Source organism: Colius striatus, chromosome 2 (genome assembly GCF_028858725.1).
Source record: "Colius striatus isolate bColStr4 chromosome 2, bColStr4.1.hap1, whole genome shotgun sequence".
NCBI lineage: Eukaryota > Metazoa > Chordata > Aves > Coliiformes > Coliidae > Colius > Colius striatus.
In genome coordinates this window covers 73,549,847-74,677,829 of record NC_084760.1, presented here as the reverse complement: position 1 = coordinate 74,677,829, position 1,127,983 = coordinate 73,549,847, and the positions used below count along the sequence as shown (strand labels likewise).

General features: G+C 40.1%; 10 protein-coding genes and 1 long non-coding RNA gene across 21 annotated transcripts; 5 read left to right on the top strand and 6 right to left on the bottom strand.

Annotated features, from left to right (window-relative positions):
* Nucleotides 1–46,534: 46,534 nt before the first annotated feature.
* On the top strand, nt 46,535–75,473 carry SRD5A2 (steroid 5 alpha-reductase 2). Its single transcript, XM_061990551.1, has 5 exons — nt 46,535–46,906; nt 71,482–71,645; nt 73,524–73,625; nt 74,682–74,832; nt 75,407–75,473. The coding sequence occupies exons 1-5, from the start codon at nt 46,623–46,625 to the stop codon at nt 75,471–75,473; spliced, it is 768 nt and encodes a 255-aa protein (XP_061846535.1). The 5' UTR covers nt 46,535–46,622.
* A 37,232-nt stretch (nt 75,474–112,705) lies between these two features.
* AHCTF1 (AT-hook containing transcription factor 1) lies at nt 112,706–160,563 on the top strand. 3 transcript variants are annotated; one of them, XM_061991098.1, is made up of 37 exons: nt 112,706–112,899; nt 114,352–114,439; nt 117,881–118,007; nt 119,144–119,397; nt 123,735–123,915; nt 124,698–124,905; nt 126,117–126,233; nt 127,104–127,188; nt 132,831–132,981; nt 134,953–135,085; nt 135,172–135,353; nt 135,789–135,850; nt 136,740–136,868; nt 137,998–138,088; nt 138,175–138,264; nt 138,426–138,566; nt 139,315–139,419; nt 140,154–140,247; nt 140,724–140,847; nt 140,949–141,005; nt 141,421–141,567; nt 142,016–142,209; nt 142,335–142,479; nt 142,569–142,700; nt 143,126–143,273; nt 143,380–143,530; nt 144,046–144,153; nt 144,649–144,835; nt 145,687–145,884; nt 147,137–147,566; nt 149,834–149,936; nt 150,803–150,909; nt 151,977–152,155; nt 155,348–157,175; nt 157,927–158,060; nt 158,491–158,597; nt 159,204–160,563. In XM_061991098.1, the coding sequence occupies exons 3-37, from the start codon at nt 117,887–117,889 to the stop codon at nt 159,394–159,396; spliced, it is 6,816 nt and encodes a 2,271-aa protein (XP_061847082.1). In that variant the 5' UTR covers nt 112,706–112,899; nt 114,352–114,439; nt 117,881–117,886; the 3' UTR covers nt 159,397–160,563. The 3 variants fall into 3 exon arrangements, with proteins under 3 accessions (XP_061847082.1, XP_061847084.1, XP_061847083.1); XM_061991100.1 differs by having other exon boundaries at nt 158,491–158,593; nt 159,204–159,345; XM_061991099.1 differs by lacking the exon at nt 114,352–114,439.
* Nucleotides 160,564–171,641: 11,078 nt separating this feature from the next.
* SCCPDH (saccharopine dehydrogenase (putative)) lies at nt 171,642–180,240 on the bottom strand. Of its 2 annotated transcripts, none has more exons than XM_061991096.1 (12): nt 179,977–180,240; nt 179,650–179,762; nt 178,830–178,910; nt 178,271–178,400; nt 178,024–178,073; nt 176,645–176,775; nt 175,003–175,120; nt 174,418–174,537; nt 174,219–174,275; nt 173,631–173,742; nt 172,702–172,783; nt 171,642–172,243 (listed from the first exon to the last, which is right to left on the bottom strand). In XM_061991096.1, the coding sequence occupies exons 1-12, from the start codon at nt 180,179–180,181 to the stop codon at nt 172,138–172,140; spliced, it is 1,305 nt and encodes a 434-aa protein (XP_061847080.1). In that variant the 5' UTR covers nt 180,182–180,240; the 3' UTR covers nt 171,642–172,137. The 2 variants fall into 2 exon arrangements, with proteins under 2 accessions (XP_061847080.1, XP_061847081.1); XM_061991097.1 differs by having other exon boundaries at nt 180,212–180,231.
* A 29,337-nt stretch (nt 180,241–209,577) lies between these two features.
* On the bottom strand, nt 209,578–260,216 carry CNST (consortin, connexin sorting protein). 3 transcript variants are annotated; one of them, XM_061991089.1, is made up of 11 exons: nt 259,906–260,216; nt 246,879–247,115; nt 243,516–243,721; nt 237,901–237,931; nt 235,305–235,391; nt 234,726–234,840; nt 232,801–232,822; nt 232,527–232,623; nt 226,571–227,442; nt 218,939–219,074; nt 209,578–217,328 (listed from the first exon to the last, which is right to left on the bottom strand). In XM_061991089.1, the coding sequence occupies exons 2-11, from the start codon at nt 247,063–247,065 to the stop codon at nt 217,123–217,125; spliced, it is 1,959 nt and encodes a 652-aa protein (XP_061847073.1). In that variant the 5' UTR covers nt 247,066–247,115; nt 259,906–260,216; the 3' UTR covers nt 209,578–217,122. The 3 variants fall into 3 exon arrangements, with proteins under 3 accessions (XP_061847073.1, XP_061847072.1, XP_061847074.1); XM_061991088.1 differs by having other exon boundaries at nt 246,681–247,115; nt 259,906–260,213; XM_061991090.1 differs by lacking the exons at nt 209,578–217,328; nt 218,939–219,074 and adding an exon at nt 219,974–220,037 and having other exon boundaries at nt 246,681–247,115; nt 259,906–260,214.
* On the top strand, nt 260,127–270,483 carry TFB2M (transcription factor B2, mitochondrial). Its single transcript, XM_061991095.1, has 8 exons — nt 260,127–260,484; nt 261,395–261,483; nt 262,399–262,552; nt 262,942–263,090; nt 264,500–264,589; nt 266,680–266,742; nt 267,930–268,081; nt 269,467–270,483. The coding sequence occupies exons 1-8, from the start codon at nt 260,166–260,168 to the stop codon at nt 269,651–269,653; spliced, it is 1,203 nt and encodes a 400-aa protein (XP_061847079.1). The 5' UTR covers nt 260,127–260,165; the 3' UTR covers nt 269,654–270,483.
* Nucleotides 269,970–281,395, bottom strand: LOC133624990 (uncharacterized). Of its 2 annotated transcripts, XR_009818275.1 has the most exons (3): nt 281,044–281,395; nt 278,717–279,528; nt 269,970–277,678 (listed from the first exon to the last, which is right to left on the bottom strand). It is a non-coding gene; the product is annotated as an uncharacterized LOC133624990 (long non-coding RNA). The 2 variants fall into 2 exon arrangements; XR_009818274.1 differs by having other exon boundaries at nt 269,970–279,528.
* Nucleotides 281,109–700,907, top strand: SMYD3 (SET and MYND domain containing 3). 4 transcript variants are annotated; one of them, XM_061991091.1, is made up of 13 exons: nt 281,109–281,347; nt 327,656–327,719; nt 338,972–339,079; nt 340,158–340,215; nt 340,752–340,817; nt 344,983–345,119; nt 602,588–602,655; nt 605,085–605,187; nt 614,642–614,752; nt 636,249–636,336; nt 640,828–641,002; nt 692,375–692,483; nt 700,210–700,907. In XM_061991091.1, exons 1-13 carry the CDS (start codon nt 281,184–281,186, stop codon nt 700,315–700,317), a joined length of 1,359 nt encoding a protein of 452 aa, XP_061847075.1. In that variant the 5' UTR covers nt 281,109–281,183; the 3' UTR covers nt 700,318–700,907. The 4 variants fall into 4 exon arrangements, with proteins under 4 accessions (XP_061847075.1, XP_061847076.1, XP_061847077.1 ...); XM_061991092.1 differs by lacking the exon at nt 340,752–340,817 and having other exon boundaries at nt 281,112–281,347; XM_061991094.1 differs by lacking the exons at nt 281,109–281,347; nt 327,656–327,719 and adding an exon at nt 328,307–328,340.
* A 17,752-nt stretch (nt 700,908–718,659) lies between these two features.
* Nucleotides 718,660–1,020,086, bottom strand: KIF26B (kinesin family member 26B). Its single transcript, XM_061989833.1, has 15 exons — nt 1,020,024–1,020,086; nt 1,019,409–1,019,810; nt 922,467–923,000; nt 896,227–896,393; nt 824,285–824,468; nt 779,973–780,179; nt 778,386–778,479; nt 776,027–776,289; nt 772,997–773,180; nt 768,091–768,250; nt 738,767–738,929; nt 734,187–737,607; nt 722,466–722,668; nt 720,873–721,023; nt 718,660–719,357 (listed from the first exon to the last, which is right to left on the bottom strand). The coding sequence occupies exons 1-15, from the start codon at nt 1,020,084–1,020,086 to the stop codon at nt 719,209–719,211; spliced, it is 6,345 nt and encodes a 2,114-aa protein (XP_061845817.1). The 3' UTR covers nt 718,660–719,208.
* A 21,690-nt stretch (nt 1,020,087–1,041,776) lies between these two features.
* On the bottom strand, nt 1,041,777–1,076,885 carry EFCAB2 (EF-hand calcium binding domain 2). The gene is made up of 7 exons (XM_061990509.1): nt 1,076,805–1,076,885; nt 1,054,211–1,054,295; nt 1,050,162–1,050,234; nt 1,045,018–1,045,097; nt 1,043,197–1,043,239; nt 1,043,025–1,043,091; nt 1,041,777–1,042,016 (listed from the first exon to the last, which is right to left on the bottom strand). Exons 1-7 carry the CDS (start codon nt 1,076,824–1,076,826, stop codon nt 1,041,901–1,041,903), a joined length of 486 nt encoding a protein of 161 aa, XP_061846493.1. The 5' UTR covers nt 1,076,827–1,076,885; the 3' UTR covers nt 1,041,777–1,041,900.
* A 23,180-nt stretch (nt 1,076,886–1,100,065) lies between these two features.
* Nucleotides 1,100,066–1,114,333, top strand: HNRNPU (heterogeneous nuclear ribonucleoprotein U). Its single transcript, XM_061991079.1, has 14 exons — nt 1,100,066–1,100,965; nt 1,101,856–1,101,967; nt 1,102,085–1,102,158; nt 1,104,452–1,104,591; nt 1,106,050–1,106,149; nt 1,107,141–1,107,253; nt 1,107,700–1,107,963; nt 1,108,175–1,108,294; nt 1,108,781–1,108,909; nt 1,109,272–1,109,440; nt 1,109,969–1,110,208; nt 1,110,632–1,110,834; nt 1,111,925–1,111,996; nt 1,112,414–1,114,333. The coding sequence occupies exons 1-14, from the start codon at nt 1,100,275–1,100,277 to the stop codon at nt 1,112,465–1,112,467; spliced, it is 2,481 nt and encodes an 826-aa protein (XP_061847063.1). The 5' UTR covers nt 1,100,066–1,100,274; the 3' UTR covers nt 1,112,468–1,114,333.
* A 9,343-nt stretch (nt 1,114,334–1,123,676) lies between these two features.
* On the bottom strand, nt 1,123,677–1,127,765 carry LOC104549642 (cytochrome c oxidase assembly protein COX20, mitochondrial). 2 transcript variants are annotated; one of them, XM_061991077.1, is made up of 4 exons: nt 1,127,411–1,127,765; nt 1,125,226–1,125,340; nt 1,125,031–1,125,094; nt 1,123,677–1,124,434 (listed from the first exon to the last, which is right to left on the bottom strand). In XM_061991077.1, exons 1-4 carry the CDS (start codon nt 1,127,441–1,127,443, stop codon nt 1,124,293–1,124,295), a joined length of 354 nt encoding a protein of 117 aa, XP_061847061.1. In that variant the 5' UTR covers nt 1,127,444–1,127,765; the 3' UTR covers nt 1,123,677–1,124,292. The 2 variants fall into 2 exon arrangements, with proteins under 2 accessions (XP_061847061.1, XP_061847062.1); XM_061991078.1 differs by lacking the exon at nt 1,127,411–1,127,765 and adding an exon at nt 1,126,847–1,127,404.
* Between the last annotated feature and the right edge of the window lie 218 nt (nt 1,127,766–1,127,983).

Genomic DNA, 1,127,983 nt, shown 5'->3' with positions numbered 1-1,127,983 from the left:
AAATACACATTTAATTATTTTTATGCTCTGATTATTAAAGTGAAATAGATGCAGTATTTTTATTTAGAATTAGTTTAAATTGAAAACAAACAGTAGCTTGAAAATAATAATTCTTAATAGTATCAAGCATTCCTAGGTCACAGAGGCATACAATGCAAAGCTCATGCAATTGTTCCTCAGAGATACGATTGGGAAAGGAAGGTAAGCCTTCTATCTTTTTAAAATTTGTTGTTTATTATTATTATTATTCCTTGACAGTAGGCAGTTTCACGTTCTTTAAACATCATCTCATCTTAGGAGTTCTTCAACTTTCTTCCAGCCAAAATAATGGTGTAATTATTTGAGTTAACATTCCTAAAGACTTTCTTTCATTCTAATCAGAAATGCAAAGTAGGATGGAGGTACTGGCTCATTGTCTAAATGGAGATTTCATTCCCTCATACTTCACCTGCTGTCAAGCAGCTTCCTGGAACATTCCACTTTTCTGAGCAGCAGAGAAGAATTTCAGAATTCGATTTAGATTATCTTTGAATGTCGAGGGAATTGCTGCATGAAAAATCTTCATCTGAAAGTATACTAGACATTCACTCAAAATACCCTTTTGAAAACAGGCACTGCTTGTACCACTTCTGTTTTTCTCATCACAGTTGGCCACCATTTTATAACAGGTGAATGCTCCATTTACAAAATGAACTGCTTTGCAGATGTTCAGAATCCATCCCAAATATCAAACACCTTTGCCCGTCCTTTTAATTCTCTTATTGCTCTGCTTTGGTCACAGAAAGTCTTAGTAGCAGAGAGGGAAAACAACTTCCAGATTACTTTTAATAGACCAGCAGGAAGGCTGTGCAGGTGAAACTGAATTGGTAGCCAGTCTTTATAAAATACTTGTCTGACTGCCTTATTAAAAAAAGCAATTTGATCATGGATATTTTTTTAAATCTTTGGTGAATACAAGTTTAATTAGGACTTGGTTTTCTTTCAGTCTTGTGCCAAATGCTTAAGGTCAGTATTGAAACACACAGTTAATTGGAACAGTTAAGTATATACTTCATATACTTTCTCCCTAAGGTAAACATAGTTATTAGCTTCTGAATACAGATGCCTAAGTTACATCTTAGTTCTGTAAGGCAGTTTTAATAAAAACAAAAAATAACTGGAAGATCTTCAAGGAAAATAGTCAGCCATTTTGCTCAGCACAATGTTATGAAAATATCTTGCAAGTGAAAGCACTTCACATCTAAACTGTGTAATGTATTTCAAAATAAAGTTTCTAATTAAAATGGTAATTTCTGTGCCTACTACTAATAACCAGCAATGACAGTTCAGAAGCCCACTCGGGGAGAGAGCTAAAGCTATGTGAAATCTGTTCTAACTTAGAAGGATTTATTGTATAAACTGTTCATTTGAAATTAGAAAGAAAATACTCGACTTCAAAGAACTTAATCCCCCCCCCGGTTTTTTGGTCGAGTTGGAGGGAGGTGACTTCAGTTCTGAGTTTCCTGGTGTATCAGTTCTAAAATGTGTCAGAAGGAAAAGCAAATCTCCTTGAAAAGAGCTCCACTCAGTACTGTAGCGCCATTATTTTACCTTTATCACACATTTTATTCTCACTTAAATATACATTTGAATATAGCATTTTGGGACAAAAAGATTTTTGTTTAGACAATAGTGAATATTTACAGTCCTGTTCACTTCTGTGGAGATTTCTTCTATGTGTACAATGACTGAGCTTTGACTACTCTTCTAGTGCAATAAATCCAGCCAGAGATGTGATTTTTTTTGTTTTGTTTTAAAATGTTGTCATTTTAGAAAAGTGTTCAATGTGTGAAAATGTTAATTAAAATACTCCTTTGTTTTTCTGTTATCCTGTTATTCACAAAAGATCTTCATGGGCTTTTACTTTCAAAAACCATCTTTTAAGAAAGATGGTTTTAAAGAACTGTCTACTGAGCTCTTAATCCTTCAGCTTAATGTTTTTGACATTGACATGGAACAGTATGTCTTTCACTGCCCAGGGTTTGGATCAGCAGGACAAAGCATGTGGGCATAAAGTGTGTCCCACGGCTGGGTGGTGAGTGCCTCCACGGGCCTCTGGAACCACCTCTGGCTTTGCACAGCCTCCCAGGCTGTGTGCCACTTAGAGCACCTGGGCCCTCTCAGCCTGCTGCCAGCTAGGCATAGCTGCTTCAGCTCTCAGCCTATGCCAGGTCATAATGACTGCTTGGCTTTACTGATTTTTAAAACCGTTACTTGAGTAGCTTTGATCCAGTGTTGTTATTTGAGCTGAACTCTGATGCAGTCTCCTTTCTTGGAGCCTTCAGAAAGGCTGAGTTTGCCTGGGCATTTTTAAACCTAGCTCTTGCTCTTGCCATTTGCCAGTCAGGGGGCTCATTGCTGTGCCTCAGGGCTTCCAGATGTTGCTTTACTGGGCAATTTCAAATTGATATTTCAAGTGCAGAAATGAGGGGTTTCTGCTTGATGCCTGCACACACAGTCTCACAGTACTTTGGCATGTTGTTTTGGTGGTTGGTTTAGGGTTTTTTCCATTTCATGTTTGTCCTTTTCTCTTTTTTCCCTTAGGAAAAATGCTCTCCTCTGCATCAAAGGAAGTTTTGCTTTCAAATGTCATCAGTCAGCATTATTTGCAATTATTTCCTTGGGTGGAGGTCAGTGTGCTAACTAGCTTCTGATCTACTCTCAAAAATTGCCCAAACTTGTTACATTCATGGAGAAATGTTTAAAGTCCCTTCTAGAGGTGACCTTTTGCCTTTCTACATCTGTGAGAAACTTTCTGAAATTAACCCTTGAAGATAGCCTAGGAGAAGATCTTCACTGTGAAGAAAACCTGAATTTCGGGATCCAGCTTAGTTTCCCCAAAAATGTGAGATGTTTTGGTTTGAGCCCACAGTGCAGCCAAATTGATGTTTGTAAAACATGATTTGGAATTGGTCTGTGGGGATGAAATTACTTTATTCTTTCAGTAATGCAAAATCTATTGCCTCTATTCTGTCTCTAGAGCTTTTTATTTCAAAACTTTCGTTATTATTTTGTCTAATTCTGAAAACAGTTTGTCCGTGCATTTTGCAGACAACTTCCAGATGCCTGGTGTTATTTCAGGGTTATCTTATTCTATGATTAGCGGAAAACTTAGCGTTGGCTTCTTCCTGTCTTGCCTGGTGCCTGTGTAGTGTGTGCATTCCCTAATGCCAGGGTGTGAGAATTTTTTCCCATTGCTTATACTCTATGGATAAAAATGCTGTCATAGTGATACCTCTAAATCAAAGAGATTATGTCAGTTTGGTTTTTTTGTGTTTTTTGGGTTGGGAGGGTTTGGTAGGGGCTTGGATCCTTTTGGGAAAGGCAGAGAAAGGAGGAAGGAGTATGGACACAAATGGAGAATAAGAATGTTGCTTTTCCAGTTTCATGTCAGTACCTGTTCTGCTGTCCTGTTTGGTAGCTGACATGTTGCAAAATACTGCCTCTTGCAGCTCGGGCAGCCGGTCGCTGCTTCTGCAAAGACAAGAAATGTTAGAGGTTATTTTGTGAAGTGTAGCTTGATTTAGTGAAGCTGAAGGATGAGAATCCTGTGCTGACACCTTTGAGTTACAAGTAAATAAAGGTGTCTTGGCTTTTATGAAAAGGTGGCAGGTGGACTCCCACACCCCTCAGGTTTCTAAGACAATGTGTTTGGTTCTTGGTGGATTTATGAGAAGGAAATAATTATTTCAGCGCAGTGATCTCCATTGACATTAATGTAGATATGTGTTCCCTACAAACAGTTCCATATACCTTTTTCAAAGCCTGTGGAGGCAAAGTTATTTACTTACAGATTTTAAAAAAAAGTATATCCTCATTCCAGTAGTGGTATTTTAATCCCATTAAAGAATTATCCAGGGCCTCAGGTCTGCTGTGAGTGAAGGCAGTAAAGAAACTTTAGACTTCACTGATACAGTACCTGCTCTATGTATGACGATGACTTAAATGACATGAGACACTGTGTTAAGCATTAAACTTAGGAACTCTCCGAACCTAAACTTTCTTTTTTTCTCTAGTGAATTTTGAAAGAGTGAGAAATTACTTTGCTGAGCCTGTGACTGCATCCTCACATGATGAAAACAGCAGTGCTCTTGGGTAAAGTCTCTTCCTTGCTATAAAAGGTGCTTTGCTTACTGTATTTTTCTTCTGAACTCTTGGACCACACAGTAAAGTATTAGCATCTTAGTGCCTGGGCATTGGGCAGGGAGGGGAAGCTGTTCCCTGGGATGTGTCATCTGATGCTTAAATTACTTTTTATTTGTTTCCAGTTGTTCTAAAGGTTTGAAAAGGGAGCCTTTAAGCTCAGCTGTGATGCATCAGTGTTGAGCTTGTGCATATTTTTATGATAAAAATCTGTTTTCCTGTCTATTTTTCTCTTTGGACTGATCACAATCCAAAGAGACTGTTAGTAATAAACTATCAGTAAGATGTCTGCTATAAATGGCTGTTCTGGAAGTGCTGGCTGCTGTCACGACTGCTTTCAGGGATAAATCACACTTTCTGCATTCTAAGAAACGGTTTGCTGTTTGCAGGGCAGAGATGTAGCCAAACACTGCTTTCAAGCTGTTGTGAAACAAACTGACTTGTTATTGTATATAAGCATTTAGCTCTCATACATGCTTAGTGTTTCATCCCTCAAAGAAGATGGCAGGGCAACAAATTGCATCATCAGTGTGTGCTCCATATGTTTCTAAGCCAGCTCCAAACCTCCCCCCCAAAGGATACGTATGCGTGTTTCTTTGAAGAGGAGGAAAAACTAACCAGAAAGTTAACCTCCTCAGGAGGAGCGGGACAAACCTTCCTATTCCACATCTGCAGCAGGATCCCTCCAAGGGCCTCTCTGGAGCAGGTGGTCCATGGGGTGAGCCTGAAGGAAGGGCCTTTTCTGCTAAATGCTGGTGAAGTCTCTTCTGATCAGCAAGTCTTCTGAAAAAGTACATTTTCTCATAGTAGAGAATGAACTTTGCTAAGAATCTCTTAAGTAGTCTGCTTTTCTGCAGGCAGCCTTGTACCAGACAGAGTGAAAGTCCTGTGGGTCAGGGGCCACAAGGTTCTCAAGGTTGCCTAGTAGTTGACTGGAAATGAGGGGTTTCCTGTAGCCCATACCTTGCTCTCTGGACTGCCTGCTGGACTACCCCACTGTAGGCCAGGTGCCTTGTCACTGCTGCAGACAAGCCAGGTGCGGCTGCAGCTGCTGTCAGCAGCCACCAGCCTTGGGCTAGTGAGCGCGGGGCAGCTCGGCTGCCTCTGGTCGGCCCTCTGGGGCAATGCTCATCGCAAAGCGCTCTGGAATAAAGGTTCTACCTCAGTGGTTTTTGGTTTGTTTCTGGGCCCGGCGTTATTCGGAGAGGGGGAGGGCCGGCTGACACTAGGTGTCAGTGTGGTGCTTCCCGCGGCTCCTGGCCCGCCGAGCTGATAGGCCTCGGGAGCAACCGCCGTGTCCCGGCCGTGCTCCCAGCCCCAAATTAGTCGCTACTCTTTGCTGTCATGTTTTAAATATGGGTTAGAGCCTTTCATTTTCCGTTTTGTCCTGAACTTCGTGGCCATAACCAAAAGCCCCTTTTCAAACCCAAAATGTTGGAAATCATCCCTTACTGAGTAATCTCTGTCACAAAATACAGTAAAAAAATGTCAGCAGCATCTCTTATATACCAATATTTTTGTTGTCAAAGCTGATAAGCAAACATTCAAAGGAAAACACTTGAGCACCTCCAGCTCTGCCCCTGGACACAGACCTCCCTCGCTCTCTTGCGATCCCTCCCTGTTTTGCAAGTCATGGAAAAGGCACTTCGCTTGTTTATTTGGTATTTCAAGAAGGCTGTTCTTAAGTTAGGGGTGAGGTGGGAGCTTGGACTGCAAATTAAGTGAGGAAACAGAAAAATTTCTCTTGAGCTCTACTGCAAGTGTTGTTGCAGGTAAATTGTTCAGATTGCACTCCTGTTGGTGTATAAGGTAAAGGTCTGAGGGGTTTCAGCAGGGTGGGCCCCAGAGAGCAGCTGGAGCCATCACCCTCCCTGAGCTGGGGGTGTCAGGATGGATGTGAGCACCGTCTGTGGCATCTCCCTCCTTCTCACACTCCGGGGTAGGACGGTCCTGACTTTGGTCCATATGCTTTGGCTTGGCCTGGCAAATGGAGGGTGGCAACCTGCTGAGGCACCCATTGGGTTGTGTATGTTAGAGCATCCCACCACTGCACAGATACTTTTTCAAGCTTTAAAAAAATGTCTCCACCTCTGATTACAGAGACAGAATCATAGAAGGGTAGGGATTGGAAGGGACCTCTAAACATAATTCAGTCCAACCCTCTGCTAAAGCCTAAATCAGGTTACACAGGAACACATCCAGGTGGGTTTTGAAAACCTCCAGAGAAGGAGACTCCACCCTCCCTGGGCAGCCTGTGCCAGGGCTCCCTCACCTTCACAGGAAAGAAGTTTTTCCTGAAGTTTAAGTGGAACATTTTGTGTTCCAGCTTTTGTCTATTACCTCTAGTCCTGTTGCTGGACAATACAGGAAAAAAAGTTGTCATGCCATCCTCTTGACATGCACCTTGTAAGCACTTGTCAGTATTAATAAGGTTCCCCTTCAGTCTCCTCAAGGCTGAACAGTCCCAGGTCCTGTAGCCTTTCCTTACAAGAAAGATGCGCCAAGTCCCCTGATCACCTTGATGACCCTGCACTGGACTCTGTCCAGAAGTTCTTTGTCCCTCTTGAGCTGGGGAGCCCAGAACTGGACACAGGACTCCAGATGAGGCCTCACCAGGGCAGAGTAGAGGGGGAGCAGAACCTCCCTTGACCTGCTGGCCACACTCTTCTTGATGCATCCCAGGATGCCATTGGCCTTCTTGGCCATGAGGGCACATTGCTGGCTCAGGGTTAGTTTATTATCAACCAGGACTCTCAGGTAAACAGACAAGGAGACAGATCAAACCACACTCTTAAAGGAGATATAGAGGGCTCCAGAAGGCAGCAAGGGAGACAGATCTCAGCTGTTGTAACCTGGGGAGAGTGTGTGGAAGGATGCTGCTGGCAGCTCATGCAGTGGAACAAAACCAATGATGAAGATGATGTACTCAGATTGTATCTAGAGACATATGTCTATGCTTTCTAACCCCAAGCAGAACTTTAATTTATCTAGTCTGCTAGTTAATTTTACAAGATTATTTTATTTATTAAAAAAAGGAATGAGAGCCAAACTCTTTTTTTTTTTTTTCCCCCTCCTTTTTTTTTTCTTTTAAATACTGATAGGTTCCACTTTCTTGACACAGAGCTTTTCCATGAATAAGAGTTTCTTTTAGTGAACTCAGGGAGAAATCTCAGGCTGGATCCAGCTTATTTTATAACTAATTATTCCAAAATGATGTCAGAAGGTGAGGAACTAAAACTGGAAAAGACACAAAAGAGACAGTATCTGCTTTTTTTCCAACTGACTCCAGCTGGAACAGAGTTGGACCAGTGAAGACATTTTGAATTTCATATTCTTTATAGTGCTGAGTTGTTTTGTGAGCATCCAGGCCCTGGCACCTCCTATGGTTGGGGCATGCTATCACTAGTCCTTTCTGGGGACACACCACTGCAGACCTAGCTCTGGTGTAGCTCTGCCTCCAGCAGCCGGGAGATGTATGCTGAAATGGACAGTGTAGCTGCTGTGTCTGTGTTGCACACAGCTGCTTTGTGCAGGTGTAGCTGATGGGATGCTAAAGATGCCCTTTTGCTGCCACCTGTTGCTATCGCAGTGCTGTATCTTTGTAGGAGGGAAAGTAAAGCAGAGGTAAGAGTCTTTTGAAGATGTTGCCTCTTTGAGTCTCCAGCAACTCACTGTACTGAGAGAAATGAAAACTGGGGCAAAGCCCAGCTTGGCCAAGGCCAGGGAGAGCAGCTGGGCCAACGCATCTTTGAAACAGGGCCTTAGATTGGGTCGTCTCAGGCATTGCCAAGCCAAGTCCTGCATTATTTCCAGCTAGGGAAATTTCACTGCATCTCTGGGCAATCTATCCCAGACCTTAGTTGGTCTCACAGTGGAGAAGATTTTTCTTGTGTCTGGAGACAAAATTTGGCCAGAAATCATTTGACTATCAATCACAGTGCATCCTCATGAAGAAAATTCCTTCATCATCCCTGCATTTCTAGAACTAAAGACTGGGATTAAATTCCCCTTGCTTCTCTGGGCTGAATGAACCAAATCCCTTCAGCCTTTCTTCATGTGCCAAGGCCTCCAGCACTGTATCATTTTGGTGCACCTATCCTCCCAAACCTGATGGGCTCTCCCCAGTTTTTCGATGTCTCTCTTCACCTGGGAGGACTAAAACCAGATGCAGTGCCCAGGTGTGATGTGAGGTAGTTGCATCCCTTGATCCACTGGCTTCAGTCTTGCTGATACAGCACAGTTGTGTACTGATAGAGTCCCTGCCCTGGGATATTTTTCATCAAGGGATTTCAAAGTGCTTTGTAAGGATATTTCAGGAGTAGTTCTCCGTTTCTGCCCTCCAGAGGTTTTTGTGTTTTGTTTTGGTTTTTTTTTTAAATGGAGGTCAAAGCTTCTCCAGCTTTCCCATTTACAGATCAAAAGAGAAAAAAAAGTCTTATTTTAACTGTGCTCTTTGTCTTAGTGTAATGGACAAATACTTCACCTTCTGCAATGTGTAATTCTAGAAAGATATCTACAAGGGAGAAAAGATACCCTTGGATAGTAAGAGAGATGCATCAATTTCACAGATAAATGAAATGCAATTAAATCTTTAGGTTTCTCTTATGCATATGCCTCATGAAAGGGATTGAACCTTTCCCAAACCATTCTGTAATTGAAACACAGTATTTTTCTTACCTACTTCCCTGAGCAACATAACATAGACAGAAAAATGAGCCCTGGCTCTAATTTTGATAATTTTATCAAAAGACATATTCCTGGTGGATGACTGCTCCACCAGATGCCTGGTGACACAGTTGCACGTTCTAGAAGAGAGTGCATTGGCCTTCTTGCACATCTCTGTGCTTGACCAAATGCCCCACTTTCATCCATGCAGGGATATGTGCCTCTGTTTCTTCATCTTTAAAACAGAAACCATGATACTTGACTTCCTTTTGGTGTCAGCAAGAGAGAGAGTTAGTGACCTCCACCACAGCTACCAGGGTCTTTTTCATGCTTGCAGGCGTTTGGAGAGACAGCAGTGTTATATCATGTGTCACTTGGGAGGTCTGCCATGCCATGTCTCATTCAATGTGTCCTTAAATTGCTCTTGGCAAATGTTTCTCCAATGTGTCCATGAAAAGCCTCTGGTGTGGTGATCCACAGCCTCACAGCACAATCCTGTCAGGGCTATGTTGCCCTTCCTGAGGGACACTTAAGCTGGGATCTCCTCTCTGCAATTTAATCCCATTTCTCTTCCTATCCCAGCAGACTTGTTAAACTATTACATCTCCTTTGCAGCTGCTGGTTTTGATTGTGAAAATCTTATTGCATATGCTCAGTTTTTTCTTCCTTGGCAGGAATGGCCCTAATTCTCTCTGTCTTTTCCTACACTATGGCTAATTCCTCTTGCTGCTTTCCTCCAGGCTGCTGGTCAATGATTCCTCAAACTGTAGCATCCCAGATGACTCATTTCTGCTGAGGCTAGACTGGTGCCAAACACGAGGGAGTAGCACTTCATGTTTTCACACGTCTCCCCACTGCATGGTGTGACCCAGCGTGATGCTCTGCAGCATCCCTTCCCAGCAGCAGCAAGATGCTGTGACACACATTAATGCCTAAACTGAGCAGAATGGCTGTGTAGCCAGGTGTTGCTTTGACAGATGTCTGCTCATCCAGAAACCCATGCCAGGTTTGTACTTTCTCTTGTGCTTATCAAACTGTCTTCTCTTTTTTAGACAGTTTCTCCAGTTTGGCAAAATTTTTAATTCCTAGGTTGTCTCCTATTTACTAGAAATCCTTCCACCCTAGCCATCATCTGCAAATTTAATAATCATACTCCCAGCTCATGGTATCCAAACCATTAATGAAGATCAGAGACTTCAGTGAAATCCATGCTTGATGCATCCTTCCAGTTTGACCAGGGATTTACTGAAAATGACCCTTTGAAACAAGTTCTCTAGCAAATTCTGAGCTTCCATTATGACGGTATCACGTTGACTCAAGTCACCTCCTTATATAAGCATGCTATGAGAGAAAATGTTAAAGTTTTACTGTAGTCAAAGCACATTTGTTGATGGTTTCTACTCTTATTCTCTCACAGGAAGAACATGAAAAGGGTTTCCTGTTAGTTCCTTATTATTCTGTGTTTGCCATTACTCATCTGCTTGGCATCTTTCATGTGTTTGCAGATAGTCTGGTTTGGTCTTACTAGTGTCTTTCTGGGCACTAAAATTAAGCCAACTGGTTTCCAGTTGTCTTGTTCATTTGTCCCCCCTTTACAAACCTAGGCACTCCATATGCCCTTGGTCAGTCTTTCGTGACCTTAGTCACCCTCCTTAAACTCTCAGATAACCTCAGCCAACTCTGAGATAGTTTATGTTAGGCATAACCATTTTGAAAGCATTTAACTTATCTAACTGGTCTTTTGGGATAAATTTAGATAGCTTTCTCTTCTTTTTATTTCCCTGAAATCTCAGTCTTTTGACAGCGATTCTGTCAGCTGTCCAGTCACACTTGACTCTTTCAGTGAAATTGGTATAAGCTGGAACACAAGAGGTTCCAAAGAAATACAAGGAAGAATTTCTTCATTGTGAGGGTGACAAGGCACTGGAACCCAGGTGGATTGTTGAGTCTTCTTCTCTGGAGGCGTTCAAAACCCACCTGGTAAGCTCCTGTGTGACCTACTCTAGGTGGTCCTGTTCTGGCAGAGGGGTTGGACTGGATGATCTTTTGAGATACCTTCCAACCCTTAAGATTCTGTGATTCTGTGAAACAAAAAAAATAGTTAAACACTGCCATTATTAGCACTGATAGATTCAGGTGATAGAAACGTGGGAAAGGACTACATGCTTTAGTGAGCATAAAGTATTACATGATGCGAGGACTGTCCACCTAACAAACCCCCTTGAACTAGTTGGTGCCAGCAAGCTGCAGTGCTAACACTGAATTTTTGCTTTTCCTTTTTGCAGAGGATTATGCTCTTAAATCAAGGCTGCAGCACCAGCATGCTCTTGGCTGCTGCCCTGCCAGGCGGATGGCCTCTGCAAGCCTCCAGGCACCCACCACTTCTCGGGTGGTGAAATGGGCTGTGGCTGGAAAGGAAGGCCAGGAGAAACAGTCCCTAAGGCAGCACATGGCTGCAGTTGACTGAGGAAGTGTGGCTGTCATGGACAAAGGGCCTCTCCCCCAGCCCTTGGTGCAAAGACAGAGAGGAACAAGGCCCAGGATCTCTTGGTGCAAGGCTTCAGGTTAGTGGTGAGACACTGAAGAGGGCAAATACAAATGAGATCTCCAGGAGGGAGCCTGCAAGATAACAGCAAGGCTCATCAGCTAAAAAACGTTACTGCTTTTATACAGGTTCTTATTCTCAATTCCCAGGGAAAGACGCTTTACTCAGGGCTTCACCCTTTCCTGCAACAATCCCCAATTTGCTGGTGACTTGCCCATGGCTGTATGATGGCCTTGATGTTTCTCACCATTTTTGGTTTTTTCAACATTTGCAGTATCATCCCAGATCAGAGACCCTCAGAAATGTCCCCAAGCTGTAAAAAAATGGCTTAATAATTTTTCATATTCAGTAAAGTATTATACAAGCAGTCATAAATGAAAACATGAGCAGCTTCACATGCAATTGTTTAGTTCAACCAATGTACAAAGCAAAAATTTTCTTGGAATGCTACATTATTGTTATTTTTTTTAATACTAAGTGGTCCTTTAATGAGTATTAATCTCTGACAGATGGCTCTGTCCATCTGGCACTACTGAAGAGTGTAATAGACTAATTTATGTGAAAAACTTCAAAAAATTGTGTGTTAGAAACAACTAAAACAACTGATCTTTTTGTCCTGGGAGTGCCTGATGGTGCCAAAGCACCACTAATAAATTCCATGGCCAAGAAGTGGGAGAGAGTTTGCAGACAGAACTGATGGCATAAGCAATTTTTCTGCTTTCATAGTTATGAAATATTTAAAATGGAAAATGTCCTAGAAATAAATATCCCTCTCAGATTCACTCAGGCTGTGGCTTGTGCTGAAGGTACCAGATTTGTTTCTGCCTCACTTTCTGGTACGAAGGAGGGCATCTCTGGTGGAGGGGCAGAATTGGGGATTCTGACTCTAAGCAGTCTGGGCAACATCTGAAGCAATGATGATGGACCACTGTCGCTGCTTCTCCCACCAGACTGGCAACTTTATACTCATCCAGCCTGCTGCAAAGGGCTGAAGCTCTTGCCATTTGCCCCAGTGTCTTGGAGGAAGATGAGTGGGGGAAGCTGAGCATAGCCCCAGCTGGGGAAAGCAGGGCTGAGTGCCTGCACTCCAGAAGGAGAGGAGGTGGGAACCCTCTAGAAAGTCTGCAAAGTAGCTCAGGCTGGGAGATGAATCCACACAAAACCAGGCTTCATCAGTCCTGCTGCTCATAGACCAACATTATATGTCTAAGCAGACATTAGCTTCAGAAAAGTTAAAAAGGCAGGAAAGGCCTCACAACAAACAGTTGCCCAGGAATTTAGTGAAACACAGAGTTTGACATATTCAGAGCGTGATCCCACTCCCATGGTGGCATGTGTGGTGAATCCCCTTGGATTTTTGAGGAACTTGACTGAGTTGTTATATTGCTCTGGGAATCTGAAATGTTATTTGGATGTGATGTTGTGCTCAGCGAATAAAGCAAGACTTTTTCTATTACAAAATAAACATTTATTAGTTACTTTTTCTTATTTTAGCATCATTAAATAAGCCTGAGAAGGAATATTTAAAATTTTAAATTTTGTTCCAGAATTAAAAAAAACTTATCCTATGTCGGTTCAGAAAAAAAGTTCTTTCTGTCTGTAATGGGCAAGATAATTGTCTTATCTTGAAACATGAAGGAACTGATATTTCAGTGCTGTTTCATGCTGAAGTAAAACCATTATTTTGTCTTGAAAACTGGAACAGGATATTCAGTATTCCTCTAGCAAGCAGATCTATACTTAGAGTGACAATACACGGTTTTCTTAGCAACGGTAATTTTTTTCTACAAAGAAGTATCCTAAAATTAAATCCCTAGACAAGACTGCTTTGCATTTAGAAAGTGCTTTCTCTTTTGAGACTTCCAAGTCAGGTTATCCTCTTAAGTCTATATGGAAAAGTCTCAGGTGATTTATTAACAAGGAAACTACTCAGGCTCTTGCTATGTGACAGCAATCTGTTAAAAACTATAATTTCATTAAATATGTATTTTCAGGTGGTATTTTAACCATGGAATAAGTGACAGCAGAAGCACAGTTTCTCGTGAAGTTCAATGGGATGGTTTAAAAGGCTCTACAAAATGCTTTGTTTCCTTTATAATGCTCTATGACTATTCCTTAACAGTGAGAGGCGATGGCTCCAGGCTGCTCTGTTCAAAGGCAGGCCTCACTGTGCAGTGGATGTTGAAGGAAAGCCATCAGAGTGCTGGCTGGTGGAGCAGCTGAAACTGGGTCCATGGTCCATCATAGCCTGCATGACTGTCTCTAAACTCCCAAGTGCCTTACAGGACGATGAGGTCAATCAGGGCTAATGACATGAAAGCTGAAAGCTGGAGCTCATGTGCAGAAGACATGGAAAGTTTGGCATCTTTTAAAGAGAATTGGAAATCAGACATACTATGGGCCAGGGAGCACCTACAGTTTGCTACCAGGAGATGTACTGCAATAGGTCTGGAGACCTTGGGCACCCAAACCTGGGTCCTATCTTGAGGGCTGGTGATAACATCTTGCCTTTTGAGAACCAAACAATGCTCATTGCATCCTTTAAAAGCAAAAAAAAAAAAAAAAAAAAACCTCACAAAAAAACAAAACCCTCAAAAAAACCAAAAACCACATACAAAAAAATGCATTGGTGTTAATGCCTACATTTTAAATCAGTGGTTTGAACACATGCTCAGGAAATGAGACGTGGGTTTCAAGCCTTTTTCAGCTGGAGGATGTTCAAACCCCCATGAGAGAGAGTCAACAAGAGTGAGCCTGTAACTGAGGGAGGAGCGAGTACCCTCAGGGCACAGAGGGCAGATCCACACTCTAGAACTTGGATTAAAAACAAAAAATAATTTTGAGAACACGGATTGGATTCTTGCTGGCCTTCTAAGTCATACTTCCTCCTGCCTGGCCTCTTTCTCCCTGCTTTGGAGAGCTGCATCTGTACTGCCTCTGCCCCAGGGAGGTGGCTTCTGACCCCATGACAAATACTTAAAAGCATTTCCTTGGAAAAAAACTGCCCTGATAGAAACCTCACAGAGGTAAGGCACAAGTGCTTTTTAACTGAGTAGGAGTTATTGAAGTTGGCCGCATGCACAGCGTTCATTTTACCTTAATTATCACCTTTATGGAAAAAAATACCGTCCCTTCATCACCACCAAATGCTGATTTAAAAGCTGACTTGCAGTTCTCTTTGGAAATACCAGCTCAAAAGGTCTGTAAAGCACTCATATACTTTAAAAGAGAGAGGCCTCACTGGGAAAGGTCCTGGCTGAAAGCCACAGTGTCAGATGTTTGCACCTTCCTGAACACAAAGACAACAAAAATCCTGCACCGTAGTGGGGACAAACCCTGGTGATGGTTTTCTATGAGCCTTGCTGGTCAGGCTGAAAGTCAGACTGTCTTTGCTGGTGTGAGAGGCCTGATCCCATCCCTGGAAAGGCACACAGTTTTCAAAACTTAACTGAAAGAGATGAGAATTTCATCCAACAGCTACTTACAATGAAATTCAGAAGCAGATCTGTCCTGCTGCTGCCAAGGATGTGCTCTGTGGCATTGAGGCATTCTGTTGCAATTATCATGCTACTGGAGGGGCTCTTAGAGCCCTGATTCCCACAGTTCAGGGAACACAGGAAATCGTAGAATTGATTAATAGTAATAATTCAGTTACTAGCTGTTGTGAGCTAGCAAGAAGCTGGAAATTGTTCTTTGGTTTTGATTAAAGGGTTCAAATGAGCAAAAGGTCATGGGTATTTTCTTTTTAAAATCTCATTATTTTAAAACAGGCTCCTTTATGTATAGGAAGAGCTTGATTTGTAATTTTTGGACATGTGTAGTTGGAAATCCTGTGGATAGGACTATGCATGTGCTAGCTCAACTAGCATGTGCTTCACCACATGCACATTTGAGAAATTAGGACCCTGGTGTTAGTTTGCCAGTTTAACCTTCCCAGGCCCAGCTACATTGGTTCTGTTCTGGAGACAATGCTGGGCATTAGTATTTTCATTGCAGCATCTGATGCTGCCTGTGGTATCTCTAGCTATAGAAAGAAATGTTTTTTCCAGTGATAGCATTCACAGGCTTGCCAATGTAGGGGCTTGGCTTCCATAGCACCACGTGGTATTTTTAAGCTCAGTTCATTCCCATAGTTGATGCCTTTTGAAATCTTTGGAACTGCTCAGAACGTAGTACAGGTAAAGGAGAATCTGGCCAAGTAAGAGCTGATCTTCTGTCTTAAGGGGAACACCCCCTTTGACAGGAACTACTTCAGATTGACTGTAAGCACATTATAGAAATTTTGTTTTTTCCCCTGACAGCAGGATGTTTGTACTATCATTAAGTTTTGCAAGACCTGGCATACAGACATGGGAAAGCAACAGGGAAATAACAGAACAACCAGAATCCTCCATATATAACCCAGTCATTACTCTTACTCCAAATTGTAAGAGGAGTAGGCAAGACTTGTTTTCTCTTCCCTCTTCATATCTTCCCTTATGTAGAGAGAGTGAGTTGGCTAAGCCAGTCTGATCATGGAGCAGTTGGAAAAAAAAAGAGAAACTTCATAAAACCAGAATGTGTGCTGCTTTCCCTTAAAGAAAATAAATGAATTTGGAGAACTAATGCATTTGTGATTCTAAATTTGAGAAAATGACCAGATCTCTGATGCAGGAAGCTTATTCCCCCACCACCAATACTTAAGCCAGGAAGACAGATCTTGTTCCTTGCTGTTTGCTGCTGTGTTTGGGTGCTACTTAGCTGGAAGGCTTGTGGCTTATGCTGTGACTATGAGGCAGTGCAACCTTTCAGCCACAGAAACAAATTCTGAGGCTGCTGTTGTCAGTACAAAGTAAGATTTAGTTCTAGCAACTGTTACTGAGGAGTTTGAGCAACAAATGATCAAAGAAGATGCCTCTTCCCTCATTTCATTGGTCTAGTTTAACTCCCTACAAAGGGATGTTTTGCACTCAGCATGGAGACGAGTGTCCTTCTTTGAAGTTGTTTTCAAGTACTTTTGGCAAAGCTAGTAAGAAGTGTGATGTTTTCCATCTACTCTTTTGCAATGAAATTACCAGCAGCAGAGGCCAAAGCCTTTCCCCAAGAACTCTGGAAAAGTACAAAAGGCTACTCCTCCATCAGGTGATGAACCTTTTCCTGGTAAACCTCTACTTTTATACTGTCTTTTTTTAGAAGGCTTTTAAAAGCCTTACTCAAGCACAGCAAGTGACAGATCAAAAGACATGTTGCCCAAGGGGAACCTGGACCACAGTTGAGTCTAAGCCACATTTTTGAAGTTTTGCTGTTGGCAGCACACTCAGCCCCAGTCAAACCTGAAAGGGAGCTGAGCTGGCAGTTTTGACAGCTCAACTCCCTGCTTAACACACTGTTCCCAAAACGAAAGAGGCCATGTTTAAAGGGCACTGTTAAGAGTCACACACTTTTACTGAGTTAGTTCTCTGTTTACTGATCTAGAGGGAAGGAACAGCTGCAGAGAGGAATGGTGAGACCACCTTGTAAAGTGGTGGTGCAAAACTAATGAAAGTGATTAAAGTAAAGCTGTACCCATGACATTAGAGGATCTGTAGTTAAGACACAACTCTTGATTCAATTCTTGATTCAGTTCTGATCAGTGCATGTGGGTCAGTAGGTAACTAAGTAGTATTCTATACAAGGGATCATAATGTATTAAGTCCAGCCTTCTCTCAGAAGCAAAAAAGACACATACACAAGACTCACAATAAAATTGAAATTTTTTCTTTTTATTTTAAAAAGAGGTTCATTTAAAAGCTAAGAAGCTATTTAATAAAAAATTAAAAGGAAACCGAAGATAATATGCTCTTAGGCATCACAGAGGTTCTTTACAATCACCCTAGTAGAAGCTAAGAATAAATGTGTCTCTGTAGTGAATAAAAACCTGGAAGACCTCTGATAAGCCAAAGAAGTCAGTGTGGTTAAACAGCAGAGGCTAATAAAAGTGTTGTGTTCTGGGGTAGGTTTTTTTTTTTTTTTTTAAAAAAAAGGATTATTTCAAGCAAAGAATAAAGCATGATGCCTGTCAAGTTAAATGTGAAAACAACAATGACAAAGAAGCTGAACCAAATAAAAGATTTTAAGAGTATGTCACTACTGGCAAAAGGGTACCAGGGAGCAACTTCCCTGGGCCTCTCCTTGGACTGTCATGGGCCCTCAGCTCCAGTGTCCAGGCTTGAAACTCTTCGAAATGTGTCCTGGTGAGCAGCTGTTCAGATCTCCTTTCAAAGTATGGAGGTCACTACCTGGGGTTGTACAACGCAACCTGGGAGAAGAATTTGGAATTGCATATGACTTGTTACAAGATGTTTAGAAGAGGAACCGAAGGTGGGAAATGGCAGTAATTTAGGTGATTTGAGGTTCTTTGGTACTGAGAATAGATTTTCAGCCTCGCTACTGGTTTGACCTGGGACATGGAGCTCTGGCATCTTTGTCTTCACAACCAGCACAATATACTTTGCTCTAACAGAAACCAGCCAAAGGTCTATTAGACTGATATGATATCAAGGAGTAAAAGGAGCAAGCAAGACCAGTAACAGGCCATGGCAGTAAGTCTAGAAGAAAAACTTTGGTGTCCATTGTGTTGGTCTTCAGCTTTTCTTTATGGCAAAGAAGCTTCCTAAAACCAATGAATGAGCTAAAGAATGGATGAGACTTCTGAATTCATACTGTAAATATGGCTGATTGACTGGGCCAGAAGGTGTTCACACCAAATTTCCGAATATAGCTAGAACTCAGATATAATAGTGAAACTACTACTTGGACATATAGTCCATCCAGATATACTACCTCAGCTGTGGTGCCACAGGAATGGAAGATAACAGATGTGACACTAACTCTTAATCCAGGAAACAGATCAACAGTCCTGACTTCCAGTCAGGGACAGGATACAGGCTAAGTCTAGAAGTAGTCACATAGATAAAAGTGGTATGTTGGGAAAGGTCCCATACTGTGTAGTGTCATACGTTGGATCCCTTTGAAGCTTTCAAAAAAGAATAAATTGCCAGGGGATTAGAAGGAAGATAATTCATGTATTAATAATTGGTTGAATAATAGAAAACAAAGTTTTCTCAATGGAGAAAACAGTGGAGCCCCTCAGGAATCAGTGGTAGGGCCTGTGCTCTTCAGCATAGGCATAAACAATCAGAAGTGTGTGAACAGTAAGTCAACATGCTTTGTTGATTATAAAAGCTACTCAGCTGGACTACGCCTGTTGTGGCAGAAAAAGCTATATTCATTCAAAGATGTAGAGAATCTAAGTAATGCACATGCAGAGACATACACAGGCAACATAGTACAACCAACAGAGTTGACCCAAAGCCACCCTTCCTTTGCTAGCTACTTATATGCTGCTTCTGCCCATGTGATCACCCAGAGCCCCACTAATTAACTTGCAGCACCTGTTTCTCATAATTGGAAGTAGCTTGCTAGCTGCATTAACTTGTCCCTACCATCTTTATTCAAGCTGGCTGGTCCAAGTCACATTTGTGCCTACAATTCCCCCCTTTTTCTTTTTGGACCAGCCAGCCTTCAGCAACACATTTCAAAATTAAAAGTACATGAAGAAAACATAAATATTTTTACATGAGTTTACAACAGCAGGTCAATAACAGCTACATCGCTGAACAATATAATACAGAAATCCATCAACTCAAAATAAATATAATCTGATATATGTTGCTAAGAGGGATGCACACTGGCAAGAAGGGATGAGTTCTTGGTAACTCCACTGATATTTCTGTTTCCTGAATGTAGTTTTGGACTTTTCTTTAACTTTCTTTAACTTCTTTAGCATGCTGATCTGTGAGCATTATCTGTAAGATGAAAGTATCTGTTCATCCGTAGAAAACACACCATTTTTGCTTTCAAGTTTCCATTGGCCGTCTTGTTAAGTTCTTGAATTCTTTTAATGATACAGATTGCTGGAGGAATTTACAGCCACATATGTGGTGCCACAGTTGACAGGGTTTACATTTTAATAGGGTGATGGATTGAGGGTGGATCGCTTGGTTCTTTCCTCAAGATTGTTTTTTCTATTGGTCTTACAGTCATTAAGTCCTTTTGGTTGATGTGGCTTGATCCATTTTGCCGGAATCCACTGGGGACCTTGATCTGTAATGACACAAGCATAGCCTGTTCCCCACGTTAACAGATCTGCAGGTCCTTGCCACTCTCCAGTAGTGGGATTCTTATACCAAACTTTAGGTTTGTCAGTAAAATCCAAATCCCGACTTATTTGGGCAAAATGTGTTAATGCCGGTGGTTCTTTCTGGTTTGCCACAATTCTTAGATGATTCATTGTATAAAGGACTTTCATTAGTCTATCTTGAGGACTCACCGCCTCTTTCCCCTGTTTTTTGTTTTTCTAGCAGTCCTTTTAAGGTTTGATAAATACATTCAATAACAGCTTGACTGGTCGAATTTCCAGGGATTACAGTAGTATGTTTGACACTCCATAAGTTCAGAAACTTACATGTTCTACTGGCTATGTATCCCTAGCCATTTTCAGTTTTTATCTCTCTTGGAACACCAAGGACTGCAAAACAGCTCCTCCAGTGTCTTATGACATCTTGAGCACTGTCGCTCGTTAAGGCTGTGGCCCAAACCATGGCCGAATAGGTATCAATAGTGACATGTATACATTTAAATCATCCAAAGGGAGCATAGACAGTGATATCCGATTGCCATATTCTTAATGGTGCCAGACCCCTGGGATTGACTCCTACCCCTAGGCAGGGCATGTGGAAACAATACCTTGAGCGTCCTATATGGTCAGGTCAAACTGCTTTGCCAGCATTTTTGCACCTTGGTGAAAAAAGTTGTGTGATCTTTGGGCCTGAGAAAAGTTGTCAATTATTGCCCCCATAGGTATTAATAAAGGAGAGGGTACTATCTTGTCAACAATTTCATTGCCAACTGATAGGCCATTTTTTAAGCCAGAATGGCTTCAAATATGTCCAATATAATAAGCAGTTTGATGTTCATTTATCTGATGCTGGAGCCATAGAAATAAGTTATACAGATTCTGATTAGAGATTTCTTTCAACAACACTCTCTCTAATCGAGTGATGCCATTGACCACATATGGGGAATCAGAGATGATGTTTAATGGGACGTCTGGCCATTTCTCAAAAGTTTTAACTACAGCCATCAGCTCCAGCAGTTGAACCGAGCTGCCTGGGGAGTGAACAGTGAGGTTTTGCCATTGTCCATTCTCCCACCAAACCAGTCCTGCTTTGACTTGGATCTTACTCGCATCGGTAAAAACAGTCAGGCCTTTAACAGGTACTGTTGATCTCAATGGTTGGTCTTCCATTTGAAATTTAACAGAAAACAATTTATGGGCCGGATAATGATTATTTATAGCTCCTGGATATGACAATAAGGCCCACTGTAATTCATCAGATTGTTGCAGTGCCCAGTTCAAGAATTCATCTGTGAAAGGAATGAAAATGACATCTGCCTCAGTCTCTGCTGTTTCCAGCAGACGATTTCTGGCCTTAAGTATTATTTTCACAATTGCTTCTAGTCTCGTGGTAGTTGTTTTTTGCAAATTATATGGCAAAAATATCCACTCCAAGATCCTCAATGGGTCTTTCGCTACTAAATCCCATTGCATCAAGACTGCCATTACATGCTTGTTTTGACTTATCAATGTTAATAGACAAGTCAGGATCATATCGATGACTGTAGTTATTGACTATCTTGTTTCCTATCTTTTCTATTGCTTGTATTTGATGCCGGGACAGTTTTCGCACACTGTCAGCCTCTGCTGACTCTTTTAACAAAGGCATTAGTGGCGCAAGATCCTCATTCGTGATACCACATATGGTTTGTACCCATTGGATATCACCTATTAGCTTTTGAATGTCTGTTAAATTAGCAATTTCTGTTTTAATTGTCACCTGCTGAGGATAAATGCATGCATCGGTGATAATATTGCCTAAATATTTCCAAGAGGCATGCATTTGTATCTTTTCTGGCGCGATGACTAACCCGGAGATGCCCAAATGTGTCTTCACTTCTTGTAGAATCTGATGCTGGTCCAGGTCTTTTCCTGCAATCAGGATATCATCCATATAATGGTAAAATAAAACATGAGGATATTTTTTGCGCAGAGGTGCTAGTGCCCAGGCAACATATGTTTGACAAATAGTTGGCGAGTTCTTCATTCCCTGAGGTAAAACAGTCCATTGATATTATTTTACTGGCTCTTGTTTGTTAATAGATGGTACTGTAAAAGCAAACTTTTCACTGTCGTCCTCATTTAGGGGAATTGTGAAAAAACAGTCATTTAGGTCGATCACCAATAGGAGCCATTCTTTGGGATGCATTGCAGGAGAGGGTAATCCTGGCAGTAAAGCACCCATGTCCTGCATCACTGCATTAACAGCTCTTAAATCGTGTAACAGCCTCCATTTCCCTGATTTTTTATGGATAGTAAAAATTGGTGTATTCCATGGACTACTGGATGGCTTAATATGACCTTTTTCTAAATGTTCACTTACTAATTCAAGAATCTGGGCAAGCTTTTCTTTACTCAGCGGCCACTGATCAATCCAAACTGGTTTATCTGTAAGCCAGGTTAACTTCAGGATTGGTCGCCCATCAATGGCTGCCATTAAAAATTTTCATTTGACAAACGAAAGCCCATTTGGCTTAAGACGTCTCTACCTAAAAGCCAAACGGCAGTATTCATTACATGGGGCCTAATTTGCACACATCTATTCTTTTCACCCTGTATGCATACTGAAATTAGATCTGTGCTAATTTTTGTCATCTGTATTCCTCCTACTCCAACAACAGGGGTGTCTAAATTCTCTAAAGGCCAGCTTTTTGGCCAATAGGATAATGGAACAATAGTAACATCTGCTCCCATATCCAGTAATGTGTTGTACCCAACCATGTGTTCACCATTTGGATGTTGGAATACAACCGTCTGAGTGGGCTTTCCCTGTGAAAGTGGCATTGCCAGTCTTACCTCAGGTACTCCAGTGGATCCAAAACCACCGTCTCGACGCTTAACGACTTCCAGCAAAAGGAACTTTAGCTCTGAAAGGAACTAATTGAGCTATTTTAGTTCCTTTAGGTATATGAACTGGTGGCTGCCAAACTTTTACCATTATTCCAATGTTTCCTTCATAATCCGCATCAATAACACCAGGGAGCACAAAAATACCCCGTCGAGAGGCCGATGACCGTCCTAAAAGCAGAGCACTTAATCCATAGCCAAGGGGTCCGTTAGCATTAGATGAGATAACTGTTACCTCCGTGTTGTGGATGGTTACATCTACTGCTGTTTCCACATCCACTCCTGCGATTCCTGCAGTGGCTGATCTGAGGCCATCCAGGCAGCTCTTGGTGTTGAAGGGCATTTTTGTGTCATCACGCTCGCCCTTTTTGCGCTCGTTAACCCGTTTCCCTTAGGCATTGTATGTCTGGCCACTCGAGAGAGGCACTCAGCGGCTCTATGGCCAAACTTGCCACATCTGTAACAATTGCCATTAAATCTGCCGTTGGACCCAGATGGCCTGGCAGAGCTGTTTGTCCATACCAATGGTCCGGACCGACATTGATTTTTCACGTGTCCTATTTTTCCACAGTTAAAGCATTTTGGCCTCCGATTTCCTTTGTGAGGTTGAACTAAAGGTTTCAATGCTGTTGCCATGGCTTCAGCTAAATGGGCTGACGATCCTACCCTAGAGCAGGCTTCTATCATGTCAACCAAAGTTGCCATCCATGGGAGAGCCTGCAGGATCTTTTTGCAGTCATGGTTAGCATTAGCAACTGCTAAGTGTAACCCTATTTCCACCTTTACTTCAGTTGACATGTTTGATATATGATCCAGAGCTGCTCTTAGACGGTCTAAGAAGGTCATGAAAGGCTCATTAGGTTTCTGTATAATAGTTGTATATGAGGGAACTGGCACCCCCATGTCAGGAACAATCTTAAATGCTTGACGAGCCAGTGTCTGCGTTTGCTGCAAAATAGCTTCATGCAGTCGGGCTTGTACCTGAGGGTCAGCAAACGGTCCTTTACCCAACATCATACCTGCTGTGACGACTCGCCACGGATCTCCCTGTTGTAAGTCCATATTTTCTACTACTGCCAGATCAACTCTTTTTTCCCATTCAGACTCCCATAGTAATACCTGAGTGGGCTTCAGGAAAGTTTCTGCTAGCTTCCGGCAGTCAAATGGAGTCATTAATCCACTGGCGAAAATATGATCCAATAATGTTTGAACATATGGGTTGGACAAGCCATATTGCATTACAGCTTTCTGGCCTTCCCTTACCAACTTCCAATCGAAAGGTGCCCATTGTCGTTTTCTTTGTGCTACTATTACTGGAAAGGCTTGTGGAATAAATTCTCCTTCGATTACCGCATCATGTATGAGGCCTCTCCATTTCTTAGCCGGATCATAGTCATCTGGTCGGGGGTCTCTGAGCACCTGTGGGGATGAAACTTTAATCTTTGGTTTGGTTAATTCATTAATTCATTCCAACAGTTGATTAGCTGTTGCTTTTGGCTTTTCCATCAGTTCCTCCAAATGGGCCAAAGTGTGTTTCATATCTTCTCTGTGTCGTATTAATTCTTCCTTTAATAATTGTCTTTGTTGATCTTCAACTTCACTAGATGTTGGGGGTGATGATGGAAGAGGAATGCACTCAGGGATTGATGAGCTCAGGGGCAATGGCATATCCACATTGTCATTTGTAAAACGTACCTTTCGTTCTCTGCCAGGTACTCCTTCAGACATAGCAGAAGGATGGGATGGGGCAGGATGGTGAAGGGTGGGTGGGAGGGGAGGAGAAGGAATGCGCGTATTCGGCTCCTGGAACGGTGCTCTAGGGGGTTCTGGGGGAGGTGGGCTCACATCCATGCTCTCTTCTTCTAGAGGTGGAGCCGAGGGTATTACATTATCTCCTCCGAAGAGTCTCTTAGTATTTTCTTCTAGAGGTGGAGCCGATGGTACTATAAAGTCACCACCTCCAAAGAACCTTTTAGCATCTACCGGGAATGCAGATGGTACAGCAGCTTCTGCTTTTATGGCAACAGCTGCAGCACGCTCAGCTTCTAGCTGGTGTATAATGGATGATACCGATTTACACAAGCCGATAGCATCATTCAACATGTCTCCTAGGTTTTCCCAGTGTCCCTTTTCATATACTTCTTGGGGGGAAACAAAGAGACCTACTTCCTGTCCCCATCTCACAAGTCTTAGCAAATCCTCTCTTTCATAACTGAATCCTTTCTCAGCAAGGATATGCTGAAGGGTGTCAATAGGATTTTCCTCTTTGCTTATGATTTTTCCCATTATATCACTTTACTCAGATCACTTGCCTTTTCAAGCAGGAATCCAAGTGCTTTTCTGCTGAGGGTTCTTAATCCAACCGATCCAGCGTATCACGTCGGGGTCACCAAATGTTGTAGTAGTGCAGGCAATATTCACTTGAAGACGTAGAGAGTCTAAGTAATGCACATGCAGAGACATAGAGGGGCAACATAGTATAACCACCAGAGTTGACTTGAAGCCACCCTTCCTTTGCTAGCTACCTCCTTATATGCTGCTTCTGCCCATGAGATCACCCAGGGCCCAATTGATTAACTTGCAGCACCTGTTTCTGAAGTAGCATGCCAGCTGCATTAACTTATCCCTACCATCTTTATTCAAGCTGGCTGGTCCAAGCTACACCCGTGCCTACAACCATTAAAAATTTTCATTTGACAAACGAAAGCCCATTTGACTTAAGGCATTTCTACCTAAAAGCCAAACTGAAGTGTTCATCACATAAGGTCTAATTTGCACACATCTATTTTCTTCATCCTGTATCCATACTGAAGTCAGATCTCTGCTAATTTTTGTCATGTGTGCCTCCTACTCCGACAACAGAGGTCTCTAAATTCTCTAAAGGCCAGCTTTTGGGCCAATAGGATAACAGAACAATGGTTACATCTGCTCCTGTATGGAGTAATGTATTGTACCCAACCATGTGTTCACCATTTGAATACAACCGTCTGAGTGGGCTTTGCCTATGAAAGTGGCATTGCAAGTCTTACGTCAGGTACACTGGTGGATCCAAAACCACCTTCTCAATGCTCTCAAACACCTGTGAGTGGAACTTTAGCCATGGAGGGAACTAGTTGAGCTATCCTAGTTACTTTAGCTATATAAACCAGTGGCTGCCAAACTTTAACCATTATTCCAATGTTTCCTTCATAATCTGCATCAATAACACTGGGGAACTCGAAAATACCTTGTTGAGAGGCCGATGACAGTCCTAAAAGCAGAGCACTTAAACCATAGCCAAGGGGTCCAATAGCATTGGATGAGATAACCATTATATGTGTATAGCGGATGGTTACATCTATTACTGTTTCCACATCCACTCCTGCGCTTCCTGCAGTGCCTGATCTGAGGCCATCCAGGCAGCCACTGGTGTTGAAGGGTGTTTTTGTGTCATCATTCTCACCCTTTTTGCACTCATTGATTTGTTTCCCTTCAGCGTGTTGTGTCTGGCCACTCGAGAACAACACTCAGTGGCTCTACGTCCAAACTTACCACATTTGTAACAATTGCCATTAAATCTGCTGTTGGACCCCGATGATACAATGGAGCTGTTTGTCCATACCAATGGACAATGTCTGGATCAACATTGTTTTTTCACATGTCCCATTTTTCCACAATTGAAGCATTTTGTCCTCTGATTTCCTTTGTTCTGTCGAACTAATGGTTTTAATGCCGTTGCCATAGCTTAAGCTAGATGTGCTGATGATCCCACTCGAAAGCAGGCTTCTATCATGTTGACCGAAGTTGCTGTCTGCTTGAGAGCCTCTAAGATCTTCTTACGATCATGGTTAGGCACATGGGCCCTCATGGGTTCCTCAGTATGGCAGAGGGGTCCTAACCCAGGTTCAGGCTGACTGAGATGAAGATAGTGCATCTTTCTGGAGAAGGAGATGAGCTACAGTCAAATTTTTGGAATCTGATATGTGATACAAGACTGAGATGATTCAGCTCTGAGCAAATTCTGAGCCTGTGAAAGAAAGTAATTCAAACCCAGGACAAATTCTTGAATTCTGAATCTTATTTTCATTATGATTTAGGATGGAAAGTCAAAATTAAAATGAAGAAACAAAATATAGAACAAAAATTTGGGGAGAAACAGAAAAATGTATCCAAAGATGTAGAAACCAACTTATTACAGCATTCCTGATACACAAAATAAATTGAAATGTAAAAATGAAAAAGAAATTAGAAGGCTGAAAATAAATTGAGAGAGTTGAGCTTCAATCTCTCAATTAATTTTAAGCCATGCTGACATTAGTCTTTTGAAATTTTCATCAGAATTGATACAGTCCCATTTAAAAAAAAAAAAAACAAATAGGGAAATGAATTTTCCATCTCCTTTAAAAACAGTGGAGAAAATCAGTCTTGAGTTGGTAATAAGTGATAATAGGAGTTCCTACCAACCTGATCTTCAAACTTGCATTTAAAAATACTGCATGGAGGAAAGAAACTCTTTGGAAGCAATTTATTTACATTGAGCAAATTCACGTTCTTTCCAGTTGAAGGTATAATTTGGGTCAGATGTCTGGGCAACTCACAGCTAGGAACAGATGAAGAATTGTTGAGATTTGCTTTGAAACATGTGATGGGGTGAACTTCAATTGTCAACATCCTTGTAAAGTTGAAGCGAGGTAGGTTCCTGCTGACTAGATATTCATGAAAAATAGCTAGCTAGCAGCAGAAGAATGGAAAAAATGAGTGGCAGAAGGCAAACCAAGGAATATAGCAAAAGTTTGAATAGGAAAACCAGTCCTTGAGAAATGGTTTGACTCCCAGAGTATGAACGTATCTTCAATGGGATCTGTTGCCTCCATTTTGCAGACCATAAGTACTTTCCAAGCAGCAAGTGTTTTACTTTGTAAGGCACTGGGAACATGTCTTTGTTCCTTGAAGCAGCGCTGTTCTCATGCTAAAAAAAAAGGAGACACAAATTGTTAGAGACAGTCTGGAGCCTGCAAATAAGAGATGTACAGCCTTTGCTGGAATATGTGATGATAGCTGAGTGTCACTTGATTTTGGAATTGTCTGAAGTTCTCCAAGGCACATCGAGTAAAGTACCTGCTTCTCATTGGCATCTATTGGGACTACAGCATGTTGCTTTCCTACACTCCTTTCAGCATTTCTAATGATGAAGACCTGAAAAAGGCGGTTCTTTTTTGGGAGAGGAGGGGAGGAAAGAATCTGTTTCCTTCTGGCATGGGAAGGAATTCACACTTTAGAATATTCTTATCAAAGGGGGATAAAGCCACACGGGTCTAGGACAGCTAAGCTGCCAGGATGCCACAGATCCTAGAGTCCCAGTGTGCACTGGTCAGCATGAAGGGCTGTGGCCACTGCATTATCCCAAGTCTGTCCCTGCGCCTCAGGCCTGGGCTGCCCCAGGACCCCATAGCCCCCTGGAAAGGCCACCCACTGACAGGCTCATAGGGAGGGAATCAACAACATTTCCACAGGAGCCAGCATTTTCTAGATACATGTATTTCATGAGTTACTGCTCCAGGCAATGGGAATACAAAGCTGAAGTATACAGATGCCTCCTTCCACACAGGTATACCTGCTGGATGCAGGTCAGACTTTCTCAAAAAGTTTTCTAAGACTCCAAAGGAAAATACTTTTCAAAGCACTGTAATTTCAGAAACAAACAAAAGATGTAGAGTCATCCTATGTCTGACATCTGCTAGAGCTAGGAAATCTCCCCAAACCTTATTTCAGCATCCTACTGTACATGTCACAGAAATTACTGCAATTCACAAAAATTGGTGTGGAGAGTTTGTTTAACACTGGACTTGTAACAGTGACTGTTTGAGGACAGTCCCTCAATAAATGACAATTTCTTCAATGCTCTTCAAACGAGTGAAGATCATGGAAAAATACAAAAGGAAACTCTCTTCAGTCTGTATTGTCAGTGTTGTGTTAAGGAAAAAAAATTCTTCACAAACCCAAACTAAACCTGTTTATTTTTCCAAAGCTATCACTAGGCACTGTTACATAGAGCAAAGAAATTTTGCCCTGAAATTGTAATTAAATTTAAAACACATTTTAAATTTGAAAGAAAACCAATTTAGATTGCTTTTTTGGCAGAATGACAGTCCTGGTTTTCACCCAGCTCTTATTATCTTGTCAACCTTTCTACTGCAACATTCCTTGACTGTCAAATCTGCTTTTCTTTCTTCCATAGAGGAAAATGCAAGAATGTGGTGATATTTCAATTGATAGTATTACTGACAGAAATGGAAAATCACTGTGGCTGAATGTGTGAGTAACCTGACCTATAGAAAATTAAGATAAAACTTTGAAGGTAACTGTGCTAACAAATAGAAAGCAGCAGGTACTTAGATCTACTAAATTTGTTCTTATCAAGTTTTGCACCAAGAAAGCGAAAATGATTACTTACCAAAAGGTCCACATTCTAAAATTAATATATCAATGGCAATGCATTTCTCTAATATATTTAATGTACTTTTGTCACCACTCACAAGCTTATAACATAAAATCAACAGCACATGCTGTCTGAAGTTCCATATTGTAACATATTACAATATGTTATAATATAATATAATATGTTATATGTTATGATATGATATGATATAATATTATATTATATTATATTATATTATATTATATTATATTATATTATATTATATTATATTATATTATATAATAATATATAATATAATGATATATATAATTCTATAGATATAAAATATATATTATACAAACACACACACATCCATATAAGATATCTTCTTGTCATCTTTCACTCAGAGATGCAAGTAAAAAAAGGTGGTTTTTGTAATTTAGAAGGAAAGGTGTAGAATGAGATGGAGATGATAAGATGGAATGTGTGAAAGTACAAAAAAGGTGCTAGAGGTGAAACAAGAACAGGAAACGTCATACAGCAGCCAGCGTCGGATAGAGCTATACAAATAATTGATTACTGGCTTTTTTTTCAATGCAACAAAAACTAGGATTTTTTTCTTTTTCTTGAGTTATCTATTAGCTTCTGCCTTTTAGATTTAAGTAGCTTTATAATTAATAGTGTTTTTTTCAGATTTTAAGTGAAAATATTCTTTTGAAATACATAATTGACTAACATTGACTATTTTTTTCTCTTCATTTGCTTCTCTTCTGTTGAAACGTTGAACCAAACATGAAAACATGTTTCCATATTTTTCCTCTGAATTGTTTTAACCTACACAGTACTAGAAAAGTCTCTGGTGCGAAGATTTTTCAAAACTGGCTTTGTTGCACCAATATTGCATCCCCTCACTTTCTACAGCCCTGTACTGTAGAGATTAAATGGTGTGTTAATAGTGCTGTTAATAATGCAGTTGTCAGAGAACTCTGATTTTATCTGCTCTCAGGGTGATAGTCTTTTCAGTAAGTGGAAATTTGAGAAAAATATCTTCTACTGATGTTTGAAGAATGACTAAACTATGGAAGAGGGAAAGAAAAACATCAGGGCATGGCTTAAGGCATCTCAGAATTTTCTGCCTTGTGTTACCAATGCATATTGTGGTTTAGAGGTTTCTAGAGGCAAATGTGTGCTTAGTGGGTGGCAGAACAGCAGAAAGATCTTCCTAGCAGAGTGCAGAAGGAGAGCAGAAGTGACTGCTGAGTGCCTCAGTCAGTTTGGCGAGTTTATGAACACAGATCACAGAATCACAAGAGTTAGAAGGAACCTCAAAAGATCATCTAGTCCAAACCCCCCTTGCCAGAGCAGGACCACCTAAACTAAGTCACACAGCAACATGTTCGGGTGGCTTTTGAATGTCTCCAGAGAAGGAGACTTCACAACCCATCTGGGCAACCTGTTTCAGTGCCCTGTCACCCTCACAGTGAAGAAATTCTTCCTTGTGTTTCTTTGGAACCTCTTATGTTCCAGCTTGTATCCATTGCCCCTTGTCCTATCGTTGGACATCATTGAGAACAGCCTGGCTCCATCCTCCTGACACCCGCCCTTTATGTAATTTTAAATATTAATGAGGTCACCTTTCAGTCTCCTCTTCTCCAAGCTAAAGAGCCCCAGCTGTCTCAGCCTTTCATCATAAGGGAGATGCTCCACTCCATCATCTTGGTGGCCCTGCACTGAACTCTCTCCAGCAGCTCCCTGTCCTTCTTGAACTGAGGGTCCCAGAACTGGACACAATATTCCAGATGCAGTCTCACGAGAGTAGAGTAGAGGGAGAAGAGAACCTCTCTCAACCTACTGCCCAAAGCCCTTCTAATACACACCAAGATGCCATTGGCCTTCTTGGCCATGAGGACACATTGCTGGCTTGTACTCATCCTGCTGTCCACCAAGATCCCCAGGTCTCTTTCTCCTGTACTACCCTCTTAACAGTTTGTTCCCCAACCTGTACTGGTAACTGGGGTTATTCTTCACAGGTGCAAGACTCTACACTTGTCCTTGTTGAACGTCATCAGATTTCTCCCCTCCCAACCCTCCAGCCTGTCCAGGTCTTGTTGAATGGCAGCACAACTTTCTGGTGTGTCAGCCACTGCCCCTAGTTTAGTATCATCAGCAAACTTGCTGTCAGTGCCCTCTGTTCTCTCATCAAGGTCATTAATGAATATATTGAACAGTACTGGTCCCAGCACTGACCTGTGAGGGACTCCACTAGATACAGGCCTCCAACTAGACCCTGCCCAGTGATCACAACTCTCTGTCTTTTTCCCTTCAACCAGTTAGCAATCTACCTCACTATCTGATCATCCAGCCCAATGTCTCAGTTTTGCTGCAAGGATGCTGTGGGAGATGGTGTTAGATGGTTTACTGAAATCAGGATAAACCACAGCCACTGCACTATCACCTGGTTACCTCTTCAACACACTTTTATCTTCAAATGCAGAGCTCAGAGGCATGAAATGTGACTCAGTATTTCTTCATGCATGAATTCATAAAAAGCCTATAACCCTTTTAATGAACTTTAATAGATTGTTATTGCACATTATCTATTTTGAAGATGCTGCAAATGTGTTATTAATATGCTATGGTATTGGTAACAGAACTTGACCTCCTGTGACATTAAAAATTTGATTGTCCGTCTCAAAAGACATCCACATATTTTATGACAGACAAGTGTGCTTCAGTAAACCTTTTAACCAAGAACATATGCTCAATAAACAAAAAGCTTTTTTGATTTCATAAACAGACAATGTCAATCCAGAGCCAAGCAAGCTATTGCACAGCTTACTATGTTCTATGGTAAATGTGTAACAGAATGGTAGTTACATGTCATGGAGACCATTAATGGCCTCCTGTCTTGGGGCTGGGACCAGTGAGACAACTGTTTCTCCCCTCAACTCTACATGGTATTGCAAAGGATACAAGGGTGCTGTGATCATGTTCCGTGTCTTTCTCTCATGTCCTTTTCCTTGCATAGTCACTGCATTGATATTCTCTTGACAGCTTTTCAACCACCCTCCAGTTTTTTTGGTTCCCATCCTGTAGCATGTGTCTTGTCTTCCAATCTTTTAGTCATGCTTGCCATCTCCTGGGAATGACTCATGAGATCAACAAGCATATAGACCATGCCTAGGCAGGGGTTACCAGAACAGAGAAACCACACAGTTACATGGCATAACAATGTTAGCCCGCTGCCAGCATAGATAAAATGTTATTTTCCCTTTTTTTTTTTTTTTCAGTTTTGGAATTTAATTTCTTTTTACCCTTGAAAAAAGGGGAGTGCCTGGAAATGGAAAGGCATTTTTCCAGTTAAATCTCCTGGCAAACTTCTTGTACCATTGTTATGTGCTCTAATTTAATGCTTCTTTGTCAGAGGAGTTAGACTGGAGATGCTCTGATGACTTTACCCTTATTTTTTTGTATAGACTTAATGCAGTTCACTGCTTTTGTCATAACACCTAGTCTATTTCAGGAGTGGAATTCTTTTTCCTGCATATGGTTTACCGCTCTCAATATATTTTAGCATTCAGTGATTCCTGGGAAAGAGCCACTGGGGGTACATGTCTCAATGGAAAGACCCCTCAATGAGTTATGATAGAGTCTGATCCTCTGTAAGTTCCTTCATGAGCTCTTTGCGATTTGCCAGTCAGGCTCAGAGAAAAGCAGGATATTCAGCCCAGGCTGTGCCAGAGCAATGTGATTAGGTAGACCAAGCCTAGTACAAGCTAAGTCATGGTGGGACAGCAGAGGCAGGAATAATTGCAGCAGCATTGCTCAAGCTTGGATATGCATCAGTGTGACCTTTTTTTGCATATTTTGCTTTCAGCTCCTAACAAAGGAGCAAAGTTATTTCCAATCATTTTGAGAAAAAAAAAAGGCTTAAACTAGGAAAAAAGTGGCAATATAAGTAAAACTATTCCTTTTCCCTACAGAAGAAAACAATTCAGTTACTACTATGTTCCTGTTTAGTTGCCTATAATGTTTCAGCAGTATCTCTCCTCCATTCAAGCTTTCATGTTATCGCAGAGATGAAGAAAACTAACTTGCCTAAGTAAAATAAAACAAGCATGGTGAAAACGGGAATAAGTAGACTCAGCTTGTTTCCACTACTCCACAGCCATTATAAGCAGTGCAAATAATGCCTGCTTAATGTTGCTAACACTTCCCTATTTTCTTCATTCCTGTATTTCCCCTGCTTCGTATCTGCCCAAGACTGATTAAAAGAGTAGGTGAAATGTTCTGCACTTTTGGGGACACCATTGGGAAAAACAATGCACTTTCCTCCAGTTTTAGGAAAGTCAAAATATTTTATTTAAGACATGGTAATTCAACTTAATTAAAAAATTCATTATCAGAAAGATATCAGCCTTTCTGAGGATGAGGTGAAGGGAAAATGAATGACTTCCATCACAGAAAGTTCTTAAAATTGGTTTGTTAAAGAGAAAAAAACCTCTGTGTTTTAGAGCTGGCAGTTTTCACCTGCCAGTGATTTAACTTGGTGGCAGTCCCCACTGAAACATAGTGAAATGTGTCCCAGTTTCACACTGTAGATTATTTGTATGCTCTTTAGAAATTTTTTAAAAAATGATGGCTAATTCTTCAGACAATGGTAATGAGCATGGCCTAGTCCCTACTAGCAGGCTGAATATACTTGGTGTCCATCAAATCACCCATCAGCCTCCATCCCTTGCCTGAAAATTAAGTAGGATCTTTCTCATCTCTCTCGTGGACTTTCCCAAACACCTGTGGTATATGATAGCAGAGTGGGTGCCTCCATCGCTCCTAAGCCAGCATCTTGTCAACACTGAAGGTGACCCACTACTTGTAACACTAGTTGCATCAACTCAAGCAACAAAGGCACGTTCCGTTACTGTGGCTCTGTACATTGTAGGTGTGCTGATTGACTTTGCGGCATCTCAGTTCATTCCATAAGAAAATGTTTGTTTTCCAGTGTTCGAGTTAGAATGTGATGTTTAAATCAGATTGTCTTCCCAAAAGCTTCCAATCATAGTCTTTTGATTCCAGATTAATAAACTGGTTCCAGTTCATAGTTTATTCTGTGCATGGATCAGTTTTCATTCAGTTCTTAATGCAATCAGAAGCTGTCTATTAGCTATGTGCTTTAACTAGACAACAGCTGCTATAGGTAGTCAGTCAGCTGGCTGGTGACTGAACAGCCAGTCTGTGCCTGTCCAAGAAAAGCAGATGTTTTTGTATATGGTTCTGTCTTATAACAAAGAAAAGGCATGGTTTCGTACCAAGTCAATACAGCAAGTCCATAGGTAAGTCAGCTATTCACCTGATAAAATTAAACAATTAGATAAATTTATATAAATAGATGGAATTTATATTAAAAGTCTCACGTAGAAACACATATTTACAATGTAATGTATTTCTAAAGATACCTTGATAAAAATACTCTGATATATAATACAGGAATTCAGAATGTTTTCAAAGAAAAACTAAAATTTATTCTGCATCATTCCTGGGTGGATATGAGTTTAAGTGTTCATTCTAGTTTTAATCACTTAATTTTAGTCCCTTTGAATTAATATTCCACTTCTTATTACAATTAGATACATCTAGAATTTCTATAAAGCTGTAAGTAGACATTTGCTAAGTTTTAAAAGTGTATGAGTTCTATATGCTTACCAGTATCTAGAACTTCTAAGTTACAGGGTTTGGCATATGGCTTAACACAGGCAAGGTTGCTTCTCTCCTGTTACTAACACCAAGTGAAAATATTCTCAGTTTGTTCTTTTTCTTTTCATAGATCAGCACTTCATAGAATCATAAAATGGTAGGGGTTGGAAGGGACCTGTAGGATTCACCTAGTCCAACCTCCCTGCAGAAGCAGGTTCACCTAGATCAGGTGGCATAGGAACATGTCCAGGCGAGTCTTGAAGACCTCCAAGGAAGGAGACTGTCGTGGTTTGGCCCAGCTAGCACAGCAGCACCATGACAGTCTCTCGCTCGGTGCCCCCATTCACCCCCACCCTCGTTAGGATGGCGGAGGCCCCAGTGAAATGGGAGTAAAAAGATACGCAAGATTGTTGTGGATTAAGACAAGGGCAGGGAGGGCTCACTGCCAATTATGGTTCTGGGCAAAACAGACTCCAGTACTTGACTTAGAGAGGAAAGTAGGAAAGTTTATTCTACAAGAAACAGAATGGAATAAAAGCAAAAAGGGAGTAGGATGATGAGAAAATAACAACCAGCACTTTAAGATCTCCCTCCCCCATCCCTCCTCTCCTCCTGGGCCCAGCTCACTGCTCCCAATATCTCTACCTCCTCCCCCCTCAACGGCTCAGGGGGGCAAGGAATGGGGGATGTGGTCAGTTTCTCACAGATGGGTTCTGCTGCTTCTCTCTTCTCAGATGAGGATGACTCCTGGCATTCTTCCCCTGCTCCAACACGGGGTTCCTCCCCTGGGACACAGTCCTTAACAAACTTCTCTGGTGTGGGTTGTTCCCAGCAGCTGCATCTTCTGCCAATACAGGATTCTTCCCCTGGGATGCAGTCCTTGGTGAATATCTCTGGTGTGGATTCTTTGCCACAGTTGCAGTTTCTGCAGTTATAGGGCCCCTCTCTCGGAACAAGGCCTCTTCTGGGCATAAGTTTAATGATCTGCTTTGTCATGGGTTCCTTCCCACAGTTACAGCTGTGGATATTTGGTCCCTTCCTTGGGACACGGCCTGCTCCTTCCTTTGGGACACAGAAAAGCCTTTGCAACAGTTGGGGCAGTTTGTGGTTCCCAAATGGACAGCAGGATGGATGACATCACTCAATATTAAACAAAATAGCAATCTAAACAGTCAGTGTAAGCTTCACGTATTGCTTAGCTACAGCCAGTCCTTTAGATAAGCATGCTCAGCAGCTCCAGGAAGGAAGCAGCCAGAAAGCAATCAAACCCTTGAAGTATCAGACATAAAGATTTCTTCTTCCTGTATGATAGTCAGGACAGCCTGGCAAAACACAGGTAAACAGTATTATAGCCCCTCCATTACCACTATTCATATAGTGGTAATGCACTATGTGGCTTGCAAGTACACAAAAGGGAAAAGCTGAAACAGAACAACAACCAAAGCTGTTCATAAGTAAGAAAAATTACAAACTGTTCCTAAAAGAATACTACTAGGGGTAAAATACAATAATTATATTTTAATAGTAGAGTAATAAAATCAATGTGGCCCATATTGTTTAAAGTCTAGCCAGGAATATGTCAGCATCACAGACTGCGAAGTCAGAAATGCTTCATCATCAGTACAGCAAGGCACATATATGGGCTGTGTCATAGAGCTCTGCTGCTAATGACAAAGTCTTGCACGGCTGGTGATGCACACTTCCTTCGTTTTAGTTCCCTGTGGTCTATTTTAAGGAAGTTGCTCACAGTATCATAGTATCCAAGAAATTCATAGTCCTGAACACAACAACCTTCTTACAAAATAGGGAATCATGACTTAATAAAGTGCTATAATTGCCATTTCACAAACCAGGGACTGAGGGGAAAAGTAATTGAATAACTTGCTCAAAAATATCTGGGGAGCTTCTGGCAGATGTGGGAAGTGAATGTAGATCTCCCATGTGCTGGGTAAAATATTGAACCATTCTTTCTCTTGCTAAACTTCTGTTGTTGGCTCACGCATATACTTAGGACAACAGCAAAGTCTCAAGAAACAATATGAGAAAATACATGTCCCCAGGGCCTCCTCTCAAATGGTACTGATTAAATTTAATACAAAATGGTAGCCAATGACTAGCACAATATTGACTTGAAATCTAAGAAAAGGCCATATCCAACCTCTCTGAAGTCAAGCGGAATGTCTCCAAGTAATCTCAATGAATTTATGATGAATTTATAGGGTCAGGGGAGGATGTAGCAAACAGATTAAGCCCACATTAAACATGCTGTGCTGGTTAAAATATGAAAACCACAGCCATTTACATAAAGAAAAAAAAGTCATAGTTTGGTGTTAGCTTACAGTTCAGGAAACACTTCTTTCATCTGCATCATGCCAGCTGGTAACCCTGTACTGTGCACTTTATACCAGGTACTTCAGACTTCTTGCTTGAATCCACAAATATATTTAACTATGTGTTTAGTACACAGATACTCTGCCCCCACATCACACACTTTTCCTTCCTCACATTTACCCCTTGCAGATCTAGTAGGCCTTACTCTCTGCTCAATCCACCAACAATCTTCCTTCTGTCTCCTCTCCAGCTCCTGATGGCACTTCAGATGCTGGACTGTAGACCTTTAGGTGTAATGTTAGAACTGGAATATTTTTTTCAAGATTTTTGTGTAAAGGTAACACAAGGGTCTGGGTCTATCCAGATTGCATGTTACCCAGATTCTTACTGTAACTACAACACACAACTGGTTCCCATTCTGCATGGTACTTTCCTAAGGATCTACCCACTGCTTGTTAAATTGACAGAAGTGAAATTTAGTAGAAATTGGCAGTGCTTCTCCAGACAGGCTTTTAGAAGTTACAACACAGCAACATGTGGTGTCCCATTACTCCATCAGTGCCAAATAGTAAATGATCCAAAATTAAAACAAACTGTGAGGATAACAAAATACGCCAAGAAACAATCAGAGATACAATCAAGGACACTATCTTCTAGCAGATCAAGTCAAATAGGACTGTTTTTCCAGCTTCTACATTGCACATTCTTTACTGTCACCACTGCCTTATTTAAGTTAATCTTTTCTAATTCTTTACAAGTAGGAACATAACCATATTCATGCAACAATCCACTTGATCAGTTGATTGCATAAACTTCCTTAAATAATCAAATATCTTATTTTCGTTACAGTTGCTGCAAATCTAACTGAACCATTCAGTGCAGCATGTGAAAGGCTGAAGTCTAGAGGCTGAGCTGGTAAGTGTGTATGTTGGTAGCCATGCTGGTGGCTTTGTGCCTCTAGTTACTTTCTCTGACTTCTACTGTAGAAACTCATGCATGCTCCATATGACAACTGGAGGTGGCTGGATATTGTTAGTGTGTCGCACTGTTCTGGGGACCACTTTACTTCTAGGCTGTATCCTGATTTCTTGAATGTCCAGAAAAGCGAACCATGTTTCTGATGTGAGCAGTACAGCTTCATAAGCTTGTGCTTATAACCAGAAAAGAAGTGGATTTAACAGGTTTAGTAATGGCTTATTCTTTTTTCTCATAGGTTCACTCGTTTCAAGGACAGAAAGAACCTAATCCAACTTAGGTACCTAACAGAGGCCACTTTATTTTATCCAACTAATTGTATTGAACTCAGTACAAACACTCAGATGAAGCATACCTCTGGAAATGCAGCCAGTCTCACTTGGAAAGCATTAAGCAATAAAGAATCAACTGCTTCTCTCTGGAAGTTTATTCTGTGATATTTATCTCCAGCTTTAAAAATAGATGATGTTTTACTGAAGATGGTTGTTTTTTAATTCCAGATAGTGACTTTTCTGATAAGCTAAAGAGTCATTTAGGACCACTTATTTTACCTCTGTGAAGTACCTTCACACATTTAAAGTCATCTCTCAACCTGAAAAAACAAGAAATCTTAAAACAGTGTTGTATGATTTATTTTCATTCTAAAGTAATTTTATAGCTCATTTCAGTACTTTTGGGTATATTCTTTAAAATAATGTTAATGGCATTTTTGGAAATAGTTGCCCTTGTTACACCATCACTTGTAAATGCCATATAGATTTGAAAGTACTCAAAGCAACTCACAGGAGGGTTCAAAGAGTTGACAAGATGAGAATGGAACTCTGCTCTGTTTCACAGGAGGTCCCATTAGGCATCCCATTAGGTCTAACCAACAGGAAGCAAAGCTATTTGAAACAGTTGCTCACATTTGCTTTAGAGAAACAAGTGACATGCTGATCTTAGGTAGTTTGTGAAGATCAAACTTGCAAAAGATGACAAGAAGCCAAAAATCGACAAGGAGATATCCTGTCTGGGAGGAGGAAGGATACCCAGGTTCCTAGAGTCAGCTTAACAGCTGGGGCCTCAATGAAGATGGGATTACATAAAGATGTTAGCTTCATTCAAGTCTTGTAACTGGCAGAACGAAAATCTGGAAATGGAAAACATGCCCAGGACAATGGCTTTTGAATGTCAATCTCAAGCACAGATATCTCCACAACCTTTCTGGGCAAACTGTGCCAGTGCTCAGTCACCCTCACAGTGAAAGAGTGTCTCCTGATGTTCAGATGAAGCCTCCTGTGTTTCTGTTTGTGACTTTTGTCTCTAGTCCTGTCATTGGGTACCATTGGAAGCTGTAGGCTCTGTCTTCTTTACAGCCTCCCTTCAGATACTATATGCATTGATGAGATGCCCCTCAGCCTTCTCTTGTCCCAGTTGAGGCTTCACCTATGTCCTCATAGGATAGGTGCTTCAGTCTCTTCTAACCATCTGACCCTTTTCTGGACTCTCTCCAGTACCTCTAGCTCACTCTTGTGAGACTGGGGAGCACAGACCTCAACACAGCACTCCAGTGTGGCCTCACCAGTGCTGGGCAGAGGAAGGATCACCTCCCACCACTTGCTGTCAATGCTCCTCCTCACACAGCCCAGTTTACTATCACCCTTCTTTGCCACAAAGATCCTGTTTAGAGGTGACTTGCCATAAAGTACTGACAGGCAGAATACTACTACTGCTCTGTTATCACAGTTCTGAGAGTTCAAGACAATCATAGAGAGATATTCATAACAATGGTTTTCTGCATCACAGTGAATTACACCAAGCAGCCCATTCTGTCTTTCTGTAAGGGCTTGAGCTACCCTGGATTGTTTCAGGCTACCTACATTTTTCTAGCATCTGAACATTGCTGTGGTTCAGACCCCACCTGTGGAGTCTCCTTAGATGCAGAGAGCCTTCAGGAGGTAATTTGGATACTGGAGTGGCTTAGAAAAGCCAAAGGAGGACTGCTGCCTCAGTGTAGAGCAAACAGAAAGAATGAAACAGCACAGGCAGTTAGGAAAGTGGGTGCTTGTTGATGAGAAAACTTTCCATGCCTCCCAGTTACATAAAAGAATTGCAAAATGTTTAGCAAGCCACAGAACTAAAGTATTCATCAGATTTCCTGTTTCTGAACTTGCTATCGTAAGAGCTGAGAATCCAAAAGCTGTCTAATGTACATGATTTGAAACAGACTCTATACAGGCAACTGAGGTATAAAAATGTATCTACAGAACCTGAGTACTGAGAATTTACTACCTAGTCAACTCTATACTAGCCCTGTTCTTTCTAAGTCCTGTCCCTTTTCTGGACTCTCCATTTCCATAGAGGAGAAACTCAGTTCCTGGATGCTGTGTCACACTCCAGACAGGTCTCTGACTTTAATAGGAAAAGGTCTAGGACTTCCAAGGAAGGCAGGCATCTGACCTGCAATCCTGGTGGCAGCCTCTGTTGCCAGCTGCAGCAGAGGGGCTGCTAGACTTCATTTGTTACTTCCATATACATGGCAGCTAGGGGGAAAAAATGCGCCAAATTACTAAGGATGCATTTCCAATTCATTGTTAGTCCCATCTTATGTTGTTTATAACTTTGCCAGCTCTAACCATATAGCCTGCAGTTTTCCAACCCTGCTGACTGCTCAAAGTTTTTGGAAAAGGTCAGCCAACAATTCAACTGTTTCTGAAAAGACAGTAACTAACCACGTTAAAAAAAATAGAGACATTTTCTTTGAGCTGCTCTAGCACCCCCAAGCTTTGGAGCATTCACATGAAATTTGTCAAGAGGTGGCCTTCCCATCTGGGGCATGACAAGCAAGAAGTCTTTGAAAATATGTGGTTTACAAAGATCAGGAGAAACATGTTACAGTTTACAGCTAATTTCACAGGAGAAACTGTCTGCAACAACAATTTCCCAGCTTCTGGTGTGCACAGAAACTGCAGTTTTGTGCTGTGTGGATTCTTTCTGGTGCTTTAAGCAAGATGAGGAAGATTTTCCTGTGCTCCTCAAGCTCCCCCTGCTTTTCATTCTGTGATTCTCTGGCTCAGCTTGGATGAGCCAGACAGTTGACTATGTCTCCTCATCTTGTAACAATCACTAGCTAGGATGTTTTAGTGCTAACAAACTGGAATAGGTGGGATAGTGTGGATGTAAAGGTATTTTCATTCTCTGCTGAAATAAGTGTGTTTTCAGGGATCAGAATGTGAAAACCTGACAACACAGCAACAATATCAATAGATAAAATAAGTTGAATCAGAGGAAAGAACTGGGAGTCAGATTCTGATCTTGTAGCTGATTTACATAGATGCTGTTCAAGAAAACCTGAAGGAAATCCATCCTTAAACTATTAAGTCTATCATTCATGGGCTTTCACTTGCCATAATTTTTATATTCATCCCAGCAATGATACAAACAAAGGATTAAAAATAAGTTGCTGCAAAACTCTGTGGGCACTAGGTTAAAGTTAATCCTGGAAGAGATTTATTCCTCCTTCTTCACACATACAGGAGTCATCTGCCCTGTCTTCCTCAAAACCTCTTCTCATGTTTCCATCAGTGTTAGGAACACAAATGACAGCAGCAGCTTATTTATTAAGTTTCACATGCCAAATTAATGCACATTTCTGCAATTCTAATGCTTTTCTACAGTTGCTTGCACAAGACACGGAACAGGCCTTTAAAAATGTAGTTTTACTAACCACATGTTTAGTTCCTACTCTTTCTGTGTACCAACATCTCTGAGTGAAGGAAAACAAAAATAATATTCTCTTCTAAAAAGGTTTTAAATTTCACCTTCTAAATTTCACCAAAACATGGTGCAAAGTAACAGTCATGCGGCTTCTTGTACCAGTAGATGACGATTCTTTCTAAGAGAGTACATGCAGCAATCAAACTATACCATTCTCTCACCCAGAGCTACCAGAGCAGGGACATAGACGATAGGATCAGAGGAGGCACAGGCGTGTCAGAAGGCGGCAGGCTGTGATTTGGGAATGTGATACTCCAACTCTCTGGGATTCTGCAGCGGGCCATACTGATTCTTGGCTACCTCCTGAACTCATGGAAGAGACCTGCAGTAGTACAAAACCACCTTGATTTGCATCTATAATTTTCTTCTAAAAAGACTGTCAAATCAACAGACCTCTAGATTTATAAATGACTCACAGTTTTTCTCCAGATCATTCCCATTTATAAATTAATAAATACCTCACTTTTTATCTCTTGTTCTTCAGAAGAGTTGAGTTTTTGTCTTCAAAGATAAAATAAGCCAAGAGTTCTGAAGCTTTATCAGTGTTGTGGTTTGGCCCAGCTAGCACAGCAGCACCACGACAGTCTCTCACTCGGTGCCCCCATTCACCCCCACCCTCGTTAGGATGGCGGAGGCCCCAGCGAAATGGGAGTAAAAAGATAAGCAAGGTTGTTGTGGATTAAGACAAGGGCAGGGAGGGCTCGCTGCCAATTACAGTTCCAGGCAAAACAGACTCCAGTACTCAACTTAGAGAGGAAAGTGGGAAAGTTTATTATACAAGAAACAGAACGGAATAAAAGCAAAAAGGGAGCAGAATGATGAGAGAATTACAACCAGCACTTTAAGATCTCTCTCTCCCATCCCTCCTTTTGTCCCGGGCCCAGCTCACTGCTCCCAATATCTCTACCTCCTTCCCCTCAACAGCTCAGGGAGGCAGGGAATGGGGGATGTGGTCAGTTTCTCACAGATGGGCTCTGCCACTTCTCTCTTCTCAGAGGACGACAACTCTTCACATTCTTCCCCTCCTTCAATATGGGGTCCCTCCCCCAGGACACAGTCCTTAACAAACTTCTCTGGTGTGGGTTGTTCTCAGCAGCTGCAGCTTCTGCCAATACAGAATCCCTCACATGGGACGCAGTCCTTAGTGAGTATGTCTGGCATGAGTTCTTCATCACAGTTGCAGTTTCTGCAGATAGAGGGTCTCTCTTTTGGGACATGGTCTCTTCTGGGCATAAGTTTAATGTGCTGCTTTGTCGTGGGTTCCTCCCCACAGTTACAGCTTCTGTGAATATTGGATCCCTTCTTCGGGACACAGCCTGCTCTGACCATAGTGATAAAGGGTCCCTCCCTCCAGACACGGCGTGCTCCAGCAATAGTTTTAAGAAGATCACTGCCCCTGGTCTGAGGCCAGCTTTATCTCTGCCCCTCATTATCAAAATGAGTCTCTACCGCTGACGCAGGGTCTTTAAAGAAATGAAAATAAATCTCAGCTTCACCAGTCCTTTCTGTAGAATGCAGGGGGGTCTCTGTCCAGCACACCTCCTCCTCTCTTTCATCACTGACCTTGGAGTCTGCATGGTTGTTTCCCTCACTGTTCCTACTCCTTGCACCACCACCAACCAGAAGAAGAAGAAGGGACAGAAGAAGGAAGAAATAGGAAGAAGAAGGAGGAAGAAGCCTCCTCTTCCGGCTTCTTCTTAAAAAGTGATCATGGAGGTGTCTAATTGGCCCAGCCCCAGAAGTGGGTCTGGCTCAGAGCTGGGGGGAGTTTCAAGCAACTACTTACAGGAGCCATCTTTACAGCCCCCTTCCCAGAAACAGCTGTCACGTCAAACCATAACAATTAGATATGCAAACCAGGCTGTATGTTTTCCCTCTCTCCCTTCAAATTCAGCAGGCCTGTAAACACTTTACTGTTGCAGTATTTTTTTCCAACAAACATTCCCACTGAATTATTTACTGTTGAGATACAAAAAACATTCAGAACAGCTGTAATTTGCCAGAGTCTGAATTTAAAAAGTCTAAATTTAATGCTCTTTGTTTGAGCTTGATTCTGCTGCCTTCAGACAGTTTCAGGGCAAGATTCAACTCTGCCTGGTTGATCCTTCGGGATGGTGAAAAGAACATCCACATATGCACCGATAGGAAAAATAAAGTCTGATTTAAAATACAGTTTTGGTGATCTTATACAAACCACACTCCTTCAGCACTGCACCTTGCCATCTTCTCAAAACCCACTAACCTATGCAAAGAGTGCTTCTGCATTACTGCTTTCACCTTTCACATTGCAATCTCTGAAGGAATTCTCAGTGGAAGACGTGTCCAGTGGTTGAATGAGATGATTAATCACACAGTGTTTATTTCCAACAATGAACATAAATGCTGTGGTACTTAACTGTGTCTGTCCACAGAAATTACTTCAGAGATTTAACTTATAGAGCAAGACTGGAATTCAGTTCTCCTGACACATTTGTCTAGACATCTTTTAGAGCCAATGGAGAGAAACAGGCTTTTCTAGATTATGATTCATTTATCTGTTTTATTATCTGTTTGGATGAGATGAATCTCACCCTAAAAGTACCTCCTCCTCTCCATGGATTTGAAATGGTTTCTATGTGACCAGTTCATTGTTCAAACATTAGAAAAATTCCCACCTCATTTGTCTTCTCCTCTAAATGAGCAGAAATGTGCCCCTTGAGCTTGAATCCAACCAAGCAGGATGATGAGCAGGGAAGCACCTGAAGCTACCAGTGCTGAGATCATAGCCTTCTCAAAGTTGTTACATGCTGTCTCCTTTAGAGTTTTAGTTTGAATCCAAAGCATGCTTTAATTTGCTCCAAGAAACAGTCTGAACCTATCAGTGATTCTCCTTTGGATGAAACTAAGCCAGAAGATGCACTCCATGAGTGCTGCTAAAGTGCTTCTATCACTAATGTGTGCTCAGTTCACTCAGACCAGACTAGAGGTAGTTTGAAGTAGTTCCCCATGAAACTTGCATCTTATGGATGCTGAGTCTTCATAACCAATTGTTTCACTACAGAATCTTTTCTTTTGGACTGCACTTCTTACTATAATTCAGATGCAGCCCTAGATTTCTAAAAGCCTTCCTACAGGCACCTTCCTCCACTGCTGGTTCACAACCAGGAACAGCTGCCGAAGCCACTAGTCTGCTATCATCTATACTGTTTTCTGGCTAGTATACCTGGCACAGTTCTAGTCCAGCCCAGTCTTTTATACACAGCTAGGAGATGGCATGTGCCAGGGACTGTCTCTAGCAGGCAGCTTGGGTGCAGACAGGCATCTTCTGCAATGAAAGAGTGCTCTGGCGTGTGGCTGACAGATACAATGTGCCACCCATTTCTGAGTCCAGAAAAGCCTTGACCTGTTTTGCTTACTGCAACAGATATGACCTTAGCAACTACAACATTCTACAAGGACAGTGGAGAAATTGTCCATGGCTGAAAGAACTCTGCTCCTCTGCCCCATAGAATAGTCAACATAACACAACAAGTGCCCCTGGGACTACAGGGTAGTCTGTGGCCTGGTGGTTTGGTCAGCCTTTGCAGAAAGAGAATCCCCTTAAACAGACACAACTGAACCCAAGCCTCCTACATCTTGGGTTAGCGCATTCACCACTAAGGCCTTGAATAAAAAGCAATTACCAGCTCTGTTAGATAAGAGCATTTTGTGTGCTGTCCAATCCACCGCAGAGCTGGATCTGACTGCTTTCTCAGTGGAGCTGCAAAGTTACAGAGATGCAACTGTAACTCATGGCCTTGAGGTGACACACTGTAATGGCCAGTAACAGTACAGAGTATAATGTTCCATTAGCCCTCCTGCAGTAATTAACACCCTTAATGAATTAATCCTTAACGAATGAAGACCTCTTTGGAAAGAGACAAAGAAAAGCCAAAGTTTTGGACTGTCACTTTAGGTAAAGTGCTGTCTAAATTGCTTTGTATGGTTGATACTGAAAGGTTTTGGAGCCTACTCCAAAGATAGCATTTATGTTAGGACCATCTTCACTAAAACTTGGAGCACTTTAAAAAGTTTAAGTGTGGTCTGGTTATGTCAAACATGAGTTGGAGTTGCCAGACTCATAGGTTTTGGACTAGATTTCCCTAGTCCAACCATCTATGTCAAGTTGTGCCAGGGGAGGCTTGGATTGAGAGGCTTAGATTGGAGATTGGGAAGAACTTTTTCTCCAGGAGAGTTGCTAAGCATTGGAAAGAGCAGCCCCAGGGTGGTGGTGGAGCCACCATCCCTGGAGATATTCCAAAGACGTACAGGTGAGGTGCTGAGGGACACAGTTTAGTGATGGGCTTGGCAGTGTTAGGTTACTGGTCGGACCCAATGATCTTAATGGTCTTTTCCAACCGAAATGCTTCTATGATTCTATGAATTTTGATTGTCCTTCTGCATCTCTCTGCCTTTATTCTCCACCTTGTATGCAGACGGAGTGGCACTCTGTGCTACCAGAAGCCGACGCATCTCCCGTCCCCAGCCGAGACAAGGCGTGGCACTCAACAATGCACCGCAGGTTGAGGCATCGTTCCGGTGCCTGCAAGCAGCCCCGTATCCGGTGAGCCAGAAGGCACACAGGGTGATACTGCCGGGCCTCGATGAGCCTCGCCTCGCAACGCAACACCTCCCCAGGGCGGAGGGGAAGTTGCCTGCTGCCGGGGATCGCATCCCCACACCTTCGGGCCGCCTCACCCGTTGCCCTCTCTGCCCGCCGGCCCTCAGCGACCGCCTCGCGCCACATCTCCCGGGCCGCCCCCGGAGGAGGGGCCACTGCGGGACGGCGGGAGGGGCTAGCGTGGGTCCCGCAGGGGCCAGGTCCCCTCGGGGCGGGCTGGGGCGCATCGCCCGCGCCGGCAAGGGGGGCTGCGCCCTCTGATGAGCCCGGGCGATGGGAGGTAGCGCGGCGGGGCGGGGTGATCGCCGCGGCCCTAATAAGGCTGGCGCTGTCCCGAGGGCCGTTCGCCTCGGTGCCCTGCGCTGCCCGACGTCCCGGCCGCCTGCCCCCCAGCATGGAGTGCTTCCCCAGCCTGGTGCGGGCGCTCACCTCGCTGCTGGGCGCCCTGGCGCTGCTGCAGCTCTCGTTGTACCTCCGAGTGCCGTCCCGCTACGGGAAGCACGAGGAACGGCCGTGCAGGGCGCGGGGCCGGCTGCCGGCGCGCTGCGCCTGGTTCCTGCAGGAGCTGCCCTCCTTCCTGGTGCCCGCGCTGTTGCTGGCGCTGCGCAGCCCGCCCCGCCTCGAGCCGCTCGGCTGCCGCCTTCTCTGCTGCCTCTTCTGCTGGCACTACTTCTACAGGTACCGCCGCCGGGCAGGGCTCCCGCGTTCCCGCGCCTCCCCGCTCCGCCGCCCGCCCGCCGCGCTGTCCGGGTCCGCCTCGCCGCCGGTCCGTGGCGCTCGGGGGACGGGCGGGGCAGAGGCGACTGCCCAGAGCTGCAGCCTCCTCCCGGGACGCGGAGGAGACGGCAAACCGCGGGGAACTGCGAAGACGCGCGCACCGGGGCCGGGTGGGGCTGGGGTAGGTCTTGGTTGCAGCATCGCTCCCTCCCGTGTCAGACGCAGTCCTTCGAGTGATCACCAGCAGCAGGAAGCCCCTGAGCTCTGCTCGAAACGTAGGGGCAGGTCGGGTCGGCATCTCTCCCCCGTCCCGGCCGCCGGGGGAAGGAACAGGTGGTACTTGGGTGTTTGAAGCAGGGAAGAGGACGTATGGTTTGGGTTTTTATCTTAGAAACAAAACAAACCTAACCAAACCAGAGGTTTGGCTAAACTGGAGCAAAATTTTTGGACGAAACTAATCCAAATATTATGTAAAGGAGCATGCGAAGCGCTTGTTGCGGGCAGGAGAAGCGCAATATTGCAGCGCCGGGAGCAGCGCCGGGTGGCAAATGGGTAAACCATGAGCACACGCGTGAGGATGGCCCGGACGCGAAACCTCCGTGGCACTGCGCGGGCAAGGAGTGAGCGAGCCGCCTTGCTGTGCTCGCAGCACAGGAGGAAACATAAGTCACTGCAGGCTTTCCATACTGCAACACTGAAGTTGGTCCTGAATGCTCAATTCATCATTCCTACCTCACTACCAAAATACCATCTTCTCTTTTTTTGTTTTTTTTTTTTTTCTTTTCAGATACTTTGTCATATCAGATGTCAATGATGCTGTAACTCTAATTAATTATATATTTACAATTAGGAGCTGAAAAAAAAAGTAGCATTTTGACACACTGTTGGTGATAACTTTGGAGTTTAATCTACAGTTGTCACCTGGTTCTTAAGTCGGTGGTGTACATCACCAGAATGTATCTGTGGCATATTGAGTTGAATGCATTTTATCGTCTGCTCCACTTCCATTTTCTATGGAGTTCTTTCATTAGGAGTTTGAATTTTAGTTCTCTGTTCATGAAAAAAAAAGGGCTTTTCGCAAATGGCAAGTACATGTGAACAGCCACGTAACTTCTGAGGCAAGACTCTTTCTGACTTGGTTTGCCTTTTTTTTAACCCCAATTCCTATTTCTTATTTTACTTCCAAAAAATATAAAACATTCATGTAATAATCGACCAGAAATTATTATTTGCAACTCAACCAAAATCACTATGTTGAAAAGACAACTGCTCTATCTCTACAGACAATTTAGGGATAAAACCTCCAGATTGTTGTAGATAAGTTTAAAACAGCAGTTTAAAGCACTAAAGCACTATATTAGAGATATATTCATTATTGTTAACATTCTCTTTGCTGCGCTAAGTCAGCTGGAGAGCACTACTGATAAGCCAGTGGGCTCCCAGAAAGCTAGTTATATTAAACACATGTGGTTACACTAAATTTAGTTTAATACTTTCTGCTGTTCTCAAGAATTTCTGATCATTTCAGAAACACAGAAGTCAGTGAGCACCACTAGACAACTGAAAGAGATGTTACCCTACTGATAAAGCATCCATCTTTTGAGTCATAGGCTTCTTTTTCAACATCATAGGCAGAAGCACTGTGTTTTCATTCATTTTCTTTCACAAATACTTTGGAGGTCTTCTCATCTGTGTCTGGAGTGTACTTTCTTTCTTGTAAAAATAAAAACCCTCATTTTAACCAGCAAGTCTGTATAACAAGCAATTTTGTTTCTGATACTGCGTGTTACTCCAGTGTTATTCTTACAGTGCACAGCCTCTTCTCATGCAAGCCATTCAGAGAGTCTTCTGAATCAATGAACATTTCAAATGTTGCATCAAATGTTAGTGCTCTATTGATATGTAAAAGAGCAGCAGAAATCACAAGTTAGGAGTTTTTCTGGGTGTCACCTGATGCTGTGGGGCCAGGCATGTTTTTTTTGAGGAATCCTTGCTAGAATGATCAATGGCCACAGAGTTTTGGTTATAATTAGAGCTTTATTATTGTATAAAAATATTAACAATCGGTATAGCTTGTTAGCTACAATTTCTGGTAAAGCTTATTGTTACACAAAATTTTTAGCAATGGGCATACCTTACAGTTAAATGAGCTTTCTTATTATCTAGAATTTTAATAACCTAGATTTTTATAATCACCTAGACCCTCTGCAGATCAAGTCAAGTTCTTAATAATCAGCATGTGATACAATAATTGTAATCTAGACTCAGACTTTACCGAAAAGAAAATGAGTTGCTCCCTCAGCCCTTGGAAAAAGAAGACGGGGATGGTGGTGGCATCCCTAATCACTGTGGGATCATGGGGTTTCCCATGCAGCAGCAGTTTGCAGACAAAGTCCACTTGCAGTTTCTGGGCTTTACAAGGCAGAATCTCAGAGGCTATTACACTTCCCTGTTCCATAACGGGCACCACTCCATCCTGGTGACAATGCTGGTGGGCAAACTGTCTCATCACAGTGCTGAAAAAAGGGTAGAAGGAGGTGGGGTGGGGTAGGAGGTGGCGATAGGCAATCAACACACTTCTGCATTATGGTTGTTTGCCTTGTACATTCTGGTTATTTGCACTGGTTATGATAACCATATTACCAGGGGTTAGGAGCAGGTGGTACTGGTCACACTGGGTTAGGGCTTTTCATCAGCACTATAGTATTTGTAAAGAGATTCAGTGTTTTGATATAACAGCGAGACTTTATCCTGGTATTTTTTGTTTATAATCTTTACTGGAAATAGTAACAACAGTTTTAAGTACTTTTGTGATTAAGCTTGACTGCAAGTAGAATGAGTAAAAGACAATTGATCAATAATACATTTACATGATGGCTGCAGCCTACTCCAGTTTTTCTGACTTTCAAACTTTGATGTAAATAAAGCTGTTCCACTTTTAATTCTTTTTTGGTAATCTACTCCTAGTTTTGCAGCTGCTGATGACATCTGTATTTAAGCAGTTCTTTATATTTGTGTGAAACAGAGAAAAGTTTCTTCGTGTATTGATGCATGATTTAGTGACTTCTTTCTCTCCACAGGGAAGGTTTTCTCATTCCTAATTTTGTCTCATCTCATACCAAACGTGCATACAGAAGGGAAATTTTGATTAGACATGTGTCCAGAGGGACATTATAGTCCATAACAGAGAAACATGGCTTTTTAAAGCAACACTATGCTAGCTATTCTACCTTCCTGTATGTTATGACCAGCTGTGCTGCCCCACATGACTGAAGCATGTATTTTGGAGTAACTTCAACTCTTGACCTGATGACCCCAGAAGATGAGGAATCCATCGTTCTCTGTGGAAAATCCATTTTTCTTTGGTAGCATAGTTTTCTGAACTCTTTAACTAACACTTGAACAAGATGTTTTAAATGTTTTGCTTGAATTTGACTAGCCTTGATTTTCTCCCAATGGTGCTTGCTCTTTCTTGTTCTGTGCTAATTTAAAGCCCTCCTTAGTATCCTTTAGTATTTTCTTGCTGTGTTATCACTTATAGAGTAATCAGATCATTTTTCAGTTTGCTTGTTGCAGACCTGTCAAGTCCTCCATCTGCACCAGTGTGATCCAGGTAGTACAGGAGGACATGATCGTATTTCTGACAGATTGGCTACTGCACATGATAAAGTATTTATGACAAATTTATGATTTTATAGTGGGTGTGTGCCAGCTACAGATAACAGACATTCCTTCATCTGACACAGAGAGTGGTGCAGACACGCAATACTTCATCCAGAATGAAGTTGGTAGGATAAAATTACCTTTTCATAAATTTAGGAACAGATTTAAAGAAGAAAAAGTAATTTGTCCTGCTTTTGGATGTGGTGTCAAGCAGCTGCAACGTATTTTAATTTGATCTGAGGTATCCTAAACCAGATTTATAATGTCAGTGAACCGTAGCTGAAAACCCTCAATGCAAGATATTTTATTCTGTCAGCCCTGGGATAATTTCTATATCTTTTTTCCTCTTTTCTTATATCTCTTTTAAAATGAAGACATCAATGTTGTTTGTAGAATACACCATCAGAATTGTAGTACCATATCTGGAGAAAACATCACCTTACAGTTCCCATGTGCTACTCCCATGCTTACAGATCAGAAGAGCGATTTTTGTTTTGGATTCACACTAGGAAGCCCTTTGTTTCCAGGCTACTTTGGGCACCCTGAAGCTGGTGTAACCACAATTGTAATGCAGATTACAATCTGCCACTCTTTAGAAATGGCTTTTATCTGTATGTCTGTATTTCTTTGATTTCAAAGTAACTTTTTTGTATGGGCTGAGTGCTCAGTAATGCTGTCCTACCCACAGTGACCTTCACCAGTTGTCTAGAATGTGTGCTACATGACAGCTATTTATTGTCAGACCATTGAGGAATAGGCTGGAGTGTTGTAAGGACCATTCTAACCTGAAAACTCCCCTTGAGCCAGATCTGGCAGCTGGTCTGCTCCCATCCGGCCCACTGCTGAAAGAGAAGGGAAACAGTCATCTGGGTACTAACTGTTGGCCAGAGAGCCAACCCTCCCCTGGTGCAGTCAAAGACTTGCTGTCTGAGAGAATGCAAGAGAGAGGTGGATGGAGCCAGGAGACCTTCCTGCCTTGACCCAGGAGCATCGGTCCTTGGTGAGCCTGCGGTGAGCTGGCATAGTAGCAGAGCAGTGTGCTCCCCGTCCTTGCCACCACTAGGCAGCAGCTGCTCTCTTTGTGGCAAGCACATGGTGGTGTGTTCCCTGAGGCTTTCGGGAATGGCTGAAGGCAGGTTGCTGCTGTTGCCGTTGTTGCTGCTGAGGGGAGGAAAAGGGAGGAATCTCTAGGGTCCATCCTGCATCTTTGTCTGCTGTCCTTAGTTGGCCAGCTCTTCCTGTCTCAATGTGCCCTTGATTACCACAGCATGGTGTGGATGTAATCAAATCCAAATGCTCTATGGTGCTAAGGCAAACACCCTGTAACAATCCGAATTTGTCACGTCTGTTCTAGGTAAGCTCGTAGCTTCTTCACTTTCATAAGGTAGGGCCTGTGATGGTAGGGCTTCTGATGGTAGGACCTCCAAAAATGGTGGAACGGGAAGGAGAGGAAAGGAGGAAGAGAGGAATGCCAAGTCTAACACCTGTATATGTAGTCTCTGTGAAAAGCTGGCCATGAGCTGAAAATGATGAATGGCACAAGATGGATGTACAGGAATGCTTCTTGTGATAAGTGACTTATTAGTTGTTTTGCTTTGAAATGTAGATTGTAATACAGCCTTTCCTACTAGAGGGGCTCTGCTGGTTAGGGAATACAGTGAGAATGCCAACTGAAGCCCTTCAGTGTTGAGGAGAAGCCTGATTGATACATTTCCATTTTGCAGTCCAGCTTCAAAAAACAAAGGTGGGAAACAAAACATAAGATGATGAGAGTGTTGACAGAAAAACTTATTTACACAGGAATGCAGATAAGCAGGCATTTCTTTATTATGCAGTGCTGGGAAGCTCCTCCAAAGGTGCTTCATTGTTAGTTATAATTTTCAAGGTTTTTATGTACTTCAAACAAAGAACTACATTTGCCAACAAAAGCATGCATAAAATGTCCATCTCGTAATTTGCCCTTTTCCTTGATTGGTTCCTAACTATTATAAATTTTCCAATATCACAGAGATTGGCTAAAAAATTATATCAGTCTCTTTGTTTTACTAACAACTAAGGTAACCTAACAAATACATATACCAGGGTCTTGTCTTAACAGGTCTCAGGGTCTTGTCTTAACAAGTCCTTGTCAGATGTAGTATGTAAGTTTGGTCCTTATGTGATTCAAGTGAACACTTACTTAATAGGTAATCGAACTATTTGCAAGTGCTTAGCTAATTGATTAAAGTATTACCAAGTGCTTACCAAGTGCTTAACTAGTTATTGTGATGTTTTTAGCTAAAATATCCGTGTATCTGCAACAAGAGGATGCTACCACAGCAAAATTCCATATAATCCATAATGCTGTATTTCTGTTAGAACTGAGAAAGATAGAATGGTGAGGGAGTAGAGGAGATGCCACCATGCATGGTGGCAGGGTGAGAAGGCCTCATCTCACTGACCTACAAAACCAATCCTGAAGATACTAATGCAAAAGACACAGTGCTGTATTTACGTCCTATTCTGCTGTACATCATGGTTGAGGCACCAGTACTTTAAAGAGGCTTTTCAGTTTCAAACACCACCTAGAATTAGTTATTTATTTTCTTCTCATGTAAGTGTGTTTCCAACCAAATCCACAAGCATTTATTCTGCTAGTATATATCCAAAAAATGCTAGTTTCATTTCTGAAGTGCGCTCAGGTTGATCTGGCAGACATTAAGTGGGCTACTTTTTCAGACACAGCTGGATTCCCAAACCCCTTTGGTTGCATGTGACCCATTTGGGATGTCTGTACTTGGGTTTTCAAAAAATCGACATCCTTCTGAAAAGATCAGGAAAAGCAAGCTTTCATGGCACAAGAATGAGAAACTGGGAGCATTTGAAAACAATATCCATGTGTAAGATTTTTACACTACTTTTGGCCAGTTCCTCTCTCTCAGAAGCTAAGTTGGGCTGAGAAAAAAAAAGACTTTCACTCTCCCTGGGCTCTGCAGAATGTGGCTCTTGTAGTCTCTTTTTAAGCCTACCTGTACTGCCTGGTTGGTCAGGCAGGTGCAGCATTTACCTAGACATGCTGGTCATTTTTTCATGTAGGTGTGCCTACTTGTAATCAATTAGAAAAGTAGCTCAAGCCTCCAGAGAAATGCAGATGGATGCAGGCCCCAAATGAGTAAGCCATTTATAAATTAATTTGCTCATAATTTTTAGATGTAATTTTTTGAAAACATGAAGTGGATAAAGAGAGAGATTAGGTTAAATTTGAAGTGTATCCATGTATTCCTAAATTATACTCTCCTTGCTACTAGTGAATATAGTCAGTCCATATTAATAGCCATCTGATTCAAGGCAGATTTTTTTTTTCCTGTAGAAATATTTTATCCTTTTCTCTTAGAAAGTCATCATCATTGGGTCAATAACTAAAGACATTTTTATTTTTGACCTCATGAAACCTCTGTCACTAATCTCCCAATACACAACGTGCAGATATTTGACCAGTAACAAATCCTAATCTCTCTTTTGCTTCACCTTGATGTTTTGTGATAGGCCATGACCAGATCCCTTTTGGCGTTTGCCAGCTACACAGCATTACACAGCAGTGCATTTGCATCCTTTTTGCTGCAGTTTGGGCTTCGCAGTAACTCTAGGCCTGGTGGGATGCTCCTAACAGAGGCTGGCCATTCACTCTGCCTCTTTGATGCACTCCTTGCTCGCCAATCAATGAGCTTAACTTTTTGTGATTTGTCCCAGTGAGTTTCAGTAATGCTAATGTCTAGTTTATTCTGTTCAGTGAAAATACTGGATTCCTTGTTATTTTCACCCAGGTTCCTCAAATTAATGTATGAATAGTCAACAAAAATATCTCTGTGTATGATTTGCCACAGAAATATAAAATGTTCATGTAGCTAGTGCTGGTTTGGAGTACTTTGTAGTCTGTCTCCTCTAGCATTATTCAACACCTTTCTAATTATACTCTCAGAAAAGAATACCAGTTAATTGCCTTCCTAACTGTTAGCAGAAATAATCTTATATATGCATTCCTTTCCTAGTGGAAAGGGGGCTAATATCAGAGAAACATATAGTTTTTTCCCAGATCAAAGTACACCAACATAATTTTTTCTTTTCTCTCTTGGACTGGAAACATTTCTGCAGAGGTAACTTATATATTTATCTTTTTTCACTTCTTTTCAAGATGACATGTCTGCTAACAGTGTATTTCTGTGTGATAACAACTAGTTTGTGCTATTTTGTCATTACCAGGCAGCTTTACAGTTATTTATGATTTTTTTTGTATTTATACTCCAGATTTTCTTCACAGGTAGGTATTAGTGTGCCATGTTCCTGCTCTTCATTCACTGTCGTACCCTTCTATGCCACTGAAGGATGTAATTCCCTAATCTAGTTGTTCAAGGAGATTTTATATGCCTGTATGCTGCACAGTATTACAATTTATGGTTCCATATAATGTTTGTGATCTTGCAATCAGTCCTCTGACCTGAGCTTCAGACATGGAATGTCTATTCTGTCCTCCAGAAGTAAAGGGAAGTATAGTACATAGAGCAGGTCACAGATTTTTTCTCTTTGCTCCATCTCTGCTACATGGATCAGGACCATAGGTAAAGGACTATTTGTATTTGTTCTGAAACTTCTCTGTCACTCCTATTTGCCTGTCACTGATAAATACACAAAGGCTTGGTGGGTGCTTGGCTCCAGCTAGTCTTCAAAGAGCTGTTCAATTGCAAGTCCTGGGGCAGAGACCTGAAGTCTCAGCCATGGGTCTGTCACCAGGGCACAAGTCGGCTCCTTTGATCTCACCTAGGTGAGGTTTGAGCCCAGTCAGGAAGTTAAAACCTGTGTTATCCTGGGAGTTTAAAGCCTTATTGGAAGATACATTCTGAGCACCAAGCTCGACAAAACTTTAATGAGACTGATGCAGATGTCGAGATCTGGATTTGCATTACCACACTCTTGCCATTGATATTGGAAAAACGGTGTTATAAGGGCTATACTAAGAGAGAAAAAAGATTAAATTATATACAGGAATGTCAGTAGATGTTTTTACTTAAAAATAATAATGCTTTTACCAAACAAGGAAATTACTTTTTTTAATCATGGGATGTCTGCAGTATTCTTTTATTGGGACTACTCTTTTAAGCAAGGGGAAAGTGTCAACATTCATTCCATATGTGCAGTGGGAAATTCATTATGGATCTTGGTATTTCAAGGTTCACAAGTCTATTTCTTTGATTTATTTTTTATCATAAGAGAGTCAGCCATTATGGGGGAAGGTAGCACTTTTTTACTGAGTCAATAATTATAGTTTGACAAAAGGGCAAATTTTCACGAGAACTTTTGTGTACTCAAAAGGTTATTTCCCAGTTTTGGGGAGTTCAGTTAAGAAAATGTATGAAATAACCTCTTAGTAGTATGATTATAAGTAAATGTCCATCCGACAGACTGCACTTGTTTCCTTTAGTTTAAGTTATATACTTAGTATTTCTTTAAAAATTGAAGTAATGAAGAGTTATGGTAAACTTTATAAATTAAGAGACTATTCTTAGGTTACATGCTTTGAAATGTCCCCTTCCTCTAGACATTGACTTAAATGTGGCAGATGGATTGATCAGTAGAGCAATCCATACTGAATTTGATCAAATATTTAAATTCATGTACATCTACACCCATTTGAACATATGAGCTGTGTTAATCTTTGCTGGCCACTCAGCTGACATTGTAATTATTTCTGGAACATTTCATAGACACAATAGCAATGAAATTATGTTGTAAAAAAAAATTAGCACTAAAACTGGGGTAAAATATTTGGCACAGGAAGATGGGAAAAGTCAACTAATAAGAAGAAAAATGGATATATTTTTCTATAGATCCAAATTCATTCTAAGATGTAGCTAAATTCTATCCAGCTGTAAACTTTTGAAACATCAGTTGCTACTGTATTAAGGATGGGCAGAAAGTTTTGCCATTCCTAGAAAGGTGCATCAAAATGTGACCTGCAGTGACAATGAAAAAAGATCACATTTGAAAGAAGTTGGGTTGACCTCCTTCCTAATTACCCTTTATAAACATGTAACAGAGTAGCAATACTCACTTTTGCTTTATACAAGATACTGTTTTGTTTATAATGGCACTAGAGTTCACCAAGTTAATCCTACACTTTCCATGCTGGGAGATGGCTTCCCAGAAACACCTTTGGAAAATGTCACTGTATCAAGGTTGTCTGCAAATTGATGTGTTGTCTACTAGAGAAAAAGGGTTTGCCTGTCAGAGATGTTAAGGAGCAGATCACTTCCCAGGCAGGAATTGATGACCTGCAGAACTTCGATGTACTGGTAAGGATGGACTGGTTGGCTTTCCTAGAAAGCCAAGTCCACTTGAGTATGTTATTTGGTGTGAGGCAGGAAGGCTAAAAACTGCTCTGAATAAGCTATCTGGGCTACTCAAAGCAAGTTGGTCACAGTAGCAAGGTCTCCTTCCAGAGATGCACATGAAAATATGCATTGGATGGATGGTGTGGTCCTGTTGTGGTTTAGGCCCATCAGGGAACAAAAGACCACGATTAGCCTAAAGTACCAAAGACCTGAGGATTGCCAAAGGGCTTAATTGCCGGTTAAGGTCCAGGACAAAACAGACCAGGCTATTTGGCTTGGGGAAGAAAATAGAAAATAATTTAATGCAACACCAACTAAAGCATAACCGTAAAACCCCCAAACATAACCAAAGTAAAACAACAAAGAGTGGTACGACGATGAAGAGTCTGACCAGCCCTTTACGACCACCTTCTCCCCACTCCTCCCCTCTTCCCAGGCTCAGAGTCCTGATCCCGGTGCTTTTACCTCCTCCCACACTAAATGGCTCAGGGGGGCAGGGAATGGGAGTTTCAGTCAGTCTATTCCTGATAGCTTCTGCCATTTGTCTCTCCTCAGGGCAGGAGGGCTCCACACCAGTCCTCCCTGCAAGTCCGTGGAGTACCTCACACACACGGCAGCCCAGCACGGGCTGCTCCGAACTGCATTTATCCCAAAAGCTGCAGCTCCTCTCTGCCTCTCGTGTGGGTCTGCTCTGTGGCGCGCAGGCTCTCCAGCACGGCCTGTGCCATGGCCGCCTCCCTACACAGTCCCTTGCCCGTCCAGGTGCACTCACACGGAGCTGCTGGTGGCTCTCAGTCCTGCCATGGCCCTGCATGGGTTGCAGAGGTACAGCCTGTGTTCTCACCACGGCTTGCAGAGGGGTCTCTGGTCTGGTGCTCCTCCTTCCTTCCTCCTTCTCTGACTGTGGGGTCCACATGGTCGCCTCCATCTTGTATCACTCTTACACCTCCTACGAGCACTTCAAATTCCCATCCCTAAATAGTGATCGCGGAGGCACCAGATTGGCCCAGTGGGGCCGGAGATGGGTGTGAACTGAGGAGCCAGGGGGAGAGTCCAAAAACTCTTTGCTGGGTCTTCACTGCAACCCTCTCCCCTGTTACCAAGCAAAACCAGCTCCTTGCTAAACCATGATTGGTACTAAGGAAACCTTCTGTTGACTCCTGTCACACATCTCGGGCAGGACCACACATGTGTGTCTATAAAACTTGTTGCTCTTGAGAACAACAAAGGAGAGGGAAAAAAGTTGTATCTACATTATGCTATTGAGTTCTTTGCGGTTATTTTCTTCTCTTTATAACCCTTTAAAAAATTAATTAAAACATTCACTTGTTTCCAAACTTGGCCTGGGTTAAGGTTACTAAAGTGTAGAGATGTATTCTCTGGCTGTTCCTAGGAAAACCAATTTAAACTTGGCGGAGTTGTTTCTGAGAAATGCGTTTATATCTGTTCAAATACAGTTTGTCAGCTAACATCTTTGGTCTATCTGTGCAGAGGAGTTCATCTGGTTCATCTGAGGCTATAAGCAGGACCACAGCGCATGAGCCTGGAACCCAGCCAAGTATTGTCTAGGCCAGCACTTCAGGGGCAAAGTATGACTTTTCATACATTTCTGGCTGGTAGGATACCCAACAGGGAATAAGTGGTCTCCTAACTGGAGTCCTGGCAGCATGCATTAGTAAAATACAAGTAATCTTGAATTCAGAGAAATAAAAAACACTGTGAGGCTGTAAGAGGGCAGTTTCCAGATACAAAGAGACACTTTAATACTGACACTTTCTACGTGCTGTTTCAGTTAGCAACTTTCAATGTTAGGAAGTCCTTTGAAGCATTTTGAGAGGGAGCAAAGATGACTGTGACTCAGAGTCAGCCCATGGTAGCAGTTTTTCTTAGAAAAAAAGAGGATGTTAAGTCCTCTGATCATTTTAATGTGAGCACAGTGGCTTGGTAATTTAAAATTTTGTTCCTCTCTGCCTGTAGGTACTGCCATGTACATCTTTTAACATCTTTATTTATAATCTGAATGAGGGGATAGAGTGCACCCTTAGTAAGTTTGCAGATGATAACAAACTGGGTGGAAGTGTCAATCTGCTTGGGGGTAGGGAAGCTCTAGAGAGAGACCTAGGTAGGCTGGATCAGTGGGCTAAGGCCAATGCCATGAGTTTCAATAAGACCAAGTGCCAGGTCCAGCACTTGGGCCACAACAACCCGCAGCAGTGTTACAGGCTTGGGGAGGAGTGGCTGGAAAGCTGCCAGGCAGAGAAGGGCCTGGGAGTGTGGGTTGACAGCAGCTGAACATGAGCCAGCAGTGTGCCCAGGTGGCCAAGAAGGCCAATGGCATCCTGGCCTGTATCAGGAACAGTGTTGTCAGCAGGAGGAGGGAGGTGATCCTTCCCTTGGACTCGGCTTTGGTGAGGCAGCACCTCAAATTCTGTGTCCAGTTTTGGGCCCTTCTCTACAAGAAGGACATTGAAGTGCTGGAGAGGAGGGCTGCCAAGCTAGCAAATGATTTGGAGCATGTCTCCTGTGGGGAATGGCTGAGGGACCAGAGGCTGTTTAACCTGGAGAAAAGAAGGCTCAGGGGAGACCTTATTGCTCTCTACAACTACCTGAAAGGAAGTTGTAGTGAGGGGTGGTTGGTCTGTTCTCCCTAGTAACAAGCAACAGAAAAAGAGGGAATGGCCTCAAGTTGTGCCAGGGGAGGTTCAGTCTGGATATGAGAAGGAATTTCTTTACTGAAAGGGTTGTCAGGCATTGGAATGGGCTGCCCAGGGAGTCACCGTCCCTGGAGGTGTTTAAAAGATGGTTGGATATTGTACTTAGGGAAACGGTCTAGTGGTTGATAAGGCTGGGACAAAGGCTGGACTTGATGATCTTAAAGGTCTCTTCCACCTGACGTGATTCTTTGTATACCATGAGGTCATACAGGTTCAGAAGAAATTTGAATTGCTACTTTTTCAAATGTAAGACACTTTGACCAATGTTCTTCAAAATGTGAGCCTGATGATTTAGAAAAGAAAACTTTTAGCTTTAACATTTTTTTAACGTTTTGATCAGAGTTTCTGGCCAATTCAGGTACGAAGAAGACTTTCCAAACATGTAACAGGGCTAAACTGCTGCAGAGGTTTATTGGATCTTTCAGTTTCTTACAGTATAGTAACAGATAAGGAAGAAGATGACCCAATGGTGTACTTCTGAACTCTGTGGACTGTGGTGAAAAAGTTAAAAATCCTTCTACCATCACTGTGCTGCATGGTGAAAGAAGAACTCTCAGCAGAGGCAGGACTTAGAACTGTTTTTGACAGAGGCACCTATAGAACAGAGCTAGAGAGAAACTAATGTACAACCTCAGTTTTCTCAGAGGTATTTTTTTACAGCAGCACACAGTTTACAATCTCAAACTACTTTGTAGTTGGTTGTAGTAAACAACCAAGATACATGGTATCAGTATCATGGATACAGTCTCATGTTCTGAGGGTGATACTCAGAACATGTATCTCAGTCTCCTGTAGCCTGAAAGCATCTATCCTGTTCTGTGACCCCCCCTCTGCCAGACATGGCTGCTTGGGCTGACCAGCAAAGCAGTTAGGAGCCTGCTTGCTCTGTGTGTGAACATACTGCCTCTGGCTCTGAACACATGCCCACAGGTCCCCTCTTCTCCCCAGCTAGAGACTGGCACTGGAAATTCTCTACCACCTGGTACCTGGCCTGTTCCTCCCTCATACATACCAATTGCATGGGTACTTGGGAGAGAGAAACTCCAGGAGTTCTGCACCTCCTCTGGTATCCACAAATGCCCAACGTTACTGTAGAATAAAGAGCTAGCTTCTATTGCAGCAGTTGTATAGCTCAGTGCTGCTATATGTCCCAATTATGCAGAGTCAGTGGCTTATTGAAACGTGACACTATGGAGGAAGTGCAAAGCCAACAGAATATAGTATTCAGTAATATAGGAAGCATGATGCATTTTCCTTTACAGGTCAATATAAACCCTACTAATTTTGCATTATTGCTGAGTCTTTTCCAGCTACAGGATACAGAAAAGCTACTGGAGAGGGAACAGAGACCTTTTGGGAAGCCTAAGAAGAGCAATCCTGGAAAAGATACACAGTCATAACTGCAAAGGGAAAGGGACAAAAGTGAAAGAACTACAATGAAATAGAGTCAGTGCAGGGGTAGGGCAGCAAGAGAGACAAATTCTAATTAAAAAAAAAGACATAGAATCATAGAATCACAGAATGGTAGGGATTGGAAGGGACCTTTAGAGATCATCTAGTCCAACCTCCCTGCAGAAGCAGGTCCACCTAGATCAGGTCACACAGAAATGCGACCAGGCAGGTCCTGAAGACCTCAAAGGAAGGAGACTCCACAGCCTCCCTGGGCAGCCTGTGCCAGGGCTCCCTCACCTGAACAGAAAAATATTTTTTTCTTAGGTTTAAATGGAACTTTTTGTGTTCCAGCTTCATCCCATTACCCCTTGTCCTGTTGCTAGACACCATAGAAAAAAGGGATGCCCCAACCTCCTGACATCTACCAGTTATATACTTGTAAATATTATTGAGATCGCCCCTAAAGTCTCCTCTTCTATGGACTAAATAGCCCCAGTTCCTGCAGCTTTTCCTCTGTCCCTCTTGAGCTGGGGAGCCCAGGACTGGACACAGGACTCCAGATGAGGCCAGAGTAGAGGAAGAGCAGAACCTCCCTTGACCTGCTGGCCACACTCTTCTTGATGCATCCCAGGATGCCATTGGCCTTCTTGGCCTTGAGGGTACATTGCTGGCTCATGGTTAGTTTATTGTCGACAAGGACTCCCAGGTCTCTCTCTGCAGAGCTGCTCTCCAGCAAGTCAATCCCCAGCCTGTACTGGTGCATGGGGTTGTTCCTTCCCAGGCACAGGACTCTGCACTTGTCCTTGTTGAACCTCATGAGGTTCCTCTCTGCTCAACTCTCAAGCCGGTTGAGATCCCACTGAATGGTAGCACAGCCTTCTGGGGAATCCACAGCCAGTCCTCTCAGTTTGGTGTCGTCAACTTGCTGAGGGCACACTCTGTCCCCTCATCCAGGTTGTTGATGAAGTTGTAGAGCCATAATGCAGACACATGAAGAGCCATAAAAGAGGTGAGAATCTGAAGAAGGAAGGACAAAGAAAGGACAAAGTCAGAAAGCTAGATGAGCAAAATGGAGACTGGAGTTTAGACATAAAAGGGGAAAAGAAGGAATTTAGGCTAGAGTAAAAAAAGCCAGTTAAGAGCATTTCAAAGACTATTAGCTATGTGTCTTGCAACTCCAGTTCCAACTCTGAAGTCTAGTGTATGTTGGCTTGATACAATCTGACCAAGATTTAACTTTTTGAGTGGGATCATTTACCAAATGTCTGTCTTCTTTTGTTCATTTCTCAACCCCATGTAGACCACTTTTGTAAAATAATTACACTTTCTCTGATAAGTGCAGTTGTGAGAGCACATCCTTCGATTTTGTACCATTTTTTCATGTAGATGCATCCTTTTGTTCTGCTCATGCTCTCAGCCCCTGTGAACTCTTTGAACTCCCTGCAGCAGTGGAGCAGTGAGTTTTTTTAAGTACTTAGTGTAGTGTCTGGTTAAGTTACTCTGGCACACATTTCATGCTTTTGGCAGACACCAACAGTTTAGCAATAGGAACAAAGTGATCTGTCTTCATAAATATCAAGTGTTTATTTCTGGAGAAGAAGAGAGTGAGATACCTTGCTGAAATATATGCTTTGGCTGGCTAAGACTGACACACCATTGTTTAGATAAAACAACAAACATTCTCATAGTCTTTAAGTACTGTTGCACTTACCTCTACTACTATCAAACACTAAAGGTAATCATCGAGTACTGTGAGATCTGCATGTTTGTCATCACCACAACCCATCTAGTCATGTTGACCCTTGTCTGAACTCAAATCATACACGTACAAATCCGAACCAAATTTAGTTAGGATTTCAACTAAGATAGCTGTCCTGGCATACAGCTCAGTCTGCAGCCTAGAAAAAAGGTTTCAGTCGTGATATTTTTTTTTACACAGGTAATTCCAGATCTTGTCCTGCACAATGGCTTCTTATCAGAGCCTCTGTCTTACCAAGGTGGCTCCAAGTTCCCATTGCTAGACGGTTCCTGGTCTTCAGGTTTTCTTCTCTTTCCTGGTGGGCTTTTGGCTGGCCTGTCCTTAACAATTGCTGTTAATGGAGATTACTCCAGCCCTTCAGCTTGTCTGTCCCGGTGCTTCTTGGTCCTTCCCTAATATCTAAGCTGCACATTGTATACAGCTGTTTAGGCCTGTTAATTCTCATTGTGCTCATGGTAGACAAGGAGAATATTTTACTCCTTGTTTCTTTGCAGCAATTTTGTATGCAATTATACATTATAATATCTTCCACTGGTTTTCTCTTAGTTAGCTTAAACAACCTTAATTCCTTCAGTCTTTCTACATGTCACATTTCCTAGACCACAGGTTTTTTTCTCTGGGCTGCTTCCATTCTGTCCTTGTCTTTTATGAATTGCAGAGTTCAGCTCAACATGTATATTTTAAGTTTAAAGATTACTTCAGATGTCTCTAACAGCACTCCTGTTCCCACATTCCATTTTAACATTTGCCTTTTTCACAAGAGTCCAACATCATCAGCTCATGCTGTTTGCTACCTGCCAGCACTCCCTCTACTGTCCAGCCTGTTATCCAGCTTGTCTTTCATATTTGGTCAGTCTTACCCAAATGTAGTACTTTGCCATTGTCTTTATTGGATAAAATCTACTGTATTAAAACTATGAAACCAATATTTCAAGATTATTGTAAACTATAGAACTCACTCTTGCTTTGCTCAGCATCTTCCAGAGCTGTGCCAGCCACAAAAATTAGGACTATTACTTCTTTTGCCCAGAGGCATATCATTCACGAAAGAGACCCTGAGTAGTAGAAGAAAAGCCTTTTGCAGGACCTTTCTCAAAATAATATTCTAGTTTGATAGCGAACAATTGTTAACTATGCCTTGATATAATTTATCCATCAATTTTACAACCACTTAAAATAATATCCTCTACACCAGGAGACACCAAGTTAAAGATTGACATGTGAGACAGTGTAAAAAATCTTACTGAGGTCAAGACATGAGACACCTTATGCTGCTACTATCCCTCCCCTACAATATATCCAATTTATGTCAATTTCTTCACTCAACAAATCTATTTAAAGAAAACAGAATTACCTAAGTTAAATATAGAAATGAGTCCTGCCTCCTGCTGCTGTAGTTACAAGGCTGTTACGAGTATTAGTGTTTGGCTTTTTAGACAAAAGGTCCACCATGCTGTACATCCTGGACTCCAGTATTTGGTTGTGTAGTGTCTGAGGACAAACTGTGGATCTATATGGGATGGTACTGATTTGAACACAGATCTGTACAGAGGACATAATACCTTTGCTCTCTTAGCCTCACTTCACCTTCTTTGGCTATGAAAGAACAAAATACTTTTAAAACAAATCCTCATCTTTTCAATGATTTTGCCCAGTTTGGCAGCCAATGGTGAAAAGATACTAACTGCTGTTTCTAGGCTCTTCCTTCAGTTGTGTTTTATTATGGGCATTCATTCAATTTTCCCCAATGTTTAGTTCAGCTCTCATTGAGATCTCCTTTCCACATTACAAAGGGAAAGAAAGAAACAAGTGGTTAGCTCATAGAAAATATAAATAAAATAATATTTCTATGATTTCGTAATTAAGGGTATTTCAAACCTATTTGGTGTTTGTAGACCAAAACACAAACATTTGAGAAACAAATATACCCATATAAATGCATACTTACTGATAAATATGCATACTTACTTGCTGATGCAACTGATTAATGCACCAAATCCAACAATTCTGTTCTTGATTTCTCTTGAGAAAATGAATAATAATTTAAGTATAAGGTTTTGTTCCTGTACCTGCTAAAGCCAGTCAAAAAGATCAATGCTTTTCATGATTCAGTGATTGTTTTACCAGTGCCAAGGAAGAACTCTCCTTTGTTGCTTCTAACTGGACGCTGGTAATTGCTGGGAGATACTGGATTTTTCCAGTGACAGTTTCGGAAACAATGGAAAAAGAACAGCAGAAGTAAGGAAGTAATTTATAAGCAAACTTGCAAAACACATTTGAAACCTGCCTGTTGTTGTAGTAAACTTAACAAGAGCAAAACTTTTTGCCCTTGAGCCAAGCCTGCCTATATTAAACCCAAATATCCATTCTTAGGACCTGCTCCTCCCTTTTTCTTTCTTTTTTTTCCCCCAAGTACTTGTATTCTATTAAGTGTAGCACATCTAATAATTTCTAGTGAAATTAGTAACATGAAGAGGATTCAGTTTCACCCTAAAACTACATTTGTCCTTCTTACTTTTTTAACTATATAGCATGCCTAAAATTTGATTACTAATCAATGCAGCACTACTAAATAGTGCTAGATGGTCAGAATGACTGACTTCAGGTGTTTATAGTGTTGCATCTAAGTGTTATGTAGCTTGGATTCCTTAAATTTACCCGAAGTCAAATGCATCACGGGTTTCTTTCACAGTAATATAGAAGCAGCATTTTATTTCCAGCCATTCACATCAGATACATATGCTTTTGAAAATATTTGTATATTTTTTCCTATAATCCCACTGTGTTCAAATGCAATGGTAAGTAACTGAGGTTTTCTGACCCAGTACCAAGGATTCAACCTAAAGTCTGTATTTAACTGTGCAGCTGGAAGTCGAGCACAATTGCTGGATCATTCGAAAGAAAGTGCAGCAATGGTGTTCACTTGTCCAGGGTAGTTGCTGCCTCCTGCCTCTTAAATTTATCTCCATAAATATTAAAAGGAATACGCATTCCGCACCTTTAGATTTTTTTCTTCTCTTTCTTAAAGGACCTGCTTTCATCTGTAACTTGTGGTTGTCCCGTTTCTTCCCCCTGTCCTACCAAGCTCTTTAATTCAATGTTGTTTCTATATTACATTTAACAGAAATTTATTTTCATTGCACTTAAATTTACTTCCTTTCAGTATCAAAAAAATTCTTGGTCACAGAAATTCATCTTTCCCAAATAAATTATTTTCTAATACTGCATGCTATTTTTTTAATCTCTAATGTGTCTGTTCCTATTGATTTCTAGTCCAAATTCAGCAGCCTCAATGGTTGCTTCAATATGGCATTCTGCTCCACACCTGTTCTTAATTTACCTCTGAATCCTTCATATCAGGGAAGTCTTTTCAGGTCTGACTGGTCTGTAGTCAGTATAACACAAATCACATAGATTTGTTTATCACCTGCAGTATAGCTATTGGTACAAATTAAGAAAACCAAAAGCATCCCCCTAAGAAGGGAGATGCAGCAAAGAGTACAGAGAGGGGCCAAAGAATGATGGAGAAACACGTAACAGTGTCAAACAAAATCACAAAGGTTGGAAGGGACCTCGATAGATCATCTAGTCCAACCCACCTGCCAGATTAGGATCACCTAGAGTAGGTCACACAGGAACTTGTCCAGGTGGGTTTTGAATGTCCCCAGAGAAGGAGACTCCACAAGCCATCTGGACAGTTCATTCCAGTGCTCCATCACCCTCACAGTGAAGAAATTCTTCCTTATATTTCTTTGGAACCTCTTATGTTCCAGCTTGTATCCGTTGCCCCTTGTCCTATCATTGGACGTCATTGAGAACAGCCTGGCTCCATCCTCCTGACACCTGCCCTTTATGTATTTCTAACCATTAATGAGATCACTCCTCAGTCTCCTCTTCTCCAAGCTAAAGAGCCCCAGCTGTCTCAGCTTTTCATCATAAGGGAGATGCTCCATTCCCTTCGTCATCTTGGTGGCCCTGCACTGAACTGTCTTCAGCAGCTCCCTGTCCTTCTTGAACTGAGGGGCCCAGAACTGGATACAATATTCCAGATATGGTTTCACGAGGGCAGAGTAGAGGGGGAGGAGAATCTCCTCCCTTTCCCCTCTACTACCCTCTAACAGTTCATTCCTCAACCTGTACTGGTACATGGGTTTATGCTTTCCCAGATGCAAGATTCTACACTTGTCCTTGTTGAATTTCATCAGATTTCTCTCTGCCCAACCCTCCAGCCTGTCCAGATCTTGCTGAATGGAAGCACAGCCTTCTGGTGTGTCAGCCAGTGTCCCCAGTTTAGTATCGTCAACAAACTTGCTGTCAGTAGCCTGTGTTCCCTCATCAAGGTCATTAATGAATATATTGAACAGTACCGGTCCCAGCACTGACCCCTGAGGGACTCCACTAGATACAGGCCTCCAACTAGACCCTGCCCCATTGATCACAACTCTCTGCCTTTTTCCCTTCAACCAGTTAACAATCCACATCACTACCTGCTCAGACCACACTTTCCCAATTTTGTCACGAGGATTCTGTGGGAGACAGTGTCAAATGATTTACTGAAATCAGGATAAACCACATTCACTTCACTACCACCATATATCCACCGTCAGGTTGGTCAAACATTACTTCCCTTTGGTAAAACCATGTTGACTGCTCCTAGTGACCCTCCTGTCCTTAATATATCTGGAGACAACACCCAGAATGAGTTGTTTCATCATCTTTCCGTGGGTGGAGGTGAGGCTCACCAGTCTATAGTTGCCTGAGCTCTTTGTCTTGCCCTTTTTGAAGACTGGGGTGACATTTCCTCCAGTCCTCAGGAAACAGAGACTGGGTGAAAAGAGACTGGGTGAGTCAAAGGGTAAAAACTAAACGCAGAGCAGCAAAGGTGATATTGGAGCTGTGTGCCCACCGCAGTACCCACCCCTTCCTGAAAATATCCAAAGAGCAATCAGACAGAGACAGGACAGGGAAAGGAAATCAGGCATGTCCCCACTGGGATGGCTTACATCAGCCTTCCCTCTCTGGGTGCCCTGGACAGCCATCAACACCAGGGATATAGAGGGAAGGAGCTGGGGAGGACGTCCTTTGACCTAGAGAGGCCTTTGACTGAGGAGGTACCAATAAAGTGGTGAGAAGTGCAGGCAGCACCTCAGCAAAAGAGTTTCAGGGGTGAGAGAAGGGGCTGTGACATGCACTTTCAATGTAGCAGGATGTCTTTTCCTTGCAGGGGGTGCATGCCTCACCTGCCTGCCATGGAGTCAGCTCAGCATACCCATGGGCTCTGAGGGCCCTGAAGGCATTGCTCCTGCATGAGCCTGGCTGCCTGGCCTCACTAGGATCACCAGCCCTCCCCACCTTTTGTACATCTGGATGAGACATGTGAGGAACTGGAGTGTGTTAAGCTCAGACCTTGTGGAAACTGTTTTCAGGCACCATTCAGCACATTGGTACATCCTCACCATGGATGCAGGGCAGGCCCTGCCCCTATCCTCCAAGATGGATAGTGTCACAGGCGATGGTCCAGAGCATTCAGACAGTGCCCCAGCATGTGGGACAGCTGAGTCATGGCCAGCAGCCTCCTTCAAAGGGAAAGGCACTGTGTCAGCCCTGCTTGCCTTTGCAGTATCTCTGATTCCTGGCCTCTAGTTCATTCCATTTAGGCCCAGGAGAGGTCCAGGTGGCAGAGGGCTAGATGGGCAGAGCCAGCAGTCTTGACCCAGTTATTCCAGGTGTAAAACAGATCATAAGTGCTGGAAATGCCTTAAGTTTCCAAACTGGAGAACATGAGTCTGACCTATTGCATCTGGGCTTCAGAGAGAAGAAGACATAGCAGCAGCATAAATTTCTTAAATTCACAAACTTTTGGAGGAGTATCAATAGCCCACTCATTGGATTACGGTAACACTTGTGAAAAGATTTCCACCTTCTGTGGAAAGAATAGTAAATCTATGGTTTCCCCCAGTTTGGGTGAGGGGCTCTGGAATTTTCAAGGAGTTGGACTGATACCTTTAAGGTGAAATTTGATGCACTGTCAAATTATTTTTTCTTCAAAACCTGTGCTTTTGGGAAACAAATTATGGAAAAGGAGATGAATAATTTATTATTAACTCATTTAAAAGAAGCCATTGGCAATTGCTTAGTCAGATACAGTGCCTTTGGCCAGTAAAGATAATAAAGGATTAGTCATCAATACTGTACTGAAAGAAAAAGGTCAAATTTGTCATTGGTTTAAATCCAAAAGGATGGTTTTTGTTCTGTTATTCTAAAATGGGAGCTGTCAGTGTCCCTTTGATTCTCACACTGCAAAATAGTTCCAGCAGAGATGCAGACTCTTCCATGGAATATTTGAATCTATGAAATGTCCCCACTTTATCTGCATTGCTTTTTCAAAACCCATCAGGAATAGTTTGTGCACCCTCCAGTAGCTATGTAGTACAAGGTGACAAGTGCTGCATTAAAACAAAGACTCAGGGCATTGTTCGGATACAGAGAACTCAATCTGCCTTCTTGATTTACAGATCCAAGGAGATTCCTTGGAGAAGTTGCTCCATAGTAAAGATTCTTGGATGAAATACTGACTTGGATTTTCAAAAGTGTTACAAGGAGGGATTTTAGCAATGCCAGGATTTCACTCCTCCAACAACAAAAGCAGTTGATGCCTTCTGGCTTCCTTGTGATTGTATTTATACTTTTCTTGCAGTTTATCTTTGTAGTGCATCCACGGTAGATAGGTCTATGGATAATTTTTGCCTTCCTGTTACTGCAGGACAAGTCACCTTTCAAGGGCCTATAACCTTTGTCCTGCAACAGCAGCACTGGGAAGAACCACAGCGACAATGAGCTTTGCTGGGAGCTAAGAAATGTCAGCTTGTGCTTGACACTTCTGTTTGCATCAGCTGTGAAAACAAAGAGACTTTCAAATGTAACTGGTTTTGATAAAGGATAAAGCAGCACAAGACCCACTTCCAGTCTGCTGTATAAATTCTCCCTCTAAACTCACTCTATGTTGATTGATATCCTTCTCTCTTCTAACAACCTGCTTTCTCTGAGTTTACATTTATAAGTTTCCCACTTTTTCCTCATAGCTGTTCAGGTCCAATTTGGCACTATTACTTCAACAGGAAGGTCAGAATGCTAGCTGGTCTCACCTACTCATAACTCCGGCATCCCATTCCTGAAGGGCAAAACCAATAATTATCCAAAGAGTATTCCTTTCCATACCATAACAAATACGACATATTTTCCATACCTCTTGGGTTTCACTATTTAGAACTATTTAGAACTTCTGCATCACACCTATCTTAATTGCTGGAAATCTGGCTTACCTGGCTTTGGAAAGCAGTGAATACATTAACATGTTGCTTGTACTCTGCTTACCAACTTTCAGACACACTCAGTATCATTTAATCTAGATTTATAATGTTATAACAATTTATGCCTCAGCTTGCTGAAGTTGATATTGGCAACCTGGGATGTGGATTGCTTATCAACAGTGCTTATATACTGGTATGATGAGCACCATCCAAAGCCCAAGAGAGCAAGAAAGAAATTAAGAGTGTAGATTTTACCACACACAAAATTTAATTGGCCAAGTAAGTGAAAATCTAACAAATATGAATGTAACTTCTCCATTTCACTCTCCCAAGGATGATATAGATTGTCCAAAGTGTCAAGAGGGATATATCCACCAAAGATTTGTGAAAATTAAGCTATACAAGCACATATTATTTTCTCCTACACATGTGAATGCTAGTGCTAGCACAGCTTTTGTCTAAGGAAGCCCTAGGTGCTGAAATCTTGGTGTTTAGTGTACCAAACTTAGAGTTTTAGCTCTTGTTTTAAAGAGATGTTTGAAAGCATGGAGAAGAGGCAGGGACTGGAAGAAAAGCAGCTCCTCCAAACAGCCAACTACATTTCTCTGCCTCTGTGACAAAGTGACTACGTAGAGCAGGACAGAACTGCTATGTGTGGGAGATTAGCGGAGGTCTCTGAGTGGAGTGGGAGAAGCTGGGAAAGAGGATTATACCTCAGGCTTTATACTGCAAGGAATGAGAGAGTCAGAGGGGTCTAAACACTGCCTTCAACTCTATCTGCCACCAAGACCTCAGGGATTGGTCCTTGTAGTGAGACCAGAAACATCTTCTCCATGACAAAGCTCCTCCACGGTGTTTGTGGCACAGGAAGACTCACTTGGGGAATCAATATTGGAATTGGCACTGCCCTGCCAATTGATTTGAACATAGGCATACCCATGTGCCTTCTTTACTTGTCTCTCTGCAGCATTGCAGCAAAGGGCAGCCAAGGTCTTAAAACAGAAATGCTGTTTGTGGACACGAGTTTCATTTTACCAACAAGGAAGAGGGAAGGCAGAGAGATGTTCCCAAGTGAGTCAGGATGAGATTTCTAGCTTCCCACCTTGTGTTCAGTCCTGAAAGACCAGAAAAATGTATGTGCCTGCAGTATTTCTTGTTCCCATTAGTTGCTGATCTTACTTGTTACAGTTGTTTTCTATTTAAAAAATAAAATATTGATTTTTTTAATATATTTTGTGTTTTGTTAGAGTGGCTTTTTTTCCTACATCAGAGAAATTGCAAATACAATATTATCATGAGTAATGTGTTGACTTTGTTTTCTTATCTACTTTAGGACATTTATTTACCCCTTCTTCACTAGAGGCAGACCTTTCCCACTGCAGTTATTTTTCTTTGGCACGTTATTCTGTATCTATAATGGCTTTCTCCAGGGGTACTACCTGATTTACTGCGCTGAATATCCAAGCGATTGGTGCACCGACATCAGATTTACATCAGGTAATTACAGCTGCAGGATTCCCCAGATCTAATCTCCAAAAAATTTGTTAGCATTTTGAATTATGTCCTAATCTCCACTGAACTTGTGAATCACATCAGTTGTGATGGAAATCAGCATAAAACCTGCCTACTGGTCTCGATAAAACAAATAAATGTGCAGTGACCTTTTTTTTTGCTAGGCAGCCACCTTTGAAGGCACGCAATGCTATGTGTTAGTCTCAAATCATCAACCTTATTTTACAGACACGATTCCAGAGCCTCCTGCTGCCATGAGCTGTGGAGATGCAATCGCAGGCCTCAGCTGAATGGGGATGTACCCTTGCTCAGCCAGAAGTGTCCACCCAGCAGTGGCCATGTGCAAGCACAAACTGGAGCTTTCTCATCCCTATCACTTCATGCAGCTATTGTGACTGAGAGAGAAAAGAAGGCCAAAACTCTGGCAGAAATGAGGCTTTAGAGACAAATGGCTCTTTTTTGTCATGTAAGGCACATGAGATGATTAGAGATCACACACAGCCTGCTTGTATGTTAATATGGTTCTTTTATATTCTGTAACTTACTGGCCTGGCTGAATTTCACCCTGCAAAATCCCAAAGAGAATAACTGAGCAGGAGCAGCTAGGTGGCATTACAAATGTAGTGTTGCACAGAGGATGTTTTATAAATGCACACATGGAAATGAAGATTGTCATGGAGGTCTGCGGAAATATTTGGACAAATACAAGATAACCAAGGAACTTTCTGTACCTCTCTTCAGGCTGTGGACGCAAGCTCAGTCTTTTCAGACAGCATCATGTATTAAAAATCCTGGACATTGTTTAGCAAGAGCTCCCATAACTAACAAAGCAAACACACATCACATAATTTACATGATAAATAAAATACATATTTAATGAAACAAGAAAAGGTGATCAGCATTAGCAGTACTTGAAATATTAAATAAAAATGGTATATTCTTCCTCTGAAGACCCTTATCAACTTTCTGCTATTACTGGCTGGCAAGTGTTCAGGTTTTACCAGCACTTGTTCTTTTTTCTATACTTCATAGCATACACCACCTTTATTTCTTTCCTTGCTTGTCACAGGTGGCTTTCTTGGTGTCTAATGTGGTATGAAATGTAGGGCATGTCACCTGCAGAGTCTCTCAATCAAGTACCTCCAGTTTTTCAGCTAAATGAAGTATGATCAATGAATTATTCTGGACAGAAGCAGTCAGCATCCATCAGCGACTAATGGCTCCATGTGCATGCCCATTGCTCTGTCCAGGCAGCCTCGATGTCAGTGGACTGAGATGCACCTTCCCAGCTGAATAAGCTGAATGTGCTGAATAAGTTTGTGTTGTCTGTCCTCCTTTTTCCCAGTTGTAAAATGAGAGTAATGGTACTTGCCTATAGCTTAGTGGTTACTCTGCAGTAATGTCCACAGCCATGGCTCCTGCCATCAGCTAGAAGTGCCAGTTGGGTACTTTGTCCCTCACCTTGAGTGTCAATAAAAGGTGACTATGAACAGTTGGGAAGTTCAGATTTTTCTATCATTAGCTGAAAATTGCTCTAGTTTCAGCAACAAAACAGTGTGCTCAAAATGGTCATCGTTCTGTCCAGAGCTGCTCTGCATACTAAAGCTATGCAATGCAGGTGATCTTAGAGGACTGTTATCCTACAACTGGCAGGGGTATAGGGTTATTTGTCACCAGTCATCTATACTTCACCTGTTCAGTAGCCTTCTCAATAGTAGTGCATCTTTTGACTTGAAAAAGAATCCACTCACCTTACGTTAGGTCTCCTATCTTCCTGCTCCAAACATAAACCTCATGTATGTGCTTGAGGAGGGATAATTAGTCAGAGCTGTCTTTCTAATTTATTTCGTCTTTGTTTCTTAGGCCTCCTCTTATTTCTGCTGGGAATGGGAATCAACATTCACAGTGATCTCCTCCTGCGCCAGCTGAGGAAACCCGGGGAAGTCACTTACAAGATTCCTCAAGGTATATTCTTAACCCCCACTTCCTTGAAGAAAGTAGGGCAGCAGGACAGATAATGTTTTCTGACTGAATTCACAGCAAAGTGACAACAGCAGAGGTGCCAGTATTGCACAGGTACTCAGCTCAGGTGTCTCTCTGAGCTGCAGGGACTGGCATGAGCTGTCTGCAGACAATCCACAAGAAGCAAAAAGAGTATCTGGAAAACATGAGTGATGAGGAGATTTTTTAGGAAATCAGCTGGATAATTTACAGAAGATTGAAGTGGTACATAGGAACAGGATTTTAACCTTGTAAAAGGCATCTGCAGAGAAGAAAATATTCTCGATGCCCAAGAAGAAAATATTCTCAGTGCCCAAGAAGAAGCAGTGGACTTCTTACATCCCAAAAGGGAGATTCAAAGTGTAAACTATAGGGGAAAATACAACACCAAAGATGCAAGGTGTAGAATTTCATTTCTATCTCCTTCAAGGTGAGGCTTGGTGAGCAAGAGTGGCTGTGGCCCAGGCCAGTGAACCAGGAAATGTCTAGCTCTGTAGAGCAACGTAGATGAGGATCCAGGATTTTCCTGGGTTTGGTGCTGACTCCTTCTGCTGGCATTTTATGGACGGTAATATCTCTTCCCCAGAGTTTCTCACCTCCAATACTTACCTGCCCTTTGTAGAGTGTGATTACCTAAGATGCAAAACTGAGATCCATGTTTCACATTCCCCAAAGATAGTGGAGTTTCAAAATATTTTTTAAGGTCTGAAGAAAACTGACTAATGTCAGCAATTTTAATTTAACTCTAATAGTAGGCTTTCTTAAGTCCTTTTCCAAATAAAAAAAAGTGTGAAAGTGCTGGAAGCCTCTGGGTTAGGATCACCTTTGATTCTTGTACAAGAGTCTTGTTATAAGATTCTCCACTGGCATGGCTCCTCTGGCTTCAGAGCAGTGGGCTTAGGTTACTGCTATGGACTCTGAATAAGAAACGTTGTATATTCTGCTGCTGACTTTATGGGAAAAGACTTTTCATGTGCGTGAGTTCTCTGTAAAAATTGCATCTTTTTTCTGTTGATGTAGGAGGACTGTTCACCTATGTTTCGGGAGCCAACTACTTTGGAGAAATTGTGGAATGGTTTGGTTTTGCCATCGCAACCTGGTCCCTACCAGCCTTTGCCTTTGCCTTTTTTACTCTCTGCTGCATTGGACCACGTGCTTATCACCATCACAGGTATCAAACTGTTTCTTGCTGTATACTGTTGCTTGCTCTTGGAATGTAGTGTGCAAAATGCCAGGGAGGGGCAGAGGAACAGGGCTAGGATTCAAGATAAAGTTGAAATGTAATGCTAAGAAGTGTATTGGCTCATTTGTGACTGGGTGAAAGTAAAGCAGTCAGCTGAAGTCCCTGCTGAGTCAAGTGGGCCTGATAGTCATTTAATCCAACATGAGTTACATCACTGCTTCCACCTCAGTAAAGCCTCTTTTTACTGAGTCTTGTAAATGTGAACCTTTCCTAAGGATTCCCTTGCAAACCTCTACAGTCCTCTGCAGTAGATGTGTTCCCCTGCTCTGAATTCCTGAAGTTTCTGCTTGAGGTCTGTTAGAACCTTAACACCTTTATCCACTTTCTCATAACTAAATAACCTGGTGTAAATAGTTTGGAAACGCTCTTTTTTGCAGAATAACACACATAGGTTACAAAGCCTAGCAGTTTGAAGGAGTTTTAAACTCAGATGAGCTGTTATCAAAACTGTGCGGTTTGCTTGGATGTATGCAGGTTCACTCTCTTGCTTATTTTCTTTCAGGTACTATCTCAAGACATTTATGGACTATCCAAAATCAAGGAAAGCCTTGATTCCTTTTGTTTTTTAATTATTGAAATATGGACTCTGTGTTTTGTTTTTATAGGGCTTTTTTCCATTCCTAGTTTTAATGTTAGCTATGACTATAATTAAATGTACAAATCATAACCTGAGGTTGTAACAGATGAGAAGGTAATTTTGAAATGAAGTTCATGTTTTTTATTTGCAGGGGAAATTGCAGATAGTTGTAGGCAAAAAGACTCAACGTGTGTTCTTGTCAGTGGATTTCTACCTGTGGGAAATTAATATGTAACTGCACTGATATCAGAGGAAAAGCACTGTCCAAAAATTGATGCACAAAAGTAGAAAGTAAGCCTATGACTTCAGAGAAAGTCTTCAGCACCCACTCCATTTTGTAGCATTTCTGCAGCTGCTTCTTCCTGCCTCCATGATGTAGCATAGGTGCCCTTGCTCTGATGGCACTGCCTTAGGTGTTGACAGACTTTAAAGGGGACTAAGAGGACTCCTTTGCCAGGAAAATAACTCAGTCCATTATTTTTTGTCTAAAAGCCAGCATAGCTCCCAGAATCATAATGCAACAAGAGAATACTTGTGCTGGCACAGGGCTTGGAGCAGCGTGCCACAACACAGAGGCAATGTGAAGTACATGGAGATGGAAGTATCTTAAGCTGGCACTCACAAGCACAATGTCTGTATTCCTTCACCTCCTCTATGTTAGATGATTCATCTTCTGCCATCAGGGTTTTTTAAAAAATGTGCTTTGTTAAAGCAATTGCAGCTCCTTTGGGATTTTTTTTTCTTTTGCAAAAGCAGAGCTCTTTTCAGAATAAAAATTTGTCCACTCGAAATCTCTCAATTGTTATTCCTTAAAAGTCCTGAGATGGTGATGTATGACAAAAATGAAAGCAAGTAAAAAGTTCTGAGTTGAAGAAAATGTTCTCCAACACTGGCAGTACATTTTGTCTGTGGAGAACATTTTCAGGTACTCACAGTAGGAAATGATACAGAGATATTACTGAAGTTTCAAATAAACACAGGCTGTCTCTTCTTAATTTCAGAGTATAGTTATGAATTTCCCCCAAAATGTCATTAACACCAATAGGAAGAGATGTCCCCATGGATGCTGATAGTTTTAATTACCCTTTAGAGCATAAAATACTGCTAAGAATTAAGCTGAGTAGCTGTAAAGAAAAGGAGCAGATTGCACATACTAAACATATTACCTGCTGCTGGAGTAACTTCATTGACTGTAAGCAATTTTCTCCAAACCACAATAAAATTGAATGTAAACCACAGAGCTGTGCTAGCCTAGAACTTACTGTCTGCAGAAATGAGTCTCTGTGATGTTGCTTACCAAGTCCTGCTTGCACTGTCTTCATCTTTCTGGGCAAGCCCTCCCTTTGTTGCTCCTGTTATTAACTGTCCTCATTACAGTGGGGCAGAGCTGCCAGCTGAGCCCAGGTCCTTGTACAGGCAGAATTGTCATTGTCATTGTATGGGCTGCAAATTTCACATCAGCACTATAAACATATTTTCCCTTTGTTTACTTATTTAAATCTCCCATATAGAAACACACTTGGAGGGGAGTTGCTGAGCACGAAGTCAGGGACAAAAAGGCTGGAGATCACAAGGATGCCAGGTGGGAGGGAATGGCCTCTTCCCTAGGGAGTGGATTATCAATGTGAGCAGCAGCTTCCCTCCCCATTATTCCCTGTCTCAGCAGACCCTCCTTTATGATTCCTCTTTGGTTTTTTTGACCCTCAAAGCCTCACAAGTGATGAAGGAGAGCAAATAGCCCATGGGTGTCAGTGTCCATAGTTGCTGTCTTCTCCATAGAATCATTATGGCTGGAAAAAATCATTGAGTCCAATCACTAACCTAACGCTGCCAAGCTCATCACTAAACTAAATCATGTTCCTCAGCACCTCATCTATGCATCCTTTGAATATCTCTAGGGATGATGACTCCACCAGCTCCCTGGGCAGCCTGTTCCAATGCTTAATAACCCTCTTGGTAAAAATATTCTTCCTAATGTCCAATCTAAACCTCCTTTGGCGCAACTTGAGCCCATTTCCTCATGTCTTAATCATTTATTACTGGAGAGGTTGACCCCCACCTCACTACACTACAACTTCCTTGCAGGTAATTGTAGAGAGTGACCATGTCTCCTCTCAGCCTCCTCTTCTCCAGGCTAAACATCCCCAGCTCCCTCAGCCGCTCCTCATCAGGCTTGTTTTCCAGACCCTTCACCAGCTGCCTGACAGTTTTCCAGCCACTCTGTCCCAAGCCTGTAGCATTACGTGGGGTTGTTGTGGCCCAAGTGCAGAACCCAGCATTTGGCCTTATTGAACCTCATGTAATTGGCCTTGGGCCATCACTCCAGCCTGTCCAGGTCCCTCTGAAGAATCTTCCTGCCCTCAAGCAGGTATGCATGCCCACCCAGCTTGGTGTCATCAGCAAATTTACTGAGGATGCACTCAATCCCCTCATCCAGGCCATTGATATAGATGTTCCACTAAACAGGCCCCAGCACTAAGCCCTGGAGAACAACACTGGCCACCAACTGGATTTAAGTCCTTTCAGTATGACTCTCCATCTTTTGCTAAGCCTCAAGAGGGAGCGGTGACCACTCTCTGCCTCACCCTTGTACCAGTACAGGGTTTGTACAGAATTCTTCACCCCTCCTACCAACCCCTCTTGTCAGAACAGGACTATTATCTGCATTTATTTTCTTTCACTTAATATATGCACCAGATGCACCAGATGAACCATTGCTACTGCCACTGTTGGCCCTGGGACTGGATACCTGCTGCAAGCAGCCAGAGATCAGGGTGGCCTGCAGGCTGTGGGCCCCCACAGTCTTGTGCCCCTGGACACACAGGGTGCCTCAGGATGCTGGATGCCTTGCAGGAGCAAGTCTATCCTCTCTGTTATCCTCTCTGTCCCAGGCCTTGGACATATTGTGTGGGAAGGGTCTACATGTAGGAAAGGAGCATGTCTTCTTTCTTCCTTCCTGCCCTGTGGCATTTTCTGAAGGCAGGAGTAATGCTTGTGCTTTAAACCTCCCACAAGCAATGATTGCACTTGACAGTGATACAGTGGAGAAGCAGGCTCTCCCTGAGTTGAGTTCCTCTGTGGGGCTGGTGGCTGCCACTTCCCCTCTACGGGGATACCAGTCTGTCACAGGGCAGCACATCTGGGGACACAATGTTGATAAGAAATTTATTTCATCATCCTTTACGTATTATAAGGGCAAATATATTCATCTTGTCTCTGGAAGAAAAACACAGTGGGCATTTTCATATCCCTCTGCTCAAACCTCTGGAGGCTATGTACAAATGTGATTTCAGAGTTGACTGTAAAGTGTTTTGAAAAGCAGCATTTTTCTGACTTTCTCTGCAATGCCCTTTTGTTCTACCAAAAGCTATCAGAAGTGTCTTCCACTAGTAAGCATTTAAAATAATAACTTGTTCTTTTTCTCTCTCTTTTGCAATATTGTTTTGCTGTTTGGTTTATTCCCATCGTTCTCATTTAAGTTTTCATTTACCTTTGTTTGGCTGCTGTTCCCCTGGACAGGGCCTTCCTCAGGACAGCTCTGAGTGCTGCTGCTCCACTAGAAAGACCTCTCTTAGGTGGAGCTGATAATCCAGCCTCCATCCCCTCTGGCAGGCTGCTGGGAAAATGAATCCTTCATCCTCAGGACTCATGTTAATTCAATTATTTTTGTATTGTTCAAGTGCTTTTTTCAAAATCTGACTTTCCATAAACATGCACTACAGCTGTGGCAATACACAAACGATTTATTCGAGCATCTGACAGCTTCTTTTGTGAAATGTGTTTTCTTCACCTAAGTGATCAGACAGACCAGATACCAGAATTTAGACATCTAATCTCTTCTGACAACTGAAAACAGAATTAACCTGTTCACTGGGAAGCAAAGAGGAGAACAGAGGCACTTGCCAGCCCTAATTTCCATCTCTGTGTGCCACACACACTTCAGCCTTGCCTGAATGATGACAGGTCACTCAAGACAATAGGAAAGAGGCCCCAGGCAAGGTAGAGCATTTGTAGCTTTTGTTTTAAAGTACATATTTTTCATAATATATTTACACATAAGGCAATCCCCCCCAACTCTGTCCCTTTGCTGCCCGTTCCCGAAGGAAAACACAAAACAACCGAGGTCGTTTTATGCGGTGCTTTATTGAGGGCCCTAGGGACCTGAGGACTAGTGTCCAAAGTCAGAGCCCCCACTAACAGAAAATTTCACAGAGTTTATATACTTTCCACAAATGATTACTTCATCAGGTCCCCGTGATGTTTACCAGTTTTCTTAGACTTTAGGATTATGTTGTGCTCTTTCATGTAGTTACTTGAGACTATGCTTATCTGAATCCTCAACCAGAAATTTCCATAGATAACAAACAGGTAAACATTCGAGATAACGATTTCTTTGAGAAAAACAAGATTCAGCCTTCAGTATTCTTCACTAATCTCTTTGCTTTGTTTAAGCAAGAATGCACAAGCTCAGCATGCCCCACTAGTTCCCTAGACTGCTAGGTTACATCAACATCCCACACTGCTCACTAGGCCTCGATACAGACCTTAGCCTAACTACTTCTAACTTTCCATATACAGTAATGCTAACAAGTCCCCCCTTTTGAGCATTCTTCTATCTTGCAAGGATGCTCAACATCATCTGTCTTTATTGTCCGTGTCTCAAGTAGTGGTTTCCTTATATGATGGAGGAGGAGACCCATTTCCAGTTCCATTTCTGGTCATCACATTCATTAATCTGCAGGTGTTGAGCTTTTCTCTGGTAATGGTTCCTAAAATACACTTGTAAACTATATAAATTATCATCAATAGTATAACAAACATAATTATATATTGGATGACTGAGGAAATCCACCCAGAGACCTGGAGCCCCAATGAATCAAATATTGCTCCTATCCAATTATGTTGAGCTTCTTTTTCAATTTCTTTGGCTTCGGTTTCAACCTTTTCCAATTTTAAAATATCTTTTTTCTACTTCGATTGTCATGTTTGGAATATGGATACAGCAGTGATCAATTCTTTTGCTCAGGTAACCACAGACCCCATGTTCCCGCAGCAGCAACATATCTAAGGCCATTCTATTCTGCAAAGTCATTCTGCTAGTTGCCTGTAGCTGCAAATTCATATCCTTAAACCCTTTCTTGGTGGCTGCTGCTAATCTTTTAGTCTGGCCCAGTAGCTTATACAACATTTCCCTATTACGGTAAGATGCAACCTGTGCAAACAAAGACTCTAAAGCCCAGCCAAATTTTACTCCATCACTTGGTTCATGCCACTCATCTTCTACCTTGATATCATCATCTATTTCCCTTTTCTTCCGAGCTATAATTGTCTCCAAAATGGGCATAATGTGGGAACTCCCAATGTTATTTGAGTTACTGGACCATCAACTGGTAAATGGGTGGTCCATTGCCCATGACCCATAACCCAAACTAAGTTTCCTGGACTTCTGATTGTAGTGGATTTGCAACTGATGACCCTTTTTCCATACATCCCTTTCTCATGTACATCTCCCTTTATTTAGTCTTTAATCGTATGATTGTATCCCCGACATTCACACCCCCATTTCAGCAGAACTCTAACAGGGACTAAACCTATCTGACTCTCTGGAGAGTCACAAGTAAAAACTTTCGTACAGTTCCATATTTCTTTCTGATCTCTGGATGGTCTCACGGAAGTGTATGTAGCCATCACACTATCGTGAGTCTGATCTTTCTCCCCTGTCCATTGTATATACCATTGTACTGGATCTAGGTAACTATATGATTCCAACAAACCAGGTCCCCATACTGTGTCCCATTCATCTTCCAAAGTTTGTTGTTGTGTAACATTCTGGAAGATCTCTTCATTCCTAATCTTTTCAACTTTTATTTTTGTGCTACTACACCAATATCCAATTATTGGAAGAGTACTATCTACTGTACAGCGACCTTTAATATTGCCACCTCTCCCATAAGGACCTGTTCTAACCCATCTATAATACTCTGGCAATGATCTACACTCTTTTTCCGTTAAATCCCCCTTTATTAAACACCCATTTATCCACTCTTCATACTTTATTGATACTTGCCTGCAGTTCCAAGTAAAATTAACAGAGGTTTCTGGCATGGTTGTTATTGGAATAATTCCCCAGGGTATAGGTTCACCTGCAGCCTGAGGTAGTGGCAAACATGCTGTAATCTTAGATACATTCTGAATCATTCCAAAATCTCTAATCAACCCAACCACTAAGTTTTCCCGTCCTTCATCTCGATGGAAGTTTATTGTCCCATTTCCTAGATCCCGTATTCTCCTTCGGCTATATTTGCCTCTAATTAATGATACTAACATCCTAGAGTGGGCCCACCACGCATCTTTGGCTATCCAACACCAATACATCCCTTCATCATCTGACTGTACATCATTTATTATTAATACTATGGTGCCGCCTAACCTCTTCTCTATCCGATATTTCCTTCCAGGCTGTATACTGCTATCTCCAAACCACCACCCAAAATCTGAAAAACTCATTCTGGGATTCACTTTACATGTTAAAATAACTATTTTCCCTTCATTGGCCTGATACACCCCTTGTGTGGCCCTAATTCCTTGATTCAAATGAGGTCGGCCCTGCACATTTCTTTTTCCATAATTAGAGTAGGGTCCACATACAACTACACATAGATATTGTCCATCCATCTTACCCAACAGAGGTTGAGTATAATTCAGCCATCCTATCCCTCTGTTCCCCACATTCCACCAACTGATTCCTTCCTCGATCCTGTCCCACAATCCTGGAGGTCCCATTTTCCACCCTTTAACTTGAACCAGGGCTTCACATTCTCTTTGTGAAGTAAATGCGCAGTTTATCCTCAAGGGTGGGCCATCCCACATATCCATTAAAGCTATTTTTGGTATTAGTTCTACTCCCTCCTGAATCGGGGACCAAGGTACTACTCTCAAATCTATTCGCTTATAATCAAAATTTTCCCGAATTAACACCAAACACATGTATACTCCTGCTTCTCCTAACATTAAATTAGTAAATTGCAAGGTAACACTTCCTTTTTTGGGTATCCTTATTCCAAACAGTAACAATACTTGCAGTCAATCTGGTTTGTCCTTGTTTCCAAATTGCAATTATTTCCTCGGCTCCAGCTCCTTGGTCATCAGCAATGTCACAGGTTAAATTGACATCCATCCCTTCCATAACAGTAACCACAGGCTCTGTAACAGTGACAAATACAAATCCATTGACCGATACCATTTTCAATAATATCAACAGTACAACAGTTAAGAATGCTGTTTGGCTCGAAATATCATTCGAGTGGGGGATACCACTTGGGTTTCCCATTCGGTTGGAACCTTCTTGACTCGAGTGTAGTGGATCCAAGCGTCGATTCCCACTACCTTTATGGCTGTGAAAGTTGTCAAGATCACTTGATGGGGACCGTCCCATGTCTCTCTCAGTGAGTCTGTGAACCAATTCTTCACATAGACCTGATCTCCCGGTTGAATATCATGCACTGGATTTTCCAACAGGAGCGGCCGATTCCATTGAAGGGCACCCCGTAAGGCGTTGAGAACTCTATTGAGCAACATAACATAGTTAAAATCACCTGGTCTCCCAATACATGTGGGTCTCCTTTTAACACGGTGGCATGATAAGGCTTGCCGTACAGTATCTCGTACGCACCTACTCCTATCCTTTCCCTAGGTTTTATCCTAATCCTAAGTAACACTAACGGCAAAGCTTGGGGCCACTGAAGTTTGGCTTCCTGACATATCTTTTTGATCTGATTTTTCAATGTTTGATTCATCCTTTCTACTTGACCACTAGACTGGGGTCTCCATGGAGTGTGTAAATTCCAGGTAATGTCTAACGTCCTAGCCACCTCCTGAACTATCCCTGCCACAAAATGTGGGCCTCTATCTGATGATAATCCCAGTGGTACTCCAAATCTAGGTATTATTTCTTTCAACAAAGTTTTCACCACTTCCTTTGCTTGGTTTGTTCTACAAGGGAAGGCTTCTGGCCACCCCGAAAAGGTGCACACATACACCAACAGGTATTTAAGTCCCTGAGCCCTTGGAAGTTCTGAAAAGTCGACTTGCCAATAATCTCCAGGCTCTGGTCCTATTTGTAATTTTCCCAACTGCACCTGTTTCCTTACAATAGGATTTTTTTTTTTTTTTTTTTTTTTTAATAAAACAAACTGGGCACATGGCATTCACCCTTTTCGCCAGCGTTAACATTTGGTTGGAAATTATTTCCTTTTTCAAAAATTTTACCAACACCTCTGCTCCCCAATGGCATTTATTGTGTTCAGTCTCTAATATGGACTTCATAACATTTTTGGGCACCATCACTTGTCCCATTGTCGTTACATACCATCCAATTGCATTCTTCTGGGCCTTTAGATATGTCGCCAATTTCTCATCATCAGCAGAATAGCTTGGTCCCCGAATCATATAACAAGAAACAGGGCTCACCTTGGTTGGTATTAAAGCCATCTGAGTCCAAACCTGTCGAGCAGCTTCTTTAGCAGTGATGTCTGCTAGTTCATTCCCTCGATATATCTTTCCTTCTTCTTTACGATGTCCCCTGATGTGCATTACTGCTACCTTTTCTGGTTTATGTACCGCATCCAACAGGGCGAGAACTTCCGATCTATGTTTTATCATAGTCCCTTGTGAGTTTAACAGTCCCCGTTCCTTCCACAAGGCACCATGAACATGTACAACTCCAAAGGTATATTTCGAGTCAGTCCATACATTTACCTTTTTTCCAGTACTCAAAATTAATGCCCTGGTAAGTCCAATTATCTCTGCCTTTTGAGCAGATGTCCCAGGGGCTAAAGCCTTTGCTTCAATCACTTGTGCAGCTGTGACCACCGCATATCCCGCATACCTGGTTCCATTTTCCACAAAGCTGGATCCATCGGTAAAGAGATCCCAATCTGAATCTTCTAACGGTGTGTCCTTTAGGTCTGCTCGGCTCGCATACACCTGTTCAATTGTTTCTACACAATCATGAACCAGCTCCCCTTCTTCCTGTTTGCTGTGAAGAAATTCTGCTGGGTTGATATGGTTAGTTATCTTAAATTCCACATCATCTTGTTCTCTTAATATAGCTTGATATTGTAACATTCTGCTGGATGATAACCACTGACCCCCCTTTTGTTCCAGGACAGCCAAGACCATATGGGGCACAAAGACCTCCATTTTCCTTAGATACTCGATATCCTGCTTGTCCCAGCATATTCAGTAAGGCAATTGTAAGCTTCAGGCAAACTTCCTTTTCCTCAGTTGCCAACAGAATATCATCCACATACTGCAAAATCACATAAGAGAATGGAGATTCTCTTACCTGTTCAGTCTTCCATTCCTCCAACTCTTTGGCTAATTGATTTCCGAAAATAGTGGGGCTGTTTTTGAAACCCTGCTGAAGCCGTGTCCATGTCAGTTGTTTCTTCCTTCCCGAATTTGGATCTTCCCATTCAAATGCAAAATACTTCCTACTTGGTAATGCCAGCGGGATGCAGAAGAAGGCATCTTTTAAATCAATTACTGTAAACCATTTAAATCTTTCCGACACAGATGTTAACAGAGTATAAGGGTTAGCGACCACTGGGTGAATGTCCTTTACAATTTCATTTATGGCCCTTAAATCTTGCACTAGCCTATATTTACCATTAGGCTTACTTACAGGAAAAATAGGAGTGTTATACTCAGATTCACATTCCTGTAAAATTCCTTGAATCACAAATTGGGTTATCAGTGGAGCCACTCCTTTCCTAGCCTCCAACTTAATTGTCTAACCCTAACCGGCTGGGCTTTTTTTTTTTTTTTCTTTTTTTTCTCCTGTTCTACAACAACAGGCTGGGCAGCTTTTGACTTTCCTGGGGTCCCTGTTTCCCATACCCAGGGTACAACTGCCTGATCTATTTCTTCTGGAATGGGAGTAGGTTCTATTTCCTTTATTACAAAAATTTTCCCAATTTCTTCATTTGGAATCTCCAATTTTACTCTCCCATTTTCAAATATTATTTTCACGTTTAACAAAGACAATAAATCCCTTCCAAACAGGGGCTTGGGACAATTGGGCATATAAAAAAAAATTGATGATCCAATTCCTTTCCCCCAAATTTCAAATTTAGAGGCTGTAAAAATGGTCTTTCTTCCAGCTGACCCATAGCCCCTACCACCTGTACGGTGGTATCACTTATTGTTCCCAGTCTTTTGTTGAGAACTGAATAAGTAGCTCCTGTATCAACTGTGAATTCCTGTTCTTTACCATTTATTTCTAACCTTACCTTTAACCCTTGCTCTAGTCAGCTCTGATTTTGGTAATTCCCCAAAACCAGGGCTTAGGCGACATCTGCCTGAGGCATAGGATAACTACCCATTGTCCCGGCGCCACCCCCCATTCCATTTTTCACATGACATTCATTTTTCCAATGTCCTATCTGTCGACAAAAAGCACACTGATTAAAACCTAACTTTCCTTGATTAATGTTTCCCATTCGAAATCCCCCTCTTCCCTGACCATAACCACCTCTTCCTTGGGCAGAGCCTCCCCTACCAGGACCTCGGCCCCTTTGTCCTCCTGATTGTTGAATTGCAGCCAGTATACCTGCTTGTTGCCGCTTAGCTGATTCTTTTTCCCCTACTATTATAAACCTTCCACGCAACTTCTAACATTTTATCCAAGTTCCTGGTGTCCTCATCTTCATCCTCTTCTTCCTCCTCATTATCATCGTCCTCACTATCCTGTTCCATCTGAGGCGGAACATAGGGTGGAGCAGAGGGACCCTGTCCACTATGAGCAACTAATAACGATAAATCTTCCTCTGGACCAGAGGAGGCAGCTAAACACTTAACACACATCGATCTCTTCTTACATTCACTACACCCTAATTCCTTTGTTTCCAAAACTAAAATACCACATTCCTTCTGCCAATCCAGTTTTCGCCCTAAATAATAAAACAAATCCAAATACGGGATCTCATCCCATTTCTCATTGTCCCGTAAATACTGCATCAAAGGCGATATAATACCCAGATAGACGGTACCGTTTAGGGGCCACGCTGGTCCCCCTTCTGACTCATATAAAGGCCACCAATGATTACAATAGTTTATCGTTTTACCCTTATTCAAATCCTGATAAAATCCAGCACTCCTCCATCTTCCCAGCAAACATCCTAATGGGGTGTTTCCTGGGATTTTACTATTAGACTGAACTAACGGCTTAAAAGTTTTAAGCGGCATCATTTCAAGTATTCACGAAACAAAATAACAGCAGACAAAATAACAGCAAACACAGACACTGTAACGATACAAACAAAAACCACAAAACCAATAACCAGTACCAAACCAACTTGCCACTTCTCGACGCCGCGAGGGGCAAGTGCCGGACCTGCGCAGCTTTCGCCGCGTCTTACAGCCGGCGCCTAGGCATCCACCAAGACGTCTTAGCCCAACTCAGCGAGGATCGCTGCCTCGTCTTATGAGCAGGCACCCATACCAGAAAATAAAGCACCTATGGGCTTACCTTATAGCAGTCGTCCGCCAGGTGCGGGGGTCGGGCACGAACCGATGACTCCCCGAGAAACTCTCGGTGCCGGCGTGGAGTAAATCAGCACGCGAACCGCCCCAGCCACCTTCGGAGTCCTGCCGCGGTCGCCAGAAAACTGCTGCCCGTTCCCGAAGGAAAACACAAAACAACCGAGGTCGTTTTATGCGGTGCTTTATTGAGGGCCCTAGGGACCTGAGGACTAGTGTCCAAAGTCAGAGCCCCCACTAACAGAAAATTTCACAGAGTTTATATACTTTCCACAAATGATTACTTCATCAGGTCCCCGTGATGTTTACCAGTTTTCTTAGACTTTAGGATTATGTTGTGCTCTTTCATGTAGTTACTTGAGACTATGCTTATCTGAATCCTCAACCAGAAATTTCCATAGATAACAAACAGGTAAACATTCGAGATAACGATTTCTTTGAGAAAAACAAGATTCAGCCTTCAGTATTCTTCACTAATCTCTTTGCTTTGTTTAAGCAAGAATGCACAAGCTCAGCATGCCCCACTAGTTCCCTAGACTGCTAGGTTACATCAACATCCCACACTGCTCACTAGGCCTCGATACAGACCTTAGCCTAACTACTTCTAACTTTCCATATACAGTAATGCTAACACCTTGAATGACTGTCTTGAGAAAAAGCACTTATCTGGGAGCTGCACTCAGCTCACATTACTGTTTAGGAACATGAAGCCTCTTATGCTTGGCTAGAAGCTCTTGAATGTTTCTACAGAAATACCAAACCACAGTGTGTCTTTGAACCACAAATACAGAATGTGATATTTCATGACTGAAAAAGGCTAATACATGTCACCCATTGACCCTAGGATCATTTGCTGACAGAAAAGGAATTGCTTTCTTGTATATGATGCACTTAAATCAACAAAATTCTTTTTAACACAAATCACCATAGGGTCTCATTTAAATCCAAGCATAGTCCTGGAAGTCTCAGATCCTCTCTTCTGCCGCTTCTGGTGTCCCCTTGAACCTGTCCAATGTCTCAGAGCAGGTTTTTTCATAGAATCATAGAATGGTAGGGGTTGGAAGGGACCTTTAGAGATCATCTAGTCCAATCCCCCTGCAGAAGCAGGTCCACCTAGATCAGGTCGCATAGGAACATGTCCAGGTGGGTCTTGAAGACCTCCAAGGAAGGAGACTTCAAAACCCCTCTGGGCAGCCTGTGCCAGGGCTCCGTCACTCTCACGGTGAAATAGTTTTTTCTTTTGTTTAAGTGGAACTTTTTGTGTTCCAGCTTCATCCCATTACCCCTTGTCCTGTTGCTAGCTCCTATAGAAAAAAGGGATGTCCCAACCTCCTGACACCCACCATTTAGATATTTATAAATGTTAATAAGATCTCCCCCCAGTCTCCTCCAGACTAAACAGCCCCAGTTCCCGCAGCCTTTCCTTATATGAAAGATATTCCATTCCTCTGATCATCGTGGTGGCTCTGCGCTGCACTCTCTCCAACACTTCCCTATCCCTCTTGAGCTGAGGAGCCCAGAACTGGACACAGTACTCCAGATGAGGCCTTAGCAGGGCAGAGTAGAGAGGAAGAAGAACCTCCCTTGACCTGCTGGCCACACTCTTCTTGATGCATCCCAGGATGCCACTGGCCTTCTTGGCCACGAGGGACTCCCAGGTCTCTCTCTGCAGAGCTGCTCTCCAGCAAGCCTGTACTGGTGCATGAGGTTGTTCTTTCCCAGATGCAGGACTTAGCACTTGTCCTTGTTGAACCTCATGAGGTTCCTCTCTGCCCAACTCTCAAGCCGGTCAAGATCCCACTGAATGGCAGCACAGCCTTCTGGGGAATCAGCCAGTCCTCCCAGTTTGGTGTCATCAGCGAACTTGCTGAGGGTACACTCTGTCCCTTCATCCAGGTCATTGATGAAGATGTTGAACATGACTGGCCCCAGAACCAAACCCTGTGGAACTCCACTGGCCACAAGCCTCCAACTCTTTTCTGGAGATAACTCCCCTCAAACCCAAACACTGCTGTCCATGCATCAGTAATGTGACCTAGGATACATAAACATTTGATACTGATTCTGGGCCAGGGCCTGCCAGTTCCTTATATGTACTACCATACTCTGTGAGTAAAGGGATTGAGTGCCACTGTGGCACTCAGGAATATGACATTATTCACCACAAAGAGAGGTAGCAACTTTGTGAGAACAAAATCAGTGGGCAAACATCAAGAAGTATCTAATGGCAACACCTGGAAGAGTAAAAGACGACATTCAGGTCTGGTTCTGGCTCATGCTACCACAAGTTACAAGAGTCTTTCCAATGAACCTATCTTTAGTGCTGTAAGTCTAAAAGGTAAAAGACACAGTGTTCAGAAGTTCTTTAAGTTACTTCCTTTGCATATTCAGAAGAGACTGAGCTTAAGCAATGCAATATTTGGAGTAATCCCACCACCATGTCTTTCAGCTAGGTGCTAAGGCCCCTCCCCTCCCCACCACAGTCAGTGGAGACATTAGCTCCTCCAGGCTTGCAACACCCAAGCTGGAAGCCTACAATCCCACATAGTACACAGGGATGCTAGAAGTGCACCCCAGTAAGCCCATATTCATCCATAATGGTATGTGCATTGCTCATGGTCAGGTGAGACACAACTGTGTTTGGGCACTGATCTGCGGTGTCAGGTAACCCAGAACCTGAGTTATCCTATTTGAACACTTCTTATATCAACTCTAGCTTCACAGGTGCCTGACGGGTTGCTTTCCAATGTACTTGCCTACTTTTCCCACGTTTGTCATGTGAGATTACACATAATACTGCCACAGCAACATTTCCCTACTATACCAAACACGCCATGTCTGTCCAGGTTGAATTGTTTCCAGCTTTCACTGTTGCTGCCACAAGGAATGGCCCTTCACTATATGGGGATGTGTTGCAGTTTTATGCTGTGTGGTAAAAGATAAGGAGGCTGCCAAGGAGGTCATTTTCATGGTTTCACAGCAGCCCTGCTAGGACCTGAAGTGAGTCAGAGTGGAGTGGGTTTTCCCTGCTGTCTGAGTGGTGAGAGAATGAGCATACCCCTATTTTGTGCCCTTGGGAGCTGGCCACAGCTTTCATGCTCATTTCAGCACTGAACATACTAATCCTGCCTTCTATGCAGTGGAGTGAAACCTTACCCTTGCATGTCCTTGCAGCCTTGCACTCCAAGGAAGGTTTCTAGAGGTGTTAACTGAGCTATATCAGGTTGTTCTCTTATGTGTGATACAACTTTAGCTTAACAGCCAGCAAGCTAGAGGCTGAGCCCAAGTGGTTATTCATATATCTGTGTACAAAGTCATAAAGAGTAAAAGGCAGTGACTGTCCCAAAACTGAGATGGATGTCCTGGAGCTGTGCTAATAACTGTCTTGGCAACCAGTGCTCCACAGCATGTCAAATGACAAAATTCTCCATGACTTCAGCAGAATTCTAGTTTCACCTGTGTTTTCCCTATTCAAATATATTAGCGGCCTGTAGCTGGTGATTTTCAGTACTGTTTCTACCCAGCATGCAGCATGTGTTGGCCATAGCAACTCAGGCAAGCTTCTCATCATAAAGCAATGTTGTTGTTTTCCCTCGTTTCTGACTGAGATGCTGACTGGGTATTTCAGAATGTCTTTTCTGTCTAGGTCTTGGGCTCTCAAAGCATTACCTACAAAGGGGTACAGAATAGGGTGAGTTTGCACTCCTATGTCTTTCCCTTCTTTTTGTTATCAGAGAAACACGTTCCAGCCTGGTTTAGGCACCAGCACAAGTGGGGACTGCTGCTCCTGCAGCCCAGTTGAGTGTACCTGTCCTTCTGGCAGGAGAGAGGCCAATCCACGCAGCTCTTCCTCCCTAAGCATTCCGTGCTGGCAAAACCTTGCACCATTTGATCCCATTTGATTAAATTACAGTTTGCCTTCATTTTCTCTTGTTCATGTGTCAAGGACAATTTCCTTGAAGAGTTTCCTCTCCTTTAATCCCCTCCAAGGCTTCTGAAGTCTTCTGAAATGCATGGCGTGTGGTTTGGGTCCACGTTAGCAAGTTCGGTGTCACCCTCCAGACTCCAATGGAGCTGGCAACCAACATTCAGTGAAACCAATCCACATCTTCTGGCAAGCCCTGGTTTACAGGGCAACTGGTGCTGTGCTTAAACTCCAAGAGGAGGAACAGCCAAGGAGAGATGACTCAAAACCATGCTGGAGACCAGTCGATAACTCTCAGAGGGAGCTGGCCCACAGGCCCACTTGCAGTCTTATACCACAGGGCTGGCATGATCAGCTTAGGCAGCAGTGGGGCTGGAGAGGCTCCCAGCACGCTCTCCTGACTAGTAATCCCAACAAAGGATGCAGTGGCTTCTTCTTGGCACCTTTTAGCACATTCTCTGCCAAAAATAATACTCTAAATGTTCACCTGCTTCCATCTGACTTAATTGTCCCTGAACAAGAGTGACCAGGCTTAGTCACGGGATTGCAGATGAGGGCTCAACATCTGACTTTATGCGTTAGCACCAAAGCCTACAAATGTCTGGCCTGACACATTTGACAACTATATTTACTTTGTTTCGTGTCTGCATCACACTGGTGACTGATCATAGTGCTGTGGTTGATCGATACACGATGGTGACCACCCATGACACCTGTAGGCCTTGGAAGTTCCTCCCAAGGAGGCTTTGTCCAGCCTGGAGAACTGCTCAGCTTTAGCAGCTGATCCTTGCAAGAAGCAGCTCTTGGTACCACCCTCCAGCCAGAGCTCTTGTAGGGCAGCTGTTGTGAGAGCCAGCTGCACGCTCACCTTCCTGAGGGGGATGCAATGCCCTCCTCCTGCTGGAGACAGTCCTTCTGCATGAAAAAGTTATCCAGCCACTATCACGGGAAATAGCAAGAAGGGCTAAGAAACATATTCAGAACAGCTCAAAGAGTAAAGCAGATTCCATCCTTTGGAAAAAAATTACATGCACCCACGACAGGCCACTGATTTATTTCTCCCATTCTTCCTCAAGTTGAGAAAGGTAACAGAAGCAATGACACATTATCCTGAGTGGAAATGGTGAAAGCAAAGGTATTTTGGGCCTGTTCCTCTCTGAGGAGCAAGGAGTGGAAAGGGCAGGTAGCTGGAGGAGCAGCCCATCAATAGCATGTTGCCGAGTCAGGCCAAGCACTGCATGTCACTTGCTCTTGACACTGGGTTTGAAACCTCGTTCTCAATTGCGGCAAAGTGTGTTTTGGTGATGTTTTTGTCCCTCAGTCTGAGCAGATGTTGAAAGTCTTGCTCCCTACTAACTGCAATGCTGCCATTGCTTAATGGATTATTGTCACATTACCAGTTTCTCACATAGATCATTACAAGTTTCCAACCCTTCAGACAAACGATTTGATGAAAATATAATGATTGTTTTAGTGCTATAGCCATAAACATCAGATGCTGTGAAAGTTTCAGTCCAAACAGCCTAAACCCCCATTTACTTCAATGAAATTACCATGACTAATTTGTATATTTCCATTTGAGAATGTATTCACACATGTAAGGAATTAACTATTTTCAGATAAAATTACTTATTATAAGTAACAACTATTAGTTTGTCTTGTACTGACAATTCTTAATAATGTAAGATGGGGAGGGAGAGAAACACGTGTCTGTACCAGCTGTTGTTTCCCTCTTATCCAAAAAGCATATAGAAGTTGTTGGCAATCATCACAAAAACATTTTCTTTCTTCTTCTTCAAGCACAACAGCTGTTGCCTCTGGCAAGTGTAATTTTTGCCCTATTGATTCCCACACAGAATTTTATAACAGATCAAAAAAAACAAAAAAACCAAAAAAACCCAACTCCAAAAATGGTGCAATGAATCAAACCTGTTTCCCATGGTTGGCACCTAAATAAGAAAAAAGAATAATCTGTCCATGTGAAGATGTAATCGGCCTGAAAACTGTCCCTTTCACTAACCTAGGAAGAAGGGCAGCAGCAAAAGAAATTGTCACTGCAAGTCACTTGGTGGGACACAGCTTCAGATTTCCTACAAGTCCTTTTCTGTTGCTATATCAACAACTGCACTCCTTCTCCCTCTTGGCAGCAAGTTGCTTTCTCAATAGAAACGTTATTTACTTGCTCTCCATTAAGCCATAGGGAAATGCCTGCCTTGTCACAATCAAACAGAACGGTGGGGCTGCCCTGCACGGAGCTGCTTGCCTGCTCTGTGCTCAGCTGCTGGCACACACTTGCAACCTCTATCTCAGAAATACCTGAGGTGACAAAGCAGATAGAAACACAATACTGGGGTGGCACGCACAGCTTTTTCTTGTAATTGTGTCATAGTTTGTCATGACAGCCTTTTCTGGTAAGGGGAAAGGGGCTGTAAAGATGGCTCCTGTAAGCAGTTGCTCGAAACTTTCCCCAGCTCTGAGCCAGACCCACTTCTGGGGCTGAGCCAATTAGACGCCTCCGTGATCACTTTTTAAGAAGAAGCCAGAAGAAGAGGCTTCTTCCTCCTTCTTTTTCCTATTTCTTCCTTCTTCTGTCCCTTCTTCTTCTTCTGGCTGGTGGTGGGGCAAGGAGTAGGAACAGTGAGAGAGAAACAACCATGCGGACTCCAAGGTCAGTGATGAAAGAGAGGAGGAGGTGTGCTGGAGCAGAGACTCTCCTGCATTCTATGGAGAGAACTGGTGAAGCTGAGATTTATTTTCATTTCTTTAAAGACGCTGCATCAGCGGTAGAGACTGATTTTGATAATGACCCCATATCAGGGGCAGAGACTCATTTTGCTAAAGCTGACCCTGGACCAGGGGCAGCGATTCACTTCATTAAAGGCCCCAAACCAGGGACAGTGGCTATGGCTGGAAGAGGCCGTGTCCCGAGGGAGAGACCCTTTATCACTACGGTCGGAGCAGGCCGTGTCCCGAGGAAGGGACCCAATATTCACAGAAGCTGTAGCTTGTAGAGAAGTTTCTTGCTGATACAGGACATGGAGTTCTGTTAGAAGCATGTTTGCACAATCTAAGCTTTCACACAGATAGCAAGGTCAGCTTGACCTTGGGCGCATGCCAGGAAGAGGCTGCCTGAAAACAGTGAGCAGCTAAGTAAAAGCAGGATATTTTTAACCACAGCTGTGCTCACATATTGCTTAAACTAAGAGTGTGAGCATTAGCAATTAACCAATTAGCTTGTGCCAAGTAGCATATGGCTTTGTAGATGTAACCAATTAATGTTATGTTACTGTCACCTGAATTCTGTACTATTGTATAAATATCAGTGTGTATTACTAATAAATGAGCATTGACTCTACCTCCATGAGGATACATCTCTGACTTCGGAAGCTCTCGCGCATCAATTGGCGCCCAAACAGAGACCAGGACTGCGCCTGAATGCAGATTGCCTGAACGCAGATTGCCTAAACGCAGATGGATGCTAACAGCCTGCTGATTCCGTGGCTGCACCACAGAGGAAGGCTGAAGGGGAGCCAGACAGAGAAGCTCGGCACCAGGGATGTCTGACTGAGGTAGGAAGGGTCGCTACCCTCCCCCCTGTCTGTGTCGTGGAAAAATGGAAGATTGCAGCGTTGCTACTTCGTATACTCTCTAAGAGAGGGGAAGTAGTTGCCAAAAAGGCAGTGGCAAAGCTGTTAGGCTAGGGAGCAGGGTTTCTTTAAAGATCCCTCACTGCTCTTTATGACAGAAGAATGGAGAGAAGCGGGGAAACCTCTGGGAAGCCACTATTAGTGGCGATAAGGACAATAGATCAGTAAAGATCTAGGTCTCATTTGGAGAAATGTGATAAATACTTCAAAAGAAATGCAAGCAGAAGAGCGTGTGCCCATGGCTGCCGCCCAGGCGTTAGCCGCTACACTGAAGCTGAAAGAGACAGATAGGGGGACGGACAAGCTCCTGCAGGAAGTATTAAAGAAATTGGAGCGACTAGAGACCATCGAGACGCAGCCCGTCGCCGCTGAAAGACAGCCTGGTGCGCAGCCCGTCGCTCAGTGGGGTGTGCTACGAGGGAAAAAAAAAAAAAAAGAAGAAGAAAAAAAAAAGGGGTAATAAAGAAAAAAGAAGTTCTCCTCTATACAAGAGTTTTTACAAAGTCAAGGAGGCGAAAAGGCCCTGGAGCAGCGCCCCCGCGGGAGAGCTGCTTCCCAGTCGAGCCCCGCCCGCCAAGTTACCCCTGGGAGGAGTTGCAGAGGATGCGGACGGGAATGCTGAGCGGGTGGAGTCGGGCGGGGTGCAACCACATCAGTAGCTGTGGTTAGGAACCCACAACAAAGCAGCTCATTAAACTTACGCCCAGAAGAGGCCATGTCCCGAGAGAGGGACTCTATAACTGTAGGAATTGCAAATGTGACAAAGAATCTACACCAGAGATACTCACCAAGGACTGTATCCCATGTGAGGGACCCTGTATTGGCAGCTGCTGGGAACAACCCACACCAGAAAAGTTCATTAAGGACTGTGTCCCAGGGGAGAGACCCCATACTGGAGCAGGGGAAGAATGCCAGGAGTTGTCCTCATCAGAGAAGAGAGAAGCAGCAGAGCCCATCTGTGAGAGACTGACCATATCCCCCATTCCCTGCCCCCCTGAGCCGTTGCGGGGGGAGGAGGTAGATATTGGGAGCAGTGAGCTGGGCCTGGGAAGAAAGGAGGGATGGGAGAGGGAGATCTTAAAGTGCTGGTTGTAGTTCTCTCATCATCCTACTCCCTTTTTGCTTTTATTCCATTCTGTTTCTTGAAGAATAAAATTTCCTACTTTTCTCTCTGAGTACTGGAGTCTGTTTTGCCTGGAACCATAATTGGCAGTGAGCCCTCCCTGCCCTTGTCTTAATCCACAACAACCTTGCTTATATTTTACTCCCATTTCACCATCCTAACGAGGGTGGGGGTGAATGGGGGGCACCGAGCGAGAGACTGTCATGGTGCTGCTGTGCTAGCTGGGCCAAACCACAACAAATTGTTCAATGTGACTGCCATAAGAATAGTTTTCTCAAGGGAAGCTCTGTTAAGGCAGCCTGGGTAGGACAGCAACCAGAACCCATACAGGACGACCCCTGCAGGGCAGCTAAACCTTTGCTGAGCAAATTCAATCCTTTTTAACACGTATCACAGGGGGGTAAAAAAAAAAAAAAAAAAAAAAAAAAGCAACTTCTCAGTACAGGTGCCCCCTGAGCTCTGGTTTTCTTTCTTTTTTTTTCAGCCAAGCTGCTCAGTTACTCTCTTCAGTATCACCCCCGATTTTATTCAGCTGCCTGTGGGATTTTAACACTGTATATAACCTCCACAGCTTGGGTCTTTGTATCTCTCCTTTTTATTCTGAGGACCTCACCTTTGTTCCTCTGTCTATCTCACAGGTACACTACACTATAACCTGGTACTGTCCAAAAAGGCTTCAGGCTGAGGTAACAACTTGAATCAACTCACTGAAAAATCATAGAATCATAAAATGGTAGGGGTTGGAAGGGACCTTTAGAGATCATCTAGTCCAGCCCCTCTGCAGAAGCGGGTTCACCAAGATCAGGTCGCAAAAAATAGTCTTAAGAGAGATTGACTAATATCAAGGCCTTTGAATTCCCTTATTAAAAACGCAGCGTGTTAACCACAACGGAACTCTTAAGTACATAACTCAAAGTATATGCCAAGGGATGTAATATATCAGTCTCCTGGGTTATATTTCTTGAGTTAACAGCAGTACTTTTTTCCAGCAGACCTAACGGGCAACACAGTCAAAAGCGATTTCTAGATCTAATCCTCCTTCCCAGGGAGCTGGTTCTGATTAAGAAAGCGGAAGGTGCAAAGCAGCTAGAACCTGTCACATATGCAAGGAGATACAATAATTTGTGATACTTTTGGGACAAACCACATTCACTCAGAAGGGCAGAGGACTGAGGAGGAGGACTCTAGCTCCGGCAGTTTAATTGCAGCTGAAGTGCGGGGTGCTCAGCTAGCATGCATACTATAGCAGTATAATTTGTCATTTGACCAGAAGTCACATCTTGATGTGGAAATGACTAACTAAAATCCAGTGATTTGTTCTCATGCAGAAAGAGGGATTAGAATACTGAATTAGCCTCTTATGGCTTGAAATACCTATGCGTCTTCATTATCCAAAGCCACGGCCAAGTCACGGTGATTATTTTTAGGTAGAATTCTCTGTTGAAATCAAGGGCAAAGGTGGACTAAAAGTCAATGGTGCCATCTAGCCCTTCGGAGGGTCCTTGTATGCAGTCAGCTTTGCAAAATTCAAGGAAGGTGATGTTAATCATCTGTCACGAGCAGCAGCTGCTGCTGAAGCTGTTCCTTAGCTGAAGTGCTGCTCAGCCAGGGGCGAGCAATTCCTCCAAAGTATATTTAATTCAGCAGTGTGATTTGCTGAGCATATTGATTAATAGGCAGCAATCACTGGTACAAATAAATACACAGATCCACCTTCTACCCAGTCTGAAGTGGGTGTGTAATGAGTAAGTGATGGTAGGTACTGAAATACTTAGTTAACATTTCTGACTCAGCATTTGATCTGTTGCATGAATTTTGGCAAGGTGCTTGTCATTAGAGCTGTTTACTTTCCAGTTTGTCAAGTTGCAAGCATTTTGTGAGATAGGATTAGTAGAGCCTTTTATATGAAGCCTAATGAAACAGCACTCTGATCTCAGCCAGTGCATCTAGACCAAATTTGTTAAACTTAGGGTTTTTTTAAATTTAGTTACATCCAAAAAACCAAAACCAACAAATCAGAAGGGTACAGCAGCCTGTTTGCTATCAGCAGCAGAGCCAGGGGCACACTGAAGTGACTGACAGATTGCAAAGAAATCTGTGATCTTCTCTAGGACTACAGGATAAGTCACATAACAAAGCCAGGCAAAACTTGCTTTCAGTGAGACTCCTGACCAGAGTCCTCTCACTGACTGGTGCTGCTTTAGAAACTACTGTCATATGAATGATTGTAAGTTAAATCATATGACTTGCTCACAATCATTGTAGTTATGTGTCCAACAGGACACATGTATTGTTTTTTCCTCCTTGCTCTGGAAATCCCTGCTAGCCTTAAATGTTAATTTGTTTTCCAAACCTTATGAAATTCTGGATGGAAATTACCTTCCACAGGAAGGAACTAAATAACATGTGGTTACCTGGTGCTATGGTACCAGCCATGGTGCTGCAGGATGGCTGGTCCCAGAGCGATGTGCTGCTTGCACCAAGGTAGAGGAGCTGGCTCTGGTGGAGTTGCTGGAGGAAGGAAGGCAGCACCCTGCCCTGTGCCCTTACTGAACTATTGAAATAATTCCTAGATTCGTTCATTCTTTGAGGCTTGGAGTGCAAGATGTGGGAAAAGAAGCAAGAAAATAAGTTACTTCTTTGATGTAATTTTTTTTCAAGAAACTCCATATGATTCCCACTGGCTGATGCTGAAAGCTGTACAACCTGCTGCAGAAATGTTTGCTATCAAGAGGGAGAAAAATCAGCATACCTATTCATTCTCTCACTTAAATATTTTTCACAATCATCAAAGGAGCACAAACAGATTTTGAATGCTTCTTGTAGGACATCAGCATATATTTTGTTCCTGAAAGCTGCACTGACATTTAATTAACATGGTACAAGCTGCTGGTGTAGTTTCTGGTTGAGATGGGGAGACAATCCAGCTGATCCCTGCCTCATGTTATGTGTTTCAACGAAGCTGGTGCTACATGCAAGCTGTGGGTATACACAAGCTGGGGCTCCCTGGCACAGAAAAAAGTTCCTTCCCCAGGAAACCTCTGGAAGCCTCAGGCAAAGAATCAAAGTCTGGTGCAGATCAGGCACATGATCCCAGCACAAACCAACCCAGGCATGCAGGCAGAGGCAGCCAGGCAGGAGGGTGAAGCATGGGGGCTAACCTCCCCAGCCTCCCTCAGAGCCCATCTGAGCACTGATCCATGCCCAAGGCTGCCCAGGGACACCCTCAAGATGGTCATACTCAGTTCATTTCCATTATGCCACTTCCAGAAAAGTCTTTTATAGATTTGCAGTGGTGGAGTAGGAGAAGACAAAAGGATTATTTATTCACAGAGAATCTTTGTTCCAGCACCTAATGAGCAGATTCAGCAGACTGAGTGACGTCTCCTCCCCTAAATTGTTCACACCAGAGGTCATAGTGTTTCTTTCAAGGCCACAGGCTTTGTGTTAGCTGTCTCTGTATGCAAGAGGATGGATAACCTTCATTTTTCAGTACTCATGGATCGAACCCAACAGGGCACTGATTGCTTTCTGCAAGGCACCAAGCACACATTGACAAACAAAGTGTCTTAGCACCTCGCAGGAGGTGATCAGCATCTGGTGGAATAAAAGGCTGCAGGGTTGAGCTCCCCAGACAGCCCACACAACAATAAATTAGACACCGCAGTCGCTCTGCTGGTAAATGTATTAGTTACTCACACTCGGCCGTACTTCTCTCATAGCTAGGCACACTGACATTAAACCTTTCTTGCACAGGGAAATTACTCTTTCTCTCAAATATTTTCAAGAGCTAGTCTGTGGCAGATGGTTTGAGGAAACATGGATATCCTTCTAGAACTTGCTTTGTCTGCTTAACGAACTGCCAGATACTGTACAATTTAATAAAATCTGTAGTTGACAGTTGTTTTGACATATATGACCACATTCCCTATGAAAACAAGTCAGTATGATTTATTTTCCTTTTTCAGGTTGTAATCATACTGTCTGAACGCAAGGGGTTTTTATGCTTACAGTTTCGCTGATAAATCTCAATGATCATAAGTCCAAAATCAAGCTTTTCCCACAAAATGAGAGAATTTTTTGAGTTGCATTTCTGGTCTCTCTTAACAGCTTTGACATATCACCTTTCAAACTGGAAAGTAAAAAAAAAAAGGAATAATAAGTTTGCACATTTGGAAAAAAAAAAAATCCAAAGAGTGATGTCTTAAGATCTAACTTTGGAGTACAATTTCCCCGTGAATTTTGGTGCAGAGGGATTTTTTTAACTCAATTTACACAGCAGCAACAGGCAGCACAATGGAACTGAGAAGTGGGTTGCTATGCTGAGGTGCTACAAACTAGCCTGCGGATGCTTTCCGAGGTCTAAAACACTCCAATAATTAAGAGGTGGGGTGTTTCACTGGCACAAAAATCACTCTGATAACTTCAGTTCATTATCACTATGCAAATACTGCAGGTGTAAGGTGGTTTATATCCTGTTCAGATTTGCAGTGCCCTAACAACACAACTTGAGCTGGGAATGGATCCATTTGAGACTATTGGTGTTAGGCATTTTCTTTGGTGTTTATAGTCTCTGTGTGTGACCTTTGGTCAAAATAGCAAAAGGTGTAAACTAGAAATCTTGGAAGCAATCAAACCCAAACTTTTTTTGTTTTGATTTGTAGGTCATTTTAGACATATTGAAGCAACTGCCTACCTTCAACCTGCAAGAACCTAAAAAGAAACATAAAAAGAAGAGTAAACAAATGTGGGCCATGAACTTCCCTATAAAGAACTACAATATATAGTTAGAGATTCCTGCATCTGTGGAGTTATTTTGCCTTTCATTTCATGATCAGTATGGATAATTGGAAGGTCATAGAGCAGTCTGACAAGCATAACATACGATAGAAGCTCACTGTAAGATTTAATTTGCTATACACTAAACAAGGTGTAGCAGCAAGCAGCTTCCCAGCCCTTGACAAACAGAGCGATTTCTCTCAGCCATTGTATCTTCCCTGCAATTTGTCTCAACTCCTTCTGTTGTTAGAGAGAGACTCAGGCACTCCTGAGAGACATTCATGCTGACTCACCCAGATATCACCCCCAATGGGACAAACAAGGTCTCCTGACGTGTATACTCTATCCTCCAGCTACAGCTCTCTGGTCACTTTAATATATTGGTGGTGGTGTAGGTGTGAGGGTGTCAGGTCCAGGGCACTGCAGAGCTGGACGCAAGGGAAGTCTGACTTATGCATCAGTCAACATAGCTGAAGAAAAACAGTCTTTTCATAGAATCGGAAAATCATAGAATACTAGGGGATTCACCGAGATCAGGTCACATAAGAACATGTCCAGGCAGGTCTTGAAGACCTCCAAGGAAGGAGACTCCAAAACCCCTCTGGGCAGCCTGTTCCACAGCTCTGTCACCCTCACAGTGAAATATTTTTTTCTTATATTCAAGTGGAACTTTTTGTGTTCCACCGTCGTCCCATTACCCCTTGTCCTGTTGCTAGCTACCATAGAAAAAAGGGATGCCCAACCTCCTAACACCCACCATTTAGATATTTATAAATGTTAATAAAATCTCCCCCCAGTCTCCTCCAGACTAAACAGCCCTAGTTCCCGCAGCCTTTCCTCATATGAAAGATGTTCCAGTCCCTTGATCATCTTGGTGGCCCTGCACTGGACTCTTTCCAAGACTTCCTTGTCCCTCTTGAGCTGAGGAGCCCAGAACTGGACACAGTACTCCAGATGAGGCCTCACCAGGGCAGAGTAGAGAGGGAGAGGAACCTCCCTTGACCTGCTGGCCACACTCTTCTTGATGCATTCCAGGATGCCATTGGCCTTCTTGGCCATGAGGGCACAGTGCTGGCTCATATTTAGCTTATTATCAATCAGGACTCCCAGGTCTCTCTCTGCAGAGCTGCTCTCCAGCAAGTCAATCCCCAGCCTGTACTGGTGCATGGGGTTGTTCTTTCCCAGATGCAGGACTTTGCACTTGTCCTTGTTGAACTTCATGAGGTTCCTCTCTGCCCAACTCTCAAGCCGGTTGAGATCCTGCTGAATAGCAGCACAGCCTTCTGGGGAATCAGCCAGTCCTCCCACTTTGGTGTCATCAGCGAACTTGTCCCCTCATCCAGGTCGTTGATGAAGATGTTGAAAAAGGCTAGCCCCAGAACAGATCCCTGTTGAACTCCACTGGCCACAGGCCTCCAACTCGATTCTGTGTCATTGATCACCACTCTCTGGGCATGCTTTTGGGCATACTTACACTGTATATTCATACTTTTGGGCATACTTACCCTTTATACTCATCTTTCATATGATTATAGTTAGATAAATTCTGTCACAATGACCTGTTTGTTTCTAGAAGCAATCATTGTGAGGAAAAGGGGGAGATACTTAATACCGTCTTTGCCTCAGTCTTCAATAGTAAAACCATCTCTTCTCTGGTCATCCATCCATATGAGACAGAAGACAGAAACGAGGGACGGAATGAGGCCTTCTTAGTCCCAGGGGAAATGATCCACCTAGTGCTCCACTTTGATTCACACTAGTTGACAGGGCCGGATGGAATCCACCTGAGGCTGTTGAGGGAACTGGCAGGAGTGCCCGCCAAGCCACTCTTCATCATCTACCAGCAGTCCTGGCTCACCAGGGAGGTCCCTGTGAGGATGGCAAATGTGACATCCCATCTACAAGAAGGGCCAGAGGAGGATCCTGGGAGCTACAGGACTGTCAGCCTGACCTTGGTGCCAGGAGAGGTGTGGAACAAATTATCGTGAGCCACCATCCTGAAGGACATACAGGACAATCAAGGGTTCAGGCCTAGTCAACATGAAAGGCAAGTCCTGTTTGACCAATCTGATCTCCTCCTATGACAAGATGACTTGCTTAATGGATGAGGGAAAGGCACTGGATATTTCTGGACTTCCTGGACATTAGCAATGCCTTTGACACAGTCTCCTACAGCACTCTCCTGGTGAAACTGGTGGCCCATAGTTTTGATGGACCCACTCTGAGATGGGTGGAAAATCGGCTGGATAGCCAGGCCCAAAGAGTTTTGGTGAATGGAGTTAAGTCCAGTTGGTGGCTGGTCAACAGTGGTGTTCTCCAGGGCTTAGTGCTGGGGCCTGTTTAGTGTAACATCTATGTCAATGACCTGGATGAAGGGATGAAGTGCCTTGGTAAATTCACTGATGACACCAAGCTGGGAAGAAGGCTCTTCAGAGGGACCTGGACGGGATGGAGTTATGGCCCAAGGCCAATTAACATGAGTTTCAACAAGGTCAAGTGCTGGGTTCTGCACTTGGGCCACAACAACCCCATGTAATGCTACAGGCTTGGGACAGAGTGGCTGGAAAACTGTCAGGCAGAAAAAGACCTTGGAGTGTTTATTGACAGTTGGCTGAACATGAGCCAGCAGTGTGCCCAGGTGACCAAGAAGGCCAATGGCGTCCTGGCCTGTATCAGAAATAGTGTGACCAGCAGGACCAAGGAAGTGATTGTCCCTCTGTACCAGTGTTTGTGAGGCCACAACTCGAATACTGTGTCCAGTTCTGGGCCCCCATTGAGGTGCTGGAGCATGTCCAGGGATGGGCAATGAAGCTGGTGAAGGATCTGGAGAACAAGTCTGATGAGGAGCAGCTGAGGGAGCTGGGGATGTTTAGCCTAGAGAAGAGAAGGCTGAGAGGAGATATGATCACTCTCTACAGCTGCCTGAAGGGTAGTTGAGTTGGGGGTTAGTCTCTTGTCTCTAGCAATGAACAACAGGACCCAAGGAAATGGGCTCAAGTTGCACCAGGGGAGGTTTAGACTGGACATTAGGAAGAAGTTTTTCAGGGAAAGGGTTATTAAGCATTGGAAAGGGCTGCCCAGGGAGATGAAGTAGTCGTCATCCCTAGAGACATTCAAAAGATGTGTAGATGAGGTGCTGAGGGATATGGTTTAATCTAGTGATGGACTTGGTAATGTGAGGTTAGTGGTTGGACTTGGTGATCTTAAAGGTCTTTTCCAACTGTAATGATTTTGTGATCTCCTTTGAAGGTACAGCTGCATTCCTTCTCAGCCTTGCTCCTGACAGAACAACATTAATTTTGGGTTAATTTGAAGGTTATTGTGTTGTGAAGAAATGCATGTACTTGAGGAGAAAACAGCTTATGTGGGCAATAGAAAATATTTGAAATCTCTCATTTTGTCACTTCTAAGTGGCTACTTTTTGTAGATTTTGAGTAAAAGACATGATGTCCCTAAATTATAAAATTAAAATCCTGAATGACATTAGTCAAGCTACTAATGTTACTCAAAGGTTCCCACATCTCTGAAGCCAGACTTTACTTTTGTCTTTTCAGTGTTGCTCACTTAGGAATACATATGCAAACTGTTACAGCAAAAACAGGTCTTTTCAGTGCCACAGCTCATACCAAGACTGCAAACTGCAGTACCTCCCCAGATGACATACACATCAGAGGGGTGACAGAGCATCAAATCAAGAAAGCACCTGCCTGGTCCAACTTGATTTAAAGGCAAAAAAATCCACATTTTACATCAGCAAAAGGAAAGTTTCTAGGCTTTAAACAATTGTCCCCAGTGAAAAAACCAACCAAACAAAACAAAACAACCCCCCCCCAAAAAACAAAAAAAACCCCCAACTTTGTAATATATAACTTTTTAATGCCTAAAATGCAGCTGGGAGCACCTCTGACTATAAAGCTATAATACTTTTTACAGGTGAAACCAAGATGCGACCAATACACAGTGTGCTGCTCGAGAAAGTAGTTTTCAAGGTCTCCTCAAGTCACTTTTTCTGCTTAAACTGAAATGCAGACACTTCTCTCTCTTTTAAAATGGGTGCATGACTCTAGGAACTGCAGTTTGAACCACCACTTACTTTTCTTTCTCTAGGAAATTCTGGAGTGCCTCACTTTATATTAAATTATTGCTGCTCTAGTGGAGAATAGAAGAGATGCCGTTACACTATTTTTGGTTCATTGAGTTTCTAATCACTTTGGGTTTGACATTGAAAAGCACTAATTAATGCTTTTAATGTGTAATATTAGTTAACACCTTATAATTGAATTAATACTGTTTTAAAGGAAAAATAGAAAATATTTATTCCAAATGAAATATATAGTAGAATCAAAGAATAAGAACATTTATAAATTACTCAAGACTTAAAAATGTATAAAACTAATTGCAAGTATCTCATAACCTGGCATTCTGAATCCAGAAAATGAAATTAAGATGAGTCTTTTAAAACCATGAAACAGACTAAAAAATATATAATTTCTTAGTTGAAACAATTCACAATGAAACCTTTCAAACAGTCCAAAATCCTGTCTGTTGTGCCTGAGGCTTTTTAATATTTGGCTTAAAGACTTAGGATATGCTTTCCATACAGATTCCTCCTATGCAATTACCAAAAGGCAGTATTTAATTCTTGTTTCTAAACGTATGTCCTTGTAATTACATATTTGGATAAGTATAACTACATCTCTGAGCGTCCTGTGTTTATAAACAGCCCTATGCTTAAAAACAATTATTACACCCCTGCAGCATTTTCTTTCTTGTTTCACCTTTACATCCCTGATATGTGCTTACAGTCTGAATTTCTTTTAACACAAGGCTTTCTTCATCTAAGGGTTGTCTTAATTTCAGCACAGCTCACCAAAAATTTCAGACTGAGTACCAACTAAGAAGTGCTTGTAAAGGATGCTACTGTCTGCCTTTCACAATGATTTGAGAAAAATATTATCAAACCTGCATAATTTTCTATTTTAGCTTTTTGAGGCAGATTTGCAGGTACTTGGATGCAACACAAAGCCAAAAGTGGATGCCGACTGGCTACACTCCAGGCTTCCCAATTGTCTGGGGAAGGGGCATTGCCAAACCTGGATACCCCATGGGGGCATCAGCACCCAGGCACCTGTAACTGTACAGCAGCAGGTGGCTGAGTTAATGCCCAGGTCTCAGTGGCCCCAGTTCAGAGCTGCTGTGCTGCTGCAGCTGTGATTCCTTTTGTTCCTTTCCCAGTCCTAACAATCATTAACTTAGCTAAATAAGAACATTAGTTTTCAAGTTTAGCTTGTCCATTAGATTTTTAACAATCTTAACTGCATGAAAATGGACAATATCTTGTACACCAAACAGCCTGATTTTTCCAGCTTAGCCTTATATTTTCACTTTGCATACAATTTCTGTACAATTTCAGCTGCAGCATCTCCCCATTTCACTGCACCTCCTTCCTTCCTTCCTTCCTTCCTTCCTTCCTTCCTTCCTTCCTTCCTTCCTTCCTTCCTTCCTTCCTTCCTCCCTCCCTTTCTTCCATTCTTCCCTTTTCATCTTCTCTATTTGCAGGGGATTACACTGTTTTCTTCCACTGTTTTGACTTTGCCCTTGTGTCACATCCACTTCCACTATCTCTCTCCAATTCTTTGCTGGTGCTATAGACACAGAGCTCTCTCCCTCATTTTTGTCCTCTCGTTCCTCTGCTTGCTCCTGGTTCCTCTTTCTCTCATCTCCTTATTTGCCTCATTATCATTTTATCTCTTTAATGGCTCATCCTTCTCTGACTCTTCATCACTTCAATAAATGCATCTGTTAATCCTCTTATTGTTTACAACCAACCAACTTCTCCTCCTTGCCGCTGATAACTACTCTTTATAAATTTCTCTTTCTTTTAGACAACACTGTGGTAAGTTGACCCTGGCTGGACACCAGGTGCCCACCAAAGCTGCTCCCTCCTTAGCTGAACAGGCAAGAGAAAATATTATGAAAGGCTCATGGGTCAAGGGCAGGGAGAGATTGCTCACCTCAGGCTGCAGGGGAATCTCTGCTCTGGCACCTGGAGCACCTCTTCCCCCTCCTTCTTCACTGATCTTGGTGGCTGCAGAGTTGATGCTCTCACATATTCTCACTTCTCTCTCTGTCTGCACTTGCAGAGGGCTTTTTACCCCCCTTTCTTAAATACTTTATCCCAAAAGATCATCATGGGCTCAGCCTTGGCCAGTAATGGGTGTGTCTTGGAAGTGGTGGCATTGGCTCCGAGAAGTTTCTAGCAGTTTCTCACAGAAGCCACCCCTGTAGCCTCCCTGCTACCAAAATCTTGCCATGTAAACCCAATATAAACATGTACCTCAGTTCTCTTTGCTTTTTAAGATTGGTGATGGCCTAGAGTCCTCTTCCTGTGACTCCTTCTCCCTTGCCTGGCCTCTGCCCCCTCATTTTAGTCAGCATTGCTTTTATGTGAGCCTTGAAGGACCTCCTCTTAGGGCAGGTCCATCTCTCTCCAACATCTCCGTTTATCAGGCACTTGCCACAAGTCAACCAAGCTTCTCTCCCTGAAAGGTTATTCCCTCTGTCTTTTGCAGCTCTGCTCTCCCATTTTCCTTCAGTCATTCAATCAGCATGGCTTTTGGAGGTTCTTCTTTATCTCACCAGCCTCCAGTACAGGAGTTATAAAGCTCTGTCCTTGTCCTCTTTCTCTTCTGTGCCTTATCTATGGACAATATCAACCATAAACATAACATTCAGCTCCTGAGCAACCTAATGATCCAGTGGTCTATCCAGATTGGTTTATCAAGGTGAGATCAACCTCAAAACAATCAAAAGATATAGTGTAGGTGTCTCCACCTGCAACATCGTTTAGACTCTATTTACATCTAAACCCTATAGGAGGTATCTAAAGCAGGTTACATGGATGGCAACCAGGAAAAAAACCATTTCCTTCCCCTACCTAAAAAGGGAGACCAGATGAGTGGTTCTGATGCTGATGGCAGCACTGTAAACACCTAAATCTGGGCATGAGGAATAGCAGACCTTATTTCCAAACACAGCCTTGCCTGCTTCTCTGATGCGTGCTTATATAAACCTTGCTGTCAGATTGAGCCCAAGCTTGGCTAAACCACACCGCTTCATCATGCTGCTCCTCAGTTGTTGGTTAGGTCAATGTTCACATATGACTACAACTGGGGGGAACACCTTTGGTCCACCTCTCCCTGGGCCCTTATTCAGGCCACGTCTGAGCCTTGCAAGGTTTGTTTTATAAATAATTCTTGACATGAAGCCTAAGGCTCTTGTCTGAGTTGTTGCCACTTTGAATCATGATTACTGCTGAAGTGCTTGTCCTGCCCTTATGTCATGGTTTAGCAAGGAGCAGCTTTTGCTTGGTAACAGAGGGAGGGGGTTGCAGTGAAGAACCAGTAAAGAGTTTTTGGACTCTGCCCCAGGTCCTGGGTTCACACCCACCTCTGGCTCGGCTGGGCCAATCTGGCGCCTCCGTGATCACTATTTAAGGACGGGAATTTGAACTGTTGGCAGGAGGTGTAAGAGTGATAAAAGACGGAGGCGACCATGTGGACCCCACAATCAGAGAAGGAGGAAGGAAGGAGGAGCACCAGACCAGAGACCCCTCTGCAAGCCGTGGTGAGAACACAGGCTGTACCCTGGAAACCCATGCAGGGCCATGGCAGGACTGAGAGCCACCAGCAGCTCCATGTGAGTGCACCTGGACAGACAAGAAACTGTGAGGAGGCAGCCATGGCACAGGCCATGCTGGAGAGGCTGTGCGCCGCAGAGCAGACCCACACGAGAGGCAGAGAGGAGCTGCAGCTTTTGGGATAAATGCACGTAGGAGCAGCCCATGCTGGGCTGCCGTGTGTGTGAGGTACCCCACAAATATGCAAGGAGGACTGGTGTGGAGCCCACCTGCCCTGAGGAGAGACAAATGGCAGAAGCTATCAGGAATAGACTGACTGAAACCCCCACTCCCTGGGCCGTTCAGGGCGGGAGGAGGTAAAAGCACTGGGATCAGGACTCTGAGCCCCGGAAGAGGGGAGGAGTGGGGAGAAGGTGGTCTTAAAGGGCTGGTCGGACTCTTTATCATTGTACCACTCTTTGTTGTTTTATTTTGTTTATGTTTGGGGGTTTTATGGTTATGCTTTAGTTGGTGTTGCATTAAACTATTTTCTGTTTTCTTCCCCAAGCCAAATAGCCTGGTCTGTTTTGTCCTGGACCTTAACCGGCAATTAAGCTCTCCCTGCCCTTTGGTAATCTTTGGTACTTTAGGCTAATCGTGGTCTTTTGTTCCCTGATGGGCCTAAACCAGAACACCTTAATAAATGCAGCTCTGTTCTGTATCATCATCACAATTTCATATGCAAAGGAGATGGCTCTAGCTGGTCCCCTGGTGCTCCAATGACTTTCTTTGCATTTCTCCCCTATCTCCCTACTTTCTGTCACATCAGTTAAGAGTCACTTGTCCTCACTTTCAAGACCTTCCATAGTCCACCCCAGCTCTGCCTGTCCCAGGTAAAGCCTCTCACATGTAACAGTCATCCCTGCCATCACACATTGGCTGGTGGTATCACTCATTCAGTACGTTCTCATAAGTAGCCTTGCGGGTGACAGGGTGCCCAGCATGTCTGGGAGGAGCTGCCTGCACAGAGCTGCAAAACTAATGCGCCTTCAAAATTCCCCTTTCCGTCATAAGAAACACTTGACAAGGGTTAGGCTTTATTACGTGCAAGCAAATACTGTCTCACTCATACCTAGAGATTGTGTTTACAACCTTCCCTGCTAGGTCAGGAGCAGGGCTAGCCCACACAACTTGGCACAGTGGGCTCCTTGTCCATGACTGGCACTCTTACATGCTGCAAATTTAAGTGGCAACAGCATCCTTGGAGTCATGGTCATAAAGAATGGTAGATTTAACCTTAAGAGATGGGGCTGCAATTTACAGATAATGTATGTTGTTAACAGTGCTGACAGAAATTGAAAGTATTTGTCACTCCTTTGATGATCCTGCCAATGTTAAAACCATTGCAGGTTTGTTTATTAATATCTGAAAAATTTCTGGTTTAAAGTCAGAATGTTTTTACCATGTTGTAACACATAGACTCAAAGCATTAGACTTGCACTTTTCGCTTTTTACTTTCTCTCCTTTTAGTGACTAGTGGTACAACCTTAAATTTATATTAACTGTGGGTTTTTTTACATATACTTTTTATTAAAAATAAGAGGGAAATTGCAGGTAAATAGCCTGCCCTTTTAACATCCAGAGGGACTGGACAGGAGGAGTTGGGGGGCAAGCAGTTATCAGGCAAGTTTGGGACATTGGCAGGGGCTTCCTCTCCTGGGAAAGAGAGAAGCTTCCTCTCCTGAAGAAAGAAGTAGGTGTCACTACATATCTTTGAATCATGTGCCTTATATGGTTTGTGTAGACTATATTCTAGAGTATTCAGAGGAAATGTTTTATACTGAGGGTTTTTCCTTCTGAATTCTGTGTTCAATAAATTTGTGTCCTTAAGAAACTCTGAGCCTAACAGGGAAATGTTGCTGTGATGGGAAACAGATTAGTCCTTACTTACGATAAACTATTGTTCTGCAGAGTCTACAGGAAACCCACGTAGGATGATTTAATGTTATTACCTGAGGTTTTTTATGAGTTTTTTTTCAGTAAATCTTTTTTAACCATATATTACTGTGTTGTGTGTTTAAACATTATGGTAAAACTGGCTTGTATTTTCACTCTTACCATTTCTAGGGTATTTTAGGACTTATATGTAGGAATGTGAGAGGAAAAAGTAGGTATTAAACTGCTGGAGAGATACTTAGTAACTCTGATATTTTTGGGAAAATTTGTAAATTGTGATGAGAATGATCGTGAATGTGACATGCAATGAATCTTTTTCTGAAGGATACTATGTGGGCTTGAGAAAAAATAGAATGAAAGTGAAATTCTATAAAGATGCCAAAGATCAAAACACTCTAATTTTTAAAGTTAAAAATACAAGACTTAATTCCTTAGTTTAAACTGAGGGATGAAAAGAAATTACGCTGCAGGAACTAAGTGTACTCAACTTATGAAAACAGCATAACTCTAACCCTAAAACTAATAACCCTAACCCTAACCCTAAGACTAGCTCTAACCCTAACCCTAATAACCCTAACCATAACTCTAACCCTAACCCTAACCCTGGCCCTAACCCTTAACCCTAACCATAACCTTAACCCCTAACACTAAACCTCACCTCTAACCCTAACCCTAAAATCTAACACTAACTGTAACCCGAAAACTAAACCCTAACCCTAAAACTAAACGTAACACTAACCTCTAAGCCTAACCTTAACCCCTAACCCTAAGCTTAATAACCCCAACCCTAACACTACCATTAACCATAATCTTAACCCTAAACCACAACCTAACCCCTAAACCACACCCGAACCCTAACCCTAACCGTAACCCTAACCCTAACCCTAACACTAACCCTAATCCTAACCCTTACCCTAACCCTCACCCTAATCCTAATCCTATTGATCCAAACTCTAACCCTAACCCTAAAACCTAAGCCTAACCCTAAACCTAATCCTTACCCTAACCCTAACCCCTAACCCTAACCCTAACCCTAACCGTAACCATAACTCTAACCCTAATGAACCTAACCCTAACCCTTACCCTAACCATAAACCCTAACCTTAATGACCCTAAGCCTAACCCTAATGCTAACCCTAACCCCAAACACTAACCCTAACCCTAAATCTAACTCTAATGACCCTAACCCTCACTCTAACACTAACCCTAACCCCTAACTCTGACCCTAACCCTAATGATCCTAACCCTAATCCTAACCCTTGCCCTAACCTTAACCCTAACCCTAATGACCCTAACCCTAACCCTTACCCTAACCCTAACCGTAACCTGAACACTAAACCCTAACCCTAAAACTAAACCTAACATTAACCTCTAAGCCTAAACCTAACCCCTAACCTTAAGCTTAATAACCCTAGCACTAACCATAACCTTAACCCTAACCCTAATGACCCTAATGTCCCTAACCCTAACCCCTAACCCCAACCCTTACCCTAACCCCTAACCCTAACGCTAACCCTAACCCTCAACCAAGCCTGAAAACCACTATTGAGTTAAATTTCCATGCTAAGCTTCCTGGAAGTGAATCCCAGTGGAAGGGATGCTGTCCCTGATAGTGGGGCCACCTGATGACAGATGAGCTCCTCTTAAAACACATTTTCAGCAGCAACCAAGTGCTTCAAGGCGAGGTGGACCCTGTTGTCAGAGGGACAGGCATAGATAGGGCTGACACAAGGGTTGCCCCTCTGTGATGAAAGGGGTATATGCTGCCAGGGCGGGCCCAAGTGGACCATCTTTGCACCACAGCAAGTTCCCTCTTAGTTCCCTTTAGTCTAGAAAAGAAGTGACTGAGGGGGGATCTCATTAATATTTACAAATACCTAAATGGTGGGTGTCAGGAGGTTGGGGCATCCCTTTTTTCAATAGTATCTAGCAACAGGACGAGGGGTAATGAGATGAAGCTGGAACACAAAAAGTTCCACTTAAATATAAGAAAAAACTATTTCACTGTGGGGGTGACGGAGCAGTGGCACAGGCTGCCCAGGGAGGGTGTGGAGTCTCCTTCCTTGGACGTCTTCAAGACCCGTCTGGTCACGTTCCTATGCGACCTGATCCAGGTGAACCTGCTTCTGAAGCGGGGTTGGGCTAGAAGATCCCTAAAGGTCCCTTCCAACCACTAACACTCTATGATTCTATGAACCAGGGGGCAAGCCCAGTCTCACTGTCCGATGTGCTGTGGGCCAAGAGTAGGCTCTGTGGAATGCGTTGGTTTTGCCGTGGGTGGAGTGCTCCCTGTGGACACTGGAATCGCCCCCCTTCAAGACTCCGTGGAGCTCGACGTGGCCGCTGGCACCGCAGGCAAAATGGTGCGCGCTCCGCCCTTACACCCCGTTAAAAAGACGGGAGCTGTAGTAGGAACTACCATTCCCGGCGTACCCCGCGCGAAGCCGGCCCGCAGTGGCAAGGGCTGGGCTGGGGGTCCGGAAGCCAGCGACCGCGAGGCATGCTGGGACATGTAGTCCCAAAGCGGAGAGGCAGTCGCCGCCTAGCGCCGTGTCCCGTGAATTTGAAAATTCCCGCGATGGCCGTGGCAGCTCTCGCGAGAACTCCACCCCCCGCCCCGCCCCCTGCCCGGCGGGTGAGTGAGCGAGGTGGGTGCCGCGCGCTGGGGGAGGGGAGGGGCGCGGCCCAGCCCGGCCCGGCCCGGTACGGCACGGCACGGCACGGCACGGCACGGCACAGGGCGCGCGCGGCGGAGCAGGGACCAACAGCCAAACGGTCGGGTTGGCAGAGGCGCTTGAACTGCTGCGGGAGATGCCGCTTCCCTCATCGGTACAAACGGGGGAAAAGCGGGCTGGCGGAGAGGGGTGGGTGGGCAGGAGGGAGCGGCGCGGCGCGGGGAGAAGAAGGCGGAGGTGGTGGCGGCGACTACTGCCTGCCCGTGTGCCCACCTTCTCTTCTTCCCCCGTACTAGCAGGTACCGGGTGCTCCTGAGGCGGCTAGGCCGGCACCGCCGCCGTTTGCGCATCGCGGGCCCGGCGGGCGCGCTGGGCGGGCGCGACCGCCGGTACCCGGCCCCTTATGTAAGTGACCCCCCTGGGCCGCGGCGCCGTGTCCCGCCACACGTGTCCTAGCCGCGGCGGCCGGCCGCCCGACTTGGGCAGCGCACATGGGAGGCGGCAGCACGCGGGGTTCCGCAGCTGGGAGGCGGCCTTTAGCGACCGAGGGGGCGTGGGAGGTGCGGCGGCCGCCGGCGGCAGCTCTTCCCCGTGCTCGGACTCCCGCCGCCCGGCCGGCGCACGCCCTCGCCTCTCACACCTTCGGGCAGTTTTTGGGAGAGTTTTTCTTTTCTCTGATTTCCAATCCCCGCGCCTCGCCCGCCCCCTCCCCCCCCCCCCCCCGTGCCTTTCGGGTCGTTTCCAAGGAGAAAAGTCGCGATATGTGTAGGGCATCAGTCGTTCTCGGGAAGAGGGCTCGGTTGAGTGGGGAGAGCATAGCTTTACAGGAATCCAGCGCATGTTGTGGAGCGCTTTGGATTTTTGCATGAGGCACGCGTTATGCAGCAAAACTGCTGACTTACAAAAAAGTGCTTGATTTCTTGCTTAATAGAACACGACTCCACATCTGGAGTTTCTGCTGATAGAAGGAAGCATAATAATCAGTCTTGCAGGTCTAGTAATTACATCCGTAGCATGTTTGGTAAAATTATGGGGAAGTGTAGGGACTTAATTCTTTTGGGAATGCTGAACCCCATTTGGAGTGTGTGGCTAAACGTGGTACCTGAAGTGCTGCCCATCAGTCGACTCTTTGAATCAGTCTGGGGTGGCAGATGTCACATGCACTTGGGGCGCAAAATTCTGATCAGGAGGTAGCCTGGTAAACTGGCTCTAGTGTCAAACTCTGAGCTGTGTTGGTTTGTTTTGTTTTCTTGATTTAAAAAGAGGTAAAATCTATGGTCTACATCAGACACAGGATCTTAGCTGCAGCAGGTTGCTGGAAGAAGGAGAGGAAATAAGTCTCACCTCCTGCTGTAGATTTGTGCTTGTGAGAGCATCCACATAAACTCTGTAAGATAATCTGTCAGCTGCACTTGAGTGAAGTAAGACTTATGGTAAAGTTCAGATACAGACTGTCTCTGTTGTGCTAGTGACTTTTTGGACTAAGACTAAGGGTTTGGATTAAAGCACTGAGGGGCTGAGTGGTTAGTGTTTATGTGTGAGAAAAAAAATGATCCATTGGTATTCACTAAATTGCCTGCGAACTCACAAAATCTTCTACCTGCAGGAGCAAAAAACAGCAGAGTACTAATTCACTGAACCTGACTGCTAAGGTGCAGAAAGTGTCCTCTTCATCTACTGCTCCACTGATGCTCGTGAGTTGCTTGCTGTTTTTCTGGGGAAAATATCATAGAATCAGTTATTAATAATAATTTTAAAAATTCTATAATTTTCTTTACCTGTTAACCAACAAAGTAGACTCTGTTTTTCTCAACATAACTTCCTTTTTTTTTTCACTTCTTCAACACTCTGTAATCCAAATATCTATCGTAAGTCCATGACTTGGGGTATGGTCCTTCCTTTGAAACAATTAATGAAGTCCTTTGTGGCTAGGGTGAAGAAGAAAGGTAATTCTGGCAGCTTGTACAAAGACCTCTTTGGTATAGAATCCAGCTGGAAGGATGGATTCTGGTTGACTCCTGAACATGGAGTAAAGTCTGTGGCTTTTTAAAGTAATCTGGTTTCTAACAGACAGAAATAGGAATGTGAATGTAGGCACTGTTTGCAAAGACAGCGCAAGTGCAGTTAGTGTTGGGTATATCTCTTAGAGGAGAGGCTTCACACCTTGAACTGAGATCTATCTGTTTTCTCACCCTATTGATTTGCCAGTTGTCCTTTGTTTAATTTAGCAGAATGATGCAAGTCAAACGTCCGAATAACCAGATCACTACCTGTACCATTTATATTTTCTTCTGGATTTTATCTTCCGAGTTCCCTACGACCAAGCCAGAGGTCTGGAAAGAAAATATTTGAAATGCCTGCTGGCTTACTAGAGGAAACTTGGGCATGCCTGGTGTTGCAGTATTTCCATATGCTTTATGTGCAGTTAACAACTGTAGCATGGTTGTACTTGTAGTTCCACGTATGGTGTAGATGTTGGAGTGTTATTCACTTGATGGTTCTAGGTGGTGATGTTGTTGGTAAGCACATTTGTTGTGTACTCCAGGCAGGATTACACTCTGTCAAGGTTGCCAGTAGAGAAGAATTTCTTCTGATTTGGTGGGCAGTTTGGGGTGGTAGGTGGTTTGTCTTTTAACTTCAAATCCTCATGGTAAAGTTCCTTGAAGTTGGACTTGGCTGCACCAAGTTCTGTGCTCTTGACCTGTCCTGGTGGGCAATGACAAAGGTAGGGTGACTCACTGAGAAGTTTTCTTATTACCTGCCCTATTGGGAGACACTTGTTCACTCAGCTTGCTTTTGCTGCGATAAAGTAAGTTAATAACCACGAAGCACTTACCACGTAGACTTGTTTTCAGACATATTTGTGCTTATTTACAAGAAGGACTAATATTTTATTCACTGCAACCGTGGATGTTCTTTTTGGAAAGTTACATGGTTCACTAGAACTCCTCAGTCTATGTTGTCATAGTCACTGTTCTCCCTTAATGGAGGATTGAGCAACAGAATATTTTAACATAGGTTGTTTTGAGGTGGGAGTGTGTGTGTTATGAGTGTTCAGTGTTTTCGTTGATGGGACAGAGTGTACCCTCAGCAATCTGGTTGATGATACGCAACTGGGAAGAGTGGTGATAGAGCAGTGGGTCGTGCTGCCATCCAGACAGACTTGGAAGGCTGGAGAAGTGAGCTGCCAGGAACCTCATGCAGTTCAACAAGGCAAAGTCCTCCACATGGGGAGGGACAACCCCCTGCACCAGGATATGGTGGGGACTGTCCAGCTGCAGAACAGCTTGGCAGTAAATTCTCCGGATGTGCTGTTGGACACAAAGAGGAACGTGAGCAGAAATGTGCTCTTGAGGCAAAGAAGAGTGATGGTAGTCATGGGCTGCATGAGGAGGAGCACTGGCAGCAAGTGGTTGGAGGTGATCCTTCCTCTGCCCAGCACTGGTGAGGCCACACTGGAGTGCTGTGTCGAGATCTGTGCACCCCAGTCTCACAAGAGAGAGAAAGAAGTACTGGAGAGAGTCTAGTGAAGGGCTACAAAGAGGATTAGAGGAGACTGGAGCACCTCTTCTCCGAGGGAAGGCTGGGGAAGGTGGAGCTGTGCAGCCTGGAATAAAAAAGGCTCAGGGGATCTCATTAATGTGTCAAATAAATGCCTGAAGGGGAAGGGGTAAAGAAGATTGAACTGGGTAGTTTCTAGTGCTGCCCAGTGACAGGACCAGAGGCAATGGGTACAAGCTGAAACATTGAAAAGATGCTCTTGACCAAGCCAATATATCCATCTTAGTGTTTGGTTACGAGTTACTCATGAAACATTCTAAAACTAAACATTAAACTAAGCCAGAATGCTGATCAGACTTTTTTGAGCCCCTGGTGCCAAAGGTCATCCCTCTATCATTTTGAAACAATAACAAGTAACAAAAAGCAACCCCAACAAAACTACTGCAAATAAGTTGTCCCACTAGGAACTTGGTCTGTGCTAGTTGTAAATGCTGGCAGAGTGGTCAGGCTGTCTGTGCACATTTCAGTTGCTGGCTGTAGTGGTTTGTAGCAAGGAGTAAGGGGTTGTTTGGTGCTAGCGTTGGTCAGCATATGTAGCAACCAGGAATAGTGAACTACATATAACATCTTCCTTTTGAGATTTCACAAAAAAGTAGTGTTATTTGATCAAGAGTATTAAGTACTAGTAAGAGTCTTAAGTATTAAACCTATCTTGCCTTTCTCAGTAATCTATATAACTTTCAAAACATAGTTACTTGAAGTGTTTTTTATAACCATGTGTATAGAATAACACTTATTTAGCCATGTATTTACTTTCTAGTTTTCCCACCAAAAAAATCTATCTTGACATCCTGAATTGTGAACTGTTTGTAGGGCACCTACAGAAGTGTGGAAACTGTCTAAAAGGCCTAGAAATCTTTGTAAAATGCTGCAGATATCTGATGAGGATGGGCTGTAGGAAGGAAAGGACTGGAATGAGGAATATCAGGACTGAAGTGTAAAAAAAAAAAGTATTTTAAAGTGCTCTGTTATGTTCAGATCATAAGTGTATGCAAAAGTACATTGCATTTGAGTTAAAGTTTGTTGCTTGTAATGTGAAAACATCACTAGTATGTTTTCTGGAAGAATTTGAGAGTGAACGTAGTTAAGAACTTGGTATGCCTTAATGTTCAAAATAAATATGCAAAAAATGAACAAGACATAGATAATGCATGAAGTGTACTAGAAGACAATTGACAATAAGTAATGCAGTATAAAATCGAGGAAAAGGACAAATGGAAACTTATCCATGTTACTGGGAAGCTTTTTGAAATACAATTTTGATCACTTCTTACTAACCAATGTGAGCTGATTGCACTCAGTGTGTAGAGATTTTTTTTTCCTGTTGTTTATCTTGTCAATACCTCTCTTTCCATTTTTGTTGATGATCTCGTAGGCACCAGAAGAGCCAAGGATGGTCCTTTTGCTCTCCTATGAGATCAGAATCTGTCCTAAGTGCCAGTTTTTTAAGGAGAAGAGCTACAGGCAATGTCTAGGTGTTCTTTTCACTGCATACTGATGAAACTTCTGACAATCTTAAAAATACTTATGTCTGACGTAACTGTATTTTTGCATTTTTTTTCCTTTATTTATAGTGAAGAATGCGAGACCTAACGGCTCAGGTAACGAGCGATCTGCTGCAGTTTCCAGAAGTGACCCTTCAGGCACTTGGGGAAGATGAGATAACCCTAGATTCTGTGCTGAGTGGGAAGTTTTCTGGAGGTGAGCATTCTTCTTTAAATTTGGTCTTAGTATAAAGTAATTGTTGTCGGGGAGTTACCTAAAGCATAAGGTCGCAATACCAGCTATATCACGTTGATGCTGTTAATGCATCAGGTTTTGAGAGGATAAAGAGGATCCTTTATCAATTTTAAATGCTAATATTTAATTCAAAATGTTAATGTTTTAATTAATTAAATTTTGAAATTGCAGCAGCCTGAACCTATCTTTTGCTATTAAAACAATTTACTTACACATGCTGAGTCAGTGAGCTCTCCTCAATTTTTAGTTAAATAAAAGGCAGTTTCCAAAAAAGAAAGAATGTTGTTTTGAGATACCGTTTCAATATCTATGACCATTACAACATCACGTGCAGAAATAGTTTTACAGTGCTACAGAGGCAAACCCCCCTGCTTTCACTTTTCTAGTCTGACTAAAACCAGAAGAGGTTAACACAAATACTGTAGCTGTATTTCCAAAGTATTTAATAGGATGCAGATGAGTAGGACCCAGTGAAAGTTACTGAAAGTGGCTAAGCAGATTAGGTAGTTAACTTCCTAGATGATCTGCAAGTAGAGCTGTGTACCTATCTGGATGTCTAGGCCTCTGTTAAGAGCAGATAGAATCTGTCTAGCTGATGGGAATATAAAAGTTTAAATTTACTCATGCAGTGCCTGTTTTAAGATCATTTCCTGCTGAAGTCTGAATCCCTGCCCAAAGTAGGCACGTGTCAAGTAATAAATAAATAAACTGGAAATTATTGGTTTAGATTTTTTGTATTCAAAGTATTCTTTAAGACTTACTTTCCTGAATGTATTTAGATGATTTCTGGCAAAACAAAGCTGTATATGGTATAAAGACTATAGTCATTATAGTCTTATCATATAGTCATATCATTAATACTGTAATCTTTATCCCAAACAATAAAAATTCTTCAGTTCAGGAATGACAATAATAAGATTGTTAATTTTAAGATGTATTCCTTGAGGATTTCAATGGATGATTTTAAGTACTTGACCAGAATTAGGCACCTCAGTCTTCCTGTTAGGTACTTTTGTTGAAGGGACAGCGAAGGTGACTTTTGAGTTTTCAACTTCTTATTGGAAACTTGCTTTAGTCAGCTTTCTTTTCTCTTACAGGGAGAAATGGCCTAGCATGGTTGGCATGTGGTCCTCAACTTGAAATAGTAAACTCTTTGACAGCAGAGCGTCTCTCTGCATACCGTTTCAGTGGAGTAAGTGAACAGCCTCCCACTGTTCGTGTGGTAAAGGAGTTTTCCTGGCAGAAGAGAGCTGGACTGCTGGTTGGATTGGAAGAAGCAGAGGGAAGTGTTCTCTGTCTGTACGACCTTGGAGTATCAAGAGTGGTTAAAGCAGTTGTTCTTCCAGGAAGGGTATGTACATTTTAATTAGAGGAATGGTGCTTCTGTGTTGTTAGGTGCTGCGTAATCCTGTTTTAGGAAAAGCTTTGGAATGTCTCTTTGTAGGAGGTATTTTTCTATATTGTATTAGTACTGTCACTTCAGAGTATCCAGACAAAAGAGCCTTGATGGAAAATGTTTTGCTTAATGGTATTGTTATCTTTTGAATTCTGGAGAAAAGAGGAAGCAGCCTTAGTGGTGAAAAGTTGGCTGTTGTGTGAGGAAGGTTATGAATTTTGGAATAAAGCTAAAGCTTATCTGAGTTTTTGGCCTTAATGCTCTTGATTACAAGCATGTTAATCTGTTGCTTTCATTTTGCTTCCTATTTTTTGCTATTAGATTAGTTAGATAATCACAGATAGGACAGGTATTGCTAGTTGGATTGTTAACTTCCAAGTTGTTTGTGGAAGTAACAGTAAACAAAAACAAGTAGATGAAACTTGCACTTGACCAGTGTCTATGTATTTTGGATTTATTCTCTAGCTTCCAGATTATACATGATATAATGTGCGTTTTCGAGCTGCCTGAATGCTTCTCTGATTAGATTTAAAAGTGAAATCATAGAATCATAGAATGGTATGGGTTGGAAGGGACCTTTAGAGATCATCTAGTCCAGCCCCCCTGCAGAAGCAGGTTCACCTAGATCAGATCGCATAGGAACATGTCCAGGCAGGTCTTGAAGACCCAAGGAAGGAGACTCCACAACCCCTCTGGGCAGCCTGCTCCACTGCTCTGTCACCCTCACAGTGAAATAGTTTTTTCTTATATTTAAGTGGAACTTTTTGTGTTCCAGCTTCATCCCATTACCCCTTGTGCTGTCACTAGCTACAGTAGAAAAAAGGGATGTCCCAACCTCCTGACACCCACCCTTTAGATATTTATAAATGTTAATTCTCCCCTCAGTCTCCTCTTCTCTAGACTACAGAGCCCCAGTTCCCGCAGCCTTTCCTTGTATGAAAGATGTTCCAGTCCCCTGATCATCTTGGTGGCCCTGCACTGGACTCTCTCCAGAAGTTCCCTGTCCCTCTTGAGCTGGGGAGCCCAGAACTGGACACAGGACTCCAGATGAGACCTCACCAGGGCAGACTAGAGAGGGAGCAGGACTTCCCTTGACCTGCTGGCCTCACTCTTCTTGATGCATTCCAGGATGCCATTGGCCTTCTTGGCCACGAGGGCACATTTCTGGCTCATGTTTAGCTTATTATCAATCAGGACTCCCAGGTCTCTGCAGAGCTCCTCTCATGTAGTTCAACCCCCCAGCCTGTACTGGTGCATGGGGTTGTTCCTTCCCAGGTGCAGGACTCTGCACTTGTCCTTGTTGAACCTCGTGAGGTTCCTCTCTGCCCAACTCTCAAGCCAGCTGAGATTCTGCTGAATAGCAGCACAGCCTTCTGGGGAATCAGCCAGTCCTCCCAGTTTGGTGTCATCAGCGAACTTGCTGAGGGTACACTGTCCCCTCATCCAGGTTGTTGATGAAGATGTTGAACAAGACTGGCCACAGGCCTCCAACTCGATTCTGTGCCATTGATCACCACCCTCTGGGCTCTGTCATTCAGCCAGCTCTCGATCCACCTCACTCCACTTATCCAAGCCACACTGCTTGAGCTTTCTGAGGAGAATGTTATGAAAAATAGTGTCAAAAGCCTTGCTGAAGTTAAGGGAGATGACATCTGCTGCTCTCCCCTTATCTAGCCAGTCGGTTATGCAATCATAGAAGGATATCAGGTTGGTTAAACCGGATTTCCCCTTGGTGAAGCCTTGTTGACTCCCTCTGATAACTATCTTTTCCTTCCTATGTTCCGTGATAGCGTTCAGGATGAGTGGAGGTGAAGCTGACCAGCCTGTAGTTTCCTGGGTTGTCCTTCCTGCCCTTTTTGAAGACTGGAGTGACATTGGCCTTTCTCCAGTCCTCAGGCACCTCGCCTGTCCTCCATGATTGTTCAAAAATGATGGAGTCCTCTGCTGTCCTGGCCATCCTGTTATCCTTGACGCACTGGGCATCCCGAGGGCTGACCTTGACCGTAAAGACTGAAGCAAAGAAGGCATTCTGTACTTAGACCTTCCCTGCATCCTCGGTCACCAGGGCACCCTCAGTGTTTAGCAGCGGGCCCACATTCCCCCTTGTCATCCTTCTGCTGCTGATGTACTTGAAAAATGCCTTATTACTGTCCTTAACTTCCCTGGCTAAATTTAATTCTAGAAGGTCTCTAGCCTTCCTATTTGCACCCCTACATGCCCTGGCAATGTTCCTATACATTGCATCTGTGCAATCTATACAGTGCATCTATTCTTAAAACACTTTCCACAGTTTTTGTTGTTTCCCTTTTAAGGCTTTAATGAGCACCTTCACTTGTGGACTGTTTTCCGCGTGAACTAAGCTGCCCAGGTTAACACTAACTCTGGTCCATGGTGTCAAGCTATTAGTATATTAATACAGGGTATTTTAGTGACTGTATGACTGCCTTTCAGTGTGAGAGTAGATGTGTAACCCTTTAGAGAGTAAAGGAATGCATTAAAAAAATGAAACTCGCACAAAAAAATTTTGGCACAATTTGTTTTTGGTAGGAGCATCTCTAATTGCCCTCTGGATATACATGTGAAATACAATAGAAAATGCTAATGGAATATTATTTGAATTGGATTCTTATAACAGCAAATCTGAATTGAAAACGTAAATGGTATTAAAATGATTTTATAATGGTTGTGTGTGTCAGAACTATTAAATGGTATTTTTGCAAATTTTCCTGGTTTGTATGAAGCAGAAGAGTAGCATTCCGATTCAGTGAACTGAGAACAGTTTTATTTGTTCACTCTCAGAATGAGTTGACAGTAGTCTGGGAGAATATGAAAAGCCAGTGTGTAGTGTAATGGAGAAATAGAGAGTTTCAAGAGCTTCTACATGAAAAATTGAAGTGTTGAAACCAGGAAACATTTTCAGAAGATTGTATGCTAAAATAGAAAACATGAATTTTGAGACAGTTGTATGACAAAAAATATTTTGAAAGAAAAAGAAGTTAGAAGCATCACTTGAACTTCAGCTAACTGTGCAGCAAGATATGTAGAATTCAAATAATCAAAATGCCTTTGAGTAACAGAGAAGACTGGAAATTTAATTAAATTTATAGGAAACAAAATGAAGTTGCCTAAATTACTTTTAAGGTAATTGTAACCAAGATGAAATATAAATTCTGTAGTAGATTGCTAGGCAGTGTGATCAAAGCAAGTGCTTGCTAGGGGAGAAGGGAAAACTTTGGACCTTAGTCATTTGGTTCTTTTTCCCCACCACTGTGATGAAAAAAACTATAAAAACATGGACTACCTTGTCATGCTTACTTTGTTTTCCTTTCATGTAAGACTTGTTGTGGATGTAAAGCTTCTTGTTTTCATTGTGTTGCATTTTGTAAGAAGGCTAAGGGATAGCCTATGTTCTCTTGTTGTGTAGCTTTAGTGCAGGAGTCTTTGGATGTTTTTATCTCTATTACAGCGCTCAGTACTGTCCTGGGATGTGTTGCAAGTGCCAAAAGGTCTGTCTTCACCTTATAATAATATTGTGTGCAGACTGCTTTGCATGGTAAAGAGCAGTCTGTACTTCTTACTTAGTTAGGGTTAGCTTTTTCTCTAACAAGCCACTGTTGTTCCTCCTATTGTTTTAGGTTGGCTTTTAAAGTTATTATTAATATTCATAAAAGTGCTGGTGTGCAGTTAAAACTTTTTTTACTTTATGTGATAGTTAATTTTATACTGAGTAAGTTTTTATACTTAGTAATTTTTACTTCAACACTTTCTAGAAAATTATGTATTCCCATGGAAATGGTTTGTCTACCATGCAACTTGACCGCTGCCTTGTCTGACTTAAAGCCATGGCTTGTGCTAATACCTGTTTGGCAAAGGTAGCACAGAGTGTTTCACAGGGCTATGAGTAATGGGAGAGTTAGACTTAATTTTGTCTTTCTTACTTAAGTATGATAAAATTTCTTACCCACAACTGATTTTATATGAATTCTTAAAGATAATTATTTCTAAGTAGGAAAAGGAAATTGGCAAGCTGTAATAATAGAATGCATCATTTCAGTTGAAGTTAATTCAGTTAAATAACTGTAGGAAATCTAGTAAATGGAAGACAGTCACAGATTTTTGTACAGGGATTTTTTTCTTTTCCTTGATATAATTGGAAACAAGGCTGCGTTTTTAAGTCTTACAATAATGTATTTACTTTCTTGTTTCTGACATGCTAATTCTGGTTTTGATTTTGAGTGATTTCTATTTAGCTTGTCAAACAGCTTAAGTATTAACTTGTAGTTTTCCTGTAGGTAACTGCTATAGAACCCATAACTAATGACGGAGGAGCCAGCGTGAGCACTCGTCACCTACATCAGGGCTTGCGATGGCTCTTTGGAGTGGCAGCAGTGGCTACAGATGTTGGTCATCTCCTTCTGGTTGACCTTTGTTTGGATGATTTATCTTGCAGTCAGAATGAAATAGAAGCATCGGGTAAGCTTTCAGATTTTAAACTTGAATTTAAATATTAAGAAAACTTGTGTCTTTTCAGTAAACAATACACATCCCGCTTTGAATACACTGATGTGCAGACATTTATGGCTACTGATTACAGATGACAGTTTGATATTGTATAGTCCTGAACTGACTAAAATTGAGAATGGCTTAATACTCCTTGTAATGTTATAAATGCCCTACTCCCACCAGTATCTCTGTGTCACTATGATCCTTGCCAGTAAGGTGTAGGAGGAATTTTGTCATATGAGTCAGTGCAGCTGCCTGACAGGAAGTTGATGGAGGAGCTGTGTTTCCTGGGAATGTTATTCTACTTCTGTTAATTGATTTGAGGCAAATTTTAGACTTGTTTTTTAAAATAAATCCAATTTATTAAAAAATCATGCATTTAGATGAATGAAATCTCTAATTTGTGTATTCAGAGTGCATAGGCTATTCAGATTGTTTTGACTATTACAAGAGTGGCATCAAGAACTGATGTCACTTCAGGTAGCTTCATCATCTTTTTTTACAGAGTCCAAGAAGAATTTGTCTATGAAGGTTACACATTTACCTGGTTTTGAAATATAAGTGAGAAAACCTGTCTGATCAAAGAGTGCTTATGTTCCTTGAATACATAGAAAATGGAAACAGAAAAAAAAAAAAAACCGCACAGATGGATATTTTGCCTGGAACAGTAGAATTAGTTTATGCATGTTGTCTCATTAGCATTTAAAATGCAACCTAACACATTAATTTATTGAATGGTTTTGTGTGTGTAGATCTAGAAGTTGTCACTAGAATTCCTGCTGAAGTTCCACAAAGAAGAGAAACTGTGACCAGAGAAGGGAGACATCTCTGTTTTCAATTACAAAATCCCTCTGGAACATCAGTATCAACCCTGTGCTACATAAGCAGAAGCAATCAGCTTGTTGTGGGCTTTTCAGATGGCTACCTGTCACTATGGAATATGAAGACTTTGAAGAGGGAGTAAGTAGGCCTTTACACTTGGCCATGCCTAGAGGTGTAGGGTTCTCAAATTTTTGCTTAAAGGAGTATGTTAATTTAGAGAGAACTCTTAGGGACTGAAACTTTGAGTCTAATCTTGGAATGTTTAGGCATCCTCTTCTGAAATAATTCTTAAGTCATAGATTGATTCGGATTGTTTTATGTATTGTGCCCGTGGAAAGCATGCCTGTTTGGGTTATGTGAAGCAGTTAGGATGTGATTTTTATAAGACAGTTTGTTCTATTGGTAGTATCCAGTGAAACCAGGAAATGTGTGTTTTTTTGAGACAGATTTTAGAAATTATTTTTCAGAACTTGTTACTGCAATTAGGACATAGATTGAAAGACTTAAGCATTTTCATAATGTGATTTTTTTTGGTGATGATGTTCTTTAAAGTGCCCAGGATGAAACTAGTGCGACATGAAAAATCAGTAGCTGATTCCGTGCCTGAAAATACCTTCTTTTCTTCATTTCAGTCTTGACCCAAAGTAGGGGATTTACCCATTCCAAAGCAACGATGCATGTGAATGAAAGTTTGTGTAGATCACTTGGAGATGAGAATGAGATGTGTAAATTTAAAAGTGATAGAAAAATTTATTATTTTAAAGAGCAGTCTCACTTGAAATATTTTACCAAATTCACTTGGGGATTCAGTTTAGCAAATCAACAGTGACTCATGAGAAACTGTTGGATGCATAAATAGGCAGTGGAGGAATATTTAGGTGGCAAGAATAGACTGTGAGGGTACAAACAAGGTTCAGAAATCTGGAAAATAAATGCTTTACATGCAAGGAAATGATAAACTACTTCTGTTTGGCACTGTTTTAAAATTGTTCAGAAGATGTGCTGCATTTTAAGTTCTATATTGAAGCAGGCTACAATCTTTTGCTTAGTAGCTGAAGTAATTATTTATGTTCCTCCTCCTCAGGTAGAGGAGTACATAAACTTAGGTTATCACTTTTGATAGACAGTAATTTCCTCACCTCTTGACTGCTCTGTAAAGACTAGTTGCTCCCTTGACTCACTTGTTTGAGATGAAAGTATGACCTTCAAGCGTAAAATCTGAAAGATGCCTTTTCCTTGAAAGATGTTTTTACCCTTCTACAAAAAGGACGAGTAGGCTCACCTTTTTTCTTCTCTTTTTCCTTAAAAAAAAAAAAAAAAACAACCAAACAAAACAACGAAACCTATAGGCACCACTCTCAGCTTGAAGGGGGAAGAATTCCTGTCTATGCTGTTACTTTTCAAGAGCCTGAGAATGATCCTCGCAATTGTTGCTACTTGTGGGCAGTTCAGTCTACACAAGAAAGGTAAATGAAAACTTACTGTGAGCCACTCAATCAAATTTCTCTCGAAATTTGTTCACATGCAGTTAATACACATATATCTGTTTTGTTCATTTAGCTGTGTAGGAGATTCTCTCAGGTATGGAAGATATTAAACTTAAAATGCAACTTTTACAGGATTTAACAGATGTGAAGAGGGATGTACTAGTTCCTACCATCTGTTTCTTGATGTCTGCTTCATGACTTGTTTGATATTCACACCATGGTATTAAAATACCATAAAAAGTAGTTGAGGCTGCAGATCTAGAACACTGAGTTTGTAGACAGAACAGCTTGCTACCTCTAAAGGAGATGACAGTATTGCCAATTACCTTGTGCCAGCTTCAGCAGTCTTTAGAGCCTTCATGAACTAGTTAGCTCACCTGGCAGAAAATGATGACTCTTCAGCAGAAACGTCAATGGTTTCCCACTGGGCTAAAGAATAAAAATCAGTATGTGAAGGGTGCAGTATATGCAAGAGAGGGACTGGAATTTTGGTGGGAAGAGGAGAAAGTTCTCTCCTTCAGCACCAGCAAGCTATTTAATCAGCTCAGCTGCTCAGAGTGGCAGTCTTTTTAATCTTGACTTTAAAACAGTTTTAATCAAGAACTCCTCACTGTAATGAACTATTTCCAACACTTTTTAGTGTTTAGAATTGTATGGTTAGCATTTGCTTTTGAAGTTGTTAGTGTCAAAATCTCTGTTACAGCAGCTACATGTGACTAATTAACATGTTTTGGGAAGCATTGTTTTTTTTTTTTTCAGCAAGAAAACTTCAGTCTAGATTTAATAAAGTTGTTGTGAGCAGTGTAACACAGCTTTGTAACCAAGTTTCATAATTTGTACTTTTTTCAGTGAAGGTGATGTTGTGAGTTTACATCTGTTGCAGTTAGCATTTGGTGACAGAAAACACTTGACTTCAGGACAAGTCATGTATGAGGTAAGACACCCATCTTTGAAAAATGAAAATAGTAATTTTCTCTGAGTATCAATTAAGTTGCTAGGGCTCATGTTTGTCGTCAAAATTGAGAGATGACTAAAAAAAGTCTTTTGCTGAGTCTTCTTGGGCATGGCCTTTGTCCAGGCTTTTTGAAAACAAGCCATAAAATTTTATACTGTGCTGCTGTATGTTCCAACTAGATTCACCTGCAAGGAACCCACATAAGTTTGATTCCCGAACAGGAAGCATCATTTACAAATAAAATTATTCTCAAATTAAACAACAAATTAGTGGTGTGTAGGAAGAGAATAGCTTTGAATAGCTGTGCTTAACCAAACTGCAGAATTAAATAAGCTTCTGTCAAAATATGGTCATGTATCTTTATTATTTTCTTTGCTTTTATATTCTTGTTTTTATTTTGAGCTTGATCAGCTGGACTTTGAATTAAATGCACCTACTGTGTCTCTTAAGTAGTGATCCTGAAACAGCATCTGTAAAGATAATGGTTTCTACGTTGTGGCTAGGTTACCTTTGAGATCTACTCGTAAACCCAACAAAATACATAAACACAATAAACAGTGATATGATTTGATCAAAGGAGTATACACAGATTTTTACAACTGTCTTCAAAGATGATGTGTTTAAAATGTAGATGGCATGTCATCATATCTCAGATATCTGGCAGATATAAAACTCATCTATGAAATATATAATTGTATTCAGTAGTGTGCTTGGAACACTTCCAAAAATCTTTTCGTAGGGAAAGTATTCTTAGTTCAAAGCAATTCTTTCCTCATACTTGGATACTTTCATAGAATCATAGAATGGTAGGGTTTGGAAGGGACCTTTAGAGATCATCTAGTCCAACCCCCCTGCTAAAGCAGGGTCACCTAGATCAGGTCGCAACAGTCTCAATAGATAGGGAATCAAATAGGAGTGATTCTTGTGGTACTCTGCTTTTATAGGCACTGTGCATTTTGATTTCTTTGAACAAGTTTAGATTTTTATCTTTTTCCTTCTATATAGGGAAGCTTCTTCATTTGTAAATACTGCTTTTGAATAAATAAAGGTTAGGTGTTTGGGAAAGGTGGCGTTTCTCTAAAATGCGTTATCTATCATGATGACAAAGTAGAAGTACCTTCAAGTGATTCAGCATGTTCTAAATACGTATGTCATCTCTATATTTGTTTATGTGCAGTTTTTAGTGACATAAATATACAGTTCTGTAGAGGAACAGAACACTCTGGGTTCTTAAATTTTAAAAGGGCTGCATTTCTTGTAGTGCTCTAAGCACTTTGTCGATAGGCAAAACTTTATTTAATCTTTCTCCAGTTTCACCTTTGAATTTCTGCTTTTTTAATCTTTTAAAAGTTATCTTTTGCTACAGTCTGAGCAGTGGCAAAGGCCACTTTGTACTGTGTGCTTTTGGGAAAAAGCCATCTTCTATGTGCATTTCTCTTGTGAGTGCTTTGTTTTGTGTCAACAGTTTAATGTCAAAATGTGGGACTTTTTACTCTTTGGCAGTTCTTTGTCTTAGTCATCTTATCTTCCTGAACAAGATGTGACAAGTGTCAGTTTTTAATCTCAGAGGTCTGAAACATTTCATCAGCCTTTAAAAAGGAATTTACTAGAAGTGCCACTTCTTAAAAAAAGTACACAAAGTAATTAGCGTTTATTGTGTTTGTGACCTGAGGGAGCTGTGGTGTAGTTCATGTAAGACTTCTAACCCTCTACAGACTATGCAACCAGTCATACATTCACAGGCTTATAAGAGGTGTCAGACACCAGTCTTTGGATTTGAGATATTTTACTCCCCTGCTGTTTCTGCTTTCCTGAGATGAGCATTGTGGAAGATTGAAATAAGAGCCAATCTTACAAAATAGTTGAAGAGAGTATTAAACAGCTGGACCCTCTGGGAAGAAAAGACAGGTTCTTCAGACCAGATATGCCACTCCCCAAAACTAACTCTCACATCCCTCAAAATACTGAAAGGTGCATTAGAGCGGGATTTGTGCTATAAGTCTCAGAATACTTCCCTGCAGTAACAGATTGGTTAGTACTACGTGGCTATCTGCCTATATGACTGTCTGAGTCAAGTTGTTCTCGTTTGCTAGGACATGTTTTAGTAGACAAAGACTGTTGATCCTTGTTCATTGAATAAAGTTCAGAGGAACTTGAAAGATTTATGTACTACAGCAGTTCTTTATGTTTCCAGAATCAGACTTGAGACTATGAAACAATGCATCTTTGACTTTGTGTTGTGGTAAAAAGTCACAAATAGTACTTACGGAACAGATTATCCTGAGAACCATCCTGAGGCATACACAGGACAATCAAATGTTCAAGCCCAGTTAGCATGGCTTTATGAAGGGCAGATCCTGGTTGACCAATCTGATCTCCTTCTATGACAAGATGACCAGCTTAGTGGATGAGGGAAAGGCTATGAATGTGGTCTTCCCGGACTTTAGCAAGACCTTTGACGCAGTCTCCCATAGCATACTTCTGGAGACACTGGCAGCCCATTGCTTGGATGGACCTACTCTGAGATGAGTGGAAAAAGTGGCTGGGCCCAAAGAGTCATAGTGAGTGGAGTTAAATCCATTTGGTGACCAGTCACCCCTAGTGTTCCCCAGGGCTCAGTGCTGGGCCCTGTTTTATTTAACGACTTTATCAACAATCTAGGTCATCAAGTGCACCCTCAGTAAATTCACCGATGATACAAAGGTGGGCAGCTGCCCAGACCTGCTTGAGATCAGGAAGGCTTTTCATTAGGACCTGGACAGGCTGGATTGATGGACCAAGGCCAACTCGATAAGGTTCAACACGGTCAAGTGCCGGATCCTGCACTTGGACCACAACAACCCCAGACAACCCTACAGGCTCGGGGCAGAGTGGCTGAAAGGCTGTCCATAGGAAAAGGACTGCTGTTAATCGACAGCTGGCTGAATATGAGCCAGCAGTGTACCCAGGTGGCCAAGAAGGCCAGTAGCATCCTGGCTTGCATCAGAAATAGTGTGACCAACAGGGCCAAGGAAGTGATTGACCAAGCAGGGCCAAGGATGTGATCGGCACTGATGATGCTGCACCTCGAATACTGTGTCCAGTCCTGGGCTCCTCACTACAAGGACATTGAGATGCTGGAGCATGTCTAGAGATGGGCAACAAAGCTGGTGAAGGTTCTGGAGAATACATCTAAAGAGGAGTGACTGAGGGAGCTGGGGATGTTTATCCTGGAGAAGAGGAGGCTGAGTGGAGATGTGATCACTCTATAGCTGCCTGAAAGGGAGTTGTAGTGAGGTGGGAGTCACAGAATCATGGTCTCTTGTCTCTAGTAATGAATGAGATAGTACAGGAGAAGATGGCCTTAAGTTGCACTAGGGAGATTTCGATTTGAGATTAGGGAGAGCTTTTTCCTAGAGAAGATTGTTAGAGACTGGTGAAGGCTGCCCAGAGATGTGATACAGTCACCATCCCTGGAGATATTGCAAAGCTGTGTAGCTGAGGTGCTGAGGGATATGGTTGACGGGTGGACTTTTCCAACCAAAATGATTCTATAATTCTATGACACGAGGAAATGGGCCGAGGTTGTGCCATTGGAGGTTTAGATTGGACATTAGGAAGAACTCTTTCACTGGGAGGCTTATTCAGCATTGGAATGGACTACCCAGGGAGGGGATCACAGAATCTCAAGAGCTGGAAGGGACCTCGGAAGATCATCTAGTCCAACCCCCCTGCCAGAGCAGGATCACCTAGAGTAGGTCACAGAGGAACTCATCCAGGTGGGTTTTGAATGTCTCCAGAGAAGACTCCACAACCCAACGGGCAGCCTATTCCAGTGCTCCCTCACCATCACAGTGAAGAAATTCTTCCTTATATTTCTGTGGAACCTCTTTTGTTCCAGCTTGTACCCATTGACCGTTGAGAACAGCCTGGCTCCATCCTCCTGACACTTGCCCTTTACATATTTGTTAACATTGAGGTCACCCCTCAGTCTCCTTTTCTCCAACCTAAAGAGCTCCAGCTGTCTCAGCCTTTCATCAGAAGAGTGACGCTCCTCTCCATCATCTTGGTGGCCCTGTGCTGAACTCTCTCCAGCAGCTCCCTGTCCTTGAACTGAGGGGCGCAGAACTGGACATAATATTCCAGATGTGGTTTCACAAGGGCAGAGTAGAGGAGGAGGAGAACCTCTCTTGACCTAGTGCCCACAGCCCTTATAATACACCTCAGGATGCCATTGACCTTCTTGGCCATGAGGGCACATTGCTGGCTCATGCTCATCCTGCTCTCCACCAAAACCCCAGGTCCCTTTCCCCTACAGTGCTCTGTAACGGTTCATTCCCCAACCTGTACTTGTACATGGGGTTATTCTTTCCTAGAGGTAAGACTCTGCACTTGCTCTTGTTGAATTTCATTAGATATCTCCCTGCCCAACTCTCCAGCCTGTCTACGACTCATCGAATGGCAGCACAGCCACTCCCCTCAATTTTAGTATCATCAGCAAACTTGCTGACAGTGCCCTCTGTTCCTTCATCAAGGTCATTGATAAATATATTGAACAGTACTGGTCCCAGCACTGACCTCTGAGGAATTCCACTAGACACAGGCCTCCAACTAGACCCCTGGTGGAGTCACCATCCCTCAAGATATTCAAAAGACGCATAGATGAGGTGCTAAGGAATATGGTTTCATTTAATTTGGTGATGGACTTGGCAATGTAAGATTAGTGATTGGATTTGATGATCTTAAAGGTCTTTACCAAATGCAATGATTCTGTGAATCTATTTTGGAACATAGAGCACTGTGTTTTTATAAATGCATGTCAGATGTGTCTCGCCTTCAAGGCTGGTTTAAATCTGCTCAAGTAATTATATAGCAGAGTCTGACCAGTGCATCCTACTTGAAAAGTGCCTTCCAGTTTTACTGGTCAATACAATTATTACTTAGTATCTTCCATACAGTCAAGTTCCTTAACTTAGACTTGCTTGCTCCAATGTGGAAAATTTAGAATATATTGCTTTGCTTCAAAAATTGTCTTAAGCATGAATTGTTAGACATTATTTTCGCCTTCTCCTCTGCACCAACTTTGTGGGGGACTGGCTCTTCATGTATGAATAAAAGTTGAAATTTCTAGCAGTTAAAATTAATCTCTGATATTTTATGGAGTTTTAGTCCTTTATCTGATGAAACTGTTTGTGATGGACTTGTCTTCTTCAGGACATGTTTTATTAAAATTGGTTTTAGTGATTATTTCTTCTGGAATAAAAATTAGATTCTGTTGCTTAGGCTTCATGTTGGTTTTTCAAAGAGATGGTTTCAGTTTTTGTTATCTACTCTACACGTATCTGTTATTTCCAAAGTTACTTGATAAAATAGAATGGACTACATGCTTCAGAGCAAACTTCAGTTGTGGAAATGCTAAATTTTGAAAATGTGCAGAGCCTTTACAGCCAAACTACCCAGTTTTGCAGTTTGACACTCAGTTCTCTTGCATGTCAAATGTAGTTTCTGTTTACTCTTGGAAATAAACTTATAGGAAATATATGGTATAATATACATATTAGATATATACATTATTTCAGATTTAGGTGTAATATTTGTTTTTACCTCGTTTCTTTTTTTCTCCCGTTTTATTTTTTCCCTAGGGTTTGGAATACTGTGACGAAAGGTACAGTTTAGATCTCACGGGTGAAGCCTTTCCCTTGAGAGGACAGACCAGCAATACTAAATTACTCAGTTGTCAGACTGTAGAAAAATTTCGCAACCATGTTGACAGAGATGACAGTGTTAATGAAGGTTTGTTTTGATCTCTGTGATCTCTTTGATTGTTCTTAAAGAAATGTCTTTGGAATCTAAGCAATGAATTCTATTCTGTAAGCATGGTCTGAACATCTTAAAAATTGGTATAGACTAACTTGATGGACTTATTTAAAAAGAAAAATTACATGCTTAAGTTACATAGGATGACTTTAAGGGAATAAACAGTTTTTGTTTTATACTTGCTGACATGCTTTAGGTGTACATGATGGATTCACCTCTGTAATGCTTGTTAGTCACTTTATTCCTCCAGTTCTCTTCTTTGAACAGTAGTACCGTTCTCCTCATTACTTAGGAATGTTACCTTTATTTTTTTGTCCTCTGTTCAAACCTACATCTACATCCAGTTGGCAGCTAGTCACAAGTGGGACCAGGAAATCTAAAGAGAATCGCCATCCCTTATTGAATATGAGGGGACACATAGTGACCAAGGATGAGGAAAAGACTGAGATACTTAATGCCTTCTTTGCCTCAGTCTCTAATGATAAGACCAGTTGTTTTCTGGGTACCCAGCCCCCTGAGGTGGAATACAGAGATGGGGAGCAGAATGAGGCCCCCATAATCTCAGGGAAAATGGGTTGTGATGTGCTACACCACTTCAACACACCCAAGTCTATAGGGCAAGATGAGATCCACCTAAGGGTACTGAGGGAGCTGGTTGAAGCACTCGCTGAGCCATTTTGAATCATTTATCAGCAGTCCTGGCAAACTAGGGAAGTCACCATTGACTGGAAGATTGCAAGTGAGGCACCCATTTACAAGAAGGGCTGAAAAAAGGATCCAGGGAACAGGCTTGTCAGCTTGACCTCAATACCAATGAAGTCCAGTGAAGGTTATGGAGCAGGTCATCCTGACTGCTATCACACAGCACATACGGGACAGCTAGGTGATCAGACTCAGTCAGCCTGGCTTTGTGGAAGGCAGATCCTGCTTGAATGACCAGATCTCTGTCTATGATAAAGTGACCTGCTTAGTGGGTGATGGGGGAAGGTTGTGGATGTTACCTACCTAGACATTAGTAAAACCTTCAAAAAGGTGTGCTCCTGGAGAAGCTGTCTGTTCATGGCCTGGGTGGGTGACAGGAAATTAATATCCCTCTGGATTTACACAATCAGTTATGCTCTGACAATATCTTTGAGCCTGCTGCAGTGATAACTTTCATAGCCTTTTGTTTTGATGGCATTATTTGGCTTCCCTCTCATCTTATTGGCGTTAACTTATGTCTGATGTTACAAAGATGACACTTGCATGGTTTTTCTAGGCTATTTCTGTTTATTATCTTTGATTTAGTCCTGAAGGAGCAACTTCTGTCTCTTTTATGATGCCATCCTCTATCAACAGTGTGTCAAAATCTAATGAAAATGCCTTTGGTTTCTGTGTCCCGTTTCTGAGGAGAATGCTTTCTAAAAACTTGTTATAATAAAACAAGCTAATACCACCACCACCTATCCCCTCAATAAAAAAAAAAACAAAACAAAACACCAAAGTCAAACCCACAAAACCCAAATAAGCCCCAAAAATGAAACAGCGATGAAAAGAACCTTTCTGTCTCCATATACAATTCTTGATAGAATTCTTGACAGAATTGTATATGGTAATTTCTGTGCTTCCTAAAAGTAGCAACATATGTGGTCTTAGCATATTTTTTGTTCTAAACTATTCCTCTAGCTAAACTTGATCAACTCTTAATGTATGGAAAACTTAATTAGCTAAGAATTGTGTATTTATTTTGGCTTAGAACTGATAAAATTTGAACAAGAAAAAAGGGCAGAATGCCTGAAACCTTAGAGATGTTTACGCTAGTGTAAATGTTTTAAATATTATTCTTAATATTTTTAATATTATTCTGAGTGTTTCAGTAGAATTAAGCCCAAATAGAAAGCGATATTTTAAAAATATCAGATATAGCATATTTTCTACTGATAAGAAAAAATGTCTTGTCTTTTACAGTAATATCTCCTGACACCAGTGTATCAATCTTCAGTTGGCAAGTGAAAACATACGGTCAGGGAAAACCATCTACTTATTTGGGTGTATTTGACATTAATCGCTGGTATCATGCTCAAATGCCAGATTCACTAAGGTAGATTTTTATTAAGTTGTTTAAAAATCCCTACGAATATTTAATTTGAATGTTGGTGTTTAGCTTTTGCACCTTTTTTCTTTAAGACCAGAAGAATTCCTTCAAGATTGTCCCTATTTTGCATTTTGGTCACTGGATAGTGTAATTAGCACAACTTCTCCAAACCTCATTTTGGATATCCTGGTACATGAGCGGAGTCTAAGTCGGGGAGTTCCTCCTTCTTATCCACCACCTGAGCAGTTTTTTAGTCCAAGCACCTATAATTTTGGTAGGTATTTCACTGCTTTTAATAGTGGTGGCCTTAAATTGAGGTTAAATGCTATTTTATTGATTCTCTTATTTATTATTTGTCACTCAGAAACCAAACCAAGCCCAGTTATGATTACATTTTACTAGCAAAATGTTAAATATTGTCAAACATATCTGAGTCTGCTGGTTTTGGGGGTTTGCTTTTGTAATGTAGCCTGTGAAGCGGTGGTAGTTATAAAATGAAATTACTTTGAATTGAAGCATAGCACCTCAATAGCTCTAGAGGTATGTGTTTCTACACACAGTAATTGTTTTGTAAAAAAGTTTGTAAGTGTTCTGATGAAGAAAATGAGTACTCATATCTTTCTAGATATTGCTGTTTAAAAAAGTGTAAACTGGTTGTAACATTCCAGTGACAGTATGGAATATTGTTAAATGTTGGCTGTTTCTGCAGATGGTACGTGCTTGCTGAGCTCTGGAGTTGTTCATATGACTTGCACCGGCTTCCAGAAGGAGGTGATCTTTTACCGTATCTTGATTAGAATGTCATGAGATGTACCTTTTCAAAGTTTTCTGTTGCACTGCTTTTTGGTGTCAGAGACCATTTTATGCTCATCCTGTCCATCCACACGCATAATTGCAGTTGTATCCTGCCAGGTTTTTACAAATTATAGGGTTCTAGGTCCACTCTTGGGACAGTAAAACTACCATTATCTCCTCTTGAAGCACAGTCAGAGATTGAATATCTAGGAAGGAGTATAACATTGCTCCAGGAGCAAGAAAAAAAGTGTGGAAATTGGGGAAAGCTGTTATTTCTGTATTACCCATCAGTCAAACTGCCTGCATAGTCTTTACTTAGGGTTTTCACCACTGATTAACTTGAAAAAAGGGAAAGGAAAAAAATTAACTGTTTCAGAAGAAAGGATTTTTTTTTTCTCCCAAACCTGGACAAATTACAACTTCTGAGCCACGGCATAACTTGTGACAAATAATTTTTGATTACTTTTCAGTTCACTAAATATTTCCAATATAAATCAGCTCCTACACAAACAAGCATAAGCATGGTCTTCCAAAGTTTTAGCTTATATAGGATATATTTTGTGTCAGTGCTGAGGGAAAGAAAAATTGACACAGAAGCTTAGAAATATTTAACTAAGCATTACCAGAACTGATATTTTGTTTTACAATATTTTTAAAAATAAACTGTAACTGTTAGTTTGGCTGCTGTCTTTAAGGCTCTACATAGTAATGCTTTACTCAGATTGATAAGGTAAAGCATATTACTGATGTAAGCTTTCTGACAGTTTAAGTGAACTTTTAGGTTACTTCTGTTAGTGGTTATCTAGAACTGTAGTGATTGAATAGTAATGCTGTCTTAATCTCTAGTTTTTGATTGATGTTTCAGGCCTTGAATTTTTTAAAGAAATCTGGTCCTTCAATAAGTGAAACCATTCATGAAAGCTACAACAGATGTCTTGTGGCTGGCTTGCTGTCTCCAAGACTAGTTGATGTCCCTCCATCCAGTCTGAGTCAGGTTAGTGCATATCAGGTTATCACAGAGGAAGTACATCCATCTTTCCTGACAGGGTGGTAGAGGCTACTAGACATGATAGTCTGATATTCATATTATTTGCAAATTGCATTGAAGTGCAGATGTTGACTTTAGTTAGCAGAAGAAGAGTATCCTTAGATCCAAACTACTGAATTTTGCTGGGAACAGCCCTAGTAGATCTGTCTTTAGAGACTATTAATTCTGTGCCACAGATACACGCAAGAAAGTGTGCAGTCAACTCTGGCCACGCACAGTGTAAAACATGTTTCCCTCAGAACAACCTTCATCCACCTCAGTTGCTCAAAGCATTAGGTTCAGTACAGTAGCTGATGATGGGGGTATCTCACTCAGATGTGAACTATAGCAAACATCACCTTGTTGCACTGTGCATAATCACTTGCTTCCAAGGAAGTCAACTGTGGTAAACCAATTACTGTTGTCAGCTCTACCTAACAGTTTTGTCACTGCTTATCACCCTTTTCCCTTCATCAGCAGGCTTTTCTGCAGCCTCGCAAAGCAGATCTTCTCCTCTGGAGCTTTTGCCTTGTACTACAGATTTACTCCCCTTACTACAAGGGTGAATTTCAACATGCTAACATGTGAACCTCTCAGAATTTCAATGTTTCACTTCTGTCACTTTAGAGAATGGTAACTGTAATATGCTGAATGTCAGAACTGTTTCTTCATAGTCTAGAAGGCTGTGTGACCATAACTCCACTGTCTCCAGGCAAGCAGTGCATTTCTTCTGTCCCCTTCACGCACTCCTGATAGCAAACTCAGGGGCATAGAATGCACAACAGGTATTAGCAGAGACTGTGGCTGAAGACCATTAATTGGAACTCCATGAGTTTGAGACTGTGGTGCAGAGACCTCCAGCTAAAAATTAGAGTTAACCTTCAGTAAGTTAGAGTATTAAAGAGGAAAAGTGAAAGTGTTCCTCAGACCAAGCAGCAGCTGGAATTGAGACAAAGGATGTCAAACTAGTTGCCCGTGTACTAATTATCTTAGTGAGGTCTAAATGAGCATACAGTCAGAAGCAAACGTGTAGAGCTGATGGTTCAGGGATTAGAAATGTGTAAGATTCTCACTTTATTCTACCTGTTGTGTTTAGGAGGAACAGTTAGAGGCTGTGTTGTCAGCTGCTGTCCGGACAGGTTCTCTAGAGCTTCTGACTGGATGCATTAAACATTGGACATGTGAAGGTAATCCCTCTGATAGTGTTTTTATGTTCTCTCTTTTTTATTTTGGAGTTGTTGATTCATTTCTCTTTTGTTTTCTTCTTTTAAAGAGCAGCCACGTTCTGCTGCTAATTTACGGTTTGTTCTTGAGTGGACATGGAACAAAGTGATCTGTACAAAAGAGGAGTTTGACCAACTGTGTGAGTACTGGTGCAGTCATGCTGCAAACATCACACCATTCTTTCTCACTGAGCTTGTTCAGTCATGTGTGGGGACATGATATTGCACGCAGTGCTTCGAGTGTGCTTTGAAGCTCTGCACTTGCTCTGTGGGCTAAGGATGTTTCCTTCTTCTTGGAAAGGTGTTCCCCTGTTTGACGGCTCTTGCAACTTCGTTGACCCACAGACATTGCAGTCTCTTTGGCACTGCCAGTTGCTTTTGAACAACCTTAGCACAGTCTTCAACTCCTTTCGAACAGAAGCACGAGAGCTTACTGAAAAAGGTTTGTAATGGTATTATTGAGTCTTTGGCATATTTTATGAAGGTGGGGAATTGTGCTTGGGTGGTAGTTGGGCCAACATAAGGTTTTCTTGGTCTTGGTGGTTGGAGGATGGTGAGACTTAGCTCGAGAAGGAGCTTAAATCTGAGAAGTTGGGACCCACCTAATTTGCATTGAGTTCAGGGGAAGGTTTTGTTGTGGAGTTCATGCAAGTGAGTAGGAGAGACTGCATTCCTCAAGGAGCTCTGTAAGTAACTGTGTTGAAATCACAGCAACTGAATGGGGTAATGCTGAAAATTATTTAGTTTAATTCTTAGCTAGCAGTTTATAATTACATGCAAATATTGTATTGCAAATTCCTAAAATATGTAAAGGAAGCATAAATGGATGTGTCAAGTTAGTCACTAGGGGTTCTGTGGCTTTTTATATTGTCAGTTGTTCATGGTATATTGAGAGGAAAAAGAGATATCCCTTTGCTATAATAAAAATCTCTGCTATTTAAAAAATCTTATTCATGAGTGTATTTAGTAGTTCAGGCTTTTTTTCCTTTTTTATTTTAACCTTTAGTGAGTCTGTTTGTTTTGATGGTGATTTTTTTTTTCTTCAAATATCAAAGTGATACACTGTGAAGAATGTAAAGATAAAAGATTACTGCTGTTATTTTGATTCTTTCTGTCTAGGGTGATGAAGGAGGTTCGGTATAAATGAAAGGAATTGCATAAAAAAAACCCCATATTTTCATTTTTTCCAGGTTTTGCAGACTTGACAAACAAGCATGTGGTCACGAGCCTTATTTCTTTGTATGCACAAGTGGTCATCTGGTTCTGTCAATCCAGTCTCCTCCCAGAGAGTTTAGGTAAGCATCAACTGCAATGCATTTGTAGCAAGGAGACTGCAGTGAGTGATTCCTGTGAACAAGTGCTCAGCCGTGTTTTTGGAGATGTTTTATGAGTAACAAGACACATTGGCTCAGTGAAAGCGTGTGTTCAAGTTCAATTGATGGAATTGAGATTTGACTGTTTTTTCAAATACATAGCAAGCAGTCTCTTCCTTGAGCATGACTTAGAACAGTGAGCCTCTGACTTGGAAGAATTGCTTCTGTCAAGAGCTTGAAGTGCTTGGGATTGGAAGCAAATTGCTGTTAAAGAAACAGCAGAACACTTGTTTTTCCAGTAAATGCATTGCCTGCATGCTGTGAACTTTCTGTTTGTGGCCTAAGGGAAGAACTTCATCTTGAAAATACTGCTTTAGAATCTATAATCCATCCAGATATTGTAAGCCTTAATTGTTGTATGTGTAAAAAACATTCTCTTTGAGGACTAGGGTGTTTCTAATAGGGAACTTCAGCTTACACTGCGTATTCTGGACAGTGTAATGACTAATGAAATGGTGCTTGAGACAAGAAGAAACTGAGCCCTGTGTCTTACATCTCTTTTGGCAATTTCAGAAAGTGGATAGACTTTTGAAGCTGAGGGCATGCCCGTGCTTTTTGCTGCTTAGCTTTTATGATCTTCAGTATTTTTAGTCCAAACTTTTAGTTAAAGATAGTGCTACTAGTTCTTGAACTCATTTTTGCTTCATTTCCTGTAGGAGATGGTATGCATTTGTCTAAACCTTTCTACAATTATCCTCTGATTCAGAGCTACTACACTGAACACCGACAGAAACTCGAGCATTTATCTGGGTAAGCCTTACAGGAAAACTCCAGGACAGTGCCACGGCACATTCAGAAGGGGAAGTGAACAACTTTTAGCTCCACAGTGGTACTTGTTAGGCTTGATGCATTTGCCTCACAGATGTATTTTCCAACTATCATTGCTGGAATCAGTTGGACTGGATGATCTCAAAGCCCCTTTTTGACCCTAAACACTTCTGTCAGTCCGTGTGATTCTGACACTGTAGTTTTTCCCTTCATAAGAGAATTTTTGCAATTTATTCTTTGATCTCATTTCATAATTCATTGTGAAGGAATGAGCACCTTTCATCTGACTCATCTGTTTCTTTCATGTGCATTTCAAGTTGGGATCATGCCTTTGTATGTTACTTTCTTTGCCTCTTGGGAGCTTTTTCTTGGTTTTGTTTTGACTGGAGGAAATCTCTTACACTGAGAGGCTGGCATGAGTTTTACTCTGTCTGAATCCTTGCTCCCTTTTGTTCCAGAGGAAAATGGGACTCTGATTGTTTGCTGATTGATGGAATGGTTTCCCAGTTAGGAGACCAAGTTGAGAAGTTGTGGCAGAGAGAGGAAGGAGGAACTGGGAAATATCCACCTGCCAGTTTACACGTGAGTGTCATGTTCCATGAAAACAACATTGAAGGGCCCTCAAACCCCACCAATGACTTAAAGGCAAGAGTTTCTTAAAAACTGCTCATTTTTTCTTTCAGGCATTGCTGGATCTCTATTTGCTAGAAAGCATTGAAGAAAGCTACAAACATGCAATTGTATCCTTTCTAGTTACTTTTAACTATCAGAGGAGCCTGGAAAGTAAGGGGTTTAACAGCTGTTGTCACCCAGAGCTGTTGTCTTAGAATATGGCCCTAAGAACAGATGTCAGAAAAAGAAAATGACCCTTCCAAGGAGTGGTGCACATGCTGTTTTAAAGTCAATTGTAATCATTGAGAGCTAAGTTGTAGTCTCTGGAAACGAGGGAAGAAAACAATTCTAGAATGTGTTTACTTGAAGAATTAAGCCATGGAGATTCAAATGTTTTGAATGTCCAATGGGTTGCTCCAGTTGAGTAAAAAAGGAGCCTCCATTTCCTACCACTCTCATCTTCCTACTTCGTTATGTTTTTCTCAAGGTAACGAGAGAGATTTTTGCAAACTTATTACCCTTAATTGAACTATGTGATGTCAGACAATTTACTTACTGCTAGATATCATGCATTCCTGTCCAATGAAAGCAGAAACTCCAATCGACTCCTTCCCAACTGCCTTTGCCATCCCCTGGGGACTCGTGAAGCTCATCCAAGGGTTCTGGCTTCTGGATCACAATGATTACGACGTAAGTATGTTAGAGTGGAGTGAGACATCCTTTGCAGTACAAATGGAAAACTTACACAATGATTCTTGAGAATTGGTGTTTTGCTTATGACATTAGAATGTGCTGCTGTGGCAGCTTCAGCAATACGTTCTCACAACGTTGAGGTAAACTGCTCATCTAGGAGAATAACCTATTATTTAGTCACGTATTTATAAAGGTTAATGTTTGTATATGGAGCTTTGGTGGACCCTAGAGAAGCCTGAATTACTCTTTTCAAATGCTCTCTTGGTCCTGTATGGCTAACAGAGGGGTTTATCTGCAAATCCTTATATTTCCTTTACATGTGCTGTATCAAGTATTTCCTTAGTTAGTCACCTGAGCTGATTGAACAGATGTTCACCATCACAGAAGAAACCTTTGACCATTTTCATGTGTGTGTTGTAATGTTCCTGGTCTCTAACCACTACAGAACTCCCTGGCCTTGCTCTTTCATCCGGTGACTATCAAAACAGTGTCATGGCAACACCGGAGGATTCTGGAATCCCTCATGTGCCAGGGGGAGCACAGGCGAGCCCTCACATACATGCAGATGGCGAAGCCTTCGGTGTCCATGTCGAGCAGTAATGAAGTGAAGCTTCTCATCTCTGTACTGCTGTCCAACAGGTAAAGAAATTGATCCCACCTCTTTTGCATTCAAATATTTTCAAAGTTGGAGAGCAAACGTCTAAAACCCAGTGGTTTGGAGGCATGATGAATATTGTTTTACATCTCCAAAAATTGCCTGACAGGTGCATGGTGGAGGCTTGGGGTCTGTTGCAGCAACATGCCACTAAGTTAAACATCGAAGAGCTGTTAAAACACATGTATGAAACCTGCCTGGAGATGGGACTAATGGAAGACTTGCTGAAGCTGCCTTTCACAGACACTGAACAGGTAAGTGTGGACAAGAGAGAAAAGGTTCCTCATCTCTTGGAAAAGAGTTGGAGTCATAATGGATTTTTGAACTGTGTTATTTCTTATAGGAGTGTTTGGAGAAGTTTTTACAGACCAATGCTGGTGTCCAGGGTCAGGAGTTTCTTTTAGTCTACCATCTGCAGCGTGCCAACTATATCCCAGCACTACAGCTGAACCAGTCAATGAATGCTAATCTCATGGTAAGCAGACAAGTTCTGTCAAATGTGCAAGTGTCTGTTAGGTGTTGCTATCTGTGTGTGATAGTCCTCTGAGGAACAAGTAGATGTCTTTCCTGTCAGCCACTTTTATCATTCAGTTATTCCCAGACTTATGTTAGATATTGAATTATGCTAATGAGTGAAGCAGAGCAAGGTTCTGCAGAATGCCAGGACAGTTTGTACTTCAAGTTGTAGGTGCCGCTGTGATTTGGTTCTGCTTTCCACTTCGCTAAAAGTACCAGGTGAAATTGGTTTGTGCTGGTGGTTAGCTCTCGCTGCTCTTCTGTGCCATGGATAGGTTTTAAGAGAGCTGCAGAGGAGATCTGTTCGGGAATTAGAAACAGCACAGAGGCTTTTTTGCGTTGGACTTGTAGTAATGAATTAACTTTTTGCTTCTCATTCATCAGAATGATCGTGATCCTCGCTTGAGGGACAGAGCACTTGCCAGAAATTCTCTGCTAGAACAATATGGCAAGATCCTTCCTAGAGTTCAAAGGAAGCTGGCAGTAGAGAGAGCAAAGCCTTACCATTTACCTGCATCAGTCTCAAGAGAAGGTAATGTTTAAGGGGGCAAATATCACAGACGTTGAATCACTTTGATTACACAAGGCTGATTTTTTTTTTTCCCCCCCCCCCTCCCCCCTCAACTCTTGCTTTACAGTTGCAAGACCAAAGCCATTATCAGCAGTAATAAAACAAACTAATGCAGGAAATGTGCACACAAGAGCAACTTTCATCAGTAATGTATTGTCCAAAATTGAGGAGATAGGGGTAGCAAATGTGCAGAAACACGGTTCCTTCATATATGAGAGGTAAGCAGCCTTTTAACAAAGTTCAGTTCTGAGCTGCATGTTTGGAGAGAGAAAATACACTGAAATTGTGTTAGTGATTTGGGGGGAAGGTGCAGGTGAGTAAAGCTCTGTTTGGCTTCAGTGCACATACAATATATAACATTTAATAATCAATAGATCATATTTGGAGAGAGTCTTTCTGCTATTATATTCTAATGTATGCAAATACATGTATTTACTATGGTAAATGTATTTTCAGAACTTAAGATAGCTGGAACTGAAACTGGGATTCCCATCAAGTTCTGGGTGTATGAATTTTGATAGATGTGACTGTGATCAAACAATGACCTTTGACCCCTTCCTGCCCAGTTTCTGCCTTTTTCCCTTAAAACTGGGACAGAATGATAAAGAGCAGAAAAGAGGCTCACAGTTGTCAGATTCTTTTCCTGCAGGTGATAAGGACAAATAAACTAGATTTCTGGTATATTTGGACTTCAGGGGAACAAAAGTCCCTAACCTCTTCCTTTTAACCCTAGTCCTGGAGCTACAGCATCACCAGCTGTAACCTGTCCTGTCCCTGACACAGACCTGCACAACGCATTTGTTGGGACACCAGTGACAAACTTTTCACAGCGACGTTCCAGGTACAGCAGATCAACAGAAGGAATATTTCCAAAGGATGTTGCTTGTTGTATCTGCATCTGTGTGTGTGTGTGTGTAGATGTTTTCTGTGTCTGCAGTGTTCTGTTTGTGTATGGTTTTGTTTCTGTTAAAGAAAAGGTCAACATAAGGACACCACTAAGTGGAGAATTTGAAGCAGGCCCGAGAACTGGAATGTAAATGAATTTTCTTGTGGCATGGGAATGACATCACTGTGCAATTTCAACTTGGATTACTCTTGCTTCAGAGGCCCTGGCTGAGGAAAGTGAAGATGAAATGTAAAGAAATGATGTAAAAAGAAAATGCCCATCACTTGTTCATGGACTTGATGCATCATCTGAGCCATGAGGGGTTCATCTGTATTTCTTGTTGGTGGAATGAATGTTCACATTACAAGTCTTGTCAGCCTTCTTGACTGCAGCATGCTGTTTTTTCATTTATTTACTTATGTTCCTGTTTTAACTTGTGTATCCCAACAGATGGCTCCATTCAGGGGTTTGTCCTGTTCCTTCTTCTTCTGTGGCACAGGCTGGTAGCTGGCAGTCACCATGCAGAGCTTCTGCTTCCTTCAGAGCATCCAGTCCCCTGATACAGGGCTCAATCTCACAAAGGAATTTTTCCAGAGCATCAGAGCTGAATTTGCTAGAGACCCCTCTTGTGGTTAAGGTTTGTAATTTAAAAAAAAATAGTAACATTGCTTCCATGTCTTCACCAAATTGAGTGAAAGACAACTGAGTGATGTCAGTTTCTGTCCAGTGATGGCTTTCTGCAGTAATTGTAGTTATTTGTCTTTGTTAAACCATATTTCCATTTGCTACCATCCAACTCTTACCATGCAATGAAGTCACATTTGACCTGTCTTCTGAGTACTGTTCTTTTTGCCTTTGCCTGTCTGAACAAAATACTTGTGATCTCTCTGAATGATAATGTTTTTCTTATTATTAAGCTTTGTCCATAGCATTAAACTAGTTTCATTAACCTCCTTTTTTAATCCATTTCAATCATGTAATATGTGATTTGAGCTGTGGTAAGAAGACCTGAATGCTGCTAGATGAAGATATGTAGGTATTTTGACAGCAGTGCCACTTCATGTAGTGTAGTGCACAGACAGATTCATTAGCGAACTCTCACTGCAGCTTTACTGGTTGACATTTCACATGGCATTGTCTACAGTCATGGTATCTGGGGTAATATTTGAAGTTGTTGGCCTTTTAGAGTAACAGCGTAGAGCTTGCAAAACTTCCTGGGACAGAAGGGAATGCTGCAGACAACAAGGTGCCATATCCTTGTTTCTTCAGGAAAGGAATTTTTAAAACAATATTTTATGTTGATGTTAAAAAAAGAGAAGACAAAACCAACAGTGTCAGTTTTTATCACACAGGTTTTCATACCTCTAGAAAAAGAGCAGTGCAGAGGCAAAACTTGTTCTCTCTACTAGTAATACTTTCAATGAGTGCAGTCTTCTGTTTTGCAGGTTTAACTGGCTTTAAATTAAATGTTTTTGTTTCTTTTTATAGAGAGCTAAAGTTCTGGCCACATCTACTTCTGCTTTCCCTGGCTTTACTCCTCAGTCTATTCTCAGATCCAGCCTTCGCAATACACCCCTAGCAACTCCCTCTGCATCTCCTGGACGTTCAGTTACTCCTCCTCTACGAGCAAAGGAACCTAGAATATCTTTCAGAGAAGAGAACTCAAACACCAAATGGACTGTTGGGGTAAGCAAGGCTCCAGTCAGTGGTTTTTACTGTTATCAACTTTATACTCTGTGATTTTTTTTGTTTTGTGTTGTTTACCTATACTCTTCTTATTAGAAATTGAATTTGTAAAGCAGAATGACAGGCTTGAACCTGGTTAAAAAAGACCACGTTGGAACTTCTGTAATACCAGCTGCCTGCAGGACCAGATTCATATTAAATGGCCATACCGTTGGCAGTTTTTACTCAAGTGTTGTTACGTACTGTCATTGTTCCAAGCTGCTTGTTCAGCTTCCCGCTATACCTTTTCAAGCAGTGGTGTGGTGGGAAAGCAAGGAATATAGATTGAGCTTGTTTTTTGGGGGTTTTTTAAGTAAACATCTTGGAAAGCAACAAAAGCCGTGAGCTGCGTTTATTTTTGGTCTCTCTTTTTGCAAGGATGGATTTACTTAAATGATGGTGAAAGTAAACTGCTGATGGAGAGCTGCAGAGTTTTCTGTTTTCTGGACCTAAAGTTCTCATGTTTGCTTCTTGCCTGATACCAGGGATAGCGTTCACATAGTTGTCCAATGAAGGTGGTCCCTCTGAAAGTTGCCCCTGCTGCTATTCTTGTGTTCTGTCAGCTGGGTTCCCTGATGCAGCTTGTCATGAAGTTGCTGGAATAATGTACCTAAATCAGGGACAAAACTGAGGCATGTGCTATCATCTATGTGTAAGAGTTTTCTGTATATGTACTAACAAATTGTCATAATCTAGTTTTGTTATACTTGTTCTAAAATGCTACTCAGTTGTAAGTCTCTCCTATATGAAGTTCTTATTAATAATGTAGTGTGGCCAGGTTAATTTCTTTGTTCCATGCTACAGGCCTAGTGAACACTAAAGTGTTGCAGTAGTGCAGACAGTTGAAAAGGCAAGCATCAACAAAGAGAAATCTTGAGTTAAGATTTTAGGTGTGCAAAGCTCCCTCTTCTTGAAAACACAGTAGTGAACCCAATGAACAGCCTTGAGATGAAAGTATATGCAAGCACTTAAAATACCCACATCATCTTAATGGGTAAGCAAGGAAGCTCTATGAGCAGTCATTTAAACACAGCTTTATAAGCCAAGATAGTCCTGGAATGAGAATCAGTTTTGTAGCACCTTCCTTAAAGTGATACTTGTAAAACTTTAAATATAAGTAGATGGTTGTTAATTTCTTTCTTTTTTTATTGCTTTGACAAAAAGCATATGCATGTTATTGATAGTGAACTTTTTCTTTTCTTTTAAAAAAAAGGTGACGGAAGATAATAGAGCACTGTCTGAAGCTTCATCTGAGCTTCACCAGGGAATGGTGGTTGATGCTTGGTCCAAAAGTAGAGACAAACTAACTGTGGTGACTCTGAGCGATCCAGAGGAGGATTGTGCTGAAATGGGAGAGTCTTTGGAAAGCATCCCTGGAGATAGCCTGGAGAAAATGGATGTCAGCCAAGAAAACAGTAATGTCTCTGCCAGGTCAGACCAAACTACTTTGGAGTATCATGATGCAAAATCCCCTGGTAATTTTGAAGATGATATCATCTTCATAGCTACTCAACCAGCTACTTCTTTTATGGAAGAAACTGACGATTTCCAAGAATCGGAGAAGGAAGAGTACAGTGAAGTGGTTGAAGCTAAACCTGTCCAAATGGAACAACCAGATTCTCCAGAGCCAAGAGAAGAAGCTGGTGTGTTTTCTCCTATGATAACCTAAGTTTCTGAATTTAATTGTCTTCAAAAGGTGAAATGACTGATGAGTGCAGCAGTTAACAATGAGCATTCACACGTGTTCTAGGCACTTCCTTGTCCTAGGCTTTTAAAATAGCCACTGTGGTTTGAGTCCTTTTTTAGGTGTACTGGACATGATGAACGGACACTGCTTTTGGCTAACTTTTCTTGTGTGGAGTGGCAGCTGAGAGGCAGCAGGCATTTGTGGGTGTTTTGGGAGGGGGTTACAAGTTAAAAACTTAGGCTTCTGGTTATGCTTTAGGGGCACTTGTGTAGACTGCAGGCCAAGGGAGGTTATTCTCCAACTCTACTCTGCCCTGATGAGGCCTCATCTGGAGTACTGTGTCCAGTTCTGGGCTCCTCAGCTCAAAAGGGACAGAACTTCTGGAGAGAGTCCAGTGCAGGGCCACCAAGATTATCAGGGGACTGGAACATCTTTCATATGAGGAAAGACTGCGGGAACTGGGGCTGTTTAGTCTAGAGAAGAGGAGACTGAGGGGTGATCTTATTAACATTTAAAGATATCTAAATGGTGGGTGTCAGGAGGTTGGGACATCCCTCTTTTCTATAGTATAGAGTAGAGTCTATAGTATAGTAGGGGTTGTGGAGTCTCCTTCCTTGGAGGTCTTCAAGACCCACCTGGACATGTTCCTATGCAACCTGATCTAAGTGGACCTGTTTCTGCAGGGGAGTTGGACTAGATAATCTCTAAAGGTCCCTTCTATGATTCTATGAATTTTACAGCAAGTGCAGTGTATGGCATGCTTTGACCAGATAGATTTGGTTTTGTTTGTTTTGTTTTGTTTGTTTTTTCCTAACTATCTCATTAGTGCTGAATTGGATAGTTTTCTTCTGAAAGTGACTCTGCTTGTGCATCTGCTTCTCCTTACAGCTGTGCTTGCCCATTTTGCTGGGCCAACAGCTTATGCTACCTTTTCCAAACTTATTTCATCAGTTTGTTGGTAATTCAGTTTCATTGAACTCCTTCAGACCAGTCCAGCTGCTGCTTATGATATGTTTATATGAGCTGCTCTGCTGGCAGAGTAGGAGAGCTTATGAGCTGGTGAGCAGTGTTGAAGAGCTGGGAGTGAAATTAGCACAAGAAGGAGGGAGAAGATGTGTAAACACAGCTACAGTCAGTATTTGACAACAGAGCTTAGTCTGTTCAGCTCTTTTTAAAAAATATTTGCTACTTCCACAGGAATGCAAGTGCCAAGAGTTCTGTATCTGAGATCCTGAGACCATTCGTAGCTCTGTGTATGGCACAGCTGGGGCATCATATGCAGCCTGATTCAGCCCTGAGTCTGGAAGATCCTGGAGAGTGATTTGTTGCTACTGAGGTTTCTCCACTCCTTTTCTTTTGAAATAGCAGGAGCACCCAGATACAGACTCCATCTATGTGACTATAAAGTGTTTCTGATCAGAGAGATCAAAACAGTTGCCTGTCCTATTCTAGCTGTCTTGTATTTGGACAGGAAATCGGAGGTGCTTTTCTCTGCAAACAGTGATACCGTAGTGATCATTGAAGAGTAACCTTATAAAGAAATGGTCTCATTGCTTGACTATGGTACAGTCTTGTACTCTGGAACCGTTAGAGGACAGTCAGTATAGCTCTGATTCAACCTCAGCTAGGAGAATTATTGCAGTCCTGCACACTATCTGCAGAAGAAATTGCTGGATCTGGAGGAAAGCAGTCTATAGAGACAAAGAAGAGAAGGAAAGTGTTTCTAAAGTGGAACCTCTTGAGATAAAAGCAGGTTAGCAAGCAGTTGGCTTTCAAGACCATCAGTCAATTCCTAGAGAAAACAACACGGAAAGACTCAAAGTGTGTTCTTGTAGAAGTGGGGGAATAAAGTCAAAAAAGGAAAGCGGCACTGCTGGCACGAGGTGAATGTCCAAAGAGAACTAGGGAAACTTATGACTCAGTTTTGAGAAGGAGAGATGTTTTCTGAAGTGTTTCTCTATGAGGTCAATGCCATATATTGAGTTTGTTTCGTAAATTAAATATCAGTGGTTATCTTATTTTCTTGCTGGAAATTATGCATCAGATTTATTGTTTTACTGGAGAGCAGGATTCAGACCTTCTGTGCATTTGAAATCCTAGTAGCATTCTTTTGTTAAACCACTATTCTAGGGGAATTACAGAAAGGCTAGCTTTCAAATCATATGAGCATTTCCAAAGCAATGAAGTACAACTGGAAAGTCACCCATCTGTTTGTTTTTGTAGGATTGGTGGAAGAATCAAATGCTGAGCATCCTATCCTTCATGAGGATGGGAAGTTGGTGTTTAAAGCTGCAGAGGCTGCTACTTTTGGGACTGCTAGTGAAGGGTAAGTTTATCAAAGAGGTGTATCTTAGGGTTCATATAACATATAACTGCTGCCTTTCCTGTGTTTGATAACTGATTTTGACTTGCTTTTGGTTCTTTCCTGTGTTTTGAAAGATAATGGCTTTTCTATTCCTTTCTGCCTGTGAGTAGAACTAATTTGTCAGCAATAGGAGGCAATTTGAGCCTTTTTTTTCCAGTCACCTCAGACCCTAAAGTATGATATGATGATAAAGACTTCATTCAACAGCCTATATAAACCTTTTTTCAGTTGGGAGGGTTCCTAAGCAGCTACTGTGATGTAAACAGAAGCCCTGCTTTTGTCTAAAAATGACACCTGAGTTTCCTGTGACTTCAGCAGATTTATTTTGGAATTTAGATACTTGATGGTAATATTTTAGACAATTTCTTTTTTCTGTGTGTGCTCAATGAACATCTCTTGGTCTATGGAAAGGGAAGTAATTTTCTCACCCAGTACTTTAAAATCTGCATCTGCTTAGCTGCATCAGCATGTTAGGAATGAAAAAACCCTTAGTTTCAAGTGATAACTTACCCTGCCACAAAGTTTTGTGCATTTTGTTCTTGACCTCCAATAGAGCAGTTGCACTTTTTCTGCAGAAGTCAAGTAATATACTTAATACACTCAGTTATGTTGTTCCCTAATGTTAGATAGCTAAGAAGAATATTAAGTACTTGAATCACTTCCGAAAGTGAGTCAGGAATATGAATGCAAATAGTGTTGGTAAAGTAATTTCTCGTATGGTTTCTGTTTTGAAAACTGAAGATGTTATGGCGAGAAAGTAATTTGTAAAGCACTTCAAGGTTTATTTTGACACTTGCTGATGAATTTCTCTCTTTCTGTTCATGAAGTGAAACAAACGACCAGGAAACCAATATGTCCTCTTCATCAGAAGCAGCAGCCACGCCAGTTGCAATAAATGTCCAGCTTTCCGAATCCCCAGAGGCAGAGAGAAAATGTAGGTATAGCATGTTGGAGATGTAGCGTGAGTTAAAGTAGCTGAGCTCCTGGAGCAAAGTGTGTCATATGCCATAGCACTACAAGTGTCACAGATGAAAGCAGCGCTAGCATGTTACTGCTGACAACTGACTGGTTGAAACTGTGGAGAGCATACCCTTGTCAAAGAAAGTCCTTGGAGAAGTGCTTATTGAGAAGCTGCTCTTCTTGATACAGATATTGAGAAAAGGGGTAGAATGTAAAACGTTAGGAGGAGAGATCAGTATTTATGTTAATGTTGTACACCATTACTACTTTGTATGCTGTGGGATCTACTGCTTGAATTCATCTTTTAAAAGATGATACCTCCTTGGTGTTCAGGTTGTGAAGAGTGAGTAGCTATCACTGCACCTTTCCAGCAATCCTTTCATTTGTTGTGCTTTTTCTCTATGAACTTTTTTTTTTGTTGTGATTCTGCCTCCTTTACCAGATAGTTGTCATGCAAAAGCACCATGCAGAGGCATGGGGAAGCAAACAAGGGAATTAATTCCCCACTTCCCAGAAGTGGGCAGATGCTCAGCCATCACCAGGACAGCAGAGCTCTGTCACTTGTAATGGTTACATGGGAAGGCAAACACCATCACTCCAAGCATCTTCTCCTTCCTCCAGCTTTATATGCTGAGCGTGACATCCTATGGTATAGAATGTGCTTTTGGTCAGTTGGGGTCAGCTGTCGTGGCTGTGTCCCCTCCTTGTCCCCCCCCCAGCCCACTCACTGATGGGGTGGTGTGAGTAGCAGAAAAGGCTTTGATGCTATGTCAGTAGTAACAGAAACAGCCCTGTGTTATCAACACTGTTCTCAGCACAAATCCTAAACATAGCCCCAGGCCATCTGTTAGGAAGAAAATTAACTCTACCCCAGACACAACCAGCACAATAGTTTTGCCTTCTGATTTTTGAAGAAAACCCAATAAGGGTGGCCAGATGAAGAACTACATTGTTAGCTCCTGCTCCCTCTGCTGCTACTTGTTGCTTAAACTTGTATTCTTTCTATAGCATTTAAGTTAAAAGGATATAAATCTCTTCCAGCTGTGATAAGTATTCTGGACAGTGAGGAGGTACTCAGTACTTGTGCAGAAAATCACACCGAGGGTAAGAGTGAACCAGAAGAACATGACCTAGAATCAGCTGAAGTTGAAGAAAACATTCCTTTTCCACAGAAAGAAATTACTGTTTCTAACAATCTTCCTAAACCTGAGGAAGTTAATGTAAGTAAACTGTTTTCCCATTTTCTACAGAATAGCAAACACTTTGCAAATCAAAGCACTCCTATCTCACTAACAAGAAGGTACCCAAAAAGGTCTCTGTTTCTTTAGCTGTTTAACACAAGTTAAACCGTTGTTATGTAAGGACAGATACATTTTTCTCCTCTGAGTTTTCTGAACCTATAACACAGAATGAAACTTGTTCAAATGTAGGCCTTTGAGAACTGTAATAGTGCAACAAAAAAAATCTATTCATTCGTGAACCATGCATTCATTTCATTGAGTAGAACTGAAGCATTTGTTAGTTGACTTGAAAAGCAAGCAACTTTAAAGACAGTAAGAAAAGTTGAGAAGTGCAGCTTTTCAATACTTGGGGGCCATTTATCAAATGACAAGATGACTTGGGAACCAAACTCATTTTCAGAATGATTTAGATGCTTAGATCCTTTACACTTTGTTCCTTAAGAGAATAAACAGACTTCCCAGCAATGAGTTAATTTCAGTGTCAAAATATTTCCAGCTACCTAAAATGTTTTGGAGTTGTGGGGTTTTTTTGTAAAAACATTAGTTTTTAATGTCTAAACTTTGTAAAATACAAGTGTTAAAAGGTTGTTCACATGCACTGAATATTAGAACTAGAGATTTTCCATCTATCCCAGGTTTTTCCCTGTTATTCTTACTTCTGCTGGCCTAATGAGCTATGTGGATTCATTGTGGATGTCTTCTAAGTACCATATAGAGCCTACTGTTCATTTCTGTAGGATTATTCTCATAGGAATTAATAATAGAGTGAAATGTGAATTGAAATGTAGGTGTATCAAAGACTGGTTTTAGGTAACGGAAAATGCTTTTCAGCATTCCAGGTTTCAGATTAAGTTAAATAGTCAGTTACTTAAGTTCATCATAGCTTTGGGATTTGGGACAACACTGTAGAGATGAGGATTATAGACTTGGGAATACATAAATCACTTGTGGGAATAAGTGAAAAAATTGCGATGAAAAGGAGGAAGCGGGTACATGAGATGGTCACAGAGCTTCTGCACTCATTCATTTAGCAGTACAGTTAATGTTTTTCTGCTTTCATTGTAAGTAGTTCTTACTGATTTATAGGTAGACATCCCTTTTTGACTTGTTTGCCTTCAGGGAGTTTAAGACAGACTATGTTCTGCTTTTTTGCTTGTAGGTTTGTAAGCATAAGGCAAACATTTATGCAGACTCATGGTTCCTCAAATATAATTTTGAATTGTAGAATCATAGAATGGTAGGGGTTGGAAGGTACCTTTAGAGATCATCTAGTCTAACCGCCTGCAGAAGCAGGTTCACCTAGATCAGATCGCATAGGAACATGTCCAGGCGGGTCTTGAAGACCTCCAAGGAAGGAGCCTCCACAACCCCTCTGGGCAGCCTGTTCCACTGCTCCGTCACTCTCACGGTGAAATATTTTTTTCTTATGTTTAAATGGAACTTTTTGTGTTCCAGCTTCATCCCATTACCCTTTGTCCTGTTACTATCTACTATAGTAAAGAGGGATGTCCCAACCTCCTGACACTCACCCTTTAGATATTTATAAATGTTTATAAGATCATCCCTCAGTCTCCTCTTCTCCAGACTAAACAGCCCCAGTTCCCGCAGCCTCTCCTCTTATGAAAGATGTTCTATACCCTTGATCATCTTGGTGGCCCTGCACTGGACTCTCTCTAGCAGTTCCCTGTCCCTCTTGAGCTGAGGAGCCCAGAACTGGACGCAGGACTCCAGATGAGGCCTCACCAGGGCAGAGTAGAGAGGGAGAAGAACCTCCCTTGACCTGCTGGCCACACTCTTCTTGATGCATCCCAGAATGCCATTGGCCTTCTTGGCCACGAGGGCACATTCCTGGCTCATGTTTAGTTTATTATCAGTCAGGACTCACAGGTCTCTCTCTGCAGAGCTGCTCTTCAGCAGTTCGACCCCCAGCCTGTACTGATGCATGGGGTTGTCCTTCCCAGATGCAGGACTCTGCACTTGTCCTTATTGAACCTCATGAGGTTCCTCCCTGCCCAACTCTAAGACGGTCGAGATCCTGCTGAATAGCAGCACAGCCTTCTGGGGAATCAGCCAGTCCTCCCAGTTTGGTGTCATCAGCGAACTTGCTGAGGGTACACTCTGTTCCCTCATCCAGGTTGTTGATGAAGATGTTGAACAAGACTGGCCCCAGAATCAATCCATGTGGAACTCCACTGGCCACAGGCCTCCAACTCGACTCTGTGCCATTGATCCCCACCCTCTGGTCTCTGTCATTCAGCCGGCTCTCGATCCACCTCATGTCCACTCATCCAAGCCACACTGCCTGAGCTTTCTGATGAGGATGCTGTGGGAGACAGTGTCAAAAGCCTTGCCGAAGTCAAGGTAGAAGCATGGCATGTTGCTCTAATATGATGCCTCGTCAAGTTTTGACAAAGCAGGAGGCAAGAAAGGAGGTTTTGTGGAGACTCCTGTTGAGAGGCTTCTTGCTTCTCCTGTCATTAGCCAGCACTGTAACTTAGAAGGGTGGGCAAAGGTCTTGACACATTGATTAAATTATCTTGACTATTTTAGTCATTTGAAATATGTAACAGATACTACTGTTATTCTCAACATAAAAGCTTGAGTATCTCATGTAGGTTTAGAGGGAACGAATAATTGCTCAGTATAGGCAGCTACACAACATGAGATGGAGATATTTAGAATGTGTATGTTGTCTCAATGAAAGGGATTCCCTCAGGTGCTGTGTTGCATTGTTGACTGTGATCCCTGACCTGTGCTTACCTGACCATGTGTTGTGTTCACAACTATCACGACCGAAAAGTTAAACTTTGGGGACATAATTGTATTTTACCTTGTTAGATGTAGAGTCAGTTACTCTGGGTGGATTTGTAATTGCTGCAGTGTGTTGATTACTGCCAGTTGTGTGTATGGCCCCTATTTTAAAACTCCCTTTGTTCATGGGTGGTGGCAGTGACTAGTCATGAACAGAAGTATCGGAAATGGAGCATGTAATTGCATACTCTGTCCCTTAAACGCAGAAACTTTTCTCTGTAGTAGAGAGTAACACTGTATATTTGTAACATGGTCCTCTGGCAGGAAAGGCAGCATTTTGCTGTCCTCAGTTTCATTTAGCTCAGTTTGAAGCTATGTGTGGTAATTATAAATGCATTAACAGATGTTTTTTAACTTCAGGTTATTGAAGATGGCACGATTAAGGCACAAACCTCAGAAGAAGCACCTGAAACATCACCATATAGTGAACTACATCCATCAGGCAGTCTTCAATACAGCTATGATACTATAGAGCAGCGGTTTGCCTATGATTTGCCCGATATTAAAGATGATGAATGTGATGCAGCTGAAGGAGATGGGGAGCTTTTTCTATCTCAGAGTAATTTTACTTTAGTTTTGGAAGGAGAAGAAGGTGAAGCGGAGATGGGAGACCCTACATTAGTAGATACTTCTAAAGCAGCTGGCACAACAACAGAGGAGAAACCTGTGAACAATCTAGGAAATACTGACAACGAAGAACATGTTACCAACTCAGTGTCCACTGTAACTAGTGACCAGGAGTCTCAAAATATTGCAGAGTCACTCCCATATGTGCCTGAACCCATTAAGGCAGCTATTGCTGAGAATTTACTGGATGTAATCAAAGACACTAGAAGTAAAGAATTTACATCTGAAATTGTAGAACAATCTATTAATGAAACAATAGGTAACAAGGTAACTAGATTCAGGAAGGCGAAAACTTCCCTAACAACTGTGCCAGAAGGTTTAGAAGATGAAACCAGCAGCCATGAAGTAGAGCCTGTCATCACTCCTAGAACACGCACAAGGAGGCAGCTGAGTAGAACTTCAAGTACTCCCTCGTCAGGCACTGAGCAACTACTTAAGAGGGAGAAACCGGTTCTGTTAGGACTGTCCCCTAGGAGAAGTACGAGGCGAACAAAAGAAGTGTCTGAGACTTCTAGTTTTCCAACAGAAGAAAATGCTCTAGGTGAGCAAATAGCTGTGATGCCTGTTACTCCTAGGAGAGGTAGGAAGCCTAAAGCAACTAATTTAGAAAAAGTAGAGAGCAGCCATTCTAATAGACAAACATTGTCCGTCAGTATGAAGCCCACAGCTGTTACACCAAGAAGAGGGTTAAGGAGAGCAAAGGAAGCTGCATCTGAACTCTTGGAAGAGTTGAATGAGGAAACTTGCCTTGCTGAAGGTAGCATTACTGTCTGTGCTACTTCCAAAAGGACTAGAGGAGGAAAGAGTGAGGCGAGAGACCAAGAAACCAACCAGAGCAACACTGATCATAAGATAAAAATGGCAGTCAGCCCCAGCAGAAGTGCAAGAAAACTGAAAAGCATTCATTCACAACTTACTGAAAACATTGTCAAGGATCAAGAGGTGCAGCCTGGTGATCAACTCCTTTCACCTGTGCCAACTAAAAGAGGCAGAAGAAGAAAGATGAGTTCATCAGAAGTTTCAGAAAAGTATGACCTTGATCTGTCTAAATCATCACTTCCTCCAACAGAATTTAAACTTCCGGTCACTCCTAGAAGAAGTGCTAGGAAGGGGCCACAAAAGCTCTTGGCAGACCCAGAACCTACATCTACTCAGGAAGACTTACGTTTGGGTGAGAAACTGGAAAGCCTTGCTACTCCTAGGAGAAGAACAAGAGTTAAACCAGAAGGAAAGGATTCTCGTGAGCAAACACCTGCTCAGCCAATGACGAAATTGATCACGCCACAGGCTACAGTAAGGACTGGGCGTCGGGGCAGAAAGAAGAAGTTAGTATTGGAGGAGAGCACAGGGGAGGAGGACTCCCCCCATGGACCTGGGGGCAGCCCTTTGCTGCTTGAAGGCATCAACCCATCAGGGCATGATGAAACATCAAGAACTTCAACAGAACATCTTACAAGAACCAGATTCCGCAGTATTGCCACACATCAGAAACTTGATGTTGAAGAAAATGAATCCTTCCTCTTCTCTCCTCCTCTTTCAAAGCTGGCAAAGAAATTTAAAGGTGGGTGTGCTGTGTTTATAGACAAAATAGGGCATGTTGCTGTTTTGTAAAACACAGAAAACATTGTGAGGGTGGCTTTAGTATTCTAAAGACTGGAACCATGCCAAATAAGAAATTTGGAAGGAGACAGTTCATGTTTTTTCTGTACTCTACATGACTGGCGGGCTAGTTATGGTGGAAACAGAGGAGGAGGCTGATCTGAGTGGAACGAAAATGGAATTGAATTTTTTATCATGGGCTTAACTGCTACCAGTTTTGAAAACTGAAGAATATCTGTTAATCTGTTCGCCATCCCTTTGCCTCCAACACAGAAGGAAAGGAGACATGCTTCCAAATTCTGTGCAGTGTTTAACTTAAAATGAGCTACATCTTGCAACAAACTCTGCAGCTTTTTCATGGGCATATGCTTTATTAGTGAAGTTAGTTCACATAGTGTTGCTTCTATTAGAATACATGATAAGTTTTTTTGAGATGTATAAGGGCTGTTGATGCCTCTTGAGAAGAATATCTATGATTATGTAAGTCAAATCACTACACTGCCCTATTTATGTTTTTTGCAATTTACTGTAAAAGAATGAATTCCAAGAGGCAGTTACCAGGGGAAGAAAATACCTCTGTGTTAAGTGTTTATAAACCTGATTGGACCTTTTATTTCAGGAAACTGTTGTGCTTTTGATTATCAGCTGTAATTTGATGTCACTGTCCTTTATGTATAATGTATGTGCATGTTAACAACACTTTGTCATTTTAGCTGGAAAAGCAGATGATCCTGTGCACCTTAAGGACTTAGATCCGGACTTGTCTTCTCAGTTTGTCTTTTCACCCCCTCTTTTGAGATCAAGGAGAAAAAATGCATCTAGCATTTCCCGAGTTGTGGAAGAACCAGTAAGTATAAACTCTGGTTGTCTTACGTTCTTTAATTTTTGCCCTGTGCTGCTTTTTCAGATCATACTCTGCAGTGTCTTTCCTTTTTCCTTGAAGGTACGTCTTAAAAGAGAGCTTTACATCAATCATCTAAACATTTTCCTTAATATTAACTAAGCTAAAAAACCCAATTTTGAATCTAGCTAAGCCAAGAATTAGTAAGTACCGCTTTGCCTTTCTTTAAACTTACTCAGTGCATTATCTGTTAATTTCAGAATATAAATTTTCAGGATGATACAATTATTTAGATGGAAGATTTGGGTTTTTTTGGAGAGAAACTAATGCTTTTGGAAAAAACTTTGCTATGACTTCTTTGTGGAAGAGAAGCACTCATTTGTGTTTTGTAGAAGTAGACTTGTGCATGAGTAACGGTTTTGTTGCCTTAACATAGGAGCTTCCAGCTAAAGAGGAAGAGGATAACAAATCCATAGAGTCTGTGGGAAAGCAGAAGTTGAAGAGAGGTAGAAGTGCAAAATCCAGAATGAAGAAAGCAAGCAAGTATTGCAATCTTTTATTGTGGTAGCAATTCATCTGTTTGCCACCTACCTTCCTCCTCCTCGCTTGGCTGTGCAGTTCTGCCAGGACTTGATGAGCTTCTTCAGCTTGCTGGTCTAATGGGCACCCTTTTCCCCACTTATGGTTTGGTTTCCCAGGGAAAAGAGAAGAGGGAGGGGATAGAAAAGGGCAAGTAGGTACTGACTACTCTTTGCAGTGCTGGCATGCTCTTACATTCATTGTCTTACTCCACCTTATGAAGAAACCACACTCTTAGGATCTTTATTTCTCCATACAAGGCAGCAGGGGGTCAGACAATGAGTAGAGAAAAATTCTTCCTTCTGGACATGTTTTCTGGTTCCTTCTGGAGAACGTTTGAGGAGTTTTGCCTCCTAGGAGTTGGGTTGAAGGGCTCTCAAAGGTCATATAAATAGTGACTGAGAATGGTTCATGGGACAGTCAAGAAATGAAAGCAAAGGAAGACTCCTTATGAACCTTTCCTGCCTTGATCCTATCTACAAAGAAGCCCATAAGTAATTCTTTGGCGTAGATTTTGTAATATACTGTTAATAATACAAAGATCAGTTTGATACTTCGTTTTCTTTTCAGAACCACAAGAAAAGAAGGTTCTTGGTCCCCTCCACCAGTGGAAATAAAATTCATCTCTCCTTTTGGAACTCCAGTGGAGGGAACACAAAGCAAGCAGAAGGAACCCACAGACTTGACAGAGAAGACTCTCCGGAAGAACAAAAAAAGATTATCTCATTTTCCAAAACCAGTTGTGCGCCGGAAGATGCTGTAACTGTTTTTTACATTTTTATGTACACCACTGTTTGTAAAGTCATCCAAATTGTGAGGATTAGTAAAAAGGAAAAAAAACTAATTTGGAAGAGATAATTTATATAAATTATTGTAAAATTTCATAAACAAATGGTCTTCAATAAGTAACTCCATGTGGAGTGTGATTTCCTTAGTCAGTGCAGTTTTCTATTTTATATTAAGACTTCATACATTTATATAATATGTAAATACAGCTTATTTTAGGAATGTTAAATAAAAATGTATACTTCACAATATGCATACTGTGTGACAGCTTTTTGAGGGAGTAGTGGGTTGAATGGCCTGAATTGCCCAGAAACTTTAATGTTGGTTTGCAAGAGTTCTTGACCCTCAAAAGCGAGGCCAAAAGCTTTTTAAGCTTTTTTAAAGTTTTCTTAGAATTCCTATAATGAGTAAACATTTAAAGCATACTAGTTTTAAATTTTGTAAATTACGTTTGACCTTCTGGCACAATTACTTGGGCTCACAGTACAAACTGGTAACTCCTTATGTTCACGGTTACTTTGTACTATATTGAAGTCCGAATGTAAACAGTTGTATTTTAAGCTGTGCAATGTTTTTTTTGTATTTGTCTTAGACCTTGGGGAAGCTGCTCTTTAGTTCATAAAACTAGATCACACCTCAGATGTTTCACTATTTTTTACAATTTGTTGTCAGAGAAGCATTAGCTGTATAGAGGGTGTGATGCTTAGAATAGCATATCCGATTTGAAGGGATATTACTCACATACTTTGGCATTTGAACCAAACCTATTTTCCTAAGGTTAATAGAAATGCTACCATAATTTAAATAAAGACTGTCTGTGAACATATTTTGCAATATTTGAAGCCTACATATCACATCATTGAAAACCTGATGGTAAAGCTAACATAATAGCCTGAAAAAGGTACAAAAGGGTACAGAAATCTTATTTACAAGTCATATTTTTTAATAATTATTTCATTAATACTGTTGGGTTATGGAGTAGATGTCCCTATAAAGCTTCAGTTTGTAAAAATAAACTGAGAAACCTATTCTTTTAAAAGGAAACATGAAAGTACTATTTTGATGTGCAGTCTTTTAGACAATTATTTTTATGTATGTTAATTTATATATGGATGCAACTTTGAAGACTACAGAATGGTGGAACCTGACATTAAACTTTTCCATTAGTAAAAACTACTCCAGTTACTCTAAGAAATAATTTATTGGTGCAATAATAGCTGGTACGTAGTGGGTGAATGTATTAAGAAGAGACTAAGCTTGTAAAAGACGTTTCTTCTGGGACCATGATTTTTCCATCTCAGAACAGGTCATTCTAAAAAAGCAGCTGCATGCACTTGGATATTTTTCTCTTTCAGAGTATTCAGGACTGAATGAAAGCTTAAAAAAAAAAGCCAAAAGTTGACAGTGTGAAAGTGGCAGCATGAGTGAGATCTTTGAGTTAGGTTAGTAATTATTTCCTCTGAATATTTTGTACTTGAACTACAGTATAAATATGGTTAATCTATGAGGGGTCAATATATGATCAAATATGAGGTGGGAAGGTTAAGCAATATTTTTTCTTTAATTCACAATGTACAGAAATGCAGTGAATAGCTCAGAAAATTGAGTAAAAGATCAAACTTTCAAAACTGGAATTTAAAATGGATGTCAAATCTGAATATGTGTTTTGTGTGGTGCACAAGAGTATTATGAAATGCTCCAATTCATGATCAAGTAGAATTGCTAGTGAGGATTGCCTAATAGGGTTTTGATGTTTGTTACTTATACTTACAGTATGATGTTTTCTGGTGTCATAATCAATTACAGCAAAGAAAACATGATATTAGCTAAATTTTTTTAATAATAGATAGTATTTTTCAGCTTCCTTATTTTATAACCAACCCAGATGAATTATCTTCTTTTGCCAGTGCTTTGGAGGGAAAAAAAACCCAAGCAATAGTAATACCAAGAAGGTTGGTATGAGACTTATTAACTTCCTAAATTCTTATAATCATCTAGTCAACTTTAAAGGAGTTTGAATGAAAGTATATGTTAAAAAGGTTTCGTCTTTTTTTTTTAAATTTCTTGAGTTCCTTTGAGGCCATGCATAGTCCTTGAGTGATGATTATTTTCCTCTGAGAGCAGTTTAAAATGAATAGGAGTGTAACTAGGAATGGGATTTCAGAAAGCTTGAAGCACATGGAAGGAAGTGGAAGCCAAACCAGGCACTGAGTGACCTGGGAAGAGGAAAAGCAGCTAGCCAACACTGTCAAGGTGGCACCTCAAGGATAGGAAAAAGTAAGATTTTACTTGAGTGGTTTTTGTTTAGACTTGCTACAAGTGAAGGACCCATAGAATGAAAAAGATCATTTCAACATGGATGGGAAAGCTCCCATGTATGAACAGTGCTTCTGAGCAGTGAGGATGAATGGCGAAGGAGCCTGCCTTTAGAAGATTTAACATGTCTTGGGCATGAGTCGGTGAAAAGGCTATGAGTCTTAACAGAATTACAGGTGTTTGCCCCTGTATCCAAGAGAAAGATAATAATTGTGGTGCCAGAGAAGAGCATGAGGGGCCTGTGAAAGAAAGAAGGGTGATGCTTTGTGGTGGTGGATGCATTGCAGAAAGAAGGCTTGGGGGCACAGAGCAGCAATTCTCTTGCAGGCAAGTTGTGCATTTCCTAGGAGCTACTCGATACAGTTCCCTAAACAGCAATTCTGAAGGTTTTTCTGTAGGAAAATTAAATGCTTGAGAGGTGTGTGGTTTTCTCCCCCCACCCCCGCAAAGAGTTTTGATGCATTTGCATTGATCTAATATTAGATGGCTAAAAGCTGGGGCTAAATTGTGCATCTGTGCCTTTGGGGCTTTAACCCCAGAGCAAATCCTGCTGGAGGGCTGACTGCCTGGAGGTAGCAGACTTGACTTTCAGAGAGAATAAAAATAGGTGCAGTGGCAGATTTTACTTCTAGGAAAAACACATTGTAGGAGATATTAGTGGAGGGAGAATTAATAAGTTGAAGAGCTATTGTTAGATGGGAATATGTAAAGGAAAGAAATGTTTCAGTAGAAGTGATTCCCGAGTTACGTCTGAGAGTTAACACAAATACTCATAATTAAGGCTCTTTTTTTTTTTTCTTCAAGTGTTTAGAAACCAAGGCTGACAAAAGTATGAGTTCCAGGTTACATTATGAAGGAGAATTAAAACAAAACTATTTTGCTTTTGATAGCCACTTGGTGCTTAAAGAGTTAACTGGTTCATGACTTAGTTTATTGGCCTTAACATTTGTAGGTGCTCAGTGTGCAAATAGGGCCGCAGAGAACTAAGTAGTTTAACCCCCCATCAAAACTTCATGTCATGGAAGACTGCTCTCAGGATTGTCAGTGCAATAAATGTGTTTGCTGGCATTTCATCAGTTCCCATGTCACTAATAATAAATAGCCTAGTTGTCGATTTCTGGTGAGGAAAACAACCAAGCTACAGGCAGAAGCCAATCCTTAATTTCTCATGAGCTGGTAGGCAACGCTTCTAACTTTTTAGTCTAGGCCAATTTGAAAATATAATGAAATAATAGACTTTCAAGTTATAAGACAGCATTTGTTTCTTGTTTGTACTTTGTCTTCTGTGCAAAACTTGCTGGTTTCCATTCCAAGAATGCTTTTTTTAACTGAAGTAGTCAAGTTAATGAGTCTCTTTGAGATAAATGGAGTCACGTGGAGATAAATGTTACCATGGTTCCTTTTGAATTAAAGTTACTGCTAAAATGAAATGCATTTTCCAAAGCGCTGGGCTGTATGGATGACCAATATGTAGATAGAGGACAAAATGCAAGTCCTGCTTCCCAAAGTGTCTGCTTGCTTGGCCTAGACTGTGCATCACCTGGCACGGTTCAAGAGCAGGCTTCTACAGCACTCAGTGGTGTGGTGCGTGTTACTGTTGAACTTGGTGTGAATCTAGACTGAAACAGGAATTATTAGTGAATAGCTGATGGCTTGTTTTTTGATACTACACTTGTAACTCTAATACACGGAGAGAGAGGGCTACAGGAAGTATGTGTGTGATTTCTCTAGACACCAACAGCACCAGCAGAACCCTCCAGGGCACAGGGGAACCTTCACTTTTGATCTGGCCTATGGGTCTCCTCCTGACTTCCTAAAGGAGGAGAATGGCATTAGTTGGGCAGACCAGGTAAGATTTTATTCAAAGACCAACTAAAACTGGTTTTAGCTAATGCACAGTTAGACACTAGTCAGTTTATTTGTCCACCATTATTCATGTTCATTAAGTGTGATGGAAACAGCTGGCATTGGTGCTTTTACGGACCTAAGTTTTGTCTGTTTCTCTCATCCTGGAGCTCCATGTTACTTCCAAGCATATTTGCAAATCTTGCTTGCTAGTTCAAGCTATTGAGGGATAGTCCTACAAGACAGCAGTACTGGTACCTGCATTTTCTTGCTTATCTATGAAGAGGATGCTTTTAGTTGTTTTTCAGAGAGAAGTTTCCCATGATCTTGGTGAAGGAGTGCTGGCAATAGCCCAGCAAAGTTATGATGTTGCTCTGCTGCATATGGTCAGTTTATACAATTTGCCAGTTGTTTTTTGAACTACTTTCCCCTGTACCTTACTCTCTTCATTAGTCTGAAACCAGGTGGCCAGTTTCAGACTTGATGCAATGGGCAGGAGAGATAGGGGAAAAAATGATACACAGGAGAACAAACTTCAGGAGTTTTTTCAGCTCGTGGAATTAGCTTGTTGAAACTCCTCATCTAATGATAATAACAGGAGCAGAGGGAAACAACACCTGAATAATATCCTGAATTTTGCAAACCTCTTAAGTCTACAGATGTGAGCTCTCAATGTAGATTAAACTTACCTGGAAAGTGGAACTCTCTGGGAATGAGTTTCTAAATGTGGTAAAAGCCAGTGTAACCACTCTGTGCTCATCATAGTTTACCTTAACTTTTGTTCTACCCTTACTAAGCGTAACATATTTTTTTTCCTTTTTTTAGTGTCAAATTTAGACTGTAAATCTATGTAAAGGACTTAGTAGCTAAAACCAGGAAGTCTGATGGACTCCAGACTAGAGAAGACCAGCAGCAAGGGGTTTATGCTCAAGGTTTGAAGCTGATGCTTTGTGATAGTTACACACTGATCAAGAGGAAGCCATGGTGTAGAAGAGCCGAGGAGCACGTGATGGGCTGCTCTGGGAAAGTCTTTTAGGTGTAATAATTACTTCCAGATCATATTTGGTAAAATTGTGGGAAACTTAAGGACTTAATTCTGTGAGGAATGCTGAACCCCATTCAAGGTGTACAGCCTTCTTCTACACCAAATACCCACCTTGGCAGGTCCAACGCAGGATCGAGGACTGGTAATCTGTTTCTCTGTCCTTTCTTTCTTGATCTCTCTCACTGTCTTTCCTCTGAAAGTTGTGAAGTAACGCCAGGCTTACTTTAACTTACCATAATGCCCCACAGCTTAGATAGACACAGTTGTGGGAGGGGCGGCATTTACTGAATGTTCTATAGAAATTTCCTATTGAAGCTGGTGTTTCTGTGCAGATCTTGAGTATTATCTTAATCTATGCTGAGAGAATTTACGAACCTCAGTCACTCACCCTTCCTCACCAGTGGGACATGACACTGTCTCATGAATTTAAGGACACAGCACCCTGTTCTGCTGAGGACGGCTGCTTATTCATGGACTGCATCAACTCATTTTTCTGCATTGATTGACGCGGGGTTTGCTTTCTCAAGACAGTGACATCAACTTAATCAAGCTTCTGTTAACGTCATGTCTTCTACCTAATGGGCTGTCAGATACAGTTGTAGAGGAATAATGGTGACAAGCCTTTGCTGGTGTGGTATTGATCTTGTGTCGTGGAGGAAACAAATCAGCAGGAGATGGTCACCAAAAACATGGACCTGTTGCATGTGTTGTCTGTGTTTCTGCAGTTCAGCTTGTCAGGTTGCTGTTTGTACAAGTGTATTTCAGAAGCAGATCTTCAGAAGTCACCTGCCAGGGTCCTGGGCAGCCTGCTCTAGGTGACCCTGCTTGAGCAGGGAGAATGAACCAAGTGACGTCTAGGGATTCTGAAAGGCCTTCCTCTTTGTTTCTGGGATTGTGGAGTTTATGCTGTGAGGGGCAGGCAGTGTGATACAGACTGTCTCTGTTGTGCTGGTGGCTTTTTGGACTAGAATTTAGGATTTGGATTAAATGTAGGGGTTTTTTTTCTAAAACAGTGCAAGGAGGGAGAGGTGTTTCTGCATAGGTAGGAAAGAAGTGACCCAGCGGTACTCACTAAATCACCTGCAAACTCACTCACAAAATGCTTTCTGCATGAGCAAAATACAGCAGACTACTAACTCACTGAACCTGACTGCTAAGGTGCAGAAGGTGTTTTCTCTGTCTACTGCTCTGACAATGCTTGTGAGTTGTTTCCTGTTTAATCAACAAAGTGGATTCTTCTGCTTCCACATCTGGCCGAGTGAAAGAACAGTGCCTGTCAGCTGCAGCCCTTCTCAGGGAGATAGGGAGTCTCTATGTGCAAGAGGGAGGTAAAAGTGGACTGTGTCTTGAGTGGTGTTCTTTCTAAAAGTAGTAAAGGGTTTGGTAGCAAAGGAGCAGATGGAGAGACGGGAGGTGGCAGCAAGGCCTCTGTCTGGATGGCAGTGGAGTCAAGATGATCATGTCTTCATCTGCAGCTGACCATATCCTTAGCTTTTTCTTCATTAAACACATAACATTGTTGAGCTTTGAAACTGGTTTTCATCTACCACTGTCAGTCAAAAATTACTTCCCAGAACTCTGACTTGGCTATCTGTGGTTCTGCTTGAACATGTAATTTCTCTTCTTTTTTTTTTTTTTCTGGCACTTCTTAATCCAAAAATCTATTATCAGTCCATGACTTGTGGCATGTTCCTTCCTTTGGAAATGCTTCATGATTTCTGGAAGCAGTAATCGGCTAGGGTGAAGGAGAAAGGTAATTGTGGCAGCATGGACAAAGACCTCTTTGGTATAGAATCCAGCTGGAAGGATGGATTCCAGTTGACTCCTGAACGTGAAGTGAAACCTGTAGCATTTTATAGTAATCTGCTTTCTAACAGGCAGAAACAGGAATGTGAATGTAGGTGCCATTTGCAAAGACAGCAATGCAGTTAGTGTTGGGTATCTCCCTTAGAGGAGAGACTTCAGAACTTGAACTGAGCTCTATCTAACAGCAGAGAAGATTTTTTTTCTGATTTGGTGGAGATAAATGGTTTGGGGTGGTAGGTGGTTTGGTTTTAACCTCAAATCCCCATGGTAGAGTTTCTTGAAGTTGGACTTGGCTGTTCTATGCTCTTGGCCTGTCCTGGTGGGCAATGACAAAGGCAGGGTGACTCGTGGACTGTGCAGTTGAGAAGTTTTCTTATTACCTGCCCTACTGGGAGACACTTATTCACTCAGCTTGCTCTTGCTCTTGCATAAAGCGAGTTAATAACCATGAACCACTTACCACGTAGACTTGTTTTCAGACATATTTGTGCTTATTTACAAGAAGGACTAATATTTTATTCACTGCAACTGTGAATGTTCTTTTTGGAAAGTTATGCGGTTCGCTAGAACTCCTCAGTCTATGTTGTCATAGTCACTGTTCTCCCTTAATGGAGGATTGAGCAACTGAATATTTTAACATAGGTTGTTTTGAGGCAGGAGTGTGTATGTGCTTAGTGTTCGTCTGGATGATGGAGCAGAGTGTACCCTCAGCAATCTGGTTCATAATACATAACTGGGAAGAGTGATGATAGAGCAGTGGGTCATGCTGCCATCCAGAGGGACTTGGAAGGCTTGACTGTACCTCCACTGTCTCCAGGCAAGCAGTGTATTTTTAATGTCTCCTTCACGCAAACTCACGGGCACAAAATGCACAACAGCTATTGGCAGAGGCTGTAGCTGAAGGTTGTTAATTGGAACTCCATAAGTTGAGACTGGTGCAGAGGCCTGCAGCTAAAAATTAGAGTTAGGCTTCAGTAAGTTGGAGTATTAAAGAGGAAAAGTGAAAGTGGACCTCAGACCAAGCAGCAGTCAGGCCTGTGGCTAGAATTGAGTCAAAAGATGTGGAATTACTCTCCCATGTACTTATTGTCTTAGTGAGGTCTGAATGAGTGTACAGTCAGCAGCAAAAACATAGTTGATGGTTCATTTTATTCTACCTGTTGTGTTTAGGAGGAACAGTTAGAGGCTGTGTTGTCAGCTGCTGTCCGGACAGGTTCTCTAGAGCTTCTGACTGGATGCATTAAACATTGGACATGTGAAGGTAATCCTTCTGATAGTGTTTTTATGTTCTCTCTTTTTTATTTTGGAGTTGTTGATTGGAGTTGTCTCTTTTGTTTTCTTCTTTTAAAGTTGAACATGACTGGCCCCAGATGCGATCCCTGTGGAACTCCACTGGCCACAGGCCTCTAACTTGATTCTGGTTGATCACCACCCTCTGGGCTCTGTCATTCAGCCAGCTCTCGATCCACCTCACTGTCCACTCATCCAAGCCACAATGCTTTTGTGTGACAGAGAAAATTAACCTGTTTGTAATGGTAATACTAAGCAATTTATCCTTGCATGCAAATATTGTGTTGCAAATTGCTAAAACTGTAAAGGATGCATAAATGAGTAATGTGTGATGTTAGTAACTGGAGGCTTTGTGGCTTTTCATATTGTCAGTTGTTCATGGCATATTGAGAGGAAACAAAAGAATATCCTTTCACTATAGCAAAAATCATTGCACTGTGTGAATAACAAATGTCTTCCTCTGTGTGTGTTCAGTAGCTTTTATTTGTTTGTTTGTATTAATCTTTAGTAAGTCTGGTTCTTTTTAATTTGGTGCTGATTGGGGATTTTTTCCTTCATATAAGTAAATGTTGCACTGTGAAGAATGTAAAGATAAAAGACAAAGATAAAATCAAGGATGAAATGTAAAGAAATTATGAAAAAAATGAAAACGCTCATCATTTGTTCATGGACTCGATGCATCACCCCAGCCATGAGGGGTTCATCTGTATTTCTTGTTGGTGGAATGAATGTTCATGTTAGAAGTCCTGTCAGCGTTAATGACTGCAGCATGTTTTCCATTTATTATGTTCCTATTTTAACTTGTATCCAAACAGATTGCTGCATTCGGGGGTTTGTCCTGTTCCTTCTTGTTCTGTGGCACAGGCAGGTAGCTGGCAGTCACCATGCTGAGCTTCTGCTTCCTTCAGGGCATCCAGCCCCCTTGAAGCAACTATGCAGGGCTTCATCTCACAAAGAAATTTTTCCAGAGCATTAGAGCTGAATTTACTAGAGACTCCTCTTGTGGTTAAGGTTTATAGTTTAAAAAAACAGTACCAACCAACCAACCAAACCAAAACCCTTAGTTAATGTAACTAAAACACAGAACAGCAAACACTTTCCAAACTGATGGCAGTCCTGTCTTATTTACAAGAATGGGCCCAAAAATGTCTCTCTTTCTTTAGCTAACATTAGTTAAGCCATTATTATGGAAGGGGAGATACGTTTTTCTCCTCTGCCTTGTAACAACATAGAACAGAACCTGTCCAGACTTACGGCTTTGAGAGCTGTACAGTATGAAGAACACCACCTAAACTAGTCCTAAAAGAACCATGCATTCATTCTGTTGACTAGAACTTAAATTTTTGACTTGAAAAGCAAAGACCTTTAATGTTGAAGATGATAGATAGTAAGAAAGAGAATACAGGTTTTCAATACTGGGGGCCATTTACCAAATGACAAAAGGACATGGGAACCAATCTCATGTTTAAAATGATGTGTTTAAATCAGTTACTGTTTGTTCAGAAGCTCAACTTGTCCTCTGACAGGTGCAGCAAAAATCATTTTCTTTCTTTTTGCAAGGAGCTAAAGTTGGGGCTACATCTGTTTCTGGGTTTACTCCTTTTTCTTCTTGATAGTACTCAATAAACCTCCTGTTGTTTTTTTGATTGGTAGAAAGAACAAAGTGGGATTCTTATAGACGACATTCTTTGAAATACTAGGAACAAGCTTCTATACCCCAAGTTAAAAGCTGAACAACATATTTCACTTCTCCAAAGCTACTCGCTGAAGCTATAAATTAAGTGAATACAGACCATTGTTGAATGCTCTTGTTTGTTTGCACCTGAGGAACCAGTAGATATCTCTTCTGTCAGTGATTCTTTTCATTCAGTTATTCACAGATGTATGTTATGTGTGATTAAATCTGCTGAAAGTTGTGTCACTCCTTGTTGTGGAATGAAGAGCATCTTGTGTGTCAGCTCTTACACGCAACCTTTTTTTTCCAGCTGAGAGCAATATGGATGCCAATCCATAGGTAAAGTTTTTGCCGTTGGTTTGGGGTTTTTGTTACATGTATCCTCAAGTGATAGTGTGGGCTCTGCCATTCCACAACTTTAGTTTCACCGCTTCAGTGAGGGAAATTCTTATATAACTTCAAGTTTTCTGAAGAGTCAGGTTAAACTTTCTGTCATGGATCTGAAATGCATTTCATGGTTTTTGGAACCATAGTTTTACAGTGAATCAAACTTTTATAAGACAGCCATGGAAGGTTTAGGTCCTGCACTGAAAAACTTTCAACCAGCCAAAAGGTGGGTGTAGGCAACTTTTACTCATTTTAACATTCACATCATTTTGTGCCATGTTGTTTGCAGTTGCCCTCTACAGTTGGTGATCTCAGGCAGTCTGTTTCAGGGAAACCAAGGGACATCTTGATATTTTGTAAGTTGATTGAAAATAGCTGCAGCAGACAGCCATACTCTGAACCTCTTCCACCCTCCCAGGTATCTTTGCAGAACAGGTACAAGGCTCTGCAAGTGGAACTGAACAATTATGAGATTGGAGATGTTGCCACCATTTAGTCAGCCAGCTCCTTCCACAAAGGAAAAAGGCTGGGTCACTGTCACTTCCCTTCTGAAGGTAACAGAAGGTCCCATATGCAGATCTGACCAGATTCCCTGGGCACAGGTTAATGATGTAAAAAGCAGAAACTCCCTACCCTGATACAGCCAAGAACAATCAAGAGAGACTTGGGGTGGCTTGTTTGAGGGAGCAGGAGCACAGGTAGAGTTCTCATCTGTCCCTTTGGTTATGGGGAAAGATGAGGTAACAGGAACAGTCAACTGGCTCCAAGCCTGGTGTAGTGGCAGAATTTAGTTTTTTTTGATGATGGAGTTTACGTGGCATCAGGGCTACTTCAGAGAGATGGGGTATACCTGTCACAAAGCAAGGAAAAAGATCCTAGGATAAGAGTCCTTCCAGAAAGGAATTTGTAAAATAACATTTTATGTTGGCATTAAAAAAAATGAAAAGAAACATAACCTGTATGATGAAAGGCCAGTTTTTATGCCTTTGGAAAAAGAGCAGTGGCGAGGCTGAACTTGTCCTCTGTGCTACTACAAACTCAATTTGTACTTTGATTTTAATTGGGTTTTTAAAAGTTTTCATAAAGAACTGTTTTGTTTCCTTGCTTTGACAAAAAGCACATGCCTGTTATCAATAGTGAGCCTCATTTTGACAAGATGATGGAGCATTGTCTGGAGCTACATCTGAACACCATCAGGCAGTGGTGAGAGATGCTTGATCTGACAGTAGACACAAACTAATTGTGGTGACTCTGAGCAATGCCGAGGATTGTGCTGAAATGGGAGGGTCTTTGGAACACACCCCTGGAGATAGCCTGGAAAAAATGGATATCAGCCAAGACAACAGTAATGTCTCTGCCAGGTCAGACCAAACTACTTTGGAGTATCATGATGCAAAATCACCTGGTGATTTTGAAGATGATGTGATCTTCACAGGTGCTCAACCAGCTACTGCTTTCACAGAAGAAACTGATGATTTCCAAGAATCGGATGTGTGGGGTGCCCTTAGCTGCCCCACCATTGCCTGGCCCCGGCCCCAGGCTGTACCCAGCCACTTGGCCACCAGCTCCAGCACCACCTGCAACATTTCCCAGCGCCTCCCGGCCCAGGCCCGTTCCCAGCTTCAGCCCATACCCAGCTCCTCGTGCAGCACCACCTACCCCCAGCCCAGCGCAGGCCCCTTGTAGGGCTGCTGCTTGCCACAGCCCGAGGTGTGGCCTTTGCCTTCTCCCCTCCCCTTTGTTAGTTGCAGCTCACTGGAGACAGGCCAGTAAGGATTAACATCAACGTACCTTAAGACACCAGCTCAATTGAGCTTAAAAATAACTCAGGGAAAAAAGACAAAACCATTCCTTGAACTCCAAGGGACAACCACTGCTCTTTTATTTCACTATGGGCAGCAAGGCTGTGAAAGTAAGAACACCAAGGACCAGCATCTGTCCCCAGCAGCTAGGAGGGGCAGGTAGGGATTTCATCTGCACAGGCACTTGTCCTCCAGGGCCTGCCTGCTTTTAATAATAGCTGGGGAGGAGAGCAGAGCAAGAAGGCTGTGGGTAGGTGTGAAGCAGGTGCTAGGGGGCATCCATCCAGCAGTAACTTAAAAGTTAGAAGAGATTAAGCAATTCTAGAATTAGTACTCAGTAAATCACTGCTTTCATATGCTTGTGAATTAAATCTCAATACCCTTGTTAGGTTTGCTTACTACAGCAAACAGTAGCACGACTTTCAACTCCTGTTGCCTTCTGCTTCTGCTGTAAACAGTTGCCCTGTGAAACTATGTTATGATTGGGCCAAATTAGGTTTACTGGAGTTAGGTCCAAGAAAGGGAGTTAGCTCATTCAGTTATGTTTTGACTTCAAACTTCAGGCTTGCTAATAACAGAGAACTCAACACCTTGTTTGTTGAGGCGATCAATCAGATTTGTTTTGGAGAAGGCAGCTCCTGGAGAATATACACCACCCCTGTTAATGAAAATCACGAGACACAAACATTAGTGGTAGAGTGAATGAGTGACACCTTTTTTTGAAGTTGCATATGTGTTTCCTTGCCCAAGAAAGAAAAAGCCCCTTTGTCCCACAAGGGACCACAGGAGTAATTTGGCAGGCTGGTCATACCCAGAGTTTTGTTTCTGCATCCAGCAAACCCAGCAGAAACCATTCCAATTACCTGAAGATACAGACCCTGATGCAACAGATGTTTCAAAAGCTTTACTAAAAACTTATAGCTACATTCTTTCAAATTGCAAAGCACATGAGGGGTAAGTGGCTTTAAATGAGCTTGTGGTTGAGGTGAAGTGTGGCCCTTGCACAGCCATTTGGGTGAGGTACACAGAAATTATGAGATCTGCATTTTCAGAGCAACATATGTACACAGGAGCTTCAGGGGAGATCAAGCTGTTCTGTGTGGGAAAAGTACTTACTGTTTAGGCAGAGCAGCTGCCTCTTCCAAAAGACAGACAGCTGCTTGGACCATTGCAATTGGTGTAGCTACATAGCCAGGCTCTGAAAAAAAGAGAACCAAACAATGTTAATTCAGTGTGTTGAAATATAGAATGTAATCTCACTCATATCTACAGCATGCTGAAGAATAATCTCTTTGACAATGAAACAACCTCCTTGTTTCAGAACTGCTTTTTCAGTGGGTAATCATCTCAAGTATCTGGTGAAATCCTTAAGATCTAGCCTGGACAAATACTGGTTCAAGCACAATCCTATGACCATGCAACCACCACAAGTGATCCCCTCACAGTAACAGAGGGCTCTCCAGACCAAGTTTTCTCCTTCCTTTTGGTGTGTGACTGCTGCATTCATCTATGTCTCTAGTTATTTAAAGAAGATGGGCTTCACTGGCTCCTTTCTGAATATAATGTATTCTTGCCATCTCTTAACTTTACTTCAGGTGTCATCTCTTTTCAAAGGAATGAATACCAGCACAGTACAGATAAACATTTGATACCAGTTCAGAACTGCTGAAGTTCAGTCACAGAAGGCTGGGAATAAACAACTATCCGTAACAGTTATAGTCCAGAATGTAACAACTGACAACTGTCCTCAAAGCCCTCTCCCTTTAACTGCTCCATTCTGCAAAAATGAACACTTGGAACCAGGGAAGTCAGAAGGAAAGAGAATGACCAGAACACAAACTGGCTGTTTGAAAAAAGTCAGAAGGAATGGTATGTAGGCCATACTCTGGAATGAAAGGCCATGCTCTGGAAAAGCCACCAACTTTGTCCATATTGGAAGTGCTCCTTGAGGGTGAAAGGAATAGCAGTGGAATCATAAGCCTTGTTTAGAGTTGGGAACGCGAGACCAAAGCAGCCAGCTGATACTGACATACATACACACACACCTGGTCCTTTCACTTCAGTGCAGATCTTCACATTTGGTTTGCCATGCTGGGGATCTTGCCCCTCACTGTAACCCTCACCAAAAAAAGTCATTGTAAAAGAGGTTCCATCCATCTGTAGTGGGCAAAACAAGTGTGGTCACCAAAAAAGTAACTCGCATCAGGCAAGCACAAGTAGTAAATGTGACTCTCTGTTACACCAAATACTGTGCACAATCTCATCTAAATTTGTAATTGCTTCCACTTGGTAGGAAATGTGAATGTTTTAAAAGTTCATTTATTCTCTTTCAGTCCTGGGTTTTTGCTACGGAGTCTCCCTCTGTCATCACCTCTGACAGACTGAATGCTGCGAGTACCCATGTAAATACATCAGACCCAGCAACATGAGTCACTTTTTCCTTTAATGAGTTCCATGTATCTTAAGACCTAATAGCAGAAAACACCATGTAAATATTTAAAACTACCTGAACAGATACATGCCATGTGCAGTCAGGAATTATTTCTCTTAAGACTCTGGAGCTGACTGGATTACTATTCCCTCATTACCAGAACAAAATTACTCCATAATTGTGTTGGAAAACAGTCAGTTACCTGTTTCTGGGTTGGTCCTTTCTTTGTGAAGTGTCCAGCAGAGAAAAATTCTGGGTACTATACAAGAAGGGGGCAGAGAGGAAGGAAGAGAAAAAAAAAAAACGGTGAAAACAATAATTAAAGGAAAAAAAAAAATCAGTAAAGCAGAAGGGAAGAAAAGCCTCCAAACATGTACTTCTTTTATGTTTTGACTGCTTACTTTTGTCAGAAGTTTTCTTGTAAAGCTGAATTTCACAAGAAGAAGAAATAGAAGGCCAGCAAACATCAGCTTGATAACAGAGCCAAGACCACCGATGTTCATGTAAGCACCATACTGCACCTGAGGCAAAACCGTGCATTTAGTGATACAACTTTCAGTACATTTTTTCCAATCAATTCAATTTATAAAACTACATCTACCTCCAAATTTGGATACAACAGATATGTATGTAAATAAGGTCTTAAACAACTGAGTTCTAAACAACTCTCTGAACAATATCTCACCTTATAATTAATTAGGAGAAGATGCCAATACGCCTATGGGGTGGTAGGGGAGGGAGGGAGCAAGCATGGTAGACAAGAGCAGGAAACTTGAAAGATACATGTGTTTTGGTATCAAAACTGTCCACTGTACCCAGTAGACCGTCCCTATTTCCACAACCCAAAACGTGTTGCAGTTTGTTACTATTTCCCTAACTACAGCAACCTTATTACACAGATCTGCGCTAACAACAGTCAGGAAACATAAAGGAAAGATTGTTGAAAATAGTAGTAAACCCTTAGTACTCTAGTACCAGTAACTTACAGGTATTTCCTTCAGCTCTGTGTGCAAATAACGCTGAGACCGTTTCACAACAGAAGCATCAGACCCCAGGAACCGAACAGAGTATTGCTTGAATTCCTGATTGTAAAACACAAATCCTCTGCAAACAGAAAAAAAAATAAAAGGTTCAAATGTCCATGCAAATTGAAAGAAATAGATCAGAATGGCCCTACCAACACTAGTGGCATTTTTATTATCTTTTCTCTCTTTTCACTGAAAGCAAATCATCTCAAATTTATCCCCAGCTCAATGTTCCATGCACCACAGCAACAATGAACTTGAGCATCAAAATTGTATTCTCCTCACATTTATTTTTTCTGCTCTATCAATCAGTTCTGAAATCAAACTCCCCAGCTTGCCATGTCACTAAAAGCCTCTTAGAACAAGTCTGTTTTGAAACCCAGTAAATTCTGGGATGTGTTCTTCTTTCAGTAATGTTCTGGTTTAGCAAGGAGTAGCTTTTGGCTTAGTAACAGGGGGAGCAGGTTGCAGTGAAGACCCGGTAAAGAGTTTGCGGACTCTCCCCCGGCTCCTGGGTTCACACCCACCTCCGGCCCGGCTGGGCCAATCTGGCGCCTGTGCCATCACTATTTAGGGGACGAGAATTTGGAATACGAGGCAGGAGGTGTATGAGTGATACAAGATGGAGGCGACCACGTGGACCCTTCAGCCAGAGAAGGAGGAGGAAGCAAGGAGAAGCAATAGACCAGAGACTCCTCTGCAAGCCGTGGAGAGAATGCAAGCTGTGCCCCTGCAACCTATGGAGATCCATGGTAGGACCGAGAGTTACCAGCAGCTCCATGTGAGTGAGCCCGGACGGGCGAGGGACTGTGTGGGGAGACGGCCATGGCCCAGGCCGTGTTGGAGAGCCTGCATGCCGCAGAGCAGCCCCACACAAGAGGCAGAGAGGAGCTGCAGCCTTTGGAATAAGTGTGCGTTGGAGTAGCCCGTGCAGGGCTGCCATGAGTGTGAGTTACCCCACGGACTTGCAGGGAGGACCGGTGTGGAGTTCACCCTTCCTGAGGAGGGACAAATGGCAGAAGCTATCGGGAACAGACTAACTGAAACCCCCACTGCCTGCCCCCCTGAACCGTTCAGGGGGGGACAAGGTAAAAACCCCGGGATCAGGGCTCTGAGCCCGGGAAGAGGGGAGGTATGGCAAGAAGGTGTTCTTAAAAAGGCTGGTTGGATTCTTCATTGATGTATTACTCTGTGTTGTTTCATTTTGGTTATGTTTTGGGTTTTTGGGGGTATGTTTTAGTTGATGTTGCATTAAATTGTTTCTCTATTTTCTTCCCCAAACCGAGTAGCCTGGTCTGTTTTGTCCTGGACCTTAAGTGGCAATTAAGCTCTCCCTGCCCTTGAGGAATTCTCAGCCTCTTTGGTACTCGAGGCTAATTGTGGTCTTTGTTCCCTGATGGGCCTAAACCACGACAAGTAATATACAAACAAATCAGTAAAACTGACTTTATCTTCCATTCTACTAGACGAGCACCTGCGTGTTCATATTATACTGCAGTCCTAAATGCAGCTTTTTAATATACAATAATCTCTTAACAATCTATATAATAAATGCTGGAACTGTTCAGAGGACAGTACGTTTCACATCTCAGCTTTCTCATACCTTGCTTTAAGTTTTGCACCAACTACTGGAACAGGAGCATATCCTATCTGTTTCCGAAGCTTCCTCAGGTTGTCTTGATCTGCAAGGCCATAAACTGCTGACTTCCAGGTCCCATCGTGTACACAAGAACCCTGGCGACACACCATGCCACAGTCATTAACTCAGTCACCTGAGGCTTTCTGTCTTAGTTTAATAGAGATCTTACAATTATCATATCTATTGCACATCATTCCAATCATTGCACTTCTGTATTATGCCTAAAGTTCCTGGGAAGCAGGGCTTCAGTAGCACAGGAATTGCCCCAGAAGACAATGAATGCCCTCACTCCTCCTCCTTTCTCTGAGCTTTGGCTGCTGAGCAGATAACATATGGCGTGCAATACCCCTATGGTCAGTTTGTGGCCTGTCTATGTCCCCTCACAGGACCTTGCCCACCCCCAGCCTACTGGATGGTGGGAAGGGGTGGAATGTTGGAGGGCCAAACTTGATGATGTGCAAGCACTAGCATATTATTAGCACCTTTCTAGCTATCAACACAAATCACTGTAAGGGTTGCAGTGGGGAAAACGAACTCCATCTCAACCAGATCCAATATAATCTCCACCCCATATTCCATGTGGTTCTTCTACCCATCTCACTGTATTTAATCTGCATCACTGAAAGCCCTGCTTACCAGTACTTAAAAACTTACAGTCTGTACTTAAATCATCTTTGTATAAATCTGTCAGTTGGGTATATTCACATTACCTACTATCCCCTGTGCTTTAACAAACAGATACTACTTTGCCATTCCTCTCAGACTCCTCCAGATGTTCCAAAGAGCAGGCTATGACTTAAGTCACATCTGTCAAGATGGGTGCTCAGGAGAGGAGAAGCAGTATGTTTGGCTGTTGGGCACCAGCACCGCCTTGGCTGGGGTCATCGCTGCATTATTATAATAGTGACCTTAGGATTATTATACACATTGCACATTATTGCTATGATTACATACATGTCTTAGGATTACATGCATTAAAGTGGACTGAAACACCCCCCCCCCCATCCCTCAAACTAAACAAACCAAACAGCCAAGCACTACAGTTACTGGCAGGACACTAGGTATCTGTCAAGGGTTTACTTGTGGACAAACCCTTCCCACATCTCTGCTAAAGCTCCCTACTGCTGGAAATGGCTTCACACAGTAAACTTCAGTTTCACAGCCTATGCAAACAAACCTTGCAAATTCTATTAGCTCCTAAAGAAAAAAGTTCTTAGAATCAGTATCAGAGAACTGTCAGCTTCTTCCTTGGCCTGAATAAATGCAACAGCAGTTACTCTAACGGGCTACAGTGACATTATCACAAAGACCTCCAAGCTTCCAAGAGGGTATAAACCACTAACCTCAGGCCCCGACTTCACAGTCAGGAAACTCTCGACAGCAGTTAAGGTACCTTTCAGAGAGGAAAAAACATGACTTGGCATCTGCAGTCATCAGTTCACAAAGCCAGACTATCCTCCGGTAGACCCCAGCAACAGGCCATTGACATTATTATTTGAAAAGGCAGAGTCACACCTTTATCCAAAGGAAAATAAGCTAAGGTACTCCTGTAATTGGCCCTCTCAAGTGAAAGCCCCTTAAGTGAGTCACCTTTCAACTTGTCCCTGGTGAACAGTACTCCCATATCAGCTGGTATAGTGTCAAAGCCACAGCTTCCAATGATATATACTCCCTTTTCAGCAGCTGCTTTGTTGTATTTCAGGTACATTGATTCCAGAAACTAAAACAGAAAACAAACATTTAAAGTACAACTTCCTCTTTGGCCATACCCAATACTAGCCATCAGTGCCTCGTGGCACCCTATAGACCTCAAGCCAGAATGTCTTTAAGACGGATATTTATTATTCCTGGTTTACAAAAGTGCCACAGCAGCACAAGAAAATATGAGCTACACAAAATTCCCATGTAGAATCACAACTGAGATATGAACCAGAATTCACATACTTTGGATTTTCAGAGAGAACCTGGGAGGTTCTTGTCCAAATGGAAACTATACAACTAAAACACATTTTAATGTACTTTAAAACATTGAATGCATCTTCAAATGGCAGATGAGGAGGCAGAATGTCTTCACGTTTCAAAACACAGTAAACAAATACTCCTATAACAGACTCTTGTAACAAGGTAGCACCCTTCCATCATCACATACCTGGGGTTCTCCGCTGATGTCAATGCAGTTTGCACCATTTTCAACACAAGCTTGTACCACAGGCTCTCCAAAGAACCTATACTGTCCACAGAGAGAACATCACACAAAATAAAACCCAAGGCAACAACTCACCCTAACCACTTTATTTACTGTGTGCATGTACAATAAAAGTAAATACTGGGTTGGTTTGACTAAGCGGGTCAAAAATGTAATAGCACTTCTCCCTGAGGGGTGGGGGGAAAGGAACAGGATGAGATATTGCATCACTGATAACACATTACCCTATTTCTCCAGTAAGATCAGATCATCACGGTCAACTTAATATGTCTAATCTCCACTGATGCTTTTTACACTCTGATTATCTGTAGATTTTACCTTCCAAGATGTCATCACGACCCAACCTTCTAGCTCCATATTTTGATCTCCTCTAATTGCGCTGGAAATAACTGCCACTGAGTTTTAAAGGGGCCATGAACTTATACCGGTGAGTCCAAGGGCTCCTCTGCCAGCTACACTTTCAATCCTGGCACCATTTTAAAACACTGTGTTCCGATTCAAACCCCCTCTCGGCTTCACAGTCAAGTTCTTATGCCGCCGCTGAAGGACTGCGAGATCCCCAGGCGACCCGCTGGGTGTGAGGGGACTCGTTCTTGTGCTACCGCCCCAGAGGCCGCGGCAGGACGCCCCGAGGCCGCTGCCGCGCCGCCCTTCCCCGCCGAAAGGCTCCGGATGGCCCCTGAAGTGCCGTGACCCTGCCGCGGCTTTTCCGGGGCCGCCGCATCTCGGCACACCTGCCGGAGCGGAGCATCGGCGCACTCACCGGGCCCACACAGTTGAGCACTAGCCGCGTCTGTTTCGCCATGGCGGCCAGCGAGGCCGCGTCGCCCACATCGCAGAGCAGCACACCGACCTCCGACCCGAGCGCCGGCTTCCCTGCGGACCGGAGACCGACGTCACCGTCACCGTCCGCTGCCGAGGCCCTTCCCTCGTTCCCCGGGCCGAGCCGCAGCCCGCTGCCGAGTGCCTTTCACCCCTCCACAGGCCAACCCGCCGCCGCCCCGTAGCAGGGGGCTTACCCCGCTGTCCCCTCGGCCCCTCCGATGCACCCGCCCGCCGCTGCGCCGCACGGCCCAGCCGCGGCCCGTACCCAGCCGCTCGGCTGCCCGCTCCAGCACTGCCTGCAGCTTCTCCCGGCGCCGCCCGGCCACGGCCCAGCGCAGGCCGCTGTGCAATTCCCCGCCGGTCGCCACCCGCGCCACCTCCTCCACCACGAACTGCCCGGTGAAGCCCGAGGCCCCGAACACCACCAGCTCGTAGCGCCGCTCCCGCGTTCCGGGACCTCCACTCGCCATGGCCCAAAGAACAGCCGCACTACCGCCCACCCTCGGCACCCGCTGCTATCTCCCGGGTCTGGTCTGGCCCCGCCCCGCCCCGCCCCGCCGCGCCAGGCCACCCGGGCGGCCGCTGCGGCGGCCCCGGCGCTGCCCGGGCCGGCGCCGCCCGGGCCGGCTCCGCCCCGCGCTCGGCCGGCGGAGGCGGAGCCTGTGCGGCCGTGGCGGCACGGCAGCGCAAGACAGTGGAGGGTGGCATCTCTCTGGGGACTTTCGGGCTAGGTGTCCCAGTAAAAGTCTGCCAAGATACGGCCAAGAGCCCAGCAATTTAAGCAGAGAAACTTCCACGTATCCCCTCAGCCTCCCCGAGATTGTGAAGCAATCTTTTGATCCTTCCTCACAGGACACTTCATACGTACATTTGTGTTATTCTTCTCTGAACTCTCTGGCTGGTCAACATTTTTCTTGAAATCCAGTGTCTGCTGCGGGGTCCCACATTCACATTGTCAGTGCTAAATCGATTGAGGTGATTATGTGATGTGTCAGAATTTACCCTGGTTTCTATATGCCCCAAGCATTTGCCTTTTTTTGTTTTCCCCTTGTCACATTGTTGATTCACCTGCAGCTCATGATATATTCCACCTCAGAGGCTTTCTCAAATCACTGCTGCCCAGCCAGTCTTTTTCTGTCTCAGATTTGTGCTGAAGATTGATGTCTGTTGTCAACAGATTTGAAACATGTGCGAGGCAGCAGGAGATCCTCACCTCTAAGCACCAGCTTCAGCCTCCTGAGTAGTGCTGATGCAGTTGTTTGTAGGCCTACACTATCAGCTGCATCACTGAAACAACTGGGTCTGACAGAAAATAAAGAGTGGGGGAGGGAAGGACAAAGACGAGTTTCATGCAGGTTTTTTTTTAGCCAGATCCTTTTGTTGATCTGATGTATAGAGCAACCCTGCAAAACCAGTTTATTGGGATTAAAGGACGCTTAACATCTCCCTAGTCAAGCCAGTCTCTTCCTACCTTCCTGTCCTTCCTATGCACTGGGATAATTTCCAGCTGTGCTCATAATACTGCTGAACTCCTCTGAGTTACTTTCCTCTTATGCTCAATTTTTCTCTTCCACCATCAATTCTTAATGTAAAGTTTATTTTCTTTCGAGGCCTCTGTCTTTGGCCTTCCCCTCTTCTTTCTCCTTTGCAAAAGCTTTGAAAAAAATCTGGCAACAATAAGCAATGGATATTTCTCCTCCCAATTTGAAATTAAGAAAAATCGTCATTTTGTCAGGCTTTGCGCTGACATTTAAAATTGTTCAGTGATGGGAGACTGTAAGGAGCCTGCAAATTGCAGAGGTATTCTGATATAGCTTGCAGAGCTATCTGGGATCCTTGGCCTGCTTTTTTCAGCCCTTTGCTCCAGAAGCTTGCCTCTCTTCCCTTCTCGCCCCTTTTCACATTTTATCCTGTCACTCCCAGAAAACAAGGCAGTTTATGAACCTGTGACTCTGCTGCGATCGTTTACAAAGAACTGTGACTGAAGAAGCTTCCTCAGACCAGACGGGACCTGCAGTGTGACAGCGGGCAGCTGCTCGACAAACACAAGTTTGGGTGCAGTGTCGAAGGCCCCGTCTCTTCTCAGAGACTGAGCCTTTGCAGCAAACTGGGTGGACTTGCCCCATTTGTCAATCCACAACTCTCAAGGCTTCATCTGCTCTTTCAATGTCAGCTGTATTTCTTTAAAACACACCTGCTGGAGAAAGATAATTCATGCAAAATACAGAAGCAAGAAATCAGGCTGTCAGAGCTGTGGAGGGATGCCTGAAAACCAGCCAGAGGGACATCAAAGACAATCCTGGAGTATTTGGCTTACATACAATAGCATTACAGTAGCAGCAACTCATCTTTTGTGTTGTGGTTTGGTTTGGTTTAGTTCTTTTTCTGGAGAGAGACCTGTACTTCTGTAGTTGGCAAGTGGAAGAGTTCTGTCTACAGACACCTCCAGCTTCACTCCAGCTCACTGGGTACAAAAAGCCCCAAACCCCACAGTCTCCAGTTTACATTCCCATGCCCATGAAACTAGCAAGTAGACAGGCAGCTTTCAGCATAACAAATATCAAGTCCACGTCAAGGCTCTAATTTTAAATGGAAGGCTTGCAGCAGTCTTAACTAGAGACAAAGGTTAATCTGCCTTCTAGTTAAGTGTTGCCAACTCCTGCAGGATTGCAAAAATTACTCTGTGGGAAAGCCGTAGGATGATTTAGAGTTTTTCCCAATAGGAGGACATGAAATGCCAGATCTGCCAAGTGCAGTTCTGCAAAGGAGGCTCCCACCTGAATTAGCTTTAGAAGCTCACAAGAAGAGATACTGTAGTTTCTTTCAAAACTCCCCAAATAGAAAGGGGCATGTGTCCCTATACTAGCTTCTTCTGTTCCACCTGGAGCCTCTGGCAGGATCTGAGGAATCTGTGTAAGCATTTTCAAGAGTGCTTGTATGTCCCTTAATTTCATATGGTAGTTGTTATCATAAAATCTTTCCCATCAATATTTACATATTTCTTGGACATCAATCTTTGTGGTCAAGTTTTTTATACTAATTTATAACTTTAGGGTACTTTTTGATTATTAGAGTGGAAATGCAGGTATTGGTCCATGACTACTTTTCAATTAAAATAATAATGACGTAGCAGAGAGAGTGCAATATGATGTTAATTGCTCAATGCTGTATGAACGTAATTCTTTTAAACACAACATGATAATTGTCTTGTACCCCAAAGGATGAAGTAAGATCATTGGCTTGCATCATTGCAAAAGTTACTACACAACACAAGAAAACTAGAGCATAAGAATAGGCAAAGGTGTTGGGAAATAAGGTTGATGAACAATGCATGGATAATTCACTGCAGGGTATGAAGAGTTATGTGGGTGAGTATATAAAAGTTTAAAAAAAAAGAAGACGGGCATCTATGTACCCACTGCAATTATTCAGTACTGTAGGACTGTAGTCCAAATTGCTTTGTGCCATGGTGTGTCTTGCCCTTAATTTATGCAGAATATTACTTTATAATCAAGAGGCAATAAGCTCAAAAAAGCCACCCCATATAGAACCTGAGAATTTGTAGTACATCAGGCCTTTTAGACTAAGACAAAAAAAGGGCAGCTTGAAATAAAAACCTGCAGAGAATACCACAGAGTTGCTTGCCACACATGGCCATTCAGTAATGCTATCTTTATTTTAACATTAAAATATCACCTAACCTTTTTGGGAAAAAATTGAAATAATAGAATTGTGTTGGAAAAGACCTTTAAGATCATTGAGACCAACCGTAAACCTATCACTGCCACATCCACCACCAAGCCATGTCCCTAAGAGCCACATCTACATGTCTTTTAAATGCCTCCAGGATGGTGTCTCTACAACCTCCCTGGCAGCCTGTTCCAATGATCGACAACCCCTTCAGTGAAGGAATATTTCTTAATGTCCAATCTAAGCCTCCCCTGGTGCAATTTGATGTTGTTTCCTCTTGTCCTATCACTCGTTACTTGGGAGACAAGACCAACACCCACCTTGCTACAACCTCCTTTCAGGTAATTGTAGAGAACAATAATGTCTCCCCTCAATTTCCTCCAGGCTAAACATCCCCAGCTCCCTCAGCAGCTGCTCATCAAACTTGCTCTCCAGACCCTTCACCAGCTTTGTTGCCCATCTCTTGGACACGCTGCAGCACCTCAATGTCCTTCTTGTAGTGAGTGGCCCAGAACTGGACACAGTATTTTAGGTGTGGCCTAACAAGGAGTACAGGGGGATAATCCCTGGTCCTGCTGGCCACACTGTTTCTGATACAAGCCAGGATGCCATTGGCCTTCTTGGCCACCTGGGCACACTGCTGGCTCATGTTCAGCTGTCTGTCAATTAATACCCACAGGTCCTTTTCCTCTGGACAGCTTTCCCAGCCCCTCTGCCCCAAGCCTGTAGTGTTGCATGGGGTTGTGGCCTAAGTGCAGGACCATCTTAATATATATGTATATTAAGAAGAAATGAAGGCACAGATGTACAGCATCTGTACAGATGTACATCTGACCCACAGCTGTACAGCAGAGGTCAGACCTTTCAGTTGCCACTGGAGTTCAGACTCCTCAGTCAGTACTTACTGCCATTGTCACTTCTCACACTGAACTTAAAACACAAGTATGAAGAGACTGATAAATGTACTTTTTTATTCAGTAGATAGAGACCAAACAAGAAAGTTTAGGGGAAGAATACACTTTTTTTTTTTTTCTGATGACACTAACAACCAACATTACATTAGAGTGGTCTGCAATAAAAGTGTCCAAACAGTAAATTACGACATAAAGAGTAAAATGCCAGAGCCCTCTTGCCAGGTACTGCAGGGCTCTTCCCCACCTCACAGCTCAATAGTTGTTTTATGACAGCAATTAATGATTTGAAACTTTCTTCCATAGTTGCAGAGAAGTAATTTAAAGGCAGCTAAGAAAAGAAAAGTGAAAGGATTCAGAATTGTTAACTCATCTATATTGGAGAAGTTAAAATCTGGAATGCAACTGTGCTGAAGGAAATAAGGATAAATGTTTTGCCCGGTGGATGGCAAACGTGGGAGATATTAGCAATGTAGAAACATCAGACTGCATAGAAGGAAATAAAAATGTCTCCATTTTAAAGTCTCGTTTAAAACATTGCATTTGAGTTCAGCACTTCACCACAATGAATAAACTGACAAATGGCAGACAGCTCAGAAAATCATCCAGGAAATAGTTAATTATCCAGCAGTAGGAAAGGAGACACCTTCCACAAAAAATCCAAAGTTCAATGTAGATAATATGAAGCTAAAAATAGCCATGGAGGCATGGCAACACTTTGCAAATATCTTAGGATGCAACTTTTAGGGCTGAAAAGTGAAGGAACACAGAAAGGGATGCACACCTGAGCAAATGTGGCTGACCGAGTAAAGCAACACAACCTGTTTCTCCCAGCAAGCCAGGTGCTGACAGGAGAATAAGACCAGTGATTTGATGAGTGCCAATGGACACTCCCTAATGCAGTCTTCAGTATTAGACTGTAACATTCTGTGGCCACCTTTCTCTCAACTACATGGTAAATAACTCTTAAAATGTATTCCTTGTGTCTGATTTAAGCAAGGTCATTATAAAGGGAAAATATCTGTATGCTCTAATTAGTTAAAAAACAGCTTGCAGGAAAAAACATACAGTTCCTCCATGTTATTCTCTGTACCCTGCCAACTTCAGATGCCTACAGAACTTCATAGGGAGCAGCCAAGGCCTGACCCATCACCCAGGTGCCTCTCTTCAGTGTACTTGAATGCTCTGTCAGCATTCATGCAGATTATCCTCTTTCAGGTTGTATACTGTCAGTTCACATGCAAAGAAGGACTCTCAGATTGTCCACTGGCAAAACCATGACTCATTTTCATCACATTTATAAATCACAGCTGAACCACATAGGTATTACTATTCTCAAAGGTCTTGTAGCTGTCTTTCAATTGATAATATATTTTGTCTATTAACCTTCAAAGACTTATTTTTCCTAGAACTATCTTGAACAGCTCCAGTGTAAGGCCATGTAACCCTTGTTTCCTTTACATTAAGGGTTAGGAAGGATGGTCCTTCACAAAACTCTGATCTTTCTCCCAGAAACTATTAGCAGCTCAGTGCAAAAGTCTCTCTGCCATTCCCATCAAGCAGAGCATAGCTATTCCTTCTAACCCTATAGTAGTTTTGACACCTTCATGCAATCGTAACTTCCCTTGAAGCCACCCTCTCTCACTAATGCTACATCCTCTTGAACTGTCCCTTGAGACTGAAGGGAATTCCTGGCAAGAGGAGAAGAAATGAAACAGCGGTGGAGATTTTCTCCCTCTTGCTCCTGAGAAATAAAGTGGGAGGAGAAGACCATTTAGTTTTGTGCAGAAGAATTGCTACAGAGTTTTGGGAGTGAGAGCAAAATGCCAAACATCCTGCGCTCTCAGCCACCATACCCTGCAGAGGTATTTCTATGCTGAAATACAGATGAGAAGCAACCCTTCAAAGCTGCTGCTTCTGTGTCTCCCATGTAGCCACTATTCAATAGCCTCTAACTCAGCTTCTCACAGGATAGCTGCACTTGAATTTAGATCTATGTCATGGACAAAGGCATAGGAAACCCCTACCATTGTATGATTCTATGAAAGATCCTAACAGATTTCTAGTGTCTGTAATGTTGGAATGGGGCAGTTTTTCCAAAATCTGCTGCTCACAAGTACATTTCATCAAGGACGTTTTCTGAGATTTGCCACAGAACAATTTTGTTCATTCTGTAGAAAGCAGAAGCTTAGCTTTCTGATCACTGTCTTGCCTCATGACTGAGTTTAGAGATTCACAGGCAGCACATGTAGCATCTACTGTGAGAATGGGAAGCACAAAACCACGGAATGTAATGTGGAGACAGCAAATTCTCCATGTTTTGTAGAGCTGGGCTGCTCAACAGCATGCAGGGCCAGCAATTGAACTTTGAGAAATTCTAAAGAACCAAATGGTCCCATGATAGGGGGAGTATCTGCAGTGCAGTGTGTATTGCTGTGTTCTTGACATCCCTCCAGCATCTCAGATGTCTCTCTGCAAGGCCTGTGAAGAATCCTGCATTGGTTCATGACAGGACAGAACCTAATTTACCATCAAGGAGACAATTCTTTCCTACTTTTCTGAATTTCTGAGATAGCATCAAAGTGTCTAACCTGAGTCATTTAACTGAGAACGAAGTCACTCAAGGCTTTACTTCAGTAACACTATATTACTTGTCACCTGCCAAAGCTTGCTCAGCTCATAGGAAATAAATTGACCTTATTGACCATTTTCACTGCATCAGTGTACACGTGCAGGGTGGTAGGGGTAAAAGATCCCAGTCTGATCTTCTCCAACCTCCTCTTGTAGCACTTTCTTTTTAGCAGAGCACCTGACTGTCCTACTCCACTGTCTGATGGCTCTTCTAACTCATCCTAGTATTTTAGTGTTCCCCAGCAAAAAAGTTCCCTGGATGTGTCACACAGACTTTTTTACAAGTGCTTTTCAAAGGAAGAATTAGCTTATGTGGCAACAAGAGCAGATTCCAAGTCAGCCATGTGCCAACTCTTGTCTGAACAGGAACAAATACCTCCACGTGAACGGTGACTGCATGCTGTGGGGAGGACTGCCTGACAGCACATAACTACCTGACCACAAGGCAAGCAGGTTTATAAAGTTCTTTGCTCATTAATCACTTCCTGAACATTAGATAAACACATGCACAACAGCAATTACAGCTAGTCAATAGAACCTCGCTGCTGTACATGGCGCATTCAAATGCCTCCAGCAGCAACCCAGGTGGTGCCTGAAACTGCATTCACAGCTCAGGATGGTGGAGCAAGGAAAAATAAAGGGAAAGAATAAGATAAAGCAGAAGGTACTGGTGAAACCTAATGTGCTTGAGGTAGGTTAGTGGATTAAGTCAGGGGCCTGCAGTAGATGGGCAGAGGCAAAAGGTTAGGATCTGAGTGAGGTGTGTTATTCACGAAAGAATAAGGTAGATAAGAATGAGGTAGATACATGTGTTTGTAGGAGCGGGACGTGCACCAGAAGGATGGCAGAACATGACTCTAATGAAGGGGATGGAATGCATTAAGAGGGAATAGGCAGGCAGGAGGGGAAACAAACGTCTTCTGATCCATTTTTATAGTCTGGAAAAAACTATTCTAGTAATATCTACCAATGCTGAGAAACAAAGTTTGAAACCTCCTTGTGCCTGTTCAGTATTGATTTTCAAATTACTTGCAATTGAAAGCCCAGTGTACTTTTCATAATACAGGATATGTTGTTGCCCACACTGAAACCTAAATTAATCAATGGGAGAGATTTACCGCCAAAACACATTGCAAGTAACGGGGTGAGGCACAGTGGGTTCTGGCTAGGCTCAGAAACGGTGCCTGAGCTCCCTCTAGTGAGTTCTGTTGGCTTTCCACGCTCAGAGATTATCGGTTTCCGTATACCTATTTATTGAACGAACAGCATTTCAAACCCAAACACTTTTTAAACCAATAAACAGGCGAAGGGTCTTAGTCCGTACCCTGTAACAGATCACATCAAGCCTGCTTCACAAGGATAAGATTTCATTTTCAACTTTCCATGAAAAGTAAAAAAGAGCAAATGCAGTTTTAATGTTGTTAGAGACAAACTGAAACTAGATTGTTTCTGAAGCACTTGCGGAACAAAAGCAGCAGGCTTATATAAACTCCTACCGCAGGTAACAGAAATATTTTCTAAAACACAGAAGGGAATGTGGCAGAGGGCTTTTGCAGCATGAATGCAGAACAACTGTGTCATGGTTTGACATGACAGCCTTTTCTGGTAAGGGGGAAGGGGCTGCAAAGATGGCTCCTGTAAGAAGTTGCTCACAACTCTCCCCAGCTCTGAGCCAGACCCACTTCTGGGGCTGAGCCAATTAGACGCCTCCACGATCACTTTTTAAGAAGAAGCCGGAAGGGGAGGTGTCTTCCTCCATCTTCTTTCTTTTCTTCTGCCCCTTCTTCTCTTCTTCTGGCTGGTGGTGGTGCAAGGAGTAGGAACGGTGAGAGAAACAACCATGCGGACTCCAAGGTCAGTGATGAAAGGGAGGAGGTGTACTGTAGCAGAGACTCCCCTGCATTCTATGGAGAGAACTGGTGAAGCTGAGATTTATTTTCATTTCTTTAAAGACCCCGCATCAGCGGTACAGACTCATTCTGATAATGAGCCCGCATCAGGGGCAGAAACTCATTTTGCTAAAGCTGACCCCGGACCAGGGGCAGCGATTCACTTCATTAAAGGCCCCGAGCCAGGGACAGTGATTTTGGCCGGAGGAGGCCTTGTCCCGAAGAAGGGACCCAATATCCACAGCTGCAACTGTGGGGAGGAACCCACGACAAAGCAGCTCATTAAACTTATGCCCAGAAGAGGCCTTGTCCTGAGAGAGGGACCCTGCAACCGCGGTGAAGAATCCACGTCAGAGATATTCACCAAGGACTGTGTCCCGAGGAAGGGACCCTGTATCGGCAGAAGCCACAGCTGCTGGGAACAACCCACACCAGAGAAGTTTGTTAAGGACTGTGTTCCGGGGGAGGAACCCCGTGTTGGAGCAGGGGAAGAATGCCAGGAGTCATCCTCATCTGAGAAGACAGAAGCGGCAAAGCCCATCTGTGAGAGACTGACCACATCCCCCATTCCCTGCCCCCCTGAGCTGTTGCGGGGGGAGGAGGTAGAGATATCGGGAGCAGTGAGCTGGGCCCGGGAAGAAAGGAGGGATGGGGGAGGGAGATCTTAAAGTGCTGGTTGTAATTTTCTCATCATCCTACTCCCTTTTTGCTTTTATTCTGTTCTGTTTCTTGTAGAATAAACTTTCCTACTTTCCTCTCTAAGTCGAGTACTGGAGTCTGTTTTGCCCAGAACCATAATTGGCAGCCAGCCCTCCCTGCCCTTGTCTCAATCCACAACAATCTTGCTTATCTTTTTACTCCCATTTCACTGGGTCCTCCGCCATCTTAACGAGGGTGGGGGTGAATGGGGGCATCGAGCGAGAAACTGTCGTGGTGCTGTTGTGCTAGCTGGGCCAAACCACGACATTATTGGCGCCCAACGTGGGGCTCGAGTCTGTGGGACTTGGAGCATTACAGATTAAATTTGAGACAAGGATACTAATTGGGAGTGGTAACGGGCAAAACATGAACTGTACTGCTGACTATTGAGGTTTTAAGTGGTTCTACCTTTGGTGAAGGGACGAGGGGTGGATTTTTAACACCTCCTTAAAAAGCAATTCGTGAAGGCGAGGGGTGGAATGTCATGGTTTGACATGACAGCCTTTTCTGGTAAGGGGGAAGGGGCTGCAAAGATGGCTCCTGTAAGAAGTTGCTCACAACTCTCCCCAGCTCTGAGCCAGACCCACTTCTGGGGCTGAGCCAATTAGACGCCTCCACGATCACTTTTTAAGAAGAAGCCGGAAGGGGAGGTGTCTTCCTCCATCTTCTTTCTTTTCTTCTGCCCCTTCTTCTCTTCTTCTGGCTGGTGGTGGTGCAAGGAGTAGGAACGGTGAGAGAAACAACCATGCGGACTCCAAGGTCAGTGATGAAAGGGAGGAGGTGTACTGTAGCAGAGACTCCCCTGCATTCTATGGAGAGAACTGGTGAAGCTGAGATTTATTTTCATTTCTTTAAAGACCCCGCATCAGCGGTACAGACTCATTCTGATAATGAGCCCGCATCAGGGGCAGAAACTCATTTTGCTAAAGCTGACCCCGGACCAGGGGCAGCGATTCACTTCATTAAAGGCCCCGAGCCAGGGACAGTGATTTTGGCCGGAGGAGGCCTTGTCCCGAAGAAGGGACCCAATATCCACAGCTGCAACTGTGGGGAGGAACCCACGACAAAGCAGCTCATTAAACTTATGCCCAGAAGAGGCCTTGTCCTGAGAGAGGGACCCTGCAACCGCGGTGAAGAATCCACGTCAGAGATATTCACCAAGGACTGTGTCCCGAGGAAGGGACCCTGTATCGGCAGAAGCCACAGCTGCTGGGAACAACCCACACCAGAGAAGTTTGTTAAGGACTGTGTTCCGGGGGAGGAACCCCGTGTTGGAGCAGGGGAAGAATGCCAGGAGTCATCCTCATCTGAGAAGACAGAAGCGGCAAAGCCCATCTGTGAGAGACTGACCACATCCCCCATTCCCTGCCCCCCTGAGCTGTTGCGGGGGGAGGAGGTAGAGATATCGGGAGCAGTGAGCTGGGCCCGGGAAGAAAGGAGGGATGGGGGAGGGAGATCTTAAAGTGCTGGTTGTAATTTTCTCATCATCCTACTCCCTTTTTGCTTTTATTCTGTTCTGTTTCTTGTAGAATAAACTTTCCTACTTTCCTCTCTAAGTCGAGTACTGGAGTCTGTTTTGCCCAGAACCATAATTGGCAGCCAGCCCTCCCTGCCCTTGTCTCAATCCACAACAATCTTGCTTATCTTTTTACTCCCATTTCACTGGGTCCTCCGCCATCTTAACGAGGGTGGGGGTGAATGGGGGCATCGAGCGAGAAACTGTCGTGGTGCTGTTGTGCTAGCTGGGCCAAACCACGACAAACTGCCAGAAATAAGGTCAGCATATAGATCACCGAATCACGGAACGGTCGAGATTGGAAGAGACCTTTGGATATCATCTAGTCCAACCCCCTGCCCAAATCAAGTTAAAGGCTGATCAGGTTGCAGGCAGGTTTTGGAAACCTCCAGAGGAGACTCCACAAGCTCCCTGGGTAGCCTGTGCCAGGGCTCCCTTACCCTCACAGGAAAGATTTTTTTCCTGGTGTTTAAATGGAACTCTTTGTTACATCCATTACCCCTTGCCCTGTCACTGGAGTCAACAGAAAAAAAGTCTTGTCTCCAGTGACAGATCAGTTCACTTGATCTTCACTTTTTAAAAATTCAGAGTGCTCGGTTTTCTACATGACATATTAACTCTAACATATTGCCACTGCAAACACAAAAAGAGGATTGTATAATTAATTGAAGTGTCAGAATTTGGGGTCCTTCCCCAATAACATCCCCTTTGCAAACTTTAAAAAAATGTTTTAAACATTTCCATTTTTAAAGTCAACTTGTTAAAAAAAGAAAACAGTTATTTAAAAAATAATATCATGGAACATGCCGCTTGAGACATGTACATTTATCCTGATGGCATTTCTCTGCCTGCAAGTTTACTTATTTCCTCCTGAAATGAGGAAGGGAACTTTTTGTATTCAATGAGCTTAAGCTACAGAGGCTACAAGGTGTGGTCCCAGCTCCTTCAAACAGACACACAAGACTTACCTCTTTCACCCCATGGAAGAGAAAAAGGAATGCTTATTAAAACAACACTCAGCTATCTTGTGGTCAGCACAGGTGTGTCCTCCAGCTCTGCTGGTGATTTGCTGTGAGTTTACTTCACCTGTCTCTGTAACATACGGAACCCCTTGTTTCAGTTGTAACCTCCTGTCTAGGCAATACTGCTCAGCAGGCTGTGAACATCAGCATTGCTGTTTCCTGCTGCTGCTGTTCTCTGGCTTGTTATATTTCTGCTGTGCTCATGGGACTGCATTTTATTACATTGTTCAGCCACAACATTAACTTCTGTTCATATATTAATCCTTTTTCAAGTTTCCTGTGCCATCAAGAGATTTCCTTTCTCCTAGATACATATCTTTTACAGTCCCAGCTCCTTCTGGGTACAGCTGAGACTGAGTACAGCTGAGTAGTTCCCTCATAGCTCCTGTCATCACTCCGCACTGCGTCATTTGAGAACTCATTTGCGGAGCTCTCAAATCCAGGTACACATTTAGAAGTGGGCATGACAGCAACCATAAATTTAATCAGAGCAGGGTGAGAAATTGTTATCCCATCAGCCAAGGATGAATGAAGGCTGTAGAGGACATTAATTTACCCAAACAAGGAAGAGAATGAAGAACTGGAGCTTTGCATTTAACATTACCAAGCAGCAATACTTCCCTGCCTACCACATCAGACTCATCATAGGTTAACAGGTTTGTTCACTCATTTTCACAAAACATCTCAGGAGAGGAAGCATGGAGGGGTTGTGGTAGTAGAATCCATTGAACTGTCTCTTCACCTCCCAGACTAGTTCATGATTTGATCATGCACTGAGCATTTGAAATTAGTTCTTCAAAGCAGTTGCTCTATCTTGTTCTAGCAACCCAGTGGTAATTGAGGCTTCCAAGGAGAGTTCCATCAACATCTGTGCTCAGTCGTTAGCTCCACATGTTGCCTAGGAGATGAAAGAGTTTCTAGGTTTGGTTTTAGCTGAAATGACTAATGCTGAGTGCACAGTGATGCAGAACAAGAAATACAGCCTGTGGAATGAAAAGTACAAGTAATTTGGAGCACCATGGTCAGATTCTGTATCAGAGAAAGAGTATAATGCTGAAACCATCTGGCCTGCAGCTATGAAAACACAGAAGAGTCATAAAACCAAGTTAACGGCAGCATGCCAAGGCCTTGTTAAAAATTGACACATTACTAAAACAAAGCAAGTTCTGCTGTAGCACCACCAAAGGCTCTCTCATAGGTCTGTAGAGCGTGTACTTACATTTTATAATATATCCAGTGGCAATACCTACCCCTGCAGAAGAAAAGTTGTTTCTAATGCTCCCTCTCTCCTGTCTTACAATGGTTCCATACCCATGGTAAATATTAAGAGCTCTGCTTGCCCTTCTTGCCCTTTATATATATATATATATTTATGCAACATACTGTAATTTGAAGTTTTATGAAAAATGATGAATCTTCTTAATAGGAGTAAATGAAAAGATCCAGCAGGTTGTGATAAATGAAGTATCCCCAAGCAGGATTCTGGTTGAGTTTAGGAATTTATTGGATGAATAAGAGCAAGCAAACAGCGCTGGGTGCACTGAGAGCCTCTGCTCTATCAGGACGCACACCCGTCACATCCCGAGTTCGCATTAAGTAGGGTAGGCCTTATACGTATTCATGACTTTTCCTCGAAGGGGCTGAAAAATGTTAATCATTTCTGGGAAAGGGTCCTCTGCTTCTCGCGCATGCTTTGTTCCATCTCGGGGGTCTTTTTCGCCCTCTTTAGGTGGTCGTTGGAGGAAGTCAGTAGTCTTCCTCACGGTGTCCCCCAGGCGACCTCCATGTGTGTACCTCTGCAAAACTGGTTCAAGCTAATCTCCCCAAAGCATCTGCCAAGCTGCTGTTACAAGAAGCAGAAACACCCTCCTTATCAAAACCTGGTTCAAGCTAGTCTTCCAGGACACCTGTCAAGCTGCCGTTACGAAAAGCAAGAACAAGTTACACAAGAACAAATAAAGTTACCAAAAATTATCATCCATATTCGTTGATCCACATTGACACGAATCAAGGGAACACATTTCACAAGGTGAAGCTGAAACTGAAACTAGGTCACTTTAGCTTAAAAATACCTCATTAGGATTTAAGAGTGTAAGTCGCCTGAAAACAGACCATAGGTGCTCACCAGAATTATCAGTTACAAACAGAAGCAAAACCTGGGTGTCTGGTTCAGAGACCACAACAAATAACCCAGCATTACCCCTGCAGCATTAATGAGAGAAGCTGCTGGTCGCTGGGCAGTGCTCACCGGGAGGAGCAGGCTCAGCCCCTCAGCAGCAGTCGCTTTTCCCCTCTCTGACACTTCAACCCTTTCCCACCTTTTCACATGGCTGATCTAGGGCACAGTGGGATGCATGGGACTACCAGCTGAGCCCCACTGGTGCCATGGGCCTGTGTGAAGCTGTTTCTGATAATGGTGAAGGGGCTATAATGGTGGCCCCTATAAGAAGCTGCTCAAAACTTTCCTGGCTGTAAGTCAGACCCACCTCTGAGATCTGCTGGCAGCTCGTGGAGGTCCCCATGGCAGAGGGGTGACTGTGCCCTGAGGGGATATGACTCTGTGGGGAGATGGCATTTTACACAAACATACTCCTCGTACATATAGTGCAGAGACCAGCTCTGCAGGTGCCTTTAGTTAAGAGCTCACACAATTGCTGAAGCTTTAATTTTTCCTTTTTCCTTCTATGTTTATAGTATACAACCTGAACTGCATCCTTTTTGGCTACAGTCTGATAAGTGTTTAACTTATCTGCAAACAATTTGTTTTGATATTGCAATATTACACTTTGACTTTACAAATCATTGTCATTCTATATGAGTGTTTTAATAACACCTTCTCCTTTTGTTGGAGCTGGTTTCACTTTGCTGTTAACAAAATCAATTCCTTTCTCCCCCAGCCCACAAGGTCCTTTTCTTTTTCAATAGACAATTTTTTTTCCCTCATTTAGGAATGTTAAGTTGAACTGATATGTTTATTTTACGAAACAATCCTCTCTGTGACACTACATTTATTTTGTCAAATGACAGGGACAACGAGAAAGACACAGACACCAGCAAAAAGACCAGTCCCACTTTACTGTCTATGTCAAAATGTCACAGAAAACAAGACAATGCATTCAGCCACCAGAAAAAGCCCACTACACTCTGGGCAACAACAACAAAAACAAAACAAAATGACACACGTAATTATTTATATATTATGCAAGTTTTCAGGTTGAGCTCACTCGATGTCAATAATTGGATCTAAGGCCCACAAACATACATGCTGCCAAAACTTGTTTCCTCATATATTGCCATCTTTCGTCTGCCCCAACTCTGGCCAAGAGACGTTTGGGGACTTAATTATTTCTTTAGACCACATAAAACAACAGTACTGTATCCTGAGTACCCGACATGTCTTCTCAGCTTTCCAACATCCTCCCAACGGATTATCTGGAGGAATGTTCCCGGGACCCTTTTCCTCGTCCCTTTTATTTTCCACTTGCCTGGCATTTCTGTTTCCCATTCTGGCTTCCCGAGACTTTTACTGTCACTCTGTTCTGTGCTTTTGCTTCATGCTTCTCTGTTTTCCTCGCAGAATAACAGAACCGCGGATCCAGACTCTACACTCACTTCGTACCTCTTGTACGTCTCAAGCACACACATGCATACAGAAAGTCTCTCAGAATGCCCCATCCAGGTAATACTTAATAGTCAATTTTCTTACCTTGGTCCGTGCACAGAGTTTCCTGGTCGATATGATTGTGCCTACTATTCCTATCCTTCCCCACTGTGGTTCACTGGGTCTGCCTTCAAAACTTGGTCTCAGGATCCAGTCAGCCTCTGGAACAAGATTGTCCCTAGCTTTTCTGTCTGCCTTCCTCCAGACCCTGGAAACCATATTGCTGTGCGCAGAGCTCACTCCCCATCCTCTTCTCATTTGCTTCCTCCTCTCTGCACTCTCTCTACTGCACCTGAAAGTGTGACGTTTGCAGACAGAACATGGACCATTTGACCTCACACAGTTTTCTACATTTTACTGACAGACAAGGAGAGGACATCTCAGTGTCATGACGCAACATATTACCAATTCATTTTGATTCTGCACAAGTGTCTTTCAAAACTTGGAAACACTTTTTTTTTCTTTCTTAGAAATAAAAGTCCTCCTGTGTGCTTCGCATTTATCTTCCCTAGATAACTCTTGGAGGATCTCCCAAAGACTTTGGAGTTAGGGTTTGATGCCTTAACCCTAATAACCTCTTAATCTTTGCAGTTTTGCTGGCTGATTGATTTAACATTCTTTTATGGATAAAAGCAATACCTGTGTACATTGTAATGGACAATAAATACTGACCCTGAAATAACAAAATACAATGAAAATGTATTAAAAACAATCAAACAAAACCAGTGAATGTGAAGCTTTTTATATTAAACTTGCAGTTTCTGAGTCTTCAGGCTTCTGAGAATATTCGTTTCTTCATAGCTGTAAGGGATAGAAATTTTTATACTAAAAATTCAGATTCTAGTAAGAATATACACACATTATTCGTGACCATAAAAATATTGCTGTACCTGGGATGAAACATGAAGTTGGAAGTGCAAGATGCATAGAAGGCCTTCAGCACTAACAGTCTCTTAAAAACAATTGACTGCATGAAATGTCTGAAATTTCAGCTAACATGTTGTGTAACCACTTAGCAGAAGATAAAGATTCTAGACTGTGAAAAAGGATATCCCTAAACGACCCTTACAACTAAGGCCCATGAGGAGTTTCTGTCCCACTCAAATCCAAAAGCTCTAGCTGCAATTTTTCAGTTTTATTCCCTCCCATTCCCCCAGGCCCTTTTCCTTTCTCCCAGGCTGCTTGCTTCGCTATTACATGTGGCTGCCTCTCTCCCACACTCACATAGTTCCCTACGGCAGTCAAACACAACAGCAAAGAGTGGGTATGGATGGCACAAAAGTCTCTGTGGACTGTTTCTAAATACATGCTTAGAAGGGAAAACAGCAGAAACATTTGTGGTGAACATGTTATTACAGACTTCATCGTTAATCACCAGGCAGCTGCAGGAATGCTGCTCTGCAGATCTGGCCACCCTAGAAACCTCCTGGAGGCACTTTGGGAATTTGTCCAGGATTCCACCAAAGTTCTGGCCAAGCAGCAATATCTTGGACCTCCATCCAAATCTCAAGCATAGTCAAAAAGCTGAACCTGCCTTAAGTTCACTGGAATTTATAACTAGTAACAATTTCATTTTCCTTACCTACACAAGAGGTTTATACTGGCTCAGAAGTCCAAGAAATTAGTCATGCATTGATGGAACCAAGGCAAATTCTCATTGTAGATGGAACCAAGAAACAGAATTCATAGCCATCACCCTCACAGCTGCAATCTCTTGTCCAAGGTCAGCTGAATCCAGCTCCTCCCTAAAACCTGTTAGGAGTCAGGCAAATTGCCAAGAAGCTTTGAGAGACCTGATTTCTCCTGCCAGGACTGCCAAAACAAGAGCAAGCAAGCAAGAATCGGTCACCTAGAGGGTGACCCCAACTAGCAGGAGGCTGGCAAGAATCACTCAGATAACCTGTTTTGCTGTCTCCTTCCACTTTAAAAAGGGACACTTATTCTGCACTCTATAGCAGAACCAATTACACAACATAGGTTTCAAACTTGTAATTAAGAGTGAATGCTTTGGCTTCAATATTGCTGGAGGGAAACTTTCACGCAAGGAAGCCACCATCTGTGACAGCAACATCACATGCCATACTGATAAAATACTAATTCGTGGCTAAATTTCAGTGTCACTTTTCCTAGTGGTAATTATACCTTACAATTTCTCCTGGTTTAGGTCCATCAGGGAACAAAAGACCACAATTAGCCTGAAGTACCAAAGACCTGAGGATTGCCAAAGGGCAGGGAGAGCTTAATTGCTGCTTAAGGTCCAGGACAAAACAGACCAGGCTACTCGGCTTGGGGAAGAAAACAAAAAATAATTTAATGCAAAACCAACTAAAGCATATCCATAAAACCCCAAAACATAACCAAAATAAAACAACACGGAGTGGTACAACAATGAAGAGTTGACCAGCTTTTTTAAGAACACCTTCTCCCCACTTCTCCCCTCTTCCCGGGCTCGGAGCCCTGATACCAGTGTTTTCACCTCCCCCTCCCCCCCCCCCCCCCGAACGACTCGGGGGGACAGGGAGTGGGGGTTTCAGTCAGTCTGCTCCTGATAGCTTCTGCCGTTTGTCCCTCCTCAGGGCAGGAGGGCTCCGCACCAGTCCTCCCTGCAATTCTGTGGGGTACCTCACACAAATGGCAGCCCAGCATAGGCTGCTCCGACGTGCATTTATCCCAAAGGCTACAACTGTAATAAGTGATGGTCAAAATTGTTATTGTTGAACAAATCGAGTAGGATTCAGTTATATTGTGCATATTGTTGTAAGCAATGACTGTGTTTGTGTAAGTTTGATTATGTTTTGTGGAACCTTGTAATAGTAGTTAAGTAGTTAAGCCAACACCTGGTCAGCGCTGGGATGGTGCAACAAAGTAGCGGAACTTCAGAGGCAGGAACACCCAGCAACATTTTTCACCAATCTGGAGCTGGTAGATGAGTGAGGACAGCGCGTAGACACTGTCGACTGACCAACCAGGGGCCGATTCGTCGGAGTGTCCCAGCCCATGAAGGGGGGGGGAATAACATATATAAATACATACGACAGGATGAATGTGTGTGCCGTGGCGGAACTGGTGAACTTCCCCCGGTCACCCAGCGCTGTTTGCCCTTTTATCGCTTGCTATAATTGGTGTAATAAAATTCTGTTTGGTTAAGAAAGCTTTAGAGGCTGATTCCTCAATAACACAACTCCTCTCTGCCTCTCATGTGGGGCTGCTCTGCGGCGTGCAGGCTCTCCAGCACGGCCTGCGCCATGGCCGCCTCCCCACACAGTCCCTCGCCCGTCTGGGCTCACTCACACGGAGCTGCTGGTGGCTCTCAGTCCTGCCATGGCCCTGCATGGGTTGCCAGGGTACAGCCTGCATTCTCACCACGGCTTGCAGAGAGGTCTCTGGTCTATTGCTTGTCCGTCCTTCCTTCTTCCTTCTCTGGCTGTGATGTCCGCGTGATCGCCTCCATCTTGTATCACACTTACACCTCCCGCCAAGCGCTTCAAGTTCCCGTCCCTAAATAGTGATGGCAGAGGCACCAGATTGGCCCAGCCAGGCCAGAGGCGGGTGTGAACCCAGGAGCCGGGGGGAGAGTCCAAAAACTCTTTACAGGGTCTTGACTGCAACCCCCTCCCCCTGTTACCAAACAGAAGCTGCTCCTTGCTAAACCATGACACAATTAAAGAGTTATCGAGGCTGTGTACAAACAAAATGTTTTCATGTGAAACAAGGAACACAATGAGAAAAGTACAGTGGCATTTATTAATAATCTATAGCATATATTTGCAAAAAGTCTAATTATTTTAAGGGCCAAAGGATGAAACTTCTGTGACAATGGATAGCCTCATCTTTTGGAACTGGAACTAGGTCAACGACAAACCAAATTAGCCAGTCAGCATGAAAAAGATGAATTAAGGGAAAATTAAAAACTACTATTAAAAATAGATTTCTAGCTTCTCTTGCTAAGCCCACCTAGAAGGGAAAGAACAGTGATACCAGGATGTCAGTGTCATGAAAAGGAATCAGGCAGTTTCAATCTGCTTTCAAGTTTCTGAACTGCAGTGTTATAAGAATCAAAGAGAAAAAATTCAGACCAGGATAGGAAGATATGGAAAGTACAGGAAAGTTGTAGCAGCCAGTTATGGAATACTTTCAGTATCTCTTTTTTTGAACAAAAAAATCAGATAGTTTGAAATTAATTCATCTTGGTGTCAAATCATAACAGTAAGATATTTTTATCTTTTTTAGTACTTTTTTTTTTTAAGCCAAGAGTATCTCGAAGCATTTTACTAGTTTTAGGTAGGTGTCAAATCTACTGGAAAGGAAATTTCTCTACAGGGCTGCACTGCAATGATAGGAGAGGAATTATGCACCTTTGTGTCCCAGCCATCTTCTGTCAAAGCACAGGTCAGAAGTGTAGAGCTGCCCTTATACTGGCATTCACTGTAAGTAAAATATACCTGGGAGCTGGAAGAAGGGGGAGCAAGGTCTGACTGTGTATTCAGTGGCTTTGGTTCATGGAAATGTAGACATATACTAGAAGTATATACAGAAAGCCTCATCAGGACCTGTGCACAGCTAAGTAGTTTAACATCTCATATACCTTAAATGCTAATTGCAACAGTAATAGTAAAAATAGTAATAATAGTAATATTTATTTGAATAAGATATATCCAAGATTAGAAGATCAATAACAAATCCAAACAAGAATTTCTGAGGAAGAACAGTTGTGAGAATATAAAGATCTGGCTTTGCTCTAGCTAGAGATAATGTTGCAAGACTATCAAAAGGCTTTTTCCCATTTTGCTAATTTTGTTTTCGAAGAAGATAGCCTAATAACTCAAAGTGTTTTGATTTTGACAGTTGCATATTTTAAAATAATGCATCTCTGTTGGTACTTCTCTGAAGAGCATTATTTATTAAGATTGTAAAGTCAATGCCACAGATCCCAGAAATAAGGCTGCTTGTACTTTGTGATTTGGGCTTTTGGTACCTATGTATTACGATGTTGCCTTTAATTACATGACTGTATTCTGTTGTCTCCAAGGGTTCCTGTTTGTGCAGTCACTGGGAAGCTATTCAGTATTATTTTTGTCTTCCTTACTCAATGAGTGGATTCAGGTCTCAGTTAAAATGCCTCCTCCACATCAAGTTCTGCTTATGAAACTATTCACTTGAAGTTTTGGATCAGCACTACTTTAACTACACTGAAGGCTTTATTGTAAATATTGAGGCGTTGCCTTAAAAGGATAGCAGACTTGATCTCTGCCAACAAGTTTGCATCATTTGGGAGAAGGCTGCTCTGCAACGCACTCTAAACTAGTACAAGTTGGGCCAAGTACAGATGTCACTCATGGTCCATTTGTTGGTTTGAAGACAATTTTGAAATTCCAATGTAGTTACACTGTAAATTTGTAGTACACCTAAACAAAATTCTTCTTCCTAAGGAGGAAAACTCAAAAGGAAGCAAATAGCTTCTCTTAATGGTCACATGCAGTCGTGGCGATGTTTCAAGCCCAGTCTATTGGTAATTTACTTTAAAAAAAGAAATGCTTCTTTCAGTAATAGAAGCAGCAGGGGCCTGTGACTTTTTGTAGAACAAGATGTTTCAGGTCAAGAAACAACAAGAAATGAGAAATAGCCCAAAGAAAGGACAATACAGTTACATCTCTTCCTCCTCTCTCCCTCCTCAATTTGAATAGGTGGGCAGTGAGTGTTTCATCACAAGCAAAATCCTAGTCGTGTGACCAACTTTCATCTAATTGCATGACTTGCTCTTCCCTTCTCCCTACCAAAGAGCTTTCTTACTGTTTGCTTACATGTGCTTTGTAAATCATGACACATGCTAAAAAGCAGTAGCTCCATGAGATATTGTAGTGGATCTGGGATGGTAGTGATTTTCCACAGCAGCTCCTGCAGTGCTGTGCTTACTGTTGATATCAATACTGTTCACCAATAGCTGTGGGTGGGCATGATCTTGGGAGGGACTATAGCCAGGACAGCTGACCCAGGCTGACCAAGGAGATATTCCATACCATATGACGTCAGCTCAGTAATATAAACTGGGGGAGAGGAGCAGGAAGGGGAGGCGAGATTCATTTCTGGCCTTCCAAAAGCAACCGCTACGCGTACTGAAGCCCTGCTTCTCAGGAGGTGGCCGGACATCACTGCTGATGGGAAGTAGAGAGTAACAGCTTATCTGCTTTTGCTTTGCTTCCCGCGCGTGCGGCTTTGCTGCTTATTTATTAAACTGCTTTTATCTCAACCCACGAGACTCCCATCTTATTTTCTCCCCTTCCCTGGCTTGCTGAGGAGGTGGGGGATAAAGCGTGGGCACCTGGCATCCAGCCAGGCTCAAACTACCACAGATATGCACAGATAAGTACCTCTGCTCATGAAGACCTAACAATGAATTTTAATAAGGCCCGATAAAATTATTCATCTAATGTCCACTTGTGTTTTTCCTATGTGACATAGGGATAGGCAGCATTAAATGGTGGCTTCTCTATATTTAGTAATCCCAGTATCAACTGAAAAGAATAGGACATGCATGAGTCTAAAATATTAGTGCACAGAAATGCAATGATAGCACTTAAAAATGCGTGCTACATGCTGTGACCATATTCTTTTTCTAGTTCAGGAAGAGATTATGATGGCTTCACTCTTCTCTGTCCACCTGGATACATATTTGGAGAGAAATGGACCAAAGCTATAACGTCCTAACCACCACCCTCAAGAAGTCGCTTATAAAAAGAGAAAAAACACAGAACCAGTAGGCATGATGCAGTTAAGGGTAGTTTCCACAGTAAGTATCTATGGCAAGTGTTTCTGGAGGTGGCTGCACCAGGGAATTTCTAGATTGTATTGGGACTAGAAGCCTTACCTTAATTGGGCTCATTTTTTCCTTTATGTCAGCCTGCCCACATTGTTTTCAAGATTTCCAGTGAGTAGCTTATGATGGGCAAATTCTGATCCTGAGAGTCAAAATCACTAAATTTATCTAAATCACTAAATCCCCACTAATCCTGTTGCTACGCTGAGTCAGAGAGTAGCAAAAAGCTTAATTGCTATAAATGCTAATAGTATGGGGGATATACTTCCAGATTTTCTCTCAAGGCTTCTAGTGTGAACAATTTAAAAAAACCCTGACTGTTGTTTTCCACAGCCTGTTCCTGACCCTCTGGCAAGTAAACACTGGAGATATTAAGACTATTAAAAGCTCTATCCCATTGCAGATAGTATAAAATGGGAAGGACTAAAAGCCTATGTACTACAGATACCAGATGCTGAAATCCATCAAGCAACTGATTTTACTCCTCACTCTCATAGGGAAATGCTAAGATGCAAAAGCAGTTTACAGTTCTAGAGGTAGCTTGAAATGGCTGTAAAAACTCCCAGCAAAGTCATGATTTTAAAAAGACTAACAAAAAAAAAAAAAAAGAAATGAGATGCAATTTCTTCACCTGATGGCACAGCACAAAAACTGGCAGTGATACTAAAGTGTGTCTTTCTACTTTTCAATACTTCTTACCCACAGCCCTTCTGAAATAGTAATCATATTCATAGAAATCTCCAAGAAGAAAGTGAAAACCAAGAAAGGTTTTCTCCCCCCCCCCTTCTTTTTTTTCAGATGTAGGTTTCATGGCAATTATTTGTGTCAATGCAGGGCAGCCATTTCAGACAAAGCGTAATGAGCAAGATGCTGATACTGTTTAAAATTATTTATTTCTGAGATTACCATGACTCCACTCACTATAAGGGACATTAGAATGTCTATTACTATGTCACCAGAGGGAGCATCAAAGGAGAATTTTCCCCTTTATACAGGCAGGGTACTGAAACACATGAGAGTTAAGTGATGTGCTTAAGACTGGGTAGGAAATTTGTGGGAGGGCAGGCAATTAAATCAAACCCTTCCAAATTCCAATTTCCTCTTCTTCCCACTTAATCAACTACTTCAAACTACTTCAAACTATGTCACAGTATAGCCCTTTGCAGCCATAGATAATTTTTTTTTTTTGGTCATATAAAAAATATACTGAGTCAACTGGTTAAAAGGGGTGCTATTCAGAGCAGGAATTAATGTTTGAGGAAAATAAAACAGAAGAGAATGTAAGGACAGAACTGAAAAGCAAGGGATGTGCTATGTAACAGTGCAGTTCAAAACAATAGCCAGAAAAAAAAATTAAACTGTCTCTGTCCTGGTGTAACCTGTTAAACTATATTTGAATTCATGAATGTGATGCTAAGTGCTCTGGGATGATGACACAGAGTCCTTAAGAAACTGCTTAGACGTCTACCCTTCTTGTTCACAGTTGAATAATCCCGAGTCAGCCTCCACAGTGTTGTTTCTATTCAAAACTTTCTGCAAGTATTTTTGTGGTTTCCATGATGCCTTTGTTGTGGAATCTAAAGCCTTCAGTCCCTCATACTACATATTTCTACTTCAGGAAGATCAGTGGGTTTAGATTCTTAAAATCTTTTTTGGAAGTGTTTAGGACAGCAATTACTTTGAAATACTTTTCAAAGTACTACAGGACATACTGAGCAGTCTCTTCTGTGCTAGGGAGTATTGTGTCCAGTTCTGGGCTCCTCAGCTCAAGAGGGACAGAACTTCTGGAGAAAGTCCAGTGCAAGGCCACCAAGATGATCAGGGGACTAGAACATAAGGAAAGGCTGTAGGAACTGGGGCTGTTTAGTCTAGAAAAAAGGAAATTGAGGAGGGATCTTATTAATATTTATAAGTATATAAATGGTGGGTGTCAGGAGGTTGGGGCATCCCTTTTTTCTATAGTAGTTACCAACAGGACAAGGGGTAATGGGATGAAGCTGGAACACAAAAAGTTCCATTTAAACATAAGAAAAAACTATTTTATTGTGAGGGTGATGGGCACTGGCACAGGCTGCCCAGAGGGGTTGTGGAGTCTCCTTCCTTGGAGGTCTTCAAGACCTGCCTGGACATGTTGCTAGGCGACCTGATCTAGGTTGACCTGCTTCTGCAGGGGGGTTGGATTAGATGATCTCTAAAGGTCCCTTCCAACCTCTGCTATTCTATGATTCTTTGATTCAATGCAATCTCATACTTAGTCCTGAAGGACATCTTTGGCTAGCAGAACTTTTGATTCACTGCTGCTCTCCTACAGAAAAAATTGTGTTGCAAAGAGCATCTCTTCCAGGGCTGCATGGAGATAGGAGCTACCACCTCATCTCTAGCTGCAGTGAGTGTGTGAAAAGACAGGCTGCTCAGGAGTTTCACAGCTGAAACTCTAGAGGTCGTTATAGACAACTCATGCTGTTCTGTTTGGTTTTGAGACCTGCAGGTGCGGGTCATCTCAGTGGTCAAAGCGCAGAGGGAAGAATACTTGCCTCCCTGGCAGCTCTGAACTGGGAAATTTTATCTGTGAAAGGTCTTAGTGCAAAGACAAACAAAGTGCCAGACTGAGCTAGCAGTGTGAGTGGGCTACGCAGGGCTTGCTCTGTGCTGTAAAATTCAGACAGTTCACTGAAATTACTGATTCATCATCCTACTGCATGAGTCGACAGAGATGGTTTTTTAATGAGGCTGTTTTATAATATATGAGTTACTTATTGCTAATGGGCACCTATTTTGCCTTTCTAGGTAAACCATGGGCTATTACCCAGCAGTAAATTGGCTGAGAAAAAGCAATGTCCTGTTTATAGAAAAATGAAAGAGACAGTACATATCAAAATTACCCCAAACCCAAACCACAAAAAATCCCCTTGCTTAATTTTCCACTTTGCCTTCAACTAAGGGAAAGCTTTCAAAAGTACAAAAAATGAAAGGGTTATTAAAGGCATTTTGAGGGACGCTAAGAACATGTGAAATTGTTTTCATCTTTCACATTTGCAGATAGTGATGACAACATCCACCTTATGGTCAGAACATTTCTGTGCCTCATAAGATCTTCGTTTCTGCTTGGAGGCAGAATCCGTTGACGGCTACTTCTTTCTACATTACTTTGTTTCCTCACTCTTGGCACAGCCATAGGTATTGTGTGAGACCAGCTTGACAGTGGCTGGACTTTTAAAATAAGATTCTCAATATGGCCTGCTCTGCTGAGCATTGTTGCTTTCCTGGTAGATAACAGAGCATGAGTAGTAAAGGTTAGATGGCAAAACACAAAGTGACTACAGACAGCTTGAGCCTCATTTTTTGTTGATAGGGGTTGCCATTATACTATGATTTCCCATGTGGTTTGTTGATACAGTTTGCTTTAATACATGTAAACATCAACCAGCTACCATGGATATGAGCCAAACCAGAGAAGAACCTCCTGCACACATCCAGGGAAACCTGTGTGTTTGAGTAAGCCCCTGTGCTGCCTCTACACCAATGCACGCAGCCTGGGGAATAAGCAGGAGGAACTGGAGATGTGGGTGCGGATGCGGGGCTACGACCTCATTGCAGTTTGCAGAGACATGGTGGGACAGCTGCCACAACTGGAGCACAGCCATGGAGGGTTATGTATTGTTCAGGAAAGATAGACTGACAAGGCATGGAGATGGAGTTGCTCTCTATGTGAGGGAGCAATTAATGTGTAGTGAACTGTGCCTGGGTGGGGATGAGGAGTGGGTAGAGTGCTTATGGGTAAAAATTAATGGGCAGGGCAAGGCAGGGGATATTGTTGTAGGAGTTTGCTACAGGCCACCTGATCAGGAAGAGGAAGTTGTTGAGGCCTTCTACAAACAGCTGAGAGCTGCCTCACAGTCACAATCCCTGGTCCTCATGGGGGACTTCAACCACCCTGATATTTGCTGGGATAGCCACACAGCCAAGCACACGCAGTCCAGGAGGTTCCTACAGATTGTTGACGACAACGTCGTGTCGCAGGTGATCGAGGAACCAACAAGGAAGGGTGTGCTGCTGGACCTGGTACTGACAAATAAAGAGTGCATGGTTGGGGATGTGAAGGTTGGAGGCAACCTCGGCTACAGCAACCACAAGATGATAGAATTCAAAATCCTGTGCGGAAGAGGCAGGACACAAAGCAGGACCATGACCCTGGATTTCAGGCGAGCTGACTTTGGCCTCTTCAAGGATCTACTTGGATGGATCTCATGGGATATGATTCTAGAAGTGCCCATGAGAGCTGCTCAGTCTTCAAGCACCACTTCCTTTAAGCCCAGGATCAGTGTGCCCCAACACACAAGAAAGATGAAAAGGAGGTAGGAGGCCTCCATGGATGCACAAGGATCTGCTGGGACAACTCGGGCAGAAAGCAGCCATCTATGAGAGGTGGAAACAGGGGCTGGCTTCTTGGGAAGAGTATAGGAACATTGCCAGGGCATGCAGGGGTGCAACTAGGAAGGCTAGAGCCCTTCTAGAATTAAATTTAGCCAGGGAAGTTAAGGACAGTAATAAGGCATTTTTCAAGTACATCAGCAGCAGAAGGATGACGAGGGGGAATGTGGGCCCGCTGCTAAACACTGAGGGTGCCCTGGTGACCGAGGATGCAGAGAAGGCTGAAGTACTGAATGCCTTCTTTGCTTCAGCCTTTACGGTGAAGGCCGGCCCTCGGGAAGCCCAGTCTGGCAAGGGTAACAGGATGGCCAGGACATAAGAGGACTTACCCTGGGTGGAAGAGGAAGAGGTTAAAGACTTGTTGGCCAAGCTTAAGGCTCATAAGTCAATGGGTCCTGTTGGGATACATCCTAGAGTGCTGAGGGAGCTGGCTGATGTGATTGCTAAGCCTCTCTCCATCATTTTTGAACAATCATGGAGGACAGGTGAGGTGCCTGAGGACTGGAGAAAGGCCAATGTCACACCAGTCTTCAAAAAGGGCAAGAAGAACAACCCAGGAAACTACAGGCCGGTCAGCCTCACCTCCATCCCTGGAAAGGTGATGGAACAACTCATCCTGAATGTTATCACTGAACATATGAAAGAAAAGATGGTTATCAGGGAGAGTCGCCATGGCTTCACCAAGGGGAAATCCAGTTTAACCAACCTAATATCCTTCTGTGATTGCATAACCGGCTGGCTAGATGAGGGGAGAGCAGCGGATGTCATCTCCCTTGACTTCAGCAAGGCTTTTGACACTATCTCCCATAACATTACCATCAGAAAGCTGAAGCAGTGTGGCTTGGATGAGTGGACAGTGAGGTGGATCGAGAGCTGGCTGAATGACAGAGCCCAGAAGGTGGTGATCAATGGCACAGAATCGAGTTGGAGGCCTGTGGCCAGTGGAGTTCCACAGGGATCAGTTCTGGGGCCAGTCTTTTTCAACATCTTCATCAACAACCTGGATGAGGGGACAGAGTGTACCCTCAGCATGTTCCCTGATGACAACAAATTGGGAGGACTGGCTGATTCTCCAGAAGGCTGTGCTGCCATTCAGCGGGATCTTGACTGGCTTGAGAGTTAGGCAGGGAGGAACCTCATGAGGTTCAGTAAGGACAAGTGCAGAGTCCTGCATCTGGGAAGGAACAACCCCATGCACCCGTATAGGCTGGGGGTTGAACTGATGAAGAGCAGCTCTGCAGAGAGAGACCTGGGAGTCCTGACTGATAATAAGCTAAACATGAGCCAGGAATGTGCCCTCATGGCCAAGAAGGCCAATGGCATTCTGGGATGCATCAAGAAGAGTGTGGCCAGCAGGTCAAGGGAGGTTCTTCTCCCTCTCTACTCTGCCCTGGTGAGGCCTCATCTGGAGTCCTGTGTCCAGTTCTGGGCTCCTCAGCTCAAGAGGGACAGGGAACTGCTGGAGAGAGTCCAGTGGAGGACCACCAAGATGATCAGGGGACTGGAACATCTTTCATATGAGGAAAGGCTGTGGGAACTGGGGCTGTTAAGTCTAGAAAAGAGGAAACTGGGGGCAGATCATATTAACTTTTACAAATATCTAAATGGTGGATGTCATGAGGTTGGGGCATCCCTTTTTTCTATAGTAGCTAGCAACAGGACAAGGGGTAGTGGGATGAAGCTGGAACACAAAAAGTTCCACTTAAATATAAGAAAAAACTATTTCACTGTGAGGGTGACAGAGCACTGGAACAGGCTGCCCAGAGAGGTTGTGGAGTCTCGTTCCTTGGAGGTCTTCAAGACCTGCCTGGACATGTTCCCATGCAACCTGATCTAGGTGAACCTACTTCTGCAGGGAGGTTGGACTAGATGATCTCTAAAGGTCCCTTCCAACCTCTACCATTCTAAGATTCTATGATATGATGATATCAAGTACTAAAAATATGCTAAAATGGCATTTGGACTTACTGCTGCATACTAATACGGAAATTCATCTTTTGAATCAATTTTGTTCCTTAAGATCACCACAGAATTTATGAGGCGATAAAAATATATTTAAAGGAGGTCTTCAAAGCTGTGTGAATTCAAAGATAATGTAAACAACAGGGCACCCTTGTGTCTTTCCTGGTCTGTGTTGTCTCAGTGGAAACTGGGAACAGACAAATGATCAGAGTATGGGATTTATAAGCACTGCTCTGCTTTGCTCCTTCCTGCTACATGACGATATTCAAACCAAATAAACTGCTTCTGAGGGGTCCTACGAAGAATTCAGCAGTATTTTAAGCTTTAGTCCCTTTCCTTCCTGATGTCATTAAACTACTGTGTGTTTTTTTCCCTCTTTCTATAAAACCTAACTGGAGAAAAAAACCACACATCACTGATAACGTTATCAGAAAAATGTTTCATCCTTTACCAATAAAAAATTGTAATTGTTGTCGTGGTTTAGACCCATCAGGGAATAAAAGACCACAATTAGCCTCGAGTACCGAAGAGTCTGAGAGTTGCCTAAGGGCAGGGAGAGCTTAATTGCCGGTTAAGGTGCAGGACAAAACAGACCAGGCCACTCGGTTTGGGGAAGAAAACAGAAAATAATTTAATGCAACATCAACTAAAACATAACCTTAAAACCCCAAAACATAACCAAAATAAAACAACACAGAGTAGTATAATAATGAAGAGTCCGACCAGCCTTTTTAAAAACACCTTCTCCCCACTCCTCCCCTCTTCCCGGGCTCAGAGGGGTTTTTACCTCCTTCCCCCCTGAACGGCTCGGGGGGGCAGGGAGTGGGGGTTTCAGTCAGTCTATTCCCGATAGCTTCTGCTGTTTGTCCGTCCTCAGGGCAGGAGGGCTCCGCACCAGTCCTCCCTGCAAGTCCGTGGGGTACCTCACACACACGGCAGCCCTGCACCGGCTGCTCCGACGTGCATTTATCCCAAAGGCTGCAGCTCCTCTTTTGCCTCTCGTGTGGGGCTGCTCTGCGGCGCGCAGGCCCTCCAGCACGGCCTGGGCCATGGCCGTCTCCCCACACAGTCCCTCGCCCGTCCGGGCTCACACAGAGCTGTTGGTAAGTCTCAGTCCTGCCATGGGTCTCCATAGGTTGCATGGGTACAGCTGCATTCTCGCTACGGCTTGCGGAGAGGTCTCTGGTCTATTGCTTGTCCTTCCTTCCTCCTTCTCTGGCTGAAGGGTCTGCGTGTTCGCCTCCATCTTGTATCACTCATACACCTCCTGCCTCGCATTTTAAATTCCCGTCCCCTAAATAGTGATGGCAGAGGCGCCAGATTGGCCCAGCCGGGCCGGAGGTGGGTGTGAACCCAGGAGCCGGGGGAGAGTCCGCAAACTCTTTACCGGGTCTTCACTGCAACCCGCTCCCCCTGTTACTAAGAAAAAGCTGCTCCTTGCTAAACCAGAACAATTGTCTTTGACCCAAGCTTCAGATCTGTGACTAGTCCCTGAGGAACCACAGTATCTTATTTTTCTTTGTAGCTATCTTCAGATATACTCTTGTCTATTAATTATGGTGGGCCTTTTTGGAGCAACATTGATGGTTTGTATGATGGCAGATACTGACATTTTCTCTTGCTGAAATTGATGGTAGAGGTCCTTGGTGACCCAAACCTTTTGCTCTCTTCTGCAAGTCCTTTCTATAGCACACTGAATTCAGCCAGCTCAGGGGAAGCATCATGAAAAGATTCTTGCTATTCTCACAGCCTTAGAGACTATCTACCAATTTCATGAGAAATTCTGGCAGGAAAGCCAGAAGTATTAAGCTGTACAAGCCTGAGGATTTTCAGCATCACACACAAGTGGCAAAATTCATGTTATCTCTGGCAAAAAGCATCAATTCCAGTTCCTGGAGAGGAAGTGGAGGAATTGGCTTAATGCTATCACTCTCTATTAAAATGTCAAGGAAAACTGAGGAATGGTTTGTAAATGAAAATAAAAACAAATGATAGCTTTAGATGTAAGGTTTATGTAGAAGTAAGAATCCTCATGTTGCTCACCTTATAGTGTATATATGCTTTCACTTCTGATGCAACCATTACTTCATCATGCAAGGTTACCATTTCAGAACAGATTGAGTATCAACTAGCTGAAGGGGTGCCCTGTAGCAAACCCTGCATTGGCACTGCTTCCATGCATTGCAAACAGCAATTGTGGAATCTGGCCACGTTTTGGCAAAACTGTGGAAACCAATATTCTCACTGCAGCACTTCGCACATAGCACTTTCTGAAAAAAACCTTGTAACTCACATTCTGAAAGTTGTTTTTGGTAACAGCTTTGAAGTTGATCAGCCTATAGAAAGCACAATAGTGGAGCTTAAACTAATTTCGAATGCCAGACAGTGAAACGGGACACAATAATCAACTGTAATTTGACAGCAGTGTAACTGGAAACTTCCCCAACAGCCTAACAAATGAGTCCTTCATCAGGGGCCCATCTTGGCTAAAAGATGACACTTTGCCAGACAGTTTCTTGGCAATAGAGAGAGCTGACTGATCTATAGTCATGTGAAGCTGGAGTCAAACTTGTTTTCAAGAAAGGTCAGCTCAACAATTTTAAATTAATGGAGGACTTTGGTCTGCTATTAGACATATGTTTGAAATCTTGGTTGTGCTTCAGTGCTGTCTGTAAACTTATTTTACCCTGCTTGCCATGAAAACTAAGCTCAGGACAAACCCAAGTGCAGAATCAGACCTTTAGTTGAAATTCACTGATACCAATTCTGTAACTTTGTCGCAGTCACAGAGCAACTGTCTACAACAGCACACACCTACTCCCCATCCTCATTTTCTTCAAGAGGTGACCACAATTTTTGGACAATACTGAATGCAGTAAACCCTAGGCTCATGTTATGCCAAAGAAGAATTACCAGACTTGTAATACAAATCACAAATGAGATAAAAGAGCCTCAAAGAAGCAATGACTAAAAATTAGGTTTTTAAAAAAGGACTTTATAGTTAAGTACTTTCAGCTTCCTTGGGTAGGTATTTTAGAGAAAAAAGATTTGTATTACTTCATTAAGGCACATGGAAGTCAGCATATGATCCTTCAAACACCAGCTGTTTCAGAGTAGTACAGGAAACAGTGTGTCTTGAAATCACTGCTACACTAACGAATCAGTGAGAGTTCATCAATAGTTTTTAATGTAATAGCAGTTAACACTGCTATTTCAGTTTTACCTGTGGCCCCATTACTGATTTGGGGTAATGAAAGAATTTAAAAAAGAATAAAAAAAAGAATTTACTGACTAGTACTGGAACCCGTCCAGGTTCCACAAGATTACCAATGCTTTTCATCAGGAGTCAGATCAAGACTCAGAAGTCAAAGATCAGCTATTTGTCTTCCTGAAACCAGATCTGAGTCTTTAGAGAACTGCTTACAATGGCCATTTACTTAAACACATAAAGTCCATGCTTAGGCTGCATTTCCAGGTTGCCAGATAGTACGTTCTGATTTAGCTTGGTGCTGTGAGATGTCACCTCACAAGTTTCAATTAAGTTATATAATTTTTTTTTCCTCCTTTTCATTATGGTTTCCACTTTTTCTGACTACAAAGAACAACCTGAAAACAACACAAAGATAACAAAACCAAAAAAGCCCCATAAAACTGCCTCATTTTCTCTTAGGATTTCACCACATTTTTAGCAGTCTAAAATTCTAGTTGGCCCCATTCCATGGCTTTTGGGAGCAAAGCCGAGGGGGCAGGGGGGATGTTGCAAGATGAAGTGTTTGCATGCTTCTTGTAATATCAGAGGCTGCTGGTTTGGGTCAAGTTGGAAATGTCTTTGTTTATTTATTTAAGTGAACTTAAATAGCAGACTGGTCTTTGACACTATCCAGGTCACCCACCCAGTTACTAGGAATTCTGAAACTTACCGTGGGTCCATTTGTTTTCAGAACACTTTAGTACCATAAACCCACCTGTCTGGAGGAACCAGGCTCTGTGAGCAAGCTAGGATTTTGTTTAGCTGTTAAAGACAAACCAGCCCATTACACCAAAATCCAAAACAAATCTTATGCATTTTACCCTCATTTTCCAAACTAGTTTGGGTTTGACCATGGAATTCTTATTAAAGGTACTACTCATTTACTGGAATTTCACACACAAAAAAATCTTCTCAGTCTTTTTATACCTTTAGAAATCACAGTACCCAAAAAGGTTAATATATTTTCTTTGGGACAGTTTATTTTTTTGCTACAGTATTTAAATTACAAGCTTGAGTGACTATTTCAAACACAATTATTTACTCCTTTTGCTGAAGGAAGCTTAAGTTCAATTTATTACAAATAGTTATTTGTCCTTTCAGATGGTCTTGTATTTATACTACAGTACAAAGTAGGCAAACGTTTTCTTATGAGGGTAATATCTCTTTAGGTTATTGAGTAGAATAGTACCCAGTCACACAAGAATCTGAACGTCCAATCTACTCTGCTTATTTGATAGCTGAAGCTTGTCCTTTACTCCTGAAAATGTGAGTTTCCCTTGTGGTTAGACTGCTTCCCACTGCTTGTCACCAGAGCTATGCATTTTCTGTGTATGTAAGCAAAGATTTTGGAAAAAATGTAAAACATGGGCTGTATCTAGATTACAAACTTCTGCTGGTATATCCGGGTTGTGGAACATCTGCTTCCTTAACTGTTTTGAAAACAAGCCTGTAGCATAGTGTGGCTGTGTAGCATAGTGTGGCTATGCTACAGCATAGTGCTTTTTCTTGGTATAGTCTAGGTTGTTTAGGGCGAGGATGTTAATTATGTCATCAGGCAGCCCTTATTGGCAGTGTATGCTGAATCTACGTCAAAAATCTTGTTGGTTCTGCAAGAATCTCTTCAAAATATTATGCTCAAAGGATAAAGAAATAAATAAATTACTTTTAACTACTGTCAAGTACTGAACCATTCCCTGAATTTTCCTACCAACTACAAATGGTTTTAAGTCAACATACTATGTTTCCCCTACTGCCAAGCAGAACAGCCATCAAGATAACAGCAGGAAAGGGAACAGAATAAAAACTTATCCACAAAGGGCACAATGGGGAAGAAAAAACCCCACATTTTTCCTTTGTTTTCTTCCTCCTTATAACAATCTTAGCTGTTGCTCAGTATTACCTTATCTCAAAATACTCAGACAATAGGAATAACTGCTCAAATATTTCTTTTAGCTTGGATTTTCCTGACTGTATGATCCTACCCTTCAGGTCACCCACAGAACAGACAGGAAGGCCAGCACCAGGCCTACCCACACACTCCTTGGGGTTCAACGCAAAGCAAACTTGGTTACGTTGGCAGCTGCAAGTTTGATAATGCATTACGGACCATGCAAACTATTTGCAGTAACAGAATTGTCATGTGAAGCAAGAATTACTGCCATCATCTTCCTAAAAAAAGAATGCCAACAGAAATAAGATCCAGATTCAACCACTTGGTTGTTAACTGAGTGAACGGCTCAGATCAGGAGCCGGGCAGCCCATGTGTATATGCCCCCTCTACTCCCTCAAACCCTGAGAGACTTTGCAAGTGTGGTGCCTTAGCATAGGTTGGAAAGCCTGGAGAGATGCTCCAAGTTACAAGTCTAAGGTAGTCGACTTACACAGAATGCCTGGCTGCTCATTTTCCAACAAGTATATGTTGGTAAAGTGGTACCTAACTTCTTCACAATTTTCTTGTAGACAGTTCTGCTGATACTAGTGAGTATTTACACTGGGAATATAGCACAAAGCAGATGTATCAGGATTTGGACCACTGATTTTAAACTGAGATGTTTATTAAATATTGCTTTGACTTTAAATAGCTTTGCAGTTTTAAATAAAATAATTATTTAAAAATATTTTTAATTAAATGAACATAGAAGTAGAGGATCTTTGATCTCCACATCTGATATACTTTTGAATAAATAGTTCTATATATATCTCTTGATCTTTTTGGTGATGAAGTGCACAAAAACTTAAAAAGACTTTTTTTTAAGCTGAAATAAACAGTTGTCTCTTTAGGAATAAAGTTAATATCCTGAAACACTCAATGCAAAGTTACAGAAACCCAAAATATATTCTAACTACGTAGTCACTATAAATACATACTGTAATTGAATGCATGCTTTTTAAGTAATCTGAGTAAATGACCAAAAAGGAAAATTCAGATTCTCTTTAAAAGAAAAACTAAATAAATAAACAAACACAGACTTCAAACAATAAACTGAACCAGCCAGTAACACTTTAAAATCAAAAAGCGTCTTTCCCTTTCTCCTTCAGATAAGCACAGCATTATAATACTCTGAGGACAACAAACAAAAAATATACCCAACTACTGTTCGCAAGTTTCATTCTGAAAGCAAAAGTTTTCATTACTTTGGGTATTTAAGATTGCTAGTTTAATATAAAGCTGCACATGAGGCTCCCTAAGGTATAAATAAAGTAAGCCTCGCAAAACAAAAAGAGAAATCATACATGCAATTTATTGTAGGAAAAAAACCACGTGATTTTAACTTTTACTTTAAAAATCGTTAAGTGTAACAGTGCATTAGGAACAATCAAGCTCACTAGAGGGATAATTTGCTTGCAAATGCCAGAAAGCATGATCAATTAATGTTATAATTCTGAACAATATCGTGAAGATTTCATTTTATCATATTTTACAAAAAAATAATATTCTAAACCTGAACAAACTGCATGATACAACGTTAGTAAGCAGGAAATCACGGAGTGAAGTGGATCCTTCAAAAATGCTGTTTCCTGAGGTGTAACAATCATTTCACACTAACACCTTCAGCAGGGCTAGGCCACTGTGCAAGAACAGTTGCCACATTTTGACCAGACTGTGGGCCAAAGGCCCGTGTATCTAATTCTCACCTTCAGATTCATGTCAGTGTTTCTCTCATGTACCAACCACACAGGGAGGGCTGAGCACCAAGTGATAGAAATATCCATTTGAAATAACTCTTTGTACTGATTTAAGATTTGTTTGTATAGTTGATAGAAAAAGAATAGATTTTAAAATACAGGTCTCAGAACCACAGAAAGAATAGATACAAATGTACTTTGTCTGCTGGACCAAGCAGCGTGGACTACCACTGTGCTGTGGATCTGCAGGGAGCCTCTGAATCCCTTCTGCTGCATCAATCCCACTTGAAATAAGCATTCACTCACCATGAGAGGCTGCAGCCACACAGTTTAGTGAACCTGTGCGCTCACCTAGGATGAATCAGACATGAGCTCTAATTGCAATAAAATATTCACAAAGGCAAGGATCATTATTCCCCACTCAAGGAGGAGAAACTGAGGCACAAAGTGATTACTGCAAGTCACCGACACAGCTGGACAGAAAACCCAGTTAGTCCCATATCTGCTACCAGATGCTTTAAATTGGCCAAAGTCACTTTGTTGTTGGACACAGACAATTTACTAAACATCTTATTTTTGTTTCTGTGTTTAGTGAGACCAATGGCTTCTTTTTTTAACCTGCCATTTCTGAAACAGCCCACAAAGTACTGGGAGTAAAGCCCCAGGGAATTTAGTGAAATCTGCCAGCAGATTTATCCTACTCATGATATTCACTGCAAGCTCCAAGATACAGGGTCAGTCTGTTAATCACCAAATGAAGGCTCTGCAAATGGCGCTGCACTCTTCTCACTCCACCCGAATAATTACACAGCTCACCAGGAGAATTAAAATGCAGAAAAACAGTAAGACTCAGAAGAAAAATAATGTTTCCATAAAACACAGACTTATTGCATGATAGCTGGAGGCAACATCTTTGCACAAACAGCTGTAAATTAAAGCTGTCCTTTTACTAAGCTTCCAGAGACTGCTTGCACAATGTGTGGCAATGGGAGAGAATACTAAGACAGTTAATTTTCTTCTTTCTTCTTCACTTGCTCACGTTGTCAAAAAGCTACTTCCTTACTCTCAAAAGGGTGAAGAGAGTAACTATATTCTCTCATACCACACTGCTACAGTTTAAGATGTAAAAGTTTTGCCACTTGATTGCTAAACTAGAATTTCCTTGAATAAGTAAAAGTGTAGGTACATCACCAAATACACATTGCCTACACATGGCAAGTGTTAAGAGAACTTAAAATCACTTTTTTTTTTTTACCCTCCCCAGTAACCATTTGTGAGCTCTCACTGTGCTGCCTCCACTCATTTCAACTATGAGAAGGCCACCCAGTGTTTAAGTTCTTCCATATGCTGCAATATCTGGGTATAATAGAAATCCATATTGGCTGCAAAATCGGTACACACGGGGGATTCCATGTCAGCAAAGGTGCAGTACAACGCAGTTCCTCCGATGCTAAGGAAAACAGTTGCTATGCACAGCAGGATCAGCAAAATGCAGGAGCCACCAGCTACTTCATCTGTAAATAGGAGAAGAAAAGGTGAGAAAGCAATTTGAACTAATTTAAGAAAATCTGAGATAGGTTTTTACCATGGTCAGGAGGTAAATGCACTTAATGCTCACCATGTCAAAGTGACTGTAATACGTATAGGGAACTGTATGTTTCTCTACCCAGTGTTTTCAGAAACCTAAATAGCTTCCTTTCTGCAATCTGTGTACCTGTACCTCCTGATGCTGCTTGCGGAAGCAAAATACACTTAGCTATGAGAATGTCACACGACAAAGCCTTCCTTCACAGAAACAAAAGCTTTGAAGCAAAGACAAACAGAAACATTCTTGCTTCCTTTTTACTGACACTGACTGGCTACTATGAACTGTTTGTGTTTGCTCTCTCATTTTGACTGTAAGGTTAGAGACAAAACCTTCAGGGTAGGCTGATGTGAAGGGTTATTTTACATCTCAGTTATTATGTGGTAACTCTTTACATGATAATTAATTCCAGCGTAAAAGCAACAAAGAGGTTGCAGAGGTGCTGCTACATCCGCACAACCTCACGTGTCCTCAGTAACTTGTATGCATGAGCAACATCTGCATCTTCTGTCAGATTAAAGAGGCTTTAAGAAAACTTGTGAACTCCCTTCACTGTATATCAGGGATAACAAATAAGGGAAAAGAAGAAAAAAGAAAGAAGAAACATTCAAGCACTTTTTGTGTGTGAAATCAGATTGGAAATAATAATAATAATCATAATAAACAACTTTCCTTTTGAATCATTAAATCCCTGAAATAAAATGGTGGAAGAAACTCTTAAATGAAATTTTATTTAAAACATAATTTGTTTAAAATAATTTCAATAAAGAAAACGGTGGAATATACCCCCTTTTGGGCAGTGCATGGATTTTCTTTTAGTAAATGAGACACACTTAATACACTTTTAAGTACTAAACACCTCCATTAATACTATTTAGTGGCTAGCACACCCAGTAGATATAGAAAGTACCATCATGAATAACCAAAAGCATTTTTCTTAACATCTCTTTAGTCTGAACAATAAAGATCTTAAATTCCAAGAAAAGCATAACAAAATAATATACTGTATTTCATATGAGGCTATTTAGCCAATCAAAAAGGCAGTAAGGTGTTCAGCCAAACTTAATGACAGCTAGCAAATATACATGGATGTTTAATTATAAAGCAAAGTTAAATTAAATCTGACACCCTCCAATCCCATGGTCTACTAGACAGGGTTGGAAAGCTGTCTATGGACTGAAGCACAACAGACTTGTTTCCTTTGCATCCTTTTTTACCTACATGGATTAAATTTAGGGAGAAAGCCTGCACTTCCCACTTGTATGTTCCAAACATTAATGAAAGGACATCCACTAGCTCTCACTCACAAATCATTTGGTCAGAGGCTTCAGTCTTAGCCAAGCTTTAAACCAGAAGTGTACTTACCATATCCTTCTGTAACCTTGTTACCCAAACTTGGTATACAATATATTACTTCATTAATTTTTAAAAAGCTATGATGGTATGTACAATGAACACCCACTTTGCTCTTGTGAAGAAAAGAATCAACATCAGTTGCACCCCAGGAGTGCAACCCAGGAATTAACAGCTTTGAACTACCTTGATCCAATGTGTCTTCCATCTCTTGGAATCGCACTCTTCTCTTTGTTTGCCTTTGCTGGACTTGAGCAATTGTTTTTCCTTCCCTATCACCTCTCTTCTTTAGTATAGAAACCAATCCTTCTGCTGGGGCAATCTATCAGGAAAAACAGTGAGTGGCACAAGAGATGCGAGAAATCCAAACATGAGATCTATTTGATAATGATTTAAAGGAGGAAATGAGCGAAACAAGTAAAAAATGGTTTCCACTCTACCTTCTTAAACACTGCAACACTTATGAAACCTCCTTCTTGAATACACCAGTCCTTTACCATGGGACAGCTGCAGCATCATTCTGCTGTCTGCTGACACTGCTTGCACTTAATTGCTATCAAAGTTTACCCATACATTTACGCTTTGGATCATACTTTGTATTCACCGCAATGGTTCTTTTATAAAGTCACATTATTAAATCACATGGGTTGGGGCAATGGTGAGGAGAGTTAGTGTCAAAAGCACTATCATCAGAAGGTAGTAAGATGCTAATGACACACTAGTGCTGTCTCTAAAGAGTTATAATCCTGCCAAGACTAGTAAATACTTATTGTGAGATTAATTTTCCAGCATAGCAATTGTTTCCCCAGAGTGGACAACAAGCTACAGTGGGACCACAAAACCAAAGAGAGATAATACCAGGGAAAAGGATAGCTTCAGAGTCCAGCTCCACATTGTAATAAGCTTTCTGGGTAGAGAAGTTCAAAAATCCTTCCCTATAGGCTGGTCACCTAAACAGCTTCCATCAACAGCAATACTGTCAAAAAGTCAATAAACCTTAACTTCTCTTTCCTTTGCTACAGCATTTATCTTAGCTGCAAGAGTATGTGCTAAACCCTACTAGGATGTTACACCAGCCCAAACAGTCTGTAATTTCCTAGTTATTAGAGAAATGAAAAGTAAGGGAAGTATTGGGAGAAAAATACCTTCCTAAGCAAGCAGTTCCCAATGTGCTAGAAATTAAAATAGGAAGCATATTTAGACATGGTCTTTTTTAATCTTGAGATCATATTTACCTGAAAAAAAGTCTTAGTCATCTCTTCACGAAGTTCCTTTCTGAGTAATACTTTTAAAAAGCAGATCAGTAATAACATTTGTTAAATTGAAAAGTAATCTGTGCTACAGATAAGAAAACATATCACATTCACAACTGAGTTTGCAACTCATATATGCAGATGAGCTCAAACACCTATAATTTCCACAAAACCTCAAAGTGGAAAAAAAAAGTGCAACAGGTTGCAGACACTGACTGCTTAATTCCTCCCATATCTAATGGAGTTGGAAGACCATATGGTTTGCATGGCAATTTTAACAACTATGGAGAAAATCATAAAACAAGCGACTTCATAACTTATGCCCCCAAACTTTCTTTATGCTATGAGCTTATATAATGCATGTGCTGTAATCAGATAGACACAGCACTGGACACAGCAAAACACAGAACACAACCCAATAGGTGCTGCACCAACTACAGCATCTGCATAATTTTAACTGGCAAAGGTCGCAGTTACATTTGCAGGTCTGTAGTCTGGCCACGTTTTATAGCCCTCAACCAGACAATTAACTTTACTCAGAACAACTCACAGGGCTGGGCACTGTGGGTATATGCCTACAGTCTAACGATTTTTCCCAAAATCACAACCCAGAGGATAAAATTGATCTGTCACCCTTCCCCTTTGGATATTCACATTCCCTTTTGATTAGCTGTTCAAGAGCTTGAATGGATTATTTAAGGAAACAATGCAATGAAGTAGGAAAAGTGTAGAGGGAGTGGGTTTAAGTCAACCTATGGAGGACCACTGTCACAAATGAACCACAAATACCCTGAAAGCATCTCATCACAACAGACAAGTGCACTGTGGTGAAACTTCTACTGGTAATGTTAAGTTAGCCTCTGCAGAGCTACCATAAAATCTAATCAGGTCAGCCAGAAAATCAACACTTGTTCTTCCTTGTTGTAACAAGGAAAGGGGACTTATTCATAGGGCAGTGATAAAATGATGTCCTTTAAAAGAGTAGATTATTTTAAGCTTCTGTGTAGGACATTGCCCTAAAGAGGAACACTGGCTGCTCCTGCAGCACCCACATGGGAGGGGAGCTGTAGCCTGGCAGGACTGTTGGCCAGGGGCTCGGCCTGCGCCTGGCGGGAATGTCACCCAGGGGACTGCTGTGCCTTTCTGCCGTGCTGCCCTGAGGTCAGCATGTGGTGGGCTGTCCTGCAAGTAGTCACCTCAAACTGAGACACTTCATTTTGTCTGTTAGCTCATGGTAATTTTTGAATGACTGTGTCACAAGCTCTGCCTTCTCCAAGCTTAAAATTGGATGGCCGTCTCTTGACAGGATTATGTGGAAATGTGTATTTTGGTGATTACAGTTACATAAAAGGCTTGCAAAGGAAAGTCTTGCTACAATGAGGTTTGCTTACTTTCCCTGTGAGCCCACATGGCTATGTTTCAGGATTCACTTCTAAAAGAATAAAGAACTAATCAACATAGCACAGATTTCTCTGTTCTGAACATCTTTTGCTTAAAAAGAGCAAACAAGGGCAAACTGCAGTAAAATCAGTGTGGCTAGCATTACTTTCTTGTCCCAATAAAACACATAGACCACATTTTCAACAACTTCCCCTTTACATAATACATAATTCCTGCCTAGAATATTTCATATACCTTTGAATTTCACGCATCATGTAATTAAGGCTTTGTTTTGTTTTGTTTACCTACAAAGCTATGCCTCCTAATCAACATAGTTTATTGTTAAAATGTGAATACAAATATAAACACATGGAATTCTGCATAAAGCAATATTTACACCTTCTTTTCTACCATATTCTCAACTGTATCTCAAAAATATTTTATGCAAACATCACCACATTTTATTTTTCTTATTTTTAGCCATACAGCCATCATTTCTGTAAGATTGTCACATAAGAATAAGGTCCATCTTGCTACAAGTAAAATCTCATTCAATTTAAACAACTGTAACTTTAATTTAGAAATATTTCAGTGCAATATACAAACCAACTGTATTAGATCCACCTCCCATTAATTAAACATCCAAGGAGATTGACTTAGCTGCCATGCAAGGCCTGAAGTTTTCTCTCCCCATCTTCAGGAGGCAGGAAGAGTTTAAAAAGGCAGAAGATATTATTTAAATTGGAGGTTAACAAGGGAACTATGGTTAATAGTTGACCACAAGTCTCTACTTGACGTGAGCCTCAGGAGGAAAAAATTTAGGCTTGTACCAGGCTGCACTGTAAACAGCTCTGTGTTACATAAAAGAGCTACATAAAGAATGTACTGAAACATCAGAAATTTTCTTAATTCTAAGTTAGATAATTAACAAAAGATGCTGTTGGAACATCTATGTAACTGAGCTTAATCACTCAGCTATGCTGGCCTTCACAAATTCTTTTCACTGCAGCTTTTATAGTACAGGAACTTAAAATAGCGTCCAGGTATGTGGTGGCATTTTGACATGCAGCTGTGGCTGTTGGTTAATTAAAACTGTTAAAACTTTTAGCTTTTCACTTTATACCACTATTAACACCAAGTGATTCTGCTTCACAGAAATGTTTTAAACTTTTTTGGATAAAGTTTAGTATCTTGTCTGCAAAATAAGAAAAATAAGCTCTAATTAAACTACCTGTCTTTTCTATGTTTAAAACAGTGTTCGCTAATAAAATAGTAAAAAACCCTTCTTATACTATGCATATTTTTGCCAAACATGTTGTGTATATTTATAAACATATTAGACAAAACTATTAACATAAATTCCTGTATTTCAAGCTCTTAAGAGAAAACAGATTAAACTTGAGTATTGTAATCACTTGTAGCATACAGAAGTAACTATGGCCCGCCCCCATCGTTAAAACTGGAGGCACTGCAAACTAGAATCTAGGAAGAAAAGCTCATCATATGAAGTATTTCGGTCTGAACACGGAGGACTACTCAAGGAGGAGTTTTGTTTGTGTATTCTTCTTTGGGTTATACTCCTTCTTCACTTACTTGGCAAAGGCCTACAGTTTTATTTCTAGTTATACCAGATTTTTTTAAAGCTGTAATCCATAACTGTACCGACACAAGCCAAGACTGCCCTTTGCTAAGATATAAGCAGCACACAAACCACTTTGATAATAAAATGCATGACCACACGACTTTGAGAAATTTGACTCTGAAAAGGAGTCACTTAGCAAATTCAATATTCCTACCAGAGCATCTGACCCTAATCATCTTCCTGATGATATGCTTGACATGCCAAGTACCAGGCTCTTTTACATGGCAATAAATAGCTCAGATACTGTGTAAGCAATTCACATGGAAGCATAATTTTTGCAAACTCAAAAAACCCCCAAGCCATACAGAACAATGGGAGATTTCAGCAAAGCATTGTCTCCAGAACTAGTACAGATAGGTGCAAACTTCATTTCTGCAATCAAATCAGCTGCTGGTCAGTACAGACTCAGCACTTTTAAAAAGCAGCTTTTGGTTTTATAAAGCAGACTACTTTATGTTGTGGTAGAGAGTCTCACTATCTTTGCTTTTTTGAAAGAAATTTCAAATAATAATTTTCAAATAAGGAAAAACATTACTATTTTACTTGTTTCCTTTATTGTCACTAAAACTAAAAGCTTATGTTATAAACTTTTATTTCATATGGAAAAATGCAACTTACATTATTGGGGTTACAATTTGACTCGTGTGTCATTCCATTCTCATAGAAATGATAACAGATCTAAGAATAGGTTATACACTTCTAGATATCTGTTGCTGCCAACTGATGACTGGGCTTCAAAGCTCCTTGTAGATATATGAATTTAGTCACTGATTTTCCATGGTACTAGTGAAGAAATACCCAGTATAAGGTACAGTACAATAACTAAAGTACTATTTTAGTTTTGTGATTTATTTAAAAGCAGAGGCAGAATTTAGTGGTTTTTCAGTTTTGGTACTTAGCTACTGTAAATGTTAGAAAATAGGTGACAAAGGATCTAAACTTGAGAACCAGATGACATGATTCTTTAACCTCAGTATGGGGTCAAAGAAAACCTCCTAGCTGTAAATACAAACACAAGTACTTACCCTTCCCCCTTTTAAATAAAATAATATTACATCTCCACTGAAGAATATTAACGAGATTTTTTCCCTACCATGTGATTTTTATACCTAGGAAATTTCAAAATAATCTTTACTTCTGCGTTCCACTCGTAGTGGCAATTTTGTAAACACTCACTCGGTGGCAGGTTTTATCACAGTCAAACTATTTTATGTGGTTTGGATTTTTTTACTGTGACACTGGCACATTTCATGTAATTAATTTCATTTCAGTCATGTGGCTACCAATACATTTTCTAGGCATTTCTTTAACAACGACTCTATGAAAACTGTCATCTTACTAATGGCCACAGCCTGAATAATGCAATTTAAAAGGCTTCAGGAGGACAAGAAAGGAAGAAATGTTACAGCTATGTGCTAAGATCAGTCTGCTTGTCAAAAACATCAGTGGAATCTTATTTTAGCAATAAAACAAAATCTGTGAAAGCAAACTGACAGTGCTGCTTTCTCAGAGATGCAAAGTCCTTTCAACTCCAACTTTTCTTCCAGGGAAGCTGTAGGTGCTTTAATTTCTGAAAAGCAACCACTAGGGTAATGATAGGTGTTAAGAGTAGCTGGAAAACCAAAATGCAAGTGTGTAATGAAACAATACAAGATGCTGTGTTATTCTTAAATCCTGCTGCACCTAGGGATTTCAGGTATTGCAAAACAGCCCCGGATGTTGCATATTACAGTTTTTAACTGGTATTGAGATTAATCCTTCTTCTCTTATCCCTGATTTAAATCCCCTGCCTCATATAATTCAGACCTCTTGCTAAGAATGATTCAAAAATACTCCCACCAGTGCCAGCCAACATTATGCCTTATATGGCCAGAAAATGTGCTATGGAAAGACTCAAGGTACTTTTTCCTCTCCAGAGACTCAACTCTGGCCATCAGAGTACTGGCAGTCCTAGTACTGGGACAGCAAACTAGAAATGAAAATAGATTCCCTGTAAAAAATCATCATCAGTCACCGGGCCAATCAATACAACCATAATTTTTCTAACAGTATCAATATGGTGCTTCTTATCCCATTCTCTAAAATTAAAATGGCATCAACCTACCAATTTAAAAACGGTTGCTATAGGATTAATTTGAGATTTTTCTTCATGAAACAGAACAGTTGTCTCCTGTGTCTTAAAATGCTGAACTTTCAGTGGGCTCAAAAGAAATCTAATTCCGAGGGATGGCATTTAAATTACTCTTCTGTTACATATGTATACGGGCTTAGCACAGATTGTCAACAAAATACTCTTCTTCAAAGCCATCCTATAAATGAATATAAGCCAATAGATTTAGTGCAAAATTTTGATTGAATGTATGAATGCGTACACGGGTTTCCCCATGTGCGTGCTGTTGTGTCATCAAGAGCTTGTGTAGTTTTGTGCATGCCCTCAGTCCTGGTCTGTGGTACACTTCCTAACACCTCACACAAAGTCAAGGTGCTTTAGAGACAGGTCAGAATGAGTGATCTTGGGAAAGACATAAGAAGCTTTTTAGATGTGGATAAAACCAAAAGGCTGTGCTGCCATCTTGGGAGACTTTGCCAAACATGTAACATCAGCATGGATCTCACGTATTTAGTTTCCTGCCTGGCTGCCATCCTTGAGTAATTGTGGGCTCTTGGTCTCTGTGCATTAGCTTCTGATCTATAGAGAAGTATTGTTGCTTTATTGCCAGGGAATGTTGTATTGTTAAATGCATTAAAAATAGAGATGAACTAAGAATACACCTTTTAGAAGTCTCCCCTCTCCAGCATCTGGAATCACATAATTTCACAATAATCTCATTTTTTCATTTACAGAAAAAGCTTTTAAGGTCCTATAGTTGCAAATGTACCAAAACCAGACGACAAAGCAGAGATGTCATCATATACTCTCCAAAACAGTCCCAAAGCAATAAATCTATATTTTCTGAAAGGGCAATTTAGCTTATGTAGCACTTCTTGTGGCCTATCAACAGTGCTTCAGAAAGGCGGGTTCAAGGCTTAGAAGTTCTTCCTTAGTTTTGGTTGAAGAACAAGTCTACCTAAACTTGGCAAAAAATTAGAAGCCCACACATTAATATACCAAGTCAATCACATATGTAGTTCTCACATATATAGAATAGGGCACAGGAAAGCAATTTTTTTTCTATGACTAGAAATGAACCACATGTTACATGATAGGCCCTATGTAGGCTTCTGATGTGAAATTGTGATTTAACAGGAATTGTCAGGCCATCTCCTAACAGTCTGTGTCAGTATAGAATAGAAGGTGTTCACGCTCTTATGTAAAAATCAATCTGATTTTTTGACATACAGAGCACTGCTGGTCAAGGAGGAGGCAAACAGGCAAAAAGCATTTTTTTTTCTTTAAATCAGAACAATTAAATAAATACAGATTTCTTTTCAGATTAAACAGGGATATATGAAAAAATATTTAATATATTTTGAAGTATGCAATATCTAAAATATTTTAATTGAGATAAACAGGGAAGACTTTATAAGATTCACAGTACTTACCTCGGCAATCTCTATCCTTCTTGCAAGTTCATCAAGAGAAGAAAAGCTGTCATCTAGTGATAACACTTCCAGTGAGTTGTCAGATGCTTGTTCAGGTGAAGTATCTGGAACAGTGTCAAAGTCCTCCTGGTTTGCTAAGTTTGCAAATGCTTCTTCGTTGTCTATTATGTTACCATTTAAAAATCTGAGAAATAAATCTGCTTGTTCTTCATTATTTACCTTCTCCTCCCACCCTGCTGTTCTCTGTATTTCCTTGCATACTCGTGAATGGGCAGTACTCTCATGCTCAGATATTTTATTACACTCAGAGCACACATTGGATGCAGTTCTGTTCTGTGAAGATTTTTTGTCACCATCATCAGGCTGTTTCTGTTGCTGCTTTAAATCATTATTTCCAAGGTGGCCACGAGCAATTTCCGAAGAGCCAGCAGCATGTTCTGATCTGGGCAGATTTCTGTCAGCTTGCACATCTTTACCAGTAGGAACCAAATCAGTAGGCATAAAATCAGCATCTGTTAAAAGCAAAGCATCTACCATTGGCTCAAGAGGGAGTTTCACTCTAGGCTCCTCAGCTGTGCCTTCTATTTTGTCTGCATCCTTAGAGAGCTGTCTTTCTCTCAGCTGCAAACTGTTATCTTTACTGGCATCCCCAGATGATAAACAGCCCGAAGAAAGACTGCCCACTGTCCCTGTGGACTGGGTGTGTGGCTCCAGTGTTGATTCAGCACTGCAGTGCTGCTCCTCCATGTGGTCCCTTCCTGCAGCTACCCAAGGGCTTGCTGCCTCTGTCTGTCTCTCAGTTTTGTTTTCACCTGGAGAACTACTGCTCAGCTGTTTATCTTCTTTCTTCAGTCCAGGACAAGTTTCAGTACCTAAGTGCAACAGGAAAAACAGTTCCAGTGCTTTTAAATGATTCAAACCATCAACCCAAAGGGAAAAGAGTACACTGTGATTTGATAACGTTGTAACCTAATGCTTCAAAATGCACTCCCATAAAGGGCACAATTTTTATGCTCTAGTCAAAATAAAAGTTTTCTTAGTAGTCTGAAAAGCTGACTTCTGATTCAGCAAAGTATTTGCATGCATTCTTGCTTTGGTGCCCTTCAAGCACAGTATGTATGTAAGTACCTTTCCAAACAGCCACATTTCTTTGAAAATGTGTTTTATGTGAGTCCATCTCATGGAGGCCTGGAGTTCAGCCAAATGCACTTAATTACAGAAAACTGTAATGCTTGTGGATCTACCATACAAGGAGATATTTGTATTTCCTTTAAAGAAGCGGAAGTCATACTAATTTAATAAATTTTAAATTAAATTATTTTAAGTGGGTAACTAGCTCTTTTGGTTAATGCCAAGTTAAATATCTAATTATAATATTTTAAATAATGTATTGCATAAAAACATGTTGCTTTTTGGATATATAAGTTAGTTTAACTATTAAAAAGTGCAACTGGATGCAGCCTATTTCTGTATTTGCATTAACAATACAAATTAAATCATTTTTTTCTCATCTGAAACTTCAGAGAGAAACAAGGAGGTTTCTACAGAGCATGTAAATTCACCAATGGTCATGACCTGCTGATGAAGTAGATGGTTAGCCAAATCTGTCAATAAAATTATTAGGCATTAGCCACTATGAGAAGATCCAGGTCAAATCTCCCCTTTTAGGCTTAGGAAAACAGAAATGGAGTGTTTAGAACACCAAAGCAAAATAGCTATGACAGAAACTATCTTTTCTTTTTTTTTTTTTTTAATCATTATATTTTAATAAAAACTAAGTTAAGACTATCATATAGTAAGAGTAGTGTTATAGTAATGGTAATATCCTCAAACAACAAATTAATACTTCTAGAAAACAGTAATTTACACTTTTTGGTCATAGAGAAAAGCAGAAAGGTTTTATGAACAGATTAACAAAAAGATCAAACAATGAGGGTATATGTATTGATGGTATACGTTCCCACAAGAATGGCTGACCATCTCTATGCCAGTCTTATCCTTCCTCCCTTGTTAAAACCTCACTTATAATCTTACTAATTTCCTGAACTTGTCAAATAATACATGGTCATATTCATTAGCCTTTAAAGAAATCTTTGCATTAACTCATTGTATTGAATAATTTTATTAAATTCTAAACTATCCCCATTTTAAAGGGCAATGAAATCCAAGGTAGCACAGAAAAGACAGGCTTGGAAATTGAAAAAGAGTACACCAAATCATTTCAAAACACCAAAAAAAAAAAAAATCTTTACAACATTAACAGATAGAAAGGGTACAGGGAAACCTGATTTCCCCCCCCCCCCCCCCCAGTGTAAAACACTGAAAGAAGAAATGAGTATGAGACAGGGGCTTTTTGAAAATTAGACACAGATGAGTAGATCGCTCAAGGGATTTGGAATGAGATACTGAGCCCTTCACATGTAGGTCATGAGTTCAAACACTGCCTGGATTATTGGTACAAGATTTTGTTACCATCTGTCAATTTTTCCTAGTGGATACAACCACAGTATAGCAGGAACCTTTGTTGGCAGCCCCAGTTGCAACAAAGATTAAATGGAGTCAGAAATTAAATTAAGTTCTTTACTGTGAAAGGTGGCCCTTGAGCTCAGGGCTCTGTAGCTATGAAAGTAATAATTGATTATAGCGTTGTTACCTAACTACAGCTATACAGGAACTGGGATGTAATGATCAACAACATTCCATATGAAATTTTCTGCAGCTTTCAATGTTTTCTTTAGTACTTATTTAAAAACTTGCTTCAGACAACTTGTGCCTATTACCAACTCAAACCAAGTTAAGACATACTTGAACACTTAATAAGATGCTTTTTCCTACCAAGTTAAATGAAGACATAACCACCAACGTGGCAGTAATTTTTACCTGACTGTCAGAGATACAATAAAATATTCACTGAAGATTTTCTAGCAATGGTAGACTTCTGGTAATTTAAGAATTCTCCCCCACCCCCCAGAGTTACTTTCAAATTGGTGCTTGCTTTGCTCATCACTGACACCTGTAGCCATCACTTTTTAATCCTGTTAATCCAAGACTGCCTAGGAGAAAGAGTACTGGCATTCTATCAGTTCTATTCACACTTCTCCATCTTTGTCCCTCTTCCCATTTAAAATCAAATCCTAGCTGACCTAAAAGAAAACAAGGTATAAGCACTTCCTCCCCACCTTGGAAACAAGTCTATATCTATACACTGCAAACTTATGCTAAGAGTTTAATGAAATTCATCATTTAATTAGCAAAAGTCTCATGAAACACATGAATTTGATTACCTTTAGTTAACACTAAGGCTATTAAGGCTTTCAGTCAGAAGCTGAAGAAATTAATGGATATAGGATGTATAAGCTCATCTTTTAATATACACAAATAGCTTTAAGGGCCCAGTTCTTTTTGTTGGCAGAGTCTAAGAGAAAATCTACCAGAAGAGAATATGTCACAACAAACCATTCACAACCCTTGCTCAGAAGGGCAGAAAAATAATTCAGTGACTCTCCCAGAAATGTTGATGAGCCAACTTATAAATCTGTTTTCTGGTCACTGTCTCCCCAGGAGAGAGGAATCGTGAACTCTTAGGATCAAATGCTTACAGAGGCTCAAACTGTGTTCCCAAATGCTTGCAATAAGTCAATGGAGTAATTTTTGCTTGAGATTAGTAAGGAAGTGTGATTTTACTTAAAAGATGCTACTGTCATATGGTGCAACAATTTCTACAATGCATTATATATCTATATGTATAAGCTAATACTTCTTACTGATAATTGCTAGATAAATGGTTATTTTGGGTCTACAAATTCATATGGATAGTCTTCAAACTTGAGAATTGAGAATTTCCTTTTCCTGTCTTACTGTAAGTCAGACTTTTACTACCAGCAGCTGAGTTAAATAGTTCTCCCTGCAGATTGGCAGATATGTTTCTAAGAGAAGAATTAACAGTTTATACATTTACTACTCATTTTTTGGTGATGTAGAGAAAAAAGCCCAGCCAAAGAGCAGAAGACGAGCACGCTAAGTTTTCAGTGAGAAGCCCCTTGCATTTAGGCTAATGCTGAACAAATTAGTTTATACAATTAGGAATTTTATATTTATTATAGCACAGGAACACTATGTTTACTATAGCACTGTAATGACGGTTCAGGCAAAATCAAGAATCAGCCCCAAATGGCCATAGTGCTTTTGTCCTGAGCTGGATCACTCACAGACACAGCTCAAATATTTTTTGCATAGCATTGAGCATTGTATAGAAATTCAGAGTTATGGATCATCTTTGTCCAATTTCTCTATTAGTTCATGGTGATGCCTTCCCAACCCAAAACCTTACTGCAACAAAAGCATTCAGGCCTGTGCCACTGGCACATTGACTCAGAGTGGGCAGCAGTAGCTAACTGACCACACACTGCCTTAGCAGAAGAAGAGACTTCTGAGGGTGAGAAATCATTGCTTCCACAAGCATGTGCTAATCTTGGAAAGAGCATCTTTTGCAAATCTTAAGCATTTAAGCTTGAATTAGGCTTGAAATGGTCATATGTCTGTATTGAAAAAGTATTTAGCACTGCTACAAAATTCTCTGCAGAACCATTTTCTATTAGATGACACAACTTTGTTAACAAACATTTCATGGGAACAGAAAGATTTTTACAACATTTTGACAAGAGTTACATTAAGAAAAAGGTATGAAAAGTATAAATTTACACCATTAATGACCTCTACATTAAGTTTAATATGTCTAGATATTGCACTACAGTATTTTGACACTGACATGAAATGCTCCTTAATTCAGTTTCAAATGTTCAGAATTTCTCTCCAGAAAGCTTTTATTCCCACTTGGAATAAAACCAATAGAAATATTTTAAGTGCCTAATTTTTTGTCATGGGAATTTCCAACCATCCAAAAAGAAAAAACATTGGGCTCTTTTGATCTGCTTTCTGAGCTGTAGAACATGTTTGTGTTTTGAGTTTAGTTAGCTTATAAGAACAAAGACAGAAAAAAAACGGGTATATCGTAAAAGAGGATGAAGATGAGAAGAATCCACACACGTAGAGAGCCGTGACTCTTCATCTTTGTTCATTTTCTGATGCTCTTGAACATCCTGGCTGATACACACTTGTAGGGTAGTTTAGGCTAAAAGGAACCTCCTGAGGTCACTTAGGCCAACTCTCATCTTGTGAGAATTTTTATCTGTTTTTGAGGAAAAGTACTCCATTTAGGCAAGTCTCCCAAGAAACTTTTTTTTCAAACACAGGAGAGATTAATTACATCCTGGTAGTATACCAATGTTCTTTTCCCCTCTGTCTCCATTTTAACAATTCATTATTTTGTAAATGATTTGTAAGAACCCAATGATTCTAACAAATGATGCAAACAAAACAAACACTGTCACAAGGCAGGAGGAACAAAATGAAGTTGACATTAAAGTGTGTACTGAAAAAACGGAAACTTGAGTATGTTTTCCCCTCCAAGACCCTCTCAAAGCTTCCTGATTTTCTGTGCTGTTACAAAAAATGTGTCTCAAAATCAGTATATTTCATGTAATTTAAGAGTTACAATAGTTAACCCATACCAAATTCCCACAACTCAGAATATTTGCCATTACATTCTTTAGCTTCCATACATATAAATTATCTATCTTAGCTCTAGTTGTGCACAATTTTGTACCTACATAGGCTGCTGTAAGTGCATGCATATTTAAAAGGCATTTTTTGATGGAGGCTAGAATTACTTTAATTACAACTCTGAATATCAATGACTAATTAGAATTGCAGAGTATATCCCATTGTGCAGTTGTGAGAAAAAAAGAAAAAATTCACACAAATGGAGGAATCTGTGGAAATCCAACAAATGCTGTAGCTTCAAATGAAAAAGTTTCATAGTATTTCTAGACATATGTCATTACATTATAGCATTTAAAATAAACACATGCACGTGTACTTACACACACACACATACCTGATTTAAAAGCAACAGCTTCTCTTTCCTTTAATTTTTTTGATTCCATTAACTGAAGCAAACCATCATTTTCCCATGTATTTTCTGCAGCTACTAGCTGTAAAATATGATAGTATTTAATTTAATTTTTGGAATTCAGCAGGAGCACTGTGACTTTTTGAGACATCCAAACTTCAGACAGTTTTTTTACTTAAATTGGAAAGATTACACTGAAGAATATTAAAAATATATGTATTAGTAATCTTTGACAAAGCAGAATTAAACATCTGCTTACCTTATTTTGAGTTGCCTGTGGCCTGCAGCAACAAAGAAAAAAAAACCAACAACTTAGTAGCAACATTCCTCATAATAAATATCATTGAAATCTTCTAAGCCTTTTCCCCTGCTCTAATATTAACACAGAACTTTTTTTACATTGAAACACAGCATGCTAGCATACTTTCAAGCACAGATCTGTACCATATCTGAACATCATCGGAAGACCAATTAGCCCAAATATTGCTCCACCAAATTGAGAAAATGGTAAAAAGAAAATGTATCTGCAATCTGATCAAAAACTTTATGCTCAGAAAGAACTTTACCACCTTTAAATATCACATAAGGACTCAGTATCTACTAGCCTGGTCACTATAACAGACATTGAAGAATGAAAAAAACCCCAAAATGTATTTCCCTCTGCACAGACTGTTTACACTGGGATATGTTTTCTAGGTACTGTAAGATACAGAAGTTCACGCTGATTCCACTGGGTTTCACTGGTGAGAGAACACTACTATTAGTCAGTGTGGACTTTGTAAACTATGTAGAGATTTGTGCACGATGTGCTTTATCATGCACAATGTTTTTATCATGCAACATGTCTTGCAGCCTTCACCACATCTTCACCACAGAGCAGTGAAGATAAAATGTTGAGCATTTTGTTTAAAGCTACTGAAAAAAAGTTAGAGACATTCAAAACTGTTTTTAAAGAACAAAGAAGGTGTTTTCAAACTTTTGTCACCCAGAAGAAAAAAAGTCTAAGCCAAGTTATACTCTAGGAATAACAACAGCATTTTGGCTTCTGTTATATCCAGACTGATTAAGGCAATGCAAACATATTTGAAAAGTTCTCTCCCATTCTGATTGAGAGCATCTCTCTAACCAAAGACAGGTTGGTCTTTTCACAGCCATTGAATGTGGTTAGTTTCTTTATCGACTGACCATTTTTCAGTGGTAGATGGTATTAATCAGTCCCTTAAACTCAGGGGGGGTTGCCATGCTTGTTAAGCCATGTTATTACAATAACTAAATGTTGGTAAGACATTCACTCATGAAGTAACAGATCTCTCCCTCCTGACGGGTACAATCCTGTATGTGGTACTATCCAGAAAAGCATTCAAGGCCCATGATTGTGCTGATTCAGAAGGCTTATAAATCAGGTAAAGCAGGTGCAAACTAAGATTTCACAACTTTTCAGAATACCGCTGTACTAGGGGACTACAGAATTGCTGCTTCATAATGCTTATGCAATCTATATGAGATCAACAGAAGATAATGAGAATGAATTAAAACATTGGGGAATTATCTTAAAATGTGGACAATTTGGGAATAAAATCCTATAGGGTAGATGTGAGTGCTGGAGTCTGAGATGCTGAGCAATTACATTTAAAATCAGTGATTAAAAATTACATATTAATAGAACCACCACCATCAGTTCTAGAGTCTCCCCCTAAATTAATGTTACTCAGTTTTTGCATTGGCTGAAAATACTAAATCTCACTTCATTTCTGGCAATCTAATGATTTGCTGTAAATAGTTTATATCTAGTCCCTAGACTTTCCGCAAACCCTGCTAAAACATTTGTGAAAATTGATGGCAATAGAAACATTTTAGTTACATAACAAAAAGTACAATCACTTTATAACCAAATTCACTGAAGTCACAGAATCACAGGGGTTGGAAGAGACCTTTAGAGATCTAGTCCAACCCCCCTGCAGAAGCAGGTTCACTTAGATCAGGTCTCGTAGGAACATGTCCAGGTGGGCCTTGAAGACCTCCAAGGAAGGAAACTCCACAATCCCTCTGGGCAGCCTGTTCAAGTCAATGGGATGCAACTTTTATTTTGACATTGACTATTCAAAAACACCTATATTGGCAAGTAGACAGCTGCTGGGCTGACATGTTAGGACTGGAAAAGTAAGAATATTTTCTTATACTTACTGTTGATGCGAAGAACAAACTTTAGTAAGCTTTTCCAGCTCTTCAACACTCAATTCTTTAACTGAATTCCTCAGTGTTGCAACTGGACTAGGAACTGCTGTTTTCCATTTTCTTTCTAAATTCAATCAAAATAATTTTTACCCAAAGTATTACAGGAGTAGTATTTGCTTAACATAAAACAAATATGTGAAACTAATTATTGGAGAAAAATTGATGGCTTTGTGTATATTCTACAATCTTGTGTCACACTGAAAAAAAGCACTGCATTTTTTCAAAACACATTTTATTTTCATCATGAGTTTCACCAATCCTAAATAAAAAATAAGCTCATAACAACTGTGGATCAAAGTCTCAAATCACTGGATGAAAAAGACAAACTATTTGCACCTTTTTCATGAAAAGTGTGAGAATAAATCTAAAGCAGGAATACTTTTGTTGTAACAAGCTCAGAGAAATTCTGATATTAAGGCTACTTTCACTATATAACATTTTCAAGCTGACAAAATGTATATTCTGTCATTTAGAAATATAACTGAAATTAACTTTTTCTTCTACCATATTAGTTTAGCCTGCACTCACCCCACTGCTCCTGTATGGAAGAAAGATTTGCAAGCAGCTGCTCATGATACAGTCGTTCAAGGTGAATGAACTTCATTGCCTTCTCATCTGAATGCAAGGTTAAAGAAAAATGCACACATATATGGACACATTGTGATTTCTTTAAATTTGGCACCACATTTGAAAGGGCAATTATTATGTACCTGGAATTTGACAAGATTGAATCAATAAGAATAATGCTTATTATTCAGATTTCTCTGCAAGTAAGAAGTAAATGACTTGAGGAAGATTCCAAAAATGAAAATCCTATTCTCTTCAGCAGTTACCTAACTCACATGCCCTAAGCCCAACAAAAGTTCTTGTAGAAAAGAAACAAGTAAAATGTTATTATGCTCACAACCGTTATCAGCAGATGAAATCTCTGGGAAATGAAAAACAATTGCACACATACCAGCATGTATTGCTCAAGAAATACAATTATATGGCAATAACCACAACTAACTGAAAATATAGCTCCTTTCTACTTACTAGCTGGAGATATTATTGAAAAAATTTCTCTAACTCAAGCTTTTAAAAAATATTCTCCCTCTTTTCAACTCTCGTATACAACACTGTTGGACACCTGAGTTCACTTTTTGTGAACTTTTCACTTTTGATTCACTTTTGTGAATCTTCTTTCTGAAGATTCTGCTTAGTTTTCTTTTATATGAAGTACTCTTTCCCCTTCCTTAGAGTTACAAATATATTCACAGTAGTATATGAATAGTTCAATATTTTTTAACAGTCAGGATAATTTGAGCTCATTCAAGTTCAAGTTGTTAGCTGTACAGTGAAGGAGGTTATTAGTAATATAGAATATTATATTACCAGTAATATATATTCCTGCTAATTTAAATACTGCAGTAATTATTACAAAAACCCAACCAGCACTTGGCATTCTTGTTAGCCTCATGCAATGCATCTATAGCAAGGCTTATGAATAGCAATATTAATTGGAAGAATATTCCTTGCCTTCAAGAAATCTGATTAGAAACAGAATTACAGATCAGAGATCCTTAGAGGATGACAGCAACAAGCTCTGAATTATTGTTAATATGAAGTTCTACACTGGATGAACTAAAATGCCTGTCATGGATAATTCATACAGTGCAACATGATCAAGTAAGTTCTTTATTAACCTCAGGAAACTGATGGTTCCAAGTACAGAGGAGATATCCTTCATAAATATGTATTATATAGTGGTGTTGAATTCCACATATCAGGTGTATATCGGATAGAAAATATTTCCTTTGATCAGCTTTAAATACAGTGCCCTTCGATTAAAGCAACTTCTATAAAAGAGAAACTGGCTTTATCATAGTTGAAAGCATTTTAAATTTTAAAGTTGAAATCATAGTTGAAAGTATTTCCTCCTGCAGTCATAATTTACTACAGAATTTTTCCATGCTTTAAATTTGTGCTGTGTGTCCGTGTATGCAAATTTTCTGATAGATGCTTTTGAATTCGGATGACCAAGACAGAAGTACAGTCTTCCAAGAAAGTGATGGATATCTAATGTTATATATTGCTTTTATAATTGTGTGACAGTTATTTCTCTGGTTTTATAATACAGGTCAACATAATTTGGCTAGGTTTCAAGGATATCTTTCTGAGTTTCTTATGCTTTGTTATTTAACCATTAAAATTGCCTATTTGCTGCATTTTGCTGTAACAAATTACATAACAAATAATCTGTATGCATAAATTATGTAATTTATGATGCATCTTAGTGAATTACATATACCTTCAGGGCTTACGACTCATCTCCTCTTTTTATAGTCTGATGATTTTCTCTTAAAAGAAAACAGAGAAAAAACCCAGTCCATCTTTCCTGCAAAGGTAACTTCACCCTAAGGCTTAATATGGTTATTCGCGCTCACAGTTACTGAAATGTGTCAGAGTAATTAGTGGCAGTTAACTATTATAACTTTTGGACCAAACTTAATTTGCATTATCTAGGAGCAAATCAAAATAAACAGGACCATTGAACTAGTTGTTCCAAAAAGCAATTACCCATATTTTCCTACAACAGTTTCTCAAACTACCTTGATATGATTTTGACTAATTAGCATTTGGCAAACATGTTGCTGTTGTTTGCAGACTGCAGATCTCCCTAAGCTCGGTGCATTTGGTATCTTTATTCTAGTCTAGATACTTGTAGTGTATATACACTTGAAGTGTATATTCTAATCAACTGTTACGATAATTTTGTTCTTACTATAATAGTGCCCTGTTTGTTATAATAGAACACATATCCTATCTAGATTGGACATATTCCCAGTTATTAATACTTAAAACAGAACCTATCCTATAAAAACAGAACAGATATTCTTACTTCTTTGTTTGTGCTCAACTACTAATAATTGTATCAGTTCAGCTTTTGGAAGTGGATTTATTACTTAACTCATATTCCAACTGTCTCATTAAGAAGGACTTGCTAACATATTGTATATTCACTCATGGTCAAATCAGGGCTGTTCACCTCTTTTCTAACCTTGACCCACAGCCTGTGAGTCAATGGTAAAGCATGCCAGATTATTTTAATATTGCATAAAAATTTTTACAAGTAAAAGGATACATTCCTCCTCTTGAAAATAGGTCTCAGCTATCTGCAAAAGTAGAAAATGAAAAAATAGGGTTCTAGAATTTTCATGAGAGTTGCAAGGATATAGTATGAACTTTAAATCATAGTTTTAAACATCTGTTTTGCAGGTTCATGTTTAGTTTAGGTAAAACATGAATTCAGACTAATTTAGTTCAGACTAAATACATGTATTCTCATCCTAGGAAGGACATTTAAAAGGAATATGAAACAGCAAAGAAATATTAAGTTCTCTCACATAGATGGATTTGGCCAAATGTTAGTTGGGTTTTATCTTGTACTGTAAGAAAAAAATTACTTCAGAAAGTTTTTTTAATGATCATAATAGAAAGTTTTAACGTGACCTAGAAGTACTGTATTTACTGATATGAGTTGAAGAGTTTGAATTCTGTTACTAACCACTGTTTCTTTGACCAAATTAAGATCACTGACAAGCTCTCCTGAGCATTACAATGCAATGTAATTACATGCAGAAAAGGAGGTTACCTGACTGATGAGGAAAGAGCAACCTTTGCATAAGACACTAAAAATATTGACTATTGCAGCATCAGAGACATACCAATGACCTTCTTGTTTATATCCCATTTACAATAAATAATCACAATAAATAATTACAACAAATATTTAAAATATCTAGAACTCGAAATTTTTACAATATGAATATTTGAAATTCGTGAGATAAACATAAAAGGACTCACATTCTTCATTTTTTTCTATATTACTCCTAGTCCACCTGCAGAAGCCAGACACTACTACTGCAGCAGCCTCCTGCCACTTCCTTTCCTAAAGCTGCTGTGCTGGGTTAAAAAGATTTAAAGATCCTCTACCTCACACATCAGTTCATTAAGCCTAACATCTTGATAGCTGAAGCTGTTCAACAATAGAGCAAGTCATGAAGTTAAGCCAGAGGGCATTCTTTGATTTGCACAGTAGTTGCAAGATGCAGTTAATTTCCATGTAGTTGCACATGGAACAAATCTGAGGCTCTTTCTGCTTACACTGACATTTCTATAACAAAACAATTAAACCAAGATTTTTAACAGGACAGCTGTGCCAAAGATGACCATTGGAAAAAAAATCCCCTAAAAAACACAATTTCCAAGACTTATTCTCTTAGATGGATGTTGAGTTAATACAGGTATGTTGAGACAAAGAAATATGAGTGAATTGACACAAGAAATAAGCAAACTCTCCCTGAGAGTTGCACTGAGAGCTGAAATTACTAAGGAGGTTTAATATAGAGAACAAAAATAATTCCAAAGTAGTTACTGAGGACCAGCAAAATCAAATGTAAGACAGACTACATATAAAATACTTGAACACCTAAGTCAATCTTCAGCACTTACATGATCATAGAATGGCAGGGGTAGGAAGAGACCTCTAGAGATCATCGTCCAAGTCCCCTGCAGAAGCAGGTCCACCTAGATCAAGTCACACGGGAATGCATCCAGGAAGGTTTTGAAATCTCCAAGGAAGGAAACTCCACAATCTCTCTGGGCAGCCTGTGCCAGTGCTCCCTCACAGAAAAGAAATTTTTCCTTATGTTTAAGGGGAATTTTTTGTGTTCTAGCTTACATCCATTATTCATTTTCCTGTCACTGGATACAACAGAAAAAAAGTGTTGCCTATTGACATCCACCCTATAGGTAGTTTCAAGTGTTGATGAGTTATCCCCTTGGTCTTCTTTTTCTAGGCTAAACAGCCCCAGGTCTCACAGCCTTTCCTCATATAAGAAAGATGTTTCAGTCTCCCAATCATCTTGGTGGTCCTCCACTGGACTCTCTCCAGCAGTTCCATGTCTGTCTTGAGCTGGGAAGCCCAGAACTGGACACAGGACTCCAGATGAGGCCTCACCAGGGCAGAGTAGAGAGGGAGAAGAACCTCCCTTGACCTGCTGGCCACACTCTTCTTGATGCATCCCAGGATGCCATTGGCCTTCTTGGCCACGAGGGCACATTCCTGGCTCACATTTAGTTTATTACCAACCAGGGCTCCCAGGTCTCTCTGTAGAGCTTCTCTCCAGCAGGTCAATCCCCAGCCTGTACTGGTGCATAGCTTTGCACTTGTCTTTGTCGAACCTCATGAGGTTCCTCTCTGCCCAACTCTCAAGCCGGTCGAGATCCTGCTGAATGGCAGCACAGCTTTCTGGGGAATCAGCCAGTTCTCCCACTTTGGTGTCATCAGCCAACTTGCTGAGGGTACACTCTGTCCACTCATCCAGGTTGTTGAACAAGACTGGTCCCAGAACCAATCCCTGTGGAACCCCACTGGCCAAAGGCCTCCAACTTGACTTGGCTCCATTGGTCACCATTCTCTGGGTTCCATCATTCAACCAGTTCTTGATCCATCTCACCGTCTACACATCCAATCCACACTGCCTGAGCTTTCCTAAGAGGATGTTACAAGAGACAGTGTCAAAAGCCTTGCTGAAGTCAAGGCAGATGACATCCGCTGCTCTCCCTTCATCTAGCCAGCCAGTTATACCATTTTGGCTTAACAAAATGTGTGAATTGCTCTAACAGCTGCTGTCCTAGTCAATGGTCATGGATTGAACAGGGGATTTCTGTGCCAAGATGTCTAGCTGCAACACCTTAGAAAACCATTTCACCCTGTCTGGGTAATTTTATAATATCTACCTTTGACATATGACTGCAGAAAGGTAAATATATGCTCACCAAGGCTCTATACACTGAGAAGCTGTGTATAAACAAAGAATGCAGGCATGCAAACAATAAGAGTAAATTCTGTTCCAGTATATCAAAGCTAAACATTTTGATTGCAGACTACTGAAACAGATTTAGTATCCTATTCGTAATGATGCTTTGGCTTTCAACCAGCTATTTCAAAGCCTAAACTACAACAAAAGTCGAGATGCCAGTCAAAGAAAAAAAAAATACTGCACTGTTAATTCATTAAAGATATTAGAGGTTTTGTTTGGTTGGGTTGGCTCTTTTTTGGTTTTGGGGTTTTTTTTTGATTGTTTTGGTTTTGTTTGTTTTTTGTGTGCATTTGGTTTTTTGGGGTGTTTGGTTTTGGTTGGTTGGCTTGGTTCCCCCCCCAAATTGGTATAAAGTATTATTTCTTTGACTAAAATGGCAAAGACACTATTATACTGTAGTCCATGTAACCATATATCAGAAAGCAGCTATTGAAAAGAGTCAGAAAATAAGCATGTTTCTAATTAGAATCAGAATTTCACTTTGATTCTGATTTGGCAGTGGGGAGTATTATAGAAACGATAGAGCTTATAGCTGGAAAAGATATAAAAGTGTATAGGAAAAGCTAACATGGTAACCAAAACATTTTTCTTCCAATTCCTCCCTGTAGACAACTGATCTTTGAGACTTCCAACAACTTATTTGTGCTTGCTAGAAAACTGGTCGTACTTTCCTAGAATGCCAAGGAATACTGATGGCTTTGTTAGTAAATGCAACAAAACACAAAAAATATAAAACTCAGAAGTAAAACTATTTTGTTCCACAGAACTGTGGAACTTTACATGCTCTAACTAATCAATGCTCAGCGAATGTTGGCATTTGCCATGTTGAATGTTGAATTTGCCATGCCTACTGTGGCAAAACACATCCAGTAATTGCAGGTACCCTGATACCCGAACATTCAGGTTGAGTCACCACATAGCTGATATTCCAATGACTTCTGTGGGAGCACAAACATTTGGTCTAAAAATCTTTGGGGCATATCAGTTTAGGCACTCATAATTTGAAGAACTTAACAAGTGGGCACTTATGGAAAAGTCTTCAGATGATTGCTCGAAAACAGCAGCAACTTGATAGAGGTGCTTAGATTACAAATTGTGTATTCCTGTCTCTTGGCCTTACTACCAACCACTAAACCATTCTCAGCCCAGTATCAGCAAAAGAATATTGGTAAGTGCATTCTAAGGTTCTTTATTTGCACATTTTGTCTGCTGTCCACAGTAGTCTCCTAAGGATTTCTGGAACTGCCAAAGGTCTGTATGTAACAAATCACATGAATTCCATTCAAGACAGGAAAAAATTGATATCCTATTTTAATTAAGTTACCCCTGAGAACAGCCCCTAGTAATCCCACAGCTTTTAAATATTTAATGTAGGCTTCCCACTAACAATGTTGATTGTTAATACTCCAGAACATCTGACATAGCTCTTTATTTTAAATTTTATTGTGTATGACAAAAATCAAAGAGAATGTAATAGAAGACTGTTTGCTAGGCTTGACATAAAGGAAATACTGGCAGGCTGTATTAACCATCTGAAAAAAACCACTGAAAATGACAGGTTAATTCACTGGAAAGAGAAAAAAAAATTCTTAATAGACTCATTTTACTTGAAAACATGAATGCTATCTTTAAGATACTTGCTTTTTTCCTCAGATAAAAAAAGTGTGCTATGATCTTTGTAAGTTCTGTGCGCTTTCTTAAAGCACTCCATCAAAATACTTGATAATTCTTAAAAAAAGAGATGGTATTTGATTACATGTTTGAATCTGCAAATGCAGATTCTGTTCTCAATTCTGTCACCGTTCCTGTATGACTTTGAAAAGGTTTTTACCCTTAGGGTTTGGCTTTCTCATCCAAAAACCTGCAAACCAATTTCACCTCCAACATGTTTGATGACACTGTTTAATGTTTGTAAAGCATTTTGAAGTTTTTGCCCTATGTTGATTTCTGAAACAGACCTTTGTGTTGACAAATGAATGACCACCAAATTCTGCATGGCTAAAAGTACTAATGATTAACCCTGATGTGTAGCTTCAACTAAATTAAGAAATTATATCAAAAATCTTCCCTCAAAGACAGATTAAAAGAAAATTCTGAGTCAAACATAAACAATCTATAATTTGCAATGCTAAAGAGAAACCTGTCTCTCAAATACAGTCATTTACTTATATCAAAGAGAATAGGAATACAAAAGTGTCATCATAGTTTAGAAGTACAAAATATCACTATACATATGAAGCCCATGTAGACAAACAAGAAGTCTTCTAGTTCACTATTAGCATGACGTAACAAAACTATAAATTAATACTGTGTCGTCATATTCATCTTCTATCATCATCTTCAGAAGGAAAGCCTATTGGTAAGTTAGTAAAAAGACTGTGTGATTTGAAAAGCAGTATTTCCTTTGGGCTTGCAGGTGGGGCAACTGTAGTATAAAAACGTATGCACTAAGAAACCTTGAATATTAGTATTCATGCATGAAACTCATGCTAGAAAGAAGTCTGCAACAGTAAAAATAATTCCAGATTTAAAATGTTATTTAGGCATCAGTTTTCTTGTATCTATACCAGTGGCTTACAAACCATATTTAAGGTATGTTGAAGACCAATTTTCCCACATCTTCCTGCCAAATCAGAATTTCATCCTGAAGAGTTTTCTTTAACTGCAGAATATACTTTCAAGGCAATTTATAATTTAACATATATTAGAAGACTTTAAAGGAGATATTTGCCTTGACCACCTGTTATACATCAAAATATCCCGTACAGATATAAACATTGGCGTATGTTGAAACAATGCACTTTTCCCTAATGAACAAAGGTCTCAAATAAAAACAAAACTGTGTGCAACACCCCAGAATCATAGGAAGTACCTGATGAAGACACAAAGGCAGTATCTTTGAATCCATCTGTTCAACCTCCTCACGGAGCAAAGAGAAGAGAGACTGCAACATTTGTTTTTGTTCTTTTTGGCGAAAGCTTTCATTTGCTTCAACAGCACCTTCAGCATGCACAGAACCTGTATCTGTAATAAAAGTACCTTCCTCCTTGATTGCCGTGGTTCCCACTGTAGGAACTCCTTTAAAAAGAACAAGTATTTGAGTTAGCATTCAAAAAAATACATCAAGTTGCTTTCTTAGGAAATGTCAATACCAAAGCTATGAATAAAACCCCAGTATATTATGAAACACTCCTGCAAATAAAATACTGGTCTTGTCAAAATTAGTTGTGATAGGTCTGTCTTAGTGTCAGCTCACACACCTGATAAGCACAGAAACATACTTCAGGTATTTTTGTACACTTGTAACTAGGACCTGACTTGAAACTCCACCTAGTCTGAACTGTTCTACATCAAGAAAACTTAAAAAGTGTTGTGACTGATGTTACAGTTTCAGTTAAAAACAAATCAATACTTAGACCCAGGTGGACAAACTTCGATGTTAAGACTGAATTGTAATACAGCACAGACAGAAAGCAGGGCTGTTTGCAACATGGTTTTGCTCAAAAAGGGCAAAAAGTGAGTAGGAAAGCAGAGTGTGAATGAAGTTTGTCTCAGTTTGTCTGTTCAGTGCTGCCAAGGACCTTGTACAGGATGATATCTCAGGGAACTGGAAGGATAATTTGACCTGTTATTCAGATGATAACCCAGTGGCTCCTCACAATGATAGCAAGATCTTGAAGGCTAGAAAGAAGCAGATGATGATGGTGGTAGATTTTATTGTGGGGGATAGATGCCCTGAGAGAATGTCCTTCTGAGTGAAAGGAAGATCCCCAAAAATAGTTGGATAGTTAATTTGAGAGTCTAGGGAATGAGCCAGTAGTGTGAGCCAGTAGTGGTGATCTATTAGTAACGATGATGCAAGGATGAATTTAGCCTCTAGAACCTCTTGCTAGGGAGAAAACTAGGTACCATAAAATACTTAGAACTGTTTATGCTTTATAAACAAATAATTAGAGGCTTTCAAACACATTCCAAGTGTGAGCACTGACTCTTCTAAAATAAAAATACGACCAGAATGAAGATTGGCTTCTGTAATGATCCCCAATCTCATGCTGAACAAGTTCTAAAACGTAGTTTTCCATATTTTTAGTCACTAGCAAGAGAGGAATATGAATAACATGTTTTAAGTCAAACATAATCTTTTATAAAAAGGCAATGTTTAAGAGAGACCCTAACAGGCTTGCTCATAGAGAAAGAGAAGAATATTCACAAATGTTTTCTTTAGATGTGGGTCAAAGTAACTCATCCATGATTTCTCAACAGTTAAAAATTAAAAAAAGATCACAACACATGCCACGTAAGTATCTACTTTGTGATTCAAGCTTGCTTGTATGGCACTCAGCTTTCATCATTCAGGGATCTTCCACTCTAGTTTGATTATTCTCTCCTTTACCTCTGAGCTGGTATAAAGACAAGAAAGATAGCTTGGTTCTTTTATGTAGAGGGAAATGGTTAAAATAGGTAGTGTTAAAAATAAAATGGAAGACTGTTAGTAAAATAAAGACATTTGCAAGATCAAGAAATTGTGGCACAGTCACTGCCTTCTGTGAAAACAGGAGAACCATCATTTGAGAATACCTAAAAATCTAAAGGCAAATTAGACAAAATACATTAAAATATTTTAGCTAAAATATAAAAATTTGCTGTTTAGATCTTCCTTCTATAACATCCAAGGTTCTTCATTAATACAATAGTAAGAGTTTGTTGATGAGAAGTAAACAAAACTCTTAAAAGTTTTGCAGGCAGGACATTGTTGTGGTATTTTGCATCTCTTGACTTTTCCATGCAACTTTCTATATACCAGATTTCTGCTTTTTGTCTTAAAACTGCCATCTACTGTGCACAGCTTGTTTTGTAGTACTTCTGCATCAGCTGACTGCATTTACCAAGTATACAAATTAACAGAGAGAGAATACAAGCAGTTTAACATTCAGTGTTTTGGCAAATTTCTCCTTTTCTTCATCTCATTGTGCTTCAGATACTTTATCCACCCATCTGTTTCACATTTCATCAATTTGGTTTTTTTGTCCTTCCCATCGTACAGAAGACTGGTTCTCAATTCATTAAAACAAGAGATTGATAGAAGTATTTTCTCCTATTTTTAAACGGTTGAATTATACACTTAATGACTATATGCATAATGAGAACTCTTTCTCCCTATAATGAAAATTTTATAATCCTCTTACCTCTCCTAAAAAATACAACTCATCTCTTCTAGATTTTGCCTATACATACATGATATGGACTATAAAGCTTCCTTCTTTTCCCTTCCTTATCTCTTTTATAATCCTTTAAGAGCATCATCAGTTTTCACATCAGGTCATAAAAAACTTGTCATTTAGCACGAAAACATAAATATGTAAAACAAAAAAAAGCAGCAATTTTCCCATCTTCTGTTTTCAGATTTTAAAAAAGCATTAAAAAAGCAGGTATGATTCAGTTTTTGAGTAAATTTAAAAATACCTCTGCAATAAAACACATTGATTTTCATTATATATTTGCAGCACTATGATGTAAACTTTATGATTTATGGCAAAACCCCACATTGTGTCGATGCTGACGAATCCTACACATTCAAAAAGGGAAGAAACATCTCAAATTAGAACAAGTAATAAAAATTTACATTTTCCTTATTCAGTTCATATTCAAAAGAGCTGAAGGAGAAGTAACATCAAAAATTGGTAGAAAAGCATTTTTTAACAGTTCCTTACCCAAAATGGTCATCCTTGGACTACATATAAAATAGGTTAAGATCAAGCCTTGGTACTTGCACCAAGATTTCAAACCTTAACACTGGATAAAGACACCAAAACCTTGCACTCGAGTACAATGTTCAAACGAACAAAGCAATTTCTGCCTATTCCGATTTGGAAGTCAGCCCAGTTTCCATCCTGAAATTCTGCACATCCCTTTATTTGGGCCTCCTTGATATGTTCCATTACAATTAAACTACAGCTTTCGTATTAGTTCACAGATTAGAAATACAGTGGGGTTTTTTTAAGTAAAGACAACAAACTCATTTTGTTTTATAAAGTACCTTTAAATTTTTTACTGGAGCTTCTTCTGCTTCTTGGACTTCTTTTTCCACCTGTCTGTTTTTCTGTAGTAGGCTTTTCCTCCAGCTGAGGGTCCATATGGATGTTAACAGGTCTGCTATCAGTCTCGCTTTCCTTACAGCTTGGCGTACAGTCTCCATTGTTCATATTCTCATTATTATTGATGCTGTCCTGCTCACCTTTATCCTGTTGTCCCACAGCAGTGGTACCGCTGGTCAGAACCTCATTCTCATTGTCAAGTTGATTTTCATTTTCATCGGCTGAAGAAATCAAATGAGATGCCAAACTTTCCACCCTATAGTCAGCAGGAAGACTGTCCTTTGAGTCTATTTGCACGTCATTTGGTGGAAATTCTCTGTCATCCATTAGAGCGTTACTTGTTGAACCACTTAACGTCCTTCCAAATATTTTTATACCTAAATAATAAAATCAGAATAAGCATTAATAGTATGTGTATTATAATGAATAAATAACTTCATACTTAATATCATCCAAAAAATAATATTATGCCAGTGATACAGTTTAAAAGTATGAGGAAATTATTTCAGACAATAATCTATTGCCCCATTGTATGCCTTAAAGCAAACCATATCTACAAATATGATCTATAAACCTTTATTTTTATTCAGTTACAATTGGTTTCTGTTACCTGACCAATAGCACATATGATCTTTACAGCAGTACTCATAGTGTTACAGCTGAGGTAATGAGAAAAACAAAAAGATAAACAGAAACCACTCCCACCAACCCCTGTTAAACCCATAGCTAAAACAAAAGCATTCTTGTCACATAAGATCATAGTCTGCCTGAAATATAACTAAATCAGGGACGAGTAAAAGTAAAACAACTTAATTCCATCAGTGATGATACCACATCAAATATAGAGATAGATTAACTCTGTTATAAGAACTAGATGTGAGTAGAACCTGTTTATTGAGTCAGATTATCACTTTACTTTCAAGAAAACATACAACATGTCTTCGGTATACACAGAAGCAGATGGGTTGTTAACAAAAAAACTCATCAACCCCCTACTCTCAGCAGGGGTCAATTTTCCCTTTGTGTGAACATGCAATAATGCTGGAATTAGATGCATATTCACAGGGAAAAAAAAAAAAAGTAACTCTTAGAAGCAGAGTTACACTGTATAGTTACAGGAACATTAGTGTATCAGTCCTAGCTTTTAGAAGCATGGCAATACTGCTGGTTTAACTTAGCAACTATACAGAAGAAATACAGCTCCATTAGACTTAGCTCACATATTTTAAACAGTGAAGCCAAAAATCAACAAGTACTCTTTTATTATAGAAGAGCTTAGAGAAGCATCCTACAGCAGCTTCCTATCCTTTCCTTTTAATAAAACAGCATTTCAGGAAAGCTGTCTTCACTAAGCTTTTTCCAGTCTTACTCCCTGGTATGTACAACAAATACACATTTGTGAAATATGCCAGATAATGCTTCATTTTACTTGCTGAAGAATTCAAACTGCAAAAGAAGAAAAAAAAGGTCTTAGAGAAAAAGTAAGCTTTCCTTTATAGACAGAAACATAGGTCTGTGAGAGATTACTAAAAATATTTTCCTAAAATTGTGCCTCCACAACCTTTGCAGTTGATAAAAGGATTGGAAAAAAAGCAAGCATCATTCCAATCTTAGAGAAGGACAAGGAGGAGGATTCACAGAGCTACAGGCTGCTCAACCTCACCTTCACTCCTGGAAGGTGTCATAGCAAATAATCCTAGAAACCATTTTCAAACCCACGAAGGACAACAAGGTCATCAGGAGTAGTCAGTGTGGATTTTTGACGGGTTAATAATGCTTAACCAACTTGATAGGCTTCTACAAACAGGTGACTGACTCAGCAGAGGACAAGATGCTGTTTACCATGACTTTGGTAAGGCTTTTGACATTGTCTCCAGTAACATCCACACATACAAACATACAAAGTACAGGACAGATAAATAGAATGTGAGGAGTTCCAGGGAAGCATGCAGAGGGTGACAAGCCACCACCAGCTGGGCAACCCAACAGTATAAGTCAGCTTATAGGACAACTAGGACAACTTCATCTCTGCCTCCAAACTGAAGAGCTCATTAACCATTTCCAACTGTGCTAGTCTAACAAAAATAATACTGCCTATCCTGTAACATATAAGCTGCAGTAGGGGAGGTTCAGACTGGACATTAGGAAGCATTTCTTTACTGAAAGGGTGGTCAAACACTGGAACTGGCTTCCTAGAGAGGTGGCTGATGCTTCAAGCCTACAAGTATTTAAAAAGCATTTGGATAATGCTCTTAACACATGTGAACTTTTGGTCAGCCCTGAATTGCTCAGGCAGTTGGACTAGATGATCATTACAGGTCCCTTCCAACTGAAATAGTCTATTCTGTTCTAGAAGAATAATGAATTACACACAGAAGACACAAGTTGTATTTTCTTTTGGCAACCAAATAAGAGAATTTGCTTTCCTTGAACACCACAAAAAAAAGAAAGAAGGGAATTCTAGAGGATATAAGTATCTGAACAATGCACCTGTTCATCAGAAGGATGCTCCTTAATCAATACTTTTTCTCTTAAAAAAGAGTTAAATGCCCAGTGAGAGGTGGACTGAACTTTAATCAGACCAATAAGAATCAGAGCCAGAAGTAGGTACTCTTTACAGACACCCACACTAAAGTTATGCTTATCTATTGGTAACTGTTCTAAAGCATTAAAAAAAATGCTGAACACCATGTTAAGCTTGAAAAGTTAACTTCTTACTCTTCTTAGCACACAAAATAACTACTGCTGCCCTTCACAGCTCATAGATTAAATGATACATCAAACAAAAGAGGTTGAAGTAAACTTCCAATGATAAGTTAGTTTTAATAGCAGTTTTAAAAATCAGGATGTCCTACCACCACTCTCTTACTTCTATCAGTAGTCTATAGTTTATTCTTTCAACAGCTATCAGAAGAAAACAGAAATGTGAAAGTATTTGAACAAGATGTTTCCTATTAGATTGTGCAAAATATGGAAAAGAGGTTTTTGACAAGTGACATTTTCTATAGAGGAAGCTAACATTTTAACAGAAAATATTAACTCATTTCCTTTTAACATGTGGCTAAAGTGATGGTCCTCTAGCTCAGCCGCTGGAGAGCCTCTGCAGCTAATGCAGATCAGTATTTCTTGGTTTATTGCCTAAAACTCAGTATTTCTCCAAATAAAAGTAGCCCTGAAAATCTCTTCATTTCTACAATCCTTAGGACTCCTTAGAGAATGAAACTCCAGAAATACAGAAAGAGCTAGTTAAAAAAAACTTACTACAGTCTTGACCTTTTTACCCCACATGAAACTTTTTTTCTACCTCCCTGGTTTTTGATGTTATCTGCTATTCCTTTTGACTTCACCAAGGCACCAGACAGGTACCAAAGTGAAGAGAAATCCTATGAGAATGGACTTTAGCTCTGTCTAAAAACACAAGTAGAAATACTTATTTATAAACAAAAATGGCATTAAAATTGGTAGCAATATGAACTATATTTAACAGACTATTAACACAGTTACTGTATTTACTGTTTTGCTGCTGAAATGAATTGCAAACACAAACAACATGCTAAGAATAAAAAGAATGTTTGTTTCTTTCTAGACATATCTTTCCTCCCTTCATTGGCTGCCCAAAATTGAAATAAAAGGTAACCGAGTAGAACAGTACCGATGTCTGTGAAAAGGTGTCAATGAATCAAAGCGCTTCAGTTAAAGTTGCCACACCGATTCATGCAATTGGCGTATATAATCATCATGAGTACAGTCCACATTAAAAATAACATGGAAAATACTTGTCAGGTGGCTATAAGACAATGTTTATATTGATGAAATTAGTTGCATGGTTGTTTGCTCTAGAACAAATAGTATATATGTTACAAAAATATCATGGTACTTCTATTTTAAGTCAATTACAATGTTAAGAAGCCTGTGCTCTTCAGAGTTCTCATTCATGTACTTCATATAACTTCACAGAATTTCAACAGTTTTTTCAGTTGTTCATTTTTGTGTGTATAGATAGCCTTTCTTCTATCTATCCTTACTAAGAAAACACAACCTTAAATACAGTTGCTTGGATTGTATTTGAAATTAAAAAAGGGAAGAAGTAGGATCTTTCCTGACCTGGCACCGTCGACATTTGAAGAGGGCATTAAAAAAACCCAAACTAAAACCACAAACATCCCTCCTGCTTCTAACCTTCATACCAACACAGCTCCTCTATCCTCGAAAGTACATTGGTTTTGTGAATGTTTACTCAACCTATGGCATAGCATTTCATTTATTGATCTCAGAAGTACCTTACAAAACTGATCCAGATCATAACACCATATCTGCTGCCAAAAGGCTAAAGAGAATCTGACATAGAAGTTTATGGCACATCATTTTTCTAATTCCAGTTGACCACCTTCACATAGCTCCTCTACCAAAGACATTTCCTCTCATGCCACTTAAATGGTTCTATGTTAATCAGGAAGATTTAAATCTTTTAATTCTTGGGAAGTCAGTTTCCCCATTATATCACCTATACTGCTCTATACAAATCGAATGGGCATTTCAGATTGGCTCTCACTGCTGTTTCTACCTAGTCTTCTCATTCATCTTGACGATAAAATACTAACTATATAAAATCTGCAGTCAAAAGCAGTCAGAAGCATTTCTGAGGATTTAATTAAACATTAATTGTAGCAATAAGTGCTCCAAAAGGAATAACATGAAACTCACTAAGACAAACAGAACACACTGTACCTTTTAGAACAAACAAAGCACATCTACATAAAGTAGGGATTAACTAGTCATTCTGGTCTGATGAAATGCATCTCAAAGAGATACCAAACAGAAAACTGGCCATGAGTATGTGTTTTTCTCCCCTAAGACATAATACAGCAAGAGTTACACGCACAAGAGAATTCATTATGTCCTACCAGGCACCAATCATTTACAGTTGATTACTTTTGTTTTGTGCACAACATATACAAAACAAGATCTACACAAATAAGAGAATCTAGATTGCAGTGAAGTAAGTTTTAGAGAGGAAGGGACAGCACTACATGAGGTAACAGTTATTCAGCCTAGAAAAGGTTGCCATATAAACAACCAACCAGGCTGTCTACAGGTGTTGTAGAATCTGCATCCTTTTAAAGAAATTAAATACGTTTCAGGTTTAAAGACAGGTAAAAAGCAGAGGGTATCTTGGATTAAGAGAAACCAGTTTTCTTTATTGTTGCAGGGGCTTTTTTTTAAATACAAGCAGCTTCACAAGATCTGGAGAAAAAAAAAAAAAAAAAGTAATGCTGATTCTGTGAAAAGGAAACAGCATTTAAAAAACCCAACCATTATCTTTACAGAGTTGGTGAAAACAATAGAAAACTGAAATCTAAAACCAACTAAACCTAACTCATATATTTCTTTAAAAGAATAAATCTGTTGATCTCTCTAACAGCTGGTGTAAGACCATATTTAAATGTTAGTATTTCATTTCATATAAATAAATACCTTTTTTATAAATTAATACAAACCAATGTGAAACTGATCATGGCCATACAAAAATCAAAACATGTCCTGCAAATTCTCACCATTGCACACTAATTTCCACATACAAGGAAGAACACTGATCTCATTTCATGAAAAATTACATTTACTACCAAAGTGAAGATGCAGTGATGGAAACCCTAGGTGACAGAGGTGCTACATGGCACTATCTAAAATCTACATACGACATACCATTATGAGTTTCTTAGCTTGCAAGAAGGACCGTGCCTACTATGCTGTTACAGGAGCTAATAAACAAAAAAGCCCATTTATTCTTTTGAGAAAGTGCAAGTTCAATTTCTATACAACTGTTTACAACTTCTGCTGATGTGGAAGCCAAGATACACCTAAAGAAACCCAGAACATTATAAAGAGATTGCTTCAGAGTACCCTTACCTCACCACAGCAAATTAAAAAAGACATAGAAAAGCACTAGTTGTCATAGATATAGTTGATCATCACACAATTTGCTACAGAAAGAAAGAGACAGCACAGCAGATAAAGCAGGTTGGTAATTCTTTTAGCTATAATAATCTCACAAAGCCAGACCACTTCTAGAATTCTGCTCTGCACTGTATTTTATGTGCAACACTTCATGGTTGGAATGCTGCTGCTTCTGAAGACAGGCAAATAAAAATATTTATGTGTATATTTCCACTATCCAACCTGACATCGCTGCAGAAAAAAAATACCATGCTGTTGTGCTGCCTCATGGCATGGATTCGTTAGCAGTTTCTCATTTCACAAGTCAGTCTTACAATCCCATTACTGGATAGCCTTACTGTGAGAGAATCTCATTACATCCTAACTGCTCAGTTGCCCTATGCTCAGCTTTGAAACAATGTACAAGGGATAAAAATACCTTTATACATGTTTTCTGCTTCTGTGTTAGCTACCTGGTTTAGGAGTTCTATATCTTCCTACATTTTAAGTCTGCTGTCCTCCAAGAAATATTCAGATGCAGGAGTGGTTTATCTGATTTCACTAAATTTACAAAAGTATCTGAGTGTGAACAGTTCAGTGGTTTGCAACTTTCTGACATTAAAGTGACATTTCTGAAGTGACAGTGGCATTTAAAGGCATAATGACCTTTCCATCTACAAACAGCAGGAATAGTGAGGTTTTGAGAGGAAGTTCCACATGCTATTTTCAGCTTCTAGTCATACCGCTTATTCATAGCTTTAATAAACAATAATAAACATAGAATGTCAGGTCTAATCTACTCTTCCACATTTAATATTACTATAAAAATGCTTCTGTCAGCAGAACAAATCTGTCTATGAACAAATACTATCTTTTGTTAGAAGATATGACAGAGTTCAGATGAAAATTTCACACAAACAAGCTCTTTTTCCGTACTCAAAATACAGAACAACTATCAAACCTCCAAGTCTTTGAGAAAAGTTTTGAGTTTTAAGCCTCACTAGGACAAACTTCACTGAATGATGTAAGAATAAAAGTAATCTCACCACTTGACATGTTCATTTTTTGTTCTTATTTGCAGCAAAACATCAGAGCATATCTCAAGTAGGGATAGAAAGGCAGTAGACTGCTTTAGGAGGATGGAGAAATCTCATGACTGCAGCACTTTTATAAACAGCATAGGCAAACACTGGTCAGGAATAATCTACAAGTAACCGGTCCTGCCTTGGGATGCATGAATCCCTTTTCAAGTCTTGCAAGGAAAAATAATTGGCTTTTTATTTTTATATTTTCCTTCTATTTCAACAGGTCCCAGATTGTTATTACACTTCAGAACATGTGCACAAGTTTGACTATTAAGTGTAAAAAAAAAAAAATCAACCCTTTCTAGTGGACAAATTTATGCATCTTTTCTAGAGTGGGTATTTTTTTTTTTTTTTATGGGGCAAAAAAAAAAAAAAAAGTCCTGCATATCAAAACAGACTATTTTTAAGAGAACTAATCAGCTCAGCTCACTCTTATCCAAATCTTTACCAGGACCTCGGAAGGCTAACACATTCTAAGACCTTGTAAGAGGCAGCTAAAAAACGTGCAATAATCTAAAATCCCTCATGATGTCAGGTAACAACTTTAAGCATACATGAATAGGCAGAAATGTCAGAATACAGTCCCTTGAAATGGAGAAGCATGAAGTATAAGGCAATTATCTAAAAGCTGCCCATCTGAAGAAACAAGAGTGTTCAAGACTTTCTGATAGTTGAATTTCATAGTGAGAATGAATTCCATAATCTTCACCTGAGAGATGAGCCCACATCAACACAAGGAACATTATCAGTTCATTATCAGTTATCAGTTTGTCTATTAAAATCTGTATGCATGTTTGTAGTACCCAAGCCTGTAAACAGAGACCTACTTTGGTTTAGGTCAGTTTTTCAGAAAACCCTTACTATCAAGTCCACTTTAAGCAGTAGTTTCCATTAAAAAAAAAAAAAATTCCATTAGAAAATCCCACATATCACAAACCTTAATAAAACCTAGCATCAGTACTGCAAGATGGTAAAAGCTAATTTCCCTTAAAACCCAAACTGAGATAGATTAAATGATACCATCACAGGAGATTTGCAGTCTATAGAGACAATGAATCATTGCTATTTCTCCTTGTACTAATGATGTCTTATTTCAGTGCTAAAATAGTAGGTTTTAAAAGTCTTTCATAAGAAAATGAGAAATACAGATAAGAAACTAAGCAGCTACCAAAACAACATTGGATAAAGTGTAATTTTATATGCCAGCTGCCATAAAATCTTCCTGGGATTAAGTCAACACTGTGAATGCCACTTCAGAAAGATGTAAAGAAAGGAAGATGCCAAAATAATAAACTTGAAATAATAAAGCTTGAAAGTTTTAGGACAGATGCATCCCAATTTGTTTATTTCGCTATTAGTCACCTGTAACACTGCAACCACAGAATGAACAGTACTTGAACTGTGATATAGGTTCAGCTAAAATGTTGGTCTAGATCACTATGACCTCACTTTGAGGCTAAAAGCATACACAATTCCAGGTTTTGAGCATTAGGAAAGAATGTCCAAAATGTACACTACAAATTTCCATATTATTACCATGACACATTCATCAAGTGAACTTAAAAGTCTTCTTAACATGCCCATGTTACAAAACCTGGCTTGTTTTTTGTTTGCTATTTTGAATTAACCTCAATTTTCCTGTAGCCCAATATTATTTAAAAAAAAAAAAAATCAACCACAAGAAAATTAAATTAATACAGTGGATGGAGAAAAGCAGTGCTGAAGCCCACATTATAAGGCCACATGTTAGCAATTCAATTTGGACAGATGGAGCTGTCTATCGGAACAACAGTAGCAAAAACCTTCAACATTCTTAAGCAACTCTGTTCCTGAAAACAGAGCACGCAATACATGAAAATCAGTCTAAGGAAAGATTTGACACTAACATCATTTCTAATCTACACTTTCCTTAGATGTTATCAACACATTTTTAAAGGCATTGCAGTTATAGGGTAAGTAGATAAGTAAAAAAAAAAAAAAAAGTAAAAAACCCTTATCATGACAAGCTCCTGAGCAAGTTATCACTGTCAAAGCAATCAAAATATAGACACAGGATAAGATAGACACATGAACAAAGTCTGAGTGAATTTAAGAGTCAGTAGAATGTGCTTATCAGAGCTGCATGAAGAGGAATTGTCAGAGCAGAACACAGAAGACGCACCTGATTTAACACCTTTACTACTGTCCACAAAGGTGTAATAGGACTTTCTTCTGTGCATGCACAGGAAAAATATTTGCAGTAAATTTAGTGCTGATGAAAGATGCCAGATTGATAGCCCTAGGGACTGAGTTTCTGTGTATACACAGAACAGATACAGCACAGAGTGAAAAAGTTTGTACCCTTGCCAAAATGCCTTACAAACACAGCTTATGCAACAATCTCCACACTACAGAACCCTTTGCCTTTGCACTGAAAATGTCAAAAGCATTGCTGCGTGTTGTTCATTATAAGGGAAAGTAGAACATGGACACTGTTACCAGCATCATTCAGGACAGAATTCAAGGCATCAGGTCACTTAAAAATGTTTGTTTTTTGTGCTGAATGGCTCTTTTGTCAGCTGTGAACTTTACCACAATGCTTGTAACTCTGTAGAGCTAGCTTGCACCTGGTGTGAAAATGCTTTTCTATTAAACAGTATGATATCACAACAGGAAAATAGCAAAGGAAGAGTGATTTCACTTTTTAATTTCAAATAAGCTTTTATTAACATACACGACCATACACTCGGTGCTCAGAAATTTTCTCAAAGGAGAACTAACTTGATAATTTCACTTAACTGATATCTGAGCACTCACATTCTAGTGATCTGCACAACAGATCTAGCCCACTTCTAGTGGGCTGCAATTTGCAGTTATCAGTTTTTCAGTAATTATCAGGTTTTCAGCACTAGCCTGGAAGCTACACTGTTCCATGGAGCAGGCAGGCTTCCAAGGAACCTTGGATTCTTATTTCTCTTACTAGTACTAATGCGCAAACCATAAAAAATCCTCCTCCTCTCCTGCCCAAATCAAAGTGTCCAGCCATTTTTCATTGCCAACCGATTACACATAGAAAAGCAATAAATTAGGTTAGTAGAGCACAGAGCCTCTCAAATGGAAATTGTTGATGTCATTACAAAGACTGATTTTCACTTAGAAGGAAGATGTCCAATGAAACCTACAAGTTGCAAATTTACTAAATCTCTAACCAGATTGTATGATAGGATTAATCAGTCTCCTCAGTCTTTGGAACATTTCCTTTGTGCACATACGGGCTTGGAGTGGAGGACAGTGACATAGCAACAGGACAAAAGAACAAGACTATTCTCTGATGGATCTTTTAAAAAGTCATTTTTCCTAGAGACTATTTCCCTGAGTGCTCAGCACTCACAGTAATTTTGAAGAAGTCTCTTGCTATTCCTTCAACTACTCTACTTGGTAACTATCCGAATTACAACAACATTATCAAAGTATGCTGAATAAAATAAGTGAAAATGATAACTGTGTAACAGGTAAGCCTTTCAATATAGGCATAATTAAATAAAAAAGAAGAGCAGTAAAACTTAAGGGCAAATTTTACAATTAATTAATGATAAAATGTGATATGGTGAATAAAAAGAAAGAGTTTCTGACAAACTTAACCTGAGTTCTGAGCCAGACAGGAGACTCTAACAGTAACTATCACTACCAGGACAAGAAAAATTACAATCCTGCAAATATCCATTTATATATCTCTTGGTTTGGTTTGTTGGGGTTTTTTTTGTGGTTGGTTGTTTGTTTGTTTTCAAGACAGGAATTCTACTGAATTTGTACTTAAAATGAAGTATGGACACAAGAGTTCAAAAAACAGATCACACATCATTGCAATTTTCTCCCCCACTTAGAAGTTCATTGTCAATATTTACTAAGGTTAAAGGGTTAATACACAGCAAAATAATACTAAAATATTAATACTTTAATGTATTAACTTAGAAATAAACTTTAAGTGAAGCCAAATAAAAGTAAATGCAAAAGACATGTAGAACCACTGAGAAGAAAAATATATTTTTACTGATCTTTACAACTAATGAGCTCTTTTGGTTCAAGCATAGGCTGCAATCCCATCAAACAGGTAACTCTTTTGGTTCATTTTCAGATTTATTTCAGAAAAATAATAATTAGGAGGAAACAATAATTTCAGAGCACTCAACAATGCATATAAATTATAAAAAGACATAAGGCTCTAGGAGGTAAGACTATAAATTTAAATATTTGCATATGGCAACCACTGGATTAAAACAGAAAATATATGCCACAGTCATCCCAACTTTTCAATGTCTTTGGGATACACTTTAATGTATTAAATAGCCTTCAGTAATGTACAGAATGTGCCAGTTTCCTAATGTTTGAACAGTTTCTCAAGGATAATGACCAGATCAGAAAGAAGCAGACCTTTATCCACGCAAGATTTGGTATATACCTAGGAGTTCTAAGGACTGGGGGAAAAAAACAATCATAAATTTATCCTAGAGAGATCTACTGTTTAATGCAGGCAAGTGCTAAGCTAAAGCAAATAAAAATATGAAGAAAAGTGTATAACTTCTAATGTATGGAGAATGTAGGGGCATTTTGGCTTTACTTAAAAAATGCTCTTCTGAATAATCTCAATTACTCTGAAGAGCTCATTCAATGATGATGCTCCCAGTTCCTGTATGTTTTAACTTGGAACAACAACAACAAATCCTTCAATTAACTTTAAAATATATGGACTATACATGGCGATATAGGAACTACACCTAACCCTTATGTGGTTGTAGCTATCAATAAACTTTGATAAGCAATGGTGAATGAGGACATTACTAAACACTTGCTCTAAGAAAAAGTTCTGTTCAGTGTTCTAAAAGTCCTATGAATGACTAAATAATCAGACTAATTAGTAAGAGAGGAAAAAAGCTATTAAAAACATAAAGTCTAGTTTAAAAATGGATTGAGGTCTATCCCATTATCCAGCTGAACAGTCTGTCCATTTCCCTTAAGGCACAGCAAAGACTATTACAGCACTCAGTGTAAAAAAGCAGACTATTTAAAAATAAATTGCAGATATGAAGAACTGATGCATTTGACAAGGCATTCGCAATCCTGCCTAAATTCAGGCCAGCCTCTCTTCATGTCACAAGCAGATCCTCCAAACAGAGAATAGATGCTTTTATTTTTTTTTGTCCTGGGTTCTGTTTAATAGAGGTATATCAAACAAAATGACTGTTTAGTAAGTAGGCAAGTGTTAATTTCACACTTTTCAAAAGAGAAAGAGGATATAAGAAATCAAACAGTTTGCACAAAGTCATGCAGAAAGTCTACTTTTGAGCCATTAATTTGAATACCAGTCTACTTGGTGACTGCCAAATCACTCTTGCCTTCTGCACAAACTAGGCAAGGAGCAGAGAAGCACGTTTAACAGGATTCTCTCTTCCCTTCCCCAAAACTCCATCACCATGTAGCCACTCGCCTGCCACGGACAGATTTTAGCACAGCATCCCTGAAGGATGAACTCCAGTTCTACAGAACTTATATACGTTTTGAAGGTGGTCCTAATGTCATTTCTCATTAAGGCATTACGGAAATTGTTGACAGGAAAACTATCGGCCAGAAAGAAGCCGACAAAGACTGATGTGGGAGATCCGCCGAAGCAGGATCCTGCACCTGCTGAGGGCAGCACGGCGATACAAAGAACCGAGTTCCGAAGTGACTATTTAGCTGCAGACGTAAAGATCAAAGACTCCCTTGCAACATCCAGGCAAACCTCAAACTAAGTACGTAGCTCCTGGGACTTCCACCAACAAAAGCGAGCAGTCACCGCTCCACCGGCGGCCCGGTAGAGCGTTTCTTATCGGTCCAAGCCTCCTACCTTTCACGGGAACGGCAAATTGCCGCCACACACTCGTATCCCCCTCCAGTTCGCTCCTCCAGGGCCACAGCGCCAGCACCTGTCACCTCGGCTGAGGCGTGCGACGAGCTCAGCCCGCCCAGTATTGGCCTCCCACAGCCGCCCGCCGCCGGGCGAGTGGCGGCCCTCCCCCCACCACCCTCCTCCCGCGGCCGGGACGAGAGGAAGGCAGCGGCGCGCGGCACCGGGGAAAACATCTCCCATTCCCTTCCTCCTCCCGCTGAGGATAAGCCCCTGTCAGCTCACCTCAGCCGTGCTGCGGCTCGGGCGGCCGGGACCTGCCAGCCGGCATGGCGTGGGGAAGAGTGGGATGGTCCTGCCGCGCCGCCGCTGCCGCAGGCTCCCGGTGGTGCTGGGCTGACACCATAGAGAGGGTGGCGGGACGAGAAACCTCCGACCGTAGAGCGGAAGAGCACTAGAAAGGACAGGGAGAGGCGGAAGTGACGTTGCCGCGGCGCTCGCGCACCCGGCTCTCGCTGGTGTGGGGCTGGTACGGCGGCGTGGCGATGCTTGCGGGCTGGGCCCCGCCGGCCGCTGCCGGCTGCACGGCGGCTCTGGCGGCAGGGCTGTCGCCGCTGCTGTGCAGGCTGTCGCCGTGCTGGGTGACGGCGCGGCGAGCGGCCGGGCAGTGGCCGAGCCCGTGCCTCCGGGTACCAGAGGCGGCGGAGGCGGCAGAGCTGATGCAGCAGGCACAGTCGGAACAGTCCCCCAGCGCGCCGCTTCGCCGTTACATCGTCTGCCCGCAGCTGGCGCGCATCGTGCAGCGCTGCCTGCAGCGCCCTGGCCACTCCGGCCACCAGCCCGTTCTGATCGAGTGCGCGCCCGGTAAGCTGCCCCGAGGCTCCGGCCGTCCGCCTTCCCGCTGCACTGTGGCAGTGATGCGGCGCCGCTCCGCCCGCCCCAGTGACCTTGTGAGGTCGGTATGAGTTGCCGCCTTCGCCACTATCCATGGTGAACCCCTGGCCCTACCCTCCCGGGGCCGCGGAGAGGCGGTGAGGCTGAAGAAGGGCTTTGCCCCTCCCGGGGTTTCGGGCAGGAGTGGCGGCTCCACTGCGTGATGGCGCTACCCGGGCCCGCCGGGGTGGGAGCCGTGCGCATGGTGCCCTCCTGGGGCGGCCGTTGGCGGCTGGCGAGGCAGAGCCGTGGGCCTGGGGTGGGTGCTGGTGGGCTCCATTTATACAAAACTTAGCGAAGAAACAGAGTCTGCTCAGTCTGGAGGCTTGAGTCACCGGTGTTAAAACTTTGGTGTAGTATAAGTAGAGATGTAAATTTCTGCCCAGGTAATATTTTCGGCTTTGAAAGCGAACTTCGTCTTTGTTAGTTAAAGCTTGCCTAACACTGTGGGCCATTACACGGCTATGTCTCTGCAGTTACTTAATGAGGTTTTTTACGTTTCTGCAGACAATATTTTACCTGTAGAGATAATACAGGAAAAGTTTCAAAGTATATTTCGGTTGGCAGAAGAAAAAGTAGTAGGAAAAACTCAAAACATTATTTCTACTGTTACTCAGTATCAAACTGTAATGCTGCTCAGTGTAATTCACTGAGCAATCTTGGGCTGCATGTAAATCTTATTTCTAACTCTTGTTTTCAAGTGTGTTTAAACAAACAAGTGATATTTTGTGGAAGTTGGTATGTCCCAAGTGGTGTGTTGGGAAAGTCACTGAAGGAAATAAGTTAAAAAACGCCCTGCAATTAACATTATTTAATTATTTATTTTAATGTGTCCCTTCAGGTCCTGGAATCTTGACCCGAACTCTGCTCAATGCAGGTGTTAGAGTGGTAGCTCTAGAAAGTAACTTAGCTTTTCTTCCAAACTTACAGGTACACTTTTTATTTAGTAGCACTTTTCTATAACTTAATTAAAGGTAAAATAAGAAATTAACCTAAAAATTATGTAACAGCTGTTGGATCAAAAAAGGAATTAGCCAGTGACTGTTACTGTAACATCTGAAATACCACTTAATAACAGTAAGAATTGTTTGGTTTTATATTGCATATTCTGTAGTGGACTCTTGTAATCAATTGGTGTAGGAACTCAAGTTCATAGTTTTCCAATGAATAGTTTCATGCATACATTTGAGGCTAACAGTAATCAGAGATATTGTAGTTGTGTATGTTAAAGCAAGTCTATGTGTAGCTTTCAGAAACTGTAAAAATAGCCTTAGTTATTCTGATTATCTCATGGTATTGTTTAATCTATTGTTCTGCAGTTTACTTGGTGATATTAAGACATTCACATCTGTTGTCTTCTCCTGTGCACTTTGGCTTTGTGTGAATTCAAAGGTGGTCAGACACATAGTTGCTGAAGTTGCACTAGAAGAATTGTGTTACAGTGCTGTGAAGCAGAGGTTTGGAACCAAAGACTTTCACCTGCCTTAAAATGTGTATAAGAGGCATTCTTTCTGTATATGTTGGAATTTCAGTTGTAAAACAGTAATTGCAGTGGTTTGCTTAATTGAGTGTGGCATTTTTGCAAAACATTGCAGAAAGTCTTGCTAATTTAAGAATGTATTTTAAAGCTCCAGTTGAACAGCACAAAAATGTCAAAATGCCCTGCACAATGAAGAAAGCTATGCTTTTTATCAACTATAATAAGCAGCTCTGAGATTTGATTCATGTTGACTGCGTAATGATTTTAGATAGTGCTTGAATATTTGTTGGCTTTTTTTGTGTTGGGTGCTTTGCAAGACAGTTCACTGCATTCTGATTTCTTCTACCAAAACTAATTTTTTTCAGTCCCTAGAGAATAGCCTGGATGGACAATTAAAGGTAGTTTATGGTGATTTCTTCAGACTTGATCCTTTGGTGACTCAAACAGCAAAACCACCTGCTGTGTATTCTGAAAAACTTTTTGAAACCATAGGGGTAGCAGCAGTTCCATGGAAAGCAGGTATGGGCATATGATCACACATGTTACAAATACCTTTGAAGAGTGCATAGGCAGCTTGGCAAACTCTTTGGGATTCGCTTGAGGTGTGTGTTCTATTGAATATATGTAATGGATTAATGGATACTATTTCCTACATTTTAGCTTTATTTAGGTTATTTGTAGCATCAGAAAACCTTTGTGGCAGTATGAAATCTCAGCTATTTTGTCGTCTTTTTTAAAGGTTTAGTCTAATGCAAACTGGGCTTAGCTTTGGCTAAAGTTTGAATTGTCATTCTTGAATGATGTGAGTTGACTGACTTAATTGTTTGCATTTTAGACATTAGCAGTAATGAGATTGTTTAGTATGTATTGCAATATTTTAAAGATACTTTTACACACTGTTGAAACAGATGTACCTGTGAAAGTTTTTGGAATGTTACCCCAAAAAAAGGAAAGGAATGCACTTTGGAGGCTTCTTTTTGCTCTATATGAATGCAGTTCCATATACAGATACGGAAGAGTAGAACTCAACATCTTTATAAGTGAAAAAGAATACAAGGTATGTGTAAGAGATTTTACAGGCAATAAGGAAAAAGCGTTTCACAGAACACAAAAAGGTTTATATTGTATAGTTATTGTTTCTTCCAGTTAATTTGTTTTTCTGCTAAATTTTTTGTAAGTCTTGGCTGTTTCCTACTTTGTTATGAAATAGTAGCACTGTCAAGAAACATTCTGTTGGCCTATAACCACAAATCATAGAAACATGAGGGCTGGTTCTTGAAAAGGATATTCAGCAGCAGACTACCTGCTTCCCATGCAACTTGTGAGATGCTTAAACTCTGTAGTGTGCTTTTGCAACAGAATTGTTTACTAGTTGCAGGTAATAGTTAATGAAGACTGAATTCTAAACACCTGGTGAAGAGGATTGGGAGTTACTAAATACCATGCTCAGTGAGATGTACTTGGCCCCTTGAGCTACTTCTGTATACGGTACTGAAGTAGCCAAGGCAAAATAGGAGTGTTTTACACACCTTTTTGTTAAGGTTCTGTACACAAAGGTGCAGAGCAGCTTTTTGGGTTATGTGTTCCTAATTTACACTCTCCCAAACTCCTAGAACTGTAGTTATAGTTAACAAAGGTGCATTTTCTTTCTGTGAAGCTGAAGTTCATACAAAGCCACAAACTTTTAATTACTTGGGGTAAGCAAAGACTTCCAGGTGTGCTTATTAAGTTTTAATGTTTTATTGTTAACCCTGTTAAATGAGAGTTGTGTATCTAAGCAAAAGCAATTGGAACATTCGTTTGGTGGGCTCTGTTGATTCTGTTTTGACTTGGGCTTTTTTGTTGATCGTATGATGAGTCTCTCTAAATCTATTACAGGAAATGAAATCTTCCTGCCGCAATTTAGTTATTTCTCTGCACTGTTTGAGAATAACCACAGAATTTTCTTTGTTTTGCTCTGAGAGTTTTCTGATCAGGATGATGACTTTGCAAACTACTTAGTGTTCAGTGATGTTTGACTTAATCTGCTTGTATGTCTCTTTGAGAATACTGTCTTATTAGTGTGAACTGATAACTCTGTCCCTATTATGCAAAATAAGATCCCTGTTTCTCTTCTTCCCCTGTTTATACAAAATATGATCCCTATTTCTCTTCTGTGTGAAATGTCTCTGCCTTAAAAGGGATCAGAAGATATGAACTGCCAATTCCTACACAGTTCAGTTATCCAAATAAATGCTGTGAAGAAATACTTAAGACAGCTCTAGTATCTTCTAATCATATGTTCTGGCAAGATTTTCTAAAATAACACAGAGTATGTATTTGAGGCCTAATGTAATTTTATGTTGGAATTTGAGATTTAACTATAACTTTCTTACCACTTGTTACATATATATAAGGATTTTGCTTAGATAAAAAGCATTTTTGTTGCAAAAACTAATATTGCTTCTTTCTTTGCCATTTTGTTAGGTATTAACAGCAAAGCCTGGGGAAATAAGAGCTTACCAAGCACTTACTGTACTTTATCAAGTAGGATGTGATGTTCAGCTTCTTCACAAGGTAAGGTTTTTTTTGTACCAGCTGACTGGTCACACTATGGATGTGCTTTTAGAAAAGGATTTATGGTGTTTTACTCTTCGAAACTCATGGGAAGCTAATTTGACATTTTAAATTTGTTGGAGAACTGTTGAAAACTTTTGGATGTAAAAACCTGAAGCAGTCATGTTTGGTGTGAAACTCTTTCAGATTATCTATGATGTCAGTATTTTCATTACAAGCTCAAAAACATTTATTCTCAGAAGCTGGTAGTTAAAAAAGAGGTGGTTGTGCAACAGGGTGAGTGAGCCCTTTCCATCTTGGTAAGGGTCATATGAGACTAGAGGACTGCTCTTCCAATTTTCCAAGTCTGTTCTTTCTAATGTCCTCTGTATTTCGTCATCATGTGTGCTTTTGACTTCCTGACCTGCGTTCAGCAGAAGTATTTTTTGGAGTTGTGGTGCCTTTATGTTCCAAGCAGGCCTGTTTTCTCCTGATAGTCAGTAACTGTCTTGCCTTGTCAAACATTCTATGGTTTAGTTTTAGAAAGTTTTCCATGTTGAATGTGAGAGACCACATGAGCATTAACTTTTATTTACCTTATGCTTTCTAGATTTATCTTTATTTCTGGTCTGTTTTTGTAGAAACCTACCTCGTAGTTTAAATGTTTTGCTAATCTAAGATTAAGAGCTTCACTTTGTATTGGTTTCAAAATACTTTATACCATGAAGTACAAATTAAGATAGATATTAAGGAGTTGAAGAATAAGATGATACTTGGTGGTAGTCATCTGACTAAGAGATGAAGAAGTGGAGGCATTCAATGTGTTTTTTGTCCCAGTCTTTAATAATACTGATAGACCTTGGGCTGTCTGGTCCTTAAGTCAGTGTGGGAAGAGTGACTTATTATTTGTAGACAGGTGGTGGATGTAGTTTTTCTGGATTTTAGTAAGGCTTTTGATACTGTCCCTCACTATATCCTTCTGGACAAGTTGTCCAGCTGAGAGATGAGCAAGTTCATGGTGCACTGGGTAAAGAAGCAGCTGAAGGGCAGGATTTGAAGGGGTGCAGTGAATGGGGCTGCCTCTGGCTGGTGACCAGTCACAATGGTGCTCCTTAGGGTTCAGTTTGAGGGCCAGTTCTGTTCAATATATTGATCAATCATCTGGATGCAGGAGTTGAGTGCACCATTAGCAAGATTTCAGGTGATACCAAACTGGGAGGTGCTGCTGACTCTAGTGAGGGACAAGATGCCTTGCAGAGGGATCTAGATAGAATGTAGCATTGGGCAATGATTAGTGGGATGAAATTAAAGAAGTTGAAATACCAGATTCTGCACCTAGGACAGAGTAATGCTGGGCACATGTATAAATTGGGAGAGGAGTGGCTGGAGAGCAGCCCTGCAGAAGGGAACCTGAGGGTGCTGGTTGACAGCAGGCTCAGTGTGAGTCAGCAGAGTGCCCAGGCAGCCAAGAGGACAAACTTCACCCTGGGGTGCATCACAAAGAGCAGAAACAGCTAGCTAAAAGAGGTGACTGTCCTGCTGTGTGCAGCATTAGTGCAGCCTCACCTTGAATACTGTGTGCAGTTCTGGAACCCACACTTAAGGATGTGAAGGTAATAGAATGAGTCCAGAGGAGGGAAACAAAGCTGGTGTAAGGGCTGTAAGGAATGTCCTGTGAGGAGTGGCTAGGAACTTCAGGCTTGTCTAGGTTTGAGCAAAGGAGGCTGAGGTGTAGCCTCATTCTCTACAGCTTCCTGAGGAGGGGAAGGGGAGAGGGAGGTGTTGAGCTCTTCTCCCTGGGATCCAGTGATAGAACTCCTGGGAATGGTTTCAGAGGTGTGCCAGGGGATGTGTGAGCTGGACATTAGGAAGCATTTCTTTACTGAGAGGGTGGTTGAACACTGGAACAGGCTTCCTAAAGAGGCGGTCATTGCCCAAAAATTTCAAGTCGGGTATCTGAACAATACCCTTAATAGCATCCGTGAATTTTTGGTCAACCCTGAATTGCTCAAGCAGTTGGACTAGATGATCCTTGTAGGTCCCTTCCAACTGAAATTATTCTATTGTAACAAAGCACTTAAATTCTGTAATGTATTTGTTCCCTCCTGTAGGAACCTTGGTCATCATTTGTAACCAATATGAAAAACGGGGCACTGGCAATACCAAAAAGCATGGTAAGATCATTGCGAAGGTGCAGCTAAACCATATTTAAGGTTAAAAGAACTTTTATAACAGTATTCACATAGTATTTCTTAAGAAGTTTCCTACCTACAGGAAACATGTAGATGCATCAGAAATGGGGTGAAGAATTGTTATTAGCTTAGAAATTGAAACCAGTATCTTTATTTTCTGTGATGAGAAACATAGTGAATAAGTGGCATAAAGGGATATAAACAAGTAAAGTGTTTTTCTAAAGAAGTTACTGACAAGGTTACATCTGCCTGCAATTAATAGCATGATCAATATGCTGCTGGATTTTATTAGAATGGTTATTAACATATCCATTATAGATTCTGTGTGCAAGTTGCTGAAGAATGAGTCTCAAAGCTTAAATTTCAGAATGGAAAAAATAGCTTATTTAAAGTTCTTAACTTTTTCTCTTTTAGAGAGGTAATGGTCTTCTTTTGTATAATAGAGGAATATTTATTTTTAATGCCAATACTGTAAAAGCATGATTTTTACAGTCCTCAGGAAACTGCTATGGTAACATACTGAGTGTTTGAAACATTACTGTATTAAGTGAACGTAAGTAACTGATTGTGCCTTACACACTTAGGTGTGTTGCCTTAAAGCCATATAGAGGCATATCAGATAAGATGTATTGTAATTGCCTTAGGAGAACTGTAAATGTGAGATCTATTGGATAATATATCCATTGCTATCAATACAGAAGTGTATTTTTTTCAGTTAAAGACTCCAGTTCCTCCCAGTTTCCTAATATTCTCAATTTGCAATATTGTCTTAGTGTTGCTCTCAAATAATTCTGTCTTTATATACAAAAGGCAGGTAGTTGAATTGATCTGATACTGTGCATATTACAGGAATACTACAAGCCATATAATGTCTTGAGGACTCATATCAAGCTTGTATTTCAACTAAAAAATTCAGTCTTAAAAATAGCATACATATTAACACTCTGGTTTTCTGTTTCCTGTTTCCTTCCTTTTTTTGAGGATGGGAAAGGTAAAGGCTCTGTATTCTAGAACAAAATGTTAAAGCTTCAACTTCCAATGAAATTATCTTGCTAAGACTTCTAAAACTCTATGAAATGATACTGGTAGCACAAATGAGACACTCTTAGGTAAAGGCAGACACTGTCTTAAAAATTACTTTTCAGTTACTTGTTTTGTTTTTCTTACAGTGTCTGCCAAATGATCATTTCTGTTTGGTACGACTGACTCCTCGGCAAAACCTTTTTTCAAGAGGCTTGAAGTCCACAAATTCATCTACCTTTATTTTCATGGTGAAACAGTGTTTTGCTAGACCTAAGTCTAGACTTACTGATAGATTGAAGTAAGTAAGAATTTAAATATTTTTTTTATTCAGAGAAATATAGGGAAATTTAAAATATGTTCTCAAACAGAATTTATTTGCAGCTTAACCACTGCTTTCTTTTTTTAAAAAAAATTAATTATCTTCATCGAGAACAGAAGATTTTTGTAACCCACAGTAGATTATTTGGGGGACTTTTCCTGGCCTGTATTCACAGATGATAAAAACTTGAGGTTTGACAGGAAAGTTGAGAAGTATTTCGAATGTAGATGTGCAGTAATTGTACTGCCAATGGTGGTGAGGTCATGAGTCTGCAAGAGGTTTTCACTCACAGGCGTAAGAACAAAGTCACCAAGAGTTTTGCAAGTATAGAAATTAAAAGCCAAAAAAAGACTTTCCATTTATAACAGACATCAAAGTAATGCTGGTGAAAACAGGTGAAGATTGTTGAAGGTGCAGTGGGGATGCCCTCAAATGGCTTTTTGTTATCTAATTTAAAAATTAGACTTAAGACTTACTTACAAATTATGCAACTCTTTTAAATTATTCTTTTTAGTATTACACTGGACTTTGCTATATGATTAGTAGATTCCCATTTCCCATAAACAGGAAGTGTTTGCAGTCTGGACTTCAACTCATTAATGAAAACGATACATTTCTTATTTGATGATAATAGTTTATAGAAGTTAATTTCCAGGAAGGAGATTAAAAAAAAACTTGAACTAATAAATTCCAGTAACTCATTTAGCAAAAACAAGTGCAAAGAGCCTTAATGGATTTCTGTTTTCAAGGTCAGTGGTGTATCTAATCTCCACTCAATCCTTTGGCCAGGAAGTGGAGCGCTAACCCTGAAGGCTTTTAATGTGCATCTTCTATGTATTTATACATCCTTTTTTTGTCTGAGAAATGGTCACATTTAGAAAAGATCTAGTTTTCATAGTGATGATGTAGATGGGAAGACAGTGGATATGTCTATTTACATATACAAGAAAATACCTAGAGGAGGTGTAAGCCATACTAACTCATGCTATACTGAATCATCTTCTTGAAGATGGCCTTGGCTTTCCTTTCCCAGGCACTGAAGAATAATATTTTTTTTGTGCTGTAATGTCTATTACTGACTTACCCAGTTGGGGCAGAAGAAGGAGGGAGGGGAGTGCCCACCCTCTAATGAGGAGCCTTCTGTGGTTTGGTGGTGTTTGTGTCTGCTGGAGGCCTTATTTGATGTTTATGTGCCTTACTAACGGAAGATTCTTCCTGTTTGCGGTATGGATTGAAAAGAACTTGTGTTGTAGGGAGAAGTTAACTTCTTCTAGAAGCTGGGAAAGTGAAACTGACCTTGAGATACTGTTTCTTGTTCTTTTAGTTTTCACAGAAATAAATTAATTTTTGTTTATTTGTTTTAGTTCATGGAGCTTGGACAACAGTGTCAAATTGCTGAGAGAGCTAGAAATTCCAAAAAATGCTGAAACACGTAACTTATACCCAGAAGACTACAGACGACTTTTTGAGGCTTTGCAAAACTCTGATATGTTTACTGAAACCTGGTTCCATGATGAAGTCTTGGACAATATAAGGAACATGAACTTATAATTCTAAAGCTGCTGTCTTTTAGAAGAACATCTTTGCTTCTGGAAGATTACTTTGATAAGAAATGATTCAAATAAAAACAGAGATACTGTTAGATTATTTCCTGTCCTAACAGGAAAATAAATTTAGCAAGTAAAAAGAGGCCTTCTACACAGGATGAAAGTAATAGATTCACAATCCTATCTAGAATGGACAGCTTTGCATCTTTTACAGGAGCATATTGGTCACCAGCTGCTTAGGGATGTACCACTTAAATGTAACTTTTTGTTATACTGCTGTATATTTACAACATTTGAAAAAAAACCCAGACCAAATATCATTATTTGCGTGTTTTGTATTTTAATGCTCAGTGATTTGAATGCCTTTTCACAGATTCACAAAACACATAGGTCTGTACAACCATTGAATCTTTTATATTGGCTCCTGATCTAAAAACCTTTCAGTTTAAAGTCAACATAATATTAATAAATCAATAGAGCTGTGTTAAAACAGCATGATAAAACATTGGCTGAGAGTTGTGGCGGTTTTGGTGTTTTTTAACTAAAGATTGTTATCTCTCTGGGGAGAAAGGATGTATCAACTCTTTCTTTTGAAAGTTTGTGAAGAGGACTGGGTGACCTGTTCTAATTTACAATCCACAAACACATGTGTGCTTATAGGCTTTATTTTAAGTCTAAAAAACAAAGTCACCAGAACATTCAGTGCTGTTTGGGGGGAAAAAAGTCATCTTGTTTGCAACCTTTGTGAATATGTATTTGATTAATGCGTATTTTATGTACAAAATAACTTACTTCAGAAGCATATGATATTAAAATCCTTTTTAGCCAAAGTCATCCGTAATGCAAGCTGATCTTACTTTCTCTTCCTATCTTACCTTGTAACTGTTTTGTTGTTGGCCAGTAGTGCTGGCAAGCTGCACTGGTTTGTGTTTCAAATTATCTCCTCTCGGAAGAGCTATGGCCAGAAAGAGGCTGGTTTTAGCACAGCATGAGTTAGTAAAATGCATTTTTGGGTGAGGGAGCCCTGGCACAGGCTGCCCAGGGAGGGCATGGAGTCTCCTCTGGAGGTCTTTAAAACTCATCTGCATATATTCCTCTGTGACCTGATCTAGGTGGACCTGCTTGAGCAGTGGGGGTGGACTAGATGATCTCCAGACGTCCCTTCTAACCCCTATCATTTTGTGATTTATTGATTTTTTCAGGCTTTGGAAAACAGCAGTGATTAAAACAATGCAAACCCAAACCCGTGTTTCTTAAGCATGGTTTGAAATACAGATGTGACAAGCTAGAAGTAATTCTACTTTTTTCAGTCTCCATAGATAGTAACTCTCTTATCTACTGGTCTACAAGAATGCAGTGTTCCCCTTGTCCAGTTCCCCCTACTACCACCCCTTGAATCAAATACCTTGCTCTTGTTGCAGCAAGATGTCTTAAGTCAACATACCAGGAGAAGTATTCAATCATAAAATACAAGACTACTGCTTTCTATATATATATATATATAAACTTCTTTAACAGTGTGCTGATAACAATTCAAACATGAACTGAAAAAAAAAAAAAAAATCACTGAGTTGGGTTTTTTTTAATCTGTTTGAAAATGGCATTTACTGAGCCAATGCTGAGACTCCCGTGCTAACAGCAGGAGTCTGTAAGTGGAAGGAGTATTGTGTAAATGGGAACTTGAAATGAGGAGATTTAATGCTAATCAGAACTCTTAAGTGTCTAGCAATATGTTTAGCCCTGATCACAAGTGTGACATGAAGAGAACAATGTCATTATAAAAATGGTTTTGGTATTGATGGAAAACCAGTGAAAATTACTGATGTGCTTGAATAAATAAAGGTGAGTGAAATGTAAGTAGATCTATAGATTTGATTAATTGATGCTATCCACTCAGTACTTTGTACTGTTGCAGGTTTACATTCTTTTATAGGATAATGTTGAATGAAAACTTTGCTGAAATTGTAAATTGTATATAAAGGCTTCTTACATATTTTTGTTAGGATTTTTAAGCAACTGTACTATTTATTTTCCTTTGCTTGCTTGCCTTTGCTGTCTTCCTTGAAATGTTGATGGAGAATTAAGCCAACATCTCTGCAAGTATTTTTGATTGCTGTAAATGCAAAGACAGAACTTGCAGCTAGGAAAACTATATAAATTTAGGTTAATATTTACAGTTTAATAACTCTCAAAAGATGCTAGTCAAAGTGCAAACAAAACTGCAAATTCTCTCATAAAATGCTAGGCCTTCTCAGAAGAGAAGATCTTTATGCTAACTTTGAGACCAAAAGGTTTGCAGAAACAACTTTTATCATGATGGGATAGCAAAGTTTCCCATTTCTGAAAATGCATCAATTTGCGAGTGAGTTACTGTGCCAGGTACAGTAAGTAATAAAAAGTATTTTGAAATTAGCACCAACATTTGAAAATGTTGCACAATTCAGGTTTTTTTACATGGGTTTGTATTGTGACACTATAAGATATAAAGGAAGAGATCTTTAAAATCATATTAATTAGCTCCAAGTTTTTGGGCAGGTTTCTTTCTACCTATGCTTTCCTGTCTTTGTGATCTTGGATGAGATAAAGGTTGCAATATGCATACTTAATCTGCATATGGTCTGCAGTATGGCATGTTCCTTTCAGTTGTTTCCTGACTCTGGGGTTTTAGTGTCTTCTATTTTTGTCTTTTTTTTTTTCCTTTTTTACCCCAAAGACTGATTTAATTTGTGAACCTCTCAAACATGAACCACACAAGATTTCTAGCAAGTAGAACTCTTCAAGTGCTGTTCCCACTTTTCAAGTCCTGTTTCTTAGAGGAATTGCCAAGAAAATGGCTTTTGGCATGCCACATTAAAGCAGCAATATATCATAGTTTGTATATTGATTGTAACTTCAGAGGTGCTAAGTCTTTTTTAATGTCCCTCGTATTTTTGCCATCCATCTGCCTGTAAAAGAAAATTACATGACTGTGATGGCAATAGCATAGTTATACTAAAATCATAGCAAACACAACTACAACCAGAAAGGAACTTTGTCCTTATGATGCTCAGTTAATGAGAAATTTTGCCACTTGGAATCAGATCAGTCAAGTTGGATTCTACAGTTAGTTTGGTTTTGAACCAGAAGGAGGGTTTGTGACCTAGTACTAATTAAAACAGTAGATAATATGATAAGTTGTTAAGGTGGAATGGATATATACTGTATACTAAGCTTGTTCAGCATTGGATAGTTCAATAATTGCAGATTAGCCTTGAAGGTAATAATGACAATGTTGATAGCAATATCAACATAAAACTCAAGAAACAGATTGCATGGTGTAGTTTTAAGTTGTGTAAGCATGATGGGGAAAAAACTGAGGCTTCCAGAAAAACATGTTTAATTAATTGTTCTGGTAGGCTGAACACAGTCTATGGGGCTGTGGATTGCAAATTCCAATCTAAGCTTTGCAACCCTTTAATTAGCAAAGCTGTACTTTTCTTCTGTAAACACAAAGAAAATAGAAATAACAAGAAACTTTTCCAGAAAGGACAAGTCAGTGGGAGATGTCTATTCACTCACATTATATCCTTGCTCAATACCTATTGCGTCTTTCCTTCTGCATGCTGTTTAACCTGTCACTGCTAAAATAGACACGCTATCTAAGCTTAGTTAAGATACACGAAATGGAACAGTCAGTTACCAGTCAATTACTCATAATGTAAGCAAAACTTTTAACATTTGATGTAGTTGATCCTATTGGTAAGATACCAAATAGACAAACAGCTAGGAAATTAATGCTGATGAATTTCATAAGCTTGGTTTTGCCAGCTGAAGTTTTTGAGGCAGAAAAGACTCAAAACTGGAAAGTTTTTGTAAAGCTCCTAGTGAAAACCAGGCAAAATCTATTTAACCATGTGAAATGTATTATTAATTTATGCTTAAAATGCTTCTGTAGTGAGGTTTTTTGGATTTTTTTAAATTTTGCATTCTAGAATCAATTTTTAACTGGCACACCAACATTAAAGGTGAAGAGACCTTGTCTAGACATTCCTATGTGTTCATAAAAAAATCTATCTGTACTTATAAGCCTTCAACTAATTACTTGATAGCTATTCTATGCAGTTACCAACACAGAATTTTTTTTTACTAATCCAAAATTAAACATTTTGTGTTTTGAGCCATGCTGTGCTTTCAGAAAAATCCAGTTTTGTACCATGTTGGTTGGAATGGGTATCGCACATTTGACTAAAGAGCAGGATTTGGATTATTTCATTATTGCAGTTCTTTCTGTAAATTCATGTTGTAAAACCTGTTGTTGTGAGATAGAAGACCTGAAGTTCCACTATGGTGTCTTGTTTACTAGCAGTAAGGAAGTGTGACTAATTCAGCAGCAGCCACAATTAAGTGGTATTTCCCACAAAAGTGCCTCTATTACATGCCTTGACATCTGCTTCTGTCCAGAATATGTAATGCATTTCAAATAGCTGTTGGGAAGTCTGACCTGTCTAGATCAGTGGATTACTTGGTCATATAAACCCTACATACTAATAACAGGGATTAATTAAATTAAATATAGTCAAGGACCAAATGACCATATATAACCATAGTATCATTGTACTTGTCAGAAAATACAGACTGAGGTTTTCAAAAACATTTGAGTTGAGCATTCAGTTGATCAGCATTGCTCAAAGACTATGTTGAACGGCCATCCTATGCAGGCCAGTCTAAATGTAGATAACCAGAATCACCTTTCCAGGCTATTCTTACAGTTGTGGAAATATCCAACACTGCACCGGTGAAAATGGTTATGCTGTGTTTAAAAGCTTATCTATACTAGAAAAGCCCTTATTACTACAGTTATGTTGTCATATGACTTGAAATGCAATGTCAGACAAATTGTCCTTGGCCTTCCATGGCTTATTTCACTGTCCAATTAATGCCAAACAGATGAAAGCCCCTTCCTTCTGTTGTTACTGTGTTTATGTTACAACTTTTGGGCTATGCCTGCTAACAAACTCAATAGAATAGCATAGAATGAGAAACACAGAATATTAAATAGGTGAAGGAGTAAAGAAAACAAGACAAATATAGAGGTAATTGTTTAATATTTTAATATCTGTTAAGGGTAATTCTTAGAACATCGCACTAAATCACTGTAATTGTCCACTTCTAAAAAAATTGTTAGGGCAACTAAAGAAAAGCATAGTCATGTGCACAGTAAATAGCACATAGTAATGTGCTTATTAACTGACAGCCAGATGCTATCCCATCTTTTGGTAATGAATTACGTCACTGCAGCATTTAAGTGAATTTCAAAATATATTTGCCATAGAAATTTGGTGGCTTGACATAGCTTGGTTCTTCCTAATAGCACTATTTTCGATACCCATATTGGCATTTCTGACTCTCTAGTTGCAACTTGGATAAAAAAAATTGCAGACTAAAATAATCATTGCTGAGAACAAAAATGTGTCTGTTTTAGAAATGAAAAGCTATTTTGCACAACTGTTAGGTCTGTCAGTGCTCTTTGATGGGATGATTTAACATTTCAAAACACAAGCCCTAACTACTTCTATAGGCATAATAAGGAAAAACAGAGGAAGTCTACCTGCAGTTTAGCACATTTGGCCTGTATCACGAATGTAATGTCATAAATGAATGAAAGCTACATAGACCCATATGGAAGGCACTTATTTCATGAGCTTTGAGCATCACCATTTCAGAGTGATGTTCTTTGTTAATTGTACAAGTGTTTTGCTTTTCCCCTGTGTCATGGTTCAAGCCAAGATGGCAATGAAGCACTGTGCAGCCACTTAGCTGCTCCCAGTCCCCATGCCTCCATAGGATGAGGAGAACGAGAAAAGAAAATGAAGACCCATGGATAAGATGAGAACAAGAATAATAAATAAATTAAAATAAAATATAATAACAGTAAGAAAAATAAAATATAATAATAGTAAGAGAAACAAAATCCAAGGAAAAGACAAATTATGACAATGAAATTGCACACCACTGATGCCCCTGTAGTGATCTGCCTCCTCCCAGTCAAACACCCCAGTTTCTATACTGGGCATGATGTCTCCTATCCCTCCCCCTTGCCCCCCAATTCAGCCCACTCACTGGCTCAAAGGTGAGAAATATAAAGAGTCTTGATGCTTGTACGCATTCATAGAATCACAGAATCACAGGGGTTGGAAGGGACCATTAGAGATCATCTAGTCCAACCCCCCTGCAGAAGCAGGTTCACCTAGATCAGGTCGTACAGGAACATGTCCAGGAAGACCTCCAAGGAAGGAGATTCCACAACCCCTCTGGGTAGCCTGTTCCACTGCTCCGTCACCCTTACAGTGAAATAGTTTTTTCTTATATTTAAGTGGAACTTCTTGTATTCCAGCATCATCCCATTACCCCTTGTCCTGTTGCTAGCTACTATAGAAAAAAGGGATGGCCCAACCTCCTGACACTCACCCTTTAGATATTAGTAAATGTTAATAAGATCTCCCCTCAACCTCCTCTTCTCTAGACTGAACAGCCCCAGTTCCCGCAGGCTTTCCTCGTATGAAAGATGTTCCAGTCCCCTGATCATCTTGGTGGCCCTGTGCTGGACGCTCTCCCTCTCTCTTGAGCTGAGACGAGGCCTCCAGATGAGGCCTCACCAGGGCAGAGTACAGAGGGAGAAGAACCTCCCTTGACCTGCTGGCCACACTCTTCTTGATGCACCTCAGGATGCCATTGGCCTTCTTGGCCATGAGGGCACATTCCTGGCTCATGTTTAGCTTATTATCAATCAGGACTCCCAGATCTCTCTCTGGAGAGCTGCTCCCCAGCAGTTTGACTCCCAGCCTGTACTGGGGCATGAGGTTGTTCCTTCCAAGATGCAGGACTCTACACTTGTCCTTGTTGAACCTCATGAGGTTCCTCTCTGCCCAACTGTCAAGCCAGTCAAGATCCCACTGAATGGCACCACAGCCTTCTGGGGAATCAGCCAGTCCTCCCAGTTTGGTGTCATCAGCCAACTTGCTGAGGGTACGTTGTCTTCTCAACTAAGTCGTCAATGAAAATGTTGAACAAGAGTGGCCTCGGAACCAATCCCGGAAGAACTCCACTGGCCACAGGTCTCCAACTCGTTTCTGTCCACTCATCCAAGTCACACTGCTTGAGCTTTCTGATGAGGATGTTATGGGAGACAGTGTCAAAAGCCTTGCTGAAGTCAAGGGAGATGACATCCGCTGCTCTCCCTTCATCTAGCCAGCTGGTTATGCAATCATAGAAGGCTATCAGGTTGGTTAAACAGGATTTCCCCTTGGTGAAGTCATGCTGACTCCCCCTGATAACCATCTTTTCCTTCATATCTTCAGTGATAACATTCAGGATGAGTTGTTCCATCACCTTTCCAGGGATGGAGGTGAGGCTGACCGGCTTGTAGTTTCCTGGGTCGTCCTTCAGTGTTTAGCAGCGGGCCCACATTCCCCCTCGTCATCCTTCTGCTGCTGATGTACTTGAAAAATGCCTTATTACTGTCCTTAACTTCCCTGGCTAAATTTAATTCTAGAAGGGCTCTAGCCTTCCTAGTTGTACCCCTGCATGCCCTGGCAATGTTCCTATACTCTTCCCAAGAAGCCAGCTCCTGTTTCCACCTCTCATAGATGGCTGCTTTCTGCCCGAGTTGTCCCAGCAGATCCTTGTGCATCCATGGAGGCCTCCTACCTCCTTTCCTCCTTTCTTGTGTATTGGGACACACTGATCCTGGGCTTGGAGGAAGTGATGCCTGAAGATTGACCAGCTCTCATTGGCACTTCTGTCTTCTAGAATTATATCCCATGAAATTCATCCAAGCAGATCCTTGAAGAGGCCAAAGTCGGCTCGCCTGAAATCCACGGTCACGGTCCTGCTTTGTGTTCTGCCTCTTCCACACGGGATCTTGAACACTACCATCTTGTGGTTGCTGTAGCCGAGGTTGCCTCCAACCTTCACATCCCCAACCATGCACTCTTTTATTTGTCAGTACCAGGTCCAGCAGCACACCCCTCCTTGTTGGTTCCTCGATCACCTGCGACAGGAAGTTGTCGTCAACAATCTGTAGGAACCTCCTGGACTGTGTGTGCTTGGCTGTGTGGCTATCCCAGCAAGTATCAGGGTGGTTGAAGTCCCCCATGAGGACCATGGGTTGTGACTGTGCAGCAGCCTCAACAACTTCCTCCTCCTGATCAGGTGGCCTGTAGCAAACTCCTACAACAATATCCCCTGCCTTGCCCTGCCCATTAATTTTTACCCATAAGCACTCTACCCACTCCTCATCCCCACCCAGGCACAGTTCACTACACATTAATTGCTCCCTCACATAGAGAGCAACTCCACCTCCATGCCTTGTCAGTCTGTCTTTCCTGAACAATACATAACCCTCCATGGCTGTGATCCAGTCATGGCAGCTGTCTCACCATGTCTCTGTGACTGCAACGAGGTCGTAGCCCCGCATCCGCACCCACATCTCCAGTTTCTCCTGCTTATTCCCCAGGCTGTATGCATTGGTGTAGAGGCAGTGTAGGGGCTTACTCAAACACACAGGTTTCCCTGGGTGGGTGCAGGAGTTTCCTCCCCAGTTTGGCTCAGGGTGGTCAGCCTTCTGCATCTCAGCCCAATGTGCAGATGAAGGGCACTTGCATTCCCTGTCCTGCCCTGTTTCCCAGCTAGAGGGGACAGCTTGTTCTATTTTGCTTCTCCCTTCACCCCCCAAGTCCCTTGGTCCCAAGTTTGGTAGCCTACTCCCAAATATCCCAGTGTCCTTACAGGAGAGATGAATCCCATCCCGTCCTATCAAGCTGTAGTCCCCAAGGAAGGATCCATTGTCAAAGAACCCAAAGCCTTCCTGCTAGCACCTCATGACATCATTCATACCTGCATGGAACATAAGTAAGGAGTAATAGCCTGCATCCCTGATAAGCCGTGGCCACATCCCCAATCTTGGTTTGTGGCAGGTAGCACACTTCTCTTGACTCCCTATCTGCTCCACAGGTGGGTCTCTCAGTGCCCCTTAGCAGCAAGTCACCCACAACAAGCACCCGTCACTTCTTCCTACGGTGTCCATTACCTATTGTAGGTGGAGCAGCTGGTGGGTTGTTTGGTGGGTTGTTTGATGGGTTTTCACGTTTTGGAACTTGCTCCTCAAAGTCCCTTGTCACCAGTGTCTCATACTTGTTTGTAGTGGGCACTCTGGAAGGAGGGCTTTGAAGATGAGCCTTTGTCTTTCTTTTTTTCTTGTAACTAGGGTCCAAGGCTTGTTAGATTCACTGGAGGCTTGCACCTGATTGTGGAAGCCTCCGTCTTTCTCCACCTCTGCCCCTCTAATACTACAGAGTCTACTCAGAGTTGCCTGCAGCTCTTTCACCAGGTGCTGCAGTTCCTGAACTTGAGGGCACCTATGACATATAGTTGCCTCAGAAGCATAGGTCCCTAAGCAGCCTAAACACTCCCTGCACTCCGCCTGGATTGAAGCTTCTCTACTAACCGGCTCTGTCTGGGTTGATGCATCGACCTTCACCTGGGTTTTGTCCACCTGAACCTTGGCTTTAGTCCTCAGGCGAGTGCTCACCATCTTTCTAGGTTCAAGCTGGGGCACTTCTCTGACTTCTGTTTCTTTAAGTGGGCCGTGAGGTTGTTCCCTGCCCAAACTGCCACGCAAACTGCCACCACACTCCTGATCGCTCATGATCCCGGGGGATGATTAAATCCCCTGCGGTTGCTGTGGCTCCGCCTCCCGGCAAGACTGTCCCTGTCGTGAGAGCTTCCTGGTCCTGGTGGCTCTCCTTGTTTTTCCTCCACTCCCCGTGCTCCAGGAACTCCTGGATTACCATAATCGGCTGCACAGCCACGAATAAATGAGCCTTGCCTCCGCCGTGTGTCCTGCCAATAAAAATAACCAAAACATCCCTGTGTTAGCAACATTCTCTTCAACATAACCCCGAAATATAGCCCTGTAGCAGCTACTAGAAGGAAAGTCTCCAATCTAGTTGAAACCAGGACACCCTGTCATTTATCTGCTGCCTCTAGCTGATGTCTCTAACAAAAAACAGCAAGGGATACTCAATGCCAGAGCTTGGATGCTGAGCTTTGTATTCCGATCATAATGAGAAATACGTCTAGATGCTAACTCACAAGTAAAATGTCCTGTTTTGGGATGAGTTTTGACAGAATTATTATTGCATCTCTTCCTTGTGATCCAAACATTAGTATTTGATAATGAACTGAAAGGTATATAATCTGCAATGAATGTGCTTATGTGTGATGAAGCCCCTGCGTGTTATCTATCTTCTCCACGGTGGTTTCAATGTCCCATCAGTGAATAAAAGCCACTGACAAATCCTTGGGTGTGTGAAATGTGTTCACCTGATTCGTGTCAATGTGAAGCAACGCTGGGGCCCCGGGGTAAAACGTGATCTTTGATCATTCTGTTCGTTCTTGCATAACCGCAGGCTTAACAGAAGACCTAGTCCTTTTAGTAACAGTATGGTGTTTGCAACCTGTCAGGATGACTCAGCATAATTTGGTTACCAGTTTATTAAACTGGTTTTGTTGCTGGTCGTGTGATGCGGGGCAGAGGAAGTCTATTGGGCGCATGCATACGAAATAGCTATGACTATGTATTAACCTAGGAAATATAAACTGAAACTGGGAGCTGTGTGGTGTGTGTCTTGGTTGAGCAGAGACTCCTGGCGCATCCAGCGCTGTTTGCTTTTTCGCTTAATAAATTTTAAGTTTAATTGGAATCCTGTTTGAGACGAAATCATTTATCACAGGTGTTAGGACAAAATGAGTGTGATTTTTCCTTTGTGGCACATTGAAGGCTGCAGTGAACTTGCTGTGTTTCTGTGCATCAGCTGCTCAGCTGGAGGGGCTTTCTGGTTTCCTGCAGCCCCTGTGGAGGACACAGCCCTGGGCTGGGGCTGAGGAGAGCCCGGGGAAGCTTACCTCATTACAAAGAAACCTATGAATGGTATGCAGCCTCCACGTGTCCTCATGCTTTTATATTCATATGAATTTTTTTCCACTTCTGTCAGTGCTGACCCTAGGTCAGTATGGAAATAAAGCAGTAATGGTGCTGCACAAGGCTAACATCACATGTGTCAGAAAGGTGCCCAGTCCCATGCTTAACAAGATTTGCGATTATACATTTTCTATCTGCCTCCTTCCCTTCAAAATCAAACCAACCCACAAAGTTACAGAGGAACTGAAGAAAACCCCTACTCCCGATCCGTAATTAGCCACAGAAACACTGATAACCATTTTGTTGAGCATCACAGGGTGATGTGTTAATGAAAACTACTAAATCCCCTTTCAGGTAAAGGGTTACACTCTGTCTTGTGGCCTCTTAGTACGAGAACTTGTTTCGACCACGAACAACGTGCCCTGAAAACGCACCTCTTCGCCCAAGTCCTGAAGATGGGAGCCCGCTGGGGCGTTCCTGACCCTCAGTTAAGATGGCGGCGGCTGCAGCGCCAGGTCACGTGGCGCCGAGAGGCGCGGCCTCGCGCTCTCTCCGCGGGGGCGCACGAAGCAGGATGGAGTCGGTGGCGCTGGAGCGGTTCCGCAGCCGAGGCAAAGGCAGCGGCCTCCGCTCCCGCCGGCAGCTGCAGCCCGGAGAGCTGCTCTACCGCGACCAACCCTTCGCCCACATCGTCACCAAGGAGCTGCTGGGCAGCGTCTGCGACCACTGCCTGCAGAGGTACCGGGGGCGAGAACGGGGACGTTTCAACAGTGTCTCATGCCGGCCCCGCCCGGCCAGCGCCGCCCCTTCCGCTGAGGGGGGGCGGGGCTGTGACGCCTGCGTGGGCTGCGGGGGTTTCAACTCGGTGTGCTGGGGCCCGTGTCGCGGTGGTGGGTGGGCAGGCAAGTGGGTGCTAGGGCTGAGGTGTGCTGCGTGCCGCTTCCTACAGCTCTTTCCAGTGTTATTAAAAAGTTGTTCTCACAGAATATCTCTTCTTGGGCGCGGGAAGTTTGGCCAAAGGTTTCCTGGGCAGGAGTCGGCGGTGCCAGCGGCGGCGTTTTGGCGGCAGATTCCCCCTCAGGGGCCTGGCGGGGGCGGGGTAGCTGGTGCGTGGGCCTTGGTGAAGAGCCCCTGTGACTGGGGACAGCGTGATCGCCCCTGCTCTGCTAAGAACTGCCTGAGTGGTGAGGGGAAAATTTCACACCCGCTGTAGCCCCGTAAGGGAACTCTACATGTGACAGCGTGACGGAGTTCTCTGCTGCGCAATGCTCTGCCCTGGGCTTCCGCAGAGGTGACAACACTCATTTCGTGGCAGCATGAGGCGGCTGGATTTCCTGTCGTGCATATGCTGTGTATAAGGAGCACGTGGTTTTGAGAGATGCATTGAATAAATGCCATCCTTCTATCGTTCACGTCCTTACAAATGAAAACTGACAAACCCACTGTAGCTTTCTGTGTTTGTTTTAAAAAAAGCCCACGTGTGACAAGTTTCTACACTTCAGCAATTTTCCAGGAAGATAGACTGTGATAGATCTGTTTGTAGTATATCTGTATATATCTGAAACATATTGGTAGGTAATCCAAAACCATGTATAATTACCAAGACTTGAGAGTGTTCTAAGTTGCTGTGAAAAAGTTCACAGGCCAATTTAAATGACTCACAGATCAAATTTATTAAGCAAGCGGCAAATAAGCAAAACAGTGCTGGGCAGCCGGGAGACTCTGCTCCACCAACGGCGCGCGCCCCCTCCCCCCATATCAGAGTCTTTTTATACTGTCCTTATCGGTGGGGTGCATCGCTCCCTGGTGCACTCTGCGCATGTGCCCGTCTTGTTACTAGGGGGTCTTCTTCTGCCTCCTGGTGGTCGTAGGGTGGTCGCTGGGATGAAGTCAGTAGTCTTCCTCTAGTGGCCCGCTCATGAACTCTTCTCTTGGCTCTTATCAGCTCATGCGCAAACTATTGTACCTGCTATATGCATCTCAGCCAACTGCACCTGTGTACATTGTAGGAACTTTACGGTTAAAGTTTTACAAGACTTTTACAATGACTTTAAACGGTTCCTTGCACAACTATTCTTTCATGATTTGATTAACGAACATGACCTCTTTCATTACAAGAGGAAATTATTTTTTTTCTTTTTGGAATTATTTAATGTTTTGCTTCTTGAAACATTTCCAGTGTTTTGCTTTGTGTCCTCACAGAGTGTCTTAGCTTCTGTTTAAAGAAATGGTAATATGACCCTTATTTTCCTAGAAACAACTTTAACAGTTGTATTCGAAGTCATACTTGCATCTAACCTCAGTGTATGAAAAAACAATCAAAACAAAAAAAGATTTTTAGCTAATATATCTGTAAAGTCTGACTTATGACACTAGGTGGTGACATCAGGGTGGTGACTGCATAGCTTTTCAGCTTCCAGTTGTGAGAGGCTGCAGACTTAAGAAGACAGGCTGCATGTAGCAATAGATGGAATGCAAAGGAATCTGAAATGTTTGGATATAGAAGTGAAATCAGGGCAGGATTTGTTGGGAGAAATGGTGTTACCAACTGTATATAATTTAAAATTATGCATTTGTGAAAGTTTTATTTTTTTTCTAAATAGTGGTATCAGGTAAGTTAAAGAAACTAAAACAAATTTGTCACCAATCTAGCTTCTATTGCAAAATGTGCTATGACTAGACAGAATTTAAAGATCAAGACTCTACAATCTAGCTTTCTTCTTATCCATCTTCTTACAAATGGTAGTGACTTATTCAACAGACTTTGTTAAATTAGTGATACATACATACATACATAAGTGCCTTTATTTTTTTAAAATGTATGGTGAAGCATGACTGAAGTGGGATGTGGAATCAAACTGTTTCATGAATCTGGTTTTCATGTAATAATACAGTGTCATCTTTGTTCAAAGGTGTCAGAAAAAACATTACTGCTCATTTTCAGACTACTGAAAGTCAGTCTACTACCATTCCTGTTTTTCACTCTGATCTTTAGGTGGCAGTGCAAGAACAAAGTTAATCATGGAATGGTAGGGGTTGGAAGGGACCTTTAGAGATCATCTAGTCCAACCCCCCTGCAGAAGCAGGTTCCCCTGGATCAGGTTGCATAGGAACATGTCCAGGAGGGTCTTGAAGACCTCCAAGGAAGATGACTCCACACCCTCCCTGGGCAGCCTGTGCCAGGGCTCCATCACTCTCACAGTGTAATAGTTTAATAGAACTTTTTGTGTTACAGCTTCATCCCATTACCCCTTGTCCTGTTGCTAGATAGAAAAAAGGGATGTCCCAACCTCCTGACAGCCACTATTCAAATACTTATAAATATTAATAAGATCCCCCCCCCCCCAGTCTCCTCCTCTTTAGACTAAACAGCCGCAGTTCCTGCAGGCTTTCCTTATAAGGAAGATGTTCCAGTCCCCTGATCATCTTGGTGGCCCTGTGCTGGACTCTCTCCAGAAGTTCTCTGTCCCTCTTGAGCTGAGGAGCCCAGAACTGGACACAGGACTCCAGATGAGGCCTCACCAGGGCAGAGTAGAGGGGGAGCAGAAACTCCGTTGACTTGCTGGCCACACTCTTCTTGATGCATCCCAGGATGCCATTGGCCTTCTTGGCCACGAGGGCACATTGCTGGCTCATGGTTAGTTTATTGTCAAACAGGACTACCGTGTCTCTCTTTGCAGAGCTGCTCTCTAGCAGGTCAATTACCAGCCTGTACTGGTGCATGGAGTTGTTCCTCCCCAGATGCAGGACTCTGCACCTGCCCTTATAAGTTTCTTGTACTTGACATTAATTTAGCATAAATTAATGTTCAAGGCTTTATACTCTGAAGTGTAATTCTGTACTTAATTTTGTCTACCAGCTTGTAGTAGTAAATGTTGGATGCAGCTTTTGGCTGTGTGAGAAGTGGTGGGTGGATCAGAAGATGTGTAATGATGTGCAGAATATCTTATTTCTGGACTGTCAGCATGATCTCACCAGGATGTGGGGTCACAAACTTGCTATAGTGCTGACTTAGTCTGTGACCTTGGCTAAATCTACAGCCTCTATCCCCTACAGCAAGGGTTGGAGGTACCCAAGCAGGATAAGGATGGCTGCTGGAGGCAGAGTTTGCTGCTCTGATTCAGAGAGGAAAATTGGCAAATGCAGCAGTTCTGCTTAGTCTTAATTAAAGTGAATGTTACTGTGGATTTAAAATACTGACATGTTTATCTATCTATCTATCTACCTATCTATCTATCTATCTATCTATCTACCTATCTTTCATGTATTTACCAGTAAAGACTAACACCCCTTCTTACCTTATTGGGCTGTTGGTATTATTTGTACAATGAAATAAAAGTTTTTCGTCAAGTGTTATTAGGTCTACATTATATGTAGATATGTGGAAGATTTTGGTAATTATCTCCCTTTTTTGATTTCTTACTTCAAAGATAATCCTATATTTTTTAATCAAAAGGGTTATGTTGTTTTTTACAGAAGGCTAGGCTAAAATATTCTGCTAGAGCTGATTTAATATGATAGTGTAGCTGGTTTGAACTGTATTGCATCAGCAATTAAAAACAATTCTATCTTGATGTAAGATACATGGAAACATAAATTTTGATAAAGAAGTGTTTGTTGACAATGTGTATTTCTGTGGAAGTAGTATCTTGAGAGAACAACTGACATTGTGTTGCATGATGGTGTCTTCTTTGTAAAGAATATCTGTAGTGTTAAGCTGAAAACATGCTACTTGTGCTTTTATAGAAACCTGATGAGATTTGAATGGTGCAAATCTCCCAGCAACCTACTGTGGAAAGCAACAGAAAAGTTTCTTCCTCTCTTGTTAAATGGAAATTTCTGCATGACTTTTTCCATGTTTTATTGCCTTTTTAATGTGGGGTCAGTGGCTCTAAAGCTCAGTACAGGTTTATGTATCAAGACTGAGGGGTAAAGAAGTAAGGGTGAAGCGTGTGGAAACAAAAAGGCATGTGAGACATTAGTATCAGAATTTCAGGTTCCATGTAGATGTGGGAGAATGTTTCCCAGGACCTGAGAAATCGTACCCCCCAAAAAAATGTTACCATCTGTAAGCTGAATGGCTAATAGCCTTAAAGTAGCATTTTCTGAAGATTCTCTCCTTCATGTCATCTTACTGTGATATGGAAGTTTGAAGCAATCTTACAAAAAGCAGGATAGAAATGGGTTTTTTTCTGTCCTTCTGCCAGCTGTAGCCATAGGAGAAGTGGCTTCCAGACTTCTGTCCCATACTGCCAGGAAAATGTTCTGCAAGTGAAGGTAATAGACTACTGGCTCTGCTTTCCTGCAGTATCTCTTCCAGAGAAGGACGTGAACCTCCTTTTCTAGAGTAATAAAACCTGTACCAGAAATTATACTTGCAGATTCCATCTCCCTTCTGCTGAGAACCAGGTTGAAGGTGGAGAAGGAGGAAGCTCTGTTGCTCAGGATAGCGTTCATGCTAAGTTGTCCTGGCCTGCCTGTTGATTTGGTTTTTCTCCCTCACAGCACCCACCTGTAGGATGGTCAGGGATTTCCTGTGTTCTTGCTTGGAGTATTGCTTTTCCTTGACCAACTCTTTTTTTTTCTCTTGGAAATTTGTTCTGTTAATGTAATTATAGTTCTGTTTGCTGCTAACTCTTTCCATTGTGCAGTATTTCAGTCCTTGCTCTATGCCTCCTTACTGCTTTGGATGCTTTAGGCTTGCTTTAGGCAAGGTGAAGGCCCTTATCCATCTCCTTCCCTTTCTTTCTTGCCTTGTACTCTTGAGGCTGCTGTTAATGCCTTTAATGCTGTTAATACCTGGTTTTGCCCCTACTAATAAGCGATGAAATAGAAAAGGGAGAGGCACTGTTAAAAATGTATTCTTCCAGGTCAAGTGTTTATTGCTGTGTCTGTCATTTATGGAAAATGAAAGTTTAGGTTTAGCCATGCTTTAAAAGTCTCTAATGGTTTTACTGTATTGTGATTTTGTGTTTTCAGTTTCCATAGTTATACTGATCTGTAATTTGAAAAGTATTACATAAAAATTGTTGTTTTGTCAAGCTGTGACTGACAATTTAAGTTGTAGTTATCTTGTAAATTCTTCTGAATTTAGTCTTTACTATGTATCTGTAATCCACACCTGATATTATATTTCTTTAGTGCATAAGGCAGTCCATAATGTTAATGCTTAAAAATATTAATGTTCTGCATGAATATTCTTTACTTGTGGTAAATGATAAAGCCATTAAAATAATTTTGTGAATTGGATTATCTTTAGTATTCATTTTCTTAGGGTGAATTGTAATTGTGCAAGTACAAAATTAAAATTAGTGCTACAAGGCAAAACATGAGTGATTAAAATATGGGTAACTGCTGCTAATGTATTGACACAATTGGTTTCATACATCTCCCGAGAAAGGTTTTACTTTTGAGTAAACTGCAGAAAGTTTTACACTGCATTAGGGAATTTATCATTTAAATACTTTAAGAAGTATTAATTATATCTTGTCCATAGGCACTGGAATTCATTAACTGGTAGTGATTGCTTTCATTGAGGCTGTACTTAAAAGCTGCTCTGTGCTTTTGTCTGTGTATTGTATGGGATGACGCTGGTTTCCCTTGAAGAATTTACAGCCTTCTTCGGAACCAGCTGTTTTGATTTTTTCAAAACTATATAGGTGAGGCTTATAGAATATTTGGCATGTCCATCCAACCTGTTTTGAGGTGAGATACAGTTCTGCATTACAACCTGCCTGATATGTCAGCTAGGAGCTGCTTGCTAAAAGGGCAGATATTCTTACTGCACCTCTGAGCCTTGCTCTCTCTGCTTCGTGTTTGGCAGCTTTGTTGCTTATGTGACCTATGATATATCAGTGCACAGAGATAAACTGGCAGGAAACATACTTTACCAAAATATAATAAGTGCCCTTGAATCAAATTATTGCTGGAGGGAGAGAGGAGCTGAAGTGACCATTGAGGGGATGGGTCAAGGTCAGGCAGTCAGCGCTGAGCCTTCTGGTAGTAGCTTGCCTTTATTCCTCTGTAGCTAAAAATGAAACCTTATAAAGGGCAGTTATATGAATAACCAGGCTCTTGTGGATGTCTTCAAGAGAAACAAGGCACAGAACCAACTGGCTTGTCAGTTTGGAGGAGGATTTTTAATGCCTTGTAGCCTGGATCAGTTCTGGACAGTCTGGCCTCACCTTCGTTTCTTTACCCAATTGTGTTTCTACCATATTTTACTTCCCCAGAAGCATTTCCTACCATTAGCTTCAGTTTAGTAGAAGAAACTGCAGACATTTTCAGTTGTTTCTTACCACAGAAGAAATACTTTCTTTTTGGCTGATACCTTGGTTACATAGGAGTGTCTTGACTTTTCTGACTTTTTTTCACCGATTTTACTGATTTCAGGATTTGTCATAACTCTGCAGTCGTAATTCTCACAGAGTGCAGCTGAATGGGAGATTTAATTTATCATCTTAGCTACTGGATGCCTTCAGCTCAGGGCTTGTTCTGCTCTTAGCTTGACTGCTTAAGCTTAAGTGAAGGTAAAGACTGAGTATTTTTTTTAAGTAAACCATAACTTTGGTCTCTCAATATCAGAGCACCCGATTCTGCAGTTGGTCATCAGGAAATACAACTTTTGGCTTTGCTGGGGAGGGTTTACGGGACATTCCTGTAAAGTTTGCATGCTGCGTGCATAATCATTCGAAGGAAAGAATCCAGCAAGTGTGTTGAGAAGGACTTCTTAGGAGCGTGATTGGAGTGATTGTGAGGCAGAAGTGCACAAAAAGAACAAAAGATCATAATTGAGAAAGAGTAAAATGCTCTTATCAACTATAAGCCCTTTCTTACAGTTCAAATGAATGTGGCTCATTCATACAGTTTAATTCAAATAGCTCATTCTGCTGTTAACGAATGTATTCTAGTGACCTGAAAAGATGATCTGTGTGCTGGTGGCATTCTTGGTAATAGGGAAGGATCATGGTAGAACAAGAGGAGAGAAATTGAGACAAGCTGTCTGGTGGAACATTCCCTTCAAAGAGGAAAGGTTTGTCACAAGAAATGTTGAGCAGAAAATAAACTATGTTTCTTATGTAAAGTCTTTAGTGTTTTTCACATTTCTCAAAGGCCGGAAACTTGTTTCTATTTATTTGCCAAGAAAAGCTTGAAAGCAGCTTGCTTTATGTTAAAGTTCAAACTAGAGTGCTGTCTTTATGTGGGGGGGTATGTGTGTGTGTGTTTGTTTGTTTGTTTGTTTTGTGTGTTTGTGGGATTTTTTTGTTTTTGGTTTTAAGTACTACTTCTCTCTGATAAACCAAACTATAGCACCTCTGCTGCTTCATGCTGTGGCCTGGTTGCTATTTTCCATCACAGAAATAGAGCTTGCAGCTTCTTCTGAGATAAGTGGTGTACCAAGGAGTACTTGCTGTGTGTAGAAATGTTACCTCCTCCATTTCTATGAAACTTGTCTGTGTGTGAGGAGTAAATTCAAGTCTCGCTTTGTAGATCATTGTGCTTTGAATCTTATTGAATATTGCGTGAGATGAGAAAGGTTTGTGTTATGGTAATGCACTGCAGTTTAAATTTCCTCTGAAAAAAAATTGAGATTTTTTTTTAAAATCAAAAGTGAGTCTGTACTTTATGTAACCTACTTATTTCTGTGGTGCATTGACTCCAAGTCCTCTAGCTCTTGAATATATCTTAGTTGAGATTTCTGAAGAAGCAAAACCTGACTGAAAGACTGTTTGTAATTTTCCTCCCTTTCTCCCACCAGACGAAGCCTTTGTAGATAATCTTTGAACATAACTTTGCTGATCAAAGCAAAGAATGACGGTGCTCACCTCCTTTTTAATTTGTCGTGCTCATGTATAAAACCGAAGATATTCTCAGCTGATGAGAATGCATGCACAAGCAACACAACAGCTGAAGGAGGACCTTGTAGTTCAGTTACATAAATGGAGGATTAGAACCCTTGTTTTATTACCAACTTCATCTGTGAAATTGAATAAAGTTTTTCATGGTTTACCTGTTTGAGAGAGGTTTGAAGTTTATTGCATTGATCCATATAGTTAGAAGTTGTTAATATAATGAAAATATTTTCTATTTTACATGCTACGTTTGTGTGTCACCTCAAGGGCAATATTTGAACTTAGCCCACTTGAACATCTTAGAAAATGATTATAGGCAGCAGATGGCATATCTGCTATAAATTTAATAGTACCGCTAGGAAAAAGTCCAATACTAACGGGTTTATACATATATGTAGAATTAGCATGGGTTTTTAAAGATGTAAAAATATGTCCCTATTCTGCCAGACCTGAAAGCTTTGCCATGTGGAACTTTGTGGCCCATGCAATTTGCCAGAATATTATGGTACTAGATCATCTGATGGTCCCTTCCAGCTTCAAAAGCTGTGCAACTTGTTTGTCTTTGGGCCAAGAAAAAAAGTTTGTGTAGAAGAAAAGCAACTTAATGGATACCATAGAAGAACAAAGAAATAGTCGGTGGAATCTGAATTACAACAGACTAAAGAAAATGTCAGTGTGAAAAATTGTTTACCTCAGATGGGTTCAGGAGACATAACCTAGAGAGCTGCTGTAAGCAGAACGGTTATTAAATATTTCTGTGAAAAATGGATTGTAGAGGAAGAACATGTGAGCTTTTTAAAGTACTTCTTTGCTGTGGATGATATTGATATAAACCACTTCCCAAAGCAAAGAGAGACCTTAGCAGATGGAAGCTAAAGTAACAACATATATATGGTATGAAGGGTTATGAAACATGCTTTCTGAATTTTGCATGTATGTGTAAAAAATCTCAGAGAGGTTTTTTCCTGGAAAGTTACACGTTGGTGGCCTCTCTGTGTGACTCATGGGGACATTTATAAAAATGAAGGGGTGGTGGAAAATGCAGGTCTGGGAAGAGATTCATAATTTGAATTTCCTGCAATTGAGAAGCATATTAAGGAGAGGATAAAAGCATTTTAAGTGAGTTTTCATAATGGAGAAATTCTCTATGACCTTTGTATGCAAGTTAATCTAAGTGGACCTGCTTTGGCAGGGAGGATGGACTAGATAATCTCTAAAGGTCCGTTCCAACCTTTACCATTCTATGAAATTGGTGGGAAGGGAACTGGATTTTGAGCCAGGCAGTAGTAAGCTGTGTTTTTGTATTTGTCTGAGGGAGTTGTGGGACAGATGCACCAATGCTGGACACCTAGCTGGAGAGCCTGGGGCATTTTGCATGGTAACATCATGGTGGTTACAGTACTGGAAGGTAACATTGGTATCATGGTCCCTACCAATGAACATGGACATTACCTGCAATTCAGAATATGCTGTTTCAAACTTGATTTCAGTCTGTTTCCTTGTTCCTGAGTCTAAGAAGGAATTGAATTACCAAAGAACACATTCATCCGTTGAACCGGTAGCTCTTGGCAATGTCAGTGCTTCACACAGAATGGCTTCCTGTTGCAGGGAGCAGGTATAGGGCTCTGGTCACTTTTCATGTAGCATTCTTACTAATCTGTTTTGAGGCAGTTGAAATAATTTAGAGAACTCCCAAGTGCTTCAGAAATAATTATGGATACAAATTCCTCGTTCTTAGAGATTTCCATGGAAGTTGTGACTTTGGGAATATATATTTTAAGAACAACTGTATTTTAGACTTACTAATTTTTTATTTTCAAATGTTTTTAACCTCCCACTGAGTTTTATAAGCTCTAACTGTACGAGTACTGTTTTATGACCCTTTTATGGCTGCTTGTGAAGCATGTCTTCAGTACTCGCTCTCCTATGATCATATAAGCTTTAATTATAAAATTGATTTTTACTAAAAAGTACTAGTACCTGTTTGTTATTAATGGAAAGATTATGCTTGCTTTTCAGCTCAATAGCACATAAGGAGTCAGTATCATTTTTTAAAAACAGCATTTATTTGGATATCTCAATGTCGACCCATTTTACAGCTGGAAGGTAATGGCATTTTAAAATACTCATTTTATTTTCCAGATGCAAAGTCACCTGCACTGTGTGTTTACCTCTCTCCCTTTCGCTGTAAATTCTTTGAGGCATGAAATAGCTTGCCAGATGTCTCTTATGCTCAGAAGTTAATGGTTATCAATTTATTGCAGGTAATCACTTAGCTACAAACTATTATGCATGTGTAAGCTCACTGTGTAGAATTTTTGCCTTAAGACATTGTTTAATCAGTGATTGTAGGTTTAGTAATGTCATCCCAGGCTATACTCTCCCCCAGGCCTCTGCAACAGAAATCTCCTCCTCCCCTTCCATCCTGCCCCCACTCTGTGAGCAAGCAAAATTTGAAATTTTCCTCTGCTTTGAAATGCTTCCATTTTTGCCACAACTTTTAGTAGTGTTTAGTAGAGCAATTGTTTTAACTTTATCTTGTGTTAAGTCCTTAGTATATTAGTTCTGACTGGTGGAAATAAATGACCTCTAGTTTTTCTCAGGCTTGTACCTACGCAGTAAAGCCCGTCCTTGCTGTGAGTGTGTCTTGTTTACTGCTGCAGGGGATGTGAGCTCACCATTGGGAACAGAATCTCTGTGGACTCACTCCTGCAATTATCTCCTGTCAGAATTTCTAATAAGGACGGAATAAGGTTTTATTTTTTTTGAACTTGTATGTCTCCTAGAATTAGTAATTTTCAAAAGTGCATTTGTTTTCTTCATGTATTTTGTTTCTATGCATATGCATGGTTCTTAAGAAATAAAAAAAAAGCTGGATGAATTTTAATTGGAAGAACAATATGTTGTCTTAAACTTATCTTGTAGCTGAAATAAAAAGAAAATTATGTTTTAACAGTATCAACATGATTTAGTTCTTATTTTTGGATATTTAGGTTAAATTCTATCTAAAAATAAAATAATCCAGTAATTCCTTCTTGATTTTTATTTTACAGCAAGGTTATATTTAACAAATAAATATGGTGTGTATTTGGGGGAACAAGCTTTATTATAGCAGTAAGGTTACTACCGTCACTGTGTCCTACAAGACAATACAGTGATGGTAGGTCATCAAATTTTACTTAATGAGATGTGCTGCAAAACTTTGCATGATAATGGCTTCAATATCAAGAGGAATGAATTTGGAGGAATCCTTCGTAGAGAAATTAATTTTATTCTATTTAGAAATGGTCATAGTAGTTACTAGGGAAAATTGCAACATTTAGACTGCTTTTTCTTGATTCACATTAAGCCTTTCATCTATTTTGCATAACTGTGTTGACAAAGCCTCATCAACAGAAAGTTGGCTCTCATTTTACATCCACAGTAAGGATAAACATTGTATGTTGATGTGATTGTAGTTCCAATAGCACTGTCCACAAAGAATAGTGTTTTCCAATTACACAGTTTAATTCCTTAGCCTATTTCAGCTGTGGACATACTTGAAAGAAAACATTTCCCCTCTTCATGCAGAAAGATTGTAAGCTTCTTAATTATGCCTTGGGGTAGGGGCATGTTTAGGAAGAGAAAAGCATTCCACAAGTGTCAGTATGTTGTTACTACATATCAGAAATGCTTAGTATATTGTGCATATAGTAAAGCAACATGTCCCATTAGCAGTCAGATCTTGAGGCACTCTGAAGGTTTACGGAAAAGCTGTTAGGGTAGTACTGCTCTTGATGTACAGCCTCATGTTTTTATAATTGCTAGTATATTAACCTCTTATCTCTATTACATTTTTTTTCTAAATAAGAAGATTATTTCTTTCTATAATTATGTGGGATTTTTTTCCCCCCTCAATTTTTCTGTTACTGGTCTGTTACTTAGGACTATAGGACCTAAGACTTAAACAACTCCGTCTTTCTTGTTGGGTGTTGAATGTCACTCTGTGTGTACATAGATAGAAAAGTTGTTTTTAAAAAAAAGATGAAATAAAAAAATGAAGGCTGTTTACCTGTTGTAGTAGTGCAGGCAATATTCAGTTGAAGACGTAGAGAGTCTAAGTAATGCACATGCAGAGACATACGGGGGCAACATACTACAACCACCAGAGTTAACTCAAAGCCACCCTTCCTTTGCTAGCTACCTCCTTATATGCTGCTTCTGCCCATGAGATCACCCAGGGCCCAATTGATTAACTTGCAGCACCTGTTTCTGAAGTAGCATGCCAGCTGCATTAACTTATCCCTACCATCTTTATTCAAGCTGGCTGGTCCAAGCTACATCTGTGCCTACATTTACCCACTTGCAAAAGCAGCAAAAGAAGCAAGTGAAAATTACCCAAAGTAAAATAACTATGGCTTGATGATACTTTGGTTTTGTTTTCTAGGCAGCCAGAGTGCAGTTGTGTACCCCTTTCAAAGAGAATAGAAGTTGGTCCTCTACAGTCGTAATTTTGGTTGATGCTTTCCACATGCCTTAGCTAATCTAAAATTTGAAGTTATACTCTATTTTGGAGATGGTTTTGCAGCAGGCAATAAGTTTGTAGCTCTCTTTTCGCTTTGAACACAACATGTGTACTTAGGAGTGTAGAGACATTGGACAGAAGACATAGGAGATGCATCATCTTGTGGGAATGAGCTGTTTCACTTCATTTGTGACCTAATGAGTATTTGAACTCAAGTTTGAGGAAATTAATACTTAATCTTGCTGTTTCATTTCCATAAGAAGCTGCAGTGAATTAGAAAATTATATTTCAAGAGTACACGAGAACTAAGAACATCTGTTAGAGCACTGATGAAATATGTTTCACATGCCTGGCACAAGCAAAATAGATCCTTTAGATTTCCATATGTTTTGGTATTGCATTTTTTATTTAACTCCTTTAACTTTTTGCTTTTCTCTCAAAAATTCTTCCTCTATTATTTGCAGAAGACCTGAAATGGGATCTCGACCATCTTGAGAGTTGGGCAGAGAGGAATCTCACGAGGTTCAACAGGGACAAGTGCAGAGTCCTGCATCTGGGAAAGAACAACCCCATGCACCAGTACAAGCTGGGAATTAACCTGCTAGAGAGCAGCTCTGCAGAGAGAAACACAGGAGTGCTGGTTGATAATAAGCTAAACGTGAGCCAGCAATGTGCCCTCATGGCCAAGAAGGCCAATGGCATCCTGGGATGCATCAAGAAGAATGTGGCCAGCAAGTCAAGGGAGTTTCTGCTCCCTCTTCTACTCTGCCCTGTTGAGACCTCATCTGGAGTCTTGTGTCCAGTTCTGGTCTCCTCAGCTCAAGAGGGACAGGGAGAGAGTCCAGCACAGGGCCACCAAGATGATCAGGGACTGGCACATCCTTCATATGAGGAAAAGCTGTGGGAACTGGGGGTGTTTAGTCTAAAGAAGAGGAGACTGAGGGGGAATCTTATTAATATTTACAAATACCTAAGTGGTGGGTGTCAGGAGATTGGGGCAACCCTTTTTTCTATAGTAGCTAGCAACAGGACAAGGGGTAATGGGACAAAGCTGGAACACAAAAAATTCCACTTAAATATAAGAAAAACCTTTCTTACTGTGAGAGTGATGGAGCAGTGGAACAGGCTGCCCAGGGAGGTTGTGGAATTTCCTTCCTTGGAGGTCTTCAAGACCCACCTGGACATGTTCCTATGTTCCATGTTCCTGATCCAGGTGACCCTGCTTCTGCAGGGGGGTTGGACTAGATGATCTCTAAAGGTCCCTTCCAACCCCTACCATTCTATGATTCTATGAAACAGTAAACCTGCAGTATTTTTCAGGATCACTGTTGAATAATTTAAGTTGTTAGACTGTTTGTCTGAATGTTTGTATGTTAAATAGCTAAGTGTTGAAAGGTTTTCAGTAATGAAAGAGGTTATCTATTTATAACTTCAGATGTACCTCCTCTGCCCCCCCCCTTTTTTTTTCTGCTAACAGCAGGTGAAGATTTTGAGACCTTATCTTTGTTATTGATGATGCAGTCATACTTAAATTTATTTGTTCCTCATGACTGATCTTAACCTATAAAACTATACGACTGACAGTTTTCTGGGGGTTAGCTCTGAAGGATTACTCAGAAAACTCAACCCAACTGGGGAAGGAACTACAATTTCAAAGCAGAAAGAAGAGGAGGGAGTCTAGTCACACTAATTGTGTAAGCTGAGCTTGGTTCCTTGTGTTCAGATTGATTGGCTTTAGTGTGCAAGTTCTCACTCAAACGTATCCTCAGTGCTTGTGGTTATCTTTCTGGCAGGCGAGGAAGCCTTTCAATATTGAAATGCAAAGTTATCTTCAAATGACAGATAAGTTTTATTGGGAATTGTCTAGCAGAATATGAACAATAAATATATGCTGCAATGGCTAGAAGATGCTCAGTTTTAGAGGTCTTAAAGTGGGAACCAGTCTCTTATTTTTAGTGCTGAAGTGTTTAAAACTAGGTATAATCTAAAACTCATTTCTAACAATTATTTGCTTAATCTGGTTAGTCATGCTTGATGCATTTCATGATTACTCTGGCAGTGAAGAAATTAAATTGTTAATGAGAAACAGAATTACTATGAAGAACTAAAACCATAAAGGTTGAGTCAGGCTCTGAAAAGACTGTGCAGATTGTGCTTCAAAAAATCAACAAACATCTTCTGTTTTGAATGTAGGATATAGATTATAAAATTTACATATGCTGTTGTATTATGGAATGAATGACGAGTGTACCTGTGACTGGAAAAAGAAATCTAAATTGTGGAATTTATTAAGGAGACATTAGGCAGTATTGCAGTCTTACATGATAAGTTGTAACAGGCTGTGCACAAAATCTCTATAGATAGCTGCAGTTGCTGTGAGTAACAGTTTATTTTATATCATTCATATCTGTCTAATCATTTCTGCTATCATTGAATTTTCTGTGAAATGGTTTTGTTGTTTCAGAATTAATTTAAAGCATACAGACTATAGTGTAACAGTTATCTGGTCATGTGACACACTTGCAGGAGGAAAGATTTATGACAAAAAAAGGCTTTGCTAGCTGTTTTCCTTTGTGTTGACAAATATCTTGTATATTTGTATGGATTTTAAGGGAGTTGAATCTTACACGAGTTCTGTTTTAACTCTGCTGGAGTCTCAGTGTCATTTCTAGATAAAAGATGTTCTTTTCTTTAAGGTTTTTTTTGGTGGGGCAAGGGCCTGCGGAAAGGTTGAGTTTAAGTGAAAGCTAAGGGGTTGTCACTGTTTGCCTCTGTTTTCTGATTACCAAGAGAATGGAGGGATTTTTCATAAGCAACAGGGTGCTACTCTATGTGGAGCTGTCAGAATGTCTCCTCTAAGATGCTCTTTAGTGGCACACCAAAAATAAACTTCAAAATGTATTTCGGAATACATTACTGACCTCCTGCTATACTAGGCATCCTTCTATTTCCTGTATCCTCTAAAGGTATGCCTTAAAGATACATAAACCTCCTCTCCCTTCCCCCCGAATATCATAATTGGAGGTTGCAGTACTCCAGCCTACGCATCAGCTGTGTGTTTTTTCCACTGGGCTGTGTTAGTTCAGGATGGGATGACTGGCAAGGGAAGCCTAATTCTGCTGCTGGCCTTTTAGAAGAGCAGTGTGAATGTTGCATATGCCTTGGCTCACTGCACTAATTTCCAGTTACCCATCACTGCATCCAGAGATGTTTGGGAACCAGGGCTGTTGATGAAGTGAAGGTAGACTGTACCTACCAACCCGTTTCCGTCAGCAGCCTGACTGCAGAATCCTGAAATAACAGGAAGTTCCATCTGGCCTTCAAGTATTAACACTGGGGAAAAAAACACATTGCGGTAGATTAATGCAGAAGTGACACAAGGGAAATGGTTGCATGAAGGTGTAAGGAGACCTTTTTTGTTGATTGGGCTGTAACTGACTAGAGCTGGAAGAACCAGGGTATGCATCATGGCTGCATTTTTGCAGCCCAGTAACAGCTAGTGGCCTAAAGGCAGGGTGAGATTGATGGTTTTGTTCTGCTCATTCTGCTGCCTGTTTCCATCCGGTGCAGTCTTGGTAAAAACCCAAAGCTTTCCCCTTTTATCCAGAAGTGTAGCTAATACTATACGTGTAGCTAATACTAAACAAGACACAAAGCAAACTCTGCTTTGTTTCTTCTTAATTAGAATGTAAACCTTGGGTTTTTCTTCAGTTAGATGTTGGATCTAGGCTTCATGATATGCAAACTGTCCAGGGTCTGTTTGTTAATTTGGGTTTATTTTACATAATCCTTAGCTGTATCTGGTTCCACATGGATCCTTTTTTGCCTGAGTTAGCTATGAATAATAGATCTTTTTTGGGTATATTTAAAATATGTAGTTTTGTGGTAGTTTGTATGTCTTATTTTAAATCTAATTCTAGAATTATTATCCAAGATGATGCTATTGTTGTCCACTCCTATAGAACAATCCAAATCAATGAGAATATATGCTAATTTATTTAAAGATTATGGGGAGTTGTCCTAGGCATGTTTATAGCTGCAAGTCATCTATATTCATAGTCTGTCACATGCAGTAATTTTACTGGTGTGAACTATGGGCACTGTCCCACTAGTGGAGACACTCCCATGTGAGGAGTGAGCTCGCTCTTTCTTGTGTTCCTTTTAGGAATAAATGGGTTCTCATGAGAAACCAGCAGGGTATTGTTTTGGTATGGGTTCACATCATGAGGCTCCACTGTTCACCAGGTGCCTGCAGTACAGCACTTAACAGGGCTCTCAGGTGTTTCTGCAGGGTGTAGAATAGTGACAAATAGCTGGGTTATGGTTTCAAAATACTCTTTTGTATAAAAGATAAAGATTAATTTTCAAACTTCATTAGTTTATAAATTTGAGTTAAGCTTTTATGTTAGTAGTTTGTTTCTGAGCATAAGCAATAACATTTAAATGTGTACAAGTGTAGGTGTGCATTTTCATGTTTGCTCAAAATTTGAAATGTTTTGGAAACTGAAGATACAACAGAATAACTGAAATAAATTTAAGGCCTGTTAGTATTACATTATGGCCTAAGATATGCATCTTTGAACTTGAAAACAGGATTATTTTCTTCCAGGAGAGGCAAAAGACAAAGGGTGAAGTAGTTTTGGAAGAAAAAAGCTCAAATTTCACATAGTGTAAACTGATGAAATTGCGTACTGTGCTAAGAATAACATTTCTTTAGGAAGTTCACTTCTAATTGCTAACTTGTGGAGTTTTCATCACAGCCACCAAGCTGTTTGTCAGGTGTTTGTACAATGATGCAATCTCTACGGCATTAGCTTGTGGTGCTAATCACCAGTTTGGGTATCAGTGGCCCTGATATCACTGAGTGATGACTGATGAGGTTTGGTGTCCCTTGAGTATTTTTTGGTTAAAAAGAAAGGCTTTAGTTTTCATGAGCAAACTTTGCTATCCAAAGATTAGGTTTTTATTTTCTTATGCAATTGTTACTTCAAATATAGTTCTGCATTAAAAATGAGACTTGAGACTGTGGTTTTTGATGAAAAGCCATCTGTTACTATAAATGGAGACATTTTCAAGGGTGTACTTATAATAGTAGGAAAAAAAAGATAATTCTGTTTCAAGTTAAGTGCATTAAAACTGGGTAATGCATTTAGTTCTGGGGAATAAATTTATTCAGATTGGGTATTCATTAAGAAAACTATCTTTGTGAGAACGTAATGATTGACTTTCTAAATGAGGTGAAATTAGTTCTAGAGTCCTTCCACTGAAGTAAGATTTTTTTCCTTAAAAGGCAGGTTTACAATTGTAATCACTCCTTAAAGCATTTAAAATATGGTAGTGACTATAAGTGAGAAATTTTGACAGACTCTTTCTAGTCATCCTGCAACTGCTACCATCATTGTGTAAGCTATTCCAAGTAAATGAATATAATTCCAAGATTCGTGGTCAGTCTAGAATATTTCTATATTCTTTTAAAGATTGTAATGATGGTAGTATGTAGACTTCGGGTAGTTTTTCTCTCATATGGTCTTACTTTGTGTTTAGGAGATGGATTTTATTTTTTATTTCAATTACAGTAATAAGTTTTGCATATATATTAAATATTTTGTATGCCTATATTAAGTATTTTCTGTGAGGCAGATTTAAAATAAAAATCCAAGTTAATGTTTTTGTTTGTTTGTTTGTTTTCCATGAATGGCAGATGTCTGTTGCAGGTATTTTTAAAGAACTATCCGTGATACTTAAAGCAATTTGAAGATCTCCAAATATGCAATGTTTTTCTTCTTTTCCTGTTTTGATCTAATTCTCAATTGATCTTGGTAACATTACCTCACATGGATGGAAATTCTTTGATAAATTCTTCCTTATTGTAGAGGTCTTACACTTTTATTAGCCTTTGAAAGATTTTTCTATTTTTCTATTTTCCTTCTTAGAATGTGGCTTGCATTTTGGGACACAAACATCTGCTTTGTTAATTAAGTTTACAGAAAGAAATAAAGCTATACTATGTGAAGGGATATTCTGCCAGACCCTGGATGTGCTAAGACCCTCTGTGTCTTGTGAAGCTGTTAGGATACAGGCTTCAAACTTGCCGACATGAAGCATTAGGTGGAGAAATTTGGCTGGAGGCATGTGTGTGCTTTAGTTTGAGTGGGGTGGCACAGCATGCTGGCCAACAGTGTGATTGACCATGTGTGCTGCAGCTTTGCTGTGATGGATGGTGCCACGTAGCTTGGAGGGGTGAGATGTGAATGCCTGTACAGATTGCTTACTGTGAGAGAGGGCAAGGTGTGCTGGTTTCTGTTGGGATACAGAAGTTTATTGTCCAACAAAGTATTTCAAGAATATAGGTAGCTGAAGAACAGTAACTAGTTTATACAGTCAGATCTTCCAAGATCTCTTCTGCAGATGAGCACTTTTGCACCACTGAGGAAAGGTTAAAGGTTGGATTATTTGTATGGATATGCTTACATTCTTATAGGTACTGCAAATTTTGGATACAAACCTGGAACTTTTCTTCTTAAAGAAAAACTTGTAATGAATATGTGGCTTTCTGAGAAGCAGTGTGTGTTTATCTGAACCAGACTATTGCTGTGTTTAATCCAAGTTTTAGATGAATTTGATTTAGAGAGGTGAGTTTTGGATTCATAAAGCTACAGTGAAGCAAGCCTGGTTGAGGGATGCACCTTGACTTTAATGATCAGGACGATGGCAGTAATGAATGAATGGTGTGGATTTTTCTATAATGTTACGGAGATTGGTTGGTCTCTGGTTACAAATATTATGTAGCAAATAAATCCTGAAGGATTTATCTTTTCAAAACCAAACCAGCAGAGATGTTCTGCTGTCAGAATAGTGTAGTTGGCCTATGCAAGACTGTTATCAGTGTCAGTTCAGTTGTATTTCACGTTTTCTAAGCTGTACTTTGTAGGTCATCATTGCTGTGATTGGAACTTTTCAAAGCATTTCCTTCAGGTTCTACATTGGTTTCTTAACTCCACCAGAGTGGAGTTGGTACCTAGTTCAAGTGTTTAAAGTATTTTACTCTTTGAAATCTGAACTTGTCTTCATGGCTTCAAATAGTTTACAAAGTGCACTTAAATTAGCAAAGGTTAAATGGTTTTATTGTTATTTTATGTAGTTTACTCACCTTTTTGCTTTGTATTATATTGCCCTTCTGTTTTAATGTAAGCATAAACATTCCTGAGAATAGGTACATCCTGACTTCCACAGTCTTCATTGTAACCTCCTGAACTTTTCGTATGGTGATATGATTTCATTTGCTCTCTTATTTCCACGAAAAAATTGATAGCCAATGTGTTTCATTTTCCCATGTATCATAAGTTTGATATTTTGCTAATTAAATTAATCTGCTGCTTTTCTGTAAGCATGTACTACTCATCATTGCACCTAGGTGGTTTAGCTTGGAGATTAGGAAGAAGTTTTTCACTGAGAGGGTTGTTAAGCGCTGGAACAGGCTGCCTGAGGAGGTGACAGTCACCATCCCTGGAGATGTTTAGAACACGCATAAATGAGGTGCTGAGGGATGTGGTTTACTGGTGGGCTCGGCAATGTGAGGTTAGTGGTTGAACTCGATGATGTCTTTAAAGGTTTTTTCCAACTTAAATGATTCTATTTGATTTGAACTTTTGTAATCATGAAAGTAGTTTCTATAAATAAAGCTATTTAGATCCTTCTTAGATCTAAACTGTAGAAATTCACAAGTAAAATGTTAATAATGGAAAATAAATAAAGTTCAATTAATGTCATTGTTATGCCAGTGTTCTGTTTTATGAGATGTCTTATGTTGCAAAGATTGTAGGTTGTTGGTCAGTTTCAGTGCCTTAAAATTATGAGTTTAGCTGAAAAGTTGAATAGTGCTAAATATTTCTAGCTGGAATGTCAATAATTTTAAGAAAATGAAGGAAGAATTGTGGGCTCTTTCTTTGGCATTTCCAAGTCTTTGAAAAAGGGTCAACCCAGATCTTTAAACATGCTAGTAAATAGCATATGATATCTCAATAAAGTCATCAGTTTTGCACCTATTAGTAACTTTTAAATTTTGTAAAAGTAATGCTTCTTGATGTGGGTAAGCCTCAGAATATTTGCACACTGTAGCAGTTATTTATAATTTTTTGTGTGTGTGTGGATCCTGGTACTTTTCAAACAGCAAATATCTAGACAAAACTCTTTTTCCTTTTCCCTCCCCTTCATTCTTGAAGCATTTGCAAATTTTAAAATTAGAGATTTAAAACTGCTATTGTATTTTGTGATGCAGAATAAAATGCAGTTGTGTTGTTTTTTTTAAACAACCATCTCATAACTGCATCTACTTTTAGATTCTATTGCATTAGACTGAACCAAAATTCTTGTACATAAATCAGTCTCTCTGCTCTTGATTACTGTGGGCAGTGGTGCAGGGACCAATTGTAATAGAATTTGCAGGGAATAAGTCAATTGAGTTTTGACAGGGTCATGTAGGATCCATAAACTCCCATGAGACAGTTATCAAAGATGTAACTGTATGCAATAAAGCATAACAGAGCAAATGCCTTTTACTTACTCATTTTTGATTGAACAATTAATTTGACCATGGTCACCATGCACTTTGCCCTTATTAGATAAGACTTGATAGTACAAACAATCTTAGAAGACAATGATAAGCTTCAAGGTGATTTTAAGTTCACAGATAATTCTTCCAAAAAGCTAGTTAGGTATTGATTATCAGAAATTTTACTTTTGCTTTCTAAGGTTATAGTTCATAGTCAATATGTTTGTTCTTAATATTGACTATTTTATAAGAAAACAAAAGTTGTTTGCTAAAAGCCATTTTAAATCTTTGCTTTAATTGGTTAGCTGGGCTACTGCCACATAGCCACTAGAAAAAGGAGGAAAATCTCTGAGAATAAAAAGAACATGCATATTTGTGCCTGAGTGGGCATGTTTATTTTTGGAAAAAAACACCCTATGACTGATCCGTTTTTCGTAAATTGCTAAAAAGAAAATCAGACTATAATCAACAGGCAAATCCCTTGAAAAAAATGTAAAGGTTAAAAAATAATTGCCATTTTATTTTGAGGCTATTTGCCTTAGCTATTTATGTCTGCAATTAATATTTACAAATTATAACACTTTTATGGCTAAAATATAACTGTATTAATAATCCTTGTGACAAAAATAGAATATAACACATAGCTTTTATTCTGTACAGTGTAACTCATGTTGAACCCATTTACTCTAAATTTACAATTATGATGATAGTATGTCGTATCTCATTCAGTGTTTGTGTTTTGAGCCAATGTTATCTTGTCTATCTCATGTTTAGATGGGTAAATAAGCAGGAAAACTAGAAATTGTGCACCACTTTCAATGGAAACTTTACAGATTGCTTTTTAAATTGTTTTTTAGAGCTTTTCCATATATGAAATATTTTTGGCCAAGAGTGCCAAAAAAAATTTGCTAAAAAATTTGAGAGGTTCTAGTATGCGTATACATTAAAATATTGAATATTAAATATATTCAGTAGCACAAAGTTAACTTCAGTCACTTCTACATCTGGTTATGTATTTAAATAATAATTTTCTTTTTGGAATAGGAATGTGATTATTCTGAGACAGTTTTTATAAAGCAGCTGGGTATTAATTTAGTTACATTCAAAGCTCAGTTTAGTTGTAAGGCATTCCTGTCCTTTACAAGATAGTCATGTTATCAACATTTTTTTTTTCTGATAAGTTTTGGGCTTTATCACCTGCTGTTGTTGACTCATCATCAGCTTCTGTGAAATCCAAATCTTATAGATACATTTGAAAAAAATATACATTTGAAAGTAACTGCAGAGGAAAAACCAAAACCAAAGATGATCAAATCAGAACCAATTCTCTGCAGAATAAAAATAGTCTGTCAGGACAACCTGTTTCATAGTTAGGGCAGCTGAACCATCCCTTTCCCACTCGGGAGCAGCACTTCCGAATCCTGTCCTTGAGGAGGACCTTGCCTGCACTCCATCATGTGTTGATGCGTATGTGAAAGTCGTCGGAATTGTGGACACAATAAAAACTCAGGCACCCTTTCAAAACTACACTGGTGAATTTAGTGCTTCTGCCTGAGACCAGTTTATGCTTCTTCATTGAATGAACCTAGCAGGCTGGAGGTATTTTGGTGCACTAAGATGGGCCTGCACCTTTCCTTTTTTCTTTCCTTTGTGTTTGCCTGTCCCCTTTATTACGGAGATAACCATGGCTATGAGTTCAGACTGGCAGCCCTTCACATTGGCCTCCTTTGCTCTGACTTGCTGTGGGCCATGGAACATCTCTGAGCTTGTCCATTTCATGACATCTCCCTTAAAGCTTTTTGATACTTGAATGGTATTGCCAGACATGGTGACAAACAGCATTGAAATGAGCAGTCTAGGAAGCAGTAAAAGTCACTTTGTGTCTTCTGGGGTTTTGTTTGAAGAGACTCTATTTTTTTCCCCCTAATTTTGGCAGAGCATTTGAAAAATTACATGAAAAAGTGTAATCTAACAGTGTGTGAAATACATGGCATGATCTTTCCTGTTTTTCTTTAAAACAAGTTTGACTAGTATAGTAGGATTAAAAATCTGTTCCTAACCATGGATTAAGGTTTGTGACTCTTGAAGCACAGACAGGGGAGGTCCAGGCTTCCAGACCTGAGGACACAGGATAAGAGATTATTGCTATCAGTAACCCCCAAGAGTTGTCACCTTTCAAGCAATGGCAGGGAATATGGGGTAATGGTAGGGACTGAACCCATGGAGTGCTGCCTCTCCGGGTCATTAGCCTGCTGAGCAAAGCCAATGCCCCTGGATTTGCTAGTGCTGGGACTCTCCTGGTAAGTCACTATCCCTGTGGTGGCCAAGCTGCTGTCAGAGCCCATCAGCTTCAGCTGTGGTGGTCGTTGCCCCAGCGATGCGCCTCCTGTTAAGGCATGTGCAGCTATTTTTGGTTCCCTGCAGTATTCAGCATACAGGATTAGATGCTTTTTTTTTTCGGCTTTCAGTATTTCCCAATCTTGTCAAATTGCCCAGGCACTTCAACATGGGATCTGCATTCTGCGCTCACAATCCATGTTACAAGTTAGCGGGTGTGTATCTGGAGCAGTTTGAAAATGACAATAAGCAACTGTAATGTCCTTTTTTCCTTTGTACCATTTCCTCCTTTAGCAGTGATTATACTCATGAAATACTTTTCCAAGCTGAGTGAACCAATAATTATTAAAATATCAATAACTTTTTTTTGTTATAGTCATCATTAATTAAATGATGAAATGCTTTTAAAAATGATAGTTTTCCTTTTTCTTCCAGTTAAACTGTAGCAAGTTTTTCTCTGCTACTTACAGCATCTGGTATATTTTTAACAGATTTTATGATTAAGCAAAAAGATGCTTTAAAAAGCAGAATATTGAATACTTGCCTGTACATGGTGATACTATGGTTTGCTGTAACATTCTTTTGTATTGTTGCAGCCCTGTGTGTTTTAGGGGACATTTTTTTTGCTCGTGGGTTATCATAAATCATTGTACACAAAAAGAATAATGTAGAAACAACAATGACATGTGTGTCCCTGTGGTCTTAAATTTAACTTGTCTGTATATTGTTTATGATTATTAGTCATCTGACTGCTAGATTAAGGATATCTTTAACAACTCTTCATTCAGTCCTTTATGTATTAACAGCAAATGCCCAGTTCTCTCTGTAATCTGACTAGAGAGAGCAAAGAAATTTCACCATGGATTAATTCTTGGTAGCTTTGATAGCAAGTGGTTGAACACAGACTCAAAATCTATAATAATAAGGTAATCTGTTCCCATTTCTGGTGGGCTTTTATTATTCATTCTTTGTAAACCATTTAGCAAGGAGTATGGGCTAACATTGATTACGCCATAATTAGTGCTCACAGGCAGTATGATTGGAGCTATGTTGGGAGGGGAAAATTTATCAGCTGTTAAAAGCCACATGACCCGTGTAGAAGAACCAAAGTGCAAGCTCTAAAGTGTATTAAATTGCCATGTTTATCATCTACCTAAATGCTACTGTCATTTCTCCAACTGCTTTATATGCAACTGTTCCTCAAAGTGAGGCAGAAGTATCATGCATTTTATTCATAACAGATTGAACATGAGGCAATTATCAGTAAGCCATTTGATGGAAAGCTTATTCCCCAAGTCACGAAACTAGAAACAGGTATTCTATAACAGATTGGGAAAGGGCTTTTTGAAATGACCATATTGTCAGTGCAGATGCACAGTGGAGCATCTGTACAACCTTCAGGCAGTCATTTATATACATTAGTGAGAGCATTGGTCTTTGTGTGCCTCCTGCGGGGCATGCAAACACAGCTCAACTGTTATTTTGCTGAAAGATTTTCTTGCCAATTTTATTAAAGTACATCATGGGATAAAATACAAATGAGGTGAGAAAATGCCTACAAAGACTATTTGTGAATCTGCTGTACTACTGTGACTCATGAGTGTTTATTCTAGAGTGTAAGTTTCAAATCTCCATAGGTTACCTACATTTGTCTCCCTTTAAATTGGTTCCCTGTGTAGCGCTAAATTTACTCTAGTTTCCTTCTGTGCAATGCTAGTGCCACTGGTAGGGCCTGTTGATACTGTTGTTGTTTGAGCTCACCAAAGCCTCAGGCACATGAAAGGATTTTGTGGCAGCAGTGGTTGCAAAAGAAATTTGGAAGGCACAGAATTGCTTCTGTGGAAGCTCGGTGGGCCTGGTGAACATGTCCACATGTGCTGCTGCCTGCATTTACTCTGCTCTTTGCACACTAAACAGTGGTGGAAGGCTGAACAGGTCTCTCTTCTCTGTGAATGCTGGTCTGCTGACAGGGCAGATGACCGTGGCTTGTCCCCTAAATCGCTGCCACTGGGCTCTTTTGAGCTTGGATCTTTAAAGGTTGCATAGTTTTCTTGTCCTCTTTGCCTCATTCCTTGCAGTCTGCTTGGCATTTTTAGCTTGTTTCTTACTTCATTATGTGTTACAGTCCAAACAAATAAACTGTTAACATGAGTTTGAAAGTGACACCAATGCCATAGTACTTAAAAATTTTCAAGAACTCATGATGCTGATCCAGTGCCTCTTCCAGGTTTGTGTAAATAATCAGTTGCACAGAACTCAAAATAATTAAATAAGTGAAATTAATTTATACCTGTTGGTTTAGAGGTTCATTTGCTCAGTGTGTTGAAACCCTGACCTCTAGAAGAATTGGACCTGCAAGCAATCAGCTGCAGGGGATAAAATAAAGAATTCTGCCCTTCCATCTCAGAAAATGAGGGGAGGAGGAGGAGAATTTGGGCAGAAATATGTCTTGCATAATTGCCAATATTGTATCAGAAAATGTAACTTTGAATGTGAGAATGTAGATTATGAAGTTGTGTCTTGTGTTTGAGCCGTCACTGACATTTGAGCCTCTACGTTAAAGGATACCCTTGTGCACTGATTGTTACTGTAAACAGATACTATCTTAGTGTTAGTTACTGTACTGAAGATTTGTATAATTATAATTTTTCTTCACCGTTTTATATCTTGAATGTGAAGAAAGCATTGATTCATATAAACTTTCCAACAGCTCAGCAAGCACTGGAAGATACTGTGTGTGTAGTGAAATACAGAAGTCAATCATGGGTATTCTGTGTCGATTAACCTGTGTAACCTTTCCTTTTGTTTTGGTATGATAAATGGAGGAACCTCTGCCAGAAACTTGCAAGGTTATCCTATATGAATGTCCAATGCTCTTGCTAAATTGCTTCAACATAGGAAAGACTGCTTTATTTTTTAACAATATTTGTGTAATTGTTGAATGCTAGGTAATGGATCTGTTAACATTTATTAAGCTTTCTACCCAGTGAGTTATTGAAAACATTTTGGGTTTGTGTTCTAAACGTAGTAGGCATCCTGGATGTATAACAATAAATTACATAACCTGTGCTGTACATAGATACCAAATTATTTTTTAAGGAAATGTGTTCATTGCTTTGTTTTTATTTATTTATTTTTTAATAATGAGGGCCATATGTGCTGTTAGTTACCACTAACATAAAAGGTCTCTTTTCTTTTTTAGCAAAAGATTTCTTTCTTTTGTTCTGTGGAAAGAGATTGGGAAAATACATGATGTATACTTGATACAATGTTCCTTTCTTGAGTTGTCATCCAGTTTGAAATAACTTGATTTTCAGGTAATATCTATGACCTGTGCTTATTGGTGCTAATGACTCCTTCCAGTAGCTCACACAAGTGTGATCTGCTCCATTCCTCTATACGCACCCTTCAATCTCTGTACTTCCTACTGGATCCCAGTGACGACAATTTGAGTGTCACAAAGAGGAGTTGGTGAACCAACTCATGTTGGTAGCTGCTCATCAGTACCAATACATGGTTTAAACTCATTACAGAGGGGTGGATATATAGATGTATAGCAATACTAGTGGAGTCGATTTTCAGTGGCACATTTAAGCAGAACATCTGATTGTGTTACACCTGATCAGGGTCAGAAGCCAGCCCTGCTTTGGGAAGGAGGTTTCATATGGTGACTTGAATGTTTTGTACAACCTCAGTGAGTTTATGGTTCTATTTCTTCAAGTCAAAGCTATGAGAGTTTTATTTCTCATAATTGCGCAGAATGAGCAAATTGTAAGAGTAGAAGAGATCCAAGAATGGGTAATTCCTTTTTAAAAACACACAAATCCAGTAAAAAAATGGACATAAGCTACTTTTTTGTTTATGTCTTTGTAAGAATTCCAGACAAACATAATAAGGATTGTAGGATAGTAGGGTGCTTCATTGTGTCAATTTGTCTATTTGCAATTAGTTTAGGGTACACTGAATATGTTAATACTTGACAAATTAAATGTAAAGATGTACTGCATTTAGGATTTATTATTTCTTATCAGCATTTTAAAATAATTTTACTTCCATTTTTTTTTTTAGTCTGATTTTCTTTTAAAAAACAACATCCCTGTGAAAATAAAGACACCTTTTAAGGCCATGTAAAAGTGTTAATAAGTAGGTAATGTTACCTGTTCTTATCCTTAGCTTATGACCTGATTTTTAAGAGTCATTCAGTCTTAAGTATTATACCAAGTCGGTTCTTTTTTCCATACATATTTTTTAATATATGATAGTATTAGTAAGTATACAGTATTTTCACTCTAAGACACGGTTGTAGCATGTTCTGTTAGTGTCCTAAAGCAAGTGTCTTGGCACTGCCTAGTTTGTGTTAATGTGGTTGGTATTTTCCTTGGAGAGATATACTTTGGTTTGGGATTGTGTTTATATATATTTAATTTTAGCAGATGACAGTATATTTATTTATTTTGGCAATATCCTCAATCATTCAGAAGAATTTTATCCGCAAATACCTTAGTTTTTCAGACAGACTTAACAAATCTGTTTGTAATTCTGTCTCGAACATTGATAACATGAATCAGTTTCAATTAAAATTGGAAACTCAGTCTATATTTTAGCTTAAAACATTCACAGACATTTTCAAGGTTCATAATTTTTACAAGAACATTTCATACCAAACATGCACTAATCCAGATTTCCACCCAAGGTTTAAAAGACTTTACAAATACGAACCTTTCAGTCTGCCAGTCAGGTATGTCAAGGAATTTCTACTATCTCTTATGAAGTGAGACACTACTGCTGTTCACCGAACCCATAGGTAAGGATGAGAAATGCAGAAAAAGAATTTAAAAGGATGATGTTTGTGTGTGTGTGGAGAGGGGATTGATATATCAGTCCTTTGCCTGCCATGTTTGTTTTCTTTATTTTGTTGCTTTTTACGGCCTGAAAATACAAACAAAAACCTGAAGGTGTAGGGTTTTGTGTTTTGGGGTTTTTTTCTTTTTTTTTCTTTTTTTGTTGGTTTGATTGTTTTGGTAGGTTTTTTTTTTTTGTTTTTGTTTTGTTTAAATGAATGTTTAAATGAACATTTTCATTTGTTTAAATGAATGCAGTGATCAGAACCTTGCTTTTTTTTTTTTTTTTTTTTTTTTTTTTTTAAAGTCTCCTTCAGAAGACCTCATCTTCAGCAGCACAACAACCTGGTATCATGCTGGGAAATTTTATCAAACTAAATGAAAAAGTTGCTTTATATGGAGTGCAAACACATGGTACTGAATCAGCAAATTATTCTGTGTTAGTATCTTCTGTATACGCTCCCAATTAAAAGCGAATTGCTTTGGAAATATCTGGCATGTATATATATATTATAAATGCAAGTGTCTCTGTTGTGATAGATTTCTACAAAATTCCAGAGTTACTGAAATGAAGTTAACTGTATTTTGGTTAATTGTCATGGAAGCAGCATGTATTTAGCCTGACTTTGGTAACACTAATGGACAGCAGAGAGGATGCCTCTACTCAGCTCCCAGAGTGAGTCTGTTTGGAACAACAGAAATATCTATGTAATAGCAGATTACTTCTGCTTTTAAGGAGATTTTTTTCTAAGTAAGAACAGAACTTAATTGATGTACAATTCTTTTTCTAATTGACAGCCCTAAACAAATGTATGTTCTTTAAATGTAACCTGTTCAGTGTGGAAGCCATCATACCAGTAGAAAATGCACTACATGTCATTTCCAAAATAAAAGTTAATTATAAGTTAAATAGCTCTAAATAATATGGATTGTCTAGAGGTTAGATTTTGGATTTCAAATCTGAGTAGTCCTTGGCTGATGGGAATTTTGTTCCATGGTCTCTAGACACCAGTTGTGATGAAGTATTCTTTCTTCAAAAACTGAATTTTACCATGGTAACAGCTAGTTGCACTGTGGCGAGTTAAAAGTATTCTTCATGATTTTGTCATTATTTTTGTTCTTCCTGTGTTGGAATGTTTTTATCTTTTTATAAAATTTTGTGTCAGCAGAGGTATTTTCCACAAGCAGCACTTATAAATACAGAAGATTTTATTTTCTTAGACAAATATTGATACACGTGATCTTAAAATGGGAAGTTTCATTCTTACCAGAATTTTATAAGTTTAACTTGTGCTTGCTTCATCTTCAGCTATCTTAAAGCATCCAGGATATAGATGTCAACTATCTTGAGACATCCAGAATGTAGATGTAGACATAGACTAAGAAAACAATGAAAATATTGGAACTTTGTGGTCAATGGCTACTAACTGTAAAAAGAAAAAATGAGTTACATAAAAACTCTGATAATGCGCAGACTCAGAACTGAAGGACAACCACCAGCAAAGGGTCCTGAAGACCCACAAAGACCGTCTTCATGATTTAGAGCACATGCCTAAAGGAGATGGGCCCTATGTAAATGAGTTCTGAGAAAATAATGAATATGCAGACACATTCTGGGAAAATTAATGCATATGTATATAACAGCATAATAGAGATGTTGCCTGATGCAACGTATAGTATGCATGATTGGAGGAACTATCCCCCATGCATCTGATGCTGCAATGAGGAATGCCTACTTTCTAAAACTCCAAAATTAAGTCTTCGAGAGTTTTCCTAGACTAACTTTTATGGTATCAGTATTTTAGTATTAGAACTAGTTTTTGTAGATGATAAACCTGTGTCTCCTTAGCTGTGTCCTCTGAGAAGTGACAGATCTCTTTTTCCAGATGGTGCATTTGGATTTTGAGGCTTCCTCCAAAAAGGAGATATGGAGTCTTTTCATGTTGAGTTCTTAAATTGTAGGTGTGATTTGGGTTCTTTTAGCTGTCTTAATGATCCACATGAAATTAATCAGGGGCTTCAGTCTACTTAACAACTGGGAATAACCCCAATTTGAGTTAATAGAGGAGCTAACTTCTTGATTAAAACAAAACAAAAATTCACAAACAAAAAACTGAAACAGCATCTCCTACTGTTTATACCGACAACTCAATTTTGCTTTTTCTATTCAGATCTTAAAAAAAAAAAACAACTCACTTGAGTATTCCTGTGCAGCCTAATCAACCAGAAATGGCAGAAGTCGGGTGTTTTTCTTGTGTCCTGCAAGGTGCTTGTTCTTGCAGGTAGCCTTCACCTTGCACTTAAAATTAATGCATGTTGATGCTTTCATAAGAAATACTCAAATCAGTTTTAGTTTAGGTAGCTATTACAGATGTGTAACAAGAATGGGGACTTAACACGAGCTACTTAATGATGGTGGCATGCTGGAACATTTTTGAGTGAAGCATGCACAGTAGAACAACACCTGTCCTTCCGTCCATTTATAAAAGCAAACTCTCCAATTTGTATGTAAAGTCATTCAAGCAGTAAAATAAGCTAAACATAACTTTTATGTAGATAATTCTGATACTGTACCAGCCTTTCTAATGTGCATGAGCCACTCGTGTGTGCCAGCATAGCTGTTGAAGCAGGCAGGTATTCGAGCTGGAAAGAGATGTCTTCTGAACTTCATTGTGTTACTGCAGGGCTAGTGATGGATATTCAGAAAAGATGATTAGTGAGTAACTAATAAGACATAAGAGGAAGCAGGAAATATGAGATGAAAAATTCAGAGTAGGAATAAGAAAGCCAAGAGAGGTTGTATGTATGGAGAATAATAGATATATTTATATGAATGCATTCGGAAAAAAATATTTTGCAATCTTAGTTTGTGAATATTTTACAAAACTCTGTGATAGTGTGGGTCATTCTTTTCCACATGCTTTTTCGATTCATTGATTTTGGGGCATGATTGACTTTAGAAATTACCAGGGGCTCATGTTTTTCAAGCATGTACTGCTGGCATTTCTTTTGTTTTGCAAAGAAAAGCATTGCTGTTGATTATTTATCTTCTGATATCTGTAAGCTATATCAGCACTGACATACATTAACAAAAACTCAAGCTCTCTCCTAGTGTTTGCCCCTCAAAATAAAACTTCACTTTCTTCTTTTGCAAATAAGACATAACATATTTCTCATTTTCTCGTACCGTGCTCGGCAGAGTCTCATTCCATGGTTGTTGAACTGAAACAAATAATGAAATAACACTCATGAAACATTGCTGAAGGTACAGTATGATGATTAAATGCCCATGTTTCTTGATCTTGGAGAAAATGAGATTTAACTGAAGACTTATACTGATGTAAAAGTAGTATTTTCTGGAACATAAAACCCAATTTTATCTAGATAATTGTGAAAAATCCATGGACAATCCATATAAATTTGTGATTCTCCGTATTAGTTCAAACCTCCTTGCAGTGTCTATGCCTCTTTGAAGCTTCTTCAATACCAGTGGCAATTTTTGAAATGGAAATGTGTGCATTTAAGCATTGTGATTGAGACAAGTCAGCAGGAAGGTAGATGACAGTCTCTCCTCTTACGACAGTTATTATGTCTTAGCAGCTTGTCCTTTCAGTATTTGCTCTGGAATGTTGGTGTATGAAGAAATTGAGAACTAGTAGCCAAGTGAGGAAGCATGTTGTATGCTGAAGTTCTCATGACTTAATTAATGATTGCATTAATGAAAGCAATAGCTTCATATTTTTAAAAAGTGCCTTATTTCTCATGTTAATGCAACATCATCATTATAGTGTATGATAAACTGAGCTGGAACTGGAGTAGTCTTCATTTATAAATACATGGAATAGTTTCTTAAAAATGCAACTTTAAACAAAATTATTTCAAGAGTTACTTGAATTCTGAAAGCTCATGTTTTATCTCAATTTTTATACTTCAACAAAATTTATTAAAAAAAACTATTCAGAAATATTAGCTGTGCTCCCTCTCTAAAATAGGAACTCATTTCTGGGAGACAGTAAATTATTTGGACACTTCTTTAGTTGGAAAAAAATCTTGTTTATGAAGGTAATGACTAGTTAGAAATGTAGTAGTACTAATAACAGAACTAGTTTGTGAGAGGGGCTACTGTTTGCAGGCATGCCTAAAAGCATGTACATATTTTTAAGCATGTCTGTTAGTGGCAGGAAAGCTTGTTGTGATGCTGTTGATGACACAGGGTGCTGAAATACACTTCTGAATTTCTTTTTAAAGACCTTTCTGTTGGAAATGGACAAATTTGGAAACCACAAAGGGTGTATAGACTTTTCTTGCTTACTGATTGATATGTAGAATGTCTGGGAAGTGGACTGCAGCAATTTCACACTAGTGCTTTCAACTGTTAAATTGTAAGTACCTCTTTTTTTTCCCCCCAAGATGTTGCTATATTTATAAAGGCATTTCGTTGGACTACTTCTGCATCTCTGATGAACTGAAAAGGGAAACTTGTATGACTAATCTTTGAAACTGAAGAAACATCTATTACACTTTTAGCCATTGGATGTCAGCAGAGTACAAATAGTAAGTATTAAGTGATGTGGAACTGATTTAGGTCTTTCCTTGGCTATTTCTTTTGGAACGGGAGGATTCCAGTCCTGCAGAGCCTTTCTTAGATCAGTAGCCGTAGCATCTTGGTTAGTTCCACAATGGCCATGACTGTCTTTAGATTTGAGCAAGAAGCAGGTGTGAGACCTTGTTCTGCTTCTGTGAGCTGTTGACACAAAATCAAGTTGGGGTGGAAGCAAGCAATAGATGAACAAATGTCACTTTGGTATTTCTTTGCTTATTGCAATGGAATACTTAGCAAAGGGTGTGAAAGTAGTTTGTGTCTTCACTGTACAAGTAGCTATGGGAGTGCTTGTTAGCTCATGTATCCTCAATTAATTTCTACTATTTGAGTGGTATTCTGCTAGACATTCAGCAATGTGGACCTTTGCTCTGTTAGATGCCCAAGTGCTTAATTCTTTCTTGGGTAGCCCATGCTTTCCCATAGGCGCTCTGCCCACAGTGATTGAGGCTGAGTTTGGGATGTTTGCAGTTTCAATACAAAAAGGTTAACTGAAGCATAGAGGAACCTTACAAATATATTTGAGAACAAGGTGGAAGCTGCAATGAATCTTTAAGCATTGTGAAAAATGTAGTGACTATTTTTTTGGGTTTTTTTGGGGGCAGTATTCCAGTCAATCTGGCATTAGAAATGGACTTCAGGACAGTTTTAATGTTTAACTTTAATGTTTAGCACTTATATACTTAGTCCTGCTGGAACATCACTTTCCATTGTGAATGGTGCAAATCAGCTGTAATGAAATAATGATTTAGCTTTAAATGTGTTACAGAACACAATAGTAAATATATTTTCTTTAAAAAATAATGTTTTCTGAAAAAATTATATGTGACATTGCTGTTCCAGGGCTAATATGAAATACCTTTGTTCTTATTGGTGAATATCTCCAAAATTTAAGTTTTAGAGTAGGAGCCGTGAAATCCGTCTTTAGGTAATATGTAAAGGAGGGAGACAAAACGGGAGATGTTCCTTCTGTATTGACATCCAGAATCTGTTGGAGAGACATGACATAAAACATTTTATTTAACCATTTAATAGGAGGAAACTTTGTAAAGTGTTCTCAGATAAGGTTGCTTGAATATGGTCACTCTGGTATAAAATGAAGATTGCTATAAGGAGTGTAAAATGAAAAATCCTCATTCAATAACAGTATTTGGCACTGTGCTTTATTAAAATGCACTCTTTTCTGAAATTTTGAAGTCATGTCTTGTTTAATTCTTGGACAGAAATTATTGGGAGATACAAACTTTTTGGGGCTGATGAGGAACAAAGTGAGACTTCTCCAAGCAAAAGCCCAAGGCCTTTGCAATCTAGAGGGAAAGAGATTCTCAAAGAGGAAAGGTATTGAAATGTGGGGAAAATTAGGGAAAAAATATGAACAGTATGATATGAAATATGAAAAATGAGAACCAGAATGTAGATTTGAAGAAGAATGTATGTTTAAAAAAAGTAGGAAGATGTGTGTAAAAGACTATCTATCCAGCTAAGCTAAAAGAGAACTGGTTAGGGAAATTTGCAAGTTTATTACAAGTGTTTGTAGGTCTGCTAAAAGTGATCTTTCTTCAGGTTTTCCCAACACCTCACAGTTGTGTAGGAGAGTTGTTTAGGAGACTAAACAGTGGAAAACCTGTTGAATAGTCTGCATTTTAAGAAGTGAGGATTAGACTTGACATCAGAAATGCTTTTTTCTGAGGGAAACTTAAATGTGTTTAAAGTGTATCCCAAGAGGAACAGCAGAAAGCCATCCTGCTCTAGAGGGCTGCCTGGAGGCGGGAAGTGGAGTTATTGGTGTCAAGAACATTTTTGTATTCTTCTACTGTGAAAGTCTTCAGTGGGATTTTATGAGCATCATAAAATCAGTTCATTAAAAGAATGCTTTGAGTATCATACAAGACCTCACAGTATCAGATTACACCTGAGCAAATAGGAAACAAAATGGTTTTTCTGGGCCCTGTGCCAGCATATGTGTGAATCTGTTTCTTTCTGTTATCAGCCTGTCCTGCTGTCTGAGAATTTTTTTTTTCTTTCCCCCTGCATTTCACTCCTACTTTTTAGCTTTATGGGTTCTTCAGGTTATAAGTAAACACAACTGACTGTCCTGTTCCAGTCACCTGCATTTGTATCTTAAATTGAGTGTGATCTAAACTTAAGGACAAAGCAGATGAAAATGGGAGGTTAACCTCATGTACATGCTTACCCAATTTTAAATCTGAGACAGAAAATACACCACAATTTGTTTTGAGCCCAACTGTGTTGCTGTATCTGTCCAAGTTTGTATTTTATTTTTTTCTTCATCACTTTCCAAACGTATTCCATAGGGAATAAAAGGACTCTGGGGTATAACTGTTCAGATTTGGCAGCAGAAAAGCAAGTAAGTAAACATTTCAGGACCTCTAAAAAATAGGTATCCGAAAAATAAATATGATCAAGAAGTGAAAGGTGTTAAGAAAGAAAAATGTTGATGAGGATATTCCTCTCTGAGAAGATGAGAGGGGTTTATATTTCACTGCAAGTCCCAGATCCATGTGATCCTGGAGTTAATACCAGCAGAACGTAAATATTCACAACAGTATGATATTTTATAACAACTTTCTTTTTGTGGAATGTCAACTTACAGGTTATAGAAAAAAAACGTTTGGATGAAGAACAGATTAATGGAAAAATGCATTCATCATTTTTATAGGGAAAAGTGAAAGATGGGATATTTTTTTTATTCTTGGCTTCACTGGGTTGTAACCATATGCTCCAGAAATGAGCATTTAAAAATATTGCATATAGCCCTTTTTTTTGGATGTGTTTTTAAGTTTCAGATATAATCTTTTCATATTGTGAAATATAATCTTAGTCTTTCTCAGTGTTTTACTCTCTTTGATTAAAATCCTGAGGGGGAAATGAATGTACTGTGTGACTGAAAATATGTTTAAGCCTGAAATTGATGGAAGCATGTTGGTATGTCCGTTGCAGGAAAACATTGAAGATGACCTTGATTTGAGGGACATTCTGTCAAGGTAGCTTTGAAGGGCAAGTAGGTGTAGGAGACAATTTTCTCCTAGTTACCTTACGCTCTCAGAGCCAACTTTTGTTGTATTTCTGCTTCAGTGCTGTCATTGGGAGACAGCTGTGAATTTTGCTGAGGCAATACTTTCACGCTGCTGTGATGACATTTGCTTTATTTCCTGTGCATATTGATAAAATATGTGTATGTGTATATATGTATGTATATTATGTGTGTGTACATATATATACATATATAAATGTAAAAGGTATTCTATTCTAAAGCTTATCTATCACCTAGTAGAAAAAATATTGTTTCTGGAGATGCTGATTGCTTCTTGTGAACAATATTTTCAGTTAAAGGGCTTTTTACTGCTGAACTTACTTCTGAAGTAATTTCTTGGTATTCAGTACAGAGATTTTCTTAATTCCTTCCATATATTAGAATCATAGGTGAATATTGCACAAAGAAGTAGATTTCAAAGGTAAGATTAAATTTCTTGCCTCTTTGAGGGTCATATTTGTAGCTATTTCTTCTTGTAAATTCCTTTACTAATTTTGTAGGAAACACTGCATCTGAAGCTTTTTATGGGTTACCAGCTTAATGGAGATATGTGTAATTCTGTTCTTGGTTGTATCAAAATACTTACTGCACTTCCAGTGACTCTATTTTCAGTAAAAGATTTTTTTTCTCCCCTCCCCCCAGTTTAACTGAATGAAAATCATCTGTTTGTGGTGCGAGAAAACTTTTCAGTTTCAAGGTATACCCATGTACCATTCTGAGAGTGTTGGATATTTTAAAAAATCCAGTCTTTTACTAACTAGTGCAAAGACATTTTCAAGAATAAACATTTTGTTATCAGAATTTAGTAATGCCATTGTTGATGCATGGACACAAAAACTAGCTTCTACAGAGAAGTAAATGAAAATATGTCATTTGGATGTTTTCCAGTTGTTTCTCCATCCTTTTGGCTTCTGTGATGCCCAAAAGAAGTAAAAGCTAAAATATTATGTAAATTGTCAGAAAGTATGATACTGGAACAAAGAAATGACAATAGACCATAACAAAGTTTTATTTAGAAAATGGTTTTTACCATTTTCAGACCAGGTATTCTTCAGAAGAAAAGTCAAGATGCAAAAAAAAAAAAAAAAAAAGGGTAAATAATACCTAACATACAAAACCAGACAAAAAATACTGTCCAGAACCTCCTTTCAACTGAAGTTATAAGACCCAGAATGTTCATTACCTATTCAGTGTATATTTTAAAACCAAATAAAGATAACACAAATGTAAAAACCAATATTTGTAAAAGCTCAACAGAATGGACACCCATTCTAATCAGAAGGATTCTCTCTTTCCCCTCACCTGTTTGAATTCAGCTTTTTCCTTACAAAATATTTCCAGAAATATTTCAGGGTGTAAGTATGTGACTGGATGTAATGAGAATTACCGAAAACAGCAGTGCATGTGGGCGTTCAGAGTGGAATGTGAGACTTCAGAAGCTAAGACTTAAGTTATGGGAAGTCGTCCTGAAAAGCCTGTATTTTTGTTTGTGTTAGTAGATAGTATGCTTGGGGGTCCTGGTGCCTTAACTAAACCTTCATCACAGATCACAGGCCAGGTGCTTTGGTTATTCAGATTTTCTTTAACCTGGACAATGCAATACCATTTCTGTAGCATGTTCAGATATATAGTAGATGATTATTGTATTTCAAAATAAAGTAGGTGTGTTTTTCTTATATTAGAGGTCTTAATTCTTAATGAGCAACTCTGGTAATTGATGGTTAGTTGTAGTTACTGTCTTATAACTCCAAATGATTGTTCTTCCTGCTACTTCTCAGAAAGCTACTTCTCTCCAGTGCTACTCTTAGGTTGAAAAAGATTTGTGTACTTAACACAATGAAGCATGGAAGTGGAGAATATAGGAGATTTTTGCATGACTTTTAGGAATATACATTTCAAAGGCATCTTACCTGTTGTACACTTCTTTGCCCAGACCCAGTGGGTTGAGTGGTACCTGAGAGCAGTGTACAGAATAAGGCAGAGAAACCGAACAGCCTTATTTCAGGAAGGCCATGGGGTATGTGGTGGATGGCTTCTCCTCTGCAAGCTGATCCACAGTTGCAGAGTGGGTCCAGGGTCCTGTCAGGGGAGGAGGGGGAAGCGCTGGCCCTGCCAAGCTGCCCCAAGTCAGCACCCAGGGCACTGAGGGGTCTGAGAACCTCTGCTGTGGGGATGGCTCACTGGCTGCAGGGGTTATTGCTTTCTTGCCACCTGGCCCCTGTGCTGAGGATTTCAGTATACTGGAGATTCCCCCTCCCCCTGACAATGCTAGTGCTCACGTGGGTCAGCAGCAGGCCAATGTCTGGGAACCAACTGCGCCCCTACGCCGTATTACTCTTCTGCTAGGAGAGAGATGAAGAAAGAAAGTTGTAGTTGTATTTAACATAAGCCCTGTGCTCTCAATCTACCAAATTTGAAATGGCTGTTTGTTATTCACAACTTTAGTTTTATTATTAGAAGACAGAAGCATATTAGTAAAACGATGAATGACACATTTGCTTATTGTAGGTATTGATTGCTTTCAGTTTGTGACAGGTCTGAAATGCACACACTGGAGAAAATCCAAGTAGATTTTATGTGCTTGATGTGTTCAGCTGAATTGCAAAGGTCTAAGAATTTGTTCAGGAAATTAGTTCAACATGATACGCATCTGAAAGAGACATTCTTTTGTTACATGTATTATAGGACCGAATTATTAACTGAAAAACAATATCAACAACAAAAATGCAGTAGGGGATTTGTGTGAGATTGCCCTTTTATCCTGCAAGCTGTAGCAGAATCAGAGGTGTGAGTAAACTGCATAGAAAAGGGTGTTGAGCACAGTCTGGTAGTCAAATGTTCTGTTATATCTGACACTTATCTTGTGAATAGGGCTCAAAGTCAAGTGCCTGCAGTCAACAGATGCATTTTCATTATAAATTAAGTAGTCTAATTGTATTTGGTTGGGTTTTGTTATGGTTTTTAAAATTATATTAGGATCTTTCCTGGCAAACAGAAGTATTTTGTGATGTTTTTTAAAATGGTACATTTTTTATGTTGTGAGAGTGCAGGTGTGACTCTGATAGGACCAGACAGTCCAGGCAAACCCTTGTCAACTCTCTGATTCAGACTAGTCATGGTGTTCATGACTAGTGTCATGGATTTTAGCCATCTGTTTTCAGGTTGTCCCCTGTGCTGACAATCGTGCTTGGAAACTGCTTCCCCTAAACCCATCTGCCTTACTGCTCGTTGTCAGCCTCTTTGCTTTTCTCATACCTTTAACAAACAGGAATTTAGAAAAAGCCAAAAGAAAAACAGTGATTTTGCTGTGAAGGATATGTGTGCCATTTCCAGTTGAACTGTCTTACTAGTTTTTTTCCCATGTCTTATAGTTTTGTTTGTTTGTTTTCTGTCCACGTTAATCCCTTGGGACTTCCTCCACCCACCTATGTATTTGGGATTTTTGGTTTTTTTGCCTTCTCAGTACACAGCAAGAGAGCTTACTATCTGCATGGTGTTTTTAGACAATAATGGTGAAAAGATTTGGTAGTATCCATATTCCTCAGGGGAAAGATTCTTCTTCTGTCCATCACACCACTCTAGACGACAAATAACACCCCTCAATTTCTTTGTTCTAATGGATATTTTTTACTACAGAGTAAAATCCTCACTTGTGCTTGCTGTTTTGTTAAGAGTGTGATTGTTTAGAAAATCTTGTTGAAACTACTGGAAAATTAATAATTTACTTTCAATTGCTGCGGCTTTTTTTCCTTTCCTATTGCAGGGGAAACTTTTTTCAGATATTAAAATGTTAATACATTAAATAAAATTCTGTTCATTTTCTAATCCATGAAATTATTCACAATAGGCAAGATGCAGTTAATACCTTGTGAGTAACCTGATAATCTCCAGATGATGTTCACAGGTAATGAGAAATGTGTGGGAGTATTTGACAGTGACTTAAAAATTGTTTCAGTAAAGCCTATAACTAATAAAATATTGAGAAGGGTATGAGTAAACTAGGCAAATTGTCTCACTTAATAAAAGTTCTAAAATATATGAATCTTGTATATATGAATACATTAATATTATTCTTAAATCAATATTCAGATTGGTTTAGATTGTTAGTTTACATTTAAAATCTCATGTAGCAAGATTAATAGATACTATAAAGATAAAGGATTTTTTTTTAAGTCCAAGAGGAAGAAAAGAAGTGGAAGAAAAAGTAGTTGCTTTGCTGTTCAGCTTTGCAACAGACATTCTACATCTGCCTGTCATTCAGAGAAATCCCAAAAGATGAGTGGATAGTTCATTCATTATATGGTGCCAGCAGGCAGTCACCTCATTCGAATAGTCTGGCTGTTAGTATCAGTTTGGCAAAAATCCAAGTTCTACATGATGGTTCTTAGATTTTTGTGTGTATTATGTGTGTTACTGAAGCATCATTAACCCTTAATGTTGTATGCTTAACAAAGCGTACAAAGGGATTAATCCTGTAAAGTATGGAATTAATCCTGTAAAGGATTGAAACTTTGGTGGATGTTAAAGGAGTTTGGTGCTTTGTGGCGTCAGACTCACTAATTGTTTTACAAAAGAAAGAATGAATGTGTGTAGGTGACTTAATAGCAATGATTCCAGTAAATCTTGGCATCTCTTGGAAATATACCAAGAGGTACACAAAGGCAAGGTATGCTTGCAGTATATTGAGGATGTTGAACTTAGCCTTCTGATGGAAGAATGTTAAATCTGTTGGAGAGACTTCTCTGATAGTTAGGGGCATTAATCCGTTTAATCATTAATCGTTCTGTCTCCAGAATGTTATAATTACTCTGCTTTGGGAATCTTTGTTTTACTTGTTGCTGCAGAGTTTTTTTTTTGGTACTTTAATGTATGTGGGACTGAAGTTGCAAATGTTTTGTTGACTAAGTCCTAAGTCATTGTTTTTATGATTAGCATTTAGAAATTTGTCTTCAAAATGTTTTTTCTCAAGTCATTCTGCAGTAGAGCAAGCACTTAGTCATTCAGGTAATACCATGTAATGATGAAGAGAAGTTTGACAGAGGCTGCTGGCATGACTATAAAATACTGAATGCAAAGTAGATATCTAGAAATAAAGAAGCCTGAAATCTCCTTTGTGAGCTCCTCATGATTCCATATAGCTGTGTAAAACAGATTGGTAAAGAGCAACAGGGACATGCTACAGAGTCCAAGGCTGCATCCATGCTTGTGGGAGCTGAGCAGCAAACCCAAGTTCTAGGTGCTTGGCTTTGTTTTCTTTTTTTTTTTTTTTTTTTTGTTGTAGATCAGTGGGCAGATTTTTCTGGTGATAATGTTGCCTACAATGTTGTGAATTGTTCATGAGCACACTCTAAAGGTAGTAAAGTGATAGCTAAACAAGGTAAAGTCCCTGTAATATTTTCTTTCAATAATTTGAAAAGTCTAATTTCAGAAAACTTTTAGTCTATCCTCTTAATTATGACATAGATAGAAGGGAGATGTGGATTTCTTAGAAATGTTTCTTTTATGAACTTGATACAATATGGTGCTTAGCATTACAAAAGGTGTCAAAACTTGTCTCACTAGGAACGAATTTGTATGCATAGTTTACAAGTGTGTGTTTATACTTGGACTGCTTCTAATATCCAAATCAATGAGCAGGTCCAAACAGCTTTTTTGTTTCTCTTTTTTGTCTACAGTAATTATTCCATTGAAGTGTATTTCTTCCCCAAATTACTCTGATGTGATTTTTCTAATCTAGAATGAGAAATATGTGATCCTCTATCACAGACTGGTTAAAGTTTTGTCGTTGCTCAACCTTGAAAATGAAGCAGCTCTCTTCAGCTGGCAAAATGAAGATTTCACACTTGTTTCTATCTCTGAATCATCCTCAGACATTGCGCCTTAAAATCAAAACCCTATTGTTAGACCTTGTTTTCATGCTTTTGTGAGGAGCCACTTTTGCTTGGGAACAGGAGGAGGGGGCTGCAGTGCAGGCCTGGTAAGGTTCTTGGACTTTCCCCTGCCTCTGAGGTTCAGACCCACCTCCAGCCCAGCTGGGCCAATCTGGCACCTCTACCATCACTATTTAAGGACGGTAATTTGAAATGCATGGAAGGAAATGGAAAGGAAGGGCAAGACGGAGGCGACCATGTGGGCCCGGCAGCCAGGAAAAGATAAAAGGAGCGATGCCGGACCAGAGACATCCTTGCAGCCCGTGATGAGAAGTAGAGCCTGTGACAGAGGGGATGAAAGTTAGAGACTCTGGGTCAGAGGGAGTGAGCAGTTTAGACCCCAACCCGGAGAAGATGAACTGGGGTTGCAGTGGCCCATCGGAGCAGCCTGTGCAGGGCTGCCCAGTGTGTGTGAGACCCTGAGCTGGAGCAAGGGAGGGTTTGCGAGGAGCACTTCTCAGGAGTGCAATAAACAGCAAGAGACACACCACAAGGCTGTGCTACCATTCAATGAGACCTGCACAGGCTAGAGAGTTGGGCAGGGAGAAATCTAAACAAGAAATTCAACAAGAGCAAGTGCAGAGTCTTACATCTGGGGAAGAATAACCACATGTAGCAGTACAGGTTGGGGAGTGACCTCTTAGAGAGTAGTGTAGGGGAAAGGGACCTGGAAGTGACCTGTTGGACAGCAGGATGACCATGAGGCAGCAATGTGCCCTTATGGCCAAGAAGGCCAATGGTGTATCAAAAGGGCTATGGGCAGTAGGTCAAGAGAGGTTCTCCTCCCGCTCCAGTCTGCCCTTGTGAGACCACATCTGGAATATTGTGTCCAGTTCTGGGCCCCTCAGTTCAAGAAGAACAGGGAGGTGCTGGAGGGAGTTCAGCGCAGGGCCACCAAGATGATGAAAGGAGTGGAGCATTTCCCTCATGATGAAAGGCTGAGGGAGCTTGGAGAAGAAGAGACTAAGGAGTGATCTCATTACTGTTTACAAATACATAAAGGGTGAGTGTCAGGAGGATGGAGCCAGGCTCTTCTCAATGATGTCCAACGATAGGACAAGGGGCAATGGGTACAAGCTGGAACATAAGAGGTTCCAAAGAAACACAAGGAAGAATTTCTTCACTGTGAGGGTGACGGGGCGTTGGAATAGGCTGCCCAGATGGGTTGTGGAGTCTCCTATGGAGACACTCAAAATCCACCTGGATGAGTTCCTGTGTGACCTATTCTAGGTGGCCCTGCTCTGGCAGTGGAATTGGAGTAGATGATCTTTCGAGGTCCCTTTCAGCCCTTGAGATTCTGTAATTCTGTGAAAGGACTGACTGCACTCCCCATTCCCTGCCCCTGGCACTGCTTATAGGGGGAGGAGGTAATGACACAGGGCTCTGAGCCCAGGAAGAGAGAAGGGATCGGGGAAAAGTGATCTTGAAGAGCTGGTTGTACTTCCATCATTCACCCTACTCTGTATTATTTTTCTATTGGGTATTTCTGTTTGTTATGTTTTAGTCTGAGATGGATTAAATTAAGTTTTATTTTCTTGCCCAAGCCAAGTAGCTTTGTCTGTTTTGTCTGGGACCATAAGCAGTAATTAAGCCTTCCTGTCCTTCAGGAATTCCAAAGTCTGTGGTACTTGAGTCTCATTGTGGTCTTTTGTTCCTGGATTGGCCTAAACCATAACACCTGTTTGTAGGAATCCAACAGTTGCTAGTTTTTTCATTCTACAGGGCTGGTTTTACAGAAAAGAAAGTGGACTAGATGATCTCTAAAGGTCCCTTGCAACCTCTACCATTCTATGATTCCATTCTGTGGAAAAGGTACTAGCAAAACACATGCTTATACCTGAAGTATTTAAAATTTGTTTTTCTCCTGGTAGCTAGTAGGAATGCCTACAAAATATTGTGCAAGAAAATAGAGATTTTTATGCAGCAGAAATGAAAAGATTATTACTTGATTTTAATAATATGTATATATGCTTCTCTTAGTCTTTGACCAATGTAACTATCTAAACTCCCTTAGAGCTAGAACGCCAGAGAATGCTCCATGGTATTTCTGTTGTTCTGTCCTTACTTCTGATAATTTTGGTGTCAGAGCTGAAATCAGTGGGCTAAAATCATCATCCAGAGTTCTAGATTAAAGTCTGTGGGCACACTGGTGCTGTCTTTTGTGGATGTGGCCTTTGGAAAGTGGTGTACCATTTTGAAGTTACCCATAGAAATTAAAATTTGGGGACAATCAATTGGTGTAGGTAAAAGAAGAAAGGTTATGTCATAAAGCAGTTGAGCTCAGAATCTGAGTATATGCAGCCTCTAGATTACTGACAACAGCAGAGGAGTTTTCTTTCAGTGTCAACAGGGACAGAGAATTGCTGTTTGTTTTAGTCACATCAGTTGAGAATGCTAATGTGTGGTAGTTTGAGCCTGGCTGGATGCCAGGTGCCCACCACACCGCTTTACCCCCCACCTCCTCAGCAAGCCAGGGAAGGGGAGAAAATAAGATGGGAGTCTCGTGGGTTGAGATAAAAGCAGTTTAATAAATAAGCAGCAAAGCCGCGCGCGCGGGAAGCAAAGCAGAAGCAGATAAGCTGTTACTCTCTACTTCCCATCAGCAGCGATGTCCGGCCACCTCCCGAGAAGCAGGGCTTCAGTACGCGTAGCGGTTGCTTTGGGAAGGCCAGAAATGAATCTCGCCTCCCCTTCCTGCTCCTTTCCCCCAGTTTATATTACTGAGCTGACGTCATATGGTATGGAATATCTCCTTGGTCAGCCTGGGTCAGCTGTCCTGGCCATAGTCCCTCCCAAGATCATGCCCACTCACAGCTATTGGTGAAGGTGGGGGAAGGAATGCTGGAGGGACAGCCCCGATGTTGTGCAAGCGGTAGTCATAATATTGATATCAACAGTAAGCACAGCACTGCAGGAGCGGCTGTGGAAAATCACTACCGTCCCAGACCCACTACATAATGAAAAGAGCATACCCAATGCTGATGGGCAAATACCGGGAATCTTGCAGAGAAAGATCCTTCATCTATCTGATCATTTAAACTTGCCTTTTCAGTTCAAAGTGGCCTGTATTAGACAGTTAACTCCCAGTTAAATTGGAAGGCTGAATTAATCTGTATAATAAGATTAGAGGCAGATAAGTTTGAAGTGCTATGGCAAAACAAAGATTTGCCTCAAGTTGCCTTTTGAGGGAGAGAGTGGCATAACTGACATATACTTCCTTCCTAGCATTGCAGAAGGATGGAGAAGGGGAGAGTAAGGAGTAGCTCATGGTGACAGTTTCTTGGATGTAACTGAGCTGTGGTCATCTGTGTACAGCTCAAGATAACAGTGGTGCCCAGACAGGCACTGTACTTGGTTAAGCTCAGAGGGATGGCCAGGAGGAATTCTGAGGGGAAGTAATAAGGATTTCACTGTCCTCATTATGTCTGTAATGTAACTCTCCCGTCTTCCGTTCTAACAACAAAAGTATATACTCTTAGCCTAAGGAATGCTCATAAAGTGTGTAACTTTATATCTTAAGAAATCAAAGTGAAGACTTCCAAGTGTTGTCAGAATAATTTAACATGTTCAATATTTTCTACAGGAAAATAAGGGGAGAAGGAAGCCTTGAAATCTGTCTTTTTTTCTACTCAAGTAAATCTCTTATTTGAAATTAAATATTTGAGGTGTAAGATTTGCTCTGTGTGTGCTTTCACATTTAATGTTTCCTTAGTGTTTAAAAATGTCCAGAATTTCAGTACTGTTTTCTCAGCTCATATAGCTGTAAATTAAGACAGCATCGGAAAATGGTACCATCAGGAGGTGCTTTTAACCTTTAGGTTATAATGTATAGCTCTGGTAGTTATCTTCCTAGCTTTTACTGGATTTTTAACATCCCCCTACTCTGAATGTTATTTTGGTTTCACTGTCCACCAACCAGAAGTATTCTGCGGATGTGTCAACTTCAGACTCAGCTCTAAAGTTATAATTTGATGTCACAACCGCAGGTTCATAGCAAGGTATTGCTGAAGACAGATAGTGATGCTTACTTAAGACAAGACTCAAGATAATAAATAAATTAGCTGTATTACACAGGTCTAATTGTGATGTTATGTACAACATTAAACTCCTTAGAGTTATACCTATATGTAAAAAAACCAAGCACATTTGATGTCTTTACTGATCCAAAGTGGTCCCAAAGGGTTCTGTGAGTAGAGAACTATGAATATAGTTTTGAAAATAGCCATGTACAAATGCTTCTTGTGTAATGGTGCAATTTAGGCTACTGTAATTTTTCAGATATTTTCCTTGCTTTGGAATATGTGAAAGTTGCTAGTTGCATAAGAAGGATAAACACAAAACCTATTTGATTTTCTTTTTTTTTTTTTTCTAAACAGGAATGAACATCTGCAGAGATGCTCTCAATGCAAGGTTGCTAAATACTGCGGTAAATCTTGTCAGGTAAGATGAAGAACAACAGCTCTAAAGGACTGAAGAATACAGGTATTTGAATACTTCATTTGCAGAGTCTCTGTGCATTTTGCACACTGTCATACCTCCACACTGCAATTTCATGTTTGTAGTTAAAATCAGAATGTGTAAACTTGCTGCCTTATTTTATTTGACTGTTTTTATAGCTAAAAGTATAAGATTATAATCAGGGCAACAGACAAAACCAAGCTGAAATGTGTGATATTTGGCTGTGCTTGGTTAAAGGGGGGGGGAAAATAATTTTTTAGCTTTGCTGTCTGTAGACTGAAGGCTCTTAAGTCAATTTTGGAATAAAGCAATTTGTATTTCAACAGTATTTTTTCATGGCACAGTATATATTCCATTTTTTTTTAAAAGGAAATAAAGGTCAAAAATATGAAGAGGAGGAGAGGAGAGGAGAGGAGAGGAGAGGAGAGGAGAGGAGAGGAGAGGAGAGGAGAGGAGAGGGCAAGGGCCTCTGGAGAGGCCTTGGACAAAACTGCAGCTCTAAGAAGACTTATTTAAAGAAGATGGAGCCAGACTTTTTGCAGTCGTGCATGGCAGGGGGATGAGGGACAACAGACTTTAAGTGGAAGAAGAGAAGTTCATTTGGTATGTAAAGAAAAGCTGTCTCACCTTGATGACAGCCAGAGGTTGTAACAGGTTGGCCAGGGTGTTTGTATCATCTTAATTCTTTGAGGATTTCAAGACCCTGTTGGATAAAGCTCTGAGCCTGGTCTGACTGCAGACCTGATCCTGCTTTGCAACTTGATCTCTGTAGATCCCTTAAAACCTGAATTATTCTGTGATTCTGTCCTATGAAACATTTCTTAAAGGTATTCAAACCTAAAACCTTAGCTTTCATATTTGGCTTGTATTGTCACTTAAGCCTGTGTGCAGAAAATGGCAAGGCCTGATACAGAATGGATGTGTGAAGGTAAATGTCTGTGTAAGGTCTAATACAGCAGAACTGGGCACCTGAGATTTGAACCATGAGGGTCACCTTACAGAACCTTTGAATTTTCAAATTACTCCTTTTAGCTTTTCATTCTGATTTCTGGATGGTTTGTTTTGTAATTTTTCCTAAATGGAGAAAACAGAAGAAATCCAAATAATGGTCAAAACAGACTAGTAGTGGTACTCTATTAAATGTATGTGAATGTGAATTTTTTAAAATAAGTCCTTGACATTCAAATAATCTTTTCACATATCATCAGCTTCTATAAACAGTTCTGCCTTAGTGTAATCTGCAGTGTTCTCAACATGCCAGAACACTCTCCTTTTTGGAATTAAAACATACGGAGAGAGAGAAGAAGAAGATGTGTGATTTTGATTCATTGTATGGCAAATAGACGGTTTGGGATTCGTCTCTCCCGTAAAGGCACTGGATTATTTGGGAGTAGACTAGCAAATTTAATAAAGAGGTCTTTAAACTAAGGGACTTGGGAGGTATGGGGAGAAGCAAAACAGAACAAGCTGTCCCCTCTAGCCGGGAAACAGGGAGGACAGGGAATGCAATGATAAGTGCCCTTCATCTGCACACTGTGCTGAGATGCAGAAGGCTGACCACCCTGAGAAAGAGCCAAACCGGGGAGGAAACTCCTGCACGCGCCCAGGGAAACCTGTGTGTTTGAGTAAGCCCCTGCTCTGCCTCTACACCAATGGGGAATAAGCAGGAGGAACTGGAGATGTGGGTGCGGATGCGGGGCTATGACCTCATTGCAATCGCAGAGACATGGTGTGACAGCTGCCATGACTGGATCACAGCCATGGAGGGTTATGTATTGTTCAGGAAAGACAGACTGACAAGGCGTGGAGGTGGAGTTGCTCTCTATGTGAGGGAGCAATTAATGTGTACCGAACTGTGCCTGGGTGGGGATGAGGAGCGGGTAGAGTATGGGTAAAAATTAATGGGCAGGGCAAGGCAGGTGATATTGTTGTAGGAGTTTGCTACAGGCCACCTAATCAAGAGGAGGAAGTGGATAAGGCCTTCTATGAACAGCTGAGAGCTACCTCACGATCACAGTCCCTGGTCCTCATGGGGGACTTCAACCACCCTGATATTTGCTGGGATAGCCACACAGACAAGCACAGTCCAGTAAGTTCCTACAAATTGTTGATGACAACTTCCTGTCGCATGTGATCGAGGAACCAACAAGGAGAGATGTGCTGCTTTATGTGGTACTGATGAATAGAGAGGGCCTGGTTGGGGATGTGAAGGTTGGAGGCAACCTCGGCTGCAGTGACCATAGAGTTCAAGATCCTGTGTGGAAGAGGCAGAACACAAAGCAGGACCATGACCATGGATTTCAGGCGAGCCGACTTTGGCCTCTTCAAAGATCTGCTTGGATGGATCTCATGAGATATGATTCTAGAAGATAGAAGTGCCAATGAGAACTGGTCAATCTTCAAGCACCACTTCCTCCAAGCCCAGGATCAGTGTATCCCAATGCGCAAGAAAGGAGGAAAAGGAGGTAGGAGGCCTCCATGGGTGAGCAAGGATCTGCTGCGACAATTCTGGCAGAAAGCAGCCATCTATGAGAGGTGGAAACGGGCTGGCTTCTTGGGAAGAGTATAGGAACGTTGCCAGGGCATGCAGGGGTGCAACTAGGAAGGTTAGAGCCCTTCTAGAATTAAATTTAGCCAGGGAAGTTAAGGACAGTAATAAGGCATTTTTCAAGTACATCAGCAGCAGAAGGATGACGAGGGGGAATGTGGGCCCGCTGCTAAACACTGAGGGTGCCCTGGTGACCGAGGATGCAGAGAAGGTGGAAGTACTGAATGCCTTCTTTGCTTCAGTCTTTATGGCCAAGGCTGACCCTCGGGAAACCCAGTCCAGCAAGGATAACAGGGTGGTCGGGACATCAGAGGACTTGCCCTGGGTGGAAGAGGAAGAGGTTAAAGACTTGTTGGCCAAGCTTAAGGCTCATAAGTCAATGGATCCTGATGGGATGCATCCTAGAGTGCTGAGGGAGCTGGCTGATGTGATTGCTAAGCCTCTCTCCATCATTTTTGAACAGTCTTGGAGGACAGGTGAGGTGCCTGAGGACTGGAGAAAGGCCAATGTCACACCAGTCTTCAAAAAGGGCAAGAAGAATGACCCAGGAAACTACAGGCTGGTCAGCCTCACCTCCATCCCTGGAAAGGTGATGGAACAACTGATCCTGAATGTTATCACTGAACATATGAAGGATAAGATGGTTATCAAGGGGAGTCAACATGGCTTCACCAAGGGGAAATCCAGTTTAACCAACCTAATATCCTTCTATGATTGCATAACCGGCTGGCTAGATGAGGAGAGAGCAGCGAATGTCATCTCCCTTGACTTCAACAAGGCTTTTGACACTATCTCCCATAACATTACCATCAGAAAGCTGAAGCAGTGTGGCTTGGATGAGTGGACAGTGAGGTGGATCGAGAGCTGGCTGAATGACAGAGCCCAGAGGGTGGTGATCAACGGCACAGAGTTGAGTTGGAGGCCTGTGGCCAGTGGAGTTCCACAGGGATCAGTTCTGGGGCCAGTCTTGTTCAATATCTTCATCAATGACCTGGATGAGGGGACAGAGTGTACCCTCAGCAAGTTGGCTGATGACACCAAACTGGGAGGACTGGCTGATTCCCCAGAAGGCTGTGCTGCCATTCAGCGGGATCTCAACCGTCTTAGAGTTGGGCAGAGAGGAACCTCATGAGGTTCAACAAGGACAGGTGCAGAGTCCTGCACTGGGAAGGAACAACCCCCTGCACCAGTACAGGTGGGGGGTCGAACTGCTGAAGAGCAGCTCTGCAGAGAGAGACCTGGGAGTCCTGATTGATAGTAAGCTAAATATGAGCAGCACTGTGCCCTTGTGGCCCAGAAGGCCAGTGGCATCCTGGGATGCATCAAGAAGAGTGTGGCCAGCAGGTCAAGGGAGGTTCTTCTCCCTCTCTACTCTGCCCTGGTGAGGCCTCATCTGGAGGACTGTGTCCAGTTCTGGGCTCCTCAGCTCAAGAGGGACAGGGAAGTGCTGGATAGAGTCCAGTGGAGTGCCACCAATATGATCAGGGGACTGGAACATCTTTCATACAAGGAAAGGCTGCGGGAACTGGGGCTGTTTAGTCTGGAGAAGAGGAGGGGAGATCTTATTAACATTTATAAATATCTAAAGGGTGAGTATCGTGAGGTTGGGGCATCCTTTTTTTCTATTGTAGCTAGCAACAGGACAAGGGGTAATGGGATGAAGCTGGAACACAAAAAGTTCCAGTTAAATATAAGAAAAAACTATTTCACTGTGAGGGTGATGGAGCAGTGGAACAGGCTGCCCAGAGGTATTGTGGAGTCTCCTTCCTTGGAGGTCTTCACAACCCGCCTGGACATGTTCCTATGTGACCTGATCTAGGTGAACCTGCTTCTGCAGGGTGGTTGGACTAGATGATCTCTAAAGGTCCCTTCCAACCCCTACCATTCTGTGATTCTATGATTCTATGAAATGTGTGCAACGTACATTAGGTGCTTACTGTTGCATCAATAATAATGCCACTGGTAGATTTATTATGGGAGATCGTAAGGAAGGTATGACTGTGAAGAATATAAAAGACCAGAGTATTTGCAAGGTAAGTTTAAAACAAATATCTGCCAGAAGAGTTATTAGTAAGGCTTATACTGGCAAGTAATCTAATGTGAAATGTGACTGTGCTAGCACTGACCTGCACAAGAAATCTGAAGGATGTAGTTTAATACCCTGTTCCAACTTAAGTGTAGTAGCAATGGAAGTAGGAAATGGGGCTTCCTGCTTGGCGAAAACAACTGTGAGAACATGATTTAAGAATTCACATTAGATGGCCTGAAGCCATCTTGAGTATCTTTGCTTTGTGCTTCCAGCTGAAGTGTTCGTGTGACTGAAGCCACCTAATGGTTGTAGGTATTGATCCCAGTGAGACAGGCTACTGCTGCATAAAAATAATCTGCACTTAAAATGCTGTGTTACTGTTACATAATAGCTTGAACTGTTAATAAATTAATAAAGAACTAATATTATATAATATCCTGTGATACTAGATAGCAATTGAGAATAACTGAAAAAAATGATGTTTCCTAGTCAAAACAGTGAGTTTATTTGGATTGACAACTCAGGCCAGATGACTTAAATAAAACTAAGACCAGACACATCTGTTTGCTTTTCAGGACTGTCCTCAAATTCATGTTTCTTTTGATAAACTAGCTAAACTACTGTGCAGCTCTGGTTTTATAGCAGCTGTTAGCAAAGCTCTGCTTGGCCAAGCCAAAGGCTTTGTGCTCTGCTTAGTCTCTGTAGCTTTAGTGCAATTCATTAATATGTGCACTGCTAATTGAACTAATTGCTGAACAAAATAAATAGCAGAATATTGAATGAAATTGCAATTTGCACATTTAAAAAAATGGACATTGGCAGAACAGGACTATTTTAGTTTTATATATACAAATACCTTGAAAATACAAATTGCACGATTGGATTTAAAATTGACACTTGATTGCAGAATTATTTGGGGGTTTTTTTTGATGCATGTAAATGAGTCTTAGAGCTCACAACACTTAGGCTTAAAAGCTTTCAGTTTTCTGGAGTTTTCTGGTTAATACATTAAATGAAGTAAGATTTAATGTAAAAATATGGCTTAAAGAGATTAATCTGAGTAGGTGAACTAGGTTTAGGATAAAGGTGGCCTTTGTGAGGGAATCTTTAAAGTAAATACAGCAGGGCATTTCTATGTTAGGATGTAACAAAATGAGCCATTTTAAAGCTGCACATTTCTTGTAAAAAATTAAATTTTATTTAAAATGTCAAATGACTAAGAAAAACTGTCTTTGAGCTAATCTGTAGGAGAAGTAATAGTCTTTTGAAAGATGTTTCTCTTTTTGGAACTGAGAATTATTATCTTTTAAAGAGATATGAGGGCAGACCCAGGAGTACGGAACAAAACTATATGGGAATTAGAATTTCCAGTTTGTAGAGATCTCTATAATGTAAATATTGAAAGTTTTAAGTGTATGAAATTTCAAAATGTATCTTTTTTTTTTTTTCCAGGCCAATTGAAGTAGTTTGCTTTCACTTTTGCTATTTTAATTTACTTTAAAAAAAAAGTTAGGAATGTAGGACTATCATTTGGAATGACCTTTTTCAACTAAATTATTTTGTGAGCCAGTTTATGTAGACCTTTTGATTTTTTTTTTTTTTTCCCCAGTTGGATCTCATTGACTTTTACCTCTCTTTGACACTTCTCTGTTGTAGCCCCTTTCCCACTTGTTGTTGTTTAATTTACTGGAGCTACTTTCTAGCAGTGTTATGTTGGCTGGTTGTCCCTTGAAACGTAGTTACCATGTCTGCTGCTCCTCCTAATCGCTCCTGTGATCTCTTCTGGCAATGTTTATTGATTTGATGCATCCCATAGATTGAGGATCAACTATATAGAAGATAATCTGACAAATGAGGAAAGTAATTTCAGGCAGAATTCAGAATATGTCATTATGAAACATTATTGAAATGACTGAATTAATAAAAAAAGACATTCCATAAAGATTTGAATGATCCTTTGGAAATTCCAAATTTTGTCTTTTAACAAATCAAAAACCTTCAAATTAAAAAATATTTCACTTTGATTTTTTTCTTTTAAAATGAGCTCTAGTCTTTGCTTCTAATAGCGTGTTAATTGGCAGGAAACATTTGGTTTTTTGATTCTGCATAGGAGACAAAGGAAACCTTCATTTCATAAATATTAATCTAGGACCATTTATAGGGTTGGAAACCATTGGGAGATACAGATAGCATATGTCCATTCAAGAATGAATGCAATTTGGCAAAACATCTCAGCTAAAAATATGCAAGACTTCGCAAGCAGATGTGAGGGGTCTTTGACTGTTCCCAGAGCTAACAGGAAGTGATCCTGGCCCTAGTTGTGCAGTGAAACCCAGTGATGCTTTGGTGTTTGTGTGGTCTTGTTTTGGGGGGACAGAGTCTCAATCTGCAACCAATAAAAACTTATCTTAAGCCATGTGGATGCTGACCTTTTTTCACTTGAGTAAATTCTGAAGAATTATCCTTGGGATGCAATGAGCTTGAATGAGAGACAATGATTTGGGAGGATTTAAAAAGAGAGATATTCCTTCTGAGTTAGGTGGCAAGCCTGGAGGAGGATGGCTGGGTACTGTCCTGCACTGTTGACTTGTCTGTCTGCCTTCTTCTGATAAAAATTAACATGGGGAAAAAAAAAAAATCTGTGGCCAAGTTGGAAGACCTTCCCTAGTGGAGAGGGAGAAGGATCATACCAGGTGGCTGTACTTCTGCTGTGTAGTATTTATACTTGTGTTGGATTTGGGATATAAAAACCTTGACTGAAATCCAGAGTACATAGAATTAAGAAAATCTCCCATGGAGAACTGTGAGATTAATATAAACCCACCTGTAAGTATTGTTAGAGACCAACTTTAAAAGTATGTCTCTTCAGGATCATAAATATTTGTGGTTTCATATTCTATAATTTGTATCCATACTGTATTGGTAGTGAGAAGAAATATTGTTGAATATCATTATATGTAATGCATTTGGAGCTTCTTCCTGTCTCCCTGGCCAATTGGGAGGAAGTGAATGGCAGTCCCTGTTCCAGAGCTCCTTCTGCAGAGGAGAAAGAACTCCTTTTTGGCATTGGTTTCAGACAAAAACCCTGTTTTGCAGAAGGCGTGTATTTGAACTGTCCTCTCACGTGGGAATGCATCTCAAAGAAACGTGGCATATGATGCTATGTGATACTGCATATTTCCTCTCATTAGAGTTTTATTGGTTGGGTAAGCTATTAATCATTTTGATGTTCACCTCTACAATGTTTAAAATTCTGCGCAACATTTATGTAGGCGAGACAAATTTGACAGATAAAGGCTTACTCCAAAGAACAATTTTAGTTTAAGTGAGATGAAAATGCCAATATAATTATATTACACAGAAAAATGTCTGGACATTTACAAGCATGACCTTGTTTGATCAAGACAAGAATAATTCTATTCAGCAGTAGATACTTAACTTGTCAGACAGCATGTGACACTGACTGCATTTGGATTAATGCCTTATGTCATTTTTTCCCCTTGTAGAGTTGTGGGTAAAGGAAATGAAATCACAAATCTCCCTTGTATCTGAAAGAAATAAAAAGCCCAATTTATTTATTATGTATAAGCCAAAGGGAAAAAACCCCTGAAATAGAATAAAAGCTACTACTGGTGCTGAAACCTAGTTATATGAAACAATCCCCCACTTAAATGCAGCTTAACAAAAAATGGTGTGATAGCTTTTGTAATCTTTATAATTATTATGTCAACTTCTATGGGTGTGATGTGCACTTGCACATACCACTGTCATTCACTTTTTTTTGTTTTAATTGCTTTGTTATTTCTTAGACATTTTATCACTTACTTTATGGCAGTTACCTACCAGAAGCTGTTTTTCTGAGTTTGGTTTGTTGTTTTTTGTTTTTGTTTTTTCCTTACTGCATATTTATGAGAAATGTCACCTTCAGAAGCTCTTGTTTATTCTGAGTTCTTGTCACTGTAGCAATTTTTTATTGTGCCCTGTATTTTTTAATTTGCTTTTTAAAGGTATTTGAAACAGCTGCCTGGCTTCGAATGTGTACTGTGAATATATAAGTAAAATATATAACTATGTGCTATGTTAATGAGATGGGCTTGAACTTTTTTGTAAGTTATAACAGAATTTTGAGCTTGTGAATACAGAATAAGAAGAAAAAAAAGTTAATCATAACAAGAATGGCTCTTCTGACATATTTTTTTAGCTGAAGATTCCTTGTTGCTCTTCCAACTGATTTGGGTAGGACAGGAAAAAAATAAAAAATGATGACATATTTCAATATGTAGCAGCTTTCTCTCACCTTGTCTACTGTCTCTGCTATGGAAATATAAGTCTTTGTCTACTACTCTAATAAAACAAAAATTGCAGTAGTACATGCAACTAACATCTTTGTTTGTTTGTTTTCAACTTCTACTTTAGTGACAATATCATCACCAGTTTGCCCATGGACATTAATGCCTCATCAGCTCAGGGATCTTTAGAGACAATTTTTGCAGCATGGAAAAGAGGATAGACTCTGAAGGCCTCTGTGGTCTTGACTGTTCAATGAATGCTTGACCAAAGTGTTGTGTACATTCACAGAATTTAGAGTTTAGAGGGAATTTTAGCATCCCTTGTCATTCTCTCCAATCTTGTGAAGTATCCAGCTCCATCTCTTCTTGCCACAATAAAATGAGGATCACAGACCATTTATTTATCTAATAAAAATTTCAGTTATCTGGAATGGTGATATGAATTTGAACTAGGCTGATGCTTCTATTTATAGCAAGTTGCATACAGGTAACATGATTTGTATAGCAAGAACATGGGACAAAAAATGAAGGTATTTCTTCTCGGTTTCTCTGCAGTTTTAATTCTATCTTTACTTGTTCTTTTTGTCCATTAAAAGTGTGAGATACAGTACTTTAAAAATTATGGTACAAACTATGTTGTTAGACAGTAGCATGAAACAGATTGAAGTAAGGTTTGTATTGGCAAGGAACTGGGCTGGGAACTTGACCAGAGATTTTTTTTGTTTTGTTTATTTTCTCTTAAGTTTTCTTAAAGGTTAAGTTAAATTCTTGGTAGCATAATGGTGATACTGCTGTGTTGTGTATTACTTCCACAGAATTATTTTCTAAGAATCATTACAATTGGAAATGACCTTTAAGCTCATTGAGTCCAACCACTAACCTCACACTACCAAGCCCATCACTAAACTAAACTATGTCCCTCATCTATGTGTCTTTTGACTATCTCTAGGGATGTTTACTGCACCACCTCCCTGGGCAGCCCGTTCCACTGCTTAATAACCCTCATGGTGCAAAAGTTTTTCCTAATGTGCAATCTAAACTTTCCCTGGCACAACTTGAATCCATTTCCTTGTGTCCTATCATTCATTACCAAAAAGAAGAGATTAACCCCCACCTCACTACAGCTCCCCTTCAGGTAGTTGTAGAGTGATTGTATCACCTCTTGGCCTCTTCTCTAGGCTAAACATCCCCAGCTTCCTCAGCCACTTCTCATAAGACTTGTTCTCCAGATCCTTGACCAGCTTCATTGCCTGTCTCTGGAAACACTCCAGCACCTCAGCGTCTTTCTTGTAGTGAGAGGCCTAGAACTGGAGGTGTGTATTCGAGGTGTGGCCTCATTAGGGTTGAGTACAAGGGGACAGTCACTTCCCTGGTCCTGCTGGCCACGCTTTCTGATACAGGCCAGACTGCCATTGGCCTTCTTGCCCACCTGGGCACACACGGGCTCATATTCAGCCAGCTGTCGATTAACACTCCCAGTTCCTTTTCCTCTGGACAGTTTTCTAGCCACTCTGCCCCCAGCCTGTAGTGTTGCCTGGGGTTGTTGTGTCCCAAGTGCAAGACCCAGCACTTGGCCTTGTTGAACCTCATACAGTTGCCCTTGGCCCATCACTCCTGCCTGTTCAGGTCCCTCTGAACAACCTTCCTGCCCTCAAGCAGGTCTACACTCCTACCCAGCTTGATGTTGTTAGCAAATGTACTGAAGTTGCATGGAATCCCCTCATCCAGGTCATTGGTAAAGATGAGCCTGCACTGCTGTAGCTCCAGTATCCACACACAATTAATTATGTTAAGGAGTGGTGTGATGGGGTTGGTTCGAGTAGATAACCCAGCCTGTCCCTTTCCACAACACTCTTATTATAGCTGCAGTCTTACACTGTGCTGGTAAAATGTGTGTGCTGTTGTTTCTTTGGCAGTCAGCATCCAAGGTTACCTGTGTTGGAGGCTGCCAGAGTCAGTGGATGTAAGTACTCAAGGATGATCCCCTTCTTGGTCCTTTGGAGCTGACCTTTGGTTCTGCAGTCTTTCCTCACAGCCCAGCTCAATGGCTGTGATGCTGTTGTGGTTCTGAATTCCCAGGTCTGGCTGATGGCTGAGCATATTTGTTTGTGTGCATATATAAATAACTATATATATATAAAATTCAAACCCCATCTGGAGAAGTTCCTGTGTGACCTACTCTAGGTGGTCCTGCTCTGGATGGGTGGTTGAACTAGATGATCTTTCGAGGTTCCTACCAACCCTTAAGATTCTGTGATTCTGTCGTAATATAGATGTATGTATTTATGTATGTATCTATAAAATAGGAATAAGTAATGTGAAATAACATGCAATTTTTTTTGTCTTCCTTTCAAAAAAATTCTAATAGAAAGAAGCTTGGCTGGACCACAAGAGGGAATGCAGATGTCTTAAGAGCGTTAAGCCTAATTTTCCTCCAGACTCTGTCAGACTTGCTGGCAGAATTGTTTTTAAACTAGTAAGTGACATCCTTTTCTATGTATTCAGTGTAGCGGGTTCAGAGAAATACTTTTTCACTCTACATTTTTAATGTAATTAGGACCTAGAAAGGTGAAGTGACTGAAACTGCTGAACAAAATTGAACTTCATATTGTATTACAACATTACTGATTAATTTGCACAAATGCTGAAAGGATTAAGAGATATTAAAATGGACATAATTAAGCTCAAGGGACCTGTTTGTCGACTTGACTACATGGTAGAATTCTAAACTTGTTTCTGCTTAGAAGGAAGGCACAGAGGGACACTTTTTTTTCTATACTACTGCGGATACTGGAGCTTTTACATGACTTCACTGTGAACCTCATTCAACCTTATTTGGATGAGTGGTAAGGGCAGAAACACTGCTAGCTATCCCTTCCTTTAAAAGGCACAGTGACATGCTTTCAGTGTTGGGTTCTCTTAATCTTAATTACAATTTTTGTTCTTTTACTAGACTCTCTTGCAAGTCCTTGGTGTTTGACATTCCTACAGTTTTATTAATTTATATAGAATAAATTTTCTGTTAGAGTAAGAAGTTTACGACTGTGTGGGATTGTAAATCAAAAAGTATTTGCCCATTTTTTTTTCTGACCTGGCCATGATGCTGTTTGTTGTGGATAAAAACATGTGCATTTGTTGTAGCCTGAGATGATAAAATATGATTTACAATCTAATTTACACATTGTTGGGAAGAATGTGTGCGTGATTGTTTTTAAAGAGCAAATATCTACCTATCTACACTGTGAATTAATTATAGTCACATGAAATCTGAGATTGCTAACCTCATTAAATGCTTTTAATTATAGTATGAAGGACCAAAGTAAATTACTAAGGATAAACTGACAAAGTAAAAAACCAAACTAGTAGAAAGGCTTATAACACAAAAATTCAGTATTTTTATGATAATTTACAGAAAGTATAGAATGACCAGATTTACATTGATGCTATTAGCCTTACCTAATTATTTTACAGGCGTGTGCCCCGTTGGATAATCAGTCTTGTAGAATGTTAAAGTTAAAGCATGTTATTTAAGTGTTATCTGTTTTTCTCTACAGCTTAGACAATCAGAATGCCTTTCTGAGAGACTCTACTCTTTTTCTGATCTTCAGTCAAGTAAGTAATTGCCAACCATGTTGCGGGAAATGCTTCCAAGTTACACTTTACCGAATGGCCATCTCGTTTTCCTGCAGCTTGCCTTCTGAAGGCTCCACTCTGTAGAGCAATAGATTCAAAGACAAAACCTGCTAAAACTTCTGTGGATCAGGGAAAAAAACATGTCTTTTGTCTAAGTAAAACTTGTACCTGATTTTAGGCTTAAATATTTCTTTCTTATTTTACAGCGTATTGTCTTGCTTGTTCAGTTTTTAATTTACCCAACATCTGCCTGATTACATACAGTATATAAATATACAAAACCCCATTTATTTTTAAATTGAGTTTTTACTTTAAAATACTTATATGCTATTGCACACATAGTCATGTGTGTATAACTTTTCAATGGAGAAAAAAAGGATAAAATTATGCAGATGTTATTTTTGTGGTTTTAGAAATTTCAACTGTTCTGGTAGGAAAGGATTGTAATCTCTCAGCAGAGCTTATGTTGAAATAGAGAACGTTCGGATCTTTTTTTTTTCTTCCTGATTTTGCAGTTCTTATAAAGGAAGAAAGACATTCTTGGTTCATTCTTGCATCTCGTTTAAAAGGAATTTCTGGAGGTAATGTGAATATCTGGATTACCTTAACATATTTTTATAGCTTTGGCTATAAACCAGCTGGATCCATTGATACAGTTAGGTAGAAATGAAAACCATATAAATACGAAAAAAATCAATAACTATTATTACATTTTGCTTCTGTGCATCCAGAATTCTGCTGCCTTCTCGCAAATTGCAGGAGCAGAAGAGCTTAATAAGGCAACAAATTAAAAGGGATAGAGGGAGTGTGCAATTGAAAACATCAGGATTTTCTGCCTTGGATGTTCTTGATTTGTGAAACAAATGTTAATGGGGAATTGGATGAGTATCTGAATTAAGAGCAGTATTTCCAGATGCTTCAAGTGAAGTTCAAATGATGAAGACTATGGACTACAGTACCTCATTGCCTGGATCCAAGGAAGAAAAAAATCTCTGTGGTACTTTGTTGTACCAATGTCTGGCTGCATGGTGACACAGGATGAACTAGAAGGAAGGGAAGAGTTTTACTTCAAAAATTGGGTATTGATTGCTTGTACAGCAATATTCTGTAGTGTAGGCAAAGATTTTTATGTTCATTGTTAATTCCATACAAACTGAGGTTCTTCAGTACCTTGCAGCAGACGATCTCAGCTTCCCTTAACTTCACTGGAGACAAAGGGAATAGTGTGATAAGTTGTTTGGGGAGAAGCTTTGTACCTAAGCTGCAATGCATAAAATGTACAAAAATCTTTAAAATGGCCAGAAGATCCTGCTAAACTTCTCATTCTGAAGGAAATGCAAATTCAGCCTAGGATACAGATGGGATGACTGTCACTGATGCAGAAACAGCTGATCCATAGCAAGGAGGCATACTTTAGGAAAAGGCAAATAAGAAAACCATATCGACTGTTTCATTTGTATTTACTCCAAGAGCTTTAATAATAGTTCATTTTTAGTCTTAACTTCAAGATGTTTGGAACTCCTAGACATTAATCCAAGTTGATACTTTATAGCATACAGTCCAAATGGCTTATGATGCTTGCATAGTTCTATGTAAAAGTTTTGGCTCGTTCCATTTTTTTTCACAGCTTTTTTGCTAGACTGAATAGATGGTCTCTATGGTTTGGTTGTTAGAATAGTCCAAAACAGTGTGTTGGGGTGGTCTGACAACTTGTAGTGTGGTGCTTTTTGCTGCTTCTGTATCCTCAAAAAGCCACTGTAATTATGTCGTAGTATTTTGCCACTTACTGTACAATTTAAAGATTGTGTTGATAAAGATTTGCTTTCCTCTGATAGTTGGTAGAATTCATAGGGAAGTTAGAAGAACATTTTCATTAGAAGTGTAAGTATACAAGGGAAAAGATGTCATAGGAGAGAATCACATGAACTAAAAATGCAGGTTGTGGTCTTCTGAATCAAAAAACTTCTCTGTATAATAGAAGCATCTGTATAAGAGAAGGTAATGCTTCAACACTGATTGGAAATGTGACAGATAGAATTTAATTGATTCTCCCCCTCTCCAGAATTTAATTGATTCTCCCCCTCTCCCTCTCAAAAAAATTGGAAATTTTTTATTGTCGCTGTGCTGCCTCAGTCTCCTTTACTCTATTGCTTTTCAGTGTTACGTTATATGGTTGGCTGATTTTCAGTGTGGATGGTTTATATGAATGGAATTCAAGCATATAAAGTTTTAGACACCAAATAATTGTATGATAAAATATGTAGTGCATATATTTAAAAAAGCCACATGTGGAGCTGTCTAGCCCTTTATAAAGTTATATTCCCCGCTCTATAGTTTCTTCAAATTATTTAAGGATACTGAAACTCAGATTAAGTAGGAGGGGTGTCTGTGTTGTTGTTTTTGCTGGTTCTTACTTATTAGAAGTTGATTCCTTACCTACATGGCTCTACAGGCATGCTATCTGTCACGATCATTCAGAAATCAAGTTTATTTTCGCTTACCAAGAGTCAATATGCAGAAAAGAGTTTGTATACTGTACTATGATCAGACTTTTATGCTACTTTACTTGTATGTCAGAGCTGCATAACCAAATCTACAGGCCTTATTTTGAAAGGCCATTCAAGCATTTTCTCCCCCACACCAGGTTTCTTAAAAATACAAATTAAAAAAATTAACAAAATTAATTTCACTTTGCTTGTGGCCTTGACCCCTTGATATGCTGTGAAAATCAGTTCTTGGTCATTTGCCATAAAAAATCCTATGGGACCTTTTTCTGGGATCATTAGCTCTGATGTCTTGGACAGACTCCAACGTGCATAATTGCATTCTGCTCTTTTCTCCGTCAGTTCTCCCTGAAGTTCCAGTTGGATTTGGTTCACATCTGTCATGAACTACAATGTCCATTTATACTGTACTGCTTAAATGATTCTAGATTCTGGAGAGGTTTTATTTGCTAATAGTGAAGCAAATCATGCCTTCCTCTATTTTGTTGTAATATATTTTGCAATGTGTATCAGGTTAAGGTGAACGATATGATGCCTTCAAAAATTACATTTGAAGGAAAACACATCTTTCATTTCAAAGGAATATTATACAAAGGAATATATATTATATTATATTATATTACATTACATTACATTATATTATATTATATTATATTATATTATATTATATTATATTATATTATATTATATGAATCATATCATATCATATCATATCATATCTTTTTTAAAATAAAAGTGAGTTTTCCAGTCATCTAAAAGTTTGCTCCTCTTATTGAGACACGAAAGATATTTTCTATAGCAGATGTTGCCATATATTGTGAAGATGACGCACATCTGGGTTTCCAACATGTAGATTCTCTCAGAGTTGCAAGATCATCCTCAAATGCCTGCACTGTTAAGATGCTGATAATGCTATGCATAGCTATAAAAAGACAAACACTTTGGTTAAATAGATTTTGTGTCAGGTATGGAGGGGCATATCTCAGCATTCTTGGTATTAACTGGTTTGAACTTTGTGAGGAGATGAATCTGATTGCTGTGGCAGAGCATGTATCTCCTTCCCTAACCCTAGTAGGGACAGACTCTCCGGAGTCATTGCTTGCTCAGCATGTTGCAGAGCTCACTTGTGTGGTGTATGTGAAATGAAAACTCCAGGACAGATGATTTACAACCTACAAAATAGCCAATAACTTCAAGCTAGAAGGACAGTGGGTGGGATAGAGCATAGAAGCCCAAGTATCATACACAATAGATGTCTGTTTAACTAAACCCAGTGACATCTGCTTTAATCACATCCTGGTTTTGCCTGGGTAGGAGTTAGCTTTAAAGAGAAACACAGATCTTGAATTGTCCTTCCATGAGGCTAGCAAGCTTGGATCTAAAGTATGGGGAAGAGCCTTTCTTGGTAAAAGTTTTTTTCCAATCCCATTAAGGACAGATGTTTAAAATAAAATAACTATTGACCATTATGCAGAGATGAAATAGATTCATAGCACAAAATAATCCTCTTTGCCTTTTGTTACAGACTACTTCTTGAATCTGTTCACTTTCACATTCTCCATTTAGGCCTTATTTTGTGCTAAATGGCAGGAAAAAGAAAATACAAAGTAGAGGCACTGAACTTACAAGGGCAGATGAGCTTCACTTTCCATAACATCAGTGACAGGATGCATTTCTTCATTAGAAAATAAGGTGCTATGATTGTTTGTTTCTGCTTCAGGATTCGTATCTGTAAAGCATGAATAATGGTGCTTCAGTATTTAATAAAGTGATACTTGCTTAATGTTATTCCATATCCTTTCCTTTTACCAGCTTCTGTGTACAAACTACCTTTGTCTCTAAAATGCTTTCACTTTTGATCTGCCACCATAAAGTGTTTCTGACACATCTATGGAGAGTACAGTATAGAAATATGGACTGCAAGGAGCATAAACATTCAAGCACATTTTTAATGTTACAAATCCAGGTGGCTAATTTTCTTACGTAATGTCTTAACATCTACTTAGATATATGCATTATCTATTGGCTTTTGGTCTTTAACTCACCATTGTATTCATGTGATTTGGCGGTACAAACCCGATAAACTCTCCTGTGTGCTGATAGATAGATGTCTGCCCTCTGTTAAAATTCTCTGCTGTCAAGATTAATTCTGAAGCTGGAAATATCTAGACTGTATGGCTGCCATTAGACATTTTCAAAATGCTGGTTTATGACATGATATACTTTTTTTTTTCCCCTTAAGATATTGAACAGTTAGGTGAAGAAATGAAAGGTGGCCTCAGGCACCTTGCACAGACATTGCAACTATATTTGAAAGCGGAGATCCAGGATGTGTCTCAGTTGCCAGCTGCAATTGACTTTTTTCAGATCTTCACAAAAGTAAGTGTTACAATGTGATTGCTTGACAACTCATAAATTATCCTTTCCTTGTGTTCTTGATTTATTTTTGAGTGGAAAGTGATATATGACAAAGTGAAATCAAACTGTTTTTTCTATTCAGACAGATTTAATCAGAAGTACAGTTAAAGTAGAAGCCAGAGGGTATTTGTTTTTCCTTTTTAAAAATTATCATGTTAAAGCTATTGGGAAAAGAACCAGTTGCATTAAAAAACAAAGAAGTTCAAAACCAATCGAGTCAATCAATCAAAGTAATTTTTCTACAGTAATAAAGAGCATATAGCATCACTCCTCAGCCTAGAATTTTTCTGCAAAGTGCAATATCTTATATTTACAGATATACTCCCATTCCTTCTTGTCATTTAATGGTGTGCACTAATGGATGTTCCTGACAGTACTGTATCTAACAAACTGCTTTCTCAAGGGCCATGTGGATCATGTATCCTAAAGGGCTACATGTAATGTGCTTGAAATAAATTTCCACAATGTGTAAAATGTTTGTTATGTTCCTAACTAAATACTGTTGTTTTCTGCTCGACAAGTTTTATTGCTTGCAATTCAGAAAACTTAGTTTGGACAATGCTAACAGAAGTAATTTATATAGAGAAAACTCATAGTTTTAACTTTTAGGGGTTTTTTTTAATTTCTAATTGATTGCTAAATTCTACAATAAATTCTACAATAAATTCTACAATTCTCAACTCATATAGGTTTTAATTGTTTTAATAAACATTTTCTTAAGAAGTCAAACTCTTAGATATTTTTATTCTGATATAAATGAAGAGAAGAGCTTAAAATTGAAGATGTTAAATAAAAACACAATATATGATTTTTATATTTTAAAATCTCTTTGCACAATTGTGGAATCTTTTGGTATGGGCAGAAGGAGTGATAGAAACAACTGTGGTTTTTTTCCTGTGCTCCTGGGATTTTTTTTTTGCAATTATACTACTGTGCTGTGAAGTTGCAGTTTTCCATGAAAAATCACACAAGCTGAAATACACCCAGTCAAAAGCCTCAGAGATAAAAAATCTTATGCACTACCTAGTCTCCATGCAAACTTGCCTGAATGTGACATAACACATGCTGTGTTACATGATTTAGCGAATTTGTACAAATGAAGATAAGGCTGAGTATCAGTGGATGATCACTGCCTAACTGGTCTGAACTGACTTCTAAGAAATTATTTACAAGTCTTGTTGCTTTCTGTGTAATAATAAGCTTAAGATGGAGGCTGGCCATGGTGACTTTACAGAAGCAGTGTGAAGGTTGCCTGATGTATTGAAGCAATGGTGAAGAAAATAAGGAAGCCTTTAAAATTTTTATTTATGTACATGCATACACAAGCATCTGCATGTATGTGCACCTCTTCTTCCCTCCTGTGTATTTTAACAAGGTAATGCAAGCAGGCATCAAGAGCGGAGTGAAAGTGAAGATTTCCTAGCTCCATATCCAGTTACCAGGAGAGCTTGAAATGAATGCTCCAGTTAATGACAACATTTGTCCCGCTATAGCTTTGCTATAGTGTAAATATACAAAGATATTTTTAACCCAATGTATTCCTTATATTGACTGTAAATCTGTCATTACCCTATTCAAAGTATGGCAAACTACTGAGTTTTTAAGTTCTTGCTTTTTTCTTTTTTTCTTCTGTAAATTCAGAGCCTCTCAGACCATTAAAGTAGGTCTCATTTCCATCTTTTGCTCATGTCACTGAGTCTGTATCATAGCTTACCCTCGGAAAATGGAGAGCGAATGATGTATCATGAGTACAAGTACTTCGTATCACTAATAAAAAGAATTGATAGAATAGACAGAAGAATCTGACTGAACAAGTAAATTGTTTGGGAGAAAGGAGCTGATTCATGGGTAGATAAGTTTATGTTATGTAAGCTTGCTTATTAAAACTTACAATATTAGTTAGAAAATCGACATATAGTTCTATGAAACTGCTAGTCTTGTAAGCCCACAAACAGAGCTGTTAGAAAGACACAACTATTTCTTGTAACAAAATTATTATTGCTTAGTGTTGATAGTTTCAGGACTGGTTTGTGCATAAACAAAATTATTATGGCAAAGCTATTACATTAGTTCTACACTTGAACATTTGGACATTGTACACCACTGATAATTACAAGGCCTGCCTAGCCCTAAACAAAACTGTTATCTGGGATGACAGAAGTTTTAGGCCAGTTTTCATCCTGTCTAAGCACCCAGGAATAAAAATACATCGCAAGGATAGTTTGGATCTTAATCCAACAGCGATCCCTAATGACCACTGAAGGAAGCAAGAGGACACCAAAAGATACAAGACAGAGGCTTAATTTGGGTGGACCAAGACAGGACTATGGGTGGGCCCTTTCCTGGAAATGTGATGAATATTCATATTGCTGTAAATATAAGCTGAAAATCCAAAGGCTGAGGTGGGCACGTTTGGTGGAGAAATCCCCTGTGTTCCCCAGCGCTGCAATAAAGAATACCTGCTTAATAGTCTCATTGGCTATTGAGTCGTGACTGGTTTATTCACGGCATCATTTGGCGACTGGGATGGGATCCTCTCTGCTCAGCTGTAGGACCTGGTAAGGAACAGGACTTCCCAGGTGCACCCCAGGATTTCCTGGAGGGCCTCCTCGCCCTGCTGAATCACTGTGGGAGCAGACAAGGACCATCATAGAAATAAAAGTATCTTTATTTTGTTATTTTGTGTGGGTTAGTCCCACTCGGTACCAGGACTGGTTGTCTACACTGGGGGTCCGTAATTTGTCAGGAGACGTCCCATGTGGGACCCACAAGTTGTGGGAGAGGTCCACACGTAAAAAACTTTAACTGGGAATTAGCGAAATGAGCTGGTTATGTTTGGGCTGATTGTGCAGTCTAGTTAGTGCTACACAGTAACTGCTTGGTCTAGTTAACTCACTTAAGTCTGGCTAATATAGACCAAGAACTTGTAATAAGGGTTTCTGAGTTTTGCCTATCCCTTTACTTATTTTTGATTGTCAATATCTTTGTGAAGTATGTTAACAAGTTTTGTTGATGGTGTCTGTGTGTGTGAGCAAATAAGCACGAAGTGAGCATGGAGTCCTGATCTGGAGTTCCACGAGGGATACGGCCAGAGAAGGACAAAGCGAATGATAATACTATAAATTGTTTGTTGGATTGTCTGTGAGATGATAACAATTCACTATTAATATTGATAATAATCCCTGTGGTATGTGCAATGTTGAGTCTGAAATATTGTGATTGAAGGGTTTATATAGGAGGGTTTTGTGGAAGTGATAAAGAAGAGTTTTGTGATAGGTTAGGATGGAATAACAAAGGAGAAGAGGAAACAAGGAAGGTGATAGGAGCATTAGTGGCTGTATTGGACTGGAAAGGAATCAGAGAAGAAGGATGACGGGGAGTTGGAAATGATGTAGGAAGATTTGGTGAAAATAGTACGAGAAGTTATAGTGGAAATAATGGAAGGGGTTTCATAAAAATGACAAAAGAGAGTTTCGTGGCAGGATAGGTCCAAATCAGTGTTTGTGCTGTAAACAGGAGGGGCATTGGACATTCCCTCTTCCAAAGCTTTTACAGGACTCTAGAAGGATAGCTTCTACTGAAGTTAATTGGCAGGGACCTGCGAATCTACCCTGGTGGATCCACTGGAGAAAAAAGTGGAGTTAGATTTTAATTGATACTGGTGCTCTTTGCTGTTTTGAATTATTACCCATAAGCAAAGACTTTGTAAATATAGTGGGAGTGACTGGCCAACAGAAAAGGACATTATTTTGTGAACCTCTCAAATACAAATTAGGGAAACAAATTGGAATACAGAAATTTTTATATATTGCAGACACTCCTAAATCCCTGCTGAGATGAGATTTATTAGAACAATTGAAAGCCAAAATAAAATTTAAACAAGGTGAGTAAAAAAAAATCAACTAATTGATATCGTGAGCCTAAACAAAATAATTCCTGCTAAAACTACTAGAGTAATAGCAGTCTTCAAAGAAATTGTTAATCAGATATATCCAGGAGTACGGGCCTCAGGAATTCTGGGGAGAAGTAAAAATGCTACCCTGATAGTGATTGAACTGATAGTGATTGAAGGAAGACGCCACTCCTGTTCAAAAGAAACAGTATCCATTGAGATTGAAAAATCAAAAAGGAATAGAAAATTTAATTAATTATTTTATAAAACATGGACTCTTGATAGAATGCCAATCAGAATTTAATCGAGTAATGAAAAATCTCAGAGAAATAAACAATATTTCTAAAGACATACATCCGGTGGTACCTAACCCTTACACCCTGCTTACAAAACTTATGAAGAATCAAATCAGATCTGGTTTATAGTGTTATACTTAAAAGATGCTTTCTTCTGCCTGCTTTTAGCCATAGAAAGTCAAAAGTTGTTTGCATTTCAGTGGGAAAGTCCTACCCAGCTTGTCTGGACAGTGTTACCCCAAGGATTTAAAAACAGAAATCAAGTGGCATGAGAATTAGAAAGTTGGGAAGCTCCCTGTAAGGAAGGAACTCTCCTGCAGTATGTAGATGACTTGCTGATAGCAACTGAAACAGAATCAGACTATATTCAGTGGGCTGTAGGGCTACTAAATTTTCTTGGACTAAATGGATGCCAAGTTTCTCAACAGAAGGCCTAGATGGTTCAGCGGTGAGTGACCTACCTGGGATATGAAGTCTTCGGAGGACAAGAATTGGGACCTGGGCGAAAGGAGGCTGTTTGTAAGACTCCATTACTTGGAACAGTGAAGGAACTCAGAACCTTCCTGGGAATGATGGGTTGGTGCTGTCTGTAGATCAATAACTATGGGATAATAGTAAAGCCTCTCTATGAACTTTTGAAAAATAGTCCTGTCAAATTGGTGTGGACAAAAGAAGCTCAAAATCCTTTTGATGTTCTGAAAAAGGAACTCATGAGAGCCCTAGCCTTGGCATTGCCAGATATTACGAGACTCTTCTGGCTCTTTTCTCATGAAAAACAGGGCATTGCCTTCGGACTTTTAGCCCAACATCTAGGGCCTTGTAAAAGAGCTGTGGCCTACTTCTCCAAACAACTAGATGTAGTACTGAATATTGAGGAAGCTCAAAAATTTACTCTAGGCCAAAAGATGACAGTGATGGTCTCTCACACTATATCGACCGTTCTGGAGCAAAAAGGAAATCACTGGCTTTCCCCATCCAGATTTTTGAAATATCAAGCTATACTGGTGGAATCTGATGATGTTGCAATAGAAGCCACTAACATTATGAACCCAGCTTCTTTTCTTAGTGAAACAACTACTGAGCCATTGACCCACAATCGTGTAGACACGATGGAGGTTGTATATTCTAGCAGACCAGACCTCATGATTCCTGGTTCACAGATGGTAGTAGTTTTGTCCGACAAAGTACTCATAAAGCTGGATATGCAATAACCACCACTGACAAGATAATCAAATCTGCATCTTCACCTGTTCGAACGTCTGCTCAGAAAGCAGAAATCATTGCCCTAACCAGAGCATTAGAACTGGCAAAAGGGAAAGAGATAAATATATGGACAGATTCTAAGTATGCTTTTGGAGTTATACATGCCCATGGAGCAATCTGGAAGGAACATGGACTTTTGACCAGTCAAGGAAAACAAATTAAACATGCATAAGAAATACCATCGTCTGGAAGCTGTGCAATTACCAGCTAGAGTTGCTATTATGCATTGCCGTGGACATATGAGAGGTAACACTGATCAGAAAAGGTAACAGATTGGCTGATATTGAGACTAAGCGGGCAGCAGAAAGAGAATGTGAAGTCCAAATTTCAACTTTAATCCCAACTAACAAAAACAGTGAACTGAATGATCAAGAAGATATTAAATATTCCAGATTAGACCAGGAATTAATGACAGACCTAGGGATAAAAGTCCCTCCTAAAGGATGGGCATAACTAGAAGATGGAAGGACAATAATACCCTCCTTCTTAATTTGGGCTCTGGTTAGAGTAGAACATAACAAAACCCACTGGGGAGCAGATACCCTGTACAAATACCTTAATCAAAAATGTATAGGGAGAAATTTATATACAGCAGTTCAACAAGTGACACAACAATGTGAAATATGTTTGAAAAATTATCCTAATACTGGGAATCAGGTACAATTGGATACAATTCAGAAGGGAAATGCTTCAGGAGAAAATTGGCTCCAGATAGCCGGAAGCTTTCCCTTGTAGAACCAACAAAGCCAGAGTAACTAAGGTATTGTTAAATGAAATAATACCTCAGTTTGGGGTACCTATAAACATCTCATGAGATAGAGGATCCCATTTTTATGCACAAATAATGCAACAGGTGAGCAAGCTATTGGAAATTAATTGGCAATTACACACTCCCTATAGGCCTCAGGTGGGTGGACCAGTGGAAAAATGAACCATTTAATAAAACAACAAATATCCAAGATATGCCAAGAGGCAAACCTGTATTGGTATCAAGTATTACCAGAAGCTTTGCTCAGGATATATGTAGAACCAAGAGCTAAAGAAAATCTCAATCCTTTTGAAATACTGTATGGGAGGCCATACCACACTGAGTAAAAGGGGAAGGATCTGAGTCAACTGGGAGATTCTTACCTTCATAATTATATAATGTCTCTGGGAAAGCAATTGAAACTAATTGATAAGAATGTCCCGGGAACTAGAATCAGGGACTTTTAACCCAGGAGACTGGGTTTACATTAAAAATTTCTCAAATGATCTTGTTTGGGAGGAATGGGATGGACCATATCAAGTGCTGCTGACAACCTTTACAGCTATTAAGATATGGGAGCGACCTGCCTGGATTCATTACTGCCGAGCAAAAAGAGCCCCAGAAGGACAGTGGACTTCTGAACTTCAAGGACCTTTAAAGCTGAAACTACAGAAGCGATAAAATGGAATTATGGATGCTGTCAGTCATTTTGTTGATACCATATTCTTGGACCTGGAGGACTGGGATCGATTGGCCCTGGTCTTGAGCACACATGAAGTATACCCGAAGTATGGGTTTGAAATCCAACACAAGCTTAAATTTGTTAAGAGTGGTTATGCATGGGCCAGAAATATATCTAGAGCATGAATGGCATTGGGACAACGTATACAGACTGCAGCAGCTGCTAGGGAAGGTGGGACAAGAGATGAAGGTGGACTGCAGAGTTACCAATAGAACCATTCACCAGCAGGTAAATCAGATCTTTGTAATAGAAATAGAAACTGGGAAAAACCAAGAAAAAACTTGTAGTAAAGAAGAAATGGACTGCTGGCACAATTTTACTTTGGTCAAACCAGTATATATACTGTGCCTCTGGGCCCAAGGGAAAATAGGGCTGTCATTTAAATTAAAAATTGACACTATATCCTTAACCACATCAACTTCCACAACTACCCTTGCATCAGCTTCACCTGGCTTTAAGATTGACACCAAAAAAGTTACTAAGATTGGACCCTATGCAGTTAAGCTGAATTGACAACAGCAAATACTCCTTAATCCTTCTTGATCACTAAAGAAGGTGGACATGTCTGTGCAAATTAATATCACTACTATTAACTCAAAATGTTCACCTCAGTATCTCCAATACTGGATGGTACTCTTGGTTGCATTATAGAAAATTGTCCTGCTCTGAGTTTGGATCTTAATCCAACAGTGATCCCTAACAACCACTGAAGGAAGCAAGAGGACATCAAAAGATACAAGACAGAGGTGTAACTTGGGTGGACCAAGACAGGACTATGGGTGGGCCCTTTCCTGGAAGTGTGATGAATATCCCTCAGCTCAAGAGGGACAGAGAACGTCCAGCACAGGGCTACCAAGATGATAAGGAGACTGGAATATCTTTCATACGAGAAAAGGCTGCAGGAACTGGGACTATTTAGTCTAGAAAAGAGGACACTGAGGGGAGATCTTATTAACATTTACAAATATCTAAATGGTGAGTGTCAGGAGGTTGGGACATCCCTTTTTTGTATAGTAGCTAGCAACAGGACAAGGGGTAGTGGGATGAAAAGTTCCACTTAAACATAAGAAAAAACTATTTCACTGTGAGGGTGACGGAAGCAGTGGAACTGACTGCCCAGAGGGGTTGTGGAGTCTCCTTCCTTGGAGATCTTCAAGATCTGCCTGGATATGTTCCTATGTGACCTGATCTAGGTGAACCTGCTTCTGCAGGGGGATTGGATTAGATGATCTCTAAAGGTCCCTTCCAACCCCTACCATTCTACGATTCTATAATTCTATGATTCTATGATTCATGTTTGCTGTAAATATAAGCTGAAAATCAAAAGGCTGAAGTGGGCACATTTGGTGGAGAAATCCCCTGTGTTCCCCAGCACTGCAATAAAGAATGCCTGCTTAATAGTCTCATTGGCTATTGAGTCATGACTGGCTTATTCACGGCATCAGAGCTGTCAACTAAATACTCTCATATGTTTTACCTGTGAGTGTAATTATCATCTTGCAGAGTTCTGTCAAGTGAAATGCCTTTTGGAAGGCACTGTTGTCCATCTCTAATTTTCCATGTGATAGTTTATAGACTTCAGAATTTGGTCATCAGATGAAGTATGACATTACATTAAAATGTAATTTTAATATGCTTCAACCCTAGTGAGATAGCAGCAGGCATCTTCTTCTACTCTTATGGAATTGGTTTTGGAAGGTAAGCTGGATGTCAGTGCAAAAAAAGTTGAAATTTTTTTTCCCCCTTAAATTGAATAGGGATGCTTATTTCCAGCAGGCTTTGGAACTGTAAAGTCTCTGATAAAACACTTATGTGATCTCTTTTCTGTAGCATAACCTTAAAAAAGACCAGCTGTGATGATTTCTCTGTGTGGTCATAGAATAAAGAAATACTGAAGGTACATGACTTCAAGATGTAATCTTGTTTTCCCAACCTCTTCCAACATTCCTTTCAAGTTCAGTAGGTGCTTATTCTAATAGTGAGCTTTTTTGGATCTCTTGTTTCACTGCATGCCACAAAAAGATCCAGTCAAAGGTCATTTTTTAGTCTCTTTGATGCTACATGCTCAAGAAGGAAAGTAAGCAGACAGCCAGACAAAAAAGAAAAATGGTCCTGCAGTGAACTAACTAAATTCCAGATAGTTCTTGGAAAATATCCAACCTGATATAGGTCAAAAGAGCTTCTTGGAAGCTCTTCTAAACAGTCCTCCTTCCCTGCTGCCCACTGCTCTTGTGCTTGTGAAAATTAATTAGGAGTTTTATTTAGTAGCTTGCGATACTTAATGGGCAGCGAGTCCGCTTATGTGCAAACTTGTGGAAACTTCCCATCAAAAATCAAATAATGTTTTGCCATTTATTTCCATGGGAACAGAATTTCACCACAATATATTTTCAGTTTGCATAAGACCTGTGGAAAACATCAGCTGTACTGGGTAGGGTGATCTTTCAGAAGGAGTAACATACCTTCCTTTTTGACAGTGTTGCCCTGTCCTTACTAGTCAATTAGCTTTCGTATCAATCCTTCTTTCAGCTGGAATTGGATTTTTTCATTCTTGCTATCTGATCACTATTCAGAAGCTTCAGTTTATTTAATGTGCCATTTATCAAGGTTGTGACTGTTTTTAAATTCTGATCCTCAGTATTAAACAGAATTATCTGTAGTTAATTACGTGATAAGACTTCAACTCCACTGAGATATTTTCTGATGTCATGATAAATTTTTGACACCGTGGTTTTATGGTTTAATGATGTTTCCATAACCTTCAGATAAAATCAGCCCTTGCTTTTTATTCTTCTGCTTTTACTTACATGTGTGAGGAGATGGCCTGGAATCCTGTGAGAAATTTAATGGATGCGAGATAAAGAATTACAATTTTTTGTGTACATTTATGATTCTTTTAATAATAGGAGTTACGTAAACTACTTCAGACATTGAATAAAATCTGTACCTACCATATTGACTGTAAAACTGTGAGTGACTCCAGTGACTGAAACCAGGCTAAAGACACTTTCTTTAGAACAAATGTAGACTTGTCTTACATAGAATTGCAACTGTCAGAATTGACTTTTTGAGCATTTTTAGATTGTCTGAAAACCTTTTTTTTTTCCACTTAAGAGAAAGAAACAGTCATTTTAAAGACCTCCTAATTTCATATCCTCACATTTATAAAAATAATAACATATATGCAACCTGTCATTTAATAACAGTGAGGTAGAATCCAGGGATGTGAATGAACTGTAACTTGACGGACTTTTAGACCATTTTAGTGATCTTAAACCACAACTTTGTTGGAAAAGAAAGGGTTTCTAAAGGATGTTTTGATGAAGCAGTTGATAATAAACCTTTGTGAAAAGAATGCTTGGGAACCCCATAGAGCAGAAATGATACTTTACTCCTGAAATAGCAACGTCCCTAATTTTTTTGTTGAGCAAAATTTCACTTTCTGGGCAGTGTCTTATCCCTATAAACCCACATGTAGTTTAGAGAGAGATTTTTTTAGCTTTCTGAAATTTTTCATCTCTCCTACAGTTCCAATTTTGCCACTTTTTTCTTATGAACAGATTCTACTTTGAAAGCAGATGTGCTACTTTCATTTAGTTCACTGGAGAGATCACACCCTTGTATATGTGTAAGCTGAATATGCCTCTCCGTGAAGGTGGTGTGCTACCCACTAATCTCTTCTTGGGTGCAGTCCTATTCTTCATTTCCGGGTTGTTTTAGAGTAAAAATGGGTTGAAGTGGGCATAGAGATACAAGTCTAGGGTAGGATGAAATTCAGTATCCATATGCAGTGGAAACATATGTTCATCTTTTATACATAAGGCTATTTTTTTTATACTTCATTATTTTGAGGTTTGTCAAGTTGAAATTAAAGTGAAGAAGAGATGCAAGTTTATACTGTATGCTTATCTCTGTGTACCTGTAGACAGTTTTAACCAAAAAACTTCTTGTCCATTTAGGCTGTTGGTGTCATTGATTTTATTTTTAACTAAGAAGAAGTAAGGAGGCTACTGTAAAGTTTAGAGTTATACCTCTCAAAGGACAAAGCACCTTGCTCTCTTTTAAAATCCTTTGTTTATTCCTCCTATCAAAGTATAAATATATTTTACTTGATCTTCTAAGTTTTCTGTACTTATTATTTCACTGGATGCCTTGAAAGAGTTCCTTTTCAACATAAAGTGTATTAATAATAATTATTAAAAATTATTTAGTATGTATCTGCATAGGCAGAAGAGAGCTGGGAGTATAGAATATTAAATAATGGAAATCTATTTGGGTATCTTTTTAAGTGCAAGTTGCAGGAGATTGTGACTGGAAAAAGTATGTTTGATCTTCACATTGCTGTCTCAGATCTTATAGGCATCAGGTAGCATATGTTTTCTCAGAAGACCTTTGAAGACAAGGTATGTGTGCCTGGTCAAGATATTCTTTAGAAGCACTTTCAGCACTTTAGAAGCACTACTCTAACTTAGGTTGAATTCTTTAACTTAGTGTAGTCCATGTTAGCGGGGGAATGAAGGTTATTTTTATCAAGAAAGTCGAGAGAAATACTAGGAGAAAGCTGCGTAAAGTTATGAGCAAGTGAAGAGTTCTTAAAGGCATGCATGTGAAGATTGCTTTCTGATGACACATTTGCTAGGCTACTTAACTCTGGATGAAGTTATTCAGTTTCCTTATAATTAGGAGGCCATGAAGTTGTTTTTTTTTTTTTCTGGAAGTAACAAAAGCAAGTACATGTTTATCCATCATTGTGTAATTAAAACCTAATGTACATTACTACACTGTCTCAAGCAACTCACATTTTTAGGGTAAATTGAAGACCAGACCAGTTGTGACAAATGTATTTTTTAGTCATGGCCCAGGAAACTATTTTGCAAAGACTATTTCATTTTTATATTTCTTTTTTATTATAATTTCTAAACTCTTGTAATTTCCAGAAATCATTATACCTGAAACAACAGTGGTTAAGCCTAGGTGCTCAACATACAATTGTGTTTATGTCAATTTTCTTTTTATTTTAGAGTTGGAAGAGTTATGTTCCTGCTCATCAAATGATATAAGATCCTTTTCCTCTGACTGCTGGACATCTTTAAATCTGTTGCATGAGATTTGTTATTACCTTTTTATCCAAGGTGCTATGGATTTTAGTATTTCTGTTGATAAAGTTTTGTTTGGTGGAGATACAGACATGGTGTGTTCTCCGATTCTCTGTGTAGTTGTAATCATTGAAAGATTCACATTTACAGTTGTTAAGAATTTACTTGTGATCATCAGAAATATTGTGGTTTTTTTCTCCTGTATAATTTCATGAGAATTTTTCTGAATTCTCTTTACAGTGTATTCCACAGGAACATAGCAAAACTTATTCTGGTAGGCCTTCATGTTTGTTTTCAGAGGACATGAACGTTCCTTTTCCTAACATTTATTATTGCATCTGAGGAACTGCCTCATCTAGCAAGAGGGGAATATGTTAAGATCAACCTCTCCTTTTGCAGTACATGAAACCAAAGGAAATGAGAAAGGCTAAATGTATGAGGGGAAAACTAAACTCTGGCTTGTGGAGTTATTATTTTTTGAATATTGGATTTTATTGTTTGCATACTTGGCGTTTTAAACTCACTTTTTTTTGGTGATGATGCAGTAACATCAGAAAGATTCAGGTGCCTGCATATACTTGTTGCCAAAATGGCTCCCATTGGTTTGTCAGACAGCCTTGCAGAAGCCTGGATGAGCTAGTGTCAGCTAATGGGCAGAGCTCTTTAACCCCATATGTAAGTACAGCACTAGAAAAAGTCCATGATGCAGACTGATTTCTGGCGTAACTTTAATTCTGCATCTTAAGTCCTTTAAGGAAGGGTCATATTTCCCAAGTACAACATGGGTAAAAAATGTCAGGAGTCCACTTTGTGGTGATGAAAAGTAGGGAAGGTTTTGGGACTATTTAATAATTCATTTACTTGGTCTGGAATAACAGGTGGTCTGCCTGGTATCCCTTGTTCTCCTGCCAATTCTGCCACTCTTGAAAGAGTATGAGTAAGTAGAAAATCTGAAGTTGACCTTCTGCATTTTTGTTTATCTCTACATATGATTTTGGCATGTTATTAAATGACAACAATGCTTTTCACTTACGTAGTACTTCCGATAAGGCTCAAGAGGAAATTGAAGAAGCATTAGCAATGATTCTTTAAGGTTTTTTTGAGTAGCAGACTAATATTAATATTATTTCTAAGGAAGAAAATTAAATTAATTTCCTGTTATTTCCCCATTGAATTGATAATTTTCCTTAGCAATTACATTAATTTTTACTCACTTCAAGAGCAATAGAATATTGTACCACACTGTGAAACAAGGCTTTAACCATTCTGTTTTAAAATCAGAGCAACATGGTTACAATTAAAATATAAGCTTTTGCTAACAAAGTTTGTTGCGGTGGCAGTTAGACTATAAGCCTATAACACTTCAAACTGAGTTTATGGTATAATTCATGTCCCCTCAGTTGTGTGCACCACCTATTTTACAAAGTTTCTGTTCTATAACAAAAAGCATGTACAAAACGAGGTAGAAGAGTTCTAAAAAAAGAAATAGTTGGGTAGAATTTGTAATAATTTGGTTTGCATGGCAAGATAGAAAGCTTTGTTCTTGGAGGATAGGGTGAAGGGAAGACAGCAGAGCATTTTTTAAGGAGTTTAATTAATCCCTGATTAAAAAGCATAAGCTTCTACAACAGTTACTGCCTTGAGTGGGCCCAGGTGAAGGCAGGAAGGAAGGTGTCTCAAGTGTCTACACTTCTTTTTCAGTTGACTTGTTTTCTGTCATGCTATGTTGGAAGTAATAAGAAGCTGGAAAAGAGTCTGAAGAAATAAATGGCAGGGTAATTTAGGCTATTTTGCAACTATCTGTTTATTTTTTCCTTCTTTGGTTTTAGGTCTAGAGGTGGGATAGTGTTGTGCAGAACTGAAAAGAATCTGGGTGGTCAGGGACTTAATTACCATTACTTTGCCTAATGCTACTCAGCATACCCACAAAACACAGTGCTTAAAAAGCTAATTGTCTCTGACGTGATATACATGAGTCTCTCTTCTGTCACCCTTATGGAAGTAAACTGGAAAGAGTAATGATAAAAAGCTGTAGTGGTTGTGGCAGTTGGAGTACATGCACAAAACTATGTGGGGTGAAGCACCTTCTATATTTAGGAAAAGGTCATGTTTAGTAAAGATCTGAGTAGTAAATGAAAAACGCTTACATCCTCTATCAGCAATTTTAAAAGCCTCTAATTGAGGAGGATAAGCCTGATAACTGCTTGTAGTGCTGTTGGCAGCAAACTGTTCTGTCCTTGTCTTTGAGATGACCTGCAGTGGGTTTGCTTAAAGCATTTTTGCTTGTTTGTTTTGGCTGTGAGCAGAACTAGAATTCTGTGTGGCAGGGTTGTTAATCAGCTCTGAGACTTGTTTAACATGTTTTATAGATGAAAAGGCTAAACATTTTTTTCCTTCCAGTTGGAGTAGATTAATGGTCTTGAAAAATACCATGCTCTATGAATATATGATGGGGAACTGTATTTGTGGTGTTAACTTGCTGTTAATCTCAGCTGCTCCAGAGCCTAGCTGCAAATTAGGGTAACTTTGTCTAAGTTATCCTATAAAGCTAAGAAACTATTACAGTCTTGTATCAATGTGAGACCACTTCTGTTACACAGAGGCATTTCATGACATCAGTGGATGTCGGTTAAATGATACCTATGTGAAATTTAGTCCTTAAAACTGCATGTTCTCCCTATTCCCCAGGGAAAATATATGTTTGTTTTGATTTTTCTTTTTTTTTTTTTCCATTTTGGCGTGTTCTGTTTCATTAAAACTACTCTCAGGTTTGTTGTGGAAATAAGATGGAGAAAGAAACGGTAGTAATTCTGGGTCAGGATTGCAGTCTTATTGATCTGCTATCCTGTATTCTAGTATGAGTGAGCAGCAGTCCCAAAGTGACTTTAGCACTGTGAGCTGATTTGAGATCACTTAGCTTGTACCATAGCAACCTGAAGCTGATGAAGTCCAATTTAGACAGTTTCTTGATGTGGCAGTGGGTTTAGCTGTTCTGTAACAGTGGCTGGCAGCAGATACTGAGGAGCAAGGTGCAAGAATTAAGCATGATTATTTGTTGTAGCTTTCTTGCTTGCATCACCGTACATACCTGCCCTGGAATTTCCTGTGCTGTCCCCAGGTACTTAGATGTAGTCACATACATGCCTGATTCCTTTAGGAGCTCCTCTAATTTGCCTTAGTGATTTATTTTTTTTTTTTCTCCAGCTCTGTCACTTTTCTCTTGATTGTATAAATATTGACTAGATTTTTCATACTTATAAGCATCAGTTAATTGCATTTCTTCTTACAGATCCTTGTTTTCAGTGAGAGATTTTTTTTGACCATGAAATAGTCTGCTCTTTTTACTGCTATCTAAATGTTGTATATTCATAAGAAATGAAGTTTGCAAATTCAATTTCCTGTTCAATCTGTTTCTACATGAGAAGAATGAGGGAAATGCAGAGCTGCATGAGAAAGCACAGAACGAGAAAACCAAGCCAGACTATTAGTGGAGAATCATAGAATGGTAGGGGTTGGAAGTGACCTTTAGAGATCATCTAGTCCAACCCCCTGCAGAAGCAGGTTCACCTAGATCAGGTCGCACAGGAACATGTCCAGGCGGGTCTTGAAGACCTCCAAGGAAGGAGACTTCACAACCCCTCTGAGCAGCCTGTGCCACTGCTCCCTCACCCTCACAGTGAAATAGTTTTTTCTTATATTTAAGTGGAACTTTTTGTGTTCCAGCTTCATCCCATTACCCCTTGTCCTGTTGCTAGCTACAATAGAAAAAGGGATGCCCCAACCTCCTGACACTCACCATTTAGATATTTGTAAATGTTAGTAAGATCTCCCCTCCAGAACATAGTGTTTTCCGGTTAACTTTGAGACAACGTTTGAGCACTGTTGTTTGCTGCCAGAGCATTTCCCAACTGTTTTGGCTGAGAATACAGATAATTGTAGAAATTTAAGTGCATGCACCTAAATGTGAGAAATGGATCTGAAGAGGGGAGAGTGGGCTAGTGGATTTCCTACTTGTTTGTGTAGTTCATTGTATTTGTTATTTTACTGGCATAAAATACTAGTGTAAAATACTAGCATGTATTTTACTATACTTAAGGGGAAATGGGAATTTGTGAATATATTCACAGTGTACTTTTAATCACTTTGTCTTGCTGATACACAGTTAGTTGGAGTTTTATTGTCAGTGTGTAGCTGGAGGAGGATTTCCCTGGCCTACATTTTTGCATTGCTGGGGTGGAGGGGAGAGATGGTACATAGGCAGAACTAAGATGAAGCTTGTTGCACCAAGCTTGTTGCACCAAGCAAGTGTATAATAACTGTAATTTGTATTTATCTACTGCCTTTTCCTGAAATATTTACCTCCCTAGTTCTCACAGTCAGCTTTCCAAGGTATGAAGGTAGGAGTGTGTCACATTCTGTCATTCTATGGCAATTGATACTTAGTTCAGCTAGGATTAAGTGGGGAATGCTCAATTGTCTGATGATAATTCCGTAATTAGTGTTGTTAGTGATTAGGAATCTCTTCGGATCTCATTTAATGATTTCTTTTCATGTAGTAATATGAAATAAGGTGTGTAGCTGTAGTTTGGCAGCTCCTGGCATCTCATCTTTTCAGTGAGTATTTGTTTTACATCTCCTGCCATTTCAGCAGGGAGAAGTTTCCTGTCTTAGTTCTTTATGGCAGAAAAAGGAACAACTCTTTTGGACCAAGAAATTTTTCCTCCTCTACTTTAACTGTTATTGGAGTGCTACTAACAAAAATAGCACTGCAAGCAAGAAGCCCTGTATATATGAATGCTCTTGCCACTCTTTAGAATCAAAATTGCCAGAGAACTTGGAGAATGTTTGAGAGGGAGGATAGGTGACTGTTCTAGCTCATGCAAGCAAATGATATTGATTAAATTCATGTATATGATAAATAGTGGAGTTTAGAATAATGAGGCACAGTGGCTTTGATTTATTGTTCCAAGTAAAGCTGAGTTCTCAGAAAAAAATACACAGTGAAAGATCTTACTATGGGATCTTACAAAGTTTGTTTGGTCTTTTTTAAAAACTGTAGCTGTAATATTTGTTAAAATATTCAATTTCACTCTTCTCCCAGTAACACTTCCAAAAAATAATTAAGTCTAAGGGAGAAAAAAAAAATTATCCAGAATGCCTGAAAGATTTTTACAGCTCAGAGGTAATTTCGCATAATGGTGTTTACCTACCATTCTGTCCCAGATTACAGATTAGCTTGCAATTCTACTTGATTTACTCTGAGAAGTCGGGGTGATTTCTGCAAATTCTGGTTTTGCCCATACATGCAAAAAATTTAGTCTAGAAAGACTGGCCTTGGCAGGCTAGATTATACCTGTACAGTCTTCCTCCTCAGGGCTGAACATGGCCTTTTCTTGATGCTAGGCAAGCAGCAGGAGCTACCAGCAGTGCTAGTGCACTGTGTGCATCTTCATGAGGTTTCCAAGTCCCCCAAAAGAGAGTTCAGAATCTGACCTCCCTGAGGGGAATCCTCAAGTCTCTTGTGCCAGGGCACTCTATTACGCTGTCTGCTCCGTGCCTCACCACTGATTCCTGCATTTACAGTGCAATATTCATCTTCTCATACAACTTGTGCTAGATATGGACACGGTTAGGGAGCCCACTGATGCCTCCTGCGTAGGGTACTGGAGGAGGTGCTGCTGTGCAGCTGGAGGGCTGTATTGTTGGAAGGCACAGCTTCCAGCACATTTGGACTCCAGGAACCTTGCAGTACTGTGTACCAGGACCATGTTCCCAGGCATGTAACTTGAGTTTCATTCATCAGTAATCCCATCGTTGATTTCATGGGATCACGGAGATCTGAATGCACTCATTGCTGCTTAGGAACACATGGGAAGCTAAACTATAATATTTCCTCCACTGATTTGTTGCCAGAAGCTGCCTGCATCTTCTCTCATGATATTCTGTCTTGGTAAGTCAATCTACCTCCACAGCTCTTCAATGTTATTTTGAATTATACTGAGCACAATGTGAGTATGTTCGGTGTGAGATGCACGCCATGGAGTTTGTTGACACTAGCAACATTGTGCATACTGTTTTGCTGTTGGTTGGGAGAAATTTATTAGTACTCCTATTATTACAGTGTTACTAGTTAATCTTACACCATAGTCTTATGCTATAAAAACCTTTCAATAATCGCTATTTCACATGTGTATCTGGAATGTGTTGTTATGCAAAAGAAGATAAGTGAAGTCTTGATTGCTTGAGGTTTTGACTTTCATGTAGAATGCATTTGCTAGGTAAAATGAAAGTGGAATCTTATAGATTACGCAAGACTTTTGTACATATGGGTTATGCAGAAGAGTATATGTGAGCCTATGAACTTTGAATCCCTAAGAGAAGACCTTTATAACTGTTATGAAGCTTGAACTTCATGCTGGCTCTCAAATCACTTTGAAAATATTATTGATGTGTTCTTTATGTATTTTTATGTATTACTTACAGAAGTGCTAATGTACTTTGGAAATTAGGATGGAAACTAATTAGAAAGTATCTCTGGTGCTTCCATATGGCTTCTGCTCCTTTTTTTTTTTTTTTTTTAACTGGGAAGGAACCTGAAATCAAAATATAGAAAGATGCACTGGAAAATGAACTGCATCTTTCAGAATGCCACTAGATTTCCCAGCTATATAGGGATATTTTTCTTTGTAGAGATGTTCTTGGAAATGCAGAAGTTTGCACTGATACTCTCTTGAGACATCTGTCCTTGATTAGCTGTTAGAATCAGTGATGTTATGTGTTTGTGTGTTGTTGCCAAGGAAGCTATCTGTCATTGTCTTTTGCAAAATAAAGAGCAGCAGAAGAAAGTGTACTCATTTACTGCTTCATTCTGAGGTTGAAACATTATCCAAATTAATTCTTATGTAGTTTATTTTTTGAGTACTTTGTGATTCTGTGGATGAATAAAAAGGGAAATAAGATTGAAAACTTCTATGCAAAAGCATAAAAGATGGATGAAACACTGTTTTAGAAAGCTGAACTAGGGTTTACCCAATTTTAACTAGCATGTGATGTAAAAGACACTCTATAAGCAGAATTTGGTTAGGCAGTTATTTGGATTAATGGATTTTACCTGTGAAAAAAAGTTCATATTTATTTCTAGTAGTTGATAAATTAAGAACTTCCATGTCTTCAAATGTGAGACAAACTCCTCGACTATCTCTTATTTTAAGCTTGAACAGTTGTGCCAACAGCCTACCTGCCTAAGCTAAATAGCTTTTGGATTGCACTAATATACTTTGAATACATTTCTTTTAATAAATTAGTAGTCTTTGGGATTTCTGGAACTCACTTGAATTTAATGATGTGACAGTGGCTAAATTGAAGAGATTGTTGTAATTACATAGAAAAAGTATTTGTTTTTTACTTCTTTCCAGGCAAATGGAGAATTGAAATTTTAATAGGTCAGTAGCAGTGAAATAAATACTTATGATCATATACACATGTAGAGTCAAAGCTAGGATGATATTGATTTTTCTTTGAGTGGTGGGTTGGTTAGAGAAGTTTTCTCGAGGACTTCAAATTGATGGGTTTTTTTCAGCTGAAATGCACTATCTTCTGAGATGAGAAAGGGCCATTGTGATACCTAAAACTCCAAAACCAGCTTTAGTATTGCTGCTCTTGTAAGAAAGATCTGAGTCTCTGCTGAATCTAAATGACTTTCTCTTGGATCTGTCTGAATAAACCTAGTAATATCACACTTAAAGAAATGGGCCCTGTATGGCATTGCTGGCTGCAGGAAAACATTGTTGCAAGTAGAACAGGTATGTAGGCAGGAATATCTCCTATGAGCTAGACAGTATTGAAAAATGCAGAAGAGGCAATCCAAAGGTTGTTTGAGTATGGTTAAAAAAAAGGACTTCTTGTATAGTTCAAAATAAAAACAAGGAAACATTTCACTACAGCATTTATTTTGTCTCCATGCAATGTTACTGGATTACCAGAAAATCCATCATGTAAACAACATTAACATTATTTGTGACTCCTCTCTACTCTTTGGATAAATGCTACCCTGTGTGTGTCAAGAAACCAGTAAATGGAGAGAAAATAAGTTATAATCAATTTATATTTACTGTAGTTTAGTATCAGCTATTTGTTTTTGTGAAGACAGTGTTAGCAGCAATGTCTAGACAGGATAAAAAATTAAAAAATTTGTTGTCACAAAAGTGACATAAGACTTAGTAAGTCTCTTCTTTCTTATAATTTAAGATATGTCATTAACTTCCAGTGGAAGCTGAGTTAGAAAACAGGAAATGTTCATCCTATGTGGTGTTGAATCATTTATGTTTTTATCCCTTTTATCCTTTTTGGCATTCATTATTTCTCTGAAATGTGCTTGTTTTAGCATTAGAAAATACAATGAAGAGTAATCTCAATACAAAATTATTATAATTGGTATTTCTGTGTAGGCTTAGCTTTGTCAGGAAAACCAGTTGTGACTATTGGGTAATTATAGGTTTGGGATTGCCCTTGGAAATTCAAATGCAGTAGATTACTATGCATGAAACAAAAGGTGTCAGACTTTTTGGCTTTCTTTAAAGATATGTGGTTCTTGATAGCAACTTTTCCTTTTTCGATTAAACACAATCCATTTTGGTACATTAGTGTCGTGGTTTGGCCCAGCTAGCACAGCGGCACCACGACAGTCTCTCGCTCGGTGCCCCCATTCACCCCCACTCTCGTTAAGGTGGCGGAGGACCCAGCGAAATGGGAGTAAAAAGATAAGCAAGATTGTTGTGGATTGAGACAAGGGCAGGGAGGGCTCACTGCCAATTATGGTTCTGGGCAAAACAGACTCCAGTACTTGACTTAGAGAGGAAAGTAGGAAAGTTTATTCTACAAGAAACAGAACAGAATAAAAGCAAAAAAGGGAGTAGGATGATGAGAAAATTACAACCAGCACTTTAAGATCTCCCTCCCCCATCCCTCCTTTCTTCCCGGGCCCAGCTCACTGCTCCTGATATCTCTACCTCCTCCCCCCGCAACGGCTCAGGGGGGCAAGGAATGGGGGATGTGGTCAGTCTCTCACAGATGGGCTCTGCCGCTTCTGTCTTCCCAGATGAGGACGACTCCTGGCATTCTTCCCCTGCTCCAACACGGGGTTCCTCCCCCAGAACACAGTCCTTAACAAACTTCTCTGGTGTGGGTTGTTCCCATAAGCTGCAGCTTCTGCCGATACAGGGTCCCTCACACGGGACGCAGTCCTTGGTGAAATATCTCTGGCGTGGATTCTTCACCGTGGTTGCAGTTTCTGCAGTTGCAGGGTCCCTCTCTTGGGACAAGGCCTCTTCTGGGCATAAGTTTAATAAGCTGCTTTGTCGTGGGTTCCTTCCCACAGTTGCAGCTGTGGATATTGGGTCCCTTCCTCAGGACACGGCCTGCTCCGGCCACAGTGATAAAGGGCCCCTCCTTCGGGACAAGGTCTCCTCTGGCCAAAATCACTGTCCCTGGCTCGGGGCCTTTAATGAAGTGAATCGCTGCCCCTGGTCCGGGATCAGCTTTAGCAAAATGAGTCTCTGCCCCTGATGTGGGCTCATTATCAAAATGAGTCTCTACTGCCGATGCAGGGTCTTTAAAGAAATGAAAATAAATCTCAGCTTCACCAGTCCTCTCCATAGAATGCAGGGGAGTCTCTACTCCAGCACACCTCCTCCTCTCTTTCATCACTGACCTTGGAGTCCACATGGTTGTTTCTCTCACCGTTCCTACTCCGTGCACCACCACCAGCCAGAAAAAAGAAGAAGGGGAAGAAGAAGAGAAGAAAATGGAGGAAGAAACCTCCCCTTCCGGCTTCTTCTCAAAAAAGTGATCGTGGAGGTGTCTAATTGGCTCAGCCCCAGAAGTGGGTCTGGCTCTGAGCTGGGGAGAGTTGCGAGCAACTTCTTACAGGAGCAATCTTTACAGCCCCTTCCCCCTTACCAGAAAAGGCTATCATGTCAAACCATGACAATTAGTATTCAAGCTCGTCTGTCTTTATTAAAAAGGGACCATGTCAACTTCTTGCAGGCAAATTTGGATTGTTTCAAATAACATGATTGGTATTTAAATTCTGCCTTCAGAAACTACTTTGTTAAGGGAGGCTGTATTTATTCTTGGGCTGTTACTAAACAATTTGAAGGGGGTAGACTAGTTCACATAAAAGCCCTGGCGTCTCCAATGGCCTGTTAACATCATATAAATTAAGCTGAACTGGGTCAATGTATTGTCATATAACTATGTTAATGCAATTATTTGCTTTGTGGGATTTAGGTTTATTTTCCCTCTTTTTCATTTTCAATACTGTTATCATTTAAAAGATTGGTGTTTCCTCAACTTTGAACTTGAAAAAATAACCTTTGTTTGACTCCAGCTCTATTTTTCTATTTCAATTAGGAAAACAACTGTTTTTAAGGTGAGAGTAGAAAACCAAGAAACCATTTCACACGCTTGGGGAAAAGGAGCAAGAAAGCCAGAACTAAGGGGCAGGCCACATTTTCTTGTTCTCTAATTAGCTTCAGGTAGATATCAGATCAAAGTAGAGACCTTATGATGTGTCTGTCTTCCTCTGACATTCGTCCTGTTGTTTTAAACACCCTGTAAAAGAAGTAAAAGTTTTGATCTGTAAGAGCCAACAAAGCAGTGTGATCTGAATTGAAACAGTCGCCTTCTTCAGCCATTTCCTGATCCCTGCATTGCTTGTACGACACAACCTCAATGCTATCTTTGGTATCTTGGTACTTTGGGCTGCTTGCTTCTTTCTCCATTTTACCCCTCTTCCATCAGTGTCTTGTGGTGCCAAAAGTTAAATATTGTGTATTTTTTTAATCTTAGTTTGAAATCAGAATTGATTGAGACCCACTGAGTCTCATTACAAAAATGCCTGGAAGTAAACTAGTAAACAACTCCTTATTGCCAATGTCAGAGGTTTCCAAAAATAATTTCTGTACAATATTGCTGAAGTTACAATTTATTATTGTGCTATAAAAAGGTGAACAGCACTCCAATGGTTAACCTCTGGCACTAGATGTAGGAGGAAAATTAGCTTGAGAATTCTGATGTATCTACTTGTATTGTAACTCATGTTCATAGGAATAAGAATTAAAACTCCGTGACAGTGAAATTAAGTTTTATGCATTTCAAATACTTTAAAAATCTTTTAAACAGGACACATTATTAAACAGGATGGATATTTAATGAAGGGATGAAATTACAAGAATCACTGTAAATCTTTATCCTTACAAGGTGCACGAGTCGCTTTTGTATGCTAATATGCTCTCTCCATACCATTTGAAAAATCTTTACCTGACTTAAATTCAGATAGGTTTTCTGATTTCAGTGGATAGCTGTAATAATTTGCATTAGGAACTGCAGTTTTACGCTTTTCCCCTGAAACAAAGTAGAATGGTGACTAGTAGGGGAGCAGCTGAATAATATTGTGGATTTTTTGGTCAATAGGTGGATATGATCTGTGTTTCCTTTTTTTTTTTTTTTTTTTTTGTGGGAAAGTGAACAAATAAATTACTTTACTTTTGTAGTTTTGCAGGAATTGTGTATATGCCTGCTATGGTAAGCTGGTATCTGCTAAGAATACAGAGCTGTTGACTAACAAAAAACAACCCCCACATTTTCTGTATTTACTTTATTTCAATGCCAGGCTATCTTTTTATCACTATAACTTGATGACTTAGATTAAACAGAACAAAACAGTATCACAAATATTAACACTGAGTGCTGGGTCTTTGTCAGATTTTTTGAAAACTGAACAAAAGATGACATTCAATCAGTATTTAAAAAGAAAAAGTTCAGCATGCACCAGTTATTTTCCAGTTTGTCCTGATAATAATGTCATTGTCAAATACTAATTACTCTTGATACAGACAATATATAGATAAAACAAAAATCTTATCAAAATCAGTCTTGACTGATGGACTCTGGAGAAAAGGAGACTTAGGGGATACCTTATTGCTCTATACAACTACCTGAAAGAGGTTGTAGCAAGGTGTGTGTCTGTCTGTCTCTTCTCCCAAGTTACAAGTGATGGGACAAGAGGACACGGGTTAGCAGTCACTGGAACGGGCTGCTCAGGGTGGAGTCACCATCTCCGGTGGAATTCAAAAGCCCTGTAGATGAGTTGCTGAGGGACATGGCTTAGTGGTGAATGTAGCAGTGCTATGTTAACGGTTTGGCTCAATGATCTTAAGGGTTTTTTCCAACCTAGATGGTTTTATGACCTTATAGATTATTGTTAAACTAATGATACGTTTTTTTGAGGAGTTTACATGTTTAATGGAGAAAGATAATACTGATATTAAGCTAAATTTAGGGATTTTTTTATTATATAAATTAAGAAAAAAGTAAAATGCATATGAGCCTTCAATGAAAGTGAATATTCACTGTACACACATGCTTTCTTGATGTCTCACTTGCAGGGATAGATTATTGACCCTGTGCTATTTGATACTTTTGTAAGTGCTTGGAAAAATGAATAAAATAATAATTGTCTGAAAACTCAGACTGAAGATTAGGGGTTGATCAGCTATTTGGAATGACCTGCATTGCTTGGTAAATTGGATAGAATCCAACTTTTTATTTCAATCCAGACAATATTTATTGCATTTTATTATTACTGAGTAAATCACATCATCAACTGACCAAATTCTTACTGTAACAGGAATTGCTTATGGGCATGAAGTGGCAGTCTTACAGGGAGTTTTATAGAGTAAAGACTAAAATCTTTATTATTCTATTTGTGAGGTGAAAGAGAAAGAAGCTGATATATTTTAATTTATTTCAAAGTTTCCATTTCCTTAGTTTTTTTTTAAAACAAAAAGTTAAAGCAAAAGAGTCTTGTAACAAAAGGAATTATTTAAACCAATCGGTATGTAGAAATCATTGTCATCTAATTAAAAAGCTAGTCTGGCAGATTGTATTTCCTCCGTCTAATAGATTACTGCAGTATTGTATTACAGTTGAGTGTTTTCATAATGCTTAGAAGACCTTTTATGCTACTGTCTTTATTTAAGCTTGGCAGTGGTTTCATCACTTTTCTTTATAACAAAGGCATGAAGGTCAGAAGCTGTATGCTATATGCTCTGAAGCTAAATTTTTAACGTAATACCTTCTTGAGAAAGAACTGGGAATGTTACTCGCTTTTGATGATTCTTTACCAAAGTGTTATGTGTACTATAGCAAAAGTAACTGTGACACTTTCCTTCTTAAGCTGTTCTCAAGGATTGAAAGATTTAATGTACTGGTGAGAGGACCAATGGTGGGTATTGCGGTGAAGCAAAGGCAGAGGTGTAGGTATATTTGTGTCCAGCTTTTTTCACATCGTTGGAGCATCGTGTACGTTTAGGGGCAGAGCAGGGAGATGTTGATGTCTGCTACTGGAGAACTGCAAACCCAGTTTGCAAGACCATCCATGGAATTAATGTGGATGGTCTTGACCTAGACATTTTTTTAAAAATTACATTAACATTTTAATAAGAAGATTTTTCGCCATAAATTATTTCTTTTGTAACTCTTCAGATAAGACTAGCTTGCTATTTACTTGCAGAACTAGTTAAAGATGTTGTCTTCAATGTTTTATTTGGAATGAAGTCAAATGTTCACTTCCAGTAAAAGAAAAGAGCTAAGACTCTGCAAAATAAATTTAAATATTTTCCAGTTATTGAGACAGCAAATCATGAAGTTATGCAAATATATTAGAAATCACAAAACTGCTCAGTAAAAGGATATTTAATAAATATAAAAAAAGCTTATTATAAACTTGCATATATTCTGTTTATAGAAGGGATTAAATGTGAAGAAGTTGCACAATTTCTTGTTAGACTTGGGACGGTCAGAGAGGCATAGAGCAAGTTCAAAAAAGAAATTAGCCGTATTTTTTGTGTTTGATTGACTAAATTTATGCTGAAGTCATATTTTGGAGGTAAGTAATCTTTTGATATTCTTCTTGATAATCAAATTGTCTGTGAAAATTCTGACTTATCATAAATCCCTGTCTGTACAGTCATTGTGTGCCGGCAATTTTAAAAAAGTAGCTTTTTGACTTGATAAAAACAAAAATATTTTTTATGAGGGAGATGGGAATGTCAGTGAGGAATATATGTGTGAGATTGTTCCTCTTTAAAATCTAACAGGCAAAAATTCTAGCTACTTTGAAAAAAAATACACTACATCTTCACATCACATCCCAAGGAAAACCTTGACAGTCTCACACAAGGATGCCTAAGCCAATTTCCATGATAAGCCTTGTGTCCACCATTCCCTCTCATGTAAGGAGGAAAGCAAATTTGGTTCGAGTAAAATTGGCAGGCTTCTCCTGAGAAGTGAGCTCTGGAGTCAAGGGTATTTTTTCATGAAAAACGTGTGATCATTAAATGCTTTTTATTTAAAGAGGGGTGATATTAGCTAGAGTGTTGGCTAAACAAATGTTAACCTGTTTAGAGCCTTAAACAATAAATGTTATCTGAAAAGCAATATATAGCTAGAGGACAGTCTACAGAGAAGTTCTGTTGCGTTTGCCAGAGTGTAGCTAACAATTAGCTGTTTTCAGCTTTTAGCTGGCCTCTTGTGGTCTAACTGGATTACATTACTAGTAATCTGTGCTGGATGTGACGGTTTGGGGTGAATATAGCAATGAGCATAATTGGAGTTGTCTTTTCTTACATCTTCATAGGAATAGAAGAGGCAAAAAAGTAGTGATTGCAACTTACAGGTATCCATTTGAACAGGAGTGTCTCAAGAATTAATGAAACCCTTAGGTGTGATCCTGTATGAAAAGAAATAGAGCTTCATTCTTCCCCAGAAGAGTCGTATGCATATGTATCACTTGATTGAAACTTAGGCTTTTTCTAGGATTTCTCTTTAATATTTACTTATGAGTTGTTTTAAAAGGTCAGTCATGTATGTACTCCAGGTTGGGGAAAGTTTCCTTTTGTCCTGTTGGGAATCCATGATATCAGCTCAATAATAGAGACGATATTCTCTGCCTTGTTTTCACCTGACCACTGCTCCTATTAAGTTTGCCTTGGTAAATACCATGGCACTGTGTCTTGATTGCTCTCCTTCAGTGCAAGACTCCATACTCTTATTATGTTTCATTCGCATACAAAAGCACTGAAATATTTTTCTCCTACTCCTCTGGTTGATTTCCACAATTTTTCTGGTGGTGTTTCAGTTTTGCCTCAGCAGCCTTAGCCAGCTGCATCTGGCTCCACTTCCGTTTCTATATGTGCATGAGGTCAATAGCTCCAGTGAAAAATGTAGGTCTGATTCATATACTCCAAACCTAAAGAAATGGTTGCAACCTTCTATTCTTCTACAAAACAGTCTGCCAGAACAAAGGATTGTATGATACTAGTGTAATAAAACTATGCCTGAACATGATGCCTTTCAAACATACTGGTTATGTCTTTTTATTGTACTGAAGGGTGACATAGAATATTTTAATACCCTATTCAGGAGAGAGTGCTGCAGTTTTCTGTAGCTAGCTCATGGGAATTTCCAAGAGCAAAGACATTCACCCTCAGCTGGGAACTGTTTAGATGTCATCAACTTATTCTTTTATGGTTGCCTTCACTTAATGCTTCTTTTAAAGTATCGGTGTGTTACATGCATGCAGGTCAATTGAGGACTGATGCCTGAGTTCATCAGATCTATGTAAGATATGACCAATTTAGTCTTCATTGTTATGACTGTGTGTTTGGTGCATTTTATGGTGACATATTACACAGTTTTGCTTTTTGTCTCCTAAACTACAGAGGGGAACCCTTCCCCATTCAGATTTTCTGGCGCAAAAAAGCTCTAATAAATTATGTTTTAGGAGGTAGGATGTAAAGACTGATGAATTCTTAAAGTGTAGCCAGAAGTCACAGAAAATCTGAAACAGCAGGGAGGGCAAAAAAAAAGCTTAACATGTCCCTTTATACATGTGGTGGGATTTGGCCAGATATTTAAAGTTTTGAGTTGTGACAGGGTGTGACTGTGCTTGATCACGTGCTTACTAATGCACTGTTTGATTATAGATTGTAGACACGAAACCTGATGACTCAAAGTACAAAATACTGCATTAGTCTTACTCCTCAGTGGTACTATTCCTTTAGGTTAACACAGAGTAGAGCTCTGGCAGACACTGGGTATCTGTTCAAGATATCTCAGACATTTTATGAAACAGTAGTTCTAACTGTTCCCAATCCCTATTATTAGTTACAATACTAGTCTGTAGCAAGTGAGGAAATACACAGTTTGCTATTTATGGTTACAGAAAGCAAACTTGTGAACTTCTTCAATGAAATATGAAGATATGCTCTGTAAAAAAAAATCTAACCAAATTACAATATTATAGCTGTTGGAAGTATAAATCCTTACAGTTATGGTTTTACAACTTATCTAAACCATGACTTTTCTGCCTCATTGATCAAGATCTTGTGAGGGTCAGGTGAAAACAAGGCAGAGACTATCATCTCTATTATTGAGTTGATCATACACACGAATGCTAATGTTTAACATATTTTCTTGCATCATATTTGATTTAAATTTTGAGAAAAAAATGATATAACAGCTTTATGATAAAGCATATAAGGTAATAGCTTCATAACCTTCATAACATTTCAGGAGGTTGAGGCATCCCTTTTTTCTATAGTAGCTAGCAACAGGACAAGGGGTAATGGGATGAAGCTGGAACACAAAAGGTTCCATTTAAATATAAGAAAAAACTATTTCACTGTGAGGGTGACAGAGTGGTGGAACAGGCTGCCCAGAGGGGTTATGGAGTCTCCTTCCTTGGAGGTCTTCAAGACCCATCTGGACATGTTCCTATGCGACCTGATCTAGGTTGATCTGCTTCTGCATGGAGGTTGGACTAGATGATCTCTAAAGGTCCCTTCCAACCCCTACCATTCTATGATTCTATGATTCTATGATAACCTAATCCTCCTCCCTTTACATCTGTAAAGGAACTGCCTGTAAAAGAAGCAGAGTTTTTGACCAAATAGTGTATGTATATATAGGATACATACTTCCCTTCCCAAACATTTGCAAATGGGAAACAAAAGGCAAAGTGAAATAATTGATGTGAACACAGTGATAAAATATTCCCTAACTTTCCTAAAAAGGATACTTGTCTTTGGGAATTTTTGTGGTAATATAAACAATTTCTACCTCCCCTGAAAAATCTGAAAATGGTACAAATATGACCATGAAAAAAGTACACAGAAAGATAAAAAGCCCAAAGATACCTCTCCCCCGATAATGTTTGTATTTCTCATTAAACATTGCCTGATTAAATACCTCCAACTTAATTATTTTAATCTTCTGATTATATTTTTTTATAAGGGAAGGTGATAAAAAACCCAGATCATATATTGTATCAAATATTTTATCTGGTTGTTTTGGTCATAAACAAAAATGCAGGACTATCTTTCTGTACTACTGTGTACAACAGCTCATAATTGAAGTTATGTTTTTAAGATATGATTAAATGTAAATGTATTTTATGAGAAGGCACATAGGAAAAACATGATATAGTTGAGAAAAAGTATAGAATTTTTGTAAACCAAATAAAATTAGAATGATATAATAGCTTGAAATTTATGTTACCTAATGTTTTGAGTCCTCGGCAGTTTAAGTTGGTTCTGTAACTTCTGGAGTTCATTGAGTTGTATATTTAAATTAAGCAATGGAAGAAGGAGAATTTGAAAGTAAAGTAGATGCCTCTGTAACACTGTATTTGAATTCCTACTGATTTCTTACTGAAAACTGCATTTGTGATCAGGTTGGTTGAACTTTTTGGGTTAAAAAAAAAGGAGAAAGTGAAGGTCATACATTTCCCTAGCTATTCAAAACTGACTCAAAGAGCTGAAATAACCTGGAGCTGCTCTTTATATGAATGAGCACCTGGAATGCATTGTGTGGGAATGAAGAGCAGGTTGAAAGTTTATGAGTGAGAATTCAGGGCAGGCTAATGGGGGATGATACGGTTGTGAGAGGCCACCCAGTTAGGAAGAAAAAGGTGATGAGGCCTTCTACAGACAGCTGAAAGATGTCTCACAATCACAGTCCCTGGTTCTCATGGGGAACTTAAACCACCTTGATATTTGCTGGCAAAGCCACAGAGCCAAGCATGCACAGTCCAGGAGGTTCTTTCAGTGCATTGACAACTTGCTGACAGAGGTGGTCAAGGACCCAACAAGGAGGGATGTGTTGCTGGACCTTGTACTGACAAATAAAGATCTGGTTGGGGATATGAAGGTTAGAGGCAGCCTTGGATGCAGTGACCATGAGATGGTGAAGTTTAGGATCCTGTGTCAAAGAAGCAGGGCAGCAAACAGGATTCTGACCCTGGACTTCAAGAGAGCTGACTTTGGCCTCTTAAAAAACCTGCTTGGAGGAATTTCATGGGATAGGACCCTATAAGGTAGTAGTGCCCAAGAAAGCTGGTTAATTTTCAAGCATGTTTTTTCCCAAGCCCAAGCTAGTTGTATTCCTATGAGTAAAAAAATCAGGTAAAGAAGGTAAGAGGCCCACATGGAGCTTCTAGAACAACTCAAATGGAAGAAGGAAGTCTCTGGAATGTGGAAAAAGGGACTGATCACTTGTGAAGAGTATAGGAGTGCTGTCAGAGTATGCAGGGACAAAACAAGGAAGGCCAAAACCTTATGGAATTAACTGTCAAGGGATGTGAAGGACAACAAAAGCTTCTTCAAGCATACCAGCAGCAAAGGGAAGACTAGGGACCATGTGAGCCCCCTGCTGAACAAGAAGGGTGTCTTTACTGCTAAGGCAGTCCCTTGGGAAGCCCAGTCCCTGGGGGACAGAGAGAACGTCTGGAGAAGGAAGACCTTCTCTTAGTTGAGGAGGTTTAGGTTAGAGGTCTGCTAGCCAAACCGGACACCTACAAATCCATGGGTCCTGATGGGATGTACCCATGAGTGCTGAGGAAGCTGTCTTATGTTATTACTGAGCTGCTCTCCATAATTTTTGAGTGATCGTAGAGCACAAGTGAGATGCCTGAAGACTGGAGGAAGGCCCAGTGTCACTCCTTCCTCCATCACTTCTGTGATGGTATAACTGGCTGGCTAGATGTGAGGAGAACAATAGATGTTATCAACCTTGACTTCAGCAAGGCCTCTGTCACCATCTCCCATAACATCCTCATAGGAAAACTCAGGCAATGTGGCTTGAATGAGTGGACGGTGAAATGGATAGAGAACTGGCTGAATGACAGAGCCCAGAGGGTGGTGATCAGTGGCACAGAGTTGAGTTGGAGGCCTGTTGCCAGTGGAGTTCACAGGGATTGGTTTTGTGGCTAGTCCAGATCTTCCAATCTATTACCCTGCTAAAGCAGGTTCTCCTCAATCAGGTTGCCTTATATTTACCACCACATCTCTCTGCAAACAGACCTCTTTCATCTGCATTCAATTCCTCAAAGACAGAAAAAGGTAAAATAACATTATTTCCTCCCAACTGTTGCCTCAGTCTTCCTTTATCACCTTACGTTCTGGAATTTGCATTTCATTCTCCATAAGAAGCTCCAGAATAGAGCCATGCCAGCTTCTTCACAGATTGTGTTATATTTCCAATTATTTATTTTCCCATATTCTCGTTCCTTTTCAGAAAATGTGTTGTTGCCAAACTTGGATATTTTGAAGCAAGCAATGCACCCTGTCATCCCCAGAAACCCCAGAAAATGTGAATCTTATAGGAGAAGAAATTGACTTTGGAACTCAGTCCTTGGTAGACAAGTGAAAGGGTGTGTTCCCTCACCATTAAAATTAATTCTCTTTATAGAAAAAAAAAGTAATTCTTGTGCTGCCTGAATTGGCTTTATTTCCTCTTATGGATAAAAAGTATACTTTGATATTTCTAGTCTATTACAATCTATATGTGCTGTATTGATTTCTGTGTTTCTAGCAAACACGATCAATGATTTTGATACAGCAGAGACAGCAAATTATAGTCGGCACTCACAGTCTTTTTGCTAAATCTCAAATAATGAAGTGAAACTGCTGAAAAGCACATTTTTCAATTAGATTTCTAATGCATTCACTGTAAAGAAAGAATCTCAAGAGGCTTCAGGTGAAGGTGGATATTATAAAAAGTGTCAGTCAGCTACCAGATTAATATTATTTTTGGATACTTATGTAATGTTGTTTAATTACATCAGAGTGGAATTGACAGTTTTCATTTATCTTGTAACAGGACTAAACTTACTTTTGCTCACAAGGGATTAATTATCAATGTACATTTCCAGATAATGTACTCAAGTACACCATTGTGGTGGCAGTTCAAGATTTTGGTTTTGTTTTCTTAATAGATGACTGTAAAATAATGAAGTGCCGAAAGATTGATAAAGTCTGTCATGGAAAAACTACTTAATCATTATTCTGCTGGTAAAGACCCCCACATGTATTGAACTGTTGTAATGTACTGTGTTTCTGCTGTGTAAACAAAGGTCTGGCCTGACTATTCAGGTTGTGTGGCTGACCCTAAATTATCTGAGCAGTATCTTTATAACTGAATTCTTATTACTCTGAATTTTTGAGTCATAGTTTTAGTATGGACAGGCTGATGAGAGAGAAAGTGTTATTTGGTTAATTTTAAGTGACTGGACTCCAAGTACCTAAGCCAGAAATGGAAGTGAGCAGAAGTGTGGTGTTGGCAATCATCCTTAATGTTAAACTAGGATAGCTATGAAGCATTGCTGATGGGGAAAACTAATTCTCCAAGGGGTGGTGGTGGAGGATGTTGCCATTGTCAGCAAGTACAAATGTCTCATCCTTCACTTATGGGACTGAGATTCTAGAGGGAATAAAGGGGGAGCAGGAACACAGGCAAGGCTGGTGTGGAGGACTGAGATGGAGGCATTCACCTCTTCTGGTGATAAAGCTGAACTAAATGTAACTCTGTGACTGTGTAAGTCAAACTGAAGTGGGGGTAATTATGGCTTCCCTTTCTTGCCATCTTTAACCATGCAGTTGCATCTTCTTTGTTGCAACATTGGCACTCAACTGACCAAAAAGAGAAGGATGGTTCAGGGTCTGAACCAGCTAAAAGTAATCCAGAGAAACAAAGCCTCATCTATATGAGCTGGAAAAGCAGGGGATAGAATTTAACAGTCTTAAAGTCTGTAAAAGTAGTGAATATAAAAGTAGGCATGAAGACAGCATCATAAGTTCAGGAATGCTTGTATCTTGGTGGTTCAGAATTACTGTTGCTTTCGTTTTTCAGTGCTTTCTGCTATAACTCATTTTTGAGTGACTTTTCAGTAAGTTATCTGATCTCATGTTTGCATTTCTTTCATATAATAAAGCATTTTTCATATTGTTCAAATAATTCATTAGGAATCTTACATTATAAAAACAAAGTTATTTTAACAACTGCCTAATTCTAAATGTCTCTTGGTAAATGTCTTGTGGACAGTACTTATATTTTTGAGTATAGTGAAATATATTTCACTATACTCAAAAATATATTTCTCAGTGTTGAGAATTCATTCTTTTTAAATCTGATTCCTTTAAATAAAACATACTAATCAGCAATTGTGAAGCAGTTGGAAATAACTGATGCTTTTAAATGTTTTTTGGCTGAAGAAAATATCAAAAAAATATCAAGCTTTATAGTGTTTTATTGAGGGGAGTATCCATGGAACTATTTAAGGTGGGACTGATGAAGTAGAAGGTTGTCTAAGCAAGATTTTGGTTCTATCCTGAAGTTGCTTTAGAGAGAATTTGAACTGCAGATACTTCTACTTATAGAGGTTTAGATTTAGTCTTACTAAAATTAGTAGAAAGTATCTTTTAGATAAGATACTTTCATGTTACTGTTGGGTCAGTTCTCATGAAGTGGCAGCAATTGTAGGTAAATTTCTCTTTTTGTTCCCCGTCCTCCTCCTTTGACAGTAGCCAAAAATTTTAAGAAAAAAAAGTCTTGTAAACAGTCATGTGTGGGACTGATTATAAACAATACTACATGTGAAGGCCCTGTAGTGTATTTTGTGTGTTTGCCTAGGGGCTTTGTTGCTAGAGCACCATCATATGCCAGCTATAGTAATTAGTTCTGGAAAAAATTTATTTTGATGGCTTACTCTGATCGTTTAGATTTATTACAGTGTTATACAGGCAAAAGAAAATTAAAACACTAGCTTTGCCTGTCTTCTTGAGTAGAACAGTTTGTCAGCCGGCCTTTGACAAGACGTACTTGCATTTGATTACCTACTGAAGATGTAATGCAGGCACATACAAGACTGGTAAACATGCTGAGTGGGCAGTTTCCATACCTCCCATGAATGTTTCTTAAAAACTTGGTTTATGTAGAACTAAACTGATACAGTTTTCTCAGTGAGGAACTTTTACCAAGTCATTAAGTATTTATGAATTTACATACTGTGGTATTGCTGAAAAATGATTTTATGGTTTAATATGTTGTTTTTATGAGTACAGTGTTCTTTAAAATGCTGGATCATAAATAAGAGGCTTATTATTTTTTCTTGTGTTTTACCTGCACATAATGCAATTATTGTGTGTTAGTCTACTTAGAGAAGAGAGCTAGAGAGCATGAAAAGTTTAGTGAAGGATCCATTGACCTTGATGCTCGTGCTGCTTACATAAGCAATGTCTACAATGAGACACAAAAGAGCCTTTGCTTAACCAACACAGTTCAGCAAAATATATCTATAATATTTTTCCTTAACATTTCTCATTATGGCAATCATAAGAGCTTTTTATTGCTGCATCAGCTGTTTGTCTCTTCTTCTTTTACTTGTTCTTTTGATTTTTTCTCTTTAAAGGGAAAGAAGATGCATAGCTAACACATCATGATTTACCTGATGAATATTTTTAATGTAACAAAAAAATTTAAACATTTGAGTTATGATGTATGGTGGGGAGAATTTAAAAATGCTTTAAGGAGACTATACTGCTGACATTCAGAGAGCTCTGCAAATAAATGGTGAGAGTGACGGACTCATATATCAACCGTGACTCTGCAGTAGCTTGAATATAATAAGAATTTCAGTAATTTCCCTCTGCTATGGTTGAATGCTGCTTCTGAGTGAAGTTTCATGAGCATGTTAAAAGTGAGACCAAGTAGTAATACTTGCCCTAGAAATAAAACTTGAGTGAAGAGCAAACTGTAGCTGTATGAGTATATGAGAATAAGTGTTTGCATTACACTGAGGTTTATATTGCAGATTATTGGAATAATTCACTCAGTGAGAGATATTAGAAAGCAGAAAGAAAGAAAACCAGCCCCTTAATACATTTACTTTTTCTGGTGCTACTCTCTTTATTTACCTTAAATTTACATTCTCCCTTACGTTAAAAAAATTATTTACTTATTTGCTCTTCTTATAACTTTAATGTGAAACTTTATTATGACCTGAGCTATTACAAAATAAAAAGGGCTGTTATTTCAATAACTCTCCATTTCCTAGCTCTTATATTGCATTTCAGATTATGCCATTGTTTTCAGAAATCAAGGGTTTGCCTAAAGACAAGCTGTATTTTTTAAAATTGTCAGGAGGTGCCAATGGGGTTGTAAATCACTTGGATGAATAATAGGAGATACGTTTCTCGCCTTCCAATATTGAAAGTGTCTTTCTATGGTTGCCAAGCTATATCTTGTGCTCTATGGGATTTAGGTTGCAGTCACTGCTATCAGATATTCACATGACTGTAAGAAGTCACACAAGAGTTTTCTTTCTCCTTTTTTTTTTTTTTTACTGCGCTAAAAAGTAGTATGCTTCTTTCCATCCCTCCATATATGTATTTATTTAAAGTTCAGCTGAAATAATGCATGTCTGTCCCTTCCACAGTGTGCTACTTCAATCTGAGATTAACTTGGGCACAACAGGAAGCTGAACTTTGTCCCTCGAGTTTAGAAACTGTCAAAATTCTGAATTTTCAAAAACTGAAATAAAACCAGGTTTTAATCCAGTTTTAAAAGAATTTACATTTTTCTATAAAACAGCTCTTTAAAATTATATTTGAAAATTCATCTCAGTATTTTAAAATTATTTTTCATGTATTTGCATGTATTTGTGTTATTTTACTCATAATTATGTTAATTTTAAAATATGCAAGGATACAAGTTTCATTACAGCATGAACAGATGGCACTTCAGTATTGAAATGACCTTTGAATCGAAAAAGGAATTTTTATACAACTTTCTGACTTCCTCTTAGCTTTGAAAATGGAACTGATAACAGAATCTGTTACACCAATGCTTTCCACCGAGTCCATGAAAAGATCTGACTTGAGGTAGTAATCTTGAACTAAAAAATGTGTAGTGAGGTCAAATCATGTTTCTTGAAGTCTTATATTCCTGTCTGCTTTTCTGTGTGATACCCATGGTAAATACAGACAAGATCTGTCTTGAACACCTCCCAGTGCTAGGAGGATAAGCAGGGGATTCCTTGAGCATTGAGTTCAAGAATGATTGAAGTCCCAGTCTTTCTAGGACTCATCTCAGTCTCATTTCTAACTGATAGGCTTTTCCAGTAAAAGATTTGCAGAGTAGTTAGTATCTAGTTAGTTAGTATCAGGTGGAAAACACCTGATTAGCTGCTCTCATTCAGACTAGAACAAATCACTTAGCAGGAGGGAAACACGTTTGGCCTCTTGGTGCTCAGGCAAGTTGATTATCAATAATACAAGTAGCATCTGCATGCCAGAGTAATAGACATAGTAGAAAAAAAAGCAAACGTGGTTTTGCCCCATTTCAGTCAAAATGCAGAGGTAATTAATGGCATAAGGAGCAAATGTCATTCCATTAGACAACTGTTCAGCACATCAGCTTAAAACATGAGTCACTTGTTAGGACTGCAGTAGCCATTGCAAAGAAAGCTGTTGGGCCTTGACAGCTCAGATGAGAGATTGTTAAAAGTCCCAAGTAAGAATTTTAAATGAGGAATATTGACTATATTGCAAAAACTCTTCTGTTGAGGAAGGGATACTTTACATCCCATCTTAAAATTAATTTTAAAAATTAAGAAATCTTAGGTACAAGAAATTAAGTTCATCTTTAGCTTTTCAGCATCAGCCTTGTTAAACTCATTCATTTTTCATATGTTATTCCTTTGTCTGCAGAGCATCATTTTGTGATTTCTGTTCTGTTTTTACCATCTGTTAGTTGTTCTTGTCAGTGCCTGAGATCGTACCTGTGGTTACCTGAATGGTGGGGATTGTCTGGAGACTGTTGGGTTTCATGTGTCGAGTTTTTCTGCTCCCTATCCTTTCTAATTAGACCTTGCTCTACAGACTCTTCAGCTGAGAATTCTCACCCCATTTTCTGGTGGGGGGAAGAAGTTAAAGGTTTAGGCAATATAATTTCAAATATTTTTGAAGGTGATTGATAAAATTTTTTTTGAAAAAAACACACAAAACCCAGTTTTCCAATTATTTTGTTTGGTTACTGTGATACTTACTTCACCTTAAATAATGATAAATCTGTTAGAGGTCTCTAAAAATAATTCACCAGTAACCAATTTTATATAAGACTTGGAAAAAATGCCAGCATAAAAAATTTCAGTATCAACTTGTTAGAGCTGAACTACCATCTAGTTTTGCTCCAAGTGTGTATTAGCCTCTCAGCTCTTACATTCTCTGCTTTTGCAATGACTTTTCAAAAAATGAAAACATATACAAGGCATCCTTACCATAACTAATGTTTCCAGTGCTGACTGAAGAGAGGATGCAGAAACTGTAGAGAAGCAAACTAATCTTTATTACAGTGCCCAAATGCTGGTTTTACTTTCTGTGAATGTGCTCTTCAGTTCAACAACTGTAGTAAGAATGTTGTTTTTACTTACTTGAAAATTTTTAATACCGTTGACTTTTTGTATCAACAAAAAAATATTGTTATATTTTTACCAAGAGAAATTAGACAAAATACCACCAAAAAGCTCAATAAAGCAGCTTGCAGACATAAACCTGAGACATTGTCATTCTGAGAACACTGACAGGATTTAAATATAAGGCAGCAGACCCTGGGGTCACAATACCCACTCTACCTGTAAAATTAAAAGATTTTGACCTTAACACCAAGGCAGGATGAAGGCAGCAGACCCAGACAGTTGGATTCCCTGGGTAGCAAAGATAAATTGTGAGACAGTTGAGAGGTGCGCCAAAGAGAGGGAGGAGGAAAGGACTTAGGGATCTAAATTCATAAAGGCAGAACAAAGAGGAGGCTCAAAGGAGGCGCAAAGATTAAAAAAAAAAATCTCTCTTCACAAGTTTTAGAAGCAAAGTTCATTTTTGCTCTCAAAGATGTGCTTTTTAGCATTTTAGCATTTCTCATCCTTCAAACAGACTTTTTTTAGAGACTTGTAATAGCATTTCTAAATGAATCAAGGCATTGATTCCTTTTTCTTTTTCTTTTTCTTTTTCTTTTTCTTTTTCTTTTTCTTTTTCTTTTTCTTTTTCTTTTTCTTTTTCTTTTTCTTTTTCTTTTTCTTTTTCTTTTTCTTTTTCTTTTTCTTTTTCTTTTTCTTTTTCTTTTTCTTTTTCTTTTTCTTTTTCTTTTTCTTTTTCTTTTCCTTTTCCTTTTCCTTTTTGTTTTTCTTTTTTTCTTTTCCCCTTTCCTTTTCCTTTTCCTTTTCCTTTTCCTTTTCCTTTTCCTTTTCCTTTTCCTTCAGGGGAAGCAACCTTTTCAAGGACTTACTAAAATCTCACTCTTTTGCTGGCTTTCTGTTACTGGCCTCCACTTCAGTGTGATCTCCTACTGCTTTGATGACTGTCCTTCAAAAAACAATTCTTGAAGCTAAACACAAAATATACTATAAATACTGTAGCTCATATAATCTCTTCAAAGACCAGTCTGAGCTGCAGCACCTCAGTAAATGTGACGCTTCCTATCTTCCTTTGTTCTCAAATTGCTTTGCTGTTCAGAATTCCAGTTTCATTTTTTTCTTCCAAATCCTCTCAAGAAACAGAAGTATGGACACAAACCATGTAGCATGCTTCGTCTATGGACTCATTTTCAACTCCCAAGCTGTGAAGTGGGAAGTTAAGAATGGAAAGAGGGGCTGAGGAAGGTTGGCTAAAGTCCACTGTGGACAGATTCCTAAAACAATACCTGAAAATAAAAAGTCAGGTTATTGTTAAATTTGTTTCACAAATTTAAATTAGTTCACCTCTAAGCCTATGGTAGAATATTTCATACTTAGGTTTGGCAAAACATACAGGAGAGCATCTAGTTCTGTGCAAAGTAATGCACAGTTATACTGATGTAACTAATCTGCATTCCGTTTGCATGATGATAGCTGTGAAAACAACTAGCAAAAAAGGTCACCCTTCTCCCTCCTTTTATACAGAAAATTTCCTGATTGCTTTCTCTTTCCTACACTTGAGGCAGCTCCTCCTCTTCCTGCTTAGTTAGTGAAGAGGTGAATATTACAAATGGATGTGCAGGAACAAATGTTAAATGAAACCACAGTGGCAGAGGAAATAGAAGCGTTACTGGCATCACCAAACCTGAAGCTTTCAAATGTATCTCAAAAAATGGGTCAGGAATAAAGGATATGCTTGGAAATGTGTTCCATTCCTCAAAAGTCTGGAATATAAAAACATTCTCATTCACATGAAGCCTGGAGGCATTCCTGTGCAATTTGAACCTGCTCTAGCAGACAAATTGGACTAGATGATCTCTAGAGATCCCTTCCAACCCTTGCCATTCTGTGATTCTGAGAAGCTTATAATAATTTCTTTGGGTTGGAAGAGCACATTACACAATGTAAGGGAAGAGAAGAGGCTGTCCAGTTCTACCAGTTTCCAGCCCATGAGAAACTTCTCCTTTCCCCTAGTCATTTCAGCCATTCATTTTCAGTGCCAGAAACTCAGGCTTAATGTTTGTGACTTAACAAGAGCTGATGTTCCTGTGAAGTCACCCTAAGAAGTTAAAGATACTGTACTAGAAGGACTTGCAAATACAACCTTTCATGTAGCCCTGATAGCTTATTCCAAACAGGCTTGGTAACTATCAGTGTCTACTACTAGCTTCAAAATACTTAATGCTTTTCTGAACAATCAGGGTGCAACATCAGAATTTGAAGAAAACAACTTTTTACTATTCATTACAGCAAAGTGTGTAAATGCCATCCCTAAAAAGTTACAGGCTACAAACCAAATCAGCACCATCATGATTTTGCCAATCATTATTTCAGTATTCCCATATTTGAGGAATTCAGCAATTAAAATTCTTTACATCTCAAGGTGCTTGTATATTGAAAGAAGCCATCGGTGTCTCGGACTACTGGTTTGATAACTTTATGATAGATACATAAATTGATGACATTCTAGCAAGACAGAGGTGATAACAGCAGCCTCATAAAGGATGACCCCTTGCTATGAGAGCAATTATAAAAAATGCTGAACCAGTAGCATGACAAAAGCAAAGGTGTTTCAGCCATGTGAAACACAAATCCGCTTCTCTTTAGTTGCCGGGAGAAGTGTAGTCGAGGCTCATTAACAGTCGATAAAATGAGGACTCATCAAGCAAAAGAATTCTTACTACATAATTGGCAATTGTTTCTGTTAAAATAGATAACTATATTACATTGTTCAGCTAATTATCAGGAAATGCAAAGCAGTATCACAATGCAAACGTTATTTTGATACATTCTTAATGCATCATTTTGTTTTAAAATGCACACTTAATACCTTAGCTTTTAGAATATCTGTGCTTCATGCCTTAGCTTTTATGAACGTTGGAACATGCTACCATTTACAAATACTGTAACAGGATACACTCTACTATGAAAAATCTTTGAAGCAGAACTTAACAAAACAAGTCAGTGTGGAAAAAGAGCTGGTTTTATCTGTAAAGCTGCTTTTATCTGTAAGAGATAAAGCTTTGCATTGCTGATTTTATATTTGCCAGAAAACTGACATGTAATATTTTGCTAATTCTTTCTCCATTAGATAACTTTCTTGGCCAAAAAAAAAAAAAAAGTGATACTTATTCTTCTTTAAATGTCAAATTTTCATTTACTTTTTGGCTTGCAAATAGTTCAGGCCCATAAAATCTAACTGTAGATGGCTACAGGATCTCTCTAGGATTAATTATTCTTTTAATTAAATAAAACGATTCCTCCTAACATGACCTCCATATCAGTCCCATATGCACATTATCTCTTTTCAGGCATGTCTCAGAGGACGACAGACTGACCATTACTTTTGTAACATCTGCCAAGAGGTTGTTCAGAATTTAATTGATGTCCTTATTTATGAATTACAGCTGCAGGAAGAGTTGTTTGTATGACAAATATTCCATGAATCTGAATTTTTATTGCAATGGTTTTTGTAGGAAAAGAAAAGCAAACAGTAGATTTTGGTTTTGTATGCTGTTTTTAAACACAAGTACAATCTGCCTTCTAATTAATTTTTACATGTTCAAACCCAATTATTGTATCTAAATACCAAGCACTGTACACATCCAATTTAAAATATAAGCAAACATCTGCATATGAGTTTTATGTATATATAGATACATGCACAAACAAAAAATCTTTACATGCACAAACAAAAAATCTTTTCAAAGGGTAAATATTCCTGCAAGGGAAAAAAAAAAAAGTAGTTATCTAGTGGATACAAAAAGAAGAGATGAACTGCAGTGGCATGCAGCATTGCATACACAGCAGGGAAAAAAAATCCAAATCAAATGCACAAATATTGTTCATTAATCATCTTCTCCAGTACAGACTGAATAAAATAAACAAATCCCCAAAACTGAATTAGACATGGTCTGATCAAAACACAAAGCACATGGTAGAAAATAAAAGCTGTAAACAACATAATGTGGTCCCTATGTGAATGCATATTTGCATTACAATTCTAGATAACATCCCTTTCCCTTTTTTTCTTTCTTTCTGAGAAGTATAGCAGCAGCATTAGTTTCTAAAGAGCCTGTCACAAAACATGAGGGACTGGAAATCAGACAACAGCTCGCTGATGAAATAGAAGACAGATTCCTGACAATTAGCAATCCTTCAGCCCCTAGCAGTGTTTCTTAAAAGAAAACAAATGTGAATAGGTCAACTCTCTCCCCTACACACCACCTTTTTGTAATGTGGCTTGGCACACAGTTTTGTCATAGGTGACTGAACAGGAAGGTGGGAAGTAGCATCCATCTCTCACTAAAAACTACAGAGCACACTATATTAGCTCTCTGTAGAGGTCAGTGAGTCACTGGCTCCTGAAAAATTATCTGTTGGCAAGTATACTAACAGTACCAAGGATGAGGATTGCTTCTCTGGGCTGGCTGTCATCTCCCTTTCTCTGGGAGGGCACCCAAATCCACAAGAAACCATCAGGTTCAGCCTCACCAGCAGCAGAAATGCAGGCTTCTGCAAGTTGAACAGTGCAGATTCTTTCATAAATAGTAGTGATTAGGATTGCGATATGATCCCCAAATTTAATTTTTGAGATTTGATATGTTGGTTAAAAATAAATCTGCTAGAAGATGAAATCTCTCATCAGTTTTTAAACTTAGCCAGGCACGTTCTGTTTATAACCGGATTGTCAGCATTGTCAGTAAGGTCAAGCAAGTTGTTATTAATGAAGCCTTATCATAGAATGACTGGTCTCTTAATATTCTTTATTCAGAAAAGAAAGACTGAATCAGACAGACTGCTTGGAAAATTCCAGCCAAACCTGATGAATGATATGGAAGAATTATGAGCCTTTGAGAGTAGCTCGTAACTTCAGTGGCATCTGTAGTTATAGCGAACTTTTTCTTTTATCCATTACTAAATCCATTCTTGTGTTGTTAAGCAGAGGAAAAACAAACATACAGATTTCTTAAAATTGTTTAGCTAGTAACCGTATTGATATAGTGCTTTAACTGCAAAAAAACAGTTATTTATCCATTACATACAGTTTAAAAAACTATTTTAACCATTTATATGTGCCAGTTCGTTGAATATTTGAAAAGTTGGCTAAAATTTACATATAGTAATGTCTCTTTTGCATGCTTTCTGATGATAGTCTTGTGACTAATAAATTGATGTACTTGTGGAAGCCAAAAGAAACCGTCACGGGCAGCAACTGTGAATTCAAAGATCAGCCTTTTCCATTAGAAAGAAAACAAGAACAACCACACTAAAACCTGATTCCCTTTTTGGATTTATTCTACCGAAGGCTTAATATTTGCTATTGAAAGGAGATGAGGCAGTCACAGTCAGCACAGGGAACTGTAATTCTGAGAAAGCTGAGAAAGACTTTCTAAAACAGAATCTGTAGGCATCCGAATCCCACTGCTTTTTTCAGCTGAGTAGCTGTGTTGACTTTTAAAGAGTGTGGCCTATTTATGTGGGTAAGACAAATTATTCCTGGTCAAAAATGTTTTTGTGTCTGCTCAGTTTGCAATAAAATAGATTACTCAGGCTGTATGTGGAAATTGTAGTTGTTCTCAGTGGTCTAGACTTACGGGCATTTGTGTGGACTAAGATATTTTGTCAACTGCTATCAATTCTGTCAGCAAAAAGTATACACATGTGCTATTATTCCAAGTTTCTCAGCATTTGCCTACCTTTCTTATCATCTGTAAAGATGATTGCTGCACTTTTTGAAGAATTCACCTTAATTTAGGAAATTACCTTATCTGAAACTGGGATGAAGACCACATATAAATAGCAAGAAGTAGATCATAAACAGAAAGAGATGCAGGGGCCTCTTATACTCCTAATGGCCTCCCAGCATGTGGTCTAGTACTTCTGGCTAAACACAAGTCACATAACCTTTCTCCACAATTCTGCCATTATATACCACTGCTCTGAACAAGTAAATACAATTTATGGAATGAAACATTGAGTTTCAGTTAAAAATTTTGTATGATGTCTGTATTTTATATGTAATCCAAAGTAGAGACAAAGAGAAATAGTTTATTAAGAAACTGTGTTTGTGCTATTCCAAAAGTGTATTGTTTTGCTTGTTTTTTTTTTCTTCTGAGAAGTATCTGATCCAGTCTTTAAATGTCTCCAATTAAGTGTTTCTTATTTTTTTCTAAATTATTGGACCCAGTACTTGTTAAATTTTTATCTGTGTGTATTTTATTTTTACAATAACCTTAGTTGACTTAAGTTTGTATGATACTCTGAGCAAAATCAGCCTTTCTGAAGAGGTGACTTTGAGCATTTTGGTACAGTGTTTTTCAGGCAGCCTTGAATGTACTCCTGTAAAACTCTCAGCTGGCCAAACAAGGACCCTCTGTATCCAGCATTGTTAGCATGGAAATGAACCTGACCTGTTCCTTGTGCAGTGCTGATTATCTAGGACCCAGTGACAAAGCAGTCCTGGCTTCTGAGTTGCAGTATGGGCAACCTAAACTTGCATTTGCTTTCAGAATATGATTTATCCTTATGAGGAATAAGGCTATCTATTATACCCAGGTGCTTAGACTCTAATGCAACTGAGTGAATAGATGAGAGGACTTACTTTCTCAATTAACTGAAATAGTGTTTAATTTTATAAGGAGCATAATTCTGTTTCTGTAATTCACAAAGTCAGAGCCTTATTATATGAGCCTATGTTCTTATGCAATTAGTGTTTAACTTTTTAAAATTAGTGTGTGATTAATAGAAGATGTAAGATGACAAAGAGACAAAAGATATTAAACTATTGTTACTGTAGAATGTTTTAAAAAAACAAAAATGCAAGCTAAAATTCTTGCTGACCTCTTGGGTCACTCTGTTGTTAATTTAACATGGAATTGAGCTTTGGAGTTTCTTTTGGTTTGTTTGTTTTGAGTTTTGTTTTGTTTTTTCAATATTTTATTTTGCACTATGCATTCCCTCTGCTTTGGCTTTTTCTTTGAGCTACAGTAGTTTACTTCGGAGTGTTCTTAACTCATTTCCTTGTAGCACACTGCATACAGTTCCACTTGAATGCTTAGAAATATAAAATATTTGCCTTGTAGAAGTGAGGTAGATGCATGGCTGGGAGAAATTTACAGCTGGTAAGTGACAGCAGCAAGTTTGTATTTTACAATTTATGGAGATTCATAGCTTTTGTCACTGTCTTCCATTAACTTGCTTTGTGCTATTGCAAAAAACCTGGAGTATGCACGAAAGGTATTTGCTTCTTTACATAATCAACTGAAAGCATTTTTATTTTAGATAGCCTGGTAAAGAAGCAGTTACAGGTAGTGTCAGTTCATCAAAACAGAGTGTAAATCTCAGCCTTTCTAATCTTTTAAGTACTTCTGCACACTTTATTAACTAATGACAAATTTTATGTGCTCAATTACTTCAGTGTTTTCCCTAGAAAATCAGAATCATGTAAGAACGTTCTGATTCACTGTAGTATATGTTTGTTCTGATTGTATGTGAGACAGGGTATGGGTATGTTGAGTTGTACTAATTTCAAAGTAGAAAATGTGTCTCTCGAATGAAGAAGCATGTATAATTTATGCCTGGCTGGCAGATAACCTCATTGAATAAATCTTTCTGTCAGTTATTGAATGGTGGATATAAAGCTAAGTACTGTATCTTTAAAATAAACAGATGTTTGAAATCCTGCTTTCCCAAAGAAGTATGACATGGTAAGTCAATAAACTGTTCTCTTTTTCCATTGAAATGTTTGTGATCTGCACGAGTTCATAGAATCATAGAATGGTAGGGTTGGGAGGGACCTTTAGAGATCATCTAGTCCAGTCCCCCTGCAGGTCAATATAGATCAGGTCTCATAGGAACATGTCTTGAAGACCTCCAAGGAAGGAGACTCCACAACCCCTCTGGGCAGCCTGTTCTACCGCTCTGTCACCCTCACCGTGAAATGGTTTTTTTCTTATATTTAAGTGGAACTTTTTGTGTTCCAGCTTCATCCCATTACCCCTTGTCCTGTTGCTAGCTACTATAGAACAAAGGGATGTCCCAGCCTCCTGACACCCACCATTTAGATATTTGTAAATTATCAGCCCCAGTTCCCGCAGCCTTTCCTCGTATGAAAGTCCCTTGATAATCTTGGTGGCCGTGCACTGGACTCTCTCCAGAAGTTCTCTGTCCCTCTTGAGCTGAGTTACTTTCAGTCTTCAGGAAACAGCAAAAATCTGTTATCAATTGGAGAAGCCAAGAAATAAACAACTATGTTTAATTTTGTATACTGGGGCAGCTTGCAAAATGGTTGATAGGAATAGTTGTTTAGCCAGAAAATAGTTGTTTTTTATTCACTGTTTTACTGTTGTTTTGTTTTGCTTTTTAAAATATTGTTTTCTATATATAGTTACATTTGAATGTTTGATTGGATTTCGGTAAAAACATGTGCATGTCCACAAATGACACTTCATCAATCCCAGCTATCCAAATGTTTCAGTTATATTCTTGAAGCTTTTTATAATTACACTTTTCATGCATGTTACACTCTAATGTGTATACCACAGCTTGCCTATAGGTTACTGGGGAGATGTGTGTGCGCATATGTCTATAATAATCTACCCTGAGCCTCATGGAATAAATCAAAACAGAGTACAGGACTTCTTCTTCTCGTTTTCCCAAAGGTATCTTTGGACAGTGGTAGTCTGTACTGTCTTATTAAATTAGCTTCACCTCCCATTTTTATATTCTCTGTATTTTAATTCCAAACATACATAGCTTTTCATGCTATAATTGCAATTGTTTGAAAGGGTTAAAATATTGTGTAAGTAAAATTATTAAATGAGTTCTTTTTGACAGGATGCAGAAAAAACAGGTACTCTGACAAGTGGGGTGTTTTTTTTCCCTATTTTCAATTGTTCACATTTTCATGCTACTCTACTTATTTTGCCCTAAGAGAAAAAGCCACAAGATTGCTTTTTTGATCTTCTCTTTAACTTACCTCCTTTTTTTCTTCTTTCATGATCTTTATTTTAAATTCACATCCATTTCTGACTTGGTTTCCTAAGGAAATGCCAACTCATTACTACCTTATTTAACAGAGAGATGGGAGATTTCAAAGCTATTCCTACAAGTTTTGTGAAAATATGGTTTGACATGACAGTCATTTCTGGTAAGGGGGAAGGGGCTGTAAAGATGACTCCTGTAAGAAGTTGCTCACAGCTCTTCCCAGCTCAGAGCCAGACCCACTTCTGGGGCTGAGCCAATTAGACACCTCCATGATCACTTTTTAAGAAGAAGCCGGAAGGGGAGGTTTCTTCATCTTCTTCTCTTCTTCTGCCCCTTCTTTTCCTTCTGGCTGGTGGTGGGGCAAGGAGTAGGAACAGTGAGAGAAACAACCATGTGGACTCCAAGGTCAGTGATGAAAGAGAGGAGGAGGTGTGCTGGAGCAGAGACTCCCCTGCAATCTATGGAGAGAACTGGTGAAGCTGAGGTTTAATTTAATTTCTTTAAAGACGCTGCATCAGCGGTAGAGACTGATTTTGATAATGACCCCGTATCAGGGGCAGAGACTCATTTTGCTAAAGCTGACCCTGGACCAGGGGCAGCGATTCACTTCATTAAAGGCCCCAAGCCAGGGACAGTGACTATGGCCGGAAGAGGCCATGTCCCATGGGGGGGACCCAACCACTTCATTGTAGACCCCGAGTCAGGGGCAGTGATTTTCTTCTATGGCCAGAAGAGGTCATGTCCCGAAGGAGGGAACCTTTATCACTATGGCCGGAGCAGGCCATGTCCCAAGGAAGGGACCCAATATCCACAGCTATAACGGTGGGGAGGAACCCATGACAAAGCAGCTCATTAAACTCGTGCCCAAAAGAGGCCTTGTCCTGAGAGAGGGACTCTGTAACTGCAGAAACTGCAACTGTGGCAAAGAATCCATGCCAGAGATATTCACCAAGGACCAGGGGATGGGGGAGGGAGATCTTAAAGTGCTGGTTGTAATTTTCTCATCATCCTGCTCCCTTTTTGCTTTTGTTCCGTTCTGTTTCTTGTTTTGCCTGGAACCGTAATTGGCTGCAAGCCCTCCCCTGCCCTTATCTTTTTATCTTGCATTTTACTCCCATTTCGCTGGGGCCTCCGCCATCCTAATGAAGATGGGGGTGAATGGGGGCACCGAGCGAGAGACTGTCGTGGTGCTGCTGTGCAAGCTGGGCCAAACCACGACAACACTTATAGGTGAGAAAGGAGAGAGACCCCTTAGTGTGTTCATTGAGTAAATGGCCACCACAGTATACTAATAGACACAAGATAATTGAAGCAGAGAGTGATGTTGTTGAATGGAAGCCAAGGAGGCTAGCCTTTATGAGTTGTGCTTCTTCTGGATTGAGTTTCTTTATCTTAACAGATTTCAGTGTCAAAACATGTATGGAGCACAAACATATCTTCAACTTTGTTTCATCAATGACCATGCTCACTAGGGACTTAAGGAAAGAGGTGCCATTTGTTTTGTTTTGTTTTAAAAAATACATGGACTAACCTATTGATACATGTATATGTGTGTATGAGAAGAGACCTTTCATTAGCTGAAATTGCTTTTTCTGTGCATCCCAGAGGAGGCTGCGAGCAAGGAAATTTAGCAGAAAATGAAATGAGGGAGGAGTGCAATGAGACCTGTTCAGAAGCACTTTCAAGACCTATAGGAAAGTATGACAGTGCTTTCACATGACCTTTCTCATGAGGAATAGTTTTATTTGCAGGAGATGCTGAAGCTTGTGCCAGGCCCACAAAATCACCTTTCTGTTCAAATTTCTAAGAAAATTTTGTGATGAGGTCCATGTGAAAGAAATTAATTACGCTACAGCATCCTTATATGAGCAATCTCTGGGAAAAGCTAACCTAACTAAGGAAAAAATCTCCAAGATAAAACTTCAGTTTCAACAGTTCCTGTTGACATTATGCTAAAACCCCAAAAAATGAAGTATCTGAAAGCAAACGTACAAAATGTGTGACTATATGAATATTTTAATTTTATTTTTAAAGTGACGTCATTTTGTTATGAAAAATTTTATATGGCTTTAAGGTTGGAGAGAAACTGGTATCTCTTATGGACTGACTCTTTGAATAACCACATAATCTTATACATTTGCCTTCATTTTTCCTCCCTATTCTTTGATGGCTCCTTTCTGGATCATTTCAGAAACTAATTTTGTGAGTTCCTTGGGTTACAAAGATTTGTACACGGAGGTGGATTAGCATACTTTTGGGTGCCGTTAAAAAAATTGTTTCCATCCTTATAAAACTTTTTAAATATCTGGAGCAGCTACAAGTCGTGCCAGCAGGGGTCAGTTTAGCACCAATGGAAATTGAAACTGCAGGAATGTACACTTGAGCAGCTAGAATGAATGTGAAGCTTGTATAATCACACTGCAAATAAACTGTGTGTGTAACTTGGTGGACAGCCACTAAAGCCGTCCCTGCTGTTTCTGCTGGATTTGAGATTTGAGTCCTTTTCTTAAAAATAAATGAACAATAAACAGAGTTTTGCTGATAGTTTCAGTGTTTTCTCATGTGAATGGTGTTTATGACCTTTGCAAAAGAAGTGCATATTCATTAAAAAAAAATGAGAACAGTATGATAAGAAAAAGATTAATTTCTGTCGTGACTGACATTCAAACTGAAAAATTTGAATCTGTACATGAAAGCCTTCAGGTCAAGTTCATCAGAGGTAGGAGTACTGGTGTATGTATAGAGGCTACCTGCTTTCCTTCCCGCCATAAAGAAATCTGCATTGACTTCTTTAGGACCACTGGTGGGCTTTTGAATATCTAGTTTTTACCTGAGATCATAAGTGGGCATAGTAATTCATTAGGGTAAGCATGTCTAACATACAAGATCAGAAGGCAGGAGGAGTGTGGAATAGTGAAGACCGATTGATAAGGAGAGTTGCTGTTAGCTTGATGTTTTTCATACAGTTGCTTTTTCTGTAGGTATCTAGCTTTGTCTTCTGTTTGCAGTCCTTGCACTTTGATGCATGTTGCCTGTATGGAATAGACACCTAAGAGTATCCATTTTTAGATTGTTGCATCCTAGGGAAATTGAAATAACAGCATATATATTTTTAATGAGTTTAACTTTCTTCTTAGTTCAACCTGTAGAAATTCTTAGTTTGCATTTGATCACCCTTTCACAAGGAGTACATAGATGGCTCTTTGCCCTGTGAATTTGAAAAACCTTGGGTAGATAGTAAGAGTCATGTGAGACTTTTGAGCTCAGCAGTGTTACTGAACTTGTTCTATGTCAGTTGATACTGTTAACTAGTATTGTCAATGAGAATGTTAAAATTATGATATTAGAAGGACTTCAAAAAGAACCATCACCTTTTTTTTTCCTCTCCTTTTTTGCTATATTCTTATTCCTAGTCACCAGTATTAGTTTTAATAATATCATTGATGCAACATAGTGATATAACAAGGTCAGAGTTACAGTAGCCTGTGTTTTGATGAAATATAGGAGGAAACATAATTTTGAGAACATTCAAAAATTGTTCTTTGGCTCAAACTTATGGCCCAGTCAAGGCTGAGATAATATAATATTTAAAGATTAGAATAACATCATGTTATTGGAAAGTTTTCCAACTGTGTTTGCAGCAGCAGTAAATATAACAGCTTTGAATTTACCTTTTAAAAAAAAAAAAATTCTTTTTTTGGAAGCTGTACCCTCTTTCTGCTTCTCTCTGTACTTCTATTTCCACTCCATCAGATGTGGCAAATTATGCAACTGAAGTGGGTATGACTTTATGCATTACTAAAATATGTCTAATTAGATTACACAGGAATTCAGGGTTAGGACCTAACTTCTGTTTCTATTTGTCATAATTTCTCAGTGATTTGCTGTGATGATTTTGACTTTATCTGGTATCTAAAGCTAGCACAACATTCCGTAAACTTTGGGACTTTTCTCTGGAAAGAGGTCATGAGTTAGAATATGGCTTTGTTCACTGCTGCATTTTGAATACATTTTCCCATTAGAATATAATTCTCCTTAAAATGATCTTGTGTGCAGTTTAGTTTGGTAAAAAATGGAATAAATTAATTTTGACCATTTAGAGACAAACTATATTGCTTTTTAAAAACTACATTGTCCATTCTGTGCTTCTTGACTGACTTTGCATTCTAAAGTTAGTTTTGGCCAACTTACAACAAATTTCTTGTTGAAGGATTTCTAATGCTTGCAATATGTTTCAAGTGTTGAGTCCCATTTTCCTTCCCGACTTTAGAGAATAGGTATGTTATGATAAATCTCAGTTAAAAAGAACTGTTGCTTTCGTGACTTCTCCCTTTTGAGCTGACACAATTCAAAGCTCCTTGCCTCCTTCATGGCATTTCATGTATTTAGGTATCTACATTGGCACCTGTGTTTTTCTTTCCTGGATAGACAACAAAAGAATACTTTTCTTGCCAACCTTGTTTGCCTGGGATGGATCTACAAGTCTTGAACACAGGTCCTAACTCACTATTATTTCCAGTCAATGAAACCTTTGAATAAAAAATTAGAGCTGGATTGACCCTTCCTCCAATATTTCATCACTTCCTTCCACTGGTTTTTTACATTTGCACTCTAGTAATAATACTGGGAGCCAGCCTTTCAAGGTCTGTCCTTACATGCTGTGTCTTCATCTTTACTGAAGTCTTAGCAACAGAGTTGCTTGTGCACAACCATTTGTAGCTCTCCATTTTATATTCTGCAAAGGACAAGCCCTTCGTTTTACTAACTGCCAGTATCCCTTTAAATGAGTAAGGTTTATCCCATAAAGGTTTCAGCTCTTTACTTAGCAGAGAGCACTGTGAGTGTCTTGAACTAGCATGGCTTTGATTTAAAAAATTACAGAAAAATGGAAAAATGTCTCTCATTTTTATTCATAGACCAAAATGTGCCAGTGTCTGCTGGAGTTGTGTGCTACAGCATTAGAGGAAGACTGCTATATTTTCTGTATGAGGGGAAGTGGGAAGGAGCACCAAAATTGCTAAAATTCTTGAATTCCTGTTCCAACCTCTGCTATTATCTTTAATGTCTTGTCAATAGGTACATCACTGAAGATGCCCCAAGCAGTGCTCTGCTGCAGAGCTTTTTGCTTTGCGGAACATGCATATAGTGTGGTGCTTGCAAGACGTGGGAAATGGTTCAAGAGGGTAATATCTTGCAAAAGTGACAAAACTCTCAGTGGGTATGGATGTAATTTGCTATAATCAGTATGTTTTCTGATGCAACCACTTGATAACTGCATACTTTGAAACTAATAACATATAGTAACAAAGAGCAGGAAACCATTACATCTGTAAGTGAAACTTGCTTTAAGATTTATGTAAGTCCCCAGTGCATAAAATGCAGTGCCCCACAGGATGGGAGGTGGTATGTGGAAACTTCTTTTTCTGTTTGTTGTGAAATCAGCTTTAATAAGGTAGATGGTCTGAAAAGCAATTTGCAAAGGACTCTGAAAGTCAAAAGATTCTCAGGAGTTTGGTGTTTCAGTGCAATCCTTGAAAAGGAAACATTTCTGTGTGAAAATACCTAGGATAGTGGTAGTGTCCCAAAATTGTCCTGCTAGGTAAAAGAAGTATGTTGCACAAGAAAACACAAGATAATACTATATACAGAAAAAGTACAAAAGGCTCATCTACCAAACAATTAGTACACATCCTCACACCTGTGCAGCTGAAAGATGACTTATTTCAAGTGACTGATTTCAGTGTCTTCCAGAGACTGAATCAGAAGCTGGTCTGTGCTTGTCTATATCAGTGACCTACAAGGCAGCAGTAGCAATGTGTGATTTTGTGCTCTTAAACCTTCTAAACCTGGTAAGAAGATTCTCGTTACATAGAAAATGCTCATCTTTTTTTTATACTGAACTTACGCAGTGTGAGCTTCCCTCAGAAATGCAAGGAAGTTATATACTGAAGAAAATATGAAATAAAAGTAATGGACTAAAGGAAAACTAATAGACCATAATGCTGAAGGTATTTGCCAATGCGTTGCTTGATACCAAAAAACGGTCCTTCTGATAGGAATAAGATAATACAGCTGAGAAAAAAGGGGTAATGAGGTGAAGCTGGAACACAAAAAGTTCCTTTTAAATGTAAGAAGAACCCATTTCACTGTTCAGGTGAGGGAACCCAGGCACAGGCTGCCCAGGGAGGATGTGTCTTTTTCCTTGGAGGTCTTCAAGACCTACTTGGACACGTTCCTATGCAAGCTGATCTAGGTGGACCTACTTCTGCAGGGTGGTTGGACTAGATGATCTCTAAAGATCCCTTCCAACCCCTACCATTTTATGACTCTATGTGAGGGAGAGCAATGGTGCTGTATATTAGCATTCAATAATGTCCATAGTCCCTCCCATCAAATAAACTTCAGAGTTCCCTGCTCAAGGAGAGGGCAACCAAAAGTGAATAAGACAACACACCGGGTAGAAGGGCATCTAGAAGTAATGAAGATGGGTGCTGAACAGTGGTTTTTGAGTACCATTTTCAGTAGTTATTCTGCTCGGTGTCTGACAGGTTTTGCTAAGAAAGCATCTTGATTTTTGAATTCATCTTTTCTAAAGCAAAGTAACATATATCTTGGTTAACTATATTGGTGTTCGATGTAACTTCCAGTCAGCAGTACATTCTTCATTTCAGAGAAGGTATGGTTTCCAGAGGAGCCAGGAATTAAGTGAGATCCTGGGATTTTCAGCTGTGAGTTGGAGAGACTTGTATTTTCACTAAGGTGATGCCAAAGGTGGGTAAAAATTGTTACTCAGCAAGATTGTCTAATGGCTGGAGCCATTTGGTATACATTTTTGACACTATATTTAAGACACTTTTGGACCTAATGCTTTAGGCAGCTATATGTTTTTGGTCCCTCCTGTGTAGAATCAAATCTATCTGTCAGTATTGTCTGTAGTACATCCTTTATTATCAGTTGTGATGCCCTTTAACTACGATTTTACAACCTTAGTAAAATATGTGAAAAGCAGATTGCTTATCCTCTGTGCTTTAAGATGTTGGCCAAACTAACAATTTAAATTTAGCCTTTTAAAAATTAAATAGAATGTTACTATCCAAACATCCCACTTGCCTATCAGAAGTGTAGCTTGAAATGAGACAAAAGTGATAGTATCCAAAACTATTTTGTGTAGCAGCTACAAAAGATATGCTGATAGACTCTACAACCTTTGAGCTAAAATCATATTGAAAGAAAAAGCCTTTATAGAAATCTGTGTTTTGAATAGGTTTTTGCCATCTAAAGAGCAGATTTATTATTTCTCACCTAAACTATTAATACAAATGACTTCATTAATATGAAGCTGTAAGCATGATGTGTTCTTGGCTTTAATTTCTTATTTTACCCTTAATGTCATTAAGCAAGTAATTTTGTAGTTGTTCTGGCCTTAGAAATAAAATCAGGTGTTCTTAGTTTTTCTGTGTTTGTAAAAGATGTGTTGTATGATAGTGAAAGATGTACAGGCTTTATGGAAAAAAGACAACAGTTCTGTGTGCTAGAGGAATATTTTAAATTGCATTATAGGAGGTCTTCAGGAGAAAATCATTAGTACTTTGCTTTGTTACTAGCAATAATTTGTATGACCTTGTGTTTTTCAGCATTTGCTCATTTTTCCTATCAAACTAAACAAAGCAAACCAAATCTGTGTTAAGGTGATGTTACTATGTTGATTATAAAAATTATTACCAATATTGGATTAAATTAATAAGGAAATCCACTGGTTTAGTCCATAGTTTACCCAGCTCTACAAACACATAAGGAGAGAAGAGGTACAAACTAATAATGAATACAAACATAATCTAGCATTCTCTGTGCATCAGTGTTTGCAGACCAGAGACAAATCACAAGGATTGCTAAAAAGAATGGCCTGTGTGCTGGTTAATAAGAGAACACACTAAAGCATTATTGATCCATTAAACTGAAGGCTTTTTAGTTCATTCTTACCTCTCCCTGCTTTATGCCCATTCACAGGTTTTCAGAGTATAAGCACTAGAAAATTTGAGGGATTTTTCCTTTGGAATTATTTAAGGGCAGGAATGAACTATTACATTGAGATGATTGTTGTCATTCTGTCAAATCTGAAAGTCACCAACTTCTCCCCATCTAGTCATTTTATAACAAAAAGAACAGTTGTTTGATTTAGTTAAAAATTGATTCAGTTAAACTAGTGAAAAATCTTACTCGAACATACCTAGTTTTGTTTATAGTGGACACTAGATCAGTATGAGCTATGCCGTGGTGCTTTTATTCAGACCAAATTATTTTTCTTCAGCTTAACAAATAATGCTAAAACTAACTTGAAGCCGATGCATTTGGATGCTGTCAGTATACAGTAGCCTGGATTCAACTGTTCTATTGCAGTTTAATTCAGTAGAGAGGAATGTCAAGTAATGAAACTCTTCTTTTTCTTTAATATTTTTGAAGTTGAAATATCAATTTGAGGTTCATCTTTAAAAGGAAGGAAAATTAAAAAACAATCAACAATAAACCTCAAATTTCACTTAGGTATTTCCAGCTGTGAAATTGTAAGGACTTAGACACATGAACAAAGTACGTGTTGTTAACTGCTTTGCAGTAGCTGTCTGTAAACGTCCTCTCTGGCACTTCAAGGTAAAACATTCTTAATGAACTCCTATTCCTAAACTGTATAGCAAGGGTGGACCGTCTGGTTTCTCCAGCACAAACTGATACCCTTTCAACTCCATCTATGATCACTTATCTTTGTAATACTATCTCTAATAAACACTTTAAAATGTTATTTGTAGTTTGAAATCAGGAAACAGATAAAATACTTAGCAGTTCAGAAATTTATGGAGGCAGTTTTGAGAAACATTTTCTGTTACTTTGTCTGAATGGAAGAAGTTGGATTTTTGGCATCTCTTCATTCCCTTTCTACCTCTGAGCTACTGGAGATCCTGCAGGGGGTATGGAAATGAATGTCTGTTTGAGTCATAGCAAGAGCTAATTAATTTAGATCTGGTGACCATCTAAAGCCGACTAAATTCCCAAAGTAATCAGTTCTAGCTAGACTGTTAGAAGAATAGATGAGGTTTTAATAGAAAGATAATGGTTCATCTAGTGTGCTCTGAAGTGCCTCAGTGTATTCTCAGATCCTGCACAGTGTAATAACTTTCTCATCTGCAACTATTACTGTCATTTTTACTTTATACATTTCCACTTTCGCTTTGGCTCTAGATCATTGATAAGTATGCTATCAATGGGAGATCTACAGTATGTGTCATCTGAGGTGACAAGGTACTGCTGTGCCTCTTCCTACAGCCAGCATTTCTTTTGTGTCAGCATAGTATTACCTATGCCAAGTCAAAATTTAAAAACTGAGAGAATTCACCATGCACCAAATCTCTTGACTTATTTCAGTGGTGAAACGTGTGGAAGGGTAAAAATGATGAAAGATAATAAAGCTGCCAGCTTCCTTTGTTCTGATTTCAAAGCATGAGGTAGGTAACTAAAATTGAAAATTTTAGCCTAAAGATTATAATTCCCCATATGTAATTAGTGTATTGCATAATAATTTTTTAAAGCTCAGAAAATGAGAGAGAGAGAGAATTACTTTAAACAATGACAGTTAATGAATTTAGACTTGAAGAACTGCTCTGATTCCCATGCTTAATTTCCTGCATCAGTTCAAAACCACCTACTTTTTGACATTTCATGGTCTCTGAAGCAATTAGCAGTGATATCCCAAACTGCAGTTGTGAATTTAGATGAAGAATAAGCTGCAGGGACAGAAAAACTGTGAGCAGCATTTAAGATCCAGCTTTGCTGTTGATGTTTGTAGTGGTTACAAAAAGAATAAGAAAAAGGTCTCTCAGCACAACTGCCTGAAAGTAGGATATTTTTTCGAATTTTCTAGGTGGCATCAGTAGCTGTTTTGTAATTTTGTTTGCATATTTCACTGCCATTTCCTGCTATTTAGTGCACACAGAAATTACTGTTTGTGAATCATAGATCAATCTGTATCCAAGGACAAAGCAGATAAGCACAAATGCACAGGTATATTTGCAGTGATTCAAAGCACAGCTCAATGCTGTATGTGTGCTTTGCCCTGTTAACTTTCTAGATTGGAAGCAGGTATCCACATCCAATAAGTTTCATTTTAAGTGACAACTGTGAAAAATATTGCTGCTGTTTGTATTGATAATTAGATTCTTTTATAGATTTAATCTTAGCTGCAGTGCCCAAAGAAGAAAACTGATCTATCACAGGTGAAGAATAAAAGAAATCACTTATTTCTATTTCCTAAGGTCAACTCGTATGTTACTAACTCAATTTTTCACTATCTCGTCTCCTCAACATTAATTAATTAATTACTTTTTGCTGTTTGTTTTTCCCTAATTTTCATCTCTTCCTGGCTTGTTTGATAAACCTTTATTAAAACTTGCAGACTGAAGACCTTCCTCGGTTTAGTGAATGTCTTTCTTTGAAGATTATGTAGCTTTAATGAGAGGAAAATAGAAACTATTTTTGTAAATAGTTGTATTGAACATATCAAGATCAAATGATGGATTATGAACAGAATGTGGTGTAAAACATTTATTATATTAGAGCTACTGCTCTAGTCCATGCATTTTTCAATCATCTATAAATTAAAACATTAATACTTGCAATACACAGAAGATGAAAATATTATCAGTTTGCTCCCAAGATTGCAATGATATTCAATATTAAAAAATTGGTTGATTTAATACTACCTCTGTCAAATTGATCTAGTATTTTGACAGTATATTGGTTTTGAATTTCACTTATTTTTAATGTGATATTATTGACTGTAGGTTAGCTGTTTCACGGTAGTTATCAAATAATTGCTTTTACTTGTGTCTGATTTCAACTTCATCAATAAAACACTTAAGACCCTTTTTCTAAAGATCTTCAAGTGCAGGAGTTTTCCAACTTCAGGTATATTCCCTGATATAGTTTCTGTTGGAGTTTTTACTGATGATGTTGAAGGAAACTTTCTGTTTGTCCTACTGCTTTTCCTGTTGCCCATGTTACAGTCCATATTTTTCTCTGTCATCCTAGTGATCATAGTGAATCAAACTGTGGTATGGAATGCCACCTGCCTTCTAAACAATGATTCAAACGCATGGCTTCCTTTGATACTGCTATGTCCTATATAGTTTTTACAAGTTATTTTGTAAAATCTTGCATGGACACTATGAAACTACAAAATTACTTTAAAAAAAACTCTTTTTTGTCCTTGTATAAGATTTAAGTCTCTGAAATGTTGTCAATATAAGTGATAATTTGGATCTGTAATCTAAAATATGTCTTAACAAGAGATTACTCTTGGATTTAAAATTTGAGTCATGAGGAGAATGAAGCGAAAAGCAAAGTGCTCTGTTGTGCATAGTAGACAAAGCATACAATGGATGATAAATGTTATTGTGAGGTTCACCTACTTTCCTCACATATCATAAAAAATTCTACAAAATACAAATATGAGTTTCTTCTTATTTGTATTTTGTAGCCTTTCTTTTTTATTATTAACTTAGTGATTGTGTACCACTTCTGCAATGGAAATGCTGTTTATGAATGCTGTTGGTAACAGTGAGACTGGCATGATTTTCAAATGTCCTGTGGTCTTACAGCTACCTTAGCCTCTTTATGAGTTGGTATCCAAATTTTTTACTTTGAAATAATTTACACCACAGTGAATCATGAAAATGAGTGCTGCCTTCCTTGGAAGAATCAACCCTGCAGTATTTTTATTTGCTAACATGTATGTCTTGCTGTTGTGGCTCTTGATGTATGCGGAGCAGTGAGCACAGTTTTCTGCACTTAGTCATGGAGATTACTGTTTGTGAATTGTGGGGCCTACCTACAAGCGTCAGTGAAGGTGGTAGTTCATTCCAGCAGAGACAGCAGTTGTATTACAAAGGAAATGGAGAGCAGCAGCTTAATAACATATGAAACATGTCATAGAATAGTGTGAAGGTTTATTTATCTTTGGTAGGGTTCACTTCTGTGATTTACACAGGGATTTCCCTGTGCCCTTTTGAAAACTGCTGGCAAAATGAAGGCTTAGAGGTCAGGATAAAGTAAGCTGATGAACTTTCACTTTCAGTGCTCTGAAGAAGGATGCCAGAAGTGTGGGCTTCACTGGAGCTGGAATGGGGGAAATCAGAATGTAAGAATGGCTGTGCTTGGTCAAGTCCGAATCCATCTAGCCCACTTACTTGTCTGTTAGTGACTGGAAAGAAATAGTTCAAGACAAATACAAAATTATCTTCCCCGCAATATAGATTTCCAGTATGCAGTTTGAGTTTTTCCAAGCAGAACTGAATCTGAATTTGTTCAGAGGCCCTAATTTACATTTTCTCAATTAATTAATTTTCATTCCTATCTTTGTTTTCTAGAGCATCCTACAGCAACACAGTCTGTAATGTGATTATACGGAGCTTAACTTGTTGCTGATATTCCACATATTTCTGTTCTGTTTCATATTTCTCATATGTGAGAAACTGTGTATTTGTTTGTCATCTCCCTTCTGTGAATAATTTTGCCTCATATCTAAGATGTCTTTTTCCAAGGTGAATCTGTTGAGCTTCTATTGATATAGATGGCACTCTATAACTTCCATCCACTGTGTTGCTCTTCTCTGCAATATTTCCACTTCTGTTACACCTCCTTTGAAATAGTCACAACAGCTACGTGCAGTGCTAGAGAACTGGGTGCTTTATGGAGTTACTCATTATCAAATCGACCTTTTTCTACTTTGTTCCATTCCTAATAGCAGCTACCATTTCATTTACTATTGGCATTCAGCGATATTTCTGGAAAACTTTAAACAGAGACACAAAAACTTCTGTTCTGGTTGGTGTCAGGAATTGGGCTCTAAAGCCCACTATGGTATGTGCATTGTCATAGTTATTTTTATAAATGTGATATTCTGTGCTTATTGAAGTTGAATTTTGTTTATTTTCCAGTTGTTCCTTATAGAAATTCCACAGGTTTTCACTGTCACTTTAGTACTTGATTATCCTGCATAATTTTATGTCACCAGACTTTGACAGCTCGCTTCCTTTTATATAGATTTTGGCAGAGATGCATGTGAGACTCCACAGACCTTTACCCTTTATGAAAACTGTCCATTTCTACATTCATTCTTGATATTTAAGCCACTTAATAATTTGTGAGAAAGTTTTTTCCACTAATGAAGCTTCAACTTCTGTGAGGGAAGAATTTCAGTGAAGAGTTTTGTGAAAACCTTTCTTGGAAATTCAGGTACGCTCTCAGCTAAATCACAGTTACTCACTCTGTAAGTGTCATGGTTTAACCCCAGCCATCAACTAAGCACTATGCAGCTATTCACTCACTCCTCCTCCTAGTAGGGATGGGGAAGAGAATTGGGGAAAAAAGTGTAAGTTTAATAACTTATATTAAATAAAATATAACAACAATAAAATATTATTTTTAATGACAATGAAAAGGAATATAACAAAAAAAGAAGGGAGAAAAATGTAAAAATAAGACAAGTAATGGACCATGCAGTTGCTCACAACCCTCTGACTGATGCCCAAACAGTGATCCACCCCTCCCTGCCAACTGCCCCCAGTTTCTATAATGAGCATGATGTCCTACAGTATGGGGTAGCCCTTTGCCTAGTTCAGGTCAGGTGTTCTGGCCATGCTCCATCTCAGCTTCTTGTGTACCAGCTTGCTGGCAGAGTCTGGGAAACTGGAAATTCCTTAACTTAGGAAAAATGCTACTTAGCAACAAGTAAAACATCAAGAGTGTTAATGACATTATTCTCACATTTCAAAACACAGCATTGTACCAGCTACTAGGAAGAAAGTTAACTCTGTCTCAGCCAAAACCAGGACAGTAAGTTAGATGATTTCTTTGAAGAAGTCTGGTAGATTTGTGAGGTGTCTTTTCTTCCATAGCTATATGGACTATATTCAGCTATATGGACTATATTCATCTATACTATTTCTTTTATCTTTTTGTTGTTGTTGTTTCTACCATTTTACAGAGTGTAGAAGTCAAACTTGGAGGTGTTTATTTCATAGGTGCCTTCTAAAATGGGTTTGAAAAACTGGTTTCATCTTTTTTACCATTCATTTTATCTGTCAGTTTTCTGATGTTAAAACAGCATTTGGATTTATTGCTTTGATGCACTTATTGTTTATATGTGTATATCATGTCAGTAGGCAGAAGTGACTTGAGTGGTGCTTCTTGAACAGCATCTGTTACCATGAGAAACACCTTGGCCACAGATCACTCTCCTCCCAGGATGCTGTGGCGGTTGTAGCTAAGTGATACAATGGTTTTGCCAACAAAAACTTCCTGTTCTTTTGTCACTATCTGTCCATATCTGCTGTACTGACGCAGATTCTGTGACACTGTTTACAAAAATGTGCTATAAATTGCTCAAGAAAGTGTTTTGGTTAAAGAGTCTCTCTCTGTCATAATGACTAACATCTTGTGCCATATACCCAAAGATGGGAGAACAGGTGAGAAAGGTAAGAAGTCCATAAAATGCTATTGCCATCAAAGTAATTGTATTGCCTGATGACTGCTTGTAAGAGCTGTGGTCATAAGGATTACTGATTGGAAAAAAGGAATTGGTTTAATAGACAAGTGATAAGTAATGCTTTTAACACCTAATCAACATAAACTATTAAAAGCTACAGTAACTAAGAAATGGATAGTTACCAATAAATGATATATTTTAACATTTCATTGTAGCAATAGCCTGGATATTCAGTGTCAGGATTATAAAAAGTTCTGAGTCTCTAAGAATGCCATAAATAAACAAGCTCTAGTATCTGGCAAACAACAGAAAATCATATTGCAGTAATATCCCTAGGTCAAATTGTAAGGTTATAGTGGGTGTGCTGACTGTCTGCCTTGTTAACACCAAGGCCTTCCTGATGGTTGTTGCTCATTCAAGAGTTAACCACTAAGTTGGCTAAGGATCAATATTGCCTACTTTCAGATTCCCTGGGTTGTGATAGTTTCCTCATAGCTATAGTGTAGTATTTGTGCAAAACTAGGTTCTGTAAAGCTAGTTGTTACTGGAGACTGAAGTTCAGGCTGCATACCAACCACTTGTGTAACACATCACCCACTATAAAACACAGAGCAGTTTTGAGGAGAGTTATCAATTGTGATTGACAACTGTAAGGTAATCACTGCTTGGATCATAAAATCATAATGATTGGAAAAGATCTTTAAGATCAAGTCCAACCACTAACCTCACACTGCCAAGTCCATCACTAAACTAAACCGTATCCCTCAGCACCTTATCTATGCATCTTTTGACTTCTTAATAATTATCTCCTTAAAACACTTCGGAAGTATATGTTGGGTTTTGTTCTGTTACTTATTCTGAGTAGAAAGTGAGTTGAAGAAATGTGGGTTTGGGCTTTAGCTTTAGGTTGCATTACAGTCTGGCTTTTAAATGAAGGGAAAGATTTGTTTTCAGGTATGAAAGGAGCATTTGGAGTGAGGGGTGATGTGTTGCATCGTGCTCTCTTTTCAGTGATTTATGTATTATTAATGTCACTCTGTTGTGTAGTTTATGGGGGAAGGAGGTTCCCCTGAGAATGGCTTTAAGAACTGTGGCTGCTATAGAGCTCTTCTGGCTGACTTGGAGTGCTGTGGCTGGGGGCTCCCCAACCGCCTCGGAGGTGGAAAATTGCACCTGCTATCAAGAGGCAGGAGTCAGGAAGGGCAGTGATTTAGAGGGAAGGAAAGGCTCCATCCAAGTTTTGGAAGCAGCTGCTTCCACTGATGAGGCACACTGGCTCCTAACTTGCTATGCTCACTGCATTCAAGAACTCTTCTGCATGGTAATTCCTCTATTTTCAGATGTATATTCAGATTAGAAAATAGGTTTAGAAGACGTGGGTCATGTTTGGATTCAGAAAGTGCTAAGGAGAAGAGAGAAGCTGTTTTAGACCTGATAAGAGAGAAGGCTATCAGCACTGCAGCTCAGTGGGGTTCTCCGACTGCAACAGCAGCAAAAATTCCTTGATCAGCATTGTTGGTGTCATGTCTCTGTGTAAAAGTTGAGCAGTTAAGTAACAAACAGTATTTAGTCTTCTTTTTTTCCCTTGGATGTCCAACTTACTGTGCACTTGTACCATGGTATCAAGATCTTACAGACCTGGAAATTTAGGCTTAGGCCTAAATGATAATAAAAAATAGGCCTAAAAATGGGATGTATAGGAGGTGAGTCATTCTCATGAGACTTCTGGTTTGAGGGAGACACAAGTGAAAAGAGTTTTCATGCATTCTAGCAGAGTTTACTCATTAATCCCTTATACTGTTATGTTGTTAAGAGTTCTATTTATGCTTTGCTATATTGTAACAATATTTCCATTAGTATTTGTTCAAGGCTAGTGACAAAGTGGCATTGCAAATATGTAAGGACCACACTTGAGACTTTTGTCATCCTCTCCTGTTTGACAGCACTTATGATTACTGAGATTAGATTGCTACTTCAGTATGTTCTGGATTCTACTGAAAATGGCAAGGTCTTAGTACAATATTTCTGTAACATCTGAAAACCTTTGTTTTTCACTGTGTAGCAACATGGGCATGAGCACTATAATAGAGGAATGTTGTCTTCAGTTGATGAGTGAGGACCCACTTTGCTTGGAAAAGAAAATATATCCAAACCAGTACACTCCAGTCATTCTATGTAGGCGATTTTGGCTTTATGTGTTACTCACTTTTATTGATCTGTTGGGTTTTTTTTTGGTTTTTTTTTTGTTTTTTGTTTTTTGTTTTTTTTTTTTTTCTGGGCTGCTGTGCAGTTACTCAGGTTCAGGGGCTGTTTAGAAACAAATACAAGACTTTATATAGAAGTCTTTTGGTTTTGTAGTTGAAGAGTGGACTTAAAGAAATATTCTGCTTGCATAATGGAAAATCTCATTTATCAAAAAGTAATATACAGAAAAGCTGAAAAGTCTTCTAAATCTTTGAAAGTTTTTTTGTGGTGCTCTATTGGTAGAGTTTGGGTTTTTTGCTTATTTTTTGTTGTTAGCTTGGTTTTTGTTTTCTTTTTTGCACCATCACTAATGGAAGACAAACATAAAAGTAAGTTGAAATGTTCTCCTAGGTAAATTAGAAAAGATAAAATAGCATCATAGAGTAACTTGTGCTCAACTCAGTGCCCTCCAAGGACAGTGAGCCTTTGCAGCCTTGCAGAGAGGCCAGTTCTATGTACTTAAGTGATTTTGTGATTGCAAATGTTCCAGCAGCTCTGTTAGCACTATTATTTTGTATTTATTACAGGGCTTCTGTTTACATTTAGTTATTGTTATGCTGCACCAGCAGCTATGCATATATGAGCTCCTGTATATTTTAATAAAGCTCTATTAACATAATTCTTAATTATGATTGGGCAACACATGTCAGAAGTGAAGAAAACTTAGTACTTTCAAAGATGCCAAAAGACATTTATCAGCTTTTGTGAGTTGTGGGTTGTATTTCTAAGCCCTTACTATATTTATGGCAAAGAGATGCTATCTTGTGTACTTCTGTTGTGAGCCGACTACTCTCTTACAAATTTAAATTGAAATTAAGTTTAAGGATTGAACCTCTGTAGAGTCACTGAACAAGATTAATGTTAATTGATGGTTTCAGACAAACATCAGTGCTAAATAATATAGCTGTATTTAATTTTTAACATGATTTAGACCTACAGATATAGATGGATCAAAAAAGGAACCTGAGTACTTCCTTGTCTGTAAAAAAGCTTATAACATTTCTTCATCTGGAAATTTAAAAGAATAGGTGTATTTATGTGGATTGTTTATTTAAAGAAAAACTAAGTCTTCAAAGTCCTGATTGATAATAAACTAACCATGAGCCAGCAATGTGCCCTCGTGGCCAAGAAGGCCAATGGCATCCTGGGATGCTTCAAGAAGAGTGTAACCAGCAGACCAAGGGAGGTGGTTCTCCCCCTCTACTCTGCCCTGGTGAGACCTTATCTGGAGTCCTGTGTCCAGTTCTGGGCTCCTCAGCTCTCCCTGGAGAGAGTCCAGTGCAGGGCCATCAAGATGTTCAGGGGATTGGAGCATCTTCCTTATGAGGAAAGGCTGCGGAAACTGGAGCTGTTTAGTCTAGAGAAGAGGATACTGAAGGAGAAATCTTATTAGTATTTACAAATATCTAAATGTGAGTGTCAGGAGATTGGGACATCCATTTTTTCTATTGTATCTAATAACAGGACAAGTGGTAATTGGAAGAAGCTGGAACACAAAAAGTTCCATTTAAACATAAGGAAAAACTTCTTTCCTGTGAGGAAAGAAGGGAGCAGTGGAACAGGCTGCCCAAGAGGGGTTGTGGAGTCTCCTTCCTTGGAGGTCTTCAAGACCCGCCTGGACATAGAATCATAGCATGGTAGGGGTTGGAAGGGAACTTTAGAGATTATCTAGTCCAACCCCCCTGCAGAAGCAGGTTCACCTAGATCGGGTCACATAGGAACATGTCCAAGTGGGTTCCTATGCGACCTGATCTAGGTTGACCTGCTATATTTTCTTTTTATTTATTAGTGATAACATTATGTGCATCACAAGTGTATATTGCTGGTGGTGCAGTGCAAACACCTGCTGCTGCTTGCTGGTTCCCCAGTGTATTTGCTGCATTGCCATCCTTGTCAGTGCCACTGCTTGTAGAAGTCAGCTCCTGGGTGGTTTCTCCGGTTTTACTAATTGACTTGTTGATTGTGGAGGTGCCACCATCCATACTCACAGAAACTTTTATTTCCTGGCTTCCAGGCCCTGGATGCAGGTCTGTAGGACCCGGGGGCTGCTGCAGGCTGGAACAGATTTTTGTTTGTTTGTTTGTTTTCTGCTGACTTCAGGAAGGAAGCTGCTGAATCTGCCTCTGTGAATATTTAATGCTACCAGGCATGACACTAACATTTGTGAGATTTATCCAAGACTGCTTCTATTAATACATGTGTTTCAAACTGAAGTGCAGAAAACTTCCCGTGTAATACTGCAGCATATTTTTTTAAGGTAGTAGTTTTAAACTATGTTGGTGCCAAACTACTGTTAGCATACAAAGCAAAGAGGTTTTTGTGACTGGGTATTTTCTTTAAATGAGGAGATGCTAAAGTCTTGCTACTCATGACCTTTAGAAGCTGGGTGGTTTTTTTTCCTGCTGCTGCAGTGCTTTTCCCTCTCCTTTGCTCCTTTCCATCTGCATCCTCATGTATATTTTTTTTCTCTCACATTTTGCTTTTCATATGTAAACGCAACATTAAAATATTTAAAAATATGTGTTTTTTCCCATCTTTCTCTTTTTTCAGACTTCTGCTAACTTTTTCATCCCGTAATTCTGTGTGGGTTCTAAGTTATTTTTTTCTGCTTGTCAAATTTAGTTCCTCTCCTCTTTTCTGTCATTCATGTCCCATGAAAGACCATTTGATGATGGTGACTGTCTTTAATATCTTGACTGTTCTTTTCCTGCCCTCCTTGCTCTCATCTCACATAGCTACACTTTGCTTTCCCAGTTTTCACCGTGCCACTCATGCACTGAGCTGCATAGGTGCTGTGCTCCCTTCTGCCATCTGGCTTTGTGTTTGGGAAGTTGCAGGAGAGCCTGTGCCAGTGTCTGTGATGAAATTGGACAGATTTATCATGTAATAAGTTAGTCATGGTATGTTACAAGCGTTCAAGAGAAAAGGATAGCTGTCTGTGTTTTATCTTTAATGTTACAGTAGTTTGGGGGGTAAAAACCTTGAGAGGAGGATGCTCTTCCTAGTTTACTTACTGGAGTACCAAAATCTTGTTGGGATTTTTGGAGTTTGGTGGGTTTTTTTGTTTGGGTTGTTTTGTGGAGGGGTTTTTTTTGTTTGTTGGGTTTGTTTGCTTTGCTTAATTTCTTGTTTTGTTTGAATCACTTTATACCTGGAAGTTGGTTAGCCAAAACAAAAAGTGAATTTAAGATTAATCTCCCTGACTATGCAAATGCTTGTCTTTTCATAATGGGAAGACTAAATCCTTAATTTATACTTGCAGATAGCCTTTGTATTTTTATGTCTCTCTCAAGTTTCTTTAGAGCCATCATAATAAAATTGTAAATGAGTGAAAAATAAATAATTGTCATATGTTCAAATGGTAAAATGCTTTTTCTGTGACAGAATCAAAATGGAACACTAGGATGACTAGGAACACTTATTTTTTTTCTTATGGGGAAAATTTTGCAATTCTATGATTCTGTGGTGCCTGATTTTACAGTGCCTTGGACGCAAAAATACTTCTAGGCTGCTGTGTATTGTGCGGTGGATAAGAACTGAATGTTAAATTGTCTGAAGTCATATTAATAAACAAAACTACAGATAATGCTATGAGGATTAACAGTAATTTTGCATTTCTCTATGTAACCAGGAGTACTTTCTAGAATAGGTATAAATCCTGTCTAAGAATTTGTATGGAGAAAAGAGGTGGAAGTAACGAAGGAAGTAACAGTCTGTAATATGACTGTTTAGCACAGTGAACATGGGATAAAAACACACCACTTTGGTTTTAGAAGGATTTTACATTGATTTGCCTTGCAAGATGGAGGAGTGTAGGGAGTCTGTGAGTAGGGCTATGCCTGGAATTATGTCTACCTATGTGGCTTCTTTCCTTGAAAGGGATTTCAAACTCAAATGGTCTGAAGCAAAGCAGGCAGAAAAATGCAGTTAATAGTAGCCATAATAAAAGTGATATACAACAAATAATAGTTGGTTATGAAGGAAGAGTCAAGGGGCTTAAGCTTATTTAGCCTTTGGTGACAGCTACTGGTTGCTGTTAGTCTGACCACAGTACAGAGGCAGACCACAGAAGGGAGCATGGCACACGTGCCCTTGGACCTGGGTCTGTCCTGGGAAGGCATAGGCTGTCATGCAGCTGAAAGTAGGTCTTTGGAGGATGTTTCTTCAAAACCTGATTGCAGACAGCTCGAGATCAGCCTGCTCTGGTGTCTCATTTCACTTCCCCAAGGGAAGCCTGCTGTCTGAGGGTCTCTAATGTGTGTGATAAAATGTGTAGGAAATATAATTTTAAAATTAGGCTACTTGTTGCATCATAAGTAGTTTTATTGTTTTTCAAAGTAAGAGAGTAAATCTGAATTATTTACAAATGCTATGATGGAACCTAAAGGACGAGTTTGTAAGGCATTCAGACTAAGCACTTTTTTCTCCCCTTCTAATGCTGTAAGTGCACCTTGAAATGCCATTACCTGCTGTAGCTGAGAATAAAGTAATTTGTAATGTGGAGCAGCTAATTTTTCATTGTGATTCCACTGGGTCATAATGCAAAACAATCCAGTATATCTATGGTGTTAGCGCAACAACCTGCATTCAGAGCAGATACCATGGCAGTTGTATCCTCTCACCTTTGGCTAATAATGAAGCTATTTGCAAAATTACTGTAGGCTTTTAAATATGTTTTGGCACATTCTACTTTTTTTAAAGTACAGAAGCTTATTCAGGAGGAAAAAATTGAGCTTGGGCTGTTATAAAAAAATAAATAAAAACGCAAATTATAGTTAGCTGTTGTCTTCCCCAAATCTAGAAGCCTTAATTACATTAAGGAGCTAATTTGGTGAACCAAATAGAAAGAGAAATGTTTTCAGAGTCAGCTTAGTTGTTTGTTTTTGTGGCTTTTTTTTTGGTTTTTTTTTTTTTTTTTAATTGTAGTGCCTGTGAAGGTGTTAGGAAATGCCAGCTAATTTAAAAAAGTTTTCTGCAATGTGCTATCCTTTATCCGTTCTGTTGTTAAATTATAAGCTAAAATTGTCCAGAAATTTAAAGATCTGATAGGATCTGTGACTGTACAGGCCTGCTTTCCTGTACCTCATGACTAAAAGGCCACCCCAGCCCTCAAGAAAAAGGACCCCTTAATTTTGCTACAGAGGCAGAATTCTAATGTTCCTGTGTGGTTAATCTGTGCATTTGGATTCATCAATCAAAGTATTACTGTATATAACAGTATCTGTATCACTAATATGCTTGTGCTCTGCAATGGATTTTTCTTCTCCACACAGCGAATTTTACTGTGTTGAGTTATTGGAGAATCCCTGAAAGGCAACTAAAATTTAAAATCTCAAATTTGATCATAATTCCTTGTGAAACAGTCAGAAAACCTATTTTGTAAAGCTAGATTCCATCTCCCTTCCATAGATAACAGGAAAAAATATTTTTCAGTGTATAATCCTGATCCTTTTACAAGGTTGCCTGAATTAGAAATTCTGGTAATCTTAAGTAGATCTGCTTCGTCAGCTTTTCTATTACAAGTGATTTACTTATTCAAGGCTTTCTTACCAACTCACCTGTCCTCAAAGAGAAAAGGATTACAGACTCTGAAATCTCCTTTTAGTATCAAGTCTGCTGTTTTATGGAACCAATTACTATGTTTCTGGCTTTAGTTAAGGTTGGATTTTTCCTGATATTTGATGTGAGAAAGAAACTGTGAAAGACTCTTAAAAACAATAGTAATAAAGGTAAAGTCTCATTATAAGTTGTACTCAAAATTTTAAATTAAAGTCATATAAGTTAGCATGCCTTGAGTAAGAATCTGTCTCATTCATATTAATCTCTGGACTCTAATGAGAACACTAAGCTACTAAGTAATGCTAAAAGGGCGCAGGTGTGACAGTCTGGGAGAAGGTGGAAGCCCTAAGTCCCACAGACTGTTAAACTATAAATTGCACCACCTAATTATTAGGAAATTTCTTGCCTGGTTATTGAAGGGGATGAGGTTTTTAGTGTTTATCTGTGGAAAATAAATGTCCACAGAAGACAATTTATCATATGTGGAATGACATATAACTGAATTTTCCTGTAAGAGAAAATTATGGTGGAGAAGAGTCTGTGACCCCATTGCTTTATCAATATACCAATTTATAGCCCGTGTAGAAAAATTGCATGGGAAATCATCTTTTCTTCTTTTTTTCTTCCATGGATTCATGATCTCTTGGGCTGCTCTGTTTGTGTCACAGGGATGCTGGGTTGGCAGTGTTGAAACTGCACTGCTCTGAGTTGCAAGTCTTTAAAATTAAATGCATCAATTACAAAGGCTTTGGTAGAGGGTACCCTCTGCCAAAAAACTGATGGGAGAAAGCAGATGCTTATATGTGGGGGGGGGGAAAGGAAGGTATTTGTAGTTTATAAACTTTAACTATTTTTAGCTAAAATTTTATTTTCCAAGCATTATTTTTTTGGGAGGAGGTCTTTCTTTCCATCACTCTGCATCAAGGTGTTAAGAAAACAAAGGGCTTGAAGCTTAGATGTGTGACATAGCTCATGCATCCATCAGTTATATGTGATTTATGTACATAAATATGTGATTTATGTACATTTGTCCATCAGTTATATGTGAAATATGTACATAATGTTTAGTCTTAGAAAGGCAATCTCAATTTCTCTGCTGTACTGAGGTTTGAAAGGATAGAAGAGAAAACAGAATTTGCAGTTACTTACCTGAGCAATGTCAAAGACAGGAGCCTGGGTGCATGCAGGAAGTGTATTTAATCTGCCTGGTCTCCTAGACTTTGCAGTGACAGATTCTGTATAAATTAATAAAGACTTAGGAGATTTAGTAAGGTGCCTTAGGAAGGTGATCACAATTTCTCTTTACTGGAGGACTTGTGGTTGAAACATCCAAAACTGTGTACTAATCCATTGTCGATTTCTCCCTTGAAATTAAATAAAAATTAAAGGTGGGAAACCCCCATTTTTAGGTGTAGATGTCCTTTTGTTATTCTGCCTGCTAGTGTAGCTGTTGTGTTAATTGAGAGTTCTTAATGAGTCCCGTGGTCATGAAACAGAACTGAGGTGGGAATTTGCTCTGTATGTTAGTAAGTAAAGTAAAATTTGATTCTGTTGTCTTGAACAGAGATTTATTTACTCGGTGAATTGTACAGATGTCTTGTAAAGGCAAATTATTCTTCCTTCCTGAAAAACCACTTGATAAATCACAGGCTTCTCTTTATTTTTACCTCTCTCTTAATGTCTAGAAAATCTGAAAGTTATGCAAATGCGTAGTACTCCAATCACACTAAACACCTGGAAAAACATAATAAATACCCTTAACAGATCATCTTAATATGGACTTTTTTTATTCCTAACATTTGTTGAAAAACTTATTAAGTCCTAGGCAATGTTTTTAATTGGAAATGAGAAGTTTTCAATGTATTATGCAGTTAATTAATGCTACATTTTTTGCAATTAACAGAACCAAGCTTTTTGAGTGTATCACACAATGCAACATATTAATCTATTGCTTATTGCTTTTTCCATAGCAGTGGTAACACACACACCCAGGTCAATCCATAGCCTTTTGCTGCTGAAGACTGGGCTTGAGTTTTGTTTAAAAGTGGTGAACTGTTTGGACTTTCAGGCGGGACAAAGATCAAGATCCTATCTCCTGATACTGGTACCTGTGTTACAAATTCCTGAAATTCCTTATGGGAATCGTAGAATCGTGACGGGTATAAAAGACCTTTAAGATCATTGAGTGCAACCACTAACCTCACACAGCCAGGCCCATCGCTGAACTAAACAAAGTGTGTTTGTCTGCATGTCCTGAAAACTTCAGTGCAGCTGTGCCCTCCTGCCATGCCTTGCTCCACAGTAACCATGCAGTTGTGACACTGCTGTGCTTCTGTCTAACAGTCCTTGGGTGTTTTAAGGAAAAAGTGATTCTTGCTTGGCTCACTGTATTGGAGTAACTCTAAAGATATGGTCTTAAAATTGTTTTGGTAAGGTGTGGAGAGTTCATTTCTCATGTGTGCTGGATTTCTGTAATCTCAAAGAGAATCTGTTATTAGCATATCAGCTGTGGCTACCTCCTCTATCTTTTTTTTTTTTTTTTTTTTTCAGATTTTAGCCAGATTTTTTTAGGAAGACGGGGCCTTTCAAAATATCCTGTCTCAGGTTGCTGCCTCCTTCTCCAGGAGTATTTTAAACCCATCAGTGAGTTCTGAATGACTGTGGCAGGAGGATGGAGGTCTTGCAGTTACAGTATTTGTGTGAACTTCCTCAGTAGTAATAGCTTAGTTGGGGAATGCCCACCGAAGAAAGAGGCTTTGATGTGAGTGGTCTGTAATACCAGGGATGATGGCAAATCTATGTGAGTGAGGGCTGCAGAATCACGCTTTGCACTGTTAGCCAACCAGCGAGTGCCTTGGGCTTTCCAGCCTTGGAGAGGTGAGACAGACCTTGAGGATGAGTCATCTCCTTGTTCAGTCCAGCCAGTCTGAGTATGAGCAATAGCTTCATTCACATGAGTTTTCCTTATGAAATAAAGATCTGCTGCAGTAAACCCAGTGGTTTAGCTGCAGCAAATCTTTATTTCATGATGTGATGAATCTTTATTGAGGATGTGATGATCTTTATTTCATGATGTGAAACCACTAGTGGTTTTACTGGTGACTATTATTCTTTGCTATTCAGAAATGAGAATAAACTGCAGCAGATGTAGACACAATAGATTACAGTATCCGTTCTCTGCCTCACCATTTCCTGCTTGTCCCTTGCTCGAAGGGGTTACATGACTTTGGTGATCCCTGTGAAAACAGCAAATATAGGCATGCTCTACACCTTGCATTCATTGCCACTGAAGTCCAACACAGTTTTGTGCTGTAAACTTACTTTGAAACAGAAAACAGCAGCAAATCTGATTATTGCTTCTTGAAATTTCTTTATTTTTCTTCACTAAATATTTCATCTTAATGACTTTGTAAATAGCTTGCTGTTTACATTTGCGGAAAAAAAAGAAGAAAGAATTCTCAAGAGAACAATATCAGATTGTTTGTTAGGGAAATGCTTTAGTGCTTGTTAATTGTGTGCTTTAGCATCTCCTGTTATTAGCATAGCTGTTTAAAGACAAGTCTTTTGTTTTAAGCATTGCAGGAAAAGTATCATAGTTTCACTTAAAAATAAAACCCCAAACGAACAACCCCCCCCCACACACTTCTACTGAGACCCAGGCAGTGCTATATCAAAAGAAGGTGGATGATGAGATAGTGTTGGAGGCAATGTTAAAATCTGAAAATAACAATAAAAAAACTTTTGTACTTCTCCTTACCCTAGAGCACAGCTAATTAGAGAGTGTAAATGTTAATCAAATGTCATTAGTTTCTATCTCATCTTGCAGGCCAAGATGCTGTGCCTGCACACCTGTGTCACGGTGAGCCGTGTATGTTTTCATGCAGGGCCTTCACCCAGGAGCCAGACAGGGAGCTGAGCAGCTCAGACACAGCACTGCATTCACGGCCAGAGCCAGCTTGGCTCATGTAGAGCTTGGCTCATGTAGAAATCTCTACTACTTGTTTTAGTGTACATCATTGAAGGAAAAGCTGGAGAGAGCAAGTTTTCAGATGTCACAGAGCCAGGAGGAGTGGCTAATTTGTCAGATGATTGTGTTGCCATTTGATAGGCTGGAGAAATGGGCCAACAGGAATTTATCATAAAGTTCAATAAGGCAAATGCACATTCTGATCCTTGGGGATCAACAGACTCGAGCACCAGTGTATGCAGGACACTGACTGGCTACAAAGCAGTCCTGCAGAAATGGAACAAGTCCTCTTGGACAACAAACTGACCATGAATCACCAATGCACCCTCGTGGCAGAGAAGGACAACAGCATCCTGGGCTTTATTAGCAAGAGTCGTGCTGGCAGTTTGAAGGAGGTAATCTTCCCTATTCAACACTGGTGAGGCCATATTTGCAGTACTTTTTCCAGGTCTGGAGTCCCCTGTCAGTGAAGGGCATGGACTTCCTGGAGCGTGTCCAGTGTAGGGCCACAAACATCATTAAGGGGCTTTGAGCGTCAGTCAGAGGAAGAGAGGTAGACAGAGCTGATATTGTTGAACATGGAGAAGAGAAGACTTGGGGGGAATCTTATCACAGAATGGTAGGGGTTAGAAGGGACCTCTAGAGATCATCTAGTCTGAACTCCCTATGTGTAAATACCTGATGTAAGGGAAAGAAGAAGTGGGAACCATACTCTGCTCCACCATGCCCACTCAGCATAAGAGGAAACGGGCACAAACAAACCCCATGAAATCCCTCTGAACACAAGAAAAAAAAAAAATCACTACAAGTGTGATCATATACTGGAAGAGATTATTACCTGTAGATGTTGTGAAGTCTCTATCTGTGGAGATACTAAAAACCTGATGGGGCAACGTGCTGTAGGTGACCATGTCCAAGCAGGAGTAGATGGACTAGAAGATCTCTAGCAGTCCTTTCCAACCTCAGCAATTCTGTGAATTAATTACATTGAAATTCATCATATGTGGAAGATGTTAAAATGTCTGTGTATGTGGTATAGGTAATTGTTTAGGAGGTAAGCCGTTGATTTTCAGCATTTTTTTAGGCTTTCTGAGACCTTGGGGCTTGAGTCAAGTTAGGCTCTGAGAAAGGACACTTGCTACAAACCGTTCTGCATGTGACACATCACTGAATTCATACCAGAGTTCTCTCAGTGGCACGTCACAGGCTTTATACAATTTTGTCTAGGCTTAAGAATGAGAAGCTTGGGTTTTCCAGTGGTTGTGCAAGCTGGCCTTACCTTGGTCTTCTAGACACTGTCAGACAGCTGAAAAGAAATGTCAGTGCACAGCAAATGTTCAGAGTGTGTCTCCTTTTTTTTTTTTTTTTTTTTTAACCTGTACCTATAGATTCCTCTAACGAGTCTTTGGGAAGTTTGGGCTGAGACCTAGATCAACAGAAGTCTTCCTTCAAATGCAGATTATATATTTAAAGAGCTATGTAAGAATTGGAGTCAGAGAAATTAATAGTTCTGTACACATAATTTTGTTTGTCTCATTTTCCAAGATGACTGATGGTGTTACAATACTGTAGTGGTTTGCGCTAAGATGGGATCAAACCACAACAGAGATATGCTTTGCTTGTCCAAATCAGTTTATTTTAGTTTGGGGGGGGGTTGTTTTGTTGTTGTGGGTTTTTGTTTGCTTTGTTTGTTGGGGTCTTTTTTTTTTTTTTTTTTTTTGGTTTGTTATTCAGTAGAAAAAACAAATAACTACTACCAGCAGAACAACATTCTGTACTAGAAGTTCCTATCAACCTGAATTTTTGTCCTGTTTTGGCTTTTAATCATCTTTTCCTTAATGTTACCTTCTGCAATTGTCATAATGAAAACAGAGTACTTCCTGTCCAGACATAAAAAACACCCTCCCAGTGAAAGATTTGGTGCAGGATGCCCTTTCTACAGATTTGTATTAGTGGGCATACTTCTAAACAAATATTTACTGTGCAATGCATTTTTAGAGCTGTTAAACACATATTGTTTTGCAGGCTGCATGCAGCATTTAGTAATGGAAAGAAATATAGTTTCTAAGTGCTAAAATGCATACCAGCAAATACAAACCAATAACCAGCACAGTATGACTTGAAGAAATGTCTTCCCCCTACACAGTGTATGTTCTTTAAAGAGAGAAACCACTGCTTTCTAGCTCATTGTAATTCACATTGCATCCAGCACTACTGGAAAACTAATGAAAATGCTGGAAGTACAAGGCTTTATTTTACTGTTGAGAATTCTCAGTGGTTGCAATATTATATTGTACCTAATTCTCCTGGTATTACATTTTTTTAACAGTGATTTTTATTTTCAGACCAGTGATCCATTTCATGCATTAACCCCCTAACTGCTGAATGTAGCATGTGGCACAAAGGAGGTTTCAAAGCAAAAGGATTTTACTAGATAATTGTAAATAAGAAAAATCTCAATCAGGTGGAAATTCTTTATGCATAGGTTCACTGGTATGGAAATGTGGAAGCAGAAGCTTTTAAGTCCACCTCTAAGAAGATCAAAGTGCAGGGATATGAGGAGGAGGTGCTGATTTTATTTTTTTCATCCAAGACTGCATGATATGGAGCGATACAACTGTTGCCATAGTAAAGTTGCATTAATTGACTAAAAGCCAGGCAACACCACTGTGCATCTCCCCCATCAAACAAACCAAGCATTCAAACAGAAGGATAAACACTTCCTAATTGATTTTGGTTTCCCTTCTGTAACAGGGAATTATAAGAACTGATTTTAGATCTCTCTCTTTAAAAAAAGTATAATTGCCAGCAGTGAAAAGTCAGTGAATATTTTTGGAGTTTGGGGTATGTTGCATTTCAGATAGAATTCACTTTTTTTCCTAAAAATTGTCATTCATGAATCACCTTCAGTTGCAAACTCAGTTAACTGGGGGAGTATTAAAATGCAGGAGATTTTATCACTAGAATATTATAAATTATGTCTTTACACATCCGTTTAAGTTTTGGAGGAATTTACTTTCATCCTTGCCTTGTTACTATGCAGTAATTTATAATGCATCTGAAGAATTGCCTTATCTCCTGCTCTGCTGCACCCGTATATGTGCATACATAGAGGCACTGAGAGACCAGGACTAATCACATGCCCTGATATCTGCTTCTCAAAGTCTAATTTTGGGAAGATTTCTAGCATGATGTGGCAATGAAATAAAAGAAAAATAACTTTTGTCCGTGTTACTATTCACATTTACATAGTTCAGGAGCACTATTAAAGGTAGACAATGGAGTTGGTATCTGAAGTGTTGCTACGCTATTTAAAAAAGCCATTAAAAAATCCAACAGATTTGAATTCCTGTAGTCTGAGCAGCCAGATACAAAGTGCAGAGGCCAATCTACATTACCTTGCAAACATTGCTGTCCTGCTGCACAGGGAGTATGGGATGGCAGTCTTGTTACAGAGCCCTTCTTTTATTTCAGATGTTCTCAATTTCCTCCTTTTGTGGCACCTAGAAATTTTAAATAACATTTTAGGGGCTGGATGCTGCAGTATGAGCCTAAGCATCCACTGCCACTTGAGATGGTCCTGAATGTCCCTTCTGGCTTCCAGTTGCTGGTTTCTGTCAGATTTTGTGTCTGTTTCATGTCTGCTGGACTCCCAGGTTGTTTTAGATGCACAGAGCATCTCGGGTGGCTCTGAATTTAGTTAACTAATCTTGCTTCAGGCAGCTAATACCCTCAGTAATGCAATTTGCTCTTTCAACTTTTCCAGAGAGGCAGGTGTACTTTGAGGGGCTTTATTGTATTTGAAGGGGCTTCATGTGCTTATTTTGTGCTGTGGCTTTAGGGGGAAAGGCAAATTTGATAAGTGTTTCTTGCCTACTGAAGGCATGGATGCTGATGTTGCTCATAAATTTGTCAAGGAGCCAATTCCCTCAAAGCTGTATTGCATGGACAGTCTTCTCTGTTAGTGCTGTAGGTTTGGCCATGTCAAGAGGGTTGACTGTGGTCTTCATTATGGAGAGGAGGTATACCTTCCATGCCTAGAACCTGTGCCCTTGATTGTCCCAAATGTCTAAGCTGAAAAGAGGTGACTAATAAACTTTTTTAAAGTAAGCACTCTAGCAAACCCCTTCCTAACTTATTAGGTGTCTGAGAAATCACAGCCATTCTCTTGTTTTGGTACCTGCTGGTTTTGTGACAGAGGTAAATAGCTTACGTCAGCAGCAACAAGCCAACATTCCTGCTTGCAATTGACTCCAAGATCTTGAATTTGATTTGATGCTTGAAAAGCAGCAGGCTTGAAAACCAGTTTTCTTGAGTTAGAATCTTAGAATCCACCTTAAATACAAAAAACCAAAAAAACCCCCAAAACCGAGAAACAAGAAATAAAAGAAATAAAAATGTTAATTAAAGTGGGCATGGGAGATGGGGAACAGCTGAAGATACTTGTGGCTCATTCTGTCCTTTGGAGAGTGCAGTGAGGCACAACACTGGTCAGCATGTTACATGGTGATAGCAAAGCCTAAGATAGCAAACTGCTGCTCCTTGAGGTAGCTATGAAAATGCAGGCTTGAAAATTTAGCAAATTGGCAAAGGGCCACACTGTCCTTGGCAAACTGGGAAAGAAGATATCAGGAATTTAGAGAGAAATCCAGGCCATAGAGTGCTTTTGCAGCCAAGGAGCCTGTGTGTGAATGGAGAGAGAAGAGGAACCCAAAGATATGGGTTACCTGGTCACAATAATGGATCCTCTGCAGCACCACGTCAGAATAGATAGGAGTAAGGAACAACTGCATTTATCAAAGGCAAAGAAGATGACTTGTTCTTGCAGTCTGAGTTTATAGCTAACAAAGAAGTTATTTGTTACTGAAGTATGCACACAGAGGTAAGGTTTCTGCTATGAAAATATTTGAATATGCTGAAAAGAACAATTAACCTGTGCTTCCATTTAAGCTCACTTTTTTGAACTAAATGTCTGGTGAGTAACTTTTCCTTTCTTTTTTCATTTTCTTCTCTTTGTTAGAGAAATCCATGCTGTGGTTACTCACATGTCACCTTTACCCATGATCTGATGTTCTTCTGCACTCTGAAAGTGCATCACAGTGCTGCAGTGTTCAGCTGCTTTTGATAAGGAGTCTCAGTTCTCCATATTTCCTTCTCCTTCATATAAACATAAGGCTTTGGTAGTCAGGACTGTCCCTAGGGAGGTCATTTCCAGGTAAAGTTCTAATTATCTGTAGTATATGTTAAGTAAAGCTTGCAGACTTCATGTAACTGTTAAATATGAGCAGTAAAATACACCTAGGATATACTGATAGTTTTCCACGTACTCCAGATGATTGCCTGTAATTAATTGCCTCCCCCCCCCCCGTTAGGAAAGCCTTGTTTTTAATGAGCGGGTACACTTTTTCTAAAAGAAGTGGATTGTGGTAAGTATTGCATTTTTGTACCTCTTAAACAGAATTGTGTGCTCCAGAATTGCAGATATTTCTCCTGCAAAACACTGGACAGATTTTGATATGAATGGTAAAGGTGTGGTATGATGCTGTCCCATTTCTTCATCCTTCCATGCTACCTTCCACTAAGCAGCTTTCTTATTTACAGCATTGGCCTGATGTGCTTATACTAGTGAGTTAGGTATTACAAAAACAGTTTTTGAAGAAGCATGTTAGCTAAATTGTACTGACTTGTCACTATTGATTAGCAAGTGTTTATCATGATATCTATTGACTACTTTTGCGGACTGGCAATTTTAAGGGATTATTGTATTTTATGGCATCCTCTGTCTGTAACTGGTCAGACAAAGCCTCCTGTATTTAAAATAAGCTCATCTGTTGTTTTTCATTGTATTTTTTATTACAGCCATTACCTTAGATCATGTAGCTGTAGTAGAAACAATATTTATAGGAGACAGTTAAATCTCTTCTATTAAAAGGAAGCCTTTCCAGATTCTACCCCAAGAGAAGGAAAGATTGTTGTTATTTTAAGGAGATAAACTGGGAAGAAAATACATGCCCCAAACAAACCACATGTCTTACAGAAACTACATCATATCTAGCACTTCTTTAAGACAAAATTTGCACCCTTAATTTTCATAATACAAATGTAATCCAAGGAGCACCAGTAACGTTAACATTATGTTGGGTTGATAGTGGATCAGAACTGTACACAAAAGTTTAGCCTTCATGAGAGCAAGTGGTGATGGCAGTGATGTGCAATGTAAGTGTTATTGAAGAACTCTGTTTATCTTTGTTTATTTATTCAGTTTATATTTTACAGATTGTGGAGTATCTCTATATAAAGAGACCATTTTCTGTCCTCCCTTCAAGAATTTTCATGTCTTTTTTTTCCTAGTTCCTTGCTAATTTTTACCAAGAAGGATTACATGGTATTGTCTTCTTTCCTGGTAAACTTTCCTGGGTACAGTCCTCATATTCTAGCTTTCCGTTTGGAGAAAAAAATCCAAACATTAAAAAAAGTTCTTCCGTGTGGTTATTGATGAGACCTGTATTTTGTGTGATAAAAAGCAGAGGAGATGCAAAGGATTCCTTTGTCAGAGAACAGCGGGAACAAGTCTCTTGAGGATTTCCCTCATCTAATGCTGTTGCAGAGAAAACAGACCTTACTAAAGCCTGTGCATAGGTCAGAGGTTTCTCCCAGCCTGAGAATTGTTAATAGGTATCCATTTTTCCCCTCTAGAGATAGCCAAAGCAGAAGTGAGCTTACTGGGCTATTAAATGAACACAGCTTTAAATGTAGACAGGCATCTAAATCCTTCTGTTATATAAATTAGAATTTCTGCTTACAGGATCACATTTTCACGGAATATTTTTTTAATAAAAAATGCAAGGAGCCTAAAAGCCATGCTTTTAGATAGTATTTAGAAAGAAATGTTCTTAGGAATGAAGAGGAATGCTGTTTCCTTCACACATACACTTCAACTTTGCAGTATCTTTCTGCATTACCTTCCTTTCATTGCAGAAGATTACAATTTGTAGCAACTTCATCTTCTTATTAGTCAAAGAAAAGGAAATTAAAAAAATCAAGGCTTTCTTTTTACTTTTATTGTTGTTGGTGTTTTTTTGTTAACTGGTCTGAAAAAAGAGTATGCATTGGTGGGAACTTAGAGAATAATGGGAAAAGATAAGATACTTGCATCACTGGACTGTTTGTGCTTATGTGAAACTTAGATAATGGCAATGTGGTTCCTGATCTCTGAATGGAGGACTTAAATTAGAAAACACAACTTTTGCCAGGAAAGGTAGAGGATTAAATGAATTTTGCCTCTTTTATAAAATGTTGTCATTAATTCAAAGTTTTTATGTGATAGATGAGCCCATGAGTGTTAAATGGGAAAAAATTGCCAAAGCTTACTGAAAACTCTCATAAACTCTCCTTATGGAGAAATACTACAATAGCAAAGAGCTTAGAAGTATATGCTACCTACGTCTAAGACCATTTTCAATCAGTACAGAGTTAGATCCCACTTCCTCAGTTTTGTCATTGATTTTACAGATGCTGCGATTCGTTAGAAATTTTTTTTCCATTCAAGTCTCAGCCAAGTGGACTTGAAGGCCTTTTGCCATGCAGGAAGGGGAAGCAGGGAACAGTAAAATGTTGGTAGACCAGCAGCTTTTGCCCTTGTCACTCAGGTTTCACCGTCTTATGATTCTGTCAGAAATTTCAGAGTATTACTGACATTTATCTGAATGAAATGAAGTTTAGTTTCTTTTTATTTTGCTTTTTCTGTTAGTCTTTGTTTTCCTCTCCTTCTGTCTTTTTTCTCCTTTTGTTTTTCCTCTTCTCTTTTTTTTTTTTTTCTTCAGTGCTAGTAAGCGTAACAACTCCTGGAATATACTTTAGGGATTATGAAATGAAGTGTTGGAAGATTTCTGAGATCTGAAAAACACTGAAATTTCCAGTAGTCTATAAGGGCTTATAAGCACTTGGCTATATATTCTTACCTCTCCAGCATTCTCCATGAGAATTCTCATGGTTGAGTGGCGTTAGTCATTAAGAGTATGTGGTAAAGTATTCCTGCTGTTGTGTTGAATAAGCCCAAGAAGTGAGGACTGAAGTTACTTCCATACTTGCCTTGTGTGTCTATACATAGATGCAAAGGATAATTCTCTTATATTGGTGTCATGGTTTGAGATGCAGCTGGTGGATGGGGGGCAGTGAGTGAGACGCATGGTGCTTCATTACTGGCTGGGCAATGACAGTTGGCCCTTGCCTTCAGTGAGAGAGAGCAGCTACTGTGTGGCTAGTGCTCACATTTGCCAATAGACTTCTGCTCTGGTGAATGGGGGAAGCTGAAGCAGCGTAGTGAGAAGAGAGGGTGAAGGCACTTTGCATTGGTTTCATGTTTGCAAAACTGAAGTATTTTCAAAAACCACTGCAAATTGGAAATAAAAATAGTATGTATGATTTAACTTGAAAATGTAATGTTTCCTTTGACAAAAAATTAATTTTTATATTTAATTTTTAGATTATTAGTGTCATGAAAGTAGTAGCTGTTCATGATGTGCTTGATCCTGTTGAAGTCTAAATATTTAATTGATAAGTGATTGTAGTATCTTGTCATTCTGGGCCATTAGTGAAAATACACTATCAGTGTTGAGAACACTTATGAGTGAGCAAAGTAAAATGTGTTACCACAGATGTTGTGAAATAATGTTTTTATTTAATAAAAACCACTTTGAATATATTTTTAAATTAGTCAATAATATTTAAGTAAAGCACAGTGCCTTCAAAGACATACTGTAGTAGAAAATATTTTTAATGGAAATTTTTTTGTCAACTGTAATAGAAGTTTTCTTTTGCAGGAAAGCTGTCATGGCAATTATATATATATATTTATGTAGTGAGTCTCTGACAGAATTGTGGAAGTCAAGAAGACAGGATAGATTAACATAAGAAAAGCAAAGCTAATGAATAATAACATGCATTATGCCATTAATGATCATTTCTCTCTTACAGTGTAGGAAAATAAGGAGGAGGTCACGAGAGAGTACAGAGAACAAAAAAATGAACAACAAAAAAAAGAATAATAGTGAGCCCTTCTCTCTCCCTCCTCCTCAGGCATCCTAAATCTGAAATCCTTTTTCTTATTAGGAAACTAATTATACAGAGCTTGCTAACCCAGTTCTCTTTCAAGTAGTAAAATAATGGAGAATCTTTTTCAGTCTAGGTAGCAATTAGCAGTCACCTAGTTGTAGGACCAGCGCTATACTGTTGGCAATCTGCTCAGGGCACTTTTCTGCATTGATTTGAATGTGAGCAGTAGGAGAAGAATCCCAATTAAATCCTGATTTTTTTTTTTTTTTTTTTTTAGTTGTTTGTTGCATGCATGTTTTCCCCTGTAGTGCACTGCTTTTTCTCTAGCCACCTATCTCTGTGCTGGCTGCTATTTTGCTCTCTTTTGTATACACTCATTCACGGAGCTCATAGTTCTGTGAGGTGTATAATCTACTCTCCGTCTGCAGACTAACTGACACCACCATAGAATCATAGAATGGTAGGGGTTGGAAGGGAAGAGATCATGTAGTCCAACCCCCATGCAGAAGCAGTGTCACCTAGATCAGGTTGCATAGGAACATGTCCAGGCAGGTCTTGAAGACCTCCAAGGAAGGAGACTCCACAACCTCTCTGGGCAGCCTGTGCCAGGACTCCGTCACCCTCACAGTGAAATAGTTTTTTCTTATGTTTAAGTGGAACTTTTTGTGTTCCAGCTTTGTCCCGTTACCCCTTGTCCTGTTACTATCTACTATAGAAAAAAGGGATGTCCCAACCTCCTGACATTCATCGTTTAGCTATTTGTAAATGGTAATAATATCTCCCCTCAGTGTCCTCTTCTAGCCTAAACAGCCCCGGTTCCTGCAGTCTTTCCTTGTATAAAATATGTTCTATACCCTTGATCATCTTGATCGCCCTGTGCTGGACTCTCTCCAGAAGTTCTCTGTCCCTTTTGAGCTGAGGAGCCCAGAACTGGACACAAGACTCCAGATGATGGGCCTCACCAGGGCAGAGTAGAAGGGGAGAAGAATGTCCCTTGACCTGCTGGCCACACTCTTCTTGATGCATCCCAGGATGCCATTGGCCTTCTTGGCCACAAGGGCACATTGCTGGCTCATGTTGAGCTTATTATCAACCAGCACTCCCAGGTCTCTCTCTGCAGAGCTGCTCTTCAGCAGTTTGACTCCCAGCCTGTACTGGTGCATGGGGTTGTTCCTTCCCAGATGCAGGACTCTGCACTTGCCCTTGTTGAACCTCATGAGGTTCCTCTCTGCCCAACTCTCAAGCCGGTCGAGATCTCGCTGAATGGCAGCACAGCCTTCTGGGGAATCAGCCAGTCCTCCCAGTTTGGTGTCATCAGCCAACTTGCTGAGGGTACACTCTGTCCCCTCATCCAGGTCGTTGATGAAGATGTTGAACACGACTGGCCCCAGAACCATAAATACCTCCACTCAAACATGGAGACTATGTTTGAGTGAAGTAGCCATGAGCATGTGGAACAGTCTGTCCTTCCTCTGAAGTTTCAAATGTGCTTTTGGTATTTCATGTGTAGCTAAATAGAAGGCTGCTTTAATAAACCAATTTTAGCATATAGCTAAATCTAGAAGACTGTTCTTCATTCTTAATGTTTATTGAAAGCTAGAGGTTAACTAACTCTGCTCTTACTGGAAATCAGAAATCTCTGTAGCAGCTACCAAACCTGTCATAGAATGGTAGGGGTTGGAAGGCACCTTTGGAGATCATCCAGTCCAACTTCCCTGACAAAGCAGGTCCCCCTAGATCAGGTCACACCGGAACACATGCTAGAGTATTCATGAGTGTCCCGATAACTTGAACAATCCTTTGGAATTTTGTGGCTCAGCCTTTTCTGGGTCTGTGGTGGAACAAAGTGTGCTTTGCTTTTCAGCATTTAGCATCGCTCCATTTGGAGAAGGAATAAAAAAAACAAAAGGGAAATCTGTATTATGCTTCAGAAAGTCAATGTCATTGAAAAAGTGCTTGCAACAGTTTCTAAATTTTATATTCAGAGAAGTTTATGTATCTAATTATTAACATCTTTAATTATTTATGGATTTTGAACCAAATGTTTGTGCCTTTCTGTAAGAGATTTTTCAAGAAATCAAAGACTTCTCCCTGAAGACCTTGAAGCATGGACTACTCTATCACAACAGGCTTTCTGTTGAAAGCCTGATTTAGATTGCTGTCTTTTTTATCCTTACTATAACTGTTTTGTTTAATCCTGTGCAAACCAATAAGTCATAATTCTCAATGTAAGTTTAAAATGTAAAAATTATAGTTTGCTCAAGAATTTTTGAAAACTGATAAAAACTTTGTAGGGCTTTAGGGGGAGGGAGAGGAGACAGCAGGTAATTTTACCAGTGCCAGTCTGGTCTGGGTGCTGTACAACTTTGCACGCTTGTATGTGTGTTGTTATATTTCTCCATGGCAGACATAGATGTAAACTTTGTAATTTCTTTTGATCTCCATCCTGCCTTGAGCTATTTGGTAGCTGGGGACCACATTGTATCAGTGTTAGGAGGCAGAGTCAAAGGTGTGCTTGCAACAGGAGGCAGTTTCAGTGCATGGACAGTTTTCTTGTAGCTTATGTGAAATGCTCCATATTTCTTCTCCCAGTTTCTGTCTATGAGATAACAAATAATTAACAGAGGAATTGCTAGTCACTGGCCATTCTACTGTTAACCTAGAAGTCACAGAAAGTAATTCACTTCCCATTTCTTTAAGTGACATTTATTTTTAAAGAGTAATGCTTGTATTTTATTAATTTTATAAACATATATGTAGGACTTTAAAGGATGATCACTATACTCTCATGAGCAGTGTGCTTATCTTAAAATGTATAAATAAATAACTCCCCCTTTATTCTTTAAGTTGCTATGATTCTTTCTAGTTACTATACGGGGATTTAAAATGTGCAATGCCCGTTCATATGTACAGATACTATATTTATATAATTATTTTTAAATGCCTTCAATCACTAAAAATATAGTATATAATCTGAAAACCGTTCATTTTAACTCTGCCATCCATAAAAATTGGTACCATTTATGTTCAGTGTCATCTTCTGTTTTTGGTCTTCTCTGTGGTTGTGTGGGCTTTGGGGATCAGCTTTATGCCACAAATTGCAAGTTTTCAAGCCATAAAATAATTGTAAGTGAAAACGTACCCATTCTGAAAGAGTAGCTGTGACATAATGTGAGGTCTGATTTGACACCATGTAAGATAACAGAGGTGAGTGAGAGGAAATGTAACATACAGTCTATCAAGTGAGGTTGTCATGCATCTCTGAATTCATGATTCATAGAAATGGCAAATTGAAGAATCAAGAGCCAAAAATATCTAGGCAGAATTTGAAGAAAACTCTGAACATCAAAGGAAGATGTAATCAAAATGTTCCTTGCAGAAAGAAGCATATAGAGAGGAATTTGGCACTGGAGCATCTTTCTTACAAGGAAAGGCTGCAGGAACTGGGGCTGTTTAGAGGAGACCAAGGGGGGGGATCTCATTAATATTTACAAATATCTAAATGGGTGGTGTCAGGAAGTTGGGGCATCCCTTTTTTCTGTTGTATCCAGTGACAGGACAAGGGGTATTGGAAAAAAGCTGGAACACAAAAAGTTCCATTTAAACATAAGGAAAAACTATTTTACTGTGAGGGTGAGGGAGCCCTGGCACAGGCTGCCCAGGGAGGGTGTGGAATCTCCTTCTCTGAAGGTTTTCAAAACCCACCTGGATGTGTTCCTGTGACTTTTGTCTCCTTCACAGCTGGTGTATTTGTAGTTGTTGAATAATCTGAGATACAGTATTTTGTTAATATTGATTAAAATAACACCTTCATCAACATCTTCATCAACGACCTGGATAAGGGGACAGAGTGTACCCTCAGCAAGTTGGCTGATGACACCAAACTGGGAGGACTGGCTGATTCCCCAGAAGGCTGTGCTGCCATTCAGCGAGATCTCGACCGGCTTGAGAGTTGGGCAGAGAGGAACCTCATGAGGTTCAACAAGGGCAAGTGCAGAGTCCTGCATCTGGGAAGGAACAACCCCATGCACCAGTACAGGCTGGGAGTCAAACTGCTGAAGAGCAGCTCTGCAGAGAGAGACCTGGGAGTGCTGGTTGATAATAAGCTCAACATGAGCCAGCAATGTGCCCTTGTGGCCAAGAAGGCCAATGGCATCCTGGGATGCATCAAGAAGAGTGTGGCCAGCAGGTCAAGGGACATTCTTCTTCCCTTCTACTCTGCCCTGGTGAGGCCCATCATCTGGAGTCTTGTGTCCAGTTCTGGGCTCCTCAGCTCAAGAGGGACAGGGAAGTGCTGGAGAGAGTCCAGCACAGGGCGATCAAGATGATCAAGGGTATAGAACATATATTATACGAGGAAAGACTGCAGGAACTGGGGCTGTTTAGTCTGGAGAAGAGGAGTTTGAGGGGAGATCTTATTAACATTTATAAATATCTAAAGTGTGGGTGTCAGGAGGTTGGGACATCCCTCTTTTCTATAGTAGATAGTAACAGGACAAGGGGTAATGGGATGAAGCTGGAACACAAAAAGTTCCACTTAAACATAAGAAAAAACTATTTCACTGTGAGGGTGACGAAGCCCTGGCACAGGCTGCCCAGAGGGGTTGTGGAGTCTCCTTCCTTGGAGGTCTTCAAGACCTGCCTGGGACATGTTCCTATGTGACCTGATCTAGGTGACCCTGCTTCTGCATGGGGATTGGACTAGATGATCTCTAAAGGTCCCTTCCAACCCCTACCATTCTATGATTCTACGATTCTATGAAAATCTTAGATAAACGGGATGTCAAATAGAAAAATTTTTGCTTCAGGAAGAAACGTGGAAAAACATAATAGGTCATAGTTTAGTTAATAGTTTTCAGGTATAAGGAAAATGAACTATGTGAAAGATATTGGAAAAAAAAGAATAAAAAGACTTGTTAAGTGCTTAATACAAATATAATGAAATAATAAAACCCCCAAATCCTATAGATGTAGCTGTGGAACATAATTCCTACATGTAATTATTCTATGATAGCAAAATAAAATAATACCATTTAGAAAAGATATGGGAGATTCCACAGGGAGTATGAACAGAGACTGTGGAAGTATTTAGATGACATTTCCAAAGAAATTGCAAGAGAAACTGTTGAGAGTAAACTTATTTTGTGAAATTATAATCCAATACACCATCTGGGAATGTGCATGGTTCCAGCTGAGTAAGAAGTCTTAGTGGTTTAATGTAATAAATACTAACTCATTGTAAAATCCCATTTTCCTGATGCTGTTAATTTATTTCTTCCGTTGAAGGAAAAATACAGAAAAGTATGTAGCTTTATCTCTGAAAGCGTGTAGTAAGGGTAGAGAAAAAATGAAAATAATTTCAGTACCTTAAGTGGCTGAAAATTCATCATTTGTCAGGAACACTAATTATTGTCTTAACTACATTACAGTACCTGAACTACATTAGTTTCAATGTTGGACACAAAAATGCATATTTTCATTTATGTTTTCTAACTGAAGATTAAATTTGCTCTACTATGGGATGTCTATAAAGTGCCTTTTGCCAGATTTGTTATTTCCAATTAGAGTCCAGCATGTATCAGAGTGCCTGGATCAAGTCCTTAAAAACAAATACATTGAGTTTAAATGAAGTGTGAAATAAGGTGTTTCGCAGATCTTTGCTTTCAGATGCATTTCAACCCCAAGTTAAGTACCTTTCCCAAAGCAATTATTTTTCTCATGGGTTAAAAAATTCAGAAAACCTCTGACTTGTTGGATAAAAAAAAAAACTTCAGCAACTAAATGTATGTTAGTGTGCACTAATTGTTATGCAGTATACAATTTATTTTTTATCAGTACACTGGGCACATAAGGTCAAGTTCTGTTGTCCATAACAAAGGAAAACGCTTATTGACGGTTACAAGCACATTGCTTGTGGAGCCTCTAAGGAGTTTGTTGTTGATCTATGTATTAATGTCTTTTTGAACTTTGTTAGTTACATCAGCAAATTATTTTTGTGTGTCTTGGTCTATGCCTTCTGAGACATCCTGGGGACTGGGTGCTCTGACTTCACTCCCATGCTACCTCTGGGCTGTGAGCACCCATGCAACACAGGGTGGTCATGGAGGACCATCACAACCATCTTCTCTCTAAAAAGAAATCATGGTGGTGCCCAAGCCCCTTTTAGAAGATGCTTTTACTCATCAATGTTATTTAAACAAAGCACTAAACAAAATGTATCCCTTCTTGGTTCTGTGCATTTCTTGTTCCTGTACCTGTTGGGATCTGATCCTCATCCATTCCTTCCTCATCTGTCTTGCCTCACTGAGCACCCCAGGACTCAGGTCTGGTGCCCTTCCTGACTAAGAAATACTAGAGGATTGCTTGAACCTTGGCTTCAGGGCTCACAAAGGGGCAGCCTCTTTCCCCTCATTGCAGAGGAGGGAGGTAGGGGTGCTAAAGAGGGGCTGATCTCATGCAGGAGATCACAAGAAATACAGAGCAAGCTGTAAAATGGCGAGCTGAGTGTCATAAAATTGTCAGGCTTATGAGCGTGGCAAGTTACGATTGCAGCTGAAAGGTGTTTACTGAGGAACTATGAGGCACACCAAGTTGAGTTTGCAAGTAAATACCTTTTTTAGCTCCTTGGACAACTTCTTATTTGGTATCAATGCATAGCGCTTTCCAGGGGTTGCACTAAATTTATGCTGTGGTAGAAGCAGGATACATAGAAAAGTAAGAAAAATATCTTGAGGTTTTGAAAGAATCATACAGAAAATTAGTTTTGAATGTCTGAAATATGGAGTTCCTGTTTTGTTTGATCTTGGCTTTCCTTCTTGTGCAACAGGTCTTACTTCTCTTTGAACTTGGTTTTGGTGGAAAGCTGTAGCTTGTCTTGAAAAATGTTAGCCAATGTTCTTTAATACTTTGCTTCACTCTTTGGTAGTTTGATGGTGTTCAAATGAGATTAGGGATAAATTTGTCTCATCATTCATTTTTTTCATATTTCCCCCTGGACTGCCTAAGAGCCTTGATTGTAGACAAAGACTGCAAGGTGATAGGTAATGCTCTAATAAAAAAAATTAAAAAATAATCTGTTCCTTGCACTCAAGCAGTTCAATCCTGTGTCTTACATCAAACAAGCTCTTAGGATATTAATATTGTTAATAACAGTTTTTTAATTGCCTGCTAATATTTGGAGATGTATAAGTGCCAGGAGAGCTGCAGGTGATGAAGAATAAATAATGTGCCATCAGAAAATATTTAATTACGGTACAAAATTGATATAACAGGCCTTTTTTTTTATGTGCAGGGAGGAGTGGAATTGGTAGCAGCAGCTGTAATTCATGATAGGTCAAGTCATATATGAAGGAAAAGCTTTCATTTGTAAACATTGTCAAGCCCAGGGGAAAGCAATTACTGATGAGAAACAACTTACTTTCATGTCAACCTCATCGTGAATTGTGTTTTGTTTTTAAGTAAGGATTGCTTTTTTTTTCTTGTTTTGCCCAGAAACCAACCAAGTGACATGCAGTATAACATAGATTGACGAGGAAATTTGACTGTCAGCCTCAGGAACAAATTGGTACTCATTGAACAGACTTAGGTCTCCAAATGTATTTCTTGCAAAGGAAAGGTCTAGATTTCATTTCCGAGTGCAGCTCTGAGTTAGTGCAGTTAGTAAGTGCTACTAGGCTGATAGAAGCCTTTGAAAGCCATGCTGCCACCAAGGGAGTCTGCACGATATGACTTTGTCTCACTATCTCTTGTTCTTCATGTGTGTAGTAGTTTGGCCTATGCCAGTCTCACAATATGATCTCTCTCTGACCATCCCAACTGTGATGGCTGGCTATTTTGGAGGAGTAAAACCCAGCATCTATCCATCCCTACCCATCTATTCACAAGGTGAAGCCTCAGCTACTACTTCCTCCTTACTTGCTCCCTGAGGGTCTTACTCCAAGTTGCATTCCTGCCTTGGAGACAGTCTGTCAGGGCTGGCTACAGAGACAAGTAAGTATTTGCCAACTTTTTGGGGAGTGAATAGCTTGTAGGATTCTGTTTCAGCTGGCTTGCATGCCATGGGAGTGTTTCTGCTAGTCTTTTACGTTAAACTGAAGAACAAAAAGCATCTTTCCAAGATATTAGTGTTACCTTGGGTCTTTGACATAATTAATTTATTAGTTTTTCTATCAGTAGAAGACTCTCTACCAGTTTTGAGCATTTATGACTCTCATGTTTATGCATATATGTTTGTAAAAAAACTAGGTAAGATAAATTTAGCTGCTGTTGGTCTGTTCTGTGCAAAATTTTCTTTAGAGTTTGGAAAAACATTCTTATTTACAAGAAAGACATGCTTCAATTTGAATAGTTAATAGACAGGGGTATGGATCCAATAAGCAAAACTAGTAGGACCTGATTACTAGGCGAATGAAGAAATAGCCAAACCAGTTAGTGTGGAAGAACTTCTTTAAAACCACTTTATTAGTTTGCAGATCCAAGGGACTAATGGCATGCTAGTTATCAAAAAAAAAAGAAAAAAAGAAAATATATAGTTTCCAGGTAAATCACAAATCAGTATTTCAGAGGAAGTGGATAGGACCTGTAGTAAAGAATGAAGTTTATAGGCATGTATCCCACAGTTTACAGGAATTTATAGACCATATGGAAGAAGAGCCCACACAACATTTGTAAAGAGAAGTTGTGCTTGAGAAATCAACACAATTCCTTGCTGTCTTCAACAGGTGTGTGGGCAAGAGAAGTCTCTCATTAAAGGCTCTCAAATTGAATTTCCATGAAGTAAGAGAATACTCCATTGGTTGAGAGGGGATCATTTAAATTGAGTATGGATACATGCAGCACAACATATTTCTGAATGATACAGGAAAGTGCTTGCGTACTGTTGTGATTAAAGATGGATCAAATTCAGTATAAAGAAATCTTAGATCATGCACAAGGGAGAGGAGGAAAAAATCAAAACCTCAAAATGACAAGTAGAAATGATTGGAAGATAGATGGAAAACAGAGCAGGGAACATCAGTGCCAGTTGGTAGGTCAGCAGTGCTCTCATTTTCTTTCCTTTTTGTTCAAAATGTTGAGGTAGATCTGAATTATGTACCTAGAAGGAGGACTGAAAGTATGGAACAGTTCCCATTTTAGGGAATCACGAGCTTACAACTCTCAAATATGGACAAGCCAACTGTGGAGAAATACATTTTCAAGTTGAGTTTTGTCAGCAGTTGCCACAGACATTTTTCCTGGATTGAAAATACAGTAATTTAATGTACCTCTTTAAACAAACAAAGAAGCCCTCAGCTCTAAAGAATTTTGATATAATTTTAAAGTAAACTTGCAAGAAAGCTGTGCAATTACTAAACAATTCTATGTCAGCCTTCTATGATCTGAGGTTTTTAATTATAACTATGCATATCAACTATTATTCTCATAGAATATGCCCCAGTTCTTCTGCTGAGGTAGCTGCAGAAATATAGTGAGTATATTAAGGGGATGAAAACCAGTATAAACACAGCAAAACTGAAGCCACTGCATGGCTTAAGCTTCCAGTAGTTTCTGAAAGAATCAAAAGTCTATCTTGCATTCTGCAGTGTGGATTTGTGTGAATTTCTGACCTAGGATAAAATACTGCTTGTGTTAAAGTTTGCCCTTTAAGTAGAGAGAAACAGAACAGAAAAATTTAGGAGCTGCTTTTTCTAGAGTTGCATTTGATCTTGGACTGCACAGAGCACAGGGCATTGACATAGAGACAGAAGGGGGGATGTGGAGCATGCTAAGCAAAGCACTTCAACCTCCTCACCTTTTTGTAGTTATGGACAAAACAAAGAGCAACCTTCCATAAGGGTCCAGGCAGAGCCAGGGAATAACAACATGTGTAAGCATTTGTTGAAGTTCAAGTATATTCTTCTACCTGTTATGTGTTCCTTCATGGCTTTTGTTGTTCTATCAGCATTTATTGAACATCTTTGCCTCACTAGTTGCTATCTGATACAACACCCGAGTCTAGAAGCCAGCAAAACTGTTTACTCTTTCAAAATTAATATATGGAAGGTGGGGGTTGAGGGGTGGTGGTGGTGGATGGAGAAACTTTAAAACTTGCCGTGTAAATACACATGGACAGTGTGTATGGTGTAGAAGATGGAGAGCTAAAGGCAGCTGCATCAAATGGAGGAAATGCTCTTTTGGGGACTGGTGGTAGATCATGGAATTTCCAGGCTTAGATGCAGACCTGGTGTAAGTATGTCTGGACATAGTGGAAGAAATGAAGTATGTAGGCACATCTGGATTTTACCAACTTATTTGATCCTTTCTGCTATCAAAGATAGTTGCTTTTGTGATAATGGGAGTATGGGACCCTTAACAGTCACCAACTTTAGGCCTTTTTGATTCAGGATTTTCACTAAAAGGCTTTTAAATTAAAATTCTGCTCCTGTTCCAATATGGTTGGAAATGAAGCTTGCTAAAACCAAATGAATAGACTCTACAAGCATTCTTTACTCCACATTTTATTGATTTCCCTGTTTGCATAGCCTGTTTAATATCTCAGATACTAATTTTACTTTTGTGTGTTGACATGCACTCTGCAGTACATCTTCTGGTATTCAGCTATTACACATATGATAAATGAACATATCAATGTCAAACATACTGAAAATCATTGCTGTTAGTATGTAAACAAATAACAGACCTGTAACCTTTCTAAAGGAAAAGCATCTCAGTAACTTCAGAATCAAAACCTTCACAATTTGGTATCACCTGTGAAATTTGCATTAAGAATAATAATTCGGGCTAATGGCTTCAGGCTCTCATGGGGCAGCTGAAATAGTTTCAGAAATGGCAGAAGAAAAGACTATAGTAAATAAATGCAATGAGCTGTCAAAGACTATTTCTACATGAAACAATTCTCTGAACCATTTCGTGCTTCATAATCTGACCTATTCTGGCTGTTCTGTTTTTTGACTGAAGAAGATCATGAAATGAAACACATTAGCTATGAAATAAAAGTAAAGCATTTATATAGCCACTAAACCATAAGGTGTTAGAATATTGTAGAGGGATTTCTGTTAATTTATAGTAGATCGGTGAGGGTAAAACACCCTTTGATTGCAGTTGCTAGGCAACTCTTCTCTGAGCAGATGTAGGTACCATTCCTGTTTGTTTAACACCAGCCGTACTGGAGTCTGTCAACAAAATATGCTACTGCAGCAGCAGCAGGGAATAGCAAAGAACAATTTTAGCATTGCAGTGATAAAGTATCTCTCTTGCATCCTTTAAGCATGAATAATACAAAGGAGGTTGCGTGGAGAAAACTTGATGTGTTGGAGAAAATAAGCTTGTATTAGCTTTGTGTATGTTTTCACCTGTTGATGACAAAGCAATTTATATTGAAAAAATGCCATTATTCCTGTTCTGCAGATGTGAAAATGGGGCACAAAAAGGTTATACTTTTCTATGAAAAGCTGCCGTAGCTACTTGTTAAGCAGTGACAAGGCTGAAAGCAAAGCCCAGTCTTCTTGGTCCCATGCTTAGCAGGCTGTGTAGCATTTGCAAGACATATTGGCCCTCAGAGTGCTACAATCCAACCAGCTACATTGAATGATTTTGTGGCATTTGTTACAGGAAGCATCATTCCTATTCACAGGACTTTATCAGTGCTTAGAAAATAACCCGAGTGTTTAGAGAAACATGATCTGTGCTTCTGTGTAAACACCACTGTAACATACGTTTTTTGTCACTTAAATCCCAAAATATTCTTATGTTATTTGCTTTTAAAATTAAAAATTAAATATATTTTATTCCTGAGAGAGCAGTCAGTTTGGAAAAGTCTGTTGAAAATTCATGTCAACAGTGTGATGGTTTCCTTCCAGAAGACATTGGGCCAAATGTATCCAAAGCACTTGTTTCAGAAGATCTTCGGTGAAAAGAACACAACATTTTTTGTTATTTAGTGTGAGGCATATGTTGTCATGACTTCTGGGATGAGTATGTGAATGAGGCAAAGAAATAAAAGATGAAAAAAGTTCACTTTCCAACCCAATTTCTAAATGACAAGTAATTAAATATGTAATTCAGAGACTATGAGGTCAAAGAACTGTAACTGGTGCTGAGTTCAAGTTAATATGATCTGTGATAGTCTTTAATTTGTCTTTTGTTTCACATATGTGATCAGACATTAAAAAAAACCCCTCTGAGTACAGGAAGGAGGGTCTGCTTTTTTCCTTTGGTGAAAAAGAGATTTTGGAAGCAGGAGGTTTCCCCCTGTTCTTCCTGCATCTAAAAAAGGAATAATGATCTCTATAGAAGAAATTCTGGATTTGCTGGTTTGGATTTATTGTCTGCACCACAGCACACGTGCAGCTCTGGCTACTGTTAAGAGAGCTGAGGCATCCCAGGAGGTGACATCACCAGGGCATCCTTAGTTACTCTGAGAAGTGCCTGTTTCTGCAGCTGGGGAGAGAACAAGAGGGCTGAATGCTGGGAGAGAGAAGAATGCAGGAGAAGGCCCCAAATACTTTTATCTACAGATATTCTGGTTTCATTTTCCTCATTAATCAGTGTATGGTGAACTTTCTTCCCAACTTTGCTATCATTTCTGTTATTCTGTGTAATATAGCTGAGGATTTGCTGGGTCATTGATGTGCTTGATAGCATCTAGACAAGGTTTATGATGAGAGCTCTAGGGCTGTGGGCAGCCCCACAAACAGGTCTGAGCTGCTGCATGAGTGAAAATAGTGAAGTCTTCCTGACTGAAATCCAGCATACAGGGAGGAACACACATGCTCAGATTTATTGTACGAAATGACTGGCTTAGAGTATAGTGTTTATTCTGATGCTAGTGTTTGCAGTTGTCATGTTTGGTTTTTTTTTTTTAAACAAAATTAATAATAATGCAAGCTATAAACAAAATGGCTATGTCTGGAAATTCAGGTATTTAAAAGTGGAAATTTTGTCTGTAAAGCTTATGTAGCTCCAGAGGCATGGATCTGACCTCTTAAGTAAGTTTACACAATAATACCATCTATGTACTCAGAAGAGAAAAGCATGTGCATGTGGGAGGAATGAGGTTTCAGTGCAGCTGCAACTTTGCAAATAGAAAACGTGATTTTCCAAGGACCCACTTAAAGGCTAATGCACACTGATTATTAACTTGTCCATCAAGTCGTTATCATACTTTCATCAGAACTAACGATGCAGATGTTTTACAAATGTACAAATATTTATTAAGCTGGCCTTGCAATATATTTCTGTTAATAACAATTGTGACCTCATTGTTTATCCCAAGAGTTTAGTTTCTGTTGTGTAGCATAATATCTGTGTTTTCTTTGTTTCCAGTTAAGCACTTAATCAGATGGGGTTTAAGTGTTGTACAATAATAAGAATTAACGTTCCTTATAATGAAGGTTACTTACATTACTATTTTATGTTGTACATTTCTTTCTTTTTTCTCTCCAGTAGAGCTACCTCTGAGGTAGGACAAGTAAATTTCAGTGTATTTAAAAAAAAACCCCACATTTATATTTATGACCTGTCTTTAAATTGACACTGAATACATTTCAGTAATGAAGCTTAAGGGAATAATGCCATTATATCTAAGAAGACCTTTCAGAGCTCAGTTTTTGTCATCCCAACTATTAAAACCTTGTGCAATAAACAGGCATAGCACTCTCAAGAAAACCGGCAGCTCTGAAGCATGCTTCGATGTAGTGTTGGTATGCTGTAAAAGAATTGCTTATATTTCAGTTGCTTGGTATGAATGGCAACAGCTTCCTTTTCAGCTTCATGGACCAATGCAATACTTGATCTCAAGATGTATAGTCTCCTTTCCTTTATACATGTATTTTACATTAATAATAATGAGAATTACACATGTGGATTACAGTCAGGATATTTTGAAAAAGTACTCAGTAAGTTCTAAAGTGAATTCTTATTTAGTGTTTCAGATATGTTGAAAAGTACAGATGACTTCAACCATGAGAAAAAGAAATTGTGGAGAAACTGGCTATTTTCAGTACCATATTTCTCTTGAGAATCTGATAATATATTAAAACCAGAAAAATCTTTTCAACGTCTTTGCAGTTTGTAAAAGTCATTACCATTTGCCAGCTCTTGAAGGGCTTGAATGAAATATGTTAGAGGTCTCAGTTCTGTTTCTAGTGCATATATTTAAAACACCACAAGCATCACAAACAGAATGGTATTGCAGTTCTTGTGTTTAGAGAAGAAGATCTACTTGGTTGTGGATTTGAAGAAGGAAATTTGAATAATTCTACTAAAGCAGACATGTCTTTTGTCTAGTAAGCAACATACATGATATTTTGGGCTTTGAAGGAGAAGTGAGAAGGTGCTAAGGCAGCAATTGTAATCATCCAGTTCCAAACAGAGCAGAATCATAGAATGGTAGGGGTTGGAAGGGCCCTTTAGAGATCATCTAGTCCAAGCCCCCTGCAGAAGCAGGTTCACCTAGGTCAGATTGCATAGGAACATGTCCAGGCAGGTCTTGAAGACCTCCAAGGAGGGAGACTTCACAACCCCTCTGGACAGCCTGTGCCAGGCCTCTGTCACCCTCACAGTGAAATAGTTTTTTATTATGTTTAAGTGGAACTTTTTGTGTTCCAGCTTCATCCCATTACTCCTTGTCCTGTTGCTAGCTACAATAGAAAAAAGGGATGTCCCAACCTCCTGACACAAGAGGTCAGGAGATCAGGGAGAAGGGGCAATGTTTTAAGAACAATAAGACAAGAAGGGGGTACTTAAGTTTTAGATGTCAGCTTCTGTGCTACTTTAAGTGACAGGAGTGGGTACATATATTTCAGTCCCTGAAGTTGCTTGTTTTTTGCTTGGCTGAATGAACATTGTTCGAATCATAACTTTTATCACTGTTAGCTTTGTTTCATTAGCCTTGTTCTTAATGGAAAACATTCTCATCAGTCTGTGATATTTTGTGTTGAAATATGCTCTAGACATCTCCAGATTGCTTTTATTCACTTCCCCATCCACTGGTTGCTGTAGTTTTCATATGTTTTGTTTAAAATTTAGAAATACTGGCCAGATCCTTGCCCATAGGTTCTTTGCACTATTCATTGCTAGAGCTGGGTGTCAGTCCTTAGCTGCATGAACCATCCTTATGTTGCTCCAAATCCTGAACTCCAAATACTGTGTTCTGTGGATGAAGGACAGAAAAGAAGACAGGGAGAAAAAAAAAAAACAAACCAAACAACTATGTGGATGTAGCAGATGCTTTTTTAAAAAAGTGGTTAATGAACTATGGGAAGATCTTTTTGTGGTTTGTTGGTTGTTTTTTGTTTTTTTTCCTTTGGTTAAAATATATCTTTTTACTCAAAGGATTCTAATATAGAGATTTTTTTGAGACTACTTTGTTCTTACTCTATTTACCTATTTGAAGTACACTAAGATGGCACTTAGTGACATGGTTTAGTGGGGGACTTGTCAATGTTAAGTTTATGGTTGAACTCAATCATCTAAAATGTCTTTTCCAATGTAAACGATTCTGTTACATGATGCTGTTGTTTTAGAGGTATCTGTGTGTCTCTCAAATGCTCTGCTAAATGTCTTGTGTTTGTTTTCCTGGGTCCTGAGTTTGACTATAAAGAACCTCCTATATAACTTCTGGTTTTCTTTTTCACAAATTCTGATTCATGGTCCTGTCTTTTACTGTTTCTTCTCACTGAGTCTCAGTGTATAAAAGCACACAGGGCAGATGCTTCATATGCTGGTGGTTTTGGGGTTTTTTTTTGTGTGGGTTTTTTTGGGGTTTTTGTTTGTTTGTTTGTTTGTTTTGTTTTGTCTTCCTATCCAAGGCAAAAATAATCCCCCTGGCTTTCTAGTTATGTGTTTCAAGTTGCTATTTACTTTCAGTACCAGCCAATTTGTGTGCTTGCCCTTGCTGTTCAATGGGGCTTCTCCTGGAGCTGTGACTTGTTTTCTTTACATTGTACTGCATTTACTGTGCTTCTGAAAACCAGACAATAATACATGAATTTTATACACATCCTACTGCCCACTGGAAACAGTAGAGGACAAGAACATATTCATGCAGAACAAAGATGAAAAAGTAAAGACCCTAAGATACAGGCAAAAGATGAGTTCTTGGTTATTTGAATTTAACATTCACAATGGCTGTGGTTGGCACCCTTTAAAAGACAGAAGAGAAACTCAGTTTAAAGGAAACACAATTAAAAAATCTATTTTGGGAAAAAAAAAATCTCTCTTATTTGGGCTAAAGCCTAGTCAGATAATCTTCCTACTGACAGAGCTGCCTGAGAGAGGCTGCCATGCCCACACTAAGCAGGTGCTGTGACCAGAGAAGAAAAATAAACATTATAGGAAAGAGTGACTGCAGACAGTTGCATCCCAACCTGGATCTGCTGCTGGCAGACTGCATTTGAGGGAAAAGATGAACATTTCACATCTAGGCTTGGTATTACAGTGATATTCCAGCAGATTGTTCTTGTGTTCTGCGCTTGCATCTTGCTTTAAGATTCCATCTGAAAGAATAGAAATCTGGGGAACTGGAAACTAAGGCTTGCATTTATACTTAAGTGTTATGTTTAAGCATGTAAGTAGAAATAACAGTGAAGGGTCATAGTAGATCCAGGTACCCTCAGTGTTAGCAGTCTAAGTCTGTATTAGCTCCTAAAAGTAGAATTTTGAATTTCTAAAGAAAATTTACACAGTATGTTTGACTGCAGCCAAAATTCAGTACTAAACTGTCTTGCCCTGTCAGACAACCAGAATTTTTAATGAGCTTCGTAGTTAAAACTAATTTTAATTTATCCACTGTAGAGTAGCATAAAACTCAGTATCTTGTTTTAATAGCTGTAGTCTACGAACTGGTCAACATCAGTGGCAGAGGAGCAATGACATTCTCCATACAGAGTGATCTAGGACACGCAATGGTTATTCATGGTCTTTCTCATTTTCTAGTGACAAAGTTTCAGAAAGCTTGTGGACTCCTGGAACACAGGTGAATTTCTTGTGGTTGATAATATCTGATGCTGTTTCTGTCACTTGCATTTTTTAGCATCAGAGACTGAATGCTTGGGTTTTGTTGTTTTTTTGATTTTTTTTTCCAATACAACTTATCTCTTTATGCTTTGCTTACATTTTTGAAATACACTAAATACAAAACAATCTTGATTTGCCATTTGTTAGCTATTGTTTGTCAGAGGGAATGACAAATATACTCATCTAAGAAATGCTGAAGTAAGGATTCAGTGTAGCCAGGACCTAAATTGCTTTTGTGTAGTACAGTGGATAAAAATCTAGAAAAATAATTGAGTATTGATTTTCCTAATCTGTTTTGTGTTCGTATCGAAAGACATTGTGTAGACATGTAATATCCATACCAAAAAAACTTCTACTTATTATAACACTTCCTAGGTATTTATACATATATGCACAAAATATATGAAGATCTCGTTTCTCTCACTTTCAAATATTTTGCATTAAAACCTTATTTAGTTTGACATAGAAAACCATAAAGCATTCTCTTAAAGTTGTTATAATTTTTGGTAGTATCACCAGACTCTAAAATCTATCTTAGATTTTGCTGAATCTGTTACTTAAGTTACATTCTTTTGGCTTAAAGACTGAATTTCAACTTCTGCTTCTATTTGTGTTTGATTTGCTCTTTTCATGCTGAGTCTGGAGTGGTATATGCCTTTGCAAATGATCTCGGTTTGCTAAAGTAGAGAGTTACAGACGTCTTATTTTCCCTCAACAAAATAGCAGAAAATAATATAAAACGACTGGCTTAGCTGCACTTGGACATATTTGCTAAATACCTGTGAATCAACTAAACAGAAAGCATCTGTTTTGGTCAGCAGTTAATAGATTTCTATATTCCCATGATATATACAATTGCTATAACCCAAACTGTGGTTGCGTGTAACCCTGCCTTTTGGAGAAATTAAGAAAACCCTTTTGATTTTTTAAAAATGTGATAGGACCTATAGATGAAGTGCTCTGCTGTGCTTAGCTGCACTTAACAGCTGAGGGGGGCAACTTAGGCTTTGAACAATTTTAAAGCCACTTGTATTTGATCGGGAGCTTCTTTGAAAACTGGTGGAAGGACTTGGAGTTTAAACCAGTGTATTCAGAACAGTAAGTTAGCAGCTCTCTGCAGAGGTAGGCTGGTAATAGGTCAGTGTGAGGAAAGCTAAAGAGTAAGACTCCAGGGACTACTCTGTCTGAAACCCTCCAAATAAAGATCCCAAACTGAAAACAGCTTCAAGCTTGAGGAAGTTTGGATTTGCTTTTAAATTTTGCAACTCAAGTTTGTCTTTAGTATTTTACAGCACCACCTCATTGTACTAAACACATGAGAAGAAGTGAGGTGCTTGCAGCTGGGTATGATTAACATACATTTATGCCGCTAATTTAATGCTATGCAAATTGTATTCTTTCCCAGTTAGCTCATTGAGCATATGATGTGAAGTGTCTCTCAGCAGAACGTGAGTCCCCTTTCTGTAACTGTTTCATGCTCTTCACTTGCAGAAATTAAATTTACTCTGTCTCGTCACACTTTTTACCACATTTCTTTTAATCTTCTAGTTACTTGGGAGGAAAGCTTCTAAGTGAGAAATGCAAACCCTGACAATTACTTATTTGAAGAACAGAATCTATGAAGAGTTCAGATTTATTGCCTGCCCCCAAAGGTTTGGGGACTTTGATTTTGGGCCAGGCTTTCAAGAGGCTTTTTTTGTTTACAGTGAGCTGAAGATGCCAATGGATTATTTTGATCTCATATGAGTGTAAATCAAGAAAAAGACTTTGAAGTTTTGCTGGGGTTAAAACCAGTGCAACTCTGATGAGACTCAGACTCCTGTTGTTTCTATAAGCAATATGTGAGGAGCATATACTCATGCTGGTGGACCCGTGGCCCGAGTGGTGCCAAGCCATGTCCCATGGATTGATGCATCTCTCTTGCCACTGAGGTGCCATTTCCTTTTCATCATGTAATTATGTAGCTATTCACTCACTAAATGTCTAAAAGAAGATGCAGCATCTCCTGAAGCACTGCTAATGTTTTTCCTTTTATTCAAAATGAACAAAACAGTGTAGTGACTTCAGTCGACAGCATCATTATGAATTACCACCATCGGGGCTCCCATTATAGCCTTGCTCACAACCTTACCAGCACAAGGGACAAAATCACAGGTTTCCCTGATGGATTGTACAGTTTGGCACTCCCAGAAAGGCCCAGGGCCTAAGGGATGGCACTGCAGTGTGGAAGACGGGAAAAAAAGCCACAAACAGTTTGTAGTTAGTGTGAAACAAAATAGCAATCCCTTCTGTTTACTAGTCTAAAGCTGGAGAGAAAATGGCCCCATGCTGAGCCCAGCTGTCATTTGTGTGCTGTTGGGATGCTCTGGGAGTGAGGGAAGCAGGCATTGGTTTTGAGATGACACCTTAACTGTGAAAGTTGCTCTGTCTTGTCAGCCAGAAATTAAAACCTGCAGGGGATTGTGTGAGGCCTGCATGGTTATACCATGGGGCCTTTCTGGGCTTGAGGGTTTTTTGTTGTGAGTGTTTTTACTTCAGTTGATGTAATTGAGCTCACTTGTTACTACTGTTGTCAGCAGGTGGTACCCAGAAGTAGTCTATCCATGGTTTTCCTGATTGAGAGAGTGGGTTTTTACCCTTGATAGACAGCATGGTGGCAGTGGTACAGCTTGTGGAGAGATTACAACCACCATCTCTTACAACCATCCAGAGATTGGGCAGGTAATCTTTGATCTTGAGTAACACCTTCATGGTCAAATATTGCCATTGTAAACTAGGCAATCTGAGTATTTTCACCCGTGGCAAGATTTTTACTGCTGCAACTGTAACATGAGGAATATCACTGCTACAAACAGGTTTGCTTTTGAAGCTTTTTTAGTTATCACCATCTTAAAGTAAATATTGGACACTTTTGAAAATGCTATTTAGGAGCTACTCCTGCAATTTAAACATTAGCATGGCACTATGGTTATTATCACCCTTTCCCGCTTTCAAGAGGATATTCAGAAATGTATGTTAGCTGCTGGTATTTAAGTTTATATGTATTTACCTGGTGGAAACATATTCCTCTTTTCAACCAGTTTTCATTGGATCACACCAGTTGCCTTTTCCTGAATTTACAACTCCTATATATTCTGTACTAATGAAATTAATTCAGTATATTGTCAACGGTGGCATTTTTGCCTGTATATGAGGCACCTGCAAAGTTGATTGGACTTCACATGTCCTGCAAGCAAGTGTGACATGGCTGGGAGGCGGCAGTTGTGGACTCAGTGCTCTGTTTAGTGAAGCGATCCGAGGAAGTGAAAGGCACTGTAAAAGTGTTAAATGTTATAATTACTCAAGCTGGATCATTGCCAAAAGCCTTATTGCTCTTGAAGGTAGAAATGTGTGCAACTGTCATAATTTAAAAAGTAGTTTGGATAGCTTAGTGAAGGCTTATTGGCTCAGTGAGGAAGGAGCCCAAGCTAGGGGGGATGTTAGAAGGACCTTTTGTTGGTTCTTGTAAAAGTCTCCCAAACCCAGGAAGCAGAGATTTCTTTAAGTGTAGAGGAAACATTGTCTAGTAATGGCCATGTGGTCTTGCAAGACTTTTTCCTATATTTACTGAGAACGCTTTGCTAAATCCAGTTTTGTGGTGCAGTGTGTGATCACTGCAAAGAGCTCCTGACTAACTTAAAATTCTAAATTATTTTTTTAGGGTCATTGTTTTTGCAACAGTTTACAAACTGTGAAAATAGAGTCTGTGCTGGTATCTGTCAATCTAAAGTGTAAGCAGTTCAACTTCACCCCACGCAGAGAAGCAAGAGTGAGCTGTGCATGCTAAAGTCAACCTGAAGTATGAAAAAGTCATGAGACTTGCTTAAGAAATGTAGATTAAAATAACTTTCCCCCAGATTTGGAGTTAATTAATTTCTTAGCTTTGGCTTATTGGATAATATTGTACTGTTCTTATCAGCTGTTGATGCTTATGAACCTTTTGTTGTTTCTGACTTTTAATTTGTTTTACTTTCTAGGAGTTAAGGTATTAGGAAAAATGCATGTCTACCAAGAGCCTGATATTGGTGCAGGAGGAAGTGTATTTCTAATTCCCCTTTATTTGTATATCATCATCTGCTGTATGCTTTTAGCTGGAAAAATTGGCCAAAGGGCTCCATCTGCTCCTGTCCTCTCCTCTTTGTCCAGCAAGGGAGGTTTACAGGCAGCAAAGCATATGTATCTTACCAATCCCTATTCAGGGTTACAATTCTTTGCTTGGCTTTAATGGTGGCCCATAAGGAAGATGAGGTAGGTATTCCTATTCTCCTACCAGTTCATCACCTATAGTTCAACTGAGAAGGAGCAAGTATGATAATTTATGGACAGCCTCAGCTTGTATAATTATCTGCAGCTAAATCCTGGTCAGAATTAATGCTCTATACAGAGATTTGGCCATAGACCTGGGAAAGATAATAAGGCTGTGGAGGCAGCACCTCTACAACTTGCATTATTTTGCTGTAGTTACCTCTCCCACATGAATTTTGTAGTTAAAATGTATTAAATGCTTCTTGCTTTTACAGCATATTAATTTAGTTTCCTAGTTTCAGCTTCTGTTTTGTAGAGCTGAGACCAAAGGAGGGCTCAGGAGGGAAAAAGAGTAAAATGACATGCATTTTTCTTTCAATGTTATGTAAACTCCACCAAGGTCAGCAGGCCAGAACAGCTGATATTACTGTACCTTCCCTGGCATGAGTAGATGTTTTGCATACTGTTCATGTACCATCTGTTTAGCTGTTTTGTGATACAATGACCAAAATGAAAACCAAATGTGTTTGCATCAGCAAAATAGAGTACTGGAAATCCAGAACACTTCCTAGATGCCTACTTTGAGTTAGGTCCTTTGTTTATTCTGATAAACCACTGTCCTGGATGGTTACTGCCAGCCTTTTGGAAGACTGCATGTCCAGATGTTACATGCTCATTTAGCAAACATGAACACAAATGTGTACACTATGGCTGTATTCCCCTCAGAAAATGATTATCATCAAGAACTCAATTTTTTAAAAACCTGGCTGCATTATTTTGCTGCTTAAAATGAAACAACTTCTTGATAATGTTGACAGAGCATGGGAAAATTCTGGCCAGGGTGCGGAGATAGATAGTTGCACTTCTCTTGGTTGCTCATTTTGTGAGCACACAGAGAGCCTGAGTGTTTTCAGGAGCAATGATTTCCTAAAGCAAACTCTTACACATAGAGTGTGCGGAATCTGGCGGGGGGGGGGAGTGTTAATCCTCTGTTTTTAAAATAACACATATTCTTTTTATTGTTAGGCAAGTGCAGAAATTGTCTTTCTTGAAGTATATTCAGTGAAAACCACTACCCCTCTAAAAACCAGATTTTATGCAGAGCACAGTGTCATTCAGATGTCCATTAGGCAAATGCTAAAGGATTTGTCAGTCATAACCATGACATTATCTCAATTTTGTTTAAGTCTAAACAAGATGGCCTTTGACATTGAATTATTTATTCTACTCTTCCAGCTCAGACATATAACAGGGAATCATCAGAAAATACCAACACTAACGCAGGGTATCCCGCATCTTTTCAGAAGAGTTCCCAGAAACTTTCTGCATATACCGAGTTAAGGGGTAGCAGCATAAGCCATCGTTTTAGGAGGAAGAGTTAGGAGGAAACACTCTCTGACTTCCAAATTCTTACCCTTGCCCAGTTTGGAGTCTTGGTCTATTGGTTTTCAGTTTGATCTAGGACAGCTGTCCTGTCCTTTTCAGTAGTATTGTGCTAATAAAGTGCTATTGTGGGAGTGAGACTTTGAGCAGTGGTGGGGGCTCCATGTTTTTTTGTACCACTTTTGTCCTCCCCACTCTATTCAGGCATGGGAGTTGGGGCAGTGTCCTGACCTAAAAGGTTACTTGGTGTGCAGTTATATAGAGGTGATGACCATGAGTGGGGTTTATCCTCTAAATTTCTCTACTTCATTACACATTACCATACATACTACAAAAAGTCACAACTATCAAGTACAACTATGATTAATAAAGCAAAATTATTACAAATTACTATCAGAAATCAGTAATATAGTATCAACCAACAGCAACAGCAACAGTCAATATTATAGCACCAGCCAGGTAGGTATATACTATTAGAGGTTACTACAAACTACTTCCCATTAGTGAAGAAAACTTATAAACAATATATGATCAATTACTTGATATGAATATATAATACTGGTATTAAGCAAGTTAGGTTTCAGAAGGGGCCAAACCATCCCAGAGAGGAAGACAAGCCAAACCGGTCCCTACAGTGGACTCAGAGATGGACTAATAAAGTAAAAAAGTCTCCGATCAAGTGCACTCTCAGCAGGTCTTCAGACAACCCAAGCTGAGTGGTGTGGTTGATTTGCCTGAGAGACACACCTGGACAAGCTTGAGAAGTGGGCCCATGTGAATAACATGAGGTTCAGCGAGTCCAAATGTAAGGCCCTGCACACGGATCAAGGCAGCTCCTGCTATCAATACAGGCTACGGGATGAAGGGATTGAAAGCAGCCCTGTGGAGAAGGACTTCAGGATACCAGTTGATGAAAACTTGGACATGAGCTGGCAATGTGTGATCACAGTCCAGAAAGCTGAGCTGCACCAAAAGCAGCATTGCCAGCAGGTTGAGGGAGGGGATTCTGCCCCTCTACTCTGCTATGATGACACCCCACCTGCAGTGCTATGTCCTCAGCACCGAAAAGACATGGACCTGTTGGAGCAGGTCCAAAGGAAGGCCATGAAAGTAATCAGAGGTCTGGAACACCTCTCCTGTGAGGAAAAGCTGAGAGTTGGGTCTGTTCAACTTGGAGAAGAGAAGGCTCTGGGGAGGCTTTAGGGGGGCATTTCAATGCTTAAAGGGAACTTATAAGAAAGATGAGGACAAACTTTTTAGCAGGGCCTGTAGCAATAGGACAAGGGGTAATAGTTTCAAACTAAAAGAGAGTAGATTCAGACTAGATATAGGATTTTTTTTTTACAATGAAGGTGGTAAAACACTGGAACAGGTTACCCAGAGAGGTGGTAGATGCCTCACCCCTGGAGACAGTCAATGTCAAGTTGGAGAGGGCTCTGAGCAACCTGATCTAGTTGAAGATAACCGTGATTATTGCAGGGGTGATGGGACTAAATGTCCTTTAATGGTCCCTTTCAACCCAAACTATTCTGTGGCTCTGTGAAAGATGATCTATGTCACAGGGTCTGCAGTCAGTCAGGCATTCTAGGTGAGACTCCAAGAGCTTGCAGAAAGCTTGATTGAAATTCAGTCTATTTAGGAAAAGGAAAAATATGAGAAGTTATTGAAGAGAACTTTGGCAGACTATTTTGTACCAAAAGGTAAAGACAATAATTTGCTGTTGCAAATTCCTTGACTTTGCACCTATTGATGTTACCTGAGGATGTCTCTGGTTCCTAGGTACCCAGCTATACTCTAAGGAGGCCAACTGCAGTTTTCAAGGATGTTTTGAAGGCACATAGCTCCCAGGCTGCAGGCATTTTCTCTGTTAGTATTTTTCAGCAGACATTTTCTTTTGTTTGGTAATTTTCTCATTTTAGCCTGATTGCTTTTATGACTTCTCACATCAGGCAGGCAAAACAGCATGCCTCCCTCACTGTGTCAGCCTCTGCAGCTACCTTGATACCCTAAACATAGCATGTGTGTAGTGGCAGCAGCTCGTCATCCAACACGATCTTAAATATGCTACCCTGTACACTGATTGTGCAAGGATTCCCTGTGGAAGACCACTCTGGATCAAGAGACCTTTAATTAACCATTGTTTGTCACTTTTCCCACACACTAACTGGTGTTTACTTGGCATTTGCCCTGGGGGGATTCCCACAGAAGGAAACACAACTGAGACTTTATTCCATACAAGGTCTTCTGCATCACCTTATCTGATATAGTAAATGGTAATACTTCTGGAATTAGTAAGAACAGCTGCTCACTGATAATGGTAATTTCATGAAATCTAAAAACAAAAATGATGATGTATTTAAAACAGTTTTCTGTTTGGATCAGTCAAGTAAATTATTAGCGACTTCTAATAAAGGTAAATGCATGCTGGAGGTACTATAAAAATCCCAATTTACTCATGAAAATGATAAACGTTGATAATTAATGCCAGTAATTAATTTTTCTACTTTATGCTGAGATTAGCACTTTCAGACAGAGAGTTAAAGTTCATAATTTACAAGCGCCAGAGGCATTGGTGGACTGTGTTGACAAGCCTTTTAATGACTCCTGTAGGTTTGATATTAAGCAAAGCCACTGGAAGTGCCACATGAATATTCATTTAAATGACATACATTGGTAGGCAAAGAATTGCAACTTGCACAATGTAGCTGTCTCTTAAAAATTAAATGAACACATGGTAAATGATAGGCATTTTAAAGAAGCTTCAAATAGTTTTGCTACTGTTAGCTGGCAGTGATGGAATTAAAGAATAATAAAGAGAAAAAGAAAAGCTTTCCTTCTGCATGCAGGCTGAAACCGTGATTATATTGGTGTCACGTGTATAGGATAAGTGAGAAGGGACTGCCTATACCATCTGAAATTGCTGACAGCTGTTAAAATCAGTCTTGTATCATGCGCAAAGACATTAATCATGTTGCTGACTACATCTGTTCTTGGGAAAGGGGACTCGTCTTGCCTTTGAGGACAGTTACCTAGCTAGAAAAGGCCTGTTTCTGATTGTTATGCAGAGCCACTTGTAATAACGTTGCCACAGACTGTGAGCTTATGATAAGAACTAATTGACTAGCAATTCCTTATTTGCATCACAGTTTGGATTCAAGGAAAGTGAAGTTTTGGTACCCTGAAAGTCATGACATTGTAGAGGTCAGTGTGCACACATCCTCCCCCCAGCAAACCACAGACTTTGACTAGCTGCAATGGTAACAAGATTTTCATAACATTTTTTACCTTTGATATGAAGCACAGCCAACCAAGACAGGTCTGGCTGAGAAGCATTAACTGATAGTCTTTTTTGTTTTCTCTCATAAAACCACTGGCAGTGTACTTGGGTGCCATTAAAGCTTGCACTATCAACATCAGTTGGTAATCTTGGAGTTTCTGGTGAGGTGTTATGGTGCTGAGGAAGCAGAATTCATTATTTCTGATGTTGTTCCTACGCTGGCTAAAGAATCCAGGATTTTCAGGACAAGCCTAGGAAAAGAGAATAGTCCATGAAGGGAGATGCTCTAGTGCCAAAACATGTGTGCTAAAGGCCTGAGGAATATCTTTTTGTGCCTCCAACAACCCTTGTTTCATACTAAACAGGATTTCTAATATTGCAATTTATCTAGCTTTTCAGGTTCTGTGATGCAGTGTGCAATATTCTGTATGAATAATAAATGATTTGAAAATCGAGACATTCTGCAGCAAACCTAAAATGCAGGAGTGTCAATTAAGTACAAAGCGTGGTGCTTACTTCGTTGTAAATGGTCTTGCTACCCCAGAAAAGACTTCTGTGTGTTGCTCCTTTTCATTAACAAGTTGCATGAGAAGAGGAAGGTCAGTAATCATTGTTTGTGCATTATCTCTAAATTGTCCATTAGCGTGCATGATAACAGTAAGTCATTTGGTTTTGTTGGGGGTTTTTTTGCTTTTAACAGGGAAAGGCTATTTGTTTGTCTCAGTTGTTGCTAATATGCTAAAAAGTGTATTGAAATTAATTAAATGAAGTGATGACAGGAGGCAGTCATGAGAAACAGAACTGACAGAAGAGAGAAATGAGACAAAGAAAATGGAAGTAAGTAGAAAGCAGAAAGCTGTGTGCAAATAGAAAGAGATCAAAATACACATGATTCAGGCTAGATGACACTGGGAAAAGCAGGCTTCTGAAGCCTTGAGCTGGGCTTTTGTTTCTGTTTTCTTGAAACATGTGAAGTAGAAGTGTGAAATAAACCCTTGAAAAATATTGCAAAATACAACAAACAATGAAAAGAACATAAATCGAGGAGAAGAAAGAAAGGAATATCTAAAGGGTGGGTGTCAGGAGGTTGGGACATACCTCTTTTCTATAGTAGATAGTAACAGGACAAGGGATAATGGGATGGAGGGAACACAAAAAGTTCCACTTAAACATAAGAAAAACTATTTCACTGTGAGGGTGATGGAGCAGTGGAACAGGCTGCCCAGAGGGGTTGTGGAGTCTCCTTCTTTGGAGGTCTTCAAGACCTGCCTGGATATGTTCCTATGTGACCTGATCTAGGTGAACCTGCTTCTGCATGGGGGTTGGACTAGATGATCTCTGAGTCCCTTCTAACCCCTACCATTCTATGATTCTATGAATGAGAAGAAATAGCTCTGGAAAAAGGTCTTCCTGCCTTTTACTGGTCCTACTCCCCTGCTATTTGCAAGCAAATTAAATGTTACCTAGAATACCCAGTTATATGAACATTGGTTCAGGAGGACATGCTAGAGCAAAATCTAAAATGAAGGAGGGGAAATAACAGAAAGCATAAAAGTCGTGACAAGAACATATGTGAAAATACTACAAAAAATATGAGAGTCTCTGTAGAGTTGTTGAAAATCCAGTCGCCCTGTAGGTAGATGCATGTGTGTGCTTAGCATGTGACAAGATATACTTTGTATTAGAACACTGGTAACTTCATACTGCAGTACAGTAATGGTAGGCAACACTGAAGAACTTCATTATTATTTGGTTAATAAGCAAGTTAGATGCAGATGTATACTCAAGTATTCTTAGGTTCTAGAATATTTGTCAACCTGCAAAACCATAGTGTGACAAGCCATCTTTCCTGTCAGACTTACTTGTCTGGCTTCTGATCAATTCAACATCTTGGAAGAACGGCCTTTTTCGATCTCTTTGCTATTTCTGTCTCCTGCTCCACGTGTGATAAGGTAGGAGGAACAAAAGCAAGAGTGTCACAGCACACTTGTTTGTGTCACTGGTGGGTTTTTTTAAAATCTAGTACAGTTTGTAATTTGGATCAAAATGAGTGTTTATTTTATCTTAGAATCATAGAATCTTTACGTTGGAAAAGACCTTTAAGATCATCGAGTCCAACCATTAACCTCACACTGCCAGGCCTGTCACTAAACTAAACCATATGCCTCAGCACCTCATCCATGCATCTTTTAAATATCTCTAGGGAGAGTGACTCCATCACCTCCCTGGGCAGCCTGTTCCAACACTTAACAATCCTTGATAAAAAGCTTATTCCTAATGTCCAATCTAAACCTCCGCTGGTGAAACTTGAACCTATTTCCTTATGTTCTGTTATTTATTACTGGAGAGGACAATCCCTACCAGGGATTCCAGGAAGCTGTAGAGAGTGATGATGTCTGCCCTCAATCTCCTCCAGGCTAAACATTCCCAGCTCCCTCAACCTGCCCCTCATAAGGCTTGTTCTTCAGACCTATCACCAGTTTTGTTGCCCATCTCTAGACACGCTCCAGCACCTCAATGTCCTTCTTATAGTGAGGGGCCCAGAACTGAACACAGTGTTCAAGGTGCAGCCTCAGCAGTGCTGAGTACAAGATCTAGGTGAACCTGCTTCTGCAGGGTTGGACTAGATGATCTCTAAAGGTCCCTTCCAACCCTACCATTCTATGATTCTAAGGGGACAATCACTGTCCTGGTCCTACTGGTCACACTATTTCTGATGCACGACAGGATGCTATTGGCCTTTGTGGTCACCTGGGCACACTACTGGCTCATATTCAGCCTGCTATCAATTAACAATCCCAGCTTTTTTTCCTCTGGACAGCTTTACAGCCACTCTGCCCCAAACCTGTAGCATTGCATTGGGTTGTTGTGGCCCAAATGCATGACCTGACACTTGATCTTGTAGAACTTCATGTGATTGGCCTTAGCCCATCGCTCCAGCCTGTCCAGGTCCTTCTGCAGGGTCTTCTTGCTCTCAGGCAGGTTTATGCTCCCACCCAGCCTGATGTCATCAGCAAATTTACTGAGGGTGCACTCTTCCCCTCATCCAGATCATTGATAAAGATGTTAAAGAGAACAGGCCCCAGCACTGAGACCTGGGGAACACCACTGGTGACCGGCCACCAGCTGGATTTAACACCATTCACTATGACTCTCTGACCCCGGTCATCATCCACCCATCTCAGAGTAGGTCCATCCAAGCCATGGGCAGCCAGTTTATCCAGGAGGAATCTGTTTTGTGTAATCTCATTCAACACATCTATTAAGCTGTATACGGTTGAGGAGTTAAAGCATGCATATTTGTCATGGTTTAGCAAGGAGCAGCTTTTGCTTGGTAACAGGGAGCAGGTTGTAGTGAAGACTTGGTAAAAAGTTTTTTGGACTCTCCCCCAGCTTCTGGGTTCAGACCCACCTCCAGCCTGGCTGGGCCAATCTGGTGCCTCTGCCATCACTATTTAGGGACGGGAATTTGAAGTGTTGGTAGGAGGTATAAGAGTGATACAAGATGGAGGTGACCACACGGACCCCACAGCCAGAGAAGGAGGAAGGAAGGAGCAATAGACCAGAGACCCCTCTGCAAGCCGTGGTGAGAATGCAAGCTGTGCCCCTGCAACATATGCAGGGCCATGGCAGGACTGAGCAGCTCCGTGTGAGTGCCTCCGGATGGGTGAGGGACTGTGTGAGGAGGTAGCCATGGCGCAGGTCGTGTTGGAGAGCCTGCATGCCGCAGAGCAGCCCCACACGAGAGGCAGAGAGGAGCTGCAGCCTTTGGGATAAATGCACTTCGGAGCAGCCTGTGCAGGGCTGCCGTGTGTGTGTTACCCCATGGACTTGCAGGGAGAACGGATGCGGACCCCTCCTGCCCTGAGGAGAGACAAATGGCAGAAGCTATCAGGAATAGACTGACTGAAACCCCCACTCCCTGCCCCACTGGGCCGTTCAAGGGGGGAGGAGGTAAAAACACCAGGATCAGGGCTCTGAGCCCCAGAAGAGGGGAGGAGTGGGGAGAAGGTGGTCTTAAAGGGCTGATCGGACTCTTTATTGTTGTACTGCTCTGTGTTGCTTTATTTTGGTTATGTTTTGGGGTTTTATGGTTATGTTTTAGTTGGTATTGCATTAAATTATTTTCTGTTTTCTTCCCCAAGCCGAGTAGCCTGGTCTGTTTTGTCCTAAACCTTAAGCGGCAAGTAAGCTCTCCCCGCCCTTTGGCAAACCTCAGGTCTTTGGTACTTGATGCTAGTCATGGTCTTTTGTTCCCTGATGGGCCTAAACCAGGACAATGTTAAACATTCACATGTACTCTGCATGTTTGTCAAATGTTTTAATATGTGGAATTTGCAGTTAGCATGCAACAGTAGGTAGTCAGAGAGATTTTTTTACACAGTCTGATTTGGTGTGGTTTTTGCTACTTTTTTTGCAGTCGTTCTCATATCATGTATCATATCATGATGCTTATTTTCCTTTATTTTCTTGAAATCTTGCTAAATTTTGGAAAACAAGCTTTTGGAATAGTTTGGTTTAAAAAAAACTCAACCACCCTAAACTACTAGTCATTTCTTAAGGAGCAATACTCATGTTGTAGAATATACATTAAAAGGGGAGAGAAGGATGAAATGCTTCACAACCTTCAAACAAATGGCTAATATGCTCACTAGGACACGTTTCTCAGAATCACACAATCACAGAATGATAGGGGTTGGAAGGGATCTCTAAAGATCATCTAGTCCAATCCCCTCTATTAAAACAGGTTCATCTTGATCAGGTCACACAGGAACGTGTCCAGTCAGATTTTGAAAATCTCCAGAGGAGGAGACTCCACACCCTCCCTGGGCAGCCTGTGCCAGGGCTCCCTCACTCTCAGAGTGAAATAGTTCTTCCTTATCTTTAAGTGGAACTGTTTGTGTTCCAGCTTTTGTCTATTACCCTTCCTATCACTGGACACTACAGAAAAAAGTATTATCTCATTCTCTTGACAAACACCTTTTAAATACTTGTAACTATTAATGAGATACCTTCTCAGTCTTCTCCAAACTGAACAGTCCTAGGTCTCGCAGCCTTTCCTCATAAGAAAGATGCTCCGGTCCTCTGATCATCTTGGTGGCCCTGAACTGGACTGTCTCCAGAAGTTCCCTGTCTCTCTTGAACCAAGGAGCCCAGAACTGGACACAATACTCCTGATGAGGCGTCACCAGGGCAGAGTAGAGAGGGAGGAGAGCCTCCCTCGACCTGCTGGCCACACTCTTCTTGATGCATCCAAGATGCCATTGGCTGCCTTGGCCACAAGGGTACATTGCTGGCCCATGGTCAGTTTATTATCAACCAGGACTCCCAGGTCTCTTTGCATCTTAGACATTTTCATGTATTACATTAATATGACTTGGACTTATACATTTATTTACTACTTAAAAGTTTCCTCTTTAGGGAATGAAAGATTTCCATATTAGCATGGCTGAAATTTTCTCAAAAGTGTTATGATTTAACTTACTTATTAGGAAAATTTTTTTTAATCATATGGACTGAAAGGAGATCAGAAGGTTTTTCTTCTAAGTAGCTAGCTGTTACGCAACATGTAACACATTATAAATACCATTTGTTTCTCTCTAATAATTTATGGATTTCACACACAAATGTGAATGTTCTCACCTAGCAGTGTGTTACTATATATTCATGTAGCAAAGAATGTCATATGTTTTCTTGAACTCTGTGTGTTGATGAAGTAGAGATGTTTTGATAAAACATATCTAGTAGAGAGCTCTTGATTAAAAAAATACATAATACTATGTTGATTCTGATTTTTTTAAAAAAAATATGGAATACTGATTTTTCTTGTTTTTTTTTTTTTTTAATTCATTTTGAACAAGCAGCATTTTCTCCAGTTTGAACAATAAAAAGCCAAAATCTGAAAATTTGTTTAATAGGAGGCGTTCTCATGCTGGCAGGAATACATCATGAAATGTTGTTTTAAAATAATTGTTAAGAAGATGTAAAATTATATTTGTAAATACAGTATCATGGCAGCCAAAAGTAACAGATTGTTTTATGGTTTCTACTGTGTTGAGAGAGTGACATAAGTTATTTTTATTGATTGCAGAATGAAAAGCCCACTTCTATACACAGAAATTCTTTTGAAGTTGTTTATATGTGTTAGAGAAAATGTTGTGGTACACAGACCTCTGCAGAGCTGAGGCTGTTAGTGCTGTGTGGCTCAGCCTGAGCTCTCCTGAAAGGTTACTCATCTCCAGCATGGAAACAGGACTCCTGCCCCTGCACACATTAGCTGAAGAGCTTCATCACAAAAAAAAGCTTTTCAGAGTCAGTGCTGGTTGCTTATAAGGCCATGGAAAATCCTTTAACCTGTTATTACCTGTGGCTTGGGGGAGGAAGAGAGAGAGGCCACTGTCTTGGTGCCGTTCCTCTGCACTATTCCCTTTCCAGGACTCAGCTGCCCAGTACTGTCCTGTGGTACTTCAGAGGTTCTATTTACTGAAGATCATTATCAGTGTGTTATTTGGTGTTAGCTTTGTATTACATGGAGGTTTCTAGTACTGTTCTAGCTTCTGTTCACCAGTGTAACTGCATCTTCATGACCCTGGGACATTGCAAAGAGAGGCAAAAAATGACACAATAATTTTATAGTAGTAGATGATAAAGGTGTGAACAAGCTCTGTAGTATGAAGCCATCTGTAGGTTCTGTCTTGTGGAGGCAAGTTATGGTTATGTTAAACAGGCTTTTGGAGGACTAGGAAGCTGCAATGGATTTTTATTTTACTTATTTTAATAAACAGAGATACCTGGTATTTGATGGCTTATGCAATAATGAACAAAATTCTTGCATCTCAAAGATCGGTGTCTGACACTTCCCTGGAATAGATTGCATGTTTTATTTCATAAGCATTTAGGAATAACAGTGTTTGAAAATAGAGACTTGTCTATTCCACTGTCTTTAGAAAAATATTCCTTGCTTGAAGCAGACATATTAAAGGATGATAGTGGAAGAGAAAAGATTAAGTGTTTTGGTGTTAGCTATTCAAATACTATTTATTTGCAATGGTTTCCTTGAAATAGCTTCATTTGGTGAAATTTGTAGGAGAAGGTTCAGTGGGAAGTGGGCTGTATGCTTTGAAGGGTGCATTTGTCAGCAGAAGGAAGAGGGCACCTGGGCTTTTTCACAAAGCCTGAGGGAGTTGGTGCTAGCCTGACCTTTGATATTTTCTTCAGTGTTCTTGGTTTGCTTCTCTGTTTTTCCTGATGTGGTGCTATAGAGTCAAGAAAAAACTTTTGCATTGTCTTCATAAGAGAAACTGAGTGCCTTTCTCTGCCTCAGAAATATCGTGTTGCCTCACTTTCAGCAGCTTAATAAAGGTTTGCCTTAACCTCTGAGGTCTTAGGGTTCTTTCTACTCTACAACTTCTGTGATAGACAAGAGTTGGTCAAACATTTTGAGGGACTCAAGCAATGCTCTTGTGCTACAGTGACATGGTGAATCAGATTGTATGTGTGTAAACTGTTAGTTCTTTCCTGCCCACTAAAGATATCATGTGTGTTTAAGAGTTAGAAACCAATATGATGGGCCCAAAAATTTTAAACCACTGTCAGTCTTTTTCACAATATATTGTTCATTTTGTGTTAATTTATTGTTACATATTTTGATAATAAGATTCTAGAAACAAAAGGATTTGATTCTGTAAGCCTTTACTCTTTTATTCAGTCCTGGTAATTTAAGTGGATTTTCCCCCTATTTCAACCATATTAAAGATGAAATCAAAGATTTTTTTTTTTTTTTTGATCTGCTGTTCGTAAATGTACCACAATCTACAGTGTTTCTTACTGAATAGAATTTGAATTGAAAACTTTCTAAAAGATTGGTATTCAAGTCATGTAGTATCTTATTTCAAATGCCATTTTAACACAGGACCTGGTTTGAACTGTTTTAATACTTAGACTTTCTGTCTTGCAAATAATGCATATGTGCTATGCCTCTCTTCAGTATTCAGTCTATTGTTTGCTATTATCTTTCTTATTTATGCAATCTTCCTGATGTAAAATGAAGAAAATTTTGGACATACTCCCCCAGGACATGAAAACTGTTAGTAGAATTCAGTCCTCTCTGCTATAGAAATTTGAATATAATTTGAATACATTGAAATTAATCTTAAAAGGTAACAGTCTTTGTGGAAAGGCATCAACTGGCATTTTTTTTTTGCATGTCCTAGTAGTTTGCTATTATCTTTCAACAGTCATAAAGAAAACTCAAAAGATGACTTTCAGAAGTCATTTTATGATGTATAGGATATTAATGTAACTGAAGTTTTACTTGTTGCAAATAGAATTCTTAATTTTTTTTTCAAGTCAATGTACTGTCTCCAGTGCTACAGCATACATTGAGAAATGACTTCCCGGGGACTGCAAGGAGTCATCTTCCGTTTGGGCTCATTTCCAATGTACTGCAGGGTCTGAAAAGTCAACACATTACCTCTGCCATTTTCTCTGTTTTCCAAAAAGATGGAATGAAGGGCATTGTGATCCTACAGCTGCATATCGAGTTAATTTTTCAAAATTTTGAATGAAGGAAATCCTCCCCTGAGACTCAAGCCTCAAATATGGCATACCATATTTGTCCCAATAAATGTTGTGCAGCCTTTTCAAATACAGACAACACAAAATTGTAAGTAAAAGTTACCTATCTGTGTAATGATTGATAGAGTAGGCATCTAACTTTGCACTATAAAAATGACAATAAGAATGGAATTGAGTCAAACTGGTTTATACACACAGACACAAAAGACATGAATAGAGCAGAATGAATCTCATTTCATTGGACTCTAAACTGCCTCAGATATAGAAATACAAAATCACAAAGCCATAAAAGTGGAGCAACATGTCTGAGACAAGGCTGTGTGTAATAGTAGTTTCCTGAATAAAATAGCAATAATGTCAAATCCTTATAGTCCATTATTCAGAATTCAGAAGACAGCTTTCAAAATATTTTTCGTTTACAGCACAAAAGTAAATAATAGAGTAAAATAATTATATGTCAGACCATATGCTATCAAAATATTATGCTGTTTAAAGGGCTTTAAAGATCCTGTATTACTTAATCATTTTGTAAACATGGATTTTCATTGAGTATGAAATATATGCACACTAAAGGCAAGGAATGTGGACAGTACCAAAGTGATACATACTACAGTAGTAAATAAGCCACATAGCTGAATTTATCTACTCAAGGATACTTTACTGCCACACTTGGAGTTTTATCGAACAGTTACAGTTAGGGCAGTATAATATATAACTTATTAGAGGTGGACTTTGACTCAGTTTCCATGGATTACAATTTATTATGTCAAAGAGTGACTGCTTTTAAACTCAGATAATTAATTATTGTCTTAATACTTGGCAGTCTTGTTGCTTTGCAACAGGGTCTAAATCCAGGTTATTTATGATGGTGGTTCAGGCACTGGAAGTGATAAGTTTTCATAAGCTCCAAGTTATTCAGGTTTGTGGATCAGCACACACTCAATCATACAGGTAAGAAGAAGAAAGGAGAGCAGAGCAGTGACACAGAAATAACTGCACAAAGAAGTATAGCTCCCAACGTGATGCAACAGCAATTGCATCAGCCGCAATGAAACACCAAAATCTTGATTTTTAGAGGCAAACTCCTATTTTGCAACCAAAATTCTTTTAGCAGGTACTCCTGTGTGCAAGTGTGTGCATCTGTGTGTTGGGCCAAGGATCCCACACACCATACAACTCAGGTCTCAAAGTTAGTTCTTTATTTGGGACTTCCATAGAGAAATCAAAGGATCTGCATTACATATTTGCCTCTTTTTTTATTGACTTTCTGGTATCAAGTAAACCAAGCATCTAACTTAGTGCCTTTACATTAGATACTAAAACCCTCATTCCTATATATAGCTGAACATCCAGACAGCTTGATAATCTACACATACAATGCCATGACTTGACTCTGCCTTAATTTAATGAATGGATGTAAGCAGAATTAAATGATAACAGAATTTAGCCCTTCATTTATGCAGTATTGTTATGAGTAATGTAAGGTGTGAATTAACAAGAGTCCATCTTTCAGGACATCACGTGAGAGATGTTGGGAGTGTGGCAGGAGAGAGCTGGAGGGCTGTGAGCAGTCATATGGACTGCTTCCAGCTCATGTTAGGGGATGATCTGGTGTGCATTGCCCCTTGATTTGGTCATAAGCAGTATCTTGTTCAAACAGACTTTCAAAGAAGACCAGAAAATGGGTCTATATTAAGCTCCAATATTTCTAACCTTTGAACCTCTCCTTTCTTTTTCATCACCCTCCTTCAGAAGTGAGCCATAGTTATGACAGAAATAGCAAAGCTAATTCTGGTTTTATCTTCTTTGATACCTTACTGTGTCTAAGATCTTAAATCATTGCTATTATGACAGAAACTCAAATACAAAAAATTTGGGTTTTCTTTTGACATTGTTTGCTGAAGATCCTGAATGAAAATATTTTATGAATATTGTAAATTGCAGTCTTATGTCCAACCATATATAAATGGGAAATTTCCCTGACTTGCATGAATATATAATCATTTTTATTAGACTTAATGGAAAAAAATGGGTGAAATTTTATGTATAGATTGGAAACCAGAATTTTATAAGAGATGTATTCTATGAAGACATTATAGAGTAGTAAAAGCCAGTCTCCAAAATATTAAAATATTATGGTTTAGTTAGTGTTAATTAGTGTCAAATTCAAACAATTGGTAATTCTAGCTTTGTTTTTTCTTATTGAAGCTGATTTTGGGTGAAACATGAATACCTGTCCAGAGAAACTCTGCATGACATTTCTCTATTAAATGCCTCAATTGCATTCCTAAATCCAAGTGGAGATGAATTTGTGCTCTGTCTCATCTTTCCTTGTATGCTTGTAAAAGTCTTGCTGCAAGTAAATGTGTTCAAATACAGTGAATGAAACTGATTTTTATCCACAGGCTGTACTCACTTGTCATAGATCAAGGTTATGAAAGACTGTAGCCTGCAATATGGCAGCAAGCAAATGCTGCTGACTGCCATGGCTTCTGTAGGTGCTGTTTTATGAGGGAAGCAATCAGACTTGGTCCCTCAGACTGTCTAAAAGATGCCTTTGGTATGTCACTGCAGTCACACATAATACCCTCTCCTTAGATCAACTACACAATCCTTACTTACATTCTTAAATTTCTTAAACACAAGATGAGAAGTGGTGTGATTTGTATTTAGGTAATCTAGGTTTTATTTTCCAAATAGTAAAATATAAGATGAATGAGGCCGAGGAGGCAGTGTGGCCCGCTGAATCTTCAGTCTTGCCAGCTGAACACTCCTGAGCCTCACCTCTCCTCAGCTGCAAAGCCAATGGCACAGAGCATTGCCATTTCCATTTAGCCCACACACTTGGTTTCCCCAGTGCTGGAGAATGAAGATAAAACAGATTCCCCTTTGGGCCAGGCCAAGGTTGATTTTTGCACTCAAATCTCATTTGTGCCAGACACAGTCCATTACTAGCATATAGCTTATTCCTTCTTTCGACCTCCAGGTATCCTTTCATAAGACCAAAGAGCAGAATAAAAATTATACTGATTTCTTATTCTTGCCCTGTAAAAGAGGTAAGGCCCAGCATGGCAGTATTTAATGGTGCTGAACAGCACGTGACTATCTGAACATACTGCATGCATCTTCAGTGTTAGTACACTTAATGTTGCAAACAAAAACAAAGTCTAAAAATAAAATGCCACATTATTTTCATAGAATCATAGAATGGTTTGGGTTAGAAGGGAACTTAAAGATTATTTAGTTTGCATTTGAAGCATTATCAAAGTGCTTTTTTTTTTTTTTTTTTTGTTCTTCCACCTATTTAATTAAAGTGTAAAATAAAATTAAAAGAAACTCCAAACCAAAGTGCTCTGCCTCTTTTAGAGAATTCGTAGGAAGATCTCTGTGGGCGTGACAAGTAGTAGAGCATGGAGTTTTTATTATAGAAATTATTTGATTTGAAAGTTTGAACTTGAGGTGTAGATCTTCTTAAATCACAGAAGATAAGAGACAGAGCAGACTTTACAATATTTAAACTTATGCATGTAAAATTATGCCATTGTTGCTTGTAAATATGCTAAAAGCCTCCTGTAGTGTCTTGTAAATATGCTAAGCACCCCCTGTAGTTAATTCCACTAGTGTTATAAATGAGAGCAAAGAAAATGTATTTCTTACATTATAGTTTCTTTTCCCAGATGTAAATCTGCTGTTTTGTTTGGCATTAGCAGTTCTACTCCTTGACTGACAGGTTTCGGAGTTTGCTCTAATTGTGAGCTGTGTTCACAGTCTCTGTGCTTTAAAGTCAGCAGGCAATGGTAATGCGTGCTATTTTTTCAAAAAAGGGGCATTACACTGCCAACATCTAATAAATACTGAAAGCTTTTTTTTTCCCCCCCCTCCATCTTTTCTCTCTTGGTATCTTTCAAATTACTATAATGGCACAGTTACCTTTACATTATGGCATTACAGTCTGAGCTGCTCTAGTTATAATTGTCTTAGCACTCCCATTATAAACCTGGGTTTCTATGTGTTATTGAAAGAAATTGTATGGATTGGCCTGACAGACTGTCAAATACAACTCTGTGCTTCCTTCCTAATACTCTTTCCAGGAGCAAAACAATATAGATAGAGAAAAGAGAAAATGGTTTCCAGGAAATTCTAGTTAACAACAGTGAAAGAGCATATGACATGTAAGTGCTGTATTGGTGAAAAGATGCCAGAGCTATCCTTGGCCAACCAAAGTGTCAGAGGCAAAAGCCATGTAAAGTGTTTGCATGTTACAACCTCTGAGCAGTGCTGCGAAGGGCTGCCCGCAGCACCAGGTGCATCTCACAGGTACTGCCATGCCATGCGTCCAACCCACTGCCTTCAGCCTCGCAGCACCCATGTCTCCTCTGCCCTGCACTTGAGCCAAGACAATCCTCTCCTGGGTACAGCCTTTCAGGCCTGGGCAGGCCTAGCTCAGGATACCCGGATTTTACACAAAGTATTCTGATGGAGGGCCAAGGCAAACATCACAAGTCCTGAACGAGCTCCTCATTTTGAAAAGAAAGTGGTGATCTAGCAACACAGACCACAGATCTTCTGGTTCCTTTCCGAGTGGGGACTGTGTAACAGAGTTGTGGGCCCAGAGTGATGAAATCAGTTTTATATTTCTACAAATAAATACATTTGAGAGTGGAGCAGCCCAAGAAGTATTTAGGGGCAGTTTGGGGACCAGGAAGAAGAAAGTATTGTATATTTGTTGTGCAAGTCTGATTTTTCCATTGATTGCAGAGGCCAGCTGTAAATTACATGGTTGAAATACTAATTCAGAAATAGTTTATGATGTATTAAAACAGAAATATCCCTATTGAGTCATGAATTGTGGTCAGTGGAGTTTATCTGAAATTATGCCAGTTTAATGAAGAAGGACAATGTTTGGTCATATCTCTGTATTTAGTCTTTAATCCTCTTCCTTTTCTTCATTAAGGATCTGCTGTGGCTGTTGAGATACAGTCTCTGTTATTTTCTTCACAGGCATCCCTTTGTTTCACCATATTATTGAAAATGTATGATTTTGGCCAAAATTTATTATTTTATTTTCTTGTTTGACAAATGTAAGCTTCTAGGTCTCAGGGTAAACCACACTACTACAGTCCTACTGTCCTGTAGATTCTGCTAAAATGAGATCATATTTCTCTTACTACGTTCTTTAATGTGTATAGCATACTTTGCCTGCCTATTTAAATGCCCTCTTTCTGCTACATATTATTTTACATGCTCTTTTTCTGCTTTCAGCATGAGCCACTGTAATTGCCTTTATGTACTTTCAGGTGAAGAACGATTTACTTACCAGACAAAAAACAGGTATTAAGCATAAATAACTTCTGAGTGTACTCACATTCTCATATTTATTACGTGGCCAAGGGAGAGTGCTGCCTAGTTTGAGAGCAACTCTTTGCAGAAAATACATTGTAAAAAGTACAGCACATGTCTAGAGAGTTTTCAAAAACACAGTTCTATTTGTGGTGCAAGGAACAAAGAACTATGAAATACATGGTAAAACATAATGCAAGGTGACTTTTACATACCAGAGGTTTGACACATACTAAAAGACATATGTGCTAACAAAGACGTAAATGGTAAAGGTCTGTTTAAAAGCTGAATAAAATTCTGAATTAGACTGGAAATATTCAGAAATATATTTTAAGGACTTAAGAAGCTTTAGTTATTAAATCTTTCTGCATCCTTTTTTTGTATATCAGTTGGGACTTTATTTACATTTTTTTGTATGCTATATTGTGTGCCATCAGTTTTCTAGAAAGCAATTCTATAATGAAATGTCAGTAGAAATGAGCTAGATTCGTTACACTTCTGTAAATTATTACCAATAACTTGTTGCAGTACATTATTTCACCAGACGTTGAGTTGTTTTTTGTCTCTCTAGTCATACTTCTTCCTGCTTCTGTTTACAATTTCTATTAATTTTTCTACTTAATGTTTAGTGCAGTATTTTGGATGGCTTTTGTAAGGTCAGGTATTGTTTTCTGTCGTGAGCTTTAAATGTAGCAATACAAAGGTGTCTGTGTTGCAAAGCTGAATTCAGTCTGGTGAGCATGGGAAGTCTCAACTCATTTTCTTGGTATTTTTTCCTTTATTAATAGAGAAAGCAACAAGAAGCTAAATTTTGCAGAAATTATTATTTTTTTGTCAAAGAATAATTGCTTTTTGTTTTTTGGGGTGGTTTTTGTTTGTTTGTTTGTTTTTTTCAGGGCTAGTTAGAGCAGGTCCTTGAACTCAACAGACACATCACCTTACTAATTTCTGAACAGATTCTTCTACAGCTCTTCCTATTTTCTTGTTCCACTGGAAGTCATTTGAATAACAGAAACATAGATAAACCTTTTTCAACTGAATTGTGCTTCCCAAAAGAAGTAGTGTTGCAGCTGAACACTACTTGTTAAAATACTGTTAGGTTTAGAATCCAAGCTCTTTGAGATAGATCAGTTTAGGTACTTTTGAATATATAAGTGCTAGTTATTATTAGTACATGCTTGAGCAGTATGTCAAAAGCAAAGACAAAGTTAAGAAATGAATGAATAAATGAATGATGAATGAAGAATGTTTCTTCATTCTTCACTGTGCCTGCTAGCTGGCAGGAACAACCTGTCCTGTCCTGTCCTGTCCAGTTGATTTTCCTGCTGGTTTTCCAGGTCCCTCAGCAGTCCTGAAGAAACCATGTCTGCCAATTTTTTACTATGTATATCAATGTATAAGCTAGCAGGATACTACAGTCTGATTCTTTTTTGTTGTTGTTCTCTCTCCTCTCACAGATCACTTAGCTTTCTTTTTAGTGTTGGTTTCTTTGCTTCATGTATCTCTGCATCTAGGAAAAAACAGTAAATAATTTCTCCTTCACTGCTTTTGTTTGATTTGCTAATTTGTGATATGCCTAGGCCCCGAACCTTTTAAAAGTTCTGTCCACCACTTCAGGTCTTCCTCGTGCTGATGAGCTCTTGAATGGTTTCCTTGTGGTTGTGAAATGGATCGTTTCCTTACCCTGTATTCATCTGCATTTGCTACTTCTTGTTTGATTTCTCCATTGATGAAGCAGATGCTTCTTCCTTTGAACTGAAAAATTCATAAGTCTGCATGTGGCTGCAGGATGCAAATGAGCCAGCGTTCCCCTCACCATTCAGGCAGGCCTGCTGTTGTCCCTCAGCCCCTGAGCTAGCCAGTTGAAGGAGCAGGAAGTGCCCACACAACAGTTTCCTCAAGACATGGTATCACATGTGATCTTAGTTCCTTGGTCATTTGTACAATGGGAATAGTAAGCTTCCACATATGGTTAATGTTTGAGAAACTGGTGAAAAAATCTGTAGGAATTGTTCACATATTGCAAGAAACAAAACAATGGAGGCTAATTAAAAAGTAGGTGTTGTGCTGCATGCTTTCAATGCTACAGGCAGACCATTAGAATGAGAAATTATATCTTGCTTGAAGCCTTCATTTATTTCTTTAATTTTGTAAATATCTTGTCAGTTGTTCTAGGCAAAGCTGTGTTTACATTCTATCCCATGTGACAAATGAAAACATTGCTGCCAGCCTCTAGACCTCTGAAGTCTTACGATGTCTCAGTAATGCAATTCTGTTTTACCAACCAATATGCAGAGACTGTAGCATTTGGCTGTAGGGTAAAATTTTAAAGTCTGTGCCTGCTTGTAGATTTACAAGCAGGTTGCACTACTGTGTTAGAATTGGGTATAGATATTGTGATTGTAAGAGTTTTGCTGATTTAATATCTGACAAGAATCTGACCAAATTTTCAGCTGATGAATTCAAGCACATCCTATTAAAACCAATTATTTTCCCCTCATTGCATTAGCAGCCATAAATTCTTCAATATCACTGTGAGATTATGATCTCTCTATGGTGAAGTAGATGAAGAAGGGATCCAGAGGCAGAAAATAAAAAATTGATGATAACATTAAAGATAAAACAACAAATGGGTGAAATAATTATATAGATTTAAGGGACATATTATGTAAATAGAAATGTGATAAAAATGTATAAAGAACTGTTAATGTAGAATAACATGATGCAAATATGTCTCATAATTCAAGAAAATATTTCAAAGACATATTCCTTGAAATCCAAAGAAAATTTAACAGACTGTTTAACAAAACAGTCTTTAAAATTCACAGGAGCTGTTTTGCAGAATGCACAATATTCTTATAGTATGTACTTCTGGCAGAGTGGAGTTCATTTAAGTTAATTTAAACTAAGTATATTTATATTTATAAATCTATATTATAGAACATATACCTGTGTACTCCTTACACATCAAACTTCTTATAAACACACTGTGAGATCAGCAAAATCCAGTGTGAAGACTGATCAAAATTACTGTCAGTGCACATAAAATAGCGGAAAGGAGGTGCTTTGGTAGTATATAACAAAGAAAATTTTTAGTTATGGAATAAATTCTGTCCTTTTAACTTCAAAAGTGTTGGACGTTTGTACTGTGGGTCAGATTTTGTCCTACAAGGCAGGCGAGTTCCATGTTGTGAAGGAGATTTGATGGGTTTTGATGGGCTGGATTCATGCCAGGCCTCCATGCCTCCATGTGTTGCATGATCATTTCACGTGAAATGTGTTATTATTTTTTTTAACTTAGGAGAAATATTTTGTGAAGTACGTAGGTGCAGATTTGCTTACACTTCCCAAGCATGTGAATGCATGGGGTGAGATGGATGACAGTAATTTTTGCAGCTTGAGTTGCCACTTTATCACGAAGAAGCAAATAGGATCCATATGAGGTACATGTTATTGCAGAATATGTTCCTCATGTAGTATTCGGTTGCAGTTAAAGCCCATCAAATCTCCTTTATGACTCCTTATTTCTCAAGACTTTGCACCAGATTTAGAGTATATAATTCAATAGTGACTGCATTCAAAGCAACATACTCTAGATAGGAGACCAGCTGGTGGCTGCTGCTATGCTAGGATGGAAATCCAAGCCAAGAACATCTGCATAAGCAGGGAAAACTTGAATTCCTGGTGTTAAAGGAGATGTCTTAGTAAAAATTACTGGAATTTTTTGTTCAGTAACTTCTTTAGGTCAGGCGAAACCCATGTTTAGACATAAAAGGCCCAGCAAAATGCATACAATTGATTAAAGAACATAGTTCTTTATTGATTGAAGGACCTATTGCATCCTGGTACCCTTTATACCCTATTTCTATAAACTAGTTATATATGACTGTTGTTTGCTCACATTATCACATCAGCTTTTAGAGTATTGTCATTCATTTTTAAAATATCTTAAAAAAGGCAATAAACTACCTTAATCTCTCCCCTTTCCACACACTCACCATGCAGCCTTGAAGCTTGAAGGACTGTGTGTTTTGAGCTGTCTCAGTGGTGCAGACAGGTCAGGAATGTAAGACAGAGGACTGACACTGAGTTCTGAGAAGTTATGAAATAGTTGTTGATTTTTATCTGAAAAGAGAATAGAGGCAAGGAGCTGTGTTAGTCTCTATTTGAAAGAGGAATGCTCAGGAATTGCAGGGGGAGGAAAATGAAAGGAGTAGGAAGAGTGAGCGGAACCTTTGAGTATACTTAGACTATCAAATTACAGACAGCTTTGTGAAAACAAGAGTATGAACTGAACTACTCTAGGAAGCAGTAATACAATAGAAAGAATACAATGTTTCTGCATTTGAAGAAAGCATCTTTTCTGCTCACCTGAACTTGTTGAATTTTGTTTTGAATGTTTAAGGACATTATGCAACATGTGACAACAGGGCTTTTCAGATGCCTCTGGTAGCTTTTGTGCTGAATCACACCTTAATCAGTGACAGTTCATTCAGAAAATCTTGTATGTATAAGACTGCTGTAATGAGATCACATACTGTTTTGGTGGACATAGTCCCAGTGTAGAAAAAGGTAGCATTGAGCTAATTTTGAATCATTCTGATTTGGCATTCCAGTGGAAGTTGTGTGATAGCTCTGAATGGCAGGTAGGTAAGGGTGTCTGCCAAGGCATCTGGATGAGAGTTTGGAAACAGTTTTCAAGATATTCTGCACACAAGAAACTATAGCTTTTAGTGTTGAAATTTTAATTCTCATGGAGAAAAGCACAGCAGTAACTGGGAACTTCCCACATCCAAATGAAGGAAATGTCAATTTAGAGTCCAGGTTGGACTCCTCTCTAATTACCATTCTTACAGCACAGAAATGGCCAAGGTGGAGGCTCTTGGAGAGCATTGCTAACTAAGACTGTCATGTCATTGAGAGTAGAGATGAATTATTAAATTCATGGCAGCATTCAGTACTCCCTTTTGTGCACACATATTCTTGGCAGCTGAAAATTGCCACCCTCTTAAGTGAGAATATTCCTAACAGGCAATATCTAATTGTAAGATGTACAATTGCAGTATAACATATTTCATTGCCAATCTCTTCATTTCTTTTTTTTTTTTTTTTAAGGCTATAAAAGCAAATTTAGTTTGAACTCAGTTTATTTTTTTTAACACGTACTGTTAAATGTACTGAAAAGCTGTGGGTAATTAAGGAATTTATTAATTTAGAATATAAGTACTGCTACAGATCCATTAATTTTGTGACAGATGCAAGTAATACAGCCTTGTAATTTTTGGGTGTTATTTGAAACAGTATGTAGCCTTCTGCTTTTTCAGATTCTCTATTAAGCCAATACTTGAAATATTTAAGAACCAAAGGTTTCTGTAACAATTTTTTAAAATATAGAGTGATTTCAAATACATATCAAGTCACAAATAGGAACTTGTGCCATTCTAACCTCCTTGTTGTTTTGAGGGCCAGAAAAAAAATCCAATACAAAGTCTTGGTATTCATGCTTGCCGGAGAGTTGACTGACATATCCAGAACAAGTTGTATGTGTAAATGAGGTTGCTCGTTACTGCTGCTCATAACCACTGCTTGTTACTGCCCAGCATAAAGCACATTACTCCTGCAATACCCACAGCACTTTCAGCCTGGTGTACGTTCAACAGGAGAGGGGAGGTGATGGCTATTGCATGTGGATGTATCCCTTCCATGCTGCCAGGACACGGCAAGCAGAATAGCTCTTCTGACATGACTGCAGCAAGTGACCTCAGATGGCTGTTGTTACAGGAAATGGAAGAAAAATAGCTTGTAGACTGGATTTAGGGTCAGAAGGTGACTTTTCATCAAGTGGAGATCTTTCCATTTATTGGTTTATTTTTGCCCTTTCACAGAGTCTGGCCAAATAAATTATTTTCTTTGTGACCCGCTCCCCACTCTGGTGTTTCAACAATTTGCACCCTGTCTCTGGGGTTACAAGTGTTAGTCAGCTGCAATAAAGTGTTGATTTTGCCATTTCTGTGTTAATTGAGAAATCTCAGGTATCTAGTGCCCAGTTTTTTGGACCTGTGTCTTGGATGAGCCACATAGGGGACACACTCAAGAGCTGTGAGAGAAATGCGTGTAACTGATCCTTGCATAGTAGTAATAAAATATAGAGCTAAAGACTGTCTCCTGCCCAGTGACAGGGAAGTGTAGCTAACTTTATGTTTCTTGCTTAAAATTGTTGGCCTTTATGATTCAGAGAATGGCTTGAAAATGTTGTCTGAGGGAACCATTATGAATCAATAGCTAAATAACCAGAATCTTGGCTTTGTTACTCATAGAAAAATCCCTGCAATTTTTAGTAGTTCTTCACTTGTTTCCTTTTCAAAGAAAATGGCAAAAATTGGTGACTTTTTAGATTGCATAAGCATAGTGTTACTGCAACTGCCTTTTCTTTACAACCATTTGGGAAGCGGGCAAATTAGATCCTGGTCTGGTGTTGAAAGTAGACACAGACATACAACAGCTGAGAAATCCTGTGTTGAAGCAGTCCTATTATATGGTGTCTGCACTTTGAAAGGAATCCAAGGTGTTTCCTGGAGCCTTTCTGGGAAATTTTCAAAACATAACAGTGGAAAGATTGCTCCTGGTGCAGCTTCCAGCCAAGTCAGGTTAAGGTGAAGCTGTGCAATGCCCCAGCCCCCCTTTTGGGTTTTGAAGTAAGCAGCATGTTGAAGGCTGGGCAGTTAGGCAGCTAATAAACATCAAGCAGTTTAAATAGAAATGATGTGCAGAGGATTTTGGGACCACATTCTGCATCTTGACTATTTTTCCATGTTAGGAGCTAATGAGTGTATTACCATTCTTCAGTGAACCCCAGGCTAATAACTCTGAGCTTAATTATCCTCAAGGTCCCTTTTAAAAAAAAAAAAATCCTTTAAAATCAGTCCAATTTTGTAAATGTCAAGCAGCCTGGGGCTAAGGAATGACTATTTTTATGATATTTTATATCTTTTGGTAACTATGTTTATGTCTTCCCTAAGCATGATTAGTTAGAAAACTTGGGAAACAGCTCTGTTTTCAATTTAGGCAAAGTAGTACCACAGCAGCAAGATTTGTTAATCCTTTAAGCTTTCTGGAAACAGAATGGTGTTAGGGTCTCATAAAGTTTAAAGATGCACAGTGTAGTGAAAGTCATGTAAAAATGATACTTAAGTAACATATTGGAAACTAGAGATGCATTTGTCCTTTTTCACTTGCTGTGCAGGAGTGTTGCAATGCAGTTTTGGTTTGGGCATCCTGTGTGCTCTGCCTCTGAGTGCCTTAGGATGCCTGGGCAAAATTCAGCTGAAGCTACAGAACCACTTGCAAAGTACCACAGGGGCACTATATTCTAAAAAAGCATGACCAGGAAACAACTGGAGCAGCTAAAACATTGCCTGAGATAGAAAGAATGTGATGTGCAATTTAAACATTGATAGTAATTAATATAAAAAAAGAAAATACCTACAATTCATCTACGCTCCTGTCTGTAGCTTGGATGAGGAAGTGGAAGAAGTGATTCTGGTAAAGTTTTGTGGGGCACACTGGACAGTCTGGCTTTAGTGCAAATGGCTTAGATTCAGTTACCAAAATTAGTTCTCATAGTGCAGTTTGTACTTTTATTGGGTGAAAGAGGAGACAGGAAAGAAAGGCCATATGAGTGTGCAGTACTGTTTGAGGCTGATGAACAAAGGGAGATTTATGAAATAGATCTCCCTGGTTAAAAGAAATGCTCCCTGCACCATGGTCTCCAAAAATGGCTATCAACATAGGGAGGATTTCAAGAATTAGAGCTGACATTTACTCCTACCACCTGTAGCAAATGAGTGAATATCTGCAGACTAAAGCTAGTGGTGTGGTAGCAAAATAACTACAAAAGCAAACTGAGGTGGACTTCCACACTAATTCTGACAGTCTTACAGCTGATACTTTCGTAATCCAGAAATATTCATTTTGCAGTATCCCAAAAATGGAGACAGAGCAGTATCTTGTACAAATTACATCCCTACCTCACCCCCCGTCTTATGACAGAAGAGGATCAATAAACACACGTAAGTGGAGTCCCAACCAAAAACAGCTAACAAACCATGTCAACAAACATTTTAATGTTGGAGCAGTTACTAGGTACAAAAGTAATGATTTTCCCTACAATTCAATCCACTTTTCTAAATAAATGGTAATGTCTTTGTCAGGTCTCTGCCCTGTACTCCAGTTCTTAGACTATGTCCAAGTTTGTGGATTTTAGACTGACATATGAACTGTATTCATGTTTGGAGTCTGACATTGCTGATGAGCTTTGTAGTAAAGAAGTGATTCTTCACTAGCTTCGGAGCATGTGACGCCTGCTGCCATCCCTTAAGCAGTAAACAAGGGGTTTATACCAGATGCTTTATAAGGGATTTTCATAATGTGCTGGTTTATGTTTCATTTTACTCTATTAAGTCTAAGTTTTAAATCTGTTTTCTTTTCAGACAGGTGACAGCTGAATCAGTAAGTAAAGATACAGATGCAGACAGCTTGACAGCCCATGAAAACAACAACCTAGGATACCAATGGCAAATATAATTTGTAATTCTGGTTTATACATGGCAAAATATTGAAAGTTCCTAGGAACAGTTGTATAGTCTCAGAAATTTCTTGTTTAAAAATAACCTTCCCCTGTGTTGCTAGTGTCAGCAACTGCTGCTCGGAACATGGCCAAATAGCAGGACTGGAATTTGACTCTTGATGCTCTTTTTTTGCACACTTTGAGTTCTCTCTTCATTATCTGTCAGCTCTTTTACCTGATGCTTCAGCTCTTGGACTTGCAGGCCCCTATCACACATTCTTTCCTTAACAGGAGATGTACCTAAACACCCGCTGAACTTCTCCTGCACTGAAGCATCCTTGCTACTCAGCTCTGCCTGGGTGGATGCATCAATCTTCTGCAGGACATTCTTTTTCTGAGCCCTGGCTTTAACTCACAGGTGAGTGCTCACCATCTTGTCATCTTGAGACCAGAGCACCCCCCCTCAGTTGTGGCTCTCTGTGTGGGTAGTGGGTTGTTTTCTGCCCATCCTCCCTGCTCGAACTGCCATGCAAACTGCTGCACGAACTGCTGCACCATAAACTGTTTGCCTGTCCTGTTCCCTTGAAAGTTTGTTACTTCAGAAATATTTTTGCTCGTTCAGAATCTTGTGCAGTTTTGAGTATCCTAAAGAAGTTGTTATTTAAAAGTCACCTGTCTAGAATCAGGTAACAGCTTGAGGACCTGCTATAAATTCTCTTAATGTAATCAGGAGGATGGAATTCAACAGCTTTCCCAACTGCAGGCTGGCAATGCTTAGACTAGAAGGGCAGATATCTCAAATCAGATGATGTTCTGAAATCCAGAGGTAGACAAAGGTCTTCTTGAAGAGATTTTCCTTCTGAATATCTTAATCTCTTTTCTTTTTTATGCTTCACATTTGGGTTTCTTTTTTTTCCTTTTTTTTTTCTTTCTGTGAAAATCTATTGCTTCTTCAGAGTCTTCTACAGTTTGCTATGATAACTATGGCTTGATACCAGCTGGGTACAAAACTTGGTTTGCCGTGAGACAAGACTGGGGACTGTTCCAAAGAGCTGGCAACTACAAATATCTGCAAAACAGAGACAGGCAACCTTGCTGCCAGCTGTCTCTGTCTGACAGGATGCCGTCTTCAGTTATATGCACAGAAGAAAATGGCTTAAAAAAATCTGGTGTGTTTTTGTTAGTTGATTGGTTGTTTTTTTAAGTCAACTGAGCTAAAGAATCAGAGTTTGAACAGCTTATAGAGGACTTAAGAGGAATAAACACTATGGATCTTGCTTCACTTTTCAACAGATTTAATCTTTGTAGGGACCTTTACAAAACCAAGGTTATTATTCTTATTTATATTTTGTGAACAAAATAATTTATGTGTAGATGCTCCATAATGTAGAATATGTTCATGTAATTACAAATCATTTTTACTCATTGGAAGGATGGGAGAAGTTTAAGATAAATATGCATTAAATATAAAAAACAGTCACACAAGGAAAATTGCTCTTATTACTGTGTGATGAAGTGTATTAAGACAAAGAAACTTTTTCCAAGTGCTGGAATGAATGGGGACTCAATTGCTCTTAAAAGTTAAGCACATTGTTTAAAAACTGAAAATCAAGTTTCTTTATCATTAGAGAATGTTTAAAAACAAGTTAAGACCTTTCAAACAATCTGCCCATAGTGCGAGTTATTGTCTCATCATCTAATTGTCTACTTTCTGCTATGCTCTAATCAGAGGGTCATCTCCATTATGATTTCTGGGAGAAATTAGTCTAGACCATTAGCCAAACTGTTTGTATTGACAGAAAATATTTTTAATGCCACTTTTGTCTCTTTTATCTTTGTTTTGGTGTTTGGTTTTTTTTTTATCTACAAGGATTATTTACAGGAAAGTTCCTGCATTTACAATAGAAACCAAAAGAAATATAAAGGCAAGTATAGCGTAATATGGGAATTGTCAGAAGATTCAGGGTAATAATAAACAAACTATAGTTAGTCTGTAAGATGCAGTTCTGAAACAGTAACCCCATTTGAGTATAAAGATTTTAAAGAAATATTGAAATGCAGAAGACATAAGCGTCAGTTGCTGTAGGATTGTCTAATGAAATGATCACAGTTTCTGAGGATTATGTGTCTGTCAACAGCAGTCACACAAATAGGATGTTTTGAAAAATAAACTCCAAGGACTCCAGAGGGTTTTTTTACTATCTCTGCTTTGGGCTTAGACTTGGTCCACACTTTGGATTAAGATCTGTCTCTTGAACTGGCCAGTCCAAACATTTCTGAAGTCTGAAATCCAGAGCCAAGGTGGAATTAGGAGTGTTTAACATCAGCCATTCTCTGGTCATCAGTGCAGGTCTATCTTAAAGGACTGTAAGAGATGTTTTTTTCCTGTAGTTTTCAGTGTAGGAACTGACAACATAAGACTATACCATTTGTTTCAAAGCAGTCAGATGAAGTCACTTTCAGTTTAAAAATCTCCTCTTTCACCCTAAAGTATTACAGTTTTTCTTATCCAGGAACTCTTCATAATTGCTTGAACTTGCAGAAGTATAATCCTCTGAGGTGTTGGTGTCTGAGGGGCCAGGAAGGTGATGAAAATTCCAATCAGTATGGTATGAAAGCTCACAATAAGCTGCCTAGTGACTTAGCATGAAGTGAGTAAGTGAGCAGGCAGAATAAAAATATTAAGTAGTGTCTCTTACCTCTGTCTTCCTTTCTTCTGGGAGGAAGTTAAAAACAAAACAAATTAATGCCCTAAAGACGTGTGGTTTTACCTGTGTGTTCTCTGTTCTTTGACAGAAGTCAGAAGAGCTGTGGTGGTACAGCTGAGCAAGAATTGGGAGTTATTTACACTCACTCTCCATAGGATTTAACTTTCTGGGTTAGTTAGAGGTTTGTAATTTAAATGTAATCCTGCAGTAACACTGAAAGGAAGAGTTTAGTGCTTGGAGAGGGGCTGAGCTGCAGAAAGCCACCTTCCACAGTGACACAAGTACACACAAAGATCCAGGAGGCATCTATGCTTCCCAGTGCTGGGACATACAGCCCACTGCACTGTATACCTCCTGCTTCAGAGACATTAGAATCAAATCTATGTCCTGGTCTTTGTTTCATAGAATCATAGAATAATTTCCATTGGAAAAGACCTTTAGAGAGATCATCAAGCGCAACCACTAACCTCACACTGCCAATCCCTTCACTAAACGAAACCATATCCCTCAGCATCTCATCTACGCATCTTTAAACATCTCTAGGGATGGTGACTCCACCACCTTCCGGAACATCCTTTGCTGGTGTCTAACAACCCTCTCAGTGAAAAAATTCTTCCTAATGTCCAATCTAAACCTTCCCTGGCACAACTTGAACCCATTTCATCTTGTCCTATTACTCATTACTGGAGAGAAGAGACTGCCCCCCACCTTGTTACAATCTCCTAGTAGCTGTAGAGAGTGATCATGTCTCCCCTCAGCCTCGCCTTCTCCACACTGAAGACCTACAGCTCCCTCAGCCACTCCTCATCAAACTTGTTCTCCAGACTCATCACCAGCTTTGTTACCTGTCTCTGAACACGCTCCAGCACCTCAGTGTCTTTCCTGTAGTGAGGGACCCAAAACTGAACACAATATTCAAGGTTTCCATGCCCTCAGTGTGTTGCCTTGCTTGCCTTCTTTTGATGATTCTCTAAATGATGCTACAAAAGCAAGTACCACTTCTCATAGAGTCATAGAATGTTAGGGGTTGGAAGGGACCATTAGAGATCATCTAGTTCAACCCCCCTGCAGAAGCAAGTCAACTTAGATCAGGTTGCATAGGAACATGTCCAGACGGGTCTTGAAAACCTCCAAGGAAGATGACTCCACACTCTCCCTGGGCAGCCTGTGCCAGGGCTCCGTCACCCTCATGGTAAAATAGTTTTTTCTTATATTTAAACGGAACGAAAAAAGGGATGTCCCAACCTCCTGACATCCACCCTTTAGATATTTGTAAATATTAATAAGATCCCCCCTCAGTCTTCTCTTTTCTAGACTTAACAGCCCCAGTTCCCGCAGCCTTTCCTCGTATGAAAGATGTTCCGTTCCCCTAAAGTTCTCTGTCCCTCTTGAGCTGAGGAGCCCAGAACTGGACACAGTCCTCCAGATGAGGCCTCACCAGGGCAGAGTAGAGGGGGAGAAGTACCTCCCTTGACCTTCTGGCCACACTCTTCTTGATGCATCCCAGGATGTCATTGGCCTTCTTGACCACATTGCTGGCTCATGTTTATTTTATTATCAATCAGGACTCCCAGGTCTCTCTCTGCAAAGCTGCTCTCCAGCAGGTCAACCCCCAGCCTGTACTGGTGCATGGGATTGTTCCTTCCCAGATGCAGGACTCTGCACTTGTCCTCGTTGAACCTCGTGAGGTTCCTCTCTGCCCAACTCTCAAGCCAGTTGAGATCCCGCTGAATGGCAGCACAGCCTTCTGGGGAATCAGCCAGTGCTCCCACTTTGGTGTCATTAGCAAACTTGCTGAGGGTACACTCTATCCCCTCATCCAGGTTGCTGATGAAGATGTTGAATAAGACTGGCCCCAGAACCGATCCCTGTGGAGTTCCACTGGCCACAGGCCTCCCACTCGATTCTGTGCCATTGATCACCACCCTCTGAGTTCTGTCATTCAGCCAGCTCTCGATTCACCTCACTGTCCACTCATCCAAGCCACACAGCTTGAGCTTTCTGATGAGGATGTTATGGGAGACAGTGTCAAAAACTTTGCTGAAGTCAAGGTAGAAGACGTCCCCTGCTCTCCCCTCATCTATCCAGTTGGTTATGCACTCATAGAAGGCTGCTGGTTTGGTCAAACAGGATTTCCCCTTGGTGAATCCATGTTGACTCCCCCTGATAACCATCTTTTCCTTCATATGTTTAGGGACAAAACTTCTTCCCAAAACTTTTTTATTTCCCAAACTTCTTTGCTTCTTGTCAAAGTAAGTGATGTCTGGTAAAGCAGTGTGTCTTTTCTGGTGAAATGTTGTTAATGAAAGGCCAGATCCAACTCTTCCTCCTCAACCAAAGCCTTCTCATCAGTCCTGTGAAAGCCACCAGAAGTATGGAGTCCACTGTATGATGTCTGAATTTGTATTTGGTTATTGATTTCGGGATTCACTCTGAATCTAGAGAAGGCCATTTTGTGATAGTTTAAGGAGATAAGAATCAGCTGAGTAAAGCTGAAGGTCCCTGTAATTATCTCCAGAAGGTGGCATAAAAACTGTGTATTTCCCCTTGGTGCTAAAAATTATTCCCTCTCAGGAGCAAAGCAGCTCTCCTTCCAGCACAGTCTGCACAGCTCAGTAGTGGATCCATAAGCTACATGTTTTAGTTTGTGGTTTTGGGTTTTTTTTAAAGCCCACTTTATATTACACCAGCTGTGAATAAGATGTAGAGGGATAATCTCTCTCTACTGCTCTTCATCTCTGAAAAATCAAATCATTCAGGATGAGATTTTGCACTTGGGAATCCTTCTTACACAGAGTTGCTTATGGATTCTGGCTTTTCGAATTCACCCAAGGATTATACACCCTTTGTCAGTTTTCAGTGAGCTCTTTTTGCGCTTGGTATAAACATACAATTCCCATTCAGCTTTAGGTGTGTCTATCCAGGGCAAAACCTAATTTTATTATGTGGCTCCCTCCTTTTATCAGAGGGAACTGCTTTAATTAAGCTAAATGAGAAACTAAGTGTCCTTCATTCCATTTAAGAGACACAAGACTTTAAAATGCTTTATGTTACTTACAAGATAGGAGACAACTGATAGCCTATGCTAACAGATCTTGCTGAAAGAGGCATTTGGAGGAGCCATGGATACCTCCAACCCTACTGCAGCCTCTAGTTCTCAGAGCATAGGGAGTTGTCTGGCAACATGTTATAGCAATTTATTTGCAGCTGAATCAGAAACCTACATGCAAAAATCTTATTCTTGGAAGTTATCTGGCAGAGTTTTGACATTTCCTCTGGGTGGAACGGAGGTTTCTATAAGCCTTCTTAGATTTCTTCATATAACATTACTATAGGGGGGAGCTGCACAAATAAAATTTTTAATGTCTATTTTTCATAACTCTGCATGGGAGAGATAAATCAAGGTGGAATCAAGATTATATGGAGTATTTCAGTAACATTAATTATACATATTGCATTGCTAAACTTTGTGTACACAGTGTAATTAAAAGATTCACAGTTGAAGAAAATAATGACACAGGTATTGTTTTGCATCAATGATTACATCAAATAAGTGATCTGGTAGTTAAAGCTGAAGCAATGCTTGCATTCAAATCCTAAATTCTGGCATATGTAACTTCTTTTTAAAAGCCATATTTTGAAATTTCACTTGTCTAGACTCAACCTTGAATTTTATTTAAGTAGTGGTTGAAGAATAACTAGCCAATAGTTTCTTCTTCTAAATTTGGAAGAAGTTGTTTAGAAATTATTCATAGACTTAAAAAAATCCTGAGCACTTTAAAACCACAATTTCCAGTAGAAGTTTCTGAGCATGTGAAAAATGGGTCAGAATTTGTACTTTTGATCCATCTGAATGCTTTGCTGTTGTTGGGTAGTTTTTCTCAGTAAAAAATGAATTGTCTTACAAGCACCCTAACTGTAAGCATCAAGGTGTCATTAGTATAGATTTCAAAAGTTTGATCTGTCCAAATTTAAACTTGCACAAGACCTAAATAATGAGTTTTTTACCTGACACATGCAATTTTGAAATGTCTCAGCCCATTTTTATTTTATAAGGAAGCTAACCCTGTGTATTAACCCTGTGCAAAATCCAAAGACCCAAGTTTTCAGTTAATATGCACTCAAGAATTTTCCTGCCAGCATTGGTTGAGGAACACTAACTCAGATAAAAGATGTCACTCCGTATATTCACTACCTATTGGATGTAGTTTCCTGAACCCATCTTATGCTTTAGTGGACATAATATTTGGTCATATCTGCATGACTTTATGAATATTCTGTGTCTTCTATGTTGGTTTATATTCACACTATACATCAGCTGGTTAATTAATAGTAAAAGTGTTATGAAATGAGTCCTACAGTAGTACAGTGAATCAACCACCTGCTTTAGATGTGTTTCTACATCTCTTCTCCGTAGGAGGGCACCGTGAACCGTGCTGCCACAGAGTGATGTGGAGGACAGGGTTATTTGAGTCCCCAGGTCCCCTGGTCAAAGGGGGAAACAGTTTTTAGCAAGTCATGAAAGGAGATTTAGCTTCTGCTTTTTCTGAATTGATACCTTCTGGTGTGCACACAGCTGTATTGTTCTTCTGCTTAGGCACCTATCTGTCAGATCTTGCAGTGACCTCCTGCTACTGGGCAGAGTGATGGAAAAGACTAGAGAAGGCAGTTCTGGATGTCTCATCTTTTGGGTCCTAGATGATCATTTCTATTCTGTCAACAGCTGAAACCATCTCTGTACTGGCTGCTGCCCAGGCAACCAGCCAGTCCTGCTGTGGTTTTGCAGGCTAGAAGGGACTGTTAACTATACTATGTAACTTTGTTGGAAACAGATTGAGTTTTTACTTAGAATAAATGCTGTACTATGTGTTTTTTGCATGTTCTTGCTAGAAATTACTATAATTTTTTAAAAGCTTGTAGCCAGCATTTCACAGTGTGACAGAAGCTAGGAGGTCAAAAACTTTTTATGCATCCTATAACCATCTCATGGAAAGCTACTGACAAAAAACCCCAAAGGGTTTTAAAGTTAAGAAGAATCATCTACTGCCTTTTTGATATAGAAGTCATTGTTTTGGTCGAATTATTTTTTTATGAAGAAGGATAATCCTGTGTTTCATTCATGAACATTTTATGTTCAACTCTCATGGTCACCTGCTTGTATCTGTTAATGCATGGTCCATGTGAGTCTCTGTAGCTTGAACATGTTATCTAACTGGATTGCACAGTTGAGCTGACATCCTGTCTCTCAGCTTCTGTTTTGAAAGAAGCTCATTGCTTAATACAGAATCTCAGGTTGTTAGTGTTTGAATGATGAATGGGGAGCCTTTTCAGAGTGAAGGATAGGAAAAGCCAAGTTCAACAAAGTTTGTGATCCTTGAACCTGAGACAGAAAATTGCTACAGGTGTGTGCAAGGTACTCTTTTTAACCAATGACAATGGTGTTTCACTCATCAAACTGGAGCATATGCTTACACACTTTTTATTCTAGTCAAAGACCAGTGTCCAAATATTTCAGATCTTTCTGGATCCACATGATGTAGGGTGCCATGAGCTGAACCCCTGGTTCTGAATATGAAGGTATTAGGGGTCTTGTCTCCAAGTCTGCTTTTTGTTTTATGTTTGCTTTTAAGCTTTGTGAATACATATTTTCTGTTTTTTTTTTTTTTTTAATTTTTCACTCAGATGACTAATGCACCTTCAGTAACAAAGTAATCCAAAATAAAAAACTTTCCTTCTGCAAAGGTGTTTTATGATGGTATTCAAAACAAATTGGCTTAAAAGTCCTAGTATTTTTACATGGGAAGATGCTTTTCCAAATGCTTCAGCCTTTTATTTCTTTTGACTCAGTTAGTGGAACTAACTATCTGCCTTAACTTTGTGAAGTGCAGAGTGACAGTGCAGAAAATAATTTTTCTTTTTGGTGGTGAGTGGTAAGTAGTCACTGGAAGTGATTAAGGAATAAATCCTGAATCTTGCAAAACTATAAACATTTGTGATGATGCAAAATTGTATGACTATTAAATATGAGAGAGGATGTGAAAGTCTAGCCTGTAGGTCCTTTGCTAAATAACTATAAGGAATTATAGTTAAATTTGCTCAGTAATTATAATAGTTATAATTATAGTTAAAAATTGCTCATTATAGTTAAAATTGCTCAGAAGGTGCAATGGGAAAATTCTGAGATAATTCAGTGGAGCCTGATTTTTCTACACTGTTCATTGAGAGCTAAGTAGGACACTGTAACACTGTAGCTGTTAAAAAATTAATTATCCTTACTTTTGTTTTCCTAGTCAAAGTTTCACAATGTAATCAACATTTTTAAGTTGTCTAAATTGTCTAGGGTATTTTGATAACTATTTGATAAGGCACGAGCAAAGGCAAAGGTTTGGGTTCACTTCAGTGAACATCTGCTTAGTGGTTCTGGATTTGAATAGTCTAAGGCAAACTCCTGGTATTTTCTCTTTTGTCATAATCAATACAGCAAATACAAAAGAGCTGAGATTAGGAAACATGGTATGATAAAAACTCCAGTAATTGCCAGTGGTTTTTCAGTTCTTAATGCACCCTGCCACTTCCTGTGAAAATTGTTTGACAATTTGCTCCCTATTGAAGTCTAGTATTTGATAGTTTAGCAGAGACTTTTTTCCTTCTGAAATATGTATTTTCTCTTTCTAGACTAGAATCTTTAAAATACTCAGTTGGCAATTCCTATTTCAGTTGCTTATTTGGACCAGGCAAATTGCCCAATAAAAGTTTTGTAAATTATCTACTTTATATTTCGGCTGTCCTCAAAGGACTGAAATTTGCTTTGGTGAAAAGCAAAGGACCAAATAATAACATTTTCTTTCTTAAAGCGCTACTAGAAACTTAATTTCAGAGAGCTTTTTATTATTAAACTTCCCAACCTTCGTTTCAAACACTTTATTAGGAACAAGGCTTATTTATTTGGTAGGGAGAGGAAAGCATTGAAGAAGGGGGAGATGAAGGTGAAAAGCAAGCTCATTAATTCATGTTGTGATCTAAGTGTAGTGTTCAGATTGGCAACAATTTCAGTTTTCTAATGTGCAGTCATTGTGAAAGACTGATTTTAACATGGACGACTTAAAGAAGCGGGGAAATTTCCATCCATTGGGAGAGATGGACATTTTAAAATTTTCTGTCATTCTGGTTTGAGCCAAAGTCTGTCAAAACTTGCATTCTATGTGATTCTGGTTTAGGGGCATAGAAACATTTCAGATTTGGTATTGTCTGAAGAAATGAGAATTTGACTGTTTACCAAACCTAATCTGATTAAAGTTTTCAATAGCAAAGAGCTCTCTTGAAAAATATTTTAACTCTTTGATATCTGGTGACTGAGGACACTTCCCACTAAGAGAAGGCTTTTGTTTTCTGCTCATTTGATTTAACTGATTTTCTGCTCTTTCTAATAGTTATCCAAGGTGGAGTTCTGAGCTGTTGGCTGTCCTTCACCAGCAGCTGTTTCTGTAGTGCATGGGTCAAAGAAAACACAGAATAAATTTCCACTTTCCTCTGCACCATTGATGAGATGTTTCTAGCTTCCTGAAATCTCTTTCAGGCATGGGTAGAGCTCTGAGGAGCATCTGTGTCTGTGGTGCTTTGATCCAGGAAATAAGCAGGTATTGCTCAGCCATTGAGCCCATCTGGAGAAAAGGACCTGCCTTGCTAAGGCATAGAGGTTGAGGGAGAGACTTATTTGCAATTCCCCTTGCTTTCAAAACTCATCCAGCAGAGCTAAGGATATTTATTTCCTCTGTTTATGGCATTTACTGCTCTAGCTGGCATTCAAATGACACTGAATCCCTGAGATGCTGGGGTACTTGCTTTAGGCAATTGTTCTTGGCACTTCCTCCTAAAACCGTGTGTTGACTTGAGGTCTGCTGCAGTTATGAAAGAATTAAAAAAAAGTAGAAAGCTGAGGAATAACCCCCTTTCACCAAGCATTACAATGTAAGGCATTGAACCTAGTCTGAGTAGAGGCATTTTAACAGCACAGTACCTATGTAGCCTTGCAGTACCAAATGTGCTAGTTTAGTGAGTTGAATTTGAATATTCATTGGTCATCACTCACATTTTGTCTTTTGGGGAAAAAAAATGCTCAGGATAACAATATCCTCTGATAATTTCAATTTCTGATTTATTTTTAATGGTAAAAAATGATATAGAGAGACAATATGCTAAACACTGCCTTTCATGGGCAATAACTGTTATGATTAAAGTGTATTTTCTTTTGCTACAACAGCCATGAAGTTGAGAGACCACTCTGATGCCTGTGCTGATACTTAGCACTTTCCATGTTCACAGCCTTATATAAACGTTATCGAACCAATGTAAACAGTCATTTTCACAATGTGGCTTAATATAATAAGGTATTGTGAACCTTGTATTGCCTCTGTGTGCTCAAGGGATTGTAATTCACACCTTTCTGCATGCACGATGAAGATTATGCACATCACCTGCCCTTTCCCATATTCATCCTTTTCCTGTGCGGTTCCCACCAAAGAGGGGAGCATCCTTGATTTCAGACAGGGCTCCAAAGAGCCTGGGGCATGATTTGTCTGTCTCTCTTACAGCTTTCTAGATGTTGCCAGTTTGCTCCAGTCTTCTTCTGTGCCGTATCATTGCAAATCCCTTTTTCTGGAGGCTTGATTTTCCCATATCTGGAACCATCACTCTCATAAAAGCGCACCTGCATTTCAAAAGTGCATGACTTCTACATTGTCTTACACAGTTGTCAACAGGAAAATGCTGCCTGCCTTTTGCTTGGTTTACTTTTAAAAATGCTAGTTATCTTTTTGCTTCAAGTTAGAAGTGTGTACATTTTGGCATTCAGATATTGAGAAGACTTGCAAGAGCTGGAAGGAAGTGAAATTAGCAGACTAGAACAAAGTGAGGTACTGAAGGATCTCCTCAGTTTAGAACTACTGCAGAAGGCATAATATGAGGTTGTTGGATGTGTGCTTGGAGAGAGGTGGAAAAAGAAGAAACCAGCAGATGTTTTGACTCCTATCTGTCGGTGCTAACTTGGATTCTCACAACACCAATTCCAAGCTGAAGTAGTTTTTGTTGGACATATCTCTGTATGATATCCCCTTGCACTCTAGAGAACGGCCTTTTTAGAGAAACTAGCTGCATCCTATGAAAGCAGAGTGTTTATTTGCTCCATGGCAAGACCAGGCTCGTTTTTGTTCAGGGATGATTACCTTCTTGGCCTGAAAGACTATGAAAGGTATTTGTGTATTAGTTTTATTATGCTGTTGGTGGACTACAGACTTCCATCATGACTAAAATGTGATGACTTGAGCAGAAATAATTCAAGCTTCTATCCTGTAGTTTGTTGATGGGAGAAATGCACCTGACACCTAATAGAGTTAAGCATTTGCAGCTAAAAGTTATAGATCCTCAACGCTTCTGAAAAGCAAACAGGAGCTGAATTATTTACATTACTTAGTGCAGATGTCTGGGTTTTAGTCTCATAATTCATTGCTCAGTAAGCAACTGTGTTTATACATTGCATCATAAACATTGAAAAATTAACATATAATTTTATATTCCTAATATGATTGTGATTCACAGCCACACGATAACATGCACAACAGTCATGCCATATCGCTTGTTAAATGTATATTGGACAATCATGGTTGAACCAAATTATTCCTGTATATAAGATATTTTTTTACTTAATAGCTGCTGTGTTAACATGCGCTTGTGCTCTTTTAGACGGGATTTAGGCATGTCAGAATGATGTTTGGAAAGAGCCTCACTTTAGTGCTACTTAAATGACTGGATGGAAAAAAGTAGGTCTGTAATTTGTTTTGTTTTCTAACTTTGGAAGCATAAACTTTTAGGAGTCTTGTTCATGCCAATAACAATGATTATGAGCTCAAGATCTGAATATAGGGCTGAACTAGGATTCCATAGGTCAGAGCTGCAAAATCTGTGGAAAACCACAGATTCTTCTTGTCTTGCTTGGGAAGAAAAGTGAAAAACTCCAAGTCTATATAGATGAATAACCACCTCCAAAACAGACCTCAAGAGTTTGACAGAAAGCCTACAGCAAATGAAAAACACATCTTTGTTGTCGCAGTCAGGAAAGACAAGGATACAATGAAATCATCTGCACTGGTTTAAATTTTGCAAAATATGTATACTTTATGTATAACAATCTAACATCAGTTCATCTGTCAGAAGAAACTGGCTGATCAAGTCACTAGAATAAAAGAACCCTACAATAGTTGAAAGGGACCTCCAAGCCCCTGGTCAAAGCAGGTCTAATTGGATCAAGTTGCTCAGGACTGTGTCCAGTCAAGTCTTGAATACCTCTAAAAGGAGAGATCTACAACTGCTCTGGACAACTCATTTCAGTATTTGGCCACCTCATTGTTAAAGAGGCCTTCTAGTTGGAAATTTCCACTTCCAACTTGTGTCTGTGGTATTTTGTCCTACAGCTGCGCCACTCCAAGAGTCTGGGTATATCCTTCAGTCAGCTCAGGAAAAGAAACAAGATCAATATGAATTGCAGTGGCTGGGGACAGATAACAACTGTTTATGGAATGGGAGTTAACCAGCCCTACTGATGTGCATCATTTAGGAAATGAGTGACCAGTTTATATCAGTGTGTACTGCTCAGCCACATCATGAACCATCAACACCAACCACTAGTGAGACGCCACAAAAAAAAGGCAAATGCACTCTTGAAATGTATTGACTTGATAATGGTTTTTAAATGTAGCTCAAGTCTTTTTAGAGGTGGATGAAATCAAAATGGAATTGGTACAAAGCAGGGCTATAAACATTATTGATTAAGAGAAGTAAGAGAGTTTGATTTGTTCAGACAAGGCAAATGAAGACTTTGAAAGGCATCTTACTGCTCTCTGTTAGTTCATTAGCACTAATAGGTATAAATGGGAGGGAAAGCAAACTAATTAAAGTGAATTGCAACTGAGGACCATTTCTAGTATTTGTGATTCTAAAGTAATGACAGTATTTCTGTAACTTATATTTAATTTTAAAACTGTTATAGATTTTGTGACCATAAATGGGATAGAGCAACGTGATGGCATTGATGAAACAAAGATATTTCAGCATGAAATAACAAATTAGTGTTAATGTGTTACTGTTTTCAGCAGTGACAATGAGAGGATTTAGGCTGGGTACAGAAATACCAATAAACAAATAGAGAAGAGACAATGAGTTCAAATTAAGGAAAAGCATGCAAATATTAAAGGACATTTAAGATGTTTTGGGCTTTTTTTTTTTAGAGGAAAGTATTAGGGAGGTTGCCAACAAAACAGTTACAGTTTCTTTCATAGTATGTAAAAAATCAGAGGCAGACAATAGAAAATAACAATGCTAGTGAGAGATAGAATGAACAATGATTTGGAAAGGTGTATGCTGCTAAAAAAAGGAACTGAAGCTGCTTGCTCAAAAAGAGAATGTCTAACAGATAATCAACTGATGTTTGCATCAAGGTCAATCACTGACAGTGACTGCAGTGTCTCAAAGTTTTTAGGTGAAAAAAATCTTTGAACTAGATTGATCCATGGGAATATTTACACTGAATTAATGGAACTGCAGACTAAGTTGTATGAGATCCTTTTGGTTTTGTTTAGATCAGGTTTTGCCTAGCAAAGCTCAGCATTATTGTATTTTGTGTCACTGAGAGGTTTTTTTTTAATGTGTAAAGCTAAAAGTAATGGCAATATCTGCTGCATTTCAAATGTCACCTTTTAGCATAAGCACAGACTTTCAGTGCTGCCAACCACCGAGCTTCTGAAATTATTTGTTGGGATGAGTAACTTTATCCAAAGCAGGGATTGGATAAATTCATATGAATTTGCCAGCTTCCAGAAAAAAAAAAAAACCCCAAACTGACTTTCATCAATTTCTTGTAGTGTAATTGTGCATATAACCACAACGGTTATTGTAGCTGTTTCTAAGTAATTTTTCTGTTGGTTACGTGAATGAATGTTAGGTGTTTGGAGAAAGGAGTGTTTTTGAAAGTGGAATCTGGAGACATTGCACTGCCATACTGGGGAAAGCTGAAAGCAATGTGATCAGCTGTGATGCAGCTTTCATGTGCCTGCTTTCATCTTGACACTGATGACTTTCAACATGAAGGACAAGAGCTTGTTTGCAGGGAGGAGATGCAGATTTTCTAAAGCTAATCAGCTGAGTTTGTATCTTTGGAAAGAACTGTTGTAATACGTGCTCTGGAAGGGGATTTTGAATAGATGATCTTTTGAGGTCCCTTCCAACTCTTAAGATTCTGTGATTCTGTGTGAGAACTTACCCAGATTGTCAGACCTGTAACAGAAATTGTGGTATATTACTTAAATATCTGTCATACAAAAAAATTTCCTTCAGATGCTAGACTGTGCCCAGAATCTTTGCAGGTATTATGGATATTACAAGATTTTTCTCCTCAAAGTAATATCCATCTGTTGTAGGAAGAACTAAATACTCAAGGAGGCTGAGCAAGTAACGTTTAAATAAAATAAACAAAGAAGGGTTTCTTTTTTACTTTTGACTCCTTTCAGCTATAGTAATCTTGGAAGTTGTAACTAAAGGAAGGTCTCACACACAAATACAGTACAAAATATAGTCTTGGTGTCCCTTTAACTTTTTTTTATACAGGATATTTCTTAGATGCTTCTGCTTATCCTGTCTTTGGATTCATGAAAATGCTATTAATACTCAGTTCTTATCTGTCTAGTTTAAGTAATAGATTTCAGTGAGCTTCCTAAAAGGTGTCATCATCCTTATTGTTCAGCTGGGGAAACAATATTGAGAAGAGACCGTACTCTCAGACTATGAAAAATGAGTTCTGGCTCACTATGAGGTTACTAGCAGTGCTCAGCATCCTCTGAGTGCTTTATTTTAGTATTCTAAAATAAATCCAGTTTTTCTGATATGTGTCACTCATCTTATTATTTTAAAGTCTTAATGTGGTACTTAGTTGCTGTTCCAGTGAACTTGAAAACCTAATTGTTCATATTTAGCTTTATGTTTCTTTCTAGCCTCTCCAGAGGCAGTTGTTATGCTCTTAATATATTGTGAAAGTTGTTATAGGTTTGCACTACAATTTATAAGTGTACATGGTACATTTTTTCTTGTGATAAGACTGATAGACTGTCAGGACTTGACACAGCTGCTGTTTGGGCATTTGATCCACTGTGGTTTTCCCTCTCATAGTTTTAACTTTGTGGAAGATTTTTTTGTTATTGCTAAAGTACATAAAATTCTTGGGTTTTTTTTGTCTGTGGGATTTTTTTTTTTTAATTTTAAAAAGCATTTTATCCTTTCTTCTCTCCATAGGTTTCATTTTTTGTCCTTTCATACTTCCTTTTTTTGTCTTTTTTGTCCTTGTCATACTTTTCAACTGAGCAACCAACTCAGTCATCCTTTGTCACAGAGGCTTTTCCTTTCATCCTTACCCTACCTTGACAACACCTGTAAGTTTATGATCTTGTCTATGTTTATTTTAAACTTTAGTCATTCAATGTGTTTGTTATATCACTGCCTTAATTAGATGATTTTTTTGACTGTGTTTTCCCATTTCCCCATGGCATCCTCTCCAGAGATTTACTTGTGCTGCCTACTTTCTGTCATCTTTTGTAAAATGTTTTGCCAGAGATTTACCGTCTTATATCAACTGCTGTTTTCTTCCCAGAGATTTTTCTAGTACATGTTTGTGCATGCACATGTGAAAGGGAAGTAGACGTGAAGTCACATTTAAACACAGACTAACAGAGAAATAAGATGCACCTGCTAAAATTGTCAGGACTCAAATCTGGATATGGAGTTACATGTTCTATGCAGAGGTCAACTCTGAATTCCTCCTGCACTTTAACAACCATTACCCCCTTGTCCCTTTCTTATCTCTTGTGTGCTCTTTGTTTTAATGTGAACAGATGCTTTTAACTAATATTTTTTTTCCATTTGTTTTGTCTGGTCAGAGGTAGGGAGGTGGATCTTGGACACCGCTTTCGTGGTGGAGGCTTAGCTCATGGTTCATCTGCAAAGAGAGGTTTCAAGAGGTGGTTTCATAGCCTCATATTGGGCTTGGAATTAAGAAAATCTAGATAGACCATGCCTTGGCTATCACAGTTCAAAGCACTAGCAGTCTTTTTAGCTGAAAAGGTTGCCTCTGAACAGCAGAGGTGAAAAATCTGACCCTGGCACTTACTGTGTCAGAGACTTTTTGTTTGTGTGTTTGTTTGTTTGAGTTATTGTAATACTTTTTACATAACTTACTTTCAACATGTTTCCTAGTATTGAATGCATTTCTTAGCATGTTTTTCACCTTCCAGCACAGACTTTATCATATATACAGGTCATACTGCAAACCCAAATCTTAGAATATTATGGTCTCAGAAATTTGTAGCATGCAGTTATGCATATTGTTTTTGAGGCAGTGTTTTCAAAAAGGTTGTAGAAACATGCAGACTTAACAATGCTTCTGTTAAAATTCTGTTTCATGAATACTTTCAGAACAGTATTATGAGAGACCTTTTGGAACGTAATGAACAGGAGGAAAAAAATATATAGGGTGAAAGAATAATCCATACTAAAAAGATAGCCATTATGCCTCTAAAATTGCAATCAATTTTGTAGTTAAAGTAAGGACTGAAATGTATTGCAAGATTATGTATGAAAAGCATGATGCAACTGTTCAAAACAATATTCCTTATTCTTGACATGCTGAATATATTTTTTGCATGTTTTCCAACAGACTGGTAATTTAAATAGATAAAATTAATGTTTTAAAATTTTCTTATATGTAAGAAATTTCTTTTATTTTGAACTCTGTGGTTTTTTTTATTGTTGCAAATAATCTCAGCCAAAGCAATGCCTTACACGCCCAAAAGTTCCCAGAAAAGTGACTAGTGAGTACACCTATGTAGTTGATGAAAATATTCCTAGAGATATATATTCCTTTCTTTTACCTGTGAGTTTCTATGCCAAAGCGTTGAAAATAAATTGATTCTTAGATGTGTCCTCTCTAAAAATATTTTTTACCTGCTCTTCTGGATGAGTCATTTAATTAAAGACAGCCTTAACAGAAAGACCACCCTCTATTACTGTTGACTGTGGTTTCGGATGAGCACTACCATGCACCTTCCCCAGACAGGCTTTCTGGTTCTGTGACTGTGGGAAAAGAAAGTCTGTCCTCATTTCCACTGGCAGCAAGAAGCAGTCATGATCACTTGTCCTTTCACCTTAAAATTTTGTGCTCTGTTTCTCTTTGCTGTTTTTCCTTTCATACTTGTTTTGCTGTTCTACTCTTTATTCTGAAACAATACAAATTGCAATTCAAAAATTAGGTTTTACATTTTCCCAAGAGTATCATCAGTATTATAACAAATATGTAAAATAATGAACATCAATGGAATTAATGGTCTCATTTCCTTAATCTCAGGAGTTGTATAGTTCCTCCTTTTATAGGCAGTCAAGATTAGATCTATTGGCTTTAGATGGCAGGGATTTGCTGTCATATAGCATTAAAAACCATAAGCAGGTTGTGTCAATAGAAATAATTACACTGGATCCAGCACATCCCAGTGCATGCCTTATCTAAGTAAAGCAGCTAGATTAAGTATTTATTAAAATAATAATAAAATACCATTTCACCTCCATTTTAACATGCAACTGTCGCTGTTTTATAAATCTTTCATTATTGTACTTTCACTGATGAAGGAAAAAATAAAAACAGTGGCTGAGAGTTATATCTGGGAATTAGTGTTCTCAATGAGTTACTCTGATCCATTCATGGCTTGCGATTCTTCTCTAAACTTTCTGCTAGTTACCTTGTTGGAATACGTAAGGTAAAAATCCAAATGCTATCTTGGAAGTGTGAAAGATGTGCTCTCACTTTCACTAGGCTTTCTAAAAAGCTTGGGAAAAGAGATAGCAACAAAAAGGTATATTTTATATAGCAAGAGGACAAGGCTTTGTCCTCAAGCAAGAGGACAATTTCTTCCATCCAAAAATTTTAAATCCTGCATGGGATAATTATTTGAGATTTTGTTCTTGTAAGAAAATTGAAGGGATTGACTGAAGATTTTGTATTTCAGTGGTTGTTGAAATCTAACAGGTAGGTAAAATTGTTTTGATTGTTTCCTACTATTTCCTTTCACATGCTTTGAAACAAATCTCATCTTATCTTGTTTAAATGTTAAGGCTTGCGTTGAGGAGAGAGAGTAGAAAGTTCTCAATCTGATATTGTTTAAAGTTCCCAATTGCCATATTGGAGTAACACACACCATTTTAGAACAGCACAAGTGGCAATTTCTCTGCACTGTTTTGTCAGTGTGCCTCAGGAGAACGATCTGAGGGATCATATCTGTCTGTACAGAGATGTCTCTCTTCTTCTGGCTTTCCTCCTTTTTCTATCTGCAGATGCTTTCCATAATGTTGCAAATTAATGTTGACTTTATTGTTGACTTTGGTGTCATTGAGTACTTGTCTACAGGCTGTATTGGCACTGCCAAGATAATGTAACTGAAAAGCAGGTCATAGTAGTGATCAAAACTAAATCATAGTAGATCAAAAGGGTTTGATGGGCTGAATTAATAAAAATAGCTTATAGTCAATTTTCTGTACCTTGTTATTATTTTAAAAAAAACAAACAAAACAACCTTTTTGGTTTTTTTCCTGTGCACTTTGTAATGCTTTCAAAACAACAGCCAGTTATAAACTAGTACCAACTTATGTGATGTCTATGCCAGGGGACTGCTGCTGGTGTCCTCTCCTCTCTAAAATCCAGTATTCTGGAATGTGGGCAAGAGCAGGACCTCATCCTTCAGCCAAGCAGCACAGCTAGATGTAAGCAGGGATGTTGACAGCCTTGGTGTGCCATGCCCTGGATCCTGTGCCCTGTACTCCAGGCCTGTAACTAACATGCAATCTGGCATACTTTTGACAATAAAAATCACAGGATCTTGGAAAGGGAAGTTAAGCCAGTTGCAGTGGAGATGCATCTGCTAAGATGGTAAGCTGTGATTACACTAAGGCTGAAAATAGTTTAGCTTTTCGTAGAAGGAAGTAATTCAGCACATATATGCTTAAAGTCTTGGGAGGGGTCTTAGTCACTCTTATTTGTAGGTAAAACAAAAATACAAATCCTATTCCTGCGATGAGCTGCCATGTGGTTCTTAATCATTTGTCTTCAGGACAAGGCACCAAAGCAGACCTAGTCTGAAGTTTAAACAAAGAAATAGAAAATCCGAAATCTGTACAGTAGAGATGACAGATACTCAGCACTTCAGTTCCTTTTTGTAATACCTGCAAACGTATACCTAGCCAGTACTACCATATGCCTTATGTATGCCTCATGGAGTTAAAACATCTCTGTTTTGGACAAAAAATACTGTGTCCACTTTTACAATTTATACTAACACAGTTCCTGCATAACATCTTAGTCTTTTCATAGTGCTTAGTACTGATAGAAAAATTTATGTTGTTCAGTAGATTGGCAAGACAAGTGTTAGTTATATGAGGAGTGACAAAGCTGCCAATTATGAAATAGGTTCTTCTGCCCAGTTCTTAAAAGTATTCATGCATATTTAGCATTCCGGCCTTTGAAAAAGGGAGTTCTTGATTGTGTCTAAAAGGAAGAGTTTGGATCCTTGCTTTAACGTTAGAGATGCATGAATCTCTTCCTTCAGCTGCAGGATGAGTGCCATGTGTTGAACACTCTGGAGAGACGTGTACTGATGTGCTGTGCCTTTTCCATGGAAAATTAGTCCAAACCAAAAATTACTGTGAGGTCAATGTCTGACAAATAAACCTTTCCCCACTTTTGCTTCCAGGTAGTCACTAATCTCCAGAAAAATCAGAGCAGCTAGTTGTGTCGCGTCGTTGATGCCATGTCTTAGTCTGCTGAACACTTTGGAGAATGATATCAGATTCCTTTGGGTTTTGATGATACACTGCTCGAGGCACTGTGCAAAAGCTTCAGCACCTTTCTGTCTACCAGCTGAGCATGTCTGAATAACAACATCATGATTGAGCTCATGAAATTACTGAATGAAGTTCAGTGTTAGTGGAGGCTGAGGAAAGATGTCATGAAGTTGCTAGTGCAACAAGTGTAAACCTGTGTGACAGTGTTAGGGAAGCTGCTGGTGAACACGAGAGAAAAAGTGACTAGAAAAGACAAGGGTAAAGAAGCAGAGGAGATAAATGCCCTGTAAAAAAACGTTCATACGCAATAACAAATTCTAGCAAGGTGCTTTTTCCAATTAGTTATGTTGAAGAGGAGTTAAAAAAAAATGTTCCTGGATTATTCTTACTCGCATACATGATGAATTTCATAAGAATTTCACTGTAGTAGTAATAATTTTCTCTTATCTATCAATCTTGAACTGCTACATAAAGGAGGTTGCTGTTACTACCTCATTTCGAGGGGGATGGGGTGGTGGTGAGGGTTGGGAATAAGGTGATGTGAAATTACTTGTTTGAAATCACTCAACAGACCCAAACTGATTGAGCAGCACTTCCTCCATCTCCCTAAAGTCTCAGGTCAGTGCTCAGTGTGCACAGTAACTATAAACCAGCAAACACCAGTGGCTCTGTGGCATAGGATGGGATCTGCATGGGGTCTCTCACCTGGCCTCTGGGAGCTGCCATGACTCTGGTGGCCTCCTCAACCTGTGTAGTACCTGGTCTGGAACAGGGAAGAGGAAGACTGAGGGTGGAGTGCTCCTCCTCCTTCTCCCAGAGGTGGCCAATGTGGTCCAGTTGCTACAGAAATTATGTGCAGTCATGCAAAGTTCATATGTAATCTAACTCTCTAGTTTGAATGGTTTATATGAGCTAATGTGATGTCCAAAGTTTATTGAGTGAAAATATTGTCAGTAAGTTGTCCCTTATTGTTTAGTTGATATTAGTAAGTTCATTTTGTGTTCTTTGATAGTGATTAATATCTATTTTATTTTAAATGCATTGTATCAGTTCAGTAAATACTGTTTTTTATTTAAAATGCATTTTCTCAGGTCCTTTACTGCATTTGTATTCAAGAGGCATAGACTGTTCTCAAATCCATTGGATCTAATCACATGCATACCTCATATGGATGTGTGGATATTTTCAGAAGCAGATGTTTTCAGCCACATAGGGATGGATTTCTGTAAGATGTAGTAGAGACTTCTCTATCAGAGAAAACCATTTTCACTGTCAAATTCTTTGGTCTTGTTGCTCGCCTACATCTTCCCTAAGTGTTAAATTTGTCTCTAAAGTGTGCAAATGACTTCCAGGTGGGGTAAGAGGTGATAAAACATCCCCAGAAAGCCTTTGTAACTTTGCAACAGGAACGTAATCCAAGGGTTTCCGTCTGTCAGAGCTGCTGGAAACTATATAGTGCGTGTTGCTTGCCAGAGAAGCCTCAGGATCTAGTTCCCTGTACTCCAGGTAGACTTCAGGTTCAGACTGTATCCAAAGCATGGTGTGGGGTTATACAGTAGTTACCAGATTGACTTTCCCGCCTTTGGATAGATTATCTTCTAAACTTCAGAGGGAGATCAGAATGTGTTAGGATCAGTGTGTGGAGGGTGAAGGTGAATCAAGGACGTAGGGAAGAAGTATTTCTAGGATTTCCTGATAGACCTGGCAGCCACTTTTGCTGTCTGGGTGTGCATATTCTCCATCTTGCTTCTAAGCTGCATTCTCTCTCATTTCCAGTAGGTGGTAATGATGGGTTAAAAACTCTGCTTAATGCCTATTTTCATCGGAGGAAATGCTAGTGCCACAATCATGATGAATGTGCTAGGTTCCCAAGGATTATATACCAATGATTTATTTTAACTGCTTTTTTATAAAATGAAAAAAAAAAATAGGAAAAATTATTTTCATTTCTTGTAAGTTAATCAAACTGCTATGATTGCAAGGTCATGGTCTGCATTTTTCACTCATATTTTGGCTTGGATTTTGTTAATTACTTTCACACATGTCACCGATTCTGTATTATCTGTGGACCTCTTATGAAATACTATGGTAAAGGAAGACAGGCTACACGATTTAATGACCCCTTCTGAGTGTGAAGTTTTATGAATCTCCCTTCTGTGGTATATTGAAAAGAGAACTAAGACTTCATATGCTACAAAGGAAGAGAAGTTTTTTGTTTGTTTGGTTTATTTTTAACTTAAACTTCAAAATGCGTTTCTCCTGCATTCACAATGTCAGGGTCAACTGCTTTTAGAAACTGCAATAAGCATTTTAATTTTAATAATGTGCTAGGGAGTAATGCTATCTGTTTATGTGACAAATCTACAACTTTAAACATGCTGCTACTGAATGCTAACGAATGGCTTCTAATGTCTAGTTTCTATGTAAGTACACAAAAATATCTGAATTTTGGAAATGCTGGGGTTTTCTAGGTACTACTTAACTATGTGAAAATCAAACTATGTTTAGCAAAACTTGACTATAAACCAAAGTTTCTGTTTTCTAGACAAACTAACCACTAAAATACACAATAAAAAGAGACCTAATAAATAGATGAATAGCATTGTATACAGTAAGAGCAACTTTTAAAGTATTGCTCCCTGGCATTTTTCTCTGTTTATTTACACTTCTCTATACATTCTATCAGCATAATGCCTTAGCACATCATTTAATATAAAATCAACATTATAGGTTCAATGCATTCTGATACCTGATTGGACGGTGATTTGCTTATCCCGTAAAAGATATTTATGAAGACATATATGTATGCCCTTTTATAAAGATAAGTATTTTTTACTCCATCGACTGTTTTATTCCAAAGCTGTTGATGTTGCTTTTGTAATACATCTCTTTTAAAGCTAATCTGAAAGGAGGTCCAGTCACTATTAATTCCTGTGTAAATTAAGCGTAATCACTCAGAAAAGAGACCTTTTATTTAGTGAGTTTAAAGCTCATTATACAATTTTGTTGGGGGAAAATTACCATGCCTGTAAATTAACTACATTTCCTAATGAAATAACTTGGTAGGTTTTTTTTTTCCAGTCTCCTTTGATAGGTGTAAGAATTACAGTGGCACTGTAAAGTAAAATCATGCTATTCCTACTGGCTGTTTTCCCAGTTCTAGAAGAAATTATAACTGTGAACACATTTTGATTCAGATTCATCTCAACATGTAACAAAGCATCTTGTGTCATGGTGTTTTTTCATCTCCTCTTTTCCACCTCTTTTATTAGAGACTAAAGCCAGCTCCACCAGCCTTACTCCTGCTATATGATGACACACATTCTCTGGGAGCATGTGGCTTTCTCAATCTTCTTGATTTGGTCAGTTTTCATCTGTATAAAAGAAGGACTTAAGAATAGTTTGTCTTTGAAAATAGCATTAAGACAGTCCATAAAGGAGTATTCAGACAGGTCAGCTCAGTGCATGAGTGCCTTCTTAATTTCTTCACACAGTAATTTTTTCTTCTATATTAATGGCAAGATGCAATGTTCCTTGAAGTATTTTGCAGTGTATTAAAATTAGTGAAAGATGAAATGGGCTTTTGTTACATTTGAGCAATATGAAACTTTACATCAGTGAAAATGATATTCCTTTAGCAGTTAGGAGCTGGTACTGAAATTCTGCTGCTGTTGTTGGGTTAGGCTACTGCAGAAGGTCAATAAGTCTGATTTCAAGACTTGCTCACAGTTCAGCACAGAAAAGCAAAGCTATTTCTCAAAAACCAATTCTATTGATTTCTATATAGAGTATAATTTAAAATATAGAGCTGTCTGTACTTGTCAAACAGGTTGTCAGGGTGAAAAATCATATTTCTGTTTTTGGTGGTATCAGAATGTACTTTCCAGAAGTTGGTCTACGTAGGTCTGAATTTTCAGTACTGTTGTGTGTGTACACTAGCACTGATACTCAATGGCAGACACTCACCACTTCTCAAAGGTGGTGTATTTCTGCTTAGCGTTTCCAGCATCTGAAGGTAGACTGATGAGGTAGTCACAGTACTGAAATTCATTATCTTTCCAAATGTGGTGAGAATAAAATAATGTGCATTTCTTAAGGCAGTTATTTCTGGGGGAAAAAAAATCTGATTAAATAGAAGGTTTTTTTGTTCGATTTCAGCCTTGATATATTTTATCTTTCATAAATTAAAAGGAGAGATAACTGTTGACTGTTGCACTGAACCAACAATTAGCGTGAACAAAGGTATAGAATGGAAGGAAGGAAAAAGAAAAATAAGCAGATTTGAGCTGAAAGGCACATTACTCCGTTGCTACTCTGATAATTAGAGAGAAAAAATTAATAGTTGCCATAAAGTATTTTAAATATGAGATTCTTTTATTAGGTTCTTCAAGAATGTAATTAATCACTTGCATCCACATATGTTCTTTGCATAGTGGTGTACAGTGCCAGCGTTTCATTGAAAAACAGTTCAATAATAATGGACATCTCAAGCTGTCGTTTTCTCTGGAGAAGGTCGGGAAACTGAATGTATGCTGCTTCATCTCTCATCTGCTGTGCCAGCACACTGAGTCAGGTCAGGAGAGAGTGGTGCAAGCTGAGCACCCAGGGACCATGTTTCAGCACCCACCTTGCTCTGGATGCAAATACTGTTGTGAGTCCCAGGAGTGGAGGGGTGGGAGTAGGGCAGCGGGCTGGAAAACACACAACGCAGTGGCAAATGGGCAGAGTGCCAGCCACCCTTTGTCCAGACTGGCCTGGGCACCCTTGCCCTTCTGCGGGGACCCTAACCTTCCCCTTGGGCAGCACAGTGGACAGTGGCCCCGGCGGGCACTGCTGCTGCTGGAGCATCAGCCTGTGGCCAGTGTGGGACTGTCTACGTGCACATCAACACCAGTCGAATCCTCACGTGTCAGTGCATGACCTGTTTGTATTCTTTATTTGTGAGTGGATGTGCCAGTGACCCTGTAGTTATGCAGAGGTGGAAGTGGCAGGAAGAGAGCTGTTTGGGGATATTTCTTTGACCTTATTGTGTAACTAGATGCCAAATTGGATCAAGTATTTAGACCAGAACACTGATAGGCCACTGAATTTACATACTACTGGCAACGACACCACAGAATTATTATGATTTGGTCTCTTACAGACTTCTGATAAAGAGACTGCAGGTCACAGTCAAATTCCCACCAAGAGGAAATCCCATAGTTATGCAGAAATATTTCATTAATAATATAAAATAAATGCAAGTAATGTATCATCCAAATAACACAGGTTTTCAGCTATAACAAGTATTTTTTTTAGCAACAGTCATGAGTTAGATTCTCATAGCTCCTGTGCTGCCCTAGTGCCCTGGCTAGTTTGTACAGACAGTGAAGTTAAGACAGATATAGGTAGACAAGGTATGTTAAGTGCTCTGATTGACATTTAATTTTACTGATTTCTTAAGGGACTAGATAAACTCAGGGGGCAGATTTTACCCAATATGTTCCATGTTACTTTTGAGGGATAGGATGACATTTAAGTGAGGATAAGATGCTCTTGATGCCCACTGGGATTTGGGAACTGGGAAACATTTCAGAAATGAACCATTCTTGGGATGCTCAGATATTGCTGGTTTCCTGAGTGAGTCCTAACAGAAGGATGAGAACCACTTTACAAGTTAGTCATTGCAGCCTCACAGGGTGTAAGCTGGCCTCTCATGAAGTATGCAGTAAATGATTTTTCTATGCAGCTGAATGAACCCAATGTCTGTCCTGCACCATCTTCTACTTGTGACTTACCTTCTTTTCAAAATACATTTCCCTAGCATTATAAGAAAGCATGTTAGTCTCCTGGTGCAATTGCACTATTTTATTTTTTCTTTTACTTTGAGAAGAATCTTTTGCAATTAGCAGTTTGTTGAAGTCTACAGTGTACCAAGACAGTAAGCAGAGGGGTTTTGATAGGCTTGTCAGTAGCTGATCAAGGATTTCTTTTTAATCTTAAATATGATTTATTGCTCTGTGAAAAGAATTAAGAATCCCATTTTTTACTGAAGCATGCTGTTAATGTCCATATAAAAACTTCAGCACTTATATTGACAGTTATAAATTCCCAGCTGCTGTTGGCAAATTTTTTGAAAAGACTGTTCCCTTTTCCCCGATTCTTTGACTATTGTCATAGTTTGCTATTAGTAAGGCAGAACCTTATTTAGCAGAAATGCATAGGACTTCAATTTCACATCAGGAAAAAAGAAAATCAATGTGAAGCCCAAACTCAGTCTGCTGATGCCAGACATGACTATCTGCAGAGCACAGAAAGAAAAGCAGGCTCAGATTAGGTTTTTCTTACAGTTTGGATATTAAAGATTACAGAAAGAGGCTACTGCTGGTTAGAGTTGTTTTTCTGTTCTTCTATTCAGATTTGGGGTTAATCCTATAGACTGTCAGTGTGTATATCAATTAATTTAGTGCTTACTGTTAATTTCTATTTAAGTTAATTGATTGAAGGATGAGTATAGAGAAACAATATGTGCATAAGCAGTTTCACATTTATATTGCATATGCATTGTGTGTGCATACAGATGAGTGCTGTGTACCCAGGAATATATATATACATGTAAAAAACCATATAGATGTTTCTATATATGTATACATGTATCATGAATGAATATTCACAATTCTTCTTGTAATATTTTTACAATCTGTAATTATCAAGAATATAAAGGGGTGAAAGTAATTTTTATTTTCAGGCAAGAAGTTTGAAAAGAATACAACCCCCAGCTTGCTGAGCTGGGGGTTGTTAAAACTTCACCCATAGGGTCTCTGCATGGTTCACTGCAAACATGTCAGCCATGACCTGAAGCTGGTAAGAGTGCTATCTGGCCAGAGAAACCCAGTGAAAGGCAATGGAGATATAAAGTGAAGGTTTGTGTGATACTGTTATTTTTTTGCTTTAGGTGCATCTTCTGTGCATCTTCAATGACATTGACTGTCATTGAGAAGGATCCTTATAAAAGATGGTTTTTATGCTAGTTAAAAAGCAAGGAACAGATTTTGTGATTTAAAAAAAAACCCAAAACAACAACTTAAATGTTGTTTAATTTGATTTAAAATGGTCTTGTTTTATTTTTTAAATATAAGACCTCCCATTACGATTTTTATGGAAATGTCTTTGTAATAATGTCTAAGATGGGCATGTTGGCCAAAAATATACTCCTTGTTAAGAAACCATGCCTAATGGTGAATGAGAATATTTAGTAAAACATTAAGAAAAAAGTTCTAACTTCTGAGAAACTGGAACAGTCTGATTCTAGCAATTCTACTTTTGAAAATGGAAAAGCTTCTCTAATTTTTTTTTTTTCTAGCTCCACCTAAGTTGCTATTCTGGCCTGAGGAAAATGGCATTGACTGTTCTTTCCTTGATGGTATGGAGATATTCTTTATAAGTCTACACTAAGAAGAAGCTGGAGCTTCCCAATTACTTCTACCAACTATTATATTTAACAAAATAAATAATCTCATAGACTTTTCTAATATTATTTCCATTGGTTAGATTTGATACTGTAGGATTAGGGTCTGTAAGTCTCATGTACAAACTTCTCTGAAAAAATGTATCTATACTTTTTAATTTTTGATTCTGAAGCATTACCCGCAGCTGCCAGTAGGCTCTGTAACTGAATCTAGTAATTAATTACAAGGAAATTTTGAACTATTCCTTGCCAAAACTTATTCTATGGTCAAAAAAAGATCTTGGGCTTTCAGAGACACAATTTTGGCATACTTAAGCTATAAATTTGCCTGAATCTCCAAATATGAACTAGAATGCATAACTTGGCTTGGGAACACAGGTCAAGAGATGCTGGTTCTGGACTCTGTCCTGACAGTCTTTCCAGTTGACTCTGATTCTTTAATCTGATTTCTTTGAAGTACCCCAGGACCCCTGTAATGTGTGTATATTCTGTTTGCTTCCAGTGTAAAATTATCACCTCAAGATGATATCACTTCCTCCACTACTCATGTGGGTTTTTTTAAAAAAAACAAAAAGATTTGATTTTTGTAGGCAATAGGTGTTTCAACTTCATTAATAAATACTATTTTTTTTTCATTATTTTTTTCATAAAGTTCTCTTATGTAAGGATAATCTTAGAGGTGCTAAGACATTTTCCCATTCTTTCAAAAATATACTGCCAGTATGAAATGAATCCCACAAGAAATCAGACTTCATTATTAAATAGACAGAGTATGTGTGATAGAGAAAAGAAATGCAATGACCCATGTCGCACTCTGTATAAGGTATTCTTTCCTACCTCATAATCTATGATCCTTTCCCAAGGGTGGCTGTTAAATTCTAAATGAGACACACTTAATTGAAATATAGTGATTTAAATTTAAATAGAAAACTTTTTTTTTCTAATTTTAATGATGATTCACCCTTAGAATTCAAGGAGTTGCTTCTTTTTTTGTGAATTAATTAGATCTAATCTCACTTTCTCTCTCCATTGTCTTTAATCAGGTTTCTCTGGCCAGATAGTGTTCTTAATTCCATTCTTTAACTTCCAGATTGTAATTGTGTTTATGTATTGTAGGCATTTATGGTGATACTTGGGCTTGCTTGTTTGCAAGAGCCTCAACATTTCCTCTAACCCTTCAAATGGATAGTGATTCTCATGGTGATCATAAGAAGGGGGAGGGGGGGAATGGCTGCAGTAACATGTGTGTCAGTTTTACAGTGCCACATGAGAATGAAATATATCATGTTCTTCACATGCACTGTTCAGGAATTGATCTTTAGGAAAGTCTTGTTTCCTGCATCTGTTTTCATTCTCTATTTCTGAGCTGACAGTTTAGGGTGGCATTTATATGATTCCTGTCTCACCTCTCTACCTGTTTTGTGGAAACAACTGCATCCCTGCAGGGCAAGTTATGAGCACATCTACATTAGCTAGGAAATTCGTCAAGCCTCAGTCTAATTGCTCCTCCTGCACTCTCAACAAATCCTCCATCTCTAGTTTGATGAGCAAAAGAAAAGATATTTTGGAGAAACTCATGCCTTAATTTGTTTCTGTTCTCTGCCTGGGCCACAGGGTCTTGCGAAGACAACCCCACATTTTCCTCTGTTCTGCCCTGGCAGCATTTTTTGTCAAAGTATTTTAAGTTTCTCTTTCTGAGAAACAACTACAACTACCAAGTATCTGGTGTATTGTTTGTGATGCATCTGGACACATGCATTGGAGCCCTATAAATTACTGAGTACCTTTCTGGGTATTTTAAAGTAGTGTGATTCATGCTGAGCACCTGATGCCTCTGAAGTCTTGTCTTTTGACACCCTCACTTACTTATATAGAGACATTTTTATGAGTACTGTAAACAAACAATTTCTAAAAGACAGACATCAAATGGGTTCATTGCTATGAGTCTCAGTGATTTCAAAGAAAATTATTTCAAAGGGTTAAGGAGCAATAAGCTTCCTTTCTCATGTTTTATTTTTCCTTCATTTGCATTCTTATCTGCCTTTAATATTCCCGAAGCTTTTAAAACCAGTGAATCAGCAGATAATTTTTCAGAATGAAAATTATTTTCAGTTTATTTTTTTTTCAGAAACCCTTCAGAAACCACAGGGAATGGGCTTGTGCTGAACTTTTAAAATGAGTGGTAGAACTCAATCAATTTCTATTGTAACATATTTTAAAATTGAAAACTTAGAAAATTAGATTTTATGAAAATGTGTGTTGCATGTGAAGTCAGATGTTTATTTTTATCTCAAGGCGGGAATGGCTTTGTGCCTAATAATGTTTATTTGGGTTAGATCAAGTACTGAGAGTTCAAAATGGCAAATAAAGGTCTTCTCCAACCTAAACAATTCGGTGATTCTGTATGAAAGTGGATAAAGGAGAAATATTTCCATATTGCATAAGACACAAAGCTGTGATCTGTTACAGAGAGATTTTCTTTGCTGTTGTAAGATGTTTTCTTTCACTAATTAAGGATCAGTGCAAAGTGTTTGCATCAAAGCTTATTATTCAAACTTTGGTTTGTTGATGACAATACACTTGCTGATTTTGCAAGCTGGCATCTTTACATAGCCATAACAGCATGAAATCTGCCTGCCTGTTGGAAAGAATCCAGCGTGTTCTCAGCCTGTCAGCTTTTTCTGTGGAGAGGGCTTTTGTTGCTGTTGTTGCTCCTCTTCATTTCCTGCACTGCAATGATTAATACATAATTGCTGTTTAATTCCTCTATTTTTTATTTCTCACTTCAAAGTTAAGGTTTTTGCTGATTCACTGAACGGACACAAACTTTTTTTCATAGACAACTAAAATTAGGATCTCCTCCCTTTGCCTAACTGTAGTAGCTGGCAGAAGGTTTCCTGGCCACATTGCGTGGCCCTATGGAAGAACCCCAGTAACCAACATGGTTTGTGATGTGCAAGATAACAAAGGTGCATCTATAAACAAGACCTTACATTTGTATGCAAACTATACCAGATTGTTAATCAAAAGCAGGCTAATGAGATAATTGTGACCTACAGAGGAATGCATGAGGAGTTGTGCAGGAAGGAAAAGGTAATGCCACGAAGCGGACACTCTTGGGGCTGAGAAGTGGACACCAACAACAGGGTGCTAGTTGCCAGCAGCTCAGCCATGCTGGAGTGAGTGCTTATTCCCCAGTCTCCTCCCAGTTCCAAGCCATTGAGGATTTCAGTAAGCCATTATGTCTTATGGTTACTCAGTGGCAGACTTTCTGCAGCTTTTCCCAAAACTTCTCCCTTTCATCTTTACAAAGCTTGTACAAAAATAGTCTGTAACTGGCACATATGCTGTGTTTTAGAGATGAAGGCTTCCATTTGTGTCTCTCTTTGAATATTGACATACAGCATTACCTGGTTAGAGCTTTAAGGAAGAAGGTACCTTTTAAGATAGGTGCTTTGTCAGTGATGAGAACATTTGAATTTCATTGAACAAAGTGATGTTTACTATCTTATATTTCTCAGAAGATATGCCTCCTTTTTTCTATGTAATGATGTGGTGCAAATTCTTCGGTGCATTCTGGACAAATATAGAGATTACAATGAGAATTATTACATTACTAAATAATTTCATTATTTTAGGAGGTGATGCTGTCCAGCAGTAGCTCTTGCAAATTTCACATAGTTGTGCTTAGTGCTCAGTTTGTGGTGTCAGTGAATATATAACAACACAAGTCTTGTAGAAAGTAAAAATCTTTGTGCAGGGGTAGAAACTGCATAATTAAGCAAGAATGAAATAATTAACATTGTACCATAGGTCTGGTAAATTATCTCCAGTTTCGACAGATGCACACATGATTGTATTCAAGAACAGCTTTTGCTTCCAGAAGTACTGAATTGTATTGCATCGGAATATCTAGTAGAAATAAGGAAAAAAAAGAAAGTTTACAATTGATACAACAGTACATATTACTGATTGGTAAAATAGTAGATTAAGAATGAATGGAAGGGTAGTTTTGAACTCTACTATTTTGAAGAATCATAAAAATGCTGTTTTAAAGGCTCCCTGGTAGTCACCCAATCTAAGCTTCTGCTTGGAAGAGAGCTGTTGTGTGAGAAACAAAACAAGCTTTCTCGCAAAAGACTCAGGTCAGACTCTGCAGTGAAGCACTTTTATTAAGCGTTCTTGCAAGAGCGGGTGTCCTAGCTAGTAGGCACACCCGATGGATACAACATTTGGCTTTTTATTCCCTATCCCGGCCACAAGGTCCCTCCTTTTTTTCCCCATTGATTAGGTACTCCAACTTCTCGAGGCGCCTAAAATCCTCCTCAGAGGATGTCCGGTTTTTGTATCTTATCGTGGATTCCCCCACAATCCTAAGATTTAAACTCTAATTACAAACAAACAGATAACAGTCTCATGGTTAGTCCACTGCTTTACACTACACAGAGGCAGATAACAGTCATGGTTAATCCACTGATTTACACTACACAGAGGCAGATAACAGTCATGGTTAGACCACTGATTTCCATTACACAGAGGCAGACAGTTGTCAAAATTCCTTGTCTTAATTTCTTTCGGATTCTGCAAAAGCAACATCAATATTTCTCACAAATTCCCCCTTTTCTTTTTTTATTCATTTGTTGCCTTTTGCAATGACTCTTCTAGGTTAGACAACATTATTTCATAGTTATTCTTTAATTCTATCTCTTCTTGATCTTCTTCCTGCTCCTTAAGGAGAAACATTTTCTCATGGTAGGGAGGCGGGTCTAAGGGCATTTGTTTGGATATCGCAGTTTCAATTAATCTTTGTACAAGCCCCCTAACACATGGGATTATACAGCATCCAACTGCCGTTAGTATCCCTGCAACTACTATTAGAGATGTAACCACAGATATTACCATTTCTTCCCATTTCCCGAACCATGATTCCAAGCATCCTGTAATAGAGTTGTCTATCCCTGAATTCGCAGCCAATTCCTCTGCTAGTGTGATAAGTCCCTGGAATGCTCTGGTTGCGGTTCCATCTGGTGCTGTATTGTTTGGTATGAAAGTGCAACATTTGTCTCCTAACATTACACAGACCCCTCCTTTTTCTGCCAATATCATATCTAGAACTATTCTATTCTCCCATGCCATTCTGCTCGTGGCATCTAGTTGTTCTGTGATTCCTCTGATTGCATCTCTGGTGTAATTTATAAACCACTGCTGATTGTAATAAATATAGTTTATCCAATCCACATTCTTATTTATTGTTACCCACCAAAACAGAGAGGATTCAAACCCTGCTGCTATTTGATTTCGTGCTTTATGTTCATCAGGTACCCCCCTGGGAACTCCAATTGAATCAAGATAGATCCTGTCATCGAATGACACCCCCAGATTTCTTTTCATTCTTTTCCCCGAAATACATGATTCTCTTTCAAATGCCAGGGTAAATGGAATAGCCAATTGAACAAGGGCACATGTGCCTTTCCAATTTGGAGGGAGCACAGGCCTCAGGATTTTTCCTCCACAATACCACCACAGATCTGCCCTGGGGATACTCACAGCCGAGTAATTTCCTGCTTTATCCTCAGTCACGTTCAGTGACTCAGTGCACATTTCCAGGTCTCCGAGATACCCGGTAGCCCCTCCACCCTGTCGTGAGAGACAAGCTGTGTGGTTACCGGCCACTGTAGAGAAAACAGGAGGTACTTTGATGTCTTTGCTCTGCAGAGCAGAGAATAACAGTGAGAGAGACTCACAGCTCTCTTTTCCCCATGCAGTCTTTTCTTGGTATAGGGCAGTCATACATCTTGTTCCCTATGGTTCTTTATCCTAAAGGAAAGGGAACCACTTGTGCAGTAGGTCTTCCTGAGGCACATGCATAGCAATTACTATGATTCAGGCTTTACACTGTATATTTGAACCCATTCAATCCAGGCATTTGCATCTCCATATCTTGCTTCAGTCTCAAATGTTTACGTTAAATTATTTACTTCAGTTATAGTTACAATCTTTGGGTCATTTGGTGGGTCTCATGGTTTTATTTTAGGTAATTTAGTAGGAGTTGCTATCCTTTGACTCAGTCCCCTCTTTGATTTCTACACTACAATCCTGAATCCCTTCCATTTATATCCGCTCCAAGTTCATAGGTTCTATCTGACAAGCATTAAACTGTACAGTTTGTGGAGCCTCCCTGTTAGTTACATTTATCCATAGTTTAACCAAATACTACTTTGTCCCCATGATGCTGTCCCCTGGATTTCCAACAAACAATAGCCCATAATTACAATGATCTCCCTCATTTTCAACAATTAATGACATTTCTATTACTACCACATCATGAGTTAGTAACATTAATGAGTGTCCTTGTTTCCATTGGATTCTTATTGCTTCTTTAGTTTAAGACACAAGGGGTTTGTAGTCTGACATACGTGCCACTGTCTATCCTCGAGTGGAGAGTCCCATTAGTCCTCTGAGTCTGATGTAATAAATCCAGTCTTTTTTTTTTTTTTTTTTTTTTTTTTTAAGCCGTTCTTACTGCTGTCTCAGTGGTCAGTAACACCTGGAACAGGCCTTGCCATTCGGGTTGCAGTTTGGTTCCTTTTCAGGACTTGATCAGGATCTGCCCTTCAGGCTGGATGGTGTGGGCTGCAAACTCGAGAGGTGTTGTTTGGGCCAAAAGCCTTTTTTCCTGAGGAAAGACAAAATAAAACCCCAGTATCTAATTCTTTTAATAAATATTTTTGGTTTAAAGGGCCTTAGGCCAGGTTCTCTCATCATTCACAAATCTGTTTGGCAACTGTGTACATTCCTACACATACATATTTTCTTAAAGCTAAATCACACTTTGCTTGCATACCCCAGTGACTTCCTTGATGTAAAATAGCCATTATTTCCCTCATAGCTTGTTCATTTAACATATCTTTTTCTGTGAACACAGGAGTTGCCTTTGGTGCAGGTACCTAGGAGGTGAGATTATACATACTCACAATCTCATGGCTTAATGTTGCCTCTTTGGCTGCTTCATTGGCCAATCTGTTTCCCCTGGCCCTAAAAGAATTCCATTTTTAATGCCCATTCACACAGACCACAGCAATCTCATTGGAAGTGATAAATTCTTTAATACTTGTTTAATTACTTCTCCATGTACTAATACTTTTCCCTTGCTATTGAGTAATCCTCTTCTCATTCCTTTCCAAAAGTTTATACCACTTCAGAAGCATACCTTGAATCAATATAAAATGTTCATCTTTTCCTTCTCACAGTTGTAACACTAGATGAGGTTGGCCATTGATTGGTTTGGAAAAGCTTTTCTAAGGATAGAAGCTCTCGACCTGTTTAACAACCTGTTCCAGTGCTTGTGGGGAAAGTATTTTTCCACTTGTCCAACTCTGAAGCTGCTATTTGTGGTTGTTTTGCGTGTTACGCTGTCTATCACTACCAAGAGGAGTCTGGTGGTGGTGTCCAAATAACTGCCCTTCCAATAGTTTTAAGTGGTTATTAAACCAGCCTATGGTTTCCACTTCACTAAACCTAGCATGCATAGCTCCCTCAGCCTCTCAACATGGATTATGTCTGTTATGTACCTTGATGGACCTTTGTTTCACCTTTCCCACTTTCTCTGCATCCCTCTTGAATTGAGGGTTGTCCTGGTTTAGCAAGGAGCAGCTTTTGCTTGGTAACAGGGGGAGCGAGTTACAGTGAAGACCCGGTAAAGAGTTTGTGGACTCTCCCCCGGCTCCTGGGTCCACACCCACCTCCGGCCCGGCTGGGCCAATCTGGCGCCTCTGCCATCACTATTTAGGGGACGGGAATTTGAAGTGCTGGCAGGAGGTATAAGAGTGATACAAGATGGGGGCGACTGCACGGACCCCACAGTCAGAGAAGGAAGGAGAAGCAATAGACCAGAGACTCCTCTGCAAGCCGTAGCGAGAATGCAGGCAACATATGTACCCCGGCAACATATGGAGACCCACGGCAGGACTGAGAGCCACCAGCAGCTCTGTGTGAGTGAGTCCGGACGGGTGAGGGACTGTGTGGGGAGATGGCCATGGCACAGTGGGGGAGGAGGTAAAAACACCTGGATCAAGGAAAGCTCTGAGCCCGGAAAGAGGGGAGGAGTGGGGAGAAGGTGTTCTTAAAAAGGCTGGTCAGACTCTTCATTGTTGTATTACTCTGTGTTGGTTTATTTTGGTTATGTTTTGGGGTTTTATGGTTATGTTTTAGTTAATGTTGCATTAAATTATTTTCTGTTTTCTTCCCCAAGCGGAGGAGCCTGGTCTGTTTTGTCCTGCACCTTAAGGGGCAATTAAGCTCTTTGGCAATTCTCAGCCTCTTTGGTACTTGAGGCTAATTGTGGTCTTTTGTTCCCTGATGGGCCTAAACCACAGCAAGGGTCTCAGGGCTGCCTCACCACTGTGTTTCCTTGATCTTTTGTCGTAGTCTTCCTAATGCAGTTCAGCATGGAATTTGTTTTGCTTGTAGTGAGGGCTCTCTGTTGCAGCCTGGTGTCTACTGTAACATCCCAGGCATGTTCTTTAGGGCTGCTACTTGATATTTCCCAGCCTGTATAAATGTATGGAATTATTCTACTGCAGTTGCAGAATTCTGCATTTTGCCTGTCGAAGATCATGACATCTATTGGTCAATCAAAGTTATTGAAGTTCTTCTGGACTGAGGCTCTAGCAATTCACCATGTCAGCCCCACTCTCTGTATCTCAGTGCTATCTGAGCTGCACTTAACTCAGTGCAGCCTCTAAAACTCCAAAAGCCTACCGATGAAGTCCATCTTGCTATTTTTGTTTTGATAGCCTCCTAAGATTCTCAACAATGCTTTTAGGTGAAAGAACCTCTACTATATGTAATCTCCTATTTTTCTAAAGAGAAAGATGGACACAGTGTTAAAGCAGAAGCTGGTATTTTATTTCTTATGCAGAGATGCTGTAGATATATTTAGGTTAAAGTATAAAGTTTTAGAATCCTATTTTTTATTCTAAGCATAACATTTTCTTTTCTGTATTTCATTGGCTAATAAGAACACTCTATACCGTCTCTTAGATATATTTTATTGTGTTTTGAATAAGAAGTGTTTGTTTTGTGACAAAGCGATGTGATGTGTGTCAAAGTATTTTCAGCTTAGACTAAATCTCTTGTAGGAGAGAAATCACATTTGATCTTCTAAAATCTTTATCCAACATCTTATCTGGTTTCCACATATTTGTGTGAGTTTGTTTTTCTTCAGTTTTGCATTACTTTGGTTCGAGTAAGGGCCACTGGCTGAATTTCTGTACCATATTAAAAATGTGGTACAGTAGGATTTTGTACTATGACAGAGGAGTACATGTTTGATTTTTTTTTTTAATAGTGTTTATCTTACATGCTAGCCTCAAGCCAGACATGTATTCATTATACTCTTCATAGTTGCAGATTTTAATTTAAGTCAGGGGAGAAAACCCTGGCAAAACATGAAAAGCTGTTTTAATCTAATATATTTGTTGGTTTGGTGTGTTTTTTGTTGTTTAACTCTCATGATTTGAACCCATGAACCCATTAAATGATCAAGTAGTTCCAGCTCTCAGTTCATAAGCTAGATGATGGATGCTGCAGTGTTATGGTTGTTACTCTGAAATGAAGTATTACTTTTTTGTAAGGGAAGATCTGGTGCTTTGTAACTGAAAAAGGTCTACTGAAATTTAGAGGACTTTAAAGGCTTTCCGAAGTAGTTCATGGAACTGAGCCTGGTGACAGCCCCATGTTCACTTTCCCTGGTGATCACTGGGGTCATCTGGACATCTAAGGAGGCTTTTGATCTTGTGTGGAAGACATGTATTTGACTCAGATAATCACCTGAGCCCAATATACTTAGCTAAAGAAAAGCTTCTGTGCAGGGGTGGATTTTGTGTTGTGAATCTCCTTTTACTTCAGCTAAAGATCACAGTCTTCCCTTAACCTCATCCGAAGAAAGAACAAATCTGGTTCACTTCACCCTTAAGTTTGTCCAGATTCCGTCATGTGTTCAGCATGCAAATAGCCATGAATACAAGGCTGAGCAAGGAATGTGTTTGTGTCCAAGAAATACCACATACTGTGTAAGCACTCGTTTGCTGACAGTATATCAAGCCACAGTAATGCTTCTACAATAACGTTAAAAGAAATAAAGAAAATTACAACCCAAGTTACCTACCAGAACTGCAAATTTATGACTGGTCCTACAGATGCACATTAGAAACTGGATTATAATTTATATCAACATGATTCAATGTGGTTGCTGTGCAGTGCTTTATGCATTTTGTTTGTGTGTTTTATGAAATAAAAACTAATGTGAGAATTTTATTATGGTGGAAGACTGCAACTTGAATCAGATGGCAGTTATTATCCTTGAGAGAATCTGGTTTCATTCTGTGTGGCAAAACTGAAACCCAAAGGATGTACTGTGTCTTGCCTGGCTACTGAAATCAACAGTAACAACTATTGTGTTAAGTTTAGATTTTTGCAGCTAAGTGTGTTTGCCTAGTTTTGTCCTGCATTTATCTGTAAATGCCTCAATATTGTGCTGCAGCATTGAAAATTGGAACAGCAAAAAGTGTTTCTTGAGTTTTAGTGGCTGTTGCGTAGCAGCCACATTAGCCACAGATTTCACTGCTTGGAAACAAACAATAAAAAACATTCTTCATGATAACAGTTACTTAAGTTGGTTCTTTATGCAACTGGAAAAGATCCTTCTGTTTGATTCTGAGGTAGTATTTCTATACCTCTTTATTAAGATTCAAACTACTTCCATTTTCCCCTTGGGAACTGAAGTGATTTTAAAAAAATTACGGAGAATACTAGCAAGGAGTGTATGTTTATTACTGTAGTTATTATAGGGAAGTGAATCCAGTGTGGTTTGGTTTTTTTCCCAGTGTATGTTTAAGTCTTATTTATAAGGGAATTGTTCCAATTACTCTTTCAGAGGATATTTTCAGTATGAATTTTCTCCTTATATAAGGACTAGTGCAGCCAGTGCTGCTGTCATAGTGTATGAGCCACTCTGAAATAATCTTATGTTTCCTGGCAACAACTTCCCTTTTCTTTCCTTATTTTTCTGAGGAGCTATGAGGATGAGATCTGACGCCTCATTAGCAGAACAGACATAACGGTTGCATCAGTTGATTAGAGGCACCTAATGTATTGTTTGACATCAGTTACTGCTCAGTAATGGCAACAGTTCAAGGGAATACTTCCTGAGTCTGCGAAAGAAAGGTATTACCGTTGACCAAGAAGCTAGAAACCTGGTATTTTTCTTAGAGGCACACAGGCAAATTTCCCATGTCCTCATTGCAGTGTGATGAGTCCCTGCTGGAAATGTAGCTTATCTTCTGATTTAGGTTTACTCACGTTTGGTGTAATTTGCAGAACTTCTCCGTGAATGATTCAGTTGTCTGAGGCTTAAACTGGGGATCTCTGCTCAGGTTACATTTGCCCTACTTTGCCAGTGGTGTGAGCTGGTGGCTCCTGCTCTGTAAAATGCTTAAGAATAATGTGTTACATAGGTATAAGATTTGAATCTGTGTGTCAGTGTGGGAAGTTCAGTATATTGTGGTTTTAAACTTTTTCACAGCTATGCTAGGATCATTTCCAACTATTTTCCCCCTATGTAGTTATATTAATTACCAAATTAAATTTATTTTAAAATTATTTTTAAATTTGGTGCTGTTACTTTATTTTCCTACATCTATTTGGTTCTTGCCAGAACCATTTCCAAATAACAACAACATAATTAAGTGGAGGAAATCAGCTCAGCTGGTCTATGAAAGCTTTATTAAAAGGACTGCTGTCTGCATGAAGTGAATATTTAATCATCGCCTCTATTTCTGCTCTCACTTTCAATTCAGTATATTTTATAGTTTTTAATTATATAAAAAAGGATAAGGATATGCCTTTTTTTTCTTTCCCTTTTCCTAAGATAATGTAATTTGAATTTATCACTGAAAACTGTCTTTTACTATAGTCAAGTTGGTTTTGGGTCCTCCAGAATTTATATTGCATTCAGCATTTCTACATCTAGAAAAATACTGGCTCAAACCTTGATGCTGTTGAATTCATTAGACATTGACTTTAATAATGCTTGAATTTACACATTTATTTTCAGATAGATTAATAAGTTCAGAATAATGCAGGATATTTATTGAAAATTGTGTCATATTTAGGGGTTTTCATTAGTACTTGTGATTAATCAAAACAGACTTTTTTTTAGCCATAGTTAATTTATAGATTACTAGAAAAAATAAATGACTGGATTTGAATTTCAAATGACTGAATTTATGAATTTCAAACCCAGTTAGACACGATGTAGTTTTAAAATGTACTTTTAATACCTGTGTCCTGATTTTGGCTGAGGAGATTAATTTTCTTCCCGGTAGCTGGTACAGTGCTATATTTTGGATTTAGCGTGATAATAATGTTGATTACACACTTGATGTTTTAGTTGTTACTAAGTAGTGCTTATCTTAAGTGAAAGACTTTCCAGTTTCAGTGAGAAGAAGAAGAAGCTGAGAGGGAGCATGACCAGGACAGCTGACCCAGAGTGACCAGAGGGCTATCGCATACTATAGGACATCATGCCCAGTATAGAAATAGGGGAGAGTTGGCAGGGAGGCGTGGATCGTTGCAGGGGCATCGATCAGTGAGTGGTGAGCATTGGGCATCACTCATCTTTTCTTGGGTTTTGTGTGTCTGTCTTTATATTCTTTTAAAACTATTATTATTATTACCATATATTATTATTGCTTATATTATATTTTAGTTATTAATCTGTCTTAATTTCAGCCAATAAGTTTTACCTTTTTTTTCCACTATACTCCTTTCTGTCACTCTGGGAGCTAGAGAAGTTAGCACAGGGCTGTGTTGTGCTTAGTTGTTGGCTGAGGTTAAACTATGACAATCTGTCATCTCCTACAAGTAATTGGTATAATGTATATATAAAATTAGTAGAACAAAGTTGCCTCAGGATTTTTCTGTTAACTATTTTAAGAGATGCCTTTTCTATCCTTTGTTTCATCTGAACATCAAATTTTGGTTACTTTTATGATTTATTGAGAACTACATCCATTATTAAAGAAAAAATATAGGTGGGTTTTTTATTTCAGAAGTGAGAAGACTAAACTAAGTTCCTCTAGAAGGTGGTAAGGTGTCAAAATTCAGACAGCCTTTTTTTCTGCAGTAGGCTAGATCTTAACAGCATCAGTGTTCACGGTGGCCTTTTTTTCATCCATGACCTGGCAAATAAAAAATAGATACCCTGAGCTACAAATGGCAATTAAGAGATCAGATCCCTAAAACATTTGCTATTTAATTCCTACTATTGAGATTAGATAGAGATGGAGAAGAAGTGTTCTTTAGGTAGATGGGAAAAGTCTTGGGATCACCCTCATTCTCATGAGGAACTTCAGTTTACTAGATATCTTCTGGGAATACAACACAGCAGAGAAAAGACACAGTCCAGAAGGTTTCTGGAGTGTGTGGAAGATAACTTTCTCACACAGGTGGTGAAAGAGCCAACAAGGGAAAGAGCCTTGCTCTTACTTACCAGTAATCTCTTCTTACCAGTAATGAATGATAGGACACAAAGAAGTGGATTCAAGATGCACCAGGGAAGGTTTAGATTGGACATTAGGAAGAACTTTTTCACTAGGAGGGTTATTAAACTTTCAAATGGGCTTCCCAGGGAGGTGGTGGAGTCACCATCCCTGGAGATATTTAAAAGACATGGATTAGGTAGCGAGGGATACCGCTTAAGGATGGTCTCACCAGTGTGAAGTTAGTGGTTGGACTCCATGATCTTAAAGGTTATTTCCAACCATAATGATTCTATGATTATCCTAACTGAGTGACTCCAAAGAATTAGGAAACATTACATTTATCTGAAAGAGCTTGGAGGGTCTTAAGTGATAATGTTCTTAAATTGCAGAACTGATTCCCACTTGCAGACATGATTGGTTCTTTATATCTGGGGCCAACATTGTAGATGTTGGAAAGAGCAGGAGCAGAGAGGTGTCTCAGTTTCTGCTTCTTGATGGTTCATGCTGCTTGGCATAAAAGCAGTGTTTTGTTGCTGCTTTTTGTGAATCATTTGCAAAAAGAAAATTTTAGGACACAGATGAAGAAGGTAGAGATGTATTATCAGTAAATATCAATGTATATGGATGTTGGAGTTTTTTGTCTGTATCATGGTTTAGCAAGGAGCAGCTTTTGCTTGGTAACAGGGGGAGCGAGTTACAGTGAAGACCCGGTAAAGAGTTTATAGACTGTCCCCCCAGCTCCTGGGTTAACACCCACCTCCAGCTTGGCTGGGCCAATCTGGTGCCTCTGCCATCACTATTTAGGGACGGGAATGTGAATTGCTGACAGGAGGTATAAGAGTGATATAAGATGGAGGTGACCACGCAGACCGCACAGCCAGAGAAGGAGGAAGGAAGGAGAAGCAATAGAACAGAGACTGCTCTGCAAGCCGTAGCGAGAATGCAGGTTGTACCCATGCAACATATGGAGGCCATGGCAGGACTGAGAGCCACCAGCAGCTCTGTGTGAGTGAGTCCGGACAGGTGAGGGACCGTGTAGGGAGATGGCCATGGCACAGGCCGTGCTGGAGAGCCTGCATGCCACAGAGCAGCCCCACACGAGAGGCAAAGAGGAGCTGCAGCCTTTGGAATAAATGCACATTGGAGCAGCCTGTGCAGGCCTGCTGTGTGTGTGAGGTACCCCACGGACTTGCAGGGAGGACGAGTGCGGAGCCCTCCTGCCCTGAGGAGGGACAAAGGGCAGAAGCTATCGGGAATAGACTGACTGAAACCCCCACTCCCTGCCCCCCACCCCCAAGCTGTTCAGGGGGGGAGGAGGTAAAACACCTGGATCAAGGCTCTGAGCCTGGGAAGAGGGGAGGAGTGGGGAGAAGGTAGTTTTAAAGGGCTGGTCGGACTCTTCATTGTTGTACTACTCTCTGTTGTTTTATTTTGGTTATGTTTTGGGGTTTTATGGTTGTTTTAGTTGATGTTGCATTAAATTATTTTCTGTTTTCTTCCCCCAGACAAGTAGCCTGGTCTGTTTTGTCCTGCACCTTAAACGGGAAGTAAGCTCTCCCTGCCCTTTGGTAATCCTCAGGTCTTTGGTACTTGAGGCTAATCGTGGTCTTTTGTTACCTGATGGGGCTAAACCAGGACAGTCTGCCTCCATCTAAATCCCATTCATCTCTAAAACAGTTTGTCAGTACTTGTTTTCTTTACAGTTAGTCATGTTGAAGACTCACTAGAAATACTGGTGTTTTATTTCCGGATATGTCTTTGAGATGAAAACTATCAGGTTTTATGATTTGACCCTACACATTTTAAGATAAATGGTTAAAAATTGCCAGTAGCCAAGACAAACTTGCAGCCCTTTGTTTTGTTGAGTAATCTGCACCCATAGAAGTGTCGTCATCAACTTGCAATGATGCAAGGTGAGATTGAGGTGAGAGTCTCTGGTGTGTTTGGTATTTGTTAGTAGACTTTGTATATATGAGCTCAGGCTGTTGATATTCCTGAAGACTATATGGTGTGGCTGAGAGTTTGGGAATGTAGAGTTGACAGTAATCCTTCAGCCATACTATTTTCAAGGTCATGTTTTACATTTGGTCAATGAGGGCCAAGAGATTAATAGAGACTCCAGTTTTAATGTATTTTTCCTGTTCAGATGCTCACTTGGCTAATGTTGCTGTTAGAGCTTTTGAAACAACACAGCTATACTCATGTAGCGATACTTTCATCTGTGTACTGATACATCCTTTCATCAGAGTGGTGGCAAGTCGTAGTTCACTGGTTTGTCAAGCCCAGGACTTGTACTTGACTTTATTCACTCAAGATAGGTTTAAGACTGTGAATATTTCAGTTTACGATTGAGCTAGTGGAATGTAACATTCCCATCTGTTTGACTGCAGCCTGGACTTTGGGAGCTGGGCAGTGGTCTCATATCTGAATATTTCTCTTTTTCTTTTTTAATAGACTTTAATATGATGTTTCACCTGAACTTTTGAGTTAATGTATTATTCTACTCTCCCTGTTCCTGCTCTGTAGATGTGGAGCATGACTTTATGCAGCCTACACATTCAATGGACTAGTGAAACAGACCTTAGTATTTTTCTGGCATGAAGAGAAGGCTTAAAATGAGCAGAAATAGTAAATGAACTTGTATTAGGTTGCTAAATGCATTTTTCATCACCTGAAAACACTGTCTTCACAAACTAAGTTTTTAATGAGAAAGCTTCTGGTGTTGCTGGTAGCAATGAAGTCCATCTATCTATAGCACTTCTTGTTAGTTCATTAAAAGGCTAGCCTTCCTGATTACTTTTGCATGTCTTTCCATAATTTGTACAAACCTCAATAATTAAATAGGTGATAATCTGTCAGCAGAATTGCAAAAGACCTTGATCCTTAAATATGCAATCCTACTGGAAATATTTACAGTTATATAATAGTATGTTGCCTTTCTTACTTGATTTTTAACTGAATGTTAAATGCTGTTACTCATATTGTCTTCTCAAATGGTGTGTCATGGGATGGATGAAGACCCTTTGGGGCAGATATAGGCAATCTGTTCTCTTGCTTCCTGGTCATTCCAAAGACAGATCTCATTTCTGCTTTAGTTATTTAAAATGATCAGTGGTTTTATTTCACTAATAAGTATTTTTAAAATCTGAAATTAGTTATTTTTCGCTATTTGAAGGCCAGTTCTTTCTGTGATTCTTGGGTGGCCAAGAGATGTTGAATAAAGCACCTTTTAGGTACCTGCAGCATAATTTCTAAAGGTGCAGAGGTGAAGCAAGGGAATTGGTGCTCATCCTCTGAAGGTCAGGGAACAGATTGAGCTGCGTGACTGAAAGTGCTCAGGGCTTACAGTGCTACTCTAAGCACTCTAAGCTGTTTTTTATTTGCTCTTTCCATCAGACAGGTAGAAAAGTGAGCTTTCTTAATGTATTTTCCTTCATTGTTTTTTGCTTGATCTTAAACTTCAGTGTAATTTTACCTCTTCTTTAATACTGAGTTAAATGCTTTATAGCTGTATTTCATGTGGGAAATGCCTCCGAATGCATTTATTTATATATAACAATTTCAAGGTATTACTCTCTGAATAATTCAGACCAAAATTATCCATCATTAGATGAAATTTGTGCAGGCTTATGAGTGCAGTGGCTTGGTTTCTGATCATCTTAAAAGCCTTCAGACTCTTACCCATGAGTTATACAGTCATCACTGCTCAATTTCTAGCAGGATCCCTGGGTCTATTTGTGCTGGCTGCTCTGGACTCACGACCTCCCCTCCTAGCCTTTCCTCAGAGCAATGCAGAGTGATTAACTTTCTCACTCATTTGGCTCATCATATTTAAGACTGTACTATGAGAACAAGGTCAGAGCTTTACATCTGCATCATTATCTTCTGAAATATTTTTTAAAATGTACCAGTTTAGCACTATATTATGTATTCTGTCCTCAGAACAAAGAAGCTAAACTGGAACACGGAAGAAGGCTGTGTTTCGAGTTAATGTTCATTCCTGCTGGGACAAGTCTTTGACACAGGGTCATGTGAAGGTAGTGCAAATGGTGCGGGAAGGCGCTTTGGTGGGATCGGAAAGAGAGATCACAAACTGAAAGAGTAGTTTCTGACCATCTGCCTGGACGAAATTATTTCATCTGGGCCTTCTGCTATTGGAAGTGTCCCTGCATGGTTTGACAACTGTTTGCAGCATCCTCTTTAAGTTATTTCAGTTTGTGCACATGTTGTGAATAAAAATAAACTAGGAGATTCCTCCAAATCAGTACTCTTTTACAAAGGGGCAACCATATGTTTTAAATAATGAACATTAATGATAAAACAGCTGAGAAAACTTAGATAAGAAACATGTATTTAAAAAAAACCCTCACAATTATTAAGGTCTGAGAGTTTTTGTAGCATGCAAAACCAGGTACTTTATAATTTTTGTTATTCTGTTTTCTTATTTCCATTTAATTAAAAGTTACTTCATTCTGAGGAAGAGCTGCATCTGCCACCTATTACACGTTTAGTGTTACCCTGAGTTACATATTAGATTATCATGCAATGACAATATTATATTTAAAAACCAGTCACCATTTTAAAAAATAATGTCATAAACATTATTGGCTGTTGATTGTACTTAGCAGAGGTCTTCTGCATGTCTGTCAAACTTCATTAATTCTTAGACTTGCATTCTTTTTTGCTCTTACGTGTATTGAAGTGACCATATAATTGAAGCATATATGTGCATTTATCAGTTTTGGAGTTGCTTTCTTCCGGCATCCTTGAAGCTTACCAGAATCACTACTAGAAAAGCAAAAAGAAATTTAGCCTTTATTTCCTAAATATACTAATAAATGGTCTGGAGAAGCTGCCAACCAGCTAATACAATACGGTATACAACCCATGATGTTAGGTTTAAAGAGTTGATTTGTCAGGATTTTTGAGTGTAAATCAAGTGACTTGTAAACAGATGATACACAAAATGTATAGTCTGCCTCAGTATTTTCCCCCATAGTCACATGGAAGTGATCACAGTTTCTATTCTTTAGTTCCGGTGTATTATAAGCTTGCCTTCTTGCTGTCAAAATATTGGTGCGAAGAATCAAGATTGGGTGCTTGTGTGAAGAAAGAGTGAAAGGAACTGTTCTTCAAGTGATTCTGATAGGGTACATGATAGAGCCAACTGTTAAACAGTTGGGTCAAAGCTAAAAACAAGCTCAAAACCATTAGCTTTTAAAAACATGTTTTGCTGTATGCATGAAGGTTTGTTTTTTTTTTTTTTAAACCTCGTGACTCCTCATTATGCTTCAGATATAATTCATATCAAGGTCTTAGGAATTGCTGTTGCCTAGGCTACCTTGGCGATCATCAGTGCCATGCCTACAATACACAGCCTTGGTATAAAATGCCTAGAGCCACTCAAAGTTATATTTCTAGAAATGGCAATAATATTTAATAGATAATAATGAAGGTTTAAAAATCTGGCATTTCCTAATGTTTTCCCCATCAAGAAGAAGAAACTTGTATTTCAGCTTCCTTAATGCAGTAAGTGTTGGCTAAAGTGGGTTTAGCTGCTTTACTGCATTGTGATAGATAAAGATTAGAGCTGTATGAATTAAATATTAGGCAGATGATGAATATTTTTCCAGGAATTAGCAAGGCAGTTTATGCTATCTAGAAGAAACAGCTGAGAAGTTGGGGTTTGTACATCAAATGGACTTTATAATGCTGGATTTTGACAATTGCCCCCTATCTTTTCCTTGTTCTTTTCTCCTTGTTTGGCGAGGTCTGCTTTATTTTGCCAGAGATCAGCTGAGTAACATTGGTGCAACATTCCCCACAGAAGCTCCAGCACTTGTGTCCATTGTTCAGTGACATTGTTTATCCCATGTGGTCAGTCCCTCCAAGGGTGTCATTGTACCAGTTGCTCCAAGTTTATATAGATTTTTTTTTTTCCTTCCTCAAATTAATCTAAGGCATTTCAAATACTTGGTCTCAAGGGCACAGCTGATTCATGTGGGAGCTTTTCAAAGCAAGATGGTAGTAATGTGCTCAAATTCCATTTTCCTGTTGTGGGAATAAAGCACTGAGAAGACTCCATGCCTTTGAAAATGCATTCCCTTTAAGTCTCTTTGGCTTTGGTTGCTTAACTATTGCCCAAGAAATACTCGACAATTATTGTACCTGATTAAATTATGAATAGGATGAGCCAAAAACCCATTTTTATTTTATGTTTCTTTATGTCATTCAGTAGCTCTGATCTGATTTTTGAAATATATTTACAAATTCTTTTTGGAGTTTCATGACATCATCACATCTGTAGCTTTAAAGATCTGATGCGAATGATGATCTGATTCTGTTAAAGTGATTACTCTGCCAAAACATTAACAACATTTTGTATGCTCTCCATCTGCTACATGCCTGGATACATTCCAGTACTTAATTTATGTAATGGACTTTGTTTTGATTTATGTTCTTTTGCTGCACGCATAAAGGATTTATGAAACTTTCTTCTGGTATATCACTATTGGAAACAGCTGGTCCTCCCTTCGTTAAGCACCTGATATGGTAAACTTTTCATTTCTTTAAAGGACTAGTATTTCTGTTATTTGACATCATTTTAGCATCATGTCATTTGTAGTTAATCACCCACACAAGTAGAAATGAAAGAAGCTTGGGCTGAGATAAAGTTATTAGGATTAATTCATCCCTGTTGAAACTTCTTTAAATTATACACATATGTCTTATGGGTCAATATAGCCCTCCAGGTTTTTTTTATGCCTACCGGTAATGAAAAATTTCTCTACAGCCTGGGTATTTACTCCTCTGTGCTTCTCCTGTGAGCTCTAAGAGCAACTCAGAGATGTTGTTTGGGCAGGAATAGTCTCTAAAGATTATTGCTAGATTGTTGTTTCCAAAACACTAAGCAGATAAAATGTGTAAGATAGCTCCATTACTATCCAATGAAATATTTCATTTTATATACACATATATATACACATATATATACACATATATATATATAGTTTGTGCTCTCACTTCAGGACAGAATACAAGAATTCATCTTTAGATTGCTCTCAGCACGATGTATCTCTGAGAAATAGTGTTTTCTGGTCTAATCAGAAATATTAGCAGAAGTGGTAAAGATCAGGGGCTTCATGAATTAGTATATGGGCAGAAGGGGTTTTTGTCTATTTGGTATAAAAGAAGTCATGCAGTGATTCTCTTGGAAAGATTTAGTTTGAACACTGACATCAGTATTGCACTGAAACATAAACTGATGGCTTCAGAATGACTGCAGTAAATGCAATTATGCTTCAACCTACAATAATCTTAAATGACATATTTTATTAAATATTAATAACTTTGGGGACTACACTAGTTTCTACTTAGGTCTTTCAAGTAAGAATTACTCTGTGCAACAAGATTCCTGCAATATAAAGAAGGTGGAATGTGTACCAAGGGATGTTTTTGAGGGCTTAAAATCATTTGAGATTTATTAATTTTCTGGATTTTGGTTAACATGGTTCCATGAATAGGCACAAGGCCTGGAGAGTGGGATTAGGAAGATTTCCAGAGGCTCTGAACTCATGTCAAGCAAAACTGTCATGCCAAGCAGCTAAGTCAACTGAATAGGGAAAAGCCTTGAAAATGCTATATCAGGTCATAATGTTTGTAAATTTTATGCAATTAATTTACAACTGCAGGGCTCATGAGGCTGAAATTAAAATTTTGTAAAGTTTTGATAATGAAGCAGCCAAAAACAAAAAGTTTGATTAGCTCTGGATGTTTTTAAACAAGTTGGCAGTGGAGTGAAATTACAAACAAGTGTTGCAGAAGGAGCTGCATCTAGTCTTAAGAATTATTGTAGTCAACAGAACTGGTAGCAGAATGGCTGCTGGCACCCTGCATGAAGTGCCTGCAGGTCTGCTCGCTGTTTGCTTTCCCTTCTGCCAACAAGTGCCTCAAAAGTCACATCCCAAAAAAAAGCCTCTGGAAGCTAGTGCTATAAAAAATAATTAAATAAATGTTTTGTTGAAAATTACTGTTATGACAAAAATAAATAGGATTTACTTCAGACAATAAACAACAGTGAAAAACAGGATGTGCCAGAGGATAGATGGAGAACTAAAATGCCAGCTTTACAGAACATACGAGTGTCTCTTTTGCAGGCTTGAAAATGACTAAGTCTTGAATGGATGCTATCCATGTCACTGCTTTTTTTGTTTTATTATTTTATTCTTGGGAAAATCAGGGAAACCCTGAACTTCCCTGAAAACCCTGTGAATATATCTTTGGAATATCAGAATTGAGGCTTCCATCCCACTTCTTTTTTTCTTGTGGATGAATGAGGAGAAGTGGTGTTGCCCATTGATGTGTTACTTTGGTTCCTCATGAGGGACTGGGATAGTCCAGTCTTTTGAAACCTATAGCTTAAGGTGAGCCCTCCCATATGCAATACATGTCACTGAGGTAGCAGTTTCTATTGATTTTCTATTTGTTTGTATTCATTATTTCATGTTTGCAATAGTGAAAAGAGCAATATTTTTCCTGCTTTCTTACATGCATTGTTAATTTTTAGACTTGAGTTCCCATTTTTCAGTATTGTTTTTTAAAAGAAGATGAGCAAATTGAGTTATCCAGACAGCTTTTTCACTTCCAGTCATTGTGAAGTTCATATTTCATTTGGAACTGTCTGCCAGTTTATCTACAATGGAAAGGGAAATTACATTAAAATTGAATTTTCACATGTGAACCCATCCACTTTTGCCAAAATACTTTTATTTACATTGGGAAAATCTAAACAAAATGCTTCAATTTCAAGTCAAGTCACTTTAAAAGCAAACATCTCAGTTTCTTAAGAATATCTTTAAAAAGGAGTGAGTGGCATGGGTTTGATGCATCCCAGTCATGTCAAAGTTGTGACAGGTGCACTTAGAGAATGCAGATCTGTCTGGAAACAGGGGTTTTAACTCAGCCAGAAGCTAAGTCTGCATCTGGGCAAAATGTAAACTGTTTTTTTCTAGGAACAGAGCAGAGTCTTGGGGGGTGAAATCCATCATCATCCTTCCTTGAGTCTGTCATCCTATCATTGAAGTCTTGCTATTTTGAGAGACCTAAGAACAATAGGAGGTTACTGAAGGTATTGGTGGTTGTGTTTGGTAGTACTTTTTCTGCAAAGGGCACAGCTACCTGTGTGCTCAGGGGAAACTGCTGTCCCACTGTTAGTCCTTTTGCGAGGAGTTCCCTGGGTTTATCTGAATGCCAGTGAATTGCTTTCAAAACTTACATTACAGTTACTCTATCAGAGCAGGATCTTGCCATGCACTATTGCTATTTGAACTCATTGTTCATGGTTGGATGCTAAATACGCTTTGCAATCTTATTTCCATAACTATTTGAAAAGAAACAAGTCTTCCTTTACTAAGTAGTGTGTCCTCCAGAAATTCTAACGACATTTTCAGGATTGGAGACAAACAGCATTCAATGAGACTTCCTTCTGATCTTAGGAGAGTACCAGTACCAAGCGCTCAGACTTTCTGGTGAGGTTTGTATGCCTTCCAGTGAATCTTTTACACTGGGAAAGCTGGTGGCAGACATCTGGACTTGTAGTGGGAGAGTTTATTAAGCCCTACAGGAAGTTTTTAAGGTTCTACTGAAAGTTCCTTATTTTTTTCCCAATATCATTTACCCAAGTTCATGACTGTGAAACATAGTATATAAATTAATGTTTATTTGCACTCAGCTGTATAATTTATGTAGATTCCAGGGTTTGTAAGTAGTCCTTAAAATTTAAAAAGAAACTTTTTTAACTACATAACTGCTTCCTTCCCCCACTCCCCCAGTATAATATCAATAATTCCACCAGGAAATACATATGTAATTCAGGATCTTTCCCACAGACTAGATTTTGGCTACATTTTTAAAAACATATATTCAACTTCATAAAAGTTGGTAATTTATTTGATTCCAAACTACCTCTGCAGTACAGAAGAGATACCCAGAGTTCATTATCTTAATGGTTTGGCATGACCACTTTTGGTTTTATGTGCTATTCTGGTTTTCCTTATTTCCATTCTTCAAATCCTTTTATTAATTATTCCAAAATAATAATTTAGAAGTTGGCGGAGCTCTATCTTAAAACCAAAAAATGAAAGTTCTGGTACAGTCTGACAGCTTATCCATTGCTTTTCACTTGCCAGTGCTGTAAAACTGCACGCTTAAAATTGGATATTGGGTCCCTCCCTCGGGACATGACCTGCTCCGGCCATAGTGATACAGGGTCCCTCCCTCGGGACACGGCCTCTTCCAGCCATAGTTTTAAAGAAGAAAATCACTGCCTCTGGCTCGAGGTCTGCAGTGAAGTGATTGGGTCCCTCCCATGGGACATGTCCTCCTCCAGCCATAGTCAGTGTCTCTGGCTCAGGGCCTTTAATGAAGTGAATTGCTGCCACTGGTCCGGGATCAGCTTCAGCAAAATGAGTCTCTGCCCCTGATTTGGGGTCATTATCAAAATGAGTCTCTATCGCTGATGCAGGGTCTTTAAAGAAATGAAAATAAATCTCAGCTTCACTAGTTCTCTCCATAGAATGCAGGGGAGTCTCTGCACCAGCACACCTCCTCCTCTCTTTCATCACTGATCTTGGAGTCCGCATGGTTGTTTCTCTCACTGTTCCTACTCCTTGCACCACCACCAGCCAGAAGAAGCAGAAGGGCCAGAAGAACGAAGAAACGGGAAGAAGGAGGAAGAAGCTGCTTCTTCTGGCGTCTTAAAAAGTGATCATGGAGGTGTCTAATTGGCTCAGCCCCAGAAGTGAGTCTGGCTCAGAGCTGGGGAGATTTGCGAACAACTTCTTACAGGAGCCATCTTTACAGCCCCTTCCCCCTTACCAGAAAAGGCTGTCATGTCAAACCTTGACAGTGGTAGAAGAAATAAAGCAAAACGGTTCTGTAACTTACATCTATTGTTCAGAATCTCAGTATTAAAGCATCAGAATAATAACTTTTTATGAGAAACCTCTCAGTCTCAAAGGGGAGAAAACCTTGATTCGTCATGCAGGGATAAATATAGGTCACAGAAGTCAGATATTATATTATATGATATATGGTCAATCTATACAATAAACAAAACTTTAAAACCAAAGATATTTAAAGAAGGAAATAATGATCTGTTTGAAATACTAGGAGTCAGTTGAAATAGGGACTTGTTCTCTTAAATAGTGATTTGGTCAAGACTTAAATGGGAGTGTTTTATATCAGAAACACTTGAATATTCTGTACATTATACTGAAAATACTATGAGATGAAAAGTTTTCAGTACCTATACAACCTACCTGCTTTCTCATTGCAGTTGTAATTAGTGGGGGACCTATGCAGTTAGTTCAGTTTTAAGTTGGTAGTTCTATTCCCTATATTACAAAATTCCCATATACTGCTGGTTTCTATTTTGGGGGAAGAAAAAGGTTAGAAGTAAAGAAGTAAGAGTTAGACTCTCTGATATGCAATTCCTCTCAGTCTTCGGAGCAGCAAGTCTTTGAGACGTACTTTTTGTTTAAATTTCAAAGTCTAAGGGATACAGTTATGTTCAAACAGGTACTGTCTTTGTATGGCTGCATTTGCTCTGCTTTTATCTTTTTGTTGTACAGTACAGGGAACTAGAGGACTGCTTTTTGCCTGATTCTGATCCTCTAACCATCCAGATACCTGGATGCTCTCAAAAAGCCACCATTTGTTCCAGACCACCATTTATGTCCCTGAAGAATGCTCATCAGTGCTGGCCAATGCCACTTTCACTGACAGCCATGCTTAGTGACCTTAGTGACTATCAGGAGTGCTTTCTGAAAGGGGTTAACTTATAAAATAATGAAGGTGAACACTGGACACAAACACCACTGACATCTTCATTTAGGTGTAAGAGCTACAAGAACATTATGTGATGATGGTTGACTGTCAAAACACACTTGCTAAATGAGGAAGTTGCTCGGTGAGGCTTCCTATTTAACAAATGTCCATCTTAGGGGAAAACAAGAACATAACAAAATAAGAAGCCAGGCTGATGCCTTTTCAGGAAACTGGTTTATTGATTAATAATGGCAATGAATACACTAAATGCAGTAAAGCTGTGCTGGGCCAAAAGCAATATTTGTCAAAGCAGTTCTTCCCAGGAACAAATGACACATGAGTTTTTGTAGCTTTTGTTTAAAGCATATTGAGGTTGTAATGCAATTTCAGGAAGTTACTGTGTTTTGCAGCTCTGTTTAACTTCTTTTGTTTTTGTAATCTACAAATATGCTCTTACAAAAAAAACCTATCCACAAATGGTAGATAATGTGAGGGAGATACAGTTGCCTGCAGACTTTTAACCACAGAAATACAACTCTGAGTTCAAGGAAGTCTGAATTAAAACAAGATAAATCATGGTCAGGGGTGTATTTACGAGCACAGGGATCTTGCTGCAAGGGTACTTGACAAGAACCAGAGAAGGCATGTGAAGAACCAAACATAATGGCAAAATTGTTTATACCTCCGTGACTACCTCTCTGCAGAGATCTCTGAATTTTAAGTCTTTCTTCTTCCCCTTGATTTTTGGCAATTTACTGTCTCTATCATGCAAATGTTTTTGTCTCTGTTTGCTGTGACACAAACTTCCCCTATCAAATTATTTTGTTACCTCTGTCCAATCTTTGCCCTCCCTCAGGTGGGAACTAGGGGAACAGATACTGTTTGTGTCTGCCTGAAATATTTTTCTATTACATTGCAGAGAAATTCGTTGTCTTGGAGTTATAATTTAATCTTATAGTAGTTTATCTTGGAAAGAGGAAAACAAAGGTTAATGGAAGCTTTATTCTTAACATTATCTGGAATTGATCTGGATTTGCTGGCATCTATCTTAACATGACTAGTTGCATTCTAACTAGAATAAGATCTTTGGATTCTTTTAAAAATATCTCCCTAACAGGGAATCACTTACTTTAGTTCCTCAGTAATATTAGTGAAAATCTTGACCCTGAGAGGCAGCTTGGTTGTCTTTGTAGTGCAATAGTGACAAGATGCTTAAGAATTTATCTGCGTTCAGTCAGTCAGAGAGGACTTTCAGTTCATTGTGGGAGAGAGAGAAGTGCATAGTCTTTGGTGGATCTTCCTGTTGCTAGCTGATCTGTGAAATGTATTAATTAAAATGATGAATTGGACCCTTTTAATAATTTGATTCAAGATTAAAAAAGTGCACCTACTAAGACCACAGACTAAAGCATATAGTTCTTCCCAAAGCAATGTGTGATACCTCATCAGACACCAAGTTGTACCATGAAGGTACCTATGACATGCCACTTGCAATATGTTCTTCAGAGGGATCATGCATGATTTGAAGGATGTGTGTTGTCCATAGTGCTGTTATTCTGGGTAACTGAATGACACTCAAAAGACATAGTAGTGGACATACCAGAAAGCAAGCTAGATTGGCATTCAAGAGATTAATTAGAAACTAAAAGACCAATTAAAGGAACGTGAGGAAGTCTTCATAAAACTGTAATTGAGCACTCTTCATTAAATGATCTCATTAAACGAGACAGAGGTTTTTTGTTGTTGAAATTCTGAACCTCTCATTAAGATTGTCTAATCAGTTTTCTGAAAGAAGAGTTATTACAATACCATAATTTTTGAAAACTTTCATTTTTCTCAAGGTACTGCTAGGTATGTTTTATGTGAATGTGTCTTGGCCTCGAAATGTGGAAACAGAAATGATAATATTGCGAGAGTATGAATGTCACAAGTCTATTATTTTTATTTGCCCAACCTGTGAGACAAATGCAGATTTAGCACTTAGTTTCAGTAATTGCATCGTTGTATTATGTATATTGTGTGGTAAAGTGGCTACACGTGCAGAATACAAATCAATACCTCAACAACAAGTAACAGATGGATGGGTTCTGTGAGAGAACTTTGTTGTCCATTTATTGATTACAGTTAGTAGTTTATGTTAGCAGAGACATACCGTAACAACTGGTACCAAAATAAACATCAGTTTGAATAGTGGTGCAGTGAGAACAGGTTCTTGCTGGTTTACTTGGTTAAGTGCAGTTTTGTTGACTGTTAGGCTGACTCAGGTCAAAACTTAAACAGAGTACAGGGACTCAGAGAGGAAGTGGAAAGGAAAATTATTAACATTATATTTGTGCTAGTATAAAATACCTTAAATATTGTGAAGAAGGAAATTATTTAAATCACAGCAAATAAAGCCTATCAGGGAAAAAAACTATTTAGAAAGAGGCACTGAAATACTGCTGATTTAAAACCGACCAAACAATAACAGCTTTGCCTAATGTGATGCTCTTCATATTCCCTCTGTATAGCGTTGTGTGAATGATTTCTGTTGTTCTCTGTCTCTGGATGAAAGACCGACAGAACCACAGGAGTACATGTGGAAAGAGGACCAGAGAACTCTGTGTACACAAAATATTGTTGGCATAGAAAATAAGCAAATAGAAAGCAGAAATAAAAGCTTCATATCTCTACTTCCCTTACCGTGACCCTGGGTACTGTGTGCTGTAGTGCTAGATGTTCACACGGTGATTAGATTGCAAATTATTTTTGAAGTTCCTGGTGTCCTTCCAAAATCTTTTAATTTACATGCATGAATCTGTGACAGACATCTTACAGATAAGATTATGCTATCATTTTGGCTCACTCTCTGTTTTGTACCATGGCCCTGTGTCTCTCGTTGTCCAGTGTCAGTTGTCTTCTAGCCTCTTGGCTCAAAACCAACTTGTTCCCTCTTGGAGGAAGCCCTGGCTTCTGAACACAGATATATTGAAATATTTTCCACATATCCACAGGGGCCTGCTTTCTAGCAGAGCAGTGTAAATACAACCAACCTGGAATAGGATGGATGCAAGCCGATATATGCCATTTGCTGCCAGTTTTTCTTCATGTCGCAAAAGCAGTCTTCAGGATGTCCTAACTGTAAACAGCAGTGCTCTGATTCATCGTAGTAGTAAAAGTCCATTTTTCTTACACAACTCTTCAGTGAAGTACTAATTAAGGATTTGGGAATCCGTATTTTGTATGTTATGTTTTCCTATTCCAAATAAATGTAATTTATTTAAAAAATACATGGGTGGGAGAAGAGAGAGATAAAGTGCATTTTAAAAGTGACAGGGGTGATAATATTTTTCAGTCTTAAAAAATTCCTAGACCTAAACAAGGAAGGACCCTGTAAGAAATATTACTTCTCTCCTTCTGTCAGTAGGAGATTTTGAGAGTGCCTTGCCTGGGTGTGCTCTTGCTTTTTGAAATCCGGCAGATACCATTGCCCCTCACCTAGCGGCTGCACTGGCTACATTTGTATCCTGAGTTCTGGGAATATAGGAAATTATAGGTGGAAATAAGTGGCCCAGAAGCAAATGATTTTTTTCCTCTTTTAGCATTTATATGCATTATCTGTTTTATATAAGTAAACTACTGAAGAAATTCTATGTATACAGACTTGCTTAGACCAGCCACATACATTGCAAAGCAGTTGTGTCAAATTCAAACAAAAGGCATTAGCACAACAACTCTTACCTCCTCTTGCAGACTTCGCTGCTTTTTTAGGGTTGAATCCTGTAGGTCTTTTAAGGATTAGGGAGGTCTAAGAAACCAATGAACCAGTGCCTTACTTTTGTTCCCTTCCTAGTAGGGGGAGCACAGGGCATCCATCCATTTACCGTGTTGGGTGCTGTACTATAGATCATGGATAGAAATAATGAGAACCACTGCTCCTGACAGCTTGCCTTTGGCAGGGCAGGGAGCACCATTTTTTTATACAGAACTGTGTAAGAAAGCTCAAAGAAAATGCAATGGTTTGCATAATTTAGCATATGGAGAAGATACTCAGAGTTCAGACTGATGTGTAGGTCACATCTGTAGGGGGAAAAAAACCCCAAAACACATCCTGTGGTTTGCATCATCACTACTTTATACTGTGAATTATCCTTATAGCTGGCTGAATTTGACCTAGACATGTGATTGATGTTGCAATGTTCTCTTCAGCCTTTCTTTATCTTCTGCCAAGGAGGAAAGAAGCAGTCACTCCATCCTTAAACAGAGGTCTTGAATAGGAGAGTCAGAGCCATGCAGCATATAAAAATTGATGACAGTAATAAATAAAACTTGTTACTTTTCTTTTTTTCTGGATGTCCTTGCAGGACACTCTTTCATGATACTTTGCCAGCTAATTAACATATTGTGATCATCATTTCAGGATGATAGCAGAGCTTAATTTGTATTGTTAATTACTTTCCATCATTTTTCCTATCTTTGAATGGAAAATATATGTATCTATACAGTTACTGAACAAAAGAAAATCCTTCTAGATAAGCTGGAAAAAAAGAGTAGCTTTTCTTCTCTCAATAATTTTAATAGTTTTTAGGATAATGAGACTGGATTATGACATGTTACATTTTAAGTTTAAATGCTAATTCAAATTAATTATAAATTCTAGTAAAATCATAAAGGCAGTATGCAACTTAGAAAATTATTTCCAAATTAATTTTTGGAATCTTTCTAGATGCAGCAAGAACATTTTAAAATATTAAAATAATGGCTCAGATAAAGATTTTTTATTTAGTCCTTATCTAAAAAAACAATAATAAAACAATGAGATTTTTATAACATGACCTGTTAATGCTATCTAACTGAAAAAACTGAGGAGACAGTGTAATGTTGCTACCCAGTGAATTCTCTGAAATATGTGAAGATCTGGAAGCTGATGAGATGATAAACTGGATAAAACTGCTGTGTAAACACAACTTGACTGTGGAGTGCAGAAAATAGTTTCTTTAATTGTAGGTTTGATTTATTGAGACTCATGCCTTACCTGTGCATTTGCTTTCTGATGGATGCAAATTAGCACTTTGTGAATATCCCTATCTTGTAAAGGTCCATCTCACTTATTTGCTGATGGAAAATGAGGAGTTGGGTATAGCTAGGGATTGGAGGAAAAGTGCCAAAGTTATTTCAGATAGTGGGATCATTGCAAACCTTATGGAGTCATCTGCTGAAGTGCTACCAGGATAGTTCAATAACTATCTGTTTATTTTGGACTTTGCAGCTGTGGAAGTTTGTCAGCAGCACTGAGAGGTGAGGAGCCAGCTCTTGTGCTGCTTTCTTCTCAGTGTATTGCAAAATTGTCATCCAGCTCCAAATCTGAGGTGATGCCAGTTTCTGCAAATGGTGAAGAGACAGTAGTATGCACTTGCTCAAGGCATTAGCGAGCTCCCTTCTGAGGGATTAAACCACCTCAGACGCCAGAAAGGCACTGGTGTGGATGTTTCCCCTTTTTCCTGCCTCCTGTTAGTGCAAGTGCACAGGGAGCATTGCCCAGGAGTGTGCTTGCTGTGTATGCTAAGAGGAGGACTAGGCCGTTCATCATGCATCAGGGATCCTGCAGATTAAATTTGCAATGAGGAGTTGATTTTGATAGTTTTTGCCTAATTCATCCAAAACCAGTTGAAGAAAAAGGAGGAAGTGAGATACGAGCCAGATTTATCCTTCTTAAAAGTGTTATACTATTGAATATTGGTAAAAGATACATGATAAAATTTGCAGGTGATAAATTCAAAGCAAAAAAAAAGCCAGTTCTCTGCATGATATGTTATTAATCTGTGGAAATCCTTCCCGCAGGACATTGTGGGTATTAAAAGGTTACACAAGTGCTTGAAAGTGTTCCCTTGAGAATTAGCAAATGCATAAAAGCATACTTGGCTTAAGAAAAACTGCCTGAAAATGTTTGGAGAATAGAAGAGTACGTGGAGGAAGTGTAGTTTGTCCTCATCATGTGCTTGTTCCTGAGGCTTTTACTTAGAAACATTCCTCATGGCTCCATTTTTGTCCTTTGTTGACTGTTTTGCCTGCTAGATTGCTCACAAACTTTCTTACATACTTATTTGCTTATAGTGTCATATATCTGTGTATTTAATGGTTTCTAGCCCTGAGCACATGGCTGGGTTTTATTTTTTTAAGTAGGATAATTTCAGGAAGTAATTTCCAGATAAACTGTTGAAGAAATGAAAGACTTTTGTCACCAAGTCTTCTAGAGGAGAAAAGTAAAATTAGGAGAACATGAAAGCACCAATTTATTTTTTTCAGATGCTGACTGGAAGAGGAAAGTTTGGTTAGAGAGGGCTCAAGGGCTCTCCTTCCACAAATGCTCTTCTGCAATTCTTGCTTTCATACTTGATGCAATCTTACCTTCAATATAAGACTAAACAAAGAGAATTTGCAAATGATAATCAAACAAGAAAGAATTTTGGAAGGATTCTAAGCATTTTGAAAGATATTTGGCAATGCCCTATCACTTAAAAACACGTCTTTTTTTTCAGTCTGTAGGATCATAGAATTGTTATAAATAGTTGCAGAAAGAAACCAAAAATTTTTACAGTCTGTGGCCAGCTAACTATTAATTTCACATTTCTCAGTTCAGGAGTTTATAGTAATGATATTTTATCAAATTTATCAATAATCCACATCAATTTCATTTCTGTTTATTAGTTGAAAATAAATATTTTTTTAGGGGAAAGTTCTCTTGCCTTTCTGTTCACATCTGTTCACATCTTGTGAACTGAGCTATCAGAAAAGACACACTGTATGTCTTAGTTGGAATAATTTTTAAAGTGTTTAGATGGTTACTTCCCATCCTTCCTTCCAAACAAACCAGTTTTTTCCCAGCTAGGGGTAAACCAACAAGACAACCACTCTCCAGTAATGATTCTCACTCCAGTCACTTGTTTTATTTTAATTATTTGCTTATTAATAATACAATTGAATTACAACAAGTAAGTAATGAATAAAATACATTCACCACTCACATTGTAAAAATAGATGTAAAACTATCCTAGCAAAAATATCTTAAAAATTAACAGTTTGTATCTTTTTAATCATTGTTCTATGTTTGTTTAGGCTGGTGATTTAAGTTGACATCCAGACTAATTTATTTTACCTTTTCTTCTGATACAGTGAAGATAAAATGAATAGCCTCATAGATTAAAATGTTCTATGGCCAGAGGTAGTGCCAAGATCTATGATATATCCTTTCTGTGATATATCTGTGGTGATATCTTTATAATATTGGACAACAAACCAAAACAATAATTGCTATGTCAGGCACGTGGATGTATGTCAGAGTTTTAACACATCTTTGAAAAGACAACTAGCTTTGATTCAAAGGCATCAGGCAATGGTAAAGCCTCTGCATTTGACTGTGGTATTTCAGTGATTAAAGTTCTAGCCTGAATTCAGTTAGCTTCAGCTTACACTGATGTGAATTGTTTTGACTTTTTCTGAGGAAAAAGCAAAGAATGTCTTTCACACTGAGACGATCCACTGATTGCCTCATTATCATATCTTAAAGTAAGTATACTGGTCGAAGTATATCCTTCCAACATGAGCAGTCAGATTAAAATCATTGAAGCTTGCTGTGGGGAACAAATACACATTTTTCTAGTGAGTAACTCAGTGCTTTCCTGGTAGTGACTAGAAAATGTATATATAACTTAAATCCTGTTTTGGTAGACATTTTCCATGGATTAAGAATGCCCTCAAAGTTGCAAGTGTGAATTAATGGTGCCCAAGACCTTTGGAGAGGAAAGGAACTTTCCAAAACAACAATTTTCCTCTAGATTTACTGCTGCTGGAGCTGTCAGCAGCTGTTTTCAGCAAAGTAGGGGATAATCATACTGCAGGACTCTCACAGTGTCTATTGTCACTGTGAAAGAGTGACACTAAAAGACGTGAAAATTTTCTCTCTAGATGTTGACAAAAGCTTATATTGCTCTATGTGAGTCTTCTGTGTGATCTGCTTATTTCTCAGTTTCCTAGCTGGTCTAATTCCTTTTGCAGTGCTCATCCAGACCTTATTGACTGTGCTGTGACAGGGCAGCTGAGCAGAAAAGGTAATAACAGCTTGTGCCATAGTCCTCATATCCATTTCTCATAGGAACAAACTGGAGAAGTTGCCTGTTAAACCTTCTCCAAGGCGAGGCTGACAACAGCTATGCTCTTTCTGCAGCAACTGTGATTTCCCCTTATGTAAGGTGAATCCTTTTCCTTTACAGCTGCATATTTCTAAACTAAGGTGGACCATGCACCCGCACCCTCTGCTGTCCTAGCTCACATCCTAGGGAGTTGCACTTGGTCGCAGAAGCAGATCTACTGATGTCACTGAGAACATACTGCAAAAAGGAAATGGCTATTTAGCTATTGTTATCTACTTGTTTATAGCCATTATCTAAGGTAGCTAACTGAAGAATGGCTCTTGGCATCATAATTAAGGGATATTAGATTTGATCTTTTACTGAAAAGCAGTTCAGACATTTTTGGTTTGGGCTTGGTCTTGATATGAGGAAAGAGTTAGATTTCTATTTGTTATTTGAAAAAAATACTGCCAATTCACTAGTAAATACTGTTCCTCACATTGAAAGGGCAATAAGTCACAGTCAGATTCTTCTATCTGTGAAAGAGTAGTTTACTTTTGAACTTTTGGAGTGTAACTGATTTGGAGGTCACAGTTGTCTTTCATGTGTGTCATGGAATCACTGACAGGTTTGCTTAATCTGTACTGGCATGAGGAAAAAGAGAAAACAATTTGCCGGAGTTGACATGAAGGGTACAAATACTGGGAGTGAATGACGTTCCCTCTCACTAACCAGTTGGCTTGAGGGAGTACAAGTAGCTAGCCCTTTTTCTTGCAGGACCTTTTAGTGCACAAGTGCCTCTCTTTGGACAGGTTAGTGTACCCGTGCTTTAGGGATGTATAATTTCTCTGTTTCTAGTTGTGTGGAAGGGAAGAAATAGCTCTTTAGTGTAAGTTCAACTAGGCAGATTGTCACTGCAAATCACTTCAGCAAAAATCAGCATTGACCTGTACCTTCATCTGTATCTTCATCCAGTTCCTTGAGTGATGTCTTGATTTTCCTGTACAACATGTAGACTAATCTGTGAGTTATGGAAGCTGAGGCACATCTGGTGACATCAAGTGTCTGCAGATACTGCTACAGTGTCAATAAATTCTGCAACTTAAGAAGATTGTACTCTACTTGATCTGCACTTGCTCAGATCTGCTCTAAGTTTGTGAAACTTTTTTGTTTATTGTATTTCCAAATGATATATTTAATTTATATGTACTAAGTGGAGTCTTGATTTATATGAATACTTATCCCACAGGCAGTGTTAGGTATCTTGTAAACAGATATATTTGTGCTCTTCATGGTGTTCATTTCTCCATGTAGCCAACTCAAGGCTGGGTCTCAGCAAAGGAAACACTGAAAATGCACAGTGCTTGAACAGTGTATGAGCTGTTTAGCTTCAGATTTGCATTTCTGTGTCTGGTTTGTGTGGCACACTGAAGAAAACAGATCAAAGTGACAGATCCTGTAATTTCATTACCTTTATGTTCCACAAACTCTGTGCCTGTTCTTGACAGAATAGCATTGGGACAAAAACATAGGTTTGAAAAATCTTTGAAGTTTGGAATGTACGGGAGGAAGAACAGTTCTGTGACTGTAGACTTTGCTTGAAAGCTAAACTGATAGTTTAATATACAGACTGCATTATGGAAACCACTTGTATTTAAAAGCGTCAGTTCTTAAACAAAAAACAAACTCTGTCTTGGATTTGCACAAACTCTCTTGTGTTGGCATTGAATGAGCATGGAGGCTCTGTTCAAGACAATGGTGTTTCCCAAGCCTAATGGCATTGTTTTGTTTATTTTGGGTGGAGGAGAGGAGTAAAGGACGTTTGCAGAGTTAGTTCTTCCTTTCAAGAACTCTCCTTTTGAGCGTATTTGAATAATATGCTAAATAAAGAAGATGGCTTCCAGTTCAGGTACACTATGTTGTATCTTTCTAAGTTGAGAATTGTTAGTTTTACTTAGTTTTCATAAAGCATAGCAGAGTATACAATGTGATGAGAAATTCTCAAAGAAGTTTAGTGTGCTTTTAATTCTCTTCAAAATCAGGAATGGATATTAAAGATAAAGTTCTCAGCTGAATCTGGATTTTCTTGGAAGATCAGATCCTTAAATTTGTGACAGGATTGTTATAATAAAATTTTTTAATTTTTAACTTTGCTTTCTCTGAAAAAGAATTAAATAAAATTTATAAAATACTATATTATTTTATCTGTATGTATTGAAGTCTGTGTTGAAACTGCAAATTTATATATTTTTGCATGGTAATTTTTGTGTGATTCCTTTGAACAATTTTCTAGATTAAGTATAAGCCAAATTGTAAAAATTGTAATTGGAACGTCAGTTTGCATAGGAATAGGTGAATGAGCTACAAAAAGAACACAACAGTTTGCCACTTCTAATAACCTTCAAAATTAACTCTTCATGGATCAATATCCAGCCAGTATCATTGAAACAAAATAGTCTACATTCTTTCTTATAGCTCAGGGAATGCATGACTAAAAATGAGGAATGAGTTGAAGATTTTAAAAGTAATCCTTCCCTAGTCAGCAATAAGTTCAGTGTTGACCAGAATGTAATTTTCCATGCATTCTGATTTTAAATTTAGGAAAAAGTAAACACTTTAGTTTTGAAAATGTAAAATCTGAAAATAGACACAACATGGTAAATGTGATCCTTATTCTGATCCTATTTCAGATTACATTAAAGTTAACGTTAATATCAGGGCCTTGGCTGGTGATATGCTTTGAAAAGAAGTTTATGGACAATATATTTTCCTATTTTGGTGTTTCCAGACATAGTTGTATGGTACATTGTGATGGGGAAATGGGATGTTACATCCTTTTAAGTAAGGAAATGATTTTTTTTTAATATTCTTCCCAATTGTGGAGAAGTCCCTCTCTGTGTGCCATAGGAAAATTTCAGTTGATAATTACCTCTATGAAAATAAATATTCATAAAATCAGGTTTTGATTCACAGGAATATACGAATCCATTCCATCTGTGCACACAGGCCTTAGCCTTTTTCCACCTAAAAGGAGTTCCATTCATTAAGAAAGCTGATATGTGAATGGTAAATCTGTATCTTGGGCAATTTACCCTAAAGCTGGGCAAATTAAGCTGCGTTATGGAGTTCTTTGTAGATCATTTTGCATTAGGGTTGTGATTTTCAGAGTGGACTTTGATCCATATTACCAGAGTTTAATGAACAGAGGGAAAAAGAGAAATAAGTATTAAAAGAGTAGGAAGGTGAAAGGAGAAAAATGTTACCTGAACCACTGGCCTTCTGACACAAGATCTTCAATGTAGTGTTTTGGGTATTTTTTTTCTCATTAAAAAGTATGTGCATATAATTTTAATTTACTGAATCAATATGGAAAAGAGGCAAAAGTAATCTGATAACTGAAGGAAATATTCATGGGGGGGAAAATATGTAACCGTCTGAGTTGGAAAATGTATATGGCAGTGGCCATATCTGAACATACTGTCCTTGTGTGACCTTGTGGATTACAAGAGAGTTTGGAAGTAGTAAGCCAAGCTAGAGTGATGGGTACTAAGGGAACATAACATACAAAAAGTTAGGCTTGTGCAATGCAATGATCACAAAAAGAAAAACAAATTGGAAAATGCAATACAAACTCATTCATAATATACACATTCTGCATTAATTACATTACTGAGTACTGCTGTTGATGTTTGTATTTGCATGTTATATTACTAAAGGCATATTTTCTCTTGTCATGTGAGCAGCTGATTCCATGCAGAAGAATTATGTATATTTGTGTTTTCTTTATGTGATGATTTACATGTTGCATGAAATATTGTAGGAAAAAGAGAATGCCACTGACTCAAAATAATCTTTTTCATGTTGATCTTAAAGAACTAAAGTTGTGTTCATTTGCTTGATATGATGTTACAACATTCTCTCTGGTAAAGAACAACTTCTATAATGTATGATTGTATACCTTTCTGAGAGTGTTTTGGGAACCACATGCCTTGGAAGTATTTCCTCTCATGTAGAAAGTGTCCTGTCTTGTTGGGAAGCCTGTCTCTTTCAGAAAAATGAAAATGCCATATTCTCACACTGTCACTGCCATAGAGCTGGTGCATTGCAACAGGAAAGAAGAGTTTGATACCTGTGCAGTATTCTCAGTAGTGAACGGAAAGATTGTGTCAACCCTTGTAAACTAGTAGGTAGTGTATTGGGTTTAGCCTGGCAAGGTTTTGGTAGCAGGGGAGCTACAGGGAAGCTTCTAGAAGCTTCCTTTACATCTGATAAAGCCAATGCCACCAGCTTCAAAATGGACCCAACACTGACCAAAGCTGGGACAATTAGCAATGGTGGCAACATCTCTGTGATAACAAATTTAAGGAGGGAGAAGAGTTGCTGCACAAAAACAACAGCAGATGGAGAGGATTGAGAATACGTGAGAGAAACATCATCCTGCAGACAACAAGATAAGTGAATAAGGAGGAGGAGGAGGTGCTCCCTGTACTGGAGCAGAGATTCCCCTGCAGCCCATGGTGCAGCCCTTGGTGAGGCCCTACCCCTACAGCCATGGAGGCCATGGTGGAGCAGAGATCCACCTGCAGCGTGGGGAGGACCCCACACCGGAGCAAGTGGCTGCCTGAAGGAGGCTGTGATCCTGGGGGAAGCCTGTGCTGGACCAGTTCTCCTGGCAGAACTTGTGGACCCATGGAGAGAGAGGAGCCCATGCTGGAACTGTGGAGACTTTTGACCTCGTGGGGGACTTGCCTGGAGCAGTTCGTGTGGGAAGGAGCCATGTTAGAGAATTTCATGGAGGACTATCTCCCATGGAAGGGACCCACGCTGGAATAGGGGAAGAATGAGAGGACTCATCCCCCTGAGGAGGAAGGAGCAACAGAAACAACATGTGATGACCTGATTGCAGCCCCCATTCTCCATCTCCCTGTGCTGCTTGGGATAGGAAGTAGAGAAAATCAGGAGGGAAGTTGAACCTGGGAAGAAGGGAAAGTTGATTGGAAGGTGTTTTAAGATACAATTTTTATTTCTCATTATACTACTCTGATTTGATTGGTAATAAATTAACCTAATTTCCTCAAGTCAAGTCTGTTTTGCCTGTGACGGTAGCTGGTGAGGGATCTCTCCCTGTCTTTATCTTCACCCATGAGCCTTCTGTTATATTTTCTCTCCCCTGTCCAGCTGAGAAGGAGAGTGATAGAGCTTTGGTGGGCACCTGGCATCCAACCAGGCCAACCCACCACAAGTAGCAAACATAAGAGCTTCTGAAAGGAAAAGATGTTGAAAGAGTACTGCCAGTATTCACTGGGAATGCTGTCATGTCAGGTTGACTCCTACAACGAGTAAAAGTATGTCTATTTTATGGGCATCATATTACTTTCCTATCCTCAGAGAGGTGGGGACAGGACAACAGGGAACATTTAAACTGACTGGAACAGATTGGTTAAAGAAATAAATATTAACTCTTAGCACTTTGGGAGTTGCAGTTACTTGGTTTTAATTAGGAGTGCTCACATTAAGTACTTGTTACTTGTCATTTAAAAGTGCTTTGGACACTGTATAGTACAAAAATATCAGAAATGTGTTTAATCAAAACAGGGAAATATCTCTCCTGCTCTTTCTGTATGTATGTACAGGAGGATGTTTGCAATTTTGTGGCCTGAAGACTTGATCAGGCAGATGCAGAGCTCTCTAATGCTGTTTGAGCTAACCCCTGAATTGCATGCTTAAGTTTTTGCTGAAGTTATAGCAAGAACATCCAACACTTTGCAGAATAAAGATTTCCCTTTTTTTAAGATGTCTAGAAGTATTATACAAAGCTAAATTTTTGTATGATAGGATAGTCAGTACCTACTGCTGGGAAGGATACAGAAGGCTTGTTGTGGTTCATGGTCTTGATGTGAGATCCCAAGAAGATCACGAGTCTGATCCATTTGCTATGATAAGGAGTGAGATCAATGGGATTTAACTTTTGACATGCTTTTCTTCTAAGCTAAACATCTATATTGTTCCAGTTCCACAGTATTCACAACTGAATACCCTTTTTAAGCAATGACTTCGTAATATTTTGATTAAAAACCAGTACGACAGGAAATGAGATGAGATACAGATCTCTGCTCTCACTTTGAGGAGAATGTTTCTTGTTTAAGAAAGGACTGCTTTCTAATTTAAAATATTATGCCAAGTGATTTAGAAGGAATCATGAATAGATGTACCTAAGCAAATACATCTCTCTTCCCTCTTGCCTCAGAAAGGTCACTGATGCTGATGAAGACATCTTGGAAAAAAAGCTTAAAGAAAGAGAAATGTCTTTTAAAACTATTTTTTATTCCAGTTCAATCTACATCTTTCATTTCTTGTAATAGTTCATAAGAGCTATAGTAAGTAATAAAGCAAAGCATAGTAAGTAATCAAGCAAATATTTAGAGACACTAAAATTGCTTGCTGTGTAAATTTCATGTTAATAAATTGAAAAAATATTTTGATTAGGGGATTAACAGTATTTAGTCTTTGCAACAGTGATGGAAACAGTGACACTTAGAAAACATTTTAAGCTTTTATTTTTACATTCTAATTAATTCTACAGTAGCATCGAAAGTCCTTGAATTTAGAATAGTGCCAACCTCTGCTAGAACTGCCCAAACACATTATCTGAGAATGTCTCTCCCTGGAAGATACCATAGAAACAGCAGGGGCAAATAATGGGGAAAAGAAGAAGAAAAAAGAAAAGACAGGTGCAGGAAGATAAAGAAACTTGCTGAAGGTAATTCAAGAACAGCGGGAGTGCTGGGAAGCAATAAAAAGCATCATTACCGTCAGTGAAACAAATTTTGGTTAAATTTCTTCAAATTCAAAAACTTCATAAGTGTTTGAAGCCAATATATATTTCTTGTGTCTTTTTAGTGAGTTGATGTAACTCCTTACCATTCAGATCATCAACTTTTTTCAGCCATGTCCAGTCGTCTCCTTTACTGTTCTGTGTAAACATTCTCTGCAAAGTTTCTTGTTTTCATTTAAATCACATTGGTTTGATGTAATTGGATAAATGATTTGAAAGAATTTATGTTGCCCACGCCCTACTTCCAATAGTTCTCATTCAAAATCAGGTCTGCTTTTCTTTCCATCACCATGTTACATTGAGATATGCAGATTCTTCAGACTTAGAATGTTAATAGAAAAGTACATATTTCATTTTTTCTACTGTTGAAAACATTTATTTTTTACTTTTGAATTGTAATTTACACAATGTAAAAATAAAATTATTTTGGTTTTATAGCATAATATTGAGAAATTAAACAAAATAAGTTGAAATGAAAGTGTTAAAATTACTAAAAAGGAATCTGTAAAAAAATGTTTAGATCTCCAATCTTATATTCTGATTTTTTTTTTTTTTTGTGTAAGTGTTTAGAGTAGCTCAGTTTTTGCATGTCAGTGCTTGCAGTGATGAATCCAGAATTTGTCTTCAGGGAATAATAGCTTAAAATTCAAAAGCATGTTGCATTTCCTAGAATATTTGCAGATATATATATTTGCACTTAGGATATATGAATAAAGCTTAAAAAATTTAACTGCATATTTAGCACCAATTTTATTCTTCTCAGTTTTAGGAAAGAAAGATTTCTAGTCTTTAACAGATTTTTTTTCAATAAGGCTCATATAAAGGACGCCAGAATATGAGTAATTAGGCTATTTTCCTTAGAGTTTGGTACTTCCAGTTTTTGGCTTTTTCAGTGGTGGCTAAAACAACCACTTAAAGTCTGTATTTCTTAGATGTTTAGATAGTTCTGCTTGTTATTAGAAGTCACTGAAGACCCAGCACTGTGGCCACTGCCATCACTGTTAGAAGTCAGATCACAGGCTGGCTACTGAAAATCATGAGCCTCACATACCGTTTGTCAGTTCCATGAAACTTGTCTGAGAGAAAGTTAAAAAAAATGAATCATGACGTGAATGATGATCTGTGCCCACTTTGCCAAACCAAGGTAACTACCCACTCTATATCACAGCATGTCTTGTTGCAGCTAATGTGAATATCTCTGGAATACAACATGACTTGCAAATTGCAAAAGTATTCCAGGACATAGTGCCAAGGAGTAGGGTCATAGAGGGTGGTGGACTCACACAGAATGGCTCACACAGTCTGGCTCCTGCACTGAAAAGGCAGGACTGTAGCAAGGCTCATTTCTTCTTCCACTGTACTTCGTTGTCTGCTTAAAGCCTATTCCTGGGCGCTCACAAATCTTCATCAGTTTTGGATACCAATCAAAGCTGAGAATAAATTAGGTTCCAGCACATATCTAGAATATCAATATACCTAAATGATCTTTATTTAATGCCTTATTTTTAAATTATCTTTTATTGCTTCTTGCAATTGCAAATATTTGAAATATTTTTCTTAACAAAACTCTAGTATATGGCTTACTATGAAAAGGATTGAAATTGCCTGCATTCTTAGTTATCTTTTGACATAATAGCCTACAACCCTCTCTGACCTTATTTTCCCAAATCTGAGTAATAGAACTCTTAAAAATGGCCAGACTATGCATGTAGTATTTCAGAAACAGCTTACAGTGTAACTCCTGTCTCTGTGCTATTGTAGTTGCTAGCATGCTGCTCTCAAAAATGCAGCATAAAATTAAGGACTGATTTAATTTTTTTTTTTGTTATGTATGAATATGTGAGCCTGTAGTTGAAAGATGTTATGGTTAATCTCTGAACTTAATCCTCTGAAGGAACGAATAGTAGAAGGGACTCAGCATTATTTGGCTCGCGGATGCCAGATGACAAATACTTGAATGTTCTTGTGCAGACACAGGCAGCCAGATATACTTTTAGGTCTTCCTTTAACAAAAAAAATGAGTGGACAGTGAATAAATTATTTGAAGTAGGTGCACTCTTTGCAACTCAAAACATTCAGCAGAATAAAAGCATAGTACTGGAAAATCTTTAACAAAATTGTACTGGGCCTTCTCTTACAGTATTTTTGTCATGTTAAAGTATGGGTGTGGAATTCCCCTGCTGCTCCCTCCCTTGTTCCCCATCTCCACCTACCACAATAATGCAGTAGAGAATGCAATAACACACTATGAGAATTAGATAAATGCTTCTAAATTGAGACTTCTATTACTGGAAAAGAGGATCAAATGGATTATAATGGATTAAACGCCAGACTGTCTTCAGGTTATTTGAGATGTTCCTTGTATTTATTTGAAATACTTTCCTAACCTCTCTGATGTTGAAATCCTGTGCTTTTCTCTGACAACTCAGAGTTTTGAAGAAATATTTTGTTTCCAGTATGTTTTGCTATTTGTAATAACAATTTGCAATAACAGTTGTTCTTTCACCTGGGATCTTGTTTATTTCTTACACTATATTGTGATATTTTGGCATCTCAACTGTTGCTCTTTGAAAGGATCAGTTGGATTTGTTCCAAATCAATCATCTCTTTTCTTAGCTTTAACTAAGAAAAGGGAACATACTAGATAAATCAAGAATCGGCAATTTCAGATCTGAGCTCTTCCTTTGGCTCTTCTAAAGAGCTAGGCATTGTCTTGAACACCACCTGGTTGGAATATGTTGTCTTCTTCCAGGGACAGTAAATCTTTGTTACAAATAGGATAAAGTATGTAATCAATGCTCTTTGAGCAGTATCTCCTGGTGTATCTTCCTCCAATTTTTGCTTTCTGGAACCTCGTCTTAATTATGGTATATGGTCTGAGACTGTAGAATTAGTCACAACTTCACACTGACACACTGAAATCATAGAAGATCTACTGTAATGTCAGTTGGAAGTTAACCCACCTAAAGAGCTCTTATAAGATTAGAGAGGTTTTTGAGGATGTTGGGAGTACCAAATATATAGCAAATATACAGTCCCCTGCCCTAAATGTGATTTTGCAGGAAGCACAGGGGAAGAATTTGGTGTAAAATTTAGATAGGAGTTATTTTCACATTCTGAAGTTGAGTTGCCTTATTATTGGCATTGCAAATTATATCTGTAGGCATATTACAGACATACTACTTCAAAACTCTTTCCTTTAGTTCAGAACCATTCATTTAATAAATCTTAGGGTCTAAATGTGTGGTTTATATATGTTTAAAAAGTTTATTTCACAGGACAAAATATTTCAGATATTTCAGTCAGATTCTTTCTGTGCATTATTCATGGCAAGAATGTACAGCAGCAGTTTTAAAAAAGGTAAACTTTCAAACTGAGGACATATTGAGATTCTTACCTGTCCTAAAAGAGAATATGTAATGAGAAATTACGGGGAAAAATATTTACCCACAATACGTATTGTAAGTTTTACCACCTCAAATCATTGGATTTGTATGATGGGTTTGTCATAAGGTGTGGTGGATCTGCCTGCATAAGGCTAAGCAGTGCTACAATGCCCAAACCTATTAGAGAAAAAAAGAAGACTGAAAGAAGATGTTTATGAGTGTTATAGGCCTTATTTTTCAAAGGGTGAAGTCAGAGGCACTGTTGTGTAACTGTTACAAAGCGTTTATTTTTCCAGAATTGAGCTTCTTTAGATTAAAAGAAACTTTATCAATGTCCACTGAAGACTAGGTTGAGCTATGAGCTTTCATGAGGCACTTCTATAGTTAAGAAACAATTGTAGGCAAATAGCAAAAGCTGTCAAATGTGTTGCTGGCACTGCTCAAACATTTAGAATAAACTTCTGCTCACCATAATGGGCTTTGCCTTAGCGGTGGAATCTTTCGTGTGTCATTTCAGATGTTTAAAAGACAAATACCTACTTCAAAGCAGGTTGTTTGGACTTTCTTTGCAGTCAGAAGTTGAAAAGTAAGCTGAGATTAAATTCATCGAGTCTAAACTAGACAGCAGCTTTAAAATGAGGTGACTCATGTTCTAGAAAAGGCTATTTATCTCTAGTGATTCTAAAGAGAGGTTGAACAGGTTTCTGAGATGTGTGTCTAGAATTGACTTGGGTAATCTTAGCCTGGATCATTAATTACTCCTGATAATTCTGTATGTGTGACTTTCTGATGAAAAAAGCCTGGTTAGAGTTTTCCTTGCGTATTTAATCTGTAACTCTAGCTTTTACTTTTTTACTTGTGTCTTGTAGCCAGACTGTAAATACTAGTCACACTGCAAATCTAGTCACCTCTGAAACTTCAGATGTTACATTTTTCGGCAGTTCCGTGGTCTATAGCTTGCAAACAGACTATGGGAAATAAGAAATAAGACAATAATACCATCCCAAGTGTTTAGAAGTCCTAGTTTTCTTTCCAGTAACTAAATCAGTGATTCAGCTAATTCACATGTGTTCTTGTGTTCATACCTTGTGCTTATACAATCTAGGTTGCTGTTTGGATCTGGGATGTTTTTGTCTCTGTAGTACCTGGAGCAAATAATCTGGACTCTCCACATTGTGGTTCACAGCACAGTAAGAACACTGGAGTTCATTCCTACTTCACTTACCTCTAATTTATTGTCTGTGTTACACTTTTTGTTTTTTTCCCAACTGTTTCAGTGCTTCCCAACCCTTTAAAATTGCTTCAGGTTTTCTTTTAATGCTTTCAAGCACTTGTACTGTTTTATTCCTTTACTTTATAAACTTGGTCCTGGGTTTCCCCGTCCCATTCTTTCAACTCATACTGTAGCTTCTGGAATTAGTCCAGGAAGTGTGTAGTTATGATCTCCCCTGGCATCAAGGACTGTGGTGCAGTGTTATTGTTCTCTAGTGGACCTACCCAGTTATCTTTCCTAATTGGAAGAAGTAAATTCACAAGTAAATATTCTACATGGCATTTGAACCTAGAGCTATTTAGAAAATAAGAGGGATATCCCCAGCTGCTTGATAGGTTTGTGTACAAAGGATTGCACATTTCCCCTCATGCCAAGAATCGACTATAAAGGAGGATAAACCTAATTAAAAACACCCTTGTTTCCAGGACTGATCTCCGGCACAGGTTCCTCAGGATGCAGGAAGTTGTGCTCCTGTTAGCTAGGCTCCAAAACCAGCCAAAATGGATCTTCAAAAGAAATTTGACGGCACCAAAACTGCTGGTGTGTTTCTGTGTTGGTAGAACATAATGCTTTGCTGACCACTGACCTTTGTATATCTACAACAGAAATGTCAAGCAAGCCACTATTCTAAAAAAAATCCACCACAGTGATACATGTGAAGGAACATTCTCAAGTCACAGATTGGGTTTCCCCACTTTCCTGAAGGCCAGAAGGGAAGACTAGCGGTTTCTTTGTTTCTTTGAGTAGTTTGGCAGGGCAGCTTCCTGGAGTTCCAGTCACAGGTTTACTGTGTGTCGTTTTTAATGTCTTAGCAGCATGCTGCATGATGTGGTAGGGGTTGTGCTTTGGTATTTGTTCATGTCATAGCTTTGTGAGCCATGATGTCCCCCCTGGCTGTAGTCACGAGGTCCTGGCTGCAACTGCTCACAGAATGATAGTATATACAGACATTCAAATGAGAAAGGTGGGATACTCATATCTTTTCAAGTTTGAAATGCATCTTACATACCCTGCCTGTGAGTTACATGTGGCATCATGTCTCAATGGAAGTGTTAAAAGGTCAGCTGCATGTCTTTTTGCCCTGATAGTTGCCCTTGTTTTTACAGTCTCATCCTGATCCCTTCTGGGCAGGAATCTTATTTTGGTTGAACTCAGCAGCTCTGTAGAGTCTCTTAACTATAATAGAACCAGAAGGGGGTGTTCAGAGAAGAAATTGGCCATATAGAGATGATATTAGTAATCCAAACAACTACCCATGGTTTGTTAAAATTAATTTAGGAAAATAAAATCTCCAACTTGTGAGTTATCATATTTTTCACAGAGCTGAGTAAAGAATAATTTAACTAACAACCACTGGCAGTACAGCTGAAATTTGGAACACTGAATCTGTGAGATGTGGTGCTTCATAACATTGTAATCTTGCTCTCATAATTGTGCCTGTGCCCATGCAGACACACATGCACACACACACATGCTTGTACAAGTATGATGTAAATTGCTCGGCATAGTACATATATACAGTGAATGTTTGCCTGCAGGACTGCTATGGTAATATTCACTCCTCATACTTCCTACCTGAGAGTGAGCTCCTTGTAACCTTTGCTACATGTAACAGCATTTTAGGGACGGAATGTGCAGGACATTTCGCTTTCCATCACTTGATGAACTTTGACTCTTTTTTTGAACATTTTTCATATTTAGAACAATTCCTAAAATCCCAGTTACTTCCTGTTTACTCTGTGGTATAAGTTTGTTATGTGCATATGTTTTTTTGGTTCAAATGGAATAATAAGGACTGATATAAATAATGTATTTTTCTGTAATTTTCTTGGTAGTATCTCCTTTAAGGGTTTTTGTGGCCAATAGTAATTTCACCTTCATTAAATATAATTAGAGGCTTGATCCTTGTTCAGATGTATAGAAGGCCTCAGCACAGAAAAAAATGTTGCCTAATCTGTAACAGAGCTCAGAAGTCTTGCTGAGAAGTTGAAACAGGATTAAGAAATCTCAGTATCTGATCCTCTGAGGACAGCTGCTTCAAAGCAACTGTGCAAAGCTGGGAAAGAGAGTGAATGAGCAAGCTTGAACCCTTTGAAATATTTACCATTGAGTCTGGAGAGGAAGAGGGAACATGAAGCCTTCCCTCTCCTGAAAGTTGATAACATCCTCTTGTTTTGTTAATAGGAAAAAGATGATATTTCTACTTTGACATTTCTTTTGTTTGACAAAAGCTGGAGACACTAATCTAAGTTTTATACCATATATACAAACACACACATCTGTGAAAGTCGCAGAAAGGGGCTATAAAATTACATTTAGCCCTAAATATTGTCAGGGTTTCTCTTCAGGAATACTTCAATTCCATGTAAAGCACATTCAATAACTGGATCAATAACCATTATATAATTGAACATGAAGCATTAAGATCCATTCTTTTACAAGAATCCCCCTATAGCTCAAAATCCTGGCAGCGGTTTGTCCCAGTTTTAAAGCAGTTGTGAAGCTTAAGCTTTTGTTTTGACTCCATCAAATGGAGATCTGCACACTCCGTTGAAAATTCAGACTTGGCAAGAAACTAGCCACCTTTTCGCACAGTGTGTACCTGAATTGTATTGTGTACACAGTGTGTGCCTGAACTTATTTACACATACACTATTTGCAAAGAAATGTGCAGTTAGCCTTAAATTTCTTCTCTCTTAGTAGTAATTTTTCCCCATTTCTTTTGGGTTTTAACCCGAGCTTCAGATTTTTATGGCAAACTTGAAAGTTTGCATGATTTATTTCCTTATGCTTTTATTTACATTATTTATTTCCTTATGCACATCTTCTGAAAGCACCTTATAGGCTCACCTGTTCAATTTCTCATTCTGGTATTAGTGGAAACTCTAGTTAGATAAAAATAGGTGGGCCTGAATCTCTTCAGATGACCATTTTCTCATCAAGATATCTTTCCAAAGGTCTCAGCATAACACAGGTCAGATATCTAGGGACTCAGTCAGTGTTAACCATGGCTGCCCATGGCTTGGATGGACCTACTCTGAGATGGGTGAAAAAACAGGCTGGATGCTGGGCCCAGAGAGTCATAGTAAAAGGAGTTAAATCCACTTGGTGGCCAGTTACCAGTGGTGTTCCCCAGGGCTCAGTGTTGGGGCCTGTTTTCTTTAACATCTTTATCAATAATCTAGATGAGGGGACTGAGTGTACCCTCAGTAAATTCACTGATGACACCAAGATAGGCGGGAACATATACCTGCTGAGGGCAAGAAGGCCTTTCAGGGGGATCTGGACAGGCTGAAGCAGTGAGCTGAGGCCAACTGGATGAGTTTCAACAAGGCCAAGTGCTGGGTGTTGCACTTAGGCCACTAAAACCTCATGCAATGCTACAGGCTTGGGACAGAGTGACTGGAAAGCTGTCCAGCAGAATAGGACGTGGGAGCGTTAATTGACAACAGCTGAATATGAGCCAGCAGTGTGCCCAGGTGGCTGAGAAGTAGTCTTGGTTTTTGGTAGCAGGGGGGCTACAGGGGTGGCTTCTTTAAACAAAGATCTGCCAGAAGCTTCCCCTGTAGCTGACAGGGCTAATTCCAGTCAGTTCTATGATGGATCCTACAGCTGACCCAGGCCTGGGCAATTATTGACTGAGGTAGTGCCTCTGTGAATAATGTATTTGAGAAGGCGAAGAAGTTGCTGCGTAGTTGCTAGACTGCAACAGCAACAGGGAGTGAGAATGGGAAAACATCTCTGCAGACATCAAGGTCAGTGGAGAAGGAGTGTATTCAGGCCCTGAAAGAGAGACTCCACTGTGACATGTGGTGAAGACCATGGTGAGGCAGCTGTACCCCTGCAGTCCCTGGAGGCCTCTGGGAAGCAGAGATCTACTTGCAGCCTGTGAAGGACTCCACGCTGGAGTGGGTGGATGCCTGAAGGAGGCTGTGACTCTGTGGGAAGCTCACGCTGGAGCAAGTTCCTGGCAGGACCTGGGAGCCTGTGGGGAGAGAGGAGCCTACATCAGAGAAGGTTTGCTGTCAGGACTTGTGATCCTGTGAGGGACTCAGGCTGGAGCAGTCGGTACCTGAAGGACTGTTCTCTCGGTGGATGACTCATGTTGGGGCAGGGTGTGAGGAGCTGCTCCTGTGGGAGGCCCCATGCCAGAGCAGTTTGTGAGGAACTATAGCCCGTGGGAAGGAGCCACGTTGGAGAAGTTTGTGAGGGACTTTCTCCCATTGGAGGGACCCCACAGTGCAGCAGTGGGAAGTATGGTGAACACGGGTGATAGCTCCTCCATAGTGCTTCGTTGTTAGTTACCATTTTCAGGGCTTATCAGTCTCTTTGTTTTAGTATCAACTAAGGTAACAGCCAAGGTAAACTAACAAATACATATAGCAGGGTCTTGTGGTTAAGGTAACAGCTAAGGTAACCTAACAAATACATATACCAGGGTCTTATGGTTAAGGTAACCTAACAAATACATTTACCAGGATCTCGTGGCTAAGGTAACAGGTCCCTATCAGGTGTAGTATGTAACTCTTGCAGTTTGATCCTTATGTGATTCAAAGGAATACTTACCTAATCAATAGGTATTTGTTATTTGCAATAGTTATTTGCAAGTGCTTAGCTAATTGATTCAACTATTACTAGGTGATTAACAAGTGCTTAACAAGTGCTTGACTACTCATTGTGATGATGAGTTGTTAACTAAAATAATTGTGTATCTGCAACATCAGGAGGTTGAGGCATCCTTTTTTTCTATTGTATCTAGCAACAGGAAAAGGGGTAGTGGGATGAAGCTGGAACACAAATAGTTCCATTTAAACATAAGGAAAAACTATTTCATGCTGAGGGAACACTGGAACAGACTACCCAGGGAAGTTGTGGATCTTCTTTATCAGGGAAATTGGACTAGATGATCTCTAAAGGTGCCTTCCAACCCCTACCATTCTATGATTCTGTGAAAATCAGAGCAATGAAAGATGACTTTGAGCCACACCTATGGGTCTCAGGTGCTTGCAGCAACGTTGAACATGGTAAGTGTTCACATATGCTAGGAAGACAGAAATGTTCCAGTCTTTCCCTTCCTAGTCCCTCACTCTCCATAGCTTAAAGCAGTGTAAAAAGTGCCTTCTTTTAACTCCTTCAATGTGGACCATCACTAGAGATGACATTAAATAAATTTTAGAGTAAATCAGCCATTTCATTCCCTCAAAGAGTCTTCAAAACATACTAACACCTGCTGAATTGGTAGGAAAAAAACTAAGGAAAGAAGGGAACTTACTAATTGCATAGCAACTGAGCAATGTGATAAAAAATCTTTGGGAAAAGATGAAGTCTATAAGAAAATATCAAGCTATGTTTTAGAGAGCTCTCTCTCCACAAGTAGAGATAGTCCTATTCAATGTGTATCTGTTGCCAAGAAAGGAAACTGAACTAGGTAGTATTGAGACTGGCAAAGTAAGTAATATTTGAAAATACCATATTGATAACATAAGTCACTTAGTACTGGATAAGTTTGACTATAAGGTTAATCTAGGATGGAAAATACAATTGATAATGTTGATGTGAGCCCCACAAAATTGGCTTCCTGGGGAACAAGGAAAGCATGACTCTGTTTAGTGTGTGACACAAGAGACACAGAGCAGTAAAAAAAATAGTTTGATGAAATATAGCACAAGACCAGAAAGCAGCTATTTACTAAAAAAACACATGTGCTTGATAAAGGACTTACCTGATTTCCCTGTATAACATTTGGAATTGTATCACGGCATATGTGTCACTAGATTTCCTAAAACTGGTCAGCTCTGTTGTGGAGTTTCTAAGTGTTGCAAACTGTAAAGTAGTAATTCTTAGAAACCAACAGAAAAGAATACTAAAGAGAAAGCACAGAATCCATTTAAAATATGCAAAAAGTCAAGCAAGGACAAAAATCAAATGGCAGAAGTTGCATTTATTTATATGAACAGGTAAACATGAAATTTTGCTGTAAGGAAGCTGATGCTTTGCCATCATTTAGCACCATTATTGCTGCACTAATATTCCCTGAACAAACTCTCTTTGTCAATATATTCCTGTTAATTTGACAGCCTCTGGTAACATTCAGACCTCTCTTGGGATGTTAATATGTCCTGGGCTGAAATGAATAGCGTTTGTAAGCATGGTTTATAGCTCACTTTAAAATAATTTTCTTCAGAAGATGAAAGAAACCTTCTATGTATGGTTTGAATCTTCTGTTATACAGGTAATGGGGAACGGAATAAACACAAATAAAAACTGGTCAGCACCTTTGCAGGGTGCTGTGGCACAACGTCTGTTCCTGGGAGTGCCATATTAATTTGACCATGATGCCCTGGAGAGGAACAGCTTTACTGCAGAGTAAACCTTCATGTAGAACCAAGTGAAGTGTTCCTAGAGCTGTGGCACAGGGTATCTGCCATCTACCTGTGGGTGTTGGTGAACCCTCAAAATCTTAGCAGGTGAGTGTGTGTGTCTAACAGCCACTTAAAAAATATTAGTCATTTTAAAATATCAGGGCTAAAGAAGTGAAAAAGTCACTATGCTCGTAAGTAAGATGTTGCAGGTGGTGGTGTTTTGTCTCCCATCTGATAATCATGATTTTGCTCTTTTGTTAGGTTTCCACATTCCCATGAAAATGAAGTTGGGATGCATATAGAAATGCTGCTGTTCATTTTGTATCCATTCTAGTGCACTTTTCATCTACACATCAAGGAGCAGAAAATTAGAGGCTTGCAGTACCCCACTTCTCTCAAAGTATCAGCAGGATTCCCCACTGTCTTGTAATCATGTGCTGTCCTAATGATGTGTAGTCAATTGATAGGGTAATAGTGTTTTGTGCAATAGATCTCGCTTGAGTACAGCGGAGTGTTGGTTTAGTTACAAAAAGCTGGTATGGATTTTGAGCACTTAAAAGAACAACAGATCTTTCTGTGCTTCCGAAAGCATAAGCACAAGTTATGGAGAGATTAAGTAATGGAAAAAGGAATATTTAAAATATATATACTTACAGATGGGTTTTGGATGGAAGAAATATATCAGACACATGCCAAATCAGTGAAGTTTTTAATTTTTATAATGCTGGAAGAAGTTTACGAGTAAGACTGTCATTCCATTAGAGGGGCTGCCTTAGCACATGGAGTGTGTGTGTTGCAACACATTGGCCTGAAGTTCCTGCTGTGAGCTGGACAGCTGCAAGGCCTGAGCAGCACCAGAGAGAGCTAATGAGTGTTGGTGGGAGGAAGAAGTTGTCTTCAGGCTTTTTCTTTATTGTATATACTTTATGCTTTTACTTGCAGTTGTTTGCCCATTGGAGGTGAAGAGAATAAGACTGTCTGAAACTGTGCTGGTTACCCAAGCCTTTTTGGTGGTGGTGGTAGTGCAGAGGTTTTTCTGCAATGTGAGGCAGCACAAGATACTGCAGTCTGAATCCCAGGGATACGTTGTGAAAAGAATCCCTTGGCACCAGGGTGGTTACTGTGAGCCCCACAAGGCCTCATGGGCATAATCTAAACCTTGTTTATAAAATAAAACCCTTTTCCCACAAAGTTAAAGACACGCTGGGTTGAGGGAAAGCTCACTTATTTCATGGAAGTAGCAAATTGTCTGACCTGGTCAACTTCATTTCCTATGGTGTAGTTCGTTGGCTCTGAAAGTGCTTCTGCCTTCGAGGGTTTCTGCAGGAGGCAGCCATGTTGTCTGTCCTCAGTAACCTCTGGACTCACCTGCTGGGAGACACCTAGGGTTCTCTGGATGGATTTGGCTTCTGCTTTCTTGCTACCTCCATGTCGTACAGTGGTCTGTTTTAAAGCTAGTGGTATTATTATGATGAATTAAATTAAATCAGGAACCTTCATGAGGATGTGGGAATGTCTCTCCAGTGCTGCAGGGCAATATTGATTAGCCTCAGTGTGACACTAAGCATGGCAGCACTGGAAAAGTTACTTTTTGTGGCAACATATATGTTTTGCAAACTCCTGTTTTGAAGGTTAGCCATTTTCAGGTTTTTTGCCAGTTTTCCTGTCTGCCCTCAGCTCGCAGCCACGCTTGCCATGGTTATTTCCTTACAGTAATTTTTGAGGTTGCATTTGAGGTGAAGGCAATAAGTAGGGCAGATTATCAGTGATAGCTGACAAGGTTGTTATGATGAGGCGTTAGCTGGGGATAAAAGTGAGAAGCTAATGCATTTGCTTACCTGTCATCATTATCAAGTGATGCGACAGTTTCTGTTTGTGCACATATATCACCAGTAAGTCATTGTGTTGAGAACCACTAATAGGTTATAAAGCCTGAAAAGTTATTCTGGCTTCTGTTTTATGAAACTATGAAATTTACTTTTTGCAAGTTTTGCTCTCGCTTATTTAAATGAAGTTTGTATACTAATGTTTTCTATTACAAAACTTCATTTTCAGTGATCCATACATTTTCTTTTAGTGTGCAGCAGCTTTCTGAGACAAGGCAGACACAATTTATTTTTCAAATTGTTACAAAGGTGTATCAGAAGATGATCAGAAATAAGACTTAAAAAAGAGCTGTGAAACCTTTGTTTTATCAATTTTTATACTTTTGTTTCTTCTATATATATTTTATTTCCCTTTTCCCTAGTCCTTTTTTTAAAGATGGGAAAATGAATATTAAAGGATGTATATGAGCACGGTCTGATCTTTACTGCCCAGGCAAAATCATCAAGTCATCCAAATACAAAATTCCTTCAGTCTACAAACTCTATCAATCAAAAAAAGTGTTTTAGTACAGATTGAGAGAATTAGAAAGATCTAGTAAGATAAGAGTTTTCTGGGTTGATTTTTTTTTTACTTTTGTAAATATAATTGAATAAACAGGTTCTAGGAAAAGCGTGTTTGAAACTGAAGCTAAATCCTCAATTTGGCCATTAAAATTGACTTCCTAATTTCCCAGTGAAGTTATTTTTACTGCTATAGGGAAAAATGTAGTGAATATTATCATAACATTATTGATTTTTAAATACCATAGAATCATAGAATGGTTGGGTTGGAAGGGACCTTTAGAGATCATCTAGTCCAACACTCCTGCAAGAAACAGGTCAACCTAGATCAGATTGTATAGGAGTGTGTCCAAGCAGGTCTTGAAGACCTTCAAGGAAGGAGACTCCACAACCCCTCTGGGCAGCCTATGCCACTGCTCCGTCACCCTCACAGTGAAATAGCTTTTTCTTATATTTAAGTGGAGCTTTTTGTGTTCCAGCTTCATCCCATTACCCCTTGTCCTACTGCTAGCTACAATAGAAAAAAGGGATGTCCCAACCTCCTGACACCCACCATTTAGATATTTGTAAGTATTACTAAGATCCCCCCTCAGTCTTCTCTTTTCTAGACTAAACAGCCCCAGTTCCCACAGCCCTTTCTTGTATGAAAGATGTTCCAGTCTCCCAACTATCTTGGTGGCCCTGTGCTGGACTCTCTGCAGAAGTTCACTGTCCCTCTTAAGCTGGGGAGCCCAGAACTGGACACTCTTGTCCAGATGAGGCCTCAGCAGGGCAGAGTAGAGAGGTAGAGGAACCTCCCTTGACCTGCTAGCTACACTCTTATTGATGCATCCCAGGATGCCACTGGCCTTCTTGGCCATGAGGGCACATTGCTGGCTCATGTTTAGTTTATTATCAATCAGGACTCCCAGCTCTCTCTCTGCAGAGCTGCTCTCCAGCAGGTCAATCCCCAGCCTACTGGAGCATGGGGTTGTTCCTTCCCAGACACAGGACTCTGCACTTGTCCTTGTTGAACCTCATGAGGTTCCTCTCTGCCCAACTCTCAAGCCAGTCGAGATCCCGCTAAATGGCAGCACAGCCTTCTGGGGAATCAGCCAGTGCTCCCAGTTTGGTGTCATTAGTGAACTTGCTGAGGGTACACTCTGTCCCCTCATCCAGGTCATTGATGAAGATGTTGAGTAAGACTGGCCCCAGAACTGATCCCTGTGGAACTCCACTGGCCACAGGCCTCCAACTCAATTCCATGCCATTGATCACCACCCTCTGGGCTCTGTCATTCATCCAGCTCTCGATCCAGCTCACTGTCCATTCATCCAATCCACACTGCCTGAGCTTTCTGATGAAGATGTTATGGGAGACACTGTCAAAAGATTTGCTATAGTCAAGGGAGATGACATCCGCTGCTCTCCCCTCATCTAGCCAGTTGGTTATGCCCTCATAGAAAGATATCATGTTGGTCAAACAGGATTTCCCCTTGGTGAATCCATGTTGGCTCCCCGTGATAACCATCTTTTCCTTCATATGTTCAGTGATAACATTCAGGATGAGTTGTTCCATCACCTTTCCAGGGATGGAGGTGAGACTGACCAGCCTGTAGTTTCCTGGGTCATCCTTCCTTCCCTTTTTGAAGACTGGTGTGATGTTGGCCTTTCTCCAGTCCTCAGGCACCTCACCTGTCCTCCATGATTGTTCAAAAATGATGGAGAGAGGCTTAGCAATCACATCAGCCAGCTCCCTCAGCACTCTAGGATGCATCCCATCAGGATCCATTGACTTATGAGCCTTAAGCTTGGCCAACAAGTCTTTAATCTCCTCCTCTTCCAGCCGGGGCAAGTCCTCTGCTGTCCTGGCCATCCTATTATCCTTGCTGGACTGGGCTTCCCGAGCATCGGCCTTGGCCATAAAGACTGAAGCAAAGAAGGTATTCAGTACTTACAGCCTTCTCTGCACCCTCACTCATCAGGGCACCCTCAGTGTTTAGCAGTGGGCCCACATTCCCCCTCGTCATCCTTCTGCTGCTGATGTACTTGAAAAATGCCTTATTACTGTCCTTAACTTCCCTGGCTAAATTTAATTCTAGAAGGGCTCTAGCCTTCCTAGTTGCACCCCTGCATGCCCTGGCAACGTTCCTATACTCTTCCCAAGAAGCCAGCTCCTGTTTCCACCTCTCCTAGATGGCTGCTTTCTGCCTGAGTTGTCCCAACAGATCCTTGCTTATCCATGGAGGCCTCCTACCTCCTTTTCCTCCTTTCTTGCGCATTGGGACACACTGATCCTGGGTTTGGAGGAAGTGGTGCTTGAAGACTGACCAGCTCTCATTGGCACTTCTATCTTCTAGAATCATATCCCATGAGATCTGTCCAAGCAGGTCTTTGAAGAGGCCAAAGTTGGCTCACCTGAAATCCAGGGTCATGGACCTGCTTTGTGTCCTGCCTCTTTCACACAGGATCTTGAACTCTGCCATCTCATGTTCACTGCAGCCAAGGTTGCCTCCAACCTTTACATCCCTAACCAGACCCTTTTTATTTGTCAGTACCACGTCCAGCAACACACCCTTCCTTGTTGGTTCCTCGATCACCTGCAACAGGAAGTTGTCGTCAGCAATCTGTAGGAACCTCCTGGACTGCGTGTGCTTGGCTGTGTGGCTATCCCAGCAAATATCAGGGTGGTTGAAGTCCCCCATGAGGACCAGGGATTGTGACTGTGAGGCAGCTCTCAGCTGTTTGTCGAAGGCCTCATCCACTTCCTCCTCTTGATTAGGTGGCCTGTAGCAAACTCCTACAACAATATCCCCTGCCTTGCCCTGCCCATTAATTTTTTACCCGTAAGCACTCTACCCTCTCCTCATCCCCACCCAGGCACAGTTTGGTACACATTAATTGCCCCCTCACATAGAGAGCAACTCCACCTCCACGGCTTGTCAGCTTGTCCTTCCTAAACAATGGCTATGATCCAGTCATGGCAGCTGTCCCACCATGTCTCTGTGACCGCAATGAGGTCGTAGCCCCACGTCCGCACCCACATCTCCAGTTCCTCCTGCTTATTCCCCAGGCTGCGTGCATTGGTGTAGAGGCAGCGCAGGGGCTTACTCAAACACACAGGTTTCCCTAGACGGATGCAGGAGGATCCTCCCCAGTTTGGCTCTTCCTCAGGGTGGTCAGCCTTCCACATCTCAGCACAGTGTGCAGATGAAGGGCATTTATCATTGCATTCCCTGTCCTGCTGTGTTTCTCAGCTAGAGGGGGCAACTTGTTCTATTTTGCTTCTCTTCCCACCCTCCAAGTCCCTTAGTTTAAAGACCTCTTTATTAAGTTTGGTAGCCTACTCCCAAATATTGCAGTGCTCTTATGGGAGAGGTGAATCCCATCCTGTCCTATCAAGCTGTAATCCCCAAGGAAGGATCAGTTGTCATAGAATCTAAAACCTTCCCGCCAGCACCAGCCTCTCAGCCAGCAGTTCACTTTGCTGATTTTTTCATTGTAGACTCCCCTTTTATCTCTAGTGAGCAGGATGGAGGAGAAAATAACCTGAGCCCCCCTACCTTTTACGTGCTCCCCCAAGGTTTTAAAATCCTTTTGGATCATGGAGATGTCATGCCTCATGACATCATTCATATCTACATGGAACACAAGTAAGGGGTAGTAGCCTGCATCCCTGATGAGCCGTGGCACTCTCTCAGCTACATCGCTGACCTTGGCTCCTGGCAGGCAGCACACCTCTTGTGACTCCTTATCCACTTCACAGATGGGCCCCTTAGCAATGAGTCACCCACAACAAGAACCCTTCACTTCTTTCTACGATGTCCATTACCTGTTGCAGGTGGAGCAGCTGATGGAGAGTTGTTTGATGGGTTTTCCCATGTTGAAGTCCCTTTTTGCCAGTGCCTCATACTTATTTGTAGTGGACACTGCGGAAGGAGGGTTTTGAGGATGAGCCTTTATCCTTTTTTTTTTTTTTTTGTTACCACGGTCCAAAGCCTATTGGATTCACTGAAGGCTTGCACCTGATTGTGGATGCCTCTGTTTATCTCCACCTCTGCCCCTCTAATACTACACAGTCTACTAACAGTTTCCTGCAACTCTTTTACCAGGCACTGCAGTTCAAAGCACAGCATTCATGCTTTTTGAGAACGTAAAGGAGCAACACAAGATTTGTAACTATTATTTCATATTTTTATTCCTTGATAGAGCTGCTGAGGGAATATAGCATTAACATCTCACTTTGTATTAGAAGATGCAGGCATAAATGGAAAATAGAAATGGTTCCATGTTGTTTATTGTGGCATTTTCAAGACACCCCCAAGTCTCTGTTCTATTCACCACTCTTATTGCCTGCAGATAGCTTTGCTAATGCATGTTGAGTTGTCATCTGATTTCTGAATTTAAGAAAAAAAGATGTTCATTTGATGTGAACACAGCTCTTCCCACCAAGAGGACTTTGAGGTCTGCAGATTTGTCACAAGTTGCACATGTTTTATTTTCACACTGTGGCTTTACATGTTATAGGGATGCAGAATGCAGTCTATTGCTACCTCTTAACAGATAGCATGACCAAACTATTAAGAGGGATGGATGTATATTTTGAGGTAGCCAGCATGCTGATTACCACTTCCTTAATTTGGGAATTCTAGCTTGTTCATCAAACATGAAATAACAAAATCAACAACAGTCTGGCATTTAACATTTTCTTGTTCCATCTTCACTGCTACTGATATTTTTAAGTCTTGTTTAACATGACTAGTTGCAAACAAGAGTTGCTTTCAGTGTGAAAATAGCTGGTAACAGCAGATTTGGAATGCAGGAAAGCACAGATGAATTGCCCAGTTGCAAAACAGAGGGTTATAGGGATTAAAATGTCACTGTTTTGGAAGGGAGTGATTAATGTGATTTTGAAGCCTTTCTCCAACCTTAGGTGACAAAATATTCCTGGCATCAGCATTATGAAAAACACTTATATTACGTCACCTATAGATTGGTTGGACACCTTCTTGTGTGGAGAACCTTTTGATCTGTCATGAGCCAAAATCCTCATCATATTCAGTGGACAATTGCAACATTGTTGATACAAACTAATCGAGACTCAGCATTTCATAGCATGGACAAGAAAATGGAAATCTCAGTGGTAGACTCATATTTGGGCCCCTCAGTTCAAGGACAGCGAGAGTTCAGTGCAGGGCCACAAAGACAATAAAGGGAGTGGAGCATCACCCATATTATGAAAGGCTGAGACAGCTGGGGCTCTTTAGCTTGGAGAAGAGGAGGCTGAGGAGTGATCTCATTAATGTTTACAAATACATATAGCGCAGGTGTCAGGAGGATGGAGCCAGGCTCTTCTCAGTGATGTCCGATGATAGGACAAGGGGCAATGGGTACAAGATGGAACAGAAGAGGCTCCAAAGAAATACAAGGAAGAATTAGTTCACCTTGAGGGTGACAGAGCACTGAAACAGGCTGCCCAGATGGATTGTGGAGTCTCCTTCTCTGGAGACGTTCAAAACCCACCTAGACAAGTTCCTGTGTGATCTACTCCAAGGTGGTCCTGCTTTGGTAGGGGGGTTGGAATAGATGATCTTTTGAGTTCCCTTCTAACCTTTAAGATTCTGTGATATTGCAGGAAAATTAACCAAAGGGTGCCAAACTCACCTTGCTCCAAAGGTAAAGTTCTCAATGTCAGCTCTTAAAAGACCCTGTGCAGAAGTTTGAGTTTGCACCCAGCAGATGGACATCTTCTGGCTGGAGAAATATAAATAAAAGTGTGAAGTGTTTGGCTTGGCATAATCTTATATCAGATACCCATATGTGTAACTAAAGTCTTACTACACTGGGAAGTAAAATCTCCACCCTTGTCAAATTAACTGTTGCCTAGATTAAATCAATTACATATTATAGAAAAATATTTTTTAAATAATTTGAAAGCAGTTACGCTTTTATTTCTCTACTAAACATTATAGTCAAGATTTGTTCATTCTCTAAGTAAAATTACAAATATATAAACTTGTGCCAGGATGTTTGTCCTGTTAGATCTATATATTCAACAGAAGCACGGGGATTAGCTAGGGTAGGGAACACCAAGGTATTAATGGATGTCATTGAATATTCCCTGTAGATGATGGTTGTGACTCTTTTGTGAGCTGCAATGCCCATAAGCACAACCGGCTCTTGTAGGAATGGTGCTCAGGCTGGAGAGATGTGCTGAAATATCTAATGCACAGCTGTGGATAAACAGCCTCATATACCTACCATATATAATGCAAATCTGAAAATCAAAGCAGGACAAAACCAGAAACACATAGACTTGGTTGTTTCAGTAGGCTGGTAAGCAGAGTGCCGAAAAAAGAAAGTGGCTTCTGTTCAGCATATTGCCAACTTCTCTGTCATGTGATAAAATATTTGTACCAAAAAAATTTCTCCGGATTTCAGTGGAGATTTCTGCATGAGCAAGGACTGCACGATGAGGTTCAACTAACGTCTACACCTTTTGAGGTATATTACTGCTTCATTCTGTGGGGATTTGTACCCTTGGTAGCTCTCTGAAGCCAGCCAAAGTATGTACCCTTGGGTTGGGTTCTTCTCAACAACTACAGCTTTCACCAATACAGGATCCATCCCACAGGACACGGCCTCCTCTGGGCATAGTCATTGCCCCTGATACAGTGTCTTTTGTATAGTGCAAACAAATATCTGCTTCACCAATCCTCTCCACGGGATGCAGAGGAGTCTCTGCAAGAGCAGACCTCCTCCTCACGCGTGGTTGTTGCTCTCTCTCTCTTCCAACTCTTTACCACCACCAGCTGGAAAAGAAGGAAGAAGAGAACAGCAAGAAGGAACAGAAAGAACCCTCTTCTGGCTTCTGCTTCTTAAAAAGTGATTGTGGAGGTGCCCAATTGGCTCAGCCCCACAACTGGGGCTGCGCTCAGAGCTGGGGAGAGTTTCGAGCAACTGCTCACAGGACCCATCTTTACAGCCCCTTCCCCATTACCAGAAATGGCTCCACACAAAACTATGACAGAGAGACTCAAATTATATCAATAACTTTTCTTTTCATTCCATTTGAACAACAGATAAAACCATCACAGATCTATTTAAACAATCTTATATGTGTTGATCACACTCTGAAATTAACTTCTAATACTATAGCTACAGTGATATATGATGTGTTATATAGCATGGACAGATTTTGAACATATGATTTCCTTTGTGTTGCTGGTTTTGGAACAAAAGAAGCTAGTGGCCCTTTATAAAAACTCTATCCTAAATGGCAAACGTCTATCTTGAAAACAAGACTGTCCCATGCTCTCGTTATGTCCTGGTGGTTAGGTTCCATTAAGTAGACAGTTGAGCAAACACACTGCAGAAGTCTAACAATAGGTATTTAGAGAAGTTGTTTATTATTTAACAATTTTATTAAGAGAGCATAGTCTTTTTAATGTAAACCAAATTATTTTATCCTGGACATTCAAAAATTACATTTTTAAGTAGTTCTCATGATTCCCCTATTTACACAAACTACAGATTTTGGATTAATGTGGTTCATTCCAATACAGACTGTTCATGTGAAATGCAACTGGCATCAAAATGATTCTATCTTATGGCTACTACTGTATATGATGTAATTTAATTAAGGAGTAATCAGTTTCAAAATGGATCATTAGCATTAGCTAGGAATTTGCTAAGTTTGCTTCAGAAGGTATAGCTATGGTAAGCAATAACTAATTTCATGGGGATTTATTACTATTAAAAAGTATAATAAATTTCTAATGGCAATACTTCATTTTTTAAAAAGGCTGTAGGTTGGTTGAGTGCACTCAGATTACTTTACAAGGGATATTTTTTCTGGCAAATGAATAATTCTCTGCTAGTCAATTCAGTTTTGAGTTCCTAGATTTAGCACTTCAATTATGCATTCTTCATTTGTTTTATTAATTGTTTGGTTATATTTGACTATGCTGAACTATACATTCATGCATAATACATGACATATTATTCATGAAATTTTCCAATGTGACAGACTCTGGTTACTCATGAGTAATACAGTATCTGTCACATAATAAATAGGGTAAAGTGACTTTATGTAAGCTCGTTCTAAGTTCTTAGACATAATTATCTGAATTGTTGAAAGGAAATAAGTGTTGAAATTACTCTGACAAGCAATGTAGTAATTTGAGGAAAGAAATTCTTATGCATCAGGTAGAACTCTCCTAAATACACTTATGACAGGAACAAATGAGATAAATGGAGATATTCTGTACTTAACACCAATGTTGAAGCTGACTGAGATTGTCATGCCAACCCTTGCTCTTACTAATTAGTGGTTCATTCTTTCTGGACCAAATTATCTGCTGCTGTAAATTTCTGCAGCTTTATTAACTCCTGTAGAAATAGATCAAATTACATAGGCACAGAATTTAGTTGTGAAGAAGGATTTATTGCTGCTGTATGGAGCTGAATTTCTTGCAGGATTGGCCTTGCATGGTACGAAATATATGACTCGAATTCCATGAGATGCAGGACGCTGGAAACCTTGGTTTCTTCTGGTCATCAAGTGCAATAACCTCAGTTCCCTCTCAGTGCCTTCAGAAATAAATCTTCTGTCATGGAAATCTGTCTTGGTTTGAATAATACACAATGAAAACATTTCAGTTTGCTGAATTGCAAAGTGTCATTTCAGATGAGTTTAACCACAGGTGAGTCATCTGTGTGCCTGGTGTGTGCCACCCTTGTGCCTTGTAGGAGCTGTGTGTGGGTGTTTTGTTCCCTGTCTTTCACTCTTGCTGGGCTGCCAGCCTCTCAGTTCTCCTGGTGCACAGAGATGTTTCTGACTTTGCCAAGACAGCAAGAGTCTGAGTGCAGACTGTAGGTGACAGGAGGTGAGGGGGCCGTGACTGTAACTACAGCTCCTATCAGGCTCCAGTGCTTGAAGATGTCTGGTTTTACACTAAATTTGAGTTATTTTTTTCTTGAAAAGTATAATTACATAGGGACTCGGGGAAGTATGTACCAGCACTGACATTAAATGTTTTGAGGCTTTAACATCAAAATACATTTGTTTGAATTGAAAGTACCAGAAAAAATACTGAAAACTTCAAATTAAAAATCATTCGGTACATACCGGTTAAAAAAAAATGGTTTTCCTTGGGGTGCACAATGTTACATTGGTCTTGTTTTAACATGGTTAAATATTTTTCAGTGCTTTCCTGCATCATATGGGCCTTCTGTGAAGCAGATACAATGGTAGCATGAAGTTATTACTGAATTCCATAAAATGTGTACACACATTCTTCAAACTTGCAGAGTAGCTTAAAATTATTTTTAATTATTTCTATGAATTATTTTTAACATTTTCAAATGTTTTGTTAAATCATCCTTGTTGCTTTCCACCCCCTGCTCCCCAAAGCCTGTAGTAGCATTGCTACTTTAGGACTTTTACCAGTTGTTGCAACTCCAATAGCATTTTGAGATAGTTCAGCCTTTAAATAGAGAGCAGAAGTTAACAGAAAAGGATGATTTAAAGTGAAATCTGAGAAATCACTGGTACAGTAATCAGTTACACTTTTTTGATCTGTTTCTGGTTGATTGCTATTCACTTGTAGTGCAGCTGGTAACTTCACGGGAGAAAACTAGACACCAATAGGAAGAACATGAACCAATCTGGACACTTCTCCAAATTCACAATTTTTATAACCTTACATGCTCTGAAGAGTTACTCCAGCTTCATTAAGACAGAGTAAACACAATATAACAATCCTTTCCTGAATTTCTAGAAGAGAACTAGAAAACTTTATCTGTTCCTTTCCTTGCAAAACTTAAAATTTTATCAAGAGAGGAATGCATTACTGAAAGTAGTTCACCTGCAGAATAGGTTCTATAGCAGAGAAATATTTAAACAAATATTCATTGTGCGGTGTTAATTTTGGACTCTCTTTTGGATTGTTGGGTTTAAAGACAATCTGACAACCTTGAAAAGTAAATATAAACTGTTATGACTTTAATTCATATGCATTCATTAATATTGGAAGTTAGTTTTAAAAACTCCAGCATATTATGATGTCTTGAAATGCCACTAATGTACACGGTTACATTTATTATCTTCGTTTCTGGTAGTAAGAATTAGATTCTGCATTCATTTATTACAAACACAAACTACTGACCATTGTGGCTCACTTCCTAGCATGTAAACTTCAGTTCAGTTGCAGCATCTAGTTTTGCCTTTCTGGTGGCATGTAAAAAAATTCTGTCTTCCCCCTAATTTCTTATATGCAATTGGAATTTTGGGGTAGTCTGAGAGTGAATTCGGTGATTTTTTATAATCTTCTTTATTTCACACTGCATTAAAGAACAAAAATAGATTTGACTTTTTTTTAAACAGAAGTTAAGTTTGTAGAGCAGTTAACCACAATTCAGTAGAAAAACTTCTCCATGAAATTTCATTGCAAACATAAATAGGAGTATTTCCATTGACTCCATGTGCATTGTGTATTTTAGGAGACAGACCAGTCTAAGGAGTCAATACCTCACACAGCACAAATGAATATATCTATCCCTTTTAGTCTCGTTATATTAGATACATGAGTCAGTATCTGTGTTTTGGTTTTCATGCCACAGATGCTATTGTATCAGTTCCAGTGACACATAAATACCAGTTCATACACTATCCTGACTTTTCTGACAAAGGTGTATATGTGGTCATGGAGGTTTTTATTTTAAAGAGCACCTTGTTACATTAGTCATCAAGTCACACAACAGTAAGTATTTTACAGGAAAATGCACTGGTAGCATAGTGAAGTAAGGTAATATAGTGAAATAAACCTCTCTATGGCAATTTTTATGTACAGAGAGTATGAGAAAAGATGTGTCTTTCTGCAGCATCTGGATAATAATCCTGAAATATCAGAAATATCCAAATGCCTAGTAGAAATGTGATTCCTAGAGCTGTTCTCTTATACAGAGCGCTAAATATAGTCTTCTAAGATGGAAGAATAAAATCAGCATTCAAAGCATATTTGTGTTTGGACTGTTAAAAGATTCATTTGCATTCACTAGCAGCATTTTTGCTCTCACATTTCTCATCTATTTACCTACAGACTCACCAAAGGGCTTCATTGTGTGCCCTCTTCCGTGACATAAATGTACTGGCTAGCAGAAAAACCAACAAGAACATTGCTGCATTGATTTTCTTCCATGCCTTCAAGCCATGAAGTTTTCACAATTAATAGAAGTCAATATTGGTGGTAGAGCAGAAGGTGATCTGCATAACTGCTGATGAAAAAGAGAAAACTGAAATTTTCATTCAACACTGAATGTTGGCAGAATTTCCTCAGCTGTAGTCCTCTCAGAAGATTTTACCACAAGTAAATGAGAAAAAGAGCTAGAACCCGAGCTAGATTTCCTGCTTTCTTACCGTTTGTTAAAGGAGAAAGGAGAATATAGGATAGGATAGAATGGAATGGAATGGAATGGAATGGAATGGAATGGAATGGAATGGAATGGAATGGAATAGAATAGAATAGAATAGAATAGAATAGAATAGAATAGAATAGAATAGAATAGAATAGACCTCCAATGATCATCTAGTCCAATTGCTTGAGCAATTCGGGGCTGACCAAAAATTAACACATGCTGCTAAGGGCATTGTCCAAACGTCTCTTAAACACTGACAGGGTTGCGGCCTCGACTGCCTCTGTAGGAAGCTTGTCCCAGTGTTTGACCACCCTCTCAGTAAAGAAGTGTTTCCTATTGTCTAAACCTCCTGATGAAAGCTATTAAATGGTTCCTTGAAGAATGCAAGAGTTGTGTACATAGTGAACATGCTGGGCTTTTTGCAGGCTAGAAAACTGCAATCCTAGTTATCCTCCAGCTTATCTGTTCTCATCTGTAATAACAGAAGGCTCCATTCACTGTTATTTCCTTTTTGCTTTCTACATGTAGGATTCTTTTCAGTCTATTTTTTACCAACTCCCTTTAAAGGGATTGAAAAACAACAGCTATATGAACATTGAAATTGTAACTAATAAGTTAATCAGTTAAAGGTATGGGTTTATATATTGCATGTATACAAGTAAGCTCAGAATAAGAGTGTCAGGCAAGTGATAAAGGGAATGAATTCTGGGCAAACTCTTTATAGTTACTATAGACATGATTCACAGTTCGAATTTCAGCTAAGAATCCACTAGAAGTTTTCTTTTTTCCGTGCTCTTCTTCTGGGGGGGTAAAAATAGTTGTTTCTGGAAGCTTAATGTATAATCATTTTAAGGCTTAAAAGGATGTGTATGGATTTTTAAAACTTAGTTATTGGTCTTTCAGAACAGAACCACTTCAGAGTGTGATTCTATCACTCACTTTTGGCTGCATGTATAAATTCTGCACAGAAAACTGGCCTGTCACATGTGACATAATGTACATTAGAAAATAGGTTTGCAATACTTAATTTTGCTAACTGTTACTGGCTAGATTTCTATCAATAAATCTGCCTTTTAAAAACTTCACATTTTAAGCATATAGGTAGCTCAATGAAAATGGGTCTATATGAGCTAGTAACAGCATAATGAACATAAATCATGGTTCTGTATATCTTTAAAGTTTTATATGACTTGAAGGAAAACTATACTAGAGCTAAGGTAGCTACACGTCTAGGAATACTTTTTTTTATATTCCTAAAGAACATGGCATGCAAATATTCTCATCTGTCTATCACAACCTGTCTTTTGCCCTGATAGATATGTAAAATGTCAGTGATCAGTTACAAATATCAGTATTGTAACAGTACAGAATCTGCATTTTGATGTTTACATACCCTTCATTTTACAGAATCACAGAATTTTAGGGGTTGGAAGGGACCTTGAAAAGTCGTCTAGTCCAACCCCCCTACCAGAGCAGGACCACCTAGAGTAGGTCACACAGGAACTTGTGCAAGTGGGTTTTGAATGTCTCCAGAGAAGGAGACTCCACAACCCATCTGGGCAACCTGTTCCAACGCTCCATCACCCTCACAGTGAAGAAATTCTTCCTTATGTTTCTTTGGAACCTCTTATGTTCCAGCTTTTACCTATTGCCCCTTGTCCTATCATTGGAAATCATTGAGAAGAGCCTGGCTCCATCCTCCTCACATCCACCCTTTATGTATTTGTAAACAGTAATGAGCTAACCCCTCCTCCAAGCTAAAGAGCCCCAACTCCCTCAGCTCCACTCCATCATCTTGGTGGCCCTGTGCTGAACTCTCTCCAGCAGCTCCCTGTCCTTTTTGACACAACTGGACACAGTATTCCAGATGCAGTCTCATGAGGGCAGAGTATAGGGGGAGGAGAACCTCTCTCAACGTACTAACCACAGCCCTTCTAATACATCCCAGGATGCTCTTGGCCTTCTTGGCCGCGAGGGCACATTGCTGGCTCATACTCATCCTGCTGTCCACCAAGACCCCCCGGTTCCTTTCCACTGTACTACTCTCTAACAGTTCATTCCCCAACCTGTACTGGTACATGGGGTTATTCTTTCCCAGGTGAAAGACTCTACACTTGCCCTTGTTGAATTTCATCAGATTTTTCTCTACTCAACTCTCCAGCCTGTCCAGGTGTTGCTGAATGGCAGCACAGCCTTCTGGTGTGTCAGCCACTGCCCTCAGTTTAGTATCATCAGCAAACTTGCTGTCAGTGCCCTCTGTTCCTTCATCAAGGTCATTAATGAATATATTGAACAGTACCAGTCCCAGCACTGACCGCTGAGGGACTCCACTAGATACAGGCCTCCAACTAGACCCTGCCCCATTGATCACAACTCTGCCTTCTTCCCTTGAACTAGTTAATATTCCACCTCACTACCTGATGATCCAGCCCACACCTTCTGAGTTTTTCTGCAAGGATGCTGTGGGAGACGGTGTCAAATGATTTACTGAAATCAAGATAAACCACATCCACTTCATTTATCCACCTGGTTACATTCTCATAAAAGGCTATCAGTCTGGTCAAACTTGATTTCCCTTTGGTAAAGCCATATTGACTGCTCTTAATGACTTTCTTGCCCTTTAAATACCTGGAGACAGCCCCCAGGATAAGTTGTTCCATCACCTTTCCAGGGACTGAGGTGAGGCTGACTTGTCTGTAGTTACCTGGCTTCTTCTTACCCTTTTTGAAGACTGGAGTGACATTTGTTTTCCTGCAGTCCTCAGGCACATCTCCTGTTCAAAGTAGAGAAATCAAAAAGGGAAAAAATGGTCTGTCTACAGCATGGACTGAGACAAGAAAGAAGTTATTATATCTTCATCAATGTTATGCAGTGTCTGTATGAAAGAACAATTTTGGTTCTTTGTTTCTTGGTGTTTGAAAGAGATGTTTAGTGCAAGTAGGATCCATTACTAATGAAGTCAAACTGCATTTTTTTATATAATTCAGATTGATAAATGTGGAAGATGAATCCTTGCAAGCTAACACTCCATCCAGTAGTGTGGATTGTGAAATATGCAAATTATATGTTACTGTAGGTAGTGATTTCCTTTTAATGATAAGGAGCTTTCTGTAGTAGCTCTTGTACTTATGTATTGTGTGACAGTTGTGACAACTGGTATAGCAACAATTTTGCTTGTGCAAGATTGCTGCACAACTCAATGTCCCAGAAACAAGTAATTTACCTGAGACAAATACTGGTGATCTGAGGCAGAAAAAAGGTTTGCATAAGTTCCAGCAGTTCACATCAGTAATTTGACCACAAAACAATCTGCAGTTTTTATTGGTCTTGTTGTACTTGTCTTTTGATACATTGATATTCATCTCTGCCAAGTGCTTGTCAGTCCAGTACTTTTTGAATGACTACCATGTTGTCTTTTTTTTTTATTTTTTGAATAATAGCAAGGACAGGTGTCTGCATAGTTTCCAATCAAGAAAGAATGCTAATCAATTATACAGAGCTTCTGACTTGGATTTTGTAGCATTGTGACATGTTATAACAGCCTGCTAAACCCAGCCTTTCTTATAAATCACATTTCAAGGGGCAAAAATATTCACCTTTCATAGCTGGGGCCTCTACAAGAGTCACTATTTGAAGATGTTGTGATTTGTTCCATTTTGCAAAGTACTTTTTTATTATGGATATTTCCTTTTTAATGGATAATATAAGGTAATGTAATATTTTCTTCCTGCTGTCCAACCAAGACAGTACTGTGCACTTTGCTTCATTTGTCGAAACTATTGTTCTTTTGCAAGAGAAAATCCATTTCAGGGATGGTGTTTGAATAGCTGGCATAATCCCAACTATTTGGACTATACACCTGCATGTCCATGCAATGTCTAGTCTTATTTAGCAGGAGATTGATTTTATATGAGTTTATTAAATACTGACTGGTTTTAGTTACTTACCTTTGTGGTAATGCAGATGACCTGGAGCCTAGGCATACCATTGGCAGAAACACTGATGATTTATATCCTAACAAATGGTGGTACAATTTACAGGTGAAACATAAGGAACCACATGTTAGTTCTTCACTAGACAGTGATGTGTGTCTAGCAACATTAAATCAAATGAGTAAAGTGATTTCCTGATGTAAAAGAGCAAGTGTTTTTTCAGAATTTATCCTCAGGCCTTTGGGTAAGGAATTCATAGTTTTCAGAGGATCATGACAATAAATTTGCTTCTGAAATTTCACCTGATTAGCAGACCTCAGTACAGAAATGTTTTTCTTTTGAAAAGTTCAGGTCTCTTGAGAGTTATGTCCCTCTTACGAGTGAAATGAGCATGAAGGAGGAAGCACTCTGAGGAAATGTTCTGACATCTTAGAGCTTTCTGTATTTTCTGTCACATATCTGTACGAGAAAACTGTATGACTCTGTGAGATACTGTTTGATTTGGAAACAAGAAAGGCTAAATCCCCAGCTGGTATAAATCGGCCTTATTTTACTGAATCCGTAGAGCTTTACACCAACTGGCAAAATGGATGAAAACGTGCATTAGAAAAAGTATGTTTGTGTGCATGAGGGTATTACTTACTATGTGTATTAGTGGTAATTATTAGTAATACAATCCCAGTGGCTCCAGGGGAGACATTAATAAATTTTAAAATAGAATTAATTTTAAAAGTAAAGTAAATTTGAAAGTCAAAAGTAAGAGCATAGTTGTTTACAGCTGCCACTGGAAAAAGAAGCAAGAAGCCTACATGGATGAAAAAAGAACTACTGGAACTACTTAAGGAGAGGAAAGAAATCTATGTAAGTTGGAAAAAGGGCCAGGTTACTTGGGAAGAGTACAGGTACATTGTCAGAGTATGCAGGGGCCTCATTAACAGCTATTTAAAAGGTGCATGTCAAGAGGATCGGGTGACACTTTTTTTCTGTAGTGTCCAGTGATAGGACTAGGGGTTAATGAACAAAAGCTGGAACACAGAAAGCTTCACTTAAAGAAAAAATTACTTCCTGTGAGGGTGAAGGAGCCCTGGCACAGACTGCCCATGGGAGTTGTGAAGTCTCCTCTGGAGGTTTGCAAAACCCACCTGGACTTCCCCTGTGTGACCTGATCTAGATGAACCTGCAGGGGGGTTGGACTGGATGATATTTAGAGGTCCCTTCCAACCCTGACCATTCTGTGATTCTATGAGTTTGTTTTATATGTGACTCATTTAATAATTTAATTCCAACTTTGGTGTATGTTAGTTTTGGGCTCAATTTATTTAGGCTAAATTGTACTTCTTTTTTTTTTATTGAATCATACTTCTTTAAGCGGTCAAAAATCCCCTCTGTTCATCTTGCCTAGTTTCTGTCATATTGCTGAATATGATTTCTGACAGTGCATAAATTCAGTACTTGGATGCTCCTGCATTTGCACAAAAAGAATTTGGAGAAAGCTTTAAAACCAAAGATGGGGAAAAGGAATTGTTTTCACTTTCACTCGTTTTTCAATGTGATTTTTAGGGTTAATCTCAATTTAGTCCTTTTCATTCTCCCCAGGAATAGATGTGGAATTTTGCAGGTTTATTCAGGGAATATTGTGTGCAGGCAAAACAAGGTCACTCCTGCCTCCAACAGCTCATTCCTCAGGTCACTCCCAAGAAACATCTCTTGGCAGCAGACTCCATGAATTATCTCAACAAAGGATATTATCCAGCAGAAAAAGATATCACTAACTGTATGAAAGCCAGTTACACCTAGCAGTGTTTCCTGTTAGTCCTCTTCATTGCCCCACCTTTTGGACTGATGCACATGTTGATTAACTAGGCTGTGTGTGAGAGGCAGAGGTTACTAAAAAAGGGGAAGGTTGGCACAGATGTGATAATAAGGAACAGTACACAAAAATAAAAAATGGATGAGTGCATACATCATGAATTAATAGTAATAAATCTATGCAATGAACTCGTGTTCAAAGATGATGAAAAAATTCTTTAAATATTTTTCTGTTTCCTTTAGAGCTATGCCTTTCTTATGTCGAACCTTGATCTACAGCTCTATGGAGGGAATAGTCATTTGAAATGTTAAAACAACCCCTTTTGCTTTAGATTTAGAACAGGATGACAGAAATATAAACAATGTATTAACCAATATTGAATTCTCTTTTGGAGGGAGATGAATGAAAGTAATGAGAGATCCTGAATTTAGTTTCAAAGGAGGTCCTTCCACTCTTATTCTGAAAGTTTAGTCTATGTGAAAGAAGCGCCTGCTGACTTTATTGAGTACATAAATCAATGGCAAATCTTCCATTGAATTAAACAGAGCCACAATTTGATCTCAAGATATCAAAAGAGAGCTTTTTGTATGTGCTCATTTGCTTTATGTTTTAACTTAAATTGAAAGCTTAAGAACTGTATGCTATGCTATACATTTTCTAGATTATATTGAGGATCAGATTAACGATTACAATTTGTCGTGTACTTTAACAGGAAAAAACAAAGCTGTTTCGCCCTTCCCTGGAATATTTTGGATCACTTGCTGGATCTTTTCTGAAAATCAGTTCCTCTACTAGAGTTCAGTTACTTCAGATTTTGGTGTATGTCTGTTGTGCATCACATCTCAGTAAACTTATGGATGTTTGTATTTATAAAAACCACATAAAATACAAGTGAGACTAAATTCAGCATGATGAGTGTTGTTTGTAGTATTCTTAGCAGAAAGCTGTGTGGGTGGAAAGTCAAAGCCATGTAATTCATTCATACCCAGTCTGGCAAAGAGTAAGCATAGTATGTCTTTTGGGAACTAGCATGAAATCAAAAGAATGGTTATATGTGACAGACAGGCCTGCACAGGTGTTTAAATCCAGCTGACAGCTATAATATATGCTAGGCAGGTACTTCTTTTAAGGAAAAAGTAATGTTAAGTATTTTACCAGATCACATTTAAATTATGTCTATGAGTCCTGCCTTGAGAGAATCCTATAGGTCCCTTCCTGTTATCTGAATTGTTGAGTAAGCATCCTTGACCTGCCCTGTGCACAAAGTTGTCTTTATAACTTATTTACACTTAACTGAGACATGTGCATTGCACCTGTAAACTCGTCCAAGTGAACTCAGACGGTGTAACTGTCTTAGCATAGACCCCAATATAGGCTGCACAAGCTCACCTGCCCACCGACAGCTGGCCTGTATTACAGGCTGCTGTTGGGATTATTGAAATTGATCTTACTTGCTTAGGTGTACCTGTGTGAGTTGCAATCCGATTGCTTTGTAGATATACAGTGAAAGAACCTGAAGTGGGCTATACTAGGCAAGTGTTAGGGAGAATCTGCCTTCTTCCTTGCTTAGAGCGTACTTGGGAAACATTTGTCCAAAAACATTGTGATAGTCACAAATACAGATGAAATACCAAAGGTCACTAAAAAATCCTTTTAGTGTTGCCACAAAGATGCATTCTGTTACTGAAATTAGGATTCTGGTCAAGTTTTCTATTTTAGGTGCAAACTTTGCAACTTACTGTTAGACAGCAATAATGGGGTCATTATAATTGCTATGTATTTAGAGGATAACAACTGTAAGCAAAGGTACTATGATAAAATGACCAAATTCTACAAATGAAAGATTATGGGCATTGTATTAAGGCTGTAAATATTAAAATAGCTATTTTCAAAGGTAAGTTAGATTCTCTGAAGGTATATTCAAAAGATTCCTCCCATGAAAACATAACGAAACCAAAGAAGTGATAAAGGCAACATTAAGTTATACAAAGATGTGATATGCAGACCAAGAACCCCGTTACATGGAAAGTTTCCAGTAATGAAAGACAATTATGGCAGTTTGGTCTCCTCGGAGTTCGTTAACAAACACTTGGGAGCATTGATTAGGGCCTATATCTTTGTATTTTCGCTGGTGTTACAGAAATAATTAATGGCAAAAATACAAAACGATGACTAAGAACTTGATATTAGTTTACAGAACATATTCTTAGCTTTAAGCTAATTGACATGAAACTGAAAAACTCTTCTAATTCTCAGCAGTTGAAAATTTTCTCTTTTATTTCATTTGGAGACTTTAACAGTACAGATATCATGAGGGAATAGAAGAATGTTTTTTTAATTTGTTTACTCCCTTTACTGAAGAACTGGCTTTTAAGTCTTCCACTAATTTAGATTTTTATGGAGCTGTAAGAAGACAAAAGCATTTTTCTGTCTGTTATTCTGTTTGGGCTTTAGAGTTTGGGCAAAATAAGAAAACACTCTGGTTTAGGGTTTTTTAAGTAAACCCAAAAGACTTCTTAAGATTCCACAGTCCAAGTACTTGCTTTTGTCTGTTATTTCCATTATCAATATGTCTTTTCCCATAATTCATAAATTTCCAGTAAACCTTGGAAAACTATTCCAAGGCCACAGATAATGTTTAAGATCATGTTAAATTAAACCCAGCCTGTAACGATTATTAGTTAAGTGCTTCCTCTTTAGGCTTCATTTCCACTGTTGGCAGACTGCGTTTGAGAAAAGCCAGTGATCTGGATACCAAAGAACAATTGCAGCTTAAAACCAGGGAAATTAGCAGAGTTATTTCAAATGTAAACTGTAAGCAATATCAGTCTATTTTGCTTCATGTCTTTGTCTGAGACCTCCATCATTGATCTGATTTAAGAATCAGATTCAAAGTCTCCTAAGTCAGCAGGTTCACTATGAGCTTTGGGAGACTGTGCCACCAAACTGTAGACTTGTTCTCACGTGGTAGAGGCCATCTTCACAAAACCTGTTGATCGTGGAAGAATGTGAATTTTTGTCAAAATATTCTCCCATATCCACACATGTTCCTGCCATTGGCTGTGGTGCTGTTTATAGCTTGACAGAAGGACAAACTTCACATCCACACAAAAACAAAATAGGTGTTGGAAATAAGACTATGCTTTCATTTAGGGCAGGCTGGATGGTTGTTTCCTTGGGAACAGACCTCTCTATCCACAAGGGTCTTTGCAAGCTACTCAAATTGCTAGGAAAAGTCAAAGAAAATAATGAGTAAAGTTTAGGTTAGGTATTGAATTGCAGAATGAGAAAAAATGTTACACAGAAGAGAAAAAGAAGAAAGCGTGTGGTCAGGTATACATGTGATTTAATTCTGTGTCTCTTTTTGGGACATCTCACTCAAGTGCCAAAGCTGAGCACTATCCTTCCTCACACACTGCCCCAAAGCGTCACATCTCACCTGAGGAAGGGCTCGGATAGGCAAAAGCTTATCTTTTTTTTTTTTCCCCGTCCACACTGTATCAGTTGTTCTGATGAAGGGCATGAGCTTTATGTACAAACTTCACCTTGCTTAAGTACTTAACCCATGAGGAATACAATAATGCCAGTACTTGGCCTCTGAACTTATACGTTTTCTTAGTTAGTGTCTTAGTTTTGATTGGAATGACTTTGACTGTCCTTGGATTGTATCTGTAGAGTGAGCTGCTGAGAAACCATCCTTCCCTTAGAGCAGCTTCTGCTCTGAGCCCCACTCCCTCACTTTCTCTTTTGTTCCTTTTGCCATCCTTCTTTTCAACTTCCTTCCTAGATCTTTTTCAATAGGAAGACTGCCTGGGGACCTGCACTAAATAGAGATGGAAATGATCAGTATTTCCCTCCCCTGCTAGCTGTGGTTGGGCCCTGGGATATGATATGCAAATCTAGCAAGGGGTATGCTTCCTCCTTCCTTCCTGTTTGGGGCCAGGATATTCATTTCTCCTTATCTGGCTGCTTTTAACTTGCATTTTACTTGTATTCTTTAATTAGTGCATTCCTTCTAGCTTGGCTGGCTTTTTCCTGTTTACAGCAGCTCTACAATTGCTACTTAATTCTATAAATCATGCGCTTCATGAGAAGTACTCACTGTAAATATGTGTGTTACTAATCGATTCTACTTCACTGGGAACTTTGAGTATAAACTCTGTATTACATATTAATAATGCAAAGAGTGACTTAGTATGTAAAGTGTCTTCCTAAATGCCCTTCCTTTTTATAGTGTTTGGGGTTGTTGTCATACCTGAGTAGATGTTTCCAAGAAAGAGTGTATTGCTCAGGTGAAAATATGTGCAAATTAACTACATTGAAAATTAATCATTTTGTAAAAAAGAGTAAGTGACAGAGTGTGAGGACACTGCTTCTTAAAGGCAGAAGTTGGCCCATGTTGCTTCTTATGAGGGAGAGGGGTTAAAAGTCTGCAAATAATAGTGTAACGGAGAGATGGAAGGAAGGAACAAGAATAGAGTAATACTTTCCCCTTGAGGGCTGTGTCCAGTTGTCCAAGCCAGATGTGCTGTATCATTTCTTTGCAATAAAGGAGACTATGCAACATTAGTTGATGTGCTGCTCCAGTAAGTTCTTATTTAACAAATTTCAGCAAATTTCAGCATGCAGCAATGGACTTGTGAAGTACCTTGTGTAGTGAATTTTAAAATATTTTTGGATAGAAGATTAAGTACAGGTAGTAGATTTTATACTTCCTAGATGATGTATCAAGATTATGGAGGATTCTTAGTAAAGTCTCTAAAGTCTTCATGTATGAGTTAGGAAATCAGAAAACTAAATTATGTCTCAGGATGGTGGAATCCTTATGAAAGTAAATTTTATCTGTGATTATGTAAGTTGATAAATATGTTACTTACATAAAATGTCCAGGTATACATTAAAAATGTGAGATGCCTTTCCAGTCTATAAGAGTATCACAGAGATCATAGAAAAGTGATTAAAAGCTGAGCATGCGTCCTAGGCTAGAGCAGAATTTGGCTCGTTTTACTCTGCAACTCAACGTTCCACATAGCTACATACTAAGAGGTTTAAGCTGACGTTTACAGACTTAATTTTTGAGGGAATTGCCAAATATGGAAAAGAGGTTAAGATTTTCTTTCTCTCATTCTGAAAATCAGAATACTCAGTGCAACACTTCAGTCTTTCTTAATGTGACACACAGACCGCAACATTTCAGTCCCAATTTTTTCATTAAGACCAATGATTTAAGGCTGAATTAAAACATGAACTTTTGTAAAGATACGTGCTCTGGATCTAAGCCTGAAAATAGAGGAGAATTTATCTGTGTTCCTGTTTGCCTCTACAAACTTGACCATCCAATCAGTGGGTCTTTCTGCATCTTTTCCCCAAAGGTTGAGAGGTGCCTAAAACCAAACCAGTTTTGAAAAAACAGATTGCAAACAATTCCTTTAAACTTTCCATTCTTCATGTGGCTAGAATTTTTAGCACAATGACTTTTAATAGCTTCAGTCTGTTGCATTTGCAATTCCAACTCTGAACTCTGATATACTTGCATACTCCAGATGTTAGTCTTACTGTGCTACAAATGTCTTGAGTAGCCCAGATCTTCATGCAGTACTAACTAAACGGGAGAATGAACTATCTGAAAATGTTGCATTTCAAGCATACTGTGCATACCATAGTTGACACAGATCACTGTCTGGACTCCTGTTAATTTTCATGCTTTCTAATGTGTGAAATGTTAACTGAAAGATGTTATCATATGAGTTTTTTGCCTTTTATGGACACAGTGAAGGATCTGAAATCTGAAGGTTTCACAGTTCAGTCATATTTGCTTGCTGAGTGAGTGAGAATGTGTTCACCTCCCATTTCCTAACAAAATTAATGAAAGATTAAACTTAACCATAGCAAACAGATTAAAAATTCTAAGATATAAGAATAAGCAGATTATCACTGAAAGCTTTGAGGAGGAAATGTGACAATGAGGTAATTGAAGTAGCAAATAATCATGTGGTCCCTGACAGTTAAGAAGAATGACAGAAATATATAATAAAACCAGAAAAATTTGCAAAGATTTACTGTGGATTTTGAAAGTTCAAGATATGTTTTCAATCCTGCCAGAAGGAAAGAAGCAAATATTTTATGTGGAGTAGGAGGTAGACACAGTGAGGGGAAAAGAAAGTCTTTTATATTCTACAAAGGAGGCAGACAATAACATCTAAAGCTGTTCAGAGAATACAAAAGAAAGTGGCAAACATCCATTGCTTTGATTTAACCTTTAATATAACATACAGGGCCAAACTTGGCTTTTGATTTCAATTGAATTATATCCAGGATTAATTTTGTCAATACATGCTTCTACTGAAACTCACTTCATAAACGCAAAAATTAAATAAAAGTATTTCGGTTTTAAGTATATGTATAAGAAAAAGTAGAAATTTAAGGAATGTGTGCGCTTGGATATAGCCAGTTAGAAACAAACCATTTAATGACTCTGAGTGTTTCAAAGTTGTTATATGTAAAGAAGCTATCAGGTTCCCAGGACTAAGTTATTAATGCATGATGTGGCTGTCACTTTTGCAGTGGTACAAAAATGGAAAAGCTTCATTTGCTGAATCATACATCCATAGTGTATCTTGGCTGCCATGGATGTGGAGGATCGTTTGTAGTACTGTAGGTATGAGCTGAAGCTCATATGGGAAGGGAAAATAATTATGGCAATGATATGCCCTTTACTGAACAATCAGGAGTGGCATCGGGGAAGCAACAGACATGTCAGGTTCGTAGAGTTTAGCAGTGCTCCATTTTAGTTTGAGTAAAAGTAACTGTGAAGAGCAGAGCAGTGAGTACTAAGGGTATATAAGGGATGGCAATTTTTCTTAGTTTGTCAGCACATGGAATGGTTACAGATTTAGTGGGCAGTACTGGATTTGACTGAGGTGGAGTTAATTTTGTTCGTAGCAGCCAATATGTCCCGGTTTAGGCCCATCAGGGAACAAAAGACCACGATTAGCCTCAAGTACCGAAGAGGCTGAGAATCGCCAAAGGGCAGGGAGAGCTTACTTGCCCCTTAAGGTGTAGGACAAGACAGACCAGGCTACTCGGCTTGGGGAAGAAAACAGAAAATAATTTAATGCAACATCAACTAAAACATGACCTTAAAACCCCAAAACATAACCAAAATAAAACAACACAGAGTAGTACAACAATGAAGAGTCCGACCAGCCCTTTAAAACCACCTTCTCCCCACTCCTCCCCTCTTCCTGCGCTCAGAGCCCTGATCCAGGTGTTTTTACCTCCTCTCCCCCTGAACGGCCCAGTGGGGCAGGGAGTGGGGGTTTCAATCAGTCTCTTCCTGATAGCTTCTGCTGTTTGTCCCTCCTCAGGACAGGTGGGCTCCGCACCCATCCTCCCTGAACATCCGTGGGATGTTCACACACACGGCAGCCCTGCACGGGCTGCTCCGACCTGCACTTATTCCAAAGGCTGCAGCTCCTCTTTGCCTCTCGTGTGGGGCTGCTCTGCGGCGTGAAGGCTCTCCAGCATGGCCTGTGCCATGGCCGTCTCCCCACACAGTCCCTTGCCCATCCGGGCTCACTCACATGGAGCTGCTGGTAAGTCTCAGTCCTTCCATGGCCCTCCATAGGTTGCATGGGTACAGCTGCATTCTCGCTACGGCTTGCGGAGAGGTCTCTGGTCTATTGCTTTTCTTTCCTTCCTCCTTCTCTGGCTGAAGGGTCCGCGTGGTCGCCTCCATCTTGTATCACTCTTATACCTCCTGCCAGCAATTCACATTCCTGTCCCTAAATAGTGATTGCAGAGGCAACAGATTGGCCCAGCCGTGCTGGAGGTGGGTGTGAACCCAGGAGCTGGGGAAGAGTTCCAAAAACACTTTACCGGGTCTTCATTGCAACCCACTCCCCCTGTTACCAAGCGAAAGCTGCTCCTTGCTAAACCATGACACAATATAGTGCTGTGTTTTGTATCTGTGAAAAAAAACAGTGTTAATAACACATGAATGTTTTGGCTATTGCCAAACAGTGATTGGACACCCCCAAGGCTTTCTCTTTTTCATTCTGCTCTCTCCTAGTGAGTAGACTGGGGAGGGGACAGAGCTCATAGAGCTGACCTGAATCAGCCAAAGGGATATTCCACATCATGTAACGTCTTTCTCAAAAAAAATAACCAAAATCCTGGAATGGAGTTGTGTGCCTTCCAAGGTAACAGTTGCTTGGAGCCTGGCTGGGTGTTGATTTGCTTGTGTGAGATGGTGAGTGATTGCTTTTGCATCACTTGTAGATTGGTGTTTTTTTCTGTTCCCTTCAGTTATTAAATGGTCTTTAGCTCTGAGGCTTTTATATCAAAATATTGGATCAAATTACTTTGAAGTCAGTGGGAGTCAGTGGGAGCTTTGTCTCAGACAAAGATTTGTCTTACAATCTTTGCTAATGTGCTGGACATGGATAATGTATTTCTCTGCTGTTCTAATACTGAAAAAGAAGAAGTAGTATTGTTTTCTACATCACAGGTTGCAAACTAACAATTTTTTGTGACTCCTTTCAGCCTATGCAGGGACCAAGCATAATGTTTGTTGTTCTAATGACAGTACATAATAGGTTTGAATATTATAGCCCACATGATGAGGACAGAATGACCTTAGTCATAGTATTACCGGCATCTGCCTGATATTAGATGTTACTGTCCTCTTCTAAACTTCTAGTGTCATTAGAGATCAAAGACAATCATAGAATCATAGAATTGTATGGTTTGAAAACACCTTTAAGATAACCTCACACTGCCAAGCCCATCAGTAAACTAAACCATATCCCTCAGTACTTCATAGAATCATAGAGTGGTAGGGGTTAGAAGGGACTTTTAGAGATCATCTAGTCCAACCCTCCTGCAGAAGCAGGTCCACCTAGATCAGGTTGCATAGGAGCATGTCCACATCCTCCCTGGGCAGCCTGTGCCAGGGCCCTGTCATCCTCACAGCAAAATAGCTTTTTCTTATGTTTAAATGGAACTTTTTGTGTTCCAACTTCATCCCATTACCCCTTATCCTGTTGCTAGATACCATAGAAAAAATGGATGGCCCAACCTCCTGACATCTTTTCAATATATCTCTAGGGATGGTGACTCCACCATCGCCGTGGGCAGCTCGTTCCAATGCTTAATAACCCTCTTGGTGAAAAAGTTCTTCCTAATGTCCAATCTAAACCTCCCCTGGTACATCTTGAACCCATTTCCTCATGTCCTGTCATTCATTACTAGAGACAAGAACTCTGCAGGTAGCTGTAAAGAGTAATCATATCTCCTCTCAGCCTCCTCTTCTCCAGGTTAAACATCTCCAACTCCCTCAGCTGCTCCTCATCAGACTTGTTCTCCAGACCCTTCACTAGCTTCATTGCCCATCTCTGGACACACACCAGTACCTCAGTGTCCTTCTTGTAGTGAGAGACCCAGAACTGGACACAGCATTACATAATCCTTAATGACAGAATTTACTTCTTAATACACAAGCTAGTTTTGCTGAGGGACATTTGAGACACATTGACACATTTAAGACATTTGCGTAATTTCTTGAAGGAATGAAAATTCATCACTTTTTACTCACACATTACCACAAGCAGTAAAAAAAATTAGATCAATTTGCTCAATGATGGCACTGTTTCATGATTACATTTCTGTGATCTTACTAAGAGCAAGTGAAGTCTTCATTTCAGTTGGTTTCAAGCAAGTAAAATTGCAGCAAGTTATTCAGGGCCTTTTTGTAGAGAACTTACTGTCATACCATTCTTCCTATAAAATACTGAGGTTTTTTAAGCACTTAGTTTGATGTTTATACTCTTTTTTTTTTCCCTTTTTTCTCTTGGAAGTATAATAGAGTTAAAGTAATCTTTCACTGATGAGTTCTTCTTTGACAATAAGCATAACTGCGGTCATTTTATCTATCACTCAAGATGCTGTACCTTGTGAAGCTACATTCAAGAAAACCTGATGTTTTCTTCCTTAGATTAATTGGAAATCACATTTGGTTAACCAACATTGCAGGAGTTCATTGTTCTTACAAATGAAAAATAGAATTATCCAAAATAATTGAAGAACGCCCTCTGGATATCTTTTTCACATAGAGGAGTATTTGACAAGTTTGTAAGAAAATGGTATCTATCTGCCAACAATATGAGACAGTCTAATCAAACTCACTTAATTCTGGTTGACCATTCGGATATGTTTGAAACTCTGATATTTAGCTTGCTTAGGTTTACGTCAGATGAATAGACTTTACATTCCAAGAGGTTTAGCTGTAGCTTTACTCTGGACTTACTTACTCAATAAAACATGGTGTGATATTAGGACAAGTTGTGGGAAACAAGAATAAAGTGTCTGAGTTGTTGTTCTATCATGTGCTTATGAAATGATATTGTAATTCTCACAGAACAAGGAGAAAACAAAGAAAATGGATATAGAGTTAGAAAGTTGGATGAGACTATTTCTATTAAATACAGAGCTCTGGATCACAGAAAAGAGGGCAAGTGATTTGCCAAAAGCCATAGAGGATGTATGTTGCAAGTCAAAGGCTTGAAAATTGGTGCTCAGATTCTCAGTTAATTTTTCTTTACTGAAAGAATTAGTGAGCACTGCAGCCAAACAATACCCTGTGTTTTCTCACAGTCACTGTCTTCATCACTCTCTTTCTATATTTGCTATATTTATATATTTGCATTTTGGTTTAGTTCCTTATGTGATACTGGAAAAAAAATCAAGAAGGCAGTAGCTGGTATATTTTTACTTATGTGTCATCATTTCTGGAAGTCGTATTTGTGTTATGTATTCTACATTCTGCACTACTAGAATAATGATTTGTGACTGAGTTTATAGCCAAAGGCCCGTTCTAATTTACATTGTTAAAATTTTAACTAATACAATAATATCCCTGCAGGTCATTTGCAACCAGCAATGCCATGTAAATTAGAATTGTGAGTAGACAATTGTAAATGATTAAGTAAGTTAGCATGTCTTAAGAAGTTACCACCCTTGAGCTGACCTGCAGTAACTGATTGTTGCATGCTTCTATTTCATGACAGGTAAACTCTGGCTAATTTAATGCTAATTTAAGTCACTGAAGTGCATGATTGTCCAACCATACCTTACATTCTATTCTTTTAAATACCTAGGTAATTTTCTTTTCACAATAAAGTCTGAAGTTCCTATCTAAAACTCTGGTTCATCTGACAGTGTCAATACAAGGTCACACATTTGACTCTTAGATATTTCAGAGAATTAACTTTGTTCAGGGATGTGTGTATGGCACTGGGTTTAGATTCTGTTTCCAGTGCAGGTGTATGGCAACACACCAGCCAGCATGATTGCTCTGGCACAAACATTGAACAGTGTGTCCCTGGGGACAGTGTGCCCCCTGTATTCTCTCTAGTGTCTTTGAGTTTTCTGTGTTTACTGAAGCAAACTGTTAGATGTTGACATCTTTATATTCAGCAACTACATGATAAAATAAATAGGACAGCAATCAAAGGATAGGGGAATTTTCCTGGGATCTCAGAAGTGTTGATGTTCCCTGCTAAATGGCACTGTATACATGGAGTTTTGGAACATTTGAAGGGCAAGGCATGAGCCAGAATGCTCACTTAAGATTCCTTTATCCAATGTAAGACACATAGATTGACACAGCCACAGTGTTTTCTTCTGTATCAGTAAAGCTCTGTCTAGCCAGAGTTTACCTTCAGAAGAAACAGATTTTCCAATCCGGACCATAAACAAACATGTGCTCCAGACAGGCTTCCAGAATACTGAGTGTTGGCTGATAGTTTGGAAGTGCTCAGATCCTACAGTGAGAGCTGCCAAAGTAAATCTCTAGCTAGACAGTTTAAAAACCTAGACAGAGATTGCATCTGGTGTATTAGAAAATAATTATGCACATTCTTTTGAATATTTAAAATTATGGTGAAAACTGTATCATTCATCAAGCATGTTGGTTTAGAAAAACAAGAGATGCTGTTAGAGCCTGAGAACAGAGACATTGTATCTTTCTGTGAGAGATTTGCAGGCGGTTGGTTTCATTCATCCACCCACACAGTCTGAGATAAGCATAGGAAAATTGTTCTACTTCAAGATGGAAAGTTCACTGGTTTGAAAAGCTGTCTTGGAGGTCAAGGACTTCTGTGATAAATCTTCTTTATGTTGTTTCTTAAAGTCCATATAAGAGATGGTTTAATATTTTAATTTTCTCAGAGCAGAGAATTCACATTTTGACAAATCTACTGCTGTGTATTAAAAAAGGATGCTGTCACAAAACTGCTGTTGTTACCAACTAATGTTCTTATTGCCGTTTTCTTTTTTGTGATAATGATTAATTCATTCTAACCTTAACATAGATTCCTATCAAAAAGAAATGAGAGTGAATCTTAAGAAGAATTCAGCAAATTAGTTTGGCCTAGTTAGAATTTTTAACATTACAAAAAAGCAACGAACTTCATCCCTAATTTTGTTCCATTTTCATCACTATCTGATGGACATTTCACCCTATGAAATCTACTTGAACTATGCTGAGGTACACAGCTGAGGATCTGGCTCAGTAGTGCAAGCACCTTCTGTATCTCAGAAGGTGGATGGGCCTAATCATTACAAGCAAGGCTACATTAGTGCAAAGGTCTTCCAGTTATTAGTGTAATTAAGAAATCAAATTACTTCAATACTATGATATGCAGTCTGTTTAACAATATTGTTAGAAACATTTATTTTGGTTTTATGATAATGTCTTTATTTGTCCTGTTGGATGTGCTTTGTAGTGATGCAGCTGGTTGAGCTCTGAATGCCTGACTTGTGCCAATTTAGGGTGGAACTTTGTTCTCAAAATTTCCTTGCAAACAGGAAAATCCTGGAAAAAAAAATCGTAAAACTCCAGGCTATTGCTGAAGTTTAACGTGCTTTCTGGTATCATAGCAACAATCATGTAAGACTGTCATTTTTGTAAAATACTTGCATTCTGCAACATGGCATTTTCTGACAAACCATCAGCTGAATCTAGTTTACAGATTAGCCTTAAAGTGTTCAATGTCAACCCATTTTCTCCTTCTCATGGAGGATATTCTGTGATTTCTAAAAGCCACAGATGCTTTCAGTTATAATCTCCAGAAGAGATATTATCTGTGTAAAACATATGGTCAGGTACCATATGTCATCAAACCCAAACCACTAAACTTTTGTTAAAATCTTACTTTCTTGAGAGGAAGTTTCTGGTCTGCTAATGTAAATACTTTTGCAGTCTTAAATTCATGGCATCTACAGTTGTTTTCAGCCATACCTTGCATGAATACTGAGGGAGAGTTTCCAAAAGCAGTATGAGACATGTAAGAATTTGTGGTTTTCTTTTGTTTAGGATTCTTATCGAGGCTTATGGACCATACGTGAAAGGGATAACTCATTTTTCCAGTGAGACTGTGGTTTGTGTGAAGGGGAATGCAATATGACTATACAAGAATTGCCGTATTTTCCTGAAAGTCTAGTATTTTTTGTATTATTCACAGAAGGTGCTATAGCACACTTTGACAGACACATGCATACTCACAAAAGCATCTATGCCAGTTTCAGAACACCAGAAATTTATTGAAGCTGTTTTTGAGATATGATGTAAAATTGAGCAAATGGATGTATGATCTGAAACCACGTGTTTTTTTCATGTTTTTTTAAAAAGTTGTATACGGATATCACAAAATCACAGAATCTTAAGGGTTGGAAGAGACCTTGAAAGATCATCTAGTCCAACTCCCCATATGAGTGAAATATTTCTTGTTGGGGCCTACTGTGAAAACAACCCATGGAAATAAGTCACCATTCATCCCAGCTTGCTCTTCGTAAAGTGGTAAATAACATAGATTTCATTGTGAACCTTCAATGACTCCAATAAAAACAGCTCATATTATTTGTCCACTGAAAATTAATAGCAGTGAATGTTTTCCTACAGAGATTATTTTCCCACATGCATTGTTTTCATACATATATGTGCCATACATGTGCTAATTCGTTCACTTTCCAGACTAAAAGAATACTTTATTTTTTTCCTGAAATTTATTATAGATAACTTTCATAGGAGCCAGAAACTGCACACACTTTCAATATACAGAGAAGGGTTTAATTTTTGAAAATACACAGTTGATGATGAGTTGTTTTTCTTCTGTCACAGCAAGTTATATAGGCTGTTATTGAAGGCTATTTTGTCATGAAAGAAGGGGAAGGGGAAAGACAGCTGGTTAGATCTTGTCATATTTTCTTCTTTCAGTGAAAAAAAAATCTAGAATCACTGTGGTTTTCTGTGATATCTGTTTTGGAGTTATCTATTTATTCACTAGCTTTCTACTAATCCAGATTTCTGCAGTGTTTTGCTGGGAGTATTCCTCTGGGCATGCAGAGTGAGGAGGAGGAACAGAAAGTATTTGCTGTCAGGCTGGCATAATTATGCTTCAGTTGTGATTATGTCTTAAGTACTGTAACCTTTTCGTAGCAGTATTTTGCCATGACCTGATTCACTAAAGAAGGTAAGTGCTGGGGTGTAAAGGGCTGCCCTGAACCTCAGAACACATGCAAAGCAGCCATGGACCATCCCACAGTACCAGCAAGCAGCAGGGCAGTGGAGGGGGGACACTGGGGCAGCCTCAGCCCTGCACCTCCCTGGGAATGAGGTCAGGCTTAAGCAAGGCCAGAATGTGGGCCCAGCTCATTAGTCTGATGGCTGGGCAGGGGTGTGTGGAGCAGCCCTGCTGTGATGTTGTGTGGCAGAGACTGGGAGCCTCTGGGTGGAGGGAAGGCTGAAATGTGTTTCCTGGGCCATGGGCAGCTGGGAGGAGGCCTTGAGATTGGTCCGCTGGTGCCCTCAGGGCCCTGAGAGGAAACTACCATGTTTATACTCTGACTGCTGCAGGGAGACCTGTGACAGCTTCAGGGCTTCCTGGAGACTGTCATAGCAAGGAAGGGCCCTTCCCACATTCTAGGGGACTCTTAACAAGCCATACAAAAAGCATGCCAGCTGTGTTGATTTTAGTATTAAATTTGGAGCCTGACAAGTTTAGTACTGGGTACCTTTCCAGGTGCCTTCCTGACCTGCAGAGTCACCTGTGTTTGAGGGCAGAGACGTGTCAGTTTATCCCCTTACCCAGCAGGGCCCAGGTGAGCCATTCTTTTGTCACTGGCACCCCTTCACTGTCAGCACTGCAAGCTTGCTGGCAAGCAAAATCCCCCCTGCCAAGGCATCAGGTTGGCAAATGTATTACAACAAGTGGATGAGGTGCGCTGCAATTGTCCCCAGTTCTTCAGAGGTTTCCTTTCCCAATTAACGGTTGAGCTTTTAAAAGTGCTCTGGTGCTTTATAGGTTTTGGCTGCTTCTTTCCCTCCTCTTAGAGTTACTAACTTTTTATTTTCTTTGTAGTGAGTTTGAAAGACAAATGGAGTCTGCAAATGCACCAGAGAAGTGTGTTGGAACTGCCAGCCAGTTTCACAGCATCACACAGCAGAGAGGGAGGACATGAAATAATACCTGGCTCCTTAACTGGCATAACATAACCAAATGCTGTGCGTGCAGCTGTATGACAGTACGGCACCATCAGTTCGTAACAAAGGGATGTTTAAAGCCAGGAATCCCATTTCAATTGTGATTTCTATGCTTCTGTTCTTTTCCAGAGAATATTAAGGGGTTTTTTTCTTCTGGATACAACCAAAGTCTCAGAAAAAAAAACCAAACTGTACTTGGAGTCAACATTCAACCTCTTTATGATTCAGTTCTGCATTTCCATTCTTAACAGGGCATAACATTTAACTAATAAATATTTATACATTGTTTGATGTCCTTGAGCAAATAGAAGTATAAAGCTACAAAGACACAGATAATATTTCAGGCCTACCAAACTCTGGTTTCAACCTGTAGACACAACACGATGTTACCAAAGTGAGAAGCAGGAAAGAAGCTCTGTGAAAAGCTGCAATGAGGAAAGGTTCTCCAAAAGAACTGCTTTTTTTACCTCCCTTCTGATGAAATGCTCTATTGTTTTACTTCCTGAGTTTGAAGCACAATTATTTTTTGATCTCAGTTCTTTTCAGAAAGTGTTTAGGTAGTTGAGACTCTAACAAGATGACAATGAAAGTAGAAAAGAAATTTTTCTCCCTAGAATCATAATGCTCAGGATGGCCTGAGTGTCAATTTTTGTGTGGGCAAAACACTAAAGAATTTTTTTTCCCCAAGATTAATTTTTCCATTAATTACTACTATTCTAGGGCATGGTTTCATCCAGCTTGTATTAGAAATTGTGATTTACATTTGGCATCTATACTGCAACATGATCACAGTAAGCTAAAATATTTTCAGTTAAGTCAGGCAGTGTGTCTGCAGATTCAGCAATTATTGCGTTTCTAATATTTGAGTGTGAGTTTTTACTACCTTGTTCATTGTTGGTTCCTTGAGTTCAAAAATAGCAACACAAAAAATGAAAGATTAGAGCTGATTTAGAATGAATTTTGACAGATTTATAATCTACTTTCAGGAATTCCAAAAGTAAAGACAGAAACTGCTCTTGCAGGGTAAATTATTTGTTGAAAATTATTTGCTCAGCTCTAATTTGGATAAACATTTTTACTCATGTAAATAACTGATCAGGTAGTGAGGTGGATTGTTAACTGGTGGAAAAAGTCAGAGAGTTGCAATCAGTGGGGCAGGGTCTAGTTGAAGGCCTGTATCTAGTGTAGTCCCTCAGGGGTAGGTACTGGGACCACTACTGTTCAATATACCTTGTTGAGGGAACAGAGGGCACTGACAGCAAGTTTGCTGATGATACTAAACTGAGGGCAGTGGCTGACACACCAGAAGGCTGTGCTGCCATTCAGCAACACCTGGACAGGCTGGAGAGTTGAGTAGAGAAAAATCTGATGAAATTCAACAAGGGCAAGTGTAGAGTCTTTCACCTGGGAAAGAATAACCCCATGTACCAGTACAGGTTGGGGAATGAACTGTTAGAGAGTAGTACAGTGGAAAGGAACCGGGGGGTCTTGGTGGACAGCAGGATGAGTATGAGCCAGCAATATGCCCTTGCAGCCAAGAAGGCCAAGAGCATCCTGGGATGTATTAGAAGGGCTGTGGTTAGTACGTTGAGAGAGGTTCTCCTCCCCCTATACTCTGCCCTCATGAGACTGCATCTGGAATATTGTGTCCAGTTGTGTCAAAAAGGACAGGGAGCTGCTGGAGAGAGTTCAGCACAGGGCCACCAAGATGATGGAGTGGAGCATGTCCCTTATGATGAAAGGCTGAGGGAGTTGGGGCTCTTTAGCTTGGAGGAGGGGTTAGCTCATTACTGTTTACAAATACATAAAGGGTGGATGTGAGGAGGATGGAGCCAGGCTCTTCTCAATGATTTCCAATGATAGGACAAGGGGCAATAGGTAAAAGCTGGAACATAAGAGGTTCCAAAGAAACATAAGGAAGAATTTCTTCACTGTGAGGGTGATGGAGCGTTGGAACAGGTTGCCCAGATGGGTTGTGGAGTCTCCTTCTCTGGAGACATTCAAAACCCACTTGCACAAGTTCCTGTGTGACCTACTCTAGGTGGTCCTGCTCTGGTAGGGAAGTTGGAGTAGATGATCTTTCAAGGTCCCTTCCAACCCTTAAGATTCTATGATTCTATGAAATGAAGGGAACATACAAGCTGAGATGTTTTTTCTTTCAAATATGTGGCATTTTTGTTTGCGAACAATTTTGAAACCGATAATACTTAAATTCAACTATTATGCAGTTAGTTACTATGGATACTTTGCTTGCAAAATGTGTGGCTTTATGGCTAAATTTCTGCCAAAGACCATATTATTAAATAATATGTCTTTTTGTAGACAAACACATGAAGTGGCATGAGAGTATATTCATGTGAGAGTATGTTCACAGTCATGCGCACAGGTCTGAAAGAGGGAAGTCTTAAGTAAATATCGGTGAGCTTTATTTTGTAATTATCTTTTATATGTCTTGGAGCAAATTTCTCAGATTTATATAAATAGGGATTTTTAAATAATGGCTTTTATGTAGAAGTTCAACTGTTAGTTTTGCTTAGACAACGTCCCTCCTTCTGTCTTTTCACATGCCAGTACTAATGCAGCTGTCCTAAAGCCCTGTCAGCTTTCCTGCCCTTTGCTGTTGTTGCCCAGCCTCATGAAAGTGTTGAGGTACAAACAGATCATCTTTTAGCTGTCAAGATTGAGTGTGCTTCATTTGTTTTTTTGTTTTAACATGTTTCCTCTGATAAAAGACTTGTGCATTCGTTTCTTCCTACTGTTTTGCACAACTCATTGGATGCCACTGAAGTCACTGCAGATGACATGAATATATATGTAACCTTTGTGTTCATAATTGTGTTATAAGCTTCAAAAAAACATGTGGAGTCTAAACAAGAAAAAATAAACAGAGAGTGGATCATTTTGTTTCAAGCATATTTGTATAAAACAAATGGGGTTTTTGTCAAATAATACTTGCTAAAATCATATTTCCTAGAAATTGACCAATTCTGTTCCTGGCTGTTAGATTTAGTTCATCTTGTAGAGGTGGGGAAAGTACTATTCATCACAGAAATACTCTTGAGAGGTTTCTTTGCTGGTGAGTTTGTGGAAGGGCAAAGGTGAAGGAGTGAGGAGAGAATTATTTCGCTAATGCAAGTATTTCCTGTAGATAGCAATTACACACAGGTCTGTGAACTTTAGTTAGCCACCCACAAACATTTGAACTGTGAGCACAATACAGTATTTCCATAACCTTCCTTTATTTCTTTATTTCCAAGATATCTGGTAAAGACTTTTCAAAAAGAAATTTCTTTAAAAAAAAATGAGGGAAAGTCCAGATAATGTAATTATTTGACTTTTTTTTCCCCTCACCATTTTATAGTCCATATACCATAACAGACTTCATTAGGTAGGGAGCAAACACAGGAGCTCAGATTTTTCCTGATTTCCTGTGCTATTAAAAGCTACTCTATATGTAACTGTTTTAAGGTTCTTTTGTCAACTCATTATTTGATGTCACACTGACAAAGAGTTCTTTGAGCTTAATTTATGAGTTTATTTTGGAGTAAATAATCATATCTCTTCACTCTGTAGCTCTCATTCAAATAAAAGTGTAGCTTTCATATACTTGGTTTTTTCCTAACTAGTAGTAGCATATAGTAATGATATGGAAAATCTGTATAATGGCTACTACTTATCTGGTACACTAAAGAAAATGCTATTTCAAAGGAAAAACTATTCTATTCTGTTGTAAGTAGAACTACATACTGGAAGTTATTTGCTGTTCTGATGAAGTAATGGTAAGTAATTCCTTCTCTTAAGGAATCCTGATGGATGGGATGGTGATGTTCTCTCTACAGTTTTCTGGGGTACAGGCATTGTGGGTGCCATAAGCCTTTTTCCCATGTAACCACCTAAAATATGTCTATGATTCCTTCTCTTGACGAAATAAGACAGTTATTTTCTACTAGAGCTTTCCAAAGTCACAAAAGAATCCAAACAAAATGGAAAATGCATGTTCTCCTACTTGGCACCGACTATCCAGGCGTTTCTGAATGAAGCAGGTTGTGGTGTGTAGAGCCTCCTCAAGCAAAGTCTCCTACCTTGGCCTACCAATGGGAAATGCAGCTCTGAGATGCTCTGGTATAGATCCTGGGGGACAAATGCACCCCGTGGTAGGAAAGGAATAGAGCAGAGTTAGTTTTTGTTTTGGTCTGACTTAATTCCCTGTCACTACCCAATATGGTCAAATGCAGCACACAATGCTAGCAAGTTGACTTAGGTGGTTTTAGACGTCATTAACTGCCTGTGGTTTGTCATCAAATAGGATTGTCCGAGAATGTTAGACTGACATTGTGGGAATGAGAAAATGAGTGGCATCAGCATGAAAGCTATGCCTCCCAGTAACTGGAAGCATATGTACTGCATTGAGATTAAACAAATCCAGTGTCACACAATTCAGAAAAAAGAAATTATTTTAACTGCTTCCTGATCGAAGCAATGTTTGGAATATCCAAAAAAATAGACATGTAGGGGGAAAAGAAATGCTTTCTGGAATCCCCTGGGGAGACATTTTTTCAGTGATACTAAGAATGCACACATCCTATGGAAATAATGCACACATCCTGTTGAAATCCAAGAACCTCTTGCTTACTGAGTACTAGGCTTTAAAATTACTGCTTCAGCTTTAACACGTTCTATACATCACATCGCATCTATACCTGTAAACATAATATTTTTCTACTTCATCCTGAGAAGGAAATGGAGTTTAACTTCTATTTTCTGCGTTATTGTATCCTGCTGTTTTCTGATATGGTCATATTCACTCTTCTGTGCCAGCACATGTGCTCATAGTGCTTTTTCACTTTCAGTTAGAAAGGGTTTTAGAAATGTGGTCTGGATTTAAGCATCTCTTCAGTGCCTTTAACAGGCAGTAACCATTTTTTTTGCCCAAAGGCCTCTCATTAAGGCAATCACCTGGACATGTCAGTGTTTTGGGATTAAATACATAGTGGACTTTTTGTTTCACAGTTTTACTTTGTTGTATTAAACTTCTAATTGCCATCTGGACTTATCTTGTGCAGAACATCTCCTATGGTACAGTAGCATCAGTCATTGTATATGACAACACTGTAGAAGGAAAGAGTGAGTGCAATAGCATTTTGCAGTCATGTACTAGTCAAGGGCTAGAAAACTTTAAAAGGACAGTATTTTATTAATGCAAGTCTACATTAGCATTTTGTGAACAACTCATATAATTTTCAAATTATACTTTTTCATATAATTGAAATAACCAGCTCTCAGCAGCTGTTTCATCTGCCAAATATCTGGAAGAAAATTGTGCATGTTTACCGTTGCCTTACTGATTTCCAAAGGTATTTCCAAAGATATCTCCAAAGGTACTGATTTACAAAAAGGTATGTCTAGCCCGCTTATTTTTAGGAGCAGTAATGTCACCCAGTAATTCCTACCAGAACGGTAGAAACAAGTGGAAAAGTAAATTGTAGCCAAATTACTTAAATACTTAAAAAAAAATATTTTCATTAATATTAAATTCTATTAATTATAAAATATTCCTTTTTATAAAATTGTCGAAAGTAGTAGTAGTTTATCTATAGGGAAAGGGCATAAGAAAAATGGAAGGAACTGGCAGTGATGTCAGTGTTCTTTTGGGTCTGGATGTGCAAACATTACAAGAGTCTGAGATTTTGTCTGGTTAACATGAAACAAAGCAGGAGTGTATTTTTTTCACCACACCAAGAAGAAAAACACAAACCTTTTGTTTATATTTGTTTAAGATTTAAAAATACTAATTTTATGCTATGACATTTTGGAAGAGATGTTTCAGTTTTTTTCTACTCTTTTTGAAATTTCCTCCTCTTCAAACAGTCTCAGCTTTTGTGCTTTCTGAAAGTTCCTGGTGGAAACTGCTTTAAAGAAACAATATGAAGAAAGTTTTTCCCAGATTTTTAGCTTCTCCCTGCTTTTTGTCCCCCCACTGGGAGAAAATAAATCATTGGACAATAGTTAAAGAGAGAAAAAGAGGATTGTAGAGATGGTCAAAAATCCACAAAGCCCAACAGACCAAATTCAAAGACTTTGAGTCGATGGTCTTCAAGAGGTAAATATACTTGGAGGACTAGCTCAGCAAACAACTCCAGAAGCAGTATCAGTTACATTGCATCTGTGAGAATAAAGTGAGGAAACATGGAAACATTTAGGTTACATTTTATCATCCTAACTTAGGCTACCTAGTGGTTGTGGGTCCAGTATGAGGAAATCATATGGGTGGAGGAGATGACAGTATTTTATTCCGCCTGTATTATTAGCTGAAGTTATACAAGATTTAATTAATTACTGTTTTCCTTTGCATATGGAATTTTCATGCCAGCAACTATAGCCAAATGATTATATCATTGCAAGGCAGATAAACAGGTATCAGTAACAAAATAGGCAAGATAAGTACAGCTAACTGCTCCTGGATGCCCATAAAGTTTGATCTCATTCAATATAATCTATTTCTAACAGGTGGGCATGCAGTGGCTGTTGAAATCAACTTAATAACTCAGCCCGTTCTCACACAAGTGGAGTTAGTAGCATGAAAATGGAGATGAAGAGAAGGATGTCATGCTACTTCTTAAGTTCATGTCAAAAGCTGCAAGCGTACTGTATTATGACCCATTAGTGGCCTTGCAGCTCCCTCTCTGCAGTTCTGCTCCAGAAATTGATCCATTTCAGTTCTGTTCCAAAAAGCAGGAATAATAATAACATTTGCAGAGCTGGATGAAAACTAGAATTTCCCCAAAGGGAACATGAGACTTGCTGAATGTTGTCAGAGGTTAAATTTGTGAAAAGGTTAGTACAAGTTGCACAAAATTTTTAATGGGAGTTCTACAAATCTTTGAGATATTTCATTTTACCCAAAGATTGCAATAATTTTGTGTTTCAGGCTTTACCTTTCTGAGTGTCAGGTTTGTAACTGCACCTTGTACGCACTTTAAAAAAAAAAAAAGTTCCCCATAGCAAACATAACGTTTGCCCTAGTAACGATGGCTTTGGTATTCTTAGTAATAAAATATATTTAGTTGCATAGCTAAGTACTTTTATTTGAAAGATTGGAGAACTATATGTGGGGTTGAGAAGAGGTAATTTGCCATGACCTATTTTCATTCCATTCCGATCAAAATTGCGCCACTTAGCTGAGTACTAAAAAGGGATGCCTGAAGCACACTTGCATTAAGTCATCTGTTCATGTCAGGCTGAATTTCTGGTCTGCTGCTTTGTAGGTGGTGACAACCCTCTACAAGGGATACTTGTATTCTGCCCACTTGTCAGCAACTTTTATGTGTTAGGATAGCAAAAAATGGAAAGCTTGAAATATTGATAGTTGATGTGAAGAAAGATTTCCAAAGAACTAAGAAAACGGCTGGAAATTCACATCTTTTCTGTAACTAGCTCTGAACTAATGGTGGTTTGTCATTCAGGCAAAACATTGTTGTTTAGGTAGAAGAGATTAATAGGATGAATTCCTCTTGAAGTCAAAAGAAGTATTTGTGAATTTAGCCATGGCGTGAAAGAAGTGTATCTTCTCCATATTTCATGGCATTACAAAAAGGTTGGCTTCTGAGCAAGTATCATGAATAGTTAACTACTTGTCCCCTTCGTCTGAAAATCCAGGTAGGATAAAATTTTCCCAAAGCTACTCTATTATGCTTTTATTTTTGTTTGCAATAAAACACTCCAGAATTTTATTTTATTTTAAAAAAATATTTATCTCAATGCGTCTAGTGTCTCCCACATCTGCTTTTGACTCTATGGCTCCCATGGAAGCCACTAGGTAGGTCTTAAGTACAATACAACATAGAATGGGATTCAAAGTTCTGGATTTAGTAAAACATGCAAGCAGTGAGCAGAGCTGAGGTTTCAGATTGAGAAGCTCTACCTGCATGGGAAGCCTGTGGCCACAAGAAGCTGAGTGAAATACCTTAAAAACAGAGGCTTGACAGGTCTGTCACTGTTGTGACATACTGGGCATTTCCAGTTTAGCACTATTTCTATGTTTAGTGCTGTTGCACTAGCACTCCATGTGCCAAAATGAAGTCATTAGCAGATTTCAGATCTGTCAGCCACCTGTGCCTGGTATCTGTTCATCCTTGAGTGGGAAAGAGCTATTAGTGCAGAGCTGTAGTGGGATACAGAGGTGCTAGAAGGTCTCTGGGGTGTATCTTTGTCATCGGAATTAGTGTGCCACTTGCACTGAGTTTACTGCCCAACCCTTTCTCCTGGGTATCAGAGAGACCTGCTAACATGAGGACTGTTTACAGAATATTTTGTTAAATATTTGTCAATGACCAGGAATACCCAGCCAGCTTTGATGTGAACCTGAAACTTAATAACCCATGAAGGGTTTTTAAATATATTTCATTTACATTCCATTTAGTTAATAAATTAGAGAAAAAAAAAAGAGTTATGACTTTCTTCCTGGTGGTGGGTTAGAATGCACCAGTTCTGACACACCATATACAGAGATGGCTGGTATCAAAGTTGAAAATGCTGCTGACCCTATCAGTGCAATATACCCTTTGGGAGTCCTTGTGAGGGTTTCTTTTGCATGTTGTAAGAGCTGCCTTACTGTGTTGCAGTAACATACCGAAACATGTAGAAACAAATGATTGATTATTAATCTTGGTGTTTGCAATTTGATCTGAGGCAAGCATTAGCCAATAATGATTTGGGTTTTTCCCTTGCTCCCTTATTGACATTTTTTATTATCTTAGTGTCCGAAATTCCAAATATGAAATGTTTTGCTATTAAGTCTGAGCCTGCTTTATTTAACCTAAATGCAAATCCATAATATAAAGCAATATGAATAAGATCTGAACTGAAAACAAATTTAACTCAATATGTTGACAAACTGAAACCTTGTCGAATGCAAACACTGAAATAAATCTTCATGCATGTCCACTAGACTGTAGATCTCACACAGATAGTGATTGCTCAGACAGTATCTCCAGACATCTTAAGAGCAGAGACCTCCTTACAAGGTAAATTTACAGATTTTTTTTTAATGTCACACAGAGAAAAATAAAATGTAACAGAGTGCAGTAAATTTTTTTGTTGTTGATAAAGTATGCCTCAGAGTAATGGTTTTCTCACTCTGTGTTTACAAGCCTAGGAAAGATTATATTTCTGCTTGAGTTACCTTACTGAGCACAGGATACTTCTCTAAAATGTATGCAGTCTCTCAAAAGAACAAATGTTTTTATTTCATTCAATCAGTTTGTATAATATTGTTTGTCACTTTAAATAAACTTGCAGGATTTATTGCCAACTTTTTTATGGAGCTACTTAAACACTGAGAATTGATTCTTTAATTTGTTAGTGAACTGTATGGCCAACCAGGCTATGATGATAAGCCTTGAGAACTCTAGGATATTTCTAAGTAAGTTTTGCATTGTGAAGGTTTGAAAAGTCTGTGACTTTCCCTTGAGAATTTTCCCTTGGTTCTCATGCTGGGACATATGTTATTTCAGAATTTTTAGAAAGGGCAAGGAATTCACCTTTCCAACTTCTAAGTTTTGAAATATGTGGGCATTTTTTCTTATTTGTGGGCATGACAAACTCTGTGAGTACTCTGTTGTGTCTCTGTACGTGGATATGCAGTTTTAGTCCCGTGTAGCTGGTTAAAGAGCAGTTTTTAGAGGAATCAGAAGGGACAAGCTGAACAACAGCACAAATTAAATCGGATAAATGATACGGCAGAAGATGAGAAGGACCATGCCTTTGTGAGGAAGAAATTTAAAGCACTAGATTGCTGAGAATTATTTATTCTCTCTTATTTTAAATTTTAGGATCTCACAGAATTACAAACTGATTGTAAAATAAGGAATAAGCTGGGACAATTAAGGCAGAAAAAAGACAATGCAGAGTGACCATGAAACCTGAAAGATACTGTGATGCATGAGAAGGGTGTTGTTTGTTTTGTCTTTGTTTATTTTACCCTGGAAATGGAGTTACTGCTAGTCTCAGTAGGTTTTGATGTGTAAACAATTGCCTCCAGAACAAGCAGGTTTCCTGTACTCTCCTGCAGCAGCTTTAGATAGCTCCAGATTTAGATGTTATTTGAGCTATATCTGTGAATCCTGGAAGCTAGGAAAATGATTTTTTTTTCAGATGCCCTGTAAAAGAAAGGCCTTCTTCCTTTTGTTTCTTGGGAGATCTGGTCTACAACAGCAAGTCTTGTGGTGGACTTTTGGATTGAAATCCCAAAACTTCCCTTGGAAGGACTGATCTTTACCTTTGAAATTTAAAACCTCGTAATAGTTTATATAAATAGAAATGTAGAGAAGATTCAGCAGATTTTTAGATACTTTGTAGCAAGAAGAAGGAAAAAAGAAAAACAGCTAGATAAAGAAGAAAACAAAACAACCTCATCCCTAGTTGATAGGGTATGGAGATTTCATATTTGGTACCCGTTACCTGCTGCTGTCCATGAAGGACTGTCATTATATCAGAATTTCTCCCACTCTAAAGGATGAGATCTTCCTCCTACCACCACCATCTAATTTCCTCACTCTCTACTTGCTAAGGACAGAAAGTAGCCATTATAAAGGTTACTATCTGTATCACACTTTACAAGTGCATCACTGTCTTTTTCATACCTGAGTTTAAAAGTGGGAAAAAATTATCTCCTAGGAGGTTAATCTAACCTCAGTGCACCTGAAAGTTCTTGTGCCTCTGGTAGGATTGTGTGCAAAATCATGTAGCTTAAAATTCATAGGATCAGTTAGGCTTCCGCCTGTATTTACACACTTAAATAGCTTTTTAGATCTGGCCCTGTATATTTTGGATTCTCAGCCTCAGATTTGAAACTTCAAATAATTAGAAATTAGATGACCTGCAACTACATAAAATATCTAGAACAAAGCAGTTTAAAAGTGCCTCATGATGCAGTGCTCTTGGAAGAAGCTCTTGGTGTTTGGATCTCATAGTATCCATTCATCTCACATTTTTCTTTGCATCTGTCATGGTATAAAAAGCTCATATATGTCTATGAAACGGATAAAGTAAAAGTATTGCTACTTCTGTGTGTAAAATTTTTCACAGAATACATACCTTTAAAAGATAATGATGAAATAGTATCTATAATTCCACAATGATAAAAATTATATATTGTTAATGTAAACAGTTTTATGGTAATAATAGATTTGCAGGAAAGAGAGATTCATACAGTTCTAAGAGATGTTTGACCCCTGCTACTTCATAATCCATTAGAGAGAGCTAAGGTCTCCATGAGCTGGCTTGCTTTTTCTTTTACCTGGAAGGTATTATTTTTTTGATAAATATAAAAATCAAGTCAATATTTTTAGAAGTGGGATAACTGCCTCTTTAAATGGACCAGTCTTTGTTCAGAAATTGTCTGACATTTATATCCAGTGCCAGGAGGAAAGAAATAATTAAGACGAATGATTTAAATTAATGTTGCTGTTGGAATTCATGAGAAATTTTAAAAGAGGATTTCATTTTCACCTTATGGTTGATGCTCATAAATAATAATTTGTCAGTTTGTGGGGTAAGATGCACTATTAAATTATTCAGTTTGCATCTTTAAAACAGAGGTGTGCATTTACTGTTCTGGGCAATTACTTTATGGATAAAACTGCAACTTTCAAATCTCATTTTCACATATGGCAAATCCTACTCTAACTCACTTTCTGTTCTAATGATAATTAATGATACTAATAATCTAATGTTATGCAGAAGAGACATGGGACTTCTCTTGTTTATGTAGTACTGTACAATGGTTTTTCTACATGAAGTCTTTTATTAATATATCACTGCTAACTGGCAAACAGATTATCTAGATTTTTTAAGAAAAATACAAAACCAACTGTTCAAAAAAATCAGATATTTAAAAAATACATTAGGATTTAGATTCTGGGTGTTTTTTATAGCCCATGAAAATTACACTTGCTAATCGTTTACAAAGTGATGATCTATCTTGAAGTTGAACATCAAGAAATTTCAATATATTTGGACAGGAAAGTAGGGCCTCTTCATGTATTTAACTCCCCCATTTTTTCAGGATACTGGTACTTCTGCTTTTAGTTGACTACAGTTTTACAGGAGAGTGTGTCCCAGGTGTGATTGCTCTAAAAAGAAGGAGCACCAGTGTTGAGCTTGATTTTTTCCCATCCAATTACCAGTTGCCCCTTCATTTTATTTTCAAAGGTTTTTTCACTTGAGTACGGGGTTTCCAAATTACTCTAGTAATCCTGGATTTTTTTCTCTTGTTTTTACAGGTGACCTGTAACTGTTTCACCATCAGTAGTGGAGAGATGCAGGATGTTGGTGTTGGCCTCTATCCTAGGTACTGTGGACACTGTTTCATTCACAGGCAAAACCTATGTTAGCTTTTTTTCCTTTTTTTCCTGGGTATCTGTAAGGGCCATCAAAGCAGCAGGTAACATGTCTAAACAAGAAACTGGGAATTGCAAATAAATTAAAGGAGAATAAAAAATATAATCAAGTTGAACACATTATTAAAGGTCCTGATTACACAGTTAAAACAGTTTAAATAAGATACCTCTTTATATTTTTTGTGGAGGTGGTAGTATTTTCTGAGTAAGAGTAAATGCTGACATTAAAAATACTATGACTAGTAAAACGAAACCTGTTCAGCATTTCTTTGGAATATGGCTGAATACAATGTTTCAGAAGGCCAGCCTTCTGAACTGGCAATTAAAAGAAAAAGGTTTAACACCTTTATTAGTAAATTAGTAAGAAACCATTAAGGTAGAAAATGTAAGCCCCTTGAGAGATGAATGTTAATATTTTAATTTATTGTTATTATCTATTATTTATATTAGGCTTTGCCTTCATAGAATGAGTTACCTGTAATTATTAATGTGGGAAACTAGTATGTATAGTTTAAAGATATATTTTAATCATCTCCAGTTTTTGTTAATGCTCTGTTGAACTACGTTGCAAATACCTCAGTGAGTCTGTCATTATTTCGTTTTCTTCTGATATCACACAAGTAAGATTTGCCTAAGGACACTTAATATTGTGAGGCCTGCTTTGTGGTAAAGATAAGGGAAAGTTGGTTAGGAGGGCAGAGGAATTTGTGTTATGAAAACTACAAAACAATCATTAGGTTTCATAGTGGGAATGGAAAGAAATCCTTTCACATACTTGGGGGAAAATGGAACATTATTTTTGTGCATTATTGTTAGTGAAATGTTTTCTTTTGGTTGAAAAAAGCCCCTGACTGAAGAAAGTGGCTATGTTCTGTGATAATGAACTGCCAAGGGATGCAGGAGACTCTTTCCCAAGTCAATTCAGAGCAATTTGAGTTTTGCTGTGGCAAATAACACTGAGCTGGTAAAATTATGAACTTAAATCTGTGGTTCCCAATTCCTAGGCAAATGTTCTTCCAGATGAATTCATATGCTTCCAAATGAAACTGTGGTCAAAGCCACTAGTATTTCCATGAGATCAAATTGGATTAAAAGTGCTTTGTTTAGCCTCATTAAGAGCTTGTATATTGTTGTATGGCTTGATAGCCTCAGCATCCCAATATATTTTGAAATAGATAAAATCCAGCGGTCCTTCTCTACATCACCTTGCCATCAGCTTTGGCAGCGTGCCCAGTGATCTCACAGTAAGTGAAACAGATACTCTTTTCTCAGTGTACATTACTGGTTTCATGTGGAGATTAACCACAGATATTTTATTAGACCAGAAAGGATATCAAGTCATGCTCCTGTTGATAGCTCCTTTAAAAGTCACCAGCTGAATAAACATGGTTTGGTGTAGTGTCCAGTGATAGGAGAAGGGATAATGGACAAAAGCCGGAACATAAAAAGTTCTGCTTAAACATAAAGTAAAGCTATGGTAAAGGTGACAGAGACCTGGCACAGGCTTCCCAGGGAGGGTGTGGAGTCTCATCTGGAGGTTTCCAAACCCACCTGGACATGATCCTGTGTGACCTGGTCTAGGCAGACCTGCTTTAGCAGGGGCGTTGGACTAGATAATCTTTAGAGGTCTCTTCCGATCCCTACCATTCCATGATTCTGTGATGCAGGGCTCTGTCCTCTGTTTTGCCATCAACAGTTGAGATTTTGAGTTGCTGAAGCAGATAGACAAGGAAAGCAAATAAAGGCAGTCAGGAGCTGCATGAGCCAAAAATTCTTCTTCCAGCCTGATGATATCAGACTTGTTCTTTCAATGAGTCATTACTGCAGGGGAGGAACCATCAGCCCTTATGTCTGCTGTGAGGCTGATGTTGGCCTGGCAGTCAGTTTTTTTCAGCTAATCAAACATGGAACATCAAGTACTACCTGATATGAAATACAGGTGATTGCTTGCCCCTTTGAGGTGCGGATCCACTGATGGTCAAGGTAACCAATAGGGTTAGTGCCCTGAAACTGTGCAGAAGTATCAGAAACCAAACACAGTCACACTAACCGTTTGCTCTGAACTGTCGAGGTTGCCTTTTTCCCTGCTTGCCTGTTTTGCCTTCGGCTGTCCCCTCCCTCTCACCTGAATACACAGAAGGCAGAAACACATGAAGAGATCCAGGCACAGCTTCTATAAGAAATAAATATAAATCTTCTAAGCATTAGTTTCCCTCCACTAACCAATAGCATCTGATAAAACAGGGATTTTATTTGTTTGGTAATGATGTTTTAGATGCAATCATGTTAGCTACTTTTAAAATATTAAAGGAAAATGGCAGTGGAGACTCCTGTAAAAAGTTCTTTCTCTCTGTTTCACCCTCTCTACCACTCCTCACAGCATGTCGTTACTGAACCACAGCTGTGACCCAAACTGCGTGATCATCTTTGAAGGATACCAGCTTTTACTTCGCTCTGTCCGAGAGATCCAGATTGGAGAAGAGGTAATTAACTTGTCCTCCCTTCCATCACAGACACCTGCAACCATGACATCTCCCTAAATAAATTCCAGACTGCAGGGCCACAAGCTTAATATTTTGATGATATATTGATGCCACTTTCCAGCACATCGCTATCAGGGGGGAAATGATAAATAGAATCATCTCTTCACACTGCCTGGGCCCCATAATCATTACTTCTCATAAATCACTGGCAGTCTTGATAAATTCATGTCCCTCCTTTCCTCCTCTAGGCACTTCATTTTGTTTGTATTTGAACATCTTTACCTTGATGGTAACACTTAGACTATTTCTGGGTGGAATGAAGTGTTCACCAAGTCATTGCAACAATAGGCATTTGTCAGACTGCAACCATACTGTTGTAGTAAATTTTTCCTTGACAATGAAAATAGCAAGATAAGGTTTGTTTTCTTGTCCTTTTCACTAGAAAAGGCTTTAAAATATCCCTTCCAAGACACTTTTATTTGATCTAAGGTATTCTCAGCTTTTTATGGAAGCGTTTGTATTTCTTTGAAAATAATTGTTTGTGGCCAGGTAAGCACTAAGTAAATGCCTTTTGCAGCAATGCAATATTGAATTTGCTTAATAAAGCTTGAAAAGACATGTGTCTATATATATAACTTTACATGTATCAATGACCTGTGCAGTCCAAGCTGTCATGAAAATCATGACCTAATATAAATGTGGTTCATGCCTGTGTTAAAAACTCTGGGAAGATCAAGAGCATATGTGTTCTAAGTTAATAGTGTCTCTTTTCCTCCCTATGAAATTTTTCTCCTTTAATATATCCTTTCTCTAAGACACTAAGCCATCAAAATGAATAAATAAATGAGATTTTTTTTTTTTTTAAAATATTGCAGACAACCAACAAGAAGGGCTTTTGCATACTTACTATTTTGCCAAGGGCAATTTTTCAGGATGCAATATACTTTTGTAGAGCTATTAAGCAGAGATATCTTTTGGTCTGACATTTTTGTTCAAGACAAGTAATAGACACCTTTCTTCCATTTCATCCATATACCATAACTTTCCTCTTGGCTTTCCATTTCAACATGATGAGTTGTTTATTTAAAAATACAGTAGATTTTAATGCCTCTCAAGGATGCCTTTTAGCTAATTATTAGAGTTCTCAATTCTGAAGCTATCTCATTTTATGTAGGTGGAGATATTTTTCTAGGTAAATTTCATAAAACAATTTGTTGTAACAAGCAGCTTTTACAAAGTGGGAAAAGCCTTCATGTGGCCGTGGATGATTCTGGAGTGAGAAGTAAAGTAGAATTCCTTTGCAGGTATGACAACTGTGCAGAATGTGCTACACCTATGAAGATATGAACCAAATTTTAGACTTGATGTTAATTGTCTGTAACCCACAGAAGTCTCTAGGGTAAAATCAGTGGTGAAAGAGATATGGTGTAGGTTACAAGTCATTTGTAAGGCAATTAAGAAATAACTACAACTTACAAAACGGGGCAGCTAGGACCAGTTTGTTTGCGGTGACTTTGGCAGTGAATACAGGCCAATAAATGACTGCAACTTATGTGGGTGTTCTGGTTTAAGCCTAACTGGCAATGAAGCACCACACAGCCTCTTGCTCATCCCCCACACACATCTTCCATAAGATGAGAGAGGCCCCAGCAAGATGGGAGGAGAAAAGATAAACAACGGCATCATGAATTGAGACAAGGGCAGGAAGGGCTCACTCAGCTTAGGGAAGAAAACAAGATTAGTTTAGTCCACCACCAACTAGAAACAGAACAGGAAGAAAACAGAACAGACTGATAAATAACAGTCTGTTATTTATCAATACAACTAGCCTTTTAAGACCTCCTTCCCCCACCTCTTCCTTCTTCCCGGCTCAGCTCTCTAATACCAATGTCTACCTCCTTGCCCTCAGTGGCAGAGGGGTCAGGGAATGGGGAATGTGGTCAGTCCTAACAGATTGGCTCTGCTGCTTCTTCCACCTCCTCAGAGGAAGACTCCTCATGTTCTTCTCCTTCTCCAGCACAGGGTCCCTTACATGGGGTACAATTCTTAATGAACCTCTCTGGTGTGAGCCCTTCCCAAAGGCTGCAGCTCCTTGCAGACTCTCCAGTATGGGACTTCTCTGCAGCAGCAGAACTCCAGACACATTCTGCTCCAACACCACCTCCCCATAGAGACACAGCCCCTCAGGGCATAGTCACACCCTCTGCCATAGGGACTTCCACAAGATGCCAGAAGATCTCAGCTGCACTGTTATTCCCCATAGGTTGCAGGGAAATAGCTGCCATCTCACTATGGGATGCAGAGGGGTCTCTGCTCCAGCCCACCTCCTCCTCTTTTCCTTCATTGATCACAGGGCCCACATGGTTGCTTCTCTCTCATTCAACATCTTCCACCACCACCAACTCTTCCTCTTCCACCTTTTTAAAAAGTGATTTCAGAGGCACCAATTGGCTCAGCATCAGAGGTGGGTCTGACTTAGAGCCAGGGAAAGTTTTTAGCAGCTTCTTACAGCAGCCACCATTACAGCCTGGTCCCTCTTACCAGAAACGACTCCACACAAACCATACATTGTGGGCATAATAAATTTTCTAAAAATGTTACTGCTTCATCAGAGGCAAAGTTAAAGTCAGAATTTTCCAAAGAGCTCAGGTTTTGGTGTCTATGAAAGATTATAGATATAAATAGATAAATAGATAGATATACACACCTATATGTACACTGTTAAAGGAGCTGCCCTCTTGACTGACTTGGAAATAAAAGTCTCAATCTGAGATATATATATCTGATGCTGCTTTGAATAAGGATGTGTCTAAGGAAGAAAATGGACTTAAGTGAGAAAGTAAAAATAAAAAGTGGATATTAGTTTAGATCTGTTATGGGAAGAGGAAGGAAAAGATAATTATTATAAGGATATGTACAAGTCAGCAGTTTAGTATTATTTTCAACACCCAATTACTTCCCCTCTTACACAGTTGCTACTGCTTTTGCATTTTGTGTTCTGCATGGTAGCTTTGGTGCAACTTCTTCCCACATGGCTTTACTGCTTGCCTGAAACAGAGTGAGCTCAGTTTTCTTAATAGCTGTGTATTGAATTTACACACCTATGTAAATGAAACTACAATAAGTGTTACGAGCTCAGCTTTCACTTATGTTACTGAGGTCATGATCTGAGGTAATAAGAGAGAAAATACATGTTAGAGAGGAATATAATTGGGTTTTCTGATTAAATTGAGTGCTCTGAGATGAACATTGTCTCCAGTCTGAATTTGCCTTAAAATTTACCTTAACCTTATGCTAATTTATGATAGATTTAGATAGAATGAGATATCCTTTGTAATAATCAATAGAAGGTAGTTAACCACTAAGATTTATTAGAAATGAGAAGTTAAGTAGCAAGTCAAGCTCAGAATAGTAGGACTGTGACCTTACTATCCAAATGGGAATAAACTCCATAAGGCATCCCTTGCCAAGGAAGTATCAACCATTGCAATATGATGTGTTCACTAGGCCAGTGAGAAGTAAAAACATTTTTGCACATTTATAGTGTTTTCTATCAGAGAACTTTACAACACTTTACCCATGTTAAGGAGTTGTTGACCACCTATAATCATGGGGAAAAGAGAGACATGGGAATTTGAGGTAATTGGCCATTATGGCCATCTCACAATTATAGAAAGAGAGAGACACCAATAAACCTGATTTTAGTTGTAAACCAGAGGGAGATATTACATTGGATGTAGCTGCTGCAGATTTATTCAGGAATAACACTTATGCCCCAACCATGCTTCAGAGTCAGTAATAAAAAGAAGGCAAGATTATGAGAACCCGAAAAAGTTTTTGTGTCCTCATGGAAGTTGTTTCAGAATAGTCTCATGTCTACGCAGATTTTGTTGGCTTTGCATGTTTTTTTACAGGAAGGAACAAGTGTTGTTTTGTTTTGTTTTGTTTTTTTCAATTTTCCTCTGGCTTTGAAATTGGTTCAAAACCTAAGGCCAAAATGAAAATTAGGACTCCTGAGCCAGCAGATGTTTGCCTGAATCCTTGTAGAATGAAAGTGCTAAATTTGATGGTGCTGTATCTTTGGAAAACTAGTCACTTTTAAAATCACATGCAAAAATTCTAGCCATTTAGGGCATTTTTGTCAGCATTGACAGTTCTGAAGCACTAAGAAACTATGAGTTGTGAGTGTTACTTTTTGCAGACATTAGAGACAGGATTCATGTGTAATTGCATGATTCCCCAAGTCGAAACTATAGGAAAACAAATTGTATTGCAAGAATCTGAAAACTGAAAATTGCAAAATACTGAGAGCTGAGTGTTTGGTCCTTAAGTTCTGCTTCAGAAACCAAAAGTTCAGATTTATCTTTAGATATATTATTTGGGTTTTGTACTAATGCGATTCTATGGAATTGCATACTCTTTGAGGGCAGAAAGTCACCATTTTACACAAAAAAACACTATGTTCCTAATGACTTTGGCCAATAAATGCTTTAGTTGATGTTCAAGACAACAACTTTCAGCTCTATCATGATGTAATTTATTTATCTGTTTAAATTACATTTATAATCCTTGTTAACTGGAGAATTTTTAAAGTGAAAATTTGGCTTTCATAGAAACTTCCTTCAGGCTTGGTAGCTTGCTTTGAGTATTATAATTCATATAAGGCAGTATGTGTCTGTGCTAATACTCCAAATTCTAATGTTTGACCATCTGGTAATGATCACCACTAAATGGAAATGTTTTTTTGTCCTGCAGCTGGCATAAAGGGAATGAAACAGATAGGAAGCAGAGGAGAGAACAAGTGAAAGGAGAACAAGGCTCGGGAGCAACTGTTGATGCAAAGGTTGGGGTTGAGGTGACTAGAAAGTATCTCCTAATACTCTGTAGACTCTATACCAGATTTTTTGAGCATAATTTAATCTAATAGCAGAAACAGATTTTTTGTGGGGGCTTCTGTATGTCCTACCTAAAAGTCTGCAGAACTTTCTGAAACTTGCTTCCAGCAGCTCTAAACAAATTGTAAAAAGTTGTCACTCCTCAAGATAATGTTAATTGTAGTGCTGACTGTCATGGCTTTTGTAACTGTATGTGACGTTACTTTGACAGTATACCAAAGATTTTTTTATACTCTCTTCTTTGTAAAAATTAAATTTAAATATTGCAAAGAAAGGTAATATAAGGGGAAAGATTATTAGAAAGCAAAAATTATTCACACAGAGATCACCAGGGCTTCTTTAGCTACTTTACTTTCTCAAAAAGACAATCAGCTTTGTTTGAAGAGGTCATTCTTTCCCAGCCCTTCAGTAACTACTTTAAGCAGCATCAAGTTGTGTGCTGTAATTTCAATTGACTTTTTGTTAATTACTTTGTCTACCTGATCCTTTGCAGGCCTACATGAGTTCATTTTGCTCATTCTCCAATCAGAATTTTTATAGCTATGGATCAACAGTTAGTTCAGTGCATAACTCAATTCAATTAGTCCTGATAAGAGACAGGATGTACTATTTGAGGTCCAGTTCTGCTGCAAAATGGGTGCATGGCTTCTCATCAGCTTCAGATTTGAGTTAGAAAAAAAACGTATCTTTCTGTATCTTATAGAGAAACAAATTAATACTAAAGACAAATCATAATTTCAAGTGATTACCAATTAAGTCTATCTTCATGATAGATTTTAACCAAGATATGTAATATTTTGCTGGATGGACCTGACAGACAGAATACATAATATGGAGCATTCCATATCCTCCCTCTGCCTGGCTGAACACAGTGACTTAAGGGATAGAGGACAATGACAAGTCCCTGCCTGGCATAGTAGATTCATCTCTGGCATTGCCCCACCTTCCCAGATGCCCTTGAATAATAAATATGAGATTCTACAATTGGAACCAAACAATGAGGACAATGGTTCTTCTAGTGTGAAGGTGTTGCCAAGGTTAAGTCACCTGACACCTTAATCACACTGCAAAAACAAGAGAACTCACTTTTTTTTTTCCACTTCCATTTGCTTTAGAGTAATTGATTTAAAATTCCTACAGAATTCCTCTGTCTAGAAATGTTGTAGTTTACAATCTATTGCAAACAACGTTAAGTCCACTGCAGTGTGGCTATACTGCAAAATTGTGACCCTCTCATTTGGCAGATGAGGAACATGAGAAAATAACCACCATAACCACGGTTAAAAAATTTTTGTGTCAGAGTGAGAAGGAGGGCTCAGACAGTGTTGCATTTCTAAGGAAAAAGTCTTGAGAGTTAGTAAGTCTTAGGGCTGTTGAATAATTCCCTGCCTTCATAAATGTTATTTAATATGTATTTTCCAGTTCTGAGGAGATTTACTGCATTCTTTATAAACGATGCAATAAAGAGGCAAGCTTTGGTCAGCTGAAATAATGTTTTAATTAATACCATACATGCAAATACCATTAAGACAACCTTTGATCAATGGGCATATTTCCTAAATATGTACAAGTTAAATGAGCCTTGCATCTAATGAAGGGATCCAAAATTAAAACAAGTGTAGGAGAGAGACATGAATACAGAATTTTTATATTTAAATGATTACATGATTAGGATAGACTTAGTCAATGTTAGGTTGGTCATGTTTTTAAATATTCTAATTACATTTTCCCACTCAGTCTGCCAACTACAAACATTTTTCACTTCAAATTTCTGCTGGCAGGACTGGGAATTTGAAATTGGGCCTCTGACAGCAAGTAAAACTCTAAGCTGTTAAAACACTAAAAGGAAGTATCAATGTGATGAAGCCTCTTGTCCTCCTCCTCCTGCCCAGTCATATACTCTAATCCAGAGCAGAGTGTTATGTGACTGTTCATATCCACAACTGTTTGTTTACCTCTGAAAAAAAAAAAGTCCTGATTTCAAACTTGTTCCTACTTCCAAGGTTTCTGCAACGTGAATGAAAGAAAAAAAAAAAGCCAAAAATTAAAAGAGAGAAAGAGATGAGGCCTGTAGGCTGAAGATAGATAAAGCATGATCGATATTGGCTATGAGTTTGTTTTGCATTGTTATAACTGAACCTCCCCTAGTGATGGGTTCAACAGTAATGCTAGAGTTTAAAAAATTGTCTTAAGTATTTTCACTAACAATAATCTCACATTAATTATTTTTTCTCCAGAAGATTCCTACTGTCTTGCACTGTGCCTGATCTTATATAAATCCATTTTACTGCTGGATGCCACCTGAGCCTAAAGCCCAATAGGGCATGGGTCAGAACCAGTGACACTTATGCAGAGGATAAAAGACATGGGACATGTCAGCATGGAGAATGATTTTGACAGAAAACAGTTGCAACTTGCAAGGAGACATAAAGATCAGAGGCTTGCAATTGGAGAGGGAAATTGGGCTTGGAATGGTTGCAGGTTAGGATTACAGCTTCACTGGGAACTGCCTTGTGGGAAGGAAGGGAGATTTTTGTTACCACACTAGGGAGGATACAGAGTAGGATTAGCTGAGGAAAAAAAAAAAAAAAAACAAACCAAAAACAGGATAAAGTTGATGGAGTCATTGAATATTATTGAGAAACCAGAGTAGGGCAACAACTTGGGAAAGTGTGAGTGTTGGTGATCAAATATGAGGGAAATGTATAAAATGGGAAGGATGTGTGCAGGCAAGGTAGAAGGGCAGATATGGAACTGGTAGGATGACAAAATTGGCCCCTTGTACCAAGAATGACTATGTAAGGAACTATTGCTGAGGGCAGGAAACCAGGTTTAGATGAATAGGTGTGGAGAGTAAGACTGGAGAATGATACTTATGTCCAGGGGCAGAAAGGAGAGAGGATGAGGAGAGAGACAGGTTGGAGCGAAAATGGTGCAGAAAAGACCAAGCTTAGGAGAAAAATGTTGAAAAGTAATAGTCAAACCTATTTCCATGCATTCACCATAGAAAGCTCAAATGGAAGCCTACATTTCCTACAGAACTGATTAGCACATCCTGTTCTGCTGTAAACCAGTTAGTGGTGAAGCTAATCCCTTCTTGGTTCAGGCACACATAGCTGGGGCAAAAAAACATTATATAGAATACAAAACCTAACAAAATTCTCATACTTTGTAACTTTTGATTATTTGTGTAACTTCATTTGTCCCTTTCATTAATTACACTATTAATCTACAATGTTGAGACCATATTTATTTTTCCACAGGCTTTCTACTTATGTTAATTTAAAATGCTTGACTTCGCTATCTCAGTACTTTTCTTTTACTAGTCCTCATTCAAGATGTAATAAAATTACACTGTAATAATAAATGAAAAAAAAAAGCAGGCGTTGTTTTAGTTGCTTGTTAATTCCTCCTTTAATTAGAATGCTCATTATTCTGCAAAATGCAGGTTCTGACAATGGATTTCATAGTTATTACTACAAATTGATCAAGCTTTCTTGCAATTTCTTTGAGTGGACTCTCATGATTAAACTGAGAACCATGTGAAAATTCTCCCAATTAGTTGAAGTGTCTAGGCTTAGGATGAAATAATGTGACCTGATTTTTTTAACTCTGACCTCTCTGGAGTATTTCAAAGTGTGTTGGGCGTTTCGTGTAATCAGTCAGTAGTATGTGTGACTGAATACTGGTCTGTCCTGGGCTGTTATTTCATTATATTATTTCCCTTATCATTAGTTTGTGCCTGTGCAGCACTACAACAATTTGAGGAACTCTCTAAATGGTTAGCCCTGTAAAATTGCTTCTGGCAGGCATCAAAGGGAACAAACTATGAACTTCTCTGTAGTTCATTAAAATTCACTCTATATAGCATGAGGAAATGAAAATGGCATGAATGTAGGTATTTTCTTTTGTCATTTTAATAAATTTTCATGTAAATAGTTTCAACAACTTTGACTATGATATTTTTGTGCTTTCTTGGTCACAAAGGAAAAATCACAGACATACTGAAGATGGGTATGATATAAAAGGAGCTCTCCTCAGGCTGAAACACATATTTGCAAGAAAGTTGGGGCTTCCTTAAGACAAAATTTTGTAAGTTAGTTGGATATTGTATAACACCAGTCCTAAACACATATTTAAGTTTTAGAGCTAGACGGAAAATAAGATTTCATGCAAAGGAAACTCAGATACTGAGCTGCTTCTCTTGGTCTCTCACTCTTTCTCTCTCTTGCTCAATCCTTATTTTTCTTCTTCCAAATTAGGATGATAATCTGAAATAATGATAATTAGAGGGGATTAATGATTTCAAACAATATTGATATGAAAATGTGAAAAAGTGTTCCTCCCTGGAAATGCTTTTTGGGTTTGTTTGGTTTGGTTTGGCTTTTTTTTCCATTTTAATAGTAGTCATTTACTTGTAGGAAATCATCTGCTAAGATAAAATTTCCTGTTATACTGGAAAAGTATTGTACCCAAATATGTTATCTTAGCTATACCTACACCAAGTCTGGAATTTTTGTAAAATATCCTAACTGTGATTTTGTATGTACTGCATACAGCTCACCATCAGCTATATTGAGACACTAATGCCCACCAGTGAACGCCAAAAGCAACTGATGCGCCAGTATTGCTTTGAATGTGACTGTCTTCTCTGCAAAACTCAAGAAAAGGTAGGTTGAGTGAAGAAATTCCTTGCCAATGAGGCAGAATTTTCCAAAGCCTATCAGCAGCATCCCTTCCTTTACATAATACTTAATGGCCAGAATAGAGAAGAAAATGACCTCTGCCCTCAGTGCTGGTTTTGTTTCTATGAAAGACAACCATGAAGGAGAGAAGAGGAGGAAATGTTGACATTGAATTTCTTACCAAAACATGCATTGTTCATAAAGCTAGGAACTACTTTCAGTTCCAAGATGTGGTTCAAATCATTATGAGATTCAAGGGCTTCATGAGAGTTACCATGACTTTAAGCTGAATGGAATAGATTTTGTGGGTTTTTTCTGTAGATTGAAGCCACTTGTCTGACACAACAGGAAGGCTGTGCTTATCTTCATAAAAATGTTAAATTAATTCTGACAAACAGCTACATCAATAATTTTCAAGACTTACCAGACACATACAGCAATTGTTGCAGAGTGCAGTGAACCTCTTTGGTTGACAGTGGTTTTCACACTCTTTCACAAGTTCTTAAAGTAGCAGATACCTTTTCTTCAGTATGACCTTTTCCTAAGGTTCAGCCTAGCCTGGTTTAATTATATTCTGAGTGGCTTCATATTTATACAGTCTCCCCAGAAGAGATAAAACAAAATATGCAAAAGAAGTGTGGCTTCATAGCAGTTTATGCATTCTCTCTCTCTAGTTATATATACACTTGTTCTTATTTTCACAAATGTCTGGTTTAGGTGAGTCACATGCCATACCTAAATGCATTCCCAGTAGATTAGAAATGGTAAGAAAGGTGTTGATGAAAATGGGATTCCAAGGAGCATGATATGATTCATGAAAGAATTGCTGTACGGCCAAAAAGAAAAAAAAACCAAAAAAACCACAAAGTTTAAACTCTATATTGTGTCAGGCAGTTATATGTGCATGAAGTTTTGTTCAAGCCAAAGTACACCCACAGAATACATGATGTAACCTTTGATTCATCAGTAAGCAGTTCAAAACAGAGAAGACAGGATGTTTCAGGCTTATGACATCATACTAAATTACTTCCTGTCCATGTGCAAAAGTTATTGGCTTTCTGTGCCTGATAAAAATTGCTACAAAGTCTTTCTTTTAAAGATACTCACTCAAGTGCTGTGAAATCTTAGATTAGTTTTGGGGGATGTTATCCTCACAGATGCAGTGTAGATTAAGGAAAATAAGCAAGCTAAAGAGTCTTTAAGAATCACTTAACAGTTTGTGAAAGGATAGGCAAGTAATCTAAAGTCTGTGCAGCCTGGGGAATGTTTTAAGAAACAAGATCCATAGGCTGAGGTACACTTCCCTGTAAAAGTCAACATGCAACATAAAAAAATACTGTAACAAAATTATCTCTGTATATATTGATGAAAAAAGTCTTATACATAGGTTAGCAACATTATTCAATCATCTCATTAAAAAAGCTAGAATTCTTTTTCTAACACTTACAGAGGTCATAGATCCTTATTCTCAACAAAATTCCAGTCTGACAGAGTGTGCCTGCACCTGCTGAGCACATAGTAGGGACCACTGAAAGAAGAGGAATCACTCCTGAGATGCATGCATAAGTCAAGTACTTTCCATTGTAGCTTTTGTTCTACATCTTCTGTAATGTTTTAAAAACAATCCTGAGAATCCTATGAGAAATACACATTAAAGTTTATATAAAGGGTATATAAACCTTATATATATTAGGACTTATTTACATGTATGCTTGCTTATTCATTTTTATAAAAATACTTTGCAAGTTTCTTATCAATGAAATTAATCTCTCCTGCTGTATCTTCTAAAGACTTGTTCATGTAGTCATATATGCCCAAGAGAAGAAGGAAGAAAGTATCAAGTTTCTGTTCTCAAGTCAATAACTGGCTTTGTAAGTGACCTTGGGCAATTCATTTTACTCAAAAGCAACCTTTGTGTTTTCTAAGACTCTGCCTTATTTGTCATAATTAGTGAGAATCTACCATTTCAATTGCAGCTGAACATATTTTGGATTAGAACCCAGACTTATCTCTCTAAATCAGGGAATATTTTTGTGAATGCTCAGTGAAGCACTGTTTTGCTTAGTTTCCCCAAATGCAGCATGAAAACAGCAATTCATCTCAGAGACATCTACATGAGGAAATAATGCATTTAGCCTACAAAATGCCACTAATTTCTCCTAACTTTAGTTAGGTATCTAATCTAAACCAGTTTTTAGCTTCCCTCCATACAAGAAAAGACAAGCAGCTCGTTTATACTGTCTTGCAAGAGAAATCTATGAAACTAGAATGGTTAAAAAGGTTTAAAAAACGCTGTCAAGTAAATACCCACAGTTAAAACAAATTTGGGTAATAAATTTGGGGGAGATAAATTATGCTGCTCTATGAAGTACTTATAAACACAAAATCAAAAATCACATGATTAGGTTTCTGTGATAGCTGATAAGAATAGCAGGGCGCAATTGCAACTATGTAGGTTTCAGCACGCTAATATCCAGATTGCTGGTAAAATTTTTTTATGCAGATCACTTCAAGCATTTGTCTCTGGCTGCTGCTGTAGACAATTATATCTTACAGCCAGTGTCACTGCTTCTTCACCGTTATTTGTTAAAAAATTGATTAGACTTGGATAGTGGTTACATCATACTACAATCACACAGTATAGCTATGCGTACAAACAAGAGTAGTGTGTCAAAGTGTTCTTTTGCCATTCTATGTTACATGATTCTGGAAGAGATTTTTCTACTATTTCAGATCTCTAATGAACTGTGATCTAAGAGGCAACTTATGTATGAAGAAATCTTTATTTTTTATTTACTGTAATAATTAATATCACAGCTACATAAAACAGCAAAATCCTCTCTGACACCAGAAACGATTTTGAAATTCACAGTCACTTGGTCTTTTTTAGCTAGATATGGCAACTTCATGCAGCATAAGAATGTTCTCTAACCGCTGCCGAAGTATGCACAGTTCATTTGTACAGTTGTCTAGATCTGAGACTGTAACATGACAAAGGGACCTTGTTGAAATCATGCATCAACTTCAAGTGATGCACTCAGTGTGAGCCAACATAGCCTTAGGCCACCAAATGGAGAGGTCCATGGCTGTGCAGTCACAATTGCATCGCATGTGATGAGAGCAAACATTCCTCACTGGTCACTACTGATGAACAGACTTCAAAGGGAATCCCTGCTTGCTCTACAAGTAGTAGTTTTTTTATTTGCCTCTCCAACTATGAACACAGACACAAAATAATTCAGATGTGTAGCTGTTATCAAGGACAATAACATATGGAGGCAAACAGTGGTAACTAGCTGAACCTGTGGATCTCAAATAATTTTTGGTGCATGGGCTTCAATGTCACCTGCATTTTGATTCTAAAACTCATACCACAATACTGACCAGTCTCTTTTAGCAACTAGTCAAGTGGCCTTGTTGATGATTTGATAAGGGAAGAGTGGCAAGTGCTAACACATCAGTGTAAACTGTTCAAGATAAGATTAAGATGAACCTTTTGATGGTAGAGTTACCGCCAAATTAAATGCCACTAGCTACAAATCTAAACTTTGAATTGATTTTGACCCAAGTTAAAAAAACCAAACAACCCAGTAAATAAAAGTCGGGAGAAAAATGTCTCCTGACTGTCAGTACTTCATTTTATTACTACTGTAATGTCTTTGGTTTGTTGTATCTCTGACGGCTTAATACATTCTTATTTGCTCTATTTGAAGATCAGTTTCCACTGTAATGTGGAAATGTGTTTCTTCCTAAAAGCTGAACACTTGGCAACATATTACCATTACAGCTCATAAAACATTAATTATAATTAAAGATGGGATTACATTGATGACAAACATTTTAAATGGAGAACACTTTTTTCCACAGTCATGAGCCAGTTCATGTTCTGCATTTTCAGCCAAGAATTTCAGGGAGATTTGTGCTTATAGAATCACTTTGTTATGAGTCATCTTTTTCCTTTGGAGCCAGAATTTAATATTTTAGTCTAGCATGGTTTTTGGATGGCTTCTATTTATTACAAGGTCAAAAGCAATGGGTTTGAATCTGAATCATTTTTATATTTGGCCAATGTTTAATAGTTGCCAAAGTTAGTAACAACATAATGCCAGTATGTTAGTGCTTTAGTCATTTTATTGCTTTACTTAATACTTACAGTGCATCATGAGTTTTGGTAGAGAACATCACAAGTCCAGTCTGCAACTGAAGGACTCTCTAAAGTTAGGTGACCTGAACAGCAGCCAAGCCATCTATATAAAAATCAAAGAATCACAGAATCTTAAGGGTTGGAAGGGAACTTGAAAGATTGTCTAGTCCAACCCCCTGCCAGAGCAGGACCACCTAGATTAGGTCACACAGTAACTTGTGCAAATGGGTTTTGAATGCCTTCAGAGAAGGAGATTCAACAACACATCTGGGCAGCCCATTCCAGTGCTCCATCATTCTCACAGTGAAAAAATTCTTCCTTATGTTTCTTTGGAACTTCTTTTAGTAAAAGAACGCACTGAATAAGTTCCTGAACTTACTAGAACTGTCATTTAGGAATTTCATCAAATGTAAGTGGTCCCATACATGAGTTGATCAAATTTGTTGCTAGAATGTATGTCCATGGCTGATTTGCCTCACTGAGGTTTCTGAGAGATGCTTGAGTTGAGTATAGCCAAGAATAGAATTTGCACAAAGTGATCTTCACATTTGGTGTCAGCAATACCATTGTAGAAAATGGGCTTAAATCACAGAAGCATTGTTAAATGAAAAACTCTGTTATTGACTGATGGTTTGAATTAGAATGTAAAGGCTTCATATAAGATCACTGTACACAGTACAAAAATATCACCCCTCCCTCAGGGACTATATATTAAGGATGCAGGAATGAAAAAATTATATATTAAGAAGTGTCTTTTACATTTGCTGAGTTGTCAGGTTCCGGAAGTTTGTGTCCCAGTTTCCCCAATATTTATGTATTTTCAGGCATTTACATTCTCACTAAGTTTTCCAAGTACAATGTGAAAGATAAGACCTCTAAGTGATTTTAAAAGATGAAGCCTAGGAAGCAAGGATTAAATAGGATTGTTGAAAACAAGTCTGTTCACACAGCTAACTGTACATAAACCTCCTTGATCAAAGTAAATAAGGAGCATCTGTGTCTCTAGTCATGATTCTAAGGTACTTACTAAGTACCAAGGTACTGAGGGTAGGTTAAAAAAATGATCAGGACTTTGTTCCAACTAAATGCTGCCTTAATCCATTTCCTGTCAAAAGATATAATATGCAGTGGTTTATTTTATAAACCATCTGTTCATTCTCCATCTTCTTTTTACTGTTTTGACACTAGAACTGCCCTTGCAATAAACTATGGAAGTAAGTCAAGCCAGAGCTCAGTCATATTTCACCCACTTACATTTTCAGCTTAACATTAGCATAACCAATGCCTACAAAAGCTAGTGGCAGTAGTTAGCAGACCACTGGGACACAATGTTGATTATTTCTATAGATGGTTGGCTGATTAAGAGTTCATTCTTCTGGCAAGACATTTGGTAGTGAGATAAACTCTGTATTGGTTCCTGAAATTCAGTAGCCAGCTTAAGATCCTTTTCTGAGGATCTTACCCTCTTGGAATGTATTTCCAATAGCCAGAGATGTTTGGGTTTTTTTGGGTTTTTTTTTTTCTTTCAGTGCCAAAATGATGCTAAAAACAAAGCAAACACTTCTAATTCTTGAGCATTCTTGTTCATTAACAAAGCCATCACCTCTTCAGCCCCTTAACATTTCTTACATGACTTCTGAGGCTTCTTCCATCTTTCAACATTTTTTTTTTCTATCAAAAGGCAGTCCTACAGACACTAACAAATGAAATGTGATAATTTTTCCATGACATCTTACTTCTCTCACTTGCCTCAGGACTGCCTCAGTGTGCTCAGGCCATGACTTGGCAGCAGTCTTACTTGGACTGTCAAAAGTCATGGAAAATATACTGCTGTTGTTATAAATAGACATGAGTTCAGAACTGTGTGCAAACTTCTTGCTTGTTCAGAGGATCCTTAATAGATAAACCTGTATCAAAGCTCATATTTGGAGCTAATGTAGGAGTTGGAGTGTGGCATTCTCTCAGGAGTCTGGCTTTTTGCTCGTCTGAGAGGACCAGAATCTCATTCCTTTTAGACCCAGCCATCTAAGACGAAATGTAATCTTCTGGTAGATGTTTCAAGAAGAAAAAATTTTTTGCCAAGGAAAGGGATACTGCTCTCATCACTGTTTCAAATTGTTGCAGCTACATTTAAGTGCCTGGATAGCAACATTCCCCCTTTCCTGACATCCAGCTTCCTTGGGAAGAACTAGTCATTACTAATATGATTTTTTTTTTCAAATGCTGTAATTCCTGTAGCTGTAATTCCTATAGGTCTCTGCTGAATCATAGAATGATAAAGAGAAATAAGAAAACTTTTGCTCTGAGCTAATAGGCATATAGAATAACATAGAATCATTATCATTGGAAAAGATCTTTGAAATCTTTGAGTCCAACTACTAACCTCACACTGCCAAAACCATCACTAAATTAAACCATATCCCCTCAGCACCTCATCTATGCATCTTTTAAATATCTCCAGGGACGGTGACTCCATCACCTTCCTGGGCAGCTGGTTCTGATGCTTAGTAACCCTCTTGGTGAAAAAGTTCTTCCTAATGTCCAATCTAAACCTCCCCTGCCACAACGTGAGGCAATTTCCTCTTTTCCTGTCATTTATTATTGGACAGAATAGATTGACTCCCACTCCTACTTCACTACAAATCCCCTTCAGGTAATTGTAGAAAGTGATCATGTCTCCTCTCAGACTTCTCCAGGCTAAACATCCCCAGCTCCCTCAGCCGCTCCTCATAACACTTGTTCTCCAGACGTCTCAGTAGCTTCATTGCCCATCTGGGGAAAAGCTCCAGCACCTCAGTGAGGGGCCCAGAACTGGACACAGTATTCAAGGTATGGCCTCACCAACATTGAGTATCATCACTTCCTTGACCCTGCTGGCCACACTATTTCTGATACAAGCCTTTGGCCTTCTTGGCCACCTGGGCACACTTCTGGGTCATACTCAGCCACTGTCAATTAGCACCCTCAGGTCCTTATCCTGTGGGCAGTTTTGCAGCCACTCTGCCCCAAGCCTGTAGCATTGCCTGCAGCACCCAGCACTTGGCCTTGTTGAACATCATACAATTGGCCTCAGCCCATCAATCCAGCCTGTCCAGGTCTCTCTGAAGGGCCTTCCTGCCCCCAAGCAGGTCAATGTGTCCACTCAGCTTGGTGTCATCAGCAAACTTAGTGAGGATGCATTGAATTCCCTTGTCGGAGAGAGCACCACGAGAGAAATGACAGACACCAATATGGTTGGGTCATAACTCAAATTTTGCTAACAAGCATCAGACTTTTATAAGCAGCAGCAAAGCTAGCATGTTTACACTACTTCTAATTGGTCCTTTCTCTAAAAGCCAGCTGCGCTTCTGTGATAAGCCTTGTGGTTTCACATACTGCTTCAGCCTCCTCCTTGCTCGAGCTTGTTATCATGTAGGCATTCTTTCTTCTTCTTTTCTCACAGTTGAGAGCTGCTCAAGGACAATCTGCACATTAGTTCTCAAAGCATGGGTTGTTCACTGTTACCAGGCAGTGGCCTCTATCAGTTAGAAATTCCTCCACATCCCCTCATCCAGATTGTTGATAAAAATGTTAAACAGAACAGGCCTCAGCACTGAGCCCTGGGAACACCACTGGTGACTTCCCACCAACTGAATTTAACTCCATTCCCCACCACTCTCTGGGCCCGTTCATCAGCCCATTTTCCACTCATCTCAGAGTAGGTCTATCCAAGCCATGGGCAACCAGTTTTTCCAGGAGGATGCTGATTGAAGGCCTTACTAAAGTCCAGGAAGACCACATCCACAGCCTTTCCCTCATCTGCTAATCAGGTCATCTTGTCATAGAAGGAGATAGAATAGACTATGCTGAGAGAAGCAGCAGTAATTATAAACATAAAGCTAGATCAAACAATTTTCCTAACACTTTTTGCTGCAGTGAATTTGGGGACACTAGTTCACTTTTTTTCCTCTCTAAATATATATTTAAGCCAGTCATTGCTTTATTTGTTCTTGAATCTCCAAGTTCCCTTTCACTGAAGTTGCTATATAGTCTTGTGGTTTCAGCCTGTCAAGATCGTTTCTCAGTAGTACCTACAGTAATAATCTTGATTTTTTACACCTTTTCTTCATCTGTTTTTCAGGCATTTTCTTCTACTGTGTAGAATGTTCAGTCTTTTAAAAGCTCATTAATTAGGTAATTAACTTGAAATAAGATAGATTTTAATTGAGATCTCATTTCAATTAGGGAAAAAAAATATTGCAACTTCAAACTGAAGAGTTTTCTAGACTGACTAGGATTCTGTTTCCTGTGTTAAAAACTCTCACCTGTTGAAAGTCTTCCACTTTGGAGAAAATAGAACCTGCATCAGCGCAAGAATGCCATTTATCCTAAGTGTCAGACCACTGCCCATGTGGTAAGGGAATCCCACAATTCTGTCAGTGTTTCAGGCAATAGGTGAGGTTCAGGTGACTTCAGGATACAGACAGTTTACCATATCTTTTCCTAGATTCCTGTTCCAAATCAAGTAGAAATAAGAGCTTGGATCTTCGTCTTCCCAGGTGTATATCGTAGCTAATTGTTTATAAATTTTAAAGAAAAAGGAAAATAAAGTGAGTGGAAAGTACCCTTTTCTCATCAGTTCAGTAGATGTAAGCTAAATCCCTTTCTGACAGGGAATAAATTTTACCATTTACCTTTAAAGGCCCAAACCAGGACATCAACAATATATTTTGTTATAGCTTCAACCTTTGCTGGCATGCTATATATTTCGTTGTCTCTGTTTCACTGTTTTCTCTCCTGCTAGTCTCTTAATTCTTTGGGATGGATACTCCCTTTATTCTGTACAGTCTAACAACCTGCTGAAAAAAAACAGTGTAGCTGTGATTCTGATACCCTGAGATTTATAAATAATAGCAATGATAAAGTCTAAAAACTTTTCAAGTCACAGCAACAAGGACTCTGCTTTTCATCAGCAAATTTGTAACTTGAAATACCAGACAATTTTATTGTCTCACTGAAATTTTTGCAATAGGCCACCTTCAAGTAATTTCACCAAAAATTTTTGTTATCTTCAAACTCATGCCCTGTTGAAGACATCACCCGAAACTAGTCCAGAGGAACCCTTTTCATTTGTAGTTCCTCAAAAACTGCCCCAACAAGGGACATCAACAGGGAAAATAGTCCTTCAGGAGCAAACTGCTCCAGCATGGTTCCCCCATGGGGACATAAGTCCGGTCAGCAAACCTGCTCTGGCGTGGGCTCCTCTCTCCATGGGTTCCCAGGTCCTGCGAGGAACTTGCTCCAGAGTGAGCTTTCCACAGGGTCACAGCCTCCTGTGGGCATCCACTCACTCTGGTGTGGAGTCCTCCATTGGCTGCGAGTGGATCTCTGCTCTGTGGTGGTCCTCCATGGTCTGCAGGGGAACAGCTGCCTCACCGTGGGCTGTACCAGAGTCCACAAGGGAATCTTTCTTCCAGTGTCCTCCACCATCGTCCCCATTCCCTGTCCCCCTACAATCACTGGGTGGGGAGAGGTAGAAACTCAGGAAGAAGGATGAATGGAGAGAGATGTTTTTAGATTCATTTTTTATTTCTTATTTCCCTATTCTGTTTTGATTGATTGTTAATAAATGAAACCATTTCTCTCCAAGCTCAGTCTGTTTTGCCTATGATGGTAATTTCTGAGTGATCTCCCTGTCCTTATCTTGACTCATGATCCTTTCACTATATTTCTTTTCTCCCTTGTCCAGTTTTGAAGGGAGAGTGATAGAATGACTTGCTGGACACCTGGCACCCAGCCAGGCCTGAACTACCACAGTCTAGCCTTCTCATTTATCTGAAGAAAGATGACTTTCCTATCAGCTGCCTCTAAATTTCTAGACACTCTGCAAGCCAAATTTTATTTTTATTTTTATTTATCAAAGGTTGATTGAATAATCGATTGATGGATTTAGGACCCTGTGGCAAGTTCATCAGGGATCATGACTTCCCTCTAATTTCTTTTTGACAATGTAATTCTTCAAAGTTTGGAGCTTTGGCTGAACTTGTAGGACGCATCATAGATTGAGAAAGGCAAAATCAGGCACTTCAATGCCTAAATAAATTCTAGTCCTTAATATCCTCTGGGATCTATTAAAGCAGGAATGAGCTCATATGAATAACAAGGACGTCTAGACTAAATGCTTTGTATTGAAAAATTACTATGGTAAGCAATGTGCCATATCAGTTTCTTGTCATTAATTTAGATAATATCAAAATAATGCAGTAACTAAAGCTATAGTTATAAACGTTTCATTTGTAAGCCTCATTTTTAGATCTGAATAGGAACTTTTTGTTGTGTAAAAGGTAGCAGGCCTGAAAAGGCTGAATTTACTCCAGCCATGGGAGTTAGAGCAAAGGACTGTGTAATTTGTAGAGACATTGCAGGATGTCCAGTTATTTTCCACAAGTTTGCTCAGTGAATTTTATAAAAGCTGTTGATTACACTGCAAACAGTGACTTGAATTCGGGAGCATGGTGAAACAGCATATCACAACTCTGTCCAAGATTTATCTGATCAGGCCTATGAAAACCTGTAACAATGGCAGTCATCAGGAGCCAGCTGCATAACAGCTATTCAAACAGTAAATAAAAGCCCAGAGAAATATCCAAGGGTCTTATAAGAGTTTCCATGACATTATAACGTTTTGCAGATTTTTTTTTTTACTCTCTGGAATGTGGACATTTTTCTGTTTTTTGTGACAGTGACTAAAATCTTCCTCTTTTTGAATCAGAATAATAAAGTATTAGAAGGGTACTGGAAACTGATAGAAGCACTCATTTGCCTCAAATACTGTTTCTAGCTGCTTCCCCTAAAGAAAGGAAGAATCTCTACTGGTTTAAATTGGTGTTAGAAGATAGTCAGTGGTAATTCTCCAAAGCAGAAGTTCTTGAAATGACAACACTGTACAACATCTTCTAAGTGTGTTTGCCTACCTCTCCTTTGATTATATGAAAATTCAGATAGGGAACAATCAAATTTGTTTGCAAAATTCTAGATGAGGAAACTTCAGACACTATGGTCTCTTAAGAGCTGCAGTTGTACAAAATTAATTCAACCTTTAAAAATCTTGGGGGCTTATGGATTTGAGCATTGACACTGAATATTCAAGCTAAATGCAATGAGTTAGGGAGTCAATTTTTATCAATGCCTTAGAAGTGAACACTTTTACTTTTTAGATCTGTCAAATATTGTAAGGTGTAGATGAATCAGCTATGTATCATCTTAAACACATTCCGTGTGCTTTTTTAAACCCCGAACTCCCTGTATTTCATACCCATTCATTCTGAAAACATGCTTCAGTAAATCTTGTTGTTTTATACTGCAAGATGCATTAAAAATAATTATTACTACAACTACCATTTTATTATGTGAAATAATTAGGTTATTATTTTTTTTTTACATTAGTCTCCAAAAACTATTATTAGTTAGAACTAATAATACCATGGGCACAAATTCTTCAAATCACTGATGTATAAACTGAACTTTGATACACAAATAACTACACCTCTACTTAATGGTGTTTAGTCATTCGCATAAATATTAACGTTAATGGAATTTATGCACACATTTCAGTGCACTGATGAGTATGGATTGGATGTCATTGTGACATTGTAAATGTCATTGTGAATACCTAAACTTTCTCAGGATTCTGGACCTAAATTTTGGGCTATTAAGTCCTCGGTGGCACTCTGTGTCTCCACACATTGCAGAATTAAGGAAAAAAGCAGATTTACCTTATAGCTCTCATTTTGTGTGTTAAGATAAACCTAGAGATTGCCTCAACAAATGTGTAAGTAAGATCTAAGACAGTCTGAAATACGAGCTTCACAGTTGCTAGGGATTAGGCTGCACAACATCTTTCCTCAGGTAACAGAGTTACTTACAGGGGTCTTTTGGACTGAAATTACAATGCTGGAAATTACAGTGGAATTACAAATGTGCCAGAAGTTTTTGGGTGGTCTGGCATTAGGCCTTATTTCTCTGATGCTAACTAGTTTAATTTGCTTTTCCTCTCTTTCTCCTCTGGCATTAACAGGTTGATAAAGAGTGAACTTCTATTTATTGCTCTTCCCACAGTCTGATGAATATTTATTTCAGTTTTCAACCTGTGCAGCACAGATGGGAATTTTGCAGTCAGCTCTCAGTTCCTGAAATTAGAAGGTTTATAAAGGCAGTGCTGTCAAAGACACAAAACTCGATCCTGTTGTTCATGGAATAAAGCACAGCTTGCATCGTCTTGACTGGGAGTAGACATTGAGCTCTTAGGCCCTCCAAAGTGTCAGCCATGCACAGGGGCCTGAGCTGTGTGCAGCACATGGATTTTGCAAAACAATGAGGAGAAAGGGCAATGAAAAGAGCTAGGATAGTGCTTATGTAATTATGACTTATTTTTAACAAAGGAGTAGCTGTATTTAAGGAACCTAGTTTAAAAATAAATATGGCAAATGTTTTAATCAGAAACCAGAATGACCAGCACTCTCTTGTGAAACCAAAATGTGTTAAACGCATGTGCCTTTCATTTGAAGAGTCTCCAGGTTCAGGCAAGATGTTATGGTGGAGTATAGCTGCTTATCCCTGTGTATTGTTTATATTTTGACAGATATTTTTAGATACTATCATGCTTTCTTGCTAAGTAGCCTAGCATCCTTGTATGCTGCTTTTCGAGAGAGGAAATACTGTCTGTAATATTATTTGCTTAGTCTTTTATCACAGAGAGTGGGTATAAACCAGGAAAGCTTTAATAATAATACTTGATCTGTGAGCATTATTGGTCTTTAAAATGTTCAGTTAGGCTGTGATGTTCAAGACTAATGAAAGTTTTGAGGTTTTTTGGTGTCTTTTCTCTTACTATAGGAATTTATATACATGCATTCTAAATAATGTTCTGACAACATGCTTAGACATTAAGTCGCTATAACGATATATAATGATTGCCAAATAGTTTCAGAGTATGTCCGTAATAACCATGTTTCTACAGTACCCATCATTTTCATGAATGAATTGGAAGTAATTGCAAAATCATTGCCACTAAAATTAGTAAATAACAAAGAATGAGAGAATAATAACAATCATTTATGACAACAGGTAAATAAGACAGAGTAACTGGAATTGCTTGGTCATTTAGACCTATTGAAATAAAATACAGCATCACTGCAAAGGTAGAACACACGTTCCACCAAATCTCAGATATTACAGTGTAAATGTCAATATCTCAGCTAGTTACTCGAGATTTCCTTTATGGATAAAGTGGAGAAAAATAGTGAAGTATGAGTCTGACAGAAATGCAATTACTATTTTAGTGTGCAGAATTGTGTGCCTGACGGATATTGGACTTGCATCTGGAGAGGTTGAGAACTATTGGTCTGTTTGTTTCCCTCTTGTCTTGTACCTTAAGATTTAATTAAATCTAAGATGTTATTTGGATAAACTTATCTTCATGCCATTTAATTTTATTAAATTAAACTGGACTTCTTAAAGTGGACTTGCTGATCTTAATTTTATCTTTCTTCAAAGCATCTAATTTTAATACATTTCCCACAGTTGTTTTTGATGCCTCTTTCTAAATTTCAGAGTAAATAGTGTAATACTGTAACTAAACTGGATAAGGTTTTTCATATTACCATATGAAAATGCTTGTTTTTTGGCACTAATTCTATGCAGAGTCTGAGCAAACCTTCATCTTGATTTTACTGCCTACCAAGAGCCCTTAAACCTGAATGATGTGAACAACTGTCGAATTTTCCAGTACCTATACAATTTAGAGTATTGTTAGCCTGTGTAGTTCTTATGCATTTCGAGACACCAGAATCAGTAATCCATGAAGAGCTGATATCGATTATGTGAAGTGTCACAGCCTGGATAATACTGAGCAATATACTTCACAGCTGTAATATGGCATCCTATTGCAATGTGCCTTTATTCTACTTTCAGAATTGAGAAATAAAAAGTACAGATTCAATTTATTCAGAAGGCAGGTTTACCATAGCCTCACATGGAATATAACATTGTTTTTATCTGCAGACAGAGTAGCTTTGTGATTGCTGTATGTCTCATCCCACCGCTTCAGAAGAGTAAGAAAGAAAACACAAGATCTTCTGACAGCTCAGTTTCTGCTGATGACAATCTTATGGGGGTTGGGAAAGATAGTTGAGCTGGAACTTATGGAGGTGATATTATTTTTCACGGGGTGAGGAAGCTTTCAAAACTTTAGAAATCATGTGTAAATCTTCTATCACAACAGGATTTTCTGCACTTATCATTTCACATACTCAGTTCTTAACAAAGCACATTTGCCAGAGTGAAGGTGAGAGAAATCCTCAAGTGAAGCTGTACACTTGTATAAGTACAGTGCTTATAAGAGATGAGGGGTCTTTGATTCTAGTTTAAGCTTCAACCAGTATAAATCTAAAGCCATGCCAGATTTATGTAAAGTCAAACTCTAGTAGCATGGTTTGCTTCACAATAGCCTGTGCTTCCCAGTTGGTATAGGGCTTTTCTTCTGCTACACAGTCCTCTGTAACAAACTGCTGTCCCATCACAAAACTGTGGCTTCAAAGTTGAGCACAAATTATCTAAGGAAATGAGAAAGACTGAAAATGATCTATAAGAGGTAACTTCAGATATTTTGGGAAACTGCTCAAGTGTGATTTCTCTTACTGTGCCTGTAATTGCATGCACCTGTGATCACTCAGCAGGCCCTCATATGCTGTTTACTCTTAAGCACTCAAGTTGCAGTTTAACCAGTGTAGCAGTTTCCATATTACATTTTCTCACTGACGTTCTTCATCATCTTACTGCAAATGAAACTTCAGAAGATCTGCAATATCTTCTGCTCATTTAATGCTTTCCTTTTGCAGCTAAGTATTACTCAATGAGTTTCTGGGTTTAACCGGAAACAAACTTTCAATAGTTGCTGCATTTTTAAATAGAAGTAGAAAACAGTAACTTATGCTTTCAGAGCATAACGCATCAGAGATCTGTTTTAAAATGTGATACCCTAATTTAAATGTATGTAAGCTCTTCTGAAAACTTCCTCAAACAAAACCTAGGAAAACCTCTTTTGATTTAAACTCTTAAAAGTTGGCCAGAATGGTTTTGTCAGATGCATGTCTGTAGTTACTACTTAATTTTTTTGCTATTAAATAAATCATAAGCAATTGTCGGTAATTTATATTAAATATTCTTATATTTGGGACAGCTTTTAAAGTGTGAAAGTATTACAGTCCAGAAAAATTCCTTTTTGAATATATTTTTTAAGCCTCCACAAAAATAGAACAAGAACAGAATTATATGCTGCTATCTCACAGGATTATCATTCTATAATCATAGATGTTGTGTACAAAAGGAACTATTGTGATTATTTCCTGCTTCTTCTGTCTTGCAAAAATACCGTACTCAATAATATTTCATATTAAATCCCTAATTTCTGTTTGAACTGTGGTTTGAAGACTTTTATCATTGTAAAAGTGACATTTGCTGATGCCTACATTGCATTCTTGTATTCCATGTTTATGTTCTATATTACTGGTCACGTAAAACTCCAGACTTTGTTTTTCACTCCTCTCAGGGCAGCCTGGCACTCCAATACTGTAAAGTTTTGTTTGTTTCTGATTATGTAGGACTGGATACCTACATAATAACACTGAAAACAGACACATAATGAAGATGCCCTTGGACCTACTTCTTGTAGAAGGAAGGCTGGGAAGGAGAAAAAGAGTTGTAGGAGTTACTTATTATTTGGAGTTTTCTGTCCTCACTTCTGCCTTCGGTGGAGGGAGGGAGTGCTTCATGGCAAATCTCTGGCTTGTTTCTCTACCTCCATGTGTGAGAAGGATGAACTGTGGAGAGAACAGAAAATCCATGTTCAATTTATATCCTGTAGCCTAAATATGAAAGGAAGAGTAGCTCTTAATCAACCTTTTCAATGTTCATGGGGTTGTTGGAGGTGTGGTATGTAACATGAGCAACACTGGGAGTGTGGGATGGCACTTGCACAGCGGGTGCAATGATGCTGACTGGTTGGCATATACTTTTTCGGAAAGAGAGAGATCTTCTCTCGGAGGACATACTGTCTGAATCTTACAACACTCAGGATTTTAAATGTTGGGATAACTAAGAATAGTGACAGCTAGCATTGTTTTTAAGAGCAATAATGCTTGAGATGAAGAGGTAAGGAGCACTTTTAGTAAGTATAATAAACAGAAGAGAAGATAGGGAATGTAGTGGACCAAGTTTTTGGTAGTGGGGGAGCTACAGGGGTGGTTCTTTAAACAAATATCTGCCAGAAGCTTCTCCTGTGGCTGATAGGCCTAATGCCAGTCAATTCTAAGGTGGACCCACAGCTGATCCAGGCCTGGCCAATTAGTGACTGAGGTAATGCCTTTTTGAATAATGTATTTGAGAAGGAGAAAAAGTTGTTGTACAGTTGCTAAACGGCAGCAGCAACAGGGAGGTGTTTTAAGATTCGATTTTATTTCTCATCTCCCTGTTCTTATAGTTTATTAATAAATCAAAACTTTTTCTCCCCAAGTTGAGTCTGTTTTCCTCATGACATTAGTTGCTGAGTGATCTCCCTGTCCCTATCTTGACACACAAACCTCTTGTTTTATTTCTCTCTCTCTCCTGTCCAGTTTAGGAGGGGAGTGATACTATGACTTAGTGAGCACTTGGCACCCAGCCAGGGCTAAACCACTACAGGGAAAGAGGAGTTGTGTATAGCATCACGAAAGAGAGAGAAACACGTATCTGTACTTTGAAGATTATACTCCTTTCTAAGGAGAGTTCAGTTAAGGAACTAGTTCAGGACACTAGAATATCAAAAGAGGTAGAGAGAGAATTAATTAAATAATGTGGGTGCAAAAGAATGGGAGGGAGTGGAACAGGTGAACATTTTCAGATGCTTATTTCTGTGGTGGATAGTGTCTGTAATTGTTTCAGGAGATTGTGCTTTTATAATAAGTCTTCATATCCCTTTAAACCAGAACTACAGAACATTTATCACTGTGCAAACAGATTATAATCCTCATCAGATACTTATCGGTTTTCTTGTTTTTCTCTTTGTTACAGCTTTTTTATTAGCAGTTAAAATGTCATTTTTACAAATGTCACTAATGGAACCTGAACTGTGGGAAACTGTAATATTTAAATCAAATATTGACATTTAGTGGTGTATTGTGAATCACAGACTATTTTTATGAGCATTTATAGGATGTGCTGGTCAGAGCTGATTTTGTCTGTTCTCGGGCTCCACAAACATAGATTGCAATGATTATCTACAGATTTAGAGGTCTGAAGAATCATTCCATATAAAAGCTGGAGGCAATCTGAAAGAAAAATAACTAATGTTTTTTTGATCTACAAACTACAGAAATTCAGATGTTCAAGGTAATAATTTTAAAAATGAATCCTGCACTTGAATCCTTTATACTGAGCAATTTAGGAGAGGGATGATGGTTCCTTGTAGCAGGAAAATTTTGCCTTACAGAATATTTTGCAATTGCATGTTTTGAGGAGTCAAATAAATCTCAAGAGTAGATTTCTATCTGATTTCATTATGTACACGAGCCTCCGTGTTTCATGTACTGTAACTAAATTTGTGAGGATATGAATGTACACAGTGTCTTTCTTTTGAGAGGTGACAGGTTGAAAGAGTTTAGTATATAGCTTGTCTCACTAGAAGAATGGAATATAACTGGAATTTTTTCCAACTAAAGGATCAGAAGCAAAAGTTTAAGCAATCAGGGATAGGTAGTCCAAGGTACAGATAGTCTGTGGAAATTTCTGCAAAGCCTAACTGTTACAATGACAAATCCCAAATACCATGGTATTGGAAGATTAAGTTGACAAATCTATGATATTGGAAAAACTGAGAGATAGAATGGAAATGTTGCTGTTGCATCTTAACTCATCTTTTAATGAACAAATTTTTCTGGCATATGCTTGGAATAAGTGGAAAGCAGGCACTAAAATGATCTTCCATCCAGAATAATTGTTCAAGTAAGTCACAGGATAAATTTTGTCTTTCCTTGTGCCCTGGACTGTGAGTTCTGCTAGCATATCTAGTGACTCTTCCACCACCTCTGTTATTAAGAATATTATAATGTTGCCATAGAATAGCATGTGTTGCAGTAGTTTTCTGCTCTTCCAATGAACTTTCAACACTACTCTGATTTCTCCAACATTCCTCTGTGTGCAAAAGCTGAATTGTAAAGCATGCCAGTTTCAGCCATCATAAGGTTGACATTTATTTCCAACTAAATTCTCTAGTCTAAATATTTTTTTAATAAGACACATTTTTTTTTTCTGAATTATAAACTGTTATGTTTAGTGTCAATGTTAGAAATAAGGAAAATATTTGGGTACAAGTCAGTAACTCTTACTTCTTTTTCAAAACCTATTCCTTTTCTTCAGCTAGATTTCTTCTTTTCCACAGATTAGAAAAAGCTTGTCTTCCTTTATTGTTGGCAGCTCTGCACACCTGGAGGAACAGGAACTAGGAACACGTTCTGAAAAGAGATGCTTTGAATGAGTGTTATTCTGTGCAAAACTAATTCTCCCATAGGTGTTACTGCCACGCTCTTAGAATAAATTAAACAGTAACTATTAATCACTTCAATTATTTCCATAATTCCAACTCCAAGACAGCTTTGTGGTTTTAGCTGGCTTAGTCATATAACGTGGCCATAACTTTCAAGACATTGTCCAAGGGGGAGAAACAATTTGGAAAAAGATTCTTAGGCTGTAAGAAGTGTTCTCAGCACTCCTGATTGTTTTGCAGCCCCTGCTTGGCTGCTTGTTTGGAAGCAGCCTCCATGTTGTCAACTAGAGTGTTTAGGAAAGAATAGAACTTCTTTAGTATATAGAAATCTGATGAACACTAAAGGTGTAAAAGGCCCAGTTTTTTGCTTCTTACAGGTCTTTACCAATCCCCAAAATGCCTCATCTTGAGAACACAGAAAACATCTCATTGAAACCCAGGACTTAAATCCTTCCCAAAGCTGGGTATCCTGCTCAGATCCCTCCATCCTAAAGACTCTTACAAAAGGGATAAAGACCATGAATCCAGAGAGGGCTGGGAGATTATTGGTCCATGTAGTGGGTCTGGGATGGTAGTGATTTTCCACAGCAGCTCCTGCAGTGCTTACTGTTGATATCAATATTATAACTACCGCTTGCACAGCATCAGAGCTGTCCCTCCAGCATTCCTTCCCCCACCTTCACCAATAGCTGTGGGTGGGCATGATCTTGGGAGGGACTATAGCCAGGACAGCTGACCCAGGCTGACCAAGGAGATATTCCATACCATATGACGTCAGCTCAGTAATATAAACTGGGGGAGAGGAGCAGGAAGGGGAGGCGAGATTCATTTCTGGCCTTCCCAAAGCAACCGCTACGCGTACCGCAGCCCTGCTTCTCGGGAGGTGGCCGGACATCACTGCTGATGGGAAGTAGAGAGTAACAGCTTATCTGCTTTTGCTTTGCTTCCCACGCGCGCGGCTTTGCTGCTTATTTATTAAACTGCTTTTATCTCAACCCACGAGACTCCCATCTTATTTTCTCCCCTTTCCTGGCTTGCTGAGGAGGTGGGGGATAGAGCAGTGTGGTGAGCACCTGGCATCCAGCCAGGCTCAAACTACCACAGTCCAACAGACACACCCTATTCTCTATCTGGATCTCAAGCGACTGTTGACTTAACCCTATGCACTAGCTAAAGGTTAAAGGAAACACCAACCTTGCACTGCTTTGTGCTGTTAATGAAATGATAGAAGACAATGAAAAGCACCTTGAAAGACTGCACAAGAAAGAAAGATAAATCCCATTTCAATGAACAACCTTGATTTAACCTTGATATAATCATAGAATGGTAGGGTTAGAAGGGACCCTTAGAGATCATCTAGTCCAACCCCCCTGCAGAAGCAGATCAACCTAGATCAGGTCACATCGGAACATGTCCAGGGGGTTCTTGAAGACCTCCAAGGAAGGAGACTCTACCTCTGGGCAGCCTGTTCCACTGCTCTGTCACTCTCACAGTAAAATAGTTTTTTCTTATATTTAAGTGGAACTTTTTGTGTTCCAGCTTCTTCCTTGTCCTGTTGCTAGCTACAATAGAAAAAAGTATACTCAGTATACTCAGAGGTCAGCTGTTTCATGGAGCAGGTAGAAAGAGAAAACTGGAAATTAAATGTGAATACTGATTCTCACAGTAAATAATATCTGTTCTGAATTTAAGGTAAATTAGGAGCAGTGGAATAAGGAAATTGTGCAGGCAGATACAGATTGCTGGCTTTTTAATAGAGGTGCCAAGGAAGCATCTGTTGGTTACAATATGCTTGGTTAGATTTTCATGCACCTTATATGTTCATTTCCAGGCCTCCACTCCTCCTGAAGGCTGATTTTTTAGAACTGTGATTTAAATATTCCTGCAAAAATTTCCACTTATAAAACTCTTTTGCAAGTGGCAGGGCCTTTTATAAGGAGAGAGAGATAATGAACTGCAGTATCTTAAAGACCAGATTTTTAAAGGTATGTAAGTGCTTATTGCAATGAAAATCAAATGTCTAGATGCTTTTGGAAATCCCTCAAGATGCTTAACTGTGTCTGTAGATGCTTTAATACATTTGTTCCTGGTGGTTGCCTAAGGTGCAGTTAGTCACTCCTAGAAAGTTGAAAAGTGAAACTTTCCCTTACTGCTGTAGCTATTAATAATTTTTCCTTCGTTATGACAAAGTGATTGGAAAATACAACTGTTTATAGAATCCAGTGGAATATGGAAGAAACAGCAATGAATTATAAAAGAAAATCCAAGTTCATCTTTTTCTGAGCAGTAGACTTGTGTAAGCTCATGCTTATAACCGTAATGGATGAGGTAACTTCCCAGTTTGTGAAGCCTCTATAATCATTGCATGGTTAGTCAAAATTATTTTCTATATGCTTTCTTACAGTGTGCTTGGGGATCTGTGGTGTATCAAGTGGCAGACCTTTAGGGGAATTTGATCTGCTTAATACATTTTGATACTAAAAAATCACATGCTATTATATCTCTTTTCTGGTTGATCATAGTTATTGTTGCAAACCTAGTATCTAGTTTAAGTAACGTTTCCAAGTTTGCATTCATTTTTCGTGATATCATCTCTTTTATTTACAAATACTGGGTGAGTATGAATGACATATGAAATTATTTTTTGTGTGTTTACAAAAAAATAGTGATACAATCCTCATAAGTAGCTTTTGTGAGTGTAGTGTTTTTATCCTGGTTTTTTCATCATTACTGCAGTTTGCTGTTTTTGTCATTAAATGCTTTTTGTTTCTGTTAATTAGGATGCTGAGAAGTTGGCTGGTGAAGAGCATGCCTGGGAAGAAGTCAAAGATGTTGTAAGTGAAGTGAGATATCTAAAATCAACAAAAGGTATCCTTTCAATGACAGGTTATAGTTTGTTAATCAATTGTGAAAACAATCCTGAGAGTCCTTTAGGATGCAATTAATATTCTGAGATTTATTTCCTAAAGCTTTACATTTTTATGTTGTTTTAAAATGCATTTTTTAATATTAATTTGATATTTAAACACTCTAATATTATTAATTTTATTAATAATAGTAGATTCTATGATTACTTGTATTGAAACTGTTTCATGGCAAGGAGATTAGGTAGCTAGGATGTGAAAGGCTATTTTGGTTCCGGTTTAGAATTCTGCCATCACAGCCCACTACTTCATATAAATCCACTTCTAAGTGAAATCAAGCTTAATACAAAATATTCTTAAATTCTTTGTCCCATTACTCCCATTGTGAACATTTCCAGGTTCTCATTTTTTGCACAACAATGACAATAACAAGGACATAATCAGAGTCAGGTTCACTGCAAACATAGAATCATTATAATAAGTTATAATAATAATTACTGATAATTAAGCAAATTGAATGAGATGATCTTGCACTAATAAACAGCACTGTAGCCTAATGGCCATCATGTAGAAATTAAATCTAATTAAAAATTATCATGGAACAGCAGCAACCAAGATGAGTAGAAGAGGTGGAGATTTTTACTAGAAGGCTGTAAGAATATTGATCGGTCTCTCATCTTTGTCTATTGAGTGGTATTTCACTCACTGTGAATTTGGCCTATTGCAGCAACATATCTTACCATTTTTAGAAACATGAGCTTTCTCTGGAGACAGAGAGAATGAAATCTTCCCATACATCTTTTCAGCAGCATAAAAAAGAAAATTGCATAGTGATATTCCAAGCTGGAAACAAGGGATCACAATATTTATTGTAACAAAAAAAAAAAAAAAAACAAAACCAAAAAAACCCAAACCACAAAACAACCAAAAACCCAGTTTGTTTCTTTGTAATCCAGAGAGATTGTTTGTTAGCAAAAAGCAAACACCTATCTCATCTAACTTTAATTTCCATACAATTTCCAGTCTGTCTTAAGTTCCTCTGTAGTCGCTGGATTGAGACAGACAATACTGAAATAGATTTCAGGCATTCATTTATACTTCAAGGCTCATATTTTAACATAAAAGTTACATTATAGATATGCAACATATGACTGCTATCATGTTTATATCAAAAGTACGGAGCCAGAATACCGGTCCTATTTAATGTTCTTGTATTTAATTGCAAGAGGAACAACACCTATGATATTTTGCTAAAATCTTTAATTAAGATTATTGATTTAACTGATATTTAAAAAGTAATCAAACACATTATACTAAAAGATATCAGGACTGGTTGAAAAATTATGTCCTTGTCTGCTCAGCTTCTGTTCTCAGATATGGGCTATTTGAAATCTGTCCTCTTTCCTTCCATTGTGCCACAGTCCCAGTGCTAATGGGCATGCAGTAGCAAGTGTAATACCTGAAGAGGAGGCTTTAGATTTGTCTGCTTGCCAAGACTGGATAGAAAACCAATCTCACTGACTGAGGCACATCATCTTTAGTTTCTGCAAATGTAAATTTGTTATAGCAAGTTAAACGAAAAGCCCTTACAATTGAGAAAGTTAGTGACTACCAAAACCTGAGGTACTGTTTATAACTGGTACATACTGCTAAACCTGTAGTTGGAGAGCTTGAAAAAATATGTATGAGCAAACCGTCCTAGATCCAAACTCCGGTTAAAGCATACATGCCCAGTGCAAGGAGATTCTTGTGCAGAAAAGATTCCACTGCATCTCAGGCCACACATACATAGCAGAGCTCCTTGAGAGCTGCTCCTTTAGTCTTTTGTCAAATACAGGACACACTGATTCTCTTTTGTCCTGTTGCAGCTGACAGTAGGTTTTCTGTTTTGAAATTTACGTAACTGATAATTTGTCCTCAAAAGATTTTTCAATACAGCACATCTGTTAAATGCTAGTGAGTGAACAAAGAAATATAATGAGAAGTAAAAGCAAACAGACTAATACTGTGCATCAGCTAAAGTGGTAATCTTTCAAGAATTTGTGTGCTTCGTACTTTCTAAAAAAAAAATATGTCTAAAGTGAAAATAATATCTCTCATTCTTCTGTTTGTCTGTCCTTAATCAGTTGTAAAGAATACTTGGATGTTTGCCAGAGATATAAAGGTTAAGGTGCAATTTAATAATAACACATTCCTTCCCTTATATGACTCTTTCAATCCAAGGGCAGGAGAGCAATTCACAAATAATTAGTTTAGCCTTGTAACAACCATGCTATAAATCCTGACCCAGCCACATAGTGGTCACATTCTTAAATTTAAGTATATAAATACTCCCATGTTCAGGAAGAAGTAATTGCTTCATCACAGGGTTATCACTGTACACTTGAATTCATTGCTGGATTGGGGTGGGTATCAATTTCATTTGTGAATGAAAAAAAAAAAAAACTGCTGAACTTCCTTGAGTTGGCTGTTTGAAAACGATTATGATACAAATAACTTTATTACTTCTCTTACTAAAATCTATTTTTTAAAAAAAAAGCATGTATTTGTAGTGATATGTATGATATGGATGAGCAAGGATCTGCTGGGACAACTCAGGCAGAAAGCAGCCATCTAGGAGAGGTGGAAACAGGAGCTGGCTTCTTGGGAAGAGTATAGGAACATTGCCAGGGCATGCAGGGGTGCAACTAGGAAGGCTAGAGCCCTTCTAGAATTAAATTTAGCCAGGGAAGTTAAGGACAGTAATAAGGCATTTTTCAAGTACATCAGCAGCAGAAGGATGACGAGGGGGAATGTGGGCCCGCTGCTAAACACTGAGGGTGCCCTGGTGACCGAGGATGCAGAGAAGGCCGAAGTACTGAATGCCTTCTTTGTTTCAGTCTTTATGGCCAAGGCTGACGCTCGGGAAACCCAGTCCTGCAAGGATAACAGGATGGCCAGGACAGCAGAGGACTTGCCCTGGGTGGAAGAGGAGGAGGTTAAAGACTTGTTGGCCAAGCTTAAGACTCATAAGTCAATGGGTCCTGATGGGATGCATCCTAGAGTGCTGAGGGAGTTGGCTGATGTGATTGCTAAGCCTCTCTCCATCATTTTTGAACAATCTTGGAGGACAGGTGAGGTGCCTGAGGACTGGAGAAAGGCCAATGTCACACCAGTCTTCAAAAAGGGCAAGAAAGACGACCCAGGAAACTACAGGCCGGTCAGCCTCACCTCCATCCCTGGAAAAGTGATGGAAGGACTCATCCTGAATGTTATTACTGAACATATGAAGGATAAGATGGTTATCAGGGGGAGTCAACATGGCTTCACCAAGGGGCAATCCTGTTTGACCAACCTGATATCCTTCTATGAGTGCATAACTGGCTGGCTAGATGACAGGAGAGCAGAGGATGTCATCTCCCTTGACTTCAGCAAGGCTTTTGACACTGTATCCCATAACATCCCCATCAGAAAGCTGAAGCAGTGTGGCTTGGATGAGTGGACAGTGAGGTGGATCGAGAGCTGACTGAATGATAGAGCCCAGAGGATGGTGATAAACGGCACAGAGTCGAGTTGGAGGCCTGGAGTTCTGGGGCCAGTCTTATTCAACATTGCCATCAATGACCTGGATGAGGGGACAGAGTATACCCTCAGCAATTTACCTGATGACATTCTGGGACTCCCATTGTTGGTATTCAGCTTAGATGTGGTCAGAGAGAGAAAAATCTGAGCCATAGAGAAAACAAACCAATGTAGAATGTAGTGAAAATAAGTGACTTGTGGTAAGGAATATGCAACTAAAATGAATGCAAACCCTAGCTTACTTTTATTCTCTTCCAAACCAAAAAAATCTTGTAGCATTGAAAGTAAAAATCTTCTTTGCTTCAAAGACCCTCAATCCTGAACTAGAGTCAGACGTCAGAACTGCGATGCTTTTATTCCCATGCATGACATATGCAGGTGTACATGAAAACAAAGATCTTTACAACTGTTTCAGAAGAAAGAAAATTAATTACTTGAAAGAAAAAGTTCTAATTTCATGAGAAATCTAAACTAAACCAAACTTTTGGCCAACTCAAAAGTTTGTGTCATTATTTTAATATACAGAAAATTAATTTGTGGATTTTAGCTGCTGAGACACTTTGTTAAGCCACATTTCCATGGGTTCTTGCTCTTACTTGCAAGATCTGGAGAGGTACCTTAAATAATAATGTTTCAGAAGCTAAAGAAAGCTTAGCTTGCTATGCATTAAAATATCTTTTCATTTTGTCATTTCTCATTTGCCCTTCATTGCTTAAATACTCCCTTCTTTAGAAATTGTTTTTCTAGATGTAAACAAAACATATTTTCCTAAGCTACCATTTCCAAGTTCATGTTTTCAAGAGCTGATGCAGAGTCTGGAATGATGGCAGCTTTTTTATTTTAATGCCTAGTAGCTCTTACACCTTGCTAGCAACATTTGGAACTTGTAGCTTTGTTTGATTAAAAATATTTCCTTAACTAAGGTTAATAACAGAGTGGGAACAGGTTCTGTCAAGATGCAAGAGTCTCTTGAGCAGCAATACGGATCGTCTTCCAGACACAAATATCTATCAGCTGGAATTGCTTGACTGTGCCATGGATGCCTGTATTAACCTTGAATTGTGGGAAGAAGCTTTGTACTATGGCAACAGAACTCTGGGACCATACAGGTAAGAAATGTAGTTGGCCAACTGTTTCCAAAAAGAAGGGCAGAAGGGACTGTCTCATTAAAAGCAAAGATTGTGTTTAATCTAGATGTTTCTTACATGTTTTATTTCTTGCTGTATACCTCAATTTGCTTTCCGGGTTAATGGGTGAGGCAGAACTCCCATTCTACAATATGACTGTGAGCAAATAAAATGAAAATAGGAACTGTAATAACAACTGATTAATAGCTCCTCACTGTTCCATGTGTTCAGATGCTGCCTCATCTCTGATCAGAAGTTGACATTCTGGTTCAGACTCCATTGCAATGAGGATATCAGCATTTTATGCTGAGCTACTTCAAGCTTGAGAGACAGAAAGCCAGATGACAATGTATATTCTCTGTATACTCTATACTTAGAGTTTGCAGAGCCCAGAAGATATAGATCAATAGCACAGAATTGAGCTGGAGTCCTGTGGCCAGTGGGGCACAGTCGTCTGGGGCCAGTCTTATTCAACATCTCCATGAATGACTTGGATGAGGGGACAGAGTGTACCCTCAGCAGTTTACCTGATGACACCAAAGTGGGAGGACTGGCTGATTCCCCAGAAGGCTGTGCTGCCATTCAGTGGGACCTTGACCGGCTTGAGAGTTGGGCAGAGAGGAACCTCATAAGGTTCAACAAGGACAAATGCAGAGTCCCACACCTTGGGAAGAACAACCCCATGTTCCAGTACAGGCTGGAGACTGACCTGCCTGAGAGCAGCTCTGCAGAGAGAGACCTGGGAGTCCTGAATGATAATAAGCTGAACATGAGCCAGCAATGTGCCCTTGTGGCCAAGAAGGCCAATGGCATCCTGGGATGCATCAAGAGAGTGTGGCCAGCAGATCGAGGGAGGTTCTTCTCCCCCTCTACTCTGCCCTGGTGAGGCCTCATCTGGAGTCCTGTGTCCAGTTCTGGGCTCCTCAGCTCAAGAGGGACAGGGAACCTCTGGAGAGAGTCCAGCGCAGGGCCACCAAGATGATCAGGGGACTGGAACATCTTTCATATGAGGAAAGGCTGCGGGAACTGGGACTATTTAGTCTGGAGAAGAGGAGATTGAGGGTAGATCTTATTAACATTTACAAATATCTAAATGGTGGCTGTCAGGAGATTGGGGCATCCCTTTTTTCTATAGTAGCTAGCAACAGGACAAGGGGTAATGGGATGAAACTGGAACACAAAAATTTCCACTTAAATATAAGAAAAAACTATTTCACTGTGAAGGTGATGGAGCAGTGGCACAGGCTGCCCAGAGGAGTTGTGGAGTCTCCTTCTTTGGAGGTCTTCAAGACCCGCCTAGACATGTTCCTGTGCGACCTGATCTAGGTGAGCCTGCTTCTGCAGGAGGGTTGGACTAGATGATCTCTAAAGGTCCCTTCCAACCCCTACTGTTGCAGATACACAATTATTTTAGTTAACAACTTATCATCACAATGAGTAGTCAAGCACTTGTTAAGCACTTGTTAATCACCTAGTAATAGTTCAATCAATTAGCTAAGCACTTGCAAATAAGTCAAACACCTATTGATTAAGTATTTATTTGAATCACATAAGGATCAAACTGCAAGTTGCATGCCACACCTGATGGGGACCTGTTACCTTAGCTACAAGACCCTGGTGAATGTATTTGTTAGGTTACCTTAGCTGTTACCTTAACTACAAGACCCTGGTAAATGTATTCATTAGGTTACCTTGGCTGTTACCTTAGTTGTTACTAAAACAAAGGGACAGATATCATTTTTGACCAATCACTGTGATTTTGGAAAGTTTGTGTTGGTTGGGAACCAATCAGGGTGAAGGGCTAAATTGATAGATGGATATTTAATGCATGCTTGTGTTGGCAAATGTGATTCTTTTGTTTGAGCTGTATAAAAACCCTGAAAACAGTAACAACTAGCACGTATGGAGGAGCTATCCCCAGTGTTTTCCCAGCGCTGCATAATAAAGAAGTGCCCGGCTTATCTGCATTCCTGTGTAGATAAGTTTTTCGCGGTTTCGAACACTACCATTCTATGATTCTATGATTCTATGAAAAGCTGTAAGATCTGGGGCTGTTCAAACTGGAGAAGAGGAGAGAGAAGAGGAACCTCATTAATACTTACAAGTATTTAAAAGGTGCATGTCAAACGGATGGAGTGATACTATTTTTCTGTAATGTCCAGTGATAGGACTAGAGGTAATGGGATGAAGCTGGAACACAAAACTTCCTTCTTAAACATAAGGAAAAGCTTCTTTCCTGTGAGGATGAGGAAGCCTTACCACAGGCTGCCCAGGTAGAGTGTGGAGTTTCCTTCTCTGGAGGTTTTGAAACCTGCCTGCACACCTTCCTGTTTGACCTGATCTAGGTGGACCTGCTTTAGCAGGGGAGTTGGACTAGATGTTCTTTAGAGGTCCCTTCTAACCCCTACCATTCAGTGATTCTGTGGAAAAAAAACCCAAAACAACAAACCCTTGCAAAATACAGTTTCAACTGGAAATGAAAAAACCCTGGTCCTTGTTTTGGGAAGTGAATGAGGTGGTGAAGCATTTGCTGTTCTTCTCTCTTGGTCAATGCTATGTGCTGGGAGACTTTGAGTCTTGATGACTTTTTATTAATAAGGATGCTCTAGGAGATCCTACTTGAGGTAGTAGGTCTTGAAATTGATTGTAGCCTGGAGATGTAATGCAACTTGGTCTTCCAGAGGAGGAAGGGCAGGTGTTGTCTGCTTGGATCTGTGTTCTAAAAGCTCTAACACTCAAATCTTTGGGTTCTGGGTATTTGTGTTGTTTGTAACTAAATATAAACCTGTGCTGAATATCAAGAGATAATGTCAGTCATGCATGAATGTTCATTCTTGGTAAGGTATTTTTCAGAGCATGCATTTCTTCTCTGTCAGTTCTTCGACAGCATGTGATGTTCCAGTAGGTAGTGTGATGTTGAGAAGAGCAAGGGGCCTGCTAGTGTCCTTCTGTGAATAAAAACATCTCAGAATTTACATGTCTTCCCTAATCAAGCCAAGATGCCATTAGCCTTCAGCGTTTCCCCTGAGGATATTTCATCTGGCCACCTGTTTCTGAATAAAACTCTGGGTTTTACTTGAGAAGCAACAGAACATTTCAGAGCTTTCACAATAAAAGAATTAGCAAGAAATTTGCATAGGCTGTGGTATACCAGAGCTGTACAGAAGCTAAGTGTTCATAGTGACTATTACTTTTCATAGAGGAGGGCATGAGTGCCTACAAATTCTCACATTTCTTCAGGGCAAAATTTACAGCATGCCAAAGTCACACTTAACCTTTCAAACAGAGCTTATGTAGTGCTGCAACAGTACATGTTCCCTGCCATCCTTCTATCATGTGGCACGATCCATCTGAACATAGGAGTCTGCCTGTTCAAATATCCCTTTACTAGCTAAAAAACATCCCACCTTGCTGATGTTTTTCTTTTGTAACTTCTTAACTCAGTTCTTCACAACTGAAAATTGAGGATTTTTCTACGGACATTTCTGAGAACAGAGATTACAATGAGACCAAGTACACTTTTACCAGACAGCTTAATAAAGCTTTCTGTGTTTTGTTTACTGAAGTGTACAGTAGTTTTCCAACTGGTTTATATATCAGTTTGGAGATGAAGGAAAGGATTCAACTGTGCAATCAATTAATATTTCTTAAAGACTGCTGTTTACATGAGATATTTGACCCTTTTTGCATCTTGAAGAACTTGTCCCTGTTCTCTCCCCATCCAAAACCATTAAGAGAGATTTTCAGCTCTTGTTTTTTCTATGTACTTTCAAGTCATCGCTACAAGCTTTGACACACCTGAAATAAAATCCTCAGTTTCTCATTACAACAAATTGTGTCCTAAGCAGCAGGAGAGCAAATCCTAGGAAGTCTTTTGGGATGCATTGAATTTCTTCTGTTGAATCAATCTACTGCTTGGCTGCTCCTGCAGTTCCATTATAGCTATCTATTTTCCGTTCCTCACCTCTGTAAAAGGTATTCACACAGCTCTCCACAGGGAATCACCTGAGAATTCAAGCAGTCCATATAAATAGGAAATAATTGTTACAACTTTGAAGGCTCAGGAGATTTGGTCAAAACCAATTTTCATTTCAGGTAATGTATTTATTGTGCATTTTTTATTTCTTTAGCGGTATGGTTAATTTTCAGTGTCGTGTGACACATTGTAATATAATGTATGTTTCCATTATGATGGTTGCTGACTTTTTGAGAATCATCCTCTTCATGTAACTGGCAGAGACAGATGGTTAAATAACACAAAACTGAAGTGTCACACTGAATAACAACCTCTGTGTTTTTGGTAGTGATGATCACCTATGAGGAACATTGTTTAGGACCTCTCAAGTATGTTTAGAACTTTAAAAAGAAGGGGAGGGATGGTAACTGTCAAGATGAAAAGTTGCTTTCTCTCTTGGTGTTGAACCATAACTGTTTTTTGTTAAAACCTCTGACATATACTTTCACTGAATAGCCTAAGCCAAATGTACCTACACAGCTTTTTTTTTTTTTAATGTCACAGTGTCTGTCCAAGAGCCTTAACAAAAGTTGAGACACCTGCCTAAGTGAAAGCTGCACACTGAGCACTCAGCAGCTTGCAAGAATAAACCTCCTTTCAAAAATCTTCATGAGCCTTAACCACAGAATAACAGGATATCAGCAAGAGGTGTTACATGGGTTTGTCATGTCTCAGCACATTCACACTCCGAGCTGACTGCTGCTCATGAAGGATTGAATTCAGAGATAGTAAGGCAAATAGTTAGGTCATGTCTGAGGAAGGGCTCCAGCATTTAGCTCTTAAATTACAGAGAAGATGTGTGTCTGGAGATTGCTTTGTTTTGGTTTTCGTTTTTTCTCTTGACACAAGTATTCATTTCTTACACTGAAAAGAGTAGAAGCATGCATCTGTTATAAGTCTGCTAGATGTTCTCAGCTATTGCAACAGGAGTAATAGGAGGAGAAGTAGCTAAGTGATACCATGGACCTACTGGTTTTAAGAAGCAGAAGGTACTGGGTAAAGCTGTGTTACCAATCTGGGTTCCTGTGGCATCAGGTCTGGTGAGATTCTGATACAGAGAGAACAATCATGTTTATCTGTTTCTGTGCTGCACTGCTCACAATCTCCTGCTAAACTTAAAGCTAAAGTATATATCCCACTGATTTTCAGATGGGGCACTTTAATTAACAACCCTTCATCTCCAGTGCTTCAGCTTTAGGAGTTACTGGAGGGCTCCAACATGAACAAGATGAAATTCCTTCTTTTCATCCTGTACAGAAGTGGCATGCAAAAGTACTGTTCTGTCTCTTCCCCAGGCAGCCTTGCACATCCTTCCTCCTCCATCCTCCTTCTGTTGAATCAGCACCTATACAGGGTTTGTGCTAATGTGACTGTTCTGCTTCTGGAGTGGAAGAGATAAGTAGGTGCAAGCACCCTGTGTTTGGTAGACATGCATCATTTCTCTGCTCTTCTCTCTCCTCCTGTTCTCTATCCCTTCCAGTGATGTTTTGAGGGATCCCATTATTCCACCTTTCCTCGGTGGACCGAGATCTTTTAGAGAATAGGGAAAGCTATCCCAACCTGTTTTGCAGGGACTGGGTTTAAGGACTGGGTTTAAGAACAGTGGCTGGGATGTGCCTCTTGTTGAGTGTTTTCTGAGAACATGGTTGAAATTTCATTGTGTGAACAAAGTGTCAGCTAGAATCTTTTATTAAGAATTCTAATTCAATAGATACGATGGACTATAGTTTCTAAGTATGTGAACTTCAAATAAAAGGCAAAAGAAAAATTGATGGTTGCTATAGTATCTTTTCCATAAGTCATGGACTGGGAAAAAAAGAGACAAAAATAACTGTAGACCATAATATTCTTGGAAAAGACTCTGGACCTATTTCCTCTTCTTCAAAAAAATTCTCCAATAAAGAGTCTGATTTTCTTTTGGTTTTATTTCCCCTCCTTTTAAAATACCTTTAACCATAAAAAAACACCCAAATCCTGTTCTTACAGGTACGTGTTTTGTAATACACGCATGATATATTCAATGCTTGGAATTTTTTTTTTTTCATCTTTACCTATGTTCGAATATATCTGATCCTTTACTGAATTCAGTAAACTCTGAGTCTACTGAGGTTAGTTCTGAGGCATTCGACTCGAATTTACATTGAAAGTTAGAGTACCTAGAAAACTCAAAGAAAAAGAAAACTCAGAAAAAAAGAAAAAGAAAAAGAGAAAAAGAAAAAAAGGGGTGGGGTGGAACTGCAGTGATAAAGAGGACCACTGGGGGATGCTAGCGCTTAAGGGTTAAACTCTGGATTCGGCACCAATCGGCACCCTGGTTGCAGGAGAGAGGTCCCCTGGGGACCTGTGGATGTCTAGCAGATTTCTGAATCAACAGATAGCAGTAATTCAGTGACCAAAGTTCAGTGTTCTAATAATAGAATATCAGTAGTAAATATAAATCTTACCTCTGGGGTCACTAGAGAGGGAGACAAAAATGTGAAGGTAGAGAAAGCAATTCAAAGAAACAATAAAACAAAGAACAGAAAGAAGAAAATCAACCTTGCTCACTTCCATGGGGTTTTAGAAGATGATCATTTATCTTTACTATTTAGAGCAAAATGTATGGAAAAAAAAGGAAAACAAAATCTTACCAAAGAACAGTAAGAGGTTAAAAAAAATACAGCTCATGGGGAAACCTGAATAACTGAGGTATTCTTTTTTTATATTGTCTAAACAAAAGATGTGATATAAGATTTAGGAATTTGATTTTTTGGTTCATGAATGGTTTCATTGATTTGTCACCTAGAGATAGTGAAAGGTGGTGAGATAGGAGTCCCAAGTATCCATCTGAGGTTTGTGAAAGAAAGAGTGAAGTATGTTTGCTGAGAGAGTAGATTGTGTTTGTGCAAAAGCACAGGGCTAGAGGCATCGTGGCTCACTGGAACCTCAGGGAGTTCTTGCTACAAATCAAGTGAAGAAGCCTCAGTACACCTTCAATGTAAGAAAAACAGAGGGAAAAGAGCTTGATAGTGACAAACTGCTAAAGCGGGTAGAAAGAGTAGGCAGCACCAAGATTGCCTCCCACTTTCCTCCCAGGTTATTGACAGCAGATCATTCTTCAGTGCTTCTGTTTAGTGAGTTATACAAAATTAGCTGACATGACTTGTATAAATTAGTGGAGGCCAGACCATCTTTGCAAACCACTGCAGCTCATGAGGCAGTTTGAAATCCTCATGAGAAACTATTGATTTGAAGTTGAACAAAAATATTCTTCACCCTTAGTATCAGACCTTCTCAAGCACTACACTATGTATATTGTCACGTTCTAGAGCATTTAAAAACATTTAAGGTAATTTTTTTCAAAAACTTAGGACATATGTGAACATTTGTATCATTTGTATGAAAATTGTCTTTGTTCCTAATTATCACCAGTTTATGTCACATACCCTTATGCGAGATAATACACACCTCAGTAATTTTTTTTTGTTGCATATTTGTTATTTTAATCAAAAACTTGAAAATGGATTGTGTTCTGGAGAACTTTGTATATCTTTTGTGCAGATCTGAAATAACAAAAATATACATCACCAAAACTTGAAAATTGTAGTCTGTAGTTGGCTCTGTTTACGTTGGCCCTCTGGGTAAATAAAAAAAAAAACAACAAAACCAGTATAAATTGGAAAGTGTAATATCTCTGGTCAATTGTAGGTAATTCTTCCAAAAGATAGATATCTATAGCAATGTTTGCACAATTTCTGGCTTCAACATACCTATTTCATAGATAAACAGGTAGCATACTTGTCCCTGGCTTGATATCTTTAGGAATCCCTTAAAGCATGTCAGCAGTCTACTCCAATCTTCCATTCCTCCCTATTTCCTTCCTTCCAGATCCCTCCAATCCCAACAGCATTTTCCAGAAAAAGGAAATGTTTTAAATCTGGAAACTGTTGTCTGTGTCCTGATCAATCCATTAACCACATAGTGCATGGATTTTTCTTGTTTGCTGCTTGCTTGCTAACATACATCTGCATAACATCAGTGCCCTCAGTTCTTCTCTACTTGTTTTTCTTGTATCCTTCCATTACAACCATATGTTGTCTCTGAAACTGATACCAAGCTGCATAATCCTCAATGACTTCTGTAAACTCACACTCTCTTAAGTGCTCCACCATCTACCTTTCATCATTTTCACATATTATGCAGATAGATAAAATTTCTTACTACTCTCTCTAGTCATGCCAGCTGTTTTTCAGGCATAATTTTCATGTTTGTATGTTGTCCAATATATTCTATCACACTTGAGGTGGAAATTCAGCAACATCAGTGTTCCTTTGCAGTACCTCATTCAGTATATACCACAATTCTTAGGTAGGCCAAGACTTTATTAAATATCTTCATTCATAAAATCATAGAATGGTAGGAGTTGGAAAGGACCTTTAGAGATCATCTAGTCCAACCACCCTGCAGAGGCCTAGATCAAGTCGCACAGGAACATGTCCAGGCGGGTCTTAAAGACCTCCCAGGAAGGAGACTCCACAACCCCTCTGGGCAGCCTGTTCCAGGGCTCCATCACCCTCACAGTAAAATATTTTTTTCTTATATTTAAGTGGAACTTTTTGTGTTCCAGCTTCATCCCATTACTCCTTGTCCTGTTGCTAGCTACTATAGAAAAAAGGGATGCCCCAACCTCCTGACAGCCACCATTTAGATATTTGTAAATGTTAATAAGGTCTCCCCTCATTCTCCTCTTTAGACTAAACAGCCCCAGGTCCTGCAACCTTTCCACATATGAAAGATGTACCAGTCACCTGATCATCTTGGTGCTGCAAGACATTTCTGACAGCATTCATCCAGTAGCTCTGTATTTGTATACTGGTGCCTACTAGCTTCAGTTTTAGTTTATAATTTCAGTTTTATTTTCTAGTTTCACCTTTCACCTGTGTCAAGAGCTATTTGAATCTGAATTTTACAGGTAGCGATCTCCTAGGGATGTTAATGAGCATTGTTTCCTAGAGTTTCATTTTTCTCTGACACAACTACAAGCATTGATTTCTCCATCTCTCACATAGCATTTCCAAGGTGTTTTAAGACACTTCTTGAAAGAACTGTGCTTTCTGTCAATGATAATTTCATCTGTAGAGATTTATATTGGTTTTGCACTATAGGATCTCATTCAGATTAAGATGTTTGACCATTCAGGACTTCTTTCAGTCTTTGTCTAGAATAGATATTTCAGTCCCAGTCTACCTGCCTACCAGAACTGAAAGATTCAGTTTGGGGTTTTTTTTGGTTTTTTTGTTTTTTTAACTTAAGCAGTTTTAGTTGGTATCATTGTCTTGTAAGCAGGGGATGTTTTGGGTTTTGTTTACATGCATACTTGCAGTATACAAAGTAAGGACTTCTGCAGCCGTTACCTGAGCTCTTTTCACTTGTCTGCTTGTCTTCACACACCAATTAAAGGACATACAAGGATAAAGTAGAAGTATCAAACATGTACCAAGCAAATACAAAGCTCATACTCTAATCTACAAATGTAGATATTATAAAGGCCCATGTGCTGTAAGAAAAATGCAGCATAACTATTCAGATCGAATGATTTTTGGGAAATCACAGTTTCTGTGTGAATTTTGCTAAGAAAAAGGGGGAGTTGAAAGCACACAGACTCTAAACAAAGATTTAGTTAGAACCTGAGCTAAAATGTGTTAGGGAAGTGATATCAAGGGAAGAGTTTACAGTTAAAAATCATTACGTAAAAATCATATGTGGAATTTTTGATTCCTTTGACAGTAACTGAGCATTGCTTTGAAAAAGCTCTTTTAAAGGCAGAAGTTGTGGTGAAAAGAGGGAAAAAGGAGAGGAGACTTATGAAAAAAGAAAGTTAAACTTACAATGCTACCTCTGATGAAAGAGACAAAAAGAGAGAGAGGGCATCCAGAAAATAGCAGCAGAGAAGTTATAAGGAACAATGGGGAAAGAATTAGCAGAGTCTGGTTTTAGACAGAAAATATCTATTTCTTTGTTTGAATAAATTGTCATATTGAGTTGAGGAGACGGAGAGTGGAGACTTGGCAGTACTTCTAAGGAGGGAAATCAATTAAGAGCTCCTAGCAGTACAGTTGTGAACAGTGGTGAAAAGGGAAAATGATGGCATTTAAACAAGAAAACAGTCTACAATGGTCCAAAACCTTGGAGATAAAGGCTGAAAAAGCAATAGTTTTTTTTTTTTCTGTTGATAAAGTGCAAAAGTTACTGAAGTAAAAAATGAGGGAAAGGAGAGGAAAGAAGCAGAATAGAGCAAAGAAATTGAAGAACCTAGAGTCTGTCTAAAGGGTGAATCGGTGATATTGGCCAGGGAGAGTGAGTGATGGAAAGATGGTGCTTTGAAGAGGCACATGTAACACCAGGAAATTGAAGGAAGTATTGTCAGACAAGAACCATGCCAAATTCCTAGAAAGATGATCCATCCAGCAGGGAAACCAGAGGATGAAGGTCAGAGAGGTTCTGCAGCAAAATAGGTGATATTGAGTAAAGCTGAAATTTCCCAGACTGATGTTGACAGGAAAGGAAGAGAAAAAAAAATGAACTTACAGGTGAGAAGAAAAGGGAGCAGTGAGCAAATCCTAGAGACAACACAGTTACTGGTGACTGGTAGACTACAAGGTCACCAGCTCTTGAATTTACCAGCTATTGAGTGAAAGAGAAGATCTTATTAGGAATGCTTTAATTAGATGTCCTTGAAAACTAGAAATATCCTTATTTTCAGGTCATGTGTTTACTAAACCTGTCCATAATTCTACCTGGTTCACACATAGTCCTGTCCACCATATCAAATCTCTGTGAGTTGTATTTCTCTTGAACTCGTCAGGGTCTGTTAATTCAGTTTTCCTTGACTGCATAAAAACCGAAAATCCATAACTCCATAAAACCAGAAAGTCCAATCATTCTATAGAGGGAACATCTGGAGATATCAGAGGTTGTTCTAATCTAATCCTGTTTTAAGAAATGGCACAGCCATGTTTATATAGCCTTCTGCCTCATATAATTAGCAGTAGAATTGTGCCATAAGGACCTACTCAAGGAAATGCAAAGAATATTGACTTCTACACAAATACTAGTTGCATTACCTCATAAATACAACAGCCTCTGGCCTTCAGAAATGTATTCAATGAGTGATCTCCTCCTTATTTCTCTGTACAACATCTAAATGATAGATTATGCAATTTAGGGTGAATGGGTTGACAGTGTGATGCAACTTAAGGCTTGCCTGCAAAATCCTCCTGCGTATATTCTTTTGGCTGCCACCAAAAGAACTTCTTCCTTCCTGTACACTCTAATTTTCTACTGCTTTAGGCCAGAACTCCAAACACTGTCTGCTGGTATGTAACACTGAGATGTCTGCCGAGTCCCAGACAATTCAATTCCATGGTTAAGAAGGTGATTCAGTGCTTCTCCTCTCCTACCTCCTTACTTCTCCCAGATGCTCTTTTCTTCTATTAAGTATACTGGAACATCTTTTCTCGGGTTCAGTTTGTCATTTCATCATCAGTCAAGACACCTAAGCCTGAATCACCTTTAGTAATGTGACTTTGAAGATGAAAGTAAGAAAGAAGAAACAAAAGGCAAATGACTTTGGGCAGAGACATGAAGAAAAATGGTAACTAATTCCAAATGTTGGAAGGCTAACAAAAGACAGACTATAGCACTGCTAATAAAAAACGGCTCTGAGAAACAGAAAGTAGGTTACCCAAAGGGCCATGAAAGCTGACAAAAGTGAGAGCAAGATAAATACATCAGAGACAAAAAGAATCCCAAACTCCAACCAATTATTACTGAATAATTGCAAAATAGGTATTTTATAAACAAAATAAAATAAAGTAATATTCCATGATGTAATGCACACGTGACCAGTAAAGGGAGAGAAGGAAAAGCATAGGCAACCAGAGAACAGTTACAAGAAGCCCAGAGTGTCAAAATTAGAGAGAAAAGGGCTTTCTTTTAACTTACCCCTATCATCACAAAAGATAAAATAAGGAGAGGGCAAAGAAAACAGATACACAGTTGCAAGCACTTTCCTATGAGGAAATTCAGCTTTCTCCAGCCATGCAGTGTGCTCTTGTAAGATATGGTTGATAGGCTGCCAGAAGAGAAGATAAAGTTCTGGAATCAAAGTGTATTCATTTCCATATATTTCCATATTAATTCAGGTATGTTGAATGATGCACATCAAGGATTTAATGTACTTTTAAGGCTGGCCAGCATTTCAGAATTCTTCTGAAAACTGGCAGAAGTTACAGCCAACAAGTAGAAACATTCTAAACCAGGTCTTTCTACTTGATTCTTTGTTAATGAAATAGAAAAGAGAAAGAGAAAAGAAAATCTTCTCATGCAATAGTGTGCTTGGCAGACTTTGAAAAATGGAATTAGATCCTACATTGCCACAAAACAAAAGCTTTGGTTTATACAGTCATAAAAAGGAAAAACTTTTAGGAGATTAATTTTCTTGTCATAGGGGGAATTTGCAAGGTTTACAACAGCATTTTGTGGAGAACCTTGCTTTAGAAAGTGGTACAAAATACAAGTTTCAAAAATGTTTATGTAAATGCGACCGGAGATCTTGCTTGGGAAGATGAGAAACTGATGTACCTTATACTGCTTGAGGCTTTCTGAAACACATTATATCCTATGAAACTTCTCAAATCTTATGAAAAAAACACACAAACTAATGTATGCCGGGGAACATCCTACTAGTTAGTTGCCTGCTCTCGTGACAATAGAGATAAGTTATCTTAGATATTTGACTCAGTGTGCAGTTTTATTTTTCAAGAGATTTCAAATTGTGTAGCTGAGTTGGGCAATATTACCTCTACCAATCTGACTTCTCAGAATTTTGAGACAGAATGCAGGTTTACATGCTTGCAGTAAGATGACATCCTAAGTACATACTCAGTCATTATCTGTTGCTACCCATCTGGATTCAGTTCGTCTTACTGGTGTGTTTGCAGGTCAAGTGAACTCCACCAATGCTGGATATTTATCAAGAGATGCTATCAAATTGTGCAAGGTTGCTTGTGCCAGGAGAGAGAAAGAGAGGAAGGGATTAAAAAAGTTATATTTCATGTAACGACACATCAACATTAAGCTGTGACATAAATAAAAATATATTGAATTTCACTAAAATTGTTGATTTTATTAAGTATTCCATGCCTTTATTAAGTACCCTTGGCTTGCTCTGAGAGCAGGAGAGTCCCAGGGAAGTACTCTTATCTTCTGATACCTTGAGGAAAACAAGACAATACAGCAGTTGTACACCTGTGTTGTGTTAAAATTGTGTCCATCAATACCAATCAACTCCAGATATTGTAGTGAGACATGACTTCTCCCTCCTGTGTGCAATAATGAGGACTATCACTGTGCCTGATCTTTGCATATGAAAAACACCAGGGATAGAGCATTTACTGCATCCAATGACACTAATAAAAACCCACAGCAAATTGTATTCAGACATTGCTAAGTTAAGCGAGAGAAGAGTGAGAGAACATTTGCTGTTAAATGAAAAGGACACAGCTCCATAGAAATCAGTGGTGGTTTGTGGATTCTGATTTCTGTCTCAGCAACATACAAATCAGTGGGAAAGGCCTTCAGTGTGGGTGATAATGGTGTGTTGTATATAGCTGGGGGGATGGGAGGGGATCAGACTGCTTAGGGAGTCAAGGACTAAGTTTTCTTCTATAAAATCTGTTTCAAAGGTCAGAACCAGGCAAACATTTACCAGGTTGAATGTGGAAGAAATTCCCCTTACAGTTTCTCTGATATTCACCCTAAAATGCTATCCCTTCCTTTTTGTGCCCTATATTTAAACATAAGGCAAGGTGAGATTCTTGTCAGTTCTGAACTTATCAAATTTGTTCTATATAAGCTTGTAAAGGATTCTCCATGAAACTCTTTCTCTTAGCCACAAATGCAACTGTTTGTGGTGTATATTCACATTTTGCAGATACTCATACCAGTCTTTCTTGCTATCACTTCTTCCTAGCTAGGTAAATTCATAATTAACTGGATTGCTGATATCTTTAGCAAAGTGAGTTGTTTTTTACTTCAGTTTTGTTGCTATTGTTTTTTATCCCTATCTATTACTCCCCATCTTTGCAGTAATTTTATCAAGATCTATTTGTAATGGCTTCAAGCAAATATATGCATGCTCAAGCCACGCAAATTGCATTCCGGTAAACAGCATAATCCTTTGGCCCTTTCTGCATACTCCTCAGGTGGCTCATCCAGCCATAGCCCCTAAGGCTGGTGTTTGGCAAATTTGTACTTGCTTTTGTTTAACTGAGGCTGGCAAAAGTGATTTGATTTCCAGGGTCTTTGTCAGTGTTAGTTACAGCAATAGCTTATATATAGAGATATCTTAGCCTGTTCCTGAAACAAAGTTAGAGTGTCATATTCAATACAATAACACTACCGTAACTTCTGATTAAGTGCTTAGTGAGTTCCATTTCCTTATAAGAACATGTGTAAGGACCCAAGAATGTCTGCCACAAGTGAACCAAGCATTAATCTGTCAGCATCTTAACTATGCTTGGAATAGTGCAATGGAAATATGTGGTACAGTGACACAGTGTTTGTTCTCTAGGAAGCACTTAAGAGCAGATGGAACTTCTAAAATAGACTGATTAATGAAAGTGTGCAGCTTCTATCAAACTTGTTCAATGCTTCTTTGTTTTAACCTAAATAAACACAGGCCACATATGCTTGTATTTTTAGTAAGGTGCCCGTAGCCACAGGTGGGAACCCAACATTAATAGGTGCACAGAAATTCAACAGGAAGTGACTTAGAAAGTGTGCTTCTCTCCTAAAATAATGGGATGGGTAAAACGTACAGGATCATTGTGGATATATCCTAAGGATTCTATAACAACATAAAGAATAATAAGCTAGAGTCTCATGACAATTCTATGGAAAATAAGTCAATAGCAGGCACATCCTAAAATTCTAGTAGGAATCAATAGCATCTATTAAAATGAGGCAGGATTGTGTGGAAATGACATACAAATCTGTAACATTTATTTAACTTTATTTCATAGAATGATAGGATGGTAGGGGTTGGAAGGGACCTTTAGAGATCACCTAGTCCAACCACCCTGCAGAAACAGGTCCACTTAGATCAGGTTGCACAGGAACATGTTCAGGTGGGTCTTGAAGACCTCCAAGGAAGGAGACTCCACACCCTCCCTGGGCAGCCTGTGCCAGGGCTCTGTCACCCTCACAGTGAAATACCTTATATTTAAGTGGACCTTTTTGTGTTCCAGCTTCATCCCATTACCCCCTGTCCTGTGCATCCTGTCATTTTAATTTAAAGACAACAAAAATGTTAAGCATCTTGCAGATCTGTTGAAGCACACTGTAAAACTCTACATACAATGGATATAGTTGCAAACTGAACTGCACTACGGTATCCCAGAATCATTTAGGTTGGAAAAGATATTTAAGGTCATCAAATCTAACCATTAACTTAGCACTGCCATGTCCATCACAAAACTATGCTCATAAGCACATGTGTGTGTGTGAGGGAGAGATTACATTTGTATTCATAACAATGTGTCTCTGAGCTCCACCATTTGCTAATTTGAAGAAATAATAAACTCCATATCAAGATCTGGAAGACTCTTATATTTGTGCAAAGCTTCACCACAGTTACTGCTTTATGGATTTTGAGTTGTGTGCTATTTTGGTGGTGACAATTTAGTTTTTGTGTTCCAAAATTTGCATCATACTGGACCTTGGGATTGAATTTGCAGACAGTCTATATTGATGTTTATTCTCCTTATTTATACTGAACTAAATCAGCTTAATAGCTGAATCAGAAGAAAGGCTAGATTTTCAGAAGCTTTGATTTTTAATTTTTTTTTATTTTTTAATCAAATCAATATGTCTCCCAAAATAAAAAAGAGGATGTGGATATCTAACCTCTTGTTTTCTGTGCAGTGCAGAATTTCTGTACCTGTAACAGAGATCTCATTTCACCTGATTGTGAGGTATTTGCCTGGAGAGAGCAGAGCAAGAAATAATATTAAAAATGTATACCTGGAAATATAATTCTACTCTTGTAAATTATGTGTGCTGCAATCTTGAGTTAACTTTAAAACTGAATTGTATATATTCTTCAGGGTATTGTATATAAAATTCTTTTGAGCTAGTTTGCATGTGCTGCCGGTAGGAGAACACATCCTTAGCATGCTTTTGAAAGGCTCAGTGAAGGTGATACCTCTTCCAACCCCACCATTTATTTTCCCAGCAGTACTATGTCATGCATATTCTTTGTGCCCAGAGTGCAGGAGAGCAGAACAGCAAGGGTTGGGGACGTGTTGAAAGAATGCCATACCTTGCCCCGGAAAGTGCTTGTTCTTGCAGCAACCATTAAGGAATTAGACATTTTGGTGTCAGTGAGGCTTCTGTGACTGTGTTGTCTGTGCCTTTGCTTGTTAGTGCTACATGACAATTTGCAGAAAGACAAAAGTGTGTGAAGTTTCTACAAGTTTCTAGAAAATGAAAGGCCACATATAGAGTGCTTATACAGAGAGAGGAAGTTTAAGCTCGTGTTCAGATGTATTAGTAAAGACCACAATATCCACCTAGCGAAAAGCAGCTTTAATGTCCTGGTGGTGGGGATAAAGCTTCACACCTATCTTACTATGCTGGTGTAAAACAGCCATGGGCCACAAGGGTGTTTGGCAAATCTTGTTGCTCCCACAACTGGTTAAACTGCCATTCTGCTGCTCAACTATGGGCAAAGCTTAGCCTTTTCTCACCCCCACTGGGGAAAGGGAGAAGATATAAAGAAGGTAAGGGAGAGCCATAAATAGCAGTCAATATATGTGTTTATTGTGAGGCACATATTTCTTTTAGGAATAAAGTCATCAGAGCTCAACATCTGCATTTTACAGGCATAGTATTCGATGATATTACATGTCAGTGAATGCTTTAGATGAACAGAATTTGCCCAGTATCAGTGGAAGCATTTGCCTGCTTTTCGTGATACAGAGATGTTGATTTGCTTTTATTATTATATTTTTAACATATGGACCAAAAATATTACCTTGATAACAATAAGCAAAACTTTTTTTTAAAAAAAAAAAGGAAAAATCTTGAGTCCTGTCTGCAACTTTAATGTTACTTGAACATTATGTGGAAAAAACAGTCATTGCATACACAACAGTTCTTAATACACTTCCTGGATGAAGTTGAGAGGGCTTGTCAAGTCTGCATTCTTTTATACTATCAAAGTAAATGCAATCTTTGGGTAATGTGTTTGGAAAAAATTCAAAACCATCAGGTGGAGTACTTGGCACTGTAGTAGTTATTGGCAAAATTCTCTTTGTTAGGGCCAGAGTTTCATCTGTTGTACTGGTCATCTGTTGTATCAGTCAGCTGTAGATGGCTTTTGGATGAGTCATAGCAAGTGTCCCCAGTATCTTCAGAGCTGTCAAGTCGCACATACTGGTTAGGAAACTTGTTCTTCTGACCTCTCCCTTGTACTCTCCACGCCCAGTGCAAGTGACTGTTGCCTGTCTTCATCTCTGTCACATCTGATAATGAGGATGCCTGGAAAAAGCCAGATTGAATAATTTCTTGCTGGATGATTCATTATCCATGAGCAAGGCATTGACAGATCTTCCTCTCTCACATGCCTCGAAATGCAGACAATCGCATGCTCATGCAATCAACATTCGATGCGTGAATCTTGTATGTGTGGATCCTATGTCTTTCTCACTTCTTTATGGGTGAGGACACTTTCATAAATTCAAGACCTGATTTTCTTTCATGAACATAATTTTTAAATTAACAAACTTCTCTGGAAGTAAGAGAGCTGCACTTAGGACTTTTGTTTACCATAGAAGTTTTTTTGTGTGTGTTCACAGATGTTTTTAATTCTCTGAGTTCAATGAAGCATTGTTTGCTCTTTAATTTCAGTGCACACACATTTTGCAATTTTACTTTATTCTCAGTAGTTGAAGATAGCTCCTTTTCACAGTCTGATGGAAATTAAAAATTACTTTATCATATAACCCAGACAAGGCTGTGATTCAGAATGCAAAGATGATTTTTTGAGGCATCAACAGAATGCTCTTGATTTATAACACATCCTCATCTGCTAAGCAAAGGATTTTAGGTAGTGCAAAGAAAAAACATTATCCAGTTGGGTTTTTTAAGTTATCACTCTTTAACTTAAGATCAGTGAAGAAAGCTACTGAGTTAAAGTTCAGTGAAATGAAAAGGGAACTTACAATTAACTGTTTTTAAATTGTCCAGCTATACTACTTTCCTCTTCTTGAAGAGCACACTGTGCACAATAAGATTTTGTCATAAATTGTTGTTTTTCTTTGACTGTCAGTCCTTAATAAGATGATATTTATGCACTTAACATTTCTTAGAAACTTTATTTACATGGAGATTATGTGAGGCCAAAAACATCATAAGTTCATGTATCCAGTTTTGTGATAACTTATGGCTGTCATCCTCTTTGCTCTTGCACAGCTTTTGTTTTTCAGTGCCTCCAGTACTGTGACTTTTGTTTTTAAAATATTTTTTAAAAGAAGACAGATTGATGGGTGTCTTGGGATAGAGTTAACTCTCCCCAGCCGCCGCTAGGGGGCGAGGCCAGGCCAGTCTATCCCATGTGACATCACTCTCAGGATATAATGGCAGCGGCCGGGCGCGGCAGCGCCGGGGTCAGTGCGGGAGCTGCTGTTTTCGTTGTCGGGCTGAGCGTCGGGGTGCGGCCAGTGGCAGTTACACTGGGTATTGCTCGTTTTTCTGTGTCCTTTGACCATCATTGTAACTTCCCACTCTTTGTGGTGTTCTGTTAATTTGTCCTTATCTCAACCCAGAAAGTTCATAGAATCATAGAGTGGTAGGGGTTGGAAGGGACCTTTAGAGATCATCTAGTCCAACCCCCCTGCAGAAGCAGGTTCACCTAGATCAGGTCACATAGGAACCTGTCCAGGTGCGTCTTGAAGACCTTCCAGGAAGGAGACTCCACAACCCCTCTGGGCAGCCTGTTCCACTGCTCCGTCACCCTCACAGTGAAATAGTTTTTTCTTATATTTAAGTGGAAATTTTTGTGTTCCAGCTTCATCCCATTACCCCTTGTCCTGTTGCTAGCTACTATAGAAAAAAGGGATGCCCCAATCTCCTGACAGCCACCATTTAGATATTTGTAAATGTTAATAAGATCTACCCTCAATCTCCTCTTCTCCAGACTAAATAGTCCCAGTTCCCACTGCCTTTCCTCATATGAAAGATGTACCAGTCCCCTGATCATCTTGGTGGCCCTGCGCTGGACTCTCTCCAGAGGTTCCCTGTCCCTCTTGAGCTGAGGAGCCCAGAACTGGACACAGTACTCCAGATGAGGCCTCACCAGGGCAGAGTAGGGAGGGAGAAGAACCTCCCTTGACTGCTGGCCACACTGTTCTCGATGCATCCCAGGATGCCATTGGCCTTCTTGGCCATGAGAGCACATTGCTGGCTCATGGTTAGTTTAAGAGTTCACATAAAACCACCCTGTAAACAGCTGAGCGAGCATTGTGATCAGTTGTATGGTCAATATAAAAAAAATGTATACCAAATCTTAACACACTTTTTGTCAGATCAATATGTATCTCAACCCTTCATGCCTCACATTGGGTGCCAAAAAACACTGTGGTGGTTTAGCCTGATGTCCACCCAATCAGAAAATCACTCCCCCCTCTTGAACTAGACAGGATGGAGGAAGAAATATAACAAACAGCTTGTGAGTTGAGATGAGGACGGAAAGATCGCTCAGCAGTTAGCATCATGGGCAAAACAGACTCAGGGAGAAAAAGGTTTGATTTATTAAAGAAACAGTAAGAGCAGGGAGATGAAAAATAAAACCATCTTAAAAACACCTCCCCCCACCGTTCCTCTTCCCAGGACTCCCTTTCTTCCCCCACCCAGTGGCGCAGGGGATGGAGGATGGGGGTTGCAGTCAGTTTGTTACGGATGGACTTTGCCACTGCTTCCTCTCAGGGGGAGGCCTCATAACACTGCTACACTGTGGTGTCCCTCCCATGGGAGACAGTCCCTCACAAACTTTTCCAACGTGGGTCTTTCCCATGGGCTGCAGCTCCTCATGAACTGCTCCAGTGTGGGGCCTTCCACAGGGGCAGCTCCTCACACCCTGCCCCAGCGTGGGTCATCTACCAGGAGGACAGTCCTTCAGGTACCGACTGCTCCAGCCTAGGTCCCTCATGGTATCATGAGTCCTGACAGCAAACCTGCTCTGGCGTGGGCATCTCCCTCACCAACTCCCAGGTCCTGCCAGGAACTTGCTCCAGGATGAACTTCTTACGGAGTCACAGGGATCCACTCGCTCTGGCGTGGGATCCTCCATGGGCTGCGAGTGGGTCTCTGCTTCCCAGTGGTCCTCCATGGGCTGCCAGGGGACAACCTGCTTCACCATGGTCCTCACCACATATCACAGGGGAGCCTTTTCAGTGCTTAAGCATTCTCCTCCTTCTCCTTCTCCACTGACCTTGGTGTCTACAGAGATGTTTCCACGTTCTCCCTCCTTGTAGCTGCTGCAGTTTTGCAACTGCGCAACAACTCCTTCTCAAAGGTATTGTTCACAGAAGTGTTACCTCGATCACTAATTGGCCAGGCCTGGGTCAAGTGCAGGGTCCAGCTTAAAATTTACTGGCCCTAACCCTGTCAGCTACAGGGGAAACTTCTGACAACTCTTTTTGTTTAAAGAAGCCACCCCTGTAGCCCCCCTGCTACCGAAAAACCTGGCCCAGGCAAAACCACTACAAAGGGTAAGAAGGATCAGAGGTAATGATACTATCTAACTTGAAGTGATAGGAAAATTAAGTCAGTGTGTAGTAATGTAAGTATAAATAGTTAGTGAGAATAAATCCAGCCTCTGGATGATGTTTGGTAGTGGAAGTGTTAAAGATGGCTCACCACAGTCTGAAGGAGCAAGTCTTTTTTTTTAATAGGTGCCACTGTTTTTCCTTCTCTAGTGTGAAAATTTGGTAGCTGACCTGCCTTCTGCATCACTGCATATTGCCCGATTTAATCCCTGGCAGCAACCTGTGTGTGCCTTTTGGCCAAACTATCACTGGCTTTTTAACTTGCTGCTTATACAAATTATACCAGTGACCAGAGTTAAGTGACATTTATGCAAGACATATCCAGCCTACTGTGTCTAATAAGAAGACTATTTCAGGAAAAAAAAATACATAGACATACTTTATACAATGTTGTCTGGTTTATTCTGCTCCCAAAGACAGCTTGCTAAAAACAGTCACTCAGGAGATCTGCTTCTATTCTTTACATTTAAATGTTTACCTTTTGTGAGCCACATATTTCCCTGAAGTTCTATCCATAAATGTACAAGTATACAGAAAGTTGGCTGCAGGTATGTACAATGAGCATATTGGAAACTTGCAGTCTGTGAACTCCTTGAGTCACAGAATCACAGAGCCTAGCTCGGTATGCTCCTTATAGACGTTCGCTGCTTGTTGATGCAAAAATCCTTCATGATATCTATGAGCAACACCGGCACAACTTCTGTTTGTAAGAAGCTCAAGGCAGTAGAATGTCAATGCTAAAAGAAAAATACCAGTATGCCAATGCTCAATGAGTGACCTCTTTGCTGATCTCCAGAACTGAGGGAGCTATTTTTTCGTTATATTTTTGTCTCTGATTGACTGACTTTTTATGCTGATTGACTGAATGATAGCTATGCTGCAGTATTCATGCACTACTTATTACACATCATAGAATTCACTAGAGAGACAACATAATGGGTTTTATAGCCACAAGCCAGATTTTCCGATGAGTGGAGAATTTACAACATTTTTCCTGCATGCATTCTATCATATCTATCTCGAGTGAAACTCACACTGTATTCTTTTCCTTGAAGAACATAGTATGGGTATCTTTTATATTCTATTATCTTGGTATTTTAGACTACTAAAGCATCTCTGAGATCTTTACTTCACTGACATATTTAGCTAAAATTTACCAACGGATTCAGAAATTACTACAGAAGAACTGGCAGACCAATAATGGCTCCATAAATCTTGTGATAAGACTAAAAAAGGGATTTTTCTCCTAAGCTGTTAACAACTCAGGGAAGGACAGACTAACAAGACAGAGTGCCAGGACATCAGTCCTTGCGAGCCTTGTACATCCTGACTACTAGTGAGCATGAGTGACATGTTTCCAGTTCCCACATAATCTAGATGTTATCCAGGAACTGCAGCAAGGAGGAGTTTTAATAACAGATTTATTGAAAGCTACTGAAGAAATTTTGTGGATGGAAGCTTCTTCCAGGTGTGGAGGGCATCTTGAGAGACAGTAAAGGAAGGAAAAATTGAAAGTTTAAACTTTGAGAGGGATATTTCTCCATTGCTAAACAATGACCATTGGACATCTCAGTTTGTTAGATACCCTAGTACTGATTAGATAGCTTTAGCTAATCAGTTTACTGATTGCAGTGGAGCATTAACTTCTTGCAAAGACAGTTTTGGCAGATGTCAAATCTTCAGAAGTCACTTTCTTTCCAAACACTATTTTCCTATTTCCTCACATTCTTACCCATCTCATGACTTTCCCACATCTACCCACTCAACTACAGGCATGTATTTTCTTTTCCAAATGCCAGCCTTTTTGTCTTAGAAGACAAGCTACAAGCAACAAGCAGCAGCACAGGATTTCCCTTCCTGCCTCTGTTTACCTACAAATACTATCTCCACTTCCACTGCCGTGATGGGTGCCCCTGCTGCAAGCAGTATTCACGTTTGGATGCTTTCCAAACATTTAAAACTGAGATGTTTGATTCAAGGGAAGACCCTTGCATAACTCAAAGCAATACTCAAGGGACAATAACCTTAGAATTGCTACATCACCATCTTGCATTTGGTAGTTCCCAGTAATGCTTTTTCAACAGCTTAATGTGTGCCAATCCCACACAACATGACTCAACTCAGACAGAGGTTACAGGCCTGTCACTGACATTTGAATTGGGCCTGAACAGAGCAAATTATGACTAGAGCTGAGAGACCAAGAAGTAATAACTGATTTGTTTCTCAAAAATAATTTCTCCTTTGCCTTCAGAACAGCCATGAGCATATTTGCAGTTTTTTCAGATTTATTTTCAGTGAAAATCTTTAAATGAAAGTATTTTAGAATATTTTACTTTGTGACTGTATTGTGAACCTTTAAAACCCAAAGCTTAGTTTTTATCCCTCAGGTACAAGTGTTTGCTTCCATACTAGCTGAGCCTTCAGTCTCTTTCAGCCAAGTGCTGGCATTAAAATATCGAGGTAATTCTGCAAGTTTCTGCAGAAGCACAAAGCCATCTTCAAATCCTTACTAATGGCTTAAAATAAGGAAATCAAACTTTAACTTTACAAATTCCTGCATATAACTGGAATGTGCATGCTACGAATATTTATTTCAGTAGAATTCAAGATGTGCTTGACTAGGAACAAAATCAGGGATCTGGTAAATTCAGTTAAAATGCAGGCAAGTATGTTCCAAGATAGAATACTTTGTGCTGCTTCTAGCACTCTTCTGAAATGAGGAGTAAAAACAAGCAGTGAGTATGTTTCCAGATGCTGTTTAGATGGTCAAATATTTGAAAAATTATTTATGTGTGTTTATGGTCTATCTTACTGTATGGTCTAGTTTACAGATGTAGTTTACCTCTCTTCAGTGTTCCCAGCCCTGATACTTCATACTTTCTGGGTTCCTGACTTCCCTGAGCTACCTAAAATACTCCATCGAAGCAATTCATAATGAAACAAAGACAAGTGGATAGTAACGTGATATGTTTGTACTGGATCCAGCAGTGCCACCAGTAATTAAAGTAAAAATCCAGCTGTTCAAGTTCTTAGTTAACGTGTGAACGAGGTCAGGGCACTAAATGAGACACCTCTCAAGCCTGCAAAGCCTGAAGATCTATGTTGATTTACGAGTTACCTCCACTACCATGCAAGATTACTGACTTGTATTTTGTTATCCTGTCTGCCTAAGAAGTGGGAACTGGCCTCATGCAAGGGTATTCATGACCCTGCAGAGGACAGTGGGTGATGGCCACTATCTGCTCAGTAAGGAAGGCAGGGGGATGTAGAAAAGGTCCCAAGAAGTAGCACAATGCATTTTCATTCTGGGGTTTAAAATCTGTGAACATTTGGTGTTGGGGACATGTTGTCAAAGACTTGGAGAATCTTGCAGAGACGTACATGGACAACGTAGTACAACCAACAGAGTTGACTCAAAACCACTCTTCCTTTGCTAGCTACTTCCTTATATGCTGCTTCCACCCATGTGATCACCCAGGGCCCAATTGATTAACTTGCAGCACCTGTTTCTGATAATTGGAAGTAGCTTGCCAGCTGCATTAACTTGTCCCTACCATCTTTATTCAAGCTGGCTGGTCCAAGCCACATTTGTGCCTAAAATTCCCCCCTTTTTCTTTTTGGACCAGCCAGCCTTCAGCAACACATTTAAAAATTAAAGGTACATGAAGAAAACATAAATATTTTTACCCATGGCCATGAGTTTACAACAGCAGGTCAATAACAGCTACATCGCTGAACAATATAATACAGAAATCCATAAACTCAAACATAATCTGATATATGTTGCTAGGAGGGACGCACACTGGCAGGAAGGGATGAGTTCTTGGTAACTCCACTGATATTTCTGTTTCCTAAATGTAGTTTTGGACTTCTCTTCAACTTCTTTAGCATGCTGATCTGTGAGCATTATCTGTAAGATGGAAATATCTCTTCATCTGTAGAAAACACACTATTTCTGCTTTCAAGTTCCCATTGGTCTTCTTGTTAAGTTCTTCAGTTCTTTTAATGCGATACAGATTGCTGGAGGAATTTACAGCAGCATACATGGTGCCACAGTTGAGAGGGCTTACATTCTAATAGGGTGATGGATTGAGGGTGGATCACTTGGTTATTTCCTCAAGATTGTTTTTTCCATTGCTCTTACAGTCATTAAGTCCTTTCAGTTGATGTGGCTTGATCCATTTTGCCGGAATCCACCGGGGACCTTGATCTGTAATGACACAAGCATAGCCTCTTCACCACGTTAACAGATCTGCAGGTCCTTGCCACTCTCCAGTAGTGGGATTCTTATACCAAACTTTAGGTTTGTCAGTAAAATCCAAATCCCGACTCATTTGGGCAAAGTGTGTTAATGCCGGTGGTTCATTCTGGTTTGCCACAATTCTGAGATGATTCATTGTATAAAGGGCTTTCATCAGTCTGTCTTGAGGGCTTACCCCCTCTTTCCCCTGTTTTTTGTTTTTCTAGCAGTCCTTTTAAGGTTTGATGTGTACATTCAATAATGGCTTGACTGGTAGAATTTCCTGGGATTCCAGTAGTATGTTTGACACTCCATAAGTTCAGAAACTTACGTGTTCTACTGGCTGTGTATCCCGAGCCATTATCCGTTTTTATCTCTCTTGGAACACAAAGCAACTCCTCCAGTGTCTTATGACATCTTGAGAACTGTCACTGGTTAAGACTGTGGCACAAACCATGGCCGAATAGGTATCATTTGTATTCGTTTAAATCACCCAAAGGGAGCATAGACAGTGATATCCGATTGCCATATTCCTAATGGTGCCAGACCCCTGGGATTGACTCCTACTCCTAGGCTGATTTGTTTCTGGCATGCAGGGCATGTGGAAACGATACCTTGAACATCCGATATGGTCAGGTCAAACTGCTTTGCCAGCATTTTCGCACCTTGGTGAAAAAAAATCGTGCGATCTTCGGGCTTGAGAAGGTTTGTCAATTATTGGCCCCGTAGGTATCAATAAAGGAGCTGCCACTATCTTGTAAACAATTTCATTGACAACTGATAGGCCATCTTTTAAGCCCAAATGGCTTCAAATATGTCCAACATAATAAGCAGTTTGACGTTCATTTATCTGATGCTGGAGCCATAGAAATAAGTTACACAGATTCTGATTAGAGATTTCTTTCAACAACACTCTCTCTAATTGAGTGATGCCATCGACCACATAGAGGGAATCAGAGATGATGTTTAATGGGACGTCTGGCCATGTCTCGAAAGTTTTAACTACAGCCATCAGCTCTAGCAGTTGAACTGAGCTGCCTGGGGAGTGAACAGTTAGGTTCTGCCATTTTCCATTCTCCCACCACACCACTCTTGCTTTGGCTTGGATCTTATTCGTGTCAGTAAAAACAGTCAGGCCTTTAACGTGTACTGTTGATCTCAATGGCCGCTCTTCCATTTGAAATTTAACAGAAAACAATTTGTGGGCAGGATAATGATTATTTGTAGTCCCTGGATATGACAATAAGGCTCACTGTAATTCATCAGATTGTTGCAGTGCCCAGTTCAAGAACTCATCTTCTCTGGTGCGATCACCAACCCAGAGATGCTCAACTGTCACTTCACTTTTTGTAGAATCTGATGCTGGTCCAGGTCTTTTCCTCAGGTACTCCAGTGGATCCAAAAGCACCATCTCGACGCTTACAACTTCCTGCAAATGGAACTTTAGCTCTGAAAGGAACTAATTGAGCTATTTTAGTTCCTTTAGGTATATGAACTGGTGGCTGCCAAACTTTTACCATTATTCCAATGTTTCCTTCATAATCCACATCAATAACACCAGGGAGCACAAAAATACCCTGTCGAGAAGCCGATGACCGTCCTAAAAGCAGAGCACTTAAACCATAACCAAAGGGTCCATTAGCACTGGATGAGATAACCATTACCTCTGTATTGTGGATGGTTACATCTACTGCTGTTTCCACATCCACCCCTGCGCTTCCTGCAGTGGCTGAGCTGAGGCCATCCAGGCAGCTGTTGGTGTTGAAGGGCGTTTTTGTGTCATCGCACTCATCCTTTTTGCACTCATTAACCCGTTTCCCTTAGGCGTTGAGTGTCTGGCCACTCGAGAGCAGCACTCAGTGGCTCTATGTCCAAACTTGCCACATCTGTAACAATTGCCATTAAATCTGCCGTTGGACCCCAATGGTGTGGTGGAGCTGTTTGTCCATACCAATGGTCTGGACCAACATTGATTTTTCACGTGTCCTATTTTTCCACAGTTAAAGCATTTTGGCCTCTGGTTTCCTTTGTGCTGTTGAACTAATGGTTTCAATGCTGTTGTCATGGCTTCAGCTAAATGTGCTGATGATCCTACCTGAGAGCAGGCTTCTATCATGTCAACCAAAGTTGCCATCCGTGGGAGAGCCTGCAGGATCTTTTTGCAATCATGGTTAGCGTTAGCAACTGCTAAGTGTAACCCTATTTCCGCTTTTACTTCAGCTGACATGTTTGGTATATGATCCAGAGCTGCTCTTAGACAGTCTAAAAAGATCATAAAAGGCTCATTGGGTTTCTGTATAATGGTTGTGTATGAAGGAACTGGCACCCCCCTGTCGGGGATGATCTTAAACGCTTGACAAGCCAGTGTCTGTGTTTGCTGCAAAATAGCTTCATGCAGTCGGGCTTGTACCTGAGGGTCAGCAAACAATCCTTTTCCTAACATCATATCCGCTGTGACGACTCGCCGCGGATCTCCCTGCTGTAAGTCCATATTTTCTACTACTGCCACATCGACTCTTTTTTCCTATTCAGACTCCCATAGTAACACCTGAGTGGGCTTCAGGAAGGTTTCTGCTAGCTTCCAGCAGTCAAATGGAGTCATTAATCCGCTGACAAAAATATGATCCAATAAAGTTTGAACTTATGGGTTGGACAAGCCATATTGCATTACAGCTTTCTGGCCTTCCCTTACCAACTTCCAATCCAAAGGTGCCCATTGTCATTGTCTTTGTGCTGCTATTATGGGAAAGGCTTGTGGAATAAATTCTCCTTCGATTACCGCATCATGTATGAGGCCTCTCCATTTCTTAGGCGGATCATAGTCATCTGGCCGGGGATCTCTGAGCACCTGTGGGGTGAAACTTTAATCTCTGGTTTAGTTAATACGTTAATCCATTTCAACAGTTGACTAGCTGTTGCTTTTGGCTTTTCCATCAGTTCCTCCAAATGGGCCAAAGTCTATTTCAGATCTTCTCCGTCTCTTATTAATTCTTCCTTTAACAATTGTCTTTGTTGATCTTCCCCTTCACTAGATGTTGGGGGTGATGATGAAAGAGGAATACACTCAGGGATTGATGAGCTCAGGGGCCATGGCAGATCCATAGTGTTATTTGCAAAGTGTACCTTTCATTCTCTGCCAGGCATAGCAGCAGGATGGGACGGGGCAGGATGGTGAAGGGTGGGTGGGAGGGGAGGAGAAGCAATGTGCACATTTGGCTCCTGGAACAGTGCTCTAGGGGGTTCTGGGGGAGGTGGGCTCACATCCATGCTCTCTTCTTCTAGAGGTGGAGCTGAGGGTATTACGACATTATCCCCTCCGAAGAGTCTCTTAGTTTTTCCTTCTAGAGGTGGAGCTGATGGCACTATAAAGTCACCACCTCCAAAGAACCTTTTAGCATCTACTGGGAATGCAGATGGTATAGCATTTTCTGCTTTCACGGCAGCAGCTGTAGCACACTCAGCTTCTAGCTGTTGTATAATGGATGATACCAATTTACACAGGCCAATAGCATTATTCAATGTGTCTCCTAGATTTTCCCAATGTCCCTTTTCATATACTTCTTGGGGGGAGACAGAGACCTACTTCCTGTCCCCATCTTACAAGTCTTAGCAAATCCTCTCTTTCATAATTGAATCCTTTCTCAAGCAAGGATATGCTGGAGGGTGTCAATAGGCTTTTCCTCTTTGCTTATCATTTTTCCCATTATATCGGTTTACTCAGGTCACTTACCTTTTCAAACAGGAATCCAGGTGCTTTTCTGCCGAGGGTTCTTAATCCAACAAATTTGGCTAATCACGTCGGGGTCACCAAATGTTGTCAAAGACGTAGAGAATCTAGGTAATGCACGTGCAGAGACATCCACAGGCAACATAATACAACCAACAGAGTTGACTCAAAGCCACCCTTCCTTTGCTAGCTACCTCCTTATATGCTGCTTCTACCCATGAGATCACCCAGGGCCCAACTGATCAACTTGCAGCAACTATTTCTGAAGTAGCTTGCCAACTGTATTAACTTGTCCCTACCATCTTTATTCAAGCTGGCTGGTCCAAGCTACATTTGTGCCTATAGGGATGGATCTTCTAGGATCGCTCAGTTCAGGTTCTTTTTGTCTCAGTAGCTAATCTCAGGGAAATGTTTTGTATTGGATTCCTTCCTCTCCCAATTTTTTCTTGCTGCTTCTTTCACTCCAACCTGTTTATCTTCATGTCTTTGACTTCTCTCTGTCTTCCTTGGTGAAGAATGAGTTGGGGGCGGTGAATGTGGGTGTGTATTTCTGTGGTTTCTTCTCCTTTATCCTCTGTTACTTCAGCAACTTGATAGTACAAACATGCATCATCACTGGTGGCTTCTCCTTTTACTACCATCTTGTGGGAAATGGATAAAGATACTAATTTGATTTCTCTTTTCTCTAGGGAAGAGATTGATCCTGTCACAAAAAGTCCATTTATAAACTGTCATTTCTCCAGTGAATGCAACAGAAAACCTTTTCCATCTTCCAAGAAGAGCTAGGCAAGCCACTTCCCCTGCTCAGGCAGTGTAGGAATGCAGAAAATAGTCAGCTCACTAGAGCTTGACTGCACTATTATAAATGGATAAATGAGCATCTTGGCACCTGTTTAGAGGGGAGTGAAACTGAGATGGCATTGTCCAAACTTCATTAATTTCTGTAAACTTTGAATGTGATTGTCTGGAGATAAACTTTTGCTATGGCTCAAGCATTGCCCACCCTCAACACCTGCAGAATGTCATAAGTGAGAAGAGCTTTTCCAAGAAAGGCTTTTTTTTTTGAGAGTGGCTTTACCTTTATTACTTGTCTCCAGCATTGCATTCACCAGGTTCCTCAGAAAAGCTTAGTGTAGAAAGGGATTTAAGGTACTGTAGCTACTTGGTCTGTTAAATCAAATGTTGACCTATACAGAGATCTCTGCAGACTACATAGAATTTTCCCAATTTCTTGTATTTAAATGAACCCTTGACTCCCATGGAACTACAGGCTCTGGTTACTATTTACATTACTTTGCAAACTCACCATGTGGATGATGCAACAAATGCTCCCGTAATGTTGCTGTTGGGTCGCAGCAATGACGTGTGTGTGCTTCAGTGGACAATGGAGAGTTAAATGCATTCCCTCGCAGTAGTAGTTTCTTATGTGTTTTCAGAGTTTTGTATATAGCTATTTTCACCCCTTTCATCTATTTGTTGTGTATGCTCACATGACGTCCTGAAAATACAAACACACTTTTATTTGCAGAGCCCATTATCAGCCTTGTCTTTAGCCTCATGATAAAAGTCAAGTAGATTAGTGAGGGAGGCCCTTGCCTTTCTAAATCCAGGTTAGTTATCTCTTTTTAGATAATTACTATCCATGTACTTCTCTAATGTGTCCCAGGGTGTAGTTTCCATTCCTTGAATAGTACAAGGTTAAACGAATCTATTTTTGACACATTTTGCTGGGTTTCAGCACTGCTAACTTATTCAATACCAGTGCTTTTGTTATTAGTCATCCCAGACAGGGGGAACAGAGCAAAAGCTGAGAAAGAATATTATTCTTCAATGCAAATCCTCTAGTCTTGTGCCACACCAGCCAATGTTTCTGACTTTTCATGAAACAGTTCTTCATCTATACATGCTCTGATCTCTTCTTTCAGTGCTGTCTTGCCCCTGCAAGTTCAAGCTGTTTGTGGAAAACCTATGGGAATAAAGATGTACAACTGTAAGGAAGTGATGACTAATATTAACCTCCCTATAACCTCTAGCCAGACTTTAAAATGCCACATCAAGGTTTTCCAGGTTCTCATTATAGAATAATATTCTGATATTAAGAAGCCCACATTTCACATCTGTCAAGAAAAAAAAAAAATCTTTGTTTTTTATTCTGTCTTCATGATAACAGTTGCAGAAAAACCTGAAGGCTTATAACATATATAAGCATGCAAACTGCTGCTCAAAAATTACTTGCTTTAGATGAATATTCCTTGTCTTCTGATTTGTCAGATTGGATAACCATAAGTACTTGATCCATATTTAAGCATGATTTTTTTCCTGGTTTTCATTATTAGTCTTCATTACAATAGGACATATACATCAGATAATATGGCATAAGGGATATGGAGAAAATACAGTGTTCCCTTTCAAGATTTTTACTCTCCTCTGAAATTTGCTAATGAAAATACCTGGTTCTGCCTCACACTTTCAGTATAATATTGATTCCTGATGTGATAACAAAGAGGGAGCATCTTGATATGTCAGCTTTGACAGTGCTGCAGCTTTAGAGGCCAAACATTTTATTGCATGATATATCTGTCCAGCAAAGCAGCAGTGAGGATTTACCATAGTGAGCAGCACTGGTTCTCCGAATCATTCACATCACTATTTAATTGGGAAAAAGAAATATAGTAGTTATAATAAGAATAATAATTTTTAAAAGCCAGTTCATGTTACTGTGCCTGAAACAGATTTGCCAAAGATAAAATTTCCTCATCCCAGAGAGGTATTTACATTTGTAACTGAACTTTGTTTATAGCTAATGCATTTGACTTGTTGTCAAATAAATCTATTATGGTAAGGAGTACAAAGCTTTACACATACATTTTCCTTCCATCTTCGTTCTAGGAGCATGGACAGGCAAATCATTTTGTCCTATCACATGCTTGCTGTTCTTGCCAATGATGTGTAGTGAATACAATAGTATGCATTGAAGGAAACAATTCTGCCATACTTTTATATTTAGGGAGCTCTCCTGTGCTTGAGGTCACCATAAGGTATTGAGGTAAAAATTAAGGCATACTGGTTTGCGTGTTTCCCTGTAACTCTTGACAGAAGCCCTTTTTAATGTAAGTTTGCTTTCAGTTATGAGAAGATATAAGCACTACAGAGGCTTTGTCAACATGCTGCTACTGTATGTGAACTGTGGTATAAAAGCCAGGCTAGACTGAGCTGTATCTAGCCTGACATTTTTCATTGGCTATATAGACTTTTTATAAAATCCTTCAAAATGCTGGTATGATTTTATTCTAAAGGATTCCTTTACATTTGCAATATCTGTGCCATTCCTGAATGATTACAACATCTCTGTAGAAGTAAAAGAGGTAAATATTGCAATATACAAAAATATTTTTCAAATGCTAGAACTCTGACCTTATAAAACAAAGAAGCAACCTTGAGTCAGCCAGCCAAGGGCTTTTTATTATTTCAGTGTAGCAGAACTCAAGCAAAGTGGCAAATTACCTTGCCCCTGATGTGAATGCTGCAGCTATGTTTGTGTATCCATATTCATTACTGCTCGTGTTCCTCCTGGATTATGACTGATCCAGAAGATTTTGAATCTTCATTTAGAATTTTTAACTTTTAAAAAATTTCATTTTGTTTTACTAGAAAGCAGGCAGAAAGAATATTCCACAGCATTTATTATTTCTTTCCACAATTTGCTGGAAGTGACAGAAGCAATTAAAAATGAAGGCATACATATCTCATGTTATTCAGCTGACTGGTAATTGAAGTGCAATTAAATTTTTCATGGTGTAGATTGTGTCTGTTTTGCAAAGAAATTAGAAACCATGGCCCTTTGAGAATTGTGCTTTTAGTGTCTAGACATTTACTGCTACAGCATTTGCTAAATGTGATCATTAATGAAGTTTGTACATCCAACATGCTCATAGGAGGAGGTTTGCAGTTAGGTGATTTCTCTTTTTGCAAGTATGGTGATACTATAGAAATATGCTGCACTGGAGCTTCCCATATGTGTCGAAGATTAGTAAATCACAAGCAAATCAATCATTCTATATTCCCATTTCAGTTTGGAAAATTAAAGTGCAGCACAAATTGCCACACAGTTACAGGAGTCTGAGTCAATATGACAGAAAACTGAGCTTGTAAGGTGATCTTGAATTATTAATGCTGGGGAATATTAAGCAAACTAAGTTAAATATTCCGAATTTCTTTCTCAAGGAGCATTTAACTCTGCACTGCCTATACTGGGAACCTGGGAAGATGAAGCTTCACGTCCAGGCATCTAACTTTAGATGCCTGTGAGCTGACAGCATGAATACACTATTGGGAGAAATCCTACTCTCACTTTCATGTAAGAGTTTTCCATAGTCACATTCAAGTAACAGAGCTGATTATTTGTTGACTATTTAGAACCAACTGCAGATAGCTCTGGAAAGGATTTAGACCCACAGAAGTCAACTGAGCAAATGCTTGAGCACTTACTTCAAATGCTTTCCTGACTAGAGATGGAATTAGTGTTCAAATGCTTAGAAGGTGCCATAGTGTACAGCACAAAGGCAGGAAATTACCTTAGAGCACAGACTTGAAGATAAATGGACAGAATATGGTGTTTCCCAAAAAAAATTCCAGTGGTAGGCTTTACTACAGGACTTCCCACTCCTAGGGTGGAAAGAAGTTCAAATTCTGCTTTCTTCAGGCACTGGAGAATATGTGATTTTGTAAGAGGTATTTAAATGAGGCAGTGGTGATATCTTGGCAATATGGTGTGAGAGGAAACCTAAGGAAGCACAAACAAAATGCACAGAAATGAAATAGAAAAAAATAAGTTTTCTCAAATCTGGTATCATTAATACATCAGATGAGATCTGTTAGAAGAAAGTTCAGTAGGATACAAAGCTGGAATTTGGTAGTGCTTTTACTGCAAATTCCCCACCTATGTATCTATGTATCTATGGCTTTCCACCAGGAATTACAAGCAAAATTGTTCCAGTAGATTATTGTTTAATTCCAACTCCTTATATAATGCAATTTAATCATACATTTAAAGTCTTACATTTATGTGAACAAAACAGGTAATCAAAGGCTTGTTTGTCTTGTGAGCTTAGTACAGTATTTGTCCTTACTGGGGCCTCCTGATATAGAAGTGAATTTTATTGAGTACCACTAAAACCTTTTCCTTTAAAGACAGCAAGAGAGAGAAACATTTTTTTTTTCCTTCAGAGAGTACCATCCATCTTCCTCTTTAGAGTAGTTGAAATGAGGAAGTTTAGTTCTGTGTCTCCAGCTGCTTGCACTTGCTTTGTGCATGTAACCACTTTGTTTTGCTATGCAAAAGAGAAGAGTAACAAATACAATTGAGGTGACAAGGTCTGAGAATTTCAATTTTGATTTGCTAACAACCTCCTTAATGTTCATATTTCAGTTATATTGACAGATATATTCATAGAGGATGAAATTCACATGCAGACAGCCAGCCTCAGGCTTAGGCACCACATAAATACCATCTAAGCCTTTAAAATGTGCTTTAAGTGAGCTTAATTGATGTGCAGGACCTGTACTGGCCCTTATACACATGGGACAATTGCTTCTAGTTTTTAGACTTGCAATAATTAACTGTTGTACTTTGCTTTAAAAATCTTTTATTCTTTTGGATCTACTCTCATTTTTCCTAGTGAACTGTTTTCATACTGCCTTCTGTTCAAACACAAACAGAGTGTAATATTTGAGTTTGCAATATCTATATATATTAAATACAAACACAAATTAAATGTATATTGAAAAGGTCAGCATTCAATAAAAATTCAAATCAGGTGTTTGGATCTGATTAGACACTGTGTGGTCTGTGCAGTATGCCCATGGGGATTGTGTAGAAAATCCACTAAACTTGATTAAGGAAAAGCACACATTTTGTAAAGGACAAAATTCACCATATTCCTTAACAATTTTTAAGACATCAGTAGAGACTAGAATGACTATAGCAAATAATTATGTGTTTCTGATGAATTCTTCATAATTTATATTTATGGTACCATCAATTTTATATCAAAAGGTAGCAGAACCAGCTTATTAACATAATAATGAAAAATATATCCTTGTGTCTAGTTTGCACCTTGCCCCATTTTGTCTAGTGTATGAAAGGAAAAATCTTTTTTTTTCTGCCCATTAGCCAATTTTCTTTAGCTTGGAGGAGACTGAGGGGTGACCTCATTAAGATTAGAAATATGTAAAGGATGGGCGTCAGGAGGATGGAGCCAGGCTCTTCTCAACGATGGCCAATTATAGGACAAAGGGCAATGGATATAAACTGGAACACAAGAGGTTCCAAAGAAATACAAGGACAAATTTCTTCACTGTCTGGGTTGTGGAGCACTAGAACAGGCTGCCCAGATGGCTTGTGGAGTCTCCTTCTCTGGAGACATTCAAAACCCACCTGGAAGAGTTCCTGTGTGGCCCTGCTCTGGCGGGCCGGTTAGACTAGATGATCTTTCAAGGTCTCTTCCAACCCTTAGGATTCTGTGATTCTGTGAGTTTGTTGAGTTTTGAATGAAGTATTAAAATTAAATAGAATACATATACAGTGTGGTAATCAATGGCAGTCTTGTGGGATGGTTACTGGGTGACAAAGGCAAACTGGGCAAGCTGCTCTACAGGTATTAAATGCATTAGTTTATTCACTAATTTATGAAATCTCTTCTTCATGTAAATGATCATTCACTGCTTTTAAAAATAAGTCAGGCTACCAAAGTGCTGACAATGAGAGTATGGGATGGAAGTAGTTCTGTACAGTGTATCAAGCTTATATTTCAGGTTTGATACATGAGGCTTGTGATGCAATTAACAAGTCTGATGACAGTCGAGGTTAACAATCTTGTCAGGAGCCCTTTGCAGTTTATATACTCTGGAGCAGAGACAAAAGAAGGCATTCCTGTACTCTGTAACCCAGTAACCTCTCCATTTATTGGATCTCTGTTGGGGGATGATAGCCTTTTTCAACGGTTGTATTCTGTTATATTTCTCCACATGAAACAGGCTTAAAATGTTATGTCTTGAGTGTTGTGTAGTATTGTATAATAAACTATATGAAATACCTGATCTATATTCAGCTATGTAGAAATGCAAGGAATTGTGGTTAATCTGTCTGGGCTCACGTTTTTAAATGTTAAGGCAATCTACATATTTGCACTCATCCATTTTAAATCTGCTTATGGCATGGTGGAAATACTTCTACTACACAACAATGTTCAAGCTGTGAATGTACTTCCATTCACAGCAAAATTTCCCTCTTGACTCATCTCTATTTATAAAATAAATGTCACAGAGAAGTTAATACTCTGCAGTTTTAAAGAATCTACTGTATCATACCTCAAACAATTAGTGAAAAAAATGCGTATTTTGCAAAACTTACTTGCATGGTTAGCATTATTTGTACTTTATAGCAACCTATAGAAATAATCATAGAATCATAGAATGTTAGGGGTTGGAAGGGACCTTTAGAGATCATTTAGTCCAACCCTGCTGCAGAAGCAGGTCTACCTAGAGCAGGTCGCATAGGAACCTGTCCAGGTGAGTCTTGAAGACCTCCAAGGAAGGAGATTCCACACCCTCCCTGAGCAGCCTGTTCCACTGTTCCGTCACCCTCACAGTGAAATAGTTTTTTCTTATATTTAAATGGACCTTTTTGTGTTCCAACTTCATCCCATTATCCATTGTCTATCACCAGATACAATAGAAAAAAGGGATGCCCCAACCTCCTGACATCCACCATTTATATACTTGTAAATATTAATGAGATCCCCCCTCAGTCTCCTCTTCTCTAGACTAAACAGCCCCAGCTCCCACAGCCTTTCCTCTTATGAAAGATGTTCCAGTCCCCTAATCATCTTTGTGGCCCCGCGCTGGACTCTCTCCAGAAGTTCCCTGTCCCTCTTGAGCTGAGGAGCCCAGAACTGGACACTCTTGTCCAGATGAGGCCTCAACAAGGCAGAGTAGAGGGGGAGCAGAACCTCCCTTGACCTGCTGGCCACACTCTTCTTGATGCATCCCAGGATGCCATTGGCCTTCTTGGCCACGAAGGCAGATTACTTTCAGCACCATGGTGTACATCTGCAAGGTGACCCTAGGAAAGATCTCCATTTTTCTGGGAGAGGAGCTGTCACCTAGCAGAGGCTTTTTTCTGGACTTTATTGAGATACATCTGGTCCAGCATGAAATACAAACTGAAAGTGGTACAAAAATCCTTAGAATGGATGACATGAAATTCAAGAGCTGTCTAAGCCGTATTTCAGAGAAATCACGAATTGCCACCAAATGGTGTGGTCCCATTGTGCTATTTTGCAGTATAGATGAAGCCATGACATTTTATTCTTCCTCGAGGCAAGTAAATGCTGGTTTAGATTTTCATGCCTATCTTATGCCATGCATTCATATTTAATAGCAAAGACTCAGTGTGTGGTTTTCCTGTGCCTGAGAAGGATATTGATGGATCTCTTTTTATGACTGCCTCCTCTATCAATTTAGCAAGATGCCCTTTAGGCTGCGGAGATTAATGGACATATCATAGATCACTGAGTAGTTTCCTGAGGTTTTATGCACAGTACACTGTTTCATCTCTTAACATGCAATGTCCAGAGTGTATAGGGAATTTACCATGAAACAACTGCTAGTGGTCTAACAGTTATTTCAAATATGTATATCTTGCAGATAGCTGTCCAAATGAGTAATTAGCCTCCATAGCACATATCTCTTTGGTTATATGTAGGTTAGGTAGGCAGGACCCAGGAGCAGAAAAAAATGTGAAATTAAGAATAAAAAGATGGTGAGAGAACATTGGAGAGGAAAAAAAGCTGCTTGGTGGGATAGACAATAGTGAAAGAAGAAAATGTTAAGTTAAAAATAGAGAAACTAGGAGAGCAAGATATAAAAACCAGAAGTGGAACGTGGAGAAGAAAACAGGAGACAAGTATCTGGGAAGAGGGAGAAAAGGTAATTTCTTCTTACTGTCTGAAATAATGATTTTTGAGATAGACTAGAGGTTCCACCTCAGACACAGCTTGTAAGTGTAATGTGAAGCTGATAGTAAATATTATGCCAAAGATTTTTAGCCAATGAAGGCATATAACCTAGGATACAGGATGATTTACTAGTCCAGAACCCATAGATTGGTTACCCTGGCAGCTCTGCTGCACTTGCACAACAGCTTGCTGGAGCTCTTCCCAATGTGTTGAGTATTAATTCTGAGCTAGAACTCTGAACCCTGTACCACTGCACAGAAATTGTATACTAGGGACAGTGGGCCAAGTATTACAGGGTTTTTCTTTAGCTCAGTGGGACACAACATTTGATAGAAATAATAGTACTTGATAAAGTCCACCTGTGTTTCTTTCACTCATTTCCCGTCACTCCACTCGTCCATAAATCAATGTGCTAATTACCTCCACACAACTGGATGAGAGAAAAATGTGATTGCTCACTGTTTTGTAATTTTAGATTGCAACAAGCCATTTATTCATTTGCTTTAGGCATGATAGTGCAGTTATAGCTCTTCTTTTGTACCTGCTGCCCTCAGTGAGTGGAGTACAAGGTAAATATCTATCAGATCATTTCAGGGGATTCCTGTCAGAAGTGTGCTGCCCCAGTGGGTTATGTACCTGCAGCCTCAAGGGAAAGGAGCTTGGACATGAAATGTCTATGCCTACCTTGGCAACTGAGCAAGTACCATTCTAAGGGCTGGGCTAATCAGCTCTCTGTCAAGTAACTCCAAGGACTTCCTGTGCAAGTTTCAGGAGGTCTTGGGTTTTGGGGTGTTTTTTTTGGTTGATTTTTACTTCTGGTAGGCTCATGGCCATATTCATCAGTGCCATGTTCAGCCACTGAAATTGTGGTCTGGCCCAGGGAGACTGCTGCCCTTCCAAGGCTCTCCTTATGAGGACTGGAGTTTCCATGATTGGAGAAAATGCTATCCTTCCGGCAGACCCATGGTATTTTCATGTGGAAAAGATAATTCTTTGGGAACTGGATTCCTGTGTATCATGCCCTATATTTGCAGCTTGAGAACTCTTTGTTTCTCATTTTACTCAATAGATTTATTCAGTAGGTCCTGAATGCCTTGCACTTTAGGCTTAAAATAATAATTCATCCCCTCTTGCCTACAGAAATACATCCTAGTCATGTCCAGATGGGAATCTCTAGAAATGCAATCTAGAACCTCATACTGATGAAATTTCATGCAAAATACCTCTTGGAGAGTATCTTTTATCCTTCTGTCTCATACATCTCTAGATAAGCTCCAAGTGGCTGGGCCACAAAGCTGTAAGTGGGTATAAATTTACAAAACCTCAGAATGTTTTAGGAAAACCACATGTGATTACAAAATGGATTAAGATTACAAGTAATTTTGAGCCAAGATCGGAACATACATGTTTGCTTTCTGTCCCAGAGAGCATTGTAGGAAGAAAATAACATTTGAAGAGAGTGTGAGACAAAAATCTTTTAATCCAAAGTACTATGCATTCTGAGCAATCTTCTGAAAACTTGCTTTTGTTTTTTGTCGTGCTGAGATTAATATTATTTTTATAATACTAAAAAGCATGGTGTTCCTGTGCTAGCAGAAGGCCATATCTCTGTGGCAGTCTATGTATCAAGTGTTAAAATCAGTGGCATTGTACTGATTTACAACAGTGGAAATTGTCTTTAGATGTTCTACTATCTGTAACTTGTTGGATTTAGCTATTGGAGACAGTAACTCACAGACTAAACTACCTACTGATGTGAGATACCATGGTAAAGCGAGAGATCTTGAGAATTATTTCATATGAACTGAAATACTCATTTCATGGCTCTAGTTTCTCTTCAGTCTTCTCCTTAAAATTTTTACTCCCTGTCAAGGTACAAATGTACTCATTATTCAAGGTGTACAGCCAACATGGCTTTGCTTGAAAATTGCTTCTTCAGTGAATGTGCTACTTTCAATTACAAGCAGAGTTTGAGCATGCCTTAGTCTTTTGAAGTATCGCATGCTATTTTACATGCCATGAAGAGGCATAGTGGTGTTACCACCCCCTCAAAAAAAAATCTTTCTATTCAGGCAGCAGTTCAGGCAGCACTTTAGAGGCTGGGAGAGATTATTGCTCATGATGCTGTTCATAAAGTTCATAACAGATCTCTTTTTTTTTTCTGTAAAAATATTATTTCCACCCTCCCTTTCCTTCCAGATTGTTTTATTTCCTGGGAAACTGTGGAGCAAATTACACACCTTTTGGGTCATGCAAGAGATTTTCTAGGTGGCTGAGTAACTGGATGGAAGTTAAGTGTTCTCCAGTACAGACAGATGGTCTTGTTTAGCTGTCACATTTTAACTGTGTGGCTTACCAAGGATTTGTAGTTCTCTTCAGAACTTGTGCTAATATTTTGAACTCCTATAGAATCTCCCTACTGAAGTCTCAAAGCTCTTCATAAACATTACTTAATTTAGCCTTCATTTCTGATCCACTGAATAGATCAGTTTTCTCATATTAAGGATGGGTAAGCTCAGACATGAGGAGTAACACTAGACAGCTAAATGTGATATATGACATCAGGCAATGGAGTTCCTGTTCAGATGTGCTGGTAACAAGTTATGCATAAGTATCTCACTAAATTTTGTCAATGCTATTTCAACTGTTATTGCTGCTGTTATTGACTGTAAGTATCCAAGAAGCAGGAAAAGCTAAAATGGCAGTTGGTAAAGCACAGATCTGACAAATTTTGAAAGGTGGGTGCTTTCACGGTGGGTGCAAACATAAAAAATGTTTCTAGAGTGGTGACTCTGGAAGGCAGCTGTGAGGTAAAAAATGAGGAGTGAGGTTAGCATCACTAGGTTCAACAGTGTGGTGGTTTAGCCATGGCTGGGTGCCAAGTGCCCACCAAGTCATAATATCTGTCCCCCTCCTAAACTGGACAGGGGAGAGAAAAAAATATAATGAGTGGTTTGCACATTGAGAGAAGGACAGAGAGATTGCTCAGCAGTTAGCATCACAGGCAAAACAGACTCCTCTTGGGGAGAAAAAGGTTTGATATATAAATAAACTATAAGAACAGGGAGATGAAAAATAAAATTGAATCTTAAAATACCTCCCCCCACCCCTCCCTCTTCCAGGATTCTCCTTCTTTCACCTCCAGTGGTGCAGGGGATGGGGGTTGCAGTCAATTCATTAGAGACGGACTTTGCCGCTGCTTCTTCTCAGGAGGAGGCTTCATCACATTTCCCACTGCTACAGTGTGGGGTCTCTCCCATGGGAGACAGTGCCTCATGAACTTCTCGAATGTGGATCCTTCCCACGGGCCACAGTTCTTCACAAAGTGCTCCAGCATGGGGCCTCCCATGGGGGCAGCTTCTCACACCCTGCTCCAGTGTGGGTCATCGACTGGGAGAACAGTCCTTCAGGTACCAACTGCTCCATCCTAAGTCCCCCACAGGATCACAAGTCCTGACAGCAAATCTGCTCTGACATGAGCTCCTCTCTCCCCACAGGCTCCCAGGTCCTGCCAGGAACTTGCTCCAGGGTGGGCTTCCCACAGAGTCACAGCCTTCTTCAGGCATGCACCCACTCCAGCATGGGGACTTCCATGGGCTGTGAGTGGATCTCTGCATCCCGGTGGCCTCCATGGACTGCAGGGGGACAACCCGCCTCACCATGGTCCTCACCACAGGTCACTTGGGAGGCTTTCTTTCAGGGCCAGAGCACTCTCCTTCCCGTCCTTCTCCACTGACCTTGGTGTCTGCAGAGATGTTTTCACATTCTCACTCCCTGTTGCTGCTGCAGTTTAGCAACTGCACAGCAACTTCTTCCTCTTCTCAAATATGTTATTCACAGATCTTTGTTTAAAGAAGCCACCTCTGTAGCGCCCCTGCTACCAAAAACCTGATCAAGGCAAAACTGCTACAAACAGCTACCCAACCAAATCAGAACCCTGTAGAAATTGAACTGCATCAGATGTCTATTGATGCCAGTGAACCAGTATCTTGCTGGTGTGAAGACTATGGGGCAAAGGAGAGATTTCCTAGTCATGCTTTGTTCCATAACCACCCCCTTGCTATCAACATGAAACTGCTGGTGAACACAATGCCACTGTGATAGTTAGTGCAAACACAGAAGTGTTTCCTCGTGGAACCACAGTGGCACAAGATGGCACAAAGCACAAAGGACTATCTTGCTAATTGAGTGAAGAGTAAGTAAATTCTTTTCTGTATTCACTTAGCTTCACTATTTGCTATGGACATGGTACAGTGCACTTTCAAAGTGAAAGTGCTCAAAGAGCATCCTCACATCAGAAGTGATGCTGAACAATTGAAGAATAAGATCCACAGTACTTAAGAAAAGGGAATTAGAAGGCAGTCACCTCAAAGAGTTAGGGCAAATTGTGAAGGGAGAAAAAAAAGTGAAAGGAATGGAAAGTGCTGTAAAAAGCCTAGACTTAAATTTGCTAAAAATGGATCATGCAAGATGAATTTTGATCAGAAAATATAATCTAAATGAAGGAAAATACCACAATACTAAGCTTCAGTGAAGACTGTAGTGGAATATTACAGAGTTATTGTCATTCTTGTTGGTCATTTGCACAAAAATGATAAGGTGGATAAAAGATTGCGTCAGGAAAAAGCACATTTGGGAAGTTATCACAAAATGAAGGAGAATCCTATCAGTCTTTTCACAGTCTTTCCCCTGTTCTAAACTAGAAGTTTATTGTTTGGAAATAGCAGACAAGGAGAAAGACTTTTTGATCACAGGGTGACTGTAACATGCTAAATGATATAGTCATGGAATAAATAAATACGAACATAGTTATCTATTTTCTTAAATTAAAAATCACTGCAACTTGGGTTTAACCATCAACCAATGTCTGAGACAGAACATTTTTTTATTTGTTCCGAACCTGACAGTTGTTGGTTTAATCTGATATCTTCTGGGTGTTAAGAGAGAGAGTGATCATCCTTCATTTGCCTTTTCCATGCTACCTATCAATCAACAAGTTCTTCCACAATAATTTCTTGCAGGCTTCTCTGATCTATTTATTCCTTCATTCTGCTGCCTCAAACTGTCTTCATCACCCCTGTCTATACTTTTCTTACAGAAGTCTTTTGAGTAGACGGGATTGGAATTGCATACAATACCCAAGATGTAGGTGCATGATATATTTTTACAGCACTTCTCTGTGTTCTTTTCCTAAAAATATGCTAGTATTTATTTTGCTTTTTTTGACCATAATGTTCACAGAGCTAATGTTTTCACAGAAATATCCATTCTAACTCCAAGATCTATGTCCCAAACTATACAAGTTACTTCAGAACCCATCTCTGTATATATAAATGTCTGTGAAAACACTGATCTATGTCTACAACCACCCCCCTCAAAAAAAAAAACAACTCAATAAGTCTCTAGTCCCCAGAGTGTAAAGTGACAGAAATCCAGCCAAAGAACATGCTGCTTTGATTCTTTCCTGACCCAGAGCTGTCAGGAGAAAAATGACTATGTCTCTCCAAATTTCAGGCCCTGTCTGAAAATTGTATTTGTAGTTGTCTTTCTAAAGAAAGTCATTGTGCTGCACCTGACAGTTTCTCTGGAGGTTTATCTGGAGATGTGATAGAAAAAGAAACAGGGAAGTTTGGTACTATTGCTTAAACCAATTATCTAACTCATGTTATCAGTCACAGAATCACACAATCTTAAGGGTTGGAAGGGACCTCGACAGTCTTTTGTATTACAACAGGCTTCTGAGATGATCTGAGATACTGATGAGTGAAGACATTTTGCACTGAAGATGTTGATACTCCCAGCTGTTTCCTTCTTTGTGCAGTTTGTGATTACATGCACATACACACTCACACAACCTCTGTTAAGTTTATTGACAGTATTAACAATTAGATGTGCGTGGATCCTGGAGGACTCATGTCATAGCAGAGGGAATCAATCAGAGGAAAGTCATATGTAACTCACACAAAGAATCCATCAGTACTTCTCATTTTCCTGTCACTTTCTGGTTCTGTGGCTGAAGACGAGAGATCAGGCAAACCTGTAGATCCATGATCTGCTCTAAGAAAACTGGAGTCTAAAATTGCATTGCTTTTGTCTTTAGCCACTCCTGTAGTTGAATTCTCTGCTGTATGAGGAGCAGAAAGTTGGCCATTTTTCTCATCAACAGCTATTCACAGGTTTACTGTTGGAGGAGAAGAAGATACCGAGGTCTTTGTATTTTGCTTCTCTTCCTATATGTACTCTTTAACTAGTTTTCTTATTCTTACTTTGCTGTCATTCCTGCACTGATTGTGTTTTCTGGCATTCTTCCAAAATACTCTATATGGCTTTAAAAATATTTTTGTAAATCCTTTGAACTAAACTGTTGACTTTAATCTCTTACTCTTCTGGTTATGCAAGGACTGAGACAATATGTTCCTATCTGCAGTTACTGCCCATCCTATCATCTTTAGCGGAAAAAATAGTAAAGTCTTGGCAAAAAAAATCCAAAGATGTTTTGAAGATCAGCCAGGGCACAGTGACAATCTACATAAAATCTTTTCCTCCATCCATTCCAGATTGAGCACTGTTTCTAAACATCACAACACCAAAAGACGATAGAACATTTGAAGTGGACAGTTCAAACAGACAGTGTTAGCATTTGAAGTGGATCAAGAGCCAAGATGAAAATTTCAATTTATACCACTTTGTCACTTTATGGAAGTTAGCACTCAAATCTTGGCAGAGCAACATGTGGAACAATATCCATTTTAATGTGACATAAATTATCACCATAAGGAATATGACAGAGTGATCAGTAGCCAGAGAGAAATGATTTCTGAGATGGATAGCTAACATGTCTTGAGAATTCAGTTGGTTAAGAAGTGTGATTGCTTATTTGATCACATCAGTTAAATTACTGAAACAAATAGTAACAGAACAGGATGAGATGCAGATGTGATGAAAAATATTTTGAGCCATAATTTCACAGATCTAAATCTTGAGCTGTTTCCAGAGGCAGTTGTTTCATTGAAATAACAGGACATTTCTTGATCAAGGATAGACTAAAACAACCCACAGAAATATAAATTGTCAGTCTGCCACAAAATTTGTAAACTAAGATTACTATCTCTACATTTTATTTACAAAATACAACAAGCCTCTTAAGCCTGAAAAACTATATTTACTTCCAGTTGGATTTGCAGAGGCAGGATAGACAAGACAGCATAGGCACGAGAACCAACCTCTGCATGAACCAGGAAACAGCCTAAAGTCACAGTGAGATCTAGGTAAAAATCCTGGCTTTCCAAGAGATTTTCTCTTGAACACTGGACAAATCTCTACATTTTTTCTGGCCCACCATGTCTTATCTGTGTAAAACAAAGGCTGTCATGAAGGGCTCATTAGTGCTTAGTATGATGTGCTCATGCACACATACAACGTACATGATTGTTGCTGACAATTTCTGTAGTGTGGATACCAAGATTTTTGCCAATACAGCAAAGGGCACATGTAAATCAGACTTACAAAATGTACAGCCATTTATAAGAGTATGAAGCCTTCCAAGTGAACTCTGATCAAAGATGTTAAGTCTACACATCTCTACTGATATCAGGCCCCAGCTGGTTCAGAAAGTGATGCTGGCTTTCTGCTGTTATTTGGTCACCAGGAGAGTCAATCTCTTATGCATAATTAATAGTTTTATGTAATAGTAACAGAAAGTAACTTTTCCTGCTTTGGTTTGTTTTCCAGCATAAATCTTCTACTGTAGTTATGTCTTCTCATCACTGGCAAAGCTTTTTTTGTAATGGGATGTGCACTAGCAGTTACCGCCAGGAAAACCTCTTTCCTAGTGCTGAGGAGCTGATCCCAAAATCCAAGTGAGAGAGGTCAAATCTGGAAAAAAATTGAAAAGAGTGGTACCAGCATTAAACTGTTCACTGATGCTTTGATCATCTCTGTGAGACACTGTGATAGGGAGAAAAAGTGGACAATAAACACTGCAGGGCAGCTAGAGTATCACAGGTCTGCCACAGGTAAAGGATTTAGTCTGCTACTCCAAAAATGACATGGCTGCTGCAGAAGGTGTAAGGGAAGTTGTAAGGTACTGGACAAAAGTAAACTTATCTGGTTGGTCATGATGAATAGACACGTTAAGATGAGAAAAGGAGGTAAAAAGAGAAGCCATAAAGAGTAACAGGTTAACACCCTTATTATTCCAAGAAAAAAACACAGTATTAACATGAACACCAGACCAATGTTCTTTTGGAAGGCTTTCACAATGACCCCTAAAGATTATGCACAGATGTGTATATATATATATACACACGTTTTAGTACTTCAACTAGAGTTCTAAGGCTTAGCATGCAAAAGAGAATCACTTAGTTCAGTATTGATAACACATTCCCATGTCCTCTAAAAATAACCCTGTGATCTTGTTCTATCCAAGGCAAAACTGTTGCACAGGGCTCGTGCTTATTAAAAAATACTAATATGGAGCAAACTGTCTAAAGCTGTTTGAGATTGTTATCTATAAATAGAGCATTACTTGTTAAGCACTATTTCAGCCTCAAGTTGCTGGATTTGAGTCAGGAATCCCTAGGTGAAGTTCTGTTTGTGAGATCAGACTGAACAGCTGCAGCACCTTTGGCATTGAAATCTCTAAGTTCTTAAATGGATACAGTTAGTTTACTTGTCTCAGGTTCCTGAGGGTTCCTGAGGCTATTGACTTTTCATAGAATAACTGTTTCTTTCCTGTAAGTGTTGACAGATACCCAATGTTTCATACTTTTTAGCACAAATAATAATTTGTCTTTAAATTTATCCTTAAAGTGTTTCTTGTAATCCCCAAATTTAGAGCCCGTTGATCATCCCAGCCAAGGAGTAGAAGTAATTTAATGCAGATTAGATGACCAATCTTACATCATGGAGTAATGAAGAAACCAAATAACTGGACAATATCAAAATAATTCCTGATTTGCAGTTCATAGAACATCTTTAAGGAATGTACTTAAATACTGAGCAGTTCAGAAATCAAGAATGAGCCAGAGAAAGAAGATTGAATTTATTGAGTGCTATGTTTATGGTGAACATTTCCACCAGCTGTAGCAAGGATGTTTCTGTCATGAGGCTGGTACTCTTCCCTTTGCATTCGACTCACCACCTTTGCTGGACACCAGGAGCCTTTTCTAAATTCCTTCTCTGTTACTGAGGCTCCTAAGGCTGCTTTATGTCTTTTATGTTGTCATATTTACTTACTCTAAAATGCACTGCAAACCAATTTACTGTTACATATAGCATCACTTTTTACGTGGCACCATATTAGACAGCCTTGAAATCTTCCCATTTTAAACACTTATTTCAGGTTTTATAACCTGCCGGCTTCTAATTACATCAGGCCGAAGACAGTATAAATGTTAACCCTGCAGGCTGATTTACAAGGAGTGATATGTGTCTATTTATTTTAAAATGAGGGATCAGAAAAGACAGTTTTTTGCATAGTCTCTTTTTTTTAATACTAGACTTCAATTCACAAAGTAACGCAAAGGCTCTGATTATTTACTGTGTACTTGTGGGTAAGTTGAGTGAAATTAATGGAACTACAGTAAAGAGAGAGAATGAACTGCCTGAAATTCAACAAGGCTTGCCTTTTGTACATTGTCCTTTACAGGAGAACACAAGGGATTGCTTGGAGAGATTCAGAGCTAATACATAGAGTGAAGAAAAATATTATTTTCTTTATATGATCAGTGAGTGCTCTGGAAGTTAATCAAGGCAAGTATTATGACTGAATTACAAGTAGGAGCTATTGATTTCATTATGAAAGCAGCTATGGCTTTGCAAAGTATGGGCCTTGTCTTTGCCTGGTGAAAATGTGTATCCTTGTGTTTTTTGAATGAAATGCAGGAACTACTGATGCCTGGAACAATGAAACATGCTGGTGCAAGCTACCTAGAGACTAGGAAATAGCTTTTGTTTGAGGTTTTGTATAGTAACTGAGACAGTGCCTTCTTTGCCTTACTGTTCACCTATGAAGTCTCCCAGACATATAGACATATTGCAGAATAAGAGTTGAGACAGGGCTACCTGAGATTGTGTGACCTCTACAAACCCATCAGACATGATGACTACCTCCAGCAAAGGCATTGAAATAGGTAGCCAGCTTGCTCACTATTACCTTTGAGAGGCTGAGAAGATCAGGGAGTTAACATCCAAGTTAGGATGTTACAGAACAGGTAAGTAGAGAGCTTAGAAAGGTAAGAAAATAGTAGGATATTAGGGGTGAGAGGACATGGCTGTTTGGATACCAGAAACAGTGGGGTACTGCAAGGGCCTGTCCTGGGACTCATCCTCATCAATGACCTGGAGGCAACAGAAGGCCCTTGTGTGTGGTTGGCAGAGGACACCAAACTAGGTGGACCAGTCAATTAGACAGGTTGGAGGGACAGATCAGCATAGATGCTGTTGGTCATAGCTGGGAACAAAACTGTGCTGTCTTATATAAGCAGAGGATGCGATACAAAATCCACAGATCCTTGTCTTGTTCACAACACAGCTTTACTGTTAGTTGTTGTATTCTATTTAACTTTGCTTTGCAAGGGAACTACTGGACATTGACCAGTGCCACAGGCCAAGAAACATCATTCCACAGAACTACCTTTATTTCAGCTTTCAGTATGTTATTGTTCCCCTTCCTGTCCCTCAGGCCGTGGTAAATCTCATACAATGCTTTTCAGATTGAAAGCTGTAACGTGTTTTACAGTATGTACTTCTCCATAGTTGTCTTAGTCTCTTCTTGACAGCCTTTAGTTGCCAGTTCCTTGGCTGGTAAATGTCTTCTTTATTCTTAAATTTATCTACTTTGTTTTGTTCAGAGCGATGGTGGGGAAGGCAAGAAATAAACTGATGCTTGCATACCTGACACTGCTTTTTAGTTCTTTCTGCCATGACATTTTTTCGTAACACTGAATCCTGGGGGATACCGGGAAGAAGCCAGCAGCATTTTTCCTACTTACACAACTCCCAGAAGAGCTGCAAGCTGTCCTGATTTCTTGAGTAAACTCACTCAATAGATGTGCTTCAACAAAAGCTGTTCCAATAGTTTAATAGATTTATTGAGGAATATGATAATAAACAGTTGTTTCAAACGCCAGTTTTAAGGCTTGAGAAATGTAACTGTGTACATGCATAAGATCAGAGCATAAATCAGCTCAGTAAAACAGCTTTGTAAATATTTATGAGCACAAGGCTCTTCATTTTGCACTTACTCCTTTAGTGTCCACATCTTAAATTTTGACTTGTTTTCGTTTCTGTCAGGTAGTCTGGGCCAAGTACCTGACATTGCTGAATTGCTGCATATTTTACTTGGCATTGCCTGTACCACAATCCTAAGTCTTTATTGACTACAGATGAATATATGAGCTATAGATATAAACTTGTTTGCATGGAGGGGCAGATTCTGACTTCTGATAGACCCATGTGAGATGCAGTCAGAGGTGAGCGCAATCACATTGCCATCATTTCTTTTTGCAATTTTTTTCAAAGTTGGGCATGTACTCACTACTCTCCTTTATACTGTGTTAGTGCTGCAATTTCTGTTAGTCTTCACTAATTCACATGAAAATCTCTGACTTGGTTGCATTTTCTCACTATTTAACTAGTAGTAGATAGCACCAAGTTAATTGATATTGTAGCCAGAAACAAAATCTAAAAATAAACCTGCTGATAATTTTCCAGTGTTTATTGAACCAAAGTTCAATCCTTGAAGTTCCTCAGTTTGAACTGAGATAAATGGTATCATTTTTATTTTCAGTTGCATGCGGTCTCTCCAGCCTTTTTGAACTGCTACACGTATGGGATCTGAATAGGTGGCAATTTAGTATGGTTTATTCTCATTCAGAGTTGGTTTCTGCTGATTCATGAGAGGCTTTGACAGATCAAGAGCTGTTGCTCCTGAGACCCTGCTAGGCATGCTTCCCATGTGTGTCTTCACTGAAAATGTGTGGGGTCAGCAGAAAAAGATTTGGGTGTGAAAACACATTCTATGATGTTTATAAATCTTCGTTTGAAATTTTTATGGACATATTTGTAAGGAGATACACTAACATTTAAAAAATTCCTTATGTTTAATAGAGTTTGTGTTTTCATTAGTGAACAATGATGAAGAAAGAGAACAACTAATTCATTTGCACACAGAGTTACCAGAATATTCCTATACATTGTACAAATTTGCAGTGTTATGTCCTAGCATGCATTTAATCGTACTCATGCAGTTTTGAATGTCTTTCTGACTGCAGTGGCATCATTCATTAGCAATCCCCCTGAAGTACGATGATCACACATTTGGCATAAACACACAAAAGAATTCCTCAAAGAGTAGATTTTGGGAAGTTTATTGGCTCTCCTTCCTGCAGCTGTGACAAATTTTTAATTTTTTTTTTAGACACTCCTCAAGCACACTGCTGGTGTACTTGAAGAAATAAAATGCCGTTTATCAAATAGGACGTTTGTTTTCAGTGAGTCGTGCTTAACACTTTCACTGGTATAGTTAGTATAAAAAGATCTAAGATTTTTTGCAAGTGTCTTAACTTCCAGGTGTGACCCTTCACATCATGTTTCCTGCTGGGTAGTCCCAGGCAAGTTGCATCCACAGCTTCCTGCAGCCCCCAGGTTGCTCTTCTGAGATGCCCCACATCCATACATCTCTCCACATCCAGGACAAGGGGGTGGAGTGAGATCCAGCTTTTGTGAGCCAAGGGCTGTCAGGATTTGGAAACATGGAGTGGCCACCACGAAACCATGGAAATTTCAAAAGCATCTTGAGCAATGATGACATTGCTCTCCATCTCCTTCTAGGAAAAAAAAAAAAAAACCAAAAAAAACCCCACATAATTCTATTCTGATTAACTCTAGTGAGACTGATGGAAAATCTCTGCTTCTGTGAAATTAAGAATGGCAGTATACCCTGACATTAGCAGATACCTTGTCTAGATGCACAAGCCAAGTCTGAGATGTTTCCTTGAATGTGCACTAGTTCTTTCTGCAACAGGGAAAACCGACCAACCACTTGAGAGTGATGGCCTCAACATTACATACATGCTTTCCCTGCAGCCCTTCTCTTTCATCTTAGGGGATCCAGGACTGGGTTCCCTGCTGAAGCTTCCTCTTAAAATTATACCTCTCCAGAGCCCTGAGATTGTGAATGACCTCTGTTTGCAACACTAAGTACAGTAAATACTATTGTGTTATCCAACAGTAGCAAATTAAATAATCCTACTCTCATCAGTTTCTAATAGGATAATGTTAAAGGCATTCCTCTGAGATGGAGAGTAATAATTTGCTAATTCCTCCCAGTATTTCATGATTCTCGGTACCACAGCTAATTTTCTCTGAGTACCTTATTAACATTCACAATGACTTTGCAGTCCCATCCTAATGGCTCTCCGCAGAGGCAGTGAGTGTGAAGGTGAGAGCTGACAGTGACATTTTTTTCTCCTTTTTCTCTGCAGACTGTATTATCCTGGCTTCCATCCGCTCAGGGCTCTCCAGCTGATGCGAGTAGGCAAACTGCAGTACAGTCAAGATATGTTTCCTCAAGCGCTGGAGACCTTGAAACAGGTCAGTATTGTGAATTGTTTCTTCCTTGTCACCCTCCCTCACTTCCCCCAAACCTGCCATGTGCCCTCTGCTTCTGCTCTGACTGTACTTCATACCTTTGGACACTCATCACTGCTTTTTTCATCAGTGGTGTTCCCGGGCTGCAGCTGACTATGGTGTTGAGTCACTTGCTCAATGTTTCAGGCACTGAGATTTCCTCCAGTGTTACTGCTAATTACAGTTCGATATCTCAGAGGTGCCAGGATGAAAAACTGCTATAATATCCAAAGAGACAAAAATATCTCAGTGTTTTATACTCTCCTTTGTACCATAGAAAAGTGAATCTGGGAGGCCTGAAAGCAAGAACAGGAGCAGAGCTGCAGTTTCTGTTCTGTTTTCCTTGTTCACTATCAGGTATCTGTGATTTCAGATTGGAGATTTTTGCCTTCAGTGCTTGTATTTTATTGTGAGCCACGCTCAGATCAACAGGTGTGCTTCTTGATCCTTTCTTTTTCTACATCATTCATCATCTTTCCCTTCTTTGATCTGGTTTTGCAGCTGGTGCTTTCCTAGTTATGTTTCAGCTTTAAGTCATCCTTCTTGTACCTGAGCTAATTGTTATATTAATTTACTCCTACCTTGGGCTCTTTTGTCCTGCCATTATATTGCCGTTAGTGTCATCTTAAATATATTGAAGAATCCTCTTCCATGTGCAACATGTCCTCAGAACATAAGCTCTCATTCACCTTCTGTCTCAAGCCCTCAATCACTGTGAGGGTGTTTTTCTCCCTCTGGAAGATGTGCTGCCTTCAGTTCTCCTCAAAGAGGTCTTATGCTTATTCCCTCATACTATTAATTGTCCTGTGACCAGCCTGGCCTGAAGAAAGAACATAATGTTCCATGAGATTCTCCTCTTATCTCTTGGGCCTCCTCCAGTGCCTGACGCAGCCTCATCTTAGCCTTTGCTGGGTTCTGCGGAAAGCCACCTGGCCCAGCCAGTTGCCCATTGCTGCTGGGCAGGAGCATGCCCCAGCGCTGGCCCCAGTGTTGGAAGTGCAATAGTTGGCTGTATATCCCCTTTTAAAAACATCTTTACTCAATGAAGAGCTGGTGTTGTGGCAAAGAGTTAGGGCCACTAGTTGGGATAGAAGGGGAAGAGTGTCTGCACTGCAGGTGAGGGAAAAAGTGCTTGTTACCCCTGCCTAGATCCCTAATCAAGTTAATATCAGTTATGACTCTTTAGATAACTTAATATTGTGTACTTTTTTCAACCCCTGTACCTATTTGGTTTTAGCATCTGATTAATTATGCAAGTTGAATTATGTTGAAATAAATTAGTATTTAATACAGTGCCAGTCTTACTAAGTCTTGGTAACTTAAATCTTATATCACTTGATATATCTAACTTTAATTATGCCCATTTCTGATCATTAAAAAGCAGATGGAAGAGTAATCAATTCTATTTTCTATGTATTATTCAAAAGTAAGTCATATATCTGTCAAGTGCCAGATAGTCTGCTCTGCTCTTCTCCCTGTAATGTTTATAATTTCCGAACATTCAGACTTTCTTTATTAGTAGATGGAGAGGGACCCCAGTCAGAGGAGCTTCTATTTTCATTGATACTGCCACGTCACATCAATGGACATTCTAATTGCATTTCTAATACAATACTGCACTAAAACTGGAGTGAATTCCCCCAGAGTTGCCTGAATGCAGCTCATCAGTGAAGGTGGAAGTTGTTGTGGGGAAGGTGGAAGTTGTATGTTGTGGGGAAGGTGGAAGTTGCAGCTCATCAGTGAAGGTGGAAGTTGTATGTTTTCAGTGAAGTTGCCCATTGCAAGATAGATGTCTGCTGCGTTATCCTTTGAATAGTAAGCAATGCCTAACACAAATATTTTTTTTCAAGCTGTGATCTCTTCCTTCCCTGAAAAGGGAGACTAAGGTGCTGCCTACTATTCTGTGATATACCCTCAGTGTGTCTCTGACTGTGGTCTCAAAGCTATTAGTGGTCCACAAGGACACAGTAAGCGCTTTGCAGCTGAGATGCAGAACCATTTGCAAACTAATCCTGTTGTGGTTTCGCCTACTCCCTGTTCAGCCTTCCCCTTTTCGCCCACGTGTGTGAGATGGAGAGGATGAACTCTCACTCTCTGGGAGCACAGCTGAGAGTGTCGTCCTGCTTCTCTGTGCAACTTGTAACGCTTCTTTGGATGAGATCTGAAACTGATTCCCTTCATTGGTGTCTACACTGGAACAAATTAGAGCAAGATATAATTCCCAGTCTGCTGTGAGTAAAGGATGTGATTCCTAATATAACTCGGATAATGTCGTAGAGTTATGTGAGTACACAGCTTGGCCCTTTGTGATTAGATGTGTCAACAGAGCATGCCACATCCTCAGAGCAGAAACTCGATTACCTTCTCTGCTTCATTACTCTTCTTAATGCACTCTGACACTGCATAGCACCCTGTTGGAACCCTTGTCAGACTAATTTCAGTGTAGCATTAAGGAGAAGGATGTGGAAGGTGCAGAGGAATTGAGATCTGAGTGAAATTCACCTCACTCATATAAATCCTGTTTAATCAGGCACAGCCTCAGATCTGCTGGGGATTGACAGCCTCTCTGCATTGGATATGCAGTCTATTAAGACCAGTAGATCTCATAAACAGTTCTGCATCCTTTACTGATACTCTCTGTGCCACCAGAAAATGAATCACTATCATAACCACCTTACTCTCAGTGCCCTTTGGGTTTAGTTCCCTATGCTGCATGCCCAAAGAAGGCTTAAATATTGTTGAGGGGTTTATGTTTCCCATTAAAATGAAATCACCACCTAAAAGTGTGTTAGGCCCTGCAGAATCTAATTTGCCAGGTTTTGGAAATAGAAGTGTTACAGAGAGGTAATGCTCCACTTCTGGAATAAAACCTGAGAGTAAGCCCTTGGTTTATTGTATAACTAACATATTATTTTAAAATTTATATACATATATATATATATATATGAAAGATGTAATGGTGGCAGGAAAAATGGAGTTATAGATCAGGAAAATTTTTTTCAGGAAAAGTCCAGAGCTGGAGCCCAGTCTGACAAGCCTACTTTAAAGGGCCTGGAATGACTGTAAAAAGCAGCAAAAAGCTGTCTTGTGTAGAGAAAAGCTTCTCAGCTCAGAAGCAGCATTCCTGCAGGAGCCCAGGACAGGTCAGCATCTCTGGAGCACACAGGAGTCACTAGCAAGTGTATATATTTGTCTTAAGGTGCAGTCATTAGCATAAATATTTGTTTGGTGTCATTTATTAGCTTCACAGCAGTGTAAGCTCACCTGTTTGGTTGTCCATAAGCTGAGTGGAGCTGAACTTGGTTTGGGAGGACAGGCAGGGTGAAGAGGGGAAGGCTTGGATCCATTTCTGAGTATTATCTCCTCAAAGCGAGCCAATGAGTGCTGCTGCAGCACATTTTCTCAGCTGCTGCTCCATCCTTTGGACTGTGGGGATGGTGGCTGCCTGTACTCCTGGACTTTCCTGAGCAGGGTCCTGGTGCCCAGCCACTGAGTAATAGCTGGTGGAGATGGGGACAGGCAGGCATGAAGATGCACATATGTACCACACTGACTGTCCAGGTTCCCCTGCAGACCCTGTACTTGGCTGGCATGGTTGCAGGTGTATGTGTTCTCCTCATAGGAACCTATGGGCATGGCTGGTCTCGTTAAAGTCTGCAATAGGTACCATATTTCCCTTCCTACTTCCTTCCTTGATGTGGAGGCAAAAAACCCCAGGAATTGGGGTAAAATCCCTCCTGGGTTTCATAGAATCGTTTCAGCTGGAAAAGACCTTTAAGATCAAGTCCAAGCAGTAATCTAACACTGCCAAGCCCATCACTAAATCCCATCCCTCAGCTTGTTTCTCAGCATCCCTGAAGAAGTTCTCCTTCTCTAGGCATTTGCTTCAAACACTGAGTAATTTACCAGCTGTGGCTGGTAGTAATTGTGATGTTTTTTGTTTTCCTACACCAGCTTTAACAAGTTTTCCCTTCAATCAGGAATGATGGAGAACCCCAGATAGTCCCTGTGCAGTGCCAGCCTTCACTTCATGACATTTTGGCACGTGGCCATTTGCTTCCTGCTTTCCCTATGATGGGGCAGTGCCGTTCCGCATCTGCTCACAGTTCCCTGCAGCCGTGGTGAGGGGCGTCATGTCCCATCCCCATGCAAATCAGGCACAAGCCACTGCCCTACATTACGTTTGCATTCATGGAGAAAGAGCCATACAATCTAATGAGTTTTATATTCTTTAGGGAGACGGTATGTGGCTGATGACACCGTGGCCTGTGATGCTATCTCACAGCTGCTATAGTTTTTCACAATTAGATTTGTTCTTTTAGCTGAGAGGAAGACCCCAAGACCTTGCTCAAGCTCCACTCTGCTGGTTAGCTGTTTGATTTAAGAGAGCAGAGGAGTGTTCAGAGAGCCTGCATGTTCCTGTGTCTGCCCATAAAGCAATTCTTTGCTTTGGAAACGAAATCATCCCCAGTTTTGCACTGACCGTTGCAAAAATATCTACATAACTTAATGCCAGTTTAATTTGGGGATTACAGAAGTCTTTGCTATTCTAACTTTCATGCAACTGCTTCTGAATCGTATTGCGGCATGTGAGACAGTACAGTGCGTGAGGATAATTTTCTCCCTGAGGAAACAAAAGGATAAAGAGTGAGTACATTTTTCTGCCATAGTGAGGCAGAAGGAAAGCAAACTGAAAGGAAATGTTGCAGGTGAGAGAGAAATCTGCAATACTGGCCTTATCTCAAGGTCAGGCTTGATGTTAAGGATTACTGCCTTTTTAACAGAGGCATATCCATATGGACATATCTATCGGTGCATCAGGATGCCAAGGGCCTGAACTATGTCCTGTAGATGAGACAAAGATCAAGGTCGGCTGCCACAGGACTGTGGGTCCAGTATGCAAATGCACAGCTCTCAGAATAACTCATTCACAACAAATCCATCAGCTTTCTTGGCCAGGGCATGCAAACACCATGCACCAAGTGTGTCTGGATGCATGGCCAGTTCACCTGGCGTCTCTAGGGTGACCTTGTCCCTTATTAGCATGGCACAGCCACATGTCACAGAATCATAGAATCTTAATGGTTGGAAGGGACCTCGAAAGATCATCTAGTCCAACCCCCCTGCCAGAGCAGGACCACCTAGAGTAGGTCACACAGGAACTCATCCAAGTGGGTTTTGAATGTCTCCAGAGAAGACTCCACAACCCAACGGGCAGCCTGTGCCAGTGCTCCCTCACCCTCACAGTGAACAAATTCTTCCTTGTATTTCTACAGAACAACTTACGTTCCAGTTTATACCCATTACCCCTTGTTCTGTCACTGGACGTCATTGAGAACAGCCTCGCTTCATCCTCCTGACATCTGTCCTTTATGTATTTGTAAACATTAATGAGATCACCCCTCAGTCTCCTCCGAGTGTTGCTGCACTGCAACATACAAAGGATCCCACCTGCAGCTATCTTGTTCTGCACCATCCAGGGATTCCTATTCCACAAAAGTGTTCGTCTTTCTCCAACTCTCTGTCTTAGCCAGGGAAGGCCTGGCTCTTATTCTTGGGTTTTTTTACACTACTTTTTCAATTATTTGACTGGGAGGGGTGGGGGGCAGTGCTTAATATTTCACACTGCACTAAGTTGAAATATTTGTATAATCTGTTCTTTGCAACATATCCTCAGTATGTTAAATTAGGAAAAGTAGAACACAAAGAACAATTCAGATATTCTTTTCAGGGACATACTTGCAAGCATTTTACAAAAACATGGCCAGCTTGTATTTCCACTAAAATAGAAACATGCAAAAGTTGAGAATTTCAGATTTAATTTCACATTTCTCGGGCATTTCTAATGGTGGTGAAAGCCTTTCCATTGTTCTGTTTAACTGTTTTATCATTTAGTAGTAGCACTTTGTGGAAGCTCAGAACGTATTTGGCTTTTTAGAGCTCCTTGCACACTCTGATTTGTTTTGACTGCTATTTCAACTTGTTCTTTCAATCTTTTCCTGCCTTCCTCTTAAGAATTACCTAATTTGAAGCAAAAATAAACTGTGCAAAAATTTCCATATGCTTGTCAGTCTCTAGAATTTGGAAGTAGGCTTTCATTTATTCCACCAAAGAATATACTCATTTTCATTTTTATCCTTCCAATTTAAATGAGCCCCCTTCCTCTTTTTTTTTTTTTTTTTTCAAAAATGATCCTTTTTCTTCAGTCCAAAGCTGACTTAGCTGAATTTTTCTCTGCTGACTGGACCCAAGAACCTGTTGAAACACAGAGTGCGTTTAGGTTTTGACATTTCCTCAGTTTGGGATGAGGAAAATCCTCTGATGTTTTTCTCCAACCAGTATACTTCCAGATTCCTTGTTTATTCTTTCTTCAGAAGTCATGAATCCCTTTCCATCTAGTACTTCTCTCCTTGCAGGAGGAATTTAATCGGTTGAAGAATGTTCTGCTCCTCCTGTACTCTGCCGTGCTGAGGCCTCATCTGGAGTCACGTGTCCAGTTGTGGGCTCCCCAGCTCAAGAGAGACAGAGTTCTCCCTCTGAGTCCAGTGCAGGGCCACAGAGTCCACAGAGTCCAGTGCAGGGCCACCAAGATGATCAGGGGACTGGAGCATCTTCCTTATGAGGAAAGGCTGCAGGAACTGGAGCTGTTCAGCCTGGACACAAGGAGACTGAGGAGTGACCTCATTAATACTTACAAGAACGGTGCATTTCAAGAGAATAAGACAACAGGTTTTTTTCTGTGGTGTCCAGTAACACGACAAAAGTTAATAAGAAAAAACTTCTTTCCTGTGAGGATGAGGGAGCCCTGGCACAGGCTGACCAGGGAGGGTGTGGAGTCTCCTTCTCTGGAGGTTTTCAAAATCCAACTGGACGTCTTCCTGTGTGAGCTGATCTAGGTGAACCTGCTTAAGAAGAGGGGTTAGACTAGATGATCTTTAGAGGTCCCTTCAAACCCCTACCATCCTGTAATTCTGTGTAATAAGGTAGAAATATCATAAGAAAAGTGATGATGTAAACATCAGCTGGGCAAAGAGCATTTCAGACATACCCGTGACAGGGAATCAGCAACACTACAGGCAATATCAGCAAGTGTCAAGTGGCTTAGTGGTAGAAGATGACAAACATACGGAGAAAATAACCCCTGGGAAAAGCAGCAAAGACCCGTTCCTTGCATGACTTTTTAGAACAAGAGCAATAATTTACTCATTTTTTTAATGTATCCAAAATAGGTATGCATATTATATGCAACGTGTATGTATATTTTCTCCTGATACAGTTAAGGCAATTTATTCCCTTGGTTAAGCTATTTACAGGACTTTTAGACTACTAACATGAATGTCACAGTCATCTTTTTAATAATGTATCAAAACCTTGGGTGACCAATCTCAAAATGGCCTTCACGCCTCAGTGAGAAAGTATCTTCCCCTACTATTCCAGATATCCACCTATGCAAGATATTTGTGGTCTTTAACACCTAAGAATAATATGTCACTGCCTCCTTTGTCAGGAACAAATTGTTATATGCTTTGGGATTCTTCCCTCCTGTTTTTACTATGCCATCCATTCAGGCCCTCTGCTTGAGGCCAGCTGCTTGAGGACCAGTACTTATATACCTACCCCAATGCCAGGATCAACCTCTTTGCATGGTCTTCACAATGACTAATATGTCTCTTTCTGTTTTCTCCTCAAGGCCTATAATATTATGAAGGTGACCCACGGGACAGACCACAGCCTGATGCAAGCCTTGATGGAGATAAAGGAAGAATGTGAGGCCATCATGAGAATGCAGCAAAGATAACCTCTAGTCCTGAAAACAAGCTATTCAAGGAGATAGATAGGAAATCAAATGCTTATGTTTGCATTGGGAAGCTTCTTGATGATTTTGGTGTCTTTTTGGTCCTACTTGCTTTACAAAAATGGTTACTATGAGTTTTGGTGTATGAATTGAGTTGTTATTTAGAGGATTATCTACAATTTTCAGAGGATATTTTTTCTTCTTACCAAAAAATCTAATTGATGATACCTAAATATCGATCTACAACACCAATTTAATTGATAATAAGTATTGGGAAATGAATACAGAGGTTTCATCAGTTACAAAGTGATGTAATTCAATTGATAACCTGCAGGTGTGATTTTTTACAAGTTTATGCCAGCAATTAAGGATCTAGTGTCAGATATTTTTTTCCCTTTGCTTGCCCTTAGGTGTCGTTTCCAAAAGCCTGATCTAGTGTTCTTTGACATCAAATAAGTTTCTCAGTGTTCTAAATGAGATTTTCCTCCCTCCCAATACCTCTGCAGGGCTCTGTCTCTCTTCTTGCATTTCATGTTTTAGAATATTGAATACTAAAATAGATTGAATAAAAAATGTCATCAAAATTGTATGTATATGGAAATGGCCTACTTTGTTTTCGTCCCATTTTGATTGCTTGAAGAGTTTCTCAGTTCATATCACTTTTAAAAAGAGAGAGATCTAGGTCTGTGAGCTCAGTGCTGTGGTTTCTAGACCTTACTGAGCCTGTGGCTTTGGAGTTCAACCTCCCCAAATAGTGAGATCTTGTAGATGACTGTTGAATTAGAAGTTCATCCCTGGGTGAGAGACGGATGTCTTGGAAAGCACAGGTACCTTGATTTCCCATGCTTGTCAATCAGACAGTTGTTCTTGTCAGAGCCACTGACTTCCATTTTTAGCACAAAAACAAATGTTAACAAAAGCCAAATATTTATGAGGAACATTGAAACTTAAATAATTTAAGGCTTTTGAAGGTATCATTTCAAGTGTGTCGCCAACAATTTATTGCTCCAGCCATGACTGTTATTTCATTACTCCATCGTTGTTGTAAAGTCAGGCTTTTTTCACACCAGTAACTTGACATCATTAATTATTACAAGATGAGAACACATTTTTAAAGAAAATGAACATTCTGGGCATAATTTCAGCCACAGCACATGAATGCCAGCACTGAGGAAGATATTTTCTTTCAAGGCATTTGAATTAATTCCAGTGTATGGAGCGTTCACTTGCCCAGCAGTAATACGCAAGTAATAACCTATGAAATGCAGTGCATTTCTGGAGTACCTAGTATGGCTTGATGCCAGAGGCCAAGCCGTGTCAGCCACCTAAGAGGTGCAATAATTCTCACAGAAACTCTGCTTGGTTGGGTCTTCTTGCTGTTACGAAAAGGAAATAATCTGGGGGGAAAGGGCTGGCCTTTGCATTTGTTGGGATTTCTGACAAAGGAATTGCATCACTAATGGACAATTAGAAAATGTGAGGGGTATTCACACCTGAAAAGGCACATATGTATCAGAATTTATGTGCTTTTGCATAAAGATGATGCTTATGTTTTCTCACAATTACATATCTACTACTAAGATTTGCAAATCTCAGTTAGTGCCTTCATTAATGTAGCATATACTGGGAGATGGCCCATCACCTCTCGTGTATACAGACATATCTGGATGTGTGAACTGCAGCTGTGTTCTCTGGGGTTTCTGGGATATGACAGCAGAGAAAAGTGGGAGCACAAAGAAGGGCAGAGTTACCTGATGTCAGATGAGAAAGGCTACATTACATCAAGCTGAAATATCTAGCTACACTGGTATTTTCTGTCCAGATTGGTCTATAGCAGATGCTCAGAGAGAATGTACAAATGAAGAGTACAATGACTCTTGGGAAATGGAGGAAGAGTGTGCTGGGTTTGCTGTAGAGCATCATAACACCAAGTGTGCTGCCACATATAGGGCTGTAGGAAATTGTTCCACAGCCCAATAACCAATGCATGAAAAAAATTGACCTCGGTTTGGTCTGTGGCTCAAGTTTCTGGCTCACGGTCCTGAGGGCATTGCCACATTGCCTGTCCTGTCTGGCCTTCCTCTCTGGGTCGGTCTGCTGACTCCTTTGTATGGGATGGAATTAATGCTTTATATTCATTACATTATATATTCATTGATTAAAAACTTGTGCTTCTTTCAACTTGGTCGAGGAAAGAGTAAAGTTTTCTGGTTGGTTTCAGTCATTTGCTGAGCAGTTTCCCTTGGAGATTCACATACACTACCAGCCCCAGCAAGGCTGCTGGTGTTGCAGGGCAGGATATTGCGGGCAGATTTTATCTCCCAATGGTCCCACTCCAGCCTATTTTCTGCAAAGAAAGCTGGACAGTGACTGCAGAGTCATTTAGCTAAATGCATCATTTGAAAGTGCGGTAGCATGCAAGCATGCCAACAAGGAAGGAACATTAGATAAGTACTCATTTCAAATCACTTAATCTTATTTTTTCATCTCAAAGTAGGTGAAGTCGTCTTTGCATAGATATCATGTTTCAGTCTTCACAAATATCTGTCATTTTTTTCAGGTGATAACAGCTTGCTAAGATAAAGGTTCTAGTCTGAAAGCTATAACATTAGCTGTAAAGCTGGCAGGCTCGTTGCTTGCTTCCAACAGGTCAGAGACTTTTTCAGTGCCTTTTGGATAGGAATGGTAATTTGGATTCATCTCAGGTTTTGGGAATACATTTTGAGTTACTTTTGATTTATCACTCTCCCTTAAATTAATCCAGGAGCAACAACGTTAGATGGTACTTAGAGTTGAACATTGTAGTATATATTTGTGAAAAAAGCAGTACCAATACACAGGAAAAAAACATCGAGGGTTATACAGATTTGTAGAATTGATAACTGATTGGCGGGTGTTGCCTGAGGGTGCCTCCACACCAGAGCTGCCCTGACAGAGTGCTATCAACTGCCCCTGACAAAGCTGAGCCTCCTCCACACAGTCAAAGCTTTGCTCTTCACCTATGGCACTTCAGCAAAGTCTAAAGAACAGTCAGAAAATCCCAAGTAAATGCTTTTGGGTGTTTCAGACCAAAGCCAAGTTAGAGTTTCTTTTCTTTTTTTTTTTTTCTCCCTTTGCTTTTTAAATGGCTGTTTTCCCTTTCCTGTCAATGTGCATTTTCATTTCTGATTTTACAAAGTTAATCAGCCTGAAAATACATTTCAGATGGCTGTTTTTTAAAATGCTTCCTACAGGAACATCTAAGTATGTATTTTTCCTGACCTAAGCATAGAGACTGCAACCTTACCTGAAAGTCTGCAGTCTGGTATTCTTGCCAGTCAGCACAGTGGTTGCTGTTTATCCCCACACCAGTGATATGTAAGCCATGCGTATGTGACCCCCATTAGTATTTCATGGGGAAGGTTCGATGTTTTTATTTGCTCTGCACTTGTGATCAACATGGACAAATCAATTCTAATTCAATCACTCTTTAGACTTTGTGTAGGTTTTAATAAGGACCTTAGAGATTCCTTCCCCCTGCAAAAACAAAACAAAAAAAACCTCAGGCTTAGTAATTAGGCTTCATACAGCCACTGCTCACACCGAGGAACCTAACAAGTTCCTTATAGTTCCCAGAAGACCAATTAACCTTCTTTTAAATATATCTCTATATAGCTACAGACACAGGCACGTACATTCACACAAGCTATTCAGTAGTCTCAGATGCTCCAACTCCTTGTTAACCAAATTCTGACGGGGCTCACAGGAAGAGAGCAGGGTTGAAGCATCTTGCCTGAGTCTTTTTTAACTCCAAAGATGCCTAAATCAGGACAGAGCCCAATCTATTCCTCTGACTTCCTTGCCACAGGGACAGGAGGAAACAATCACACAGCCTCTGAAGTTCAGCTCCATCTCCTGGGCTCAAACAGGCAGCACTTGCTGGTCTTTTTACCTGGAGTTAAGGAGCTTGCTCTCCCACCAGTGTTTCAGCTAAGAACTGGTCTAGTGGGGCTGATGAGTCTGAAGGAAAAGAGTGTTTTCTTCCTCTGCCTCTCCAGTTCGGCAGCTCTGATTCCTGGTCCCCAGAGGCTCTGAATAGGAAGGTGGCAATTTCATATACCTCTTGGAGGAAAACTGCACTTCAAATCACAGGTGATTCCTCTTGACAATTCCACTTGACTTTTAGAGCAGGAGCCAGGAGATGGTAATAGAGAAGGGTGTCTGATGCGAAAATTAGCAGAGCTCCACTCTTCTCTGCCCCCAAGCCCTGTGCTGTGTTCTGCTCTGTTTACTTTTAATGAAGCCTTTTTAGTGTTGCCTTTCTGTTGTAGTAGGTGCCAGGTGTGGTGCTGAGCATCCCAAGATGAAACAGATAGAGGAGAAGTCTGGTCTGATCCTCCTCGTGCTGCCCCTTGCCGTGCGGGGGACACTCAGTGATGTGCAAAGTCATTGAGCTGCCATCCCTCCTGCTGGCAGCAGCATGTTTCAGGACCCCACAGTGGAGAATGGAAACGTGTTTGTGGTCTTTGGAGAGGGGCCCAGGCATCCTCCACTGCAGAGAGGAAATGGTCTCCATACCTACAGCAGTAGCCACACAGCCAAGGGACAGACAGTGGTCTGGGAACTGAAGCAGCATGATGAGGACCAAGTGAAAGGGAGCAGTGGCTAATGGGTGTTTGCTTCTGCTTCTCCTGGGCAATCCTACTCTCCCATATGGATGCAAGGGCCCTTGTTGTACTTCAGGCTCCTTTTCAAAGTCACTTCAAGCTCTGGGGAGAAAGTCTTCAGTGAGGTACTGGCAGTGTCTGGATTTCTATTCTCTTTAAGGTCATGTCTTGTACTCCACTTATACCATGTATAGGACTGTGATCAAAATACCATTACTGGGCAGTGATGTTCCCATTCATGCTAAGAACATTAGATGAGGGCAATTCTCTATCATAAGCTGGGAATTTCTGAACATCTGTGGCTGAACGCACCAGTGAATAACAATGTTTTAAAAGGTCAGTGTAGTGCGGCTATACAAAGACATTTTTTTTCCCCCTTACCAAATGTTTTCTGTAGGGACTGTTACATAATTTGCAAAAAGCAGAGCAAAATATCAGAGAAATGCTGATCCCAAGTGTGGGATGGGGCAGCCTGCCAGCCACCAGGCAAGGATGCTGCCTTGCTTTATGGCTGGCAGATGGGAAGACAGATAAAAGCCCTTCAGATGGGCATTGTCCAAGTTCATTTCACCAGAGCCCCAAAGCTCTTCGTGCTGTGATACACACAAGGCACAAAATTGTTTGTTTTACCATAGAAATCTAAGGCCTTGGCAAAATATGTCCTTCCAAGGTGATGAAGCAGCTAGACTAATGTCTTCTCTGCCTGTTGAAATCTGTGGCTAAGTCACAAGATGGTTCACAGAATCTTAAGGATTGGAAGGGACCTTAAAAGTTCATCTAGTCTGACCCCCCTCCCAGAGCAGGACCACCTAGAGTAGGTCACACAGGAACTCATCCAGGTGGGTTTTGAATGTCCCCAGAGAAGGAGACTCCATAACCCATCTGGGCAGCCAGTGCCAGTGCTCAATCACCCTCACAGTGAAGAAAATTTTCCTTGTGTTTCTTTGGAGCCTCTTATGTTCCATGTTGTACCTGCTCCTTGTCCTATCATTGGACGTAACTGGGAAGAGCCTGGCTCCATCCTCCTGACACCCACTCTTTACACATCTGTAAACATTAATGAGATCAGCCCTCAGTCTCCTCTTCTCCAAGCAGAAGAGCCCCAGCTCCCTCAGCCTTTCATCACAAGGGAGATGCTCCACTCCCTTCACCATCTTTGTGGTCCTGCTCGTGAGCTGGAAAAAGACCCATTTGATGACAAGCCCCTGGTTGGTGTTTGCAGAGTTGCAGAAACAACATAGCTTTAGAGCTCTACAGACCTACAGATTTACTCAAATCTAGCCCATGATCCAGACAGGCTTTAACCTGGGCCACATTCCTCTTGACTGAAACCCCTGTCAGATAGTCACTTAGCCAGGGAGGTATCTCAATTCGAACCAGACCCAATTGAGGATGCAAGGGAGGTTGATGTGATGCCTTCCATGAGCACCTTTTCTTTATGTGTGGTGAATGCCGCAACATGACAAAGCCAACTCTAGAGCTTTTTTTTTTTTTTTTACAGTACAGGAGAAAGATGCCTCAGGGTACCTTTTGAGGTCCTCAACAAGCTGCAGCATTTCATCAGCTGCAGGGAGCTTCCAGCCTCTCTGCTCTGCACCACATGAAAACCAGTGCCATCCTCACTGCCATCTTCATGTCCTGCTCTGCCAGTGATGCAGCCTCTCATCACAGGCCATAGGTATTGAAGCTGTTGAGGTTTTTCCCTTGTAAAAACATACCATGTATTCAGCTTCAGTTGTGGGGGGGGGATTAACGGAATGGAGAGCAAGAAGCTCTATTAAAAAAAATATTTCTGAAGTGGCATGGAAATGTTTAGCTTGCTGCTCCACTTGGTGAGTGTCAGAGAACAACAGTTAAGCAGGACTACAACTACTGCATTGGCATCATAGCAGTTTTTGGGTTAATTGCTCCCTGGTACTGGCTGAGACAGGACAGTTCTGCTTTTCTCTAAAGCTGTTCAATGGGAGCTGCAGTGAGTTACACTCAGCTGTCACTGTTTTGTGGAGCAGGGCTTTGCAGCCTGAGGACACCCCCAGAGGGATGGTTTGCAAAAGCACCCAAGGAAAGTGAATCTTCTTGTCATTGGGCTTGAATTCCCTCTACCATCTGCAAAGCAAATGAAAAAGCTTATGCAGTTTGCCAGATGAAAATGGTGGAAATCCTAAATTGCCTCAGGCCAGCAGATGGTCCTGGGCAGAGATGCCCAGGTTTGCCAGTGCCCCCATGCCAGCCACCAGGCAGCCCTGCCATACACCTCAGGACTTTCTCGCAGCAAAATCTCACTGTATGAAGTGGCCAACAGTGAGTGGGCCAGCTCCTGGCCAGCTGTCATGGCCTTGCAGCCAAACAAAGCTTCTGGGATGCGGTGAAGTGTATGGTTCCTTAGAGAAATGGGTTTACAGCTTTCCCATCTGAAACACTTTGATTATTTTGGGTTTAATTACAATTTATCTCACTATGTGCTTTAAAAAAAAAAAAAAAAAGAAAGAAAAAAGGTAAGTTCTACTCTGTCTTGCTTGAGGAAGAATTTCTAGGGTCACAAAGGGAATTTAAAGCTCAAAGGTTTACAATCCCAGCAAGATAAGGCAGTATAACAGCATCCACAATTTATGGTGCCAGCTTATGAAGAGGTCAAAATGGCTTAGCAAGAGGGTCTATTTTACTCAAAGTTCCTGTTTGAGGAAGTTAAAAAAAAACATCCCAAATCTGCATAGCTAGCTTTGACATAACTATTAGATGCCAGGGATTTGGGTTGTTTGTTTTTTTTCCCCTCTAGCCCAAGCAGGTTTTCTGCTTCCAGTGTAACAAGGCAATGAATCCCCAAACAAGACAGTGTCTGCCACAGGCCCCTGTGTGTCCTGTGCCTTCATAGGAGCAAGCAAGGCACCATCTTGTTCTTGCAGAGAGAATTCTCTGCAACTCACCTGCTATTGCTCTTCTTTAAAATTGCTGACAAGTCTACAAATGTCTACCTGCCTCCATAAACCTGGACTGGTTCTGCCATCCCCTCCATCTCCCCTCAGTCCTACCTCTCCATGAAGCACTGCTGCCTTGTCCCCACTCCAGTAACATTGGCCTCAGTCACAGACTGGAGAGCAAATTGCACTGGAACATGTTGTGGGGGCTGTGGACAGGCTTTACCATCCTAGTGTCTATACAGTGGTGATAATGGCCACCTCAGAATGGACTTAAAAGCATCTTAATAAAAAATTAAAGTTAGATTTTCAATGACCTCATTGGGAGGCTCATGGGGAAGCAAGCCACAAATTGTTCAGAGAGGCGATACATAAATATTTCACAGAATGAGTCACAAGTGCCTGGATGCTGTTACTGGGTGGTGAAATCAGCCCCTGAACAATTTTTTCACCATCAAAGTATTTCAGTACCCCAACACTCTCACAGTAACTGCATCCCCATCCAAGATTTCAGGTGTCAAGCCCTCTTGCTAGGCTAGGGGTTTATTTAATACCCATATAGTGCTTGTTCCTGTGACTGACTCTGCAGACTCGTGCCCCTGCAATGCTAATTGTCAAGCAGATCAGGATTGGTCCTCACATTGTTTCAGCCTTGCCAGCAGAAAGAATAGAGTCCAATGGATGTGAAGTCTGCAATTATGAGGCTTAGGGTCTGTCCAGAAGCTTTTCTGTGGATTTAACAGCATCTCAGTATAACTTTACATATAACTTTCAGAAATATTCTTTGAGCCTCTGGAAACGCCAACCCCCCAGGGGCAGCACAAGTTATCAGCCACAGGGCCAGAAGCCAAGTTGTTCTCTTTCTCGTTATTCCCATAATTGCCAAGCCTTCCATTGTCCTTGGAAAATAGGAGAAAATGATGTTTACAGTGTCTTGCTTGGCCCCCATGGTGCCACTTGCTAGGTACTGTGAGGTTTCCATCAAATTTTAGAAGCAGTCAGCTCACTCTAACAGACAGGGCCATGAATCTTCCCGCAGCTGCCATGGCTTTCTTCATAGCTGTGTCCCTGGGCATCTAGCTAAAGCAGAGAGATGGGAGGGAGCTGGGCCACTACGCATGGCTGGGTGCTGAAAGACAAGGTGAGTAAAAGCACTGCTACTCCTTCAGCTTCACTGGGCACACTTGGTTTTAAGCAAGCTCCAAGGGGCAGTTTGGAAGGAGCTGTGCTGAATGGCACAGAGCATCCTACAGCACTGGTGTGGAGGAGTCTGCAGAACAGGAGCGGGATGGCTCATGTGCTCCCTCCCCCTCTGCTTTATTTTAACTACAATGCACAATTCATCTTTCAACAAACTAAATATAGGAAAATGTCATGTTTTCTCCCATCTCCCTGGTTTCTCATCATTCAGGGAATGAAGCTGAGCAGGGGTGAGATAGAAACAAGGACAGTGCCCAATCCTTTTAAAGTGAATTGACAAAGGTCCTGCACCACTGGAGGTGGGAGATGTCCTGTCTGCAGCCAGTCCAGAGTACCAGGCACAGCATCCATGGGTCTGGCTACACTTGGGTCTCCAGGAGGTACAAATGGAAACAGGGATGTGCGCCAAAGGCACACAGCTGCATACATCTGTCTGCCAGTGGATTGGCATGAAACCTGAAATCTGATGCAAATTATGGATGCCAAACCTGTGCAATAAGCATCCACAGAACAGAGACACACACAAATATATACAAAAATGAATGCAGTTATTTTTCCCAGACAAGCATCCAGTAGAGATGGGTCGTTTTTTGGACACCTTAGAGCTTTTCCCAGGTTAGCACTTGCCAAGGTTGTTCTTGAAGGGAGAGTGGATAAGACCTTCAAGCTGCCTACTTGTTTTTGGAGGTTATGAAAGCAGTCTTTGAGCAATATAGAGTATTCATGTGGTCACAGCCAGTATAGCATTGCTCAGTGGTTAAATAGCAGATGTCAGCCTGCAAAACTGCCAGATTGGCAATTGTCAAGAATACTAACAGATATCATAAAACATAAAATCCATTCACAGATGGCCTTTTTCTAGAGGAACTAAACATTAATTTTGTGTTAGTCTGAGAGACTGGGAGCTGAATTTTCTTGCTCCACTCTCTCCTCAGTAGTTTCCAAGCAGCTAGTGCTGCCAGACAGAACAAAGGTGAGGTCCCAGGAACCTCAGTAGCCTGCCAGAAAATGGGAGAGAGGAACGAGCTTTAGCAATTACTTCTCATTCTCCTGGCTTTCCAGTAGCTGGGGAGCATATTCAGAACCCCATACGGAGATGGGGCCTGCCAGATTTCCATGCTAAACCCTCTCCTCTTTTTTATTGGTTTTAGAGACAAGTTAAAACTGGGGTCATGGGTAGGGTGTTAGTTTACAAGTGCCAACAATTTCAAGCAGGGCATAAGGAGACCAGTCTTTTGCCAAGTGTGAGCCCTAGCTTTTGCTCTGTGCTCAAATCCTTTACCAGCAGTCTTTCCCCAAACCAGAGGGGTGTAGCTTTGAGGTCTGTAAGGCTTCAGAATTGACCAAGAATGAATTGATTTTGTTTTCAGTTCATACAGCACTTCTCACCATCAGTTCTGCCTTAGACAAAGTCTAGGACTTGCACTAACCCATTTTTCTTTGTTTTTTTGTCACTGTAAGGCACTTTGGGCTCTTTAATACTGATGTGGCTGCATGATAACACCAATGAAGATAAATTTCCTCAAAAATAGGCAATAAGCCTTTTAGCTCTTTATAGCAAATCAAAGCTATTCAGAACAGCCCACAGACAAGAGAAAGGACTGTTTGTCTTCATTTACAACTGCAGTGGAGAGGCACCAGCATGTAAATTCACTGGCCCAGCGGCAACAGCTAAGGTAGTACTGGAGTCATAGGGTTTGATGCTGGGAGAGGAGAAATCGTTTCATTACACACCAGCCTTTGCCTCTGTAGCCACCACAATATTTTTCATTTGAAGCAGTTGGTCACCATAAATAACTGGATACACTGCCACTGTGACTGCTCGCTCTGCCATCAAACTGGCATAATAAGAAGAGAGAACTATTTTAGATGCAAACCAAACCACCAACCAAATATTTAGACATGTAGCATCTTAACGTGTCCCTCCTAGTGTAAAGTAGAGTGAGGGGCTCACCTGCCAGCAGGTGACACGTCTTAAAGGAGGTTTTTAACTGTTTCCCTTTTTCTCCTCCCCACAAGAAAGAAAACTGTTTTCTTCCAATGGGAACAGCACAGTATCTTAATCAGAACTTACCTGTGTGTCAAAGGGCATTTGAGATTTGCATACAGATCTAATTCACATCTTGTCCTGCAAGTGAAGCACTCTTCATTAAACAGGGAACCCCACAAAAGTGAGTAAAATTGCACAGACCTTAGCAGAAGCTCGGGGGTTAGCTGAACCTGTCACCATTGCCTCTCTGAGAGAGAAGTGTGTCTTGAGTAATGGACACAAACTCTTACCTGCATGGTGGCCAAGGGAAATGTGAAACAATGGCTATAATTGACCAAAAATTATGAACAAATTTTTATCATTTATTTGATCTTGGCAGGAATGTCTCACTCTTACAGATGCAGATGGAGCAATCCCTGCTAATACAGGGTGGCACATATGCACAACCAGCTTATGTAAAGCCTCAGCAGTTCAGGCCCCATGAAACTGTGGGGTTTTTTCCGTTTCTGGACAGCAGCAGGGGAGAAGTTAACGGTGCTATGATTGGTTGGAATATTTCTGTCATTGCTATCAAAGCCTGAAGTTCATTATTGTTTTCTGGTGAATTTGCTTCCCAGTAACACTTGTTTGGTAGAACCCCTTCAGTTGTTTTATTTTCAGGTGTGATCTGGCTCACTCACTATTATAACAGCACAATCCTCCCATGGGTCAAAAGCACCTTCTTTGCCCTTTCATAAATGCTCTCATCCAAAGCTATATAGTCAGGAAGAGGAGTCAGATATATTGGTAACATAAAAGTAAACATTTAATGCCACTATAGTTTGAGTTTTTTTTTTCCAGACATCATATTTTTGACAATGTTTCACACCTCAGATACCACAAAAGGGATATTTTTTAGCCAACAAACAATAAACTTTACAATTTAAATGGCAAAAGGCTCAATGCATTTGTTGACCAACTTGGAAATGGCTGTAACTTTCCACATTTTGAACTTGTCCTCATGCTGTTCTTTTTTTTGTTTTTGTTTTTTGTTTTTTCCCCATAAAATCTAGTTGATAAAATATATATATCTACTACCAATACATCCTCTTCTGGAATTAACTCACTGGTGGGACCAGTATAAGTTCTATATCCATTATTGTCTCTTCCTTAGCCCTATTTTATACCACTGTCATAGTGAGAAAGAACATAGCCACAAACAGAGTGAAATGGTTTTAGCAAACATACACTTCAATGCATAGCACTTAGATAAGCATTTCCAACCATGATGTGTAAATAAATTATAAAATACAAGCAACTCTATAAAACAAGAACATCCTGAGTTTACAAATAAATTATATCCTTCATACATAGAATATGATGTGGATGTTAGTAACCAGCAGTTTCAGCTATGGGAAGGAAAGAAGTAAAACTTAGAAAAGTTAGTATCTATGCATACATAAAACATATATGTATGTGTGCCATGTGTAAATAACCACACACATACATATACAGTATAAAAGGTGAATACATTCATATCTATAGTATATAGAGAATATGTAACATAGCCGAAACTGCCTCAAGCACCAATTTATTACCATTATTATAAAATTTGTTCAATACTTAAGTAGGACCACTCAAAGTAAGATGGTTTGGGTTGTATTTTAAAATACCCTGTCTAGGAGGGTTTTGAAAGTGGTTTGAAATATTATAGATGAATGCTACTATCTCACTTTCGGCACCTCTGTTCTTTCATTCTTTGCAGAAACATCATGCCCTTTGTGAGCTTCAAATTGTTGCATAAGTGACCAACGAATCTGCTGTCCACGAAGCTGGTGGCAAAATACATATTGAATTCATGGGTTTAGGATAAGGCTGCTGCATTTTCAAGGGATTTTTTTTTTTGAAAGCTTTCTTGAGAAGGAGAAAGAAGAAAAGAGAAAGACAATAATAAAATGGTTTATTATTTCCAAGAGGAGATATGGAAGCTCAGATAACCCTGGGATGAGCACACAATAAATGCAAGACAGAGAGATTATTAACTTTGCACTGACAAATTATTCACAGTTCTGTTTGCCATAGTTATTTGGAAACCTGCTCCAACTCTTGTGATAGTGAGCAATGGCCAGCCTTCAATCTCCAAACCCTGCTGGGTGTCACCAGTGCAAATAGCTATGGAGTAACACGACAAAGATCATGAGGACGTCAGGATTAAGCAAGCTATGTCATACATCCATGGATTTGAGAAAGAGCACCTTGCTGTATGACCACCCTGCACTTCTATCAGTCAGTAGTGATACGAATGCTTTGATCTCTGCAGTGACCTGGTGCATCCCTCACCCTGGGCAGCTGTCCCTCCCATACATATTGGCATCAGAGGGTCACTCAGCTTCTGGTTTATGAGAATCGTACCTGCTTCTGCAATACAGAAGCTTCAAGTTACAGTTCTAAAGCTATTAGGACTAGCCAGAAAGCTGTATCTCACAGAGACAGCTGAGAGACCAGGCTTTCAATTGATGTGACCATGCTGTATGCTTCATGCATATCCAGAAATTGTTGTATTTAACAGCTGTGACTGTAAATACTTTAAAACTTTGTAAAATATCTTGCCTTAATTCATGGCACCCTGAAATATAGAGTAGTTCATTTGGATTACCTTTACAGGCTTTAATATTTCAATGACAGCCTCTACATAGCAACTCCAGCAACTTGGCTTTGTAGACTTGAAGAACATAGGGAAGAAATGACCTTTAGAAGAAGCCTTCCAAAGCGTTTCAAGCCCTAGTTTTCCCTATAGTGTGGCATAAGCCAGCTTCATCCTGGAAAGTGCAGGGAGAAAGATTTTACAGATACTGCTTCAGGGAGGAAGGGAGAGTGGTGTTGTTGCCCTTTCTGAGCAGCCATGCCACCTCTCCACAATAATGTGTGAGGGTAACACATCTCTCACGCTGTGTACGTATACACATCTGTATCTATATACACTTCTATTTTACTACTATTCTTAGCTCAGACAAAAAGAAGCAACAAAATCACAAACATTTGTAAAAGGCAATGTTTGTAGAAGAGTCTACATTCTTCAGCTGTCTTAAAATTTGAACTCCACGCCACAGGTAATAGTCACTGTTTTAAGACAAACCATATTATTGAGACAAATGAAAAAAAAAAAAAAACAAACAAAGAAACCAAAGCACTTCAAGATGGACTGCATCCATCCTGTGAGTAAGCTTGTAACTTGATGGGCATTTATCCCGGCATCAATCACAGCTTTCTGCTTCCATAATTGCCATGTTCAGAGAAGAAAAAACCCAATAGCACTATGCATCATTCATCCTTTTCTGTAAAGTATCTGCTGCTCTCACTTAGCTTGCTTTGTGGTGGAGGATGATGCCAGGTCATTACCAGTTACTATTTTACATATCTGCAAGTTTCAGCAGATATGCTGTAAGGCAGCAGGAGTGTTCCAAGACTGGATTGAAGTCAGGAGATGCTCAGTGACAGCCCTGTGCATGACCCTTATGTACAATGTGTGGTTATGAAATAGATAAGTGGAGCATATTCTTCAACTATAGAACTAGCAGCACAGTAAAGGTTTGAAAACCTCCAGAGAAGGAGACTTCACACCCAGGCAGCCTGTGTCAGGGTTTCCTCACCCTTACAGGAAATAAGTTTTCCCTTGTGTTTAAATGGAACTTTTTGTGTTACACCTTATGTCCATTTCCCCTAGTCCTGTCACTGAATACTAGAGAAAAAAAGCGATGCCCCAACTTCCTTACATCCACCCTTTGGTTACTTGTAAGTGTTGATGAGGTCTCCCCTCAGTCTTCTCTAGACTAAACAGCCCCAGTTCCTGCAGCCTTTCCTTATAAGAAAGATGCTCCAGTCCCCTGACCATCTTGATGGCCCTGTGCTGGACTCTCTCCAGAAGTTCCCTGTCCCTCTTGAGCTGTGAAGCCCACAACTGCACACAGGACTCCAGACGAGACCTCACCAGGGCAGGGTAGAGGGGGAGGAGAACCTCCCTCAACTTACTGACCTGCTGCTTTTCCTGGCAACTGCGTTTACTCTGCTTTAACTCTCCTGACTCAATGCAATTATGCCTCAGTTATACCAGCACAGGTGAGGTGAGAAGAGGCCAAGTAAAGAAATGAGAGCCTGAGTATCAGCTTGTTTTCTTGCCTTTCTATGAAATAATACTTTGGATTGTCAGATCTGAATTAATCGACAAAGAATCATTTTGAGGCAAATGCAAGGCATGCGTGGCAGGAGAAAAGATAGGTGTCATTCTGACAAATGCACTAGGAATTACAGCTCTGGGATAGGAAGTGACCCAGCACCCCAAGCCAGTGCGTGTGCAACCTGAGGCTTGCTGCCTGCTGCAAGAGCTCACACAGACCAGTGTAGTGCTGCCTGAAGCCAGATTGCAGACAAATTCTCCAGTCTAAAGTTTCACTTGAACTTGTGACTATAAAGTCCTGTTCCTTGTATAAATAAATATGGCACATATGCCAAGATGAGGAGTTGTCAGAATGGGCCCCAATCTGAGCACAGAGGCAGAGATGCAGCACAGTGATGGGATTCTGCAGCCGCTGCACAACCCAACAATGAAGAGTCGTGATCTCCTGTTACACATCTGAACAAAGAATTCATCTTCAAACCTAATTACAGCAACATTGCTATTGCCTACTAAAGCTGTCCCAGGGAAGTAAGACTGATTCCTGAATGTGCAAATAATTAAGCACTACATTCACATTGCTCTTGTGCACGGTGGGCACCTTGATGTCTTTTTAAAAAATCAGCGTAAAACCACCATTACGCTGGCAATTGCTGAAAGAATGGGACCTCCTGGATGACTTGCAGAAGTGTATGGGTATTCTGTAAAATGCTGGCTGCTGTATCACCAGACCAATTTCATAATAAGGTCCTGACGCTTTTAATTATCTGTTTTGCAAACACTTGGAGAACAATAATATAAGTATAAAAAAAGCTTTTTTCAACAAGAAAACATTTCATAGGTGTCAAATCTCCACAAATTTTTATTCCCTTTTATGCATTAAGCCACCACAGTTCCTAAAACTATAGTAGCTAATTCTGAAATGCACTCAAAGTCAAAAAAGAGAAGATGAGTATGGATTTTAGGATATGAATGCTAGCATACAAGGGGAGTGTTAATGGCTACTCTAATTAATTCCTCATAAATAAAAAAATTGGTAAGGACTGTGATTCTGCTCAGTCCATAATTTTCAGTATGCCAAATTCATCCTTGGCGTAATTCATTTGGCTTCAGGAATCAATCCTGGTCCATCATGACAAACAGGGCAAACATACTGTTTAAAATAATGGCTAGATAGAAACACTTTTTGCTACACTTCCTAATCTACAGAGGTACCAAATCTAGAGACAATGAATAATTGAGTTAATGATGCTGGAGGAATATTACACGTAGTTGATATTTCACAATAGCACTGAAATGTGCCCACTTGTTTTATAGAAACATCAGCACTTCCGTGTAAGTCTCAGACTCTATGACAGGCATCTCTTGTTAATAATGCATTTCGTGCATGCACCATTTGCTAGGATTTCACTTTCTTTCTATCAAGTGTCTGTTTACTTTTACTATACAGCTTGCCATTTACCATCTTACTGCAGGTCCTCAGGGAGCCCAACATGCCCATTTTGGGCTACATGTTTTCAGCCGAGGAAAGACAATGCATCCCAAATATCCAATGATCACCTTCCAGTGAATGGACTTTCAGAAATGCTCAAGCTTAAAGGCGGCAATATTTAATTTTATGTGCAGAAATTTGGGTCAGGGGAGTGTTCTTCCTTGAATGTGAAACATGGCCTGGGAGACAGGCTTAGTCGTACAGGTCTACGTGGGAACACAGGCAAGTGAGAGAGGGGAACTGGTTGGGAAAGTCTCTCGTGTGTATGTGGCCTGGCAGCCTGTAGCTGGGGCTTCGTGGGACTAAGCCCACTTAGACACACTCCATATCCCCAAGCCACCAGCTCTTCCTCCAGAAGAAAACTGCAGAGGCGATTCCCATGGCTCTGTGGAGCTGTACTGAGTTCATGGGGCCCTGGAGAGAAGAGACAGCCTCAATAGAACCAATACGTAACAATCACTACTGAAATCATTACAAAGGCAAACAAAGCTAGATGAATCACATTGTCCGGGTTTGGGTTTTTTTTTTTTGCAGAGGGTTTTTTGACTTGAGAGAGAAGGGGAAAGAGATCAGACCTATGTCTTTAATACTTACTTGGAAAATGAGTTTCATGAAAGGAAAATGCCGTGGGAACAGATCTGAAAGTAGCTTTCATATAGGACCATTTTTCACTCCAAATAATCCTATACAATATAAGAAGGTTCTTCTACACAAACCAGTGCCAAGGCAAACAGAATGAGTAAGATTCATTAATACAAGTTGTAAACTATTAAAAGAAGATAAAACTACACAAATATTGTTTACCTTTTTTTTAAAAAAAAAGCCTTTTTTCACAGCTAATCACTAGAAAATCCATCAGCATTTTTGGATAGATGTTTTTCCTTTGGGACTTGGGATATTGTAAAATGGTATTAATATGTGGTGCAAGTAAAAGAAGAGTTGCATTTAAACACAGCAGTAAATTGATGCATACTGAGTACATGTCAAATGTACTCTTATTTTCTCATAAGCAACAGGAGGAGAACACAAGGTATGTGGGAGAGGAATTGTTGTAAATGGGCTTATTTCAATACAGAAGAAGAAACCTAATAAAAAAGAAAACAAAAAACCTCTTCATGCTCTTATGTAATTAAAATGTAGATGTCACACATTTCCTTTAGAAACACAAAGGATCATCTGTCTCACTGTTTTGTAGACAAAGAGGCAAACAAAACATTTGAATGTGCACTGAGATGCACACCCTTGTCTGAGGTCAATGTGAATTTTGCCACGGCTTCAATACTGAAGGGTTGATAAGGAAAATGCCATAGCCAACATGTCTACAGTGCTACATCCACTCACTCATGACTCCCATTTATTTTCAGATGCATTGAGCTGAACAGAGACTGCACTTCTCAGGTACATCTGTGATTACAGACAAATTGTGCCAGGGACCAGAAGTTGCCAAAATATGTTTTGCAGTGGTATACGTTTAAATGAGATGAAGCTAAATTTTATCAATCAGTGTCTCAAGAAAGAAAGATAGCATAAATCATTCATTTTTGGACTGAAAAACATTGGAATTCTCAGCCTAAAGAGTAATTTTCCAGCAAGTTGTTAGCATTACAAAAAGGAGTCAGGACAAAAGTGCCTCCTCCTCCATAAGTCTAGCTGGTGCAAAGCTAAAAATAAATGAGAAACAAGTTATGGGGCTTGGATCAAAAGGAAAAGATATTTAATTTATGGTAATGTCACCTCTCTCATACATTGCAAAACCTACAGGCTGCGAAAAATTCCTGTCTCCTCCAGCATAGAACTTACTACAGAAGAACATATGAGCAAATGTTACCCACTGCTAGAAATATTTTTTGTGAAAGCTGAATTTCTGTTTGAGTGGTCTTACTCTGGTAACAAGAAAAGACAGTTAACATTTATTCATATGTTGTACTGATTAGGAAATATCTCTACAAACACAAGTTACTTGGAAACAGCAAATCTGAAATAGGAGAAAACACCAAGAGAAAAACAAGCTGTAAATACATTTCAAAAGTGTGTTTGTTTTTTTCCTTTTTCTTTTCTTGACTAGCACCATCTGTACACAATTAAGTATGAACATAAATGTTTGGATAATAAAGATTTGCAAGGCACTTAAACAGTTTTTCTGGACACGTTTTCTTTTAATGAACGTCTCAATGGAAGTCCTACAACCACCTTTCCTCCTCCATCAGCTAACGCAGGGAAAGAAGTGTCTTCTGCTAGCAGTTCTTATTTACAGACATGTCTTTAAAGGTTCCTCAAAGTGCTCTTTTAGGCTAAGAGAATCAACAACCTCATATCTCCACTTTCATGTTTGTCCTGTTGGTTTTTTGTAATACTACTCTCCCGTATAGTATAGCAAATCTCATACACACAGCTGAGATGACTCCAACCTTCATCCTCATTCTGTGGTCTTCAGGATGCTATTCAGAAGGGAAAAGGAGGATGGCAGCGATGCACACTGAAATTCTCTGGAGGTTCCTACTTTATCGGCGTCTAGAGGTGATGTCAAAACAGGTGATCATCATGAGATGGGCCTTGCAGAAGTTGACACGGTTTTCCAAACGTTCAGTCACACATTCCAGGGCCTCCAGGTATTCCAGAGAATCCATCTCAAACACCTGCTCCAGATCAACTGCGGGAAAGAAAGTACAGCTAGGAAAAGCAGAGAAAACCCAGTGCTGGTTGGTGGGACAGACAGAGCTAATTCAAGTCTCCAGACTCATCAGAACTGTATACAACATTATCTCTGGCTTGTCATTGTCATTAGAAATTGCCTTTCAGTTTAACGGCTATTGAAATGGCCGTGAAAAATATAGTTAAGATTGCACAGGATGTTTTCTTGAGCAATATGCTCTGCCATCTTCTCCAGAACTGCAAGTGACTTTTGCTGCACTCCAACACCCTTAAGTAAATAATGTTGAATGCTAAGCATGTATGGACTCTCCCACCCATTGTGCTGACCAGAAAAAGATTTCAGCAAGTAGTCTGCCATGGGAGGACAAGTCCTCTGCCTGATTAAAAACTAGGTTAGAAATCAACCTCCTTGCTCCTCATGCTTCTCCTTATTCCATGTGATTTTCACCAGACCACTTAAGAGTGGCAAGGGAAGGCGTGCACATCAATCACTCTTATCATAGGTGCCCATATGCTGCCAGAGGTCAGCTGGCAGTAGCTTCCATGGAAGTCGAGTGTGAGATATGTTGTCTGAGCCAGCATTTCCCATCTTATCTAGTTCCTGAGGTCTGTGCCATCCTTGGCTTTCTGCATTTATCACATTGGCATCAGAAGTGAAGGCATTGTGCAGTAATGCACAGCAGCATACGCCAAATTCTCTGCTCCTTTTCACCTCTTTTCCTAAATAGTGTTCCTGAAACATATACTGAGGTTGTTTTGCAGGATATACCTGGCTAGTGTTAACTTATGGCAGTTATCAAAGGAAGAGTTAGGAAGCAAACACACCAGCCAATCTCCCTCTGCTATCTGCAAATTATCCAAAATAAATTGAAACTATTTTTTTTTCTAGAACAATTTGACATGACCTTGTCTGCTTGGTAATACTAAAAATTGTTATGCAATTACCACAGTACTCTTCATCTCTTTTCCTTTGAGGTCTTGAGGTTCTTCTTCATTTGAATGTGAATGCCCTTTAAGATCTCTGAACTTTACACATTTACAGTCATAAAAAATGGGACAAATTCATTTATCATGTAAGCCCACTGGTGCCAAGGGACAAGTTTTCTCCACAGTGTTATTTTGTGGTAAAAGAACAGATTTATAATATTGTTCACATGTCTGAGGGATCTGAGGCAAAAACAGATCTCATTTTCGGGAGCTGTGGACTGAAATGCATGAATGCTAATCTACCAATGGCAACATTCACCACTACAGTGATGTACCATTTCAACGTTTAGCTCTCAGGCAAAAGATTGTTCAGTTCTACTGTCAACATTTAATAAGAATTATAGGGACTAGTTCTAGAAATACTGTCAAGCTAAGACTTGCCCTCAGGTCATATGTTGGTTCATTTTAGTTTACAAACACAGTACCTCACACCTCATTCTTAGCACACGTTTCTGCTTCTCTCTGTCCCCCAGCCCCCCTTAAATAAAATCAAAGGACAATCCAGGCAATAAAATAATGTCCTTACATTCACTGAGCCATTTATTAGGCTCCAGCATCAGGTACTGTTTGGTCACCTCCAGTTCCCTCATTAACCACTCGTATTTGGCCTTGACCTCAGCAATTCTCTGCTGGCGATGCTCCAGGATTTTCAGCTTGGCATTGAAACATATCACCTCCTGCCAACCAGGAAAAAGAAGCAGGGGAGGAATGGGTGAAAAGGAGAAGAAATAGCCAGATCCATTCAGTCAAATTGTCTCCCAATCAATAATAGCGACAATGAGCCATTTACTCTGGGAGCATGTGAATTACCACACAAAATCATCCATCATCTGTTTTATTTTTATTGCTTTTGTTTGGTTTTGATGTTTTCCACCAGTGAGCTTTGGAGACTTTGCAATGATAGTTAATAATAAACCACAATAATTAATAACAGGCAGCATCCTGAAATCAGATTAACTGTAGTAAAACATTTCTTGTTTTTGTCACCACAAGTTTGGCTAAGAAAATCTGAGCTCTTGGAAGAGGGAAATCCATAGTTTGCTGTATTAAATACGTCTCTGTGCTTGGCATATAAGAAAAGCAGCAGTCATATTATAAAATAAGAGAACTGGGAACAATATAAAATTTAAAACATCGTTAAACAAAGGGAATATACTATGAAAAGCTCTAACAATTCACAGTCATTAATAAAGAAGATATATTTTCTGTATAGATATGGGGCACAGTAACAGCACAGGGTGCTGTCTGGAGACACCCAGCCTGGCCTCACATGACATCTGAGGGGTGACAGTCATCAAGACATGCTGTAAGTGAGCCCATGATGAAGGCTGTGCTACCCTTGCTAGCGTGGGAGCACTCCCAATACCAGAACTACCATCCTCCAAGCCTGTGTGAAGGTCTCAACACTATCCTGCCTTCTGCTCTGTAGACAAGTCTGCTGTGTGGGTGAAGTGCAGTAGAAACTCCACCTCAACAGGGGGTGTTTTTCTGATCACAACATCACAAACAGCCTAACCAAGTGATGGAGGCTAAGAAGAAAAAAGTGCCTTAAAATAGTAACAAAGTTTATCTCAACCTACTTTAAAATAGGGGCCAATGTCAGATACTCTTTGCATCTACCAATGTCAGATATTCTTTGCAACCATACCTCTCAAGAGCTGACCTTTGAAATTGCCTGATCTTTTTGTAAATTTAGAGGCCTAAGGTTGGCAGGAATAACTTTGTTAGAGGGAAGACATTAGCTAAACAAATATCATCAAAGCACTTGAGGCACCATTGCTGTAGATGAGGTGCTGAGGGATATGGTTTAGTTTAGTGATGGGCCTGAAGTTAGTGGCTGGACTCAATAATCTTAAAGGCTTTTTCCAACAGTTATGATTCTATGTGCCAAGATGCTGGAGCACAAGAACTACCAAAGCTGTAAACAAGGCGCACAAATGCAAGGTCTGTTAGCTGCTACAGAAGAAGGCATAACTTGAGTCGTAACTGCTCTTAAATAACAGGTTTTGCTGCCTGTTGAATTAACCATATACAACACTACACATTTCTGGACACGTAACCTGAATTCCTCCTTGCACATCCCCAGAGGAAGGAGACAGATTACACGGTCGGCACTCACTTTGCTGTCCCCACCTCGTCGCCGCTGGAGCCTCTCCACATCATCTATCTCATAGACTTTGATCTCAAAGGGCTCTCCCAGCCCCCTCTGCCCCCCTCGCAGGGGCCCATCCACCCAGCGCACCCCAGGGCTGTTGGCAGGCTTCCTTGCTGGGGAGGCAGCATCCAGTGATAAAGCTGGGATCAGCCTCCGTCTCTGTGAACCTGCAAATGAAGAAAGTGACACTTCAACACGGCCTTTCCTTTCTACTCTGTCTCCAGAGTGTTTACCAATTGTGTCTATTCATCCTTCTGAAACACAGAAGAACATGGGGCAAAAACCCAGGGTGGTCATGGAAGTTGGGGTGAACCTTAGCTGCAATGTACTGTACCCATTCAGCATGAGTCAGACTCTCACATATTCTTTGGTGCCTGACATCAGGATGTGATCTTCACAGGGCATATGTACTCTAAAGTTTCCAGAGCTTTTGCCCACTTCCCTTTGCTCGGGTCTCAGTGTGTACAGGTATGCCAGTGAAGGACCAGAGCACCAGGCTGGAACAGGTCTAGGTTCACTTTCCTATCTCTTTACTAGTCCTGGCTCTTACAGCCTAAGGACAAGCATTAGCCAGCTCCAGGGGACGTGTGGTTTTGGTTTTTTTAATTCACAGTGTGAAAAGCACTTTGATAGCCAAGTTCTTTTACTATGGTGGAGTTGAATGCCAGTATATTACCCCCTAACCCTTTGCAAAATATCACAGTAGGCTTGCTAGAACAGATGAAACACTAGAGAGGACAAAACGTATGCAGTAAGTACAGTTGAGCTTGGTGGTTGTCACCAGAGTTGCATTAGCCTTGTCCAGTAGAATATTCTTCTAAAACATTTCCCACTTATGCACTTACTGCAGCACTGGTGATGGGAAAGAGAGAAGCAAGAAAAACATGCTGGCAGAAAGATTAGTCAGTGTCTGCTTCAATAACACTGCTCATGCACATCCACTCTGCTTTGTAATGCCAGCACAGAGGAAGGGACTACTACAATAGCTGAAAATGTACCATGGTTGATAAAGCCTGTGCTGTACAGAAAGCATCTTTCATGTGAGTTGCCAAGTCGGAGTCTAAAGTAAAGCAAGGTAGAAAAAATATGTCACTGGTCTGACGGCAGAAGTGAGGACACTGAGCATATGATTTGTTGGGAGAAAGTACAGACACACACACAAAAAAAGAAAAACAGCTGGTTATGCTTCCTTGCTCATTTAGTACACTCAGAGCAATGGCTAGGTTTAAAAAAAAAGAGATGTTCTGTAGCTGACAACTCCTGCAGGGTCTCCCTTAGGAGACAGAAGGACTAGAAAGGATGAGAGAAACCAAAACCAAAAGCCAGAGCCAGTAAGTTTGAAATTATTAATTGACTCTCTTGGCTGTAAGAATAAAACTCATGCCAGCAGGGAAGAGATGTGGAATGATCATGCAGATTTTATTTTAAAAACAAGACAAAATCATTTGGAAGACACTAAAGCACTACATTTATCAAAGCTTGAATGAAAATAGCTTCAACATGTCTGCCAACTTGGTGCTTCAATGAAAGCCAAAAGTTAAAAAAACAATCCCCAAATATCTATTGATTGCCTGGTTTCTGGATTTGCACATAACAAAGCATTGTCTAGTTTCATTCACGGTAGTCTGTTTCTCTGAAGACTTCGTGAACTGTCATATCCCGATGATTTCTGAATGCAGCAGCCTGTGCTAGAAAACAGCTGTTGGTAAACAGCAATTAACCTGTAAATGTTAGCTCTGTAAGGGATGAGAACAGTCTTATCTTGCTCCTATCTGGAGGGCTTAGTCTACAGAGCTTCTATCTGAATACATCTGAGGTAATTGCATGCAAAAAAGCAGAGCACAGCCAAGGCATATAGACAAGGAGCTCCTTTAATATCAACCAGCCTGAGGTCTGGACTGCCCATCCTGTAACACTTACCACTTACTACTCAAACTGCAGCCCAGCAAAAAAGCCCATGCCAGAACAAACAAAGCCTTACAACTACCAGCAAGTAGGGTAACAGTCACTGGAAGTCAATGTCAGCATCCACTTATTTTGAATGCATGTTAATTAACCTTGAGATTAAACTGCCTCATCAAGAGAAGAATCAGATCTTGATAAATGGAAAAGCAAGACTAGATCCATTCCCATAGCTAAAAAGTGATACTACTACCAGAGACACATTTTGGGAAGACCCCAACAAACTGCAGTACTAAGGGTGATGCCTGTCAGTGATGTTAGAGAAAGGCATCCAAATGGTGAGAGCAGCTGCACACCTGAAGGGAGGTGAGACAGGGTGGTGGACTATTAATTTTTGTTATGTGCAGGGAGAGATCGTGCAATAGGCTCAGCTCCTCCTGGGATACGAGTCCTACACTTGCTTAGATGTGAAGGGCACTGAGTACATCCCTAGTGTCGCTCAAGACCAAAAGGATTCATGCATTAAACACTTTTAAAACTAATTTTTAGGCTTTTGGCCATGGTGTCTCAAAGGAGCTGTCTTTCAAATTTTGTCTGAGTGTAAAAGCAATCTCTTTCCTATCTTTGCTGTTCATCAACTTTCAGAGACAGCAACGCTTACAAATGTCAGATCTGACCTCCTGTGTAATGCAGCTAAGAGCTGCTAATTCTTTTTACTTTGATGGTCTTATTTCCTTGCATGCCATGACTACACACTAGCTCTAGTATTTCAAGGAAGCAGCTGAGTAGACTGGAAATTCCTTCTGACCACTTCTCCCATGCACGGCTGAACTATGACTAAGGTATTGCCTTTTTTCTGTGATGTTTGATTTTCTTTCTTTTTTTCTTCCCTCTTTCTTTATTTCCCCCAGTGTGGCTATTAACACCACCTTTCTTGTGTACTGGGGCACTTTTAAACCATCCCCACTGGAAGAACTGCCTCTCTAACCAGGTTTGAGATGCTCTGGAAATGCAGGGGGATGGTTCTGATTCAACAGCATTAGGTTCATATTTGGAGCAAAGCAAAAACAGGTGTTACTGGGGTACAAATTACAGGGATAATAGTAAATCTTTTTGCTTAGTTCCCATTCATGTCCACTTGGAAGCCTGTGGTCTAGAAGGAGGTTTCCAACCCAGGACTCTAGCTTATAGTGCTTATCCCTCAGAGAAGAGGCATCAGAGACTCCAGTAGCAGCAGGAGACATGCTAACATGAGCTCATGATTCTTTTCTGGCCAGAGCTCACGTCTGGGTAGCCCATGGACTATCACAACAAAGCAAAGCCATTGGCTCTGGGTGTAGTGGGGCAATGTGGCAGGGCAAAGCTGCCCAAGGTGGGCAGACTCTGTGCAGGACAGAGTTCACCCATACAGGTCTCCTTGCCCCTTCGCAGTGGGTACATCCATGTGAAAGACAAAGAAGAAAGAGAGAGATTTTTTTTTACAGAGCCTTGAATGCTGACTCAAAACCTGAGGTTTAGAGCACTCTGGGGAGAAATGATATGAAAGATCTCCTGCGTCTTCTCAGTGAGGCAAAATCGAATCTAGCTTATTCTAAACATGCACTGATGAACAGGCTGCTTATTAGCCCAGGTACAGAAAATAAAAGTGTCTTTTGACTAGAGACTCCTGCCACTGACCTCTCCATTTAGCCTCCTTTTCTTTTCCGATGATCCCTTAATTGGGATCAGTAAGGAGATACAGCCAAAGCAGAGCTTTGGGGTGAGTGTTACAAAGCAGCTGACAGCTTGCTCATCCGTATCCACATTCAGATAACAATTAAGTTGTTAAATGAATACCTTTCTATTTACATAGCAAATACATGTTTGAAGTCTCAAATTTATTGGGAGCACTAGATGGGGTTAGGGTATCATAAATTTTGACTGTATGTTAAATAAAATACTTAGGAGGAAGTACAGCACATCTCTACTTGCATGCACACACGTTATGAAGGCAGCGATCAGCCCGGGAGCTCAGCAGGAGCAGCTCTTGGCAGGTCGCCCCAACCTCAGCCCCTCCATCTGGGGCTGGGAGAGTGTGCAACCTGTCCAGCACCTCAATAAACTGCCAAATGGGATCCCTTCCTCCTTAAAAGAAAAGAAATTCATACCAAAAACCAAGCTGAAAGAAATCCTGTGAGCTGAGCAGAATAACAATGCTTTCATTTATGACCATACAGCATGTAAAGCAACGTGCTCGTTGCTAAATGTCTTGGAGGATGTTTTTCACTTAGTTTGAATTTATCCACACTCACAGTAACCCCTCCTGAGCCTAGCTTGAGTATGAATAATCAGACTATGACATAGCCCTGAAAAAGCACAGAATATGAGATTTGCTCTTGTGACAGATCTGTTGCTCTGCCTTCAGATTTAGGTTAAGGTTTGTCCAGATTAAAATTGAGATAAAGGGAGTAACACAGCAGTAAAAGTGTGTAATGTGAAAGCAGATCTGACTGAAGGGCAGCACTGAAGCTACAACATACTTCAGCAGAGATAAGCCCAGAGAAGCCTTAAGGTATTAGAAACACAGACCAAGCCACCTAGGTATGAAAGTGTAACTTTAGGGATAAGAAGACTCACTGACCTTCAGCAAAAATGCCCAACTCCATAAGAATATGTGCTCATAAAAGTATGCGTTGACTAGGGCAGAATGTCTAAGAGGTCTGGTTTTGCTTAAGTACTGTATATTCCAGAGTGCTCCCCTTAAATTGTTTTCTAAGCACACAATACAGACTGAGCATCTTTTCTGTGGAAAATGAAAAGGCAAAAAGTGTAAATGCAAAATCTTCATGCCAAGAAGTCTGATACATATCTCTTCAATGCAGGATAGATCTGAATGGGATGAAAAACAACTGCTGTTCTAGAAATTTCAAGATGTTTCAAACAGAAAATGCAACTGTAACTTGATATATCATAATTTCAGAAGTTTATAATGTGTGCTCAAAGGCAGGATGTGCAGCCAAAGCTATTCCCCACTACATTTAATGTTATGGGAGACAACTGTCTTTCTGTACAGAACCTGTTGCTTGGCATTTTGGTTTTTTTCTCAGTAGACAGTCCATTCAAACTCAAGGCAATCACAAAAACTAATCCTGGCTAAGTAGAGCAGTATCCCTAAGCTCTCACCTTTCCTTCTGTAGCTTCACTTCAAAAAATACTGTACTTCAAATAGCATCAACCTCAAACATGGCATCAGATTGTTTGCTTACTAGCAAAGATTATCTGTCCTGTTCTCCCTGCTGTTCCTCATTGTCTGACAACAGGGCTCCTGCTTTGTTTGAGTTGAAAATGCAATGCTGACTTCTCTCATTCTCATTTCCTAATGTGATCTGCCTTCATGGGCAATGGTCCATGACTGAATCAACTCCTGTCCATTCCTTTGACCTCTTTTCTCCTAGTTTGTCTTAGAGGGCATTTTCCCCAGTGCAAAACACAAAGCTCTTTGGATTTTCATATAGTTTCCCCTCCTCATTAATGAATACATTGCCAATGCTTTCAAGTGGAAGGCCCCCCTGATGGTGTGGAGACTTCACCAGAAGTATTTAGGGTACCCCCCTTGAGGTCAGTATTACAAACATCAAAGAATTCAGGCATTTATTGATAGGAAATCTAAACAGCATTTGCTCATCCTGGCAACTCAGATTTTATAGGAAGAACCAGGTTGCACCTGAACACCTGGAATAGGAAATATCCACAGGGCTCATCATTCAGAATAAAAATCTTCTATGTCTACTTCATTGTAAAATAACTCAGGCTGTAATCTGTGTTGACTTATATGCAATCCTGCTGTTGTTAATAAGAATTACAAGGACACTTGAGGCTAGAAATAACTGCTTGTTGCACATAGGAATGAAACAACCCTTGTTTATAATCTTCTATCCATACCTATACTATGTTGCTTCTGGACTGGTACAAGGAACATACTGAGGTACAGTCTACTCTAATTTTTTCCTATCCAAGAAGTTAATTTCTTAACTTTGTTTCCTGAACTACCATCTCACTTTAAAAGGAGCTTTTCAGGGAAGTTCATAGCTGGTGAATTAGTGCTGAAACCAGGTCAAGACAGAAGCCCTCCTGCAGCATGGTGGGTTGACAAGTAATCTGGGAGATGCTCCAGGGAAGATGCACATCACAGGGCTTGAGTTTTCAGCATGCATGATCCCTAGCAAAAAAAAAAAAAGATGACCAGAGTCGCTGGATTTTTATTTAACAGGTTTAACAGGTCAGCATCGTGGCTGGAGCTGGAGCTGGTTATTGTTCCTACAGTACTGTGCCAGTCACTTGGCCAGCAAAGGCAGAGCCTGGAAGGGCAAGGCGCTCTGTAGCCAGAGCATTAGCTTCCAACAGGAGAGTGGTGGAGGCATTCCAATGAACTAATTCTGTAGCAGTGTCAGGAGCAGGTTTTATTTACACCCAACCTAATGGTGTGCAACTCAGTCATGCGTGTTACATGGAGCCTTCACCATGCACAATAGCCTGCTGCCATTTCCTCTATTAAATCATTCCTATGTTCATGTAGCTGAAAACTCAGTGCTGGCATGCAGTAGTCAAGCGTGTAAAAAATGATTACTCTGATCCCTTTCAACACAGATTTGCTGCATGAAATGGCCTGGCTTTGACCTGGGAAAATCAATGCTGTTGTTTTAATGAACAACAGTAACAAAAAAAATTGGAGCTGAAGCCCACACTTTCCTTCCCTCTGCTCCCCTAGAGCTGTCCAGCGAGCAGTCACATGCATAAAGTGTGCATGAAAACAGCTTTTTCTTGTGTATTTCTAAACATCCTTTGTCATGGTAAAGGTATAATCCAAGATATCAATTAGCCACCATCACTTATAAGCAAATTAAAATAGAAACGATGGAGATGTCTTACAGCTTTGTGATACAAAGGGCCATTTTCAGCTCCCCACACTGTGCCTTCGGCAGTCTCAATATGAACCAAATTCCTTTTCCCTTGGATTCAACAAGAAGAGCGCAAATTCTTCTTGCTGGTGTTTTGTTTCATCATTTTGGGCATGTTTCAAAATGTGACGCTTTGCAATATTGGTTGGAGATGGACTTTCATAATTTACAGCCCATGGATTCAGCCTCTGGCTTTTTCTGCTGCTTTTGTAGGCAGGGATAAGTGCTTCCCCTACGAGAGTGAATATGCTCAAATATAGAAGTTTTCAGGGCTTTCCAAGAACCTCTACATCTCCATTTTCAAAACTATTCCATCAAGTAAACTCAGTGTACACAGTAAGAGCAAAAAGGGGACTTCAATTGTAGATATTGTCACGTCCTAACAGTCTGTCTTTTTATTAAAGTGTTAAAATCATGTAGCAATTTGCACTGTCGAGGTAATGAAACTTGGTACTGAGAAAGAGCCGCAAGGAGTCATGAAACTTTACTGCAAAAGCCATAAAATACCGCAGTAGGAATCTTTAATTATCCATAGTCTGACATGTTCCCCACAAATACAAGGTCAAAGCATGTGCACAAACACACATATGCATATATGCACACCAACCTTATCCTGTGCCGACAAGAGCAGGGTCCTGCAAATACTGAGATAACGCAACTTCAACTCAGGGCACAGGTTTAGTTTTCAGGAAGTCAGCATTTAGAAACCTTAATCTTCCCCCAGTCTCATTTCTACTTGGCCTTACTTTCAATAGCATTCCTCAGATTTTTGCTTCCTGTTCATCATTAGTACTCAATGTTCAGGAAGGTTGAACTGGCCCAGACTGACCCAAGCACATTACAGGTAAGGACTTTCTCCTCTAAGCCTCACTTCTTCGACTATCTGCTTCCCCTCCACACCTTCCCCTCATGCCTGAGCCCTGGGTCTTTGTCCCTGTGAGTGGCCCTGCACACACCAGCCTGTAACAGGCTGCTGCCCCAAGCCTGCTTGGGCCACACAATGGGCAGGATCTGGAGACAGCACCAAAGCTGCATCTCTGAAAACATTCAGTCATGCTTTGCACTGAGAATTATTTTAAAGTAGTGCCCACATGCATCCAAACTAAACTAGGGAAAAGATGCTAAAAACCACAGCAGAAAAGCAACAGGCAGGTAGGTAACACTTTTGATCTAAGGACCCTGCTGTTCCTTTTTTCACACCACCATCATCTAGTTTTATGAGCTGGTAACCATAGAACACAGAAATTACACAAGTTGCCCAAGGTGATACAGCAAAACCGCAGCACACCAGAGAATACAACATACATCTTGCAAGTCCTAGTTTGCTACTCTGCCTGCCTCCCTCTCATTCATGTTGTGTTCCTGGGATACAAATACGCCTTTGGTAAAACAGAATTTAGACAGAATGCATTTCCTGATCATATACAGGAGTCCATATTTAAAAAAGCATGCTTATCACTGACTTTCCATGGAGCAGCACTGGGCTATTGCACTTAAAAATTCCAAGGAATTAAAAAATAATATCTAATTGGTGATGACTGTACAAGCTATGTCCTAACACTTCAGTGCCTTGCTCATGAATGCACTGCCTAATCAAGAGAGAGGAGACTAGTGCCAGAAATATGGTTGAGATGCCAATTCTTTCTTACAAGGAATTTCTTACAGGGGAAAATCTAATGGAGTGAAGGAATCAGATAAAATGTAGTTGCACTGATGCTTTTGGGCAGGGAGGGAGGAATGGTGTGCCACAAAAAGAAAATAAAAAATGAAACCACCCTCTCCACTGCTCAGCAAAGGCAGGGCAGGAGGTGTAGCCAAGACAGTTGGGATTGTGGGTAAGAGTCAAGGGTGCCTGTAATTTAAACCTGGATCTGGCTTTCACTTAGTTTCAGGCATTGGGCAAGTCAGTAAAGTTCTCTGCCTTCATATCTCTTTTTCTAAAATGGAGTCTGGAATCATACTTACACCACAGAGTGGGGTAAAGAGCTGATGTACAAAGCTTTTAAATGTACACCCACAGATCTGGGCTAAATACTTCTGTCTCTGCCATAAGCAGTCACTTTGGGGCAATATATGCTGACATGATGTTATAAGACCAATTTTAAATGCTAGAAATACAGGAATGTTTATTAACTGGATAAGTTAGCTACAGGGGAAAGTCTTCTGTGCTTCAAGCCATAAACATATGATTTTTCAGTATGTACCGGAATATAAGAGGTAAATATTTTAAAACATTGTCTTTTCATTTTGCACACACAATATCAGACTGTCTGTGAACCGTACAGGTACCCAGGCAGAGCCCAAAATTTAACCTAAGGTCAATACTGAAGGATATGAATTAGCTTTGTCTTTCAAAAACTCTCAGTGCAGGTCTGATACTTCATGTTTGACATTCAGGGTAGAAGCAACCACACATACAAATAAAAGACGAGATCTTAATCTCAAGAAAAAAAAATGTCTCTTCAATGTGTCAGAACTTCAAAAGTAATTGTGACATCTGACAAGGCTGCTGGTGATTCTCTTAAAGACTCTTTATAGTTCCTTTTACAGAGGCCTTGGGCTGATTCATGTTGAATGTGTCTGACAGCTAGCATTTCTGTTAATAATAATCATAAATAAAGTGGACAGGGTTGCCTGACCTGAAATGAGCATATCAATAGTGCCATATCCATTACAGCACAGCGGATCTGTGACCGCAAATCAGGAAAGGTCCAATGCTCTTGGCACTATGTATTAAAATAATATCTGTCTTTTAAGAGCTCAGAACCTTTGTCTGCTATCTTTTTCATTAGAAAGTGTTCCTTCAGAGAGAACATTCACACTGGAAAAGACCTATAGAAAAGACAAATTACAGAGGATGAAAGATTGCAAACCTTTGCAATTTTTTGTTTATTATGCAATAAAAATATATTTGTGAACAGCAGTATTCTCCCTTATATCTCAGCTCCTCCTTCATGTTCCCCTGTGTTGAAGTCATAATCCTGGTTTTATACCATCATAAATCTGCTGACATGTGAAAAATTATGCTATTATCAAACACATCAAAACAGAATCATGATTTCACTGCTGCAGGACCAAATGCAAACAGGAGCTAGGTTATAAGAAAGAGAAGCTTTATTAATTTCTGGGCAGTGGTTTGCTGCTAGAGATCTGGAAGGTAGTAAAAAATGGTTCTTTTAAATTTGCATAAAAATCCTGGCTGTACCTTCAACACAAATATAAGTCATTCAACACAGCGAGTTACAGGAAATCACTCTCAAAAGTAAAGTATCAGAGATGAGGGTCTCAGAATCTCTCTACATCAGGTGACAGAGTGAACTAAGAAAGAAACTTTGTAAACTGCTTTGAGACAAGTCAACCTGCCAGGCTACCCAAGTCCACCAGCACAGGCAACTTCCAGGGACACAGGCCGTCCACTAAAAACCCTCCACCCTAGAGAATCAGGTTGAGTAATAGGTAGATATTCGCAACATTGCTGACCAAAGAGAGAACAACTAACCCACCCAAAAAATAAGAACAAAGAGATTAATCTGTTGGCCAGACAAAAAAGCAGTATTTGGTGAAAAAGGTGATCTTTAGATGTCTCTTCCAAGTATCTTCTTGCAAGTTACTACAGAAAGTTCCTATTTCAAAGGAACTATTAAAGGAACAGATTCTCAGAAAGAGGAAAATCAGCTTATTACTACATAAACTGAAGAGACAGGAAAGGGTTTTTCTTACAGGATGCAAAGTTGAGTTCAGAAAGATTATTTCATCACTTGGTCTGTGCTTGCACCATGTAGAGCGATCACTTTAAGATATCTCTGAACAGGTACAATCATCCATGCACTTATGAAAAGTGGTATCTACTGTAGTGACAACTGTGCTGCACATGTTCTTCCTGACCATAGTCAAGTACATAAAGAAAGGGAGAGTTACACATTACTCAGTTCATCCACTGCAAACAAATCCCAGAAGTGAATATCTCAGCAAGTGGAATGTCTGGAAAATTAGGAACTGTATGAGAATAACATTTTGGACAGTCAGTGCTACTGTAGGATAAGTAGCCACTCATATTTTACACACCAGTTCTAATGCCAATTTGCATTTATTTTCAAAAGCAAGTTAGGCAGAATTCTTACTTTGGGTTGGGAAAACACTACCCGGGAAAAAGGTGAGGTGACCAGCTGATGGACATTCCTCATCCCTGACCTACAATTTTCTGAAACATTTTCTGGGAGGATGATGTACCAGGTGCAACTGCACAGACTCTTCATATTACCCAGGAGCCTCTTTCCATTTTATTAGAAAGTCCTGATATAGTGACAAAGGAACTCAATGGTGGTTCTGCTGTGGGGCAACCTTGTGCCTTTGGGCATCCAGAGCACACAAGAAGTAAAAGTGGGCTCACAACAGATAATGCTATTCAGCAAGATTCTTGCCTTGTGCTCATGAAACATGTGCATACTAAGAGGGCAGTCTGTGCCCAAAGTTCTTAACAGTTACATTTCACAGCCTCACTAAGGCATCTTTCTGGAAGTAAATCAGAAGAACATTTGTATAGATAAATACTTGAATGTGGCTGCCACTGGCAATAGTAACAACTTTTAGGGATAAATTTTGTTCTGCTCACGTGAAGCAAACCTAAGCAAAACAGGTGAGGGAGAGACTCCACTGCAAGGACAAAGCAACCACACAGGATTTGTGCATGTTGCAAAATGAAGAAACTCAGAGCCTTAGGGCACTCACCCTGGCCTCGCTTTTCTGCCAAGAGATCCAGCGGGTACTGAATCAGCTAATCTTTAGGGCTAGACTCCCTACCACGTACTAGTTACCTGCTGCCTCTTTCACACCACTGCGAGCTTACCTGTGATGGACCGTTTCTTTGGATTTTTGAGGCTTCGGCACCGGCCGCTGGCAGAGCTGCTGTTCTCGCTCATGGAGTCCTGTGCGGAAGAGGCACTGCCCGTCGCCTCACTGTCCCTCATCATGCTCTCGTAGCCACTACTCCCCCCGCTGTGGTAGAAGAGGGCTGTCTTCCCCATGGCAGGGGGCAGCTCTCCGCTCAGGACACTGCTGTTGTCGCTGCCGTGACCACTGCTGCAGCGGTGAGGTTTCCGAGGAGGGGTGATCTTGCTGTAAGGTGAAGGCAGCATATGGATAGCTGGCTTCTCATCTCCAGGAGGGCCCCCGCGTTCCTCTGCCTCTGAGCTTCCCCGCAGCTGTAAGCCTCTGGCACTGGTGCTCCCCTGGAGCAGCTCCGAAATCCGCCCGTTGACGACCCGAAGCGGTAATTTGGATGCAAGGCTGGAGCCTCGGTTTCTGCTGAGTGACTGCGTTGACCAGGACATGTTCTTCCCACTTGGAGGCAAACTGGAGCTCTGCCCTACAGACTGAGGCAGAGACTTAGTAGAGAAGCTGAGCGTTTTGGTGGCAGAGGCAGACAGGCTGCGGGCCTTGGGACTTGCCAGCAGGAGCTTGCTGACTGCAGAGATCTTGGACTGGCTGGCTTTTGGGGAGGCACCTGCCGACTGGGATAGGCCCGAGTTGGTGGGTGATGACATGACACTGCGGCTGAGACTCCTTCCAGCCCTGGGCATGGTGGTATCTTTTCCAGGACTCATTTTGGAGCTCACAGAGGACAGGCTTTCTGTACGTTCCAGTGACAGGCACTCATAGTGGCTTCCTGTGGACCTCCCGAGGGAGCTGGTTCTGCTGGCAAGCTGCTCCAGTTTGGCACTGAAGAGCTTGCTGCTGCTGTTATTGCTGCTGCCATCGATGCCAGGGCCCCTCTGTTTGGCATTCAGCTCCTCGGGGAAGCTGGCCAGGAAGGAGCCATGCTGGCTGGAGGGACTGCTTGTGGTGCTGCTGGCTGCGCTGTGCTGGGGGCTGGCTCTGTTCTTCTGATCCAAGCTTGACTTCCTCACTGGTGGCAGAGGAGGGGTCCCTTTGGGACGAGTGAGGACACAGTGTTTCGGAGAGGCCATTTTTTTGTCAAGGCTAGCCTTAGAAAACAGTGGGAAGGCAGGAGAAGCAACTTCGCTGCTGTCAGTGACAGTAGGATGGAGGTGACTGTGAGGTTCTTCCAGTCTGCTTGCCTTCAGAACCCCTCGAGGGAGGCTGTCATTCTTCAAACTGTCACTTGAATGAACAGGGCTTTGGGTTGCAGAGCTGGGCACTGCCATCTCACACCCATCTACAATCCTCTTTAGACTCTCAGATCCTGGAGAGACAGAGGCATCCCCACTGCTGCTGCTAAACCTGTCCGCTGATGACTGCTTTGTGTCGTGCTCAGGCTTGGTTGAAACTGTGGCCGTGTCAGGCCTTGGTCCATCACTGCTCCCAGAGTTGTCCATTTTTACATCTTCTTCTCTCTTCAACCAAGGGTCTTCGAATTTGATATCCTTCTTAGAACTGGATTCTTTCCCATCATGGGGATGGGTAACCTTTGGGTCTGCAGTTACTGCTGGTACGGCATCATCCGCGTCTTGTGCTTTGAAGGGATTAACAGCAATACATGGGTACACGGTAATGTTTGTCTTCATTGGGATGTAGCCTTTGCAGCTGCTGAGGCTTGTGGTGTTCTTGATTGTGACAGTCGTTTTCCCTAGAGCTGATATTTTACAGCCTTTGATGGGTGGCACTTTGCCAAAAGCTTCTTCACCCACTTCTGACAGTATAAGCATGTTGTCAGTCATTGGCTTCTGTTTCTCACTCACATAAATCATGCTGGCACTTTGTATGGCACTCGCAAACTCGGAGACAGGGGGGTCTGCCATTGCTTCCCCATGCCCATAGCATGCCTGGGCTATGAAGCTGTGGCATGACTGTTCACCATCACTGCCCGTGCTCATTTCACTCAACCATGAGCTGATGGATGAACGCCTGCTCCCATCATCCTGTGATTTATCCTCTAAGCCCAGCTTTGGAAGTGGAAGGAACTGTGTGATGCTGACTTCAGACACCGGAGCTGTGCTGGAGTAACATTCAAGATCTTCAGATATGCTGCTGATAATACTGACTGGCCTAGATCCAGAGGCCAAAGCCTGCACAGAGCAGTCACTGTTAAAACTGATGATACTGGTTGGACGTCCATTGTCAAGGACCCCACTAATGGTTAGCTCTTCTACAAGGGTGAACACCAGCTCATCCTCCCCATTCAGCTCTAAAGGCTGCTGCACAGTCACCATGGTGGTGCTCAGAATCTCCTTCTTGGATTCTGGAGAAACACTTTGTTGACAATCTTCATCGAGAATAGTCTCTTCAAAATCCTCATTGCTGGAGGACACAGATTTCTTCATGATCTGAGGGCTCATTCCTACAGGTGGGGTCCGGATTTCTGGCTGCAATAAAGATTCACTAGACATCATCCTACTATCTTTACTCAAGGGAACTGGTGGGGGAGTGGAGCTGGGCAAGACTCCTTTCTGTGTATAGACCTTGCACCTCTGGGAAGGAGAAGTTGGTGGTTTGTACTCAGATGTCTTGGAGAGGCTCGCAATGCCAAGCCGGGGAGAACCCATTGGCCGAGGTTTGCCTTCCACAAATCCACAGGTGTTGAGACCTTCTCTGCTGCTCTGCAAGCTGGTGCTGTGTGCTAACTGACACGAGCTAAGCTCTTTACTAGAGCTGCCTGTTATGCTTCTGGGAGAAGAAGGAGTTGAAACATTTGTAAGAGTTCCAGAAGGAACAGGGGAGTGATTTCTCTTAGCTTTACTGGGTGTTGCATTGGCTTCTCTATCGGGATGCTGACATTCTGGCATCATATCTTCCTTATCTGACTCTGGTAAGTGGCTAAGCTCAGCCAGTTGGCTTGAGACAGAGCACTTAGACATCTGGTTTGAGCTAAATTGAGCAGGCATCTCTTCAAAGGGAAATTTCTCAGTCCCTTCACTACCATCTATGCAATCCAGCCTCTCCTGGAGCTCTGCAAAGGTGTTGCACTTCAGGCAGTCTTTTTCAGATGTGCTGGGACCTGATTCACTAGCTTCCTCCAACCTGCCCTCGGTTTTGGTCTTTTGCAGAGCAGGAACTATAGGAACAAAGTCAGGGGGACCCTCATTATCTGTCAGTTCCTTATCTGAAAGGGCAGTGCCATTGGGGCCGACATAAATCACGGTGTCACATGACTGCTCACTGCTGGATGAATAATCAGGATCACTTGACAAATGCAAAAGAGGGAAGTCTGGGTCAACACTGTTTCTAGAATGGAAGGGCCTCAGCTGGGTTGGCCTCCGCATCCTGCCCTCCTCACAGGAGCTCTCTCCTCCAGAAGAACTTGATGTATACTGCAATACAAAAGAGAGAGATCACAACTTTTCAGCATTGCAAACAGCTCCTTGCACAAAATGCACACAGAAAAAGGTCACAGTCACAGCTAAACTGGATAATCTCTAAACTAACGCACAGCTCTGAAGCTTCTTTTCAGGTGTTGCTCTTACAGCAAACACCTCACAGGGTCCAATGGAGGACCCAATGCACCAACTCTGTGACCCACTCAAAATCACGAGACTTCCAAAAGTATTGAGCAAATGGATGAGGATCCTTCCTTTAACTGAGCCTGGCTGAAAAAATCAGGTATTTGGCAAAGGCTTTGCTGATTCTGCACGCGTGTGTGTACATATGAAGAGGAACAAGAAAACTCACTACATTAAAAAGGCACAAAACATAAAGACAAACCCCATTTGGTCATACTACCAGTATGTGGAACTGTATAACATGCACTCAGAGGTCTCTGGAGACACACTGTTGTGATGGTGTGTGGACTGAATCTCTTCACTTGTCTCCCTTCAATCCATTGACAAAAAAGGTTTTGTCAATCAATAGGTTGGCAAATGTCAAATGAAATGCGTACAATTCACTCAACTGTGCCCCAAGTCACATGCAAGCTGTACAGTAGGAACTAGGACTCTAAAACATGAAAGTGGTTGTAGCCCATCTTCTCTCCACTTTGTGGAAAATCTGTCAACCATATTTAGAAGCAATGACAATAAAAGGTGCATCAATGCTGGCAATGGACACACTGCTTTGCATTTATTTTTCTCCTGCTCACTCTGAGAAGCATACAGAATCTAATTCCTCGTTAATCCCAATTTCCTTTACCTCTATAGCAGTTTCATTCCTTATTATTTCATCAGCACTAATAGCATAACTGAAAATAAATGCAGACAGTGATATCATTAAATGAGGCCAGCTTAAAAACCTGCTGTAGCAGATATGTCTGAAATCACTCCTCTGTATCTGAAGCTGAAGTGTTTACCTTCCCCCTCACCGGTCTCTGCTACGTGCTCTAAGCCACTTGCCTAGGATGGGGTACACACAACCCACGCACTTTGGAATTCATTACTGGTTTTGTGACATGTTGCTCTCTACCTTGTTAAAGATCCATCAGGGTCCTTCTTCCTCCCTCCTCCACCATAATAAGAAAGAAGCTGCGCATTGTCTTACCTTAGTTTTCTTTTTCTTCATCCTGAGGACCCTTGATGCAATCTGGATGGTGGACAGCGTCTCGGCGTAGTTCCCCGCAGCAGATGAAACGTGAGCTATCATTGTGGTACGGCAGTTCATGTTCCCCAAGGACTCCCGAAGCAACATGGTGAGCTTGCTGTCTCTGCAAAATAAAATGAATTAAGGCTACATTAGTGAGAGAGGTTTCCCTTTGGCCATCATGATGTGACTTGGGTCTCAGGAAGACTTTTTTTCCTCTCTTCTTAATGGAATCCTAATTAGTTTCCTTCCTCAGGTCTTCACTATCTTGTGTTTGCAGCTGAGCATGCCAAAAGACTCTGGACTACAATTTAAACTTCTTTCCTCTTCCCAGTTCCCCCTTTCTGTCTTCTTCTGCACTCTTACCACTGCCAATACAGAGACACAGAGCAGTGTTGGAGACTAATCGCTAAGGAGCCAATGCAGCAAATATCAATCTGCTGCCCTTTTCCAGTGCACAGTGTGAAAGCAAACTCTGGCCCAGCTATGGAGGACAAGAGTGCAGTGGATTACATTAGAAGATCCAATTTTTTTTCTTGCCTTCTAGGGTACTAGGTAATTCAATAACAACAATAGTTAAATCACTGAAATTAATTTTGGATGATGTTGGTGAAATGCAAAACGAGCGTTAAGACTTTGCACAATTGTTCTTCCATATTAGATCTTTTCTTCCACTGAGGCAGAAATCAAATTTTCTATTCTTGCCATTTACTCTTATTGTTCAGCACAAGATAGCTTTTGAAATGCTGATGGCTTATTGTGCGGCTATCTGTGACCGGACTAAGAATATGAATTTTAACAGCATAATGATGCATACATAATGCCTCTGTGGTGGTCATCTAATCCCGCAGTCAGAAATGCAGAATATAAATTTTTAAGAGAAATTTATCTACAAGGTGTATAGGTCAACTGGAGGGTCAGTTGGGAAATAGTATTGTCTTGAATAGGAGAGCCTCTCCTATACTAAAGGTGGTGTATGATAGTTATATGTGGCTGAAAGCAAACACGATAACATCCAGATATTTACCCATTGCTAAAGGATTTGATTTCACTGTTTTAATGATAGCAATACCTTTGGTGCGTGGGGATCAGATTTTTGGGGCTCACTGTTTAATATCTGCTAATGACCTATAGTGCATCTGTGCCCTTGTTTGTCCACATTTCTAGCCCAAGGGAATTCTTCATAAAGCTGCAACTGCTGAAAACTGAAACTATGTCCACTGGATGGGACTGACAGACAAACACTAAAATTCTTGAACCTCTCTTTTTGATTGAGTAAACAACAGCATTTAGGACGCATATTTTGATGCATCTAGCCATAAGTCTGGGGAGCTCATAAATTCTGCTTCTCCTGACATTTCCAGTACTTGTGATTTCAGCTAGGCTGGCAATACTGGAAGGAAAATATTTTTTTGTTTCAGGTTTTCTGGTTCCTTCTGCTTCAGACACATTGAAGCCTGCCTGATGTCTTAGAGGAGCAAACAAACATCCATAAAGACTATATTGAGAGAGTCACACTCATTTTACTTGTGACCTAAGGCTTCTTTGAATCCACAGGTCCAGAGTTAATAGGCTGCCATATCTCAGGTTAGTGTCCCTCCTTTCCATCAATGAAAAATTAAGATGTCAAATTTTGTACATCACTTACTGCCATTCCAATGCAGAGTTACAAGGAAATTATTAACATCTGCACAGAAATCAATAACAAGCCTTTCATTTGCTAGTGCTTCTATCATAGCAAAACATGAGACGATAGGGGAAAGGGCAAAAGAACACATTCTGAACACGTCAGTCTCCCGAGAACACATAACCCATGCAGCCAGCATCAGCACACTGTGGTGTGGCTTTCCTAGAGGTATATGCATTATGAATATAAAATAATCTGTGCCATCTGCCTTGTACTGAAATATACACTTGCAAGAAGAATGAAGATACATAGGAAATACCTGCATTGTAGAACCTATAATCAAATGATCCTCTGACATGTATCATATAGAAACTAAATGGCAGATCTGTTTAGGATTAAAGTCTGAAATGTAGTGGCAAAATAGCCCAGCCAACACTGATTTCTAATTTCAGAGTTTACTCCTTCAGCACAGTCTGCATCCTGACTGTGTAGCTCACTTTGCACTCAGACAAAATAACTAGCCTCAGCTCACTAGTGTACACTAAAAATAAAGATAAAATTTGCTAAACACAAGTTTCTGTCAAATCTGGACATTGTCATAAGACCAGCTCACCTGTTCAAGGCTCACTGATCTCTCCCAATAGCATCTGCTAACTTCTAAAGGAATGTGAAAATCAAAGAGAACACAATATAAAAACGTGAGGCTTAATTTTTAACTCATCAAGGAAAATATTGGTAAAATATTTTGGATGTCTTTCTGAAATTTACTTGACAGACAGTGTGAGACACAAAGTAGATGCTTTGTTCTACTGAATGCTGACATGGCATTTATGTCTCGGGGAAAAAAAAAAAAAAGGAAAGCTCTGAATTGTTTCATTAGGTGATTCATGAGCTGGTATTTGCAAAAGCAGAATTTCCTCCAAAGGCAGAAATTTTACAAAGAGAAGGTCTGCACTTCTGCACTGGAAGAGGTTAGAGAAGGAAGACCTTTGTTGATCTTCTGGCCATGCAAACTGAACTAACACACAGGAAATTTTGAAGTTCACAGAAGGGCAGCAGCTCCTGGGTGCACGTTGTTCATTGTATTACGCAGAGGCTGGCTTGCAAGAGGTCCCGGATTTCTCATAGCAGTGTAGGGAAATGCATCGATGTCTTTTCAGCAAATGGGAGGTCTTCAGGTATGCTACTGGCCCATTTCTATTCTGCTCCAAGAGCAATAAATTGATATAGCAGAGCACTATGATGATCCCAATTTATATACCTGTCTCTATTTTAAATGTATTTCTATCCGATCCACTAATGTCTTTATAATAGTTTAGGAAATCTACCATAACCCATCATGAATATGGGAATATAATACACAGAGAACAATGAAGATGGGGTCAGACTCTAAAGCTTGTGTATCAGTAAGACAATTATGCAGCCTTCTCATTACTTAAAAGTTACCTCATTTTTCTAACTGCATCACTTGGTCTAATAAAATACATTATCCTTACTGGTAAGCCTTTTCTTGTATAACTCCTTGGACTGTCATGGCTACAGCAAAACACTACTAAATACTATTAGTACATTCCACACAGGTAAAATCCCAAAACAAAGTATGCAAAGCAGGAAACTAAACTCAAATATCTCTAGAAAGTATGGCAGCAGGTATGGTACAGAGGATCCAGAAAAGAAGAACTGTGCAGATTGCCAGGCAGAAAACTCCAGTTTGTTCCATGGAGCAGCAGCACTCCATGTGGAGAGGAGCTCTCTCTCTTCTCATGTTGCGTCCTTACCTCATCCATATTTCCACCATCTTGTATTACAGCAGCTACTGGAGTGCCATTTTCTGAATCTCTCAATAGCTACCATGAGGAAACCTAGCACTTATTAAACCTCCCCAAAAGCTAGATGTGGCAGAACTGCCGTGAACAGTGTTCTCTATTTGTCATCTTCTGAGACTTCACCATGCAAATTGGGATCAGTGTAAATTAGTTCTTTCACCTGCTCAGTAAAAAGGAAAAATATACATCTTCATGCTCCTGCTATACAGATCTGTATTTTTGCTCCTTGTTAATTACACTCAGGTTGAAACAATACATCAATCTTAGATTGAAGAATGAAGTACTCAAGATAACAACACATTTCCTGGGACATGGCATAAATCCCACTTGCCTATGTGCATTAAGTCAAAATCTTGAATTTCATGACTGGATACCACTTTTCCACTAGACTCTGGCCTCAGTCACTGCACAGGCTAAACAGTGCTCACTGAACACAAAGTTATTCAGTCTTTCATTTAATTCTTGTCTTAGAATGTGCAGACTAGTGCCTTTTCTACTGTTAGGACTATACAAACCCAGCTCTGAATCCAGAATAACTAACTTCTTCAAAGGTTCTTTTTTATTATTATTTTTCTGTAGAGCTCATGAATGCAGTATCTCATTAATGCTTCTGAGGTGAGGTGTATAATCCTCTAATAACACTGAAGCATTGAAGACTTCTCTAAGTACAGGTGTTGGTGTGACGCACTGATCTTTCAGAGTATAAGTATTATATAGTCTTTTACATTCAAAGCACAGCTAACTTTGACTTCTCTTGCAGAGAAAATGGGGCAGCTGGTTCTCAATCTGGGCGCCCAGAAAACCAGGAACGTACAAGTAATAGCCCCTCTACACATTTTAGGGATATATTGGCAGAGCCAGTTCTGAAGGTAGTACCAGCTCTCTTCAGAATACCTCCCTTCTCTTCTAGAGCTCTCAGTCCCATTTTGCATGTGCCTTCCAACTTCTACTACAGATTAGGGAAGAATTTTATTGACAGGTTCTTTATTTGCCTTGAAAAAGATGATGGAGGGGAGGAAGAGGAATTCCTATGAAGACAACGTCCATGAGGCCAAAGTAAGTTTGCAAGTACAATCTTAATTCCATCTCACAGTGCTTGATTTCACAATCTGAATGCTTATATTACATATGTTTTAAATAATCTCATGTGTTTGTGTCTACACTTCCATGAGACGTCAGTAAACCTGGAACCTTCCTATGTATTAAAAAGTCTCAGTTGCTGAACCAGGCAACTAGCTAAGAGCAGCAGCAGGCTGCTACCTTTTCTATTTATAAGCAATAGAGAAGGAGGACATGACTCATAATTTACCATGAGGTTCTGCTAGTATGTGCTACTTGCAGAAAACTAGTGAAACTCAGGAGCATCACAATCCTTTTCAGTGCTGCAGGAAAGCTGTCCTCTTATGTGTTCACATGCTTTTTGCCATGCACTGTTCTCATGAAACAATCCTGTTCTCTTCTATCAGTGTCTAGCCTGGGCTTTCCTCATCCGACCTTATTCATTCTCATTCCTGTACCATGACCCTCACCCCCAGCTCCTCACCTAACAGCCCAGCAGAGCTCCATTTCACACTGCTGTGGTATAACCAGCTACACCAGAGTCTTCCAGTTCCCAGTATCACTGCTAGACATTCTCCTATTGATAATCTCCTCCTTCCTCACCTCACTACTGCTAACATTCTCCACTGTCACTGCCTGACCTCCAATGCTCTTCTCCCCACTTGAATCCCCCCCACTCTTCACCAACATCCAGCAGAGGAACCCCATAACTGCATAATTTGGCATGGTTGACTGCATTGTGCTGCCCAGGTGAGGTGCAGGCCAACGCAAGGGGACATAGCATAGGCAGTGCCTTCCTGGAGCTTCCTCTGTCAAATCCTTCAGCTTTTTGAGAATCTGTGCAAGCAATGTGTTTGAAGTGAGCTCAACAGAAAAGAGGCAAATGGTAATTGCTTTTGTTTAGGGCTGCAAAACAGAATTCATGAATAGAAAATGAAGCAATAAGAATAAATACTACACTCAGGAAATATACAGGAGTTTTCATTGCCCAGCATCTCATTCTCTGTATGGCAAACACAGGACTACAAAAGGAGGGAATACTGGGGAGGAAGATCCAGCTACATTCTTGGAACAATGATTCTTCTGTGAAATCACTGAACCAATTTACTATATGCTTTGTTTTGGTGGGTTTGTCCTCTGTCCATCCCCTCCTACTCCCACCATCTTAAGAACAAATATTTTCTTTGTTTTCCCTTTCCTATCACCAATTGCCATGAGGATTTTGGCTATTCAGTGATAATAGCAGCACCATCAGGAATAGAAATAATAACATTCCACGAGGGATACAATATAATACTATAACTAAGCTTTAGGATGTGCGAAGGTGAGTGTGAGTGCTCTCTATTAATCATGTACCTTAATGTCTCCCTAGGCACTTGGCCAAAAGGAGAAAGTTGTCAACTCCCTCAAGGTGTTATTCTTACAGGATGTATTGTAACCTCAGGTGTCTTGTAATCTAATTATTTATAGAGGTATGTCAAAGGAAAAGTCTCAGTAACTATGGCAGTTATTTCTGATCATGAAGTCTTGACTCTGCTCCCTTGTGTTGACGCACTGCTTTATTCATAGTAACACATGCTTGCATAACAAGGGAGCCACATAAATATCCCATTTATTTTTTACTCTTACTGCATGGAGATTGTCTGTACAGAGAACAGTTTATAGCTTAAAAGGCACAAACCCAAGCGGATGTTACAGGTGTGTAACAGCTGAGTTCATGATGATCCAGTATAGTTTGCTTAGCTATGTCTTCCTTTCTGTTAATAATTTTGATAGAGGAAGAGAGGAAATGGGAGCAATGTGTGTAGGCACAGACAAAATGAGGCCAGGTGGAGTAATAAAGCCCTTGGTGTTTCAGCCATGTAAACCTGGCTTTGTTAGTAGAATGAAGCGAGGCAGTTGAAGAAAGATGGGTAACGTGTCAGACCTTTAACCTAGGGAATTCTTCACCTGGTGAAATGAGGCATTGGAGAAACAATGAACTTGTTCCAGGTGGAAGTTGACTACCCTTAAAGGGAAAATTAAGCAAAATGGAAATCTCTACTGCTCCTGCAGTTAGTTTTCTGGTATGAGGTAGGCTGGCACAACACAGAAAGTGGCATAGAGGAAAGGGGAAAGAGCTGAAAGGACTATGCTGAAGGAATACTGTGCTCAGGTTCATATACTGGGAAAATCACAACTACATCTGGAAGAGATGTGACACTGCAGAAGTCAAGAGCAGGAGAAAGGTGTTGTTGCAGCCAAGCATGGGATAATAGGGACTTACACTTAAATTCTGGTATTACAAAATGTATATAAAATGTAGGGGGGATTTATCCTACAGTTCTTGTCTTTTAACACCCTGTGCAAATTTCATATTCCAGAACAATCCTTGTGTCTGTGACAGCACAAGAGCATGTGGCAGTTGCACGAAACAACATATTTTGTTTCTTTGTACCAAAGACAAAAAGGAAAATCAGTGACAGAAGGATGGAGTCCCAAGAGCTGCAGCTACTCCGACTCCTTGAAACAGATTGTTTCTCTCACCATAAAAGAGGCTCATTCAAGAGCTGTAACTTTTATACAAAAGTTGCTTCCAAAGCAGATGAAACTTCAACAGTCTACAAAACAGCATGGAGCATCCTCTTAAAAAATTGTAAAGGTGCTCCACTCTTTGGAGGTCCCACTGGCTGATCTCAGCAATTCAAGCGTAATCATAGTAGAACTATCACATAAAAAAGGAGTTGCTATCACACAACAGCTTCACTTTTACCTGCATATTAAAGAGTGCATGGTTTCTGACTTGCCAGCCCAGGTCTGAGCTGTACACTGCTATGCTAGTCCTGGGAAACACTGAGAAAGATGGATCATCCATCCTCTCATTTCTGCCTTGTGCCGGCAGTGGAGCTAAAACAGGATAAGCTTCATTTAAATAACTCAAGCAAGAAGACATAAAAGTTCCTTGCAGTCTTTGCCCCACCTATGTGAATTTATGCAGTTTGGTTCAGGTGCACTTTGACAATACCAAACTGAAGACATAAACCCCTACTTACAGGGCAACTTGTTACTCAAATGAGAGTTCAGAGACCAGATGATGGCAAATGTTGGGGTGTAAGGGAGGAGGTGGTTGGGAAGGCAGCTCTGCTGGAGACTGCTGATAGTTTCAGAGACAGGACTGCATTGACAATGGACAAAATGATTCCTGTCCCCTCTGTACTTCAACTCCCAGCACAGAGCCAAACATCATTCACAAGCAACCATAAAAAACCCACAAACAAAGCTCAAAGATAATAAAAAAGAAAAGGATCCTAGTGGTCTGTCTCATTACAGTGCCAGTTCCTAATAAATTCTATCTGAGAACAGAAGCTCAATTAATCCATGGAGCTAATTAGGCTCAGCAATGCTGTGTTGGAGTTAAAGCCAGATTCCTCAAAACCAAAATAAATGGTTAAGAAAATGTGTGCAATAAATAGACTGATTTACAGGAGAAAAAAAAAAATCCCACAGCTAAAACCAATAATGATTCGGATTTTAAATAATTTAAGGACTCTGCATGTAGCTAGGCTGTATTCTAACTTCTACCAAGGTACACTCACAAAGAGAAGGAAAAAGCCTTCTGTTCCCCCATGCCCCTCCTTGTTTGGCTCCCTTACTTGGAATTATTATAGCAACAGCAAATTTGGCTCAGCTTATCTCTATGAAGTCATCTGGTTGTTTTATGTGAGAAGGCAACAAGCCTATCTGCTGTGGAATAGCCCCTGGTGCAACTTAGGAGCCTGCCTGACTCTTCTCTGGGTTGCCTGCTCCCTGGCAGAGCAGCAGGAGTGTTGGGAAGGGAAAGGAAGGGATGGAGAGTGGCTGACCTGTGCTATAGGGCAGCAATAGGGGAAAACACACAGGCAAGAAAGATGCACAAGGAAAAAATGACAAATTGTTGAGGACGGGTACTGGAAACCATCTTTACAGCAGCCCTTCTGATGGCTAGTATTGGCATGAGCACAGAAAAGACACACCCAGTGAGGGCATTTCCAGCACCCTTCCATCTTCACAGGGGGAACTAGTAGCAGGGCTCTCCACTCTCCATTCAAGAGGCTCAGTAAGGGGGTTGTTTTTCAGAAGTCCTCAGTTCCCTGCAGCTCAGCTGCCAATGTCACCGTCCGGAGTCATGGAAGAGCCACCATCAGTGACAGCCCCTGCAGGGAGGGCAGCAGCCACCTCAACTCCCCTTTCAGCACAAACAAGCACCAGACTGGCATGACTCTTGGTTACCCACATACCAGGCAGCTAGGTGACCATTTTGGCTGCTGTCCTGTATGTACCCTGCAGGGTTTTTTTCATTGTGCAGGGATTCTTCTTTGTTGCGTGAGATGGGAGTGACCAGATACCAATATGATGTGCATCAGCTCCATTTTATTGTCACATAATCATCACTTATATACCTTTTCCAAATGCTGTATACATGCTACAATTCATGGCAAGTAGTTAATACTAAGGATCACGCGCTATGCATAAGGCCTCAAAGTTTCATTTTTGTAACAACTTAGACACCAACCTCATTGTGTAAAAACACCATCCTTATTGTACTAAAAACATCAGCCTTATTGTGCTTAAAATATCACCCCGTCTGTTCGGCCTTCAGTTAGTTTTCTGTAACACTAGACTATGGTTATGCTTACCTTACATTTACTTAACTTTATACTATTGTTAGTTACATATGTTGCAATTTGTTAGGTGCAAGCAATCATACAATGCTAAATTGAATGCTCTATTCAGTCTTCTAACAATGCTTAGTTTAATGCTCTGTCCTGTCTTCTTGCTTTGACCTTGTTTCTGTTACAATCTGCAGTTTCGGTTTTCTCCTTGCTCAAGCTTGCTATCACATAGGCATTCCTTTCCTTTTCTGCTACCGCTAACTCCATAACATTCATTATAGCCCAGGCCCAACAGTACCCCACAGGAATTTGGAGTGGGGGACAGCAAGTCTGCTTGCTGCTGCCACTCACACTCCTGCACTGCCTGGCCGGAGGCAGCCAGCTGCCACACATGCAGCAGCACCCTGGAGCCACAGCAGCACGCAACAGTGCTTTGCCCTTTGCTTGCAAGGAGTGGAATACGAGAGTTATTTCCTCCAATGAAAATTAACTTCAAATGTTTGTAATTGATCCATGAATATTCATGATCTTTTCGGAAGATTTCACAATTACTTCATTATGGTTATGCTCATTTGATCTGCAGTAGCAACAGCAGTAGTTTACACTACTTCATCAAAATGCCAACAATTTGGCAGCATGACCTTCCCAGTTTCCTGTGCTGGAGAGCAGCTCTAGTTAAAACTAATTGCAATCCCAAATGGAGTGGTACCTGAAAATAAATTGTCTGCTGTTCAGTTTTAGTAACCACTCCACTTGGCACTGCTACTAGGGTAAATAGTATCTCCAGGAAACTGGGAAGGTCACTTAGCAAAACGCTTCTCATTTTGCAAAGTAATATTTTACATGACAAACTTCTCAAGCCTTGAGCCCATGGCACTCTGGCAAAGGGCAGGGAAAGTGCACACACTTCTCTGCAGAAAGGTTAAAAAAAAAAAAAAGAAGATGAAGAAAGCAGAATTAGGCTGTCATTAATGTTATGAAAATTATATGACACTCACTAGAGTAACTCCCAAAGAAAGTTAGGCTCATACTCCTCGTACCTGCACACAAGCTTGCCTCATCACTTCCAGCAATACAACTTTTAGCCTGTTGGCCAATTTGAAGAAACTTTGAGGAAAATAAATAAGTCTCAAAGACAGTAAGTCTCTGTAAATGGTGTGAGATTTGATGGCTTGGTGGACAGAGAGAAATCTTCTTCATGTTTCACAGAAAGAAGACTGGAACCCCTTAAACTCCTCTGTTGAACATATCAGAAAAAGTATGCAGATGAGAAAGAATCACAACCACAGGAGAACTTTCAGTCAGTTTTTATATTCTTTTGGATGTCAAAATTAGATAAATTTTTAGAAACATTACTTTTTCGATGTTGATATTCTCAGGATTCTTCATTTAGATTGACAGATCAAAAAATATGCACTAATATGAAAATGAGTCCTGACTATAAATTGTAAAAACACAATGAAAAGCAGTGAAAATAATAAACTAACAGCATCAAAGCAAAATAAACAGTCAGAAAACTCAAGTCATGTTTCTATCTCTAGTAATCAATGTACCACCTTTCAAAGTTCCTTTTCACATACATCTTCAAACTGCTTCACAGAGAGACATCAAACTGCTAAAAGCTGCTAAATGAAGGAATCCTTATCCATTGGGAAGGAAGAAGGACTTTGCAGCAGCCAAGCAATCTGCTAACCTAGGGTGCGAATCAAGCAGTTGAAGAAAGTTCCAAAATAAGGGAATTATTTTTTGTGTCATCGCTCACTTAGCAGTTAGGGATGCACTGACCTCAGTTGCTCAGCTTCAAATCATATACAAATATGACTGTTAAGATTATTGTATTGGCATGTACAGGTAATATGTATAGATCCTAGACAATGTGCATGCGCTTCTCTTTCAAAAAATCTGGATAAGTAATCTGGTAGCTAATAATGCTGTCTAATTTTACACATTCTTTCTCTTTTGAGAAGAGAAAGAAAGCTGAGCTTCTGCTTTACACCTATCTTTAAAAAAGTAAAATGGACTAGAAAGCTGGATTCACTTCACAGACCCCATTTGCTTTACTATTCAATATGTAGTTATAGGCTCAGAATAAGTTCCTTAGACACCTGCAACGATGTTTGCAGAATCTGATGAACACAACATTCTCCATCCTTGACATCCATATTTGTACTGCCAGCAGTCAATAGGAGTGGGGTGAGCTTGCTTGGAACTGCAGAGACCAAAAGCTCCTTTCACGTAAAAATGAATGGCCATCAGACAGGAGCAACTTTCATCTGCAAATAGGCTGAGCAACTCACAGAGTGGTCTGATTTAGAGCTGCAATGAGACACATGGAGTAACAATAGTGATGATGTTGATCTTGCATGGCAATTAAATATCATGGCTGAAAAATTCTCAACCTGTGCCTGGATTTGGTGATGTCCAAAAACAAGCCTCAAAATAGAGATTTCATTAACTGAAACCCACGGCACTGAGATCTGAATGCAGCTGTCGCTGAAATCTACAGAAAGGCTCTGACAAGCTTCAGCAGGGTCTGAATTGTCCTTTTCCAGATTTAATGACAGGGTATATGAGATAATGAATAAAATAATCCCTTCTGATGTCAAATATATGGCATTGAAGTTAAACTGTGGAACCACAGGCAGGTTTATGATGCTATCTTTGGCAGCATAAGGGCCAAATCTAGCAGCTGCTGCAGGGCAGTGGGAATTTTGGCATCTATAAAAAGAAGCACAAGGAAACAAAATTCTTGGTTCTTTTACCCCTCTCACACTCCATCAGACTTTATTCACAGAGGACTCCACATAAAACCTGAGAGACCCTAGTCTCCATGCAAGTATTATTTTATTATGACCAAATCAATATGTAAATATTTTCAATGTATATATATTTGCTATTTGAACTATTTGGACACAGCCTGTATCAAATACACTTACCTTCATCTATGCAACAATTTAAAATATTAATGATACACATGCATTTTTCAGGTTAGCTGAAGTTTCGCTTCCTCCTTCAAATGGATTCTTCTATTTATTTTGCCCACTATAATACCATTAATTAGATAAGCTCCTCACTAGGCTCTCACATCTCCAACATTTCAGAGATCTCCTAATGGCCAGAGACAGCAAAGGAAAGGAACTCTTTTAAACTTGCAATTGTTATGTAACTTGCAGTTTTACCTGAAGTGACTCAAACATGCTCTAGAGTTAGAGAGGTATCTATTATGCCCAGAAAATCAACAATAAATTCATGTATTTCCATGCTAAAAGCTGTCTCTCCACAAGATTTGCAGTCAGAACATGGTTGTGAGTGCCAGAAATCAATATACAACTACTAATGTTTGTAAGTGTTCAGTTTTAAATGATAAAAAGGTTTCTATTAAAGAGCTGGCTGTTCAAAATCCTAGAAACATTGAAATGAAATTTCAAAGACAAGCTGAGTCGGTCTTTCATAAAAAGCTCCTTTCAGCCTTCAAGGATCTTCAAAAAGACTTGAATTGGACTCATTTACAATGTGCCTGGAAAGTCTCCCTTCTGTTTACAAAGCCACTGCTGAAGCTCAGGAACTCCTGCAGCTGAAAATAGTTGAGGCTGCAAGAATAATTTGGCAAAGTACTCACTGTAGTCTTACACTCTCTTCTTGGCATGCTGTTCAATGTAGACAGAGATAGGATACTGGAAGGACATTTGGCCTAAATCAGTATGGCCAGTCTTACATTCTTAGTGTTAGGTTATACTGGTTTACAGCAAGGCTCTGCAGCCTTCTTCCTGCATCTCCTCTGCAAGCCTGCTATGATCTCCTAAGGATGGGAAAAAGTATTCCTCGGCATCAAATCAACCCAGCCCTGGCTGATGTGTCTGGAGATAATGAAGAGGCCAAAATGAAAGACAGACATTCTGTCTAGGAGAGCACAAGGACAACAACACAGAAAGAGAAGGAAGGCAGAGAAATGCATTGTTTGTTCCTGTTAGCCTGATCCCCGTGGGATGTCATCAAAGTGAAGGTGATGCTTGGGGTGAGAAGACACTGAATTGTTAGCTTCTGCCTCTGCCAAGTACAGAGAATCAGGTAACCTTCCTTAACCATCTAAAAAAGCTATCCTTAAAAACAGTCCTGGTTGATAATAAAATAACCATGAGCCAGCAATGTGCCTTCGTGTCCAAGAAGGCCAATGGCATCCTGGGATGCATCAAGAAGGGTGTGCCCAGAAGGTCAAGAGAGGTTCTTCTCCCCCTCTACTCTGCCCTGGTGAGGCCTCATCTGGAGTCCTGTGTCCAGTTCTGGGCTCCTCAGCATTCCTTGGAGAAAGTCCAGTGCAGGGACATCAAAAAGTTCAGGGGACTGGAGCATCTTCCTCATGAGGAAAGGCTGCGGGAACTGGGGCTGTTTAGTCTGCATAAGAGGAGACTGGGGGGGGGAATCTTATTAATATTTACAAATATCTAAATGGTGGATGTCAGGAGTTTGGGGCATCCCTTTTTTCTGTTGTATCTAGTGACAGGACAAATGGTAATGGGATGAAGCTGGAACACAAAAAGATCCATTTAAACATAAGGAAAAATATCTTTCCTGTGAGGGGAGCCCAGGGAGGGTGTGGAGTCTCCTCTCTGGAGGTTTTCAAAACCCACCCAGATATGTTCCTGTGTGACCTTATCTAGGTGGACCTGCTTTAGCAGGGGAGTTGTACTAGACTATCTCTAAAGGTCACTTCCAACCCCTACCCCTATGATTCTATGATTCTAGCACTGCCCCCACAGAATTCCATTTCAGACTGACATGCTGGAAGCCATCTACTCTCCTATTTGCCCATGACCTTTGGATTCAATTGCTTTTTGGTTTCCAATGCTCTCACTTCTCAGGGATGGGAATGCTCCTGCCACATGTACAGACATCACTTACTCTCCTTCTCACACTCTATTCCCTAAATCTATTTGTTTATGGAAGCCAAACTAATTTAATCTCCTTTCACATGAAAAGCTATTCTGCTCCCCTTGCCAGACTTGTGCTTGCTTCAATCTGAATTTATCCTTCATCTATAGGTGTGACTAGTGCTGCATGTGGGAGAGGACTCGCATGAGGACATCACTATTTTCTGTTGTCGTTCCTAATGCCTCCTCAGACTTCGTTACCTTTTCACTGTCACATTAACTGTAGACACCTGTGATCATTAACTAATGTGCCTAAATCAGCACACACACTCCACTGCCCTTCTAGTTTGTTGAACTCCCAGATTTCAGTAGAAATGGTCAGCATTATGTCAGGGCAAGTCCTTGCATTAGTGTCATTTCTATTACAGCAGCCCTTGAGGTCTCACAGCTGCTCTCATCTAATATTCTGATCCTCCTTTGTACAGACGATGGCTCTCAGCTTTGTGTAACCAGCCACTATGATAAGCATGTTCCTGCATTGTGTGACAAGGCTGCTGATAACACTACTAAACAAAATCTCTCCCAACGGTGGTCCTTAAAGAACTTGCCTGGTAGCCTTCCCACTTCAATGCTAGCTACTCTTGTCTTATCAGTCTTCATTACCTGGTATATCTTGCAGCTCATTGTCTTCTTCAGCTTAATAACTTCCCAGGGGACATCAATTCAGTTATTTACTCAGGTCTACTTAGATTACATTTACCACTGTTCCTTCACCATGAAATACAGACATTATGTATCATGTCTGCATTAAACAGAGGGTGAGAGTTTTATCCAAATGTATCTCCACTTTGGGAGGGGTGTGGAATTTAAATCCAGACACTTGCTCCACAATTCCTTGTCTTGTGAACAGTCAAGATATTTCAAGACTCACCTGCTGAGAAGGCAATACCTGTTGTCTGGATTTACTGTAAAGCCAGTTTTAACTCAGGCCTTCAGGATTTGTTCCTCCCACATCTGAATGCTAATGCTGAATTTTTCTTGTAGCAGGACTTTCTTAATTTTTGTTAAGACTCAATAGTGTTAACTTTTGAAGCTATTGCAGTAACAAAAATTGATCACAATCTAGATGATCTAGCAGTGAACTCATTTAAGCCCTTCTCTATCACTCCTCCTGCATGCACACTGATGAGCAAATCATTGAGAGAGGGTTTTGTCTGCTGACTGTATGAATTTTACTCAGCATGCAAACACATTCATTTAATTGCATTTCAAATGGTGAGGATCTGAACGAGTTGCTCTATGAACAGAAGAATTAATAATGACTCGTTTTGTCTGAGTTTGTGTCCTGTGTTCCTCTGTTTCCTACACTTTAGCTGTCCCCTCTTCTGCATAGTTCCTATGACTTCACCTTGACACATTGGACCTAACCCATCTCATCCAGCTGCAGCTTCGTCTTCTCTCCTTGTTGGCTTACACATGCTGGGTGGCATTAAGCTCAGTTGGTTGGCAAGCCAGGGCACAACAGAGCAGGTAACTGCTGGCTTCACATCTTCATGGCCCAGCCTGCTTCCGTCCTGTCCTCACCCAGTCCCAGGAGAATTGTAGAGACCTCCGATATCTGAAAGTCTATCCCTGCATTAAATCTGATTGGAAATGGTCAATTAAATGCCCAATAAAAAATGTATTCAGTTGACTAGCAACGCGATCTCAGGAGGTGGCTAAAAATCTCTTGGAGCATGCATGTCAGAGCCAGTCCTGCTTGTCAGGCTTCACAGTTTAGAAGCACAACATTGTGCATAGCAGCCACTCCCACCATCAGCTACTGAGGACAGACAGGACATTTTGCATATTAGCATTATGAAAGTGATTAGTGCCACCTAATTATAGCTGTGCAATGACAAAAATCTCAACTCATAGGTGTCGAGTTGACCAGGCTTTTAAGTCTTTCGTGTCCTGAGGCTTAGATTATTCCTGCTTTATCATTTTTCAGAAGCATGTTATGATTTTATGTCAAATTAATTCTGTGGAAGGACAGCAGTTCTCAAATGAACATGGAATAAAAAACAATCAATAACAAATAGGCAGTTACGAGAGTTCAAATAATCATTGCATTGTTAGTATTCTCCAGTAGTTCAGGTTTAGTTATTGTCTTTGTGGGGCATATGACATTAAATACAAAGCAAATGGCTTAAAATTCCTGTTCTGTTTTGAAGCCGCTACTGTACTAGTTTCAAAAAAAGGTAATAATGACCCAAAAGGGACCAAAGAAGTTTTGACAACCCATGAATCTTTCTTCAGCATAGCTAATTTACATGTAGTGTAGCTAAGAGGTGTATTTGACCCAAGCATTTATAATTAACCCTTAACTTGTCATATATCAAGAAAAGCTTTATTTTAATTGCAGTGTTTTTGTTGCAGTGTAATTCCAAGAAACACCAATTAGCTATCAAATGCTGACAAGTTGCACTTATCACTGATTAGGGCTAGATATGAACTATAAACCTAGCACATTAACATAGTGCAACAGCTCATTACCAGTCTAGCTTTCCTAGCTAATCTTTTCTACTAATTTTTATTTAGGGACCTTCTGGCTAACTCATCTGAAAATTATATGCTAATGATCTGAGCAGAACTGAGAGCTTTAAATGGTAACACGGGAGAAAAAACCAATTCTGTTTGATCTCTTTATGTTATGATAGATTGTATTTAATCAATTAGCACATCAGAACATACCATTTAATTTCAAACCTGGCAAATGCAAAAGAAAATAGAAAAGAGTGAGAGCTTCACACATCTCTAAGCCTTCTCCACCATGTAAAAGATTATTGTGTATAGTATCAGAGAATGTTTAGGAGTACAATCACTGAGACATCAGTCAAGACACTATTTCCTGTGGGTGTCCTACAAGTCCGCCATAGGGGATTGCCAAGGACATGACAGTGCTGGTAGTGAGCACATGTCAGAGATGGGGTCACAGCACTGTGTACTGTGTATTGAGATTTCAGGCAGCACAGTGGTCCAACAGGCATCCTCAGGTGTCTGCTGCCCGTTAACCTTCCAGAATGTTTAACACAGGGCACTGGGTCCCTGGTACGCCCCAGAATCAGCAATGTGGCTTCCAGATATATCTGCTTCTTTCTCTGACAGCTGCCTGAGAATATGAAAGTACTTGAGAAACTGCAGACAGAATTCAGATTCTGAATAACCATGGACTAAAGATAATGCAACAAGGACTAAAGGTACTGCAACAGAGACAATGAGTGCTTTACAGTTATTTGCCAGAACTATATGATAAATAAAAATTACTTCTGAAAAAGAACAGAATCTTTCATTATGAGTGCAAAGGATTTAAGATGGTAAAATGTATGTGGGAAAATATATCTGATCCACATTCTGTAAAGCTTGTGTAAATTACGGGCAGGTAGGATATAGAAGTTCTATGTTTAATATTTGATATAAATAGATTGAAAGCTATGATAGAAATATCCAAGAAGCAGCAGAAGGTAACATTCAGGGACTGTCTCATTTCATGACATCTAACTGTGTTACAGTTTCACCTCTCAAGAAATTCACCCAACAATACCAATATTGTGCCCTGTGTTTACTGATTCCTACTCTGAATGAGTCAAAAATAGAGATGGTAAAAATGTACATTAATACCTCAAAAATAAAACCAAATTGTCTCTAAATCAACTACTCAAAGAAATCTATTGCTGGCCTAGACTTGTACAATTCAAAATTTGGAAAATGGCAGAGCACAGTATGCTGACCAAGCTCTTGACACTCACCTAGCCCTGACCTTAAGACATTAAGTGATAGCCTTTCATCTGCAAGATGCTGGACCTTCTTCCTAGATATGGTGGCAATTAATTTTTCTTTGTATTAAAGGCAAAAGGAGCAAGAATCCCTGAGGACTCTCCTTGGAACCTGCACTGCAAGAGGAATGAAGATTTGCTGCTGTCTGCCCGTCTTTCTAGATCTCCCCAAAGAATGTTCTCTACTTAAATATGCAAAGGTTTGCAGATTTAACTGCCAGAAATATTTCAATATGTGCATAATCAGGGGCTGGGAGATGTTCATACTCTATGAGAAAGGAGATGGAAAGAAAAAGCACCATACATATTCCTATTGCATATTATGAGACTAACCAAGGAGAACTTATTCTTGCATTCAGGTATTGAAAGGTCATATGAGCAGCATATAATGTATAATGTCAGCATACAACGCTTAACTCTGTCCCTTTGTATTTAAGATCATAATCATTGGCAAATTTTATTAGATGGCTTCTGGAACAATAGAATGGTACCTCCAAATTGTGCAGTCTTAAAAGGGAATTTATATGAAGCTCCAGTTACTGGAACAATTAATGAATAATAGAGAATAATATAGAATTCATTAGGTTTAATATGGATTACAGATTAGATATGAGTAGGAAGCATTTGGATTTTTATATTTCTGAGATGAATTAAGGTGAAACAACACATTGGTAATACCTATCATGAAGCATATATATAAAGAAGTTATTGTGTTTATATCTATATGGATATGAACATAAAATTATTCAAAGTTATTTGTGCTCTGAACTTCAGGTTAGTTTCAGTAGAGAGATAATATAGCTATATAATGCATAAAATAGACGTGTAATTGCTAGTCAAAATGACCCTCTCATACCCACGCTATTACTGCTAGAGTTGAATAGTACCTTACTGTAATTTCATACACAGCCTGCAACATTCTTTATTCATAGCCCACAACTAGGTGTTCCCTGTTAAAAAGATGTCATGTTTTGTTGTTACTCTCTTTAGTCATCTATTGGCCTCTGGTCTTCAGTGAGAAGGATACCTTTAGCAACAGCAGAGTTTGCTCTCTGATTAGGCATCTGAACAGTTATTAGTATGAAGCTGAAATTCCTTAAAAGAGTCAGGTGTTGCTCCACAGAGAAGCACTGCTAAGGATGGAACATAGCCAATGATGTTAAAAATGTATTTTTAAGGGTTATAATCTCTTTTTTAAGGGTCTGGTACAGTGTTATGTGAGAAAATTAAAAGTCTTACATATTAACACAAATTCTTCTCTAATCAAATAAGCCAATTTGTAATGAAAACATTATTGTGGTATCTGTTTCCAATAGCCAGTTTATTGTCAAACATAAATACTGACTTGCTGGTAATTCTGTGATTTCATAGAATGATAGAATGGTAGGGATTGGAAGAGACCTTTAGAGATCATCTAGTCCAAGCCCCTTGCAGAAGCAGTTCTGCAAGACACTTGGGAAAGCTGCAGACTGTGCAGGCTGCCTACAGCAAGGGCAGCAGGATGGACTTCAAGCAGTGAGAGCACCCACTCCTGCATAGAGTAGTCCTTACCTGAGCCCCCAAATCCCTTCACATCTATGACAGCTCCTAACCTTCTCCTTTTGTTCGATTTATAGAGAGTTAAGACTGTCTCTCCATAACTCCCAGGTTTGTAACGGCATACCACCTTTTTGCTATCCAGCTCACTGTTCTTCAGAAGGACCCATACCAAAGAACGCCAGAAAGGCTGGTATTTCCAACAATATGGGCATACATTTTGCCACTGATATTCAAATTGAGTGAAGTTTTATTTCTGCACAGGAGCAGAAACTAAAGAATAGGGGGAGAAACAATTTAGTAACTCCCCTCACTCCTCAAAACTAATCCATTGGAAAAGAATTTTAATATGGCAGGCAGAACAGTTTTGCTTATAGGATGATGAGACAAAATACAGCTAAAACAGTTAAACTTGATGTCTGAAATTGATTTCCTTAAGTCTTGTCACATACTGCTAGAAAGATAACACCTGATGGCATTTATAAACAAACAAAAATTTTAAAATTAAAATAATCTCACAACTTTGTCCTGCAGCAGGAGAGAGAGATGATTTTAATATTTTGGAAGATAGCTCTAGCCAGCCTGCTTAACTCTTAAAAGTCAATGCATATTTTAAAAAAATCACATCTGTTCATTGTATACAGGCCTGGAGGCAACCACCAGCCAGAAAACTTTGATCATGCAGCACAAGCTGGCTGGTATCTGAAGAGCACAAGAGAATTGTCTTCATTGCTTTCCCCTCAAACATGTTATGAAAATAAGAACTGCAATAAAATCTTGTATGTAAAAACAACATCTTTCAGTTGCAATGCTCTTGAAGCAATAACATAAACTGGCTGGAATATTCTCCATTTACAATGATGCAATTCTCTTCAAAACTTCTAGGTCCTGTCACTCCATTGAGGGGGTGGTGTTAAATGGTGTCCAAGAAAAGAAAGAGTACCAAGAAAAACTGTTCAACTATTTGCCTAGAAAAAGCAAACCAAGTTTTTGTTTATTTTTAAGTAAAGGTCACAAATACTATTTATATACATTGAAAGGGGAAAAACAAATAGCCCTGCTTGTGCCACTTCAGTAGTCACAAATACCTATTTATATGGCAAGTTCCTGTAAAATTTTGTTGAGCTCTAAATTCATGGTCATGGACCTATTTGCAACCAGTCAATAGATGACTGTACACTTCCAGTTTTCATATTCACCAATTCAATCACTTGCATCCCTTGAATCCTTTGCAATCCCAAACAAACTTAGCACTAAGTAATGCTTAACCACATACTGCCTCTTTCACAAATAAGCTGTTAATCATCAAATACTGAATATGACCCACAGTATACAATATCCCTTAGCAAGGATTAGAGGATCATCTCATCTAATTAAATATAAGCATGTTTTCTAATCTGTTGGTTTAAGCCAAAGCCCAATAAAAAGATTTCCTTTGATTTACATTGAGTTTTGGATAAAGCACTTGGAGAACTCAATTTTGCAATTCAAAGAGAAAGAGATTTTTAAAAAAGAAAAAAAAAAAGTGTAACTAAACGATGAAGAAAGAAAAGTGGATAACTGAGTTAAATTATCCAGCACAGAAATGGACTGGACATCCCCTATCCCTGCTATAGGGGAAGTCTCAAGAAAGACACCTCTGACACTCTCTGGATTTTTGGACGTCATGCAAATGTGACAATCCAGCAGACCATCCAGTACCTTTCAGACTACCAAAAGCAGAGAAGATTCTAGTAGACACACTAGAACATGTTTTATTGTTTGTTGTAACTGCCTGCCATGTGCAAACAATTTCTAAACAAGGATGAAGATAAATTGTCAAAATGGAAGTACAGCTATTGAAAATCGATAGAGATTTGGCCTTAGGACTCTGCACTTAAATAACATAAGCCTAGTCCCTAACCCATCTAAAACTCCTAATTAATATTTGTCAGTTACACATCTATCTTGCTTTTAAATCATTCTACCAATGTTCACTTCAACTCTTGGGATGTTATTCCATTGACTAACAGAAATTGCTGTTAGCAAGCTTTCAAGTTTATATTCTTCTGTCTCATTACGTAAGGATAAGAAATCACTTTGTCTCACCAGAAACAATTCTCTTCTCCTGTGTGTATTCACATCCCGGAAAAACTATACAGCAGTTGTAACGTTCCCCCTCAGAGATCTCCTTTTCCTCGCCAGCTATGAAACTTTATTTCTGTTACAGTGTTCTTCCAGGTGAGTAACCCTTTCGTGTCAGACCATTCATAATTCTTCTTGCTTTTCCTTTAAATTTTCTCCAGACTGAGAAATGAACTAAATTACCACCACATTTCCACAAGAGAAGATGTATTAATGTTCAATTGAGCCTGAAACAGGGGTGGAACAGGTGAGAATAAACTGATGGATACACTGACTGAAGGTTCATAATGGCATTTTAACAAATTAAGTAGAGATTCATTTATATATGAAATCACCATAACAGCCTATTTGGGTCTCACTCAAGTTATATTTCAGCAATAACTTCACACTGCTGAATTGCTTGCATTACCAATCATGTCTGTGCTGGCCTGGGACCAAAGTAGCATCCTTTCATGATGCAGCTATCTGCTGCTGATAGAAATGGCTATTTAAATGCAATTAGTAACTACTATTAAATCTAACTATGAACCACAAGCATTTCCCTTCTTATTTCATTTTGCAGCCCATCATTATTTGCTTGTTGCAGTATCTGTAAAGTGGTAATTTATCGAGTGGTTCAAAAAGCATTGAAAAAGCCAGCTCATGAGGCCTGATTCTTCCCACTCAAACACTTGTGAAGAATGGAGCCATGTCAGCTGACGTCTGTGGTATAAACTGGTGTATCAGGTGATCAGGCTCAGTGAATGCAACACACTCGCTTACATCTACTTAAATGCACATGCATGCCAACACCTCTGCCCCAATAATTATCACATTGCCAGTCTGGCAGGGCTGAGATCATAGAATCATAGCATGGTAGGGTTGGAAGGGCGGGTCCACCTAGATTAGGCTGCATAGTAACATGTCCAGCCGGGTCTTGAAGACCTCCAAGGAAGGAGACTCCACAACCCCTCTGGGCAGCCTGCGCCACTGCTCCCACACCCTCACAGTAAAATATTTCTTTTCTTATATTTAAATGGAACTTTTTGTGTTCCAGCTTCATCCCATTACCCCTTATCCTGTTGCTAGTTGCAACAGAAAAAAAAGGGATGCCCCAACCTCCTGATACCCACCATTTAGATATTTGTAAATATAAATAAGATCCCCCCAAGATGAAAACCCAAAGCTGGATGATGGCTGCTACATTGAAGCTTCGTTGAAGGATTTTGTCTATCTTTCATTAACTTGATGACAAAACACAGTACTGTAAGACGAGTGCAGCTAAAGCTCAAATCTAAACTGTCAGGTGTACAACTGTCCTACAGTAAAGTGCATTGTTGATGAACACTACTGGAGCATGCAAAATCTGTTATCAGCATTCTCCTGAGATGCACATTAAATTACTAAAACACAAGAAGTCTTACTGCTTTCACAGATTACATCCTTGAATCTATTTTATGTAGTTCCCTCAAATAAGAAGAAAATTGTCAGAAATTCAATCTAGTAAAACTGCCTGCTACAGAAAACCTCCAAAGGTGACAGGAAATGTCAGATGCTCCAAGTCTTCATAATATAATGAATTGACAGTGTTTCAATGTTCACCTCTTGCTGGCAACTGCATTGATCTTCCACCTTGACAAAACACACTGGCTAGTGTCCAAGAGCATACACCCAAAGCCAGGTTCTCAGCTGGTATAACATGGCATTGCTCCAGTGGCTTGAGTGCCTGTGAGCCAAGGCTCTGGTCCATATAACCTGGCTGCCAACATCACAGAAAGATTCTTTTGTTCCCGAGCAGCTCATGGTTTTGATAGCTAATTAGGATTACACATTCAACAGAATCTCTATTGACTGCTCTCCTACAATTGGAGCATTCCAAATTCTTCTCTTCAGATTCTTGTCTCCTTTATATATTATCTCAGTCTCTCTTGGAGCTCTCATTCATTTTGGGCCATTTCCCAGACCTGTGATAGTGTTTCAGTTGTCATTCATATCCTTATTTTCATTCTTTATTGCATGTTCTTCTGTTCTCATATTTCCACAAGTAAAACAGCAAAATAGTTTTTCATCCACTTTTAATATATTCAATTCTAAATTAACACATAAAGACTGAAGATTCCAAAGGCAGGATCAGATCTTTTCTGAAGCTTTCTGTGGTCTTTCTGCAAAGTCTCATTGAGCAGAAGCAAAATCAAGGAACAGGAGACCAGCAGATGCAGCAGTGGAAAGAAAAAGTGACTGAAATTTCTCAATGAATTAAAAAAGACCAAACAGTTTAGGCATGGATGAACTAATCATTAAACAGGTTGCTCACTGGGCAGGCATCTAATCAAATTTTGGTCCAAAATTCTTAGGCCTAGCAAGCAGACATGGTTGTGTGAATCCTAGAAACCTAAGACTCAGTATGAGCTCATAAATAAGGATGAAATCTAACAGTTATTGTACAAGAACTGTTTTGTGAACCGTTTTTTTAGCTTTCCTTATGTCTTCCTGAAAAGTTTTCACTGACAATTCTTCTGAGAAAAATAATCAAACTCATTCTATGAATGTAAAGGCAACACATACAAACAAAACATACCTGGTACCAGTTCTCTTCATACACATTTTTTTTTACACAGATGAAAACAACTGCAGGTAGATACACCCATCTCATCAAGAAAACAATATGAATTACTGGATCCATCCAAACCTCATTTTCATTTTAACACCTGTAATTAGCTAACAATTTAAATACCTGATATGCCACGTGTTCTTTAAGCTCATTTTTTATACAGCAATACTATAATCCAACACTTTCCCTTTTCTCCCCTTAAAAGCAATATTGGTCTACCCTTGACCAAAAATCCCAGATTTTGCATGCCTTTAGGACCATCTATGTGAGTCCTTACATCTAAAAAAAGTCAAAAAATAAGGTAACAGTCCTAGCCACAGTTAAAATGTAAGTAGTGCTTTTTGACAAGGCTGAATGCCCTTTATAAAGTCATACTTGATTTTTTTCTAGCTCAGTTTTATAAATGGGAATAAGTAAACAAACATAGAAACAAATTATTTTCCAAAGGTCACACAGAAAGAATGGATTAGCCTAGGGTTTAAGCACCAGATTAAATCTTTTAAAATGATGGCTCTGCCACTAAGCCTTTTGTGCAACTTTGCACCAGTCACCTAATACAATTTTATTTTTTACAGATAGGATTAAAAAAACTCAACAATACCAGCATGTAAGATCTGGGAGAAACTGCAACCATATGACAGAGAAGCAGAAGTGCCAAGAATAAAATTAATGCTTTTGACTCAGGCCTAACTATTTCATAGACAAGATTCCCTCCTTGGGTAAGTGTAAGCATGCAGTTCAAAATACAGGATGCTTCCAGAAACACTAGCACATTGGGATAGCACTAAGAGAGAAACCTGTTAAATACAAGAAGTAACAACTTTTGAAAGAGAAATTCACCCAGCCTCGCACTTTTCCAAACAGTTTTCTTACATTCTCATAGTCATTAAAATGTAAAAAAATTATTATTTCCAAAACAGCATTACCATGAATTATCACCACCTCTGTTGCCTAGCAACTGGAGTAATTTTTGAATAGTGAGCTATATAAACCCATATCTGGAGTTTGTCTAAATGGGTACTCATTCGAGGGTTTAAAACACATTCATCTTGAAAATCAGACGCAGATAATGCAGCACTAACGTAAAACTGAAATGTTCTTTAAAAAAAGTAAAATGGTGCTAACAATTACTACAATGTAGCAAAATCCTCCTCCTGTAGCAGATCTGAACCAGGTCAAAGTTGGTCAGGTCAGGCTCTTCCTTGGGCTTGCAAGTGTCACTTTCTAATTTTTGTGAAGATATTTGTGAGGATAAATTAATTCTTGCCCAGTCTTTTGAGAGATTTGCTCATAACTCAAGAACAAAAGAAACTGCTGCCATTAAATGGCAATGCGTTTAAGTCAAATTAAAAATTCTATTTTTATATAACATAATGAGCTGCAAGAACTCACTTGTTCATACCATGATAGAATGATATTCTTAGTAAGGTTCAAACCAGGTCTGGACATTAACAGTAACAAGTACAACCCACTGAGCTATTACAGAGAGTACATATATGAAAGATATAAACTCCCAGAAATCATGGCCAGGTCACTCATTACCTGTATGTGGTTGCCCATTACAGGGATTCTTACCCATACTTCAGACTCACATGTAATCGAACTTGAATGGAGGACAAGATCTCAAGTCCCATAAACCTGCATTGTCTGAGAATTTCTACTTTACTTTCTTACCATTTTAGTAGACAACTTCCTGCTTAAGCTATTGCCAATCAGTATTACTGTTCCCAAAATGTATAGAGGTGTAGGGGTGTTTCCAAGGGAGAAAGATTCCAACTTAATGACATACAAGGCTTAGCCTTATGGGTAAGAAAAAAAAAGGAAAGCATGCTGAACAGCAGCATGTGTTTTTCATAGACACTGCAGGCAGAAAGGCAAATTCATCCCTGGCACAAACACACAGCCCACTGAAGGCAATGCAGTAGCATCTGCTTATACCAGCTATGAATCTGAACAAGCTTTTCCCTACAACCACTATCTGCAGAGATAAAGCTCATACAGCACGAAGGGCGTTTAAGAGCCTGAAACCACTCAGAGTTAAGAAAACTATATTTCTGCAGTAAGAGAAAACCTGATGTCTATGAAATTGGGAGTTTTCAGGCTCCCAGAAAGTCATTCAGTGCCTACTGATAGGCTGCCATAAAATACGTAATGGCTGTTTAATACTTCAGATAAAGAAAGGGTAGTCCATTTTGTCTGCTGCTCTATGGAAATTTACTGAGACCACACACACAATTTGCAGTGTTGTCACATGACAAAATATTTCTATTGTTTTCCCTTGGTCTCGCTCAAAAAGGCAGTTAACAAAAATTTAATTTTATCTTTAACAATAAAGGAAACACCCCTAAAGACAGGGAAATTATCTCACCTAGATAGGCTAGACAAGAGGTGCTACTGAACACATATCACATCGTCTGTGGGATGCTCATCATCCCATATATACAGCACTCAGCCATCCTTCTTCCCCTCTCCACCAAGGACCAGCACACACCAGTACTGCTGGATCATAGAGCAAAGAGTGTTTGCACTCAGTCAGCTGCAAAGACTCTTTGTTTCCATTGCTTGAAAACAGATCACATTTGGGAAAATAAAACTGCTTTCTGCACTCCTCTCAGCAAGAAGTGAACAAAATTTGTTCCAAAATATGCCAATATGTTTTTCAAATTCAATTTTAAAAGTCCTCCTTAGAAACAAAAGCATTGTCTCTGATTTACGGATGACCAACCACTTCTCTATATTCACAGTCTATACTATGTGCTCTTATAGGGGCAAATTCAAGAGAAGATGCTGACCTGAAGAAAGCTTTTATCTCTTTTCAGCGGTACAGAAACACTGAGTGAGAGTGATGGCACCTCTGTCTGTGTAAGCTCAGAAGTGCAACAGCTGGAAACTGCAGAAGAAAGATTGGTAGCACAGCAAGTAGAAGAAATGTTTGATAACAGTTCTTTCCCAGTCAGGCACTGCCAAGAAAGACAGTTGTTGTATTTGACAACTATTCCTTCTATGTTTAGTCCTAACCTAGGGAGTATCACTAACATCATTTTTTTCTGTTCCTACAGATTGCCTTCTCTCCAATCCATAAAAATTTACAGGAAGGAAGACAGGTTTTTGATGAGCATAGTTTGAGCTACACTTTCCAAAGTGCCGAGTTCAAGCTATTTTCACATTGCAACTAGGTGCGTGATTCACAAAACATTTAATGAATGTTTATATGTACAAATTTGGTTGGCCCGTTAGTGAATTACAGTCTGACTGAACTCCATGAACGGATACATTTCCAGAGAGAATGTTTTATGCCCAGACTGACAAAGAATTTTGGAAAATAAATGTTGGAAGCAAAAAAAAATTATAACCAAACTCAATTCACCTTTATATTCCAAAAGTAAGACAAAACCAAATAAGTAAATCTCGTCAATACCTTGCAATCTTGAATGAACATGAGGAAATAATAATTTCTGCAGCTTTTAACATAGTAAAAAGCGTAAAATGTATGGACTAAAATATATTCTGTGAATGGCTTCATTCGTTATTCATGTAATTTTGTTGTTTCTAACTCCAGATCTCATACACATGTTCTTCATGAATGGTGAAACTCATTAGCAGTTTGATTACAAGATGCTACAGTAAGCTATTCTTGTGATACTAGTTGCTCCAACCTTGGTTTTAGTCTAGAGAAAAGCAGTATTGTCCACAAAATCTGAAACTTCTCAATAGGAAAGCTGTATGACTATCTGGGTTGGATAATGAATCCAAACTCGTTTTCAGACCAGCGTATTTGCCAAATGTATTGAGAGTTGGGAAAAGAAGAAACTCATGAGGTTTAACAAGGGCAAGTGCAGTCCTGCACCTGCAGAGAAACAACCCTATGCACCAGTACAGGCTGGGGATTGACCTGCAGGAGAGTAGCTCTGCAGAGAGAGACCTGGGAGTCTTGATTGATAATAAACTAAACATGAGCCAGCACTGTGCCCTCATAGCCTAGAAAGCCAATGGCATCCTGGGATGAGTGTGGCCAGCAGGTCAAGGGAGGTTCCTCTCCCTCTCTACTCTGCCCTCTGGAGTCCTGTGTCCAGTTCTGGGTTCCCCAGCTCGAGGGACAGAGAACTTCTGGAGAAAGTCCAGCACAGGGCCACCAAGATGATCAGGGAACTGAAACATTCCTTATGAGGAAAGGCTGCAGGAACTGGGGCTGTTTAGTCTAGAGAAGAGGAGACTGAGGGAGGATCTCATTAATATTTACAAGTATGTAAATGGTTGGGACATGCCTTTTTTCGATGGTATCTAGTGACAGGACAATTGGTAATGGGAAGAAGCTGGAACACAAAAAATTCCATTTAAACATAAGAAAAAACTACTTTACTGTGAAGGCAAGAGAGCCCTGGCACAGGCTGCCCAGGGAGGATGTGGAGTCTCCTTATCTGGGGGTTTTCAGAACCCGCCTGGAAGCATTCCTATGTGACCTGATCTAGGTGGATCTGCTTTGGCAGGTTGTTGGACTAGATGATCTCTAAAGGTCCCTTCCAAGCCCTGCCATTCTGTGATTCAAATAATGGAGACAACAATGAAGAGAAATGAGTACAAAACATTAGGTGAGTGATTTTCTAATTTCCTAGAAACTACCTGCAGTAGCAAAGGCCACTTGTCTAGTGCGACAAATAGGGACTAATTTTTTGCAAGCTGACCCTGAGATTCAAACCGTACAAAAATAAAATGCAAATTAACCTTGGATCACAGAAAGAATCTCATGACAAAGATGCATACTTGTTGTGATATATATTTTTGAGAAACTAAATCCCACAGAATAGAGAGCAATGTCATTTTCTCTACAGTGCTGCACTATGGCAGCAATGTTTGTGGAGCAAATAAGAAATCAGCTCTTAGATCCTTGAAACATTAGAAAAAGAAATCTTTGAATAGTCCTAGAAAACAAAATCCTAATGTGCTGAACTTCAAGCCTTAAGATCTTTAAGATTCCTGGGTTTTATTTCAATAGGCTTCTTCCTTTGAAACCTGACTGTCAAATACAGTGTAGCTACCATATCTAGGGCTAGATCAAATGTCCCTGAACCTTAGGCAGGTTTTGCTGTCCCTCAAGGGCTCTGCTGAGCCCAGTAGACTGTCTCCCTCCTTACCACATGTTTGCCTCAGGCCCAGAGAAGCAATGTGCTTGCAAGCATTCTCTTCAGGGGCAACACAGAATAGCACTTACTTGTACGGGATGTGTTTGCTTCCATTGACAAGGGCGAGGATGACATTGCCCAGTGCTGACAATGAGAGGCAGAGGCCAGAGCTTCCCTCCCGGTTTTTGCCGAGCACTTTCACACAGCTACCCAAGTCAATCAGGTGCAAGCGGCTGCGACCTCCGGACACTGACACAGACAAAGAAAGCAAAGAGTTAGTGTGTGCTTCCAAAAGCTGCTTCCCAAAAAATGCAAAAGATTCACCTCAACTTGCAAAGATGAAACAGTCCAGAAACCTTTTCATGTTAGTAGCAGCAAACTGTAGAGGTCCTACTAACTCACTGTCAGCCTTTATTACTGTACATTGCGGTACCCTCCAGACATGCTCCAAAACGGAAGAGGCTTTCAGCTCTCAACCACTCCTACAGGTTTACCCCTGTGAGAGTCACCACCATGCTTTTGTTTTTTAAAATATACGTTTATTATCCTGTACCTGAGTTGGCTCTGTTTCTATCTCTGTACTGTTCCTTTGCATGGAAAACTACAGGCTAGCAACAGCTGCTTGATGAGCAGTGATCCTGTGGTAGCTTCTGTAGATCTCATTAATATTTACAAGTATATAAATGGTGGATGTCAGGAGGTTGAGGCATCCCTTTTTTCTATTGTATCTAGTAACAGGATAAAGGGTAATGGGATGATGCTGGAACACAAAAAGTTCCATTTAAACATAAGAAAAAAACATTTCACTGTGAGGGTGAGAGAGTCCTGGAACAGGCTGCCCAGGGAGGGTGTGGAGTCTCCTTCCTTGGAGGTCTTCAAGACCCACCTGGACACGTTCCTGTGTGACCTGATCTAGGTGGACCTGCTTCTGCAGGGGGTTTGGACTAGATGATCTCTAGAGGTCTCTTCCAACCTCTACCATTCCAGGATTCTAGGATTCTCTCCCATCTCGAATACTGGCATCTGTGGGACATTTAACCTCTCTTTAAGTCTACACACTTTCACATTGTAATTTGGAATAAGTAAAGGTTTGCATGCCATGAGTAATGGATTGTGGACAAACCGTTCTATTCTGAAAATTGTTTTTGTATAACCCTGTAAAATTCTTGTTTGCTGTGTATCAACACCATACCTTTAAAATCAAAAGATGGTATTGTTGAAACACCAAAATAGACATTTTCTTTCTTTAAAAGCCTATGGTTCCTTATAAACCCAGGATGGGGATTCTGTAGACTTTTCAGAAATACTTCTAATTCTCTGCTGTCTCAAAACCATTTCCTATCTGGGCTTTTTGCATTTGATCTTTGACTGTTCCTTAGTATTCTCAAGAGTTAGTTTAGAAACAATTTGTAGGAAAAGGCAGTTTTATTTCTAGAAGTCTCAAGTCAAGAACATTATTTGAGGACGCAAACTTTATTTAAATAGGAGTGGAAATACTTTCACATCTGAATTCACCTTTATGCAAATAAATTCACAGCCACTTTGACATAGCACCACCAATCATGCATCTGGCAAAAACAATTATTAGAAGTGGGGAGAGATCAGTTCACAAGCAAACACAATTATGGGAGCAATAACATAATTTTCCAGATACATTTAATTGTTTTGGAAACATATTCTCAGCCACAAGCATGTTTTGTCAGTGATCCTGCATTCAGTAGGTGTGGTACCATGCCATGGTATACAAACATGAAGGTGCCATAGGAGATAGAAGGAAATAAGTTTACATAAGACACTTGCAAAGCTTCTACATATTGACAAAAAATTGATTCCTAATAATATCATTTTTCAGATATGCTCATAGAAGGAAGGTCTACTATGAAAAATGTATATAAATATAGAAAATATACAGCTACTAAAGGTATGTATAACTACTAGCTGTAACTTAAAACTTGCTAACCTACAATGAAAAAATGAGAGATTTCATTTTGCAAGCACTGCAAAACATAGAGCTCACTGCTTAGTCCTAGTATTTGGTGTCCTGCATGACACAAAAGTTTCTGTAAAAATATAAAGCCTTTCTGTAGCTTTTCTGTGTTACATATAATTCTGTACTTTTGTTTCAGTTGTAGATGACAGTTAATTAAAATGACCAACAATAAAACTTTAAGTAGATTTTTATGATAGAAGAAAAAAGAAACGTGAGTAAAGATAAAGAAAATAATATTAGAAAAGAAAAACAAAGAAGAGAAAGAAGAAAAATGAGAGGAGACTTTTTCTGTGAAAGGGATTTATGCTGAAGGGTTTGAGATTAATATTCAAAAAATGTATCCAGCATCTGTCAGCAATTGTTAAAATACAGTAACTTTCGCTTGTTTTAAGTCCTGTTAGTTCTTCAGCTACATCAGGTATTAGGCAACACAGGACTTCCAATGTGTTAAATTATACTGCAATATTGGTTAAGCTGTTCTGAGTATCACAAGACAAAAGAATAACCGTCTGATTAAAACTAATGTTGGTGGCTAGACATTCAAAATGCTCTAACAGTCCGCAGATGATACGACAACTCATTAAAACACGTCCAAAGTTTTGCTACTGTGCTGTCAGTGGTGGGAAATGGTGGGATACTTCTCATGGGGAAGCATTCACACATATGACAGGCTCCTGCACTCAATGCAGAAAGTCAGTTTCCTGTCCGGGCACCTGCATGTTCACCTTCTCTAAACTGCTCATGAACGACTTCTGCCTCCCTTCCAAGACAATTTAAAACTGTTAGACTTAAAGGTCCCTAAGTCCTCTAAGACTTTAGAAGGCTGAAGTTACCTTTTTCGAGCATACCCCAATGTTGTGTTTAGTTGCTACTGAAATTTACTGTAGGTGACTTTAGTGAATATAATAAATACTTTTTTTGCTAAGATTACTGGATGCCAGGGAAACAAACGAAAATGAAAGAAATCACTACCCTTCAAAATCTCAGTCACATTATTTCCACATATACTTCTATTACATGGGCTAGGGAAAACCCAGAATAAGAGAACATACTGGATCTTTCCTTCTTATTTCAATTACAAGTCAAAGTAAGATATTTTTAGGATGATGGATATACTTGCTTGATCTGAAAACGAGGTTATTTGTTCACTAATGTGCCTGGCAACTATAAAGAAAAGAAGTGGAACATCCTAACACTTGTTTTTGTCTATAGCCACAGAAGCTTTGCAGAGCTGACTGCTGAAAACTGACTGTGCCAATTCTGCCACAATGTCATTTATTTCAATGGTACTAAGCCCGCTTCATGACATTCCTGGTAATGAATCTAACAAGGAGGTAAGTACAGCACTGATGCTTTATTCTAACAGTCATTTTTTTACCAAAATCATACGTTGATCAGCCCTTTAATCTCTTATCCTTTAGAAGTTGGGTTCCTTTTTTTCCCCTTATCCTTTTTAATCCTGTTACTGGAATCTATATATCTCTACTATCTTCACTTATTTTTTTTTTTCTGAAAAGTCCTTCATTACAGCAGGAGACAATGGTAATCACTAGGCGCCCTTTCTGAGAAGCTGGAATTCCCCCCTCATTCAGTTATCAGTGGGATCTGACCCTGCCTGGCTTGTGAGGCCACTCAGATACGGGAACTTGAAGACAGGAGGTGGTACGGCCACAAGACAAAGATATAACTAAAGGCGGGGAGAAAAATATGTCAACAGGATCATCTTTTCTATTTCAAAAATGAGTCATTAGAGCCACAGATTTTTTTTCCCCCTCTTACTAATTGCATTTGGAAATAGTAGAAAAGGACTGTGTGTACCTGTACTTGTGTGCAGTAAAAAGCACGGAACAATAAAAGCATGGAACAATAACTGTAATAATAATTCCCCCAATATCAACCAGCTTTATTCCCATGAACCAGCCTGTTTGAGCATTCACGGTCTTCCTTTCCACTGCAGGATGGTTAATTAATAAACCTTTAGTTAATTTAGATTTCTGCCTGCCAATTCCACAGGGGTTATTACTTAAACACACCCAAACTGTATTTCCATTTAGAGCAACTTTCTGGTTTTTTTTCTAAGTAAAGTTAATGTAAATTTTCTGCATTCAAACATTAGACATTAATGCTGCAGTGGTGTTCACCCACTACACATCATAGCTTGCAATCTATTCCTTACTACAAAAACCTATGCAGAGCAGGAACTGAAACATATGCCATTTCTGGAAAATTGCTTAAGTCTACAAATTTAAAGAAGCAGGGATCTCTGGTGTCTTTCAAACAAACACCTTTCCCTGTAAAAAAAAAAAAAGATTATTTAAAGAAAATAATTTTAATAGGAAAGTTTTCTTTTTCCATGTGAGTGTTTCTTATACTATACAAATATTTTATCACTGCAATTTATTTAAAAAAAAATCCCTTCTGTATATCTCCACTTATAAACAATTTGGGAGACCTGAAACACAAGATAAATATAACAAAAAAAACCAAATGTTTTGAGTTAAGTAAAACCTTTGAAAATTACAGAAACCTATGAAGTAGACACAGAAGCACGTTCTCCTCATTTACAAGTGGAGATGGAAGTGAAGCCACAAGCCAGTGAACATATCTATGTCAAAGAGAGGGAACAAGTCAATCTGAAAAGCCAAGAGCCTTTCCAAAGAACCATGAGAGTCCTTTCTGTATATGTAGTTAGGCCAGCAACTAAAATATCATGTGTCTCCAAGAAAAGGTACAGTTTATAGATTGCTGCCATCAGCTTCCACAGAGAGGCCCACACAGTGCTGAAGCCTAACTGTTAGTATCTCCACAACAGCAACAATATTGACAAGTGATAGTAATAATCCCCAGGGGTCTTAGACAGTCTGCTGGTATAAATGGCCCTACCCCATGCTGAATGGAGAACTCTGGTAATTTTCACCACTAAAGAATATTGTTTAAAGGCCTGTTTAAAGCCAGTTTGTAGGCAAGGCTTGGAGGAGACAGAAGGGAGCAGGGAGTCAGCTTACTTCCACCTTTGCTGCTCTTCTCCATGCGGTACTGGTAGATGTGCAGAGTGAAGAGCATGTGGGAGTTGCGGTGATCCTCCTCATCGCAGTCCCGCTGGCTGCTGCGCCGTGAGGCAATGGCAGCATCAAGGAAGAAGGCAGCCTTCTCTGCTGTCGGGGCACGGAGCTCACTCTGATTCTGAAGCTGCAGTTAAGGCAAGGGAGAAATGACCTAAAAACTCCAACACAAGTCAGTACTACCAGACAACTTCCCGCAGTCAGTGCACACTGTGGATATGCTGGGTTCTGATGGGACGGAAAACAAGGCGATGCCTGATGGAATGACATCCTCCTGACACTGGCAGTGGCAATATCATGCCCTCCAGAAGCCTCATGATTGAATCCAGGCTTCTGAGGGTTCTCACTTTAGGTAACTCTGTTACAACATAAACTGCAGCAGCTGGAAACTGTCCTATGAGCTGGAGAGATGTATGAATTTGTTCCTTCACTTTCCCAGAAATTTAAGCTATTTATGCTTATTAATTAATCATTATTTTCATTATTTTTACTTCCTTTTATTTCCCTGCATTGATGACTCTGACAATCAATGTGTCAGTTAGAAGTAAAAACATAAAATGATGGAAGACAAATTGATCCCAAACTCAACAGCTGGTGGATACTGGCAAAGGTGGGAGTACATGTTAACCTTCAGAAACTGTAAGAAGGGAGCAATCCACAGAAAAATTTAGGAAATAATAAAACTGAAGCTTGTGTTCAGCCCCGTGGCACATGGGATGCAGGACAGAAGAGAAGCCTTTTTCTTACCCTTCCATACCACGAACTTATGCACCTGCTCAGGAGCCAGAGTAACCCATTAAATGGAACAGTGCAGGTAATGTACATATATTCACATTTGCCAGACCTCAATCCCAGTCACCAGCCTGCTCTTATATCTCCAGTGACAGACAGTACAAGAGCGCAGATATTACTGACCCCTTTAATGTTAGGAATGCATACATATTTCATGTCACCTAAGATTAGTTTGACTACAGGAGGGACTTGTGACCATGCAAGCTGATGGCATTAGTTTTGACAGTAAGCAGAGCTGGCCCACAGCCCGTAGTATAGACTTGCTTTGTCTGGTGTAAAACCAGTGAGGAACTCCCATTCTCAGAGTCTCTTTCCCATCTATGTAATATAGCTAGAAGTTAAATTCTCCCAAAGACAATAGTGATCCTCTGATCATTAATCAGGCTAAGAAGGAATAAAGCTTAGGCTGTGAACGGACAGGGTGAAGGCTAAGCTCTCTCTAGAAAGAGGGAGGGGGACAGGAACGAGTTAACAACACAAGCAGAAGGCAGGCCAGTCTGTGGGCTCATCTCAGTAATGTAAGCAACAAGAAAATGTGCATACTTGGAAAGGCCCAATAACAGACAGTATGACATATGGTGATTATTCATTTGCTATACACACTGCTGATTTTGCGTACCTGTATGGCTATAATATCTTCTTTTCATCTGAGGATTTTGAGAATTCAGATGTAGGGCACATGACTTCAGAATGTTGCAATGTCTTGTAAACACACTTAAAAAGGGGATTTTTTCTGCAATTTAATGCCATATTTTACACTGCAGAGATACACAGTTACACACAGATATACACCTTTCTTCCACTGAAGTAATTCATTTTTTATATAGCTGTTCTGTCTCTATCTATATGAAAATAAGCAACCATAATGGGATACTAATTATTATTGCTACTGTGCTTAAATATGTCAATAAAGAATTTAGCGCTAAGGAGTGGCTAGTTGTTACACAGTCATCTAACATATATAATACATCTATGCTAATTTAGATCTTAACTGGTGCATCTGTCCCCTCAACAGGAACTGTGAAGACTCAAGTCTCCCATCTTACACTCTCTAGACTGCACCCATTATTGAACATCAGAGGGTGAGATCTCTTGTGATACTGTAGCTATTTAATAAAGCACCAAAGCCAGGAGCCAAGTGAGAATGGGAACCTTAACTGTTATTTAAAATCAAGATGCAACTTTAGAGTCCTCAGGTAGAATGAAAAAGAATGTAAAATATAGTAAGCATGTCTAAAAGGCTTGAACCTCAAAGAGATAACACACAATATTTATTACTTACTGTTTAAAATCTCACAATTCCTGACTTTTGTGGATGTGAATCACGTTTTCTAGATGTTTGGAGCTGGAAATAGTGTATGTGACCCTGTAGGTCTGTTCTCTCCTCCCTCCATCTCCCATGCTTGGATAGGCAGTGTTCTGCAGGTTTTCAATAGAAGCAGCCTTTGCCTTTAAGGCTGAAAGAATGTATTCAAGCTCCATCATGCTCACTTGCTCCCTCTTCATCTACTCATACAAAAAAACAGATTTATTCCCTCACAGAGAGCAAAATTGAAGAATAGCCCTTTTTTTCCTCTCAGACCAAGAGGGGAAAAAATCAGAGCTGCTGAGACTTTCTACTGGTTACCCAGGAAATACATGATCCAGTTACCCATTCCTGCTAAACTTCCAAACCTGAGAAGAGTTCAAGTTATTCTTGGCTTGCCCAGCTCAGGAATTTATTTCTTGGCAGCAATTAATACGTAGCGATTAATGCTTTCTACAACATTGTTAATGCAAGTGCTATAAATAATGCAGTTTATAAAGAGATAAACAGCCATATTAATGGCCTTCAGCTATTTGTGCAGTAGTGTAAATATTTTAGCTTGTTATTTTATGAAAGAGAGATCACACCTTCTTTTTTTTTTTTTTTTCCGAGAATGAGGTGAATTTCTGTGTGCACTGAATGTTTCCACATTTTATGGCAAACATAAGCCCCTGCTCAACATCAGTTATACCAGAGGTACAAATATTTAGGCCAGGAGAGCAGATGGCCCTGCAGCTGCAGGTCATAAAATTCTTGCTTGTTTCAAAGTAAACACTTTCAAGACTATAAACTTTGTGCTTCCGGTAGTTCTTGAACTTGAACCATCTCAATAGCTAAAAAAAAAAAAAAAGAAGAAGAAAGAACTTTGTATTTACCTGCATACCACAAATGGGGTCTTCACAAAGGTAGACACCTGGGGACTGCCCATCTTGCAGGCTGCCTGTAGCCACTTCTGACAACAGGTCTCTCAGATTTTCTTCTTTCCCCCACACTTCCACTGCAGAAATTCGGACAGAGAAGCGAGCTCCTGTTTTCTCTTTGCGTTCATTAATCAACTTGAAGAGCCAGGAGATGGCACAAGGGATTATGCCAAGATTTTGCATGGAATCGTCCTTCCCAATCATGGTGTGTGACTTCCCTGTCAATAGAAGGATGAAGAAAAGATACCATCATCACTACCAGGACCTTCACAGTCTTCTGTCAAGTAAGATTATTCTGCACAGCCTCCTGAAAATAACTTCCCTACAATACAGACAATCAGCAAGGGAGAACGACAGGCAAGCAGATAAACAGTACATGGGAAACACAGATGAAATTTTGACCTGCTTTCAGAAATCATTACCTCATGCATTCCCCTGACATCTTTCACTCCACAGGCAGGGTGCTGCAGGATCCCTATCATGCAACACTCCAGCTTCTGATGTGGGTGAATAGTGGAGGGAAATGAGCAGAGAAGTGCCACAGTCTCTAAACATCCCTGCTTTAGATACTGTGAGTGTCATATTCTTTGAATACCATTTTACTTCAAAGCACTACATTATGCTGCATACACTGAGGTTGGGATTGACGTAAACCTGATCCCAGGATCATACAGATGTAACTTCATCCAGACTAAACCCAAACAAGTACTTGTGGTCATTTAATGCAAAAGTGGGTCCCCAAAATTAGGTCAAAATCTTCCCTCAGTTTGCTATTATTTGACTCTGCAATTATAGCTCTGGCAGGTCTCTGCTCCAAAAGTTTGCTGATTAAGAACAGTGAACTATCTTATCCTACTTTAGGTGTGACTACATATAACACTCTTAGACAAGTTTTTAAAAGCTCTGAAATGTATAAGCCAAATTATTAAGGTATACATCCTTTCAGACAAAGTATTTATGGCTTCTTTACCTTGTTTGTTTTCTTATGCTGAATCTATGTGGAAAAAGATCAGTGAAGAAAATATTTCTATGCATGTGTCTGTAGCAAGGTCTGGCTACATCCACACCTGGTGGAATGGTGGTGGTATAGTCAACAAAGCAACTACAGAGACTCAACTTGTGCTCCAGCAGAGCCCTAGCAAGACCACCTCTCTAAAGGACATGTAACACTTATAAGACACCTCTATCTGGTTTCTTTCTTTTCCATCTCATTTAGCATCTTGTGTTTGGCAGGTCACAGGGGATTAAAAATCCAACTACTCATCCTGGTGTTACTCCTTGCTGGCCCAGAGGGGCCTTGTTGTTAGTTGGATCAGTGGCCTTGCTCCAGTTGCTGTACCAGAGCTGGTGTCATTGCAGCATTCAGTACTCTCATGTTTTGATTGACTATAATTTGGGAAAATCATGGTCTGATACAGCTTGATCATCTTTATCACTTGAAAAACTGAATTATCCTTTTAGGTTGTATGTGTACATCTGTGTTTCTTTGAGACAGTAAAGAATGGATATCCTTGCACATAAACAAGACAACCCACTTAGTTAAAGAAACAGTGTTTTCAAAATACTGTTAGATAAGCATGAGCAAAATACATTATTAATCTTGAAATACAGTTATTTCAACACAATAGTCCATTAATGATGATGATTCCCCTTTTTATTGTCTTTCCATTAATACCTGAAATGCTTTGGATGTGTTTACAGAGAGAGTTTTGATCCACTAATAACATTCAGTTAACCATTAGAACAGGATTTGTTGGAGACAGAATAGGAAGAGGTTAGTAAAAAGTGAACTGTCTAATCTGGGGACAGACTATAAAGCAAATTATTTGAGTGCCCAATTACAGCACTTGCATAGTGCCCTCACAAATACCAAGTACTTGAGTAGATACTCACAGCCTTTACACAGTTTCGTAAGTGTTATTTTGGCAAACAGTCTTCAATACCAAGTGCATTTCCACAATTGCAGATCGCTGTTGGATCATTCATTAACAATTCACTCTTGGATCATTCATTAACAACTGAAGACAGTGTTAAAAATTGCTATAGTACTCATGGGACGGAATGAAGGAATGACTTAAATATAACTTCGGTTTCAAAGAGCTTGCTGTCCAACATTCAGACAACATGCAAAGTGAATAGGTGCACAAGCAAGAGATGAAGTTGGAGTACAAGGTCATGCACAGGGTACCACATCCAAATACAATTACTATGCACAGAAAAATGAACACTTGTTCTCCTTAATCTAATGTACTCGCAATCTTGGGTTAAAAATATTCACTTTGTTGCTTGAGTAGGGAAATTTAACAATACCAACCAAGCTTGGCATGGCCAAAACAGAACACACAGCCATCTGCCCCATTGACCACAGACTGGATCACCTCAGCCACAGTCCCAGCACACACTTCTGCCTGTCATAGGTATTCAAAAAAAAAAAAAAAAGAAAAGAAAAGGAAGAAAAGAAAGAAAACAAACCCATTAACAATAATAAGGAAAATCCATCCAGTGTTTTCACTGGAAAATAGCAATAATGTCACCATAGCATGTTGAGGTATCAAAAAACCTAATCTTACTCATCTCATTCATGTGACGTATGCTGTTGATGGGAACAACATTACTTGTGTAAGCACATGAAGTTGGCCTTTTGCTCTGTGTCAAGTAAGTTTCATTTGCTGAAGCATCAACATCCTTTGTGGGGTTAAATAAAATACACATACTGTAAGGGGATGTCATTGGCTTGTTAGAACTGCTTACTTAAGGGACTTTAAAAATACTTTTTTTATTAAAAACCAAACAGATACTGAGGAATTTTTACAGACTATTATTTGCCCAATTATGGACTGAGTTCAGTTCCACTAGCTGGTGGGTAAGGAATGTAAGGGGAACAAAACAACCTCTTTGGTATCAGCAGAGCAACATTTAAAAAAATTTTGCTCTACATTATTATGAGTCTTCTTACTTTTTTGCAGTAGAAGGCTCCATCATGAAGATCACAGCAGTACTTTAAGTACAACAGACAAATTTATCCTGGGCATTCTTTGATTCAAAGTTCAAGCAGGCTGAATGGTCTACATTGCTTCTGCAGCAATTGCCTATAGTGGGTGAAACTAAGTCAGAATCCAGTTTGGGTTTTTATGAGAAGTACTTTGCATTTTATAATAAATAACGTGAATTCACATAGTTCATGGGTATTTCTAGGCTATAATAGTAACTAAAATGGGCTATGAAAGGAGCTGTTCACAAGTCTACCCCTTAAACTGCTTCCAGGCATTAGTATGGGAGGTGCTAGCTGCTTGGACCAGAACTAAGACTGACCTAATGAGACAAACCCATGACAATGCTGTAGCTGGCCCTGTGTCCTAACTCCTTTTAGTTTTATATGAGTACACAAACAGCCTTACAGCACTGTTTTCTAATGACACTTTGCAACATTTCTTCTACTATCCTCCTGATGACATTTGGGTAACATAACTCATCATATCAAAGAAGTCCAATAAAAGTAGGAAATTTTAATAGATACATATGAATAAAGATTTTTGGACTAAAATCCCCATCTTCCTATTGTAAATTGTGTAATAGAACACTGTATAAATAATCATTGACTTCTTAATGAATTAATGAATCATTAGATGCATTAGAGAACTGCAGTTCTGATCAGATTGCTGTATATATCAAATAATAAGACTGTAATATATAATAACTTGTTGATATTGAGAATTTGTTTGCTAGGCACCATTTAGCACACTTATTGCATGTATAGTTTTAGGAGCAATTATTTACAGAAAAGAATAAAGAAAGCACAAGCAGACCAAATTCAGGCCTGGTCTAACTGCTGAAAGCACTACTGTTGCAGCAGAAATTAATTTGGTTCTGGCGTACACTATTCTGACCACACATTGCTTACCTGCGATGCATCTTGGGGGAAAACTGCATCGAAAGCAAACATCTTGGGTGGAACTTGGTTACCCCTCTTCTGGAAAGCATTCTGACCTCCACAGGCCAACGGGTCATATAGTGTGATTTGCTTCTTACGGGGGTCAACTTTCAAGAAAGAGCTGGATTCAGACAAGTCTCTGGCAAGCGTGGAAGAAATGCGCACCATGACTTTGACCTGTCAGCAAATACATAAAAAGATGATCACATTTGATTACCCTGTTGGATGCTCTATGCTGGTATCCTGAATGAACTTTCCAGTTACACTTGATGAAATCACACATGCTGTAGCTAGTGTCTCAGTGGAAGTCAGTGAAGACACATGAATTAATACAGGCAGAATTTGGCCTAAACTACACAGATAATAAAGACAGAACTCAGCTCTGTCGACTTCAACAAGCGACTTGTGCATTTAGAATTACAAGGTACATCATGGTGTTCTAGTATCAATGTAACCCAAGTACAATGATGAGGTATTACATCACCTCAACATAAACTGAAAATTAACCATACCCCTGTGACCCAATTAAGAAAGCTGAAAGGTAATCTAGACTGCAAAGCTATCAGAACTGCTGTGGCTTCTATGAAGCAGTTTGATCAATAAAAGTTCATAAAAGCCAGATCTGTAATTTACACCCTTGTGATTCTAATCTAAATGCAAAAAGATGAACTGTTCGTTCTAGAGCATTATTATCAAAGAGCTGTGAAAAAAAGTCCTGTTTTAATGGTCAATTTTTTAAATTATCGTCTAGAGAGTGGAATGCAACAAAAGATTTGTTAAAACATGTTAGCTCACAAGTCATTAAATAGCTACATAATAAGATGTTATTCCTAAGACAAAAATACATCTTCATGGATCCTTAGCCCAGTTGGTAAGCACTTTAGATGTAAGTAAAACTGAAGACAATCGGTCTGGCTTTGGTACTCCCCACAAATTCAAGACCTGCAGACACATGAATTCCTGAACTTTACAGGGCAAACATCACCTCTCTGCCAACTCTAGCCACACCTGCACGCACTTCATCCTAGAGCAGACTGACTTGCACATTAATAGTCAGAACTTTTATCTTAATGCTCCTTAATTATATGTCACTTGTATCAAATTCACCCACAGTTGGCATGCAAGTGACCACAAAGGGTCACCTGAGCACAGGATGGGAGAACATCTGCTATTGGAATGGCAGGTGGGCCCTGGGAGGAGGTTGAGGTCCTAAAAGTTAGACAAGGCTGAAGTTCCTGTCAGCCTCACTGAGACTGATGCTCTTTGTACGAAGATCTCATTTCACTCTGGCCTAAACTTATCCCACATGGAAATAAATCAGCTGCTTTGAAAGGTAAAATCTGGACAAATTATTTTCTGACACAATTCCTTTCGAGATAACGGAATAAAACCTGATATTAATTGGGATTATTCAATATTTTTGTGATGCCTTATCTATATGTCTGAATCAAAGTGGTAATTGGACTTCACAGATTTGAACCTTCACATATTTTAACAAGGAAAACAAGTTGTCATTAGATGGTGAAATGTTTACAAATCTGTGCACATCATTTCAGTTTTAGACAATTAGTTGAGGGAAAGAGGAAAAATATTGCCTGAGTTTGAGCGAGTTCTCAACTGCTCAGTTGAGCTGCTTATGAAACTTAATGACTAACTGAAATAAATAACTTCCAATATTTTGCCAAAGGTATTCTTTTAAACTCAACTCAAAACAGAGCTGCTTTCTACTGAGGACAAGGACAGTCAACACCCCCAGTCAGTCCACATGAACTGGGCAAGGTTAGAACGTTTACTCCAGCTCTAGATATCCTGGCAGTTCAGAAGGGAGGCACTAGTCAAGTTTGTACTGTGAATCCTAGAGAAGCAAGAAAACAAAGAGCAGTATCAGTCTTGATCTGTTTTCCTGTTTTCAACTTTGGATGCCTTTGGCTTTTTCCACTCTGTCTCACATTTTTTAAACAGATGCCAATATCAAAGGCATTAGACTGATCTGCTGGAAACCAAAATAAATGCTGTTCTTCAACTACTTTAATAAAATACTTGCTCTGCTTTAGAAAACTATTTCCCTAAAAGTTTATGTGTATTTTTGGCTGCTATTAATCCATGTCCTCCATATCCTTGATCCTTGTGTGCAAAGGTGAGTTAACTGAATACCCAGGGGCTAAGTTTCTTTGGGTTTTGGAGCATGGATAGTGCGTGAAATTTAGCAACTTTCATATAAAGGCAGTCTAAGAGTTCTTTCTGGCCTCAGACTATATGAGAATTCAGTTTTAACTTCAGCTATACTGGTTTTGTTACAGGATAATATCACTGGCTTGGGTCCTGATTCTGTTCACACAAAATCAGATTAATACCTGCCACTTCTTATTGAAGTAATACCACAAATCCTCCTGACTACCCCAGTTATAGTGATAGAAGCTGAGGCATCAGGTTTCTCTTTCCCTAGAGTAAAAGATCAATTTAACTGAAATCCTAAAAATTTACTAGCATCAGATAAACTGAATGAGGTACTATAAAAAAGAGCTCAACTCAGAAGTCCCAGGAGTTGACTAATAGCATAAATTTTCTGATCATTTTGGCTCCTCAACTCTAGCAAATACATACATTTCTCAAGAAAAATACTGCTGTTGCTATGAACCTTTTTATTTCCTGTGCCTTGGGGATTTTTGTTTTGAGATTTCATGGTTCATAAAACCAGAGAGTCATAGAATCACTTAGGCTGCAGAAGACATCCATAAGATCAACCGTTAACCTAACACTACCAAGTTCACCACTAAACAAAGTCCCTAAGTGCCACATCTACACAGAATCACAGCATCATTTAAGTTGGAAAAGACTATGTTGATGTGTGTTAGGACAAAGGAATCATACTGATTACATGTGGGCATCCTGATAAGTGGACCACTTCTTACTCCCAAACTAGTTTGTCTGTAGCTGGCATGCACCTTGGCACAGTTTATCATGGGCAATTCATCTCATATTCACTCAGACTAGCCCGCAGGAGCTGTCTCCACTCCAAGCCAGTTGTCTGACCCCTCTATAGACAACAGAAACAGGCACTTCGAGCACTTAATTTGCGTGGTTTGTTTTATAGACCTGCCTTCCAGATGAGCCGCACCTCACAAATGCTTCTTGCTTTCTCTGTGTCATCACAGGCACCTTGAATAATAATCTGAGATGTAGGTGCCTATATTGTCAGCTGTTTTAAATTATTTCCTTTGCTATACACGTAATAAAAATGCTTTTCCTACATAGCACGGTCCCTGGCCCAAATTCAGTAGTATGCACAAATCTGTGTGATAGCCTTCAGCAAAAATCACATGCTAACAAAAAATAAGGATGAGTGCATGAGTGTGATGGACACTAAACACAAGAAGCAGCAACAGATTATTTGAACTCATCTGGTAACTTGTAGAACCTAGAGTACTCTTCCTGGACAGCTTCACACCAGTATAATTCTTCCATTACTCCTGATTTACATTACCTTAATTGAGAGATAACTAGATACTGGCTGTGAAAAATACATCTCCACTGTATGCCATGGGAGCTGTGACTATGGCAAAAACCCAGCAAGCAGGCAAGATACAGGCATATTTCAGTCCTGAGAAACATATATTGAGATTCAGAACTGCATACATAACTGTGACACAATACACTAGGCAGACCAGAACAGATTTTAAAACATCTGAGCTAGATGTACCTTCTGGGGAGACTGGCAGGCTTGTGGGAATCAGGATGAGAATGGGAAGCTAGGACACCTACTAGCTGTGCCTCAGATGCAGTATGATTATGAACTATTGGTGCAGTCTATTTTGCACTCCCCACCTGCACAACAGGTTGAGCTGCAGTTTACTTCACTGCAAGGCATGCTGATACACTCAGTCATTACCAGGCCTCAAAGGACAGGCAGTTGCCATTAGGTAGACACTCCATGATTAAACACTACTATGCATGTAACCTAAACCCAAGGATTTATGCAAAGCATTTCCCAACAGTAGTTATGACAAAATCAAATCAACTAAGCTATAGCAGTAGAAATGACGGGAGACAACGGCCGCCTGCTCTGCCTTTTCAGGCAACTTATAGTTGAGGGTAGAAGGGGTAGGCTCACAGTCTGTGCTGGCCCCTGCAAGCTACACCACAGGGGAGGCTGTGCAAGGACAGGTGAGCATAACTCAGCCAGCTATGGGGATAGCACAGGAACTTAATAGACTTAAAGGACTTTGGTTCCATTTAAGGGACAGGCTGAAGATCACACTGTGGCTCTGAGGAAGGCAGAAATATAGTATGGTTAATTGGAAATTAACTGAACAGTGAAGTTTAAGGACTCTAATACTTTGTGCTTGCAACTTACATTTAAGCAAACCGTAAATTGAACTTCTCCCTAAAAAGAAGAAATCAGGTTTTCTGCTTCACTTCCTGTGTGTCATGACTCCTTTAGTCCAATGAACAGTTTCCCCCTAATCTCTTGTAATTGAAGTGTTTCAGAGATACCACTTTCAATTAATGGGACCACTCAGTCTGCCAGAAATTCTTACTGGAAACCCTGTGACCAGGTCTTGGCAGTGCCTTGCCTTAGACGCACCTCGGACTGTTTCTTCTGGGAAACATGAAAGCAGTCTCTTGAGACATACACCGTTGCTAAAACAAGCCACAGGGGCCTAATTTTCATCTAATTTTACCCTCACGTAAATCTGCCCGAAGTCAGCAAGAATTACCCCGGCTTAAGAGCGGAGAGTAAAAGAAAAGTTCACTTGCTTTGCATCACTTTTGTGCCTTGTCTAGGATCTAATTTCACCTCTTAATTCTGCTCAGGCTGGAAATATTTTTTTTATGTGCTTTTTCCTGTTGAGTTCACAGGATTTCATTTGACAACTATTCAATCCAACAGGAACCTCATTTACTTCTCTGGATTTCAGTTCCTGCCGACAAAGATTTTTCTGTTCTTGAATGTGCTCTACAGTCATTGAATTCCACAATATCACTCCCGATGCGCAATGTCACAAATGACAGCAGGATCACAGCTGTACTGTTTAGGTTTCCTCAACAAAGTTTCTGTGTATTTTTGTGTATGTATTTATTTTAGATGTGTATTTAAATTATACACAGTAGGGTTTTTTTTTTTTTTAAAAAGCATGTATGTTTTGTGAATAGACATTCAACATTTAATAGACAGAATTTTTCATAAATTTCTCTCCAAATGGTAATTACTGGCACTGAAGAGTTCTTTCATGGACACAATGCAGTAGCATCAAGGGAAGATATAGAAGAACTGTTGTAATATCACTATGCCTCTGTACTGCAAAAGTAAGCACAGAACTTTCAATTAGCTCTATTGCAATTTCAGCTGCCAGAATCATGTTCCTTTGCCTTCCCCTTTTTTATCTAGTGCATTCCTATATACTCATCAACTATTACATGAAGAGAGAATTTACTAATTGCAGGATTTTCCCCGGCTAAACTCAATTTGTGACCTACCACAGACCTTTTGTGGAGCAGGAGAAAGGTTCAGCATGCTCTGCAAAGTGGAACTGTTGCCACAGGAAAAAAAGAGTGAGCATCGAGCCCTAGCCACTGTACTCCCATGTCTCCTGTGCCTCCAGTGGTCTGTCTGGAGGACTCGCAGTGAAATGAGCACAGAAGATGGGAAACGTAAGCTGTGTGAAAACTGTATCAAATATGACTAACTACAAACAGAAGCTGGAATGAGGCAATCCGAAGCAGTTGGAGATTGACACTTGGGGATATTATTACTTCCTTCTACTCTTGCCTGTAAGATTTCGCTTGGGGTTCATTTATCTAATTACTGCAGGGCCAGGGCTAGTCAGCTGTTGCTTTGGGCACTGTGCTTGCCTTTATGAGCTGCTTTTCCCATCAATCATTTGAGCAGCTTCTGCTGGATGTGTGCTGGGTGGTGGTGGGAGGTAGGAGCTGTGGTGCAGTCATGGGTGAGAGAGGCCATCCGGGGCTATTGAGCTGTATTAGCCCTCCATCAATGTAATGGCAATCACTGGCTGCAGGAACAGCCTTATTGGAGGCTAATGAAGGATGGGTTTTGTAATTTCTCACTGCTACAGTTGTAAATAATGGTGGCAGGCATGCATTTTTGCTGTAGCCAGTCACAAAATACTACAGCACAAGAATATGACATCCCAAATATTTATGCACATATATACTTTTGCATGATGGACGTAAAGATACAAGCCTTTCCATAGTGCCCAGAAAATACGGAAACAGTCTGTTCAGCATCCTAAAGGATCTTTCTTACAGATTGTGAGACAATTAACTGATCATGCTAACAAGATAAACAGATTGACCTAGAATGACACAAATACAGAATTATACAATTCTGTCAGTGTTGCTTTAATGGACATCTGCTGGTCACATCTGGGGAGAAAAAACTCAAAACTCAAGCAAATTATGCCAGTGTAAACTGGTCAGGAAGCATGTGTAAACAGGCTTCCCTGTCCCCTCTTTTTGTTTTCACAAAGACAACTTTTGTAGGCTTCAGTGCTTCACTTAGCACAAATTAGAGAACACTCGGTCCTGTTTTTTGTTGAGGTTACTGTTACTGCTACAGTTGCTTTAGAATAGCACTGAAAACAATCTAAAAAGGCAGTATCATTAGGGCTTGCAGGTCTCTCTTTTATGAATATCCCTCTGTTTCTTTCTCATATAATTGCTAAAATTTTACTGGCTCATCAACCTCATCCTGTACAGCATTTAAACTAATTTTCTCTTGTAGCAATAATGGGAAGCAGTTTACGTGTGTTGTACCCAGACACCAATCACATTATTTGAAAAACTTCCCTTATCAGCATTGTACCCTTTTCAATTGGATGATGTAACTTTATTTATAAAACCAGTAAAATCTGTTGTGAAATATGCTCAGGTACCAGAGCATGGCTCAGTGACCTTTTGTCTTGTTTGTGTCAGTAGTGGCTTTTAATATTGTCACTGTAGTTTAGTATACCATAGTTCTGTCAAAAGATAGTGCTGAGCACTAACACTGCCTGAAACCAGAACTTGCATCAGCCCAACCACTCAGCTGTTGCATTGCTACTTCAGCATTTACTAAACATACAGCACTGAAACTTTATTCTGCTCTTTGAAATAGAAGAAGAAAAAGAAATTAAGATCTTCCTGTCATGGAAAGAACCTTAATAAATGAACACACCAAAATAGTTTTCAACTATCCCAGCGGGAACAACATGGGATCAGCTGGCCGATTTTATCTTCCCTGCAGTGTATCTGCAGGTATGTAAGTATGTACCTGCTGGTACAGTCAGCAGATGCCTTACTTAAGCCACTGCAAAAATTTGCTGTTTCTCACTCCAATACGTATTTTTTTACACCGAGCAGCAAATATGGTTGGATGCCAAAAAATTCAACATCTTCTCATTTCCTTGATGTGAGATCTCTTTACCTTTCAAAATCAAGCAGAGATTTTGCTTGGCTTCAGTGACCTTTTAGAGTAGAAGGTTTCCCTCTTCCTTTTTTCTACCTAATGCATTTTTTACAAAAGGATAAGATAGGAAGTATCTATGTAGTAAATGAAACAAGGCAAAAGCTGTTTCCTGGTACAAAATAGACAGCATTTTTCCCTTCTACTATGGTGGGGCCATATCCAGTGATCTGACAAGATGGTCCCTTACCTGTGCTAATTTAAAAGCCATCCCTGGAATCATTTGAGAGAGCAGTTTCTCTAGCAGGCTACTAGCCCAACATCATGCCAGGGACCTTGTTAAAAACACAGAAGATGATTGAATGCCAGTCCCCGGGAACATTTCCTACTCCTGTTTAATTTACTTTATAGTTTGCACTGGTCTTAGCTGGGATAGTTAATTTTCTTCCTAGCAGCTGGCGTGGGGCTATGTTTAGGATTTGTGCTGAGAATAGTGTTGATAACACAGGGCTGTTTCCATTACTGCTGAGCAGTGCTGACACAGTATCAAGGCCATTTCTGCTCCTCAGACTACCCCACCACCTAGTGGGCTGGCGGGGCACAAGGAGCTGGGAGGGGCCACAGCCGGAACAGCTGACCCCAACTGACTAAAGGTGCATGCTGAGCATGATGTCTTATGAAGCTGGGGAAAGAAGGAAGAAGGGAGGAACGTTTGGAGCTACAGCACTTTTCTTCCCAAGTAACCATTGTGTGTGATAGAGCCTGAGTTCCTGGACATGGATAAATATCTACTTGCCAATGGAAAAATTTTTGCTTTGCTTGTGCACACAGCTTTTGCTCTTTCTAGTGTACACTCTTTAGTGAACCCACAAAGTTTCACTTTTACCTTTCTGATTCTGAAGGGCTGAGCTACCAACCAAGGTTAAACCACAACATATTCCCAGACACAGAATACTGCACAGCTTAGCCATGTTTTCCATCCCTTTAGTTAAACACAAGAAAAAGGTGGTGCAGTAGTGGCATCTCAAGCATATGATGTACGAAATGTCACTCTGTTCTATTCCAACTTTTATTGATATGTACAGATCCTACAGACAAGTCAGTCAAGCCCATCAAACAAATTTGTGGCACCAGTGGGGCAAGCCTCCCTAAAGGACTTCTCTGTTCTCATGATAGATGACAAAGCTGCTGCCATTCTTGCTGCCTACACAGGGTTGCCATCAACCTCCAGGGGAGGAGGGAGTGGGCAGTGGAGAGTCACTTGTCTCCTTCTCTTAGGCTATGCCCATATCCTGCTGCAGAGCATGAAGACTGAAGAGAAACTTTGCTTCACTCATTAAAGTGTCCTCTTAGAAACCTTCCAGCAAAACATGACTATGATGCCTTGGCTGACACAAGGGCTTGCTAAGTGTTGATAGAAAGTAGTAGCAATATCAACAGCAACAGTATCTCAAGCACATGCATTGATAATTATGTCTGCCATATTACTTCTAAGAGCCTCGGTTTCCCTTTCTATGAAGCTGTGAAACAGATGCATAGGATGTGACTTAGCAAGCTTAAACAGGCAGATAATCTCATCCCTAATCAGAGAAAGGGCTTCACATTATACATTCTCAGGGGAACAGGAATTCCTAGATGAACAAGGCTCTGGATTTGTGGTTTTTTTTATTTTTTGTGGGAAACAAGAATTTCTTTGGAAAGAATGCAGATAAAAGACAAAGCTCCCCTTATACATGTCTTTGAGATGTCTTTTTAATGCTAGAGAAACAAAGGATATACAGGTAGTGCTCAGAAGATGTATAATCACAATTGTTGGCTTTTCCATTATTTATAAAGATGATCTCCATGACTGCAGACAAAAGACGATTCCCCAGTCTGCACGTAACAGTGTATGGCATAGCATCATAAATAATGAGCAGCAATGCAATAAGATAAGAAGGATTTATATTACTTAAGTCAAGCCAAAAGAAGTGACAAATTGTAGTTTAAAGCAGGTAAGTGTGGGAAAAGACGTGTAAAGCTTTGGAGTGGCATTTGGTACTGATACTCAGTAAATCAAAGGGACAGTTCATACTGCTGACTAGGAAAAAGATTTGGGAATTCCTGAGGAGGAAAGAATCCCAAAGAAAGCAAAAGGCCACATTGCTAAAAGAGAGCCTATATAAATGGAAGGAGGTACAATTATCATATTAGGCAATATAGATGAGACATCTAATAAGTACTTGGATATTCAGAAGAGAAATCCAGCCTCCAGAAGGGGAGTATTACCACCCTATGGTGCCACATATTGCACGAAACAATCAGTAAAAAATTCAATGATTAGAGCTAGATACTTTACTGGGAATTTTAGTACATTATAATCTCATTGAATTCAGCAATAATTCCTTATTTACCTGCAGCTATATGAGGTGAGAATTCAACCTTAGTTTGGAACAACCACCAAAAAAAGGAAACTTGAAAAAGGAGAACATGGTAAAATCTGGATCCAAGCAATGGTATGATTCATATGGTTACTGAATCTTTCAGCTGAAATTCTATAGGGATTTTCAAAGACTTCTGACAGGATGTAAACACATATTTAAAATCATGCTAATTTTTCAACTGCAGACATAAAGCATAAAAATAAATGAATCATCCAAGATCCCAGGAAAGGCTTACTTTACCTAAACAGACTTCCTGAACTCTACTTTTTCCCTTTTTTAATCTCGTAACTGTAGGCTATAATGTTTACAAGGGCATAAACATGATATTAAATTTACTTTTTCTTCATGTTGTATCCCATTTAATACCACCTGCATGTTCCTGTCTTTGGCAGTGGTACAGGGAGGCACAATAACTACAATGCCCAAGCAGCCAGTCACTTAGAATTAATGAGATTCATTTGTAATGTTATGTATTACCTCTAACTAGCAGAACTAGTTTTAACAGAAACTCGTTTTAACAGAAACAGATTATTATGGTGGGCTTGATTCTGCATGCCTCTGAAACAAATAGGACTATTTATTGTACCTGTGATGAGAGAACAGAAGACTGCACAAGATACATCTAAAGGTTCACATAACTCCATAATATCCCATCTCTAATAGTGACTGAACAGTCAGCCCTGTGAGCCTCCCACTGCAGGGCTGCACTGCTATCGCTCTTATTCCCTCCAAGCTGTGCTTTACCAATACCCGCACGGCTCAAATGCCACTTGCATTCTAACAAGAGACAGACTGGGAGGAACTTACAGTATCAGGCAAGAGCCACAGGCTACAATGAGCCATTTTGGAGACTGAACCAAATCTACAGCTCATTGAGGACATTACTGGGCTTCAGCATGTCTATAGTGCCATTGGTGAGATGTCATCACTCCTTTCAGAAGTGGGGAGAGGAACACCCAAGAAAGGTCTTCCCTGGGTATATATAGTACATGAAGTTGCCTCTCCCATCTATTTCAGAACCTTTTTGCTGAGGCTCTGGTTGCTTGCCCTTCCTCAGATATATTTTAACTGTTTTAATGCCTTCCCCAGTCCTAACATTCAGTTGCTTTCTAATCAGCAGTGAATATCATGTTGGGATTTTCAGTAGCCTCTAGAAGGCACTACAACCTGGCTTGTACCTCAGAAGAAAAGTAAATCCAAAGCAGGGGTATGTCTGAGCAAGTCTGCTCCTATAAGGTGGGGATTGGCAAACACAGCCTCTGGTGGTACACAGATGCTTTTACTTGGAAAAATCCAACAACACATTAGCCAAGTCTATGCTGATGATGATCCTGTGTTGTACTCTGCATTATGGGTTCTTGGGCATGTATCTGACTCCCAGTACAGTGCAGCTCATCTCCACTGCATCCTGTGTTCCCATGGAAAGAAATCCAAGTATGCATGCAAGGAGGATGGGATGGTATGCTTAGCACTGATCCTGGTCTATCTGATCACAGAGCCAAGATATCAGGACTGCTAGACTTTCCAGTGTTTTTTGTAAAAAACACAAAACAAAACAAAAAAACCTAGCTAAATAACAAGCAAAATTATGCCAAATCAGAGAGGCAGAAAAATAATAATAATTTAATAATTACCTATTACCAATTATTTATTAAATATTAATATTTAAATTTAAGGTTATTAAATATTAATTTAATAATATTTTTTTTTTTTTTTTTACACAAAGAAAATCAAACAGGAGCCCTCCCAAGTGAGAACTAAATGGAACCACTACTTTGAAAAATGGAACTTGCCTCATGTCACACTAACTTCTTTTATCTTCAGCTGTGGTATGCAGCATAACATTGATACTGACCCTCTTCCTTGATGAATGCAACCCTATAACAATGAGAAACAGCCAACAAAGTTCCCATCTGTCTAGTGACCCCTACCACTAATGACTTCATCCACTGCTTGCTGCCTTGTTAAATGCTGCAATAACTAACAGCAGTGTTTGTGGACAGACCAGGTGACTAACTATTTGCCTTAGAACAAATACCCAGTGCTTGTTTGTGGTCTTTGTACATGCCCACAGCTGTAATTCTGCAATCTTAATCCAGACAAAATTCCCAACGTCTTCAACTTCAGCTACCATTTCCTGACTTTTGAGAGCTTAACCGTGCAACCTTAACATTCCGTTAATGCTGCTGTTCATCAATGGAATACTTCATTATGTCGTATGTAGCTTAGGGACTGTGTAATTCTCCTAGCAAGCAGCAGCCTTTAATGAATGGCATCTGATCAATAATGCAGAATTCAACATTTGAGAATAAATAAAAAGCCTTTTTCATGAGGAGTGTCTGTAGGAAATGTCAAAACCATTTATCAAAGGTCCAGGCTGATAGCCTGTAGCTGCTGTCCACAAGAACTATAAAAATGAACACTGTTGAGTCCTGCAAATATGTTTTTTTCCATGATCAAAACAGAAAATAAAGACTTATTGAGTATGCACGCAATGATCACTATAAAAGCTTTTCTAAAGTAAAACTTTGCCATAGCAGGACTTTGTCCCTAAGCTGCTGTTATACAGGATTATTTTATCTTGGGTTCCAGATGCACCTTTATAACAATCCTCATTGCAAGTCTAGACAGGCTCAGTTGCTTAATACAAATGCAAAAATCCATTTCTGTTTGGGTTTCAAAACGTCAGACAAACATTAGAAACCAAGACAATGGTAAGCATTTTACCTCTTCCTAATATCTAAGTGAAGAAGATATCAAAGCAGCAGGTATTTTTGATTGCTCTATAAGCTTTTGCCTTTCTTCATAAATGATCTAACAGACAAGCACAGGGCAACTCCAGTTCCTTTGCTGATAATTCACATCCATCAGTAAGTAGAGTAGCAATAGTTAAGGGCTATAATCATCATTGATAAATATGAGCAAGATGATGAAAACAGAAATTTATTTTTTAATTAAGTCTGCTTTACTTCTGTATGGCTTAAAAAAACTTTGTTGTAAATGCCAAAGTGATCCCCCCTTGTTAAATCCTAAATCTGATTTGATTGATTTTCTAGGTATTTTATTTAAGTAGCTAAGAATAATCTCATTCTCTACTCTACGTGTCCAAGCAAGGCTCCTTCCACTGTACCAATTACCAGGATGGGGACTGCAACAGCCACGTAAGCTTGGTTTCTAAAATAAAATTCTTGATGTCTTGATGCTCAAGAAGGGTTCACTTTTAGCCTGAACTACACTGGCAATTTGATTTCTCTGTTTTCTGATTTAGGGAGGAAGAGCAATCCAACAGTGTGTAACAGCAAATGGAGGATGTGGCTGAGGTTAGGCAGGCAACAATTTTACAGCTCCAACCTATCTCTCTCTCTCAGAAGTGGGTGACACAGCTGGCACCTTCATGTCCACTAAAATCTTATGATTTCCACTTTGGTTGCAATGATATTACCATGAGTCAACAATGAAATCCAGCATTCTCAAAACTGAAATCACTCAGCACAGGCGTTGGTGCCTTTGGTGGGTAACGATTCCTGCAGAGATACTGCAGGTCTGTTGACACTATTTGAGATATCCTAGCTATTACATCTAGGTCTAGAATCACTGCTTTAAACAGTGTTTTACCACTTACTATGAAAATTTCTATGGTAACACTGTCTTCGTGGCACTGTATGCCAGACAATGGCTAAGAAAGTAGCAGTCAGCACACAGGTTTTGTAAGTGATTGAAGCAACTAGCTTTCTCTGGAGCAAGAAAGAAATTTTTCATTTTACGATAATTAATCGTCTATGTTTGTCACTACTGTAGCTTAGTATCACAGAAGAAATGATCTTTGATGCCTTCCATGTTTTGTCACTCAGCACAAAATGGAGAGATAAATGAAGAAAAAAAAGGAGAGGGAGGGAGTTAGGTTGTGGGGTGTTTTTTAAAAAGCATCTTGCTACAGTAGATCAGAACAAATACAGCAGGCAGAACAAATACGCTAGATAAAATATACCAGAATGGTAAAAGGTAGAAGACAATATCAGTAACACAGACTGATCTATAATGTGTAACACAGAACAAAATTTGATGAAATATTCAATCTTCAAATCTCAACATGATCCTAAGTGAGCACCATGTGGTAGGGAAGGTGACAGCTCTACTGTCTGTCTTGCAAGGAATGGCTTTATACCACAAAACCTGAAAAAGGTATGTCTTGAAGTAAGTGGGACTGCTTGCATACAGACAGATCATATATATTAGTATGAAATGCGAGAAGCATAGAAAGTGAGTGTGGCCAGGGTTGGGCCAGAATCCAACTGAAAGTCACGCCAATCACAACAATATTCAGTTTTTCACTGGTGGAGCCAAAGTCCTAATTTGGATCAACTTGGTTTTTCCTCACTTCTTTCGGTACATAAAAATTGTTCCAAATAATTCCTGGAATTGACAGTACTACATTTAGACAGATTGGACCAAAAATCTGTCATTCTGGTATAGTCAGGCACTACCACAACTATTATGGTGAAAAACTAACAATGTAGTTTTTAATTTCACTTTATCACTTGTTGTCCAGTACTAGAGCTGCACATCAGCCTTTTATATTTTTTAAAGAACCGTCCTCACAGCAACACTCCATCTGTGGGTGCTGCAAAACATGCAGGTCTATGCTTACCTCTTTAATAATCATATATCTTTCATTCTTATATAGTATTTTTGCATTCAAAGAAAAAATCGGGATACAGATATTACTTTGGACAGTGTATTTCTCAACTTTTGATATATATACATATGGCTTTTGATTCAAATTATTCAAAAAAAAAAAGCTTAATAAATAGTAATATGTCATGGTTCACAAACACCTTTGTTGATATCACCGCTCTTACTGTATTTCTGTTAAATGCTTCACATCTTCCCTGACTGCACATGAGTGCACATTAGCTAATAATCAATACAAGTTTTGGTAAGGTGAATATTGCATTAGTACCCTCCAAGGTAAAGAAAAATCATTATGTCATTAATTTCTACTAATTGGCATAGATGCTTCAAGAAATGTGATCTCTGTCAAAATGTTTCAGGATATCTCCCTTTGGCTGTGTAGTAACAGGATAGAACAGGGTACATTGTCAATAGAGTGACTATCTCTGGATGTCCTTGGATAGTGTGGGATTCGGTAAACTTCCTAATATAAATTTAATTAAACTGTTACAGACAATCATGTCAAAACATAAAAATACAGAAACTGCATTAGGTGACTACTGGCTTGATAGGTTGTAAAAGGAATTCAAACCCTAAATTTATACCGAAGGCTTTTCTAAAATGTGAATAACTCTTTTCCAAACTATTCTGGTCTACAGTGCAAATCTTTTCTGTATAGCTGAGTGACATGCATGGTAAGTCTAATTTACTATGTCTCTTACTGCATGAACATCCACAGACCTCAGAAATCCATTCTGAAATATCGCAAGTGACCAGATGGACAAAGGCATGAGGAAGAAAATATCATTCATCTATAATGACTTTCAGTTAATAGTAACTCAGAATGCCTCCTACTAGCTCACCTGGCAGAAATGCTTCTGCCATTAAAAAGGTACATCAATGCCTGAATGTTACATGGAATCTGCTCTCTCCAGTGATTTCCATTAGAAAGAGGTATTTTATTTGATGTTTCAGTATGCCATTATTTTCTATAGCCCTAACAGAGAGAGATATTTCTAATATCCTGCAGATTACAGCTATACTGCTGTATTAACACGAGCCTCAAAAAAAAAAAACAAACACACTCGACCCAAGACTTCTTATTTGGATATCTTTTAATCACTGGAGCAAACTTCAGCCCATCAGATAGGAAATCACACAATAAGCAAAGAAGGCATTCTGGATCCTATCGAGCTCAACCCCTATAGACCATACAAACACAACTGGATCAAGTCACTCGGTTCTGGCAACTGACAATATTGCAAGTATCTACAAAAAGGTGTAAAAACATAGTTGTCACTTCTACAAAGAGCAGGGGTGAATGCAAAGCCTGTCTTGCCGAACCCCTGTCACATGGCATTTCCTTCCCTGAAGTTAGAATCCAAAACTCAGAGCTGCCAGAGTGTTTTGCAGAATGCCTTCTTCCCTCAGTAAAAGGACTCTCACAGATATCTAAATTGAAAATTTGTATCTTGTTGCGACATGTACAGTGGAAGATCTTTTGGTTATAAGACATCACAAAGACATTTTAACTTGACAACTTTCAACTACGTCTTTAAAGATCCAACATTCTGAATTTCTGTTTTGTCAGGACAGAAACTGGGACATTTTAAAATACGAACTTGTTTTTAATAGAAATTAAAATCTACCAGATTGACATTTTCTGAGAAATGGTGGAATTATTTGGGGTTAATTTTAATTGTGTTGGTAAAATGAAGTGTTTTCCTCTCACTGACTTTAAAAATACTTTGAAAATGTAGTTTATATGATGTATTACATAAAAATCAAGTAATTTTGAAATGAAAATACTCCATACCTATGGAGTACTGCCAACCCAAATGGTTGTACTGTCAACCCCCCAAACCACAACAAACAGAAACCCAACCAACCAAAAACTGATCGAAAAATCTGAAGCTACTTTTAGCTCAAGTGCTAGTTTAACTTTCAGTAAATTTCATCACTTTTAAAATAATCTAATTAGATGAATATTGTGGATTGGATTGAACTGACAAGATGCAGTTATCCTGAAATATAGCTACTAGTACCAAAGAAAATAACATCACAATAATTGTTGTTTCTTTAGTAGAAGTAGATAGACTAACTAGGCATGTATTAAACATTTAAACACTAAGAGTTAAGAATATCTCACTAGAATCACAGAATCTTAAGGGTTGGAAGGGATCTCGAAAGATCATCTAGTCCAACCCGCCTGCCAGAGCAGGACCACCTAGAGCAGGACACACAGGAACTCATCCAGGTAGGTTTTGGATGTCCCCAGAGGAGACTCCACAACCCATCTGGACAGCCTGTTCCAGTGCCCTGTCACACTCACAGTGAAGAAATTTCTTTGAAACCTCTTATGTTCCAGCTTATACTCATTGTCCCTTGTCCTATCATTGGACATAACTGAGCACAGCCTGACTCCATTCTTCTGACACTTGTCTGTAGTTTTGATTTTTTTTTTCCAAAATGCTTCATATTACTCTCCACAAAACTGAAGAAAATAACACTGAGCAAAGTGATATCTATAAAGAGTTCTAATCACACAATTATATTATCCCTCTGAAACAGTGCAACATGTATTTTGTACAGCTAATCTATACTTTGTTTCTCTCTCTAGAGATGTACAAGGTCTACATACTTTCAACGTATTTTTCCATTAATGACACCAATTCATTATCTTCTTATGAAACAAGATGAGTTAAAAGATACTCTCAAAATGCAGCCTAAAAGTCAACATTTTTTTGTGCAGAAAATTTTGAAGTTTTTGTAGGCATACATAGCATACTATCCTGAAGCTACATTTTCCAGAGCTTACAAAGAAAAAGCAGGAATGCTTTTCACATATAAACCTAGAAAAGCACATAGAAATCTGTATCATAAACCCTTTGCAAGTTGTTCTTGCATAAGAATAAAAATGTTAAGGAGGAGTATACTGAACTGCTCTAAAGAAAAACTATAGGTACATATCTCAGTTTCAAGAAGGACAGGGAGCTACTGGAGAGAGTTCAGCACAGGGCTGCAAAGATGACTGAGGGGAGTGGAGCATCTCCCTTATGATAAAAGGCTGAGGGAGCTGGGGCTCTTTAGCTTGGAGAAGAGGAGATTGAAGGTGATCTCATTAATGGTTACAAATATACAAAGGGCAGAAGTCAGAAGGATGAAGCCAGACTCTTCTCAATGATGGCCAATGATAGGACAAGGGGCAACAGGCACAAGCTGGAACATAAAAGGTTCCTAAGAAACATGAGGAAAAACTTCTGCACTGTGAGGGTGACTGAGCACTGGCATAGGCTGCCCAGATGAGTTGTGGAGTCTCCTTCTCTGGAGACATTCAAAATCCACCTGGATGAGTTCCTGTGTGACCTACTCTAGGTAGTCCTGCACTGGCAGGGGGGTCAGACTGGATGATCTTTCGAGGTCCCTTCCAACCCTTAAGATTCTGTGATTCTGTGATATTTAAAATGTTTTTTAAATATTTGTCAATATTTATGCACAAAGGCAAAACATACAAGGTGCAACCCTGGCCCACTGACTTCATCCAGACATGTTTCGGACAGAATAGCTAATTATAGGACCTCAACTTAAGTCAATTTGATTCTTGAAGATTAACAGGACCTTTCAGGATGGAAGGAAAAGGTTTCAGCCGAAGGAATGACAGAAGGTAAGGAGGGAAATAATGGTCAGAGTAACCCCCAAAACTGGGTCCCTCACAACAGAGGAAATTATTAAGAGTAGTTGAACTCTTTGGAAAGGGAGTGTATCTGGAGCTGGGTACTGGGATCTGGACTTAGCCTTTGATTTAGTCTGCACAATTTTCTTGCATTTGTCTATCAGTACTTTTCATTTCTCACCTGGAAAAGCTCTACTGCTATTCCAGTCCTAAGCATCTTCTGACCAAAGATGGAAAACTGCCAAAGCATACAGGAGTACTATGAATGAGGTGTGCTAAAGAGTCCTCTGGGTTTACAAACTCATTTTTACACAAGGTCTGAGCAAGGGTGTGAAGCCAGATGTCTAGAGATAGACTACTGCATTAACCTACTGTGCCATCTGTCTGCATGTTCTGTCACGCTGTATTTCATGGACAAGGCTGCATTTCTCTTCAGCCACACAGTGACAAAAGAAGTGCTATAATATTAATTTGTAGGGGAAAAAAAACATTCCATGTGAAGCCATCTTTTCAACTGACAGAAGATGCATACTTTTCCACTGACACTGTGGGGAACAGTCATCAGATGTCAAGGGGGATTTTTCAAAAGCCTTCAGAGACTTAATTAGGCTGCCACTGAAGCCAGTGATAAAATTTGTGTTGCCTTTAGAGGAACAGGAACAGAGGTGGGCCCGTGCTGTGCTCTGCCAAAGCTTCTGCTCTCTCATCCATGTGTTATGTCACAGCCCAGACTCTGTTTTCCTCCAGTCACTCGGATCTGGTCCATAACCTCGTCCTATATGTCATCTATTTTTCCAGTCTGATTTCGAAGAGGAGACCATTGAACAAACTGATGGCAAAGATAAAAACAGTAACAAAAACTGCCACTAAAGATGATTTTTGTCAGTCCATGATCGAAGGGGAATCTGTCTCATCTGACAGCTGTAAAGATTTTTAAAATCCTGCTACAAAAAATATATAGAGATTGTTGGTTAAGCATTCCTAGTTTAACATCCTTATTGTGTCCAACTGATAAATGCATTTATCCAGTGGATTCATTGCCATGAAATTAGAAAAGAATAGGGTTGAGGAGCTGAGGTTTTTTTTCCTCATTTCACTCCATAATAAATTCCTATTTACTTTACTAGCTCTCTCACATTGTATTAACAGAACTTTACGAAGTGTTTGCCAGGCCAAAGGCTAATCTAATTACATAGACTTTTCTGGATCATATCCATTTGTTACAGACTATTTCAGTGACTTCGCTTCTGTCTGTACATGTATGTGTCTACACAAAATGATAAAACCAATGTTCTCTCCCCTAAGCTGTGAGTTTCAACAGTTTTATACATAGCCTTCTCAAAAGGTCCCAAACATATTTTTAAAATGAAGGAGTTAAAAAAAAAAGGGGAAGAACTGGAGAGGTCATTTTTTTAGCAAGAAGTTCATCTGAGATGATCATTTACACTGCAAAATTACTGTGTATCAAATGAATATTTTTCTCCCCAGTAAAGTCTTTAAAAATGTCAGTGTTCATTAAGATAGAGATGTAACTTCCTTTTCTCTCCTCATTCCTCCTCCTTTCTCTGATTCCCAACTGCTCAGATCATTACTGTTCTGTGACTGAGCCAAATTTACAACTGATGTGGAAGGCTGGTTTATGCGGTGAAGGACTGTAAGTGTGTGCTTAGGTAGTCAAAAGAAAACCCATACGAATACAATGTACCTCTTGAGGGTGTTCTTGAGGGAAGAACCCACACCAGACAAGTTCATTAAGGACTGTGTCCCATGGCAGGGACCCCATATCGGAGCAGGGGGAGAATGCAAGGAGCTGTCATCCTCTGAGAAGAGAGAAGTGACAGAGCCCATCTGTGAGAGACTGACCACATCCCCCATTCCCTGCCTTCCTGAGCCATTGAGAGAGGAGGAGGTAGAGCTATTGGGAGCAGTGAGCTGGGCCTGGGAAGAAAGGAGGGATGGGGAAGGGAGATCTTAAAGTGCTGGTTGTAATGTTCTCACCATCCTGCTCTCTTTTTGCTTTTTGTTCTGTTCTATTTTGTTCTGTTCTATTCCTTATTTCCCTCTCTAAGTCAAGTACTGGAGTCTGTTTTGCCCAAAACCATAATTGGCAGTGAGTCCTCTCTGTCCTTGTCTCAATCCACAACAACTTTAGTTATCTTTTTTTCCTCTCATTTCACTGCGGCCTCTGCCGTCCTAAGGAGAGTGGGGGTGAGTGGGGGGCCAGTGAGCAAGAGACTGTCGTGGTGCTTCATTGTTGGCTCGGAAAAACCACAACACATGTCTCTGGCACTGCATCCATATTCAGGTGCTCCTTAACCAGCTGTTGACTACCCCAAAGTGGGAAAAGTCTACAGAATTGCTAACTGGGAGAAAGTCTGTTTTTTCAGGAGGAACACCAACCTCAAAGGTTTCAAAAAGGTTTCAAAAAGGTTCAGATAATAACATGCACTGAAAATCCTAACAAATCCAAACACAAGCTGTGTAAGGTTTCTGAGGTTCTTTCTGAGGTTCTTGAGAATGTATTACCTACTAGACACTAAACATTTTCCCATCCTCAGCAAGAACCCAGAGGAATTTCAGGCATCCATGCTGGTGGGCAGTTTTCTGCTTCATTATTTGAAAATTTCAGTGAAGCTATTGAGCCATCAGTCTACCTGTGTTCTGGTAAAGTAATGCTACTGCTTTTCCTGTTCAGCCTCTCCTTCTCTCTCTCTCTCCATCTCATTCCCTTCAACCCCTAAGCATTTTGCTATAAATTACATGACCAAAAGGGGCAGGAGAGAGCAACGGTGACACTACCAAAAAGTGAAATGGTTACTAGTTGAAAAACAGAATGACGTCTAGGGAAGGGTGAAAGTGTAGAGACTGTCACCTTTAATAACTTTCATCTTGCTTTTAGTTAAAACGTGAAAATGAAACCATTCAACTCAGATGGCTGCTGCAGGTCTGTCTGCATTTCAGCCTCAAAAGTAATTTGGTTTCTGTATTCCTCTGCAGCAGCATGACAAGTCATTGAGCTGCTAAATCCAATATTCATGTAAAATCCACAATGTAAGGGGCTCCCAAGGTAGAGCAGGAAATTCACACTCTCACTGGACAGCCCCCAGTGGGATCACTGTGACAAAGGCATGCCATTAGCATGCAGGAAATACTGCAGGAGCATGTACCACTCCAAAAACTCTCAAGCAAAAGCAACGGATGGCAGCAGGACCACTGAAAGCACATGAGAGTATCCCTGCAGCTGTTCAGCTCTTGCAGCTGAGAACAAAAGACAATGCAAACACACAAGGAAGATTGGGAGCTGCCTAGAGCCTATGTTATCCCTCACATCATTCCTGTGGGAAGCAAAGTACCTGGGGAACTGAGAACGTGGCACAGCATCACCCACCCGCCCACAGATCTCTCAGTCTCAGAAAGGAGGACCAACCTGTCCATTTTATGTCTGATAAAATTCAAATCACTTCTCATCCAAGCCTTAAGGTGCATGCACTCAGTCCCAGTGTCCCAGCAAAAGCCCTGCACAGATGTACTCAGGCATCATTCAGGTAACAGATTTTTAAATTTTACTTTACTTTGATCTCTGTAAAGCTAAAGAGGCTTTTCTGAGAAGCCAAAGCATACACAGAAGAGAAATCAAAATGTTCTAATTAAAGGTCTTCTCCTGTTATCACAGAATATTGGATTAGCACAAACCACATCAGAGGAAACTACTTAATCCATGCTTGGCTGATTCGTACACTAGGGAAACCAAAAGATTTTAGCATTCATTATTATTTACAGCGGCTATAACATCCTGTCAGTTTAATGACAGATATTCCAGCATTACTTTTTTGTCTGGATGATGAGGGTTTTCTTTTTTTTTATTATGCACATGTTTCTAACTATCTGACTTCTAAATCAATATTATAAATATACTTTGATTTGTGATGTTAACTTCAAGAACATCCATGACACAGGACTTAACTGTGATGATAACCTCCAGAGAGTTGCAAATAGAACGTGACGTAACCAGCCATGGCCAGTCATTTCAGGAGTACTTTTAATTCCACATGACAGGAGTTCTCTTGATGGAGGTGTGGGCTGAAAGAGGCTAGTATTTGCCTGGATTATTCTCTAGCATTACCAATGTGCATCCTGACACAACATGTACAACTACAACGTGTACAACAGAAAACCATAAGAATTTTGGCACGTCCCACTGTGTGCATAAGTCAGAACAACATATTCAGCTTTTGCATCACTTTCTGGGTGAATGTACTAATAACTAATAAATAATGAGCATACCTCTAAACACACACTTCGCTGAAGTGAAAATGGAGGCCTTTATTTATGGTCCCAAAGTTTCCACATTCCAAGTGGGTTGTTTCTGGCCTTTTTCTCCTTGGCACACTGTTTAGACAAAGAAGCGTCTGTATGCTTCACTAACCCTCACATAGTACTAACTCTAGGCTTGAACTTTCAGGCTAGGTGATATTTTTCCCCTTTTCTAAATGGATGCCTTGTTCAACACATTGTTGATACAGGCTGAAGAGAGGTATATTATACCATAAGGGACTAGTTTACATACAGCAATGGACTCTTTTTTTTATTAATGTGATCCATCATTTACCTTATCCTCTCTGTGAACTAAACAAAAGGATCAAATTTATATGTAACTGCCCAACACAGAGATTCTTGTAAGGCTTGTTTATGAAAAAAGAAACCAATGTTGGAGTAAAATGTAATTCATAACATATAAATACTTCCTAAAGGCACAATAAAGCTCATGGCATCAGCAGAAATAAAAAGCATTATGAGAGAAATAGTAGCAGATCTTTGCATTAAAAGGCAGGAGGGAGAGGTCAGGAACGGAGGGTAAGGGGGAGCTGGTAGCCCTACTCTGGCCCACACAGAGTGAGTAGCAGCATTAGCTGAGCAGGAGGGAAGAGAATGTGAAGCTTCTGTTTCTGGTAAGTCTGTTAAAATGCTGTTTCTAGCAAGCAATATCTCAAATATCAGCTAATAAAGACATTTGATATTGCAATAATAGCATCTGGACCAATTACAGTTCTTTTGTATGCCTCTTCACACAACAGGAACAAAACCAAGTACTTGTCTTCTACTTGTCTTTATTAAAAAATAAGACATGGTGAATTAGGTGCAAGTTCCTAAGATTTCAGGAACCAGATCTTTAGCTGATGTAAACAAACACTGATCAGCAGAGCTACTCCCACAGAGTTCTGCCTTGATCTACTTGATCATTGTCTTCTGCCATGGCTCAGGCATCTTCCTCCCCTTTCTGTAACAGAGTAAGGTCAGTCAGATAGTTGAGAGTGAAGACATACACTGGTGTAAGAGGTAAAGACAGGTGTCAAAAAACAGAGACAACAGGGAAGGCAGCCCTGAGATAAACGTGAGAGGATGAAAAAGTGACACTAAGGAAAACAATGTGGATGGACCATATTCCTGGAGGCAAAAGCATAAAGTAATGAGGGAAAAGCTGTAGTAGGGGTTATGATTCTGTAGAGTAAGAATAGTATTGCAGTCCAGAAAACTAGGCACAGTCAGTGAAAGGGCAGGCTGGAAGAGTTAAATATCACAGTCATTAATGATCTGAAATTAGATTATAAATCCTTTCAGATCTAGCCCCATTGTGATAATGATGCTCTGCCTCTTCATTTCACTGCATAGACTATTTCTGCTACAAGACTGTGAGTAATTAGAATGAGAGCCCTCACCACCATGAAATGTATCAGTGGATACACAGATCAGAAGACTAGCACATCACAAACTATATATTTGTGGTGCAGCAACTATAAAGTACCTGAGAAAACAGCAAAGAGTTTAGGAAAAAAGTAACACCTTTTACAGCAGCATAAACAGTTACTGAATTCCAGGTCTGGGGTTTGTAAGCAATCTGACACACTTGTCATCCTTGCTGTATAAAAGCCTTTCCTGAAGGACATTGTTCTAACAAAATTATCCACTGCAAAGGCCAGCAGCATGCTCATCGTGTCTCAATTAAGGCTGCATAAAGAGGAAAGTCAACCACGCATGTCTATCACTTGGATGATTAGACTTTCTGACTGCAGACACTATTCTAAAAGGCTAGTCCTCAGAAGCACCTCATTTCTCAGCTGGAAATTATTTCTCTTTGTCTCTCAGAAACATACAGCAATGAATGTCCTCCAACAATATTAGGTGGCTCAAAGAATAAATACAAAAGTATCAGAAGCATCTGTGTAACCTCTCTGCAACTAAACAAAAGAACAAAATAGTCAATTTGTGACATGGAGTAGCTGAAAACAACAACAAAAGAAAGAAGGTGAACGTAGGACACTGGTCCTCATGTACTTCCATTTACACTTTTGATGCTGCTCCTGTCAGTCTCCTTCGCTCAGCCTGTATTCCCTCTGCAACTCTTCAGCTGTATTAACTATAATTATTTTTAAAGAAGAAAAAAAACCACACGTGGTCAAAAGGAAGAATTATTTCCAAGGAACTTTTCATAATCACAATACATTGCTTTCATCTTGGAACTGTATTCTGTATCTGATTTATACTAACAGACACTACCTTCTATTATCATTTAAGTTTTTTTTGTGTTGTCTCATCTGTTTGTACTGCCTGATAATTCAAAAGAAAGAAAACACATGAATTGCAAGTGACATCCTTACAGATCCACAAGTATAAGAGTTGAGCATAAATGATAAAATAGCAATTTACATAACATAAAAATTATTGCTTAATCTGCAATAATGATTTACCCACCACCTCGTGTATTTTCTGCAAAGGCAAAGTTCTGAGCCAGGCAAGGTCTAAGAATTTCCAGGTCATTCTGACTTTCCTTCCTTCAGCCTTTCGTGACATTTTTAACACCTACTCAAAAGAAATTCTTCAAAGGGACCAGATCTGAACCATAATGACAAAGGCATGTCTAGCTGGAGCTAAGAGTAACACGGGTTTTTTTTCAACTCTGAATTGAAAGGAAAGTTCACTTTTTTCCTTATCTCTTATCTCTAAGATCAGTAGAATACAGACAAATTGGTTTCTTAATGGGGGAAAAAAGCACTAGTAAAAGCATTTTTATACTACGGGGTTGCAACAGCCTTTACTTTCAAGCTCAACTAAATATCAGCAAATCCAAATTAACATCTCAATATGAAGCTCTTTTTGTCAGTCTATAAGCTGCCTCATCTTTCTGCCTCTTCCTTTTTACACACTTGAACTTGATGTGGTCTCCATCAGTTATTTCACTTGTGTAAATTAAAAGGCACCACTGCATGACAGAGGTGTGTTTGTTTGACTTCTGCATGCCCAGTCTGGGATGTGAAGCCATGATTGCTAGGACAGTCTGCCCAACATGCATAAATCAAGGGGTTTTTTTAAATTTTATTTTTTAAATTATGTGAATTAAAACCATGGACAATGTCATGTTGACAATTTTGTTCTCTAAACAGAACAGATATTACACAAACTGTATCTAGATCAGTTTACCTATTCACATGCCTCAGTTCTGTTTGTCTAGGGTCATTTCAAGGGGCAAGAGGACTGTTTAGTGTCTCTGTCTGTTTAATCCTGGGCTCTCAGTCAAGACTGATCATTAACATACTGTTTTTCCTGATCTATTTGGCTATTCACTGAGAGACCACCAACAACCTTCCCTCCACTGCTCTGAATCTTTATCTGTCTGGATTTTAATAAAATGGCAGGTCTCAAAACTCTCCTTTTAAAGAAAATATCTTTCTAGTCTATGCTTCCATTTTAGGTTATAATACACAGTACTAAACAGGATCCCACAGTCTCTTTGAAAAAGAATCTGAGAATCCAAAGGACAGAATTCTTGCACACCTCCACACAGGAAAATGCAGCTGCTAGAGAGCCCCTTGCCCACTGCGGGGTGTCTGTTGTCCTAAACAATCCTTGAACTGCAATCACCATACGTGTTGCTGTTATGTATGCATTACTAGGTGTGTACAAGGGCAGATGGATCTGTGAACATCTCCTGAAGTGTTGCCTAGCCAGGCAAAAACACGGTACAATTTAACTTTCATTCTTGAAATTCTAGCAGCAGGATCACACAGGGTTCATAAAAAACAGATTTTAATTCATTATTTGCCTTCTGCTTGTGAAAGTCATGGCTGAATTTGGTTCACACTGTTTCAGAACACAGTCACTCTTACACAGAGCATTACATACTTTTGCCTTCCATTCAGAAGCTTGTTTTGATATTTAGCTCTAATGAAATATACTTCAGATGGTAACATTTACGTAAAAAATAATTCAGCTTCTGATTCAGGTCTTAGTTATTTGTCATATTTGTTGTGTATGCTAAAACACATCTCGTTATGAGGTAAGAAAGCTCAGCTTCCAGAAGGTATCAAAGTCAATTACCAGCCTTTAACTATCCACAGTTCAAGTTTTTTATCAGTTGGACTTCAAATAACTATTACAAATTTGGACTTGAATCATTTACTTCAAAACAAGCATGCATGCTGAAATCTATGGCTGTGTGTATCTTGTCTCTGCCAGTTAGGAAAAAGATACTAATGCTTCTCCAATTAGATGATGGAGTGGTATGAGTGGGTGGCCGTGCTGTAGGATTAAGGTGTCAGAATCAGGAGAGGGAGAGAGCATGTTACCGCAGCTTTGCTTTATCTGTCTTGTCAGGTCATTTGATCCTGGACTAAGTAATGGGCATGTTTCTTCAGTACTGTATTTTTAAAAGATTTCCAAGGGGGGCAGAGAATTTGGTGAATACTGTGTTTCACAGTAGTAAAAGAATGTAAAAATAAAGGGGAAAAAAAAAAGGACTATGAGGGAGAGAAAGCAAAGCTGAGCTTTGGCAGTCTGGTATTTTAGACTCACCTGCTAGCTAGAACATATCCTCTCTATCTATGTTTCTGTGTGCTCTAGGACTACCCTGTAGGAGAGACAGATTGATATAAATTGCGGTGTAACACACAAAAAACCCCCACAAAATCCCCACTGAGATGCAACAGGCTTCCTATGAAAACTCCTAGAAGGTTTTTTCAGCTCTTACAAACCTTCCTTGAAAAAGTAGGGGGAAAAAATTAAATGCAGGTCAAGTACTCACCTTGTATATATTCTGTCTAGACATTAACTGGGAAATCTGTAAGAAAATATTAATAACCTGCCTCTGTGGTACTCTGTGCAGGTCTGTTTAGTCCCCTGACCAATCTCCACAGGCTAGCCCTGAGACACAGTGGATGCTGACAATGCCTTAAAACAAGAAATGCCTCATTGTTATTTTGTCATTACTGCCTGAGAATTTAGTGGAGACTCAGACATATGAGGAGAACGTGTTCAATTTTTATAGTTTAATTTTCAGTAACTGCATGTCTTTCCTTTCTCCCCTTTGTCTCCCTTGAGACACAACAAAAAAAGCAAACCATATACTTATATGTGCATAAATCACATCAGGGGAGAAAAAAAGGCACCTTTCTGAATGAGAAGAAATGTTGACATTTAAGATGCAGTGCTCAGACTGGAACAGGCACAGGTAGAAGGATTGCAGGTTCAGGAGAGAGGCCACCTGAGGGTGCAGTGATGGAGAGAAGTTAACCAAACTATTTCAGAAGTAAACCAAACTGTGCTGAACATTTACAACACTAATGACATGTACAGAAGTTTCAGGATCAGTGTGCAGATAATACATCCTTTCGTCCTTGCCTCCCATCCCCAGGTTCTCTCTCATCCTCTCTAAAGGGCTTTCTTCTTCTGTTCCTGAAAAAAAACAGTATTTAAGCAATGGATTTGTCCACCCTTTTAATCTGACATATCATGGAAGATATTCTTGTGGCAACCAGGAATTATTTTGCACAGTAGCTTGAATTCTCCAATAATAATAATATTACACGGAGAAGCTTTTTGGACTACTAAAACCATGTTAAAAGTGAGACGACATATGATTTACAGTCTTTGACACTAAGCTCCCACATTATTAGTTTCATAAATGATGTTGCTTTTGAGAGAAATGGTGGATTAATAGTTGTGCTGTAGCTCTTTGCTAAGCTTCTGCTCCATCAGTCTATCAGGCAATCAATCAGATGGGCTTCCCTTGATAGCCTTATCTCTCGGTGAGACATTGTTGCTTGGATGAAGCTGTGTGAAATGGCTGCACATTGCAGTAACTCAAATATCTATTTTATTGAGAGGAGGATTTGAGTGTCCTGAAAATTGCCTAGCAAATAGGACCTGAAATCAAAGTGACAGAAGCCTCATGCCCCAAGTAAGGCACATTTTGGTACCCAGCAGGGGATAAAGAGAAGTCTGAGTCATTATTTTAATTCTATTGAAAGGAACCACACACAGGTCCCAAATCATGTAAAGCCCTGCCAGGTCAGTGACTGACAGACATAGGCTGTGCAAGAAAGGACTAGGAGGAGCACAATCATGCAGTGCCACAGAACCAGATACATTTCTCTTTGCTCAGCCCAGTTATTATCCCTCAAGAGACTCAGGGATGCTGGGGATTTCATGTCACTGCAATCTGGAAGGAGCTTACAAATCTCCGGGGAACGGTGTGCATCAATTCATCCTAAAGCCTGAATATTTGACACTTGTAATGTTTTGTCAGCCTTTATATTGTGGGCTGGGAGTGGGAGGAGGGAATGATAAGAGGTTTATGTAGAGGAAGGCTAATAATCAGAATACTCTTCTTATTCAGCATTATTAGCCTCTACCAAAATAGACGGATCAGCAAAAGTTATTTCATTTCATTGGAGATAAAACACAGTCTGAAATCCTGAAGAAATGTTGCACCTATTAGCATCTATGTAAAAGCCCTAGAATAATGCTTACAGAGATAAGATGAAGAAAATAATAAAGGCAAAACAGCAACGGCAAATTTCCCCTACGTACTGCTCTGCAATTAACTGTTTGAAGCAATTCCTGATCCCCTTAATCTCAACAACTCTGCTTATCGGCCCATCCAGTTATTTTTAATTTGTACTTCTATTATTACTGCTGCATTATTAATACACTCTGATAAGATAGGACAGCGCTTCATGGTGTTCTGTTTCAGCAGTGCCTCACACAGCATAATAGTCTTTATGATGAATAACTGCCTCCCATCTGAGGCGATTCATGATTCCCAACCACTCATGGAGCACGAGGCCCTGGGGGAATCCCGTTTCCTCCTCTGTGTTGCTATTCCTTTTCTCCAGAGTAGCCTGGGCCTCCTTGAATTTATCACATTTGCACACACTGTTATGAATCAGAGTGCATGCCTTCTCCTTCTGTGTGGCCAGACAACAGCATCCCTGGTGCCTCTGTCAGATCTTGTGCTGGAACATACCTTAGCACCACTCCTCATAGCTGACAAAAACACAATGTTTAATATATTTTCTTGGGGGAGAGCGAGGAAGGGAGGGCAGTTGTTCTAGCCACACTGCTTCCAGAATCTGGGCTCAGGTGCTGCAGCAAAGCAAGCCACAAACAGATTTCTACTGCAAATTAAGGTCTGTATTCATATAAACCTCCAGCAACACACCAAATGGTGAGAAGAAGGGGCAAGATGTTAAAGCAAAGGTAATTATGCTTGCACTATACCCTTTGGAATATGTATGTCATATTTGCTGTGGAAAAAGGGGAGAGGGAAGAAATGATGAATAGTTCTTAAGCTCTTTCCCATCTATGTTTCTGTAATGAAGTACGTGATGCTGTGTAGGTTATTGTACAGCTTTCCTCTTGGCATTTTAATATACACCACACTTTGACACCACATCAGTACAAACATTGTAAATTGAGTAGATCTGTGAAAAAATCTAGCAGTAATTAATATAGATGAGAGCAACTGGTATCTACAGAAATGCAACAGATACCTCGGGAATTTATTGTAAAATGCTGCTATTTGTATGACCATTTTCAATTATCTCATAGGACAAAAAAGGATCATGCAATGTATAGGAGGGCTGAGTTGAGCAAGAATGAGGATATTATTCTTGATTAAAATCCAAGGGATGTTACTGGTAATGTCTTAAGGGAGTGTTGAGTTCTCTCTCTCAAAATAAAAAAATCTGCTAGTTATAAAGAAAAGCAAGTCTATAGCCTAGTTAGCCTCTCAGTTTTCTAGATATCTTGATTAGAAACTATATAGGTTTTTTCCTAATATATTCCAACTGCATTCCAACTGTGGAAAGAGGGAGGTGAATACATTTATACACACATATTTGTGCACCTGTGTACTTTTCTGGATACAAATGTATACACTGTATGTATAGCGTGAATTACACATATACCTACCTATCCACTCATCACAAATATATCCACTCTATTTCCCATTTGTGAGTGCTACAGGAAAAGCTGTATTAATTAATTATTAATGTATTAAGCTACCACCTGATTTTTTTAAGATCAAACAGGTCAATGATTTCAAACTTTTTTTTTCTACAGAAATATTCTTTCATAAAGAAAAATGGCAACATCAAAGTATTGCTTTCCATACTTGGCCCTTCATGTCTTACTGTCAGTTGGAAGATCTTTTAACTGCTAGTCACTTTAGCAACAATTAGAAGACAAAGTCTATTTACATTTGGAAAATGAAATAGCATCTGGGTATCAAGAATCCAGATCTACTAATGACATGTTTCCAAACCCCAAACCATACTGCCTACCCTTCTAGGAAGGAGTCCTCAACTGGAAGTGATTTCACAAGTCACATTACAGAGCAACGAGAATCTGGGAATCCGAGGCTCTAATTTAATGGGTGTGTGCATTGTGACCAGCTTTACAGATCCATCTTGGCAGAAGTACGGCTGAATATCTCTGGTCCTGAAACCAGTACAGGTCAGTTCAACATTCCTCAACAAGGCCAAATGTGGAAAAGCCTGCATGGTCCTTTTCCTTGAAGGTCTGACAGCTTTATGCAACCTGCTTGGTGGCATGCAGGTCTGCTCAACCAGGCCTGGGTGCCATATAGTGAGTCTCCAATGCTGCTTAGACTGGAAAGCAGAGAATGAGCCAGCGAAAACACAGCTATCTCGTTTTGCCTAGAGTGCCTCTGTAATCAACCGAAAAAGAAAGGAATCTCTGGTAGGCAAGTCAGCCCACCCTAAACATAGGCAGCGCTGCATTCCTCCATGAGAGGAATCCAGATGAGCAGCCTAGATCAGAAGGATAGTGACCAAATCACTTAAGCTAGCAATATGAATCACAGCCTAAGGGCATGCTATAATGATGGCACTAAAGAGTGAGGAAAAAATAGGGAGATGATGACTTGGAACATGGGGATACAGGCTTCTCATAAAATTCCAAAGTCTCCAGACAGATATTTCCCCAAATGGATTTGATTCTTAAAGGAAAAGGCAAAAAAAAGGAGGAGATGGTGAATGAGAAGATATATATTTAATGGTATTCTTGGCATTAAAATACAGTTCACGCAAGGCTCTCCTTCAGCTGAGCTGGTTATCTATTTAAGTCAATGTTGTATCAGAGAAACAAGGTAAAGCCCAGACCTTCAGGATAATGGAAAGCAGAATAACCTTGCAGCTGAATCAAGAGGCTCAGCTGAATCATTAGTCCATGATGTTACAGCAGTGCTTTAGTGGAGCCTCCCGCAGTGACACCGTCCCGCCTGCACCACTGAGCACTGCTCTTAGAAACATGCTGAGAGGAGTCAAACACAAAAGGAAAAGGCTGGGAGGAGTGAGCTTTAGGAAGTTTTAAAGAGAAAAAAAATTGTATTAAGGCCTACAGCTAAGTGCTTAAAGTACAGTGCCTGCAATTTGCTTAAGATCTCAGAAAACTTACCATGATCTCAGGTTTAACAAACCATTCAGCCTTTCAATTCCTTCCTCAACTTTGTCTGTGAAACACCCTTGTAATTTTCAGTTTCTTTTATCTTGACTTTCCTGTTTTAAATTTACCTCTTCTCCACAGATTTGAAAATAAATCGAATGGCCTGAGAGGTGTGGGAAGAGAGAAGGACAGAAGAGGACATTTCAAAAAGTACAACTAAAAATCTTAGAAATTAAGTGGAAGCAATTAGCTGGAATTATAATGCCCCAAAATATCAAACAGCAGTAGAAACTACATTGAAAAGCAAAGGAAATAAAAATACAACAGCTCAGAAAAACTTTGAGGAAATCAAAATGTTAAAAACAATGAGTTTTCATATTCTAGAAAAATCCAATAATTTGAATTCAAATTGCATAACCTCCAATGTTTAAAATGTGCCTACTATACTGTCATACTATTTCAACAACATGAGAAAATGTTTGAAGCATATTTACCAGGTTATTAAATATTAAAGATTTCTGTAGTTTCATAAGGTTGACAACATTGAAACAGTAGAATTAACTGACCCATGTGAGCCTTGTGTATAGGGCTCATAGCCTTACAATGTCTTCAAATTACAGGGATTCACACCACTAAGTGACTTCAATCAAGAAAATTAATCTAAAAGTTATTGAATGCTGGACATAAAAGCATACATGTATGACAATGCAGAGGATGTTGTATAAAATCACTCAGAAATGTATAAAAACTGTTAGAACCAGCCTGAAGTGATTTGAGCAAGCTAATTTTCTTTTGATTGTCTATGTTTACAGGAAAATTCATCAAAACAGACCAACATAAGCAATACAAAACTAGGCTTTACACCTCTCTCCCTGGTTAATATGTACCATAAAAGAATCACAGAAAGGATTGATTCTTCTAATGTAGAAATATGTAAGAGGTGCTATCAAAGCGAGGTACAGTTTCTCATATTTTGTCTGTCCAATACAATTGCACTTGGAAATTGCCATCCACTTCTCCTGTTCACAAGAGCTCACTCATCAGTACAATTTCTGAATATACATAGGAAGGTGTCACTAAGAGGAAAAACATCAAATTATCAAATATGGTAATTTTGTGAGGCAAAAAAGGAATTTCATAGAACATTTCTTTTGTTGGAAAAATACCTTTAAGATCATTCGGTCCAACCACAAACATAACACTGCCAAGCCCACCACCAAACCATGTTCCTCAGCAACTTAGCTATTTGTCTTTTGAATATCTCCAGGGATGGTGACTCCACCATCTCCCTGGGCAGCCCATTCAAGCGTTTAACAACCCTCTCAGTGAAAACATTCTTCCTAATGTCCAATCTAAACCTCCCCTGGCACAACTTGGGGCCATTTCCTCTTGTCCTATCTCTTGTTAGTGGAGAGAAGAGACTGACCCTCACCTTGCTACAGTCCCCTTTCAGGTAGTTGTAGAAAGTGATCATATCTCCTCTCAGCCTCCTCTTCTCCAAGCTAAGCACTCTGAGCTCCCTCAGCTGTTCCTCATAAGGCTTGTTCTCCAGACTCTTCACCAGCTTTGTTGCCCATCTCTTGACATGCTCCAGCACCTCAGTGTCCTTCTTGTAGTGAGGGGCCAGAACTGGACATAGTATTTGAGCCAGGATGCCATTGGCCTTCTTGGCCACCTGGGTACACTGCTGGCTCATATTCAGCCAGCTGTCGCCTAATACCCCCAGGTCCTTTTCCTCTGGACAGCTTTCCAGCCACTCTGCCCCAAGCCTGTAGCATTGCCTGGGGTTGTTGTGGCCCAAGTGTAGCACCCAGCACTTGGCCTTGTTGAACCTCATACAATTGACCTCAGCCCATCACTCCAGCCTGTTCAGGTCCCCCTGAAGAGCCTTCCTGCCCTCACAGGTTCACACTCATGCCCATCTTGGTGTCATCAGCGACTTTACTGAGTTCACTTGATCCCCTCATCCAAGCCATTGATAAAGATGTTAAACAAAACAGGCCTCAACACTGAGCCCTGGGGAACACCACTGGTGACTGGCTACCAACTGGACTTAACTCCATTCACTACAACTCTCTGGGCCCAGCCATCCAGCCACTTTTCCACCCATCTCAGAATAGATCCACCCAAGCCATGGGCATTCAGGAAGATGCTGTGGGAGACTGTGTCAAAGGCTTTACTAAAGTCCAGGTAGACCATATCCACAGCCTTTCCCTCATCCACTAAGCAAGTCACTTTGTCATAGAAGAAAATCAGATTAATCAAACAAGACCTGCTCTCCATAAAGCCATGTTGACTGGACCTGAACCTTTGGTTGTCCTGTGTGTGCCTCACAATGGCACTCAGGATGATCTGTTCCATAATCTTTCCTAGCACTGAGGTCAGGCTGACAGGCCTGTAGTTCTCGGGATCCTCCTTCTGGCCCTTCTTGTATATGGGTGAATTTATTGAGCAACAGTCTCTTTACCCATATATGCTATCACCAAAAGCTACTGATTAGAGTACAAGTCTTCCTCTGTGACATGTGAAAGAGACAGTTTTTGTCCAAAGCCGTTACTCTTTGTTACTCTTAGAAAAACCTCACATTCTGTGTTACTGTCTTCACATACGCTCCCAATGAAAAGATAAGAGGCTACTAGTTTGAAAGAAGGGGTTTTTTTAATGGAAAATCAGCAGAGGAGAAGGAATTAATGAAAGAGAAAGATATTCTAGTATTGCTGGAGCACTCCTAATGCATCCATACTGCCATACAGCAAAACTAGTCCACTTTATGGAGTCAGGTATGAGGACAGCAGCAGTATTGTGTCTTCAATTTTCCCATTTCAGATGTAAGCTTATTCCTTTGTATCCACCTCTATTTACCTGCCTGCATTTGCAATACTCCAGGAAACCATTACACTAGGATTTGCTTGCCACAAGCTCCTCTCTATGGGGTCTGCTCCCTGCTAAGTGGCCTTAGGAATCTCATATCAGGAATGACAGCTTGTCAGGCCAGGAAATGTAGAGTCACTTTCTAAGATATTAACAGCTTGCAGGTGGTACAAAATAGACTCACTGCCCTTAACTGGCTCATTAATACGTAGAGATAAGACCTAATTTTCCCCTTTTTGAAGGGGCTGTCTAGATTATATGGCAGAAGTGCAGACCTGCTTCTCCACACAGGAATTCTCTCTTACATGATGTAAAATTTAGGCAATAGGTTTTTCCTTCATAGGCTTGGTTGATATGTGCTACTTGCTCCTATGAAGCAGCAGCTTTTGCACCAAGAGAAAGAACAACAATTATGGCCATTTGTGGAAACATGAACACAGAAATTCATTTAAAACACATCTTTCTTTAAATCATACAAAATGCAGTTTGACAGACTCCTGGCATGTCTGAGTTCATACTTCTACATCCAGAATACTTTAGAGAAAGACAAACTAAGTGTGCATAGAAAATGTGACTGAGAGGTAAGAGATTATTGTTTATAGCAATTCTTCCAACTTCTACTAACTTAATCTTTTTCTTAAAAATGCTCAAGGCAGTAAAACACTTCCCAGAAAAGTCTGCCTAGCAGGAATCTAGCCAAAAAGCACGAAAGTCTCCATCAGGTTCAAGAAGCACATTTGATGAGGAAAATCCCAGTTCTGAGCAATTCTGTCTAGAGGGCAAAACGCCACCTGGATTTTATTCCAAGTGGAACTAACCATTTAATTTCTACAACAAGCATGTTGACTACAAAGATGAACACATATGTCTCCTTTAAATGCTTCAAAGGATTGCCTTCCCCCCAACTCCCTCCCCACCCCATTTCAGTAACCATAGTAAACTTTGGGCAAAATGTTTTCACCTCAGAAATTGTCTTCAGTGATAGGGATTTAAAATTTCATTGGTCATTTTTAACTGTTAGCTTCTTCCTCTTATACACCTGACTGACAGAAAAAGAACCTCTGCTTTACAAAGAAAGAGAACCTCTTCTGATTTTCTCTGAAAAACCCTCAAGATGGATGGCAGCAAAGTGAAATACAGATTATATTTTGCAAGTTATGCTTGTTTTTTTTCCGACTTTAACACAGGCTTTCATAAACACCTGCTTAATGTATACTGTAATGTTGCCAAAAAAATCTTCACATCAACCAACCATCTATTCAAAATGACAGTAAAACTATTTGGTAGTATGAAAGAACTCTGATGGTAGAAAAGAAGATTTACTGTACCTTTTGGATTTCAGACGTGCAGCATTTTTGTTCCCTTCAACTCAACTTTGCAAATTCCATAAGTCTAAGAATGTCTCTTTACTTTCCACTGCACTGATATAAAGAATTAACATACCTATTGAAAACATCTTTTGATAAAAACTGTTGAAATCTGATTTCTACAAGCTATAACCAATAGGATACTTACTCATTAACACACATACTGCACTGTATAACAGTGCTTGGATTGCACGTCAAGGCCAGTGCAATAATTGTTGCCCTACTTGGTGAAAAGTCCGATAAACCATTTTAAGACAGTGGATAGCTGAAATACTCACAGTTTGCAAACCCAAAGCATTGGCATATACTTATGTCCCCCTCAAAAGACAGTTATGAATCTCCTCAGAAATCTGAACTGCTTGGTCAGTAGGACTTCCTTCACTGTTACTTTTGGCACGAGTACATATAAACAAGAGTCAGCACAAGCAGAGAAGCAGGGACAAAAAGAACAATGGGGAAAAGAAAAATTTGAAAAACATTGGCACAGTAGGACAAAGAAATGCCCTTAAACCAAAGAAGGAATGAGACATTGAAGTCCTAGCTGAAATGATCTGGTGGAGTAAGAAGGAAAATTGCCTTTTGTTGCTTCTCTCTGTCAGCATTCAAGATTTTGTATTTCCTTGTAAAGAAACTGAAGTGGAGTAACAGCGAATGGAAGGGATCCATTCCCTTCTTAATCTCTTTCCCTATCTGGAAAAAAATCAGCAAAGTACCAAATCTTCACTAGCTATGTGGATCAAAAGGATAGTACTGTGTTATATAATCGACATACAAAGTGGAAAAGTATGACATAAGAACATCTTTCAATTTTTAACAATGATATGACCACTGCCTTTTTTAGGCCAAAGACATAAGATTTTGCCTGTTAATCACCAGTTTTATCATGCCTTTATTCTCCAAAGGGGCAAGGAGTATCACACTTCTCCCCACACAAACATGTCCTTCACCAAATGATATACTGACACTTGACACTGTCTCCCATTACATCCTCATAGGAAATCTCAGGCAGTATGGGTTAGATGAGGTAGATTGAGAGCTGGCTGAATGACAGAACCCAGAGAATGGTAGTCAATGGAATCACATTGGAGGTCCAGTGGGGATCGGTTTTGGGGCCAGTCTTATTCAACATCTTCATTAACGACCTGGATGAGGGGACAGAGTGTACCCTCAGCAAGTTCGCTGATGACACCAAACTGAGAGGACTGGCTGATTCCCCAGAAGGCTGTGATGCCATTCAGTGGGATCTCAATTGGCCTGAGCTGGGCAAAGAGGAACCTCATGAGGTTCAACAAGGGTTAAGTGCAGAGTCCAGCATCTGGGAAGGAACAACCCCCATGCACCAGTACAGGATGGGGATTGACCTGCTGGAGAGTAGCTCTGCAGAGAATTCTGGGATGCATCAAGAAGAGTGTGGCCAGCAGGTCAAGGGAGGTTCTCCCTCACCTCAACTTTGTCCTGATGAGGCCTCATCTGGAGTCCAGAGAGAGTCCAGTGCAGGGCCACAAGATGATCAGGGGACTGGAGCATCTTCCTTATGAAGAAAGGCTGTGGGATCTGGGACTGCTCAGCCTGGAGAAGAGAAGGCTGAGAGGGGAATCTCATTAATATTTACAAGTATTTAAAAGGTGTAGGTCAAAAGGATGGGGTGACACTTTTTTCTGTTGTCTCCAGTGACAGGACAAGAAGTAATAGAGAAAAGTTGGAACACAAGAAGTTCCACTTAAACATAAGGAAAAACTACTTTACTGTGAGGGTTTTCAAACCCGCCTGGACACATCCCTGTGTGATCGGATCTAGGTGGACCTGCTTGAGGAAGGTTGGATTAGATGATCTCTAGAGGTCTCTTCCAACTCCTACCATTCTGTGATTCTGTGACACGCTAGCTTCTACAGTGGGATCCTCCAATGGGGCACAGGGAAGTGGGTACCAGCTTCCAGTGACATTCATTAAAAGTCAAAGGAGGGAGACAGCTCAGTGCCCCTGAAAATCCTCTGCTGTTTTGTTGGAGGCACTTTCAGGCCAGACAAAATCTTTCTGATGCTTCCAGATAGAGTTTTATGCAAAAAAATGTGAGGAAAAGTAAGCTACAGAGTAACGTAAAATGAACTGTAGATTTTAGGGTTATTTCAAGAAAATGATGTGTTCTAATGGAAGATTAAGTCTTGTATCCAAGCACTGAAAGATTATTTTTTAACTGAACCCTCTTTAGTATGTGACACAGATCCTTAGGAGAAAGGCATATTTGTCAGGAGTGCCTATCACATGACCAATCTCCTGCAGTATTCCTGTGGGTATTCCTGGCATTTGGCCACAGCTCAATCCCATCTCACCATCCCTCTCAGCCACACTCTGTGCTTAGCCCCTGACAAGAGGTTGCCTCCACCATCTCTTGCTCACTTGTTAGACTCAAAAAAACATCCCTGTGTTGCTTTCTACACGGCCCTAGACACTTGGAAAGGGCTTCTCAGAAGCATCTGCAGTGTAACCTATTGCTCTCCTTTTAGAGAGTTTAATAATCTCCTCTTCTATAACACCTACCAAAGCTTGACAAGGGGTATCTAATATTAGACTGCTGATAGGTTGAGGACAACGCTATCAAGATGACCAATAATACCTCATTGTTTCCTCTTGCTTCCCATCTGTCTGTCTGGTTTTCCTCCCTACACTGAGGCGACAAGTGCTTTGGGAAAGAAATAGGGTTTTTTAAATCCAGATTAATATATAATTTAGCAAAATAAGGCTAGACTCTGCAAACAGGAATCCTGGTGCTACAGAAAAACAGAAAGTAAAAACAGTACCACAAATCACAGTCCATTTTGCTGTTAGGTTGAAGTGACTAACCAAAGAAGGTTCGATGGTGACTTGTTTTTCCCTGTTAAAAACCTTCTGCATAGGAACGATTGTAATGCACAAACATTGCTGTTTTATTTTGCGATTAACAGGTACCCACAAACAACAATTCACATTAAAAAGCAATATATAAGGAAAAGCAAAATAATCTCTGCCTAAACATAACAAATACCTCGTAGTGTCAGAGTTTCATAAAAAAAAAACACACAGAGAAAAATAATGAAGGAAAGAAAGCACATTCACTTATCCTAAACCCTGTGCCACCTGAAAACAACCTATTTATTAAGGCTGGCAGAAAATTCTTCATTTAAGTTGTTTTTCTTGTGTAGTGTCGGTTTCACCAAAACACCATTTTTCACAGAAAGGACATTTCAGATTTTCATCAAGAGTATTGGTTTTGTTTTGAGGTTTTTTGACAGAAAATGGGAGAGGAGGGGCAAGGGGAAGAAGGACACAAGCAGATTGGGAAGCAAAGCTAAGTAAATCTTAACTAGAGTGCAAGCATGGAATAATTCATTCTGCATGGAAAGCCTTTTTGCTCTGTTTCTTGGCTCACTGTCAGAAAGGATGAAACAGATTTGAGAAGTATGTTCCAGGAAGCAATGAGACTTTGGAAAACTGCACATACAGTCATCCAGGACAGTGGCACTCCGTGTGTAAAGCAAGCAAAAGTAGTCTGCCGCTTTCAGAATATGATGATTTAAAAATAGCAGAGAGAGAAGGAAAAGTGATCATAGAATCATAGAATGGTAGGGGTTGGAAGGGACCTTTAGACATCATCTTCAAGTTGTGGCAGTTTATGGAGCAGGACTGTGACCCAGCCCACAAGAAAGCTAGATGATCAAGGCTCCTTCCAACTCAAACCATTCTATGACACCACACTTTCACCTGGCATCAGCTCCCTCTGCCAGTAAATGTGATCCCAAAGCACATGTGTGTATTATGGCTCATACAAGCACCACTGTTAATATATTTGCATCACGGTCACTATCCTTTCATTTTACTTCAGGGAGAACTTTTTGTAAAAGAGTGCCACAAAGACTGATCCTTTATGACTTTATTTCTCTTCAACACTGCTGGATTTCTACCAGGCTCATCAAAATAAGTAAGTGATTATGCTGTCCCAACATTTGATTACTGATATCATCACTCTCCTTCTGTGAAGCTGAACTTCAGCTTTCAAATAACACTTCTTCCAAATTCCAGGCTGGTACAGTTTGATTTGCAAGGCCTTTTGCAAGGAAAGGTGTGAAGCATGCATCCTGAATATATACTCCCTAATTTTCTTTGTCAGTTTAGATACTTCAGTTGTACTCATATTCATACTGAGCTGCAAATTAACTTTTAAATATGTTGTTGACAGGCAAATCCTCTTAGTTTAACTCACAAAAATTATATGCCTGCCTATGACTACTGAGAAACTCTACATTAAATGAATCATCATCATTTTGCAATGAGAAGTAGAATTCTTTGAAATTTCTAGTAGAAGTAAAAATATAAAAGGGCAACTGTTTGGTGGCAAGTTCATTTTAGGAAACTTTAAAATGAAATTTAACCATAAAGTCTAAGCTTTGAAGTACCTGACTTCCTACTCTTCAGCATCCTGGATACTCACCTACCCTGGCAAACTGACAACTCTCAAGCTGACACCAAGATAGCAATGCTCAGCATCTGTGCTGGGGCTCCCATCCCTATAGCAAAGGGCCTGCCTTCTGGGAAGCCCATCCTGGGTCAGTCTGTGTGCAGCTGTCCCCATGAGTTGTCCCCATTCAGACTCCATGTTAGAAACATGAAATTTGGGAAAGAAAACTGGGCAGTGAGCATTGTGACCAACAGAAAACTTGGATGCTTCTGAGAAGAAAAGTGCTGGCATCCCTACAAGCTAGAACATAAGAGGTTCCAAAGAAACATGAAGAAAAACTTCTTAACTGTGAGGGTGATGGGGCACTGGAACAGGCCACCCAGATGGGTTGTAGAGTCTCCTTCTCTGGAGACATTCAAAACCTACCTGGATGAGTTCCTGTGTGACTTATTCTAGGTGGTGCTGCTCTGGTAGAGGGGGTTGGACTAGATGATCTTTTGAGGTCCCTTCCAACCCTTAAGGTTCTGTGACTCTGTGAATTAACCTATTTTGGTTTTCTACTTTGGAGAAGCATATGTTAAAACATTTTTTAAAACCTCTTAGCTATGTCTCATATACTTTGATAGCTATGGGATGGTAAGTTTAAACTGGAAAGAAGTATCCTCTTTCATCAGCTGGACTCTAAAATTTGTTTTACTTACACAGTTGGAAAGCCAGGAGCCTGTTCTTGTATATGGTGTTAATGAAGAAGCAAATCATAGGTCTGTATTGGTATATTGCAAAACTGTTTCCAAGCATTGTCCACTGGAAACCAATGATTAAAGGAGCAAAACCGGTTCAGGTCAGGCTTGCAGTGTTTTGACACAGCTATGTTTGTGCGCTCTGTGTGTACACTCTTTTCTTGGGAAGTGTGAAAATCAATAGTCAGGAAAAGTTCACACATAGTTCAACGAGGGAGATTAGTCCCTTGTTTTCATGAACACACTCTTTATTACTCCCCAGTGCAATTTTTAATTTTATTCAGCTAAAATCTGTTCCAAGCACAGAAAAGTGAGAATTCAGAGAGGATGGCTTCTGTTGTAAATACTTTCCATAGCAGCTTCTTACAACAATGAACACATTCAAGTTTATCCCTCCTCCAACTAGAGTCACAGAATCATAGAATCATTTCAGCTAGAAGAGACCTTTAAGATCATCGAGTCCAGCCTTTGTCCTAGCCTCTACCAACCACTAGACTATTTCCCTAAGCGCAACATCCACCCATCTCTTAAACACTTCCAGGGACAGTGACTCCACCAGCTCCCTTGGTAGGCCATTCCAATGCCTGACAACACTTTCAGTAAAGAAGTTCCTCCTAATATCCAGACTGAACTTCCAGTGGTGCAACTTGAGGCAGTTTCTTCTTGTTCTATTCCTTGTTACTAGGCAGAACAGACCAATCCCTGCCTCACTACAACTTCCTTTCAGGTAGTTGTAGAGAGTGATAAGGTCTCCCCTGAGCCTTCTTTTCTCCAGGCTAAACAGTTCCAGACCCTCAGCTGTTCCTCATAGGAGACATGCTCCAAATACTTTACTAACTTGGTAGCCCACCTCTGTATCCTCTCCAGCAACAAAATGTTGATCTTGTAGAGAGGAGCCCAAAACTGGACACAGAATTTGAGACGTGGCCTCACCAAAGCTCAATACAGAGAAATGATCATCTCCCTCCTCCTGCTGACAACGCTGTTCCTGATACAGGCCAGGATGCCATTGGCCTTCTTGGCCACCTGGGCACATTGCTGGCACATGTTCAGCTGCTGTCAACCAACACTCCCAAGTCCCTCTCTGCCTGGCATCTTTCTAGCCACTTCTCCCCAAGCCTGTAGTGCTGCTGCAGGTTGTTGTGGCCCAAGTGCAGGACCCGACACTTGGCCTTATTGAAACTCATGGCATTGGCCTTGACTCAGCCATCCAGCCTCTCTAGATCTCTCTGTAAAGCTTCCCTACCCTCAAGCAGATCAACACTCAGCTTGGTGTCATCTGCAAACTTACTCAGGGTGCACTCTGACTCCTCATCCAGATCATTAATAAAGATGTTAAACAAGAGTGGCCACAGTACTGAGCCCTGGGGTGCACTACTCATGACCAGTTGCCAACTGCATTTAACTCTGTTGACAACAAATCTTTGGATTTAACCATCTAACCCATTTTTCACCCAGAAAAGCGTATGCTCATCCAAGCCATGAACTTAGGTTACTTGATAGAACCCCTTGGGAGTCAGTTTTGAAGGGTACAGAAGTCCAGGATGGCTGGACACTTTTTAAGAGGGAAATCTTAAAGGCCCAGGAACAGGCCATCCCCACGTGCCGTAAGACAAGACAGAGACAAAGACAAGGGAAGGTCAGCCCCTCAAGTCAAGAGGCAGAAGCAAGGAGTAAAATGTGCCCCCTACAATTCAGGTAGAGATGGTCAGTGACCTGCTGCTCCCCACTGATGTACACAAATCTATGGGGCTGGACGGGGTACATCCTAGAGTGCTGAGGGAACTGGCAGGGGTGCTTGCCAAGCCATTGTCAAAGCATGTATCACTTTTAACTCTTTTAAGATCATGACGGATTTGTACATACATTCCCACTTACCGGGCCAGAGGAAACGAAGGTATCCCTATATGGAGGGAATCCCTTCTCAAGCAGGCATTCAATCACCCATGAAGGTAATATCAGTGTTCTTTGAAAAAAACAACTAGAACTGGGCAATACAGGAAAATGAGCAATCAGCAATGAAAATTCTGAAGTCCATTCTATGCTCAGCATTCCTAGATCATACATTACAATTTCTCTTCTAAACACAAAGATTTTCACCAAATTCGTTGTCACTGTTCAGTATTCAATGAATATGGAAAAGCTGTGCACATAGATGCTTGCATAAAAAACTACCTTGAGTAAAGCAAACTGCTGTTCCCAGCAACTGTACGCATATATTAACAGATGTAATATGCCAGGCTCTCCATTTGTGACACAGAAAAATGAAGGGCCACTCAGAGAAAAAAAAAAAAACAATGCCAAACTATATAGCCACCTCCTCCATTGCTTCAACTATTTTCCATGAGAAGTATGCACCTAAACAGCATTTAAAGAGAACATGATTAGGGAGAATGGCAGAAAATAACCTGACAGAAGGAAAAAGGAGCAATTCATCACTACCAGCATAGGCTTTGTTCAAGTACATGGCCCAGCCTTGTCCTGACTGCACTGGAAGAAAGCCAGGAAATATGAGCCGGAGGTAAATTACAGTGTGTCCAGACAAGACACCAGTCTGAACAGTAAGGAGATCAGGAACCCATTCCATGCCACAGCAAGCACCTGCCATGCAGTTTAAACAATGCTACAGGGACCACCTGCTCCAGAAACCCTAGAGACTGGACATTATCACTACCTGGTAGCTCTGTGGTCTCAACACGGGTGCATTTAGTGTAGTTGGGCCTGAAAATATATTACTGCTGCACAATTAGGTCTGGCTATGTTCAAGTCAACTTCAACTTTCTTGGTTCACTTGCATTAAGTAGCTTACATTGTTAGGCCTTTGTACATGGGTTCAGATGCCAATTTCAGTAAAGCCAACCAAGAAATGACTTGGTCTTCTGATTCCCTCAGTGTTTTGTGCAAGGATAACATCTTCCCCCAAACAAACCAAGCATTTTAGTAAAACTAGCAATGCCTACCTTGCCCAAACCAGGAGTGTCTTTCACTTTGCTGACTGCCCTCAGCAAACATGGTGGTGCAGGCGGTGGGGAAGTCTGAAGGATACTGCTGAAGCTGGTAGAGAAGAGAGGAAATTCAGGAACAGATGATGCAGAAGGTCTGTGCTTCTTCTTTTTAGAAGACAGGTTCAATTTCTGAGCAGCTCTGTGGGAACAATGACAAGAGCAAGCTGAAACAACCCCAAATTCAACACAAGCGGTCAAGAATAAAGGTATTTATCAGGTTACTATTTATGTAGTATCTCAGTTTTGACCTTGTTGATCCAAACAGTTTTATAATTCTTGTTCTTTGCTCATTAATGCCACTGACTTCACAAAGTTGCTCCAAATTCACAGAGCCGACATTAAGTATGGTCACAATCAGGCCTCTACCACTATCTCACGTGTTGAAACAATTCAGCCTGAAAGAAACCTCCAAAATCTCAATTAAATCAATAAGCTATATGGATATTTCTATTCTAAAATTAGGTACAGTCACCGAATGGTTCATATAGAATTGTGTCTCTCTCATAAGCATCTGATTAGAAAATTAATACTTATGCAATGTTTGGATGTAAGCAGCCACTGTTAGGTTAATTTATATTAAATGCTGAGGTGAATTTGCTGAGGTGTAAGAAGCCTTGTACTAGTTTTTTTTTAAAACTTTTTTCACCTCTTAAAACATAAGGCAATGTAAAAACTGAACAGCTGGTGACCTATGAAACTATTGCTTTTTGCAATAAGATGAAGAGAATCATATGAACGGCTGCTGCATTAACCACTGTGCAGGGAAAACAAGGAGGACTGCTTTTAATACTACACTATTCTTATATAGGAATGATTAAGTCTGTATAGACTTTGATTAACAAGCTAAGTTTTCCTAGAACAGAAACATTCAGTACTCCTGTTTTGCAAAATGATTTATTTTGAGATAAAATTCAAATTCAGTCTTTGTCACAGTTGTTTTGTTCCAACACTTGTGTATTCTTGCACTGTCGAGGGATAACGTTAATATTAATCATGCTGTCCTGCAGCTTCCTTTTTGTAAAATGAGCACTTTAAACAGAGCAGTTCAACTGGAGCACCATCCCAAAGGAAAGATGGATATAACAATCCATATTGTTTGCTTTGGCAGACAAACTGCAACTTAAGATAGGTATAAAAGTAGTCTATGCTGACAGTAGCCCTCCTTACTTTGCTGAAGTATGACAATCAAGGCCAATAATTCTAAATCTTCCGAAGTTTTAAGAAGCTTTAGCTCCATTACGCTGGTATTATTAAATATTATCCAACATTGAACTTACAAAAATAATGACAATGTTTTATCTCAAAGAGTAGTGAAAAGATTGAACATATATATATACATACACACACATTCATTTCAGTATGCAAGTACTTTGTGTTTGTATCAGACATCTCAGACACATGGACAAATTACTACTGGAAGTGAAGTTGTCATATGTCAGCTGGTCATATGCACACCATGTGTGCTGCCAGTGTGCATTCTTTTAGCCTATGGCAAGTGCAAAGTAGTTCCAGAAAGACTTGTTTTTAATTTCAAAACCCAACAAACTAAAAAACCAAAGGAAAAAGAAATCCTCACACACATAAACATAAAAGCATGAAAAAGTCCAAATCACACACACACACACACACAAAATAACCACTAGGGATTTTAATTGACCTGGCACAGAATTATAACACAGAATTTTTGGTATCATCTTCTTGTCCTTCTCCTTCTCTCTGGGCTCGAGACTGCAGTTCATAACTTGGCCTTCTCTTTTAAGAGTCTCCTTTCTTTTTCATAGAAAACATAATCAAAATGTGTCAGTCAAAACAAAAGTAAGAACACCATTTTTTCCTTTTCCTAGCAATGTTTCAAAGGTTTGAGAGGATTCGATTATTTCAGCTTCCACACTGTCCATCAGTAATGTTTTTTATTAAGCTGTTCATGCTGAATTAAGATTTTCTGTATATCTTAGCTTCACTATAAAATTATTTTAAGTAAAATCTTGTACTATGTGCAACAAATGAAAACATCAACTTTGGCCAAACACACTATAACATTTACTCCTGTGGTCAAGCTCAGGAGTCCAGTCTTAAACATAGGCAGTGACTCCATCCACTCTTATCGAGCCCCCTTGGGTGAAAATGAAGTTCTTAAAAGCCATTTTCTGAGTTGGTTGACACAGCTGTTATCCTTCTTGCCAGTAAATGCTTCACCAGCATTTGTTGTTCCTTCTACAAATCTGATAGTGTAATACAAACCATTTCTTAACCTTACCAAGCCCATAGCTGTCATTTTCTTAAAGAAAAACATTATTGGAAGGTACCTGGCCTTTTCAAAACCTTGGAACTATATTCTATTCTGACAGTTATAACCTATGAGATTATATTCAAACAGAAGAACCTGTATTTTCCTTCATATTTTTTGGCCTGCAACCAGCAAAATGTATGAAAAAGCAATAAACTATTTCTCACAAGTTCATGGGGTTTTCTGCTTTTCCCCAAGGAAAGAAAAATCAATACATGGCAGGTTAGAAAATAATTCACAAGCCCTATCAGACTTGACTGAATCTTGAAGGGCATCAAAAAGGCAAAATCCTCAAGTAATTCTGTGAGCATTTAACTGGGAAGAGAAGGATATTTTATCCAGATGTAGGCTGCAATATGACACAAACATGTACAGTCTGGCTTTCTTGCAAGCACATTTGCTCATTCAGCTTGAGTGGCTAGCATTGCTCTCAACACAGCTGGTCATGCCAGCAGATGATGATTTGGCCTTATTCTCTAGCATAAAAGGTTAGAAAATCTTACATTTTACTTTTCAAGGCAAGTCAGAGGCCTAGCTCTCCCATACAGACTCTCCAGACCACCAGACCTCTCAGGAAAAGCACAAAGCTGGACCTTGAGAGTCCTGATGCCACTGAGGCTCACGGCCTGCCCAGCCCAGATAGCAGCTGTTTAGACTCTCTTTATAGAGGAGCCATCTAATTTGTTTTCATTCATCTAGTATAATACGACTCTGATTTCCACTTGAGGTTATGCATACTACTGCAGTAATAGTAATGGTGACGATGGCAGCATGGCACTATGTATTGGCAATAAGCAGATCATACTCCAGTTACATTACACCCTGCTTGAGCTATGTGATACCAGCTATGAACAATGCAGGGGTGTGCAGTGGGCTCCAAGGGAGTACAAGCCAATTGCAGGAAGGGCATTAGGAAGCTGATTAAAGTTCAATTCAAATAAAACTGATGGATTGCTGGCAACAAAGGAGAACTGCTTTGAATGTCCACCTGATCCATAGCAAAGACCAAGGTCATTTCTGGGAAGAACATTCTCTGCTTTTTGGTTTTCTAAATACAAGTTTGATAGGGTACACCTTTGGGCATTCAGAATGCTTTTCACCTCCTGCCTATGCAGAAATGGTGGTATATTTTTTCCCTTAAATTCCATGGGCAGGCTGGGGTTTTCAAACACAGTCATTGTAGAGCTAATTCTCCTACACCAGAAGCCTGAAATGACTGAAATGAAATTTCTGAAAGCTTAGAGGTAATTCTGAGACATGAGGGGGCAAAGTATGCTCTTTGGAAACTTGTCTAGAAAGATGAATGAGCAAAAATTGATTAAATAATCCATTTTTAACACAGAACAAAGGCACTGCTAGGGGCCTGCAATGATGTCTGCTAAGAAAGTTATTCACATTACTTATAAGGAATATAAGAAGAATGTTGATGAAACTTTAGACAAAGCATTATTGAACTTCTGTAAATAACTTGCTTAGTCAAATCATCAGGTATTGTCAGGTAATAACATACATAAGGAAACACTGGGGAAGGAAGAGTTTGGAAATTCATGGTTTCCTAATTAACTTTGGCTCCTCACAAAAAGCAACTTCAGAAAATGAGGATAAATCCATACATCCACTTGTTGCTAAGCAATGCTCAGGGAAGAACAAAAAACCTCTCACACGTAACAAGCCACAAATGGTCTGATACAGTACTGAAAGAAAAGAACAATAAATAAAGCCTCCCTACAATAATTAACAATTGTGTGTCTATAGCCCACACAGAGTGGACTGGGACCTCATTTAGCATAAATTCATATAAGATCATGAACTTCAGTGGGTCTGGCTATGCCAACCCATGGCATATTTGCTTCCTCTCATTTAACTAAGAAAATAGACACAGTGAATAACATTTATTTAGCTTGATAAAATAAATCCTTTTTTTCACTAACACATCATCCAATGCAAAATTAAAACTTCAGGACTCACTGTTAAAGTAGAGATTAGTAAGATCAGCAGGTTCATTATACTCAGAAAGAGATTAGACATTTAACTGAACACTTAAAATATTATTCACATTTGTGTCATCAAAGATCATCATTGATAAGTAACACTGATTCTCAAGCTTCAGTACCTGATACATCTCTTCACCACTGACATCTTAAGAAATTTCTTTAGCTGCGTATCTGTACAATTATTAATTGCTGGAGTTTCAGATTCCACTAGCAGGCCTCCAGTAGATACCACCCTTGGACACAGAGTTACAGATCATATGGCATCAGTGAGTTGGTATATCAGTTTCTGTGCCAATAATTGAAAATATGCTCACTTTCATATAATTTTCCACTGAGAAAATGGCTCTCAAACTGTGGAGGCTAAACAGCCATGTGCTAGCTAACTTCAATGTAAGTATTTGCAATTGATGTTAAAACTAAAAATCTAATTTTGAAGAGGCATAAATTTCACTTTATAAGACCAATACTCTCTGCTGGGTGCACTGCTAACAGAGTAAGGTAAGAAGGTATGAACTTTATATGTGCAGCAGACGGTTTACCAAAGGATGTGCTCGCTTGACAAGGCCAAAGGAGATTAATGAACTTCCCTAATAATTAAAATACTGTCTTTACTTATTCAAAACTGCCTGTCCAGCTGTATCTTAGTGCTGGGTTGGAAAATAAATGGAAGTTTGGTTTGGAAATCAATCTTCTGAACTCTCTATGCATATTTGTGCAGATATACCACTAGTTGTAAAATACACCCGTATTTGTGATCAACACTGTTAGTTACACAGCATGAAACACTCGTGTACTACAGTCTCAGGTTGAGCACCTAAAAGTGAAAGACATCATTGCTGAGCCTTACCCTAAAAAACCCTACTTATGATTTTCATTTTTTTAAACCCCAGACATAATTCTTCCCATAGAAAAAGTAGAAATTCTTGACTGGCACCTACTAAGAGAATGTAGTCGGTGTAGTATTTCAGTTAACTGACAGAATGTCAAACAAAAATATACTGAAAACATGCCACTAGTTTTCATTATTTCCAACTCAAATGTTTGCAAATATGGATTTGTGGTGTACTTCTGTTTTGGGTACATGTGTTTAAAGAAAATGAGTCATCATACCATATAAGTCCTCACTTAGCAGAAATATAAAAAACAATGGTATACAGCAAAATTACAACCATGCAAGATTTTTTCTATGAGAAAAGCCAGTCTTGATTCTTGGTTATACAAGGTCACTCAACAGTTCTCCAGGATCTTTAGAATTATATAAGTTATATGCTGCCTATGCAAACTGGACATGGGGTACTAAATGGGGTATTCACATTTTCAAATTACAGAGCTCTAACAACCTAGCTTCTCTGAATCATCACCAAAAGTGATTCTGTTTCTCCCAAACATCTGTATAAGTGATGCAGGCTTACTAAGGTGACACTACACCCAAGTCAACTTGAGTACTACCACCAAAAAGGGAGGCTCCATACTTGCCACTGCCCTATCTTCATACTTCCTTTCCCTTCCTTGCTTCTTTCCTCACATTTATTTTGGCTTGGTTGTTTCTTCTTTAACCTCCTGACCTAGCTTGTGCCAAAGAGTGCTGTAAATCATACTTATTTGACATGGCTAATACATCTGAATTACTATGGCAAACACCTCCCCAACCTTAAAATCCGAAGTATATGGTACTAGGTGTGGTTTTAAGTGAAATCTCATCTTTCTATATGGAGAGCAATGATCTGGCTAGGAGCCACACCTTCCTTTGTGTCTTCTAAAGCATAGAAAACAGAGATGATTTACAGGATGTTTAACCAAAAAGATAACATCTGCACTTTGCTGTAAGGGGCCACGTTGCCTCTCCGCCATGTGCTGCAAACCAGGGGTAGCACCTCAGGAGCATGCTCCATGGTAGAGAGAGAATGACCTCCAAGGACTCTTTCTCATATCTCTCTACATGGAACAGTTTTTCTCAACCAAACTGACAGCAAAAAGAATGACAAATCTTAATGCTGGCTTGTCATGTCCCTTCCCAGCTCACATTTCCTGCCTTCCAACACAACTTACAAGCTACAAACAAGATCCAGGGCAACTTTATTCCACTTTAATTCTCTGTGTGGACAACCCTTTTGCAGCCTAGTAAAATGTAAAGAATGAAACAAGAATCCTCAGAGGAACATTTCCTGGATTTGTACTTCCAATAAGATTGTTAGTATTTGTGTTTAATTATGTTACAATGCCTTTAAAATCTGGAGATAATTTGAGCTTTCTGCTTATACTGTAGAAGGTATAATAAACATCTCTCTAATGCCCAGTAAATGCTCCTTATTGTTCTCTTTATTGTTATGCATGCATTCAATTTCATAGCAACATGAAGCTGTCTCAGGCTGCAATTTTTCACTTCTTGGGTGGTTAATCCAGATGTTTTGGCCACAGTGCCTTAGTGCTCTCCCCTGGAACTGTACTGTAACTGTCCAGAAGCTCATTCTTTTACGATATTTAGGGCTTTTAAACTTTATTTACAACAAGTCTTACCAAAATCTGAGGCTTGTTGCACCAGGCATTCTTAATGAATTTAACAACTCAGCTTTGCTCCTATATCAGTTTCAAATTTGCGTAAATTCATTGGCAACTGAGCTGCTCCTAGGTTGCACCAAAACGAAGATGAATATGCTTGAAGACCAATAGCTTAATCAGAAGTTCAAAGTCCTGTACAAATACACACTGCAGTGCAAAGGACTTGCATTCACATCTGATATTTGGGTGAAAGTTTCAGAGAAAGATATGTCAAAATACAAAACAAACCACTTTTCATGTCATTATTGTTTGATCCACAAGAGCCTTTCACCAGATAGCGCCGTATTCCAGTAAAGATCTTTTTACATAACCTAAAATTTCCTGGAAAACTGTGATTCATTGACAGATGTCCTTCTGCCTTTGGTAACAGGATCGTTAATTAGCTCAGGCACAGAGGTGACGGCCAAAAAAAGTAACAAATTAAATGAAATATAAAATTTAGAATTTGTACAGGAAATTATACCCTTGTGCTTCAATAGTACTCATCAAGAAAACTACATCTTGACTCAGTAGCTTGATACATTTGGCTAGAAAAAAAGTAATTTCTGCTTTCTTTCAATTTCTTTTTTTTTTTTTCCCCCTCATTCTCTTTTCTTCTTAGTACTATTCCTTAATTTCAGGCATTACTCATCCAGGTCACCCTCACACTACAAAAATTATTAGATTCAACTTTCCTGCTGTGTTATTGACTGCGGATACATGCAATCAACCTGCATTTTTAGAGGGAAGAATTACTTTGGTGACCAGCAGAAGGACCCAACGCTAAGAAAATGCTTAGCACTCAAACACAAAAGACAAATCACTAATCAAAAATTTTAAAGAGTGGGTGGAGGTTGTTCTTATTATTAATCTAGTTTATTTTTCTCTCTGAAAAACACTTTTATAAAAAATGGTAGTCAGACAGACGACAGTGCTCACACCATTCTCCCATTCTTGGAAAGCTCTCAGGATGAGTTTGGTATGTGTCACTGCATGCTTAACGTATGAAACAAGCTGAACCATTATACTTGGATAAAATAAAATCAGATGTCAGTAGTTTAATACAGGAAGCAAACCAGGTACATTTACTATAGTTCAAATGAATTCAAATGTAAGCACTTAGCAATCACTGCCATGGTTGCTTGGCAATGCATCTTCAAGTCTCATGGGAAAACAAGCGGGAGACTGACAACCACAGACCAGAATAGCCATAATTTCAGCTGCACAGAGCTGAGGTCAAGAGCACTAGTATCTTTCAAGCAAAGGTTGGAAACAAGTGCCATCCAGCTCAAGCTTCGGGTATTAAGAAGTATTGCCTCTATATGCTAAAGATTTAGATCATAAGAAGCCAGCATTGTCACTAAGTAACAAGAAAGATGTGCACCGTTTTATACTTGTACTGTTATTGTGTTAAACCAGAAATGCTGGCAGACTTTTCAGTCTTCAGGTGTTACCTGAAAAACATAAGGGGCATAGATGTACCATTACACTGTCTTCTCCTAAAAAGTACCACCAGGAATGGCTGGCAAACAGATTTTCCCTGTGTCTGAGACAACCTTTGAAACTTCAGACCATGAGACAGAATTCCTGCTTAGTCCTGAGACACTCCTCAGGAGCAAGAAGTAACGACAGCTATGAGAACTCAAAAATATGACTAACAGATAGAATCTTTGCAATGAGAGGCCCATAAACCATTGGCCATTTCACAATAGTCCTTAAAATCAAATAAAGCAGTTTCATTAACTGTGAGTTTTATGGAGCTTACACAATTACAGTTATTCTATTACCTTGGACACTAAAGCCAGAACATACATTGTGTGGAAAGCTATTTTGCTTCAACTCTTTTACATTCAGCAAAATCCTCTCATAATATCAAGAGGAAAAGCAGTCAGTACACAAATTCAAAGTCCATTTTGTCCTTGTTTAACTTTCCAGTTGTCAGAACAATTAAACAGGTACATTAAAAGGCCAAAATGCAGGCAAACTTTACAGGGGTTTTTTATCTCATCAATATTTTGATTTAAATTTTTAATTTTAACTACAATAATACCAGCATACAAGTAGTAAACTGTTCTGAGAATGTAGATGCACTAAAACTCTATGCACTTAAGCCCAGTTCTGACAAGCAATCTGCAGTCACAGTAAAAAGTATTTCCTATAAGGGTTCCTGTTAGTCTTGTCTTGCACTTATTTAAGTCATCACCATGATATAGTGATAATTCTTTGAGACAAGATGTTTTCAACTCCTAGACACTATCACCATTACTATGTATAATATGCTAAGGCCCAAGACTGAAGTTCTCCTCTTAACAGACTGTACATGGGCTAAAATCAGGCCAGTCCCAACAGCTTATATGCAAAACAGAAGGAAAAGAAAAAAAAAGAAGATTTATGATCCCACCTTCAAGGAGATATGCTGAAGCACAAAGAAACTCATGAATAGTGGCAAATCCAGATCTCCTCGGCAGAGTAACAAGAGTTACAGTGGTTTTGGAGGTGCCTAACAGCATCCCTCTGGTAGCTACAAAAAAGGTACCAAGATGGCGGAGCCAGGCTCTTCAAACCAAGGCATGGAAGAGGAATGAGAGCTAAGAGGAATGAGAGAAGTTTGGACAAGGTATAAAGAGAACTTTTTTCACCTTGAGGACAGCCAAGCAAGGTTGTGCAGTCTTTGTCCTTGGGGAAGATTAAGAATAAGTGAGTAGAGGCCTGAGCAATCTGTCTCAGAGCTGAGCCTGCTTTGACAAGGAGGTGGATTAGAAACATCCTGAGGTCTCTTGCAGCCCCTCTGATCCAGTGATGCTATGAACATCACTACTATTGTTACAACAATTCTGAAAGCAACAAAACATTCTCTGAAAAGTTTCAACAAAACTATTTAGCATAAGTATCAGCAATTTATTCAACCCAAAATTATTCCTTTCTAGAATAGTAATTTAAATATAATCAAAGTGAACGTCAGACTACAATTTCAAACTGAAAAAGTTAATAACTACATCTTTTTTCAAGGGTGTAACGAGAACAAAGAATTTCTTGATTCTTGTTAAGTTTCCGGGAGGACATGCATTATCTCAGCAGAAGATTATGAACTAATTTAATTTGATGAAATCTGCATTCCTTACTGGGGAAAAAATTGCCAAAAATGTCACCTAAGTCACCTTCATTGTTTTGTTATAGACTTTCTATCTCAATCTACTGAAGATTCAAGAGGGAATTCTACACACTAAATATCCTCACATCTTCCTAGTTGCAGAGGAAGTTCTGGGTGCGCAGCCTCCTGCAGGAATTCCCAGCATTCTGCTAGTTCAGACTCTTACCTCCTTTGGGAGTTGACCGTAATATTTTATCTGCTTTAATCATGTTTCAGAATGAATTATTATGAAACTGGAAAACACTATTACTGTTGGCAATTACTGTTATCTTTTAAACAAAGTTTTTGTTCTTGTTTTTCTATTTCCAGTAAAGTGAAATAAAACAACATGAATCTAAATACACCACATAAAGTAGCAAGACATTTCCAGAAAGAAGGGAACTACAGATGTGTGGCACAGGCACCAACAAGCAGAATTTATAAAAGACATAAAGCCCTTAATCTGCTTATTAATTTTGCTTAATACTTAAATGAAAGCAAATTAATTTTCAGTCCTGAGGGCACTTCTCAGGCAGTTGGGCACAATGCTAAATTGACCAAGCATTTGACACGTATTTTTGTTTCATAGCAAAAATAAATTTTTGAAAATCCTTCTAAAAATGAAAGTTATTTACAATGGCTCAAAACTTTATGACAAAAGCATTTCTCAAAATGCATCCTGTCACATATAAAGTAGACAGAGAAATGTACTTGGTGTTTCATTTCACTCAGATCTCAACCTCTTGTGATTTGTTGATAATACTCATATGTGCACCTGTGTTCTATGTGAATAAAGTGCCAGTAACTCCTGTTCAATATAAAACACAGCTGAGACTGACTAAGGGGGAATCAGAAGAATTAGCAAGGATCTTGTTTGCTCTTCCAGATCACCAAAGGGACTGCATTCTGAGTCTCATAGGTCCCTGGTAGGTATGACAAATACAAGCAGCAATATTAGACAGAAAAACAACTTCCCTCTTAAAATGCATAGAACACTTATCCTCTTCTTTCTTTTTGGGTACAGACCTTGATGTTGTGAGGCATTTTTATCATCTGGCAGTGTTTATTGTCTGGCAATGTTAAGTTAGTGGTTGGACTTCATCTTAAAGGCCTTTTCCATCTATAATGTTTCTACAATTCTATGATCTGCAGGCCAGAATATTGCTGTTTGATCTAATGAAAGCTCAGCATGAATGTTTTGCTTTCGTGCATCCCATTAAAGGTACTTGAGCAAATACTGTAGCTTAACTTGACACTGTTGTCAAGTACTATGCAATAGAATGAGACACGGCTTAAAATTTCACAAATATCTTTGTGCACTACGGCAATACATTCAAAGCAAAACGTTAGTCTTACGAGGAACAGTATGGACTACCTGATCATTTTGGAGCGTGTCCAGAGATGGGCAACAAAGCTGGTGAAGGATCTAGAGAAAAAGTCTGATGAGAAACAACTGAGAGCTGGGGATGTTTAGACTGGAAAAGAGGAGGCTGACAGGAGACATGATCATTCTCTACAACTACCTGAAGGGGAGCTGTAGTGAGGTAGGGGTTGATCTCTTCTGTCTAGTAATGAATGAAAGGACATGAAGAAATGGGCTCAAGTTGTACCAGGGGAGGTTTATATTGGAAATTAGGAAGAACTTTTTCACCAAGGTGGTTGTTAAGCATTGGAACAGACTGTCCTGGAAGGTGGTGGAGTCTCCATCCCTGGAGATATTCAAAAGACACGTAGATGAGGTGCTGATCTTTTCCAACTGTTATAATTGTATGATACTTCAGATTAGAGAAAGATGGGAGGTCAGAAAATAGCTTATGCATCACAGTCATCCTGATGGGCAGTGAACAGTATCCAAGGGAAAGTCGCCATATCATTTACTATGTTTCTATAACACACAGAGGCTCATAGTTTTGTTGCGTGTAATCTCTTATGAAGTTAAATGAAGTAGCTATATACTGATCAAGGACTCTTTATGCATCCCATTATAGGGTAAATGATATTGCAACACATTCTTGAGAAACCCATACCAAAGAGGTTTTGATTCAAGTATCTTAAATGTTTTTAAGTAGCTACTTCAAAAAAAAAATCCAGTTTTCCCCAATTTATATTACTGTTGATCTTTGAAACTGAAGGATTCTCTTTCTTCCAACTTACAAGAGGCAAATGGATGTAATTTTCTTCCAGAATTGTCCAACTTCTAAGCTCAGGATACTTCATATTTCCATAAATAGAGCTTTCCGGTTAAACTTCATTTGCTATGATTCCTCTCAAAAATGCTGGTTCATCTTTTGGGGACATTTTTTTATGAATAAGGACTTTATGCAAGAATACCTCGAGTCTATACTGCCACCAGTATTAGAAGGCCTTCATGAAGGATCCCAAAACACATTAGCTAATTTCAGAATTATAGCAGTCTAGCTTTTCAGTTTGTTGTTTTTTTTTTTTTAGAGCAAACTGATTATGTATGTCAATGTCCTACATTCTGGGCTGTTTGTTATCTGGAAAGGCACATTCTGCATAAAGAAGCTTTTGAGTATACTTTGCTTTCCAGATCAAAGGTAACAGAGATATTAATTTGTTCCCTTTGTCCTTCTACCACTACCTGCTGAAAGGCACAAGCAGTCCAAATGCTCCCTCACCCTGTGTTTGCAGCAATAGAAGCCCTTGTTTTCCATTCTGAAAACTTTATCATTCTGATATATCCAGTATATTGGTCATTTTAAATAAACACAAATCCCTTAACACAATAGCTAGTCAGAAAATAAAACTTGGAATTTAGTTTCCAATGTCACAAAACTCTGTTCTCACTTGAAATGCTTTTATCTGATTTAAACAATATAGGATAGAAACCTCATTAAGTGGGTAGTGTAGTTAAAATTAAGTTATCACTGATCTGGCACATCTGGGGCCACCTCCTTGTATCTCCTTTGGAGTAGAACATTCTCCTGTTGAAGCTTCTGACCAAAATGAAAACTTCATTCTATCTGTAAGGTATTGATCCACTTGGGACTTATTTAAGATGCCTAGCTTTATCAGTTCAGGCCTCCTGGACTGAAAACAAAACTGTGCACTACTCTCTGTGGAGTTTCAGGCGGACTCTCCGTTCATCCCTCCATCCTGATTCTTCTGTGCTCTAATAACCAGCAAATGTTGATTACAATCATATCTCCCTAAAAGGCTGCTTGCAGATACCAGCATATCATAGCAGTTTCTCATAACCAAAAAACAAACCTGAACTCTCTTACCAAGCCAGGGAGTTTAAAACCAGTCTTTTAATAGGGTCCATCAGACTCGCAGTGAAGAGTGAGGCTGACAGAGTAGCCTGGGGAATCCTCTGCACAGCCACACAGCCTCCTACACTCTCAGAACCGAGGTTCTTTTTAGTAAATCTTCTGGTTTGTACACTTGCAACAGCAACATAAACTGGGCATCGCTGAAATACTCAAGGACAAGTGCAGAGTCCTGCATCTGGGAAGGAACAAACCCATGCACCGCTATAGGCTGGGGGTCAAACTGCTGGAGAGCAGCTCTGTAGAGAGAGATCTGGGAGTCCTGGTTGATAATAAACTAACCATGAGCCAGCGATGTGCCCTCATGGCCAAGAAGGCCAATGGCATCCTGGGATGCATCAAGAAGAGTGTGGCCAGCAGGTTAAGGGAGATTCTTCTCCCCTTCTACTCTGCCCTAGCGAGGCCTCATCTGGAGTCCTGTGTCCAGTTCTGGGCTCCTTGGCTCAAGAGGGACAGGGAACATCTGGAGAGAGTCCAGCACAGGGCCACCAAGATGATCAGGGGACTGGAACATTTTTCATATGAGGAAAGGCTGCGGGAACTGGGGCTGTTTAGTCTCGAGAAGACAAGACTTGGGGGGGGATCTTACTAACATTTACAAATATCTAAATGGCGGGTGTCAGAAGGTTGGGACATCCCTTTTTTCTATTGTAGCTAGTAACAGGACAAGAGGTAATGGGATGAAGCTGGAGCACAAAAAGTTCCATTTAAACATAAGAAAAAACTGGAACAGGCTGCCCAGAGAGATTGTGGAGTCTCCTTCCTTGTAGGTATTCAAGACCTGCCTGGACATGTTCCTATGTGACCTGATCTAGGTGGACCTGGTTCTGCTGAGGATTTGGACTAGATGATCTCTAAAGGTCCCTTCCAACCCCTACCATTCTATGATTCTATGATTCACTCACATACTCATTCAAGAATAAATGTTAGAACTCAAAAGGCTACAGATATTCAGGGGGCGTAGAAGTCCTTCAGCTTAAAGTAGCTGATAACACAACCTTTTTATACCAGAGTAAATATTTTATTTATTTTCTAAATGTACTTTTTATTCTTCTCCCTGACGTGGTGCTTCAGAGGGAAAGCAATAGGTATACACTGTGTATCTTCAGTGCCAAAGCACTGTAAAGCTGATAGAAACAGACAAGTTATAACTTAAGCCATATAGGTACATATTTTTTTGTCTCTGTCTAAACAGGGACAGTTATCCCACTGTAATTTCATCAGTATGGTTATAGGAATTAACCTTCTTAGTGTGAAGGTATTTATTCTGGTACAGTTTCTTTCCAAACAGTAAAGGAAATAAGCAATTACAAAAAAGTAGCTCTACTGATAAAATTATGATGGCAAGAAGAAATATGTCCCACAACAAAAATGACTGCTTTTTATATATGGGACCCCACACATGCAATACAGCCAGTTCACTTTCCTCTGTACTGATGAACACCCACTCCATGCACAAAGCAAACAATGGAAGCGCTGTGGAGCACAGGACAGTGAGTCAATTGGGCAAACTGCTTCATGCTTGAGCTGAGACAGCATAACACTGTGCCAGACAAAGCTACCAATCCACAGATCTCTCCGAATCAGTATCACTAACTTCTCTTTCTTTTCATTTTGTTACATGTTCTTGTAGCTATTTTACATAAATGCTGTGTTACCTATTTTTTGCTTTGTCTGGTTAGTGCCTCATCAATTCATTTAAACAAATAATACTGGAAACAGCAGGTAAATGAAATGCACTCAGTTCATCAATGACACTCTTTTGAGGGTGGTGTTACAGTCCTTATTATAGTATTAGCTCCTGCCCACTGTACTAAGTTAGACTTTCATTTGCCATTCTGTTCCCCAAGTCAGAACACATTTATACTCTTCATTTGGATTCTTTTTCTGTTCCAGATATGTACCTCCGAAAGTTAAGACATGGAAAGACCACCCATAGATATGTGACACATAATTAGAATTTCGTATCAGGAGAAACAGCATATCTGCAGGGCCTTTTTACATCTCTAACACTGCATGAAGACACACGGATTACATTAAATGCAAATCAATACTGTTAGGGGCAGTTTCAATGAATCTCAGGAGATAAGATCATGCTCTAAAGCTCACTGAGGCCAATCTTAGAATATGTTTCTGAAAAATTTGCTGCGCAAGTTCAGTTTTACAAGTGCCTCCTGTGATGGGCGTTGCATGCCTTTAGCTCCTACTGAGACTAATGGGACCTAAAGGAGCTGCACAAATTTCAAGGATAGGCATTTTCTGAGTTATTAAAGGGATTTTTGTCTGTGCATCTGGCCCCACACCATGATGCATGTCCTATACTTATGCTGAAGCAAGCAGAAGCAGAAAATACTCTTGAAGGACAAGACTACAGGAAGCCCTAATGTTAGAATAGAAACAACCAGCTTGTGAATGGAGTTTGTCAATACAACTGTTAGGAGGCTCTGAGGAAAGATGGATGCTAGGGGAGCCAGCCAAACTGGAGTTACCATGGTGTAGGTTAGGAAGCAAAGACATGATTACACTATCATTATATACCAAGCAACATGCAGAATTTTTTCAAGCATGACTGAATTGCATCAGCCTTTGAACACCTGGCTGGGAGTGAAAATGGCTCACAAGCACAGAGGGGCTGGTTGCCATTGCTGCAGATAAATCACTATCACAAGAACTTCAAGAACAACACATTTGGTAATTAAGGGAGTACAAATATAAGGCATGGGACCATGCCATCTCCCCTTCTCTGTCTGATGCCACAGGAAAAAAAGTGGAATGACAAAAATAAAGCTAATTTTCCATCAAGATTAACTACCATTATAGCAGAAGCAGAAGGGCAGTCACAGTGGCTTACATGAGACAATGCTATGATATTGTGAAGCTAGTTGGGAAGAAGAAAAAAATTTTTAAAAAGCACCAACAAAAATTATCTCTCAGTAGTCTATTTTGAGGAGTCATCTTATATAACAGGAAGCAAACACAGTTATTCTGGATGCTTGAACACCGTCTGTCACATTGCCACAAGCAAAGGAAGCAGAAAGAAGTATGTGTGACCATTTGAAGACTGTTAGTTTTAATTAATCTGTAATAATGTTAGTTACGTAAATCCTTGCAGGCTGAATTAGAGGAAGAAAGTGCCATGGAGATTAAGCCTACATAATATCTCAGTCATTCCAAAGCTAAGGGGAGATTAGGTCTTTCCCTGCAAATGGCAAGATGAGAGATGAGGGCAGCAGCCAGTGTGTGACATTTACAAGCACTAGCCACTGACATTGGTCTGACTTCTTCAGGGCAGGAATATACACTTTCAGGGAGGCAAGGGCTGCTCCTTGGCAAAGAAGCACTTTTCTGTACAAAAGCTAACAAGTGAAGCACCAGCTATCTATGTACAATTTAGCTGGAACCCTAGAAGGGTTCCTAGTGAGTGCCACAGTGCTGCCCAGAGCTGCTTGCACAGAGCGCTAACACTCCCTCTACCATTTCTCTCTACTAGCACACACACATAACACAGGGCAGGATCTGGTCCTCAGTTTCCTAGGTTTGAGGTTAGAATTTCACTAATAGGTTTGATCACGGTGTTTAGGATGAACGGATGTACTGGAGTTTCAAAAGGATCAGGGAAACATTTCAGTGCCTTAAAGCCACATAAGCTCTTTTTTTTTTTAAAGCGTTAGCATACATGGAAAGAGAAACAAAATTGTCAGTATCAGACTGTGTCTAAGTCAAACCAGAATTTTGTTGCTTCCTTTTCCAATGCCAAACCAAGAAAAAGCTGTTCATACAGCCTTTGTTACTCACCTGATGAGAAATAAGGGAAGAATTGTGTGGACACTATACATGTTTTTGGAGCTTTACCCCAACCAACCACTGCCTGCTTCTTCCAAGGCTGCTCAGGTGTATACATCATAAGTAGTACATATCCAGAAATGCAATGCCACAGATAAACTTCACATACCTCAAGTAAAAACAGGAACCCACACAATTTAGGCTTTAACATATCACTGTGCCTAACACATCTGGGACAAATTTTCAAGCAATCTAAATTAGCATTGCTTCACATACTTCTGTATGAATTCATAGCAGCTGGTTCATGGAACGTTTGACATTTGTCCCACTCTTTATACTTATTAGATACAAAACTAAAAGCCTCCTAATCCACAAATAACTGTTAAAATAGGAGAAAACAGATGAAATTATGAAAGTTTGGTCAGCTAATAAAAATATAAATAAATTTAGAAAAATACAATAACTGATTATTATTAAAGGTTAATGTAATGCTTTACTGGTTTTTATTCATTCAGGTCCAGGTACAGTGATTGAAAAGGAGAAAGATCCATTTAGACAAACCTTTCACATGTAATGTTAAATCTTCCCTTCATGAAAAACATCTGCATATCTTAATGCTAGGAACTTTTCACAGTGACTAATGTATAAAGCAAGGAAACATATTGTTTAGATTATACTTTTAAAATGAGCACGTTGAAAGTTATTAAAGAAGTAAAGAAGGTAGTAAAACTCCTCCAATTCACTATCCAGATAACTTTGCCTTCCGTTCATTGACTTCCATCACTGTTATTAATACACTGTGGCTAGATAATCAAATGCAAGAAACTTTTCTACATGACTGATAATAAAACATTTTGCTCAGATGTTTCTGGTTAGAGCTGCAATTTCCCTCATGAAGTGCAACAGCACGGAGGTGAAGATAGACAGTCATAAAGATCCCCAAACCCACAGGGATGGTGAAAAGCCAGAAGGAATGGAAGAGTCACGACTCCCTGGGTACACACTACCATTGACAATCAGACTTTATCTGCAAAGGCACCTTTCTCACTAACTTCCCACCCCACACAGTACCTGCTTTAGAAATATGTTTCACATGTATAGAAGGTTTTGAAAAGCACATTGAAAACTTCTCTCTGCAGCTTTCTGAAAGAAACTGCATCCATTTTCCTCTTCATTGCTGTCCAACTTGATTTTGTGGCTATGAAGGAGTGTGACACATAGCATGTGTGTAACTGGAAAAGGCAGAGAGAGATGCAAATGCTTGCTATTTAATCTGTAACTCAAGAATTCCCTTGCAGGGAGATGAAGAGGTTTGGCCTTTAAAATGTATGCTGTTTTTCTGTACACACATGCAGAATATCATTTTTTACCTCCATAATAAAATGAGCTAAATAGGACTTACATGGCAAAGTACACGTAAACTTAAAGAGCTGTAGCACATATTTCTCTTGTACACGTGCAAAGCTAGACTGTTGGAACAACTGATGGAAGGGGTAAATCCAATTACTTCAGTGAAAAAGCCAAGGCTCACATATAACAGCCAAGAGGAACTGCACTTACCTCTGCTGCCCTGCTGCTCGTGGCTTGCCATTTTGGGAGAGCAAGCACATCCCTGAAGGGCTGCTGTTTTAGCCTACCAGGGATCCAATTTACAACACAGACCCACAAAGAGTTATGTTGGCACAATAAAGGGAAGGAAGGGGAAGAGAGGTCAGTAAACTGTGGCATGAAATAAAGGTGTAGCCAGAAGTGCAACGAAGAGTGATTCCCTGTGTCCCCTCCCTGTGCCCCTATGGTCCTTTCTTTTCTCTTGCTCCCAGCCCACTAATGTTCTCCCAGCTGTTTTTGACTTTCAATTTAACTTATTTAACTACAGTTTGATTTGAGCATGTTCGCAAATACTCTCCTGACATTTTAGAATCACTGTTGCCTGTCTCCTTATTCAAATAATGATGGAGCCTGCTCAGTGTTGATGATATACCATGTGGGCCTGAGGACCTGAGGTCTGATTTTTTCCTACCTTGCAAACTCATTAATTGTTTACACCTGCAAAAAATTCATCTGTTAAAGCATTTTAAACTCAGTTTGCCTCGGTACAAATGTTTGCACAAGAGGCAGAATGTCAGAGCAAGCAAAGTATGCCTTCCTGGCATCAAAAGAGACACTTTTAGCATCACCACACCACCTGCCTAGAGTTGCAAAAACCTCAAGTGATGGCATTTGTGGAAGTCTCCAGTAGCTTCACATCACTTTTGGAGTGCACAGTAAGCACACCACAGCCTGATCAGAAGGAAGCCATTGCCAGTGGCATCACCAGCACAAAGGGGATGCGGCTGAAGGCATCAGGAATATCGTCACTAAGGTAGCACTAGGACAGTGGGAAAGTCACACACTCCTTGGACATAATTGTGGCTTAGGCAGGCAGAACTGTTTCAAAGAGTCCCCTCCTTGCTGCCTGGTGGAACTCCAGGTCTCCACACAGTCAGGGCCTGGCCTGCCGTGACACAACACCTTCATCGTGCCCAGGGCAGCTACATCTACACAGGTATATCTGCTGGTATACCATGAAACTGATTTTTAAAAAAAAAAACCAAACAAACCTGAAACAAAACACCCCAAACATCAGGGAAGAAAACATGACCAGGAACATATTATTCCTTAAAACAGTCTAGGGGTGGTAGGCCCTTAGACCTCCTCTCTTCTCTCACACTCAGACTAAGATTACTGCAGTTGTGTGTGTGGTAATTTTCCAAGCCAAGTGTTCAATACAGGGAAAAGTCAGGCTCTCACAGTACTTTGGGATGATTATCCCAGGGAGTAATAACTGAATTCCCATGCAGGAAATTGTTCCCAATATTCAGATTAAGATTTTCTTTGTTCTATTTCCTCCATTTACTTACAGCTACAATTCATCCTTTATGCTAAATAATTATTTTTCTCTCCCTCTTTAGGAGAGTTATATCCCTCAAATATTTGTGGGCTGCTCTTTCCCTCAGGTCACATTAGTCAGCATTTAGCCAAACCCTACATATTTAGTCCTTTTTTTTTAGATTCATAATTATTCTTAATCTCCTCCTCTGAACTCCCTGATTTCTCAGTTTCTCTCACAACACTGCAGCCAGTATTGCCCATGTTCCTGCATCGTAACACTGGAGAAAAGAACTCTCCTTTCTGCATCCCAGTGCTTCTGGAAGTATGGAATATAGTTTAGCTGTTGCATACTGCATCTTTCCACCCCTATGTCTTCTTCAGTGTTATTGCTTCCCAGTGCCAAATCCTCCCTCCCTTACCCACATGGCTAGCCCAACTGGAGCAATGCCCACAAATGGGATTAAAAACTGGCTTACTCCTCTATCTGAAACAGTATGTGCTTTTCTTAAGTCTTCTTTTATTTTTTTATTAATTGCACTCTCTTTCAAGGTTTAGTACAATGTTCACTTTTGCATTAATAACAATTTTGAATGGTTTCTACATAATTTTGGTAATATCTAAAGCTACTGAATGTTACGTATCTAAATACCTAAAATCTGGCTTAAATACTATTAACAATGTATTGTGCTCAAGCAAATATGCTCAAGAATATATATAGGCTGATATTTAGGAATCAATTTTCTTTCTGACTATGTTATTTTCAGCACTGTATACTACAGTTCCAATAACAAGGTAGGCATAATTATCTCTCACTACTGCCCTACCTCATTTTTAGAAATGCAATGGTTCTTTCACCATGGGTGCTTTCAGAAAATGTTGGCTTTTTAAAAAAAAAACAGCAGTGCCTTGCTGCAACTAATGCTCTTAATAAGGCGGCATTGCTTCACTGTGAAACAGTAGGGACATATTGTCAGTATCAGTGGCTTTGGTTTATATTAATAAAACCTCAGAAATGCTGAGGATATGGCTTTAAATCACATCGACTCCGGAGACAGATATAGAGGCAGGGAGTGACACACAAGTACAGGACATATTTATGGAGTACATCTTACCTCTCATAGAATCAATCCTTCTCAGTGGTTGCAGCGTATGCCAAGAGAGTGAGTGAAGAATATATCCCTTTTCTCCACCTGTTGAGATGAGTTGTACCCTTGGAAAGGTACAGAAGAATGTGAATTGATTTTTCTTCTTCTAGCATGTCAAAGCAACGGAGCATTCTGTTCCATTCCTCCCATAGTCTCAGGGCACATCTACATAAACAAAGCTTAGGCAGAGATCTCTGCAATGTAAGTAGTAAGAGAAAACAAATCACAAGCCTGGCAAGATGAGAGGTGGCAACATAAATACTCATCTGCAGAGCAGCCCTGATGGTTAATGGAAAACAGTCACCAGAAGAACAACTCCTGCTCTTACAGAGCAGCTTTGTCTAAGTATGGTAGCTGTACGCTTCTCAGGCAACCATATGTCATAGGTGCCCTCAAGTTCAGGAACTGTAGCACCTGGTGAAAGAGCTGCAGGAAACTGTGAGTAGACTCTGTAATATTAGGAGGGGCAGAGGTAGAGAAAGATGGAGGCTTCCACAATCAGGTGCAAGCCTCCAGTGATTCTAACAAGCTTTGTACCCTAGTTACAAAAAAAAAAAGAAGGATAAAGACTTGTCTTCAAAGCCCTCCTTCCAGAGTGTCCACTACAAACAAGTATGAGACACTGGTGACAGGGGACTTTGAGGAGCAAGTTCCAAACAGAGAACCCGTAGGAAGAGGTGATGGGTGCTTGATGTGGGTGACTCACTGCTAAGGGGCACTGAGAGACCCACCTGTGGAGCAGGTAGGGAGTCAAGAGAGGTGTGCTGCCTGCCACGAACCAAGGTCGGGGATGAGGCCGAGACCTGTCACAGAGACATGGTGGGAGAGCTGCCATGACTGGAGCACAGCCATGGAGGGCTACGTATTGTTCAGGAAAGACAGACTGACAAGGCATGGAGGTGGAGTTGCTCTCTATGTGAGAGAGCAATTAATGTGTACTGAACTGTGCCTGGGTGGGGATGAGGAGAGGGTAGAGTGCTTTTGGGTAAAAATTAATGGGCAGGACAAGGCAGGTGATATTGTTGTAGGAGTTTGCTACAGGCCACCTGATCAGGAGGAGGAAGTAGATGAGGCCTTCTACAAACAGCTGAGACCTGCCTCAAGATCATAATCCCTGGTCCTCATGGGGGACTTCAACCACCCTGATATTTGCTGGGATAGCCACACAGCCAAGCACACGCAGTCCAGGAGGTTCCTACAGATTGTTGATGACAACTTCCTGTCGCAGGTGATCGAGGAACCAACAAGGAGGGTGTGCTGCTGGATCTGGTACTGACGAATAGAGAGGGCCTGGTTGGAGGCAACCTTGGCTACACTGACCATGAGATAGTAGAGTTCAAGATCCTGTGTGGAAGAGGCAGGACACAAAGCAGGACAGTGACCCTGGATTTCAGGCGAGCCGACTTTTACCTCTTCAAAGATCTGCTTGGACGGATCTCATGAGATATGATTCTAGAAGATAGAAGTGCCCATCAGAGCTGGTCAATCTTCAAGCACCACTTCCTCCAAACCCAGGATCAGTGTGTCCCAATGCGCAAGAAAGGAGGAAAAGGAGGTAGGAGGCCTCCATGGATAAGCAAGGATCTGTTGGGACAACTCAGGCAGAAAGCAGCCATCTATGAGAGGTGGAAACAGGGGCTGGCTTCTTGGGAAGAGTATAGAAACATTGCCAGGGCATGCAGGGGTACAACTAGGAAGGCTAGAGCCCTTCTAGAATTATATTAGCCAGGGAAGTTAAGGACAGTAATAAGGCATTTTTCAAGTACATCAGCAGCAGAAGGATGACGAGGGGGAATGTGGGCCTGCTGCTAAACGCTGAAGGTGCCCTGGTGTCTGAGGATGCAGAAAAGGCTGAAGTACTGAATGCCTTCTTTGTTTCAGTCTTTACAGCCAAGGCCGATGCTCGGGAAGCCCAGTCTGGCAAGGATAACAGGATGGGCAGGACAGCAGAGGACTTGCCCTGGGTGGAAGAGGAAGAGGTTAAAAACTTGTTGGCCAAGCTTAAGGCTCATAAGTCAATGGGTCCTGATGGGATGCATCCTAGAGTGCTGAGGGAGCTGGCTGATGTGATTGCTAAGCCTCTCTCCATCATTTTTGAACAATCATGAAGGACAGGTGAAGTGCCTGAGGACTGGAGAAAGGCCAATGTCACTCCAGTCTTCAAAAAGGGCAGAAAGGACAACCCAGGAAACTACAGGCCGGTCAGCCTCACCTCCATCCCTGGAAAAGTGATGGAACAACTCATCCTGAATGTTATCACTGAACATATGAAGGAAAAGATGGTTATCAGTGGGAGTCAACATGGCTTCATCAAGGGGAAATCCCGTTTGACCAACTTGATATCCTTCTATGAGAGCATAACTGGCTGGCTAGATGAGGGGAGAGCAGCAGATGTCATCTCCCTTGATTCAGCAAGGCTTTTGACACTATATCCCATAACATCCTCATCAGAAAGCTGAAGCAGTGTGGCTTGGATGAGTGGACAGTGAGGTGGATCAAAAGCTGGCTGAATGACAGAACCCAGATGGTGGTGATCAAGTGGTCAGTGGAGTTTCTCAGGGATTGGTTCTGGGCCAGTCTTGATCAACATCTTCATGAACAACCTGGATGAGGGGACAGAGTGTACTCTCAGTAAGTTGGCTGATGACACCAAACTGGGAGCACTGGCTGATTCCCCAGAAGGCTGTGCTGCCATTCAGCAGGACCTTGACCGGCTTGAGAGTTGGGCAGAGAGGAACCTCATGAGGTTCAACAAGGACAAGTGCAGAGTCCTGCATCTGGGAAGGAACAAACCCACGCACCAGTACAGGCTGGGGGTTGAACTGCTGAAGAGCAGCTCTGCAGAGAGAAATCTGGGAGTCCTGGTTGATAATAAGCTAAATATGAGCCAGCAATGTGCCCTCATGGCCAAGAAGGCCAATGGCATCCTGGGATGCATCAAGAAGAGTGTGGCCAGCAGGTTAAGGGAGATTCTTCTCCCCCTCTACTCTGCCCTAGCGAGGCCTCATCTGGAGTACTGTGTCCAGTTTTGGGCTCCAGAACTCTATTGCAGTTGGCTTAGTTGGAGAAGTCCCTTTGACAAAGGGATTTGGGCTTTGTTGTTCAAAAAACAAACAAAAAAAGGCTTCTTCCATAATGACGATTTTTGTTCCATCTAATTTTTACAGCTTTTTTTTCAACTCTTCTATCAAAATTTGGGGTAATTGGTTTCCTAACAGTCTATTTTGAACTAGAATATTAAATAATGAAGGTTAAACCTTAAGAAACAAGAAGAAAGCCAGTTAAGTGCTGTTCACAGCTTAACATGTTATTTTCAGTTGAGTTACTAAAAGGGCAAACCTTGGTACTAAATCCAGACTGTTGAAGAAATGCCATTCCAACTCAACTGAGGACTTGTATGCACAGTGTTTCCTTCATTTCTCCTGGGTATTTCTTCACTGTCGTGGTTTGGCCCAGTGAGCACAGCAGCACCACGACAGTCTCTCGCTCGGTGCCCTCCATTCACCCCCACCCTCGTTAGGATGGCGGAGGACCCAGCGAAATGGGAGTAAAAAGATAAGCAAGGTTGTTGTGGATTAAGAAAAGGGCAGGGAGGGCTCGCTGCCAATTATGGTTCTGGGCAAAACAGACTCCAGTACTCGACTTAGAGAGGAAAGTAGGAAAGTTTATTCTACAAGAAACAGAACAGAATAAAAGCAAAAAGGGAGTAGGATGATGAGAAAATTACAACCAGCACTTTAAGATCTCCCTCCCCCATCCCTCCTTTCTTCCCGGGCCCAGCTCACTGCTCCCGATATCTCTACCTCCTCCCCCCTCAACAGCTCAGGGGGGCAGGGAGTGGGGGATGTGGTCAGTCTCTCACAGATGAGCTCTACCGCTTCTGTCTTCTCAGATGAGGACGACTCCTGGCATTCTTCCCCTGCTCTAACACGGGGTTCCTCCCCCAGAACACAGTCCTTAACAAACTTCTCTGGTGTGGGTTGTTCCCAACAGCTGCAGCTTCTGCCGATACAGGGTCCCTCACACAGGATGCAGTCCCTGGTGAATATCTCTGGTGTGGATTCTTCACCGTGGTTGCAGTTTCTGCAGTTACAGGTTCCCTCTCTCGGGAAAAGGACTCTTCTGGGCATAAGTTTAATGAGCTGCTTTGTCTTGGGTTCCTTCCCACAGTTACAGCTGTGGATATTGGGTCCCTTCCTCGGGACACGGCCTGCTCTGGCCATAGTGATACAGGGTCCCTCCCTCGGGACATGGCCTGCTCCAGCCATAGTTTTCAAGAAGAAAATCACTGTCCCTGACTCAGGGTCTGCAGTGAAGTGGTTGGGTCCCCCCCATGGGACACATCCTCCTCTGGCCATAGTCACTGTCCCTGGCTCGGGGCCTTTACTGAAGTGAATCTCTGCCCCTGGTCTGGGGCCATCTTTATCAAAATGAGTCTCTGCCCTTGATATGGGCTCATTATCAAAATGAGTCTCTATCGCTGATGCAGGGTCTTTAAAGAAATGAAAATAGATCTCAGCTTCACCAGTTCTCTCCATAGAATGCAGGGGAGTCTGCTCCAGCACACCTCCTCCTCTCTTTCATCACTGACCTTGGAGTCCACATGGTTGTTTCTCCCACTGTTCCTACTCCTTGCAGCCCCACCAGCCAGAAGAAGAAGAAGAAGGGCAGAAGAAGGAGGAAGAAGAAGGAGGAAGAAACCTCCTCTTCCGGCTTCCTCTTAAAAAGTGATCGTGGAGTTGTCCAATTGGCTCAGCCCCAGAAGTGGGTCTGGCTCTGAGCTGGGGAGAGTTGTGAGCAGCTTCTTACAGGAGCCAATCTTTACAGCCCCTTCCCCCTTACTGAAAAGGCTATCAAACCATGACATTCACTTGTCCTGGTCTACAGTCACAGTGTGCAGCCACTGGTCTTGGCCAGGAAGGTATTGTGCACCATTTGACTGGCCAAGCTGATGATACATGGATTGCCACTCACTCAAGAGTCCTACATCAAATGAAGCACGCAGTGTGGTACTAGCAGTCAGACGATGTGTTTATGCCTGGCCCCCGCAGAATGTCTTGCATCTCCTCAGAAGCTGCAAGCTGCTCATTATAAAGAGGACAGCAAACAAAACAAGTGTGAACTTGATCCAGAAGTTATTTCTGTTCTGCAACAACTGCTGCCTTAACACACGAACTCAGTGCGACTTGGTGACCTGCCAGCATACATCCTGTTCTGCAGGAACTCTTACCATTTGATACTACGTTGTCTCTGCCTACTGCAATGATGCATCCTTTGCTTCATTAGCTGATGTAGATTTTTGCTTCATTAAGAGCATAGCTCTGATTTGGCAGGCATGACCACAGCAATACCTAGCAAGTTACAACACTGTAACAGTGTGACCACCATTGGCTACTCAGATATGCAGTTCTAAGCCATAGGTCATAGTGGTCCTATGACATTTTGTATTGCACTGGGGCTACAACATAGCATTTCATGTTCATCAGTCAAGCCACACAAAAGCTAACACCTATGAATCTTGAAGGACTTCTAGTGTGAGAGGCTGTTTTACACTTCTCCTCAATAACACAACCAGGATGTGGAGGTATGGCCTCCTCCATAGAGTTGCAGAAAATCAAAAGACTCTCACTTCTGCTCCTAGTTCCACAGGCAAGTTTTGTCCACACCTTCAACTTCTGAAACACCTTTGTGTATCTGCCACCTTTTGTAATCGTTTTTCATTTTTGTAAACATTTTTCAAAAACACCACTCTTCTGAGAAATCTGTTTGCTTTTTCTGACTTAAAATGAGTTTTTGTCTTTCATATTGACTCCCTAATCAAATGTATGGCCACATCTCAAGAAGTAAAATATTTAGTTTTCATGAACGAGTAACCAAATATTTATTCATAAGCACACTGACCAGGAACAAGAATATACATAATCACTGATTTTTAGCATAGTTAGTATTTCCATTCCTGAACCACTGAAAACTAACCAATGAATTTTCATGTGAACCTTCTGTAACTCCCAAATATCAGAACTAATCATAGAGGTGTTCTTCACCTGATACATCTTTTTCCACAGCCTGATCCCATCCCACTGAGGCTTGGACAGCAACTGAGTACTGGAATTGGGAGAAAATGTAGTAGCCAGAGGAAATGTAGGGAGAAGGAAGCATCATGGTATCTGGTTATGGCAATGACACTGAGCCTTATTACCCTGAGGACATGAAAAAGGAACAAAGGCAAGGAGACCACACCACCACACAAAGAGAATAAGGGTAGAAAGTGATGCAAATTACAAATCACAGTAAAGGCAAATAAGAGGCAACTGATTGAAAAAAAACCAAACATGAAGGAGCACTGAAAGTGTGTTAAAATGCAATTTGTCATTGAGCACCCTGTCGTTCACTAGACCTGACATTACTTCCCTGATCCAGAATGATTTATCTGCTGAAATTCTAATGCATATTGCATCCACAGTCAAGTCACTGTCAGGAGACACTTTAGGTTCAGAGCTTTTCCAAAACAGAAGAAGAGAGCAGCTCCTCTACAAAAACTTTCACATAGAAATCTTTCATTGGAAACTGCCTTTGCACATGGAAAAAAACCTTTCAGGAGCAAATTCCATTCACAGTGAATGAACATATTGGCCAAAAGTTTGCAGAAAAATACATAAATTTAGTTTGCAATTATCTGTATCATTGAAGATGTTCTTTGCAGGCAGCCACAGTAAAAAAACACTGAAAGCGAAATAAAAACTACAATAATTTTATTCCTAAGAGCAAGTTTCCCTCAGTTATGTCCTCATATTCCAGTCACTTCTGTACATGAATAACAATTTCAGCAGACAGAAACTTTTTATTTCTTTTGTATTGTGAAAATCTGCCTCAAAAAGTTTTAATCTTCTCTGTACTGATAGTTCCAAGTTTTCCAACCACAGCTGACTAGCTATGCCATTTTTGGTAGATGCTTGCTCACTTTACTCTTAAAGATATCCTACGGTGGCAACTCCACAGCTTTCCTAGGCCATCTACTTCAGTGTTCCATTATATTTACTATATAGGAAATTTTCCAAATCTCCAGTCTGAAACATCCTTGCTATAACTTGTCCTACTGATCACAAACATGGTGGAGACTCTCTTCTACTATTTTTTTTTTTTTTTTTACCACTATCAAATCCCTCCTCAGTCTCCTCTTTAAACAGCCTCATTTATTTCAGTATATCCTTGGAGATTTTATTTTCTACATATGATCCTTCTCAGCACTCTCATCTTACCTCTTCCCAGTTTGTCCATCTCTTGCTGGAAGCAAAGACTCCAGACACAAAATTGCTGTCACCATAGTCAAAGGCTTGGTTGTAACTACTAAGTCTTTTCTATTGTCCTACTGTGCACCCCACCACACTGTGAACACACAGAAAGAAAACACAACCCTCATCTTCAGATTCTCACGAGGTAAAAAGTGGATGACACTAAATATGGTGAGATTTTTTTTAAAAACACGCACACCTATATGGCCTTTTAATCTGCTGGTTTAAGTACTTAAAACGAAATGTCTAGAAATACAGTCCTTAGAGAAACATTCTTTTGCCCAAAAGACAGTTTCAAATGTTTTGCTGAGCCTCAGCTTTCACCACCATTGTGTCTATTCCATGCTTGAAGAACACTCTGACAATCCTTCTAGTAACAAACGTGGGGTGCCACTTCAGCTTAAGCATTCAGTTGCAGTACAACTTTGTTTCCAAAGACTTCAGCCAGAGCCAAATCAGGCCAGCATCTAAGCAAAAGTCCTCTCCTGCAGGATATGCACAAGCTGTGTCAAGACAAGTCTTACAATGTCACCTATCACTTAAACAACTGAAACCCACTGCTATGCCCACACTTGTACATAAAATGAGAGAGGAATGGCCTCAAAACAGCTGTTACAGCATTGAGCTGTCAGCCCTTCAAAGTCACTCACTACCAGCACTCACCAGTCCCCTGTCCCCACGGTAGGACACGGGGCTCAGTAACAGGCACTAATTGTCAGGGATGAGGAAGTCTTAAAACCTATAACCAGACATTATTCGTCTTGTGAAACTAAGTAAAATTGTTGTTTTTTTTTTAATTACATTTTTTTTCCTTTTCTTTGTTTTTCTTCTTACTCCCATTGCTGAAGTGTTACTCTTTCAAGCTCACTATTTTAACTTGGGAAATATTACTTTCACTGTTCAAGGCTTCGAGACAGTCAACCTTAGAAACAGGTAACAGTTGCTGCTCTTAAGATTAAAGGCAACTCTGCATCTTAATGTGCCTATGAAGCAAGCACAGTGAGTTTAGACTGCAGCATATCCTACTGTGGTAAAGTCTGTGTTGCTTCCATGGATTACACACCAATTAATATTTTAAGTAAATCATGAGACTGTATTTTCAACTTCTTTTCTTTTTTAAATGGGCAGTCTCAGCCAAGCCAAGTGCACTGTTCATAAACACAAAGCTCATTCCTACTTATAGTCTGCAAGTAGATACCCAGCAGCCCTGAAGTAAGCTGTGAACAAGGTCAGAAAGCCTTTACATTCAATTAGTAGCTCTACTTTTCCTCTTGGATTTGTAACTGCAGAAACCAATTTAGGCTGAGAATGAGCAGAATCCTGGGAGCTGTCAGGAGCGGCAGCATGCTAAGCAGAACTCCACTTGACATAAACCACACAAAGAAAATGCTGAACTCGCTTCCCTACCCTTGGCTCTCCCAGTCACCTTTGCATATAGTGCTCCCAGGACCCCTTTTCTCTCATTTCCAATTATTCCTTTTCTCTTACTGTGCTTGATGCGCAACATAATCAAATACACTGAAGAAAAGGAACTAGGGAAACTAACCAGAGGAATGCACATAATTATCTACTTGTTCACTTTTCAAATATTTTTATTCAAATAATTATCTGATTCATTAATTTGGAATCTGAAGCAGGACTGGCAACTTCCGGTTTCTATGTGAACTATGTGGGGGTCTATTCCAGTGGACAGAGTTCGTAGACTACATGCCATGGTAAGAAAAGAGTGGGGAAAAAACCACAACATTTATTTAAGCTGTTTGTATTACTCTTATTTTTTCAAATTAAAATACTGTTTGATTTGTGTTTAAATAATTTGTGAAGTAGCAATATTAGTATTTTGCAGAACCCAAGGATCTACCCTGACTTAGACCACAATAATAAGAAAAAAAGCCTGCCTCAATATTAATTTTCATCAAGCATTCAATCCAACCACTTACAGAATCTATCACATTAGGCCTCAACGTTATAATCCTACATGTAGCTAAAATTATATTATGTCTAAATGAAATAACTAATAAAATATGTCACTTTGCTCTGGTTCTTTTTGAGGATGACATTAATTTATGTTTCCAGAATTCCAGTTAGATCACTAGACCACAATTAACCAATACAGTGGAGTGATCCATAACAGGCATATGGATAAACAGTCTGATATTTCGCTTCTCATCAAATTGTATTCTTGTTCCACTGAACAACACTGTTAGAATACTCAGCAGTTATCACTGAGTACACGGTCTCCTGAATAGCCTGTGTGTATAGGGAATATCTAATGCCAAGGACTGTCAAGGACGTAACATCTACAAGGGTCTGAATACTCAAGAGAGCTTAAAAACAGTATTCTCTACTCCTTTCCTGAAATTGTGTACTATTTGGTACAATGCCTTCACATTTCCTTGCAGTCAGAAAGGACTAAGAAGATCTAAGAAATTCTTCCTAGGAGGACCTAGGGTTTTTTACATGTCTTCAATGAAGTGTGGCTGGTCAAAACCAAATCTTATTGAAGAGATCTAACACCAAATTTTATTTTAAGAAAACATAAATGGTTGGGGTCTTTTACTGGACATCTTTCCTCCACAGAAGGCACACACACACACCACCACCAAGTGCCCTTGAAGCACAGTACTATGTACTAGCTCCTGCTGGACCCAGTCACAGAAGGACACCTGGAGCTAACAAGACAAGCCAGACTCAAGTTGACATGCCTCCATATAAGCCACTCAGGCAACACTTCCTAGATCTGTAGGAAATCAGTTGCAACAAAGGAAAACACAGACTGAATTTCTGTGGCCTCTTGTCTCCACAGAAGTCAGCATTGCATTAGCAGTTCCAGCACAAAGCTATCCAAATTGTGGATGAGTTGGCTGAGCATAATGGTCACTAAGCTGTCTCTCTTTAGTACTGCATTATCTGGGTTTTTCAGGGTGTTTCAGTTACTCTCTTATCTTATGTAACGGAGAATCAACTGTAACATAGAATTCCATTAAATGCTAGTATTCACGAGCCACATCATACCTATTGCTGTAAGACAGGGACAGTTTCCAAACACAGCAAGCAATACCCTTCTTTTCAAAACATTAATGCATAAAGTAACAGTCTGGTTCACAGAACTTATCATTAAAACTGGATATTTGCGACAGGAGCGCTTATGGGTGTAAACGGCCACATGCCATCATACGCTGATGTGCATGTGCACAAGCTGATATGCACCTACTCATGCTCTGCAGCACATGAATTTTCACAAAAATAGCTCATTATATCGTGAACTGAGTTACATATAACTAATCATAACAACTGGCAAATGTATTAAAAAGTATACAAACACTCCTTTCAAAGCACAGTCTGTGCTTGAATCTGTCTTTTTAAAGCTTGTTTGAAAACAGTGGGATGCAATAACACAAGGCTAATTTGGGAAATTCTGCAAAAAGAGAAGGGAAGAGATGGGCTTCTGAAGAAGCTATGTTATGGAAGAGACTTTTTTGGTATCAAAGTCAAAAGCATTATCCTGCAGTCTTGTTTGACCTCCTGCATAGCAGGCCACAGAAACTCACTCAGCAAGTACTATGAGCCCATACCTGTTAAGATATGCTGTATTGTTTAAATACATTAGAGGAAAAAAAATTTCATTCACTGCAGAAGTTCCAGTCTTCTAAGGCTGAGAGATCTAGTTGCATTTTTAAACCTTTTGCAATCAGAACATTGATTGGATGTCTTTGTTACCAGGTAGCTAATTAATAGTCACAAAAAAAAAATCACTCACAATATGACACTACCAACAAGCACAAGTAGTATCTACTGCAATAGAGAAGATAACTGTAAAACCCAAATTTACTGGGCACGAACCTTAAAATGTACTATACATACATTTAAACATGCTCAAATATTTGACTAAGGTGTTTTATATTAAAAAATCATAAATTTAACAACAAAGTGTTTATGTCAAAAAAACGAGCCATCTATGTATGGTCTATGACAAAACGTACCAAACACATTTGTGTGGAGAATTTTTTCCTCTCCACATATGGGATCTTTCATCATTATACGGAAAAACCAAAAAGACTTGCCAAAGGAAAGGGAAGAATTTAATTTAAAATTTCATTAAAGAGCTGGCTTTCACAGCTAAGACAAAGCAACATGGCTAGTAGTCCTGGCTGTATACACATTAGACAGTATGCAGTAACAAAACAAAAAATAAATCAAATCCAAACAAGTAAAAGAGGGGGCATACCAGCAAAGTTGGCATCCGCTCCACACAACTAAAAAGCCTGAAGCAATTACCTACTCTGTCACTTGGGGCTAGAGCATCTTTATGCATCTTTATGAGCTCACAAGTGCTTGAGAATGTTAACAACCTAGCTTTTCTAATTCAGCATTATCCCAGAGGTGGACTGGAGCCCATCTCTTCTGTTTTGAGGACAACATAAACCACAAGGGATTCCTCGTTATTTTTTCTGAGGGTTCTAAAATAATATTAAGTCAGTTTTGACAAGCTGCTGGCAATAATAACAAAAGAAATTACAACATGCTCAAGGCATTCAGTAGGTTAACAGCTAGCAGACCAGATGCTATTCACATTACCTCTGTTGAATTTACCTTTGATATTATGAGGATTTCAGATAAAAATACTCTTCTGCTCATTGACATCATCAGCACTATCATCATCACACTGCTGCCATCAATCTAGGAAGTTCAAAAAGCCTAAGAAAGGAATGATCCTTAGGATATCAGCATACATCACACCTACAGACAGCAGCAAAGGGCCAAGTTGTCAAGACCTTAATTCACCCGCCTACAGATGATTTCCTACCACCTTTGTTTTCTTGCAGTGTCTTTAGCCATAGGCAGGGAGTGGGCTGTGGGAAGATGAATTGTTCTGGCATCATCAGCCAACTGCTGTCCACTCTCTTCCCTAAGGGCTCTAGAGCCTCTCCCTGTCACGGAGCCTGATGCACATCAATTACATGAACAAGACACAGGTCAGCATTGTAAAATGATGTGTGCAACCTACAGGTCGATCTTGAGATGGAAACATGTTAGGGCATGTGAGGGAAGACACATCAGGCCACAAGTACGTGCAAAAAACTATGGATGAGTATTGCCACTATCCAGGCACCAGCAAGACATGATACAGCTTTTAGATATAGGCTTTTGTTGGCTTGGTACGTCATTGTCTACTCTTCTTAGACCTTCTGATATTGCTAAAAGAAGCAAATCTCTGCAAGACAACAGGCTTTAGCTGATATTCTTGATACACTTGTAGACAAACTTGTCTCTAGGAACAGAAGCATACAGAGAAGGATTTAATGAATCTAGTAAAGTCTGCTTGCTTAAATCAATTTGTGGGGGAAAAAAATAGTTTAGATCTCCACAGATCCAAGGATAATTCACTTGAGGATAACTAAGGGCAATCACCAAACAGGGCTTGATAACATATACTTGCTTATTTGGGGCAATATTTCTTAATAACAACCTCAGTAGCACTCAAGTGAAAGGCTGATTTTTGGGAACTAGCAGCAATGAGAATGAGCAAGGCCATTACTTCTCATACTGCCTAATATAATTACTGAACAGCTGCTCACAGAGCACAATCATAAAACTTTCATCCACCTGCACTGTTCCTATTCCAAAGAAGAAACATATTTTCTCCTTTGGTCTATATTAAAATGGTCCTGTTAAAGCTAGTAGTGCTGTTAGCATTAGGAGCTGAACTGAAATCCAAATCACAGACCCAGCTCTTGCCACTCACTCTTTTGAAAAGGCATTGTTCAGAATTGCTTTGCCATATAACAATCCATTCCAAGGGAAAATGAGAATCTCCTGCTGTTGCTAACATACACCAGAGATCTGCCATAGATAGAAAAGATAGTAAAAAAGACAATGATAATTATCTGGCAATATACTCTTTTGCATCCAGAGCTCAATGATTTTAACTAAAAAACATTTCCTTAAAGATCTTTACCCACAAATCTCCCTCTGCCCACCCAAGCCATTACAGCCTTCTTAAGTGACTGCTCCTCATTATTTAAATGAGTTATCTGATGTAAAAGCACTGAGGTAAATCAGCAGTTAAAGGTGAAAATGCAAATGCTGTGCTTATCAGAGCCAGGACTGTCTGCAAGCCTTTCCTTTGCATGCACATTGGGATGACTTGCTCACTGAGGCTTGGGAAGGCTATGTCATGTCAGGCTCCACACCAACACACTGTACTCCTTCATTCTCACAATTAAAGCTCAGGATGTTGGGGATTTTTTTAAGGTGATATCAACATATCTGAATAGGTAAGATGGAGCTCACTAGCTGCCAGCAACAAATATGCTAGTGGAGGAGCTGGGGAGATGGGTTTTAAAACAAGGGCTCCAAAGTAACACAACATCCTTACAGTGAGTAAAATCACCAAATCCACGGTCTACAAATACAGAACATTACTCATTGTAAGTGCAATCTTTGTACTTAGTCATTGGCTCTACATTGGACTCCTATTGTTTCCATCTCTAGTCTTTAAATCCTTTGTTTTAAAGAAAACAGAAATGACAGCAACTGAAAAGTAGTCTTGAAAACCATTCCCTTCCCCCTACATCTAACCTCTAAAAAGCTCATTTCAACAGCCCCACAAAAGTACTAACGTAAATTTATTGCTTCATTCACACAGTGTAATACCAGCCCCAGCATTTCTCTCCTCTCATTTTCTCCAATGGTTGCCCCAGATAAACAAGCCTTAGTTACGGTTCACAGACCGTTTGTCACAAGCTCCTCTTCATCACAATTTCATTTCTAATGAAGGTTTTGACACTAGTAAAGTAAATTACAATCTGTTATTGAAATTCTAATTAAACACATAGAGCTGATAGTGATAACCTTAGCATCTCTGCCTGACTTTTCACTTTAGAGGCCCTTGAGTTTTCCAATTCAATTTCTAGCTTCTCCAATCACACAAGAACAATGAGGTAAAAAGTGCAAGTAGTGCAATATGGCATGCATCTACAGCAGAGCTGCAGTACTGAAGGTAAACCACTGCAATCACTGCATTTCTCTTTGTTCAGAGTCCTTCTTTTCTGTTAGAGAAGGTGGATAGATTGAACAGCTGATCTTTCTGTGCTCAGTTATACCATATAGAATCTATACAAAATTGTCTTCTATATTTTTACTGAATTAGTATCTTAGATGACCAGAAATCTTAATGGTCTCCTACACCCGTTGATTTTGTAAAGTTTTATCATGTTAAACATTCTGTAAATTGCTTAATTTCTCTCCCAGATTGTCCATGAAATATAGATACTACTTGAAGATACTATAAATTATGTGAAAGTACCTCCTATGTGTTGTGTAAACCTAATAAGGAAAAGCTGTACTTACAGTTCAAACCGGTTAGTATGTGCATATTGACCCCTACAGCAGCCCATATGCATAGCTGAATGGCTGGCTTTGTACCATGTCCAAGATGCAAAGTTACAGCAACTCCAGATCATCTCTCTTCAAAAGGAAAGCAAAGCCAAACAAATTATGTCTTTATATTAATGGTACCTAAAATATTATCATCATTAATGTTGTGGTTTGGCCCAGCAAGCAATGAAGTACCACAACAGTCTCTGCTCCATGCCCCTCATTACCCTCCACCCTCTTTAGGATGGCAGAGGTTCCAGTGAGATGTGAGGAAAAAGATACCCAAGGATGTTATGGATTGAAAAAAGGACAGGGAGGAAGGACTCACTGCCTATTATAGTTCCGGGCAAAACAGACTCCAATACTTGACTTACAGAGTAAAGTAAGGAAAGTTTATTCTAACACCTACAAGAAACAGAACAGAACAAAAAGCAAAAAGAGAGCAGGATGGTGAGGAAAAAAAAAAATACAACCAGCACTTTAATATCTCTCTCCCTCATCCCTCTTTCTTCCCAGCCCCAGCTCACTGCTCCCCGATATCTCTACCTCCTTCCCCATCAACGGCTTGGGGATGGGGGGGGGGGGGGGGGGGGGAGGGGCAGGGGGAGGGAATGGGGGATGTGGTCAGTCTCTCACAGATGAGCTCTGCTGCTTCTCTCTTCTCAGAGGATGACAACTCTTGGCATTCTTCCCCTGCTCCAATATGGGGTCCCTCCCACTGGACACAGTCCGTAATTAATATCTCTGGTGTGTGTTCTTCCCAAAAACTACGGCTTCTGCTCACAAACTCCTCCAACATAGGACTCCCCTGCAGCAGCAGCATTCCAGGTTACCTTCTGCTGCAACATCACCCTCCCACAAATTCACGGCCTCCTTTCGACATGGTCACTACCCCTGCTGTGGGGTCCTCTACGAATTGCCAACAAATGTCTGCTTCACTGATCCTCTCAACAGGATGCAAAGGGGCCTCTTCTCCAGCACATCTCCTCTATTCCTTTGCTGACCTTGGAGTCTGCATGGTCACTTCTTTCTCCTCCAACTCCTTCCACCACAACCAGCCAGAAAAGAAGAGGCAAGAACAGCAAGAAGGAACAGGAAGAAACCTCCTCTTCTGGCGTCTTCTTAAAAACTGATCATGGAGGTGCCCAATTGGCTCAGCCCCAGAAGTAAGTCTGACTCGGAGCTGGGGAAAGTTTCCAGCAACTTCTTACAGGAGCCATCTTTACAGCCCCTTCCCCATTAACAGAAACGGCTCCACACAAACTCATGACGATATCCTAGATCAACAAAAAGCACTAACTATCGCATCATATATATCACTTGCTGGAATGCGTAAATATAGGGAAAGGATTTTAACAGAAAGCACTGCACTTCCAGCTCCAGAGACATAGCTTGATCATACATTGCTTGAATGTACAAACAACGCACAATACAAGTTACTGGCACAGGAGACAGAGTGTATTTGTATTAAGGGATGGAGGGGGTGTATGATAAAGCTTTCCTTTTTGTTCCTATTCAGAATCTAAAGCTCTCACTAAATTTAAAAAGCCAGCAATAGCTTTGAACTGGATAGAACACTGTATGCTGTGTTTTCACTTACTCGGATATGTCTTATCTTGCAAAGTACCTATTGTTTACACTGTGGCATACTTAATATCGTGATACAATCTGAAGCTCAGGAAGTAGAGAAAAATAGTGCAGGCACCTCATTGTTACATTATAGATTTCATTCTATTTCTTAAGAAAAGTTTGTACTCTATCTTTCAGTGAGCTCTCTGTAATTTCAATAACATTTGTAATTTTACGGGGTTTTTTCCTCCTAATACAGTATAAGCCTAAGAGAATGCAGACAGATACATCAATTATTATACTACTAATTAAGGACATAGTTCTACATTTCTTGTAAAAATAATGTATACAACTAGAGGGTATTTTTTTCAAGTCATACTTCATTGGGTTTTTAATCCTCTTCTCATGGGAAATTCCCATCAAATATATTAAGGATGAAATTAATAAAAGTTTGAAAGAAACTAAACAAACTCTATAAAAATTACTCTAAACACCATATGGGTCATAGGAGAGTTCAAAAAAATATTTATGTAACTAACCAAATTCTATAGCAGAGAGGCATTACTCTTTCAAATCCCATGAGCTGCTTTAAGAAGCCTATGAATAGGAGGTAGCCCTCCACCAAATTCTATAGGACTTTTTAACCAATGAAACAAAATATCCCAGCTCTCTCCAGTATCAATCTAAGAGAAGAATGTGCACAAGAGCAGTGAAAAGCTTTCAGAATAAAAACCCCTAATTTTAACATATTTAGGTTTTTCTGAAACGTGGTGCAAATGAAGGCAGGAGAGAAGCACAGGGAAAAGTCAATCATGAAAGCTCCTTTCTTACACATTAGTAGCTAATAAGAAATTATGAAGTACAAAGTAAACAAATAATTAAAAATATTGTTATTATAATGGACCATAGGACAGAAAATTACCAGTGAAAATGGGGACAGGATGAGATACTGGGTATATTAGCAAAAGAAAACACTGAGGTGGCAAAAATCAGAGACATTTAAGCAGACCTGTACTCTATGGGTCTCAGACAAAATTCTTAAACAAAAAACCAATAGGTTTGGTCAGCAATTTTAATTTGGTGGAGAGCACAAGGGAATGGGGAAGGGAATTTTTAAGTTTCCCTTTTTAAATGAAAAAAAAAAAAAAAGATTGACTAGGAGTGAGTCAGTGCAACCAAAAGGATATTTTTGAAGTCAACAATTCCAATATGCCATGAAAATAACAAATGCAAAACTGGAGCTGTTTGAAAGAACACTTCTGAAGTCTTTCTTGCTTCAGGTGCTTGTCTTGGAAATGACAAATGGAGACAATACTTTCAGGTTCCTTTAGTGCCTTTACACTCAATCATACAGGGTGACATTTCTTTGATTTCCACTCCAAGACTTCATTACATCTTGTATAATTTCCCACCAAAAAGAACTCAGATGGGAATAATTCAGTCACTGTACAGGTATATTTTGCTATGTCTACATCTCTGTTCCATGTATATTAATAATTGATGTGTTCATGTAAATTGACAAAATTATCAAGCATTCTCATTTTAGTCTCTGACTTTGGAAATCAAGCTGCAATCTTTAAGTCATGTTTTAAATAAACTGTGAATATAATTATTATAGCCATGTAATAGAAAAAAAAAAAAAAAAGCATCTGACTAGTAACTCTGTGAGGTTCCGGCCTGGCTCACACAAGGTGCCTATGCTAAATTTGCAAGGTTGAGTACCAGAAAATCTATGTGGCAATACAGACATTTTCTCTCCTTATTTACAACTAATTTGACCTGTTAAGAGACTGCTGAGTCAAACAGCCACTGTGACCAACCAGAACTAAAGGACCCTGTAGGACAGGGTCAAATTGCAATAAAAGCCTCTGTATTATGCATTATCCTCCTCCTCCTTCTTGACAACTGTTAGAAATACCTTTGAACAGATCTCTTGCCCAGTTATCCACTAAACATAATTCCTGCCTCTTGCATCCACAATACAGGCTTGTGGTGTTGTGAAAAATGAATTGAGTTATCCATCTTCAAAGGTTTGGTGTATTTTTCAAAACCCAGTGAAGCATATATTAAAAAGGAAACAATGTAAAGCAACAGCACTGTGCTAACTGCTGTAACACAGTATAGTTGCAATTCAGAGAGGATTACCAATTCCATAGCACTGCCCTTGCAGTCATTGTGTCTTACAGTGTATTAGAGAGATTGTTCTGGAATCATTGTGGTCAAAAGTAGACATTACCCTGGAAGTAAAATGCAAGTCAATTAACAGTTCATCTCCTCAGTACAAAGCTTTGCTCTGTATAAAAGAGAAAAAAAATACATTCATCTTTACTTCTCCCTATGGTATATCTCAGCCTATTGACTGTTTTGCCCGTCCATCCTAACATCCTATCCTAACATCCTATCCAATCTGCACAGCAGCTTCCACAAATACAGGTCTGTCTTGCTAGGACTTGTTAAACATCCCAACTGTGATAGCAGCAGACCGTGGCTGACACCAAGAAAAAAACAAAATGGTGTGTGAAAGTTCATAATGTCAGCAAATTTCCTTGATGCTATTTGTTTTCTCACCTTTTATAGAGAAAAGATTCATAGAAGTTTCCTCATCCCACAAGAGTCGTGTTGCTGATTCATTGGTATCCTTTTACCCCTGCATCCCTCCTGCTGCCTCCTGTGGTGCCACTGTACAGCCTGTGCTAATAAGCTCAGCCTGGGGTTTGCTACATATCTAGCTTCTTGTGTGCGTGTGTATCACACCAGGCTACTGTTTTTCTGCAACATATATCATATTTTCTTACTCTAATTCTCAAAGATTACAATTGTTCATAACATGTCTGTATATTCCCAGTTTTCCTGGCACTACAATTTGCTGTAGCTGGGAGAAAAGTGCCTAGAATTGTGTCCTCTTGTCCTAGCTAATTCAATAATGTTCATGCTGGCATTTCTCTGAATGTTGGGAGGACAGATTATACTGAAATCCATTTGAAAAAGCCTACAAGGCCAAACTAGCATGAACATGAAATTGCAGAATGGCCTCATGTCATTTCAATGATCTGTACTATTTATACCTGGTATTTTTCATCTGGTTTTGGATGGCTTTACAACAACTTTACCAATTTGCAAAATCATTGATGATGCTCTTTTTCACTTGTTGCTCCCCCATGAAAGAAACACTTTTGTTACTGAAAGATCCCAGTTCTGAAATCACTGACATAAGCTCAACAATTTAAAGTCCAGCCTCAACTCCAGAAAGTGCTTAGTGTAAATTCATGCCTTACTAGCTTGAGGTATAAAAAACAAGTAGTGCCTGAGTCATAATAGAGTCTGCTTCACTAAGAAAATACTGTAAAAGCAATTCGCTTCTAGTTCGCAACCTCTCATACATGCTTATGCTAAATAGAGAATGGGAACACCAGGAGCACAGATACTCCAGTGTGAAACTTAAAAGAGCCACAGGAGAGATTAACTGCAGAGGTAGCCCATATATAATCCCAGTTTCATCTATTCAATGGAAACTAAAAATGTGAACTCACAGAGACAGAATTTTCAGCTCACTATAATTCCAGCAGCACACACAGATCCAAAGACATCACCTTGCAGCAGGCTGACTGAATGATTTAATGGAATCACAGAATTACTTTGGTTGGAAAGGACCTTTAAGATCATCGAGTCCAATTACTAACCTCACACTGCCAAGTCTACCACTAAACTGTGTCCCTTAAGCATCTCATCTACATGTCTTTTAAACACCTCCAGGGATGGTCACTCCACCACCTCCGTGTGCAGCCCATTCAAGTGCTTAACAATCCTCTCAGTGAAAAAGTTCTTTCTAATTTCCAATCTAAACCTTCCCTGGTGCAACTTGAGCCTATTTCCTCTTATTCTATCACTTGTTTCTTGGGAACTGAGATCAAACCCCACCTTGCTACAGTCTCCTTGGAGGTTGCTGTAGAGAGTGATCATATCTCCTCTCAGCCTTCTCTTCTCCAGGCTAAACAATCCCAGTTCCCTTAACCATTCCTCAGAAGACTTGTTCTCCAGATCCTTCATCAGCTTCATTGCCCACATCTGGACACGCTCTAGCACCTCAATGTCCTTCTTGTAGTGAGGAGCCCAAAGAGATTTGTTGTCTTTGGAACCTGACAGCTGTCAGTGAGAAAGGTACCAAATATATAGTATCATATACTTCATTAAAAAACAAACTAACAAACCCCCCACAAAATAAATCTACATTTAAATTGGTTATGTTAAAGCACACCAAAAGTAGGGCCACAAAAAAGTTCAAATTTCAGCTATCAAGACTCCTCTGTTCATAATACTTGGAACAGTCTTTAAAACCACATTCTGTTTTGTAGAGTGGATTATCATAAGAAACATTTATCTTACGCATATCAGTGTTTAACCCAAAAGTAGATCAAGACAGCAACTTATCTAACTTATCTGTCAAATTAAATCAGGGGTAGCTGTAAGGCACAAGAAGCAGAAAACAAAAAAGAGGTACACTGCTATCAGAAAGAGCATTAGGTTCTTTAGTAGAACAAGAGACAAGAGGAGCTACCTACTGGAGAAATGCCATTGCCCTCAGATGCAGGTTCTTTTCCTCAGCAAACTCAGAACACAGGATGCAGAGGAGACCAATGCATGAAAGTACCCAAGCTTAGAAAGAGCTCTAGAGCAAAATGGCAGCAGCTGCCTAAGCAAGATCCTGACATCATCACATAAACAGTGCAGCAGCTTGGACCCTATAATACAAGACAATAAACTCTAACTTTAAAAGATTTGCAAGGAAAGGAGAAGATCTCACTAAAAACACAGACAGAGATCTTTTGTCGTTTTGTCTCCTGTGTTGCTATTTATCTTTGAGTGAATGAACAATATACTTGTTCCTTAGTAGATAGTTTTGAGTCACAGTCCACCTATGCTCTCAAAAGGACGTTAATTCTCTGGTGCCTAATACAACTAAGGTATCCATCTATCACAGGAAGCAGCAGCTAGGCCTCAATCAAGGCAGCATCCCTAGGCAGGGTTGAGCCAACCTCTTATTTTCTTCCTTTCTCCAGCTCCAGCTCTGCAGTTTCATCTCTTCTCTAGCTTTGACTTTGGAGCTTGTTCAGCTCACACTCACCAACAGATGTAACTAAACCTAGTCAATAGTTTTTCTTCTAACACAGCTCAATGCTGAGAGAGTAGCCATTACAAAGACAAATGAACACAATACTTTGTACTTCTAACCAATTACTCGGTCATTTCTTCCTGTCTTTAAAAGACTTTTTACCCTGAAATAAATACAAGTTTTATTATTTATGGCTTGGCCCTTCATAAATTTGTGGGTTTTCTGTAGGCATCTAAAACTAATCTTTGGACACTCTCTGGACATAGAGAAGATTCTTTCCAAGCCATTGCCTGACACTAAATCAGTGCTTATTTTGAGTATTTGAATGGTGGTTGGAATACGGAGGTATAAACTGCTCTGCCAGCACTGGCACACTGCAGAAGTATTCCATCACCATCTATGGATGGAAAACAGCACAAAGTAGCAGCATGCTTGAGGGGTTTTTTTTTCCATTTTATGCATACTCTTTAAAATTTCAGATCACTACTCCAGACATTCCTTTCCAGACACTGTTCAATCCTTATAAATACAACATGTTTTTCACAGTATTTTCTTTCTTTTGAGCAGACATTATAAATAAACACTGAAATGTGACCCTTTCTTTGTCAAAAGAATTAGCTCCTTTTCTGCAAAGTGACTTCACAAATTAGTCAAGTTTCACTGTCTTGTACTTAGTCTTTTCAGTTTTAAAGATCAAAGGTCACTGATTAAAAACTATGATGACTGTAAAAGGCATACACACCACCATGGCACATATAAAGAAGCATGAATCAGTTCCTGCTGTTAAGTAAAGTGAAAATTTTGACATTTTAAGGTATGATTGCAGCTTTCTCTTCAGATGCAATAAAAACAAGTCTAAACATTACCCTTTGTCTTTCTCTTCTTTGCTCCGGAAAACACATTTCTACTTCTCACATAGTAGTGACAACCCATCCTGACTGCTTCATGTTATTGCAGGTTTGTCATGTTGTTTAGGGATAAGAAAAGTTTAACCTGTAACCAGCTTCTCAGTGACATTTTCTTCAGCTGACATGTCATTTGCAACAGAATTATTAGTTTCATGATCCAGCCAGAACTAGAAGATTCAGTAGTCTCACCCAACTATTTGCACCACTGTTTAGGAACTTAATTTCCAAAAGTGATTTCTTATTCTGTTTAAGAAATGCTTACATAAGTAACTTCTGAGTTCTGACAGATGGCTGGAGAAGGAAGCCCCAGTAAATAACCTCCAAACAAATATCCTGTACAATGAAAGAAGAAGTTATCCACAGTGTTTTAAGAACCATTTAATTTCTCTGCACATTATTCAGACTAGTAAGACCTGAACCCTCCAGCAGTTTCCACTCTGAAATGTTTCCAAAAGAGGCAGCATGAGGTTCCTTTTCCACTGTCTTCTAATTATCCTGAGCAAATTAACTCTGCTCGCAAATTCACAAGGTTTTTAATTCTCCTATTGCCAATACCAAATGCTGAAGCTGAAAGAAAACTGTCCTTTCTGCCTTACTTGTTCAGTGCCAAGAGGAAGTTTGGTATACGTAAGCTGCCTTGTGCCACCTACCCTCATGCAAAGGATACACACACAGCTCTATGCTTCCTGAATGAAAACAGGAATGTGTGGGCCAAACAAATTCCTCTCCCATGGCTTTATGGGTTCTGTAATGCTAATGCAACTTAAAAATTGTAAAAACATGTTTTTACAACAGCTAATGGCTCTAATTCTAATTCAAACACTGATAAGGAGAAAGATGAAATTTAGAAAGAATATAGTCTATTAATATAAAGCACTGTCTACCTTATTCATGCAGGACAGAGAATCAGCCTCTCATTACTTAACATGATAAACATGTTGATCATTACTTCAAAAACAAGTGACTGTCACATATGTCAAACAATAGTACTCTCATGATTGCTGTGTAGACCTGAAATTTGTCATTTAATGTACAAATAACAAATAACAATCTTTTAAAACTACCAAAGGCTGCAGGCTCCACAATTACAAAAACTTAGTGTAAATTTGTAAACTAATAGAAAAGGGTCAAACAACCCTTTTGACAACTTGTAAATCTGTTGATTCTGGGAGAAAAAGACCCTTAAAATAACAAGGTGTTAGCCTACATTCGAAGGCTTTTCATTAATTTTCATTTCAGCTGACTAAACAATAAGAGCCTCACCCACAAAACTGAATTTGAGTTCCCAGTGCAGAAGACTCTTAACAGAAAGCCACTCTCAGCTGCAAGGTAGGCTCTGCTGAAAGCCAGGCTGATACAGACAGCGCTGCCCGGATCAGCCTGCAAAAGGGGTTGTAGAAGTCAGATAGGTGTCTGTCAGTTAGTAGAACAATGATGCACAATTAATATATTTACCACCAAGGTAGCATACAAATCATATACAAATTGAACTCTTTTTACCAGATACTAGCCCACAGGCAGACTGACAGAAATAAATCCATAGTGTTTTTCAGATCTTATCTGCAGAACTAGAATGTATACAGTGAGACCCCAGACATGCAGTGCAGAGTCACGAATTGATAACATTTAACATAAAAAGATCAATCAATAAATAGCAAACTGATAAGACACCATATCAGCAAAATGCTAAATGAAGTTCTATCTATATTTAAATATATACATTTTCCTTTTTCTTCACAGACAAAAAAAACCCCCACTCTAGGGATGTTAGGGCTGACGCTCTTCAATACTGAGCTGATACTAAAACCAGAATGAAATTAAGAATGACCTTGTACAAGTGAACCAACAAATGATGCTCATTAACAATCAGCCCTAGTAAGGCAGTGTTGGAGGCAACCTAACAGACAGCGACTGAGGGTTACCATGGCCACTGACTGGTTCAGGGACACTTAGGAGTGTAAGAACAGTAAAGAGAATTGCATCAACAGCATTATATATACCTGATGAAAATCATGCATAAGGAAAACACTGAGCTAAAATTTATTTAACAGACAAAGGTATCACCCTAATGCTATTCAGACCTGCTTTGTGCATAAAAGTATTGATTTGATACTGCTGATTAGGTAACTTCTTCCCCTCCAGTTGTCAATAAAGATCATAATGCAAAGGCTTTGAGTACAAATGATGCCAGAAAACTCTGTGGCAGATTGATTTTCTCTCTTTCTTACTGACAGATTACATCAACTGAAATATCTCTTAATAATTTTAATTAGTTTCTTTCCTTTTTTTTAAGGTCAATTGAAATTTAATTAAAATTATCTCTGTAAAGGAACAAGGCTTGTCTAATGCTGTTTGGCATCATTTATTCAGAGCAAGCCCCACTCAGAATGACTGTCCAATGGTCCATGACGTTGTGTACAATTTATAATCCAAGTGGCAAAAAGAAAAAGAGAAAAAAAAAAAATTTAATATGAATATGGAGTTAATGAGTATGAATTCTTATGTTATTATCTAAACTACCTGGTCTGGCACACAGTTAATTATTAGCCATAGCCTCAGAGACTGTTCTTTTACAAAGTTTGTATAAAGTTAAAGACTTCTTTCTCTGCAAGCAAAGAAAGACTTATTCCAATTAGATTAAAACAGAAAGAAGATGAAGATGTGAGCCAAGAGGTTACCTTATCCAAAGTACTGCACTATCTGTTAATGTTACTGTAAAAGTCATAAGTATCATCTAACAACTATGAAACAACTTTACAAAGAACTTGATGCAGTTTCCATCATATTAAAGACTTCTATTGTGAAGGATTTCAGCGGGAACTGGATCATTCTCTTTTTGTCCACATACTGACAAAAATCACCTGTCATATTTATCAAATTCCGACTTTAATAAGTAAACCAATGTTTACTTACTTTCCACAGAAGTAAAATGCATTTGTTCACACCCACATCCCCAATATAAGCACATATGCTAATCTGTAAACCCAAGCATACTTTAATGCTGAAAGTTTAGTGTAAAAGGTGCTTCTGAGATGAGGCTTCAGGCATGTCTACCACCAGAAATAATGCCTGGACACACAGGGTGGGCTGGCACAGGAAACAATGTCCTGTCACTTTTAGACTAGCAGATTGAATGATGACTGAGTCAGCCTCTGCATCCTGATGATCAAAACTTCAGGATGATAATTCCTATCTAATGATATCTGTGCTTGCACTGGTATATTACACAGAGAAATGAAATTTAGTTTAAACATGATTACTGCCTCATTTTTTTCACTTATCCTGATATTAGATGTCTAGAGCCACATTCTTTAAGGAGTTCAAAAACCTTCAAATATAACAAAAAAATAATCAATCAGAAACACTAAACTCAGTAATACCTTTTATTCTATAAAAACATTCCCATACTAAACGGTAATTTATGAAATCAAATTACCTTTTTCCACAGGTATTCATTTTCTTGATTTTACTTGGGAAACATCAAGAATGAAGATTTCTGATGATTAAAGAATTGAACCCATGTACAATTTTAATTATTATTTTAATTCATTCAGTTAAAAAAGAAGGGACACGTATAAGCAACCAGGAAGCTGGCAAAACAGTAAGAAACATCTCAGAACTGATCTAACTTGCACATTTCACATAGTTTTAAGTTCAGACAACCTGTTTTTACAGGAGACCTGAATCGCAAACTACTAATAGCAGGGCAATGATGGCAATAATGCAGGACCAGTATAAAGCTCACCAGCAAGAGAGACACATGAAATTTGGCTCATGAACTGAGGTAGTACCAAGGAAGGAATTCACCAATGGTTTCATTGACTCCTCATTGATTCCAGTGGCAGAGGCCACTGTGTTGCGTGGTGAGTGAGCCATAATGACAAGCTGCATCTTATATCTTTTTTTTTTGCTGTTAGATGACAATATCATTAGTCACTTTGTTTGGCCATGGTACTCTTGTAACAATCCATATTGCCGATCATGAATTAAGAAACAACAGGCAAACAGGTTTGTCCTCTTGGTAAGTTAAAACTTGACCAGTGAAGCCAATGGCAAAACTCCCATCAATATCAAAACAAGGTAAGATTTTATCTGCTAGTTATTATTACTAATAATTCATAACTGTCCATTGTCCTCTACTTCACACACTACACATAGTAAAAACTGAGAACAGTTCTAATGTTCTAACACAGGCCCAATAGCACTCTCTTGCACTTCTGCTGAGGTCCTAAAGGAAGGCACTTTGCTAACTGAGTAATGCAGGCCAGGAATAGAGGGAGAAGTAGAGGATATCATCTGTAAACATGAGAGGAGCACAAAAGTCATGCTAAAGATAGGCTTGATACTTCTGAGTTCCTTCAGTCTTTTAGATTTATTTAAAAGCAAAACGAGAAAAGGCTTTGCACTGTAAGTTGAAAACTGACTTGAAAACTTGTTTGACAGGCAAATAAATTTTTTGTCTTTGAAACTTTGAATGAAGTCGATCATATTACAGATGAGTAGCAACCGTATTTATTATCACAGTGGGGGCAAAAACATAGAAACAAAATATCTCCTCAGCATCCCGAGTGGTTCAGCACTGAGGTACTGAGCTTGCTAAAAGATGGAGCGCATTGCAGAGAGTGCACCCAGCTGTCTCCCTTTCCTCAGAACCTTTAATAAGAGGTAATCACACCAAGAAAAACAACACAGTAAGCCTACCAATTTGCATATTTTAAATATTACAGTTCGTGTTTCAGATTCCTCTCACCATACTAAGACAGTCAGAAATTTGTATAGTTCCAAATCAGCATAGAACAGTTACACTGGGTTTATTCCTGGCAGGTCATCTAACCAGCTTCACACTGATGCAAAGTTAGCAGGAGATTTCTTCTGTTGGGAAATTATTTTCATTAGGACTGACCCTTTTGCACGAGACTATGACAGCAAGGACTAGATGGGAAGGTAGAAGAAAGGGATTATTCCCATGATAACTTATCCCCTTTGTGTTCATCAGTGCAACTGAAATGCTTAAGGGATATTAAAACATGATGTTGAAGTTAGTCAGAAGTAAACTTAAAGTTTCTAAAGCTAACCTACAATAAGGGTGTAGAAAGGAAGGAATTGTGCCCTAAAGGAATCTCCATAGCTCTCCCAAGCTCAAATTCACTCCAGTTTATCCCAGGCAAAACACTTCCTGTAGCTGTTCTGAAGTGATGAAGCTTGAATACCATGTCTTATTCAGACCAATGTCTTCCCAGAGACTTAAATGGTGCATTAGTAGTAAAAGAAACTATTTTAAAAGTGTGAATAATGAAATATTTAGATATACAATTCTTTCTCTATTTTTTAGTGCAACTGGTATGTCCTCCGTTCATGTTCAGCAGTAACTTTCTACACAGACAGCATCACTTAAAAAAAAAAAAATTGAGTCAAAAACTCAAGCACTGTACATTATGAGAATAGGTGGAAGAGCGAGATACATAATTTTACAAGTGAGAACTTGTACAATTAAAAGACATTTAGAAAAACATTTTGACAAACTGAATATTTAATAAATTTTAATATTAATGTCTATTCATTGAAAAGCATCATACACTGCTCCATTGTTCCTCGGAGAGCACAGCTCAGCTTTTCCTCCTGCCCCTATCCCTGACAATTTTCCTTGCTGCTTCTGGAAGGTGTGCCCAACATCCTATCAGCTTCCTCCAGCCTACATTCAGTGAATCCCACTTTAAGATCTGCATGTTTATACACCCAGAAAAGAGCATCATGATCAGCACAGTTGCTCTCTTCTACAAGAGGCCAAAGAGCCACATTACTTATTTAAAGAAATCACCATTAATAAGGTTTTTACCAGTCTTCAATCTGCAATGGTTAACTGCCCTCATAGTAAAGACCTTATTTCAACTGTGAGCCTTTCTTTCTTCCCTTGCCATTGCCTATTTACACACTTAGCAGACTAAAGAGTCAACTATGAAATTTCACATCAGTGTAATTTAATCAACACTACTTGATATTTCTTTCTTACAAGATTGCAACGCATTTTGACAAGAGCTGTTTTCCAAAAGTTCATCTTGATTGGCATTAATTATATTGCCTTATTTTATTTATTTATTAATCAATCTTTATTAATTTCAATATGCTGCTTTGTTTTACAGGGTGCATAACTGGATATCCATGAGCAACAGTTTCAAAATTTCAGAGACGTTTGGGAGAGAAAAAAAAAAACACAACAGCAAAAAACATTGTAGGAGCTCCAGGTTAAAACCAACCATCATCTACTTTTAAGCTCACTCTTCAGTTCTGACAAAGCAACTGAATCTGCACCTGGCAGTGCAGATCTTGCAGAAATGGCTCCTGAGTGGACATTGCTTGGGGAAAGATGCCAAACAGGAGTGAGAAGCCTCACAGCACATTAGGAGCAGTCAAGCATCCCTCACCAAGGCAAGGCAAGGCAAGGGAATTCCCACTAGCCTGCAGAATGCCTGAAGTGCACCAAGGTCCCCAAGGACTCACGGCCACAATGTGCATTGCTATTCCCTGGCCATGTTGCTGAAGGAAAAAAAAGCTTCTCCAAAACACTGAAGGACTCCATTGCCCTATACATGGTCATCTCTACCTTTATAGCAAGCTTTGCTATTGCTGGGAATAACCCTACTGAATTTGGGAAAAAAGGGGAAAAACCCCAAACAACAAATCAAATCCACAATATAAATAAGGGAAAGACTAATATCTGGTGCTAAATGATAGGAAAATTAATCCCACAGAGGACTTGGTTGGTGCCACTCTGAGCACCTCCTGTGGCTACCTAGGCAGATCGCAGGAAGCATTTCAAATACTGATTCTTTAGCAACAATCAGGGTGATATTGTCTTGACTGATGAATTAAAAAAGTCAACATTTGACATGTATACAATTTATAATAACTAATTCTATAAGCTGCATGAACATTTACATAAAGGTACTAGCTCCTTCACCTTTCTCACCAGACACCATTTAGAGACTTGTTTGCTAATCATAATTTGCACATATTTAAAACCATACATTTTAACAAGCTCATGAGAATTTACATGACTGAAAGTAACAGTTCTCAAGCTTTTATTATGATTTACAATATTTATAATGATTTACAAATTCTTTTGAACAAACAGAGCCAAGACAGCCTTTCTGTACAGATACGCAAATTAACAGGTATTGTTGGAGTCAAATCTCAGTTACTTCATGTTCTAGACAAACCCAAGTCTTAAACTGTGTCATGGTTTAGGCCCATTGGGGAACAAAAGACCACGATTAGCCTCAAGTACTAAAGACCTGAGCACTGCCAAAGGGCAGGGAGAGCTTAATTGCCACTTAAGGTCCAGGACAAAGCAGACCAGGCTACTCGGCTTGGGGAAGAAATCAGGAAATAATGTAATACAACTAAAGCATAACCATAAAAATGCCGAAACATAACCAAAATAAAACAACACAGAGTGGTACAACAATGAAGATTCCGACCAGCCCTTTAAGACCACCTTCTCCTCAATCCTCCCCTCTTCCTGGGCTCAGAGCCCTGATCCTGGTGTTTTTACCTCCTCCTCCTGCTGAATGGCCCAGGGGGGCAGGGAGTTTCGGTCTGTTCCTGATAGCTTCTGCCATTTGTCTCTCCTCAGGGCAGGAGGGCTCTGCACCAGTCCTCCCTGCAAGTCCGTGGGGTACCTCACACACACGGCAGCCCTGCACGGGCTGCTCCGACGTACATTTATCCCAAAGGCTGCAGCTCCTCTCTGCCTCTCATATGGGGCTGCTCTGCAGCACACAGGCTCTCCAGCATGGCCTGTGCCATGGCCATCTCCCTACACAGTCCCTCGCCCGTCCAGGTGCACTCACACGGAGCTGCTGGTGGCTCTCAGTCCTGCCATGGCCCTGCATGGGTTGCCAGGGTACAGCCTGTGTTCTCACCACGGCTTGCAGAGGGGTCTCTGGTCTGGTGCTCCTCCTTCCTTCCTCCTTCTCTGACTGTGGGGTCCACATGGTCGCCTCCATCTTGCATCACTCATACACCTCCCGTCAAGTGCTTCAAATTCCTGTCCCCTAAATAGTGATGGCAGAGGCGCCAGATTGGCCCAGCCGGGCCGGAGGTGGGTCTGAACCCAGGAGCCGGGGGGAAGAGTCCAAAAACTCTTTACTGGGTCTTCACTGCAACCCCCTCCCTCGGCTATCAAGCAAAAGCTGCTCCTTCCTAAACCATGACAAACTGGAACTTAACAGTTGGCTAACGCCCTTTCTGGTGCAGCTTGCATCAACAATACAACCACCACATGATTTTTTTTTAATTACACTTCAGTTTTTAAACCTTTATGTTTTCAGAAATACAAATATCCACTCAAATGTTTGTGTGCTTTTATGAAATACTGTAAGGTTTTACACGTAGTGCCTCTCCATCTTCATGCCTTAGAAAGTGCAACAATGTAACTCAGGATGCAGTTAGAGATAACATCCCTTTTTCCCTCCTACAAGATTCTCATTTTGGCCCCCACCAAAACCTCTTGTCCCTTTCAGTTGTGCTGAAATAACCATTTGTAGTACACCACTGTAAACAAAATCATTGGATGATTCAGGTTAATAAAAAAAACCAAATCACATTGCTGGAGGACTATTCATGGACATAAAGTTGGTCATTCAACAGTGTAGCCTACTGGACAATCCATAGTTTCATCAGCAGGATCAAAGAGAAGGTGTAAAGTCAAACCAGGGCAAGAGTAAGCATCTGGGGAAGATGAAGAATAGGAATTTCTTTATTACAAAAATGATTTGCATTGTTCTAAAGCTGGAAGCAAATACCAATGCAGGAGCAGTCAAGGAATGGTAACAGCAGAACAGGAGTAAATATTGAGATTAGTTGGGAGAGATGACTGAGGAACCACAAAAGGCTGAAGAACTCCCACAGGCCATAAGAAACCTTCAGAGGCAGCAAACCCTTTCAGAGGAAGATTTATGTAATGGGAGTATCACATGAACCAGAAAAGATCAAACTGTTAGACATCTGTATTGGGCTCTAATAAAATGTTGTTGGCCACTACAAACACTATGAACTTTCCAAGTCAATACATTAAAAGTGGTACAAAAGCACCAAGGAAAAAAATATTCTCTGTCTATCAGAGCACAGAGGAAGGAGTTGGGGACTGAAGAGCTCTTTTGCCCTTGAATGCCTTAGACCTAGCTTATATAGGGGAACACAAAACACCACATCCTCTGTTTGCTCTTAAGGACTTTTAAAGCACTCCTTTACTTGACCATGCTTTGTTCTTCTATCAGACTTTTTGGTAAAATACAGGTAATATCATGGCCAGAAGACTACAGTTTCTCAGGAGCTATATCCTCTTTGATGGGATGGGGGTGAGAATTGGAATATCCTCTGTACACTTCCAGAGAATACATTTATTATAGGACACCAGACTCTACTCCTCGCACAGCTCCTCTGCCAATGACTGCCAAGCCACATAGCTCACCCTAACCCAGCAGCTTGTCTCTCCCTCTGTGCTGGCATCCAGACCAGGGACCTGGCAAGAGGACTCTGGTGGGAGTCTCTTCACTTCTTCCTGAGAAGGGAGGAGATGGTGCCAACTGGCTCTCACAGCCATAAGTATAACTTACCAAGTGCTGCAACATCAACCTTGAAGCAACAGACTGAAGAAAAATGAGTCATTTTTTTTTTCCTTCACAGCACAGAGAAATTCTAAATAACAACATTACTCCCCTATTGCCCAGAATAAACTTCCAGCTGAAGATGGGGTACTATCTAAAGACTTGTGAGCTCAAAAAGATGTCAAGACACATGCCAGCAGACAGTAGCCTCCCCAAAGCAGGCAAGAAGAGAATTGAGGGTCAACAGGGACACTCTGTGAGCAGCATACAACCTTGCATTTATTTTCTTGTGCTTGACAAGCCAGAATGTGTTGGATAAAGCTAGGCAGGTTCAGCTAGTCAAGAGAGACTCACTGAGCACGTTAATCTCCTATTCTGATACCCATACCAAGGAAGGAAGTCTAAAGTCAATTTATAGAGACATATTTGCATGCTCCAGTATCATCTTCATGTCTCCAACTATGTGGGTGTGGAGAGAATTTGCTGTTTACAAACAGTCACATAAAGAGGAAATGTTCAACTTTAAAATCATAATTAGTACTTGCTGCTGTTTTTCTGTGGCTTATGTGCAAAATGAGTTATGTCTAGGCTGAATTTCCTGACTTTCTGGTGTTCCACCTTTCACTGGTAGCTGAAAGAATACAAAAGCTAGAGCTGTACTAGTCAGTTGTCAATGCAGTAATGTTCAGGGAGATGAATGGCACTCCTGTTTTAATCTGTGCTGATCCTCCATAGTGGGAGTCAAATAAGTTTGAAATTACATTCTGGTGTGAAAATAAAGAATGCTTAACAAACTGATTGGTCCAACAAAAACTGCAGTTCAGTCAGGTGTAATTAATGATCTGTTTCTCATTTGCTACAGACATGGAATTGGGATATGCTCTAGAAGTCTGATGGATGCTTCCAGTCCAGCAATTTTTGTAGGCAACACAGCAGCAACTCCCCTCCCCTATGTTGATCAGATCATCAGCCAAACTTCTCTGCAAACCACAGAGAGAGAAATCTTTTTGCAGACTGCTATGTGATTTTGCAGCCCCTTTTCATTCTCATGCCAGACATAACTCTGGGCTTTCCTCTTTTAACCCTAGTCCTAAGCCTTGGCTAAGTTTGAGCTCCTCAAGTGCCATGACACACATGAACAATCTCACAAGGGAGAAACTCTTTCACAACTTACATTGTTGTTTTGCACCCCCTTTCTGACCTCACACCTACTGCAGGTCCAAGCTTTACCCTTCTCCTCAGCCCAGCCCTAACTCTCAGGCTGTCAGGGCTCTGAGGGCACCCACAGGCCTCACAGGCCCTGCCCAGCCCCGAGCCCAGTACCCATGTCAATACCTGAGGCCATCAGTCCCTGGCCCTGTTGTGGCATCACTGGGGCAGTCTCCAGCTCTCCACAGACCTGTCCTGCCATGGGCCCATGTCCCGGCCTGTCCCCAGTGCTACCTTGGCCCCTGGCCCTGCCCTGTCACAAGAAGCCCTCAGCTCCAGCACCTAACATAACCTTGGAGTTGGCTGAACCTTCATCCCCTACAGCCCACAGCAGCAGCCCACATGAAAAAGCTCTCCAGAGAAAAATCCTTTTGCAGCCTACACAACTGTCTGGTGCCCAAATCAGCACAGTCTATGATAATGGCTTTTTCCATGAAACATCAATATTTAGTAGTTCCTGAGTATGTGAAACAGAGGCTCAAGCTGTCAGTGCTGTTTGACTCAGCCAAAGACTTTGCAAAGCAAAGACAAATGAATCACCATGGGTGTTCCGCAGCATTATCTATATTCACTACGAGAAGAGCAGTGAAAACATTAGCTATAGAAAATACTTAATGACCAAGATCTGAAATCACATATGTTCTTAACAAATATATAATCATTCCAGCCTCTTCTGACTACATATTGCTCAGGTAAAAGCAATGGAAGTATACAGTCAAGATCAGACATTAAAATCTGAATCTTAAAGTCCAGACTTTTAGTATAAAATGTTCAGTATTTTTCATAATATTTTTCAGCAAAAGCTAACTTATACAATAGTCAGAGTTCCTGTAGTTCCTGTGTAAGCAGTTTATAGCTCTAGAACAGCATCTCACTAAAGGCGCATCTCAATGATCTGCTCTCCTATGAGACTATGATCTGTTTGTCCACTGAGATGAATACCCAGGATGATCAGGGCTGGAGCATGTAACATATGAGAAGATGCTGAGAAAAATGGATTTACTTAGCCTTGGGTAGGTGAAGGGGAGCTCTTAGTGCTGTCTACAGCTGATGAGAGGGTTTAGAGAAGATAGAGCTAGACTCAATCTTGGAGATGCACAAGGACAGAAGAAGAAGCAAAAGACACAAACTGCAACATGGCAAATTCAAATTATACAAGAAGACCTTTTTTTCCCCCACAAGCATGGCCAACCCCTGAACAGGGATTTAGAAGTTGTATAAATTCCATCCAGAGATATTCAAAGCTCCATGAGATAGCTCTAAGCAACCTGATGTAATTGGACCTGTTCCTTGCAGAAAGCTGGACTGGACAACCTCCAGGTGTTACTTCCAACCTGAATTATTCAGCTTTTAAGAGGCATGCAAAATACTACTGTAGCTTATGTAAGTATAAGGCTTTAAACATTTGTGTGTTTGACAAATACAAAGCCAGCAAAGGATAAAACCAGATTCTGCTGTAAATTAAAGAAGAATTTTGTTTCCATGAACATCTGGGATATGTGTGTGCAATTGTCAAACTGCTAAACAAAGAGCTGGCATGAAGAAAAAGAAAAGGATCTGTTTTCATTTAGGATATTGTCCCTTGGAGCTAAAATATTGTATCATGTGTTTGGGGTTTAAATGTAGTTACATCTTAGGAATTAAATATAAACATAATTTTCAAAATTCAAGAATAGTGCTTTATGGTAGAACCAGCAATAAATACGATTAAAAACTCAGCTACAAAATCTGCCTTCTGGAAGTACTGAAAAATTGCAATCACTTCATAGGTACAATTTCAGAAGTTACCTAGATACGTGGGAATGCAGATTCCAGTGGTAGTCATTGTTACCTAAGCTTGTAAGCGCTTCAATAATTTCTGAAAATGGACTTAGGCTCCTGAATCAATCCCACCTCCATGCTCTTGGAAACATGCTGTCTGGTAAATTTGGATTTTTTATTCTAGGAATATATGATTCTAGTATTCACAATGTACTTGTTATTTTTTAATGCAAATTAAACCTCCATTTAAACCTCAAATTAAACTTTCTGTCTAAACATACTCTTCAGATTCAGGTGTAAACTTCAGTCTACATTCACACTATTCTTAGGCTTGGCAATGTCTTGGCAACTCTATTAATGGGAAAGTCAAAAACCTCAGGTTAGGTACCTAATTTCTATATATAGACTATAGGAAGATGGAGGCACTTGGCTCAACATCACCCCAGCTTGTCATGCTGAAAACATATAAACTGACCCACAGGAAGTGCTGAAGACTGCCATTTCTGAAATGATGTCTCTTACCTAGACTGCAGTACTATTGTAACACAGAACTAGGCAACTGTATGGAAAAGGGAGTCACGGGCCCAAATTTCTTTCCAAGTATAGTCACAAAGTCACTCATAATGGCTGGCACCTCTTTTTTCTTTTAGATGTGGTTGCTGGAGGAAGAGAATGGCAACTACAGAAGGTCTAGATCTTCCAGGTCTAGGGAAGTGCTTGCTTTCTCTCATTCACTGACAGCAGCCCCATGAATCCCACACTCTTCCAGAACTAAATAGTGCAGCATCCTCAGATGGCATTATTGGAGTGAGGATCTATTCCACCCTCGCATATTATTTAAAGACATTCTTTGGGGTTACATGAGCTGTTGTTTTTTACTCTTTCCAGGTTCAAGGATGCCTAGAACCCAGTTTTCCAGCTTCCTGAAGAAATGCATGAACCACTAGCTTACTATACAAAAGTCAGGCCTATTCACACAGTACAATGGTAGTTCCCTGAGGCACAATGGATATCAGCTATCACTTTTTCTGTACACATATGTGCATAAGCAGGCATGCTGGCATGAAGCTGAAACTTCATTCAAGCACAGAGATGTACTTGGCTTTGGTGAGGCCGCACCTTGAATACTGTGTCCGGTTTTGGGCCCCTCTCTACAAGAAGGACATTGAGGTGCTGGAGAGGATCCAGAAGTGGGCTACCAAGCTAGTAAAGGATTTGGAGCATATCTCATGTGAGGAACAGCTGCGGGATCTGGGGCTGTTTAGCTTAGAGAAAAAGAAGGCTCAGGGGAGACCTTATCACTCTCTACAACTACCTGAAAGGAAGTTGTAGCAAGGTGGGGGTTGGTCTGTTCTCCCCAGTAATAAGCAACAGAAAAAGAGGGAATGGCCTCAAGTTGTGCCAAGGGAGGTTCAGGCTGGATATGAGAAGGAATTTCTTTACTGAAAGGGTTGTCAGGCATTGGAATGGGCTGCCCAGGAGGTACTGGAGTCATCGTCCCTGGAAGTGTTTAAGAGACGGTTGGATGTTACACTTAGGGAAATGGTCTAGTGGTTGATAGCGCTAGGACAAAGGCTGGACTCGATGATCTTAAAGGTCTCTTCCGGCTGAAACAACTCTATGATTCTATATACTTAAATGAGTTTTGATTTTGACTCTTATTGAGGTTAATTTCATCTCCAGTTGTAAGTCAAGCAAAGTTTTTATGTCCCTTCTGTTCACTCTATCATATTACACATTAAGCAAAACCAACATGCTGACCACAATATAAGCCAAAAAAAAAAAATCAATGTTGTGTCTGTACCCAGTTTCAAGGTACCCTGAAGATTTTACTTTCTGTGATACAGAGGGCATTGTCAGCAAGTTTGCTGAGGATACTAAACTGGGGGCAGTGGCTGACACACCAGAAGGCTGTGCTGCCATTCAATAAGACCTGGACAGGCTGGAGGGTTGAGTGGGGAGAAATCTAATGAAATTCAACAATGGCAAGTGCAGAGTCTTGCATCTGGAAAAGAATAATCCCATGTACCAGTACAGGTTGGGGAACGAACTGTTAGAAAGTAGTGTAGGGGAAAGGGACCTTGGGGTCTTGGTGGAGAGGAGCATGAGTCAGCAACGTGCCCTTGTGGCCAAGAAGGCCAGTGGCATCCTGGGGCGTATTAGAAGGCATGTGAGCAGTAGGACAAGAGATGTTCTCCTCCTCCTCTATTCTGCCCTTGTGAGACCACATCTGGAATATTGTGTCCAGTTCTGGGCCTCTCAGTTCAAAAAGAACAGGGAGCTGCTGGAGAGAGTTCAGCATGGGGCCACAAAGATGATGGAGTGGAGCATTTCCATTATGATGAAAGGCTGAGAGAGCTGGGGCTCTTTAGCTTGGAGGAAACTGAGGGGTGATCCCATTCATGTTTACAAATACATAAAGGGTGGGTATCAGGAGGATGGAGCCAGGCTGCTCTCAATGATGTCCAATGATAAGACAAGGGGCAATGGGTTTAAGCTGGAACATAAGAGGTTCCAAGGAAGAATTTCTTCACTGTGAGGGTGACAGAGCACAGGAACAGGCTGCTCATTCGGTTGTGGAGTCTCCTTCTCTGGGGACTTTCAAAACCCACCTGGATGAGTTCCTGCATGACCTATTCTAGGTGGTTCTGCTCCGACAGGGGGGTTGGACTACATGATCTTTCGAGTTCCCTTCCAACCCTTAAGATTCTGTGATTGTGTGATTCTGTGATACCAGAAGTCAGTGTAGCAATGTTTAAAACAAACTCTTACTATAATGTGTATAATTTCACATAGTAACTTGATTGCTGCTTACACATAAATCCTGTTCATAGAAAGGAAAAGCATTAGAATGACAAATGTGATGAGCCAGAAATAACTGAGACAAATTCTGCTTTCCTTTGTCATTCATCAGTTGCTAAATCAAATGTAACTATTCATGAAAGGCCTTTTATATATCCTGCTCAATTCTGTTGACAATTAGGTTACCAGTCCCATTGTTTGAACCCCCTGTGAAGGAAATGGCCTCTGTGAAAACCCATTAACTCCTCTTACCTTAGGTATGTCTTGCCTTCCTTCTCTAATTAATCCTATTGACTCAGGTGTTTCTAGCTTATCAATCCACTCTTCACAGGTGAACAAAGGAAACTTTAAGCCAAGGCTGCTACTATTGCTTGTGTTAATCAAACTCTACTGATCCAAATTTTGCCTTCTCCCAGCAAACCCCAACATTTTTCAGCTTGCAGACAATTACATTACACACTGCACACTTGTCTGAAGCATTTATCTGTGTTGCAGAGTTTCTTTGCAGCAGATAGCATGTTGGTGCCTGTGGATTCTGTCAATTCTCAGAGATGGGAACCAGATGCTTTCATAACTATTCATTAAAAAAAATAGTTTCTCGCTATAAAAAAAGCCCTTGAAGGACTTTATTCAGATTTTATGAGCCATCAAGTAGAGCAGCTGGGATTTGGGGGTTTTTATTGTTGTTTTTGCATTGGTTTCATCAATTCAGTGATTTTAAAGCACTGACATTTGCCCCAAAGCCTTTTCCTTCAGATACAATATGGTTTTTATTTCAGCTTCATCTGTTAAATTCTCCTCTTAGTTAATATGTCAAAATATTAATATGCTCTTTTCTCATTCATGATTTTTACTGATCTACTTGTGTCAGCCCATCAATTTTGCTGACTGACATACTCAATCCAAGAAGCAAAAGAAGTAGTAGATCATTTATACTTTTAGGGAGGTGTTGTCAAGAGAAGAAATGGACTGAATCTCAAAAGAACAGGAAAACAGCGCACCACTACAGCAGATGTGTGCCCAGAGAAGCTATGGGAAAAAAAAAAGAAAACAAACCCAGTTTCCCACATCTTGTTACACAGAAAGGTAAAAATGAAGATTCTACATACTGTCAGTTTAAATAATAATTTTAAAAAACAACAAAACACAAACCCATAACATCAAAAAATCCCAAAACAAATAAAAAAACAAACCAAACAAACAGAAAAAACAAACAAAAATCCACCACAAAGCAAAAGCCTCTGAATTTCATCTACATCAAATCACATCAATGGAAATAATCACTCCTGGATAAACTGGTAAAATAAATATTTATTCTTTCTTCATGTCAATTTTCTCTTGTGCTTCGTTACAGTATTGCTGTCTGGAAGAGGAGCCGAACGGCTCTTCCTTGCAGCTGAAGCTTCACACAAGCTATGTCTTCCCAGACTGTTATATGACTCTGTAATGTAACTTCCCACATAGCAAAAGCAGCAGATCTTCCCTACCTTTTATCTTTCTAGTCTTTTAAAGACCCCCAAACTGTGGTTAACTATAGCCTTTTTTTTTTATTTAAATATCACTTTTAAATTAAAAAAATGGTGACTAAAAGAGAATTCTCTCCTACTGTTGTTCATTTCAGCAGGTCATTGTCCCTTCTTAAACACGTTTCCTAAAGGTGCACATTTCATTACAATTCTGAGATTGTCTAGATTCTACTTCCTGCCATTACATCTTGACATGCTTTTGTCTGCTAGACTGGAGATCTCTAGTATCAGGTTTCTGTTCCCTTCAGAGGTTCCCTGCACACTGTCAACACATCTCTCCGCAAATCTGTTTGATAAATTAAAACCAAGCTGCTGGAAGGCAAGTTTTCCAAACTCACAATCACCTTAGTATCTCTTTTCTGAGACTTCTCCATTTTTTCAGCATCTTTCCTGTCTGTGGACTTCAAGAACTAGACAGTATTCTAGCAGTGGCCATATCTATTCCTATTGCAAGGTTAAAGTATCTTTTTAGTCTCTCTGCATGTGTTCTTATTCTCACTGATATTCTGGAGTTGCATTAGCTCCTCTAGCCACAGTGTCCTACTGTGTGCTCAAGTGCAACTAATTAACCACAACACACAGATCCTTTCCAGTACGCGTTTCCTCAGTACTTAGGCCCCTGTTCTGGAACCACAGTCTACATTCTTTACAATATTACATTTCACACGAATATAACTCCTGTTGTTGGCCCAGATGACTGAGCAATGTATTGTTAGTGATCTATGCCACTCTCTAGCTCCCAACAGGAGCAAAGCCATCTAATATAATACAGAATTTAATTCCGTTTATTTAATACAGTCCCAATTCATTTCTTGTTGCTGTAAAGTATTAGTCAAGAAGTCACAGACTGTTAACCCAAAGAGCTCAGTGAAATCCACATAAATTGTACTATATGAACTCTACTTTATTAACTAAACTGTAATCACCTCAGGAAAATCATTTCATCAACCCAGTATGACCAACACCTATTTTCCTATTTTCTCACCTCAGACATTTTTCTGTTTGTCCTAGATCAATGTCATGTCCAGTATTGTTCCTGGAAACCTGGATTGTTCCACTAAACCCTTAAACAATAGCATATTAGCTCCATGGTACTCCTAAAATTTCTTGACTGTGAAATACTTTTATTTCCTTTTCTGAGGTCTATTTTCTTATCTTTCCTTCTAGTACCATTCCCATGCATAGCTTGATTCAGAAGATAGATATATTCCTCATTCCTTTCAGTTCTCAACATTATTTCCTGAGTTCTGTAATACAAAATGTTTCTTTTTAATTTGTACAATCATCAGATTATATTTCTCAGCTTTCATTATACAAGTCCACTTCTAACCTTCATGCACAAGGAGGAAAAAAAAAACCCATCAAAACACTAAAAAACACCAAGAATCTGAGTGTGTGAAATCCAAAGACCCTTACAACTCAAAGATCCAAGAAATTATCTTTTGCTTTATCTCATGATGGTTTGTGTCTCAGGTGTGGCAGTAAGAGCTTGGGACAACAAAAATGCCAGCTTTGGAGCACATCCTATTGTGCAGTGTGCTAAAGAGACAACCAAAATAAAGCAGAATAAGGAAGGTTCAAACAGGAAATCCAAGACTAAATAACTGACCTGAACTAAAGGCCATGGGGGCCTTGGGAAACTCAGAACAGGGCTTTCTTGCACATCTTAGAAATACATAATTGGAAATAACTCAGATGATTTTCACTTTGCACAACTAGTCAGATGCTTCCACAACATCACATAGCTACATTAAATTAGTTCTGTCTTAAAAAAAGGTTGATGCTGCTGTGGGAAAGAGCAAACAATGTGAAAGCAGAGAGCTGGAAAAAGAATATTTGCTGCAATGAGAAAGCTTAAATTCACTTTCATTTGCTTCTCTTTCCATAATAAAAAGCAAAAGCAGAAATGGGCAACTTTGAACTTCCAAACAGTGTTAATACGTGCCATCCTGGATAGGTTAGTAACTCAGCTTGCTTCCAGATGGCTTGAACAAGAGACACAATGATGTCTAATTTCTCTCTATGTACTTTTTCCTTTCTACTAAACAGCTGACTGAGTTCTCCCTGTATTTGCATACAAAAAGGTATTCAGACAAGAAATGGAAATAATTTCTTCTAATCTTGTCTTTTCTGTCTCTGTCTAGACTTTAACAGCTTTCACTTATTCAGCAGTCTTCCTTAGATTCAAAGACATTACTGCTGTAATGCTTACAACAGAGTAACTGGTTCCATTCTTTTGTCTCTGTTGGGATAATAAAACCAAAGATTGCCTCACTAGTTATCAGCAGCAGTTTTTAGCCTGGTTATTAAAATAAATAAGGATGATTAATACACAATCTACGTGAATCTCTCTGACCATACCCTAAATGGAGACCTGAATCTATTAAGTAATTTTAACCAGAAAAAGAGAGATCTTAAAGAAATTGTCTCTTTCGATTTCCTGAAAACAGACAGCTGAATAGAAGAGTCAGACCCTGTCTATGTTTGGAGTGAAGAAATTGCTGCCAATTCTTTATTAAACAACATAAAATGCACTTGAGGAGAAAGCCTCTAGATCTCCCCAATGATAAGAAAATCTCTCAAGGTACACTCCAAAGTCATGAAATCTCTAGAAATGCAGTTACAGGGAAAACTGCATGTTAGCTTCAATGTTCTTGTAATTGCTTATTTCCAAAATGTGTACATTAATTTTTTGTTTCACCCTTTAACCAGTCTATCTCCTGAAAGGCCACTAGTAGTGTCAAAATAAGATGCGCTGCAGAAAACTCTGATGCCCCTGTCCTGCATGCAACGTATCCATGTAATCCTGAACTTGAGTTTTTCAGAGGAGATCAAACCAATAGTTTGACTGAAATATGCCAAGGAACAGGAGCTGTAAGATGGGCATCACGTTCAATCTGCAGCTGAGCAAAGAGGTAAGATTCGAAATCTCTGTTTGCTACAATCCACCTAGTAGTATGTGTAGTAGTATGGTGTTATATTTTATAATCACATTATAGGGATGCATAAATATAAGCCCAACTGGCAGTTAAATGCTGAATTTATTTGACAAATAAACAAACACTTCAACATTTCAACCCATTTTGTAGTGGAGTTTATACTCTGAGCAAGGAAATGAAAATGGTCTGTATTCATTGGTAATTATCAGGAAAAGCTATTCAGCGTTTGAATAGACTGCTCTCAAGGTTAAGAAAACACTGAGTCTTTGAGCAGGCAGTGGAGAGGGGTAAATCACAGCTGGAATTTCAAGGCTGCTGGGGAAGCACTGTAACATTACTCCCTGTAACAGGAAAGCAGTAATCAGAATTAAAAGTTTGCCACTCTGAACTTCCAGGTGTTTAGGAAACAGTCGTTACTATAGATTTATGATCTCTTTGAGTGACAGTTAGTTTGATGGTGTTAAAAACAGAAGAAAAAAACAACTGGTGCATATAATTTTCTGCTATAGACAGTGCAACTACATCAATTCATCTTCTCTCTCTGCAAGCCAGGATAGAGACACTATAAATCAGAACTGTTTTGTCAAGTTTTAAGGAAAGCAAGAAATATGCAAAACAGTAAATCAACATGAGGTTTACTATACCTCAGTCACAACTACAGTAGAAGTCAGAAGATTAATGCTGACTATTTTTATTTCCACTGCCCTAAAAGTAAAAGGCAAGATTACCCACCAAGAGCTTTGGTAACAGGTGCTGAGGGACTACTGCATATGCTACTAGCAATTTTTCTCAATGTACACATCGGGTGCAGGGAAAGGCAGTGCCAAGGGAAGAAAATTGCCTGAGTTCCTTTTAAATTTTCTGAAATCAGGGGGAGCAGGTGTTCATGTAGCAAGTACTCTGGCACCCCAAAAGCTCTCTTAGAAATTAGAAGGCCAAACCTATCCTTGTGGAGTCTCCTTCCTTGGAGGTCTTCAAGACCTGCTTGGACATGTTCCTAGGCGACCTGATCTAGGTTGACCTGCTTCTGCAGGGGGGTTGAACCAGATGAATTCTAAAGTTCCCTTCCAACCCCTAACATTCTATGATTCTATGATTCTATGATCCTTAGTTAACCTTCTCCTTTGCCATCTGCTGAAATCAACAGGAAATCCCAAAATGTGGTGAGAAGTAGAAAACAACTGTTTTAACATAGTGTATGGACAGCAGCAGCATTTCAGCTTCCATACACCTAGGTACTTTTGTAGTGAATACTAGGAGAATTAGGAATACAAATCCTTGAAAAACTGCCTCCTTCCTTAGCAAATCACTAAAATAATCAGTGCCTTAGCACCCTATCATCAGCATCCAGCATTCCTCCCAGCAATGCAAAGCCTCTATCAGTACACAGCACCTAAGACATGAGAATCAAAGCAAGAATGGGGCCAGCAGAGTTACTTACAGGTCTAAAGGTTCTTATCTGTAATAGCAGCAATCAGTGAGGTACAAGTAGAGAAAGCAAACTTTAAGCTAAGGTGACATCTCAGAAAAATCGGACAAAGGTCATTGCTAACTACTGAAGACAGGAAGTGTCCTGGTTTCTTCCTTTTGCCTTGACAGAGGCTAGGTTAACACTTTAAAGCTTCCACAAAGCATGTACATTGCGTGAAGTAGATTAAGTAGGTGTTTGCATTACTGGCCCTTTTCCCTGTAATATAATCAGTTATTGACTCTGGGATCTGAGAGAGATGGGCGGTGTTTGCTTACTAGCTAATGGAGTCTCTGGTTCCCATAAATTTTCATGGAACTGTACTTGAGAAAATAAGCAGTCCGAAAAAAAGGAAGGAAAAGCATGTGTAAATGTATTGTATTCCCAGAAGATTTTTTTTTTAATTTAAAAAATAAATCTAACTGATCATACAGTAATTAATAGGGCAAATGAATACTATTCTAGATGCAAGTTCACAAAATTTGATACATAAAGTAAAAATGAAAATGATGCAAAGCACTCACATATTTACAGAAGCAAGAAATTGTAACAGCACGGATTTTTACAAAACTCAGAAAAAATCTCAGATTCTGGTTTTTGGGCAACATATAATAGAAATAGCAAATATAATAAATTATACCCAGGAGAGAAGACATCCATTTTTAAACAATCTCTGGAGTAGAAAAACTTTCATAGTATGTGTCCTGCACATCACAGAACCAGATATTCATAAGATGGAATTGGGGATTACATCCTAGAGAAACAACATATCTGAAAACTTTCTGAGGAAAGAGAGGAAAGGGGAGCTGTACATTATCAAGACTTCTCAAGACTATGAAAGGCTAGTTCCACAAGAAATTCTGAACCTTAATGACCATTTCAATCACAACATTATCCAGTGATTGCCATTACTATCAGAGTATGTGGGGCAAGCTCAGATCAGAAAACACTTGTCTCAACTAGCTCGTAGCATATTTCAATACAGACATAACATCAAAGTAACATACATTTGTGGATTTTAATTTCCCCGTTCAATGGTCAATACAATGTTCCTGGATAGAAATAATTTATATTATTCAAAATCATGCTTAGTCCAGAAAACTGCATCTGTTAACTTAAACTAAGTGCCCCCTGCATCTAAAGTAGATTACTTTGACACCAGGAATATGAGGAGGATTTATGTCTTTTTCATCAGTTATATGCTTTGAGGCTAAGCAGATGGCATGCCCCTGCAAGTACAGTATTCTACAATAATCAATTTTACCTTACTGCTTTCTAAAGCTCCACGGATCACTCCCAAAATCCTGTTTAAAAATCAAAATCCATTATCTGTATTTTAAGCTGTGAGCAAAAGCTACTATTCTGCAGCCAATATGTAGTGGGTCTAATTGGCATGAAGGTTCAAATTGTTTCTGTTTACAGCTCAATGCCAAATTAAACACATCACAACTAGATTTCCAACCCAGGTCTAAAAGTGCATGTGTTTTCTTTATTCTTGTTTAAATAACAGCAGTGTGAAAGTATTCAAAGATTCAGAAACTATGGTTTTGGACATGTACCCTACACACTTCCTGTTAGAAGTGGATGTAGTCTAGAATCTTCTAGTTAAACCGTTTTTTTGTAATCAAAAGATATTGATTAAAGGGAAAAAAAAGTGCCATGGGGAATGTGTCAGCTTTGGAGGGGAAAAATAAAACATAACAAAAAATGACACAGGAAATTGTTTAAGACCCAGGACAGAACTACCACTCAGAATTCAAGATCATTCATACACCTTCCCCTTCCCCTGTCCAGACGTGACACCTGAGTCTTTTTTTTGTGTTTTTTAACATGTATCAGATCATTGCCTCCACTGCCAGGCACTGGCTACCCTTGCATGTAGCTCTCAGTCTTTTCTGCAAGGACATTTTTGTTTCATTTATATTGAACTACAGAAAAAGAGTCTTCTTTATACCTCAACTGCCAGGCACTTCTGGTTTTAGGAAAGTCAAGATTCCCTTTTGACTGGCATTTATTTTATACACACAAAATATCATCAGGAAGAAAAAACAGCCTGTTACTTTGGGTTCTCAGAGCAATGGGAAGCACAGAAAAGCAGTGACTATGAACATAGATCTCCTACATCTCTGATGAATGTCGTGAAGATCAGTCCCTGAAACTGTGCACTCAAACCCAGCTGTCCATTTTAAATATTTGTTTCATGGTCTTTCTTGCTGACTGAAAGCATTGTGATTGAAATTTTCCCTACTAGTCAGACCCAACACAGGCTTTGAAGGTAGAAATATTTGTGAAAATTATTTACAGATGTTTTAAAACTTGTTGACAGCATTCACACTGAAAGTCTAAGAATCTTTTATCGTATCATTCTTCTTTTAATGTATTTCTTTTGAAGGATATGAGGAGGATGAAGGAAAAAGAGTAGAAATCCCAATCAGTGTATTTAGCATCTAGTTCTTCAAAATGTCTGGGAGACTGACCACAATTTAACCATTAAATTTCATATGTTCAACTAATGAAAGAGAATCCTGTTAGGTTCTGCATAGTTTAGACAGTAGGAAACCAAAATATGTTTTTGTCTAAATCTCAGAAAATACTTTTCTCTGAAGGATTTTGAGGTCACCACTATTTAACATCGAGGACTTCTCAAGCAGTGCCTAAACCAGGGAACCACTGTATGGCTTGAAAGAGCAGTTGAATCAACCACTCTTCAGCATGAAGAAAGAGTCACCTATTTTCTTCTCGACCAGTTGCTACCTCTTTTTCTTACCTGGTTTTGCTACACATGTTTTGACAAACCCTCTGTTGCAATGCCAGGAAAAGGCTGGGTTTGTGACTTCCTATAGAGCTCTGAAAAATTCAACCCAGGATCTTAACATGGTATGATTAATTTAAAACAATATACAGCCTTCAAGGAAAAGCCCTGATGTTCCTAGAATCTAAGTTTTTGTGCTTAAGCATAAAGACTGTGCAGAGTAGTTCCATACTTCAAAGTTTCAACGAGTTATTGAAAAACAGCAAACATTGAAATAGTTGTGTGATAAGCAAAAAGCAGCAAGGCATGACATCTCTGGAGTGCTAAGTTAACAGAACAGCTTTGTGGCTTTAACAAAGGGGTCCCACAAATAGTGTCCTCATGTAAGACTTGCAGTTCATGCAGTATATACCAGGATTTTTTTAAATATTTGAAAAGATTTCAGAGGAGTGGAAAGGAAATCTGTGGAGCATTCAGCAGTATTTCATTCACAACATTCACAATACTCCTTGTCAGCAAGACACACAGGAACAAGGAATGAGTGTGGAAAGGATCACCAGCGGTTTTCCCAAGAATGGAGGTAGCTGTAACTAGAGCTTATCCCACCCTGAGTAGCCACATGTCAGTTATCTGTGAAGTTAAGTTTTTCTATTCTTACTTTGTCTCAGAATAAGTATTTGAAAAATCTGCATCTCATTTAAAAACATGTCTTGCTACATCTACAACAGTAGCATCATGTGGCTCTGCTTAGTGTTTAAGGTGTATAAAGACATAGAAGATGATCCCTAGAATAGATTTTTTTCAGGCTGCTTTCAAGATTATCTATATTCCCATTAGGCTCAGTTAATCCAAATATTGCTACATCTGATTTCAGACTGAGGCAGGCTTTTTTTCAGATACATTGGTACACTTCCTGACCAACAACAGAAAACAACTTTCAAAACTACCATTTCAAAATATCTCCTCAAAATTTTTTACCTTCCTTGAGGTCCAAAGTGAAATGAGGTTTTATGTTTCTCCTTTGTCCTGATGCAATTAAAGTTCTTCGTCTCCAAGAAAGCAAGCATACTGTGTTAGGACAAACAAGGAACACTACCAGGATCCCAAAAATCTTTAGATATTGTAGGGATAACTGAAAGACTCTGGATCACTTTTGTCTTCCAGTTCCTGCACTGTGCTATCACCCTTTGAGAGACTATTGAAACTCTACAGCCCAGTCACAACAGAGAAGTTTTATTCTGAAGGTTTATTCATGGAGTAAGTATTCATGGAGTATTCCAGAAATTTTCTCTTTGTAGAAACCTGCACGGATAGAACCAAGGTTCAGTACAACACCCCTTAACCTACTAGATCTTCATAGAGATACCAGGAAGACAAACAACAGAGGTCCCTCCCTCAGTTCTTTGGCAGCATCAGCACCAGCATATATATACACATCTCCCTTAACTGGAGGTGGCACACTCCTACATTGTGCTTGCAGTCGGACACAGGGCATGAAGCTAGTACACCTTAGACTGTGATGACTAAAGTGCAGTGATTCCTGTGGCAAATATCCAAACTGGAGGCAACAGTTAACACACATAAAAATCTTAATACTCTGTAAATTTTTCTTTTTGTGTTAAGAATCTTTGCATTATTTCACAATCAGTAAAAATGAATTATTTTCATCATAAATATGTACTAGTAGGAAGCAAAATGCTGCTATATCAGCAAGGACTGGAGGATATCTGAGAGAAAAATGAGTGAACACCCTGAACAGACAGGCAAATTTGGTGCTTGTCATTAATAGTGCAATCAATTGAATTCAGTTTCTGTCCCAGAACCACCATTAGAAATTCATTATTCATATCTGTATCATCTAATATTCATAAGTCTACTAGCAGAGCACTTTGGACACTTTTCAATGTTTGTTCCTTTAAAATATTCGCACACTGTCCCATGGGAATCCTGACATTCATTCCCTTGCAGCCATATCCCAAGAAATGACAATTCACAGAAGTTGCAGCCCTTTTAGCTGACTTAGGAATCTGTCAGCTATAGATCATGAAACATAACAATCAAGTATTGAGACAACTAATAAGTCTCCCAGCTTTTCAAAAGACTGAGAGTCACTGTAGCCTTCAGACACTTCTTCACGGCTCAATGGCAGCCGTAGGTCAGTCAAGAGACTATTACTGTTGAACTGGTAGTGCCTGAGAACAGAAAAATTATGACCCCCTAGTATTCCACTCCTGATGTTTCTCAAGGAATTACAACCAAAAGTTCCCATGGATGTCTTGACATTTCATCCATACTGTTCCATTTTAGTTCATTGGATTTTTTTTCCTGATGATGGGTGACTGAGGTTTGCATTGCTTGTTAGGGTACTTAGAGTGAAATACTATGGGACATTATTCAAATTTCAAAAGAATATTTTCTACTCCTCCACTTTCAACTTCAGATTCACATTAGTCTTTCCTTGTTTGTCTAATAATTTCTTACTTAACTGACCATAAAGACAATGTATGTGACACAAGTTCAAAGAAACCCAACAGGCATAGGTGGTTGTCACTACTCCATGTGCCACTTACAATCAGAAAAAAGCAAAAGTTTAGAATTCATATGCCTAGTATGAATGACTGTTTCATATGTCAATGACTTTCACAATCACTGCTTTCTATTTTGTATTTGTTAATACACATACATGTGGGTTCTTATGCTGCTTACCCCAACTTTACAAAAATGCAAACAGACATATAAGATGCAAAAGAATAATTAATGAGATCCATATTTTGAAACAACTCATAGATTTTCTTATTAAAAGGTCAAGCAGTAAAAACCTGGATTTGCTGCCTGAATTGTCAGTAGATGATATAACTTGAAGTCCAGAACAAAACCAACTTACGTAAGTTATATTAATCTAATCATGCAATACTCCAAACTAAACCAAGTGTTTTTGCCTTGCTAAGTACATTTTTAAAACAAACAGTCTAATCATGAGATGTCTGCTGGGCCAAGCATACCCAAGAATTCACACCATCAGCAAGAAACTAACAGAGTTCTACTTAAAATGCTGTGATTTACACTAGGGATTTTGAGTAAATTTAATTAGTTTCCTGTATTTCAGCAGTGTATATTAAGAGCAAATGAGTTCTCTCAGCATAAAACAGTGAAAGAATGAGGAACAAATGAGTTAAGCCATCTTCATAAATCACTTCATGCTAAAATATGTGCTAATCCCAACTTGCACTCCAGTTAGATGTTACCAAATGAGTACATTCAGCAATTTTAATTTAAACTGCCTACAGACAAGGGGAGCAAATCAAGACCACTGTCACCATTCACATTTGGTATTGTAGCATCACATCTGTAGACAAAAAAAATTGCAGAGCTGCCCCAAAAATGTTCACTGGGTCTTCTAATATGCTACTCTTAATCCTTTTACATAATTCACTTGGTGTGTGACACTGAACATATGCAGTTCTCATGTTTGTGAGGAAAAATAGGAGAATAATACCTTCTTTCCAGACTTACAGAGGCAAACAATTTTATATGTTTTCCATTTACCTTTAAAACAAAATAGAATTAGGTGGATAGTTGGCTCTCTAAACAGTAGGTTATTAATCTGAATATGCCTGAGGTGTTCACTCAAAAGTTCACTCCATGTTTTCAAATTCAGATCTGTCACTAGATTGGATTGGAAGTGCTATAAAAATAACTTATTCTCTTGTAATTTCATTACTTCCACAATTCTTCAAGTCACTGTTCTAATAGTGAAAAGTATTCAAAGACAAGAATTATTTAAACTTCTTCAGTTACACAAAGATTCAATTGGACCAAAAATATTATATTCTGCAAAGAGTGTATTTGTGCAGAGAAAAATATTGCCGCTGTTAATAATGAAAGTTTCACTTGTTAGCTGATAAGCCCATTTATCAAAACATTTTTACTAACAAATTAATAATGAAAACCATAAGATCTTTTAATTAAACATTATCTCATTGAGATTTTTTGAAACATTGACTGAACATTCAGCACAAAGTATGTTCAGAGGCTGACTTTAGACCCTTAGTCCAATACAACAGCATGATAAGCACAGAAACTGAAGTCAGAAACCTTAACTTTCACATCCAAAAGTGGAAATCTTTATCATTTCCCTATTTGGAATGAAAAATAAAAAAACAACCCATAAATGAATAAGCTTCCATTCACCTCCAATCAGTTATAGTAAAATCCATAGTTTATCTCAGAAAATTACTTGAATAGGCCCTTCTTATTTAGGGATACATCGCTCTAAAACGATCAATAAATTGGGTATTATTATATATTTGTTGTATATATAGGATACTTCTACTCAAGTATCCCATTTTACAGACAAATGCAAACAGGTGGATTAAATAACACTTCCATGGTAATTCCTGCAAGTTGTGATAGGTATCTATAGCCATGTTTTGACATGTGTGCTGTAGTCTGTCACCTCTACTTCTTCACTACAGAATGATCTCCTTTGAAAGAAACTACATTTCCAGAGAAGAAAAATCTGAAATCTCTCTTACCTGGCAAAAAATGATGCTGCCACCGAGGTGCCTGTGGATACTTCACTGGCAATATAAGTGCTCTGGGAAGCAGGGAAGCTGTACAAGGAGGGTTTATCTGCATTGTAGTGGTTCAATGCTGCTTCAGTCAGGCCCTCTCGACTAGTCTCTGTCATAAGCTGAGATATCTGAAGACAGAAAAAAAATCAAAAGTGTCATCAGCTAAAGCTTTCTAGCTGACCCCTCCATGGAGCCAGAGAGGTACTTCATTCAGTACACCTTTGCTGCACTGTGAACAAGTTTATTGTTTCTGTCATGATAATCTACAATACTTTGGCTCAGCTCCAACTTTGTCTGCAATAATGGGATAAATTCCTCCTGTCACTAAAAATGTCAATAATGTCTATAGTTTTCCATCCATATAGAAAAGTAAAAGTAAACCATAAACTTTGCTCAGTTTTACCTCAAGGTACGAGAGACAGCTTAGGTATGTGTAAGATATCTTTTACTTCAGGAACAAAATAAAATGACCCACATCTGTTTGCCTTTGTAAAGTAGGATAGCCTTAGTGTAATAACTATTTTTGTTGACCTTCCTCCAGAGAAGTCTGCATGCAGCACAGAAAGGAGTCCCTTGAGATTTTATAACATTTATCATCTCTGGAAAACTGGGATTATTACCATTCACTTTCTTAAACATCCCATGATTTCATTCTTCTGATGGCCCATTTAATGTTTTCTCTCCTGTTATGAAGCCTCATCTCAGCCTTTCATTTTCTGTAAAAAGAAACAGAGCTCTCAACGAAGCTTGACCCACTTCTCCTCAAATTAACTGAAATCTTTATTGACTTCAGAGACAGCTGGGTCAGCCCTACTGAAGCAGCCCCTCAAAACTTTGATTTCAGTTTCTTAACTATTACTTCTGCATGATTTTACGGTGGTGTGATGCCATCTGTCATAATTCAAGCAATTCCTAACAACTTCCCTTTCCTCCTTCCCTCATTTCAACCACAAATAGCTTTTGTCCACCAATGTGTGGTGAATCAGTCTCTCACCTGTTCTATTTCAGTTCTTATACCTATCCTTATCCTTACACCACGGTAACAACAGAACATCTTTGTGAGGCACATCAAGAAAAGCACTTGAGATCACTCTGCAGTTCTTTTTCCACTCTAGGCCCACTTTACTTCAGATGTTAAACATTTCAGTTATTAAAGGAAAAGTTAAAGGACTGTGATTTGTATCTGGGAAAAAACGTGATACGACAACATTTTTTAGACCAACTATCAACCCACCTCTGTTTCTTTTCTAGGAAATTGTTACCTATTCTAATACAGTCAAGAAGATAAACTAAGAGTTTATCTTTATTTTATGTATTTTTAGTCCAATCAATTGTAATATTTAAAGAATTGGAATGCTAAACTAGCCACTCTATTTTATGAGGAATCAGTAAAATCGGTAAAGTGCTCCTATCATGTTAGATATACATGGAGCCCTTGTAATTTACGGATTCACTACATCGAGCAGTGCTTTCAGAAAGTTAGAGCTGAATTCCTGGATTTAAATCACCTCATATCACTGTTTAAATGCGGGAATTTAGTCTGGCTGCCAGGGTACCTCTACATTGCCAGCATGCAAGCAAACATAGCTATTTTTCAGTGTTCTGCTAACCTATGCGTGTCCACTTGGGACATTCAATACACTTTAATTCACTAAAGAGTAACTCCTTAAATTTTCCATAATTTTTGCTAACTCAGCTATTCATATTTGCAATTAACTAACACAAGATTCTGCGCTATCCCCTCAATTTTTTCCCGAAACCAATTTCATCATCTACTATGTTGTGAACTGCTAAGCACACATTTAAAAAGCTCTGCCTTCGGAGCAGAGTACACATGTAAGCCTAACCTCATCATAGTCCATCCAATTCACATCTCTGAAATCAGAAATACATCATCATTAATCAAGTGCCGTTGCTGACAGTGTCACTAGGAAGTGCTACACACTTCCATGTCAATCTGACAGCCGTTAAGAAGTTGTTGAGTTGACTTCTCAACTGCAATCATAACCTCCCCATCTGCTGCCAAATAAAGATTTGCAGCTTCAAATATGAATTTCCACAGACAGTGCAGCATATTTCTGTTGGTGTCAGCAGATCTCATGAAGCTGCAAGGTAGTGAGGCTTGAGAGAGGCATTTCAATCAATTGTAAAACAGGAAAGGATATGTGGGTCTTAGTATTTGAGACAACCAGAAAACATCCATCTTGACACAGGCACCAAAGCAGTAAGTAAAGGGTTTATGTGATGCTAGATAACTTCAGGTGATCCATGCCCACATCCACAAGTCCTATTGAAGTGAACAGCACAGAGTAAAAAGGGCAAAAAGAAATGCCTCAAAGTGGAGTTCCACAGGGATCGGTTCTGGGGCCAGTCTCATTCAAAATCTTCATCAACGACCTGGATGAGGGGACAGAGTGTACCCTCAGCAAGTTCCCTGATGACATCAAACTGGGAGGACTGGCTGATTCATCAGAAGGCTGTGCTGCCATTCAGTGAGATCTCAACTGGCTTGAGAGATGGGCAGAGAGGAACCTCATGAGGTTCAACAAGGACAAGTGCAGGGTCCTGTGTCTGGGAAGGAACAACCCCATGCACCAGTACAGGCTGGGGGTCGAACTGCTGAAGAGCAGCTCTGCAGAGAGAGACCTGGGAGTCCTGATTGATAATAAACTAAATATGAACCAGCAATGTGCCCTCGTGGCCAAGAAGGCCAATGGCATTCTGGGATGCATCAAGAAGAGTGTGGCCAGCAGGTCAAGGGAGGTCCTCCTCCCCCTCTACTCTGCCCTGGTGAGGCCTCAACTGGAGTCTTGTGTCCAGTTCTGGGCTCCTCAGCTCAAGAGGGACAGAGAACTTCTGGAGAGAGTCCAGTGCAGGGCCACCAAGATGATCAGGGGACTGGAACATCTTTCATATGAGGAAAGGCTGCGGGAACTGGGGCTGTTTAGTCTAGAGAAGAGAAGACTGAGGGGGGATCTTATTTACAGATATCTAAATGGTGGGTGTCAGGAGGTTAGGGCATCCCTTTTTTCTAGCAACAGGACAAGGGGTAATGGGATGAAGCTGGAACACAAAAAGGTCCACTTAAACATAGGAAAAAACTATTTCACTGTGAGGGTGACGGAGCAGTGGCACAGGCTGCCCAGAGGAGTTGTGGAGTCTCCTTTGGAGGTTTTCAAGACTCACCTGGACATGTTCCTATGCGACCTAGGTTCCTAGGTGAACCTGCTTCTGCAGGGATGTTGGACTAGATGATCACTAAAGGTCCCTTCCAAACCCTACCGTTCTGTAATTCTATGATTGTGAACATTGCGTCACTTATGCACTTGGAGAGAAATTGGTATCAGTCAGCAAATAGAATGTTCCCTGGTTTTAGTACAGGGGGATGATGCTCCTATAAAGAATGTACTTAGATTGCATTTTCTTAAAGTGCAATGGAACTGAAGAAGAAGCTGTAAATAAACATTTACAAACTCTGTATTTTTGGACTACTAAGCTATTCATAAGATAAAGGAGAGACAAATAATACTCATTTTAGTAATTGCACCTACTATGGACAGATGCAACATGGGGTTGTTTCTATACGAACAAGACTTTTCAGTAGTACTGCTGTTTTGTTGTGTGTCCTGCACAACAATCCAAGTCCTAAAGGCATGGTCAGCTGCACAAATCACAAGCTGCAAAACATCTGTATGGTACTGACCACTGGAGCCTGATGGAGAGACAGCATTCACATCCTGTCATTCACACAGCTTGCTTTGTTGCAGAAAACAGGAAGCTATTGTTGACATTAATATTGATGTATTATCTGTGAAAAGCAGCATTCCAATGTCAACAGCCATATCATAAAGTCCTCCCAGAGCTGCCCTGGATGGATGGTTATAATGAGGCATGCTGGGCTTGTTAATCACCCTCTTGGATCCTGAGGGTCCAGCACCACTGCCTGGTTTCCTTACTCATGCTGGTACACTTCCTGGGAAAAAAAAAAAATAATCCATTTCTCAGCATGAACTCTCTCAGAATTAAACTCCCAAATGTACATACTGTCTGTCCTTGAGCTCCACTGATTTACTGTCTGCCTCAGCAGGGACACTTCTTAGTTGACATTGTATTACAATAATACCAAAATGGGAATACACTTTATTTTATCTAACAGAAGACACAGACAAATTAAGATAAAATAAGAACTGGCTTAAACCACAGTCCAGGATCTTCTAATCTAGGAAAGGTTTCCAGTTTTAGCACTTGCTTACTTTGCCTGCCAGTATGGGATTTTTTCAACAGTGAAATGTCCCCAGAAGCAACAAAAGCTGAAATATTTTTCTGAATTTCAAAAAGTTACTGTCCCTTTTCTGGGAAGCCTGCAACACAACTTCATCTTCTACAGGTACAGAAGTATTTTGTAGTACTGCAATGTTCATAACCTCAAGCAGAACATGAGGTTTTGCTTGACTGAGTTCCTCAAGCCATTTTGTTGCTATCATGTCCTTATATCAAAACAGGAACAGGATAACAATCTAGAACTTGAAATTTTATTACAGACCTGTCCTTTTGGTCATGCAGCCAGTGGATGAAGGGCAAAGATGGCGCTATACTAAATTCAGACAGTTCAAAAGATACTGTTAAAAATGACACTTAAACTCAAGCTCCTGTTTTTTCTTGCCTCCCACACACACACATAATTATGTATGTATGGATATATTTTGAGAAATTCTTTAACTGAATTGTTGGCAGCACATCATTGCCTGGATAAGAAACAAAAAGACAAAGCATAAAACAACACAACTTTTCATGCCTTAATAAAAACCTTGTAAGTGCTCATGGAACAAGACAGATGTCTCTCCCGTGGCCCCATTTTTTTTTCCTGTCTCATAAAAGCAAGGCATCCATTAACCTCCTCTTTCACTGCTTTCTGACAGTATACAGAAAGAGACGGAGATAAGTCCTGATTTAAATTCTGTACTTCACAGGAAAAAGATGGCTCTGCAGTTAAACCACAGGTGTCAACCAGGTTAGATTCTCTCTCTATTCCAATTAACGAGTCACTCTGCATAAGATTTGCCATCATGCAGTATGAGGTTAATTATATTTATGTAAGGGCATTTTGCAGCAAAGTTCATTAATGTTTCTAAAGCTCCTAAGTGAGGATTCCCAAATGAAATTACTGTATGAATGGAAGTTAGCATTTATGAAAGACGTGAAACATCCTTTGTTCTGGAGGTAGTGAAGCATTCAGGAACATTCCCAAAATCTAGTTAATGTCAGTGACTGATGAATTAACTGGATGGATGCACAGAAACATATGATATGTATCCATGTCTAAAGCCAAATTCAAGACATGAATCTCTTTTCAAATTCACTATAAAGCAATCCTCAGATCCTAATCTCAGGAGAGAAGCTCTCTAGCAAGAAGAAACTGAAAGCTCTCTTTCATAAACACATACACACACACACACACTCATGAATTACCTCTTTGGCACTCTTGATTCAGAGCAGCACTGAATTTTCCACCCAATAAATACCGATGAAATTACTTCCTGGCATATTTTAGATGGCAAATGTCTACCTTAACCAAGAAAAAGGTTCTTCTTAAAAATAACCCAAACTTTCAAAAGATGAGTTGAGGGAAACTCTGAAGGATATCTCTCTCAAAGCTTTAGCACACTGCAAACATTGTAAATTCATAGAAACCTGCTTAGAACACAAGCTTAGCAGCCTAATTTCAAGTTTTCCATTACGCACAATCATGTCTTCTGGCTCTTCTACAATATTAATGTTTTACCCTCTGTCCAAGTCCTTTTGTTATGACTGAGAGTAAACTGCCACGAGCCAAGATAATATCATTCTTCCTGTTTGGCTCAAGGAGCCTGGTTTCTAGTCTATGGGAGGGATGAAACAAGCACAAGGAGAGGCATCTCACTGTACGTCATGCACATGTGTCTTCTTCTGACACATGTAAAGAATCACACGATCTGAAAGGGGTTGGAAGGGACCTCAAAAGATCATCTAGTCCAACCTCTCTTTCCTGAGAACTAAGCGCCCTTTTTTTTTCTGGGCTTGACCTAGTCCTACCAGTTCTTACCAGTTCTTGCCAATGAGGCAAGAACTCTAATTTACAAATTAATTTTGAAAACTCAAACGATTCTTCCAGTTTCATTACTGTGTAAGACTTCACTCTCTGATGTGACAGTGTGGTGGATTGCAGAGCAAGAAAAAAAATCCTACATCTTTAGTAATCCCTTAGCTTCTTGGCCACCACAAGTTTCAAATTACTGTACCTTGCTTATAGGAAGCAGTATCAGAAAATAAATGGAGTAGGTGTTGACACTTGTGAGCCTCTTCAGCAGAAGTGAGGTTAACAAAGGAAATACTGAGGTTCTACTTCACCTAGAGAAGGCATCTCTCAACAAGGGAATGTATCAATAAGTAGAAGGTCCTCTTCCTACAATTTGGCTGGTTTATATGAGCTACTCCAGAAATACTGACTTCATCCCTTTTGCCTAACATGGAAGTTCTGAGTTAAGTTCCATGCAGTAAGAAAAATGTGCAACATAAATTTATGTATCGTAACATTCAAAGGACAAGGTGACAGTTACAACCCACCACTCAGTGCCAAGAAGAAACAGAGAAACATGGATTATTTGACATTTACTATATTCAATTTTCATAACTTTAGAGTGTTGTTGGGAGAGCTTAACATGTGAAATAGGACAGGGAAATACTTCAGTTTCAAGTATCTTTCTTAAATAGAGCTTCAAATGCTTTGAGGTAAATTTGGTAGAGGTTTTACTGAACTACCAGTAATCTGAAATGGTGTTCCGGGTAGGAGGGGTAGAAGGAAAGAGGAACCTTGTGCCGCCCACACAACCATCAAATTAATTTTAACTCATCCTTCATGGGAAAAAAGCAACAATTATACCATTCAATCACTGCAGCTTGAAAGTGGTGAGGATTTGTTAAGTCAGTCATCTTTAATATACCATGGAGTACCAAGGACATTCGCTGCATCTGTCTCAAATCACTTGCTACCACAGAGGTGACATTTAAAGAATTACTAAGGACAAAATCTATCTTTAGAAAAAAAAAAAACCACTTTGGAAATGGTATTGAGTTCCTGTAGCTAAGGGCACAGGCACAGTCTTACAGCATCTTGCCATTTGATTATGACCTTTTTCTCTCGCAGCAGAATACTAAGGTGTTATAGCTTGAGATCACTGCAATCGCTGATACAGACACTGTGTGAGCAAAACAGCAATTCCTAATAGTCCTTTCATGTCAAAAGAACGTGTTCTATGAGGAACACGCTGAAAAGGACATGCATAATGTCTGCTGCATTCAGTCTCTCTCTTGGATGTAAATATATGAAATACTGCTTAGCAAATGCAGGTCACTATTCACCGTGAACATTGAAACTCTGGAGAAGGTGCTTGGGCTTGCTTTGCTCCTGCTTTACTGAAATTTGCAGACAAAATCTGAAATATTCATCTAGCAGGTCGAGCTACAGATTTTGTGTCTAAATATAAAACAGTGCACCTTAGAAAGAATAAAGTTTTTCAAAAGGAGAATCAACAGATGACAAGAATGCTGATTATGCTTTGCATTTAACAAGGAAGAGTCAGATTGTTTTTAGCATAAACTACTTTTATTTAAACATTACTTAGTAACCATGACAGCACCTACCTAGATCTTAACTGCAACCTCCAGTTCCCGCTGTCCAAAAGAAAGATGACTTTTGACTGTTGTAGTCACCTCCCATGTCCCTCTATAAACAAGACAGCTATTTAACATAGATCCAGTGTATTCCTCTGCACAGATGAAATCCTAGTTTGCGCAGATGTGGGTACATCCTTCCATCAAAACTGCTATTGTTAGTTCCATCACACACTCAGGAAACCACATCATTAAAAATTTTACAACAGATCACTGAATGACTGAGGACCAGCTACTTGGAGTCTGATCCAGCACTGATCAGACATCCAAACAATGATAGATTGCTCTACTGTAAGTCATTTTCCTTGAAAGTAAAATTTTTTCTTCTTAAGAGTTCTGCCTTACTAAAGAATGTTTTTCAAATACTTTATTTATGTTATATTTTCCACCGTGAGTAATGACACTATACTCTCATCCATCCAGGATTCTCCCTTTTATTTTCACCCATTCACTCAGTGCACACTCTTGCCATAGCTGTTGAACTGAAAATCACCGAATGTGATTTCAAAACCAAACCAAACAAAACCAAAACCATACAGCACAACAGTACTGCCTGAAAATCTGTGAGTTACTTGTTGAGTACACTCTCCACAAAATCAATACTGAGGAAGAGCTGTACAGGAAACCTGTATTAGAAAACTGGAAATCTGCTCCATTAAGCCCTTGACAATGCCTGATCAGCAAATTCCCATACAGACCATAACTTCGCAAATATAAGTTGGTGCACATTCCCAAGCAACCTCCACCACTGAGATGTGAGGAATATAGACTCATTTTGATATGGCTTAGCAATGAATTAACTTTTGACAGTTTGCAGTGCTTTCCTGAACTAAGTAATCAATGGAAGGAATAGTTAGTACTCTATCTACATAAAAAAGATTTAGTATATTGAGTCTGAAATAATAGTGGTAGCCTGCTTCTTGCTTGCTTACTTTCTGCCTATGATCTGAAGCATTCAGGTCAGCAAATCTCTGCCTTGAGTGAACTTAACCCTTGTACAGAATTTGCAGATTCTAGTCTGTAGCCCTCCTTCAGTCTAGGTGATGAAGCCTGCAGATTTTATTTATTGGCTACTACATTATCAAACTATTTTCTGAAAGATAAGGCCTCAACCTTGTTACAAAACCACATAACTCATTTTTCTCAATACCCTCAATGTTTTCTGATTTCCTTCCAGCATCAAACCAGCTTCCCCTATCTCTCTCCAAGGAAGCAACATGGCAGGACAGCCATCCTGGGATGCAAATGTGCTCAGGTTAGAGCTCCCTCAGTGAAGCAGATTCCCCACGGGCAGATGCCTGCAAGGCTGTGAGCAAAGCAATAAACATCCAAATATTCCTCTCACTCATGAAGCTCCACCAGCCAAGTCTCTGTGACGCAACAGCAATGTATAGTTTCCCCGTTAGCATATTCCTATACTTACTTTGCAAATAAAAAGTAGGAACAGCAACTAGCAAAGTTCTGGTCTCAGTTGGTGTCTCTGTATGTTTCAGTCATGCAAAAAGATCCTGTGCAGCAACACAACAAAAACTGCTTCCTTCCTCATCAAGAAGACTGATAAAATGGCAATCTGTAGAGGCTGTCTCTAGCTTTCAGAGGAGAGTTTTTTAAAAATCTAATTTTATGGAGTTTAATCTTCTCTTAATTACCTGTATATCTTGCTGCTGTACTATAAAGTTGTGCAGTTGGAAATTAATTGGATCTTTTTCTACTATGACTTTCATTTGCTATCATATTAGTACCATTTTACAAGAGAAAAGGTCTTTCTTTTGTGTGGCTCAGTTCAAGTTGATTTCATACATCCAGATTTAGCAACTCTACTATAATCCCTTGTTTCATCAGCTACCTTTTGAGACCTCTGCAGCTAGGCTAATTGTGCTAAAATAACTAGTGCAGCAATGCAGAGCATTTTTGGACTATGAAAGATGAGCATGTCTGGCTCGTGTCTGTCTGTACACATGGCACAGCAGCTAAATGAAGTGGCTGCACTTTTGAAGCTGAGGCACAAGTCTCTTTAGTTCACTGTGTGCACGAGTAATACATTTGTTAAGAAAACAAACTTTCATTTCTCTGATCAGTTACCAACCTGCCAGAAATGTCAAGACATTATAAGAAGTTAAAACCTTACTGTAGTTGTTTCCCTATTGCAAACAGCAGTCATTAAGTCATTGACCTCTCACTCGTCAGTTGACAAGAAGAGCTCTAGAAGCTTCCAGAGTGTGTCAGCATGTAGGTTTAACTTAAATGACATTATTGACTCAGAAAACAACCTCTTTATATAGCTAGCAAGAGTAAGCAATAAAAAACACCATTAGTTTTTCCACACATCGGTGTATGAACTAGATCATTAGTCTGTATTTAAAAGACATCTGATCAAGTTTTGCCATGAAAACACAAGAAGAGAACTACTTCATTCCCAGCAGAGAAAAAAGAAATCTGACAAGCTTAGACATACCTGTAATGATTTATGCATAAGAATGAGGCGTAAAGCAAATTCAGTCCACATACATTATCACATCAGGATCTGACCTTTTAGGAAGGTAAGGTTAGTACGTCTGATGTGTCTCTTGGAAAGGTGAATTGGTTTGATCCCCAGAGATGTAGCAAATGCCTTAAATCTATTTAGAAACCATCCCAGTGCTTGCCATCAGAAAGAAATGATAATATCAGTTTTTTCTATAAACTGCAGCCAAAGCTTGAATTATATTAGTGCTGGCAGATACTACAAAAATATGTATCAGTTTCTCTGTGTCTTAAGTCATAAGACTATCAGTAATGTACCTTATAAAGGTGCATTATAAACCAGAACACTAGAATCTTGCATAAGGCATGAACTTTTGAAGAAATACAAAAGAGCTGCTTGCAGAGAAGAGTCAACTCATTTGAAAGCCAGACATATTTTTGGACCAAGCAATAGAGAAGCCTGGGAAGTTAAGTTGAGACAGACTGAGTAATCCTTTTAATCTCATCAAATATTCTAAGTTTTAAGATTTATTATGTAGCTTTTCCATACATTTTCCTGAATCATCTTCACATAGAAGCATATTTCTGAAAAACCGATTAAATAACAGTTAATTTCTGACACTAAAGACTGTTAATACTGTTTATGCCTTTTCCTCTTTTGCTGCTTCAAGGAAATATTAACAACTAATCATTTGAAAGGACATTAAGAAGAGTCATGTATATCCTGTTCCAGCCTTAGTGGAATAAAACTTAAAGGTGCACAACTGAATGCTTTTTTAAATTTGCACCACCCAAGACAGGTTTAAGCCTCCAAATACTCTCAGCTCTTCTGAAAATCCACTGAAACCTACAGGCAGTAAAGAAAGCTTTAAAAAATACATACTGTGTTCAGATCTTAGTGTCTACTTATTAAGTTGATGCATCCCTTCCTTCCATTTCAGTTTAGCTTAACCAATGCTACAACACATCTTTCAGTGCATTACCTGTATTCCAGTAAGATCTCTCATCTTCAAAAGAGCAATTTATCTGCCTCCTGAAGAAAACATCTTTTCTGCTTCTTCTGTATATGCCCTATTCCACAGGAAGCATTTACAACTGCAAAATACCCAGTCTTCTGCATGAAATTTGTTCTTAAAATGTTATTACCTTAAATGCTCACAATAAAATTAAAATCACTGAAGTTGCATATATTCAAGTGAATCATTCAATTCATTCAATCATTCAATGATGCTGTCTAGGGGCCAGTTTTCTTCCTGAATGTTGACTAACTGACATTGTATGAGGTTATGAGGGCTCAGGCACAGATATAAGTTGCTATGCTGAGTTGTAACAGTCACCATGTATTAGAAAGCTTGCTGAAAAGCTGTCAAGTTTGACATGTTTGAATGCTAAGACTTAGATTAGGCTAGGATAGCCAGAGTAAGAGCCATTATGCAAGACTGAATGCAGAGTTGTTCAAAAGTTACACCTTACGTTCAGAACGGTTAAGTGGGGCTAAACATAAACACAGGGGATTGGCTATTACTTGGTCCAAAACTGCACTGAAGATGTGCAGGAAGTGAAAATGGAAGAAGTATCAACAGAGTGGTGTTGCAAGAAAAGCACTTTTAGGGGGCTGAATTCCAGCTGAAAAAGGCTCAGATCTGTGAGCCTTGCACTTCCCAAGGAAACACTCTAATTTCGTACCTACAAGCAGAGATGTTGACACTTTCAGAAGGCAACAGCACACAAATTTTAATGCAAATACCTTGCAAGACCTTGACACTACCCAATATCTCAAGTAGAAAAGCATAACAATATCATGTTCCTCTTTTCCCACAGGGAAACAGCATTTAGCCTCAACTTCCATGATGAAAACTTCCACCTTTGCAGCGAATTGCACAAATCACAGCCTAATCAACCACTTCACAATGTTAGTCACATTGAATTGCATTGCCTTTTGACTTTATGTAGCTGCCTTCCCCTTTTCTGTCCTCACTATTAATAGTTCCTTGCAGGTGTTGGTTCCTCCATGGTACCAACATGGGGATGTGGCAATAATTTCAGTTACCAGTGCTAATGGAATCTGCTATGAAATTGTCTCATTTCCAGAAGAAGTTTTTTCAGTTACAAAAGAAAAAAAAACAAACCCAGGCAGTTCTGCAGAAACTATGCATTAGCAGGAGTGACCACTCTATAAATTTAACAAGACTGGTCTTTCTAATCTCTGTCACAACACATTAGCACCTGTCTTACTTTCATGTTAAAAATAAAAATGTCCTGCTGAGGTTTTACAATTATTTTATGATGGCAACAACCATAATTTTTAACAAGAATACATGAAAGGAATTCAAAAGATGCCAGAAGAGCTGTCAAATGAGACCTGTAGCTGGATAGAAACAGTTCCTTCCTCTTCCTGAAGGTGAAATGTCTTGAGGTATAGATTTGGTAGCCTTATTACCTTAGTTTGTATAGCTAAAGCTGTTATTAGCAGTCATAAAAATCACTTGACTATAAGCATCTACTTGGAAGCCCCTTCCTGGGGTGGATTCTATAGGCTTGACTAGATGCCAAGTTATGCTATGTTGTCTTTTGTTTGCTCTGGATTCACTGCCCTCTCAGCTAAGAAAAGAAAAAAAAAAAAAAAAGAGTAGGAGCATATCTTCAACTGAACATCAAATTACACTCTGTTGGTGCATACCGTGAATCGTCAGGAGCTGGGCCTCTCTCTGTTCTCATCTCCTTTCCACTTGTGATTGTCAGGCTACATGCATGCTATAGTACTCTGCTGAATGGGACAGATCTTTCTCACACAGCACCATCCTCAGCTTTTCACGTATGCTCCTAGTTTACTTCTATTTTCCAATTGTGCGTTTGCCCCCTATCATTTGCTGCAACTTCTATCATGTTTTCAATCAAAATTGTTTGTTTCATTTGGCCATTTTTTATTTGCAAGTCTTGAAGGGATCCAAGTTGAGAAGAGTTTTCTAGGCTCTAGCTCAAGATTACATTGACTGAATCTGACCTAGCATTTAATTCAAGTTCACATTACCCAGAATATGTAATCTGTATTTTTGTCTGTAGGACCATTATAGTCTATCTTTACTGATAGCTTTACAGTATGAAGATCACATTCCAACGTTTCTCCTTAGGGCCCTTGTACACTGAAAACTTTAAGCATTCTGACTGTCCATTCTCAGCTGGAATTTTGTGCACACTCGGTTGCAGACAGAGTAATTAATACCAATCCCCACCTGCACTAATCAGATAAATAAGGTCATATGAAGAAAAACATTTTCTTCTCAGCACTGATTTCAGATGATTTTTTTTTTTTTTAGACAATGCTGAAACACATAACTCCTTCACTTTTCTCAGATAGAATTTAAAAAAAAAAAACACAAAAGTGATCAGTTTGGAAGATATGAACTACAGACATGTATATTTTCAAACTTGCAAAGCTGTGAAAAGTGAATAATAGAGAGGAACTTGCACTGGCTGTAGTCTGGCCATGCTCTCCCATCCTTTGTGAAAAGGCAGAAAAGGAAACAACTGAACATCCATAATCTACAGCACTAATAAATGGTAACCATTCCTCGAAAGATTATATTCTTTCCCTTTTGTCAATAGAACCTATCATGAGAATTTTGAGTGCACAAATAATAACCACTTGAATCACCAAGGGTTATTTTCCAGTAAAACAGGACTCTCTTCAAACCAAAGGTAAACTCCATATGGCTTTAACAATCTCGTACCAGCCATTTCCTATCTAGCAGAAGGGCTGTAAAGGACAAATAAATGGCAGTCATATGCATCACCTAAACACCTAATGTGTTTCACTTTGGAATGCAGCGCACACTGTAAATACTGCCAATTATTTACTCACTACTCATAGCTATACTTTGTATACACTTTCACAGCAAAATTTGTTCACAGAACATTCACAGCATGTGCTTGCAGTTTCTGTTATAAACTATGGCCTGTCTCTGTAGTACATGAATCTCAGGTAGGCTCATCCTTTGTGAATCATCTAAAGCCCTTGTAATTTACTTAACGTATGTCTACTTATAAGAGAGCAGAACAAAACAAACTACTTGGAATACTGATTTTAAAAGTTAAAAGTCAGAAGGTTAAGAGGGAATATCAGCATAAGAAAAATGTCAGAAAGAATACATGCAAGTCTGCAATGAAGCTGGTGAAGGGTCTGGAGAACAAGTCTTATGAGGAGCAGCTGAGGGAGCTGGGAATGTTTAGACTGAAGAAGAGAAGGCTGAGGGGAGATATGATCACTCTCTACAACTACCTGAAGGGGAGTTGTAGGGAGGCGACGGTCAATCTCTTCTTGCTAGTAATGAATGATAGGACACAAGGAAATGGGCTCAAATGGTATCAGGGAAGGTTTAGATTGGACATTATGAAGAACTTTTTCACTAAAAGGGTTATTAGGCATTGGAACAGGCTGCCCAGGGAGGTAGTGAAATCACCATCCCTGGAGATATTCAAAAGACACATAGATGAGGTGCTGAGGGGTATGGTTTAATTTTGTGATGGACTTGGCAATATGAGGTTAGTGGCTGGACTCAATGATCTTAAAGGTCTTTTCCAATCATGATTCTGTGATTCTATCATTCTAAGTCTTATATCTAATTTCTTCCTCATAAAAGCCTAAATAACCTTAAAAAATAATTTCTCTACTTTTATTTTTTTAAGCATGGCAAAAAATGGACTGATTTTCTGCTCCATAGTGACATGCCAAAAGAAGGATCACTGACTACAGGCCATTGGAAGGGCTGAAAAGGTCTCACATGTCTCTTCACAAGATATCCTGTAGATATTTACTGTCATCTTGCACAATCATTTACACTATGGCAAAGATGGGGTCCAAATACTAGGTCCAACATAGAGCACTATTCCACATGCAGGACAGTAAAGAAACAAGCCTGAAGCATTCTAGAACTGCTACTTAGTGTGTGTTCATAAGAGGGGCTGAAACACTCTCCCTTCTACAACATTAGTGTTCAGAACTTGGTCTATTCAAATTCTTTGATTTTCTTAATACTAGCGGAATGGCATACAGTTACTGGAAGAAAAACAGAAACGTGATGCTCTGGCACTAATGGAGTGAATTTTATTTCAGATCAGAATCTATCCTGAAGTTTATGAACAATTTCTTTTGGAAAATAGCACAGAAGTCTTTCCTAGACAAAATTAGATAGATTAGATACATTTGTGTGTATATATACCTAAATACATGTACATTGAAATAAAGCAACCAGACCAAAGGTGATCAAAACATTCAGAAGTTAAATTACTATGTTTACACCTTAAATGATTAAATAGTTGGAAGCCTGTGGCCAGTGGAGTTCCACAGGGGCCAGTCTTGTTCAACATCTTCATCAAAAACCTGGATGAGGGGATAAAGTGTACCCTTAGCAAGTTCACTGATGACATCAAACTGGGAGGACTGGCTGATTCCCCAGAAGGCTGTGCTGCCGTTCAGCGGGATCTCGACCGGCTTGAGAGCTCAGCAGGGAGGAACCTCATGAGGTTCAACAAGGACAAGTGCCGAGTCCTGCATCTGGGAAGGAACCACCTCATGCACCAGTACAGGCTGGAGGTCGAACTGCTGAAGAGCAGCTCTGCAGAGAGAGACCTGGGAGTGCTGACTGATAATAAGCTAAACATGAGCCAGCAATGTGCCCTCATGGCCAAGAAGGCCAATGGCATCCTGGGATGCATCAAGAAGAGTGTGGCCAGCAGGTCAAGGGAGGTTCTGCTCCCCCTCTACTCTGCCCTGGTGAGGCTTCATCTGGAGTACTGTGTGCAGTTTTGGGTTCTCAGCTCAAGAGAGACAAGGAACTTCTGGAGAGAGTCCAGCGCAGGGCCACCAAGATGATCAGGGGACTGGAACATCTTCCTTATGAGGAAAGGCTGCAGGAACTGGGGCTGTTCAGTCTAGAGAAGAGGAGACTAAGAGGAGAATCTCATTAATATTTACAAATATCTAAATGGTGGGTGTCAGGAGGTTAGGGTGTCCCTTTTTCCTGTTGTCTCAAGTGACAGGACAAGCAGTAATGGAAAAAGCTGGAACACAAAAAAGTTCTATTTAAATAAGGAAAAATGACTTCACTGTGAGATCGAGACAGCCCTGGCACAGGTTGCCCAGGGAAGGTGTGGAATCTCCTCTGGAGGATTTAAAAATCTGCCTGGACATGTTCCTATGTGATCTGATCTAGGCAGACCTGCTTCTGCAGGGGGATTGGACTAGATGATCTCTAAAGATCCCTTCCAACCCATACCATTCTGTGATTCTGTGGGATTCTGTGATTCTGGAGAAGTGTCCAGACATTACTGCTGATGGGAAGTAAACAGTAACTTCATTATTTTCATTGCTTCTCACAAGAGTGGCCTTGCTATTTCTTTCTTAAACTGCTTTTATTACAACCCACGAGGCTTTCATCTTACTTTCTCCCATCCCTGGCTTGCTGAATAGAGTCCCTCTAAAGCAAAACTGTTGTGTTCAAGTGTTTTCTTTTCAGAAGGCACGGTAACAGCTTGTTGTAAACGGTAAATTGTATGAACTGTGCAACTGATAAAAATTCCAGCTCAAGTAATATTTGAAGATAAAAATCAATCAACTAGCATGACATTTTTAGCCAACCTCTTCTGTTTCCAAAGTTTTTCCAAAACGTTCTGAATTCTTACAATTTCTCTGTTTCATAATCTGCTCTGATATCGATTCTCTCAGGCAGGCACAGAAAAATCTTACTTCCACATACGAAAAGACAAGATGGCCCACGTTGCCCTAACAAGAAAAATTTATTTTCTCAATTCTTTACAAACTGTATAGCACCAGTCTCAGGAGTATCTTTCCACTTTCCACTACATCTGTTTCTTAACACATAAAGCATGGGACAATAAAGTTTGTTTCCTTCAAATGTATTGCCAAGTTTCAATTTTGATGCTCAAAGTATCTGGGGTCCTTTTACAGGAATGGATTTGAAAGTCTGCAAAATACTATATAGTGAACACTCCAGCTCTCTTTCAGTTAAGTTTACATTGTATGTTTCCTAATAGAATTTCATTTTTCCCCACTCCGTGTCTGTGAAGCATTTAAAAAGTCTTGGGAGCATATTCTCTAATAATCTAAGCACAAACTATTATTTTTCTCTATGAGTTGTATCTACTGCCACATTCCTTTGGCTTTCTGTGGTACTTTCTGTAGTACCATCTATGGATTCTCCAAGAAATCACAGTGAGGCATTTCTACTCAATGTATTCACATTAGCCACAAGAATACTATCAGCAATAGCATTAATAAAAATCTTTTTTTCTTATGAATGATAGAAAAGTTTCCAGCAGATAAAATGGGATACTGAGGAGCAATCGGTTGTTTTCCAGTATATGTAAAGCATTTCTAACTAAGAAGTGTCACACTTGACATCATCTTTACTGGAGAACGTATGAAGAATAAGGTGCTCTGTTATTTATATTCATTATATCATAAAATGCCTAGAGGCCTCAGAACTAACAGCCCATTGCACAGTGCTCACTGTTTCAGAGACAAAGCATGGAAAAGGGCAGGGAGAAGAGGCAAGTACTCATATTTAATGATTAAAGCCATTAAGCAGTGAATAGAAAAATGAAGCTGAGAAATCCATATGACTCAGCTTGGAATCATCTCAGAACCTACATAACCTGCACATACATAACCTCTGTCTCAAGACCCTTTCCAGAAATCTTTATCTAGCCTTGGCTATCATTAGGCCAGGTGTCTGCATTTTACCTACTTTTGTATAAATAGGAATAGAACCTGATAAGCTAATCCCTGGCAATGTTTAAAAGCATCTTTACAAAGGTTCTGAAGTGCAAGAAAACACTCAGGAGATAATCACCATCACTACTAAATCCTGGCTGCAAGTGGCACTTCCAGGCATTTAGGATTATGGAGGTGAAGACCCTTGTGATGACTGACTAAGGCAGAAAATAATTAAAAGTTGGTAATGCAAAAACTAGATTTTCCTTTCCAATGCACTTATTTATGTGAAAACAACTTGATCATTTATTTCGCATTTACATCAAAAAAATGTAATAAAATAGACAAGCTTTAGGATGACCCTCTCTCTGATGCTCTTGTAATTTGTCAGGGAGGCCTGGTGGATAGAAACAACTAGCTGCGCTGTTCCCCTAAGTCACCTGAATAGTAGCTGGATTTATTATTTGCTGAACAGGACAAACAATGCTAGGCTTGGTTTATATTACTTCAAAGTAAAAAAAAAAAGAAAAAAAATCCAAAATCTTCCACTAGGCCCCACTTAAATCTACCAACATCCAAGACCCTTCACTTCACAATGACCTTCATAGAAGCTGGTCCAAATGTAGAGAAAAGGCTTTCTGAGCATATTTTCTTTGTCAGTCCTGTCTGTGATCACTGCTATGATATATCTGTATGGTACAATTGAGAATCGTGTCACATCCATTTTTACCTCTTGCATACTAGCAATGAATTTCACAAGAAGTACTCAGGGACCGGAGAGATTGATCAATTAAGAACTGATGATATCTCATTACAATAAGGTTTCTTATGATGTATAATTTCTTTAATAATTCTTGAGTTTATTTTCAATCTTCTATGGTGCACTGCAAGAATCAAAGAAGAATAAAACAGAGATGATTGTGCTTATGATTTGTGTTTAAATCCAGCAACACTGCCTGGCTCCAGCAGCCTAAAACCAATCAGAAAAAAAAGCAATACTAAACCCTATCTATGAGCTATCTATCTCTAACAGGAAAAAATATCACTCTATACATTTTAAAACAGATTCTTTTTTTCAAATTAGTCCTAAATCCTACTTTTAGTAAAAACCTTGACTTTCTTGAAAAGTAATAGATAGTGGAGTAAAAAGTGTAAAGAAATCGCAGAAGTCACATCACAGGTGTTTTATAATTATCCAGTGTCATCAAGCTGCAATCATGGTAGATCAATGCAGCCACAATGAAGTTAAATAAGCAGAAGTTATTTCAGCAGGCATAGCTCCAATCTTTCATTCTTCTGTCTCTCCCATTAACCAAAAGCCTGTGTATAAATTTAGACAGCTATTTAATAAACACATATATAAACACACTTTCACAAATTAAAAAAAAAAAATCACACAATTTGAAGTAAATCATGACAGATGCAGGTCACAACAGAAACACCTTACTTTCACTCCCATCCATACAACTATTACCTAGCACTGGTTACAGCTTAGTCACTTGACATTCACATCTACTAGTCAGACCTGAGACTTTCTTGGTTTATAAAACCTGTATCTTCAGCTGCCTTAATGACATGAGAGCTGGTGACTCTTTGTGCTCCCACACAAGGAAGAGCTACAGATGCTTCTGCTGAGATTTGCAAGTTACATCAACTGCAATGGGCACCAACCAACCCCTTGGAAGATGAAAGCTCATTACCTTCCCTTCCCCTTCAAACTTTGGAGCAATTCTGAATCCAACTAGAGAGGTTAGGTGGAAGTGAAAGGTGAAGCGCAATTTCATTTCTCCTCAGAGCAGTTAGTACATTTAAAAGTTGGTTTCATTAGCTGGGAGGGGCTTTTTCTCAGCCCTATACAGATGGAATCCTTCCTTATTCTTCATAAAATAGAGCTAGGCACACTAAAAATTCAAAAGCTGCTGCACAATCATCTTTCTGCAAAGTTGAGCCCACTTGGAGCACAAGACACCCTATTCAGTCCCATCACCACAGTTGTTCTTGTACTCTGGCTGATCAGATCCTATGGGGCCAATGCTGATCTCATTCTTATCTGTGTTACACTGATATAATGGAGTGAGAAAGAAGAGAGTCTGGCTCCAAATGTATTTTATCTGACAACACCCACCTCTTAAGTTTGCAATGCTCTGAACAACCAACCACTTTAACTCAAATCCACTGAATTAAAGAGAGCTGTCCCAACAGAGAATGTGATGCTCCATTTCTGACACCATTTCAGAAACACTTTTGAGAAAAGAAAACAATGGTTTTACATGATAGCTGTGTGGAATCACATTTCAGAGTTACATCAGACACTAGCTATTTCTTACTTCCCAGAAGCACAGCATAGCATCAAAGAAAAAGGCTCTGACAAATTATTTTTTGCACAGCAATACAATTTTTCATATTTAAAGGCCCAAATCTTTTGCTAACCCAAATCAAAGGTTAGAACAGGTTTTAACAAAAATAAAGAAAAATATTTACAACAAATTTCCTAAACCTAATCTGAATTCTATGTCCCATTTACATAAAACATTGTGAGAAACAAAAGTCTCAGTCAAGTAGACAATACATTGATGTGTGCCTTTGTTGAATGGCATCCCTTGGGAATCTAAAGAGAAACTCCTAAAACCTTGCTACTAATTCTTTTGTCATCCCCTCCCTCCCATCTCAGTTAGAATGAGTTACTCCTGCTTTTATACATTTCTGTTTTCTCTCTTCATGCACCAGATGTTGAGCAATGGTAAAATATAGGAGGAATATCAGCCAGAAGACTGAATCTTTATGCAGTGTTGAAGACCAACATATTGCTCATATGACTGATTCAACCTAAGAGAGTTTTTAGAAGCTGTGACTCTTCACACTTTTTAGTATGAAATTTTAAAAATACTAATAATTCTGAAGTGTACATTTTCATTGAACTCTGGCAATGTTGAAACTGTTGGAAAGGCACTTGTCAGTAAGCTGTTTATCACAGACCCCTATCTAAAACACAGTACCATTCATCTGGTGTTTATCCTTCACCAGGTTCAGGTTCTAATCTAGGCTCTCTCCCCAGCTGCCACTCAAGGGCCACATTCGGAATAGACAGACAGAGTCTAAGAGTAAGTATATCACTATCCTTCCAGTCAGTCCAGTTACATCTATGCTGGAAAACTTCAGTGGCAGTTTCAGGAATTCTAGGCCTTAACTATAAATTGGATATGTTTAAAAGAAGCCTTCTCCACAGAATATACAATATCAATTGCCTTATGCTATATGGAAATTTATCTCTGGGTTTTTTTAAATCCTAATGTCAGAAAGAAGAAATTTTGTATTGCCCACAAACACATAATCCGTTTATGAATTTTTCTAAGCTCTTGGCCTCAATACTATTTCCACGGCAACGAGGCTCACAGAACTGTATGTTGCACAAAAAACATATTTCCTCTTCTCACTTCCAAATTGTCTTTCTTTTAACTCTAAGTTTTTGAACTATGAAATCAAGCAGAAGCTGAGCATTTTTCTCTCTAATTCTGTGTGGGAAACACACAATTTTGTGTCAAAGTATCAGTTCATCTTTTCCCTCTCTATCCTATCTCTACATCATTTTTCTCACTGTTCAAACACCTCAGTTTATACTTTTGCTCAGTGATGCAAACAATCAGCACAGCTATTATTTTAGAAAAGAAGCTAGTCTCAAATGTGGACAAAATCCTTAAGCTACAGAGCAGCGGAGGAAACCGACTCCAAATCCCCACTAATTGTGATTTTCTGGCTTTTGCTAATTTACAGGATTAACTTACTCCTCTAATAGTCCACAGATTTCTTCCTTACATCAAGTTGAGTCATGCGGTTTTCATACTCATAGGATAAGCCTACTTAGTTCTCTATAGTCCATGGGATACCCTTTACCTCTTTCTTCCCTTGGTCACTCCAGTATCATGAAGGGGTAAAGTAATGATTCTAAGGTCATTAAGCCATGCATAAAAATGTTTTAAGAGATCAGATCACACCAGAGTAAAGCAAAAAAGAAACTCCTTTTACAGTTCACAAAGACTTCAGCTTCCATCTTGATGATATCAGAGAATCAGTATACAACTGGGTTGTTAGTTGAGGGGGTGAACAGGAGGAATGAAATATAAATAGTCGACTCTTGTACTATATAAATTGAACATCAAACAATCATGACAAAATGTCAGTTGATGACATACACTTACTTCAGTAGGGTCATATATAACTATCAGTGATATGGTTTAAAAAGGCTTTTAGTCAGAGGAAAGCTACTTCTGAGACAACAACTAATGCATGGGGGAAGAGGGCAACTCAAGAATTAGGCAGGGATTTAATCTCAGTGTCAATGAATTTGTTTGACAATCTGTTTCTTAGTGCACTCAAACAATCTTTGGAAGTAAAATTACTGCACTTTGAGTCCACAGTCCCACTACAGAGTTCAGGTCACAGAATAGAAAAAAAAAACCAAAACACCAGTGGAGAGTTTGCACACATTTTTTCAGCATCATCATCCATGAGCTTGCACTAACAGACACAAAACTTTATACTTTGGGAACTTCTAGAGACAGTCCAGCACAGGGACACTAACACAATCAGGGACTGGAGCATCTTTCTTACGAGGAAAGGCTGTGGGAACTGGGATTGTTCAGCCTGAAGGAGACTGAGGGAGGACCTTATTAATACTTTAAAAGTATTTAAAAGGTGCATGTCAAGAGGATGGGGCAACACTTTTTCTGTAGTGTCCAGTGACAGGACAAGGGGTAATGGACAGAAGCTGGAACACAAAAAGTTCAAATTAAACTTAAGGAAAAACTTCTTTATTGTTCATGTGTGGGAGCCCTGGCACAGGCTGCCCAGGGAGGGTGTGAAATCTCCTTCTCTAGAGGTTTTTCAAAACCCATCTGGACACGTTTCTGTGTGACCTGATCTAGGTGGACCTGCTCTAACAGGGGGTTGGACCAACCCTGACCATTCTGTGATTCTGTGATACTATGTTCAGGGAGGTGTCACGCTCAAATGCAGATCTCATGCATTCAGTGACTGAATTGCCACTGAAACACAAGTAATCAAAAAAAAATCTGGATCAAAGCGTAATTGCACAAAGGTACAATACCTCCTGCATTAGGTACCTCACTGAATTGTGTGTGGTCATATAAGAACATAGTACTCGAAGAGACAATATACAAACTCCCTTTTTATTTTATTGCTAAGATGCTTTGACTTTGGGAAGCAGAGAGTAATATAACAGACACTTGTTAGTCTACAGATGGAGCAAGTAACTTGACTACTGTACCTTGCATTATATGCTTATGCTTTAGAAGCTACTTAAATTATCCTGGCACTGGTGTAGCAATCATTAACATTTTAGCTTTATCCTGTGGAAAACTTTAAGAAGTAACAGAACCAGCAGCAAGTGGAAGAGAAATAAACTAGAGAGCAGAGACTTGAAAAACAAGCTTGGAATCAAAATTCTGGATAGGAGTACCCCACACACAGGCATTGTCTCTATATCTGAACTCTCCATCTTATGCCCAACTCTAATCATTACCAGCTTCTTTGCAAATGCCTGTGCCTGAAAGAACTGATGTGTTATGAGACAGTTGTGACCTAAGTAAACTCCAAACAAATCATTCATTGCTGCAAAACTCCAGAACAAGCTGGTGCTTTCTCAGAGAACAGTGTTCTTCTAAACATATATTATACATAAAGAGGAAACAGAAAGCATGTACTATAGGCTTTCATCAATTGTACACAAACAAAGTCTTTGATAACTCCCTGAATAGGCTTGAGATCATTACGCCTGGGGCCAAAAGGCTGTCAGTAGTTTAAGATCTCATTTTCCAAACTTTTGGTCAAAAGAGTCTTTTCAAGTGCAGGGGAGAAAGGAACACTTTTTACTTGAATTAAGTTCACAATCTTTTTCCTTACCAAATTTACACTTCACAGCCTCAAGGTCTAGAGCAGGAGATGCTCACCCATATCAACAGGCATGCCTTCTGTTACCCATCCTTCACTTGTCAATGGCCACAATGTCTTTCCAGTTCTTCGGTTCACTCAAATCTACGGAACACGTTGACCTAAGCTTTTTTTAGTTTACCTTTTGAAATAATCTACTAAAGACATGAAAAGATTCTTATACAGATCTGAGAAGGTGACTAAAGGACTGAGGAAATGTCCACCATTTTATTTTCTGCCGCTCACGCCACAATTCAGTTAATACCATGATTTGGTTTAGAGGCACACCAACATGCAACAACCATGTGATTCATTCAGATTAAAGGAGGGTACTCTTTCTAAAGAGGAACAACTACTTCTAAATAATGGAGTGCTTTTAATCCATAAAAAAACGTGTTCAGTATAACCAGCTTAATACAGTAATTATTTTCAACTTCTTTCTCTTTCAAAGCAAACCCTTAATCAGTCTGAACTGCTAAGGACTCAAATCTATCTTATTCTTTAATAATATTCTTTAATATGGTGGTTTTGATACTTTAGCAGCTTTGGATAAACTATTAAAAATGTTACAAATTCCATTTTGGATCATATTCTCTATAAGAATTAAGAGAAGCTATCATTTCATTTGGCTCCTACTCCAGGCCCAAAGGTTTCTTTTTCTTTAGAAGTGTTGTTATATAACTGGTAAGCAACAAAAACATACTTAACACTGTGGTATCCTGCAATTCACATCACCAGCTGCACAAAAAATTACAGCCTTTCTCAGGTAAAACCTCACCCATTTAAACGAGTTTTCTCTAAGCAGGGAAGGATTGAAATCCCTTTGAGTGAGAAGAAAATAGTAGGGAACGGTCCTTCATCTGACTGGAGTCAAACTACAGGATCAGCCTGTAAACTTCTGAATATTAGATTCTCCTTAACAAATATTTTTAAGACAAAATGAACCATCTAGAAATTGTGAACATTTTTAAGAAGAAAAAAATATATTGTCATAGAAGTTGAACCTAAAAGATGATTTTAGATGAAATGATTTTCCTAATACAAAGAATGATTTTTCTGTTCTCTTAATGTGTGTGCTTTGTTTGGGCTTTTTTCTTAGATCAGATTTTTTTTTTCTTAGTTCAAACTACAATCACATACTGACCTGCTCAAATGTGATTAGAGGTTCAATAGAGCATAAATCCACAAAACCATAAAGTCACATATTTTCCAGATAAAATAACTGTAGTTTGCTTCTGGTTTTACCAAGTTGTCTTTGGTGCATGACAATATCTCAGTGCTTATGAATAACATCACTTTTTTCTGGCTTGGAAAAAGTTACTCATACTGATAAATGTTAAATATTAATTTAGGGATCTATCTTGAAATCTGTTCATAACTCAGTAGAAAGACTGACTTCCAAAGACGTTTATGTACCTAAACAATCCAATAGGGATGGCTGGGAGAGCTCAGAAAGAATAGGCTTGTGTCACAATCTGTGACATTAGTGCTTGGGCACACTGAAAATCCACCTGCAGCTAAGTGTGTCAGAAACCCTACCTCCTGTCATAAAAGGCCTTTCTGTGCCAGCTGGTGTGGATGGGTTCTACAAGTAACTATTGATGTGGTGTACCAGAAGATGGCAGGTCAAAGCAAAGGAAAAGAACGTGCCAAGAAGTACATGAAAACCTCCCCGGAACTGCTAAGCTCTGGAGACTACTGGACCTCTTGAATCCATGAGAACTGATAAAAACTGAAATATCAAGAATCAGTTGAATCTGCAGAAGACCACCAGCATATGCTATTGTCATTTAGAATTTATGTAGTTCAGAATACATCAACAAAGGTCGTGCCTGCTATATGTAGAAAAGACTATAGGATCATATGTGCATCCAATGAACCAAAAGACTTCCTGGGTTCTTCCTGAATATCAACTCAGAAGTCACTAGCACACTGGTGCCCTTTCGCCACTTGTGAGTAAACAAGAGTTGTTGGCTCCCAGCTGTTGTTACAACCAAGTATTATGAGCAAGGGCAAGTGAGAACTGTGTTAGGGAATAATTGCATAATTGCATATGCATTTTCTTATATACATGTATGAATGGTTCTCTACTATTGAAAACAACAGCTTAGTTCTATCATTAAAAACAGCTGAATTAATAGAAGTTTTTCTAATACTGGTTGCAATCTGTGTCTTCCTCAACTCGGTCTCCTATCAGGTAAATAGGAATTTATAACACTCCTTGTTCTGGTGCTTACTTTAGGAATGGCTCTACTTCTATCAACTTCTATCTATGCAAGCAGTGTTGGCCTGCCCATGCAAGCTTCTATGGGGAAAAAACAAACATGTTTTGTTCTTTTAAAGTACTTACTTGGTAGGGATATAGAGTGATGCCATTCGTTCTTGACAAAGACCAGGTGCCATCAAGGTACTGATGAGCCTGAATGGCCACAGAGTTGAGAACGTTACCATTGCTGGGGCTGGTGTCCATTTGAAAGCCGGCTTTGGCTTGGTGTCCAGGAGAGCCATTTTTCTTCTCCACCCCACTCACAATTCCTAGACTGTTGGGTTTTCCACTGTGCTTGTTGGCAACAAAGCCTGTATAATTAGATGTAGCATAAGGAGCAGGCATGTATGCCCAGTCCCTGGGTTGCAGGCTGCCCATGTGTCGAGGACTCACTAGCGTGGGGACATTGGAGAGAGGTGGGGGAGATCCTGGAGAGGCATCATAATGTTCTGAGTTGGCAGCTTGCTCTGAGGTCAGTACCATCTGAATGGCCTCTTGCTTCAATTGGTTCAAGTGTGTGGCACAAACATCACATCTATTGTCCTTCTCATTCCATGCCTTACGAATGGTGTTGGGAACTTGGAGCTTGTCATGAATCACTAAAGAGAAACCTGGATCCTAAAAATCAAACAGAGAAGGGAGAGGGGGAGACAGAAGAGAAATGTTTAACTATGGTTACCAGAGTGAAACATTATTACTGATGATTGTGCATTTCAAAAGGCCATTTATAAGATAAGCTTAGAATGCAAACAAAGACCATTACATATAGTCAACATACGCCAGCAGCAGAGCTGAACAAAAATGAGAAACTAGACTGGGTTGAAAGAAAAGAATCTTTACTGATAAGTGGCAAATATTATAATTCCACTGCAAGCTTCAATGCATAGCAGATAGAATGAATTAACCTGCTTCACCACTGCACCTAATTTCTGGTTTGAATGAAATCTAGTCTTAGTTACACAGCTGAGATCAAGATAAACTCCAATCAAACCAATGGGCTTGTAGCAAGGCTCACAAATCCATCTACTCATGAATGCCAGCTTTTGGTACTCAGAAAATCGAGGAAATACTCTGGCAACAAAAATGTAAAATTTCATACCGTGCCTGTAAAGAAAAGTAAAAACCCAAAAGTCCCATCACTCTCCCAAAATCCTTTTCAGAATTCAAAACAGATGACTATTTTATGAAGTTTTCAAGAGCTTTTCAGCATTTCCTTTAGCAAGAATATCTTCAGCCAGGAAGAAAAAAAACCTCAAACAAAATTTTTCTGTTAATGAAATATACTACTACTGAAATATACTACTAATGAAATATACCCACTACTGTGGGTATCTGCTGATAATGTAAAATAATCGTATTTAGAAAATAGCACAAGTATAGGGTCAATAACTTGTAAAGAATAATTTTCTGCTTGGAAAACATAGTCTTGTTACAAAACCACGTGATCAGGTTTAAAACCTCTTGCCTCAAATCCTTACCTCATGAGTGGATCTTTGAATGTCAGTGCTGCTCTCCACAGAGCAATATGCCACCCTGATCTGACCACAGTCACTCAGTGTTGGCCTAAACTTAAAAGTGCTTCAATACACTGAAAGGCTGGGGCTTATCACCAAACTTGTCTCGGTCTTACAGTTTCATGCAGTGTCAGACACCTACATCAATGATGTGTGTGTTGCACAGAGCAAACGACGACAGTTACATGATGGAAATATTTCTTGGCAATTTCACATCACATTTTTGTGGTTTTACAGACCACATAGGGCATATCTCACCATTCCTTCCTTAAGTTTTGGACACTTATGGGTGGATTTTCTTATAACTACTAAAAAAAGGTTTACAATTGGTAGTATCAGAATCTTTTTTCTCTTCATCTTTGTGGCTTTATCAACTTCAGTAGCAGAGATCAGATTGGAAAGGTGCAGGGTAGGATCAAAGCCACACAAATAGTCACCACCCTTGCCAGGTAATTTGATGAACCCCATGTCATGCAAGATAGACAGATTTCATGCCTTGCCAGTTTGGCTGTGCTGGGAAAGAATAGGCAGGGGGTATAATATAGGGAGGGAGAGAATTCACTGGTACAGAGTCATATTCATTATGACCCGTCTTTATTATATACTCAAGCATTTTATTTTCAATGTTTAACTACCGTGAACAGTTCCTCAGCATGCAGTGATTAATTGATTCATAAATCATGGTGTCTCTTTATGCACAGTAGCAAAAGAGCAGTTCTAGCCCCAGAAACCCAAGAGAGTCATATAAGCTGATGGGAAACAACAGGAGTTTGAGATCTGATCAAGCCTCAAGCTGGTCATTTCTATTCTACGCACACAGTGGGTGAGAGCATCAAAGTGCATCAGGAAGGCAGGAACTGGATTCTGCACCAGCCCTCCCCCCTTAACCTTTGGGAAAGGGACTGGTGGAAAAACAGGAGGGGAAAAAACAGAATGCAGAAGACGTCAAATCTTATTTTCCATCCCAGATTATAACTAGGTCAAGAAATCACATCAGAAATTGTACCCCATCCATGATGCCAGGTATGCAGGGAAAGGACTCTCTTCCCATAATGAGCTAGACAAAGCTACCTATAAGCTTAAGTGAGGTGTGGGTCTTCTTTCCAGGCTGCACTGAATCAGTCCAGGAAAAATCCTTGCCCTCTCTTCCTACAGCTTGCTAGTACCACAGAGCTAGTTGTTGTTCTCTGAAAGTTAACTTCTTTCAGGCAACTGGGCTTGAACCCAGGTAATTATACATAACATCCAGATCCACCAGCAGCTCAACATGGAAATTCCTGGATACTATTATAAATATTCCAAGGAAATAAAGCCTTCTCAAAAGTAAGCAAATGTCAGCATGATATAAATATTCAAGCAGCACATCAACTTTAAACAGTGCTGGACAGCAGTGAATTCATCTTCATCTCAGTGTTAAAACAAATATCAGATCATTCTCCAACACAACAACAAACAGAGAGAGAGAGGGAGGGAGAGAGGGACGGAGGGAGGGAGTCTGTTCCTCCTCAGGAGCAGAAAAGAGGAAAATAGCCACAACTTGGATTGATTACTTCCAGGACTGGCCTTACTAATCTGTCAGACTCTACTAGATGGATAGCTCAACACTGGATCCAAGTCTGAAATATGAAACAGAAAAGCCTACAGGACAGCAAATAAATTTCGAGAAACTCAGGTTCCAGAAATACACTAGTCAAATTTTGTTCTCAAAACAAAGCTGATAGAGCCTAAAAGAGAGTTTGCTTTCCAGTTCTGCATTGGGCAGCTTCACTACGATTTCACAAAAGAATCGGTTGACAGGCTTGCAACACATTTAGCAGGAAGAAGGCCAAAGCTACACAGTCAATACGCCCCCACTTAAAAAGCAGAGAAATACAGCTACATGGCACTCTGTTTCAGTATTTAATCTGCAAGCAACCTGTACACATTCCCCTAGGAATACTTAGTACTTCAATAAACAGGACCTTGTCCCATAGGCATATGACAGTATCTTGTCCTATATGAAATAGTGATGGGCAAGCCTCACTAGACAAGCACTTTGAGCTCCTTGCACTAACCAGCAGGAGTTGGAAAGGTTATACCTACTACCAAAACTGGTGAAGTCTAAGAAACTCCACATCCTCTGGCATTATAGCAGGTTTGCTTGTGAAATCTGAGGTTGACACTGGAAATACCATTTATATATTGGCACTCATTTCCAGTCCTGACAGAACAAAGTACTGTGACACTGAAAACTGAAACAGAACTTAAGACACAAAAACATTTGGTTTGAGTTCAGGGCAAAGGTTCATGATGGATTCTCTTATTGCTGTAATGGTTCACCCATTTTTAGTATAAACAGCATTACTGTAAACTCCTATTCCTATAATAAACAAATGAAGGCCTGTAAGAGGTCTGAAAACTTCAAGAGATCAGTCACCACACAGACCATAGCATAAATGCACAAGGCAAGTAGTGAACTAAACAGAGTGCACACTGAGTTTTGTTGCAAGGAGCCTTTTAATGTTACCTGTGAGTTTTCAAGCTCAAGTAAGCAACAATTCCAGCTATATTTACCTGTTCATCTTCTCTACTGTAACCAGTTAGTAATTAATCCCTCATCTTTGGTCCTGAACTAAAAACCCACATGTAAAAAGATAGAAGGAAGGAAGTTTGGCTTTATATAGACCCATCATAGACAGTGCTTTACTCAGTGAAAATGTACCTAAGCTGGTAAGAAAGAAATACAAGGAAGAATTTCTTAACTGTGAGGGTGATGGGGCACAGGAACAGGCTGCCCAGATGGGTTGTGGAGTCTCCTTCTCTGGGGACATTCAAAACCCACCTGGATGAGTTCTTGTGTGACCTACTCTTGGTGGCCTTGCTCTGGCAAGGGGGTTGGACTAGATGATCTTTCGAGGTCCCTTCCAGCCCTTGAGATTTTGTGTTTCTGTGTAACCAGGCACTACAAGTAACACTGAAGTACATAGACAGCTGTACCAGGGTAAATGCATTCTCGACCTCATGGAGGAGGAGGAGGAATAGTACTACTATTCATGCACCTCCCTTTGTAAATCTGTACCTCGTGGTTTAATTTTCATGATATTTTAAACTCCATGAATTTTAACCTTCATGAATAAAGCAGACTACAAAAAGAATAATCCTTTCCTTCCTGCAACCCACCTTGGTCTCTGCCTTCCTCAACAGAGAAAGCAAACAACCAATTTTAGCATGAACCACAGTCAGTTTCACACATAGATTTGCACAAAGCTCACAAGGAGACTTTGACAAAAAGAGGCAGAGCTCAACTGGTAGACAGAAAGGTGGGCAAGAAATAGAATGAGCAATGTGCACTTTTAGATATTACATAGAACCTAGTTGATTATAGATTCATACATGAACACCTCATACACATACTATTTCTTTCTAAATGTACAGCAGTCAGACACTAATGTAGGACATACTCTCTAAGATTTTGTGCACAAACGCATTTGTCTTGTTCAGCTATAGCCTACCAGAGTTAGACACTGTAACCCTGTGTCATTACCTCAGAGAAAACTATACTACGCATCTCAAGACTTTCCTACCAAATTGCATTCTTCAACATCAATATTATTCATTGCTCTTAAGGGAAAAGCAACAAAGTAAATACTAACTAAATCACAGAGGTCAACTTCCATTTCAGTATGCTCACAGAAGACTCTAGATCTTTTGTGTCTGAAAGGCTCCAGGTAGCAATGAATGCTAGTATGTGATCCATCATGTAAGGTGAGGGGAGAACTAGGGGAAAACAATGATCAAAGTTCTGCATAGGACGAAGCGTACTGTCCAGACTCTCTCTCTCCACAGGCAGGGAGTAAAAGAACTAATTAGGAAACATTAGTAGGAGAGAAGCCTTAACTCTGATAAAAAACACATGTTTTTCCATGATTGTGAAAACATCTCTTCCCTAAACACAATTCTGTTAGTCCATGGTTGGTCTCTGTTTACTGGGGGTGGGTGGGGAGGGGGCAGTGGAAATCTTTTCTGTTCTTTTTTTCTTAAGGGTGTACTTTCCAGCCCAATAAAGAGATTATACTTGTGAATTTACTTTCCAGAGGCACTTGGGCTATTTTCCAAGCAACTCTGCAACCTAACCTAAATATATCCTATCATTTTCTAAGTTCCATTTCAGAGATTTGCTGTTTCCAGCATTCCAGAGCCCCAAAAGTTGAAAAACAGCTCCTCACTGTTACAATGGCACCACTTCTGTTAAGGCAAAATTATGTTCAAATAAACTGAAGTCAATGGGAGTTTTTCCTCAAATAAGCATGACAGGATACACACTATGACTATAAATCAGCAGCACTGTACCATCAAACTGAGCTGGAAGCCCTTGGATAAAAATCAGTTACCTTTGCTAAGTAAAGACTGAATCATCTGAATTGTCTACAGTGGCAGGATTTCCACAAGCACAAGCAGCGTTGTGGTAAGTAAAAGTCAAAGTTGCACATAAGCAAGACCAAGGGGCTAGTGAGGTGGCCTCCCTTGTTCTATTGCTATGTACCTGACACCTTCTCTGGGCAAGACTACTATGCCTTACCTGCTTGGTCACAGAAGACTTCCCTCACACTCAACATACCTCCTTCACAAAAGCCATTCATTACTAGTCCTAGTTGAGAAAATGAAACTATTTCACTTCCTTTGCTAGTAAAAGAGAACAATCTTCCCTTGTCCTTCTTAAACTCTTCTTTCCCCACCAAGAACATTCCCTCACATAAGCACCATTACTACCTGTTGGAGAGAGAAGAGGCAATTCTGAACTGGAGAGCGTTAAGTAGAGAACTTGAGCAAAAGGAGAGGCAGAGGTCATGAGGAAAGCATAGTGGAATAAGAGGCTTTTTACATTACAGTTTGTTTTCAGCAAGCCCTTGTAAAGAGATTGTCCTATCAACTACAGTAAAAACACCTCTGCAGTGTTATCATCATATCATATCTTTAACTGTTGCCACTTTTGTCCCTTCAAACCTGAACAACTGCTTTCTGCTACTGACTTGAGCCTTCACTTTCAAAAAGGCCATGAAAGGGCTTGCTGTCTTACAGTCAATATTTTTGTTTTGTTTTGTTTTCTAATTGCTTTATGGATTGGCTTATGGCTTTCATGACAGATCAGCACTGTTGGACTTAGAGCTGTACACATCTGGCACATAGGTGTTTGCGTTAGCATTTGATAGCCAGATGGAAGCCAGATTTTTAATTGGGTTGGGAAGAAAAGATGAAGTAAGCAGCAGGAAAATCTAAATATACATCCAAGCCTTGCCCAATGAGCTCTGCTACATGGTCATCTAGAGCTCTGCAGTCCAGACTGAATCTGTGGCCACAGAATGCATAGGGTGTCCTGGAGAGGAGCTTCTTCAACAGCTATCTGGTAGACAAACTCACCTGTTGCCAAGGGGACAGAACTTGCCAGCACCCTTTTTATAACACAAAGAATAGAAACAAACCCAGAGTTTCAGAAACCTCATCATTTGTGCTGGAAAAAGCACCAACTCCATTCTCTCCTCTTTCCTTGCTTTCTATTTTGCTGCCTGAATGTTGTAGGATTGCATTTGCTTTCTTAGCCACCAGAGCACACTATGAGCTTGTGTTCAACTGATTATTCACCTTGACCCCCTACTACTATTCTACAGCATTGCTATGAGCAGTCTCATGTCACACATGCAACCCAGATGTGTCACAGATGCATTTTTTATCAAGTTGCCAGTCACCCCACAGAACTCAGTTGCTATTACTGCCTCTTCAGTCAAGCTGGGGGGCTAGATACAAATTTGACCCAATATTGTTATAATTACATGCTTTCAAGAGTTTATAAACTGTTAGCTTTGTCAACCAAGTGTTTTGCCTCACTCCTCACCATAGTGGCATATTTTTTCATAAAATCCTTCTGATAACCATTTGCAAAGACATCACTCTTTATTGTTGATATCATCTTACCCATCCTTTCAAACCCATCTGGGATAAGCATGAAGCATAACTGACCTAAGATTACATGGGCCAGGCCTGTTAAAATACTAGAATAACATTAGTTTTGCTTTGATCCTTTCAAATTTCCCCATTATTCCAAGGTTTGACAAATATCAAATCAACAGATCATTTGAACCTCTTTGAGTAACCAGGTTATAGTAGCAATTACTTCTCTGACACACCTCCAAATTTTCAAAGTTTAGCTGGCTTTTCCTGTGTGAAAAGCATTACAGTAGCACTGTAGCACTGAGCTACTATTGACACTGTAACCAGTGATTGCTCAAACAGCTGTTATACCTGAAGAATGGTAACTAAACATCACAAGTGTGAAGGTCACGACAGTATCTGTGACACCTACATACTCAGTGCTCTGCTCATTTATAGAAGGGTTTGTAGCAAGCTGAAACCTCTTGTATCTCCTTTTCAAATAAGAATCCTACTCCTTTTATTTTAGGCAAACAATCATCAGAAAAACTGTTGGGTTTATTTCATAATTTAGTATTATAAAAAGAATAGATAACATTTTATATGAATTCTGTTCAGCTTCAGCAGATCTACAATTGACACGTGTCAGAGAATAAAACAAATTTCTGTCTTCAGCTTACGTTTGTATCCTGGTTTTTTTAAACCATTTCTGCATGCTCACTCTTATGTTTATATGTCAGTAGCTTTAAATTGCAGGAAAGACTACTGTTTTGGAGGGGAAGGAAAGGAAAAAAATATCAATTAGTGGCTTTTACAAGGAGTAAAGAGATTTGCCTTTGCACGTCTCATCTTCCTTTTGGGGTTTGAGAAGGTGTTTTTTCATTCACTCAGCTTTCAGAAACCATTTTACCAATTTCTCCACTTCACACTGAGGTTCCAGTCTTGTTCAGCAGAGCTACCTTTCATTCATCTTGGATATGCTCTCTTCAAGGAACACTCCTTCAGGCTCTCTGCTCTGGTTTCTTTTCTGCAACTGTCAGATTTCCACACTTCTCAACTTGACTGGAGAGGACTTAGGAAGGTCAAGGACATAGATTGACTCTAGAGCATTGTAAGCCTTAGTATAGCATTAATTATGGTCAGTTAAAACCTGAAGAGTTTTACTACAGTTTAATAAAGACATTTGAAATTCACATGTTGAGTTGACTGACTTTCATGTCCTTGTATATGAAAAAAACAGGCAATTCAATCTTATTTTTCACAAAATTGCAAGTAAAATCTTGTCCCCTTTATTTAAATCAAATGGAGCTTATCTGTGTGCCATCTGGGAAACAGAAAAATCATTTTGCACCTAACCTCTGGGAAAGTGTATGACAATGGCAACAGCCACTTTGTAGTAATAATGAAGTCTCATCCATGAACATTCACAGTCAGATGCACATGAAAAACATGAAATGTATTTGCTTCTTCTCTGTCTTTTCATTTTGCATTAGATAGAGAACATTGTTAAACAGATGTAATTTGGAAATAGGATTGAGTCTCCCCTCTGCACTGGTTCTCAGTCTTTGTACACGTGGAGCATTTCATGCTTCATACAGACCTGCTCTTATCACTCAGCAGCAGTCACATCCCACACCAGTATTGACTGGGTATTTCCACCAGCTTTTCATTCCAACTGAACCAAAGAACACTCCCGTCAGTATCTGCGAGCTGTTATATGCCATCTTTAGGAGCCATTTCCTTCATGTGAATGCACTCAGGATTCCAGAAAGAAGGCACTGTGAAAGTTGGAGGGTTATTTAAGATTGTGAAGAACAGTTCCAGATCACTGTACAACCCTTGAGAAGATGGAATACTTGAAGCTGATGGTGTGAATTGCAGGGGTGGGGAACACAGCCACAAACAGGACAGGACAGGGACATGAAGGATGGGGAGAAAACAAGGCAGTGATCTATGAAAGAACCCTTTTTTTTCCCCAACTAATTGATTATATAAATAATTTAAAGATCTACTGATAGGATCAGAAAAAAGACTTTCTGCTATGCTTCAGGTGGACAGAAGTTGCATAAGAGCATCTGTAAGCAGCTCTGAAGTGTGACAGCACCTGTCTGAAGCATCCTTCTTGGCACACACCAGGCCTGCAGCAGACTGCTGCTTTAAATAGCAGACATACACCAGGTGCTGACAGCCACTTGCTCTACAGGCAGCTAATGTCCCCTGCTGTCTAGCCATACAGGCTTTCATACTTTCACTTCAAATCTGCTAAATCTTTCTCCTGCAGTAACATTTGGCCTGTTATCATTTACCATCCCCTTCTCATCTCAAGACACTCACTCACAAAAGGGCTGTTCTGCTTGCTCCTGTCTCAGGATTCTTCAAATTCCCATCATGTCCAAGATCAAACTATATTTCAACGACTCAGTCTCTTGGAAATCCCCATTTTTTCCTTAGAGGCAAAAGTATGGCCATCCTGTTCCTCTCCTGTCTGCAATACAATGCCCATTCTCCCTACCATGGTTTGCACAGCCTTTTGCAGTCCAGCCTCAAGCTTACCAGGCTTAACAGGTGCACAGTTCCCAAACCCAGCAGATACCCTTTGACCCTTCTGCCCCTCAGCCACGACATCCTGCCTCACTCTGTGCAGTAATCCCAGCTTCAGGTTAATTTATACCATACCTACTACTCCAGATCTGCATCACATTATTCATTATTTTTATTAGTACTTGTCTGTGTTTTTACTAATAATGTGAACTGAGAAAAGAAAAATCCCAGTGCAACCCACTGAAATTTTATTTCTAACAGTTTTACATTTTCTCTAGGTGGGTTACATTTGCTTGTGAAAACTCCTCAGGTTTGATGTAATACCAGATGGTTACCAGATATAGTTTTGTAATTATATCTGTTTCGATTAGCAGAGTTATATTAAGAGCTTATTAATGATCTAATTATCAAATTGTCTAATATTCCGTGTGCATAAAAGAAATTAAGCAAACCCATCACTTGTAGTTATTGCCTGTGAACCCCTAAAATGAAATGTAACATATGAAAGACTTTTCTGGAAAATGAAATTTGTATATTTAAATACACTTGTTTCTCTAGAACTTTACCACTTCTGATGCCCCCATACTCTACACATTTCTCATGTACAATAAAGATTAGATATATTGATACAATATTTATGCTTGTACAAAAATATTACAGTTATGTAAACAAACACAAACTCACCACACAACTGAAAATCTTTATCTTAGAGAGTGCTGAGTGCCCCCAGCCATGCAGCCAATGAAATCTAAGAGCATTAGAATGAAAGAACATTTACTCCACTTAGGGCAGGAAGCAGGAGCACAGCTCAGCTTTTCAGCTGGGAACAATTTCAGGAGCAAAGCTATTTGCAGGTTTCTACTCTAGTTGCAAGACCAGCTTATGTTTGGCTAGCGTGATCAATGGTACAGAATTGAGTTGGAGGCCTGTGGCCAGTGGAGTTCCACAGGGATCAGTTCTGGGGCCAGTCTTGTTCAACATCTTCATCAACAATCTGGATGAGGGCACAGAGTGTACCCTCAGCAAGTTCCCTGATGACATCAAACTGGGAGGACTGGCTGATTCCCCAGAAGATCAGCGGGATCTCGACTGGCTTGAGAGTTGGGCAGAGAGGAACCTCATGAGGTTCAACAAGGACAAGTGCAGAGTCCTGCATCTGGGAAGGAACAACCCCATGCACCAGTACAGGCTGGGAGTCGAACTGCTGAAGAGCAGCTCTGCAGAGAGAGACCTGGGAGTCCTGATTGATAATAAACTAAACATGAGCCAGCAATGTACCCTTGTGGCCAAGAAGGCCAATGGTATCCTGGGATGCATCAAGAAGAGTGTGGCCAGCAGGTCAAGGGAGGTTCTGCTCCCCCTCTACTCTGCCCTGGTGAGGCCTCATCTGGAGTCTTGTATCCATTTCTGGGCTCCTCAGCTCAAGAGGGACAGAGAACTTCTGGAGAGAGTCCAGTGCAGGGCCACCAAGATGATCAGGGGACTGGAACATCTTTCATATGAGGAAAGGCTGCAGAAACCAACCTGCAGGAAAGGGGCTGTTTGGTCTAGAAAAGAGGAGACTGAGAGGAGATCTTATTAACATTTACAAATATCTAAATGGTGGGTGTCAGGAGGTTGGGACATCCCTTTTTTTCTGTGGTGGCTAGCAACAGGACAAGGGGTAAGGAAGAAGCTGGAACACAAAAAGTTCCACTTAAATATAAGAAAAAACTACTTCACTGTGAGGATGACGGAGCACTGGCACAGGCTGCCCAGAGGGGTTGTGGAGTCTCCTTCCTTGGAGGTCTTTAAGACCCAGCTGGACATGTTCCTATGCGACCTGATCTAGGTGAACCTGCTTCTGCAGGGGCGTTCGACTGGATGATCTCTAAAGGTCCCTTCCAACCCCTACCACTGTATGAGTCTATGATATAAATATTTGGGGTATGCAAAGGTGAGGAAGAAGAAAAGACTCTGAAAAAGCTCCTGAAAGTAACAAGAATGTACCAACTCTCAGCCAGAACAGAATTACTCTGCCACAACTGTCACACACAGCGTGAGGATAAACTGCAGAGCATGGGACACTTTTTCACCAGACAAAGCTCATTCTCCAGCCCTGGGGCAGTTGCACTGTTTAACTATGCCAACAGAGCTCAAGTGGTAGAATGTGTGTTATGACAAGCTGGTAACACACAGCCTTTTTCTCTTAAGTCTGCTGCAAACATGCCTGCTGAATTTCACTAAACTGTATCTGCGTGTGACTTTCTACACAAGCTATAAACTAATCTGTATGTTTCAGCTCTAACTCAGCGGACTCTGTCTGCATCTGCTAAGGCAGAGATTGCATAGGATTCGATAACTTGTGCCAAGGGTAGGTGACAGATAGGGTCTGAGAGGCTAGTGAGTGCAGGAAGATGTGTGGGAAGGTAAGAAGCTGTGCTCAGGATGGACGCTGTTGGGTTGCTGAGTGTGGCTTTATCTGAGAAGTGAGCTACAGCTCCACTCATTGTGGCTTTTGCAGATGCCAGAGGACCTGCCTTTTGGCTGCTCCCTTGAAAGATGATCCAGACAGCACCTACCACAGCAGCACTGACTGAAGCTGACATAGCTGCACGATGAAAGGCTGCTCTGAGGGAAGGTACTGGCTTGTGTCCAGAGGCTGATGGGTCCCTTGGCTACCAGGTATCTGGTGATATGGGTATAGCACAAAGTTTCATGAATCATGGAAGTTAATACAGACTAGAATATGATTCTGTTGGCCTTGGTCAGCACTCTGGGAACACTGATGCTTCTGAATGCCAACAGCAAGGAGCGAGCAACATTGTCTAAGAGTTACCAAAACACTTCTGTAGGCTGGTAAATGCTCTGTTTCAATATATACCTTTACAGTCAGATTTGTGGCATTGGGGGAGCTTTGGAGTACAACTAATAACCTCTTCTTTTGGCCCTTTTTTAAAAAGTACATCCCAAGCTCAAAAAGTAAGCATCATTTCAGTTCAGGACTATTGAGTTTGTTGAGAAGCACTTATGCTGTGCAGCCCCAGGCTGTCACAGCCTTCCCAGCCTGTAACGGTGGGAAGGAACCCATGCATCCTCTGCATCCTCACAAAATCCCAAATAATTCGGATAGTGGAAGATGCCACAGGACTCCATTGGAAAGCATTCTCACCAAGGACTTAATGAAAGCATTCAGAGCTGAAGGACGCCAAGCACTCCACTCCCCTCCTCCATTCACTGTGAACAGAAGCCTCAAGCCCTGCCTGTGGGACCACAGGGGACAGGCACACAATGAGCCCTCACTGCCAAACAGCATGGTGTTGCTGGCCCCCCATGACACTGATCTACAAGTGTGGGCTAAAAACATGCCTCCTCCACTCTCACCACAGCTCTGTCCTGAATAAGCTGACTGCTGACAAGCGTAGGAGGGGGTCAGCCTTTTGACTTGTGTGGTCTGATGAAAGCTAAGATTACAAATCTTTTCCAAAAAAAAGGGAGGAGAGCCTGATAACGTTACCAGGCTCAAACCAAAATACAATGATCCTCAGGTTACAGTGTTAGCTGGAATGCTCTAACCACTGAGGAGGAGAATGGATTTCCAACCCTTGTCAAGATTAAAGACACTGATCATGACTTCAGACTAATACAGGGCTCCTTGTGTACCCTGTCACCACATAATCCATAGGGAAATGGTAATGGCATCTGAAAGGATGAAGGTATTACTTCTAGAGGTAAGAAATGCCAATATGACACTTCTCTTGAAATACACTACCCACAGCTACGCACCTAGCTTCTCCATCTACCCAAGGGCTCCTCCTGCAATTAGTCTACAGAGCAATTCTATAACTCAGGCTCCAGTTTCTCTGCTACTGCTTAAGCTCTATAGATTCAGAAATCAAACCCAATTTAAGAAAACTTCGACATATCTCCTTAAACAAAAGTGATTTTATCATCAGTAGAGTAACCAAGCAGCCTCTTAAAAATACCTTGCAAGAATTTCAGCAACAACGATTAAGTAAACATGTTATAAAATCTACACACCTGAGTAATTCATGCAACTTGAGGGGGAAAAAAAGCTATTTTGCTATTTATTGGCAAACAGGATAACATTTCAATTTAGATTTTAGGGGAAAAAAAGAAAAAAAAGACTAAGCAAAAACTAATGTCAATATTATCCCAGGAAGATGCTTCAAGGAAAACAGTGCGGGAAAGGGATAAAAAAGGACTTGTCATTGCACTGCTTTAAAATTATTTTTGTCTGACTATCTGAAAGGTATATATCCAGAAAGAAAAGAAATACTAATTCAATTGTGAAATAGAAATCTCTTCTACCACTGGGTTACTTTGTTTTCCTTTGTTCCATTTCCAGAGTCTGTGTCTCATTAATTTAAACGTAATGTGAGTCTCTACCTCTCATGCACATCTCTACTCATCTTACTCTTACAGAGCTGGACAGTTCCTTCAAAACTTGCTTCATTCTTCTCCAAAGCAGATGGGGCGCAGTGTCTTGGAATTAGGACTAAACCTCATTATTTCTAATGCTGTAGCTGAAAAGCCATACTGAGGTGGAGAGAGAGAGTGAGAGGGCAGAAGTCTGAGCAGAACAGCAGTGATTAAAGATGCCACTGTGGCTTTAGGTTGGTTCACAAAGCATGGCAATATTAGCTTCTGCTTTTCAGCCAGCTCCCACAGCGGTATCTGTAAGCTCGACTTTGGTGCGTGCAGCTTTTAGATAAGCCAAGAGGAGCAAGGTGGACACCTGAGCAGGGACATCTGGCAGGGAAACCATGTAACCTCACAAAGGAAAGCTGCCAAACATGAGTTTGCATCTTGTGGTTATAAATGCCCAGAGCTATGTTCTAACAGGGCTCACTCATCAGATCCTCTGCAACTGCGAAGGCAGCTGCACCATACAGCAGTAAGGCTGTACCTCTTTAGACCAACAGTACTTGGCACAGTATCCTTTTGGGATTTAAAACCTGCATCTCCTCAGAAGCTGCACTGTCTGCCTTCAGGAATGGCAAGATCAGACATACTATCTTTTCTCGCAGAAGGCATTCTGCTGAGTAACGATCACTGTGTTACTTATGGGCCTAAAGTTCAGCTCACCACAAGCAGATGTGGGCATGGAGGAGTTTGGGGTGAAGTCAGTGCTGACATCAGCTCTCCTCCACACAGCTGAGGTTAGGCAGCTCCCAAGGAGAAAGAAGAGTACAAAGGCTGCAACTGTAAAGGTAGCAGAAGGCTGCAGAGCTGGGAGCTGGTGAAAGAAATTACCCTCTGCATGCCTCAATGCTGTGGCCTTAATCCACTTGTCTGGTAGAAAGCCATCTTAATCATTGAGGGCAGTGGCCTGAACAGGGAACCTGCATTTCTCCAGGCCTTGCTGGACATCTTCACATATAGACTGTTTTATGCCAGAGCTGCGTGGCAAAGCAACCCCATCAGTCAGGACAAGTTTCCTTTTGGCACAGGAGGGTGATTTACCTGACTCTTGCCATTGTCGTGGTTTGGCCCAGCTAGCACAGCAGCACCACAACAGTCTCTCACTCGGTGCCCCCATTCACCCCCACCCTCGTTAGGATGGCGGAGGCCCCAGCAAAATGGAGGAAAAAGATAAGCAAGATTGTTGTGGATTAAGACAAGGGCAGGGAGGGCTCGCTGCCAATTACAGTTCCGGGCAAAACAGACTCCAGTACTCAACTTAGAAAGGAAAGCATGAAAGTTTATTCTACAAGAAACAGAACAGAATAAAAGCAAAAAGGGAGTAGGTTGATGAGAAAATTACAACCAGCACTTTAAGATCTCCCTCCCCCAGCCCTCCTTTCTTCCCGGGCCCAGCTCACTGCTCCCAATATCTCTACCTCCTACCCCCACAACGGCTCAAGGGGGCAGGGAATGGGGGATGTGGTCGGTCTGTCACAGATGGGCTCTGCCACTTCTGTCTTCTCAGATGAGGACGACTCCTGGCATTCTTCCCCTGCTCCAATATGGAGTTCCTCCTCCGGGACACAGTCCTTAATGAAGTTCTCTGGTGTGGGTTCTTCCCAGCAGCTGCAGCTTCTGTGGATACAGAGTCCCTCACACAGGATGCAGTCCTTAGTGACTATCTCTGGCGTGGATTCTTTGACATGGTTGCAGTTTCTGCAGTTACAGGGTCCCTCTCTTGGGACAAGGCCTCTTCTGGGCATAAGTTTAATCAGCTGCTTTGTCATGGGGTCCTTCCCACCGTTACAGCTGTGAATATTAGGTCCCTTCCACAGTTCACAACGTGCTCTGACCATAGCGATAAAGGGTCCCTCTCTCAGGACACGGCCTGCTCCAGCCATAGTTTTAATGAAGAGAATCACTGCCCCTGGCTCGAGGTCTGTAGTGAAGTCATTGGGTCCCTCCCATGGGACACGTCCTCCTCCAGCCACAGTCACTGTCCCTGGCACAGGCCTTTAATGAAGTGAATCTCTGCCCCTGGTTCAGGGTTCTTAGCAGAATGAGTCGCTGTCCGTGGTCCAGGGTCAGCTTTAGCAAAATGAGTCTCTACCACCAATGCTGGATCTTTAAAGAAATGAAAATAAAACTCAGCTTCACCAGTCCTCTCCACAGCATGCAGGGGAGTCTCTGCTCCAGCACATCTCCTCTCTTTCCTCACTGACCTTGGAGTCTGCATGGTTGTTTCTCTTTCTTCTTACTCCTTGCACCACCACCAGCCAGAAGAAGAAGGGACACAGAAGAAGGAAGAAACAGGAAGAAGGAGGAAGAAGCCTCCTCTTCTGGCTTATTCTTAAAAAGTGATCGTGGAGACATCTAATTGTCTCAGCCCCAGAAGTGGGTCTGGCTCTGAGCTGGGGAGAGTTTCGAACAACTTCTTACAGAAGCCATCTTTGCAGCCCCTTTCCCCTTGCCAGAAAAGGCTGTCATGTCAAACCATGACAGCCATGCACCTCTGAACATGATCTTGCACTGGAAATGATCAATCCCCATGGAGCACCAGTACAACCAAAGATAAGTTCCCCATTCAGTCAACCTAACTTAATACGTCTATGAACAGACTTCCTAAGTAGGGATTGCCACCTTACACAGCTTCTTGAAATTCACTCCTGCTACCTCTAAACTTGAGGCCTGGCCATATGTTAAGCTACAAAAGACAAATTCTCCTCAAAGATCACACTGGCTTCATTACATAGGATGGAGGGGAGAAAGAAGAATAAAGAAAGAAGCAGCTACCAAGAGATCAAAAAAAATGGAACAGAATTCTCCATTGTCAGCCCTCCTACTCAGAACCTGGATAGAAACTGTCCTACAATAATCTACTCATTACTTTGCATTTACTTTTACTTATGAGCAGAGTAACACAGGCACAAGAGCCCTAGGGCACTGCACTACTCAGACTAGGAAGAATACTAGATGTGTCCCCCAGGAAAAACACTTGTGAATTGGGAACTGTACATAGGGATGTGATTCCTATATGTCAACAGACCATTTTGGAACCATAAGGTGGCTCTTCTTAGCACGTTTACAGTAGAGGACATCTTTTGTTGCATTGCACAATGAAATTGCTTGATACATTTTTCATTACAAGCGTTCTAGCTATATTTGCAACCATTTGTACAGTTTGATGTTAACAACCAGAGCTTTAGCTCCAGCTCACAGTGTCTGTCTGAAATTATTTCACATATTTTATCAACACTACACAAGCTATACACAAGGTCTTCGAGGCTTTTCCAAAAATGATACTAGAACACTGGGATCTTTTTGTTTTATTAATGTTTACAGAGTCTGCATTAAGGATTACCAGAGGGACTGGCAGTCTGGAGTTACTGGGAAGTCCAATTCCCCTTCCCTCCCCTTCTCCCTCAGTTTTAAATGCATTTAGTGTTCTCAACTAAATCCCACATTTAGTATTGTAATATAACTCATTGTCCCATGTTACCATCCATAGAATGTTTTCTGGCATGCTCACAAAATTCCACTGGAGACCTTTTTTGGCATCCACTTCTATAGCATTTTGTGAATTTGTTAAACAAAACTTAAGGAATACAAAAAGAGAAGGATTACAGAGACATCACTTGGTATGCAGTTCAAATATAACTGTAATGAAGTTTGATTTGTGTATATACATTCAGAGTTTTTATGGGCTTTTTTTCTTTCTAAATTAAACAGTGAATACACTACTCCTTATTACGGTAACTATTTCTAGCAAGAACTATAGCTGCACAACTAGAACATTTTACACCATCTTCCATAACAGACGTGAATCTCTCATTCCCCACCTCCTGCCCCTGTTCCCAGACAGGCTTTTGTAAGCAATTGTTTTCATATTTATTCTTGGCATCGATGTCAGCCATGTCAGATGCATAAGGTGTTCCCAGCACTCTTACACACAAATAAGCACTGAAATGTATCTGCCCTGAACTCTGTTATGGCTACTTTCCTCCTGTACATATTGGCATTCGAAAAAAAAATGACACACAAAATCTCCTTTGGTACTCAGTAACAAAGTCAGCTTCCAGAAAACAATGCAAAAATAAATCTCAAAGGGTTGAAGACAGTACAAGATATTCCTCTTAATCACATTTAGAAGTGTTTTTTAACTTCAAGAAGAGAATTTGCAGCCCAATGAATAAATAATTCTGACTCCCTCCTGACAACATCAGCCTCAAACAGAAAATGCAAAAATAAGTACTTCCTATACCCACCTTGCTCAAGTGCCCAGTTCTGTCTGAGGAGAACTGCTTGGTGGAATCTGAGTGTGGGAAGCAAAGTAACGGATTCAGAACTGTTGAGGCTACAAGGGGCCTCTGGAGGTTCTCATCCAACCACCCGGCTCAAGCAAGGCCACCTAGAAAAGGTTGCCCAGGATCACAGCTAAGCATCTTTTGAATAGCTCAAAGGTGGGAGATTCCACAACCTATCTGGGTAATCTGTGCCAGTGCCAAGTCACACACACGAAAGCATTTCCTGATGTTCAGATGGAAGCGCCTAACACCTTTTTCTCATTTCTTTTGGTGCAATTCACATCTGTGTGGGCTATGATACCTGGCAGAGCGAATGCAGGTGCACAATCCACCCAGAGTTCAAACCACCATTTGTGACATAATTCCTCAAGATTCTCTATCTTTACGGATACTTGCTATGCTGGTACCTGGGAGGTCAGTGTGAAGACTCATCACAGCAAACAGCACTGCTGAAAAATCGTTCTCCCTTACTTCTCCAGAAGAAATCCTTATTTTTCCTTTACCATGGCAGAGCAGAGACCACCTATTTTACACATAGAAACTCGGCTCAGAACACGAGATCACGTCTACTGTCAAATATATTGTGGCACAGCCCAAAACAGGAGCAAATGTGCAAACTGGTGCAGTGCAGCCCTTTGGTAAATACTCTGCCTGGGTAGGAAGCAGCCATCATCCTGCTGACAGATCCCACCAAATTCGGGACATTGCCTTAAGTCTTAAACCTATTCTTGATTAAATACATTAAAATGCCTTTCAGGTCTCATCCACAGAATGTAATTCCCATGTCTTATTCCATTTACTCATTTTAGCTCATCACTCATGAAATTAATCCAAAGAACAGGTTGCCTAGGCCACTATGTGCAACGTCTAAAACAGAAAGGATTTTTGGGGTAAAGCAAACAGCCTGTAATGTGGTGATTCCTCATGTAACCGTACAAGGTTGTAAAGCACATCCACAGGGGGAGGAACATATTTTAGCTGTAATTATTCAGTAACCTACAAAAATTTTGTCCTTTTGTTTTCTGCAAAGGCCTATTCATTTGACATTAAAACAAGTCTATGAAAAAAAGTAAGCATAAGAGACTGCCAAGATGATAATTTCTAGTGGTGTCACAGAAGTTCTGTGTGCAGAACATCCCATGGGAGGGAAATTGATGTCACATCTAACACAGTGAGTCTTGAACACTTGAACACTTTTGAACACCAGTTCAAAATTCAGTTTTCAAGAGCTACTTGCTATACCATCCTGTCAATTCTGCTTTCAGAGAGAACAGAGGCACCATGCAGACAAACAGTTGTAGGTGCTGAACACCTCCTCCCTCTCCTTGCTTCACTGCCTCCTCAACTCTTTCCTGCCCCTCTGAGTTCCCCATGGTTTCCACCTACCAGAAACTTTCCAGAAGTCAAGGTACCACTGCAATACAAATGTCGCTAAAGATAAATGAAAAAAAAAAAAGAAAATAGCTTTTAAAGCTAAAAATAACCATAGACTATTCTTGTATTGGTTGAGTGGATAAGACAGGGAAGAAAAGCACAGTAACAAATCCAGATATTATGCAACTTAATCAAGAAAAGATGTTCCATGGAGTATGTTTATTAGAGAGCTCCTACCCAAAACCTCAAATTACCCTAATTATGCTTTTTTAATTTAAAATACTTACCAAAAGAAACTAAACCTTGCAAGAGAAATAAATAATTCAAATTTTTTGCTTCAACTATAAACAACTTGCATTGCAGCCAGATAAAAAGAGCAGGTCTTTAGGTCTTTAAAGCACTCTATATCCTTTAAATTCCCAGAACCTGGTCTTGTTCACTAATTCCATTAGGACCAAATTCTGGGACTGCATCTCTTTCTACGTTCCCCCTCACAAAGTCCCCAAGATTTTCTTTACTCCTCTACTATACTGTGCAAATATGCAACAACTTTACTTTGTGTCATCATTTTGTGACTTAGAAAACCCTCCCATAAAATATAGGATTTTTTTGTATATGGCACCAGTGAATGTAGCACACAATTTACCAGTACTGAAATGTTAGAAGTTGCTGTATGCTGAGAATTTACTCCCTTTTCACTTTCTCTGCAAAAATAGAGAAAATAGTATTCTCATTTAAAACTACAGAAGTTTAAATTAGGAAAAAAATTGGTTCTTGGAGCCTTTTCTTTTCCTTTTCCAAAAGGAACAAACAGAAAAGCAAATTCCTGGGGCACTCTGTTTTACCAGGTTCCCCTCTACAGAAGCAGCCTTTGATCAAATATCTGAACAAATTAATACCATCCGTTTATTTGTTTCCCCAGTGCTAGCTTCTTCAAAAGAAGCTTGTGAATAGCAATTTCTCGAAGTTTGAAAAGCTCCATAACTCTGGCAGTGCTGCTGCTGCTCAAGATTTATTTTATATTAACAGAGCCTCTGACCAACATCCTGCCAGCTCACCTGTGCACAAAATTAACATTTTAACAGATAATTTAATTTTTTAAGTATAACACAGAAACAGTAGTGTTAACAGATGATCTAAGTGAAACAGAAATACTACTGGGCAAACATTATGAAAGTGGATATTTGGACATTTTGTTCTCCTTAAATTCTACGACACTCACCACAGCAGTATGCACACATTTTTCAGCTGTAGATTAAACTGCTAGGTTTCGTCTTCTCCCCAGATGGAGAAGCACATGAAATACAGTAAGAACACCTCTTCTGACATACCAACAGGTGTCAGTCACACAAATCACAACACACACATTTGAGAAAACCAAGTCAAGGAAACAACTTGGCATGTGGAACAGGCCACAGAGAGACTTGAAAGAATTTTACTGAGATTTACTCTCAAGCTGGGTGCATGAAGACTGTGTCGCCATAAAAAATAGATATTTTTGGCAGAAGAGAATTCTTGGATCTTTGGTTTGTTTTAATTAAAGTTTTAGTTCTGCAAAGCCCACGTGCTGAGTGAGGCTCAAGTTTTCCATATTTCACCAGAAATTGTTGCAAAGAGGGGTGGAAGATTGCATTGCCAAGGAGCTATGCTTCTGCAATAGCAGAAATGCTTCTACAGCAGCAGAAATACACCAGACTAAAGGCTTGTGGCTTGTGTACTTCTCTGTACGTATCCACTTCATCTGTTAATGTGAGGAAAATTAAGCTTAACTTAAAGATTTAAGGTATATTTAAAAGCTGAAAGATATGGATTTAGGCCTCCCCAGCTGTGTTCCATGCAGAAGGGACTAGTTAGCCTCTCAAATTCTGCAATTTTCTCTGCTGGCTTGGTACTCTTTTTTTTTTTTTTTAAATTTAAAAAAAAAGGGGCTTTAGTTCTCTGCTTTGATCTTACATAAAGTTAAGTGTCTCACAAACACACAGACTAGCAAGTGTACACTGCAAGTTTGTCTTTCTCATGTTACCATATATATCATCACAGTGTCAGATGTTCAAAGCTCATACATCAGGAATCACAGGGATACCATACTAAACACAAAACTAGAAGCTAGAACCAATTATACCTCACTTGAAAGCCAGATCTTGCCCAGATGTTAAATCAACTAGCACTTTTGTGTAGAGTGAGTACATTTTTTTTTCCTCTGCCAAGACTACCTCAATGAAAGGAAGAGATACCTACTTTTCACCATTCACAAGAAGATTTATAGTGTCTTATGAAGTATTTTATTTCACAGGAGAAAACTTCATGAAACAATAGAGTATAAAAGAAACAGTATATCTTTTTCTTCAGTAGGTAACTTATAAGGAGCATGGCTAAAACTTCAGGAATTAGTCTAGCACAAGAGAAAGTCCATTGACCATGCCAATTTATTCCAGTTCAAATTCTTATAATTCTCAGACCACTTTTTAACTTTGAAAAACAAGACCAAGATAAAGGGGTTCTTGAGATCACTACACTAAGCACATGTTTATGTTCTAAAGAATCATATAGTACTGTGAACTACAAATCACAAAGAGGTAAATTACTCTCAGCTTATGTACAAAAGAAATGTAATTTCTATCTGTTAGCTGTCTTACTTTAAATCAGCTTATGCACTGAAGTATAAATGCATCTACTACTCAGTAGAAGAACATAGGACGATAGGATGCTTTATAGCTAGGCACACTTATCCAATCAGTTTCTAAATGACCGGAAGGGTATTACGAAAAAACTATACCCATTAAAGTGTTCAGAATAACCAATACAAGTAACAGAGGTGGTGCAGCACCCCTGAGATGACAGAAAAATACCACACTTGTAATTGTTTCTTTCCATTAGCCCACAGGTTGAATATCAACCTTAAACTTCCCATTACTAAAAGATTAGAAAATTAAGCAGTCAGGCATCTCTGCTTCTCTGGTCCAAGTAGTGACAGGTACAGGAGAAGGAACAGAGTGTCTGTCATGAGAGAATGAACCTGTCATTGCTGTAGCAGTTTTATTTACATCCAAGAAACATCTAGAGATCACAATCAGATGAAACTGAGAGTCTATGCAGAGTCAGGAACCAAATCCATATATTCTACGTCCTATACAAGGTCATCAATTGTCCTCAGCTAAGCTACAAGGATGCCTTCAAGATTATTCTGTTAATACTGAACAACCAGGAAATCAACTGTTTCTGTTCTTTGTCCTCTCTTAATTTGCTACTCATTAACATTAAAGCCATTTAATTTACTGAAAGGAAATAATTTCTGTGAAAACAGAAAATACTTGAAAATTAAATATAGGTTTCTGAATTATTAAATGAACAGTAGTCTCACAGCAAATCTGATGTATGAAATGTTGATGGGATGCAGGAACACAATACAAAGTAAAATAGATGTTACATAAGAGCATAAAAGATGAAAAAAACCCCACATATAGCCCTCACACATACTCCACAGAGCACAAACCCTCACAATAAAAAGAAAAAAAAAAAATAAAGAGCAAAGTAAACAGCACTATTGTATAAAATGCATCAATGTAAAATAGAAAGATCACAGCAATTTACAGACTAGTATGGCTAGAAGTTCCAGGATAAACGCAGTTCCAGCCAACACGGAAGTGGCCTTTTCTGATGGCTGAGGATTTATTTTCTTTGGGCTTATCCTTGAAAGCAAAATATCTTGCTGAATAGGTGTCTCTTTCACACTTGTCTTCAAAGAGCTGCGGATTAACAACTAATCACGGTTCTTCAGCTCAGTGAAACTGCTTCAGCTTTAGCATCATTTACAGGATAGGTCCTTAGAGATGCTGGGACTTCAGCACCTACTTACATAAAGACTAGTGTTTTGATCAGAAATTCACTAGTCACCTGTTTGTCCTTATGCCATGGTTTGACATGGAGCCATTTCTGTTAATGGGGAAGGGGCTGTAAAGATGGCTCCTGTAAGAAGTTGCTCAAAACTCTCCCCAGCTCTGAGCCAGACCCCCTTTCGAGGCTGAGCAAATTGGGCACCTCCACGATCACTTTTTAAGAAGTTGGAAGAGGAGGGTCCTTCTTGGCTTTTTTCCTTCTATCTCTACTTCTTTTCTGGCTGCTGGTGGTGCAAGGAGTGGGAAGAGAGAGAGAAGCAACCATGTGGACTCCAAGGTCAGTGAGGAAAGAGAGGAGGAGGTGTGCTGGAGCAGAGACTCCCCTGCATGCTGTGGAGAGGACTGGTGAAGCAGAGATTTTTTGCACTTTGTTAAAGACCTCACATCAGGGGCAGTGATTCTCTTCATTAAAGACCCCATGCAGGGGCAGTGACTCTGGCCAGAAGAGGCCATGTCCCATGTGAGGGACCCAATATTCACAGAAGCTGTAACTGTGGAGAAGAACCCACGACAAAGAAACTCATTAAAATTATGCCCAGAAGAGGCCACATCCCATGGGAGGGACCCTGTTTCTGCAGAAGCTGCAACTGTGGAGAAGAATCCATGCCAGACATATTCATTAAGGACTCCATCCCATGTGAGGGCCCCTGTACTGGCAGAAGCCACAGCTGCTGCGAAGCACCCACACCAGAGAAGATTGTTAAGGACTGTGTCCAGGGGAGGAACCCCGTGTTGGAGTAGAGGGAGAATGTCAGGAGTCATCCTCATCTGAGAAGACAGAAGTGGCAGAGCCCATCTGTGAGAGACTGACCACATCCCCCATTCCCTGCCCCCCTGAGCCGTTGCGGGGGGAGGAGGTAGAGATATCAGGAGCAATGAGCTGGGCCCAAGGAGAAAGGAGGGATGGAGGAGGGAGATCTTAAAGTGCTGGTTGTAATTTTCTCATCATCCTACTCCCTTTTTGCTTTTGTTCTGTTTTGTTTCTTGTAGGTAGTAGAATAAACTTTCCTACTTTCCTTTCTAAGTCAAGTACCGGAGTCTGCTTTGCCCAGAACCATAATTGGCAGTGAGCCCTCCCTGCCCTTGTCTCCACAACAACCTTGCTTATATTTTTTTCCTCCCATTTCGCTGGGGCCTCTGCCATCCTAACAGTGATGGGGGGGCAGGGGGGATGGGGGGCACTGAGTGAGAGATTGTCATGGTGCTTCTGTGGTAGCTGGGCCAAACCACAACACCTCATCAAACTTGCAAACACAAATTCAGAAGCCACCCCTAATTTCCCATTCCAGTTGTGAAAAGTGAAGTCATTCCTAAAACACTTGACAAAAATGTAGGCAGCTCTGTTTCATAACATACATATCACACTCTCAATTCACTGCAGCTCACAGCAAAGACAAGGTACGGCAGGTTGTCCCAATACTAACAGCACAGGCCTTCACTGTAACAAAGATGCAGCAACACAAACTTCAGTAAAATTTCATCCTGTCGAATTTGGATGTGAGCACTGAAATACTAAACATCATTATTCCAGGAGCCCCAAACACAGATATGAGGTCATCTGAATCATATTCAGGAGGTGCTCTAAACTCCCAACAGACATGCTCTTCAGTACTGACTGTAGAAAGCCAGTAAAGAATGATACTAATGCAGCCACAGAATTCAGTTATGTACCTCAAATCAGTATGATTAATGGTCCTGCAGTGTTTAATCGGGATTATAAGGACAAGCACGTACCAGGATAACCCACATCTTTGCGTAGTTATCACTGAAGTCCACACTACAACTTTTTGGTTATTTTCCCCACGAGTTAGTTCAAAGCCAAGGCTACACCACTTCTGATACAGCTATCCCCTTTTATATCACTGTTCAGCCACACATTTAGCTTGGCCTAATACATTTGGTCTCTTGTTGCAGTTTAAGTAGTACCCAGGCAGAGAAAATGCTAAAAGTGCAACCAGCCTGCCTCTCTCTGTGTTACTGCACATCACTCCCTGCTCTCTGCATGGTTACCAAACCTGCAAGTGTGGCTGGGAGCCACATGGCCCACGAATTGCACAAGAGGAAGTCTTCACTCCTGTGCCTATGCTGCAGGGATACCACTGCTGATGTCCTTCAGACCAGGGCCTTGGATCCTAATCTCGAAAGCTTTCTAAGAGATGGGCATCCACACATTTCTGACAGCTATAGTGCTGATACAGATTAGAGGAAAGTTTAGGTCAAGGGAGGATTAGATCACCCTCAAAAGGCAGGATGACAAAGTAGGAACCCACAGGTCAGGGAAGATCATACCAAGATCAAACTTCAATTTCACATCAAGGGAATGAGAGAAAAGAGGTAAATAACTAGCTTTAAAAATTCATCCATGTTCCTGTATGGCACCACATTTCTGACTGATACTGACATTCTCCAGTTTCTGCTCAGCAGCTGACCATTTATAGAATCTTCTTTATCAGCATTCAAACACACAAAAAGCTTTTTTAGCTATAGGAAGATAAGCGTTGCACTCTCAGACAATTTACAACGTAAGCCTATCAATTTTGCCGTATTAGAGCAAGAAAAGCAGCATTGCATTAGTGAGCAGAAGGATAGCCCATAGACACATTAAGAATCAAGATTACACTCATTTTTGGGTCTTTATGAACAGACAGCATGGTCAAAGAAAACAGGAAGTTAAAACTGCTGTTCCCCACGTCTTCTAATGTGGCACTAGGGCAACCTGAATGGTGCTGAGAAGGGTAAAGAAGAGGTACTACAAATCACAAAGAACCAATCTGCACCCCTTTCCTAAGGGATAGTTCTACTGCCAGTTCAGCATCCAAGGTCTGACATCCCCCATGCTTACTCACAAAGCTCCCCTTATTACTGAGCAGTATACTCGCAACCCTGGGCACTGCCCCAGCAAAGCTCAGCTATGCCAGAAGATGGAGGACAGGAAGCACACCACTTCTACAGCTGAATACAATGAACTCTCCAACTCTTAGCTTGAAAAGTTAGTTGAGTTTGGCTATAATGGTAGCTCTGTTACTTGAGTACAGCCCAACATACTTAAAAAAAAAAAAAAAAAAAAGTTTAAATAATAAAAATATGCTTTTTCAACCAGTCTATGTGTCCACCTAGTTTGACAATTTATCCACACAGTCTTGTTGTACCAAGGCCCTGCTTCCTAGTAGTATCACATACTTACCACTAGCTAGAAAGCAAGACCCAGTAGTACACAAAGGTAATAAGACATGCCTGTTTTATGGGATTTGCAGTGGTAAGATGCAGTTTAAATAAAACATGGAAAGTTAAATGAAGATAGACTGTCTCTGGTATACAACAGGACGAAGGAAAAATGTTGTCAAGAAGATCACTACCTCTCTATCCAATTCAAATTCTGAAACAGAAAAGGAAAATTAATTGAGGAGGTTTGTCTGCAGAATTGTAAAAAGCACTAAGAAGAGAGCTTCTGTTGATTGCTGTTGGAGTGGCTGTCCATGTTTGTATGTGACTTTAAAGACATAGGTCTCTAAGTGCCAAAAAGAAGCATAGAAGAGGGCAGAAGAAAGAAGCAGAAGAGAAATAGTTCCCACTGGAAAAATAATCTCTACCCACACCAGGCTCTCCTCTTATCGTACCTCTTCTCAAGTCATTCCTCTTGGCTTCAGCAATACCTTCCACAGTAGGCTAAGCGCCAGCCAAATAGTTCATAAATTCTGTCTCGCTGTGGCAATAACCACAGCAAAAATTTGAGGAAAGGGTGGGAGAGAAGTGAGGATTAAAAATGGAAAAAATGAGCTTGGTCCCTATCATTTATCACTAAAAACTCATTTGTTTCTAAGTTTTCTTCTCCCACAGCAGAGGAGGCAAAGCACCTGACTTTGAAAGCATGAAGCAATTTCTGCAGAGCAATCAGGTTTCCTCTCATCAGGGAGCCCCTTCACAGGAGGTCACAAGACAGGTCCCAGGAATTATACCTGGGAAGGGTGCATGGAGCCTAGTAGATGTTCTTTAGTTTGTGCTCCCTGGGTGAGAAGATAATAAGGCTAAAAAGAATGTTTTCACATCCAAAAAAAAAAAAAAAAAGTGTTCTTGCTCCTTGTAATCCTGTTAAAAGGGTCACTGTGTCAATTTTCCTTTTCTGTTTCTTTTTTAGTAAAGTTAGTACAGTAATTATCTTCCAGAGTACAAAAGATATTATAGTAACCTCAAAATGCATAGGTTGGAGGAGACTAAAAACCCCAGTCCTCAGTGCCAAACTGCTTTCATGCCTTGTTGTTACACCTGACAGATAGCCAAAAAGAGGAGCTTCTTGGTGGTGGTTTCTGGACGTTGATTTTTTTTTTCTTTTTCTATGAAAACTGATCTAGCAGCACAGACAAACTTATTCTCTCCTGCAGTTCAGCAGGCTATTATTTGCATTAAAGATCATATACCCAGGCAGAGAAATACATAACTGTAAATTCCACTTGAAGTCTAGATGCATTATTTGTGGCAGGTCACATCTCTCTGATGTTGCCCTATCCTATATCCCAACTGCAATGCCAACAATTCCCCTGTCAGCCCTTAGGTCGGATTTATTCTCCCTCCTTCTCTTCCAGCTACACTAAACCATCTGTGCTAGAGTGAAATGGCTCCCTGTCTCTGAAAGATAGCATTTATGGCTGCCCCTGGAATGCACTAGTTGTACCAAAGGGATGCCATTTCAGCATCTCCATTGCTTACAATTTTATTAGCATCTGGCAGCTACTGACTTTCTCTCAAGTTGTAGAAAGAATGGGTACAGAAACATGCCTCTGAAACAGAAAGATTAGCTGTAAAATGGTAGGGTTTTGTGAGGGATTTAACTGAATTTCTGAGGTTTCTTCGCGTCAACATAACTGGCAAAAAAACGTCCACTTTAAGAAACAGCAGTGAACTACCATCAACTTTGAGGGAAGAAGGTACTTTGCAAGAGGCACCAAGAATTCACAGAATCCGTTCTCTACTAGATGGAGAACACAGCTTGGCCATGTGTGCACAACAGACAGCTGTCAAATTCTTGGGAAAAGTCAATAAAATTCCCATGCTTAGTTAAGCTGCAATTTCATCCCCGTCACCACAGCTCTGCATACATCTCAGTATTCAGTCATTGCTCCTTTAAAATTGTGCCTACATTTCTACTTCACATGGTCTAGTCTCTTTGACTTCTCTCAAAACCATAAATCCCCTGGAATCACTATTGTCCCAACTGTAATATCCAGCTTACAATGGGCAGGCCAGGACTTGACTGGGTATCAAACTGGTTCTTCTCAAGACCCATTCAACAGATTAATACATAATTAGAAAAATCTTGGTAATGAGAAATAAACTTTCAATTCACAAAGAAATGTCTCCCTTTTGTTGCACAAAATACTAGGATAGATCAAGAGGCAAGAGGGGGAAAGGAGCAGCTTTGAAGGAAACAGGTACAGCACTACTTTGTCATCACCCACTCAACAACACAGATGTAAATCCAGGCTTACTAATCAGTTAAAACTGGACTCATTGCTATGAGGGGAACTGGGGCTGTTTAGTCTAGAAAAGAGAAGACTGAGGAGGAATATTATTAATATTTACAAATATCTAAATGGTGGGTGTCAGGAGGTTGGGGCATCCCTTTTTTTATTGTAGCTAGCAACAGGACAATGTTTCACTGTGTAGGATCTCCTCATTTTCCCCAGATATTGCATGTCAGACTCCAGAAAAATATTTTCCCCATGGAGGCTGAGCAAACACTTCCCACAATAAGTTTGCTCTGATGATAGCACTATCCCACAAAATGTTTGCTCCAAAAAAAAGAAAAAAAGAAAAAAGAAAAATCACTTGACATTTCTTATTGCATGGGGAAAGGGCAAATGAAATCAGTAGCCCTCAGGTAGCCAGAGGCCAGATGGATTGTGCATGAGCAGTTCGCTCTCTTCTGACTACAGAAATAATAGTGTTTCCTGTATAATGGACAATTTAAGGGCTTGAGTGAGGACATAAACACTATTGCCCACTAATGACAACATTCACATGAAGCACATTTACACCCATATATATCCAAGATGTCTTTCATATCTAATCTTCTCTAAGATTTTCTTATTTCATCTTAGCAAGAAGCAATTTTGAGTATTTAAGCTGCAAACAAATGCTGATTGGATATTACTTTATTGTTTTTACCACCTGACAAGTATATTCTAAAATGAGAAAACTCAGCTAACCTGATGGAAAAGAACACCATAACAGGATTTGATCTCACTTCCTTCGATGTATGAAACAAAAACAGTTATTCCAGGAGATTTTGAGAAACACTTATGGAAAATTACAGGTGATGAATAATCCACAGGAAGACTCATTTTGTTCCTTGAATGCAAGACTGAGAATTAAAATAATAGAAAAGGAAGGCTACTAGATCAAATCACATTTTGGTTCCTACCAAAAGCTATATACATTCCACTTCCCATGATACTTTCCATCTGTTTGCTACAAGCTTTGCTTCATCAAGTGAGAAAAAAAATCTGATCTGCTTACAGATTCAGCAGATTCTTTAATTGGTTTTGCTCAAGCTCTAAGTATTTCTGTTACAAATTCAAAGAACAAATCCCATCTGTATGGCTCACAAACATTGTCCTGCTGCTTTCTCTTGGACTAGCTACATAAACAAAGAAAACACTTTTCTAAGCCAAATACAAATTTGGTATTTCTCTCTTTGTTATGTTTTTAAAATGAGACTTTTTTTTTTTTTTAAAGAGTCAAAGCAGTGCCTACTCCATTACACCAGCTCCCTTCAATGAAAAATAGACAGTCACCACTGAAAAACAGAGCAAATAGCCTAGGCCCATTCCATATCTAGTTCTTTGGAAGAAATTGATCAATTAGCCCAATGGGACAAGAGGGCTTTACTAAAAGCAGTATCAACTGCCTGACCAGTCTGTTTCTGTCTCCTAGTCAAGAACTCCTCTGCCAATTGATTCAAATTTGAAAAAAATAAGCTTTTAATGTTTGTTGCACACTACTGGATGTGTTGCACACACTTCCAGTGCATCTGTCCTTATTAAATACTCAGGTGCTAAGAACTGAGCAATAAAAATTTCCACTACAAGAGAACAAAAATCCAAGACAAATCTGATCAGCTTGAGTCATATATCATTTGCTTGTAACAGATCCAATATACTGGCCTGACAAAGTCATCTGTTACCAAGCTTGTGCTGAAGACTTCAGGGATCACCTTCATCACAGCAGTTAGCGGCTCAAATAAATCTTGTGGGGAAACTCAAAGGATTTTTTTGTTGTGTTTTTTGTTGGTTTGTTGGGTTTTTTTTTTAACTCTATATCCTAAGAGACATAAAATGTAGTAACTCAGGACTTCAAAAAGGCTTTCACAGAACAGTCCATGGCTTACTGGAACACAGTAGGGACACATTCCCTACCAGATCCTACTGCAAAAAGTCTCTATCTCTCCAAGCCGTAAGTTTTTGCCAGCCCAGAGATGACAAGAACCAGATTGACATTAGACAAGAGCATCGTGTGTGTGGCTTTCCCTTAGTGTCAATGGAGCTGGAAACAGTCAGTGCCAAGGAACCATACCACTCTAACTACTAACAAGTATGCTATGAGCCACAGCTCAGCACTCACTGGAAAATTTAAACCTAACAAAAGCAAAAGAAAAGAAGAATTTGTTAATGCTATCCTGTCATGCTTAAGCATGCTCCATATGTTTAAGATCTCCTATGATCTTGAGATAAGGAACTAATACATTATGTAGAATTGCATAAAAAGTAATAAACTCAGCATATGTAAAACTATTGAAAGAAAATCCAAGGCTAAAATAAATTGTTAAGGTGCAGAGACAAAGTTCAACTATGGAACTAAACCAGTTTTGCTCGAGGCATTGATATTTCATTAGAAGTCTAGAGCAAAAGCCATCCTCTTTGCATTTTTAAGACTTGGAATTTTAGCGTTATTTTAACTTTATCACAAACCCAAACAACCCGTGTTTGTGAGCAACAGACAAATGGACATTTTACAAGTCCTCTATCTGTTCTTGCTTGAAGTTCTAGCCACAGTGAACAGATCATAGGATCATTTTCTTAAAGAAAAAAAAGCAGAATACTATTAAAAGAACAAAAGAGTATGAATCTCTTCCTTCAGAGAAATAAAAACCACAACAGTTTCAAAGGCCTTCCTGCCTGACACCCCACTGTCAACTTATAAAAATACAGCATACACTTCTACATCCAGTTTCCATTTCAGAGGAAGCCACAAAGCCTCAGAGATGAACACAAGGGCTATCTAGTTTTACATGAGTCTTGGTTTTGTTCTGCAGGTTAATACACAGTAAAATCCTGCAAAAAAATAAACTTAAGAAAAGGCACACTATCAACTACTATGCAGTTTTAAAGTGATAGGCAACAGTCTGAGGAAAATAAAGAGACATATTCCTTTAAGGAAAATTAACTACGAGTTTTGCCTTAAAAATAGTTTTTGTTATAAGCTCTTTTCAGTTTTAAAACTGACAACACAGCTAACTAATTTTCAAACTAGAGTGGGCAAATTCTCCAGCACCACATTAAAATGGCAAACCTCCAGATTGGCATTTGTTAACAAAGCACAGTTAATCTCCTTCTTGATAATTATTTAATATATAAATTGGTTACACCTATCTTCTTTCCTAGCCCTAATTAAAGTCAGAGTTAAAATGAGTGGCAATAGAGCAAAGATCTCCTGTTACCACTTCAATTCAAGGGTATTCTGACAGTGCATCTCACATCTGAACTTCATTCTCTGAAGAGTGCCAAAATGAGAAATGATACTTCAAAATTGCAGCACTAATAATCGTTTGCTGTCTGTGACCACATTCAGTCCCCTCTGAGAACTCATAGCTTATAGAATACTTCCACAGAAAGATGCTATGAGCCAAAATCAGGATGCAGAAAGTTGAATGCTTGGCTGCACAATTTACTCTTAAATTTTTTCACATCATCTCCTACCAACCTGTAGCTTCATTGAAGGCTTTTTGCTTCTCCTTCAAGTTGTATGTTGGCCAGAGTAACAGCCACTCATCTAAAAACCAGTTCAGCAGTGACTTATTCTTAGAAAGATGAGCTAGCTCAGCTTTGACAACTTAATATGAGTGCTGAGAAATCTTAAAAGCAGGCATGGAAACTGCAGCTAAATCAATGCTAGCCCAACAGCTGCAGGATGCACTAGATGGCATCTTCTTCCAACTCACACACGGGCAAAGCCCAGGACATACTGAAATGATTTGTGACTATGGCTGTCATGTCTTAGTTTCATGACAAGTAAGAGCAGTGGAATCAAACAAGCAGTTAAGACAAATTTCAGGCTATCTTTAAGGAAATACAGACTTAGTCATAGCCCTGTTGAATTTGCTGCAAAATACAGCTATCTTGATGTGTTCATCCACACACATTCCCCTCCCCCAGTTCTGGGTCACGATTCATCACACTGTGACATCTTTACAAACACTAGTGCTCTTACTAAGATGTAATTTCTAATTAAGCAAACTCTGAAAGCCAACTACATAAGTGTACACAGACAACAGATTTACTCTCTCATTTGTGCAACATTTATTTTATTACAGTGAGAAAGTTTGGCCCTTAGAGTTTCAGATAATTTTTTTTTTGCCTAGAAAAATAAGAAAAGTCTAACTAATGCTGACTGGGTAGGTGCAGTATTAGGAAAAAGATATTTAATAGATAAACTATGACATTGCATTGACAAGTTCCACCCAGATAATAGTCTCTCATCTTCTCTTATTAAATTCAAGCCAATACATTAATTATCCACAGATATAATTCAACAAATCTACTTCACATTTTTCTAGGGTATCCCAACCATAATTTTCTTTCAAAGTTCACAGAGGTTCACAAAATCTTTATGGTTGGAAAAAGCTTCTAAGATCATCAAGTCCAGGTACTAACCTCACATTGCTGAGCCCATCACCAAACTATATCCCCTCAGCACCTCATCTATGCATCTTTTGAATATCTCTAGGGATGGTGACTCCATGGCTTCCCCAGCCAGCCCCTTCCAATGCTTAATAATCCTCTCAGAGAAAAAGTTCTTCCTAATGTCCAATCTAAACCTCCCCGGCACAACCTGAATCCATTTCCTCATGTCCTATCATTCATTACTAGACAGTAAAGGTCGACTTACACCTCACTAAAACTCCCCTTCAGGCAGTTGTAGAGAGTGATTGTGTCACCTCTCAGTATCCTCTTCTCCAGGATAAACATCCCCAGCTCTCTCAGCTGTTCCTCATAATACTTGTTCTCCAGACCCTTCACTGTCTTCATTGCCCATCTCTGGACACGCTTCAGCACCTCAATGTCCTTCTGAACACAGTATTTGAGGTGCAGCTTCATCAGTGCCAAGTACAAGGGAAAAATCACTTCCTTGGCCCTGCTGGTCACACCGTTTCTGATACAAGACAGGATGCCATTGGCCTTCTTGGCCACCTGGGCACACCGCTGGCTCATGTTCAGCCAACTGTCGATTAATACTTCCAGGTCCTCTTCCACCAGATAGCTTTCCAGCCACTCCAAGCCTGTAGTATTGCCTGGGGTTGTTGTGGCCCAAGTGCAGCACCCAGCACTTGGCCTTGTTGAACCTCATGTGATTGTCGTTGGCTGTTGCTCCAGCCTGTCCAGGGCCCTCTGAAGAGCCTTCCTGCCCTTAAGCAGCTTTATGCTCATGCCCCTCCTGACGTCATCAGCAAACTTGCTGAGGGTGAACTCTATCCTCTCATCCAGATCATTGATAAAGATATTACATGAAACAGGCCTCAGCACTGAGTCCTAGGGAACACCACTGGTGACTGGCCAACAACTGGATTTAACTCCATTCACTAGAATTTCTGGGCCCAGTCATTCAGCCACTTTTCCACCCATCTCAGAGTAGGTCCATCCAAGCTATGGGCAGTCAGTTTCTCCAGGAGGATGCTGTGGGAGACTTTGTCAAAGGCCTTACTAATGTCCAGTAAGACAACATCCAGAGCCTTTCCCTCATCCATTAAGCAAGTCATCTTATCATAGAAGGAGATCAGATTGGTCAAACAGGACCTGCCTTTCATAAAGCCATGCTGACTGGGCCTGAACCCTTGGTTATCCTGTATGTGCCTCAGGATGGTGCCCAGGATAATCTGTTCCACAACTTCTCCTGGCACTGAGGTCGGGTTGACAGGCCTATAGTTCCCAGGATCCTCCTCTGGCCCTTCTTGTGGGTGGAGGGTCACATTTGCCATCCCCCAGTCTGCTGGGATCTCCCCGGTGATTCAGGACTGCTGGTAGATGATGGAGAGTGGCTCCACAAGCACTCCTGCAACCTCCTTCTGCTAGTTTGTTCCTGTTCAGCCCCATCTACTTGTGTGAGTCAACGTGTAGCAACAGGTCACACATCATTTTCCCTTGGACTAAGGGGCCTCATTCTGTTCCCCATCTCTCTCTTCCAACTCAGATGGATGGGTGCCGAAAGAAGAGCTGGTTTTTCTATTAAAACTGAGGCAAAAAAGGCATTAAGTATCTCAGCCTTTCCTCACGTTCACTAAGTTTCCCCCTTCATCCATTAAGGGTGAAGATTCTCTTTAGCCCTTGTTTTGTTGCTAATATATTTGTAGAAACTTCTCTTATTGTCTTTTACAGTAGTGGCTACCTTAAGTTCAAGTTGAGCCTTGGCCCTTGTAATTTTCGTCTGGCCCTTTCTAATTTTCCCCCTACATGATCTCACAATATCCTTGTCGTTCCCCTGGGCTGTGAACACCAGGTCCAGCAAGGCACCTTCCCTCATTGGCTCTCTCACTAGCTGCATGAGGAAGTAAATCTCCCACACACTCCATAAACCTCCTGGACTGTCTTCTCTCTGCTGTGTTGTATTCCCAGCAGACGTCCAGTAAGTTGAAGTCACCCATGAGGACAAGGGCCAGTGATCCCAAGAGTTTTCCCAGTTAAAAACATCTCATCTACCTCCTCAGTCTGGCTAGGTAGCCTATAACTGACCCCTACCATGACCTACCCCTTGTTGTCCTTCTCCCTAGTTCTTACCCATAAACACTCAACCTTATCTTCCCCATGAGTGACCTCAGAAGAGTAAAGGTATTGCCTAACATAGAGGGGTACCCCTCCACCTCTCCTGCCCTGCCTATCCCTTCTGAAGAGTGTGTAGCCATCCAGTGTTGCACTCCAGTCATGTGATTCACTCCACCACATTTATGTAATAGTGACTGTCAGACTTCCCTTAGCGCATAATAGTTTCCAGCTCTTTCTGTTTGCTGGCTATGCTGCGTGTATTGGTGGTTACACTTCAGATGGGTTACTGATCCTGCCACCTTTCAGGAAGAAGATGTCCTGACTTCCACGTGACAATTTGCAGATCCTTCCATGGTCTCTAACACACTAACTTTTGTTTCCTTGCTGCCACAACGATCTCCATCTCCAGCCACCACCAAGGTGGCAGACCCAAGGATGTCAGCAGCGGGCCATCCCTCAGATGCTTTGTCGTGGTTTGGCCCAGCTAGCACAGTAGCACCACAACAGTCTCTCACTCAGTGCCCTCCATTCACCCCCACCCTCGTTAGGATGGTGGAGGCCCCAGCGAAATGGGAGTAAAAAGGTAAGCAAGGTTATTGTGGATTAAGACAAGGGCAGGGAGGGCTCGCTGCCAATTACAGTTCCGGGCAAAACAGACTCCAGTACTCGACTTAGAAAGGAAAGCATGAGAAAGTTTATTCTACAAGAAACAGAACAGAATAAAAGCAAAAAGGGAGTAGGTTGATGAGAAAATAACAACCAGCACTTTAAGATCTCCCTCCCCCAGCCCTCCTTTCTTCCCAGGTCCAGCTCACTGCTCCCGATATCTCTACCTCCTGCCCCCTCAACAGCTCAGGGGGGCAGGGAATGGGGGATGTGGCCAGCCTCTCACAGATGGGCTCTACCACTTCTCTCTGCTCAGATGAGGACGACTCCTGGCATTCTTCCCCTGCTCCAACATGGGGTTCCTCCTCCAGGACACAGTCCTTAAGAACCCACACCAGAGAAGTTCGTTTCCAGCAGCTGCAGCTTCTGCCAATACAGGGTCCCACAGTCCTTAGTGTCTATCTCTGGCGTGAGTTCTTTGCCACGGTTGCAGTTTCTGCAGTTACAAGGTCCCTCTCTTGGGACACGGCCTCTTCTGGGCATAATTTTAATGAGTTTCCTTGTCATGGGTTCCTTCCCACAGTTACAGCTGTGAATATTAGGTCCCTTCCATGGTTCACAACCTGCTCCAGCCATAGTTTTAATGAAGAGAATCACTGCCCCTGGCTCGAGGTCTGTAGTGAAGTCATTGGGTCCCCTCCCATGGGACACGTCCTCCTCCAGCCATAGTCACTGTCCCTGGCACAGGCCTTTAATGAAGTGAATCTCTGCCCCTGGTTCAGGGTTCTTAGCAGAATGAGTCGCTGTCCGTGGTCCAGGGTCAGCTTTAGCAAAATGAGTCTCTACCACCAATGCTGGATCTTTAAAGAAATGAAAATAAAACTCAGCTTCACCAGTCCTCTCCACAGCATGCAGGGGAGTCTCTGCTCCAGCACATCTCCTCTCTTTCCTCACTGACCTTGGAGTCTGCATGGTTGTTTCTCTTTCTTCCTACTCCTTGCACCACCACCAGCCAGAAGAAGAAGCGACACAGAAGAAGGAAGAAACAGGAAGAAGGAGGAAGAAGCCTCCTCTTCTGGCTTATTCTTAAAAAGTGATCGTGGAGACATCTAATTGGCTCAGCCCCAGAAGTGGGTCTGGCTCAGACCTGGGGAGAGTTTCAAGCCACTACTTACAGAAGCCATCTTTACAGCCTCTTACCCATTACCAGAAAAGGCTGTCATATAAAACCATGACATGCTGGCATGCTTTTCTTTGGGTTATCTTTGTCAAACCTGGTTTTACTCCTTTCCTCCTTCAAATCTAGTTTAAATCCTCTCAATTAGCCTCCTTAATTCTTATACCATAGTGCTTCTTACTCCACAGAATAATCACAATATGTTGACTATATTGGATGTGCAGAGATCCTAATTCTGAGCCATGACAGGTAACAAAAATTGGCTAGAAAAGTCACTTGAAATACCTTCTGGTGTCTGACAATTTTTCAAGCATTTTAAAGCATTTCCAGCATGAGCAGTCATGCTTAGTAACTTGAAATAGGATTTCTGAGAAGTGCAATGTGATTTTCAAATTATAGTTGCACTTAAGCAGAAAGCACATTTACTGCATTATTTCCATGTCCAGAGACAATGAAGCATCAAAATTCCTGAGAATAGTTAACAGCAAGTTCATTTCAAGTTTCAGTTGCATGTGTGAAAAACACAACTAAAGAAGAGAGATAATTTCTGTATTTTCCCCTGCTTCTATTTTAAACTGATAGCAATTTTTCCCATATATAGAAAGAATCCAAATTCTTTCATTTTCTTTTAAACTATTTACATTTTAAAATATTCAGTGAAACTACAAACTCATAGCACTGTATTTAAGTAAGACTGTTAAAAAAGTAGAATTCTTAATATTATCTGCCAAAACATCATGTTTCAAGGTTGAATATTAAGTGAGCTGAAGTGGCAAAACATGGCTCCAAACTTTACCATTAGTCTGCTCCTTCCCAGTGAGACCTGCCTCAGGCCCCTTGGGACCACATAACCTGACCAAAGCCTTCATGTAGGAATGAGTGGCTGCTCACTTACTTATAAGTATAGCACCTAAAGGGAATCAAGGAATAAGTCCAAAGATGATCATATTTACCTAACAAGACTACTTTGCTCTCCAAGATAGGCATAGTTGGAGAAAATGGGAGGAGGAAACCTGTTCCATCTGAAAATAAAAAGTTTAACATCAAAATGCATCACAGCAAATACACACATGCTAACAGGAGACTACAGTCTTTTAATTGTAGAGGGAATGATTCATAGAAGCCCTGTTCTCTACTAAAAACTCTCCCATGGAAAAGTGGATTTATCAAATTAGCAGAAACTGCTGTTCATTTGGATTATAGGAAGTAGAACAGGATAAAGCCTAGTAGGGAGGTACCTAAAAGAGGGAGAAACAGTAAAATAAAATTAAGATTCACAGTGTACCAAACATTTTGAAGAGGTAAACATTGCTCAATAAAATAAACAAAGAGAGAATTCCAGCAATTGAGTCAGAAGATTAATCCAAGATGCTAAGAAAAAAAAGGAATAATCCTCTCATTCAAGGACACCTACCAGCCATCTCTGTAGGAGTGGAGATACACTGTTAAAGACTAAAACCACAGAGCTAGGACATCACCACTGTTGATTTAAAGAAAACACACCAAAAAAAACCCAAAAAACCTGTTTTGAGCCACTGCGTAAAACCATTCCTGAGAAATCCAGTCAGAGCTGGGGATCTCTCACAAAGACTGGATGAAATAACTGAGCCCCATTGCCCTTGCCAAGGTAGAGAAAAGTCTCCTATCCTCCTTATCTCCTTATTACTCTTCCACCCTCTAAAGCTGACACTGTCTTGCTCCATTCTGGTGTCACAGCCAGGCACACTACTATGTCAGCAATGAAGAACAAAACCAAAGGAAAAACGTACAAAAGCAGCTGCAGGAGCTCCACACCCTGACCCTCCCTCCCACTGAAGTCACTCCAAAAAACAAATATTTCCTTCCCTGGGGACATGTTTGAACACAAAAAGCGTTCTTATTTTCCCAAGTGTCCAGTGTCTCCATTTGGGCATCATTCACGCCTATGTCAAAAGTACAGTGTAGTCCTATTCCTTGTAATTCATCGAATAAGATTTTTAGCAAGACTCATTATAATCAGAATCCAACACAATAGTTGCTCTCTGTGCTGCAGCAGCCCTTAGTACAGTAGCATCCTAGAACAGAAAGTATTCTTGGGTATTTCTGTAGAAATAGCTGAACGCAGCAGACCCACGCTGAGAACCAACCCAGGCAGATGATGCATTACTCTGCAAGAAGCCTCAAAAGACACAAACAAAGTAGAAGGAATAAAATAAATAAGATTTTCTGTGACCCCAAGGATGAGATTAGAACTTTATTTTTTTTCAAGTTTGAGCAGGAAGCCTTTCTAAATTACATTTCTTAGATTTTATTGTATTATCTTCATGGCACAGTTATTACACATTAAAGGTAATGACGCTCCTCTGCAAGTAACCTAATATTGAATGTGATTGATAATCTATCTGAGCTTTAGAGAACGCTGAATTTCCTAAATGAAAGGAGGGAACTGAGTTGGATGAGGTGAACAGGGAATAGCTTGAGTGGATTATGTGTATGCAGATGAAAACTTAACAGCTAGGTGTTCACTAGAACACAGATTTTCTTGAAAACACCCACTAATGACAAAGAAATAGGGAAAAAATCCCCAGATCTCCCATTTGCACGTAGTTCTGCTTAGATGATAAATATATAAATATATATATATTCTTTTTGTTCTTCTTACCCATGTGATAGTTATATAACTATTTATATTCTTCTTGTCCTTATCCACTTGATGATTTTATATACAGAGACACACAGAGTACATACATATATGCACATCAATGCTTAGGAGTTGACAGGAAATTCAGGTTCAGAATTTATACCTCAAGAGAAATGTGGCTATTTTAATTTCTTTTGTTTCTTTAGATTATCTGTGTGGACTCGACTCACCAAATAGATTATACTGATGCCCAATTGTCTTGAAACACTCTAAAGCACTGGGTTTACTCAGGCACTACAGAAACTATGGGTCAATAGGGTAGATGGCCCAACCAGAGCATGCAATGGAGACTTGCATTAGTCTTGGGAGAGATAGATGCTGACCCACTCACCTAGAACAAGGCATACACATTCACATAAAACCCATTTCTTTGCTAGATCTGATGACTTCTGGCCTTTTAAGATTGAGTTAATTATTTTCTCCAGTAAGAGGAGAAAATAAACCTAGAGTCTAAGAACAAACTGATCCTTCAGAAACCAATTTCTTTCTCTCACCTGATGTTAATAAGCAAAGAATTGCCTTGTTATTCTTCAGATCCTCACCCATCCACAGAATCAGAACATGGTAGGGGTAGGAAGGGACCTATAAAGATCATCTAGTTCAACCCTTCTGCTCAAGCTGGTCTGCCTACCTCAGCTCACACAAAAACATGTCCAGGTGGGTTTTGTAAACCTCCAGAGAAGGAGAACTCCACACTCTCCCTGGGCAGCCTGTGCCAGGGCTTCCTCACCTGAACAGTTTTTCCTTAAGTGGAACTTCCTGTGTTTCAGCTTTTGTCTATTACCATTCCCTTAGTATCTTTCTAATGCTCTAGCACACTAACTTATTAATGAACTATCTCATTGCTCAAGCAAAGCTGGTTAAACTGTCTTGGCTACAATCTTTGAAACTAGGAAAACTGAGAGAGATAAAAAAGCAGGAAAAGCCCCATTTTTTTGAACTAACAGTTCATTATAGAATAGACTTATTTCTTTGTGAAACAGGAAAAGTGTTGTTTGGGATTTTTTTGCTTAAGATGCTTATTTTGGTTTGTTTTCTTAATGTAAGTTTGACCAGAGACCAGATAATCCTTAAAAAGCACTTTACGGTTGGTTAATAGCCTCCCAGTCATGAAACCAGAGCAAGCTCCTGACAAGGAACAACCTCTGATGTAAAAAAAATTAAAATATATCAGTATATCTAGCTGCTGTCAGACTTACTTGGCAAAGTTGTCCTGTGATTTTTAAAGCAATTCTATTCACTCAACCTCTCACATTGTTAATTCTCCCCTTAAAAAAGTCACCTTAACACATGAATCCAATACAGATCCTTTGATCCAGCAGAACCTGACTGATTGTCACGATTTTGGGAAGTACATTTTGCCCTTCTTGCAGAACGGGAGAACACAATCTCCCCTCTTCTGCCCAGCAGAGCAGGCTGTGGAAACAGGAAGACTGCCTGCAGAAGATTCCCTTCAGCCCTGTCATTTGCAAAAGGAGGAACCATCAGTGTCTTACTCCTTCCAAAATCTCAAATAGGTCTGGGAGAGCAGTGGAGAGGCTGCAGGGGAGAGCGGCATTTGTTATAGCCTGTGTGGGGCTAACATAGTGACACAAAGTGGTGAGAGGTATTTCAGAGTCACTGTATTAAACTTCCAGAACAGCTAAACACTACCCTTATTCATCCTCCTCACACACAGACACTGATAAACAGAAAAATTTTAAATACATTTTTTAAAAAATCAACTGCCATATCATGCATGCTGGTATTCATGGTGTCGACCTTTTGATTTTTGAAAATTTAGTGACTTTTGTACTTGTCATTATTACATCAAGCTGTGGAAAGATTTTGTCCACTTTAAAACTTTCAGTAATGATTTCCAGAGATAAGGGTCCATCAACAACAGCCCAGAATATTTCTCCTGTTATAAAACTGAAGCAATTATTTCTCTTTTATTCTTAAATTTGTCAGCTGTAATTTGGGGCCTCTTAACTACTAAACAAGGTATTTTCCAAATTCAGGAGTTTATGAACAGAATAAGCTCACCTATTCAAATACTAAAGAAGGGAAACAATGAAAAATAAAACCAAATCCATAAGAAAGTATGAAGAAGGAAATAAGTCATTGAGGCAGCAGCTCTTGACATTATTTGTTCTCTCATTGATGTTACAAGGTAGGATGCTGGGCAAAAATGGTTAAACAACAACTCACGACCTTCAATAACAGAATGAGGGAAGAAATTTTGTTCCTTGCAAGTCCTGTCCATTCTCACAGACATTGTCTCCTGTCTGTCTTCTAATATACAAGTTTGAGCTTTGCATCTTTACTGTGACAGCTGTCTCTTAGAGTACATAATGCTCACTAAAATAGGGCAGTTACGTCTTTTTTCTAAAATGTTCTCAAATTTAAGAGAAGTCCTCACTTTTTCCTTTTTTTAGAACTACATCTAGAATGCTTATTGACTTCAAAACTTCGTATTCACATCCAAGTAAGTACATCAGAGGAAGGCTGAGGTCTGCCATATGCTCTGGGCTTACCTACAGCAGCTCCTAAACAGATAAATACTTACCTGTGCAAGCAGATTCAATGAAATCAGCATGGCACGAACCATGTAAGACATCATGAAACATGCACTTGGCTGTTTATCTGTAAAGCTAAGTGGAATTTTAAAAAGGAATATTTTGGGAGTGAGTGGAACGAACCAAGAATGTTATCCCACGATAATGAAACGAACTTGAGTGACCAAAAAGCTGTCTGCCTAAGTTTTATGAACAGTGGTGTTCTAAAATTCATGCACAAAGACTGAAATAGTCTGTGGCAATAGGTTAAAAAATTACAGCACTAGAATTTAGCAGTATTTCATTCCTTGGTACTTTTTTTTTATTTGAACTGCTCTTAGAATATTTTTTCCTGACACCATCTTTCTTTTCAAACTTGAATAATCTCACTTTTCTTTAGAACTGTCTTTCTGAGCTTCTATTCTGCTCTATCAAAAGAGCAACGCAGATCATAGCAAAAAAGTCACCAAAACCACACTCTTGCTATGTATGTTAGAAACAAATATACTCATGTGCTAAGTTTCTGAGACTTTATTTTCTTCTTATACTGGTTTTAATAGGATAACTCTCCCCATACTTAAACTTTGTTCCTTCCAGCTTCCCTGTCTATTATTTCAGGAACAGCCAAAGACTACAGCGAAGAACAAAACAACTCCCAGCTTCCCTCCTTTCCAGAGGAGTAATGAAGTAGACCTATACTTTCATACACAACAGTAAAATGTAAAAAGTCTAAGAAGCTGCCCATAGTAACAGGGAAATTGAAACGAAGATCTATTACTCTGCTAGAAATTAATCTGAAAAAGTAAATTTATGCGGTACTAAAAAATGCCGTAGGTAAAAAAACAAACAATAAATTTCAAAACAACAAACAATAAAATCCACCTCCACCCACTTCTGCTCTATGAGAAACCTAAGCAGTACACAACCCTTAAATAAGAACTATTCTTGTATGCTGCTCATTCCCAAGAAAGGAGAAACAGAGGAAGTGAGAAAAGTCACATACAATGGAATTCTTTCTCCCCACTTCAGACACAAACAACTAATCAACAAGTGCCTGTAGTGACTGCACTTTACAAGTTATTTCTACTCCTAGATGTATTAGTTATTTCTACTCCTAGATGTTATTTCTTCTCTTAGACTTACAAGGAATAGGTATGTGCTTACAATATCCAAATAGTAAATTTAATTTAGTTTGACGTATATTTAATTCATGTTAAGAACTACCGTAACTTTTTAAGTAAATCGATGCATTGTGACTGGCAATTTTGGGAATAGAAAAGGCACTTGATTGCAAAACTAATCAAAAGGTTACCAAAATTATATTATCTCTCCACCTTTCATTTCCCAAAATGATTCAGCAAATGCCTCTTTATCATGCACATGCAGTGTGTTTGCAGGTAACTAAACATGAGTAGTTGAGCTTTCAGACTAAGCCAGAAGTGATGAACGATAAGAAAGATTTTTGGAAAGGAGTTAATTTGTCTTTTCGACAGCTGAGTTAAGGTAGGAGTCATTGAAGTACCTCTCAGTCCTACAAATTAGCCTTATACTCTCAGACACAAACTTTCACAGTTAAATCTATCTAAGCCATTATAATAACAACTTAGTAGAATCCTTTGCTGAGATTTTAGTTTGTTTTTTGTTTGTTTTTTTTTTACCATGCACACAGTGTCTTTACTGGCATCTTCTGTCAAGAATTTTTTTCTAGATTCTCATGGAAGGCTCCCCTCCCCCAGGCTTGCTATCCCAACCATGAGACTTCAGATATGTCCTAGTCAGCCCAATCTATTTCCTATGGAACACTGCTCCTAACAATCAGTTTGGAAGCCCAGTCAATCTGGCCAAATGAATGTTGAGTGAAAGGTTTAACATTCAAACAAAAGCTCAAAACGGAACTCGCCTAGGTACACATAAAACAGAGACTCAGAGCTTGGAGGCAGAAGCCACAGTAACCCACGAAAGCGCAAGCCAGGGGACACCATAAGTCCTTGCAATAAACAGTCAATTGTGGACCACCCTGTCTGGGACAAGAAAACATCAATAAATAGTTCAAAGACTTTGAGCCACTAAATCAGGAATTACATAAATCCAATCTTGACAAATATTTCCAGCTATGATCAGGAAACTCAAAAGAAGACCCTGAAACCACGACTTAAGTAACTTTTTTTCACGTTTAATATTTTGTTATTTTGTTTAGAGAATCTACATCTTCCCCTCTCACTATATTGGTGCTGGCAACTCCTTGTTGGTTGCCTCCAATGAAAAGATGACAAGCCATAAGTTTGAAACCCAAATTCTTCTCGGTCCCCCAATATAGATTCCCTATTAAAACCGCCAGCATATATATACTCAGGATCCACTAGCTGTCCGAGAATTATATGCCTAAATAACTTTCTGAATCCAACACAAGATGCTTGAACAGACTTAGCATTTCAACTGGACGAGACCCTTGCACATGCTTAATTCATTACACTCGAGTCTCTCCCTTGGTAGAGACAGCATGCTCCATCAGAATCCCTTTCTCTGTGAGGAACAGGATACTTTTGTCCTTCTGAAGCACTGTGTTCCAAATAGTATCTTGAAGGAAACATCAGTAGAAATAAATCCTTTTACACTTTATGACCAGAACTTTTCATAAAATTCACTTGACTATTTAAATGATGTTTTTCATGTAACTTGCTATCTTTTCATCTGCTCAAGCTGGTTATTTACAGTAATTGGTACAGTATTATAACAGCATATTTACATACAACATATCTTACATGTATTACACTTATCTCAAGAATGCTCTGAACTCTTGAACCTCATGGAAAGAAACAGAATGTAGTTTCAAATAACTGACTTTAAAATAACTTTTCATTATGCTGTTTCTCACCTCCCCATTGATAAGAGTCAGTACTGACAAGCATCAAATTGTACCTAATTATCAAACAAATCTAACAGAAAGCTGCGTGAAAGCAGGTATTTGTATTGTCTGCAAACAACATAATACCTTCAGCTAGCTCTCTGACTTCAAGAAAAATATACATAAACCTCACAGGTACAACTTAGATGAAACATCAGATATGCGGCATATTTTGTTTTACTTCCTTTGAGAGGTTACTAACAGCAACTCTTCAAAACAAATATTAATATCTTATAGATTGTCATAAATTACACTTACCTGGCTAGTTCTTTTCCATTTAAGACATAGCAAACACCTGGAAGATCTCTAAACAACTGTGAGTACACTTAAAATCCCTCGAGTTAAGTATTTTATGGCTGCCCTGTAAACTGGGCCTCAGATCTTTACACTTCCCTTTAGGAAACCAAATTTATCTTCAGGATTTTTTCCAAGTATAGAGTGTGTGTGTAAGGAAAAAGATCTATCAGTGCCATTTCCCACCAAATTACAACCTAGTAGTTACAGCTGACGTAGCATTCATCTCCTTTCTAAAAAACTACAGATAGAAAAACATCACTGAAAGAAAATCCATTAAAAATTATCCCATTATCACTTCCAGTATGACCTTTCACTATCTCTCCTAAAGAGAGCCAAACCATCTCATTTACTTCAGAAAAAAGGGATCTAGACACATGGTAACTGCTGCAGACTGGTTTGCTTTTTCAAATGCCATCAGGTAAGTCTTTGGAATACTAAGCAGCTCCTGATGCACCCCAGTGCTATATTCAGTAAATAGCTTAAGGACATAGACTGGTGTGTTTCTGGTTTGGTGTTTTTTTGGTTTTTTTTTAAAAAAAAAAAAAACAAAAAAAACCCAAAAAAAACCAACAAACCACAAATCATCACATCTAAATAATATTTCTGCTTAGTAGTCAATACCAGTGTTCCTACTGCAGGAGGGACTAAATCTTCTCCTATATAATTGGGAATGAACTGATCATTAAGTTCCATATTTAGTACCATCAGGTTACAATACCACAGTAAACCTCACTGATAAAAAAATCTCTAACCTGGACTTCTGCAGGACACAAATTTCTCAAAGGTAGGCTAGCTTCGGAAAAAAAAAAAAACGGGCCAAACTCAATGTAATTTAATGCCTTTGTTGTTGTTTGGCATAGTTTGTTTTTCTCCTTTTATAACTTTACGAAAGGAAAGGCTGGGGGGGGATCACAGATCTGTGAGTTGCTGCTATGGTGGCTCTGCAGTTTGACTGAAGGAAACTGGGTGCACTTTAACCTATTGTATGTCTCGTTTACATTCCTTACTAGCAGGGAAACAAAGTTTTACCTCAGGAACTACTGCAGGTTTCACACATCGCCCCAGGTCTCAGTCCTGGTTTTGATCCTGATCCTGTGTGGCATTATCCTTAGGTATGCCATAGGTTCTCTGTCACAGCTTTCACTCTATTGACAGGCTCACGGAATCATAGAATCATTACTCTCAGAAAAGACCTCATCGAGTCCAACCAGTCACCTCACACTGCTAAGTCCATCACTAAACCACATCACTCAGTACTTCATCTATGCATCTTTTGAATATCTCTAGGGATATATCTCTAGCCTCCATCAAGGCTGCTCTGCACAGCTGCCCTGCACAAATACCTCAGGTCAAGTCAGATAACAAACATGGGAATACCTTCTGCTAGCAGCGTCAGATATGGAGGTCTCCACTCACACAGGAAAACACTTGACAACTGTTTGTTGCACCCAAGTGTATGCCACTACCTGTAGTAGGTGGAAGACTCCAGGAAAACCACACAGTATAACACATGAGTGTTTACAGGCCATGCAAGGCCTACTGTTGGCATCTACTACGCCATCTATTGTAAATAGTGAACGAATTGCAAGCACTTTCTCATTTACTTCTATTTCTAAAAGCAGTCAGGAAAATTTACTAGTAAAGTTTGTTAAAGAAACTAAATACCTGAGTAAGTGGTAAAATAACTTGGGTCAGCAATGAGCCAAGAGACAATAAAGGAAACGGATCTTCAGTACAGCAAAAGATCAGCTGTAAGTTTTAAGAAGTATATTAGCTTATTCTAAAATATATTTTCCTGCAATTGAATCCTTAGAATCATATTTGCCAAACACTGTCTTTTGCTACTCTGAACCTGCAGTGCCTGCAGTTTGGTAGCCCCGTGTGAAACAGGTAGATCCTGGAAAGAGGCCGGCTCCTAATCGGCCCAAAACGGCTAAAATGGATGTTAATCTCTAGTCACTAACCTATTCTTTCTTTAGCCATTTAAACAGAAGAAAAAAGAGCTTTGATCCAGCTCCAACACAAACACTGCTGTTTACATACAGTGTTCAATATGTTCAGCTTCAATCTGGAATTATTTCAGAGACTGGCTGCATATTTCACAATTCCAGCTATTAACATCCAAGACTCTTCTGCTCAGAAATCCTGAACTGACTTCCTTGCAGGTAAACATTAATTTACTTGTAAGAAAAATGTGCTTTCTTTAACAACTGTTGCGATGTCTACTGAAAAGAGTTTTAATAATAACCTCTCCAGAGGTTGAAGAGTGCAAAGACATGGCTGGCACCAATGACCTGTAGAAGGTATTTCAGTATTACAGATAAAAGGAGGAGGAGTGGGCTTGGTACCTACTCTTTGGAAAGCTGTATTGAAACAGGTTAGTTTTTTAAAAAAAAATTCTACGAAACATTCAATTCGGTATGATGGAAACAGATTCTGAAGGAAAAAGTAGATAGTTCTTAAAAAAAACACAGCTGGAAGAAGGTAAATTTTTACTGTACAGTTAGTGCTTTGGTGTGGCAGCCTTGAACATACCTTCCACATTTTACAGGAGCCAGCGGCAGTTTTGATACCTATCTATTATCAACAGATGTTAGCATTTAGTAGGAACATAACTGCAGGGGGAATGAAATGAAGGATTACAAGCAAAAGACATACTCATTGCATAGCTGATCTAAACCAAAACAGATTTCACATAGTATTCACTAAAGCAGAAGTAGGGCTTTCCAAAGATTTGGGTCATTGGGGAGAATGCTAGTTGGCTTGGGAGCACAAGGAGTGTTCTCCTCCATCCTTCTCATAGCAGGGGAGAATAGTGAACAAATAAGTAATACCCACCTGCTTAACAGATGGCTCAGAGACAGGTGCCACCAACACAGCTTTGGGTTTTTTTGATCATGGTGAAACTTTCATGATGCCAGGCCTGGTGGAGTTCATCTGTCTCAAAGAGGGAGAAGGATCCTTGCGGACGTGTCAGTGGGGCTCATAGAAAGGGCTTTAAACTAATTTTGAAGGGTGAAGGGGATAAAACCAGGTTGTTGGAGCTGACTCTAAGGGTAGCGAGCCAGTGTCAGGACTGAATTCAGCTTCCTTCTTGAAATGCCTGTACACCAATGCACACAGCATAGGGAATAAATAGGAGGAGTTGAAAGTCTTTGTACAGGCAAGGGGTTATGATCTGGTGGCAATTACAGAGACATAGTGGGACATAGGTATAAGCAAGAACATAAGAGGTTCCAAAGAAACATAAGGAAAAACTACTCCATTGTGAGAGTGACAGGAGATGTATGGTGGGCTGACCACTATTCTTTCCTTTGCTCGCTCATAGTAGGAGGGAGCCCACAAGATGTAGCAGGAAAAAACTGTGAGCCATTTATATAAATTGTTCAGAAGGATATAACAGCTTCTATGAAGACAGGCTGAAACAGTTGGTTTTGCTCCATCTGGAGAAGAGAAGGCTCCAGCAGACCTTATTGTGGCCTTTCAGTACTTAAAAAGGACTTACAAGAAAGATGGCGACAATTTTTAGTAGAGCCTTTTGTGATGGGATAAGGTTTTAAACTAAATGACAGCAGATTTAAGTTAGATATAAGGAAGAAATTTTTTATCATGAGGATGGTGAAACACTGGAACAGATTGCCTAGAGAAGTGGTAAATGCCCCCATTCCTGTAAACATTCGAGGTCATGGTGGATGGGGCTCTGAGCAACCTGATATAGTTTAAGACATTCCTACTCATTGCAGTGGGGTTGGACTAGATGATCTTTAAAGATCACTTCCAAGCCAATCCTGTCTATGATTCTAGGACAAAACAAACAAACCATCAAAAATACTATTTTTCACCTCTTTAATCACATTTACAACTGTACCTTTTAAGTTCTTACTTGGAGAACTCTTCCTCTGCCCCTACATCTCCAAACTTAGATATCAACCATCTTCAGGGACATACAATTATATAGCACCCAACCTATTATTTGCCGCTGAAATACTTCATAAATCACACCATATTTCTCCTGTATCCCAAATATCCATCTTGCTATGACCTATCCTGACAGCCATAGACATCTGACAAGAAAATAAAGGAAAATGTTTCAGGTCAGACTACTTTAGAAGATGTTATATTTTATTTACTTTTTTTTTTAAACACAATTGTGTTCAGTTGTGGTAACTATAATTTTAGATTAAGCATCTGTGGATAAGACTTAATACCTTCAGTTTATGTGCCCTGTTGCCACCCAAAATTATACAGTCCCCCAAGCCTGGCTTTGATAAAACAGCTCAAACTCAACATTCCTGACAACCTTAGAGTATGGATACAGATGAGGATAGGGCAAACTTAGAAATTTGCACTTGAAAACAGAAATAAATAAATAAGGTTGAAAAGGCATCAGTCCAAATTATTTAAAGGCCACTTTAAAAATCTATTCCATGTTTAGGAGCTTTTTCAAATAAAAAGCTATGCATACTAGCTGGCATTCAGGCATGGGAAGGAAACACTGATGTCCTCTTTCTCAATGTCTGTGTCAGTGAACCATTTAAAGGCTTTAAGAAAAGCTGCTGAATTTGTGGGTTTAACTTTTCAGTTATTTCATAAGAGGATGGAGGTCAACAAGAATTTAAACAACAAAAAAAATCAAAAATAAAAGGCCAACCAAACTCAGGATGTCTATCAGATTAGCTCAGAGGCACGCTGCTTGTTAAGCACAGTGTTTAACACAACAGGCAATCTTCTGCAATCCACACTCTGTAGGCAGAGCACCAAGGGCAGTGGAAGAGCTCCCCTACTGGGTTGATTGCTCACCATTCAAAACCTTACAGATCACTTAAATTAAGTGATAAACAGATCACCCTTTTTGTTCTCCCACAGCACTGTAATCCCCAGTGGCTGGCAGTACTCCAGGCCAGAGTCTGAATTCCTGAGCAGCCCGAGAACCTCTTCAATTCATGCCCATTACTCTCTTCCCTCTCTTTCCTCACCCCAACTTACATTTGGTTTCTTTACTGGGAATGGGGACTGTTGTTAATAAATGGGTAACGTTCTACTTCTCCAGAGAAGAAGGGTGAAGAGGCAGAATGTCTAGAACTGGAAACACAAAGTGTATTTCTTTGGAAAACCACTACTGGGCAGAAATGCTCCCATTCTTTGTGCTTCCTCAACTCCTAGATCCTCTTTGAATTTCAGTTAACACATGCAGGGATCAGCATAGTGCAATGCAAGAAGGTGGAGAACTTTTTTGCAAAGTAGGCAGCATTTAACAAATCTAAATCATGCTGCAGATTGAGGCTACATAATGTATCTCCCCCGCACTGCATCAGGGTCTCTGAAATGACACTGATTTTCTTACAGTTAGTCATGGTACATAAAATAAAGCACAGGCTTAAGTATTTCCAGAATTGGAGGCTAAAATTTCTAATTATTTTATCAGTATTTGATGCCTACTCAGATCTTTCACTTTCTTCTTTTCCACTAATCTTTGGTAGCATTACCTAAGGCAGGCCTAGCAGAAAGTAAGGCTAAGACACCGTACAACTGGTAGAGGAATCCCATAGAAATAACATGTACCTTAGGTATAGTTTGATATTAAAAATGTCACCATACTTCCTATTTCTTATAAATCCTTTTCATACCCTACTCACCAGCATGCATAAATACTCCAGGGGACATTCCTTTGCTAATATTTGCTAATATTTCCCCTCCTGCCTCCTCTAGTAACCAGGCTGTCCTAAAAAATGAGGACTGACATCACATAGCTGATTTGAGAGCATTTTTTTAATATCAAAAATGATTTTTTTAAAAAAGGAAGTGTCTCTTCAGAGACTTTCAGTGTTGTATCTTTACAGTGTGTTCTCTAAGTCATATACTGCCAGCTCCCTCTATGTTTCCTCTCACTTCTGTCACCTCAATGATTCAATGGTTTGGGAGGGATTGGCCCAAGAAGTAGCTTTTGGTGCTGGGATACATTCAGAAAAGCACTGGGAATCCAGGGCAAGGCAAGGACTAGGAATGCAGATACAAATCAACAGCTGAATACAATTCTACTCTGTCCTTTACTTTTTTTCCCCAAAAACCACAAATATTGCAAAATCCCATTTCTGGAAGGCCCCAAACTGAAACATAAGCAAGTTTGGTGTGTCCTAAACCAATAGAGTCAAGGTTTAACTCCCTTACAAGTTAAATCCCCTCTTACTGTTTATATTCCCCAGCAACTGAGGATATTCAGATTCAAAACACTGACCAGTTTCCTGTTTTTCAATCATCAGTAATTAAGAGGTTACTATGATATAGTTAATAAAGCTGTACAGGAACACAGATAGTTCTTCCCCGTTAATCCTAATTTAGAACACAAATAATTCTAGTAGCACAAAAGTAATTGTTCTATTGAAACTCAGGCCACATTTTGCCTCTATCTACCTATAGCACAGCCTGAATCCTATTAATGTCCTCAACTGATTTGGATTTAGCCACATATTAGAAGCATGCTGGCAAGCAGCCAGAAGACATCATCAGCAGATGGCAGAATTGACTACAGTCTATTTTGTAGTTAGACCACACAGCTGTGTGTGCATCCACTGAGGAAATAAGACTTTCAGAGGAAGAGGAGAATCAAAAATTGATTCACAAGGCTCTGTAGATTACTGCTCCGCTCCACTCCACCCTAAAGGAACAAGTGAGAAAGATAAAAAAATACTTGTGGGCTACAGAGAAATACCTTCTACGGGAGGCTAAGCTAAGCCTACTAGCACTCACTAACAAGTGTATTCCTGATTTCTACACAGTTGCTGTGGACATATACCTGGTCAGCCACATGATTTGGGCCTTTTCTCTGTTTGTTCAGGTGTGCAGCAAGATTACACTGTAAGATATCCAGCATACACAGGTCAGAATTAACAGGCTCCAACCTATAGCATGCAGCACAGCTAGGGTGTCAACTTTGGACCAAGTTTTAAAAAGATCTTGTAACAATACTCAAGGTGGCTGTATTGGTTGTCTGCAAACAGAGGCTTTTAAATCTCATCCCTCCCTAAATAATCCTTGTTGCTATACTAGAAACAAGGGTTATAAACTGTCATAAACTGAGAAATCAGCTGAAGTCAGAGGCACATGTGCTATGTACTCATGTTCAAGTGTGCCATGGTGCTTTGTTCAAGTGCTCAGCTAAACACCCCTGCTTCCTTGGGTAGCTTGCAATCCCTGTAAAACAAAACAGGTAATACTTCATTCTGTCCTTTTTTTCAGCTTTTCATAGATGGAGAAAATGAGGCTGAGTATCAATGTGGCTGTCTCAGATTCACAGCCTGTCAAAGATGATTTTACTGACACATCTCAATGGCATAGCTCAGTCACAAACCCATGCCCAAACCAAACTTTAATAGTCCAGAGGACAGAGCCCAAGTCCAGAGATGGAATAAAAATCCATGAGCAGTTCCAGTGGGCCGACAGCTACACGATGTGTAAAAGTAACAGAGGAGAACTAAGGGAAAGATTGTGGTGTCTGGGTGTGGAGAGGAGAAATCATTAGTAATGTAACTGCTGGCCTTCCTTAAACCCTTTCCCGAAAGCTTTAGACATGATTGTCTGAGTTGATGTTTTTCAGATGAGGTAACATAATCTTGCAAAGCAAGGGATCATAAACAGTCTACTACTAGCCAGCTAATTTATATCATTATTTGCAGTTTTAAGCCTAATCAGCTCCATGTGTCCCCATGAGATGACTGAGTAGCACTGTACAAAGTTAGACCATCTGGTGCCGGGTTTTACTTTCTTTTGATTTTTAACTGTTACCACTAATTCTTGCATGCCCAACTGTCTCTCTGAGCTTCAGTCCCTTCTTCTGCCAGATCAAGATTCCACATATAGACATAAATGCAGATAGACATTTTTTGCCTCCTACCTCCACAGTCACTCCCAAGCACATAATTTCTCAAACACTTCCATGCCTTATGCTGAACTCCTTTTTCTTCTTTCTTCACCCTCTTCCCATCTCTTCTGACCTCTCAGTGAAACAACTAATATCAGTCCAAGAAAAGTCATGTATTCTAATGGCAGTTCACAATAACCAGATGACCCCTACAGACAGTACATAAGCAGAGTTCAGTACAACTATGTCTGTTTTCATTCCCCAAAAGAAGATCCAGTGCCTGCATAAGAATGCCAAGTTTTTCCTTACTTGATATAAAAGCTCTGATGAAGACAGGTAGGCACACGATGCTCCTGTGCCGTGCTCATTCCTTCAACCATTCACTGTCAGAATATCTCATCAGTCACCACCATAACTTCTGGAGTGGAAGAGTTTAAAATATTCTAGAGTAGGATCTGATACTTCTTCCAGCTGCTCCCATCAAACTATTTTCCTCAATGTAAAAGTAAAGATAATTCCATTAAAAAGAAAGCATCCAATAACAGAGTTGTGATAAATCAATTTTCCTTGCCTACAGAACAATCTGAATTTGGCCACTTACTACATCTTAATAAACAAGTTACTAATTCAAAGGAAAATAAATGAAATGCCTTGCCTTGAGGGATAGCTTTACTTAAAACTTTGGTGGTACAATGACAGAACATATGATCTGTCAGTATGAACATCTTTTGCTCTCTGGAATGTTTCGAAAATGAGTGTTCTGTCTGCCTCTCAGTAGACCATGCTTAAGAACTGTGGCAGCACTTCGTTCACAGCAATGCTCTTAAAAACATAGGAAAACTATTTTGATAACTGGTAATGAAATAAAACAGAAATCTCCAAACAACAACAACAAAGAAGTGCTCCTTTAGAAAGCAACTTCCTAGTTTCCAAATTTGGTGATGTACTATGTACAAAGTGACTGATTTTAAAAAAAGAAAAAAAAAGAAAAAATACTAAGTATTATGACAACATGATTTAAACAGTTAAAACAACCGACCAAAAAAACCAGAAAAAAAAATCACAAACAAACAAGCAGCTGAAGGACTGTTGGTACTTTTTTTAAGAACAAATGAGTTTAATAAATAATGAACTTCAGAACAATATTATGGTTGAAGTTGCCATCCCTCTGCCATATTCCTGGCAAGACACAGATGTAGCATCAATTAAAGAAGCTCACTTCTCTGTGCTCAAAGTAGTAATGTACCTACAGGTATCTGTGATGGGAATATCACAGAATGGACAATAAGTCAATCCTGCTTGTGAACAGAGACCAATTGCAATGTAAAAATTACCGCATCTTTAATTATATCCCCACACAGATGTGTTTTTTTAGGTACAGCTGCATGTGTTTCATTTATAATTGTTACAAGGGTAGATTTAAAATAACTCCACCAGCCTTTGAAGAAATTCCTCTCTAGAGATACCACCATTAGTGATACTGGCATCTGATCATATATGCAGTCCACACATACCCAAACAAAATAATTCCCCTTCACGGCCAGTAGCAACACTCATATTTATTATGATTACTTAATTGTAATCCCAGAAATGCATACATATTGACAGATAGTGGAAGAAGCAACAGTTTTCTTCCTTCTTTATGAGAGACTATACACCAATCTGCTACCCCTCAGTTTTATCAACAAAGCACAAAAAGAGCCGTATCTCATCACAGTAAGGTTCATCCATCTCTCCTACGCCAATTCATTTAGGTTTATTTGTGTCCTGATGCATGAGAGTTTCTCCCCTTCTAGATACGTAATCTGATTTTGAGTAACATGAGTCCTTCCAGCCTCAAGTTTCCCTCAGCCTCTTGTTACCCTAGTTTGTAAATTAAACAAAAATTAGTGATCACATTTGTAATCTCCCTTTACAACAAATGCCTCCAGTTGCAAGACTCAGACTCTAAGCATAAAAGGCATTTTAGATTGTAGTGATTCTGCAATGAGTATGAAAAGGGGAAAAAGAGGTGAAGGAGTTTGTGATTCCATAGGAAGCAACTCAGAAGGGAAAAATGAAAAGCTGTTTTTTTCTATAGGAGAGCAGCATTAAAAAGGCCCAACAGTAAAATGTTCTTCTAGGGATGAAAGTCAAGATACATAACAAGAGCTCAATAAGGCTTCATCAACAGCTCCTTGAGGATCTTAAAAGTCAAAAAGGAATGGTACAAAAATGCAAACAAAGATATGTTGATAAGAGCGAGTATAAAGAAAGAGACTAGTAAAAGCAGAGAGAGACAAACGTCAGAAAGGCTAAGGCACAGGCACACCGACTCACAACTACCAAGGGAAATTTAAAAAAAACAAAATAAGGAAGTTCGATTAATAATGAGAAGTGAAAGGATACAGAATAGATCGATCCATTACTGTAGGAAAGTCTTTTGTTAAACAGTAGAGAATGAGGAGAAATACTTGATGGGGTGGCACTGACTGAATTACTTTTACCTTAAGCTTCATCACAGTATTGTTAATCAGAATTAAGAACTAGGAAAAGAACTGCTTGAGTACAATTGAGCTATACTATATGATGTTTTACTAGTAGACTAAGAAAGTATGGTTGATATCAAATTACAGCTAAAGAAGCACACAGACATTCTTGTTCAATTCTTCTTGACAATTCACTATCAAGCTAGGAAAACATAAGTATCAAGCTAGGAAAACAAGGGCTTACTCAGGGTCCAGTACTACACAATATTTTAAACAAATATCAAGTGACTTGATAAAAGACTGAAGTCACTTGCGGATTTTGTGGAACTTATCAGTCCAGGAGAAAGCATTGCAGACACTCTAACAGACAGGGATAACATGCAACACCATTTCTCCATTTCCAAATAAAGATATTTCATTATTTCTCTAACTAAAACTGATTGATCCAGTAAATGGGAAAAGAAAGCCCTCAGATTCAAGGAGCCTTGCAGCATTTAGAGAAGAAAGAGTCTTAACACTTTCCAGCACTCTCATTCTCCAGGTGCAATACACGTTTCTTCTAGCTGGTGTCTGAGAAGCACAATGTTTAGTCATCTGAAGTTTGGAAAAACATTCTGTCAGGCAACAGTAATAGGAACCTGACTTGAGTACTGAGTCACAGGTTATTTTAAGAGCTTGCACATGTAAGTTTCAGAAAGTTAATAATATCTTTTGTCAATATAAGGATCAGCTAACTGCCTAGGCCCGAATATGTCAAAAGAGCTGCTATCATGCTGAATAGAAATACTCAGACATAAATAGTTCCATCACACTTTCAAAGCATGAGGGTTTCAAGTCTCCAGAGACATCGTCATGAAGTGGTAGAAACTGGCCTAGAAACATCTTTGAAGGGCACAGATAAGTATGTTTGCAAAACCAACTTTCATGTGCTCATTTCCACATCAACAATGGTAAGCTGGGGCAATGAGGATCACCCCATAGAAATTAATGACCCCTTGGAGTTGTTGTCACAAAGCTTCATTTCAAGCATCAAGTATGTCTAGATAACAGCTAGAACTCTGGAAATGTCTAACTTCTCAGCCATTAGCAAAGCTCAAGAAATACATCACTGGCTGGAGGAGATGAGGCAGAATAAAAGGATGGGTTTTGCAAAGGAGGTTGCTGTGACAGTCAGTGCTCAAGATTACGATCTGGAAAACCAGTTGCTACTAGACCAAAAAAAAAAAAAAAAAAAGCAGCAGCCTAGAATGAAATGTCAACTTCTTGAAAGTTTTTCAAAGAAATTCTTTTTTTATTACTTTCTCCACCTCATCAGTTACTGTTCCTGAAATGAAAAAAGCAGGGATAAAACTATCAACCTTCTTCCAGCTAAAATGGTAATTAAGCACAAGAATTTTGTGTCCCTAAGCAAGATTTGCACATCTCTCTTCCACCAAGAATATACCATTACCTCCCTCAGTTATGGAGGGTGCAACATCTGAAGATCAGGTTCTCTTTTGGTTATGTAATCAATTCCTCTTTTTCAAGGTCCTGTGTGCTCCCTGGGCAGCAAATAAAGCAGAGGAAAAAGGGAAGAAAACATATGCTGTATGTAGCCTCATGGCTGTAAAACAAATGGCGAACACTATTTCAATACGCAAAGTGAGAACCGATTTACAAACTGTCAATTCCACTACAGATTTTGGCTCCTGAAGATAAGTGATTCAAGATCTTAGGGAAGGGACATGTTACTTCATGACAGTAATCCCAAGCCTTCATAGAACCTGCAGCTTGAAGAAAACCACATACAAAATCTCAATAATACAATCTATAAAATAAATAATATCTTTTAAAAAAACCCATAGATTCTATGGCAAAAAAAAGTACAACAAAAGCTTTTGAAATTAAACTGTATTATTTTCTTCTGCTCAGCTACTGTGTTACTTCTGCAGTAACTCATCATTTCTCATCATTTGGCATCCTGGGATGCATCAAGAAGAGTGTGGCCAGAAGGTCAAGGGATGTTCTTCTGCCCTCTACTCTGCCCTGGTGAGGCCTCATCTGGAGTACTGTGTCCAGTTATGGGCTCCTCAGCTCAAGAGGGACAGAGAACTTTTGGAGAGAATCCAGTGCAGGGCTACCAAGATGATCAGGGGACTGGAACATCTTTCATATGAGGAAAGGCTGTGGAAGCTGGGGCTGTTTAGAGAAGAGGAGACTGAGGGGAGATCTTATTAACATTTATAAATATCTAAATGGTGGGTGTCAGGAGGTTGGGGCATCTCTTTTTTCTATAGTAGCTAGCAACAGGACAAGGGGTAATGGGATGAAGCTGGAACACAAAAAGTTCTACTTAAATATAGGAAAAAACTATTTCACTGTGAGGGAGACGGAGCAGTGGAACAGGCTGCCCAGAGGGATTGTGGAGTCTTCTTCCTTGGAGGTTTTCAAGACCCACCAGGACATGTTCCTATGCGACCTGATCTAGGTGATCCTGCTTCTGCAGGAGGGTTGGACTAGATGATCTCTAAAGGTCCCTTCCAACCCTACTATTCTATGAGTCTATGATCCTACAACTTGTTGGTTTTTGGGTCTGGTCCATTTTTGGAACAGTAGATTTCGACCAGGCTTCTATCCAGGTCTGTTTTTGTTTTCAGATGCTGTGCCTCCTACTCAGTGCCAACCTTTTTAAACTTCATAAAGCATGTAAAATTGCAAAAGGAAAAGAAATATCAGCATACTAATACTTGTAAATAAGTCACCAATGTTATCACAAACAAAACAGTACAGTGGGATCATCTGGGCAAAACTTTTGCTCTTTGGAAGTGTACGTGTGAGATGGTACAAAGACTAAGAAGAATATATTCCCCCAAATCCCAGCTCCCTTAGCCACTTTTTCCTACTTCTCTTCAAAATTCATACTGTCACTGGTAACGGCATAAATTACAAATCCAAGCAGTCAAAGAAACATTTTAAACACTACAGAGAGACACACAAAAAACCTCCATATGTACCACAGAACAAATAGTGCTTATCTGCCCAAAAGAAATTTAATTGCTTCATATTTCTGATTTGTCTCACATTCACATCCAAACACATAGCTGAAATCATCTTCCAAACAGAATCATAGGATTGTTTTGGTTGGAAAAGACCTTTAAGATCATCAGGTCCAACCACTAACCTCACATTGCCAAGCCCATCACTAAACTATGTCCTTCAGCACCTTATCTATACAGCTTTTTTTATCTCCAGGGATGGTGACTCCACCACTTCCCTGGGCTGCCTATGCCAATGACTATAAACTCCCACAGTGAAAAAGTTCTTCCTAATATCCTACGTAAACTTCCCCTGGCGCAACTTGAGCCCATTTCCTCTTGGCAATTTACTCCTGTCCTATCACTTGTTACTTGGGAGAAGAGACCAATCCCCAGCTTATTACAATCCCTTTTCAGGTAGTTGTAGAGAGTGATCATGTCTCCCCTCAGCCTTTTCTCCTCCAGAATAAACAACCCCAGCCCCCTGAGTCGTTTCTCATCAGACGTGTTCTCCAGACCCTTCACCAGCTTTGTTGCCTGTCTGTGGACATGCTGCAGCACCTCAATGGCCTTCTTGTAGTGAGGGGCTCAAAACTGAACACAATATATGAGGTGAGGCCTCAGCAGTACCACAAAATTACTATCTTTAATGGTGAAATGCTTTTCAGCTTTAACAAGAAGATATTACCCTGGATGACCAAGAATGTTATTCTTGGAAACAGAAAAAGTAAGATTCTCTACAAAAACACATAGATTCATGTTTTACAGATTAGTTAACTCCTGTTTGACATGAGACATGGTGGCACTGGGAGATCTACTGAGCACATTTATAATAAAGACCAGTGAGGCAGTGGGGGAAGCTGGCACAAGGCAAGCATCCATATCTCTGTTTAGAAGTCAAAATTAATCTACAGACTGAAAGGCTCCAACCTACATTTCTCACTAAGGTAAGTGCATCAAAGAGGTCTCTTGTGCAGACACTACTATCTTCTACTGCAAGTACTAAAAACTGTGTGTTTACTAGGTACAGCCTTTTATGTCTATTAATAAAAATAATCCAAGACCTGCTTGATAGATATTTATGCTGTTAATATTTGTATCTGAGTCTGGTTCTCGTGAAAAAGGTGACAACGATAGAACATTACAGAAAGATCTTTACAAAAGAAAATTGAATGATAATTATTATGAGAAATAATAAAACTTGGACAAAAAAAATAATATGGTTCGCATTTTATTTGGGTGTGTTGTTTTGGTTTGGTTTTTGGTGGTTTTTTTGTTGTTTTTGTGGTTGGTTTGGAGGTTTTTTGGCTCATTTGGATGTTTCACATTTTGGTGGTTTAATTATTTAAATATTTTTTTGTGTGAGAGAAAAGATTTCTTTTGTGAGAAAGGAGAAAGGCCCCAGCTCTCCTGCCCTTTTATACCTAAGGAGTCATCTTCCAGACATCACAGTAGATGTGTTTTATCCCACCTACAGCTTCAGGGATTAATTAGATATCCCCTGAGCCTGAAAGAGACCATAATTTCTTACCCAGTGATTAGTATTTGCAGGTCTGATTACAGGCCTGTTTGACAGCATGGTTTCTTCAAAGCTGACCCAACAAACTAAACTGTGTAGGTAGCAACACTGCAAAAAGTTGAAAGAAATCATTTATTTTCGTGATTACTACAGTCTGTTGGAAAAGCTGAAGGAAACTATGATTAAAATAATAAGTTTGAAGCTTTATCAACTTACCCCTATTGGGCTTCTTGGGCTTCAGTCCATTTTAAGGTCCTGTTTAAAGGAGAAGGGAAAGGGCCAAGAACTGTTACACTTACTGTTGGGAGACATCACAAAGAAGAAATTCATCAACAAATTTATTCACACAATAATAGGTAATTAAAAAAAAATCACAAGTCCTTTATCATCAGCTTCAAAGACGTAACAACTATGTGGAAAGGTTTTATTTTAAGCATGCCTTTCCATATCCCTTATTTCTGTTCCTCTTGAGCAAGTAAGTACAAAAGCAAAGCTAGCAGCAGCAAATGAAGAGTGGAAAGAAAGGGAGGAGAGATATGTACCTTCCATATTTAATTGCACTGGGTACCACCTGTGGAAACATTCCTGTAATTCATCAGATAAGAAATTCAACTGACACAACCTATTTGCACCCCACTGAAGAAAGCGAGAAAGACGCTCTATTTCTTTTTCCTCAACCTATACTACCCAGCTTATGAATTCCACAGGTATCAGCTCCTCCTGCAGAGACTGAGGAACCAAAGACTACAGCACTTCCTCTGAAATAAAAAAGAAACAAATTAATAGCATCACTTATTTGGCTAGGGAAATTGTTGGATTATTCTGTAAACCACTCTTTATGGTAAGTATTTAGACACACATGACTTGTAGAAGTACATAGAACTTCAGTTACCAAGAGACACAGAAATCTGAAGAAGGCTCAGTAATTGACACAAATCTGTGTCAGAAGTTTACCTTATGCTCTTTGCCTGTGGAAGGCAATATCAAGGCTGTGGATGGACAACAGAAAAATTGCTTAATTGACATGTCTCTTAATCCTCCACTGCAGTCAGATAAATCACCATTACACAGCACTTAACACCACCTAAACAAAACTGGCAGTAATACCTCCACAAGCAGTTAAACAATTTGATAGGAACATGGACAAAACCAAACTAGAAATCTCTCAACCAGATGCATTTGTATTAAATATGTAGCAACTGGGCAGGGAGTTAGCCCAAAACAGTAAATTTACATCAATTGAGGCACAGTCTTCATGAATAAAATGGGGAGGGAATAAAAAAAAAAAAATACATGCAGGCCATGCAGCTAAATTTTTTTATTCCTTGACAGATTTGTGAGAGTTAGAAGTTCTTGACTTCAAATGTAAGCAATCAGATTAAGAACTCCCTCAGACACCTCATTATAATTGAAACTGTCACTCACTCTACCCATGAGTACAGCCAAACCACACTCTAAATCAACATGACAATTTAGATTTTTTTTTCCCTGCTAAAATTTGTTACCTTTATTTTGTTTATTGTACATTCTTTACTCATTTTTCTTTACCCTAGAGAGTCTCAATGACAGCACAATATAGAAAGCTAAATATGTACATCTTTGCTGGATTGGGACCAGAGAGATCCTTACCACTGTTTCAACAGAACCATAGAACATTAGGGGTTGGAAGGAACCTTTAGAAATCATCTAGTCCAACCCTCCTGCTAAAGCAGATCCACCTAGATCAGGTCACACAGGAACAAGGGAGGTCAAGGGAGGTCCAGCAGATCAAGGAATGTTCTTCTCCCCCTCTACTCTGCCCTGGTGAGGCCTCATCTGGAGTACTGTGTCGAGTTCTAGGCTCCTCAGCTCAAGAGGGACAGAGAACTTCTGGAGAGAGTCCAGCGCAGGGCCACCAAGATGATCAGGGGACTGGAACATCTTTCATATGAGGAAAGGCTGCGGGAACTGGGGCTGTTTGGTCTAGAGAAGAGGAGACTGAGGGGAGATCTTATTAACATTTATAAATATCTAAATGGTGGGTGTCAGGAGGTTGGGGCATCTCTTTTTTCTATAGTAGCTAGCAACAGGACAAGGGGCAATGGGATGAAGCTGGAACACAAAAAGGTCCACTTAAATATAGGAAAAAACTATTTCACTGTGAGGGAGACGGAGCAGTGGAACAGGCTGCCCAGAGGAGTTGTGGAGTCTCCTTGGAGGTTTTCAAGACCCACCAGGACATGTTCCTACGCAACCTGATCTAGGTGACCCTGCTTCTGCAGGGAGGTTGGACTAGATGATCTCTAAAGGTCCCTTCCAATCCCACCATTCTATGATTCTATGAACACATCCAGGTGGCTTTTGAAAATCTCCAGAGAAGGAGACTCCACACCCTCCCTGGGCAGCCTGTGCCAGTGCTCCCTCACCTGAACAGTGAAATATTTTTTCTTATGTTTAAGTGGAACTTTGTGTTCCAGCTTCATCCCATTACCCCTTGTCCTGTCACTAGATACAACAGAAAAAAGTGATGCCCCAACCTCCTGACACCCACCATTTAGATATCTGTAAATATTAATAAGATCTCTCCACTGCCTCCCCCCACCCCCATACTGCCCCGTCTCCTCTTATTTAGACTAAATGCTATTCAAATTAGGCTGCTCTGTTATCAGTCTTAGCACTTTTTTAATCTTTATTAGAATTGTTCACGGTGCCTGAAGCTAGTCTTCCCAAAATGTAGGGAAACAAATATATGGTAAAAACTCTTATTTATAGCCTAGAGGACACTAATCAATACAACTCTAAATTATATGTTTCTTTCCACTTCTTTTAAGGGGAACAGCAACTAAAAAGCAGCAACTTGTATCTGGAGAATGGGTAATTATGGACAACAAGTGTCATTTCAATACAAACGGGAAATAAATGCAAATTACACAACACTTAAGTCTTACGAATTGGCTATTAACTGAGACAATAGTCTACAAGATGTTGTTTGGAGTATCTCATTAATAAGATTCAAAATTGTTTTCAACAATTATGTGCAATCATTGTCATTTTATCACTGGCCAAAAATAGTCCCCTACTGCATGCTTCAACATCTAACTGTATCACAGATTGCCAAGAAAATAATCCTGTCTATAGGAGAGAGTTGGAACTGTACCATACTATCACAAAAACATCACACACTAGCAAAGGAAATGTTAGTTTGGAGATGAACGTGACTATTGTGCTCTCACTGCTCCAAAAGCACCTCAGCCTTGGCTTATCAATAGATCTATTTCCAGCTCCAACCAAAAGTCAATCAATGCTTTTCAGAAGGAACAATCTTAAGCAGCAATTGAAACTGAAATCTAAGTCAGTTGTGTTGTAATCTCCCTAGGTGAAGAGAACAGACCAAAGCAGGAACAGATAGAAGAACTGCCTTACAAGGGAGACAATGACAGGTAGTTTGACAAGCACCATACTGACTTTATAAAATGTTTCACACACACAAACTATGCAATGCAATTAATAACACAATGGGGGTGGAAGAAGGCTGGAAAAGCAGAATACTGTTCAGTCATTCTGATGTCATGTTATTCATACATTACAGAAGCATCTGTCTGTTTTGACAACCTACCAGTCCATCACTACCTAAAGCACAAGACTTGCTGTAGGCAATTTGACCCTTTACTTCCTTTCCTACGACCTCTTGCTTATTCCAAAGAATACAGGCTCTCCAGTAATAGCATTTGATGTTTTCAAAGGCAGGCTATAGTGCAGGATTATTTTGCATGTTGAGAAAGCCCACAGGCTCACTCAGTATTTTCTGTACAATTGCAGCTAGTTCTCCTCTATCAAGAAGAATGGCAACTATGGTTTTGTTATTCAAACTAAAGACTGAAGTGAGATTGGGTCTAGACCTTGACAAAGAAGATGCTTTAAGCAGCCTCAGATAAGTAGATTAACTGACTATTACCTATGGCCAAGATTTTTTACTTCTATTTATTCATGTTGTTTAGATTATAAGAATAAACTATGTGCCTCCATACGCAGTTCATATGTCTTTTTTTTTCCAGAGTAATGGTTCCTGAGCATAGGGACAGATCAAGATATCTGTATGCCAAGTTCTTCAGCTGCCATTCAACAGTGATGGTCAGAAATAGGATAAGAGTTACTTGAATTACAAGGCTTAAAATAAGGAAGAAGTAAGGGTAAGTCACAAATATTTGAAAGGGGAGATGAGAAAGAGATGGGTTATGTGTTTTCTGCCTAAACCAGGTATCTACAATCTGTAATCACAAGTAACCTCAAATAAAATAACTACAAAAAACCCCAAACAAACACTAAATGAAAAAACAAACCCTGTAACATAGAAAGCCCTGCATCCATCCTGTTTAGGCATTTGGTACGTAATTTCTTCTCTGTTTTGCTAACTTAAATTAAGAAAAAAGACAACCAAAAAAATCCCACAACCAACACACACAGTCATACCAAAAGAAAAGGGAGAACTGGGTTCTTAACCATGCAATGCTTTGGATAGGCTGTCAGTCTTGACTGTTCCAAGTTTCTTCCTTCTTCCCAAGAAAGATTCCAGCCAAGACATCAGGTTCCTGCACTCTGAAATCTGGTGTTCAATGTGTTAGCTGGGAGAGTGTAATGGATTTAACTGGGGTGGAAATCATTCTCTTCATGGCAGCCTATATGTGTTTTAGATAGCTGACCAAAACAGTGTTGATAACACAGCATTTCAGTTATGGCTGTGCAGCCCCAAGGCTTTCTCTGTTTCCTAACTCTGCTATCCCAGTGAGCAGAATGGCAGCGGAGAAGTGGCTGGGAAGGGACATAGCCCTAGGATAGCTGACTCCAGTGCATCAAAGGGATATTCCAGACCATATAACATCATGCTCAGCAGTAAAACTAGGGGAGTGAGGTTTCTAAAGTAGCTGTTACTCAGAGACTCATGGGCACTGGTCTACTGGTCGTGAGTGATTGTTTTTTCAGGGTGGAGGTGAGTGGGCTTCTTTCTTTCTTTACTTAAAATGTCTTTATCTCAACCCATAAGAGTTGCTTTTGCCCTTTGAGTCTCACCCCTGCCTTGCTGAAAGAGGTTGAGCAAGTTGTTGGGAGCTTACCTTCCAGTCAGGCTCAGCCCACCAAAGGGCTTGACTGGTGGCAACTCTACTGGCCCTGGAAGATTGGAAGTGGAGTGCATTTACAATTTGATCACCTACTCCTTTCAAGAAAACATTCAGAAAACAGCATTTGTTCAGTATTACTGACATACAGTTGCATTTGAGCTAGAAATTTAGCTCACTGTTAGGTCTGATGAGGAACTGTCTCTCAAATCAACAAATCCTTTTCAAATGCATGCCTACCCTGATAACAAATGGTTTCTGCCTTCTCCATGCTAAGTACCTTTACAGGGATCTAAGGCATAGTTTCTAAGTACTTAGGGTCCTCAAAGGTGTTAATATTTAGTCCCTCCCTCAACACCTGATTAGTGATTCACAGCAAGTCAAGTCGAAGCTCACTTCTACTGTCTGTGCAATTCATTTTTACTACTGCCCACACTGTAACAGCAATAAAGCACTTAATGCTGTTTTCAACACAGATATCATACTGCATCTGAAATAGTCTTAAACAGCATAGGCAAAGGTGACACATCCCCTGCTCATGAGATCTTTCATTTTAAGTATTTCTTACAGCTATCTCCATCAGACTAGGTGCTGATATCTTCATCCAAGCAAAAAACTTATTTTGAAGCTCTAAGAATTTCTCCAGACATTATTTGAACAGCAGACTAGGTCAACACAGTGCTTATGTGAGGGAAAGTTCCACAGGTATTTGAAAGAAATTAACACAGAAAATCTAGCACATTAAAACATTAAAATCTAACATAATTTCATGACACAATTGATGGCAGAATTGGCTCAAGCTGACAGCATCTTAGGCTCCCTGCTGCCTTTCACATTAAACATTTTCACTAGGACTAGACTGTGTCAAACAAAACATAGAATAACGATTTCCAACCTTTTACACTCATTTTGCTCAAGCCCAAGTGACCACCGAAAAATTAAGAACCCAATTGTGCCTGAGTCTAGACCAACAGTTCTCATTCACAAATCAAGGGCTTCTTCACACAGTCACCCTACCATAGATTTTAAGAGACCAGAGAATCATGCTCCTATGACCACAGACTACAGAATTCAGCTGAAATGCCATGCACTGATTCTCACTAAAGAAAGAAGCAGGAGCGGGGGCTTGTGCATTAGTGTCATATGAATATGACATACACCATGTACCTTACTTTACTGACATACCAAATAACAAAACAGATGCCAACACACTGTGCTGCCTCTGAACACATGGTACCAAATTGGCATACATACTTGGATACAGACCAGCTCCCAGGTGCTTCATGGAGAAGCCCATACATTACAGCCAGCCCAGAGCCAGCAAGAATGGTGGAACTGCTACAAGAAAAGCACACTGCACTAATTGTGTAAGCTTCAGGCACCACAGAAAGAAATGGCAAAGGCCAGATAAAGTGCTTGCTGGTATGTCAAGCTGGCAGTCACACTTAAAGGATGAGATCCACTTACCTCAGCCAGGAATCATCACTGACCTTTGCAGACACACAGGCACAGAATCAGTCTGCCACTCCAATTCCTTGCAGGACCAGAGCTATAGCTATATATACACTGAGAAAATCAATCTCCAGAAAAATGCTGCTACTATATAAACACAAGGGTTTGATTGAATTGCACTTTTAGCTAATCTGAAAGGAAGGCAACAACCTCTGACAGCATTTCATCACTTTTAATTTCTCAGCCCAACAGCTTCTCCCCACCCATGTGTAACAGAGGAGAGCACTAAGCACAGAACAGGGTGCAAGAAGTAAGAATTAGAATTATAGGCTATTTACCAAAGTTGCCTCCTTTTGCCTTTGAGTAGGAACAGCCTAAATGTTTGTCATATAATGACCCAGGTGGTAAATAATCCTTGCAGAGTAAAATTTCCCTATGGTCATAAGAGCAGCTGCCTAGAGGAAGGTACAGAGATGGCCAAGGAAACATTTTCTTTCCTACTAGTACCTTGTCCATTGAAGGCCTTGGGGGAACGTTTATATCAATATAACAGCATTTTCTCTCTCATTTGCTTCTACAATTGTCATGGTTTGACATGATAGCCTTTTCTGGTAAGGGGCTGTAAAGATGGCTCCTGTAAGAAGTTGCTCGCAACTCTCCCCAGCTCTGAGCCAGACCCACTTCTGGGGCTGAGCCAATTAGACACTTCCACGATCACTTTTTAAGAAGAAGCTGGAAGGGGAGGTTTCTTCTTCATCCTCATCTGAGAAGACAGAAGCGGCAGAGCCCATCTGTGAGAGACTGACCACATCCCCCATTCCCTGCCCCCTTGAGCCATCGCGGGGGGAGGAGGTAGAGATATTGGGAGCAGTGAGCTGGGCCCGGGAAGAAATGAAGGATGGGGGAGGGAGATCTTAAAGTGCTGGTTGTAATTTTCTCATCAACCTACTCCCTTTTTGCTTTTATTCTGTTCTGTTTCTTGTAGAATAAACTTTCCTGCTTTCCTCTCTGAGTACTGGAGTCTGTTTTGCTGAGAACCATAATTGGCAGTGAGCCCTCCCTGCCCTTGTCTCAATCCACAACAACCATGTTTATCTTTTTACTCCCATTTCACTAGGTCCTCCGCCATCCTAACGAGGGTGGGGGTGAATGGGGGCACCGAGTGAGAGACTGTTGTGGTGCTGCTGTGCTAGCTGAGCCAAACCACGACAACAATAAAAGTAGAATAAGCAGCTGCGTCTACAGTTTGCAATATACAACTTATTTTTATTACCATGACAAATTATTCATGATGACAAACATCACATCCATTTATATTATTATAATAAGTTAGAATGGTAGTACTGTTTAACCACAGCACATTGAAATTTTACAACACCTTTCATCTGAAGATTTCTGTAGAGACTATAACTGCTAAAGCTTCCTGTGGCACTTCTATAATGGCTCTTTTGCTTGTAATATTTCAAACAGTGAAACTCAGGCATTGGAATTTACAGAGAGTTACATGACATGGCCTCAGTCCTAAAATCCTTCTCCAAGTCTACAGCACATTCTAGAAAGAGAGACACCATATCCTGGGTTTAGTAACCCCTTTTCTGGGGCTACACAGCATTTAGATGTTTTAGTAATATGATTTTACTCTTTCAGAAGAGTAATAGTTAAAGCCCTACTGTATCTGACAGACAGCAAGTGTTCATAGCTCACACCAGTGAACTTCAGCTTTGAATGTTGTGTAGGTGTCAGCAAATATTGATTTTTTTTTTTTTTATGCCAAACAAAAAGAGAAGCATGTTACTGGAATCAGAGGAGCTTGAAAGCTCAGCAATGGCTATGGGTTAGGAGGCATGTAGTGGAAATCTGAATACACATGAAGAAAAAGGGAATCAATCATATAATCATAGAACCATAGAATGGTAGGGGTTGGAAGGGACCTTTAGAGATCATCTAGTCCAATCCCCCTGCAGAAGCAGATCCACCTAGATCAGGTCACATAGGAACATGTCCAGGCGGGTCTTGAAGACCTCCAAGGAAGGAGACTCCACAACCCCTCTGGGCAGCCTGTGCCAGGGCTCTGTCATCCTCACAGTAAAATAGGTTTTTTTCTTATATTTAAATGGACCTTTTTGTGTTCCAGCTTCAACCCATTATCTGTTCTCCTGCTGCTCTGGTAGGCCAGTTCAAACAGAAGACTTCAGAAGAAGTTAGGCATACATTAACAGCCCTGTGTGAATGTCATTCCAACATGTAAACCCAGATGAGGTCAAATCCTGACATGCAAAGCTTCAGTTCTGTGCTGCACTTCACCTGACACATTCTGCCAATGAAAACTTCACACCTGCCTACTTTCACTCAGAGACAGACAGGAGGTAAACAACCAATAGCCCGTGGAAAATCCAGTTACAACCCAAGCTTTTCACATGAATAGGCAAAGTGCAGTTTGAAGTACAACTGGTGACTCTTTGCAAGAGCAGAAAGCAGTATCGTCTCTGCTACAGCAGTCTTCCCAAAACTACAAAACAACAGCAGCTAGCAAGCAAATATTGTGATTGATTCTTAGATGCACACAGCTGATGACAAATCATCACTCCAAAGGGCTTTCTGATTTTTTTCACATACAAAAATTATAAGTAAGAACAAGCACTAATCATAACATGGATGCCCTTGAACCACTACATCAGAGAAACTCAGTTTTGGTAGAAGTACTCTATCTAGGTAAAAACCAGAGAAAACTCTCCATTTGCAGTTAACAAACCCTCTAAAGTCTATCCAAAAAAACTACTCATCTTGTTTTCCTAGAGTCAGTACTATTCTCTGCACCAAATCTAAGAGAATTTAAACAGATGTGTATCTTGTGCAGCATTCTATACAGTGCATCAGCCAACCCTGTGATTCAAATCCATCTGCTGCACCCTGCACTAAAAAACAGAATGAGGCTGTGTAAAGTAGTCTTGCCAGTTAGAAGGAGAGCTGTATTATTGACCTGCCAGCTAGAAAGATCTTTTAATTTGGCTGGTCCTCTGTTTAAAGAAACTTGCTACTCCGATCTGTAGCTAAATATATTGCTGGAAGCACAGATATGCTATTAAGTCCGAGGTATTTTGCAAGCTATTAGGGAACACCAAAAAAAAAAAATAGTAATAAACTCAGTCTAAGAAGATGTATTGGCCTTTGACAGCCTAGGACAAAAAAAAAAAAAAGATTTCATTACATTTTGGGGTTGGTTTCCCCCAACAAATTCCTTACTCTTTAGTAAAAAGGATTTGACCAAGAACTTAGGGCATCAGAATATCCTATAGAAAAATTATGAGACTCCTATAGCACTAGACTGAGTTAATCAGCGGTTCAACAGGAAGTAGTTGCTGTTCTTTTCTCAAAGTACTTATCACACTGAAATATGGGTTCATTTCTCCCCCTCTGCCTGCCTCCAGTCCTTTGTGTTAGGGTTACGGGCAATATCAGAGTTCTGAGAGACTCTAAACAGATTTGAACTGTGCCAGAGGCCAGTCTGCTGGAATTAATAATTCTTCTCTACAAGGTACATAATTTGCAGGAGGCTGAGCAGCTTAGGAGACAGGCAAGTCTGTTGCTAGATTTCCACACTTCTTGTAACAGGCAGCAGACATTTACAAGTTTAACTAATATACAAAGAAACACTGTCTCTAGTATATACAGAAAACCCACTCACTAGTGCTGTTGATTAATTATTCTTCAAAGCCTGAAGTTCAAACTTGGATTAACTTACATTATTGCAATTAGATCCTAGAGAACAACTCTGCTAAAATTTCTTGGTATACGTAAGAATTGCTCTGTTGCTTTAAGATTTGCATAATTTAAAAGTGTCATCCACATCAGTTATTACCAGAAAATAAAAAGTCAGTGCTTCCTTTAATACCCTTTCATCTGTGGAGCTCATTCTGCAGTCAAGTGTGGTGGACATGACAAAGACTCAGCTTTGTTTGTATACAGAGACTATTTAGTTCCCTCACATCTGTTTCACCTACACACAAAGTTATTTTTTTTATCTTGAAGCATTTAGATGGTTCTTGGATTAAAAAAGTGCTATTAACACAAGTAGTGTAGCTTGCATTTCTCTGTATTCTAAACACTGTTTAGTAATGATCTTTCCACTTCACAGGGAAGAATCCCTTTACTCACTGACATCCAACTCTCAATTAAAAAATACCTGGGAAAAGGAGTCATAGAGGTAGCTCACTTAACTAAGCCAATGAATAGCTAGATAGATGTGGTTATATTCCTGCAATTTCTCTGAGATGAAAACAAAAATGTCTCAGCTCACTATGTTTACAGGGAAACATCTCTGTCTCCATTCTGCATGGCATTCGCATTACTAAGCAAACTGAATGGGCATATATTTCCCTGATACTGATGGGCAGCTGGCACAAAGACAGGCTTCTGCCTCACCACTCTGCTATCAGGTACACACTAATGCCAGTCTATCCTATGGCCCATCTCTTCAAAAATACATTGGTATATGTTACATGGACAACATTCCATTAAAGTCCATGAAATTACTAATGTTTGACTAGCCTGTACTATGACATTATATAGCTGAGAGGAGAATGCCAAAGGTGATACAGTTGCAAAAACTCAAAATCAAATCCTGCATGGTGCTATCAATTATTGATCACTTCTCTGTCATGCTGCAATTCACCACTCACAATCTTTTCCCTGTCCCCCAGCTGTAGATCTTCATGTCTAAAACAAAATAGGAAAAAGGCTAGATCTTGCCCTGCTGTTTCCAGACACTCATTCCACTTTATTCCCAAGCATATTTTTCTCACTGTGAAATTCGGAAAGAATTAAATATTTTTCACTATTGTACAGAACCTCCAATAGACAGAAAATTATAAAGTGTAGGAGGGTTTCCACCAGGGTACAACATTTATCTACAAAGCTACTGAAGATTCCATCAGTATCTCTTTTCTGCAGTTAAGATGCTCTGTGGGATCCTTTCCTGCTGAAAAGACAGAACTTTAGTTAAATGTTATTTAACTAGAAAATATTGCACAGCTCACACTAGAAGATATTTATTCTACTTAAACTTATATATAACACTCCTAACTAGTTTGTAGAGTTTTAGATTCCCACAACAACTGCTACTCTTTATCACACAGTTACAGGATGCACAAAGGAATTTTGTTTCTCTGTCACAAATACTTGCTGTTTAAACTCCTCTTCTGGTCTGAAGTTCTTCAAAGTTCTTCTTAATCTCATGAAGATGTAGAAACCGCAGTGTTCAAAATGAAAATGTTAATGAACCAAACCATCCTTTCCATCTGAAAGGACTATTTCCCTTATTTGTTCCCTCATTTGAGGAACATGAGCACAGCAGCAGACTCAGCATGTTCCTGTCTTAGCCATATCATCTCTCTATACAACTATCAACTATTATACAGTATCAACTTGCTTGTAACCATCATTCAGTAAGTGAGCTTTCATAAAAAAAAAAAAGTTAAGTGAAAAGAATAAAGCTAGAGCAATTCCTGCTAATGGATCCCTCTATCCATCTCTGCCTTCAACTGGAGAGCAAAGCAAAACACTAAACACAGAGAGATACTGCTATCACAGCTGGGGCAATATGGAATGGGGCACAGGGCAATTATAAAGAACACTAGTCCAATTAGGGAAGTTTTGAGTGTCAGGCGGTTGATTTCCTTATCATTTCCTGGCACCACTGCCTTTAATTAGGCCTTGGATTGATTACTACCTTTGTTCTCCACTGACCCGCCCCTGACTCTGGCAGGGGTTGTATTTTCCCCTGCCACAGTTAGAAGACAAAGTTCTGAGTGTCAGTAAGGATTACACAGGCAACTACGCTGTTTAAAACTACAGACCTTTTAGAGAGAAGATGTGTTTGTGACATTAACGCACCTGCCTTTCTTTAAAGGATACGGTAGGATGGAGTCAGTCCCAGTCAAACAGTAAATTACAGTTGAGGTTAATTTAAACTTGCCAGTGCATAAAAAAACCCCACACATACAGAGCAGGATGAACAAAACAACCAACCTAGTTCTTCTGCAATCTAAAATAAGAGTAAGGTAAGCAAGAAAGACTGGAAGAAGCTGCTGTTTGAGCATTTAATTTGTAAAACAGCAGCAACTAGACTGAACAAAATAATTTTGTATGCAAGTATGTAGAATATAAAGTTTTATGGCAATCAAGACCACTATGGACATCCACAGAGCTAAAGCAGAAATGCATAAATACAGTAAAGAAAGTAAAACCTGAAAGAATATAATACACAAAAAATCTGTTTCTACATTATTGTCTTATGTTTCATATTTTGGTAACACTTGGAGGCAAACATTAAAAAAACAGAACTAGAAAAAAAAAAAAAAATCAAGATCCCTAACGCCATGCACTGTACAAAGACAGCTTTTTCCCCAATGAGAATTTAGTGTCTTCGTAGAAAAAGAAATGAGTCAGTGCAAAGAAACAAAGATAAAGATAACTTGTAGGTAGTAGAGTTTATTCACAGCCAGCTTCCACATTGAAGGTTGGTATCTATTCATTGTGCCGTGTTGCTTTTTCCTACTAAAACAGAGGTCCTGGGAATGAAACTATCAGGCTCCTTGTGATTGTGGCAAGCCATTTCACTCCTCCATACCTCTGATCTCTAATCATATACCCTCCAGCATGGACAATTTGAGTGCATTTTCAAAAACGAACTAATGTAACTATTACTAGAACTGAGTCCAAATATTTAAAAGAGGTCTGTAATTGCACTTTGAATAATTAAACTGTCTTAACATGGGAAGGTTTCTACTAAGTATGATTCTCATTGGTACAAGTAGGCAGCTCAGAGGACATTAGAAACTGTCAGCAATGAAAAACAAATGGAGGGGTTTTTTTTCTGACTCTTCCCTGGCCTTTCCTCTTCCCAGCACTCATGGTTGGCAAGCTCCCACAGGGCAGGACAACAGCCACCTGTGGAACCAGAATTACACTAGTCAATTCTGCCAGCAAACCCAAATGATCGGCCTCTAGACAATTTAGTCAGGTAGAAAATTGAGATTTAGCACCCATATAATTCCATCCCATCAGTGCTCCCATCACTGCAGGTACATCCATCTCCACTCAGATCAGGAAATCCACTATTGGAGCTCATTTCTACCTTGCCAGTCCACAGTTACTCCTTTGCCCAAGAGACAGTTGCAATAAGTCAGCTTTTGTATTTGCTCCTCGGAATGGGCAGAGGTAGGGCAAGCTCGGAATCACATGAATCCAAAAGTACATTTGCTTGGTGTCTGGCACCCAGGTCTGAGATAAATCCCACTATCTCTTTAAAATTTTACAATTAGAGGTATAGGTTTCTTTTTACCAAGAAGCTTCTGCAAAGCAACTTAGGGACTTCTTTGTAAGCTCATCAAAACAGCTACAATTCCAAAAAGGACTGAGATAGTTACTGGGTATATGGGACAGAAGTGTTAACAAAAAGGCAGCAGCTGATGCAAAAGAAATGGAGTACTATTTACTCTACTTCCAGGATTCCTTGAACCTGTTGAAATACCTCTAACACGTAGAAGCAGCCCTGTATTTGCAGTGAACCCTACGTATGATCAGCAGGCACAGCCACAAGACTTGCAATTAGTTGTATTTTTTTTTCCATCACAGATGAAGAAAGTGAATCAACAGACCAACAGTGACAAAGATGGAAACTGAACTTCTCTTCCTATCTACTCCCTGCAACAGTGGAACACCATGATTTCCCAGCAGAGAAATAGGACCGCAAGTCTGTAGCTACTGGAAAACTATAACTAGGTTTTGAAGCACAGTAAAGTGCCCAGAATATAATTTCAAGAAGTGCAGTGGTATCCCACAATAAAGTCACAACACAGGATGTGCTATTTTGTGGCTAATAAGTTGGGGTGTTTTTTTTTAGTAATCCCCTTGTAATTAAAATGTGGATGAGTTAAGTAAAGCTCATGATGCTTTAGCAAAAGTCCCTATCTTTCACAATACCTGTCTATCCATATTTTGAACATAAACTACTGAGCCATTGAAGCTTTCCAGTTAGCAATTCAGATCCTCAGATTTCAGCCTTGCTGAACACCAAAAGGTTAAGGCAGAGACCTTCAGTGGCTGCAAATTAGAAGTGATGCTGAATTTCTGTTATAATTGCAAGTGCTCAGTCAAATATCATTTTTTTTTGTTGCAACAGACATGCAATGTTTGATTCATTAAGTAGATACTCCTCTTTGCTCATAGGCACGGCACAGCAGAGGTGAAGGAGAATACCTAAGGCACATGTCTTAGATGAGCTTAGGGGCTCACTGCCTGTTCTGACTAGAGATACAGAACCAGAGTCCTCATGCACTTGTCACCCTTCCTCCCAGAGAGCTCTGCAGTAGACTGTTTTGCCACTTAGGAGAAGCAGCTCAAGGTAGAAGGTCTCCATGTCATACAGGTGCAGAAAAAGCAGCTTCTGCATTGGATTGACTGTTAAGGAGACAGATACCAGGACAGTCCAGCACAAACACCCCAGTCTCTGCAGGGTTAGATCACACCTTTCCAAGGAACACAGATGTATCTGTATGATGCATTTTTGGTTTTCAAGCACCTTTCCCCTTCTTCAAATAGTATTTAATGCACTATTTGCCATTGCAAGTGGTCATTCGTGCCCACACATAACTACAGCATGAAACATTATATTTAGACTTACTACTGTCAATACTGTACTTGTCCATCTGCTTGCATTGCCATACTACATGCACTGTTTTCAGATCAATTCTAAGGGTAGACATTTACTTTAATTCGCACCTCTGCCCGTTTTTTTAATCATCTACCAAAAAATATGGAAGAATTCTGACAAAAGTGTGATAACTAAGACTGCTGTGTATGAAGAGACTGGCTTTTCCCCTCTAGTTACATTTATTCATCATGCAGTCAAACTGTGAAGAAAAAAAATAAATCATTTGCCTGTGGCTACATGTAGTCATAGTGTTTACAAATACTCTGATGTCAGATGAGCACTTCATGTCTTAATCACTCAGCTGGATGTAGGTATTTGGCTCTAGAAAACACAAATACCTCCAGACTGAAGGAGAACATAGGTGAAACATGATCTGATTTACCAAGTAACATCTCATGCATTGAGTCCCCTTTTTGCTAGTACAAGAGGTTTGGGGAAGGGGTTGATTTTGCCACATTATCTCCCTAGCAAACTCACCACAAGGTAAGGAAGGTAAGGGCTGGCACAAAAGACAGGGCAAGAACACACATTTGAGAGTACAGGACTGCAGAAGCAAGGCAACAGGGGCACAGAGAGCCTGCACAACCTCTAACCTTGGAGATACTGCACAAGCCCCAAATCAAGTTGATCTTAACACTGATGTCCAGCTTACTTTAAAGAAAAGGCTGGACTAGGTAGCTTCCAAGAGTTCCTTCCAACCCAAAATGTCTATCATCAAGTCTGGCAGCAGTCCTGCCCAGGGGATCTGCCCCCTGTACTATGTACCTTTCTAGTTTCACAGAACTGGACCGGTAAGTTTGGTTTGAATTTTCCATCTGTGAGATATTTGGTAAAGGAACAATTAGAAGAGGCAATGGGAGTACAAAAACCAAATTGTAGCTTTATAAGTCCTATGTTTGTTTGTAGGTAGATCTACCTTTCCCCTCATGCAGCCAACTCATCAGGCTGTGGTTAGTCTTATAAAGATTTAATTGTGCCATGTCATCCCAATTTGGACAGCTTGTTCACATTATCACCTCTGATGTTAGCTGAGAGGTGCTGTTTGGTAACACCTGGCACCCAGAGTGAGGCCTGCTTTGAGATATTTAATTATGCCCTGCTCACTCACATTTCATTCAGTGTTCAAAACTCTTGCTTACACATCTGCTTCTACTTACTAATATGTAAGCAAGCTTGCTAAAGACAATAAGATATTGCAGCTTCACTTAAAACTATTCTAATGATTCTCTACCATCAAATGAAAGACAACGCTAAGGTTTGGCTAAACACCACTATAAAGTCAAATGTAACATGAGGAAGAAAAAAGTGACAGTGATTCCAGTTGCTTAATTTCTTTAAGCCAAGCTTGAAGAAGCACTCTTTACAGAGCCATCAAAGACTTTGCAGTTTGCCAGAAGTTGTAAGGAAATCACAGCAACTCTGAAAAATCAAGTCAGCAGATTTTGGAATAACAGCCAACCTGAAAACTGATGAGATCCTTCACAGTAAGTTGCTTTCCTTGCTAATCAACAAGAAGATTAAAATGAAGAAAAAGTAAAGTCTGATCCATTCTATTTTACCAGCTCCTGTAGACCCTGGCTGCCAGGCTCAAGCAGCTGTTTCCTTAAAGTTAGTTAATTGCTATAATCACAGAGCCAGTGGCAATTCTATCCAGGTGAGTCATCAGCTAGGAAAAAAAAAAAAAAACAAACCAAAAAAAACCCCAAAAAGCTCAACAGAGAGGAAAGTGAGAGGTAGTGTGTTTGCTGGTTACAGGAAGTGAAACAGCAGCATCTAAAGAAAGCACAGGGCTGTAGCCAATTATCAACTTTATGTTTTGGATGCCTTAACAAGCCTCTGACTGCCTGACAGATCCTTCAATAGACAATGAAGGGAAGTACAAATCCAAATCCAGTACTGCTTCACCCATCACAGGAGAGGCTACTAACAAACACTGGAACACCTATAGATACATTTTACACTCCATAATTTCACACAGTGCCAGACTAAAAACAAAGATGGACTCTGGTGCAAGATATACAGTTTACAATGAACATGATTATTTTCCAGTTAATTGTACATGCACTGCAACACATTTCCAGTGGATTTTCTACCTTAACTCCCCTGCTAGTTTCCAGCTCATTCACAGCAGGCAGCTGGAGGACTGACATAAAAACAGTATAACAGAGCATGCAGGTTGCCACAGATGGTTCAAATTAAAGGCATTCTAACAAGCCATTCCACAAAGAAGCAGCATATCCAGTGCAGCCCAGTGAGAACGATGTCTCCAAACATGCCTGTCCCAAGAGACTTTGCCATGCTGATGCTGTCTCAGAACTCACAGCCATTTGGCTGACATCTAGGAACAAGAGGACTGGACTTTCAAGGCATTGGCTTAGCAAACTCATACCTGCAATACAGCCATCTAGCAACAATGAGGTCAGCTTTCAAGAAAATTTTTCCTCTGTATTAGGTGCACCCAGCATCAGAAGCACTTCAAAAGATCTGCTGCTTACAGGGATATGCAACATTTTTATAAAGCCTGTCAACATGTAGTCGACTCTGGTAGGCACGACAAGAAACGCAAGATAAACAGCTTTAAGGAACTTGGCCAAAACATCTACAAAAGTGGAGGCTGTTAGAGCAGCAGCATACACTCCCTGTTTAATTGTGGATGACTAAAAATGTCAGTTATATTAATTGTAATTTTTTTTTAAGGTAACAGCCAGCTGGAAAGCAGGTATTAACTCATTTACCCATGATAGCAAATGCTATTATGTCGTGTTCTTAGAGTATTTCTTCTGAAAGATGAAGCTCTCTCAGAAAAGACATTCATCCCTGAGATCAGTCTATAGAATTGCAGTAAAGCATTAGCCTTGTTTCTTATTGATCTGGCAAAACTGCAGACAACAAAGTAGCTTGGGGTATGCTTTCTGCCTACTGTTCTCAGGGTCTCAACCCAAGGCTCATAAGGATTACAAGTAGAATCTAAATAAAAGCTTACAATGCTAATAATGATGCTTATGTTTGGATCAGAACAGATGTAAACAGAAAAGATACAGATGCTTTTCTTTGCTTGACAAGTATAATGACAAGAGCAGTTAAAGCAATACAATTATCAATAGTTATTCATTATTGCTGAATTATAATAAAAGATAATAAAAACATTAAAAGTGTTATTTTTTTAGTTTAAACCTTGTGAATAACGACCGTAACAAAGAACATCTAGGTTCAGGAAAGGGAGGAAACGTATTTGAGATGTCATGTAAGCCACTACAAATTATTATTTATAAATTCCAGACATATTCTCAAGACAAACTTTTTGAAAAGCAGAAAAATGCTTTCACATAAACACTTCTCTACTGGCAAGAAAAACACTAAACAATCTATTCCAATTAATGTTCTAACTAATGAAATGACAAAGGCCCCCCTTCTGTTCTTTTAGACACAGTTTAATAGCATTTATAGGTTGTCAAGCCTTGCATCATCCATTTGATCTCTGGAAAGCGAGAGAGGCAGACAGAATACAAAACAAACATTAACAAATACCACATGAATACAGAATGCCTAACAGCATGCCATTGACAACAGCAGACAGCCAAGGACAATTAAATTATTCATAGATATGAACTGTCCAAGGTAGGAAGAAAAAAAGAAAGGATTAATAAACATTCTCCTGTGGAGGGGAAATCACAAAAAAACCCACCCAATCCCATTCGCAATCTTGTTTTGTTCAACTAACAGATTCTGGTACCAATCAAGATCAGACGCCAAGGTCTTTCTAAAAGACTTTTCTTCATAATGGGGTAATTAGTTACCATATATTCAACCACTATATTCCAATCCCTTTAAAGGCAACAGCTTTGAAATGCAAACCACGAGTCAGAAGTGCCAGCATGCAAGAGCTGCTGTGGAATGAAATGGGCCAACATTACCAAGAAAGGAAAAAGTCTATCAATCAAAAGCACAAGCAGGTAAGAAACCTGGACTCCTGGATTTTATGCAAGTAATTTGTTCACCAAGTTGCTCTGTAACTCCTTTCCTCAGCTGTAAAAACATAGCAACTAGACATTTTACCAAGAGACAAGATCTACGCATGTACTCCAGTAATGGGCACACTGATGTGAATATTAGCAACTGTGGGAAGTCCTGTGACTTCCACGAACATCTACGTGTTACAAACCACTTGACTCTACCTCTAGAAGCATCCATCCTCTTCCATTCAGTGATTAAAAAAAAAAAAAAGTTTCCTAGGGAAACTTCTGTGGGACAAGTCCCATTCCTCATCAGCAGCAAATATTAAAGCTTTGTACAAAAAGCAAGCAAGACAGATAGAAATAGATAGAGGGCAAAGGCTAAGATAGCAAGAAGGTGAGGGCTCCAACAATCAAGTAACAATTTAAGAGAGCTGGGGCAGCAGGGCAGAGAAGACAGCTGTGGACAGCCATCAGGATCAGAGCAGAGTGATAGGATAGGACATGTCTTCACCTCAGCTGCACCCAAACTTCAAACTTGGCTAAATTCAGCTAAGGTGGTTGTTAGTGTAATCTGGTAGCTAAGTTATGTGTGTATGGTAAGTCCTTCTGCCCTAACACAAGTGCTACCTTTCTGCTGCTCTATCAGAGGTTATCATTTTATATTCTTGCAGCTAAACCCACTGACGTTCATTTCACAGAGCCCTGAGGTCAGATAAATTGGCTGGAATTAAGAAAAGCAGGGAACTTATCTGGATATTTGTGTAGTGGGAGTACATGCTAACTATAAGCTAAAACTAGGGTTTTTTTCTAGGCTGAACAGAAATTCTACCCTGATCTCAATACATATTTCCATCAAAGCTTAAATTTCAGTTTCAATGACAAGTTATTCCAGAAAATTACCCCAAAGTAAAAAAAAAAAAAAAACCCACAGAAATATTGAAGAGCAAGTGTGATTCTTTGCATTCACTGTTACCCAGTGCTAACAAAGAAAAGATGAGATGCTTTACTTCAGTGTAAAATAGATTTGCAGACTGCCTTACTGCCTTTTGAAGATAGTAATCATGGTTCTTCAAAAGGGAAAGAATCCAAGACCTTTTTTCTTTTCCAACCACAACAGCTACAATAAAAAACAAACCATGCTTATTACTTACCTTATTTATGTATGTGCCTGGCTAAAGGACAGAATATATAGGACACATTTCATTTTAGGTTTCCAGAAGTAAAAGACCTATCCTTTACCCTGAAAAACATTTTGCCTGATTTCAAAATGCTGTATAGCTAATCAGTGAGAGGACACTGGGAGTTCTGCAGCTATTACTGCAGAAAGCAGTGCAGTAAAGAAACATATACACATATGTATGTAAAGAAAGCAAACTCATATAAAAGCTGCACTGAAGCAATGAATCCTATCCTCTCATTTCATATGGAGGTGGGTAAATGATGGCACAACAGAGATTTCATTCATGCAGAGGTCTAAGGTATGCTGGGAAGCCTCAGTCTGACAATTTGCTGCAGATGCTTGCTTAGAGGAACCATTTATCAGTGTCACCCACGTACATTACTACACATTGCTTTCTGAGCAGCACGATTCCACACAAGCTTCCTACATAGCACACTCCAGTCCTTGATATTTCAGGCACTGAAATAGCCCTTATCTGGGCCTTAGCAGTGTGTGCTTATTGAAACGTTTCCTATTATCCAAAGTGCATGTGCTTGGAGCAGGAAACAGACAGAATTTATTTCCTTTGCCAATAAAAAGAATAGCAAATTAAGAGAAGTCACAACAGTTCTCCTTCTCCCCCTCCTCTTTACACTCCTATTTAGCCCATTGCTTATAAATATATAACACAAATAGGAACATCAGCAGAGCTGACTCCTGGAGTATACAGGCATCTTGGATTTTTCATCTCTCATTATACTTAAGTGGAATATTAAACAGGCAAGACAGAGGCAGACCATACTAAAAACAAACAAACAAACAAACAAGCCAAAAAAAAACTAAGCAACTAGGACTGACACAGCCAGAAGGCTGGCAATATTTGGAGCTATCAGTGCCAGTGCATTCACCCCTCATGTACATTCCTCCGCCTTTAGCTCCCCTCTCACATCTTAAGTCTTTTCTAGTCTACTTTTAAAGTATTTGGAACAAGTATTACTACTTAATAGCACAGTATAATAATAACAACACTGAATTAGTAAAACCAACACTATAAGAAATCAAATTATTGTGGAAATCAAACATTTTTCCTTCAGAGATAGTCATGGGGAAAGGAGATGCCAGGCTGAATTCATAAGTATGGCTGATGCACTAAAACATATGTCTTTTATTTGCTATGTCAGGTGAAACTTACTGCAATGGACTGAGATCCTACTTTATACCAAATCTCAATTTGACAGTATGGAATGTTCAGGTCTTTTTCACTGGTAAACAGGAGAGGGAAAAAAAAATCAAGTGTGAAAGAGAAACTAGTTACATCCGTAGATCACAGATGCACTGGTACCTTAGTTGGTGGAAAACCTAACTTCAGAATGAAAAATACTCATTCAACAAAGGCAATTTTGGGTTAACCACCTTCTACTCTTCCTGCTGCTTCCTGGTTTTGAGAGAGAGATTAAAAATTTTAAGTATGGCTTTCTGAAAAGAACAGCAACAAAACTCAAAACACAACCTTCATATGAACAACTTCTGTAAAGCTTTAATGACATCAGTAGTGAGCTCAGCCTTTTAAAGAACCTGGGTTTATCACCTATTTCTCCCTGCTCCCCCACTGTATCACTTTTGCCATGGAAGCACTTTGCTACCAGGACGAAACAAGGCACACTTCATTCTGCACTTGATTTCTGTCTCCATAGCCTGTCATCTTCCTGTCAAAGTCTTGTACTCCTTGCAGTGGGCCTTTCCTATTCTCACTGCAGCTTACATCTTTTAGGATACCAAAATGCATGTGCTAATCTACTACTGTATGTGCCTGCCCTCACTCCTTGCAACATTAAAAGTTGTTAATGATGGTGTTGAAGCCAAACACCCAACAGTTCCCTAGTCAAGAAAGAGATAAAGGAGAGATGTGATCAAATAACTCTAACAGTTAAAGATTATGATAGTGAGGAAAGCAATTCTGAAAAGAATTATTTTTAATATTGGAGCTCTCATAAAGAATTTACAAGAACCAGATCCTGATTGTTCATTTAAAATGAGAAGGCATTTGAATGAGCTGCCTGTCCCATCTCATATTCCTCATCAAACAGCCTCTTTGCAGAAACAGTGAAACAATGACTTTGCAGAAGCCAACTCTGCAAAATCTTGCAGAGCTTTATTTTCATGGCAATGAAAGTGTACCCAAAAGCTCCTTTAGGTCAGTTTCTTCCCTTACTCACCCCACCCACCATAATTTATTTCTCCCAGTATCTAAACCAAAATAGACAGAATTTTTGTCAAATCTATTATTTAAAAATGAATTTTACATGGGGAAAAAAAAAAAAGTCTTATTAAGCATGCTGAAAAGAGCATCTGTGGATTTAGGCTTAGCACCCATGCTGCAGGACTGCTTACAGAGCCACTACTGATGGCCTTGCAGCTACCCATTTCCCCACATTCAGTCTGCCCAGACAGCTAGCTATTCCTTTCTAACAAATACCACTTTAATTGCATCTCCCACTTTGTTAGCCTTCTCGACCTTCAGTAAAAACCATCTACAGTCTAACAATCTCTTAAATCTGACACAACGACTAGCACACTAGTATGCTTTCCTGCCAGGTTCATTTTTGCAGGCTTATTGTCAAGAATTTCCATTAGAAATCTAACGAGTGCAAGCTGAAATGACAGCTTTAGGACCAGTGGGGAGAGAAACAGAGAGAGGGAGCAAAAAGGGAGAGGTGAATAGGAGAGACTATATATATACATTGTAAATGCCTCCTGTCACCAAAGACTTCTTCATTGTGCCTTTCTGGTGCCAAGGCTTCTCCAGTCCCAACACATCCTCTGAGCAACAAATGCAAGCCACTCAGCCTGGGCTACTAGTAACTCTTCCTGTGGGAACGCTGCCAGTAATTTCAGCAATATTAACCCTGGGAATACTAACGTGATTTAAAGGAGTTGTTAAATTTTAATGATACTATTAGAAAATAGGAAAACACACAAGTCAACTCCCAGTTTGGTGCATTTGGCTGCTGAATAGGATATTAATGTTATTCTTTGCCTGGCACTATTAAATGAGCAGTGAAACTAATAGAGAAATGAAGAGTAATGACTTCTATTCTTGCTGTTCAACGCCTGCTTGAAGCCAAGACTGTCTTATTGCCCACCAGGCTTTCTGCTGGAGTCTATCAGGTGGATAGATTAAGCTGGTATTTTTTTCAGCATTTGGCACTTCACAGGTCAGAGGTTCATTTAGCTAAGAGGCACAGAAAAATAAAACTGTCCAATTGAAACAGTAGCATACAATCATCCAGGCTATCAGTTAGAAGGCAGATGCCCGCTCTCCTGAGTAACTTCTGCATAATCAAGTCCAAGTTTGGCTTCAGTAAAACAGCAGTTGGGCCAAGTGACACTTACAGAAGCTGGGAGAGAAACATGAAAACACCAAATTCTGTCTCATTTTTAGCAAAGGGAGTCCAGAGCAACCATTTTCTTCAGCACTGCAGGAATCTTTCAGACCTTCAAGTACACCTGTGATAAAAGGATGAGCAATTTCAACAGAACCACACCACAGCCCGCAGAAACTGAGGGGCTTGTCCTGGTTTGAGCTAGGATAGAGTTAACTTCAATGAGGCAGTAGGAAGGGGTACAGCATGGGCAGCTGACCATTCGATACCATACTGACTTCATGCCCAGTACATATAGGCAGGGAGCTAGTCAGGGGTGGCGCTGCGGAACTGCAGGTTCAGTTGCCGGTCAGGAGCAGTTGTATTGGGTCCCAGGTGCTGAGCAACTGCAGCACACACCATTCCTTTTGTATATCCCCTCATTTACTGTTATAACTGTTTTTCCTGAACTTGTTTCTTCATATTGTTGTTCTATTAACTGTTCTTATTTCAACCTACACGGGTTTTCTCTTTTTCTCAGGTTCCCCTCCCCGTTCCACCAGGAGGGACAGGAGTAACCAAGCAACCACGTGGCTTCTTGTCCCCGGCTGGACAAAACCACGACAGGGCTGTATTCCCAAATCCTCATTTATCTTCAGTTAGTTATGAGAGTGGGAGAGAAAGAGTGAATGAAACATGCACGACTTGGGGAAAATTAATTCCACTGTTGAGGCGCGTCAGGCAGTTCTGAACAAAGTAAAAACCCCAAAACCACTTTTCCTTCAGAAAAAGAAAATATATGCCATGGTAGATGTCAAAGTCTCCTTTCATTTGCTTTTCCCCAAACATTCATGTGAGTAGAATTTTATTCCAGTGCAAGTCCATGGAATAGAGAAGCTGTTGTGACTACTGAAATGTAACTAAATGATCACATTATGATTTAGGGGGCATGGTGAAATAGAAGTTAGAGTGGAGGTCTGTCATTAATAGGTCACACAAAATCTGTTTTTTACAAATATATTTTGATCTTTGAATATATATAAAGCAAGTTTCGCTTGAAGGTAATTTGGAAGCAAAAATGTTTAAACTGTATTCCAAATTTAAGATTTTCCTACAGACTTGCGTGGGAGATGCTGTGATAGATGCTGTGAATCAGCCATATTGCACTAGATACAGGTATATTCCAGCGTACTTAGTTCCTTTGACACATACCACTAGCAAGAAGTTTAAATGCTTTCCAGAGCTACAGTTACATTGCCTCGCAGGTTTTGTTACTAGAATAAAATAATTTTTTAAAGCATTTTATGCTCTTTTCCTGAATCATCAAATCCATTGAATAAGATCACTGATCAGCCACTAACAAAGCAGATACCATACGGTCTGTAAGTTAAGTTCTCCTACTTATGAGCCAACAAACTGAAAAGATTCAACCTACTTTGTGTAATGGGAAGGCACAAAATTAAATATGCAAAAACCTCATATCAACACAGTACTTATGTGTTTTGAGAACTCTTCAGTTCCTTTAGAAGAGAGGGAAGTCTTTTGTTTCCATCATGAATCATAAACTAAGTCCAATTAAATACCAGCAACGAAACACCATGCAGCCTCTTATTCACTCCCCTCCCACCCACCCTCACCTTGCTTAGGATGGCAGAGGCCCCAGCAAGATGGAAGAAGATAACCAAGGGCCTTGTGGTATGAGACAAGGGCAGGGAGGGCTCACTGCCAGTTATGGTTCTAGGCAAAACAGACTCCACTACTCAACTTAAATTGTATTATCCTGTCTGCTCCACTATGTACACAAAACAGATAGGAACTAAAAATGGAACAGGATGATGAGAAAAATACAACCATCACTTTAAGATCTCCTTCCCCTACCCCTCCCTCCTCCCCTGGCTCAGGTCCCTGCTTGTGATAGCTCAATGGCACAAGGGGGCAGAGAATGGGGGATGTGGTCAGTCCCTTACAGATGGTCTCTGCAGCTTCTTTCTTCTCAGAGGAGTAAGACTCCTCTCATTCCTCCCCTGCTCCAATGTGGAGTCCCTCCCATGGGACACAGTCCTTAAAGAACATCCCCAGTGTGAGTCCTTCCCAAAAGCTACAGCTTCTGCTTACAAACTCCTCCAGCATGGGACTCCTCTGTGGCAGCAGCACTCCAGGCACCTGCTGCTGCAATGCCACCCTCCCACAGATTCACAGCCTCCTCTGGGCACAGTCACTACCCCTGCTGTGGGGTCCACTATAAACTGCCAACAAACTTCTGCTTCACCAGTCCTCTCCACAGGATGCAGTGGGACAGTTACCATCTCATCATGGAATGCAGTGAAGTTTCTGCCGCAGCACACCTCCTCTCTTCCCTCGCCAACCTTGAGGTCTGTGTGGTCACCTCTCTCCCCTCCAACTCTTTCTACCACTACTCAGAGAAAGAAGGAAGATCTCTCCTCTTCCAGCTGCATCTTAAAAAGTGATCGTGGAGGTGCCAACTGGCTCAGCCCCAGAGGTGAGTCTGACTGAGAGCCAAGGACAGTTTTGAGTAGCTTCTTACAGGAGCCTCCATTACAGCCCAGTCCCTGTTACCAGAACCAGCTGCACACAAACCCATGACAATACCCTGTCAGTTCCCTCAGTTCTCTCCAGCAGAACTTCCATGGCAATTTTTTTTTTTTTTTTTTTTTTTGCACAAAGACTACCTTGAATCATTACAGAGAAAAGCTGTGAAGAGAAATGTCTGACCATTTCTTCAGAATGGAATCTTTTTTCTTCCTTCCCAGAAAACACAGAATACTTTATAAGAAATGCAAGATCAACCCTAGGCTATATGATTTTGATAAAACAGTCTGAACACAATAGCAGGTCTTAGTGACAAATAAAAGTAAACACATTTGAAGATTAAAATTAATTTGAAGTTGTACACCAGTGCTGGAATGGTAAGTAGCTTGTAACAACCTTATTACACTGTATTATTTCAAATGAAATAAACTGAATTATGATACCATAACAATAAATCCAAGCTGCAACTGAACACACTAATTTCTTAAAGCTGATTCTTGTGTATAACTGGTGTCATATTTTCCCTTACTTTCTCTTTTGTACAGTAACTAAATAGCAATCCCTATATCCTGTACTAGTTAAGAGTTGAGGTTACAGTTGGGTGCACTGGGGTACTCTCATAAGTACCTCTCTGAGATCACTGGCTCCTTGCATCTGCTATTTTAATAGCACATCTAGTCACTCCCTGACCTTTCAATCAAACGGATCCGAGTTTAGAAAGCGGTGCTATTGAAAGCATTTTATCTATCATTTTGATAAGAACTAAAGCAGGGAGCAATCACTGTGTATTCACACAGGAGACTAGCAGGGATGCTAACTTCATATGACCTTCATATGGAGAGAAGAAAGAAAAGGCAGGCTGGGAAGCCCACAAGGGGCCAGGCTGTCTTAGCCCTGCTCAGCCCAAGCAGCATGTCTGACTGCTGCTTTTGTCGTGGTTTAGGCCCATCAGGGAACAAAGACCACGATTAGCCTCGAGTACCGAAGAGGCCGAGAATTGCTCAAGGGCAGGGAGAGCTTAATTGCCGCTTAAGGATCAGGACAAAACAGACCAGGCCACTCGGTTTGGGGAAGAAATCAGGAAATAATTTAATACAATATCAACTAAAACATACCCCCAAAAACCCAAAACATAACCAAAATGAAACAACACAGAGTAATACATCAATGAAGAGTCCAACCAGCCTTTTTAAGAACACCTTCTTGCCACACCTCCCCTCTTCCCGGGCTCAGAGCCCTGATCCCGGGGTTTTTACCCTGTGCCCCCCTGAACGGTTCGCGGGGGCAGGCAGTGGGGGTTTCAGTTAGTCTGTTCCCGATAGCTCCTGCCGTTTTCACCTCAGGACGGGTGAACTCCACACCAGTCGTCCCTCCAAGTCCGTGGGGTAACTCACACTCATGGCAGACCTGCACGGGCTACTCCGACACGCACTTATTCCAAAGGCTGCAGCTCCTCTCTGCCTCTCGTGTGGGGCTGCTCTGCGACATGCAGGCTCTCCAACACGGCCTGGGCCATGGCCGTCTCCCCACACAGTCCCTCGCCCATCCGGGCTCACTCACATGGAGCTGCTGTTAACTCTCGGTCCTACCATGGATCTCCATAGGTTGCAGGGGCACAGCTTGCATTCTCGCCACAGCTTGCAGAGGAGTCTCTGGTCTATTGCTTCTCCTTCCTTACTCCATCTCTGGCTGAAGGGTCCACGTGGTCGCCTCCATCTTGTATCACTCTTACACCTCCTGCCTCGCATTCCAAATTCCCATCCCCTAAATAGTGATGGCAGAGGCGCCAGATTGGCCCAGCCGGGCCGGAGGTGGGTGTGAACTCAGGAGCCCGGGGAAGAGTCCAAAAACTCTTTACCGGGTCTTCACTGTAACCCGCTCCCCCTGTTACTAAGCCAAAAGCTGCTCCTTGCTAAACTAGAACAGCTTTAAATGCCTAAAAGTATTCCCTGGTTAGAGGTACGTGATAGGGAGACCTGTGGTCTAAATGAAACCCTGCTGATTTTGCTGGAGTCGAAATTCCCTCACTAAAGTCAAAGCCAACAGGTTGATAAGGGTCAGATCCTGACCTCTCTCTCTCATCCTCACTTCTTTGCTATTCTTATAAGTAACCACCAATAGTTCATGTTATAACAAGGAAAAGAGTTTCCAATTAGACATTTCTTGCAGTATCTTTAGGACAGCTTCCAGTCCAAGCTCAGAACCATACAGTAAACATTTCTCTGTCCTATCAAGTGTCTTTTGTTGGTCTGTGCTTTAACTTGGAGAAACTTCTAAAGCACTCATCAAAATATTAGATATTACAATATGTCTTAGTTAGGAGAGGAAAAGAAGGAAAAGAAGAATGAGTAAATGAGTAAATATGTATTCTGGTTGTGGATGCTACCAGATATTACAACTGTACCAAGAAGGTGTCTAATTATATATTTCAGGTTTCAAAAGCTGAGATCTAAACACAGTTCTTAGCTTCATTATGCTCAGTTACTTATTTTTTTAAAAATTTGGTTGAATGTATGAAGACTGCACAGAAGGCAACTGAAAATAAAACTAGGCAACATAAATCACTAGAGAACTGAGTTCCACAAAATAAAGATGCAATCATAGTATGACTGTCTCAGCCTTGTGCCCGTGACTACCCCGTTAACAGAAACTGTTCAACCTCATAGTGTCAAGTCTTTCAAATGTGCAAATTGAAGCTTCCAAAGAAAAGCAGCATTTTTCTGTGTTACTGCAGTAGACTCTCACAGTTATTACCACCGCTTTCTAGAAGAGCAATACCTTCATTAATTGTTGTGACTTCCATCAGTGTCACAGCATGACCAAAAATTTGGTCCAATGAAGGGAGAGACCGTGGAAGATATATCTAGAACTTTCTGTCCTTGGGATACTACTTTATTAGGGTGCTTAATTCAAAATGTATGTACAACCTGCTTTTCTGCAATCAAGGATAGTTCTTGAATTGCAGCTTCAGCAATAAACCCACAGCAAAACTGAGAAAGTGTGGGTGGGATGATCAGGTAGTGAGGTTGTTAACTGGTTGAAGGGAAAAAGGCAGAGAGTTGTGTTGTGATCAATGAGGCAGGGTCTAGTTGGAGGCCTGTACCTAGTGGAATCCCTTAGGGGGTTGGTGCTGGGACCTTGATGAGGGAACAGACGGCACTGTTTTCTGATGATACTAAACTAGGGGGAATGGCTGACACACCAGAAGGCTGTGCTGCCATTTAGTGAGATCTGGACAGGTTGGAGGGTTAGGTGGGGAGAAATCTAATGAAGTTCAACAAGGGCAAGTGGGGAGTATTGCATCTGGAAAAGAATAACCCCATGTACCAGTAAAGGTTGGGGAATAAACTGTTAGAGAGTAGTACAGGGGAAAGGGACCTGGGGGTCCTGGTGGACAGCAGGATGAGCATGAGCCAGTAACATGCCCTCGTGGCTGAGAAAAGATGGGGCTATTTAGCTTGGAGAACAGGAGACTGAGGGGTGTCCTCATTAATGTTTACAAATATGTAAAGGGTGGGTGTCAGCAGTGTGGAGCCAGGCTCTTCTCAATGACATCCAATGATAGGACAAGGGGCAACAGGTACAAGTTGGAACATAAGAGGTTCCAAAGAAATATAAGGAAAAATTTGTTCACTGTGAGGGTGACAGAGCACTGGAACAGGCTGCCCAGATGGGTTGAGTCACCTTCTCTGGGGACATTAAAAATCCACCTGTATGAGGTTCCTGTGGGACCCGATCTATGTGGCCCTGCTTTAGCAGGGGAGTTGGATTAGATGATCTTTCCAGGTCCCTTCCAACCCTTAAGATTCTGTGATAAATAATGTGGACCAGGAACTACTTATCCAGCACTGGAGGAGAAGCCCATATGCTTGTATTCCTCACATACTATTAACATACATGCCTCTGGAGCTATAGCATGAGACTACCCTAAGATCTAAGCTAGCAATTTAACGTTGAACATCTTTCATGCTTTTGATATGCGGGCCATGTCACAAAATGCTGCAATTCCTACTAAATTATTATTTAGAGCATGACAATCAAGTTTATTGTGGTGGCAAGCTGCAAGTTCGGTGCTTGGAAGCACCCCGGTTATATGATGTCAAAGGCTATGTGCTGATGATGTGGCAAAACTGCAATGTCTTTCAACTCTACAAGCACAGCACTGCAATGTTCTAATAATCTGCTGACAGAGGCATGAATCCCATTACATGCTGATGGCCTGTACTGGTAATGTGTGACACCTTTTCAAACACTGTCCAGGGAATCCAGCATGAACTACCTTTCTTCCTCCTGACCTTGCAAAATGATGTGCCAGAATCCTACATTTGTTATACAAGATTGCTGCAGATGTTGCAACATTAACTTCTAGGAAAATAAGACAATCTCAAGATCAGTGCAGTGCTTGTGACACAAGCACCTTGAAGGAACTTTGTCACTCAGTAGCCTGCAGACTAAGCACTGACTCTGTGTTTCTGAATACAGTGTTTTCAGGTGCATGGCCAAGTCTCTGTAAAAAAAATCCAACCAATTTCATAAAAATTTTGCTCTGCCTTAGAGACTTATTTCAGAAAAAAATATCAATGCCCTCCCACAACAGGTATATCTAGGGTCTAAAAGTATTTTCTGATAAGAAAAACTCCAGTCACTAAATACAATCATAGGTCTATTCTTAATTTCCAGGGCACTCGATAATAGTGAGCCCTTTTTGATCCCATGGAGAAAGCTGCAGAGCTAACAGTTTTGACAGCTTCTTAAAAAGCTCTTTGATATACCATATCTCCACCCTTACCTGGAAGACATTTGCAAGCTCGAAATAAATATTTATATCATTTCATACGTTGACAACTGTGGATTGCAACAGCAAGACTTCCAGCTGCTGGAAGGGTTTACATTAATTTGTCAGAGGTGAAGGCATATCCGTTTGTCTCCTCTGGATCTCTGTAAGCAGCTGTAATTCCAGGGCAAGTGAAGTAGCTTGTGGTTTGCCAACTTGCCAGGAAACGTAAAATTGTAAGACAATTTGCAGGAGAGCTTTGCTAAAAGTTTAGTACTGTGACCTCTGATACAACACAAAAGAATGGTGGTTGTTGCCTAAACTTTAATGCAGTTAATCCTTCCAAATGCTGACAAAGTACTGCCTCGGGCCATTTAAAATCACACTTCTAATGCAATAATCCTATCTGCATTACAATGAGTTGGGATGAAATGATTAGGTGCCTGAAATTTTTTGCACAGTGAATTAAGTCACCATACAGGCTGGCCGTGCTTGTTCACAAATTAAAGGTCTGGATGGAAATGAAATTCCATTATTCTGCCACTTACAAAGCTTTGAGGAAGGGTTCATTACTGTCCTGAAACATTCCCAGTAGAGACAGAAGTAGCTACAAGCTAACAGGAACCTCTTTTTCATTAGGTCTGTTTCAGGACTTTCTTCATTATTAATAATTATTAGTCAAGTCTTTTGACTACTGAACACCACTGTGTTCAAAAGGCTAATTCCACAATATGCAGGCAAAAAAATGAAAGTGACAGCAAATTTGTGAAAAAAGAAAAAAATATCCTGAATGCAAGTCTTTTCTTCTCTCTTCAGATACACTTTTCAAAGCAGTATTTTTCAATTCTTATAATTGGAAGCAGACTGTTTAGCTGGCTCCAGCTATCCATCTCTAGCATTTGAAATGCTCTCCTTACTTACTGACCCCATCACAACATGCCCAAACAGCTACTCATGTCTAAACATTCAAATTACCTCTTGGCTTAAAGTCTAATGCAGGATTTTTGCAATCCCACACTAACAAATCTATCATTGCCACCTTGAGACTATTACTACATTCAACTGGTTACGTACACACTATCATTTGATACACATAAATACAACAACTCTTCAATTTATGATCTTTTTCTGTCAAATGCCTGCAAAGTTAGCATTTCAACAACACCAGAAGATAGGCCATCACAGGTTTCAACTCAAAAATAAGATTTTGTGTAAATTCTGGTAAACGGAGTATGATGCCATAAACTTGTGTGTTGAAGCTATGACAGCCTAAGAAAAAAAACCACTCATTTAAAAAATACATATCAATACTAGTAATTTGAGACAATGCTCATCACCACGCAAGTGTTTAATGCTGTAACAAAAACCTCAACCACAACAGCCATCAAATGCTCTACATGATCCTCTCAGTTACAAAGTGCAGTGTACAACCATAAGAACCACTTGTGCTAGCCATTTCCCATGGGCATGCTTCGCAGCGGGGGGTTACAATAAGGTCTCATTCTCATAAAACATGACCCCTCATATGCACATAATTGCATACAACATTAAGTCACATTTGTATCACAAGAGAGAAAAAGGAAAACAGCAAGCTTGGAGCATTTTATTTTTTTGTAATTGGCAAAGAACCCGGCATTTTAAATGCTTAAAATAAATGAGCGCAACTGCAAGTATTCCTCACCAAAAATCCCCAAATCCCAAGTTTCCATCCTGTTAACATATTAGGGGAGAATGCTTCTATTTAAAACTAAAAGTTCAACACCTCAACACTAACAATGAGCTACTCAGAAGCGGTTTGGTCTGGGTTAAGTGTGGCTTTTTTTTGTATCAAATGAAAAGCTTTAGTACATAGCTTCATGCATAAAGCCTGGCCTGTTTATGCAGCAATTAAGTATACTATTACACTTTGCAGGTATGCACAAACCTTTACATGATCACACATCCACGTAGGTTCACATTTGGATAGGTCACTGCAGATTCCATTGGCTACTAGATATATGTAAAAAAAAAAAATCCACATGTTCTGCAACACACTACAGACTATATTTATAATGCTAATGAAACGTCTGGGCTGTCTTCAATAGCACCAACAAAAACTGTGTAAGTCAGATCTGCCTGACTAGAAGGCAACTGATACACTTTAAATGCTCTGTTTAATTGTTCTAATAAAGGCATATTGTCAATTAGCCATGTCCTATTGGACACCACAGCCCTGAGTTGTAAGAAGTTTTACAAGTTCTGAGGGAATACCCAGAACCAGAAATGTTATCTGTTCCTTCTTTCACTGAATTCAGTTATAGGATCAATTCTACCCCACAAAACCCCATTACCATAGCAGCAGTCCTCACAGGACAGCAGTCCTCACAGTCCTCCTCCTGAAAAACGCCAGCTACATTAAGACAGCATGGTAGACTCCAGTCCCCATCCAAACTAAAGTTTTCCCCGACACATGACGGGTTTTCACATTCTCACAAGAGACCTTCTACGTCTCACTCTTGGAGTGTGGCTATGGCTCACCTGCAAAGGCAGCTCACAGGCCTGGCTGAGCTGACAGAGCCCACGCCAACATCCTGCTTTCCCCTGAGCAGACACTGATAAGGCTACCCCATGGATGCCAGCAAAAACTTGTAAAAACAGTGCAGCACATTGGATCCAAAGAAATCAATAGCACTAGTCGTAATATTCATATACCGTATCACCTAGAGCAAAGCCCTGCTGTGCCAGGCAGGGTCTGCTGAGGACAGAAGTCACAAGCCTAGTTGCAAATAAGCCAGAAAGGATGAGAGAAAGGGATGCTTCTGAAAATAGCCACAGGCAGTTAGCACCCATCTGCAGAAGGGAGCTGCATGCAAAGGCTGGAGTTCCTCAGCAGGATTGAGCCTGCAAGTACCATTAAGCACAATGGATGGGGCAGAAGGTGACCACAGCCCACAAAAGCCACCTTCCCGTGCCTCTTTCCTTCCCTTAAATGCACACATTGGCTAGCACTGCTTTTGTAAGTGGCGCTCCTATGGAACTGGAACATTTGGAAAACAGATATAGGAAAAGAACATAGGTAAGGGGAGTAAACCTAGAAGAAAGGCTTACTTCTGACATAAACAAAGATTGGCCTGTAGTACTCTACCTGCTCAACCACATGAACAACAGAACAAACAGTAGTAACACATAGGTAAAACCTCAGGAAGGCTAGGATAAGCAACAGTTATCACTACCCCAATAAGAGAAGCCTGTATCAATCTTTACATGGCTGCAAAATCTGTCTGTTTCTAGTAATCACTTTGGAAGGGATACCCCCCATCTCAGTGACTGATGGTTTCCACATCTGTATCAGTAATTTCCCACCTATACCCACAGCTGGTAAATCACTGACAAATCACACAGCCTGCAAGTTGTGAAGATTTTTGGTACACAGCCACTTCCCAGAGAATCAACAATGCATTAATATGGCTACACTGACTATTAATTTGGGTATTTCCACCTTTCCCTCTTCTTGAGTAATTCAGTTAAGCCAGCTCCTGCGACAAGGTAACAGCCAGCCTTTGAGTCCTTTGTTCAAGAGAACACCAACTCCCTCTCAAACAGCACATACATAAATAATGGAGAGTACAACACAACAGCAATACCAGGGACTCTCTCAGCAGTAGGCTCTTTTCCAGATACCTCTTTATTGAAACCACTAATGAAAACTCTTTGAAGTGGTAGAGTAAATATTAGCATTTGATAGCACCTGGACCCAATAGGGCAAACAAAATTGCATTGTATTACATTCTGGGAGCTGTAGACCCACTCACAATAAAACACTCACAGGGTAGCTACAGAAAAACTCAGTTCTTACTATTTTGGTAACACAGGGTCAGCCAAGGGCTGCTGGTGGCACTTTTAGGGCTGGTAGTCTTAATCTTTATAAAATCACAACACACAGAGAAAACAAAACAATGCCAAATAAAACAATACCAAGGAATTTCAGAGAATGTTTCTGGAGGTACCAGATTCCTCAACAGAGGCAGAAAGCAGACTTCCAACTCTGTCCCCAATCAGTCAGCTCTTAAATGTGAAACCAGATTTCAGAAATGCTTGTATGCTCTTTAGGCACACAATTATTCAACTCAGTACTCAGAGTACGGCAGCTTCAAGTATTTTTAAGTCCACTCATCAAAAAAAAAAAAAAAAAACCAAAAAAACAAACCAAACTCAAACCAAATCACAAAGAAAGGTTAAAAATCTAGTGTTGTTCTTCAAGAAGCATCGTCAACTTGTGTTAATGACACCCAGGAAAGCTGGTTTCAATGCCATGGTCTGCAACAGCCTTCTTGGGTAACCTTTAGGCTCATAGACCATTTCAATGCCTCATCTGAGCCTGGAGCTACAAGGAGCGTCTCTCCTGCACCTTGCCCCACAATAGGAGCAGAAACCACGGGCATCAGACCATGTATGGCACCTTACCACTTGAGCTACCGAGTTTCATGTTGTAAATCTGTCCTGTAGGGATCAAAGACAGCAAAAGGGGAAGGGACCAGTGACTCCCATGTGGCATTCCCACCCTTGATTGTCCTGCACTGAGAACAAGAAGAGCCTCTGCCAGGGGGTTGGACTAGATGATCTCTAAAGGTACCTTCCAACCCCTACCATTCTATGATGATTCTTTGATGACATGGGAAATAACCACCTAAAACCACTGTTGGTGCAATGAACGAGGGATGTAAGGGGTGAGCTTGAGGGACTGTCACAGATGCCCCCCAAGGCCTGACAACTCTCCGGAGACAGAGACGCCCTGCTCCTCAAGAAGCAGGAGGAGGGGATGGGAAAAGGAAACAAGACCAGGAAAGGGCGAAGCCAGATAAACCGTAAAACCATCAGTGGTGACAGCGGCAGCCCCACCGGAGGCCCGCGCACGGCACCCGCATCTCCCCGTCCTGCCCGGGCGCTCGCTCACTCACCTTGCTGCTGACTGGCCCTGGGATGAGGAGCTTCAGTGCCTGCCTCTTCAGCTCCGCCAGCCGGGCGTTGCAGTGCTCGCACCAGGCGCCGCGGTCGGAGCCCGGCGAAGAGCCACCGCCGCTGCCGGAGCCCGGCGAGCCGGTGCCGAAGCCCGGAGAACCGCCCAGCGAGCCGGGAGAGCTGGTGCCGATGCCGGGCGAGGCGGGTCCCGGAGAGCCAGTGAAGGAGCCCGGCGAGGAGGTGCCTGAGCCGGGCGACGGAGTGCCGGAGGAGCCCAGGGCAGAGCCAGCTCCCTCTGGGGCCGGGCGACTCCCCGCCCGGGACTCCTCGTATGCCTTCCGGTACCAGCTCTCGGGAGAGAAGGGGGCGGCGGGCTTGGTGGGAGAGCACGGGTCGGTCACCTGGAGCGGGAAAAGGAGCAGCAGGTCAAGCAGCGAAGCCTGGCGGCGCCGGCAAGTTTCGCTCGGACGCTCCGTGCCCACGGCCGCCCCACCGAGCGCCCGGCGCCGCGGAAGTTGTGCAGGGCCGGGGAGACGGCGGTAGCGGGCGGTGGGGAGGGAGGCGACAGCCGGCGGCGCCGGTAACCGCCGGGCGACCCGCCGCCGCCAACTTACCCCGTATTTTCTGCTCCGCGCCGTGACCGCGATCCTCTCCTTATTTCCAGCCACTGAATTCATGGTGGCTTCGCAGTGCGGCGGGAGGATTTCCTATCGGTTTCCCAGTCCGCATCCGAAGGGAACAGCCGGTCCCGGGAAGTCCCCCGCGGAGTGGGCAGGCTGCTTTCTCCACCGGGATTACTCAGCCCCAAAACACTGTCAGTTCTCGGGAAAACGCTTGGGGCTGAGGTTTTCTCCAAGTCGGTTTTTCCTCAGTCTTCCCTCTCGTTCCCTTACAACCCTTGTTCTCACAGAAACAGCAACATCCCGAGTAGGAGCGTTTACCTCGGCAGACAGCCCACCTCTCCTCCGCAAATGAGGCGAAGCATCCAAGGTGAAAGAGGGAGATGGAGCCGCGGTCTGCCTCACAGAACCGCTTTCTGCCTCCGCTACGGCGGCAACTTGTTTCCTTCACCAAGGTTTGTAACTGAGTTAAAAGAAATCCTCCAAAAATATCGGGATCCAGGCTCTGGGAGGGGCCTCCGCGTCCCTTGCAGCCAATATCCTCCTGCCCATTTGGGCCTGACAGTTTTGCATGGGAAGGAAGGAAGGAAAGTGAAGACGCGGGCTACGGGGCCCCGGGTGCTCCTCGCTCAGCAGCTGAGCGACGGGGCCGGCGGCTGTGAGGCGGCTACCGAAGGCTCGCCGCAGGTCTGCGCGATGCCTCGGCTGTCAGGAGGGTCCATTTTATTTTGCAGTATCTCTGATTGGCGTCTGTGATTTCCCCCCTCTTCTTGGAAAAGGGCGGGCGGGCGGGGCGGGGGGGGGGAACCTTGTTGCTTCCACTGCAGTTATTGGTTAGTTGTCGCTATTCAGTGCTTTAATGAACGTGATCTCACAAGAGTTCCCAATCCTCTCTAAATAACTAAAAGAAATGAAAAGCAAGCTGTATATATGATAGTCACTGGCATATCTTTTTCATGTTGTAATTTTACGTGTATTAATCTAGCTTACAGTCGGGGGCATGATAAATTGATCTCTTAACAATGACATTCTATAGACTTGTGTGCCTATAAATCTTTCCTGTCCAGTTATGATTTCTTTTGGGGGGTCATGCGTATCTGGTTACATTTCCTTTTTAAATTTCAAATCTTGCAGATAGCACGACCATCTCTAATAAGTCTCCCTCCTCAAAACAAGTTGCCAATTTTCTCAGAAATTGATGCAATAAAGAGCTAAATGCCAGATCCCCTGATAAGGTCATAACGTGGATGGGTTGATGCAATTGAGAGGGCAGAACACACAGGGGTCCTCGCATCCACCTTTCCAGCCTCCTATTGTTACTTCCATATAAAAGCATCCTTCCAGCATCCCTAATGTACCTGGGCTGTAACAGCCGTCAAGAAACAAAACCAGCCCACTGCATCACTGAGCAAGGAATCTCCCAGTGCTTTTCCGCTTTCACAGATTCTCTGTCAGTAGTAAAAATGTGTAAGATGGTCCGCTGCATTTTAACTCCGCTAGATTATCACCTTTAGAGTGGAACAGCCATTCCTGATCTGGTTAAGAAACCTTTAATCTAAAGCTGACACCAGAGATGCTGCCCAAGGTAGCCACGCTGCACCAGTAGTGCTTTATGCGTCTACATAGATGCCACCAAGAAACCGACCAAAAAGGGGCAAACAAAGGATATGCACCCTAGCTCCTACTGCTTGTGAATGGGTTTCACGTAAATTCACATGCAGAGCTCCCGCGGTGACAAGGTAAGGCAGGAAAATGGCATGCAAATGTACAGCAAGGCATTCCCTATCATCCACGTGCCACTTACACCACAGTGTGTTAACTGCCCCTTTTTCTGGGCTCTGCGATTCTGGTGGCAAAGTGTCAGATTTGCTTTGTTTTTCAGCAGACCTTTAATTACCAGGCTGCTAGCTACGCCTGCCTAACCACATCTGCTCTGCCAGCGATCATCATCCTGTGCGCAGCAGTGGCGTGCCTACCTCAGATGACGGCTATCCTGTGGGCAAGGGGGAGCAGCTTGGCGGGAGTGCCAGCACCTTCCGAACTGGACACCAGGGCCCGGTCACAGCCGGGCGGCCGAACTCTGCCAGCACCCTGACCGACGTTTTCTCCACAGATCCTCGGGCTCGGGGCAGAGCCCCTGACTGTTCAGGCGGGGTCGGGGAGGGACCACCTCAGAGCAGACTGGTGGAGCATGTGTAACCAAACGGCATTTAAGGCTGCATGTTTCCCAGCGCCTGGCACGGGGAGCGGAGGGAAGGAGCTCGTGGGAGGCGAGCTGAGCTGCGAGCAGACCGCGCTCCCCTCCACCTCCCACGGCAGGTTCGGGGCGGCGGCCGCTCACCGAATCCCTCAGAGCCACCGCCGCGTCACAGCCTGTCCCCACCATGGAGCGAACAGCAGGGCTGACCCTAAAGCCCTCAATTTACGGGCACATCTGGGCAGGCGAGGGGCCGAGCCCGGGAGACCCGCGACCCAGCGGCGGCGGCGCTGAGGGGCGGTGGCAGGCGCGGCCAAGCGGGGCGTGGTGTGCGGGCTGCGGCGTTGGCGGGCGGCGGGCGCCCTCTGCCGGCGCACTGCGGTGACGGTTGGGCGGTCGTGGCGTGAGGGGAGCTCTGCGGCCGCAGGCGGACATCGCTGACCCGGCCCCGACGGCGTCCGGGCGGGCTGCCAGCGACGAGCAGCGCTGTCCCTCCTTCGGGGAAATGCCCGCCATCGCTGGGGCGTGGGGATCGGTCTCCTCCGAGCATAGCTGCAAAAGGCTGTCACGGCGCGCCTTGCTCCTCCCGAGGCTGTCGGGTGGGCGATGTTGCCTCCCTGTCCGGGCACTGTGACACGGCTGGTCCGCCCGCTGCGCCTGTGGAGGTCAGAGCCTAATGGAGCGCGGATCCGTGCGGCGCTGCTCTAGAGAGCCGTACCCGCGACGGTCACCAGCCCCGAGCCAGCGGTGGTCTCCCGGCACGGCTCTGCTCTGCTTCGGTCCCGCCCGCCAGCCCCAGCAGTGACCCGAGCGAGCCAGTTCATCATCCCCAGGGCGCCGGGAGGCCGCAGCAGCCCGCCTGCCTGCCGTCCCTGGCAAAGGGGCACTGGAGCAGATGAAGTCGCCCAGCAAAAATAGATGGATCCCACCCACATGGCAGGATCTCAGGCTTTCTGAGTCCTTAGCTGATGGCTAGCTTTGGTTCGAGGTGGAGAAGTACAATCATGACTGATGGGGAGAAAGAACACCTCCAGTCAGGAAATAAGGACTTCAGGACATGGTGAAGTTCTTGTTTGAGCCCAAAGAGTCTCAGTAGCAAATTTCCATTTTCTCACTTCTCAGGTTGGGGGAAGCTAGCACTGAGAGAATTTAGTCTTGCATGACTTTATTCACCAAGCCTGGGCCATGGCTTTGTTGCTGTTAGGTCAGATCTTCCTGCTGACAGCATTTTTGGATATGCTTTATTGAGCTGTATTTTCTTGGAGGCTGAGATACTCCAAATTCTCGGTTCAAGGTATTTTGCTTGTAAATCTTTCCAGTTCTTGTTATTTTGTGCTGACCAAAGTATAGGACACTATGGTATCACTCCAGGAAGAAACTCTACTAGAAACTCTTTCTTTGGGTTAACACCGTCCTCTCTGAGAAGCATTGAGATAATAGCTTTCTCATTCTCTTTTGGCATCCTTGTGTTGAAGTTGATAAGATTTCCTCTTACAATCCCTCCAGCTCCCTGTGTCATTAAGGAAAGATAATTATTTAGCAGAATCACCAACATGCTAATAAGAGGCAGCTCCACAGATACCTCTCAATTTCAGGTTTACACATTTCTTCTGTTATCATAATTGGTAGTCACGGAAGTGTGCTTTAACCTTAGCCCTAGGAAATCACTTATGCTAGCAGTTCAGAAGTTAGACTAATTGTTGTTCTTAATTCCAGGTAGAGCCTGTTCAGATATTCATAACATTCAGACATTGGACAGGAGCCAAAACTTTGTGTGTCAGAGGTTCAAAGCATTGAGAACGGACTTCAATCTCACTCTAGATCCTCCACTTCTACAGTCCTGTCTAGTCACAGATGGTAGGGGTTGGAAGGGACCTTTAGAGATCATCTAGTCCGATACCCCTGCAGAAGCAGATCCACCTAGATCAGGTCGCACAGGAACATGTCCAGGCGGGTCTCGAAGATGTCCAAGGAAGGAGACTCCACAACCGCCCTGGGCAGCCTGTGCCAGGGCTCTGTCACCCTTACAGTGAAATAGTTTTCCCTTATGTTTAAATGGAACTTTTTGTGTTCCAGCTTCATCCCATTATCCCTTCTCCTGTCACTAGATACAATAGAAAAAAGTGATGCCCCAGCCTCCTGATGTCCACCATTTAGATATTTGTAAATGTTAATAAGATCTCCCCTCAGTCTCCTCTTCTCTAGACCGAACAGCCCCAGTTCCCGCAGCCTTTCCTCATAAGGAAGATGCTCCGGTCTGCTGATCATCTTGGTGGCCCTGCGCTGGACTCTCTCCAGAAGTTCCCTGTCCCTCTTGAGCTGAAGAGACCAGAACTGGACACAGGACTCCAGATGAGGCCTCACCAGGCAGAGTAGAGGGGGAGCAGAACCTCCCTTGACCTGCTGGCCACACTCTTCTTGATGCATCCCAGGATGCCATTGGCCTTCTTGGCCATGAGGGCACCTTGCTGGCTCATGTTTAGTTGATCAACCAGGACTCTCAGGTCTCTCTGCAGAGCTGCTATCCAGCAGGTCAATCCCCAGCCTGTACTGGTGCATGGGGTTATTTCTCCCCAGATGCAGGACTCTGCACTTGTCCTTGTTGAACCTCATGAGGTTCCTCTCTGCCCAACTCTCAAGCCGATCGAGATCCTGCTGAATGGCAGCACAGCCTTCTGATGAATCAGCCAGTCGTCCCACTTTGGTGTCATCAGCCAACTTGCTGAGGGTACACTCTGTCCCCTCATCCAGGTCGTTGATGAACATGTTGAATAAGACTGGCCCCAGAACCTATCCCTGTAAGAACTCCACTGGCCACAGGCCTCCAACTCGATTCTGTGCCATTGATCACCATCTTCTGGGCTCTGTCATTCAGAGAGCTCTTGATCCACCTCACTGTCCACTCATCCAATCCACACTGTCTGAGCTTTCTGATGGGGATGTTATGTGAGACAGTGTCAAAAGCCTTGCTGAAGTCAAGGGAGATGACATCCGCTGCTCTCCTCTCATCGAGCCAGCTGGTTATCCAATCATAGAAGGATATCAGGTTGGTCAAACAGGATTTCGCCTTGGTGAATCCATGTTGAGTCCCCTTTTTAGTAAGTACACAAACTTTCAGTTTCTCCATCATATCTCAGTGTGTTTGTGGTCATGTTCTATTACTCTGCCTCTTTCAGTGGAATTCTTGAGTGTGTCCCAGTGTGGGTGCAATTAAATCGGACCTGAAAGTTCAACTTCATCACTCAAATCTGAGATGCTGGCACAATCCCAGTTCTTTCAATAAGCAGCAGTTTATGAGAGCTGGAAATACTGGTTGCATCAAAAAAATCCTTTGAAGTATTCACATTTATAATAAATCTCAATAAAAAAGGTGACAGCAACTGTTACTTGAAGAGTCAGCACTGCCTGCACAGAAGCTTTGTTTCCAAGTTCAGTGCAAATAAGTCTCAGTATCGGGTCTTACTTACAATTTTAAAGAGCTTCCTTGGGGAGATTTGAAATGCGTGACAGCTCTGATACTTGCCTAAAGCTGCATATTAATGAACCGGAGCCCATTGGGGGACAGGGAGGAAATTGAAGGCATGTGTAGTATTAGTGACAAAGAATTAATTGTAAAGATAGAAACAGCTAATTATTAAGAGCTACAAATAAAATCACCAGAACCTTCCCAGTTTGATATACTTCTTCTCTAAAACCATCCCATTCCTTGCCAAAGTACAGGATCATTTCAGCAAAAACCTCTAGCACATTGAGCACAGTAAGACCCTTATCCTTTTGTATCACACACACACACATCATCAGAAATGTAAATATCCACAGCCCAAGTATTCTGCAGGAAGTAAGAATTCCTGCGGTACAGGCAGAAATCAGCTACGCAGACTGTGTTTGTACTGCTCATATTGTAGGTAATCCTCTTTCTGTAGTATCTGCGTGTGGCTGTTTAGCCCAATGTCCACCAAGTCATAAAATCACTCCCCCTCCTAAACTGGACAGGAGAGAGAGACAGAAATATAACAAGTGGTTTGTGAGTTAAGGACAGAGAGATCACTCGGCAAGTAGCATCACAGGCAAAATAGACTCAAATTAGGGAGAAAAAGGTTTGATTTATTAAAGAAACAATAAGAGCAGGGAGATGAGAAATAAAACCTTCTTAAAATCACCTCCCCTCACTCCTCCTCTTCCGGGGACTCCCTTTCCTTCCCCTCCAGTGGCGCAGGGGATGGGAGTTGCAGTCAGTTCATTACAGATGGACTTTGCCACTGCTTCTTCTCAGGGGGAGGCCTCCTCACACTTCCCACTACTACAATGTGGGGTCCCTCCCCACGGGAGACAGTCCCTCACGAACTTCTCTAGCGTGGGTCCTTCCCATGGGCTGCAGCTCCTCACAGACTACTCCAGCGTGGGGCCTTCCACAGGGGCAGCTCCTCACATCCTGCCCCAAGCGTAGGTCATCCACCAGGAGAACAGTCCTTCAGGGACAGACTGTTCCAGCCTGGGTCCCTCACAGGACCACAAGTCCTGACAGCAAACCTACTCTGGCACGGGCACCTCCCCCATGAACTCCTAAGACCTGCCAGGAACTTGTTCCAGAGTCACAGCCTCCTTCAGTCATCCGCCTGCTCTCGCGTGGGGTCCTCCAAGGGCTGCGAGTGGGTCTCTGCATCCTGGTGTCCTCCATGGACTGCAGGGGAACAACCTGCTTCACCATAGTCCTCACCATATATCACAGGGGAGCCTTTTCAGTGTCTAAGCACCCTCCTCCCCCTCCCTCTTCACTGACCTTGGTGTCTGCAGAGATGTTTTCACATTCTCCCTTCCTGTTGTTGCTGCAGTTTTGCAACTGTGCAACACTGCAATATATGGAGTGTGTTTTTCTACTTCCTCTTGGCCGTTTTTAAGTGTGACACCATGGGCATTTCCTCGTTTGAGCTGGCTGCTGAGGTATTTGTTGTAGCACAATTTCTAAATCAGTCTCAAGCTTCACCTCATGCATCAACATAAAAAAGTGACTGGAAAGCATACACTTCTTGCACATTACAACAATCCCAAGTTCTGGGTGGCATAACCTGGACAGACAACTCTCGAAGTGGTTCTTATGACAGCTCCTACCTCTTACTGTTACCAGCACTTCTGCATCAGTATACTTGAAATATACTTTTTCCTACTCCAAAGCAACAGCTGAGTTTTGCTGTCAGCCTGACAGGGGTATGTCTCCCTGTTTGCTCAGCAGAGCCCTTTGCCTCAGGGCCATTGCACAGGTGTTTAGCCTCTGCTTTCCTTGCTCTACTGAGAGCCTCCTTGAATTTCCCTGTAATATAAAATGAAGTAATGTGTGTTCAAATTTGGACAAGGAGTTTCATTCTGTTGCAAACCAGTTACTTAAAATCTCCACCCTTGCCGAATATCAAAAGCAATTCCTTTTCCATGAAGGGCAGTCTGTTTGGATTTTTTTCAAATGGAATTTTTTTCTATATCTCAAATGTAAAATGTTTCATAGATTTTTCCAGAGACTGCTTTCATAGTTTCTGCCACACAGCACTGCTTACTTTCATAAATCTTTATGTTCTCGGTAAAAATCAATGGCTACTTATTAATACAATATTGATATGTGTTTCATAAGTAATAAAGGATGCAGTGTCATTGCATATACATATGCTCACAGGGTAGGGTTGCATAGAGAAGTTTACAATTATTTTATGCAGTGAGATGCATTGCAATGACAAGTCTGCAGCCAATGTCAGTTAAGTTCATAAATTCAAATACTGAAATTTGACAGAATCCGATTTTCTGTTACTCAGGCACAATAAGCATTCATTGCAACTCCAGAGCTAAAGACAAGCCTAAAAACTGGAACAAAGAGGGAGTACCTGTGAATTGGAATTCACCAAGCCGTAGCAATGCAGATTTTATGCAGAAGAACAACAAAGCAAGAAAATGTGGGAGTAACAACCACCAGTCGCAGTTGGTAAAGGAGAAAGATGGGAGCTGCTTGTCTGAAAACCTGCTTGCCTCTACAGGCCCGTGGAAAAAACATTGACTGTGCTGGGCTTGGTAGAGCCACAGTGAGGATGATGCTACAGCAGCACTCAGCATGTGGGGGATTGCAAGGGAAGCCCCCAGTGAAAGCATCTGCTGGCTGCATCAGCCAGCAGAGCCATGCCTGGGGGCAGCATGGCAGCCTGAACTGCCACGACCTGGCTCTAGCACACTGCTAGCGACCATCCCTCTGTGCAGGGATGCTGGATGGAGGTTTAAGAGGGCAAAGGATTCCTTTTAAACATTCTTCAGAGCCTCTCTGAACTACCTCAGGGGCCAGAGAAAAACATGTCTTCCTGAAGAATTATTCTCAATCATATTTGGGCAGAGGAAGGAAGATGGTATTAATGGTGATAAGAAGTAATGGCATGAAGAGAAGCAGTATAGGCCAGCATGTGCCAAAGTTAGAAAGCAGGCAAAGTGGCTGCTGAAGGGCAGCAAGTGTAAAGCCAGTGTGCCTGGCTGCTTCACCACGGGTGCCAGACACACAGTCAAGCCGTGCAGGTAGTGTGAAATGGGGTAAGCAGAGATGATGTGGTGCTGTGAGCAGGCAGCCCTGAGAAACAGTGAAGCATTGGTATAATTGCATTTTTTATGCTGCATCCTTTCTTGTAAATTAAGAACAGTAAAATGAACAGGTGTAAATTTAAAATGAACAAGTGTACATTTATAGCAGTATAGATCAAGAAGAGAGCTGGTGTCACAGGCACTAGGCTGTCATAGTCTTGAACTACCTTAAATGAAGCACTATATGAAAGGCAGCAGGTATTTATTTCCTGCCCCCCAGCTCACCTGAGGTGAACTAATTCAACCCAATATTCAAACTACAGAGAATTATGTTCAAAGTAAGCTACGTCAGAGGTCTCACCCCGGTGAGATTTTTATAACAGTAGGCATTCCAGATCTGTGAGCATCTGTTTCATCTGAAACCCTTTTTTCAACTCCTTTTCAAACATTTCATGCATTCCTTTTATCACCAAGTTTAGGGTTAAAAAGTGAGCCTTACAGCATGCAGATTTCCAAAAATTGTAATGTTCCATTTTCCCCTTTGTACATCATTTCATGCTGATTATATTCTTTATGGAGCAACTGCAAAGGGCTGATGGTTGGCTTATCTGCCTACCATTTCCCTCATATCTCTTTGTTACCTGTCTCTCGTTTGTCATTGCCTTGAAAAACATGGTTTGGTCAAGGGACCAATCCCTCAGTTCACTGGCAGCTGGGAAGGCAGAGCCATGGCTACACCTGGCACAGCCTGTGGCCACAGGGCAGTGGCCAAAAAGAGGACAGGGCTGCTCTCTTTACCCTTCCCTGTCTACCAAAGTGAGTTTCCCTCTAGCTCTCCTGCTCTGACTATATCAGAAGCGTCAGGGGCGTCTGGGAGGATTCATAGCTGGACCCCGTTGACAGGAGTTTTTGTGTCTGCTCACCAAGGGATGTTCAGACGTGGCAGCAGCAGCTCTGGAATGCTCAGAGCAGGGGACAAGTAAGGCATACGTGTCCCTCAGAGGGACACTGGGAGGCCAGTGCTCAGGGTGAGTATGGTTTCCTGGGCACAGGAACTTGTTTCAAGTTTCAAAAAATGAGCAGTCTTTTCACAGTGCACAGAAGTTAGCATGGCAGAGTTGAAGAGGTGACTCCAGCAGTCAGTGTGCCCAGGCAGGCTTGGGTAAAGGGCAGGCATACTCACAGCTTTAGGAAAGTCTCTGTCTGTCCCCTCAAGCTGTGCTCTGTCCCTGGAAGCAACATGAGCAAGGGGCAGCTGTGCTCAGCAGCATGTCCCCACCCGCTGCCTTAATGATGTGGCTGTTTTCTGAACCATAACTGTTCTGTCAAACACCATGACAGATTTAAAAGAATCCCATACTTTGGCAGCTAGCAACACAAACACAGTTTCAGATGTGGGCTGGCAGCGATGCATGGACATTTCTTCCTACTGCTGGAAAGCTTTGGCAGAGTAGAATGCGATGACTCATGTTATGAAGTTCAGCAGAACTGCATTCTTCTGTTCTGTAGAGAGAGGTTATGTGCTTGTGACAATTTTACCAAGTTAACATCAATGTAAGTTTAAAAGGCCTTAACAAAATCAGCATGACCTTATTGGATGATCATTTGTTTGGATTTAAAGCTCCTTTCACTGGTTACATTCATTTAGCCTGTACCTATGTCAGCAGGTGCAAGTCAAGCTGGAGAGAGCCAGCTTTAAGCTGGTAGAAACATTCAAACATAAAACTGCATCTGTTTGACAAAGCCAATTTAATGTAACAGCAGTAATTGCACTGTAGAAAGATGAATACTTTTCAAACAACTGTGCTTGCAGAGGAGCTTAACACTCTCAGTCTGCCCCTACTCCTCCTCACTGCCTCTCTTCCAGAAGTTGCCCTCTCTTCAGACCCATCAGGATGTCTCTTTATGCACAGACAGGTCTTCAGAGTATTTATAGTCACCTACATTATAATTTGGTTGTTTAGCCCTGTGCATATTAATGTTCACAATTGCAATCATCCTTACTGAACATTTTAACCAGTGCCAGCCTCACCATCGTATTCATTGGACAATGTCTGATCTGCAATGATGCAATGACATTGATTTCTAGTAATTAATTTAGTCCAAATCTCCTAGCACAGGCAGGCTGAGAGTCTGGAAAGTGGCTGATGCTGTCAGAGAATCACACTGCCATTCTGTGACCAAGGAGTTTTGGGCAGCAGTTAGGTCTTCAGTATGAAAATGCAGTATGCTGCAGTGACAGCTGAGGCCAGTCCTGTTTGAAACTATGGGCCAGTGTTCTGGGATGAACATTGCTACGTGAGGGCCTTTGTTAGTAATTCTAATGCTTGCTGAGAGCCATGAGTCACTTCTTTACTGAGATCACAAACCAAAACAGGCCTTTGGTCCTAAAAAGCTGGAATCTAAGTCCTTGAGCTGACAAATCTCCGTGACCATGAATGGGATATCACCCCACACTGCCAGGTGCAGCCGGGGCTTCAATGTTCACCAGCAGGCACAGAGCGAGGCCGTGGAGGCAGCCTGAGGACAGGATGCTCTTTGGATCCCGAAGACTCAGTGAGTTTATATCAATCTGTGTTCCTGTTGGCAGTGGGAGGCTGGTGTTTGCACCCCATGATATATGCACTTTGGTCTGTACAACAAGGATGGTGCCTTTGCAGGGCGGAGGAGATACTGCAAGCCTGGGAGGCATGTTCTTTTAAGGTCGTTTACACAGAAATGACTAAACAAACCAGTACCAATGAATGGAAGATCTCAAGAGAAAAAGAGTGGTTCTGTAGCATGACTTCTTCATGCAGGTATGAAGCTCCTTACTTTTAAACAGGATCTGCATTTTCTCATTCACGATACCTGTCAAGTGGTTGATGCCAGGATATGGCATTTTGATGAGATGAGTTTGCCAGTGCACTTTGACATCCACATCTGTTATACGACAGGGCCCAAGCTACCTCTCTTCTTTCTCAAGCTCAACTTCTTTTTAGGGGCTTGAAGGTATCAGTAAAGGGAATAAATATGAAGAACCTGTCTTAATGAACTCTGCTTACAAGGAAATAACTTCATTTGACCCATGGACAAGATTGGCAAGCACAGACCATGCAGGAAGCTGCAACATGAAGCCGCAATTAATGAGTAATCAAAGAACTGTTCTGCAAAAATGGAAACCATTTCTAATCTGTGAATGTAGCAGTGCATGGCTGATCTACAGATATCTGTAAGTAGCAGGCATCCAAAAAATGCTGTTGACACCACCAGAACCGCTGCAGAATGAGGCATTCTCTCCCGGAGGAGGAAGATGGCAGTCAAAGTATGTTTTTGCATATGAACAACTGAGCCATCCAGGTACCACTGGGGAAGTCCTGGCTTGCCCTCTAAACTTCAGTGTTGAAAATAATGGTGTCCTTTGGATGCATTGGTGTGAGGGAAAGTAGGAGACAAGTCAGCCATTTGGCCCCATTGGATCCCTAACAGCATGGGTCTGGCACATCCCAGGAATCAAGACAGACAAAAAGAACTCAAAAGAAGTACTAAGGGTTGGAGTTTTCAGAGCAATGAGATTGCTCTGCACATTACCCTGACACTGGGTAGGTTAACCACGCTCCCATAGTTTGCCTCTGGTACAGCTTTTGTGTCCAGTAAACTGGTCTAGCAAGCCACAGACTTCACAACAACCCATTAGATTAGGCTCCAAGCTGAACACCTTGTGGCTCCTGTAATTGGCACTTGTGCACATTGATGTTGGTGAGATACAATCATCGAAATGGTATAGATGCTCTTCCTTAATTCTGTAATAGACAGGTTCCTTCAGCAACAGCCTAACTCTACATTCAACAGTACAGCTATTCACGGGGCCAGAAAGTACTTGTACACATTGTATGTGTCAGTTACACACAGTTTTCAAAAAGGCCAATTTCTTCTCCACGTTGATTGCTGAGTAGGCCACTATATGGGGACATAACCAGTTGACCTCAGAGGTACATGAAAATAAGAATCTATGGTAGGACTGAAGATACAGACCTTGCTGATGATAATAGTGAGCCCCTCTGACAAAGACCTGGGAGACGGGAATTCTGAAGCTCCTTCCTGCATCTCCAGAGGTACATCTGTACATCTGTATGAGGTACATACCCTCAGTATGAGGGTCAAGGATGACAGAAAACACAGAGATCTGTAAGATGGACAGTAAAGCTGGTCCTTATGGAGTGTTATAGTCGATTATGTTACTGGTCAGATGGAAGGTAGTAATGAATGTGGAGAATTTATCTTGTTTTTACAATCCTGAGCAAAAGGCGTGTGACTTTCTGCAACCTGGCCTGTCATTAATGTAATTTCTTTGATATAGTTGATGTTTCTGTTGTTAGAGAAGCAGCCAGAGCAGTATGAAAAGTGGGGGTCCACTGGAGCAGCTGCTGCAGGGCTCTAAGGGGGACAGAGCTGGGTTCCCTCCCTGGGTGGGGAACAGTGGCAGTCAGAGGAATGCTCATTGATCAGCAGGGACTGAAGGCAGCCATTTATGAACACATTTATTTAATCCATCTACTTTCTAAAAAATGCTCTGTGAACAGTATCTTGCCTGTTGTTCTTAAACAAATATTGTAAGGCTTAGAGATTGCATCAGCAGAGCAGAAGTTTAGTTAGCGCAAGAATTTTACTTTATGGTTTCTATCTGGTTCAGAGCATAGCAAAAAGAAAGTCAGCTTGGTGGTCTCGGCTGGGTGCACATGAGTGCTGGACAAACAGCAGGTAATGTCACTGAGGAAGGGTAAGAATGTTCCTCTGTTGCCATTTTTATTATCCTTGCTATGAATTTTCATTGCTGAAAGGTAAGTTACAAAGTTAAATTTTAGCAGTGATGAATGCATTGTTTATTCTCTTGCTCCTTGAGATACATTCATTAACTGATGCAGAGATCTGGTTCTCAGCCAGCTCTCTGAGAAGCCAGGCAAGCTTTCTCTGTGTGTGGGAGAACGCTTGTGTCTTTTTCTGCAGTTTTTACCTGCAGTTTCTGATGGCGTATCTCATAGACCTCACTGATTATAGAAATAAGAATCACATTTGAATAGCATTAATCAGAATGTGGCTTCCAACAAAGGACAGCACAATACATATTACATACAAGTTAGAAAGGCATGCTCTGGTCTTCCAGAGCTACTTACTTTCAGATTGGTTTTATTCTTTTTGAAGCTATTGCTAGAAGTGAGGAAGGCAGATTACTCCCTATTTCTTATTTATATGGAAACTGAGAGTTTGACCATAAGCTTCTAAATCCAGGAACTTCACAAATGCTGGAAGGTGTCAACTCTATAAAATAAAGAGATATTAAAAAACCTTTGCACCAAATAGTTTCTCATAGATGCCACTGAGAATGTATTTTGTTTAAAAATTGTTTATACCACAAGCATATCTGGGGAGTGGGATACATGCATTTTTGCCTCTGAAGGGTTCTCCAGAAGCCATTTCTTCCCCTCTCTTCTGAATTTCCTTGAAGATGCATTCCTTTTACTGAGATTTCCAAGGCTGTTGATCTCTTGAGGCTGTCATATTAGCCCAGGCAGCCATTGTTTTTCTGCGTGTCTCAGTCTTTGAACGCAGGTGTTGGTTTTCCCATTTTGTAGGCATTCCATTCAGCAAATCTTGGTCACTGAAATAGACTTTACTTCCCATCTTCATTTGTGTATGAAGAATTTGTTTTCTGAATTTAAATGTTTTTCCTGAGCTCACCGTTTTGTAAGCATATAACAGTGCAGAGCACGATTAACATTAGCTATCTTGTATGTAAAAGTTGTATAGGCTCAACATGTCTATTCATAGGTAATTTTTTCTAGTTCTAAGTTTGGCTCAAATGTCTGCAGTTTATCATTCATCATTTCCCCTTGTGACTGTATCACTGTAAATCTTTTGCTTCCCCAGAGAAGAATGGGTAGGGAATGAACTATGATATTCAACTTCTGTGTTATCCTGAGAAAACAGAACAGTCTTTTTCATTTTATACTTGTATGCTTTGAGCAGATATTGCCTCCTGAGCACTCCTCTAACAACAGCAGTGATCTCTGGCTATCAAAGGCTGGCTAGTGTGGCTTGCAAAGTGGCTATGTCCTTCCACAATTAGGGATTAACATCTGCAAGTCTAGACCATTCCCTGAACATTTAAATGGCCTTTCCCCCTCAGCACTGAGTGGTCAGGTTCTAAAATAAGGATGCTGCAGAGAGAGTTTATGGGGATTTATGGAAATCTCTTGTTAAAATTGTGTTGTCCCACCCAAAAGAAGAGTTATCATTATTCCACTCTGCCTACTGGAGCTCATCCATTCAGTGGGTATTGCTAAATCATCCCTGCCAGACAGAAAGTGCTCTTGGCAATAAGAAAATCCCATATGAAAAGGTTTATTTCTCAGTTTAAAAAAAAAACCAAAAAAACAAAAAACCAAAACTCTGCAGTGTCTGCCACCGTCCCTAGTGTTCATTTACTTGTTTCAAAGAGTAAGTTCCTGGAAAAGATCTCCTACCCCAACTAATCCACTGTGTGTTGCTGGAGAGGTGGTACATTTTTTAAGAGAAAAGCAATGACCTCATCAACAAGTACATCTTATATTACACTATTTTGCCAAAAGACACTACATAACTTTTTGGTCTGGAAGACAGAAAAAAAATGTTTCAGTTATTTCTATAAGAATACCCCCAAAGGACACATTTCCACATGCCCTCCTTCTTCATGGCCACTCAGTTCTACCCCTGGAGGCACAAGATGTCTGTGAGAATGTCTTCTTGAAAGCCCAACAGCACACTGCTAATAAGAAACGAAGAACCTCTTTTTTCACATCAGTGTAAAACCAATACTTATATGGTTTCTGCTGTTCTTTTTACCTCTGTTTCTACTGCATTCTTACAGATGCTTTCAGGATACGTACTTTGGTGTGATATCAAAAAGAAACCTGTCTTGGCAAAGGAGTGATGGAGGAAACTCATAGTTTGTTTATAAAAATCATAAAACACTAAATAAAATTACTATTAAAAGAGGATGTAACTGGTTTTATTGCCTGTGTCCCCAGCTTTTCATCATAGATGTTCTTACATTAGACAGCTGGGTTTTTTAGAGCACATGGCATTCCCAAGTTGAGCTTTGTAAGGTTACTGCAAATGATGGCAGCACCACATTGTGCCTCCAGATGAGGAGGCAGCAGAGGAAATTACCAATGGAAACAAACTACATTCAAACAGTTGAACCTCAGATTCAGGCCAGCCTCTGTAAACCGAAAAAGAGCTATCTTGAAGCAAACAGATATGTCTTATAACGCACCCTGAAAGTCAACAAACTGTGGCTCTGGTGGAGCAATGCAGCTGTTTTCTCTTTTTCTTACCTTCTAGGAACGGGTTGAGTCAAGGGCCTTGCATTTAGAGTGGTCTTCTTCCCACTCCTACTTACACAACTTCTCAGGAAGTTCTCTCCTACTGATCTCAACAGATGATGGTGAAGCATTAAGCTTAAACTATATCTGCAATGTTGATGAAGCCCAAAGAACTGGAGACGGATTGTCAGTTTTCCATCAAATTTGAGTTGAATTTGAATGCACTTCTGTGTTTGGGAGAGTTCTGACAAATGGCATTGCTTCTCAAGGCAGCAGCTTAACACCATATGACAACTGGCCACAGTGGGTTCTTTTAAAGTTTTGCCTCTGCAACACTGAGTACAACTTCACCATGCAAATAGATATTTCAGTAAAGTTGTTCTTAAAGTTGAACTACTGAGATTCTCCTGTCTGTGTTATTATAAACTAAAATGAAGCTAAATTTCTGTCTTTGCTATCAGTTTCCATCTGGACCATATCACATCCTTCGTATCCACCGCTGTAAAACCTGAACTATTTTAATGCATAAAACTCGGATAATTTGCATGATAGCTTCAAATTCAGATAGCTTCAAAATCTCGCATTATCAGCTCCAAAATCACGCTTCTGGAAAATCTGAGAAGTCCACTCTGGTTATTTTAGTCACTAGGCTGGTGTCTAGGGGTCTATGTGTACCATAAAGCAAAGCTTACGACCCATCCTGCACTGAAGGATGCTGTTATCTTGGCAGGAAAGAGATTAGTGCTGGCAGCAAAAGTTCAAAGGCTTTCCTCTACATGAGACATCTTATTTCAAACTGTTTCCTTTTATGATATCATTCAGGCAGGTATTTGCAACAGGGAAGCCTGTTCTGAAAGGGTTTCTAAAAACAATAGTTGGAGTCCAAGGTAAAAGGATTTGGTTTAGTGCATAAAGTCACAGATGTAACGTGTGTGTTGTTAAGGCTGCAGTGTTTCCAGGATAATGGCAGGAAGAGGTAACTTCAAGGCTCCTTGCAGTAGCATCTCTAGATTTTACTTTCTGCATGCCGAACAATATGGAAAAGTTCTGTCTGATGACTCATACTCAATCTTGCTTGCTTGCATTACTGTACACAAGAATCAACTGCCTTCTGCCGTGGGTTTACATTTTTGGTAATTTCAATGACACAACTTGCATGCTGGTTGTACGGTTTTGTTAGATGTTCCAGAGATGAGGATCGTTTTAGAGACTGAAAGGTTTTTACAGTGCCTTGTGAGTCAGTACATCACTATTTCTGAAGCTCTTCTGCAGACAGAACTCCTTTTGAAGTCAAGGGGAGTTTTATCTGAATAAGGACTTCAGGATATGGGCCTCAGGATATAAAGGCTGTGATCAATCTTTTGAGCATAATGAATAACATTTTCTTGGCTTTCAGAACTATATTAAGCCAAACAGTAGCCCCAGGGATTCAAAGTGAGTTAAACAGGAGAATTTGCTTTGTTTCTACCTACATCTTTATTTAGCTTTTAAATCGGCATAGTCCCCATGCCTAGCACTGACTTGCCCGAAAAAAAACCTCCAACAATAAGACTAGATATTTCAATAATGAGTTTTACAAGCAAACCTCATGGCATGAGACACTGTGAAACAGAGCTGTGTTCAATGAAAAACAAACACACCTGTTGTAGATTGACCTGTTTAGAAGTTGCGACCTGAACGTATAGTCTGGAACAAAAGATTCAAAGGAGAAGTTTATTAGTGATGTGACAGAGAGGTCTGCAGGCACTGATTTTGATCAGAACATCATAGTACCAGACACTGTGCAAACATCAGTTAGTGATACAAAAAGTTGACAGTCCAGGTAGGCAAGATGAATACTCCCTGTCTCCCATCCCTTACGATTACTCTGACTTTATAGATGGAAAGTTAATCTAGGGAGAGATTATATGACTTCCCCAATACCTCTCCCAAAGTCTAGAGTGAAATGTGACTGCCAACCTGGTGCCTTAGTATGCTCCCCTTCTTACCCAGTGATAACAGTATAGTACACAATGTTAACAATCACAACTTCCTTGTCCCTGTCCCAGCCTTGGCTGAAATCCAGTGTCCTCAGCCACCCTCCCCCCTGAAATGGAAGGCCTAGGTTCTTCCTGTGATGAGAGTTTTGCCAGCGCTGATTTCAGTGGCAGCAAGTCTAGATCCAGTGATAAACAACACCCTGATATGGGCAGCTGTTACAGCAAGCAGCAGGGCACCAGCAGTGGGGGGCAGAGCAAAACTGTCTTGCATTTTCAGCTCTCACAGGCTATCATGCTGCTGGATTAGTGAGACATGATATAAAAAAAAACAAGAGAAAATAAAACTGAAAACAAGAGAAAGAAAGAAAAATATTGTGAATTATTGTTGCCTGAACATTTTGCAGGCTCTTACTTCTGTGAACACAAGTGGAGGTGCACAGGTGAACAGCCCAGCTCTTTTCCTGGAGTCTCAAGTCTGCTGCTGGCCTTTCAGTGGTTTGGTGAAGTCCTGCAACTTCTGTTTCTGCACAGTCAGTGAAGAGTCTAAAAGAATTGTAAATACCTTGTTGGTGTGCATTACAACGGAAACATGCTGAAGCCTTTAGGTGTGAATACATATGTGACTGTCACTAGCAGATAGAAAACTCTTTTGGAGAAGCAACCCCAAAGCTGATGAGGGAAATATAAAAAGTATTACCGGGAATACAAGCAATGGGACTCCCAAATACAAGATCAGTACCTGGAAGAACTTCTCCACAGGTCTCCACTATGTACTAGATATGCCCTGACACAGGTGAACCTACATAAAGTTTTAAACAAGCGAAGTCTTGTCCAGCCTACAACTTCCAGCAGTGATGTAAACAGCCTGCTGATTGAGTTGCATTCATAGATGGTTTCCAGGGTTTGCTGCTTTGATTTTTTCTTTTTCTTTTCTAAGTGCAGGCAATACGTTCCCTTCTCTTTCCTTCCTTCAACTAGGTCAAAACCCCTCTGACTTCCCTAGTTTCTTCAAAGCCTTGGCTCTGCTTCCCTGTGTGGATTTAGTCCAGGTGCTAGGCAAGTTCCTCCCTAGAGGTTTCCCAGTATGATCAGCTCATTTATCTTGGTTACTGATCTTGAGGTAAGAGGCAAAACAGCCAGCAAGGAGAGACATGTAAGCAAGAGACAGCTCAAGATGACCACTCAGCAGTTCAATATGTCCACCTCAAAGACGAAGACAAAGGGATGTATTTTTCCCTCACATTTAGAAACAAAGAGGGTTTTTCAGTTAAAGCCAAAGAGTTCCTTAAATCTCTGGTCCTCCCCCTTTCCCTAAGGTATGGGAGCCTGCTCCAGCCAAGGAGCACAAAGATGCAGAAAACTGAGAAAGCTCATCCCAGGGAGCTTTGAAGAGTCCCTTCTGCAGTCCACCACCATGGGTAGATGACTGGGCATGGCATGCGCTGGCAGGTCACAAGAGACAAGGGCAAGTGAACCACTGTGTGTGGTTTCTGCAGCAACTCACAGGGCAGCTCTTTCACAAGCCAGACACATTCCTGATCGAGCTGGCTGGGAGCACCTAGCTTTTAGGATCCTACAGGGTTTAAGATTGGCTCTTGACACTTCCTTCACTCCCAGTCTGGAGACTTTCTAGGCAATGGAATTTGGTTGCTTATGCCCAAAGTGAAGACTGTAACTTGCTTTTATCTGTCCTATTTGCATGTCTCTCTCTTGTAGACAGGTATAAGACGACAGCGCTGGAGCAGTTGCTGCGTGATAAATTCAGACACAATCTCACTTTTTACTTGCTAGAAAACCTTTTCCCTTTGTATTTGAAGACTGTAGGGTAAAAAAAAATATCATCCAAGGACATACATTAAGATCCTATCGGCATCTTGAGCTGTAATTGTGTTGTACGATTGTGTTGTGCTGTGTATTCTGATTTGATACAGCAGTAGCTGAGACAGACTCTGGAGTAGCATCACCCGAAACAAATTGTGCTCTCTCTGGAGCACTGTGAGCTACGAAATTATTTCCTGAAATAAAAAATTTCCTGCTGACATCCAAGATGAGGCTGACAGTGGCTCCCAGGCTGCAGAATATGAATGAAACTTGTATTCATGCCAGCTGTGTTAGAGATCCAGTACAACGCACTATATATCACATGGAAGAAGGATTCGTCTAGGGAAAGTAATTTCAGCTTCCAGACAGAGACTAAAGAATACTAATAAAAAATATATTTTCTTAACAGGCCTTTGTTGCTCTTTCTTTAATCTTCAAAACCCTGTATCTTCACACATTATAATACTGATGATTGCCTTTGTTTTTCATTCTCACTGACCAAAAAATGAAAAACACGGTAAATATGTTAACAAGAGCACATTGTAGAGTCTTAGAGGACCAGTGCAACAGTGGTTCCCAGATGGAAATTCAGTTTAGGATTAGGCAGATGTAGTTTACCTTCATTAACTCTTTGTTGCCTTCCTGTTTAAGAAAATATCAGTGAAAAATAATTTGGGTTAGAGAAGTATAAAGGGAATTAAAAAATGGTCTCTTTCAGGTTGTTTCCATCACCACATTTAGATTGTGCTCACCTCTTTTTTTTGTGAAGCATAGAGGCTCCTTTGCAGCTGTGTGTGAAAATGGCTCCTCTGAGCTCAAGTGAAACAAATGGGTAGAGCAAAAGACCTGACATGAGGAGCCTTGTGCTCTCAGCTCTGCCACTAGAAGAAGGTAAGGCTCTGTGTGCAAGTCCTGCCTGGATTTCATCAGCTGATGAAGCCTGTTGACACATAGGCAGTTATGACAGAGGAGGCGTAGGACACTGTATAGGAGACAGAGAGTAGAAAAACAGAAATGGAGTGAAAGGTGTAGAGCACGAAGTGCAAGATAGTGCTTCTTGAAGCCCAGGCCACAGAATCAAGTCCACCTACAAGCTGAGATCTCAGCAGTTGAGGGCAACCACTGTTTTACTTGTTAGAAGTTGATGCACAAGGCAAGAACTGGAGGGGAAAGAACTGGAACTCACATTAAAAGACTAGCACAGTAACAGTAAAGAAAATTATTCAGCTAGAACTGAGAAGTGCAGTGAGGTCCATGGTGGCCTTCTAGAAAAGGCAGTTGAGACACATTCTACACTACTATCTTTCAAACAATGGAGCTCCATCACTTCAGGAAACTCAAATTCCAGTCCTATGATCCTAAATTTTGAACAGTTTAAGCTCCTGACTTTCAAACAAGTTATGAAAGTGTAATTGTTTATTGTCTATAGTAAGAAAACCATTCTCAATAATTATTTTGTTTGCAAATTTGACTATGGCAATGGTTTGAGTGTTTTCTGCGTGTTTAACATGGAAGCAAAAAAGGAACTTACTGGTCCAGCTTATTAGTTAAACACAAACAGGGATTACGTTTACAAATAAAACCTTTATCTTAGTAGCATGCCTTCACAATTTTGGTCATCTTAAGGTACTCACCTACTTTTTATCCACTTTCACAGGTCTCATTTTCCATTAGTTTTTCAGAATCAATTGTAAAGTAATTTCTTGACTCCGTTAACATTTTTTTCCTGTTATTTTTCAAATCAAATTCCATGACTCCTTTTCCAGATCTCAAGCAGCATTTCTGCCAAGAGCTCCTTTCCAGGTGTGAATATATTTCTATGTATATACATACACACAGAACCCAAAGAAACATAGCCACACAGATTTTCTTTTAATTATAAGCACAAGGTCACAAGCTGAGCTTTGTTGTACTTTAAAATACATATTTCAACTGCCAAGTTATACTGCTGTTAGCAAGAGGCATGTCAAACACTGAAGGGGAAAATCTTAAGTTTCATCTACTATCATCATTGAAATGTAGTCTCTGTAGTGAACTGCATTTGTTTCTGGATTTAGAGCAGCAGAGAGCATGTCCTCCATTTCTTCCTGAGTAAAGGGCTCACCTGAAAGACAGCAGAGAATAATGCTTTGTCATGATAAGTATTCTTTTTAGGGCTGGCAAGTTATGCTGCTTTTCCCTTGCAAGGTTCTCCTTTTGGTCCTCACACAGAGGAGAAAAGGGGCAATACTAAAGATCCAATTCCTTCACTTTTGCCAATGGAGGTCCTGCACACTGAGCAAGCTGGTTTAAGGGAAAGGAGACAGAGGGCCTGGATCTTCTGATCTGCTCATTCACAGACTCCAAAACAGCCTGTTCCTCTCTGTTAAAAGGGACTTCAAAACAGTCTGTTTTGTCAAAGTGCATTCTTCTAATGTGTACATGAGAATTATTATCTCTCTATTTGGCTACCATTTCACTTGTATTTACATCATGAAAGGCATCTGGGTTTTCTTTTTCAGGAGCTTTAAAGCTGCTGATGGCCTACTGCACCCCTCTTTGATAACAAGGCCCCCATCTGAGGATAGGTCTTGTGTAAAGCCTGCACACCATGTTGTATTTGAGGCAGGTAGGTGTAAGTCAGCCATGCAAGAAAAGCAGGCTCTTTAAGGCATATTGAGGATTACATGATACACAACTTAAATCTGATCTTTGAGTCTCATTGTTTGCGTACAGCACAAGAATTAAGATCAAGATAACGTAGGAATGAATGAGCACTGAAACTACCTGAATGATCTGGAAATCTGAACTACTGCTCTACAGGACATAATTCCTTAGGAAGCACAGAGATGTGCACAGAATCATAAAGTATCTACAAAAGATGGAATTATGACTCTTCATAATAATACTCTCTACCTTATAATGTCTGTAAACAGGTAGATAAATGTTCTTTCCCTGTATTATTCACCAGTTAAATGTTCTAGTCTGCAGCCACTCATCATGGCAACAGTATTGTTTGAAGACAACGTATCTACTCCTACAAGTTTTGGCATGCAGAATAAGGACCTCAAGGTGCCATATACACATGTAATGTTTATTTACTTGATTAGTGATACTACAAAAGTCATGTTACCTTCTTCAGTCAAACATTTGACCAGCTCCTCTTTAGTAATATATCCACACTTACTCGCATCCAAAGCCTTTAAAAAAAAAAAAAAAGAATAAAACTTGTGGGTTTAATCATATTGAAGAAGAATCCACAACTTATTTTCATCAAATAAGTAGTCAAATATTCAGTTACAGACCTCAAACGCATGTAGAAGAACATCTTCTGGAATAGGCTGGTAGCTGAAACCATTGAATGTGAAAAGTTAAGTCACTGTTTGACAGGCTGCTGTACTATTCAGAAAGAATAAAATATGAGTACTACAGGATAGAGAAAATTTATTTTCTATGAGAATTGACTACATTTGTCTATAGAACTTTTAATTCCAGCTTTTTGGAACTGTTCACGTGTTTACCTCTTATGTCTTTTATTGTAATCCTGTTTAATTTTCCCTGTGCTAAGGAGCCAAATGAATAGCTTCTGCATGTCTGAGCTGGCTGAGTGGGTTAGTAGGTACCAATAATAACTGAATCATTCCATGTAGGCAATGCACTGAACAGAAGATGGCCAAATCAAAAACACAATTTTTTTTCCAGTTAGGCAACAGATCACCAAGGGAGACTTTGACAGTCTAATGAGCTGATGATGAGCAAAGGAGGCCAGTAGCTATAAAATAAAAGTTCTAGCACTTATAATTTCAGAAAGACAGAAGAACTGGGCACATATGTGTGTGCATATGTGTGCCTGATTTCAGAGATGGAAAGGAAGCCCTGTGCAGCAATAGAGACCTTCCATATCCCAACAGACTCTCACCAACCCCCAAGCATACTAAAGAGAAGACATTGAAGCCAAGGGGGTTCTAACTGCTTGTTTGTTTCATCCAGACCTGCCTGACTATTTTACTACCTAAAAATCAAATGTGGTATGAGGAGGCCTTGTTTTTGTGATCCAAATCTCATGTGCCCTTGGAAAAATGAACTACAGACATAGTGCCCCAAAAGAAAGTGGGTGTTGACAAGCCTGCACTAGCCTAAGGAAAGTGTGCGGGACAGTTGCGTGTGGTTATGCTTGTGCAGAGGAAGTGTGGAGGAGAAGAGAGTCCAAGCAAGGTATCCTTTTGTTAAAGGCCAATGTGGGGCCAGAAACATTCCACGAAGGCCAGAGAAAACAAACGTACAGGAATCTGGGAAGACAATGCACCTGCTCCAGCACAGCAGGTCCCAAACACTGCTGACGGGCCTGTGTCCAGGCTCTCAAGCACAGCCTTGAGGTGGACCCCGCTGCTTCTGGATGCTGCGAGACAGTCTTGGGAAATCCTACAGCTATTTCACATGTAGAACGCCCTCCTAACAAAGACCTGCCGTGTGCAAAATAACTTCTCAGTATTTGATAAGACCGAGTCTCCCAAACTTTGCGCTACCATCATTAAAAATAAGTGTAAATTCCCTGTAAGTAATCTTTAAAAATATAAAATAGCACAGATTCCCACATACACACAAAGATTTCTATGTCCCTTTGAATAATGAAGAGTGGTTTTGTTCTAGACTTTTAGATCAGCAGTCTTTTAGGGTGTTATGGTTTGCATACACTCAACTGTACCTGGCAGTGACTTTGAGACATGAATATGAAGCTGATCTAGTGCTTCTCAGTAACTGTAACTCATATGTTCAGAGAAAATAATGGTTCTTCCTTTAATTTGCATATAAAATATTTCAGAGATGCCAAAACATGTTGAATAGAAAGTTAATTCTGATTCACATTAAAAATACAAAAGCTACACGCTATCACAATTCATGATTATAAGCTGGTATTATTTATATCATCCATACAACATAGTATTATGTAGACAAAGTAATTTTGAAACATAATCTATCAAGCTAATATAAACTGAGTTTGAATAATAATAAAAAAAAATCTGTACTCCTTCTAGTTACATAAAAATACAGAAGATCTATTCATTCAGAATCAACCCTGTCAATCTGGAATAAACCACAGACACAGAAAATCCACTTTCCATTACCTTCTGTCGAGTAGTACTTTTGTCATCACTGGAAGAAATTTTTCCAGATGAATGTATCCGGCTGGTTCTTCTTCTTCTACCTAAAAATAAGACTTAAGTATGGCAGGTTATATGACTCATTAGCCAACTAATATTAAAACCAGAAAACTGGGGTGGTTCCTGAATTAAAATTACAAAGTTAGACTTTGCATATTTATGTCAGGTTTTTAGTATCACGGGGCACCAAAACATCTGAGGGAAATGCTTGTGATCAAATAGAAATAAACCCGAGAAAGAAACAATATCCCAGACAAAATACAGACGCTTTCAGCAACTCAATATTGCCCTCTTGTGCTTAGAAACAATGCATGCAAAGGAAGAGGACGCCTACTGATCTTATCTCCCACAATAACTCAGCAGAGGTTTAAACACCCAGACTGCACTCATACTAGTACAGTCTAGCAGGACCTGGAACATTCCCAAGCAATGTAACGTGACCATCCATAACAGAAAACCATTAGCACGTTCCCTGGCATGATTTCATCCTGTGCCACTGAGCACTCTCCCCCCAGCAGTCACCAGGCCTGGCCAGTGCCTTAGGGACTTTTCTCCAGCAAGCTGCTTTGTGCAGCCACTCCACATAAAACATTTACCAGGGTAGACATGAGCTGCTCTGTGCCAGCTGGCTTCAACACCCAAGGATGTTTCTGGGCATATTTAATGTGCTAGTTTGGACATAGCCCCAGTCTAGAACACCTTAAGGATAAAATTTGTTGCCTCCACATGTTTCATAGCCAGAGAGAATTGTCAAGGGAAGGACCAGAGAGGTAGGCAGACTGAGTCAGGGCAGCCTGAAACAATCATAAGGCAGTCCATAAAACGCTGTGCAAAGACACACAAAGAAAAGCTTCCCTTTGCCTTCCAAATAAATTAACAGATTAGCTCCACAATATCAAGGACTTCTAGCAGCATTCTCACTGCATTCTGACACTTCCCCAGAAGATGAGCAACATGGTAAAAACCCTCCCTATCATCCTAGTGCATCCCTTCTCTGAAATGTTCAAGTTTTACTCCCAAAATGAGCCCTCTTAATGGAGCTAGCCTGTTCCTGTCCGCATTGAAACTGGACGCGTGCCTTGTGGTCTCACACAGCAGCAGCAACACCTTGCTAGGCTCTCTGCAGACACACTTCAGACTGAAAGAAGACTCAAATAGGCACAGATTTGAAATCTTCTAACTGAGTCAGGAAAAGATAGTAAGAAATCTTCCTCTTGTGAGTTGGGTCAGAGCTGGACCAATAGAGAGCTGCAACCGATCCTCCTGTGCTATTGAAAGATTTTCATTTGTAAAAGCAGGAAGCTACCACCTACCTCTTGCTCCTTTAGAGTGGAAATTGGCTTGAAAAAGCACCTTTTCCCTTCTGTGTGGTGACCCTAGTGGATGGGATCTTTAACAAGGAAATGAAGCTGTTGCATGCTTCATGCTAAAACAAATGATACCTTTTGCCATTACAGAATCATCTGTTTTACTGTTTGTTTGATTGAAAAGATGTAACAAAATACTTGGCAAAAATTATCTTCTTTCCAGTGACACAGCAGTTAGCCAAAACACTGAAATGTTTCGTGCATCACAAATATTGAGATGTAAACTACACATGTTGTTTTAGATGTATTTAGATGATTGTAGATGTAAACTACACTTCTGCTTCAACTAGCATTAGGTCAGAAGTCCACAAAGACAAAGAAAGAAATATGGTAGCTATTTATTGGAAGCTATGTCTTATATTAAGCAGAACAACCAAAAGCAAGGATGCAAAACATCTGTGAAGTTATTAAGTTACATAAACCATATTTAAGAGCCAAGAACCATTAGATCTCCTCATCCAAAGAGTTGAAGATCATCACAATTTTCCCACCAGAAGAACTGACCAGCAACAACCACTTCAAAGTTCACCACTTCAAAGATCAATGTAAAAAATACTTGTGAAAGTGTCAGCCCTCACTGATCAATATCATCCAGATCTGTCTCTTTTTTTATGGTGTACTATTTGTATTTTGCCTTCAGAAAGTTATCTCATTAATGTTTACAAATATGTAAAGAGTAGGTGTCAGGAGGATGGAGCCAGGCTCTTCTCAGTGATGGCCAAGGGCAACCGGTACAAGATGGAACATAAGAGGTTCCAAAGAAATACAAGGAAAAACTTCACTGTGAGGGTGAGGGAGCATTGGAAGAGGCTACTCAGATGAGTTGTGGAATCTTCTTCTCTGGGGACATTCAAAATCCACCTAGACAAGTTCCTGTGTGACCTACTCTAGGTGGTCCTGCTCTGGCAGGGGTGTTGAACTAGATGATCTTTTGAGGTCCCTGCAACCCTTATGATTCTGTGATGAGGAAGACATATGTCCTTCCTGATAATGGACCTAGCCCTGGGAGTGACCTCAGCTTCCTCTGATCTGGAAAGATCAGCTTCCATTTCAGTGGCTCTACAGGCCCAGCAATACCTCAAACTATTAAAACTTTTGTTATGACTAACATTGGATAAGTAAGTGAATAAATTGAATATTAACCTCATTTAAAGCAGTAAGTATTTGGATTTGTAGCTAAGTTTATCCTCTGACTCTTTCTCGTGCTCACTCCTTTTCTACATCTCATTTCCCACTGATGTTTTCCTTTCTCTGTAATTCCTCCCCTTTTCACAGCAACTGTGATAGTTATAGTATTTGTTTGTTCAAACTCAGCAAGTTTTGCTCTATTTCTTTCCTCTGAGTATATCCACAGCTCTCATAACAGCTGTATTGTAGCCTCCACTATGTTTCATATCTCTGCTCTCACAGCCATACTATTATTGTCCACATGACATTTGAGGACATGGAGTCACAGAGGAAAAAAAACCCACCACTTTCCAGAGTTATCCAGGAGACCTGTGGCAGAGTAGTACATTAAATCTGGAATTTTGGACTCTAGGCATCATTGGATTAGGCACCTTGGATTACCTTTCACCATCTCTAGGCTTATTATTTCATCTGACCTTTGAGTAGGCCTAAAGATAAGTTATTAAGTATATCATTTAGCGTAAGGCAATATAGGAAACAGGAAACAGTATCTGATAATTTTTAGAGATAAAATAATTATATAAATGCTGATTTGGCAGATAAGTATACTTTGAAGGCAATATATGCTTGTTTAGCTGTGATAAGGTTAATGGCAAGATGAGATGACTGACAGACACAAGTGGTGAGAAACAGAAATTAATCACAGCTTACAATGGGCAAAAATACTGGAGAAATAGCTTGGTTACAAACCAACCACCAGAGATAATTTTTACTTTATCTAGATGAAGATAAAATTATTACCTTAGTCAATGATAATGGTATCTTATGAATTAATATACATTTGTGATTAACATAATATATTAAGGGTTCTACAAGACGACAGTGTACATTTGGTACTGAATCTATGCCAAGGTTTCATTTACAGGCACCTTCTTTGAGATTTAACTTCCATTTCAGTGTTCTTTAACCATTACTTTTGACATATTCCCTCTTCTTGCAGTATTTGTACTTTGATATCCTTATAATCAACAATTGCATACATGTCATGTATGTATATTACATTGTTGTATCTCAAGAATCTTCCACCACATAGCTGCATTGCATTGTACTTTGTTATGTATTTTTTATGTCAAATTTCCAGTAATACTGAAAATTGGAGTGAAAAAAAAAAAAAGTCTAATTTCTTCAGCAGGGGGAGGCAGGCCATAAATTCTGCTGGTCCCCCAGGACTTGGGGATTTGGTGAGGGGTGTGTCAAAGCACCTTTTTCTTTTTGTTAATTCTGTACCTTGAGTCAGCTGTACTCTTCATCTGCTGAAAACAAAAATCTCTGTGGGCTACTAAAAATATCATCTATATTAAGCACCATCATTCGTTTTTCCATTTTGTCTTGTTTGTCAGTGGGAGCTGGGACAATCTGGTGCTGAGAGTACAGAATCACAGCAGATAGATTGCAGTATCATGTTAAAAGATCTTTTTCTTCTGATGGTTCTTTGCACTTGCTCATCTGAAGCAGCTGTGTCATTTTCATAAGACTTAGAACGAAACTTCTCTCACTAGATTCTGATCTACAGAAGACCAGACAGGCCTATTGATGAGAAACTACTACTGCAACCACCGAAATTTTTATTGGGAACATGAAGAAAAGAGAGATCAATTATAGTATCCTGACCTATACATAAAAAAGAGAAAAATCTTTCCTCCACCTCTCATATCTAGCATCTTTCATTCCTTAAGGCAGCATACCAGTTTACAAAAAGAATGTGAAGTGTTTCTCCTACTTTGTTGTCTAATTTATTAACAAATTGTTTACCATATCCTGCCAAAGCATCAGCACACTATCCTTTCTATTACAATCACGAGGTAAGCAGACAAAAATTAGTATAGGAAAAAACTGTGGAGAAAAGTGACTGAAGTTCCCTATCCCAGTGGGATAACTGGGTCTTGGGATAATGGGAGGACTCCTGGGTCTTGCAAGGTTTTATGCCTGAATCCTGACTTACATACTTTAGTAATCATGTAAGAAAACATTATTTACCTATAACTGAGAAATCTCAAGACTGGGAGAGACTTCATGAAGGACAAAAAGTTGAGAGGTCTGGGCTATAAAGTAGCAATAACAGTACTTAGTTAAAAAAAATAGCAGGTCTTCCCCCTGTGTATTTTTGGAACTCAATGTATAATTTAAACACTTGCTCAAGAACTGATTTTTATTACTTAATTGCCCAGTATGTGTCCATGGCATGTCCAAAAGAGAGAGATGGTTGGGGCTTGGATATCCTAAACCAAATGAGGTTTAGGACGTTCATCTTCATTAAACAAAACCAATTTTTCCTCCATTTTCTAAAAATGCTCCTCCTTGGTACAGTGTTACAGTGACCTTCTGAGGTAAAAGAGAGTCAAAGATGCCCCATTTTAAGCCACCAATGCTGTTACCTCATCAGCCTAAAGGCTTGCTGCAGGGCAACCTGAGAGACTGCCTGCCTACCTGAATCACTTCCATGACACTTTCAACCTCTGGGAAGAGCTTAGGTTTTCTACGTAGCAAGGCAGAACAGCCAAACTTGTGCAAGTTTAAGACTGGAAAAAAAATCCGGAAAATCTAAACATTTACCTTTGCAAGCAGTTCCTGTAGTTCTGCCTCAGTTGGGAAGCAACCCAGTGACCTGACAATTGAACCAATCTCTCTGAAAGAAAGAAAGGAAGGGGAAAAAAAAAATAGTGGCTAAATCTGCAATACAACAGTCTGTGGAGAATCCGCATACCTGTTCAGGGCTTGTGTAGAGGAGAGTGCATGTGCAAGCACACAAACACAAACATATATATGTGGAGTTTTAAGATGATGCCTTAGTAAGCAATGTCTATTTTTACAAACATTAAATATTCTGGAGCTTTCTGGAAGACTACTATTGTTCTTGTGATTTTCCCCAAAAATTCTTCTTTACCACTGTGTTAAGGTGTTCTGTGTGCAGGTTACTTTCCAGCTGCTGTCCTCTAATTGTTAAGCTTAATTTCAGTAAAGTCTATATTTATATAGTTAATAAGACACTTGGAAACCCACTGAGATGAAAGGTAACAAATAAAATGTATGTTTACATTAAAAGTTATAAAGATACAAACTCTAACTGCAGTAAAGAACAATTAGAAAAGGTCGGGAAGAAGGCAGCCCTGCTATACCCCTGCTGTGCTCTGAAAGAGTCTCACAGACCAAACACCATGCTTACGCTTCAAAATATATTCATAGCTTGCATTTACTGCTGAACCCGGTGCAGTTGTTCTGTATATAAATTTTGTTTATAAATTCTGATCAAAGTGGCAATGCCTCGAAGGAGTTTAAGATGAACATCACAGACTAGAACCAAAAGAACTGTAAAGCTGTTAAAGAGTACTACTGAGACCCATGGCATTCTGGAAAATAAAGTAAGAGAAGCATCAATATTGCCTGTGATTTTCAGTCTAATTCTACAATGTAGAAATTCAAGCACATATTGAATAACTATCCACAGAACTGGTGGTTTTCTTGATTCAAACCTCTGTGGTTTCTTCATCTTCATCAGTACATTTGGTGGAAAAATTGGATACATATGGGATGTAATGACCTTTGTAAAATCATCTTATAATAGCAATGTCCCAAATGTGGCACAATAAGCACACGTGCTTATTACATGAAAATTACATGGTTCAGTCTTTGGCCTCCTCTGACAGGTCCTGAGTAGCTCCCATTCTGATTGACAACATATGAGATACACTACAATAGACAAAAAGAAATGAAAAAAAAAGTCTGGCTGCACAAAAATAGTTACCAAAACAAAATTAAACCCTTCATATAACAGTTGTTATGAAGTGAAGCCATCTGCCCAAATGGCTCAGTGAAGCCTTGGTCCCCATGGATGTGAGGAGACCAAGTTTGACAAGTTTGGCCATTGGCCTCAATGAGGTCAGACATTTAGTCCTATCTTTATAATGCCTGTCCATGCACCCTATTTGTAGTATTGAATATACTGTATTTGACACTTCCACTCCTGTACTCTCTCATCTCTTCCAGATAAAAGACTCTTGGAAATATTCTCTGCCTCCCTCATGGAAACACCCAACCTAAACCATTCCTCCCTGCTGTCCCACACTATTTCTACTCTTACAGACTGCCAGAGAGGGGAAGGTTGTCATCAGCTTCTGGCTCACCTCACACTCAGCCAAACTGCCATATGACTAAGGTAAGTCAGGCCCTGGAAGAGTTTGCAAAATCTGTCATTGCTGACTGCAATGTCTGTGCATGTGCCAGCATGGGGATGCTCTCTGAAGTGTCTGTGTTCAAAAAGTCACGTCACATTTGGTAAAAACACAGACAGTAAATTGTATTTCCCACTCAGCCACTTCCTTTCACCTAGTTCAGCAGTTACACCTTCTGCTGTGTAGTTTCTAGCAAACAAAAATGATGGTTAAAATGAGTTATACATTCATATGGATTTTGCAATAAAATTTTGGGCCATAGTTTTCACCCTAGATGTAACACTTTCAATGACAAGATTTGCAAAATCATGAAAGTCAGGGTGAAAATGATGAAAATCCTGAAACTCAGGGTGTGTTGTAAGCAGCATGAAACAATATTGTCTTTCTCATCCTTAATTCCTTTCGAACTTGTATTTGTGTTAGGAGTCACCTAATACCGATTCTGGCCTGCTAAGCCAGGGTAATTTTCCATATTTTTCACAGGAATCCGGTATTTCAGGCAATAGCATTCATAAGCCTACAATTGTGGTTAAGAATTGTGCTGTACTGCCACCTTCTGACACAAGATAATCAGCCATTAACAATCCCATTATTGTGATGCAGCCCTGCAATATGAACCTAGGAATAAGAAGACAATAAATTGTTGTTCATTGTCAGTAACTGTACTATAATAAAAATTCATGTGAAACTGTGGATTGACTATGTTAAATAGACTTCTGATTGTCCCCTCTCACATGTTATGACTTACTGCCTGAATGAATACTTCTTTTTAAGGTCTATTTGTATCATTTTATTGTTGCAACATTTTCTCAAGCTCTATAACCTTATATAATCGAGTCAGGAGTACAGAAAACTTCACAGCTGTTTAACCAGGACTGCAGATGTAAATGACAAACAAATAAACAACGGGTATGGCACAGCGAGTGCCAGGGGCAACCTGGGGCTGGGGGAGTGGTAGAGGCAGAGGGCCCCCATGGGGAATGGCAGGGCAGGGCAGGGCAGGGCAGCCAGAGCCAGTCCCAGCCCCCAGCCAGCAGCAGGGGTCCAGGGGGCATCAGGCCAGCCCCTGCCCTGAGCACTTGACAGCTCCCTGGGTTTAGGCCAAGAATGTAAGTGAGCACTCTTCCCAAAGAGCCCTATGGGGGAGTGAATAGCTATTGTACCAAGCACGCAGATGTACCCTGAAACTCTCCCTATCTAGTATAGTCAAATCATCATTTCACTTCTATGAACTAAATCTAGAGGCATACACTGCTAAAACCATCACATAAATATTCTGCACTTCTCACATCTCTATTTTATAATGTAGAAAAGATGTTTGGAAGATTTAAAGATGTTTTCCAGTTTGGCTTCATGCCTAATGACAACAATTTCACCTGTTCTCACACTCCTTTGTAGAGTTTGTACTCAATAATTGGTTTGTAATTAAAAGCTCTGGTGATATTCTTGTGAAAGTTGTAATTGGAAACATGAAAAATGGCTTCTCATTTCAAAAAAGGAGAAAGCTGAACAAGAAGGAGCACAAAAGAGAATGGCCAGAGCTACAGAATAGCATCTCCTAAGAGATGAAACATATCCAGACACCTCAGCCTTAAACTACTGTGATGGAAGACAGATGCCACAGGCAGCTATGAAATCATTAATGATTTTGAGAAGATGAATAGAGAGCAATTGTTCTCTTTTTATCATAAGACAAAAAATCAAAAAACAGGTGCCACTCAAATCAAAATGTGGCAGATATACAAGAAGTACTGTGTCTTTGCTCAGTTCCTTATATTCCTCCTCCAGGTAACAACTTGTAGCTTAGATGAGGGTACAGGGCTAAATAGACTTTTGGTGCAATCAAGTATGATCATCATCTTTATGTTCATTATATTGTTATTGTTACTGTTGATGTTGTTGTGTTTTGGGTTTTTTTTAATCAAATTCTATACATATATCTTCCAAGTCTCCTAAAAAGACCTCCCTGTCAGAGCAATATCCACCTCCTGCATCACCCGAGAGCGCTGTGCAGGATGCATTGCTGTTGGAGACAACTACAGAGGTAGCAGGTTAACTGTGACACACACTGGCAGGTACATCCCTGAATGTGCTCGGACTAGTCTGAAAGTGAGGAGATCCATATGGGATACAGGACCTGTACTGCCAAATGAGCTCTCAGAGCAGAGATGTGCTAGTAATAATTGTAACCTTAGATTTCTGCAGTTTCCTCTTGCTTCTTTACTTCACCAGTCCCAGCATCCCTCTCCCAAGACAGTTTCAGTTGCCAACTGCTGAACAATGCAAAATGCCTATTAAATAAGACATAATTGCCCAATCAGGGCCAAAAGGACTGTTTCAATTACATTTTCTGATAAAGCAGAGGCAAGTTTAGGGAGTTCTTTATCTCTACACTAAATCGTGTAATATTTCTGTGTGAAAATATTTACAAACCTGATATCCACAGTTTTATTGCACTCATGGTCAAACACCTCAAAGGCTTCTACAATCTTCTTCTCAATTTCAGCTACTGCATCATCTGCAAAAAGAAACATAAGACAAGAAAAAGAAAGTTTCACTTGTTGCAACTGATTTATTTCCAATATGAGCATTGCAACAGCAGAAGCACCAAAAACTGATAAAGGGGCAGACTAGAAAAGTACTTCGAAAATGCAGAAGTCATTCTGAAAAAAATTCTACTATAAATGCTTAATTGTTGTTTATGTTAGTATTAAGACCTCACTATGGCTCTGCAGCTACATCAAGTCTAGTGGTAATGGTGCATCTCAGCTGCATGACATAACTGTCCAAGTGTGGACCTTGCTCAGACTGTGCTACAGTTCCTTCCGGACCACAAGCATGAGCCCTTCCTGGCCACCACAGTGTCAGTGGAAGGAGCAAGGCCAACCTGGACCCAGGCTTGCCCTGAGATGGGGCTGAGTCACTTCATCCAAGTTCTTGCACTCAAGGAAATGTAAATGCTCTCACGTCCACTAAGTTAGTCATAATGTATGAAAACCTGAGAACCAGGAATAAAGACATGGCTAAGATACATGCACACTGACTATGTCTCATGTAAATAATTTATTTTAAGAGTTTGGAAACAAAGACAATCTCAGGGAATAGGAAAGACAAATTTGCAGCATCTACTTTTTATATCTCAATCTCAAAGAACGGGGAAAGAAAAACCACGAGTTATCACAGTTATATCTTGTCTGAAGACAGAAATTGCATTCTTGGGGTAAGGGAAGTACTGGAAATAAATTCTGAAGAGAAACATGTAAAAGGGGAGAAGGGATCCATCTCAAAAAAAAAAGGCTCCCTGGCAAGGGAACCAGGGTAAATAAAGACTGAACTGGTTAGCCCATTTACTAGTGTCATAGTTTGGCTTCAAAAGAGAAAATATAGGAAGGAAAGTGATATGGAGCTGACCTTTTGGTTCCTCCAGCTAAATACATACCCAAACTCCATCTGATAAACCAGCTCTCAAGAGGCAGCATTTTGTGAGCTATTCCCACAGTCTCCACAGAGATGCCACAGGGAGAAATTGAGTGACAGTAAGAACATGGCTGTCTCTTCTGTATTCTCAACATAATGATAAAAACATAACTCTATCAGAACAAATTTATTTCAGCTTCTTATTTAAACTCATCTAGTATTATTAATGTTATTAAGCAGTTCTAATCAGGACTAAACCACTGGATAGTATTTCCACTGACATTACAAAGACATACCTAGCCTCCTACAATCCCAATATTTTGGGGCATTCCTGGGGCTACAGTCTACAATCATTCTTGACATTTGCTTTCTTGTCCTCATGACAGAAACATATGTTTTCTGTCAAAAGGTATGAGAACTGAACCTAGGCAAAAGATGCATTAGCTTTGTGGTCTCTGTTTTTATCTTGAACCATGAGCTTTTTCATGAGAAAGGCAGAGAGTGACTGGGTAGGTGCCTGTCAGCTGCCCAAGGTCAACCTAGGACAGGCTGCAAGCACTTCAGTACAGGAGAGCACTGACATATGTATAAGGAAGCTCTTTTTCATATAGAAGAGAGCTTATGAAGATACGGGTGCCTGCTGCTTTCTGTCTGTTTCATATCGAACTCTCCCATTCTCCCAGAAGATACCTAAGGAGAAGAGAGGTAGGAATATATCCTGTATTCCTCTGACCTTATCCTCTTGATAGAAGCACGGGCAAGTACATGTATGATGGATTGGCGACTGGAGCTCATTGAGGAAGAAGAGTCCTGTTCAGTCCCCAGACATAAGACAAGCTCTGGGCTTTTTCATAGCTTGACAATAATCCCTGTCTTTTATCCCTCCCTATGCAGTACAAATCACATTTTATTTCTTTCCAAAAAGCATCATTAAATCTAAGTGGATCTGATTCCTTGTAGGAGAGGCCCTGAAGACTTACTATAGAACTAGAAAATTTGATGGGAGTTTTTTCAGTGATTATAAAGAGCCCTGGATCCAGTCCTCAGTGTAGACTGTTGGAGTTTATTTCTTGAGATCAGGCACTACAAGTGTATGCTATGGCTTACAGTAGAGAAATGCCAAAGGAATATTTATAGCTGTATATTCTTGGCTTGATGAGTGAGCCTTCTGTAGAAATAAAAATTAACCAGGGGAAGGCAGAGAAACATTTTCACTACTGGAACTATGTAGCTATCCAGCCTTTTCAAGCTTTGCTTTCCATGAAAACAGTACACGTTAATCTCACCTATTTCAAGAAGCCTGACAAAGAAAGATCCTGAAATTAAATGAACTTGATGATTGAATCTGGGTACCAGACAATTTATATTTCTTCCAAGAACTGAGAGGAAGTCATGATTAAGAGTTATATCCAGGAAAGAACATACAATATACTGTAGTCCTCTCAAAGACTGCATGAGACGAGGGAATACCTAATAAGCAATTGTCTAAAACTCTCTGAGGGTGAAAGCCAAAGATGTTCAACAGTTCAGGATGCCAAAGCTAGTTATCTGAAGACTTTGATGATTCACTCTAAGCTTCTCTGTGTGAGGAAGAAAAATACGCATTCCAGCTCTAGGGTAAGCAATGGATAAAGGTTTAAAATGATCCCTTCAAGAAGGACATCAAGACATCAGACATGCAGTTAACTCAATGATGTTCTAATGTAGTGAAATCTTTCTGCACATGGATATTCTGCCCCATGAGTGGATCAATGAAAGTTTCATGCTGCTCTGTGGAGCGATTTTTTAGCAGTTTTCAGAACAGAAATACCTACCTCTGACTGAAAAAAGAATTCACTTGCTTATTCTACTAACTGGAAAAACAATATACAATATCAAAGAAAAAAATTGTCTGACTATTTCTAATGGTTTAAATAAATAAATATTGAAACATACTATGCCAAAAAAAAAGAGAGATTCTAATGTCTACAGATACTTACTGCCTTAAATGCATCTCATAGGATGCATTTTTATGCTGCTAAAATGCTTCAGATAGTTCTCACTTTTTAGTAATTTTCTCGTTCTCGTTTAGTTTCCAATTTGTAGTGGTTTTGCCTGGGCCAGGTTTTTGGTAGCAGGAGGGCTCTAGGAGTGGCTTCTTTAAACAAAGATCTGCCCAAAGCTCTCCCTGTAGCTGACAGGGCTAATGCCAGTCAATTCTAAGATGGATCCCACAGCTGACCAACTAATGATGGAGGTAATGCCTCTGTGAATAACATAATGGAGAAGAGGAAGAAGTTACTGTGCAGTTGCTGAACTGCAGCAGCAACAGGGAGTGACAATGTGAAAACATCTCTGCAGACACCAAGGTCAGTAGACAAGGAGGGGGAGAAGGTGCTTAGGCTCTGAAAGGAAACTCCCCTCTGACCTGTGGTGAGGACCATGGTGAGGCAGCTGTGCCCCTGCAGTCCATGGAGGCCACAGGGGAGCAGAGATCCACTTGCAGTTTGTTGAGGACTCCATGCCGGAGTGGGTGGATACCTGAAGAAGGCTGTGACACCATGGGAAGCCCACTCTGAAGCAAGTTCCTGGCAGGACTCTGGAGCCCGTGGGGAGAGAGGAGCCTATGCCAGAGCAGGTTTGTTGTCAGGACTTGTGATCCTATAATGGACTCACGCTGGTGGATGACCCACATTGGGGCAGTGTGTGAGGAGTTGCACCCATGGGAGGCCCTATGCTGGAGCAGTTGGTGAAGAACTGTAGCTAATGGGAAGGATCCACGCTGGAGAAGTTCATGAAGGACTGTCTCCCATGGGAGGGACCCCACAGTGTAGCAGTGGGAAGTGTGAGGAGGCCTCCCCCTGAGAAGAAGCAGTGGCAAAGTCCATCTGTAATGAACTGACTGCAACCCCCATCCCCCATCCCCTGCACCACTGTGGGGGAAGGAGGGAGAGTCCTGGAGGAGAGAGGGGTGGGGGGAGGTGGTTTATTTCTAATCTCCCTATTCTGATTGTTTATTAATAAATAAAACCCTTTTGTCCCCATGTTGAGTCTGTTTTGCCCGTAATGCTAATTGCAGAGCAATTTCTCTGTCCTTATCTTGACTCACAAATCTCATTATATTTCTCTCTCCCCTGTCCTGTTTAGGAGGGGCAGTGATATTACAACTTGGTGGGCATTTGGCACCCGGCCAGGGCTAAATCACTGTACAACTCCATAAGTAGTGAGAAGACAAAATGTCTTAAAATCCATTCCTCAGATAAATTAACTGAAAAGTGTATTCACTATCAGTTTCCTTTCCTCTACTATCCTTTGGTATTTTCCCAATTTGTTTAGCATGAGCTAGACAAGCTCTAAGACTGGCAGTTAAGTATGACTGGCAGGAAGCTGGGAGTCACAAATTAATGCTGCTGGTTCTTTCAGATTGAACTGTTCCTCTTCAGATTGTCCAGAGCGTTCCCCAGCACTCTGAGGTCCATTTGAAGCCAACCCTCAAGCAGCAAACCTGCCTCAGTTGTGACACTTCTTCAAAGACAACAGCTTCCGCCTTTGTAGGGAGCAGAAGCAATTAAATAGATGTGTCTCTGCCAGACTCTTGAGTAATGAGCATTTTAAAAAGTGATTTCTAGTTGATACAATTTGCTAGATTCTACCATCGTTCAACTGTGTAAGCTTGCTTTATTTTCTTACTCAGGGCCAGCTGCTCTGATGGCTCAAAAAGCCAACCTTTCCGTTCACTGGGCAGAAATTATGTGCAGAAGTATCAAAAAGAAGTATCAAAAGAACAGGTAGGCTAACATTAAAAAAAAACAGCTAAAATCTGTCTGCTGCTCACAGGAAAAGATTCAGTCCCAGTGCAGCCTGAAGAAGCTGTTTACACAATGCAATACTCTGAAACACTTTTTCATGCTATGCAAAGAGTAAAATGATTTCTAGAAGCACCAGCAGACTTGATTTTATTACTTAGTGTTACTGCTCAACACATCTGAAACATTAATCCTTATAAACAGTAATCTAGGTATATTTTAATAAATATAATCAATTTTATATTTAAACTCCTATACACATGTGGACAACTCATTAATTACTTCATCCTCTTCACAATAACATGACACAGTTAAAAGCAGGTGTGAAGAAACCCTTGCGGTCTCTGGCAATCAGAATTGCTTCTGACACAGGACCACCTTGATGAATTAGTCAGTCTGAAGGGACAAGGGACAGACCTGAGTAACCCCAACTCAATGACAGTCAGGTTTAAACTCATTTATATGTTACTGTTCTGATTTTATTGAAAAGTATGTTATCAACAGTTGTTTATAAATCTCCCTATCTACTACTCAAGGCTTATCAGCAGGAAGTACAAAATCATACCAGCGGCTACATATTCCAGCACCATTTCCTTCCCACTAGCCATTATTTCAGCCAGAAAAGTAGGCATAAATTTTGGTCCTGTCAGCTGAAAAAAATGGAAATGGGATGCCAAAGACAGCCATGAAGGAAAAGGAACATTTTTAAGACGGCAATTAGACATAATAGGGGACATAACTGTCAGCCACATAAGAAAACATGTCATAAAGCCTCCTGCAGTCTCCAGCAAACCTGCTCTTTCTGCTTACAGATCCAAGCAATGGCATTGAACCACCTTCCCCACACTGCACCAACACTCTTCCATAAGACCCCTATGATCATCCTTTGAAAATCCTAGCTCTTCCTACCATCTCCAAAATCACAACTAACACTCTCTGTCTTGCCATACAATGCTAATCAAAAAGGACATGTGAGAAGCTGGTTGAGCTATGGGGAACATCGAAGCTAGACCAAGGTGGAAAAGGTACAAAAAAGTAAATGTTAAATCCCTGCTTGAAAACTGAGCCTACTGTATGGCCAAAAAAGAGGTTTGGCCAACAAGCAGAAATAGCTAAACTGATCTGACTCCCTTACAGATTTAATAAGGAGTTAAAATCCTGAGAATGTGTCAAGATGTAGCAACCGTTCCCCAGTAAAAAGGGAGACTGGCGTTACTGCTGAAGAATACCATGTTCACTTTAAGGACAATTCTCAATTTATTATCTAGGTATACAGGGCAAAAAGATGAAAGAGATCAACTAAAAACCACCAGAGATTCATCAGATACTTGTGGCTGCTGTTTCATCTGACTTCTTCCAAAATCCTTCACAAAAACACTAATGGAAATAAGGGCATAAGAGTTCAGGGGGGGGAATGAAAACAACAAAATCAACCCAAATCTGGCTGCAGTTCTAATGAGAAGAATTGTACAATACATATTTGCTTACATACAAAGAAAAAAACAACAAGAGACTTCATAATTGCAACTCTGATGAGGTTATCAATTAGCTTTTACAAGATATAATAGGTTTAAACAAGTGTTAATTGGACTATCACCTGGGCCATGATATTAAAAAGCAATTACAATACTCGGCATCACCAGCCCAGGTGAAATCTCAAATCCTCTCAAATAAGTTCATCAGTTTTATCACGATTTTGTGCTTCCATCACAAAAAGGGAAAGCCAGTGTGGTGTGATAAGATGAATTATTGTTGATGATATCAGCATAAAGTGTTCTTATGCTACTGCTTGTCTTTCCAAACTCCAAAGTGTACCACTCCCTAAATTATTTTGCCACAAATGTTTGTGTTGTTTTCATCTTAAGTGTGGGGATTTTTATTGACTTAAAAATAATTCAGAAACCTTGCCCCACCCCTAAGAAGAAAACCTTAGAGCATTTAACTAATTCTATTTTAAGAAAACTACCGAGGAAAAGGAACATAGGGAGAAAATATTCTTGAGGTCATTTGAATCTGACTTATTGGCAAGACCTTTCTGCTCAGGAGAAGAAAAGACATGCATTAGATTTTTTCCTAGTGACCTTCTTAACTCCAGAAGAAGCTTAATGTACAGTCAGATTAATATGTTGTAACAATAACTGTATGCCGTGCTCTAAAAGTACTGAGGAAGAAGAAATATTTTCTTCTCTACTCTGTACCTCCTATAGCATGTATGAAATCAATATATTAGATACCAGAAAAGAAAGGAACAATACAAATAAGAGGAAATGGGCTCAAGTTGCACCAGGGGATGTTTAGATTGGAGATTAGGAAGAACTTTTTTCACTGAGAGAGTTGTTAGACACTGGAACAGGTTACCCAGGGAGGTGGTGGAGTCACCATTCCTGGGGATATTCAAAAGATGAGTAGGTGAGGTGCTGAGGGACATGGTTTAGTGATGGGCTTGGCAGTGTTAGGTTAGTGGTTGTACTCGATGATCTTAAAGGTCTTTTCCAAGCAAAACAATTCTGTGATTAAGCTGTAAGGTTGTGGAACATGCAGTCGTGTTTCTTTGTGTCTTGTGATACACAATGAAATAATTTATGTGCTCATTGAAGAGTCTTCATTCTGCAAAGACAAATCAAGCAGCTTTTGAAGACAATAAGAGGTTTATAAAGCATCTTGATTCCTTGAAAGAAGAGATAAATCCATTCCTGAACTCAATCTGAAGAAAACAGGTTGATGCAAAGTATTGATATCACCAGTGGGAAATGTATCACTGGAGTATAGCCATTCAGATAGAATGAAGACATAAAAGATGTTACTTCATGAAATTAGGTATACACCAGCTCCCAAGAAATAACCAGGCTGACGTCTTTGCTGATAGAGGAACCTACTCCAATTTACAGATCCAAGCTATGGCCTGCAGACTCAGGAAAGGGATAATGCTGTCTCTCCTGGGTGCAAAGTATTTCATGTTATCACAGATGGTACTTGGACAACCTGAATTTTAATCTGTTTCCTGTAGAAAAACAAACAGGCTTAACTGGTTTCTGCACAGGTCACTTTCAAGCATTCTCAAAGTCTCAAGAATAGCAAAAGCTTTTTCTTTCATGTTTTTTTCAGAATCATTGAGAACAAGCTATATCATTGCTCCTTGCTGTTTATGTTTGTCAAAGTGTATACCATATGGCATCTAGATAAACAACCAATCCCCATCATCAGTGTGAATCAACAAAAACTCTACACTCATCGTGTACGCAAACCTTGGACTAAGACCATAACCTCATCCTATTGTCATACTTCTTGTCCTAATTGTAGTGCATGTAAGAGCTGAAAAATTACCTAGTTGTTTCCATCACAGTAACTGCCTTATGAAAAAATAACAGAGAATAAAAATAAAAGGTCTGTATTTAAAAATAGACACACAGAATGGAGCTCTTAGAGAAGAGCAATCAGTACAATCTTTGCACAGCTCTGTGGAATGTGGTGAGAATAACCATGAGAACAAAACCACCAGCAGCAAACAGAGTTTAGAAAAATCAGGTAATTAATTTGATGCCTGATAATAAAATACAGGCTGCCAGTTTGATGAAAGCTGTCACAAATTTAACTGCAAAAGCTACTTCAAATCCTGACACAAAAATATTAAACAGAAGGTTTCCTTTTTGTCTTCTTTACGTAAGACAAATGTAACGTGGGCAAAATGAAGTGATGAGAAAAATTAAGCACTATCTTGAGTCCAGCTTTGCTTATGGAAATGAGATTAATTTGTACAATTAAGCTAATAATAAAAAAATAAAGAGTTCAGGTCAACCACAATGGAAACATTTTGGTTATTTCAGTTAGAAGTTGACGAACTAATTAAAGATCTTTTAAAAATTACATAACAACTACCCACTTCAACTTCAATGTTGAAAAATGCAACAATATACCAATATGCAAAACATATCCAGTTTATGATAATCAGTTGGTGGCAACTAACGAAGCTATAAGTTGTCAGTAACTTTACCTGATGAAACAAGATACCCTGAATATTACCCTAGGTTTTGATTATTCAGTAAATGCCACCTTAAATGCCAAGGCATTCTAATCTACTACAGATTCAAATGTTTTAATACATGTAGGAACCAAAACAAACAAACAAACAAAAAAAACCCTAATGAGGCAAGTAATTCAACTGTTAAGAAACGAAGTAAGTATTGAAACTATTGCTGCCTTGATAAGCAGTCTAGCTTCTAGTTGCTCCTAAAATTCTCAATGTACCTGACACTATAATGTAGAATAAAACAAGCCACAGAGGATGCCACATCAAGTTGGGAAAAAAAGCCATAAATAGTCAATGCCTTTCATCACCTGTACATCCAAAGGTGCTTAAATCCATCATTCATACTATCTCCAAAATACAGTTCATATTAAAGTGACATTGATTTAAAAGAGAATATCCACCATTCACAAAGTTCTTGACTGTTATCTCTCCTCAAAGATGTTGGAGTCATAGTCAATATAATCTACTGTCCTCCCTTCTGGATCAAATATAGTTCTTCATCCATGGGAAAAATATTTCTTTCCCTCATGGTACACATCCTTGTAGGTCATCAAACCCATTTTAAGGCCATCATTTCTGGTTGCTCTTGCAAGATGTTTGGTCTGTGCTAAACAAACAGCCTGCACACCAGCTCTTGGAGATCACACTGTATCTCCAGTACTATCTGCCCTGAGTCATAACAATATAACAGCTTGAACAGCTGCTGTATTAAATCTGACTCCAGCTGCTGACTCCCACATCCTTAGTAGGATCCTGTATGCTTGCTCTGTCCAGAGCTCACACCATATTTCTTAAAGCCAGGGGACAGAGATGGCAAACTATGTCAGCATGAAGCCCCAGTGGAAGTACATCCACTGTCTCATCTTGCTGCAGATAGTGCATCTGCCTATGGGAATGGAGACGGCAAATTACAAGAGGTACCCTTGCTACCTCTGCAATTTCTTGACAGATGCTTGCTCTAATACAAAATATTCCATGTGTTGGAGGGGACCAATAAACCACTATTTTCTGCATTGCTTCCTATACTGTGACCCTGACAGCCTCCCTGTGCCCAGGCTTCTGGAACAGAGGCATTAATTTCTCTGGTTCCACACAGTTCTTTCTGGGGATCCCCAGAATTCAAGATTGCAATTTCTTTGTCAAAGAAATGAAAGGTGTAAGGACTTTCTGTACATAAAATACAAACGAAACTAATTCTAAACTTACTGAAACTATTTATAACCAAGAAGAACTTGCAAGTGGGACAGGGAATGTTAAATGTTAGGAGTGGCTGAGCAGGACTGAGTCCCGGCAGGAATCTGCTAATATCACACAGTGCTTCCTACAATCTGTAAGTGCTCTTCAGGGCTGGACATGTGGCAGGTTTGCTCATTGGGAAGGCATATGGAATACAAAATGCAGGTCTAGCGACACTGAAAAAAAAGAGCAGCAGCACATTCTGGGAAAGTGATAAGGGATACAACTCTGCCCTTCTTATTACCTGGCTGAGTTCCTTACACAGAATGCACACAAGCAGAGGTGGCTGACACTGCTGGTTGACTGCTCATTCTGCCCTGGAGCACTGTTCTCTCTGGGATTGCCCCCATTTGCTCTTCTGAACCTCTTTTCCTACCCTTGTGCTTTTGTCAGCATAATCTTTGAATCTCATCATGTGCCACCTGTGATTAGTCTCTCCCCTGCCCTACAGGCAGTAAAATCCTTCCTTACTGCCACTCAAAGAGTTCCTGAGCAGCTTGTTGGTGAGGGCAAGCTCAGTCTACATAACCCTGGGACATAACAGGGAAAGATGCTACAATCATATGGTTTGCTCAGGAAAAAATCTATTCTCTTGTAGGCACTTAGTCGGTGATGCAACACAGGTACATATCAATCCATGCCAGTTACAGCACTTCATACATCCCACAGAAAGCTCAACAAAATGTGCCCTGACATGTTTACTGTACACAATCTGTGTAGGTATGCTATATCTACATATATATCTGTATATACTGAAGCACCAGTCTTCATAAGCAACAGCAGAAAAGCCTGTAACCCTGGGAAACGACCAAGGGATACTAACTACCTATACTCAGCTAGAGTTCCATTTTCTTAAACATGAAGCACTACCTGAGGCTTGATGAGTTATCAATTTTCCAATTTTTCTTAGTGGGATGGTATAGAAAGAGTCCTTCCTATTTTCATTGCACAGAACAAAACTGTGATTTAGTCTGCACCTGCCAAAAGGAGAAATGGAAGTGCAGCAACTGGTTAGTATGACCATGCATCTGGGATGTAGCGTGCATCATGTTCCAGGTCAAAGCAATTGAGACAGGACGAACTCTCTCAGGAATTCCTGAGCTGTCACAAGCCCAGGCAGTGGCCCAGAGCAGCACCTCGTCAAGATGGACCAGTTCAGGCCTTGGAAATGGAAGTGTGGAGACTGGGCCAGGACTTGGCTACAGCACTAGATTTTCCTGCTGATGAAACATTCTGGACCTCTGCCATTGTTTATACTCAACTAGGAACAAAAGACCATGATCAGCCCTAAGTATCAAAGGCATTTGGAACCCTCAAAGGACAAGGAGAGCTTAATTGCCACTTATAGTCCCAGGCAAAACAGACAAAGTTACTCAACTTGGGGAAGAAAACATAAATTAATTTAATCCACTATCAATCAAAAACATAAAACCCCAAAACATAACAAACAGAAAATACCACAGAATGGCACAATCGTGAAGAGCATCACCAGCCCTTTAAGACCACCTGCTCCCCACCCCTCCCCTCTTCCAGAGCTCAGAGACCTGATCCCAGTGTCTTTATCTCCTCCCCCCCATGAACAGCTCTGGGGGCAGGGAATGGGGGTTTCAGTCAATACTTTTCCAACGGCTCCTGCCACTTGTCTCTCCTTCAAGGCAGGCAGATTCCTCACCAGTCCTCCCTGCTCCAGAGCGGGGTCCCTCACAAACCAGGCAGCCCTGCACAGGCTGCTCCAATGTGTGTTCATCCCGAGGGCTGCAGCTCCTCTCCACCTCCTGTGCGGGTCTCTGGGGTCCACAGGCTCTCCAGCATGGCCCTGTGCCATGGCCACCTCCATCTGGGAGCACTCACCCAGAGCTGCTGGTGGCTCTCAGTCCTGCCATTGCCCTCCATGGGTTGCACGGTGTAGTGGTTTTGCCTGGGCCAGATTTTTTGGTAGCGGGGGGAGCTACAGGAGTGATTTCTTTAAACAAAGATCTGCCGGAAGCTTCCCCTGTAGCTGACAGGGCTAGGGCCAGTCAATTCTAAGATGGACTCTGCACCTCACCCAGGCCTGGCCAACTAGTGACTGAGGTAATGCCTCTGTGAATAACACAATTGAGAAGGAGAAGCTGTTGCACAATTGCTAAACTGCACCAGGAACAGGGAGTGAGAATGTGAAAATATCTCTGCAGACACCAAGGTCAGTGGAGAAGGTGCTTAGGCACTGAAAGAAAGACTCCACTGTAACATGTGGTGAGGCAGCTGTGCTCCTGCAGTCCATGGAGGCCATCAGGAAGCAGACATACTCACAGACCGTGGAGGACCCCATGCTGGAGCGGGTGGATGCCTGAAGGAGGCTGTGACTCCGTGGGAAGTTCACCCTGGAGTGAGTTCCTGGCAGGACCTGGGAGCCTGTGGGGAGAGGGGAGCCTACACCAGAGCAGGTTTGCTGTCAGGACTTGTGATCCTGTGAGGGACTCAGGCTGGAGCAGTCGGTACCTGAAGGACAGCTCTCCCCGTGGATGACTCACGTTGGGGCAGGGTGTGAGGAGCTGCTCCTGTGGGAGGTCCCATGCTGGAGCAGTTTGTGAGGTAATGTCTCCTATGGGGAAGGACTCCACATTGTAGCAGTGGGAAGTGTGAGGAGGCCTCCCCGAGAAGAAGCAGTGGCAAAGTCCATCTGTAATGAACTGACTGCAACCCCCATCCCCCCATCCCCAGTGCTGCTGGGGAAGAAGGAAGGAATGCCCCATGAAGAGGGGAGAGTAGGGGGAGGTGTTTTTAGATTCAGTTTTATTTCTCATTTCCCTACTCCGTTTTGATTATTCATTAATAAATCAAACCTTTTTTCTCCCCAAGGTGAGTCTGTTTTGCCCGTGACACTAATTGCTGAGTGATCTCTCTGTCCTTATTTCGACTCACAAACCACTTGTGATATTTCTATCTCTCTCCTGTCTAGTTTGGGAGGGGAAGTGATATTATGACTTGGTGGACATCTTGCTAAACCACCACACAGGGGTACAGCATGTGTTCTTGCCATGGGCTGCAGAGGGGTCTCTCATCCAGCGCTCCTCCTTTCCTCCTCTTTCTCTGACTGTGAGGTCCACAAGGTCACCTCCATCTTGTACCACTCCTCTACCTCTTCTTCCATAGCAGATTTCCCTTCTTAAATAGAGATGGTGGTGTCAGACTGGCCCAGTCAGGCTGGAGGTGGGCCCACCTCAGCACCAGGGGATGCTTTGAGAACTGCCCACTGGGACCAGCACTGCAGCCCCCTCCCCCTGTTACCAAGCTAAATGCAACTTCACACAAACCCATGACAACCTTGCAGCACGTCCAGAAAAAACATCAGAAAAACAACAAGTTGTCCTAATTCATGCTGAAATTACAAGACAGTCTGACACATTTCTAGTGAGTAACTTGTAAGCCTTGCTACAGCATTTGTTACAGCTGTAAGGAAAATGGTCCGGTAAAGGCCATCATATTCCTCCTTGATGGTGGTAGTAGGCAGAAGCCCTTCCATCAGAAAAGGCAATGCAAGTTGGTTTCGCACATACACAGAAACACAGGTAGGTTTTCTGCTCTCCGTTTCAACCAGCCAGGATGATACTGTGCAGAAGGACTTCTACCTGTAAGTAGCAGGGAAGTATATGAGCGAATACCTGGCATCCAGCCTTCTTCCAGTTCCAACTCACTGTCCTGCTGTTGCTCTAAGGACCATATGCAGCTCCACTAAGCAATGATCCTGAGCTCCTCCTGCCACATCCCTCTGTTCCCCTACCTGTTGTGGATACTGGAGTTAGTGTCAAGTGACAAATACCTTGCAGTGTGAGTTCACAGCTCTGTCTTGCACCTTTCCCTTTAGCTACAGCCTACAGATTTTTATCACCGTGACTATAAAGCCTCTCTGAGCTCTGAAAGAGTCAATAGTAAGAGCTAATGCCCTGACCTCACCTTCTTAAATGCCTTACTCCTTCTATCCTAACCCACTGTCACCCCCTGTATTAAACAGTGCAGGGTCATGCTGTTAACAGTACCATACAGCTTACTGCCTGTATCCTCTGGAGAACACACAGCCTTGGGACGCTATGGCCCGTGTATGCCTAAACTGCAGATAAATAGTAGGAATAATCTCTTAGAGCTTGAAAGAATCTGTAATGATCATTACTTACAGCAGAAACACTTGGCAGTCTTCATGAGAATCTTTCAAAATACAACAGTTCTTGCTCTGACCATAGCAGTTTCTCCCCTCACAGCTTTCACACAAGTTTGTTTGCCCACACTTTGCACATTGCTGTTGCAGAGTCCTTGCAGAAAGGTCAGTTTGGGGTTTTTTCCTAAAAATACTGGGTCATGCGTTGAAACTTTTTTTTTTCCTCAAACACATTTTGTCTTTTGTACTTCTTGGAGGGAAAGGTTGGACAAGAAGGGCCTCAAGACTCTGGGCCTTATAGGACAGAAAAAAGCTATTGAGTTTTGATCATAATAATACACATCTTCACTCTATAAGCTGTCAAACACTTTATGTCAGGAGTAGCTCTAACATTTTTAGAGCAACGGTCAGGACATGACATGAAATATTCAACTGCAGCTCTCAGGATTTGGCCCTGCCTGTCTTCCCATGCAGCTGGCCATAGTCAGGCTGGTTTAGTTTCACAGGCCTCACGATTGTTGCAGATTATTACTTTAGAAGCAGCATGCAGTAAGGACTCTCAGAAACAAATATGTGCTCAAACTGGACCTAACAGGTCTCAATTATGACCTCAATTTCAGCCAGCCAAGCATGTCATCATTTTGCAGCTCCTCAAGTGGTGGCTGAGTCTGACCTCACGAAGCCTGGAGCTTCATGAACCAAAGCAGCAAGCTCTGAGTAATATCACTCACCATAGGCGTTTGCACAGGTCCAGCTCTGACAGAAAAGCTCCCCTTTTGCTAGCCGCTGTCCACAAACAAGCAGCCAGATACTTGCTATTGCATGCAATTGACACTGAGGGCAGTCAATAACATGCTTTGTCACACTAACTTGCAGAATGATGGTGGAAAATCCTTTCCTTTTGATACAAAGATCTTGAGTAGAGAATGTGAAGATATGACTCAGGTCATCAAAAAAAGCAGGGAAGTCCAGTCTATGCACAGACCTGGACTGCCTCCTGTATGCCTGTGATTCACAGATAATATACAATAAATACACTTCTTTGGAGGAAAGTCATGATGTTATCCTTCCTTCAGTGAAGTGAAAGCTTAACGTCTGTTAGGCTCCAAAAAATAATCATGACACTTTTTATAAAGTCAGTACCAGCTGCATGCAGTCTCCCTTTTCATAAGGCACAGATAAGCTTGGCATAAATCTCTATTAGGGATGTCCTGCATATCCCTGAGATCTCAACTCTGGCAGTTGTACCAGTCAGCATTCCTGTTGCACCTCAGAGCTAGCAAAAACAGTAATCTCCACTGTTGCAATTTGTTTCATATCTTTCATCTGAGCCACACCTGGGGTATAATGAAAGAGTTATATCTAGCTCATACTTACATTCTCTCTCATCACCAACATCAAACTGCCCTGTGAGGACATTTATTTCTGCTGGTGATGCTGAGAGTCTTGCTGTACCTCGAGCTGCTGCTGAAAACGAAGAGTTTACACAGGTTGTGACACTGGTAGAACACAACCCACACTGCTATGCTGTGGTCACAGAGGGCATTTGACTCCCATTTTTCCTGGACTCCCCACAGCACTGGCCCCAGAGAGGATGGCAGAGCCATGAAGGACATCTCCGACACCTGTGGCCCACAGCACCACGCCAAGCTCTACCAAAACACAGTAAAGCACCTGCTGCTGTGTGCCCCATAAGAGAAGCTCCCTCTGCCAATAACTTGCCACCAACAGCATGCATGTGTGGCAGCACCAGACACCTCATCAATTGAGTATGCCTACTAAACTGCTTCTGCACACTGACTGCCCAAGTGGTCAGGAACCAGGGACCAGAACCAAGTGGATATCAGTGCTCTGAGAACTTATTTACTTTAAACATAAGCCATTATAGAGTTTAACTACAGCACCACAGTAGCACTCCTAAAGTACAGCAATTTGTAAACTTTCTTCTTTTAAAAGAACTATAATTGTCTACAATATAATCGGAGAACAAGGGGTTTTCAGTATGACTTTTAATACATACTGTTATGTAATATATCACAAGCCCTTCAATTTGCCTGATAGGGACTCACATGAGCTAAAAAACCCCACAGTTCCTAAACTAGTTGCAATTCTATCTGTGCTGCTGTGGCTTGAGGGCTTTGACCATGTAAAGGAAGACTATTACAGTGAAACAAAGTGGCAAGAGATAAAAGGGGTTTGCTGCAGGTGCTTGTTTTTTAAGGAGCTGTTTTGAAAATATCACAGTGCTAAATCACTTTCCTTACATATTGTGAATGAATATGAACCTCCAATTTTCTTTTGGTTTGCCTAAGAGCAATATTCTGAATTTGCAGCTGACAAATTTACGACATGTACATTTATCATCAGTGGGGAATAAGACATTTCTATAACCACTTCAGGCAGGTTAAGATGACAGAGGGAGTTGGCAAACAGGGAAAAAAAGGGAAACAAGCTGTTCAGAGATAGATCTCAGAACTCGTGTCTTTTTTTCAACCCGACCATCAGCAATGATGGTTCAGAACCTCCTGTAACCTTACACCACTGCAAAAATAATCTTTACCATTTAAAAGATGCAGATTGGTAAGCCTTTGAAAGTTATGGTTGTATACAGTCCCAGACTGGACTCAAGGAAATCCCTTCCAATCTTATGTTCATGAGGCTTTTACCTATTACCCATGCCTACGCAACATTGAACAGTAAAGAACATTTCCAAAAAGCTAGGAATCTGTGTTTCCTTAAAGATGGCCAATTATTATTGAAGACCACTTATAAAAATATCTCTCAAGACCCATCAGGCAGCATGCAAACCAACCTCAAAGTCATGGGGTCCAGAGGCAGCTTTTGGGACCTCCTGCCCCACAAATGTCAATGACTTTTCCCCTCACAATGGGCACATGCAAGCTTCACACAGTGAGCTGCCCTCTCCTCTGGCTGCCTCCTGCAGCACCCCGAGCCCCATCTTTGACTGCTCTGCCCTTTGTGATGTTGCTACCACACCTGGGGCAATGAGCACAGGGCCCACTTCTGCCCAGGTTGGGTTAGGAGATTGCTGCCACAGCTATATCCTGTTGAGGATACCTCACAAGATGTGTAGGAGCTATTTCCAGCTTCCAACCCCCACCTCAACCAGACCCTGACAACAGAAACAGCAGCAGCGGCAGACAGACCCCATGGCAGGACTGGCCAGGGCTGAGCAGTGGTGCGACCAGCACCCCTATGTGCATGGCCAACTCACACCTGGGGGCTAAACATGGAGCATGTTTGACAATAGATTTGTGTTAGACCTCTGTTACCAGAAAGACCATTTTCCTTCCACAACTTCCATAACCCAACATATTGTCAACAGCAAGGAAGCAGTATCTGCTCAGACAAAATAAAGGTACTGCTAACCAATCCCTCAGATCTCAAAATAATTAGTATGTAGACATGGAAATTCTTAATAACACGTTAACTATTGCTGGAAAGATAATTTGTGGGAGTTCTCAAGCTTCCTGTCAGCACTGCATATCTGCTAGTTAGTATTGTTTAAAAGACAAAAAAGTTTAAAGCCTTTCTGCACACCAGCCAATTTTTTATTCAGTAAGTCAGCTAGAAGTAGAGCCAAACCAAACAACTTCTACCATCTTATGCACCGTGGAAACAAGAAATTTGTCAATCTGCAATTACCTATTCTCCACTTATTTGATGCCAACTTCTACCGCAGGAGTATAGCCAAGAGGATGGGATCCACAGCCTATGTTTGTCCATGGGAGACAGACATAATTTATTTTTCGTTTCACTCCCAAATAAGTACAAATATTAAAACAAAATTCAGATTGATGTCAAGGTGCAAGTTACACTGCATTTACAACCTAATAAAAGTAATAAACCTTTCTCCTCATGTAACTTCTCATAGCAATGTCAACAAGGGGATATAAAAATATTTGTAGTGTTCATCTGTAGTGTTCACTGTGATAAAATCGATTTTCTAAGTGATCTCAGATATTCAGATTTTCTTCCAGAGCTGAAATATTGCTTGCTGGAACCATACCAAGGCTATTTATTTTTAACAACTCATACTAATTTTGTATTTTTTTCCATAAATTGAACACTGCCACTTGTGAAACTAGAGATAATTTGTCTGATGGACTACTTTAGTCTGAAGGTTTATTGTGTTTAATCCACAGCTTTTGTACCTTTCAAATGCTGATGCACTATTTGTGAAACCCTCCAACATACATTTTAAAGTCTCTGATATAGCAAGACCCTTAAATGTACCCATGTGATTAAGCTTCACATGCACCATATTATCCCATTCAGCAGGATCCCCCAAAGTCACACACAGCTTAAGTGGTGCTCTGGTTTCATCTGGAATAGAGCTAATTTCCTTCCTAGTAGCTGATACAAGACTATGTTTTGGTTTTGTGCTGAAAACCAGCACTGCTAACACAGGGCTGTCTCATTTACTGCCAAGCAGTGTTAACACTGTGTCAAGGCCTGTTCTGCTCCTCACCCTGCCCTGTGAGCAAGTGGGCTGGGGGGGGCACAAGAAGCTGGGAGGGAGCATAGCCAGGACAAACAACCCCAGGTAGCCAGAGGGCTACCCCATACCATAGGATATCATGACCAGGACAGAAACTGGCAGGAGTTGGCAGGGAGGAGTAGATTGCTGTTTGGGCATCAGTTAGCAGGTGGTGAGCGGTTGCACTGGGCATCACTCAGGTATTTTCCCTGAGTTTTCTTCTTGTTTTTGTTATATTCCTTTTTATTACTATTATTATATAAGTTATTATTGTCATTATTACTTTTTTTTCCATTTTCCCTAGCACACTGTTCTTATCTCAACCACTAAGTTTCACTTTTTTTCTGATTCTCCTCTTCATTCCCCGTGGGGGAGGGGAGTACTGAGTGAGCGGCTCACTAGGGTTTAACCATGACAAGCGATTTTCTGTGTCAGGTTTGAAACTCTCATGTTAATTAAGTGTGCCTCAAGCAGAATTAATGGTTGCAACTCATGGTAGCTACTAGGCTCCCAGATTTGCAGCTTTATTGAAACAGAATGAGCAGTGATAGCATATTTTCAGTATCTCTAGAGACACAGAATCCAGGCAGAGGTGACTAGCACAGAGAGGGACAGTTTAGATCCTACCTCCAGACATGGGAGGATTCGGCAGGGCACGTGAAGTAGGGGCAACACTGCTTCTTTGCAAGAAGGCAGCAGTTGAATGGAATATGTAGCTAGTTCTTAACAAACGTAAGCTCCAGTAAATCAGATTTCACCGGCATGCTACAGCTGGAGTAAAAACTCTTTACCATCTCCACTAACAACCTCCACATGACCATTCCACAAGTGTGGAAGAGGATATGTAAGCCCTGCTGACATACTGCTGCTGTAACTCAAACTATGCAGAACAACTACTAATTATTTACCAGAGAAAACCACCACTAGAGAATGGTTATTCTCCTCCGCAGGTCTTCGCATCAGAATCAGGTCTCTTTCTGGAGGATGTCTGTTACCCAGAACTAGTTGTTTGGTTTCATATGTGTGTAAGTGGGTGAAACAGGAGCTCAGACTATTTTATATACTTCCTTTTGGATTAAAATTCATTACTTATTAATTGCATTTTAAATATGTGCTAACTGGCACAAGGAATACAGTCTTACAAAAGCTCTCTAATACCTATCAATTACATAACCTCACCATAACGATATAAGGAACATTCTCTCCTTTATGTGCTTTTCTGTGATTTATTAAATCCCAGATGGATAAAAATATGTCTTGTCTTTTATCTAGTTCTACTTCAAGCACTACCAGTCTGACATTTTGCTTTCAGGTTCTACTAACACCAGTATTGAGATCAGAGATATTAAAACTTAGAAAATCTGACATGTTATGTGAAATTACAAAGAAGGCATCTGAAAGCAAATGGAAGGACAGACTGAATGAATTAAGTAGCAGGAAAAGGGAAAGACCCAGAATGATAGGAGGGAAGATAACAGACAAATACACACAAGAGAAAGATTAAGCAAACAGTCTAGCGTAATCAGATGGGTATGAAGAAAAAGCATGAAACAATACTGAAAGCACAAATGTAGGAGAAAAAAAAATGACATAAAACATGCAGCTACAGACAGTACACTCATGATCCCATTAACACTTAGAATTATAAAATGGTAGGGTTGGAAGGGACCTTTAGAGATCATCTAGTCCAACCCAGAAGCAGATCAATCCAGATGATGTCACATAGAAACATGTCCAGGCGGGTCTTGAAGACCTCCAAGGAAGGAAACTCCACAACCCCTCTGGGCAGCCTGTTCCACTGCTCCCTCACCCTCACTGAAAAATAGTTTTTTCTTATATTTAAATGGAACTTTTTGTGCACATACAAGATTTGATTCACAACAATTGCATTAGAGGGTAATACTCATGTGACTAACACGACGTACAAGAGGTTACAGGACTTTGTCTTTCACCATTTCCCCTGTGTACATCACATACATCTGTAAAACATTTAAATGGGCATTTTAACTTTGAAGAAGACAAAACTTGAAAATAATAGAATCTAAGGGAAACCTTTACCAAGAAAGCTAGTGGAACTACAGTTCTACAAAGAGTCAAGAAGAATATCGTAAGGACTAATTATTTGACAATACAACTAATGTTCTGTTTGAAGCATAATAAAGTTGCAGTTTGCATAGATGTGGAATGCTTGTCAGAAGAAAGCATGATGGATGCATGAATCTGGGATCAGAGAATCTTAATTAACCCTCTTAACTGCTATCTGCAAGAAATCTAATAGCAACTCTGAAACAAGTCTAAGCAACTTGTTCTTAGGGGATTGATTCTGCAGTTTAATGAGACACTGACTGTTAGCTTACCTCAACTGTGTTTAATAATAATGAGACACCTTTTAGTGCAATAACTAACTGGTTTGCCTAATAACAGACTATGATTCTCCTGACAGACAGAAGGCAAGTCAGGTGCACTGTCTGTGTCACACAGGTTATTGTCCTCATTCTACAAGTAGGAAACCAAAGCCTGGTTTCCTTTCACTTTCCACGATCCATCGGGAACTCTGGTTGGGCCAAAACAGCATTAAAAGCCATTAAACTAGCAGCCAAAAACCCATGACCTTTCAAAAGTTTCCGCTTGGGGACTGACAAAATGGTACAAAATCTTGCTATCACAGATATGTGTACCCAAAATATACAAAGCCAGAACTTCCCAATATTACTGTTATCCTGCCAGAATACCAGATTCCCTCTTCTCAGATGGTCTGACAGACTTCTAGGCTGTTATCCTATCCTCTCGATCTACCCCTGCCCACACTCTGCCTCAGCTTCATTTGCAAAACTGGGAACATGAAAAAAACCATGCTTTCACAAGACTAAACAAAAATTTAAAACTATATAAAAGAAATAATACTTTTACATCAGTCCTCATTGAAGCTAAGTCAGTCTTCTTCATTTCTGCAAGGTAGCTGCAAAAGTGCATGCTAGAAATACTTCCACCAAAATCAAATTACTCATTCAGCATCACCCCCAGTAATTACTTACATGGGACTTTTCTATGGAATATATTAGGTTTTCTAAAATAATATGGAAAAAACCATTATTTAGATTATTTCAAATACAATATTCAGAAATTACAAACTATTACAACACGCAAAAGTTTATTTATTAAAAGGGTGGACTTCAGATTGTGAGTTTCACACAAAGTACCCTTTCCTGAAACAATACTTGAATACCCTCACAGGAGGAATTACCTTTAGCCTATTAAATACAATTTCTGGCAACACTCTCTAAAGTAGAATATACTTGCCTCTAAAAATAAGCCACGGTGCTATCAGGAGCACAGATTACTTTTTCCTGGCAGAGCTAGATGCATCTAGAAATGGCTGCAAGGGGCGATGACCGCTGGCTCCAGCAGCTAGTCCGGCCATCCCGGCTGCCTAGGAAGTCACCCCCCGCAGCGCTGTGGCGAGGGGTTGGCCCCACCACCATCAACGCCGGGTGCACCCAGTACGGTGGTAATACCATCAAGCAGCCGGCACCTGTGGCTATCGCCCGCGGGTGACACTGGCGATGAGTAGCAGGAAGCGCTCAGGCGAAAGCCCTGGTCCCGGGGCGGGCGCAGGCCCGAGGGGCGGGCTGCGAGCGGCATGGGTGGGCGCGAGGCGTGTGTGTGAATATGTACCCGTGCATGCATTCATATATATACACATATATGCACACCTATGCACATCTATATGTGTGCGTGTCCGTGTGCCATGCCAGCACCGGCCCCAGGAAGCGCCCACCCCACCATCTGCCGCTTCTCCCGCTACAGACCGGAAGGCGCGGCGGAGCGCGCCCCACTGGCCCGGCAGCCGGCGGCTGGAGCGGCCCTGGCTCCGCGCCCGCCCTGCTGCACGCTCCGCACCGCGCCTGGCCCCAGTCTGGCCTTACCCTCGCCGTTCTCCTCCGCCATGGCAGGAACCCCGCGCCGTCGCCATGGCGACACGGGCCTGGCTGGGCCGTCTCCGCCGCCACGGCTCCCCGTGTCCGGGCGCGGTGCGGTCTGCAGCCGGCGGCCTGCTTATCGGGATGAAACGGGCCAAGACGGCCGAGCTGGCAGATGCGGCCACCGTCCTTGTCGCTTGTGGCCGTCTCAGCCTGCTGCAGTACAAAGCAAGTGAAAGATGTAGGCAACAGTCTGCCGGAGGCTCAGTCTGCCAGCCCCTAGTACTGCACCGAGCAGGGAACCTCGGCCGCAGTCCCCCTAAAACGCCTATCAAACCCAAAATGTGGGTCCCAGTGTGGAGGCCCAGCTGCAGCCTGCTCCCGGGGCCCCATGTAGCCCCAGCTGGTGTTTGGGATGGTGCTCCCTGTTGTGCTAAAGAGATGCAAAACGTGACCAAGACCTTCATCAGGCCCCAAGTGAGCCCCTTAAACCTTCCACTTTTCTCTTAAAAATAGAGGTTTTTCCCATCAACTGCAAAGATTTCTGTGTGTCTGGGCTTCAGGGAGTGAAAGAACATTTTCTGCATATCACCACGCCAAAACAGCTAAAATACTCTGCCTTGGAGATATTAAATAGAACTGTGCAGTTTAAATATAGCTGTGTATTTGAGCAGACACGCTTGCGATGCCTGGTTCTTCTGACTCTAAAACAACTGTGAAAGTAGGGAACGTATAAATATTAATATTCTGGCAAGATGCAATCATATATTCATAGAAAATAAATATTTATGAAATTCCTAGAACTAAAGCCTCTTCCTCACCACAGCAGGTGCTTGTTTGTCAGATGTTACATTTTTGCAAAGCCTGTGTGGATGACTCCTCCTCATCGGATTGTCTACACCTCTCAGTTACGATGTGCTCAGTATTCATGTCAGCCTGACATTTTAAAACAAAAAAATTTGGGGGGAAAAAAAAAAACCAAAAACCAAATAAGGTTTCTTTGCTTTATAGGAATCACTTTTAAATAATATTTTAACATTTGCTATTTGCATTTCAGCCACTTATTTCTGTGTTTTTGTTGAACGTGCCTCAAAGTAAAGAGGGTATAATGGATATGTAAGGGAGTACATCATTACTCTGTTGGGAAGACGGATGATTATGCTCCCTAACAAAGATGATCCCACTGAAAGGCTATCTATAGACTTGAACAGTTTATTAAGTTACTAAATATTTAAAATTATATGTTTGACTACAGGAGTAGCACCAGTTTGTTTCCACTCAAATTGATAAAAGAAGTCTTGGTGAGAACGGAATGGCAGATGAAGTTTTGGACTTGTTAAGTTTAAAACCTTTAGCTTAGCTGCAGAATCTTTTGTGACTTAGAGCTAATTTCAGCAAATAGTATTTTGCACTATCTTGCCTGTGTTGTTGAGTTTCCATGCAGGACAGTTACTGTAAATGAGAGTTTCATCTGCTCCAGCCTGGAGTTCCCTTTTGCTTTCAGTAGCTTGCCACCAAGTGTCAGCAGCTGTTTCCCCTTCTTTCCCCAATTCGTCACACACAGGGCTTTGGTGTCATGCCTGTCTCCAGGAGCAGAACAAAATATGGAATGAGAAAGCACTTCAGATTGAGAACTCGCTGCTAAAAAATTTTCTGGCAACATATGTTGAAAAATCTACATTGGAAAAAGATGTTAAAAATTATAATGCAGATCAAATATTGGACCTGAACCACGTGACTGTTTCCCTTCTAACTTAATGCACAGACATCTCAAATCAAGGGTATGAGTGGGCTGAAACAACTAATCATATTTTGGCACAGTTAAGTACAAAAGGAAACCCAGAACTACTAATTCAACAGCTTGAAATATCAGCTGCGGCATGCAGGATCTTTAAAGAGCTCCTCTGAAGAGAACATACCCTTTCAAACTTGCAATTTTTCATTTAAAAAATGTCAGAAAAATATCTCATGGAAAACATGGAAGAAAGTAGCACTGTTGATATAAAGCCCAAATCTACTGAAGTAAAATAGACAGATGTAAGGTACCATTGCCTCTGCACCTAATTTAATCACATACATTCCGCTCAACTATCAGGATCCTATTACACATTTTGTGTATTTTCCATGCATATGTTCAGAAATTTTGTTCCTCAATAAAAAACAGCTCTAAAATGGGAGAAGTGACGTAAAAGATAAAGCAGTTCAAAGAGGTGTAATAACGTCCTGCAAAGCAGTGCCCTCATGGCTTCAGGGTTGCAGCATTTACACATCTTTGCTCCAAACACTCACTACAGAAGTCCCTCTGTGGGTCCTTGGGGATCATATAACTGAAAGCACACAGAAGCACATTCATTTGCCCTTTACAGAGGAAGTAAATGAATAGCTATGATTCTGTGACAGGAGACTACCTGTTAAATGGGTACAGCCGTACCACCCAGGAGGTGTGTACATGTCACAGCATCCTTATTCACTAGCATAACACAAATGACCCAAGTGCTTTTGGCATCTTCATTCCATGCTTCCTCGGGGATCAGCAGCTGATCTGAATGACTCAGAAACAGCTTATTCAAAACAGAGTATTATCGAAACATTATCTGTTCATCCAAATGGTACACAGCAACCAGATAAAAGTGAGAAAAAGACTCCATCATTCCTTGCCTATGCTGTGTCTTTTCCTTCAGATTTTGGGTAAATTACACTGAGAGGAGATACCTCATTCCTTGATGTGTGGGAGGGAAGACAGCTTCTCTTCTAGCTTGTTCTCTCTGTTACTGCAGGGTTTGATCCTATCCTCAGACGAGATGAAGAGAAGCCTAACAGAGTGGGAACAGACAGATAAATAGACATGCCCACCATTATTTGCTCTACCATAGACCTCTTCCAGGCTGCTGGTATTTTCCTCTTAACCTTGCCTGTCATCATTTTGTATTCCTTTCAAAAAATAAAAGTCTTCCTGCTCTAACCTACAGAACAGCAAAAAGTACATAAATTGGCAAGAGAGTTCCTTTATTTTTCATACAGGTAATAAATGTAGAAGCCCTAAATCTGATCTCTTAAATAAAATGTCAGGGCATGATTCCTTGGGACATGGAGGTCTCCAGTGCTGAAAGGGGAGGACCCAGCTCTTTCTTCAAGTCTTACTCTTTCTCTTCTACTGCTGGCTGCATATCCTCCTACCTTGTGCTGGATCTGCCGTTCATTGATAACAGATATGAGTCACTGAAGTAGTAAAAAAACAATCCATCAAAAAGTTTTCTGCCATGTTAAGAAATTCAGTAAAGGGTCTGACAAGCATCTGAATCAGAACAGCCAAGAAGTTGGACCATACAATTTGAAGCGAAGGAGAAAGAGGGAGGAAGGAAGGAAGGGTGAGATGTTGCCCGAGTCTGGAAGTAAAACTCAGATGGAAGGATGAGGAAAAAAGTAAGTTTGGAGGCTGCTTATAGTAGCAGGATCTCACACCCTTCTCAGTCCACGAGACAGCTTTGAAACTGTCCTGGCAAATATCTCTTGCTGCTTATATACACATGGATATTTAGCTGCTCCTGTCCAGCTTCAACAAAGCTGCATTTGAGGAAAGGTGACTGAACATATATTAAAAATTAGTTACTAGGAGGAAAGAAGCATTTCCTTCCCTCGGCAAAATTCTTCAATGTCAAGGAGTTACTAGCAGTGCTTGACCTCTGGGACTGTGTCTAAAGAGCTGCAGCAGAAAAAAGCTCTCTTGCTTTTATAAGTGCCAAAATACTGTTCCCCATCCCACCCAGGCGCAGAAATGGCCCTAGAATCCACATATTTTAACCTTCAGACTTTATTACCATTAATTATATCTAGAAGTGAAGCCAAGATCCCTGAGAACACGGTGGCAGGAACAAAACACAATCATCCATCTGCCTAGCAACACGGGTTGCCATGAATACTTCTCCCCATGCTCCACAGGCAGCAGGGCCTTGCCACCAAACACCGAGACAAGTTCAAGGGCCCCATACTGTTAAAGAAGCCTGCTTCCTTGAATGAAGACCTTGGTTTCTGTATCAAAGTCACCTGTGTTCTTCTTGAGCCCAGAAGGTGTCAACCAGCAGCCTGAAATTCAGGAATGAAGAACTTCTTAAGCAGCAAGACGTCATCAGTGGAACTGGTCTTGCAAGAGGCAAAAGCAATGATGTTGGCAAAATGAATGCAAACTCCATTTTTTCCATCTCTGTTTCTTTTGAAAAAAACTTTCTGAGCCCATTTCAATACCATACCAAAATCAGCAAATAACATACTATCAAATCACTGATTTCATGAACAAAAGAAAACTCCCTGGGTGGTACTAATTACATGGAAATGCTGTGTTACACCTTTAGCTCAGAAGTCCTCAAATCACAAACCATCTGTAAGAGGCTGAGACAGTACTCAAGGTATCCATTTACTTGATTCTCCACTGAGCAAGTCCTCACTAGAATGCTAGATGCTCAAAGAGATTTTGATATGACCCAGAAGGCTTGTTTTGGTATTCTTAAACAAGTGAAAGATTCTTTGATCTTTGTTTAATATTTAAGAGAGTCTTTCTGATAATGTAGCTATCTAAGATAAAGATAAGTAAAAAGTAAAAATAAAGATATATGAAAAAACCACAAAATCATAGGTTTCAGACTGACATTTGAACAATCACAATTGGGAATGTTGAACACTGGAATCAAGTTTATTTTGCCAATGTTATGAATCTAGTCATTAAAAAAAGATCTATATGTTTGTTATACAGTAATATGCAATTCAAGGTTATAAAGGCCACAGCATGCATAAATTGACCCAAAGCACACAGTCATGACACGGGAGTAGTTAACTTTGGGAAGAGAGCAAGAACTGAGCTTATATATCTGAATGATCATATATGGCCCTCAGTTTACATGATGCATGATACAGTATTTTTTAAAACAGGCAAATCTTTCCAGTGCATTATTAGCAGCACTACTTTATTTTAGATCATCTGCCAAGATTATTTAGGCATGGAGATGTTTCTGTACTAGGTTAGTAATAATCAAAACGAAAATGGGCCTGGCTACAATGAAACTCACTAATTTAAGCACTTAAGACTTTTCTGTTTTCTTCAGAATGCAAGTTTTCATTTATTTTTTTTTAAAAACTAGACCATCTGCTTGTGAAGATAATGTTTTCAGAACTTATGTAGCATTATCCTTTTAAATGTACAGTAGGAGAGTAAGGGAGAAAATAATATTCTATAGCAAGTCTCATTACCTTCATGTGTTCAGGATTTCACTTTACAAGTTTTACCCGACTAGCTGCTCATGTTACATTCAGAATTTTAGTGGGAATAAGGTTAAGGTCTGTAGGACTGATCTTAATTTGAGTCACAATTTATTCATCTCCACTGGCACAAGTGGCACAGGAATAAGACTAATGTTATAGCATAAGCATCACCTCGATTCTCATTCATCTCAGTGGGGTTTTTTTTAATTCACAGGGCTAATTGCATATCTAGCTTGTTTTTCCAGGTTCGTGACATTTTCATATTACTTAAATATAAGCTTTGGCTTCATTTACATATAGAAATAATGTTAATTGTGATCTAACTAGAGATACTGTACTGAGTATGTTTGGTAAACTTTTCTATATAGACTTACTATTGTAAAATGAAATTTGCTTTGAAATAAAAATGCACTTTGTTCCTTGGGGGGGGGGGGGGGGGGGGAAGGAGCACAACTAAGATATGCCCTAGGAATATTTTCCGTACTTTTAGAAAAAGAAAGAAATTGAACTCCTGTTTGATTCTTACCTAAGCGATAGGGGACTTGATGCACTGTGGCCAGAAGATAGATAATTGTATTAATGAAAATCTTTGTTCAGAGACTTTGCATGTTAGCTACGAATGTAAGATATTCATACCACAATAGACTGTTACACTGTCAAAAGCTTAAGTGCAGACAATTTTACCAAGAAGAGTTTACATTTTGCTGCATTATTCATTCTAGGGAACAAGAAAAATAAGCTATCAAAATTGCCCCTCCACTTGTAAATTTTGCCAGTGTAACTATTTAGATATTTAGAATAAATTTAGAAATTTAGAAGCGTTTGACTACCGAGCCATTTAGATACAGTAACTCAAACTAAGAAAGGTAAAAAAGTACTTGGGATTGGACGAGATTTTAGTGGTGCTACACCATGGCAAGCAGAGGCATCTGCTTTTCTGTCACCTTCTCTGCCATGCTCCAGGACAAGGCCATGAAAGGATATCAGTAAGAAACTAATTCAGCAGACAAGACAGTTTAAGAACAACTGATGGGGGCTGATGGAACAGACGTGCCACAAAGCAGCAGCCTGAGACTTTTGGCACAGTCCTCCAGCAGTGCTGGAATGGGCTTTTCGTCCATCACTGGCTTGCATCCTCCCAGCTAGATAGACTAGCTTCCAGTCATGCTCTGTTCACATTGAGACCCAACAAGGAAGAAAAAGAAGGGCTTGAAGAAAGACTGAGGGAGCTGGGGCTCTTTAGCTTGGAGGAGACTGAGGGGCGATCTCATTAATATTTACAAATACATAAAGGGTGGGTGTCAGGAGGATGGAGCCAGGCTCTTCTCAATGATGTCCAGTGATAGGACAAGGGGCAATGGGTACAAGCTGGAACATAAGAGGTTCCAGAGAAATACAAGGAAGAACTTCTTCACTGTGAGGGTGAGGTAACACTGGAACAGGCTGCCCAGATGGGTTGTTGAGTCACCTTCTCTGGGGACATTCAAAACCCACCTAGACAAGTTCCTGTGTTACGTACTCTAGGTGGTCCTGCTCTGGCAGGAAAGTTGGACTAAATGATCTTTCGAGGTCCTTTCCAGCCTTTGAGATTCTGTGAGTCTGTGATTTATTAGACTAGCTGACAGGACTGGGGGAAACAAAACTAAAAAAAATGGGTGTGGACATATGATCCCTTTTTCAGCTCTGAAGAAGAGGAGTTGCATCCCTTTAACAGAGCACAGTGGCCATCACTTTCAAACAAATTTAGCTTTATTATGTTACGTCATTTGGAATATTGGAGTGAAATGGTTAGCTGGTACCTGCAAGGTACAGGTTGAGTGTTTGCAAAGAAAGACATGATAAGGACATTGGCCTTGTGGGACAGAAAGACAAGCAGTTATCAAGCAGAGCCCTAAGGAGTGGGGAAAATTACAACATCCTAAACTGATTCTAATAGACAGTGTACATAGATGCAGATACAGGAGACTTAACAGGAAGAGGCACTTAAATATCCTGATAAAGCCATTTAAATTGTTTCCCGTAAGCATTTATGAAGCTGTCCAATAAACCACAGCAGGGAAATGACAACCAACTTGAAAAATAAACCAGGAAAAACAAGTAGGCAACAAAGTATTAATGGGTTATTTCTCTATGCGATGAGTTCTCATTTGCTGAATAGGCACATAAATACTTGCACAGCACAATGCAGGGAGTGACAACTGCTTAAGCTACAGTTGTCAATCAGACACACTGATCATACACAGATCAGTGTGTAAGATTACTTCCACTTGTAAAGATTTGCAGCATTAGGAAAGCTGTGATCAATTACCTGCTCACTTAAGGAAGTTATGGTTAAGATTATGCAGGACTGTGAAAATGGACTACCGAATACATGCATACATTTTAAGCTGTTAACTGAACTTTAAAAAGTAGAAATACAAGTTTATTAATCCATCTGAAACTGAGTATCAGTAAATCCTGGACAGGTAACTTCTTAACAGTTCTATGTCATTGGCACCGTGATTTACCATCAGGAGTTGGATAGGTATGTAAATAAACCTGAAAGTGGTATCACTTATGGTGTGGGATAGTTATTTTCTTATAACTGTTTATTGAAATATATAATGGGCACTGAGAGACTCATCTGTAGAGCAGATAGGAAGTCATGAGAGGTGTGCTGCCGGCCAGGAGCCAAGGTCAGCGATGTGGCTGAGAGTGCTATGGCTCATCAGGGATGCAGGCTACTACCCCTTACTTGTGTTCCATGTAGGTATGAATGATGTCACGAAGCATGACATCTCCAGGATGGATTTTAAAACTTTGGGGGAGCAAGTAAAAGGAGGGGGGGCTCAAGTTATTTTCTCCTCTATCCTGTTCACTAGACATAAAAGGGGAGTCTGCAATGGAAAAAACAGCCAAGTGAACTCCTGGCTGAGAGGCTGGTGCCAGCGGGAAGGTTTTGAGTACTCTGACAACAGATCCTTCCTTCGGGACTACAGCTTGATAGGACAGGATGGAATTCATCTCTCCCACAAGGGCACTGGAATATTTGGGAGTAGACTAGCAAACTTAATAAAGAGGTCTTTAAACTAAGGGACTTGGAGGGTGGGGGAGAAGCAAAGCTGTCCCATCTAGATGGAAAACAGGGCAGGACAGGAAATGCAATGTTAAGTGCCCTTCATCTGCACACTATGCTGAGATGTGGAAGGCTGACCACCCTGAGGAAGAGCCAAACCAGGGAGGATCCTCTTGCATCTGTCCAGGGAAACCTGTGTGTTAGAGTAAGCCCCTGCACTACCTCTACACCAATGCACGCAGCCTGGGGAGTAAGCAGGAGAAACTGGAGATGTGGGTGCGGATGCGGGGCTACGACCTCATTGCGGTCACAGAGACATGGTGGGACAGCTGCCACAACTGGAGCACAGCCATGGAGGGTTATGTATTGTTCAGGAAAGACAGACTGACAAGGCGTGGAGGTGGAGTCGCTCTCTATGTGAGGGAGCAATTAATGTGTAGTGAACTGTGCCTGGGTGGGGATGAGGAGAGGGTAGAGTGCTTATGGGTAAAAATTAATGGGCAGGGCAAGGCAGGTGATATTGTTGTAGGAGTTTGCTACAGGCCACCTGATCAGGAGGAGGAAGTGGATGAGGCCTTCTACAAACAGCTGAGAGCTGCCTCACAGTCACAATCCCTGGTCCTCATGGGGGACTTCAACCACCCTGATATTTGCTGGGATAGCCACACAGCCAAGCCCAGTCCAGGAGGTTCCTACAGATTGTTGATGACAACTTCTGTCCCAGATGATTGAGGAATCAACAAGGAGGGTGTGCTGCTGGATCTGGTACTGATGAATAGAGAGGGCCTGGTTAGGGATGTGAAGGTTGGAGGCAACCTTGGCTGCAGCGTTCACGAGATGGTAGAATTCAAGATCCCGTGTGGAAGAAGCAGAACACAAAGCAGGACCATGACCGTGGATTTCAGGTGGGCCAACTTTGGCCTCTTGAAAGATCTTCTTGGACGGATCCCATGGGATATGATTCTAGAAGATAGAAGTGCCAATGAGAGCTGGTCAATCTTCAAGCACCACTTCCTCCAAGCCCAGGATCAGTGTGTCCCAATGTGCAAGAAAGGAGGAAAAGGAGGTAGGAGGCCTCCATGGATGAGCAAGGATCTGCTGGGACAACTCAGGCAGAAAGTAGCCATCTATGAGAGGTGGAAACAGGGGCTGGCTTCTTGGGAAGAGTATAGGAACATTGCCAGGGCATGCAGGGGTGCAACTAGGAAGGCTAGAGCCCTTCTAGAATTAAATTTAGCCAGGGAAGTTAAGGACAGTAATAAGGCATTTTTCAAGTACATCAGCAGCAGAAGGATGACGAGGGGGAATGTGGGCCTGCTGCTAAACTCTGAGGGTGTCCTGGTGACTGAGGATGCAGAGAAGACCAAAGTACTGAATGTCTTCTTTGCTTCAGTCTTTACGACCAAGGCTAGCCCTCAGGAAGCCCAGTCTGGCAAGGGTAATAGGATGGCCAGGACAGCAGAGGACTTGCCCTGGGTGGAAGAGGAAGAGATTAAAGACTTGTTGGCCAAGCTTAAGGCTCATAAGTCAATGGGTCCTGATGGGATGCACTCTAAGAGTGCTGAGGGAGCTGGCTGATGTGATTGCTAAGCCTCTCTCCATCATTTTTGAACAATCATGGAGGACAGCTGAGGTGCCTGAGGACTGGAGAAAGGCCAACATCACGCCAGTCTTCAAAAAGGGCAGGAAGGACGACCCAGGAAACTACAGGCCGGTCAGCCTCACCTCCATCCCTGGAAAGGTGATGGAACAACTCATCCTGAATGTTATCACTGAACATATGAAGGATAAGATGGTTATCAAGGGGAGTCAACATGGCTTCACCAAGGGGAAATCCTGTTTGACCAACCTGATAGCCTTCTATGAGAGCATAACCGGCTGGCTAGATGAGGGGAGAGCAGAGGATGTCATCTACCTTGACTTCAGCAAGGCTTTTGACACTATCTCCCATAACATCCTCATCAGAAAGCTCAAGCAGTGTGGCTTGGATGAGTGGACAGTGAGGTAGATCGAGAGCTGGCTGAATGACAGAACCCAGAGGGTGGTGATTAATGGCACAGAATCGAGTTGGAGGCCTGTGGCAGTGCAGTTCCAATGGGATCGGTTCTGGGGCCAGTCTTATTCAACATCTTCATCAATGACCTGGATGAAGGGACAGAGTGTACCCTCAGCAAGTTGGCTGATGACACCAAAGTGGGACGACTGGCTGATTCCCCAGAAGGCTGGGTTGCCATTCAGTGGGATCTCAACCGGCTTGAGAGTTGGGCAGAGAGGAACCTCATGAGGTTCAACAAGGACAAGTGCAGAGTCCTGCATCTGGGAAGGAACAACCCCATGCACCAGTACAGGCTGGGGACTGACCTGCTGGAGAGCAGCTCTGCAGAGAGAGACCTGGGAGTTCTGATTGATAATAAACTAAACATGAGCCAGCAATGTGCCCTTGTAGTCAAGAAGGCCAATGGCATCCTGGGATGCATCAAGAAGAGTGTGGCCAGCAGGTCAAGGGAGGTTCTGCTCCGTCTCTACTCTGCCCTGGTGAGGCCTCATCTGGAGTCCTGTGTCCAGTTCTGGGCTCCTCAGCTCAAGAGGGACAGGGAAGTGCTGGAGAGAGTCTAGTGCAGGGCCACCAAGATTATCAGGGGACTGGAACATCTTTCATATGAGGAAAGGCTGTGGGAATTGGGGCTGTTTAGTCTAGAAAAGAGGAGACTGAGGGGAGATCTTATTAACATTTACAAATATCTAAATGGTGGGTGTCAGGAGGCTGGGGCATCCCTTTTTTCTATAGGAGCTAGCAACAGGACAGGGGGTAATGGGATGAAGCTGGAACACAAAAAGTTCCACTTAAACATAAGGAAAAACTATTTCATTGTGAGGGTGAGGGAGCAGTGGCACAGGCTGCCCAGAGGGGTTGTGGAGGCTCCTTCCTTGGAGGTCTTCAAGACCCGCCTGGACATGTTCCTATGTGACCTGATCTAGGTGACCCTGCTTCTGCAGGGAGATTGGTCTAGATGATCTCTAAAGGTCCCTTCCAACCCCTACCATTCTATGAGTCTATGATTCTATCATAATTAAAACAGAATGTATCTTTCATCTGTTGTATATACTTTCATGATGCAGCAGTATTTATTGGCATTGCTGTATACATCACTGCCAGCTTGAGAGTACCATTACGGTCAGTTTAGATGAACTCAACCAAACACAGTGTCTGAGAGGGAGGGTGGTTTTTAACTAAACTGCAAGATCTGGAAGCCCAAAGACCAAACCTTGCTGCAGTGATTTGAAGCACTACTGTTGTCTCTTGGTGACCTTACCTTCCACTGCCAGCTGGCATCTCCCCCTCTGTTACAGAAGACTCCGATAGCAATGGGTGTGGATGCCCCAGTACATCTCCTTCCACCTCCTTTCACCTCACCTTGGCTGTTCAACACAGAACAGCATGTTTAATATTTTAAATTGATAAGCAAATCTGTGATCAGGGTGTGATCACACATCCTATTTGTCACTTCTTAAGCAGTGCAGCTGCTGGGACAGTAAGATCTTAAACCACTGTAGCTAAGCTAGACCGAATCTGCCACTGAAAATATTAAGAAGTGTTCTCTGTTACCAGACCTCAGCTGTGACCCTGCATAAGTCTTTTAACCCACATTTTTCAAACACTAACACATGTGATTTTCCATCTGTAGTTATTTACAGTATTAAGAACAAACCTCCAAAAGCTCAGAATGCCTTATCTGAAAAGTGATATTGTGTCATATATCTATTACATATATTTGTTAGTGTTGTGTATTTTAGGATATTTTAAGCACAGTATAGAATATATTTAAGATAGTATTTGTACCTCTCTCCTCATCCCCTTTGCAAGTTGTCTCTCAGGTGTAGTATGGAGTATCCAAGACATTTTGAAGATACATGACTGAAAACCACTAAAATTTAGTATTTGATAAGATGAGGTTAATTTGTAGAAATAAGAAAATGTAGAGCACATAGAAAGAAGGAAGGTATGTGTGAAGAATGTGGGACCTAGGGCAGATGGCATACTCAGGTGCTGAACACTTTGAACAGGTTTGCCTTTTGTGTCCTATGCAAATATCCAAAGACACTCCTGGAAGCAGATGCATCCTGGAAGCCTTCCCTTCAGTGGCACCACCACTTCTCTTCCCATAGTGAAATACTTGCATGATATAAGTCCAGATTCCATGGAGATACAGCCAGGCCCATGATCACCATATCCCCAGACACTAAATGGACAACTTTCTTAATCTCAAGCCCTGACACCAGCAAGTTTAACCAGGTCAAATAGTAAGGTGGTGTGGTTACATGTCCTCCCTTCTGACTGACAGTCAAATACATATAGCCTTGGTCTCACCAGCAAGCCTGCATGGCCACAGTAGTCTTTTCACTAAGGAGCTCACCTGTGAAAGCTTCCTAAATGGCTACCAGATATCTGCCAGGATGATCACGAACTGATCTGGTAGCCATGGAGATATACATGATTATTCTGATCTAAAATTTCAGAAGTCTGAGAATCTCTTGTTCTGCTAAATAACTCTAGCAGCCAAAATTTTCAGCATATTTTCAGAAGTCCAGTTTCCAGAGGGACTGAAGACTTCCTCAGTAAATATGGCACAGTCCCAGAAAGGACTAAAAGAGGTTTTCCATCTTTCTGGGATTACTTTGATTCATAAAAAAAAGAAAAAAAACCCTGATTTTCAGAGCTCTGTTTTTATCACTTTCTGATCTATATTCATTGCTATAAAATAGGAATGCATAAAGTTATCAGCCTAGAGCTACTAGTTTCCCTATAGATTTGAGAAATTAGAAACATATAGGATTTCTCTGATTTGAGAAATCAAAAGAAGTAAATATCTATTTCTCTTTCTCAGTAGGGACAATCTTCTGTTATATCAGAGTTACAAAGGGAAAAAAAAAAAAAGGCTCCATAAATTCATAGATCACTCAAATTTCCAGGCCTTGCATCTGGATCTATAGAAGGTGTGGCTGGTTATGAAGAAGGCTGTGCCATTAGCAGCAACCCAATGGTTTGTGCTAGGAGGATGTCTTCTGCCAAATCATCACCAAATTCTTTTGCCCATGTTCTCAACATCCTTCAATAACCTAGTGGACTGCAACAGATAGGAGTTGACTTTATTTTAAGCATAAGGTTTTGCAGACAAACCCAGCTTATAAGAGCTCTTTTTTTGGTCAGCTTTGTGATCACAAATAATTGCATGGAATTAATTACTTATATTGTCACTTGGAAATCAAAAATAAAAGGGCTAATATCTGGAAACCGAAGAGAGCGAGCATATATGTTATCAACAGAGAAAAGACAGATGTTATGCACTGGGAAGATAAAAGATCTGTGAGGTATTAGTGTTAGAAGATTTAGAATGAAACCTAAATTGAGAGGATTTCAAAATAGAACAAAAAATGAAGAACAGAATTCAGAGAACACAGTCTAATGCTTGAAACAGCAACACCAGAAAACAGAAGGATGGAAGCAAAACTGGATATAGATAATCAGATAGAAAAGTTGTATTTGTCAGAATTATATATAAAGGATCATTATGTTTAAAAAAAAATCAAGAAAGAACAATCTAGTGACTCAAACTATAAGCAGATCTAAATGGTTAATGGAAAAATTCCAGTCTTGAAGCATATACTACTATTCAATCCCCATCATGAGGCATATATATGTATATCTAGCTTTACCTAACACAAGTAACACCAGTGATCTCAGCAGTAAGCTCCAGCAGTGTAAATCATACTTCTCCCTCTCTTACACCTCCCTTTTCAGCAGATGCAGCTCCAGTAAAGACTGGGGGAAAAAAAATACAGAAATAAAATGCACTTTCCAATTCAGATAAAACACCAGACTGTTAAAAGTACTGAAAGAAAATACTTCTCCTTTATCCTTACAAATGTAGCTACAAATACACGTAAAGGGTAGGTATAGGAAAATTAATGTACTGTTACCCAGTTTTAAATGTTTTTATTTAAAAATATAGGCTGTGAGGATTTAAAGAGATCTTGGTGCCCTGCAACAAGTAACTTTATTGCAAATAAAAATATCATGTTTCATAAATTTATTTTTCTTAATTCTTGGGAGTTTTCTCATTTTTGTTATTCTATAGAAATAACAGATTCTCTGAAGCAATTCCAGAAGAAGCAGTAGTAAATTATTTTAATAAATTTGACCAAAGAAACAAAGTAAACTTCAAATTTCAAAGAAACTTCTTAAAGTCCAGAACATACTTTGGAAGAGCACCATGTTTACCACTGGTATTTAGTCAGTGTTTTTTAAAACTTTGCTTTATTCAAACCCATTCTGGACATCAGCCAATAAAGCACCCTTTAGTATCTCAGCATGAGGCTGCTGACAGTCCACCTTTGTGCAGGCAGGCGGGCAGGCTTCTCGCTACACCACAAGCCCTTCTGTTTCAGCCCACACTGGGTGAGCTGTTCCATCTCTTGAGCTTCACACTCTTTCTTCCTGTCCTCTGCCTGCAAGCCACAACCTCACTGCAAGCCCATAGCACTCATCCCAAACAAAGTCTTCCTTTTCTTGCATCAGGCTACAGACTTTTTCCAGCTTTGGCTCAGAGGTATCCCTGGCCAGGTGCTTGTTCCCCTGCAGATTGGTACCAATGTGCTGCTAGCTGTAGGTGATGAGTGCATACCAGCCCTTGGCTCGTGAAGGGTTTCAGTTAGCTGTCTTGCTTAGGGAAGCACTCTGGCCCAGGCTCCACAAGTGAAAGTTTCCTAGGTGGTCTCCATCACATCAGTAACAATTTGCATGGGGGAAAGAAGAGGAAGGCATGAAAGGAAGAGTAGGTTGACCCCTATAGAAGTTTCACTGCTGAATATCCAAATTGGCTTCTGTGGATTTGTTACCTGTTCACAGCAATTAAAGTGAAAAGTGACTCAGCAGCCATGTTCACTCACTTCCCTTCCAGGCTGTCAGTTTGGGGGTTACCTAGGGTAGCATTCTCCAAAGAAGCTTTTGTTCACTTGGAGGCAGATGGAGATCTTCAACTCATTTCATGTGGGCTGCTGCAAGCTGCAATCTACTGCTAGTGCAGGTCAGGTTGAAGCCAGACATTTCAATGATCCAGCAAAGTGAAGTTCTGCATCATTATAATGAAGTATTTCAAGTATATGAAAGCATTTGCAATATATACAAATGGGGGAGAGACTACAAGGAAAGCTATAATCCAGTAAGTGAGAAGTACAAAGGAACAAAAGGAAATATTACCAGAAATAATTCCTCATAATAAGGGTGCTTCAAATAAGCAGTGAAACTAGAGTTTGCTTCTGATTTATTGCTGGTTGCTAAAGCATGGCATTAGGTACAAAATCTCATGTTTTCAAGCCTAAGAACTTGGACAGGGATTGCTAGAGTTTGTTACTATGGAGTTAAAAAAAAAAAAAAACCACTGTTGGCTTTTGTGATGAGACCAGCTTCAGAGAAGAAATAGAGGATAAAGGAAAAAAGCTGGTCTTAAGCATCCGTTTAAAGATTTGCCATCTGAATGCTCACCATTCATTTCCTTTAAAGCCGATCAGTTATTACATTCTTTTCTGTGTATTAATTTAAAGTTGTTCAGTTATTATTTTCTCACCTAATTGCTTCTTTTTTAAGTTTTTTTTTTGTTTGTGTTTTGGGGTTTTTTTTTACTCTTAATTGCCTTTTTCATGTCAGTATATTAGAATTTCACAGTACTATCCATAACTAAAGTATCTGAGTCTTTCCCATGAGGAATGTAGTGGCCATAAGAAAAGTTTCTAGATATTGTGAACAATATGATTCTTCTCTGTTTTGAAACTATGAGATTTGTGCTTGGAGTGCATGTCTTTTTTCATTCCTTTTTAACAATATGTTTGGTTTTAAGTTCTTGAGTTTGTAAATGATGGACAAGCATGCTATTGTCACTTTGTGACCAGCTTTTATTTTATTTCAGAAACACTGTCCCATATATGATAGTAGTATTGTTAAAACAGTTCCTCATTCTTACTGTTACGCTGTGCTTACCTTGCTTCTTGTTTTAATTTTTGCTGTTGAAGATCTCTTACTTTGCTGGTAAGGGGAGCACGAGAAGCAAGTGCAGATGCCTCATCTCATAGAGGAACTGCCAGACAATTTTGTTTTCTTTTGTATGAAAAAGAACTCATAAAATCCAGAATCTCACTGAGATCTTCACCCTGTAATGAACTCATCAGTCACAGGGTCCCCAGGACATAAGAAGGAGCTTTAGGACAGAGAGCCTTAGATTGCAAACACTGATGATTCAGGGTGCTGCACAAAACATGTTGGCCTGATGTTACTTGGGTGGTTTGTTTTATGTTCACTATCAGAAAACTTTAATTAGATAGTTTAGCAGCTTGTTAACTTTTGTGTTAGCTACCTTAGAGTGGAAAACTCCTAGAAAACCTTCAAACCCCCTCTCCCCTAATTTTGGTGGCACTGTTCCTTTAAAGCAGTGTGACCTGATGGGATACCTGGTTGTGGTTTATAATACCTGCTGGAAACAGCATTTGCCTTTTGGCAAGTGTGTGCTCCCGTAAGTATTATTGGACCATGGATATGGAACAGCAAGGTTAAGTGACAGTCCTTTTCTTCTATGCTTACTCTCAAATAATTGTTCTCAGAGAGTTTGTAGGGGCTTGCTGAGGTTTTGGATGCTTTTCTAGGGAATTACCTGTTGCCATTTGTAAGCAGATTCTTTATTGTGTTGCCAAAGTAGTTTCTGCTGCTGCTATGTCTATCATGTGAAATTATGTTGATTTTCCTCATTCTAAAAATAAAGACTGAGCAGATTTGCTCCATAACAAAATGGCTTTTTTTTCAGGGAGAGCTCTACGGTGAGGTAAACTTCATTGGATAAAATCTAGTTTCCTAAAAACAAAATGATGAAGCAAATCTCTGACTTCATTTATTTATCTAGCTTTTCTATATTTCTTAATTTAAAGATGGTATGGTGTACAAATTTTAAGTTTTGCTAATGCTTGTGCTGTGGTTTGCTGGCATACGGTTGAGTTTTGGGTAGTTTTCTGAGTTTTCATGTGTGATGGGAGGCAAAAGGGGAGAAAGGAGAAGGCTCTGTTTCCTTCCCTACTGATTATGTGGAGAAGTTTTCCTTTTCTCTCCTGTGCTGACCTATTCAGGGGCCTAAGAGAAAAGCAGCTAGACTTTGCTGCTTCCAAAGGTAGGAGTGAAGATATCTGAGACAAAAGCCATGGGAAAAGGCAGTTTTGTCCTTCCCAAGTTCCTTTCTGATGCTTTGGTGTCTCCTAGAGTTTCCTTAGTGGGCCTCAGGATTTTGTAGCAGCAACCTGGTAAGATTGCCAGAGCAGTGCCTAGACAAGGGAACCTACTTGATATCTAGTTTGTTTTTAAATATTATTTATTTTAGTCTACTGCACATTTTTCTATGTATAAAGTAGTGCTGAGGAGAAGTTTGAGGTACTTCCTCTATCTTGTTCTCCTGAGGCTGTAGAATTTAATCAACTAAGCCAGTAGCTTCAGAAAGAAGAAAATAAGCATACTGTTGCTGGGATATGTAAATTTATGAATGCTCTGGGTTTCAGCTATGTGACATGGTCTCATTACAAAACTAGCCATCTTGAAAGCAGGCTATTATGGATTAATGAATATTCAAAAATAGTTTACTTACTTAGCTTTGCCTATCACAGACAAGGGATTTGGTTGAACTGTTGTAAGACCTTTTGTTAGCATACAATATTCTTTTAAGTTCTAGGGGGGTTATAAGATTTTGTTTAGCAAGGTGTTCCCAATCCATAGAAGTCATCCTGTGTGAATTCAGGAGAGGGGACAGGGGAGGTAGCCTAAGAGCTGGCAGCATTGTAGTGCCGCAAAAGGTGTGTGGCTGCTCCCCTTTGTCTCAAGAGTGGATAGACAAAGGTGGATTGAGGAGGCTGAGACAATAAAATTAGGACAGGAGTGTACTGTGTGTACTATAAAGAGTGCAGAGCATCAGAACAGGAGGGAAAGACAACCCAGGAAGGTGGTAATCTGGATATTAAGACTGTATGGGGGTGGTAGCGGGTGTTGTTTGGGTTTATTTGGAATTTTTTGAGTTTAGGGTTGTTTTGGGGTTTTTTGTGGGTGGGTTTTTTTTTTTTTTCTTAAGGTTGGGCTGAACAGAAAAGTTGCATTAGGCAAGAGCTGGTCTGTTGGCTACCTTTGTGTATGGTCCTGACACCCACAATTCTTATCTCTGTCTTGCAAGATCAATTGATTTTAGTTACATATATTGACTATAAGTTTTCTCCTGTTTATGAACAGGAAGGTACACTGAAGCTGGCACTCAATTGAAAAACCTACTTATGATTGTCTTAATTAATCTTTTTAAGGGACTATTGATACTCTCTTGAAACGGTTGTTTCACATTGTCTTCTTGCAGAAAAACAGTATTTTTTGGAAGTTAATTTACAATGATAAGTCCTCTTTCACAGACTGACTGTTCTTCAGAGGGCTTTAGTCTACCTGATTTTTCTGAGTTCATGGCACCTCCTCTCTAGTAAAAGCGTCTATGTGGCACGTTACAAGAAAAATCTCAAGAAACTGCAGATTTCTGATTTCTGGAACTAATTTCTGGAACTGAATATTTCCATATGAACTAGTTCATATGTAACAATAAGTGTGTGGTCAGTAAACTTCTGAATGACTGAATTAAGCCAAAATGAATCCTGTTTTTAATGTTGGAGGATTCAATATTCAGCCCTTGGCTGACAACCCATCTGGAAGCCCAAAAGGTACTGTGGCAGAAAGGAAAATGCTGTGCAGAAGTGTAATAAGAGAAAGATGCTACTGAGAAGAAAGTGGGTAACCAAACTGGTGCCAGAAACCTGAATTTCTGTCCCTTGAACTCTTGTTAGCTCTACTTGCAATCAGGCAATAACCGTGCTCAGGTCTGAAACCATCCTTAGGACCAAACTGATCTAGTTCCTGTGCAAATAATAGGCCTTATTATGGCAAATGACCACCTCATTTCTAAGATGAATTGAATCTAATTTCATATTAAAGTATCGTGGAGAGATTATAGATAGTACAAGGCAAGGTCAATCTAGTTCGGAATCCTGACTTTGGTGAGCAATAGTGCATGTCAGAGAAAGAGAAGAGCACAGGGCTATTGTGGTATTTCTCCAAAACATACCCTGAACCTCCTGGCAGAGTCTCCATAGACAGAGCATAGCTATTGAGATATACAGATAGGGGTTTTTTTGGTCTAAGAAATAGTCAGAATTGACCCTTTTTCATGCAGTCTCACTTGTGACAAATTAGCACTTTAAAAATGTCTGCACATTTCTGACTGGCTTTAATAATGATTAATGAGGATTTCATGAGGGGAGACGAAAAGGGAGAAAGAGAGACTCTCTCTACATGCTGACAGCTATCATAAAAGGCAGCAGAGTATTTAAAGAATGGTATTCTCTTTTAAAGTAATGGTGTGTTGAATGTGGAGCTCTGAAGCGAATATTAATTGAGGGTAGATGGGTTAAGGACATACAGAAAAGACCAGGAGCATATTGTGATAGTCCGACATAGCGTAAAGCATGAGGAGAACAGCTACAAGAAGGCTGTAAGAGCATAACTGGGAAAAGATAAATGCATGAGTCCTCCTACAACACTGAATGTGTATGGAAAGGTTCAAAAAAGGTTGAAAGCCTGGGACTACCCAGTCCTCTCTTGAAAGCCTGCTCTTCTCTTTGTCACCCCGTTGGCACTGCTCTTGGCAAACAGAAGAGAGGGATTTGGAAGTATTAAGGGTGAACAGTGGAAAAAAACATTAGGGGTGGGGAGAGCAATTAATTAAAGTATAAAGAGAAAAAACAGAAGTAAAAGAATTTTCTTGAGTAACTCATGTATTGAAGGGCTAAGTTCCAGAAGAATGATCCCAAATAATTTTTAAAAGTGGAGACAGATTTGGAGACAAAAACATTCTCTTAAGTTAGGAAGTCATACAGTTAGGAGAAAAATGTTATGATGGATACATAAAGTGCATACAATTGAGAGAGCAAAGAAAAGGGAATTTTGGTGAAGGATTGCTTGTGGTCATCAGAAATGAGGTTTTGTTTTTCATATGGCCATCATTATCATACAAGTAGCAGCTTTGCAAATTCAAGCTGAAGTGCTTCCCCCTAGCACTTTGTTTCAGAAGTTTGTATTACCAAACACTCATTTTTATGATATGTCTGGTATCTATCTTGGAAAAGCTGAGTTGAAGGATCTACTATCTGAATTGAGAGGGTACAGCAATGAGGGGAGTGTATCCTTAACTTTTTTTTCCCCCCCTTCAAATTATGAATAGGGAAGAGGAAAACTGCTGAAACATAGGATTCAAAATGGACAGGAGAGTGATCTTAGGTTTCTTCTGGAGATAAATGTGTAAGAAATATGGATTTAACTTAATTTGGCTTTTTACACTGAGAGGAAGTCATTAAGGTTACCCATTTATTTCAGTTATGTGTCTATTTTATGTACTTAACTTTAGAAGAGATGCCATTCTTACCACAATTGAATCTCTTGGAATCTGAAAATCAACTGGGATTTCTCACTTCTTTTATAATACATAATGTAACTGTAGTCTGAAAACACAGTCCTATTACACTTGTTTGTTACTGTAATTAAGTGTCTGGTTAGATAGTAAGTAGTCAGTCCTACTATTATGGTATGATTTGATCGCCTTAAAAAAAAAAAAATCAGTCTTTTAAGTGGTTTAATAGAGATGTAGTAACTTAAAAAAAAAAAAAGCTCAGATTGGTGGTGATAAAGATTCTTACTTTATGTACACATATGTGCCTTTATATACAGCCTTGCATGCTTTGAGGTAAGACAGTCATCTCTTGGTGTGCTTCAAAGCTGTTAGCTGTTTTGATTCTCCATGGTAACAATATAAAACAGTATGAGCATGTTACTGAAGTGAGGAGACTTGACATTGTTTAGGAATGGGATTACATGTGAGGACTGCAGCTCCAGGGTGACTCGGAATAAGGGCATTTTCTAACAGAGTTGCTGTGAATGTGTGAAGATGTGCTAACCTAAGGAAAGTCTTAGGGATCCAAAACTGGCCTAAAAGTCTCTATCAATCTATAAAGTTTGCCATAGTGGGAGGGATTATTAAACAGAGTGATAAGAGGGATTAACAAATTGATGAAGCTCTTTCAGAAACATGGTTCAACATGTGAAGCTGCTGTGAGGCCTGTGCCAGATTAAGGCCTAAATGTAGGACTTTGAGGTATAAAACAAGTCATAAAGACTTAATGATGTATTTTCTGTTTAATTTTTTTTTTACATTCAGAAATCATGGAGGTTGGACAGGCAGACAACATCTAAATTAATGCAGTTCTCTCTAAGCCTCGGTCAGTAATCTTGCGATATTAACTAAACCCTGTTTACTTTTATTCTCATCGTGGCAGAACAGTATGTATCAAAAGCACCTCAGCAGACTAGCTAAAATAGTTCTTTTGTGAATAAACGGACAAAGGTAATTAATTATATTGGCTCAGCTTTTATCATGCGCTGACCTCTCCCTAGCACTGATGCACTGTTATCTTTTTTCTTCCCCTGTTGAGATGACTCTGACCCACAGATTGAGATAAAATCTACTAACTTGCATTTATAATTAGGGAAAGGTTCTCGCAACCTTTTTCTCATCTGTACATACTGCAGCATGGTTGAAAGAATGTTTTCTGTGTGCAGTTAAAGCAGTGTGATTTTCTCCTCTTTCCTCCCTTATTCTCAGTGCAGGTAAACGTAATTTCTGCTGGTTCAGAAGGCCATGTGACCAGTACCAACACAAGGCAACTTCATGGCAAACACACTTTCCCTTCTGTTGCACTTCATATTGATCTTCTGATGATTTGACTTTTTTTTTCCCCTGCAAGTGAGAATTACCTTTTCAGCCAGGCTCCCGAAGGAAGCGGACTTACAAATCACTGCTACCTTTCTGTTCATGTAAAACCCTCTCGATTGGTTGTTTGCATGTAACTTTTCACCAAATTGGGAAAAGTCAACCATAAATATGCAACTACGTGGCTGAGGTGAGACATAAATTAAGCCTGCAAAAGCGGGGGGGGGGGGGGGGGGGGGGGGGCTACGGGGGAGGAGCAAGAGGAAAAACTTAACAGTTTCAGAAAGCTGATTATCTCTGTGCTGAGCGCCAGAATAACAGCTTGTTGTCTGGTGGAGAGTTAACGCACTCGAAAAACCGTTGTTAACCCTGGGGCTTTGTTTGCCCTCTGGCTTTGTTAGCCCCAGCCTGGTTTAGTTAAAGACCAGGCCCATACGTGCCTCCTACTGCTGTAGCCCGTGGACAAACTGGTACATAGCTCTACTTTTGTCCTTATGTGTTAACAAGGTTGTATCAGGATAACTATTTTGAGTACCACCGTTCGTTTTCAGACCCTTTATACAATAAACTGTATGACTAGGCCCGAGACGGGCACGCAGCAGGAAAGAGCGGAAAGGCTTTGGCCTGAAAACAAGGCCGGGGGTGGGGTGCGCCGAGCCGTTGAGTTGGACGGCGACTTTTTTCGGGTCTGCTCCAAGCAAGAAGGCCGGGCAGCGGCCTGCTCGGTTACACGGCCACTGATTTCCCATGCCGAGCGGATTATTTTGCCGAAGCGCCGTATCGGAGAGGGGAAAACGGCGGTGCGTGCAGCCGCGCTTCCTGCTGCCGCCTGCCCAACATGGCGCGGCGGCAGCTGTGGGCGTGGAGCTGGGCGCCCCGTCAGGGAACGCGGCTCCTTCCCTCAGGCTCCGCTCTGCGCGGCGGCTCCGGCGAAACCCTGGCGCGCGGCGCAGGCCAGCAGGCTCCGCGCGGGACAGCCCGCGCTCGGGCCGCTATTGACGGGGTGGGAGCGCGCGGGCAGCCGTTACGGTCGCGGGGGGGGGGGAGGAGGGACTACGTGCGCGGGGGCGGGGCGGGCAGTGCTGCGTGCTCGGCCCCGCGAGGCGCGTCTCCCTCGCGAGCTCGGTGAAAGGATTTGGCGCCAGGCGGGTCCGCTCTGCAGCTGCCGCAGCCGCACGAACCAGCCGCGCCACCCAGCCACCGCCTCCCGCCGGGCCGCGACAAGAGCCGCCGCCGCCCGCTTCAGCCCAGAGCCGCCCGCGCGCCGCCCAGGGATCGAGCCGCCGCCGCCATGAGCTGCTCGCCCGTGAACGTGAAGAAGCTGAAGGTGTCGGAGCTGAAGGAGGAGCTGAAAAAGAGGCGCCTCTCCGACAAGGGCCTCAAGGCCGAGCTCATGGAGCGGCTCCAGGCTGCGCTAGACCAGGAAGAGGCCGGCGGGGGAGGCCCCGCCAGCAGCGCAGTTGAGCCTGGCAACGGCAGCATGGAGGGGGAGGCGGCCGAAAGTGGCGGGGGCGCCTCGCAGCTCCACCAAGGGGGAGGCCCTGACCAGGCCGCGGCCTCCATGGCGGAGGACGACGACGAGGAAGGGCTGGAGGCAGCTGATGGCGACGCCATGGAGCTGGGCGAGGAGAACGGCGAGCGGGCGGGGGCCGGGGGCGGCCCCATGGAAGAGGAGGCGGGCGGCGAGGAGGAGGAAGAGGAGGAGGAGGAGGATGAGAACGGAGACGACCAGGGATTCCAAGAGGGGGAGGACGAACTCGTCGATGAGGAGGAGGCCGCGGCCGGAGACGCCAACGGGCACGGGGAGCAGCAGCCGCCGCTCCTCCAGCCGCGCGGCGCCCCCAAGGAAGCCCCCGGCAAAAGTGCCGGCGGCGCATCGGGGCCTTCGGCGGCGGCCCCCTCCGGCCCAGCGGGCCCCGCCAAGCAGCAGCAGAAGAAAGCGGAAGGCGGCGGAGGCCGCCCCGGGGCTCAGGCCACCGGAGGTGAGTGTATGCGGCGGTGGGGGGAGGGGGAAAGGCCGTTACTTTTCTCTCCCGCTCCCATTCCGCCCCCCTGCCCCTTCCCCCGGGAACCCCCGTCGCGATGGGGCGTGGGGGCGGTTTCCTGGGCGCGCTTGTAGCCGACGCGATAGCGGGCCCGACGGTAGCGCCTGCCCCGCGCAGCACCGCGTGCTCCGCTCCGGGCGCAGGCGGAGTGGTCCCGTGAGAGGCCGCCGCGCGGGGCCGGCGGAGGAGGAGGGGCCGCCGCGCGGGGGGAGGTGCGGGAAAGGGGCCGCCGCGCCGGGCCGCGGGGGGAGGAGGGGGAGGGGAGATGGCGGAGGGGCCGCTGGGGCGCGCTGTATTGTGCCGAGGAGCGCTGGGCGCCGTGACGTCACTTCCGCGCTGGGCGCTGCACAGGCCTGCTACAATGGATGCGGAAGGAGGGACTGCTTCCCCGCAGGCTGCCGCGCCCGGCCCGCCGGGAGGAGGCGCCGTCGTGCGGAGCGGGCGGCGAGGACTGTCCCGCTTTCGCGGGGGGAGGGGGCGGCGCGGCGCGGCTGTGCCGGCGCCACGCTCGGCTTTTTGTCCCGTGTCTGGGGGTTTTTTTTGTTTATTCTTTCACCGCTTGGGAGCGGGCGGGGTTTTCTGTGCAGAGCGTAACGCCGAGGCCTCCGCCGACTGCCACACGGTGTGCTGGCCTCTTGTGTCGTGGATTGCAGTCCTCCGAGAAAACTAGAAATGCGGGTTTTACCTTAGCAGAAAGCAAAATCCTTCTTTATGCTACTACTGCTTTTCTCGTGCTGTAGGTTCTTAAGGTTTCCGAAGCTCAACTGTTATGTAACATTTATGGAGTGACTCCGTATGATTGTTATAAATTTCTAATTGCATTACAGGAGATGCTAAAACGGAACAAAAACCTGGTGAGAAGAAGAGGGGAGTGAAGAGACCACGTGAAGACCATGGGCGTGGATATTTTGAATACATCGAGGAAAATAAGTACAGCAGGTAGATAAACCTGATGCCAGGCAGCGCTTTGTGGATGAGGAGAAGTACAGAAATGTTTATTTGAAGTGTGGAAACCCCTGTAACTTCATTATCTTTGATTTCATTTGTTTTGTCCAGGGCCAAGTCTCCTCAACCACCTGTTGAAGAGGAAGATGAACATTTTGATGACACAGTGGTTTGTCTTGATACTTGTGAGTAAACATACTTTTACTCCGGAAAGATGGAGTGTTGTGCTTTTAGCCTTAAAACCACACTTTCTGAAATGTGAGGTTAATAAATTCATTTAGTTTAATTACCATGTAACTTTAAAAATAGAGAAAAGAGGTTTCAGCCCATATTGTAGGAGTCTATGTGAGCAGTAAAAAGCTTTAATTTTTGCCAATGATATCTGTGGTACTATACAGTTTTCTGAAGAAATCTTAACCAAAATACTAATCTACTATGAAACTAAACTGGCTAAGTGTAAGGTGAGCACAGGACACCCTAGAAACAGCCTGAGAAATTAATTATACAGCACACAAGCTTTTCACTTCAGAAAGTTCTGAGAGTCAACACTGGTGATTATAGCAGTACATTTTGTGAAGTGAACTTCCTGCATACTTTGCTGAGGCCCTATTTTAAGTACTAAGCAGTGGAGCATTTTTTAGTGTTTTCTGAAAAAAATTAACAGAAAAATCAGGTAAGACCTGAAAAATGACCCATTCATCCAGCAAGGGGTAGGGGGTTGGATTTGTGTAAATGGGATATCAGAGTATGAATTGGAAGAGCACAGAAGTGGACAGATGGGGTTTATTGAGGCAGGTGATAAATGTTACCATAACTGTGGTGTACCATGACTGGGGCAAAGCTCACATTTCTATTTCTATGGGTAAGTATAAGGATTTAGCACAGTATTAAAAGACTTGAATAAGTGGTGCTTGAACTTGTTGCATTCTTTAAGTGACATGGAAGGAAAGCTTAAATTTTTGCATTACCTGGCATATTTACTAGTAGTTTCAGGTGAGGGGATCTCCCCATAAGTGTTTTGAAATGGAAGGAGGTATTCATAAGCCACATAAATTCGTTGAATATGCCATCCTTAACATTTTGGTAACTACATCTCAAGTTTCTAGCTACTAAGCTGGTGAGTAGACATTTTTGTGGGAGCTTCTGATTTTTCCAATAACTAGAGTAGTAGCTCCTTATTATTGTAGAGATGTAATACTGCATTAAGTCTAATAATATTTCTAGTAGAATGTTTTGTTATTGGAGAAACTTTGTTATTTGGTTTGAAGTGTCAATGAATGGCTTGAGGATCAGAATCAACCACAGCTTTAAGACTGAATTGTGTAACGACTTGGCACTCTCTTTTCTGGACCATAATGATCCAGACCTATAAGAGGTTTAGCACTCTTAAGGGCTTTATATTACATATGTCTTACAAGGAAACTAACTTCAAATTCTGTTATCATTTGTTCCAAAGGTATAACCTACCCAGATTTTTATCTGGGTTTCATGCAACAAATAGAAGTTAGACTGAACTTTTGAGAGAGAATGCTTAAATCACATACTGTAGCTGCAGCTGGGGATGCAACACAAAAGCTCTTCCATCGGAGTGAGCAGTAGTACAGGGCAGGCTGCAGTAAGTTTACTGAGGCAGCATGCAGGTTTTACACCAGGGCAGAACAACTCACTGCTTTCTCACTTTGCTCCTTTCTTGTAACCATCCAATAGGTTTGGAGCTGCTTCTGTGGCTTCCAAGTGCTGTACCCTGCACCTCATGTTACCCTTTTACATTGTCTTTTTGAAACAAAGCTACTAGAAGAGTAATTGGACATTTTATGGTATGCAGCTCTGAAGATGGCTGTAAAACAAAGATTCTGTTTAAGTTCTTAGAGCCATAGGGGAATTCCCAGCACAGATTGTGGTTTTTAGGTGAAGTAGGTTCTCTTATTACAATCTGCGTGCTTAACCTATCCACACTTGACTTAACTGACTTTATTTTCATTGTCTTACTCTTAATTGGATTTGCTAATTGACTATATTAACCAAAGACAGTACTACTTTCAGTACTTAAACAAAAATACTTGTCTTTCTATTTACTTCTCAGCTGCCCTTAGCTTTGGGCACAAGGGGTAAGGAGACTTGTAATAAAACTTATTGAGCAAATAGTACAAAAAGCATGATACAGATTCCTTTGCTCTATATCAATGAAAATATCTCAGGTTCAGATAGATGAAACTGATGTTTTTAAGCAGATGGAAAAAAAGTAGGGGCAATTTGGTGACATAAGTGAAGATGGCACCTTGAAGATTTAATAGTTAGCTTTTTCTAAGATTTTTGGCTCAGCCTGCAGCTTCATCAAGGCGTGTATTCAGTTGCTTTCTTGAAAGATGTTGAGCCTTTGCTGGCAGTTTGTCTGGAAAATCACCTTTAATGCATAAAATTGGATACCTGAATTTTATTTTGTAATGAGAGTAAACAGAATGATTTTTATGTTGACAGATAACTGTGACCTGCATTTTAAAATCTCAAGAGACCGTTTTAGTGCTTCCTCTCTGACCATGGAAAGCTTTGCTTTCCTTTGGGCTGGAGGGAGAGCCTCCTATGGGGTCTCTAAAGGCAAAGTCTGCTTTGAGATGAAGGTGAGTTAAACTAATGTTTTACGGGAGACTTGGTTTGCATGCTTAAATATAATAGTGTTTATACATGTCAGGTGTTTTTAACGTAGCTGAAATCAATTCAGGTGAATGTGACTTCAAGAAGGCTTTCTCTTCTGAGCCTGTGAAATGGTTCTTGATAAAAGCTCAGTTTTCAAAATTGCTTCATTTTCTAAAAGACCTTCATTCTAACAACAACAAAAAAACCCCACAACTTGCATTGTCCCGAATGTGTAACTTCTGGTCTCATTTTTAATCAAGACTTTTATTTAACACTTTGTTTATCAACACAGGAAGAATTTTGGTACTCAGTAGTGAAGTTTGCTTGCACTTTCTGAAGCTTACAGAAAGCTTGGGTTTTTTGGAAAAAGTATGTAAATTATCCCAGTAGTCCGTTTTTCTGTTCCTATTTAGTCTTTGAGTTTGACCTGATCTAAGCAGGGATTTGGGCTAAGTGACCTCCAGAGATCACTTCCAACCAGAGTAGTTCTGACTTGTGTATACAAGAGTTCCCCTAAAGGGTAAGAGTTGATGGCAAAGGGAGGTCAGCCTTCTAATAAACAGATGTCTTCAACTTGATGAAAGAATAACAGGAGGCACAGAGATTTATTAACTTATTTATTTTATTTAACCATGTTAAATGGTTAATATGTACACACGACATGCCTATGTACATGAATGCTTACTCTCTTCTCTTCCTCCAAATCTAAACCATGCCATGAGGAGTGGGTAGTGATCTCATTCTCTTTGCTCTTGCATTGAGTGATTTCTCTATTGGTACCTGTAACTTTGGAAGGCCAAGGGAGTGAAATTTGTATCAATGTTTATTGACCTGTTCACATTCAAATCTACTTCACTTCAGTCACCTGAATTGTTGTGGAACTTTGTAGCACGTTGATGAGTTTTTCACTTCAGTTTGAAGTTTGTAAAGGCAGTTAGAAAATAGCTGGTTGCCTACAGATTCTAATGCTTTTAAGCAGATTTTTTGAATCTGGTTATGTTCAAAAACTGGCAACTTGCCTAGGAGGTCTACTTACTGTGGAAAGGGATGAATGTAATAGTTTCCTCCGTCAGTTTATATATCTGTTACCACATTTTATTGGCAAAGTAGTTTAATGTTAATCCCAACTTCATGGGGGTTTTGGGGGTATTTTTGTTTTTTAAAGAAGTGTCAAGGTTAAAGGTTTTTGGACACTGAGGGGATGGACTGTTGTGAATGACCACGTGTTTTGAAGGTATATAGTATCTTCAGGAGGTGTAACTCTTTAGTTATTGGCTTGTGGTTTCACATACTTAAGTAGGTTTAATTTCTGCAGAAGGTAACTACTCGGACTTAGCAAAAGTTTAAACAAAATTTAAAGGTTTCAGATGTTACCTGTGTGGTTCCATCTTGTTAATGTCTATTAAGTATTGCATACCTTTTAATGAACAATTTAAAAATAGGTTACAGAAAAGATTCCTGTTAAACACCTGTATACAAAAGACATTGACATACACGAAGTGCGAGTTGGCTGGTCACTGAACACAAGTGGAATGTTGCTTGGTAAGACTTCAGTTACTTTTCTGTTCTTTTTTCTGTATGTGGTTGAAGTTTTCAGTGTGGGGTTTTTTTTTTTCTTAAGCAGATCGGAAAAGCTTAGTGATTGTAGTCCTGTGTGTTTTGAGAAGTCATCTTGAGTCCCTCACTGAAGATGGTGGGAGGAACTTTATTACTGGGACTAAATAAAAGTGTTCAGGCCTGTAATGAGTACATGATCAGAGAGTTAATTCTTTCAATGGTCAAATACGGGTTGTGGAGAACATTCTTAAAGACCTGACCCGTTAATGATTTCTCCTTTTAATAAATAGTATCGTAAGCAGGAAGACTTTTTTTTTAAGGGTGGGAAGGGTATAAAATGTAACCAGTGAAGAAAAAGGCCTGCTTAACTGCATGGTAGTTCTTAGTCTTGGCAGCAAGAATCCTCATTCCCAAAAGTAGCTAGGAAGAAAGAAGTACAAACTTCGTAAGATACATGAGAACTGGTCATAATGGTATTTATAACTGATACCTGCTGCTGAGACACACCTTCCTGGGAAACTTCTGTGAGTTAGTATGTTTTCGCAGCAGCAGCATCTTTCAAGTCAAGTGCTTCAGTTCCACCTGAGTCCTTGTGTTTGACACTTGCTGTTAGCTTGTTCCTTGCAGCTTTTACTGCAACTACACTACAGGTATAAGGGTGCATAAGCAGGTCTTCAGAGTTTGAAAATACTTGCTTATGTCTTTATCTGACAGTTCAGCTTTATGTCAAGACATCTGGAACCAGCAGTGTAAGGCTCTTAAAACTGGGATGGTAAAAAAAAAAAGCTGTTCCATCTCAAGTGAGAGTGTTCTTGAATACAAGAATGCGCTGTGTAGTTGTTTGGGGGTCATGGCTTGTTTTGACATTTATCAAAACATCCTGAAAGCAGCTTACTTAAGTAGCTGTAAAGTGATTGTGTTTCTAAAAGATTAGGTGAAAATGCCTATTTTTAGAAAGTTTTCATTATTTCTTCAGGTGAAGAAGAATTTTCTTATGGGTATTCCCTAAAAGGAATAAAGACATGCAATTGTGAGACCGAAGACTTTGGTGAGAAGTTTGATGAAAATGATGTGATTGGATGCTTTGCTGTAAGTTTTCACTTAGATTTTCTTTTGGGGAAAAATATCTTTGAATTTTTAGATTGCTTCAGTGTGAAGCAGTAAACTGAATACAGAAGCTTGGAGCAAGACAAGTTGTTTAACATAGGGAGGACATAGAAGAAACAGCAGATATTATCCACAATGGCTGTTGTCAACATGCTAAGGTTTCATATTAATAAACTTCAAAATTAGAAACCTTCATATGAAAGACAGACAAATGTCTTCAATGCCTTTAAGAAAACCCGTGGATCTGAAATGAGGTGATTGTTGACAGTAACTCATACAGAAACTACTGTAAAAGTTTTGTCTTAAAATAACAGTGTGAGAGAAGTTAATACAACCAATACCGAGAAATTACTAATAACTTTATAGGTGAGTAATAGGTGATATAGGTGAGTAATTTTATCGAAACTAACGCTTTGTCTAAAAACCAGAATTTTGATGGTGATGAAGTGGAACTCTCCTACTCCAAGAATGGACAAGAGCTGGGTGTTGCATTCAAAATAAGTAAGGAAGTTCTTGATGGGCGGCCACTCTTCCCACATGTTCTCTGCCATAACTGTGCCGTTGAGTTCAACTTTGGTCAGAAGGAGGAACCTTACTTTCCTGTACCTGAAGAGTATACCTTCATCCAGAAGGTACCCCTGGAAGATAGGGTCCGAGGACCAAAGGGACCTGAGCAAAAGAAAGATTGTGAGGTAAGTTTCTTGTTGATGAGAAAGACAAGATGAAGGGGTGTAGTTTAAGGAGGCTGTTGTACAACTCTGACCTTTTTGTCTGGGTGCTTTAATGCTTGGTATCCCATGACTCTTCACCCCCCACTCAGTTTCCATTGGGCTTGCTGGTCTAAGTTGCATATTAAAGAAAATCTTTGAACTAGTTTCTCAAGTACAGAACCTGTCGTCATAGGTGGTGATGATGATTGGCTTGCCTGGAGCTGGCAAGACTACATGGGTTACCAAACACGCAGCAGCAAATCCTGGGAAATACAACATTCTTGGGACAAACACTATTATGGATAAAATGATGGTAAGTAATTATGTGCCATTTGATTGTTGGTATGTTGAAGACTTGCTGTAGATCTGAGGTCTTTGTCTGCCATAGAGTATCAAAGACATGTAAGAATCTGCTGGTTAGCTAGCAATCAATGGCTTTTTATCTTGCTGAGCTGCTGCTCATCCATGGCATATCAGGATTCTGAAGCTTTTTGTGGTGCTGTGTAAGAGATACTTAGTCAACAGCTGACTGTTTACATTTCTTGTTACATCACATGTAACTTTGAACTAGTAATGGGACAATTATACCTTAGCTTGAGTGGCACTGGTTTGCCTGAGTTCTTTGTTTATAAAGCTCCATGTCTTATGGGGGCTTTCAGGATTTCAGTTACAAGTTAGCTGTGGCCTTGAGTTGCAACAGTTCTTATAAAGGAGTGAAAAGCATTCAGCAGAGAGATGTGTTAGCCCCATGCGTGAAGGGCTGCTTTAACTGACGGTGGGGAATGTATCCTGTCCGTAGGTTGCAGGCTTTAAGCGTCAGATGGCGGACACTGGGAAGCTGAACACTTTGTTGCAGAGAGCTCCGCAGTGTCTCGGCAAGTTCATTGAGATCGCGGCTCGCAAGAAGCGGAATTTCATTTTGGATCAGGTAGAAGCCTCAGTGACAAATGGTTAAGGAAATTTGTGGTAGACTGTAGTGCGGTAGTTAAATGGGATTAAAATTACATTGTAGTAGCAGTCGTTTTTCTTACTACTCGTTCAGGGGATGCAAATTTGAGATGTTACTGCAAATGCTTGTTTGAACGTCTCTGGATTTATGGGATGTGGGAGGAATAGTGTTGTAACACGTGGATATGAGCTCGTAACTTTGCATTATGCAGCATCTCTATGTCCAGTTATTTGTAAAGTTCATTGCAAGCTCTTGTAGAGGTGAAGTCTATACACCATAAGTTGACTTCCTTAACTCTTACAATGACAGCTACGTGTAGTAAGTTACTGCATTTTTTTCAGACAAATGTGTCTGCAGCTGCGCAGAGGAGAAAAATGTGCCTGTTTGCAGGCTTCCAGCGCAAAGCAGTTGTTGTTTGCCCAAAAGATGAAGACTACAAGCAAAGAACACAAAAGAAGGCAGAGGTGGAGGGAAAAGATCTTCCAGAGCATGCAGTTCTCAAAATGAAAGGCATGGAACATAATCCTATACTGTGTTTTAGGATGCTGAGTATCTGTTTAAAGGATTAAGTAAACGTAAAGTCTAAAAAATCACTTTATCTTAAACAGCTGTACTTAAACAAAACTGGAAGACTATTGTAACTGGTAGGACAACACTATATTGTGTTCCCTCTGCTGCAGTCCTTAACGCTACTCAGTTATGCTGATATGCTTCATGCAGATGCACAAAGCTGTCTTGGCATAAAGTGCCCTATATAAGTGACATATTTGGCAGAAACTGGTATTCGGAGTGGAGACTTTTAAAAGAAAAAGATCTAGGCAGAATGTTTTCAAGGTTTGGAACAGTACTGGCAACTCCATGAAGACCTGTTTATTTCTCTTGTCACTGTTTTATTTCTTAAATGCTCAGATTATGTAATGTCCTTATGCTGAGGGAATGCAGGGGGTGGGAGGTAGGAATGGGAGAAAGGTGGTGAAATTACAGCTTTGATTGTAATTGAATGTAGGTGCTGAATACTCAGTGTTTTTGCAATTATAGGGAACTTCACACTGCCAGAGGTAGCAGAATGTTTTGATGAAATAATCTATGTAGAGTTGCAAAAAGAAGAAGCTCAGAAGCTTTTGGAACAATATAAAGAAGAAAGTAAGAAATCTCTTCCGCCAGAAAAGAAACAGAACACTGGCTCAAAGAAGAACAAGAAGAGCAATAAAAATCAGTTTAATAGGGGTCAGAGAGGACGTGGAGGATTCAACATGCGAGGCAACTTCAGAGGAGGAGGTGAGCCTAGAAATGAGCCTGTAAATTTGAGAGGCAGCTGCTGTTGCTGAGGGGAAGAAAGGCTGTAGTGATTGCATGGCAGTTGGTATGTAAGAGGAACTATGAATTGAGCTTCAGTGAGTTTTATGTGTTGCTGTGTAGTTAATTGGCCAACCTGAAAAGTGAGTGTTGTCGAAATGTTGGATTAAGGCACAGCTTCCCAGTCAGGTTTAGGGGGTCACATGTGTAGCAACCTCTACTGGAGGTGATATTGTTGTTCAACTGCTGTTTCTCGCTGTGAGCACAACTTCATGTTTGCATTCAAATTTTTGCACTGTATTTGCACATCTTATTTCAATACTGTCACTATTATGAGTGACAATCATCACCTAAGAAATTCTAAGACCTAACAGCTACTTGATCAAAGTAACTCTCTCCCTGCAGTCCCTGGCAATCGTGGTGGCTACAACAGGAGGGGAGGCAACATGCCTCAGCGAGGTGGTGGAGGTGGTGGTGGCGGCGGTGGCAGCAGCGGTGCAATTGGCTACCCGTATCCTCGTGGCCCTGTCTTTCCAAGCAGAGGTGGCTACTCAAACAGAGGAAACTATAACAGAGGTGGAATGCCCAACAGGGGAAACTACAACCAGGTGATACATTTGGGGATTTATTAAACTACAGTGCTTTGTATGGCGATGATGATGTGGGAGGTTTGGTGGCCTTGAATAGCCACAGACTTGGTCAAGGTACTGCTCTAATCCAACACTAAAAGGCTGAGCTTTTTGGTCTAGTGTAGGTGCCCAGAGCTCTGAATGTTGCCCCAGAAGTTACGATGATGTGGGGATTCCATGGTAAGACTGTACCTCTGTTCTATTGAATACCAAGATTTTCAGAGCATGTGTGTGAAAGCTTGGATTTGATTTATTTAATTTTTAAGGTAAAGGTTTTATATTGTTTTTCTTCCAATTAGGAGTACCATTATTTGACCTTAGAGTCAAGTCTTTATTTCAAGCATTTAGGGAACTTTCTGGAAAGAGCTGTTCACAGTGTTTTGCTTTGGTGTTTGTTGTCAAACACACTACTCATAAAGACAGAGTAGCCTAGGCCTTAATTAGTGGAATGCCAGTGGGAGCATTTGCAAACATAATTTGTTTGCAAATTGGAGAGCCAGCAGATGGAGCCCGAGCCAGTAAACATGGTGCAGGTTGGTCTCATTCTGACAAACAGGGGAAATGCAGGATTTTACCTGCTACTGTCAATAATCTTTTTTTTCTACCATAACCTTTATTTCAAGTTTTGTGGACTAGCTCTTCTATTTTGAGTTGTATGACCCATATCCTTTTGTCTGATCAGATAACACATCCTTGTAGCAACTACAGCCTTTCCTCACTAAAAATAGGCAAGCTCTTGTATTTTTAGTCATCCTGGTGCAGTTTAGCAGCTGGAAATAGGGTGAGTCAAAATAGGATTAGCCAGCTTTCCAGACTACTGGCAACAAGTTTGAGCTGCTGTATTAATTGGGAGGTGTTTGCCCCTCGGCTAAGAAATACTTGCTTGGAAGAGGGGAGGCTTTTTGGTGTTCTTGTGGTTTTCAGGGAGGCTTTCTTATTTGAGTTTTTTAACCCAGACCTCATGGCACCTTGTATTTGAGAGATTCTGTATGATACGTGACGTTTCAGTGTTAATATGCTTCCAAAATCCATATAGATGAAGTAGTTAAAAACTGTTATCCTCTTGCAGAACTTCAGAGGAAGGGGAAATAATCGTGGCTACAAAAACCAATCTCAGGGCTACAACCAGTGGCAGCAGGGTGTAAGTAGTCATCTGCTTTTTCACTGACTGTTAACATGAGTGTTTGGAAATGCTGTCTGAAATGAAATAATTAGATGTGTATGAAAACCGGAGAGCAAGATCTTGTAATGCTAGGTAATGTCACTATAAATAGCTGTCTGTGCAAAAGTTAATCTGGCTTGATGGCTGTGATGTATCAAGTGTCAGCCACAGCTTATCGGGTTTGGTGGCATGTAGCGTTTGGCTGCACACTGCTGTGAAGGCAGCTCCTCACTGCCATCAGCTGTTCAGGGGGAGCTCACTGCTGCTGCTTGAGAGGACTTCAGTCTTCTCAAGTTCCAGGAGAGCTAAACGGTCGCTAAATGAGCTTGTTTCTGTAAGAAATATTACCACTGTGTGATTACAGGTTAAAATTAACTGTTTGTCCGTCTGTTGCAGCAATTCTGGGGTCAGAAGCCATGGAGTCAGCATTATCACCAAGGATATTATTGAATACCCAAATAAATGAACTGATACATATTTCTCCAAAACCTTCACAAGAAGTCGACTGTTTTCTTTAGTAGGCTAACTTTTTAAACATTCCACAAGAGGAAGTGCCTGCGGGTTCCTTTTTTAGAAGCTTTGTGGGTTGATTTTTTTTCTTTTCTTTTTTTGTACATTTTTAATTGCAGTTATAAAGTGATTCGTAAGAGAACCTCAGCATTGTGCACGATAAGAGAATGTGTCAGTATTTCAGGGTTCTACATTTTATCTGTAAAATGTGACTTTTTTTTTACCACAACAAAAGTAAAACGTTGCTTTGTACCTGGTGTCTTTTTATTAAAAAATTTTCTCCTTTTTCCCCATCCCCCAATTTCTAAGAAACAGTCGTGAGTCATGTCACAATACAATAGAAACGTTCGCAACCAGATACATATGAAGGCTCCTGAGCAGCCCTCGTAAATGCCATGAGATTCATGTAAAGCTCCAGGTTACACTCCATCTTCTCTGTGAAGCTTCTGGGTGGGGAGGGGAGGAAGGGGAGGTAAAAGTTTCTGGCAATAACTAGGACTTTTTTTGTAACATTTGGAACTCGCGAAGATGTTGGGGACAAAGAGGAAACCTGGGGCTAAATAGTGAAGGTGGAGTGTACGCAGAAGCTCTCCAAGTTGTAAAACTCGGTTGCGTTATTTGTGGAGGCTCAAACTTGTGAAGGTACAACACCATAATTTCTTTTCCATTTGTTCTGCATTTTGATTCTTAAAAGAAGCTGGCTTTGCCCATTTCTTATTAAACAAAACTTGTTGTAAATCCAGTTGTCTAATGGGATCTATATGAAGTTAGCTGTGTGTCTGTATAACTCTTTTCCCCACAAAATACTGTATACCTAGTGTGCTTGTAGTAGTTACTCCACCATTTTTGTAAGCTAATGAAACCGAGTCACCCATTTTCTAATTTTTAATCATGTCGATTCTCAAATGGGTGTATCTCCTTAGCTTGCTGATTCCTTTTCTCTTTAAAGAAAGTGGGTGGAGAGGTTTAACTCTAGACATTTGTTTGCAATAAAATAAACTCATTTTACTCTTGTTTTGGGATTGTTGCCATCAAGGTCTAAAATCCCTTTAAGGCTATAAAGAGGATGTACAACAGCAATGATGTTGGACAGTTTTAAACTGATTACTCTGTACATGCTGAAATACTTGTGTTTCTTACATCTAGACTGGTGGTTGCTCTGTTAGAGATGTCACGTGTACAACCTCACAGTTTAACGTGGTTCTTTGTATAGGGCAAACGTCCTTGGAGTTGCGCTTTTGCATCGTGTGAACTTAACCTATTTATTGTAAAATAGACGCGAGGGAAGGAGCAGGGGCTGAGAGTGGGCAGGACGAGGGGTGTCCTGGAGAGTGAATCCTGTGGTTGAACAGAGCTGCAATGTTAACTGCTATTTTGTTCAGACTTGACGCTCCTGTGCAATTGTAACAGCAGTGCCAGCTGCAGGGCTCCTGCCCTTTGGTGCGGTCCCAGGCCAGGCTCTGGCAGCCATGTGAGCACACAGCCTGCAGAGCGCAGCAACACCTGCTCCACTGTTAGCCTGTTTCTCATAGTCTTTAGAAGTTAAGGTGAAGTCATGTTGCTCTTCAGCGGGTGACGTTGCATATTGACATTAAACATGAACAGCACCACCTCTTTGTTAATATTGCTTTAAATCATCCCTTTACTTTGAGAAAAATGTAAACTGGAAAGAAACGATACTTAATTAGAAATGTGGGGAATTGAAACCCAAACCTGTTTTGCTGAAATGGAATTTTCTTTAGACTTGCAAAAGTAGTTTAGTGTAATTAAAGTCCATCTCCCTTCTACCCTTTTCACAAGAACTAACACTTTGTATGGAGTGCTGATCCTTTGCTTATTTTGGTACTCTATAAATGATATAGTCTTAAACTGAAATATAAGAGCCTACACTTACTATGTGGTTGTAAAGCTTGTATTTTAATTCAAAAGTCTGGGATGCTTTGTTTCAGGGCTTCAGTATATGGTGTCTAAAAGACAAGACACCTGTGAGGGGAAATGCTTCAACTGTCACTTGGAAAGAGGAGTAGCAGTTTCTACTCACACTCCTCTGAAAAAAACAGCTGCCTCGATCAGAGCAGCAGTTCATGTACTACCCGGGTTCTGAGGTGCAGAATGCCCCAAAGCTTCAGCATAGGCACCTGTGAGCTCGTCAAGTTCCAGAAGCTGGGAGGGAAGGCTTCATGCTTCACCACTCTTTAGAGCAGAGAGACCAGCACTGGCATAAACATCTCTGTTTTATCTTGGCTCTGAGTGTTCCTAGAGAAGAAAAGTAATTTGAGAGGCAATAGAAAACTTAGCTTATGGCTGTGGAAAGGAGGAAAGTGTGGCGGTATGTTGCCACAGGGAGGGCTGGGCTATCTCTCAGGTTGAGTAACTTCTCACAGCTTCTGAGGACTTGTTTCTGTGAGGAAGAGTGTCAGTCCTGGCTGCTGTGCTGCTGGGGAAGGAGGGGGGCACAGACGCTGATGACATACAATGGGCTTGGGTTTGGGTTTGAATTGACTACACCCTGGGTTTGCCTTTTTTTTTTTCCAACGGAGAAGTCCAGCCGGGGAGCTTGGGCAATGTGTGGGCAGCAGCAGGAGCATGGCTTGTGACCCCTATGCAGCTGAGCTGCTGGATGCTCTCACCCAGCCCTGGCCACAGGGCAGGCACATACTACACCTTACAATGGCACACAGCCACCCACGGGTGCACCTGCTGCAGCCTGAAGGCAGCTCTGGGCTGGGGGTCTTGGGGAAGTTCCCACTTGAAACACTGCAGACATGTTTCTGCCTCTGCTGGTAGTGGCAGCCAGGATAGCCGCAGGGTGAGCGTTTCCCTGATGGCCTGCCCTTGGGATGGGCATGGGGCTGTCCCCTGGGTGCTCCAGGGCTCGGTGGGTCCACAGCCTTTGTGCCAGGTGCGCTGGGAGCTGCCCACCTGCAGCAGGCTGTGCTGGCAGCACTCCACTGCTGGGTAGCAGTTCGCTGCGGTGCTGGTGTGTGCATGCAGGAGCTCTGTGTGTGTGGCACCTGCACACGAGCTCCTTCTGGTGCCTGTTGCAGAGTGATTCTTGATCAGTGAAGGCATGTTTAGAAATTCCGAGCAATTTTTCTGGTAGCATAACAACTTAAGTGTTCTGGCAGTGCCAGGGGTAGTCCGTGTCACCTGTGTTATAAAAGAAATCTTCCTTGTGCTTCAAGACACTATTTTGGGGGGGTTTTAGTCTCTTACAAAGCTAGAGCAATAAAAAAGAGCTTATGAAGTCGTAAGATTTAGACCTTTCCTTGTTTGTGCCTTTTTGGAAAACTAGGCCACTAAAAGTGCAGGCTCAGCTTCAGCCACAAGAAATCAAACTGAGTTAGATACACACATGAGGTACTTGGGTACTTCTTGCAGATGTACTGCCAGGGGCAAGACTCTACCAGGCAAAGTGTGCATATACTGTAGTTGCAAACTAGTATGGTAGATGTAAGTATGGCTGAAGATGGCTCGGTCAGGAGCGATGTAGAGGATGCAGAGAGCTCCAATATGTGAGAAAAAGCTGCAGAGAGGGAAGTAGAAATGCAGCAGGAGTGCAGCTCTGGAACACCAGTGTTAACAAACAGCTGTGGTAAAGTTAGAGCAGTGCCTGTCTGTCCCGCACAGCTCACCTTACCTCAGCCCCCCTCCCCTTGCAGGCAGAGAGGGGAGGCAACTTTAGTTTAATAGTGGGTTAGTGATTAGTTTTGTGAAGCTTTTTTCTGTTGCTGGGTGGATGAGGCAGCACAAGGCCTCGCTAGAGATAGCCCTTGCAGGGAAGCAGCCGAAAACAGGACTGGGTGACTCATTCATCTGGATGTGACTCTTGCTTTAGGTTTGTCTTTCTGCCAGTGCTGGGCAGACTCAGCAATCATCAGTTGCTCTGTAAACTCGGCTGTAGCTTAAAGAAAGATGCTTAAATGCCTAACAAAGTCAACATCAAAAGATAAAACAAAGGCAAATGTAAAAACCTAACAATGTGCACCTCATGGAAGTGGTGTGACAGGTGCTAGTTTACAGCATATCATTTGTTCTCATGTCTAGTAGACACACTCTGATCTGTGGAGTAACTTTGGTCTTAGAAGTTACTGAGATGAGAACTACGGGTAAGAGATTTTCAGCCAATTTTCCCCTCAAACCTTGGTAGTGAGGGCAGATACAATTTACACTAATGATTCAGGGGTCTGTGGTCAGGTGGGCACACAAGGACTGAAAAGGTACTTGTTTTTCTCCCTTAGCTCAGATCAGATGGCTCCTTAGCAGGACACCTCTGATAACTAATGTGGCATAAAAATGCAAGCATGTATTTTCTGGTCTATGTTGCCTTCATTTGTAGCATCAGCCTATGTTAACTCTTCTACCACTCTGTGCTGGGGAGGTTTTCCCCCAAGTTCTAACAAAAACTCATTTGCCTTAGATGTGGGGAGGTCTGTGCTGGTGAGGAGCACCAATGAAGCACCAGTTCTTACATGGGGCCCATGCCCAAGAGAGTTACAAAACAAAAAGGCCCAGAATAGTACTGAAGAGCTTCTTGGACATAAACACATGCTTAAAATACCAGTGATTGTTGACAAGGCTCCGTTCTCTTTTTTAGTCTCCACTTAAGCTATTCTGACACAGGCTCAAGCAGCAGGCTAGAGCTGAACTTTCAGCTTTGTGGGGCTGTTGGGAAAGTAGATAAGATAAGCCCTTGTATTATAAAAGGACTTTTGTGGTAAGAAGGCAGTAAGAGCTAGGGGAGAGGAAATGAGTAAGCCTTGTTGCAGGGATTTAGTGTTTTTTTTCTGAAAGAAGTGACATGGGGTCTGCTGGCATGGTGCTGAGTAACAACGTTTGGCAATAGCTGAGCTAGCAGAAGTGAATCCACGTGCAGCATCGCGGGGCAGGTAACAAGCAGGGGAGCTATGCACCCAAAGCCCTGGCACCTCCATCCACCTTGTGCACACTTGCTCTTATCTGCTTCATGCCCATTGTTTCTGTCAGGGCACCTGGTGTGCTGGGTGCCTCCAGCCCAGCTGGGAGCACTGCAGTGGGGGTAATGCATTTCTGAAAGCCAACTGGGACATTACTGTGCAGATGGCCCTCTGTGCCACACGGGGCTTTTCCTGCCTTGGGCTTCGAAGGTTCTCATTTCTCTGCAGGTGGCAGAATGGGGGAGATGCTGCTGGCCAGGCCCTCCAGGGGTGCAGCACCTCAGCCTTCCAGAGATGCAGGGCCTCCTCCAACTTGCAGTAGGACTGGCACTAGTCACCGGGTCGGATGGGGCTTTGTCTAGCTGCAGCATGGAAGCCTGCAGGGGTGGAAGTTAAGTGACCTCCCCAGGCAGTCTCCTGCAGTGCTGCATTGCCCTGGTGCCACAAGAGATTGTCCTGCTGCTCGGCCTGAAGCTCCCAAGCTGCAGTTTGTGGCCACTGCCCCTGCCACAGCATCTGCATCTACTGAGAGACATTTGGCCCTCTCTTTGTTAACTGTCCTGCAGATAGCATTAGATACTCATTCACCTCACAGCCTGCTCCTCCTCAGAATAAGACCAACTCCTTCCATTATTTTTCCCAAGGGAATGTGCTTGAGCTCCATCAGCACCTTTGGGAGCCCTGAACTGGAGCCTCTACTGGTTTTTCAACACCCCTGTTGGCAGAGGCCCAAAGCTGGACAGCAGTGTTGGTCATGTGCCTCAGCAGTGTCGTGTACTGCGGTATAAGCCCGTTCCTTGATTTGTTGGCCACTTACTTCCTGATGGAGCCCAGACTGGATCACCTTATTTGCAGGCCAAACACTCTCTTGGCCCACATTCCACTTGGCGTTCACTGTAAGCCAGCTGCTTCCCAACCTCTAGTGTACACTCTACTAAGCAAGCAGCTACCCTGTAATAAAGATATTTATGTTGAAGAGAAAGCCAAGCACCTCAGAAAGAAACATTAGATGTAAATTATTTGTGCAAATTATATGTATTGTGTATTCTCCCCATTTGCTCTGAGACACCTTGGAGCAAGCAGCCCTGATCACACAGTAAGAATTGTTTCAGTACTCACATTGGCAGAGAACTCAAAGTGACAAACCACATTTGGTTCCCAGCCCCTGGCCATTCCTTCAGTCACATCTTTCCTGCAAATTCTCCTGACCCTTTTTCACAGAGAGAAGCACCTGGAGATGATGGGCTGGCTCCCTCCCATATGCGGCTGCTCCCTCTAACAGGTGGCAGGGGTGGAAGGCCTGGCTGTGGGTCAGGGACAGCAGGCAGGCTGGGCCCAGCCTGTGCAGCACGGCACAGGGGAAGCTCTGCCGCCTGTGCAGCGCTGCTGGGAAAGATGGAGATGTTTCCAAAACCCCAAGCTCTCCCAGGCGTTCTGTCTCCAGAGGAGGCTGCTCCTCCTGCTCAGCAGCCAGCCTGGCATGGCCCTGGGGGGTCTGTGTGCCTCCACAGCCTGGCAGCTCACCAGCCTTTCTTTACTTTTTCCTTTAAGGAAACACCTGTGGAAGGGAAACGAGAGACTCCCAATGGTTACTCTGGCAGATCCCAGCACAGGGAATGGAGAGGACTTCTTCAGTTATGGCCTTGCTTTTATAGATAGTGCCTTGAAAGGTATGTTATCTGGCAAGTACCAAGCATCCTACTCCAGTTCCAGAGTACACAGGCCGCAACCTCCAATCCATGGAGGCATCCTTTGCACTGCTTCAGCTGAGTGTCACTCTGGGGAAGCTGCTTGCTAGCTCTGGAGTAAGTGGCCGCCCCATGGGCCACCTAGATGCAACTGAGATGCATCTCAGATGATCTTGAGAGTACACGTGGGACAAACAAACTGGTGTCCCCAGCAGAAAGAGGAATGGCAATACAGGAAATGGTGGGTAGAAATGAATGCTGCCTGCCTTTGGGGATGGAGAGAACCATTGTGCTGGTCAGCGGGGGTAAGAAGCCCTCAGCAACACTGGTTCAAGGGTACTCTGTGAGGTTTGGGAAGGTCTTTTTATCTGCCTGGGAGCCTGAGAAGGCAGTTACTGAAGAATGTGGCAGTTAGATACCATTAGAGCTAAGAAACTGAGTCATAGCCTCCCAATGCTGCCTTGGAGTGATCCTTGAGGGCTTTAAATGCATTATAGGCACAGCATGTGATAATTACTAGTAGCTCCAGATTCCTTTGGCTGCCTGAACAGAGTATCATCCCCTCTAGTTTGAGGAATGGGCCATTGGAAACATTTTTGCTCTATACTTGCCCTGGGAAGGACTCCTGCAACAGGCATCTGCGGTAACAGAGCTACCGTACAATAAAACAGTTACTGGCTCTTCATCTATGTACTGTCTCAGCCAGCGCCTGAATGCTTCTTGGTAGGGAAGGGGGAATATTAGCTTCCTTTTAACCACTTCACTAACACATCCTAAATGTTTTCTTGGTGGGGATTGTGGGCACCCTGACTGCAAATTTGCCCAGACGGAGCCATGGGTAAGCGATATGGCTGGACCCCTCAAGGCATGCACCTCCTGCTCTAACAGCACTTGACAAAAGAAACAAGGAGCTTGCAAAATGAGCAAAGAATGCGGTTCTTTCCCTCCAGAGAATGAAGTCTTTGGTTCTGTTCCACAGATCACCACAGATACTTTCGGAGCTGTGATCATTGTCTGCTCCCATGGTACATCTTAGGTACTGCCTGTGGGCTCCTGACATGTTTGGGAAAGCTGAGACAGACTTGCCTCACAGACAGATGACAGAAGCTGGAAGAATTAACGTATCTTCCTCAGAACAAACTGCTCTTGATCTTTCAAACAGGCAGACAGAGGGATGGTGTGAGCTGTTCCCACAGGAACAGGCAGACCCACTGGAGGATGGCTCTCAGGCAAACTAGGAGCCCAGGCAGGAAAAGAGAGAGCACGTGAAAACATGGAGGCCTATGGAAAACCCTAGTCAGGGTGCTATGAGTCATGAACACAAGCCTGCGTGTTCCCCAGCTTGTCTCAGCCCTGACTGCACCTTCCCTTCGCCAGCCCGCTCCCCTGCCTTCACGGGAAGGCTTGGCAGCCACACTTGACTGAAGGGAACATCTTCATTTCAAGCATAAGGAGGATGCATGTTCCAAGGCCTCGAGTCACATGAACTAAACCTCAGTTCCATTTCTGACATTTTATTTGTCCTTGTTTCTTCAACTAAAAAAAAATCTTCAAAGGAACATCTTCTTGATCATCTGAACACACTGTAAAAAAACCTTTTTTTGGTCAGGTTTCCAAGGCAGTAAAAACACACTTGCTTCAAACTTTAAACAAAGCAAACCCAACCACTTTCATGGGTTACCCCTGAGCTCTCGAGCTAAACACCTGCATATGGGAATGAGAGAAATGCAGCAATTAGTCTGCTAAGCTGGGGAAAATCTTTGGCTCAGGAGCTCATTACAGACGAGGTCACACAGTACTTCATTGTTACCCGGGCTGCTTACACCAGCAGTAACAAATGCACTTCCTCCCACCTAAAAAATCATCCTAGTGAGAGCCAGACTCATTTGTCACTGACAGATGACGCTGCCTTGGCAGCACTGAAGACCTTGGGGCAGCTGCTGACACCCACAGAGACCATCCAGGGGGCACCAGCATCTCCCAGACATCCCTGCTTGGGTAGGGCCGGATGCACTGAGTTTGGGGGCGACAGACAGCCGTAATTGCCTCTGCTGGAGACTGCAAAAAAGTTCCTGGTTTGGAGCCTGTTGCAGTTCGCGATGGCTGGAACGGGAGACAGCAGATCCCAGCACATGCCCCGCTAATAACGGAGCAGGCAATTCCCCCCAGAGTGCTGCCCATCCATCTACAGCCCTCGCCCCCCGGACAGGCTCCCGCCCGAGGCGGCCAGCCACGGCCCGCACGTGGGCTCAGAACAGCGCTGCTGGCGGCGCCCGAGCGTGTGCTGTGCAGGGGCCACTGTGGCCATGGACCCCTCTGGTGATGTCGGTGGTGCTTTACATTGCTCTAAGGGAGCATTTTGCCAACTGTAAGGACGAAACCAAACTGAGTTTGTCAGTCACCATTCAGTAACCAAGTCATCCATCAGTAAAACAATACGGGACTTGAATAACTTTATAGCTGAAAGTTGCTGTACTTCGTTCTCTCCCTTTTAAGACTCATTCTGAGGCTGAAAACCAAATACCTTCAAAATTACTAATTCTCTATTCTAGTAAGTTTCCACTTAGTCCACTAAGTTTCGCTTTGAGGAATATTTTGAACCTCAATGAATCAAGCACTACCACATCTGTCATTGGCAGCAGCACTGAAAGGTACTGTGTGACAGTAAAACACAGATGCCTGCTGTGTCTTTCCACGCATCGCTTTGGTTAAAAAAGTTAGGATTAACAAGGATCAGGCTTGCTAATTTAAAAACTAGTTAGGAAATGGGTTTTCAAATGTTAAAGTTGCTTCTATTAAGATATTAAACTTTTTATTTTTCCCATGAACGTATCCTAATTTATACCACCTAATAGCCTTTGACATTTTGGGGGTTTGTTCTGCCCCTCACCCTTTCCACAGAGGGTAGTAACCCATCAGTCACATTGAATCCACTTTCCCTAGCCAGTGCAGAAGCAGTTGAGTCAGCTCTTCGAGAAGCATGCTAGGCTTTCTTCCCTCTGCTAGGGCAGGCAGGCCCTCCCTTTTCACACCAATACAGTCCTGCTCCCAGCTTCCTTGTCTTATCCCTCCGACCCCTTCAGCCAAGGCTCTGACTTCTGGCTCTCTACATCCCCCCATGGCTTTTGACAGTGAAGCTCACTCGTGCTGGACACACTACCTACATATTCCCTCTTTCCCCATTTTTCTGTGACCATCTCAGTTTATATTTTGCACAGTGAGGCTTAAACCAAGACCAGCTGACACGGGAGACGCTCTAATGCTGCAGATTTTTAGTGTATACAGTATCAGGATGCTTCTCCATTCTTCTCACCAGTCGCAATACACGTGCACTTTGAAGGATGCCATTTTGAGCATGATACTAACTCACATCAATGCAAATCAGCACTCTCTTCTTTGCTCTTTGCCAAGGAGGGAATGTTCATCTGCCTGCTTTTGTTTCCTAAACTCCCTGGCTGAACTATGACCTCGCAGCCAAAAGACACCCCCGCTCTGGCTGCAGTTCCTTTTCTTAGGTCTGATGATAAGAAAGAACTCGACCACATACTAAAATAGGTGCTGGCTGTGTCCTGGTTCAGGGCTTGCTCAGTTTCCCCCTGCCACCCTATGGGCTTTATGAGGCAGCACCTCCTGCCCCATCCAAAGGGAAGGAGCCTCCAAGGGCTTTATGAGGCAGCACCTCCTGCCCCATCCAAATGGAAGCTGCTTCCCTCCCCCTCAGCACAGATCCAGGGGGAACACTGTTCTGTTCTGAATTAGTGGGCTATCAATTAATGTCAGAGCTCAGGTTCTGTACAAGGACAGCAAGTATTTCCTTGTGCTAATTCAAGTTTTCTGGGGACCTTTTCTGGAACACTATTGAACTGAACATCCTCCTTAAAATTTATACTTATAGCTTCGTCCAAAAGAAACAGAAGGAAGAGAGGAAAAAAGGATGCAGAGTACACAGATTTGTATTCTTCTTGTAAGAGGCTAATCCACAGAGGGTAAAAGGTTAATTATCTTCGTGTAAATAGTATGTTTGTTTAGCGTTTTCACATGTATTTCCAAATTTAAGTAGAACAATGCTGTTGCTCACATCTGGATTCCCAAACCTCCCCACATCTACTTGAAGCAGCAACATTATCACAAACCCTCTCAGACTAACCACAAGGTGGGGGAAAGGACTATTTTTGCTCAGCAAGTATCTTTAGATCAACAAGTGGTTACAGCATAATATACCACACATAATTTTGTGACAAAAAGTAAATACATCATGTCACGGCTGTAGATAGAAACAAACATGATGCCATCACTCATCTTTTCACCAGTACACAATCAGATCTGACACCATATTGCCATATCAGATGATTTCCTTCAAATTACACTTCTTTTAGCTAAAAATGCACAGTGAAATACGCAAGTAGAACATACCTTTTTTAAAAAAAAAAAACCAAACCCACCTGACCACTGCTGCTTACAAACACTGTACATTAATATTACACCAACTGTAAGGAAATACCTTAAAGAGCAGGATGTTTGATCAAGTAAAAGGATTAGCTTGGGCCGCTTCTGAAGTGTGATTTTATTCTTAGTTTCGCACAGACAGAGCAAAAATGGAAATCCTTCGACTTCATAGTGGATGCAAATTACCTGAAGCTGTTCTGCAGCTGAAATCTGACCGAGGCTACTGACATCACCCACCTTGCACAACCAAAGCCTTTCCCTACTGTTTCAAGTGCTCCTGGTTTACAAATTGCACAATTACCAATGAAAGACACATCTACTCAGAGAGCGGTGGGTGAAACTATTTTCTAGTATTTATGGGAGAGGTAATTACAACTTTGCTAAAAGGAACCATTCTGTTTCTAAGGAGAGCTGGAGCAGTCCCAACCCACTGTTGTTAACCCTCTGAGACACTGATAACAGAACACCTCAGTTCCCAGGTGTTGGGAGGGGAGGCCTTTCCTAACTGTGTAGAGTCACACACACACACACACACACACACACACACGAAACAAAGAAAGGCTTTCTATACTCACTTCACAGAATCGCTATGATTTTCTTGCCAGCAAAGCCAGAATGATTTATCAGTTTTTAGCCACCTCACACATTTACAGGGAAGGCTGCCAAGTTTGGACCACCTTCTCCCCAAGCTGTATTAGACGCCGATTACAGTTGGCTATGACTCGCTTCTTTCACTGCCTGTCTCTTTTCTTTCTGGATCAAGAGAACTGCCTTCAAATAAAAGTTTGTTTCTCATTCCTTCTTTAAGCATTCTTTGCCGGATCCTCTGTTTGGCCAAATTGTACCTGCAGTAAAACCTAGAGGAGAGGGTGAAAAGAAAAACACGAATCCCTGCTTTATATGAGTGACAGAACCAGAGTTATTCAGCCAGCTGAAAAGCTGAAATCACAGGTAGGGATGCTAGCAAAATTCACTGTGAAGTGATGCACGTGGAAAATACAAGGGGAGCTACTATTTCTTTAAGGCAAACATTATGCAGCCACTGAGGAGTGGGATATACAATTCCAATGGGAAATCACAGAATAGTAGGGGTTGGAAGGGACCTTTAGAAATGCTGACCTCTATAATTTAGATATTAATTTCATGATCCCTTAGCAGGCTGCATTTACTACTGGGACTGAAGGATGGGATAGGTGAAGGAAAAAAGAAATAACTGGGTGGTCTGACCTCTTAGGATTCAGGAAGCAACAGCAAATTACATTGATGTAAGAATTCAAAGGCATTGAATGTTTTATTTGTAAACAAAAGAAGAATTTGGGGAGAAAGAAGCAAACACTTCATTAGGCAAGTTTTTAACGGAGCTTCACAGACAAGTGTGAAAGGTCACACGGTGCTCACGTTGTACAAAGCAGCCAACACAGGCCTGTCAAAACTGAAGAAGCGTTATACATACCAGTATCCTAACATTGTGCAGATAAAGCCACCAACTGCAAAGTCACAAGATCTTCTAACTCTACCTGAAAAAAAAAGGAAAATCCTCAAAAAATTACCAAAAAAGACTCTTGGGATGACTTCCCATTGCTAATAAAACCCAACAGCAAATAGAGATCAGTTTTTCCTTGAAAACCTGGAAGGAATAAGTACTCACTTGTTGCTAAAAAGTGTCCAAGACCCACAACTAAAGATCCCACAGAGCCATAGAGCACTGATTCTCGTGCACATGGGACGTTCTGAACATCAAGAAATCCTAGGAGCTTAAAGGACTGTAAGAAAGAAAGGAGAAAAAAAAAAAAGACAGCACACCATAAACCCTTTAAAAATCACTTTCACGGACATCTATGCCAACTCCATTGTAAAACTGACTTACTTTTGTAGTCAAAAATGCCTACTGGAAAATTTCCTACTCCCAGGGTTATATCAGAGCAACAGTAAGCATGCACAGCTTGGATACCAAAAGAATGGTTTCAGAAGAGTTAACAATTGATTCAAGCAACATCATTTTCTACAAACTTCTTGATACATCCTTTCTTTTGAATATTATAAAATAAATGTTTCTTTTTTTTTTCCCAAAAAAGTAAGGGAAAAAAGAATCCAGGATCTTTAATCAAAAGCAACATATCATAACAAAAAGGTAAGGTTACTATCAATTATACATTAGTTATGGCATGGGAACTTCAATATCTGAAAATGTGCGTAAAAAAACCACGGTGAAATTACTGGAGAATGCACATGTAGTAGAGAACCCTGTACTCAGCAAGGAATAAAAACATCCATAAAGCAGTCATTTTTAACCTAATCTGATGTACAGGCAGGGGCTGTGCACAGAAATTCTTCTATACACAAGTTTTTAAATTAACCTATCAGTAAAAAATATTAAAGTTATTTCATACCCTGTCCCACATCTATAACCCCTATCAGTTTTCTATTTCATTTTCAGGTGGTAATTACATGTGGCATTTATACACTGAACTGTGAACTGACAAATAAGTTTTTCATTTCAGATACAGCTTCTCTGGCTTCTGCATAACTGGAGTCTTCTACCTTGGAAACAACTTCCATTTCCCACCTGACAAAAATCCTTGTCACGCCCCTGGCAGGGGCGAGAAACCACGTACAAAAAGGCCTCAAGATGACATGGGTCAGCGCTGCACCGCAGTAACATCTGCGCATCTTTCTGCTATTCATTCTTTTTGTTAGGGATGGTGTGAGAATTTGTCTTCATTCTATTGTGTTTAATTCCTTAGATCACTAAATACCACAGGTGCAACTCCATCAATTGAAATCTTGAAAAATTTCAAGTATTTTGGTGTTTATTTTTTTTAAAGCTACTCTACGTGGACAAAGTACATTGCGTCTCCAAAGGAGATGAGAGTACTACAGTCAGCCACTTGTGGAAGGCTGGCAGCTCCGGGAGACAAGCCATGAAACACATCTGACTTGTGGTCACAGGGGTGGCAAGCATCTGACAGCAGCTGGATTTGCATGCAAGCATGGAAGTCCCCATTACTAGTTTTATCAATGTTCCCTAAGGACAACCATCAGCTGTTTCCACATAATCCCTGTGTACATGTGAGACAAAAAGGATTTGGTCTATGTAGGTCTAATCTAATGAGTAATTTGAAGGACTCTCACATGGAAGAAGATACCTGATATGTTGCTATTGTTGGCTAAGAAGGTACCCCTGCTACATCCATGCAGCATGATGCATCCTCTTAAAATAGGCTTTCACCTGTTGCTATATACTTGAAACCCCTTGTTAGGATTCTGACCATTGGTAACTATTGGCGTTACGAAGGCTCATGTGTCACGACAGTACTTCATGGACAAAGTCTCGTCGAGAGGTCCGTGGAAAACCAAACCCCCCGCTCGGCTCTATCGAGCCTCGGTTCTGCCACCGGTTCCCGTGTAGTGTTTCTTAACTATTTGCTCAGGACCAAAAACAGTGAGTGATCACAACTGGTCTGCGATAATCTGCGGCGTCTCTGGTGCGCGGCTCCCTCTTCGCTGTCGTGGGCAATAACGCGCTGAGAGCCGGGTGTCGGCACAACTCCTCACCCTCATCCTCCTTCCAGCGCCCGGCTGCGCGTCGGCGGGGAGGGCGGCGGAACGTTAATAGCCAGAGATGCGCCAGTAGCCGCCGGCCTCCCCAGCCCATGCGCACCGCGGGCCCGGCGCGGCGCCACGGCTCCCTCAGCCGGGACGGGGCTGTGGGGAGAGAGGGACGGAGGGGAAGGCAGCACCGCGCCCCGCACGCTCCGGAGAGAAGGAAAGAGGGCTATGGCCGCGCGTGGGGAGGGAAAGGCCTCTCGCCGCCCCCCTCCATCCTCCATTACCTTCCCCGGCTCAGAGTCGCCCTCGCCCGCCATGATGAGACAGCGCCTGCCCGGGCCCGCGCGCCCTCCCCTGCCACGCACCAGCGAGGCCGGACTACGGCCGCGTAGACAAGGCAGGCGACGGTGCCGCTCTATCCGCCAGGGCCCGCCCCATCTCTATGGTGCCTGCGGGGAGGCGGGGGCGGGCGGGCGAGCGCTCCGGCGCCATTTTAGGTGTTAGCGCTGAGATTCCAGAGAAATCCTTTGTTCGGTGAAATGGGTCACGGAGCGCGGCGCGCGCGTGCGCGCGCACGTAGGCGGGGGGAGGGTTGAGGGAAGAGGAGGAAAGAGGGAGCGAGCGAGCGCGGCGCTGGCGTTCGGCCCCCTCTCCCGTGATCTGCCCCTCGCCCGCTCCGAGCGCGCGCCCGCCCCGCGCTGTCCGCGCGCCTCCGCGGCTGTCGGCAGCGCGTTGAGGGCCAGGGCGGACCGCCAGCGCCGCCCGCCCCGCCAGCGCCGCCCGCCGCTGCTCTCCTGGATCGCCGGGCGGCCTTCAGAGAGCGGCGGCTCTGTCACCTTCACGGGCCCGGGCCGTGT

Coding starts and splice junctions, on each gene's coding strand:
- SRD5A2 (XM_061990551.1), top strand. CDS start 46,623: ATGGAGTGCTTCCCCAGCCTGGTGCGGGCGCTCACCTCGCTGCTGGGC. Junction 73,626..74,681: donor CACTTACAAGATTCCTCAAG/GTATATTCTTAA, acceptor CTGTTGATGTAG/GAGGACTGTTCACCTATGTT. Junction 74,833..75,406: donor CGTGCTTATCACCATCACAG/GTATCAAACTGT, acceptor ATTTTCTTTCAG/GTACTATCTCAAGACATTTA.
- AHCTF1 (XM_061991099.1), top strand. CDS start 117,887: ATGCGAGACCTAACGGCTCAGGTAACGAGCGATCTGCTGCAGTTTCCA. Junction 138,089..138,174: donor TAAACATTGGACATGTGAAG/GTAATCCCTCTG, acceptor CTTCTTTTAAAG/AGCAGCCACGTTCTGCTGCT. Junction 139,420..140,153: donor TCTCCTCCCAGAGAGTTTAG/GTAAGCATCAAC, acceptor CATTTCCTGTAG/GAGATGGTATGCATTTGTCT.
- SCCPDH (XM_061991096.1), bottom strand. CDS start 180,181: ATGGCGAGTGGAGGTCCCGGAACGCGGGAGCGGCGCTACGAGCTGGTG. Junction 178,911..179,649: donor TGCTCAACTGTGTGGGCCCG/GTGAGTGCGCCG, acceptor CTCTGTGGACAG/TATAGGTTCTTTGGAGAGCC. Junction 178,401..178,829: donor ACATCAGCGGAGAACCCCAG/GTATGTGATGAT, acceptor TTTCTGTTTTAG/TTTCTGGAATCAATGTACCT.
- CNST (XM_061991088.1), bottom strand. CDS start 247,065: ATGGATGACAGAGAATTTCCACCAAATGACGTGCAAATAGACTCAAAG. Junction 235,392..237,900: donor CTATTTTCAAGAGGAGGAAT/GTATCCTTTTAC, acceptor CCTTGCATTCAG/ATGAGAAGGCAATGAAGTTC. Junction 217,329..218,938: donor GGAAGACACATTGGATCAAG/GTAGTTCAAAGC, acceptor TCCTATTTACAG/ATGAAGTAGCTGGTGGCTCC.
- TFB2M (XM_061991095.1), top strand. CDS start 260,166: ATGCTTGCGGGCTGGGCCCCGCCGGCCGCTGCCGGCTGCACGGCGGCT. Junction 264,590..266,679: donor ATGTTCAGCTTCTTCACAAG/GTAAGGTTTTTT, acceptor TCCCTCCTGTAG/GAACCTTGGTCATCATTTGT. Junction 268,082..269,466: donor AGACTTACTGATAGATTGAA/GTAAGTAAGAAT, acceptor TATTTGTTTTAG/TTCATGGAGCTTGGACAACA.
- SMYD3 (XM_061991091.1), top strand. CDS start 281,184: ATGGAGTCGGTGGCGCTGGAGCGGTTCCGCAGCCGAGGCAAAGGCAGC. Junction 636,337..640,827: donor ATATCTAAAATCAACAAAAG/GTATCCTTTCAA, acceptor GGTTAATAACAG/AGTGGGAACAGGTTCTGTCA. Junction 692,484..700,209: donor CGCTGGAGACCTTGAAACAG/GTCAGTATTGTG, acceptor TTTCTCCTCAAG/GCCTATAATATTATGAAGGT.
- KIF26B (XM_061989833.1), bottom strand. CDS start 1,020,086: ATGAATTCAGTGGCTGGAAATAAGGAGAGGATCGCGGTCACGGCGCGG. Junction 776,290..778,385: donor TTTTGGCCATGCCAAGCTTG/GTTGGTATTGTT, acceptor TTCTATTGACAG/GGAAGTCACACACCATGATT. Junction 719,358..720,872: donor TAATAAATGGCTCAGTGAAT/GTAAGGACATTA, acceptor TCTTTCCCGCAG/TTGATCTGGAGCAGGTGTTT.
- EFCAB2 (XM_061990509.1), bottom strand. CDS start 1,076,826: ATGGCGGAGGAGAACGGCGAGG. Junction 1,054,296..1,076,804: donor GGCGGAGGAGAACGGCGAGG/GTAAGGCCAGAC, acceptor TTCTTTTTGCAG/ATGATGCAGTAGCTGAAATT. Junction 1,050,235..1,054,210: donor AATAAAACTGTGGATATCAG/GTTTGTAAATAT, acceptor TCTTTCTTTCAG/AGAGATTGGTTCAATTGTCA.
- HNRNPU (XM_061991079.1), top strand. CDS start 1,100,275: ATGAGCTGCTCGCCCGTGAACGTGAAGAAGCTGAAGGTGTCGGAGCTG. Junction 1,101,968..1,102,084: donor GAGGAAAATAAGTACAGCAG/GTAGATAAACCT, acceptor TGTTTTGTCCAG/GGCCAAGTCTCCTCAACCAC. Junction 1,102,159..1,104,451: donor AGTGGTTTGTCTTGATACTT/GTGAGTAAACAT, acceptor TTATGTTGACAG/ATAACTGTGACCTGCATTTT.
- LOC104549642 (XM_061991077.1), bottom strand. CDS start 1,127,443: ATGGCGGGCGAGGGCGACTCTGAGCCGGGGAAG. Junction 1,125,341..1,127,410: donor GCGACTCTGAGCCGGGGAAG/GTAATGGAGGAT, acceptor TCTTTCTTACAG/TCCTTTAAGCTCCTAGGATT. Junction 1,124,435..1,125,030: donor TGCACAATGTTAGGATACTG/GTATGTATAACG, acceptor CCTCTCCTCTAG/GTTTTACTGCAGGTACAATT.